At 47.2% G+C, this 1,153,433-nt stretch overlaps 3 protein-coding genes, 5 long non-coding RNA genes and 1 pseudogene across 24 annotated transcripts; 5 read left to right on the plus strand and 4 right to left on the minus strand.

The window, feature by feature from the left end:
- The first annotated feature begins 38,968 nt into the window (after positions 1-38,968).
- LOC142578529 (uncharacterized) lies at positions 38,969-75,298 on the plus strand. Its single transcript, XM_075687906.1, has 4 exons — positions 38,969-39,635; positions 56,608-56,950; positions 74,835-74,848; positions 75,294-75,298. Exons 1-4 carry the CDS (start codon positions 38,969-38,971, stop codon positions 75,296-75,298), a joined length of 1,029 nt encoding a protein of 342 aa, XP_075544021.1.
- Positions 75,299-188,195: 112,897 nt separating this feature from the next.
- On the minus strand, positions 188,196-188,644 carry LOC142578151 (uncharacterized). The gene is made up of 2 exons (XR_012827193.1): positions 188,532-188,644; positions 188,196-188,351 (listed from the first exon to the last, which is right to left on the minus strand). It is a non-coding gene; the product is annotated as an uncharacterized LOC142578151 (long non-coding RNA).
- A 75,746-nt stretch (positions 188,645-264,390) lies between these two features.
- LOC142578530 (uncharacterized) lies at positions 264,391-267,140 on the plus strand (annotated as a pseudogene).
- A 1,275-nt stretch (positions 267,141-268,415) lies between these two features.
- LOC142580130 (uncharacterized) lies at positions 268,416-273,529 on the minus strand. 2 transcript variants are annotated; one of them, XR_012827575.1, is made up of 4 exons: positions 273,218-273,529; positions 271,570-271,702; positions 271,444-271,507; positions 268,416-270,822 (listed from the first exon to the last, which is right to left on the minus strand). It is a non-coding gene; the product is annotated as an uncharacterized LOC142580130 (long non-coding RNA). The 2 variants fall into 2 exon arrangements; XR_012827574.1 differs by having other exon boundaries at positions 271,570-272,852.
- Positions 273,530-280,929: 7,400 nt separating this feature from the next.
- Positions 280,930-743,062, minus strand: LOC142580131 (uncharacterized). 2 transcript variants are annotated; one of them, XM_075690951.1, is made up of 8 exons: positions 742,859-743,062; positions 445,825-446,084; positions 417,593-417,774; positions 400,214-400,448; positions 376,399-376,707; positions 349,348-349,712; positions 290,443-290,671; positions 280,930-282,540 (listed from the first exon to the last, which is right to left on the minus strand). In XM_075690951.1, exons 1-8 carry the CDS (start codon positions 742,902-742,904, stop codon positions 281,788-281,790), a joined length of 2,379 nt encoding a protein of 792 aa, XP_075547066.1. In that variant the 5' UTR covers positions 742,905-743,062; the 3' UTR covers positions 280,930-281,787. The 2 variants fall into 2 exon arrangements, with proteins under 2 accessions (XP_075547066.1, XP_075547067.1); XM_075690952.1 differs by having other exon boundaries at positions 290,458-290,671; positions 742,859-743,060.
- LOC142580132 (uncharacterized) lies at positions 705,042-781,839 on the plus strand. The gene is made up of 3 exons (XR_012827576.1): positions 705,042-705,082; positions 768,918-769,073; positions 781,386-781,839. It is a non-coding gene; the product is annotated as an uncharacterized LOC142580132 (long non-coding RNA).
- A 64,289-nt stretch (positions 781,840-846,128) lies between these two features.
- On the minus strand, positions 846,129-855,298 carry LOC142578152 (uncharacterized). The gene is made up of 3 exons (XR_012827194.1): positions 855,122-855,298; positions 852,064-852,200; positions 846,129-847,941 (listed from the first exon to the last, which is right to left on the minus strand). It is a non-coding gene; the product is annotated as an uncharacterized LOC142578152 (long non-coding RNA).
- A 47,513-nt stretch (positions 855,299-902,811) lies between these two features.
- LOC142578153 (uncharacterized) lies at positions 902,812-903,363 on the plus strand. The gene is made up of 2 exons (XR_012827195.1): positions 902,812-902,915; positions 902,984-903,363. It is a non-coding gene; the product is annotated as an uncharacterized LOC142578153 (long non-coding RNA).
- Positions 903,364-931,111: 27,748 nt separating this feature from the next.
- On the plus strand, positions 931,112-1,059,487 carry LOC142580133 (uncharacterized). 15 transcript variants are annotated; one of them, XM_075690955.1, is made up of 7 exons: positions 931,182-931,518; positions 932,573-932,648; positions 935,103-935,228; positions 946,706-946,789; positions 994,209-994,294; positions 1,001,732-1,001,836; positions 1,057,456-1,059,487. In XM_075690955.1, exons 6-7 carry the CDS (start codon positions 1,001,807-1,001,809, stop codon positions 1,058,770-1,058,772), a joined length of 1,347 nt encoding a protein of 448 aa, XP_075547070.1. In that variant the 5' UTR covers positions 931,182-931,518; positions 932,573-932,648; positions 935,103-935,228; positions 946,706-946,789; positions 994,209-994,294; positions 1,001,732-1,001,806; the 3' UTR covers positions 1,058,773-1,059,487. The 15 variants fall into 15 exon arrangements, 14 of the variants coding, with proteins under 14 accessions (XP_075547078.1, XP_075547079.1, XP_075547070.1 ...); XM_075690954.1 differs by having other exon boundaries at positions 946,706-946,777; XM_075690960.1 differs by lacking the exon at positions 931,182-931,518 and adding an exon at positions 931,536-931,942 and having other exon boundaries at positions 946,706-946,777.
- The last annotated feature ends 93,946 nt before the right edge of the window (positions 1,059,488-1,153,433 follow it).

Raw genomic sequence — 1,153,433 nt, forward strand, 5'->3', positions numbered from 1 at the left:
GGCGGTTAGACGACATCGCATATGCTGTGCCGCCATGGCCACTGAAGCCGTAGGTTAACAGTGGCCGATATATAGTGTCAGACGTGATTCCCGTCTCTTGCCGTTGGTCTCCTTGTCCGAGAGCAACGTTGGTAGCATGGCCCATTTGAATGGCAGTACGGTCCAAAGACGGTCCGACGGCGCACTGGTTCTACGCATGCTGCTGGTATGATGCGGCGATCAGCACACCTGTTCAAGCAACAGAAGGCGGTTAGATGACATTGCATATGCTGTGCCGCCATGGCCACTGAAGCCATATGTTAACAGTTGCCCATTCATAGTGTCAGACGTGAATCCCGTCTCTTGCCGTTGGTCTCCTTGTCCGAGAGTAACGTTGATAGCATGGTCCAGTTGAATGCGAGTACGGTGCAAAGACGGTCGATGGCGCACTGGTTCCACGCATGCCGCGGGTATGATGCGGCGATCAGCACACCTGTTCAAGCAACAGAAGGCGGTTAGACGACATTGCATATGCTGTGCCGCCATGGCCACTGAAGCCGTAGGTTAACAGTGGCCGATATATAGTGTCAGACGTGATTCCCGTCTCTTGCCGTTGGTCTCCTTGTCCGAGAGCAACGTTGGTAGCATGGCCCATTTGAATGGCAGTACGGTCCAAAGACGGTCCGACGGCGCACTGGTTCTACGCATGCTGCTGGTATGATGCGGCGATCAGCACACCTGTTCAAGCAACAGAAGGCGGTTAGATGACATTGCATATGCTGTGCCGCCATGGCCACTGAAGCCATATGTTAACAGTTGCCCATTCATAGTGTCAGACGTGAATCCCGTCTCTTGCCGTTGGTCTCCTTGTCCGAGAGTAACGTTGATAGCATGGTCCAGTTGAATGCGAGTACGGTGCAAAGACGGTCGATGGCGCACTGGTTCCACGCATGCCGCGGGTATGATGCGGCGATCAGCATCACCTGTTCAAGCAACAGAAGGCGGTTAGACAACATTGCGTATGCTGTGCTGCCATGGCCAGTGAAGCCGTACGTTGACAGTGGCCGATTAATTGTGTCAGACGTCATTCCCGTCTCTTGCCGTTGGTCTCTGTGTCCGACAGTAACGCTGATAGCATGGTCCAGTTGAATGCCAGTACGGTGCAAAGACGGCCCGATGGCGCTCTGGTTCCACGCATGCCGCTGGTGTGATACGGCGATCAGCATCACCTGTTCAAGCAACAGAAGGCGGTTAGACGACATTGCATATGCTGTGCTGCCATGGCCACTCAAGCCGTACGTTGACAGTGGCCGATTAATAGTGTCACGCGTGATTCCCGTCCCTTGCCGTTGGTCTCCGTGTCCGAGAGTAACGGTGATAGCATGGTCCAGTTGAATGCTAGTACTGTGCAAAGACGGTCTGGTCCGATGGCGCACTGGTTTCACGGATGCAGCTGGTATCATGCAGCGATCAGCTTCACCTGTTCAAGCAACAGAAGGCGGTTAGACGACATTGCATATGCTGTGCCGCCATGGCCACTGAAGCCGTACGTTGACAGTGGCCGATTTATAGCGTCGGACGTGATTCCCGTCTCTTGTCGTTGCTCTCCGTGTCCGAGAGTAACGTTGGTAGCATGGCCCATTTGAATGGCAGTACGGTCCAAAGACGGTCCGATGGCGCACTGATTCCACGCATGCCGCTGGTATGATGCGGCGGTCAGCATCACCTGTTCAAGCAACAGAAGGCGGTTAGACGACATTGCATATCATGCTGTGCCGCCATGGCCACTGAAGCCGTACGCTGACAGTGGCGGATTTATATTGTCAGACTTGATTCCCGTCTCTTGCCGTTGCTCTCCGTGTCCGAGAGCAACGTTGGTAGCATGGCCCATTTGAATGGCAGCACGGTCCAAAGACGGTCCGACGGCGCACTGGTTTTACGCATGCTGCTGGTATGATGCGGCGATCAGGACACCTGCTCAAGCAACAGAAGGCGGTTAGATGACATTGCATATGCTGTGCCGCCATGGCCACTGAAGCCATATGTTAACAGTTGCCCATTCATAGTGTCAGACGTGAATCCCGTCTCTTGCCGTTGGTCTCCTTGTCCGAGAGTAACGTTGATACCATGGTCAAGTTGAATGCCGTTAAGGTCGAAAGACGGTCCGATGGCGCACTGGTTCCACGCATGCGGCTGGTATGATGCGGCGATCAGCATTACCTGTTCAAGCAACAGAAGGCGGTCAGATGACATTGCATATGCTGTGCCGCCATGGCCACTGAAGCCGTACGTACACAGTAGCCGATTTGTAGTGTCAGACGTGATTCCCCTTTCTTGCCGTTGGCCTCCGTGTCCGAGAGTAGCGTCGATAGCATGGTCCAGTTGAATGCCAGTTTCTGGTTTCACGGATGCAGCTGGTATGATGCAGCGATCAGCTTCACCTGTTCAAGCAACAGAAGGCGGTTAGACGAGATTGCATATGCTGTGCCGCCATGGCCATGGAAGACGTACGTTGACAGTGGCCGATTTATAGTGTCAGACGTGATTCCCGTCTGTTGCCGTTGGTCTCTGTGTCCGAGATTAACGTTGATAGCATGGTCCAGTTTTATGCCAGAACGGTCCAAAGACGGTCCGACGGCGAACTGGTTCTACGCATGCCGCTAGTATGATGCGGCGGTCAGCATCACCTGTTCAAGCAACAGCAGGCGATTAGACGACATCGCATATGCTGTGCGGCCATGGTCACTGAAGCCATACGTTGTTAGTGGCCGATTTATTGTGTCAGACGTGATTCCCGTCTGTTGCCGTTGCTCTCCGTGTCCGAGAGCAACGCTGATAGCATGGTCCATTTGAATGCCAGTACAGTGCAAAGACGGTCCGATGGCGCACTAGTTCCACGCATGCCGCTGGTATGATGCGGCGATCAGCTTCACCTGTTCCAGCAACAGAAGGCGGTTAGACGACATTGCATATGCTGTGCCGCCATGGCCACGGAAGACGTACGTTGACAGTGGCCGATTTATAGTGTCAGACGTGATTCCCGTCTCTTGCCGTTGGTCTCCGTGTCCGAGAGTAACGTTGGTAGCATGGTCCATTTGAATGCCAGTACGGTCCAAAGACGGTCCGACGGCGAACTGGTTCTACGCATGCCGCTAGTATAATGCGGCTGTCAGCATCACCTGTTCAAGCAACAGCAGGCGATTAGACGACATCGCATATGCTGTGCCGCCATGGTCACTGAAGCCATACGTTGTTAGTGGCCGATTTATTGTGTCAGACTTGATTCCCGTCTCTTGTCGTTGCTCTCCGTGTCCGAGAGTAACGTTGGTAGCATGGCCCATTTGAATGGCAGTACGGTCCAAAGACGGTCAGACGGCGCACTGGTTCTACGCAAGCCGCTGGTATGATGCGGCGATCAGCACACCTGTTCAAGCAACAGAAGGCGGTTAGATGACATTGCATATGCTGTGCCGCCATGGCCACTGAAGCCGTAGGTTAACAGTGGCCGATATATAGTGTCAGACGTGATTCCCGTCTCTTGCCGTTGGTCTCCCTTGCCGAGATTAACGTTGATAGCATGGCCCAGTTGAATGCCAGTGCGGTGCAAAGACGGTCCGATGGCGCACTGGTTCCACGCATGCTGCTGGTATGATGCGGCGATCAGCACACGTGTTCAAGCAACAGAAGGCGGTTAGATGACATTGCATATGCTGTGCCGCCATGGCCACTGAAGCCATATGTTAACAGTTGCCTATACATAGTGTCAGACGTGAATCCGGACTCTTGCCGTTGGTCTGCTTGTCCGATAGTAACGTTGATAGCATGGTCCAGTTGAATGCCGTTAAGGTCGAAAGACAGTCCGAAGGCGCACTGGTTCCACGCATGCGGCTGGTATGATGCGGCGATCAGCATCACCTGTTCAAGCAACAGAAGGCGGTCAGATGACATTGCATATGCTGTGCCGCCATGGCCACTGAAGCCGTACGTTGACAGTGGCCGATTTATAGTGTCAGACGTGATTCCCCTTTCTTGCCGTTGGTCTCCGTGTCCGAGAGTAGCGTCGATAGCATGGTCCAGTTGAATGCCAGTTTCTGGTTTCACGGATGCAGCTGGTATGATGCAGCGATCAGCTTCACCTGCTCAAGCAACAGAAGGCTGTTAGACGAGATTGCATATGCTGTGCCGCCATGCCCATGGAAGACGTACGTTGACAGTGGCCGATTTATAGTGTCAGACGTGATTCCCGTCTCTTGCCGTTGGTCTCCGTGTCCGAGAGTAACGTTGGTAGCATGGTCCATTTGAATGCCAGTACGGTCCAAAGACGGTCCGACGGCGAACTGGTTCTTCGCATGCCGCTAGTATGATGCGGCGGTCAGCATCACCTGTTCAAGCAACAGCAGGCGATTAGACGACATCGCATATGCTGTGCCGCCATGGTCACTGAAGCCATACGTTGTTAGTGGCCGATTTATTGTGTCCGACGTGATTCCCGTCTGTTGCCGTTGGTCTCCGTGTCCGAGAGCAACGCTGATAGCATGGTCCATTTGAATGCCAGTACGGTGCAAAGACGGTCCGATGGCGCACTAGTTCCACGCATGCCGCTGGTATGATGCGGCGATCAGCTTCACCTGTTCAAGCAACAGAAGGCGGTTAGACGACATTGCATATGCTGCACCGCCATGGCCAGTGACGCCGTACGTTGACAGTGGCCGATTAATTGTGTCAGACGTCATTTCCGTCTCTTGCCGTTGGTCTCTGTGTCCGACAGTAACGCTGATATCATGGTCCGGTTGAGTGCCAGTACCGTGCGAATACGGCCCGATGGCGCACTGGTTCCACGCAAGCCGCTGGTATGATACGGCGATCAGCATCACCTGTTCAAGCAACAGAAGGCGGTTAGACGACATTGCATATGCTGTGCTGCCATGGCCACTCAAGCCGTACGTTGACAGTGGCCGATTAATAGAGTCACACGTGATTCCCGTCTGTTGCCGTTGCTCTCCGTGTCCGAGAGCAACGCTGATAGCATGGTCCATTTGAATGCCAGTACGGTGCAAAGACGGTCCGATGGCGCACTAGTTCCACGCATGCCGCTGGTATGATGCGGCGATCAGCTTCACCTGTTCCAGCAACAGAAGGCGGTTAGACGACATTGCATATGCTGTGCCGCCATGGCCACGGAAGACGTACGTTGACAGTGGCCGATTGATAGTGTCAGACGTGATTCCCGTCTCTTGCCGTTGGTCTCCGTGTCCGAGAGTAACGTTGGTAGCATGGTCCATTTGAATGCCAGTACGGTCCAAAGACGGTCCGACGGCGAACTGGTTCTACGCATGCCGCTAGTATAATGCGGCTGTCAGCATCACCTGTTCAAGCAACAGCAGGCGATTAGACGACATCGCATATGCTGTGCCGCCATGGTCACTGAAGCCATACGTTGTTAGTGGCCGATTTATTGTGTCAGACTTGATTCCCGTCTCTTGTCGTTGCTCTCCGTGTCCGAGAGTAACGTTGGTAGCATGGCCCATTTGAATGGCAGTACGGTCCAAAGACGGTCAGACAGCGCACTGGTTCTACGCAAGCCGCTGGTATGATGCGGCGATCAGCACACCTGTTCAAGCAACAGAAGGCGGTTAGATGACATTGCATATGCTGTGCCGCCATGGCCACTGAAGCCGTAGGTTAACAGTGGCCGATATATAGTGTCAGACGTGATTCCCGTCTCTTGCCGTTGGTCTCCCTTGCCGAGATTAACGTTGATAGCATGGCCCAGTTGAATGCCAGTGCGGTGCAAAGACGGTCCGATGGCGCACTGGTTCCACGCATGCTGCTGGTATGATGCGGCGATCAGCACACCTGTTCAAGCAACAGAAGGCGGTTAGATGACATTGCATATGCTGTGCCGCCATGGCCACTGAAGCCATATGTTAACAGTTGCCTATACATAGTGTCAGACGTGAATCCGGTCTCTTGCCGTTGGTCTCCTTGTCCGATAGTAACGTTGATAGCATGGTCCAGTTGAATGCCGTTAAGGTCGAAAGACGGTCCGATGGCGCACTGGTTCCACGCATGCGGCTGGTATGATGCGGCGATCAGCATCACCTCTTCAAGCAACAGAAGGCGGTCAGATGACATTGCATATGCTGTGCCGCCATGGCCACTGAAGCCGTACGTTGACAGTGGCCGATTTATAGTGTCAGACGTGATTCCCCTTTCTTGCCGTTGGTCTCCGTGTCCGAGAGTAGCGTCGATAGCATGGTCCAGTTGAATGACAGTTTCTGGTTTCACGGATGCAGCTGGTATGATGCAGCGATCAGCTTCACCTGTTCAAGCAACAGAAGGCTGTTAGACGAGATTGCATATGCTGTGCCGCCATGCCCATGGAAGACGTACGTTGACAGTGGCCGATTTATAGTGTCAGACGTGATTCCCGTCTCTTGCCGTTGGTCTCCGTGTCCGAGAGTAACGTTGGTAGCATGGTGCATTTGAATGCCAGTACGGTCCAAAGACGGTCCGACGGCGAACTGGTTCTACGCATGCCGCTAGTATGATGCGGCGGTCAGCATCACCTGTTCAAGCAACAGCAGGCGATTAGACGACATCGCATATGCTGTGCCGCCATGGTCGCTGAAGCCATACGTTGTTAGTGGCCGATTTATTGTGTCAGACGTGATTCCCGTCTGTTGCCGTTGGTCTCCGTGTCCGAGAGCAACGCTGATAGCATGGTCCATTTGAATGCCAGTACGGTGCAAAGACGGTCCGATGGCGCACTAGTTCCACGCATGCCGCTGGTATGATGCGGCGATCAGCTTCACCTGTTCAAGCAACAGAAGGCGGTTAGACGACATTGCATATGCTGTGCCGCCATGGCCAGTGACGCCGTACGTTGACAGTGGCCGATTAATTGTGTCAGACGTCATTTCCGTCTCTTGCCGTTGGTCTCTGTGTCCGACAGTAACGCTGATATCATGGTCCGGTTGAGTGCCAGTACCGTGCGAAGACGGCCCGATGGCGCACTGGTTCCACGCAAGCCGCTGGTATGATACGGCGATCAGCATCACCTGTTCAAGCAACAGAAGGCGGTTAGACGACATTGCATATGCTGTGCTGCCATGGCCACTCAAGCCGTACGTTGACAGTGGCCGATTAATAGAGTCACACGTGATTCCCGTCTGTTGCCGTTGCTCTCCGTGTCCGAGAGCAACGCTGATAGCATGGTCCATTTGAATGCCAGTACGGTGCAAAGACGGTCCGATGGCGCACTAGTTCCACGGATGCAGCTGGTATGATGCAGCGATCAGCTTCACCTGTTCAAGCAACAGAAGGCTGTTAGACGAGATTGCATATGCTGTGCCGCCATGCCCATGGAAGACGTACGTTGACAGTGGCCGATTTATAGTGTCAGACGTGATTCCCGTCTCTTGCCGTTGGTCTCCGTGTCCGAGAGTAACGTTGGTAGCATGGTGCATTTGAATGCCAGTACGGTCCAAAGACGGTCCGACGGCGAACTGGTTCTACGCATGCCGCTAGTATGATGCGGCGGTCAGCATCACCTGTTCAAGCAACAGCAGGCGATTAGACGACATCGCATATGCTGTGCCGCCATGGTCGCTGAAGCCATACGTTGTTAGTGGCCGATTTATTGTGTCAGACGTGATTCCCGTCTGTTGCCGTTGGTCTCCGTGTCCGAGAGCAACGCTGATAGCATGGTCCATTTGAATGCCAGTACGGTGCAAAGACGGTCCGATGGCGCACTGGTTCCACGCAAGCCGCTGGTATGATACGGCGATCAGCATCACCTGTTCAAGCAACAGAAGGCGGTTAGACGACAATGCATATGCTGTGCTGCCATGGCGACTGAAGCCGTACGTTGACAGTGGCCGATTTATTGTGTCGGACGTGATCCCCGTCTCTTGCTGGTGGTCGCCGTGTCCGAGAGTAACGTTGATAGCGTGGTCCAGTTGAATGCCAGTATGGTGCAAAGACGGTCCGATGGCGCACTGGTTTCACGGATGCATCTGGTATCATGCAGCGATCTGCTTCACCTGTTCAAGCAACAGAAGGCGGTTAGACGACATTGCATATGCAGGGCCGCCATGGCCACTGAAGCCGTACGCTGCCAGTGGCCGATTTATATTGTCAGAGTTGATTCCCGTCTCTTCCCGTTGCTCTCCGTGTCCGAGAGTAACGTTGGTAGCATGGCCCATTTGAATGGCAGTACGGTCCAAAGACGGTCCGACGGCGCACTGGTTCTACGCTTGCCGCTGGTATGATGCGGCGATCAGCACACCTGTTCAAGCAACAGAGGGCGGTTAGATGACATTGCATATGCTGTGCCGCTATGGCCACTGAAGCCATATGTTAACAGTGGCCCATTCATAGTGTCAGCAGTGAATCCCGTCTCTTGCCGTTGGTCTCCTTGTGCGAGAGTAACGTTGATAGCATGGTCCAGTTGAATGCCGTTAAGGTCGAAAGACGGTCCGATTTCGCACTGGTTCCACGCATGCGGCTGGTATGATGCGGCGATCAGCATCATCTGTTCAAGCAACAGAAGGCGGTCAGCTGACATTGCATATGCTGTGCCGCCATGGCCACTGAAGCGGTACGTTGACAGTGGCCGATTTATAGTGTCAGACGTGATTCCCCTTTCTTGCCGTTGGTCTCCGTGTCCGAGAGTAGCGTCGATAGCATGGTCCAGTTGAATGCCAGTACTCTGCAAAGGCGGTCCGATGGCGCACTGGTTTCACGGATGCAGCTGGTATGATGCAGCGATCAGCTTCACCTTTCAAGCAACAGAAGGCGGTTAGACGACATTGCATATGCTGTGCCGCCATGGCCACGGAAGACGTACGTTGACAGTGGCCGATTTATAGTGTCACACGTGATTGCCGTCTCTTGCCGTTGGTCTCCGTGTCCGAGAGTAACGTTGATAGCACGGTCCAGTTGAATGCCAGTACGGTGCAAAGACGGTCCGATGGCGCACTGGTTCCACGCATGCCGCTGGTATGATGCGGAGATCAGCATCACCTGTTCAAGGAAGAGAAGGCGGTTAGACGACATTGCATATGCTGTGCCGCCATGGCCACTTATTCCGTACGTTAACAGTGGCCGATTTATAGTGTCAGACGTGATTCCCGACACTTGCCGTTGGTCTCCGTATCCGAGAGTAACGTTGATAGTATGGTGCAGTTGAATGCCAGTACGGTGCAAAGACGGTCCGATGGCGCACTGGTTCCACGCATGCCGCTGGTTTGATGCGGCGATCAGCATCACCTGATCAAGTAACAGAAGGCGGTTAGACGACATTGCATATGCTGTGCCGCCATGGCCACTGAAGCCGAACGTTGAGAGTGGCCGATTTATAGTGTCAGACGTGATTCCAGTCTCTTGCCGTTGGTCTCCGTGTCCGAGAGTAACGTTGATAGCATGGTCAAATTGAATGCCAGTACGGTGCAAAGACGGTCCGATGGCGCACTAGTTCCACGCATGCCGCTGGTATGATGTGGCGATCAGCATGACCTGTTCAAGCAACAGAAGGCGGTTAGACGACATTGCATATGCTGTGCCGCCATGGCCTCTGAAGCCGAACGTTGACAGTGTCCGATTTATAGTGTCAGACGTGATTCCCGTCTCTTCCCGTTGGTCTCCGTGTCCGAGAGTAACGTTGATAGCATGGTCCAATTGAATGCCAGTACGGTGCACAGTCGGTCAGATGGCGCACTAGTTCCACGCATGCCGCTGGTATGATGCGGCGATCAGCATCGCCAGTTCAAGCAACAGAAGGCGGTTAGACGACATTGCATATGCTGTGCCGCAATGGCCACTGAAGCCGTACGTTGAGAGTGGCCGATTTATAGTGTCGGACGGGATTCCCGTCTCTTGCCGTTGCTCTCCGTGTCCGAGAGTAATGTTGGTAGCATGGTCCATTTGAATGCCAGTACCGTCCAAAGACGGTCCGACGGCGCACTGGTTCTACGCATGCCGCTAGTATGATGCGGCGGTCAGCATCACCTGTTCAAGCAAGAGCAGGCGGTTAGACGACATCGCATATGCTGTGCCGCCATGGTCACTGAAGCCATACGTTGTTAGTGGCCGATTTATTGTGTCAGACGTGATTCCCGTCTGTTGCCGTTGCTCTGCGTGTCCGAGAGCAACGCTGATAGCATGGTCCATTTGAATGCCAGTACGGTGCAAAGACGGCCCGATGGCGCACTGGTTCCACGCATGCCGCTGGTATGATACGGCGATCAGCATCACCTGTTCAAGCAACAGAAGGCGGTTAGACGACATTGCATATGCTGTGCTGCCATGGCCACTGAAGCCGTACGTTGACAGTGGCCGATTAATAGTGTCACACGTGATTCCCGTCCCTTGCCGTTGGTCTCCGTGTCCGAGAGTAACGTTGATAGCATGGTCCAGTTGAATGCCAGTACTGTGCAAAGACGGTCCGGTCCGATGGCGCACTGGTTTCACGGATGCAGCTGGGATCATGCAGCGATCAGCTTCACCTGTTCAAGCAACAGAAGGCGGTTAGACGACATTGCATATGCTGGGCCACCATGGCCACTGAAGCCGTACGCTGACAGTGGCCGATTTATATTGTCAGACTTGATTCCCGTCTCTTCCCGTTGCTCTCTGAGTCCGAGAGTAACGTTGGTAGCATGGCCCATTTGAATGGCAGTACGGTCCAAAGACGGTCCGACGGCGCACTGGTTCTACGCTTGCCGCTGGTATGATGCGGCGATCAGCACATCTGGTCAAGCAACAGAGGGTGGTTAGATGACATTGCATATGCTGTGCCGCCATGGCCACTGAAGCCATATGTTAACAGTGGCCCATTCATAGTGTCAGACGTGAATCCCGTCTCTTGCCGTTGGTCTCCTTGTGCGAGAGTAACGTTGATAGCATGGTCCAGTTGAATGACGTTAAGGTCGAAAGACGGTCCGATGGCACACTGGTTCCACGCATGCGGCTGGTATGATGCGGCGATCAGCATCACCTGTTCAAGCAACAGAAGGCGGTCAGATGACATTGCATATGCTGTGCCGCCATGGCCACTGAAGCGGTACGTTGACAGTGGCAGATTTATAGTGTCAGACGTGATTCCCCTTTCTTGCCGTTGGTCTCCGTGTCCGAGAGTAGCGTCGATAGCATGGTCCAGTTGAATGCCAGTACTCTGCAAAGACGGTCCGATGGCGATTTGGTTTCACGGATGCAGCTGGTATGATGCAGCGATCAGCTTCACCTTTCAAGCAACAGAAGGCGGTTAGACGACATTGCATATGCTGTGCCGCCATGGCCACGGAAGACGTACGTTGACAGTGGCCGATTTATAGTGTCACACGTGATTGCCGTCCTTGCCGTTGGTCTCCGTGTCCGAGAGTAACGTTGATAGCACGGTCCAGTTGAATGCCAGTACGGTGCAAAGACGGTGCGATGGCGCACTGGCTCCACGCATGCCGCTGGTATGATGCGGCGGGCAGCATCATCTGTTCAAGCAACAGAAGGCGGTTAGACGACATTGCATATGCTTTGCCGCCATGGCCAATGAAGCCGCACGTTGACAGTGGCCGATTTATATTGTCAGAATTGATTCCCGTCTCTTCTCGTTGCTCTCCGTGTCCGAGAGTAACGTTGGTAGCATGGCCCATTTGAATGGCAGTACGGTCCAAAGACGGTCAGACGGCGCACTGGTTCTACGCATGCCGCTGGCATGATGCGGCGATCAGCACACCTGTTCAAGCAACAGAAGGCGGTTAGATGACATTGCATATGCTGTGCCGCCATGGCCACTGAAGCCGTAGGTTAACAGTGGCCGATTTATAGTATCAGACGTGATTCCCGTCTCTTGGCGTTGGTCTCCTTGTCCGAGAGTAACGTTGATAGCATGGTCCAGTTGAATGCCAGTACGGTGCAAAGACGGTCCGATGGCGCACTGGTTCCACGCATGCCGCTGGTATGATACGGCGATCAGCATCACCTGTTGAAGCAACAGAAGGCGGTTAGACGACAGTGCATATGCTGTGCCGCCATGGCCAGTGACGCCGTACGTTGACAGTGGCCGATTAATTGTGTCAGACGTCATTTCCGTCTCTTGCCGTTGGTCTCTGTGTCCGACAGTAACGCTGATATCATTGTCCGGTTGAATGCCAGTACGGTGCAAAGACGGCCCGATGGCGCACTGGTTCCACGCATGCCGCTGGTATGATACGGCGATCAGCATCACCTGTTCAAGCAACAGAAGGCGGTTAGACGACATTGCATATGCTGTGCTGCCATGGCCACTCAAGCCGTACGTTGACAGTGGCAGATTAATAGTGTCACACGTGATTCCCGTCCCTTGCCGTTGGTCTCCGTGTCCGAGAGTAACGTTGATAGCATGGTCCAGTTGAATGCCAGTACTGTGCAAAGACGGTCCGGTCCGATGGCGCACTGGTTTCACGGATGCAGCTGGTATCATGCAGCGATCAGCTTCACCTGTTCAAGCAACAGAAGGCGGTTAGACGACATTGCATATGCTGTGCCGCCATGGCCACTGAAGCCGAACGTTGAGAGTGGCCGATTTATAGTGTCAGACGTGATTCCAGTCTCTTGCCGTTGGTCTCCGTGTCCGAGAGTAACGTTGATAGCATGGTCAAATTGAATGCCAGTACGGTGCAAAGACGGTCCGATGGCGCACTAGTTCCACGCATGCCGCTGGTATGATGTGGCGATCAGCATGACCTGTTCAAGCAACAGAAGGCGGTTAGACGACATTGCATATGCTGTGCCGCCATGGCCTCTGAAGCCGAACGTTGACAGTGTCCGATTTATAGTGTCAGACGTGATTCCCGTCTCTTCCCGTTGGTCTCCGTGTCCGAGAGTAACGTTTATAGCATGGTCCAATTGAATGCCAGTACGGTGCACAGTCGGTCAGATGGCGCACTAGTTCCACGCATGCCGCTGGTATGATGCGGCGATCAGCATCGCCAGTTCAAGCAACAGAAGGCGGTTAGACGACATTGCATATGCTGTGCCGCAATGGCCACTGAAGCCGTACGTTGAGAGTGGCCGATTTATAGTGTCGGACGGGATTCCCGTCTCTTGCCGTTGCTCTCCGTGTCCGAGAGTAATGTTGGTAGCATGGTCCATTTGAATGCCAGTACCGTCCAAAGACGGTCCGACGGCGCACTGGTTCTACGCATGCCGCTAGTATGATGCGGCGGTCAGCATCACCTGTTCAAGCAACAGCAGGCGGTTAGACGACATCGCATATGCTGTGCCGCCATGGTCACTGAAGCCATACGTTGTTAGTGGCCGATTTATTGTGTCAGACGTGATTCCCGTCTGTTGCCGTTGCTCTGCCTGTCCCAGAGCAACGCTGATAGCATGGTCCATTTGAATGCCAGTACGGTGCAAAGACGGCCCGATGGCGCACTGGTTCCACGCATGCCGCTGGTATGATACGGCGATCAGCATCACCTGTTCAAGCAACAGAAGGCGGTTAGACGACATTGCATATGCTGTGCTGCCATGGCCACTGAAGCCGTACGTTGACAGTGGCCGATTAATAGTGTCACACGTGATTCCCGTCCCTTGCCGTTGGTCTCCGTGTCCGAGAGTAACGTTGATAGCATGGTCCAGTTGAATGCCAGTACTGTGCAAAGACGGTCCGGTCCGATGGCGCACTGGTTTCACGGATGCAGCTGGGATCATGCAGCGATCAGCTTCACCTGTTCAAGCAACAGAAGGCGGTTAGACGACATTGCATATGCTGGGCCACCATGGCCACTGAAGCCGTACGCTGACAGTGGCCGATTTATATTGTCAGACTTGATTCCCGTCTCTTCCCGTTGCTCTCTGAGTCCGAGAGTAACGTTGGTAGCATGGCCCATTTGAATGGCAGTACGGTCCAAAGACGGTCCGACGGCGCACTGGTTCTACGCTTGCCGCTGGTATGATGCGGCGATCAGCACATCTGGTCAAGCAACAGAGGGTGGTTAGATGACATTGCATATGCTGTGCCGCCATGGCCACTGAAGCCATATGTTAACAGTGGCCCATTCATAGTGTCAGACGTGAATCCCGTCTCTTGCCGTTGGTCTCCTTGTGCGAGAGTAACGTTGATAGCATGGTCCAGTTGAATGACGTTAAGGTCGAAAGACGGTCCGATGGCACACTGGTTCCACGCATGCGGCTGGTATGATGCGGCGATCAGCATCACCTGTTCAAGCAACAGAAGGCGGTCAGATGACATTGCATATGCTGTGCCGCCATGGCCACTGAAGCGGTACGTTGGCAGTGGCCGATTTATAGTGTCAGACGTGATTCCCCTTTCTTGCCGTTGGTCTCCGTGTCCCAGAGTAGCGTCGATAGCATGGTCCAGTTGAATGCCAGTACTCTGCAAAGACGGTCCGATGGCGATTTGGTTTCACGGATGCAGCTGGTATGATGCAGCGATCAGCTTCAACTTTCAAGCAACAGAAGGCGGTTAGACGACATTGCATATGCTGTGCCGCCATGGCCACGGAAGACGTACGTTGACAGTGGCCGATTTATAGTGTCACACGTGATTGCCGTCCTTGCCGTTGGTCTCCGTGTCCGAGAGTAACGTTGATAGCACGGTCCAGTTGAATGCCAGTACGGTGCAAAGACGGTCCGATGGCGCACTGGTTCCACGCATGCCGCTGGTATGGTGCGGCGGTCAGCATCATCTGTTCAAGCAACAGAAGGCGGTTAGACGACATTGCATATGCTTTGCCGCCATGGCCAATGAAGCCGCACGTTGACAGTGGCCGATTTATATTGTCAGACTTGATTCCCGTCTCTTCTCGTTGCTCTCCGTGTCCGAGAGTAACGTTGGTAGCATGGTCCATTTGAATGGCAGTACGGTCCAAAGACGGTCAGACGGCGCACTGGTTCTACGCATGCCGCTGGCATGATGCGGCGATCAGCACACCTGTTCAAGCAACAGAAGGCGGTTAGATGACATTGCATATGCTGTGCCGCCATGGCCACTGAAGCCGTAGGTTAACAGTGGCCGATTTATAGTATCAGACGTGATTCCCGTCTCTTGGCGTTGGTCTCCTTGTCCGAGAGTAACGTTGATAGCATGGTCCAGTTGAATGCCAGTACGGTGCAAAGACGGTCCGATGGCGCACTGGTTCCACGCATGCCGCTGGTATGATACGGCGATCAGCATCACCTGTTGAAGCAACAGAAGGCGGTTAGACGACATTGCATATGCTGTGCCGCCATGGCCAGTGACGCCGTACGTTGACAGTGGCCGATTAATTGTGTCAGACGTCATTTCCGTCTCTTGCCGTTGGTCTCTGTGTCCGACAGTAACGCTGATATCATTGTCCGGTTGAATGCCAGTACGGTGCAAAGACGGCCCGATGGCGCACTGGTTCCACGCATGCCGCTGGTATGATACGGCGATCAGCATCACCTGTTCAAGCAACAGAAGGCGGTTAGACGACATTGCATATGCTGTGCTGCCATGGCTACTCAAGCCGTACGTTGACAGTGGCAGATTAATAGTGTCACACGTGATTCCTGTCCCTTGCCGTTGGTCTCCGTGTCCGAGAGTAACGTTGATAGCATGGTCCAGTTGAATGCCAGTACTGTGCAAAGACGGTCCGGTCCGATGGCGCACTGGTTTCACGGATGCAGCTGGTATCATGCAGCGATCAGCTTCACCTGTTGAAGCAACAGAAGGCGGTTAGACGACATTGCATATGCTGGGCCGCCAATGCCACTGAAGCCGTACGCTGACAGTGGCCGATTTATATTGTCAGACTTGATTCCCGTCTCTTCCCGTTGCTCTCCGTGTCCGAGAGTAACGTTGGTAGCATGGCCCATTTGAATGGCAGTGCGGTCCAAAGACGGTCCGACGGCGCACTGGTTCCACGCATGCGGCTGGTATGATGCGGCGATCAGCATCACCTGTGCAAGCAACAGAAGGCGGTCAGATGACATTGCATATGCTGTGCCGCCATGGCCACTGAAGCGGTACGTTGACAGTGGCCGATTTATAGTGTCAGACGTGATTCCCCTTTCTTGCCGTTGGTCTCCGTGTCAGAGAGTAGCGTCGATAGCATGGTCCAGTTGAATGCCAGTACTCTGCAAAGACGGTCCGATGGCGCACTGGTTTCACGGATGCAGCTGGTATGATGCAGCGATCAGCTTCACCTTTCAAGCAACAGAAGGTGGTTAGACGACATTGCATATGCTGTGCCGCCATGGCCACGGAAGACGTACGTTGACAGTGGCCGATTTATAGTGTCACACGTGATTCCCGTCCTTTGCCGTTGGTCTCCGTGTCCGAGATTAACGTTGATAGCACGGTCCAGTTGAATTCCATTACGGTGCAAAGACGGTCCGATGGCGCACTGGTTCCTCGCATGCCGCTGGTATGAAGCGGAGATCAGCATCACCTGTTCAAGGAGGAAAAGGCGGTTAGACGACATTGCATATGCTGTGCCGCCATGGCCACTTATTCCGTACATTGACAGTGGCCGATTTATAGTGTCAGACGTGATTCCCGTCTGTTGCCGTTGCTCTCCATGTCCGAGAGTAACGTTGATAGCATGGTCCAGTTGAATGCCGTTAAGGTCGAAAGACGGTCCGATGGCGCACTGGTTCCACGCATGCGGCTGGTATGATGCGGCGATCAGCATCACCTTTTCAAGCAACAGAAGGCGGTCAGATGACATTGCATATGCTGTGCCGCCATGGCCACTGAAGCGGTACGTTGACAGTGGCCGATTTATAGTGTCAGCCGTGATTCCCCTGTCTTGCCGTTGGTCTCCGTGTCCGAGAGTAGCGTGGATAGCATGGTCCAGTTGAATGCCAGTACTGTGCAAAGACGGTCCGATGGCGCGCTGGTTTCACGGATGCAGCTGGTATGATGCAGCGATCAGCTTCACTTTTCAAGCAACAGAAGGCGGTTAGACGACATTGCATATGCTGTGCCGCCATGGCCACTGAAGCGGTACGTTGACAGTGGCCGATTTATAGTGTCAGCCGTGATTCCCCTGTCTTGCCGTTGGTCTCCGTGTCCGAGAGTAGCATCGATAGCATGGTCCAGTTGAATGCCAGTACGGTGCAAAGACGGTCCGATGGCGCACTGGTTCTACGCATGCCGCTGGTATGATGCGGCGATCAGCACAAATGTTCAAGCAACCGAAGGCGGTTAGATGACATTGCATATGCTGTGCCGCCATGGCCACTGAAGCCGTAGGTTAACAGTGGCCGATTTCTAGTGTCAGACGTGATTCCCCTTTCTTGCCGTTGGTCTCCGTGTCCGAGAGTAGCGTCGATAGCATGGTCCAGTTGAATGCCAGTACTGTGCAAAGACGGTCCGATGGCGCACTGGTTTCACGGATGCAGCTGGTATGATGCAGCGATCAGCTTCACCTTTCAAGCAACAGAAGGCGGTTAGACGACATTAGATATGCTGTGCCGCCATGGCCACGGAAGACGTACGTCAACAGTGGCCGATTTATAGTGTCACACGTGATTCCCGTCCCTTGCCGTTGGTCTCCATGTCCGAGAGTAACGTTGATAGCATGGTCCAGTTGAATGCCAGTACGGTGCAAAGACGGTCCGATGGCGCACTGGTTCCACGCATGCCGCTGGTATGATGCTGCGATCAGCATCACCTGATCAAGCAACAGAAGGCGGTTAGATGACAATGCATATGCTGTGACGCGCACGGCCACGGAAGGCGTACGTTGACAGTGGCCGATTTATATTGTCAGACTTGATTCGCGTCTCTTGTCGTTGCTCTCCGTGTCCGAGAGTAACGTCGGTAGCATGGCCCATTTGAATGGCAGTACGGTCCAAAAACGGTCCTATGGGGCACTGGTTCCACGCATGCCGCTGGTATGATGCGGCGGTCAGCATCACCTGTTCAAGCAACAGAAGGCGGTTAGACGACATTGCATATGCTGTGCCGCCATGGCCACTGAAGCCGCACGTTGACAGTGGCCGATTTACATTGTCAGACTTGATTCCCGTCTCTTGTCGTTGCTCTCCGTGTCCGAGCGTAACGTCGGTACATGGTCCAGTTGAATGCCAGTACTGTGCAAAGACGGTCCGGTCCGATGGCGCACTGGTTTCACGGATGCAGCTGGTATCATGCAGCGATCAGCTTCACTTGTTCAAGCAACAGAAGGCGGTTAGACGACATTGCATATGCTGTGCTGCCATGGCCACTCAAGCCGTACGCTGACAGTGGCCGATTAATAGTGTCACACGTGATTCCCGTCCCTTGCCGTTGGTCTCCGTGTCCGAGAGTAACGTTGATAGCATGGTCCAGTTGAATGCCAGTACTGTGCAAAGACGGTCCGGTCCGATGGCGCACTGGTTTCACGGATGCAGCTGGTATCATGCAGCGATCAGCTTCACCTGTTCAAGCAACAGAAGGCGGTTAGACGACATTGCATATGCTGCGCCGCCATGGCCACTGAAACCGTACGCTGACAGTGGCCGATTTATATTGTCAGACTTGATTCCCGTCTCTTCCCGTTGCTCTCCGTGTCCGAGAGTAACGTTGGTAGCATGGCCCATTTGAATGGCAGAACGGTCCAAAGACGGTCCGACGGCGCACTGGTTCTACGGTTCCCGCTGGTATGATGCGGCGATCAGCACACCTGTTCAAGCAACAGAAGGCGGTTAGATGACATTGCATATGCTGTGCCGCCATGGCCACTGAAGCCATATGTTAACAGTGGCCCATTCATAGTGTGAGACGTGAATCCCGTCTCTTGCCGTTGGTCTCCTTGTCCGAGAGTAACGTTGATAGCATGGTCCAGTTGAATGCCGTTAAGGTCGAAAGACGGTCCGATGGCGCACTGGTTTCACGGATGCAGCTGGTATCATGCAGCGATCAGCTTCACCTGTTCAAGCAACAGAAGGCGGTTAGACGACATTGCATATGCTGTGCTGCCATGGCCACTCAAGCCGTACGCTGACAGTGGCCGATTAATAGTGTCACACGTGATTTCCGTCCCTTGCCGTTGGTCTCCGTGTCTGAGAGTAACGTTGATAGCATGGTCCAGTTGAATGCCAGTACTGTGCAAAGACGGTCCGGTCCGATGGCGCACTGGTTTCACGGATGCAGCTGGTATCATGCAGCGATCAGCTTCACCTGTTCAAGCAACAGAAGGCGGTTAGACGACATTGCATATGCTGTGCTGCCATGGCCACTCAAGCCGTACGCTGACAGTGGCCGATTAATAGTGTCACACGTGATTCCCGTCCCTTGCCGTTGGTCTCCGTGTCCGAGAGTAACGTTGATAGCATGGTCCAGTTGAATGCCAGTACTGTGCAAAGACGGTCCGGTCCGATGGCGCACTGGTTTCACGGATGCAGCTGGTATCATGCAGCGATCAGCTTCACCTGTTCAAGCAACAGAAGGCGGTTAGACGACATTGCATATGCTGCGCCGCCATGGCCACTGAAGCCGTACGCTGACAGTGGCCGATATATATTGTCAGACTTGATTCCCGTCTCTTCCCGTTGCTCTCCGTGTCCGAGAGTAACGTTGGTAGCATGGCCCATTTGAATGGCAGAACGGTCCAAAGACGGTCCGACGGCGCACTGGTTCTACGGTTCCCGCTGGTATGATGCGGCGATCAGCACACCTGTTCAAGCAACAGAAGGCGGTTAGATGACATTGCATATGCTGTGCCGCCATGGCCACTGAAGCCATATGTTAACAGTGGCCCATTCAAAGTGTGAGACGTGAATCCCGTCTCTTGCCGTTGGTCTCCTTGTCCGAGAGTAACGTTGATAGCATGGTCCAGTTGAATGCCGTTAAGGTCGAAAGAAGGTCCGATGGCGTACTGGTTCCACGCATGCGGCTGGTATGACGCGGCGATCAGCATCACCTGTTCAAGCAACTGAAGGCGGTCAGATGACATTGCATATGCTGTGCCGCCATGGCCACTGAAGCGGTACGTTGACAGTGGCCGATTTATAGTGTCAGACGTGATTCCCCTTTCTTGCCGTTGGTCTCCGTGTCCGAGAGTAGCGTCGATAGCATGGTCCAGTTGAATGCCAGTACTGTGCAAAGACGGTCCGATGGCGCACAGGTTTCACGGATGCAGCTGGTATGATGCAGCGATCAGCTTCACCTTTCAAGCAACAGAAGGCGGTTAGACGACATTAGATATGCTGTGCCGCCATGGCCACGGAAGACGTACGTTAACAGTGGCCGATTTATAGTGTCACACGTGATTCCCGTCCCTTGCCGTTGGTCTCCATGTCCGAGAGTAACGTTGATAGCATGGTCCAGTTGAATGCCAGTACGGTGCAAAGACGGTCCGATGGCGCACTGGTTCCACGCATGCCGCTGGTATGATGCTGCGATCAGCATCACCTGATCAAGCAACAGAAGGCGGTTAGATGACAATGCATATGCTGTGACGCGCACGGCCACGGAAGGCGTACGTTGACAGTGGCCGATTTATATTGTCAGACTTGATTCGCGTCTCTTGTCGTTGCTCTCCGTGTCCGAGAGTAACGTCGGTAGCATGGCCCATTTGAATGGCAGTACGGTCCAAAAACGGTCCTATGGGGCACTGGTTCCAGGCATGCCGCTGGTATGATGCGGCGGTCAGCATCACCTGTTCAAGCAACAGAAGGCGGTTAGACGACATTGCATATGCTGTGCCGCCATGGCCACTGAAGCCGCACGTTGACAGTGGCCGATTTACATTGTCAGACTTGATTCCCGTCTCTTGTCGTTGCTCTCCGTGTCCGAGCGTAACGTCGGTAGCATGGTCCAGTTGAATGCCAGTACTGTGCAAAGACGGTCCGGTCCGATGGCGCACTGGTTTCACGGATGCAGCTGGTATCATGCAGCGATCAGCTTCACTTGTTCAAGCAACAGAAGGCGGTTAGACGACATTGCATATGCTGTGCTGCCATGGCCACTCAAGCCGTACGCTGACAGTGGCCGATTAATAGTGTCACACGTGATTCCCGTCCCTTGCCGTTGGTCTCCGTGTCCGAGAGTAACGTTGATAGCATGGTCCAGTTGAATGCCAGTACTGTGCAAAGACGGTCCGGTCCGATGGCGCACTGGTTTCACGGATGCAGCTGGTATCATGCAGCGATCAGCTTCACCTGTTCAAGCAACAGAAGGCGGTTAGACGACATTGCATATGCTGCGCCGCCATGGCCACTGAAACCGTACGCTGACAGTGGCCGATTTATATTGTCAGACTTGATTCCCGTCTCTTCCCGTTGCTCTCCGTGTCCGAGAGTAACGTTGGTAGCATGGCCCATTTGAATGGCAGAACGGTCCAAAGACGGTCCGACGGCGCACTGGTTCTACGGTTCCCGCTGGTATGATGCGGCGATCAGCACACCTGTTCAAGCAACAGAAGGCGGTTAGATGACATTGCATATGCTGTGCCGCCATGGCCACTGAAGCCATATGTTAACAGTGGCCCATTCATAGTGTGAGACGTGAATCCCGTCTCTTGCCGTTGGTCTCCTTGTCCGAGAGTAACGTTGATAGCATGGTCCAGTTGAATGCCGTTAAGGTCGAAAGACGGTCCGATGGCGTACTGGTTTCACGGATGCAGCTGGTATCATGCAGCGATCAGCTTCACCTGTTCAAGCAACAGAAGGCGGTTAGACGACATTGCATATGCTGCGCCGCCATGGCCACTGAAACCGTACGCTGACAGTGGCCGATTTATATTGTCAGACTTGATTCCCGTCTCTTCCCGTTGCTCTCCGTGTCCGAGAGTAACGTTGGTAGCATGGCCCATTTGAATGGCAGAACGGTCCAAAGACGGTCCGACGGCGCACTGGTTCTACGGTTCCCGCTGGTATGATGCGGCGATCAGCACACCTGTTCAAGCAACAGAAGGCGGTTAGATGACATTGCATATGCTGTGCCGCCATGGCCACTGAAGCCATATGTTAACAGTGGCCCATTCATAGTGTGAGACGTGAATCCCGTCTCTTGCCGTTGGTCTCCTTGTCCGAGAGTAACGTTGATAGCATGGTCCAGTTGAATGCCGTTAAGGTCGAAAGACGGTCCGATGGCGTACTGGTTCCACGCATGCGACTGGTATGATGCGGCGATCAGCATCACCTTTCAAGCAACAGAAGGCGGTTAGACTACATTAGATATGCTGTGCCGCCATGGCCACGGAAGACGTACGTTAACAGTGGCCGATTTATAGTGTCACACGTGATTCCCGTCCCTTGCCGTTGGTCTCCGTGTCCGAGAGTAACGTTGATAGCACGGTCCAGTTGAATGCCAGTACGGTGCAAAGACGGTCCGATGGCGCACTGGTTCCACGCATGCCGCTGGTATGATGCGGAGATCAGCATCACCTGTTCAAGGAAGAGAAGGCGGTTAGACGACATTGCATATGCTGTGCCGCCATGGCCACTTATTCCGTACGTTAACAGTGGCCGATTTATAGTGTCAGACGTGATTCCCGACACTTGCCGTTGGTCTCCGTATCCGAGAGTAACGTTGATAGTATGGTCCAGTTGAATGCCAGTACGATGCAAAGACGGTCCTATGGGGCACTGGTTCCACGCATGCCGCTGGTATGATGCGGCGGTCAGCATCACCTGTTCAAGCAACAGAAGGCGGTTAGACGACATTGCATATGCTGTGCCGCCATGGCCACTGAAGCCGCACGTTGACAGTGGCCGATTTATATTGTCAGACTTGATTCCCGTCTCTTGTCGTTGCTCTCCGTGTCCGAGAGTAACGTTGGTAGCATGGCCCATTTGAATGGCAGTACGGTCCAAAGACGGTCAGACGGCGCACTGGTTCTACGCATGCCGCTGGCATGATGCGGCGATCAGCACACCTGTTCCAGCAACAGAAGGCGGTTAGATGACATTGCATATGCTGTGCTGCCATGGCCACTGAAGCCGTAGGTTAACAGTGGCCGATATATAGTGTCAGACGTGATTCCCGTCTCTTGCGTTGGTCTCTGTGTCCGACAGTAACGCTGATATCATGGTCCGGTTGAATGCCAGTACGGTGCAAAGACGGTCCGATGGCGCACTGGTTCCACGCATGCCGCTGGTATGATGCGGCGATCAGCACACCTGTTCAAGCAACAGAAGGCGGTTAGACGACATTGCATATGCTGTGCTGCCATGGCCACTCAAGCCGTACGTTGACAGTGGCCGATTAATAGTGTCACACGTGATTCACGTCCCTTGCCGTTGGTCTCCGTGTCCGAGAGTAACGTTGATAGCATGGTCCAGTTGAATGCCAGTACTGTGCAAAGACGGTCCAGTCCGATGGCGCACTGGTTTCACGGATGCAGCTGGTATCATGCGGCGGTCAGCATCACCTGTTCAAGCAACAGAAGGCGGTTAGACGACATTGCATATGCTTTGCCGCCATGGCCACTGAAGCCGCACGTTGACAGTGGCCGATTTATATTGTCAGACTTGATTCCCGTCTCTTGTCGTTGCTCTCCGTGTCCGAGAGTAACGTTGGTAGCATGGCCCATTTGAATGGCAGTACGGTCCAAAGACGGTCAGACGGCGCACTGGTTCTACGCATGCCGCTGGCATGATGCGGCGATCAGCACACCTGTTCAAGCAACAGAAGGCGGTTAGATGACATTGCATATGCTGTGCCGCCATGGCCAGTGACGCCGTACGTTGACAGTGGCCGATTAATTGTGTCAGACGTGAATCCCGTCTCTTGCCGTTGGTCTCCTTGTGCGAGAGTAACGTCGATAGCATGGTCCAGTTGATTGCCGTTAAGGTCGAAAGACGGTCCGATGGCGCACTGGTTCCACGCATGCGGCTGGTATGATGCGGCGATCAGCATCACCTGTTCAAGCAACAGAAGGCGGTCAGATGACATTGCATATGCTGTGCCGCCATGGCCACTGAAGCGGTACGTTGACAGTGGCCGATTTATAGTGTCAGACGTGATTCCCCTTTCTTGCCGTTGGTCTCCGTGTCCGAGAGTAGCGTCGATAGCGTGGTCCAGTTGAATGCCAGTACTCTGCAAAGACGGTCCGATGGCGCACTGGTTTCACGGATGCAGCTGGTATGATGCAGCGATCAGCTTCACTTTTCAAGCAACAGAAGGTGGTTAGACGACATTGCATATGCTGTGCCGCCATGGCCACGGAAGACGTACGTTGACAGTGGCCGATTTATAGTGTCACACGTGATTCCCGTCCTTTGCCGTTGGTCTCCGTGTCCGAGAGTAACGTTGATAGCACGATCCAGTTGAATGCCAGTACGGTGCAAAGACGGTCCGATGGCGCACTGGTTCCACGCATGCCGCTGGTATGAAGCGGAGATCAGCATCACCTGTTCAAGGAAGAAAAGGCGGTTAGACGACATTGCTTATGCTGTGCCGCCATGGCCACTTATTCCGTACGTTAACAGTGGCCGATTTATAGTGTCAGACGTGATTCCCGACACTTGCCGTTGGTCTCCGTGTCCGAGAGTAACGTTGATAGCATGGTCCAGTTGAATGCCTGTACGGTGCAAAGACGGTCCAATGGCGCACTGGTTCCACGCATGCCGCTGGTATGATGCGGCGATCAGCATCACCTGATCAAGCAACAGAAGGCGGTTAGACGACATTGCATATGCTGTGCCGCTTGGCCACTGAAGCCGTACGTTGACAGTGGCCGATTTATAGTGTCAGACGTGATTCCCGTCTGTTGCCGTTGCTCTCCGTGTCCGAGAGTAACGTTGGTAGCATAGCCCATTTGAATGGCAGTACGGTGCAAAGACGGTCCGATGGCGCACTGGTTCCACGCATGCCGCTGGTATGATGCGGTGGTCAGCATCACCTAGAATGCGGTTAGACGACATTGCATATGCTGTGCCGCCATGGCCACAGAAGCCGTACGTTGACAGTGGCCGATTAATTGTGTCAGACGTCATTTCCGTCTCTTGCCGTTGATCTCTGTGTCCGACAGTAACGCTGATATCATGGTCCGGTTGAATCCCAGTACGGTACAAAGACGGCCCGATGGAGCACTGGTTCCACGCATGCCGCTGGTATGATACGGCGATCAGCATCACCTGTTCAAGCAACAGAAGGCGGTTAGACGACATTGCATATGCTGTGCCGCCATGGCCACGGAAGACGTACGTTGACAATGGCCGATTTATAGTGTCACACGTGATTCCCGTCCCTTGCCGTTGGTCTCCGTGTCCGAGAGTAACGTTGATAGCACGGTCCAGTTGAATGCCAGTACGGTGGAAAGACGGTCCGATGGCGCACTGGTTCCACGCATGCCGCTGGTATGATGCGGCGATCAGCATCACCTGATCAAGCAACAGAAGGCGGTTAGACGGCATTGCATATGCTGTGCCGCTTGGCCACTGAAGCCGTACGTTGACAGTGGCCGATTTATAGTGTCAGACGTGATTCCCGTCTGTTGCCGTTGGTCTCTGTGTCCGAGATTAACGTTGTTGCATGGTCCAATTGAATGCCAGTACGGTGCAAAGACGCTCCGATGGCGCACTAGTTCCACGCATGCCGCTGGTATGATTCGGCGATCAGCATCGCCTGTTCAAGCAACAGAAGGCGGTTAGACGACATTGTATATGCTGTGCCGCCATGGCCACTGAAGCCATACGTTGACAGTGGCCGATTTATTGTATCAGAAGTGATTCCCGTCTCTTGCCGTTGCTCTCCGTGTCCGAGAGTAACGTTGGTAGCATGGTCCATTTGAATGCCAGTACGGTCCAAAGACGGTCGGACGACGCACTGGTTCTACGCATGCCGCTAGTATGATGCGGCGGTCAGCATCACCTGTTCAAGCAACAGCAGGCGATTAGACGACATCGCATATGCTGTGCCGCCATGGCCACTGAAGCCATACGTTGACAGTGGCCGATTTATTGTATCAGAAGTGATTCCCGTCTCTTGCCGTTGCTCTCCGTGTCCGAGAGTAACGTCGATAGCATGGCCCAGTCGAATGCCGTTACGGCCCAACGGCGGTCGGATGGCGCTCTGGTTCCACGCATGCAGCTGGTATGATGCGGCGATCAGCTTCACCTGTTCAAGCAACAGAAGGCGGTTAGGCGACATTGCATACGCTGTGCCGCCGTGCCCACTGAAACCGTAGGTTGAGAGTGTCCGATTTATAGTGTCAGACGTGATTCCCGTCTCTTGCCGTTGGTCTCCATGTCCGAGAGTAACGTTGATATCATGGTCCAGTTGAATGCCAGTACGGTGCCAAGACGGTCCGACGGCGCACTGGTTCCACGCATGCCGCTGGTATGATGCGGCGATCACCATCACCTGTTCAAGCAAGAGAAGGTGGTTAGACTACATTGCATATGCTGTGAGAATGGCACATGCCTCCAAGCCCTTGTGTTTCAAGGGCTATTAGGAGGCAGTAGTGCTCTAGGATATCTTATATAACCTGATATATTTTAGACATCATATCAGTCTTTTTAAATGCGTCTTATTGTTCATGGTAGACTTCATAAGTCATCGCCGTAATTTTATTACACGTACATTTTACGCACTTTACAGTGACTATATTTTAGGCCCCTTTACAACCACGTCACATCAACTTCACAGAATTCATAACTCCACTGCGAAATCACTAACACTAGCATGGCGCTCTTTGGCCATACCTGGCCCTTGCGCTAATAAAAACTACATATTCATTCATTCATTCATATACTGTGCCGCAATGGCCACTGAAGCCGTACGTTGACAGTGGCCGATTAATACTGTCAGACGTGATTCACGTCTTTTGCCGTTGGTCTCCATGTCTGAGAGTAACGTTGAAAGCATGGTCCAGTTGAATGCCAGTACGGTGCAAAGACGGTCCGATTGCGCACTGGTTCCACGCATGCGGCTGGTATGATGCGGCGGTCAGCATCACCTCTTCAAGCAACAGAAGGCGGTCAGATGACATTGCATATGCTGTGCCGCCATGGCCACTGAAGTCGTACGTTGACAGTGGCCGCTTTATAGTGTCAGATGTGATTCCCCTTTCTGGCTGTTGGTCTCAGTGTCCGAGAGTAGCGTCGATAGCATGGTCCATTTGAATGCCAGTGCTGTGCACTGACGGTCCGATGGCGCACTGGTTTCACGGATGCAGCTGGTATGATGCAGCGATCAGCTTCACCTCTTCAAGCAACAGAAGGCGGTTAGACGACATTGCATATGCTGTGCCGCCATGGCCACTGAAGCCGTACGTTGACATTGGCCGATTAATTGTGTCAGACGTGATTCCCGTCTGTTGCCGTTGGTCTGTGTGTCCGAGATTAACGTTGATAGCATGGTCCAGTTTAATGCCAGTACGGTGCAAAGGCGGTCCGATCGCGCACTGGTTCCACGCATGCCGCTGGTATGATGTGGCGATCAGCATGATCTGTTCAAGCAAGAGAAGGCGGTTAGACGACATTGCATATGCTGTGCCGCCATGGCCACTGAAGCCGAACGTTGACTGTGGCCTATTTATGGTGTCAGACGTGATTCCCGTCTGTTGCCGTTGGTCTCTGTGTCCGAGATTAACGTTGATAGCATGGTCCAGTTTAATGCCAGTACGGTCCAAAGACGGTCCGATGGCTCACTGGTTCCACGCATGCCGCTGGTATGATGTGGCGATCAGCATCACCTGTTCAAGGAAGAGAAGGCGGTTAGACGACATTGCATATGCTGTGCCGCCATGGCCACTGAAGCCGAACGTTGACAGTGGCCGATTCATAGTGTCAGACGTGATTCGCGTCTCTTGCCGTTGGTCTCCGTGTCCGAGAGTAACGTTGATAGCATGGTCCAATTGAATGCGTCCGAGCATTCTTTTTTTCGGGGGACTTTCCATCGCGCGGCCACGCCCGCGACCCTTCCAAAATGTTTCGCTACTAATCCGCTAGGGCAGGGCGCATGCGCCGTCGCCACATGAATGAGGCGGATGGAACCGTTTCTAAATCCCTCGCAATCGATCCCCACGCGCACGCTCCTGACGTTTAACTGTCACTCCTTAGTTTAGTTCTCACGCTGAACTATTTTGAATTCGATTCTATTCACTACCTGCAAACGTTCGGCGCTAGCATGGGTACACCATTCGCTCCCACGTATGCCAACATTTTCATGGGACAGCTTCAAGCAGACCTGTCGAAATCCTACCCTTTAAACCCCCCCACCTATCTTCGTTACATTGACGCACAATGGCGTTAGCCGACTTAATTAGCCATTTCAATCGCTTTCACCCGAGTATTAAATTTACGGCTCACCACTCTCCTAATCAGATCAACTTTCTGGACACGATGGTCTACGTAGAAAACGGAAAGCTGATAACGACATTTTACCGGATGCCCACGGACAGCCAGCAATATTTAGAACACAACAGTCATCACCCGCGACACTGCTAGCAAGGAATTTTTGTCGGACAAGCGAAACGAATACGAACCTGCAGCGAAGGCCACGATTATATCCACCACATAAATGACCTTAAAGCAACGCTAGCAGAAAGGAACTATCCCCAAGTTTCTCCCGATCGTCCTTGCGATGCCGCGTCAAGATTGGAGAGACAGTCGGAATTGGCGAAGAAACAGCCCACACCAGAATCTGACAGACAGCCTGCATTCATAACAAAATATTCTTATGCACTCCCAAACATAAACAACATCCTACGAAAATAACGCCCAATATTATCATGTAACGAGCGTCTGAGAAAAGTGTTCCCGGATATACCTAGGCTTACCTATCGCCGTTACAGGAACGTTAAAGGCTTGTCAGTGCACGCAAAAGTAGGCCAACAGCATTCCCACGTTGTAAAAGCATGTTGTCGCCCCAGGTGCAAAGCCTGGAAGCACCTTCAAAGTGACGCTAAAATTAAAAGCACCGCAACATACTAAGCACATACATACTAAGTCAAATCTAGCTTCACTTGTACAAAATCGGATGTGATTTGTAGGCTTAAATGTTCCTTGTGTAAGAAATAATATATCGGTGAAACAGGACAATCAATGAAGGTCAGATTAAACGGACATCGAGCGGACACAGCTAGAAAGCTTCCTAAAGCTATCGCCGAGCATTTCAACCAAGCTGGTCATAACTTTGATGAACTTAAACTCTACATCTTACAGTCAAATTTCCGTTCTGAACAAGAAATAAAATACAGAGAATCATAACTTATCCATAAGTCCAGGACATGGCAACCAATAGTCAGAAAAGTTACGAAGGGAGCTTTAGAATCTATTAGCTATGCTAAATTGCAAGCTATAGGCAAGAACACTTAGTGCGGTTTCTTAGCGTATTTCCTTCCCTTTTCTTTTTCCCTTTTTTTTTCCAGCCGGGGTGCCAGACGCCGTTGACAAGCCGGCTAACACGCGTGCGTTGACACGTGGTTGACAGACAGCCGGGCTCCTGGCCTTCTGCGCAGCATTCCTTCATTCTCAATTCTATGCGCTTACACGCCTTCGCTCGTTGCCCCACCCACTCGCCTTACACCCTCTCCCCTTTAGATGAACCGCACCTATAGACCGTTCTTTCGTAGGCGCCGCCATATTGTGAACACAGTGGCGCCGCCTATGAGCAGCGCCATACTGGCTTGGGTGAAAGCGGTGTTTTGCATGGCAGGTATACGCTCCGCGGTAGTTTCTGGCATTTGTTTTCGCGATCGTGCGGTCTGTTTAGTATGACGTGCGTCTTCTACGTGGTAAACGGTTCTGTGAGAGGTGCTGAACTGGTTTAAGGCGTCATGGCCGGAATTTCTGCTGGCGTTGAGGTGGACGGAACACGCAGCGTGATATGTGCGCGCATATTCGAGTCTACTATCAGCCTCGGAGATCAATTGTGTATTTCTGAATGTTCCAATCACTAATGTGACCTTATTGCAGTACTATTCTCTATTTCTAAGCTGCAGTTTAGGAGCCATGAAACATACGCGACGATCGTGACAGCGTGAGCGTGGGTACCGTTCTGCTACGATAGGAGCTGTGATGTTGTACTTTGACGAGCTTTCAAACTGTTCGCTGCAGGTTGCATTGCGAGGCTACTTCGTTCGATGGATGAGGTTTCCGTCCCTGAATAAAATAGTTTTGGCAAGTAATAGCAGCATACCTTACAGTCTGAATTACTACACTTGTCCAGCAAAGGGACTGTTTACGAACTGCGCCAGCGTCCCAACTAGTGGTAGGTGCTGGATTACATATATCTTTGTTCTATATACCGCATGGTCCAAGCATACGGCATCAGCGGTTTCATATATTTATAAACGTTTTGCGGCGTGACTACGCGAGGCCCTATTGCGGCGTTAGCCCGTTTTCTCTTGCTTTTTCGAGAAAGAGGATGATAACCGTATTTCTTTTAGGTTGTGTTCGTTCCGTTCTCTACGACGCACTCACACGTATTACGGAAATTTAGTCATCAAATATAGGCATCGCATTCTTTTTATGCGATCTCTCATATATTATGGATGTATGCAGGCCAAAAAGCCAATGCCGAAGCGCACAGCTTACATATGCACCGTGCTGGTTCACCAACCGCAGTGATCGCTGTGTTGAGCAGCGCCATCGGCCTCATGCAGGAAGGCTAGCGTAGATATATCGTAATTTGAAGTCTACTAGACTTGAAATGAGCGAGAACGATGCCGGTGCATCACAAATATTTGATAGCGCCTGCCGCTTAGATGTTTCGTGGTTGCCTTAGGTGGGCTGTGCACGAGCATGCGCTCTTATGCTTTATGTTTTACTCCCTACGCCAAGCGATCAGATAGTGAGCAGATTTACCATTTCCTGCTGCTAATACAGAGACACCGGTTTTCTTTGTTGAATTAAAACCGATATAAGCAAAATGGTTCACAACACATACACACACTGCGACTGATAATGTGCGTACACCGCGGCTGATAAAACGCGTCACATTTTTGCGCCCCCAAGAGATATTTCCGCCTGCTATACTTACCGATGCACCGAAAGGCTTCCCTGACGACCTTATATGAACGGACATGGCGTAAATTTCACAAAGTAAGATCTAAAACATCTCGAAATCGTTCCGCAGCACGCGACAGCAATACTTTCAAGCAGCGCCGCGCCGGATCGCCCAAGCCAGAGAGGAGGAAAGGCTCTCCGCGTGCCCTATCCTCCTCGCCCGATGAAATGTTCTATAGATACACGATTTTACGGAGAGAGCGAGGATACTCTCGAACCAGGAGCACTGTGTTCGATTCGCCGTTTCCGTTTCCGGTAACCCAGAGTGGCCCTCTTGCATTGGGCTGTTAAATTTGCTCGACAGAAGTTGACACGTGCCTGTTTTAATGTGTTTTCTTCATTTTTGCGTGCACTTGTTAACAGCCGGAATGCCTTTCACCGCGCCTACGTCGTCCGGTCAGCACTCTGTAGTGGTGGGTTGTGGCAACAACCAGCGAAAACGAAAGAATATAGCCTGTTTCACATGATGCGATTTTCGTCGCACCGGAAGTGCGATTTCCGTCGTTTGCGATGAAAATCGCAGTCGCAGTGCCGACCCCCCGATTTTTGGCTGCGACCAACCGGTTGGTCGCACAGTCGCACCGTCGCACCGATCGCTGCGATTTTCCGTCGAAATTGCGCGGAGAGCTGTCAACGGAGCTATTCCGCCGGTTTGTTTTGGAAAATGGCGTCTCGCACGACAAGTGCAATGCGCGGAGAGGTGGATCGTCGAATTCGGTACGTACGCGAAGGGAGAATAAAAAACTTGTACCGCAGATTGCATTCTCCGATTGCTATGCGTTTGTTGACACGCTACACAGCAAATGAAGTGCATTTTCACGTTTGCTTCGTACGCCTTTGGGAGTTCTCAGTGCTAGGAGGTGTTCGAACCCCAGCAGACGACGAGGTCGTCACAATTTTCTTTTGCTGAGTAGCATGCAGAAATCGCGCTTACAAAGCAGCTTGAATTACTTCAAACTTGGCAAGGGCAAATGACAAGACAGCAAAGTACCCGAAGTTTCAACGTTGCGCTGAACGCGGTACCGTTCAGTTGCATTTTCTTGTCGGTTTTCAAGCATGAATTTCCCGATGCATCTTGAAAGCTTATCTTGCCTCTTATTAAATTTGACAGAGCGAAAGTGTAGGCTATCGTAATGAATTTGCTACGATAGCATTAAATCCGTGGCTTGAATAAAACATTACATGCACGTCAAGTTGCACCTCTTCTCTGGATATTTTTTTTTTCTTGCACAGAAACCAATAAACATTGACTATGTTGCGGACTTTGTATCCTTACTGCATCTGTATGAACACATGCTCTGCAAGGTACTTAACTGTACAGCTAGTAGATTAAGTAAATTGCTTGCTATAATGGCACAGTGACAACGTACCCTCCTGCACAATTATGTAGAACTCGTGCAACAATGCGAAAAGCAGGCAAATGGCCTGTTCTAGTGGGGATAAAACAGTATAAAACGACACGCTGAAGAAAAGTAAATCAAAACTGTGCAGTGAAGTCAGCCAGTACAAGCAGTTCTTGCACGTTCACGGCTGATCAAGTGTGCAGAAACATTCATGCCTTACATGTTTCTAGTAAGTTTCTAATAAGTTTGTGATCACATATATTAGTGTGTAAAACCATATAACGATATCCGCTGCGATTACTATCTTTATAAATAATGAAATACCATGCTACTTGCAAGAACATATATCACCCGAGGATTTTAGAACAAATTTCTGCATTTCAACTATACACAATATGTGGTTTATTCAATAAAATAACACAAACTGGGCTTTTTTGCAATGACAAACTTATTCCAAACTTTACTTACATACAGGCAAGAAAAAAAATTATAGACAGAAATATTGTTCTTCAATTTGCTCACCTGCCACTATGGCTATAGCATTCTGCTGCTAACACAAGGCGAGGGGTTGATTTGCCAGCCATGGAAGTCGCATTTCGATGGGAGTCATAGGTGAAAAAAAAAGCTCTTGCACTTAGATTTAGTTCATCACCTTTTATTGAACCCTTACACTTCAATATACTATTGCATAGGGGGGCATGCTTATGCAAAATCTAACACCAATAGAAAGCAAAGGGCAGAATTGTAAAACAACCATGTTTCGTGATAATTCGAGTGTGTAAATATTCATTGCATCAATATGTATTGTTCAACAGCACTGCACAAATAAGCATGATCAGGTATAGCAAGTACTCTGTCAGGAAGCTGGTTCTACAGATGTATAATATCAAGGCATGAATGCTCATACTACATATACGTCGCACACATAGCACAAAGAAAACCTTTTTCAAGAGTTGTCCCTTCTGGCAGATATGAGTGGGCCATAAGCAGCAGGAACTTTATTGCAGGACATTGTGTAATACCGCTTATGAAAGAATGAAGAGAGTTAAGAGGCTTTTAACAGGAGTACCTCATGCTGCTCCAATAAGAGGAACGATGAGCAAAAACATTTTTGGTAGAGCACTTAAACAGTAACTTTCTGAAAGGCAGAAAATTCCAGGTGAGAGTTGGAGGTACATTTGGCCCACACATACCAACAACACGGGCATACTACAAGAAACACTACAGCCTATGGTGTATTACAGTCTATGGGAAAGCTATCTTATGCAGAAATCAAGAATGATGCAACAAGCCCTCGACAACACTTCAGACTTTCTTGGCCGGTCTGGCCTCTCGCTTTCTGATAAGTCAGCTCATATCAACGTCGAAAAAAAAAGAAAGACTAGAATCAAGAACTGCCCCAGATTGCACATTGTGATCCACATAGCTGGACAAGTATGCCCACAAGACAACATCCACAAATCCTCAGCCAGTGTAAGCCCATGACGGCAGAGCCAGCACGTGGGTGAAACAATTATGCAATGCCTGGACGCAACTTCCACACCTGGTGAAAAGAATAATCTCGAAATAATGGGGGTGGACAAGTGGATACTATAGAAAATCGCAGATGCTGTGCTTGTGTCCAAGGTATGGTACGGTATGAATTACCAGCAGCACACAAAAAAGACAACTCGTCGAATACAGGCATCGGGTAGTAATAACAGGTCTTTCCAACTTTACCATGCTTGAAGACCTCTATGAGAAAGAGCTAACGAACAAGCACCTAGACAGTAGAGTTGCAGCCTGCAGCACAAATTCTTTGTCTCAAGAGCTCAGAACCTCGTCCCAAGATACTATGCCAGCTAGCATATGAGATGCAAAGACGACTACCCCTCCCTTCAGAAACACAACCTCGGGAGTGCCTGAACTTGAAACACAACAGGCCCATACCGTGGAATATGGGGGCAAACAATTAAGCCAGGAGACTATATGCAACTGCCAAACACACAGAGGAGGTTGCTAATCATGAAGATGCAAGCAAACATAAGGCACATATGGCATGGCAATAGCAGTGTAACAGTAGTATGACACTACATAAAGCTAAACCCTATATAAGTGAGTACCATTCCAGGTCATCCTACACCTAGAAAAGCTGAACTGAAAGCAATCAAAGCAGCACTTGTAGTGCAGATTACACCCTGCACAACACCCTGCATGGATTCACTAGAAACTATTTGGGCCTGCACATCACACAAGATTGTCAGGAAAATCAGGAGATTGACACGCGACTTGCAAGCACATGGCCAGAAATTAAATTACAGGATACATAACCGTGCAGATATTCCAGGACACAAGTAGGCTTATAAGCCCGACATAATAACTGAAAACTAGATGACTTTGTGTGTAATCATTATTAACTAAAGTGCAACAGATTGACAACAGACAAGAACGAAGTGCTCTGTGTGTTCACTTCGTTCCTGTCCATCGTATTTCTGTTGCACTATAGTTAATTACTATAGATTGTAACACCATAACTTGATACAAACATGCACACTATAGGATGCAGACAAATGCTCAGGACAAACTCCAGAATGTTTGCATCCTGATACTTATGAAAGTGAACGGTTTCATTCCATGGCTGTCAATGAGACGGAGAGAAAACTTGATTGTGTTCGTGGAACAAAAATGCATTGATAAGCTTAGACATATAGTCATTGCTTAACACTTTCGAAATGAATAATTATAGCTTGCTATCAACATTGAAGCAGCCTTTCGACAGCAAGAAAAGGAATCAGTTTTTCCAGCTCTGAACATCGAATTGCAGGAAATGCAAGCAGACACAAAATTCTGCCAATATAATCTGTTTAGGAATACCAAATTGGAATAAACATGGAGGCTTGCATTTGTACTTTCTCTGGCTGAGCAATCTAGTTTGAAATGACTCCCATAAGCATGTCGTAACAATGTTGATCTAATACAGGTTAAATGCATGACTATCTTAAGAAATCTGGAAGATTGCTATAAATTACAGTGAAGAAACTATAATATCTAATAACATTGATAATAATATTTATTTCCACAGAACAGGCTAACCGTGAGAGGCGTGCGAGGCTGAGCAGAAAGCTGAAAAATTCTACGGCAAGTGCGCCTGCCGTGGGCCCACGATCCTGCATTATGGATAGCGCGTATTGATATGGTCTTCTTGTTAGAAGTTCCGAGTATAGTACCAGCGCGAGACACGGGACAACAAAGTGGACGAGAAGTGTGTCTTTTAGAATGCTATGTTACAACGTACAGGTTTCTACAAAAGTGACGGTAACTGCTCGAAACATTTGATTCGTCGGCTTTTGCGCCTTTAGAAATATTTATAGAGGGCTCCCATATATATATTCGCAGCGCAAGCACGGCGATGGACGAACCAGGCTAGCGCTAAGGTTGAATTTCACAACACAATTTTCATTCCACGTCGTAAACACAATTTTCATTCCACGTCGTAATCACACAGATCGTTTGAGGCTTCGTTCAGGGGCACACGCGGGCGTTCGGGTTGGTGCTTCTTGATGCGTTTGGCGTAAGAATATGGCTAGGAGCAGGCACCACATATGCGCAATGACGGGCATTGTACACGCATCATTTCTCCAAAAGCTGACGCCGAGCACGGGTAGCGCGAGGATCTTGTTGGGCTGACACGACAACTTCGTGCAGCCGAACTCCGAATACTGCATATACGGTGAGGGCAGCTATATGAACTTGTCGGTAGGCCATCTTGTAGATTGTTGTAGCGCAGGCAAAACGAAACGGTCATAGAAGGTAGATAAGACAACACACAGCGCTGAACCATAGAATAAAGAATTGCTGAACCACCTGCGAACAGCTGTTTACGTGCGCGATGTTACACTGATCTACAGAAACCGCCGTCGCGCACTCCAAGACAAATCTTAACTAACGGTTTTAAATTAGTAAACGTACATATTATTTGCTTCTAATCAAGATAAGTCAATAATATTATAGTGTAAACGTTTTATTCACTACACTAAAGTAATTATGCAGCGTGTGCCGCGAAACCTGGCTGTAAGCAACCCTGGGCGTCGCACCAGTCGCATTGTTAAAATCGCAAGCATGTGAAATGAGCCCTCTAAAAATCGCATTGCGACGCGTGCGACAGCACCGATTTTCGTCGTTGCAGTCGCAGCATGTGAAACAGCCTATCGCGGATAGCTTGTGCGAAAAACATGCTATGAAGAAGGAGCAATGTGGTTGCGATATGTTTCTGTTGCACCGCTTCCCCGAGAACGTTGACTTGGGTCGTCAGTAGATTTCTTTTCGTTGATGGAAAACGCATGGAGCAAAACCCGCTGGCAATGCTGAACTTGGGTTCCCAGCGAAAGGTAAGTAAGCGCTTGTTCATCGCTACCTGACCCGTTCTAAAGCACCGTATTTCGTGTAATTAGTGCCTTAGACATTGCACTGGGCCTTTACAGCTCTAGTGAAAAAGCTTCGAAGTCGCGTACCGTAGCGCTCAGCTATTTCTGCCGAACCTGAACAGGAAACATGTACCGCAGTTTCATGCTAGATAGTGGTGCTGTTAAAATGTTACGATTGAGCTAGGCTTCATGCTATCGGTGCGGAGGACGCGATATCGAACTGGTAAGACGGTCACTCTTACATCTTCGTCGTTTCGCTTGTCCGTGACGATGTATCAGCAGTTGTTCCTGAATCGAAGCCTCCATTCTTGGCTGCTATAATAGATTTGCCGTGGTGGCCTAGCGGTTAAGGCATTTACCTGCCAAGGCCGAAGTCGCGGTGCCGATACGCAGCGGAGGCGGTGACATTTATATGGAGGCAAACCGCGAAAACGCTCCTGTACTAATGCTTGGGTGGTCTAAGAACTTCGGGCTGTCAGAATTAATAAGTTCGTCTCTACTGCAGTGCGTTTGATAATTTTGTGAACGGCGTTGGCACATAGTACCCAAGAATTGTTAGCTCCGATAATAAAAAAGTTTCCTTATATTTCAGGTTATCTTTGGGCGCAGACGCCTGAACCATGACGAAAATACCTCAGCACCGACTAAGCGGAAAGCAAGTGTACAGATTATCACTGTGTGGCTGATAATGAGTTATTTCCGTTCCAGAGAAAAACGAGCAGCGACACAGGAGATGAAGAGTCACGTCGGGTTCCTTTACAGAGTGTAAGGCTTTTCTTTGGTCTAATTTGTCTGAATCTGAACATACCACTGAACTGAACTGTGGAAAATAGCCGGTGTGTGTCGTCATAAGAACAATGTAGCCGATTAGTCACAAGAAAGATTGAAGTATGTTGCGTACCACTATATGGGAAGATATTTCGTTCGTTAAACTTGTCTTTGAGAACAAGAACTCAGCTAGCTGATGTTTTGCCTACAAGTAAGTTCACTTACTGAAAATACCCCAACTATGTCTTTCCCGCGCTGTGAAGTTTTCATTACTATGTAGGCTAGTGGAAGTTCTGTCAGTGCAACAGGCTTAAAGCTATTGACGTGTTTTTACAGGTCACTTATGATGCACAAGCTTCCACATTGACCTTTCTTTTGGACAATTTGGAAGATGTGAGTAGGCGTTCAGTGTATTGCCATACTATCACTGAGAATATGTGATCACTGTTATGTGTCCTACCCATACCAGGTTGGGGATAGTGCTGCGACAATTCTAGACAGCTCTTGTGCATTTTAGGAAACAAAAGTAAGTAGTCCTGCCGACAGCTTAAGCTTACAGGCACACCAGGCACCATAACACCGTGCCAACTGTTGCTGTCGTTCTCTCAGCAGGAGACTTCCCACAGTGAGCCTGCAGTGTTCACTGATGCATTTGAAAGTGAACCAGCTGTAAGTGACCTCCTGCGCCACTTACTGACACAAGCGCTGTTCAATTCTTTACACACTATGAAAGCGTAAGCAGTCCTGCAAGTTCTTCTGCCTTCTTATATTGTCATATTTAAAGATAACTCAACTTCAGCAGGCTGCAGCACACATGGAAACTACATCATTAAACAATGTTTTGAGGAAAGAAGATGTAAGTGCTCATACAGCCAGTCTAGGCTTCTGAACGCGGTGCCTGTTTAAGAAGTACACGGATTCACATGGTTTCTCCTTTCATAGGCTCATTGCAGCGAAGATACGTTTGCCAGTTCTGGCACAGCTTATGAACCAGATGTGAGTGGTCAGAACAATCTAGGCTTTTTGAAATGCCGCTTCAAGTGGAACTGAGCTTTCAATTCTTCAGGTTTCACTTCACATTGAAACTTCACTGGTCAGATGTACATTGGATAAGGAACCAGATGTGAGTGTACAGGCACTCTCTTCTCCACATGGTCATGTCTACTTCCTGTGTGACACTGCAATGATAGTTACTGCTGTGCTTTGTTTACAGGCTTTCACTTATGGCGCAGCTACTCCAGACAGCAGTGTTGCAGAAAATGGAGTTTGTTGGAGCCTAATATCAGATCACGAATTCGACGTAAGTATGCACGCAGATTGTTTGAGTTGCCGGATGACATGTTTATGCTTCTCACAAAACTGTCATTTTGTCAGATTCACGTAAACAAAACCAAGCACATCATGACAAGCAAAAATACAAAGGCAATATTTTGCAATGCTAACGTGTTCTACTTCATGAAATGCATTTCCACTTCCTTGTAGCTGATGAAAGATAGCTCCACACAATGGGAACTGCCACCAGCAGACCATTCCTACACCAGCACGAGACTTTCTATGACCATGAGAACTAGTTCCTATCGAACACGGACCAATGATGACATTCTTTTTTACGCTGGCATTTCTGTGGCTGTATTCGACAAGCTCGTGTCAGGACTGAAGACTCAAGACAAGACAGTTCGCAAGCTCTTGACCATAGAAGACCAGCTATTATTGACACTCATGAGGCTTAGACTGGGCCTCCTTTGTGGAGATTTAGCAAGACGGTTCGAGGTCGCTGTGCCTTATGTTTCTAGAACATTTTCGAGAGTGCTGGACGACCTGGTGAAGATCATGCAAGAAATTGTTTTGTGGCTTCCCCGCTCAAAGTTGCGGGCAAACATGCCTGAGAGTTTCAGAAACAGTCAGTACAGTCGTACAACATGCATATTCGACTGCACTGAAGCACTAATGCAAAGGCCACGGAAACTGATGGCCAAATCCCAAAGTTACAGCCAATGCAAGGTTGCAAACACGATGAAATTTCTTACCGTCATAGCCCGAAATGGATTTATAATGTTTGTGTCAGATGTGTATGGAGGCAGGGCGTCAGACAAATACATTGTAAAGACATGTGCAGTGGAAGAGTACCTCCTTCCAGGTGATGAGATAATGGCAGACCGTGGTTTGAAGCTTGACCCGTATCTTGAGGCTCAAGGGATTAAAGGGAACAGGCCTACATTTACAAAAGGTAGGTGTCCACAATAGTGTTTGTCATAACCTGGGTTAATTTAAGAGATACACAGTAATTACATGTACATGGTTGTTTTTTTTTTCTCAGGAAAGGATCAGCTACCTGAAAGTGAAGTCACTGAAACTAGGCGCATCGCTTCGCTACGAATTCATGTTGAGCGGGCAATCAACCGAATCAAGAGGTACGGAATTTTCAAGCAAGTACTGCCCATCATCTCAAGAAAGTATGCCAGCAAAATTGTCCTTGTTTGTGCTGGACTCTGTAAACTTAAACGCCCGCTCATCAACGAACAGACAGGAACATAAAGCATACCGTATGCACTTTAATTTAGCCTTAAGTATTCTGTGAGAACTGAGTAGGGTAAACTTCACTTCACTGATGCCGTTTTAAAGCGAAAGCTTTACTGGCCGCGAACTTACGATTTCGCCGTAGCGGTGCTCCAAGGAGGCACATGACGTCACACCGCATTCTCCTCTACTCGCCTCCACTCGCTTCGCCAGCTGCGTCGCATGCCTGATAACATGTCGGAGGATTGAAAAGGAGAGCTCGCGTGCGCCGCAACCACAGTTGAGGCGCACGCGACAATTCTGATAAGCGGGAGGAGGCCTGGAATCGACATCGGAACGTGATGAAGAGGAAATGAATCGCCCAGGAAACAGATGAACAGCGCGCCGAATTACTGGCTAAACGCCGCAACTAGACAACTAGACTAACCTGGACTTGCAATCAAGATTATCCAAGGCTAACCATGCTATGCCTCAGTTTTCGCTACGTATATCCTTGCATAGCCGACCTAAGCCACTGCCGATTTTTTGTAACCTCACTGGTTTCGTACCTGTGAAGCTTATGGAAGTGGTTTGAAGCCAAGGTGTTAAAAGGTGGTTGAATGTTTTTTTATTCATTCAATATACTTGGATGGTTCCAATGAAGCAGACATTATGAATGAATAAAATTTCACTTGCTCATCACAAATCAGAAATCTCTTACTTTTTGCACACAGTTAGCTTTCTTTATAATGTAGGACCTCAAGGTGAGACAGGAGATGCAAAAATAGAACCTTTTGAGCCTCTTCATGTTCTGTTCAATGTACCGTGTGTCAATAGGCACACTTACAATGACATCATTTTCAGCCGACCAGACAAAAATAGCAGGTGCTTTTGCCACAGCAAAACATTCTAAACTGCACTTGGTCATAGTAACCATTTCTGCCACCTGGACAAAGCACAGGTTCGCCATTCAAAAGCTTTACGTCATACTTTCCCTTTTCAATTAATACCATGCAATCTGAAACTGTGGGACACTTGACCTCAACTAGGGCACCATCAGCACAAATGCCATCAGAGCTTGCAGACAGCCAAGGTTGTGTACTGCTCATTACCATACCCGACTGCGCTACAGCCGGACCAGACTTCCTCATAAATGCTACTCTTGCAATGGCTTCGGTAATGCTGCCCATGCTTTGTGGCAGCATTACCGGTAAAGCTTGGATTTGAAAGTGCAGAAACAGCTCTCGAGGGATCAGTGCTGTCCCTTTTAGGAACCCGCTTCACATTTGATGCAGTTATGCGAAGGCGCCTGGCCATGCGCCATAGCGGGAACCCCTGTTTTCCAGTGGAAAATTCAAGGGAAGCCCGTCCTTCATTCGAAAGTACAACAAACATTTGATAAAATACTTGCAAGGGTCGCAGCCTGTCGGGCGTACGAAAGGGTCTGTATGTGAGTGGCGAGGTTGGCTTGGCAGATCAGTAGCACGTGGGTCCCAAGCAGCCGCATTCAATGTACTATGAAGCAAAGTCCTTGCAAGATATAAAGCAATTACACACAATTCGCCCTGCACTGTGCCGGCTAACACCACTTGTATATATAATGATGTGCAATAACCAAACATGATAGCAGGATTTGGTGCCTTTCAAACACAGTAGATATCTCAATCTGCATTGCTATTTAGTAAAATAAATGGCAAAAAAATAACCTGTCAGTCTCCTAACATATGCGAGTCAGTGCCAAAAAACATACTGATGCCATACAGTGCCAAAAAAGCATACGGTTTTAAGAAACAGCCGCCGCTGTAATTTTAAGGCATTTCACTTAACACAAATGCACTGATTTCATGTCGAAAAAAATGTGCCCTCACCAGGAATGTTGAAGAGATCTGAAAATGGTTTGCTTTCAATGTGGTTTTTCAGCTCTACATAATTTCCGAAGTGATGAAACATTCGTGTGAGCTTTGGAGCCTTATTTTCGGAGTCCACAGTTTCTTTTTGCAGCTTAAAGTCTATATCTTCAAGGAGGACAGGTTCCACATTCCTCTTTGTTCACCTGTTCCACTGAGCCGTTTGGTCAGTACATGATGTACTGGTCATTCCCGAGTCGACAGCCATACCGTCTTTCCACAGTAGTGCACCAACATGGCTGCAAGCCCTTGCTTTCCCAGCCATACACGCGCAGCCAGCAGTGATCACCTGTCAGGTGTGCCTGACGCAAGCCCATGCTGTCCAATGCTTTTGACTTATGGCCTGCGATGGTCGAACGTCCGCCTTGAGGTACACTAAGTCTGCGTTAACATTGTGACAAAGCACATGGCGCACCCAGCCACTCTGTACAAAACTGTAGCAATCTAGGCTTTTGTCTGCCTCAGCTTCTTTGAGGTCACCCGGCTTCCTCTGACCTGGAGAGGCAAAGCCGAAGATAATAATAATATTTGGGGTTTTACGTGCCAAAACCACTTTCTGATTATGAGGCACGCCGTAGTGGAGGACTCCGGAAATTTCGACCACCTGGGGTTCTTTAACGTGCACCTAAATCTAAGCACACGGGTGTTTTCGCATTTCGCCCCCATCGAAATGCGGCCGCCGTGGCCGGGATTCGATCCCGCGACCTCGTGCTCAGCAGCCCAACACCATAGCCACTGAGCAACCACGGCGGGTAAAGCCGAAGAGTGGGTCTAAAAATTAATCTGCAGAAAACTAAAGTAATGCTTAACAGTCTCGGGAGAGAACAGCAATTTACATTAGGCAGCGAGGCACTGGAAGTCGTAAGGGAATACATCTACTTAGGGCAGGTAGTGACGGCGGATCCGGATCATGAGACGGAAATAATCAGAAGAATAAGAATGGGCTGGGGTGCGTTTGGCAGGCATTCCCAAATCATGAACAGCAGGTTGCCATTATCCCTCAAGAGAAAAGTATATAATAGCTGTGTCTTACCAGTACTCACCTACGGGGCAGAAACCTGGAGGCTTACTAAAAGGGTTCTACTCAAATTGAGGACGACACAACGAGCTATGGAAAGAAGAATGATAGGTGTAACGCTAAGGGATAAGAAAAGAGCAGATTGGGTGAGGGAACAAATGCAAGTTAATGACATCTTAGTTGAAATCAAGAAAAAGAAATGGGCATGGGCAGGACATGTAATGAGGAGGGAAGATAACCGATGGTCATTAAGGGTTACGGACTGGATCCCAAGGGAAGGGAAGCGTAGCAGGGGGCGGCAGAAAGTTAGGTGGGCGGATGAGATTAAGAAGTTTGCAGGGACGGCATGGCCACAATTAGTACATGACCGGGGTTGTTGGAGAAGTATGGGAGAGGCCTTTGCCCTGCAGTAGGCGTAACCAGGCTGATGATGATGATGATGATGGCTTCCTCTTGATGAGATAGCACACAATGTGGGCACTAGACACACTTGGCCATGCCTTGACGTCGTCCACCCAGCTGTTGACAAACATTGGGTGCATGTAGGTCACTCCATCTGAAAAATAGGTGACATCAATCAGTGAGTGTATATATAGGCTAAAACTAGAACGCTGTAAGAATAAGTAATCAAGCTTCCTTGCACACAATATTTGCATATACTGCAGCAACAAATACAAAGATTAAAAATTATATTCTCAGGGTTTACGTGCCAAAACCACGATTTAATTACAAGGCACGCCATAGAGAACGACTCATATTAATTTTGACCACTTGGGTTTGTTTAACCTGCACCCGATGCACAGTATACAGGCATTTTAGCATTTCACTACCATCGAAATGCGGCCGCCGTGGCCGAGATTTGGTCCAGAGACCCTGGCTTAGTAGCGCAACGCCGTAACCACTACGCCACCACGGCGGGTTATAACATACAATGGGAACATGCTATGGGAGAATACAGATCATCGATCTCATATGTGTTAAACTGTGAGATGCACCTGGGAGGCGACATTGTCATGCCCGTGACTCAAATTGCAACGTCCCTACATTCCCTTCACTAAAACATTAAATGCTGTTTCCAGTGGGGTACTCTAGATTACTTTGACCAGCTCGGCTCCTTTAGTGTAAACACAACGCACGGCAGTACTCTGCGGCCGGCCTTAAGTCCGACAGCGCAACGCCATAGCCACTGGGCTACCGCGGAGTGCTCGTTTTTCTGAGACGGTAGATATCGCTTTGTTCCCATATCGTTTCCATTTATTACATGAGATGAGGCTTCGTAGCATGCCAGCAATGCGGGCGGATTATTAGGACGGCTAGACGGCTTTCCGCGGTCGCAGGTCAGTACAAACTGCGTCGTTCCGCACATGTCTGAGTCGAAAGCACTTGCGACAGAGAGCGAAGATTTCGAGAAGACACCGCCGCGAAGCGATCCTAAGCAGCTTGGCTGGAAACCAGTCATGCGATAAGATATTGTTAATAGAAGGATAGCGAGCGATGGGAAGATGCGGTGTCCGCGCCGCCACAAACGTGCGAGCTGACAGCTGCGCTAACACTCCCGTTCAAAGTACAACTCACAGACGCACCTGTATGTAATTGCTGGCTGCGCGATGACGGACACAGCGAACGATGAAACACAGCATGCATTGTTTATTCTACGCGAAACTTACGCGCGAAACATTGCGAGTTGAGCGCACACATTCACCGATGTCGATTGTATCCCCAGCCGACAATGTGCGGGTCCCGCTGGCTCCTGGCTGCGTGCTGCTGTTCGTTGTCGCCACTGTGTGGCCATTTCCTAGCAGCGATGAAGACTTCGCGAGCAGAAAGATGCGTCTGCAACGCGCTAACAAAAAATTGGAGGACGCTTAAGCTTCGCCTTCAAGAGTGGAACGCGACAGCGTTCCCATCGACCCGCCAAGGGGTGTAAGACAATGCGCTACGGCGCAGGGATCACCTACGAGGCGCCCCGCATCGGACTTTGCGGCCACCTATCACACGGAGAGCGTCGAGCAACGCAGCGTTCGGCGCGGCAACGAAACGTGCGCCTGAGCAAACGGAACGAACCAAAGAACTCGGTGTCTCGGAGGGGGAAACGATGTACGCCAGCCAAACGTCGTGATCGGCACGGGCAGAGAGATAGATAGATAGTGATCTAAAGAAAGGAACGGCGCTTGATTCTGCAAACCGCGTGGGAGCACGGCGAAGCGTCGTCAGGGGAGAGGGAGTCGGAGCCGCGACGCGCCTGGCACCGGTCCGCGCACAGCCCCAATGCGCGCATGGCGCGCCACCTGTCGGGGCAGCGCCGTACATTGAGAGGAGGGGGTCTTCTGTGTTTGCCGCAAGATGGCTCTGCGTGTGCGGTAAGCGCAGAAGAAATGTAGCGGAAACTTACTTCGCTACTCGTGTAAATGCGACTTCTGTAAGTTACATGCTCATAATTACCGATATACACCGCAGTATAACTTTCTACGGCACGTTTTTAAGGCAACACCGCGTTCACTAGAAGCGCGTTTGTACCGCTTTCAAGCATCGAACTCGTGGCTGAGTGGTAGCGTCTCCGTCTCACACTCCGGAAACCCTGGTTCGATTCCCACCCAGCCCATCTTGGAAGTTGCTTTTTATTTATGAAGTGCCTGCCGTGATTTATCGCTCACGGCCAACGCCGCGGACGCCGACGCCGACACCGACGCCGCCGACACCGACGCCGACGACACCGGCTTTTCTGCGACACGAGCTCCTTAACGCTATCGCGTTAAAATTCCACAGGAATTCACAGACACAAACGTCGGTACACCTCATACGAACACGTTGCCGAAATGCGCTGCCGACGCAGTTAACAGCCCAGCATGGCGCGGCTATGACGCTTCCGGTGAGAGCCGACATGTGGCGCTAGTATGATGCATATGGCGGCGCCCAGCTACCAAAATAGTCTATACTGTGGCGAGGAAAGCATATGTCACCTTGAAGAAAAGTCCACTTTTCGAAAAGTTGGCTGCTGCTCTCACCTTGTTCTCGTTTTGCTCATCGTCTTGAATTTCCATCTCAAGCCTTCCCCGTGTTTTCCGTGGCACTCAACATAAGTGTCACATACATGGCTACCAGCTCAGAACAACAAACATGGAATGAAAATATGTATCACTGCATTAAAAATGTATAGAACAAACCTACAAGAATAAGCCAGTCGTCCTTATAGAAGACGTGAACTGCCATATAATAGAGCGATATGGGTGGGAAAAAATTCAGCTGGCTTGCACAAGCTAGTTAAACAGTGCAACCTACACATAGCCAACCTGGACCCTACTTGCAACGGAACAAACACATGGTCACGACACCTGTACAATGACGAGACAACACGACAACACATGCGTATGTCATCCATACACATAGATGAAGAGAAGTATAAGAACTGTTGAAGTCATCATCATCATTTATTGTCCCTTAAAGGCCCCTGTCGGGGTATTACATAAGGGGGGAGCGTAGACAAGGTACAATAAGAACAAAGGTCAAAAACATAACAATCAACACAGGGACATTAAAAAAAGCAAGGAACGCGATAGTTAACACGGTGCTTGCCAATATTGCCTTGAAGCCACAAGCGCCACACATGTCGGCGAAAGGTTAGGGCAGCAGGGCGAGTACACAATGGTTACAGGGAAGAAGAAAAAAACTCAATACAGGAAAAGGGATAAAATTTCATGAACACAAATTGGAGCAAAATGAAACATCTCAACCCAGATGATCTAGCAACATCGCCTTAAACCTTGTCGCGTCATGCTCATTAGTTATTGAATCGGGCAGCAGGTTCCATTCTTCAATTGCGGTCGGAAAGAAGGACTTATTGAAAGCATTAGTGGAGCCATGAAGTCGTTGGACGCTATTTGAATTGAATAGGCGGCGCGATGTACGAATAGGAGGAGATATAAGGGAACCACGCACATAGGGGAAATTGAAATATAACTTATGGAATAAACACAGGCGTGCAACTTTTTGTCTGAAAGCTAAGGAAGTGAGGCCAAGTGATAGTTTAATGGAGCTTACGCTGGAATGAAAGTCTTATGTCGACGATATGAAGCGTGCTGCACGGTTCTGGACGGATTCAAGCATGTTAATTATGTAGGACTGATGAGAACTCCAGATCGCGGATGCATATTCAAGCCTACTGCGGACAAAAGTTTCATATGCCAGTTTTCGTATGTTAGCGGGGAAGTTGGAAGTGATCTTCTGATAAAACCAAGTGTACGTGAAGCGTCGCCGTTATTTTTGTGATATGATCAACCCAAGTTAATTTGCTATTGATTGTGATGCCAAGGTAACGATAAGTTTCTACCTGCAATATGTCCTCAGAAAATAAAGAGTAAGGATAAATTAAATTAGACCGCTTCCGAGAAATTTGCATAAAACTGCACTTTCTAGTCTTTAATTCCATCACCCACGACGTGCACCAATTTTCAATGAGCTTCAGATCGTTCTGGAGGGCAGCTTGATCGTCTTTAGTATTTATACGCCGGTAGATAAATGCAATCATCTATGAAAAGGCGGATGGTGGATGAGATATTGAGTGGGAGGTCGTTAATAAAAATTAAAAGAAGCGGGCCCAACACAGACCCCTGTGGTACTCCGGAGGTGACGCAAGTAGAACTTGAAGGAAGTCCGCCTATTACGGTGAACTGAGAGCGAGATGTGAGAAAGTTGTGAATCCAGTCTAAAACAAGTGGGTGAAGGTGAAGACCTGAAACTTTGTACATAAGACGTTGATGTGGAACACGGTCGAATGCTTCGGAAAAATCGAGATAGATGACATCGGTTTGGAAAAAGGAATCAAGGTTTAGGTGAAGGTCCATGGTAAACTCGAATAACTGTGATTCACATGAATAGCCATGACGAAAGCCATGCTGATTTTTGAAGAAGAAGGAGTTGGAATTCAGGTGGGATGCAATATGCGAGTATATAATATGCTCAAGAAATTTACATGGTATGCAAGTTAACGAAATAGGACGATAGTTCGACGGGTCGCTCCGGCTGCCAGCCTTGAACACAGGAACAACTTTGTTAATTTTCCAGTCACTAGGTATAGAACTGTTCGCAAGAGCTTGATCAAAAAAATGAGAAGATACATTTTTTGTGTGTTTTAATATCTTCGCAGTGATGTTGTTTGGCCCGGCGGCACTAGACAAGTTTAGTTTGTCTATTAGAGCACAAATGCCAGCAGTAGTGATGTTGATAGGGGCCATCGCAGGAAAGTTAAAAGATATTTGGTGTGGTGTATTCCAGGCAGGCTCATGTGTGAAGACTGATGCAAAATAAGAGTTCATAACGTCAGATCGAAGTTCTGGAGGCACCTGTGGACCATCAGGATATAAAAGGGTAATGCAATGAGTGTTGCTTGATTTGGGTGATAACATCCGCCAGAATTTCTTTGGGTTTGTTAGCAGAATGCCATACAGATCAATCATTGTGAAAAAACTTTCTTTTTGTACACCTAAGGAGACGCGTGTAATCCTGTAGGCACGCAAAATATTTCTTCCATTTAAAAGCCAGCGCAATTCCTTTAGCTTCACGAAAAAGACGCTTTTTCTTTTGAGAAAGCCTCCTTAAGGAGTTAGAATACCAGGGCTTGTTGCAGTCGCCGCGAATGCATATCAGTGGAACATAGGTTTCGACCAGATCTGAAAGTTTATTTTTGAAAGCTAGCCAGTTTTCCTCGACAGACCTATTAGACGCGGATAGCCTGAAATGAAAAAAAAAGTTCTCAAGCTCTGAGTTGATACGGGCGAAGTCTCCCTTTTCATAATCGCGAATGAACTTAACAGAGCGCTGCCGTTGGGGAAACGGAAGTGATAGGTTGAAAATAACTGATTTGTGGTCGCTGAAACCGTCAGTGCTCGACATGGATTGGATGAGTTCAGGGCTGGACGTAAAGACTAAATCAAGGGTGTTACTGCCACGTGTAGGAAAGTTTACTGTTTGGCTGAGGTTGAATGTCATGACAACGTCAAGGAAATCTTTCGATTGACGAGAAAATGCGCACAAGTTTCCCCAATCAATGTCAGGGAAATTAAAGTCACCGCAGAGGATGTAACCTCTGACCATAATAGAATGCAATAAGCTTAACATTGATTCAACCTCGAAAGAACACTGCGACAAAGTCAACCAAAGCACACTGGAAAGTGAGAAAAGACCAGCACCTTGAAGCATATGCAAGAGATTTGGAGCTATCAATAGAAGGACCACTGAATTATAAAAAATTCCCAGAAAAGTGTCTATCAATAGCTGATAAAACCATTGCAAAAACGACTGAAAACAAACGGTCTAGGACATTGCCATGGTTCGACAAGGAGCTGAAAACTGAGATACAGAAACGGAAGACGCTCTCCAGACAGCACTGCCATATACCTGAAGAGAACACGACTTTAAAATATCACATCTGGGAAGAATACCTGTCGCAAAGAAAAGCGAGTCAAAACTATGTGCTCAAAAAAGATATACACATAATTTATGCAGCAAGAGAAACACGTAACAAAGGAGCGAAAACACTGCAGCCAACAGTTCCGGGCCCCTATACAGACCCTGGAACCACGGGAGGACCTACACGAGGTTGTTGCAGGTGAAGGACGTACTCTCCACATAAAAGAAGAAATAGAACAATACATACCACACCGCTTTAAAACCATACAAGCAAGGTACGCTACACCACTGCACCAACCCACAAAGAACACAATGAAACGCTACAATGCACCACCACACAGTGAGAGTCTATCCGGAGTGATCTTAATGGTAGAATTAAAACAACGCCTCGGAGACTTAAAGAACCAGAAAGCATCAGGCCTAGATGACATTCCAAATGAATTTCTCAAGGCTCTCCAAGCAAAATCAAGAGAAGCACTAATCAACTGTTTCAATTACATCCTTGCGAGACGAGATATACCTGAAGCCTTGAACGGAACCCGATTATAACTTATTCACAAAGGCAAAGGGAAAGCAGAAAATGACATCAATGCCTACCGTCCAATAGCGGCGCTCAGTAACATTTTAAAGCTCTTCAGTACAACTCTAAATCGTAGATTACAAAACTATTGTGAACAAAAAAACTCTACAGTGAACCAAAAAATGGGTTCCGTCCACAAAGACGTACAAGTGATCACGTTTTCACTCTCACCCAAATAATCGAGATGAAGTACACGGAAAAATTGCAACTCTGTCTGGCCTTCCTGGATGTCGAAAAAGCCTACGACTCAGTATCACATTCTAAACTATAGGAAAAGTTTGAAATCATGAAATTGGACCAGGAATTATTGAATTACTGAAAGTACTCTATAAAGAATGCACAGCAGTTTATCAAGTCCATGGACTAAAATCTCGGAAAGTGAAACTAAAGGCCGGATTAAAACAGGGATGTCCTTTATCACCGACCTTATCTAACATCTATATAAACGACCTCCTGAAAGCACTAAATGACAAGGGATATGGAGTGAGGCTCTCCGCAATAGCAACAGACCACCAAGAGGTCTTCACGAAAATCTCATGCTTAGCATTCGCTGACGATATTGTGCTTCTGGCTGAGTCTTCAGCAGACCTACAGGACTTCCTAGATATCTCCCGAGTTGCGGCTGAGGACTACCTCAAGTTCAACGCAGAAAAATCGCAATGGATGTGCCTAAACACAATATGTGAAAGATTTACATTCACGCCAGAAGGAACTTCTATAACAAAGACAGCAACATATAAGTATCCTGGAATTGAAATATCACATAAAAAAGCCTAACCTCGACAAACTGATTTGATAATAAAGAAATCGAACCATCTGAAAGGTCGAGTATGGCAGCTGTCCCGATGTTCGTACGACGCTTATTCAGTTGGTCGCACACTTTGGAAGACACTCGCAGTCCCAGCAAGAACATACGCAACTGATGCACTAGCATACTGGACACAGACAATAAAATGCCTAAACCGGCACCAGAACGAACTTGGACGATGGCTGCTGGGAGGAAACATCTTCACAGCCAATGCCTCCATAACAGGTGAAATGGGGTGATCACCGTTTGAAATTCGAGAAGCAATGTCAAAATTACAATACATGGGTAGGTTGAAATTTATGCCCGAAGCCAATTACAGCCGCCGAATATTCTTACACCTAGGGTATAAGGGCATAAAGACCATCTGGATGCAACGACTCGCCTCTATCGAAACAAAATTTGGCCCAAACTAAATAAATAAGTAAGTAAATAAATAAACTTTGAGAGACAGTAAAAAACCGTTATTTTTCCTATGGTTCCTAAATCGCCTGCCCTGCGTTAAAAGGGAGTAGGGACAAACTTACTTACTTACTAACCTAACACAGGAGCAGCAACGAAGTGTGTTCTTTGCTGCTGGTGTAAATCTTTCGGGGGAGCGTGGTCGTTAACACGTTATTTTTACCAATGTTTAAAATGTTTTGCACTTGTTTAGAGCTACAGTAGCTCTTTCTTCGGCTGTTTAATATCTGCCTCAACAGGTGGTGGGACCGTGCAGACCGATCAGGCCACTCACGTACGTCTATGTTGAAGTTCCTTCATCAGCTTGTGTTTATGCCTCCACGAATGCGTGGAAACGCCCAGCTCACCTGTGGTTACCGGAACACCAGACACTTTCGGCGCTGCGACAGAATGCTCGCAACGCAGGCTGCTTTTGTTAGCACTCGCTTGTGGTCGACTGCCAAGCAGCTGGCACAGAGGCTGGAGAGGCTTCGTGCGCTTGCTGCTAGTGAACCGTGAAGTAGACGACACGACATGCCATCATGACATAGAGCCAGTGAAGGCGGAGCTTAGCCCCGATCACTCAGCGAATGAGTTGAACAGAAGATGCATGGCTATGGACTAGGGTAACTTGTAATCGTCCTTAGCTCTCCTTATATGAGACATATGCTTTAGAAGAACTTCAGTTTGGCCTAGTTCGTATTTACTGCATGTTATATTGACCACAAATAGAAACTGGGACAACGGAAAAGAACAGAAAAACGACATGGGCGGTAACTTTCAACTGGTTTATCCACGGCAACCCATGGCAATACGCGTATGTAGACAAATAGAACATGCGCAGAACGCTGCAACAAGAACACTCATGAGCCTAACGAGGAAACCAGTTATCAACAAAATATATCACCAATTGAAACATCCTAATGGAAGTATTACTAACACAGTCGTGGCCTTTCTTTTGTATGTGATATGCCTCCATCAGTTCGCGTGCAGTCTAGTCCTGACTCCTCCCCAGAATCTTTATCTCCGTGAAAAGTGGTTCACAGGGGCAGGCATTCCAGTGGGCAAGCAAGTGCGCCAATTCCTCTTTCGTTAAGTTTTGTTCAAGTTCTCTTACTCGATCATTCAGGCACCATCCCGGCTGCCCTACGTAAGACTTGCCACATGCCAGGGGGATTTCTTAGACAACTCCTACATTTCTTTTTGCACACGGCTTGGTATGGTTAATGCCACTAAATATGGACAGCTGGGCTAATTGGTTGTGATTAGCATTATGAAACATCGTGCCAGCGCACAATTGAACACGGACAGAAGAGAAAGACACACGAACGCCGGTTCGTGGATGTCTTTCTCTTCTCGTCCGTGTTCAATTGTGTGCTGGAACGATGTTTCATAATGCTAATGGTTAATGCGACAGCCTTGCCTTCCTTTAGGATCTCCCGAGGAGCGAGGGCAGAACCGCGACAGCTTAAAAGGGGCTGAAAAGCAAAGGGGGACTCCAAATCGGCCTGCCATTTTGCTTAGGTTGTGAGTGACCCTGTGAACGTGCGGTACCACTTCAGGGGTTACGTCCGTAGTAGTCGTCCTCACCCTTTGCCCCTAGATCCTTTTACCTTCTGCAGGAGGGTTTCCATCACTGGCGTTACCATCGAGTCAGGGATCCCTGCCGTCTTAAGCCGGAAATCTAATCGTCAAAGGCAAGCTGCATGCTGTGCACACACGACTTGCAGAGAGCCGATTCTAAACAGAGCATCGCTACTCCTCGTTTGACAATGTTTGACTGTGAGGAGCCATATGGCACTGAACCCTTCTGTGCCCAAGGGAAGTACTGCCAGCAGGCGTGGCTTTAGCAAAGAAAATGCTTAGGTCTAAAAAATGCATGAAATTTTGTGTGACAAGTCCTACGTAGGGCAGACGGGACGGTGCCTGAAGGATCGAGCCAGGAAACATCAACAAAAGTTAACGAAAAATTAATTGGTGCACTTGCCTGCGCTCTGCGCATTTCCCTGTCGCCTTTTAAGCGGCAGCGCGCCCTACTAAATGCTATGTTCGTTGTGCGCGGACAGTTTGGAAGCGCTGCAATCAGGGCGCACAAGCGGGTACGTCATGTGGTACCCGCCATGGTTGCTCAGTGGCTATGATGCTGGGTTGCTGAGCACGAGGTCGCGGGATCGAATCCCGGCCATGGCGGCCGCATTTCGATGGGGGCGAAAGGCGAAAACACCCGTGTACTTAAATTTAGGCGCACATTACAGAACCCCTGGTGGTCGAACTTTCCGGAGTCCTTCACAACGGCGTGCCTCATAATCAGAAAGTGGTTTTGGTGCGTAAAACCCCATAATTAAATTTTTTTAATGTCATGTTGCATTTCCTTTTGTGTTTCGCGGGCATCTGCAGTAAGCTTAAAAGCACCAATATTGAATAGATAGAAAGTTAGAAACTGTGTAAACGGATGTTTCACAAAGCGCTGTACAACTTTCTAACTCAAATTTCTTGCTTAACTTCGTTGCTTCTGCAGTTGGTTAATTAATCTTGACTAATTATCTAATAAGCAAGATACTAAATATAGCGCTACAGATTACATACAAAAGTGAGCAACATGCATTTGGTCACGTCGTCTTACAGTGCATCGGCATATTTTTAAACTCTCTACAAAACCTGTATACCGGTGGCGCAAGGAGAGAGGTTATAGAAGTATTTGAAACATACAGCACACAAATCAAATGAAAACATGCATGGCCGCCAATTCCCCACGTGGAAGACGCGCGATTTTTTTTTTTCGAGAGCATACGACACTGACGGCGTATTCATTCCGTTTGCATGTAGCATGCGCTGTTGCTCTGTTCAACTAGTCAGTAGACCTAGGTGGGCCAGTTGGTTTGACATGACGATGATGTAAATGCGCTTCAAATACCAGTGCGACGAGACACACATAGCGTAAATTCCAACTTGTTTATTAGTAAATACCGTCGTCACTTATAGGCGCTTACAGACTTACCGTGCCCCCCACTGCACCCATTACGCATCCAAAAACGAAAGTTCCTTTTCTGTCAACCGTGGGTACGCTGCACTCACAAATTTTTCTATTTCTTCCCACATCGACTTCACCTTGATAATAGGCCTTGCCCATTCATTACGATTCCGGGCTATGACAGTGCAGCTATCAAATTTGGCGAAGTCGATATGTGAACAAATAGAAAAATAACTTGTTTCAAAGAACAATTTGAAATTGCGCCATTTGTGTCTCGTCTTACCTATCGACCACATGTTTAAAGCGATTTACGTCATCGTCTGTTTACCTACTCCATTTCAAACATGAGTGGTTGATTCAGAATTTCATGATTCATAATATAAATTGCATCTAATTGTACCAGACCTGCAAGAAGAACAGTGAATCGAAAGGCTACCTGAAGTTAGGATATTTATGGCAGTGAAAAAGTCAAAATACTTGGTGACATAAACGAGCACGACAACGTGAGTTTGGATGGATGGATGGATGGACGTTATGAGCGTCCCTTTTGGAACGGGGCGGTCGGTTGTGCCACCAAGCCCTTGCTATTATACTGCCTAATGTCCTACCTATGTTAAAGAAGAAAAAAAAAAGAAAAAGAAAACCTATGAACTCCCACAACCAAATTTTCCGATCCTCTATTGCGCACTTTGCGTTTGTAGGTCGCCGTTTTTTGTCGTTTCCCTACTTTCCTTCCATCAATCTTCCAATCGCCTCTTACTAATATCGATTGCGGACATGTTTACTTTTCCGCTGCTCTCGCTGAACCCAAGGGCTTCAAGGAGGCCATTGGGGCTTAAATCGACCACTGGGCAGACGTCTTCACATTTTAATAAAACATGCTCCATCGTTTCCCTAGCTTTACCGCAGCGAGCACATGCTTCTTCTTCCTTCTTATATCTCGCTTTTTAGATGCGTGTTCTAACGCATCCCCATCTCGCATCGAAAAATAATGGCTTCCTTTGGGTTATCATAAGTTGTTTCTTTCCTGATTTGGTTTCCTCCTCTTAGAGGGTGCCTGACCAGGCCCCATAGCAAATTTCGGTTATGCGCTGGAAGTTAATATGTGTCCTCTAGGGAGCGTTCTGCAGCAAAAATTTTTCAAATCGGCTCATTATTAGCCGAGATACAAATATTTCAGTGCCGCGAACCCATGATTTCAGCAGGCGGGCTCCACTGCCAAGCAAGATGCTCTCTCCACTCGCCCCGTCTAGCCTTCGCAAACGAAATTCCTTCCCTGCGTTCGCCCATACTAGACCTCGAGGATCACGTGACACATACACCACAGGCCTCGCCTTCATTTTTTTTCTCCTCGCTTTTTTTCCCCTGCGCTACGCACTTCCGCTGACCGGGCCACGCGCGAGCTGTTTTCTTCTTCGCGCAGCGCACGGTTTTGTGCGCTGTGCACAAGGAAACATGGCTAGCCGTATAATTCAGTGCTACATGAATTCTGAGGCAGAACAAGCCGATCGCAGAGCGTGATCATGCGCTGGAACCCGGTAGAAAATGGCATTGTTTGGGTACCTGCGCGCGTGACAGCACGTCCATGGAAACAAGCAGACGAAGCGGAAGTACATCTCTCTTGCTTCGTGCGAAGTAAAACAAAAGAACACGCAGACATTCCGTTTGTGTGTTTTATTATTTCTCTAAACTTCAGTTCGGTAATTCAACAACAGATCGCACAGATAACAGATGCTGTCGTCAATAATATTCGAAGTCACGTGTCTCCACGAGCGACGTCATACTGCGGACACGATTACGTAGGCGCAGGGACCCGATTACGTCACCATCCGGCTTGAAGCGCGGCGGCCGTGAGTGAAAAGGGAAATGGCGTTCGGATTGAAATTTCAGATCTTTCCGCGGTGCGTAGCCATGTTGCAGACACGATTGTTATCGCGCAATGTAAGCTCTGCGCTTGTCAGCTAAAATGGCCAGACCTGGTGAGGAGCCTTTAAGTAGTTACTCACGGCAGGCTTCTCTCAATTGCCGCCAACCATGATATCCTCTCGGCCTCTCGGACTTTCCGCTTGACGTTCTTTGCGGCTGTGTTGCCCATCCTGCAGGCCACATACTTGCTGGTAAGCTTCCTAGTTCTCTTCCTCTGCTGTAAATAAATGCTTTTCCTGTACAGATACCTGAACACTCTCCCAGCCCATTTACTTTCTTCCATATTCCTAAGTCGTTCTTTTGAATCAATTTTACTGCGAGCTTTCCTCACTTCAAGTCTAGTCCAGCCCATATCACCCTGCGCAGCTTCATTTGTAGTCTTCCCGTGAGCGCCCATTGCGAGGCGTCCCACTGATCTTTGGTTCCCATGAAGTCCTGATTGTACCCTTATTTAAAGCAAATAACCGCAGTTCCAAAAGTAAGTCCTGGAACCATTACACCTTTACACATACCCCGGAACACCTCGTACCTATTGTATCTCCATAGCGCTCTCTGCTCCATTATGGCTGCCATTTCCCTTTCCCTTCACTGTTATTGTTTTTTTCCCTGTGTTTCCATTGCCTTCGTTTTTCCATATTCTCTTACCCGAGGGTCTTCGTTGCGCTGCAGTGCCGTAGTGCGGCAGCTGATGAGCCTCACGGTGCCCGAGGACAGCGTGGAGGAAGTGTTGGACTTCGTAAAGAACGCCATCCTGGACGCCATGTCCGCCGAGAACACCCGCCAGTCAACGCGCTCGTCGAGCGGTCGGGCGCCCGAGGACGAAGCACTGGAGCGCTGTGCAGCGGCTGCTTTCCGAACGGCGGCGTTCCAGGCCGCTGGTGTCGAAGAGCCGGAGGACGTGGCCAGTCCGATGTCGCTGGTGGCGCTGATGCGCCTCATCCAGGAGGAGCTGGTCACTGACGCCGAGAGCTTGTACAGGCCTGCCTCTTCGAGGTGCGGTCGAAAGCGTCGAGTATACAGTTTCATATTACTATAACTAGAGGAAACTCTGGTGCTACGATCGTTCGACCATCATGGGAAGCGCAAGCTACGAACTGATATTCTCTTGATTGGCGAACTAGTGTACAGGTATGTTTTGGCAGTTTTCGTTTCGCCCCAAGCGCACTTGTTATGACCCGCATTGAAGCAGGGCAACGCAAAGCTCTCTGCCTTTCTTCTGTTGCTCCAAGTGGCGATAATGCGCAGGGCCAGCGACTGGGCCGATCTTTGTGTCGCGGTGTGATGACGAAGCCCTGACGAGAAAGCGACGCCATCGTAGAAGTTGAAAAAACGTGTTTTGACCGTTTTGACATTGGTTTGTTACGTGTGTTAGGTTGGCGCTTTAGCGTTACGTGCTTTATCAAATTTCAGAAAAGCAAGAAGAAGACACCACTGATATAAGCACGATACTACATATATGTTCCATGCTTAGAACCTTTAAAACACGCGGACAACGTGGCGTGCCTATTAATAAGCTTAAGTGGGGCTTTTATTAAAATGCGTGGCGACTGTGCATCTACTGGTGCTTTCGTGTGGGATGACTGATTGGGCCGGCGTTTACCGGTCAACCGGTTATATGCCGGCCTGCCCATGGCCTGCCCAGCCCGATTATTTTCTCTTAATGTCAAGCGGAATATCGGCTTTCCTCGTTGGCATCCACACTGCTATCTTCCTATCCCTTACCATTGCACTTTACATCTTTCGTTCAGTCGCTCTTAGGGTGGTTTAGCTGCAAAGCTGTAAAGTTTAGCTGCACACATATGCTGGGTTTATAATAGCCTGCCAGTAACTGCCAATGATGCAGAGTGCAATAGAGAGAAAGCTGACTGCTTCTATAACGCATTTTGTTTACTACATAGACAGTTGTACTTAGTTGTATAATTGAGGGCTTCATTGCGCATTGCTCGTTTATGTGCTCATTGAAATGTGTGTCAGGACATTTGAGAAAAAAAACTTAGTTGTGGTAGAAAAGGTTGGTGGTCCCTGGCTGTAGTCTGCTGTCGCAAAATGGGTAAGCGCAAAGCCACGCCATACCAGATGCTGCCGCGCGCTTCAGAAGCAGTACGTCTGTATAAAATCTAATGAAGCATACTCGTACGAAGCCACAAGCGTCGCAGCTAGCACTGCAGAAGATGTGCTTAAAAGTAGTTGAACACGTTCAGCAATCGTGACAGACTACACAGCCTTTCGAAAGAGCGAGAGAGTTTGCAAGTGCGTCTCGTCTGCGTGAAATGTCTCGCGTTCGCAGCGAGCAGGCGTCGTAGCAGACGACACTTGTAGCATTCCTCTCAAAGGCGCAACACTTTCTCATAATACACATTTTTTATTTCTATAGATACCTGATGAGTAGATTTATATACGTACATGCGTGGTTGTTGTTGCTGTTGTAATAATAAATAAATAGTTATTCACTGGCGCCTCATAGCCTCTTTTCTGTCCATCGCACGTGGGCGCCACACTGGCCCTAACGCCACGTAGGTCTAGCGAGCCCGCCAAGCCGGCATGGCGGTTATACGCTTGGACGACGAAATCTCCTCGGAGACGGAAGAAGGCGAGGAAAGAATGGGTTGGCAGGTGGTCACCAACCGAAGATCGCGATTTGCGAAAAAGACCTAGGGAGCTGGTGGAGCCACCAATTTGATCCAAGAATCAAAAGGAGAGGAGATCGCCAACGAAGGTTCTGCCGGGGCCGACAAGCTGAAGCGCCGGATTGTGAAGGCGTCAAGAATGTCGCAACTGCCGGAGGAGCACAGGAAAATCATCGTTAGGCCTCGGGGAGGCCTCAACCTGAACAAGGTCAGCACAGCTATTGGAGAAGCGATCGTCGAGGCAGCCGGACTTACAGCAGACCAAGCGAAGGAAGACATCGTCTGCCCCAACTTCACACAGAATATCGTGGTGGTTAGTATACCGGACTCCTCTCATGCTGAAAGGTATGTGAGAATCAAGTCCATTACGATCCTGGAGGTAGAATATGAAGTGAGCGCTTATGAAACAGCCCCCCACTCTACGTGCAAGGGGATTATTAGAAGAGTGAACCTCAATGACAGTTAGAGTGTGGTCACGAAAAAGATTGTTCATGAATACAACCCAACGGCGTTGGCTGCAAAACGTCTGAAAGCTACGGACTCGGTTATTGTGCTTTTTTTTCCGATGGATTCAGGGTGCCCAACTTCATCAAATATGGGTCAACCCTCGTGAGGTGCTATCTGTACAGAAAGCAATTTGACGTATGTTACGCATGTGGAAGAATCGGACACAGATGAGACGTTTGTCCAACACCTGATGTTGTGCAGTGCAGGGGATGTGGTATGCAAGACCATATCTCTATCTCATATCTGCTCTCCCAAATGCATGTTCTGCGGTGAAGATCACCCCACAGGTGACAGGGCTTGCAAGCAGCGGTACCAAATACCATATGTAGCAAGAGTGAGAAGAAGACAGCGCTCCAAAGTGGAGACCGAGATGGAATCGGCCCAACCGACAAAGGAAACCCCTCCAGGCGCCGGAAGGCGCTCACGCTCGAGAAGTACATCAAGATCAAGACAGCGCTAAACATCGAGGGCAAGAAACCGTTCCAGGTCTCGGGAGGCGCAGGTGTGCTTCGAGGAGCAGGAGCTGAAGACAAACAAGAAAAAGGAGCCAGGAGCGACCTGGGCCAAGAAAGTCAAAGGTACTGTGAAAGTCACAGGTGCGCTAGCCTCGCAGGAACAAAGCAATGATGCAAGAGTAGAACAGTTGATCAGAGATGTTATATCGCTAAAGAAAGCAAATGAAGAACTTAAGCAGCAGCTGCAGGAAATGAAAAAAAAAAGGGTTGAGGACAGAAAGCTGCAGTGTGGCAATAGCTAAGCCGGTGTGTAGAAATAACATCCAGGAAGAAGACACACCGGCGCCCAAAAAGAGAGCTGTAGTTCCGGAGGCAGAATCGATGTGCTCGGTTCTGGAGGAGATTAGGAATGCGATTAGGGACCTAGAAGACACGGTAGACGCTTAAACAGAAGACTTAGGAAACGAATTGCTCAGATCAATAAGAATATAGAGGAACACGCATGATATTTGCAGAAACAAAAATGGGATGAGGTGTGTAAATGTGTAGACGGAAGGATAAAACGTGGAGGCAATTGGAGTCTGCTGAGGCATCTGCTCAACGAAAAAGGCACTAAATCGAACAGACGTACGGCAGTGGCGAAACTTGTACACCAGGAAAGTAAGACTGCAAGCGCAGAGAGCATAATGGAGCGATTGGCTACTAAATACTTGCCCCTCAGGAAAGAGGATCAAGATGTGAGTTATCCCGATTACTTAGGGGTAGAATGCAAATATATGGATCAGGAATTCACCGAAAGTGAGGTACGCACGGCACTGTATGATGTGAATAGTATGTCAGCAGCTGGCCCAGATGACATCTCTAACAGATTGCTTAAGAAGTTGGACGACGAATCAATAAAATATGTGACCACATACATTATTGAACTATGGAAAAATGAGGTATATCCAGAAGAATCGAGGACGGCCAGTACTATCTTAATACTAAAGCCGGGCAAGCAACTCAACTTGGATAATCTGAGGCCAATTTTGTTAACATCATGTGTAGGGAAGACAATGGGGCATGTCATATTGAACAGGTTAACGAAATATGTGGAGGACAATGACATCCTACCGTACAATCTGATTGGTTTCAGATCAGGCTTGTCCACACAAGATGCCATGTTGTTAATCAAGCATCATCTGCTATTAGCTAAACCAAAAAACACTCGAGCTCTCTTGGGGTTGGATGCCGAAAAACCTTTTGACAGAATTAAGCACAGAGCAATACTTGAAGTGATTTCCGAACTGGGATTGGGGGGAAAACTCTATTTAGTGGTCAAAACCTTTCTTGTCAATCGTTCAGCTCCCTTTAGATACGGGGATATTAAATCAAAGATGGATCTCGGTCACAGATGGACGCCACAAGGGTCGGTCTTGTCACCTATGCTGTTCAACCTGGCCAAGTCAAAAGTGGCAAAGGGATTAAAAGGGATAGAGGGCATTCACTTTACCATTTATGCAGACGATGTGACCATATGGACCGCTGAAGGAAGTATGGGACATGCGGAAAGCTGACTTCAGCAGAGCATTTATGAGATAGAGTCTATATTAGAAGACATGGGACTCAAATGCTCTGCTAATAAGTCTGAACTCCTTGTTCTCAAGAACAGAAGAAGGTGTAGAAAACCGAGGGGATATGCTCTCGAGGAAGAACCCAGGTTAGTATTTACCACGAAGGTAGGCGAATCTATTAAGCAGGTAGAATCCATTAGACTCTTAGGGTTATTCCTGGAGGCAAACGGAAGAACAAAACGACACATCACAAGCAATACTGTAGAGGTAATAAGACTGCTAAGGAGAATGACTAACAGACACATAAGGCTTGGAGAGGAGAGCGCCATGAGACTGGTTCACGCTTCCGCCTTGTGTCACTTCTCCTATGTAGCTGCGATGCTCAGTTGGACGCAGACAGAGCTAAAGAAGTTGAACAGATTAATTAAAAGGCTAGTCAAAACAACAGTGGGGTTACCGATTATCACGCCGAATAATAAATTAATGAAACTGGGGCTCCACAACACAATAACCGAGATAATTGAAGCTCAGCAAATTGCCCACAGAGAGAGGCTCCCTGGAACAAGGCTAGGTAGAGCAATACTGGAAGAGGTAGGGTGGTGCCCAACCGAATCCAAAATTTCAGGTGAAGGCACAGTAGAACTAAAAGATAGCAGAAGAGAGATAATTAAGACGACTCTTTTCCCCAGAAATATGCACCCGGTGCACAACCTGGAAAGACGAAAGGCAATAGCCAAAGCTCTCGTGCAAGAGATAGAACACGACAGAGAACATGCGGCTTTGTAGATGCTGCATTGGTCAGAGGAAAGAAAGCCTTTACGGCAGTAGTAGTAGATGCAGATGGTCTCACTCGGGATGCTATTACAATCATGACTAAGGACACGACAGTCGCAGAACAAGTAGCGATAGCATTGGCTTTAAGGAATAACAAGTGGACGAAGATTTACAGTGACTCTAAGATGGCTATTAGACACTTTACCATTGGCTTTGTAACCAAAAGGGCTGCCCAGCTGATCGGTGAGTTGAGTTGGACAGCCAAGGGATCGAAATCCGCTGGTTTCCTGCGCACATGGGGTCTGTCGATCCATCTCGGAAGAATTTAAACGAGATAGCTAACGCAGCTGCACGAGGAATTACTATCTGTGCACTACGCGACCAGGACCTTAATAATATACAAGAGGAGAACAGGGACCAATTACTTACATATAATGAAATCACGAGGCATTACTACATGAACAGAAGGGAATTCCCAGTGCCGCACGCTAAGCTCAATAGAGCTCGAGCGGTGACTCTGAGGTTGTTGTAGACAAGAACTTATCCAAGTCCAAACTTTATTAATAAGCTATATCCTGAAACCGAGGTACCAATCAATTGCGAGAAGTGTAATGGCATCATTACTCTGGATCACATGCTTTCGCAGTGTCCTGTGACTTTCACAGACTCTGACAAAGAGAGAGACTGGTGGCGTCGAGTCCTACACAGTGGAACTCTTTTCGATCAAGTAAAGACCGTCCAGAAGGCCCACGATAGGGCGGTAAGGTTAAACCTTAATGTCCCGACGTGGGAGCCGCCGGCGTCAACCTAAGGGTTTTCAGGACATTAAATAAAGTTCATCATACCATACCATACCATACCATACCATACCATACTGGCGCTAAACTGGGAACAGAATTCCAGAACAGGGCATACCCTGATTAGTGTGTACTAGATTGGGGCCATGGAGGAGGGAAAATACTAGGAGGGAGTGTCACGTGACAATCTTGAAGCTTACTCAAAAAATTTAGAGGAATGGGATGATGGGTTGTAGGCCCTCACGTGATAGGCAAGCGGTAGCTTTGGTCGGCTCGCTTTGGTTGCGTCTGCTACGGGGCTTTTGGAATATGCGCACATAGTCGGCGTCGAAAACGTGCGCCTAAGTTTAGCGGAGAAATTCATGTGTGAAGCAGTCGAGTCTGTGTTATGTCAATCATGTAAACCGCCGAAGCACCACACTGCTCGCCGCTTAAGCAACCAGCAGACAGGCGCCAATGCAGTAGCGAACAAAGGTATCGGCATTAGGCCTAAAAACCCGGAACGACCGCCTCAAGGAAGACTGGCCGCGTTTCGGGACGCTTTCAAGGAAGCAAGGAAACCTTTCACCCTGCAAACGTGTGAAGGTAACCAAGCCGCCCTTCGGAAGGCGATTCGTCGCTTTTGGGGGCATCTCCTGGGAAAGAGTCTGATGTCTTTTCCACCTACAAACATGTGCAGGCGCTTAAGTGAGCGCCCAGGTTCCCCAGCGACTGCTTATCCATGTGAAAAAAAATTCGCCCCGTCTTGTACCGAACGATGGCCGAGCGAGCCGGGGACTCCGACCATAGTTGAGGCTGTGCCGGCCCACTGTTATGGCAGACGGTCCCAGTCGACGCTGTTATTCTGCTCAATGCCTTCTGCCTCTCAACAGTCCGACGAGAACTCAACAGGCACGTCTCAACCAGCGTAAGGACGTCGCCCCACACAATCTTACAAAATAGTGCACGTAAATCTCAAGAAAGGGCCATACTTCGGCTTATAGATTGCAGGGTAATGCTATTTATTTCTTTCACAACGAAAGACGCAAAGCAGAACCTTTTACTAAGCAAGCACGCGACAAATATTATCTCGCGAGGTATATTATTTCATACTATATAGGGGTTGGACCGCGGAACAAAAAATTACAAGAAAATACGCACCGGAGTTTCAGGTACACAACAGCTGATTTGACGAAGCAGTAGACCACGCTTGGGCCGGCATACTCTGCACGGTTTTAGAGATGACAGCACCGACTAACTGCGGTGGTAAGCGCAAGTGATGCTTAGAAACTTATGTCGCCACGAGTCTGACTCCCCAGTCTTTCTCCGCGTTTCAAGGCAACTCGTTTGAAGCGAAGAACGACGCCCGTGGTAGCACCCGAGGGCGTTGTACTTCCTACGCGCCTCCGTGCCTTCGACGACAGGCACCACTAAGCCACTAGTCTTGACCAGGTACCAAACAAACCCGAATGGTCCAGCAACAATGTGGGCCTATTCCTAACCGAAAGCACCGCGCACAAGGCCCCGGCGAGCCGGAGGGACGGCTTCAGATGGTGTCACGGCTTCTCGAGGCTAGCAGAATACCGTGACACTCCTTCCTAGTTTGTTTCTTTCCTCCGTGAATGGTGTTGCGGGTCGAACGAAGGCTCCCACGCTGAGACATTTTTTATTGAAAATCCATGTGGCGCCACGGTTGCCTTCTCCTTAAAGCCCCTTGATAATTTGATAGTAGCGACGCTCTCCTCTTCGCGGCGCATTCCTCCTCGATTCTCCTTGCCCGCCGGCTGCGCACGGCACGCTTCTTTTCCTGGGCTCCCGCGGACGGGCAGCAGCATTCTATGGAGGCATGTTATTTTGGGCCAGTTGCGCACCCGAGTGATGTTGAAGAATTTTGAGAAATGCTGGTAACAGCATCGATGATGCATGAGGGAACGTTTATGAGAAGGCTGGTTTTTTCTTAAAGCCGTATGAACCAGATATAGTGTTCTAAAAGGAGATTTGAGGCGAGTTCTATACTCCAGACAATTTTTCTGCCACATGATAAGATGTTTTACTTTGTGCGTCTGATCTACTACTGTTTTGGCACATCCCTTTGTGGGTGCCTCATTAAGCGAAAGCCTTATATCTATGTTTCAAGGTCGCGTTTTGAGCTACAGGAAATATCACGTGACCAAACGAAGGCCAGAAGCGAACGAAAGCATGTGCATCCGCATATAAGAGATGGTTAGTGATAGCAAAGGAATGACTGAGTAGTGATTGTATTAACAAGAATTAAGGAGGATTAAGGTGTATTAAGGAGAATTAAGGTGGATTAATGTCGATGAAGGGGAGATAAGTGTGAATGAAGGTGGATTAAGGTGCATTAATGAGGATTAGGGTGAATTAAAGTCGATGAAGGTTGATTAGGGTTATTAAAGAGGATTATTGGGGATTAGGGTGGATTAAAGTGAATGAATGAGCATTAGGGAGAATTAAGGAGGATTAAGTTGCATTAAGGAAGATTAGGGTGGATAAAGGTCGATGAAGTGGGTGAAGGAGGATTAAGGTTAATTAAGATGGATTAAGGTACACTAAGGAGAATTAAGGCCGATTAATGTGGATGAAGTATTAGTATGGATTAAGGTTTATTACACTAGGCTTGATAACCTTAATCCTTCTTCAAACACCTTAATTCACCCTAATCCTCCTTAGTCCTTGTTTATGCAACGTAATCTTCCTTAACCGTAATCCACCCTAATTAATTTTATTACTCCTTCATTAACCCTAATTCACTTTAACCAACCCTAATACATTCTAATGCTCCTTCATACACCTTAAACGTCTTTCATACATCTTAATCCTGCTTACTACACCCTACTCCACCTTAATATACTCTAATCCGCCTTAATCCTCCTTTATCCACCCTAATCCATCTTTATCCTCCGTAAGCTACCTTAATTCGATCACTAATAAATCATTAACGTGGCTAATCATTATCTTATAAAAGGGTGGACATGCTTTGCGTCACCTTGGGCCTTCCTTGGGTCACGTGATATTTCCTGTTCACAACGGGTCCTTGAAACATAGAGATCTAAAGGCTTTCGCCTTAAAATTGAAAACAATGCAATGTGGACTTGCTAACGATCATCAGCTTCAATACGACGGCTATACTTGCCACTAATTTTTTCAGGGTGGGTATTCATCGTATCTGACTGACGCGCAGATTGACGTAAGCTAGAAATATGAGCTCCTCTACAAGCCTCATTTTCAATTTTCAGTAAAACAGGCAACGATCCTAACAATCGCGAAAAGTGTGATCGAGAGGCTTTATGTTCGCACATAATTGTTCCCAACGGAAAGCAGAATCTACAGTGCTGCGTTTCCGACTGAATAACAACAGTTGACGACGTGCGAGGTGATGGAGCCGCCGAGAAATATTAACCATGCTGAATGAAGACAACGGCATTTTTATGCAACGTACAAATTGCCCCAACAAGAACGCTGGTGAGCAGGCCGCAAGAATGAGAAAAATTGCAGCATTACGGGATGCTTTGCTACGAGCAATAAGAAAGACGCTTCCCCTCGCAAACAATGCTGTTCTTTGTTGGAGCAAAGTTCCTTCGGCCAATGTTATGCTGTCAGCTTTCCTTGTGGTATCATAAAAACGGCATAACCATCTTCAGGCTTCTTGCTGCAGTTATATGCACAACATCACGGCATAGCGCTAGCACAGATAGCAGCAAACACCGCGTACAACGTTCGCTACGCCGAGCTAAAACGCCGACTCAGCCGGGCTGAGGAGAAATATGTCGGGAACGAGAAACGCGATCAAAACGCAAGATACGAGCGTTTCCAAGAGCAACGGCAGGCAGAACAATCGTCGTGCAGAAAAACGGGAGGAAAACTCGTTGCCGCGGGGGGGGGGGACGCGCAAGGGGCGAGGAGGAGACGAGGAGGTCGGGCAGCGGCGACAGAGTTCAAAGGGTGGCGGTACTTTCAAATTATCAAGGGACTTTACGTCTCCGGAACGCCACGGCCGCGGGCGCCGTAGGCGCCGGCAGGTAGCGCCGGAGCTCGCCGAAGAGCAGCACGGCCCCGCTCGAATGCAGCGCTGCAGTGGCGTTCGAGCATGACCGCACCTGGAGCAGCCTCACCCACGCAATCATATGGATCATGCTTGTAGTCTGCTTCCCTTCTTAAAGCGATAGCTTTACTGGCCGCGAACTTGCGATTTCGATGTGGCGGTGCTCCGAGGAGGGCACATGACGTCACAACGCGCGGCTCGCTGCAGATATTTCTCTCTCTCTCTCTCTCTCTCTCGCTGCCTAGTCACTACTGCGCATGCGCCACTAGTAGAACCGAGCCACAAGTGTCCACCGCTGCGCAGCGCCGCGCTTTTCGCCTCCGCCGTTTGGTATGACGTCACACCACGTTCCTCGTTGTCGCGCTCCCCTCCGCTCGCTTGGCCAGCCGCGTCGCATGCCTGATAACATGTCGGAAGATTTAACAGGAGAGCTCGCGTGCGCCGCAACCATAGTTGAGGCGACAATTAGGGGGGCGACAATTCTGATAAGCAGAAGCAGGCCTGGAATCGACAGCGGAACAAGATTAAGAGGAAACGAATCGCCAAGGAAACAGACGAACAATGCGCTGCACGACTGGCTAAACGCCGCAACATAACTAGACAACCAGACTAACCTGGACTTGCAATCGCGATTAACTAAGGCTTACCATGCTATGCCTTTGCTTTCGCTATGTATATCCTGGCATGCTTGTTTTGAAATAGAAGGTTGTTGCCTAGTGCTGCCCCAGGGTGGCGAATCCTGCTCTGGTGAGGGAGTGCGTTACCGGCTCTGGTCACCGGGATCAGGCTGCACTCGAGTTCTGTTTATGCAATTTTGTCAACACGCGGATTTTTTTTTTAATCCGGCGGAAAATTGTGCGGCACACGGATTCGAACCAAGGTCCTCTTGCACCCTAGGCGCATACTCTACCTCTACGCCACCACTGCACCTCCTGAGAGAACAGCAGTTTACGATAGGTAGCGAGGCACTGGAAGGGGTAAGGGAATACATCCACTTAGGGCAGGTAGTGACCGCTGATCCGGATCATGAGACTGAAAGAATCAGAAGAATAAGAATGGGCTGGGGTGTTTTTGGCAGGCATGCTCAGATTATGAACAGCAGGTTGCCATTATCCCTCAAGAGAAAAGTGTATAGCGGCTGTGTCTTACCGGTACTCACGTACGGGGCAGAAACCTGGAGGCTTACGAAAAGGGTTCTACTTAAATTGAGGACGACGCAAGGAGCTATGGAAAGAAGAATGATGGGTGTAACGTTAAGGGATAAGAAAAGAGCAGATTGGGTGAGGGAACAAACGCGAGTTAAGGACATCTTAGTTGAACATCTTGAAGGGGCAGCGCAAAAAGACGATGACAGAAGGCAGGAACACACAGGACAGCGCTGAACTCACAACTAACATTATTCGAAGGCATACACACACTTATGTACATAACCCATAGCCACGTGCACTCCCATCTACGGCGTCATTATCAGTGCGCAAGTAAAAAAAAAGAACACGCGAAACCATTTAATCTAATGCTACGCTATGAAGCGGCTTAAAAATTCAAATTCACTATCATGCAAATTTAACGATGGCATGCTTACACAACGCGACCCTTTTTTCCTGATATAGAAGGCCTCAATAATCTCCCTCGTAGTCCGATTTTTATGCGCGGAAAGTATTGTAGTGTTTTTATATATTGGGGAGTGCACCCATGCTCAGAGCAATGCCGCGCTACATGCGAGTAGGCATTACCCGCTAGTGAGCGCCTATGTTCAGACAATCTATTATTGACGCAACTACCTGTTTGACCGATGTATACGTGACCGCAGGAAAATAGAAGCTCGTAAACAACTCCCATTCTACAGTGCAGAAACAGGGAAGTGTGCTTAACCGTACAGCCTTTCCCAGCATCAGTGGAGGCAGCCAGGGCCAATTTCCTATCGATCTTACCACAAATTTTGATCAACTTGTTTGGGGCAGAAAAAACAACCTTTATATCAAATCTGCCTGCTACATTCTTGAGATTGTGTGATAGTTTATGCACATATGGAATTACAACCAGTTTTTTCTTCTTGTCGGCAGGCTCTGGATTGTTCATTCTTGTGGGTGCTCCTAATTTTACACGCTTAACAAGCTTCTGTACTGTCATGCGGATAGCATCCTCTCGAAAACCTGCCGCTCCCAAACGCTCCAGTTGTTTTAAGAAACTCTCAGACGTCTTGTCAAAACAGGATTCGAAAGTGCGGAAAATAGAGCCGAAAATGCAATGCCGTTTTTAACCACCTTGGAATGTGCGGAGTGAAAATTTAAAATTTTTTTTTAACCTTGGGCAATACATCCAGCACACATGCGTATCAGTTAGTTTTAGCCTCGTACCTAAATATTGTAGTTCGTTCTTCTATGGCACTTCATGCGTGAAAACTAACCCTGAGCCACATTTGTGGAATACTTGAAGTACATTATGAACCATATGTTGGAAATTAGTACTCTTCACAAAGATAAGAAAATCATTAACATATCTTAGCACTTTCAATGTTCGGTCATCTAGGTTACTTTCTATATTTCTGTCTACGTTACCTAGGAAAATGTTAGTACCGGTGCTACCTTCGACCCAATGCAAATGCCAGATTTTTGTCGGTATAAATTTCCTTTCCATTCAACAACAGTTGAAGCTAAATAAAAAGAGAGAATCTCGAGAAAACTGTTGACAGATATACCACAGCTGCTAGAAAATTTAAGCTCATCATTGTCCTCGGTGATACACAGTTTAACGCTTATCATTAGTTCTTCATGTGGAATGTTATAGTACAGGTCTTGAACATCGATGCTGAAAATATTACAATCACCGGGATTAGATTGAATGAGGAAGCTGATGAGATCATACGAGTTTTTTACCACAAACGGATCTCTGATCACCAATGATTGCAAATGCCTTTGTAAGTATCCCGAGACCACCCGCTGCCATGTATCCTTTCCCGTGACTATTGCTCGAATTCGAATGTCAGGTTTGTGGGTCTTTGCTGCGAAGAAAATGTCCAGATTAAGATTTTTAGCATTTTTACTGATGAAGCTAGTTGATCTAGGTTGTGGTTGTGCAGCAGCGACAGTGCGCTAAACTCTGTATCACCGAGGACAATGAGCAGCTTAAATTTTCTAGCAGCTGTGGTATATCTGTGAGCAGTTTTCTCGAGATTCTCTCTTTTTATTTAGCTTCAACTGTTGTTCAATGGAAAGGAAATTTATACCGACAAAAATCTGGCATTTGCATTGGGTCCAAGGTAGCACCGGTACTAAGATTTTCCTAGGTAGCGTAGACAGAAATATAGAAAGTAACCTAGATGACCGAACATTGAAAGTGCTAAGATATGTTGATGATTTTCTGATCTTTGTGACGAGTACTAATTTCCAACATATGGTTCATAATGTACTTCAAGTATTCCACAAATGTGGCTCAGGGTTAGTTTTCACACATGAAGTGTCAGATAAGAACGAACTGCAATTTTCAGATACGAGGCTCAAACTAACTGATACGCATGTGTGCTGGATGTATTGCCCAAGGTAAAAAACAAAACCAATTTCAAATTTTCACTCCGCACATTCCAAGGTGGTAAAAGACGGCATTGCGTTTTCGACTCTATTTTCCGCACTTTCGAAATCGTGTTTTCACAAGACTTCTGGGAGTTTCTTAAAACAACTGGAGCGTTTGAGAGCGGCAGGTTTTCGAGAGGATGCTATCCGCATGACAGTACAGAAGCTTGTCAAGCGTGTAAAATTAGGAGCACCCACAAGAATGAACAATCCAGAGCCTGCCGACAGGAAGAAAACACTGGTTGTAATTCCATATGTGCATAAACTATCACACAATCTCAGGAATGTAGCAGGCAGATTTGATATAAAGGTTGTTTTTCCTGCCCCTAACAAGTTGATCAAAATTTGTGGTAAGATCGATAGGAAATTGGCCCAGGCTGCCTCCACTCATGCTGGGAAAGGCTGTACTGTTAAGCACACTTCCCCGTTTGTGCACTGTAGAATGGGAGTTGTTTATGAGCTTCCATTTTCCTGCGGTCACGTATACATGGGTCAAACAGGTCGTTGCGTCAATATTAGGTTGTCTGAACATAGGCGCTCACTAACCGGTAATGCCTACTCGCATGTCGCGCGGCATTGCTCTGAGCATGGGTGCACTCCCCTATTTATAAAAACACCACACTACTTTCCGCGCATAAAAATCAGACTACGAGGGATATTATTGAGGCCTTCTATATCAGGAAAAGAAGGGTCGCGTTGTGTAAGCATGCCATCGTTAAATTTGCATGATAGTGAATTTGAATTTTTAAGCCGCTTCATAGCGTAGCATTAGATTAAACGGTTTTGCGTATTTTTTGTTTTTGCCTACGCACTGATAATGACGCCATAGATGGGAGAGAACGTGGCTATGGGTTATGTACGCCTTCGTATGCCTGAGTATGCCTTCGAATAAAGTTAATTGTGAGTTCAGCGCTGTCCTGTGTGTTCCTGCCTTCTGTCATCGTCTGTTTGCGCTGCCCCTTGAAGATGTTAAACCAGTACCAACTCGCCCAAATGTCGATCCTTCTACATCTTAGTTGAAATCATGAAAAAGAAATAGGGGGGGGGGGCATGGGCAGGACAGGTAATGAGGAGGGAAGATAACCGATGGTCATTAAGGGTTACGGACTGGATTCCAAGGGAAGGGAAACGTAGCAGGGGGCGGCAGAAAGTAAGGTGGGTGGATTAGATTAAGATGTTTGCAAGGACAACAGGGCCACAATTAGTGCATGACCGGGTAGTTGGAGAAGTATGGGAGAGGCCTTTGCCCTGCAGTGGGCGTAACCAGGCTGATGATGATTATGATTAAATTTCACTTGTTACAAAATAGGAGTATAACCTCCTGACATATAAGGAAGATAGATTTGTACAACCAGATGCAGATTGATGCAGCAAGCTATGTAAGATACTCTTTGCAATTCCACATGGCACTGGTAAATCACAAATTTCCACCTTCACAGTACAATAAACAAACAATTCTTGCTGCTGAAGTCTATGCGGATTCTGGAGGCATCCCCACACCCCGCAGGAACCCGCTGCACTGCTGAAAGCTGGGCAGTACAACGATAAAGCACCTGATCTGCATGCTTTCACAAAGGTGCGTACAAGACTGTCACTACCTTGTGAGTTGTAGGATACGTTTGTGTAATATGCAATCATTTTACTATATGTGCCATTTTCGGTATTTCTAGTGGCAGATCACTTGAATTTTACCTTTAGTTATCTGGAGCGCCCCCATTTTAATCAAGTTAGCAAAGTAGCCTCCTCTGAGTTACATATAATTCGGGGGCCCAAGTAATTATGTATGATATACTCCATACAGGCTCTATAAGTATCTAGCCAAATTGCCTTTCTAAGTACCTTATTCAGATGCATGAGGTGCCCAGACGTGTATCATTTTCATCTTTTCATTATGCATTAATATGGAGTTAAATTCTCACACTATTGCCTGTGTCTATATTGTTCCCTCCAGTCGGTCACACTTATGTATTGCATGCCATACTTCAGCTCCTAAAAACATTTGCATAAAACAATATATTTTCTTGCTTTATTATGTAGCTGCTGAAGTCCTAGTCAGTACGAGAGTTCAATTCCTCAAACTTATGACTAACATTTTAATGTCAGAAGCTCACTATGAGTCCCAAGTGCAGGTTCCTTTCATGCTGGAAGCTGGTCTCCTCCATAAATTACAGAAGTTTCAGTTGGTAACGTGGTATAGGAAACTGCTGAATCATATAACAACCAGCCCAGTGAAGTAGTTGCAAGCCATACCATGGCAGCACAGCTGAATGCTGACAATTCACTGTTACATTGCCATAATTTCTTTCCATTTCTTTGTCCTTTTTCAGTTGGCAAGGGATAGAGCTTGTTCTTTGTAATTACTTATGTGTAATACGAAGAATTGATTTTACTTTCCCTCGTATTTACTAAGATGTCGCAAGGAGGCTTTCTTCAAGCTGAAGCTGCCTTGCACGTAATTTTTGAACTATTTACTTTTTGATATAGTGTAATTATTTGTTGCACTCTTAGCGAATTGAGGTTTCATACTGCGAATAATGCACTCTAGAGCACCTAGAAAAATGTGTTCTACCACCCAAATACATGGTTTAAGCAAAAATGGCTGAATGCTTTCGCACAAAAGTTCTATCATCGAGAGTTTGATGGAAGCTTGTCTAGTCGGGATGAAACATGACAAAGAATGACATAGACTAATCAGATAAAACTTTAAAAGCTAGACAGTTTGGTTTCCATTCGAAAGCCTTATTCACAACGAGGCAAAAAAGTAGAAGTGCCTATTTAAGTAGGTTTTAGCATGTGACGCAAGCATCGCGCATAACACGGAGATGGTTCCTTCGTTTCGATAAGCGTGTGTCCTGTTGATTGTAGCTCTAGGGACCCCACAGGTACAGGTTTGGCTTTCAGTTTGTTTCCTGGCCAATTGCACTTGAGTTCATGCACTCACTGTTGTACTTAATCATTGCTGCGTGCTCTGCCAAAGCATTTGATCCCCGGGACGAGGTTCCATTTGCATCAAGCAAAGTGCTTTTCAGCTGCATGTCTGCCAAAGTTCAATCTGGCCGAGAAAAAACAAATTTACATTCACATTATACTTTTGAGTACAGGGCAAGTAATTCTGGAACGTTGCTCTAAATGTAAATATAGATTTCTTTCATGGTGCATTCTGTGCATTTAGTTTTTTCAATCTACAACAAAGAAGATGTAGAAGTTGGCAATTACTGTTTTGAAATTTGTTAATAACTCTATTCAGTATGGAGCATTTCTTCTAAATTCTTGTTCAGCAGTAACCTGTCAAATAGAATGTAGAATACTCTTTGTAATACGCTATACTTATGGACATGAATGAGCTGATGAGTATAAAACGATGGGTTTTTGCCTCTTGTTGGTTCTACGAGCCTACAGGCAAAAAACTCATTCTTGCATACTCACCTCATTCAAAGCTAGTAAAGTGAGGTATTGCCAATTTGTGCTTCAAAAATGCCCTTTCGAAGTCCAGCCTGTACATTGTTCAGAGAAGTTTTCAGTACAAAGTCTCACATCTGTTAAATGCAGGTTACCCGTTGCATATATTGACCACCGAGGCTGGCAGCATTCGCGATGCCACTGACCAGTTGACACAAGTAAAAAAGAAAGTAATCGTTTTGCCCCACCTACATGAGATTAGTGAGAATCTGAAAAGTTCTGGAAATGTGTCAGTGTAGATATCGGTTTCCCTGTTCCTTCGAAGCTGTCTAGTTTGTGCACAAGGGTAAACGCGGATACGTGCAAGCCACGTGGGTGCAACAAGACCCACCAAAAACTATTTGTTTCTTGCGTTGAAGGGGTGGTTTACTGCAAACCGTTGCATTGTGGCAAAGAGTGTGTGGCACAGACAAGTAGATGCATCAATGAGCGATTACGTGAGCACGGGAACAACGTTGAAAAACTATCCCTATCAGGCCACCTTGCCGGACATTGCGCACGCTGCAGATGCAAGCCTCCGGTTTTATCGCATTCATTCGATGGCCAGACATCCTGACCAGTTCACCAGAGAATTAGTAGAAGCTGCAGAGATTAGGAATAGGGATTGTGTTAGTTGCCCATCAGTCTCCTTATTGGAGAAAGAAATGTTTTTGTCACATTAACTGCCTGTGTGAGTTCATCTTGCTGGGTTGATTTGTTTGTGTCTTCCTGCTCCCTTCCTTTCTTGTGCAGTGATATATATGTATGTATGTATATATACATATATATATATATATATATATATATATATATATATATATATATATATATATATATATATATATATATATATATATCTGCTCTCGTGCAACAACCACTCAATTGATAGTTAGCACTGTGTCCCATTTTTTTTCATTCGTCCATGTGCTTCTGCGCTACTGCGTAAATAACCAGTGTCAGAAATTGTTGAGATAGAAAGGGGCATTGCAGCAGTAATCACTAGGAACATCATCACCAACAAGTGAATCGCGTTAAGAATTGGCTGGCGTAGTCGGATCAATACTTCCAACCAAGGTACAATTGACTTGTTCACAATTCGGTTTTCTTTTTTGCAGACTCCTCAAGGATGGTAAGGAGGTTGAAACACATTCTTGATAAAACAAGTGGTGCCGGCGGTACTGAGCCCGTCGCCGTCGTGTCAGCACCGAAAGTAAGAAGCTGATGCACTTTCTTGGGGCAGACTGTTGTGGGGGTAATTGACCCGTGGAAATTGCGATATAGCGAAAACTTAAAAGGTCAATCAATTTCTTTTTTTCTATAGTCAACACATCATATATTAGTTGTCTTCTGTCATCTTATGTTAGAACTATTCTTATTTAGTAGAAAATGCACAAAACTTTGCTTTTCATTTATCAGGAAAGCCTTCTGCATGGAGCAGCTACTGCAAACTCTCACATGTTGTACTCAAGTGCAGTGCAAGTCTGGATGTGGAACATTCCTGTGAAATACGTATAGCCTTCATTTGTAATGCACCATGTGCATTTAATTTTTGTCTGCCTTTGTTCCTTCTCCAGTGTAGGGTAGCAAGCTGAATATCTGTCTTCCAGTTAACCCCCCTCCCCTTTCGCATCTTATTTCTCTCTCTCCACTGTACTAGCCAGAAAATATAGAATTTGGCAAATTTTCTTGAAATGTGTCCATGACTTTATTCAATATGAAGAATTTATTCTAAATACCTGTTAAGAAGTTATCTATAAAATACAGAGCAGTAGACTATTTGTGAGACACTATTGAGATGAATATTCTATAGCCGAGCAGCCCGCGCAGCTAGGTCTAGTGCGAATCACTTCAATTTTGTTAAATGTAAAATCATGATAACAAAGAAGACTGAAGGATCTTTCAAGCTTGCCTTTAAGGGTGGGTGTAAATTTTAAGTGATGTCGCCACATTTATTGGCAATTAGTGTAGCTCTAGTTGTCCTGAACTTGGTATATCCCTACTGCAACTGATTTATGGCTATTTTCCTTTTTTTAGGTCAGTTCTCACAACTGTACAATTCCTACATATAACAGTTCACATTCTGTGCAGCAGTACTGCTTCAACTATTCCATTACATTGATTGCAGATGCATTTAATTCTGCTTCTAATAAAAATTGGAGCTACTTCATTTCTGAACCAAGCAGCACGACTTTCTGGAGCTCCTGGCCCACCTCACAAAATGGACACTAAATGGAAACATTAAAACGTCTTAGTCATATAAGTTATTCCTTCAAAACTCTTTTCTTCATTTGTTTGGTAGCAGAACTTTGGGGAAAGAAAATGAAACCAAACTTCTTTGTTCTGAACTTTACACCTCATTATGGCCATGGTGAAGAGGGCTAGTAATATACTCCGCTCTGCTTCATTTTTGCGTGTTTTGGTTGCTTATTCTGCAAACGAAGGGTACTGTTTCTTCTAGGTCGACTACTGTTCTTTGAAGACAATGTAACCCTCCTATAGTGATCAACAGCTCAGTGCATGTGGCTAACCGCAATCAAAGTTGGTCGCATCGCTACACACCTTACGTTCTCTTTGGTTTCACAAGCTTCATCGTATGGTAGAAATTGCTTATTTCTTATATGGAGATACAAACATGATGTTCTGTCATAATTTAGTGTTTCTCCGTAATATATGAAGGCATATGCCGAAAGTCATTGTGTTTAAAGCGCTTGTCAAATTGGGCTTCAACAACACCACGCACAAGCCTATTTTGTATAGGAATTCTCGTCTGAAAATGGAATGTACTCTATTACATGCCAATCGCCAAATTGTAAGGCTTATCTGCCATAGCAGTACTACACATACACATGCAAATTTGGCTGTTGCCAACCACCTGAGTGTGGCATGTGAACTAGCTAGTCTGCACGAGCCTAGAACATTTGTGACGTGATTGTAAGTAGATGCTGCACATGCAGAAAGTGCACTGATATGTTGATGAAACGCTGTTGGCACTAACCAGTGTGGTGCAATATCTTGTTGCAGAGATCTTGTATAGTCCTGAATGATGTTCACCTAGTCAAGTTCAACGTCATTATTTCAAACGCTGTAAGATAATTTCAGCCTTACACTCCCTCTGGCATCCCCTTCCGATACCTTGCTCATCCAAGCCACGAGCATGGTGAGCTGCCTCTCATGTTGATGCTGTAAAGACCAGCGCGCAATCTGCTGCAGCAGTGCATGATTGGGAGAGCAGAAGACGTACGAACAAATGGGCTGCGGCCAGGAGCAGGAGTTATACTAATGTGCCTGGCTGAAAGAGTTGAAGTGCCCCAAATGAAAAACTGGCTAATTAGGACGAAAGATGAGCTGGTGACAAAGCTTACATAATTGCTAGAATTCGGTGCTGAGGTCACTTAAAATAAAGTCAAAACATGAAACACTCTTCACTTCTGAAGAGTGAAATGGGGCAGCAATTGCTGCAAGTTTTATGTGAACTGGAATGGCTAGATGCAGCAATGCCGAATGAAGCCATTACATATTTATTGCATCCTGACTCACTGGAAGTGTTTGAGCAACCTAAAGATATAAACCACAGCTTTTGTTGCAAAGTCACCTATGTTACTGTATTATAGCATGAATAAGAGATTATCATTTGTCGAATATTATAGCAGTGGAAAGAGCAATGTTTTAGTTACAAAGCATAAAAACGAGAACTAATGTTTGTTTTCTGCTTTCAGGTAGACCTCGGGGAAGGAATCCTCCTTGATGAGGCCACGCTGGCACGACTGCGGCGAGACGCAAAAAAATCAGGCTCAAGATTGGCCCGAGGCCTCCTGAAGGTTCCTTTCAGCCCGGAAGAGTTAGAGCACAAGTCTCTATTTGGGCGGCGTTCCAATGCCCACAAGGATGTCACCCAAGAAGAGGCTTTGCGCCCAAGGCGTGTGAACGCCATTCTGAGTATGTGTGACAGCGCAGACAACTAAAATATTTGCTAGAACTCGTAATTGAAGTTCAAATCTTCTGGATGACTCCTGTGTGCTGTCCTGCCCAGATACATCAACAGAGACACAAGGCTAAACTAACTCTTTTTACTTTTTCTCTTTCCTTAGGCTACACAGCAAGGCAGTTCGACGCTGCGACAGGGGAGATCGAAAACACGTTGTCATCGATGCTCGCACGCTGGTTTTGAAATGTGCTAAATAAATGTTAGTTTTCAAAAAGCTTGATGTGTTTTGTTCATAGACAAATACATCTATATATACTACCCATGTTGAAGGTTACACTGGAACTGCACTAGAATACATAAAAAATGCCGGAGAAATTTGCTTAAATGTCACTAGCACAATTAAAGCACACTGAAATGGTTGCTAGAATGTTTCTAGGGTGAGCTACAGAAAGGTGGTAGAATGTTACTAGGTCGTGATAGAAAGTTGCTAGGATGTTTATAGATCAAGCAATTGAAAGCAAAATGGTGCCTAGATCGTGCAACAGAAAATTACTAAAATGTTTCCAATAAGTATGAAAATGGTCAGTAAATCCTGCTTTTAGTGTCCAAAGCATGTTCATTCATACCCTAACCAAAGTTTGTAAAAAAGGTTTCAATTCAATATAGGTGGCCAGTAGTCGACAGGATGTTCGTTTGAAGTATATAAGAAGTTTGAGATCAGAATAAAAAATACAATAGACTGTTGTTCGGTCCTAGTAACATTTGTCTAAAAAAAGTTTATTGGGAGTTACTAGAAATTTTTGTAAGGGGTGGCTCGGTGCTACTAGTGGCGCATGCGCAGTAGTGACTAGGGTGAGAGAGAAATATCCGCGGCGAGACGCGCGTTGTGACGTCATATGCCTCCTCTGAGCACCGCCACAGCGAAATCGGAAGTTTGCGGCCAGTAAAGCCTTCCTCAAGGCGATATATAGAATCCTGACCAAATTTACCCCATGCCCTAATAACGACAGCAATTTGACATTTAGGGAGAATGTAAGCCACATTATTCGTTAGGTTTAGCAAATTTTTTTGTAAGTTAATTGTGTGTTTCGAAAACATTTACGGAATAGCAGTTTATTTCCCTCTTTTTATGCGTCACATGCCTGAGAGGTAGTTGGTTTTCCAGGTCTCTTGGTTGAATAAAGCAAAACACATTCTTTGTATTTGCTCGAATTATGAAGCGTGTTATAGGTTGTCTATGCCTTCGAGCTCGCGCAGGTTTCCGTTGTCACACGCCTCAAATGTCAATGTTCAACTGATAGCGGGGGCGTTGTCTTTGATGACCGGCATTCATCTGTTGCTTGTGAGACCTTTCTCGTTCGTGTGGGCTGCTCGCGTGTGAGGTGCTTGTAGATATACTTCCGAAGATACGGCAATATTATTTGTACCGCACCAGACCGAAGATCATGCTTTCCGCACTTTGTAGATACTTCCTGGCCTTCAATGATATCTACATAATGCCTCCGTACGTACTTTGCCTCAGTGTGCAGCTCCCAAAAGGAGTCGATGGCTTCCAAAAGGCCGATTGGTGTATACAGTGCGGATTCTGCTCCCGAATGCGGCGCCTTCCTTTATCTTTAGGGACTTCGAAGAGCGAGAGCTTGGCCTGACCTTTCAATCTACTGTATACGGTTTCGCAACAGACAACACAACAGCATTTCTTTCACAGAGGTGTACCAGGTGTGCTCATCCTTGGAACACTCTACCGAGTGGCCAGATCTAGGCATATGCGCGTGCCGTCTTCGCGCGTATCCATCGTGCAGACGGTATGGTTTGATGATGCCGTCTTCGAATCTCCATCCATGGCAAAGCAGTAATTTTGTTCCATTTCTTTTCGCACGTCCTAGGTACCGAAATTTATTAGAAAAATGACGTAAAAAACGTTAGCACAATGGTGTGCCGAGTAGACGACAGCTCGGCGCTGCCGTAACCACCGCCGCTACATACGCACGGTTCCGCCGAGGCACCGGATTGGCCGGAAATTCAGAAGGCGACGGCGCCACAAATTTCAATGTTTTTTTTTTTTTGCTTCACTCTCGTCGCTTGCAGTGGCCTCCGTTGAACCCACTCCCCTATTCTAGTACGCTCTACCCTGATGTGCCCTGATGGTCAACCATGCTTCAATCTCAAAGTCATACAATGTTTATGTAATATATTTTGCATTATATAAGATATAGCAGAAATAAAATTACATCTTATGCTAAAATATTTTAGTATAGCTTCGTTTACTGCGCCGCAAGCAAAGGCCATTAGTCCAAGGATCCAAGTCAATCTGAAGCTCTAATTCCCATCATTCCAATGTAAGCTGTGGCAACGCTCAGGTGTGCTCCCGTGGACACTAGGGCCAAACTCAATGGCGTGGAGAGTCTAAAGCGCCATTCCATGCAGTATGCGTTGCTCATTTGGCGAGGTAAACAAATGGCGGCTTGCTTCATGCTTACCCGAGAATTAGCCCAAAATTAGACAGGCACGACGGAGGGCGCAGGGTGTCACTCTCTGTCTGGTTGGCTTCAAGCAACTAATGGTCACAGCATCATTCCGTTTAGGGACTTCGAAGGAAGCTAGCAGAGCGTTTGCAACGGTTCAATGAAGATGACGATGCTTGCCAGCTTGAAAGGATACGTCCGTGCAACACTTTTAATGTGATAGCAATTATATGGACACTCCAGGCAGATATCTGCCGTTGCAGAGTCCAGAGGGATATGGTCAAATTTAGAGCGCGCACTACTGGGACACAAGCGAAGCCACAAGACAGGACACAAGTGCGCTGTCCTGTCTTTTCTTCTGCCTCAGCTTGTCCACCAGTAGTTCGCGCTCTGAATTTAGCCGTGCTTCCATACCAACTCGCCCATTTTTCACTCTTGACAAGAGGGATGAAATCGTCGCCGCACCCCGTATGCTGTATGTGCGAATGAAAGTGTGCGAGGGTGAACCGACAACCGCGGCTCCGTCTCGCGCACGCAAAAGAGGAAAGCAGGGAGGTAGCGCGCTGTCTTCCGTCAATCTAGAGTGTACTATACAACGGTCGTGTGATGGTCGAGTGGAAAGAATGGCGCTCTCCCGCTGAGGCGCGACGTGTGGAAAAATTGTGCGAGGGCGCTGCTAGCGAACTGAACTTTAAATGGATCGGGGCGAAGACGCACTTCGCGGCATGTTCAACGTTATTGCGCTGCAGGCGCTGAGACCGATTGCGCGCGTACGCTCTTATAATGAAACTTCATTTCAAGTGGAAACTTATATTGGCACCTTTTTGCTACGTATACATATTTGAGCTTATACAACTTGACGTCTTCAATTTTGCTGTCAAGTGCGTCGTCTGGTAGCAAGCACGCATTCGTCGCGCGGACAGTGGCAGACGCCCAGTTTTTCTGCAAGAAAGTCTGTGCAGTAAATTTTTTTTCTGCTTTTACTTGCCTTGGTGCGCCCGCCACTCTTGCCGGCCGTTGCCAATTGTAGTTTTAGCCAAGTTGACTGCTATTTTCAACAAAGGTGTCTTAAAGGAAAACGTAATTTCTGCAACAGACGCCGCCTATCTGCAACATAAAGCTACATAAGAAAATTTTATTGATATCGTGCTGTTTTACGCGCGCTTCTTGTTGGCGGAATATTAAGCTGGCACGTCGTGCAATGCCTAGGTTAGATAAACGGTGGATCATTAGAGTTACAGAATGTGTGCCAAGAGAGGGGAAGCGCAGTCGTGGACGGCAGAGATTAGGTGGGGCTAGGAGATTAGGAAATTCGTGGGCGCTAGTCAGAATTGGTTGGCGCAGCGCAGGGGTAATTCGATATCGCAGGGAGAGGTCTTCGTCCTGCCATGCATATAAAATAGGATGAAGATGATGATGATTATGATCGTGATGAACGAAAATAATATTTTAGAGAAGTAAACCAGGTACACCGTGGCACGAACAGATGCAGATGACGAATGCATCTCTAGGTGAATCCAAAGATACACAGGCACATAAATCCATGACATATACGTGAGAGAAAATTTATCAAATATTCTAAATGCACTGATTCAAAAAGTGAAAACTCCCCACCGGAATAAGCGTGTTTCTTTTCGAAGCTGCACCAGCCCCAGGTGAACCAATGGACTTTCCGAGAAAAGGACTCAAGGCAATTTTTGGACGTTAATAGAAACAACAGTGTTAGGGAAAGATATTGCCTTTGTACACAGACTGAATAGCGGAGAGCGGAAAGTCTTTACCAATGTAATATCTGTGGCTCGTCTGGCGATCTCCCTCAACGTGTCCGCAGGCGAAATGAAGTAGAAATACATACTAGTCTAATCGTATGGTGTTTGCTATTCAGATCGTATTCGACTTCTAAATTCACAATGAAAAATATCCAATAGCCTTTCCCGTTCGAATGGAACGCATAACAGCACTTTTGAAGCCTCGCAGGTGAGGGACTGATGCAAGTGAGGGCCCTTGTTCCTAATGATTGGGCTGCTGGAGCGTCGTGGCTGTTGCACAGTGGCGCACCAGTTCCTGAGAGAACTCACGCACGGCTGCTAATCGTTTCTGCTGAATAAGTTCCTAGCTGTCGCTCAATGTAAACGCCCACCGTTTTGGGGCAGCCTGTAAATCTGCTAACTTGATTCAGGCAAGGAAAAGATCTTTCTGCCAGTCTCACGATGTCGGAAACAGTAAAACTGGGTGCCCAATCTTGTACCACACTTCTTCAATGAACACAGTAGATCTTCAAATATATCTACGTGTGTGTGAGGCATGCCAATTCTTCTTTTGCTTCATTGTTGTCCTTATGATAGTGGACCGGATAACTGAAAGCAGCCTTTCATAATACAGAAGCTGCCTATAGTTCAGCGGAGGTACACTTGGGAACGGCATTACATTTAGGTATGAAATATAAGATAAGCGTAAAAGATATGTTTTTCTGAGAAATCAGACTCGAGAATAATTTCTTTCGTTTAGAACCCTAGAAAAAAAGCCGAAGCACGCAGCTATACTTTTATAATAATAATAATAATAATAATAATAATAATAATAATAATAATAATAATAATAATAATAATAATAATAATAATAATAACAATAATAATAATAATAATCATTATTATTATTAATATTATTATTATTATTTTCTATCCTGACCAATCGACAGTTTGGCTTTGTTTTAGGGCGTGGTACTGTGGCACTGCTTGAGGAATTTTCAGATGAACTGTTCTCGGCATTTGATCAAAATCTTTTCACATGTGCGCTATTTTTAGATGTAGCGAAAGCGTTTGGCACCCTGAATCATCAAATCTTGTTAAGTAAACTGCATTTTTGGGAATTTCGTGGGCCTTTTTACAAAGTTCTCGAAAATTATTTGAGCAACAGATTTCAGGTGGTCTCTACCGATGATAAAGGCATATTTAGTTCTAAGCTGTCGGTAAAAGCTGAAGTTCCTCAGGGGTCCATTTTGTCGCCATTGTTGTTTAATATCTTTGTTAACGACTTCCCTTTGGCAATTTCGAAATGTTCAGTATTCCAGTATGCTGACGACACTGTATTATTTAGCGAAACACCTTTCTTATAAAACATCCACTGAAATGTTGCAAAATGACGTGCACAAGGCAATGCTTTGGTTCTCTAATAATGGAATTGTTGTAAATGCCCAAAAAACAAAACTTGTTTGTTTTCGCTCCCCACTTAAGACTACTGTTATTAACTTGCCTCTCTACTTGCATGAGTCAGACTGTGTTCATTGTAAATGCGCACCTATTCCATACGTGGATTGTGTGAAATATCTCGGAATCTATTTCGATAGTAATTTATCGTGGCAACATCACTTATCACTTATTTGTTCCAAACTGAGGTCAGTAGGCTGGCTGTTATTTAATATCAGAAGTATTGCACCCTTGTCTGTAAAAAAGATTATAGCACAGGCACTAGGTTACAGTGTGTTAAGGTATGGCATTACAGTCTTTGGCTTTTTTTCGGATCGTTGGAGATGCAGGGTTGACCGGATTATAAAAAACATTCTTAAAAACGTTGCGTACAATTCCCCAATAGTAACATCTGGAAACATCTTCCGTGAACTTGGGCTACCAAACTTCCATTCATTACTCATAGAAACAGTTGTAGTTAAAACATTTCTGCAATTCCGCTCTCAAACAAAAACGCGCCGCGGCAAGGGAGCTTAGAAAACACGTCCGGCACGTAGTTCCGCATTCAGCCACAAGGTATGGCACGGCCAGACGCTGTGCTTATGTGCCTGACATATTTAACAAATTACCAGAAGAGATATTTAACGCGACATCAAAAAGAACGCTCAAACACATCTTAAAGCAGCTAGAGTAAAATTACCCTCTTGTACATTGTTTTTTTTTTTGCATCGCAATATTTACCTCTTCAATTTTGTTATATGTAGATAACTAAATGTTATCTTGTTCTTAATTTTTTGCCTTTCATTTTTTTTTTCATTCATCTCATCAATTCTTGTACATCTTTTTGCCTTGTCTATCATATTCATTGGCACGGTCCTACAAGCCAACTAAGGCTTAGACCGGCCTGCTTGTGTTGTTTTGTATATTGTGTGGCAATAAACATTATTATTATTATTATTATTATTATTATTATTATTATTATTATTATTATTATTATTATTATTATTATTAAACAAAGTGTGGCTTTTTAGGTCTGATGATATTATGAGGAACCGTGGGGTGCGATTTTGTAGGAATTCTATTACTTTTTCTATGCCTTTTACCGCCATCACGGAGCAGCCATTGGTCGAAAATGACGGGGCCGCGCCCAATTTGTCTGTCAATCACGCGACGTCAGGAACCCGCAAAAACTGTAATCGTCATAGTGACGTTGACGCACTCATTATGCGGAGCAAAAGGCACGGATTTTTGGCACGGCCAGAGGCAGGGTCGTTTCCGAAGGCATAAAAAAAAATGACCGCCCCTCTGATCGCTATGGCCGTGGCTCTTCGCCGTCGCCGACGTGAACACGGAGAGCCAGACGACGCGTTTGACATGCCGGATGACCATTTTCGACGGCGTTTTCGCCTCTCGAAGGGAACAGTGCGGTTGTTGTGCGAGGAACTGGCGGGGGAACTAGAAGCTGAGCCAGCGACGGGACTGTCGGTGGAGCGGAAAGTGTTGTGTGCGCTGCGCTTCTTTGCTACCGGGAGCTTCCAAGCGTCCGTTGGGGGCGAGGAGACGATCCGTGTGTCGCAGTCGACGGTGAGCGAGTGCGTGCGACGTGTGGCAGAGGCTGTCGTGAACGCAGGGGCCCGCAACAAGTGGGTCCATTTTGCAACGACAGCCGAGGAAAAGGCAGCCGTGAAGGAGGCTTTCCTTCGGAGCGGCGTTATCCCCGGCGTCATCGGATGCGTAGACGGCAGCCTCATAGCCATTATCGCACCCAAGGGTGAGCGCAAGGCTGTGTTCATGTGCCGCAAGGGATACTACGCCCTCAACTGCATGTTCGTAAGTAAAACTCACGTTTTCTGCGATCCTTTTTGAAAGTTACGTTGCTCTCGCCAACGGGCACTTTCTCTGGTTTACGTTTTACCTCAGATCTGCGACGCGGACATGAAAATCTTGGCCTTGGACCCTCTGCGACCGGGGTCGGACCACGACGCTTTCGTCTGGCGGACGACATGGTTGCGCCGGCGGTTCCAAGCGGGGCGCATCGTGAATGCCGGGGAATACCTCCTCGGTGAGAAAAAAAAACATTTTTTTTTGGCGCAGTCACGCTTCAGCAGCGCAGAACGCCGTGTCCGCTCCAACCCAAACTTTTAACCAAACCACAAGAACACGAGTAAGTCCGGAGTAAAAAAAGAAAATTGAGACATTGACTGCCACCATTGGCAATTTTCGAAGTGTTAAGTTACAAGCACATTATGTGTCTGCGAGGAGCTGACGAAAGCAACACGTATTAATGCTTACTGCACCCAGTGACTGCCAGAAGCAGAGGAAATGAACACACATTACTGCTACTACTGTCATTGATAGCACCAACAAGTGTTGATTTCTTGTTTGTGGCAGGCACCGAGTAGTGCACTTGTAAATTGGTTAAGAGTTTGTGTCGGGTATGGACATGCTCAACTCATGCTTTTACTTGGGACTTGCAACCCTGAAGTCTACCTTTGTTGACTGATGCTGTAGCTTTCCTCAGTTGACAACTTGCCTCTCGTCAGCGGAGTACTCAATGTACTATTTCCATCTTTGTGCAGGTGACAGGGGCTACCCCTGGGAGCCGTGGCTCCTGACCCCGGTTCCTGGCCATCCTCCAGTGCACACAGCCGAGGAGCAGTACAACACAGCACATGCCGCCATGCGTTCCGTAGTGGAGAGGTGCATAGGGCTCTTAAAGAGCCGTTTCCGCTGTCTTCAGCGATATCGCACGCTCCCTACGAGCCGGAATGTGCAGCCAACATTGTCGCGGCATGTGCTGTGTTGCACAACCTTCGCCTTTCTGAAGGCGACGAATCAGGCGATGACAGCGATGACGACAGCAGCAGCAGTGAGCTTGAGAATAACGGCGACCCAATGCCACACAGTCTGCCCCGAAACACGGGCTCTAGAATGCGCTACTTGAGAGGGCGGGCTGTTCGCGACAATGTCATTGGCATGTTTGGCTCAACCCGTGCGCAGCACATGCGTTATCTGAGGAGTGTGCTGCGGCAGCTGCGATAATAATATTTGGTGTTTTACGTGCCAAAACCACTTTCTGATTATGAGGCACGCCGTAGTGGAGGACTCCGGAAATTTTGACCACCTGGGGTTCTTTAACGTGCACCTAAATCTAAGCACACTTGTGTTTTCGCATTTCGCCCCCCGTCGAAATGCGGCCGCTGTGGCCGGGATTCGATCCCGCGACCTCGTGCTCAGCAGCCCAGCACCATAGCCACTGAGCAACCACGGCGGGTGGCAGCTGCGATGTCAACAGCAGCGTCAGCATCGCTAGGTGCATGCACACAGTTTTAAGTAATTGCATTGTGGATTTCATGCTGTGAAATTGCAGATACATTTCCCGTGCTAAGTTGTAGTTGATGTCTGCGTAATGCAAAGCATTCATGATTTGTTGAGAAATGTGAAAGTTGTTAAAAAAATTAAATTATGGGGTTTTACGTGCCAAAACCACTTTCTGATAATGAGGCACGCCGTAGTGGAGGGCTCCGGAAATATCGACCACCTGGGGTTCTTTGACGTGCACCTAAATCTAAGTATACGGGTGTTTTCGCATTTCGCCCCCATCGAAATGCGGCCGCCGTGGCCGGGATTCGATCCCTCGTGCTCAGCAGCCTAACACTATAGCCAATGAGCAACCACGGTGGGTACATAAAAGTTGTGTAGTGAAGGGTTATGTAAAGCCTGCATTTATAGTAAGTAAAACAGTAACATTAGTGGTGACATATGAGATTGAAAGCAAGCTAAAAATAAGTGCATATTCAAAGTGTCTGCCACAATTTGCTTGTTGCTGCTGTCGGCATCTAGATGCATGTAGCCCGATTCTTACTCGTATCCCCTTACGCGTTGATGGACATAAACGCCTGTCTCCTCACTTTCTACTAGCACAGAGAAGCTCACAGAAGCCAAGGTGTACAGTGCACGTCACACCTTCGCTCCATGGAACGTGCTGTTGCACGCGCAGCTTCTAGGTCCTCCACCATTTTGTCTCGCAACAACAGCAAAGTTCCTTTCGAGTGACGAAAATGCCGTCCAACTGGTCATCCGACATGTCAAGCGCTGTGGCTCCCGCGAAGTGTGTGCACGCACGAGCAGTTGATAGATTTCAAGAAAGTGACCTCACTTGTATATAGCAGAACTCAGCAATGTTATACAGTAATATTTGTGCAGTGCAAGCTAGCACTATAAATGTGGTTGCGATGTGTAAATAAAAGCACTAGAGGAAAAACTGCACCTTTCTGTATTTCAGCCTTCAACATACACTTGTTTATGTACGCATCACATGCGACAGTCTCTACATTGAAGAAGTGTGAGTACTCAGTAGTAGAGACATTATGCAACATATCACAGACACGTTGGAATAAATATTGGATCACATTGTTCTTGCATCATAATATATCACAGGTAACGGCATGCATCGTTTAAGAAAACTGTTGTACACTGCACAAGTACACAGTAATAACAACTGGCTTAAACTGCACCAGAAACAGAAATGAGCAGTTGCTTAAATCACACGCCAACCGAATATTTATCACAGCGAAATGTATAGGTACATCACTACATGTGAAAGGAACATGCTGTTCTGGCGCTCTGAAACTGAAAGAGCCATAGCACCATACTTTGATATTCAGTAAGACAAACTGCATAAATATTACACACAAATTGCACCACAAGGGCTAAAATACAATGTATCACAACCTGAAAGATTACTGAATGACAACAAAATGTTTGATAATGAGACAGATGTGCAAGAAAAGAGACATTCCAGCTCAGTAGGTAGTGACACAAACAAATATGCAACAAACAAAAAATAAACATTACAAATGAAAAGAAGGAGCATAGGCAAGGAATTTTCATAAATTTTTTTCTTTTTTGCTTTGTATATTGACAGGTTGCTTTCGACATTATAGTAAGGCCTGAAACTTTCACCATTCGATGACAAGGATTAAATTGTAGAACACTTGCAGTGTGGCGTCGTGCTTAAATTGACATGACAATAACTAGGCACCTCAAAGTTGCAGTGCCACAGTCGGAATGCCCACACACACCAGGCCTACAGGCACTTTTGCAGGTGAGCCTGATGGTGTGCACGCTCTTATGGCTGAAGTAAACCTTGAAGAAAAAATTCATGCTGCAATGGCTATGCTACTTATGGATGCATTAAAGGGTGACTTCAGCAATTATTTATTTGCAAACTAGCAATATTTGCCCTTCATATCATTAATACATCAGCAAATTTTAAGATAAGTTACAAATTCCTTGCCTATGCTACCTTTGCATCCTTTAATTATGTGGGGCTTGAGAGGGGGAGGGGCTTGGGTGCCACCATGTCCCAGTGCAGCCAGCAGCAGCTGAAGCAGGCGCTCGTTGGTCTCGTGCGACCGACGCGCCACTTCGAGGCGCTGCCGCTGCACTTCGAGGCGCTGCGACTGCACTTCCCGCACTACCGCCACCTCCTCCCCGAGGTGCCGCAGGCTCTCCATGTGGGCCTCGTGGTGCTGCCGCAGGCTCTGCATGTGGGCCTCGTGGTGCTGTTAGCAAAGATGTGTAATTATTTTAATTACAGAAGCTCAGTAACAAGGCCTTCGTGTGTTGCATTCATCCGCATTTGCAGGCTATTGTCTTGTCATTGTATATTCAAACACTGGAAATATCTTTCTGGCCCATCAGACTTGTGCCGTCGCATTCTATTAAGATGTGTTACATTGCTATACCTGCTTCCTTGAACTCAACGCCACTTTTCTCTTTTTGCGTAGATATTTACACATGTTATATCACGCGAATGTGTACAAGATATCACCACAGGACTACACGTATATGTTATGCTTGTTCACTGATTAATATAATTTTTAGAGAGATCATATGCTCATCAATTTCATACGCAGAAAAATATACATCTGTGGCCTTACACATACCTGCCGGTTTTGCTCCAGCAGTTGTTGGCGGAAGCGGGTGTCCTCTTGAACTCTGGATTACTCCAACTGGATCTGGCGAACGTATGCGGCAGTAGCCGTCACCACAGCACCATCGAGTTCCTGCTGCCTGGGCTGTCTACGGGATGCCCGTGGCTCTCGAGGGGTAGGCTGCGGCACCTGGGGGTAGACTGCTTCACCTGCGGGGTAGGCTGCGGCACCTGCTGGGTTGGCTGAGGCACCTGGGTGGTAGGCCGCGGCACCTGGGTGGTAGGCCGAGGCACCTGGGGGGTAGGCCGCAGCACCTGGGCGGTGGCCGTGGCTCTTCATGCAAGGCAAAAGCAAAGACTGCTCATTCACTGTTATCCGACCTACACAGATTGATTGTCCTAACCAGTCACTTTGAAATGTCATTATAGCTGCATAGCTACAATAATGATACACAAAACAGGTAGTTAGAGCAAAAGATGCCACAGAAAGTTGCTGGTAGCAGTAACCCATAAGAAGCACAAGGAATCTCTATTACAACATCATGTCATTTGTAGTCTTGCATTTCTCCTCCATGAAAAAGAGCTGGATGTTGGACACAAAGGTAATAACAGCACAGTGACGTACTTTACTTCATAGCAAGATCATACAGCAACTGCAAACAACAATGCTACTACAAAAGCAAGGTCACTGCCTTACTTGTAAGGCCACTTGGCCCAGCAACAGCTGCAGAGCCCGACACCACGAAGGCAGTTGTCGCTGGTGGATGTCTGTGGGAACCGCTGGACCCTGCAGCTTCCTCTGAACTTGTGTCCTGCAGTCAGAGTAGTGTTCAGACATTGCGAGCAGTGTGTGCAATGCGCATCATGTACACAAGTTGCTGCTCAGAGTACATAACCTATATTGTCACTTGCACAATAAAAAGGGCTTAAAACATTTTGCAATATTATGTTACAATGTAACGCTGAAAATTTGTGAGGCCACAGCAGGTCACACAAACAACACTTTTTTAAACCAAATGTACGCACCTCGCTATCGGCGAAGAACTCGGAGGGGGGGGGGGGGAACAAGGACCCCTCCTGTCCTCATAAGGACGTCGAGGACGCGGCCGTCGATGCCACCCACTTTGCCACCTCCAGTAGCCCTGCAAAGACGGCAACAACAACGACAACGTGAAACGACGTTACTGTCAGCATCATTAGAAGCTCACCTCTTCTCGCTCGCGGCCCTGGCCGCTTCTTTTTTCGCTTTATGGGCCATCTTGGCCCAATGGTTGCGCCAACGGCTGGTGGTCTTTACGGCTGGTCCCTGTGCGTTAAGGACCGCCGTCATACGTCATACGTCATATGACCGCAGTCATACGTGGCGAGAACTCTGTAGAAGGTCTCGCCAGGTATGGGTGCTGCTCGATGAACTGCACGAGAATAGCCGCCTGCTCTTTCGACACCCGCGGCCCTTTTGCTGCCATTTTCTCTTTGTCAACTTGGGAATTTCAGCCGGCCCGCAGCACAGTAAGAAATTTAGAGGCAAACATTCTGTCTAAGCTAAGCGCCTGCATAAAGTGCTCACTACGACTTATTTCTGCCTTTTTATACCACTAATGTAAAAAAAGGTGAAGTCACTGCTCAGATTTAACGTTGTAGCAGCTTCTTTCTCGGAGCGTATCAGTGCAGGAAGTATTACCGATGCAGCTATAACTTTGACGAAGCTATCGTTCTGTCATGGTGGTGCCCTATGGAAAATGCCTTGACAGTTCTCGATGCACTATATTGCATAGTTTGACCTCGGGGGCTACGGATAATTCTTCTTGGCCCTTCCTAAAGAAGAAATTATCACACGTCAGACATGCAGCGAAAACGACACGACAATGCAAGCACTACGCGAGCAATAGTTACTCACCTCAATCAGTATCTGACGGGGGCGGGGCCGCAATTACGGGCACGCAAGGGGCTGTCAGCTGTTCACAGGTAAACACAGGCTGCCAGGCTGCGAACGGCATGGATTGGATGCACATCCGACTACTATGTGGCTACGGCTTCAAAAATAGAGCACTTGAGTTTGCATTTCTTTGGACTGCTTTTTGCGTTGTAATGTAACGTTGCGTTTGCGTTGCGTTGTAATGTAACAAAATGAATTTGCTTTACGCAGCAGGGAAGTCCGCTTTTATTAAGTGCCGTTTTACAAAACAAATTTGCTATACAGTCCCGGAAAAAGAGAAGAGAATACGAAAGAAACATCCGGCCAATGAAGGGAGCTTCTGATTGGACGATCCAAGAAACGTCGTGCCTACGTATACACAATTTCCAAAATCGATGACGTCACGCGAAAAGGCATTGGCATGAAAAAAGTCATTTCTACAAAATCGCACCTCTGTTCAGTTCTCAATGCATGGGGTTCTTTAATGCCACCGAAACAGAAGTACACGAGTGTTTTTCCATTTGGTTCTCATCGAATTCCGCGACATGGTTTGTACCCGTGAGCTCGAGTTCAGCAGCGCAACGCCATATCCACCGTGTAGCCACTAATTAGGCTTCTGCGCCGCGTTTTGTTGTTGTTGCTGTTGTCGTTAAGTATGGACGGGACGAAAAATTTCACGCGCCTTACGTGCCAAAGATTAGCATATATCTAGCACGTATCTTCGACTGTCCTTATTAACAAAACTAACCTGGAAAGATCAAAATTATGGCGATATAGGGACCGTCTGAAATACATGTATTTACTGTACCATGATATGCTGAGGATAAATAAGGATATGTATATTACTTTAGTCACTAGGCGTGCAACACGATCTAATCATCCGAAGAAAATATAGGAATTTTCATGCAGAACAAACGTACTTAAAGACACGTGTTTTCCTCGGACGATAGGTGAGTGGAATGCGCTCTCTGCCAGTACAGTGGAATTCCCGGCCGTCCAGTCATTCTGCAACCAGCTGAATAGCATTTAGACTTGATGTTATATGTATGCATATGTACGTATGAATGGAATTTTTCTTTTTCCTTTTTGATTTACAATATACGCAAGTGCTATTTTCGCTTGCTTGTCAATACTACTTGTAGATTTTTTTGCTACTCAACCTACCGTGCATGCGCCTTGTCTTTCAGCATACCAGTATGAATGCGACTCGTTGTTATCAATATCGCGTTGTTATCAATATGCTCTGCACAGCTTTTTCAGTTCAGCGAATATCCGTATTTTAAGATATATTGAAATCCTGTGACGCTTGTTTTCGTTGGAATGCTCAGTACGGCTTGTGCGGATCAGAGAATATGTCTATTGCAATGCATTGAATTCTTGTAATGATTTCCGCTGTTAATTTTTTGTTCATCTGTATATCGCACTGTCCACTGCTGCCCAAGGCCTAAGACTAAGGCCGGCAGTATCCTGCAAATAAATAAATATTAAACAATATATAATGGCTACCTAAAACTATTTTCGGCGCCCCAGGTCCGGCGAAATAAGAGAACCCGTGCCAATTACTTCGCATTCTGTTACGCGAGGAAGACAGAAACATGAATAGAATTTTGCACTGCAGTTTTTTTTTCTCTATTTCTATAAGAATACTTCCTGTAAATCTTTGTAGAGGGCACCGGATGGGACAGATATGTTTTATTTGTTTCAAGTGGCAAGCAGGAATTTCACGTATATGTTTTCCGTCTGTGCTTCGCAAGATCTACTAATGAAAAACTGCGTGCACAAAAACACACACTGCAGATACATACTGCTTGAAGAAAAAGAAAAATATTTGTTCTCCAAAAGGAACCGTGCAATAACATAGTAGAATGAAAGCTGACAATGGGGCGGCGATGCACCCGCGATCGCCGAGTGGCATTAAAAAAGTGAAATAAAGATATACTCTTAACGCATAAGTGCATGTCATATTCAATTATACACACCGGTTGAGAGGTCTGAACACATATACCAGCGCGCGAACGCATGACCCGTCCGAGATTTGTCGCCAACGGAAGGACCTTGACGCGCGCCTCACTGCAAGGCATGCGCCGCTCGTGCCGCTCGAGTCACGAGCGAGGCTCTGGGGATGGGGCCGCGTTCGACTCCGGCAGGCCGGGGCAGCGGAGCGCGCCCGCCCCGATATGCTGAAAGCCGTCTGCGACGGGGACAGAGTCCACCATGGGCAGGTTTTCGCCGCTTAGTTCGCTTTTATGCGAGCGGCAGCACGAAGGTCAATTCGCTCGATGCTGCTGCCGTGCTTTCTCTCTCGAGCCATAGGGAAGGGCAATACTTTTAAAGAGAGGATAGTCGCAGAGAAACCAGAGGTCCAATTGACTGTAGCGCACGAAGCCGCTAGCCGGAACACCACCCCTCACGTCCGGTTTCCTGGATACCGTTATGAGCGGGCAGTTTGAATGCTGGAATGCGTTGTTCGCGGTAACGGAAATCCGCACGGTATTACGATGCTCTTGTTAGAGCGTCTATTCTATTATATCGTCCTCAGCTAGTTGACTGCATGCTTTTAAAAGCAAAAATGTAATTCCATAAAGTGTTACACTGTACTTACCAGTACCGTTAGAGGCTAGGTAATACTAGCGGTTCTGCTTTCTGCTCAACTTCTTGTGGAGCCATCTAAAACAGACTCATAAATGAAATATTTCTTCCATGGCTCTAAACGTAACAAGTTCAATGTGACTCCAACCGTTGCAGGTTACAAGCATATGAATGAACACTGACAAATATAACACAACAGGGAAGCAATACAAAACAGAATGTTTGCAGGAAAAGCACATGTTGCCAGGCATAAAAAAACGCAGAACAAGTAAAGCTACCACAACCGCACAACAAATTTATACTCCATAGTTGTATTCAGTTTTATTCGTACCTACGGCATTTTAGCACTATATATGCATTTGCAGTCATACAAAAATGTCAAACATAGCAAAATATAGCGAATTGGTAGGGTCTACTACTACAATTTTTGCAGATTAAAGAAACACTCGCGCCCTTTTGCCAAAAAGGCTTTCATATAAATGGAGTTGCTTAACTGATGATATACAATCAGCTCTACTCTCCCTCGACAATTGCTAATCAGTAGTACCAATTGTTTGGACAGAAATTGCGTTTGTGCAGAGAGTTAAAGCAGAACTCTTAAAAAATTATTTCCAATCGGCCCCTGACATGGGTGCAATTTTCCAAGTGGCCGCGTTAGCTTCCCGAACCGCTCTATTCCCAGTAAAGGGCAAGGGCCAGGCCGGGAGATTCCCTTGCACCAAACTAATTAATAAATGATTTCGTTGAAGCTACGCAGCGTTTGAAGTGCAAGGAAAGGTAAAAAAGGAACGTCCTGCCTTTCGTTCAAGATCCAAGAACGATGCCGATACGGAAGAGATTTCCTCCGCGCGAGAGAGTGAAGTTAGAACGAGGCCGCGAGGGATTCAAGCTCGTACGAGGCTACACGCTGATGAAACGCACTGAAATGCAAATGGTTTGCGGCTGGGCAAGTCGTGCATTATTTCGTGCTTTATATTGTGCATTAAAATCCACTAAAACGTAAAGTCACAACTATTCAACTTGTTACATAAGTAAAAGTCTGTACCCTGACTAGGAAAAGAAATTTCAAGAACGTAACATTGTGTGTAAACTTAATCTTAAACAAATTTTGTTACCACTCGCGCCAGCTAGCGGCAGTGTGGAAGATTAGGCTCTCATGTGATCATGGCGCATTTCCTCAGGTCAGATTTGTCCGAGTGTCCTCTCTCTAAAATCTTTTTTTTTCTTTTTAAAAGCTAGTTCTCGCGGTCAGTGCGTGAGATGTGTTCATGTTTCCTTCACCGGTGTGGCGTCGGGCTTGTTAGTTTAGTTAGTATGCCTTTGTTTGCAATTTTATAAGACAGATAAAGCTACCATCCTTACTTCGTCCACTAACCTGCTTTCGTAATCGATGTTTCGCCATTCGGGCGAAAGTGCAACTTTTCTATCGAAGTCGACAAATGCTACTGATCTCAAAACACATCATTTCGTAAATACATTGCAGCAAAAGTATTTCAATGCGTTCAACGGAAGCGGAGGTATTGGCAATCAGATCTTCTCATTCATGGTACTTCCGCTCCTTCTTCCATGTTTTACGCTGCGAAGACTACAGCGCAGCGAGGCGCCACCCACAACATTTCGCCTATTGAACGTCACCGTGGCTCGCAGTACAAGTTGGATTTCGGGTGCTCCCATAGGCGCTTCCAGTACTGGAACTCGGAGGCTATCCCTCAGCGTGCAGTTCGGCTCACGGTGTCTTTTTGCTGGGATGGATGTGGTGACGCGCGGCTGCGTCACCGAATGGCACGTTTCCTTTCGCGCATATCTCTGCAGCAGACACAAAATTACTGAGCGTCAAACGAGACGTCACGTGCATGTTGATTCGTGCGAGTACGTCCGCAGCGCACACAACGGCGAAGCGATAGCGCTGCTTAGTAGCGTTGAATAGATTCCTAACGTAACGAACTTGGACCACGATGGCAACACCAAAGTCCATTAATTATGTCGTGAAGCTTGGAGCCAAAAGGGTGCCCAAACATACTGCTACGAGGAGGAGCGAAAGATCATGAAAGAACTGATAAAGGGACCACGACCGCCGATAGTCGTACGCGCGGGCTCCATCTTGTATGCCTGGCCCATTGTATATGTATCTCTTAAATATATTGTCAAGCGTCTTTTGTCAAGCGTACCGTCGCGTATGGCGCCCCGGCATTGCCTCTAGCGTCCGGTAGCGTCTAAAGCCCCAACCACTGGCACGCGTCGGCAAGTTTCGGCGCGCGCCAATGCGTCAAAAGCGTCGGTGTGGAGGAACACGGCGAAGCGTGGCGACGCACAGAGATTTTGTCGACTGGCAATGCTAGAAATTCGCCGACGCACGGCGACGCTTCACCGGCGTGCACCAATCAGAGACTGCGATGCGTCGCCGCCGTCAACCAATCAGAGGCTGCGAGGCCTCCGGCTGCTATGCCTATGGTGACCGCCGATGCGGAGACGCCGGTACTAATATTTCGTCAGACTTCTTTGGGGGCACCACGCGTGCCACAGTGTTCCTGAAAGGCAGTGTTGTGATAGTAGGCCGACAACAACACGACCGACCTCCGTAGGTTGCGGCAGTGCGACGTGGATCCGAATCGACTTCGAACGACGCCGACAAATCCAGCCTGCCCACTGGGTTCCACCGGTCTCAGTGTCATCGTCTGCTAAAACATCCAACCAAATCACGATTGCCGCAGCGTCTGTGCTTGGTGTATGTGTAGTTTGCCGTGCTCGATCGAAACGAATGGAAACAGGCTTCCGAACACGGCAGTCTGGATAATCAACACTCGCCTACCTACGATGTTGTTTACGATACGCGTAGGCCTAGCGCGTCCATCGAGTTCGTAACTGGTGTTGTGACTTCGTGGTGGAGGACGAAAGATGGACTCTTTCCGCAGACGAAGAATAAACGAAAAACTTTATACAATATTTGCAGGTAGTGAATGATAGCGTACAGGCAGCAGTAGGAGCGCATCAGACCGACTGAGCGGCTGCAAGCGACTCTCTCTGACTTCACAGTGGGCCAGTTCTCCCTTAAATCCCTTCGGCGACACCTCGTCGGCAGGAACCAGGTGGGGCAGGGTGATGACCTCGCCCGCGTCGAATTCTTGATTCTTTGCGGAGATGGCTGGGCGCTTCTTGAAGTCGCCTCCCGTGTCGATTTCTCGATTCGTCGCGGAGAAGTGGGAGCTCCCGTCGCCTCGTGGTAGTCACGTGGTGCTCGTAGTATGGCACAACACTGGCGAGTGAACGAGCCCAGTTGAAAAACTCTCTCAAAGGAAATTAATTTCCTTTCCGTTTGGCGCTGCAGCGATTTCAAATATTGCGCTCCTGACTTTGTTGGGGTGTGCGGTGTACGATGTGATGAATGAACTGTGTGGAACTTCGGGTGGTGAACCGCCGCATGTTTCATGTCGTCTCACGTGACTCAAGTTTAACGGGTGAACTCTGTGCTGTTTCCAATGGCAGAGATAACTTTCGAAAGCGAAAGGCACTAGTAGCCGTACAATTGGAAGCAGGTCCGTCATCAGCCACGCCGTCGGTTTCACATGACAGTGCGCTATTCTATTCGGCATGTGAATCTAGTTCGGTACAAGTCCACAGTTCTACTTCACTCACTTTCTTCAAGTGCATGGACTAGTTGAGAATAAATCGCTCATGCAGCACTCAAGAACGCTGACGCACTGAAGGAAACATGACACAGCACAGTCATGTTCCAGTCAGTGTGTCCTTATACTTAAGCACAGTAAAAAAAATGACCTGTTTGCAATATGCGCACCATGTGCAACGCATAGGTGGACCTGCATCATGCAAGACGAATGTATGCAGCCGCGTATGCCAGGATTGCTTCGATGCCTGCTTAAGAAGCAACATCTACGGAATCTATGAAGCTGTAATTGGCTAGTGATCTCCTTTTTTTGCTTATGGAGAGAGAAGATGGCGCGAGTGCACTGCGGGGAAGGTGCCATCAGTGCTTCCGGCAGTCGGTATGCTTAAGCTGCCCGACTCTCGACAGCTCTCACTGAAATCTTTCTCGCCGCGACACTATAAGCTGTAGTCCAGAATAGGATAAACTCAAAACCACATTCCTAATGTATTTTCGCAGCATGTGTTTGATTCACAAGCTAGCACTTCCACTGCAACACTATGCCGGTGTACAGCATTGGCGCTTGAAATGAATACATTCCGTAAAGGTGAACGACTTGGCCTACGATAGCAAACTTTGTAGTAACACTGCAAAAATTGCTGCCGTGAGTATCAGCCACTACAAGACTGATGCCTGTGCAACCTACTTCCTCGGAGGCAGCCCTATAAAGCCTGTTCGGGTCTTTCCTATTCTGGGTGTAACATTCAGCCCTTCTCTCGACTTTTCTGCAGATGTCACCAGCACTACATGTAAGGGTCATCGCATTCTTGGGTTAGTGTCCCGTGTCTCCCTGCCCTGTGGACCTGAGATTTTCTGAGGACTCTACACGTCTGTCATTGTGCCACGGCCGAATACTGCGAATCAGTATAGTCCTTGTGCAAAACTCACGTCGCTGACAAACTTGAGCTTGTTCAGCGGTGGGCAACACGCACACTCTATTCCCATCTTTTCGGCCGTCGCAAGCTCATACCAGCCTACGAGGATTACCCCAAAGCCCTCAAATGACACACCTTGCAATACTAGCGCAACATTGCACTAGTCTGTCTATTCTGCGGCTTGCTTGATTGCACTAGTCTGTCTATTCTGCGGCTTGCTTGACGGCTCTCTGGACAGTCACCTTTCCTCAGTCCGTCTGAACAAGTGGTCAGCACAGCCTGAGCCCCATCACGTCTGTACGGCCCGACACCGTTACTCCATGCTTATATCTCTGGCCTACACATCTTTCTCTCCCCCCACACGGCCATGCTGACTCTCCTTACTTGCGACCGGACTGAATTGGCACTCCTACGTGTTGTGCATCCGTTGACTGTGTGCGTGTTTGCCGTGCTCTGCAATTGAGCAATTGTGGGTGTGTGTTCACGTGCAGGGAACGCGTGTCTCCTTCACCCTGCAAATTCCTGCTCTTGATGGCTGGCTTTCAGACGCTCTAGCATACAGGTATCAGCCCGTTTTCTAGTCTTGCAATCAGTCTAGAGCGTCATGTTACCACTAAGGTCATTTATTATTATTATTATTATTATTATTATTATTATTATTTTATTTTTATTTTCTAATATTAATATTATTATTCTGTCCACCGACTTTCTGTTAAAATAGACACTATCCCTACAGTCTTTGTTCATTTCTCAACGGTAAACATGAAAGTAAACTGGATCAAGGCTCGTGGAAAACTTCGAAAGCTCTGTGAATCCAAAGTGCTTCCGAAGCTCTACTTTAATGACAATCTAACCAAGGCAAATCGGCATCTGTTCTGGCTTGGCCGGGCCGCAGGCATGCAACACAAGTAGAAGTTCGTTTGGGTGAGAGCAGGTAAAATCTTCGCTAAGAAGAACAAAGACTCTCCACTCATTCGCATTACCAATGAAACGGATGTTGAAAAAATTCAATGAATATGACTCCGTCTATTTTACTTGATTTTCCGAGCTTGCGAGCTTTTAAGGACAGCTTCGGTTCGAATTCTAAATTATACTTTACTTTGGTCAATATAAATACTCGCAGTCTACGTATATACTGGGATGAGTTTAAAAATATTGCAGAAGATGCAACAAATTTTGTAGATGTATTTGTGCTAACCAAAATAAACATTCCAGAATCAAGCGCGCAGTTCTTTGTCATAAAATGTTACAATACAGAATTTATCACTCCTTCGCACCGTCGAGGGGGTGGGATTGCAGTTTTTGTGAATGAAAAGTGCACAGTATCATGCATTGATGTAGATCTTGCTCATGCGGAATGCTTGTGTTTAAATGTAGGCTTTTTTCAGACCACCCTTAATTTGTTAGCCATCTTCCGGCCTCCTGCAAACAGCGTCAGTCGCTTTATACTAGAATTAGAGACTGTTTTGAACCGTTTAAGTTTTGAGGAGGTGTTTTGCCTCACCAGTGATCTAAATATTGACGTATTATGCCCATGCAAAGCTCGTGTCAGATTATTTATCTGCTATTTCGGCTTTTGGGCCTCGAAAGCATGGTAACCACCTTCCCACGTGAAGATGTTGTGAGTGGGCGAACAACGCATTCTTGCGTAGACCACATCGCCGTTCCCTCGCCAAATCACCATCTGCATTCATGCGTGATTACGCAACGCTTCGCAGACCACTAGTTTACCCTCAGTCGTTTTAGCTTGAGGCGCCTTTTTAACACACCTCATGGTTGGAAAGTAAATAGTTCAGATAGGCGAACGCGTGTTGCCTTTGTTGATCAACGCAAATTGGATGAGATGATTGGCAGGTTCGACTGGTCTTCATTGATTGGTTCCGGGGTGCCAGTGTTGATTTATGAACAATTCTGTTCGCAAATACGCAGCTTTCAAGAAGCCTGCACTCGGATTGTTGTAACTAAACAGCAAAGAAATCATAACTGGCTTACCGTGGATATCATGAAAGCAACCGCCTACCGAGATTTGTAGTGGAAACGGCTTATGCGAGCTCCAAGCAATGCTGTGCTTCGCGCTAGCTACAGAATCGCAAGGAATAAAGTCGTGGCCCTTATACGATGCGCTAAACGACGCTACTTTCAACGTCAGTTTCAATTATCTGTTCGAAACCCGGCGAAGACGTGATCACTGATAAACCCCCTACGCGGTAAAGACACTACCAGTTGAAAGCAAGCCGACGCGTTTCCATGGGATCTTGCACAGACAGCCACAATCTTCAATCAACATTTTGTATGCGTTTCGGGAGCAACCCCACCGTTGCCAGCTGGCCGCTCTGGAAAAAAAACAAAAACACATCGGCTTCCGCGTTCTTACTGACAATAACATTCGACGCACTTGCAAGCATAATTGCTGGGTTTAGGCGACATTAGCCAGCTGGTATAGACGGTATATCGGTATCTTTGCTCCAACAAAACTTCAACGCGCTATCGGGTATTCTTGTCATGCTTAATGGATTCCTAGACACAGCTACGATGCCGGCAGAACTAAAAATGGCTTTTGTATTTCCATTATTTATAGGAGGAAAGAAAGGTATTGTGGGCAGTTACCGACCTATTTCGATATTGTCTATCATGTCATCAATAATAGAAAAATGTCTCTTAGAAGCCATGACGTCATTTCTAGACAACTTTTCAGTTATATTGAGCCGTCAGTTTGGTTTTGTCGCGGGACGGGGCACCATTTCTCTGCTTGAGGAATTTTCAGACGAATTAAACACAGCTTTAGAACAAAACATGTTTGCATGTGCATTGTTTTTCGATACTTCTAAAGCGTTCGGTACAGTGAACCACGAACTCCTGCTTGATAAACTATACCTGCTCGGTTTCAGGGGGCCATTTTACGAGTTCCTTAAAAGATATTTGTCCGGCTGCTCGCAGGTGATATCTTTAGACAACCAGTTATTCATCAATAAGAAACTACCTTTGAAGCTGAAGTGCTTCAGGGTTCTATTTTGTCTCCTCTTCTTTTTAACATATTTATAAATAATTTTTCTTCAGCAGTAGCGCAGTGTACGATATCTATGATAAGGACAGTATCGAAGATGATACTGTCCTTTTAACTAAACATATCTGTTACTCAAACGCAGTTGCGTTACTTCAAGACAGTGTACATGTCCGATGGTTTGCTAACAAATGTTTGTCAATAACCAAGGAAAAAACAAAAATGTTATGTTTTAGAAATCCACTTAAAACAACTGTTACAAATTTACCCTTGTTTCTGCACTGTCGTACTTGCCAATCGTGTCAGTGTGCCCCCGCAGAATATGTAAACTCCATTAAATACCTTGGTGTTTTCTTTGACAGTGACCTCTCATGGAATGATCACATGACATATCTTTACGGTAGGCTCAGAATTGTTTCATCGCTTATTTTTAACATTAAATTCATTGTTCTGATCCCTGTAAAAATCAATATCATGTGCGCCTTAGCCTACAGTGTGTTACGTTATGGCATTACATTGTTCGGATTTTGCTCATCTCGCTGGCTGTGTCGAACTGACAGAATTCTAAAAAATATGTAAAGGTCCATTGCGTATAACTCTTTCTCGGCTGACAATGTAAACTTGTCTATACATCTGGATCTTCCGTCATTTAAAACTTTGTTCACTCAAACGGTTGTGGTAAGACAATTTTGGAATTCTGATTTAAAGCAGGACTATATTGCTCCCCGTGCTCTGCGGAAAACATTGCGTTTCATAGTACCGCACTGCAACACAAGATTTGGCAAAGCTGGTAGGTTTGCTTGTGTCCCAAGAATATTCAATGACCTACCTGATCATATATTTACTGCAACAACGAAACGAAACATTTTTTGAAGGCATTGTAAGATATGTATAATACTACATGTTCACTTTTCTTGTTTCTTGTATTTCATTTTGTTATGATACGCTTCACCAGCCACTTCCTTGGCTTTGACGGGCCTGCCTTTTAATGAAAGATAATAATAATAATAATAATAATAATACTAATTATAATAATAATAATAAGAATTTATGCACCACAAGAAACAATACATAGTAGACGGGCCTGTCGAAGCCTAAATGGCTTGTGTGACAATGCCCGGCAGTGCCGGCAACAGCGATGAGGTCACTGTATGTACATACATGCGTAACCTTAGTGCCGACAAAACATTGTGCAAACAAAAGGAAAATTAAATACATGTTAATACAATGTAGCGTGAACATATTTTCACGCTTATATAGATCAAAAACAAAAAAATTAATACATGGTAGTCCAAAATATTGAACATATTTTTTCATGCTTATATAGAACAAAATCAAAAATTAAAAACAAGTTATGGCAACGTAGTGAACAATTTTGTGAGCTCATATAGATATGCAGGTTAAGACAACCAAAATAATTCAAATAAACACATACCCACACATAAAAAAACTCAGAAGGAGATGACATTTTCTTTAAAACCTTTTTTGACTGAACGGAAAAAAAATTCGTCAGGTAGATCATTAAAGAGTCTGGCCACATAGACGCATCGCCGTGCCTCGCCATACCTAGTTGATGAACGAGGAACATTGAAACAAATGTTGTCCCTCAAAAGTCGAGGGGCTACCTATGTTTCTCTAAATTGGTCGCTCCAAAAATGAGGAAAAACAACAGTTTACTAAAATAACGACTGAAATTAAGGAAAACCTAACGCTGAAAATGAATTGTCACCTGAAATCTGGCCACAGCGATAGGCAACACTTTTCAATATATTTTTTAGTAAACTGTCAATTCTCGTTTGCCATCGCAATGCGCAGAAAGCGAAAACGGTGATTCCGTATCGCAAGATGCTGTGTGCGAGTGCATGCACTATGGTTTTCTTGATCATGATAACTATGATCATCCTTGCGCATGCCATCTTACCGGCTCTGCTGACCGTTTCCCCGCTACGACATCGCCCGCTTCACTTCACTGCAGTGACCGCATCCCCCTGGGCTGGGATTCACCCGAATTCAACATTCCATATTTGAGAACGTCCCTACCGATATACCTGTCCCCAAAGTAACCTAGTTGGCCTCATCGCTACAGTCATCATCAACTGTTGCTATACAAGCGCACGAACAATTACCACAACTCTGTGGGCTCGGCGACTGCGCATCAACGCAGGCTACTAATCCGTTCGTTTTCTTTGTGCATGTGTTGATCACCCTTGCGCATACCATGTTACCGGCTCTGCTGACCCTTTCCCCCGCTACGACATCGCCCGCTGCACGTCACTGCGGTGACGGTATCACCCCGGCCTGCAATCCACCCGAATTCAACATTTAAAATGTTAGAATGGTCCTACCGATATACCAGTCGCCCGAGGAACCTGGTTTTCCTCATCACTAACGTCATCCTCAACTGTCGATATAAAAGTACAGCAACAATTACCAACATTCTGTGGGCTCGGTGGCTGCGCATCAGCGCACGCCACTAGTCCTTTCGTTTCCATCATGCAAGTGTTTATCATTCTTGCGAATGCCATGTTAGCGGCTCTGCAGACCCTTGCCCCCGCTACGACATCGATCGCTGCAGTTCACTACAGCGGCGGTATCACCCTGCCCTGCAATGCACCCGAATTGAACACTTAACATTTAAAAACTTTCTTACCGATATACCAGTCCCCCGAGGAACCTGGTTGGCCTCATCACTACAGTCATCCTCAACTGTGGATATTAAAGCGCACCATTACCGCCACACTGTGGGCTCGGTGGCTGCGGACCAGCGCAGGCCACTAGTCCTTTCGTTTTATTCACGCAAGTGTTTATCAGTCTTGCGAATGCCATGTTATGGGGCCTGCTGATTCTTGCTCCCGATACGACATGGCCAGCTGCAATTCACTGCAGTGGCGGTATCACCCTGGCCTGCAGTCAACCGGAATTCAATACTTAAAATCTTAAAATGTTCCTACCGATAAACCAGTCCCCCGAGGAACCTAGTTGGCCTCATCGCTAAAGCCATCCTCAACTGTGGATATAGAAGAACAGCAACCATTACCAACACTCTGTAGGCTCGGTGGCTGCACATCAGCGCAGGCCACTAGTCCTTTCGTTTTCATCGTGCAAGTGTTATTCACTTGCGAACGCCATGGTACCGGCTCTGTTGACCCTTTCCCCCGCTACGACATCGGCCGCTGCACATCACTCCAGTTACGGTATCACCCTGGCCTTCATTCCACCCGAATTCAACAATTAACATTTAAAAACGTGCCTACCGATATACCAGTCCCCCGAGGAACCTAGTCGCCCTCATCGCTACAGTCATCCTCAACTGTGGCTATAAAAGTACACCAACCATTACCAACACTCTGTGGGCTCGGTGGCTGCGCATCAGCGCAGGCCACAAGTCCTTTAGTTTTTATCATGGAAGTGTTTATCATCCTTGCGAATGCCATGTTAACGGCTCTACTGACCATTTGCCCCGCGGCGACATCGACCGCTGCAGTTCACTACAGCGGCGGTATCACCCTGTCCTGCAATCCACCCCAATTCAACACTTCATATTTAACAACGTTCCAACCGATATACTAGTCCCTGAGGAACCTGGTTGTCCACAGCGCTACGGTCATCAACGACTGTGGATATAAAAGCGCACCAACCATTACCACCACTCTGAGGGTACGGTGGCTGCGCATCAGCGCAGGCCACTAGCCCTTCGTTTTCATCATGTGTTCATCATACTTCCGTATGCCATCTTACCGGTTCTGCTGACCCTTTCACTCGCTACGACCTCGCCCGCTGCACATCACTACAGTGACGGTATCACCCTGGCCTGCATTGCACCCGAATTCAACACTTAACATTTAAAAACGTGCCTACCGATACACCAGTCCCACGAGGAACCTTTTCGGCCTCATCGCAACAGTCATCCTCAACTGTGGATATAAAAGTACACCAACCATTAACACCACTCTGTGGGCTAGGTGGCTGCGCATCAGCGCAGGCCAATAGTCCTTCCGTTTTCATCCTGCAAGTGTTTATGACCCTCGCGAATACCATGTTAGCGGCTCTACTGACCGTTTTCCCCGCTACGACATCGCCCGCGGCAGCTCATTGCAGCGACGGTATCCCCCTGGCCTGCAATCCACCCGTATTCAGCACTTAACATTTAAAAACGTGCCTCCCTTTGTACCAGTCCCCCGAGGAACCTGGTCGGCCTCATCGCAATAGTCATCCTCAACTGTGGATATAAAAGTACAGCAACCATTACCAACACTCCATGGGCTTGGTGGCTGCGCATCTGCGCACGCCACCAGTCCTTTCGTTTTCACCACGCAAGTGTGTATCATCCTTGCGATTGCCATGTTAACGGCTCTACTGACCCTTTCCCCCGCGACGACACCGACCGCAGGCATCCTCAGATCATGAACAGCAGGTTGCCATTATCCATCAAGAGAAAAGTGTAGAACAGCTGTGTCTTACCACTACTCACGTACGGGACAGAAACCTGGAGCCTTGCGAAAAGGGTTCTACTTATATTGAGGACGACGCAACGGGCTATGGAAAGAAGAATGATAGGTGTAACGTTAAGGGATAAGAAAGGAGCAGATTGGGTGAGGGAACAAATGTGCGTTAATGACATCGTAGTTGAAATCAAGAAAAAAGAAATGGGGGGGGGGGGGGGGCATGGGCAGGACATGTAATGAGGACGGTAGATAACCGATGGTCATTAAGGGTTACGGCCTGGATTCCAAGGGAAGGGAAGTGTAGCAGGGGGCGACAAAAAGTTAGGTGGGACAATGAGATTAGGAAATTTGGAGGGACAATACGGCCACAATTTGTACATGACCGGGGTAGTTGGAAAAGTATGGGAGAGGCCTTTGCCCTGCAGTGGGCGTAACCAGGCTTATTATGATGATGTTGATGACATCGACCGCTGCAGCTCACTACAGGGACGGTATCACGCTGGCCGGCAGTCCACCCGAATTCAACACTTAATATTTAAAAACGTTCCTACCGATATACCAGTCCCCCGAGGAACCTGGTTGGCCTCATCGCTAAAGTCATCCTCAACTGTGGATATAAAAGTACAGCAACCATTACCAAAACTCTGTGGGCTCGGTGGCTGCGCATCAGCGCAGGCCACTAGTCCTTTCGTTTTGATCATGCAAGTGTTTATCAACTTTGCGATTGCCATGTTAACGGCTCTACAGACGCTTTCTCCCGCGACGACATCGACCGCAGGCATTCTCAGATCATTAACAGCAGGTTGCCATTATCCCTCAAGAGAAAAGTGCGTATCAGCTGTGTCTTACCACTAGTCACGTACGGGACAGAAACCTGGAGGCTTACGAAAAGGGTTCTACTTATATTGAGGACGACGCAACGGGCTATGGAAAGAAGAATGATAGGTGTAACGTTAAGGGATAAGAAAGGAGCAGATTGGGTGAGGGAACAAACGCGCGTTAATGACATCTTAGTTGAAATCAAGAAAATCAAATGGGGGGGGGGGCATGGGCAGGACATGTAATGAGGAGGAAAAATAACTGATGGTCATTAAGGGTTACGGACTGGATTCCAAGGGAAGGGAAGCATAGCAGGGGGTGACAGAAAGTTAGGTGCGCAGATGAGATTAGGCAATTTGGAGGGACAACATGGCCACAATTTGTACATGACCGGGGTAGTTGGAGAAGTATGGGAGAGGCCTTTGCCCTGCAGTGGGCGTAACTAGGCTGATTATGATGATGTTCATGACATGGACCGCTGCATCTCACTACAGCGACGGTATGACCCTGGCCGGCAATCCACCCGAATTCAACACTTACCATTTAAAAACGTTCCTACCGATATACCAGTCCACTGAGGAACCTGGGTGGCCTCATAGCTACAGTCATCCTCAACTGTGGATAATAAAAGGCACCAACCATTACCACCACTCTGTCGGCTCGGTGGCTGCGCATCAGCGCAGGCCATTAGTCATTTCGTTTTCACCATGCAAGTGTTTTATCAGCCTTGCAAATGCCATGTTACCGGCTCTACTGACCCTTGCTCCCGCTACGACATCACCCGCTGCAGTTCACTACAATGACAGTATAACCCTGGCCGGCAATCCACCCGAATTGAAGACTTCATATTTAACAACGTTTATACCAATATATCAGACCCCCGAGGTAACCTGCTTAGCCTCATCGCTAATGTCATCAACAACTGTGGATATGAAAGGGCACCAACCATTACCACCACACTTTGGGCTCGGTGGCTGCGCATCAGCACATGCCATTAGTCATTTCGTTTTCATCATGCAAGTGTTTATCAGTCTTGCGAATGCCATGTTACCGGCTCTACTGACCCTTGCTCCCGCTACGACATCACCCGCTGCAGTTCACTACAGTGACAGTATAACCTTGGCCGGCAATCCACCCGAATTGAAGACTTCATATTTAACAACGTTTATACCAATATATCAGACCCCCGAGGTAACCTGCTTAGCCTCATCGCTAATGTCATCAACAACTGTGGATATGAAAGGGCACCAACCATTACCACCACACCCTGGGGGTCGGTGGTTGCGCATCAGCGCATGCCATTAGTCATTTCGTTTTCATCATGCAAGTGTTTATCAGTCTTGCGAATGCCATGTTACCGGCTCTACTGACCCTTGCTCCCGCTACGACATCACCCGCTGCAGTTCCCTACAGTGACAGTATAACCCTGGCCGGCAATCCACCCGAATTCAACACTTAACATTTAAAAACGTGCCTACTGATATACCAGTCCCCCGAGGAACCTGGTCGGCCTCATCGCAACAGTCATCCTCAACTGTGGATATAAAATTACGCCAGCCATTACCACCACTCTGTGGGCTCGGTGGCTGCGCATCAGCGCAGGCCACTAGTCCTTTCGTTTTCATCATGCAAGTGTTTATCATCCTTGCGAATGCCATGTTATCGGCTCTACTGACCCTGGTTCCCGATACGACATCGCCAGCTGCAGTTCACTGCAGCGGCCGTATCACCCTGGCCTGCAATCCACCCGAATTCAACACTTCATATTTAATAACGTTCCAACCGATATACTAGTCCACCAAGGTGCCTCGTTAGCCTCATCGCTACAGTCATCAACGACTGTGAACATGTAGGGCGCAGGCTTTTTTGCAGGCACGCAGGACAACCCTGTATGCCAAAACATAAAAGATATAGGACAGGGGAGGGGCGGCAGGGCAAGAGCACGGGGGACGAAGAGGAAGAAGGCAGAAAATGTGGGGTTCATCAACATGGAGGGGGGAAGAAATCGCATTAATTGGGACGAAATAGAAGAACAATTACAAACGGAAAATTCTCAGGTATATGGAGTTGCCGAAACTCATTTAAGAGATCAGGAAGAGCCACCATTCATTACAGGATACACCTGGGTTGGGTGCAACAGAAAAAGGAAAGAACGCAGAGGAGGAAGCCTTGGGGCGCTAGTGAAGGGACAGGACTGGGAAAGGGAGAGCTGCAGGGAGCACATGTGGCTCAAGTGCATCGTAGGGAGTGTTGAGGCAATCCTGGGAGTTGTGTATCTGAAAACGGGGAATCAGTCGAAAGAGGGGAATGCAAAACATTTCAAATGTATGGCCAAGGACAACAGGGAGTTAGTTATGAAACGGGAGATAATCATCCTAGCGGACCTGAATGCACATTTAGAATACTTTGATGGGGCGACAGATGCAACAGGGCAGATGTTAGTAGATTTTTGTGAGGCTCATGATTTTGTAATAGGTAATACTGAAATTAAATGCGACGCGAAGATAACATGGGAAAGGAATAACACCCGCTCGACAATAGACTACTGCCTAATGTCCCACAAGCTGTATGAACGTTAGGGATGTAGGGAAATTGATGAGGAAGGTACAAAAAGCCTGGGGAGTGATCACAAACGAATCAAAATCAGTTTTGGAAGGACAGTACCACTGGTAGAAACTAAAGAAAGGAAAGGTAACTAAAGAAAGGAAAGGTATGAGCAAATTGAATGACAGGCAGCTACAAAAAGTGGCGCAAAACATTGAAAGCATAGTATCCAAGCAACTGCAAAGGGCTGGACATACGACGAGATAATAGGTATTTCTTAACGAGAGCTAGAGAAGGGACAGATTAGGAAACTAGGAAGTAAGCAGGGAAAAGATAAACCGAGAAGGTGGTGGGACCAGAAGTTAAGGAGGCCATAGAGCAACGCAAAGATGCCTGCAGAAAACACAGAGCAGTAAAGAAAAGGGGAGCCCCACGAGAAGAGGTGGAGACAAAATGGGAGAATTACCTTGCAATAAAAGGAGAAGCATTGGCATTAATTCAAGCCAAGATAGCAAAAGTTGCGGTACAGTGGTCGTTAGAGATACGGAAAGAAGACAGAAATGCCTCTAAGAAATTTTTGGAACACATAAGGCAACAGAGTAAGAAGACAGAGGTGGTTCAGCACTCACTGACCACACCAGAAGGAACAAAGGTAGACGGAGAGGAAGCTCAGGAATATATTAGGTTAACAATAGAGGCAGCATTTGCAGACCCAGTGCGAAGCGAAATGGAGAACAATGACAACAGCAGGACAGAATTAGAGGAGGAGAAGAGAGGGATGACAAGTAAGGAATGGGACAGAATTCAACACAAGGTCCCCGTGGAAACAGCGACAGGACCTGATGACATACCTATGAAATTGATAAGCATATTAGACCAGAAAAGTGAATAAAATTACGACAACTTATTGAAGAAATAGTAGTAGAAGGAGGTGTTCCACAGGACTGGAAATCAAGCAGGATGATATAAGTTTACAAAGGTAAGGGACGCAGGGACAACATTAATTCCTACAGGCCAATAACTGTCACATCAGTCATATAGAGTAGTAATGCAGATGGTGAAAATGAGAATGGGGGAATGGGCAGAACGTGAAGAGATCCTGGGAGAACTGCAGAAGGGATTTCAAAGGAACAGAAGGCTAGGTGATAATTTATTTGTTATAACACAGTGCATAGAGATAGCGGCAGCCAGGCAGAAACCGCTATGAATAGCTTTTTTTAGACATTAGAGGAACCTATGATAATGTAAACCGAGAAAAGTTGTGGACCCAGTTGAGGGAATATGGTCTAGATAGAAATGTGATTGGGTTCCTACAACAAGCTTATACAGATAGTGAGGTAGAGATAACATGGGAGGGGGAAACCACAAAGCCAGCTAAAGTAAGAAGAGGTCTCAGGCAGGGCTGTCCATTGTCGCCCCTGCTTTTTATGATTTACATGAGTCAAATGGAAGAGAGACTAGAACAGAGCACAATAGGAACCGACATAAGCTATATGCTGGAGGGGCAGAAGGTAGCTCAAGTAGTAGCCGGAGTGATGTATGCAGATGATGTTGAACTGCTTGCTGACACCCGAGTTGGGCCAGAGGAACTAAGCATATGTGGAGAGGAGGAAGAAAAATTGGGACTGCAATTCAGTAGACAGGAGTCTGGGATAACAGTATACAATGAAGAAAGGGGGGAACCATTGGAAATACAAAGAACTAAGATTGATCATGTCGAAAAATAAAAGTATTTGGGCATATGGCTAAACGAGGGCAAAATTACTTGGAAGAACATGAAAAAATTATGATTGAAAAAGTGAGAAGAACTCAGCTGTAATGAAACACCAGGCACTATGGAACTATAATAGGTACGAGGTGGTTAGGGGCGTATGGAAAGGGGTTCATGGTACCTGGCCTCACGTTCGGAAATTCAGTACTGTGTATGCAATCGGAAGTTCCGGCATGCATGGAAACACGACAGAGAAGTGTAGGCCGGTTGGCCTTAGGAGCGCATGGGAACACCCCCAATGAGGGAGCGCAGGGAGACAGTGGATGGACGTCATTCGAAGGTAGAGAGGCAATGAGTAAGGTAAAATATGAACAGAGACTTCCAGCACGGGAGGAAAAAAGGTGGGCAGAAAAAGTGTACAAATATCTATACATGAAAAGTTTGAACACAAAGTGGATTCACAGAACGAGGAAGCTGAGGATCAGATAGCTACTGCCGAGAGAGGGGGCACAACGTGGTTCTAGTGTGGGAAAGGAGGTGAAGGAGACTGAAAGAAAACTGTAGGAAGCAAGAATGCTCGGAAAGCCAGTGCTATCTATGCATAGGTCACAAAAACAGGAGATTAAGAGAGAGCTCTTATTTGATAACTCGCGGGGCAGCTCACTATTATTCGAAGCTAGGACGGGGTTTTGAGAACAAAAACATACAGGGCTATATTTGAAGACGTGGACCTTTTGGGCACCGCATGCGGAGCCGAAATGGAGACCACAGAGCAAATAGTGCTGAGATGCATAGATTTTCGCCTGACTCTGGCAGAGGGAACAGTGGCAGATATGGAAGCGGCATTTGGGTTTCCAGGGGAACGAGGGCGAATAGACGAGAAAAGAGTGGCAGTAACGAAGGGGAGGCTAGACGATTGGTGGAGGAACTCAAGGGAAAGATAATACCATGAATTGGGGAGATAATGTTTTCTATACATTTTTAGATAGTTATATTGGGGGGAGGAGGGGAGTGAAAACTAGTTTAATAATAATAATAATAATAACCTTTATTTCTTTCCATCAACGTGATGGGGGAGGTAAGGGAAAAAAAGCTGTAACAGACGGCTTGACTAGTTCCCGCCCCCCCAAAAAAATAAAACATATTCCATAAAGGCAGACAGTTCAGCTATCGACAGCAAAAAAACATTTTTTGATTGTACAAAAATAATACGTATAACTACAAGCATCCTTGTGGCGTATAAATATGCACATTCCCAAAACATGTGAACACGTAACTGTAGTAATGATATTGTGTTTACAGGACACTGCTGGAAGACATATGTAAACAGCATACACACAACAACGGCTTATTAACATCTGCATAATGGTATATCACGAACATTCGTCATTACATTTCACAAAGAAAAAAAGGAGTTCAGGAAGCACGTCAGAAGACAAAAAGAAATTTGATATGCATACAAATTATACATACGAGAACAATGTTCAGGGAAATACAACTGAGGCAGAAAAGAATAATTTTAATTGCTGTTTTGATGTATGTTCTATTTGTATAGCGTGTCTGTGACAAAAATTTAATAATTCTGGCAGTTTTCTTTTCATCATTTGCTGTCCATAGGTAGTTCTACACGTCTCAACGTTCCAAAGTTCCCTACTACGTGTATCGTATAAAGGAGCTTTCTTTGACAGAGAAGTTAAAGCTGAGAAAAAGTTTATGTTTTCTTTCACATCCTTTTTATATGTTAAACACAGACGGTATGGATACATTTGAGTAATTTTCATAATTTCCAGCTTTTCAAACAAAGGCAGAGACGGATGATCCCGAGGAACACCGAGAACATGTCGCAACATTCTTTTTTGCATTGTAAAAATTTTACGTAAATTTGTAACAGCCGTAGTTCCCCAAACTAAATGTGCATAATTAATATGAGAGTGAAATAATGTATTGTAAAGAATAACCTTGACCTGCACAGGCAGTATCTCTTTATTAATGTACGTAGCTCCTACGACACTTGAAATCTTAGAAACAACATGTTCCACGTGGTCTTCCCACGTTAAGTTCTCGTTGAACACAACGCCAAGAGTTTTGAATGCGCGGAGTATTTCTATTTTTGAATCGCCCAACAAAAGATCTGTATTTATAAAAACGCTCTTATTCCTTGGACGGAAAAGTATGGCTTTCGTCTTGGCCGTGTTTATTTTTAATCCATTAGCACTTGACCACTCAGTCAAACGCGATAAAGAGCTATTTGCTTCAGAAATTAAGTCATGCGGACATGCAGCTGAGAAAAGCATAGTTGTGTCATCGGCATAAATGATATGTTTAACGTTCGGATTAATACATATAATGTCATTCAAATAGATATTAAATAAAAGTGGTCCAAGGATACTTCCCTGAGGTACTCCTGATGTTATTGTTTTTTTATCGGAAGAGAAACCATTGAGGTAGACATACTGTTGTCGATTTTCTAAATAAGATGCTAAAAGTGCTAGTGCATTACCACGGATTCCATATGTATCTAACTTTTTGAGTAAGATTGAATGTGTAAGAAAATCGAACGCTATTGTGAAGTCTACAAAAATACCCAAGGCTACTTTTTTTTTTTCAAAGGCGTTTAAAATAAATTCTTTCTGCTCCAGCAAAGCCTGTTCCGTCGACCTGTGTTTACGGAAGCCAAATTGTGACTGGGAAAGTATACCATATTTATCGCAGAAATTCATTATTTTGGCGTAAATTACTTTTTCCAACCCTTTAGAAAAAATAGGGAGTATGGACACGGGTCTGTAGTTTCCGATGTCAGTCTTATCGCCTTTTTTATAGAGCACTGTAACCCTGGCAACCTGCAATCGTTTTGGAAACACTCCCTGTAAAAAACACAGATTAAATATGTGCGTTCGGCACGGTGAAATTAGTTCTATTACATGTTTGACAGGTGCAACTTTTATACTGTCTGCGTCGCTGCTATTACTGTTATTTAGTCCTCGGAACGCCGAAATAACATCAGGCTCTGTTACAGGACTAAAAGAAAGGGATTTCTGGTTTTTAGTTCTAATATAATCGAGTGCTCCTTCAGTCGGACGTTCTACTTCAATATCAACAAAGTATTTGTTAAATTCATCCGCTAAACGAGCGCCTGTGATCTCTTCATTGTTACGCTCAATCTTTGTAACAAAGCTAAAGTTTTTGTGGCGATTTAGAACTGTATTTAGTTTTTCCCATATTTCGTTTGTCTTTCCTGCAGAACTCTGAAAGAAATTGCAAATGTAGTCATTCTGGCACCTCTAATCTCCTTCGTTAATTTATTGCGGAATACTTTAAACGTCTTTAGTATATCTGGGTCGCGTGTAGCCATGAATTTTGCATACAATTTATCTCTAATGTCAATCTGTCTGAGAAGTTCTTTCGTTATCCATGGCTTACGTATCTTCTTTGGCTTCGAAAAGACTTTTTTGGGAAAACATTTATTGCAGACATCTAAAAACAGACTCAGAAAGATATTAAATGCACTTTCAGCATCTGTCTCGTTCAGGACAATACGCCAATCTACACCAGAAATTTGTAATTTGAAAATTTCCATATTCGTTGACGAAAAGTCTTGAAAGTATTGCTGTGTGGGTTTCGTTTTACGCATATGCTTATCTAAACACATGTATATAGCGAAGTGATCACTTATATGTGTGTACATAATTCCAGCCTTCATATTAGATGCATGCAAGTTGGTTATAAACATATCAAGCAACGAAGAAGATGTGGGAGTAATTCTGGTAGGCTTATTAATTACATTCATACATCCATAGGCTTTAATTAATTGCTCAAATTCCCGTTTTGCGGGCAGATCTCCAAGCATATTAATGTTAAAATCTCCGCCGATGATTACAGATAGCTTATTTTCATTTGCAAAAGTAAACAAAGAATCTAGAAATACCAAGAAGTTTTGCACATTTCCGCTCGGAGGTCGGTATATTACGCTTAATAGTTTTTTGTCGACAGTCAAACATAACATTTCATAGTCCTCATGCACGCAAGAAAAATTCGGCACTTGGTCACAGGCAAGATGGTTCTTCACCATCATTGCCACACCTCCTCCACGAGAGGTAGTTCGGTTCACCAAATAGGTGTTGTAGAAGGGTAAGCATAATGCGTTAGCTTCTTCTGTGTACCAGGTCTCCGTAAGCATAATGATGTCAAAAGCAAAATCAAGCTTGCTGAACAAAATTTTGAAATGAGCGGATTTTTTCTTAGCTGACTGGGCATTGAGGTGAAACAGCTTAAGTGAACTGGCATAGTCCAGACCACAAACATCTTTAAATTCGGATGGTGTAATGTAATCTTTGCATGAAGCCATAATAGGGAAAAGAAAAAAAAAGAAACTTAAGTCTATTTAATCTTGGCTAGGTCCTCCTTGCATTTTACATGATGTACTGTTGTTCCATCTTTCTGGCGGACGAACACTTTGTCGTTACGATGCCAGGCGTATTTGAAATCGTGCACTTTAGCCCATTGCCTGGTTACCCCGAGCAATACCCTGCTGTGTTTCGTCAAGTTTTCCTGAATGTAGTAGCTCATTTTTGACTGGTTGAGTTCTGTTTTTTTTCGTAAAAACTGAGCCTTCAAATCCTGTCTTGTAAAATGTGCTATGATACCTGGTATCTTATCTTTAGGTGCTGGAAGTCTGTGCAAAGCGACAATGTCGTATTTAGTTATTTCTGGAATGTGAAGCTCGGCTGCCACTTCATTGATTTTTGACAATAAGTCTTCGTTTTCACTGACGGGTATGCCATGGAACTCGAGATTTAGTTTTCTGCTTTGCCATTCAAGGTTGTTTAGATCTTGAGTTATCTGTCGTTTTTCAGTTGCGCGGTCTTGAAATTCAATTGATTCGACTCGTTTTTCTAGCTGCGATATTTCTTTGTCATGATTGCGCATGTGTACCAGAACTTTGTCATATTTGTCTGACATCACTTCCATTGCGTGCTCAATTTTTTCTACTGTGTCCTTTAATGTCATGAGGCTTTCTAGTTTTGCATGAATACCTTGAAGCACAATCGCTATGTCTGCATCTTGTTCTTTTTTTGTTTTGTTGCTTTGGCTACCTCTCGGCTTAGCTATCTTACATGTTTGGCAAAGCCAACCCTTCCGCCATGCTTCGCTTTTTGATTTGTAAGTTGATTCAGCTACCCCTGAGCAGTTACCGAAATGGTACATGAAGGAACATTCTCCGCACACCAGCCCTTTTTCACAATTTTCCTTACAACCAGGACATGCATCGTCGTCTGAAAGTGGCATGTTTGCAAGGAAAACAAACCCACATAAAAAGAAAAGCAGGAATACTACACTGGCAGCAGCAGTGGCGACAAAAAACAAGAGGCAACTAAGTACAACCTACAGAAAACTGGATTCCAACTAACCTGCAATTTGCAGAACAGAGGTTTAGCGCTTGTCGACACGCCGCTACTGCTGCCAAGAATGGTAGGACATTGCCTCCGGTGCTCTTCTTATACTTGGTAGCGTCCAATGCTGGGCGTCGCTTCTGTCGGTGCTGGCTTAACACGTGTCCCGGTTGAACATGACGATAGTGCAGCAGATAGCAGGCTTTTCCCAGTCCGATGATGCCGTCTTTGGAAATCGGCGGCTTGCTCTGGTGTTCCGTAGTGCTTCAACGATGCTCCGTAGATGCCTGCAATTTGCAGAACAGAGGTTTAGCGCTTGTCGACACGCCGCTACTGCTGCCAATTAATCAGCAGAAAACTAAAGTAATGTTTAACAGTCTCGGAAGAGAGGAGATATCAAGAAGATAAGGAGGAGATATCAAGAAAGGACAAAAATAGCAGGGGAGCAAAAGGCTAGCTGGCACCAGCCGCCGCCCGTTACAAAGGGTGCAGCCACCATCATCCATCCATCCATCCATCGATCCATATAAAAGCGCACCAACCATTACCACCACTCTGTGGGCTCGATGCCTGCGCATCAGATCAGGCCACTAGCCCATTCATCTTCTTCTTCTTCTTCTGCTTCTTCTACTTCATCATCATCATCATCATCATCATCATCATCATCATAATCATCAGCCTGGTTACGCCCACTGCAGGGCAAAGGCCGCTCCCATACTTCTCCAACTACCCCGGTCATCTGCTATTTTGGGCCATGTTGTCCCTGCAAACTTCTTAATCTCATCCGCCCACCTAACTTTCTGTCACCCTCTGCTACGCTTCTCTTCTCTTGGAATCCATTCCGTAACTCTTAATGACCATCGGTTATCTTCCCTTCTCATTACGTGTCCTGCCCATGCCCCTCCCCGTCATTTCTTTTTCTTGATTTCAACTAAGATATCAATAACCCGCGTTTGTTCCCTCACCCAATCTGCCCTTTTCTTATCCCTTAACGTAACACCTATCATTCGTCTTTCCATAGCTCGTTGTGTCGTCCTCAATTTAAGTAGAGCCCTTTTCGTAAGCCTCCAGGTTTCTGCCCCGTAGGTGAGTACTGGTAAGACACAGCTGTTATAAACTTTTCTCTTGAGGGATAATGGCAACCTGCTGTTCATGATCTGAGAATGCTTGCAAAACGCACCCCAGCCCATTCTTATTCTTCTGATTATTTCAGCCTTATGATCCGGATTCGCAGTCACTACCTGTCCTAAGTAGATGTATTCCCTTACCACTTCCAGTGCTTCACTACTTATCGTAAACTGCTGTTCTCTTCCGAGACTGTTAAACATTACTTTAGTTTTCTGCTGATTAATTTTTAGACCCACCCTTCGGCTTTGCCTCTCCAGGTCAGTGAGCATGCATTGCAGTTGGCCCCTGAGTTACTAAGCAAGGCAACATCATCAGCGAATCGCAAGTTACTAAGGTATTCTTCATTAACTCTTATACCCAATTCTTCCCAATCCAGGTCTCTGAATACCTCCTGTAAACACGCTGTGAATAGCATTGGAGAGATCGTATCTCCCTGCCTGACGCCTTTCTTTATTGGGATTTTGTTGCTTTCTTTATGGAGGACTACGGTGGCTGTGGAGCCGCTATATATATATTTCAGTATCTTTACATACGGCTCGCCTACACCCTGATTCCGCAATGCTTCCATGACTGCTGAGGTTTCGGCTTACTGAAACGCTCTCTCGTAATCAGTCAAAGCTATATATAAAGGTTGGTTATATTCCGCACATTTTTCTATCACCTGATTGATAGTGCGAATATGGTCTATTGTTGAGTAGCCTTTACGGATTCCTGCCTGGTCTTTTGGTTGACGGAAATCTAAGCTGTTCCTGATTCTATTTGAATTTACCTTAGTAAATACTTTGTAGGCAACGGACAGTAAGCTGATCGGTCTATAATTTTTCAAGTCTTTGGCGTCCCCTTTCTTATGGATTAGGATTATGTTAGCGTTTTTCCAAGATTCCGGTATGCTCGAAGTCATGAGGCATTGCGTATACAGGGTGGCGCAATGCCTCATCCTCCCCACCTACCTTCCCCCTTTGCATAGCTTCCAAGGCTTTCTTTACTTCTGCCAGCGTTACTTGTGGGATTTCGAACTCCTCTAGATAATGGAAGAGACTATTGTCTCTTCCATTATCTTCGTGGGTGCCACTGGTACTGTATAAATCTCTGTAGAACTCCTCTGCCACTTGAACTATCTCATCCATATTAGTAGTGATATTGCCGGCTTTCTCTCTTAGCGCATACATCTGATTCTTGCCACTTTCTAGTTTCTTCTTGACTGCTTTTAGGCATCCTCCGTTCCTGAGAGCACCGTTCCATTCTATCCATATTATACTTCGTTATATATGCTGTCTTACGCTTGTTTATTAACTTCGAAATTTCTGCCAGATCTATTCTAGATGTAGGGTTAGAGGCTTTCATTCATGGGCGTTTTCTGATCAGATCTTTCGTCTCCTGCGATAGCTTACTGGCATCCTGTCTAACGGAGTTACCACCGACTTCTATTGCACACTCCTTGATGATGCCCACAAGATTGTCGCTCATTGCTTCAACACTAAGGTCCTCTTCCTCAGTTAAAGCCGAATACCTGTTCTGTAGCTTGATCTGGAATTCCTCTATTTTCCCTCTTAGCGCTAACTCATTGATCGGCTTCTTATGTACCAGTTTCTTCCGTTCCCTCCTCAAGCCGGCTAATCATGCTACGGACACGCAGAGTATAAGGTCTATTTCATTTCTAGTCTCGCCATTCGGGCTCCTCCACGTCCACTTTCGGCAATCCCGCTTGCGGAAGAAGGTATTCATCATCCGCATACTATTCTGTCCTGCAAACTTTACTCATAACTCTCGCCTGCTATTCCTAATGCCTATGCCATATTCCCCACTGCCTTCTCTCCAGCCTGCTTCTTGCCTTCCTTGGCATTGAGGTCGCCCATCGGTATAGTGTATATTGTTTTGACATTAGCCATCGCCGATTCCACGTCTTCATAGAAGCTTCCGACTTCCTGGTCATCATGACTGGTTGTAGGGGCGTAGACCTGTACAACCTTCATTTTGTACCTCCTATTGAGTTTCACAACAAGACCTGCCACCCTCTCGTTAATGCTATAGAATTCCCTAAAAGTTACCAGCTATGTTCTTATTAATCAGGAATCCGACTCCTAGTTCTCGTCTCTCCGCTAAGTCCCGGTAGCACAGGACGTGCCCGCTTTTTAGCCCCGTATATGCTTCTTTTGACCTCCTAACTTCACTGAGCCCTAATATATCCCATTTACTGCCCTCTAATTCCTCCAATAGCACTGCTAGACTCGCATCACTAGGTAACGTTCTAGCGTTAAACGTTGCCAGGTTCATATTCCAATGGTAGCCTGACCGGAGCCAGGGATTCTTAGCACCCTTTGCGGCGTCGCAGGTCTGACCGCCGCCGTGGTCAGTTGCTTCGCAGCTTCTCGGGACTGAGGGCCGGGGTTTAATTGTGGTGTTCATATAGGAGGTTGTGGCCAAGTACTGCACCAGGGTGGCCAATCCTGCTCTGGTGAGGCAGTGCTTTACCGGATCTGGTCACCGGTATCAGGCCACACTCCAGGCCTGTTTATGCAATTTTATCAGCACGCGGATTTTTTCTTTCAATCCGGTTGAAAATTTCGTGGCGCCGGGATTCGAACCACGGACCTCTTGCACGCGAGGCGGGTGTTCTGCCTCTACGCTGCAGGTTCATTTTCATCGTGTAAGTGTTTATCATACTTCCGCATGCCATGGTACCGGCTCTGTTGACCCTTTGCCCCGCTACGACATCGCACGCTGCACATCACTGCAGTGACGGTATCACCCTGCCTGCAATCCACCCGAATTCATCACTTAAGATTTAAGAACGTTACTACCGATATACCAGTCCCACGAGGAACCTGGTTGTCCTCATCGCTACGGTCATCCTCAACTGTGGATATAAAAGTGCACCAACCATTACCACCACTCTGCGGGCTCGGTGGTTGCGCATCAGCGCAGGCCAATAGTGCTTTCGTTTTCAACATGTAAGTGTTTATGATGCTTGCCGATGCCATGTTACCGGCTCTGCTGACACTTTCCCCGCTACGACATCGCCCGCTGCACATCACTGCAGTGTCGGTATCACCCTGGCCTGAAATCGACACGAATTCAACACTGAGCGTTTAGAAACATTCCTACCAATATACCAGTCCTCCGAGGAACCTGGTTGGCCTCATTGCTACAGTCATCCTCAACTGTAGATATAAAAGAGCACCGACCATTACCACCACTCTGTGGGCTCGGTGGCTGCGCATCAGCGCAGGCCACTAGTCGTTTCGTTTTCATCATGCAAGTGTTTATCATTCTTGCGCATGGCATGTTCCCGGCTCTACTGATTCTTGACCCTCTTGACCCCGCTACGACATCGCCCGCGGCAGTTCACTACAGCGACGGTATCACCCTGGCCTGTAATCCCCCCGAATTCAACACTTAACATTTAAAAACGTCCCTACTGATATACCAGTCCCCCAACGAACCTGGTTGTCCTCATCGCTACACTCATCAACGACTGTGGATATAAAAGCGCACCAACCATTACCACCACTCTGTGGAATCAGTGGCTGCGCATCAACGAAGGCCACTAGTCCTTTCGTTTTCATCATGCAAGTGTTTATCAGCCTTCCGAATGCCATGTTACCGGCTCTACTGACCCTTGCTCCCGCTACGACATCGCCAGCTGCAGTTCACTACAGCGGCGGTATCACCCTAGACTGCAATCCACCCGAAATCAACACTTCATATTTAACAACGTTCCAACCGATATACTTGTCCCACAAGGAACCTGGTTGGCCTCATCGCTAGTCATTCTCAAGTGTGGGTGCAAAATGCACGAACCATTACCACCCCTCTGTGCGCTCGGTGGCTGCGCATCAACGCAGGCAACTAGTCCTTTAGTCTTCATAATGGAATTGTTTATCAGGCTTGGCAATGCCTCGTTACCGGCTCTACTGACCCTTGCCCCCGCTGCGACATCGCCCGCTGCAGTTCACAACAGTTATGGTATCACCATGGCCTAGAATCCGCCCGAATTCAACACTTCATGATTAAGAACGTTCTTACCGATATACCAGTCCCCCGAGGAACCTGGTTGGCCTCATCGCTACCGTCATCAACGAGTGTGGATATAAAAGCGCACCAACCATTACCACCACTCTGCGGGCTCGGCGGTTGCGCATCAACGCAGGCCATAGTCCTTTCTTTTTCATTATGCAAGTGTTTATTACACTTCCGCATGCCATGTTACCTGCTCTTTTCACCCTTTCCCCGCTATGACATCGCCCACTGCACATCACTGCAGCGGCGCTATCACCCTGGCCTACAATCCACCCGAATTCCACAATTCATATTTAACAACGTTCCAACCTATATACTATTCCTCCGAGGAACCTGGTTAGCCGTATCGCTACATTCATCAACGGTTGTGGACTAAAAAGCGCACCAACCTTTACGCACACTGTGTGGGCTCGGTGGCTGCGCATCAACGCAGGCCACTAGTCCCCTCGTTTTCATCATGTAAGTGTTTATCACACTTGCGCATGCCATGTTACCGGGTCTGCTGGCCCTTTCCTCGCTACGACATCGCTCGCAGCAGTTCATTAGAGGGGTGGTATCACCCTGTCCTGCAATCCACCCGAATTCAACACTTACTATTTAAAAACATTCCTACCGATATTCCAGTCCCCCGAGGTAACCTGCTTGGCCTCATTGCTACAGTCATCAACAACTATGGATATGAAAGCGCACCAACCATTACCACCACTCTGTGGGCTTTGTGGCTGCGCATTTGTGTAGGACACTAGTCCTTTCGCTTTCGTCATGCAAGTGTTTATCATCCTTGCGTATGCCATGTTACCGGCTCTGCTGACCCTTTCCTCCACTACGACATCGCCCGCTGCACATCACTTCAGCGACTGTATCGCCCTGGCCAGCAATCCACTCGAATTCAATGCTTCATGTTTAACAACGTTCCTACCGATATACCAGTGCCCCGAGGAACCTGGTTGGCCTCATCGCTACAATCATCCTCAACTGGGGATATAAATGTGCACCGATCTTTACCACCACTCTGTGGGCTCGGTGGCTGCGCATCAGCACAGGGTACTACTCCTTTCCTTTTCATCATGCGAGTGTTTATCAGCCTTGCGAATGCCATGTTATCGGCTCTACTGACCCTTGCCCCCGCTGCGACATCGAGTTATCATGTTCTCTAGTTAGCACTTGATCTGAACTCTAAATGCTAAAGCTTTACATTAAAGCTACACCAAACACAGCTTTATTCGGCGTCTGCTGCAGGCGGCCACATCACAATCAAGATTTTTGCTATCAGCTCAATAACTTTCTGCGCGGACTTATTACAAACATTCTAATTCACATATATAAACGACTTATATAACATATTTTTACGCGAAGGTCTATTCAGTAAGACGAGCAACTATTTACAGGTTATATTTACAGCAGCGGTTGCAACGCTGACCTGTCAGGTTCACAGCGCGAGCCGTGTTCGTTCTTCCTCCTCTTTTCTCGAGTGATGGTGCGGACGCGCCTCTTTCAAACAATCAAATATCACAAGCGTGTTGCATAATCCCCGGCGCCAGGAGCGACGTCCCGGAGCGTCCTAATGTAACCACTGGGAGGGTGATTCTGATTAAGTCGCGTAACTTGCACGATATCACAGGACTGGGGAGCAAATGGGGCGTCAGGGCGATCTCGTTGGTGACGGGAGTCACGGCATGAAGCACTCGGTATGGGCTAATGTAACGAGACAGCAGATTTTCTGACAGAGTGATTTACGCGACGGACACAATAGAAGCACCAAAGAACCAGTCGGAAAGTGCACGTCTAGGTGTCGCCAATCGTACAAACGCCTTTGCCTCTTTTGGGATTTCAGAAGGCGGTCACGGGCGAATTTCCCTTGCGTGGGCACAGCGGGCGATGGCGTCAAGTGCACATTTACTGGTCGGTGCCGCGTGAACAGGGAGGCTAGTGTGGAGGGGCAGTGCTGGTTCTCGGCGGAACAGAAGGAAAATGTTAATTAAGCGGCTGTGTCATGGCGCGTGGCATTATAAGCTAATGTGACAAACGGTACAGCGAGGCCCCAGTCAGTGTGGTCTGAAGAGACATGTTTCACGAGCATGTCTGTGAGAGTGCGATTGAGACGCTCCGTAAGGCTATTTCTTTGGGGATGGTATGACGTGTTTAGCACATGACTGCAGCATGTCCACGATAACTTTTGATAGGAATGTCCGGCCACGCTCTATGAAAAGTTGTCGCGGAGCTCCATGTAATAAAATCACGTCGCGTAGAAGAAAATCGGCGACATCTGTGGCGCAGCTTTTAGGAAGCGCTCGGGTGATGGCGTAGCCCGTGGCGTAATCCGTGGCCACAGCGATGCACCTGTTCCCAGAGGTAGAAAGAGGAAAAGGGCCAAGTAAGTCCAAACCAACCCGAGGGAATGGTTCCGCGGGAATGTAGAGTGGTTGAAGGGATCCAGCATGGAGCATCGATAGTGTATCACATCGCTGGCGTTTCTCGCACGCAGCTACGTATCTTCGAACGGAGGGAGGAAGCCCTGGCCAAAAGAAGGATCGCCGGATCCGGTCGTAGGTACATGACACACCCAGGTGACCAGCAGTGGGGAGGTCGTGAAGTTCGGGGAGAACAGCCAAGCGAAGGTGTTTAGGGATCACAAGGGGTAATGCAGCGCGATCGGGGTGAATGTTGTGGCGGTAGAGTACGCACTCTTGAAGTGTGAATGAGCTAAGGGAACTGTCAGCAAGGAACGATTCCTGGCGGTCAATCATGATACGCAAGAACGGATCACGGCGCTGCTCGTCAGCGACATGGAGCAACGGAAAAACGCAGAGAACACAGGCGTCAATGTCAGTATCAGAAGTAGAGGTCGCGTCTTCGACTGGGTAGCGAGAGAGGCAACCTGTGTCCTGATGTTGGCGTTCCGACTTGTAAGTCACTGTATAGGGATATTCTTGTAGTCGGAGAGCCCAACAATCGAGACGGCCAGTAGGATCCTTGAGCGACGAAAGCCAATAGAACGCTTGATGGTCTGTGATTATTGAGAAGGGCTTGCCATATAAATACGGGCGGAACTTTGAAACAGCCGAGACGAGAGCAAGGCATTCGCGTTCAGTAATCAAATAGTTGCGCTTTGCAGTTGTAAGGATCTGGCTAGCGCAAGCTATAACGCGGTCGTGTCCGTGTTGGCGTTGCGACAAGACGGCACCGATCCCATAACCACTGGCATCGGTACAGACTGCTGTAGGTGTGGACTGGTCAAATTGGGCCAAGACCGGTCGATTGGTGAGTATAGTGATAAAGCCTTATCAGGATAAGGCCTTATCGCGATGATAAGGCCTGAGGGGAACCCCACGTAAAAGGCACGTCTTTCTTCAGAAGTTCAGTGAGCGGTCGAGCGATTGCTGCGAAATTTTTCACGAACCGTAGGAAATAAGAACAGAGCCCCACAAAACTCTGGACGTCTTTAACAGACTGAAGTACAGAAAAAGCCGTTACTGCTCGAACCTTTTCCGGGTCGGGATGTACTCCGCAAGCATCGACGAGATGGCCCAGCACTGTAATCTGTCCGCGCCCGAAGTCGCACTTCGATTAGTTTAATTGGAGCCCAGCCTTGCGGAGGACATCAAGGATAGCTGCCACGTGCTCAAGGTGCGTCTCAAATCTAAGAGAAAAAACAAGGACGTCGTCGAGGTAACAAAGGCAAGTTAACTACTTGAAACCTTGAAGCAGAGAGTCGGTCATTCGTTCAAACGTGGTGGGGGCTTTGCATAATCCGAACGGCATAACTTTGAACTGGTAGAGGCCATCTGGAGTGACGAAAGCAGTCTTTTTTTGGTCTTGCTCATCGATGGAAATCTGCCAATAACCAGATCGAAGGTCGATGGAGGAAAAGTATTTGGCACCATGAAGTCAATCAAGAGCGTCGTCCATTCGTGGTAAATGGTAAATGTCCTTTTTAGTAATTCAGTTTAGGGGGCGGTAATCAACGCAGAAACGCCACGTGCCATCTTTCTTCTTGACGAGCACGACCGGCGACGACCAAGGATTCGACGAGGGCTCAATAATGTCTCCGGCGAGCATCTTGTTTACTTCCTGCGGAATAACTTGCTGCTCTGCCGCGGACACGCGATACGGTCGGTGGTGAATGGGAACTGGCACCCGTTCCCACCAGTGCTTATCCGGTGCCTAACAAGGGACGTCTGACCAAGTGGTCGATTGTCAGTGTTAAATATGTCGCGGTAAGAAAGCAAAATGCGATATAGGGTGGTTGCTTGGTCAAGTGCGAGGTCCGGAGCGACCATAGGACGTAATGGGCCGTCGAGATTCAAGGCATCCTGCGGGTAATCAGGAGGATCTGGAGACGCGTCGGCTGCAAAAGCAGTGACGTGGTCGTCTGTCACTGACCGGAGCGTTGTCACCGCTATGCCTTCAGGTAACACTTGCTGCATCAAGCCAAAATTGATAACGGGGAGAAACATTCAATTAGTGGCAAGGGTTACGACGGATTGTGGCACAGAGATGTCGCGCGCCAGGAGGACATCACGAATGGGTGCGACAACATAGTCGCCATCACGCACGGTTGCCGTTGAGGCCATTTCAACGAAGCTTAGGGCTTTTGGAGGTAAGCGAACAAACGCTGTTGTGCAGACGATATTCGGTTGATTGGGGCGAACGTCTAAGAGAATAGGAAGCTCGAGGCACAGCGTACCGGCCGAACAGTTGATGAAGGCAGAATGTGTCGTCAGAAAGTCGAACTCGAAGATTAGGTCGTGATGGCAACTGGTCCGTACGGTGAACAGGACCTGAACTTGGCGGCCAGCAATTGCTATGAGAGCAGTATACATACCCCTGACGGCAACAGTGGCGCCTTGGCGACGCGTATGGCTCGAGTTATGGCAGGTGTAAAAACTTTTTTGAGGTGACGACATAGGTTAGCGCTCCTTATGGAAACTTGGGCTCCAGTATCAATTGTTACCGTCAACGGAACACCATCAACGTCTACTACAATTAGGGTCGTGTTGGTGAGGGGCGTCAACGGAGGATTTCGACAGGACGCACGTGATGCAGCACTACCTCCAAGAGATGCATGGCCTAGTTTTCCGTCCATTGGTTTGGCGAGGAAAAGCGGCGAGGTTGGGGTGACGGGAAGCGACGGCGTTGAGGCGACGGCGATCGCACAGAGGAGCGGCTGTCAGGGTCATCACAAGTAGGGTACAGACAGCGAGGTGAATAACGGCGAGCGTTGGCGTATGGGCGAGGAGCAGGGAAGGAACTCCAGTACGGCGGCAACCAGGTGGTGCGGCAGTGGTGGGATATATGAGCAACGCGGTGGCAGCGGAAGCAGATGAGTTTGTCGTCTGGGATTCGCCATTCAGCAGTATTGCTTGGTCTGTGAGCGAAATGCTGGTCATTACTGGTTGTGGACATGGGTATGGGTGCCGAATCAGGGCGGGAGACAGGGCAGGCGGTAGGGATGCCAATGTTTGCAATTTCTTGCCGCACAACTGCTTGAATAACGGAAATAGTAGGGGCCGCTTGGTCAAAGGTACCGTCAGGGGGTCGTGAATGAAGGGGGCCGCTTCCATCTCACGGTGAACGATACGTGTGACGTTCTCTTGAAATGGTCATGTGGCGGTAAGAGTGGAGGAAGAGGACGTGGCACGGGTGTTTGGGAGCCGGGAAAACTGTAGGACGACGCAGCGGTTTTTGGCTAGCTCGAAGCGGTGGCATTCTTTGACGATGGCGTCGACGGTAGAAACGTTGTTATAGACGAGCAAATTGAAGGCGTCGTCCGTGATGCCTTTTAGGATATGGTCCACCTTGTCAACCTCGGTCACGTGCTCGTCGACTTTCCGGCGAATCGCGAGCACTTCCTGTATGTAGGAGACATACGATTCGGTCGACGACTGGACACGGGTGGCAAGCTCTTTTCCGGCAGCCTGTTGGCGACCTCGCCCGCTGCCAAATAGGTCGCGAAGTCGCTCTATGAAAATGACCAAGCCGGAAAGGTTGATATCATGGGTGTGAAACCAGAGATGCAATGTCCCGTCCAGATAAAAGATCATATTGGCAGACATGATGGTAGGGTCCCAGTGGTGGCTTTGGCTAACACGCTCATACATGCTGAGCCAGTCGTTGACGTCAACGTAATTTTGGGCAGAGAATGTCCCAGGATCGCGGAGACTAGGAACGGTAGGGTACGTTGTGGTTGGCGCCGCAGGTGTAGGTGGCAACGGGGTGGTTCCATCGGAACCCATGGCTGAGAAGATGACGATGCGGCTGCTTCGGAGCTCCCTGGCGAGAACGGGGAACGTTCCAACTCTACCACAATGTTACGCGAAGGACGAGTCAGCAAGACGAGCAACTATTTGCAGGTTATATTTACAACAGTGATTGTAGCGCTGACCGGTTAGATTCGCAGCGCCGAGCCCAGTTCGTTCTTCCTCCTCTTTTCTCGAGTGATGGCGCCCACGTGCCTCGTTGAATCAATCAAATACCATGCGCTTGTACCAATATATATGACGACTTTCCGAAAAGGTATGCAGAATGGTGCAGTAGGTACCTCGGCATAATTTTTCGTAAATCACTCGCGACTTCGCGACTACCGAACGAATGGAAAATTGCAAAGGTAATACCTATACATAAATCAGGCGACACAGCAGAAATTTCTTATTTTAGACCCATTTCATTAACTAGTATATCCTGTAAGCTTCTAGAGCACATAATTTTAAAGCACATAACGGTTTTTCTAGAGAGCATTGGCTTCTTGTCTCCCTACCAACATGACTTTCGCCGTGGTTTATCAACAGTAACCCAACTGACAGAACTGGTTCGCAATCTTGCATTTACTGCCAATCACCGCGGCCAGACTGACATGATTTTACTTGACCTATCTACGGCGTTTGATTGAGTATGCCATAACAAGTTAATCGCTAACCTTGAAAGTGTTGTTGGGACAGGGCTGCTTTCAGCCTGGATAAAAGAATTTCTAGGCAATCGTTCACAATTTGTAATCTACGAAAAAATGCTATCTAACACTGTCACCGTTACTTCCGGAGTTCCCCAAGGCTCAGTTTTTGGCTCATTATCTGCGTTATTTATAGCGAAATCATTAATTATTGCGACCACATCGCACTTAATACATCCCTCAACACTCTAGCTATTTGGTACTCTAATTGGCAGTTGTCAATTAACGTAAAAATGTCTGTGGCCATGACCATAACAATGAAACCAAGACTATATAACTTTACATATGAGATTAATGGCATATCACTAACTAAAGTTGAAAAACATAAATACCTGGGAGTTACATTAACCTCGGACCTCAGGTTGGACAAACATATTTCGAATCTCAACGCAGGAGCATTACGCAAATTACTCTTCCTCAAAAGAAGCCTTGCTCTACCTACGACATCAACGAAGCTACTGACCTACACAACGTTCGCTAGGCCAGTTCTTGAATACGCAAACACAGTCTGGGTTCCTCATACGACTAAAATAAAATTCATCATCATCATCATCAGCCTGGTTACGCCCACTGCAGGGCAAAGGCCTCTCCCATACTTCTCCAACAACCCCGGTCATGTACTAATTGTGGTCATGCCGTCCCTGCAAACTTCTTAATCTCATCCGCCAACCTGACTTTCTGCCGCCCCCTGCTACGCTTCCCTTCCCTTGGGGTCCAGTCCGTAACCCTTAATGACCATCGGTTATCTTCCCTCCTCATTACATGTCCTGCCCATGCCCATTTCTTTTTCTTGATTTCAACTAAGATGTCATTAACTCGCGTTTGTTCCCTCACCCAATCTGCTCTTTTCTTATCCCTTAACGTTACACCTATCATTCTTCTTTCCATAGCTCGTTGTGTCGTCCTCAATTTGAGTAGAACCCTTTTCGTAAGCCTCCAGGTTTCTGCCCCGTAGGTGAGTACTGGTAAGACACAGCTATTATATACTTTTCTCTTGAGGGATAACGGCAACCTGCTGTTCATGATTTGGGAATGCCTGCCAAACGCACTCCAGCCCATTCTTATTCTTCTGATTATTTCCGTCTCATGATCCGGATCCGCCGTCACTACCTGCCCTAAGTAGATGTATTCCCTTACGACTTCCAGTGCCTCGCTGCCTATTGTAAATTGCTGTTCTCTCCCGAGACTGTTAAGCATTACTTTAGTTTTCTGCATATTAAATTTTAGACCCACTCTTCTGCTTTGCCTCTCCAGGTCAGTGAGCATACATTGCAATTGGTCCCCTGAGTTACTAAGCAAGGCAATATCATCAGCGAATCGCCAGTTACTAAGGTATTCTCGATTAACTTTTATCCCCAATTCTTCCCAATCCAGGTCTCTGAATACCTCCTGTAAACACGCTGTGAATAGCATTGGAGATATCGCATCTCCCTGCCTGACGCCTTTCTTTATTGGGATTTTGTTGCTTGCTTTATGGAGGACTACGGTGGCTGTGGAGCCGCTATAGATATCTTCCAGTATTTTTACATATGGCTCATCTACACCCTGATTCCATAATGCCTCCATGACTGCTGAGGTTTCGACTGAATCAAACACTTTCTCGTAATCAATGAAAGCTATATATAAGGGTTGGTTATATTCTGCACATTTCTCTATCACTTGATTGATAGTGTGAATATGGTCTATTGTTGAGTAGCCTTTACGGAATCCTGCCTGGTCCTTTGGTTGACAGAAGTCTAAGGTGTTCCTGATTCTATTTGCAATTACCTTAGTAAATACTTTGTAGGCAACGGACAGTAAGCTGATCGGTCTATAATTTTTTAAGTCTTTGGCGTCCCCTTTCTTATGGATTAGGATTATGTTAGCGTTCTTCCAAGATTCCGGTACGCTCGAGGTCATGAGGCATTGCGTATACAGGGTGGCCAGTTTCTCTAGAACAATCTTTCCACCATCCTTCAACAAATCTGCTGTTATCTGATCATCCCCAGCTGCCTTCCCCCTTTGCATATCTCCTAAGGCTTTCTTTACTTCTTCCGGCGTTACCTTCGGGATTTCGAATTCCTCTAGACTATTTTCTCTTCCATTATCGTCGTGGGTGCCACTGGTACTGTATAAATCTCTATTGAACTCCTCAGCCACTTGAACTATCTCATCCATATTAGTAATGATATTGCCGGCTTTGTCTCTTAACGCATACATCTGATTCTTGCCAATTCCTAGTTTCTTCTTTACTGTATTTAGGCTTCCTCCGCTCCTGAGAGCATGTTCAATTCTATCCATATTATACTTCCTTATGTCAGCTGTCTTACGCTTGTTGATTAACTTTGAAAGTTCTGCCAGTTCTATTCTAGCTGTAGGGTTAGATGCTTTCATACATTGGCGTTTCTTGATCAGATCTTTCGTCTCCTGCGATAGTTTGCTGGTATCCTGCCTAACGGAGTTACCACCGACTTCCATTGCACACTCCTTAATGATGCCCACAAGATTGTCGGTCATTGCTTCAACACTAAGGTCCGCTTCCTGAGTTAAAGCTGAATACCTGTTCTGTAGCTTGATCTGGAATTCCTCTATTTTCCCTCTTACCGCTAACTCATTGATCGGCTTCTTATGTACCAGTTTCTTCCGTTCCCTCCTCAGGTCTAGGCTAATTCGAGTTCTTACCATCCTGTGGTCACTGCAGCGCACCTTGCCGAGCGCGTCCACATCTTGTATGATGCCAGGGTTAGCGCAGAGTATGAAGTCTATTTCATTTCTAGTCTCGCCGTTCGGGCTCCTCCACGTCCACTTTCGGCTATCCCGCTTGCGGAAGAAGGTATTCATTATCCTCATATTATTCTGTTCCGCAAACTCTAGTAATAACTCTCCCCTGCTATTCCTAGTGCCTATGCCATATTCCCCCGCTGCCTTGTCTCCAGCCTGCTTCTTGCCTACCTTGGCATTAAAGTCGCCCATTAGTATAGTGTGTTTAGTTTTCACTCTCCCCACCGCCTATTCCACGTCTTCATAGAAGATTTCGACTTCCTGGTCAGCATAACTGGATGTAGGGGTGTAGACCTGTACAATCTTCATTTTGTACCTCTTATTAAGCTTCACAACAAGACCTGCCACCCTCTCGTTAATGCTATAGAGTTCCTGTATGTTACCAGCTATATTCTTATTAATCAGGAATCCGACTTCTAGTTAAAAAATTAAATTAGAGGCAGTACAAAGAAAGGCTATGAGGTTCATTCACAACAAATATAAACTAGCTGACTCACCGACTAATCTTCTAATGCAGTCTGGATTGCAAACGCTATCTAACAGAGCAAAACACGCGTGCCTGAAGTAAGATAGATGTCTCCAGGTACATTTAATTTTCTGAGGCTCGAAAACACGTAACAAACTTGTGTAAACTTTAACAGAATACACATGCAACAACGACACGTGTAAGTATTCATTCTTCCCCCCTCACAGTAGCTTATTGAACCGACTTGATCCTGCTATAAACGCCATCGAATTGTTGTCCGAAATTACGTCACAAGTAGAAGGTGCAGTGCGTAAATAAAATCATTTATCATCGCATGAATCATCGTCACAAATTTTGCATTGCTTTGCTTCATACGTCCCATTTTTGTTTTTCCTTTTCAATTCGTTTCTTCTCCCTCTTAAAGTGTACATGTTTTAAGCGCATCTCTTCAAACAACTTTAAAATTTCTTGACGCGTTAAGTGTTATCTTTCAGTTAGCTCATATTTCATGTATAACTGGTTACTTACATGTTTTTCATTGCTAGTATTATGTTAGTTAACTGTCGTGTGAAAACATGCATTTTTGTCCCTAAACTCGGCTTCCTTCTTATGTTGCAATCCTTGGGCAATTGTTTTCTTTTTATTTATTTTTTCATTTAACTGTTCTGCCTAGATGCGTACTGATATACATGTATACTGTAACGCCCAACTGCCACGCTCTCAAATGAGAGTAGCAGTATTGTATATAAATAAAATAAAATAAACGAAATATTTCTTTTTGTCGACTTTAATTTCGCAAATATTGATTGGCATAATGAGGCTGCACCAACGCAAAGAGTGGGGAAGGCAGCGAACCTATTGATCTTTGCCACAGTTTTAATCTGACGCAGCTAATAGTAGAACCAACTCATATAACACAAAACTGTGCAAACCATTTTAGACCTCCCTTCTAACTAATCTACCAAATAACGTTCAGCCCATTCCTTGCTTCCTTACATTAGCGACCAAAAAAATAATTCATTTTTAGACCTCCTTCTAACTAATCTACCAAATAACGTTCAGCCCATTCCTTCCTTCCTTAGATTAGCGACCAAAAAGGAATTCATGCTAGCTTTGAACTGACACCAATCCTGCGCCGGAAATATAACAGAACTCTCCGTCTGCATGACAAGAGAAATTACGTGACGATAAATAATGAACTTATTGCAATTTAATGAAGTTCTCGCTCCTAGTTTTCATTGTCGAAGCATTCACGGAAATTTATTCCCGTGTAGAGTTTTCACGTTTCACAGAAGCCCTGGCTTAAAAACACATGGAAAAGTTTGGAAAACAAGAAGAAACAATTGTACTGTTTAGGCAAGGCTCGGGGAACGGGTGACGCACGGGCGAAGTACCGGGAGGCCAAGCGTCACGAAGGTGCGGCATTATTCGATTCGGCGAAGCACCGACCAACGGTCGACAAAAGGTCGTGGAAATAGAGACCGGCGAGCAAGGCGGTTATTGCAGATCACTCGGGCAAGCTGCCGAACGAAGCCAAAGGCAGGTTTAGAGATTCTTGTCTTGTTGTTGTGGGCGCGACCGTGACACCCCGACACCTTTTTGTAGGAACCCCTGTGTATTCTCTGCCCCACGCGTGCATTGAGGAGCTTACTAAGAAAGCAGGGGTGCGAATACTCCGAAATATGTGGTGTCTCTGTGCAATCCTGTGTCCATGAATTGCTGACAGTGTGTGTGTGCCGACAGCGCTGTATTCCCCCCTGCCGTCGTTTCTCCTGTGTTTGTGAACGAACAACAGAAGCCCGCCGTAGATTCAAGGGTGTGCGTGTATGGGGCAATACAAGTGCGCGACCTCTAGCAGCAGCGGGGAATCACCCATTCCCTCGCCCCTAATTAAAAGGGGCGCGGCCATGACCTTGAGAGGAGCCGGGACAACAATTGGTTGAACTAAATTGAATCGTCACCTATATCTGCCCTTCCCCAACACAGGGAACTAGGGAAAGGAGAAGTTATTTAACCGCAGGTTTTAGACCGAGCGCAGCAGTCTAGAAGCTGAGCCTACAATCTGCTGAAAAGCGTCAAAGAGCTATTGCCGTCCAGTATCGCCTGGGTCGCCTAGCCGCTTCTGAACTGCGAGGTACTAGTTGACGTAAAATACGACAAACCAACGTCTACAACGAAGCCCCCGGTAGTTCCCCAGAAGCTAGCTCAACCTGCTCGAGGGGAGACGTCAGACTTAGACTTCCGGGAAACCCAGCCCAGTAATCGCCTCCACCGCTACGAGATCGGCTTGCCAGCGTTCTTCGGGAAAGCTCGGCCGCGGATTCCACGCTCTATGGATTTGCTGCTGCTGCCTTGCCATGCGTGTGCCATCATTTTTTTTTCTTTTGAACACTGTTCAGTTGACCATTATTAAGTGTATTTTGTGTAGTGTTAATTTCTATATTTGCTGTTAACTGTTCGTTGTATTTCATTTGGATTCATCATTCACTTAGATTAAGCGCATGTGTGTTTGTGTTCTGCTTTTTTGTTTTTCTTTTGATCTGTCTCATTACCAGTTGATAAATATTTTTTTTTCTCTCTTTCTCCCGACTCTGACTTCTCCGCTGTGTTCGCTTGAGTACAGAACGGCCAACCAGCTTGAATGCCCCGTCGACGACTTCGCTCGGCGGCGAACGGGTGACAAGCCGTGACATTAAACTGGTGCCCGCAGACAGGACGTTCTGTTCAAAAGCAGCACAGTGAACGAAGAACGAGAATCCTGGAGATTGATCGGTCAGTGCTACTGCCACTATATTGGTAAATGTCGAATGCCCGTGCATGTGAATGGTGAGCGCGCAAGTTTTTGAGGTGCAGCTACATTTTGGAAGGAATGAAGTTTCACAAGTGGATAGAACAAGCCAAACAGTTAGGCCTAGAGGGCGCTGAGCTGAGGACATGGTTTGCGGAACAGGGGCAGGCCGTGGAAGCCGAGTTTGCCCTTCGAGTCTCTCCTTTGGACCACACTCGACTCGCCGACAGAGTACACTCACGATGGCATAGCCACATCGACCCAAGCTCGCCAGATGGCCCGCATTCATCTTTCTGCTTCACAGAGACGCCAGAAGTGCCGTTACAACCAGTGCTATGAAGACGTAAAGCACAAACCAGGTGCTCTTGTGCTAGTTTTGTCTCCAACTCGGCGTGTTGGTATTTCCGAGAAACTCCTCTCGCGATACAAGTGCCCTTATCGCATCCTTCGCCAGGTGACCCAGGTCACATTTGCAGTGTCTCGGCTGGATTCCACCATGCCTTCACCTCTCTCTGACATAATCCACGCGAGCCGCCTCAAATCGTACCTTTCTCGGGCCGATGGACCGCACCAATAAGGTGCTTTTGCGACGGAGGTGATGCCACAGTCTGTAATGCGGTAATAAGAGGACACTGATGGTGGCCTTGTAGATGATGAAGAAGAGTTGTTTTTTCGCTGTTCTATGCTGGTTGGCTCCGCCATTAAAATACATCTGTGAATAGCTGCACCCTTCTTCCTTCCAGTAACATCATTGTTATGGAAGGATAAAAGAAGAGAAAAGAAGAAGATCGCGAGACGCTGGCTGCGGCGTGTTGTGGCTGGTCTGCCATCCTAATCGCATTGACTCTGGTTGCATGTATATTGTAAATACAGCCTGTCTACATTACTAACATTCCCGTAGCATATTGGTGGCAAGTGCTGGGTAGCACGGCTGGAAACGGAGCTCCGTAGTGGACGTGGCATCACCGTCCCCACCATGAATAACGGTCAGCACGCAGGATCACCGTTGCAGCCGCCTCCAACATTATCGTCGCGAGCTACGTCGCTGTGCCCTTCGCTTGTGGTTGTGCAACCCAAGGGTTTCGGAACTTTCTGCGGGACCGATGGCGCCGACGTTGAAAAGTGGGTGGCTATGTACAAACGCGTCAGTAGAATCAACGGTTACGACCCTGCACTCATGCTAGCTAACCTGTTGTTCTACATATGAGGCACGGCAAATGTGTGGTACAAAAATCACGAAGAGGAGCTAACCAGCTGGGACTTACGGAAAGATTAGTTAACTCAGCTGTAGAATTGCCGCAAAGCAGGAACGGGCCTCTAAGGCCCTATCGTCACGGATTCCTATGTCTCGTACATCCAGGACATACTGGCGCTTTGTCGTAAAGACAATCACGACATGACAGAAGCGGAGAAGGTCGCACATGTGCTTAAAGGAATTGCTGACGACACCTTTAATCTGCTTATGTGCGAAAGCTGCTTGACAGTTGATGCTATTATCAAAGAGTGACGACAATTCGAACAGGCCAAAAGCCGACGCATCCTGCAAACATTCGCCAGACTTCCCAATACTGCCGCGACGTCGACGTGTGGAGATAAGCCTGCACAGCTGCATGCGTCGCCATCAGAGGACGTGGTGCGAATTGTTTGACGTGGACTTGATGCCGTGGCACTCACAGCTTTCTGTTTTTGTAGCCCTGGTGCTAGACCTTTTCAGTTCCCCTCGTACGAGCCATCGTTCGCCAGGAACTTAAAAACGTTGGTATACATTCTGTCAGTGTTGTCACCAGCTCCAAAGCCAACGAACGCCCTTCTGCTATTTTCGCTCCACCGCAACGCTTCTCTCCGCGTTATCGCAACCCGACTGAGTGGAGGACTGTGGACGACGAGTCGATAAGTTTCACCTGTCACCGCATTGGTGATGTCTTCCGATACTGTCGCAACTCATGGCCCTCAACCCCTGTCAAGCCAACCAACCTGAGCCGTTTTGGTCGAAGTGCCCACAATGTTTCGCCCGCCGCCGAGTCTTACACTGCCAACAACTCTGCTTGGAACACGTGGTACAGTCGCTCGACATCACCGCGTGATCGCCAGTCTAATTCATCGCAAACGCGTTGCCTATCTTCCCGTTCGCCACAGCCACGTCGCCTTTCGTCCCCTGGGGCTTTCGGGCGCACTAATTCGGAAAACTAAAATTGTAGCGCTCGGAAGTGGTGCTGCATAGCCTATTGCTACAGCAAATGCTCGGTGTGTACCCACAAAGAGAAGTGTAATCGATGATAAAATAGACCGCGTACCTCTCCAAGCACTCTAATCGATAGTTTGACGGAAGCCCGCCTGGTCTGGATGAGACACGACAAAGAAAGACGTGCACCGACCAAATACACCGACCAGGTCAAGATACGGATATGCCATGCCGAGTTTACGCACAAAGTCGAACTTCACAGACTCTCTGACGCAGCCAAAACGCATCGTCCACACGGCGTGACTGCGGCGGCCCACAATATGTCTTCGCACAAATTTGATCCTGCTGAGGCTTCTGTTCTTGAGCTAGGCCTGAACTTCAATGTTGGTCCTCCCCTGGACGTGAGAAAGGCGGTTTGCGCTGTGGACCAAGCCGTCAGCCAAGTTCATCAGTCCCAACTGGATAAGGCCCGCACCCGCGTTATCGGTGTCTTCTCTCGGTTGCATCAGCGGAAATTTGCGTCACCACTTTCTGCTGAGGAACGCAGTGCAGTCAAGCGGCTTCGTGAGAACTCCGAAATCGTTATTCTCCCTGCTGACGAGGGGAATGCCACAGTTCTCCTGGGTACGGCCGTGTACAAAAGAAAAATGATGCATTTGCTTGTAGAGGCCCCGGCTCACCCGGGACCCTACATTGAAGGTACAGAAAGAACTGCGGAAACTCCTAGCGGAGGTGTTCCACTTTGGCGCTCCCGAGCACAAGTCCCTCTACTACGCGCTTCTTTGCCATAATGGCGCGCCCCCTGCGTTTTATGGCTTAACGAAGATGCAGAAACTGGGTGTCCCTTTGCGACCCATAATTAACATTACCGGTTTGCCCCTGCACAAGCTATGCGGCTTCCTGCACAGAATTTTGTCCCCTCTCATGGGAAAAGGCATAATGCATATGCGAGACTCCACCGATCTAGCTGAAAAAGTTCGGGATCTCGTCCTTGACGACGACGAGGTGATGGTTTCCTTTGACGTTGTGTCTCTGTTTACTTCCATTCCCACTGAAATGTCCATGGAAGCGTGTCTAAACGGCGAGCGTCTACCGTAACGCTCGCCGTTGGATGTCCTCGACTTCAGTCTCTTCCATTTCCGTGTGGGAAACACCTACTCCTGTTTCAATAAGGCAATCTACAAGCAAGTTCACGGCGCACCAATGGGTGCATCTGTCTCGGTGACCGCTGTGAATCTGACATTGGAATGGCTGGAAAGTCGCGCGCTCGCTTCTTTCAACACATCACCAAGAATGTTTCTACGCTACGTTGATGACTGTTTTTGCCTAATCAAGCGCTGTGCGTTGGAAGCTTGCACCACGCATCTAAACAATCAAGCAGATTCAGTTCATGGTTGAGATGGAGACAAACAAGAAACTGCCTTTTTGGGCGTTTTGGTGAAAAGAAGCAATGGTGCGCTTTCTTTCGATGTGTTCAGAAACAGTACACACACTGTCCGGTACCTGAACTTCGTGTCTGTGCACCTTGACCCTGACAAGAGGTCAGCAGTTGCCTCTCTGTTGGGCCGTACGAGCCGCATTTGCACGAAACCTGGAGACTTAAATTCCGACATGCAGACAATACGGAAAAATGTTTCGTCGAGCGGTTTACCCCCTGCGCTTGTGAATGCTGTGGAGCACCGTTTATTAAACCCTTTCCAAGCTGGCAGTGCCCGTCTGAAGAAACGCGCTTCCATTCCTTACGTGCACGGGATAAGCGAGACCTTTTCGCACCTGCTGCGTAAATATGACGTTGAGGTGGCTCACGTTCCTGTGAGGAAACTGAGTCACGCACTCGTTAGTGGTTAGGACAAGTTACCGAAGAAAGCCTTTCCTGGCGTTGTTTACAAGATCCCCTGTGCGGATTGCGATTGCGTCTACATAGGGGAGACGGGTAACCTTAAACAGCGGCTGCGGCAACATCAAAACGATGTCGGTAAGAGAAGAGTTGCTTCGAATGCATTGGCAGAGCACGCAGCAACGACTACGGACAGTGTTGACTGGATGAAATATAGTCTAATCGGCCAGGAAAGAAACTGTGTGTCACGTCTGCTCCTGAAGTCTCTCGAGATAAAATCTACGGAACACATGATCAATCAAAACGAAGGAACCCTTCCCGCGTCTTACGCGCGTGCTTGCGCCACATGGTAAAATCTATTTAGGCAGGCACTTCAACATTTTCGCCCAATTGTGAAAAAGGCTCCTGTACGGGAGCTCAAACGCCTTGTCTTTTAAATAAGTTTTACTTGGTTGGTGTACGTCTTTTTTTGTACTGTCCAAGCACTGGTGAAAAGGTAGAGAAAACCCTGGGCACTAGGCCGACTAAAGTCCAAGCACTCGTCGACACTGGAGCCTACGTACCTGTGCTGAGTGCTAGCCTACGTAGACGTTTAAAGAAGGTCCTCTCTCCAGTAGCTGCACAAGTGCTTCGTGTGGCCGACGGCGGCGTGCTTGTTGTGCTTGGAATGTGTACTGCGCGTTTACGTATAGCCCGAGGCCCTACTTCGGTTCCCTTTGCTGTGATCGACAACTGCCCTCACGACGGTATCCTTGGATTGGACTTTTTATCCAATCATTCTGCTCTCATCAACTGCGCAACCAGCGTTCTTCAGTTGGAACTGCGTCAATTCCCTGTTGCTCCGAGCACCACCCAACCGCACTTGTGCTCGCTTCAATATGCGCGTCTGTCACCCGAGGCAGTGGCCCTGTCTTTGCTCCGAATATCTCCGTAACGATATTAAGGGTTGTTAACCAATCGGAGCACCCTAAGATATGGAGTTTATGTCGGATTGTATGGTGGCATGATCAGACGTGTTAGTGAAGACACAATAAACTGCGCAGTCACCGTAGAAAAGTTATAGGAAAGTAGTTCATGGGGAGGGTGTGCGAGTCTTTGTCTTCCCTTCCTGTGTACGTTGTCTTTTTGTTGCGGAAATGTTTATGATAAGAAGGTCATTAACATAAATTAGGAGCAATACAGGGGCAATAGAGGGGCAATGGACCTCTGTGTAAATGTCAATCTATCTACTGCTTGCATTGCGCACTGACAAACGCCGATGGTTCTTGGCCGCTCTCATCTCGTGCAGCAACTATGTGCGATGTCACTATTGCTGCTCCTCATCGCATGAGCGTTGTGACACGCCTGGGTACGTGTTCCTCGAAGTGACGCGCCTTGGTTGTCTCCCGCCAAGTCTTCTCAGTGTTAGAACAAGATGCTCTAAGCCTTGACACGGATTTCATTGCTTCGCCTGCGAGCGGAACATACATTTTGTACTACCTTGCTGCTGCTGTTTATGCATTTGCACTAAGATACTTTGAGGCAGATGGTGCAATGTGCATAATACGAGTTTAACACGCGACGGCATGATGCATTCCATGCGAGCTCTCTCTCTCTGTGGCGCATGTCGCGCCCGAATTAGTCGTCAGTTAAGATGTGGCATACTTGCTACTTGAAATATCGAATTGAAGCAATTTTACAACAAAGGTCGCGACATAAAAAAACAAAGAAATAACTCGAGTTTATTCGCTTTTTTTTCTGCCACTGTTGCAGATACAGTTCCGATCACAAGGGACCAAAAGCGGGGCGCCCAATTGGAGCCCGTCGTTAGGCACTGTACAAGGCCCGATGGGGGTCGTAGGACAGTAAGTGCAATGCCTTTGTCATTACGGGAAATGAAGGACGAACAATCCTTCTACCTACATGAAATTAGTATTCGTTCAGTGACATTCAGCTGGCTCTGACCGCGCTCAAATTAGGTTTGCAACGGTGCGGAACGCGCTCTCGATGAGAGCCAGAAACAGTGTACCTGAACTGAACGTGCAGCCAGTCGTCAGAACAATCGCGGGCGCTAATAGGCAATTCCATACAATAGAATCATCATCATCAGCAGCAGCAGCAGCAGCACCAGCAGCAGCCTGGCTACGCCCACTGCAGGACAAAGGCTTCTCCCATACTTCTCCAACTACCCCGGTCATGTAGTAATTGTGGCCATGTCATCCCTGCAAACTTCTTAATCTCATCCGCCCACCTAACTTTCTGCCGCCCCCTGCTACGCTTCCCTTCCCTTGAAATTGAGTCTGTAAGTCCTAATGACCATCAGTTATCTTCCCTCCTCATTACATGTCCTGCCCATGCCCATTTCATTTTTCTTGATTCGAACTAAGATGTCATTAACTCGCGTTTGTTCCTTGACCCAATCTGCTGTTTTCTTATCCCTTAACGCTAGACCCATCATTCTTCTTTCCATAGCTCGTTGCGTCGTCCTCAATTTAAGTAGAACCCTTTTCGTAAGCCCCCAGGTTTCTGCCCCGTACGTGAGTACTGGTAAGACACAGCTGGTATACACTTTTCTCTTGACTGATAATGGCAACCTGCTGTTCATGATCTGAGAATGCCTGTCAAACGTACCCCAGCCCATTCTTAATGATCAGATTATTTCAGTCTCATGATCCAGATCCGCGGTCACTACGTGCCCTAATAATAATAATAGAAACTTTACGGCAACGGAAGATATTTTAAGAAGGGGTGGTCGGAGCCTCTCAGTCCAGGGCCCCACTGGCCTCTGCCGCCTTCCTGACCTGGCTAATTAAGGACTTTTGTCCTGCCAGATCGGAACGGGCGAGCTGTGCCTCCCACTGCTCCATTGTGTTACTGGTATTTGGCCTATGAGGGTACTTAGTGCACTCCCACGTTATATCTCTTACGCTAGGTATGCCACCGCACCAAGGACAGTTGGCCCTATAACGAGTGGGATACATGGCGCTCAGCAATTTTAAATGGGGGAATACCCCGGTCTGTATTTTACGCCAATCGGCGGCCTCTTCCCCGCTAAGTTGTGGGTGAGGCGGCGGGTATTTTCTGCGGACTCCGCGCTGATGAGCAAGGACGTCTTTGGCATTTAAATTGGTAGAATTTTGTGAGGGATAGTGCGGGTTGTTGGGTTTAGAAAAGAATGCCGTCGCTCGGTTAGTGAACCCTTGGGCTAACGAGTTAGCCTGTTCGTTCCCGTGTACCCCCGCGTGGCCCGGGCGCCAGCGTAGGCGATGATGGTGGTTGAAGGATTTGGGGATTATCGCGAGGCTAGCCGCAGTCACGTGTCCCTTGAGAAACAGGCAACATGTCTCCTGGGAGTCCGTGACCACGACCGAGTCCCTTTGCGAACGCTCCGCGTGAGCGAATGCGATCGCCACTGCTAATATTTCAGCCGAGGTGGGGGATACCACCGTGGCCGACGCGGTAATTTGCTGTTGGCTGATCGCGTTCACGACTGCCAGGGCGTAGCGCTGCGTAGCGTTGGTAGCGCTGCCCGGTCGCTTCTGCATACACAGCTGCGTCCGTGTAGTACGTGTTGTACCTATGGTTATTAGAGTACACTGATTGAATGTGTTGTGCGCGTGTTTTGCGCTTTTCTTTGTTGTACTAGGGATGCATATTCTTTGGAATTTGGGCTACTGTAACTTTGGATCTCATCGAAGGAGGGAGAGGCACGGCCTGCTCTGTGAGATAAATGGGGTATGCTATAATATTGAGTCTAGCCAATATTGCCCTACCAGTTTTTGTGAAGCTGAGGCGCTCCCTCTGTCGTATCAGGGTGGCCTGCCTCAGTTCGTCGAAAGTATTGTGCACTCCCAAAGATAACATGCGCTCCGTTGAAGTACACTTAGGCAGGCCCAGAGCAGCGTTGAAAGCGGTTCGGATGATTGTGTTAGCCTGCTTTTCCTCCTCCCTGTTCAGGATTTGCTACAGTAAGCCATACGTGATTCGACTAACCACTAAGGCCTGTACAAGCCTAAGGGGGTCGTCTTCTCGTACTCCCACTTTTCGATACGTCACGCGACGTATCATTTGGGCTGTGTTGTGGGCTGTGGATTTGAGGGTCATGAGTGTCTGTAGTGCTCTCCTGTCGCTCTGGAGCCACAAACCCAGGACTCGCGTCGTAGGTCCCTCTCGGACTGATTGGCCCTCAACCGCTATAATAATAGATCCTCCGGATTTGTAGCCTTTCGCGTGTATCCGAATGACCTCTGATTTTTCGGGTGCGCACTTCGGGCCACTCTATGTAGAAAATTTCTCCACCGTTAATACTGCGCTTTGGAGCGTATATTCGTTATCCTAAGTAGATGTATTCCCTTACCAATTTCAGTGCCTCGGTACCTATCGTAAACTGCTGTTCTCTACCGAGACTGTTAAACATCAATTTAGTTTTCAGCAGATTAATTTTTAGACCCACCCTTCTGCTTTGCGTCTCCAGATTAGGGAGCATGCATTGTAATTGGTCCCCTGAGTTACTAAACAAGGCAATATCATCGGCGAATCGAAAGTTACTAAAGTATTCTCCATTAACTCTTATCTCCAATTGTTCCCACTCCAGGTCTCTGAATACCTCCTGCAAACACGCTGTCAATAGCATTGGGGAGATCGTATCTCTCTGCCTGACTCCTTCTTTTATTGGGATTTTGTTGATTTCTTTATGAAGGAATACGATGGCTGTGGAGCCGCTATACATATCTTTCAGTATTTTTACATACGGCTAATATACACCCTGATTCCGTAATGCTTCCATCACTGGGGAGGTTTCGAGTGAACCAAACGCTTTCTCGTAATCAATGAAAGCTAAATATAAGGGTTGGTTATATTCCGCACATTTCTCTATTACCTGATTGATAGTGTGAATGTGGTCTATTGTTGAGTAGCCCTTGCGGAATCCTGCCTGGTCCTTCGCATGACAGAAGTCTAAGGTGTTCCTGATTCTATTTGCGATTACCTTAGTAAATAGTTTGTAGGCAACGGACAGTAAGCTGATCGGTCTATAATTTTTCAAGTTTTTCCCGTCCCCTTTCTTATGGATTAGGATTATGTTAGCGTTCTTCCAAGATTCCGGTACGCTCGAGGTCATAAGGCATTGCGCATACAGGGTGGCAAATTTTTCTAAAACAATCTGCCTACCATCCTTCAAGAAATCTGCTGTTACCTGATCCTCCCCAGCTGCCTTCCCCCTTTGCATAGCTCCCAAGGCTTTCTTTACTTCTGCCGGCGTTACTTGTGGGATTTTAAACTCCTCTAGACTATTCTCTCTTCCATTATCATCGTGGGGGCCACTGGTGCTGTATAAATCTCTATAGAACTCTTCTGCCACTTGAACAATCTCTTCCATATCAGTAGTAATATTGCCGGCTTTCTCTCTTAACGCATACATCTGATTCTTGCCAATTCCTAGTTTCTTCTTCACTGCCTCTAGGCTTAATCCGTTCCTGAGGGCACCGTTCCATTCTATCCATATTATACTTCCTTAGATAGGCTGTCTTACGCTTGTTGATTAACTTCGAAAGTTCTGCCAGTTCTATTCTAGCTGTAGGCTTAGAGGCTTTCATTCATGGGCGTTTTTTGATCAGATATTTCGTCTCCTGCGATAGCTTACTGGTATCCTGTCTAACGGAGTTACCACCGACTTCTATTGTGCACTCCTTAATGATGTCCGTAAGATTGTCATTCATTGTTTCAACACTAAGTTACTCTTCCTGAGTTAAAGCCGAATACTTGTTCTGTAGCTTGATCCAGAATTCCTCTATTTTCCCTCTTACCGCTAACTCATTGATCGGCTTCTTATGTACCAGTTCCTTCCGTTCCCTCCTCAGGCCTAGGCTAATTGGAGTTCTTACCATCCTATGGTCACTGCAGCGCACCTTGCTGATCACGTCCACATCTTGTATGATGCCAGGGTTAGCGCAGAGTATGAGGTCTAATTCATTTCTAGTCTCACCGTTTGGGCTCCTCCACGTCCACTTTGGGCTATCCCGCTTGCGGAAGAAGGTATTCATTATCCGCATATTATTCTGTTCCGCAAACTCTACTAATAACTCTCCCCTGCTATTCCTAGTGCCTATGTCATATTCCCCACTGCCTTCTCTCCAGCCTGCTTCTTGCCTTCCTTGGCATTGAAGTCGCCCATCGGTATAGTGTATTTTGTTTTGACTTTAGCCATCGCCGATTCCACGTCTTCATAGAAGCTTTCGACTTCCTGGTCATCATGACTGGATGTAGGGGCGTAGACCTGTACAACCTTCAGTTTGTACCTCTTATTAAGTTTCACAACAAGACCTGCCACCCTCTCGCTAATGCTATAGAATTCCTGTATGTTACCAGCTATATATTCTTATTAATCAGGAATCCGACTCCTAGTTCTCGTTTCTCCGCTAAGCCCCGGTGGCACAGGAAGTGCCCGACTTTTAGCCCTGTATATGCTTCTTTTGGCCTCCTAACTTCACTGAGCCCTATTATAACCGTATTTACTGCCCTCTAATTCCTCCAATAGCACTGCTAGACTCGCCTCACTAGATAACGTTCTAGCGTTAAACGTTGCCAGGTTCATATTCCAATGGGAGCCTGTCCGGAGCCAGGGATTCTTAGCGCCCTCTGCTGCGTCGCAGGTCTGACCGCCGCCGTGGTGAGTTGCTTCGCGGCTGCTGGGGACTGAGGGCCGGGGTTTGATTTTTGTATTCATATAGGAGGTTGTGGCCAAGTACTGCACCAGGGTGGCCAATCCTGCTCTGGTGAGGGAGTGCGTTAAAGGTTCTGGTCACCGGGATCAGGCCGCACTCCAGGCCTGTTTATGCAATTTTATCAACACGCGGACTGTTTTTTTTCTTTTTTTTCCGTGGAAAATTGCGTGGCACCGGGATTCCAACCACGGTGCTCGCGCACGCGAGGCGGATGCTCTGCCTCTACGCCACCACTGCACTACAATAGAACAGAATACAATACGTTAAACAAATAAGGCACGCAGACGCTGAGGCACTCGCATGCCGCCGCGTCCAACGCCACACGAACCACGGAAGCCGCAGAAGCCACGTGACAGACCTTTGGCAGATTTCGATTGCGATACCAGATCGAAAATCAGCGCGGCTAGGAGCGCTCTCAAAGAACAAGTCGAATGCGTTCAGAGCACTCGATTTCGACCAGCCGAACGTAACCATAACTCACTCACTTGCTGTTCGCCTTGCAACCATACTTGGCTGAGAAGAGAAAAAGCCGAACACGCTTGGGCTACGGCTAAAATATGCACAAGCACGCTGAGACGTTCGTGCAGAGAGTTCCGAAGCCGTAATAAAGCCGTTCAAAGCAGGCTAATAACGGGGTACTGCAGCCTTAGCAAGATCAATCGAGGCTGAAACACTGCGAGCTCTGTTCTAGGCGAAAGAATGGTGATGAGGCTGTAGGACCTAGCACTCGTTTTCAATTAGATAGAGGAAGCTAGGCACCAGCTCAGACGCAGCCTATTCAGATATATACAAAACGCAGAAACGCTTTTGTGAGACAACCGGCTTTTCCAATTTGAATGAAATTTACTGCATTACAGAGATAAAGGTAAAAGCGACTGAATGTGGGAAGCAATATTTTGGTTTACGACATGAAATGTTTTACAGAAATTTTGGAAAATTGGTAAGCTTTACTTAACAATAGAAGAATCAAGTTTATCAACCGCTTACTGTGCGGAAAAAAACAGATATCGCAGTTTTGTCAATTGCATCCATTAGAGCATTCAAAGCTGACAAATCTGGTGTGTGACTGGACATCTTTTATCAATGAGCTACAGTGTCTACGAGGGTCTTGCAAATGTCCTCCTAGCAAATTAGTCGTATATTTCAAAGCGATGTATAATACAATTATTCTTCTCCTCTCTAGATAGATTGTTTAGTGCTGTTTAGAGAATTGTGACATCGTTTTTCGTGCGACGGCAAGAGGAACGTCAATTGCTTCCCCGCGCGAAGTGTACAAACCATGTCTCATTGTTCGCAGACGCATTTGCTGTAGCTTAAAGGAGGCATCGTATAAGCGCTGTCCAAACATATAGAAAAGACGCTTTCAAGGTCACCTGTCTTACGCGCGGGTCAGAACCATATTGTTGAGGCGGACCGCCACTCTTAGGGTTAGCCCATGAGCGATAGTTTCGGTATATATTTCGGCATATGTATACGCTAGTGCACCCATCTCAAACCCGATGGCTCGGCCTTCGGCGGTTCAAAATACAAGGGCGTAGCACTTCTGACTCGTTCTGAAAGGACTTTTCCGATGCCAGAGGCACGCAGATGCGAGAGTAAGCTGATGGGTACATCTCCGTGCATAAGCAACTCGTGGATCCCGCCTAAGCACTGAAACCTTTTCACACGTGTTTTAAGTGCTGTTCAAATTCACCGAAAATATATCGTGTGCCTAACATGTTCATGGCCGAATGCATACGGGAGATTCCAAAACCACGATTTTAGAGCCATTGTGAAATATTAACTTTTGCTACCAATCGCGATCAGCAACTCTCGTCAATCGCGGGTAATTCGAGCGTGTTTTAAGGCATGTGATGAGATTTACGAAAAGGGCTTAGACTGACACTACTGACCTTTCTTGCACTGACTTTCTAATCAGAAGCACCCCCCCTCCGAAAAAAAAGATATTAGTGTAGAGTGGATGAAAAATAACGTACGTCTTAGTAAATGAACTAGCAATTAACATTACATACATGTCGTGGATGAGTCAAGCGTGTTTTCAGGCATGTGGGTTCCTCTTGGCCGGAATTATCCGATGTAAGGTGGGCTCAATGCCTGGTGGGTTAACTGACTTGGCTAGCTTGGATGGTCGTTTGCCATAGTCACAAGTTAAAATTCTCGTGTTTTTTTTTTTTCATCTGGGAAGCTTAAATTCGCCTCTTACAGTGCAAAACATCTCCAGGCTTGGAGTAGCGCCTGACACCGACAAAACATGCCGAGGGCAAGTGGCACTATACTAATCCAGATAGAACTAAATGAGGAGGACCCACTAAGCTCCAACAAAAACCCACTCCCTAACCAGAACAGTAATTGGCTTCCGCGGTGCCGTATACGGCCACTCCCTACAAAAGGACTCATTTCATTAACGAATGGCTTCTCAGTCCTCAGCAGCTGCCGAGCACATGATCGATTCGACGGTGAGACCTGCATCGCAGCAGAGGATGCTGAGAATCTCGTGATCCGAACAGGCCGCGCCAATGGAGACTGATCCTGGCGACATTTAACACTCCGAAGCTTAGCAACACTCTTTGAGGAATTATCAGCTCTTGTTTGGGATATCATTGCTTTTAGGTTACAACTGGTGAGGCTTATGCAGGGCTTAAAAATGGCGCGTCCTCTGCCATAAAGGATTTCCAGGTAAGGAGCAGTACGTAGTAAGATTCCTAATCCACAAGGACATAGCGGGTATCGTTGATGAATTCTACAGCAATAATGAAGGGGAAGCAGTAGTCATAATGCAACTTAATAAGATGTATAAATTAAATGCATTGCAAGCCTACGCTGTGACCTCTAGTCATAATGATGATGAACTAGGTCAGTCTTATGAAGATTTCGAATTATCGATGGGAAAAATACAAACTCCGTAGAGTACAGTAATGAGCGACTTCAATGCAAAAGTAGGGGGAAGCAGGCTGGTGAACAAGCGTTTGGCAACTACGGCGTCGATTCCAGGAAGACTCGAGAGAGATGTTGGTGCAATTCGCGTAAAGGAATAAGCTTCGAATAATGAACACCTTCTTCCGGAAGCGTAGGAGCAAAAATTAGACCTGGAAAAGCACTAATGGTGAAACAAGAAATGAAATTGTTTTCATATTTTCTGCCTATCCTAACATAGTGCAGAATGTAGAAGTGTTAGCTAGGGTAAAGGTGCAGTGATCGCTGGTTAGTAAGGTCTAGGATTCACGTCAGTTTGAAGAGATGATGAGTAAGATCAGTCAAAAAGAAGCAGGCCAGCCCAGTCGCAATAAAAGTAAAAGAAGACCAATTCAGGCTGGTACTTGCAAACCAATATGAAGCCTTAGAACAAAGAGATGATGATGACATAGAGATTATTAATGAAACCGTATCTTGGCTGGCTTCAGAAGCGGCAATTGAAATGGGAGATAGGGCACTTGCGCAATCTTCCACCGGATTAAAAAAAATAAAAAAAATCCGCGTGTTTATAAACTTGCAAAAACAGGCCTGGAGTGTGGCCTGATCCCGGAGACCAGAACCGGTAACGCACTCCCTCACCAGAGCAGGATTGGCCACCCTGGTGCAGTACTTGGCCACAAACTCCCATATGAACACAACAATGAAACCCCGGCCCTGAGTCCCCAGCACCTGCGAAGCAACTGACCACGGCGGCGGTCAGACCTGCGACGCAGCACAGGGTGCTAAGAATCCCTAGCTCCGGACAGGCTACCATTGGAATATGAACCTGGCAACGTTTAACGCTATAACGTTATCTAGTGAGGCAAGTCTAGCTGTGCTATTGGAGGAATTAGAGGAAAGTATATGGGATATAATAGGGCTCAGTGAAGTTAGGAGGCCAAAAGAAGCATATACAGTGTTAAAAAGTGGGCCGATCCTGTGCCACGGGGGATTAGCGGAGAGACGAGAACTAGGAGTCGGATTCCTGATTAATAAGACTATAGCTGGTAACACACAGGAATTGCATAGCATTAACGAGAGGGCGGCAGGTCTTGTGAAACCTACTAAGAGGTACAAAATGAAGGTTGTACAGGTCTACGCCCCTACATCCAATCATGATGACCAGGAAGTCGAAAGCTTCTATGAAAACGTGGAATCGGCGATGGGTAGAGTGAAAACAAAATACACTATACTGATGGACGACTTCAATGCCAAGGTAGGCAAGAAGCAGGCTGGAGACAAGGCAGTGGGGGAATATGGCATAGGCACTAGGAATAGCAGGAGAGAGTTCTTAATAGAGTTTGCGGAACAGAATAATATTCGGATAATGAATACCTTCTTCCGCAAGCGGGATAGACGAAAGTGGACGTGGAGGAGCCCGAACGGTGAGACTAGAAAGGAAATAGACTTCATACTCTGCGCCAACCCTGGCCTCATACAAGATGTGGCCGTGCTCAGCAAGGTGCGCTGCAGTGACCTTAGCATGGTAAGAACTCGAATTAGCCTAGACGTGAGGAGGGAACGGAAGAAACTGGTACGTAAGAAGCCGATCAATGGGTTAGCGGTAAGAGGGAAAATAGAGAAATTCCAGATCAAGCTACAGAACAGGTATTCGGCTTTAACTGAGGAAGAGGACCTTAGTGTTGAAGCAATGAACGACAATCTTGTGGGCATCATTAAGGAGTGTGCAATAGAAGTCGGTGGTAACTCCGTTAGACAGGATAACAGTAAGCTATCGCAGGAGACGGAAGATCTGATCAAAAAACGCCCATGAATGAAAGCCTCTAACCCTACAGCTAGAATAGAACTGGCAGAACTTTCGAAGTTAATCAACAACCGTAAGACAGCATATATAAGGAAGTATAATATGGACAGAATGGAACGGTGCTCTCAGGAACGGAGGAAGCCTAAAAGCAGTGAAGAAGAAACTAGAAAGTGGCAAGAATCAGATGTATGCGTTAAGAGAGAGAGCCGGCAATATTACTACTGATATGAATGAGATTGTTCAAGTGGCAGAACAGTTCTATAGAGATTTATACAGCACCAGTGGCCCCCAAAATGATAATGGAAGAGAGAATAGTCTAGAGAAATTCGAAATCCCACAGGTAACGCCGGAAGAAGTAAAGAAAGCCTTGGGAGCTATTCAAAAGGCGAAGGCAGCTGGGGAGGATCAGGAAACAGCAGATTTGTTGAAGGATGGTGGGCAGATTGTTCTAGAGAAACTGGCCACCCTGTATACGCAATGCCTCACTGCTGCGAGCGTACCGGAATCTCAGAAAAACACTAACATAATCCTAATCCATAGGAAAGGGCACTCCAAAGACTTGAAACATTATAGACCGATCAGCTTACTGTCCGTTGCTTACCAAGTATTTACTGAGGTAATTGTAAATAGAAGCAGGAACACCTTAGACTTCCGTCAACCAAAGGACCACGCAGGTTTCCGTAAAGGCTGCGCTACAATAGACCATATTCACACTATTAATCAGGTGATAGAAAAATGTGCGGAATATAACGAACCTTTATATGTAGCTTTCATTGATTATGAGAAAGCGTTTGATTCATTCGAAACCTCACCAGTCATGGAGGCATTGCGAACTCTGGGTGTAGACAAGCCGTATGTAAATATACTGAAAGATATCTATAGCGGCTCCACAGCCACCTTAGTTCTCCATAAAGAAAGCAACAAAATCCCAACAAAGAAAGGCGTCAGGACGGGAGATACGATCTCTCCAATGCTATTCACAGCGTGTTTACAGGAGGTATTCAGACACCTGGATTGGGAAGAATTGGGGATACGAGTTGATGGAGAATACCTTAGTAACTTGCGATTAGCTGATGATATTGCCTTGCTGAGTAACTCAGGGGACCAATTGCAATGCATGCTCACTGACCTGGATACGCAAAGCAGAAGGGTGGGTCTAAAAATTAATCTGCAGGAAATTAAAGTAATGTTTAACAGTCTCGGAAGGGAACAGCAGTTTACGATAGGTAGCGAGGCACTGGAAGTGGTAAGGGAATACATCTACTTAGGGCAGGTAGTGACGGCGGATCCGGATCATGAGACGGAAATAACCAGAAGAATAAGAATGGGCTGGGGTGCGTTCTGCAAGCATTCTCAGATCATAAACAGCAGGTTGCCGTTATCCCTCAAGAGAAAAGTTTATAACAGCTGTGTCTTACCAGTAGCCACCTACGGGGCAGAAAGCTGGAGGCTTACGAAAAGGGTTCTACTTTAATTGAGGACGACGCAACGAGCTATGGAAAGAAGAATGATGGGTGTAGCGTTAAGGGATAAGAAAAAAGGAGATTGGGTGAGGGAACAAACGCGAGTTAATGACATCTTGGGTGAATTCAAGAAAAAGAAATGGGCATGGGCAGGACATTTAATGAGGAGGGAAGAGAACGGATGGTCATTAAGGGTTACGGAATGGATTCCAAGGGGAGGGAAGCGTAGCAGGGGGCGGCAGAAAGTTAGGTGGGCGGATGAGATTAAGAAGTTTGCAGGGACGACATGGCCACAATTAGTACATGACCGGTGTTGTTGGAGAAGTATGGGAGAGGCCTTTGCCCTGCAGTGGACGTAACCAGGATGATGAATATGATGATGATGATGATAATGATGATAAGGCACTAAGGCAGCCAGTAGGTAAACTCTCCGACGTAAAAAAGGACCTAATAAAGAATCGGCAAGAAATGAAGGCTTCGAACTCAAGAGGTGAAATATAATTCGCCGAACTGTCAAAACTCATCAACAGGGAGAAGATAAGTGATATTCGAAATTATAGCGTGAGAAAGAATGAAGAAGCAGTAAAAGATGAACGCAGCATGTGCTGAGTAAGAAGCAAACTTGGCATTGGACAAACCATGATGTACGTGCTGAACGATAAGCAGGGTAATAACATCAACAGTATCGAAGATATAGTAAAAGCAGCGGAAGAATTCTCTACTGGCGTGTTCAGCACCCAGAGCAGCCACGGTATCTCCAGTCGAAGTAGCAGTGAACAGGTTATAGAGGCTCCTTTTATAACGAGCAATGAAGTTAGAAGGGTATTGCAAGACATGAAACTGGGAAAAGCGGCAGGAGAAGATGGAATAACGGTCCATTTAATCAAAGATGGAGGAGACATTATGCTTGACAAACTTTCGGCCTTTTATACGAACTGTCTATCGACTTCAAGAGTCCCAATGAACTGGAAGAAGGCCAACATAAATACTAATCCACAAAAAGGGACATATAGCAAGCATGTGACGCGCCTTCGGGCATAATCTTCATTGGCGCGCCAGGCTTTGTGGCCTGGCAGGTTCGGTAGGCAACATTGTTCACCGCACCGCAATAAACACCGACGACCACAGCTGCTCGACGGTTAGTCATCCCTCATCGCCACCACGCTGCGGAGCGTCCGTCTAACGGAGGGTGCCTCGAGCCCTCCCTTGTTCACAAACCCGGGCGGATCGTGATACTGGCAACGAGGATGGGATTGAGTACCCACGGATCGTCCCACGCCACCGCGAGCGGCGAAACACGGCCCCGTTGCTGCCGCCATGCCGCCGTACGGAAGACTCGAGCCATTCGAGGGAGATGGGTCCGCCTTGCCAATTTACGAGGATAAAGTCCACGTGCTCTTCCGGACTAACGACACAACCGAGGACAAACTGCGGGACATTTTCCTGGCCAGCTGCGGGAACCGCGTCTTCAGTCTCCTGCTCGATTTTCTCAAGCCAGCCGAGCCGCATGTTAAGACGATGAGTGGGCTCCAATCCATACTGTGCTCTCATTTCGATCCAGCACCGTCCCCACTAATGGAGCGTTTCCGCTTAAACAACCTGAGCCGCCGAGAAGGAGAGACCCTCGGGCAGTTCGTTGCTGTACTGCGCGGGTTAGTGAGTGCCTGCGTTTTCGGGGACCCACTGGACTCGTTGCTCCGGGACCGTTTTGTCTGCGGCATCAACAACCCCGCCACGCAGACGCGACTACTGGAGCTTCCCGACCCCTCGCTGGACGACGCCGTGAAGGCAACGCTGGCAATGGAAGCTGCCGCCAAGGACGCCGGCGAGATTTCCCGTGCGATGGTTCACCGTCGGCGGAAGGGGCGGTCAACAAGTTGGCGACAAAAGGCAGCACCTGCGGTCGCTGTGGTGGTGCCCACTCCCCCTCACAGTGCCACTTCTCTCAAACACAATGCTTTACGTGCGGGAAAACCGGGCACCTTGCACGTGTATGCCGAAGTGGGAGGACGAACAGCACAGCAACAGTAGCAGCCTGGTTCAAAGGGGCGTGCGGCAGCAGGCTCAAGCTCTTCCTCGGCCAGGCTCCTCGTCGTGGCTGAGGGCCCACCAATATAAGACATGTGGTACACAGACATTGTGCCGTCGTCTGTGTCGCCGTACATGCTGTCCGCCGAAATCTGCGAGCACCCCGTTTCCATGGAGCTGGACACAGGGGTCAGCGTGTCTGTCATGGCCGGGAAACGGTTCAAGCGTACCTTCCCCGGCGTGTCCGTCGAGGCTTCGGGCGTGATGCTGCACAGCTACTCCGGGCAGCTCTCCCAGGTCCAGGGTCAGGCACAGGTCAGCGTTCACTGTGGCGACAGGGAGGAAACCGTTCCCCTCTACTTAACAAAGGGGTCGTCGGCGACGTTGCTGGGCCGAAACTGGATTTATGCACTGGGCGTTCATCTGCCAGAGTACCAGGAAGCCAGCCTACATGTGGTGAAATACGTCCCCAGGCTCCTGACCGAGTTCAAGTGCCTGTTCCAGCCAGGGATGGGCACATTCGCCGGCACGACTGCTGGCACCTATGTACCTGAGGAAGCCTGGCCACCTTTTTTAAGCCTCGCCCACTGCCGTTCACCCTGAAGGATAGGGTCACCCAGGAGCTGCAACGGTTACAGCGAGAGGGCATCCTGGTGCCCGTCAAGACGCCAGAATAGGCCGCTGCTATCGTACTAGTCGTCAAGCGAGATGGCAGTCTCAGGATCTGCGGAGATTTCAAGGTTAGCATCAACCGCGTCGCTACCGTCGAGAGGTATCCGTTGCCCCGGATTGAAGATCTCTGGTCAGCGTTGTCCGGTGGACAGAAGTTTACCAAGCTCGACCTCTGCGGTAACCCATGAACATGACAAGCAAGCTATTTCCTTCAGTGCGCATGTGCGCACTCTTTCTGTCACACCTTCCCTCTCCCTTTTCTTTATATTTCCGAGCGTGAACCCCGCCTTCTTCGGCTGGTACTTAATGAAAAGAGCGCAACGAAGACGCACAATTAAAAGAACCACATTGGTACTTAATGAAAAGAGCGCAACGAAGACGCAGATTAAAAGAACCACATGTACGACTGTCCGCGTCGTCATAGCGCTCTTTTCATTAAGTATGCAAAACTAACTCGCCCACATCAAGCTTCTGCTGCTTCGGCTGGTACGACTGTCTCGCTCACTACGGGAGGGGTGTTGCCTCCGCCCGTGAACCATCCTAACAGTGGCCACGGGAACCCCCACGGATACACAACAGCGGCCGGGCACCAGTCACGACACGAAGACGCCCATCAGCCCAGCCACGGCCATGGCTCTGAAGCTTCCGGATTTTATAGAGGACACACATAAGTGGCACGCATATCTCGTAAAAGTCGACGTTTACATTAAAGCAAACGAGGTTACAGACGACGCCAAGAAGAGAGACTTGTTAGTTGCAGCCTTAGGATCTAGGACCGTGGAGATCCTTTGTGGTAGAGTAGCACCTAGAAAACCGATCTCGCTAAACTATGAAGTCATTTCAACCTTGATTGAGCACTATGATGCGTCTCCTAACGAGATATCGGAAAGTTTAAAGTTCTTTCATCGAAGCCAACAAGAAGGAGAGTCTATGCAGGTGTTTATCGCAGACATTCGTAGAATAGCCCATAACTGCAATTTCTCTTCGATGTTGCAGCGAATGCTGAGGCATCGCATCGCTTGCGGAGTGCGATCAAAAAACTTGCAGAAACAGCTACTAGCGAAGAAGGATTTGACTCTTGCGGAAGCCGAAGCACTTTCTTTAGCAGGACAAAGCGCAGAGCTTGGTTCGCAACAGATGAACAGTCAAGGTGACGCCGTCGATGGGCTCAACTTTCAGCGGAAAGGGGAACCCGCAATATCAAGGAATGAACCGAGTATGTCAGTGCAACAATGTAGCTGCTGTGGCAGACAAGGACATCAAGCCATTGCGTGTTCGCTGCGAAGGCGCCGGTGTTACAAATGCGGGCGACAAGGTCACTTGGCGCGAGTATGCTCGCGAACAGTTCCCGCCCATCGAACCTTAGCGATAACGGAATGTTCAGCTGAAATTGAAAACAGCGCCAGCAATGCGTTGCAAATATGGTCAGTAAAAAGTAATGAATGTCTGGTTCCGCCCATACAGAAACTTGTCACGTGGAATGGAATTCCACTGCAGATGATAATCAGCACCGCTCTTTGGCGTCCCCTTTCTTATGGATTAGGATTATGTTAGTGTTCTTCCAAGATTCCGGTACGCTCAAAGTCATGAGACATTGCGTATACAGGGTGGCCACTTTTTCGAGAACAATTTGCCCACTATCCTTCAACAAATCTGCTGTTACCTGATCCTCCCCAGCTGCCTTCCCCCTTTGCATAGCTCCCAAGGCTTTCTTTACTTCTTCGGGCGTCACTTGCGGGATTTCATATTCATCTAGACTATTCTCTCTTCCATTATCGGCGTGGGTGCCACTGGTACTGTATAAATCTCTACAAAACTCCTCAGCCGCTTGAACTATTTCATCCATATTAGTAATGATATTGCCGGCTTTGTCTCTTAACGCATACATCTGATTATTGCCTATTCCTAGTTTCTTCTTCACTGCTTTTAGGCTTCCTCCGTTCCTGAGAGCATGTTCAATTCTATCCATATTATACTTCCTTATGTCAGCTGTCTTACGTTTCCTAAATAATTTAGAAAGTTCTGCCAGTTCTATTCTAGCTGTAAGGTTAGAGGCTTTCATGCACTGGCGTTTCTTGATCAGATCTTTCGTCTCCTGTGATAGCTTACTGACAGATACGTGGCACGTGGCATCCTGTCTAACGGAGTTACCACCTACTTCTACTGCACACTTCTTAATGATGCCCATAAGATTGTCGTTCATATCTTTAACACTGAGGTCCTCTTCCTGAGTAAAGGCCGAATGTCTGTTCTGTAGCTTGATCTAGAATTCCTCTATTTTTCATCTTACCGCTAACTGATTGATCGGCTTCTTATGTACCAGTTTCTTCCGTTCCCTCATCAAGTATAGGCTAATTCGAGTTCTTACCATTCTACGGTCACTGCAGCGCGCTTTGCCGAGCACATTCACATCTTGTATGATGCTACGGACACGCAGAGTATAAGGTCTATTTCATTTCTAGTCTCGCCATTCGGGCTCCTCCATGTACACTTTCGGCAATCCCGCTTGCGGAAGAAGGTATTCATCATCCGCATACTATTCTGTTCTGGAAACTTTACTCATAACTCTCGCCTGCTATTCGTAGTGCCTATGCCATATTCCCCCACTGACTTGTCTCCCGCCAGCTTTTTGGCTACCCTGGCATTGAAGTCGCCCATCAGTATAGTGTATATTGTTTTGACTTTGCCCGTCGCCGATTCCACGTCTTCATGGAAGCTTTCGACTTCCTGGTCATCATGACTGGATGTAGGGGCGTAGGGGCAATTTGCACCTGTTATTAAGTCTCACAGCAAGACCTGCCACCCTCTCGTTAATGCTATAGAATTCCTGTATGTTACCAGCTATAGTCTTATTACCCAGGAATCCGACTCCTAGTTCTCGTCTCTCCACTAAGCCCCAGTAGCGCAGGACGTGCCCGCTTTTTGCACCGTATATGCTTCTTTCGTCCTCCTAACTTCACTGAGCCCTATTACATCCCATTTACTGTCCTCTAATAGCACTGCTAGACTCGCCTCACTAGATAACGTTGTGGCATTGTGGCCAAGTACTGCACCAGATTGGCCAATCCTGCTCTGGTGAGGGTGTGCGTTACCGGTCCTGATCACCGGGATCAGGCCACACTTCAGGCCTGTTTATGCAATTATATCAACACGCGGATTTTTTTTAATCCGGTGGAAAATTGCGCGGCACCGGTATTCGAACCACGGTCCGCTTGAACGCGAGGTGGATGTTCTACCTCTACGCCATCGCTGCATCTTCCTGGAACGCTTAGCAGATACCAAATACAGCAACGACAGTCGAGGAAGAACGTGGCTAATGTGCCAGTAAAGAGTGGGAATATAGTGAGCTTCAAAGTGTAATAGCGACAAAAATAAGGAAAAGGAAGGAACATGCTCGTTGGAAAGAAAGAAACCGAAATACTGGTGGAACACGGAGATACGAGGAGCGATCGCCAAACGGAAGAAAGCATCCCTAAAGCATAGGTAGATAAAAAAGCGCAGTTGCCACAGTGTAAAGTAGCCCGAAAATGGGAGATATCCCGGAAAAAGAACTGTGGTTCATATAGTGGTGCAGGTCCAGATAAAAGGCGAAGGGGAACGTTGGTTGTCAGAAAGACGTGAGAAAAAGAAGGCTCTGCCTAGAGTACTTTGGGACGGGTAAACTTTTTAGTCATGAAGTCTTGAACAATATGACAACATATCCTAGACGAAGATGGAAATAAACTGGAAGGGTAGGCGACATTAAATTATATCGGAAAAATAACAGCCGTATCTTTCCAAAGCAATGACGACGTTGTACATGAGGGAAAAAAGAACATGAAAGGGAGCCAGATGGAAAAGGAGCTGGTGCTCAGAAATTTGCTGACAAAATATGTCGTTCCGCTTGGATTCCGGAAGCTCAAGCCTGCTGAATGCGATACCCATGGACGTTATAGGGTCCAGCAGGTACACGCTTTTGCGTGGCGACGCCGGCTTATGTGACTCGATTCCGCCTGAACACGCTGCATTCGTGCAATGGGAGACAAGGGCCCCGGCTTCGTTCGGAAGCGTTGGCTCGGAGGGGTGCCGGTCCAAAGCGTCCGGGTCTGGCCCGGTTACGCTGTAACGGTAGTAGCGGTGACGGTAGCACTGTAACGTCAATGCCCTGCGCGGGTGGCGGTCTGAGGACTCGCGCAAATGCTTTAGCGAGGTGCGCGCCACGTGATTCGTTTCAACAACAAAAGGCACTCCGTCGACGTAGCGATCACTCGGCAGGGCAGACAGGCCTATGGCGACTAGCGTCCACCACGGGAGGCCTCACACTAGCCCGACATTGCTCCATTTTTGTGAGCGACAACACCAGCAGCGCAGCTGCGGTGTGCAGTGGCGGTTGCTCTGGGCGACGCTCATAGAGTGCCTGCCGGGACGTGCATGCTTGTGGCCCGAAGGGACCGGCGGACAGATTCATGCAAAACTGCAAAAAGGTTGCTTGCCAGGCCCACTGAGGCCGGACAGCGGATCGCAGCCGCCGGTGGAGTGGAATGCCTCCAGCCACGACGAAGCAGCTCCGCAGTTAGAGGGCTCGCGCAGCTGGGGCCGTAGGACTGCACTGCGGTTGGGCATCTGACAGCGCATATAGCACTGCCACGAAGAGCATTCCTACAGCTTGCAGAATTGTGCGCCGCCTCAAGCGACAGAACCTGCTGCTCAGCAGAGGAAGGGGCAATAGCCCTGGCCATTGTCCACGCCTCGACCCTTTCCGCACAAGACACCCCCATCACCATAGTGACAGACTCGCAGGCAGCCTGCCGGGCCTTCGGGCAAGGACTCGTGATTGCACACACACATCGAATTCTTTCCTCTGTCCCCCCTCCCACGTTACCTAGGGTGCGTATCGTCTGCACTCCTGGACACGCCTCTCTGCATGGTAATGAACGCGTTAATGCGGCAGCCCGAGATCTGACTGGCCGGGCACCATCGGAAGAGCTGTCCAACCCAGACGACGCACCCCCAGAGCCCCTAGAGTACACCGAGACGCTCGAGTACTACCGACAAAGTCGCCATAACTATGCCCCTCCTCATCCTTCGCTTAATAGGGCGGGTGCCGCTGTCTGGTGGCAACTGCAGACCAATTCCTTTCCTTGTTTCCACATGCTACATATCTTTCATCCCACCCTGTACCCTTCCTATTGTCCCCACTGTGGGGCCAAACCCACGGTGTATCACTCCATATGGGAATGGCCTAACCCTTCAGGTGTTCCTCCTATACCCAACCCTACCCTTTCCTCTTGGGAGTCTGCGCTGCTCAGCACAAGCCAGCAGGAACAGCAACGACTGATTCAGCGGGCTCGCGAAGTCGCGCATGGCAATGGAGCCCTGGACTGAGGGCCCCATTCACCGAGGAAATTTTCTACTTGCTTTGCGAAATAAACGTTTATTCTCTCTCTCTCTCTCCCTCTCTCCGCAACGGAGGACTCAGGCATCGACGCGGGCCGCAAAGGGGACTGCTCCGACGCCATGCCGAAACCTAGCTGGGTGCCAGATATGTGTGGGTGTTGATGCTAACGCACCCGGAAACATCTAGGTAAGGTCTAAGGAGACGCGTAGCTTGTCCCCACTCCACAGCGCACGCAAAAGGGCGCCGCGGCGAGTTCGCTAACTCAGCGGCAAGGCGTAGAGACGACTCCAGCCGTGGTAGAAACGAATCGAATTTATTCCCTGTTATGTACAAAATTCATTTACGATACACAGATTAGGCACTAGGGTGGCAGTAGCAGGCTACGGGTGAAAGCTCCGAGGAAGCCCGCTCCTCCACACAGGCTCTTCCGAGCTAGATTCGCCACTCAAAAGGGGTTCAAAGGGGCGCGGAACAAAGCGCGTCCGAGAGCCGAGAGCACCTGACGGTGAACCTGTCGGGCGAAGGCGCCCGCCTACTGGAGGGGAGAGTCGCCCAAAGAGGGCGAGAGGGGCCCGCTCCTCGGGCGCTGTTCGTACGGGCGGCGCGTAACGTGGGCCGCGCACGCAAGCTGCACGCTCCGCCTGCTGCTCTTGTTTAATGCAGGGTGGAAAGCTGATGAAAAGTTTCACTTGGGGACTGCTTGCTTGCATGAGGAGTGTTTATGATTTTATCGCTGAATCATTAGGAATTCTGCGGCGCGAATGTGCAGCACACTTCATTCGTAGGTTTAAGTTAGCTTTAGCATACACAGCGAGTGAAAGTGGCCCCTATTTCTCAGCGACATGCACGAAAGCGACGTGATCCTACATGGTCTTGCCAATTTTCTCTCACTGGCGACGTTGCCTAACTAGGCTTGTGTGCAACCTCGACCCGATAAATCGTCCAAGAAACAGGTAGTGTTTACAGCTCAGTGAATTCTTCCCTTCTTAAAAAAAAAAAAAATCCGCAGACTGTTACTCTCCTGTAACACGCAAAGGAGAAACCCCCCTGCACACATGGTAATGCATTAAGTTATTCGAACGGAGGGGTCAGACTTATTGCAAGATATAACGAGCTGTATTGCGAAGTAAACGTATCGCGCTTTCGTTTTGTTTCGTTCACTCTTTCTCCCCTCTTTTGTCTTTATTTGTTGTATCTTCCTATGGGGGGGGGGGGTCCTCTCGTTATCTCTTTCTTTCGTTCCTTGTTTCGTTCTTTTTGTCGTTCGCTGTTTCGTTCTTTCATTCGTTATTTATTTCTTTTGTTTCTTCATTCATATGCAGCCATTCCACCTTTGCTTGCAAGTTATTTGCCATTCCAGATTGTTTTTTTCTTTTGGGGGGGCGGGGTATGGAGCCATTGCTGATGATGATATAGTTTGTACTACTCGTCTACATTTTTGTATCACTGGACAAGACGCCACATTTTTCGGCTATGAGCCATTGCAGTACGCTACTTGAGGCTTTCGCCTTTTAAAGACAGCAGCCATATTCTGAAGGCACCGTCATAGTGCCCGGTAAGCTTACGAACAATGGCGCAGTAGCGGCAACCATGTTATTATGACAGCGTAATATTTGCGGCCATGGCTTACAGCTGAAGTTTCATTAGTCCTGTATATTCTTTTGGGAAGTGAGCATATATTAATGCTGCATGCACATATGGGTTAAACTGCTAACTTATTATCGTATAGCAAAGGCCGTACTATTTATGAACATCAAAAGCAACATCAAAGAAAACACGGCCGGCGGAAAGAACATAAAACTGTAACCGTAGTTGTAGCCACAGTTGCGCACAGCGCGCGTGCGCTGGTGGCTGCTGCGTCAAGCCGAGGCGTGCCAGTTCGTTCGTGAATGACCGATGCGTTTTTAAGGAGCCCGTGGTGTTAGTGTCTGCACACTGTGGATGCATCTGTGGATGCTGTTGCGACTTCAAAAGCAATGAAAGGTAATTTTTTTTTACCCTTGTGGCTTTGTCGATTCATTAGTGCGCATCGATGTACGGTGTTTTCACTGCGTCGATTCTACCACTGGGAGGTAGTCTACTTATGTATGCTTCTAGTGGAGTACTTTGTCATCGACCCGTTTGTTGCGCGTGTTGCAGCAATGGCATACCTGCTTCCGGCAATGCCGTACAAAATTTCCGCTTATAGTTCTTCCTTATCTGCACGCAGTTCTGATGTAATACGCGGAACATCTTTTGCAGTTTTTGCGTGCTTTCTGTTTGTTGTTCATGTCAAGAGCCGTCACTTTTCAGTGGTGAAACATTTTGAGGTACGATGCGGCTCCTTGTCCTAAATTAGTTTGGCAGAGGCGCAGCCACATTATTCCAATTTGGAAGCAAATATTTCCACCTCACTATTTTCTCAGCACAAATTTAGTGGTAGGGGCTAGCACTCCTGCTTTTAAATGATTCTATACGTGTTAATTTCTATGCGCAGTGATTTCACCACTTGCTAAAAAGGACATCCTCGGGTCCAAGGCCTCTGACAATCAAGATTGCTGACGATCTCAAAAGGGAATGTGCAATAATACATTCTTAGCTAATAAATTCTAGGAATGTTTTGCAGTTGTATTGTTTTTTGTTTTTATGTATCTGATGCGTCCAGTATACCATAATCTACACAGCAAGAACATATTGGCACCCTTAAGGGTGTTTTCTTGTCGCACAGGTCACACCCCCACCTTTAGGGCCTTACAAAAATGTATAGACGAAGACAAAAATGAGGTCTAACTAGACGTGTGGTGACAAAAGATGTAGTTGAAAACTATGTAATTGCTCTGAAAGCATTGCGCGCTGAGAAATATCCGACAGAAGAGTTCCATATCTATCCATCTGAAATTCTCCTGCCGGATATTTCTCTGCGCCCAATGCTGTCAGAATGATTACATAGTTTTCAGCTACGTGTTTTGTCATCGCACGTCTAGTTAGAATTCCTCTTTGTCGTCCTCTATAAATTTTTGTAACGCCCTAACGGTAGGGGTGCTACTAGTGCAACTAGAAAACACTGTTACGGGCGTGCAAAATTTTACAGTGTATAGCTCAGGTGCTTTTGCTCCGCAGTCTAAGAGGCTACATACCCGCCCTGGGTGCTTATTGGCTATGGTGTTGAGCTCCTAATCACGAGGTCGGGGGATCGAATTCCGGCCACGACGGCCGCATTTCGATGGGTGCGAAATGCGAGAAAAAAAAAACGTGTACTTAGATTTAGGTGCACGTTAAAGAACCCCACGTGGTTCCAATTTCTGGAGTCCCCCGCTACGGCGAGCCTCATAATCAGAAAGTGCTTTTGGCGCGTAAAACACCATAATTTAATTTTTTAAATGGCTACAGACACTCATATTTACACATAGCACTATTAGTGTATGGGTCTGAGGATCCATGTCACAAATTAAACATTGACTTTCACAATGATAGACCGATAGAGTTATTAGGCTTATACCCCAGTCACACGGGCACGCAACGATGCTTTGATGTTAGAAGCATAGAGCTTTCAAACATTATTTCAAGGCATATACGCCAGTGCTACACGGTTTCCAGGTGGTCTCCGCTGAAGCTATTAGCAGAAACCATAACGTATTCTAAAACCCAAAAGTGACAAGGAAACCAGAAAGCTGACGACGGGAAGAAAAAGAACGTTGGCCTTTCGATGCGTAACAACCGATAACCAAATGCCACCCATGTTGCCTCGATGTTGCTGATGGCAACTGGCCGTGCCGGCACTCGTGTACCGGCGCTTTCATGATTGAAGCTGCGGGTGTGAGGAGAATATTCAGTGCTTAGAAACTTCCATGATACAGTCAAACATGATTTAATTTGTTAAAAATTGAACTTCCATACTTATACATTTTTTTTCTTCTGTCGGACGTCCTCTAGCCTCAAAAGTATTCCCTCGAGATTTCGAAGGACAAACGTGAACTCCTTTGAAATCAAAGCTCCCTTGACTAGGCCTTCTTCATTTGACCGCTCGTGTCTTCCCTTGAAGTAAAGTATCTTTAGCTCAAAGGACTTTGAGAGTGTCTGTGTGACTGGGGTATAATATATTGATAGAGCCTATTAGGTTAACAGACGTATAAAACTAATATAACAAGTTTTGCTAGGGACATGCACAACAGACACCTCTGCGTTGAGCGTGGCCGCTGGCAGAACCATTGCAATGAATTTGCAGCCTACTATGGTGTTAGGATTGGGGTGCAATAACTACGAGATACACTGCCCCGTGTTATCATTTGGTATTTTTGTTGGTGGCGAGATTGCCACTTCATGTCTCTGCGGTGGCAACACGTAGGGCGTTTAAGGCTAATTGCATTAACGTCGACGTTCATCGCGAGATTCGTTCTGCCAGATTTTTTTCAGATGGCACTTTTCAATATTTTCATCCGGAAGAGGTGAAGTTGAGAGTATGACGGAAGCCCGTCTGGTCGGCATGGTGCATACTTAAAAGGTCTGGACACCTACCAAAAATGGTTTAAAATAGTTATTTACGTTATTTACGTAAGAGCGACCAATAGCAGCAGAGGTGGTCATGCATGGAGCCCGAAGATTATTGCGGCCGGAGCCGAAGGTAGCCAGTCTTCGTTCAAGGGCACTGGCTGCACACAAAATCTTGCTGTTGGATCTCGTAAAAACAGGGAAACAAAATCTGCACATAAGAGGGGAAAAAAAGCAAGACAGAAAATGAGAATGTGCAAATTGGAACTTCAATTAGCAATATGTTCCAAGCAAGAAGACTTTCTCACACTAAAAGTAAATTTAAGCACTGCTATTTTTGAAAGTACCTTAAAGCACTGGGTTGTTAAGGGATGTATGTGATGATGTTTAAGATTACTAGTATATTTCTTGGCATATAGATATTAAAATGCAGAGCAGAGTAAGACAAGGAACTCCCCTCAAATTAATATATGGAGTTTCGCCAATAAAGGGACTCCTGCAAACTTGTCAAGCAACCCAGGTAGCACACAAAGTCCTAAAAACGTCGATTTCAGAGATGCATTGGGTGAAACATATTTCGACCTTTTCGGTCGTTTTATAGACTCCTCATCAGACTAGTCAGACTATATTTCATCGTTAGAACGTCTTACCAAATGTTTCCAAAAGACTTTTTGTCATCGTCTTCCCGAAACCCTATTAAAGTTATGTTTTTGGCGGGAAAGCTTCTTTTTGTTTTTTCGTAGCCGAGTAATACTGCCCCCGCAGCCGTTAGAAGGTCGCGGTATACAAGGCAGCTGCAGCGCGGGAGGTCGAGCGGCGAGCTGCCTGAGTGCCGTCCGTAATATTGCGAGATAGGTTGAGGGAACCAAAGAACTTGTCACAGCGTGTGCATTCTCCGCTTTCCGTGGCGGCCGGTGTGTGGTAAATTCGTGGTTGCTAGCTGTTAGCAGGCATCTCAATTTGGGAGCAGTTGCCAGAGATGCTGTTACTCGTGCTTATAGCCGTAATTGATGAAAAGTGGCGCAAACGGTAGCATTCATCCCCTACCAGTGCCACGCTTTCAAAAAATGAAGCGCCGACGGTAACGGCACACTAAGAAGGAACAAAAGACAGGACAAGGCGCTTTGTTCGTCTAGCGCCTTGTCCTGTCTTTTGTTCCTTCTTAGTGTGCCGTTACCGTCGGCGCTTCTTTTGAAAGGTGTGCACCAACTAGCCTCACAATGTATTTTTACAAGTGCCACCCCAGTATGTGCAGCGTTGATGTTCGTATTTATTTGAGGCATCTATTTAGCTATTGTGTCGTGAATACTTGAAGTAGAAATCTGTCTTGAGGGCTCATAATACTGCTAATATTAGGTTGTCAGCAAGTTTCTCAAGTGGCATCCACTTGCATGCTGCTCTACGATAGTTGACAGGCCGTGAGTTACTCCGACGTCTTCTGACATCTGTGGACAGACTGAACAAGTCCTTTGTAAACCTAAAGCGTGGGGAAACGGGCACAAAAAAGCTTTTGTGAGGAATTCATTAAAGGCATCAACGTGTATGTGCGCAACATTCCATTGGCTTCGCTTTTGTTTTTCTGTAAAGAATTAAGAATAGCCACAAATGCGCCTTATATGAATTTCTTATATGCGAGGTAAATAAATCGCGTTAAAGGGCCCCTTACCAGGTCCGGACATTTTGAACTGAGAAGCGCCGTGCCTACAATGCGCGCTGACGTTCGTGCGCCGCTCCCCTTCGCGTGCGCCGTGCTCCCAGTAGGAGTGTCTCCGCATATCGCACTACTGTGCTTACGTACATGGCAGTGCTGTGACGTCGCTCATAGTGGCACGTGAATTCGAGAATTATACAGGCCAACATCTGCTATTTGTGCATGCTTGTACTTCAATAGACGAAATAAAGTTTAGAGAAAAAATAAAACACCCAAACCGAATGTCTGCGTTTTCTTGTTTTGCTTCGCATCGCAGCAAGAAAGATCTTCCGTTTCATCTGCTTGTCGACACGTCGTGCATTCATGTGCTTAGACAGCGAAACTATGTAATTTTCTACCGTGTTCCAGCACGCGGCCGTGCTCTTTGATCTGCTTGCGTCTGCACCAGTATTGGCGCAGCGCTGACTTATACTGCCAGCTAGGTGTTCTCGTGCACAGCGCGCGAAACCGTGCTCTGCGAGAAACCAGACAAACGCAACAGCTCGCGCGGGATGCCGTCGGCACAAGGGCGCCGCGCAGCAAAATAGCGACGAAAAAGACGAAGGCGTGGCCCGCGACGTATGCGTCACGCCATCCTCAAGCTCCGGTATGGGACAACGCAAGGAATGAATTTTGCTTGCGGAGGCTAGACGGGGCAAGTGGAAAGAGTAGAGAAATTTAGCTTGTGCCGGTAAGCCGCCCCGTTAGCGTTTGGAGGTTTTGCCGGGTGTGAACTGCGCATGCACGTGCCCGTACATGGTCGATCCGCCCGTCCGTTCCGCCCTAGCCCGCCCGCGTGCGGAGGCCCAAAAGGCGGATGGTGGCGCAAAATTCGATGCACGCTCAATCCGCACGAGCGGATCGCACGCGCACTCCTGTTGGGCGACGCGGCCTGTTGACAGCTGGCAACCGTTCGGCGGAGCAAAGGTGTTCAAGGTTGGCAACGACCTTTGACAGCAGACGACACTGGCATATTTTTGCAGATGTGATTTCAAGTTTCCGCGACCCGGTGAAAATGCGACTCTATGCTGCCACATTCTGTTCTGCAGCCGTATGTGTTGCATTGGCACCGTCATCCTTCTCCGAAACAATGCACAGTCTTATCTGCGCCACCTTTTACAGATGTATTGCAATGCCATCATGTCGCAGCACGCGAAATATTCTAGGATGCTTACTTTCAGTGCGCGCTGCCTTGGCTGGTTGAACAAAACCTCAATAATTATCCAACGCGCTGCGTTCTGCGTCACGCGAAACTGATAGTGTCGCCGGTAGCGCGGTGGCGCGGTTTCTGTAGTCCTAGTGACAGCTTGTAAGAATACGGAACACACGCTCCTCTGTCGCGGAATGCATTTGCGTAGGTCGCCAAGACACACCTTTTTACCATTAAGCACACGTTTGAGGCTCCGAGTACAGCTTGCTGATACGCTTGCTTGTGCTTTTTTTTTCACTCTGCCAATTTTAAGAGTGCTTAAGGCAATTGGATGCACGGAATGCCTTTTCCTTTTTTACAGATGTAAAGGCACCAAAGATGACGCATGAAACAAGCACCTTAAAAATTTAATACTTGTTGCTTGTAACTTTCCAAACAAAATATAACCTTAAATGATGTGCTCAGCGATGAATGAAGTTCTCACCGTGTGCAGAAATGTTGTGCATGAGTGGTTAACTTGAGGCAGCAAGGAATTAAAGGGTAAGCAGTGAGTGTTCAATTCATTATGACTGGCATAAAAGCAATATGTATGTATAGCGGTGACATTATGCAGATATATACTCATGAGAAGTTTCCAAGGGGGGTATATATTTGAAAGAATATAATTTACATTGCTGATAAGAAAACTTATTTTGAGTGAAATCGAACAATTGCATTCTTTCTTGCCAGCCTGAGTGGCCAATATGTTGCCACCTTACTACTTAATAATAATAATATTTGGGGTTTTACGTGCCAAAACCACTTTCTGATTATGAGCCACGCCGTAGTGGAGGACTCCGGAAATTTTGACCACCTGGGGTTCTTTAACGTGCGCCTAAATCTAAGCACACGGGTGTTTTCGCATTTCGCCCCCATCGAAATGCGCACCTTACTACTTAACATACCTAATTTAACATTTCAACAATGTACAAACATTACCAAAGCGCACAAAATTAAGCAGTACCTTGACAGGCTTGCTCCCTCTCTCACCCATGGCACCAAACAAGGATGTTCGACTTGAGACTGTTTGTTTGATACTGCCAGGGTCATACATGCGTATCCTATTTTGATTGCTCTACATATAAAAGATAAGCTCTACTCAGGTTATATGAGTTAGTTGGGCATGGACTGCATGTTGTTTATGTATTTATGCACTAACAACCTAGCTAGCTCATGCACAGACATATTTTAGGAAAATGAAAAATGCATAGCAGAACACAAACAGCTGGTCAGTGCCTGTATTTATTTGAAAGCAAACCGAGATTATGGAGTGTAGCTTAGCAGTGAGTTCAGTGACCTCTTGTCGTGTGAAAATGTTGATTTAGTTAGCAGTTTTGTGTTTGCCTTTCTTAATTAGTTGCTGTTTTAACATGCACATGACACTAAAAATGAAGGCACATAGCGCGGAAGACAGGGCCACACAAGAAGTGAGGAAACATTCATTGCCATTTTTTTATTTGCATAACAAACCAGCGAATAGTTCCTTAGGTTCAGTTTTGTCAGAAATGCACAAGGTGTTCTGCGTAAAACTGAAAGATTGTTGTGCTCCATTACCTATTCACTGTTCGGGTAGCCAAATGAATGATACCCCCTTTAGCACTGTGAGAGCACAGAAATTGGCAGTCAAGAGGCCGCAGTGGCTCAGCCTATGTGCCAAATGTAAGATTGTTCCAGAAGAAAGCATGGATACTGGTGTATTGGGTATGCATTCGCATCTACTACTCAAATGCACACCATCACAAGTAATCTTTGATTCCTTGATGCATTGCTCACCATTGTACAGACCTTGTCTCAGCATTGTGTGTGTGCAGTAATATAACTTGGCAAGTCTAAGCTGTGGTTATTCAGTCCACTGGGAAGCAACTTTGCATGTGGGTTAGATAATATAATGCTCCTACATATCGGTCAGCTTAGTCTTATGAGCCGCTTTGTTTACTAGTCGTTCACTGTTATGCCTGGACTATACAGTGCCACTGGACAATGGTGTATTCCTGCAGGCATGCTAGAACAGCTTGGATATGCACAAACATCAATTTACATTGCGCTTAAATTATGGTGGTGTAGATTTGCTCTCAGAAAGTGCTTATAAGCATGACTGCTGAGAATTCAAAAAAGCGTTTGAAATTTAAGGGTGGATACTCAGCTTTGCAGGTGTGACATTTTACATTTATAGTGAAAGGACACATCGATGGACAGGAAGGATACCACACAAATCCTCGTGTTGTGATCTCGCAGTCACAGTGCAAGTAGTTTTCTGTGGTTTTTAGCTATGAACATGTGAAGCAATCAGTAAATTCAAAACTGTATTAAGTAAACTGAGACACCATGAAAAGCAACATAACACTAATGTGTACACATTTTTTTGTCACATCAGCTCTTTGTGGTGCACGTCAAATATGTATACACGCTATTTGTAGCTTCATGTATGTAGTAGCATGCATGTAGCATGTATTTCACATTGAGAGCTCAGAATGTTCAATGGACAAGGTTTTTAATGTGTCAGACATACTTATGGTACCTTGTCCAATGCTTTGCACATAGATAGCTATGCTTGGCTCAACTTTAGTAGCACATTCGTAAGGGACTACTACATGCAAAATCAGTTTTGCACCTCTCCTTTGATATTCTACCCTCCGACACAGAAGTACAGACTTGAATTTTTATTTATGTCAATATTTAAAAGGCAAACAGGTTTTCGACATCACAGGTCTCAATCTTCCACACAGGGCACTTACTGCATGTTCTAAATGTGCATTAATTGCCGATGGTATATCTTCTGATGTGAAAATAGTTTGTTCGACATAGTTTTACCTGTTTTTTTTAACTTACCCATAATTTATCTGCCCTACTTGTATATACCTCCTTCAGTACTGGTATCTGTGATGTGCCTTCATTAGCGCAGTAAATGTTGTGCAAGCTGTTAATTCATAAAGTAGGAATCCTATCCAATATAAACAAGAAACTTGCAGGCAAGGTAATCACGACAAAACAGTTGAGAAGGTGGTGCTAATCTACTTGTTTTCGCTTGTGATAGCACAAGTGTTCCCACTTGTGCTGCTGGATGGTAGTGACCGATATGCTCGCGAAGGTTTGGGTCATTCACATTTCAAGGGATGAGTAACTGTGACATACGTGCAACATCTTCCTCTGCCGATATCAATGACTTAACTGAGGTTGGTTGACTCAGTTATGTTGGATGACTTAAATGTGGCAGGTTTAGCTGTGTGATTATTGGTGTAGCTGAAGTACTGTATCACACATAGTTTCAGCACACTACCCGATTGGCGAAAAACATGCAGGAATTGGTCTTTGAGGTATTGCTTCAGTGGTGGCTTTCCACTAAATTGACTGTTGAAGAGGCCGATTTCACTTCATCGAAAGGCCCATGTGAAAAGTAGCCTAGAACTCATGACGCGAAATACTGTCACCATGCGTGACTGAAGAACAACACGTGACAGAAAAATGAGCAGTGTAATTAATCTCACTAGTATACAAAGAATTGCAGCTGCATTCAGTATTTCACTGCTGGTATACTAAACACTAACCTTTATATGAGTTGTTTGGATGGCATAACCAACAAGTTCCCTCTAATAAGCTATGGCAAAAGTTAAGTAAAGAGCTAGTAGCCCAGGAACTGCATTGGCCTAAAATATGCATTCTCACATGCATTGAATACATTTCCTAAATTGGTTTACATACAGGTATGAAATGCTGTAACTGCACCATGTGATAAAATTCCAATAGGATCAGCTGAATACCACATAGAACATCTTTAATGGGTATAGTTGGTGCAACGGGCCTTGATATTAGAAGTTGTTCTGTTTTATTGACACACACATGCACGTTAATGCAAGGTACACATACATTTGTGTTTACGTGTTACTGTGTGCATCAAATGAACAGCACCACTTATGCAACAAGCCATAAGGACAAATAAATTTTTCGTAACAGTCTAATTCCTATTAGCTACGCAGTGATTTTTTTCTCACCTGTAGCAACTCAACTCCGTGCCTAAGTTAAGCTGATGTTGTTAATCTCAGCTAGACATGGGTGTCATGTCCAGAATATCATAAAATAAAGAAGTTACCATGTGTACGGGCCCAAAATTGATGGATTGGCAATATCTTGTCTGGCTGGGTAGTAAATTTCTGTCAAAAAAAAAAAAAACAATTCAGCACACTGACAAAGCAGTGGGGCTAACATAATATAGGGAGCAGACGCTCTGCCTGCAGAGTCACTTGAAAATTTTGCCAGCAGTTCGTCCTCATTGGCTGGCTTCGGTCACATAACTAATGCTGACATAACTGTGAAAATTTGTGTTCAGAATAAACTCATAGCAGCCAATAGGTCCGTTTTATATTGTGATAGTAGCTGACTTCTCAGGGGCAATGCCCTGTGGCCATGAACATGCTAAAGAATGACAAGAGGCGAGGTCCCCCTTTCCATAGTCTGGCACTGCAGCTGAAAACGGTTCAGTTCATGACGAGTGCAACCGTGGCCTATTCAAAATAAAGATCAGTCTGATAGCCTCTTAGAGCGTCCAACATCCCACACCCACGAATGATAGGTAGCAGTAAGCTTACTGGAAGATGAAAGTGCACTGAAAAAACATTTAATGGACATACTTTGCAGGCCCAAGTCAGTTTAATGCACACTATTTGCTAATGAATGTTGGCAGAATGAACACGAGGAAAGAAAATAAAACAGTTGTCAGGCATATAATGCTCGTACTTGTGCTATTGTTCACTTTAAACTGAAGGCTCGTGCCAAAACAGGTGACACGAACCAGATAATCAAATAGGGTGGATATACAAAGTAACGGCAAACGTTCGCTTACACAATTCTGCCTGCATTAGTAACGTGACCATGGCTGACCAGTGAGGAAGAACTCTGGGCAAAATTTCTTTCACGCCGTTCTGCTGGCTGCTAGCAGAATATTACATAACACCATACCTGTGACACTTGCTTACTTGTTACTGCTCGTCCTATGTGTTCATTTTTACATTCATATTAATTTTTGTCAGCAAACGTAAAATTTTTACTTATGAAGAAGGTAGTGTCCAGTTCTTACGTATAACATATTCATCTACCATGCCACTGGTGTCTTCACAAACAGACTCTGTGCTTAGTCACTAGTCAAAAACAAGCAGCACAGATTTTTGGATATGTAAGCCGCTTGCATCAGAAACTATGAAGCAATTTACTTCGTGAAATCTAGAAATTCTTGCTCTTCACGCTAATGTCCACATTATGAAAATCAAGGCTGCCAGAAATTTTCATTCATGACATTAGTGCTCTCAGTCGTGTCCACATTTCACGACAGCGCTGAACGTCTTGACGTATGCAATTATTATAAATGTTCCCTAATTTCCCCCAACCGATAGAAGCATCTTCAACCGTGCAGTAGCAACTTTTGAAAGAAACGATTGATGTACGACGCAGAAAAGGCCGGTGTGATAGGGCTTATCTGTAAGGGTACTAAATATGAAAACGCGATCGGCAACATTTCTGCACAGTTCACTTCTGAGCAAACGCACATCGCGTACAACGAGCACTTCTACACCCAGCAACGCTGCGACACATCGCACATACATATCACGGTTTGTAGCTTGCGAACACATTTCTTAACAGCAACAACACAGCTCGAACGTCGCCGTCACCTCGGCGCGTCGCAGCCGGCAAAACGGCACACACGCAGTATAGCACACGCAGAATGCCAGCGATAACGAGGCGATAAAAACTTATCGCTACTGATCATATCATTACTTATGAAAGTTGCGAAGGGCTGGCGTTCAGCACTTCGCGGCAACTATCCGCATACACATAACAGAAACCAAACGTGTTCGCGGGGTGCGCTAATCGTACGCTACTTATTTCGCCATGCACTCAACATGTGTCCTGCTCAGAATGAACGTGTATGTGATGGACTTCTCGTCTGCGACGCACACGCGAAGCATGGCACAAGAAATCACGAAGTCGACGGCTTCAAATATTTCGTCCAACGCTCTTGTAAACACAACACACACTTCCTGTGCTCGGCCTGTTTCTGTTGGCGATCGCAAGCACTAATGAGGTCTGGAGGGGTGCACCGGCTTGGCTGCTTTCGATGACTATCTCCGTGGGTGCCAGATATCTCTAGTAAAAATCACAATTAAAAAGGAAAAAAATAGACTGTTTCTGACGCGGCTGTAGCTTAGGCCTTCCGTCCCCGCTTCGCTTCGCTTCGAGCACGCGCCATGTTTGCTGTGACGACAGCCGACACCGTCCGCCTCTTACCAGCCAATGAGAGACGAGCAGGCGTGCGGATGGGAAAGTTGCGACCGCTCCTCGCTTACCACTAGAGAGCCATCAGCACGCGGGCGGACGAGGGCGGAACGGACGGGCGGATTGACCATGTACGGGCCCTTAGACGCCGGTGGCCGGTAAACCGAACCTCGACGCGACTGACAATATGGGTTGACCGAGGTTCAGTCCATAGGAGGGCACGAAACAAAACACGTTTGCTTGTAATTCGCGATTGAGCATACTTCCTAGTTAATTAGCTCAATGAAATTTAGAAGGACTAGAGTTGTATTCTAGCGGACAAACATGGGGCTGTCCAAGATACGTACAGTCTTGGTCAAAAAACTTGAACCCGCTGTGAACGGCCGGGGAGCAGCTGCACTCCGCTATCGCGGCGCTGCCACCGTCGGCGCACGCCGCTGTTCGCTTGCGCCGATGATAAAGAGGGCGAGGGAAGCATGTCTCTCACTCTCAAGCGTCGTTTGATAACAGCGCTCGTGAAAAACTAGTACGACGAGCGCGCGCAAACGCGACGGTGGCGAAGCGGAAGCCACACGACCGGCTAGCATGCTGTTTGCAGCGTATGCTGGATGAGCGGGCGGGGGTCTCTGGCGACCGCTGTCAAACGTGATAGGCTCAAATTTCACAATTCCAAGTATCTTAATCATTAGTTATTGTTTTCAGGGACCAAATTAAAGGAACAGCGCTTTGAATAGCCCTGCGCATGCTCGATCAAGGGCACCCTGCGAGGATCGTAGCTGAGATCTGACTTCAGCTTACTGATATATTAAATAACGTGCCACAATGGCATCTCGAATTTGTAATCATGAATGTCCCAAGTAGCAAATTAATCAAGAAAGCATAAGCTTCAGGGTGGCACCAGCGTCTCTCGACGAAATCACAGGGGGTAGCATGCCTTCAAAGCATTGTGTCTGGCTTGGTCTGTGGTTGCCCCGAACAATTGCAGCTTACCCATGTGCTTGACTTTAAACTAGCCAAGGTCTCTGGTTGAAAGGACGCTACGTATAGCACTTTCTTTTAAACTGCCTGTGAAACCCTCTCTAGTAGAGACGAACAATACCTGAGTAAACTATATCTAAAATACTCCTTCCAGTGAACCCGTGACAGCGACAGCACCGCCGGTGTGACGCCTTCACTATGAGAGAATCCTATAATCTTGTGGCCCTGGTCTACTTTAGGCGATTGAAACGCGTGATGCCTAATGCAAAGGGGATGAAGCTACAATGGCCTCATGTGTGCATGAAAGTGGGCCCTAACGAAAATGAGGTGGTATGCACGAAGATACGAAAGAAGGCGAGGTAGTGGGCACTTTCCAAAATGCCCAGGGAACGGGTCTAACTCAATCGGCTACCGATGCAGGGCAAACATCTTCTAGTCCCGAAAAGTTTGCATAATCTCACTGTGGGTTTAATTAAAAAACTTTAACACCAAACGCACTCGTTTGGTCGTTCCTTAATGGAGAAGTGCGGTCAACGTATTTCAGATATTACAACAGTGGTTACAGGCCCTTCCCCAAGAGAGCCTTTGTAGTCGAAATTACTGCTTCTGGTCTTTTCTAAACGAACGATGATTGAATTGCCTGCATATTATAATAAAACCTGGAACAACGCTAGACAGCACTGAGAGATATTAGTTTATTTTTTATCTTTTGATTTCATCGCACTTAGAAACACATTCAAAATGTTTATCTAAAACCATAATGCGAGGACTCTCGCCCTTAAATGTGTAGGATAATATTGTGATAAATTTCGATAATTAGGAAAATTATGTACTATAATGCGCTGCATGGAAGCTGGGCAGTTTTGCCCAGACGAGCGCATTTGCTCGCACGAAGGGCCGTACCACGGCGGCCGCAAGACGACATCGCAGCTGGCAGAGTGAACGTCGCACTAGTTTTTCACGAGCCCTGTTATCAAAGCATGCTTGAGAGTAAGAGGCATTTTCCCTCGCTCTCTTTATCCTCGGCGCAAGCGAGCAGGGGCGCGCGCCGGCGGCGGCAGCACCGCGATAGCGGAGCGCAGCAGCTCCCCGACCGTTCACAGCGGGTTCAAGTTTTTTGACCAAGCCTGTACATTACATTGTTGAGAGCTACAGAGCATTCGCAAGAAAGCTGGCTTTGACGCAAGGCGTTTTCTGTTCGCCCATATTTTTTCTGGACCGTAGCCATGGACAGCTTCGAACGATCGCCCTTTGGTTCAAACTACGGTCGTGAAGCATCGTATAAATACCGGCGATGCAGCACCTGTTCGCCGACGCCCATGCCGGGTGTCGCCCTCTGAGCGACAAGTTATCCAGAGCGAGGTTGACAAAATGCTTGCCAAAGAGATTATTGAACATTCTTCCAACCCATGAGCTTCCCTTCTTGTTCTCGTCAAAAAGTAGGATAACAGCTAGCGATTCTGCTTTGACTATCGTCATCTAAACACGATCACCAAGAAAGATGTATGTGGTGATCGTGTGGTGATGTATGTGGTATGCGGCGACCGTGTGGTGATGGCGAGAGGTTAGTCGTAGCGGCTCGAGCCTAGTCAGGTACGTCTTCAACCTCTATGGAGTGTGCAGGTGGGCGAAGATTCAGTAGGGAGCGGCTGTAGGCGAGAAAGCTTGGTCGACAGTGGGCTGGCCAGGAGCTCCGACTGTGGCGAGAGATGTGGCCAACCTGTCAACAAAAAAGGCAGGTGGGTCTTTCATCATGTGTGCGCCATTCGGTCTAGTTGCGATAGCACGGATATGGACCATATTGGCTCCGTTGAGCAGGGCCAAAGGCAGCAGACGAAGCAAAGTCAGGATGATTGGTGGAGCAGATGGACGGAAGACCAACATAGGCAAGTTCTTGCCTTATGACCGACTGAATGAGAGCCACGAGCGGCCGGGAATCGTCAAAGCACGGCGGCGCTGGCGTGACAGCAGACGCTGTCACGCCAATTTTTCACCAAACCATGCCTACGACATTCTCAGAGGAGGTGGGCTCACGCAGTGGACAAATGTCTTCGCACGTCGATGAAGCTACGGTATTTATTTATTTATTTCAAGTGTGTTACAGGCCCGCAGGGCATTGTGTAAGGGAGGGGGGCGAAAAATCTCAACAGTGCATACACAACCAGAAGAAAAAAGTATAATACGTGGTAAATAAAATTTGTGCACATAAAAGAGGGGACTAAGCAATGCGTGAATAACGGCAATAAATATGGCACTTATTTAAAAGCACACGATAACATAAAAAGCGCATGGCGCATGAATAAGTGCGCGATTCATCAAGCGTGTTATAGCAAATGTAATAAAAGAAAGAAAAGAAAGGATAACAAAATGGCTAACTTCAAAATATGAACTGAAACATGAATATCAAACTTGAATAAGCATGAGCTGAAACATCAATATGAAACATGCTAAACGATGGCGTCAGTGAAATGTGTAAATAGTTTGTGGTGGAAAGTATCAGGAGGAATGTATTGATTTGACGCATAAACTGTTGCACTATGCGGCGGCTCTTCGCTTCTTGAAAGCGGTGACATTCGTTAATAACCTCATTGACTGTTCCTACATTCTTGTAAACAAGAAGGTTAAACGAGTATTCCGAGATGGCTTTAAAGCGTGGCTGACCTTGTCTGCCTCGGCCATATTATTATCCACCTCGCGGCAAAGAGCGAGGACGTCCTGGATGTACGCCACGACAGATTCAGTGGACATCTGTGTACGGGTCCCAAGATCCTTCTTAGCAGCACGGTGGCAGCCGACGGGTTCGCCGAACAACTCTCTAAGCTTTTGTTTGCACTGGTCCCAACTTGTAATCTTTTCTTCATGCGTCCGGAACCAGACCCCTGCTGTTTTCTTTAGGTAGAATATTATATTAGCCAGCATAAGCGTATTATCCCGCCTATTGTGTGCGCTGACCCGTTCGTAATTCTGAAGCCAGTCATCGACGTCAATGTTGTCAATCCCGCAAAACGTGCCAGGGTCGCGAGCATGGGCCAGGATGACCGTCGGGGGCGACGACGGGGACGTGGTTGAAGACTCTGCTTCGGATGACATGGCGGCCAGGTTACGTCCGCTGCAAAGCTCCGTCTTGCCAAGTGATTACCCCGCAGCTCCACCAATGAAGTTATTGGAAGAATGGGAAGAAGCGTACGTTTATTTACAGATGGCTTTTAATGGCGGAGCGAACATGCGTAGATTAGTGCAAGAACCTAAACTTTTATTCTTCGTTTTCAAGGCCACCATCAGCGTCCTCTACTTCCTACATTCCAGACTGTGACATCATGACCAAATAAGTCGAATGGCAGAGCTGTATCGTGCATAAAATTCCACTCACATGTGGGAAAGTGTACATCGGTGTATAAACGCCAGATTAAGGGAGCACAAGGACACGTGTCAGCTAATAACAGCACCTAGGAACTTGTCGGCTCACTGTTAGTAGTATAAATGCTCGCATCTACCAGAGAAGACCTCAGTTGGTGCAAAGGGAAAACAAGAATGGAAAGAGAAATATGGCCAGCTCTCGTAATCCAAAAAGAGACATGCATAAGCACTCACTCTATCAGGCTTACAGAAGCCAAAATCGAGTTCGCAGGACGGAATAGGAGCAATTGTACGCTGTGGTTACTGCTACCGCGTTGTCACATGACTGGGGATGTCACGTTCTGCCTATCACGTGGTCACATTATTGTGTATGTGTATGTATGTCCCCTTTCATTTTGCATATTAACGTGTCCTCCAATAAAACAATGTGGAGCATGCGTAAGCATCGCCTTTAAGAGTGAAATGCAATAGCATTTAAAGATTCCCGACAGCTTCTCACGCTTCCCGGCAACTGAAGCGTATGTAACCATAATGTGCACCGGGAAAAGTGGGCCGCGAACACTGTACACGAAGGTGGGCTTTCTGGTAGAAACGCTGCCTTTTGCGTGAGTGGCGATGTGGCAGAGGCGGGCGCCAGTTGCAGGTGTTTCAAGGATCCTGGCGCGCCGCTCTGAAGCCCCCAAGATACCCGCGCGCTGCCCACAAATGCCGGACACCGTGGCCGGTCTAGATATGGTAGAATCGCTGGAAAAGGGATTAATTTGCGTTTTCGCGTAAGAAGATAATGTTTTCTCGTATAGTCAAATTACGATCCGACGCTATCATGTCTGTAAGTTGTGTGTAAGTCGCACTTTACAATTTTTCCACGTAGTTGAGCTTCAGAAATTAAATTATTTCAGTAAATTATTTGCGCCACGTGGAGCGCCTGGGTATGGCTGGTTCAAAAATCTTTTTGCGGACATGACGTCTGACGCCGGACGCTAACGCTGGACGCGGCATGCGGACGCCGACGCCGCATTGCATATCATAGTGACCGCAAATAAAAACGAGGACAGCATAAGAGAACACAAAAAGAACACGGGCGATATTTTTTGTGTTCTCTTCCGCTGTCCCCGTCTTTATATGTGGCAAATATGATACGCAGTAAACACGAACTAGGCCAAACTGAAGTTATACCGACGCTGGATTTTCTGCGACACGAGGCCCTTAATGCTATCTCGTTAAAATAGAATAGCGCTTCGTCCGTCCTCGCCATTCTTCCCTTCTTGCCATCTATTTGCCAGGGCACAACTCAGCGCACCGTAATCGTCGACGTTCACGAACTAGCCTCTTTCATCACTTTACTCGATGCAATCTTTGCTGTGATTTTTTTAAGCCACGACAGTCAGCAATCAAGTGTTATGTTTAATTCATGTGTTCCTCATCAACCCCGCTATTGTTATTCTACTTATTTCATGATGATTGATCGAGTCATCATGAGTGTTCAGTGCTTTGTTGACGTATTGATACCTAGTCTCGAGAATGGAAGATGCCGCCATTTCTTGTACACTTCTTTTTCCATTCTTTATGTTAGTTCATGCAGATTATGGAGCACTGTTTTAGAATGCTCGAAAAGGGCAGTGAAGTCTATACTCTCTTGCACACGCTTGTGGTACAATATTTTCGCAGGATTTTTTTCGAGCCATGCGATTTCGTGGTCATGTTTTACATTTATTTCACGTGGTCCTCATCAACTACGCTATTATAATTCTGCTTATTAAATGATGATTTATCTAGTCGTCATGCGTTTTCAGTTCTTTGGTCACGTATTGAGGTTGCCTAATTTTCCGAAAGCACCATCACCCATTTCTTTTTCACTGTGTATTTTTGCAGCGAAGCTATCTATGGCTACCCTCCGAAAAAATCCTGGCGGCAAACAGAAAATGCCTTGCGGCAAAGCCAACTTTCTCGAAAATTATCTGTGGCTCTCAATCTAATGTAGGTATCTTGGAAAAAAAATATACTGAGATTAGCCGCTAAGACGGCCCTATCATTACGCCCAGTTTCATTTACTTGTCATAATTAGTTCACAGAGAAGTTTTAAACGTTACAGAACTTCCGCCTGCTGCCAATACATGGCTGTCTACGGAGAGAGTATGGTTACAGAAAACGGCTGTAACTCTTCCTTTATAGAAACTACACCGAAACCCGTTATCTAACAATTAGCCGCTAAGACGACTATAACATTACCCTGAGTTTCTTCGACTTTTCAAAATTACATAGTTTACAGAGAAGTTGTAGATATTGTGCAATTCTCGTCTGGTGTTCATACATGGGCTTCTACTGGAGGAAAACGGACAGCCCCATGTTTGTCACTTAGAATAAAAGTCTATTCCTTCCAAGTTTCATTCGGCTAATTTACTAGGAAGTATACTCAATCGCAAATTACCAAGAAACGTGTTTCGTTTCGTGCACTCTTTTGGACCGCCCCTCGGTCAACGCATATCATCGCTCGGGTCGAGGCTCGGTTTAACGGCCACCTGGGCCTAAGCGGCGATCCGTCGCAGCTGTCTCGACAACACCAGCATCTTTGGCGCGGCGTCGTAGAAGTCCTTTGGCGGTAACTCTGTGTATGTATCACGTAGTGCATGACGTAGGGTGCCTGATAATGCCATCAAGAGGAATTTTTGTACCATTTCGCACCACCACCCGTGATCCGTACGCCTGAAGAGTTGCACGCCAACAAAACTCTATATCAACCTAATTTAGGAAACCATAGCTGGTCAGCCACGATCCTAGTTTGATAGGCTCCTCAATTGTTTTTCTTTTCTTAATGTAAGTTTATAGAGATCATAGTGCAATTTTTAGAATGCTCGAACAGGGCGGCGACATGCACTACCTTATACACGTTTGAGTTACAATATTTTTGCTGCGACTTTTTTTAGAGCCATGGGAATCCTTTGGCAGGCAGTGGTATTTCGGAACTTGCAGTGAAATTGGAAATATTGACACGTGCACTTGCCTATCATTATCGGGCGACCATGTTTCGCCGCCTAACAAATGTTATCGCACAGCGCGGAGCACGCGTGCATGTATCGGAAGTTTCTGGAATGTTGTCGATGCTTCTATCCACTGTCTTTGTCGCCGAACCTTGTGTTATCTGATTTCATCTCGTGACGCGAACAGTGTAGAACTTTGTGGAAGACACGTGGGTCCCAGCGATTAGTCTGGAACGTTCGACGGCTGCTGTATAAAAGCCGACGCGCTTTACCCGCTGATCAGCTTTTCGACGATCGCCGACCGTGTTCGCCGCCATCGTTGTGCTATATGTAGCCTGTTTTGGGGGGCTCAGGTTCGCCCAATAGAAGTTACTTTTGTCTTTCACAGTATTGCTACTGTGTTCTTCAACGTCACCACCACGTGACATCTGGTGGAGGTGCTTTTCATTCATGTACCGGACGCCGCCGGCGAGCCGTGATCCAAACCCGGACCGCAAAGAGAACACCAACATAGTCCCGAAGCATCGAGCAAGCCGCCGTCTTCAACGGTTGCCCCCGGAGCAGGGACTTCTACCTTAGAAGACCAAGAAGATTGTGGCCAAGGCAACCCCAATGGCAGCCCCAGCGTCCCCCATCGTGCTGCAGCAGCCCAGGGAGTCTCCGACGTTCAGCGGTTCAACATTCGAGGACCCGGAAACCTGGCTTGAAACGTATGAGAGAGTCGCTACATTTAACAACTGGAACAGCGACGACAAACTGCGACATGTATTCTTCGCATTGGAAGACGCTGCCAGGACGTGGTTCGAGAACCGAGAAGCCACCTTAACGACCTGGGACATGTTCCGAAGTGGCTTCCTGCCGACATTCGCAAGCGTCGTACGCCGAAAACGAGCCCAAGCGCATTTAGAAACCCGGGTGCAGCTACCTAATAAGACGACCGCAATCTTCACAGAGGAGATGAGCCGTCTGTTCCGCCACGCCGAGCCGGAAATGTCCGAGCAGAAGAAAGTCCGCCTACTGATGCGTGGTGTAAAGGAGGAATTTTTGCCGGAATTGTACGAAGCCCGCCGAAGACCGTCGAGGAGTTTCTTCGCGAGATCACCAGCATCGAGAACACACTTGAGATGCGAAACCGGCAATTCGATCGCCGCAGGAACTCGACCAACTACGCCGGAGTTCAGTCGCTGGCCACCGACGACCTGCGCGAGACTATCCGAGCCGTCGTGCGGGAGGAGCTACAGAAGCTGTTACCATCATCATAGTCTCAAGTGGCTTCGATTGCCGACGCCGTACGTGAGCAGCTCCAACAACTCGGAGTAGCCCCGGAATAGCCGCAGCCTCAGCCGCAGCGATGACATAAGCCGCCGTTGCCCGCCGTCAAGGTCCCCTTCCACGACCGCGCCAGGGCCCTGTAACGCCGCAATTTCTTCGACCACCGCCGCCGCCAGCACGCCCACTCGCCGTCCAGCGCAGCTACCCGAGGAAGACAGACGTTTGGCGCGCTCCTGACCAACGTCCGCCCTGCTACCACAGCGGAGAAGCGGGTCACGTCTACCGACGATGCTTATAACGGGAGAAAATGACTGCGAAGGTTCGCCGTCAACACTCCGCGCCCGCAGCAAGGTGAACGCCCTCGCAAAATTGCCCACTACATCGCCGCTACTCACTGGAGCTCTCGACGACCGTCGCGTTCGCCATCACCAGGCCGCTACCTTTCGCCGCAGCGCCGACCGTACTCTGGCCCAGCCCGGGGCCGGTCAGCGAGCCTATATCCGGAAAACTAAAAGCAGCAACCGATGGAGGTGCGGTTGCTGTTCGTCGAACTAACGAAGATCCTCCGCCACCGACGAAGACTCCGAAGAAACTACCTCGACGACATATCGACACGCCGCCGTCCCGACGATGTCTGGAAGCAAATAATACGACGACGAAAGACGACGTTACGACGTCACATACCAGCCACAGTTCAACACGACGCAGCCCTGATCCGACACCAAGACCTAACTGTAACACAAGACAAAGAACCACCGACCTCGACGTGCTACTCGACAGCCACGCAGTTACCGCCTTAGTGGACACAGGGGCTGATTACTCCGTAATGAGTGGACACATCGCCGCCCAGTTGAAGAAAGTTAGGACTGCTTGGGAAGGCCCGTCAATTCGGACCGCTGGACGACACCTCATAACGCGGACTGAAATCTGCACGGCAAGAATTACCATTCATGACCGCACTTACCCTGCCACCTTCGTTATCCTCCAACAGTGTTCACGAGACGTCATTCTCGGCATGGACTTCTTGAGCCAACACGGCGCAATCATCGACCTGAAGTCGAAGTCATTAACGCTGTCGGAAGATCAAGCTATACCGCCGGAGAGCCCTCGTAGTCACCACGCCTTGATTGTGCTCGCAGATCAAGTGAGCATCCCGCCTCGCTCCAGCATTGTTATTTCGGTAGGCACCGAAACACCCGCTGACGTAGAAGGCGTCATCGAAGGCGACCAACGTCTACCGCTTGACCGTGAAATTTGTGTCGCAAGAGGGATCGCTCGACTGCGCGGAGGAAACACGAAATAGTTGCTGACAAACTTTAGCCAGGAGTTCAAGCACATCAACAAGGGCACGACGATGGCATCCCAGGCGGCACGTCAGGTTGGGCCAACGTTGGAAACATATTGGCACTTCTTGGCCCAATGACGGCCTAAGATTAACAGCGTGGTTCCAATATTGGCAGTGCCATTCTGATTCCTGGCCCAATGATGGCCTAAGGTTAACAGCGTTGCGCGAATATTGGCTGTGGCATTCTTATAGAGATCCAACGTTGGCCCACATTACACAGTCAGTAAACAATATTGGCTGTGCCATTCTGATAGAGATCCAATGTTGGCCCACATTACACAGTCAGTAAACAATATTGGCACTGCCGTTCAACAAGGCGGGAATTATTGGACCAACTTTCGTATGGATTTGCCAATATGGGTTACTAGTTGGCGTTCTTTGGAGGACATTGGCCCGTAATGAGCCAATTATCGCCTTGTCAGCTTTTAGTGCTCTACGACTTGCTGAGATTGAACAACGTGTTTTGAAAACTAACGCACTGATCACAGGCACACTGCGCAGGAACCAGAAATATGTTCTCCCATGTCAACTCCATGCATGGTATACCGCCATTTTGCACTGCTTCTTTACCGAAATGCGTCCCCTAAAGAGAAAAGCCAGTGTACCACGTAGCAAGCAGGGGAAGTCGCATAAATTTACCCGCTGCTTTATTGATCGTGAATAAGAACATGAGCTTTCCATAAGAAGCAACGGTATTGCGAATTTGCCTGCGCATTGTATATTTTGCATGTACGCTCCGCTGCTTTGGTGGGTCAGGATTCTGAGGAGAATCGAGAATTACAGTGGCCTCAGAGCTGATGGAACCGTTTTATATTGCATCGACATGGAGCGCATATGTATTAGTGAAACTTTTGTTTGTTTGTTTAGCATGCATGGCATGTTGCAGCGACATAATCATCATGCTCCTATACTAATATATTTGTTTGTTCGTGCATGTGCAGTAAGCTCCTTGTATGAATGCCCCTGGCAGAAAAAAAATTAATTGCACGTTTTGTCAACAACCTCTTGTCTTTGCCTTTAGTAGGCACAGCGCATTCCGGAGTTTTTTTTTTTCGGCCTAGCTTTCCGTCCTTCAGTCCCCACTTGCCTCTCCCCCACGCACCCACGTGAGCCTGGTCAATGCTATCAGTCAAGCGTTCAGAGAGCCATAAGCTGCTGTGTCGAATTGGGTGTTCTCGGAAGCATGGGGGAAAGCGGCAGGGTCACTATTGTCCTCCTTGTCGCCCTCCGTCGCTGCCACTCCAAAACGCGGTCGGGCTAGGTCCAGCGGGGGAAAGTGGCGTTTACGCTATATTCTTCGTTCACCCTTTCCTTCTATGCGTCGCTAGCATGCCGACTGGTTGCCACACCGCCTGAGTGCTTGCCGTCTTGTCCGTTCTTGCCAGCGCACTCCTCTCGTGAAAAATGCTCACTTGCGGTCGTCATTCCTACTGAGAAGCCTACATCTTGAAATACGCAGCAATGCGGCCACGAATTTTTGTGAGTGCTAGAATTAATATAGGCGAAACAACAATTACAAAAAAAGTCGGCGCTCGTGGCCACCGTCTTCGATGTGGGATGAACTCGGATACACAGAAGCATGGATCTTACAATGGTGAGTGCATTTTTCTTGCGCATGTTTTAAGTTTTATAAGGAGCAATATCACCCAAGCAATATCACGCGGTATATATATTACTGAAACAGGCCTGTCTAATGTAGAGTGCCTGTAATTACATAGCTCTTTTTATTTGCAGCCTTTGAATAGTACCCGGAGTAGAACCACGCGTAAATCTCTGTGAATTTCACCCAAATTCCAGGACTATGATTTTATCAAGCCACGCGCGCCGCCTGATCCTGCTAGTGATACCGAGGAACCACGCTTCTTCTCACTGTTATAGGTCAAGCATCATTTCCAGCCGACAGTATTTCTTTCTTTTCGTATAATCAATGCCTCTTTTACTAGTGTTTCCTGACGGAACTTCTCGGTTACCACATTCAAAATTTCGCACGAAGGCCGCATTTTGTCTACACAGTCTGAAACTAGGCTTTTTGTGCTGTAGCAGGTATTGCTGCAATTTTTTAATTATACAGCGCTACGCTGACTAGGTGTGGGCTGTAAACAAGGCGGACGGATCCTGCGCATTTTATATCTGTTCTCAATGTTACGTTACACCTTGTACAAGATATGCCATATATGTCGAAATATTAAGAAGTGTTACCTGACAAATCTCTTGAAGAAAGTTTCTTGATTCACCCCTTCGAACTCTCTGCTCAGACTTATAATATTGTTGCAGTATGGCGATTTTTCAAATGAAAACGCTGCCACATACATTTGTCATACCAACATCTCTGATAATGTTTCTTTTTATTTTACAGTACAAGCATTTCCTCCAAGTAAAGGTGAAGTCGCTATGGGATATGGTAGCAATATCAACGAAACCACCGCGTTATCGTGGTCCTCGGGGGCCTGATCCGCCCGCCGTCATCCAAGCACTGACCAACCTGCTTACCGACGTCAGCTCCCTGCCCTGAAACCCCTGGCCAGCCCGCCGTCCTCGGCACCTTGCCCAATTCCTATCCTGAGGGCAGTGCCTGCAAATAAACTGTTTGAAGATAACCGAGCGTCACCCATCTAGGTCCACGGAAAATGCCTGTTAATGAAAATTTATTCGCAAATAAACTGTCATAAACGTCAATTTCAGTATTCTTTTATTATTATTTGCAAGCATATATGACTTCTGCTTCTTGACATCTTTTTGTCGAGCTTTCCTAGCTACTATTGAGGAAGACGGTAAGGGGACAATTGCTACAAAAAATGCCGCTAGCAAAAGGTTTGCGGTAAGAATGCGTGCGTGCTCTAAAGCCAGCGTATCTAAAATATTCGTCATGCAAAGGGCATTGGCTCAAAGCTGGCATTAATAATGGCAACGATATGGCTCAACACTGGTGCTACGCTGGCAGCACGATGGCTGCTGCCTTGGCATAACATTGGTCCAATCTTGGCTTTAACGCTGGTCCTACGATGGCTGCTCAATTGGCATAACATTGGTCCAATCTTGGCTTTAACGCTGGTCCTACAATGACTGCTTAATTGGCATAACATTGGTCCAATCTTGGCTTTAACACTGGTCCTACGCTGGCAACACAATGGCTGCTGCATTGGCATAACATTGGTCCAATCTTGGCTTTAACGCTGGGCCAGCATTGGATTGGATTGCACTTTGCCAATATGCCAACATTGGTCCAACATTGGTACCAATTTCTGCCAGCATTTGGCCATGGTTGGGCCAATGCTGGTGTGCTGCCTGGGATACATCGAGGAAATTCTGGAAACCAGCAATGCGTTTGTCCTCTCGGATTCTGCCGCATCTACCCCGACGACCGTAGTTCCCGAGCCCCAGACTTGGACATAAATCCAATTCTACCCGTGATTAAGCAGCAACAGCTCCGAAGTCTAGTTCGACTATACAAAGAGTGCTTTTCGACGTCATCAAGGATTCGGCGAACCCCAGTCGCAAAACATCGCATAATAACCGAAGAGCGCACTCGACCTCTCCGCCAAAGCCCTTACCGAGTTTCGACGCGCGAACGTGAAGCTATAAGGCACCGAGTTGACGAAATGCTGCGCAGCGACATCATCCAGCCATCCAAAACCCGTGGGCGTCTCCTGTAGTCTTGGTTAAGAAAAAGGACAGAACCCTACGTTTCTGCGTCGATTATCGTCGCCTGAACAAGATTACGAAGAAGGACGTATACCACGAATAGACGATGTATTGGATCGACTCTGCAACACTAACTACTTCTCGTCAATGGACCTCAAGTCTGGCTATTGGCAAATAGAAGTCGACGAAAGAGATCGCGAAAAGACGGCCTTCATCCCCCCAGACGGCCTCTACGAGTTCAAGGTTATGCCATTAGGACTGTGCTCGGCGCCTGCAACGTTCCAGCGCGTGATGGACACGGTTTTAGCAGGACTGAAGTGGCAGACCTGTCTCGTTTACCTGGATGACGTCGTAAGCTTCGCCGGAAATTTCGACGATCACCTCAGGCGGCTTGCGACAGTACTAGAGGCCATCAAGTCATCAGGGCTCACTCTGAAGCCCGAAAAGTGCCGCTTCGCTTACGATGAGCTTCTGTTCCTAGGCCACGTAATCAGCAAATCCGGTGTCCGCCCAGACCCACGAAAGACAGCTGCCATCGCACAGTTCCCGCAACCCATCGAGAAGTGCGTAGATTACTTGGCATGTGTGCCTACTACAGGCGCTTTGTCAAAGACTTTTCCCGCATCGCTGAGCCGTTGACACGTCTAACTAAATGTGATGTTGAGTTGAGGTGGGAAACGCCGCAGGCCGACGCATTCGAAGAACTGAAACGACGCATGCAGTCGCCGCCGGTACTTGCGCACTTCGACGAGTACGCCGATACAGAAATCCATACTGACGCCAGTAGCCTAGGCCTCGGTGCCGTTCTAGTCCAGAGGAGAAACCGAGTCAAACAGGTGATAGCTTACGCTAGCCGCACTGTAAAAAATCGTCCGTTGTTTTTACGGGAATTCGACCGTCAGTTTTGGCTGCAAACTTGTTCCCGTAAAAATTACGGATCTGTTATTCCTAGTCACGGGCCTTCCTTGTGACGTTCACACCTTTCCCGTAAAAATAACGTAGACTCGTAATTTTTTTACGGGTACCGTCAGTAAAATTTACAGTTCCTCCTGAAAATCACTCGTCAGTTGTTTTACTTTGCTATTAAATACCACCCTTACGGCATGAATTCCGCCGGCGAAAATGAAGCTAGACACTGCACAACTGCATCTTTAATTTCAATATTGAACGATACTGTCCCTTAAAAACAATATATTAGCGTACTGTACTTTTAATCGCTTGTTTCACGCGGTCTGACTGTTCCGAATCTGAATGTTCTAGTCAGGGTAGTCGGGATGCGGAACTCTCCTTTCCTGCAACAAAATATATCGCACATACTGACTGAAGCTGAAATAGGCTGCAACACAACTAAGCACCAATGCAGTGCAAATACCGCATCAGAGAAAATAAACAATATACTGCGACAGCTGCCAGTAATTTGCAGGTAATTAAGGGCACCATAATCGTGGCCACTATTTTGTAGCGATGCATTATTCTTTGCTGTTCTTATAATCCACCACAAATGCCTGTCTGATCCTATTGATAATGAGGGCACACCACTGGCCAAGCACGAAAAGCCTGAAAAAGTACAGAATCGGAAAAGGCATCGCTAGAAAATATCAGCGCTGTCAACAGAACAAATAGAAATAAAGTACGCGAGCAGCTTAACTTATTGTAATGGCCATCTCACTTTTTGAAACACAACTGATACAGAATGAGAACTTTACACTGGAAAACATCCAGTGATGTTTTATAGTGAACAACAAATATTTCAAAACACTTTATTGCACTTTACGTAGCTTTAAAATAATTTCTTGTGTAGATGACTTGGTGAAAGGGAACCATTTCTGTAGTTCGCATTTCAAGGTTCTGGGCTGCTTGACAGACGAGAAAGTATCCCTGCGTGTGGTCAACTAGTTCGTGCTGTGGGGCAAAGTAAAAAGAATGACTCAGTGGGCTTCCAAATGTTATAAAGAGACGCTTACATAGAATGTGAGTGCTCTTGAAACGAGTGGTTTGCATTTTATGAAAGGTAGAATGACTTATAACATATTTTCAAAGTTAGCGCACAACAGAGAAGGGAGGTATATGGGGCAGACTTACCTAGATGTTCCATTCACACTCAGTAATGCGCTGCACCAAGGCAAGAACTTTCTTGCTGACCGCCACATTTCCTTTTTTGCCCTTCCTACCACGGTCTGGATTTATGCCAAAAAGTGCCCTAAATGCCCCCCCCCCCAATAAGGAGAAGGCAGGCATAATTGCAATAAAGCCTATATATAACGACATTTAAAAAATGATTCGGATAATCTGGATTTTTTTTTTGAATGCCACAGCTCACGCTGATTTCATGGTGCGTACGAAGATCACAGTTTAAAGGGAATAATAGCACATATTGGGTGCATTTTGTTGCTGAACTGTCCTGAGAAAACTGAGTACTAAATATTAATTTTCGCTGTTTAATAGTAAGCTCTGTCGTTAACATAATGAGACACTAACATACTGGCAGCATAGGATATTCACAGGAAGTCATTAGTTATATTTTTAATCACAGGTTTCATGGCTTATGTGGAAATTATAGAAATGGTGACAGTGAATGTTTATTGCAAGTCAATATTTTTAAAATTCAAGAGAGAGAGCATGCGGTTTAAAACACTTGTCCTGAAATATCGGCTTCAAGTACACCAACATTCCATATTGGTTTGCAAACCCTTGCATATGGAGGTCTCAGTTGTAGAACCATACGGAATGCTAATGTACTTGGCACCAACATTTCCAGCCAAATATTTCGAACTAGGTGCTTGCGTTAGATATTTCCAAAAATGCGCCAGCCTAAAACAATAACTAGCCCCAATTTTGCGATCACCATACTTGGTGTAAAACAGAGAAATAAAGTTACATATTTTAGTTTATTACACCGTCTTAACGTTCATTTCGCATTATATTGACTTCTTATCTCAATAACTAGACTGTAAATACCAAATTTTAATGGTCTGCCGTTCCGTAAATAAAAGAGGCCTGTACAACGATGTAATCATCACTACTGCCTGCTTTGTGTAGCATGGCAGTGTAATAGGACAGCCCATAATTGCAAGTGCCTCATGTAATTCCTTAAGATAAATCAACAAAACACTCTGCGCTATACGGCTGCTACATTACAACTCCTTTAAGTACTTATCCAATAAAAATTGAAGCTCTTTGGCACCATTTATAGTCAACGAAATGCCAAACAAACTTTGAATGCACGTACACTGTAAACAGAAAAACACCCAGATGGGCATTTTTGGCTTGTCCTCTAGCGCATTCCCTTTTGTACATGTTTCTACTCTCATTGAATGGGAGTGCAATAATACTCCCATTTAGATGAGAGTGTTTGCAGTGTACATCAGGAGCAATCAGCAGTACCATTTTACTCCCGCTTGCAGAAATTCGAAGAGGTACAATGGCAGTTTTATTATTTCCATTTGAGAGCATTTGCGGTGGAATCGAGGAGTTTTCTTTGGTGTTAATTTAAGAGTAAATAGGTGGAAATAAAGGCATTGTAGTTTACTCCCCCCTACCCCCCCCCGTTTTTTAGGCAGTAAATGGGAGCAATTTTTACATCCAAAATAAACCCCTTCAAAGCTTTTATTCACTGCTGGAAGCTCAAAATGCAGTCCCGTGAAAATGCAAGCCATTGGCTTGCATTCCCACGAGACTGCTTTTTGAGCACTTAAAAGTGGTTAAAAGCTTTGGAGGGCTTTGTTTCGGGTTGTTCAGACGCCAGGGTAGAAACATCTTGGAGTTCTTGTGCACTATGAAAGATTACATGCAAAGCAAGCACTCACAAAATATTTTATTAGAAATATGACATTTTATATATTGCAGTCCTGCGGTTCTTTCCAACAATGAGTACAAATGGTGGCTAGACAGTTTGTACATGTTTAGAACAGTATTTTTAAAGATACAGGTAATGTACAAAAATTCCATTCCGAAATTCCGAGACCGAGACCACTATGTTGCAGCGAAGAACAGAACTGCCGTTATCCTAAATGCATCGGTGCACATCGCACTGGATAACTTTGCAGCTGCGGAGTTGGCATTTCTGCTTCCCAATACATCAGTGATTGCCCAGCCCTTGGACCAAAGCACCATTAAGGCTGTGAAACTCTACACAAGAATCGGCTGCAAAGAAGTTTTTCAGGCGTTGAGTGTGGCCACTGGTTAGTAGCCTATGGCTCTTCCAGGGAGTCTGCATGGCCTCTGAAAAAATTGATTAGTTGAAGAGCTTTGACGCGCGGCTTTGTGTGCGTTAAGTTCAGAAACGCATGTTCTATGAATGTTAACATTTTGTGCGCCTTTCGTGGGTATTCCACATGAAACACCCAAAAGGATGCAAAAAGGCAGGCTACTCCCGAAAGCAGCGAGGAGACTTGAAACACTAGTTGCTTGTCGATGTGCAGTGCCAATCCTTCACCCTGCACCAGACACGGGGTCAGCGGGGCTTCTTCCTACGGTTAAAAAAAGGAATGCTATTGTGTAAAGTCTTTTAGAGTCAATAACGCTGAACCAACTACAAAAAAAAACATTTTCCCTTTAGACCCACACACGAGTAGTGGGTGTTTAAGAGAAAGCCGGACATGTATAGTGACTATTGATATCCTGATAAAAAAAAGACTTTCTTTCCTTTGTTTTTGCTGCCCAAGTGCTGAGGACAACGAAATTAGTTTTCAAGAAAAATTTGGCTTCACAAAAAAAATATAAGCACCTAATGAGTTAAAGTACTTGTTGCAGATCTTTCCGAATTCACATTTTGGTTGGCTCCCAAAGCAAAGGATGGTGGGTACTGCTCTAAGAATACTTAGCAATAGACTACAGGTCAAAAGCCTTGATTCCGTTTTGCGCCGTAAAGTAAAGGAACCTGCTATAAGCACACAGACCCCATGTGTCGCAATGGTGGAACCATTTATTCAGCCACATTTCTCATTTTCCAATTCCAAAACTAAAATAATGCAACTTGTTTTTTAAGATTGCTTTAAGTAAAGCCAATAAACTTATTTTGGAAACATTTAGGGAAGTCAGACTGCTTTTTTGAAGAGTATCGTAAAGCTCATTTACTGATCTGGCCAAACTTGAGCACCTCTCGTGGGACATTTAGTGCTGTTGAGGGAAGAGATACTTGGTCGAAATTAAACTTTCATGGCAACAAGTTGGCAAAATTTTGAAACCGCGCACTACATAAATTGAAATAAGAATAAAGAAAAATCTCTAATATGCAACACTTCGTTCTTGCTTTTGATATTGTAGCAGTGATACTGTGCGGTAATCAGTTGCGATTGAGGCAATTGACAAGTAGTCTGTCGCTAAATATTTTTAGAGCTATAGCTACGATACTTTTCTATTAGTACTTAACCAAATGTGGATTCATAAAAAATTTGCACAGAACAGTTCTGGCTCACCAGGCAGTTCAATACTTTTGCATAGAAAACAATGGTTTCATTGTACATGACACTCAGCCAACCGATTACAACTTTTTCATTAAAATTAAGTAGCCACCTACATGCACCGGACAAACATGCGGTACTTGAAGGGCTACTAGAGGCAAATACTAAGTCAATGTAGATTGTCAAAATTTCATTCTAGAAACCTCGCTACACTTGTTTCGTGCCAAGAAAAGATAAAATCAAGTTTGAAGGGTCCGGATGCCTTTGGCGCAATTCATATAACCAGCCCGCAAGTGGCGACATTGCATACGCAGTCACCGCCCTTTACTGCCATCGGCGAGTAAAACGGTGCCCAACAGACATCACGGTTTTCTGCAGAAAGCGCAAACACGCAGCCAAGAAGCAACAGAGCCAAGAGAGAGCGTTGGATTCGCCACTGCAGCTGCTCTTGGTCGAGTGGTGTGGACTGTTCAGGAATACCACAATATCACATGGATGTGTCATTCTCTGCTACTCGCAGTACGCGAGTTTCTTGAGCCAGCGAAACCAGCTGAGCACTACACGATAACTACTGGAATGTGAAAAACAGGCGATAGAGTGGAGAAAATGAAACCCTTTAACCACCCGCGTGGTTGTCAGGGCTTCCTTTTTCTAAATATGAAATAGAACTGGACATCTTTTTCATCTTACAGTGCAATACAATTATCTATTACAAGTGGTTGATAACTAGCGACAGTTATAATGAGTGCCTTCGTCATCAGGCTAGTACTTGAATGTACTGGGGGAGTCTGATCGTCTCCTGCCCTTGTGTAAATTTCTCGATTACTAAAGCTTTGTTCAAGATAATATTGATGCCTTAAATGTTCTTGAGCTCTAATTTATCACTTCAGCTTGACTTAATATTTGCCTTTAGTGTCCTTTAAAAGCATGATGCGTATTGGGAAAAGAATCCTGTGGCAGTTAGAGGAAATAAACAAGAGCATTAGGTTTTGGCCGAGTTGGTTGTACATGGTTCTTATTAGCGTTTTGCACGCACAAAGACAAGACGTCAAACGAAAAATGGACTCACAATATGCGCAAACTCAACTGGCTTTTATTGTGACAGCAACATATATAAACGCTTCCACAATCAGAAAAAAAAACGAGATGGCAAGAAAACAAACAAAACCACGTTTGCTGCAAAACTGCATAGCCACATGTGCCGGCGAAACCAAACGTCACTGTCATACCTTTTCACCGCCCAGAAACCTCACTTCCTTATCCTTTAATGCTACAGATGGGGCACTAACACAACTCTGATCATGCCGAAGAATTTCTCTGGCTTCAACTATCTCCCTGGTTAAGCAATTTATGTGAGAAAAATAATATTGTGCATCTGTTAAAGATAGGATAACACCTATTGCATGACTTGCAGTATTCTGCCGTGTGGCCTTCGATGCCTTACTTTACCATGCGGTGATGTTCTGCTAGCCTCTCGTTTACGCATCCGCTGGTTCGACCGATATAACGCCCGATATAACGCTGCACGAGTTCGTTGCATGCAAAGAAAGTGTAGTATATCGGGTTCCCTTGTCGTGCGGCAACTGTTATATCGGTCAAACCAGCCGATACGTAAACGAGAGGCTAGCAGAACATCGCCGCAAAGTAAAGCAAGGCATCGAGGGCCACATGGCAGAACACTGCAAGTCATGCAATGGGTGTTATACTACCTTTAACAGATGCACGATATTATTTTCTCACATATATCGCTTATATCATATATATCACATATATCGCTTCTGGGCGGTGAGAAGGTATGGCAGTGACGTTTGGTTTCACTAGTGGCTATGCAGTTTTGCTCATGGTTTTGTTTGTTTTCCTGCCATCCCGTTTTTTTTCCTGATCTTGGAGGCGTATATATATGTCGCTGTCACAATAAAAACCAGCTGAAGTTTGCGCATGTTGTGTGTCCCTTCTTCGTTCGACGTTCTGTCTGTGCGCGCAAGTCTAATAAGAAATAAACAATCTGCTTTTAATTACTGTGTACTCATTTTAATAGCTAAATGTAGCACACTGAAACACAAAGTGAACAGAAAGCCAATCAGAAGGATAAACGCGACAGAAGCATCTTGATAGTCAGAATCCTACAGGCACTCACCTGCTTAATGATGCTGTCTATGGGCTCTTTGCAGCGCTTTGCTACGAACTGCAGAACTGCCAGAACAGCATCCTCTGTTAAAAAAGAAATCAGATATTGTAGAATGCTTAGGAAACCTTTCACACCAAACAGCTTACAGCTTTTATATAGTGCCTCAGAGCCCTGCATGGGTAATTCATCTACTGTGATAAACACTTGAGGTACACATAACTAGTGAAATAACTTGTGCTTTAATCTTCCAATGGATGATTACCACCAGTAGCAATGACTGTGGGTCTAGTTTCGTCTGCTTGCTGCTCAATTAAACGTGAAGAAATGGTATGTGCTGAAAACTCGTGCGCTTGCTCCACCCTTAGAACTATGGCATATTTTAACATTTCTTTTAGATGCTTTCCCTTATGTTTCATGGTTTCGTAACATACTGCCAAGTATTCCACATATCAAAACATACATACATCCTATTTTTTAACTGTAGAGAAAACTATGGTTACAACACTTCAGAACAAGATCACAAAGAATTCAAAACGTCACATTAGACAACCACTAAACCACTCTCATCTCAAAAATGTTATAGTGGCAGCGGTGTTCACAATGAACATACCAGAATTTTTCCAAAGGTTCCGTATTGGCAAAGTTACAGGCTTTTGCTACCCTCCTCACTGCACTCTGTTCTCTCTGCATATTCCCACCAACTCCATGCAGGGCAGCGAAAAGTATGGGTTGTGACAATACCCTGCGTGCATTACAGCATGCAAAGGAGGGAGCAGAAAAGCCGGGAGAAGAGCACAAGATTCTCTTACAAATTTTGGGGTTCTTCGTGTAGCATAGCATTGCTACATTCACAAAGATGGTCATTACAGAATGACTTATGCGATGCACATGTTTATACAATGTGCAAAAAAGCCAGAGGTGATTTAAGAGCCCTTTAACTAGCTCATTTAGGTTAACTCAGCTCTCCGTTGGAGAACTGAGAAAGCACCTAAGAATAATTGCCCATTACTGGCTTAGGTAAAAAGCACAAATATAGTTGAGTAAGGTATACAAAAAACAACTTACTTTATAACTCTTGACAAGTACAAGTAAAAAAGAAATTCTAGGTTCCAATTCAACCAGGATTGCCGACTTTCTGATACCTGATACCGACCCCACCACCACCGCAGTTGCCATCACCCCACAAAAAAAAATTCCTGAACTCCCTTCAAGGGCAACACCGGCGATTTTTCTATGTCCACTGATTTTAATAAAATTTGGAATATGTGTTCTCTTTTGCACTCTGAGTATCTGTACCAAACTATACGGCTGAAGATGAATTTTAAAGATTGGTTGCATTCTTGACTCGCAACTTTCTACTGGTCACCCTGTGTTTGTGACATCAGAGACAACATCATCACTGTTGCTGAAATCATCACTTAAATTGCCACTGCCTAGTTCGGAAACTCTGTAAGAGCTCCCTGTGTCAGGAGAAATGATCAGCTTGGCTTCTTTGGCGTTAGCACCACATGTACTGCATGTTTACATTATGGTGGTGTAGGATCTATTGTCACACGAAGCAGCTACCTGTTTCGGTATCTCATTTATTGGTTATTTAACATTACTGGTGAACTTCTAAGCAAACTAAATCACCCTACGGGTGACAGAACTGCCAATGCCATTTGAATATGACAATGTTACAATATGGTTAAAAAATGCCAGAGTTGCCCTTGAAGAGCGTTATCATAGAAACATATTTACCGGATCCCACTTCCGAAAATGCCACAACCTCTTCTGCCTCTCCAAAGCATAGAATAGTGTAACCAAGCTGCTTGCATCCATTCTCCATTGCCTCCATCACGTTTCTTTGGAAAAGCAGGTCAAACTCCACGAGAAGCTGGAAAGAAAAGAAAGAATGTTCAAGAATTCTTTGCTCTACTAGCAAACTAATGCAATAGTGAAAAGCAATTGTGCAAGGACAGCCAAGGCAGCAGATGTCAAACATCTCTTAGCGCAGGCATCACATAGTAGTACATAAGCTTAGGAGCAAGCAACCAGCCAATAAACCTTCGTACGGCATCAGCATATTGTCGAAGTTAAGATTGCTTGTTATTTACTACATAAGAAAACAGTCAACAAATCCAGAAAGCCGGATAAATTATGGTTGATTTAAACGTAGAAGCGATAAGAAAAAGGGAAAAGAAAGTGGACAAATAGACATGTAGCAAATGGTCTTTTAGTCCACTTTTTTTTCTAATTGCCTTATGAGTGGTATGTTTAAATAAGAAATAATTATTCACGCATAGTTCATCTAGATTCATTGAGTGTTTTTTTTATAGCAGTAACTAACAATCAAGCACCTTGGGTCACTTCATTCTTTTCACTCATTGCATAGAAGAGTTCTCGACTGGCAGAATTAATGCCAAAGAAGGGCTTATCACCACATTATGTGCGTGGTGGACCAAAAAAAAGAAGTGAATGGTACAATAGTCACTATTGTAGTCTTGAAGAAACGCACACATAACTTGGCTCCCTACTGTATCTATTGTCCTTCACTCCTTTCATTTGCCTTTTTGTTATACTTCCAGATTTCAAACTATTAGTTTCCACTATGCTTTCTCTGCCTTCCCTGTTTTCTTCTTACACAACCAACAGCAATAAAGGCACCTTTCAATTAAGTCAACCGGTGAGTTGCAAGACATCTAAAAAATTGCCTCTCCATATAAATTATGCCGATGGGGCGAATGGCAGTACTTTGAAGCTGTATGAACATGTATAAATCATTGGTATGTGACTGTACATCTTTGAGGACAAATGTGACTGGTGGAACACTGTATTAAAATTTTTTAACCTTGTTTATAGCACTATGCTGATGCATATATTCTACACACTTCATATGCTGAGCATCTTATGGTTGCGCTCTTGTGATTACTTTATCATTACATAAGAGTTTGCTAAGCTTACTCATCCCAAAATACAACTCAGTTTTGTTATCCTATGTTTTGTCACTGCAATACACACACTTGTTTGCTTTGTCCTGAAAGAAAAATGCCACTACAATTACTGACTGAAACACTTAAGCCACTGCCTGAACCAAAAGCTAAGAACCTAGTAAAACAAGAACAAAAAAGATGACAAAAGCTCTTGCTAGAGCATACCGATGCCTCAGTTGCCAGAAAAGGGAACAGCAACAGAGCATCTGACAGCGTAAGGCTGCGAAGTTGTTCATGCCTCTCTTTTGCTGTTGCAAGCAACCTCGGCCTTACTGCCTCTTCATCTTGGCAGTCAGCATTGTCTTGAAGCCATTCGTTGTGCAGCCTCAACGACTCTGCAGTTTCCCCATATGCAACAAGATGACTGCAATCCTGGAACACAAGGAAAATCAAGCCCTTCTTACAAGTTGTGAATGCAAAAGCATTAATGTCCAATTGAACGCCACTGAGTAGTCCTTCGTATTATGAACTACTGATGGGCAAGCGAGCGTGTTTATGCGGTGTTTTCATTTGGCTTTACCGAGATGCAGTAACTGAAATGATGCAGCAAAACCACAAGAATGCAGAGGTAAATATTTCTGAAGAGCACGTCTGCAGCATTACATTACATTATATACGTGTAATCTTGCCTTGCTTAACCCTTTTAATGCCCCCCCTCCCGTTTTTTTTTTACTGCTCCTCCGTCCCTTTGGGTCTTTTTCATGTATGTTACAGCAGACATTGCATGCTACAGCTTACTTTGTCGTCACTTTCTCCCAATTCAGAACTTTGAAAAAGTTCCCTAATTCCAATACCTGTCAAAGTGCAGATTCCACACTGGCTTGGCATGGTTTCCCTGTCAATCCTCAGCTCATGTCAATTTTTTTCTTTGCATATAGGTTCAGCAAACAATTCATGCCACATAGCTGGTTCTTCATTGTCCCTTGCTCTGATTATTCAACAGTTTATATGTAGATTCTTTAGCCTGTCAATGTGCAAATGGACCTGCTATATTCACTCACCCTGGCTTACCTGCCGAGACACAGCACCAGAACACAGGCCACAGGCACGTGCCCCACCTACTGTCATAAGTTTACCTTACAAATTTTGTGTGTTTAAATTAACTCTCTACAGATGGAACAGTGGGTATGCTTTGTTTTGAATACAAGCTAAGCAATCAATAATGATGCATATGCTGCATTTATCAGTGCCCCGCAGCCTCTGCTTTAGAGTGTCATACTGCAAAATGGCATAAAAGTGTTTTAAACCCAAGCCTGAGTGATGTGTATGTCAATGGTAAATCTGACGAAAATTCTATTTAGGTTTAATAATTGCTTCCATATGTTCCATGGACTAAGAAGCAACCTGCAGCAACACAGAAGGAACCTCAATGCTTTTCAATAGATGCAGCTAATAGTTGCAAATCTTTCACTCAAAAGTCAAAGAACAGCAGCTGACTAGAGATGCATGAAATCTGTTTTTGTCATCATGTGACCCAAACTGACACTAAAACGAAAGGTTCCAACTCAAACTTAATTTTCATTGCTGTGGTGTGTATGTATAAGAAAACACCTGCAGTCCTTCAGCATCACAGTAGATTGCTTCTTAGTTCATGGAACAAATGGAAGCCATCATAAGACCTGACATGCAACTTTCTAAGAGATGCCAATGGTCAGCATAGCCTATACATTATTCATGGCTTTCTTTTGCACTCAGAACAAGATAAGGCACTATGCTTTTGCATATAACATAACTGATGGCAGTAGATAACCTTGGGGAAATGTGAATGACAACGAACATGATTGATTTCTTTTCATTTGCATGCACAAACTCACTTTCGAAGTTTCCGATTTTTTCAAATTTTGCCACTAACATAGAAAATAACTGCATGTGAGACAAAATACACTTGGCTGCCTGTTTAGCATGTAGCAAAATATGCACAGGCTGAATTCGTAAAGAAGCTTGCAGTTATGAGACATACTGAAGGATAACCAAAAATGTCCTTTCTTGCCCCTCTCGTTGAAAGGCTAGGTTTACCCTTGTTCATGCTATGGGCTTGTGCAAACTAAATTTATTTTATTTCATTGAACAACGTTCTGCAAATAAAGCATAAAAATTATGAAATCATAAATATATTTTTGCCCTCTCCAAGTTGGAACATTGCGCAATTTGTAAGCTGCGTTTTCTTTGTGTCAGTTACAATTTTCAGGATTCCCGTGTGAAAGGTCTTTCAGTTCGGTCAGCAAAAGGGGTCACTTGCTAGACCACCTGCAACATAAAGATGTTGCACTATTACCGCTTAGATCTTTGCAATTGCACTTCCTTTACTTTGGTATCATTGTGTAGAGGAGAGAAGCCATTACTCTATCATGCATGTGTTCCGTGCAAGCCCCCTCCCTCATTTCCCTGTGAGCTCCGGTTTTATACACTGCCTGGAAATACTGGCTGCATGACACTACAGTCGCCGACTGATTTCTCAGACTTGCACTCCAAAAATTCTGACATGCTCGATTATTCGGTCTGCTTCGCGGCACGGCCATTCTCCCCATCGACCATAATGTATAATTATACAACTGCCGAAATTTCGGACACCTTGCAATATCTCGTCTGATTTTTCGAACACTCCTTGAGCCAAGTCGATTGAGAGCACCATGCACAGACTGACCAGTGCATGGTTCGACTTGCTGAACGCCATTTTTGTTTTGAACAGAGCTTCCTTGCTGCCCCACGAAGTGGCTACTGCAAATCCCCGCTCATCATCATCGTTTCTGCCTGCTTCGATAGAGTGGCTACAGCAGTTCTGGTCTCAGCTTAGTAAGCCACGTCAAGATAATCCAGCAGCTGATTTGTTTCTTCTTTGTGCAGAACAGTGCGAAAAGGTTACGTTTTTCGTTTGTGCAACTGGCGTCAGCATGGTGGTGTTTGCTTTGTATGCTGTGGAGAAGTTGTGATGATCCAACGCGGCATACGGAAACATCACATTAAGTGTCTAATGGCGCCGACAGTGCCATTAGACACTTAAGCGGGTGCCGGGAGGCCTAGGACTTGTCGCCTTCCGATGTGCTCCCTACTGACGCCGAAAATCTTCTGCCAAGACCTGCGCAATAGTTGCATTGCGATTCCGGACACCATCTCATTTGGCAGTTTCACAGGTGCTAACACTGCTGTACTGTCATGTGCAGAGCTCGACGACGGTGAGATCATTCGTCAGGTTTCTGCTACAACGCAACGACTCCGAGTACAAGCAGTGACTGTGCTTTCAGCCGCCTATAGTGACCGTACGACCCTCTCAGAGATTCAGGCATGTCTGATTGCGTGTACATGGAACAGCGTGCAATGGCGCATTCATAATTTCTTCAAGCCTACTGCCGAGCCCGAATAAGTGCGTGGAAATAAAGAACTTGTTTTTTTCTTAATCTGCTTTTCGGACACCTGTTTATTCGGACATTTCTGCAGTCCCCGTGAGGTCCGAATAAACGGTCGGCGACTGTATACACTGTCCTAGGTCTCTCATTGACCAGAGTACTGTTGGAAAATGTCGGAAAGCTTTTCAGCTGCAACTCACAAAAAGGCGGCATAACTTCTTGTTTGTAGCTTCACCAGAAGCCACCTGTTGTTTCCGCTTGACCGGAAAGTGCCCTTTTTCCTCCAACATTTCTTCAGAGCAATTCTCCGCTTTCTTACGCATGTTCTTAAATTCGTTTCTCAATGCCATGACCCACGAGTCCTGTGAAGGATTGGAAACATATCACTACTGTTAAAAGCACTTAGAAGTTTATTGGTAATGCCTGTATACACATAGAAATATGACAATAATAGCAGTTTGTTTTATGCATCGAACATAATTGCTTATTAACAGGTCCGGTCATAAAGTTCGCAACATCCACGCCATAAACTCGGAATAGGCATAACGGCAGGCATAAAAGTTAGCGTACATCTCTAGTTCCGGCGGAATATATATATATATATATATATATATATATATATATATATATATAATGCTGCAAAACACCCCTAGGGCATTAAAACAAAGATGGCAGCATGCATCATAAAGCTGGTAGAAGCCCAAACAGTGATCCATTTTTTGCATATAAAAGGACCTAATGCCATGAAAACATGCCAACCTGGCTGCAGTGTACAATAACAATGCTGCAGCCTATGACATTGTGAAATGGTGCAGGTGACCTCAATGCAGTCAAACAGGCCACAACTGCAAAAAATGAAGTGGCCAACCGTTGCTACATGATGAATCATAAGTTGATGCCATATCGCTTGCTGACAGGCAGATAGCTGTTGAACAAATGGTGCAACAGGTTAATTTGATGCTGGGCTCAGATTAAACTCGCAGATGACTCCCGTCACTTATCTCTTTTCCTTCATGACCATACTCCATGACAAACTACGAACACTGTAAAAGCTTATCTGTAGCAAAGGAGAAGTTTTGGATGAACTGAAACATACGCGTCATTATTAGCACAAAGTAAAACACTAGACAACACAAAGTTTACCCGTTTGATCATCTCTACATGACCACGAGAATCAACAGCCATAATATAACGTGGCAGCTCAGAAGTGCAGATACATGGTGCAATTGAACTGTCCATATGAGGTAGAAATGATATTTCTTTCTTAGAAACGTAAATATGGCGACAGTATGGGATGTATGAAACTTACCAGGCCATTTCCGCTGCCAACTCTGTCAGCAAGGTGTGGGTATGCACTGACAAGGCTCTCGGCAGCTACGCGGTACAACTGTCTAGAAGGGTACGTGTACATCAGGTGCAATAATCATAGAATTAATAAAAGGGCAATTTTGTATTCTTTTTCCCAAGAACAACCAGAGCAAAATAATATTTCCCAGTTTTAATTAAATTGCTAATCTTAAGTATAATAAATGCAAAATACACATGGAAGTGATCTAAAAGACTAAAAACATTTTTCATCTTTGTATTTTGTATACACACGAGTTTTGAGCTATGTAGCAATGTGGCATAGATACTACAGCCACCACAGGGTGCTGCAACGTGTCCTCTCACCAGTGCAATGCTCTGACAACTGTGTTCTGATTAGCCTCTGTGAATGACATAACTCAAGCACAAGTGCCCATCTCGCATTGAGAGTGCGTCATGCGCGGCTGAACCAAAAGTAGCATCACAAAAAGTATGTTTAAATTCCCAAATTTTGCGCGAGGCCTTGTTAGCCCCCTGTGTAGCTTCTGGCATGCTAGTGGACATGAAAGGAGAGAGAAAACTGCATCAGTGCAATAATACCTCTAACTCTACTTATGCTTGAAGTACACAACAAATTTTGTGGCACAAGATTTGCTAGGCAACATACTTTACAGCAGTGGGCAGGACATGTAATGAGGGAAGATAACCAATGGTCATTAAGGGTTACGGACTGGATTCCAAGGTAAGGGAAGCGTAGCAGGGGGTGGCAGAAAGTTAGGTGGGCGGATGAGATTAGGAAGTTTGCAGGCACGACATGGCCACAATTAGTACATGAGTGGGGTAGTTGGAGAAGTATGGGTGAGGCCTTTGCCCTGCAGTGGGCGTAACCAGGCTGATGATGATACTTTACAGTGACGTCATTCTACAATTAGTTAGAAAAGTTTTTAGGGCCCCTTGAGCACCAATTCGGAATTTTTTCCACTCTGAAATCTGCACTTGATGCTGCAATTAGTAGTTACAAGCACTTTAAAAAACTGAGTGCCAATTGGTGTCGATACAATCTGGACCAGGTGAAGTGGGTGCCATCGCAGCATTGTCATGTTGCTACATCAATGCCCCCCTCCTCTTTGTGGACTGCTGGTTGCCCGTGTCCACTCAGGATGTAGCAGGGGTCATAGGGCGATGTTATCTCGTAAAGGAGGGCAGTTACCTCAAGGAGGGCAAGCAAGCTGGAACATTTCCCAGACTTAAGACCGAATTCTAGGCTCATCATAACAGAAGCAAGGTTTGGGTACTGGCTAGTTGGTATTCCATGGTATCAATCGTCACTTACAGCGCATACATAGACGAGGGACAAAAACGAGGGACAGCGCTTGTCTTCGTCGTCCTTTCTGTCCCTCGTCTATGTATGCGCTGTACGTGACGATTGATATCATCATAACAGTGTTAAATGGTGCACTAATACTTTTAGACAGATTCTGCTTGCTTTGGAAGCAATTCTGTGTTCTGGCACTACAGCAAGCAGAAAAAGTTATCACACAGGTAGCCTATTCTGTGCAGCTATTTCATAACCAACATCTTATGGCAACGCTGAACACTTATGATGAAAGGTTGAGTCATTGAGTAGGCAAAATACCGAATTAAAGCTGAAAGCAATAGAAGCATAATGGAGTGCTCACCAAGCTATGTTGAAGCAAGCTGCAAACAGCTTGTTGATAATGGCACGTCGCACTGCACAATTAATCGGGACTTTTCTACGAAGCACTTCCTCGTAATGGTCAAAAGAGGGTAGTACAAAATCTAAGTAGTCCTTCTCCTTCTCCAACGGCACAGACTGTACATGCTGCACCTCCTCTGCACATTCTGTAACAGCACTGCAAGACAATATACAAATTGTTTATATATCTAAGTAACCAAAAATAGTAATAAGAAACCCTAACATCCCAAAATCTGTGGTTTTTCCCTTTCGGTACTAATAATTTACCTAGACTGAGTCATTTCCGTGCTGCCTCCACCTTGAACAGCAAACGCAGGGCCTGCACGCTGCGAGATACACGTATATTTAACTTTTCAAACGGAAAACATGAGGCAGGGCAATGTAGCTTAATGAAGGAATTGTAAAGACAGCAAAGTAACTGTTTTAACTGTGCACACCCCACCAGTTCCAAGTCAAGGTCTTCATAGTGTGTGTTCATTACGCATATACCCATTAAACATACTTCCACTTTCAACCTATATTTACAGCTCAAGTATAGAACAAGGCTGAACTTGTATAGCAAGAACATATAGAATATTGCGAGCTATGCACATAGTCAATATATGGAAACGCATTACACAAGTCTGGAGGCACTGTGACTGTTCTTGTTTGTTCACGCCACATGTAAGTATTCATAAGGTGAATGCTCTGTTAATACTGCTGTTAAAACAGAATACTACAATTTTCTCATAACCTATTATTTCTCATTACTATTTATTTATTTATTTAAAAATACCTTACAGGCCTCAAAGTGAGGCATTGAGTAAGGGGGGCAGTACATAGAAAATACATTGAATACAAGACATCTATAAACCGTATCTGTTTACAACCTACAACCAAAGTACAACTGAGATGAAAAAAGAATTATTTAGATCACGATTCACTAGGGAAAAGAAGAAACATAAAAAACATAATATAATAACAAGGAATAAATCACACAGATTGTTGTCAGTGAAGTCGTGTAATTAAAAAAAAGTTAGGATGAAAAACAATAACAGAAAAGTTACGGACGCGACATTCCAACGAAACGGTAAACATAGCGACATAACAGTAATAATGCGAAAATATGCTGTAAATATAGTGCAAGTATAGAAAGCATTGTGCGACAAACGTAAAACTTCACTTTTCTTTAGTCATGTAATCAATCAAGGCATCACGGAATGAATCGTAGTTAGATTGTCTTGCAATGCTGTCCGGGAGTGAATTCCATATTCTGATAGCACGAGGAAGAGCAGAGTAATGGAATGCCTTTGTAGACCCGTAAAGGCGGGCATAGCTGAAATGATTATGAAGCCTATGTGACGTGGAATAGGGTCGTTTCAAGCATGCGGGTGTTCGAGTGGAGTGAAGGAATTTGTGGAACAGTGTTAAAAGGGCAATGTCTCGGCGAGTGCTCAAGGATTGTAATGAAAGCTTAAGTTTTATTTGTGTAACACTAGACTGGTAGCTGTAATCGTTTATGATGAAGCGGCTTGCTCTATTCTGGATCCGTTCTAGCGTTTCAATTAGGTATTTCTGGTGAGGGGACCAAATGGGAGATGCATACTCGAGCTTGGGACGAACGAGAGTTAGGTAAGCTAGCTTGCGAACATTTGAAGGAACATTTCTTAAGTTGCGTCGCAAGTACCCCAACGATTGGGAGGCATTAGCTGAAATGGACGTGATATGCTCTGTCCAAGAAAGATTTGACGTGAATAGAACCCCTAGATACTTATATTGTGTAGCTGTTGTAACAGTGTAATTGTTAATATGGTAGGGATACTGTGAGGTTGCCGACTTCCGGGTAAAAGACATTAATTTGCATTTTGTGGTATTTAAAGTCATTAGCCATTTATTGCACCAGTTATTGATTTGTTGAAGGTCTTGCTGAAGAACGAGATGATCATCTGAGTTTTTAATAGGGCGATAAATTATGCAGTCGTCGGCGAATATTCTGATGGTGGAGGACAAATTTTGAGGTAAGTCGTTAATAAATATTAGAAAAAGCAAGGGACCGAGCACGCTACCCTGTGGTACACCAGAAGAAACGTCTGTTACGGAGGAAGAGTAGTCATTTGCAATAGTAAACTGCTGACGATTAGACAGGAAATTTCGGAGCCATGACAAGGTAAGACAGTCTAATTTAAGTGCGGAGAGTTTTGATATTAGGCGACAATGTGCGACACGGTCGAATGCCTTCGAAAAATCAAGGAACAAGCAATCAATTTGTAAGTTATAATTTAAGTTAGTGTGTAGGTCTGTTGTAAATTCAAATAACTGTGTATCGCACGAGAGGCCCTTCCTAAAGCCATGCTGATTATGAAAAAGGAATTTGTTAGTCTCAAGATGTCTGTAAATCTGCGAAGCGATAATGTGTTCAAGCAACTTGCAGGGAATGCATGTCAATGAAATGGGACGATAATTCTCACAGGAGTTCCTGTTGCCATTTTTAAATACAGGTATAACTTTCGCCATCTTCCAATCTGCGGGAAGGTGGCCTGTCGCAAGTGATTGTCTGAATATGTAAAAAAGAATTTTGCTAGATATTTCTACCGTATTCTTTAAAATCTCTGAGTTTATACCATCTATGCCACATGAAGAAGACATCTTAAGGTTATTTATGAGAGAAGAGAGGCCCTTCAAAGTGACTTCAATAGGTTCCATGTATTGGTAGCCTAATTCTGAAACAAAAGGTATATTTGAAGTGTTCTCTTGTGTAAATACAGAGCTGAAGAATGAATTAAAGACCTCCGAACATTCACTGACTGGAATAGAAATATTGTTGCTGTTTTGTAATGATAATTCATCTGATTCGTTGTTAGGCTTTATTATTTTCCAAAACTTGGCAGGATTGTTCTTAAGCAGCTCAGGAAGATCATTAGAAAAATATTTATCTTTAGCTTCGCCTAAAGCTGAGCAGTACGATTTAAGGTACGTTTTGTAATTCTGCCACGCTGCTGATGTGCGATCTCGCTTAGCGATATTATACAAGCGTTTCTTCTTGTTCCTCATGCGCTGAAGCTTTTTAGTAAACCAAGGGTGCAACTTATCGTTAGTTATATTAACGAGTGGAACATACTTGTCTACTAATGCGCACAGTGTATTTTTAAACATGAGCCAGTTTTCTTCAACGGATCTATCGTAAAATGATGGCCACATTGTGTTTTCGAAGAAGGTTTCAAATTCTGAGATTATTGTTTTATAATTGCCTTTATTGTAATCACGAATTTGTTTTGTCGTTTTACCCGTAACCGGTGGCGTTGTGTTTATCGTTATTTGCAGCAAATGGTGGTCGCTGAAACCATCCAAATATTCTATGTGACCTATTGTTTCAGGTGCTGTACTAAGAATGAGATCTAGAACATTGGCACCACGTGTGGGTTTCGTGACAGCTTGAAAGAGATTAAAGTCTAAAGACAAGTTGATGAATTCAGACGATATATGACAAGGAGATGATAAATTCGTCCAATCGATTAGTGGATAATTGAAATCCCCAAGAAGATAAATTAAATCAGCCGGGAAGAGTTCAATGGCTTTGTTGATTGTGTCGCGGAGAGCATTAATGAAAGAATTGTTAAAATCTGGTGCACGGTAACAGTTACCTATTAGTATTCTAGAAGATGACATCGTGCAGGCCACCCAAACAATCTCGAGATCAGATATTATATCACTATATTATACTATATTATTTCAATTAACATGCCTTAATTGCAATCCATTGAAACTGCTATGATGTATAATTTCCTTTCCATTCTTGGACTTTTCATGCGGTTTGCTAACACTATTTATTTTTATTTTTTTAACAATCTTTTCACTGGATGCCTGCACTCCAGTGTAACAGCCAGATAACAGTCCTGAAATTTCTGTAAATTTTTTCAATATCTTTATACAGTAATCATGCTATGAAGCCTAGATTTTTTCAGTAAAAGTAAATTCATGTTACACATTCATGCAACCAGTTGAAAGTATGCATGACTTCAGACACGAAACTGTCTGCAAGTGAAAGGATCGTAAGCAGATATGCTGGTTCTATTTAAAAGAAACTATGCAGATCCCACGTACAGTGGGAATCGAAGTTATGCGATGCATTATGTAGGTAGCTGTCTATAGCGTCGCCCCTGCAGTGGTGTGCCTCCACCAGCTCTTTGACTCTCTCAGTTACTTTAAGCGGACGGTCATTGTGGAGTTCAGGCAAGCTTAGGGTCAGAACGAATGTGGGCTTGCCTCGTTGCTCAATCATGGCAAACACATCCCCTTTTCTCTGCACCAAGCAGTACTTCTGTGGTACACGATCCTAGAGCTGCTAAAGTAACCTTCCGAAGAACGCAATGTACAAGTTCATGCATTTCTTGACGAAGCTGCAGTTTTCCAAGAGCTTCTTTGTGTGCAGCGGGAGCCGATAGCGTGCATGAGGGGGAAAACTTGCTATCAATTTGCTGTTCGTGCAAAGGCAGCCACCATCCGCTGTTCTGCAGCCCACATACCAGTATCTTGCGCAGGCTGTCTGGTTCAGCACAGGTAGTAAATGAGAATCAGTGGTGAGAGTCGGATAATGGAGCTCGACTGACAGTAATGTCGTGACCACACGGCAGCGAGACCATGAGCACATACCCAGCAGCTCAAGTTGGTTGACACCACCAGCCCCACTGAAATAGAAGCTAGATAGGTAGATAGACACACTCAATGTGCCCAAAGTTCGCAAAGAATGCTTCACATTGAAAAAAAAAAGATTGACGTACCACAGAAACCCTATATAGTGAAACCCACTCATCATTCTGCTTTCCCAATTTACAAGGCAGGTTATCGGCATCGCTCTTACTTTTCAGTGTTGCTAGCATGGGGGCAATGTGTTTTAGGGTTGCTCAGATCAAAAAATTTCTTATTAAATTTCCCTGCACCTTCGGAAGCAACTGCTGGAAGTATAAACACTTCCGAGGACGAGTTTATTGTTACATCATAAAAATCTCGGTCCTTAAAAATCACCTGTCAGTCCTTTGAAAAATTAGTTGTGCCTAAACAGCTTTGTTTTGCAACACTGCAATGTAGAAAGCCTGGCATTTTCCAATGCCTGATACAGCTTTAACGTGTCCAGGCAGCAAGTAAGGCAGCAAACTGAGTGAAGAGGGCACAGGATTCTTTGAAGTATTTTTTTGGCTATTTGCAAAACATAGCTATTAGAAAAGAACTGCAAATTGAGACAAATACACAGAGAAAGGCAAGACAAGTGCCATGTTTTGCATGTCCTTCTCTGTGTATGCGCACCATTTTGCACCCTTCATGTAATAGATAGAAAATGCAGGCAAACAAGACATCGTCAATTACTAAAAAATGCGATTTTCTGTACAACGTCAACATGTTTATTTTTTAACATTCTTACATGTACCTTACAACAATTGCTGATATGTGTGCAAGTTTTATCAGTTTCAGTGTGCTGCAATCGCTGCTGCCTCTTACTAGTGCACTCTAGCCTTTAATGGTTCTCCATCCTGGGTTGCTGGCTGCTCTCCTGAGAGTTATGTACCAACTCTCAAACAATTAAACAATTATGACCCTTTTCACTTGATGCCAACTACGTCAACCTGTAACTGTACTCACATCCATTTGAGGGGCTATCCTCCGTGCCAATCTTATTTTGGCCTTGTTTTGGATGTTGCTGGGCATATCCAAGTCAACGTAATCTTCGAGCTCCTCGTCGTACATCTGGATCTGGCAGATAAATTTAACATTATAATGAAGAAGCGAGCCTTCCGAGGTGAATGGTCCATGTTCACAAACAGTCTAATGATCAAGGGGGAATGTATACAATGCCGCAATGAAAATTCAAGAGCTCCAAAATTACACACAAGTGCAAGATCAAATGTGGGACAATGTTATCTGTATAAAGTTTGTGCTGTTAACATGTGCCAGAAATCACGCAACCAAAGCCCATCCAACAGACAATAATTTGGATAATGCTGGAGTTGAAATTCAAGTAAAGAATGCTCTGTTTACGCACTCGTACACACATTCCTATATTGCTGCAAGCTTATGAAAGAGCAAAATGAAAATACGTAATACGAAAGTTTGCTACTGTAAAAACTATCCTAAGCCGCAACAAGACTTCGCGCGCCTGAGTAATAAGTTACTAAGCGTAATTACGCACACAACTGCGCAGGTTACTCCTTATAGTTGTCATTCAAAATAAGAGGAATATTGTAAGAAACGCCACAAGTTAGAAAAGATCAAAGAATGAAGGAGAATAAAATGAAGTCTGCATAAATCAGGTGTTCCGCTTTACAATGTCAACAAAAAGCTTAATTTTGAAAGATAATTTCGCTTTGGCAGCCCATACTGTCTTCCAAGTATATTAGATATACCGCGGTGCATTGAAATAGTCAGCCCTTAAAATAGTTCAACTGGGACACAATGACCGGCAAAGCGCGCCAACAGTTTGCCAGTAAGCGCGAACCGCGCTTGTGAGTACCGCGCCTTCACGGCGAACTTCTCCATCAATTTGGAGCCGCTAGTAACTCAACAAAAAGCCTCTTAAAGCGACAATTTCCAGTTGGATTATGTAGCAAACGGGTCTGGAATTAACGTTTCGCGGGCCACACTGGAAAAGCGCGCCAACACAGTTATGCCAATATTGCAGCAATTTTAACAGAACCGGCGTTCAGCAATACACAACAGTTAAATTAAGATTACTTCCATGATCTGTCAGCGCAACGAACTATACAGGCAAAGTTCTTGCGGTGATAGATCAGGAACATATTCCAACTCGCCCAGTTCTCGCTACTTGTGTAGTACATTAAGATTACTTACCAGCGTGGTGTCATTGATGTCGGTCAGGGAACGTAAAGCAAGCAGCAATTCGCCGTAGGCGCCGTTTGGCAGCGAAATCTTCTTTCTTTGGCCATCCTCTAGGATTGCGAGGCAAACTGTGCCTGCCATAACTGTACGACAGCACTGAAAAGTGCGCGAGGAAGTGGCGGGCACCAGCGCAAACCGAAAGGCGCCTAAAGTTCCTAATATCCAGGGACTTCACATATAGGCGCCAAACCGCGAAATGACGCTACCACAGCGCCACCTGCGAGAAGTATCGCAATCCGAAACTGGTGTTTTGGTTTCGATTATCGTTTCTATAATTTCGAGTGTCGTCTGCCTTCGAACTTATGGGTCAAGTTATTTGTTGAAATTGTCGATGATGGCCTCTTTCCGTAATTCTTCCCTTTGTTAGCTCCGGCCAAACTCGACTCCGCATGTTTAAATGCATGTAAAACGCATAAATGCTTTTCTGCGATAACCACCGGCCCGATCTTAATAAAATTTGTTAAATTTGAGAGAAAAAAGTTAGATTCTAGTGACTATTGGAAGCAAAATTTTAATGTAGGGCCTGATATTTATTTTTTTATCTTCAAAAATTGGTTATCTTAAAAATTTACAAATGTAATTAATTAATTAACCAATTAATTATTCAGTCAATTAATCAACGAGCTGGTCATTTGATTAATCAGCGTATTGGCCGATTAATCAAATGATTCGTTAATTAGGTAATTAATTAAAAGGAACTTTGTTAACCAGGCGGCCAGTTCAGCTGACGTTAATTCTTGCTGCCTTCAGTTCGGACAAAAAGCACGATGTACATGATGCAGAATCTATTGCTACAGCAGCGTTTCGAAATTTGCGTTGTTGCAGCACGCAGTAACGATCGACGGCATCGTATATCGATGTGATTCTGTGATGGAGGGTAAGTTAGATGCAGTGGTTCATAAACAATTTCATTGGTTTCTTGTGGGGCTCTCTGCATGTGCAGTGCAGCACCTGTCGGTCGGCATAAGAGAAAGGGGGGGTCCTCTTGATCTTTTTTTGATACTAACAATAACCTTCTTGCTTGTCATTCTCTTTATCCGACTCTTGGCGTTGAGATGACTCCAAGATAATGAGTTTTTTATATGTATACAACTTCTACATATGTAAATGGCATCCCAGTAATAAAAAGCAAGAATTGCTCGAACCAATTGGAAATTTCCATTCGGAACTAATTGGATATTTGCAATTCTGCTTTAGGATGCCCATTGGAAAAATCCAACATCCAACTCCAAAAATCCAACATCAATCCAAATCCAAATCCAAATCCAAAAATCCAACATCAACACACCAGTGGTCAGTGTGTTGATGTTGGTACTCCTGACAGCAGTGTTCAGTGTGCTATGGTTCTGTCTTCGTTGTTACTAAAGTGGCAAGAAGGCAGGCAGTTACCCGAGAGCACCTTGAATGAAGTTACGAATGATACGATAAACTTCATTTCTGAATTTAGAGCAGACTTCAGTGCAACCACTATTACAAAACTTGAGCAGCTCAGAACAAAAACAGGCCGAGAAAACTGGTGGAAAACTCCACATACGTTTGTTCCTCCCCGAACAGTATACCTTGAAGATCAAGGTACTTCTGACAGCTTTGAATACATTCCAATTTTGGAAACATTAAAGGCTGTCTCAAGTGCCCATGACGTTTTCCAAACAAATGGCAAACCTTCTTCAACTTTTCTACAGGATGTGCCTGATGGCATGTACTTCAAGGAGCACTACTTGTTCAAAAATTCCAGCAATCAGAAACTTTTTCTCTACAGCTGTACTTTGATGAACTTGAAGTCTGCAATCCCATTGGAAGCAAGCGTGGAAAACACAAAGTCTTGGCTGGATATCTAACAATTCTAAACTTGCCGCCCCGATTTCGCTCGAAAGTTGACAGCAAGCACCTTGTTCTTCTTGTGAAAAATTCCACTGTAGCCAGATTCACATTGCACAGAATTGTCCAACCGTTACTTGAGGACATACAGCAGCTAGAATCCCAAGGAGTTGCGATTGATGGAGAACTCATTAAACGCTCTCTTCTTCATCTCTGTGGAGATAACTTGTCTAGCCATCAAATTGGCGGTTTCCGAGAATGCTTTTCATCGGGGCCAATCTGCCGTTTCTGCTTGGCAAAGAAAGAGGACATCAGTGAGAAGTGGAAGGAAGAAGAGTTTATCGTTCGAACACAGAAAATGCATACTCAACATATTAACCTGTTGAAGAGTGATTCAAGCCTCAGCAATGTTTATGGCATCAGTGGTGAAAGCTGTCTACGTTCACTTCAGTCATTTGATGTGACGAAAGGCCTTCCGCCTGATGTTATGCATGACCTGTTTGATGGAGTCATTCCATTTGCCATGAAACACATCTTGCGCCACATTATGTCATGCCGTGTGTTCACTCTTGATCAGCTAAATGAGAGGCTTAGCTCATTTCTCTTGCAAGGAGGGGAGAAGAAATCACGACTACCTCCTCTGTACCATCACTCAGTGTTTGGCACATCAGCCATTAAAGGTTCTGCTGCTGAAAAGCTTTGTATTTTTCGGTTCTTTTCACTGCTTGTGGGCGATGTAGTTGCAAAGGGAAACGCTGCATATGATGTGTACCTTGCATTGCGTGCAATCGTTGACATTGTACTTGCACCACAACTGTGCAGCTGCGCAATTGCAAGTCCTCATTGATGATTTTTACGTTGCATTTAGAGAAACTCTTCCAAATGTAAAAATCATTCCGAAAATGCACTATATGATCCATTACTCGAGGCTTATTCTTTTGTATGGTCCTCTGTGCAAGTTGTCCTGTATGCGTTTTGAGGCAAAACATCAATTTTTCAAAACAGTTGCAAGGAAAACTCGCAACTTTAAGAACATTTGTGGAACCCTGAGCCGCCGACATCAGATGCAGTTTATGTACTCATTAACTCAACCACTAGAATCTGTGGCTGCTACAGGTAGTGCAAGAATGGACATAAACTCACTACCAGGCCTTTTGAAGGACAGACTGCATGAGCTTGACATGCATATGGCAGATGTGCATAGTTTGACTTCTGTCAAAGTGTGCGAAAGAAAAATCAGTGTGGGTTGTATGCTGCCACTCTTTGTACCAGATGATGACCTTCCACACTTTGCCCAGGTTGTGTTGATTGTGTCCTGTGACGAAAAATATTTTCTTTTCAGTTCAATTTTTTAAACAAAGTATTTTGACGACCACATGAATGCTTTTGTCGTGGAAAACACGGCTCACAATGTCATAGTTGAAGACACTGCACATGTGTTTTTTGAGCCACTGTACCTTTACAAGGTAAGGAACACAAACTATGTCAACCCTCGCTATGCTTTCTTCACTAGTGCAGACTGACGACTTCTAACAAGAGAATAAAATAGGCAGCTCAGGTCGTGTACCCAAGTACCAGTGACAAACGAACATACAGAGCTGTGTTGCAAGTGGCTTGAACTAACGAAGAACACTCCTCTTTGCCACGTGCTTTTTTAATTTCAAATATGCTGTTGGGCCAACCAGCTTGGATTCAGATGTCACTAAATTTGGTTTGTAGTAAGTCACACAATGCATAAATAAATGCAATTAGTTCAATTCAAGCAGAATGACCAAGTATACTTATTACAAAGATGACTACGCATTTTGGACAACCTTAAATCAGTTTAGCTATGCTATATATTTCAATATTTCAAGCGGACGAAATGAAGACTACAAAGTTAGTGTCAACTGTACCCAGCCAGACTTCAAAGAGATGCGATTGGGGTAAGAGTATTTTCTTATGTTAGACTTTTGCGGTGACTTGTGCAGCTGATGAAATGGTGCTTCTACTCATTAATCTCATTAATGCATTGAAATGGAAGTACAATGCATTGTATTGCATTTGACAGCAAAAAAGGGGCCAAATAAAAGGCATTACTGAAGTGCAACATGAGCATATTTGGTTGCTTTCATTTGTCAACTATGTACTGTAATTGCAGTGCTTTTACTCAGCAGGATGCATTGAAGGACTAGTTAACGCATATTCATAACAATGCTTAGTGCAAACAGGAAGACACAAAGAGAAAGGACAAGGCAATACTCTCAACCAACATCTTCAGTACATCACACTTCTATAGTTACTTGTAAAAGTTTTTATAAGCTTCCTTAATCTTTGTAAGTAGGTATAGAAGTGTGCTATACATAAAAAGACATTCCAGACATAAAAAGCTTGAGTGGAGAAACTGCCATTACATCATAAAGATCAAGGGAGTGATATCAAACAGAAGTTTCTAGTAAACAAAATGCAATGTTGTGCAGAACAACAGCAGCAATAAATCATAGTTTTAACTGGCACCTTTATTACGTCATGGTTCTAGTTACAGGAACCCAGACATAAGAAGCGCAAGCATATTCTGATCAAAGTAATCTACAAAAAACGCTACAGATAATTATTGGGCAGGAGTACCCTGGATCCATATCGATGTACCTTTGAGTCGAGCTTGCCAGGAGCACATCTTGCAATGCCCTGTTAGGTGCCACGTTGTTCGTGTCAGTAAAGACTGCTCAGATGCTCCTCCAGGTGCTCATTAATGCAGTGGCCAGTCTGGCCAAAGTATATGTTGCGACATGATGAGGGAATTTTGTAATCTACTCCAACAGCACAGTCTACAAACTTGGCATGTTACTTTTTGCAATGCAGTTTCTTAATCCTTCGTGACACACTGCTATAGAACCTCGACAGCTTGAGAGGTCAAGAGAAATTAAGTGCTACATGGTGCCTGATTGCCATTTTCTTCCACTTATAAACTATCCAATAATGGTGCTGTTGCTCAGCACATTTACGTCCTATTCTTTGTGTTTATCAGAATATACCATATAGGGTTTTCAACCGGTGGTTTGTTACCATGGGCATATACCAGCTGTAAAAGCCAAATTTCAGTGGAGCTGTTTACTAAGAGTTACACAAAGGTTTTGGTATGGTGGCATGCAGTCACATTGCCAATATCAACTTGTAAGTGCAACACAATATGGTGTGGAACCCTCAATTTGATTTGAAATGGAATGATCAATTGCTATAAAGAACAGTTACCATGTGTATGTCTCATTCAAAAAGAAAACAAATTATATGCTCATATATTTAACCAGTATTTCATCATTTTTGTTCTTCGCATTGTGTAATTTTGGCTTTGTGGTGGATGACACCAAGAAGTTTGTAATAAAAAAGTAAAAAACTGTTAATGCAATGCTGGCTACATGACTAACAACAACTAGGCACAACCTCTATCTATTGCAACCTCAATTGAGACGGTCATTAACAAAAGCCAGCCAAGACTTCACTTATAGGCGGCAGCAACTGCTCTTGCATTCGAGCATAGTTGTGCCTGGCTGTTCTTAATGATGGCTTTCCCGCAAGCTGTCTGCGAGTGAGCCCATGGCTGACCGTTCTTAGCGACGGCTCCCATGCAAGAAGTGCTGTGTTGCTGTAATGCAGGCTCCATGGAAACCATCACTAACAACAACGAGCCACAGCCTCTCTCTATCACAACCTGAATTGAGACTGTCATTAACAAAAGCCAGCCAAGGCTAAACTTATAGGCGGAAGCAACTGCTCTTGCATTCGAGCATAGTTGTGGCTGGCTTTTCTTAATGATGGCTTTTACGCAGGCTGTGTTTGAGTGAGCCCGTGGCTGACCGTTGTTAGTGGCTGCTCCCATTCAAGAAGTGCTGTGTTGCTGTAATGCAGGCTGCGTGGAAGCCATCACTAACAACAACGAGCCACAGCCTCTCTCTATCACAACCTGAATTGAGACTGTCATTAACAAAAGCCAGCCAAGACTGCACTTATAGGCGGATGCAACTGCTCTTGCATTCGAGCATAGTTGTGGCTGGCTTTTCTTAATGATGGCTTTTACGCAGGCTGTGTATGAGTGAGCTTGTGGCTGACCGTTGTTAGTGACAGCTCCTACGGGGTCTGTTCTGGAAGCAGTAGGACTCAGTTTTTTTTTATTCATGAGAATAGCACAAACGATTAGAATTTTTAAAAGTAGCACCTGTAAGGTCGCTCTGATTGTTCGTGTTCTTAAGTGTCACGAATCGGCCACGTGCTTTGCTTATAGAGAGGGGGTTCACTTCCCCCCATGTCAGCCGGGCGACAGTTGCTGTGTTATGTGGGGTCACAGGCACCGCGCGGTGTTAGGTGACGCGTCGTGGCAGGCGCCAGGAGGGCGAGTGCCGATTCCGGGAAGTCGGTATTGTGCGCATGGTGTCGGCAGTCCGCCGACGGTCACACGAGTCCACACAGACCAGCCTTGAAAGGGACCGCTGTACACGGTATTGTGGATCTGGCTTCCGAGTACCTGACTAATTGGAGGCGCCGCCGAGGTTAAGAAGGGCTTAGCAACTTTGACCCCGTGCCGCATTTTCTGAGCAGAGATCTATTCTTCTACGCGTCCGGAACGAAATCGCCAGCCTTGTTGTTGGGTGCGACTGCCGATGTGGTGTCGAAGGCCAGCTTACAGTGCACGCTGTAGGGATGCGGTGCACACGTGAAGAGCGCATTCGGACGGCGGCGTCTTGGAAACACGCACTCGGAGAACTTTGTCTTGTAGACAATACGTTTGAAGGACAAGGAGGGCCATCAGTCCCCCACGCGGACAAACTTTGAGTACAGCTGCACTACGTGGTGTCGATGCCCCTGCTTCTGAGACATTTGCGGCCTAGAGACGCCCTTGGGATTTGAGGCGGCCTAGCGATAACTTGTTCGGGCCTGGCGTGTTTTTCTGAGCGCGTCACTAACTACAGAGAAATGAGAGGGCAACGGAGTTTTAGGGAAGAAGGAAAAGAGCTTTGTTTTCCAATATGTTTATTTTTAGGAGTAAGCCCATCCCTGTGGGTTGTGGCTTAACAAACGGTTGGCTCTCATTGGCAACTGAACCTGTGGGACGGGCCAACAGCCCTACCGCCTTTTTTTCTTTGTATATTTGGGCTACAAAAATCGGGACGACATGCTGTCCCTCAGGCTTGGCTGAAATCACGATTACTGATAGATTAGTGAGGCTCCGTACCATGTACGTTACACTTGGCTGAAATCAGGATTGCTGATAGATCAGTGAGCCTCCGTACCATGTACGTTAAAACGAGTCTGGGCTCTAACAGTCATTGAGACAGTCGAAGAGTGAGACTTTGTTTCTCAATAGTTCAAGTTTGTAATGTATTTGTTTTACCTGCCATCTATATAGAAAAGTTTACCTATAAATATTTCTTGTACATCTGATCTTATCGCTTCCTGCCTGCGTTTGATCAACAACTGCCGATCATCGTCCGAGAAGCTTCAAGTTCCAGCGGTGAAGCGAGGACAGAGAACGAACGAAACTTTACTGGCGCAGCACGACAGGATCGGCAAGCCCCACAACGAGCAACGAGCAGCGAGCCAGGCGCAAGGAATCAGAGGGCCACCAGCGAAGTCCGCAAGGGTTGCAATTCATCTGGACAAGGACGTCAGGCGGCGCCCCCAGCAGCAACGGGTGAGCGGGATTGCTTGCGTTTTGTCTAGGTTGGCTTGGCTGTTGCTCAGTGAGGTTAATGGTGTTCACGCGCAGAACAGCAAATGCGATTGAGGCTAACGCGAACATTGATACTGCATCTGAACAAACAGAGGGTCAGAGACGGCAGGAGCTGCAACGCGTCGGAGAGACCGAGTCTGAGACGTCGGATACTGAAATGGATAGTGAGGCGCAAGGCGCTGCGCAGGCTCCGAGCACGACGGATCCAGAAGCCATGGCGGTGAGACGCCTGGAGCTGGAGCTGGAAAAGGTGCGCCTACAGCTAGAGTGCGAGCGCATTGCTCTACGGAGAGTGGAGCTTGAGCAGTCGGGCAGGCCGCCTTCGGTGTCGGAAGGAAGCGATCGGCGCGGTGCCATCACGGATGGAATAGCACAATGTGCTAAAGTGCTTAAGGCATACCGGTTGCCGTGTGACGCTGACGTTCCGATATGGTTTGATGAGGTCGAAAAGTTGTTTGCATCTTTTCAAGTACCAGCACATAGCCGTGTACATTTGATCATGCCTGCGCTGGCCGAGCGTGTTCGTTATCTGTTGCGTGGCCTCAATGACGAGGAATGTACAGATTATGAGACAGTAAAGAAGGCGGTATTAGATGAACTTAAGCTCACGCCAGCTAAATACTTGGAGAGGTTTGAAAAGGCATCTAAACGAAAGGAGGAAACTTGGGCTCAGTTCGCGTCCCACGCGAGAACTTATTTGGCCTATTACCTTCAATCTCGAAATGCAAACAACAAAGAAGCTATGACGGAGCTTATGGTCGCTGACCGTATGAAAGCCAGTCTAAGCTCAGAAGCCCTTGAATATGTTCTTTTGCGGGAGGGCGAAGATTGGTTTAAGCCAGTGGAGGAGGCGAAAGTGCTCGAGACTTTCGAGCAAGCTAAAGGGAAAGGACGAGCAACTAAGCGAGCCGCAACAGCCTCACTGCTGCAGCACTCAAAACTAGCTAGCTCGCAGAGGACAAATTTAATATGCCACGTGTGTCATGTACAGGGTCACCTAGCCTGAGACTGCCCAAAAGCTTCAAATAAAGAACAGCAGGGGAAGGCGCCGACTGTGCAAAAACAAAGGGTACAGAAGGTTGTTGTTGTAAGTGAAGAACCTCCACCAGAGCAAGAAAGGGTGCTAAGCGCTAGAGTACAAGTCGTAGCTCAAAATGCTAGTTCAGGGAGGTCAAAGCTGGACCTTATCCCTATCATATGCGGGGATATAGCAACGGAAGCTGTGTTGGACACAGGTAGTGAGATAACGGTCGTCCGTAAAAGTATGTTGCCGGTCGTTTTACAGGAGCCATCGGGAACAGTAAGGCTCGAGTCGGCATTCGGAAAGACCATTCGAGCTAACCTAGCTACGCTGCCCGTAGGCATGCATCGCCCGGGGGCTGTGATACAACCGCAGAGGATCGATCTGGTGTGCGCGGTTACAGACGAACTTGCAAAGGGGGTTGACTGCCTGTTGTCAAAGGAAGATTGGGAACTACTACAGGCGCAGGAAAAAGACGAGTTTGGGCGAGAAAGTATTCCGCGGGTAGCCAATTCCGTTGGAGTTCGATCAGTCCAAATAGTCGATAACACTGAGCCAAACTGCGGTTTAAGTTGTGAAGAAACGACAGACAAAATCCCTGTATTGCAAGAGAATCGTTTGATACAAGATGTCACTGGGGTGCCCAGTCAGCGGGAGGAATTTCGAGCTGCTCAGCTTGCCGATGAAAGCCTGAAAAAGGCCTGGTATGATGCGAGAAAAGGCAAAGCTGGCATGCTCGTGTCAGACGGACTTTTGTACCATTTGGATTCCTTAGCGGCAGGCAAAGTCAGACAACTGGTCCTACCAGAAGAAAGACGCAGTGAGGTAGTGCCACTCCGATCCTTGACAGCGAGGGCCACATGCGAGGCTTTACTGGAAATTTTCAGTCGTACTGGAGTGCCGGAAACGATCTGTTCAGACCAAGGTACTAACTTTAAATCTCAACTGACACAGTTACTGTTAGAAAAACTGGGCTGTCCACCTAGGTTCTCCACTGCCGAACACCCTGAGAGCAACGGAGCGGTTGAGAGATGGAACAGCGTCCTCAAAAATAAGTTGTATCATGTAATGGAACGGGACTGAAGAAAGTGGGACAAGCTGATCCCATTTGTTCTGTGGGCGTATCACGAAGTGCCGCATGATACCACCGGGGTGGCGCCGTTCAGGCTATTGTACGGTAGAACCCAAATGGGCCCCTATCAATATTGCAGCAAACTTGGACGGGCGAAATCGCGGTGCCCTCAACTCTGAGAGAGAAACCTGCCAAGTATTTGCAGCAGCGGCGGGAGCAACTAGAACTAGCCGCGAGTGTAGCTGAGTTGACAAGCACCGAGTGCCAGAGCAAATATGCTGAAGTTTACGATAGGAGGGCACGGACTAAAGAATTTAATGTCGGGGACCAAGTACTCCTCTTTGACACAGATCGGGCAACCAAGATAGCTGCCATAGAAGGCCTTGTCCCACCTCACACAAAGAAAGAGTTGCGAAGTATGTTGGGGCTTTGTGGGTATTATCGGGACTATGTCCCAAACTACGCCGGCGTGGCGAGCCCGCTTACAGCTTTGACAAGGCGAGGGGTTCCTAATTCAATTCCACGGTCGGAAGATGCGCAGTGCGCGTTCGAAAGTAAAAAATTAGCTCTCTGTCAGGCTGTTGCCATGAACACTCCTGAGCCTCATCAGCCGTACTGGCTATTCACTGATGCGTCGGCGACGGCGGCCGGTGCCTGTTTAGCTCAAATGTCAGCGGACGGAAAAGAAAAGCCGATCGTTTTTGCTAGCCATCGCTTTAACCCGACACAGGCGCGCTGGTCGACTATAGAGAGAGAAGCCTTTGCTATTATTTGGGCACTCAAGAAATTTCACTACTGGCTTTTCGGAGCAGTGGTGAATGTTGTCTCTGACCATAACCCATTGTCATATTTGACAACCAGCACCCCTCAGGGGGCCAAGTTAGCAAGATGGGCACTTTCACTACAGCGACCCGCCGTGGTTGCTTAGTGGCTATGGTGTTGGGCTGCTGAGCACGAGGTCGCGGGATCGAATCCCGGCCACGGCGGCCGCATTTCGATGGGGGCGAAATGAGAAAACACCCGTGTGCTTAGATTTAGGTGCACGTTAAAGAACCCCAGGTGGTCAAAATTTCCGGTGTCCTCCACTACGGCGTGCCTCATAATCAGAAAGTGGTTTTGGCACGAAAAACTCCAAATATTATCATTATTCACTACAGCGCTACAATGTAACGGTGCGTCACCGTAAAGGAACAAGTAACACCAATGCTGATGCACTGTCAAGGCTCTCGAATCGTTCATGGGAGCCAACCGAGTAAAGAGCACAAAAGAAAGGATAGATAGAAACAGCCATGCCAGCTAGGACAGGCGTGAATGTTCCCGTTCACCCGAAGGACGTGTGCGTGGGACAGTTCAGCCTTGATGGAACTTTCGGTGGTTGTTGTTGTCCATGTGTGTGAGGGTTATAAGACTGTGTACATACTATTGACACGTGTACTTATCTTTATCGGGCGACCACGTTTCGCCGCTTAACAAATGTAATCGCACAGCGGGGGACGCGCCTGCATGTATCCGACGTTTCTGGAAAGTTATCGATGCTTCTACCCGGCTGTCTGTTGTCGCCGAACCTTGTGTTATCTGATTCCATTGCGTAACGCGAATGGTGTAGAACATTGTGGAAGGCACGCGGGTCCGAACGATTAGTCTGGAACATTCGACGACTGCTCTATAAAAGCCGACGCGCTTGACCCGCTGATCAGATTTCCGACGATCGCCGACCGTGTTCGCCGCTATCGTTGTGCTATAAGTGTAGCCTGTTTTGTGGGCACAGGTTCGCCCAATAAAAGCTAGTTTTGTATTCCACCGTACTGCTTCTTTCTTCACCGTCACTACCACGTGACATCTGGTGGAGGTGCTTTTCGTTCATGTACTGGACGCCCCCGACAAGCCGTGATCCCAGCCCAGACCGCAAACAGAGCACCAACGTAGTTCCGGACCACCGAACAAGCCGCCGTCTTCAACAGCTGCCCCCGGAGCACGGGCTTCTACCTGAGAACACCAAGATTGTGGCCAAGGCAACCCCAATGGCAGCCCCAGCGTCCCCCATCGTGCTGCAGCAGCCCAAGGAACCACCGACGTTCCGCGGTTCCACATTTGAGGACTCGGAAACCTGGCTGGAAACGTATGAGAGGGTCGTTACGTTTAACAACTGGGCAAGCGACGACAAGCTACGACATGTCTATTTCGCATTGGAGGACGCCGCCAAGACATGGTTCGAGAATTGAGAAGCCACCTTGACGACGTGGGACCTCTTCTGAAGCGGCTTCCTGCAAATATTTCAAAGCGTCGTGCGAAAAGAGCGAGCCCAAGCTCTGCTGGAGACAAGAGCCCAGCTGCCGAATGAGACGATCGCGAGCTTCACTGAGGAAATGAGCCGTCTGTTCCGCCACGCCGACCCCGAAATGTCCGAGGAGAAGAAAGTACGTCTACTGATGCGTGGTGTAAAAGAGGAACTTTTCGCCGATATGGTAAGAAGCCCACCGAAGACCGTCGACGAGTTTTTTCCTGAGGCGACGAGTTTCTTCGTGAGGCGACGAGCATCGAGAAGACACTGGAATTGCGGAACCGGCAATTCGACCGACGCACCAAGCCAACAAGCTACTCCGGAATTCAATCACTGGCCACAGACGATCTATGCGAGACCATCAGGGCCATTGTACGCGAAGAACTGCGCAAGGTCTTGCCATCGTCGCAGCCTCAAATGGCCTCGATCGCCGACATCGTGAAAGAAGAGGTGCACCGATCGCTAGGAGTTCCTGAACTGCAGCCACAATTACCGCAGCCCCAGCCAGAAGCGATGACATACGCCGCCGTCGCAGGCCGTCCAGGTCCCCCTCCGCGACCACGCCAGAGCCCTTACCGAGTTTCGACGCGAGAACGTGAAGCTATTAGGCAACAAGTCGACGAAATGCTGCGCGACGACATCATCCAGCCGTCGAAAAGCCCGTGGGCCTCTGCTGTAGTCCTGGTAAAAAAAAAGGACGGAACCCTGCGTTTCTGCGTCGATTATCGTCGTCTGAACAAGATCACGAAAAAGGACGTATACCCCCTCCCACGGATAGACGACGCACTGGATCGGCTCTGCAACGCTAAATACTTCTCGTCAATGGACCTCAAGTCTGGCTATTGGCAAATAGAAGTCGACGAAAGAGATCGCAAAAAGACGGCCTTCATCACCCCAGACGGCCTCTACGAGTTCAAGGTTATGCCATTCGGACTGTGCTCGGCGCCTGCAACGTTCCAGCGCGTATTGGACACGGTTTTAGCAGGATTGAAGTGGCAGACCTGTCTCGTTTACTTGGATGACGTCGTCGTCTTCGCCGGAAATTTCGACGATCACCTGAGGCGGCTTGCGACAGTACTAGAGGCCATCAAGTCATCAGGGCTCACTCTGAAGGCGGAAAGTGCCGATTCGCTTACGATGAGCTTTTGTTTCTAGGCCACGTGATCAGCAAATCAGGAGTACGCCCCGGCCCACAGAAGACAGCTGCCATCGCAAAGTTCCCGCAGCCAACCGACAAGAAGGCAGTGCGCAGATTCCTTGGCATGTGTTTCTACTATAGGCGCTTTCTCAAGGACTTTTCACGCGTCGCGGAGCCGCTAACACATCTAACCAAATGTGATGTCGAGTTCAAGTGGGAAACGCCGCAGGCCAAGGCATTTCAAGAACTCAAACGACGCATACAGTCGCCGCCGGTACTTGCACACTTCGACGAGGACGCCGATACCGAAATCCACACTGACGCCAGTAGCCTAGGCCTCGGTGCCGTCCTAGTTCAGAGGAAAGAAGGACTTGAACGGGTGATATCGTATGCTAGCCGGTCGCTGTCAAAAGCGGAAAGCAATTATTCTACGACTGAAAAGGAATACCTCGCCATCATTTGGGCTACAGCTAAATTCCGCCCTTACCTCTATGGCAGGCCATTCAAAGTCATCAGCGACCACCACGCGTTGTGTTGGCTAACTAACGTAAAGGACCCTTCAGGACGGCTGGCGCGGTGGAGCCTCAGACTACAAGAATATGACGTCACGGTAATATACAAGTCCGGAAGAAAACACTCCGACGCCGACTGCTTATCACGCGCCCCCATCGATCCCCCGCCGCAAGACGACGAGGACGACGACGCCTTCCTTGGGATAATAAGCGCGGAAGACTTCACTAAACAGCAACGAGCAGACCCGGAGCTAAAAGGCCTCGTCGAGTATTTGGAAGGGAACACCGACGTTGTCCCTAGGGCATTTAAGCGCGGGTTTTCTTCGTTCACGCTACAAAACAACCTGCTCGTGAAGAACTTCTCACCAGTCCGCGCCAGCTACCTTCTTGTTGTACCCTCAGCACTGCGTCCAGAAATACTGCACGCCCTACACGACGATCCAACCGCTGGGCACCTAGGGTTCTCCCGGACGCTGTCGAGAATACAGGAAAGGTGCTGGGCACCTAGGGTTCTCCCGGACGCTGTCGAGAATACAGGAAAGGTATTACTGGACGCGTCTGACTGCCGACGTCGCCCGTTACGTCAAGACATGCCGAGACTGTCAACGACGCAAGACACCACCGAAAAGGCCAGCAGGATTACTACAGCCGATCGAACCTCCTCGCCGACCATTCCAGCAGATTGGGATGGATTTGTTAGGGCCGTTTCCAATATCAACATCCGGGAAGAAGTGGATCGTCGTGGCGACGGACTATCTCACCCGTTTTGCTGAAACTAAAGCTCTACCAAAAGGCAGCGCAGCCGAAGTGGCGAAATTTTTCGTGGAGAACATGCTGCTGCGACATGGTGCCCCAGAAGTCCTCATCACCGACAGAGGAACGGCTTTTACAGCAGAGCTCACCCAAGCCATTCTGCAGTGCAGCCAGATAAGCCACAGGAGGACAACTGCCTACCATCCGCAGACGAATGGTCTCAGGGAGCGCCTGAACAAGACCCTCGCCGACATGCTAGCAATGTACGTCGACGTCGAACACAAGACGTGGGACGCGGTCCTGCCGTACGTAACCTTTGCGTACAACACGGCGGTGCAAGAAACAACACAGATCACGCCGTTTAAGCTGGTTTACGGCAGGAACCCGACGACGACGCTTGACGCCATGCTGCCGCACGTAACTGACGAAGAGAATGTTGACGTCGCTAGCTATCTCCAGCGCGCCGAAGGAGCCCGACAGCTCGCCCGCCTGCGAATCAAGAGCCAGCAGAGGACCGACAGCCGACACTACAACCTCCGACGACGCTTCGTCGAGTAACAACCTGGCGACCGTGTTTGGGTCTGGACCCCGATACGCCGACGAGGACTCAGTGAGAAACTACTCCGACGCTATTTCGGACCCTACAAGGTCATCCGACGTATTGGCGCTCTAGACTATGAGGTCGTGCCAGACTGCATTTCGCATTCACAGCGGCGCCGCGCACGATCTGAAGTGGTCCACGTGGTGCGCCTTAAACCCTTTTACGGACGCTGACAAACTTCGCCATTTTTGTTCTTTTCTTTGCTACGAGTGCTTTTGTTTATTACCTACGTGCACTTGCCTATCTTTATCGGGCGACCACGTTTCGCCGCTTAACAAATGTAATCGCACAGCGAGGGACGCGCCTGCATGTATCCGACGTTTCTGGAAAGTTATCGATGCTCCTACCCGGCTGTCTGTTGTCGCCGAACCTTGTGTTATCTGATTCCATAGCGTAACGCGAATGGTGTAGAACATTGTGGAAGGCACGCGGGTCCGAACGATTAGTCTGGAACATTCGACGACTGCTCTATAAAAGCCGACGCGCTTGACCCGCTGATCAGATTTCCGACGATCGCCGACCGTGTTCGCCGCTATCGTTGTGCTATAAGTGTAGCCTGTTTTGTGGGCACAGGTTCGCCCAATAAAAGCTAGTTTTGTATTCCACCGTACTGCTTCTTTCTTCACCGTCACTACCACGTGACACTATGTATATACCCTGTATATGTCACTTTTCTGCTGTTGTGCAGTGCAGCGCGTTGGAAAGTGTTCCTGTACTTACATGAGTATTTCTTTTGCATGCTCACTGCCATGAATGTGTTGAGCCTTCGCCCTTTTCTTTTATCGCTGCGAGAAAACTGTTTTTTTTTTTCGTGGTCCTTTTAGTTCACTTTCCTGTTCCTTACCGGCTCCGCAGCACGGAACCTTCAGAGCCTAAATTTTACGATACAGCGCCCTTTGGCTCTTGTAGTATAGCTGGGCACATTGTGAGCCCAGTATACTCTTTAGGAGGGACATGTAAGGTCGCTCTGATTGTTCGTGTTCTTAAGTGTCACGAATCGGCCACGTGCTTTCTGTATAGAGAGGGGGTTCACTTCCCCCCATTTCAGCCGGGCGACAGTTACTGTGTTATGTGGGGTCACAGGCACCGCGCGGTGTTGGGTGACGCGTCGTGGCAGGCGCCAGGAGGGCGAGTGCCGATTCCGGGAAGTCGGTATTGTGCGCATGGTGTCGGCAGTCCGCCGACGGTCACACGAGTCCACACAGACCAGCCTTGAAAGGGACCGCTGTACACGGTATTGTGGATCTGGCTTCCGAGTACCTGACTAATTCGAGGCGCCGCTGAGGTTAAGAAGGGCTTAGCAACTTTGACCCCGTGCCGCATGTTCTGAGCAGAGATCTATTCTTCTACGCGTCCGGAACGAAATCGCCAGCCTTGTTGTTGTGTGCGACTGCCGATGTGGTGTCGAAGGCCAGCTTACAGTGCACGCTGTAGGGATGCGGTGCACACGTGAAGAGCGCATTCGGACGGCGGCGTCTTGGAAACACGCACTCGGAGAACTTTGTCTTGTAGACAATACGTTTGAAGGACAAGGAGGGCCATCAGTCCCCCACGCGGACAAACTTTGAGTACAGCTGCACTACGTGGTGTCGATGCCCCTGCTTCTGAGACATTTGCGGCCTAGAGACGCCCTTGGGATTTGAGGCGGCCTAGCGATAACTTGTGCGGGCCTGGCGTGTTTTGCTGAGCGCGTCACTAACTACAGAGAAATGAGAGGGCAACGGAGTTTTAGGGAAGAAGGAAAAGAGCTTTGTTTTCCAATATGTTTATTTTTAGGAGTAAGCCCATCCCTGTGGGTTGTGGCTTAACAAACGGTTGGCTCTCATTGGCAACTGAACCTGTGGGACGGGCCAACAGCCCTACCGCCTTTTTTTCTTTGTATATTTGGGCTACAAAAATCGGGACGACATGCTGTCCCTCAGGCTTGGCTAAAATCACGATTACTGATAGATCAGTGAGGCTCCGTACCATGTACGTTAGACTTTCCTGAAATCAGGATTGTTGCTAGATTAGTGAGCCTCCGTACTATGTACGTTAAAACGAGTCTGGGCTCTAACAGTCATTGAGACAGTCGAAGAGTGAGACTTTGTTTCTCAATAGTTCAAGTTTGTAATGTATTTGTTTTACCTGCCATCTATATAGAAAAGTTTACCTATAAATATTTCTTGTACATCTGATCTTATCGCTTCCTGCCTGCGTTTGATCAACAACTGCCGATCATCGTCCGAGAAGCTTCAAGTTCCAGCGGTGAAGCGAGGACAGAGAACGAACGAAACTTTACTGCACCCTTCCGCATCTACGCACTGCTGCCAACGAGTTTTCCTGTTTTGGTACGCCTTGACGAACGCCTGGACCGGAATGCTGTCTAGATTCCTCGCCACAACCTGTTGATCCGCATCTACCGATTCGTGATGCTTCACCTTGAGCGTCGATATTATTCTCTTGAATAGAAAAAAAGCCTGGCGGGGCCAAGTAGAGGCTGTAGGGCCGCTGAGGTAGCGTTGCCACCTTGTGCTGGACAAGATACTCCACTACACGGAACGCTGTGTGTCTCGGCGCGTTGTCGTGGTACATGCGCCAATTGTTGGCGATGGCTGGGCGGGCACGAACAATGCTTTTTCGTAGTCTTTTGAGGACTTCAACGTAAAAAAAAACCGCATTAACTGTTGGTCCGGGGTGGTACTAACTCTTTGTAGATGACTCCATGTCGATCAAAAAGGCAAATGAGCCTGGACTTTTGCTTGGATTTGCTCAAGCGTGCTTTCTTGGGGCGTGGGGAAGAGGGGGTGTGCCATTCTGAGCTCTGCCGCTTGCTCTCCGGGGCGTAATCAAACACTGAGGTCACGTCACCAGTCACTACATTGTCCAAAAAGTCGGGGTCCTCTTTCACATGGTGAAAAAGATCCTGGCAGATCGCTCTCCAGTTGCCTTTTGCTCCTCTGACAACACGATCGCGGCATGAACTTCGTGTACACTTTCCTCACTGTCACGATCTCATAATCTTGGATTTGAGGAACGCTCAAGTCATCAGCATTCATTGTGATACTCATCCTACGATCACTGTTCAGTAATTTCTTCACTCGCGACACATTTTCATTGGTCTTGCTGGTTGAAGTGCGTCCGGAGCGGTCGTCGTCTTCCATTCTTTCCCTACCTTCTCGGAGCAGCTTGTACCACTGCAAAACGCCTGATCTAGCCATGGCAGCATCACCACACGCCTCCTTAATCATCTTGGGAGTCCCTTCGCCCATTTTACCACGCTTTACACAAAATTTGATCGCGTGTCGCTGATCCAGTAAAGGCTCCATGATTCTCGATCCGTAACGAGGCGTTTCGACAGGGGTTCACAGTACAAGCGACCGGCTCTCTGCAACGGACGAGAGCCGACTGCCGATTTTTCCCAGCGTTCCCAACATCCCAATTCACCGATTCTGCGCGCGCCGACCGCCTCTAGTCCGCCCGTTCGCCAAGGAAAAAGCCAGTCCTACTACTTTCAGAACAGATCCTGTATGCAAAATGTGCTCTGTTGCTGTAATGCAGGCTGCATGGGAGCCATCACTAACAACAATGAGCTACAACCTGTCTCTATCGCAACCTGAATTGAGACTGTCATTAACAAAAGCCAGCCAAGACTGCACTTATAGGCGGTAGCAACTAACAGCTCTTGCATTCGAGGATAGTTGTGGCTGGCTGTTCTTAATGATGGCTTTCACGCAGGCTGTGTTCGAGTGAGCCCATGACTGACCGTTGTTAGTGACAGCTCCTATGCAAGATGTGCTGTGTTGCTCTAACACAGGCGGCATGGGAGCCATTACTAACATAAACGAGCCACAGCCTCTCTCTATCGCTGGCTGCATTGAGACTGTCATTAACAAAAGCCAGACAGGACTGCACTTATAGGCGGATGCAACTGCTCTTGCATTCGAGCATAGTTGTGGCTGGCTTTTCTTAATGATGGCTTTTGCACAGGCTGTGTTTGAGTGAGCCTGTGGCTGACCGTTGTTAGTGGCTGCTCCCATTCAAGAAGTGCTGTGTTGCTGTAATGCAGGCTGCGTGGGAGCCATCACTAACAACGAGCCACAGCCTCTCTCTATCGCAACCAGAATTGACGCTGTCATGAACAAAAGCCAACCAAGACAGCACTTATAGGCGGAAGCAACTGCTCTTGCATTCAAGCATAGTTGTGGCTGGCTGTTCTTAATGATGGCTTTCACGCAAGCTGTGTGCGAGTGAGCCCATGGCTGACCTTTGTTAGTGACAGCTCCTATGCAAGATGTGCTGTGTTGCTCTAGCACAGGCAGCATGCGAGCCATCACTAACATCAACGAGCCACAGCCTCTCTCTATCGCTGCCTGCATTGAGACTGTCATTAACAAAAGCCAGACAAGACTGCACTTATAGGCGGCAGCAACTGCTCTTGCATTCGAGGATAGTTGTGCCTGGCTGTTCTTAATGATGGCTTTTACGCAGGCTGTGTTCGATTGAGACTGTGTTTCATCATCTGAAACTAATCTTCTTGTACTCACCGAAACGCGGCTCTTTGATGATGTCTCTGATGCAAAAATCCTCGCCGACATTCCTAATTTTGCTGTGTGCCGCAAAGATAGGCAGGGGTCTAGAGGGGGAGGTGTTTTTATTGCTGTGAATAATCAGCTATCCTGCTGCGTGAGTGACGTAACATCTGAACTAGAAATGCTATGGCTAAAATTCAGTGTTAATCCAGAGCTGCTACTTCTCGCTGTATGTTATCGCCCCCCTAACAGTCCTGCTGATTTCCCTCGCATACTTAACAATATCCTGGTCGACTTAGCGAGAAAGTACCAGAATGCATGTATCTTGCTCTTCAGAGATTTGAACTATCCAAACATTGACTGGTATTCTGCACAACTACGTTCAAACGAAGCAGGCGCTAAGGACTTCCTTGATGTTTGCCTTAATTTTAACTTAGCGCAATTAGTAACTAAACAAACACGCGTAACACAGACTACTGAGAACATTTTAGATCTTATACTAACCACTCATCCCGAAAGTCTGTCAACCATTAACTACCTCCGCGAAATTAGTGATCATAAAATAATCCATGCCACCTTCACCTTTATTCCCAGCTTACGTCATTCTTACGAAAAGTCATCCGCCTTTATGACACAGGCAACTACGCTGCAATAAATCAAGAACTACAGGACGTCTATGAAAATTTAGAATCAAGTTTTCATTTGCGCTTTGTGGAAAATATCTGGTCTCTCTTTCAGAATAAGCTTATCTACCTAGCAGAGAAGTACATTCCAGCTATAACCGTTCGTGCTAACCGACATCAGCCATGGTTTAACAAAACACTTAAAACTCTCGAGAACAAAAAGAACCGTCTTTTTTGATCCGCAAGAATGAAATCAAGCCCGGCGCCTAGAAAAGATACTACGAGCCTGAGCGTGTCTACTTGGACGCTACCTGCAGACATAAACACTCGTTTTATCATAACGACCTTTACCGCATGATAACTGATAACCCGAAAAAATTTTGGCACATCATTAATCTCCACACACCCCGTACTATCAGTATCCCAAACGAAATGGGTCATCCTTTATCAGACGCTGACTGCGGTAACATTTTTAACACCAACATTTTCCTCAGTTTTCACCATGGAATCCGATGTGCCCATTCAAAGCATTTCTGCTCTTGCCATGTCAGAAATGCCAGCCATAATTTTTTCATTAAACAGTATATGCTGCATAATAGAAAACCTCAATATGTCATCGTCTGCTGACCCTGACAAAATTGCTTCAAAGCTCCTAAAAAACAATAAAATCATTTCTGCTTCTTTTTTAATCTTGCTGTTTTCACAATTGTTAACCACAGGTAACCTACCGATCGAATGGAAAGTGGGCAAGGTTGTTCCGGTCTACAAATCTGGTAATAGGAACTCACTACTAAACTACCGCCCGATTTCCATAACAAGCGTCCCTTGCAAAATCATGGAACATGTCATTTTCTCACAGTTCATGGACTTTCTTGACTCAAACGATTTGTTTCATTCATCGCAACACGGTTTCCACAAGGGATTTTCTTGTGAAACCCGGTTGGCCGTCTTTCTTCGTGATCTGCATTCAAACCTCGATACTGATACACAGACTGACACAATCTTCCTCGATTTCGCAAAAGCTTTTTACAATATAGCTCATCAACGCCTGCTTCTAAAACTTTCACACTTGAATATTCACCTTGACGTTCTAAGAAGGATACAAGGATTTCTTACTAATCACTCACAGTTTGTGCAAATCAATAATAGTGCTTCTAACACGCTTCCTGTAACATCAGGCATTCCACAGGGCTCTGTGCTAGGACCCCTCCTTTTCTTAATATATATTAATGATCTACCACTCTAGTCACATCCACGTATTTGCTGATGATTGTGTTGTCTACCGCACCATAACTAACACCAGTGACCAAGTATTGCTCCAGAATGACCTAAACAATATTCAATATTGGTGTGACGACTGGCTAAAACTACTAAGTCCTTCTAAATGTAAAGCAATGTCAGTAACCCACCGTTGAAATCCTCTCATATTCTCTCATGTAATAGAAAACAAGCCTATTTGACCCAGTTAAATCTTTCCAATACTTAGGCATCACTATTTCTCACGACCTTGACTGGTGTTCGCATGTGAATAACGTTATAACATCTGCTAACAAAAAGCTCGGTTTTTTTAAACGCCACTAACAAAAAACTCTTCCCCATGTAAAACTACTAGCATAAAAGTTGTTCATTAGACCTAACCTTGCATATGCTTCTGTAATCTGGTGCGCGCATGAAATTACCTTATTAATGCCCTTGAAGCCGTACAGAATCATGCTGCTAGGTTCATTCACTCAGCACATTCTTACGACATCAGCGCATCATCCCTAATAGCAGACTCCAATTTACCAACTCTTTCGTATCGCCGTCGCATCGCCAGTTTATATTTATTTGACAAATTTTTTTACAGTCTGCATTTCACAAACTTTTTTACAGTCCGCTCGCCATCGTACCATACATTTCACCACCGGCACGAACATCACGTCGTACTGGTCATTCATTAAGTGACGCTCGCCCCAAAAAGCGCACTGTCACTTTTTCATCCTTGTTTTTCCCTTTCCCTAGTGACAGCTCCTACGCAAGATGTGCTGTCTCCCTGTAATGCATGCTGCATGGGAACCACCACTAACAACGAGCCACAGCCTCTCTCTATCGCATCCTGAATTGAGACTGTCATTAACAAAAGCCAGTCAAGACTGCACTTATAGGCCGCAGCAACTGCTCTTGCATTCGAGCATAGTTGTGGCTGGCTGTTCCTAATGATGGCTTTCACATAGGTTGTGTTCGAGCGAGCCTATGGCTGACAATTGTTAGTGACAGCTCCCATTCAAGATTTGCTGTGCTGCTGTAATGCAGGCTACGTGGGAACCATCACTAACAACAACGAGCCACAGCCTCTCTCTATCGCATCCTGAATTGAGACTGTCATTAACAAAAGCCAGTCAAGACTGCACTTATAGGCCGCAGCAACTGCTCTTGCATTCGAGCATAGTTGTGGCTGGCTGTTCCTAATGATGGCTTTCACATAGGTTGTGTTCGAGCGAGCCTATGGCTGACAGTTGTTAGTGACAGCTCCCATTCAAGATGTGCTGTGCTGCTGTAATGCAGGCTACGTGGGAACCATCACTAACAACAACGAGCCACAGCCTCTCTCTATCGCATCCTGAATTGAGACTGTCATTAACAAAAGCCAGTCAAGACTGCACTTATAGGCCGCAGCAACTGCTCTTGCATTCGAGCATAGTTGTGGCTGGCTGTTCCTAATGATGGCTTTCACATAGGCTGTGTTCGAGCGAGCCTATGGCTGACAGTTGTTAGTGACAGCTCCCATTCAAGATGTGCTGTGCTGCTGTAATGCAGGCTACGTGGGAACCATCACTAACAATAACGAGCCACAGCCTCTCTCTATCGCAACCTGAATTGAGACAGTCATTAACAAAAGCCAGCCAAGACTCCACTTACGGGCGGCAGCAACTGCTCTTGCATTCGAGCATAGTTGTGGCTGGCTGCTCTTCATGATGGCTTTTACGCAGGCTGTGTTTGAGTGAGCCCATGGTGGACCATTGTTAGTGACAACTCCCATGCAAGATGTGCTGTGTTGCTGTAGTGCAGGCTGCATGGGAGCCATCACTAGCAACAACGAGCCACAGCCCCTCTCAATCGCAACCTGAATTGAGACTGTCGCTAACAAAAGCCAGCGAAGACTGCACTTATAGGTGGCAGCAACTGCTCTTGCGTTCGAGCATAGTTGTGGCCGGCTGTTTTTAACGATAGCTTTCATGCAGGCTGTGTTCGAGTGAGCCCGTGGTTGACCGTTGGTAGTGACAGCTTCCATGCAAGATGTGCTCTGTTGCTGTAATGCAGGCTGCATGGGAGCCATCAATAACAACAACGAGCCACAGCCTCTCTCTATTGCAGCCTGCATTGAGACTGTCGCTAACAAAAGCCAGCGAAGACTGCACTTATAGGTGGCAGCAACTGCTCTTGCGTTCGAGCATAGTTGTGGCTGGCTGTTTTAATGATAGCTTTCATGCAGGCTGTGTTCGAGTGAGCCCGTGGTTGACCGTTGGTAGTGACAGCTTCCATGCAAGATGTGCTCTGTTGCTGTAATGCAGGCTGCATGGGAGCCATCACTAGCAACAACGAGCCACAGCCTCTCTCAATCGCAACCTGCATTGAGACTGTCGCTAACAAAAGCCAGCGAAGACTGCACTTATAGGTGGCAGCAACTGCTCTTGCGTTCGAGCATAGTTGTGGCTGGCTGTTTTTAATGATAGCTTTCATGCAGGCTGTGTTCGAGTGAGACCGTGGTTGACCGTTGGTAGTGACAGCTTCCATGCAAGATGTGCTCTGTTGCTGTAATGCAGGCTGCATGGGAGCCATCAATAACAACAACGAGCCACAGCCTCTCTCTATTGCAGCCTGCATTGAGACTGTCGCTAACAAAAGCCAGCGAAGACTGCACTTATAGGTGGCAGCAACTTCTCTTGCGTTCGAGCATAGTTGTGGCTGGCTGTTTTTAATGATAGCTTTCATGCAGGCTGTGTTCGAGTGAGCCCGTGGTTGACCGTTGGTAGTGACAACTCCCATGCAAGATGTGCTGTGTTGCTGTAGTGCAGGCTGCATGGGAGCCATCACTAGCAAAAACGAGCCACAGCCTCTCTCAATCGCAACCTGAATTGAGACTGTCGCTAACAAAAGCCAGCGAAGACTGCACTTATAGGTGGCAGCAACTGCTCTTGCGTTCGAGCATAGTTGTGGCCGGCTGTTTTTAACGATAGCTTTCATGCAGGCTGTGTTCGAGTGAGCCCGTGGATGACCGTTGGTAGTGACAGCTTCCATGCAAGATGTGCTCTGTTGCTGTAATGCAGGCTGCATGGGAGCCATCAATAACAACAACGAGCCACAGCCTCTCTCTATTGCAGCCTGCATTGAGACTGTCGCTAACAAAAGCCAGCGAAGACAGCACTTATAGGTGGCAGCAACTGCTCTTGCGTTCGAGCATAGTTGTGGCTGGCTGTTTTAATGATAGCTTTCATGCAGGCTGTGTTCGAGTGAGCCCGTGGTTGACCGTTGGTAGTGACAGCTTCCATGCAAGATGTGCTGTGTTGCTGTAATGCAGGCTGCATGGGAGCCATCACTAGCAACAACGAGCCACAGCCTCTCTCAATCGCAACCTGCATTGAGACTGTCGCTAACAAAAGCCAGCGAAGACTGCACTTATAGGTGGCAGCAACTGCTCTTGCGTTCGAGCATAGTTGTGGCTGGCTGTTTTTAATGATAGCTTTCATGCAGGCTGTGTTCGATGGAGCCCGTGGTTGACCGTTGGTAGTGACAGCTTCCATGCAAGATGTGCTCTGTTGCTGTAATGCAGGCTGCATGGGAGCCATCAATAACAACAACGAGCCACAGCCTCTCTCTATTGCAGCCTGCATTGAGACTGTCGCTAACAAAAGCCAGCGAAGACTGCACTTATAGGTGGCAGCAACTGCTCTTGCGTTCGAGCATAGTTGTGGCTGGCTGTTTTTAATGATAGCTTTCATGCAGGCTGTGTTCGAGTGAGCCCGTGGTTGAACGTTGGTAGTGACAGCTTCCATGCAAGATGTGCTCTGTTGCTGTAATGCAGGCTGCATGGGAGGCATCACTAGCAACAACGAGCCACAGCCCCTCTCAATCGCAACCTGAATTGAGACTGTCGCTAACAAAAGCCAGCGAAGACTGCACTTATAGGTGGCAGCAACTGCTCTTGCGTTCGAGCATAGTTGTGGCTGGCTGTTTTTAATGATAGCTTTCATGCAGGCTGTGTTCGAGTGAGCCCGTGGTTGACCGTTGGTAGTGACAGCTTCCATGCAAGATGTGCTCTGTTGCTGTAATGCAGGCTGCAAGGGAGCCATCAATAACAACAACGAGCCACAGCCTCTCTCTATTGCAGCCTGCATTGAGATTGTCTATAACAATAGCCAGCGAAGACTGCACTTATAGGTGGCAGCAACTGATCTTGCATTTGAGCATAGTTGTGGCCGGCTGTTTTTAACGATGGCTTTCATGCAGGCTGTGTTCGAGTGAGCCCATGGCGGAGCGTTGTTAGTGACAGCTCCCACGCAAGATGTGTTCCTTGCAAAGCAGCTACTAATAACGTATACTGCAATGTTACTCTTCAAAAACACCTGCTTACAGTGTCTGGTGATTACTTGCATATAGGTTCACTTAATGCAGTTTCTGTGGGGAGAAGTTCATTGATGTTTGACATATTATACCGAAAAAACGTACTGTAGTATTAGAATATGTAAAATGCAAATGTATTTCTGCAAGTTTGGCAACAAATATTATGGCGCTTATGATTTGCATGCGTGCACAATGAATAGCAGTCATAAATTAAAACAGTTAGTAGTACATCTTTGTTATATAGGCGAACGTCGAGTACTCTGAAATAAGCGATCTAGCGTGCAAGCTGTGTAAGCGCAACGGCGACCCCAGTTAGCGTTGTTTTCGAATGCGCGACAAGGTTCGCGTATTAGAAATTCAAGTTTAGCGCACCGCCGTATTTTCGCCGCGTCCACATTCAGAATGCGGTGAATAACGTGCCTTAGGGTAACGTGAAAAGCTATCGTCGCTCCCACATTGACGGCAATATGGATACTGCAGCTGTCACGGCAAACTTCATACCACTTGACCACGAACGCATATGTTTGTGGATTATTGCGCGAAGCAAGTTTCTCAATATATTTGTTGAACAAGTCGCTCTATTTATACAATGTAGTACATTCTTTATTCGGCAACACGTAGGTCAAGAAAGGGAAAAAAAAGAAAGCATATCGGCCATGCGAGTATCGATGCGATAGTCCAAAAGTTATCACTCATTTGCTCTCATCAAGTTGTTGAGCAGGCTCACGAAGGTAGCAATCGTAGTTACCTGCACACGAACGAATCCTTATATGCGAGTCACTGCCACGGCATCTGCCAGATGCGCTTCGTTCTACAAAAGACTGCACTACACGCCACCCATCGCCACGTCTTTTCGCCACAATATCCACTTCCATGTAGAAATTGACTTGCAGATACTCCAGGTGGCTTCACACTTGGTTGAAAATTTTATACCGAGTGCCTTAACAAGCCTGTAATTCGACGATAATAATAACAAACGGACTAAGTCGCTCAGCAAGCTGACCCGCATGTTGACAGTGCAGACTATGGTGCAGACGGCTGGGGATGATTCTCTCCGCTCATTGGTCCACGCATTGGTTCGCACGCTGGCACATGACAGAAATTATCTGTCCAGGGTGGTCCGGGCAATGAAACTGCGGATATGACGGCCGTCGGACGCAGAGCCTGACGCCGGTTCTTCGCCTAGTATATAATTGCCGCATACGTGCAACACCTGGGTGGAAGACCGCCGCAGAGGGTTGAATGGGCATATTTTTAAGCTTTCATTATAATCTGCGTGCGGTCCCTTCATTAGAAACGCCTGTTTCACCATTACGATACTCCGATTCCTGGGGACCCGAGAAAAATGAAGGTTTCAGCCCATTTTACTACCTTTCGTGGAGGTACGCATTTTGGGCTCGGGAGGTAAAAGGGGATGTCAGCTGCTAAAACGCCCAAATGGGCTAATTTGTGTTTACAGTGTACCTGCTGCGATTATGCAGGGAGAAAGCGGTGTGTCCTCAAATCAACCTGCTTTACAATGAGACATGGCTGCAAATGCGTCGCACACGGTCCGTGGCATTCGAGCAGACCAAAGAGAGAACGTCCAGAGTTCCTGAGGTGACGGGCGGAGAAGAGAAACATAGTTGAGGAAGCCGCAACGTGAACCACCTCGACTTCCCCAATGGCGCTGCCACCACCGCTGCCGCCGCCGCGCCGCGATCTGCGAACAAGGCCACAACGCTCACAACAAACAAAGGCGGCAACGGGCGCACGAAAGCATGCAAAAGTGACGAAGAGCACTGCATCACGTGTAGTGCTCAGACTGGATAGCAAACAATTCGCAACAGCACTGCCACATGCGCACATCGATGAATGTGCCAAACCCGTTTAAATCAAAAGCGGGAGAAAGCAAACATGGCGAAGCCGAAGAGTGGCGCGGAAGCGTTCCGCAGGCGACACCGCAGACTTGGCATGCTCAACCGCTAGCTCAACACTCAGATGAGATCGCATACGCTTCGCAGAACTCCATTGACTCGTGCATAATGACACGACCTACCTGCACTTACAAGGCGACCAACCGTTCTTCTTTGTGTGCACTTGTACGATTTCCACTTGGCTCCAAAGCCGCGGCGCCGAGACGGCCGAAGTTGCTGTAGCATGCGTCTTCCCTTCTACAGCGCGCGCTAATGCCTTAGCGCATGCGCGTTTCGCGCGCTGCGAACGGCCGGCGCGCCAATGAGCATCCGCGCAGCTCGTCCTTCTTCTCTCTCAACTCCTCTCTCTTCGTCCCTCTCCAGGTTCTCGAAGCTTTTTAACGGCGGTGGCGCTGCTTTATAATTTACGGTAAATATTTGGCATATATTACGGCATATCTGCCGTAAAAAACGCAATTTTTTACAGTGCGGTCGCTGTCAAAATCGTAAGGCAACTATTCTACGACCGAAAAGTAATGCCTCGTCATCGCTTGGGCTACAGCTAAATTTCGCCCTTATCTATATGACAGGCAATTTAAAGTCGTCAGCGACCGTCACGCGTTGTGTTGGCTAGCGAATATAAAGGGTACTTCAGGACGACTGGCACGGTGGAGCCTCAGACTACAACGATACGACATCACTGTAACCTACAAGCCCGCACGAAAACACTCTGATGCCGATTGCCTATCACGCGCCCCCATTGACCCCCCTCTGCAAGATGTTGAGAATGACGCCGCCTTCTTTGGAATGTTAAGCGCGGAAGACTTCGCTGAACAACAAAGGGCAGACCCAGAGCTAAAAGGCCTCGTCGAGTATTTGGAAGGGCACACCGACGTTGTCCCTAGGGCATTTAAGAGGAAGCTTTAGCTCGGGCCCAACTCCGACGCGGCCTATTCAAATACATGTGAAAACGCAAAAACGTTTTTCTGAGATAACCCCTGGACCGATTTTAATGAAATTTGTTGCATTTGAGAGGGAAAGTGAAATTCTAGTGACTGTTGGTCGCGGAATTTCTATTTGGGTCCTGAATTTTGTTAAAAAGATTTTCAAAAATTCGAAAGTTTGAAAAAAATTGAAGCACGAAGTTTACAGATTCATAGCTCTGCATAAAAAACAGATATCTCGGTTCTGTAAACGGGATCCATTAGATCATTGAAAGCGGACAAATTCGATACATCATTTTATATCTTACGTGAATTTGTTACGTTGTTTACAAGGGTTCTGCAAAAGCTACATTTACACATTACTAAATTTTTTGACATTCAGGTGTAACATATCAGTTTTGTCCGCTTTAGATTTACTATTATATGCAATTCGCGGAATTGTATTATCAGTTTTCGTTGCTGACTTACAGAGTTGTAAACTTGATAGTTTCGTTTTTTGAAAATCTTCAATTTTTGCCAATTTTTAATAATATATTGATGACCTAAATCAAAAATCCGAAACCAACAGTCACTAGATCTTAAGTTTTTCTTTTAAATGCAACAAACCACGTCAAATTTGGTGCATTGGTTGCCGAGAAAAATGAATTCTGCTTTTACATGTATTTAGATAGGAGCACCCGAGCTAAAGCTTCCTCTTAAGTGCGGATTATCTTCCTTCAAGCTTCAAAACAATCTGCTCGTGAAGAAGAACTTCTCACCAGTCCGCGCCAACTACCTTCTTGCTGTTCCGTCGGCGCTGCGTCCAGAAGTACTGCGCGCCCTACATGACGATCCGACCGCCGGGCACCTTGGCTTCTTCCGGACGCTGTCGAGGAAACAAGAAAGGTATTACTGGCCACGCCTAACCACCGCCGCCATCGCCCGTTACGTCAAGACATGCCGAGACTGTCGGCGACGCAAGACACCACCCACAAGGCCAGCCGGATTACTACAGCCGATCAAGCCTCCTTGTCGACCTCTTCAGCAGATCGGGATGGATTTGTTGGGACCGTTTCCGACGTCAACATCGGGAAATAGGTGGGTCGTCATGGCGACGGACTACCTCACCCGCTTCGCTGAAACTAAAGCTGTGCCGAAAGGTAGCGCAGCTGAACTGGCAAAATCTTTCATCGAAAGCATTCTGCTGCGACATGGCGCCCCAGAAGTCCTCATCACCGACAGAGGAACAGCCTTTACAGCGGAGCTCACCCAAGACATTCTTCAGTACTGACAGACAAGGCACAGGAGGACAACTGCCTACCACCCACAGACGAATGGTTACGGAGCGGCTGAATAAAACCCTCGCCGACATGCTAGCAATGTACGTCGACGTCGAACACAAGACCTGGGATGCGGTCCTGCCGTACGTAACCTTCGCTTAAAACACGGCGGTGCAAGAAACAACACAGATCTCGCCGTTTAAGCTGGTTTACGGCAGGAACCCGACGACGACGCTCGACGCCATGCTGCCCCACGTCACTGACGAAGAGAATCTTGACGTCGCTACTTATCTCCAGCGCGCCGAAGAAGCCGGACAGCTCGCCCGCCTACGGATCAAGAACAAGCAGCGTACCGACAGCCGACACTACAACCTCTGACGACGCTTCGTCGAGTACCAGCCCGGTGACCGTGTTTCGGTTTGGACCCCAATACGTCGACGACGACTTAGTGAGAAACTATTGCGACTCTATTTCGGACCCTAGAAGATCATCCGACGTTTTGGCGAACTGGACTATGAGGTCGTGCCAGACGGCATTTCGCAGTCACGGTGGCGCCGGGCACAATCTGAAGTGGTTCACGTAGTGCGTATGAAGCCCTTTCACGCACGCTGACAAACTTCCTTATTTTGGTTCTTTTCCTTGCTACGAGTGCTCTTCCATATTACTTTCGTTTGTTTGCAGCATCGGGTCGATGCATTTTACGAGGGGGGTATTGACACGTGCACTTGCCTATCTTTATCGGGCGACCACGTTTCGCCTGCTAATGTTATCGCACAGCGCTGGACGCGCCTGCATGTATCCAAAATTTCTGGAATGTTGTCGATGCTTCTATCCACTGTCTTTGTCGCCGATCTTTGTGTTATCTGATTTCATCGCGTGATGCGAATAGTGCAGAACTTTGTGAAAGACACGCGGGTCCCAGCGATTAGACTGGAACGTTCGACGGCTGCTGTGTAAAAGCCGACGCGCTTGACCCGCTGATCAGCTTTTCGACGATCGCCGACCGTGTTCGCCGCTGTCATTGTGCCATAAGTGTAGCCTGTTTTGGGGGGCTCAGGTTCGCCCAATAAAAGTTACTTTTGTCTTTCACAGTATTGCTACTGTGTTCTTCAACGTCACCACCACGTGACAATATCCGATTTCGAAGCCGCACGCGGCACCGCCGTACAGGCAGCCACCCGCCGGCTACTCTGGTGGGCAAATGCACATCTCTGCGAAGCGGAAAGGGTTCTAGGCACGCGAGGCTCTGTCTGGCTTCACGCAGGTGGGACTGCTTCCACGCCTGTTTTAGAGCGCAGCTCTTTGGCGTCCGTTCCTGGGTTTCGCGTCGTCGTCGGCGTTGTCGTCGGCCTCGTAACCAGCTCCGCCCCCCTTTCATCCCCCCAGCGCTAGCAGCGACCGACTGATACCGCTGGATGCCGCTGACGCCGCTAGAGAGTCAAGATAACGTGGCTGCATAGAACACCGTCGCCGCCATGCAGGAAGAGGAGGAAAGGGTCCCCCCCCCCCTGTTCTTGTGTGGCGGATAGGGTGCTCTTCAGTTGCCGACGCGCCGGTTATTTCACGTAGGCCCCGGCACGTCGACGAATACGTGACCACCTTCCCACGGCTAGACCTGGTTCTTAGCGCTGCGGAAGCGAGGGTATCATATTGTTTGTGTCGGCATCGGCGGCGTTGTCCCTGAAACCAACTCCGCAGCTGGGGTTGACTGCCTATCGGCGTCAGCGGCATCAGTCAGTCGCTGCTATCTCTTCCCTCCTCCCTTTATCGTGTTGTCCGCTTGCTGCGCGCGCTTCTGCCCCCATCGTTTGCCGCTGTGTGTACACGCCGCCCCCCTCCCCCCTCTTCCTGCGAGTCTCCGGTTGTCGAAGCGCCGGCTCGAACTTAATTCCTTTCTTCGCTCCTCCTCCAATGCAACCCCTGTGCGGTGGCAATCAGAGAGCCAGATCGGTGGCGGCGGATCTGTATATGTGCACCGCCCGAGCCGAAATTGCCGCTGCCGTTCGCCCTGTGCGGTGGCAATCAGAGAGCCAGATCGGTGGCGGCGGATCTGTATATGTGCACCGCCCGAGCCGAAATTGCCGCTGCCGTTCGCCACTGCGAAATTATCTGCCAGTTCTTTCTGAGCCATGAGCGAGACGACCGATGGAAGTCCTCCGTCTGCTGCTGCTGCTGCTGCTGCTAAACGAGCTGCCAGAGCAGAGGCCCAGCGCCGTCGCCGTCAGAATCCAGAGGTGCGTGCCGCCGAAGCAGAAGCTTACCTAGTGGAGTCTTTGTTAAAGGAATACGTGTGAAAAATAAAAAAAAAATTCTGTGATAGCGCATACATGTGTTGCTCGATTTCTTTGCCTCAATCTATCGAAAAGGTGAAACAGATTATTTGCTGCGCTCAAATTTCGCATTAGGAAGTAACGTAATCGTCGGTAATTTTTTGAATGACAATTTAACTCGTGAGAACCGAGAGCTCTTTCGGATGGCACGGTTAAGGAGCAAGGAAAAAATTATAAAATTTGCTGGGCAAGCAACTGCAGGATTTTTGCAGATGGACCAGAACGGGCGTTGCTGCTTATAACAGGAAGCGCAGTGCGCCTGGAGATGAGAGTCGTGCCATATTTTGTTCCTATATCAGTTTTACTGCATCAATATTGGCAAATTATTTGATAGAATCATTTCTTACACGTTTATAAATGGCTGCTTGCTTCCACATACACGTAATATTACCGCCCCACCAAAAACAAGTTTAGCCGCAGCAATCCATGCAAATCCACTGTAATCTATCCGTTCACTGAGTCGTGCTTTTGGCTCCTGTTTCGCCGCAACGAGCCCACGAGGCTTCTCATTTTTCTCTTTTTGAGTGTCTATGAGCAAGCATGTATGCGTTTTTCTTTTTCGGGGATGCCGGATACGGAGTCGACATGTGCTCGGAAACCAGCGCCGCGCTTTACTGAGGACGAAAATACTATATTAATAGGCCTCGTGGGGAGACTGAGACACATCCTGGAATGCAAAAAAAAAGAACAAACGTCGCGTTGCTCAATAAGAAGACAGAGACGTGGGTGAATCTCTGCAAAGAATGCGACTTTCCTCATGGGGTAACACCTAGAGATCTTAAGGAGCTCAAAAAATTCTAGGCTAGCATGAAGCGGTAGTGGAAAAGGAATGGTGAGAAGCGCGAAGTTCCTTAAACCGGTGTGTTTCCTTCTAATCATACCTTATAATAGGGACCAACTGCACACTAATAGTAGGGTTTCGCAATTTTGATATTCTGTGCCTTTATACAACGTCAGCGTTTCATCGTAGAGCACTTATTAAATTCGACGCGGCCGTGGAGTGTCGCCGACTTTCACTTACTGCAAATCCACAGCAATCTATCCGTTCAGTGAGTCGAGCTTGTGGCTCCTGTTTCGCCGCAACGAGCCCACGGTGCTTTACATTTTTCTCTTCTTGTGTGGCACATATGTCATCGGCAATCGGGGCTCTCGGGGCACTGCGTACCTATCGCGTCGATCAGTATTATGCAGAAATAAGTACCCCTCTTGTCCTGCAGCTTTATTGCAGTACTGCACAAGGATGTAGAAGTAATTTGACGTGTTTGTGGCTGCGCCCCGGTTACCTCGTAGCCTGAGTACAGTCCTCGCGATACATCTGGTACAGACGCGCGCTGTACAAGCGCTCTGCTGCTATTGCAGCTAGAGCTTGCGACTTATTAGACAGTTTTAGTCGGGCGTCCGCTACCGGCAACGTACGCAGCGCGCGAGGTCGTGCGTATGTAGTGAAGCGCGCGGCCACGATACGGAAATAGTTGGCGGGACGCAAAATTTTAGATGGGCATTGCTGGCTTGCAGGCGCAGCAGCCGGTAGTGCGCCACTCAGCGCCGCCAAATGCCATCTTCTAAATGCGTGTAGGTAATATCATCCCCCACGAAGTGAAACCACAAACCGGAGTCATATCTTTGGCAAGAGTCATATGGAAAAATGTACTGTCGTGGACAGGCGAGGATACGCGAGAAGGTCCCGCAAAGCCCACAGAGCCCGCAGCAGACGCAGCGTTGAATACCTGCGGGCGCATGCAAGAGACACTGCGTGCTTCTGTGTATTGCGCATGCGCATTGTCACCTCCGCCGATTTCTTGCGTACGCAAAGCTGTTGCGTACGCCCGACTAAAGCTGTCTATTATTTGAATGGCATCAGGTGTTCACTAATTTGGAAGCAAGCAGCTCAGTTATTTGAAGGTGGTAGCACGTTTGCATAGCACCACTGCGGCATTTTGTGTGATCATTTAGTCAGTGTTTCCAGCACACTTGAGCTCTTCTCCTGTCTTTGTACTGACAAAAATTCCGTCGAGCGTCATATTTGCCCCCTGTTGAGAGTGAGCGTGTTGTGCGGCTACTGCGGCCCATGATCGCAGTAGACAAGGGTCCGCTCTACGACAGCTTTATTACTACATTACATATTTTTCTGCATTTACAGTAGTTAGAAATTGGGCTTGTTAAGTTTGTAAATCTTTATGTGCATCACCGGAACATTACTTATTCTGACTGCTACAACTCATATTTCGGACGTCAGTGGGCCAGGAAATTATTTGCAGCTCTAATACAAATATCAAATGGTGTGTCCCCATGTGCAGTGCTGCGACTCTGAGGTGGTCCCGTAGCGTTCGTCACCCGTTTCGTGACAGAGTGTTGGTAGCGAAGACTCCGAGTCAGGCGTCGTTGAGAATAAAAAAAGGGACATTATACACTGTATACAGGTCATTATACAGGACAATATCGGATCGGCACGGAGGCCGAGAGCTAATAGCAAACGCGACTGTTCCCGCACGGCGTCGTCCGGTGAGACTCCAACGCGTGACACATCTCACTCCACTCGAGAGCGGCACTCGGCTCACGGTGGTTCGGTGGATTCGGTTCTCCAGGCGGCGGCGTGCGGGCTTATAAAGCCCCGAGAAACGATTGTCACTCAAACGACCCAATACAAAGCCAGCACTCGACGGTCCTCCGAGATGTCGAACCAGCGACCGCACTGGCCCCCCGCTTCGAAATTGCCGGGAAACCTCCAGGGAAAAGGAAATACGGCGCCGGGCTGTCTAGCACTTTGTTGCACATTTGGGCATGTCGCTCGCCGATGCTCTTGCACAGGACGCCGGCGCCTGGCGGCGCAGCATCTTGAATTGTCAAGGGGGCGTTAGGGCGCTGTGCCTTTCGGCGCAGCCCCGGGTTTGTCCAAAGGGCGTTCGCAGGATAATTTCTGCATCTTGTAGATTCGGAATCCAGGCTGGTTGTTCTGGCACAACAGCAGACAGCATAAAATATTGGACAATTCAAAGCAAATTATGTTAATACTAGTCATTGCCAATCTCTATTTTCACTTAATATAATTTGTGTCGAAGGCTAGCTGTATGTGCAACATCTGCTGGAGATCTCTTCCATCTGCTGAATTTCAACGAAATGCAGTTAATAGGAACGCTTCATGAGGAGATGACATATCTTTAATAGCATGGTGATGCAGCGTCACCGAAGGGCAGTGTTCTCGTTGAGACGGAGCGGTCCACAGCAGAGCTGTCTGCAGCCACATCATGCCATCTCTGTGGGGAATGTAAAATTGCCTTATTAATAACAATATATCGAAGAGTTCAATTAAAGTAGCATTTTGTGAATATTAGAGCTCCTTCTGTGCCTTGTGCAACGTGAGGTACACTCTCTTGATGGAGAGTGCACTCATGTTCTTGCAGAGGGTACTGCCAGCCCTGGAGCCCCAGGTATGAACAAGTACGAGGCATTCGGGCGGACACAGGTAGCCAAATAATTCGACACATTGCCACACGAGCATGTTCGACTGCAACACCCTATACAGCCGTCACGCCTCCATCAGTGCTACCTGCAAATGAAAGCGCAGATGAAGAAGACCCTGTGTTACTCGAGACTGAATGCGCTCCTGCGGTTCCCAGAGGCAGGTTAGCTCTGCTTCAGAAAAACACTGGTGGAGATGCGCGCTTTGCACTGCTGCGCCAGCAGCACTCCCTACGCGTAAGGTTGCTTCAAGAAGATCATGAGGGCGTGCTAAAGAAAAGGTATAACGTGCACAAGATGAAGATGGCAGTCTTACAAAAAGCAAAAGGAAATTAAGGATGTTAAACTGAAGAGGCTGCAGGATGGTGCACACAATGAAAAGATGTGAAAATTCTTCTTCTTTCCTTATAGTGGATGAAATGGCACTGTAAGACTTTTCATGTATCTGAGAATGTTGGCTACGGGCAGTGGTCTGAGAAATTGTAGCAAGTAGACTGTCAACACACCTCTCACAAAACTAAGGTTCAATCAATGATGTGGAGCTGCATGTATTCAGTGAAGCATCTGCGAACAAGCAGCTCTCGCGCCTTTGTGCCTGGTAGGAAATCTTCATTATTGTCAAAAGGGGGAAGGTGCGAGTGCTGCCTCGACCTGTACCTGTGGTTGGATGGCCTCGATGGAGTATTGGCTCCTGGAGCAATGGAGCAAAGGATCCTTCCTTGCGCATGCCAGATTGTGCAGGGCTGCATATACAGTTATAATCCGCACAGACGTATTAAGTTTTTGCTGCAGTTTCGTATCAAGGCAAGGTAAGTGGTACTTCCATACTCCAAATGCTGGTTCGATTTAGATTATGGTTTATGCATCGGGCCTTGTTTTACCTGTGTGAATGAAAATACACAAAAACTGAACAACACAATTATTAGAAGAGCCGTTAAAAAAGCACTCGGAAATCCTGTGTATGCTTCCACGTGACGACTACTTCCTCTCCGGGTACACAATACCATCGAGGAACACATCGAAGCATACAGAATGGCGCAATTCGAGCGATTGAGATTGACCCCCACAGGCAGGCATTCGCTCTCACGGCTGGGCTACCCACAACATTCACCCTCTACGCGAAAGCATGTCCCAGTCCCATCAAACATCCGAACCTTACTCACCGTAGCGCCCATGCCGCGCAATATGCATCCAGAGCACCATAATGGTCCCCGGGATGCACGTGTTAGATACCTTCGGAAACTCCTCAACGCCCAGCCGGAGGGCACCGTCTATTATGCCGACGCTGCCCACTATGCTCTTCCGATTAGAAACAGAACGACAAGTGTCGGTGGTGGCGGGCGATCAGCGTAATATCGTCACCTCGTGTAGCGTCCAAATCGAGACTACGCTAACAGGGGAGACGTTGGCCATAGCACTCGCCGTCAACCACATCGTTGGTCACATGAAAAGATCCCCAAAACACGACCACATCATCATTACAGACTCCCAAGACGCATGTCGAGCCTACCTCAGGGGTCATATGCCTCAGGAGGCCGATTGCGCTCTCAGCAGCACACGTAAGCTCCCCGCCATTCCAGATCCCTCAATACCACGCATCAGGCTGATTTGGACACCTGCTGACGCCTCACTGTCGGGCAATTACCGCGCTCATGTGGGTGCCCGAGAGCTAACCTGCCGGGCACCTGCCAGTGAGGCGAGCAACCCATATCAAACCTCCTAGAATTTGCCTAACACATACCGTGACACTCTATACTTTTACAGACTAGGTCGCTTGCGATATCACCCTCCACCCAAATCCTTCTCCCGGAATGAAGCCGTATCCCTGAGACCGCTTCAAACCAACTCATATCCGAACCTCCTCCTTGGCAACAAGCTCTCCCCAACCTTATATCTCACCACCTGCCCAGGCTGCCGTGCTCCACCGACTACGTTCCACGTCACGATTGAGTGCCAAAAACTATTTAAGGATATCCCTGTTCCACAATCCCCCCAACCAACATATGCGCAGTGGGAGGCGATCCTCGGTCGCTCCGAGCCTCGGGTCTGGCTGGCCCTGATACGACGAGCACGAGCGCTAGCGAGAGCCATTGGGGCCCTGGACTGAGGGCCCCAACCGCATAAATCCTTTCACTTTATAATAAAGTTTCTTCTCTCTCTCTCTCTCTCTCTCTTTCTCTCTCTCTCGCGTGCCATATAATTTTGCCGAAGGGACTGCAGCAACGCCTGTGAACACAGAGCCAGACAACAACTATAACTGCTGCTTACGTCGATGATAACACCTCAGCTGCTTTAAAGTCATTTTTTCATAAATCGAGTTGCTTTACAACTTGTTAACGCTCATTTCTCAGTGTAAGGTCCAGCATCCTTAAGTGAATGCACACAAGTTGTTCTAGCTGTGGTATCGCTTGTGTCGCTGCTGACAGTGTTACCGAACAAAAGTTATAACAGGCAGTACGACAACACATTCTTGATGCGAACTAGTGGCCGAACCAAATAGACGTCGCTGCTAATCACAATAGCTGATTGAAAGTAGCATTACAACAAATATTTATGGTTTCCGTAATTAATGTTGGGCAAATAAAGATATCGTTTAGACAAGATCAGAATATACTTGCCTGATTGGTGCTGCATCACAGGTACTTCGTTCTGAAAAAGGTGTCATGAGAAATGTGTGACAGGTGTAGCCCATGCCTCCAAGGAGCACTCCAGGCACCCGACGCTCCTCACACGGAGCTAGGGCACGGTAATTGTCGAAAATCCGATTATAGGGCACTCACCCTGGCCAGCTGGCGACAACACTACATATCGCAACTCGGGGCAAGTGATTGCTAGCGAACGGTAATGTACCAGCGATTGAAATATACAAATCGTGCAGATTGGCGAGCATATGACAGCACTTACAGAATTATTTCAGATATGAAAACATTGTATGGTGGGAGATTTGTTGAAGGATATGGCGTATTGTGCCTTAAAGAGTTGGCCATTCGAGAAATCTCGAACGCATTGTTTTATGCTTTATTAACACACGTTGCCCGTGGCATATAAGTGTGGGTACATATGTAGGACTAACATTACATTTGTAGCTAATTGAGCTATCGCTCTCCTGCCACAGCAGTTTGATCATTGTACATAGAACCTTCCTGTCTTGATAAAATTACTCAATTGAAAATATTGTTTCTCGCCATAATAAAACGTACATGCGCCTGAAGTAGCTTCGCATGACAAGTTTCGCAAATAATGATCAATCATCTATGCATGCTTGGAGCTTGTGATAGGCGTAAACGCAATTGTTTCAGAAACACTCACTGTTTGTGTGAATTAACGAACTACATTCTCGACATCGGCAAACACATCAGCTCCAGTTAAGGATCTTTAGCCTTTATGCACAAATTAATGTGCGCTTCTCCTTGTATAACTCTTCCTAATCGGTTTAAATCTGGCAGTCACTGTTTAGAAGTTATTATGTAACACCGTATGAAAATCTGACCAGTACTCTGCACAGATTAGCGTGTACGGTCTCCAAAATTGAAAAGCGTTATTTATAGTCGCGAACATGCTTTGAAACAACGTTGGAAAAGTCAGTTTTGTAAATGTTCAGTCTGCACTCGCAAGCGTTAGCGAACAATGAACTCACCTGCGCGTTTATAGGAAATACTTCTTTGCGGTTGCGAAGAACCTATGCTTCATCTGGGCCTTTTATGCGCACGTTGGGGCAGTCAATGCACCTCGTAACTCCTGGGAATTCAATGGTTTCATAAGAGCCGCGCATCACCGAGGAAAACTTTTGCGGCTCCAGAAAATCCACAAGTTTGCGGACCAGCTAAGAGGCGAGAAGGCGCGTTACCTTCCCGACGGCTCGGGACGCTGTCGGCTGTGACACATTTATCAGATCAGCTGTCTGTGACAAATCGTGAAGGTTGCAACACTGTAAATCGCAGCGCCAGGAATAGATGCAGCTTTGGCGATAAAAATAGTGGCAGAAACATCAGCCGTTCTCGCATAGTTTATTTCGAGAATCGGTAGCGTATGAGGAACTGCTTGCTGTTGTACAGCTCCATCGAGTTTTCCCTATCATGAAGGAGTCCTCGTGGTGCTCTTGGAGGTGTATAAACTGCGCCGGAGAAGACATCGCAAGCGCGACATCTGTACTCGAACGCCTCGATAATACGAGCCGCCATGTTGGACTGCGCCGCGACTGCTGCAACTCAAGTCCAAGGTAGGTGCAGGGTTCCTTGGAATTCACCACGACTTGGTCCAGTAGAGTTCACTTCGAAAGGACGCTTCAAGTCAAGACAGGTTTATGAAATGCGTAGACGCCGCGTCAACCCAGTTGTCAGTCAAGTTCGAGTCAAGTCGCACTTATGAATTCGGCAGTGTCTCACATGTGTGTTTCGGTAACCGCATACGCACCTATTCTCTATTTACGTACTCCTCAATCTGTAACCATTTTCTCTTCTGTCATGTCTAACCCCTTGCGCGAGCGAGAAGAGGCCACCGCATCAAGTAACCATACTTCTCGGCTCGGCGTCACAAGCTTTTCCTCGCACCCATAGCACAGAGGCGTGACCGCGGTCTTATCATGCTTGCACTTTATACGAAACACCATGGTGGCGATGACAGCACAAATTCACCCGGGGTCTGTAAATAATTGCGTAGGAGTAAAAGGTTACTTTCCTAATTTATACGACCCTTTGTTAATAATTGGGCTGCAGTGCTGGCAAGATCTTTACGTTAAGAGAGAGCTTTAGCTCGAGGGCACTTATCTAAATACGAGGGTGAATCAGAAGATCCTTTCTCCTATATTTGTTTGCCAAGATAAGGTATAAAACGGTAATCACAGATATACGTACTATTCTACGTACATTACACTACTTTTCCACATAGTTCCCACATCGGTTCATACATTTGTCCCGTCGCAGCACTAAGTTTAAGATGCCCCTGTCGTAGAATTTGCCCGCATCTGGCATCCGCGAAAACTGAATGTCATGCAAGTCTTTACGACCTTTTGCATACTCGCAACGCCACCACCTGATATTTGTAAAAGCCAGGCGCCTTTCCCCATAGGTTGGCTGCACTTCCCTGTGGATTTCGGTGGGCGTTTGACCCTTGCTCCGCAGAAAACGAATCGCACTTCGTTTCTCGTAAGCCGCGGAAGTACAACAGCCATCTTCAGCAACTGACAGCATCGCCGTGCCGCTGAGCTAGTGGCAGATAAGGCCGGGCCGGTCCAAGAAATGCCCACCGCTGGGAATGGATATGTTGACTTCGCATTTGCAGCCGTAATTTGGCTAAAAATAGGGCCAAATACTTTCTTATTCGCCATCGTATATGGAAACAAAGAAAGCGTATTTCTCGGGAACCACTACACCAATTTTGATGAGCTTTGTTGCATTTAAAACAAAAAGATACAACATAGTGACCGTAAAAACGAACTTTTTATTTAGGCTGTGCATTTGAGAAATATTGCAGAAAATTTCAAGTTTCAGAAAAGGATATTACAAAGATTACAGCCCTGTAATTAAGCAACGAAAGACCATGTCACAATTTTGTAAACTGCACTTGGCAGTGCATCTAGAGAGGAGAAAATAAATGTATTATAAACCACTTTGAAGTATAGCACTAATGTACCAGTAGGACGCTTGGAAAATCCTTGTAAACATGCAAATAATTGATGTATTATGTCAATTCACACACCTTATTTCTTAGCTTTAAATGCTCTTGTGCATACATTTCACAAAACTACGATATCTGCTCTTGCCGCACAGTAAGCGATTTCTAAATTTGATGGTTCTATATTTAAGCTTGCCCATTTTCGGCAAACAAGATCAAAATTTTCCTTCCTACATTCGCAAGCATTTAGCCTTTGCTTTCAAATGCCACAAATTTTATTCAGATTGGAGCAGGGGTGGTCTCACAAAAGCATTTCTACGTTTTATATATATTTGAGTAGGCGGCGTCTGAGCTGGGCCGCATGCTGTGTCTCTTCCTCTTCCGAGTCGCTTCTCCTGGCAACGAGAAGTTTGAGATCAGAGACGTTCACTGGACCGCCGAATGGTCCACCGTTCGTGCCCACCACGTACGCGCAAGCGTTGACATTTGGGTCTCCGCTCGGTCTCGGCTCAGCCGTTTCGCCAAAACAGAGGCTAAGATTCTCTCTGTTGAGTCACACAGCGCACGATTGCGCCTGCGAACGAGGTCACCTACTTCATAATGTACCTCTACCGGTCGTATCGCGCCTTCTTCCCAGCGCATGCTTTGGCCAGGCTAGGCAAGCACGAGAGACGGCCTCGCTCATCCTATAGCGCGCACTTGGGCCGCGCAATCGGAGAGACTCGGCGAAGCGGCATCCACCCCGCTGGCGGTTTGCAGAACGTGATCCATCGGGTTTGGCAGCGGGTGTGTACATAGTCGAACGGTTCGCCGATGTGCGTAAAGAGAAACCTATGTCCTGGAGACAGGCGTCATAGTCCTTGTGTTGCCTCGCAAAGGCGGCGAGCAAAAACTTGATCTTTCGGTTCATCCGCTCAGTGGGGTAGGCCTGAGCGTGACAAGTCGTTTTGCGGAGCTTTATGCCAAAGGCTGCAGAAACATCGACGAACACATTGGCTCTGAAATAGCACGCCTTGTCAGTGATCAACTCCACCGGAAAGCGGGTGAATACCTCGAGTAATTTGCCCCATATCACGCGTGCCGTTGGGTTACGAGGAGGAAAAGGTTCCACTCACTTTGTGAAATAATCTGTGATGGCCAGCACGAACGTGCAATCTTGCCGGCTTTTGAATTAAAGAAGAAGCATAATGTGTTCCTTAGTACGCCAGTTCACTAACAGTCCTTCCAAGACGAACACATTGTAGTTTTTGTCAGCGGTATGATGAATTTGATATATTCTTCATCAAACTTGCAGAAGTGCTGCACATAGCGGATGCCACTGCACATGCATTTTCTGTCTTTTCTGTCAAGTATAGCATATGCTTCTCAAAGCTGAAGTTTGTGTGTACGTTGTAGACAAGGATGGCGTAAACGATGAGTTCATGATATTTTATATAGAATACATATTTATAGCGTCGCAATAAAATCAATGCAGATGTACTTTGTAAAGTTCGATAGGCCTATGTTTATCTTAGAGGGGTGTGTTTGTTCTCGAAGCACATGTGATGGTTCTTCCCCTTTATTTGGACAAAATACATTTGCTTCCCGTAAAAACTTTTCAGGCGGTTCCAGGGAAAATTAAGGATTACATCAATATCATTAATATTTCTCGTGGTTGCTGTCTTGATCCCGACAAAGGTGGGGATGCTTTTATCTTGTCAGTCATGAAATGGCAACCAGTGTTACAGTAAATTTAGATAAATTAAAGCCCACTTATGGATCATGTGAAACTGTTTAAAAGATAGATACTTTATGCAGCAGTTTATTACAAACTGGAAGATAGGTGGGATGAAACAGAGAACAAGAAAACGAAGTATATTCCTTTGCCAGTCGAAATGAGATAATTGTGCAATGAAAGTAGGGCAACCCACACTGGGGAAGCAGACGTAGACCACGTCTCTTGAAAGGTCAGAAAATTAAAAAAAAAGATGCCGCAGAGCAACAGGATTGTGATGCAAGAACCAACTTTCATAGGAGGAGATGCCACCAGTATGTTGAATGTTTCATCTACAACTGAGCCAAATGCTCAGTGATTCACTTTTGAATGCCTGCATTCATCGTAAAATGTCACGTCTAGATCTGCATCAGTAAGATATTTTCATTGCGCGTGCCTGTGAAAGCAGCACCAAAGTCATCCTACGTATCTTGACGCAGTCATGCTACACACTTGAATATTAAAAACACCTGCCAGAAAAGAATATTCCTCACTAAACTGCCAATTTTGCAATCAGAAGGTTATGCGGTCCTGTGTAAAGTCTTGTTTGACTCTTGGATGCAAGGCTTCATGATTGAGGAAGCTCCAAAATATAGCATATACATTTGGTGACGTGTATCAAGGGCGCTATAACTTAAAGCTATTCCAAACTTTTCTATTGCAATTCTGCAATCACCCCTGCCCGATTGGTCAAAAACTTTCTTGGGCCACCCCTACTTCGCCTGTCCGTCACACTACGTCACGCTAACCGCGATAGCTCCCCATCTGATATGACATGTAGACTCTTATGCATGATTGGACCGAACGAAAGAAAAATAGTTATGTCTGATTCGACGCCTTTAGCCCTTAGCTATTGGTAAAAAGTTTTCAGGCTGCACCCACTTCCCCCGCGTGTCACGCGACGTCACAAAACCGCGAAAACTCACCGCGTCAAAGTGACGTGTATGCGTTAAAGATTCATTTACTAGATATTTTTGCGTGGCCGTGTAACGTTTTCGAACACTTTCGGCACATTTACGACCTCGCTCAGCCAACTTTTCTCTGCTGAGGATCCGTTTTAACAGTATTTTTAACCTCCCGTTGCATGCCACCGCAAGCTAAGTAAAGGAAAACGGACGAATCGCAGACGCCGGCAGCACCCTCTTCATCCAGTTATTGATTTTCAGTGCACTGACTCGGCCCCGTATGATCCCGCTCCACTTTAGCGTGCTTCTGGCCTCTTATCAGCCAATTAGATAAGAAATTCTGCTTAGTGTAGACAACGGTATTCGTTCTTAAAGCAAACAAATGTGACCTCCTTTAAACGAGGAGACCGTTGGGTCTTTTTAGACAACCCTGCGGATCACCGCCCGATGCTTGGGCCGGCCGTTACGCAAACTAGACGTCAGGAGGTTCGAATAAAAACATATTGGAATAGTTTCACGTTATAGGGGCCCCAGTTTTGCTCCCATAAAGGCCCAGCGTATTTTATAAAACGCGCGATCGTTAGTGCTGCCGCGTCAAAAAATTATCCCTTACCAAAAAATCACCAAAATATATCCGGTAGATTTTGTCGGATCATAATGGCTTAAGAATTTTTTCTGTGTTCGGATTGGGCAGCATTTAAGCGTATTACTATGCCAGTACTTAAATTAAGCACAATGTGTGTAGGACGTTGCTGTTTCACAATTTCCATTAATGGGAATACGCCATTAAATGTACGGCCTATTGCTTTGAGAGATCGCGTGGTAGGTGCTCAGCTATAGCGTCCCCACCAGCAAAATTTCATAGCCCTTTTAAGGGCTGTTCTTTCATTAGTCAGAAGCCGTTAAGCTTCGTCCAGTGGTTCCCTGCCAGACAACCCGCAATCGGAGTTGCATTCTTTAGTGTGATCTTCATCCAGTTGGATGACGATGGGTTGGATGTCGCCACTCCCAGACATGTCAAGTCTGGAATTTGCCTCCAGGTCCATCACGTGCTCAATTTTCTTCCTGCAGTCTTCTGCCAATGTGTGCGCGACTTTCTCCCTCAGGATGATGTCGACCGTAGACAGCTTGAAGTCACTGTTGTCCACAACGAGGCCATTTTCGACCTTTGCCCACCCCGACCTCAATGACATTAGATTCGTAGTGGTACGGCAGAGCCTGAGTACAATGCAACCAGCCACTTCAGCTGCGTTATCTACGATGTAGTTAAGAAAGCGCGACCTAACAGATGCCACTAACTAAAGCAGCTGCTACTTCCCCATCATTTCACTGTAGTTGATATTGTTTCTTTAGGGGCACTCTTGTACTTCTTTTTTTCTTCTTGGCAGTCGTCGGCAAATTCTCTTCGGGCACGACACTATGATTTGTCCCTAACAATGACACTACCAACTAGCAACTTCTGCAGGACGTCATTGAATCATCCCTAGGAGCGACTGACGTCCATTTTTTCATGGTAGTCGCCTGTATTTTGGCCTCGGAATATATCCAAGCAGCCTTCGACAAATTCATTCTCGCTGCCGATGTGCGTGATGATCAGGTACTGGCCTTTCCCAGAAGGCTGTTTCAGACCCATCAACAGGTCATTTTCTCTGGCGTAAAGGCGTCCGCGCTTCTGCACCACGGTGTCTGTTCACACGATCGACCGAGTGTGTGCCGCCGTCCCCCATGTCTCGTCCAGGAGGATCATTCGGCCTTGCGCCCGGTAGCACTCCATGTTATGAATGTACCGATTCCGCCATTTGGCGATGTCATTCCGGTCAATAAACAGCGAGTGGCGGCTCCTGCTTTCGTGCTTGAAGCCGGTTTCGGCAAGCAGACGACGCGCAGTAGACAGCTTCAGTGATGGGAGATCCATGCGCTTCGAGAACTCATCCGTTACCATCGGTATCTTATTGCGGCGAACGAAATCGTGCCTACATGACCTCAGCGCGCACAACATGATGTTCTCAAACTTCGTACTGCGTGTTCTCTTCTGCGCATTTTATGGATGCTTCCGCGAGGGCGTCGACTGTTTGCTAAGAGAAAAATTCTCAATTTCTACCTCCTGCCTCACCCTGAACACGGTGAGGATTCGCTGATTCCAAGCACTTCGGTGACAAGCTCCCTCTTCTCTTGCCTTCCGCGGTTCCTTCAGGCTCCCTGTTACGCCAGTCCGTGTAGCAATGGAAGGCCATGTTGCGTGAATCACTGTTGTAATGTTACCGCTCTTGTTCTTCTTGCCGAGGCTTCTTGGTGTTGACAATGAGGAGACACAAGATTAGTTCAGCAACAAGAATCGCGTTCTAATGTGCCGCGCTGGGCGGCTTGTCGGAAAATTTGCACAGAACTCAATGCGCGAACTTGCCAGATTGCACATATGCAAAAAAAAAAGAAAACTGGACCAACCAGCTAGCCGCATGCTGCAATGACTGCCCTCGGTGCACGGTTTTTCGCCTCAGACGACAGGAATATTTTGGCCGAGTCATACAACCACTACTGCAGCCCCAGCGCTCCAACAACACAGGGAGCCATCTGTGAGGCTTTGTCGGTAGATCCGGAAGCCTGGCCCGAGGCTTTCAATAAAGATCTCAGCCTTCCACAACTGAACCACTGAGGATAAGCTACACCATATGTACTGCTCTTTCAAAAATACCGCGAGGAGATGGTTCGAGAACCGGGAGTCCAACCTTACAACGTGCGACCTATTCCGCAGTAGCTTCCTGGGGACTGTTGGGATTTTTACCGACGAACTGAGTCGTATATTCCTCCCGCCAAGCCGTAAATATCCGAAGGGAAGAAAGTGGGGCTACTCATGCCTGGTGTGAAGCAAGAACTTTTCGCCGGAATGATACAAACCCCGTGATGACCATCACAGAGTTCCCTCGAGAGGCCATCATCAACGAGAAAACACTGGAGATGCTGAACCGACAATTCCACCGCCACACGATCTCAACAAAGTACGCCGAAGCTCAGTCACAGGGCACGGACGACCTGCCCGAGACCATCAGAGCATCCGCGCGGGAGGAGCTTCAGAAGATGATCCCTTCAGTACAGCCTGAAGTGGCTTAGATTACCGAAGTCGTACGCGAGGAGATACAACACTCACTCGGTGTCCCTCAATCGCCACAGTCTCAGCCGGAAGCGATGCCGTACGCTGCCGTAGCCCGCCATCACGTTCCGATTACGCGCCCGCGCCAGGGCCCGGTAACGTCGCAGTTCCGTCGTCCACCGCTGCGTCGCCAGTGTGCCGACCTTTCACCCGGCGCAGCATTCCAAGGGCGACTGATGTTTGGCGCGCTCCCGACCACCGTCCGCTCTGCTATCACTGCGGAGAAGCGCTCCACGTCTACCGCCAGCGCCCATACTTCGAGATGTGCCTACAATGGTTCGCCGTCAACGCCCTACGTCAGCAGCTTGTCGAACGGCCGCGTGACAACGCAGACTACATTGCCGTAACTCCGTGGAGACACCAACGTCTTTCGCGTTTGCCATCGCCAGGATGCTACCTGTCGCCGCAGCACCGACCATACAGTGGCCCAGCCCGAGGCCGGTCCGTAAGCTGACATCCGGAAAAGTAAAAGCAGGAACCAATGGCGGTGCTGTTGCTGTACGTCGAAATACCGAATATCCTCCGCCGACGACGGCGACTATTCAAGATCTATCTCGCCGAAGTAGCAACGACACGCCGCCATCCTGACTAAGGCTGGAGGACAAGAATACGCCGACGAAAGAAGACCTGGCGACGTGACGTAGCAGCCACAGGTCAACGCGACGCAGCCATGATCCCACGCTAAGACCTAACTGCAACTCACGACAAAGAACCACCGACCTCGACGTGCTTCTCGACGGCCATGAAGACATCGCTCTTGCATACACCGAAGCCGACCACTTCATCATCAGTGGATTATTTCGTGCGATGTTGATGAAAGTCAAGTCTGCACGGGACGGCCTTCAGATTCCGACAGCTGGAGGACACCTGATAAGGTCGACTGGAATCTGCACGGAAATAATTACCGTGACCGTGAGTTACCGTGAAAGTTCATGACCGGACCCACTATGCGACGTTCGTTGTCGTCGAATACTGTTCACGAGGCGTAATTCTCGGCATGGACTTCCTGAGCCGACACAGTGCAATCATCAACCTGAAGCTGAAGTCGATCACGTAGTCCACAAACCAAGTGATACAGGCGAAGAGGACTTCCAGTCAGCGTGCCCTGTGTGCACTTGAGGACTAAGTGAACGTTCCACCTCGAGCCAGCATTATTATTTCCATCGGGACAGAAACAGCCTAATATTTGGAAGCTATCGTAGAGAAAGACCAGCATCTGCTACTCGACTGCGAAATCGGCGTCGCGAGGGCGGTGAACGGGCTGTGAAGGAAAAGTGAACGTCATGGTCAAGAACTTCAGCCTCGAATATAAACACCTGAACGAGGGCACGACGATCGCCTACGTTGAGGAAGTTGCAGCTGTCAGCGATGAATTTGTCCTGTCCGTTTCTACCGAAGCTACAACGAGGTTGCGTGTTCCTGAAGCATCTTTTGATATTAATCCGAGTCTTCCCAAGGGTCAGCAACACCAGCTCAAGGGTCTGCTACAAATATTTAGGAACTGTTTTTCGTCGTCATCAAGGATACCGCAAACGCCCGTTGCTGAGCATCGTATCATAACTTACGAATCCATCCGACCACTCCGTCAAAGCCCGTAGCAAGTTTTGACAAAGAAGCGAGAGGCCATAAAGCAACACGTTGACGAAACGCTGCGCGTCGAAATGATGCAGCCATCGAAGATCCCGTGGACATCTCCTGTCGTCTTTGTGAAAAAGAAGGATGGAACTCAGCGTTTTCACGTCGATTACCGTCGCCTCAACAGAGTCACGAAGAAGGACGTACACTCCTTTCCACATGATAGACGATGCACTAGACCATCCCTATAATGCAAAATACATTTAATCAATGGACATCAAGATGGGCTACCGGCAAACTGAAGTCGACGAGGGGGATCGAGACAAAACCGCCTTTATCACTCCGGACGGCCATATGGTCTTTGCTCGGTTCGCGCAAACTTCCAGCGCGTAATGACACTGTGATGGCTGGCTTTAAGTGGCTGAACTGTGTCGTCTACTAGGATGACGTCGTTTTTCTGCAAGATGGATTTGTTCAGACCTTTTCCTACGTCAACAATCGGAAGTAAGTAGATCGTCGGCGCCATGGTCTAACTTATCTGCTTCGCCGAAACGAAAGCCCTGCCTGAACGTAATGTAGCCGAAGGGCCGAATCGCTTCGTCGAGAATATTCTTCTGCCACATGGCACCCCAGAAGTCCTCATCACCGAGAGAGGAACGGCCTTTACAGCACAGCGCCATTCAAGCCAATCTGCAATAGAACCAGACAAACCACAGGAGGGCGACTCCCTGCGACGCGTTGATGAATGATATTACGGTGCAGCTGAACAAGACCTTGACCGATATGTTAGCCATGTACGTCGACGCCGGGGACAAGGGGACGCCATACTTCCATGCGTAACTTTCGCCCACAACATGGCCCTGCAATAAACAACGCAGATCATGCCATTGAAGATTGTTTACGGAGGGAACCCAATGACACCTCTCGACGCCATGCTCCCCCACGTCACCGATGAAGAGAATCTCGATGTCGAAATCTCCAGCGCCGAAGAAGCCCAATAGGTAGTCCACCTGCGCATCAAGGACCAGCGGAGTACCGATAGCCTGCTTTATGTTTCTTCGGCGGCATCTTCGACTACGCTACGTGGGATACCAGCCCAGCAACCGTGTTTGAGCCTGGACTCCGATACACCAACTTGGACTTAGCAAGAAACTGCTACGACGCTATTTCGGGCCTTACAAGATCATCCGACGACGCCATTTCGCAATCGCAGCGCCGCCGTGCACGATGTGAAGTGTCACACTTCATGTAAGTTTAAGTGCAGTCCACATCCACCAACGCCAGGAAGCCACGAGTGAAGGTGTGCGCGCAACAAAGAAGAGGAGTTTTGGCTCTTCAATGTAAACGCTAGAAGCCTCGTGAATAAATTTGGCGACCTGAAATGCATTCTAGCCAGCTATGACCCCCACATTGTCACATTTACTGAGACGTGGCTACATCCTGACGTACGAGATATTCAGTTACTACTGCCCGATTGTAACATAATGCGGAATGACTACGAATTCAGAGGAGGTGGTGTTGCCATAATTGTTAAAGAAGATGCTGAATGCATACGCTTGCAAGGTATCCAAAACCATGAGAGTCTGTGGTGCAACGATAGGACTGGCAATGCGTTAGTCCTTCTCGGGGCAATTTACTGAGCGCCTAATAAGTCAGCTCCGTACTTACATCATATCAAGAGTTACTTAGAAGAACAAAAACAGCGAAATGGTCCTATAATTCTTTCTGTGGATTTTGATCTACAAAATATCGACTGGCGGTCCCTCACATAGATTCACAAGAGCGCTCAGAGTGTGACTCATTCATTGATATGGCTTTTTCTATGACTTATCGCAAATAGTTCAGGAAAGTACACGCCTGGCAGGCGAAGCGTAATCTATCCTGGATTTAGTATTTCTCGACGGGTGCTTTGACAATTACGAAGTAAATATTGACAAGGGAATTTCGGATCACAGATTAATATTAGTTCAAATAAAGCACGGTACAGCGCGTAATAAACTCGAAGACGCCGTATATGTGCCTAATTTTTCGACAGCTGATGACAACAGTATAATTGATTATCTCTCATGCTCCTTAGATCATTTCAGCACTGAGACTGACGTCAAGGTAATGTGGGCTAAATATAAAGCTATTACCTTCCATTGCATTGACAGCTTCATACAGTTACAAAGAAAAAGACAAACGGAACCAATTAATTACCCGCGAGATCATCCACATTGAGCGAAGGATCAATCGCGGAAGACAGAAAACGAAAAAGAATCGTCACAAACTATCAAGCATGTCAGCGATAGTTCGAAACATGACAACAGAAGCGAAAAATAAATCATCATCATCAGCAGCCTGTTTTATGTCCACTGCAGAACGAAGGCCTCTCGCTGCGATCTCCACTTACCCCTGTCCTGCGCCAACCGATTCCAACTAGCGCCCGCGAATTTCCTAATTTCATCGCTCCACCTAGTCTTGTGTCGTCCTCGATTGCGTTTCCCTTCTCTTGGTAGCCACTCTGTAACCCTAATGATCCAACGGTTATCTAACCTGCGCATTACACGACCTACCCAGCTCCATTTCTTTCTCTTGATGTCAATTAGATTATCGTCTATACCCGTTTGCTTTCTGATCCAAACCTATCTATTTTTGTCTCTTAACGTTATGCCTAGGAATCTTCGTTCCATCGCTCTTTGCGCGGTCCTTAACTTGTTCTCAAGCTTCTTTGCCAGTCTTCAAGTCTCTGCCCCATATGTCAGCACTGGTAAAATACACTGATTGCACACCTTCCTTTTCAACGATAATGGTAAGCTTCCACTCAGGAGCTGACAATGTCTGCCGTATGCGATTCAACCCATTTTTATTCTGTGAAAATCCTTCTCATGATCAGGAATTCCTGTGATTAATTTACCTACCCTATTGCAAAACCCAGTGCCACTGGGACCCAGTGCGCCGCATTATGGGCCCAGTGCAGCGCGCTGGACGCTGGGAAGGCGCGGCGTACTGGGAGCCACTGCTTACTCGTGCGAAAAACAGCTCTAACGCGTTAAATATGCGGTGCCTGGACACCGTATATATTATTTTGAATACAGAAAGCAAGAAAGAGCGTTTTAGTGCAATAAAAAATTAAAAAACGCAAAAAATAAAACTACTCCGACAGGATTCGAACGTCCGACTTACAGATCCCAAGCCCGTCACTTTAACACTACGCAACGCCACCACACGGAAATGCGCTGATAATATGCCATGCCAAAGCCGGGAAGCAGTTTGTTTCGCAGAGCTACGTCTCGTACAGACATGGTTGATGCGCTATCGCCCAGCAACTAAAACTCACTCCTGTACCAGAAAGAAAAAGTTGCTGTCCGTATTCAGCAGTATGCTTGGAAGTGCCACACCATCGATTTTCACTTGCTATTGCTATTCTAACTTCGAAGAAAAAAGTCCTAAATCAACCGCCGACCGGAATGGTGTATGGCCTGTTACTGCCGATTTCGATAGCCATTTCTTGTTCTTCACTCACAAAATATGCACCGTTTCCTTAGTTCAGTGATGCCTTTCAGTCAACACGCCTGTCTAGACATAGATCTTCTTCAGAGAAGCGCAGGCTAGTGCTGGGCGCCTTCGGCGATAGCACACCTGCCTGTGTTTATGACGCGTCACATCTGCGGTCATCGCTTCTTGTGCTGGCACTGTAGACATCAAAAAATTGTTTATTTAAGAACATCGATGCGACAGCTGAAATATAGAGTGATTTATCCTTGTTAGATTTCTTGATTCCTTCGCCTAGACACGCCGATAGCTTGAGGACGGACTCGGCGGATACGCTAGGCCTAAGCTTCGGTGGGGAGCGATCTCGGCGCGGGTAGCTGGCGAAAGCTAAAATGTGTGTATTTGAGCCCCAGAACTTTTTTACTGCAATAGGGAAAGTGGAAGCGCACGAATCACCTGAGCTTTGTTATCGCTGCGATAATATCAGTCAGCGATGGGCTTCAAACTCGGGGTCCGTTCGCGCGCCTCTGAACGACTTCTGCATTTCATGTCCACTCAATACTGCGACAACGGCGACAACTCCCAGTCACAGGTTACGTGCGAAGTACTAAAAAACTAAATCGATGTTGTGGCACTTCCAAGCATACTGCTGAATACGGACAGCAACTTTTTCTTTCTGGTACAAGCGTGAGTTCTATTTGCTGAGCGATAAGCACCCTGCAATGCAGTTTGGCTGTAGACGTCGCGCCACCTAGCAGCGGCGGTGAGCACCCGTGGGTAGGCCTTCGCCGCCGCGGCACCTTTGTTCGTACTGCGCTCAAGCACGCCTGACAGCCTCGTTTTCCAATTTTGCAATGGATATACCGCTGCCTTTCGGCAGCTCCTCCGTGAGAGGTGTGAAGAAGAAGAACAAGCGCAGATACTGCTGCGTTAAGGATTGCCACAACTGCGAAGGTGATGACGGCATCAAATTTTCCCGCTTCCCTTCAAGACCGTGGGAAGCAAACCGGCGGCTGAAGTGGATCGTCGCGGTTCGGCGCGTCAAGTAAGTGTCGCTCTTGCGAATTTCCGTTAAACGAACGAAGGCGTAAACGGCCAAGTGAAGTGACAACTGCATAAAGGCGCGTCAACTGATTCCTGCTGTTGTAAATTGGTTAAATAGGCGTTTAGCTCGTCTCGCTCCAAAACAAACGTGCAGTGGTTGTTACGTGTCAAATCTAGCTTCGTAAGCACTCCGTACGGGAACGCGAGTGCTGGAACCGGACTCAATCATGCCGATGTTTTCTCGCGCGTAGAACGGAACCAAGGCTGGAGTGCACTGCACCGCACGTCGAGTGTTCGCAAATTAGCATTTCTCTCGCGCACGCTAGCACACATTTGTTCAGTATTCGCGTTACTTAGTGTCAGCTGATTGCTCTCTGTCATGTTTCAGCGGTGATGACCTCTCACATTGGAGCCCGAATAACAATACGAGAATTTGTTCGAGGCACTTCGTCGACGAAGAAAAGAGCAGCATCGAGAATCATCCGGGTTACCTGCCAACAATATTCCCACCTGTCTACAAGAAGCGGTCACGGCTCCCTCTGCACAGATTTCCTGGTTCAGCAGGTACCTGCTTTACTCGTGCCGCGGTAAAAAATTACATATGATACGTATCGGACGGCCCCTTGTACACGCGCTTACTTTTGTCGCTTCAGGAGGGTCTGGTGTTGAGCTAGTTGATACGTAATGAAAAACAAAAAAGCTAAAGAATGAGCATGCGGAAGAGTGACCAGTCAACACAACACTGACTTTCAACTGAAGGTTTATATTTGCAGTAATGCAAAATATATTCATGCAACGAATTGGGCACTGGGCTGCATGCGATAAAAAGCAGCCACAACAGAAGGGGGGGGGGATTCTCTTGTAGCCGCAACTTCAGCTGCATTTGACTTGCGATGCTGAGGCGTATAAATTTTTTAATGTTGTTGAATTGCTTTTATTCACTCATCCTCATTTATTGTTATAACACTTCTGCTAGGGATATCACATATACTTCATTTTCCTTCGACAACCGTCAACACATAAGCCTTTCTTTCGATATTACATCTTGCGTGCCTTCGTCAGAAATAAAATATGGCCTGTGGTGTGGTATCGCACTTTAATGCAAACATGATTACTGGCCGAATTACATAGAGAGGTTGTCACACTTGAGCTTTCCGTGCGTTTGCACATAGATGCACAGATCTGCGGCTTCAGCTACTGCAGCGCCTTGTGCGGCAGAAGTAGCAGAATTTGATGCTGAAGACGCCAGCAGCCGTGCCATCTCTGTACCAGCCGAGGTGATTAGCGATTCTATAGATGCAGCAGCATGGGATGGCCTGAACCTGTTGGGTGCTGCCGCTGAGGTCCACGTAGCAGCCAGATCAGTGGTGAGCTTTATAAGAAACTGTGCACTAGCAGAAACACCCCACTACATTTCATCAGCAGAAAATTTTGAACTAAACCTTTCTTTGCCTCTTCCTGCACTTTGGCATGAGTCTATGGTTTCTTGCCTGACATATTCGTGGATGCATATGTGAAGCTTATACGTGCTCTGAATGGTAGTACCAGCTCACAGGATTATATATACTGTATGTTAACCAACAAGGTGTGCGAGGAAGTGGATGACTGTTCAGTCTAATAAAACATTATTTCATACACAACACATTAGCCCGTAATGTAGGCCTGTAGGCATATATAAAGGACACCAATTCTTTAATGAAAAGTGCATTGTATTTAATGGCTTCCTTCAGGTACTTTATTTTTTATGATTTAGCCATTCAGTATGTGCGAATTATTGGCTAATTTTCCAGAATGACTATGTGCCACTGTTACACAAGGAATATAAAAGCCTTAAATGTATTTACAATTAAATGCCAACATGGCATAAGAGATATAGAAATTGTTGCGTTTGTGGCACATAAAAATAACTGTTGCATAATATTACACGTTGCATATGGATGAAAGTAAACACAATTGGCAAGCAATGTCATTAGTTGTACAGCATTTACTAACCACTCCATTAATGTTTTGCTTCATTATTACTCCAGCATTTGCATTTTGATCTGCATAATTCTTTCAGAGTCCTTGTTATAAGGTTCTAATTTCTTTCATATCCAAAAGTATGGAGTCGATTATACCGACAGTGATTTTAGTACCTTGCTCACTACTGTAATTGTGAAGCAAATTTCAAAAGAATGAGAGTATCTTCTTAAGTACCTAGTCTTCTAGTCTTCTGTGCTTTTGTGTAAACAGAAGGAATTGGCCGTCTTTGTAGAAGCTGAAAACAAATTGCAGTCATGTCAATAAAATGCGTCTGCTGCACATGAAAGCCATGACTTTATGAATAGAATGCAGCGATATAGAAATTGTAGACCAGCTGTTGCACTGACAATTTTGTACCCTAGTTATTCTTACAAGATTTGACACATAACAAACCTTTTGAGAACATGTCAAAGTCTATACTTTTTAATTGCTATGAAGTGTTAGAATTGTGAGAGCAGCACCTCCCTAATATAACATGAAATTTCTCTTAGGAAACTCAAACATCTGAGGCGAGCAGCGCGACCACAAGCTTTTCAGTGTTTATTTGCTGCACTGAAGGCAACAACCTGTCAACGCAGATAACCCACCACGAGACACGCGACTGTGAAGTGCAACACATTCCGAATGTTGCCAGCAAGCACAGTGGTCCAGACCATCGGACAAGCTATTTTGCTGGCGACGAAAGTGTTTCAAGGAGTACAAGTGCTCTTGAGGACTTATGTAATGTAAGTCAGGTGGTGTTCGCCGTGCTCTTGAGTGTGTTTCCGGTCTCGACTGAACGCAGATGTGACGTATCTAAAGAAGACCGACTGCTGCTGTTCCTGATGAAATTGAAACTTGGCATGAGCTATTCATCCCTGGCTACCCTGTTCAGCATTAGTGAAACATCAGCCTCACGGCATTTCAAAAGTGTCCTCAAAACCTTGGCATTTGCTACAAAGCAATGGATTTTTCGTCCTCCACTCAGAGTTATTCAGGCTACCATGCCAGACTGTTTTAGGGCACATTATCCGGACTGTACAATGATAATTGACTGTACATAAATCTGCACTGAGCAGCCACCTACTGTACAGCAGCAGAGGACTCTGTACTCGCAGTACAAAGGCGGGTATACTTTGAAATTTCTTGTTGGGGTTACACCTGGCGGGATGATATGTTTCCACTCAGATGCGTGTGGGGGAAGGGTGTCCGACACACATATTACTGTCGATTCTGGTTTCCTTGATTTCATTAAGTCTTGTGATAAAATACTTGCAGACAAGGGATTTCCTGGGATACGTACAGTTATTGGTGAACGAAATGCTGTACTTGTCATGCTCCCATTTTTACAAGGCCCTCAGTTCAGTGCTCAAGAACTTAGGGACACACATAATATTTCGCAAGTGCGAGTTCATGTGGAGAGGATGATCCAGAGAATTAAAGTGCATAACATCTTAAACAACAGGGTGCCAATTGAAATGATAGCACTCATGACAGACGTGTTTCACGTGTGCTGTGTGCTGACGAACCTTCAGCCTCCAATAATTAAGTTCAGTTAAATCACTGAGAATCAAGTCATCTAGCGTAGCAACTGCCTCATTTAACAGATCATTTTTGTCAATATCCACAAGGTGGAGGAAGGTTCACAAAACAAAAATTAGTAAATGGCAGCCACACCTTCATGCCTAGCAGCAGACTGTTCCTGCTGCGTCTGTGCATGCTCTGACGAAATGCAGTTATTTTCAAGTACAAATGGAGAAAACGAGCCTTGTATGTGTGTTGCACTAGAAATGGCTTATATATTTGTTTTATAATAGTAAGCTGTTGAATTAGTTGGTTTGACATGATTTTTGCAAAGGGGAGTGCAGAAGCGTTGCGGAAAAAGGAGACGTGGACAGGAAAGACACTCACTTGCAACTAAGTATATTTTCAGAGACAAACCACCAGGAACGTTATTGCGCATGCACTGCGATCGAGAATCGTGAAAAAAAACTTTACAGTTTCTTTTACATATAAAAATCGCCTAACAATGGGGCATGCATCACTACATCAATAATGACAGCAAGTGTAGGTGATAGATAGCAACAAGGCCACGTGCAAGTGGGCCGACAGAAATCATTCCAAAGAACCTTCGGGGAGAGGGGGACAGTGGAGGAGGCCTAGAAACTTCAGCCAAGGGTGAGGAATGTAAATTCCTTATCGATCTGATGCACTGACGGGGCACTAATACATAGGTTAGCGCAACGTTTCACTGCTCCCCTTGGCGAAAATCTTGTCTACTCGACACAGTTAATATTGAAATGAGTGCTGCAACATCTGTGGAAGTAATGCTGTTGTGTGTTGTTACTACACTAGGTTTAATATATTTAGTATATAAGTGGCGCCTTGACGTGACCGTCGTAGGATTTTATGTTTTTTTTTTCATTTGTTCCACTTGTACAGCAAAATACATGCTAGGATGCACTGTACAATATGTGAACTTATTCCGGTACTGTTGTTGTTTCTAGGTTTGCGCCGAACACATTTGTGTTTATCATATGTGCAGTCTGCAGTAAGGCAACAATTTGTTTGTCATCGCCTTTGTTTCACAACAGAATTTGTTGTGTCCACTAGTTCTCAATTCTTGATGTTATAGTTATTCCTCTTTAATTTCATTAGCTTGCTTTGTTTACATTGTATGTATATTTCATCATGTGTTTAATATATTTATTTTGACCTGACTTTGGGCACTATATTGGTGCAATGAGAAATTATATATGCACTATCAGAATAAATTGTCAACAATTTCAGAACAGCAGTGCCTCGTTGTTTTCAGGTTCACCTACCTTTTTAATACGCTTCATTTACTCTCAAGACGTACACTTGGCACTCCTCTGTGCTTAGAAACTGGCTAGAGTATGCTCACACATTGCACTTTACAATTACACGTAAAAGGCGTTATGATCCGTTTTTTTCCTGTTCGCATGTCAAATTAAGTTGATGGTACATTATTCACGGATTTTCTATGTACATGTTTCAAGGTGCATACATTTACACAGTGAAAACGAATTCCATTGGCTGATACTCTTCTTGAGCAACTGCTCTAGTCGGACAAAGAGCACCTGTCTTGCTTGAATCCTGTCACCGGTGTTTGCAGATTTAAGACACCAGAAAGATGTACTCACTTTTAATCTGTCAATAAACTTTGACACATGTGGACATTTTACAATCAGTATTTATTGTTCCCACTTCATTTCACAAGCATGAATATGTGGGTGCAGTTTTCTTTGACCATGTAAAAGAAAAAGGTGTTGCCTCAGATCAGAAAATTCAATGCGCAAACTTCCCTCAGAAATTTTCTAAAGCTTATTAGACGTACATGAGCCCTTAAAGCTTGCATAACTAACAAATCTTGACTAGGAAACACAAGTGAGAAGCAAAAGCTAAGACATCACAGTATGCAGGATTACGCTTCACAAAACATCATTGTTTGCAAAATAAAAGATTAATCTGGTTGATTGCCTAAAGAATAAATACACTGATTTACACTGCGTGACAAGATGCATATAGAAGGTTTAGATGAGCACTCACTCCGGTAAAACTAATACCACTGAAGGAAAAAAAACTGCAGCACCACGCATCCCTGACCGTGGTGACTTGTATTACAGGAGGCTTACATGAAGTACAGATAGTGCTTTGCTATGAAATGAATATGAGCACAGGCAGAAGCAAGTAAACAAACATCATTTTTGCACGATATGACTAGTCTGGTTGGTTGCCTAAAGAATAAATACACCAATTGCTTGACAAGATGCATACAGAAAATTCAGATGATCATTCACTCCGGTAATACTAATACCACTGAAGAAAAAAAAAACTGCAGCACCACGCATCCCTGACCCTGGTGACTTGTATCACAGGAGGCTTACATGAAGTACAGATAATTCTTTACTGTGAAATGAATATGAGGACAGGCAGAAGCAAGTAAACAAACATCACTTTTTGCACAATGACTAGTCTGTTTGGTTGCCTAAAGAATAAAGACACCAATTTACCATGCGTGACAAGATGCATACAGAAAATTCAGATGAGCATTCACTCCGGTAATACTAATACCACTGAAGAAAAAAAAGTGCAGCACCATGCATCCCTGACCCTGGTGACTTGTATCGCAGGAGGCTTACGTGAAGTACAGATAACGCTTTGCTGTGAAATGAATATGAGGACAGGCAGAAGCAAGTAAACAAACATCACTTTTTGCACAATATGACTAGTCTGGTTGGTTGCCTAAAGAATAAATAGACCAATTTACCATGCGTGACAAGATGCGTACAGAAAATTCAGATATATATCTCCCTACCCATGGCGTTTTGCTGGAGTATGTCCTTAAGTTGCCCACAAATTGCAGCAACACAGTGGTTATGGTGTGTTGCTGCTAAGCACAAAGTCATGCGCCTGATCCATTGATAGTACCAAAACGCTTATGCCATACGGTGTACTACATTTACAAGTAAATACCATGAGGGAGGACTTTCTGTCTCTCGGAAAAAAGAAAAAATTGCACATATAATAGCAAGTGATGACAGCGGGAAAAACAGGATACGACGTACAAAATAGGGTGTCTGCTGGGGGCATTACTCATTGTTACTATGAACTGTCGTGGCAAAATACAATGAAAGGACGAGCGCAGCCAAAATTTGCGCATCACTGTTGACGTCTTAGTTATGTCGGCAAGAGCTACTTCGTCCTCCATTCCATAAATGTTATTGAACAGGCAGCACTGCAGAAAGGCCTGTTGCACAATCAAACATGGCTTCATACACATTAGTTATTGCGGGGGTGCCTAGTAATTTAGCTTACTGTAGTTTGAAGGGCCAGGGAAAATAAAAAAAAAGAAATTTGTTATATTCATTTCTTGAACCAAACATAATGCGATGCATGTTCCGACGCCTGAAACGTTGAACAGTCTCACGTTCACCCAAATACAGCGTGGTATAGCCGCCAGGATGCAACAGTCACTTGCGCTAGTCCTTATACTATACTGTCTCTTCCAGCGTTTGATCCCTGCCCAAGCTCCCTACCCCGAAATATTCTACCTTAATGAAATAAAAAAGCAAGTCTGATGTCTTTTAAATAAAATGAAATGTATTCTACTTGTATACCAAGCGTTGAAAAACCCTATTCAGTAAATAGACGTACCACGCTAGAGCGAGGCATCATTCATTCTACTAACTTTGTTGCCTTACAAGTTCACACAAAATCCACTGAAAATAAAATTGTTCAAGAGTTGGAATGGCCTCTTGAAGGAAAGCATCATGCCTACCGACAACCATGGTCACGCTCTGCTTCTTTGAATATAAAAAAAAGAAACACTGCTTTGCATTAAGCAGGTACATCAAAATCTGGACCTGTATATAGTATCTATGCGATTTCCTTAATATGGGGTTTCCATCAACATGATGCACATAGTCAAGGATGCTGTGCCCTGAATCGTCAAAAATCCCTCTGTCAATGCATTTGTATGGGCACTTTATCTCCAGCAAGCATGTCTCGCCAGAGAGACAAAACATTCCATCAGGGCTTCCACAAAGCCATGGCTGTTGCGGGTGAAGTAACAGGCCCACCTGAAATGTCATTTTTTGCTCAATTGTGTTACGCAGACAAAAACTGTTGCACAGATTATTTCTTTCCCCATTACTTACTTCAATATTGTCAACATTTCCTCGAGCTTCCTAACAGTCAAGATGTATATTTAGGCTAGTTGGTTCATATCCGTAATAAAAAAGCGCCAGAGAACACAAGGGACCAGACGAAGAAAAATATGTACACAGGGTGCTTATGGTGACAAAATAAAGGGTTAATAAAACATGTTTTACAACATTAGTACAATTTGACAAAGATGTATAAAAGAGGCACAGTGCGAGACTGGGATAGTTGGTAATCCATGACGAGGTGCACAGCGCAACATTGGACACAAGGGTACAACAAAGGCAAGCACTTGCCTCCCTCGTGCCTTTCAGGTCCACTGTCATGCTGTGCACATCAGCATAAAAGAGTACAATGTACTTTGATGTGTTGTCAGTTCACCTATAGGCTGCCTGCGACAATATGCAGCACGATATGAAACGACATGTACTGTAACATTAAACATTGCAGAGTTGAAAATGATTCCAACTATTATGTTTTTTATTTATCGCAAGATAGGCTGTACTTAGCTCTCCAGATAACGCAAGTGACGTGCTCACCTCTGCACCGTAACACCACGCTGCTGCTCAAAGTCCTTCCTGGCCACTGGCTCCATACGTATTCCTAATGTAGAACACACACATGTAATTTATATTGCTTAATTAGATGCAACAATCTTAACGTACCATATTTTGTAGCCTCGGACGAAAAAAATTGGACTCGAAAAGGCTGTGAACAATCTCTTTAGGGCCTCTGCGGGTACGCAAAATTGTATGAGCTGCTGTGCTGCTGATGCGCACTTTGCGTTCCTTGTGCCACCTGCATAGACGTATATATACACAACATAAACATAACGAAACGAACATGCCAGAAATATACCTATGCAATGCTTTCTGAACCATTGTTACCTCGGACAACTTGACTGCCCAGCATTCAGCACGCATTGCTCATTAACCGTCTCGCATACAACGAAATCGTTGTAAAAAGCCCTCTCCTCTGGTGTCAGCCCTTGCAGATGGTTCCTTGGGGCTATGGTTACTTTTGGAAAGTCTCCTAACACGTCCAGCATGTGAAGTGGTCTGTGTGGTGACTTAAGCAGTATGTTAAGCTTTTGATGCAGCAATGCTCTTCGATCTTTTTCGAAAATTCGATGAAGAATTTCGCCACGCCTAATCTCCGCCTCACTTTTCTCCATCTCCTTAAGTGCAGTTGTAAAAGGGGATTCAATGCCCCCGAAATGTTGGGTGACGTAGGTAGGCGGCAGCTCTGCAGGCTGCTTGTTTCCCACAAAGGGACTGTTGTTATCTGCAAACAGGAGGACATGAAAGAGGATAGGGCATTAAAATAATACACAGAAAGACGGATTTGACTTCGTACAGGAGTAGACTTCGAGCGAAGAAGCGGGAAGAAAAACACTGCTTACTTGGTTATGTCAGGTTGCACAGTAAAAAGGATACACTTTCCTTCATAAGTGACCCATCTTTGGTTCAAGCAAGAAAATTCTAAAGGCATGCTTTAATTGCACTTCGTGAAATAAAAAATAGCAATTATGTGCGTGTATATAGTAATGAACACTGCATGAGTAATTAAGAGTTCTTTTTCGTAAATTTGTATTGCTATGATGCTTTAGCGAAAAACTCGGCTGTTTCTATTCACGTGTAGACTGCACAGAAAAAATTCGGAGTGCATACATAACACAAGCTAGGATAAAAAGGCTAAATAATATAGCGAAAGCACACAGAACAGAAAGCAAGAGCATCCGAGCTCCAAACGGCTTTCTCAGTGGCACTCTGTCGTCATGGTCGGGCTTCGTCGATGGTTTCCCCCATGACTGCCGGCCGCTCGTACACGACACGTCCTCGTGCAGGTTGATGTAAAGTACCACCGCTGCGCAGTGTTTACAGTCACCGAGGGTGCCGTAACGGCACGTACACGTCCCCTTCAGTATAGTTCGAGGCGCGATCGACAGCTGTAAATGAAGACGGCGAACGAAAAAAAGAGGTGAGCGTTAGGCATGACGCGCGGTGGCACACGCATACGTAGTACATCGCGAGCAGACTGTCGACGGGAACGAAAGCGAGAGCGTGCGGCAGGGAAGCGAGGTGCAAGTGCACTTCTGACACGTAGCGCACGATAAACGAGAACAAAAGAGAGACTGACGGGGACACAAGCCTTCCCTTTTGTTCTTGCTTATCGTTCACAACTCGCCAAAACTTCTAGAAGTGAGAGATGCAAGGAACGTTCGAAGTAATTAAGCTACAAATGACAGTCGAAAAAGCTCTACAGCCGTATGTGCACACTCAAGTGCAATAAAATAATTAGTTGTCAACTTACTTGGAGTTCGACGTCTTAAGCCTTCTTGCTTTGTTGTGACAAGCACTTCGCCGAGATGTCCGTGCCGTTCACCTCTCTGACACGATACACATGATTGTTGTCGTAAAGCTGGCGTCCTTGTTCAAGCGTCGATGGTAGGAAATGAGCCTCGAGGTTTTCAATTGCCTTAAATCCGCAATGCAGCACGACCGACATGATTCAAGCGAGTGCCGCAAAAGCATGCCGTCGTAGAAGCGGCCGCCTCAGTGTTTTGCAGAACTGACACGGTGGCGCTGATGGCTGAGCCGATCGCTGCGCCGCCTGACCCTTGCAGGGTGCCTATAGCGCATCAACCATGTCTGACGAGATGCAGCCCTGCGAAACAAACTGCTTCCCGGTTTTGCCATGTCAAATTGTCTGCGCATTTTGTCTGCTGGCGTGGCGTAGTGGTAAAGTGCCGTGCTTGGGATCTGTAGGTCGGACGTTCGAATACTGGTTGAATACTGGATGTTTTTACTTCTTTTTCTTTTTTTCATCGCACTAAAACGCTATTTTTTGCTTTCTGCATTCAAAAAAAAATATATACGGTGTCCTGGCACCGCGTATTTAAAGCGCTAGAGCTGCTTTTCGCTCGGGTCGCCAGTGCCTCCCAGTACGCCGCGCCTTCCAAGCGTCCAGCGCGCTGCACTGGGCCCATAATCCGGCGCACTGGGTCCCAGTGGCACTGGGTTTTGCAATAGGGTAGGTAAATGTACTCCTTCAAATATTTTAGAGTTCAACTGGCGATCCAGAACTCTTGTTGCTGTGCCCCCCCCCCACCCAGATATTTATCATTATCTTTTTCTTCTTCATATTAATATTCAATCCAACTCTTACACGCTCTCTGCTAAGGTCCTCAATTATTATTTGTAACTCGTCTGCATTGTTCCTGAATAGAACAATGTCATCTGCAAACCGAAGGTTGCTGATATATTTGAAGTCGATCTTTAATCCTAAGCCTTCCTAGTTGAATAGCTTAAATACTTCTTCTAAGCATGCAGTGAATAGCATTGGAGAGATTGCGTCTCCCTGTCTGACCCCTTTCTTTGTAGGTATCTTCCTGCTTTTCTTGTGTAGAATTAAGGTAGCTCTAGAACCTCTGTATATATTGAGACGTGTACTTGCCTTCATCGGGCGACACGTTTCACCGCCTAACAAATGTTATCGCACAGTGGAGGACGCGTTTGCATGTGTCGGAAGTTTCTGGGATGTTATCGATGGTTCCATCCACTATCTGTGACCGAACTTTGTGTAATCTGATAGCATTTGTGCGCGACGCGAATAATGTAGAACTTTGTGGAAGGCGCGCGCGTCCCAGCGATTAGTCTGGAAAATTCTGGAAGCGCTTGACCCGTTGATCAGATTTCGACGACCGCCGATCGTGTTTGCCGCTACCGTTGTTCTTTGAGTGTAGCCTGTTTTTGAGGGCACAAGTTCGCCCAATAAAACGTTCGTTTCGTTAATCACAGTTTTGCTGCCTTCTTAACCATCACTGCCACGTGACAATATTTTCCAAGGTATTTACGTAAGCGTTCTGTACTCCTTAATTACGTAATGCCGCTATGACCGTTGGTATCTCTACTGAATCAAATGCCTTTTCGTAATCTATGAAAACCGTATATAGAGGCTTATTATACACTGCGGATTTCTCGATTACCTGATTAATGACATGGGTGTGATTCTATGTGGGGCATCCCTTCCAGAAGCCAACCTCTGCCCTTGGTTGACTAAAGTCCAGTGTTGCCCTTATTCTATTGGAGATTATTTTGGTAAATATTTATATAATACTGGGAGTAAGCTGATGGACCTATAAATTTTCAATTCATTAACGTCTCCCATTTCGTGGATTAGCATAATATTTGCATTCTTCCAGTTTTCTAGGGCCGTTGCAGCCGATAGACACTTCGTATAAAGGGCCGCCAGTTTTCCAACCACAATGTCTCCTCCATCTTTGATTAAATCGACTGTTATTCCATCTTCTCCTACTGGTCTTCCTCGTTTCATATCTTACAGGGCCCTTCTGACCTCATCGTTAGTTATAGGAGGGGTTTCTGTATACTGTTCATTGCTGTTTCTAATTGAGGCATCCTGACTCCTCTGGGTACTGTACCGGTCAGTACAGAATTCTTCCGCTGCTTTTACTGTATCTTCAAAATTGCTGACATAATTACCCTGCTTATCTTTTAGTGTATACCTCTCGGTTTGTCCCATGCCAAGGTTCTTTCCCACTGATTGCAGGCTAGCTGCGTCCATTTTTTACGGCTTCTTCAGTGTTTGTCACGTTATAGTTTCGAAAATCACTTATTTTCGCCTATTGATCAGTTTTGACAGTCCGCGAATTCTATATTATCTATTGAGTTGAGCACTTTCATATTTTGTCGTTTATTTATTAGGCCCTTTGTTACTTGGGAGAGATTGCCTACAGGTTGCCTTGGTGCCTTGCCTCCCACTTCAATTTCCGCCTCTGAAGCCAACCTAGTTACGGTTTCATTCATTAGCTCTATGTTATAAGGCTGCATATTTGTTTGCGAGTTGCAGCCTGAATTTGTCTGCTTTTACCGTTACTGCCTCAAGGTTGACCTGTTTCTTTCTTGACCAATTTTGATCTTTCTCTCTTCAAATTGTGGTGAATCCTAGCCCTCACTAACCTATGATCACTGCACTTTACCCGTCCTATCGCTATTACATCCTGCACTATGCTGGGATCAGCAGAAAGTATGAAGTCAATTTCACTTCTTGTTTCACCATTAGGGCTTTTCTAGGTCCACTTTCAGTTGCAACGCTTATCGGAAATGTGTTCATTATTGGAAGCTTATTCCTTTTTGGGAATTCTACCAGCATCTCTCCTCTAGCGCTTTTAGAATCGACGCCGTAGTTGCCAATTGTTTGTTGACCAGCCTGCCTTTTCCCACTTTTGCACTGAAGTCGCCCATTACTACGGTATATTGAGTTTGCCCTGTTCGCATCGCTAATTCAACATCTTCATAAAACTGATCTACTCACTGATAGCTGATCAATTCACTGGTAGCTTTTAATTGCGGAGTCAACCAGCCTAGAGCCGCAAAAAAAAAAAATTCTACTCTTCTTTGTTGTCCCCAAGGCCACCATCAGAAGGGACCTCAGAAGGGACAGAAGGGCCACCACCAGAAGGGACCTATTCTTACCACGTTACAGACTGTGACAACATCTTCAGTCAGTTTTTACTGCTTCAGACCAAGTTGGTTCATTGCCCTTTCCTCGATATCAGTACCGTTTAGCACTAATGCATTACGTAACAGTAACGTACGAAGGAATTCCGTCACTTATTTAACACATGGTTGAAAAAAAAATGGGTTGGCCTGGATAAAATACCAAACGCATTTTTACGAAATATGCGGAATGGGTAGCCCACTTCTTGGAAATAATATCTACTGCATCAGTCACTCAAAAGCAACTTCCGGACGACTGGTTGGTGGCAAAAGTAATCCCAATACATAAAACAGGTGACAAGCAGCAAATTAAAAATTATTGTCCCATATCTTTGACCTGTGTTTGCTGCAAGCTACTCGAACATATCTCGAAATCCATATAGGCTTATTTTGAACACAAGACCTTTTTCCAAATCAGCACGGGTTTAGGCAACTCCTTTCTACCACCGCGCATCTAATCAGAGCCTTCAACGACTTTTCTAGCACTTTGAATAACAAGATACAGTAAATTGGCTCGAATGGCAATTAATAGCAATGTGCTAGAATGGATGCACGCATATCTGTCCGGTTGAACGCAGTATGTGGAAGCGAATGGTACAAAATCGACCACCCTACCTGGGAGCTTAGGCCTACGTATCACAGGGGTCTGTTTTAGGTCCTGTTTTATTTTGAGCATACATTAATGATATCAGTTGCGTTGTTAGTGAAGACATCACCGTACGTTTGCATGCAGATAATTGTCTACTTTACGGGGAAATGAATGATGTAAATGGTCGGAAATCGCTGAGTGACGCTCTTGCTGTCATTGAAATGTGGTGTGAAAACAGGAAAATGAGCATAAATGAACAAAAGACAGTGTTCTTTTTTTTTCAGTGTATCCAACAAGATAAAGAATGCCCTAGATCCCAAATACTTTGCGAACTCCCAAACAGTCACTGCAGTTGATACACTCAAATACCTTGGGATAGATATCACGACGAACCTAAGCTGAAAAACGCATATCACAAATATCACGAGCGCTTCCGAAAAAAAAGAAACTTTGGTTTCTGCGCAGGAAGTTGAAGTAATTGCGCCTCAATCTGTCAAACCGCGTTTCTTACCTATGTGAGGCCAGCGTGAGAGTACGCAAACATGCCATGGGACCCGTTCCAAGTGGGTCTGAAAAATGAGCTCGAACGGGCACAAAGAAGGGCAGCATGACTTATTTTGTCCATGTATTCCTCCGCCGACTCGGTAACAGGGATGTTAAACCTACTTCAACTACCACCTTTATTCCAACGGCGCCTAGTGGCAAGACTAAAATTCCCATTTTGCTTTCTAAACACCATTTTAACATCAACATTGCAAATTACATAGCTTCCCCCCACCCAAAAAAGAAAGCAACGAATTGTCAGAAAAAATCACGACTCAATGTTCGTTGTGCCACAGCTACATATCGACACGTATACATACATATTGATTCCTACCTCGAACAATAAGAATCTGGAACACCCTGCCATTATCGATTATGCATTGCACCTGAGCTAAAACCTTCGAAAAACTGATAATGACGTTATTACGAACATGAAAATTTGTTTGCTTCTTTTCCTTTACATAATTTTTTATTTATTTATTTATGAACTAGTAGATATACCACATATCGCATGTTTTATGAATTCGAGTGTTTTTCATGAGTGAGAAGAGTGATTGCCAAAGTGCCCTAATACTGTTAAAATTATTAGTTGATCAGTTTTCTATCAATGTCACGTTATTGATGTAATTTCGAAATGAATTGTCGGAGTGTTACGAGAAATTGTCTGTTTTTTTTATGACAGACACTTCGATGATGTAATTCGCTGTTGTAACACCCACTTTGTATTTTCTTTAACTACTGCTCGAATTATGACATTTACCCGCATTTTATGACTGACGCTTGATCATTGCAATTTACTGTTGTAACACCCAATTTGCATGTTTGACAACTTATTATTGTTGTAACGCCCAGTTTTGTATTTGTGATGTCTTAAATCCCACTCTGTAACGGCCTTACGGCCAACAGTATCGTGAATAAAAAGAAAGTGTCTTAAGCCTTTCCACGCGCGCTGAGGAATTTAGGGACTTTTTTTCTTTGTTGTCGTTCTTTATTAAGCGCCTATTTGCTTTCACGCCTGCTCGTAGCATCAAGACGATGCTGGTCAAGAGAGGGGCATTGACACGCTTACTTGTTTATCTTTCGCTGGTCACCGCATTTCACCGGGGAACAAATGTTAAAAGTTATCGCTCAGCGCAAGACGCGCCTGCATGTATCGAAAGTTTCTTGTATGTTATCGTTGGTTCTAACCGTTGTCCGTTGTCATTCAACCTTGTGTAATGCTATTGTAAGCACTTGCCCGAAGACACGTGGGCAACAGTTATTAATCTGTAACCTTCGACGACTCAAGCCGACGCGCTATGCCCGCTCATCGGATTCCGACGATCGCCGACTGTGTTCGCCACCGCTATCGTTCTGCTGTGAGGGTAACTTGCTTTTGTGAGCACAGGTTCGCCCAATAAAAAGCTATCTTATTCACACTTTTGCTGTTGTGATCTTCCCCGCCACTTCTATGTGTCAATATACATTAACTGTGTCACGTTAAGTGTGGGTTTAAACCTGACATTGCTGCGTTTTGTGCACAAAAAATCACCGTCGATTACGATGCTCCCTAATTCAAAACTGAAACGCAGCTCTTTGCGTGTTTTCTTTTCACAATATTTCGTATTGAGAACATGTAAGTACACGGTGTATAATAGGAAGAGAACGTCATGAGTAGCGCGCTTTGTTTCCATACAGACTACACGTGCTACTCGGGCGCCATGCGGTAGCCATCCTCACCCCACAGCCCATCTTGCGCGGCGCTACGCTTTTTTTCTCACGCTTTCGTTCCACCAACGACGAAAGCGGCCCTTCGTCGCGGGGAAATCGTACCACCAGCGTCAGCGGTGACAATGCCCAGAGGGACGTCACAGCCAGCCTTACTCGTATACCCACTGACCATCGCCCTCTGCAAGAGCAGCGATACACGTCACGCATGCTGGTACCGCGGACTGCCTTCAGCAGCTGACGCCGCGGACGAGCCTAGCCCTCGCCAACTTAGCCCCCCCCCTAGGAAGTGCAGATGAGATCGGCCACGCTGTGGCGGATGCGTATGCGCAGGCTGTTTCTCCACCGCGGCTCCTCTACTTTCCTCGTCGCGCGCTCTTTCCTACGCCGCTGCGCTCCGCGTGCGCTTTCAACTTTCGCCTGTGCTAGTTGGCTCGATTACGAGTTATAACGCCGCCGTTGTACGTCACGTTAAACGCTGGATCGGGCGCTTAATACCCCTGACACAAGGGAAAAAGTTGTCCTTTGCAGTAAACCCCTTTTGTTACTCTGAGGGACCCTTTGCAGAAAGGAGTTGCGCCTATGACACACGGCACCGCACTAACTTCTTTAGGTGGTTCCTCAGATGAGCGCCGCAAGAGTGAGAACATATTTAAAAAGCTGCTTATCTGGATTACATTTAGCTACACTAGAACCTAAAACCATTTTCTTTTTTTGTTGTTGATGGCTTATAATGCGCATATTCGTTTATTTTATTAGCGTTTTTGACCTCTTAGCAGCAATCTAAATTGGTCCAGCAACTATGTACAGTCGGTGTTTTGCTGTCATGTTTACTGTGCAGGCTGTTTATTCTGGTGCTGCCCAGGTTTTTGTTCTTCCTTCCATCGTGCGGGTAGGCGTAACGCATTTCATTCGATCTGTTATTTGCACAATTGTGTTAGCATGACAGAACTGCGGAGTTGCATCATGGCTCAGCGAAACGCTAGCGACGAAGCAAGAGTTGAGGTCGCTCTGACGCTTGTCGCTCTCGCATCTCTTGAAGATCAGGTAAACGCAGCCAAGGCGAAAGTGGGAAACATCAAACTCATCATGAACAGCTCCATGTTGACTGCTTCCGCACTGTCCCCTGTAGCCACCAACCGCGGAAGGTAAGCCTACGCGCGCAACGAACGATGTTTTCACGATGCTAACACACCGACGACGACGCAACAAATAACACTGCCGGAATTCAACATGGCGGCACTAGCGACGTGATGCGAGCGTTTGAGAGAATAACTAGAGTAAAGCTTCACTGTTCGACAAATCAGATTATCGCTAAAAATTTAAACATTTCTGCAAGGTAAAAAAAGAATACTAGTGGGTCATCGTAGTTGTGCGGCAGGTCTCCTTCCATTGACGAGTTGTGCACGCTGTGTGCGAGAGTAACGCTTTTTCCACTCGAAAAGTAGATGCGCGATCTCCTTTCACGCAAAGGAACTTCAACGGGAGAGAAACACTCATTTGTCGTGTGGCACTGAGCTTGAACGCCTTTCCGGTAGATGTGCCCTTACCTAAAGGACTTTAGAGTGCCCGTGTGTCAGGGGTATAAGAGCTGCGCACTAACACAACTGAAGCCTAGCGAAAGTGCTAAGGGTATTGTTTATATCAATAAAAAAGAAATGCATTGGTAAAACACATCGTAGACTTTTATTTTTACATGAACACTCTTCAAAACAACAAGGTGAAAATTTGTATGAACAAAAGACAAGCGTTACAAAGAAAGACACAGTACTCTGCTTCTCTTTCTCATGAGAAATGTCATGCTCGAATAATAAATAGGTACGAATAATTTTTGTCTTGCTCACATAGCCGGCGCTAGTGTGCCCGGTGAGGCATTGGTGAGAGTCACTCAATTTACGAAAATTTTGAAGACGAGGTGCACTAGAGTGGTCGACATGCTTATGTCGTTGACCCTGCCGAGTATAAGTCGTCTGGTTGGCCCTCCTTCACTAGTTAATAAGCCGGCGCACGGTGGTTGGTCTCTCGACGTACCGACTCACTGCACAGCGCCCCATTCTTCTCTGCAACAAAGCTCATTAGACTCTGGACGAGGCTGGCTTTCGTCAGAATCAGCAAGCATCAAATGGTGGGGAATACCCTTTTATAGCTCGTTACGAAGAAAATAAAAACACGGTTACGGGCATTCCTGCAGGACAAATCGAGCTTCTCGCCCTCCATATGTTTGGGAACATTCTCTTCTTGCTCACAGGAGATGGGCCTGAATTTTCGAGTAATTTCGTGCGACACCTTCGAACTGAAGCCGTTCAAACCACGAAAGGCAGTTCTCTTGGTATGGCAAACGGCACCGCTGCATGCGCAGCCGCCTCGTCCTCGTCAACCGTCGTGGAGCCGACCTCACCGTCAGCGAGGAAAGCAGCGTGCCGTAAATTTTTGGCCAGCCGATCGGCGGACGCTGCCTGCGGGCAAACCTGCCGACGTGCGGCTCAGGAACAGTTCACTTCAGACAGTTCGCACTTTCGCAAGGTTTACGCCGCCGCGACCGGCTGCGATGGCACCAAGGCGGGCGCGACTGTGGTTGCCGGCGCCAGCGCTTGCGCCAGTTGCGGCGCGAACGCTGCTGGAGGAGCCGTAGGTTGCACCAGGTAAGACGACGTCGACGTGACGGTCAGTGTGGTCACGTGCGAACTCGAGCTGGTCACGGTCCGGTAGCGCGTGCTGAACGCGTTGTAGATGAGCGTGTAGATTTTGGAGCTGTAGCTCGTGGCCGTTGTCACGGTGGTGTACGTTGACGTCACGGTGGTGTAGCGTGGCGCCGGTGGCTGCGTCGGCACCACACCCAGCTGGGTACCGATGAGCTGCTGCAGCTGTTGCTGCTGGAACTGCTGGAGCTGCAGCGCCTGCGTGTTCAGGTAGGGCACCACGCTGGTCGTGTAGCTGGTCAGCGTGCGCTCCGTGGTGGACAGCGACTCGGACAGTGTGCGCGTTCGCGTCCGCCGGCCGTCGTAGAAGCTGACCAGCTTGGTGTGGAAGACCGTGTCCGTGGTGGTGTAGACGCTGGACTGCGTCACAGTCGAGTAGAGCGTCGCCTGCTGCTGGTTGAGCTGCTGCAAACCCAGGTAGACCGCCGCCAGCGGATTGTTCGACAGCGCCGCGTTCAGAAACGGGTTCGCCAACTGAACGGGCTGGTCGCCGTCCGACGGCAGCGCCAGGTACGACGCCTCCTGCGACACCGTCCGCGGCTGCTGCTGCGGGGTTGGCGGAGGAGGCGCGCCGGCACCCTGCAAGAAGCGAGTGTTACACAGCGTCAGCAGCACCTTTCTGGCACTCATTTTATTCTCACGATGAAGTAAAGCGGGATGGGCTCTTCCAACAGCCGCAATTCCAGCTCCCTTCACGGCGGCGTCAATCTGTGCGCCTAAACACTAGAAGCGTGGATTGAACTGAAGTGGTTTTGTGCGCAAGAGTTGCACAAGAGCGATGCGTACAGCAGAGAACCAGTGGTCGTGGTAAACCAAGGGAAGCTCCGTGCTACCTGGCGCTCGCAAGTTTCTGCTCGTCGCGAATTCTCAAGGAATGAGAGAGCGGTTGTTGTATGCACAAATCTAGAATAGTAGAGGGCCTTTAATGTTTTACAGCGAATCTGTATACCTCTACCGTTCGGGAAAACTTTCGTGTATGGGTAAGCAAAAAACTCCCCATACGTGGGCCGATCCCGGATATACTGCTATGCCGGGCCGACCCGCGCGGAGGTGACGCAGGCGTTAAGCATTCCCCACACGTGGGCTGAACCCGAAGATAGTGCCACGCTGGGCCGACCTGCGGCGAGGGGAAGCAGGCGTTAAGCATTCCCCACACGTGGGTCGATCCCAAAGATAGTGCAATGCCAGGCCGACCTGAGGCGGAGGTGAAGCAGGCGTTAAGCAATCCCCATACTTGAGCCCTTCCCGACGATAGTGCAATTCCGGACCGACTCGCGGCGGAGGTGCAGCAGGCGTCAAGCAATCCCCATAGGTGGGCCGAACCCGAAGGTAGTGCAATGCCGCACCGACCCACGGCGGAGGTGAAGCAGGCGTTAAGCATTCCCCACACGTGGGCCGATCCCGAAGATGGTGTCATGCTGGGCCGGCCCGCGGCGGAGATGAAGCAGGCGTTAAGCATTCCCCACTCGTGGGCTGATCTCAAACATAGTGCAATGCCGAGCCGACCCGGGGCGGAGGTGCACCAGACGTTAAGCATTCCCTACACGTGGGCCGATACCGAAGATAGTGCCGATGTGGGCCGACCGACGGCGGAGGTGAAGCAGGCGTTAAGCATTCCCCACACGTGGGCCGATCCTGAAGATAGTGCAATGCCGGGCCAACCAGTCAGTGTTTGATAATTTGTATGGCAAGAATAGGAATAAAAAAAATGAAAAAAAAGAACCCGCGGCGGAGGTGCAGTTCCCCCTTAAGGGGATCACATACACAACTTCGCTGGCCATCCTTCTTCACAGAATAGAAGGGCACTGAGTTTTTTTAATAAGCACTATGCATAATAGTTTGCTTAATGAGAGCATCCGTCATTTGCTGATGTTATTTATTACCGCTACCTTTTCCTTCTTAATCATTATACAAGTTCCCGAGAAAAATAATAAAGAAAGCAAATACGTACATACAAAGAAATCCTCAACAATGTAGGTGGAAAACTAGGAAACATATTAAATACTACGTGAGCAGTTCCTTTCGCAAACCGCCCGCTTTATTCTTGACATGCAAATGATGCTCATATTCCGCGCCTTTCATGGGTGAAGACTCTTCCCTCACAGTTCTCGTTTTGGTTTGGCTTCAGGCTTCTGCCATTGCAGCGGGGCCCACAGCGTCACGTCCTCCGACGACGACGTGCGCTCTGCCGCCATCTTGCACCAAGACTCGATCTTATTCTGAGCTACTTGAATAACCGGATAAATATGCGCACATATCAGATAAAAATCTGAAGAAAATAATATCGTTTACAGGGCTCTGCTTTGTCTTATCCTTGTTCCTTTATTTACCATTGATTATGCTGAGTCAAGCGACACCGGTAACTCTATGCGGATGACAAAGCGATTATGATCACACACAAATCACTCCAGGGAACAGAGTACACACGGATGACGAATTTGTAAATATGTACGATAAGATGGCCCAACAGCAACTGGGTATTTTTTACAAAATATAATTAAAGCTGAGGTTATTCTGCTCGCATTCATCATTCAATGATAAAAGCTTCACTGACTATATCGCATAGGTGGTGCCACCTCTGATCAAGTTGAAATACATACTATTTTCACAAGACCTCTTGTATCCAGAATCTTTGCGGAAACTTACAATCCGTGCAATTCACATTCATTAGGATTCCGACACGCTTAAATAAGCAAATTGTGCTCCTGATATCACTTAGTGGTGCGAAAATTTGGGGTAGCTAGTGGGTCATGCTTAACATTCTTACAGCGCTGTCTATCCCCTAGTCTCTTTTTTCGTCCCCGTAAAGGCTTGCGCTTTAAGCATGCCTATTATTGTTCAGTGTTTTTCACTCCCACATAATATACACAACCTCGTGGTTATCAATATGCTTTGTACAGTACTCCAGTATGACGCTTTCGCAAGACGGGATAATTACACTCCTTGTCTAAAATCTATTAACTCAATTTCTATGAACTGTACTGAGGCGCGAGATTATGTAACATTTGTGACGTGTAGAGCACAGTGAATGTCTCGACAGTTTACCTCGTCTGACTTCCCTACAAGAATGGCTGATTGTGATAGTAGAATGGTTCCCTCTGTAGCGCAGAGAGACAGTCGTTCGCGACAGCACTAGATCGCATTGATGAAAGAGCATTGCCAAAATAAATCCTTTTGGAATAACAACCTCACAAGCCGTTGTAGCAGAGGGCTCCGAATGCATTGCTCTAGTTACTACGAGCAACAAACCTGCTAACTTGCAAGCTGTTATCCTGCGCTACGAACGGCAGTGATTGCGTGCGTGTGTTCTGTTTCTATCTCTATCTCTCTGTATTTCCTTCTTCTCTTTCTACATCCCACGCCTAGAAGAACTTGTAACCGGACTAATTGGCAGTGCCTTTTAATAAGCGCTTAAAGGGCAAGAATATACAGTCACATACCCGCACGCACTCACTCACACAAACACCAATATGGCTCATAAACAGTTCACAATGAGAGCTTCTGTCCAAGAGGGCGTTCCTTTTTTAGGTGATTGTGGGCGGGCTTCTCTGTGTGTTTTTTTTTGCGTCCTGAAGCTGCTACCAAAACTTCCACCAACGTAGCCTCGCTCCCCCCCCCCCCCGTGTGCGGTAGCAAAACGATTTGTTGGTGCAGATAAGTTTTGAGGAGTTCAGCAAGGTGGAGGGAGGTTCACGAGAGGCAAAATCAACACCCACGCGTATGTAGCCCAAAGATGCGAAGGAAACCAGCACGGGTTTCTCGGAAACAAAGCTTCGTAGATGAAGAAAACTACGTCCAGGGTGGGGATTCGAGCACGTGACCAAGGCTTTTCCGGGGCAGTCCCTCTGCCATCTTAGCTAACCGGGAGGCTAAGCAGTTGCAACGCGAGTGCGAATTGACTACTTGAAGCACAAGCAAACTGAAGGACCTTTGTCCACTTAGCGGAATTCCGTAGAACTGATTTGCCATATCCAGTGTCCTGGTCCTTCGAGTCGTCGATTAATTCGCCTTCTCAGTGCAATGTGCTAGCCTCCCGGTTAGCTCAGATGGCGGAGAGACCACCCCGGAAAGGCGTTGGTCCCGGGTTCGAGTAGCGGACCAGGACCAAGTTTTCTTCATTTATGAAGCTTTGTTTCTTCGAAACCCGGGCGGGCTTCCTTTGTAGATTTGTTCTGCACAGGGGTGGATGTCAGTTTTTCCTTTCACGGATTTCTTCTGGTTGACCTACCTACCTTTCTCGCTTTTTTCATCTCTTCCTCTGCTAGTCACAATTGCTAATAATGCCTAGACGTGACAGTCAACAGCGGCACTCTAATTAGGTTATACTATTAAAACCGGGAAATGTGTAATAAGCGCCGTACGATGGTCTTCGTTGCCAGCGGACATTTGCACTAAAGTACCTTTTACTGTAAAACGTCGGATAAAGTTTCGGCCGGCATTGAAACTGCAATTCTTAGATGAACCATGCTGAAATTATATATTTGTACTTTTGAAGTTTTCTACGTTATACTTTTATTATCGGTTCCATACAATCCGCAGCAGTATTATCCAATCGCTTTTATTCAGGATACGGAACGCGACGTATTCATTACGATTTACACATACTTACGTGCACTAGTTCTAGGTGACCCGTAACGCATCCGTTACAAGCTGTAGGCCTAGCGATGCACGCAGTTGCTTGACTCGTAGACTGTGAGCAATTAAAAAAGCACAACTGACTTCTTCATCTGCCGCCGTTGCAGTCCTTTCCTTTACATAGTCCAAAAATGAGGAAAACTCGTCAGGCGTGGGTGAGAAAAGAACTGGCACTCGCCTAAGGTTTGAAAGTAAATAAACCATTAAGTGACGTTTCGAGACCGCTACGGGTCGCTTGTTCACAATGAAGATGAGTGCAACAGGGGCGATTATTTCTGTGCTAGGTGGCGCACAGTGCGCATGCATATCTCGAGGAGATTACCCCGTGTCAGGTTAATCACGTTTCTAGTCGTTCGAATACGTCAAAATTCTAAGAGTAGTCTTGGACATAGGCGCTTCTCTGGCGCGATTATGCCGTAGCATCCCAATCGATTATGCAGTAAGTAGTCAGGTGATGATCCACCAAGGCGTTCAAACTTGCCTTGCCCTTCCTGACATCGTGCAGGTGCTGCTGAATCCTTCTTCTAAAATGCACAGTTTCACCTGAGTAGGATGCGTCGCAGCTCTAGCACGGAATCTTGTGCGATCTTGTGATTACCCCGGGAAGCCTTTTTCAAAGGGTCTTTCACGCGTACGAGGTTCTGTCTTTGTTTGTTGGCACGTGTGCGATTTTGACGCCGTATGTGTCGGAAACTCCTGCGAGTGCTTCACCGGTTCCTTGCGCGCAGGGGACAGCCGCCCCTTCATGAAGGGCACAGCCGCCGTTTCCCATGCGCCACTCTTTATCTACTGCGCCCGCAAGCAACTAAGATGTTCTAGGTTACGTAACAATTATTTCCTCTCATTTGCACAAAACACTTTTCAGGAGACGCCGGACATTCAAGTATCCCTTTGGGTCCATGCGTTTATGCCTCGGTCTGCAGACTCGTTAAACAATTATACGCTGTACGGGGTCGCTCCCCAGGCTGTATGAACTTTGGTAAATATTTGGGCGCGTTATGGCCGTCGCAGCGCCGTTATAAGCGCGCGTTACGATGCCTGTCCGCACTCCACGCTGCTCTAATCTTAATATCTCACTTCCTGTGTCTGTAGGTGCCAACTGTTTTACACTTGCCTGCTATGCGAGGCTGCTAACGAGACAATTAGTAATTAATTATGGACGTTACGATTAATCTAACCCACGTCTAAATCCATTGCTGCACCACATCATTAGTGGTAACGTTCACCTTGCTTCGTTTCACCTCTGTGTCTGCAATTGATGCCGCAAAAGCTCAAGTGCGAGAATGAGTGAGAGCTTGCCACCTAGAACAGGAATTCAAAAGCTGCCACTGTCCTACCCCTCGAGCCCAGCAGCAGCGCCCGCTGCGCAGCAGAGAGAGTGCGCAGTGTGCGGGAGCTTGCGACGTAAGGTTACGCGTTCAGGACCCAATTGAACGCTACGAGATTAACTTGGTTATTTACGCACCTACCTTGACATTTACTTAGTGTCTTAGTCAGGCAAACTTTAGTTCATAATCTCTATTTCAGAAGGAACTATCCTATAAAGATGTCCAGCCTGCAGATCTTATCACTGAACCCCATGCTCTGCGAGACCCACCCAACATAGCCAGCACAACTTCGTTTCTACCTGTCAACCAGAACATCAACTACCCCCTTCGCTTTCTGATCCATATCACCTGTCTTGCTGCGCGATTGTTTGTTTTTTCTCAAGATTCATTTTCATCCAAGTATCAGCTTTATGGGTTGGTGCTGGCCATAACACACTTACGGTTTCCATATTTAAAAGATAGCGTGTCCTTAATGGCGCGAGAGGGTCTGGAAATACCGAAAGTTGGGCGAGTTGGTATGCATCCATATCTAAGAAAGTTGTAAGCAGCGCAACAAAGCCTCGCAAGCGAATGCCTCGGTCGGTCTGTTCTCTCGGCCCGTTTTCTGCGTCTTCGTGCGCTGTTTGCAACTTTCTTAAATACGAGAGGGTTATGCACCCCAGCCAATGTTTATTCTGGCGTATCGATTCGCTCCGGTCTTCTCTATTGGCCATTCACTGAAAAATTTCCCCTCGACCCGAGCAAGTTAATTACGGCGCTACCCCTCGACTGCGCTTCATTTACACTCAACGACGCTTCTTGAGACGCTCCTTCGGTTGAAGGGCGGCGCTGTGCTCTGTGAAGGGAAGAGCTTCGAGACGGAGCCTCGTGCAACGTTTTGTGCGCGCAGCCCGTCCGATAGCCGTCCTTGCGTGGTACTAAGGCACATATGCGTTGTGTTTGCTCCAACACGGCAGGGATTGACACGTCAGGACGACGATGTCTGCCAAATTATTGGAAAGTGGACGTGCCCATTGTAACCTTTTCCATTTTGCGAGTGGATGAGGGTGCGCGCGTACGTCCGCGTGTATGTGCGTACGTGCGTGTATGTGTGCGCGCGTGCATGCGCGTGCATGCCTGCGTATGTGTGTGCGAATGTGCGTGCGCGTGCATGCCTGTGTACGCGTCTGCGAGTGTGTGTGGCTGGGTGGGTGTGCATGCGTGCGTGCAGGTGTGTATGCGTGTGCGTTCGTCTGTGCGTGGGTGTACGTGCGTGTGTGTCTGTGTGCGTGTACATGCCTACATATGCGTGTGCGTGCTTGGCTGTGTATGTGTGTGTGTACGTGTGTGTGGATGCGCGCATGTCTGTGTATGTGTGTGCGTGTGTCTGTGCCGTTGTGGGCTGCCATGTGTGCTTGCGCGCGCGTGCATGTCTGTGCACATGTATGCGTGCGTGGTTGTGCTGTGTGTGCGTGTGTGTGCGCATGTGTGTGATGGGTGCGCGCGTGCACGTGTGTGGGTGGGTGTATGCGCGTGCGTGCATTTGTGTGCCTGTGCGTGGGAGGATGGGCGTGTGTTTTGTGAGGGTGGGACGGTGAGCGCGTGCGTGCGTGTACGCGGTTGGGTCGGTGCGTGCGTGCGTGCGCGTGCATCCCAGTGTGCCTGCGTGTGCGTGGGCTGGTGCACGCGTGTGTGTGTGTGCTGAGGGAGGTGGTTGCGTGTGTCTGTACATGTGCGTGCGTGCGCGTGCATGTCTGTGTATGTGTGCATGTGTGGGTGGGCCGGTGGATACGTACGTGCGTATGTGTGAGTGAGTGTGCGCGCGTGTGTTTGAATGAGTGCGAGAGATAAGAGGTGGCGGAAAACTATGTGGGAAAAGGCACATGTATGCCTTTTTTCGCATGCGGTGAAGCAGTTTGGCTGCCTAGTTCTGTCGACCCAACTTTATATACGTTTTACCTTTTTGTGCAGGCGCGGCCCTTTCACTAGACAACTTTCGAGAAGCATACATAAGTCGTTTTAATTGAGAGTGCTGCTTTTTTAATTACTAAAGGGAAAATCAGACATTCCGTTCGTAGCATATGCTACAAACGAAACCCACACGGGCTCCTCAAAAGAAAAGCCTCACAGTTGAAGAAAAATTCGTCCTGGTCCGGGACTCGAACCCGGGACCACCGCCTTTCCAGGGCAGCCACTCTACCATACAAGTGCCCTCACGTTTCCTCTGATAATTCTAATGGAACTTAGACTGCCAAAATGTACTGGCGTACTCGCAGTTACGGATATTTCTTGGCTCCACAATAATTAGATTAGCGCACATACTGCATTTTGATGCGATTTATTTCAATGATTTCGTTATGGAGCTTTTAAAGCGTCGAGGAATTGAAATATCTCTTGAAATTCCAAGCAGTAAAACTCAAGAAAGCGCGAACACGAACACTCCGGCGTGTTATTTGCAAAATGTTTTAGCATCGCATCAGCTAGCACTGTTATTCCCATGAACGAAGGAAAGAGAAAGAAAATACACGAAAGAAAGTACTTTTTCACTGCATACATTCAGCAGAGTCTGGAAGTACTGCTCCGAGTCAAGATCGAGCGTGACGTTGCGCTCGTCGAAGGCCAGCAGGTCGCCAGGCGGCATGGTGCGGTACGCGGTGACGATCTTGCGAATGATGAAGCTCTCCGTCAGGGTGTGCGTGGTGGTGGCCAGGCCGTCGAAGATGGGCACCAGCGAAGTCCGCCACGAATGCTCCGTCGTCGAGTACACCCTGCATTGGGACAACGTGTTACGCCAACGTTTCAGGCGACTCATAAAAAAACCATCAGCCATCCCACTTTGTGAAGGTGGTTGATAAGTGAAGCTGTTTAGCACACGACATGGAGGTGACACATAATTTTCAACAACGATATTGTCTTGACGGGTGGTCATCTTGACGAAAGTACGGTACGCACACTCATCTATAGTTTTGGTTGGTGGTCATTATTTCAGTCGCAATTGCCATCACATTATTAAATGATGTCAAATCGAAGCACGTACACCACTGGGTGGTGGGTTGGGCCGGATCGGTGTGGCATCGCAAGGGATATGCCTGCAACACGGAACGCCTAAACCACTCCCTTTTTGGTGCCGACACACCCACATTTAAATCACAGACAACAAGGACAGTGTAATCACAGCTAATTCACACAGTGAGTAGCTGTGAACCTTACGAGACTATGAGTCATCGCATTATTTGCTTGCTTACGGGGGTGTGAGCCATTGCTCACGGGGGTATGAACGATTGATGATTACAATTTTCGACATCCTGTTCTGTATGTTGTATGCGTGATCAGAAAGAATGTAAGAACTGTTCGCTTCACTTTGCAGAGTACGTACTGAGGGCCTTACGGGGCTATGAGCCATTGCGTTTTTGCTTGCTTACTAGAGTATGAATACTTTCAGGGGTATGATCCATTGATGATGACAGTTTTTGTTCACGGAGAACAAGAATGCATGGAACCCTAGCCATATACAGCTTCGCTGTAAAAATAAAGCGCGTTTCAAAACGCAGCGAACGCAGAGGATTTCACTTCGTTGTCCAGCCTTCATGTTGTTGGTCTTGTTGATACTTGCTCACAGCCATAACAGCTGTTAGAGGAGCAAATATGCACTGAAACAGAATTGCCATTTAGCGGATATTATGTCGCAGAGCAGTCTTTCAATCTTTTAATTCTCCGAGCTTGGAGCGTATGTTAAAGTCCGAACACAGCCGTTTCTTTGTCTTGAGTCTTGATGTACGCAAGGAGCCTAAATCCCCCCTCCCCCTCCCCCTCCTAGTACTCTTCATTTTACCATGATGAAATGTCCTCCTGCAGGCCTAGAATATATGCACAGTCGTATGTAACTTGGACCGCAAAGCCAATTAGAAAAAAAGTTTACATAGCCGAGGCACATCCTTCCTCATCGACTGCAGCAACATCTTAACCAAGCAGTGGATTCTGTTCAAATATAGTTATGGCAAAAAATACTTTAAAAAATTGTTCTCTATAGAGCTATAGAGCTGGAGTCTGCCGTCCTCGTTTGCTATAATTCTGTTCGGCAATCGCGTTTTGTTTGATACTTGTGCCCGCGAGAGGAAAAAGGCATACACAGCCAGCATCAAACGCAACAATTTCAACATACGCCAATTCTTCATTACGTGCACGCTCATTTCCATCAGAAATTTTGATGAGAGGGAGGACTACATTGATGAAAAATGGGGTTATAGGATCGTAGTCCAGAACTCCAGTGGCCACCGCCACGCACCGGTCGAGGAGGCTCAGTTGAGTATCCAGGTCAGGATGATTGCCTACAGCTTCTTAAAAGGATGCTGTGCTAATTTCTGTAAATTAGAGTTCTGGGGCCGTGATTTACACTGCAATGTGACATGGGGCAAAGAGGGCCTCGCCCCACACCAAGGGCACAATATGGTTGTTATATCTGGTTGGCCAGATGGCATGTGTAAGGATTGGGGTCGGGCATGAAATAGATGGTAGCTGGCCCATGCCGTCGCCCAACTCATCCAAGCTGAGGACGTTGTTGAAGGGAAGGATTTGTTCTCATCGACAACGAGGAATATGGGATTTATTTACAATATCTACATAAAGGGTGGAGAACGTTACAGTTCATCAGTCTAGCATGACTGAAAGAGAATACACACATGAGGAGCCGCCAACGGCTTGTTAAAAACACTCTGTCCTCTAGATCCCTAGGTAAGGGAAAACGGCCTTTCAACCTTCGACAAATGCGAGCGTCCGAATTCATCGTAGCCAACCCGCGTTTGAGGGGGAAGGTTTACACACTCACTTCCGCACAGGTTTCACTGAACAGACCGAGGTGAGAGGGTTTTCGCCGACAGAGGTCTCGACCCGAGCAGGCGCCTCTTAATCCCAGCGTGTACTCCACAGTCAGTGGTCGCCGCGTCTGTCCATTGACTGTGACGGCTTTTGGGGCCCGTGAGACCGCACCGCAAAACATCTTCCAGGAGTTGCCCCGCTCCAAAGGAATCGTGACGGCGACGGTGAATCCACTAACAATATTTGGTGCGCCGACCGCGCCTAGACAAGCTGGCGCCGATGGGTTGTTCACGCGGCGCATTGTCGTCCTCACAAAGCAAGTCGCCGCAGCGGGCTGGGAAAGTTCAGAGGTCGCTTCTCCTCTAGATCGCCAGCCCCCACAGGCCGATCGTAACACATGGCACCGCCCCATGTCTGGGTAGGCGTACGTCTGGATTTTTCTGTATTGCCGAACCTCGTGCAGTGTTAATTGCGGGTTTGGCGCGTCGATTTTGGGGCCTGAACGGCGTTGTTGATTCAAGACACTGCACGCCAGTATTTATTACTTGTTGTGTTCGATTAGTGTATCCCTCCTTGCTCATGCTGAAGCATTGCGAACAAGAGTGGCTGCCCCTGTGTTGCCGGTAACACCCACACGCGCCGGAGACTACACAATGTAATGTTCTTGTCTTAGTCGTCCAAGATGTTAAGGGCGGCCCTGGAAATACTTCCGTGGAAGAAGAATCGGCAAGCCACGTGCGAGTCCATGAAGACGTAGGCGGACCTGTCTTCTCCCCCCCCCCCCCCAATGTCTCTATCCCCAGAACTTACTGCAGCCGCCAACGCTGTGCTGATGCTGGCCGTGCGGACCGAAGCTGTTGTCACGGCTCTTGGTTATCCGGAGGCTCTCGAAGCAGCCATAATAGTGTGTCCCCTACTGCCGCATCTGTGTATATTGTATCGTGCTTATTACCGGATCGTTTCCCTTATTGTTGTGCGCGAGTTTAAAGTCGACGGTCGCGGCGTACGAGAGGACACTTTAAAAACTATCAGCTATAAACATGAAAAAAAATTTTGGAGCCCGCTTCTGGCAATGAGAAAGTATTTTCATATTCTTTGTCAACGTCGCGTGCAAACGCAACACAGCAAAAGTAGTTCCCTTCAAAGGCCGTTGTGCACCATTCATCAGAACAGCCGGTTAGGTTAAGTTAGGAACAGCCGGTAGGATGTGCACGCGCGGGCTAACAATACCACAGCCGGCGGCTGCGCAAGAACCACGGCTGCATTCACGCTTCTCCGCTCGCTGTAGCCTGCAAACAGCAAAGCCCCATGGTCGCGCAATAGTCTTTACTCGTTTTACTGTAAGCCGCTTTTAACTTTCCACTTGTCTTCGAGAGCATGTGAAAGGCAAAAATCACCTGCACATCAACGAATCGTGTTTTTTTTCTTTTACTCAGCCAAAGTGAAAGTGTCGGTTGGCGGTGCGCTCTCTCAACGCCTCCCAAGAGCCTACAGCCGAGGAAGAGACACGCCGCGACCGTTAAATTGTTTCAACTGCTTAGAGCAATCTCAATAAACCGAACGAACGACCAGAGGAGCCCGCATCGATGAACAAGCTATCGATAACGCGAATGGCTGATCGCGCAAGTACGACGGCAGCAAAACGGGAACGGACTAGAGCGTGAATCGCTCGTGAACAGCTCCTCTTCTTTCGAAAAGTGCCCGCGCAAAAAAAAAAGAAAAGCGCGGACAAAGGACACGTTTAAGACGAGAGGGGCGCTTGTCCTCTCGTATACGTGCCCTTTGTTGGCGTCCTTTCTGAGCCGTCCATTTCCGGAAGCGTGACACATCAACTAGCTCAAAACCAAGGTTGCCCACCCATTATAAGATTATTTGCTAATCATGTTCAAGCTGCTAATCAACTCCAAAGGATGGATTCGCCACCTTTTTTTTTTCTTTTCCTTGTTGGGCTCCCGTGCTGACACTCGAAGACCGTTATTTCTTGAGCAGCTTTCGGGCTACAGAGATTAACAAATGATTGTGATAACGAGCCTCTGCAATGCCCGGTGCAGCTAGTTTGCGTGAAGTGAGGAGGCGGCTTCTTAAAAGCATATTTAAAAAAGCGTTTCTGAAACCAAGGTTTGCAGTTGCTATTTTAATTAAATTCCAGAGCTCGAAGTAAAACGGAAAAATGAGTTTGATTTACGAGCACATCAGGGAAGACTTAAGTTTACGCAACCGATCTTGCCAGTAGTTTCTCTCATTCTAAGCCATGCATTCTTTATGCTAAGATCGCTATCACCTCCTCTTCAAATGACTATCTCTTGCCATTAAGCTAAACAATGATATAAATTATCATGCATTATGGCCGCGAAAGCAATAAACTATCAATCAACCCCTCCAAGTCAACAATTACGATCTGTGCCTCGTGTTCCTAAATCTGCAATATAGATTTCCAATTTACATTAACTCTTCCCCCGTTTTTTCCCGCATGTAGGCACTCATTCTTGGGCATCGAACTTGACAATCATCTGTAGTTCACGGCTCATAATGCAGCACCAAACAGAAGATATTATGTGGTATCTGAATTCCCATTAGATTGCATCATTAATTTAATGAAATCACATTCGTTACCATATACATTGATTTTATACGCACACACCTGAATTACTTTAAGAAAGCATTCCAAGTGAAAATATGAAGTGGGATTTCAAGTGGTCTCCCTTGCTTTCAAGCGGGCATTAAAATTGTACCATTGGGGCCACAACAGGTTTCACTTCCGGTCAAGTGGTTTCTAAAGTGGTCTCATTTGCTTTCAACTGGTCATTAAGATGGTACCAATTGAGCCACAATGGGTATCTTTTGCTTCCAAATGGTTTTTAATGTTGCCCCAGCTAGTTAATCAAGTGACCATTAAGATGGTACCACTTGGACCACAGTGGGTTCCACTTGCCTTCAAGTGGCCGGTAAGATTGTACCACTTCGACCAGAGTGAGTTCCACTAGCTGCCAAGTGGTTAAGTCGCACCCGGTTCTAAAGCGCTACCACTTTCATTTACTGGCAAGTAGTTCCTTAGTTCCCTCTATTCGACCATGTGGCTGCTAAAATGGTAAATATATCGCGTAACACGAAAAAGTGTCACGCGACTAGTTGCGCGGCACTTTTCGCTGGATTCTTTTAAGGTTGGGAAAAAAATTTGTGTAGCACGTATTGGCCAACACAAAGTGGTATCTGGAGTATTCCAGGATAGTCTGCAATTTTAGCATTGACAATGTTGCACTGAATATATTTGAGAACTTCAATGATATTAACTGATTGCTTAATTAGATGAAATACATTAATGTCACGTTGTAGTGACGGTGAAGAAAATAGTCGAAAAACAGTCAATGACAAAACTAACTTTTCATTGGGCCAACCTGTGCCCACAAACGCAAGTTACGCTAAAAGCGAAACGACAGCGGTGGACACGCTCGGCGATCGTCGAAATCGGATCTGCGGGGCAAGCGCGTCGCGTTTTAGACATGAATTATAGAAGGTTCAAGAATAATCGCTGGTGCCCACGTGTCTTCCGGAAAGTACTACACGGGCGCTATAACGTAGAACTATTCCAAACTTTTCTATTACAATTCTGCAACCAGTCCTCCGCGATTGGTCAAAAACGTTTTTGGACCACCCCCACTTCACCCGTCTGTCAGGCGACGTCACGAAAACCGCGATGTGATATGACGTGCCCACATTTTCGCATGATTTGACCGAAGAAAAGAAAATTGTTATTTCTGATTCGACGCCTTTTCGCCATTAGCCTTCGTCTATAGGTCAAGAGCTTTCCGGCTGCACCCACTTCACCTGCCGGTCACGCAACGTCACAAAACCTCAAAAACTCACCGCGTCAAAGTGACGTGTACGCATTAAAGATGCATTAATATGCCGAACAAAACTGAATTGTCTTCTGAATAGCCGCAGGCTGCCCCGTTCCGAAAGGAAAGAACGATGGCCGCCGCCGATCGCTCAGGCACTGTCTTCTCGCACCTGCCGGAGAGCATGGGTGTATTTGGGTACAATAAAGCTTTTTGCGTAGGCGTGTAATGTTTTCTAGCACTGTCGGCGCGTTTACGACCTCGTTCTGCCAACTCTTCTTTGCTGATAATTCGTTTTAGCGGCATTCTTAAACTTCCGTTGCATGCCGCCGCGATTTTCGACCAGCCATCAGAAGCTAAGTAAAGGAAAGCGGACCAATCGCAGACGCCGGCACCACCCTCTTCATTCGGTTATGGATTTTCTATGCAGTGGCTCGACCCCATTGAATCCCTCTCCACTTGAGCGTGCTCCTCGCCTCTTATCAGCCAATTAGATAAGACAAGCTGCAGGCAATGGTATTCGTTTTTCAAGCAAACAAAAGTGGCCTCCTATGAACAAGGAGAGCGTTTGATTGGTCTGTTCGGACAACCCTGCGGGTGACCGCCCGATGCTTGCGTCGGCGGTAACGCAAATTTGACGTCAGGAGATTGGAATAAAAACATATCGGAATAGTTTTACGTTATAGCGCCCCAGAATTCGAGGTTGGGTGAGAACAGACAGCGTGTAGAACCAGCGATAACATTTGAGAAACATCCAATACACACAGGCGCGTCCCGCGCTGCGCGATAACAATTTACCGTTGTTAGCCGGTGAAAAAGCGGCCACCGAGGAAGATAAATAAGTACACGTGTCAGTACACTCTCCCTTGCTCCAGGCGACACCAAACAATGGTTCTCTTCAGTTATGTGCGCTCGCATATTTTTTAATTTTGGCGAAGTTACGTGGGACGCCCTTGTATAAAATGACAGCACTTGATGCATGTGGCCCCTGAAGCAGCACGCGCCCGAACACTCACAGCACACAGCGTTGGCATGTGGCCCAGTGGCGGTTCGAATCGAGGTTTGCACATTGACATGCTAAAGTTCTAAGACATTCAAGACATGCTGCATGCGTTTGAATTTTTTGTTGACACTTTGCTGTACTGCAAAATATTTATTGGGGACAAAAAGGAACAAACAGCTAGATGTCAGTGGAATCGCATCGGCGAAACACCGCGCTGTGTCGCGCGCGACTTCAGCACAATCTACAATAGTAATTACGTAAATATATGTGAAAACAGAGCACATGAAGCTTTTAGTCTTGCAAAAACTCAGTCAAATAAAATAATGAACTGTTGACAGCTTACGCCTATGAGTATAAGTGACTACCTGCAATTGAGAGTGCGTTTTCGTATTGTGGAACATTTTCTATGACAAATTTTCTGGTAAGTTTCTAAAAAGGGACTTCTTGAAAATTGGTACACATTCCCTTTAAGAAAATGCTCTACATTAAGCTAAAGAGGAGCCCATAACAATTACCACAATAAAATTTGTATTTGGTTTCATCTACCTTTTGACTAAAATGAACCATAGCGGTCGCATAATTCTGCAAATAACTTTGTCCCATTGAAGTGAAGATATATGCATGGACTTTGAAATGGAATTAATGACTGTTGAATCTCATTTGCGTGCTACTTTAGGCGGTGTACTCCTTCGAAACTTTTCACCTGGTAAATGCGGGAGATAATGAAAACCTTAGAGAATCCATCTTTCTCAAAGGCATTCACGAAGATGTCTACTTTCAAATAGCCACCTCCTAGTTTTGCTGCATGCGGTTGGGTCTCTTTTTTTCAATGCAGGCTTGTACTTTTCACTGTGGAGGGCGCATCCACTCACAAAGACGCAGATGCTGTCCTCAATTCTTTGCATACGGGAGATGTTCTTCCAAGTCGTGTGAAGGCATCTAGGGTCTTCCGAAGGAGTTTTACTTCCATGCACTCCCTCCTCTTTATTTGTAAACACACTTCCTTAACTTTTGCCAATTCTGTGGACAGAAATTGGTCAAAATTGCTCACGACCAGAACCTGCGACAATATTTGGAATGGAATGCCATTTGATGACGGTACTAGTTTCACTACATTACCCATGTAGCTCTAAAATTCCATTTATGAAATTACCCAATGTGGTCCGTGCAGTAGCACACTCTTTGGGAAGTGCAGCAAAGGGTGCACATTCGATGTCATTTGTGCTTCCGCATAGTTGCATTGAGTCATGACAACAAACCTTGTTAGTTTCAATTTACAGTTGTCAGTTTCATGTGATGTCACATGACTCTTTAATAAAGCATACGCTGGTGACAGCATGAGAGCAAAGTGATCAGGACACCTTGCTGCCAGGACGTCTTTCAGACAGTAGAGGCAGTGGTAGAGGCAGTACAGAGCAGAGAGACAGTAGAGAGAGAGCAGAGATAGAGAGATAGTAGAGACAGGCAGTAGAGACAGTGCCACGAAAACAGGAGCCACGATTCACACTCACACGCCTTCCAATATTTTCTAATCTTAACCGACCTCGGTGTCCTATTAAAACACTAGGGTGGTCGCTAGCTGGGGAAACGCTCATCTACTTGCCTTGCTGTCCAAGGACTCCCAATAGCATGCCCTTCCGGTGTCCGAAAACAACAGCTATGTTATTACGCGTACCACACCAAGCACCACAGCATGCACATAGTCAGGGCAAAAACTCCATGCAGTATCAAATCCAGGAGCATTGATGAAGAGTGATCATCCCTTCACCCATTTGATGGTGTGTTTCAATGTCGCTACCATTATCATAGGAGCCAACATGCTAGCTGCATCTCTCTTCGACAGTTGAAGCCACAGGGTACTTGACACAACCTGCACCAGGTAACAGAAGATTCATATAGCTTCGGTCGAACACAGACATAATAGGTGACACACATAAGAACACATCATCATCAGCAGCAGCCTATTTTTATGTCTACTGCACGACGAAGGCCTCTCCCTGCGATTAAAATTACCCCTGTCCTGCACCAAATGATTCCAACTTGCACCTGCAAATTTCCTAATTTCGCCGCCCCTCCTCGACCGTACTTCCCTTCTTTTGGCACCCATTCTGTAACCATCATGGCCCACTGCTTATCTATCCGAGGCATTACATGGCCTGCACAGCTCCATTTTATTCACGGCTATCCGAATATCGACTATCTCCGTTTGCTCTCTGATACACACCACTCTGTCTCTTAACGTTACGCCTAACATCTTTTGTTCCATCGTTCTTTGAGCGGTCCCCAACTTGTTCTCAACTTTCTGCCCGTATGTTAACACCTGTAGAATGCATTGATCACACACTTTTCATTTCAATGATAGTGGTAAACTCCCAGTCAGGATCTGGCAATGCCTGCCATATGTACTCCAACCCATTTTTACTGTTCTGCAAATTTCCTTCGCTTAATTAGGGTCCCCTGCTAGTAATAGATGTAGGAAACATACTCCTTCACTGACTCTAGAGGCTGACTAACGATCCTGAACTCTTGTTCACTTACCAGGCTATTGATCTTTACCTTTGTCTTGTGCATCATAATCGTGAACTCCACTTTCTCTGTTAAGGTCCTCAACCATATGTTGTAAATAATAAACACAATAAAAAATAAGCACACATAACGCGCAAAAAAGCAGGATGTTATCGCCCCTTAAATGAATTCTCTGGGATGTAAGCACCAGGAACAGCCATAGTAGCCATCAAACTGTAGGAAATTCTACATCGAAGCCCGGGCGCTGGTGCATCAGCAACGGTAGTTATGCTGTATTCCTAAAAGTGTGAGAAGGCTGCCATTTTAATTCTTACCACACAGAGAACGAAAATGTGAAAAACATGAAATCTAAGTATTCGAGTAAAACACGATCATTGAAAAGGTACAATTATTTTTCAAATGTGACACAACGTACCTTTGAATGCGCTCGTCGACCATTCACAGTTCAGAAGATTCCTTCAATAGAGAGTTCTTTCATTTGTTCTGCGAATGCCTGGAGAAGTAATGTCGTGTCTGGATGTTCAGTACGATACAAGAAAAGCGCACAAGTGATGTTCCTCCACCATCTGTGCCATGGCAACTGGTTCACAGTCAGATGTACGGGCCAAATGGAGTAATTCGAAGATTGAAATACAGGGCTACCATCAACACTCACAGTTAACGTGATATTATGTTTCTTGCAGCCAAGCTTCTTCCGCTGTTCCTGGTAAAAGCACCGTCAGCCAGATCTGACACATTAGCGTTTTCGTTGTCTTTTGCTTAAAAACTTGTACAACGCTTCTCTCAAAGTGTCATCTGCGAGCACAGACGCAATTTGCTGTTTCAATGGCAAGCCAACAAAAAAGAAGCCATTTGCTGTCAACTTCCGGCCAGTGTAGCTTTTTTTCACAGCGCATGCCAGACACATGTTGCGCTCACTTCAGCTACCCGCTATCGTCGGCAGCAGGGGATTAAAACCGGGCAGTAAAAGCAGAACTTTTCTTCAGGTGAGTCTGTAGAGAACTTTCTGAAAAGGTATTTGCTGCCTGCAAGCACGCCTGTACCTAAAGCCTTGTTACATAACTTCAAGCGGTATTCTATAGCTGGCCATGCCAAACTATGCTTTATGGCGAAATCCATAACAAACACAAGGGCAGCTCAAACAGACAAGGTGCTTCCGTTGCAAAGAAGGTGCGCAAACTACAAGGGAAAGAGGCTGGAGCTCGGGCGGCTGTCAGACGGCTGAGTCGCATTTGATAGATGATCTTCGGCAAGTGCAAATTGATCGTCGGTGTCACAATTACCAGCCGACTCATCTCCCACAAAACAAAACAAACAACCGCAGTTTCCTTGCCTAATGTCCTCAGGATCATATGCTTCATTATCATCCGAGGATTGAGAATGATTTGTGTTCGCGAGCGTTCACCTGAATCAACGCCCGTATAAAGCCCGCGATACATGGAGCGAACTTTCACGTGGAACATCGCCCGGCACAAACAGACGCGGCGGGACGACGCCGATGGTTCCCTTGCTTGGTTCCCGAAAAGCAGGCGGATGCCACCGCGCGCTCGCCGCGTATTTGTCAGTGTTGTCAGACTCTTGGAGTGTGTTTTTGGATTAGAAAAAAAAAATACTGAATGGTACTTTCTTCTATTATTTGTTGTTAATAACTATACAACTTGGAAAAAAGTTTCACGGAGGCGCTTACAAAAGCTGCAAGCGTTTTAGCGGGCTGGCTTTTCGCCGTCTGGCTACGTTGAGCGGTGGTACTGCGGAGTGCAGGCGTTGAAAAAGGTGTTGTGGTTCTCCAACTGCAATTTTAGCTTACTTTGTGTAAAAGCACATTGCGGTTATTCATGTTTACTTCAGTTTCAGTTCCTGTTTTAAAGCTTCCTCCAAAAACACACATTTACTACCGCAGCCGGAGAGGACAGAATTATGGGTATGTGGCTTGGAATGGGCGTGTCAGCGGCTCTCGTTCTCGATGCCCAGGCGTTCCGTGCGCCACCTGGGCCCACACGGATGCAAACAGCCAGAAGACCAGGCATGGTCGGCTTATAACTATAATCTGTCGTCACTCTTTTCTCTCAAGGCACTGGAGCAGGAGGGACTTACGGTTTCTGACTGAAGAAGTACAACACCAAACTTTGCGAGCACGCGTGCCGGCAGCGAAAGAAAAAACAGCTTCGGGCTGCTGCGAACGAGAAGCCGTTTCGTCCCCGCTACCAGAACCCATATGGGCGGCGCCGCGCAGACAAAAAAGACAATCATAAGAAAAGCAGTACAATGCGCACACTAGTCTGCGCCATGGAGCCTTCGATCGGGTTGGTAAGAAAACCTATAATGGTTATCTGTTTCGTGGGCACTAAGTTTCTCGACGAAAAATAAGTTTACAAAAATTTGTGCTCTTAAACATTCAATATACAGCTGTAATGATCAATGATGTACCCTTCATGTGCAGACAGCTCGAAAGTGCGCGCCAAACCAGCCGAAACGCCTGCATTCCGTCGCTTCAGCGCGGCCGCGCGATGGTCGCTCCGATGGAGAAGCAAGAACAGACCAACCGGCTGCCGGAAGTCGGAGGGAGATCGATCGTCGCGATGCCTGGTGAGCGCGCGAGGTGCTCCCGCCACTTCCGACACCGATTTTTCCCGGGCGGGGTTTTTCCGCTCACCGGGTAGCCGGCGGAAGTCAAATTTTTGGACGCCGAGGCGCCAGCGTTCGCCTCCGGGCGTATTTCGCCGCCTGGACGCCGGTTTTCCGCTCCATGTATCTCGTGCTTAACGCTGTGCTGAACGGCCAGGAGCACTCTCTCTCATTTTGTGTAGCTTCTATTTTGGCAAACGGTCATTCCATGCTTCTGGCTCGAGATATGTCTTGCGGGTTTTCTTGTTCGTGTTCGTCACGCCTGTTCACATACATTGGTTGTTCTTGTTGATAAGGGAGTTGCAGCGGTCGCAATCCATGCCGTCCATATCTACAAAAAATACTCGTGCTTCTTGTTCCTTCTTATATCTCGCTTGACAAGGCGTGTTGTAAGCTACCGTGATCTCGCTTCGAAAAGTGCACAGCTTACCGTTGAGTTATCATTAATTGTTTCTCTCCTGATTTTCTTTTTTCCTCTAAACTAGTTGCTCATAGCATGTTTATTTTCCCTTTCCCCCAGTCATGAGATTATCTCAGTCTCTCTGACGTTCCGCTTGACGTTATTTGTTGCGATATTGCTCACCGCGGTCGCATACTTGCTGGTAAGCTTCCTAGTTCATTTCCTCCACTGTGAATCAGTGTTTTTCTGTACAAATACCTGAAAGCTCTCCCAGCCCATTCACATTCTTGCATAATCCTCAGTCATTCTTCATAATCGACCCTACTACGAGCTTCCCTCTCTTCAAAACTTGTCCAACCCATATCACCCTGCACAGCTTCATTTCTAGTCTTCCCATGAGCGCCCAATGCAAGGCGTTCTACTGGCCTTTAGTTGCCGTCGAGTCCTATTTGTATGCCTGACTTGAGCAAACAACCGCATTTCCAAATTCAAGTCCTGCAACCATTACATATTTCCACGTATGCCAGAGCAGCTCGTACATATGTATCCTCATAACGCTCTGTGTTTCATTATGACCGCACTCCTCTTTCCCTTAGCCGTCATTCTTTTTTCCTGCGTTTCCATATATATATATTGCCGTCGTTTATCCATACACCAAGCTACTTAATATTCTTTTACGCGACACAGTTCGTGGCCCTGTATTGATACTGTCTGTTCACTGTTTTCATTGAATACCATAGCGCCTTATTTCTTAACGCTAAATTTCAGACCTAAATTCTCGCCATCCTGTCCAGAGATATTAGAAGGATCGACATTTGGGCGAGTTGGTACTGGTTGATGTTGAACAGATATTAACGCGAGAGCGTTAAGGAGCTCGTGTCGCAGAAAAGCCGGTGTCGGCGACATTGGTCGTGAGCACAAAATCCCAGAAGGCATTTCATAAATAAAAAAAACAAATTGCAATATGGGCTGGGTGGGAATCGAACCAGGGTCTCCGGAGTGTGAGACGGAGACGCTACCACTCCGCCACGAGTTCTTTTTTTTTTTTTGCCTCACTTTTCAGAGAGTTTACGAGATCAGAAGAACAGATTAACAAGATAATAGTACCGAGAACCGTCAGCTGTTTGCTGACTACAAGCCATCAGTATTTCGGCATCTGCAACAACATTTCTAATCTTGGAACCCACTCTGGTACATACGACTGCACCTTCTCCACTTCGGCAAAATGGGACACCGATTCGCAAAAATATTCGCGAACTGGTCTAGCGTCAATATCCGAATTGTGTACAGCAGTTCGAGTTCGCCATATACTGTGCAGGCCCAGGAGCATAACCAGATCGAAAGGCACACCATCGTCGTTTTCGACCGTGAGATAACGGATTCCATGCGGACTTAATGGCAACTCTTTTTTCAAGGTTCTCTGTAAGATGTCCTAGAAGAACACTCCACCCCACCAATCTAAAAACACATGCTCGATTGTCTCTGTTTTTTTTTTTTTGCATAACAAACGATGAGTACCCCACGGAACAAATAAACCCTTTTCTTCTAACCATGTTTTAACAGGTAAGGTTCCTGTGTGCAGCTTAAAAAAAGACGTTTTAACCCCTCGCGCAACTAGCATTTTTTAACGCGTTTCAAAACATCTTTTCCTTTGCCTGCACAGTATAATTCACGGTACAATGGCACAGGAAATAACAGATCTACAAGGTCCTTGTACAGTTTTTTACGTGACACATCAGTCAAATATTGCAAAGAAAAACGCACCGATAGGAAGCGGAAAAATGACACCACTTCTTTTAGATATCCACGTAGGTGTGCGGATGGCTTACGCCGGATGAACGACGAGATTGATAATAAACTCCACTACGAGTTCGATGCTTGAAAGCGGGACAAAAGCGCCTCCACTGAATGAGGTGTTGCCTTAGAAACGCGCCGTAGAAACTTATACTGCGGTGTATATCGGTAATTATGAGCATGTAAATTACAGAAGTCGCCGTTACACGAGTAGCGAAGTACGTTTCCGCTACATTTCTTCTGCGCTCTGTGCACACGCAGAGCCATCTTGCGGCAAACACAGAAGACCCCCTCCTCGCAATGTGCGGCGCTGCCCCGCAAGTGGCGCGCCGCTCGCCCCACGATCGCGTCCGCGTTCATGGTGCGGCGCGGCCCGGCTCTCCGTACCGATCGCGACGTTTGGCTCGCGTAGATCGTTTGAGTGGGTGGTGCGAACGGGGTGTGATGACGCTATCGCGTTCCACTCTTGAAGGCGAAGCTTAAGCATCCTCCAACTTTTAGACAGACGGTGCATATCGATTTGCTTTTTAGCTAGCAACACAATGCCGTCCGCATAAAAAAAAACTGGAAGCTACTGCTCTACTACTGTATCCACCTGTTTGTATGAGAGATTAAACACGACATTACTTCCCTCTAGCGCCCTTTGCATCCTCACCATGTTCATCATAAATAGCAGTGGGGATAAAGGGCACACCTGCCTCAGTCCCTTGTTGATACCAACTTTCTCCTCGCCCCTCACTCCTTCCCATTCAACGCAAGCTGTATTTTCATGGTAAATCTCTCTCAAAAGCTGTATACAATCGTCGCCCAACCCTTCGCCTCCCAAAATATCCCACAACATGCTGCGGTCTACGTTGTCATACGCTCGCGTAATCTCTAGAAAGGCCACATATAACGGTCTCCTTTCTACTTTGGATATTTCAATGCACTGAATAACTACAAGTAAGTTATCATCCACACGCCTACCTATTCTGAAGCCGTTCCGATGTTCTCCCAAAATTCTCTTATTCTCTACCAGTGCTTGCATTTGTTTTTGCCTGCATTGCTACCCTGTACATTACAACAGGGTATATGAGTCAGTTCTATCTTTATGCTTCTTACTTTTATAAATAAAATTCATTACACTTTGTCAACAACTATCTGGTATTCGTTTGTCTCTTAAAGATTTCTCGACTGCTTTCAATGGAGCTTCCTTACTTCTTGGTGCTAGTTCAATGATCAGCGTAACGGGAAGCTCGTCTAGCCCTGTGGCTGTGAGCTTAGGAATTTTCTCCTCAGCTTTCTTCCATTTGAAATTTGTCAGCAGCAGCTCCTTTTCCATTCGGTTCCCTTCCATGCTCTTTCTTTCCTCATATATAACCTCGTCATTGTGTGGGAAAATTTTGGCTGTTATCTTTCCGATATAATTTAATGCAGCATCTCCTTCCAGTTTGTTTCCATCTTTGTCTAGGATACGTTGTTGTATTGTTCCTGACTTCCTGCCTAATAAGTTTATGCGGTTACAGATTATTCTAAGTGCGGCCTTCTTTTTCTCATGTATTATGACAACATGCGGTCACTTTCACTTTTTATCGTTGCTTGAACCAGTATTTGAACCGCAGATTTTCCTTCCCGGTTTATTTCCCATGTTCTAGCTACCTCATCTTGCTGCAACTGCGCTTTTATTGCTTGCCTATGCTATCGGGATGCTTTCCATCGTTTGGCGATCGCTTTTCGTATCTCCCTGTTCCACCAGATTTCCGGCTTCTTTTTCCTTTCCAACAAGCATATTGCTTCTCTTTCCGTATTTCTGTCGTTATTACATTTGGAAGCTCAGTATATTCCCACTCTTTACTTGGCCATACCACTCTTCACTTGGCCATTTGCCAAGTTCTTTATCTACTCTTACGGCTATATTAGTTATTCGTTCAGCTTCCGAATTTGAATTGGCCATTTTGCCTTCCTTGCTCTCTTTCCCAACTACATGTCCCATTTTCAAAATGATGCGTTTATGGTTACTCTCTATGCTGCTGTTCCTTTCCACGTGAATGACCCTTTCTCTCAGCTAGTCATGAATTCCTTGTGTCGTCAGACAGTATCCAATGGTCGATTGCCAGTTTCCCACTTCACACGTGATCTGCCCTTCACACATAGGCCCTGTATTCACGATAAGCAGGTTATGTTGTTCACAGTGATCTAGTATTGAGTTGCCGTAGCTGTCGGTATAGCCATCTAGATCCTGTATCGAGGGCATTGATCTCTGATAATTTTGACATTATTCCCGAAACCCTTCATGTCAGCACTTAGGCTTTCCACTAACCCTTGATTCTTCCCTGTGCAATTATTTCCGGTCCAAAAATGCGTCACGCCCAGCCAAGTTTCCTTTCCACTCATTGTAGCGTATAACGAAAGGTACACTTCACATTATTAAGTTACTCTTCCATTTGGTTCCCTGATGGATAAGCCGTGTGACTCCCCCTCCCTTTCTTTCCGATTTAGTTCTGTTGCACGCTTCCCAGACGTATTTCTCAATCACAAGTGCCCCTTCCGAGTTTCTCAGATGCATTTCTGTAACGGCATATACTCCTACTTATTCTCTATTTAACTGCTCCTCTATTTCTACCCAATTTTTCTTTCTTCTGCGCCCTGCATGTTCGTGCAGCCTATAGCATGGCGAGCTCTCTTTCTCGTCTTCCTCCTTTTTCGGTTATTGACGGCGATGCTATTCTGAGGTTCGCCGAGGGGACCTTCTCCATTACTACATATACTGGCCTGCCGAGCACCCGTGGCCTCCGAAAAAAGCAACCGCGATAACAGCAAATCGGCAGCCCATTTCTCGTCCAAGCCTGCTACTGAAGTGGATCCTTTCTCGTTGAAAACCACCACACCTTCTCACTTCCCTGTTTTCTTCTACACCCTCGAAACCGTTTTCTCGGCTAATTGTTCATACAGTCTCGTTTGCAGCCACAATGGCTTTTTGTACGTTACTGTCACGTATAGCCACCTCCGGCACCGTGCACACCCCTATCTGCACCTGTGGGGACAAACTCGCGCAAGCCGTATTCTTGCTTGGCGAAGGGGGCTAGCCCCCTTCGCCAAGCACTGCGTTAGCCCTGTCCCTTTCCTGTTTAGGACGTCATGTAACCAACTTGCTACTACGAATAATGCGTCATATGCTGCGGGCATGCGGCCCCAGCTAGTGGCAATGTCGCGAAGTTCGTACGTGGCCTCCGGGTCGAGAAGCGTGGGGCGCCGATGTCTGCGAACGATTCCGCCTGTTTCACGGTGCGACTGCGCATGTGCACTGTCCTAGCTGATTAGTCGCGGAACATTTTGGAAATGACAGGAAAAAGGCGCACGGACGCGCGATTCAGCTAGCTGGCCGCACGTCGCCTTCCTTGTTCGCCTTTCTTGGATGCCCCCCATACTGTTTTTTGAGGCGTTAACCCACTACGCACGTAAGGGTGTCACAATTCCCTCCGCGTAGACGAAGCGCGCCGGACAAGTCAAAGAAGCTGTCGACAAATAAAGGGCTTTAAACGGGTGACATGGGAAAGTTCAGCCTTCGCTGACCGTCGGCCATTTGACGTGAGGCGTGCTGTGCGGTAGGTTAATTCGCTGATACGATCAGTAATAACATAGGGTCCAACATAGTGGCCCCGCAGTTTTTCACATAATCCACGTTTTCTGGTTGGTTTCCAGAGCCACGCTAAATCACCAGGGTCATAAATCACGTGTCGGCGTCAGCGGTCTTCGTGTGCCTTCGAGCGGTCTTGTGAAACAAGAGTGCGCAATGGAGCAAGTCGTCGGGCTTTTTCAGCGAGACAGACTGTCTCGAATATACAAAGATTATCGTGGCTTGAAAATGGGAAGATAGTGTCTAGTGTATAACGAGGCGCACGACCATAAAGAAGAAAGAAGGGACTGTAGCCCGTAACTTCGTGCTGTGAGGTGTTAAATGCGTACGTAATGAAAGGTAGCAGGCTGTCCCAGTTCTTATGATCTGACCCGACGTAAATGGACAGCATGTTAGTAAGAATACTGTTCGTGCGTTCCGTAAGGCCATTTCTTTGTGGATGATACGGGTAGGGATGTCGAAAACTTGAAGCACATGAACCCAGCATCTCTTCGACCACGTCTGCAGTGAACAGCCGCCCACTATCGCTGATGATGACTCTGGGAGGTACATGTCGAAGAATGACAAAATGCAGCACAAAAATACACACTTCGGTAGCAAGAGCCGATGTCGCAGCTGTCTCACAGTAGCATGGTTAGTGATCGGCACAAACGACAATCCAGCAATTCCCACCAGATGACCGCGGGGAAGGACCGAAAAGGTCGATGCCAACTTTCTCAAACGGTATGCTGGGGGTGGCACTGGGTGTAGTCGACTAGGAAGACCACTCGTCGGACGCTTGTGACGTTGGCACTCGCTGCAGCTGGACACGTACTGGGCGGTCGCCTGGCACATTTTAGGCCAGTAGAACCTTTCTTGAAGGCAGTAGAGCGTTCGCGCAAATCCCAAACCACCAGATGTTGGATCGTCGTGCATTTCGCTCAAGATGGAGACACGGAGACCCTCCGGGACCACCAGAAGATATCTTGGGCCGGTAGCAGAATAATTCTTTTTTGAAGAAGCCGTCACGAAAGCAGAAACGAGTGGATGGTGCTGATTGCCTTGCAGTAATGAGCAGTGGTTCTAAAGTTTTGTCATTTGGTTGCTCGGCCTTGAGGATATTTATATCAGGAAATCCCGGCTCCAGTGATGCGATATAGCGGTCGAAGTTGTCCGCGTCGCAGTCCGTTGTTGGAAGCGGCGTGCGCAAGAGGCGGTCAGTGTCGGCGTGCCGGCGGCCGCTTTACTGTGAACGAAAAGTCCTTTTGCAAGTCATATTACTGTAAAAGAAAAGTCCAACGTGCAAGCTGGCCTGACAGATCACGGAGATTAACCAGCCAGCAAAGAGAATGATGGTCTGTCACCACAGTGAAGGGGCGCCCGTACAGGTATGACCGGAAGCGCTGTACTGCGAAAATCACTGCAAGACATTCTTGCTCTGTGACGGTGTGGTTGCGCTAGGACTTAAAGAGCGAATCGCACAGGCGACGACGTGTTCTTTGGTGTCGAAGCGTTGAATAAGGACAGCGCCGATGTCAATACCGCTAGCGTCCTTACGAACTTCCATGGGAACCGCATGGTGGAATTGTCGGATAATGGGATGCGACGTCAAAAGAGACTTCAGCTCACGAAAACTAGCCTCAAATTCAGGAGTCCATTCAGAGAGAACGCCCTTCTGGAGGAGGCATGTGAGTGGATAGGCGATGTTGGCAAATCTATGAATAAACCGGCGAAAGTATGAGCAAAAGCCCTAAGAAAGTGCGCAGCTCTTTTAAATGGTGAGCTTGCTCAACGGCTTCCACCGTAGCAGTCGTCGCTGGATCGCGTCGTATACCGTCCTTATCCACTGGGTATCCTAGAACCAATGTTCGCCGCTCTCCAAAAAGACCCTTCTTCGAGTTGAGCACCAAACCCGCTTTGCCCAAGCAGTCTAGCACAAGATCGAGACGTGCGTTGTGCTCACTGAACGTGCGCCGGAAAATCGCTACATCGTCTAGATAGCACATGCATACTTCCCACTTCAAACCACGCAGGATGTTGTCCATTAAGCGCTCGAAAGTTGCAGGCGCATTACGGAGCCCGAACGGCATCACATTAAATTCAAAAAATTCATCTGGCGTTACAAATGCCAGATGCCAGCTGCGACATCGGCTCTTGCTACCGAAGTGTGTATTCTTGTGCTGAATTTTGTCATTCTTCGAAATGTACCTCCCAGAGTCATCATCAGCGATACTGGGCGGCTGTTCACTGCAGACGTGGTCGAAGAGATGCTGGGTTCACGTGCTTCAAGTTTTCGACATCCCTACCCGTATCATCCACAAACAAATGGCCTTACGGAACGCACGAACAGAATTCTTACTAACATGCTGTCCATTTACGTCGGGTCAGATCATAAGAACTGGGACAGCCTGCTACCTTTCATTACGTACGCATTTAACACCTCACAGCGCGAAGTTACGGGCTACAGTCCCTTCTTTCTTCTTTATGCTCGTGCGCCTCGTTATACACTAGACACTATCTTCCCATTTTCTCCTTGTCTGCCTTGTGCATAGGAATCTGCCAGTACCCCGACCTCAAGTCAACAGACGAAAAGGAAAACGCTGATGAAAGGCAGTCGATAACATCATCAATACGCGGAAGAGGATATACGTCCATTTTGGTAATGGTGTTGAGGCGGCGGTAGTCAACACAAAATTGCCATGTATCATCTTTCTTTTTAAGGAGAATCACTGGCGCTGCCCATGGATTACAGGATTCTTGGATTACATTCTTTTTTAGCATTTCTCGGACTTGGTCGTTGATCACCTTGCGTTCCGATGGTGAGACTCTGTACGGCTTCTGTCGCAAAGGTTGGGCAGATCCCGTATCTATGCGATGATGTATACGAGAAGGAGGAAACAATGATGGCCCCTCTGGCTGCTAAAAGTCAAACAGTCGAACATGGTTTAGAAGAATATTCGCCACTTCGTGACGCTGTTTGCTGCTGAGTGACTATGTTCACAACAGTTAGAATTGAGGAGTGCGCAGCAGGGCATGCATTAACAAAATGGAGTTCATCCGCGGGATCAGGGGCCTCTGTAAGATTGGCGAACGACAGCACTTGACCTGCATGGTAGGCGACAAGTTTCAGACGCTGTGGTAGTATTGCAGGTTCACTCGAACAGTTTAAGGCCCACAAGTTAGCGCGTCCCTGAACAACTGAAAGTGTAAAATACGGTATCAGCACATTCCTTTTGATGCAACTCAGATGAACGGGCTCCACGGATGCGTCAAACGTCCCGTTGGTGGTACGGAAACAGGCAACTGAAACACACGTTGCGGATAAAGGAGTGACAACTGTATCCTTGGATGCACAAAGCACACTTTCATGATACGGTGGGCCTTCCATAAACGCAGCAGAAAGCTCATACCTACACTGATTTCTCTCGTTTTAAAGTCAGCAGTGGCACCATACAGTTTCGAAAAATCAAGGTCCAGGATTACGTCATACGCAGAATGAGATAGAACAGCGAACTCTGCGTTAAATATTTGACCACCCAAGGTGATGTCTGCATTGCACACGCCGACAGGATACAACTCCCCACTCACTCCGCAAAACGCATCGGCATGGTCCCAGCGAAACATCACTTTTCGCCTATAGGAGGCTCTTAAACGCAAGACTCATCACTGAAACGGTTGCTCCGGTGTCCACTAAGGCCATTGATGAAACTTCGGCTGTTAATATACACACCATATTCTTAAACATACAAATGGTTGGAGGTATCTCTGCCGACATCAAAGATTGTCCAGCGACCTCAACTCCAACGGCCGCGCTGATTAGTTTCCGGAGGGGGCGACGGGTAGCGACTCCTCAGAGAGGGCGATCGGCTTACGCGAGGAGCGGGTGGTAGTGTCAAGATGCGATCAGATACCGGAGAACGGTCCCGCAGCGGCTGCGGCTGCTGGTGAGGCAAGCTTCCTGGCTATGTGTGCGAGGGTGAATACGTTTCGCCCAGGGGAGCACGGTACCGCCTACACATCGTCGATCGGTCGAACCTCGGTGGTTGACGGCGATTGCAGTACCTAACAATGTGACCCAAGTCGCCACAGCTATAACACACCGGTAAACGACAATCGATGAACTGCTCCTCGAAGCGCTCAGCCGTGGGGGGTCGTGTAGCAGAGCCAAGCGGCTGAGCCTGCTGCACAGGAGAAACGGTCGGTCTGCGTGCAAACCTGCTGCGGCGACGGTGTTCTGCAAGTCAGTGTTCGGGCGTAAATGTGCCCTCACGTGGCCATGGAGCTCCTCTGTAATTGACGTCTGTGACACATACCGACAGTTGCCACGAAGCGGAGGGTGCTGCAGGCGCCATGTGTTGCGGGTAATAAGCGTCAGGCTGTTGTATGTTTTATGACGTTGCGCGCAAGTTCCTGGTGTCGCAGTCGTTCTTCACCCACGATCTGCCGCATATATACGAAAGATCGGTGGATGGGCTCTCTCATCGATGCTGGCAACGGTTGTCACATTCGCAAGGCGTCCAAATTTTGGCACAATGCGACGTGTTTTTGTACAGCTTGAGGATTTCTTCTATGTGTGTAGTGCATGCTTCTCCAGGAGTTTGAGCTCTTTGAGCCAGTGTTCTCTCGGCGTGTTTCTGTTTGGCATGGGAGTCACCAAAACACTTCTTAATTTCCTCAACGAAGCGCTCCCACATTGTAAGGGGGAGTCTTTGCGGTTTTCATAACACATCAGCGCTGTCTCACTCAGAAACGGTATGACATATTCAAGCTGAGTGACAAAATCCCAATGGTTGTAGCGGCTCACCTTTGCGTGGTGCGTCAGCCACTCGTCGACGTCTTCGCCCACTTTTCCCGCGATCGAGCGGGCTTCCATGCAGCGCTGCAAATGTCCAACTGGTGCTGACCTTTGAGCAGGTAAAACTAGAGTTGGCATTTGTCCACCTCCGTCCTGAGCCACATAGGGAAGGTCGTTGTCAATAGACCGGCAAGACGACAGCTCCGGCGAAGTTCTAGGTGCTGCGACTGCGTGGTACGTTCCCAGCACCTCCACCACTATTTTACGCCCACGAAAGGCGTTTATTGTCAAGCCAGGTAGAGTTAGACGCGATGGCCTTGATTAGCTGAGCGCCTGTCGAGATTCAGCTAGCCAGCCGCACGACGTCTTCCTCGTTCACCTTTCTTGGATGCCCCTCATACTGTTTGTTGAGGCGGACACCCACTAGGCACGTAAGGGTGTCGCAATATATATATTGCCGCCTGCATTGCGAGAACACAAGACGACCGCCACATCCCAACTGCGTTTCAAAGAGCCGCCACACCGCAAGCGTCAAGAAAAGCACCGCAAGGCAACGCTGGGCCGGTGCTGACAGACCGGCGGCTCGTGCGCGGGAATCGGACTAGCACGCGACAGGAGGCGACAAAGAAGAGAACGAAGTTAGAAGAAACGAAGCTCAAAGGACGTTTTTGTTGACGGGCACAGGTTCGCCCAGAATAAATTAGTTTGCGTAGAAAAGGCCGTCGTAACTGTTGGTTACATATCTGGTGGAGGTGCGGGGCATGATTTCAAGCCAAACACGTGCCAGGAAAGGTAGCCCGGATCCCCGAAGTTTGGAGCCAACGGAATTAACGCCTGTCCACCAACGCACGAGCCGCCGCATACGAGGTGAGGCCCCCGAGTTTGGTCCTCTCGCCGATTCACCAAGGGCCGCGGCAGCAGTCAGCCTAGGTACCAGGGCGATGGCTAGCCAAGTAATGCCTCCTCACATCGTCGTTGATTCACCCCGGACGCCAGAATCCTTTCACAGAGATGCATTCGAGGATGCCGGGGACTGGCTCGAAAACTTCGAGCGTGTCGCCAGATGTAACGGTTGGGCCGAAACAAAGAAACTCCGGTATGTGTACTTCGCGCTGGAGGAATCTGCGCGCACGAGGTGGTTTCAAAGCCATGAAGCGTCGTTATCATCGTGGAACGAGTTCCGACGAGAGCTGCTTGCTACGTACCCGAGCACGGACCGCAGAGAGAGGGCAGAAGCCGCTCTTAAGGCGAGGAACCAGCGGAACAACGAAAGTGTGACCATGTACATTGAGGATATGACCCACCTCTTCCGCCGAGCCGATCCAAACATGGCTGAGGACAAGAAATTGCGGCACCTAATGCGCGTGTGAAACAGGAGCTTTTTGCCGGCCTGGTTCGTAATCCGCCCCGCACTGTAGCCGAATTTCAATCAGAGGCGACGACGATGGAGAAGACGCTGCAGCAGCGTGCGAGGCAGTAGAACAGAGATGTAAGCCTCGCATCATTTGAAGTTGGGTCAGGAGCCCTCTCCAAAAACATGGACATCCTACGCGAAATGGTGAGGTCCGTCGTAAGGGAAGAGCTGCAGAAACTGCAACTGGCTCAAAGCCCTCCTCCAGTGTCCTCACTTGCCGATGTCATACGCGAAGAAGTCCGGCAAGTAATTTGTGAGCCAGAGCCTCAGGTACGGCCCCGCGCACAGCCAGAGCGTCAGCCGCGCATATCGTACGCCCAAGCTTTACGCCAGGACCTAGGACGCACCGACTTTGGACGAACGGCCACAATACCCCAGGTACTTCCTCGCAATGTGCCGCCCATGGCAGAAGGAAGGCCACGTAAAAGCGATGTATGGCGCACTACAGACCGGCGTCCCCTCTGCTACCACTGTGGAGAGGCTGGTCACCTATACCGGCAATGCCAGTATCGCCGAGTAGGACTGCGTGGCTTCTTTGTGAATGCGCCTTGCCCTCGAAACGGTGAGCGCCCTGATGAAATTGAAGCATTTTTGTCCACGCGCCAAACTATTCGAAACCCCCTGCAACATGAACCTCGATCGGCAGCGCGTGTGCGTTATAGGTCGCCCAGTCCGCGTCCCTCTTCCATTTCACCAAGGCGTCGCTCACAAAGTCCGCGACGGGAAAACTAGAGCCAGCGACGTCTGGAGGCAAGGCCGCTGACTCCTGGAACACCGAAGGCCCTCCATCGCCAATCCGACAAGACGACGGCAGTGACGAACCGACGAACCAGTGCAGTGATGACGCCGTTACTTCTGAGTTGCGCGTCATCGTCGACGACTTCGAAGTGACTACGCTGATAGACACTGGTGCGGACTATTCAGTTATTAGCAGTGTACTCGCCAGAAAATTGAAAAAGGTATTGACCCATTGGACCGGACCTGCAATACGTACAGCGGGGGGACACTTAGTCGACCCCGTTGGAATGTGCACAGCAAGAATTGGCATTACAGGCTTTACATACGTCAGCAGCTTTATTGTTCTCCCTGAGTGTTCCCGTTATTTGGGATCCCACCGATGGCATCGGTTGTTGGGAACTCGGCGCTGACGCCCGTGGTTGTACCTGGGTCGCAAGCCCCAAGGGTAGCGTTGGCCTGGCGGCCTGGGGTACAACTGGAAGCATCCGAAGGTCCCGGCAAAGCATGAGTCGACTGGTAACAACAAAACAACTTGTTTATTTTAACATCGCAAAGAGTTGGCGGTCAGGTTGACCGAAGTAGAGAGACGGGAGAGCACTTTACTCAACAGAAGAAATCGGAGCCCTCCTCTTGGCGTCCGGGGGCAGCTGTTTTTATACTCTCGCAGTTGAGGGCAAGAAGGAACCCCTCAATAGACGAGCACGTGATTGTACAATGGGCTAAGGTGACGCACACTGCCGCCGGTCGGGCACAAAGACTGGAAGGAGAGGGTGACCCCTGCTGTCGCATCGCCTGGTTCGGGTACAATGACTGGAAGGAGAGGGTGACCCCTGCTTTCGCATCGCCTGGTTCGGGCACAATGACTGGAAGGAGAGGGTGACCCCTGCTGTCGCATCGCCTGGTTTGGGCACAATGGCACATACACTCACACACGCACATGAAGACACGTGGCATCGGAACATGCCTGGAAACGCCTGGAAACGCCTGGCGGGGAGCGTTGCGGCGACGCCGAACGGGCCAAAATGTCTGCCGCCCCGCCGAAGTCGCGCCGGCAAAACCGCGTGTCGCAGGCGAAACGCAACAGACCGCCCCGCCGGGGGAAGGAGATCCCGATGGACAGGGGACTGCATCCGCTGTCCGGAGGGATGTCGCTCGATGATGCTCATAACCGAAGTCGGGCGTCCCTCGACGTTTCTTGAGCGCAGCGCACAGAGAAGGCCTCGTTCTCTCGTTCAGGTTCGCACGGGACACTGCAAAGTGACTTCGGGAGAGTTCACATTTTTGTTCTCGTTCCCGGCAAGCGTTAGAACTACGCTGAAACTCAACCGCTCACTCAGCAAGCACGGCACAACCCTCACTAAGCCCTGCCAGGCTCTTTCCCCTTTTTATACCACTGCCTAGTTCCTTACAGTAGTCTAGCATCACTCAGAACGCGTCCACAAATTGAAAAATTGCACTAGAAAGCATATCATCACTTTGAAACACTAAAGAAAAGCAATATGTTAAAAAAAAAATCCTGCCTCAGGAAGAAAAACATCAGTAACAAACAATTTTTAGGCTGATTCCTACGTTAGGGGCTTCGACTTAAGCCATCGGCGTTACCGTTGAGACTCCCCTTTTTGTAACGCACCTCAAAGGAATATTGTTGTAAAGCGAGGCTCCAGCGCAGGAGGCGGCCATTTTTGGGAGAGATGGTCTGCAGCCATTGGAGAGGGCAGTGATCCGTCTCAATGATAAACCTCGAGCCGGCTAGATAGCATGACAATTTCTGAACGGCCCACACGAGACATGCACACTCTTTCTCGGTGGCGCTATACGCCTGCTCACGACTGGTCAGCTTACGACTAGCATACAGGACGGGGTGTTCTACTTCTCCCTTTTCCCGTTGGCACAGTACAACGCCCATGCCTCGCTCTCTAGCATCGCACTGAACAATGAACCCTTTTGTATAGTCTGGCGATCGTAGCACAGGCTGGTTTGTTAGGGCACTCTTTAGGGCGCTAAAAGCTCTTTCCTTTGTCTCGTCCCAGACGACTGTTTGAGGCTCTGTTTTTCTTAGAGCATCCGTCAGGGGAGCCGCGATATCAGAGTACCTGGGGATGTACCTCTGATAGTAGCCGGCGACACCTAAGAACGACCGAATATCGGTCTTCGTGCGCGGTTGCGGGAAGTCTCGCACAGCGGCCACTTTTATTTCAGAGGGGCGGCGACGACCCTGACCAATCACGTGACCGAGGTAGACAACCTCGGCCTGTGCTAACTGGCACTTAGGAGCCTTTACTGTCAAGCCCGCTTCGCGCAGGCGGGTTAGCACTGCCCGCAAGTGTGTCATATGCTCAGACCAGGATGCGGAGAATATCGCTACGTCGTCTAGATACGGTAAAGCGAATTCTTGCTGTCCCCGCAACACTTTATCCATGAGGCTTGAAAAACAGTATGGCGCGTTCTTCAAACCAAAACTCAACACTTTAGGACGGAATGTTCCCATTGGTGAAATGAACGCCGCATACCTACTAGCCTCTTCTGTGAGTGGAACCTGCCAATAACCCCTGACAAGATCTAGGGAGGAAATAAACTGAGCGCTACTAACTTTCTCAAGGCGCTCCTCGATGTTAGGGATCGGATAAATTTGATCCTTAGTGATGGAATTAAGCCTGCGGTAGTCGACGCAAGGACGAGGTTCCTTGCCCGGTACCTCAACTAAAATCAAAGGGGAGGTATAATCACTCTCACCTGCCTCAATAACACCGAGCTGTAGCATTTTCTTTACCTCAGCCTCCATAATATCGCTCTGGCGGGGTGACACCCGATACGCCTTGGATCGTACTGGCTCTGGGGAGGTAAGTTCTATATCATGAGTAAGTACAGAAGTCCTACCAGGCCTCTCAGAGAACAGACCTTGAAACTCTTGTAATAGCTGGTGTAGTTCGGTTTTCTGCTCGGGCGACAGCGGTGCTTTACTGATAAGGTCACTAATGACTTGACCGGTGTCTTCCCTGTTCGTCACTGAGCCTAGTCCCGGAAGCTCGACCGGAAGCTCTTCAGGAACGTTTACCATCATGCACACCACTGCTTCCCTTTGTCTATAAGGTTTGAGCAGATTACAGTGGTAAACTTGCTGTGCTTTCCGCTTTCCTGGCAGACTTACCACGTAGTTAACGTCCGACAGTTTCTGAACAATTCGTGCTGGGCCCTCCCACTGCACGTCTAGTTTGTTGTTTAGCGATGTGCGCAATATCATGACCTCATCGCCCACCTCAAAACGACGGGCCCTGGCTGTCCGATCATAATAAACCTTGGCCCTCTGCTGGGCCTTTGTCATTGCTTCACCTGACAACTCCTGTGCCCTCCTTAAGCGTTCGAGGAGCTTAAGTACGTACTCCACCACGACTGGGTCGTCGCCCCTACCTTCCCACGATTCTCGAAGCATGCGAAGCGGAGACCGAAGCGAGCGACCGTACACCAGTTCAGCTGGCGAAAACCCCGTAGCTGCATGCGGCGCGGTTCTTAACGCAAACATCACCCCAGGCAGACACAGCTCCCAGTCAGTTTGATGTTCAAAACACAAGGCTCTCAACACGCGCTTCATGACGGAGTGGAGCTTCTCAACGGAATTCGACTGTGGGTGGTACACTGAGCTGTGTAACAGCTTTACCCCACACCTTTCGAGAAAAGTTGTCGTCAAAGCGCTAGTAAACACTGTGCCCTGATCTGATTGGATTTCCTCAGGGAAACCAACTCGCGCAAATATGGACAGTAGTGCATTGACTATCTCAACTGAGCAGAGTTCTTTAAGCGGCACTGCTTCAGGGAACTTTGTCGCTGGGCAGATCACAGTTAAAATGTGTCTGTACCCCGTGGCTGTTACCGGCAGAGGTCCCACTGTATCAATAACGAGCCGTCTAAAAGGCTCCGTAATGATAGGTACCAATTTCAACGGCGCCCTCGATTTGTCCCCTGGTTTGCCCACCCGCTGACAGGTGTCACATGACCTTACGAAATGGTCTGCGTCCCGAAAACACCCTGGCCAATAGTACTCTTGTAAGAGACGGTCCTTAGTTTTCTTAACTCCAAGGTGTCCGGACCACGAACCCCCGTGTGACAAGCGCAACAGATCCTGACGATAGCATTGAGGCACGATCAGCTGATCGAACTCCACTCCTCTGCGGTCTAGATACTTCCGGTACAGGACTCCACCTCTTTCCACAAAACGCGCATTTTTCCTGGCGATACCTTCCTTGACATTGCAGCGAATGTTTTCCAGGCTGCCATCCTTTTTTTGCTCGGCTATCAAAGCCGACCGGCTGACTTTTAGCAACCTATTAAGTCCGTCTGACGTAGGCGCGATGAGCAAATCAGTAGATAGCTCTTCTAACTTTCCCGCATCGGGATTTTCCTCTCCGGTATCTGGTGCCTTTAACGTTACAGACTCAAGTTTATTCAGTTCGGGCGTGCTCTGAATATCAGCTTGCTGCGCCTCTGACCCTTTTTCGTTGTTTGATAACGTCGGCCCCGCAACTAGCGCCTTTGCAGCGAGCTCCCGAACCTTCGATCTGGTTAAGGCCTGAACACTAGCTTCACCAAACAAAAGCCCCTTCTCGCGCAGGAGGTGATCGGACCTGTTTGAAAATAGGTACGGGTACTGGGGTGGCAGCATAGATGACACTGCCGCCTCCGTCTCAAGCGCTCCGAAAAGTCCTTCAATAAGCACCTTTGCTACTGGCAGACACACGCTATGAGCTTCCACGGCTTGCTTGATCCATGCGCACTCGCCCGTGAACATATGGGGTTCTACGTAAGACGGGTGAACTACATCCATCGTAGCTGCGGAATCGCGAAGCACTCGGCACTCTTTCCCGTTCACGAGGAGGTCTCGCATGTAAGGCTCGAGAAGCTTCATGTTCTCGTCAGTGCTGCCTATTGAAAAAAACACAACTTTTGGTGTTGTTTCCGGACACTGCGCCGAAAAGTGACCCGGCTTCTGGCACGTATAACAAACGCGCGCTTGCCTCATCTCGAACCGCTTTCTGCGTTCGGCTTCGGCTGCCGCCGTCTCCTTAGGTTCGGTCGCACTGCTTCCACTCGCATCCGCACTACGCGTGTTCCCCTTTGCTCTCATGGGTGTGAACTTCGGCCTCTCGAACTTCGAGCCAAATTCACCCTTTTGACCGTCCTTAGCTCCGCGAGCCCGACGCGTCACAAACTCCTCGGCTAGCTCAGCGGCTTTAGCCACCATACAAACGTCTGGCCTATCCAAGACCCAGTATCGCACGTTCTCCGGTAACCGACTATAAAACTGTTCTAGCCCGAAGCACTGCAGAACTTTATCGTGGTCACCAAACGCTTTCTCTTCTTTGAGCCACTCCTGCATGTTCGACATAAGCCTATACGCAAACTCTGTATATGACTCACTTTTGCCTTTCTCATTTTCCCGAAACTTCCGACGGAACGCCTCCGCAGACAGCCGGTACTTTTTTAGAAGACTCGATTTCACTGTGTCGAAATCCTCTGCCTCCTCTCTATCCAAGCGAGCGACTACGTCGGCCGCCTCGCCGGGTAACAAAGTGAGCAAGCGCTGTGGCCACGTTTCCCGAGAGAACCCCTGCTTCTCGCACGTTCGCTCAAAGTTAACCAGGAACAAACCAATGTCCTCTCCAAGCTTAAACGGCCGCATCAGGTCAGTCATTTTGAACAATACTCGTTCTCCTGCACCGTGTGCCTGACTTCCATTACGAGCGCGTTCCATCTCTACCTCGAGACGCTTCATTTCCAAAGCGTGTTCGCGCTCTTCTTTTTCTTTCTGCTCTTTAAGTTCGCGCTCCTGTTTCTCTTTTTGCTCTTTAAGTTCGCGCTCCTGTTTCTCTTTTTGCTCTTTAAGTTCGAGCTCCTGTCTTTTTGACCTCTCCTCAATAGTCTCAAGGCATTCCGACAGCTCGTCATCCTCAGCCTCTAACTCAAGAATAGCCTTTAGCAGTTCTGGTTTTCTGAGTTTGTCCGAGACATCCAGACCCAACTCTCTTGCAAGCTCCAACAATTTCGGTTTGCGCAACGACTTCAAATCCATGGCTGCTCTGAATGCTGCTTTCTCTACTGCTTACTATTGTCTTGCCGCAAACTAACCCGGCAGCAACGACAACCACAATTACCAGCTCTGTTTCTGACACTAACAAAAGCCTGGCAAAGCTCAGAAGAAGAAAGTCCCGCACTCACCAAACCTCGCAGCCAAGAGTCCAGCGCAGTCGTTCCGCTGCAGGCAACCAGTCATCACACAGGGCTCGTTGCACTGCTCCCGGATCGTCGTTGAGCTGCTCAGCATACAGTCAACTGCATCTCTTCGCTGCTGGCCTCCGTTGTCGCGATCTCACCGCTGGCAGACAGTTGTTTGGGATCCCACCGATGGCATCGGTTGTTGGGAACTCGGCGCTGACGCCCGTGGTTGTACCTGGGTCGCAAGCCCCAAGGGTAGCGTTGGCCTGGCGGCCTGGGGTACAACTGGAAGCATCCGAAGGTCCCGGCAAAGCATGAGTCGACTGGTAACAACAAAACAACTTGTTTATTTTAACATCGCAAAGAGTTGGCGGTCAGGTTGACCGAAGTAGAGAGACGGGAGAGCACTTTACTCAACAGAAGAAATCGGAGCCCTCCTCTTGGCGTCCGGGGGCAGCTGTTTTTATACTCTCGCAGTTGAGGGCAAGAAGGAACCCCTCAATAGACGAGCACGTGATTGTACAATGGGCTAAGGTGACGCACACTGCCGCCGGTCGGGCACAAAGACTGGAAGGAGAGGGTGACCCCTGCTGTCGCATCGCCTGGTTCGGGTACAATGACTGGAAGGAGAGGGTGACCCCTGCTTTCGCATCGCCTGGTTCGGGCACTGACTGGAAGGAGAGGGTGACCCCTGCTGTCGCATCGCCTGGTTTGGGCACAATGGCACATACACTCACACACGCACATGAAGACACGTGGCATCGGAACATGCCTGGAAACGCCTGGAAACGCCTGGCGGGGAGCGTTGCGGCGACGCCGAACGGGCCAAAATGTCTGCCGCCCCGCCGCAGTCGCGCCGGCAAAACCGCGTGTCGCAGGCGAAACGCAACACCGTGAGCTTATACTTGGCATGGACTTTTTGCAAACGAATGGCGCAATTATCGACTTGCAAGAATCACGTGTGTTGTTTTCCACAAAAAATGCTGTTACCATTTCTGATACAGAAGAGCCACATATTTCCTCTCTCCGTATTGTGGATGAACACGTGACGGTGCCGGCAAGGTGCAGTGTGACTGTCGTTGTAAGGAGCGACGTATTTCGTGACTATGAGGGACCTGCAGACGGAAATATCGGGCTGCTACTGGAAAAGCAAATATGCGTGGCAAGAGGCCTAGTTCACCTGCGTAACGGATGCGCTGATGTCCTCTTGACTAACTTTGGCAATGAGGCACAACACGTGGCGAAGGGAACAGTCATAGCGTCTCTTCATGACTATGCACAACTCGCGGATGTGTCAACCCTCCATGCAGCATCACCAGCTTCTGTCACTTTAGACAATGTCCTTATCTCCATCGACATTGACCGAGAGCTGTCATCACCACAAAGAGATAAGATTGAGAGCTTGGTCACAGAGTTTGCTGAATGCTTTTCGACTTCATCGAAAGTCCGTCGTACTCCCGTCGCAAAACACCGCATTGTGGTCGAAGAACCTGCAAGACCAGTGCGCCAACACCCGTACCGAGTGGCTTCAAAAGAAAGAGAAGCGATAAGAAGTCAAGTACAGGAAATGCTCAAAGACGATGTGATACAGCCATCCAATAGCCCGTGGGCATCTCCGGTAGTCCTGGTCAAAAAGAGGGATAACACCCTACGATTTTGTGTTGATTACAGGAAACTCAATCTTGTCACGAAGCGAGATGTTTATCCACTCCCACGCATCGACGACACCTTGGACAAACTACGCAACGCTTACTTCTTCTCTTCTTTGGATCTCAAAAGCGGATACTGGCAGATAGAAGTGGACGAGCGAGATCGCGAAAAAACAGCATTTGTGACACCGGATGGTCTATACGAATTAAAGTGCTTCCATTTGGTCTGTGTTCTGCGCCCGCCACCTTCCAGCGCATGATGGACACTGTTCTCTTCGGACTGAAATGGCAGTCGTGCCTCGTCTACCTTGATGATGTGGTGGTCTTCTCCACTACATTCGAGCAGCACATGCAGCGACTGAGAGCAGTTCTGGATGCTATTCGCACGGCGGGATTGACCATAAAACCCGAAAAATGCCACTTCAGCTTTCGCGAGCTCCGCTTTCTCGGACACATTGTCAGTGCTGAAGGCGTCCGCCCCGATCCTGAGAAGATCACTGCAGTAGAAATGTTTCCGCAGCCAAGAGACAAAAAAGCTATTAGACGTTTCCTGGGACTGTGTGCCTACTACAGGCGTTTCGTAGAAAATTTTTCTAAAATTGCCGAACCACTCACGCGACTGACAAAAGAAGATGCCCCTTTTGTGTGGGAGAAAGAACAAGAAGACGCCTTCTCTGAGCTACGACGGCGTTTGCAGAGTACTCCTATACTTGCCCATTTTGATGAAAATGCCGAAACGGACATCCACACCGACGCGAGTAACGTTGGTCTCGGTGCCATACTTATTCAGTGGCAGAATGGAGAAGAAAAAGTTATTGCCTATGCAAGCCGTACCTTATCAAAAGCCGAGATAAATTACTCAGCTACAGAAAAGGAATGCCTGGCGGTTATATGGGTTATCAGTAAGTTCCGGCCATACTTATATGGCAGACCGTTTCGAGCCATCAGCGACCATCATTCATTGTGCTGGCTGGCGAACCTCAAGGACCCTTCTGGAAGACTCGCTAGATGGAGTTTGCGTCTACAGGAGTATGACATCACGGTCGTTTACAAGTCCGGTCTCAAACACAATGATGCTGATTGCTTATCACGTGCACCAATCGAATCTACGTCACCTGAATGCGAGCAAGATTTCCCATTTCTTGGGGCTGTAAATACGACGGAAATGGCTCATCACCAGCGTACAGATCCGGAATCACTCCTGCTCATCGAGTACCTGGAGGGTCGACAAGTGAAAGCGCCTCGAGTTTTCTTCCGCGGATTGTGTTCGTATGTCATCCGGAACAACGTCCTCAACAAACGAAACTTCGAGTACAGTGGTGAGACGTTTCAACTTCTCGTGCCATCATCGCTGCGAGCTGAGATCTTAGAAGCTTGCGATCTTAGAACTCTGGCGAGAATCCGCCAGAAATATTACTGGCCGAAGTTCATGAATTCAGTGCAGCACTATGTAAAATCGTGCCGAGATTGTCAAAGACGCAAAACACCGCCACTCAAACCAGCAGGTTTTCTGCAACCGATACAGCCACCAGCAGCACCCTTTGAACAAATAGGAGTGGATTTACTTGGACCATTTCCCGTATCAACCTCAGGAAAGCGGTGGATTGTGGTAGCGACCGATTATCTGACCCGGTATGCTGAGACCTCTTCTCTTACAAAAGGAACCGCCATTGAAGTGGCTCAGTTTTTTGTCACACACATAGTATTACGACATGGCGCACCTAAGGTACTCATAACAGACAAAGGAACAGCTTTTTTGGCCCGTTTGATGCAGTCTGTTATGAAACTAACACATACTGCTCATAGAAAAACCACAGCGTACCATCCACAAACAAACGGCCTGACTGAACGGCTCAATAGAACGCTCGCTGACATGATCTGAATGTACGTAGACGTCGAGCATCGTACATGGGACAGTATTCTACCATATGCCACCTTTGTGTATAATACTGCAGTACAAGAAACGACACATTTCACGCCATTTGAACTTGTTTACGGTCGGACAGTAACAACAACACTAGACGCGATGTTACCTGTAGACAACAGCACCGAAGACGACCCTGACGTTAGCGAGTACATAGAAAGGGCAGAAGAAGCACGGCAGTTGGCAAGGCACCGTATCGTACAACAGCAAAACGTCGACGCAAATCGGTACAACCTAGGGCGAAGAGAGGTACAGTACAAACCCGGAGACAAAGTGTGGGTATGGACGCCTATACGTACGCCCGGTCTTTCAGAGAAGCTACTGCGCCGTTACTTTGGCCCCTACAGAGTACTTCGCCGGCTAAGTCCTTTAAATTACGAGGTAACTCCTGAAGGCCAAGTCTGCTCCACACGACGCAGGACTCGCCCAGAGGTCGTACACGTAGTACGAATGAAGCCTTACCATGAAAGGCATTGACTACTAGAATTTGCACGTACGATCAAGCCTAGCACCAGCCATCCCCTGACCACTGTCGTTTTAAGAGAGAGAAATTTATTTACAGAAAGGCAGAGAGGTCGGCCTGTCGTTTTAAAGCAGTTGGCTTCTCTATAGGCCTTTTCTACGCATCGGGACGATACTTCTTCGGAGAGGGCTAATGCCGCCAGCATTGCGAGAACACAAGACGACCGCCACATCTTAACTGCGTTTCAAAGAGCCGCCACACCGCAAGCGGGAAGAAAAGCGCCGCAAGCAATGCTGGGCCGGTGCTGACAGACCGGCGGCTCGTGCGCGAGAATCGGACTAGCACGCGACAGGAGGCGGCAAAGAGAACGAAGTTAGAAGAAGCGAAGCTCAAGGGACGTTTTTGTTGACGGGCACAGGTTCGCCCAGAATAAATTAGGTTGCGTAGAAACGGCCGTCGTAACTGTTGGTTACAATACATATATATATATATATATATATATATATATATATATATATATATATATATATATATATATATATATATATATATATGCCTGTGTGTGTGTGTTGGTGTGTGCGCGCAAAATTTCAAGATGACACAGTGACAAAAGGCAATGACGGTCGCGAGTCCCGCCCAGTAGCAGCGCAGTACAGCGCACATAAAATCTTCACATTTGATACACACAATTTTAATAATTAAACAAACACTTGTACTTCATGTTTAGATCTACAGCATAAATGTATCGCTAGTTTACGTAATAGTATTATCGAGGTTATACGCAACGAAGTACAATAAACATAAATTTCTTGCAGTATTCCCAAGAAAAAGAAAGGCAGCAGATGTGTGCGACCTTGGGAGAATTACAACCCGGTTTCCAGCGAAGCTGGAGCTTTCAAACTGTTGCAATAAAAGTTTAAATTTCTATTTACCATATCGCATACGTTGAGAGGGTGCCTGTATATTTATGACTGTTCCGTTTGAAACCTTGCCCATAAGTAATACTTTAGAGCACTTCTTGCTGGGAATTTCTAAAAAGCCATTTCATCATTTCATCAGCACACATCTTACTTCGACATAGCATTAACCATAATGTCCTACCTTCCCTTCCAGCCCCCTCCCACTCACCAATCTCAATTTCCGCTAGATCTGATATCGGTTGAGTTCATAGTGTAGCGGGATAATTTTCCTGTTCGCTAAACACATTAATGAAACTCCGGATCGCTTGCATGCGTAATTTACTGCAAATGCCATGATTAGACCCCTCTTTTGAAGTAAACCTACATACTGCCTATAGTGCGCATTTGATTTTCGCCGTTTATAAACAAAATGCGTTGTTTGGTTCACCGAGTACATCGCTGAAACCCAGTCGGAACATGTTATGACGCCTGAAAATAGGGAAAGAATTTTCCCATTTCTTCCTGTCAGTAATTTCCTATCAGTAATTATTTGCAACGCTTCAAACTGGACCAGGAACATAAAAATTTTGTCGCAGATTGCAGTTACCATGTCCCCCGTGCGCTTTCCACAAAACATAAACCTGTTCTCATCTACAGCTATGTCGAGACATTGGGAAGCATAACTGATAGCACCCGTATCACACGCTCTAAAACTTGAATAAGAATTCTTTTACAGAGACTGTGACTGTGTTTGACACAGCCACACTTGGCACAGAGAGTTTCCACTGCTTGCCACCATTTTTCGCTAAGCTTGGTCTTGGTGCCTTCTATAGTTCAGCCAGGGCGGCAGGCTCAGTTCTCTCCCGCTCATTAGCTACGCTCATAGCACTCTAGAGTGCTTGCACACGTTATCTATTGCGAAAGCCCAAGTGTTTGAACTTCACCTACACTTCACCCATTAATTTGTTCTTACAGTCACCAAACAAAACGAATCTGTATCTTTTATTTTAGTGAGAGTGCCAGGCGAAACTAATATATCAGGCATCAAAAAGTAAAGAAAGAAAGCTGAAGATTCATAATTATTCTTAACGCTTCTAAATAAGCCCCAAACGTTAACACTTACAATGCTACTTATTCCTTCGTAGTACAGAATACAGGGTCTCTCAGCGAACACTTTCAAAATTTTTTAGAGGTTGCCTGTGGCAGATAGCGAAATTATAGTTAATTATGAGCCGGTCTATTCGTAGGGGCGGACACTACTTCCACAAAAATTGAAATACGAGATCGACCAATTAACAAGAATTAACTACTTAACTTTTGAGATAATTATCTTATGACCCATATTACAATTTACAAATTCTAGCAGTGGACTTCGCAAGGCCGTTTCACTTGGAGCGAATTCTCAGGGCGACACCAGTTTCGAGACATAAGTTCCCGAACTTTGCGGAGAAATGCATTGGCGTTCGAGTTACTTCTGTGCTTCAGTGCATGAAACGACGTTTTGTGAACAAATTAACTGGAACGCCAATGCATTTCTCCGCAAAGTTCGGGAATTTAATATCAAAACTGCTGTCATCTTGAAAATTCGTTGCTAGTGGATCCGCCTTGCGAACTCCACGACTAGAATTTGTAAATTGCAATATGGGCCATAGTGTAATTAGTTGGAAAACTTCATTAGTAAATTTTTGGTAATTAGAAGGCCTTGGATCTCAATTTTGTTTGCAAGTACCGTCCGCCGCTTCGAGTAGAGCGGCTCCTGAACTTGAATTGTGATATCTGCCACAGGTAACTTTTAGAGATTTTTTGAAAGTGCTCGCTGAAACACCCTGTATATGGAACGCAGAGTTCTCTTGGGACATTGGGAAACCTAGCTAATAACAGTAGCGAACTACTTTTGAACACTTGCTTACAATGTTTTTAACGCTGTATTTGATCAACACGCATTTATCATCGCACATAAACTTGGCGTATCGTTTCCCTTATGCTCGCAAAGTTTGACCTCGTTGTAGCTGTAATTATGACAGTGCGGCCTTTTAAGTCTTACACCGTTCGTAAAACAGACTAATAACGCTATGCACCAGTTGCATATGTATTATACTGGAAAATGCGCATCTAGCCCACCCATTTGGAACATTGCCTACACATTGGTCATACCATGCCCTTATTTTGCCCCATGCATAAACAAGATGCCTTGTTTAGGTCACCGTGGACACCGGAGAAACAAACTACGAATAAGAAAAAAACGCATGGAAAAATGGGGATTTAGAAATTATCTGCAACACTTTCATTTAAAGCAGGAAAGTGAAAGTTACGCAACGCATTGCGCTTAACATTGTCTATTTTCACGGAATGTCAACCGTCTCTTGTGCTGTTGTTTTAGGAGTCTGCCAAACATTCAGATTAGCGGAAGTATGACACTCTGGAATGCTTCAATGTTTCTACAAATGCTGCAATGAACCTACACCGAATAAACTCGTATCGCTCGTGACTCAAAACATTGCTGCGTCCATCGAGTAAACACCGGGCTCCGCATATTTTACCAAGGATACCGGAGGGAAACAACTAAATGCCGCGTATAAAGCATAGGAATTGGGAGAAATTTAAGCGACTATCAATAACTGTTTCCAGAGCACATAAGCAACCTACACAGTGCGAATTTTCGGTACAAGTCACGAGAAAGTGGGCCTCGTTTTTCAAGATGCGGAATATCTGCTCTTTTCTTTTCTCCTGCCGGGAAAGAAGTAATAGTGAAGCTCTTACGTAAAAAAGCAGCCTGAAAATGAAATCATCAAAGTCAGAAGTGACATATTCTTTTAGAAAAAAATTCTACTTATTGTTCTATGGGTATTGAAATTGCTCTGCACGTTCGACCAAGGTCATTTTCAATAGCGTATCTATGAAGAGGCGTGATTGCAAGATGAAATTGAAAAGTTATATCTGTGAGAGATTTTATTAGAATGTTGATGGTGTTAATATACTGAGACTTGAACGCTACGTAGGCTATCTCTACACAGAGAATAAATATAGTTCCAACATTTTATAAACCAACGATTTCATGCCGTAAGGTACGCCAATCATTGGGCGCGGCTGATTGTAATACTTTCTCCGGGCGTCCCCCTCGCCCGCAGATTAAACGCACCAAGCTGATTGTGTTCTGGAATACGGTAATAGCGGTCCCAAGAACCTGGGCATGACGCAGGTTCCGCAGGTCTTTCAGGCTGGTAGCTGCCCCGCGTTCTCCGCAACGCGAGTGTGTGTGGAGCATCCAGCGCGTCATCCGCCACGGGGCGTCCCGAGAAAGGCACGATGCTCGTGGTCGCTCACTCTTTTAAGAAAGAAAATTTAGCTTCAGCTGTTCGACTTTTCCAGCGTGCAGCCTAAAGTGCCCGATTTCAAAAGCGGGTGGGGGTGGGGGGGGGGGAGGCCAGTGCCTCCCTTGCCCCTGCCCGCGGTAGATACGCTTATGGCTGGTGTATAGCTCTACGTCGGTGCAGTGCCGAACTGTAACTCCACTTTAAAACAGAAAGTGGCCAGGGCTTCACCCGGACCGCACTGTGAACCATGCAGTTGGCGCCTTGCATTGACCGCTGGCAAATTTATCGATCGAACCCTGCGTTACACTTTTATTTATTTATTCATTTATTTACTTTCAGGGCACAGAGGCACTACAGAAAGGAGTTGGGTAAATATAACAAACAGTTTCTGCAAATAACATTGGATTTAAGCAAAGGCATGTTGATGGCGTTCTTGAAGTTAGTATGATGGCAGCGATCGCTGTGGCAAGATGGTTCCATTCCGTGCGTGTTCGAGGAATGAAAGAATCACTGTAAAGATTAGCCTTACATAACGGCACGCCGACTTTAAAGCATTGATCTGCACGAGATGAAATATAATATGGCTGTGTGAGAAGCAGCTTTTTAAATACAGAGATGAAGTGGAAAATTTTATGAAGTAGCGAAAGGTGAGCGCATTTTGTGCAGGATGAAAGATGAGGTCAGTTTAGGGTATTTTTCAGTGCTGTAACGATGGAATGATGCGAGTAATTGGATAAAATGAATCTAGCTGCACGGTTTTGGATTGATTTGAAGGCAAGAGTTAGAGTAGTTTGCGCGGGATGCCATATGGCGCATGCGTATTCGAGCTTTGATCGTACCAATGTTCGGTAAAGAATTACTTTAAGGGATGAAGGCGCAGACGCAAAATTATGATGCAGGTACCCAAGCATACGGTTAGCATTATTACAGACGTACTCAATGTGCGTGTGCCATGAGAGGTTATTTGTGATATGAAGACCGATATACTTGTATGAGTAAACAAGCGTTAGCTGATTACTATTAAGAAAGAATAGGCACGTGTTACTGCATTTTTAAAGGCGGAAAATTTGCATAGCTTCACATTTGGTTACGTTAAGTTGCATTAGCCATTTACTGCACCAAAGTGACACATTATTCAGATCGTTTTGCAGTTTACATGCATCAGATGGATTAGTAAATTTAAAATAGTGAAGTACGCAGTCATCAGCAAAGAGCTTAACAAACGAAAAACCAATCCAACCAGGGAGGTCGTTAGTACAGACGAGGACAAGCAATGGACCCAGCACCGATCCTTTTGGCACTCCCGATGTTACACCAGATGAAGGAGAAGAGTAATCATTAGCTGTTACATACTGTGTTCTGTTAGTCAGGAAGCCTCTAATCCAAGATAAGACGTTAGGATCAATATTAAGTTTGTTGAGTTTAAGGATCAGTAAATCATGTGAGACCGTATCAAATGCTATGGCAAAATCCAGGAAAATGCAGTGAGTATCAGAACCTACGTCAGCATTAAAGAACAGGTCATTGGTAAATCATAATAGCCGAGTTTCACATGAAAAGTGCTTCCTAATGCCGTGCTGACAAGGGTTAAAAAATGAATTTGTTTCTATGAAATTAACTAGTTGTGAATAAATCATAGGCTCTGGAATTTTGCAAGAAATTCTGGTTAATGACATAAGGCGGTAGTTCTTGGGTGAATGTGTAGGACCTGACTTGTGAACGGGAACCACTTTACCATCTTTCTAATCGCCGGGTAGAACTGAGCACTGTAAGGACTGTTCAAAATTTTGGAGAGAATACCATATTATTATCCGACAGTACATTTTAGAATTTTCAACGTGATTTCGTCGGGTCCTGCGGGCTACACTTCAAGAACGTCACGTTGCTGACGAAGTCTTTTTGCAGGGTCGGCCCTCTTTTGTTGGTGGCGGCAGCGCGTGCCTGACTTCACGCACTCGTTTAAGACCCGGTAACACTCAGTCGATACGAGACCGACAAGACGCTGGCGCCAACAATTGGCCGACTATTCAGCACGGCATGTCGCAGGGATCATTTCATCATAATAGACCGATGACGACACAACCGACGGGTGCGAGTTGTCGTAGCATGACCTGCTTTCTTGCCAACGGCACCGACGAAATCAGCGTGCCGATCATGATCGCTCGACCGAGCCTCACTCGATCGACCGCTGACAACGCGGTAGCCGACACGCATTCGCTTGTATATATAATTACTCGCGCTCAAAATGAGTCGAAATACGCCTTCGAAGTTGAAATGCAGAAACTTTAGACCTCTGAAGCCGTGCGCATCGTGTTTGGGCCAACGTTGATTATGTTTAGCGAAGGCTGGCCTGACCCCGTCGAGTTCGTGCACCCCCACCGCTGGACTTGAACTTAAACATAAGCAGTTAGGGCGAAGGAAACTGCTTCAATAGTTCAGTTCTGGTGTTAGCGATTTGAAATCAACTACTCTTCCGCAATAAGCAGCAACTAATAAACTAAGAACGGCTACAATCAACTAATCATCTACAATAAGCTGCAAGTGGTGACACAGCGCTGTGCTAACATCTGTACGTCACAGTTCCCATAGCTGCGGTTGTGTCATGGATTAGTTGGTCCGCGCTGCGAAAGTAGGGGGACAGCGCACAATAGGCGAGGTGCATAAATGGCAACAACCCAGCAAAAAGCTACGGAGTGTGCAGCACCGCCATAGTGCATGAAAACACTGTAAAAAAGCGCTGCGGTCGTGCCAATGCTATAGAGATATTAGAGCGATAGCCAAGCTTTATTTTAACGTCAACAATCGTCTGTGCAGCATTTCGTGTGTTCCGGGTTTCTGCAATCACCCCCAACAATGTCGCGTCATTCAGGGTCGATAATTTTTTCCATCACTGGATGGAAGGATGACCTTACCGCGTTACCTCCGCTGTCAGATCACAGCGTACACAAATTTTATGCAAAAAGGTCAGGAACAAGACGAAGCTACGAACGAAGCGACAACTTTCGCGTGGAATCCTACGTCAACGTGTGTGCGCTGAAGACCAACGTCACCCAAAGCACGTAAACGTTTGTGCAACGGTATCTATCGCGTCTAATTAAGCGTCTAATAAGGGACACTGGAGTTCGTATCAGTTTATATCTTCTTTTAGATCTGATGGCTGGAACTTTGTCAGGAAGTCACACCAGCCCACATTTAATTCACCAAGGGCACGCGGGAGATTGGAATGAACCGGTCAAACATGTAACCCCTGATTTTCTTGATATTCCTCTCCACATGTATCCTGATTGCTGCGATTTTCCGAGGTTCCTCCACTTCTGCGGGAGTAAATTATCCATGCATGCGGAAAGCTGGAATGCTCAGCATAACTTTCCTATTCTTTAGCAGGTCGGTTATTTTAAATTCCTTGTCAGCCACGACTGAGTCACCTGCGTCAAACTTCAGGTCTAAAAATCCACACTTCCCCCCCCCCCCCACCACACAATATCTCTCAGATCTGTACCCAGTAAATAGTTCAGAAACGAAAGTAAGTACTCCATGAGGGAAGATGCGTAGGAGTGCTTTGAACGTATGGGCATACACGTACGAGGAATAGACCTGTGATTTCGTCACGAAAGATGTTGGAACATCACATCTAATCTCAGTGGCATCCGAGATGACATGTGTTGATGGATATTTCTCCTTGAAAGCAGATGGCATGGCAGCATCATTAGCGCACTGTGATATTTATGCTGTTATTTCTGTTACCTGCGAATAGATGTAGTCCATAAATACTTCGTTTGGCGCAATACAACGCTATTACGTTCATTACATTGTATTGCGCTAAACGAAGTATTTATGGATCCGCACCAACTAGCTCGCCAAGGCATTGTGCTGAGATGTAGTCGACATTGCAAAACAAAAAAAATTCTTCACGCCGTGCTGACTGAGACGCTGAACAAGTGGTGGAGGTGTCGGTGAAATAAGCAAAGTAGAACTTTAACACGCACAAGAAATAGTTGGCTCTCCACACCAATCTTGTTTCAACGGCCACTACATTCAACATTTCGTAGCCTACTCCTCATGGGCTTGCGTACAATGTTTTCACCATGTTCCCCAAAATCAAGGAGGAGCATGCGAGAAGAAAAGTGCTTGTAGCTGGGTAGTCAAGTGTCAAACTCAATGTCATCGCTGTTGTCCTTGAATTTTTCAATTCAAAATAGACGCAATTCTTCCAGCCTTTTATTATTTTTCTGTGCAACGACAAGCTCTGAACGAGGTGTCCTTAATTCATTATTTTGTGCTTTCATTTGCACCTTCAGTCACTGATTTCCTGCTTAGGTTGCTTTACTTACAGCGGGTTTATTTTCTAGAAGAGGAGTAGTTTCTCCCAACGAACTTATTTGCAGCTTCAGGTGTTGATTTTGAGCCTCTGTACCTGCTTCGTTTGCATTGCTTGCAGCCAGCTCCTGCTCTAGGACAGAAATATTTTCTCTGCGTGCACAAATACTTCTAGAGGCTGGCTCTTCTGGTGACAGTGCTGTTTGCCTGGAAGCAAAGTGGAGCCCATATCTTCAACACTGAAGACATCAGTGCCTTCATTGAATGTATCTTTGTGGCGCCCATCTTCTGAGTATTCCTTGTCATCTGCTCGGTTATAATTGATATGGGTGTCTACCTTTTGTCCTGTAGTAAGAACCCCTTGAGCATTAACAATCCGCTTCCATTCTGAAAATGCAACTTTCTGAAGCGGTACCCGTTGAACTGGTGGCTTCCTTGACGACTTTAGCTGCTTCAATAAATATATGTATGACAGTAAATATGGCAGTGTCGGTAACCATTAGCAACATTAGCAATAAAGTCACTCTAAAAAAATGGAGAGAGTAGACCCTGCTGGCCTTCGAAACTGAAAAGTGGGCCTTCGTCTCCTCTGATGGCTGCAATTCACTTTTTGTATATTTATTGGTCTTTTGAGAATTTGTGGTATGACATCTGTAAAAAAAGTTGATATTCAAAATGCTTTTTTGATTGGAACATATCTTAACCAATGATCTCTTGAAACAAGAAACTGACGATGCAGTACAACACGGTGAAGGCTTCAAACATTCGGTAAATATCTGTGACCACGGTTTAAACGCATAGCTGCGCCGCTGCGCATTTCTCATTTCAGCCGCTTATATGCGCATGGCTTTGCGACAACAGACGGGAATCAAATTTTTTTTTCGGCGAATGCACGTACAATAACGTTATAGTAAAATGCAACGTGAAATATCGATTGACATGCACACAAGATTCGACTAAAAGTGCGCGTGCACCGTACTCCAGCCGTCAGGCAAAATGCAAAAATGTCTGACATCGCCGGTCGATACACATTTAGTTGTCTTACTTGTCCACATCACACGGCACAACCACAAATGGCCTCCGCCCTTCAAAAATGTTATACGCCCACAGCACGGTCTAAAAACCTTTCTTTTATAGTGTAACATAACGATATAGCCCTGTGCTTGGTGAGACAAGTCGTCAAAACCGTGTGACAGCGTCGGGTAAACATCGTGTCGCATCGCAGAAACCGTCAGCGGTTTCAGGTTAAAAGGCATTTACGTATTAATTTCATCGCTAAACCGTGTCGAGATCACTTATAGATTAATCAGTCACATGTCTAGCGATAAAAATGAGTCAAAACATGTTTACCAACATAAAGAAGCCATTACCTGACACAAGCACACATCGGAAGTGCGACGCAGTAAGACGGTACTTACTTTTTGTCCAGACTTGTCAACGCCACCGTATTGCGTGCACAGTGGCACACAGCAGTTTACTGACATGGCGCCAGATCACAGTCGCCCGACAGTAGCACGAAAAGGGATAAACATCGACTCAGTACGCTGAGCTGGGAAGCACGCGTACCAAACGGGCTGAATGCACACGACTACTCGTGCACAATGACGGCTGCTGGCTGCTTCCTGTACGCACGTACAGATGGCGCTGCAATAGATCTTGTTTTGAGTAACTACTTAAGAAAGAAAAAGGTAAATCAGGAAAAAAACAATTTATGATAACTCAAAGGGAAGCTCATTACTTTTCGAAGCGAGATCGGGATGCCTCAGAACACCCACCTATAAAGCATGATATAAGAAGACAGAAGAAGCTTGTGCTTGCAGCGGTAAAGCTAGGGAAACTATGGAGCATGTTTTATTAGAATGTGAAGACGTCTACCCAGCGCTCGATTTTGGCACCACTGGCCTCCTTGAAGCCCTTGGGTTCAGCGAGAAGAGTGGAAAAGTAAACATATCCGCAATAGGGATTAGTAAGAGTAGATTGGAGGTTTGGTGGAATAAAACGACGGAAACTACAAGAAACGGAGACGTACAAAAGCACAGTTCGCAATAGGGGATCAGAAAATTTGGTTGTGGGAGTTCATAGTGTTCCTTCCTTTCTTTTTTTTTTTATTGTTTTAACCTAGGTAGGGCATTATGCAGTATAATAGCAAGAGCTTGGTGGCGCAAGCCACCGCCCCGTTCCAAAGGGGACGCTCATAACATGCATCCATCCATTTTGCAACTTGGCTGTTGACGGAGCACAAGAAGAAGAAAGGATGGTCCCTATTTTCGCGTTCCCCCTAGGATGCTGGTCGCATTCGCTACGCAGATGGGTGGGCCTGTACGTTTTGTTATGCTGACACATTTCTTAATTCCAGAGATGCACTGTTTGCATCTGCGTCTAACGGGAAAGATGAGACAGGGCATTCGGTACAGCAACATAACCGTCTCGCTCGGTTATACCAGCGTTGTCAGTGATCGCATCCCCGTTTTCGCGAGAGAACTATAGTGGGCACTTATGCCGAGCACAGTTTTATCTGATAATTCGTTGTCGCACGCGCAATGCTAAAATGTTGCTCACGTTTATCTGTTATTCGTTTCATTTTGTGTTGCTCACTTTCAGCTTTTTCACGCCCACGTGTATGCGGTCGTTTTTAATCTTCCTAGAAGATTGTGCTGTCTTAAATTTTTTGGTTGGTCTTACTTCATCCTGGTTACTATTGGTTCTCGGGTCTTCTATAAAATCTCCTATAAAATCTTCTATAAAACCCATGGTGTGTTTCAATAAAAATATAATAATAATATTTGGGGTTTTACGTGCCAAAACCACTTTCTGATTATGAGGCACGCCGTAGTGGAGGACTCCGGAAATTTTGACCACCTGGGGTTCTTTAACGTGCACCTAAATCTAAGCACACGGGTGTTTTCGCATTTCGCCCCCATCGAAATGCGGCCGCCGTGGCCGGGATTCGATCCCGCGACCTCGTGCTCAGCAGCCCAACACCATAGCCACTGAGCAACCACGGCGGGTTTCAATAAAAATGCACGTGCTAGTACTGCCCTGTGTGTTCTTCTCCCTCCGGCTTGTGTCTGTAGCGGTGTTTTATTCACAATGAAATGTTTAACAAATGAGTAAAAGGATTACAAAAAGCGAAGTGCAAAAACGGACATCAACGACAACAAGCTCCAAAGCAACCGCGTCGGCAGACGAACTCGGCATGCCTTTCTCCGCCACACTGTTAGCACAACATAGCACTCGGTACTGCTCAGCCAGTTGTCGGTGAGTTCTACATGGCATCCAAGAACGACAAGCTTTTTCGCAGGAGCCATTAATACTTAATCGCAGTCCCCAAAACGCCCAACCGACGCACATTGAACATGGGCGCAGGTACACAAATAAACTGGCGAAAGCCCCGGCACCCTTTGAAAACGTTTCCAGCGGCGTATGGCAGAGGGCAGCACACGAACATGATGAAAAAGGCGTATTGTTTTCGAGCTTGCTGCACACTCAGTGGCACATACTCAGTAACCTAAGTCGGAGAGACGTTAATCGAAGAGCCGTACATACCTAGTGCATTTGTGGCGCGGCTCGCTAAGGCACTGGTATGAAAGCCGTTCATTGAAAAGCTGCGCATATCCAGTGTACTTGTGGCGCAGCCTACTAATGCGCCGGGTTGCTGTCACTGAGGATCCCTTGTGAGCTGGATTCAATTCCGTGCAGCATGTGAGAAATTTAAGGGATCTTTTTTGGCGTTATAGAACGGCACATTCCCGGTGTGACGCACATACCCAAGTCGGAGTCAAAGACGTTCGTAGAAGAGCGGCACACACCTACTGGCACATACCCGGTAAGCCAAGTTGACATCAAAGAGGCTCTTTGGAAACTGGCACAGACAGAGTAGCGCACATCCAGTGTTCCAAGTCGGCGTCGAAGAGTTTGTTCGAACAGCGGCACCTAGACAGTCGCGCGTCTCCGTGTCCCATGTTGGCGTGTAACAAGTTCGTTGAAGAACGGCACGTATGTACAAATTTGCCGCATACTCAGTGGCCCAAGCTGGTTCGAAGGTTGGTGTCAAACCCGGTTACCTCAGCACAGCATCCCCCGATGGTTACCCATTCCACCACATACCCCACTACCGCTGGCCATTTCACCGCCACTAATCAACTAGGTAGGCGGGAAAACTGTTAGACACATAGATACATACATGGATATATAAATGGAAACCTACAAACATATATAGCCCCCGGAAAGTGCGTCAAGTATCGTAAAAATGCTAATGCATTAAAACACAAGCGTGAGGTTGTAATAAGCATCTGGACATGAGTAATGGTGCACATATTCACACTTGTGAACATACTGACACTCACACATTGTTTATCCTTTCCGGCGACTCTTACGACATAATATTTCGGCGCAAGACGCGCCTTCGGATGTCGGAACTTTCTCGAATGTTGTCACCAACGCTACAGCGTAAGAATCTCGTCTCATTAGACTCTGTACGCGATGAGAATACTGCTGTATAACTACATTCTCGAAACATACAATGACTCACGTATAAAGGCATGAATAGCCGACACACTTGACCCGCCGATTGGGTTTAGACGACTCAGCTCGTTGGTTTCGTCGTGCCTCAGTACTACTTGCTTTTCTGGCCTGGCCAATATTGAGTTTGTTTACGCCACTCGCAGTTTTGTCTTGTTATTCCCCCTTCACTGCAATGCACACGCGTAGTTGTTTTTTCCTTTTACCTAGGACGCCATTTTTCCCGCTAACAACTTATACCACAGCGCTGCTTATACCAAGAGCTGCTTATACATGCATCGTGACTTTCTCGAACGTTACCATTGATTCCATCAGTTGCCTACGTTGTCTCCGAACCTTGTCTTATCAGATTGTATGCAACAGGTGAATAGTGTTGTACTTTCTGGAAGGTACGCGGGCATTAGTGATTACGCTGGAACTTTCTTCGAGTCATGTACAAATAGCTGACGCGTCTGACTCGTAGACCGGGTTTGGACGATGGACGTATGCGCTCGTCCCTGTCGTTCTACACGAGTTCATGTGAGCACAACTTCGCCCAACAATGAGTTAGCCTTGTGACTTGCCGCTGTGCGAAATTCTAATCCTTCCCCGTGACGACAACGTGACAATGTCAATATTGTTTTTCATTATTCTAACATACATGCAATCAAGCGCGGCTCGCCGACAGTTACACCACGATAGATTTTATTGTGTCAAGTGATATGTCACGAAAACAATGATCAATTTCGACAGTTCTCTTAACGGTGCTTGTGGCAACTGTGAGAACAGACTGTTTATGTATATATTCATAGTAATTTTCAAGTAGTAATCATTAAAAGAAATTACCAATGTGAGGGAACAGATTTTTGGCAATATTATACTGCTTTTCTTTTAATCCTTTATACTTATGATTATTTCCATATCCTATATTATTTTAACTAGCGCTTTAAGCGGTTAGGCAGGCGCGTTCCACAGTCACTACAGCGTGGCAATATTGAGAATCGACGTAACGTTTAGAATCGAAGGGCGAAGTGAAACAGACATTCATTTGTTGCAGCTTTGGGAGGGCTATCTCTTGGTGCGCAGCAGAAAAAAACTGCAAGCGGGGCACTACTAGAGGAAACACATTATATTGTCAAAAGCAAATTTCTACAATGCAACATAGCACCCAGAAGAAATCAGCTGAACAAAGCGCTCTGATTCTTCCTGTGTTGGGTCGTACAAGTAATTTTTTACCAAGATGGGGAAACATCGAGAAAATGATAGAGTAAACATGGCCTGGGCTTACTTCTTAAATTACGAGAGGCCCCGAGCAAACTCTGGTTCTATTCTGGGCTGAGGTATGTGAAAAACAACGAAAAAAAAGAAATGTAAACGTGGTTATGCTATTTAGGTACCTACTATATAGGAATAACTGCGACTCATAGCTAATAAAGATAACCTGGAATATAACCAGTAAATATTGCTTTAGCGGCGTGGACTGTGAAAAGGCAAAGCGTAATGTTAGGGAGGCGGAAACGCCTACTGGATATGCGAAATGGAGATGTCAGATATGACAGTTATGAAATCAAAAACAATGACAAACGCAATATCAACGGTAATCCAAAGGATAGCGCACACTGTTAAATGCAATCTTAAGGTGTCTGAAAGGTTTCCATCCAGCCATAAAGGAGGACGTAGTCACCCTGCCTGAAGTGGTGGGTGTTATGTATAACAAAAATGAACCAGTGGTTTAGAACAGGACAGTATTGCTGGCTTAAATACAGGAAACACAGAATCAAAATGCACTGCTCTTTGAGGCAATATGTTTCCTTTAGGCTGGGTGATTTGTTAACACGAAACATGGATCTTCAGGACGGATATGAAGCGCCGATGAAAGTGACGGGCTTGGTTGGCAGCATTACTCGTTTCTATAATGTATCCATTCGCAAACATTGCGTGCGTGTGGGCGGGGGAATGCCTGGTCGTTGTGTGGGTAAGCTTGCGTGTTCGCGCGTGCGTGCTTGCGAAAACACGTTCATATATTTGAATAATTTGTCTTAAATAACGAATAAACGAAAGTTGAACTTGAGCTTTAAGAATATGATTTCGTGTCAGCGTTCCGTCCATAAATCTACCAATTTGCTAGTAGTCCTCATTGTATTTGTCCGCTATAGTCTTGTGATACAAGCGCTTTTAATTGAATTATGTCCGAAGAAAATATGCAAAATACGCAATAATAAACGCAGGTTTTGAGAGACATTTGCTCAATTCGTGAAATATCGCGTTAACATGGAGCTTTGACCGGCTCTCTGACATCCGATAGACTCTTAAAAATGTATTGATTAAATAGCTCGTAAATGCACGAGTTTACTAGATAACTATGTATTTTACTACCTTCTCACTAGTTCTGTACAAGCCCGTGGCTAGTAAAGCTGGCAAGTGCTGCCTTTACTAGCCCGAAAGGCTACGTTTTAGTTTTTATTAAGTAACTACTAAGCCACTACTACCGCGTCTGGTCAGGGCCTACTATGCTGTGATTGTGACAGTCTTATGCAAAATTGAGATAAAATGTAGTGTTGTTCACTATGTTGGACTAACAGTTATGTGCGACGTCGTCGCACACATATACGAACACAGTAGGCTTTAGCAATTTTACGCGCGAAGCTTTGATTATTTAACCAAATACATAGGTGCCCACCGCTGCAACATGTGCTCCCTAAAATTAGTGCTATAAATACTCTTGAAGTAGCTAATTGAGTAAGTGCCGCGTAGAACCTTTGCCGTTCTGCATGTGTGTTCATGCGTATCGTTACTTGTTGGAGATATGTAGTAGACTTTTACCTGGAATCAGTGCACCTTAATGTCCCTGGCAAACTTTACATATTGACATGTCTATTCTATGCAGACGACAACGAAGACAGGGACATTAACGGACTTCATCTAGTGGGTCAGTAGGATTTCGGCGAGGATGAAGAGGACGTGTCTTTGGCCTGTTTTGTATTTGAACAAGTTGTCCTGCGGCTCTTGAACGTCTCCCTGTCTACTGTCCGCGTTGTACTGCGACACTGGCGGAGGTGCGGGGTACTGACCGCGCCTGAGGCTCGGGAGTCCTTCTGGGAGCCGTTCCTCTAGCGCGGACGCGTTATCACCAGTTACAACACCCGTGCATCGCTTTAGTCGTCGACCGCTAGGCCTTGCCCCGTAGTTCTGCCCTCTTCAACCACCTCTCTCTAGGAGCTCCACACATCTCGCAATGGCCGAAACCAGCCCAACGCAAGCACCCCAAAGCAGCCGGTTTTCCAGTCCACAGCAAGTAAGCGTTCTGCATCCTCTGGTCCCCGATCGCTATCGCGGAGCAGTCTTCGAAGACATTGAAGACTGGCTTGACAAATATGAACGCGTCGCACAGATTAATCAGTGGACTCAGCAGCAAAAGCTCTCCCACGCCTATTTCGCCCTTGACGACAGCGGCCGTACTTGGTACGAAAACCGCCTAACGACATGGAATGACTTTCGTAAGATCACAGATACTTTTGCGAGTGCCGATCCACGCGACCGTGCCCAGCAGATGATGGAGCTACGGGTACAACTACCTAATGAATCGGTCACAATGTTCGCCGAGGACATGGCCCGCCTCTTTCATAGAGCCGACCCGAACATGACTGAAGAAAGAAAGTTGCGCTACCTCATGCGAGTTGTAAAAGAGCAGTTGTTCGCGGGACTTGTGCGGAATCCACCAGTCACCGTCGCTGACTTTATCAAAGAGGCTACGGCTATTGAGCGGGCCCTTCATCAGAGATGCAGACTGTACGATCGACTGTCCACCAGCACCACAATCAATGCCACCGCAGTGACTGGCGAGTATCAGAACCCCTTGCGGGAATTGATCAGAGAACTCGTCAGAGACGGAATTCAAAAGATTCTGACGCCGACAGTGGATAGACCCGTATACCGTCAATCGCCAGAATGGTGCGTGACGAAATCAGGCAGGCGTTACCGGCAGCCGATCTTCAAGATCACCAGCGTCCCATGACCTACGCAGCCGCTGTCCGATGTCCACCACCCGTTACAACCACACCGCCATACCACTAGCCTCCGACAGTCGCTCCTTGGTCGCCGCCGCAAGAGGAGGCTTCGAGGCACGCACTTATCACGCAGCTACAGTCATACCACCAGCCGCCGTTCAAGGCGCCTTGTTCAACGCCGCAAAGCGACACTACGGGACGGCCGCAATTTCGGAGAACCGACGCATGGCGCGCCGTCGATAGGCGCCCACTCTGTTTTCACTGCGGAGGCGTCGGCCACATTTCGCGTCATTGCTGGCATCGCGACACATCATTTCGACCTTTTCGTCCGTGGTCCTATGGTCGACGTGCAAATGACGACTCCATGCTACGCCGCAACGAAACTGCTTTTCAGGGACCTCCAATAGCGCACCCGAATGACGAATCTGTGCCGCATGTTCAGTCCGATTTCGGCCGTCGGTCGCGCTCTCCAACCCCTCCACGTCAGATACGCTCCCCTACTGGACGTACTTTTGCTGACCTCCGAGGACGAAGGTCACCCAGCCCACGCCGGGGAAACTGAAGGCGGCGACCTCTGGGGGTGAGGTTGCAGGCCCACCGCAAGACAATAAAAAGCCCCCGACACTCTCGCTGTAGAACGACGTGAAGCCGATAAACCCCGACACTGAAGAAATTGTGAGCGCCGACATTGATGTTTTGGTGCATGGACAGCCGGCGACAGCGTTAGTCGACACTGGTGCCGACTTCTGTATAATGAGTCAGGAACTCGTCCTCCGTCTGAAGAAAGTAAAGACGCGATGGGCGGGACCCCACATAAGGACGGCAGGCGGGCAAGTACTGATGCCTATAGGAATATGTACTGCTAGAATAAGCATCCCGGATTCTTCTTTCGAGGCCACTTTCATCGTTCTTCCTGTGTGCTGTAAATATTTGATTATTGGAATGGATTTCCTGAAAGAATGCGGAACCGTAATTAACATTCTGGACCGCATGGTGACGTTTTATATGAGCCCTGGTTTAGTTCATTGCTTATCGACCCAACGCAACTCCTTTCGTCAAGCAGAAGACGACGTCGTCATCCCACCTGGATCATCCACCCTTGTTACGGTAGCATGTGACGCACCGCTTCATTGCGAGGGAGTTGCCGACCAAATAACCACGTTGTTGCTTACTCACGGTATCTCGTGTTAGATACAGGACCTTTTCCTGAGCCTCCTTCGAGTTCACCAGACCACATCGAATCGTGCCACACCTAAGTAAGGAACGCAGAAGCAGATCTACCCCGTTCCCGAGGCGCGGCACGTGCAAACGAGTTGGCGTCCCGCACCTCGTGCGCCGCAGGTGGAGCTATTCACTGCTTGACTCTTCCCGAAAGTGCAGCGAGAGCCTGGCACTGTTCCAGGTAGCGTGGGTCCCTAGGCAAGACGGCTGGAATGCACCGTGAAGCCCTGGCAGCAATCCCCCCATCCGCCTTTGTGACGGCGCTCGCAAGTCAGGATAGCAATACCGCAGAGAAAAGTAAGCGCTCGGACAATTGGGGCCCAAGGAGCGACCTTGTGCGCCGGGTGTGACACAACCGCACGGGCGCCTACCATTGGCCGAAAATTACGACACCTGCGCGGGCTCGCCGATTGGCCGAAAATGGCGTCACCTGAGCGGGCTCGCCGATTGGCCGAACGTGACGTGACTTCGAGACACCGAAGGGCTCAAGACACAGACCGGGAGCAGCAAGAGAGCATTCCTAGAGCATTCCTTCATTCATCTCTCTCGAGCTTCTTGCCACGGGCCGCAGCGTCCGAGTTGCTGCCGGCCCGTAATGACTTTAATACTTAATTTCTTTGTACTCTCACTGTAAATAATGTAAATAAACCTGAAGTTTTCATCCCAAAGTCCTCCTCAACCTCGGCCTAGTCTCGCACCCAACGGCAAGGTCCAAAATCTGCGGGACAGCGATTGGGATTGTCCTCCAGATCCAACACTCGGTTGCACGAGGAATCGCAAATGTCACCGACGGGCGCACTAACTTGTTACTAACAATTTTAGCACAGAGCGACGGTACCTTCCAAAGGGCACGGCTGTGGCTTATTTTGATGGTGCTGCGGATGTTCGAGGCTGCTGTTCGCTACTCGAAGAAGCATCTACGCAAGGCCCAGCTTCTGCACTCGACGTCAGCACTGCTTTGTCGCAGCACGAACGAGAGCGGCTTCTGACGCTATTGTTGAAGTTCAATGACTGCTTTGCGTCGACGTCCAGCGTCGGACGGACGCCTCTAACGAAGCATCGGATAATTACAGAGGACACGGCAAGACCAATTCACCAAAAGCCTTATTGTGTGGCTCCCAGAGAACCTGAAGCCATACAACAAAAAGTGGCAAAAATCCTGGAAGACAACGTGATTCAACCATCAACGAGTCCCTGGGAATCTCCTGTAGTTCTAGTTAAGAAAAAAGACGGCATCTTGCCTTTCTGCATGGACTACCGAAAACTAAATCAAGTGACAAAGAAAGACGTGTACCCGCTTCCCCGTATAGATGATTCACTCGAGAGGCTTCGTCACGCGCGTTACTTCTCTTCAATGGACTTAAAAAGCGGATATTGGCAAATCGAGGTAGATCCTATAGACCGTGAAAAAACTGCCTTTGTTACGCCAGACGGCCTATAGGAATTTGAGGCCTTGCCTTTCGGCTTGTGCTCAGCCCCTGCTACATTCCAACGCCTCATGGATACTGTGCTTTCGGGTCTGGAGTGGAAAACCTGCTTAGTGTACCTGGACGACGTCATCGTGTTCTCCGCAACTTTTGAAGAACATCTCCAACGGCTTGAGGCGGTTCTGCAGTCCATCCGGTCCGCCGGCCTCGCCCTGAAGCCGGAGAAGTGCCACTTTGGCTTCGGGGTACAGTTTCTCGGTCACGTCGTCAGCCACGCAGGTGTTCGCCGAGATCCTGAGAAAATTGCGGCCGTAGCACAGTTTCCAGTACCAACCGATAAAAAGGCTGTCAGGCGCTTTGTGGGCCTCTGTGCCTATTACCGGCGGTTAATTGCGGATTTTGCTCGCATTGCGTCGCCTTTAATTCGCCTGACGAGAGACGACGTTGCTTTTGTATGGGGCGACGAAGCACAAGGTGCATTCACTGACTTTTGGGAACGTCTCCAGACACATCCAGTGCTTGCTCAATTTGATGAGACCGCTCCTACATTGCTCCACACTGATGCTAGCAGTGTTGGCTTGGGAGCTGTTTTTGTGCAGCGGCAAGAGGACACAGAAAGTGTGCTTGCCTGTGCAAGTAGAACACCCTCACGTACAGAGGCTAAATAATCCACAACTGAGAAGGAATGTCTCGCCGTAGTATGGGCTGTTATGAAATTTCGGCCATATTTGTATGGCCGCCACTTCACAGTTACCAGCGACCACCATTCACTGTGTTGGTTGACAAACCTTAAGGACCCTTCGGGACGACTGGTGCGTTGGAGCCTACGGCTGCAAGAGTTTGACATGACTGTCAAGTACAAGTCGGGGAAACGACATACGGATGCTGACTGCCTGTCTCGATCACCGATAGAGTCGTCTGCTCCACCCGAAGAAGACTCGGCATTTCTTTGTGTTCTGGACACATCCACCATCGCCCAACAACAACGGGACGACCCTGAGTTGCTTGAGTTCATCAATTACTTAGAGGGCAGATCTGCGAAACCGCCTAGAGTTTTCGCAAGAGCCCTGTTGTCGTTTTGTTTGCGGGCCAAAGTCCTCTACAAAAGAAACTTTTCTTCGACCGGGTCCCCCCATCTGTTCGTCATTCCTGCAGCTCTTCGTACGGAAGTACTTCAAGCCTGTCACAACGAGGTGACTTCTGGTCACTTAGGCTACCCGAGAACGTTGGCCAGAGTGCAGCAGAGGTGCTGCTGGCTGAGACTTAACACCACCGTGAAACATCACGTCCGCACTTGCCTCGATTGCCAGAGGCGCAAGTCGCCTCCGTCGAAACCAGCCGGCCTCCTGCAACCCGTCCAGGTCCCTCGAAGACCATTTGACCAAATCGGAATGGATATATTGGGTCCGCTTCCTACTTCTACTGCAGGGAATCGCTTTGTTCTCGTAGCAACCGACTATCTCACACGTTACCCTGAAACAAAGGCAATTCAGAGAAGCACAGCAGCAGAGGTGGCGCGTTTTTTCATTGAGCACATTGTGTTGCGACACGGCGCACCAACCGTCGTAATAACAGACCGAGGAACCGCATTCACGGCTGCGCTTTTAGCTCAAGTCTTGCTGCTAAATGGAACGGCACATCGGAAATCAAGCGCCTACCATCCACAAACCAACGGATTAACAGAACGCCTAAACAAAACAATTGAAGACATGCTCTCCATGTACGTGGATGTTGAACATAAAAATTGGGACGACATCTTACCGTATATCACCTTTGCATATAACACGGCGAAACAAGAGCGACGCGCATGACTCCGTTCGTCCTTGTTCATGGGCGGGATGTACAAACGATGTTGGATGCGATGCTTCCACATGACTTTGACGACACTGATACGGACGCCGCTGAGTTTACGCAACGCGCAGAAGAGGTTCGGCAACTCGCGCGCTTGCGGATCTGCCAGCAGCAAGACTACGACGCAGGGCGCTATGACCTTCATCGGCGAATAGTAATCTATGACGTCGTTGACAGAGTGTGGGTTTGGACACCCATACAAAAACGAGGCCTCTCCGAGAAGCTGTTAAGGCGATACTTCGGACCATATCTAGTATTGCGCCGTCTCAGTGACGTCACGTACGAGGTCGTCCCCGATAGTCCCAATTGTAAGCGGCGCCGCACGCACCGTCTTGAACTTGTGCACGTTGTCCGCATGAAGCCGTATGTGAGCAAATAACTATGCGAGAGACCCTTAATTCCGCAAGTGACACTTCTGGCCTAGCATCGGCAAGATGCTCTCTTAGGGAGGGACAAATGACGCGTCTATTCTTCTATGCAGACGACAACGAAGATAGGGACATTAACGGACTTCGTCTAGTGGGTCAGTAGGATTTCGGCGAGGACGAAGAAGACGTGTCTGTGGCCTGTTTTGTATTTGAGCAAGTTGTCCTGCGGCTCTTGAACGTCTCCCTGTTTACTGTCCGCGTTGTACTGCGACAATATGTGTACCCCTAATTGATGCTTTCATGTATAGGGAAAGGACGCGGTTGTGATTTATTCCCTATATATTTATTTTACTTTCTTACGCTTCTACAATACCATGGACTTCGTATGCCAATGCAAGCAGGACTTCTTTCAAGTTCAAGTTCTTTATTTGCATAATAATCAGGTTACAAATGGGGATTATACATACATACAGAGGGAGGTCCCATAGTCAATAGACTGTACAGGGGACCTCCCATTACAAATGAGTAGGATATATGAATCGAATAGCCCCATTGTATTGTCGGTAATTATATTTCATTTGCGTCAGTAACTGCACTACCGAAGTAGTTTTTGGCTAGTATTAAGGTAGTGCTTGTTGCCAGCCTCAGCAGGTAGCGAAAGTACTAGCCATCCTTTAACTAGCTGTACTAACTAACAAGGTAGTGCTCTCTGGGACAAGTAACGTGTTAGTAACTAGTTAGTGAAAATGACCACCACTTTTTAGGCGCGTAGGACTCTAAATGGGTGGGAAGAAAGCGAGCTTGACGACCCCCTCGGGACTTTGCTGGAAGCTGCTGCTGTAGCTTGCTGTCTCGCCCAATACGCGGCAAGTGAGAGAACTGCAATTCCGATTGTGGGACCGACGCTCACTCTTCCAGCATGACAGCCCTTTCTCACATGAGCACCACCTAGCACGACTGACGCGCGCGTGAGTGCCAGTTGCCGTTAGGCCAAATACGTAGGATTAAAAAGGGCGAATAATATCCACCACAGCCTTTGTCGCCGTACCTGTCCTCAGCATTTCTCCCTTTCGTCCTCCTTTGTCCTCCTGGCATCACAGCATCGTCGCCTCACAGTATGCATTCACATGGAACGCTGTTTGCATTTCGGCATGCAGCTTGTGAACGTTGCAATACACAAACATCACACGACAGCAACTTTGGCACTTGTGCGGTGCGTAAGTATAAATATCACGTGAGTTTTTACTTAGCATACGATAGAATGAAGACCCTTCTATCCCACTGAGTTTGATAGCGTTAATTGACCGCTTGCCTAAAACTTGGCTTCAAAAAGATAACAGCAGTTGCGTCGTATGTGCTTTTGTGTGGCTGTGTGGTTTTGGTGCGCAACGAAGGAATGGCTTTCGACGGCATGGTTGAGAGCGGCTTCACCTCTCTCTTTTTTTGTTTTTTGACGCTTCGGGTAAACCAGTTCCACGGAAAATCGCCGTCATTTTTTCGCCATGCCGTTGGACACGAATTCAGTCGCAAGTTGCCTCTGTGGTTTACACGTGATAACATTATGACTTAGATGGTCTTGTGGCGTACTACATTTTGGTAAACAGTGTGAATAACTAAGCGTGGAGATCTAATGGCAGGGTGAAGTTGAATGGTGAAACGAACATTTAGAATGACACAAGAATTTCCGTGACACGCAGGCTTCGTAAAGCGGGAAGTGCTCGGCCGCGCTGCCCGCCGGGGCAGTCGCCGTACATACCTGGAGACGACGAGCGGCGGCGTCTGCTCGTCCGCCCCGTCGCCGGGCGCCACGGTGAGCGCAGCAGGCGGCCCCTCGGAACCCTCGAGGATCCCGTTGGAGACGAGCTCCGAGGGCTCGAGCGCGCGAGGCACCGACGTGGTGATGGTGAGGGTGCGCACCACCGACTTGCCCTGAGCCGCGTGCAGCGTCACCAGGCTGGTCAGCGTCGTCGGCTCGTAGCGCACCCGCGCCGCGTCCACGGACACCAGCGGGTCCACGTCGTCGCTCGCCGAGGAGGACGGCGTGGCCGACTCTTCTTCGGCCGGCTCGGACGACGCGTCGGGGCGCGCCGTGAGGCGCACCTTGAAGCGGTTCAGCCGTACCTGCGTCCAGTCCACACAATTGGCAACGCGCACAACGCCTGCTGGAATCGGCCACGCAGCGAGGCGGCCGGAAAATATGCAAGGGCTAAACGTATGCATTTCAGAAGCCATTTTTCGCGCCCATCCACACCACTAGACTCCGCCATGTTCCGAGTGTGCCGGTGACGACAGTTTATGTATCCGTTGAATCAAGCTGGTGACAAATAGCCTTAGTGTCGTGCTCCATAGCTACTTTGGCTGCGAAGAAACCGTACGTGTCATTATGTGCTGTCCCAGATTTGGCATGGCTTCTTGGCTGTCGGGTCGGTCGCTGTACGTCACCCACTATAGTTGTGGATATAAACCTGAAGGTTGTATGAAAATAACCGCCATGAGTTTATATAAACCTTGCATGATGACCAAGTATACCCGCCTCTGTTCTACGTGACGAAAAAATAACTTGTTACATAAAACCTGAACATATAACTTCAGCACGCCGGTATGCTAATGGCGAATTATAACGCGTATTTACTGGATTCCGTGATTTACTTAATCTTGTTTGATGTAGTCACTCGGTATGTGGCACTGGGTGAGTGCCCGTTCTTGTCCGATCTCTCGGAAAGGGCATGTACAAGTTTGGCGGTGTTTACGACAGAACCGTACCGTATCAACATTCAAACGTATCGTATCTCATGCAAATGAGGTAATTCGCTAGGAAAGCGTATCGTGTCAGATCCGCTGTGCCAAAAATGGTAGTTTGAGATGTTGGATGCGCATTTCGGCGGAACATGTATACAGAAGCGTATCAGGAATTGAGCAAAAGCCGAGTGATGACCAAGCCAACCGGCGGCGACCGCTGCCGCTCACGACCGCTGCCACACTCGTGAGCGCGCGTTGAGACCGGGTCGTGTTTGTAATGGTTTACTGAAAGTAACACCGATGAGCTACTCGATTCGCGTCACTAACGGAGTCAAGTAGCTTTGAGGAGGCAGAAACCGAGACGGCCGCGCTTGTCTACCACTGCAGATGGCAACCACTGCTGACACGATGGGAAATTTTATTATGCTGGTAAAATGCCGTACGTTACCGTAAAATAAACGTCTCGTATTTATATCCACGCGGACCAATGTAGGAGAATCTCAGCAATGTAGTCTACGAATGTAGCCACAGCAGACTTATCGAAAGTTAAACGCTAACTTTCAAATGCGACACCAGTTGGCGTTAATTTGCTAAAGAGGAACATGCGCGCTCATGTAAACGGTGGCGTATAAGTATACGCGTTACCATGAAATAATACGACACGCTTCTACCGTATTCATGTAAACGCGGCTTATGATTCCTACAAAAAACTTATCAAAAATAAAAGCAGGCTTTGTATAGCATAACATAAGCGACACCAGTTGCTAAACCTTCGCTTCCCGTATATTCCAACTTTTGCATTGAATCTGCATTAACCTTTATCCATCGATACTAAATGAGTCTTGCTTATCTGGACTGCTCTCCAGTTATAGCTGTCATCACATTCGAACGACAGCGCATCTGGAAGCTGCACGTTCCTTGTGTTTTTGGTTAGCTTAATATCTAGGAATTCTATCACAATGAGGCGAGTCATCTTCGCGTATTTTCTGCAGCCTCATCCTGTTGCGACTACTTGCTCCTATAAGTCATTTTCACCATATCGTGACTCAAAAAGCAAGGAACTGTCATTTATGTTATCATAGCGAGCTTTCCGAACTTTTGATTCCCGTTTTTGTAGAACTTTACGGACCTTTTTTTCTCTCCCTTTCTTTCTACAACTTTTGCCTCAGTGCCACTTTTCTCTCATTTACTCCGTGGGCTGCGTACTTGTACTTCCGGTAACCTTGGACTTGCCAGCTCTCTTGACCTCCACTCCGTGTCCGGTACAGACCAGCAGCGTGGGTCAGCGCTGCCGGTGGCAGGTTCTCGCAGCTCCAAGGCGGCCACCTTGGGCGTGCTTCCATGACGCGACTTTCGTCGGAGTTTCTACGTATTTTCTCCAGACAATAGATGCGAGCTTGGTCAAGCGCACATTGTATAATGCGTTCACTGCTTCCTTTAAAAGCGCCTTTAATGCCAAAGCGTAATATGCCTCATTACGCGAAAATCTGGTGACGTCGTCGACAGCGGGACCGAGCGATGGTACCGAAAATGGCCGACGGCGCGAGGAGTAAAAACAAGTGAAAAATATTCGGATTGACGAAATTTTCTACGGAGGTGACTGCAAACAATGTAAATTAATGGCTTCGAAAAAAGAATGATTAAGCCACAGAAGGCGGTATTGGAGAAAGTAGCTAGTACAGAAAAAAAAACATTCTTTGAGGCTCCAGTAGGGGGCAGGCTTTCAAAACAGAGTAAAGATGAGAGATCTTGAGTGAAGCCCCAGCCAGGCTTGCTAACCTTGAGAAACTTGCCAGTGAAACTGAGACTGCAATGGAAACCGTTTGTACAAGACTTGATGAATCGGACGTAAATCAAATTCTGACAGGAAGGCGACTTCAAAAGCCACTGTCGGAGAAATATTGTCATTATCAAAGAGATAAAAGATGTGAAGGAAATTGAAGAAGCATTGGCAAGGAGGTTAGTATAGACATTTTTAATACAATCTTAAACCTGGAAATGTATTCATTCGAACGGATTCATCGCTTAGGAAAGCGACAGGAGGATACAGATCGGCCTATCACTTTGAGATTTTGAAATTTAGGAGATAAAACTAAAATTCTGCGAAACTGCTTTATGCCCCGGCGTAAGGAAATCAGCATTAACGAAGATTTTTCGAAACGAATTGTTGAGACCCACAAACGGCTATGGGAGTCTAGTTCTGAGGGGAGAGAAAGCGGGACCAAGGTGAAGCTTATGTTTGACAAGGTGAAAATAATTAATGTGGTGTAGGTTTGCAATGAGGCTGTTGATATGAGGTGCACATGTAAAGCACCTTCAGAAAGAGATGAGGCGCACGGTCATCACGATGGACGACGTCACAGTCCTTCTAATCAGTTCGAGATAATAAACGTAAATGGAAGAAGCATTCAAAGTAAAATTTCGGACGTTGAGACTCTAACTGGCAGACGATCCCTATATTTTGGTACTTACTGAAACTTGGCTTGAAAAAGATGCCGAAGTTATGCATCCCGCATACAAAATCGTGAGAAGAGATCGCAAAGAAAGAGGAGGTGGTATTTCCCTGCTAATTAAAGACCGCATATTATTGAGTATTCTCCCAAATGTAACTGATGTCGAAACTATTTCGGTTAAAACCAAGCAGAATAATTGTACAGTATTCATTGGGGCTATGTGCAGATCTCCCAACTCCCCAGAGAATATGCTTAATAACGTAAGAAGCTTTATCGACGCAGACCTAAAGCATGAAGACTATACTATTTTATTAGGGGACTTTAACCGGCATGGAATTAATTGGTCGACGCCTTATTTAGATGGACGTGAACTTACTAATAGGGAACAACTGCTAGAGATCACCTTCAGATATGATTTAACTCAGGTCGTCTCCGCTTGTGCGCGTGTGAGTCCATCTGCTTCCTCCATCCCTGATCTAATATTCTTATGGGGTTGCTTGCTCCCATTTCTTAACATGTGTGAAATTGATGAAGGTCTCTATATTATCAAATGTTTATAATAACATTCGACCTTTTATTCATATTATGCGCGAGGATGAAAAACTTGTGATTCCAAATTTTAAAGCCGCCTATGCCCTAGATATACTAGAGCACCTGGAAAGTCATTATTTTTTTGGAGTTGTACAAATCATCTGGTACTACTGAAGAGCTGTGCAAATTTTTTCATGATATGACATTGTTTTGAATTCTTTCTTCAGCGTTCTAAATAATGCAGGAAAAAGAAACCCCTGGGTAAAACGCGAGATAATAAACACTAAATGAAAGTTTAAACATATGCGAAAAGCTTGCACCGTTACTCCTACCATTGAATAAACACACGACATTAATGTTTCAAATAAAAAACCTCCGGAATAGCCTAAAGACATCTAAACACAAGCCATATAACTCAACGCTAAAACTATTTCTCAAGGAAGACCCAGACAAGTTTTGCAGATCCAACGGCCAAGTCGTGTAGCATGCGCACCTACAAATAAAGCGGAGGCGTTTAACTCCTTTTCTTGCTCAGTTCGATGGCGGTATCTCGCCTACCTTCAATGATCATACGGACAGATATCCTATTCAGGATACCAGGATTACTGAAGAGTACGTTTTGAATCTTTTGCTTGATGCTAATAAAAGTGCCGGTCCTTGCCAAATCCCCAATGAATTACTTTATAGATCTGCCGAATGGGCATCCAAGTTTGTCGCACTAATTATTCAATCATCCATTACTACTGGCTTGTTCCCAACTGCTTGGAAGCGCGCAGAAATGAGCCCATACATATAGGCGGTCCTACAACTGATACTGGCAACTACCGACCTGTATCACTCACGAGCACCTGTTCTAAGCTACTGGAGCATAATGTATCGAAGTACGTGCTGACCTATTTAGATGATAATAAATTCGTTTTTCAAGATCAACATAGCTTTCGGAATGGATTGCCCGCCAGCACTCATCTAATCGAACTTGTACGTGACCTTTCTAGCACAAACAATACCCGCGCGTGAACCAGATATTTCTGCACCTACAGCACAACACAGACAAGGGACCTTGTAACGTAAAACTATTCCAATATGTTTTATTGCAATCTCTTTACGTCAAGTTTCCCTAACTGCCGACGCAATCATCGGGCGATGACCCGCCAGTGTTTTCTGAACAGACAAATCAAACGCCCTCCTCGTTTATAGGAGGTCACTTTTGTTTGCTTTAAAAATGAACAACATTGCCTACACTGAACGGCTTGTCTTATCTAATTCGCTCACAAGAGACAAGGAGCCCACTCAGGCGGAGAGGGATTTGATGGGGCGGCGCCAGTGCACTGAAAATCGATAACCGCATGAAAAGGGCCTGCGACTGCGATTGAACCGTTTTCCCTTACTTAGCTTGCGATGGCTGGTCGAAAATCGCGGCGGCATGCAACGGAAGCTTAAAAATGACGCTAAAGCAGATCCTTAGCAAAGAGGAGTTGGCAGAGCGAGGTCGTAAACGTGCCGAAAGCGCTCGATAACGTTGCGCGGCATTACAAAAGGTTTTATTGCGCCCAACTAAACCCATGCTCCTCGGCAGGTGCGAGTGTCCAGTGACCGAGCTGTCGGCGGCAGCCATCTTTTATTCCTCTCGGAACAGGGCCGCTTGCAGCTATTCGGAAAAAGATTCACTTTTGTTCGGCATATTAATCCATCTTTAACGCTTACACGTCACTCTTGCGCGGTGAGTTTTCGCGCTTTTGTGATGTCGCGTGACAGGCAGGTGAAGCGGGTGCAGCCTGAAAACTCTTGACCAATAGCTGAGGGCTAATGGCAAAAACGCGTCGAATTAGAAATAACTACTTTGCTTTTGTTCGGTCCAATCAAGCATAATTACTGTGTACGTGTCATATCATATGGGGAGCTATAGCGCTTTTCGTGACGTCGCGTGACAGACAGGTGAAGTGGAGGTGGCTGAAAAAAGTTTTTGACCAATCGCGGAGAGCTGATTGCAGAATTGGGATAGAAAAGTTTGGAATAGATTTACGTTATAGAACCCATGGACAGTATGCAAACCGAAGAAGGCAGGCGCTACATTGGGCACTGTTTTATGTTCAGTGGAACACCAGCTTGCCGATACTTACGTTATTTCAAACTAATATAATTAGACATTGCAGAAGCCTTTATAAGGTGTCCCACAAAAAGCTTTTATTAAAAATCAATGTTACCATTAAACATTTTGTTCTTATCCAGAGGTTCAGTTCCTATCTCGGAAATCGAGAAGACTTTGTCCGACTGGGACATCAACGATCTAGTTTATCTCCCTTCGTATCTGAGGTACACCAGGGTAGTTAGTGTCTTAGGGTCCCTTTTGTTCCTAGTTTTCATAAGTTATCTACCAAAATATATCACTACTCAAATAAGAATGTTTGCCCACGACTGCATAATGCGCAAAAGGATAGTCATTAAGTGATCAAGCCGAACTTAATGTTAACCTAAAGAAAATTAAGAACTGGTGCGATTGCTGGTAAATGCAGCTTTACCCAACCAAATCGGCATTTATGTCCATCGCTACAAAGAAGAATATTCGAAATTTCTCATAGATTATCAACGGTCATGAACATCCTCGAGTTAATATACATACCTAGGTCCCATATTTACACCAGACTTGCGATGCAATCTTCAGGTAAATGGACTTTGTACAAAAGATAACGAGGTATCGGGGGGTCTGAGACGTAACCTTCACGGTGCTTCCCGTGAAATTACAATTTTAGCTTACAAAGCCTTACTAAGACCCACAATTAAGTAAGCTAAAACAGTATAGATCCCTACACCCAAAGTAACTGCTGGAAACTTTAGAAAGTGCAGTGCCTTACTTCTAGGTTCATATTTAATAAATACCGCCGTTTTTACCCTCCGGCCGAATTATGTAAACTTGCAGACTTCCCACCTCTACAAAAGCATACCGAGCATGACAGGCTTAAATTCCTGTTATTAGTAATCCATAATAAGATAGGAGAGGTACTTCCACATCAAGACACAGGCAACATCACGGCACAGGCACAGAATATATGTGCCCCCTTCCACAGTACACAATGACTACTTCAGTTAGTTTCTATCCTCGGGAAGTTCCGTGGTGGAACTTTTTACCTGATTCAGTTGTCAAAATAAAATTGTTAGTTCATTCTTAAAAGTAATACGTTGCCTTAGGTAACATGCTGGCCTATACCCTGATTATCTACATTAATTTTGCGATATAATAGGTCCATTTTGTGGTCTGTAATTATATTATTAAGATATATGTTTTACATCAGCCGTGCTGCTTAATATTCTTGTTTTTTTAGTGCATAGTCCAAGAGCACTAATACACTTATTTGTTTATGTACATTAAATGCACTCCTGCAATAGTCCGTCAAGGGCTGACAGTATCGATACATCAATAAGTAATAACGAATAACTAACCGAAATTTGGTACATCTCGGTCTGGGTGGGAATCAAATCCGGGCCTCCAGGGTGCAGACGAGCACGCTTGCCCGACACCACGGTGGCTCCTCGGTTCTGCCTGACTAAAAGAGCGCCCGATGCCTGCGTCGCTGCACAAGTCACGTCGCAGCCGTCTGGCTGTCTAAAGGTGTGGCCTAGTGCGGGCGTCTTTGGGTATGTCGCAGCGCAACCAACGGGTCATGAGTGCATAAAAAGAGTCTATACAATAAAAACATTTTAAGAAATGGACTATAGTGCTTTCGCATTCCGACAAGTAAGCAGCCTTAAGTATGTATGCCATATTTCAAAGCGAACGCTTTACTAACCGCGTCAAGCCGAGTCTCGCCGTCGCCAGCCATTCAACCTTCATTTGACCGCAGCTGCGCCGTAGCCATGGCAACGCATCACGTGACTTGCCTCGCCGAGCTCCGCTGCCTCCTCCAGCTTGCCGCATGCGCTCTCCGCAGCTGGGTCGCCGCCTTACAACGTGACTTGCCGTGCGCCTGGCCTAGTCAGGCGCCTAGTCAGTGCGAGCTTGGCGCAGTTTTGCCAGGTTTACCTATATAATAGCCAAATTGGGCTACAGAAAAATATTTTCCGCATCGACTTAGGCGAGTTGGCTATGCGGCTATATTTGGGCTGCTGAAAATCTGCAACTTGGCTTTGTTTGGGCTATAAGTGGCTCCCACCTAGCAAAAAAAAAATCCCGATAGCTATGTTTTTGCTGGCTGAGCCGGCAGCCAGCGCAGCTGCGCGTGTGTGCGTGCACGCAGTGCCGCCCTGGCCTCTCCTCTCTGCGCCGTTGTCTGAGCCGGTGGTTTTGATGTAAAGCCGACATCGGCAACTCCGCCGCTTTGGTGGCAGTGGAGTGCCTCGACGTCAGCGCCGCCTCCCAAGGAGAACCGTGGCATTACACCCTTCTAGTACACTGCAGTGGTATCGAGGCACCCTACACTGTTAAAACAGCTGTGCACCATTTGGCTACAACAATATTCGTCATCTGTCTCGCTCGCCTTTCCTTTCTTTAATGTTGCGAGCCCCGTAGTACCAAGACACCAAAGGCATGCCAGAGCATCTCGACAGGAAAGTAGCCAGCACAGCGTTTTAACAAAGGAAATGCGAAAGACAGATGACGATTATTGTTGTGAGGCTGCTTAGAGTGGTAGGTAATTAGCACCATCCATCAGGCGGGCGGGAAAGCAAATCCGCTTCTTTCCCACGCCAACTCGCTACTCCGCTCACCTCGCCCTCTCTCGTAATTCGCTCACCTTCGACTGCCTCCCCGTGCGCCTCCGAGGAGGAGGCAGTCGAAGATGGTGGTGGAAAATGATGGTGGCATTTTGGCGTACCATTAAAACAAAACAACAACAAAAAAATGCTGCTGGTGAGCCTCTGTTTCCAAACGCGTCGAAATCGCTTTTAACGCGACAGCGTTAAGGGTAGTACACTGCATTTAAGAGCTCCTTGTCGTAAAAAATACAACGTCGGCATCGGACGCCGCAAAACCATACCGAACCACAACCACGCAAGTCCTCCGCTTGGCACAGAGTCATTAGAGAACTAATTCAGCAAGCTCAACGTAAAATACATCAGGAAAATCGTAAAGTTTGACCTAAACACAGCCTACAGACATGACAGCGTCGGAGTTTAATTTTAATATACCAGGAAAGATCACAGAGGGTTTTAGTTTGCCGTTTTTACGTTCCGCTCAGCAGCTGAGCGGACCGGCAAACACTGTCCTCTCACGAGCTGCCTGCCCATTGATTAGCCTTGGCGTCAGAAGGCGCTATCAAGTGCCGTTCTCTAAGATGGTGCTTTTATTTTCCACTGAATAAAATGGGCCAGTAACGCATTACAAGCGCACGCGTCGATACTTCATTGACAAAGAAGTCATATATATGTATATATTGTAAGGGTGTTTATGCGGCTCGTAGAGCAGCAGCGACAAACTCAGCACCAGCAGGTAGGGCGCAGCCAGCGAACGAACTGGGTGCAATCCACGCGATGGCAACGGGGCTTTTCAGCCTGCCGATATTCTTCATCATAATCACCCCCGTAATTGAAGAGTAGCCATCCTGGCGACCTAGAAAGAGGTGAGCGGTTCGCTATACTGCTTCAGCCGATCAATGTGCACAGTCTCTCACCCCCGACGACGCAGATCGGGAGATGGCGATAAGGGTTCGACCACGTAATTAACGGGTGATGTTAGCGGGTCAGACCACAGTGCGGGTCAGAGTTAAAAGCGGAGCATAAATCTTGTCGAAGGTGGCGGGGCACTACTAAGAGCAATTTGCGATCGTCATTGTTGTAGTTGCGGCGGTATAAAAGTCCGTCGCGGATTGTGAAATTCTGCGCCTGTCGGCGTAACTCTCGAGGTGCCGAAGCTGCTGGAGGATTTGGCAAAAAAATCGAAGATCATTACGATCCATGGGTATTTTCATTGCTCCGAGGCCATGTCCCGGATGTCAAGTGGTGAAATGTCATGTCTGTAGGTAGAATTACTGCTGTCTGAGGTAACAGGGAAGCGCGAGAGGGCATCGGCGTCAGAGTGTTTGCATCCAGAGCGATAGACGACACGGATATCATATTCCAGGATTCGGAGGGCCCACCGAGCGAGGTGGCCCGACGGTTCTTTGAGGTTAGACAACCAGCAAATAGCGTGATGATCCGTCACCACGTCAAAGCGTCGACCATAGAGATATGGGCGAAATTTTTGACGAGCCTATACGATAGCCAGGCACTCTTTGTCCGTTACTGAGTAATTGCCGTCAGGTTTCGTGAGGGCACGACTGGCATAAGTGACCACGTATTCGGCATTAGTGTTCTTGCGTTGTGCGAGCACAGTACCAAGGCCGGCACTACTGGCGTCAGTGTAAAGTTCTGTAGGTGCGCTTGGATCAAAATTGCGCAAGAATGGCGGAGACGTGAGTAGGCGACGAAGAGTCGTAAAGGCATCATCTGAGGCTTCCGAACAAGCAGAAAGTGTATTGTCGCCTTGGAGAAGTCGGTTGAGCGGTGCGATCACAGTAGCGAAATTCCGAACGAAACGTCGAAAATAGGAGCATAGGCCAATGAAGCTGCGTGGTGCTTTCAAGTTAGTGGGCTTCGAAAATTCGGATACGCGCCGAAATTTAGCAAGATCAGGAAGAATGCCTTCTTTGGAGACAACGTGGCCTAATGTAGTCAGTTTTGGAGCTGCAAATCGGCAGTTTTTTAAGCTGGAAACCAGCATGCCGGAGACAGGTCAAAACTTGATGTAGACGCCGAAGATGGGTCGGAAAGTCAGGGGAAAAGACGACAACGTCGTCGAGGTAGCAGAGACAAGTGTGCCACTTCAGGCCGCGTAGGATGCCGTCCATCATGAGTGAAGGTGGGGGGCGCGTTGCTCAGACCGAACGGCATTACAGTGAATTCATACAAGCCGCCTGGTGTTACAAACGCGGTTTTAGAACAGTCAGCGTCAGCCATTGGCACCTGCCAGTAGCCAGAGCGGAGATCTAAGGAGGAAAAAACTCCGCTCTCTGCAAACAGTCAAGTGCGTCGTCAATACGTGGCAACGGCGATACATGCTTTCGGGTAATCGTGTTAAGCCTTCGATAATCGACGCAGAATCGTATGGTGGCGTCTTTTTTTTTAAACTAGAACGACTGGTGATGCCCAGGGACTACTAGAAGGCTGGATGACTCCGCGATTGAGCATATCGTTCCCCTGGTCATTGATAACGCGTCTTTCAGTCGACGATACTCGGTAGGGAGGCTGTCGAATTGATGCATGGCTACCAGTGTCGATAGTGTGCGAAACAGTCGCTGTGCGGCCGAGTTATGTTGCTTGGCAGTCAAAAGAGGAAGATAAGCTTTGGAGCAAGCGAAGAAGTTCGTCGCGCTGCGTCGTCGTTAAGTCACTCGCAAGAGCTGGCGTAAAAGAACGCCTCGAGAGCGGCAAGATAAGTGGAGTCGTCCATCGTGTCAAATATTGCAGATGAGGCCAGTGGCTCTGCTCTGCCAAGGCTTTCACGGCAGCGTAAAGTAATTGGTTCAGCCGATGGGTTTGACACGCACATGAGAGAGGCGCCAGTTTTAAGCCCGATGACGGCGAACGGCAGTGGTAGTGAACGGCGTCGAACTAATAGTTCAGACGGAGCGAAGGGTACTATGCCGTCATCTACAGAGTCGCAAGAGATACTGACAATATTGGAAGACCTGGCAGGTTTCATGGTGTCCTCTGAAACAGCGATTTCGCGACAACGGTCCTTGTGGTCAGTGATAATATCGGCCGACAATTCAAACTACTCGATTTCGGTGCGGGCGCAGTCAATGATCGCATGATCTGTGGGGAGAAAGTGCCAACCTAATATGACGTCGTGTGAACATGATGGGAACACGATGAATTTTATAATATATAGGACCTCCTAAATGACGACAGGAGCGTTGCAGGCGCCGGATGGCTCGACGTGCTGCGCGTTAGCAGTCCGAAGGGACAGTCCGGAAAGCGGCGTCGTCACTTTACCGGCATCTATCGCTGAAAGTGCAGCGCCGGTGTCAACAAGTGCTAGCGTCAACGTTCCTTCCATTGCGACTTCAATAACGTTCTTCGAGGAAGTGTGAGGCCTTATACACATCGCTGACACTGCAGTTCTCGCCTTCTGAACTGCGATTTTCAGTTTTCCTGTCGCAGAGGGCTCCGCCACCGGTGCATAGAGGAAAGGGAGCGGCGGCGAGGAGATGAACGGCGAGCGGCGGAGAATGTGGTCTCGACGGCAGGAGGAGATTCAAAGTGTCTGAATAGTTGCGGCGTTGTTGGAAACGTGGCGCATATGGACGCACATTGTTGGGGACGTTCAGTGTAAGCAGGCGACAGTGACGTGCGACATGTCGAGCGCGTCCACAATAAATAGAAATCATACGATTGTCTTCCGTGCGCCAATGGTCTTGAGGCCGTGCATAGTGCACCAGTGGCCGGACTGGAGGGGATACGGGTGAATGAATGAATGAATCTGTAGTTTTTATTGGCGCAAGGGCCAGGTATGGCCAAAGAGCGCCGTGCAAGTGTTAGTGATTTCGCAGTGGAGTTATGAATTCTGTGAAGTTGATGTGACGTGGCTGTAAAGGGGCCTAAAATATAGTCACTCTAAAGTGCGTAAAATGTATGTGTAATAAAATTATGGCGATGACTTATGAAGTGTACTATGAACAATAAGACGCATTTAAAAAGAATGATATGATGTCTAAAAAATATATCAGGTTATATAAGATATCCTAGAGCACTACTGCCTCCTAAGAGCCCTTGAAACACAAGGGCCTGGAGGCATGTGCCATTCAAAACAATTATCGCAGCGGCATCCTCTGGAGCGAGGATGCTCTACGAATTTAATGGGCTTATAACGCGTAGAACTACATCCTTTAAGAAGTCGAGAACTGCCTTGGTGTTAAAAAGCGGTTCCTTACCAATAAACATAGCCGGGTGTAGAGGGATATTATAACGGTATGCAAGTGGAAAATATTTCTTTCTTTCAGGTTCGGCTTTCCGACACTCCAAGAGGACATGGAGGACGGTCAGCCTCTCACCGCATCTACCACAGGTTGGAGGTTCACTTCCAGTAAGTAGAAAATTATGGGTACCAAATGTGTGTCCTATTCTTAGACGACAGAATAGGACATCTGTTCGGCGTGATTTTGTTGCAGAAGGCCAGAACCCTAATTGTGGCTATTACGTGCAGCTTATTATTTGTTTCCATGTCCCACGAGCGTTGCCAGTAGTTTCGCAGTTTCCTGCGCAAGAAGGGCCTCAGATCTGTGACAGGGACTGCAACGGTAGGATTAACAGAATACGATGCAATTGATGTGGCGATCTGGTCCGCCAGAACGTTACCTTCGATGCCCCTATCACCCGGCACCCAGCATATGATGACATGCTGGTTACATATATACGCTTTACATAGGACGGAATATCGTTCATTGATTACTGGATTTTTGTGCTTAGAAAATGATATTAAGGCCTTCACAGCACTTAGGGAGTCCGTATATATAACTGATTTCTGGAGTTTTGATTTATTTATATGCTTTACAGTCGACAACAGTGCGTAGACCTCAGCCGTAAAGATACTAGTTTCCGGATGCAGTACGTCGGATTCCGAGAAGGATGGACCGACAGCTGCATAGGACACCCCGTCGCGTGATTTCGATGCGTCTGTGTAGAACTCCGTGCAGGAGTACTTGTACTGGAGTTCCAGGAAATGCATTCGGATTTCGATATCTGGGGCTTCCTTTGTAACTTGTAGGAAAGATATATCGCATTGTATCATTTGCCACTCCCAAGGAGGTAGCAGCTTAGCTGGAGGCATTAGGCGAAGTTTGAGGAGTGGGGCATCCATTTCAACACTAAGCTCCCTCACACGAAGTGAAAAGGGCTGTCTTACAGAGAAACGATTACGAAAGAGTGTATCATATGTCATATCATTAACGGTATTGAAACATGGATGTTGAGGATTGGAGTGGATTTTCAGGAAATATGTTTGGCTGATGTATGTTCTTTGAAGATGGAGTGACCACTCATTTCATTCTACATACAAACTTTCAATGGGACTTGTTCTGAAAGAGCCAGTGGCCAAGCGGATTCCTAAATGGTGAACCGGATCTAGCATCTTTAGCGCGCTCGGGGCTGCGGAATGATAAATCACGGCACCATAGTCCAATCGTGATCGAATGAGGCTTTTGTGAAGATTCATCAAACATTTTCTGTCGCTGCCCCATGTTGTATGCGATAAAATTTTCAGTAAGTTCATTGTTTTTAAGCATTTCACCTTGAGATACGTTATGTGTGGAATAAATGTTAGTTTAGAGTCAAGTATGGTACCTAAGAACTTGTGCTCTTTGTTCACAGGGATTTGCTGGCCATATATATCGATATTGGGATCTGCAACGACCCCTCTCTTTCTTGTGAAAAGCACACAAGAACTTTTGTTCGGATTCACTTTAAACCCGTTTTCGTCTGCCCACTTAGATATCTTGTTCAATCCCTGCTGTATTTGTCTTTCGCACACTGCAAGGTTACAGGATTTAAAACCTATTTGCATGTCATCTACGTAAACAGAATAGAAAATGGCTGGCGGTAATGCAGCGCGGAGCGTGTTCATCTTAATGACAAAGACAGTGCAACTGAGTACGCCTCCCTGGGGTACACCAGTTTCCTGTGTGAATGTACGCGACAGTGCATTACCTATTTTCACCCGAAATGTACGGTTTTGTAGGTAGCTTTCGATAATGTTTAACATATTGCCGCGGATGCCCAGCGCCGACAGCTCGCGCAATATTCCGTACCGCTAAGTTGTATCGTACGCCTTTTCCATGTCAAGAAATACGGATAGGAAGGATTGTTTATGTACGAAAGCATCGCGAATGTTTGATTCAGTGCGCATGAGCTGGTCGGTTGTAGATCGTCCTTCCTTGAAGCCACATTGAAGTGGGTCAAGCATATTGGTAGACTCTAGAAAATGTACGAGGCGGCGATTGATTATTTTTTCAAAAAGCTTGCAAAGACAGCTCGTAAGCGCTATAGGACGGTAGCTGGTCAGCAGTGATGTATCTTTACCGTGCTTCAAAACAGGGATAACAATAGCTTCTTTCCATTTAGATGGGAGGTACCCGGCAGCCCATATAGCATTGAAAAGTGCGAGTAGCGTTATTTGAGTATCATTGTGGAGATGTTTAAGCATATCGTACATGATCCTGTCAGGGCCAGGTGCGGAGCTCTGACATGCAGTCAAAGCAGCTGTCAATTCGGGAATGTTAAATGGCTGGTTATATAATTCGTTCTGTCTGCATTTGCGGTAGATGGCCTCACGTTCTGCTATTTGTTTGTGCTTTAGGAATGCCTTGGAATAATTATTTGAGCTGGAAATCCGCTCAAAATGTTCCCCGAGTGCGTCAGCTTGATCTTCTAAGCTATTGCCTTCATCGTTTACTAGGGGCAACGGATGAATTTCTTGTCCCTTTAGCCTTCTAAGCCAGCTTGCCCTCTTTGCCTGTCTTCGCGTTCGTCTTCCCTGAGATTTAATCTGTTTGAATTCTACTAAATTTTCGGCGGTAAGGCATTCGCGTAGTTTGCCCCAGGCTTTATTCTGTCTCCTCCGTGCCTTTCGGCAATCGTTATTCCACCAGTCTTTTCAATGAAGTGCGGTTTGTCTGAGGGATGAATTTCTCTGCTGCATCAATGATAAAAGCGGTAAAATATGATACGGCATGATCTATGCTAAAATCACTTATAAAATCTGGTAATATGTAGGTGGATTCTTTAAAGCATTCCCAATTAGCCTCGGCTCGTTTCCAGCGAGGAACAGGCGGAGGGGAGTCATGTTGTGTTACTAGGTTTAGAGTTAATGGGAAGTGATATTCCTTCCAAATGGATTTTTAATTACAGACCACTCTAAATCAGGGAAGATAGAACCAGAACCGATAGACAGGTCTATTGAGGAGTATGAATTATGCTGTGGATTGTAGTAGGTCGGTTCTTTCTTATTAAAGAGGCACGCGCTGGAGTTTAAAAGGAAATCTCCCACGAGTATGTAAGGCTCGGGGAGCTGGTCAATGAGGTTATAAAAGTCTGTTTTTTCGAGACGTTGGTTTGGCGGTATATAAATGGAACACACTGTTATTAATTTGTGAAAAAAAATGGCCCGAACTGACACTGCCTCGAGGGGCGTGTTAAGGGCGACGGGTCGGCAAGCGACAGATCTGTGGGCTACTATTGCTACACCGCTAGAGGCGGTAGCCTCGTCGCGGTCATTCCGAAAGATAGAGTAATTACGAAGGAAATTAGTGTTTGTAGGTTTCAGATGTGTCTCTTGAACACACAGCAACCTTGGATTATGTTTGTGTAACAGTTCGTTAATGTCGTCGAGGTTACGTAAAAGTCCTCGTACATTCCACTGTAGTATTTGTGTTTCCATTATGATAAGTGTGTTGGGTGCTGTGTGTTTAAGAGAGAAGAGTTAGCTCACGGGCGTTTTTCAGGCGCTGTGACGGGAGTTTTGTCTCTATTGGAGCGGTCGAGAGTGCCTCGCCGCTCCTTAGGCGCTGGTGGCGCCGTCTTGCTGGTTGTTGTGTCCATCGCCTCTTGCGAGGCGCTGGACAGGCGCTCCTCCGAGCGCTTTGTTTGACGTGACGGCCTCGGCACGTTGGACGAGGCCTTTGAGATTGACCTGCCCGGAGGTAGATGGCCCCTTCTCCTGGGTTGGCGTAGCAGCGTTAGCTGCAGCCGCCGAGGGGGCGGATGGCGTCACTGCCGCCTCACTGGGTGTGGGTCGGACAGCCGCCGGAGACCGTTGTGGCGCTGCCCCCTGACGCGCCACATCGGCAAAGGTGTGCTTTGGCAGGAAGGACACCCGCCTGCGTGCCTCTTTGAAACTTATGTTTTCTTTTACTTTAATTGTAACTATCTCCTTTTCTTTCTTCCACGATGGGCACGACCGCGAGTATGCAGCGTGCTGCCCTTCACAGTTTACACAATGGAGAGAGTTTTCACAAGTTTCAGAGGTGTGCTCATGAGCACTGCATTTCGTACAGGTTTGGCGGCCTCGACAGCTCTGTGAACTGTGACCGAAACGCTGGCATTTGAAGCAACGCAGGGGATTTGGAACATATGGGCGAACACGGAGCTTGATATAGCCGGCCTCGATGGACTCGGGCAGAACACTTGTGCCAAAAGTAAGTATCAGGTGTTTGGTCTGAATTCCCTTATTATCACGCCTCATCTTAATTCGCTTAACATGGATGACGTTCTGCTCGCTGAAGCCCTCCAAGAGCTCAGCCTCAGTCAGCTCCAAGAGATCATCATCGTAGACTACGCCACGGCTGGTATTCATAGTACGATGCGGTGTTACTGTTACTTTGGCGTCGCCAAATGATACTAGATTGGGTAGCTTTTCATATTGCTTCAGGTTGCGGAGCTCCAAGAGGAGATCACCGCTTGCCATTCTGGATGCTTTGTAACGGGTACCAAAAACTTGGGTCAGAGACTTGGACACGAGGAATGGTGAGATTGTTCGAACGGGTTTGTTTGGTGTTTCAGAGTGGACTACATGGAATCGAGGAAAAATTTCTTTTTGACGGGCAAAAAATTCTAAGACATCATCGGTGCGCCCCCTCTTCAGGTAGCGATCAGGTAGTGGGGGGAAAGAAGACGCCATAAGACATTGTAATTTCGGCAGTAACGCCAGCCACCCACCGTGGAGTCCTACAAGGGGACGCTGCAGGGCCTGTGAAACACGGCCTGCAAACGCCAGCTGTACATTACCACTATAACCAAATATGAAATAACCTAGGTTGGCTATTCACACAAGGTTAACCCTTGGCGCCGTGGAGACAGGAAGTAACTGGAAGAGAGAAGAAGACAGGAAAGATCAAAAAGTGAGAGATAAAGGTTTCAGGAGAGAGAGAGAGACAGGAAGAGGCGACTGCCGATTTCCCCCGGGTGGGTCAGTCCGGGGGTGCCGTCTACGTGAAGCAGAGGCCAAAGAGGTGTGTTGCCTCCGCCGGGGGGCCTTAAAGGTCCAAACACCCGGCATCGGCTCAACCCCCAGGATCCCCCTTTCCCCGGACACGGCAAAGCCACGCACGGCTACACGCGGGAGGGTCCAACCCTCGTGTGCTCGGGTACGTGGTGTCGCCACACACCAAACGCCTGCTGACGCAGACGCCCGGGGATACGGGTGGGTGCGAAGGTGGGCGAAGGGGGCCGTAGGCCTGTGGCGCAGGCCTCGTCGCGACTTCCACGTACGTCAGGGGAGCGGCAGTCGATGCCTGCGGGAGAGAAGGTGAAATGTGGTCGGCTACCTGCTCCTTGATGGCAGATTGGAGAGCGGGCGCCAATGGAGTACTCGACAGGCCGTGTGTAAGTGGAATCAGGGAAAGCTGACAAGCCACCTCTTCACGGACGAACTCTTTGATCTGCAGCAGCAGCGAAGTGTTGTCCGGGGCAACAGCCAAGCTCGACATTGAAGTAGCCTGAGGTGTAGATTGGCGGGCGGCTACGGGTTGTTTGCGTAGTTAGTCGAAGCTTTGACAGAGACTGACGAGTTCAAAGACTGTCGACGGATTTTTCGGCAACAGCATCTGGAAGGCGTCGTCTTCAATGCCATTTAAGATATGGCGGATCTTCTCGGCATCAGCCATTGCAACGTCAACGCAGTTACGGAGGTTGACAACATCTTCTACAAAACTGGTAAACGTCTCCCCGCACTATTGCGCGCGGCCACGCAAACGTTGCTCGGCGCGAAGCTTGCGAACCGCCGGGCGCCCAAATACCTCTGTCACGTTAGTCTTGAAGGCCGTCCACGTCGTCAAATCACGTTCGTGGTTGCGGTGCCACACGCTGGCGACACCACTCAAATAAAACGACATGTAATTCAGTTTTTTGGTGTCGTCCCAGTGGTTGTGGATGCTCACCCGGTCGTAGTCAGCGAGCCAGTCTTCTACGTCATGGTCTTCGGTACCGCTGAAGATGGGTGGGTCGTGTTGACGCAGCGGGCCAGGGCAGACCACGGTAGTCACCAGGGCAGCGGGTTGTTGTTGTGGTGCTCCTTCTTCCGGCATAATGAAGGCGGGTTGCAGTGTCCGATTACGAAGTTCCAGAATTCCGCTTGTACCCATCGCCTCCACCAATTGTGAGGGGAGGTTTATTCGGCTCGTAGAGCAGCAGCGACAAAGTCAGCACCAGCAGGTAGGGCGCAGCCAGCGAACGAACTGAGTACGAGCCACGCGATGGCAACAGGGCTTTTCAACCTGCCGATCTTCTTCGTCACAATATATATATATATATATATATATATAAACCTTTTACTTTATAAAAGTGTTCAATGGGTGTTCTTATTTGCTTTCATTACGCTGAATTTCGCCATAGGGCGCTGCAACTACGAAAGTTCCACTCCGCTACGCTAAACGTATAACTAAAATGTGAAAATCGCTCGCCGCTGCACTGTGGCTTAGCGGGGCAACTCGGAGTTTAGAGTGCCGTAGAGACGCTTAACTAAAATACTCTAATTCTGTTACGCGGAAACTCCAACACAAGCTTCTTTTTCGAGCTGTGCGGCCCACTCGATTCCTTGCAACAAGACCGTCGCGCGCGCCTCCGCGCATCCGCAAGAAAGCTGCGGTTGCCGGGAAGCGTGACGAACAGACACGGATCTTTGAATGCTATCGCGTTGCACTCTTGAAGGCGAAGCTTAAGCCATCTCCAATTTTTTTGCGCTCCTTTGTGCTTGCCTGCGTCAAACGCTGCTGTAGCAGGGTCGCTGCCTCGTCTCCGTGGCTAAAACCGATCAGAGAAATAGACTGGCAACACAAACATTAGAAATGATCTCGCAAGCAGAAGGGTTGAAATCTGGGCCAGTTGGTACATACTTTAAGGAAAAAAGCAGTAAAAAAACACAAAGAACAAGATGAGAGGTAAACACCACAACGACTGGTTTTCGACTGAGCTTTATTGTCGTTGTGGTGTGAACCTCTCTTCTGGTCCTTTGTATTTTTTTTACGGGTTTTTTCCTTAAATAATGATCTCGCAAGTAAGGATGCTGCGACAACTTTGAGCCAGATGACCAATTTCTGGCCAGATTGAACATTGTCTTGATGTACGATCAAAGAATAGAATGCAAGCGCAGAAAGGGAAAACTGTAGCTGACACGTGGTTCAAAAACAAGCAGTGAGAGCGCATAGAACCACCCCAAGCAACCCTAGGCGGACGATGCTGAACAATATTTTGCTTTCACGACACCTGAAAAACAGAGTTAGTACAGCAGAAAAGATGAAACGTAAGCTGCTGTAGCCGAAGCAAGCGCCACTGTCTGAGTATACCGGGTCAAATTGTCCACGCACACACTAATCCAGGGACGTCCGGTAGTAGACTTGAGGAAGGGACCCAGCAAGTCGACGCCAATTTTTTCAAATGGCAAGATCGGCGGCTTAACTGGCTGCAGGGCATCCGCAGAAGGCTTCGTTAACTGCTTATGTCATTGGCAAATAGCACAGCTGGAAACGTGCTGCTTCGCCTCCTTCCAGAGCTTGGGCCAATAGAAACGTTGGCGAAGTCCGCGGAGCGTCCGAGCTAAGCCAAGGTGGGCTGACGTGATGCCATAGTGCATGGCTGGAAGGATCATAGATCTCAATGTTTGGGGAACCACGAGAAGTGGAGGGCCGTCAACAGAATGATTCGTCTGATACAATAAACCTTGAACACTAATGAAAGGTGAGCCCCGTGCTGATGACAGAGCGGCGTCAAGAATAGGTCTAAGGGAAGGGTCATGCTTTTACTCACGCTCGAAAGCGGTCGCATCAGGAAGCTGTTGAGAGCTGGTAAGGAGGTACTCATCTACGTCATCGTCCATATCTCGCAGGCTACTGACGGAAGGCAAGATAAACAGTCAGAATCGGTGTGACAGCGACCACTTCTGTATGTGACGTAAAAATCGTATTCTTGAAGCCGTAATGGCCACCGAGCTAATCGACTAGGTGGATCGCGTAGTTCAACCAACCAACAACAAGAATGGTGGTCTCTCACTATGGTGAAGCAGCGGCCGTACAAGTATGGCCGGAACTTGTGGGTGGCGAAGACTACCGCAAGGCAGTCCAATTCGGTTACGGTATAACTCTGCTCAGCCTTGCTAAGAGTACGGCTTGCGTAGGCGATGACTTGTTGGCGTCCGCCATGTATCTGTACAAGTACTTCTCCAACGCCCAGACCACTAGCATCGGTGTGAAGCTCAGCTGGGGCCTCAGGATCAAAGTGGCGCCAAATTGGAGCTGAGGTGAGCAGACATTTTAGTTGACGGAATGTAAACTCACACTCAGTAGTCCATGTGAACGGCGTGTCCCTGTGAAGGAGTGCCGTGAGCGGCTGAGCTAGGCATGCAAAGTCCTTAATAAAACGGCGAATGTACGAAGGTAATCCCAGGAAACTGCGGAGGTCTGTCGCCGTCTTCGGCTGGTGGAAGTCACGAACGGCTGCAAGCTTCTGCGGGTCTGGGCGGATGCCTTCTTTGTCGACGAGGAAACCTAAAACAAGTGTTTGATGCTCGACAAAGTGGGACTTACTGGAGTTTAATATCAGTTCAGCTTGCCACATGCAGTCAAGGACAACTTCCGGTCGTTGGTTATGCTCGTGCAATGTCTTGCCGTAAATGACAACGACGTCCAGGTAACAGGTACATACTTCTAATCAAAGTCCGCGCAAAATCGTTTCCCTAAATCGTTCGAATGTTGCCGGAGCATTACACAAACCAAAAGGCACTACGTTAAACTCAAAGAGTCCATCCGGCGTTATGAAGGCAGTCTTCTCCTTGTCTGGGGGGTGCACAGGTATCTGCCAGTAGCCTGAGCGCAGATCGACAGAGGAGAACTACGAGGCAGAATGTAAACAGTCAACGGCGTCATCTATAAGCGGGAGAGGATGCACATTGTCACGGCGTTTAGGCGCCTGTAGTCGACGCAAAATCGCCATGAGTCATATTTCTTCTTGACCAATATAACTGCAGTTGCCCGCGGACTGTTGGACTACTGGATGACGCCTTTCTGTAGCATATCTGTAACTTGTTCGGCGATCACTTTGCGCTCGGCTGACGAAACGCGGTACGGCTTCTGTCGTATTGGCGACGCTGTTCCAGTATTGATGCAGTGGTATACGCGGGAGTGAGGTGGTGAACGTAGACGCTCTTGTGCAAAGTCAAACACTGAAGCATAGAGGGCAAGGAGCTCTTGGACCGTTTGTTGGTGGGAAGAGGGAAGCGAATGATTAAACATGCTCTTAAATTTTGAAGAGTGGTCGCTGAGCGATTTGCTTGCAGTCGTGGAAGTAGCAACTGCGCGACTGCTCACAACACCATCTTCCTCGAAGCGTGCTACTTTCAGTCCTGCAGGCAAAACAACTGACTCGGAAGACACCCCCCAATCAGCGTACACACGTGAGCACAACCTTTTACAACTTCCATAAGTGAGCGAAAGACAAGTACATTCTTCTTTAGAGTGTTGACGTATTCGGGTTCAATTAATCCACAGCATAAGCCAACACGGGCATGTGACAAGGTCACTGGGATGAACATTGCCATCTGCGCAGGCACACTTACATCAGTGGAGACAAAAAATATTTCTTCACAATTTAATGGAACGTCGTCAAACGTTGGTGGTCTGACATCGCTGCTTAGTGAACTTTCACCAGACCTGCAGTCTAATGTTTCTCCACACTCCCGTAAAATACCAAGAATTACGTCATGCGTGGCCGTGCAAGTACAGTAAATTCCTTTCGAAGTGCCTTTCCATCAATGGTTACGACAACGGAACACACTCCCACAGGACGTAACAGTTCACCGCCGACTCCGCGAAACGTGGTATTTTCGGGCCAAGCAAACATGACTTTCGTTCCTAGGCAATTCATGAAAGAAAGACTAATCACAGACACGGAAGCACCGGTATCTACCAAAGCCACAGTATTTACACCATCGACACAAACACACACTTTGCTGTTTAACATCAGGATAGGCGGATGCTTTTGAGAAAGTGACCATCGACTTGTCCGGGTCGGCGGTGGTGCCAGGCTGTGGTCAAATACTGGGGAGTCATTCCTTGGCATGTACTCCCGAGGTAGCTGATGAAAAGGGACAAATGGTTGTCAAGATGCAGCTTCTTGCATGTGGGGTGAATATGCGCGATCTTGCGGAACACGCTGTGGGCGACGGCTGCAATACCTCGCGATGTGTCCCTGAGCTCCGAAGTTGTAGCAAACAGGCGGCCTGCGATTTTCATTGAAGCTGGACACATATCTCCAAGGCGTGTTGTGGACGGAAGACACACGTCGCTGCTGCCCGTCGTGTCGACGTTCAAAACTCGCAGGCTGTGGCTGGACTAGGGTGTGGGCATGGGTGTTGTCGTAAACGGGATGGTCGATGTAGGTAGGTCGTGGCCACGCTGCCAGTGCCTCGCAGTAGCGCTCTTCAACGGAGCATCGGTGGCACATGCGATTGGCATATGGACCTTGAAAATGTACGAGCTCACCTCTGTTAACTCGTCGTACTAAAGTCACAAGGTCATCAGGGGCAGATACGTCCACACTTGCTACGTTGGTCACGTTGTCCAGCCGACAAAACTTGTGAAGAATGTGGCCGTTTTAAGAGCCTCGAAAGTACGACAGTGACACCTTAAGTAACGGGGGCACTTCAGTCGGAAGGGGTACTGAGGTCGTCCTTACAGATAAAGAAATTATATACATCTTCGGCAACTCTATTGAGTTGGTGTCCAACCTTATCCTCGTCCGACATATCTGTGTTCGCAATTCCGCAAAGCATCAGGACTTCCTCAAATGTAGGTACTGCACGTCTCTCCCGGTAACTGCACTCGTCGCGAAGGTGTCTGCTCAGCCCTTTTTTTTTTCGAAAGCGAATCACCACAGCATTTCCTTATCTCTTCGACGAAGGTTTCCCAAGTTGTGAGCTAGCCCTCGTTATCACCGAACCACATCCGGGCAATTAGGGCAAGGAAAAGACGACGTTAAAAAGCTGCCCAGACGCGCTTCATTCATTGTGGCAGCTCACCCTCTGGTTCAACCAGTCTTCGATGTCCTCATTCGCTTTGCCTGAGGATGTGCGTGCTTCTCGATGAGGTGTTCAGTAGCCAGCTTGCCTTGTGCTAATGCTTTCTTCCACGGTTTCCTCGCGAGCGTCACCTCCGTCCGAATCACTCATGTCAGCGTCTCCCGGTGGTAGCCCGGCCAACCGTTTGCTGCGTCGAAGGGGTCGTTTAGCTCGGTCGTCCAGTGTGATTTGCCCCGCACCTCCACCAAAATTGTCACGGATGGGACGGGTTTCTTTACAAGATGATAGATAGTTAGCCTAGAGCAAGGCACAGGACAGTTACGCAAGGCCAACAGGCAGCGGCCATCTCCTCGCCCACATCTCTACTTTCTCTTCCTTCGGTTGTGTCGTGCAGCGTGACAATATTATTGTATATAACTGAAAATAATAATTGAGTACTATCCGTGACATAATAAAAACAGTGATAGGCTTGAAAGAAAGTTTATTTATGGTAAAATTTTTGCTTGCTACGGGGCCTCTAGCGGGGAAATGTGAGCTCACGACGGCAGCCCTGCGGAGTGGAGGTGGTGGTTTTCTTGGCGTGGTCGGTTTTTGTCGCCCTCTGCAGTGATTGGCTGGAACTTAAGATTTTCCGGGGCCTACCAGAAAGTGTTCTTCGTGCAAGCATCATGTAGCTACAGTGGTTAGGATGTAATGCCATGTAATGCAGCTGTTGTTGATGTCAAGGGTTGACCGTCACGGCGTCACGGGCATTTTGTTACGACGGGTTGTACATAAAAGGATGGCTGTAGTCGAATGCGAAAATACATATACAAATAAAACTGTAAATAAGAATGATTATACCTGGTTACAATATTTTCTGCAATTTGTTTGTGTTTGGCTACATTTGGTCGACAATTTCTCTTGCTTTGGGCTACGCAGCCTCGTCCGACCTGGCAACAATGGCTTGGCCATGGATGAAAGCGAGGCGGCGCCGTCTTCTCTGAGAGTTGCCCGGGACGCTTTAAGCCGTCCTGGCGAAGCGGCGTCTGACCAGCCCGCGGAGATCGCCCGGAGAACTGCTTCACTGAAGAGCAAGCCAACGGGCGTCGTACCTTCGTGAACAATGCAGCGACCGCGCTCGCGCCCTGTCCGTTTGTGCTTCGAAGCCGCGCATGTTCGCGGCGTCTCTTTGCATGTCTAGCACTTGCGCTTTCCCTGTGGCACTACAGGCCTCGCACCGTCGAACGATGCGTGTCTACCCAAGCCTAATCACAACCACGTCTAACCACCGACCTACTCACAGCCGTCATACCTGGCTTAACGGTGATTGTAAACCTAAGTATAATACTTACAGCTAAGTCAAAGGTTAACCAAGTCAAACCAAGACTTCACCAGGCTAAACCAAGCTTTCGCTTTGCTTATCCAGGGTTAGCTGAGCTAAGCCGCTGTAAATTTTTACTTATAGAAGACATCGAGAAAATGGAACAGCTGTACTAAAAATCTCTCGCATTCTACTCTTAACGCGGAACCATAGACTAAGCAGTGCATGAAAGCGAGTACCACCTAGCTGTGCACATGCAAAGGCGCGGAGGGTAGGGGACTGTACAACCTTAGGGGTCGGCGCCCATTTATAGATTGCTTCGGAATCAGCGTACGAGAAGGCCCAGGTAAAACACAGATACTCGATACGAAAAAGCAGTCGTAACTCTCTAAACGGTCGTCTTTAGAGGTTTCTCTATGCAGAGCATGCTCTTGAGCATTTATTTATCCGGCCTTGCATTTACTTCCTCACTTGTAGTCTTTTGAACTGTATACACCAATTTTTATTGTAATTATGTTATATCCCTTGTACCCACCCCTCACCTAATATTCCTTATGGGACCTTTGAGGTAAAATAAATAAATGAATAAGAAATTACGCAGATCTCACGCACTGTAGCAATCGATGTAAGCGAAGCTTTCTGTGCTGGATGCTTTGATTGACGATATTTAGCGGTGATATTGACGGCTAAACTATAGTTTCCTCAATGTTTCGGCTAACCCGAGAGCGGTGAGTTGATGTCAAATGGTACCTTGCGTGGACCACTGCGATTTGTCTGCGTCGTACACAGAACACACAGGGAGAGGTGTTTGCTTGAGGAGTTGTTGTACGACATATTTTATAACATCTGACAGGGTTGAGCGTTGTGATTTCAATTCAAGTTTATTACTTCTGCCACAATGCACATCGCATTGTGGCAGAAGTAATAATCTTGAATTGGATTATGGGGCTGTACGTGCCAAAACCACGCTCGGATTATGAGGCAAGCCATACTGGCGAACCCCGGATTAATTTTGACACGGTGACGTTCGTTCTTTAACGTGTGCCAAATTCCAAATGCACGAGCGTTTTCTGTTCCGCCACCGACGAAATCCCGCTGCCTCGGTTGGGATCAAATTCACGACCTTTAGCAATACCAAAGCAGCAGAGCTAACGAGGCGGGTACGGAAGCGTTAATTTCACGGTCGACCACTACCATAGTGTCTCTTGAGCCCTGCTGTGAGCTTTAATTAATGTGGCTCTGCTTCTGCACACCCTGCGTGAGTTGCGCACTTGACATATCTGCATGGCATTTATTTTTCAGAAATAGTAGCAACGTACTGCACTGTACCTTGAAATTAGGCTTATCCTGTTTCCCCGCAACCGCTGTCGTATAGTAGTGGGGCTCCCTCGCCTTCTCACGTCACCTCCACCCTTCTCATGTACGCGGGAACTGCCTTTTCTTCTGCTCCCTCCCCTGCTTCTCCTCGCTACAGTTCTATCTGCGTCCCCTCTGGCCTCGCAGGTTAAGAGAAAGGGAAGCACTGCAGTTTCTGCAATGCTTCTGAGCGGTGTCACGCATAATAGCGGCTAAGGTGGCCACGGTCTGACCGGTCTGAGGTGGCCTCGGTCTGAGGTGGGCAAGGTGACCACGCCCACCGTATACACGCCCTGAACCACCCCCTGACGCGCTGTGCGCGATAGCAGCAGCACAAAGCGACAGGGCGAAAGTCGAAGAGGCAAAGAAACGTGAACACACAAGCGCGAGACGTACCGTGTGCGTATTCCTGGCCGGCACGTATCGCAGCCGCGTGCCGGCGGCCGCCAGCAGGGGCGTGTGCCGCTGCTGCGCGTGGCGCCCGCTGGCGACCGCGATGCTGTTCTCCTCCAAGTCCGACTGGGGCGGCTCGCGGCTCACGGCCCGGAAGCGGCTCGTCTTCGATCCAGGAAGTGACTGCGTCCGCCGTGGAAACAGCTGCCGGCTGCTGCTCGCCTCGGGGCTCCGGAACGACGACTGCAGCGCCGCGGCCGACGACGAAGTGCCGCCCAGCTTACGAGGCCGAAGGCGTGCCTCCTTCGAGGCCTGCGAACATTGGTCATACCATTATAGTCTTTCCTAGTGGATCGCATGAGAGCGCTCGGCCACTCTAGTTTGTAATAATAGGAGTGACCATATTAACCAAACAGAAGGGCACAAGTTAAAGACCGCGCATAGAGCGATGGGCCGAAAAATGACACGTGTACAGTGAAGAGGCAGGAAGGATGGCGCTCTTTCTGTCCCTGCTTCTTTCCGCATAGTTTTCCTTGCGCCAGTAGAGCATTTCAGACGGGAAGAGAGCGGGGAGGATCAGTGAGCTAACGGGGATAGCCAATATTGCAGTTGACAATAAGAGAAAAAAGTGGACCTGGGCAGGCCATAGAAGGCGTAGGACAGATAACCGGTGGGCAGTTAAATTTACACAAAGAATACGAAGGGAGGATTGATGAAATTAGAAATTTTGCAGGCGCAAATTGGAATCAGCTGGCGCAACATGAGGGTATAATCAGATCGCTTGGAGAGGCCGTCGTCTTGCAGTGGATATGAAAATAGCCTAGCCATGAGAACAAGGGCCGCTTCAATCACGCGTGGGGCGAAGGTGCTCTTGCCCCTCCCCCCCCTTCCCCCCGGACCCAAAACTTTAGACAGCCCTAATTATCCGCTGCACTGTTATGCGCTGCGCGGTTTTAATCTGGTCACGTAGTACAATTACATGTATGTCATTACATGACATAGATACAGGCATCAGCAAGACTGTGTCAAATTTGCAAGAACCTGTTTAATTAAAAAAACTTCACAGCACTTTTGCATTCTTTGCTCTGGATCACTACCAACTGCATTATTCTCTTAACAATTCGCAAAAGCGAGCCCGAAACCGAAACCAGACGGTGAACTGCCTTGCTTTTCTTTTCTCCTCTAAGGAATGACGTATGAGTGACGGTCAAGTGACTCCGGGAGGCACAAGCGCGTTACCCACGTTAAAAAGCCTTCAACGTGTAGCTTGGTGCTTACCCCTACCCCAACCCCTTCAAGGCGACGACGTGCAGGTCCCCTCTACCCCCCCGCCCCTCCATCGGTGGGGTTGTTACGTCTTTGACAAGGACACAGCCTCTTTCGTGTACCCTGTATCTCTCACGGCTAACTTCCCAATTAGAATATTTTTCATTTCTTAATGTTAACGCGCACTGAATATTGATGTCCGATAACAAATGCATCGAACCATGCTTTGCGTTGTGCCAATATGCCACCTCTGAAAAGCTTATGCCCTTCTTCGAGGGCTACCTCGAACTCCCACAAAAAGCGCCATTTTCATTTTATGAAAAGTGCACATGAATTTTAATACTAAAGCTAAGAGCACATAAAGCTTTACCATGTATGTATGTATGTATGTATGTATGTATGTATGTATGTATGTGTGTATGTATGTATGTATGTATGTATGTATGTATGTATGTATGTATGTATGTATGTCACGCTAACGAAAAATCAAGAAAGGAGCACGGAGCGAAAATCCGTGTTCCTTTCTTTATATTTGGTCAGTTTCTGCCTGTGTTCACCTGTGCAGCGCATCAATTCACCTTCAGTAGATTAGGTAAGAAGGGGTACAGTTTCAGGTTTCGTGCTTCACCGTATTGTAGGTATATGTGGTAAATGGTAAGACATCATGCTAGTTCTTGTGATTGAATGCCGCTTTTATAGCCACCTTATTAGCCAAAATGCGCTTTGTACGTTCAAAAAAGCCATTTGTCTGCGGTGTTGAATGACGGCACTGCGAAGTGCAGAGGCAGAGCGATTGCTCATTAGCATAGGCGATTAATTCGCGACCACGCGGTAGCTGATGATTGCGCGAGGTGGACTATGGCGCAGAACAACAAAGCCTAACAAGAAGACAGCAACGCAAGAAGCGTTAAAGGAGGGTTCGGCTGCGGTTTCCGCGTATCTAGTGAGGTGGTCGATAGAGATGATGACCCAGCGGTTCTTCGAAGAGGGCGAAAACCGTCGTAGCGTTTCTATGCCAACTTGATCGAAAGGCGCAGTGGGCTGTGCTACATGGTGGAGAAGGCCGTACGGAACGCTTGTGGGTAGCTTGTCACGCTGGCATTGGTCGCAGCAGGACACATATTGTTTAGCAGTATGACGCATTTTGGGTCAGTACAAACGCTCCTGTATTTGACGCAATGTGCGAATGAACCCCAGATCGCCTTTATGTCACATCAGGCCAACGCACGGAGAACATCACCTCGCAGACTTTCGTGAACAACCAGAAATTATCCCTCGACCCTTGCTGAGTAGTCTCAGAATAAAAGCGACCGCAGGCCTTGGGACTGCGGGCATCAGCGAACAAGGTGTGCAAACAAAAGTCAGATCGCGAATCTCGCTGGAACACAGTAACGTCAGGAATCGTCTAGGAAGCAGGCGTCAATGGTGTGCGCTCCACATCATCGGCTGTCATTTCTAGAGGGAGACAGGAAAGACAATCAGCGTTGACATGATGTCATCCATTCTTGTAGGAAACAATAAAATCACTTCCTTGGAACCGTAAAGGCCATCCTGCGACATGGCCAGATGGGTCAAGAAAAGTAACGAGTCAACAGAAGGAAGTGTGGTAGGTGACAATTGTGAGCCGACGTCCGCAGAGGCAGCAGCGAAGCTTCAGAATGCCGAATACAGCAGGCGCCAAGCATTCTTGTTTCATCACAGTGGAATTGCGTTCAGCCTCGTTTACAGAATGACTCGCATAAACAACAACATGCTCTTTGTTATTATCGTGTTGGACTAGAACCACTCCCATGTCTATTCCGCTAGCGTCAATGCGCACTTCAGTAGAAGCAGGTGAATTGAAATGACGAAGGATAGGGAAAGTGAGTTATGTAGAAATGTCAGCAGAAAGTTGCGCGGCGCATTAAGGTGTCCATTCATACGGGGTGTCTTTTCGCAAGAGAAGAATCAATGGATGCACAATGTGGGCGAATCTGGGCACAGGGTCCAAAAGAACATAATCCCAAGAAGGTGCGGAGTTCTTTCGAGACTGAGGTGGCTTAAAAGCATCGATAGCCTCGATACTGTGAGGGTCTAGTCAGACGCAATCTTGATCCACTATTTGGACAAGCAATAACGTTTATTCACCAAACGGCCACTCTTGGTGTTCAGAACCAAGCCAGGTTTTTGACACGGCATAAAATGATGCTTAAACGGTCATTATGCTCGTTGAAAGTACGTTCCGAAAATGATCATGTCATCTAGATAGCACAAACTCACTTCCCATTGCTGGTCGCGAAGAAGTCAGTTCATAAATCTTTCTAAAGTAGCGGGAGGGTTGCAAAGCTCGAACGGCATAGCATGAAATTGACACAGTCCATAGGGCGTCACAGATGTCGACTTGTCCTTGTTGGCAGGGTGCATATGAATCTGAAAATACCTTGATCGTCGATCTAGTGGCGAAAATAAACAGGCAAAATTTCAAAACAGGCAAAACAGGCACTCAACTGACAAGCAAAGCCTGTCAGTTGAGTGCCCCCGAATGGACCATGTTTGGATCGGACTGCTGGTACGATCTGTTGGGAACTCGGCGCTGACGCCCGTGGTTGTACCTGGGTCGCAAGCCCCAAGGGTAGCGTTGGCCTGGCGGCCTGGGGTACAACTGGAAGCATCCGAAGGTCCCGGCAAAGCATGAGTCGACTGGTAACAACAAAACAACTTGTTTATTTTAACATCGCAAAGAGTTGGCGGTCAGGTTGACCGAAGTAGAGAGACGGGAGAGCACTTTACTCAACAGAAGAAATCGGAGCCCTCCTTTTGGCGTCCGGGGGCAGCTGTTTTTATACTCTCGCAGTTGAGGGCAAGAAGGAACCCCTCAAAAGACGAGCACGTGAATGTACAATGGGCTAATGGTGACGCACACTGTCGTAGCGATGCCGTAGCACCATGACGAGCACGATCTCGTAGCACCCTGTCGAGCACGATCTCGTAGCACCCTGTTGTAGCGCTGCCGTAGCACCATGTCGAGCACGATCTCGTAGCACCCTGTTGTAGCGCTGCCGGTCGGGCACAATGACTGTAATGAGAGGATGATCCCTGCTTTGGCATCGCCTGTTTCGGGCACAATGACTGGAATGAGAGGATGATCCCTGCTTTGGCATCGCCTGTTTCGGGCACAATGACTGGAATGAGAGGATGATCCCTGCTTTGGCATCGCCTGTTTCGGGCACAATGACTGGAATGAGAGGATGATCCCTGCTTTGGCATCACCTGTTTCGGGCACAATGACTGGAATGAGAGGGTGATCCTTTGCGGTCGCATCGCCGCAGTCGCGCCTGGAAACACCTGCCGATGAGTGTTGCGGCGACGACGATCGGGCCAAAATGTCTGCCGCCCCGCCGCAGTCGCGCCGGCAAAACCACGTGTCGCAGGCGAAACGCAACAGACCGCCCCGCCGGGGGAAGGAGATCCCGATGGACAGGGGACTGCATCCGCTGTCCGGAGGGATGTCGCTCGATGATGCTCATAACCGAAGTCGGGCGTCCCTCGACGTTTCTTGAGCGCAGCGCACAGAGAAGGCCTCGTTCTCTCGTTCAGGTTCGCACGGGACACTGCAAAGTGACTTCGGGAGAGTTCACATTTTTGTTCTCGTTCCCGGCAAGCGTTAGAACTACGCTGAAACTCAACCGCTCAGTCAGCAAGCACGGCACAACCCTCACTAAGCCCTGCCAGGCTCTTTCCCCTTTTTATACCACTGCCTAGTTCCTTACAGTAGTCTAGCATCACTCAGAACGCGTCCACAAATTGAAAAATTGCACTAGAAAGCATATCATCACTTTGAAACACTAAACAAAAGCAATATGTTTAAAAAAATCCTGCCTCAGGAAGAAAAACATCAGTAACAAACAATTTTGAGGCTGATTCCTACGTTAGGGGCTTCGACTTAAGCCATCGGCGTTACCGTTGAGACTCCCCTTTTTGTAACGCACCTCAAAGGAATATTGTTGTAAAGCGAGGCTCCAGCGCAGGAGGCGGCCATTTTTGGGAGAGATGGTCTGCAGCCATTGGAGAGGGCAGTGATCCGTCTCAATGATAAACCTCGAGCCGGCTAGATAGCATGACAATTTCTGAACGGCCCACACGAGACACGCACACTCTTTCTCGGTGGCGCTATACGCCTGCTCACGACTGGTCAGCTTACGACTAGCATACAGGACGGGGTGTTCTACTTCTCCATTTTCCCGTTGGCACAGTACAACGCCCATGCCTCGCTCACTAGCATCGCACTGAACAATGAACCCTTTTGTATAGTCTGGCGATCGTAGCACAGGCTGGCTTGTTAGGGCACTCTTTAGGGCGCTAAAAGCTCTTTCCTTGGTCTCGTCCCAGACGACTGTTTGAGGCTCTGTCTTTCTTAGAGCATCCGTCAGGGGAGCCGCGATATCAGAGTACCTAGGGATGTACCTCTGATAGTAGCCGGCGACACCTAAGAACGACCGAATATCGGTCTTTGTGCGCGGTTGCGGAAAGTCTCGCACAGCGGCCACTTTTATTTCAGAGGGGCGGCGACGACCCTGACCAATCACGTGACCGAGGTAGACAACCTCGGCCTGTGCTAACTGGCACTTAGGAGCCTTGACTGTCAAGCCCGCTTCGCGCAGGCGGGTTAGCACTGCCCGCAAGTGTGCCATATGCTCAGACCAGGATGCGGAGAATATCGCTACGTCGTCTAGATACGGTAAAGCGAATTCTTGCTGTCCCCGCAACACTTTATCCATGAGGCTTGAAAAACAGTATGGCGCGTTCTTCAAACCAAAACTCAACACTTTAGGACGGAATGTTCCCATTGGTGAAATGAACGCCGCATACCTACTAGCCTCTTCTGTAAGTGGAACCTGCCAATAACCCCTGACAAGATCTAGGGTGGAAATAAACTGAGCGCTACTAACTTTCTCAAGGCGCTCCTCGATGTTAGGGATCGGATAAATTTGATCCTTAGTGATGGAATTAAGCCTGCGGTAGTCGACGCAAGGACGAGGTTCCTTGCCCGGTACCTCAACTAAAATCAAAGGGGAGGTATAATCACTCTCACCTGCCTCAATAACACCGAGCTGTAGCATTTTCTTTACCTCAGCCTCCATAATATCGCTCTGGCGGGGTGACACCCGATACGCCTTGGATCGTACTGGCTCTGGGGAGGTAAGTTCTATATCATGAGTAAGTACCGAAGTCCTACCAGGCCTCTCAGAGAACAGACCTTGAAACTCTTGTAATAGCTGGTGTAGTTCGGTTTTCTGCTCAGGCGACAGCGGTGCTTTACTGATAAGGTCACTAATGACTTGACCGGTGTCTTCCCTGTTCGTCACTGAGCCTAGTCCCGGAAGCTCGACCGGAAGCTCTTCAGGAACGTTTACCATCATGCACACCACTGCTTCCCTTTGTCTATAAGGTTTGAGCAGATTACAGTGGTAAACTTGCTGTGCTTTCCGCTTTCCTGGCAGACTTACCACGTAGTTAACGTCCGACAGTTTCTGAACAATTCGTGCTGGGCCCTCCCACTGCACGTCTAGTTTGTTGTTTAGCGATGTGCGCAATATCATGACCTCATCGCCAACCTCAAAACGACGGGCCCTGGCTGTCCGATCATAATAAACCTTGGCCCTCTGCTGGGCCTTTGTCATTGCTTCACCTGACAACTCCTGTGCCCTTCTTAAGCGTTCGAGGAGCTTAAGCACGTACTCCACCACGACTGGGTCGTCGCCCCTACCTTCCCATGATTCTCGAAGCATGCGAAGCGGAGACCGAAGCGAGCGACCGTACACCAGCTCAGCTGGCGAAAACCCCGTAGCCGCATGCGGCGCGGTCCTTAATGCAAACATCACACCAGGCAGACACAGCTCCCAGTCAGTTTGATGTTCAAAACACAAGGCTCTCAACACGCGCTTCATGACGGAGTGGAGCTTCTCAACGGAATTCGACTGTGGGTGGTACACTGAGCTGTGTAACAGCTTTACCCCACACCTTTCGAGAAAAGTTGTCGTCAAAGCGCTAGTAAACACTGTGCCCTGATCTGATTGGATTTCCGCAGGGAAACCAACTCGCGCAAATATGGACAGTAGTGCATTAACTATCTCAACTGAGCTGAGTTCTTTAAGCGGCACTGCTTCAGGGAACTTTGTCGCTGGGCAGATCACAGTCAAAATGTGTCTGTACCCCGTGGCTGTTACCGGCAGAGGTCCCACAGTATCAATAACGAGCCGTCTAAAAGGCTCCGTTATGATAGGTACCAATTTCAACGGCGCCCTTGATTTGTCCCCTGGTTTGCCCACCCGCTGACAAGTGTCACATGTCCTCACGAAATGGTCTGCGTCCCGAAAACACCCTGGCCAATAGTACTCTTGCAAGAGACGGTCCTTAGTTTTCTTAACTCCTAGGTGTCCGGACCACGAACCCCCGTGTGACAAGCGCAACAGATCCTGACGATAGCATTGAGGCACGATCAGCTGATCGAACTCCACTCCTCTGCGGTCTAGATACTTCCGGTACAGGACTCCACCTCTTTCCACAAAACGCGCAGTTTTCCTGGCGATACCTTCTTTGACATTGCAGCGCACGTTTTCCAGGCTGCCATCCTTTTTTTGCTCGGCTATCAAAGCCGTCCGGCTGACTTTTAGCAACCTATCAAGTCCGTCTGACGTAGGCGCGATGAGCAAATCAGTAGATAGCTCTTCTAACTTTCCCGTGTCGGGCGTTTCCTCTCCAGTATCTGGCGCCTTCAACGCTACAGACTCAATTTTATTCAGTTCGGGCGTGCTCTGAATATCAGCTTGCTGCGCCTCTGACCCTTTTTCGTTGTTTGATAACGTCGGCCCCGCAACTACCGCCTTTGCAGCGAGCTCCCGAACCTTCGATCTGGTTAAGGCCTGAACACTAGCTTCACCAAACAAAAGCCCCTTCTCGCGCAGGAGGTGATCGGACCTGTTTGAAAATAGGTACGGGTACTGGGGTGGCAGCATAGATGACACTGCCGCCTCCGTCTCAAGCGCTCCGAAAGGTCCTTCAATAAGCACTTTTGCTACCGGCAGACACACGCTATGAGCTTCCACGGCTTGCTTGATCCATGCGCACTCGCCCGTGAACATATGGGGTTCTAAGTAAGACGGGTGAACTACATCCATCGTAGCTGCGGAATCGCGAAGCACTCGGCACTCTTTCCCGTTCACGAAGAGGTCTCGCATGTAAGGCTCGAGAAGCTTCATGTTCTCGTCAGTGCTGCCTATTGAAAAAAACACAACTTTTGGTGTTGTTTCCGGACACTGCGCCGAAAAGTGACCCGGCTTCTGGCACGTATAACAAACGCGCGCTTGCCTCATCTCGAACCGCTTTCTGCGTTCGGCTTCGGCTGCCGCCGTCTCCTTAGGTTCGGTCGCACTGCTTCCACTCGCATCCGCACTACGCGTGTTCCCCTTTGCTCTCATGGGTGTGAACTTCGGCCTCTCAAACTTCGAGCCAAATTCACCCTTTTGACCGTCCTTAGCTCCGCGAGCTCGACGCGTCACAAACTCCTCGGCTAGCTCAGCGGCTTTAGCCACCGTACAAACGTCTGGCCTATCCAAGACCCAGTATCGCACGTTCTCCGGTAACCGACTATAAAACTGTTCTAGCCCGAAACACTGCAGAACTTTATCGTGGTCACCAAACGCTTTCTCTTCTTTGAGCCACTCCTGCATGTTCGACATAAGCCTATACGCAAACTCTGTATATGACTCACTTCTGCCTTTCTCATTTTCCCGAAACTTCCGACGGAACGCCTCCGCAGACAGCCGGTACTTTTTTAGCAGACTCGATTTTACTTTGTCGAAATCCTCTGCCTCTTCTCTATCCAAGCGAGCGACTACGTCGGCCGCCTCGCCGGGTAACAAAGTGAGCAAGCGCTGTGGCCACGTTTCCCGAGAGAACCCCTGCTTCTCGCACGTTCGCTCAAAGTTAACCAGGAACAAACCAATGTCCTCTCCAAGCTTAAACGGCCGCATCAGGTCAGTCATTTTGAACAATACGCGTTCTCCTGCACCGTGTGCCTGACTTCCATTACGAGCGCGTTCCATCTCTACCTCAAGACGCTTCATTTCCAAAGCGTGTTGACGGTCACGCTCTTGTTGCTCTCGCTCTTTCTGTTCTTTACGTTCACGCTCTTCTTTTTCTTTCTGTTCTTTAAGTTCGCGCTCTTCTTTTTCTTTTTGTTCTTTACGTTCACGCTCTTCTTTTTCTTTCTGTTCTTTAAGTTCGCACTCCTGTCTTTTTGCAGTCTCCCTCTCTTCAATGGTCTCAAGGCATTCCGACAGCTCGTCATCCTCAGCCTCTAACTCAAGAATAGCCTTTATCAGTTCTGGTTTTCTGAGTTTGTCCGAGACATCCAGACCCAACTCTCTTGCAAGCTCCAACAATTTCGGTTTGCGCAACGACTTCAAATCCATGGCTGCTCTGAATGCTGCTTTCTCTACTGCTTACTATTGTCTTGCCGCAAACTAACCCGGCAGCAACGACAACCACAATTACCAGCTCTGTTTCTGACACTAACAAAAGCCTGGCAAAGCTCAGAAGAAGAAAGTCCCGCACTCACCAAACCTCGCAGGCAGGAATTCCGCGCAGTCGTTCCGCTGCAGGCAACCAGTCGTCACACAGGGCTCGTTGCACTGCTCCCGGATCGTCGTTGAGCTGCTCAGCATACAGTCAACTGCATCTCTTCGCTGCTGGCCTCCGTTGTCGCGATCTCACCGCTGGCAGACAGTTGTTTGAAGTCGGAGGCGATCCCACCGCTGCCAACCAGATGTTTGGAGTCGGACTGCTGGTACGATCTGTTGGGAACTCGGCGCTGACGCCCGTGGTTGTACCTGGGTCGCAAGCCCCAAGGGTAGCGTTGGCCTGGCGGCCTGGGGTACAACTGGAAGCATCCGAAGGTCCCGGCAAAGCATGAGTCGACTGGTAACAACAAAACAACTTGTTTATTTTAACATCGCAAAGAGTTGGCGGTCAGGTTGACCGAAGTAGAGAGACGGGAGAGCACTTTACTCAACAGAAGAAATCGGAGCCCTCCTTTTGGCGTCCGGGGGCAGCTGTTTTTATACTCTCGCAGTTGAGGGCAAGAAGGAACCCCTCAAAAGACGAGCACGTGAATGTACAATGGGCTAATGGTGACGCACACTGTCGTAGCGATGCCGTAGCACCATGACGAGCACGATCTCGTAGCACCCTGTCGAGCACGATCTCGTAGCACCCTGTTGTAGCGCTGCCGTAGCACCATGTCGAGCACGATCTCGTAGCACCCTGTTGTAGCGCTGCCGGTCGGGCACAATGACTGTAATGAGAGGATGATCCCTGCTTTGGCATCGCCTGTTTCGGGCACAATGACTGGAATGAGAGGATGATCCCTGCTTTGGCATCGCCTGTTTCGGGCACAATGACTGGAGTGAGAGGATGATCCCTGCTTTGGCATCGCCTGTTTCGGGCACAATGACTGGAATGAGAGGATGATCCCTGCTTTGGCATCGCCTGTTTCGGGCACAATGACTGGAATGAGAGGGTGATCCTTTGCGGTCGCATCGCCGCAGTCGCGCCTGGAAACACCTGCCGATGAGTGTTGCGGCGACGACGATCGGGCCAAAATGTCTGCCGCCCCGCCGCAGTCGCGCCGGCAAAACCACGTGTCGCAGGCGAAACGCAACAACCATCAACATCAGAAAATGAAGCAGAGCAGCTAGGGGCAATTTTCACTTTGGAACAGAATACTGACAGCTTCCTTTTTTTCGAAGAACTGAATAACATATTTACAAAAACAATCCTTTCTCTTAGTGCAGCCTACATAGAATTTTTTTGCTTGTTGTACAGATCTTCAGAAAGCAGTTCTTCTGAACTTTTTTTATGAACAAATCTATAAAGAGGAGTGCACTTTCTGGAAAAAATTACGGCACTAAAATGTGCTACGGCGCACACAGAGATGCAAAATAGCCTAAAACTTTAAAGCAGTAAAATAAAAAAAATGAAAAATCAGGTTTGAAGGAGGTTCGAACATCTTAACCCGCCTTGGCATACGCAGATAAATATAACAGCAACAGAGGTCCATGCAGAGAAGTGTTTGTAAATGTTTGCAAGATATGGACATTATCTAAGAAATTGTTTTTATTTACTCGCAGCTTCTTGGTGCCATGGCAGTGCAGTAAAAGCTCAAGATGATGTCCTCCTCCCAATAAAGCACCTTTAGATTTTAAAATTAAATTCTGGGGTTTTACATGCCAAAGTCACAACCTAAAGTTTTGACCACCTGGCCTTCTTTAATGTGCACCTAAATCTAAGTGCCATAAGCGTTATTGCATTTTACCAACATTGGAGGTCAGCTGCCATGGCGTAGACAGAAGCTGTGACCAGCATGACTGAGCAACACGGCACCATACTAACTGGGCTATAACACAAGGTCAGGATGAGAAATACTGCTCAGAACTACCAACTTCTTGGCTCACAAGCACTTTGCACTAGGTTAAAGGAGTATGGAGTACTGGCAGCGAGCGTTTATGTACCAATTTCTTTTTAGACTGTCGACTCCGTTATTAGGTTGCGATGCTTCAATTACTCAAAACTACCGTAAATTACACAACCAGCTCAAAACACGCACCCTGTATAGCGGGATTTGGACATGAAAATGGAGTCAATTCACGTCGCCGAAAATGGAGGTGGCAGTCACATTATTTCATGCATTTTGTCTAAAACATAGTCAATAATAATTAATCAATTTCTAAAATATTCGTCTCAAAAAGTGTTTTCTTTTTCAATCCTGAAAGAAGGAGCCAAATGGTGTTCTGGTGCACGAGTGGTTAGTTGCGCGGCACTTCGTGCATGTATTCACGGGCTTCTATCAAGCTTTAAAAATTTAGTGTTGCACCTATTGAGCAGTAGAAAGCTGGATCGGGAATTTTTCAGGATGTTCTACAATTTTCGCACTGACACTTTTGCTTTGAATATAATATTTGAGCAGTTAAATAATCATTACTAGCTAATTACCTAATTAGACAAAATGCAAAAATTTGTTTCAGTTGCTCGAAATGATGGCAAAGGACATTACCTTAGTTCTGTCCAGCTACGTGGCACTTGCTCATATTTAAAGCTTGCAGAAGTCGCACAGACCACCTGGTACTTACAAGGCATAGATAGAAGCGGCTAAGTTGAGTGAGCCAGCCATATGTAGCGAATCATGAGAAAGAGCCATGTTTATTTGACTTAAGGGCACGATGGAAATTTACATGGTCGACACCTCGTACTAGTGTGTTCTAGGCCTGTTCGTACTTTAGCTGCTGCATAAACAATTTTTCTGTGCATGCAAGCCCATATGCCTCTCTCAACTATATTGTCTTGTGTTTCCAAAATAAACCATCCTCGCACTTCCTTTATAATGTCTGCATCTGTTGCAGTGCTAAATTTTTAACGTGCAACTGCACAAATTTTCATCTAGTTTTCGTATTTCCTCGTTGTTTGATGGCTTTATTTCTGAACAAGTTGTTTTCTTTAAACGCTCTTGTACACAGCAGTACACAGCAGTGCTGTCTAGAGTGGGAATTTTTTTTTTCAGATTGAGTTTAATACAACTTTCTTGGGCAATGTAAGGTTTTCTACGTAACACGGCCCTGCAATAATATTTTATATTGCATTCCAGCATCACGCGAAACCTGTTTACTTACCAGATGAGAATATGTATGTGTTGGAAGTAACAGAACTGGAAGAAGCTAGCAGATAATGAGGCCATGGAAAGCATACAGGAGCATGTTTAATGTTTCTTTATATAAATAATAAATTTAAGGGATATGAAAGTGGATTAACCGACATCAACCTGTGGGTGGGGAACGAACCCATAACGTTCACATTGCGCATGTGATGAATTAACCACTTTGGTACTACGGCCGCGTTCCAGCGTTGACAATCTGAGGCGCCATGGTGGACGGTTGAACGCTGCCTCGGTAGCACAGTGGTTAGTGCATCGCATGCCTAATGCAAATGTTGTAGGTTCGTTATCCACCCATGGCTGGCTTTTTTATCATTTTAATTTCCCTTTATCATTTCTAAATTTCAATAGAAAATTACAAATAAGTTTCCACGTGCCTTCCGTGGCTTCTTACACTGTGATTAAGAAAAATTGGCACTTTCACTACCCTTTCTTATCGTTTCGAAGAACAGGATCTTCATTTTAAACATAATGAATTCACCTTGTACAGCATCTCAATGTGGTGTCAAAGAAATCTTATCGCAGCATGCGTATTACTAAGTGAGGTTTTTGTTAAGACGACGTACAGCATGGGACCTAATTTAGTAGCCTTTGCACACAGAGATAGGACTAGTGTAATAAATAGGAAGGATTTTAAGAAGCACTTCTAACATGGTCTGATCACGTGTTTAAAAAAAACTTTAATCGAACATGATTTCAGGCGTAACTGTTGCCCCTGAAAATTTTTCGGATTATCTGCATTGGCATTGTTTTTAGAGAGCACCAATACTGCTTTGATTGAAGTAACCTCGTGGAACATGAAGCATCGCTTCTTGCTGAGTCAAGGAAATCTTATCTGCATATCTGAGGTGCATGTTTCTTGATCGAATGCTGTTTAAAGGCCGCTAATTAGAAACTTACTTCACTAGCCTTCCAGAGATTGCTGAGATTGCTCCAGTAGTCTATGCTACTCGATCATAACCAATCTACTAGAGTGAACTTTCATCACAGTTGGCTTTGCAACGTGTATGCAAAATACCGCAACTGCCTACTAGACGTGTAACTGCGCTAGAACTTGGAATTAATGACCAGTAAGGTTTATGGGACCAGCAAAAGTTAGTCCATTACTCCAGAACAAAATTCCAGGCACTTCGCTTATTTCTGCACCTCGCTCGTGCAGAAGCGGCACCACACCTGCAGCATAAACATCCACTCCCTTTAAGCCAAGTGTAGGGAATGTTGTGAACTCGTCCAGTACAAAGCCTGCACTAAGTAAAGCGAATCACAACATGCTGTTGCAGCCGTTTGAACTGGTGGAACGAGTTGCGAAATGCAGCACCTCCTGCACTAGTTCAGAAAGTGCAGGTGAATCAAGTGGAGAGTATATAGTAACAGAAGTTGAGTGATTCTGCATTACATTCACTAAATATACTGCATGCTGCCTTTCCATTTATTTCTTTAGTTATTAAAAATCCCTTTTGCATCGTTGAACAAAACTACAGAACGAAAACATATTTTCTAGCATTCACTGGTAGCAAACATGTCAAAACTTGTTCAAGTTTCTGGATTGCCGCTTTACCTTTTAACCCCCAAGTTAAATCCGGAAAATGTACCAAATTTTCCAAATTTTATGTACTCATTTTGTCGCTGTCATTCTCGTTCTAAAAATATATTACTTCATTGGTATCTGCTTAGAATTACCACAAAAATTAAAGCTGCTCTTGAGCGCAGCTTTCCCTAAGTGCCCACTGTAACTCATATTTGACAGTCAGAGCAACATAACATCGGGCAGAAAGAGTGTGACTCATCATTTGCGATATTGGTACTACCTCCAGTCACTAGTACAGCTTGGGATCAAGGATTAAAGGTTGTGACTTCGTTGCTGCCCAATTTTATTTCTACAGCTGTTACACTTGCATGTAGCGTGTGTATCTACGTCTGCATGCATTAAAATGATTCATGCTAGAGAAAATCAACTGTAGTGTAGAGAAGCATCAGTCATGTTTATATATTTGCTTTGTGAAGATGCTCTAAGTTTATCTTTGCAGTATAGACTTGGCGCTGTTTCGCCAAAGATGCCCTTGTGCTATTAAACTTGTCAATTAATTATCTTCTTGCTGTAGCAGGTGCTTATAATTTTCCTTTTGCTATCGGTGCGCCAATTTTAATTTGTTTTTCTTGAACCATTCACTTCCGACTCACAGGACTGCATGTCATGTGAGGTCTTCCTTATTCAATAAAAAATGTTGAGGTTGTCTTTGTCAAATTCAATTTCTTGCCTCAAACGAACTTCTACAACTGACCAAGGTGATTATTCTACCTGCTTAGATATGAAATATGTTGCGGTTATGAGCCCTCATAGTGAATGACACTTAGTAAAAAAAATTGCGTATTAAAATAATTTAATGAAACTTTTAAAAGCATCTAAACTTAACCATTCTTCTTTTATCACAATGCAGGAATAAAAAGTTCCCGTAACATCATGCATTCATTATCGTGGCCCAGTCGTGTATACAAGCGACCTCCTTCATGTGGACCAAGAACTACTCTTCAGTGGCTCGCAAAGACTTCCGTGCGAAGCCCTTAACATTCTCGTCTCAGTGCAATGGCTGCTCATCTATCTGCGTGTCCATTAACAAGGCTGCCAGTTGTAAAGCTTCTGAACCCCTTTAAGAAAGCCTAATGATTTTTTGTTTACTTTTCACGGATGGCCGTAGAATCGGAACATTTTTTGCTTCTGACATTTTTACCTGGCACAAAGCTGTGCAATAACTTTCTTACCAGTGTTTAATGTATTTAAATGATGCGCACTCTAATGCCTATCTGGTTTTGTTAGAGTCTAAGAAATTTGAATGTCTGATGAGGTAACAGCATTTGAATTTGTCGTCGTGGCTCGTTTCAATGATCTGCTAGGAAATAACACCCAAAACTTACCACACGTCAGTTGCAGCATTTTTGTTTTCATGACTACAGTATACACGTTTTAAAAGATGATGTGGGGAAAAAAGCCTAAAGAACATAATCATCCTAGGATTTTCATGCCCTTACTGCTCTGCAATGAATAATGCCTCATACATCTTGGGAGCACATTGGGAGTAATGCCTACAGGTATCTTTGATAAAAGAATAGCTCGCACACAGATTTACCACGCAGTTGATGGCTGATGGCTTTTTTGTCGTCTTCATGTTGCTACCTGGTATCTTTGATAAAAGAATAGCTCGCACACAGATTTACCACGCAGTTGATGGCTGATGGCTTTTTTGTCGTCTTCATGTTGCTACCCTCTATTCAATATTCATTTAGATGTAAAGGACACTATAGGCATTGAAATCCCAAATGGCACTTGCATTTCAAGGGACAAAGTGTCCAGCATGCCTGTCACAAAACGTGTTCTAGGGGGCTACCTTGCCTCTATAGGTAAATGGACACCAGATGCTCTGTGTACAATGTAATCGGCGTACTCGCCTGGAGTGCTGGAAAGATGTGCTACGGGCTGTACTGGCACTGTCTGCTGATAATGCAAGGTTCTAGAAAGCTTGCAGCTGAGCATCTGCCATCGTACTGAAGGAACTGTCCTAATTTATTTTGCCGATGTAGTTGACATTTTAGGAGCTGCAATGGACAATTGTGACTGTGGCAGTGCTGCCGAACTAAAGCACAAATTACACACATCGACTCACACAGTGCACTCTGAAAGTTTTGCTACGTGGTATCTGCGTTTTCTGACTGACCTTATTGCACCTTTACGAGCAGTCGCAGGTGATTGCAGCCGCTAAAGCTTTGTCAACTGGCAAGGTGAAAAATAATGCTGTGCTATCAGTGTGGCTGCACACTCCGAGATACAAACTATGTTGAAATAGGTGTTCGGTAGACGGTACCTGTGCAGCCAAAACATGGTGTTTGAGCCCTATAGGCAACTGCGTTCACAACTGCACACAAGTGTGCTGTCACTATAGAAAGTTGAGAATAAGCAGCATTTTTACCGGTGTTTCTTCAAAACATTTGCGCAAGTCATTCTTTCACCAAGGCTGGTAATCATGCATAGGTATTGAGAACAGCGCATTTGTGACACACAAGCAGTCATGTGACTAAAGTTTAATTGGATGCAGTAATCTGTCAGATGGAATTATAAAAGCTATACCTTGTGTTCCTCAGTGGTCTCTCTTGCAGGGACATGACCGATGCCGGTAGTTTAGTTTTTACTTTTCTGTCTAGGTTTAATGTGTATATTGCAACTATAACTAACAGCCAGTGCTCTCTCCTGCCCCGTTTTTATGCTGTTTTTGTGATATTTGCAATATTTTGCAGTTACCTCAGCTGAACGAAGTATATCTCTTTACTATTACTATTTCTCATGTTCAACTTTTGTGCAGTGCCCACTAGCTATTACTAGTCTTGTTTTGTTCACGTAAACACACCCAGACTTGTTCTTTCTTATGTGGCCGGTTATTTTCATACTTTCCGCATTGCGATGAAGGCGAAGTGCGAAAACACCCGTGTACTTAGATTTAGGTGTATGTTAAAGAACCCCAGATGGTCAAAATTTCCAGAGTCCTCCACTACGGCGTGCCTCATAATCGGAAAGTGGTTTTGGCACATGAAACCCCACAATTTTTTTTCATACTTTATGATAAGATGCAGCGCTTTTCGAATGAAAACTTGATAGTTTATAGTGAGGTTACTTAAAGAAACTTTTCTGCTTAAACTTTAATTGAACAAGCCTGCGCCATTATTCGGTGCTTATGTCTCTGTATTGGTATGGTTTTACTCCTTATCTTCCTTATTATTTTTAAAATGTGCAAAGTTTATTATGTAACCATTTCTCGTTCATGAAATAATAAATATTTTTCTTCTGATATTTCGTCCCAAATTTTACAATGATTCTGTTCAGTTAGGTAACCTTAGACTAGCTGACTTTTATTCTGATATTTTAACTTACAATGCTTGATGGATATTCAGTGCAAGCATAGGGTGAAAAATAAACTAAATTATGGGGTATAAGCAGGTCACTGACAGTAAATGGAGCACACAGAAATTTGTTGAAATAGTGCATGCTTATATATTAAACAGCATGCACAGCTACACAACCAGTTTTGTTTGTAGACGCTGAAACATTATGTAAATGGAAGCGTTTTGTTGCATTTTGTTATTTGGCTCTCAGTGCTACCTTTAAGTCATTATATATGTGAAGGTACTAGTAGAAGTGTCCTATGGAGATAAATGACAACTTTGATGATAGAGGCAGAAAAGTCATGTTTAAAACATGGCAAAAAACTGTCGACTTGACAGGCAAACAGGTTTCAGACAGGCTTCTCTAGTACTGCTCTTGTTACCGTCGACAATACATGCATTGCTTGTGTTCTATTGCATTCAATATTAGGTACAACAACGAGCTGTGGTGGCTTTCCCTCCGGGTCGAGGTGGTGTTGCTGCGAAAATTTTCGACCGAGAAATGTCGTGGTTTTTCATTATTTCAGAAATGCATCTAACATCGTCCTTCTTGTTGTGTGCTTTTTCCATGGAGTGATAAGTTCTGGTGCGCCAAGGCGCGGGACATCCTGTGTCCTTAGTGCAGCACGCTTTGTTACGGCACTCTGCATCCTGCAGGCAGTGTGCTATCACTGCAGAGAAAGATGACGAAAAGCATGGGGTGTGTGCATGGCTGTGATCGTGAAACTTAATTTTTTTGCCTGAAAGAGTCGCACATTATATATACTACCAAATGAAAGACCACAAGCGCAATTTGGCGACACCTCACACATTCTCGCTCATACTGAACAAGACAGTACCACAGCCATGGCTAGGTAGCATTCACAACAGCTAGTCTGTCCATTAACTACATGGCTGTAGTAAACGCTAAAATACTTGCAGGGATAACACCCTTTTGGAAGGGTGTTGCCCATGCTACACCGATATTGAAAGGATGGTGTCTGTGTTACACCCATATGTGAAGTCTCTTGTTTGTTTTACACCCATGTATTAAAGGGTGCTTTTTATTGAAAGCCCATAGGCAAGGTGTCGTCATTTTAACGCCCTTCTTCTGTGGAGTGTTACTTTACACCATTTGCTTGAGGTGTATGAATACACCCAAAAAGGGTGTCACCCATGGGACAAGTCTTTTATACCCTTAAGGGTGTGAAAAGTTTTATAGTGTATGACAGGAGCCCCTTTTTGCACGAGGTGCATATTCCCAACAAATCTTATCCGCGCAAAACTCAATGTTTATATCTAGAAACTGTAGGCAGTTACCCTCAGGCACATCAATGGTGATTTTCAAGCCATTTCCATTTCATTAGTACGATCTTGATGAGGGCTAGTTGGTTCATACTTAGAACTGAGGTGAAACAGCGCAAAAAAGACGAGGACACAAGAAAACAAATACCACAGACAAGCGCTTGTCTGTGGTATTTGTTTCCTTGTGTCCTCGTCTTTTTCGCGCTGTTTCACCTCAGTTCTTTCCATTTCACCTTGTGCAAAAAAGGGCTCCTGCCATACGACTCCGCCCATTCAAAATTAATGAAAAAAGGAATTGCTTCACTTTGCCTGAAGTCCGCCCTCGGTAAATCGTGCCCTCACAGGATGCCGTTTAGCTTTCAGAACCAATTGGCCAGGCTGTCTTCAGCTGGATTTCCTGATTCGATTGTGATGGCAGTCGCGGAAAGCCTACTACAAAAAAATGAAGAGTGTGGATGTGAGAGCTGGGGAAGATCCGCCTCGAGAAGAGGTGGTGAGACCTGTGGTGGTGCCCTATGTACACAATATGGCCCACAATTTAAATAAGGTTTCAAGCAGACATGGAGTGCCGCTTGTGTTTTCAACCCCAAAAACGTCGGAAGCCTTTGTTCTCGTATCGAAAGAATCCCTGAAGATGTAGGATGCGGCACCAAGCATGGGTGACCGTTTATGAAGTGCGCCGAAGGTGTCGTGTATGATATCTCCCTCTCATTCGGCCGCTCCTATATAGGGCAAACTGGACGCTGCGTTAACGACCGAATTAGGGAACATGAAAAAAATGTAGAGCAAGGTAAAGAAGGGCCAAACATACCCAAGCACATTAGGTCCTGCCCGTCACACTCTTGTGAGCCATGCTTAGAAGGGGCGCAGATTCTAGCAAATTTAAGTGTAAATATACAAAAGCTCGGGAAGTAACTTAGGCTTTCTTTGTCTTAAAGAAAGGAAGCACGTGCATCAGCCACCCATCAATATCTTTATATAGGCTAAAAAAATATTTACCCAGTACGCTTCCATATCAGTCTTGATCTGAATGTCTTCCTTGCGTCTAAGACATCCATATAAGTGTGTGGTGTGCCTCTGAATACAGCAGTTGTAAGTGGTACTCTGTCCCGCTTCTTTCTTGTTTCTGTGTGTGTTCGTGCCTAGTACCCAAGATGAATTGTGACCAACTCGCCCAACAAGACGTCATTTTCAGCTATATTTCACATAGTACGCTTTACTAATACTTACTCAGCTTGTGCGCAGTAACAATGAACCCACTTATAAGGTGAACGCGAACTCACGGAAATGAGTTACAAGTTGCCCAGAATTTCACCCAGAATGCAAAGCAGTGACGCGATAGTTGGCGAAATATTATGCGTAGTAAGTCTAGGACTCTTTCGTGCGCCGTCAGTTGCAGTAAGTGCTCGCAAATCCGTGCGGGAAGATGAAAAGTCAGTGATTCTTACGGAGGACTCTCCGTGGCGAGGAAAAAAAGCAAGAGCGGAGAGTCTGCACGCGCCTGACTGCGCCAAGTGGTCTGAGGGTGTTTAGCAGCGCTTCTTGGAACACATACTGACTCGGCATAGCTTATACCTTCAGCGGTTTCGCATTTAGCCAAGTGGGGATGAAACATATTTAACATATGTAAAATAACAAATTTAACACCCACTAGCGTAAGTTGTCTCATTTTGCCTTATAAATATAAGGTATCGGTTTCCTCTTTCCCAAGTTTTTTTTAGGTTGCGTAATAACTTCGACACGTGTGACAAAAAGGTATACAGCCTTTTGTTCGCACAACCATATGACACTGCAAATATATGTGTGTATATATATATATATATATATATATATATATATATATATATATATGTATATATATATATATATATATATATATATATATATATAAAGTACATATTTTTTGCAGTGTCTTAAGGCTGTGCGAACAAAAGGTCGTGTGCCCTACGGCTGTAACACAACCACAGAAAGGAATAAGTAACAGCCCGAAAAAAATAAAGGTGGCAGAAAAGAGGGAAAACAAAAGGTAAAGCGCGAGGCACGGCTGGAGGAGAGCGTGCGCTGCGAGGCTCAGAAGGCTGGCGACAAGGTGGCGGTGCGGGTTCGTGAAACGGCGACAGAGCGCCCCCTGGGCAGATTCAGGAGGCAGCGCTGCTGGTCTGAGGAATCGGACTGTTCCGGGGACATCCGCGAACCACGGTCCATGGTCGAGGTGTGCCTGGCAGATGGAGCTAACTGGCCAGTCAGGCGGGCGGACCCGAGGCGGCCCCACAATCTGGGTCCCGCCGAAAGAAGCTTAGAAGCCGGAAATGTATTGCATGCCTTAGCTCTCGCAAAAAATGGAGAGATCACGTCCCTGCCAGGTTGTCACCTTTCGACGGATAGTGTTTATCGTGGGCGTCCAATGAGGTCCACTATTACGGAAGCTGTCGAGAGGTGCTCCAAGATATCGCAACGGAGACTGATTCCAATGAATATTCGCGAATACAGAGGAAGTGAGCGCCCACATGCCTAGCCAAAAGCCTCTACTTTAAGATGGAGGAAGCTTTATTCCCTTTATTTCCCTTTATTCTTCTTTTTTTTAAACATAGCAGGTACCATGCAGTGAAGCGTTCTTGCTTTACAGCATTTCTAACACACATACACATACACAGAGAATCGCACATCTATATACGTACTCGTCTTTGCTGCAGGCGCTTCTGCCACACCTGCCATCTCTTGCTAAACTCATCTTCGCCACCCAGCACCGAACATGTATGCTCAAAAGCGTCGCAAAGGTGCTTCCACGCAGGTTTCGCGTTCTCAAGAGCTTGGACGTAGTCAGTTCGTGATCTCCAAATTGCATACAAACCTAGCAATAACAGGGTTTCAACACTGTTATTTTTTGTCATCTTCCAGTGTCATAAATTTTACGTTATCCCAATTTGGGTATATCTGCACGTCAAACACAAGTCGTGCGTTGTGCCAAAAGTGTACTGCGTTTGTACAAACCAAAAAATACGTGCTGCAACGATTCTGGGTAGGGGCAGACGAGCCAGTCCGTTGACCACGGCACGAAAACACCCTTGTTACGTAGCCATGTTTTTTAAAGGTAAAACTTCGACATGAAACCTAACAAAGAAATCCTTAATCGCTGTTTTTTACACGGTATTTTGGTAGACGCTTGAAAAGGTCAGCTGGCTTCCAGCTCGAGACCGATATAGTCGGGTTGGGAATATCATATCTATCGTGACGCCGAACACGTCTGTAAGTGTACATTTTGGCTCTGTCAACAGTAAGAATATGTTTGCACTGATGTTTACATTTGCATTTAAGAGCCAAGACGCGCTTTCACTTCACCGCGTGAACTGCCGCATCTTTTGAAGAGCAAGAGTTGTTACCATCGACAGGTACATCGTGGAGTGCTAGAACATCGATTTTGCTGTACGATATCCATATCCAAAAGAAATTCAGAAATAGACAACGGTGACGGGGGACGCAGTTACGGTTGTTGCTGCTAATTTCTACAATTGTCTCTGGGTGTTTACACTTTTGAGCGCGCATATAATTCATGTGTTCAATGCAAATTAGCTACATAAACATTCGTGGATGAGTTCATTCTGACAACATACTGGCTTCTCACGGCAGCGCTGTACCAGAATAATGAGAACCGAGCGAGGCAGCTTTTCACGATACTTAGTGGAAGAACCCAAAACTTCTTTTTCGCTTTGCAAAACCTTATGCAATATTCCTGGGAAATTGACTAATGTGTCAGTGTAACGGCAAAGCCCACAGGCCTGTGTGCCGCATCTTATGAAACAAAACGGATACGCCGCCATTCCCGCAGATGGTATGATATTGATCAGCGGCTGATATTGAGGAGGCCGGTAGGGAGTTTCTGTGCCTCGTCGTCACAGCACAATTATAACAATTGGCCACGTCGACGTTAATAGCGCTGTTGGTGCGATCAGCATTGCCGACTTCAGAGAAGCCCGATTGTATACCGCGCAAGAGAAAAGTGAAGTGTACACCACCGATGCGAAACTGACATACAATTTTAAAGCGTCGCGACGGAAATGCTTCTCTCACGGCGTCAGAACTTATGTCTCTGCGACAGAAAGTGGCACATTTCTAACGCCACGACAGAAAAATGTGTAGTCCCGATAGAGTTCCTGTTGCGACGTCAGAATCGCTATTGGGATTGAAAGTTGATGTCGCCACTTCATAAACTCTTGTTGTCGTGACAAAACGTTTCTGTTGCGACTTCACAACTCTTGGCCGTGGCGACCGAATGTTTCTGTTGCGACGTCAGAATCGCTGTCATAATGTCAGAGTCGCTGTTACGATAGAAAGCTGTTGTTGCGACTTCAGAATTATTGTTGTCGGGACAGAACGTTTCTGTTGCGACTTCAGAACTCTTCATCGTCGCGACAGAATTTTTTCTGTTACGACGACAGAATTTCTCTCGTAACGTCAGAATTGCTGTCACGATAGAAAGCTGTTGTCACGACTTCAGAACTATCGTTGTCGGACAGAAAGCCGGCAGAAGAGCTACCAACTACCCTGGCCAGCCAGCACTCTCTACAGAGCGGATGGTGCAACACGTGGGCTCACCTGAGCGCTGCTGGAACGTATCACGTGCTGCTGTCTCGGGCTTGGCGAGGGCTCGAGTTTGGGCAGCCGGGCGGCGGGTGTCGCTTCGGGAGCCCGGAAAGTGGGCGTTGGGGCGCCGCTCGCTGCGGCCGAAGGCGCGGCCGAGACGAGGCGCGAGGTGCTCTGCAGGATCTGCGCGTACTTGCCGTCGATATAGGTGCCGATCACTTTCGTCTCGTGGATTGTCGTCACCCCGCTGCAAAAAGAAGGTGCATCATAAGTACTTGCGAACGGCAGAACGGAGAGACTGCGCAAGCTGCCAGCAACTTGCGAGCAAGCATAACGTGCAGAAGAATGGGGTACACTCTTAAAAACTTTCACACCCTTAAGGGTGTATTGCGGGTGTGTTTATGTTTTCACCCCTTGTAAACACCCCCTCCAACACCCTTTCTAACGGAAAAGGGTGTTCAATAAGAAAACACCTTTGGAACACCCCAGCCTTTCTAATTTACGCCCTAATTTTACGGGAGTAAGTGAACAAGCTTACAGTATATGATAAATGAACATTGGCAGTTTACGTTTTGATATTGGCTATACATGAAACGCGCGCTACCTGCGCTTGAGTCAGGTAGCTGGAATGATTAGATCGGGGCATCTAAGCAGCTGCGCAATGACTCCGAACAGCGGTCAAAAAATGACGTTTCCTGCGAATGTTGATTTCGAACGGATGACACTAACGCGCCGATTTTGCATAGCCAGATATCCGCAAAAAGGCTTCGCGTGATCAATGGCAAAATTTTTTACAACGCTATCCCTGAATACTTAAAGGTGTGCAACTAGTTAGACTAGGAATGGTTAGGAGTGAGGGTTAACGGTAAATAGCCCACCAACTTACGGTTTGTAGATCATATTGGCACGCTCAGCAACGCTGCAGACTATCTGCAACAAACTTTTGAGGACCATAGCGAAAAAAAGTGTAAAAGTCTGATTGAAGATTAGTATGCAGAAGAGAAAAGTAATGTTCCGCAGCCTGGCGAGAGAACGAAATGCCATGATCAGCAGTCAGCCTCTAGAACCTGCGCAGAAATAAATTTATCTAGGTTAATTACTCGCAGGGGCCTCTGATCAAAGAAATTTGCAAAAAATAAAAAAATTAGTTGGAGAGCTTACTGCAGGCATTACTAAATCATCATCATGGAGCTTACTGCTAATCGTTGCTTTCTAGCGTTATTAACATATGGGTCCGAAACTTGGAGGTTGCCAAGGAAGCTTGGGAAGACGTGGAGGACCGCGCAACGAGCGATGCAATGAAAAAATGTTAGGCGTGACGATAATAGACGAGAAGAGAGCGATGTGGATTAGAGAGCGAACGGAGATAGCTGATATTCTCGTTGACATTAAGAGGAAGAAGTCGTGCTGGGCAGACCATGCAATGCGTAAGGAAGAGAACCGCTAGTTTATTGGAGTTGCAGAATGGGTGCTAAGGGGAGAAAGCACAGTCGAGAAAGGCAGAGAATAACGTGGGCGTGATGGAACTAGAAAATTTGAAGACTCGTGGAACCAGTTAGCACAAGACAGGGGTATTGGATATCGCTGGAGAAGCTTTCGTCCTGCGATGGACATCAAAATGGGCTGATGATGATGATGTCACGACATCCATGCCAGCTTCGTGGCATGTCAATCATGTTACGTCATGCATGCGTGTCATGCACGTTCTGATAGCTCGATTGCGTCGATAGCGGGGGGGGGGGGGAGGGAGGAGTAGCGGCGTAGCCAAGGGGGGCACACGGGCACTTGTAACTCTTACTAACAGTAAAATTTTTGCTACTAGTGTACAATTAGAAAAGCGGTCGCCAGGTGTCACTGAAGAAAAAAAAATATTTCTGTGTGAAGAATTCAGCCGCTAACGTTTAGACATTTCTCTCCGTAAAAGGGCGCCGAAGGGCAAGAATACAGACAATGCTTTCAATTTGCCCGATCTAAAGCAGCCCGAAGTTGTTGTGATCGTTATGCAGGAACCTCACTGCACGAGCGCGCACACACGCCCACAAAGTACATTTGCAAACCCAGCGCTTGCCGAGCACATAAACGATGTGCGAACGCGACAGGAAAAACCACAGTAAGCAATCGACGAGCTGCAAACGTACCTGCATGACCTCCGCGGCAACCATAACTGCCAGTCTCGGAGGCCCTGTGTTGCACTATTGTATTACCTCTTGCCAACAATGAATCCAGGCTGCAGTGACAGATGGCGCTGCAGTAGACCGGCGTGCTCCAGCACTCCCGGCCGTGATCGCAAGAAGAGGCATGTTTTCGCCCCCGGACAACACACTACCCTATTCCAGCACACCTTAGCACTGCCTTAATTGTCGTTGACTTAAGAAATTCCGCCACGTCGTGGCGCATAGCGGTATCGGGAAGTGCGCCATGTTTGGAAGCAAGATGGCCCAATGTACTTAATTCTTTTGCATTGAATATACACTTCCTTTAGTTAAGCTGCGGGCCAGTTTGCTTAAGGCAAGTTGTTTCAGCCGTTTAAGTAGTGTTTGGAAGTCGGGCGCAAACATCAACATGTCGTCTAAATAGCAGGGGCATGTTTGCCGCTGTAGGGGACGCATAATTGTGTCCATCATCCGTTGAAACATGGCCGCGCATTAAAAAGGTCGAACGGCATGACATTAAATGCATAGAAGCCGTACGCTGTGACAACTGAGCTCTTACAGAGAGAAGCCTCGGCCATGGGCACTTACTTGCCCAGAGGGAAGATTTAAGGAAGAAAAAAAGTCAGGTGCATCGTCATTGCACGGTAAAATATAGACATCGTTTCGCGAGATCTTATTCAAAGACAATAATCAACACGAAAATGGATTGAACCATCTTTCTTAACAAGAACAATTAGGGATGCTCATAGACTGCTTGATGACTGAATAACGCCTCCAGTGAGAATGTCACCTGCTCATCAATAGCCCGCCTCTTAGTAAAACTAGTTGGTAACTCCTCATACTGAAGTAATTATGCGCAATTCTGCACTCCCCCATTGACGCGTACACCCACACCCGCATACGCAGGAGAACACCACCCACACACCCGCCTCTCTGTCGCTGAAAGCCGGTAAGGCCGCTGGTGCAGAGCATGGGAGCCAGTGCCGATGGTGTAGAAGAGTTGTCGCTCGACCCGGAGAAGTAATGTGGCAATCAAACGATGAGCTGAATTGGTGAAGAAGACGGAAAAACTGTCGCGCTGCGTTGAAGTAAGGTTGCAGTCGATTGATGCAGTAAAAGGGTGCGGTGAAGAACTGGAAGGAACAGTGTCCACAGCGGCGTTGCAAGCGGCAGTTCTGTCTGCGTCCGTGTTAAAAGTGCACCAGCACAGCTCGACCGAGGCACTCGCAGCGTAACAAATGAAGCGAGAGCGACTTTGGGTTACAAACGCACATGAAAGTGGTGCCAGTACGGAAATAAAGCAAAGCGCATGGCAGAGGAAACATTCGGCGATGGGCAAAGAGGTCAGACGGCATAGAAAGCGCGTCACAGGGAGTCACACGACAAGGGGACGATCACAGACGACCAAGGAGGTACGTCGATGTCTCCTGTGACGAACTTAGATTGAAGTCACGCTGAACAACCCCAGGTGGTACAAATTTCTGGAGTCCCCCACTACGGCGTGCCTCATAATCAGATCGTGGATTTGGCGCGCAAACCCCACAATATAACTTTTGTTTTCTGTGCGCACAAGTTTGGTAGGAGGCTGCTCATCAAATGGCGTGTCAAAAAGAGGAAGGAGCGCAACATCGACGCGGGCGCTGCCAATGACGGCATGATGGCTTGAAAGAATATCCCATCCGATGATGATGTCGTGAGAACAAGAGGTGAGACATAAAAGAAAGTCACAGTAACGCCCGAAAGTTGAAGCATCGATTGCGATAGCAAATTAGCAGACATCTATACGAAGTAAGGATATATAGTAGCTTTATCGGTCGTATAAACTAGGAAACTTTCATGTACTGCCTAATTAACAAGCATAGTGTCAGCGCGTACAAGCAAACATTAACGCGCCACATTCCACAAGCGCGCCTACTCGCTGCAAAACACGGGACGCTGGTGCGAGCACGCGTGGCAGCAGCAGCGAGTGAAGTAAGCTTCGTGCGGTCTATCGCTTCCAAGCAAGAGCGGCAAGAACAAAGCACACAGAAAGTCATGAGCCGGCTGCAGATCCTTTTCAAGATCTGGCGCCATCGTCAGCGCGCGGCCGCGCAATGTACGCGCTGGTTACGCGCAGTCGAAGCGGCCCTCCCGCGCTGCCTGCTGTAATGTTTGGGGTCGGGCCTGAAATAGAAGGTAGCTGGCCCATGCCGTCGTCCAACTCATCCACGCTGGGGACGTTGCTGAAGGGAGATACTTGCTCTCATCGATAACGAGAAATGTGGGATTTATTTACAGCATCTACATGAGAACGTTATAGTTCATCAGTCTAGCATGACTGAACGAGAATGTTCACTAACCAGCCGCTCAACAGCTGCTTTTAACCACTCTGTCCTCCCTAGATCCATAGGTGAGGGAAAACCGCCGTTGACGGTCGACCATTTCGGATGGTCCAAAGTCATCGTAGCCGATCCGCCTTTGAGGGGTAGGGTTTACACGTTCACTTCCGCACAGGTTTCACTGACCACACCAAGGCGAGAGGGTTTTCGCAGACAGAGGTCTTGATCTGAGCAGGCGCCTCTTGGTCCCAGAGTCGACCCCGCAGACAGTGGCCGCCGCGTCTGTCCATTGACTGATGACTTTAAAGATCCGTGAGACGGCGCCACAAAACTTCTTCTTCCAGGAGTTCTACCGCTTCAGACAAGCCGTGACGGTGACGGCGAATCCACGAACAATACCTGGTCCGCCGACTGCGTCCAGGCCTACCGGCGCCACCCACCTGGGGCCGCGACGTATTGTCGTCCTTACAATACGAGTCGCCGCAGGAGCCATCCCGGCGCCAACGGCCTGTTGACTCGGTGCATTGTTGTTTTCAAAGCGAGTCGCCGCCGCAGACATGCCGGCGCCTTTGCGACGGTCGCTTCCCCGAAGATCGCCAGCCCCCGCCGGTCGAACGTAACATTGCTCGCTTTCGTTCATACGTGGCGCGAGATCGAGCCGCGATCGTCAGTTCCCCTGGCGCCCCGTCGCGCAATGCGCAGTTGGTGCTACAGGTGTGCGCCGTGTCGGTTTCAACCGATGGTGGCGTGGTGGTCGTTGCTAGTCGGCGGTGGCGGCGTCGTTGGCGCGGCACCGGTTTACTTATCAGCGACGGCGCATGGCCATTTTTCGTTGGCGGCGGCGGGGAAACCGACGCTACAAAATTAAAAAGCCACTTCGCTATACCCTGCTTTGCTAAATTGGTCGAAATTCTGGCTTTTTCACGCTAAGATCTGACAGGACCAAATACAGACGGGCTAAAAGTGAGAGAAATGCAAAACGTTTTGCAAGTCTCTTGCTTTTCACCCAATATATTAAAAAATATATAATTGGACATCTATCTAAAAGCGTCTATGTTGAGTGTGTTTGTGTATTCCTTTCTACACAAATATGTAGAGTCTTGCTGTTGCATCGCTGTCGAAATTATTATTTTTTTGTGCTATGCCTCGGTGTAAATGAGATATTGTTCCAAATGTGCAAAGAATTGCTACGCCAGCACCGACGCTCATGACAATCTCTAGATATGTTAACCTTGCTTCCACTTGTTCTGAATCATATTGTGTTTATACATATGCTTTATGTAAAAAAGAACAGACCTCTTCTATGGACAACTTTTGCTGAGTTAAGTCCTTAAGCTGTCAAGCAATCAGCAGATGTTCTAACGCACACCACCGGACAATAGGTTGACTCACTTGTTCTAAATATAACTCGCCCTTTGCTTATGTAACTTTTCTGATAACGTCCTCTTTCCCTGAAGAAAAAAGAATGAAAATACGTTTATTTTTTGCTGCAGATGAACATTTTTTCTTCAGCTGAGATATGTTATGATGCGGTACAAAACAACTTTGCTCATTTTCTTTACTCGTCATCACCAGGTTGAACGAACGGAGTTTGGTTTAGTAAAAACGCAGGCATTGCTCGGATGCACACTTATTTTAAAAAAAAAGTTATTTTCTAACGTGCACGTCTAAAGCGTTATATAGTTCATTGCAGCTATCGGTGCCAGTTGCATTCAATTTTTTATATGAATGCTTCAAAGAAACATAACCATGCAGAAGACACGTAAACATATTTTTTACACGTAGAAAGTAGAAAAACTGCTTCGAATGCAACGGCAGGCCTAATGCGTAAACTGCCAAACGACTTCGTGAACACATCAGGGCCAGAAATTTCTATCTTGCTGCATGGCGCTATCAGACATATCGCCCATGCTACCCGCAACTACAGTGCCCACGACCCTCAAGCCGTGATTCTGACGTTGGGATCGAGGCCGCTGTTTCTTCTCGTTGCGCCATATTACGCTTTTGGACAAGAAGTTTCGGAATCCCACGTTCGCTGACTCATAAACACGCCTGCGCAGAGACGTGAAGAGCAGCGCTACTTTTGTTGGTATTGTGTAGTTCATTGCTCACCTACTTGACATGATTGTATGCTTGAGACAGGCAAAAGAATTAAGAAAGACAACACAAAACCTTACACTGAGATGGATTGACTTAAAGAAGAAATCTTTATACCTATTTAACTGGCGCGCCGATCTCGCCGACAAGAAGCATCGGCGACGCAGCGAAAACAGTCGGTGGCGCCGCACACCTCTGGTTGCTGCCGGAGCACAACGCCGCAACCCCTCCCTCCACGGCCTTTCGCGCGCGTTTGCTCTCCGCTTTCTCCTTCGCGCGCGCTAGACGAAGCGGCGATCGTCGGCTTCCCTAGCGTGCTTTCTTCACTCGCCCATGCAGCACACAACGCGCGGCGACGGTGTTATCGCGCTCGAACTTAATGCGAAACGTCACGGTGACGGCAAGATGCGCCTGGAGTGTCCGTATAATTGTTGTAGCAATAAAATGAATCGCCATCCCGGCGAAGGTGGATGTCCAGCAAAGCTGTGGAACATCGCCACTACAACTGCTCAGTGGGGTATTCGTTATAAATAGGAAAATATCAAATGGCCCACGAAGAGAAAAATCCGGCGTTGACGCTTGATGGTTCTGGAACCTATGTCACCAAGCGGTGACGTCACGTTTGACATGAAATGCGATTACTTCATCACCTCAAACGTCGCGTGACGCTGTCATCACACCAAAGGTCGCGTGATGACATCAAATGATAACGCAATCGTCACGCGACGATGTCGCCTGATGTCGTAATCTGATGGAGTGATCACGTCAAACGTGTCATCTCTCGATGATGCCGCCGTCAAGTGATGATGTCACATGATAACGTCGTGTGATGCCTCTCGGAGAAGCAATTCACTGTGAGCTTCCCGCTTCTTTGATTACGTAATCGTCACTCGATTACGTAATCACGTCATACGTCACTTGACGTGATCACACCAGAGGTCGCGTGATGAATGCGACATGTCAAACGTTACGTTGCGTGACAACGGCGTCGTCACATGACGATATCGCGCCGTAATGTCATGCGATTACATTATCACGACAAACGTGACGTCAAGCGATGACGTGTCCGTCATGTGATGATGTCACATGCTGACGACATGTGATGCCTCTCGGAGAAGCAGTGCACTGTGCGCTTCCCACTTATTTGCACTGTTTCTGGGATGGGCCGACATTTCTGTGTGCGTAAAAGTCGCGCACGCGGACACGAAAAATCCCGACCAAATAAAGGCTAACAGCTTCACTGTTAAATTCAATGACATAAAGCTGCTCTTCAACGACAACTCGGGCTGTGCAAATGCCTAAGGCTGAATTTGCTGCGTGCTAGCTGTTCATAGCGAAACACGTGAAAGTGACATCACCTTCAGAAGTCAGCGGCAAAGCCGGGCATGCATTACCCAAATTGCGCCTCCTGGTTCTAGATACATTTACTAGTGCCTGTACTCCTTCCACGATCACATAAATCACGTTACTAAGGTAAATCGGAGGCTTTGGAGATTTCTCAGTACGCCCAGTTCTCGCTTTCCGCACTGCGCTGAATAGTTTCCTGGGCACGAGTTTCCACACGACGCTTCGTGGGCGAAATGGAGCGGCGGTGAGGCGGTCGACAACTGCAGCGAAAGCGGATTCGTCCGGTGTGGAATCGAAAGGCGGATCCGGTGCAGCGTGGCGTTGAAATCCTCTCGACGAGTAGATGACAGTTGGTTGCCAGAAGTGAAAAGTAGGTGGCATCCGGCGCTTGCAGAAACGCGCCACGTGGCCAGCCATTCCGCAGGAGTTACAAAGCGGCCGGTAGTCTGGTGTGCGCCATGGGTTTTGCCCGCGGGGCTAATGTGGCGCTAACCGGGCACCAGATGGTGATGTATGCGTTGGTGCGTGAAACGCGGCACGGGCCGGCGTTGCGGGCATCGTGGCGACCTGCGCATGCGCAGCAACATGAGTGTTGTGAAAGAGGGAATGCACTCGGGGCGACTGGAGGACGTGCTGTAGCGTGGGTGTCAACGAATAATAGGGTGTCTCTTGCGTCAGTGGCACCCATGAAATTGCACCGCCGTGTTGTAAGCGAATGTTACGTACGACAGGACCGCATCCCACGTCTTCTGCTCGACGTCGACGTACATTGCTAGCATGTCGGCGAGGGTCTTGTTCAGGCGCTCCGTGAGACCATTCGTCTGCAGATGGTAGGCAGTTGTCCTCCTGTGACTTGTCTGGCTGTATTGCAGAATGGCTTGCGTGAGCTCTGCTGTGAAAACAGTTCCTAGATTTAGTTTCAGCGAAGCGGGTGAGATAGTCCGTCGCCACGACGATCCACTTACTTCCGGAAGTTGATATCGGAAACGGCCCCATCAAGTCCATCCCGATCTGCTGAAAAGGTCGATAAGGAGGCTTCATCGACTGTAGTAATCCCGCTGGCCTTGTCGGTGGTGTCTTGCGTCGCTGACAGCCTCGGCATGTCTTGACGTAACGGGCGACATCGGCAGTTAGGTGGGGCCAGTAATACCTTTCTTGTATCCTCGATAGCGTCCGGGAGAAACCGAGGTGCCCAGCGGTCGGATCGTCATGTAGGGCGTGCAGTACTTCTGGACGCAGCGCCGACGGAACAACAAGAAGGTAGTTGGCGCGGACTGGTGAGAAGTTCTTCACGAGTAGGTTGTTTTGAAGCGTGAACGAAGACAGTACACGCTTAATTTCCCTAGGGACAACGTCGGTATGCCCGTCCAAATGCTCGACTAGGGCTCTTAGCTCCGGGTCTCCTCGTCGCTGTTCGGCGAAGTCTTCCGCGCTAATTATTCTAAGGAAGGCGTCGTCATCCTCGTCATCTTGCGGCGGCGGGTCAATGGGGGCGCGTTATACGCAAACGGCATCTGAGTGTTTTCGTCCGGACTTGTATGTTACAGTGATGTCGTATTCTTGTAGTCTGACGTTCCACCATGCCAGCCGTCCTGAGGGTTCTTTAAGCTAGCTAGCCAACACAACGCCTGATGGTCGCTGACCACTTTGAATGGCCTGCCATATAGGTAAGGGCGAAATTTCGCTGTAGCCCAAACGATGGCGAGGAATTCCTTTTCGGTTGTAGAATAATTGCCTTCCGCTTTTGACAACGACCGCCTAGCGTAGGCTTTCACGTGTTCATGTCCATCTTTTCTCTGGACTAGGACGGCACCGAGGCCTAGGCTACTGGCGTCAGTGTGTATTTCGGTATCGGCGTGCTCGTCGAATTGCGCGAGTACGGGCGGCGACTGCATGCGTCGTTTGAGTTCTTGAAATGCGTCGGCCTGCGGCGTTTCCCACTTGATCTCGACATCAGATTTGGTTAGATGCGTTAGCGGCTCAGCGATGCGTGAAAACTCCTTGACAAATCGCCTGTAGTAGGCACACATGCCAAGAAATCTACGCACTGCCTTCTTGTCGATGGGCTGCGGGAACTTTGCGATGGCAGCTGTCTTCTGAGGGTCGGGACGGACTCCAGAGTTGATGACATGACCTAGGAACATAAGCTCATCGTAAGCGAAGCGGCACTTTGCTGACTTCAAAGTGAGCCCTGATGACTTGATGGCCTCTAGTACTGTTGCAAGCCGCATAAGGTGATCGTCGAAATTTCCGGCGAAGACAACGACGTCATCCAAGCAAACGAGACAGGTCTGCCACTTCAATCCTGCTAACACCGTGTCCATCACGCGTCGGAACGTTGCAGGTGCCGAGCACAGTCCAAATGGCATAACCTTGAACTCGTAGAGGCCGTCTGGGGGGATGAAGGCCGTCTTTTCGCGATCTCTTTCGTCGACTTCTATTTGCCAATCGCCAGACTTGAGGTCCTTCGACGAGAAGTATTTAGCGTTGCAGAGCCGATCCAATGAGTCGTCTATCCGTGGGAGGGGGTATACGTCCTTCTTCGTGATCTTGTGCAGCCGACGATAATCGACGCAGAAACGTAGGGTTCCGTCCTTTTTCTTCAACAGGACAACAGGGGATGCCCACGGGCTTTTCGACGGCTGGGTGATGTCGTCGCGCAGCATTTCGTCGACTTGTTCTCTTATAGCTTCACGTTCTCGCGGCGAAACTCGGTAAGGGCTCTGGCGGAGTGGTCGAGCGCACTCCTCGGTGATTAAGGGATGCTTGGCGACTGGTGTTCGTCGAATCCTCGATGTCGTCGAAAAGCAGCCTTTGTATCGTCGGAGCAGACTTCTGAGCTGCCGTTGCTTAATGACGGGGAGACTTGGATTAATTTCGTAGTCTGGTTCGGCAACCATGGTCGTCGGGGTAGATGCGGCAGAATCCAAGAGGACAAACGCATTACCGGCTTCCAGAATTTCCTCGATGTACGCAATCGTCCTGCCCTTGTTGATGTGCTTGAACTCCTGGCTGAAGTTTGTCAGCAACACTTCAGTTTTCCCTCCATGCAGTCGAGCGATCCCTCTTGCGACGCAAATTTTAGGGTCTAGCAGTAGACGTCGGTCGCCTTCGATGACGCCTTCTACGTCAGCGGGTGTTTCGGTGCCGACGAAAATAACAATGATGGAGCGAGGCGGGATGCTCACTGGATCTTCGAGCACACTCAAGGCGTGGTGACTACGAGGGCTCTCCGGCGGCATCGCTTTATCTTCCGAGAGCGTTATTGACTTTGACTTCAGGTCGATGATTGCGCCGTGTTGGTCCAGGAAGTCCATGCCGAGAGTGACGTCTCGTGAACACTGTTGGAGGATGACAAAGGTGGCAGGGTAAGTCCGGTCATGAATGGTTATTCTTGCCGTGTAGATTCCAGTCGGCGTGATGAGGTGTTCTCCAGCGGTCCGAATTTGAGGGCCTTCCCATGCGGTCTTAACTTTCTTCAACTGGGCGGCGATGTGTCCACTCATTACGGAGTAATAAGCCCCTGTGTCCACTAAGGCGGTAACTGCGTGGCCGTCCAAAAGCGCCTCGAGGTCGGTCGTTCTTTGTCTGGCGTTGCAGTTAAGTCTTGGCGTCGGATCACGGCTGCGTCGTGTTGAACGTCGCGTCGTCAAGTCGTCTCTCGTCGCTGTAGTCTTGGCTTCCTGATTTCGTCGGGATTGTGGCGTCTCGTTATTATGTCGCTTAGATGGCCTTTTTGTCCTGTTCGTCGGTGGCGGAGGATCTTCGTCAGCTCGACGAACAGCAACCGCACCTCCACTGGTTGCTGCTTTTAGTTTTCCGGATATGGGCTCGCAGAGCGGCCCCGTGCTGGGCCAATGTATGGACGGCGCTGCGGCGACAAGTAGCGGCCGGGTGACGGCGAACGGGACGGTCGTCGAGGGCTCCACAGATTGGCGGCGAGGTAGCCGGCGATATCGCGAGGTCGTTGGCCAATCTGTGGTCGCGGCGCGTTAACGGCGAACCCTCTGAATCCCATCTCCCGGTATGTGCATCGGCGGTAGATGTGCCCGGCTTCTCCGCAGTGATAGCAAAGCGGACGGTGGTCGGGGGCGCTTCAAACGTCGATCTTCCTTGGAATGCCGCGTGAGTTGACGGGTTCGCGTGCTGGCGGCGGGGGTGGTGGTGGACGACGGCACTGTGTCGTCACTGGGCCCTGCCGTGGGCGCGGAGGGGGAACGTGACGGCGGGCTACAACACCGTTTGTCATCGTTTGCGGCTGAGGCTGCGGCGATTCAGGGAATACTCCGAGTTGTTGTTGGAACTCCTCACGTGCGACGTCGGCAATCGAAGCCACTTGAGGCTGTGATGACGGGAACAGCTTCTGTAGCTCCTCCGGCACGACCGCTCGGCTAGTCTCGCGCAGGTCATTGGTGGCCAGTGACTGAACTCCGGCGTAGCTTGTCGAATTCGTGCGGCGGTTGAATTGCCGGTTCCGCATTTCCAGTGTCTTCTCGATGCTAGTGGCCTCGCGAAGAAACTCGTCGACAGTCTTCGGTGGGCTTTTTACCATCCCGGATAAACGTTCCTGCTTTACACCACGCATCAGTAGCCGGAATTTCTTTTCCTCCGACATTTCCGGGTCGGCGTGGCGGAATAGGCGGCTCATTTCTTCTGTAAAAATCGCGGTGGTCTCATGAGGCAGCTGCACTCGGGTTTCTAGTAGTGCTTGGGCTCGTTCTCGGCGTACGACGCTTGTGAATGTCTGCAGGAAGCCGCTTCGGAAAACGTCCCAGGTTGTTAAGGTGGCTTCTCTGTTCTGGAACCACGTCCTGGCAGCGTCTTCCAATGCGAAGAAGACATGTCGCAGTTTGTCGTCGCTGTTCCAGCTGTTAAATGCAGCGACCCTCTCATACGTTTCGAGCCAGGTTTCCGGGTCCTCGAATGTTGAACCGCGGCACGTCGGGGGCTCCCTGGGCTGCTGTAGCACGACGGGGGACGCTGGGGCTGCCATAGGGGTGGACTTGGTGGCAATCTTCCTGCTCGTCTCAGGTAGAAGTCCGTGCTCGGGGGGCTGTCCTTGCAGTCGGCGGCTACTACGCTGATCTTGGGCGATGTTGGTTTTGTCCTCGGGCTTCGGGCTTGGACCGCGGCTTTGCGGGGGCATTCGGTACACGAACGCACAAGCACCTCCACCAGATGTCACGTGGTAGTGACGTTAAAGAACACAGTAGCAATACTGTGAAAGACAAAACTTGCTTTTATTGGGCGGACCTGTGCCCACAAAACAGGCCAAACTTAAAGCACAACGAGAGCGGCGAACACAGTCGGCGATCGTCGAAAATCTGATCAACGGGTCAGGCGCGTCGGCTTTTATACAGCAGTCGTCGAATGTTCCAGACTAATCATTGGGACCCGCGTGCCTTCCCCAAAGTTCTACACCATTCCAGTCTGGCGATGAAATCAGATAACGCAAGGTTCGGCGACAACAGACAGCGATAGAAGCATCGATAACTTTCCAGAAACTTCGGATATATGCAGGCGCGTCCCGCGCTGTGCGATAACATTTGTTAGGCGGCGAAACGTGGTCGCCCGATAAAGATAAGTACACGTGTCGATGTACAGTGTTGCGATTCTTTGCCAACAGCATCCGAAAGGCGTCGTCGTCAACTTCTTTTAAAATATCGCCGCTCTTGTCGCTTTTCGATATTGACGCATCGACACGCTCGCAGAAATCCACGAGATCCTCGACATAACTAGCAAATATCTCACCGCACTGCTGCGCTCGTTCTCGCAAAGAGTTCTCGGCGCGAAGCTTGCTGGCTGCACGCCGCTTAAACACCTATGTGAAGTTAGTCTTGAAAGCCACCCAATTCGATAGATGAGTTTCGCGGTTGCGGTTGCTCAGGTAGACTATGCCGCTGTTCGGTTTCGTAGCTTCGTCCCACTTATTTTGGTTGCTCACCCTTCAATATCAGATGGGTCAGTCCTCCACGTCATGGTCGCCCAGCCCGCTGAAAGTGGCCCGGTGACGCCTAAGCAATGTACCCGAAAAGGCCACAGCACGCATCGCGACCGTTGGACGCGGTGACGGGTCTTCCGCCATGACCGGAATGAATGGCAGAGTCCTGCTTGGAAGTTTCAGGTTTCAAGGCGTACCCAGCACCTCCACCAAATGTGACGAGGTTTATTGGGCTCGTCGAGCGACATCCAGAAACACAGCAGCAGCAACGATAGCTCAGCTGGATCGGCGGACTGGCCGTGCGATACGCAGTGGCGTCAAAGCTTGCTAGCGTGCAGATGTTCTCCTGGTTCCGAGACACGCGACGGTGACGGGATTTTCTAGTACCATTCTTCTTCCCTACAATGGAATTATTATTATTATTATTATTATTATTATTATTAGTAGTAGTAGTAGTAGTAGTAGTAGTAGTAGTAGTAGTAGTAGTAGTAGTAGTAGGATGAGGAGGCGGAGGACTTCTAGTATGCGCCATTAGGGTTGGTAATATTGATTAATGTTTAGTAGAGTAACTTATTAAACGTATCGCGCAAAACTATTATTCTTTATTGATGTGTACCTTTCATTTAATGGCTTAATCGATTAGACCTATTCGATTAATTGTTTTCGAGAGTTTGGCAGTGGTGACGCGAAAATTTCGAAATTGTACTGGAATGGTGGCGCACAAGCGGTGACTGTGCGACTGCAGTAGAGCGACTGTCGACTGTTCTTTCGAGTCCCGACTGATGCCGAGCCGAGCGCTTCCCATCTCTTCCCCCACATCGCACACGCCACTACGCCACACGAAACCGGAGGCTTGAAATGTCCTCGCAATTTAAGGCATAGTGTAGCAACTCAGTCGTTGATCGTCGTGCCACTCCCAGTCCACTAAAGACGTGGCCCACCATACGCGCCAGTTTAAAGCATGTGTTTCACATAGCGATGGCGTTGATGTCGCGGTGGATAGATTGATGAATGGACCGATGGATGGAGGCGATGAGCGTCCCCTTTGAAACGGGGTAATTGGTTGTGCCATCAAGCTCTTGGTATATGACTTTGCCAGATGTTCTACGTATCTTTAAGAAAACCCCCCTAAAAACGCCCAGCATTATGGTTTCTTAACAACTATTGGGAACTTTGTTTTTGGACGCCTGCGTTTTTGCGGTCTTCATGCTTTTCTGCCTCCAAATTTCCAATCGCATCTAACTAATCTCTATTGCGGACATGCTTACTTTCCGTCTGCTGTCTCTGAAACCAAGGGCTTCAAGGAGGCCAGAGGAGCCTAAACCAACCACTGGGCAGATATCATAACATTCTAATAAAACATGCTCCATCGCTTCCATAGTTTACGGCAGCAAGCACATGCTCCTCCTTCCTCGTACCTCGCATTATAGCTATGCCCGTTCTTAGGCATTCTGACCTCGCTTCGAAAAGAGCATCCCTTTGAGTTATCATAAATAAATTCTTCCCCGATTTCGTTTTTTTGTTTTCATTTACGTAGTTACTCATAACAGGCTGCGACTCCAAATCAACACTCGCCACGTAGTGGCCGCGCCGAGACACAGCCGACCCAGGTACAGGACCGCAGCGACAAAACGCGTCAAATAACGGCGTGCGCTGAGTGCGCTCAAGTCGTCGCGGTGCCGCCGCGCACGAGCCCGGAAATAAATGAAAAAGGAAGACGCGTGTCGAACCACTTTCGTTGTGTATGCGTGTCAACGCGCCGGAAAGACAGCAACGTGGCATTCCATCGTTTCCGGAAAAGAAAAGCAGACGACGCGCACCAGAGAGCGACTAGGAAGAAGCGAACACAGCTTTGTTCGAAGCACTGCACTCGGAGCGGCTTCTTTCTTGCCGGCGAGCAGTCCATTGCTTTGTTTTTATGTTTTAAATATCTTGCTGATGTTCCAAACTGCTGAGTGTACTTTGTTTAGGCAGGTGCTTTGATAAATCACAGTGATGCACGCTTAAGCTTCATTTTGTTTTCTGTTACAGTTTTCTGCCCCATAATTAGCGTTACTGAATGCTTTAAGCGGCAGGAATATTTTCGCCAGTGGACTTTTGTCTACAGGCCCCGTAGCACGAATGATAACTACCTCAAAAGGTCTGAACTTGGTCATGACATACGTTAGGCCGGGAGGCGACATATCGTTTTCATAGCTTGCGTTAGGTAAGCGTTGCAAGCGGAAGATGCTGTTTTCTCGTTTAACGCGGTGTCCGTTTATTTACTCGCCAGAAATTTAGAAGCAGTTGCAAACAGCGCACTTTCCAGCGTTGCAGTGTTCGACCTGTGCACAACGCCATACGCTTCGAACGCTGGTCACACCACTAGATTCTATTGTAAGTGGTTCAATCCGCTTCCATTTCAGGCATTTACAAAAACACCACTGACTTTGCGAAAAGAAAACCTCGCCGAGCTTTGCAAACCTGCTGGAAGAAACTCAACTTGGTCCCATTGGTTGTTATTCACTTCTCACGTTTCACCGCTTTTGACCACCTCTGTGGGCGGCGTTCCCAAGCCCTGCCTAGAACACCGCGAACTGCGCGCCAGTCACGAGGCCCTTACCACAAGGATGAGCCTAATACACAGAAAAAGACTCACCCCGGGTCACTAACGAAAATCTTGTTCGTTTTTATAGCAAGGTACAATGAGCAGGTAGCTTAACAGTTTTTAGCCTCGGTATACAAGTTCAGAATATGTATATTTTGCTTCTGGAAACACCACAGACGTTACTGCCGATATATTGTGGGATAATGTTCTGCAAAACGAGTAACGCCTCCTGGAGTCGCCGACAGCGTCCGAGCATTTGTTCTCGCAGGCTGGTTGTGTGGCAATTCCAAGAAGGCGTCACTTTCACCCAACCAGCTTTTTGACATTCATTCACTCTTGAGAAAAGATAATACGGTTTAAAATATTAAACTAGTAATTTTATTTTCCCTGTACATAATGCAATGTCATGCATATTTCAGTCGGGCTTAACTATCAATCGTGTCATTTTTTATTTCTTGTTTAACTTTACTACACACAGATTCCCTAGAGTCACGTTCCTTGTTTCGTTCTGCATTGAGAGTCATTTCATAGCATACATTGTTCATCTCAACAAAAGCCACTGGTGCCAACTATGGTTATTCATTAAAATACTAAAGGTTATCCTTTATCGAGCGTTTATACGCTTGTGTTTCAAACTTGGTTCCACCTCTCAAATATTAAAGTATGGTCCTACAGAAATAGATAACTGTGTTTCAACCTTGTTAAAAGAGTCCCCCGGCGAAAATGTCGAATAATAGGTTAATCGATAAAAGAAACATGCATCGAATGCGAATAATCGATTAAAGGCTAAAATGATGAACGATTAATTGTTGAACAAAAACATTGATTGACCATCCCTACGCTAGGTAACCCTGTTAAAGCACGCGCAGCATTCAAGCCCAGAGTGACGCACGTATTTGAGTGCTTTTTCTGCGCCATCGCAAGAACCTTGCCCGTTCTCAAGCTCACCGGTGTACGTGCGTTCCTCCGAGCACAGTGACCAGTCCGGTCGGGTACTGGGGCCGGGTGCTGGTCGCTCGGCTGCTTGTGCTGCTTGGCCGCCGCCTGCTTGTGGAGCTCGTCGGAGTTGGCGGGGGGAGCACTTCGTTGGCGCCTCCCCCGACGATCTCGAAGCCCAGCACGTTAGTCGTCTGCAAGGGCAGGTGTGTAAGCCAAGTTTAAGCAACGATTGTTGCCAATGGCAGTTGCAACAGTTGACAGTCACTTTAGCATGCGCTAAAGATGATCAAGGCCTGTGTCCTCACGCGACATTCAGTAAACTACTTGACATATTGTTACTTGACATACTCATTCCAATGCGTTTTTATTCCTATTACATTTTTCTCTGTTATTATTCGAATGCGGAAGGATTACATGGTTCATGAGAAGAAAACTACGACAAAATTTAAAGCTCGTAGGTTCGACTCCCACCACTGTTTGTCGGTTCAAGTGCCTTAATTACACCTTAATTAATTGTGTCTTAATTAACTTCGCCCTAATTAACACCAACTGTTGTGTGTTCAACTCCCACCAAAGGTCGTGTGTTCGAGTGCCTTAAGTAACTTCGCCTTAATTAACACCAAAGACCGTGGCTTCGACTCTCACCAAAGGTTGTGGGTGCGACTCCCAGCCATTCTGGTGCCATTGAATTTTTGGTGCCATAACGCTAGACGGTCATTCTTTTCGACCCATGAGCCATCTAAGGCTTTCGCCTTTATATAAGACATACTTCAGAAAACAACGCAAAAACGGGACACGGAAAATGGGCACATGCGTCCTGTTTTTGGGCTGTTGGAAGTATTTTTTCGTAGCAACAAGCCCGGCTAGTCACTAGTCTGAAGTCCCTCAATATAACTTCATCATCATCATCATCATCATCATCATCATCATCATCATCGTCATCATCATCATCATCCTGTTTTATGTCCACTGCAGGACGAGGGGCTCTCCCTGCGATCTCTAATCACCCGTGTCCTGCGCCAACCGATTCCAACTAGCGCCCGCGAATTTCCTAATTTCATCGCTTCAACTTATCTTCTGCCGTCCTGGACTACGTTTCTCTTCTCTTGGTACCCATTCCTGTAACCCTAATGGTTCAACGGTGATCTAACCAGCGCATTACATGACCTGCCCAGCTTCATTTTCTTTTTGTCTTCATATCAATTAGAATATCGGCTATAACCGTTTGCTGTCTGCTCCAAACCGCTCTCTTTCTGTCTCTTAACGTTATGCCTAGCAATTTTCGTTCCATCGCTCTTTGTGCGGTCCTTAACTTGTTCTCAAGGTTCTTTGTCAGTCACTTCCAAGTCTCTGCCCCATATGTCAGCACCAGTAAAATGCACTGATTTCACACCTTCCATTTCAATGATAGCAGTAAGCTTCCACTCATGAGCTGAGAATGTCTGCCGTATGCGATCTAACCCATTATTATTCCCTGCGATTCCCTGTGATTAATTGACCTAGGTAAACGTACTCCATCGCAGACTCTAGAGGCTGACTGGTGATCGTGAACGCTTGTTCCTTTGCCCGGCAATTCATCATTATCTTTGTCTTCTGCATAATAATCTTCAACCTCACTCTCACACTCTCTTTGTTAAGGTCATAAATCATTTGTTGTAACTCGTCTGCATTGTTGCGTAATAGAACTGAATGTCATCGGCAAACTCAAGGTTGCTGAGATATTCGCCGTCGATCTTTACTCCTGAGCCTTCCCAGTTTAATAGCTTGAATACTTCTCCTTTTTACGCGTCTTCAAAGGCCATTGCTGGCTCTGTACATATGGGGCGTTGGAAGGGAAACCGACATCTCGGCAGCACCAAGCATTTGCCATGGTGCATGGGACACACGTGCTGTGGGTTGTTCACCGAATGCATTAACTTGTGCAAGGGCAATTGAGCACTAAATTCAGAGCGAAGATGTAAATGCGCTGTACAGAGAGCGGCACTGAGTTTTTCGCTGATAGTGTTGCAGACTACGTTGAATTACCATGTGTTGAGGGTTCAGTCTTCTTCTCGCGGGGACCAAAAGTAGCGCTAAATGCTTTTGTGATGGAGTCATGTAGGTGCTCTTGGTTTGGTGAGACATATACAGTGCGACTATAGGCGACACAAGACATGATAGTGTGATTTGATAGGAAGGTATAGCAACAATGTTCTTACGACTCCTCAAGGCATAATACTGACGTGGCTTCCCCATTTGCTGTTGTTCTAGCTGTCAGAATCGGCACAAAAATGAAAGCTTCGCATTACAAGCTTAAGAAAGCCAGATGTTTCAAGTGGCTGGAGAGCGAGGGAAGGGATTTGGGACCTCAAGAGATTTTCCAAACCTCACATACATACATACATACATACATACATACATACATACATACATACATACATACATACATACATACATACATACATACATACATACATACATACATACATACATACATACATACATACATACATACATACATACACGTCCCTCCATGCGCGCGTGTGTATTTCTGTAACCCCCCCCCCGACCTTCATTATGGGTTGCAGACAAGTCAGGACCACCGGCAGCTGGATGTTGCAGAAGCAGAGTGAGTGTGGGCTTCCTCTCTTTGCCACACAAAAAGCGCTACACAAATATATATTCTAAGACAGAGAAAGGTGGGAAAAGAGCGGAAAGTTAAAAACAGATACGAACAATTTGTACAATCGTTCTAGTAAGCAAGACATTGTAAGCAGTGATGTGATTCTTTGAATTAGAAAGTGAAGTCTATTAACGTGAAAGCTTCATCTAACTGGGACTGCTCATCTGCAAGGCGTTTCTGGTCAGCGCAACGTGTAGTTTTCATGCGCCAGCGCTGCGCCCGTGTTAGTGCTTGCGAAAATATCGAAAGCCTTATGCTGTCTTGGATACCTAATTGTTTCAAAGGAAAGTTCTAATTTCCATTACGAGAACTGGTCAATAATCAGGCTTCGCCGTCGAGTGCGAAATCTGGAGCGCTATACATTAAAGCTTTTCCAAACTTTTCTACTCCAATTCTGCAATCAGCCTTCCGCGATTGGTCAAAAACTTTTGGAACCACCCCCACTTCGCCTGTCTGTCACGCGACGCCACGAAAACCGTGGTAGCTCCCCATCTGATATCAAATCAAATCAAATCAAACATGTTTATTTTGCAGGAAGAATACAAAATTTCCCTGCGGGAGGCAAAGTCTAAAGGCGAGAAAGCCTGACGAGGTCTTGGACAGTTATTATGCATGATTTCACTGAACTAAAGAAAAATGCTTGTTTCTCATTCGACGCTTTTCGCCACTAGCTCTCAGCAATTGGTCAAAAGTTTCCGGGCTGCACCCACTTCACCAGCTGCCTGTCACGCGACGTCACAAAACCGCGAAAACTCACCCCGTCAAAGTGACGTATTCGCTTTAAGGATGCATTAATATGCCGAACAGACCTTAATTTTCTTCTGAATAGCCGCAGGCTGCCCCGTTCCGACAAGAACAAAAGATAGCTGCCGCCGGTCACTCAAACACTGGCTACTTGCGTCTGCCGGAGAGCATTGGTTTATTTGCGTATAACAAAGCTTTATGCGTGGCCGTGTAACGTTTTCGAGCATTTTCGGCACGTTTACGACCTCGTTCTGACAACTTTTCTTTCCTGAGGATCCGTTTTAGCGTCATTCTTAAGCTGCCCTTGCATGCCACCGCGATTTTCGAACAGCCACCGCACGCTAAGTAAGGGAAAGCGGATCAATCGCAGACGCCGGCACCAGCTTCTTCATCCGGTTATCGATTTTCAGCATAATGGCTCATCCCCATCGAATCCCTCTCCACTTGAGCGTGATCCTCGCCTCTTATCAGCCAATTAGATAAGGCAAGCCGCGTCAGTGTAGGCGATGTTATTCGTTTTTCAAGCAAACAAAAATGACCTCCTACGAACGAGGAGATTGATTGGTCTGTCCAGACAACCCTGCGGATGACCGGCCGGTGGTTTCTTCGGCGGTTACGCGAATTTGACGTCGGGAAATCGGAATAAAAACATATTGGAATAGTTTTACGTTATAGGGCGCCTGCTTGCTAAAAAGCTCCGCCATGATGCACTCAAATGTTTCTATAGATGTCCCCACGACCGCAATCACACGTGGTGCTTTATGTAACATTAAAAAAAAAATTTTGGCTGGAGGAGCGGAATCCTCCGCACTACGGTTTGGGCAAACTTTTTTTAGCTAATGCGCACGCGAAAAACTAATTGTTTATTTATTGATTTACTTATTTGTGTATGTTTAAAACAATATACAAATAGATATACAAGCGTTCATGTAATCTGAATCCCGAAGAGCTTGTAATGGAGCCATTCACATCAAAACAATTAGCAACAATCTAGGTAATTAAGGAAACATTGCGTATACAGTTTAACAACCTCTGAGAAATAAACAGTAGGGAATTATATAGGAGAGACCATGCAGCATAACAAAGAGCAATCAACAGCAGTCAATTCGAAAACTAAAACTCGCTCACAAATCTACCTACATTCCGAAAATAAATAAATAAAATATCAGGAAATGAGGGATGGTGGAGAAAACACATTTGCACGTATGCAAGCACAAAAAAAAAATACATGTTGCCGCGTGTCTCCTATGTCGACGACAAAGGATGGGAGCGGGCTTCATCTCGTGAGTCGGCCCGGCGGAGATTGGGAGACGACGTCTCTGCGCTCTGTTGCTGAAACCGGCCAGTACGTGTCCTCATCTCCTATGTTCGTTGCACCATGTCATTATGAAGCACATATAGATAATAGGCGTGCTTATAAAATGCTTATCTCTGGACTATTGCTTTGATAACTGCTGAACATTGTAGTTCTTAACACATGTGATATATATTTTCGCTTGTTTAATTTTTTCGTGGAATGTTGTTCCACAGCATTCCAGCTAAAAGATAGGCCAACGACTGGCCATATATGGTTCTGGGAAGGGGGGATGGTGTCATGTTAACTTTGCTAATATTTTATTCCGCGTTAACGAACCGGCACGCGAGTTACTGATATATGAAACACGTGGTTACTCTTCCCTACATTTCTAGCGCGCTTCAACATACTCGCCTAAAGTGACGTACGGTAGCATTCGCACTTTTTCAAAGACGTGCTTAAGATTTAATTTTTTCTCTTAGAAGCTTGGGGCGCGGACGGCGCATTTGTGTAAGCGCCCTATAGACCCAACTTTGAAAATGCTCCCGTCCCTGCGAGAGCGAGGGATTTCTGTACGGCAAACCCAACGTAGCTCGCTGTCAAGAATGCCACAGTGATGACATTAGGATTCAGTTTGTTTGACGGGGAAAGGAGGAGCAGCGCGGTTGAAAAGTTTGGACCCGGAATGAAAAATTGCCTATTTGATTTTCCTTTATATTATTGGGTAGCTTGTAGAGGATAGACTAATCGGTAATCTTGGCAAGTTCTGCATGATATTTTTTGTTGTCGTAGCGTTAGCCGATGCCGGTGCTTTGTGGTTGAGCTATTGTGCCGCTTGGCTGGCTAGTTACATTGGCCCTTTTCCTACTAGCTGACCGCACGGCCACTTAGTACACAATGTGGCCGCATGTACTGCTTTTCGCAGGTTCTTTTTCTTTTAAATATAACTTGGAAGAGAATGTTACAGCCACGTTATAGCGCCGGTGAAACAAGGTGGCAATACCATATGAACAGTCCGGACCAAATCGAGCGTATGATCCTCGGGCGCAGTGCATGCGTTTCCGCCATTCGTGTACAAAAAGTAAAGCCTCAAACGCAAAGCGATCCTCATGTCATGTCGGATGAGCGCACGTGCTCAGAAAATTGTTCCTTGTCCGACAATGAAATCGAAGGCTGGCTGGCGCATGCCTCTCCCATTCGAATAATGTGGCAAGCTTCGATGACCTCGCGAATCGCTTGGCACTTGCGTTTAGAAGGAACCTCCATATCCAGAAACAACCGTGAGCCGCCAATGTGAGACAGTGCAACGCTAGTTGCGATGGAGTAGACTTCTTTAACGTCTCATTGTATCCTCTTAATCGAACACTGCGGCACCTGCCACCCGGTCGGCATGTAATTTTTCACATGCGAGAGGACAATGACAAACAATAATACCAGAAGATAGATCCGTTGGCAAGTGCTTGACATCGCACTCACTTTGTCTATCATCACGCTGCTCGTGTTTCCTTCTAATGAGTGGGAAAATCGCTGACAGGTTTTCTGGAGCCGACAAGACTGTTTTAACGCCCTATCTATTGGCAACATTGGTTAATCCATGGGTTAACTTATATACACAGGGTGTAACAGCCAACCTTTTCTCTTTTTGTTTATTTCAACTTTGATTTAAACAAGCCGGATTCCTTGCCCCTTTAGAAAGCGTTTCACAAGTTCTGCAGTGCTCCTGAGTGGACACACGGCATGCTTTATCCTGTCGATCTGCTGCAGGAAACATTGTTGTACGCCCTTTGCACATGACTTCGATAAAGCCTATCTGAGGTCCGAGTACACTTTGTACACTCTGTAAAAAAATAAGAACGCATAAAAATAGTTTGTCGCGCTTAGCCATGGTATAGCATGTTAGCGCTGAGGACGTCCGCTGACGCTGGTTCCTGAAATTGCTACCGCGGCGTTAATATTTGTGTACTGCATACTGGACTGGCTGTAGATCCGGGTTTGCGCTGAAGACGCTCGACTGGTTGACTCGCATGCGCTACGCATTTTCCAGACATTCCTGAGCACTGGCTTCTTGTGCGAACCTGTGTTAACAAGGAGTGTTTGTTTTGCACTTCGACGCACGGCTGTAGAATTGCCACATCGTGGGCGTTTTGTGTACACCCACACACACATCCTTCTCCTATCATCTTCATCATTCATAATTACTTTTCACACACACACACACACACACACACACACACATATATATATATATATATATATATATATATATATATATATATATATATATATATATATATATATATATATATATATATATATATATTAAGGGAAAGGAAAGTGGGTGAAGAACAACTGGCCGCTGGTGGGATACAAACGTCTTCGCATTACGCGCGCGCGCTCATCGAGGCACACTACTGGAGGCCTGCTGCACTCATCGCCCGTCGACAGAGGCGAAAACAGGAGGAAAAACAAAAAGAGACAGTGGCGTTTCACTTCGTGGACGCGGGTGACACGCAAGCGCCTGGGTGCCACAGCGCACACGAAGCTATCGTCCCTCGGTGCATCAAGGTTGTCCGCATCGCAGATCGTATTCAAGGCCGGGCTCGCGCTGCCGCGCCATACGCAGCAGCTGCTGGCGTAGAACGCCCCCTTGTAAACATTCGCTTACTGTCTAAACAAGCATGCTGTAAGCACACACAGGCAAACATGAGCACAAGACACTCGATAACCGCGGACGCTCCCTGGCGTAAGGAATCGCGGCCGTAGGAGCGAGCGAAGTGACCTTCGCACTGCCTACGGCTTCAATGCAAACTCAGCGACGATAACACAGCGCACGCTATGCTACGAGCCATCGCGCCATCTAGAATGAACCACCAAAGTATATCGCATTCAAGATAAAACCCGCGCGACCGCGCGCGGCCGAAGTACAACACTGTGATAGGATTTGGACTATTTGAATGGCGCGGCCGAATGCGCGTGACTGCTGTGGGGCGGCGACGGACGAAGAGGCAGAGAAGGGCCGGTGTCTGGGCGGAGGCGGCAGCCATGCGAACTGCCTGAGCTGCCTGGGCTGGCCTTCCGAACGAGCCGAGCTGTCATCTACCCAAGGCCGGTGTTCCTGGGTGTGCTGGCAGAACAGGCCCGGCTGTCCTTGGGCTTCAACGGGCCTGCTCCACTGCTGGGCGAGCATCCGACGCCGACAAGTTCCGGTGCAGCTAAGCCTTCGGAGCGGTCCACCCTGTGGCGGGCAGACGTCCCGACCCAGCTGTCGCGCGAGTGGCTCGTCGTGTGCCGGGCATCCGCCCCGGCCTCCAGCGCCACTCGCTGCTCCAGATCCATCTTTGCGCCTCTTCGTGCCGTGAGTGTGTGATACCGACGCACTATCGGATGCCTTCCTACATTGATGCTGAGCGTGACTATACCTAAGCGACAGACACTCATGAAGGGAACTGTGCGTGTGTTATCGTGTACGTTATCCTAGTTCCGTCCCCGTGTCATTAAAGCCTCTCTGTGTTCATTGTGCCTTCCCTGTGTGTTTGAGGCCTGGCCCCCCATCTTCCTACCACAGCACCCCCCTCCCCTCCCTGGTGCCAGGCGCGCCACCGAAGGTGGCGCGCTCCCTGCCCTATTTCCTCCTTTGCGCATGCTAGATTTAGCCGCCATCGTAGGCTCACCATCAAACGCTTGCACTCGCATACACAGCGTTCGCCGCGTGAGGACAATGTTATCACTACACAATCCCTGTACGTCCGTATCGCAAACGAAACCTGTGGTAACTGCCAGAGGAGCTCAACCCAGCGCTCCTCCGCAACGCTTCGCCTCATTTTTGCTTCCCTATTTCGCTCTACGTTACCTAGGCTTTCCTCTAGGTTGCGTTGCTTTGCCACGCGCTCATCGCGCTTCTTCGTACTTACGCCTGCTCCGAGCCTGCACCAATTACCTGTGAGGCACAAATGCCTGCTTTAACTCCTTAGTCAACATTTTGAAGCAGCGCGAAGGCACGGAAAGAATTTTTAAGGTCATTAAGTGAGATGACATCGTGTGTGGCTGCTCGACGATTTGCACAGACGCACCAAACGTCCGTCACGGACTGGCTGAAACCATGCAAGAGTACCACTGGAAAATAATTTTCTGTTAAGTTCAGCTACATAAATCTTTTTTATGTCACTTTTCCCCGCTTTTAAGTCAACCTCAATTACTGTTTTGAAACAAGATAGCTGAATGCGCCTGGTCATGTTGCCAAGTATTCTTCTGATTAGATGCTCTTCTGATAAGAGGAACAAACTTTCATGGTCATTTCGAGTTCGTTTTAAAGGGAGTCTACTGTATGGACAATCATCACTGAAATATTCTTTGTTCGAATAGATTTCAGTGCTAATTGTGCGCTAATCAAAGGCGTCCTTCTGGGACAGAAATACCTGGACTAGATAATTGATGATGCTGTAACTAGATCTCGCAAGCTCAACCTTGCCGACATATTTAGAGCTAAACCACCTGATAGTGAACAATGCACAAATCGAACCCTTACCCGCACTGCGTCTGTTTCTGACAAAGGCTTCAGCTATTCTTAGAGTGCACCATAACATATTTGCTCAAAGTGATCGGCTTAAGCTGATATCCAGGAAACCACTGCGCGTCGTGTGTAAGAAAAATGAAAATTTACGCGATACTTTGACCAAGTCAGCCATAAATCCTAGCCCTAGCACAGGCTGCGTGCCTTGAAACAGATCACGTAGCAAGGTTTTTCCTCACATGAGGAATACACAGAAAGCACTCAGCACCGCGGCCAACTTCTCTGCTCAAATGGAAGGAAACTGCATGTGACACCGCCAATGTTGTCTAGCTTCTTGAATGCACTATTTGTAACGAACAGTGCATTGGCGGGCGGGAGGCACTTTTCCGGGTACGATTTATTAACCACAGGTGACACGCAAAATCTCCTTCGAACCTTCCCGTATTCAAACATGCCAACCTTGCCGGGTACTCTTTCAATATCTTAAAAGCGACAATATTCAAATCAGACTTTCGCTCACACCGCGACCGGGAAATTTGCGAGTCCTACCTTATGTATAAGCTTATTACGACCGCCTCGGGTATTAATCAAAGCACCGGGAAACACACGCACTTGCCTTCTGATTACAACGATGTGGTTATAGCTGAAAGCAAATTCTTTCCTTTCACTCCTGGGGTAGAGTTTCGTTGTCTTATCTTAAACGATGACGGTTACATGAAACTAGGGAAAGCTCGGCCTTACGGCCGGCTCATCAGAGCCACCCACACGTGTGTTTTTTCCCCTCCAGCCACCGTCCAGGTGACGATTTTTTTTTCTTTCCGCTTCTTCGAGGGTGAAGACAACGCTTCCTCGTCCGTGACTCATCGCAGTCATCCACGTTCTGTCCTCTGGCCACATGTTAGTCTGTCGTTCCGAAAAAAAAGGCGTGTTAAATTTTTTTTTGTTTGTTTGGAGCCACACGTCCTTTCTACGTGTATTTTCCCTTTCCGACACTTTGGCAACGAAAATCTTCCGTAATCCCGTTCCCAACAATGAAGGCCAAGCGACCGGCCGAAATGTTAGTAATGTAATCGCACTCTTGTCGTTAAACGTGTATTTCTTTCAGAACACACATATATATATATATATATATATATGTATATATATATATATATATATATATATATATATGATGTGAAAGTCTGTCGTTGAGATCCAGTAGTTGAACAGGCGCTTGCAGGTTGAGGACGCACGTACGAAAATACGGTGCTCTATTTCCTACGTTTCGGTCGGGGTCCGGTCGAAACCTAGGGACGACAACTTCTGGACTGCTCCTTTCAAGAACTCATTCAACGGCTGACTTCAACGACGCCCGATCCTCACCTTCACATGTTTGAACTTCAAGATGGCATATTGTACCTCTCTAATGCATCCGATTGGCATTAACCGATTCTTCGTTGGGACTGCTCATCTGCGCCTGGCTGTCCTTGCCTATGTTCAGCATGTACCGACTGCCGGTCACCCTCGCGTGTCACGGCCTTATGAGCGCATTCGTCGGCGCTTCTTTTGGCCTCTTCTTTTCCGTGACGTCTGCAGTTGTATCGCTGTGCGTGACCTTTGTCAACGACGCAAAGAGTCGACCACACTGCGTGATGGCCGCCTGAACTCTTCCATCTGAACCACTCTTCCGTATAGGCGTTGATCTTTTACGCGTTTTCCTACGTCTGCTTCGAGAGATAAGTGGATTACTATAGCAACAGACTACGCCACCCGATACGCAATCACACGGTCTTTTCCAACAACCTGTGCAACCGATGTCGCTGACTTGCTCCTAGAAAACGTCATCCTTCACCACGGTGCCTTTCGACATCTCCTCACTGACCAAAGCCGCTACTTTTTTTCAAAAGTTGCTAATGACATTCTACACTCGTGCACGACTAAGGACGAACTTGCTACTGCTTACCATCCACAATCAAATGGTCTAACCTAGCGTTTCTACCGAGCCCTTACTGACCTGCCTGCCTGTCTCTGCTGACCATCGCGACAGCGACGTTGCACTGTCGTTCGTTACCTTTGGCTATAATTCTTGTCACCACGATACCGCAGGCTTCATTCTTCCCCTTGTTTGGCCGCGACCCTATGCTGCTTTTCGACACCGTTCTGCCTGCTAGTCGGAATTTCACATCCGATATGCTCGCGAAGCCATACTCAAAGCACAAGAGGTGCGCCATATTGCTCGACGTCAATTTGGGGGGACTCGCAGGAATATCCGCGGCGCTTTGATGACACCCACCATCGTGAAGTCCACAACACTGTGCGCCTTGGTTCTCCTTTGGTCCCCGTCCCGGCGCATTGGGCTCTCGAAGAAGTTACTTTCGCGCTACTCTGACCCTTACCGTGTCTTGCGTCAAGTTACTGACGTCACGTACGAAATCGCCCCTCTTGAACCCACCGTGGCTAAGCCTAGTTCCGACGTATGCCACGTCGCGCGCGTTAAGTGGCATCATTCAACCGCCTCCTAACCAGCACCGGGTGGTTTCTTCAGCCAGCATGGGTCGTGTGGCAGGCTGACGAACACGACGTTTTAAGATTAGTCGGATGAAGACGATGCTCTTCGCGCGCTGTCTACCAGCTTGTCAGCTGCTACAGTTATTGCAAATGACCTGTAAATATATTTCTTACTTGTTTTAGCCACGTAACAATGTGTGCGCTTTCTTAGCCACTCGGACAAGCAGCATGCGGCTTTCAGTTATCGCAGATGTAGTTCTGGAGCGTGCCGCAAAAGGAGTTCACCGTTTTGATAGTGGTAGCTGTGTGTTACCTTTCCTTGTCGCGTTCATCGCCGATTTCTCCACTAATTTGTTGCACACATTTATCTGCGCCGGTGTTCGCGGCCTTCCAGGAGAGTAGCAGTTGTAAGAGTTGAGGAGGACGTCGGGATGAAAAACTTGGGAGGCTTATTTACATTATTTACAGTGAGCGTATATAACAGTCTTAAAGTCATTACGGGCCGGCAGCAACTCGGACGCTGCGGCCCGTCACAAGAAGTTCGAAAGAGATGAATCAAGGAATGCTCTAGGAATGTAAGTAAGTAAGTAAGTAAGTTTATTTTCCAGGTTCAACTGGAGCGTTTTCTGGCAAAAAGCTGCATGAGCAGCTTGACTATGTCCAGAAAACCCCTACAAGCACTCGCACACGAGTGGTACAGAAATCAGACACACATACAATAGTTGTAGTCAATAAATGCTCTCTTGCTGCTCCCGGTCTCCGTCTTTTAATCCCTTCGGTGTCTCGAAGACACGTCACGTTGGGCCAATGGGAGAGCCCGCTCAGGTGACGCCATTTTCGTCCAATCGGCGAGCCTGCTCAGGCGTCGTCATTTTCGGCCAATGGTAGGCGCCCGTGCAACGGTCTCACACCCGGCGGAGAGGGTCGCTGCTTGGTCCCCAATTGTGCGAGGGCTTACTTCTCCCTGCGGTCTTGCCTTGCTGACTTGCAATGCGCCATCACAATAGACGGATGGGGGCGACGCTGCCAGGGTTTCACGGTGCATTACACCAGTCTTGCCTCTTGGACCCAAGTTACCTGGAACAGTGCCAGGCTCTCGCTTCACTTTCGGCAAGAGTCAAGCAGTGAATAGCTCCACCTGCGGCACACGAGGTGGGGGCCGCCAATTTGTTTGCACGTGCCGCGTCTCAGGAATGTGGTATCCGTGCTTCTACGCTTCTTAATTAGCTGTGGCGCGATTCGATGTGGTCTGGTGAACTCGAAGTAGGCTCAGGAAACGGTCCCGTATCTAACAGCTCGTCCTCGCCCCGGAAGTTCGGAATGGTCGGTGAAATCAGTTCGCTGGCCATGAGGAACGCTGAAAGAACCTGCAGGGTACTGGTGTCGAGCCTCGTTTAACGAACTTCGGGAACCTGGGCCCTGGAGAACATACGTCAAACAAACAAACCAACACAGCGCTGCACCACGTGTAAGCGCAGGCTCATCACCCCTGACTCGCCAGGATATTACTGAGTCAAAATGAATCCTGATCTTTTATTTCCCCAATTTTGACAAAGCAGTTCCAACCACCTTTCCCAACCGCTATCCATTTCTCCCCGAATGCCGACAAGACCATGGTGTTATTGTGGTAGCAAAACAATGGGTCGTTGTCGATGCAAACAAGAAATGAAAACAGCTGAACATAACTTAAGTGGCCTAATTTCGCGAACGGCCTGTTCTCACCCTAGCGCTGTGGCGTACTTATCTCACGTACTGTTGCCACTGAACAATCTGGCCATTTTCACAAGTACGTAATCACAAGCGCGCTAGCCTTGTGGTTACTATTCAGAACGCGTACTTGCGTCGTAGGCAAACTTTTCATTACGCTTTGTTGCGTTTCGCCTGCGACACGTGGTTTTGCCGGCGCGACTGCGGCGGGGCGGCAGACATTTTGGCCCGATCGTCGTCGCCGCAACGCTCATCGGCAGGTGTTTCCAGGCGCGACTGCGGCGATGCGACCGCAAAGGATCACCCTCTCATTCCAGTCATTGTGCCCGAACCAGGCGATGCGAAAGCAGGGATCATCCTCTCATTACAGTCATTGTGCCCGACCGGCAGCGCTACGACAGGGTGCTACGAGATCGTGCTCGACATGGTGCTACGGCAGCGCTACGACAGGGTGCTACGAGATCGTGCTCGACATGGTGCTACGGCAGCGCTACGACAGTGTGCGTCACCATTAGCCCATTGTACATTCACGTGCTCGTCTTTTGAGGGGTTCCTTCTTGCCCTCAACTGCGAGAGTATAAAAACAGCTGCCCCCGGACACAAAAAGCAGGGCTCCGATTTCTTCTGTTGAGTGAAGTGCTCTCCCGTCTCTCTACTTCGGTCAAACCTGACCGCCAACTCTTTGCGATGTTAAAATAAACAAGTTGTTTTGTTGTTACCAGTCGACTCATGCTTTGCCGGGACCTTCGGATGCTTCCAGTTGTACCCCAGGCCGCCAGGCCAACGCTACCCTTGGGGCTTGCGACCCAGGTACAACCACGGGCGTCAGCGCCGAGTTCCCCACAGATCGTACCAGCGGTGCGATCAAAACATCTGGTTGGCAGCGGTGAGATCACCTCCGACTCCAAATAACTGTCTGCCAGCGGTGAGATCGCGACAACGGAGGCCAGCAGCGAAGAGATGCAGTTGACTGTATGCTGAGCAGCTCAACGACGATCCGGGAGCAGTGCAACGAGCCCTGTGTGACGACTGGTTGCCTGCAGCGGAACGACTGCGCGGAATTCCTGCCTGCGAGGTTTGGTGAGTGCGGGACTTTCTTCTTCTGAGCTTTGCCAGGCTTTTGTTAGTGTCAGAAACAGAGCTGGTAATTGTGGTTGTCGTTGCTGCCGGGTTAGTTTGCGGCAAGACAATAGTAAGCAGTAGAGAAAGCAGCATTCAGAGCAGCCATGGATTTGAAGTCGTTGCGCAAACCGAAATTGTTGGAGCTTGCAAGAGAGTTGGGTCTGGATGTCTCGGACAAACTCAGAAAACCTGAACTGCTAAAGGCTATTCTTGAGTTAGAGGCTGAGGACGACGAGCTGTCGGAATGCCTTGAGACTATTGAGGAGAGGTCAAAAAGACAGGAGCGCGAACTTAAAGAGCAAAAAGAGAAACAGGAGCGCGAACTTAAAGAGCAAAAAGAGAAACAGGAGCGCGAACTTAAAGAGCAGAAAGAAAAAGAAGAGCGCGAACACGCTTTGGAAATGAAGCGTCTCGAGGTAGAGATGGAACGCGCTCGTAATGGAAGTCAGGCACACGGTGCAGGAGAACGCGTATTGTTCAAAATGACTGACCTGATGCGGCCGTTTAAGCTTGGAGAGGACATTGGTTTGTTCCTGGTTAACTTTGAGCGAACGTGCGAGAAGCAGGGGTTCTCTCGGGAAACGTGGCCACAGCGCTTGCTCACTTTGTTACCCGGCGAGGCGGCCGACGTAGTCGCTCGCTTGGATAGAGAGGAGGCAGAGGATTTCGACACAGTGAAATCGAGTCTTCTAAAAAAGTACCGGCTGTCTGCGGAGGCGTTCCGTCGGAAGTTTCGGGAAAATGAGAAAGGCAAAAGTGAGTCATATACAGAGTTTGCGTATAGGCTTATGTCAAACATGCAGGAGTGGCTCAAAGAAGAGAAAGCGTTTGGTGACCACGATAAAGTTCTGCAGTGTTTCGGGCTAGAACAGTTTTATAGTCGGTTACCGGAGAACGTGCGATACTGGGTCTTGGATAGGCCAGACGTTTGTACGGTGGCTAAAGCCGCTGAGCTAGCCGAGGAGTTTGTGACGCGTCGGGCTCGCGGAGCTAAGGACGGTCAAAAGGGTGAATTTGGCTCGAAGTTTGAGAGGCCGAAGTTCACACCCATGAGAGCAAAGGGGAACACACGTAGTGCGGATGCGAGTGGAAGCAGTGCGACCGAACCTAAGGAGACGGCGGCAGCCGAAGCCGAACGCAGAAAGCGGTGCGAGATGAGGCAAGCGCGCGTTTGTTATACGTGCCAGAAGCCGGGTCACTTTTCGGCGCAGTGTCCGGAAACAACACCAAAAGTTGTGTTTTTTTCAATAGGCAGCACTGACGAGAACATGAAGCTTCTCGAGCCTTACATGCGAGACCTCCTCGTGAACGGGAAAGAGTGCCGAGTGCTTCGCGATTCCGCAGCTACGATGGATGTAGTTCACCCGTCTTATGTAGAACCCCATATGTTCACGGGCGAGTGCGCGTGGATCAAGCAAGCCGTGGAAGCTCATAGCGTGTGTCTGCCAGTAGCAAAGGTGCTTATTGAAGGACCTTTCGGAGCGCTTGAGACGGAGGCGGCAGTGTCATCTATGCTGCCACCCCAGTACCCGTACCTATTTTCAAACAGGTCCGATCACCTCCTGCGCGAGAAGGGGCTTTTGTTTGGTGAAGCTAGTGTTCAGGCCTTAACCAGGTCGAAGGTTCGGGAGCTCGCTGCAAAGGCGGTTGTTGCAGGGCCGACGTTATCAAACAACGAAAAAGGGTCAGAGGCGCAGCAAGCTGATATTCAGAGCACGCCCGAACTGAATAAACTTGAGTCTGTAACGTTAAAGGCGCCAGATACTGGAGAGGAAACGCCCGACACGGGAAAGTTAGAAGAGCTATCTACTGATTTGCTCATCGCGCCTACGTCAGACGGACTTGATAGGTTGCTAAAAGTCAGCCGGTCGGCTTTGATAGCCGAGCAAAAAAAGGATGGCAGCCTGGAAAACGTGCGCTGCAATGTCAAAGAAGGTATCGCCAGGAAAACTGCGCGTTTTGTGGAAAGATGTGGAGTCCTGTACCGGAAGTATCTAGACCGCCGAGGAGTGGAGTTCGATCAGCTGATCGTGCCTCAATGCTATCGTCAGGATCTGTTGCGCTTGTCACACGGGGGTTCGTGGTCCGGACACCTAGGAGTTAAGAAAACTAAGGACCGTCTCTTGCAAGAGTACTATTGGCCAGGGTGTTTTCGGGACGCAGACCATTTCGTGAGGACATGTGACACTTGTCAGCGGGTGGGCAAACCAGGGAACAAATCGAGGGCGCCGTTGAAATTAGTACCTATCATAACGGAGCCTTTTAGACGGCTCGTTATTGATACAGTGGGACCTCTGCCGGTAACAGCCACGGGGTACAGACACATTTTGACTGTGATCTGCCCAGCGACAAAGTTCCCTGAAGCAGTGCCGCTTAAAGAACTCAGCTCAGTTGAGATAGTTAATGCACTACTGTCCATATTTGCGCGAGTTGGTTTTCCTGCAGAAATTCAATCAGATCAGGGCACAGTGTTTACTAGCGCTTTGACGACAACTTTTCTCGAAAGGTGTGGGGTAAAGCTGCTACACAGCTCAGTGTACCACCCACAGTCGAATTCCGTTGAGAAGCTCCACTCCGTCATGAAGCGCGTGTTGAGAGCCTTGTGTTTTGAACATCAAACTGACTGGGAGCTGTGTCTGCCTGGGGTGATGCTTGCGTTAAGAACCGCGCCGCATGCAGCTACGGGGTTTTCGCCAGCTGAACTGGTGTACGGTCGCTCGCTTCGATCTCCGCTTCGCATGCTTCGAGAATCGTGGGAAGGTAGGGGCGACGACCCAGTCGTGGTGGAGTACGTACTTAAGCTCCTCGAACGCTTAAGAAGGGCACAGGAGTTGTCAGGTGAAGCAATGACAAAGGCCCAGCAGAGGGCCAAGGTTTATTATGATCGGACAGCCAGGGCCCGTCGTTTTGAGGTGGGCGATGAGGTCATGATATTGCGCACATCGCTAAACAACAAACTAGACGTGCAGTGGGAGGGCCCAGCACGAATTGTTCAGAAACTGTCGGACGTTAACTACGTGGTAAGTCTGCCAGGAAAGCGGAAAGCACAGCAAGTTTACCACTGTAATCTGCTCAAACCTTATAGACAAAGGGAAGCAGTGGTGTGCATGATGGTAAACGTTCCTGAAGAGCTTCCGGTCGAGCTTCCGGGACTAGGCTCAGTGACGAACAGGGAAGACACCGGTCAAGTCATTAGTGACCTTATCAGTAAAGCACCGCTGTCGCCCGAGCAGAAAACCGAACTACACCAGCTATTACAAGAGTTTCAAGGTCTGTTCTCTGAGAGGCCTGGTAGGACTTCTGTACTTACTCATGATATAGAACTTACCTCCCCAGAGCCAGTACGATCCAAGGCGTATCGGGTGTCACCCCGCCAGGGCGATATTATGGAGGCTGAGGTAAAGAAAATGCTACAGCTCGGTGTTATTGAGGCAGGTGAAAGTGATTATACCTCCCCTTTGATTTTAGTTGAGGTACCGGGCAAGGAACCTCGTCCTTGCGTCGACTACCGCAGGCTTAATTCCATCACTAAGGATCAAATTTATCCGATCCCTAACATCGAGGAGCGCCTTGAGAAAGTTAGTAGCGCTCAGTTTATTTCCACCCTAGATCTTGTCAGGGGTTATTGGCAGGTTCCACTTACAGAAGAGGCTAGTAGGTATGCGGCGTTCATTTCACCAATGGGAACATTCCGTCCTAAAGTGTTGAGTTTTGGTTTGAAGAACGCGCCATACTGTTTTTCAAGCCTCATGGATAAAGTGTTGCGGGGACAGCAAGAATTCGCTTTACCGTATCTTGACGACGTAGCGATATTCTCCGCATCCTGGTCTGAGCATATGGCACACTTGCGGGCAGTGCTAACCCGCCTGCGCGAAGCGGGCTTGACAGTAAAGGCTCCTAAGTGCCAGTTAGCACAGGCCGAGGTTGTCTACCTCGGTCACGTGATTGGTCAGGGTCGTCGCCGCCCCTCTGAAATAAAAGTGGCCGCTGTGCGAGACTTTCCGCAACCGCGCACCAAGACCGATATTCGGTCGTTCTTAGGTGTCGCCGGCTACTATCAGAGATACATCCCTAGGTACTCTGATATCGCGGCTCCCCTGACGGATGCTCTAAGAAATACAGAGCCTCAAACAGTCGTCTGGGACGAGACAAAGGAAAGAGCTTTTAGCGCCCTAAAGAGTGCCCTAACAAACCAGCCTGTGCTACGATCGCCAGACTATACAAAAGGGTTCGTTGTTCAGTGCGATGCTAGTGAGCGAGGCATGGGCGTTGTACTGTGCCAACGGGAAAATGGAGAAGTAGAACACCCCGTCCTGTATGCTAGTCGTAAGCTGTCCAGTCGTGAGCAGGCGTATAGCGCCACCGAGAAAGAGTGTGCGTGTCTCGTGTGGGCCGTTCAGAAATTGTCATGCTATCTAGCCGGCTCGAGGTTTATCATTGAGACGGATCACTGCCCTCTCCAATGGCTGCAGACCATCTCTCCCAAAAATGGCCGCCTCCTGCGCTGGAGCCTCGCTTTACAACAATATTCCTTTGAGGTGCGTTACAAAAAGGGGAGTCTCAACGGTAACGCCGATGGCTTAAGTCGAAGCCCCTAACGTAGGAATCAGCCTCAAAATTGTTTGTTACTGATGTTTTTCTTCCTGAGGCAGGATTTTTTTTAACATATTGCTTTTGTTTAGTGTTTCAAAGTGATGATATGCTTTCTAGTGCAATTTTTCAATTTGTGGACGCGTTCTGAGTGATGCTAGACTACTGTAAGGAACTAGGCAGTGGTATAAAAAGGGGAAAGAGCCTGGCAGGGCTTAGTGAGGGTTGTGCCGTGCTTGCTGACTGAGCGGTTGAGTTTCAGCGTAGTTCTAACGCTTGCCGGGAACGAGAACAAAAATGTGAACTCTCCCGAAGTCACTTTGCAGTGTCCCGTGCGAACCTGAACGAGAGAACGAGGCCTTCTCTGTGCGCTGCGCTCAAGAAACGTCGAGGGACGCCCGACTTCGGTTATGAGCATCATCGAGCGACATCCCTCCGGACAGCGGATGCAGTCCCCTGTCCATCGGGATCTCCTTCCCCCGGCGGGGCGGTCTGTTGCGTTTCGCCTGCGACACGTGGTTTTGCCGGCGCGACTGCGGCGGGGCGGCAGACATTTTGGCCCGATCGTCGTCGCCGCAACGCTCATCGGCAGGTGTTTCCAGGCGCGACTGCGGCGATGCGACCGCAAAGGATCACCCTCTCATTCCAGTCATTGTGCCCGAACCAGGCGATGCGAAAGCAGGGATCATCCTCTCATTACAGTCATTGTGCCCGACCGGCAGCGCTACGACAGGGTGCTACGAGATCGTGCTCGACATGGTGCTACGGCAGCGCTACGACAGGGTGCGTCACCATTAGCCCATTGTACATTCACGTGCTCGTCTTTTGAGGGGTTCCTTCTTGCCCTCAACTGCGAGAGTATAAAAACAGCTGCCCCCGGACACAAAAAGCAGGTCTCCGATTTCTTCTGTTGAGTGAAGTGCTCTCCCGTCTCTCTACTTCGGTCAAACCTGACCGCCAACTCTTTGCGATGTTAAAATAAACAAGTTGTTTTGTTGTTACCAGTCGACTCATGCTTTGCCGGGACCTTCGGATGCTTCCAGTTGTACCCCAGGCCGCCAGGCCAACGCTACCCTTGGGGCTTGCGACCCAGGTACAACCACGGGCGTCAGCGCCGAGTTCCCCACAGATCGTACCAGCGGTGCGATCAAAACAGCTTACTTACGTGTCTTTCTTTAGTCCCTAGAGGACACGTAACTTAAACAGGAACTTACTTTGCGTAACTTACGCACTCCGCGGAACCCTAAAGAAATGCGTCTTCTAATTACTAGTTCTACGCACGCTCACTAAAGAAGTCAGAATACGGCTGCCCTCAACACACACGAGCTACCCAGTCAAAAACCTGCTTCCTTCCGTCCACACAGGACACGCGCTAATGGAACTAAGAACGCTTCTCAGTGCAAATGATGCACTTACTGAAAACCTACGCGGTTAACCTTAGAAAATAAAAAACGCGCAAGAAAAGAAGGTTAACTAATATACACGCGCGTTACGATAGGTCTCTCACCGATAACATTGACCCTCAGGTTACTCACACACAAAAAAAAGAAAGCCTATATACTTATTAATGAACATCTCGCGAAACTACATGCTTACATAAAACTCATCCTTCCAATCTCGGAGCTTCTCGAACAAAAACACGAACAAAGCTCATACTTTTACAGATTGAAAGAAACTTAAATCGCGAAAATTATCCGATGCTCAAAAAATAAAACAAAACAGAATGTTTCACTTCTACGGAAGCTCTCTTGGCCTCCCGTTCAAAACGATTACGTCTGACTCATACTTTCAGTCGTACCCGAGGTGGTCGCGGTCCGAAAGCTACTCTGGCTACCGAGGAACAACATAAGGGCTGACTCACTATCAGCTCCCCCAAGACGTTACAGTCCCCTGCCAATTTGCCTCCTGGCGCCCCGCTTTCATCACGACCTCGATGGACCGCGTCGCTACTGCCCGCCTGGTCTCGTCCTGCCACCTTGCGCTTCTTCGCCCTACACGCTGAGCTTCGAAAAGAACGATGGAACGACGAGGAATTTAACTGTCCCGTGCCCTTTGTCCGCGTCCGTGCAGAACATGCTTCTCGGTCTCTCTTTGACCGGTGGCTCGAACGTGCTTGACGCGCACACGTGGTCAGTGACGACCGCACCTTTCTTTTCTCCGCGCCCTGCCTTTTCGCGCCTGTCGCCGTCTTTGGCTTCGCTACATTAGCCACCGCATTCCGATCTTTACGGCGCTTCTTTCTGCGGCGCTTTCTCTTTGAATTCTCTTTCACGTCACTCTCTCGCGCCTCGTGCTGGCCGTTACATATCTCGTCGGCCCGGATCGGTCTCTTACCCGCGCAGTCTGAATGATCATTAACTAAATCATCCCTCTCTTGGCTACCTAGACTGGCGGTGAGCTGCACCGATCCCTGAACAATGCAGCTGTCTTCTCTCGAGCTACGCAGCTCGCAATCCTGAGAGCTGCCCTCAAGTGCATCGCTCAGCTCGCACTTCACTTCTGCATGCAGATCTGACTCAACATGGGTGCCCGTGTCTGTCGGGTCAACTGTACCCTGTACCTCGCTAACGACCTCGATTTCATGAGATGCGACGCACACGCGCGGTAACTGTGCCAATTTGTTCGCAGCTGGCCTAGCTGTCTCTACAGCCCTCTGTTGGCACAGCACCTCGTCGCTCTCACTCTGGTCTTTAACGGCCTCTGTTGCCACTAAGGCATCGTTAGCGGCTAGTCCTTTCCGTTCACCTATGAATGGGCAGGCAATCTCACGCTTCTTAATTAGCTGTGGCGCGATTCGATGTGGTCTGGTGAACTCGAAGTAGGCTCAGGAAACGGTCCCGTATCTAACACAGTGATGTATCACAGTGCGCTGTGTCGTGGTACTCGGAGAGAAATCATGTGCGTCACTATGATTCCTGCTTCGACTGTGGTTACGCAATTACTAGTAGCTAATGTATTTTACTTTTGGCTGCCTGTTCGCAACCAGCTACCTGAACAAAAACTCATAAGACAGAGGTCTTATGAGTTTTTGTTCAGCTTCGTTAGCCCGCTTTTCATGTGAAACACGAATTTTCAGGTGACACACCTTTGACAGGGGCGCGACACCTACCCCGAAACGGGGCACTTACCGCTGCTGTATTTACTGGCTGCCATTTTATGTGGCGTCCGTGCTTCGTCCACTGGATGTTGGCTGCCACCTTCAAGTGCTCTACTCTCATCGCCGCCTGAATCCCCATTCAACCCGCTAGACTCGGAGCGCTTCCATGGAATGGGCTGGCAACCTGGATCTTGCACCGCTATCATCGCAGCGCTCGACAGGGGATATAAGCAGCGTCCGGTCACGGCTCGCTTTGGGCACGACACCTACGCCGAAACGGGGCACTTACCGCTGCTATATTTAGTCAGTTACCGCCTTGGGCGCTTCATGTATTAAGACTGATGACTACTGCCTCACTGCGGTGTCGTGCCCCGAAGTGCTTTCTGATAAATCGTGCTTGGTGTCATCACTCTTGTCGAGCGTATGTCCTCCCATAGGTAGCTGGTTGATTCTACTTTCTGGGGATGTTGAACAAAACCTGGGCCCTGACACTAATGCCATCGCGCAAACGCTTGCTTCCGTTCTTGAGACTGTGCACAGGCTTGAAGCGGGACAGTCAGCTATTCTAAATGAGCTTAAAGGGGTCAGAGAACGGCAAGAAGCCACAGATGCCAGAGTAAACTGCTTAGCTGGAAGGATCGATGCGCTCGAAAATACGGTTGCATCTCTCGATAGCGTTCAAGTCTCGGAGCCAAATAACGTGTTACGCAGCTTATGTGATCAACTTACTCGCTCACTTCAAGATGTAACGATACAGAAAACAGAATGCGACGATGTAATCTACTGTTCTTAGGTATTGATGAAGAGCAAGGCGAAAACTGGGCTGCATCTGAACAAAAAATGCCGCACTTTTGCTCTGAACAGTTTGGCATTACCACGCTGAACGCACAGTTTGAGCGCGTGCATAGGTTGGGACGCTTTTCTTCTGAGAAACGTCGGCCCATCATAGCACGATTAGCCCTTTAAAAAAAGACAATCAGAATATCCTCGCACTTGCGCACAAGCTAAAAGGTAGTGAGTATTCGATACGTGAAGATTTGTCTTTATCCACAAGGCACGCTAGGCAAAAATTAATTGAATTTGCCAAAACAAGAAAACATCCTTTCAAACTTACAGTAGATAACGTTCGTATTAATGACACCCCTTGTGTTTATGACCGCGCTACCGACACAGTTGTGCCGTCAATTCTGTGCCCAAAAAAGGCAACACTTGCTGGCATAGCCAAGAAATCGCAATCTTCCTTAACGTCACCGCTGTCGTTATCTTACACGAAAATTAAAAAAAAATATTATGGGGTTTTACGTGCCAAAACCACTTTCTGATTATGAGGCATGCCGTAGTGGGGGACTCCGGAAATTTAGACCACCTGGGGTTCTTTAACGTGCACCTAAATCTAAGTACACGAGTGTTTTTGCATTTCGCCCCCATCGAAATGCGGCCGCCATGGCCGGGATTCGATCCCGCGACCTCGTGCTCAGCAGCCCAACACCATAGCCACTGAGCAACCACGGCGGGTTACGAACATTCGCAGCCTACTAAACAAGCGCGATGCGTTCAGTGCCTATTTTGAAGATGGCGATCCCGATATTGTAGCTTTAACTGAGACATGGTTGCACACCGACATCACTAATGAAGAACTTCTTCCGCGCAGTAACAAATATAACATTTACAGGCCCGACCGTGGTGGGAAGAGGGGGGGTGGTGTCCTGATTGCTGTAAAAAACCTGCATTTCATCCTTTCTGGCAGACACAAATTGCCCTGCTGAAATAGTTTCGGTCGCATGCGCAACAGCCTCTGCCCGTGTCCTAGTGTGTGCATGTTATCGGCCACCCGACGCTGACCACTCGTTTCTCGATGTACTACGTGAGAGCATTGCATGTGCTACTCAACAATGTTCCACGGCTGTTGTTTATCTCTTGGGAGACCTTAATTTTCTAATTATTCATTGGCCAAATCTGTCATCATCATGCCGCTTCTCCGCTGAATTTATTAGCTTAACACTAGATTACAATCTAGCCCAGACAGTCGATCAACACACCCGTTGTCCCAACATCCTATATTTAGTATTAACTACCGCACCTGATAGCGCCGGGCCTATTGCTTACATTGATGGCTTGAGCGATCACAAAATTCTTCAATTGGACATTAATATTCCACAAATTTTCTATCGGGCTCAGACTAAAAGTATTAGAAATTACAATAGAGCCGACTATAACCACATTAATGCTGAATTGGCTATCTTTCTTAGTGAAGAGTTTCTGCCTTTATTTAATTCAAGATCGGTAAACGACAGCTGCGAAATTTTTAAGCAAAAATTAGCAGCTCTGGTAGAAAATGACATGCCGAAATTCGTTATAGCAAATGACATATCATATCTAATCCTTGGTTTACTAAGCACCTTCGAACATTAAGAAAGATGAAGAAGCGTCTGTATCGGGTGGCCAGAAGAGAAAATCAAGCCTCATCTTCGGCAGCATACAGTGGGTTTCTAAAATTTTGCTGCAAAAAGCTACGCGCAGCCAAAGACAAATATTTCTCACGTGATCTGCCATCCCTTTTCATCAGTAACCCCAGAAGATTCTGGCAAGTCATATCACCAGGTAACACTGTCCGCAATATTGTGCTACATGATGCCGGTGAAAGCCCTTTGTCTGACGCTGATTGTCCAGTAGCGTTTAACAATTTTTTCACATCCGTTTTTACACATGAAGACTGTTCCACTGTTCCCATAGTTCCCAACTTTGAATATCCTTTTATGGATATTACAGCAGATGGCATTCCGTCTTTAATAAATAATCTGAAATTATCCACATCTTCCGGTATCGACCAATATCAACTCAAAAATACTAAAAATACCGTTACTATTTCAAGCCAAATTTTGTGTCATATTTTTAGGAAACCCTCATCATCTGGCGAACTACGCCTGGAGTGGAAAATTACAAAGGTTATCCCTGTGTTCAAAGGGGATAACAAGTACTCTCGACGTAATTACAGTCCCATCTCATTAACATGCATCGGCTGTAAACTACTGGAACATATCATACCATCGCATATATATCTACCGCCATTTAGAATCAAACGACTTTTTTATTTTAACCAGCATCGTTTCAGAAAAGGCTTATGTTGTGAAACTCAGTTGCTCGAATTTACAACAGAATTACATTCAAGCATGAATAACAAACAACAGACTGACTGTGTATTCTTAGATTTTTCGAAAGCATTTGATCGTGTCGCTCGTTGTCGCCTCACCTCAAAAATATCCACGCTTCGACTGGACTGATTAACTTTATCTTGGCTCCGAAACTTTCTCTCCTTGCGGCAAGAGTTCACTGTTGTTAATAACCACTCAGCGCTTATTTCTGACGTTACTTCTGGCGTACCGCAAGGCAGTGTCCTTGGTCCTCTTCTTTGCTTAATTTTGATTAATGACCTTCTACAAAAGATATCATCGCACATAAGGCTTTTCGCAGACGATTGTATTTTATACCGCACGATAAAAACATCCGATGACTATTTAGTATTGCAGAACGACCTTAACCTTGTCAGTTCCTGGTACAATACATGGCAGGTGAACCTCAATTCAGACAAATGTAAAGTTATGTCCTTCTCGCGAAAACATTCAAACTCTCGCTTTTCTTACGTCCTAAATAACAGCGCCGTACCTCCGACATCGTCCTACAAGCACCTTGGCATTGAACTTACAACTAATCTTTCCTGGGGTACACACATAACGCCTATCTGCGCAAGAGCTTTAAAAACTCTGGGTTATCTTCGACGGAACTTGCGTAAATCCCCTGCTACAGTTCGTAAATTAGCATATCAGACTTTTGTTCGCCCACTGTTAGAATTTGCGTCATCAGTATGGTCACCACAACAAAATTATTTAGTTGATATGCTAAAATCAATTCAAAACGGAGCATTGCGCTTCATCACAGGCAACTACGACAGAAGTTGCAGCGTAACTAAGATTAAAGCAGATATTTCGCTCCAGCCACTTGAAACTCGTCGCACGATGTGTCTTCTTTGCCTTTTCCATAGATACTCCATGGTAATCGACCTCATACGTTTCCGCTTGAAGTACCAGCGTCACGTCGCCTTAACAATAGCCATAGTTTCATGCGCATATTCGGCAATACACTGTCGTTAACGCATGAGCACTGCCACGTGCGATAACCGCATGAAATAGTCTTCCTGATAGCGTTGCGTGCTTAGCCAATCGTGACGCCTTTCGCGAAGAATTGCAAAGCTTCCTGTAGAAACATTGTATAAGGATGTTATTGACCTGCTTTCCTTCTTTGTTTTTCACACTTGTATTTATGTATTTTTTGTGTTGTGAGTATATTACTGTGTTCACGCCGTCTAACGCTTAGCCTAGACAAAAATTTTTTGAACTGTGCTTTACTTATCTTGTGACTGCCTGTACTGATATTTATATTGTTTACTCCTGTTGAAACACTTACTTTGAGTCCTCCCTTACCCAATGCCCTTAAATGGGCCTGTAAGGTACTTTAAATAAATAAATAAACAGCCTGTCAAATCGCACTCGAGCATTCTTCAGTTCGAATCATGTAATTCGCGCAAGCATGGGGAATAATTCTCAAGGAAGAAGATAGATTTGGCGACGTGGTTCTCTATAACTGTTGAGGGAAGCTCGCCCGATTGTTTATGCCCTTCCCACGTGAGCTTCTTTTCAGCGCTGATTCCCCTAGTAAGTGATGGGAATCTATTTTTTTTCCTACATAATCGGCCTACAGGAGTTAGGAAATCTCCTCTTCTTGTCTCTAGCACAGCTTTTTCTAGGTCTGAATCAGTTCCAGTTGCACTTTGCGAGTCAGCCTCTTTGATGTTCCATACGGAACACTGTGATACCAGCGTTTGTGTGGCTGTGTACAGTATTTCTAGGTTCAAATGCAGCAGTACCGAGGCTAGCAGGTTTTTCCCGGGCAGATTCATAACTGCTAGATAGATAGATAGATAGATAGATAGATAGATAGATAGATAGATAGATAGATAGATAGATAGATAGATAGATAGATAGATAGATAGATAGATAGATAGATAGATAGATAGACAGACAGACAGACAGACAGACAGACAGACAGACAGACAGACAGACAGACAGACAGACAGACAGACAGACAGACAGATAGATAGATAGATAGATAGATAGATAGATAGATAGATAGATAGATAGATAGATAGATAGATAGATAGATAGATAGATAGATAGATAGATAGATAGATAGATAGATAGATAGATAGATAGATAGTCAAGTGAAACCCAGATACTGCACAAGAGGCAAGACCTAAAGCTGCTGACTGTTCCAATGGGTGCAGCAGCAGTAAAGTTTTCGTATCAACACGTGTACATTGTTTATGTTTTCCCGGTGAACGTTTTTCACCAGCTAGCCACTGCTACAAAGTTATCAGATCAGATCAAAGTTATCAGTGTATCAGATCTCTCTCAAATGTTGTCGCCGATTCTGCAGCAAATGCGCGAAGCGAGTAGTGGTGTTCATTCTAATACCCGAGCGCCAGCGATTACACTTGAATGCACAATGAGTCATGCATCAATAGCGGATGCATTTGAACCATGAGTAAGATTGCGATGGCAGACGACTGTGCTCGCCGCTAACGTTGTGCTTTGAGTGTGACGTCTTTCAGGGCAAAAGTTCGTCCAATAAAACGTTAAATTCGTGACACAGCTTCGTTGCTGTCTGGTTTTTCGCCGTCACTAGAACGTGACAATATGCAGAGAGCGTGCAAGGAACAAATAGGAGCGTCCTCAAGCAACGCATGCAATAATTGCAATGCAAATAGTCAGCAGTAAACAATAACTAAACCAAGCGATGGGAATACCACTCCAAGAAACAACCACAAGGATAAACCTATTGTCATGTTGTCGTGACACTGAAACATTGCCAAAGGCGTGCCCTAAAGAAACCTTTTATTGGGCGAACTTGTGCCAAGAAAAATAATTTAATTTCTTTGTTGAGTGGGTCAATCGCGAGTGAGTGAGCGGGGCACCTGAGGCTGCGGCGGCGCTTTGGTGGTCGACGGCCGGGCGATGCTGGGAGGAGCGCCGGCACTCGTGGCTGCGGCGGGCTTCTTCCCGTCGGAGGCCGGCGTGAACACGATCACGGTCCCGTCGACTGTGGTGCGGAAGTTGAGGAAGCCGCGCACAGTGACCGTGGGCAGCGCCGTGTGCGCCTGCTGCGTCAGCGCCTCCGCTCGGCCACCCTTGAAGACGGGGCCGGCCTCCTCGCCTGGCACGACGCTCGCTCCTCCTGCGAATGCGCCGCCAAGGGGGCGAGGTCAGCGCCGTGTCTTTCCCACACACAACTGGCGAATACCTCCGATACTACACGCCTTCAAATGTCAACCTCAGTAAGCACAGTTTATTCGTAACCTACGAAGCAAGGGTCCCGTACATTACGTTAACCATAAATGTCGACGGTATGCGCAAGGAGAGAACTCCTTGTATTTATTTATTTTTATTTATTGATCTATAGGTATTGATTTATTATAAATACCGCAAACACACCCTAGAGCAGGCGCATTACAATGAGGGGGGGGGGGAGTAATATTTGGTAAGTGAAATAATTATTCAATGGCGGTCTCAATATGTGTAGAATGGCTCTACATGATGACGTTCGCTTGCAGATAGTTGTATTCGTTGGCTGTTTGTGGGAAAAAAGAAGCAAGATGCGTCGCTGTGTGCGCGTCTGGTGAGTACGCAGCGAGATATGCGGACAGACTTTTCACAGGTTGGCGATGTGTTAAGTAGGTCGCAAGCATGAAAAATTTTCTGAAGAAGGCACAGTTAAAATAGTTCGCGAGGTGTGTTGATCCAAAATTTGGCTTTTATATTGTAGAGCACACGAAAGAGAGACAACGAGGCGTTATTCCAGCACCGCAGCTCAAACACAATTGACCTTTTATTCCTTTAGTTCCCAGCGAAATGAGCTCCCGCGCCGCCCGTGGCATTGCCTTGCCTCGTCTTCTTTCTTAGGGCGATCGCGTCAATGTTGCTCGCGCTACATAGCTCCTCCTCTAGAGAGCAGGATGATCTGCGAACAATATCAGCACGTCCATGAAGCTCGGCGCACTGAAGGGACGTGAGCGCCGACCGGAATGGAGACGTCCGGGGTGGAATTGAGGGACGCGACTGATGGAGTCGCTTCGCACTAGGCTGGCTTCAGCCGGTCAAGTGGGATTGCGTCAGATTGCCATGAATGTCCACGATGTATGAGTACTCGCGTCTCTCCAGTACGGGAAAGGGTCCGAGGTAGTGAGGATGGAGAGCAGGCCGAACAGGTCTATAGCGCATGAAGGTGTAGGTTGCGTTTGCAAGGTCAGTTGAAACGTAAGGTGTGTGTGCTGAAACTGGACACGTCGGACAGGGTTTTCGATCCCAGAAGAGGCCGCGAAGAAGGTGCATATATTTGTCAGTAGACAGAGCAGCCGAAGGTCGTTGTGGTGAAAAGAAATCGTTGGACAATACCGTAGACGAGCTCCGCGCTCGAGCACCCGACTTCCGGCTGCAAGGCGCACTGGATACTCAGCAGAACCAGTGGTAGACGTTGAACCCATTACGATGGCGTGCGATGAACAACCAGCGCAGACTTGAGAGGTCGATGAAAGCGTTCCACGATGCCATTGCTTTGGGGATGGTAGGCGGCCGTGCGCAGACGATTTGTGCCAAGCAAGCGCAGGAACTCTTGAAAGAGAGCGGACTCTAATTGCGGTGCCCTGCAAGTAACATTTTTGGCAGGGCATCCGAAGCAGGCAACCCATTCTCTGACAAAAGCTGCCGCGACCGTTACAGCCTAGCTGTCTTGAAGTGGTGTTGCTTCCGGCCAACGGGTAAACCTGTCGATAGAGGTGAGCAGGTAGCGAAATCCCTGACACGGTGGTAGTGGTCTGACAATGCCAAAGAGGACAACGTCCAAACGATGATCAGGTAGCAGAAACTGGCATGCTCGGGGAGCAGGATACATATGAACTTTTGCACCTTGGCAAGGTGCACATGCAGGAACCCAGTCGCGTACATCGGCGTATGTCCGCGGGGCCATACGTAGGACAATAAGATAAGGCGTTGTGTGGCACCGATGATCAGGTTGCAGAAACTGGCATGCTGGGGGAGCAGGATACCTATGAACTTTTGTACCTTGGCAGGGTGCACATGCAGGAACCCAGTCGCGTACATCGGCGTTTGTCCGGGGCCACACGTAGGGCAATAAGATAAGGCGTTGTGTGGCACCGACACCGGGGTGAGCGAGCTGGTGTTGTGTGTCGAAAAGCTGCTTGCGTAACATTCTCGGGACAAATAGCCTCGGTGTTCCTGTAGAAGTGTCGCAGACGAGTGTGACACCATCAAGAAGCATATCACCCAATCGCAGTGTTGTTTTCCATGCGCGCAGTTGAAGGATCTCGGGATGTGCGGCGAGTGTCTGTACATCGAGTGACGCAGGACGTGCAGGTGGTGTCCCGGCGGTCACACGGCTCAGGGTGTCAGCAAGTACATTCTGGTCGCTGCTTACGTGTCGGATGTCGGTAGAGAATCCGGATATAAACGAGAGATGTCAGATTTCTCGTGGCGTATCCGTCAACGACTCTCTGCAAAACGCATACGTCAAGGGCTTGTGACCTGTGAAGATGATAAAGGGTGAAAGTAACGGGTGGCGGATCAAATTACAAGAAACTCTCGACCGAAAGTGCTGTAGTGAGCTTGGGTTGGAGTGAGTTTCTTGGAGAAAAACACTAGGGGCTACCATAAATTTTCGATTCCCTGCTGGAGAACCGCGCCCACGGCTGTGCGGGATGCGTCCATCATGAGGGCCAGTGATGCCGTTGGGTAAGGATATGCAAAAAGAGCGGTGTTTGCGAGTGCGCCCTTGATCATGATGAAGGAGCCTTCAGCGACGGCGTCCCATTGCAGCAAGGACGTCTTGTTCTTGTTGGTAAGGAGGCGATCCAGAGGCACTACAATGGCAGCAAAGTTCATGGTAAATCGCTGGTAAAAATGAACCATGCCGAGGAACTGTCACAGCTTCGTGGTCGTTGTGGGTTTGGGTAAGTTCTCTACTGCTTCGACTTTTGATGAAAGTGGACAAATGCTACTGGCATCGAGGTGATTCCCTAGAAACTCCAAGTTGTCAACACCAAACTCGCTTTTGGAGACGTTGACGACGATGCCGTATTCAGGTAGTCGTTGGAGCAAAAGTCGTAGATGTTGTAAATGCTCTTCGAAAGATTTGCTCACTACTAACAAGTCCTCGACGTAGGCGAAAATCAAGGCTAGCTCACGCGTTACTTTGTCAATGAAACGTTGGCGACGCTGGGAAGGTATGCGCGAACGAAAGGAGAAAGTCGGCAATCGCGTCGGTGACGGCCGCTGGAAGTCCGCCGACCACAAGGAGGTACTTGCGCGTCTGTGACGTAATGCGGGACAGTTCGGAATGGGCCTCTGTTTCGATGAACCACGCCGTCGGTTTTCGGTCCCAAAATTCTGGCAGGCGGACGACGTTCAAAACAACCTCAGCGGTTGAAGCGGGCTCAGCGGCTTTCGGGTCGGTAGAGTCTTGCTGGCGTTCGTTGTCGGTGCTCGACATGGCTCGACTTCCTTTTTCTGTGGAGCGTTTCACCAGGCACAAGTTTCTCGTTCATCCAGACCTCCGCGGTCACCAATTGCAGAGCACATGAGAGACAGACAAAGAGACGTTATTCCAGCACCGGAGATGAAACTCAACTGATCTTTTATTTCTTTGTTTCCCAGCCAATTCAGCTCCCACCGACGCTCGTGGCATTGCCTGACCTCACCCTCTTTCCTAGGGCGATCGCGTCGATGTCGCACAATATCTGTGATAACTGTTAAGCCCAATACTAATAGCTAAAACGAACGGCACTATATTGCACAGATTAGAAGGCGGTAATAAGGAATACTGCGGCTGGTCCAGTACTTCGCATGCGTATTGCAATGTCAGTCATGCGAGCATCAGGCTAGTAGATTGACGAGGGAAGGGCATGAGCCTATAAGTGACGTTTGACAAAGGTAAGCCAAGGGTGTGTTAGCGTCATTATAGACATCGTGAAAGAAGGTAAGGCGTGCAGACACGTACACAAGAGAAGATGAACAAGACAACACGAACGCCGACAATCAAACCGAAGGGCGCACTGTGGCGGAAAAGAAAGACACAAAACTTATCTGCACATGCTCAGGTATCTACCATAGCTGAGAACGTGCAGATTAGTTTTGTGCCTATTTGTTACCTGTCAATCACGCGCACGTGCGCGCCAACGCGAGAGATAACTTCTTAGGTGTTTCATTTGTTCTCTATGCAGGGTAATCGATGACTTGCTCACGCTTCATCATCATCATCATCATCATCAGCCTGGTTACGCCCACTGCAGGGCAAAGGCCTCTCCCATACTTCTCCAACAACCCCGGTCATGTACTAATTGTGGCCATGCCGTGCCTGCAAACTTCTTAATCTCATCCGCCCACCTAACTTTCTGCCGCCCCCTGCTACGCTTCCCTTCCCTTGGGATCCAGTCCGTAACCCTTAATGACCATCGGTTATCTTCCCTCCTCATTACATGTCCTGCCCATGCCCATTTCTTTTTCTTGATTTCAACTAAGATGTCATTAACTCGCGTTTGTTCCCTCACCCAATCTGCTCTTTTCTTATCCCTTAACGTTACACCTATCATTCTTCTTTCCATAGCTCGTTGTGTCGTCCTCAATTTGAACAGAACCGTAAGCCTCCAGGTTTCTGCCCCGTAGGTGAGTACTGGTAAGACACAGCTATTATATACTTTTCTCTTGGGGGATAACGGCAACCTGCTGTTCATGATTTGGGAATGCCTGCCAAACGCACTCCAGCCCATTCTTATTCTTCTGATTATTTCCGTCTCATGATCCGGATCCGCCGTCACTACCTGCCCTAAGTAGATGTATTCCCTTACGACTTCCAGTGCCTCGCTGCCTATTGTAAATTGCTGTTCTCTCCCGAGACTGTTAAGCATTACTTTAGTTTTCTGCATATTAATTTTTAGACCCACTCTTCTGCTTTGCCTCTCCAGGTCAGTGAGCATGCATTGCAATTGGTCCCCTGAGTTACTAAGCAAGGCAATATCATCAGCGAATCGCAAGTTACTAAGGTATTCTCCATTAACTACAATTCTTCCCAATCCAGGTCTCTGAATACCTCCTGTAAACACGCTGTGAATAGCATTGGAGATATCGTATCTCCCTGCCTGACGCCTTTTTTTATTGAGATTTTGTTGCTTGCTTTATGGAGGACTACGGTGGCTGTGGAGCCGCTATAGATATCTTCCAGTATTTTTACATATGGCTCATCTACACCCTGATTCCGTAATGCCTCCATGACTGCTGAGGTTTCGACTGAATCAAACGCTTTCTCGTAATCAATGAAAGCTATATATAAGGGTTGGTTATATTCTGCACATTTCTCTATCACTTGATTGATAGTGTGAATATGGTCTTTTGTTGAGTAGCTTTTACGGAATCCTGCCTGGTCCTTTGGTTGACAGAAGTCTAAGGTGTTCCTGATTCTATTTGCAATTACCTTAGTAAATAGTTTGTAGGCAACGGACAGTAAGCTGATCGGTCTATAATTTTTCAAGTCTTTGGCGTCCCCTTTCTTATGGATTAGGATTATGTTAGCGTTCTTCCAAGATTCCGGTACGCTCGAGGTCATGAGGCATTGCGTATACAGGGTGGCCAGTTTCTCTAGAACAATCTGTCCACCATCCTTCAACAAATCTGCTGTTACCTGATCCTCCCCAGCTGCCTTCCCCCCTTGCATATCTCCTAAGGCTTTCTTTACTTTTTCCGGCGTTACCTTCGGGATTTCGTATTCCTCTAGACTATTTTCTCTTCCATTATTGTCGTGGGTGCCACTGGTACTGTATAAATCTCTATAGAACTCCTCAGCCACTTGAACTATCTCATCCATATTAGTAATGATATTGCCGGCTTTGTCTCTTAACGCATACATCTGATTCTTGCCAATTCCTAGTTTCTTCTTCACTGTTTTTAGGCTTCCTCCGCTCCTGAGAGCATGTTCAATTCTATCCATATTATACTTCCTTATGTCAGCTGTCTTACGCTTGTTGATTAACTTCGAAAGTTCTGCCAGTTCTATTCTAGCTGTAGGGTTAGATGCTTTCATACATTGGCGTTTCTTGATCAGATCTTTCGTCTCCTGCGATAGTTTGCTGGTATCCTGCCTAACGGAGTTACCACCGACTTCCCTTGCACACTCCTTAATGATGCCCACAAGATTGTCGTTGTTCACGCTTGCGCTTCCGCTACTATTGATATGCCACGCCTCGATCATTACACGCGTTCCTTCATTCTTGTGCCTGTATAAAACAGCGTACTCATCGATTTTAGCGCACATTTACAATCTCGACAGTGCAAAGAAAGATTAGATGGCGATCCTCCAGTTACCGACACGTCACGCTCCCTTAATCTCTGATTAACACAGCGGCCCCTCTGCCTTACGTTGAAGCGGCCGCAGCTGAAACGAATAGTACATCAGTACGGCAGTCCGTAAATTTGGTCCTGTATTTTGCGAAGCAGATGTATGTCCGCCTTTTGTATTTTACCTGCTTTTTCTTTCTCTGCTCGGTGGCATAAATCTTACCTTATTCGCAGCCGTAAGAACAACGGTAACACCGTATCTACTTCCCACTTTCGTTTGCCTGTGCGATAAGGAATGGACGTATCGAATACCTGCGACTAATTTTTTTGTTATTATTGCTTTCTGCAACCATGTTTGAACTTGACTAAATGATGGACTTCTTGAAGCGTTTAGCGACAGTAGCAACTGCAATGCGAGGATAACCTACTTTCAGTAGGCGCGTCGCCTGTGCATTAAAGCTGGTGCTTAATTTGGGCACACACGATTTGGTGAGAGAGGAGTTAAGGCATGACGCGGCAATTCCGTTTTTTTACAGCTTGAGATTGCTTAGAGAAAAAGTTTAGCAAGGGTTTTGAAGAACTTTTGCACTGCCAGTGCACGTGATTCTTCTGAAACGTCAAGGAAACGTCTAGAAGTTGTATTGCGCTACTTCGAGGCAAACCTTTAGCAGGGCCATTCCACGCCAACTGTCCCAACGGTTGCGCTCGAGAAAAATAACTTCATATTTTCCACTCCTTAGCACGGAGGTGAAAATGCGCAAATTCTAGCATTTTTGCGAAATTTTCCACGAAAGAAGGTCAAGGAAGGAAACATGAAATGACTTCCATGGAAACATGGAAACATGGAATGGATTCTATTGCTGTATTTGAAGCTATACTGTCGTGAAAACTCTCCTATGCGCAGCCATAAAAAGCAATAGCAATTTTTATAGCATTAACGTCATAAGAATTTATCAGCAATTTTATTTTTGTGTCACTTTCACTAATTTATGTTTTAGCTACGTCTTCAGTACCAGAGAAAAACTACAGGTGGAACGTATGCTGTTTTAGTGAACATTAAAGTGTAGGTTTATTACGATAGCAACTATATGGATACTTCAGGCGCATCTCTGCCGCCGGCGTCGGCGTGAGGATCCGTATGAAGTCCAAGGGCGCTAATATTGTCGCCGCGTGCCATATGCTGTATGTGCAAGGGAAAGAGTGCGGGTTGAGCCGGCAATCGCGGCTAAATTTCGCGCGCGCAAGCGAGGAAGGCGGGGAAGAAGCCTTTCGTCGCGCGCAACGCTCCGGCAGGAGGACAGGAAGTAGGGGGGGGGACGCATTCTACTCCGGGCTGCCGCGCACGCGTCAGTCCGCGCCGCTGCATCTTGAAAGCCATCTGTGACGGGGACAGAGTCGGTCGCGCACTGTGTCTTCGCGGTTTAGCTCGCATTGATGCGAGACGAAGGTCAATTCGCTCGCTGCTGCTGCCGCGTTTGCTCACTCCAGTGTTTTGACAGCAAGTTTCCGCGGTCATCGGCACGACGACGACGAAGTGTCCTGTGTGGAACGCTGCCTTTTTGTCTCTGAGAATGTAAAGCTACTTTGTGGGAGACGCCACTCCCTTAACTACGGCGATGGACGTGGAGTCGCCTGGAGAGGTTCCTGGTCCCTCTACGTCAACAGCGACCGCACCGAGAAAGCGGTCTAGTCGCCCGAGTGACACCTACAACGAGGACACTGTGATCTACTCAGGGACCAGTGATGAAACCTCGGATAACAGCGACTTCGTGCTCGTAGCGAAGCACAAAGCAAAGAGAAGGCTCGTCAGGACGTCTCCTTCCACAAGTAAGGCAACTGTGATCCCGACGCGAAAGCCATCAGACCTCACCATTTTATATGTGCCTGTGGCTGCTAGCGACAATCTGAACCGGATCAACCGCCAAGCCACATCTGTATCGCTCGAGGCACTTGTTCCGGGTCAGATCAAAGATATAAGGATCAACGGCCGTAAGAACATCCTCGCTATAGATGTCACAAACCGCAGCGCGCTAGACATTCTGAGCAACGTTAAGGTGCTGGATAGCATCAACGTACGCTGCTATAAACAAAACCATCATGACTCTACGGCCGGCGTTGTGTATGACGTAGATAATTCCATAAGCGATGCTGACCTGCATATACTCATCAAGCCGGCGACAGAGGGAATTGCCATATTGCAAGCCCGTCGCCTGGGAAACTCGCAGTGTGTCAAGTTAACTTTCAAAGGAGACAGCCTACCGTCCCACGTCAAGGTCGGTCACTTCCGACACATTGTACGGCCTTTTGTGCCAAAGCCGCTTCAGTGCAGGAAGTGTCAAAGGATAGGGCACGTTAGTGCGGTTTGCACAAACGCTGCCGTATGCTCACGGTGCTCTGGGTCGCACAGCGCCGACGCCTGTCGTGCAGAAAACCAAAAGTGCGCAAATTGTCAGGGCTCTCACGATGCAACTTCGAAGAATCGCCCACATGTGAAAAATGAGGCGAAAGTCTTGAGGCAAATGGTCAGGGATGGTTCCTCGCACAGGGAGGCTGCCGCTAAGGTGCGACGTCGACGTTCACGTCGCCGGAGATCTAGGAAACCCACTGCTATTGCTAAGGATGCACCGCGTCCACTGACAGTCCAGCAACTTCTGCATACAACTAGCAATAGCAGCAATGAGATTCCTCAGCAGAATGTCTCCCATATCATTGCCTCAAGCGAGGAGTGGCCGCCATTGCCACGGCTAGATCCACCAGTGGAGCGACAAGATGTAGCACGCTCGCCGAATCATGCTTCACCTTCTGGCAGCAACCAAGACAACGACAAACAAGTTGTCACCATGATAAGGGCCCTTATGAACAGGCTACGAGCACTACTGACCGCCATACACACTCCGGCGGCTCGAGGCGCACTTCAAATACTGGATGACCTGTATCCGGTACTGTCCGGTCTTGAGAAGCACCATGGCTGCTCCTCTACATTCGTTCCTTAAAGAGGTCAAGGAAGCGTCGATCTTCCAATGGAATGTCAGAGGCATTAAATCGCGTATTTCGGACTTTCGTCCGTTTGTTTTTAAGAACAAATTTCCAATAATCGTCATTTGTGAACCAAACGTTGAGAGCGCCATCCGCCTATCAGGATATGAAGCTTTCATGTCTGCCACCTGTACCGACCGCAGCAAAGTCATCGTTTATATCAGATGCGATTTCACATATGTTTTACACCCAGTGGCACCTGATGACGACAATCAGTATGTGTGTTTGACCATAAAATGCAAGAACGTCGCACTCACGCTCATAGGTGCCTACATTTCACCTAATAGTCGATTTGACAACGCACGACTAGGTGCAATTTTAACAGCGATACCTGGACCATGGGTTATTACCGGCGACTTCAATGCGCATCATCCGCTATGGGGAAGCTTAAAGATGGACTGTCGAGGCAGACGTGTACTATCCTTCGCGTCGGACCATGAGCTCTGCTGCCTAAATGATGGCAGTCCCACTTTTCTCCGGGGATTGACATACAGCAGCTGCCTGGACTTGACATTTGTTTCAAGATGCCTCAGTGCCAGTGTGAAATGGTTCACGGACAACGAAACGCATGGTAGTGACCACGTTCCGACATATGTTAAAATCGACGGCATACGCAAGTCACACTCTACTACAGTTCTTCAACACATCGACTGGCCTAAATACACATTGCTCATGGAGAAGAATTGCCAAGAGATCCAGGACTGTCTGCCTGGCAACATCGAGAAGCTAATTAACGCTGCTGCTCAAGAAGCCACAAGATCTTTCAGGCCTATTCCTAAATTTTCTGAATTCGAAGCAGAATTGGAGCGGCTTCGAGCAATCCGCCGTCGCGCGGAAAGAAGGTACAGGCGCACCAAGTCCATCTACAACCTAAGGGAGGCGAGACGCATACAGAAGAAGATCCAGCGTCGGATCAACTCCCTGCAGTCTCTAAGATGGAAGACCTTCTGTGATACCCTTGATCGGCATAAACCCCTGTCACATATATGGAGAACAGTGCGTGGTCTTCGAACATCACCGCAACAACGCCACCCCTTCAAACGCCTGGCTCTCTACCAAGGTCGCAGTGAGATCGACGTAGCGGAGGACTTCTGTTTCAAAGTTGCTGGTTTACCGCCATCGTTCGCTATACGTGATCCCCGTGATGTTCCAATCTCCCGGGATTCTCGTATGGACAATCTGTTTTCCATCGAGGAGTTGCAGGCGGCGTTGGCAGCGTGCAGACGTTCCTCATCGCCTGGGCCTGCACGGAGTGACATACGCAGCTCTTGAAAACCTCGGTCACACAGCCCGGCATGTACTTCTAGACGTGTACAATAATTCATGGCGTGAAGGAGAAGTTCCAGCTGCATGGAAGTCCAGCCGCCTTGTGCCTTTGCTCAAGCCAGGTAAATCACCCCTAGATGTGGCGTCTTATCGTCCCATTGCTCTGGCCAGTTGTCTAGGAAAGGTGATGGAGAGGATGGTGCTGACGCGTCTAGAGTGGTATCTAGAACACTACAGGTTATATCCTGACGCTATGGCAGGCTTTCGACGCGGACGCTCTTCTATAGACAACGTTATAGATCTTGTCTCGTCTGTTCAGCACGAAAAAAGCCTCAGGAGACTGTCAGCGGCGATGTTCCTGGATGTCAAAGGCGCATATGACAACGTAACCCATCAAGCCATCCTGGACGCCTTTGGTGAGGTCGGCCTAGGCGGCCTTGTTTTTCGGTGGATATCCAGCTTTTTGAAGGACAGGTCATTCTTTGTGCAAACAGAGGACGGTGCGTCATCACAACGCAACACCTACCGAGGCGTACCACAAGGCGCAGTTTTGAGCCCCACTCTATTTAACCTGGTGCTCATCGACCTGGTCCATACCCTTCCGGAATCCGTCCATGTGTCGATCTATGCAGACGAAATATGCCTTTGGTCATCAGGAGCAACGCGTCCTCAGGTGCGCGCCAGACTTCAAAAACGGCCACACTAACATCAGGTTATCTTCGAGCACGAGGTCTGGAGCTGTCCTGCGAGAAGTGCTCTATAGTCGCTTTCACGCGTAAAGCAATGAAACCGTACGTTATCAGAATTAATGGACAGCCAATTGCCTACGAGAAGACGCACCGGTTTCTAGGAGTGATAATAGATCGAGACCTTTCCTGGAGTCCTCATATCTCCTACCTAAAAAGGAAATTAGTCATGATAACCCACGTGCTCAGATTTCTTGCGGGAAAGTCATGGGGTGCGTCTGTGAGTGCGATGCTCCAACTCTATAACGCACTGTTCCTCGGTCTCCTGCGCTATAGCTTACCTGTACTGGGTGGGACCGGCAAGACCAACCTCCGTGCCCTCCAATCTTTACAAGCGCAAGCTCTGCGAATTTGCCTTGGTCTTCCCAGATGTGCGTCCACGGCAGCAACAATAGCCATCGCGCATGACCACCCCATCAACACGTATCTTCAAGTCGACACTTTAAGGATGCATATCAGGCACTTCGCCCGCCTTCCATCGCATCATCTCGCCTCCCTTCCTGCCGCTCGACCTCGTTCAGCGTTTAGCAAGATTATTGCCGCCAACCATGGAACTTTACCGTCAAACTTCACGCCTGCAGCACGACCACCTCAACCGCTGTGGTGCCTCCATCCACTCCAGGCTCTTCTTGCTATTCCCGGTATCAAAAGGAAAACGGAGATGTCCACTTTCGCCCTCAAACAAACCGTGCTTTCAGTGCTACATGAACAGCACAGAGGACGCATCCATGTTTACACAGACGGTTCTGTATCCTCTAATAGTTCAGCTGGAGCAGTGGTGATTCCCGCAGAGTGCGTCACCCTCAAGTTCAAGACATCTTACATTACGTCATCGACGGCTGCAGAACTCGCAGCTATCCGTGCTGCTCTGGAGTTTATTGTTCAGAAATCATCACATTCATGGTCCATCTTATGTGACTCAAAGGCAGCTCTTCAGTGTCTGATGTCTCCTTTCAACCATGGACCAAATGAGCAACTAGTCGCAGACATCCGACTGCTCCACCATCACGCAATCAACAAGGGACACAACATCATCTACCAGTGGATACCGGGACACTGTGGAATTTCAGGAAATGACAGTGCGGATGACGCTGCCCGGTCGGCTCATGATGGTGCCCAGATTATACCCATACCGCTGTCAAGAACAGATGCAGCCACAAGTCTTCGCTCCCTCGCCCGCGAGCTTACGCACGCGGTCTGTGGAACACCGGTGATTTCACGAACGCACGTCTCCACAAATTGGATCCACGTCTGCAACTCCGCCTACCACCAGGGTTGCCACGAGCGGAAGCAACACTTCTGTGCCGCCTGTGGCTCGGCGTCGCATTCACGAACTCCTATTCATTCCGCATTGGCATGGCCGACAGCCCTACTTGTGACACCTGCGGCTGCGAGGAGACGATTCAACACCTCCTATGTGACTGTCCCCGTTACGCAGTGCGAAGAAAAGTGCTCGTGACCGCTCTCGCAAAACTGGACAATCGCCCCTTTACAGAGGAAAAAGCTCTAGGACGTTGGTCCAGACGGGCTTCGGCACTCAAGGCCTTAAGGGCTTTGTTGAAGTTTTTAAGGAACTGCGAATTGTGCGACCGCCTTTGAACGTTGTAGCGCATAGTTTCGCGTTACTGTGTGAATTTTCTCTTTTTTTCCGTTTTTTCCCGTTTTTTCCCTCTTCTTCTTTCTCCTTTTATTCCCTTTACCCCTTTCCCCAGCACAGGGTAGCCAGCCGGTACTTACACTGGCTAACCTCCCTGTCTTTCCTCTCCTTTGTCTCCTCCTCCTCCTCCTTCCGCGGTCATCGAGTGAGGTGTGCTCATGTTTGCTTGGGCGCGCGTGACACCATGCTTGTTAATTTAGTTAACATGTCTATGTCAACAAGTTTATATGGCCGATGAAACTACCAGCCTTACTTCGCATAGCTAGCTGTAAACTAATTCCCTATCGCAATCGATGCTTCGCCTTTCGGGCGAAGCTGCGATTTTTGTGTGAATTATTCCAATGTAATGTGGATTTTATCTTAACACTGAAATAACTAAATGTACATAAATATGGTACATAGTTCAAAATCTGGGTGAACACATTGCTCTTTACTTTCAAGGCTCAACAATGTAATGAGTGGCGTTATAGAATGAGGGCTATAAATATATATCAATGTTTTCAGGTTACATAGTGATTTGGTGTTGTGGCGCATATTCTCACTTACTTACGCTTCATTTGTAGTATTGTGTGCACGTTATATGCGATGCGAGATAGTGCACTAAATGTCTTAGCGCAACAAGCCTAGAACGGCAAATGTTGATTTCTTCCCACCGAGAAGTTAGCCTTGGGAAATGTACATGCCGCTGCAGCGTCTCCACAAGCTGCCATTGCAGGACGTGTGATCTTCTAAGGCAGCTTCGATACCACGCGTACATAATATATGCCTTGCACTTATCTGTACGGCAATCACGCATTTTCCGAGCGTCCGAAACGTCATGTTCGCTCGTGCGAGTACGACGGCACCACGCGCATCGGCAAAGCGATGGATTCCGCATTCCCCGGAGTCGCGTTGAAAAGATCTTCATCGTTACGAGCTTTGGCGATGACGTAGACACATCTGGAAGGTGTGCAACTCGGGAAGCAGGCGACCCGTTCCAGTCACATGTCGGCGCTCGCCGAGAGGAACGTCATCACCCGCAGAGACCAATTAGAACACGCGGTTGCGCACACCGAGACAGCCTAGGCCAGCGTTGCGAGCTGTCTGGCAGGTGTCAGGGCAGTTTCCGCTGCGAAGCACTAGTTTCATCGCGTGCTACGTCGCGCGAACATGTCGCTGCTGCCTATTGTTGAAAACCCTCCGAAGAGCTCCATCGCAACGCTAAATCGTGCTATCGCTTTAAACGATTCTCGCTTCAGGAAAAACTGACAACTTTTGGGGCTACTGTTTTTTTTATTCGGTTTGAATGTATTCCACTTGCGTATTAAGCTCTTTAAGTTATCGTTCACAAAGGCCACATGCCAACAAGCTCGTTTTCAGTAGTAAGTTGTAATTGGTCGTTCATTTATTGATATGTTATAAATAATCGCAGAGATAAACCTTAAATAAACAAATAAAAAAGAAGGGAAGGAAAGAAAATGTACTGCCGTGTACATTGTAACTGTCTATCGCCGACTATTATCACGCGTCGAAGCTTTTCGTACTGCGCGTGTACTTACATAATATACCTTGCTTCTCAGCACCTCAGCAAGGTCTGTCGTCACTCATGACCAAAGCGTTTTCCTGGAATTTGTGTAGGCTGTTCACAGTTTTAGACAAATGCAGGTAAGAAGCGAGTTTCTTTCGACGCGAACGCTAACGAAAAAGCTTTAGTACAATGTGGCCACAAAATGCCTGCCTAGCAGGACTGAGCGGAGAGGCCCCGTGTCGTTGCCTGCTTTTCCTTCCCTCGTTATTAATTGGCTGTTCAAGTGATGAATCAAGAAAAACAAACGCACCAGCCCGTACTTTCAAAGACCCCTCGATTCGAAACTCTTCCTTCCCTCTAGGAACTAGAAACGTCCCTTTTGAGACGGGCCTGTGGTTTGCGCCCAAAAAACTCTTTTCTTTTTATTTTGCCCAATGTGTGGTATTTTTGGTATTTTTTTCAACAGGCAATAAACACCCATCGTCAAACTTTCTGAGCCATTATTGGGAACTCCTCCGTTGTTTGTTGCCGCCACACTTTTCTGCCACCGAGAGCACCTTTTGTGGCCATGCCTATTCGCCCCCACCAGAGGGCTTAAGGAGCTCACGACACTGTACTCACGCTTCTCAATGATTGTCGTGGGGTGTCAATGAAGCGCATTTCCGGCGAGGGGCGACGTTGCCGTACACTTTGTCGAGGCACACGAACTTTTTTGAACATGGGACCATAAGAGGGGGGCATGATGTGAGGCAGATTCGGTGAGCCAACCTCCGATGTCGCTACCCCTTCTATCCTTCGGTGCCGATCCGCAGGTCGACACTTACGAAATAGGCCCTCCGTGGTTGCCGTACCGTTCAAGACGCGGTTAGGCTAGCGAAAGATCTAAGTGGCGCCTTCGCCCCGGTCGGTCCTCGCCATCCGCTCTACTGTCCGCGCCACCGGCAGCTAGAAATCGCTGCTTGGCTATCACGTGGTGGGGGCCTATTTCCCACGAGCCTGTCCTTTTTATTTTTTTTTAAACGGCTAAGCTTCAAAAGGTGTCGCGTGACACATCCTTATGGCATTTTCCCTTCCTCCGTGGCTAACGCCAAACATGCAACACGGCCGAGTCATTTCGCCTTTCGTGCGACCGTTACGTCACACGGCCAGAGCTGCCGCGCGAACAGCCAACGAACGAGGCAGCGGGGCACGCCAAGACTCGCTGCTGACCTTCCGCGCTGCCCGCGCACCATCGCCGTTCTATTGTCTTTTTTTTCCCAGATGGAAGAATGCGCGGCGGCTGCCCTTTCGACCTTGCCGTGTGCCGCTTCCGGCAGTCCCGCCGAAAGTGCGAAGCCGAGGCGAACACGTGGCCGCAATCGCTGCCCTTCCGGCCTCATTCATGGGCCTCGCCTTGGGTGCCAGAGTGCAGCACCCGCTGACATTTGCGGTGCAAGATTCTGTGCGGGAGGGAGCGCAAAACGTAGTGGGCGCGGCTTCGTGTCCCGGTCGAGAAAAAAAAAAGCAGCCGCTGCGTTCCCCTACGTCTTATGCTGTATATCACGAAGGCGGTATTAGCCGCGTGCAATAAGCACGCGTGGCGATACTCCCCAATTCATTCGACGCACGTCGAACCAAAGTGCACCGCAAGGTAAGCACGTGGTAATTCGCGCCTATGGTACTGCGCTATTCGCACGCCAGGAAATTGCGTCTAAACTGATCCCATTACCGCGTGATAGAGTCTGCGTAGTGTACGAATGCGTAAAACAAAATCTTCTTTTTTTCTTGCGCTCACGAACTTTGTAATTGCAGAAACAGAACAGACGTGCTCAAGAGCGCGAACATTCATGCACCATTCTAAAAGAGCACAAGCCAACGAAAGCGTTAGTGTTTCTGCAAGTGTTGAATCGAATGCCGTGCCTTTGTATTTTTATGGTAGGCACCCGTAGCTGACGAATCGCTTAGGGCAGCCACTGCTTTGTGTCGGCACATTCGTCTTGCTTTCTCCATAGCGAAAGCATCAAGGGCGTCGAACGTGCACGTGCTCTGTCGAAGCGTTGAACAGGTTCGCGATGTCGACCGGCAATCATGGAAAACGAAACGTTCGCGCACACGCGTCGCTGTCGAGCGTCGTGCGCCCCGGAGAGCGCACGGCCAATGAGTGGCCGAGCAAAACCAGGCTGAAATGTACCAGTGCAGCTTCCACGATGTTGGCGGATAAATAACCGCGCTTTTTGGAGTGCAGTGCACATGCTCGAGAGTCACATGTGTGACCGTATACGATATTTGACGGCACGGTTTTCAAACAACCCAGTTGAAAGTATGCGCCACCCGTGTCTCACATTCTCTCTCGTCGACCTCTGTGAAGCGCGTTTACGCACTCGCACTGCCGACCAACTCGCTGGCTTGTTAGCCAGCTTGAAAACATCGGGAGCGCACGGTTGACAAAGTTTCCACTGCTTTTCGCTATGCTGGTTTAAAGGCGGTGCGTTTAGCCTTGCCGAGGATCGCTTTGCTTGATTGCATTTTACGCCCCGAAGTAACGCGTGACATGACCCGTAGTGAACGGCGCCGGATTGGCGTCGACCACATGGGTTCTCCTCAAGCCAAGTACCACCGTGGTGGAGAATGCATGTTAGTACGGCACAGCCATCCAGCCATCGGGGCGGAAAGTTTTATTTTCGAAACACTGACCGTTATGTTCGCCTTTTCATTTCCTCTGCACGGCCTTCGTTTCCGAAATTACTTAGCTTCAGTGTTGCGCGTAGCTGCAAACGCAAACACTTAGTGTTGCGCGCTCCACACTGCGCATGAGCTGTGTTGTGCTGCGCTGAGGCTCTTTGGGATTTAGCTTTCAGCTCTAAGAGCCTTGTCTATGGAGGTGCTTTTTATATTGAGAACCTCCTGCTTCAGACCTGTCGCGTGATGACCAGTTGTGTCGCAACAATTCGACAGCAATGTAATGCCGACAGCTCGGCTCTATTTTCGAGATTCGTTCTTGACTGTGACTGAACTCCGTTGCCTCGAAATTTGTATGTCGTGAAACGTGTGCAGCGCGCCTGACCTCAAGTTTTGTGAAACTTTGAAATAAACCACAAACTGTCGACGGTGTGCGCGTGGTGCGAAGTGAGGACGATTTATATCTGCTTCGGGAATTAATCCAAGCTCTTCAGTATTCTGTGCTTCAAGGGGAGAGAGCTCTAAGCACGCTTAAACGGCCAGACACAACCTTGCGTTCACAGATGTCGGGTTTGCCCTCAGCTCTCCGTGCATGGGCCGCGTACGTACGTTGGTAGCGTGACGGCAAGACGCTGCCAACAGTGCGAATGCGCCGTCCATCTAAATCGCAGCAAAAAGTATGGCCGCAGGCGGTCGACGCCTCACGAACGTCATAACCCGGTCACTGGGCGATTGTTGCACAACTTTTCAAACAGCCGAAACAAGAAGCGCGCGCGCCAGCTCTTCCGCAGGAAACAACAGCTGTGCCGCGCGAGAGAGAAATCTGAGGGGGCATAACACGGTCACGGAGCGGAGTCAAGACGCTACTTTCCACGATCAATGGGCCTTATTAGAAAAAAAAGGTTGCCATACCTCGTGCATATATTCGTTACATACCGTGAGACTTCACGGCATACCTAATATTGAGTGCGTAATAGCTCAAGTGTTTTTAGGCGAGCTCAATTTGATTACAGGGGTGTTTTACCACCCAATGACAAAACATTCTTCGAAACAATAGACGAAATTTAAGGGCACAGGTCCCTTCACAGTTTGTCCCTATTAAAAGGTGGCCGCGGTGGCTTGGATTACATACCACGAATTCTTGCTTAGCAGCACAGTGCCATAACCAATAAGCCTTCCCGACGGGTACCACTTTATTCTTTCCTTTTACATCGGGCAAAGCAGTGTCTTCTGTAAAGGAAGCTGTCTTTGCAATGTTTTGCTGATAGGAACTCTCTTCATTTCTTTCATAAGCGGTATTAGACAATGCCGTCTGATAAAGTTTCTGCTGCTTACCGCCCACTCATATCTGCCAGAAGGGACAACTCTTGAAAAAGGTTTTCTTTCTGCTGTGTGCATGCTGTAATTAGTATTCATGTCTTTTGACATTTATACATCTGTAGAACCAGCTACCTCATAGAGTACTAGTACTATACCTGATCGTGCTTATTTATCCAGTGCTGTTGAACAACACATAGCGACGAAATGAACGTTTTCCACATTCCAAGTATCGAAAAGATGCTTTTTTTACAGTTGTGTTATTTGCTTTCGGTTGATGTTAATATTGCTTGTTTGTTTTTGCATATACATTCCCCCCATATACCAAAGCCATAGGAAGTTTAAGGGCTCAATAAATGATGATGAGCTCAACACAAGCGCAACATTTTTTTTTCAACTATGACACCAATCGACATGCGAATCCCACGGCTGGCAATTCAACCCTTCACCTTTTGTTGCCCGCAGGATGCCGTAGCCGCAATGGCGCGCGAACACATTGAAGAAATTTTTTTGTCGACAGATTTGTGCTTTTTTTTTGCTTGTATGTAGGCAAAAATTGCAACAAATGAGTGTGTAACTCGAAAAGCTGTTTGTGGTCCTGTATTTATTAAACTGCATATTGTATACTTGAGATGCAGGAATTTCTTTTAAAATGCCAGGGTAATATGTTCTTGAAATTAGCAAGGCACTTAATTAGAAAGATAGTGATGACAGATGATATTGTTAAATAGGTTTACACAATAATAAATGTCGTCACAAATGTAGTCACATGAATACTTCTGCACATTTCATTAACTGTGTACATGCAAGAACCATTTTTACCTAAAGAATTCATTCATTCACACGAAGGGATGCAACTGACTGACTTCACTGCACGGTTCTGATTCAATTTTCTTCAACGTGTCGTCTTCTACTGTTTTCTCTACATAAGAACAGGCTATTTGCCTGCTTTTCGCATTGTTGCACAAGTTTTGCATGACGGTGCGGGAAGGTGCACTGTCACTGTGCCACTATAGCAAATTGAAAATGATATGTCTCTGTATATTTAATTACCGTACAAAGCAAGGGTTAATACAGATGCAGTAAGCATATGAAGTCGGCAATACATTGAAGCTTTATTGTTTCCTCTGCAGGAAAAAAAACGATTCTTCATCAACGAGGAGATAGAATTTAACCTGCATGAAATGTTCGAAAACTAATTGACGAAGATGCTTATTCAAGCCACGGAGTTAAATATGATATCATAGGAAACTCGTTACGATAGACTGCATGTTTGGCGTGACAAATCTAATAAGCAGATGAGATAACATAACCTTTCGAGATGCATCCGGAAATTGAGGTGCGACAGGGAAACCGACATAAACATACTTCATCTAAACGGTCGCGCGTTCACCGCAACGTTCAAACTTGGGATACTTTGCTGTCTTATCAGTTGCTCCTACTGAGGTTTCAATTATCTAAGCTGCTCTGCACGTGCGATTTTGGTATGCTACTCAGCAATAAAGGAAATCGTGACGACTCCAAAAGGACATTTCGTCTCGTGGGGATTGAACACCTCGTAGTATTGGCAAATCACAAAGATGTGTCGCAAGTACTGGATCTATAGCATACGAAGCAAGTGTGAAAATGCACTTCATTTGCTACGTAACGGGTCGCTGAACGCATAGAAATGGTATAAACAGCACAAAGACGCAAGATATGAGACAACACAGTGTTCCGGTGACTACACGACTGAATAATTTCTCAATTATGCTTGAATCAGGCGCAAAGCGTTTCTTCCAAGTGTGCAGAACAGAAATTCTTAAACATGTCTCACCATGGTTTCGAACACGGCTCATTTGGTATTCCATGAAAGCATTGAAAATCGAGATATTGCCAGCGCATGAGCGCGAAGACATCAGCCTGGGTTTGTTCTTGTGATATGAGAGAGCGGGTTGAATGTTTCTCAAGACTCCCTCAACCGCTTACGACCACTTTTGCACATCGAGTATGTGGTTTCTGACGTCTGTTTCTAACCTCTGTCATGGGCCGATCCCAAGATAGGGCGAATCTTCAAGCGCGTGGTACCGCGGCAAAGAGAGCGCTAGGGGGGAGGGAGGGACAGGCGAGGCGGCCATCTCCTCTGCGGCGGCCGCGCAGGGGCGTCCGTGAGGTTCACCGCCAGTGCCGTGTCTCGAACGTAATATCCGACGGTGTCAAAAGCTGGGCTAAACCAGGTGACTTTCGGGCTGCGTGCGCGCATTGAAGAGAGAGGCGTTCGCTCTCCTCTGTTGGCGGTCTTCGCCGAGCCAGTGTTATGGCACAGGGGGTCTTTAAGCGAGATTTGTTCATTTTCGTCTTGCACGCTTGACAGCATGCTTGGTAATGCAACGCGTACGCGTATGCTTACTGCAATTTCAATGGCTGATGAACCTACGAACTTTACATCGTGTAGTTGTCTAATACTTTGCTATCGCTACCAGCGCTTTGCTTTTCCTGCGACACTGCCACTTCTTTTTAAGGGAAATCACTTCCTGTTTCATTTCTTTTACTCGGGTCGGGGTCCAATTTTTGTGATTGTCCCTGCAACTCTTCTGGAATCCACCCCTCGTTTTTTCGTGTGTGTGTTGCTGATCGAGGTGGCGTTTCGACCAGGAATTCACCATGCCCATCGACGAGTACGTCCGGTAGTAGGAATGAAGGAAAAAGGGTTTATTTTACATTAGTTACACTAGCTCCAGATACGGTAGACTACTCCCATGCAGGAGCATATTAAAAGTCTGAGTTCACATGAGGACACGTCAGCCGCACTGCACCAAAACTCTCCGTTTTAAAATACGGTCGTCTTCCCTGAACGACTAGACTAGGGACTCTGATGACTGTATCACGGCCAATCACAGCCATTGCATCGGTCGTCATATCCCGCCCATGATATCGCACCATTCCGCCGACCTCCGACTGCAATGTTGCTAAATATGCCCCCGCATATTTACCAGCCAATAGTGATGTAGGACATATTATCGAAGGCGATCAGCCAATGAAATGCAGCCCCTACGAACGAAGACATTTGTGAATTCGGCCCCTGAGGTAGCCATTCGACGTTGGCACTTTTCATCATTTGTTCAGGTTGTCAGGGGCTGCTAGAGGGGCCTTTTGTGCACCCGTCAACAGTCGGTGTCAGCGCAGCGTTGACTTCTGGATAGACGCTGATGTATGGTTGGGGTTATTTGCCTCGTAGCAAACGTCTAATTAATGCCCTTGGCCGTGTTGAGACGTAACAGTGTGCGAGCGTGTGTTTCAATAGATGAAAACGCGGCGGCCCTCCTCGCGTAGAAATTGTAGTAGCGGCTTAGAGAACCGATCGTCTACGATTCTACACCTATGTCTGATCAGATCGGAGCTTGGCAACTCTTAGAATTCTCTTTGTTTCCAAGAAAAGGCACAAATGGCGAATATACACCTTTAGAGTATGATGAAACAATACACTTTGGGCAGCAATCGGGAGGTTGGTAAACGCTCGCTCAGTGGATTGCACCTGATGATGGCCGAAAGCAACTAAAGAAGGTGGCTACTTGGTCAGAGTACGTCGACCATTCGTTTACACAATGCATCTCAGCTGTGGTTTTCAGGCACAAGACCTAAAATGGCGCTCTTATCGTTCGGCTTATGACGGATTTTTGTTTTTCCAAAACCTGGACAATCGGCCGCTTTCTGTGCAGGTGCTGCTGGAACACCGCCCCCATCGCCCGTCGGCCCATAAAGCGGTGAAGGCACTTTTGTGTTTCTTAAGGAAGACGGGTTTGTGCGACCACCTGTGACTATTAAGGCAATTTCTGTAAAACCGCACGCGTCAGCGAACTTGCCACAATTTCATTCTTTCCTTCCCTCCTCTCTCTCCCTGTGATCTTTGCTTTCCCCTTTCCCATTCCCCCGGTGTAGGGTAGCCAACCGGACGTTATTCTGGTTAACCTCCCTGCCTTCTTCTTTTCTCTTTCCTCCTCCTTTTTTCACCGACGGAAGTAACAACGCAACAACAGCAACAAACCAATTCTATACATATATCAAGGGGAATAAATTTCTATTCTTTGCCGCAGACAATTGCGATAAAAACACGTCGATTACTTCCTCGAGCTGAATTCCTATTGCCATGAGTGAAGTAGGAAGTCCGCGCTGGTAATGAGCGAGCATAAAATCAGAATACACCCGGAAGTCATTTTCTTAAGGAAACCCTCTGGGCCCGAAGCCGTTACACAAACGCGCTCAAAAGGCACATCATAGAACTACCTTCAGATGGCCCTACGAGTTATAATTCATTTCCCCGATCATCTATTTTTGCACATGGGTATGCCTTGTAAATTCAAAGATGACATGCTGAAAGTTGTTTCCTAATGTGTCCAGCATTAACTGCTCGTGTAAGAAATTCGGCCAGAAAGTTGCTGCCTGTCAATTGTGTTATTTCACATTTTGTCGAGTAGGTAGTTATATTGTAAAGCAACTTCACTGTTGATGTCTCGGTACTTCCTTCTCCCATCATAATTTGACCAGATTAATCGTCCCACTCACCATGATTAGCTTAGCATCTGTGAGGTTGAGGTAACATGGAGATTCAAGAGTGAGTAGACTAAAAAACTGATTCTTTTGAAAACACCGGTTTCGCCTTAGAGCAACGATAGCGAACAGTGTTGCGACGTTGTTTCGACGGCCAGCCGAAACGTCCGTGGTGTAGCTCCGAAATATTCATGCTTCCATTCTCTATTATGCACTATTGCAGATAGTTAAGTGCCTATATTGACGGTACAGTGCAGGGGTTACTTACAGAGGTAGCGCTGCAAATTCGAAAAAAATTAAACTGACTTGTTTACAAGGCATTCCTACTTCTATTTATTTGAGCTAGTTAAATTCGTACTCCGATCTGGGTGGCCCACGCAACGCATATATAGTTGCCACTTGTCATTTGAACTTATAAGGAAGAAATCAGAGCTTGACGATTAACCAAAAGCCAGTTTTGCTGACCTCAACTAGTTAACGCAGTACGTCTAAAAACTAAGCTTAGCGAGGTGTTTGTGACTGTGCTCGATAAACGACTACCTATGCATGACTACTTCTGTTTGATCTTCTTTTTTGTTTTGTTTTAAAGCGTATTAAATCCTGTTAAACCACATGCGGAAAAGGAACAAAAACTGGAAGCCCAGAGGTGGTGCCCAGAGTGAGCCCTATTCTTAAAATGGTGCCTACTGCAAATGTAAGATTTCCCGAGTTTTCCCGACAAGTTGGCACCCCCCGAATCCCTCGTGCTCAGCGACAAGGGTGGCCGAAGAGGCTTTCAGGCGTTGTGACGTGGTGCTTAACCCTCTGAGCTGCGGCAAGTGCTACGTTGGGCAAACGGGAGGCTGCACTAACGACCGGCTTAAGGAGCTCGCTGACACAGCATTGGTGAAGCTGACGGCGCACATCTTCCTGCGCACTGCATATACGTGCTTGGTTTTGAGCAAGTTAATACTGTACAGGCAAGATCATACTGCGACTGAATTTTTGGAAGCGTTTCATATCGGAAAGAAGGGGTCAGCTTGTGTTAGTGGTACATCCACGACGTTGTTTTCTTTGGAAATGTGCTTTTTTGAAAAGCAGCTTTCATGATGCGATATTTCTACGTGACGCAATTCCTACAGTGTGCGTGCGTGGAAGTCTACGTGGTTTTTCACCTCGCCAAGAACAATTTGTATAGTCAGCGCTTTTCCGTCGTTATTCCTGTTACCTTGCTTCATGGTCTTCAACACTGCGCCAGAACTTCTACTTTGAGTCGTCCCAAAAACATGTCCGATCTTTCATTACAACAGCGGCTCCTGAGGCCGATGATACGATTGCCTTCAGAGTAGGTTTATATCATCCATTAACGACACATAGGCATAGCTCAACACGTCATGCCCGAGTGTACAACAGGAGCGTTATGGTTCACATTGAATTAATTAATTGCTGGGGTTTTACCGCTATGATTGTTGGACGCGTCACATTGGGGGCGTGTGTAGTAATCTTTCTCTTCGCAATTCGTTCTTTCATTCCCCCTTCCCCCAGTGCTGGGTAGCAAAGGAGAATCTTCTGCAGTTAACCTTCCTGTCCATCCCGTTTATATATATATATACATATATATATATATATATATATATATATATATATATATATATTGTCAAAGACAGGCTATTGTTTTGGACGGGTGCCTAAACCTAAGTACGCGAGCATTTTTAAACGTCGTCCCAAAAGAAATGCATCAGCCGGCGACCTCGAGCTCCGCCACTCAATGCCTCAGCCACTGGACGGCGGTTCGAGTGTCGACAAATTAATCTAGGAATTTTTCAGTGTTTAAAATGATACTAGCTCATAACGCAGACTATGCGTGCTATAACGTAAAATTATTCCAAGCCTTTCTGTTCTAATTCTGTAATCAGCCCTCCGCGATTGGCCAAAAGCTTTTTGGACCACACCCCCTTCACCTGTCTGTCACACGACGTCACGAAAACCGCAAAAGCTCCCCATCTGATATGACGTGTACACACTGATTATGCATGATTTGACCGAAAAAAGAAAGATAGTTATTTCTGATTCGACGCCTTTTGGCCATTAGCCCCCGGCTATAGGTCAAAAGCTTTCGGGCGGCACCCACTTCACCTGCCTGTCACGCGACGTCACAAAACGGCAAAAGGTCACCGCGGCAAAGTGACGTGTACGCATTAAACATGTATAATATGCCGAACAAAACTGAACTTTCTTCTGAATAGCCGCAGGCTGCCCCTTTCCGAAAGGAATAAAAGATGGCTGCCGCTGTTCGTTCAGGCGCTGGCCACTCGCACCTGCCGGATACCATGGGTTTGTTTGCGTATAATAAAACTTCTTGCGTGGCCGTGTAACGTTTTAGAGCACTTTCGGCACGTTTAAGACCTCATCCTGCCAACTGTTTTTTGCTGAGGATCCGTTTTAGCGTGATTCTTAGGCCTCCGTTGCATGCCATCGCGATTTTCGACCGGCCACCGAAAGCTAACTAAGGGAAAGCGAACCAATGGGAGCCGCCGGCACCACCTTCTTCATCCAGTTATCGACTTTCAGTGCAGTGGCTCGGAGCTATCGAATCCCTCTCCACTTAAGCGTGCTGCTCGCCTCTTGCCAACCAATTAGATAAGACAAGGCACTCAGAGTAGGCAATGTTATTCGTTTTTGAAGCAAACAAAAGTTACCTCCTATGAACGAGGAGAGCATTTGATTTGTCCGTTCGGACAACCCGGTGGGTAACCACCCGGTGCTTCGTCGGCGGTTGCGCAAATTTGACGTCAGGCGATTGGAATATAAACATATTGGAATAGTTTTATGTTATAGGGCCCAATGTAGCAGAAGCAAAACTGCGTAATAACACACAAACATTCGCAGTTTGCTGAAGAAGACAGCATATAAGTCAATAACGTAACCCGGAGCAGTGTTAGTAGTAAAGAACGTCGGTAGCTTCTAAGCGTCTGTGTTGAGCGAAAGAAAAGAAATTCAGAACACATCACTTGATTAGGTGGATGTTCTCTGAGATATTTAAATGTGCTTACAACCTGAGCACCCAACGGGCTCAAAACAAAGCACTGAGGCTCTTTCATCGCACCTACGGAAGGCATTCGTAAATAAGCAAACTTGGGAATTGTTTACGATTGCCAACATTAGCCATAAGTTCCACCTACAAAGAATGCCAGAGAACATAATTAACAACAAAACTAAACTTCATCCCATATAGCTGGCATTAAGCAATGCATGGCAGACTCGAAGGAAGCAAGAAGAGCGAAAACCGCTCTCCTCAGTAGTACAAACGCCTGCCTTTTTTTTTTTCGAGATCTATGTGACATTGGAAAAAACTGATTTTTATGGACTTAGTGTGCTTAATGTCACTGGAATCTCTTGAAGCTGATGCATCGCTACCGTCATCGTCTCGCGGCACTCGAACTTGTTGCTTTTTATTTAGCTCAGTATTTTCCCTTGCGCGTAACTTGCAAAACAAAGCACTCAGGCTCTTTCATCGCACCTACGGAAGGCATTCGTAAGTAAACGAACTTGGAAATTGTTTACGATTGCCAACATTTGTCCAGTTTCTTCACCCGCACATTCTTTTCTGTCCCTTCTTTTCTGACATCGTGTTCAAACAAATACCGAGGCCTCACGTCACGGCCTGATTGCGAGGCACGCCGTAGTGGGGCCTCCGGAACAATTTTGGCACCGGGGTTTCTTCAGCGTGCACCCACTGCACGCTAAAACAACCCACACTAGCGTAGGCATTTCATCAGAGTGTAGTGAATCCGCGAGCTGTGCAGCGTATTAGAACGCTCACACACTGGGAGCACGCTCGAGCTTGTACCGCTACTGGGCGGTACACGCACCGCGGCACACACCGTGGTGGGTGGCATTGCGTCCAGGACGACTCAAATACTGTTTTTCTTTCATTTTGTAGCTTTCCTTGCGCGCGTTGTGACATGTTGTGTGTGCAATGCATAAGCTCTTGCATTCATATCCCGCTTTTTCCCGCGCTACTTTCTGTCATATTTTTTTTCGAGCAATTGCAACAATGAATTTATGTTCACACACGTGACAAGGTTGCCAAGAGGCTGCTGGCAGTATTGCATGAATAAGTCAAGTGGAACTTGTTCCAAACCGAAAGGTCCAAGTTCAGATTGCAGTGGTGGACGATGCGTTGCACTGCCAGTGCGCGCACGAGCTGTCGTAGATATACTGATCGCGAAGCTGTTCCATTTTGTTCCGCGCACCGTAAAGCGGCAGCAGTAGTCCGGTCATCGGTCATTTCGGAGAACACTGGAAAAGAATTGAAGCTGCGCGCGGCCATCTTGTGTGGCGTAGCTGCGCATCGATGTAGCCCCAGCTAGAGGAAGGAGTCAAAGCCGGATGGCTGCCGGTGCGCACTTGCTCCTTCGCCTCGCAGGCTTTCGACGCGATTAAAGCGCCCTTTGAGATGACTTCCCTTTCGGTGGCTGCCTCAAGAACTCGACCGCTGGGCGCGCGACGCTGTCGAAGCGCTTCCTACAGTCGCCGCCGAGGCTCTTGATGCGCGCGGCCATTTGCGGCTTCCTTGGTGGCGCATCGACTCCGCTTTCGACTTGACCGGCAGCTGCGCTCGCGGGGCGATTAGGCACGTTGCAAAATCTGCCTCCGCGCGTGCCTGATGTGCCACGCCGGACGGGCGACTCATTCGAGGAATGGGATCAAGCGGTGGGAGCCAAGGCCGCCGCCTTTGTCTATTATGTCCGCCACGCAAGAAACGTGTTCTTTCGCCGCCCGGGCTCTTTTCGAATCTGGAACGCAATCAAATAGGGAGCGCCTCAATTGCTACTCCAGCGAGATTGTTGGGCAGACCTTTGTTGCGGGGTGCACCGGGGGCTGCCAAGCGACGCTGGCCTGGTCGCTCGTTGACAGGCGGGCCCCCGACGAGCCTTGCATTCCGCGAGATTGGCAGCTTCCGGCAATCGCGTAGTTAAACGGAAAGCCGTGGCTGCACAACGGCGAGAGGACCGACTGTCCGCTGCGCGTTCGACCACGGGACACGAGGGGATGGCGTAGCGTCCGGCAACATGAAACCTCCCCGAAAGACTTGCAGTGCGGCGCAGATATTTCGTGCCGAAACGCGAGACTAAAGTAAGTGACGCGTCTTCGCTGCTAGGAAAAGTAGCGGTTTACTCGCGAGGACAATGTGTCCTGCAAGTTACAATCAAACGAAAAACCTCACTATTGAACTTTTGTTTATGCATGAAGTCCAGGACACCTGCCGATGGAGTATTAATCCAAGAATTCGGTTATGTGCAACGTTCATTAAAGGTGATCCTTTCAGATTCAAACGGAAAATTTTTCACTGTTTTCGGGTCAGTGTGATAGTGAGTCTACTTCGCAGACTTGCAGAGCATCATGGGGCGGATGAGTATCACCCGTGCTCAGTGGCGTAGCTAGGCCATCTGGCACCCGGGGCCCATAGGTCTTCTGTCACCCCCCTCCCCGGGTGTAGCTGGCGGAAAGAGGGGTGTCTTCAGACGCATATGACACCCCCCTCCCTCACTGACCCCTTGCACCCGGGGCCCACGGCCCCCCGGCCCCCCCTGTTGCTACGCCACTGCCCGTGCTCAACGTGCTTTAATTCCACCAGCATGCTCTTTGGACATCTTACACGGCCTTCCCGTACCTCGGAAGACCAACTCCAACGACTCTTAGCAAGAGGTCTTCGCATATGCCCAGGAGTGGCACTAGCTCCATCTATTTCGACAAGTCCACTCGTCGAAAAGATGGCTCCCACTTTTACCTTGTGCTTGTTTTTCTGATCGTTTTGAATTTCCATCTCCCGCCTTCCCCGTGTTTTCCCTGGATTTATACTTTCCTTTTTATTGTTAAGGCTCGCCTGTCACCGTTTGTACTTGGGGTAATTCAGAAAGATACCATCTTTTCAGGCTTCAAACCGAGTATAATAACCACCTGTTGGTTTTAGACATACTGAAAAGGGACAAAAGTCATGCTATAAAGAAATTCTAGGCCATCTCTATATCCATCTAAGGAATGAGCTTTGAAAACCAGATGCCGAATACTCTTCATGGCTGCTTACGCTCCTAGAACTAGAGTTGCCAATATATAGTATAATTAGAGAACTACATATGTTCATTATTTCAAATATAAGAATAATATCCAAGATACATACATGTGTACACAGATGCCTTCAATTTGACACATTCTTCAGCTTCAGCATTTGTTATAACAGGCTTCAAAAAACAAGAATAATTTAAGTAACCGTGTTTAAGATCGTCAACGGTGGCCGCACTAGTCGCTAACCGATGTGCGATAACATTTACAGCTCCCGTAAGAGAGGCGCGAAACTGTCTAGAGTTCAGCGAGCCCCAGGTGGCGCTCACATCGCCTTGCAGAATGCGTCTACCCAGCGGTCGATTTAGGCACCGCTGGCCTCCTTGAAGCCCTTGGGTTCAGCGGGAGCAGTGGAAGAATAAACATGTCCGCAATAGGTATTAGTAAGACGCCATTGGAGGATTGGTGGAAGAGTAGGGAACGAAAAAAAAAACGGAGAAGTACAAAAGCACAGTTTGCAATAGGGGATCAGAAAATTTGGGTGCGGTAGTACATAGTATTTTGTTTTTCTTTTTTGTTGTTTAACCTAGGTAGGACATTAGGCAGTATAATAGCAAGAGCTTGGTGGCGCAACCCACGGCCCCGTTCCAAAGGGGACGCTCATAACATCCATCCATCCATCCATCCATCCAGCCCGAAAATGAAAAATGTTATTATAATCCAACGGACACTCCACGAGTTCAGAAATGGAAACCAAGCGCCACACGAAATAGTATTTCAATGACTACCGGGACATTTCAATATCACAGTCAGCACAGCAGCCGATGCAGCAGCATGATAAGCACATCGCAAAGATGATGAGATTTTTCTCCCAATATGAGGAAGTGAACAGCGCTGAATTCTGAAGGCACAATTCAAGATATGTAGAGGTACGCGGTTTGATTAAAATTGCAAGAGTTCCGATCTATTTCATGTTGACATGTTTAAATAATTCGTCACCTTTAGATCGAAACACAAAAACCCTTCTTCATGCGTTACGGCTGAGCACCGCCTAAACAAAATAATTTTTACAAAGAATTGGCTGCGCTGAAATTCGTGAGCGTGATATGGGCTTTGTTGACGAACACACATACTACCTTCTTCTAGAATGACCGCACCATAACCCACCAAAGCGCTGACTTTAAATGTCATTAGTTGCATTAAACCTTAGACCATTGTGTTTAAAGAAACTATAGGAGCCGTGGCCAACAAAAGCCATGCAGAAGTGCCCACTTCATTAGCATACAAACACTATCTGGAAGACAGCGGCATTATTAGTAGTTATTGACGCACTTAAAACGTGCCTTTATAACAGCATTATTTATTTTTACTTTCACTCTGTTCCTGTGTCACTGCGCATACATTATTGTGGTTCGTATGGTTACTTGAGTGTTTCTTTGGCATGTGATATTGTTTTACAGCGAATCTGTTAGCCTCTTGTCGGTCGGAATTTTTCGTAACGTCGTCCATGGTCAAAAATGTGAGTCGATCCCGGAGGCAGTGCAATACCAGGCCGACCCGTGGTGGAGGTAAAGCGGAATACAAGCAATCGGAAAAGCGAAAAGTGCATATATTCTTTGAAGTGGCGCATACAACATACAGAACAGACTTTGTTTTAGTAAAGAACAAGCACACATCAAGCATGCGAACCACACACAAGGCACACCTGATAGCAATGCGGATCACGTAGCGCTCCCCGCATACGTTTCCAGGTAAGGATTATTGTAGCGGAAGCCGCCGTGGGGGCGGCGACGGCAGCTTGCGACGTGGGGAGCGGCGTCACTAGTCTTTCGTGTGCTATAAGACAAGAAGCCTGGCAGCTGATTTCATTACTGTTGCGGCACCGCTATCGGTAGGCCACGCTTAGGACTCGCGAGGAGCAGCGCGAATACGAGGAGTGACAACGGGAAAAAGAAACGGCAACGCGCCCAGCGGCGGCCTGCTGTCAAAATTACCACTACCCCAATTACTCTAGAACACCATAACTACCATTAGTCTAAACCAATAAAGCAGTCGTAGTGGTGGTTTTCAACACTGGGCATCCACTTTCGCAATCAAATTTTCGTTTGAGAGCTTTAAGAGCCGTCGGGGGCAAGCACGTTAAAGAACCCCAAGTGACCAACATTATTCCAAAGTCCCTTACTACGGCAGGCACCATAATCATATCATGGTTTTAACACGTAAACCCTCGAAATGTTTTGCATTGCTCTAAGGGTGTCCTTGTAATGCCGTGTTGTTATTTGGACTTATGTGATAGCACAACTTTACCGCAACTGTGTTGTATATAGCAATGCGTGGTATGTGACAAGTGTATGTGGGATGTACCATATATTCTGGAGCCAGGGAGTAGCTCGTAAGCCATGTCTGCTCCAAGGTCTCTTTACGTTGTGTCAAAAAAAAAAAAAAGACGAGCAGACTCAACGCCAGTTGCCATATACGTAAAGCGAAGCGTTCTTGTTATGACTGGCTCACAACCATGTGTATGTGTAATGAATTTGTATAGAAAGTGTGGTTTTCGCGTGATAAATATCGGTGTCATAGCGCAGCATGTTATACGAAGAAAATATTTTATTTGCAGTTAATTATATCGAGAGGCTGGATATTACATACACATATTTACATGCAGTACATCATATGTGTTTATTTTTAAAACGAAGCTTTCTTTGACTCTTCCTCCGACTTTCCGGGCGCTGCTGCTGCTTTCGGTGCGGTCTTGCTTGCTCACGCCGCTGTGTTTCTTCCAACAGCACCAGATGGCCCTCGCTTCCGCTCATCCCTATGAATACCTATAAAGCGAGATATAATAAGGAAGAAGAAGCATGTGCTTGCTGCGGTAAAGCTAGCGAAACCATGGAGCATGTTCGGGCATGCTGAGGGCATGCCCGAACATGCTGAGCATGAGGGCATGCTCGCACATGCCCTCGTTCAGGCTGTTATTCAAAGAAACGGTAATCCTTTTGTATATATGGAACAATGAGTTCTGCCTCCCGTATGTCCCCGCCAGAGCATTACGTACACGCGACCGCTTTACCTTACCAAGAGTACGGACAAGATATGGCAAACGTGTCCGTGCGTTCTATGTACCTGATGTATTAAATGACCTGCCAGATAAAGTTTTATCTTCCAGCACACGGAAGGACGTTAAATCTTATATTTTTGATTTGTATGTGTAATTTCGTTTCTTTCCTTTCTTTCTTTCTTTCTTTCTTTCTTTCTTTCTTTCTTTAGTTTTATTTTGAGTCTTGTACATAATTGATTTACTGTGCCGCTCCCTGGCTTGCTCCATTCTGCCGAGCGCTGCCCCACAAGCCCATTGTTGGCTTGGGCAGGCTCGTATTTGTATGTCATTTTCGAAATAAATAATAAAGTGAGGACGTCTACCCCGCGGTCCATTAGGCACCACTGGCCTCCTTGAAGCCCTTGGGTTCAGCGAGAGCAGTGGAAAAGTAAACATGTCCGCAGTAGGGATTAGTAAGAGGTGATTGGAGGATTGGTGAAAGAAATGTAGAGAAACGACAAAAAACGGAGACGTAGGAAAGCACAGTTCGCAATAGGGGATCAGAAAATTTGGTTGTGGGAGTTCATTGTGTTTATTTTCGTTTTTTATGTTTACCCTAGTTAGGACATTAGGCAGTATAATAGCAAGAGCTTAGTGGCACAACCCACCGCCCTGTTCCAAAGGGGACGCTCATAACATCCGTCCATCCATACTTCGCGGGAAGACTACAAATGAAGCTGTGCAGCGTGATATGGGCCGAACCAGTTTTGAAGTGAGGGAAGCTCGAGGTAAAATTGATTATGAAGAACGAATGCGGAATATGGAAAGAAGTAAATGCGCTGGGAGAGTGTTGAAGTATCTGTACAGGAAAAACGTTGATTCACAGTGGAGGAAAAGAACTAGGAAGCTTACGAGCAAGTATGCGGCCCGTAGGGTGGGCAGCTCAGCAAAAAACAATCAAGCGGAAACTCAAAGTGGCCGAAATAATCTCATGGGTGGCAGCAATGGAAAAGAATCCTGCCATGTGTAACTATTTAGGAGGAAAAATGTAAATCAGGAAGGAAACAATTTAAGATAACTCAAGGGCAAGCTCATTACTTCTTGAAGCGAGATCGGTATGCCTTAGAACACGCACCTATAAAGCGAGATATAAGAAGGACGCAGACGCATGTGCTTGTTGCGGTGAAGCTAGGGAAACAATGGAGCATGTTCTATTAGAATGCGAAGACGTCTGCCCAGCGGTCGATTTAGGCCTCACTGGTCTCCTTGAAGCCCTTGGGTTCAGCGAGAGCAGTGGAAAAGTAAACATGTCCGCAGTAGGGATTAGTAAGAGGCGATTGGAGGATTGGCGGATTAAAAGTAGGGAAACGACAAAAAACGCAGGCGTATAAAACCAAAGTTGGAAATAGGGGGACTGAAAATTTGGTTGTGGAAGTTCCTAGGTTTTCATTTTTTTTTCTTTTTTAACTTAGGTAGGACATTAGGCAGTATAATAGCTAGAGCTTGGTGGCGCAACCCACCGCCAATTCCAAAGGGGACGCTCATAACATCCATCCACATGCATCCCTAGTGTGTCTGGATGTGGAGCGCCGCCGTACAGGGTGGTGACACCTTCTGGCGTGCGCGGCGCCACCGTTTTGGTCCGCGGTCGCCATATTGGGGCGAGTCGCGTGGTGCGGCCGTTCCTTCCAGCGTTGGTAAAGTATCATTGTTGGGGAGTTTGCAAAGCTGCTGTGTTGTGCGCCAGGTGCTGGGCGATTGAACTGTGTTCATTCGCAAAAAACAGCATGCAGAGCGTTGTGCACCAGATAAGAAAGAGCGTTGTAACCAGATAAGAAAAACCGCTTAATGCAGGCAATGCCATTCGCTTTGAAAGCAAACAAAGGTGGTCTCCTATAAGCTAGGATAGCGTTTGATTGGGCTTTTCAAACAACGCTGCCGCTTACCGCCCGTTGCTTTTATCGGTGGCTACTTACATTTGACGTCAGGATATAGGAATAAAACAGATTATAATACTTTTACGTTACAGGGTCTGTGGATTTCGCGTGCTGGGCTGTGTGAACATAAACTTGAAGCGGGCGCTTGGCGCTGGCTTCCCGACAGCGTGCTGACCAGGCATGCAGAAGGGGCACGTCAACACGCGGCAGAAGAATGGCTACAACGCCCGAAAGAAGCGTCGCGCGGAACAGGAGCGTCTTCGCTACGCAGCGAAACGTGGTGCAGACAGCGAATGTGCGTGTACAATGTGTAGTTACTTAAAGCCCCATCATTCGATTAAAGCTTACCACTTCTGCGACAATGTGATCTCTCATGGGAGGCAATGGTAATGCTCAACCTCTAAGAGATTATGAACAATGACGCACAGCAACGCCTCAAGGAAACACGTCTCCCTGTGTGTTCTGTGGACTACGCAGACACATAGCAGGAGTGCACGCGAGGTGACGTTTGCCATCACCTCACCACTCTGCTGTTGGACCGAAGGACTGACACATTCCCCGCCAATATTACCGCTGATTACGATCTATCAAAGCTGATTCTCGGAAATATAATTTTATCTGTTGACATACAAAGCTCCGCTTGCATTGATGCCCACAGTTCGTGGGATCCGCAGATTGTTTTGTTGAAAGTTTCAGCGGTGTCGTGGTGCACTCTTGGTGTCACCTTAGACGAGATTTACAAATCAGATGTTTTTAACAATTTCTTCGTTAACCGAATAGAGAAAAGAGGTGGTGGCCCCGCGGTTCTAGTAAAATATGGTATAGTCTATCAAATAGTGCCACAATTTTCTTTTCAGTGCTTATATTGAGTGCTTAACTGTAACATCACGTGATTGCGTTTATTCTGTCGTGTATAGACCACCAGGTTCACCTGTAAATAATTTCATTAGTATTTTTGAAAAACTATCGAATTATGTAAATGACAACACCTGAAAACTAATTTTTTCTGGTGGCCTAACATTATCATACTCTATACAGTCGTGTACTGTCGAAATGGCGTTAGTGGCTAAAGTTGAGCTAAGTTGTTATGAGATAGTAGCAGTAACTCCTACGCGTGGCACACGTAATTCGGCAAGGTTAATCGATCTATTTATTACTAACATAAACAAGGATAACGTGCAGACGAGTGTAGTATGCTGTGACATTAGTGACTACTTGGCGCTCTATATTTTTGCGCACTGTGCTATCAAAACAACAGCAAAATTACCGAATAGAACCATCCGAAGACATCACTCCTCTTACCTTAACTTCATTTAACGCAAGCCTTTTTGAAACAGATTGCAGTGCAGTCTGCCTTTCAGAAACCACAGATTCTGCCTATGAAACATTCATTGCTATCTTTAAGCGAATCTACTGTGAATATTTTAAAGAAAAAGTTGTTAAGTAACACTGCAAAACTCGAATACCATGGATAAATCACAACTGTTTAGAAATGATCAAAAAAGAAAACGAGACTCCTTAGAAGGTCCTCAAGAACTAAAGACATTTTAGACCTAAAGACATTTAGAGAATACCGCGAATTTATTTAGAGAATAAGGTCAACGCCTTTATTAGGAACGAAAACAGCAATTACTCGAGTGAAAAATTCTGTGCAGACTGCTGCAAGTGGAGTTCAGAACGCTGGACGAAACTTTACGCTTTCCTTCATAGAACATTCTAATTCTCCAGGAATCACTGAAATGAACATACGTGGTCCCGTGGTAGACAATTTATAACTTGCAGAAAGATTAAATCGTTTTCTCATAAATATTGTACAGCCAACGCAAAAGGTACAGTGAACCGCAACTTATGCAGTGACTTAACCAAGGAAGAACATCTTTCCCGGACCAACCGACAGTCAAGAAATAGCTTTAATTTTTTTCCGCGCTAACGAAAAGCAGCGCGCGTGATATATACGGCCGTCAGATTTCTCCTATCAAACATGCAATCCATATTGTGCTCTCGCACATTAAGAACTTGTCTTTATCGACAGGCTGTTTCGTAGAACAAATGCAAAGGCCCGTTGTCACAGTGATGTATAAAAAAGGAGACGAAAGTGAACTTGTAAACTATCGACCTATTTCTCTATTCCCCATACCTTCAAAGAGCTTCGAAAAATTTGCCTTAAGAGACTCATGAAAATTTGGATTAAATGTGTCGTAATATCTAAATTACAATGTGGTTTCATCAGGGGCAGGTCGACTGAGAGTGCTTTACTAGCTCAGAAACAAATAATTCTAAATTCTTTTAAAAATCAGTAATTGTGCATTGAAGTGTTGATATATTCTTCCAGGGCCTACGATCGTTTCTCTCATTACATAATAATTGAAAAACTAGAAATGTACGACATTCGCAGCACCCTACTTTCGCTCTTGAAATCGTACCTTAAGAACGGCTCCCAAAGTGTAAAGATTAACCATCCCCCTTCTCCTATCCATGCAATGGTGTTCCACAAGGTACCATTTTACGACAGTTGCTTCTAAACTTCTATACAAATGACATAGTCAAAATCACTGATAAGCCTAAATCTTATGTACGCAGACGACACTACCATTTTCCTTACCGGTAAATATATGGATGCCTTAAATACACTTATAAGGGCTACGTTAGCGAGTCCTAACGCATGTAGTGAACGAAATTCAGTGGTCATTAATGCAATCAAAACAAAAGGTGCAATTTCTCACTCGTGGAAACAGATTGTTTCTCCAGAGAACCGACCATGCATAGGTACTGCGGCAATTGAAATTGCAGAGGCCGTTAGAACTCTAGGAGTACTTATTAATGGAACTATGGCATGGGAACCTCAAGCTAATATTCCAATTACTAATATTTCAAGATTTGTAGGTATACTTGCAAGAATGCGTTCCTTTTTTCCAGTTTCTGTTAAGACAACACTGTATAATAGCTTGTTTTTGTCGCATGTCAATTATTCTTTGTTGGTATGGGAAGTACAATGACCATCATCATTAATAAGATATACAGACTTCAAAAGAAAGTGATTAGGTATACAGCTGATGTCGACTATTATGCACACACAGGTGAATTGTTTAAACGGTTTAATAATGTCCCAATTCACAAAATTTACAAGCATTTCCTAGCTGTGAGATATAAGGAATCACTGAAATTCAATAACAATCGCGCCTTCTTGGATATCGTTGGTCGGGAAACATACATTATTCTATACGTACTCGTCCCCAACAAAATTGGATAATTCCATTCTGTAGGATACATTTTGGGCGACAAATGCTACGGTTCACTGTTGCTGTGTTATCGTATCAGCTACATAAAAAAGATAACAATTCAACAATGCAGTCAGCGTAATATTAGGGAAGCTCTCTTATTGTGAAAAAGAGATGCAATCTTAATTTAAGCGTGAAGAAAGGTGTTTGCGTATGTTGTAGTTTGTATATATTACACTATTGTACATTTTAGTGTGTATATTGTTGCCCATGTACATTGTTAGGCGTATAAAACTACACTACGTTCACGAGGAGCGAACGTTCGCGGAGAGGGAAGAGAGCCCCGCCAGGCTGCGTCCGCTTTTCGTCCCCTTCAGGACGGTCGTCGCCTCATCGTAACAATATTACGACCTTTTTATCCTTTCTTACTTTCAATGAACTCGCCCTTGTATCCTCGTTATCTTGCGTGCATCAGGGAGGCTCGGGTTCTCCTCGAGTGACAAGCGTCGCTTTTCTCCCGCGCCTACCCTCATCCTTGAGATAAAACATGAGTTTAAAAATGATGGGGTTTTACGTGCCGAAACCACTTTCTGATTATGAGACATACCGTAGAGGGCGACTCCAGGAATTTGTACCACCTGGAGTTCTTTAACGTGTATTTAAAGCTAAACGAACGGGTGTTTTCGCATTTCGCCCCCACAGAAATGCGGCCACCGTGGCCGGTATTCGAACCTGCGACCTCGTACTTAGAAGCCAAAGACGAAAAAATAAATTTCGAATATGAATTTGTTTCTGATGCGTCGGTTTCCTTCACGGAACTGCGGATCGAAATGTGCCGAGCGGCTCAACGCACCGACTCGCCCAACGTGACTGCAGATTCGGTACAGTCAAGTCATGTCGAGGCATGCGTCCGGCTCCTGACGGTGTCGGCATCAGGCTGGTGGGCTAGAGATCATGTGTTCGAATCCTACCCTCGGACAGTGTTATTATTTAATTATTTATAACGCCATATTTTGTGGAAAACGGTGAGTTTGGAGGTCTCGAAGTCGTTTGACACCGAGAGGTCCAAGTTTAGAGTAATCCTTCCTTCTACCACCCATCATTTCCGTGTTGGCTGAATCGCCCTGCTTGTAGCCCACGTACACGCCCGTGTCACAGTTCGCTCTAGTAATTATTCAGCGAAGCTCTGTATGCCTGAAACGGTAAACTCGTAAAGTACTTCATTGCTAGACGGCATAACCATCCTGCTAAACGCGTTTGGCGTTGCAGGCCAGACAAAGTGCCTGCAACTGGGCAAGAAACGATTGCCTAATTAAGTTTTTGTGTTCTTCAGGGAGTTTTTAATTCCCCGCCGTCTAAGGCGCGGGGCGGACGCCATGCGCGCCCCCAGCGCTCCGCTCCCGCACTGCGGCCGTCAGCCTCCCACGAGCGTTCGGTCACGCTGCTGGTTTCCGCCGCCAGCAGATTGCCGAGTTCTCCAAACTTTTTCTTGTCTTCACCAGCGACTTCGTTATAAAATGCCACCGATATAGGGCACGCCAAAGCGGTGTCTTTGAGACGACCAGCATGAGAAAAAGAATGCTTTCTGCCGCGGAACTGATTAGCTGGATGAGCAGCGCATGTTCCACTTCAAACAGACTTGAAATAAATCTCTGCTTCAAGAAGAGGCGAGTAGCGGAAGGTTCCTGTGGACTTAATCCGGAACACCCACTGCGTTACGTCTCTCCATTGTTAACTTTACCCTCACGCCAAAATCATGCAGCCGTCTTTTACTGTCAAAACTACGGTCTGATCAAGAGGCACGCCGTTGTGGGCGGCACGTCGTAGTTTTTCAATGCGCACCCAATGCACCGCGCACGGCTGCTTTCGCGTTTCGCCCCCATCGAAGTGCGGCCGTGATTTGATTCCGCGACTTCAGGCTTAGCAACGCATCTTTTACTATTCCAAAGCGGATATTCGTTCACCTTCCCCATACTGGGATAGATAACAATTGTCATCTGTACGACTGTAGCAGCTAGCTATAAAGGAAAACCAATATGACTTTGTGGAAAGCAAAATTCGTTAAGAAAATTCGTACTGGTCTTGGGACTGAACCCGGCACCAATGTCTTTCCGGGGTATATCAAGGGCTACTTACAGCGTTACCACGCTCTAATTGTCTTCTGGATTAGCGCTGCGCGTCATGCTAAATATGCGTTACAATAAAATACTTAGGTTTCTTGTTTGCTTGTGTAATGTCTGTAGCCCTTGCATACTCGCAGCTTCGAAGAGTCGCTAGCCTACATTAGTCATCGGATTCCTATCTCCGGTACTAATACACGAACTGCCGGGGCTTTGGCCAATACAGCGTTTCACGTCGTAGCATATTGCCGCCAGGTGTCACGAGCCAGCGCTGAAAAACAAAGAAGTTGGGACTGGAACACGCGCTCAGCAAGAGACGGGCGCTGAAGTAGAAGAGGTAGAAGCAGAGGACGCGGGCTTAAATTATTGCACGCCATCTTGTTCAGCCGCCTCCCTCGCCGATGCCAGGTACATCGTCTATTGTCTTTTCGTGACAAAACTGGTGGAGGTGCTGGGTACGGTTTATCCGATGCCACAAACCCCTCCTGGTAGCAGGAGTACCAGCCCTATCCTAGTGGACACCCCTGTTCACCGGGCAAGCAGGAGAATCCGAGGATTGCCTCCGGAGCTTGATCATCTCTCCGCAGCAACATCGACGCCACCACACACCGGTATGGAAGGAACGTCGACGTCCCTACCGACCATTAGGCAAGGTACGGCCACAACGGCAACGCAATATCTGCTGCAGAATCTTCGAGTGCCGAATGTGTTCCACGGAGATATCTTCGAGGATGTAGAAGACTGGTTGGTCCAGTTTGAGCGCGTTGCCGAGATAAATGAATGGAGCGACGTGGCGAAGTTAAGGAACGTCTACTTCAGCTTGGAGGACGGTGCCCGCACTTGGTACGAGAACCGAGAAGGGCTCATCAAATCGTGGCTTGATTTCCGTCGTGCCTTGCTGGATACCTACACCAATGCTGATCGCCGCGAACGAGCCGAACGGGCGCTCCAATCCCGCATTCATCTGCCGAACGAGAGCGTGACGTCGTACGTCGAGGATATGACGCGCCTCTTCCGTCGGGTGGACCCAACCATGTCCGAGGAAAAGAAGCTGCGCCATCTAATGCTGGGAGTTAAGGAACAGCTATTTGCTGGCCTTGTTCGAAGCCCGCCGAAGACCGTGGCTGAATTCTTAACTGAAGCCACCACGATGGAAAAGATGTTACACCAGCGCTCACCTTTCTATGACAGGCAATTGAACCCAACTTCACCTTCGGACCAGCGCTCAGCTCCGTATGACAGGCACGCGAACGCTGCTTCACTGACGGACGCGATTGCCTTTGGAAACGTGGACGTTCTCCGAGATCTTATCCGCTCTGTGGTGCGTGATGAGCTTCAACGGCTCACTTGCCCGCCTCAGCCCATGCTAGGTTCCATTTCTGCCCTTGTGAGGAACGAAGTGCAGCAAGCGATCCAGTGTCCCGTTCCTAACAACAATGCGCCGCCTGTGACAGCACAGTTGCAGCGGCCGTCGTATGCGGAAGTTTTGAGGCGAGTCCCCGTCCAAGCTCCGACCCATTTCGACCCCTCCACGTCTTACGCCGCGTCATACGTCCCGCCGCTCCCATCTGTGCAACCAATCCAACGTATGGAGGATCGTCGCCCACCCGAAAGGAAATCTGACGTCTGGCGTACCCCGGACAGAAGGCCTCTGTGCTATCATTGTGGAGAAGCCGGTCACATATACCGCGAGTGCCCATACCGCCGTCTCGGACTGCAAGGTTTTGCCGCGGATTCACCAAGGCCCAGATATGGTGAAAGGCCTAGGGCGATTGAAGAATACTTGACCCAGCAGAGTATGCCACTGTTCCCGCGGCGGCAGTCGCGCTCGCCGTCCCCCAGGCGTTCTTCCCCCGCTCCTAGAAGCCCTCCAATGGCAGCGCAGGGACGATCGCCAAGCCCTCGCCGGGGAAACTAAGAACAGCGACCTTCGGGGGCGAGGCCGCTGATAATCGCCCTTCCGAAGACCTCCCATCGACGCCAGCACGGTCTATTCAGCACGATTCAACGACGACAGCAGCCGAACTCAGCGACAGACTCTCGCTCGACATACCTGTTGTGCTCGACGGCCTACACGTTAGTGCTTTATTGGACACGGGGGCTGACTACTCAATCTTGTGCGGAAAACTAGCGACGGAACTTAGAAAAGTTATCACGCCTTGGTCTGGAGCGCAAATTCGTACTGCTGGCGGGCATGTCGTCACACCGTTGGGCATGTGCACGGTCAGAGTTCAAATTCGTGGGTCCACGTTTCCTGCCAGCTGCCTGATACTCCGCGATTGTTCTCGGGACCTTATCTTGGGCGTCGACTTTCTGCGAGAGTACGGTGCCATTATAGACCTCCGGGAGCGCACAGTGACTTTTTCGACAGAAAGAGCAGCGAACAACCGCGATAATTGCCGACGTAACGCGCTTCGAGTTTACGCCGACAGTGTAACTGTACCACCACGCGCAAGTGTCATGGTAATGGTCGTATGCGACGATCTGCGTGACGGCGAAGCTGTTGCAGAGGGCAATTCCTCCCTTATGCTGACACACGGTGTATGTGCAGCCCGCAGTCTGATTATGCTTCGAGGTGGACTTTCGGCGCTCCTTGTGACGAATTTCAGCCAGGAACATCGGCACCTATTTCGTCGTACTACTATTGCTTTCGCTGAGCCCATAGCAGACGTTGCTGAATGCTGTGCGTCTGTGACGAAGGAGAACCCAGCTCAGACACTCAGCAATATCGACATCAATTCAGACCTTTCGGAGGAAAAGCAGAAAGCGCTGCGTGAGTTGCTCCTTCGGTTCAAGGAGTGCTTCGCATCTTCTTCTAAGGTACGCCAGACGTCCATCACGAGACACCGAATAATCACGTATGACGATGCTCGTCCCATACGACAACTGCCTTATCGCGTATCGGCGAAAGAGCGCAACGTGATTAATGCACAAGTGAAAGAAATGCTTGACGATGACGTCATACAACCATCCCAAAGCCCTTGGTCATCGCCGGTGGTCCTCGTCAAAAAGAAAGACGGAACGCTTAGGTTCTGCGTTGACTATAGAAAGTTGAACAACGTCACAAGAAAAGACGTTTATCCGCTTCCGCGGATCGATGATTCGTTAGATCGACTCCGGCGAACCAGGTATTTTTCATCCATAGATCTGAAGAGCGGATATTGGCAAATCGAAGTTGACGAACGAGATCGCGAAAAAACTGCCTTTGTTACCCCAGATGGACTGTACGAATTTAAAGTACTTCCATTTGGCCTGTGTTCTGCACCGGCCACATTCCAGCGAATGATGGACACTGTTCTGACGGGTCTGAAGTGGCACTGCTGTTTAGTATACTTAGATGACGTCGTCGTGTTTGCGGCGACCTTCGAAGAACATCTGAAGCGTTTAGAGGCGGTACTTGAGGCGCTCCGCTCCGCTAATCTCACATTAAAGCCAGAAAAGTGTCACTTCGGTTACGAAGAGCTGAAGTTCCTCGGGCATGTCGTGAACGCCGACGGCGTCCAGCCTGACCCAGACAAAACATCTGCTGTTGCTGCTTTTCCGACTCCTCGTGACAAGAAAGCAGTACGCCGCTTTCTCGGTCTGTGTGCGTACTATCGTCGCTTCATCGCCAATTTCTCGCGCATCGCTGAACCACTCATACGCCTAACGCGAGAAGACACACCCTTTGTTTGGGCGGATGAGCAGGACGCAGCTTTCACCGAGTTACGGCAACGCCTGCAGGAATCACCTGTCCTCGCTCACTTTGACGAGGACGCTGACACCGAGGTGCATACCGATGCCAGCAACATCGGTCTAGGCGCTGTACTCGTTCAACACCAGGAAGGCGTCGAGCGAGTCATCGCTTACGCCAGTCGCACCCTTTCACGCGCCGAGACCAAGTACTCCACCTCCGAGAAAGAGTGTCTAGCGGTTGTGTGGGCCATCATGAAATTTCGGCCTTATCTCTACGGTCGCCCTTTCAAGGTGGTGACAGACCACCATTCCCTGTGTTGGTTAGCCAACTTGCGAGACCCGTCCGGGCGACTTGCTCGATGGAGTCTCCGTCTGCAGGAGGTCGATGTTACCATCGTCTACAAATCGGGCCGAAAACACGAAGATGCCGACACGTTGTCGCGCGCTCCCGTCAAAACTTGCGATAAGGACATGGACGAAGACGGCGCATTCCTTGGGGCCCTCACCGCATCAGACTTGATCATACGGCAGCGCGAGGACGCCGAAATACGCCCTCTCATCGATCACCTAGAAGGCAAGAATGCTACAATCCCACGACATATTTCTCGCAGTCTCTCGACCTTCTGCCTCCGACAGGGCGTCCTCTACAAGAAAAACTCGAGTGCCACCGACAAAGAGTATCTATTGGTAATACCTGCCGCCCTTCGTGATGACATTCTCCTAGCCTGCCATGATGAGCCCACGTCTGGACACTTGGGATTTTCACGCACTCTTGCACGAGTCCGCCAGACGTACTACTGGCCCAGACTTTCTACCACGGTGAAGCGTTACGTGCAAAGCTGCCGGGAGTGTCAACGCAGGAAGTCGCCGTCTTTGAAGCCCGGGGGGTTACTCCAACCCATCGCACCACCTCGCGCGCCGTTTGATCAAATCGGCATGGATCTTCTGGGACCCTTTCCCTTGTCAGCCAGCGGAAACAAGTGGATTATAGTCGCCACGGACTATCTAACACGCTACGCCGAGACGAAAGCTGTACAACGTGCCACGGCCTACGAAGTTGCCCTGTTCTTTATCGAGCACATAGTCCTCAGACATGGTGCCCCCTCACATGTCATCACCGACAGAGGCACTGCCTTTACAGCCCAACTTATAGAGGACATATTCGAGCTGAGCTGCACGCAGCATCGCAAGGCGACTGCCTATCATCCGCAGACCAACGGACTGACGGAACGGTTAAACAAAACCATAGCTGACATGCTGTCTATGTATGTGGACGTCCAGCATAAAACATGGGATCAAGTCCTGCCGTACGTTACATTCGCGTACAACACCGCCATTCAGGAAACCACACGCTTCACACCGTTCCGTCTTGTCTACGGGCGCGAGGTCCAGACCACGCTAGACGCTATGCTCCCGCACGACACCGACGCATCACTTACTGCCGACGCCGAGCAACTTAACTCAACACGCAGAGGAAGCTCGCCAACTCGCGCGCATACACATCGCGAAGCAACAGAGTACAGACGCACGACGCTACAACCTTCGACATCGGCACGTCGAGTACCAGCCAGGTGACCAAGTCTGGGTGTGGACTCCAGTCCGTCGCCAGGGGTTGTCTGAGAAGCTCCTTAGCAGATACTTTGGACCCTACAAAGTGCTACGCCGCGTTAGTGAAGTGAACTATGAAGTCATTCCCGACGGTGCCGCGGCGCCTCGGCGTCGACAGCACCGCTCAGAGATAGTGCATGTTCTTCGCCTCAAGCCGTATTTCGCGCGTTAAGGCGACGCCAATCCGATATCATACGAATTCCACACTTCCTCCTTCTAGTTTAGTAAGCATCGGGTCGATGCCTTTCTTTTGGCGGGGGAGTAATGCCGCCAGGTGTCACGAGCCAGCGCTGAAAAACAAAGAAGTTGGGACTGGAACACGCGCTCAGCAAGAGACGGGCGCTGAAGTAGAAGAGGTAGAAGCAGAGGACGCGGGCTTAAATTATTGCACGCCATCTTGTTCAACCGCCTCCCTCGCCGACGCCAGGTACATCGTCTATTGTCTTTTCGTGACAATATGTTATCATTTTTTATTAAAGGACACTTTTCTTTATTTATCCCACCACGACTTCACGCCTGTCCCTATGTCGTCTGATCGTCGGTGTATCTAGTGTTATGACACAACAAGCCCGCTTATATTGCACGAAATTTGCCGACAAAATATTTCCAGTGAGTGTGCTTGTGTACTGGCGTAGAATTACAAAATAGCGACAAAAAACATGGGCACATAATATCAACTAGCTCTTCAAAGCACTACGCTTCTTTTATTGGAAGCTAGAGCACATGATGTTGAATGGTTTGATGATTTTCTTTTTTTAAGGCGAACGGTGCAGCGAAGAAGTTGTTTATGAATTTTTAAGCATAGAGAGCTTTCCTAAATAATTCCTAGAGGAAACTGTGACACTAGCGTCTACGTAAGCAGGGCGATGCAGCTGATGTGGGAATGATGGTCAGTGCACGGACTGGCCTAACCTGCCCCCTTTCGGCTTTAAACGGCTTTCAGACATTGCAAACGCCTCACTCTAAACAAAGTAGGTCGTTATATATAGTTAGGTAACCTAATTAAAGTTCTTCGACGGCAGGATTCGAACACACGACCTATAGCGCACTAGCCTCATATTGAAACCATTAGGCCACGGACAAGGGCCATGGAACACCCTATCTGGCTGGCAAGCGAGAGCGTTGAGGCGCTTTGCACCTTTTCATCCGCAGTTGCATTCGAAGAAAAAAAACGCATCGTATGGGGGCGACATATGGAAGCTATATGCGGATAGTTAGAACATTAACCAATAGTAGATATGCTCAAGACAGTGCGGCATTGTTTCATGAAATGGAAATTTTACCGTTTCACATCTTAAGACAACACAAAACTGCTGTTGCTTTCCATGGCGTCGCTGAACAAAACAACCCCTTTTAATCTTTTATTCTTCGCCCCCGCCTAACTAGACGTGTCACCATACGCAATTTCAAACCCGCGACGATTAATAATGTTCATGGAGAGCAACTGCTGCAACTTAAGGGCGTGCAAGTCCCCTATGCCACGTAAAAGAACCAAAGGGATCTTCACGTGCACCTAACAAATACCAGAAAAACGGATAAACCTAAACACTGGCGTACACTTTTTGTCCTACATTACTTTTCATTTCATATGTGACATAATTTTTTTTTGCCACTGTCAGTGTCATTGGTATACATAATTTATTTTTTACTATCATGTATTAGTAGTCTATTGTACTGTAGTTGCACTGTATGTAGCACCATCTTGCAGGTTATAATAAATGTATTATTATGCATGTTTTCCTTATGTGCATTACCCTATATACCGATTCAGAGTTAACGTTTTGTTTTTCCCGCTTATATGGTTTTTCACTAGAAATAGATTGATTATTTATAGGGTGCTTTGTAAAATATAGTGCTTGCACTTACATATTTTAGTTTGGACATCCTACTAGCCGTTGGCTATAGGTTCACCCAGTTTTGTCTATATATATATATACTGGCGTAATAGTTCTGCGGAATCCCGCAAGGACGAGAGAAGTAATTCATTAAGGAAAAATTAGACATCGACCTAATCGTAGAAACTGCTATAAAGGATTCGTTTATTACGTCAAAGTCTTGCCTTTGCTTCAAGTTGTCGACAAATTCGACTTCGCCCTGCTATCTGCTAGCCGCCTGGTTAGCTCAGATGGTAGAGCGGCTGCCCTGGATAAGCGGTGGCCCCGGGTTGGAGTCCCGGACCAGGGCGAATTTTTCTTCAACTGCGAGGCTTTGCTTTCGAGGGCCCCGTATGGGTTTCCTTTATAGCAGTTTCTACGATCGGGTGGATGTCCATTTTTCTCTTAATTAATTTTTATATATTATATTATATATTATATTTTTTATATTATATTATATTATATATATATATATATATATATATATATATATATATATATATATATATATATATATATATATATATTGTAGCGCATATAAATATGCCTACGTAGTATCTAGCCCGTCTGTTATTCACTGCAAATAAAATAATTCCGTCGTCTAACATGGCGCTCTTTAATTGGCGTATGGTCGATAACGCAATCACAGCAAGAATGACTCGCTTTTTGTAGGCGTCAACAGCAGTTGAGTCTGTCTGTGTATGTGTGTGTGTTTTGATAACTGTAGACCAATTTCTTTGTTGCCATATTTGGAAAATTATAGAGCGTGTTATGGATGGGCGAATTGCGAATTCTTGTAGCTTAAGAGATATTAAAACAAATCATCAATTCGAATTTCAGGAAAATATGTACTGAGGACTCCTTGCTATTCTTAAAAACAAATCAGTTGATAACCTATAGCAGAAACTTCACATAATCGCAATATTTCTCGGCTTTAAGAAAGCCGTTGCTTCGATCAAGCACGAATTTCTTTTTCAATACGGAACACGGAGGTGTTTCGTTAAAGTTAATAAGTAGTTATCTCATAAATTAAGTCCTTTGTGTTGACATGTAGCATGCAATATCCAAAATAGGTAAGAGAAAATGCAGTGTCTCACATGGCTACTTAATTTACCGATTTTGTTCTTGTTGTATGCAAATTATACGGTAAATATACCACTGACACCAGAAATCATTATGCTAAATGCAAATTTTATTTTATTTATTTGTAAAATACCTTACAAGGCGCCTACATAGGGATTGAGTAAGGGGGGCATACAATCAAGTACATACAATCTAGTAACAACAATAATATAAGAAAACACCAGCCAATTGCAAAGCCTAAAAGTCAGAAAAACATATTAGCTGCATAAGGCTGCATATGAGTAAAATAAAAAGGAACTCTATAAGTTTGTAACAAACGTATAACAGTGCAAGAAAAAGGTAGAAAAAATAACACAGGACAGTGAGTGTAATATTAATCGTTAACAAGGGTTGACACTATTGTTTTCTTCTTTAGCAGATATCTAAATTTTCTAGAGAAGCAAGCAAATAAATAGTAGAATCCCTTGTCGGCATGGCTAAAATAAATTTGAGCTAAACAGTAAAAACCAAATGCCTTCTTTTTGGACCACGAAACAATTGTACACTGGGCGAAATTCATGTTACGTTACGAGTTGTTTTGATTGAACGCCCTGTATATCAGAACTTCCCTGGCGCTATTTTCTATGAAACGCTGAATTGGTAAACGCACGGCAACAAATAATATATTATTATAACATGATAATTATTTTGAATTGTTGCATTCGTGCAAACCTTTCTCGGTTCATTGGCATAATCGGAAAAATTAGGTGTTTGTTGCCATTTTCGCTAGCAATGAAGCTTTATTATGTGTTAGCGTACTCATGTATCATCATGATCACTAAAACAAATTAATAAACTATTCATAGATTGCAAATAAGAATGGTGCGCATAATAGAAGGCGTTCACGCCGAACGCATACCGCCCTACACTTTCACAAGCTCAACATTGAAAATACACTTGCACATTTTAAAATATTTTCTACAAAAAGATAGCGACAAGTATTAATGCGAAAGCTTTACATGTCTCATCGTTCAGTCGACCTTCAACGTCCTTGAGTAAAAGCCAGGTAGTCAACGCGAAATCGTACATGATGCCGAGTTGGTGTAGTAACTTAAACCCTCTGCCGCGGAACAACTTTTAGGTGTGGCAACTGTGAAGGCACCCATGAAGCGACATCTAAGGAATACCCAAGAATCAAAAAAGAGTTCGAAGTTCTGAAGCAAATAGTCAGGGATAACTCAACCCATAGAGAAGCCTCAAAAAGACCCGGCGTCGACGTCGTCATCGACGGAAACGCTCAAGGCAGGGTGGAGTTCGTGCACCGCTTGTGCCAACGCCATCATCTTCAAGTAGAACGCCCGAGAGCACAAGGAGGCTTAAGACGGAAAAGACTGCGCCCGTGGAAGAGTGGCCGGCGTTCGCAAGCTCTCAGTCTTCTAAAGAGCCTCCACGCTTGATGCTCTCATCGAAGCCCGCTTCTGTTGGTGAGGCTTCAACAGTGGACTGCCAGATGATTCCGGCGCTGCGATCCACTGTGAATGTCATCAACGCTGACAAGCATTGACACAACATTGCTCGAAGTGGGCTCAAGTGCTCTATGCGCTGAGCCCCGCCCTAGCAAGCCTTGAGTGAAGCCATGACTGACAATCACCAGTAATTTAGTCAGGAGGCCAGAGAAGCGTCGATCCTTCAGTGGAACGCGAGAGGTCTAAGATCTCGCATCGCCTATTTTCATCAATTTGTTCTCAATAACCGATTTCCAATCGTTGTCATCTGTGGACCAAGGTTATCAGATCCAATAAGACTATCCGGTTACGAGACAACATTCTCATCAAGCGACAGCAAAAGTAACAAGGTCGTCGTGTTTATTCACCGTGAACTCACGTCGTCCAACCAGTACAACCTTGAGACGACCATCAGTATTTGTGCATGACTGTTAAAAATATGAAAGTCATTTTTGCACTCTTGGGGGTGTAACTGTCTCCATCAAGTCGATTTCACACAAAAAGACTAGAAGACATCTTAAAAACAACTTGGTCCATGCATTATCACCGGGGACTTCAACACACACTATGCCATTTAGGGAAGCTCAAAGATTAATGCACCCGCCGTGGTTGCTCAGTGGCTATGGTGTTAGGCTGCTGAGCATGAGATCGCGGGAACGAATCCCGGCCACGGCGGCCGCATTTCGATGGGGGCAAAATGCGAAAACACCCGTGTACTTAGATTTAGGTGCACGTTAAAGAACCCCAGGTGGTCTAAATTTCCTGAGTCCTCCACTACGGCGTGCCTCATAATCGGAAAGTGGTTTTGGCACGTAAAACCCCATAATTTAACATTAACGCGACGGGACGACGACTAGCTTCATTATTTTCCAACAATGGCCTCTACCTGCTGAATGACGCGGGAATTTCTGCGGCGAATAACGTACAGCATCTGCCTCAGTTTGACTTTCGTCACCCACCGCCTCGCCGCACATGTTAAGTGGTTTTGGGACATTGAAATGCACGGAAGCGACCACATGCCCACTTACCTCAAGATCAAGAGAATGTCTAACACGTATACGTCCACCACGATACGAAGAATAGATTGGACTGTCTTTCAATCTCAGATTGAGGACGCTTGTCACAAAGGGCTTTCTTGTGGACTTCAACAAGCTATCAAGAAAACGGCACAGACAGCCATTCGCACACTCACGTGTTCTGCAAGGTATTCTGAATTCGACCTGGAATTGGAGCGGCTTCGTGCGATTCGCCGTCGTGCTGAAAGAAGATATCGATGAACTAAGTGAATTCAGGATCTAAGAACAGCCCGGCGAATGCAAAAGAAGATACAACGCCGCATGGATAAACTAGAGGCTCAGCGGTGGTCGAAATTTTGTGCGTCGCTAGATCCCCGTAAACCGCTATCTCAAATACAGAGAAGTGTGCGAGGTCTACGTTCTGTTCTGGAACAGCGTTTTCCGTTTAAGGCCCTGGCACTATTCCAGCGCCGACAAGACATTGATGTGGCGGAAGACTTCTGTGCTATGATTACGGGCCAGCCAACTCGCACAGGTTCGCTTACATTGAACCGTATTCCAGATTGACGAGATTTACGCATGGATCTGGTTTTCACGACGCAAGAGCTTGACGTGGCGCTCGCTCTATGTAATCGGTTGTCGTCACCTGGTCCGGATGACATATCTTACAGTATGCTATGTCACCTAGGTGAACGGGCAGGAAGTGCGCTTTTTAATATCTATAACGAGTCCTGGCAGGAGGGCAATGTTCCTCAAGATTGGAAGATCAGCCTCCTGGTACCACTTCTTAAGGCTGGCAAGTCTCCCTTAGAGGTTGCTTTATACCGACCAATTGCGCTGGCAAGTTGGGCTGGGAAGGTAATGGAGCGAATGATCCTCGCCAGACTTGAGTGGTACCTTGAACATTACGAAATCGACCCGGACGCCATGGCTGGATTTCGACCTCACCGATATTCTATCGACAACTTTATCGATCTGGTAACCTATGTTCAACACCAAAAGACGTGTAAGAGGTTATCTGTCGCAATGTTCTTAGATATAAAGGGAGCCTACGACAACGTTCTTCCTGACGCCATACTTGAAACATTGGAATCGGTGGGCCTAGGCGGTCCATTATATCGTTGGACACGCAGTTATTTACATAGATGGACTCTATTTGTTAACACTGCAGCTGGCCCAACCTCGCAATATCATACGCACCATGGAGTTCCACGAGGCGGTGTCTTGAGTCCCACGCTTTTCAACCTTGTACTCATTGGTCTCATGGAATGACTTCCGAGCGCAGTTAAAATAACAATGTATGCCGACGACATTAGCGTCTGGGCATCGGGTGTGACACGGCCGCAAGTACACGCAAGGCTTCAAAAAGCTGCGACGTCCACACCGACGTACTTAAATGAACAAGGCCTCAAGATCTCGCCAGAAAAATGCGCATTGGTCGCGTTTAGCCGAAAGCCAATGAGATCATACGATATCTCTATTGACGGTCAATGCATACCTTATGTCAGGACGCACAGATTCTTAGGCGTAATCATTGATCGTGAGCTCTGCAGGAGTCCTTATGTGGCGTGCCTAAAGAAGCGACTGACGGATTTTTCAAATGTGTGAAATTTCTTCGAGGAAACGTCTGGGGTACGTCAGTACATGCAATGATGCAACTATACAGGACGCTCTTTCTTGGGTATTTGTGATACCGCTTGACTTTGCTGACCAACACCTGCAGAAGTAATATCCGTACACTGTAAAGCATCCAGGCCCAGGCACTTAAAGTGAGTCTTGGATTGCCGCGGTGCTCTTCAACAGCTGAAAGCACACGATTTCCCGCCATAGTCATGGAAGCGCTCAGAGCACACGTACGACACCTTGCTTGAGTCCCTGCCCACCATCTAGCCTTACTGCCAGAGGATCGACCACGTGCCTCCTTTTGTAAAGCAGTCCTGCCCTATCGTCGTGCATTCTTTCCATCAGGTTATACAGCTCCAGAGAAAGTTCCGTTTCCCGCATGGTCCTTGGCTCAAGCAAAGGTTCGACTAATGGTACCAGGAATACGAACAAAAGCCCAACTCTCGTCTCGAGCACTCGAGCAGCTTTCACTGCTCTTGTTGTACGAGACGTACAACGAGCATCATCTCATTTCATTTTCATTTGATTTTATTTCCTTAAAGACCCCGTAGTAGGGGTATTACATAAGGGGTGGGAATGTAACATATACAAACAAGTGTTATAATGCATTCAATTCTGTAAATAAAAAGTTGTTACATCTTGAACAAATTGTGAAGAGCAGGTGATGGCAGCGATTTGATGAGGAAGGCTATTCCAGTCTTTAGATGCTCGGTAGAAAATTGAAGCTGAAGATTTATTTGTGCGTGAATGGTGTTGTGCTGCCTCCTGGGGGGGAGGCTAATGCGTCGTGACCGGCGCGTTGGGGGAACAATGTATGGTGGTCGATGGCCTTCATCGAAATACTGACGCTTCAACCACGGTGAATGGGTCTGCAGGATCGGTGATCTTTCCTGCAAAACCCTCCACCACAAGGATTCGACTATCTCACCAGACTACATCGACTGCCGCGGAGCTTGGTGCTATTCGTTGTGCAATTCGTGTCTGATGAACTACCCAAGAAATAGAGCGTGTTCAGTGACTTCAAGGCTGCTCTTCATTATTTGGTTTCTGCCTTCTGGCGAGGACCCCACGAACAGCTAGTTCTAGAAATCAAACTGCTGCTTCACCCCCTTGTCGAGCAAGGACACGACATCATGTTACAGTGGATTCCAAGCCACTGTGGTATAATGGGCAATGAACATGCCGACGCAGCAGCATGATCTGCACATGAGGAGGGCTTGCAAGACTCCATTCCATTCTCAAGAACAGACGCTCCAATGAAAATTCGTGTGCTTGCAAATGAAGCCATCTGAACTTTATGGAACACACCAAGTTTGAAGCACACACGTCTATACCGACAGGATCCATGCCTTCGACTTCGACCCCCATCTGGACTATCTCGACTCGAGACAGCAGTACTTTGCCGACTGTGGATTGGTGTCGCTTACACAAGATCTTTCGCCTTCCGAGTCGGTATGGACGACAACCCGACTTGCAGTCACTGCGGCGGCGAGCAGACTATCGAACATGTACTTTGGCACTGTCCTCGATACAGCGCGCACCGGCTGTCACTCGCGACCGCTTTGGCACGCCTTAACGACAGGCCACTTTCAGAACAGTCAGTCTTGGAAAGCCGACATGAACTGTCGTCGCAGCTAAAGTCGATCAAGGCTTTGTTGGCCTTTTTACGTGACAGTGGCCTATTACAAAGACTATAAGGATCCCATTCCGTCCATTATCATATTTTTTTCACGCTTTTGTCACGCTCTTCTTTCCGTCTTTACTTCCCCTTTCCCTTCCCCTAGTGCAGGGTAGCAAACCGGAGATTTTAACTCTGGTTAACTTCTCTACCTTTCTCTCATTTGTATCTCTCCCTCTATACCAAACCGGCGGCATCGTATCTTGCTTTTATGCAAACGTTCACGCAACAATATAGATGGTGCGCGGGTCACCGTCGTCATCGTATTACGATACACTTAGCTCAGGCCTTCGAGCCCTCGATTTTTGGTGGGAATCGAACCCACGACTTTGGTGCTAATTAGGGCGGGGTTAATTGAGACACAGTCAATTAATATAGGGTGTGTTTCTGGCAGCATCAGAGATAGTCCACATAGACAGCTAAGAAGACAGCCGAGACTTCTTGGGGGCTAAATAATGGCATGCGTTTCGAGCCGTCTGGAAGGCGCTTCTGCCTACGCTACTCGATGACTTCGTCAGTTTGCCAACTCCGCCGGGATGCGGCGGCAAGTGTGGCCCCCTTCGGTTCCCGCTCGCGAGATGGCGCTTCTGCCATCTGAACGGCCCGGTCGCATCATCGTTATGGAGCTTGCGCGTTGCGTTAAAGGCAATTTACGCCGTTAATTACGTGCAAGGACAGTTGCTTTCGACATAGTAAGGAAACCTTATTTCCAGTTCACTTCTAGAGTATCGTTTGAGCGACTAGAGCGATGCCACTCGGCAGAGGTGCGACTAAGATGCCTGAATCTTGCTACCGCGACACGGGACTTCTATCTATTCAGCTGTGAGGATTCATCGGTTTCCTGTTCTTTTTAATTCAGTTCTGTATAAAATTACATGTTAGCGGTGAGCCAGGTAAAATAAGTATCTGATGCCGCGGAAAATACTGAAACCTAAAGCTTAGAACCACTCTTTTATTCCAGAAACACTCAATTCTAGGATAGGCGTTTATTAAACTCAAGATACTAAACTACTTTAGTGAAAGCTCGCCATTTTTAAGGCTATAAAACGTGAAAAATGAGGACAAAAGCCAAAACCAAAACAATTTGTTGAATCAATGCAATACACATAAATTCGGAACCACTAATCAAGAGTGAGAGTTACAAGAGACGCGCTTTTTTGTTTGGTATAGCCACGTTTTTCTTGCTTTCTAACCGATGGTTAAAATCTCAGGAGAAAATGTGCATTCTTGTCACAATGACAAATTTCAATATCTGGCATATGATTATCTGGTATTACCAGCTTGTACACCCCAACTGTAGTGCCAATTAACAATCTCAAGTGACCAATACTGCAACAGTTGGCCTGCTGCTGTCATGCCACGCAACTCATTGAAAAGCTGTATGTGGTTCTACAGCACAACATTGCTGTCAATATCACCACTACTTTCCCAGGAAACACATAAGTTCGACGTCGCCGCTTCTTGGTCGTTCTCTTTTTGCTCTTTCTGACTCTTAGGCCCAGGCGATGCACGCACGGTTGGAGCCTTGAGTTTTCACGCTGGCTTCGACAAGTATTTAGGGCAATTGGGAAAAAAGGCGCGGCACAGGATCTTCCTTCAGAGCCCACTTCTCACGCGGTATGACAACTACGTCACCATGAGATTTGTGAACGAAGTTATTCGCAATATTTTCCTAGTGAAAGTGAAGGTCGCAAACAGCGCATGAACTGGGCAGCTCCTTATCCAATCTTGGTATAGCCCGTGGCCACTGTTGAAGGCGGACCTCGGCGGATGGCTTAAAAAAGTCTTTTTTCAGCCGTGGATTGCGTCGAATCATAGCCGCTTCGGCAACTAGTCACCAAGCAACCAGGCATGTTTTTTCACATTCAGGACACGTCACGGCCACACGCAATATATATGCACTTGCGATTAACACGGTGATCAACCGTAGTCGCACATCCCGCCTCGATTTCAAGCGAGCAAGTCAAGCTGCGTCGCACGATCCGCAAGACGCACAACTCGGCCGCAAGGACGCCGCACGTGGTCGCGAATGTGACAAGTTGCAGCGGGAGCACACGCCGCACGAGCTGCGTCGATAGATCTCGCTGGCATTCAATGGGACAGTGGGCACTGCACGACACAGTTGACGGCAACGAAGAAACACTCGGGCTCAAGCCTGCGTCCACTTCGCCAGAGCAGTTGCAAAAAGACCGACGCACCGCCGACACCCGCCGCCAGACCCAACGAGACCGGTGAAACGGCGACGAGCGCGCCCTCGCTCGGCGGAACATCCAAACCCGCGGCAGTACTGAAAGAGGCACTCTAGTAACTTTGGCTTCTGCGACGTGACGCCGCCTCGCAGGACAAAAAGAAATTTGGGAAAGCACGCAATATTAGTACATTTAAGTATTTGCGCCTGCAAGTGCACGAAAAACAACATGTGACTCACACTAAGGGCATAGGAAAGCGTGGCTACGCTTTCTTGTGCGCAGGCGACCTTCCTGTGGAGTTTCCAGGGTCTGCTCAGCCGTCATCTTGTTTGGGTGAGAAAGTAGCTTGCGTCATTTTTGACTTCGAGGCTGTTTTCACGAAGCTGGTAACTCAGACGTCTTCGTAAGAATTGCAACGATACTCAAGATGGCGGCTGTCCGCTTAGCCGTCTACATTGCCATCTACACCGAGTATTGGAACACGGCCATAGAGTTAATTAAGGCACTCGAACACACGACCTTTGGTGGGAGTTGAACTGACGACGTTTGATGTTAATTAGGGCAGAGTTAGTTAAGGTACAGCTAATTAATACAGAGGCAATTGAGGCACTCGAACCCACGAACTTTGGTGGGAGTCGAACTGACGACGTTTGGTGTTAATTAGGGCAACGTTAGTTAAGGTACAGTTGAAAAAGGTAGCGTCAATTAAGGCACTCGAACCAAATACCTTTGGTCGGGAGAAACAAGTAATGAGATGTAACAACGCGTTCGAATGAGAATGGGAAGTAATTTAATGAATGCCTCTTAAGCGCGCAGGCTTTCCCCTTCACCCCCTCTGGAGTGCATGCTGAAGTGGCTCTCAATTTTCTTTTAGGACCAAGCGAGAACAAGTGCGGATACATTCCGTGGAGTACATTTTCGAAAACAGTATATTTATAGTTTTCGACAGGCTACCTATTACAGCAATATTATTATCCGCTCGAATTAAAGCAGGCAAAAAATTATGCACATGATTCCTCAGCTACTGAATGCACATCATGTGATTACCTGCACGGTTGAAGAATGCCGCTCAGTATAGCGCTTTTTTTAAAAAAGATGCATGCTTACGTAATCACGCTTTAGTGAATTTCCTTGATGTTTAGTGATCTGTTCTCTTTCCAGAAATGTGCTCCTTAAAAGGTGCGATGCGTGATGGCACGCACAAGTGTTGCAATGTTATATTTAATCTCATAGACTGCTTTTCGATTTATTGTGCTTTTGAAATCCTTATGATTCTATTGCTTTGATCCAGGTTTTGTAATATTTTCTACGAACTGTTTGTGAAATGCTGTTTAATTGTACGTCTTTTTTAAATTCTTGGGTGTAAAAGCATGCGTGCTTCTTTCATTGCCATATTGTTGAAATACGTAGTAGCCCCTAGTGTTGCGAAGTTTGGTGGATAGAGCGGGTTTCGACACATTGTCAAGCATGTAGTGGCCCTTTTGCAACTCCTTCCCACATAAACAACATAAACGTAAAAAGTGTTTGTACGCCTGAGTGAGTGGACTCCTTAAACCGCTTTAAATGGCCTCACTACGAGTACGTGCCAGGGGATGCCCCGGCCGGCTTATCCACAGAGTATTGCCGGTGGGCGTTCTGCGTTATGAAACTATCACGAAACAAATACTCCCATTCCTGTAGAAACTGTCTAGACGCGTAACTATAGGAAGTGTGCTGTTGTCTTCTATCCCGCCGGAATTATTAACATGTGTTGAAAGAAAAAATGCCCTGTTGTTAGCGCTGTGCCCATCATGTCTTCTGCGTTTTCTTTAGATTAACCTCACGTTTACAAGTGCACCCAGGTTGAACGTGGTAAGAAACTTTTCTAAGCAAGCGACTTGAGCGAGCATCCACGATGCGCATCAGAACTAGTGCGCGTGCTTCAACTAGACATGTAAGTTCTCAAGAAATTTTGAAGGGCGTGCAAAAAAGAAAACTGGTTTCTTTGATGTTTCTTCAAGAACATACAAAAATTAAAAGAAATATATGATTGCGCACAGAGCTATGAAAAACTCGACACATTTATTCCTCTAACACTGAAAAAAATATAGCGGTTTCGTTATTGCATTACAAAAGTCCCAGCAGAGCTTCCGGGATCAAAATATAGGCAGGATTTAACGTCAGGCGTTGACATCACATCAAAGCGTCAAAACCGACATATGTATCAATCTGCGTCCGATTAATTTCCGCTTGACGCGTCAACGCTTTGCTGTGCAGCACAAGAAGCCTTCCGGACTTTGAGGTTCGAGTGCACGTGCACAAGTTCTTGCAGGCGATCCCCTGAGAGCCTGTTGCGTAGATTGGCGCGCACATTTTCAAATTTGGGCCAGTTTCTTTCACATGCCGCAGAAGAAGGGGGAATCTGCAGTACGTGACAGGCGAGAGGTCTCAAGGGTTGATAGAAGCAAAGTCGTTGCCACCATGTGGATGGCAAAGACTTTGCCATCCACATGGTGGATGGCAAAAGTTTAGGTGCTTGGCAGGCACCTAAACTCCTTCTTTTGAATAAACATTTAGATACGTTGAAAGGAGTCGCATCGCAACACATTTGCGAGAAAAACTGTTTACTGGGAACGATAATAAGATACATTCTGGAGTATTGCATGATACTTCGCTCATACTACGACGCAGAAAGGAAACCTTCAAGCACATTGGTTGTTCTAGGAAAAACATACTCCTGCTGTCCTTACTCTATTCATGCCTTATTTCGTAATGCATCCAGGAACTCCTTTGCTCATTCGGCTGGCCGCCCGTCTACGCCGTCTCCTGAGGGGCAGTACATGCTGTATGTCACAGATTTCTTATCTGGGTTCACACGAAATCCGATAGTACTTTTATATTTTGTACAGGACCATGTGCTCAAGTTTCGCGTCTCCCCTTCGTTTTGGTTGTTTGCGTTGTAGTAACTATGAATCAATAGCAGCTACCCCAAGCCCGAGTTCTCCTAAACACGATTACAATGCCTCGGTACATCTTTGAACGATCGGCGTATCACGGCTACCACGTTTGGTATGTGCTACCAAGTTGCGTAAACTCTAGGTCACTCTGGACAATTGATGGCTGGAATGCATTGATCACTTCATGCGCGAGCAGTTGTCGGTGACGTAAGCACCACTGTGCCCTCGGAAAGAAGCCACGATGGGCGCAGAGGCTTTCGACTCCGTATTTTGGTCCACTGTTCCGGACCAGGACGAATTTTTCTTCAACTTTGAGGCTTTTCTTTCGAGGAACCCACTTAGGTGTCCTTTATTGCAACTGCTGCATTTTGGGGGATATCTCATTCTCCCTTTATGAATTCAACTATGAAGTTAAGCCCAAGCATGCTTTCTCGTAGCAATATCCGTATTGCAGTAACATATTCTTGTATTCCTTCTTGTGTGCCGTCGCTATTGGCGCTTCACCTATTGAAAACAATATCAGTATATTCGCGTAATCTCAGCACTAATCATCAGTGTCGAAAAGCACGCAAAAATTGTCAAGGTGCAGACACACAGGCGTTAACATTCGTTCAATGCATTCCGCCAGGTTCCTGTGCACAAAATAAAAAATAAAAATAAGAAATAGCTCTGTTCTGGTGCCACGCCAGGCCAGATACAGATACCTCTTTTCTATATGCAAAATTCTTTATACTTAAGCAATGCCGATTTTCAGAAAATTTCCAGACGAATATGAATACGTTGGGAGCGCACACGACGCGCACTTCATGATAATGATCGGCAGCATTCCGTTTTTCCTAATATGTGTTTGCTTAGCGACTAGGATGACGTCAAGCGTACATTCCCAAGTCGGGAACTGAGGTCAACCGCCATGGCTCAGTTGGAGTAAAAAACTTTATTCAATGTAAATAAAATAAGGCACGATGGTTGGAGCCCCTATTCCAGGAGACGCGCGAGAGCACTAGCGTGCGCTCCTTTTTTGCGCTGCCGTTATCAATGAGCATTTCAGAAAAAGAAAATGTTTTGCAGAAGGGTTGAAATCTGGGCCAGTTGGTACATACTTGGTGTGAAGCTCTCCTCTTGTCCTTTGTGATTTTGACTGGTTTTTTCGTTCAAGTTCGTTAAAGAAAATGTCGCAGTTTCGCCCGAAAGGCGAAGCACCAATTGTGATAGCAAAGTAGTAGATAGCTATACAGAATGAGGACAGTAATATGATCGGCCGTATGAACTTCTAAAGATTCGCTTACTAACTAAATAAACAATGATATAAGGTGTAATCGCGACTGAAGGAGGACGTAGTAAGAAACAGACACACAGAGACAGCGCTGTCTCTGTATGTCTGTTCCTACGTCCTCGTCCAGTCACGCTTACGCATTCTATAATGAATCCAAAGCAACTAGGCTGCCAACGTGTTTTGACTAAATTAGCAAGCACGGTGCCACGCACCCACAGGTAAACGTGAGCACATCTCTCTGATGAGCGCGGAAACTTGCTGTCAAAATGCAGGACTGCGGAATCGCGGTAGCAGCAGTGATATAATTGAACTCCGTGCATCTCTCGCTTCAACGCGAACGAAACGTCGAAAGAACAGCGCATACGGAGCTACCGGCACTACACGCACTCTGCAAACATCACAGATCACATTGAAGACGAGGCCCGCGTGGGCACGCACTTAGTTTGGCCACGTCGCAGATTGCTTTCAAGATGCTGCGCCCGCGCGGCCTCGCCGTAAGCACCAGCCGCCGTAGAGGGACTCGCTCCGCGACAGCCGACCGGAGCAGACGTGTTGCGGATGGGCTCCCGCCCCACCCCAGTAACCTGCGAGTCGTCCCTCTATACCGACGACGGTTGCTATCGTGCCTGCGGCAGCCTTGGTCACATCCCGCCGAACGGCCCGACGGGCTCGCCGCCGCCTGTACTCCCACGCTTTTTGGCCCGCCGCCCCTGAGCCCAGCCGCTAAACCGGTTGCCAATCGGACTTTGCCTGCGCGGCCCTGCCGCGCCAGGCTCTCCGACTGTAATACCGCCGCCCCCCCTGCTGAAACGGCCCCGGAGATTTGCCCAATGGTCCGGGCCCTTCCAACGGCCTCCAACGTACACCATCCATGGTCAATCTCCCTGACGAAGACTCCGATATGGACTCTCGTGATTACTTCACGCAAGACCCAGGCCTCCTGACATCGTCGTCCGATTCAGCTGCGAGCTTCCCTACCCACGGTCCCGCGTGGGAGTACGCTCTCAGCAAGCATCGGGCGAAGAAGCTCCGCAGGGCCGCCCGGAAAACACAGACCTCCTCATCATCGGAATCAGATCATATCCGTGAGTGGAACTCCGTCCAATGGCAACCTCCTGTCCCCAGGCATAACCCGAAAGCCCGGTCCTCGTCTCCCCAGACTGCCACCCCTGCCAAAGGGTGATCTCAAGGTAGTCATCCGGCCGACGAGAGGCCTAGCCCTCAAGAAATACCCGAACCACGCTATCGCGGCAGAAATTGTCAAGTCCTGCCACAACCCTTCCCGTGCGGAGGGGAAATACGTCGTGCGCCCCCACATGGGCTCAAACATCCTGATAGTCAGCACCCCGCACGAGGAGGCCGCTGACGAGATCTGCCAACTCACCCACCTTAAGCTGGACAACCAAGCCCACCCGGTGAGAGCATACGTCCCGTTCTCAACGCAAACAATCAGAGGGATCATTCACGCACTCGACCCCAACAACACAAGGGAAACCCTCATGGAAGGACTGTGGGTGCGGGACACCCGCATCGAAATCCTGGACGCCCGCATCTTGGGCGCATCTACAACGGCGCTGCTCACCATAGAAGGATCCCACCTACCCAAGCTGGTCTACCACGGAGGGTGTGAATACCCATGCTACCAGTATAGGCCGGCCCGGCAGTTCTGCCGGATGTGTATGCAGCCGGGACATCGCCCGCATGTGTGTCCAGACCCCAACACGCCGGTTTGCCGCCGGTGCGGCATGCCGAACCCACCCCCCACCCACGTTTGTGAGCCGAAATGGGCGGTGTGAAATGGACTCTGCGGTGGTCATCACGAAACCGGCACCAAAGAATGCCCCAAGAGACTGAAGCCACCAAGAGCGCTTCAGCTGCCACCCACCCGCAACAACGAAGAGAACAGCTTGTCTCGATGAGACGGCCTCCCCAAGATCTACAATAACCGCTGGTTCGACTCCGAGGATGGGGACTCAGCCGACCGCAGCCGCAGCCGCATCCAATCCAGGAGCCGATCCAGGTCGAGAACCCGAGCCCAGCAGCAGCAGCCACACTCACAACAAATGCGGACACCGATGCCGAGAAAGAAGCAGCAACCCGCCCAAGACACAACCAAGCAGGTGACCTGGGAAAGCAGGGGCAAGGACTCCTCTGCTCCTCCAACAGACACCCGAATCCCTAAACTACAAGCTATTATAACTGCGCAAAATGCTAGGATAGCAGAACAAGACGTCAAGATCGCAGCGCTTATGGCCAAACTAGACAAAGTAATCAAACAAAACACTGTACCGCCACCCACCACACCCCCACAGCAACCCGATGAAGTAGTGACGCACCAAACGCTACAGCAAACACTACAGTTCAGGGAGAAGAGAGTAGTCAGCTCCCTCACCGAAAATGTCACCCAACTGTTCAGCGTGCTTCAAGCCAAAATTGAAACCATAGACGGCAACCTCGCGCAGGTAACTGCTGCACAGAACTCACACTCAATATCAATTCAGGCGCTCCAGACTCAAAGCCGCAAACGCGCCTCGTCACGCGATCAAGGTCCCTCCCGCAATCGCAGCCTCGCCATTTCCATTGGGAGCGATGCCGGCCCGCCAGCCCACCTAGCCGCCCAATATGGCCCCAAACCATAAGCCAAACAACACCGAACACATAGAAATATGGCAGTGGAACTGCAGAGGGTTCAGACGAAAACAAGGACTCCTTAAGCAATACCTCTGCACCACCCCCACAAGACCTGACCTTATCTGCCTGCAAGAGATAGGAGCCGAAAGAACCCCAACGCTAGCCAGCCCAATCCACCAACCCCACATGGCGACGGTTGCAATCCTCGTCGCAAAAGACATCACTGTCATCGAGCACTCTTTATCGGAACCGGACATTGAGCGCTTAGCCATAGAGATAGTGCCCAATAAACGCAGCCGAAAGAGCACGTTCGTGGTTAGCACGTATAAGCCACCAAAACAAGCAAAGGCCGATTTCACCAACCTCCTTTCCGAAGCCAATCGACTGGCGCAAGCTAACCAGCTCATCGTAGTTGGGGGTTTCAATTCCCCCACCATGACTGGGGGTATCAGTCAAACTCAGCAAGAGGAGTAGCAGTCTCACGACCAATAGAAACCCTCGGACTGGAAATCCTCACCGACCCTTCATATCCGACCAGGGAAGGCAACACTGTCACCCGTGACTCCTGCCCCGACCTCACCCGAACGAAGAACGTCGCCGACGCCACGCGGACGAACCTAGGTGAAACGCTGGGCAGCGACCACTGCATACTCAGCACGTCCATATCATCATCCAAAATTAGAAGGGGTCTGGGCACCGCCCATATCACAGACTGGCCTAAATTCCGCAATGCACCCTTCCCGTCAGGTCCCATTCAGTCTATTCACGCCTAGAGCGAAGACATCGGACAAGCATACAGGACAGCAACAGAAACAATACACCGCACACCGGAAGCCCCAGAAGTAGACCGCCACCTACGCAAGCTATGGCAGAAGCGCGGCCGGCTCCTGGGAAGATGGAAAAGGCAACGCCCAAACAGACCCCTCCGCCTGCGCATTACACAGCTCACGGAGGAAGCTCAAACATACGCCACCAACCTAGCACAGCAAAATTGGCAACAGTTCTGCGAGTCACTGCGGAGAACGCCAGGAACCTCCCGTACCTGGGCAATTCTGCGGAACCTCATCGACCCCTCTAAATCAAAGTCATAATCTACACGCACCCTGAAGCGCATTGCCCACCTCTTCCCGGGAGACGGCGCAGCACTACTTCAGGCTCTAAGGGACAAATACACCGGTACTAGTACCGCCCCACCACGCTCTGCGACCTACTAGGGCAAGGGAAATCCTGCACTATCCTGCCGTCCGATCGTGCACCCGAAACGCGGCGACGGGAGTAGACAGAATTACCAACGCCATGATCCGCAACCTGAGCAAGGCACAGATCAGGGACCTCACCAAGTACCTCAATGACTCGCTCTGGGAGGAGAATGAAATTCCCTCCGAGTGGAAACACTCGGAGATCATAGTAATTCCGAAACCGGGCAAGAAGCCGGTGATCGAAGCACTACGACCTATACCTCTCACATCGTGCCTGGGCAAGCTTTACGAGCGAGTCGTCCAGACGCGCCTCCAACACTACATAGAATTTTTTTCATCCCTCCATGATTGGCTTCCAGTCGGGCTTGTCGACGCAAGACGCCTTCCTTCTCCTGAAGGAAGAGGTTCTCTCCAACATCCCGAGGTGTGGCGAACACATCATTATGGCGCTGGATCTCAAAAGTGCGTTTGATAACGTGTCTCACGAGGCCATTCTCTCGAAGCTCAGCAATCTCAACTGCGGCAAGCGCACCTTCCAATATATCAAGAACTTTCTGTCCAGCCGAACGCAACAATAGTAATGGGTGACAGGAGATCGGACCCTCAAGACATGTCCAACAAGGGCACGCCACAAGGATCGATCATCTCCCCGCTCCTATTCAACATCGCCATGACCGGAGTCGCAAGGGCTCTGCAACAGGTTCCGAACATTGGATACACCCTGTATACGGACGAAATTACGATCTGGACAAACACCGGCTCCCTAGCCGAGAAGGAAGACACACTCCAAGCGGTAGCAAACTGCGTCGAAACCGAGGCCATTCGATGCGGGCTCTCCTGCTCATCCGACAAATCCGAAGTTATCCGCATACAGGGACACAACTACAAATCACCAGCCAACCTGAGCATCCTCCTACACGCGGCTCCAATCCGGGAAGTGCCAGTCATCCGGATGCTGGGTCTCTGGTTGCAGAGCGACGGAAAGGCCAACCACACAATCCAACTGCTCAAAACGACAACACAGCAGATCTCTAAGATGATCCGCCGGGTGGCCAGAAACAGAAAAGGCATGCGGGAGGAGGACACGATCTGTCTGGTGCAGGCGCTGGTCATCAGCCGCCTCTCCTGCGGGCCCCCATACTCACCCTGCTCCGAGCAGACCTAAACAAAGTCAATGCGATGATACGTGTAGCCTACAAGAATGCCCTTGGTCTCCAACCGTATACATCCAATGTGAGTTTGGAAGCTTTGGGACTACACAACACGTTCGAGGAAATTCAAGAGGCGGTCCTCCTGTCCCAGAGAGAACGCCTGCTCTCCACAGCGACAGGCCGACACATCCTGAAGCGCATCGGCTACCCGGCGGACATTGACACCATCCAGTCGACCACGAACATCCCTCCACCGTACCGGGCCAGAGTACACGTGGACCCACTCCCAAAAAACATGTCTCAAACTCACAATGAAGGCAGAAGAAACGCCCGAGTAGACTACCTCAAACGCACAGGGGGACGGAGCCCGAAGACGGTCTACGTTGACGCTTCCCTCTATCAGGCTGCATCGAACGCAGCAGCAGTCGTGGTGGTAGACTCTACTTACACAGAAGTCTCCAGTATCTCCATTCCGCACTGTACGGTTACGGAAGCGGAAGCGGCGGCGATCGTGCTGGCTGTTCAATACGGGGACGCGACCAACCCAGAACTACAAGTAGTAACCGACTCCCAAGTGGCATGTTGCCCCCTTCTAGCAGGCAGAATACCTCAAAAATTAGCTCGATTCATGACTAATCCGTTGGCTACAAATTCATCACTCAAACACCAGATTACGTGGGCCCCGGGGCACTCGGGGCTGGAGGGTAACGAGGTCGCGGACAGGCTAGCTCGAGGTCACACAAACCGAGCGGCCACAAACCTCGATTCCACAACCACCCTCCGCGTCCCCTAGGCTTACGGCGCGATACTTGAATACCTGCGCAAACAACGACAGCTTCACCCCCCACCACACAAAGGGCTAAGCGCACAGGAAGCGCGGGACTGGAGACAGCTCCAGACCAAGACTTTCCCCAACTTACACAATTACAGCGTCTTCTCAGAACACTACAAAGACGCATGCCCCTGGTGTAACGAACAGCCCACTGCCTACCACGTCACGTGGGGGTGTACGGGCCCCAAACCTCCAGACATACAAACACAACAGCCGGAGGAGCAGTGGGAGGCCACCCTGTCCAGCTCTGACCTAGGGACCCAGCGCGGACTGATAATCCAGGCGAGAGCAGCAGCCAAGGCCACTGGAGTTTTGAAATGAAGACTCCACTCACTGTACATTTCCTTGTTTTATCTCCGCATTTCTTTCCTCTTTTGTGAATAAATGTTTTCTACTACTACGACAGCCGCCGTGGAAGTACGCCCCCTCACCCCACACCCTTTTCTCGCCTCATCTCCTTGCCTCGCGGGCGAAAGGAGAGGGCACGTTTCTGGCCCGCCTTCCTCACTCACACACGCGAGATTGAGCCTACGTTCGCCGCCTCACCCTCGCACGCTTTGACTCACGCATACAGCATACGGCGCACGACGACGACGTTATCGTCCTAGGACTTTACGGAACCTCAAGGCGACGGCGACTGCAGAAATGCGCCTGGAGTGTTCATATAATTGCTATCGCAATGAAAAATTGCCCGAGTTGACACCAGCCAACACGCGCACAGTGAACACTTTTCCTGTACGCGGAGTGCATATCCTGAATATTAACCTAGGGGAGTAAGTTTCCCCTTATGCTTATTCGCCACTGTTCGAACATCGAATTTGCAACTCCACTGGTTGAATGTCTTCAATATTGAATCTGTTCTTTTTTATCAAATATTCATGTTTACAAGCAAAACTCAGCGCTAACACAAGTGCCGAAGAAGGAAGTGGTACATAGGTGCTTTCTCACTTTCAAGGAGTTCTCTGCTATCAACTCTCACCCCCAACCACCGTTTTTTTATATATGTGTGGCGTTTTGGTACAATAAACTTCAGTAAGTGCAGATCTTGTCTTGTCTGGTTACTCTTCAGATTTGTGCGCGTTTTTTAACATTGCTTGTAACTTCCTAAACGTGAATACCTACCAATCAACCCAACTTTCCGTGTTCTTCTACATAACGACGAGACAGGACCACCTCGGGCACCTCCGAGCTTGGCTCAAACGTCTTCCACGCACTTGGGCATGCGACCACCGAACGCAGCAGTTTCCTTACTCGCGTAGCGACAAGCTCGATCGTGCGCCGGATTTCTCCACGGAAGCGTAATTTTTTATTCGGATAGCATTCATATGGACACTCCACGCTCATTTTTGCCATCGGCGTTGGCATAGGCGTTGCCGTGAGGTTCCGTATAAAATCTAAGGGGCATAAAACCGTCGCCGTATGGTGCGCGTGCGCGTGCAAGCGTGCCAGGCTGAGACGACGAAGTGTGCGAGCGAGGTAGGCGGAGCGGATGCGAACACTCTCCTGTCGCGCGTGACGCACATGGGTGAGGTGAGGGAGGGGAGGCGTTCTTCTCCCGCGGCTGCTGGTTACGACGCCGCCGCCTTATCTTGGAAGCGATCTACGACGTGGCCAAAGTGCACGCCCGCGCGGCCCTCATCTTCAAAGCAAGCGCGACCTTTCCAGAGTGCGCGTAGTGCCTGTGGATTCGTATGCGCTGTGCTTTCGACGTTTCCTTCGCGTTGAGGCGAGAGATGAACGAAGGTCATTTTGCCCGTTATTGCTGCCGCGATTTCTCACTCCAAGGGCCCTACAACGTAAAACTATTCCAATATGTTTTTATTCCAATCTCCTCACGTAAAATTTGCGAAACCGCTGATGCAAGACAACCCGCAGGGTTGTCTGAAGAGACCGATCAAACGCTCTCCTCGTTCATAGGGGTCAATTTTGTGTGCTTGAAAAACGAATAACATTGCCTGCGGCTTGTCTTATCTAATTGGCTGACAAGAGGAGAGGAGCACGATCAAGTCGAGAGGGATTGGATGGGGCCGAGCCACTGCACTGAGAATCGATAACCGGATGAACAGAGTGGTACCGGCGTCTGCGATGGGTCCGCTTTCCCTTACTTAGCTTGTGGTGTCTAGTCGAAAATTGCAGCGGCATGCAACGGAGGATGAAGAATGAAGCTAAGACGAATCCTCAGCAAAGAAGAGTTGGCAGAACGAGGTCGTAAACGTGCCGAAAGTGCTCGAAAACGTTACACGGCCAAGCAAAAAGTTTTATTATACGAAAGTAAACCCATGCTCTCTGGCAGGTGCGAGTAGCCAGTGCCGGAGCGATCGGCGGCAGCCATCTTTTATTCCTTTCGGAACGGGGCGGCCTGCGGCTATTCAGAAAAAAAAGTTCACTTTCGTTCGGCATCGTTCATGCATACACGACACTTTAAAGCAGTGATTTTTCGCGGTTTTGTAAGGTCGCGTGACAGACAGGTGAAGTGGGTGCAGCCCGGGAACATTTTATCAATGAATACATTGCTGCGCCAAAAAGGAAAATAAAGACTTAGGAGGGAGAGCTTTACGCGACAGATCGAGCACTTCATATTCTCCCTCCTAAGTCTTCATTTTCTTTTTTGGCGTAAAAATGTATTCATTAGATCCCAACCAACTCACCCAGCAACAAGTTCTCATTTGACGAATAGCAGAGGGCTAATTGCGAAAAAGCGCCCAATCAGAAATAATTATTTTTCTTTTGTTCGGCAAAATCATGCATAATCAGTATGTACACGTCATATCAGATGGGGAAATATCGCGGTGTTTTGCGACGTCGCGTGACAGACAGTTGAAGTGGAGGTGGTCCAAAAAAGTTTTTGACCCATTGCGGAGGGCTGATTGCAGAATTGGAATAAAAAAGTCTGGAATCGTTTTAAGTTATAGCGCCCGGCGTTTTCACAGCGAGTTGTCTTCATGTTTACCTGTGCGCGCGCCACACCGTACTTGCTAATTTACTTGGTAAGCGAATGTTTACAAGTTTATACGGCCGATAAAACTACTATCCTTACTTCGTACAGCAATCTACTAATTTGCTACCGCATTCGACACTGTGCTTTTCGGGCGAAACTGCTACTTTTTGTGTCTGTTGCGCCAGTTGCTGAGTGTCAGCAACTGGTGTTAGTAATAATGCGGAATGGCGAATCTGACATGAGGATTATGGCATTTGCAACCTCAAGCACGGCCGCGGTATTCTGACCCCAACTAACCCGGCTGTGTAGCGTCGTTGAGTATGCGACCGCTGCGAAGAACTCGGCGCGGCTTACCTCCAGCAGCATTCAACCCTGGCCGAACAAGGCCGCTGCGTGAAGTCGCCGCGCTGCACCATATAATGCTCCGAAACGCCAGGAAAGATCTCAACGCTATCAGAAATCGCGAACACGTGATAGTGTCGATGCCACAGCATTTCCATCTGTTGGCGATGTATCCTTACAACGCAGTCGACGAAGACCGAGAAGTATCCAGGGTCCGTGTTCAATGAGGCCCTGGAATAGAGTTGCCAACCATCGTGCCTTATTTATTTTCAATAAAGTTTTCAGTCCATTCATCCGTATTCAGAAAAACGTTATTACGCTAACAGTGCCCTAAGAGCAGCTGCCAGTTAATTGCGGTATGGAACATAATATCAGCAAATGCTGCCGACCTATTTGAAAGAGCATTTACGAACGGAAAAGGCCGTGAATCCGGTGCCATACTCTGTTACAAGAATCAGGTTCTGAGTTTTCTCAACAGAAGACACCGCTAGATGGAGACCTATTGTAGTGGGCGTTAAACACGCTTCCTATCGTTGTAGGGATATGAAATACCTGCAGCAGCTGTCCAGTGATTCGAAGGCTCGCGATACTTCGTGCGGCACACTGGCTTCCGTGCGCGCTCGCGGTGGCAGCCGTGTGACCCGCCGGCTCAGGGTCACGCGCCTGTCACGCTGCCTGGTCGTCGGTCAGCTGCGTTCAAACCGGGGCGCTGTCGACCCTTAGAATCAAGGGGCGGACATAATGCAGACGGCTTTCCAGTCCGTTGCCCCACGTAATTCGCACCTTGTGTTTCTTTGTACTGATCACGTGTCCGTCACGCTCTGCTTGGCGTAGAGGAGCTACTGGAATGCGCCGAAGCTTGCTCGCTGCCCGGCCATGTGCTGAGAGTAAGCGCAAAGCTTCCTCGCATTGCAGTGGCAATTTCTCACGCTACGGGAACTGCAGAGCGCTCGCTCACCGTCCGCTGCCGTCATATTTCTCCCGTGGCAAGGCTTGTCTTGAATTTTTGCGAGAAACGAAAATACTTGGCCCGATTAATTCTGGTGAACGCGTTCCCAAGAAAATTGTATGCTTTGTTCACGAGCACCACGAGATTTATCATGACGTTGACACGCGTTTCTATTTGAGCCGGTTCAACACAACTACGTTTAGGAATAAGTACACTTTACTTGGCCCTAAAGGAGCCCCAATCTGTTTCTTAATTAATGAAAGAAGGGCCTCACTATTAAAGGACGTCGTTTTGCGCACCCCTTGTGGGAAAAAGCTTTCGAATCCATCAACTATAGGCCCTTCTCGCGGAGCCGTTCGCTCTAAAGCAACGAGATGGTGCTGTCGGTGGCGCGCCGCACGTTTCCTCGGCGACAGCGCACGAATACGAAACTGTGGTGGGCGAAACCAGTGATGAGCCACAGTAAACAGAAGTATATTTTTTACCGAGCAGAAGGTATTAGCTGAGGGCCCCGGCGGATAAATATGTGCCCGCCGCCTCGCGCTGGCCTAGCGTAATCTGAGCCACGCGACGGCTTCGCTTCCTAGGCCTTTCCCTAGCCATCCGTCCGTCTCAGCTACTACAGGAGGCACCACTTCTAGTAACGGAGCCATGCAGGTAGCCGGAACGATAGGTTGAGGAGTTTGGGTAGGGGTTCTGGGAGTTCAAGTGTGTCTGATGACTGGCGAGGACAAATTGGCTCTGGGTCTAATTGGTTTATCCGGTGACTGAGGGTCCTTAACCAAGGCGGGTTTGAGGCCACGGATAACGATAGTTTACTGTGAAATGCTTGTCGGCACGATAGATGACGTAGTATGGACCGTCGTAAGGATGTTGTAGGGGCTTCCGAACGGAGTCACGGTGGACGAAAACGCAAGAGGACTTCTCCAGCTATTCGGGAATATGCGATGCGGTACGGCGCTGGCAGCGTGGTTCAGGACCACGAAGTGTTCGGAATGAAGCTCACAGCCTGTTGATGTAGTCGGTAGGATCAGGGCACGGCGATGAAACGGTAGGGTGCAAGACCTACCCTGGAAGGCGTAGTGGTGCTCCAAAAACCACCTTGGCAGGCGTACAGCGGAGATCCTGCTTCAGTGTAGCCCGAAGACTCAGCATAACCAATGGTAAGTGGCGTCTGGCTGCACTCTGAGCGATGTCTGATGGAGCGGTGAACACGTTCAACAAGACCAGTACCGATGGCGTCATATGCCGTGGTGGGTGTGTGAGAAGTGCCTAAGAGGGTCAGCAGGTTATTGAATAGTGCCGATTCAAACTGGCGTCCACTATTGGTTGTAATAGTAGGTGGTACGCCGTATCACGAAACCAAGCCCACGACGAACGCGTTTGCGATGGTTTCAGTAAAATGTCGCGCAGAACGTCAGAACGTTGCATAGATTGGATAAAGCGATCTATGGAGGTTAGGAGGTAGGTGTTCCCGCTTGAGGGCGGCCCTGTTCAAAAAATGTCAATTGGTACCTTGCCGAACCGTTCAGATGGTGGTGTAAACGAGCAGAAAGGTGTCATGCCCCCAGGCATGCACGTCCTTGTTGATGCCTGGCAAGACGAAACGTTGTGCCATCAGGTGTTGCATGGCCCGGATTCCAGGGTGGGATAGTTTATGTAGGGCATCGAAAACGGTGCGCCGCAAATTTAGTGGAACGACTGGACGTGGAGACATCACAAAGAATAGGGCCGGCAGTAGGTGAAAAGTGGCCACCACGCAGACGTAAGGCGCCAGGTTTTCCACGAATCGCAATTACCTCTGTGTCGTCTTGTGTCTGCACAGCAAGTGCCAAGAAGTCGATGCTAACCGGGTTGTCCGCAGTGATGGAAGAGGCACAGCGCGAGAGCGCATCTGCTGCAGCAATATCCTTGTCGTGCACGTGCCGTATGCCCGTCGTGAATTCCGCGGAAGGCGAGATGGGCGGGTTTCCCGGGATGAACATTTCGTAGAATTCGACCGGACGGCGAAGGTCAAAGTTGTGCGGTCTGTCTTAATGTTGAACTCTCTACCCCCTAGGGAGTGTATAGAGTGACGTACAACCATGTACATTCTGAGGACTTCTCTTCCAATTGTGCTGCAGCGGGTCTCCGTGGATGAGACCTTCTGAAAGAAGACGGCCAGGGTCTACCAGACATTATCTGCGAACTGTTAAAGCACCGCTCCAACAGCTGCATCGAACGCATCCGTCATGAGGCAAAGTGGGGCTCCTGGTCTCGGATGGACAAGAAAGGTTGCCTGAGACAGCTTGGTCATAACAATATGAAAAGCAGTTAGTGGCTTCTGGGGACCGGTTGAGTTCAGTTGTTTTGGATTTATTGCCCTGGAGCATGTCCGTAAGGGGCCGGAGAAAAGCGGCACAGTTAAGGATGAAGCGGTTGTAGAAATACACGAGGCCAAGAAACTCGCACAATTTGCGTATGAAGATGGCTGAGGAAAATCTTGTATGGCCCGGACTTTTAACGGCAAGGGACGGTACCATCCTTGTCGACACAGTGACCGATGAAGTCCAAGTCGAGCACGCCGGATTAGCAGTTCGCCCTATTGATGGTAAGGCCGTATTTGGCGAGGCGGTGAAAGAGTTGGCCTAGATGTATGTGGTGTTCTGCGTCGCGACTAAATACAAGCAAATCGTCGATGTACGCGAGATAAAAAATCCAACTTCTTGTCACTGTGTCGATGAATCAATGAAAAGTTTGTGCAGCCACGTACGTCAAGATCAGAGGATTGTCCCCTTCGAAAATACGATATACGATACAAAGAGTGGACTGGTCTAAATTTCACTCTGTGATGGAAGAACACTGCGAGGCTATCCATCTTTCGATTTGGAAAAGGCAATCAAGAACGCGGAACCAGACACTATGCACACTCTCACATACTCTTCGAAACTCACGGAATTTGATGTGGAACTAGAACTACTTCGAGCAATCCGACGACATGCTGAACGAAGATGCCGACGTAAGAAGACAACGGACCATCTACGGACCGCCAGACGCACGCAAAAGAAGATCCAGCGCCGCTTAGACAGAGTCGAATCGCAACGTTGGACTGCCTTCTGTGAGTCGCTAGATCCACGCAAGCCTTTGTCCCAACTATGGAGAACGGTGCGCGGTCTCCGGACACTCCCCGTACAGCGGTTCTCATTCAAGGTTCTTGCCGTCTCTCAAAAGATACCGGAGATTGACGTGGCAGAGGATTTCTACACCACATTATCCGGCCAACTCACACCTCCCAACATTCCAGCGCCTTCAAGTCCGCCAGCAGGTGATCACCGCGTGGATCTACCATTCTCAATCCATGAACTCAAGGCAGCATTAGCTTTGTATGGTCGTGCATCAGAGCCAGGACCTGGTGGAATTTCCTACCGAGCTCTGTGTCGTCTGGGTGAGCGAGCGAGAGGTGCCCTCCTTGAGCTGTACGATGAATTCTGGAGAAATGGTGCGCTACTAACAAGCTGGAAGACAAGTCACCTTGTTCCACTGCTGAGTCCTGGAAAGTCGCCGTTGGAACTCTCGTCATATCGCCCGATCGCTTTGGCAAGCTGTGTGGGCAAAGTAATGGAGAGGATGGTCCTATGACGCCTGGAGTGGTACTTCGAGTACTACAAGACCTACCCCGATGCCATGGCGGGCTTTCGACATGGTCGATCATCGATCGATAACGTCGTCGACCTGGTCGCCTACATTCAGCATGAGGAATTCCGTAAGCGTCTCTGCGCTTCTTTGTTCATCGACGTTAAAGGGACATATGACAACGTTACGCATGAAGCCATCCTCACTGCTCTCACAGACGTAGGAGTGCGTGGTCGGACGTTTCAATGGATACGGAGCTATCTCTCCATGCGATCCTTTTTGTAAGCACCGAGAAAGGCCATACTTCTCTACATTACAGCTGCCGCGGCGTCCCCCAAGGCGGTGTACTTAGCCCTGTGTTATTTAATATAACTCTAATTGCTCTCCCTGAGCACGTGCCAAGTACAGTCAGGTTATCAATGCACGCGGATGACATCTGCATATGGATGTCTGCAGTAACGCAAACTGCTCTCTACCTCCGTAATGGAGGCCTGGAAATTTCGTCCGAGAAATGCGCACTAGTGCCGTTTACGCGCAAACCCATGACAAACTACGGCGTAATGATAAATGGCCAAATAATACCACATGTCCGATCGCACAAGTTTCTAGGCATCATAATCGACAGGAACTTATCATGGAGCCCTCATGAAAAAACGGTTGACAGACATCTGCCACCTGTTCAAGTTTTTCACAGGCAAGACTTGGGGAATGTCGACAAGTGCCATGTTACAACAGTACAGGGTGCTTTTTCTAGGCTTTCTGCGATACAGCTTGCCAGCAATAACCAACATAGGTAAAACGAATCTACGTACAATACAAAGTGTTCAAGCTCAAGCACTCCGGATCTGTCTGGGCCTGCCTCAGAGAGCGTCAACAGCGGCTACCATAGCAATGGCTAGAGACCACTTTGTGAAGACCCACATTGAAATTGAAGTGCTCAGGACCCATATAAGGCATCTAAGACTCCTCGTCACCGCTTAGCCTCTCTACCAGCAGACAGACCTCGCACATCTTTCAGCCAAACAATTACCGCACATGATGAATCATTGCCAACTTGTTTCACTCTGGCTGCGAGACCTTCGGTTCCTCCATGGTGCCCCGCTCAACCAAAAATAAATCTCACAATACCTGGTATCACGAAAAAAGCTGATCTATCATCACCAGCCCTTAAACAGCTCACGCTACTATTTCTGTACGAGGACTACCGTGATTCTACACATATCTACACTGATAGATCTGTGTTGCCCAACAGCTCCGTGGCGGCAATCGTGATACCAGCGACAGTCACAACAATCAAATTAAGACGACTCACGCGACAACTTCGACAGCAGCAGACCTCGCAGCGATCTTTAGTGCCCTTCACTACATTGGTAATGAACAGCTACACAAGTGGACGATACTCTGTGATTCTAAAGCGGCACTGCAGTCCCTACTGTCACCTTTACGACGCGGACCGCACGAACAGCTAATATTTCACATTACAGAGATGTTACACCATATAATTCATGCAGGCCATAAAATAACTTTCCAATGGCTTCCAAAACACTGCGGAATTATTGGCAATGAACTGGCCGATAAAGCTGCCCGTTCAGCCCATACTGAGGAGCACCACGTACCAGTTCCACTTTCCAGAACTGACGCAGCATGGAAGCTCCACCTGCTTGCTCGGCAGTACACGATGTCACAATGGAATGACCCCCTTTTAAGAAATACGCGACTGTGCTCACTTGATCCAACATTAAGTCTTCGAACGCCATGACAGCTTCGCCGTGGAGACGCCACGCTTTTGCATCGACTGTGGTTGGGCGTTGCCTTTACCAAAGCCTATACGTTACTCTTAGGGATGACCGACACCCCAACCTGTGACCACTACGGCCATGATGAATCAATTGGCCATATTTTGTGCGCCTGCCCGCAGTACGGTGCACAGAGGGAATGCCTTCGCCACGAACTTGACCAGCTGGACGACCAACCGCTATCCGAAAAAAGAATTCTACAGCATCGAAGGGAGCTAACGCCACAGACGAAGGCCGTGCAAGCGCTATCGCGCTTTTTGCGATCTACCGGCCTTTGCGAACGCCTTTAGGTGGAACGCCTTTTGTGTATGTGTGTGTCTCCATGTGTGCGTGTTTCTTTTTTTTCTTTCTTTTTTTAGCGTTTTCCTCTCTGTCATCTTTCTAACCCCTATCCCCCATCCCCAGTCTAGGGTAGCAAACCGGAGACTCATATCTGGTTAGCCTCCCTGCCTTTCCTCTTCATTTTCTCTCTCTATTGCTCTTGTGCAGCATTGCGAAGGCCGAAAGGCATGCGCACGTACTCCAAGAGTCAACATTGCCGTCTTGAGAATTTCCAAGGGTTCCACAAGAATTCGATGGTAAGCCTCCACCAGGTCGGTCTTGGAGAATATGGTTGCTTCATGCATTGGTGCACAGAAATCTGCAACGTGCGGAAGTGGTATGTCGTACGTGTGTCGTAGAAAGGTGTGTCGTAGCATTAACGAGATGCTTGCGCTGCGTGTCAACTAAGAGATGGTAGTGGCGCAGTAAATCTGCACCCAATATGGGGTAGGCAACATCAGCAGTTTGAAAATCCATCGGAATGTCCGGCAGAGACTGATGTTTAGGGACAGTGCTTGTTCAACATAGGTAGCAATGGGAGTTTTATTGGCAGCTGGTAGTCTTGGTCGGCCTTGCCTGCCCTTATGTCAGTGGCTGAGTTAGTCACGAATAAGCGGCGCACTTCGGCACGAGCACCACTCGCCGCTTCTAGTGGTGCAGCGTGGAGTTTCACTAAAAACTACAGAGTGTCGTGCAGTTTCGCGCAGCGTGACCGAAGGTACGATGGTACCAGCATTCACCTTGTCGTGATGAGGACGACGAGCGGCGCGAGAAAGAGCGGACCAGGAGCGCTGTCGTCGAGTAGATAGAGCGGTCTGTCAGTTTGCAGATCTCCTCGTGGAATTCATCACGCAGGCTTTGCAGCGAGGGCGAGGGTGGCACAGTGAATGCACCGGAATGTTCTACGAGTGAAACCGCTAGACTTGATGCGTCCATGACGTAGTCGGCAAGTTGGGCTAGCTGAGGCACGGGCGAACTGCTAGCGGTCGGCAGAACCATGTGGACGAAGGTGGGCAAACGTATTAGGAACCATTCTCGAAGGAAATCTTGATCAAAGGTGGTTGCCTTGTCTCTCAGGGACTGCTGAAAACGACGCAGGAGCTGCGAAGGTTTGCGAACCCCGAGCTCTTCAGTTTGGAGAAACTGCTGTAGCCGCCGCTGTTTTGACATTGCCCTGCGTTTGACGAGTTCGCTCGTAAGGACGTTGAAAGGGTCTATCGCCGGGGGTGGAAGGATCAGGTCGCGAAGCTGGGTGGCAAGCTCAGGCGGTAGCGAGGATACGAGATGGTTGGATTTCCGAGTCTGTGACATGTCTCACGCTATGACTGTTTACTTGAGCGATCGAGAGTTGGGTGGCCAGTACTCTGACAAAATCAGCACAACAGCGGCCACGTGGCGCCGTGCAGCAGGGGTTGTTCGATAGCTCTGATCCGTGATGGCGGTTCTGCGCTGATCATTGGAGCGATGAGGTTGTCGTCAGCCATGTCTGCTGTCCGTGGTCACCAATCTTGTGGCGTGCAAAATCAGTGATGATGATGAGCCACAATAAACAGAGTATATATTTACTGAGCAGAAGGCCCTAGCTGACGATCATTCGCCTCGTATCTGAGCCACGCAGCCGCTTCGCTTCCTAGGCCTGTCCCTAGCCAGCCGCCGTTTTCCTCAACTTTCTCGGCGTCGATGCTGCTACAAAACCAGTAAGGCTTACGCCTGCTAATGTATGATCAGCTGCCAAAATGCAACTTGGTGTTCGTTAAGGCGCTGAACTCCATTAATGCTACAAAATACGGATCGGTGAAGGTAATGATTATGTTTGAGGTTTAATGGCGCAAGGGCCAGGTATGGCCACAGAGCGCCATGCTAGTGGAAATGAATATGTAGTGGTCTGATGGGTTCTGTGAATTTAACTAGACGGGGCTGTAAAGAGACCTAAAAGAGTTGGTGTAAATTGCCTAAAATGTACACGTAATAAAATTATGGCAATGATTAATGACGTGGTACTGTGATCACTAAAACGCACTAAGAAAGAATGATGCATTATATAAAATATGCGAGATGCTAAATTGCTTAGAGCACTACTGCCTCGCCAGAGCCCTTGAAACACAAGGGCCTAGAGGCATGTGCTATTGAAGACAATTATCACAGCGGCATCCTCTGAAGAGAGGAGGCGCTACGAACTAATGGGGCTAATAACATGTAGCACAACTTCTTTCAGGAAAGCTAGGACAGCGTTGGTATCAAAGAGCGGTTCTGCACCGAGTAACATAACAGGATGAAGGGGGACGTGATGCCGGTATGCTAAGGGGAAATGTTTCTTTCTTTGAGATTCGGCTTCCCTACACTCAAGAAGGACGTGGAGGACGGTCAGCCTCTCCCCGCCTCTACCACAGGTTAGAGGCTCGTTTCCGGTGAGTAAAAATTGATGTGTGCCAAATGTGTATCCTATTCTTAGACGACAAAATAGGAAATCTGCCCGGCGTGATGTTGTTACAGGAGGCCAGAAACCTAATTGTGGCTTTATTACCTGGAGCATTTGAAATGCGTCGTCCTCGATGCCCTTGAGGATGTGCTTCACCTTGTCCTCTTCAGTCATGGCGGAATCGACACGGGCGAAAATATCAACGACATCCTCTATGTAACTAGTATACGTCTCGCCGGGCTGTTGAGCGCGCTGGCGGAGGCGCTGTTCAGCACGGAGTTTTCGCAAGGCTGGGCGACCGAAGACTTCCGCGAATGCAGTTTTGAAAGCGGACCAGGTTTGCAGTTCACGTTCGTGATTGTGGAACCAGAGGTTCGCAACGTCAGCAAGATAGAAGATGACGCTACGGAGCTTCGTCGGGTCATCCCACTTGTGTTCACTGACGCGCTCGTAGGTAGAGAGCCAATCTTCTACGTCAGTCTCACCTGATCCGCTAAAAACAGGAGGGTCCCGCTGCCGTTGCACGGCGCCGCACATGACAGGAGCGGCAGATGTGCCAAGCGGATTGTTGGGAGCGTCGTTCATAATAGCGGCTGGAGCAGATGTTAAAGTTCGGCTGCGAAGCTCCAGGGTGAGGTCGGGGAGTGCAGCACCTTGCACCAAATGTAATAAGATTATTTATAAGGCACTAGGCACAGTCTAGTCGCACTGGCAGTAGGCGAACGCTGATCGCGCGCACAGCCGACACAAGAGCGCCTTCTTCGATCGTCTTCCTCTTCACCACAAGCTTATTATTTCTTTCCAGGTCCCACAAGCGTTGCCAGTAGTTTCGCAGTTTCCTTCTTAAGAAAGGCTTCAGGTCTGTGACAAGGACCGAAGCAGTAGGAGTAACTGCATGCAATGAAATTTATGTGGCCATCTGGTCCGCTAAAACGTTACCCTTGATGCCCCTATGTCCAGGCACCCAGCATATAATCACATGTTGGTTAGATATATATGCTTTACATAGGATGAAATAGAGTTCATATTTACTGGATTGTTGTGGTTACAGAATGACATCAAGGCCTTCACAACATAAGGGAGTCAGCATAAATAACTGACTTCTGGAGTTTTGATTTTATTATATGCTTTACAGCCGACAACAGTGCGTAGGCCTCAGTCATAAAGATACTAGTTTCCGGATGCAGTACATCGGTTTCCGAGAAGTATGGACCGACAGCTGCATAGGACACCCCGTCGTGTGACATCGATGCATCTGTGTAGAACTCCGTGCAGGAGTGTTTGTACTGCAGTTCCCGGAAATGCATTTGGATTTCAATCTCTGGAGCACGCTTTGTAACTTGCATGAAAGTTAAATCGCATTGTATCATCTGCCACTCCCAAGGAGGTAGCAGCTTAGCTGGAGGCATTAGGCGATGTTTGAGGATTGGGACATCCATTTCAGCGCTAAGCTCCCTCACACGCAGCGAGAAAGGTTGCCTTACGGAGGGACGATTACGAAAGAGGGTAGCATATGTCATATTGTTAATGGCATTAAAACACGGATGTTAAATATTAGAGTAGACTTTCAAAAAATATGTTTGGCTGATGTATGTTCTATGCAGATGAAGTGACCACTCATTTGATTCTACATTTAAGCTTTCAATGGGACTTGTTCTGAAAGCGCCAGTGGCCAGTCGGATTCCTAGATGGTGGACTGGGTCTAGCATCTTTAGCGCGCTCGGGGCGGCAGAGTGATAAATTACGGCACCATAATCTAATCGTGATCGAATGAGGCTCTTGTAGAGATTCATTAAACACTTCCTGTCACTACCCCATGTAGTCTGGGATAGAAGTTTCATTATGTTAATTGTCTTTAACCATTTTTCTTTAAGATGTTTAATGTGGGGGACAAAAGTGAGTCTATAGTCAAGTATAACACCTAGAAATTTGTGTTCTTTCTTTACAGGTATCTGTTCACACAGTTCTAAGCAAGGATCTGTGATCAGGCCTCTCTTTCTTGTAAAAAGAACACAATAACTTTTGTTAGGATTGGTCCTAAATCCAATTTGCTCTGCCCACTGTGACACTTTGTTCAGGCCATGCTGTACCTGTCTCTCGCACACTGCGAGGTTACAGGATTTCAAAGCTATTTGAATGTCGTCCACGTAGACAGAATAAAAGATGGCCGGTGGTAATGAAGCTCGAAGCGTGTTCATCTTCTCGATAAAGAGCGTGCAGCTGAGCACGCCTCCTTGGGATACACCCGTTTCTTGCGTGAAAGGACGTGAAAGTACGTTGCCGACTTTTACCTGGAAGGTACGACTGGACAGGTAGCTTTCTATAACATTTAGCATATTACCATGGATGCCCATTTCTGACAAGTCTCTTAAGATTTCGTAACGCCGCGTTGTGTCATACGCCTTATTGATAAGGACTGTTTATTTATAAATGCGTCCCGGATATTTCCTTCAACACGTACGAGATGATCGGTTGTGGAGCGCCCTTCTCGGAAGCCGCACTGATAGGGATCAAGCATTTTGCTCATTTCAAGGAAATGGATGAGTCGCCAATTAATAATTTTTTTCAAATACCTTACAAAGGCAACTTGTGAGGGCGATCGGGCGGTAACTTGCCACTGAGGAAGGATCTTTGCTTTGTTTCAAAACAGGAACCACAATGGCTTCTTGCCATGCAGTTGGAAGGTATCCCGCAGCCCAAATGGTGTTGAAAATTGTGAGTAGTGTAACTTGGGTGTCATTGTGTAGGTTTTTGATCATTTCATACGTGATTCTGTCAGATCCCGTTGCAGAGCTCTTGCATGAGCTCAAGGCAGCTCTCAACTCGGCAATACTAAAAGGACAGTTGTACGATTAATTCTGTGGACATTTTCTTATGAGTGGCTTACATTCTTCTATTTATTGGGGATATGCGGTCAGGCACGACATCGTTGTAACATTTCACTGCTGTGTTCTAGATTTCTGCCATCGCCACCGCCTGCTGCTCGTGCGTCGAGCTACCAGACTTTGAAGATACGGCCTGGCCCACGTGTCGACCGACTGACGTCGCTGTCCTGGTAGGGCAAGCTACTGCGCCTGCGCTGCAACTCCTCGGTCCAGCGCCACCGCACCGCATAAAAGGCACTGCTTCGCTCTGGCCCTCCGGGATATGCGGTCACGCACGACATCGTTGTAACATTTCACTGCTGTGTTCTAGGTATGTAGTAGCACTTAACACCCCTCACCCCTTATTTTTCTTTCTTCTTTAACAAGTACCGTGGCTGCTTATCCCCATATTGCCCTTTTGGCCCAACATTCCTGTACCTCTTTGAGTGATGGGAATTGACATAGTTACCTACAGGGTTCGTATCGGTGCTTTCAGTACCTGTCACCGTAATAAGATTGATTTAACTGAGCGCTCACATGCCATAGTCAGCTTAATCTGTGTCGTCTGCCCGAAGCCCTCGCTTGCCCTGTCAATTTGCTTAGCGCTGCTGTTGCTCTGTGCATTGAAGCAAACCCTGGCCCCAAAGTAAATGATGTATATGCGCTACTCAAAGAATTCATGGATGCTAACAAAAAGAATTTTGACACCACTCCAACTATTCTGAAAGAAATCCAGCGAGATTGTCCGATATTAGGTCCCGGGTCTGCGCAGTTGAAAAAAATCTAGCTATTGTACCCGAAATCGGCAGTGGTGTTAAAGCTGTTAATGACTCGCTTGAAGAAGTAAAAATGACTTTGTCACGCACGAATGGCGACTTAGAAGATGTTGCAGATGACCTGAATAATCGTTCACGAAGAAACAATCTAATTATCAAAGGTTTAGCTGAAGTTGCGAAGGAAGACTATGACGCTAGCGAGAAGTTAGTAAGAGATTTCTGTTCCACTCACCTAAATATAACCTTGCACACTGAAGACATTGCACGCGCGCATCGAATCGGGCAGCCTCGACCTGATGTTACGCAACCGTTAGTTATCAAGTTCCTAAACTTCAAGACGAAAGACACACTTCTTCGCAATGCGCATAAACTCAGAGATGTTGAACCTAAGATCTGGCTTGAGGAAGATTTTTGCCCAAAAATACAGTTTGCGAGGAAAATGCTGCGTGACTTCGCTAAACAAAATAAAGGGAAGGATGACCGCTACACGATACGGTACAACAAACTGAAGCTTAAAGGGCACATCTACTGCTATGATGCGGTTTCCGCCCGTGTAATTCAGGCAGACACACCACAACCACGTGCCTCAGAATGACAAGCTGTACGAATCGAGCCTGTCAGAGGAAAGGCAAATAATTTATCTATTCTTCTGGCTAACTTTCGCAGCATTATAAATAAGGTTGATTCATTACTTTCAATAGTTCACACGTGCTCTGCTGATATTATACTAGGCACAGAAACTTGGCTCCGGGGTGACATACGCAATAGCGAGTTATCACTTCCTGACTACTTTTCAACATTTCGTAAAATAGAACTTTGTCTAGAGGAGGTGGTGTCTTGATAGCAATAAGGACTGTGTATCAACCTTCTCTTGTCGTTATTGATACCCCTCATGAGCTGATCTTTATAAAAACCCAATTTGAAGGCCGCACATGCATCATCGGCGTATGTTATCGGCCTCCTGACAGCAAACCCGATTTCGTTGACCACATGACCAGTGTGCTTGAATTTATATATAATAAATATCCACAGTGTATTTTGCTGCTTGGCGGCGACTTTAACTACCCTGCTATTAACTGGTCAATGCCATCATCGCCATTAACACCCGCCCGGCTCGAGGTGTCTCGCTTCCTTCAAACATTAAACTTCTTTCATTTAACTCAGTTGTGCGAACGGACCCTCGATTTAGTCCTAACAAACAATCCAACTAATGCTGTAGCTCACGTCCTTGATGAAATTAGTGACCATAGAGTAGTACATTGTTCGCACCCACTCCCACTTCCTAATAGACCAACAAAGCTAAAACGCATACTTAATTACAAAAAAGCAGATTTTGGAAAAATGAATAGCATGCTAACCGAGTTTGCAAGCTCCTTTTCAAACGAATTCATTAATCGTACAACTAATGACAATTGGATAGTGTTCCGTGACTTCCTTAAGAAAATCGAAAATACGTGCATCCCTGAGATTTCATTCACGTCAAGAACAAATGCTCCCTGGTTTACAAAAAAAAGTCAAACATTGCCTGAATAAAAAGAAAAGAGCGTATAATAAGGCCTCGCCAACCAAAACTGATTATGCGTGGAAAAATATAAAGAATTAGCTCGTGAATCACAAAAAACAATTGAAGAAGCTAAGGATTATTTCAATTATACCCTGCCCACTTTGTTAAAGTCTGATCCAAAGAAGTTTTGGCGTGTAATTAACCCTAAAGATACGGACACTGTAATAACCCTAAAGGACGCAGATGGCTGCATGGTGCCCAGTGAAGCATGTGGTGACCTCCTGAACAACACTTTCAGTCAAGCTTTTACCGACGAGCCGCCACTCGATCAGTTTTGTACCGTCTCTCTTTCTACGATAATTCATCCAAGCGAGCCCATCGCCGTTACTGCAACAGGTGTATCACGGGCTATTGACCGGCTCCCGCTTAGCTCTAGTCCTGGTCCGGATGGCATCAGCTCTAAACTACTAAAACTAACTTCCCACGTATCATCATTTATACTGTGTTTAATTTTCCAACAATCCCTGGATACCGGCTGTGTTCCAGATGATTGAAAATCTGGCCATATCATACCTATATTGAAATCTGGTGACCCCTAATGTCCAAGCAATTTCCACCCGATTTCACTAACATCACTTTGTTGTAAACTCCTTGAGCATATAATTTACTCCCACATTATGAGTCATCTTAATGCAAATAATCTGTTATTCAAAATCAGCATGGCTTCAAATACAAACGGTCTTGCCAAACACATTGTTCGAACTAACCACTGAGCTACATGACTCTTTGCACAATTTGCTTTATACTGACGCAATATTTATTGACTTCTCGAAAGCCTTCGATCGTGTTCCCCATAAACGGCTAATCATGAAAATAAACAGCCTTAGGTTAGATGAGAAAACTACCCAGTGGATTAAAGAGTTTTTATCTGGTCGCTCTCAATCGGTAACTATTAATAACAACCAATCTACTTTCTGCCGCCTTAGGTCAGGTTAGGGTCAGTGTTAGGCCCATTATTATTCCTAATATATATTAATGGCATAGCTACGAATATAACTTCAACAATACGGCTGTTTGCCGATGATTGTGTAATTTATAGACAGATAACCACCCCTGATGACGTTGCCATATTACAAAAAGATTTAACCACTATAGCTGAATGGTGTCGCGTATGGAAGATGGAAATTAATGCAGATAAAACTAAGGTCATGACATTTTCTTCCAAGCTAACCTTTCCATATAACGTATACACTCTACGCAATTGCATGCTCGAACGAACCTCTTCCTTTAAATATCTGGGCGTTATTCTTACATCTCATTTAAGCTGGGCGATGCATGTTGAGCATGTTACTAACAGGGCAATAAAAAAACTTGGCTTTTTAAAACGCCGTCTGTACCTTGCAAACAGTGACACAAGACTTCGTGCATACATCCCCCTTATGAGAACAACCCTCGATTACGCCTCAATCATTTGGAACCCTCACACAGCTAACCTTTCTGATTGCATCGAATCAATTCAAGATAAGGCTGCCCGCTTTATTTGGCGCTCCTACTCTCCATATCACAGTGTGTCGGCATTAAAGCAGACGCTTAATCTTCCGGATCTTGACACACGACGGAAATATTTCCGTCTGTCTTTTTTTCACTCCCTTTACTATTGTGGTTCATCTTTTTGATCTGCTCCCATCTTACCCGCCCATTATCTGTCCAACCGCAATGACCATGTATGCAAAGTTTCTCCCATATTTGCTGGGACCAAAAAATTCCAACATTCCCCTTTGGTATTATCAGTGAACAAATGGAACGCCCTACTTCACGATATTGTAACAATCACTGACCCGTCTGCCTTCCAATCAGCCCTGTGAACATTTTTAAATGTATAACATGTTCAGCTGCCACTTCTTGACTGGCCTGTGTTACATATATGTATAATTTCTAAATGTCAATTTACCCGCACCCACCTGCCACTTGTACCTTGTTGAAAAGTGCCATGTACAGCAAATATGAATTGTACCATGTACTCTCACCCAAATTATTTTCGTTTTTTTTTTGCTCTTTTCTCATTTTTTTTACAAAGTGTTTCTTCTACCGAAATCTGCTTGTTGCCTTCAGTCATTTTTATTACAATATCATGTGTGAATTGTATCCCCCCTATGTAATGCCTCTCGGGGCCTTTAGGGTATTGAAAATAAATATAAATAAATGAATTAATTAATTTGTTTATATTTCAGAAAGTATTGCGAATAATGGTTCGAACTTGACAGGCTCTCAAAGTGCTCCCCAAGTGAGTGCCTGATCTTGCCCTGTGTGTTTCGCCCTGTGTGTTTACCAGAGGGAGTGAATATGTTTTCCGCCCTCTAATCCTATTAACCCTGTTTCCTGAGTGTATTTTTCCCTGAATGTATTAACCTTGCCCTGAGTGTATCGCCCTGTGTGTTTACCAGAGGGAGTAAATATGTTTTCCGCCCTCTAATCCTATTAACCCTGTTCTAGGCTTTCGCCTCATCTGTAAACGAGGTAATACTCGATAAAAACTTCTGCCAACTTTCTTTTCTGGCCTGTCGGCGGGTTCTCCTGCCTTGGGACTTTACTTTTTTAACGTTGACAAGATTCTCTGCAGTGGGAGAAGCGCGTAGAAGCCCCCACGCTTTGTTCTGTTTTTTACGAGCGATCCTACATTCGTCGTTCCACCACGGGACACGCCGTCTGCATGCCGAGCCACTTACTTCAGATATGCATTTAGATGCAGCATCTATATTGAAGGCTGTAAGATACTGCACAGCAGCATCAATTCCTGAAGAAGACGTCATTTCCATGAGATACTAGTGAGAGTTAAGAATTTCTCCCAGTCGGCTGTATCGATCTTCCACCTAGGAGCCTGTGGTAGATATTCGTTTTCTTTATATGATCTCAGCAGTATGGTGAAGTGGTTCCGTAAGGATTGTTCATAACTTCCCATTCGAATTCAGGCAGTATAGACGGGGAAACTACGTTGAGATCAAGTGAGGTTAAGGTTCTCCTTGCAAGAGAGTAATATGTGGGTTCCTTCTTATTCAGATGGCACGCACCAAAAGAAAAAAGGAACTGTTCAACAAGGTGACCTCGCGCATCTATACGAGGGTCGCCCCACAGGCAGCTGTGCGCATTGAAATCACCCAACACAACATAAGGTTCCGGCAATTGATCTACAAAGGATTGAAATTCATGTTTCCTTAATTTGTAATTTGTGGGTATGTAAAGAGAGCTAGTGGTGATGAGTTTGTTTAAAAGAACTGATCGAACCGCCACTGCTTCAAGAGGCGTTTGTAGCTGTAAAAGTTGACAAGCAATGTTCTTATGGATAGCAATGGCGGCACCGCCCGATGATGCGACAGCATCATCGCGATATTTGCGAAAAGTTATACACTGTCGGAGAAAGGTTGTGTAATTTGATTTTAAGTATGTTTCCTGTAAACACAGCATATTTGGATTTTGTTCGTGGATGAGCTCTTGCACATCGTCAAGGATTCTAAGGAGACCTCTGACGTTCCATTGAATTATCTGTGTATCCATGTTGGTAGTAAATAGGTGCTGTGTCTACAGAAACAGAAGTATTAATTACAGAGATTTCAGAGATTAGATTACAGAGCTCTTTCGAGGCCCTGTAACCGGGGTTTTGCCCTTTCTGAAGCGTTCGAGGGAGCCTCGCCGCTCCTTAGGCACTTGGCGCGCCGTGGGGATAGATGTAGTGTCCATCGCCTCTTGTGAGGCGCCGGACACGTGCTCTTGCAAGCGAGAAGTTACTAGAGAGAGTCCTGCCTTAGAGGGCAAGAACCCTGCGCCCACCAGCCCGGAGGTCGATGGGGCTCCCTGAGGGATTTGGCTCTGCCGGCTGTTGCCAGCGCTGGAAGGGGCCAGGGAGGTTGGGGCAGCCTCGGTAGCGCCCACCTTCGGGGTCGATGGTCCCTTCTGCTGGGTTGGCGGAGCTGCGCTAGCTGCAACCACCGAGGGGGCAGATGGCCTAACTGCCGACTCACTGCTTGTGGGTCGGACAGCCGCCGGAGGCCGTTGTGACGCTGCCCCCTGACGCGCCACATCGGCAAAGGTTGTCTTGGGCAGGTAGGATACCGGCCTGCGTGCCTCCTTGAAACTTATATTTTTCTTTACTTTAACTGTTACAATTTCCTTTTCTTTTTTCCAGTATGGGCACGACCGCGAGTACGCGGAGTGCTCCCCATCACAGTTTACACAGTGGAGAGCGTTGGTGGGCACTGCATTTCGCACGTGTTTGGCGGCCCCGGCAGCTCTGCGAACTGTGGCCGAAGCGCTGGAATTTGAAACATCGGAGTGGATTGGGCACGTAAGGCCTAACACGGAGCTTTATGTACCCGGCCTCTATTGACTCGGGCAGGACACTTGAATTGAAGGTGAGTATTAGGTGTTTGGTCGCAATCTCTTTACCATCCCGCCTCATCTTTATTCTTTTCACATTGACAACATTCCGCTCACTAAAGCCCTCCAAGAGCTCTGCGTCTGTCAGCTGAAGCAAATCATCGTCTGAGACAACGCCGCGGGTAGTGTTCATAGTGCGGTGCAAAGTCACTGTCACTTGAACGTCCCCAAATGACACGAGACTGGTTAACTTTTCGAATTGTTTCAGATCCTCGAGCTCCAAGAGGGGATCTCCACTTGACATCCTTGTTGCCTTGTAACCTGGACCAAGAGCCTTAGTTAAAGACTTTGAAACTAGAAATGGGGGGATTGTGCGTACTTGTGTATCTGACTTTTCCGATTGAATGAGGTGAAATCGTGGGAAGTTGGGTCTTTCACGACCAAAAAATTTGAATACATCATCGGTGCGCCCTATTTTCTGAGGGCCATCAAGGAGGGGCGGGAAGGAGTTTGCCATAGGAGAATTTAATTTTCGGCAATAACGCCGGCCACCCACCGTGGAGCCCTAGAAGGGGACGCTACAGGGACTGTAAAAAAGAGGTCCTGTAAGCGCCAGCTGTACGTTATCACTATAACCAAATATTAAATAACCTAGGTTGGCTATTCATAAAAGGTTTACCCTTGCTGCCTGGAAAAATTGGAAGTAAGCGGAAGCTAGGAGAAGACAGGAGAGATGAAAAGTAAGAGAAAGGCGAAGGCTGGAGGGAGAGAGATACAGGAAAAGGCCACTACCGATTTCCCCGGGTGGGTCAGTCCGGGGGTGCAGTCTACGTGAAGCAGAGGCCAAAGAGGTGTGTTGCCTCCGCTGGGGGGCCTTAAAGGTCCGAACACCTGCCATCGGCTCAACCCCCAGGATCTCCCTTTCCCCGGACACGGCTAAGCCGCGCACGGCTACACGCGGGCGGGTCCAACCCTCGTGTGCTCCGGTACGTGGTGTCCCAATACACCAAACGCCTGCTGACACAGACGCCCCTGCGGGGCGGTGAAGATAACACATGGACACTACTTGGCTGCAAAAATAGTGAACGACTTTAAGGAATGGATGAAGCCGTGTGACCAAGTCTACGGACCCCTGCTACATGAGCACTGGCTGCGTCACCGACCCTTCCCGATGCACGCCATTCTAAATTATAAGAAAAAATCATTCGTCAGCGCTGTATTGCTAACCCGCAAAGAAAGAACTCGAAAGCCGGAATGTCGGCAAGAATCTGCACCGCTCGATACACAATGGCAAAGGGAGTAGCGCCGCTTCATGGCATGGTTAGTTTCTCGCACGTTTTCTCGCATACATCCATCCCAACTCAAATGCATTTACAGCCGCTCTATCGCCAATGCACGAATAAATCTGAGTACACAAAACACTCTTGTGAGTGCTGAATGTGACCGCAGTAATGTCCAACTGAATGCCGTGGAGCGTATCCTTCGAGTGTTGCGCTGCAAGTATTGTTTTCGAGATTTGCAAATACGCTTCGGTCTCACTGCATCGGATCAACGCATCTGCACTTGGTGTTTCTGCGCTAAACATTCGCTATGTTCATCGTGACTCATCGCCGGCACTCGACGCCGTTCCGCGTTTTCGAGCCAGCCGACACTCGCGTTCTGAGTCACACTTCGCTGCATATCGGAGACGTTCTGCTTCGCGTGGCCATGTCTGCTTCGTCAAGGCGCGCTGGTGACTTGTCGTCGCGCCGATGCCATCTCCCCTGGCGCTCTAACGTGGCAGCAGGAAAGGGAGGAAAATATACTGTAGGAGTCCGCCTAGTGGACTGCATTTCGGCCGCTGCTGATTGGATGCAGCTGTACGAGAGAGAAGGAGACGAGCGGCCCTAGCCAATCAGCAGCGGCCGTAATGGACAGTCCACTAGGTGGACTCCTACGGAATGCCTCCCCTGGTGTTCTAATTCACCCGCTCTGATCCGTGGAGGCGCGCTCGTGGCGTGGCATCGCAGCCAACGGCAACTCAGGTGCGGCTTCGCTCTAGCACACGACGCCGGCCTTTTCGCACGACGGGCCCCCCATTTGATCCTTCCGCATCAAAAAAGGTGAATGCGCGCCCACTTGAGTTAATGCGCCAGAACAAGAGGGATGGCGGTCACGCCGAAAACACAGGATTGCTGAGAGCTGAATGTTTCGTGACAGTTCGCAGAGTAAGCGAGCGACAAGCGTTAATACGTCTTTGCTACAAGGTATAAAAAGTACAGAATATCTACCTACCAAGGTCCCTTGTGCGTAGCAAGAACATCATCAGCCTATTTTTATGTCCTCTGCCGGACGAAGGCCCCTCTCTGCCGTCTTCAATTACCCCTGTCCTGCGCCAAATGATTCCAACTTGCGCATGCAAATTTCGTAATTTCGTCACCCAGCCTAGCTTTCTGCCATCCTCGAGAGCACTTCCCTTCTCTCGGCGTCCATTCTGTAACTCTTATGGTCCACTGGTTATCCATCCTATGAATTATATGGCTTGCCCAGAACCATTTCTTTCTCCTAATGTCAATTAGAGTATCGCCTATTCTCGTTTGCTCTCTGATCCACACCGTTTTCTTCCTATCTCTTAACGTTAGACTTGAAATGTATCGTCCCATAGTTCTTTGGGCGGAAGTTCATTTGTGCTTGAGCTTCCTTGTCAACCTACAAGTTTCTGACCCATATGTTAGCACCGGTATAATGCAGTGGCTGTACACCTTTCTTTTTTTTTCAATGTGACTGCTAAGCTCCTAGTCAAGGTCTGGCAATGCCTGCCGTATCCCCACTCTAATCCATTTTTATTATTGTGTAAATTTCCTTCTCAGATAAGGGTGCCGGTGAGTAATCGACCTAGATAAACGTACTCCTCTAGACTCTGGAAGCTGACTGGCGATCACGAACTGTTGTTCCCCTGTCTGTCTGTCTGTCTGTCTGTCTGTCTGTCTGTCTGTCTGTCTGTCTGTCTGTCTGTCTGCAATACGTATGTGCAGGTAGTCGCCATGTCATTGTGCTCGTTCCATCGTCGTCATTCAGGCTTCGTGAGCTGACTGTCGGCATGCCGTCGTCGTCACTCTTACGCCAACCCATTGTGTGCATTAGCTTGGGCCACTACGTATGTGGCCGCGATGCCGTCGTGCTCGTTGCATCGTCATCGCCAGCTTTGCCATTCGACTGTCATCATTCCATCGCCATCAGGTATCAGCAGTGCATCCCTGTTGTGGCGCCGCCTTCGTAGTTCCGCCCTGGTCGTTAAATCGTCGTCACTGCGGCTTTGTCGTCCGACTCGCGCCATGTCATCCTCGTCACGCCACCATCGTCATACAGGCATCGTGATATTTTCATCGTACGCCATAGGCGTCATGTACTCCTCGACATCCCACTGTCCTGACACCGTTGTGATACCATCGTCATCATTATTTCGGCGCCATGCATCCTTTTCATACCGTCGTCGCGATGGCATCGCGGTCGTTTCATCACCGTCATTCTAACTTTGTCATTCCATTCTCGTCATTTTTCAGTGGTCATCATACCGTGGTCGCAATGCCCTCAAATGATGCTGTCGTTTTAGCATTGTCATCACTTGAGTGACGTTCTGCCATTTTCTTCATGCCTTCGTTGAAACACAACTTTTGTCACTTTATCGAATTCCATCCTTCTTCTATTCTATCGTAAATTGTCTTTCTGTTGTCATTCAATCGTGTTTACGCCTCAGTTGCCATGTCAACGTCGTCATACATTGTGGTCGATCCATTCGCTTCACTCCAACTTCCTCATGCGGCTCTCCATGCCTTCGTCGTCATTCATTCGCCGTCGTACAGGCTTTCCGATGCACTCGTCTTCCCGCTATTTTCTTCTCACAATGCTCGAATGCTAATTGCATACCAATGACAGTCATCTGTCGGCGAGTTCTGCCATTATTTTTATGTGAAAAGGTGCACATCTGGTCGTCCGACTGTTGTGGCATTGAGAAATATCCTTGGTCCAATTATCTTTATTTTATAAGCAAATAAAATAGCCAATATATATTTATCCGCCAAATGTATCATTTACACAGACGACTCTAGCTGGTTTTTATCCGTCGAATTATCAACAAGTTATAAGTCGTGCCAATAAAACCTTATCAATAACAACTTCAGAGGTGTGCATATAGAAGTCGGCTAACATTAGATACCAGAAAAACAAATCAGTTATATGTCACGCTAGCTATGTAAGCTGCGATTGCTCACCCGTTTTAATTATATGAAATCAAATTGAGTTTGTAAACTCACTCGGAGCACTGGCGCTGCACTTTTCAGCTAGCATGTCCTGGAGCAGTCATATCGACCATTCAATCGAAAGGCTGTCTCGCGTTATTGGTTCCATTTTAGAGCGCAGCTCTTAGACGCACGTTCCTACAGCGAGAGTCAGCGTCGTACCTCGTAACCGAGCGAACGATCACCGCGAATTATAAAGGCGAACGCTGAGCGCAATGAGAGATTAAAGGCACCGATAGCAAATAGATCGCGTAGTAGAGAGCGGCGGAGGATTTGGCAAATGCGTGAGAAGAGAAGCTTAGTGCCGCGCAAGGTGGGCTGTGCGGCGACAATGGGTACGAAATGGCTCCAGAATAAATAGCTATATGAAAACAAAGCACTGCATGAGCGCAGACCTGTCTTCGGCGGATGCTGTTAATGCAGGCAGTCAGTTTGCAAAGTGCCGTACGAGACAGATTGTCGCCGCCAGCCAATATATCGCGAAATGAAAATACATTTAGAGCTGCGCTGAAATTTCGCGTTAGGGAATGTCGTAATCCTCAGTGAATTTTTTGTTACAGCTTGTCTTTTGTAACACTTGTTAACATGTATATTTAGCTGTTCGACTCCACATTAAGTCATTATGCTTTTGTTTCAGCCAATGCAACGTCTAAGAAAGCTAGGAAATTGGACATTTTGAATAACAGATCGATCGTTTTATCAGTCGTTCACCTTATCTATGCCATGTGTGAGCTTTGTTCAAAAACTTTAATATCGCTAGAGTACGATCCTTTCGCTTTATGTAAATGCTACGAGCTGCTGGTTTTGCAAAACGATGATACTTCAGCTAAATTAGAGCAATTAGACAGTAACGTGGCAGCTTACAATACTCTCCATCACGAGCTATGGAACGTTGACAGAACGCGCATTAACTAAGGAGAACAGACGCTTAAATTTTTTATCATCACGCTGCATAATTGATATAAACAAGGTACTATTGTTTCCAACATTTATGTAAAGCATTGACGGGCAGTGTTTGCGCAATAGCTAAATTATTATAGGGTTGCTGGTGCTTTTCTTTTCCAGTGCTTATTGTTTCCTTTTTCTCCAGTGATTTATACTTTTGTGTTCTCGTCCCACATTTCTAATTACAGCAGCCGGTGTAATTTCGAACTGTCAAAAAAAAAGAAAAAACAGGAAAGATCACGGTGTTTGTTCATTCGCATTTGCCCGTGATGCCTAATTTTGTTGTGCCCAATGTTGTTGCTGCTTTCTTTTTCCAACTGATGATTTTTAAGCGAAGCTTCCTTTGCCTCTTCCCTTGGTTTTCGCATCGTTTTCTCGACGAATACACTTGTGCACATGTGGACAACTCCGGTGGCTGGGTATGTACCTGAATAGGCAGTGTGCTACTGGCATATGTGTGGGCTGTAGAAAACCTGAGTCACTGAGTATGCACCGAGATGGAACACACTCCGGTTCTGGGTATGAAGCCCTATATGTATTTATAGACCGTTTCATCGGGCGAGGAGGATAGGGCGCGTGGAGAGCCTTTCCTCCTCTCTGGCTTGGGCGATCAGGCGCGGCGCTGCTTGAAAGTATTGCTGTCGCGTGCTGCGGAACGATTTCGAGATGTTTTAGGTCTTACTTTGTGAAATTTACGCCATGTCCGATCATATAAGGTCGTCAGGGAAGCCTTTCGGTGCATCGGTAACTACAGTACGCAGAAATATGCCTTGGAGGGCGCAAAAATGTGACGCGCATAATCAGCCGCGGTGTACGCGCATTATCAGTTGCGGTGCGTGTATGTGTTGTTTACTATTTTGCTTATATCGATTTTAATTCAACAAAGAAACAGGCGTCTCTGTATTACCAGAATTAAATGGTAAATCAGCTCACTGTCTGATCGATTGGCGTAGGGAGTAAAACAAAACATAGGAGCGCACGCTCGTGCACGGCCAACCTAAGGCAGCCACGAAACATCTGAGCGGCAGGCGCTATCAAATATTTGTGATACACTGGCATCGTACTCACGCATTTCAAGTCTAGCATGCTTGAAATTACCATATGTCTACGCTAGCCTTGCTGCATGAGGCCCATGGAGCTGCTCAACACAGTGATCACTGCGGTTGGGGAGGCAGCACGATACATATATAAGCTGTGTGCTTCGGCATTGCATTTTTGGCCTGTATACAGCCGTAATATATGAGAGGGTTCGCATAAAAAGAATGCGATGGCTATTTTTGAGCGCGAAATTCCTGTAATACGTGTGAGTGCGTCGTAGAGAACTGAACGAACACAACCGGAAAAAAAAATCGGTTATCATCCTCTTTCTCTAAAAAGCAAGAGAAAACGGGCTAACACCGCACAATGTTTATAAATATCTAACCGCTGATGCCGTATGCTTGGACCATGCGCTATATACAACAAAGATATCTGTAATCCAGCACCTACTACTGCTTAGGACGCTCGCGCAGTTCGTAAACGGTCGCTTTGCTGGACAAGCTTAATTCAGACTGTAAGGTATGCTGCTATTACTTGCCAAAACTATTTTATTCATTGGTGGAAATCTCATCCATCCAAGTAGTCACGCAATGTAACCTGCAGCGAACAGTTTGGACGCTTGTCAAAGTATAACAGCACAGCTCCTATCGTAGCAGAACGGTACCCGCGCTGTTACGATCGTAGCGTATGTTTCATGGCTCCTAAACCGCAGCTTAGAAATAGAAGATAATACTGCAATAAGGTCACATTAGTGATTGGAACATTCGGAAATACACAACTGATCTCCGAGGCTGATTGTAGGCTCAAATATGCACGCACACATCGCGCTGCGTGTTCCGTCCACCTCAACGCTCAGCAGAAATTCCGGCCATGAGGCCTTAAACCACTTGATCACGTCTCACAGAACCGTTGTGGGGCCTCTCTCTCACACCCGTGCTCTTGGGACAAAGGAACGACAACACAGTAGTGCAAACAATCACAAGGGCATTTATTGCACCTTTCATAGATCAGTGCCTGCTAGCCGAGCTGCTATCCACAAAACATGCCGATGGGCGCGCGACAAATCTAGAAGTCTGACTCACCGCGACCGGAAGCGAGCGAATATGTTCGCCCCATGCTGGATCCCAACGCCTGGTCGTTCGCGCGTACAGTCACGCGAATCGTGGCGCGTTCGAAGGCGGCCACGCGAGGCGGTCTCGCAGAAGCATGGGTCGCCGCGCGCGCGCGCGGGACGTCCCCGCCGCGCGCCGACCCGCCGGGGAAGAGGGTCGCTGCACGTGCGGCACGACCGTCCCGCTTGCTGTCTCGAACCCAACAGCCCGAGCGCCTTGACTTGCGACGCCCGAGTAACCCCGCAGCGGCGCGACGCTCGCGCCATCTCTCGCACCGCGCTTGTACCACTCCAACCGCCGCGGGCGAAGCCGCCCTGCAGGAGACGAGCCATGCGGGAAAACTAGATCTCAGGGGAGGCGTGAGAGTGACGCATCCCCACATCCCCCCAACCTTAAATCACTACATATTCCGGCGAGACACGTGACGCGGTCTAACATCAAACTGTGCTTCGCAAACAAGGTAGAACATCAAACAGTGGTCGCGCCGAAGAAATGTCCGCACGCTGTCCATAACATGCGAGCCGACATTGTCCTTGGGTGCACCGCTGGCGTCCGCCGGTCACAGCGGCAGCTTTGCAGACTCGACGGCACGATGCAAGGCCAGGACTCCGGAGACGACGACGCAGTAGTCGGTACGAACAAGCGTCGCTCGCGCCGACGCGCCCTGCTGGGAAGAGCCGCCGTAGCTGTCGGTGACCGCCGGCTCTTTTGTCCGCCACCGAGGGTTGTGAGCTGGATGCAGGAGGCCGCCGAAGTCGCCGCGCCGAACTGGCCACAGCATCACCATCGCCCGGGGTGGCTCGATCGTAGTCCGGGGCAGCAGCAGACGATGTGCAGGTGACGGCAAACCAGGGGTGACTCCAATCACGCTGCGTAAACTCAACACACTCGGCAAACACTAAAGTAGTGCAAGGGAGAGGAATTGTGCATGCGCATCGCCCACGTGGTACGATGTTCAACTCGGCTAGCAAAAGATCGGGCAGCTACTCAGATGCTAAGTTCACGTGAACGAAGCTCGCTTTCTTGAGTCGAACGAGTAATTTCAGTTCGTGCGAGGCTAAATAGAATGAGGGAAGCGAATTGCAACACCTCAACGCCACGGTCCACCAGGTTGTGTCCCTCCACGTGCGACAGGCAGCTTCGTAAAGCCTTAGGCCTAAATCGTCGCTACCCTGACAACAACCGGCATCCAAAAACAACACCCAAAATGAGCGCAAAACAGGCAGCCGCGAGGAGACGTTAGCTCTGTGAGGTGGTCCTACTCCGCTCGGTGCACGCAGCATCCGAGTTGACGGCGCCCACCGTCCCAGACGGTGTCGGAGCGCCCGGTGCCAGGCCGCAATACCAGTCAGCCCGTAGTGGCACCCGTGGCCCGCGGCCACCCGGCTCCCAGAGCCGCGAGTTCATCAGAGACAAAGAGATAGGAGAAGCTATTTACATGAGAAATTCGGACCACCCACGAGGCTTCCGTACTCACTCGCTTCAGGCTTGCCACTGCTCTGCGGGCGCTGAGCCTCGCTCTCCCAGGATGCAGACCACGTGGCTCTCGTACTGACGAATTTCATTAAAAAAAACACTTGCGGAAAGGCTTAGCATGTTGACATGTTCAAACACACTGCAGCCACCATCACCTCGCTCAAGAAAGCACGCCGCCGACGCTAGCGATCAAAATTCACGCTAGGCATCCGCTTCGGTTCAAACAAAGGTCTCGAACGAAGCAGAACTGTTAAAACTATCGTCCGATGCCCCAAGAGGCCCCACGCTGGGCGCCAGATGTGGGGCCTCTCTCTCACACCCGTGCTCTTGGGACAAAGGAACGACAACACAGTAGTGCAAACAATCACAAGGGCATTTATTGCACCTTTCATAGATCAGTGCCTGCTAGCCGAGCTGCTATCCACAAAACATGCCGATGGGCGCGCGACAAATCTAGAAGTCTGACTCACCGCGACCGGAAGCGAGCGAATATGTTCGCCCCATGCTGGATCCCAACGCCTGGTCGTTCGCGCGTACAGTCACGCGAATCGTGGCGCGTTCGAAGGCGGCCACGCGAGGCGGTCTCGCAGAAGCATGGGTCGCCGCGCGCGCGCGCGGGACGTCCCCGCCGCGCGCCGACCCGCCGGGGAAGAGGGTCGCTGCACGTGCGGCACGACCGTCCCGCTTGCTGTCTCGAACCCAACAGCCCGAGCGCCTTGACTTGCGACGCCCGAGTAACCCCGCAGCGGCGCGACGCTCGCGCCATCTCTCGCACCGCGCTTGTACCACTCCAACCGCCGCGGGCGAAGCCGCCCTGCAGGAGACGAGCCATGCGGGAAAACTAGATCTCAGGGGAGGCGTGAGAGTCACGCATCCCCACACCGTTTACCACGTAGAAGACGCACTTCATACTAAACAGACCGCACGACCGCGAAAACAAACACCAGAACCTAAAGCTGAGCGTATACCTGCCACGCAAAAGACCGCTTTCACCCAAGCCAGTATGGCGCTGCTCATAGGCGGCGCCACTGCGTTCACAATATGGCGGCGCCTACGAAAAAACGGTCTATATACGTGTCATACAGGTCTCATTGTGCGCCTCTCAGCAACGTTCTTCCCGAGAAAACCACCGCACTCCTCCTTCGTCCACGCGACGCAGACGGCTGACTGTGCTTATGCCATGCGTTACCACAGCTGTCTCATTGCCTCAAGCAAGCTTTGCGTCATCCAACATTGCACTGTGTCTGCGTGCATTTTCTTCTGTATTGCGTTATATTCATGTATATATGTCACGCATATGTAAATTTTTCACAGTTATCGTTGCCGTAGGCATTACAGAAAAAATAGGGAACAGAGGAGAGGACGGCGCTTGTGCGCTGCCCAATCGTTGTTCTTGCGGTTGTTCACCTTTGAGGCGGCTATAGATTACGGAGCGCAAGCACTGCGTTTTACCTACGTGTTATGGAAAATGTGCAGTAAGTATTTATTGTATTTATTTATTGTATTCATTGTAAGTATTTATTGTAAGTAGTATTGTATTCATCCCCGTACTGCTGCATGCCATTGGGGACGCATACCCCGTCAATCCATGGTAATTTAGCTTTTTGTTAGCGCTCCTATCGCCGTTGCCTAATAAAGATTGATGGGATTTGACTTTATCGGTGCGATGTTATTGATGTGACTGACAATATCACAATGTCTAGAGGTCTTATTGCAGGTCATTGCATTTTATGCAACTTGATAGAAAAAGACTACGGTCAAAACCTTCTAAATCCAAGTTTACGAATTGCAAATGACCTAAATAACATAAAACAGTATTCATGCCAAAATCGAAAAAAATTGGGTTCTTTATTGTCTGTATTGCATTGCAAGTACCCCATTAACGTAAGTGTCTCATCGTAAATACTTAAGCATAATAATTACATATTTACGGCAGAATGCGCACGGAGATGTCGTCTGTGCCAGGGGTAGCAAATCATCATGGGATGGGTGACGTAGGCGAAATTTGCGCCAGTCTGCAGCGTAAGCTTCACGTGTAGGCGCTCAGTGTGCTGCCCTCGCTCCTGTTGATGCGATAGCGTTAAGGAGCACGTGTCGCAGAAAATTCTGTGTCGGCGTCGGACGTCGCTTCCGCAAAAATAATTTTCTGACAACACATGCCCAGGACGAATTTACAATACTAATTGAATTTCTCAAGCAAAATACGTTGAACAATCGTTAACTACGTCTTACACGCAACCTATACACGTGATTGCTACCGGATTGTAATTTGACTATACGAGAAAACATAATTCTGTTGTGCGAAATGGCGTCCGCCATTTGCGCCCGCCGGCGCGTGAATATCTCGGAGTCCGCGCAGAGGCGCGCCTGCTTCCTTGAAGCACTTCCAGATGGCTCCCACCTCCACCGCATCGCGGCCCACGCGAGAGGCCACATTTCTACCAGAAATCCCACCTTCGGGCACACCGTTAGCCGCGAGCATTTCCCCGTAAACATTTACGGTTACATACGCTGCACTTGCCGCGAAGCGTGAGAAGCAGTCAGGGGTGTTTAAATGCTATCGCATCCGCTCTTAAAGGCAAAGCTTAAGAGTGCTACAAATTTTTTGAATGTCAGCTTCAAACACTGTTTTTGGTTCCTAAACTTATAACGCAACGAACGTTGTTACAGGCTATTATTGAAGATATAGTCGGGTGATAACTTCACAAACTATATTAAGAATATGTTTCCTTGAAATGAAAAAAAAAATTCTATGATTCTTTCAGTTTTCATATTGATCTGTTTTTTTCTGTTGCTCCTTTCCCGTGTCGGTATCTCACTTGAAGTGTATTCTTCTTTGCACTGCCTCCTTGTTCACTGTATTGTGATGTATGTATGTATGTATGTATGTATGTATGTATGTATGTATGTATGTATGTATGTATGTATGTATGTATGTATGTATGTATGTATGTATGTATGTATGTATGTATGTTGTCACAGGCCATTCCCGTATTCTGAAAAATGTATGTAATAAAATGTATATATGTCTAAAAATATAGCATAAATTTGGTAAAGTAAAAGAATGAAGAAAGAAGAAAGCTCCAGTTTCTGTTGCTGCGCTTCTTGAAAAAGGTGTTCATTATTCGAAGCTTATTCCTTTCTGCGAATTCTACCAGCATCTCTCCTCTAGTGTTCCTAGAATCGACGCCCTACTTGCCAATTGCTTGTTCCCCAGCCTGCCTTTTCCCCACTTTTGCATTGAAGTCGCCCATTATTATAGTATACTGAGTTTGCTCTTTTGTCATCGCTAATTCAACATCTTCATAAAACTGATATACTTCATCATCGTCGTGACTGGATGTAGGAGCGTAGGCTTGTACTACCTTTATTCTATACCTTTTCTTAAGCTTGATTACGACTGCGGCTACCCTCTCGGTAATGCTGTAGAATTCGTCAATGTTGCCCGCTATATCCTTATGGATTAGGTATCCTTCCCCGTATTGCTTTCTTATCAACGATACCTCTATAGCAGAAGACATGTCCGTTATTCAGCAATGTATAAGCCTCACCAGTTCTTCTAATCTCACTAAGGCCGATAATCTCCCAAAGAATGTTTGATAATTCCTCAAAGATTCCTGCTCAGCTAGCGTAACTCGAGAGGGTTCCGGTGTTAAATGTTGCAAGGGTCAGTATATGCATCCGTGTGTTTTTCTATCCTGTAATGAGCCGATACTAACCCGGCAGCATCAATGAATGAAATTAAATAAATGAAATGTGCGCCAATCTAGTATGTCATGCAGGAAAACGAACGTCCTGTTGCCTGGCCAGCGTGAAATTCATCGTGGATTCTCGGAATGAGCAAGAAAGTGGTCCTCGCTATTCGTGGAATGTTTGTTTAAAACTGAATATTTACACCTCCTTGTTGGGGGTCTACGTAGTTAGTATTCTTACTTTGTAAACTCAGTCAAACGTACCACTTTCAGGGATTTTTCACGACCGTAGTACGTCACGCAGCACAAGCACGTAAAAGGTAGTCCAGGGTAACGCTTTTTCTTCTTCATCTTCATCAGCAGCAGCCTATATTATGGCCACTGCACGACGAAGGCCTCTTCCTGCGATCTCCATTTACCCCTGTCATGCGCCAACCAATCCGAACCAGCGCCCTCGAATTTCCTAATTTCATCGCTCCACCTAGTCTTCTGTCGTTCTCGACTGCGTTTCCCTTCTCTTGGTACTCATTCTGTAATCCTAATGGGCCAACGGTTATCAAACCTGCGCATTACATGACCTGCCCAACTCCATTTTTTTTCTCTTAATGTCCATTAGATCGCTATACCCGTTTGCTCCCTGATCCAAAGCGCTCTCTCTCTCTTTCTCTTGATGTTATGCCTAGCATTCTTCGTTCCATCGCTCTTTGCACGGTCCTTAACTTGGTCTCGAGCTTCTTTGTCAATCTCCAAGTCTCTGTCCCATATGTCAGCGCCGGTAAGATGCACTGATTGTACACCTGCCTTTTCAATGATAATGGTAAGCTTCCAGTCAGAAGCAGACAATGTCTGCCGTATGTGATTCAATCCATTCTTATTCCTTTAGAGTTCCCTTGTCGTGGTCAGGGTCGGGCATGTCGGGCCCAGTCCATGAGACGACCGAGCGAGCCGAAGCGTGTGCCAGGACGTCGCGATGCCCCGCTACCCCGTGATCACGTTTTGCACTATGACGTCATGAAACGGCAACTTCCTGGCTGCAGTGAAAATATTATATTGCATAATATATGACCCTGCGAGGCTTGCGAGTATTTGTTCTACGCCTTAGGTGCCTAGGATCTCAATTTAATGCAAAAATGAAAAGTGGGAATATGATGTCAATACTACTTTAAAATTAATCTTTGCACTAGGCAAAAGAAGAAAAAAAAGAACCGTGCTGCTTCTGGTATTGCCGCTTCACTCGAACGTCAACTCCGATGATCGCAGGCCGCCCCCTGCCCGCTCTGCATTCAGGCATCCCTGCAGGCTCGTGACGCTGCCTGCGCGGTCGCGCGCTGTCGTTGGGCAACTCCTCCACGCCGGTGCTGTGGCCCCGCGAGGCGCTCGCCAGAAGGAGCACGACGCGGAAGCCGACGTGTGTCAAAAGCTTCCGGGTTGCACGAAGCAGCTGTCACGGGCGGGCGGTGAGCGTTATTCGCGCTCCTCCGCCGCAAACAACGTGGTTACCCCCCGTTAAACTCACCCACAGTACGGCTACGGCCTCCGAGAATGTTTAGCGCCCATGTGTAGCACATGTGTAGAGGGGCTTGATATTTTGTGGCAAATGGACGTGCTTTTCAGGGCTCCGTGGCGGCGATAAAATCACCGAGTTCTTTGTGCATGCTTTGAGCTCGCTTCTGTTTTTCATGCCGGCTTTTTTAGCCTTTAAATAATAATCGGGTAGTTTTCTTGTTTTGTCTGTCATTTTTTTCGTGTGCGCGGTTGTGTTTCGTGTACATTTGGTTGTGCAGGACAGTCAGAGCGTCCTCTCGCGTCCAGCGCTTCAACACGTGCAAGCTGGTGGGTCGTTAAGTCTTTATAGCCTTGAAATAGCATCTTGGAAGTGGCAGCACTAATAGCTATTGGTGGTTTTACTGTGCGTGTTTTGGTAGGAAAGCGAGAGCGTGGCCGTATGGTTGAACACGCGCGGAAACATGCCATAGCTTACTATGCGGCATTGATTGCTTCTAAAACATTGGTGATAATTACTTTGCGACATTTCAAGGATTTAGATCCTGTGCCTATCGGTTTTCGCAAGAAGGCACGTGATCTGCATTAATATAGTATTATAGCATTATAGTATTACAGTATTCTAGAATTACAGCATATTGAATACCTTCTTCCGCAAGCGGGAATGCCGAAAGTGGACGTGGAGTAGCCCGAATGGCGAGACTACAAGTGAAATAGACTTCATACTCTGCGCTAAGCCTGGCATCATACAAGATGGGGACGTGCTCGGCAAGGTGCGCTGCGGTGATCATAGGATGGTAGGAACTCTAATTAGCCTAGACTTGAGGAGGCAACGGAAGAAACTGGTACATAAGCGGATCAATGAGTTAGCGGCAAGAGGGAAAATAGAGGAATTCCGGATCAATCTACAGAACAGATATTCGGCTTTTAACTCAGGAAGAAGACCTTAGTGTTGAAGCAATTAACGACAATCTTATAGGCATCATTAAGGAGTGTGCAATAAAAGTCGGTGGTAACTTCGTTAGACAGCATACGAGTAAGCTATCGCAGGAGACGAAACATCTGATTAAGGAACGCCAATGTATGAAAGCCTCTAACCCTACAGCTAGAATAGAACTGGCAGAACTTTCCGAGTTCACCAACAAGCGTAAGACAGCTGACATAAGGACGTATAATATGGATAGAATTGAACATGCTCTCAGGAACAGAAGAAGCCTAAAAGCAGTGAAGACAAAACTATGAAGAGACAATAATCATATGTATGCGTTGAGAGACAAAGCCGGCAATATTATTACTAATATGGATGAGATAGCTCAAGTGGCTGAGGAGTTCTATGGAGATTTATACAATACCAGTGGCACCCACGAAAATAATGGACGAGATAATAGTCTAGAGGAATTTGACATCTCACAAGTAACGGCGGAAGAAGTAAAGAAAGTCTTGGGAGCTATGCAAAGGGGGAGGCAACTGGGAAGGATCAGGTAACAGAAGATTTGTCGAGCGATGGTGGGCAGATTGTTCTAGAAAAACTGGCCACCCTGCATACGAAATGCCTCATGACCTCGAGCATACCGGAATCTTGGAAGAACGCTAACATAATCCTAATCCATAAAAAATGGGACGCTAAAGACTTTAAAAATTATAGACCGAGCAGCTTACAAAGTATTTACTAAGATAATCGCAAATACAATCAGGAACACCTTAGACTTCCGTCAACCAAAGGACCAGGCAGGATTCCGTAAAGGCTACTCAAAAATAGACCATATAAACACTATCAATCAGGTGATAGAGAAATGTGTGGAATACAATTAACCCTTAGATATAGATTAGATTGACTGCGAGAAAGCGTTTGATTCACTCGAAACCTCAACATCCTTGGAGGAATTACGGAATCAGGGTGTAGACGAGCCGTATGTAAAAATACTGAATGATATGTATAGCGGCTCCTCAGCCACCGTAGTCCTCCATAAAGAAAGCAACAAAATCCCAATAAACAAAGGCGTGAAGCAGGGAGATACGACCTCTCCAATGCTATTCACAGCGTGTTTCCAGGAGGTATTCAGATACCTGGATTGGGAAGAATTGTGGAAAAGTGTTAATGGAGAATACCTTAGTACTTTTGCGATTCGGTGATGATATTGCCTTGCTTAGTAACTCAGGGCACCAGTTGCAATGCATGCTCAATAACCTGGAGAGGCAAAGCAGAAGCGTGGGTTTAAAAATTAATCTGCCGAAAACTAAGGTTTAGCAGTCTCGGAAGAGAACAGCAGTTTACAATAGCTAGCGAGGAAATAGAAGCGGTAAGGGAATACATCTACTTAGGACAGGTAGTGACCGCGGAACTGGATTATGAGACTGAAATAACCAGAAGAATAAGAATGGACTGGGGTGCGTTTAGCGGGCATTCTCAGATCATGAACAGCAGGTTGCCATTATCCCTCAAGAGAAAAGTGTACAACAGCGGTGTCTTACGAGTTCTCATATACGGGGCATAAACCTGGAGGCTTACGAAAATGGTTGTACTTAAATTGAGGACGACGCAACGACCTATGGAAAGAAGAGTGATGGGTCTAATGTTAAGGCATAAGAAAAGAGAAGATTCGGTGAGGAAACAAACCCGAGTTAATGACATCTTAGGTGGAATCAAGAAAAAGAAATGGAGGGGGGGGGGCATGGGCAGGACAAGTAATGAGGAGGGGAGATCATCATCACCACCACCACCACAACCACCACCACCACCATCATCATCATCATCATCAGCAGCAGCAGCAGCAGCAGCAGCAGCAGCAGCAGCCTGGTTAGGCCCACTGCTGGGCAAAGGCCTCTCCTATACTTCTACAACTGCTTCGGTCATGTACTAATTGTGGCCATGTCCCTGCAAACTTCTTAACCTCATCCGCCCACCTAACTTTCTGCCGCCCTCTGCTACGCTTCCCTTGCCTTGGAATCCAGTCCGTAACCCTTAGTGACCGTTGATTAACGTCCCCTCATCGTCAAGACGGATGAGGGGACGGATGAGAATGGAGAGGGAGTCACGTCAATCGGCGCGCACGGTGATGCCGATGCAAGGCTGAAGGAAATGGAGGTTTTTAAGGAAGAGCTTGTCAAACAGGTTGAAGAGCTCAAATATGAGCTAAATAGGGAGCATGATGCACGGAAGGTATTCGAAAAAAGACGAAGCAGTCGAGGAAAAGCTGTACAGGGCCGCCATTGTGAATGGAACGCAGTCTCCCGACGTGACAGGATAGAGAGTGCCAGCAAAACACCTGGAATGAGTGTAACGTGTTGAAGGGTTAGCTGGAAAGAGCCGCACCTACCTTGAGGCCGCCACGCGGAAAAAGTAGGCGCACAGGGGACAATGCCCCTTGTCGAATCCGAATCACGCGGAAAAAGACAAACGGAAGCAGGGAGAGGTAGGAGAGAGTGAAAGGATGACTATCGCCGGCGACTCAAACCTGGCTAGGTGCTCAGAAGCAGTTGCGGAGAGGATGAAAGGCGATAAAAGAGTGGCGGTAGGAACATTTCCAGGGCGGACACTGGGTTCTGTCATGGAGCCAGCAAAAGCAAAGCTTGCGGAAAATGCCCACGTGCGCAACCTTGTCATAGTAGCAGGTGGCCTAAATGACGTCCTACACAGGAAAGGGAAAGGTCTAGCCCAGCGCTTGGCGAATGGGGTGGACGACTTGCGCGAGCTGTCCCCTGAGGTGCAGATCATGGTGTGCACGGTGCCGGAGGTGCCTGTGCGTGACAGTCACGTACAAAGAGCCGTAGTGGCTGCTAATGAGGCAATATGGAAAATGTGCGGAGAGAAAGGCATCGAGGTTGTCGAATTTAACAGGGAAGTGAGAACGTGTCGTGGTTTAAAACGAGACTGGGTACACTTCAATTACAGGCTGCCACGAGAAGTGGGCTGGCGACTTGGTGGTCGCGCTGTTGCTTTTTAGGGGTCCCGCGGGTTCTCAGGAGGCCACAGTAGATAATAATGAAGAAGGTCCCCTAGGGTAACCTCAGAAGAGCATCGCCGTCGATAACAGAAAAAGGAGGAAAGCAAGAAAGAAAGCTCGCCATGCAATAGGCTACATAAACATGCAGGGCGTCAGAAGAAAGGAAATGTGGGCAGAGATTGAGAAGATAAATAGAGAACAAATAGGGGCGTATGCGGTTACAGAAACGCATCTTAAAGACTCAGAAGAGCCGCCAGTTATTGAGAATTATGTTTGGGAAGGGTGCAACACAAAAAAGTAGGAAAAAAAGGGAGGGGGAGTCGGAATGCTCATCCATCAGGGAGCCAAATGGAAAAGAGAAAATTCACAATGTCAAAAGCATCTTTGGTTATCAGGTACAACGAGTAGGGGAAAAAACTTGGCTGGGCATTACGCATTTGTGGACCGTAAAAAAATTTAGTGGAATGGATAAGTGCTGCTATTAAGGGTTTCGGGAATCATAATGGAATTAACATAATAGGAGACGTGAATGCGCTCATGCAGGATTTGGAGGGCTATACAGACAACAGCGGGGACTCAATGCTAGACCTTTGTGAGCAACATAACTTCGTTATCGTTAATACAGCGCGGAAGTGCCAAGGGCAGATCCCGAGGGAAGTGGGAACCGGTAATCAACGATTGATTACTGTCTGATGACAGAAGGAATTCATGATAAGTTGAGAGAAATGGGCATTGATGAGGAAGGGTATAGCAGCATAGGGAATGACCATAAACACATCATTTTGAAAATGAGATATGGAGTTGGGAAAGAGAGAAAGGAGTGTAAAATGGCCAGTCCGAATTTAAACGCTGAACAAATAACAAGTGTAGTCACTAGAGTCGAGGAAGAACTTGGCTAATGGCCAAATAAAGAGTGGGAATATTGTGAGCTTCTAAGTTTAATAAGGACAGAAATATGGAAAGAGAATCCACATGTTCGTTGGAAAGGAAAAAACAAACCGAAAACCTGGTGAAACAGAGAGATAGGAGAAGTGATCGCCGAACGACAGAAAGCATCTCGAGAGCACAGGCAGGCAAAGACGGCACAGTTGCCTCAGGATGAAGTAACCGGTAAATGGGAAATATACCGAGAGAAAAAGTCTATGGTTCAAATACTGGTGCAAGCAAAGATAAAAGATGAAAGTGAACGTTGGTTGTCAGAAACACGTGAGAAAGAGAAGGCCGCACCTAGAATATTTTGGAACATAAAATTATTAAGCAGGAAGTCAACAACAATACAACAACATATCCTAGACGAAGATGGAAACAAACTGGAAGAAGAAACGGCAATAAATTACATCCGAAAAATAACAGCCGAATCTTTCCAAGGCAATGACGAAGTTGTATTTGAAGAAAAAAAAGCATGAAAGAGACCCAAGTGGAAAAGGAGCTGGTGCTGACAAATTTTAACTGGAAGAAAGCGGAAGAGAAAATTCCTAAGCGCACAGCCACACAGCTAAACGAGGTTCCCGTTAGGCTGAATAATGCACTAGGATCAAAAAGTAAGCAAGCTCTGGTGAAAACAGTGGAAAAAATTGAAAATATAGACGACTACCAGACAGTAGGTGACAAAGTAGAAGGAATTTAATTTATGAAGGTAAGGGGGAGAAAGATAGAATTCGCTCATATAGACCGTTGACCATTACATCGGTAATATACTTGCTAGCAATGCAGGCAATGAAATTAAAGCTGCAAGCATGGGTAGAGCGTAATGACATTTTAGGATAACTTCAGAATGGCTTCAAAACAGGTAGACGTTTAGATGATAGCTTATTTGTTCTCACTCAGTCTATTGAAATATCAAGAGTAGAAAGCAGACCGTTATATGTGGCCTTTTTAGACATTACAGGAGCGCATGACAACGTAAACCGCAACATTTTGTGGGATATTCTGGAAGAGGAAGACTTAGGTGACGATTGTCTGCAGCTTTTGAGAGAGATTTACCTAGAAAATAACGTTTCCCATAAGAATGGGAAAGGATGAAGAGCGAGGAGAAAGTTTATAACAACAGGGGATTGAGGCAGGGGAGTGGTGCCCTTTATCTCCACTGCGGTTTATGATGTACGTGGTGAGGATGGGGGAGAGGGCGCTGGAAGTGAGTAATATCGGGTTTAATCTCTCCTACAAACAGGCGGGTACAGTAATAGAGCAGCAGCTTCCAGCTTTATCTAATGCGGACGGCATTGTGTTCCTAGCTAACAGGCAAAGTGATTTGCAACGTCTGCCTAATATCTGTGGACAGGAAGGCAACAATTTAGGTTTTAAATTTAGTGTTAGAAAATCAGGTGTTATGGTATTCAATGAAAACAGTGAACAGACAGTGGAGGTACACGGCCAGGAAATACCCCGGGTAACAGAATATAAATACCGTGGTATATGGATAAACGAGGGCAATAGATATATTGAAACACAGGAAAAAATAATAACAGTGAAGGGGAAGAGAAATGCAGCCATAATGAAGCACAGAGCGCTATTGGGATACAACAGGTACGAGGTCCTCCGAGGTATGTGAAAAGGTGTAATAGTTCCAGGAATTACTTTTGGAAATGCGGTTGTTTGCTTTAAATCAGGGATACAATCAGGACTCGATGGGAACCAGAGGTCAGTGGGTCGCCTCGCATTGGGCGCTCACGGGAAGACTAAATGAAGCTGTGCAGGGTGATATGGGCTGGACTAGTTGTGAAGTGAGGGAAGCTCGCAGTAAAAATTGAGTATGAAGAACGACTGAGGAATATGGAAGAAAGTAAATGGGCTGGGAGAGTGTTCAGGTATCTGTACAGGAAAAACATAGATTCACAGTGGAGGAAAAGAACTAGGAAGCTTACCAGCAAGTATGTGGCCTGTAAGGTGGGCAACACAGCAACAAAAAACGGTCAAGCGGAAAGTCAGAGGCCAACATAATCTAATGGGTGGCGGCAATGTAAAGGAAATCTGCCATGAGTAACTACTTAAGAGGAAAAACGAAATCAGGAAAGAAACAATTTATGATAACTCAAAGGGAAGCTGATTAATTTTCGATGCGAGACGGGATGCCTTAGAACACGCACCTATAAAGCGAGATATAAGAAGGAAGAAGAAGCACGTGCTTGCTGCGGTAAAGCTAGGGACACTATGAAGCATGTTTTATTAGAATGTGAAGACATCTGCCCAGCGGTTGATTTAGGCACCACTGACCTCCTTGAAGCCCTTGGTTTAAGCGAGAGCAGGGGAAAAGTAAACATGTCCGTGATAGAGATTAGTAAGAGGCGATTGGAAGATTGGCGGAAGAAAAGTAGGGAAACGACAAAAACAAACAAACTGAGACGTACATAAACACAGTTCGCAATACGGGGTCAGAAAATTTGGTTGTGGGAGTTCATAGTGGCTTTTTTTTTTTCTTTTTTAACCTTGGTAGGATGCTAGGCAGTATAATAGGAAAAGCTTAGTGGCGCAACGCACCGCCGCGTTCCAAAGAGGACGCTTATAGCATCCATCCATTCATAGCTATATGTGTAGCGTAACCGGGGCGAGGCAGAAACGAGAGCCATGTCGAGTGTTTCGCGGGAACGCTTATGCCTTTTTTCCTCACTGGTCATCCTTTGTGCAACAGTGGCCGGTAGTGTGCCCACCTTGTAGAAACAGGTGTCAACTGGATGGAGTGTTCACAGCAACGTAAGAAAGAGCAAAGGACTTTCGCTGCAGGATCCAAAGTGCCTATGATAAAGTAGCCATCGGAACTTGCACTTGAGCATGTAATTTGCATATATGCAGTATATACAAACACCTTCGAGTGATACGCAAACACAATTCTAAAACTGACGCGCGATCAAAAACACAATCATAATCTACAGCTTGAGTGAGCGTGTTTTTCTTTTTCCGTCTTAACAGCATGAAGCGTTTGTTCGCTCACACAATGCTTTTTACGATCACCAGGCCACTATACAAAGCCTCAACGAGCGCCTTCCTGCTCCGAGACTAAACGGATCACTTTTACTCTAACGAGTTGAGCCTTCACTTAAGATAGCGCGAATTCTAAAGCCTTCGTTTCTCTCATTTCGCCTGCCACTTTCCGACCGCAGCGCTACGGAAAGTGCGCTTTGCAAAGACGAATGCGGCATGCATAAAACCACTCTGCCGCCAAGGCAGACGCGCCGGCCTTGAAAGGCTCGCGCTGGCGGAGCGTGCCAGCGGGGTGACGGCGTCTCCCTCGAGTGGCCACGCGTCAGCAGCAGAAAGCGCATCCCTCGATGAGCCGGCACTGGAGGGGCCAGCCCTTGCGGCGCGTCACCGCTGCCGCTCGTGACCGGCCCTTGTTGCGAGCAGCCGCGTCGAATATTCGAAAATCAGAGTACAACAGATTCTTGTTTGGTGGACACGATGCACCAAAAAATTAACCATACAAACAACGATCGCGGAAGTTACTAGAATTAATGTTACACCTTTCGTACGGGTGCCGAAACCTTAACCTTTGAAGCAGGCTTCCTCGCGTCTTCATAAGTTTTCCTGGTCGTACCTTATTTGCGCAGCCGACGCGGTGATTTTAACAGAATATGACGCAACGTTTCCGTTTCCTAAACCACGAGATCGCGCTTGGGCTTAAGTGTCACTCCTAGTTTATATTTCGTACTAAATTTGTTTCGACAGAAAACGCTACGTGCATTATCTGCGCGACTTGCAAAGATTAGTATTTGTCTACGACATGAAACAACCCATATGTATCGCACAAAGGAGAGCCGCGATATGCATAACTGGAATATGCAGCAGCTACGATGTGAGATCCTTATACTAAACCTAACATTGATGTCCTAGAAATAATTCAGCGTAATGCAGTAAGGTTTATCTATTCAAAATATCGCCTGACTGACTGCCCAAGCTAAATAATGATTGAACATAATATTCAAACGTTGCAATTAAGAAGAAAAATTTAGACACTTTGTTTTTTATTTACTGAACTGTCGCTTTCTCCCCAGCCTTACGCACGTCGACTTATGGTCCGCAGTACAAGGCACCACCACTCTCTGTCACTAACACCTCGCAGTGCCAGAACTAGTGTTTTCAATAATTTTTTTTTCATCCCTCCCACAATACCAGAGTGGAAGAGTCTGCCCGTTGAATAACTGACCAGCACTGGCTCCACTGACCATTTATCTAATTATATTGCCTGAGTTCAACATGTCTAATGAGGCTCCTCTTGAACCTGCTGCTTAAAGAATACGTTATTGTTATTGCTGCTGTTGTTTTTCTAGTTCATTACTGACTTGTACTTTTGCGCTACGGACGCTGTGTTGCGTGAAATTATTTCGTTATATTGTTTGTAAACGTAACGTTTTAGTTTTCTTTTATAACAGGCTTGTCCCAACATCCTTGCGTTGTACATGGATTCCACATGTACTGCTCTATTCTGTACGTACTTAATCCCTACTGCCTGGGCCTTTCAGGACTTTCAGTATTTGATAAATAAAATAAATGAAAACAATATAGGAAGAGTTAGGAAATGTCGGGGGATGTGTAGCTTGCATTTACAAGGGGCGTGCACATAAAGATATACCTGGCGACAGGCAGGCAAATTGTTTGCTTATTGGGCCGCGAAAGAGTTGAGTTGTGCTTGAAAAGCGTCCAGCCTTCTCCTCCCAAGCTTCCCTCCTGTGGCGTCGGCAGCAAGTACACCAGGTGCGTCCGGCCACGCGCGCTTCGCGTCAGCCCACGTGCGCGTCGCGTGCAGCACGCGGCGCACATCGCTGGGTTCGTCGCTGCTGCAGCAAATGCCGCGGCTGCTTCCATATAGCGCCGATGCGAGTAGAACTCGTGCGGTACCCTGCGACGCCTTTGGCAAAGGTTGGTCCGCCAGCCGAAACGTCAGTGAAACATGCTGTGCTTATCCAATGGATACGTAGATCGTACTCTCTTTTCTTCTCTCTCTCTCTCTCTCTCTCTATATATATATATATATATATATATATATATATATACGTGAGGCGTTGAGGTGGCTTGACTGCGCGTGTCGATCTTCGTGGACCGCAAGCCGGCGGTGTTGTAGCTGGCGTACTTTTCATTTCAGCCTCGATGACTGGTGACAGCTCTTGACAAGGTACCATGCAAGCCTTCCGTTCCACATCTGTAGGTCCATTGGAGGCTGTCGCTTCAGGACTAGGAGGGGTGCTATATTAGTCGTCGCTTGACTCGCGACAATACTCGTTTGTGCAAAGTAGGTGACGATGGTTGCGTCTGAGCACTTTGCACAATGCACTACGCACAATGTAAGACCTAGGGCCACTTCTTTTGACGATTCTTCCCTTACACGACCACGGATTGCCCCGTATGCTAATCATGGTGCCCTGTACCAAAAGTAGGATCGCTCGCCCTTTCCTTTGCTGCTGCTGCTTGTTTCACCTCCGTTTGCACGACTTCAATAAAGTCCGGAATGTTACTTACGAGGCCTTGCAACAACTCGGCTGGTGGCCGTCCATCGTACAAGGGCGATGAGCGATAGGGCAAAAACTTTACCAGAAGTCTCCCCTCGAGTCGGTGCATTTCTTTAGGATACATTTGATAATTTGGACTCCTTTCACCGCCAGATTGGGGATAGCCAAGGCTTGATGTGACATGTCCGAAGACGTACTTCTTCGCGAAGAGTGCGATTTCATCACTGGCGAATAGTGGCCCGTTGCCCGTGCATACTTCCAGTAGATATTCTTGGCGGGAATCATAGCACTGAGAGCCTCTACTGTGGTTCTTGCCGTTATGTCACGCAGTTACTTGACTTCCGCAAAAATTTGAAAGGGCATAATTACATACGATTGCCCCAAAAAATGTAATATGTCTGCACCGACCCGGTACCATGGGCATGCTGGTGTCTCGCGCATAAGAAGGGGCTCTTGCCAAAGGCAAATTTTTTGCACCTGGGACAGCTCTGAATAAGCTGGGTAATATTACCACATGGTGTGGCACAACAAGAGACTGAAGAAGAGGAGAACGAGGTTCGTCTCGGAATCGCGCGTCGCCGCTTGCTTTTTCGTAAAGTGCAACCGCTTGTATAATCATTCAGCTTGTATACTCCAGCAGGGTATACGCGGCAATATCGCTGCTAAGCCTTGGCCAGAAAACAACACTTCTGGCTCTTTGCATTTAAGCAAGCCCGGATGGCGGGCGTGAACTCATTCTAGGATTTCGCGCCACATGCTTGTCCGCATGATGACTTTGGTGCCCTTAACCAGAGTTCCATTCACGACTGTCAACTCTGCAGAAAATTATTTCAAGTCACCTTCCACCTCTTTGCCTGCCCATACGATGTCATTTGCGTAGTCCTCATGCACAGATGAGGCGGCTAGTTTGCGACGACTATATTCGGTGACCACAGCGACCAGTTGTCGTAGGGCATGGACGTTGACGTCTTCCTTCGCTAGAGCGCTGTCGGCTTCAGTCGAAAGGAACACTCACGACGGTATATCTGCGGAAACAAGCTTCTTTCCCGGGACGAACTGCAAAGAATAATCGTACTTCGTAAGCCGTAAGAGAAATCTTTACAAACAAGGTGGCATGTCACACGTAGCTTAATGATATCGGAATTATTTGTTTGTGATCAGTTTCGACGAAGAACTTCCGGTCATACACAAATTGATGGAATATTTGACACCCGAAAACAGTGCTTAGTGCATGCCTCCTTTTAGATTTGCGCATATCGTTGTTTGGTTTCTGTTACCACACGGGAAGCGCAGGCAACTGGTCGCCAGCAGTTGTTCGACGGAGACTGCAGGAGCGCTTCACATACACCGCATTTTGGAGCATGGCATGTTGTCTTAGTTCCTAGGCTGGGATCAAAGACGGCTAGCACGGGCATCGAAGTCAGGAAGCAAGTGACTCCTTTCGATTCATTTGCGGGGTTCTCAATCCACTCGAAATTGTTTCGACTTGATAAGATCCCGCAATAGTGTGGTTCGTTTGGACAGGCGTGGCACATACTTGCCAAAGAAGTTTAGTACCCCTAGCGCCCGCTGAACGTCAGCCTTCGATTATGTTAGGTGCGCGTTCATCAAGCTTTTTATCAAGCTTTGGGTTCACCGATATGCCGTTTCGACTGATTACGTCCCCTAAGAGCTCTATTTGTGTTAACCCAAATTCACATTTTTATGCGGTGTGCGTCAGGCTGGCCTTTTCAGCCGCCTTCAAGACTGCCGTCAGTGTCTCGTTGTGATCTTTCTTCGTTTTTCCATAGACTAGGATGGCATCAATGTAAATATTGTAACGCGAATGAAGGCTTGAGACTGGAGACTATATACAAAGTATATTTAGAAGGGGCAACTGCAGTGCTGGCCAGTTCAGCTGACAGCTCGAGAGCCTGAGAGCGTTCGTCGTCTTCGTCGGGGCAAAAGGAACACGCAATATGCATGTATCATAATCCCCGGCGGCGGAAGCACCCTCCAGGTGCGTCTAACTACCGCTCATAACAGGAGAGTAATATGGTTTGAGGTGTGCAACATGCACAACGTCAGTGGAATTCGGGGCAGATGCGGCACTGGTACTGACTGGAGCGATTTCGTACGTAACTGGAATCACGGCGCGCAGCACTCGATATGGGCCTGTGTACCGAGACGACGGAGTGGGGCACAGTGATATTACGCATTAAAAGGACCCGAGGAACAGGTGTGGCGACGTAATCACCATTGGGCACAGGAAAAGATGATAGCAAATTGACAAAAGTACAGGCTTTACGCGGCAGGCGGATGAAGGCGGTCGCACTAAAGTGCTTCGGCAGTTCGGCATAAATATACGCGAGTAGAGGAAGTTCGAGGCAAAGGGTACCGGCAGAACAGTCTATCAAAGCTGAATGCGCCGTAAAAAAGTCGAGTCCGAGGATTAGGTCATGGTGACAATCGGTCAGCACTGTAAAAAGAACAGGAACGTGGCGGTCGGCATTACTGATACGGGAAGTACACATTCCAGTGACGTTAACAGTGCTACCATCGACCACGCGTACCGCTCGACTAGTAGGAGGCGTGAGAACCTTCCTCAGTCGACCACGGAGTTTACAACTCATTATCGACACCTGGGCTACAGTATCTATTAACGCCGTCAAACGGACACCGTCTACGTGAACACGAAGTAAGTTCTGGTTCGTTGGGAGCGTCAATGGGTGATTTCTACATGACGAAGATAATGCAGCACTACCCCAGGAGCTGCATGGTCTAGTTTTGCGTCCGGGAGGGTCCATAACTGGTTGGCGACGAATAGCGTTACGGCTAGGGCGACGGGGTCCGACGGCACTGAGGTGACGGCGAGCGAGCACGGCGACTGACATCGACGGATACGCCAGAGGTGGTAGGCGTACGGCGAGGTGGGTAACGGCGCGGGTCGGCATATGGGCGAGTAGGCGGGGGAAAGGAGCTCGAATACGGCGACGTCCAGGAGGTGCGGAAGTGGCGAGCGACGTGGCCAATGCGGAGGCAACGGAAGTAAATGGGCTTGTCGTCCGGAGTTCTCCACTCGGTTGGGTTGCGGTATGTGGGAGGGAATACAGATCGCCGTTAAGCGAAGCAGTCGGCACCGGTCGGGCGTCTGGTCGGAAGACGGAGCAGGCAGCAGGGAAACCTAGGTTTGTAAATTCTTGCCGTACAACTGCCTGAATGAGACATATCGCCGGGGCTGGTTGGTCAATGGTGGGTTCAAGTGGACGTGAATGGAACGGTGCACGACTTGTAGCCTCGAGTTCGCGGTGAACAATACGTGTGACGTGCTCATTTAAGGGTGGTGAAGCGGTAAGGTCGGTGCAAGACGACGTCGCAGCCGTGTTAGGGAGCCGGGAGAACTGTGGAATGACACGGCAGCTTTTGGCCAGCTCAAAGCGGCAGCATTCCTTGACAATGATGTCGATGGTGGACACATTGTAGAAGACCAACAAGTTGAACGGGTCGTCCGCGATCCCCTTAAGTACGTGGCCGACTTTGTCAACTTCGGCCATGTCGTCGTCAACTTTCCGGAAAAGAGCGTGGAAGTCTTGTATGTACGAGACATACGATTGAGTAGAAGACTGAAGTCGGGTAGCAAGCTGTTTTCTAGCAGCCAGCTGCCGGCCGGTGGGATTTCCAAAGAGGTCGGTGAGCTTCTCCTTTAAAGCATCCTAGCTAGTGATCTCGTCCTCGTGTGTCCGGAACCAGACACGAGGAGTTCCATCCAAGTAGAGTAGGACATTGGCTAGCATAATGGCAGTGTCCCAGCGGTTCTTTTGGCTAACACGCTCATACAGGGTGAGCCAGTCCTCAATGTCGATATTATCTTGGCAGGAAAATATGCCACGATTGCGGGGATTGGTAACCGTAACGTACGTGGTTGGTGGGGTTGCAGCAGTAGAAGCAGACGAGGTGTCGTCACCGGAAGCCATTGCGGAAAGCAAGACTGTGCTGCCGCTGCGGAGCTCCGTGGTGAGGACGGGGAATGGCACCCTCCACCAAATGTTACACGAAGGATTGAGACTGGAGACTATTTACAAAGTATACTTACAAGGGTTAACTGCAGCGCTGCCCAGTTCAGCCGACAGCTCGAGAGCCAGAGAGCGTTCGTCGTCTTCGTCGGGGCGCCCGGGTGCATCGGCTACAAGAAACACGCAATATGCATGTATCAATATGAACGCCTGGCAATCCGTCAGAAACTTGACTCAATGTTTGTTGAAAATCTCCGACGCAGATGAAATGCCGAAAGGCTGCCGGAGGTATCTGTATGTACCAAACAGGGTTGCAAAAGTGCAGATCTTTGATGTGCGCTCGTCTTACGGAATCTGATGAGGCCCGGAGTTCGCGTCCAGTCTGCTAAAGTAGGCAACACCAGTACGTTCTACTTCAATATCTTCCCGCTTAGGAAGCTGATAATGCGGCCTCCTAATATGTTCGCTGATGCGCCTCGTGTCGATGCACACTCTGGGACTACGGTCTTCCTTCTGCACTTGAACTAAAGGACTCACCTAGTCTGTTGGGGCGGTTTGCTTCTTGATAATTCCCGCACGCTGCATTCTTTCAAGCTGCTCACGAAGCAGCTGGCGTAATGCAAGTGGCACCCGCCGTGTTGGCTGAACGACGGGCACTGTTCCTGGTTGCAACACCAAATTTGTCAGGCTGCTTCAGACAGTGCACACCCTGAAAGCTGTGCTTCAAGTCGTTTAGCACCTCATGCTCCAGAGAAGCGTGAATTGTGCCGACAGTGCGTCGAAAAAAGGCCCAACGTTTCGCCAAGGTCAATCCAAATAGGTCGCAAAGCTTCGGGCGAAAAGCAGTTCACTACAAATTGTCACTGACATCAGCAAGGGTGGTTATGGGAGCTGACGTAATGCAAGTGGCACCCGCCGTGTTGGCTGAACGACGGGCACTGTTCCTGGTTGCAACACCAAATTTGTAAGGCTGCTTCAGACAGTGCACACCCTGAAAGCTGTGCTTCAAGTCGTTTAGCACCTCATGCTCCAGAGAAGCGTGAATTGTGCCGACAGTGCGTCGAAAAAAGGCCCAACGTTTCGCCAAGGTCGATCCAAATAGGTCGCAAAGCTTGGGGCGAAAAGCAGTTCACTACAAATTGTCACTGACATCAGCAAGGGTGGTTATGGGAGCAGCGATTGAAGCGCGACTATGTTTGGAAGCAACAAACATTGGGAAAGAAAAAAATGCGCATTTTAATTCAAGCGAGACAAAATTAGATTCATTCAACGAAAATAAAATTCCTGGTCAATTTTATATTCGTGACGAGTTAAAGAAATGCAAGTGTATTTAATTTTATTATTAGTAGTAAATAGATTCCTTTTCGACGCCCATCGTTACAGGGGGCGTTGACGCCGCTATCACTCGCAATGCAATGCACCTCTTGAAATGTGCAGAAAGGCGCGCTCGTAAAGTTCACCTGTTGAAATACGCCCCTCTTAGACGTTGTGCTTTTCTGTTTGTCGAAGTTTGTCTGAATTTGGTGACGCGGGTAGCTTCATCGCTTCTTAACCGGTTCAGTCAAAAATAGTGACTTACGACCGCCAGATAATTGTGTAGTTGTTTTCGTGCGACTGCGCTGGCCGACGTTCTTGGCATCCGACGATAGGATCAGCACTCTACACCTAAAGCATTCGTCGGCCTCCAAAGAAAGTATGTTCTGTGGAGGGTGCGACTTCGACAATCGTACGGCTGGCCTTTTCTTGCATCGCTTTCCAAGCTGAAAGCTCGAAACGCCCATCAAGTCAAATGGCGGGGCATTTGAATATATAGCTCTAAAGGCAGGCCAACAAAACAAATTTCGCGCCTTCGAAAGCAAAATGACGTCACTTCTGTGTTTAACGGATGTGGCGTCACATTAATTTTTATTCCGTCCGAAGCGTTCCCTTCACATACAGATGGCGCTAAGCCCCATGAACCGCCGATGAACCGCCATGTTTTGAACGTATGGGCTCCTATGGAAGCTTCGCTACCAGGTATACTTACCTTGGTTTCGCTGGCAACCAAGCCAAGTAAGGCGTGACCATGTTTTACAACGAAGTGTGGTATCTCTAGTGTCCAATACTGATACTTTGGAACATTGTCCCGAAATTCTTGGTCACTCCTTCATTGTATGCTCAAGGTTCTGAATTTGACAAACATGCGGTTTCCCCCTTTCGGTAAACAGCGAAAGATGGGGGATTTGTCTGCTATCCAGTATCTTCCTTAAATAGTACTTGCAGACTACCAACATGGGCCGTCACTTTACAATATTTGCCCCTTTTGCTTTCATCTCCTACTTCAAGAATATCGAAGGTATCGACGACACTTTTCTCGCTCACTTCCTCTACTTCGTCGTTTCTGATGAGTGCAGGGCAGCACACTGCGAAGTGCCTATTGCAAGAGTTGCATCTTTTATCATAGGCGAAGCATTGGCGTGGTTTGCGCTCGCGATTATACCTCTTGCACCGATAATCGCTTGCTTGGCGCTGATCATTTCTTGGCCCTTTGTTGCTGTACGCCTTGAGATAGCGTCTGTCATATCATTGCCTTCGCGCCAGATTACCTTCGTTTCCGCCGAAGCCTCGACAACTTTGCAGATTTCCTCAGCCTTTTGCAGAGTCAGGTTCTTCTTCTGCAAAACTTTTCAGGCAGTTTTGTGTCGTTAGTGCCAAACACTATCTGATCTCTCACCATTCAGTCTTTCCAATCGCCAAAGTTGCACTGCTTCTCGAGGTCGCGAAGAAATGTTGCAAACCACTCTCCCTCAGCTTCATTTCTCAAGCGAAACAAATATCTTTCATGAACTTCATTCCCCACTTCAAAGCAGTAAGCTGCCGTCTTTCGCACGACGGTCCCATAGTCTTTTCGTCTTTCTCAGTCGACGAACAGGAACGTGCTCAACGCGTCAAAAGCACGTCTCAGCCCACGGTCAGCGGGAGGGCTGCTTTTGATGATTCGGCCCTGGTGGTGGTGGTAACAACTTTATTGAGATTCTGCTCAGCTATCTGGCAGGCCCGAGTCCTAGGATGGCCCCTCACGAGGAGCGACCCTTCCGGCCCTGGGATGTTTATTTATTTATTTATTTACTTATTTATTTATTTATTTATTTATTTATTTATTTATTTATTTATTTATTACATACTGCAGACCCTTGGGTCCAAGCGAGTGGGTAGTTTTCAAGAAGCAGTCATAATACAAAAAACGGCAGTACAAACTGTTTGAAGAAATCATATAGATAATAAAACACAAAATGTCAACAATGGAATCTGTTTAAAAATAAGTGTAATAAGATATATTACAACTGAGTACAAAACAACAACGGAACCTGTTTCTAGATTAGTGTAATAATAGTGCTACAATAACAGATGTGAAATGATGCAACAGTGATACTTCGGTGCGGTAGGAGAGACTAAGAAGATGTCTGGATTAATTCATTCCGATGTAAGACCGTGCGCGGAAAATAGGAATACTTATAAGTGTCAGTTCCAGCAAAATAAGGTGTTAAAGAGTTAGGCTGATGGTGCTTTGTGGGTCTGGTTACTAAGGTTGACAGATACGGTGATGGATCTATCGCAAGTCTATGGTTAAGAAGTAATGAAAGGAAGTCAATTCGGAACTGTTTTCGACGCGTTTTGTTAAGAAGGGGAATGTGATTGGCTATGATTATTTCGGATGGAGAGTCAGTTCGTGAGCATTTGTTATAAATAAACCGGACTGCTTTCCTCTGTATTCTTTCAAGACACTTTATGTTTATTTGAGTATACGGGTCCCATACTTAACTGGCGTATTCTAATTTGGGTCTGATTAAAGATTAATAACATAGTAGTTTAACATTGCTTGGCATGGTTTGAAGTTTATGTTTCAGGAAGCAGAGCTTTCGAAAGGCAGATGAACAAATATTGCTAACATGTATATTCCAGAATAAATTATTTGTTAATGTAACACCTAAGTATTTGTAATTGTCGACTTTTTTTAATGACGACGGGCCAAGTCTGTAAGTAAGAGACAGAGGTGTTTATTACGTGTTATAGGCAGGAAAACAATTTTGTCTGTGTGAACAACCATCTTTTACGTTCTTTTTACGTAGTCGCCTGAAGAAACAAATCAAATATTTGGTTGAAGCGTTTACAGTTCGCAGCCAGGTTACCCGCTAGCTACATATTGCGTCTTCGCTTCTTCGCTGGTGGAATCAGTCGGTATTCCACTTCTCACACCATGTATCAACCTAAGGAATGATTGAGGTGACAGCAGGGTTGCAAAACAAGAAGAATGCTCGGTCTCTGCTGTGCTTATGTGTTTCGTAGAGGCGCACAGCACTTGTCCAACGCCATATCATCATATCAGCGTGCCCAATACTGTGATTTTCGGAAGTGCTACCGCTGCGAAGTTGTTTTTTAGTTGCTATCAAATGTGCTCAACCGTTGCTATCGGTATGTGCTATCAACAAGAATTAAACTATTAATCTATAACGCATTCTTAGTTCCAATACTTAGCTATTGCCACACTGTCTGGGGCCCAAGTAGGAAGCATAGTTTATCCAAGAGTATTACTACTCAGAAACGTGCGATAAGATTAGCTGCTAACATACCATGGTATGCCCACACAGAAAACTATTATTTCGAGCTTAACATCATTCAAGCGCCTAATCTTTATGCCTTCAGGTTATTCTTATGTACAAGAATGCTATTAGAACAAACAACGCCGATATGTTCACACTATTCAACCTTCAAAGCCATGTGCGCATGTACAATGTCCGCCGTTGCACCGCGTGGTCTAGACCGTTTTGTCGGACTGTGTACCGATTTCAATCAAGTGCCTATAAACTTCCCTCTTACCTTAACACACTTGAACGGAATAAGACCTCAATGAAAGAAATATCGAAAAATATGTTAATTAGCGTTTTGCCGCTCCTGCACTAATGGATGGTGTTTCATTTTTTTTTCTCTGTCGCGTTTGTTACATGACGCAATGTTAACAATTGAACTAAGGCTGTTCTCAATTTTGTTCGTATATTTTCTTACTGATCCTTACTGTAAGTATTTTTGCCCTTGTACGTTCGCAAATTTCAGAATATATTACAATGTTTCCAGTATTTCTCCGCGTTTGTCATGACTAAGCTGTTTCCTCGTCATACTGTCATGTGGGGCGTAATGAGGTTTTCTCAAGCCGCTGCATGCGGCTTCTACCCGTACGTCCGCTCTCATTCTGTATTCTGTGGAAAGAGAGAAACAAAGGTTACTATTATTGTATATTGGCTACAGTCTCAAAACTATTCCGGACTTTGGCGCATAACATTCCTGGATTTCGGCTTTTCGAAGAGCCGATTCTTCAAGGCCCTTTAACGTCCGGGGCCCCTTTCATGGGAACAGCGAGCCGCGCCCATCGAAGCGCGTTTGCGCACCCTGGCGCTGGTTCGCGCAGGATTCCACCGAGCACACGCGACGACGGGCGGTCGGGTTCTGCAGGGCGAAAGGGCGGGGACCTCGCCCGTGCGTCCGGCGTAGCTTCTCGCGCTACGAGACGCAAACAGTCGTGTCCCATGATATTTACAACTCGCTCTCAAAATCGGACAATAAACACTTGATTTTTACGAAAAGAACTGATACCTGGGTCAGTTAGTAATTATTCATAGTAAAACTGCAGCGTGCATAAAGGACACAAGGAGCGCTTGTTCGTTGCCTCTCTATGTGCTTCATTCTTTGTGACCGCTGCAGCTTTACCGTACTTAATTAGTATTTGATACTTATTCATACTTACTTGAAACCTGATCCAAACTCTCGTAAAATAATTCAGTAACGTAGACCGGAACATGGCTCAAATATAAATGATCGTAATTATGTCTTGTTTGGTTCTATCGAGTTAACACAATTTCTGATGTGTTGGACGAGAAGAAAAGGGCCCAATTAGCAGAGGGGCACGATTTTTATTATTCATATTTTGAGAAGCCGACAAACAACGACACCAAGGACAACATAGGGGAAATTATTTTCACTTATTAAGTGACATAAAGAAGTGATAAATTAATGGAAATGAAAGTGGATGAAAAAACGTCTTCGCATTACGCCTGCAATGCTCTAACCAATTGAGCTACTGCGGCGCCGTTTTCCCACCTGCTTTCTTTGGTATTTATGTTTTACTCCTAGAACTAACCCTGGGAGTGTTAGCCAGCGCCACCACTCCCAAACCTTGGCGGCGGATGTGAAACATCCTGTCTGTCGCAGTCGTCACGAGTACGTGATCTTTACTTGGGTGAAGGCAACTGGTCAAGAAACGCACACATGCTGTCTGAAGGCATCGAGACCCTCGTTATGTAAATTTTTGTAATTTGTTGTATTTTCGAAGCGCTTGTGACCCTATACTGCTGCGACCAAGATTTATAATATTATTTCTAAGAGAAGTTTGCAAATTCTGTCTAATTGCGTGTATTTATTTTATTTTTATTTTATAAGTGTAAAATTATGTCTGCACCTTTCATGATCATATTGTTCAAAAAATGTATTGGCGCATGCTGCGTAGCGTTGTGCACTTTGTTGCTTAGGCCGGGCACATTGTCAGGCACTTTGTTGCCTTTTGCCACTCCTTCCCGCTGAACCACCGAGTAAAAATCACTTATATATCTGAATGATTGGGACTGAATAAACTTTCAAAGCCTGTTCAGGCCGGCATGTATTATTGCTGCGGTCACTTGCAGCATCGGCACCCACCGATGGCAAGTAGATTTTCGATATCCTTTCATTTCTTTTCAGCCGATAATTTGCAGACTTCAAACAAGACAACCAATTTTTTTCCCTAGGCTCCCATTGCTTCGATATCTGTTGATTTCATGCGGCTGTGCGTGAAAATAAATCAGGCCCTTCGGTTTCTCGTTCTCTTCTTCAGACACTTCTACACGGTTGCTCACAGTATAAAGTAGTGTACGACTTATCGATGCTTTTGTCTGTAAGAATTATTGCTGTCTACTTCACATTGCGTAGAGTTATGCACGCGTAAATTGTATATAAGTCTAGTTCCCTGTATTTTTCCGTTACCATTGATCTTTCCTTAATCTCCTTATCCATAATTCTACTGTTTCGTTTCCTACATGCCTGTTGTTTTCTGCCTTTCAGCAATGAACGGGTGGCGGGTTCTTGGACAGATGTGCCTTCATTTCAGAGAATGTACGTCCTGGAAGACCATTTATCAAAACATTAAATTAATAAATAAATGATAGAGGTAACAGCTCATGCATCCGTTCATTGCGCTTCATAAATAACTTGGTTTCTAACTAAAAGCAAATGCAGTTTGCCCGCTGACATTTAAATTCACATGACTTAATTTTAGAACCTCTTCGATTCACGGTGGAAAACGAACTTGCCCCTAGTTCATAGAACGCTCCTGGATGTGGCGCTGTGCCTACCTCAGCGGCCCTGTTGTTCGGATATCAAAATTCCTTGTGCAGCGACTATTTGGATATGGCCAAGTCGAACGTTAAATAGTAATTACCAGCTGTTCTTGACCATTTCAGTGTCAGTGAGGTACCAGTGCCTTCTATCGTTTCTGTCTCGTCACTCCAGGAGAGCATTCGCCACTAATCGCATCGTCTTTTCCCCGCAGCATAGCAAAAAATAAATAACTGCGATTGGAAAAAAATTCCAACGAAAACTATTTTCGTTAATGTTACGGTAAGAGTTTGATTATTAAAGGGGAGAATAAAGGACAAACCTGAAATTCTTTTGTTCTTTTTCACATTTGGCAGCGACACCCCAGCGTGGCTGCGTCAGTGTGATGTCATGTATTGCGCAATATTTAGGCCGTTCTGTCATAATAGAAAACATGCCGAGTTCAGCTCGTTTAGAATATAATGTAGCCAATATTTACAAAAATAAACAAACTAATAAGGCCCGACTAGGTGGGATCAAAATACTGGCCCAGCGAGTCAAAAGCGGCGCAGCCATGACTTCGCAACTTTCCTCCTCTTGCGGTAAGTCCTTTCATGCGAACTCTTTGAACTGCCCGACCAGTTGCTTTCCCTCTTTCTAACCCACCGAAAAAATGTAGGCCGACCCGAAGTGTAAAAACCGTTCTTTTGGGCATCCGCTCCTGGGGCGCTCTTCAGTGAACCTCTTTAGTGTGCGCGGACTTCGTGGCAGCGGCACTAGATCAATCAATCAATTCAATTGCATTTTCCAGTATACATGCTGGATGGTCATTAAGCATAAAAACTACATGGGGAGCTTGACGTGTCCCAAAAGACCTGCCCAGGCAAAAGCAATGAAACAGCAAGCAAGAGAATGATGGAATACACGAAAATATCAAAGCAGTTAAAAAAAGCTGCTTTCGATTGAAATGGTCAAACTCTGTTTTTATTGAGCACAAAATGGAGCACAAAATGTGTCTTAGCGACCGATACTTGTCACTTGTTTGGAAGTATGGAATTACCCAAGTCTCGGGATTTTACGTATATGCATTTATTTGTCCTTCAAGAGAGGCTGTATGTGTAATAATATTTCTAACATATGCAGGGAAAAATTTAGTAGCATGTAAGAAACGAAAGGTATATAAATTTTCAATTCCAATAGTATTATATTCTGTAAACGCCTCTCTTGTGCTGGAATACAAATTCGTATTTTGTATACGTCGACTTATTTTCGTCTGCAGACGAAGTTTGTGTATGTTAGTTTCGGTATTGTAGACCATACTGAGTCGCAGTAATGGAAGTGTGAGTTGAATGGTGCATTATAAATTTGAACTTTAGCTGCCAGCGGAAGTATAGTGCGGCAGAGTGATACAACGCCAGTCAGAGAGGAAAGCTTCTTTAAGAGGTAACTGGCATGGGCATCCAAAGTCCGGGTGGAAGAGAAATAAACTCGAAGAATTTTATGGCTATCAACTGCCTCTATTTTCTTGCCTTCAAAGATAAGGAGGAGGAGGAGGAATAAACTTTTATTGAAGAACCAGCACTTTATGATGGCCGGGCCTAAGCCTCCCACGAAGGGACGTCGAGGGCTTGCCTCACCGCAGCCTCGCGGGCGTGCTGGGTCGCCCAGGTTTGGTCGTCGAGGGCGGAGCTCCGCAGAGCCTCATGCAACCTCGACGAGAGAGTCGTGGTGTCAGTCTGGGTGTACTGTGCTGGGCACTCCCATAGCATATGCGGAAGCGTAGCCGGGTGAATTCCACAGCACCGGCAGTTGGGGGTAGTGTAGACGTCCGGAAATATAAGGTGGAGGCGGGCGGGTGAAGGGTACGTGTTTGTTTGTAGTAGACGCAGGGTGGTAGCCTGCGCCCGGCTGAACTTAGGGTGAGGCGGGGGGAAGATTCGGCGACTGAGGTGAAAGGCCTTAACGAGATCGTTATAAGTTGTCAGACTGTCCCTGGTGTCCAACTCATCTCCAGTGACTCCAGCGCGGTTGACTAGACCTCGCGCAATGGAGTGGGTAACCTCGTTGAGATTGGGGAGGTGTGGGTGGACAGGGCCCGCATGGGCCGGGATCCATGTTAGGGAGATTATGCTGTCTTTAGAGTGTGGTGCCTGGCAGAGGATGCGAAGAGCTTAGGCAGAAATACGGCCTTTGCTGAAGTTAGTAACGGCTGAGCGAGAGTCACACACTATGGTGTGACAGGTGGGATCTAAAGTGGCCAGAGCGATGGCCACTTCTTCAGCCGTCTAGGAAGTGGAGGTAGTGACGCTGCAGGCGTGGTGTAGGGCTCCATCGCATGTGGCGACGGCCACAAATCGTGTGCCATGGGAGTATTGGGCTGCATCAACAAATGTGACGCCAGGTACGTGGGCAAGGGCTTTTATGATAGCTCCGGCCCGAGCTCGGCGCCGGGCCCTGTTATATTCAGGGTGCATATTTCTAGGGATAGGGGCTATGTAGATCCAGCTACGGATGTCGGTCGGGATCGGTTGTTTGGGGCCCTGTTGCTGATGGTAGGTGAAGCCAAGCGTGGACAGAATAAAGCGCCCCGTTTCAGTAAGGGTGAGCCGTTCAAGCTGAGAGCGTTGTTGGGCTTCAATTAGTTCGGAAAGGTTGTTGTGAACTCCCAGTTGGTTGAAGAGTTCAGTGCTGGTGCAATGCGGGAGCCCAAGTGCTTGCTTGTAGACCCCTCGTATGAGGGTGTCGAGCTTGTTTTGCTCAGCCCGGTACCAGTTGAGGTACGCAGCAACGTACGTAATGTGGCATATGACAAAGGATTGGACGAGTCGGAAAAGGCTTTCTTCTTTGAGTCCTCCTCGTCGGTTAGATATACGTTTAAGAAGTCGTAGGGTGTTTTGCGATTGGGCACAGATCTTGTTGAGAGCCAAGGCGTTGGAGCCGTTGGTAGAGATGGTGAGACCGAGAACCCGGATACTAGGGACGTGAGGGATAGGACTGCCATCTTGAAGGCGTAGGGTGATGGCGTCACAGGGTCGGTGATCAGATTGGTGTTTGGGAGGGCGACCCCGCTGAATGGGCTTGTATAACAGAAGCTACGATTTAGCCGGCGAACAGCGCAGTCCGGTCCCTTGGAGATAGGCTTCAACCGTGTCAATCGCCGTTTGGAGGGCTGATTCCACTTGACCATCACTGCCTCTGTACGACCAGATGGTGATGTCGTCGGCGTAGATGGTATGGTTGATATTGTCGACTTGCTGTAGGTGCTTGGCAAGGCCAATCATGACTAAGTTAAATAGCATGGAAGAGATAACTGAACCTTGTGGGGTGCCTTTGCTGCCAAGGGGAAGCTGGTCTGATCGTAAATCCCCGGCCGAGAGGGTAGCCGTGCGATTGGAGAGAAAGTCACGGATGTAATTGTAGGCTCGCTCTCCCAGGTGGAGGTTGGAGACCTGGTCAAGGATAGCTGCATGGGAAATGCTATCAAAGGCTTGAGTGAGGTCGAGTCCGAGGATGGCTTTCGTGTTACGGGAACGATCGTTTAGCACTTGATGCTTGAGCTGCAACATAGCGTCTTGAGTAGAAAGGTGAGGGCGAAATCCAATGATGGTGTGGGGATAGAGAGAGTTGTCCTCGAGGTGACTGTTGATGCGTGCTAAGAAGGCGTGTTCCATCACCTTGCCTACGCATGAAGTGAGGGAGATGGGCCTTAAGTTATTGAGGCTAGATGGTTTGCCAGGCTTTGGGATTAGGATAACGTTGGCAGTCTTCCAGGCGGCTGGAAGGGCACCACTGCGCCAGCAATCGTTGATGTAGTCAGTCAGATGGGACACGGACTCGTCATCGAGATTGCGAAGGCTTTTGTTAGTGGCCCCGTCTGGCCCTGGAGCAGAACGACCGTTAAGCTTGCGTAGAGCGGCATGTATTTCAGATACGCTGAAATCGGCGTCTAGTGTAGGGTTGGGGCTACCGATGTAATTGCTGTGTGGACTGACTTGTCCCCTGGAGATATATCTGGTGCAGAGGTAGTCAAGCACCTGTTGTGGACCTTGCTTAAGGGTCTCCGTATAAAGGAGCTTCTGCAGCCGATCCTGTTGGGTGGTGCGGGTGGTGGTATTATCAAGCAGATGTTTGAGGAGTTTCCACGAGGAAGGGCGATGAAGTTGTCCATCCACCGTGTTACACAGCTCAGTCCATTGTTGCCGGCTGAGGGTTTGACAATGCTCCTCGATGGCTGTGTTCAGTTTGGAGATCTTAGTTCTAAGGCGACGGTTTAGGCGCTGCCCCTTCCATCGAGCTAGGATAGAGGCTTTAGCCTCCAGAAGATGGGCGAGGCGGCTATCCATGCGTTCAACTGAGGCATCTGTAGTTACCACCCGAGTGGCCGTTTGAACATCAGTTCGTAGCGCTTGCATCCAGGTGTTAATGTCGGTAATGCCTTCTGCTGAAGTAGAACCTATGCGTATTTTTCGAAAAACGTCCCAGTCGGTAATGGTGAATTCTTTAGTGGGGGCAGGGGCGGCAGCGAGTTGGGGTAAAGAGAGAGCAAGGATATAATGGTCGCTGCCCAGGTCTTTCTGGGTATTGGTCCAGTGTGCATCGTTGATATGTTTGATGAAGGTGAGGTCGGGGGTAGAGTCCCGGGTAGTGGAAGTACCGAGGCGTGTAGGAAAGGAGGGATCCGTGATGAGCGTAAGGCCTAAGTCGTGGTAATCTTGCCAGAGGTTGCGAGCTGCAGCTTCCGTGCGAACGTAGCCCCAGCCTGTATGGGCGAGGTTGAAATCACCGCCGATGAGTAGGGGGTGCGTTCCAGCTACGTGAAGAGCCTTCTTAAAGAGGGTGAGGAAGCGACACCTTGCTTTATCCTTGGGGCTATTGTAAATGTTCAGAAGGAAGATGCATTCTTTCCGTTTACGATTGGGAATTAATTCGAGGAATAGATGTTCGATGTCAGGACTATTGAGATCATGTTCAATAACAGGAATACGACGCCGTACTAGGGTGCAGACCCTGTGAAGAGGGTGGGTGGTATGGAAGGTTTGATAACCGGGGAGCGTGGTCGGGGCGTTGTTGGTTTCTTGAAGTAGGATAGCATCCGGGCGGCGGGTATGTTGGCGTAGGTATTGATTGAGTACCGGTTGTTTATGGTGAAAGCCTCGGCAGTTCCACTGCCAAATGAGGGCGTCTTGATTAGTGTGAGCCATGATGGGAGATGGTGGATGTCGCCATCAGCGTCCCGGAAGGGTCGCAGACGGGGGCGGTCTGGCTAGGAGGCGTGAGAATATGAGTTTCCAGGTTGGTCACGCGTTGGACAATACCAATGAAGGCTTGCTGGATGGAGTCCAGTGCATGTTGGAAAGTGCTAATAGTTGTTTGAAGTGAGATGAGCATGTCTTTGACTTCAGAGCGGACCTGGCCCGTGGCTCCATCTTGCAGGGCTCTCTTCTTGGGGGCGGGAGTCGAGGTGGCCTCCTGACTAGGGGCAGGGACATTCTGTGCGATAGGTGTAGGGGCTGGTGTTTGGGACTGTTTGAGGTCTCTAACCTCCTGCAACAGTTTAGTGAGGAGATCGCGTAGGATGGCGTTCTCGCGCTTAAGCTGAGCTATTTCTGGGTTTTCTGGTGAAAGAGGAGGGTAGGTGACTTGTGTGTTGGCGATCTTACGACCCTCTCGCGAGGTGCCCATGAGAGCGTCTGCGAAGCTCACCTTGCTGTGGTTGGTAGATGTGATGCGTGAAGCCGATGCAGACCGGGATCTTGACCGTTGTTGCCTGGATCGAGATGGAGTTCTGGAGCGGGAACGGCTCCCCCTTGACGGTGTGCGGGAGTGTGGCCTGGTTCTGGTGCTGAGGGTGGAGGGGCCGGCTTGTTTATAGGTGGCTTGGCTGGTTGTTCGTCGTTCTCCGATACGCTTGCGGATGACGTACGGGGTTTTATATCGAGCGGCACAGCTTTTGTCCGCGGTGAGATGGGGACCACCACAGAGCGAGCAATTAGGGTTACAGTTATGGTCGGCGGGGGGGTTGCGGACACCGCAGCCCCGGCATATCTTGTTATTTGGGTAGGGACAAACGTCCATACGGTGTCCGAGGCGGCCACACTGGTAACAAATATCAATTTGCTTCCGATATAGTGAACATGGGAGTAACGTGGAACCATAGCGGACCTGATAAGGCACATCCAGTCCGTCGAAAGCGATTAACACTGTTGTAGTAGAAGCGATGCGCTTGGCTGCCAAGGCTGTCGGGTTTCGGGCAGTGACAATTTTGTTGTGGATCTGCTGGGGAGTCTTCGTGAGTGGGATCCCACGGATGACCCCCTTCGTCGTGTGCTCAGCTGCGGTTTCGTATGCATTGACCTCGTGGTTGACGCCGTTCACATGGATAGAGCGGATGCGAGCGTACCGGTCTGCATGGTCCGGGCGAGGTGTGCTGACGACAACGATGTTTTGTTGCGTATTCGGGCAGACAGTGTCTCCTGAGCTTTCTTCGTCCGTGAGGTTGGCTGCTTGGAGAATGGCGGTGGTTACCACGGAACTGCCGATCTTGGCTATATGAAGGGCGCCCTTGGGGCGGATGACAATCTTGATATCCTCCGTCGGAAGCGGTGGCATGCGGCCCGCCTTCAAAACTTGAGCTTTAACGGGCTGCCTCACCCGAGAGCGGGGCCGGCTACTTGGGGCTTGAGATGATTCATCGGCCGGGGTCAAGTTGTCCGTGCCGCGTTTTGAGCGGCGGGATCGTGCAGTGAGCCAGCCAGACTGGGCGGTCACTTCATCTGGCGAAATATCCTGGCCGGCGACCTGGATCTCCATAGCGAAAACAGAGGTGCGGGATCACTCTGGTAGGAGATGTAAACGCCGCGCGCCGAGGCGCGACACGCCGCCGAGACCCAGTCGGTGCAGTCGGAGGCTTAACGACCGGCCAGCTAGGCTTAGCGCGGCGGCGACGTGGCGGGTGGAGAAAAGGTGCGGTTCCCAGGAAAATGGAAAGTCCCACCTGAAAGCGAGGTGTCCACAGAGTCCGGAGAACTTCAAGAATCGTTTGGTAAAAACTTTAGGTCGCTAACCACAGAGAAATCTGCGATAACACTTGAGAAAGCCGGAGCCGACATGAACACATCCGCACTCCTCTTCAGGGAGTATGAGCCGTTCATTTTTTTTTTACGTGACGGACACATTTAATAACAGAGTTGATACGCGAACGTGTGTCTATACCTGTATTGCCCCGATGATCACATATTAGGACAGCGAATATGTTCATAGCTTTGTTCAATATTATACGTCACCTCTCTGCCGTGCGCTAAACAGCTTCGCCGCTCATCCACCTTCACAGAGCGGAATATGGCTCATCATTTTTTATTGCGGAAGGGTAATTTATTTATACCGCTCAAATAATTTTTCTATTTAGTGTCCATTTACCGTACAATTCGATGGTGATTTTTCTTTAATGTGCACTACCAATTTTTGCTACATATATTGTTTTTTTCCTGCTGTGAAAACTGCACTTACATGATTTTCTATTTTACGACTTGCGTAATATGCATCCTATACTAGCTCTGAACGTGTATATACACATATTTATAATAGATTTATTCCGCAAACTGGAATAAAAACTACAAATATAGTTCTAGGATCATTCAGAGCTACATTTACATTCTGGAAACCATTATATTTTAGATGCATCGTGTGAATGAGTAATAGTTTATAAAACACGTTCTCATAAGTTTGTCAACTCCTCCGCTGCTTGCCAGGGTAAGAACCTCCCTGAAATACCTGCGGTTCGTTATAGTAAGAAAGCCCAGATGAACTGTGAGAAAACTATTCATTTCCTTGTCGGTAGTGGAAGAAAGAGTAGAGCTCAATTAATTTTTGAAATTATTGTGCATCTGTAACGACAGAAATAGTCTATGGCAATTTAAGAAGCACAAAGTAATTTTATAATTTCGATATAAATTTCTTATGGTGTGGGCAGCCTTATTGCTCATATTTACTACGTCTTAACCAGATACGGGAACTCACAATTATGTTTATTCGACAAGCAAAGGGCAGCATGCGATGGGTACGCCAACAAACGAAATCAAATTTAGGCGTCAGCTCATATAATATTAAGAATAAAAATATTTGTTTCCCATCAGTGCGGGTTAATGGGAGGCGTGATACAAGAAGCAAGGAACGCTTGACGTGGGTCTCACTTTTTACAGCAGGGAACATCATACATTTTACACTCGCAACAGACATATCAATGGTAAACAAGCGCACAGGAAGACACACACGAACAGCCGAGAATTACACGGGACAGGCGCTCTTTCTGGGCTGTTCGTGTGTGTCTTCCTGTGTGCTTAATTTTCATCGATCTGCCATGCACCATTGAGCCCCTCTGCAGGTGTTGTTAAATAACAGACATACTGCTCGAATTATAGACAATCATTGAAAAACAGTAGGAGGTGCTTCATTTCGCGTCGTACAGCCTATGTCTGTCTAATCAGATTTGTTTGAGCAGGCTATTTATGAGGTCGTCTTTTTATTTATTTGCAAGCGCCTGCCTCGTCAAGCTGCTCATAGTATCCGCTTGTCGTGGCCACTTCTTTTCTTGTAATATTTCAAGAAAAATAATATTAATTCTTGTTAACATTCCTGCGAAGACAGGGTATTCGTTACACTATACAGAATTTTAAAATATTGCCTGTAGCAGATTGCGTCAGCGTAGTCGTTGAGTTGCATTACTCGAAGTGCCGGACACTACTGACACATTAAAACGAGGAGTTACGCAATGTAATAATTAAGAAAAAATCAGGAACTAAGTTTTTAATTTATTATGGCAGATATAGCAATTTACTTTTTCTAGCTTCTGGTTTTCCAAGTCATGTCCACATGGAATGAATTCTGAGGATGGCAAAGGCTTCGAGATGAGCACCGTCAACATTTCGGTAAAGCTGGACTATTGTTCCACTTACTTTTTTTAACAAAACGCAATTACATGCGCTGAAGCACAAAAGTAAATGGAAAGCTCGTGTATTTGGTCGCGCACTCTGGGAATGCGACTGGTGTTACCCTGAACATTCGTTTCAAGTGGCTTTATCTTGCGGACTCAACGGCTACAAATAATAACTTTTTCTTGATTTTTCGATTATCAACTTGAATTTCTGGTGCAAGTAATGTTCGCCTCATTGAGTAATCCTGATGAATGAGTAAAAATATGCTACCTAACCTTTGGCGATCTTTAAAACTGTAGTTAAAGAAATTCCCCTTATAATGGCTTCGAGCAGCTCTCAGGTGAGTGCGTTATAAAGCTTTCCCCCTATTTCAATAATAAAAAAACAGTAGCTAAAGGGTGCGAAAGCTCTATAGTCTGTCGGTAACCGCATGTATGCTTTGTTAAGTAACAATAATCCATGCACTGGTGTACTGACCAGTCAGGCCACAACTTGCGTGCATGAGTGGTATTTCACGCAGTACTCGAACCGTGCATGCGCAGCTGTACGGGCTGGCGTGCTTCATAACGGTTTATGGACGTGTTCCAATTTACGAGCACAGGCAGGGCACCATCTCGACGTTGTTGTATCCGTGTTCAATATTGGTGATATCACTGTCTTGCTTTCTTTTTTGCAAATTTATTCAACCCCTTCTTTGTGACACTGAAGAATATAATAGAAAAATTTCATAGTGTGATTGCACGTGCCGTTCGAGAAAGTATGTTTGTGGAAAACGTCATTGCGTTACCATAATTCAACCAAGTATGGAACCATCTCTAAAACGCGCGAGAAATGGCTTCCGTGCACTATAAAAACTACTTCACAATTGCGGCTAGCACAGTCATGAAAGCAAGTATTTCAGGTAGCATGGCTTCTCCTGATACGGAGGCGAATCAGAAAGTCTTTGCCCCTATGTTTTATAAGGCAAAATAAGGTACACAAAGGCATTTACAAATATACGTACTATTGTATGCACCTTACGATAGTTTTCTACATAGTCCCCAAACCGGTTCGACGTTTGTCCAATCGCAGCCATAAATTTGAAATGCACTTGCGGTAGAATTCGTCCGGCTGATTGTGGAACCACCGTCGGGCTGCTATTTTGGCTTCATTGTTGCAAGTGAATCGCTGTCCGGCCAGGAACTTTTCCAGCAGGCTGAAAAGGCGGAAATCACCGGAGGCGAGGTCCGGACTGTATGGTGGGTGGTCCAGACTCTCCCAGTAAAATGACCGGAGCTTGTCGGCGGTCCTGATTGCCACATGTTTCCGCGCCCGTGCCACATGTGGCCTCGTCATGCAAATCTTCACGGCCTTTTGCGAACTCACGACACCACCACCACCTTACACTTCTCAAAGCAAGACACCTTTCCTCATGCGTGGGCTGAAATTCCCTGTGGATTTTGATCACCATTCGTCCCTTGCTCCATAGAAAACGAATCACACTTCGTAGCTCGTACGCCGTGGGCGTGTGAAGCACAACTGCCATCTTCAACAACTGACACCAGCGTCGTGCAGTGGAGCTACCAGCAGATAAGGCCTGGCCGGTCCATGAAAGGTCCAGCGCTGGGAATGCGTATGTTCACTTCGCATTTACAGCCGATGTATGGCTAAAAAAAATTGGGTCATAGGCTTTGCTTCGCCCTCGTATGTCACTTCTGCAAACACTCCATGAAGGTTAGATTTCCTAGACAATTCCTGTATTTTTTCTACCCTCTTACGAAAGATGGACGCTGTATCATGATCATTGTTATTATAAGGGGTCACTGCGTATGTGCCCGAGGTGTCGCTGGCTATGTGCCACTGTTGGTGTTCCACTGGTTGTGTGCCACTGGTGCCACTCTTAAAGGTACCCCTAATGTCAACTAAAGTATGTGCCACTGTGTGCCTGCCACTGGGCATGTGTTACTGGGATCACTGATGTCACTGGGCATTGTTGTGGTCGCACCGCTGGCGCGAGTTGTTGGGAACTCGGCGCTGACGCCCGTTGTTGCACCTGGGTCGCAAGCCCCAAGGGTAGCGTTGGCCTGGCGGCCTGGGGTACAACTGGAAGCATCCGAAGGTCCCGGCAAAGCATGAGTCGACTGGTAACAACAAAACAACTTGTTTATTCTAACATCGCAAAGAGTTGGCGGTCAGGTTGACCGAAGTAGAGAGACGGGAGTGCACTTTACTAAACAGAAGAAATCGGAGCCCTCCTTTGGCGTCCGGGGGCAGCTGCTTTTATACTCTCGCAGTTGAGGGCAAGAAGGAACCCCTCTATAGTCGAGCACGTGACTGTGCCGCTCGAGCACAATGGGATAAGGTGACGCATACTGTCGTGTCGCCGCCGGTCGGGCACAATGGGGAGGAGAAGGTGGCTCACACTGTCGTGTCGCCGCCGGTCGGGCACAATGGGGAGGAGAAGGTGGCTCATACTGTCGTGTCGCCGCCGGTCGGGCACAATGGGGAGGAGAAGGTGGCTCACACTGTCGTGTCGCCGCCGGTCGGGCACAATGGGGAGGAGAAGGTGGCTCACACTGTCGTGTCGGCGCCTGTCAGACCCCCTCGCTTCACAGTTGTTGGGAGCTCCTCTCCCCGGCTGCCGCGCTTCGACAAGCGTGGGCACCAATATGCACATACACTCACACACGCACATGAAGACACGTGGCATCGGAACATGCCTGGACGCGCTTGGCGGGGAGGCGTAGCGGCGACGCCGAACGGGCCAAAATGTCTGCCGCTTTGTTGCAGCCGCGCCGGCTAAACCGCGCGTCGTAGGCGAAACGTAACAGACCGCCCCGCCGGGGGAAGGAGATCCCGATGGACAGGGGACTGCATCCGCTGTCCGGAGGGATGTCGCTCGATGATGCTCATAACCGAAGTCGGGCGTCCCTCGACGTTTCTTGAGCGCAGCGCACAGAGAAGGCCTCGTTCTCTCGTTCAGGTTCGCACAGGACACTGCAAAGTGACTTCGGGAGAGTTCACATTTTTGTTCTCGTTCCCGGCAAGCGTTAGAACTACGCTGAAACTCAACCGCTCAGTCAGCAAGCACGGCACAACCCTCACTAAGCCCTGCCAGGCTCTTCCCCCTTCTGTACCACTGCCTAGTTCCTTACAGTAGTCTAGCAGCATTTAGAACGCGTCCACAAATTGGAAAATTGCACTAGAAAGCATGTCATCACTTAGAAACACTAAACAAAAGCAATATGTTAAAAATCCTGCCTCAGGAAGAAAAACATCAGTAACAAACAATTTTGAGGCTGATTCCTACGTTAGGGGCTTCGACTTAAGCCATCGGCGTTACCGTTGAGACTCCCCTTTTTGTAACGCACCTCAAAGGAATATTGTTGCAAAGCGAGGCTCCAGCGCAGGAGGCAGCCATTTTTGGGAGAGATGGTCTGCAGCCATTGGAGAGGGCAGTGATCCGTCTCAATGATAAACCTCGAGCCGGCTAGATAGCATGACAATTTCTGAACGGCCCACACGAGACATGCACACTCTTTCTCGGTGGCGCTATACGCCTGCTCACGACTGGTCAGCTTACGACTAGCATACAGGACGGGGTGTTCTACTTCTCCATTTTCCCGTTGGCACAGTACAACGCCCATGCCTCGCTCACTAGCATCGCACTGAACAACGAACCCTTTTGTATAGTCTGGCGATCGTAGCACAGGCTGGCTTGTTAGGGCACTTATTAGGGCGCTAAAAGCTCTTTCCTTTGTCTCGTCCCAGACGACTGTTTGAGGCTCTGTTTTTCTTAGAGCATCCGTCAGGGGAGCCGCGATATCAGAGTACCTGGGGATGTACCTCTGATAGTAGCCGGCGACACCTAAGAACGACCGAATATCGGTCTTCGTGCGCGGTTGCGGGAAGTCTCGCACAGCAGCCACCTTTATTTCAGAGGGGCGGCGACGACCCTGACCAATCACGTGACCGAGGTAGACAACCTCGGCCTGTGCTAACTGGCACTTAGGAGCCTTTACTGTCAAGCCCGCTTCGCGCAGGCGGGTTAGCACTGCCCGCAAGTGTGCCATATGCTCAGACCAGGATGCGGAGAATATCGCTACGTCGTCTAGATACGGTAAAGCGAATTCTTGCTGTCCCCGCAACACTTTATCCATGAGGCTTGAAAAACAGTATGGCGCGTTCTTCAAACCAAAACTCAACACTTTAGGACGGAATGTTCCCATTGGTGAAATGAACGCCGCATACCTACTAGCCTCTTCTGTAAGTGGAACCTGCCAATAACCCCTGACAAGATCTAGGGTGGAAATAAACTGAGCGCTACAAACTTTCTCAAGGCGCTCCTCGATGTTAGGGATCGGATAAATTTGATCCTTAGTGATGGAATTAAGCCTGCGGTAGTCGACGCAAGGACGAGGTTCCTGGCCCGGTACCTCAACTAAAATCAAAGGGGAGGTATAATCACTTTCACCTGCCTCAATAACACCGAGCTGTAGCATTTTCTTTACCTCAGCCTCCATAATATCGCTCTGGCGGGGTGACACCCGGTACGCCTTGGATCGTACTGGCTCTGGGGAGGTAAGTTCTATGTCATGAGTAAGGACAGAAGTCCTACCAGGCCTCTCAGAGAACAGACCTTGAAACTCTTGTAAGAGCTGGTGTAGTTCGGTTTTCTGCTCACGCGACAGCGATGCTCCACTGACTAAGTCACTAATGACTTGACCGGTGTCTTCCCTGTTCGTCACTGAGCCTAGTCCCGGAAGCTCGACCGGAAGCTCTTCAGGAACGTTTACCATCATGCACACCACTGCTTCCCTTTGTCTATAAGGTTTGAGCAGATTACAGTGGTAAACTTGCTGTGCTTTCCGCTTTCCTGGCAGACTTACCACGTAGTTAACGTCCGACAGTTTCTGAACAATTCGTGCTGGGCCCTCCCACTGCACGTCTAGTTTGTTGTTTAGCGATGTGCGCAATATCATGACCTCATCGCCCACCTCAAAACGACGGGCCCTGGCTGTCCGATCATAATAAACCTTGGCCCTCTGCTGGGCCTTTGCCATTGCTTCACCTGACAACTCCTGTGCCCTTCTTAAGCGTTCGAGGAGCTTAAGCACGTACTCCACCACGACTGGGTCGTCGCCCCTGCCTTCCCACGATTCTCGAAGCATGCGAAGCGGAGACCGAAGCGAGCGACCGTACACCAGCTCAGCTGGCGAAAACCCCGTAGCTGCATGCGGCGCGGTCCTTAATGCAAACATCACCCCAGGCAGACACAGCTCCCAGTCAGTTCGATGTTCAAAACACAATGCTCTCAACACGCGCTTCATGACGGAGTGGAGCTTCTCAACGGAATTCGACTGTGGGTGGTACACTGAGCTGTGTAGCAGCTTTACCCCACACCTTTCGAGAAAAGTTGTCGTCAAAGCGCTAGTAAACACTGTGCCCTGATCTGATTGGATTTCCGCAGGAAAACCAACTCGCGCAAATATGGACAGTAGTGCATTGACTATCTCAACTGAGCTGAGTTCTTTAAGCGGCACTGCTTCAGGGAACTTTGTCGCTGGGCAGATCACAGTCAAAATGTGTCTGTACCCCGTGGCTGTTACCGGCAGAGGCCCCACTGTATCAATAACGAGCCGTCTAAAAGGCTCCGTAATGATAGGTACCAACTTCAACGGCGCCCTCGATTTGTCCCCTGGTTTGCCCACCCGCTGACAGGTGTCACATGTCCTCACGAAATGGTCTGCGTCCCGAAAACACCCTGGCCAATAGTACTCTTGCAAGAGACGGTCCTTAGTTTTCTTAACTCCAAGGTGTCCGGACCACGAACCCCCATGCGTCAAGCGCAACAGATCCTGACGATAGCATTGAGGAACGATCAGCTGATCGAACTCCACTCCTCTGCGGTCTAGATACTTCCGGTACAGGACTCCACCTCTTTCCACAAAACGCGCATTTTTCCTGGCGATACCTTCCTTGACATTGCAGCGTATGTTTTCTAGGCTACCATCCTTCTTTTGCTCGGCTATCAAAGCCGACCGGCTGACTTTTAGCAACCTATCAAGTCCGTCTGACGTAGGCGCGATGAGCAAATCTGCAGATAGCTTTTCTAACTTTCCCGCATCGGGATTTTCCTCTCCGGTATCTGGTGCCTTTAACGTTACAGACTCAAGTTTATTCAGTTCGGGCGTGCTCTGAATATCGGCTTGCTGCGCCTCTGACCCTTTCTCATTGTTTGATAACGTCGGCCCCGCAACTACCGCCTTTGCAGCGAGCTCCCGAACCTTCGATCTGGTTAAGGCCTGAACGCTAGCCTCACCAAACAAAAGCCCCTTCTCGCGCAGGAGGTGATCGGACCTGTTTGAATATAGGTACGGGTACTGGGGGGGCAGCATAGATGACACTGCCGCCTCCGTCTCAAGCGCTCCGAAAGGTCCTTCAATAAGCACTTTTGCTACCGGCAGACACACGCTATGAGCTTCCACGGCTTGCTTGATCCATGCGCACTCGCCCGTGAACATATGGGGTTCTACGTAAGAGGGGTGAACTACATCCATTGTAGCTGCGGAATCGCGAAGCACTCGGCACTCTTTCCCGTTCACGAGGAGGTCTCGCATGTAAGGCTCGAGAAGCTTCATGTTCTCGTCAGTGCTGCATAATGAAAAAAACACAACTTTTGGTGTTGTTTCCGGACACTGCGCCGAAAAGTGACCCGGCTTCTGGCACGTATAACAAACGCGCGCTTGCCTCATCTCGAACCGCTTTCTGCGTTCGGCTTCGGCTGCCGCCGTCTCCTTAGGTTCGGTCGCACTGCTTTCACTCGCATCCGCACTACGTGTGTTCCCCTTTGCTCTCATGGGTGTGAACTTCGGCCTCTCAAACTTCGAGCCAAATTCACCCTTTTGACCGTCCTGAGCTCCGCGAGCCCGACGCGTCACAAACTCCTCGGCTAGCTCAGCGGCTTTAGCCACCGTACAAACGTCTGGCCTATCCAAGACCCAGTACCGCACGTTCTCAGGTAACCGACTATAAAACTGTTCTAGCCCGAAACACTGCAGAACTTTATCGTGGTCACCGAACGCTTTCTCTTCTTTGAGCCACTCTTGCATGTTTGACATAAGCTTGTAGGCAAACTCTGTATATGACTCATTCTTGCCTTTCTCACTTTCCCGAAACTTCCGACGGAACGCCTCCGCTGACAGCCTGTACTTTTTTAGCAGACTCGATTTCACTTTGTCGAAATCCTCTGCCTCCTCTCTATCCAAGCGAGCGACTACGTCGGCCGCCTCGCCGGGTAACAAAGTGAGCAAGCGCTGTGGCCGCGTTTCCCGAGAGAACCCCTGCTTCTCGCACGTTCGCTCAAAGTTAACCAGGAACAAACCAATGTCCTCTCCAAGCTTAAACGGCCGCATCAGGTCAGTCATTTTGAACAATACTCGTTCTCCTGCACCGTGTGCCTGACTTCCATTACGAGCGCGTTCCATCTCTACCTCGAGACGCTTCATTTCCAAAGCGTGTTCGCGCTCTTCTTTTTCTTTCTCTTTCTGTTCTTTAAGTTCGCGCTCCTGTCTTTTTGCAGTCTCCCTTTCCTCAATGGTCTCAAGGCATTCCGACAGCTCGTCATCCTCAGCTTCTAACTCAAGAATAGCCCTCAGCAGTTCTGGTTTTCTGAGTTTGTCTGAGACATCCAGACCCAACTCTCTTGCAAGCTCCAGCAATTTCGGTTTGCGCAACGACTTCAAATCCATGGCTGCTCTGAATGCTGCTTTCTCTACTGCCTATTATTGTCTTGCCGCAATCTAACCCGGCAGCAACGACAACCACAATTACCAGCTCTGTTTCTGACACTACCAAAAGCCTGGCAAAGCTCAGAAGAAGAAAGTCCCGCACTCACCAAACCTCGCAGCCAAGAGTTCAGCGCAGTCGTTCCGCTGCAGGCAACCAGTCATCACACAGGGCTCGTTGCACTGCTCCCGGATCGTTGTTGAGCTGCTCAGCATACAGTCAACTGCATCTCTTCGCTGCTGGCCTCCGTTGTCGCGATCCCACCGCTGCCACCAGTTGTTGTGGTCGCACCGCTGGCGCGAGTTGTTGGGAACTCGGCGCTGACGCCCGTTGTTGCACCTGGGTCGCAAGCCCCAAGGGTAGCGTTGGCCTGGCGGCCTGGGGTACAACTGGAAGCATCCGAAGGTCCCGGCAAAGCATGAGTCGACTGGTAACAACAAAACAACTTGTTTATTCTAACATCGCAAAGAGTTGGCGGTCAGGTTGACCGAAGTAGAGAGACGGGAGTGCACTTTACTCAACAGAAGAAATCGGAGCCCTCCTTTGGCGTCCGGGGGCAGCTGCTTTTATACTCTCGCAGTTGAGGGCAAGAAGGAACCCCTCTATAGTCGAGCACGTGACTGTGCCGCTCGGGCACAATGGGATAAGGTGACGCATACTGTCGTGTCGCCGCCGGTCGGGCACAATGGGGAGGAGAAGGTGGCTCACACTGTCGTGTCGCCGCCGGTCGGGCACAATGGGGAGGAGAAGGTGGCTCATACTGTCGTGTCGCCGCCGGTCGGGGACAATGGGGAGGAGAAGGTGGCTCACACTGTCGTGTCGCCGCCGGTCGGGCACAATGGGGAGTAGAAGGTGGCTCACACTGTCGTGTCGGCGCCTGTCAGACCCCCTCGCTTCACAGTTGTTGGGAGCTCCTCTCCCCGGCTGCCGCGCTTCGACAAGCGTGGGCACCAATATGCACATACACTCACACACGCACATGAAGACACGTGGCATCGGAACATGCCTGGACGCGCTTGGCGGGGAGGCGTAGCGGCGACGCCGAACGGGCCAAAATGTCTGCCGCTTTGTTGCAGCCGCGCCGGCTAAACCGCGCGTCGTAGGCGAAACGTAACAGCATGCGGCCCAGGTGTCGCTGGCTATGTGCCAATCTTTTATGAGCCTACTTGACGCCAATTTCGGTATGTGCCACTGCTTTTGTGCAACTGGGGCTACTGGTCGTGGGCACCAGGTCTCACTGGTTACATGCCACTACTATATTTGTCCCTATTCAATGAGCCTCTCTGAAGCCAACTTTGGAATATGCCAGTTGGTGTGTGCCACTGGGCTCACTGGGTACGAGCTGATGGTTTCACTGGGTATGTGCTGTGGGAGGTGGCGCGAAGAGGTAACCGCCGCGGCCGCGGTTTATGTAGGCCGCTCACCCATGTTGCTGCGGGAGCGTCCACTACCGCGGCCGCTCAGGTCAGGCGCGCTAGCGCGTTCTATTCTCGCGCTACATGGGCATAAACCCATTTTCTTAACCGGCTGTACAGGCGATAGTCGCGCCGTTACATGTGGGGCTAATTAATGAACCTCTATGACGCTAACTTTGGCATGCGTGACGGGGTAAGTGCCACAGGAACCACTGGGTATTTGCTTCTGGTATCACTGGGTATCTGCCACTGGTGTCATGGGCTATGTGCCACTATTTGATGAACCTCCTTGACGCCAGCTTCGGTATGTGCCACTGGGGCACGGTGCAGTGGAGCCGCTAGGTATTTTCCCCCAAGTGTCACCGGGTTTTTGGCACCATTTATTGAACCGCTTTGACGCCAACTTGGGTATGTGCCACTGGGTTTGTGCCACTATTTAATGAAGATTCTGGACTCCAAACTGGGTGTCCGCCACTCGGTGAGCCCCACGGGCTATGTGCCGCTATTCAATGAACCTCTTTTTACGCCAGCTGTGCCACCACTGGGTGCGCGTGTGCTGTGGGGCCTCCGGGTATGTGCCACCGAGCACGCGCCGCTCGATTCACCGTGCAAGTGCCGCTGGGTTCGTGCCCCAGCTGTCACTGGTTATGTGTCACTCCTAAATAAATTTCTTTGACGGCAGCACAATTCTTCTCACTGCGTAGACGCCAACTAGAGTTCAGTCTACTTTTTACTTTCTGAATTTGTTTCAGAACGCAGGTCTTACGCGACCGTTCCTGGGTTGAGCGTCGGCATGCCTCGGCGGGCCGCGTGAACGCGTTCGCGCCACTGCTCGCGTGGCCGTCTTCTTTCACAGCTGGCTCCGGTTCCGCTCATCATACCAGCGTTCCCATACGGTCCCTTCCTCTGCAAAGGCGCTGACGTCACTGGCTGCCAATCGGAGCGATGATTTCGACCTCAATTTTCTTGCCTTAATGTATCGCGAAATGTAAACACGTATCGACCAGCACTCAAATTTCGCATTGGGGAGTATGGTCATCGTCGGACACTTTATCCTTGAGCTCGTAATGTTGTGCTGAATCTTTGGCTTACTTCAATTCCTGCACTTACACATATCGCCGAAGGAAGCCTTGCAGAAGCTGCCGGCTGTTGCTCTACCCGAGCGCTACTTAATGAACTACGTTAGTGTTTAATAATAAAGGGGAAGGCATATTGCGAGGACAGATTTAATTGGGCGCTTCAATATCGCTCCGCGGCAATTGCTAAGACGAGGAATTTGGTGTGGTGAGTTTATGACATAACACAATGAAAGGGACTTCAGGACAAAGGCAAAGAAGCGTGGTTTGAAAGTGTTCGAAGCTTTCGAACCTGCGAGGCACTTGAGCCATGATGACAAAAGTGTATTTGAATAACCACCTGAGCATCTGGTTCACAAAGTCACTAGCGAAGCTCTCTTTTCCTAGCCCACTACGCTTTTCCACCTGTCATTCGGTTGACCGGCTCGTGTATGTGCTTTGTATCTGCGGATTCTTTTTTGTATTTCTCTTGCAATGAAAAAAAAAATCACCGTGGCGTGCCAATGACTGTTTATCTGCCACAGCAGCGAAGCTTTCGTACAAAAATATTTTTTCAGTGGTTCCTCTATTTACTCTTATGACTTTACGTAATGATAAACAGTGCACATTAGAGACGTTAACTTTTGTGAAAAAAATTTATTAGGCTTCATTCACAGATTATGTCACGCAGTGCAAGGCTATTTGTCAAAAGAGTGCAAGAAACAATTTTCTTAGTGGTGCCTGGTCAGGAATGGTTCTGAACCTTTCACGACAACTATATCGTCTTGTAGTAAAGTCACGAAAAAATAAATGTCATTTAGATGTGGATCTAAATTTTACCTTTTTGTCAATTTGCCAACTTCGTGTCAATCTCTTCAGATAAGACGATTTTCCATTGTTTGAAGAAAACTTGTACATCGAGCCAGGAAAGTATTCAATCTAAATTAACGCTATATTTACGTCTTGTTTCTTCTTTTCACCAGTGTAGATTTCCTTTTCTTACTCTAACTTTCGTTCTTCCTTTTTGGGAACGTATTTTAGGGATTTCTGGGCTTGGAAAGGGACCGCGGTGAGCAATGTTGCATAAATGACATCATTACTAAACGAAAACCACTCCGCACTCCTATACGAAAGCAATACCTTCCAACATAAAATATTTTTAAGCACCGTCAGCGAAAGCTCATAGACGAGGTCAACGAGATATCTGCCCTCAAGGGAGGAACTGCTTCCTCCTGGTGGAAGGCATTTGCAAAGTGAACCCCAACGACGTACGTATTTGAAGCTATTAGAAAGAAACGCCACCCCGATAAATTATCAGTGCTGTCAAGGAGGAGCCGCACCGGAAGGCTGAAAAGACAAGCGGGATGGAGTGACGATGAAAGTATTTCGTCTATCAAGTGTGGCGTTCCAATGCCGGAGAGCAGTCAAGTCGGTCACCGCCGCGAAGAGCGCGGTCGTTCACGTCCCATGAGTGCGCCGCGAGGCAGCATTCGTCGTTCTCATTGTTTCGAGATGCGATTGTCTGCCGGGAGATGCGCCTCGGTGAAGGCGGCCCCGAGCAATTAGGCGAGCAAGCACTCGGGCCGCTGCGCAACGGACGAGCACCGTCCTTCGGTGCGTTTCGCCATCGCTGTTTATTAGCTCGACAGTACGCGTTCACATGGTGCAGCGACCATTGGTTTCGAGGCAATGAAACATAACAACGACATGGCCGTTCGCTTCGGGCCAAATCGACAAAAGAGCTCCGCGATAAATGAAATGAATTCTATACTGCTGTCGTTAAACACCTTGCGCATGTTTTAAGATGTCCGGGACAACTCCGACTGCCTTATATTCAAATACACGTCACACGAATGCTCTTGCCAGACAACCAGGAGCCGATTTGCTTGAAATTGCGTCCATTAACTGGAAAAAGTTCGATTTTGCCGAGGAAGCAGAATAAATCTTTTTCCAAAAGTTGCAGCAACGAAGTTAAAAAAAATTAAACATACAGTTAACGAATCAACAACTCTACAACCCAAAACATATCACAGTTCTGCAAACCGTCTCTGTTTCAGCTTCACCACTGGTTGAAAACACCAAACGCCAAACTATATAGCTGTGTATACGACTAATGAAAGGAAAGACCTCACTCCCCCGAAACAATCCAGTTTGCCCGAATTTTGTCATATTTTCTTTCAATTTAGAGAGCTGTCAGTTGAGCGTCTTGGTAAACGTTGTGATGGAAAAAGCGCTACTAAAACGGGGACTTAGCAAAAACACAGGACAAAGCGCTTCGTCCTGTGTGCTCGCTGAGACTCCGTTTAGTTAGCGCTTTTTCCATTATGATATTATTTTTTTCTCCAAATCGTGAAGAATTAAAACAACAAACAGATGGTATATGAATCGGAACTTGCCCTAATGAGTTGCTGCTTGCTTCGATGACAAAAACAAGAGCAAGCAATATTGTTCACCGGGGGTGCAAGAAGTGTGAGAATATGAGCGGCAGACTGCATTCCGCAGTAATACCGTTTCTAATTTATTTTCGTGCCACTAGCCCCAATGACAGGTTTCAGACAAGAGTCAGAGACACGAACTTAACAAATGGGAAGTGCACTTGAGAATTAGTGCAACACAACATGGCAGATGTCAAGTTTTTTTAATCGATGTACTGCATGTGAGTTCAAATTCACACCACGGTTGCTGTGTTCTGATGCAGGTTGTGATGCTAAAAACACCTCTATAGCAAGTTATCGATGCCAAGTAAAATACCCCGGGTGCTCAAAATGAATCCCCAAACACTTGGGCGCACCAAGCTGTGACCTTGAAGTAAGTATGGAGGTAGTTTTTAAAAGACAATGTATCTCCTAGCGAGTTATGCCTTCTCGCCTTCCCCCTTTTCCAGCCTATTTCAAGGGCCGATCCCGAAGGTATTGTAGTCTAAGGCCGTTTCCGTCGGTATATACAGTCTAAATATGAAGGCCAATCTCTAAATACTGATGTCACAAAGTTTAAGCAGCCCAATGCTCCTACCATGTGATAAAGCACCGCGCGCAGGACTCTTCCCCATTCTCACCCGAATTCGCTCATGAAGAAATTGCCTGTGATTGACGTCAACCACATGATGAATCGGCTTCCAACTGTGCTTTTTTTTTTTAGTGTATGCCCACAATCGGGGGGGGGGGGTGGGGGTGGAGGTGCCAGGGAGCGTTATTTTTACAGCGAAGCTGTTAAGGGCTAGTTCTCCCAGGATCGTGTCCCTAAGCTAAGAGGAAGCTTTAGCTCGGGCCCAACTCCAACGCGGCCTATTCAAATACATGTAAAACGCAAAAACGTTTTTCTGAGATCACCCCTGGACCAATTTTAATGAAATTTGCTGCATTTGAGAGATAAAGTTAAATTCTAGTGACTGCTGGAAGCGTAATTTCGATTTAGGGCTTGAATTTTTTAAAAAAGATTTTCAAATATTCGACCGTCCGAAAAAAAAAATAGAAGCACGAAGTTTACAAATTCACAGCTCTGCATCAAGAAGAAATATCGCAGTTCTGTAAATGGCATCCATTAGGGAATTCAGAGCGGACAAATTCGATGTGTCATTTTACATCTTACGTGAATTTCTTACTTTGGTTACAAGGGTTCTGCAAAAGGTGTATTCCCATATTACTAAACTTTTTATATTCATGTTTAACACATCAATTTTGTCGGCTTTAGATTCACTATTAGATGCAATTCACACAATTGTGTTATAATTTTTCGTTGTTTAGTTACAGAGTTGTAAACTTGATAGTTTCGGTTATTGCAAATTTTAGATTTTGCCAATTTTTAATAAAAAATTGGCGACCTAACTCAGAAATATGAAACTATCGGTCACTAGATTTTAAGTATTTCTTTTAAATGCAACAAACCTCGTCAAATTTGGTGCCGTGGTTGCCGAGAATAACGAATTCTCCTTTTACATGTATTTACATAGGAGCACCCCAGCTAAAGCTTCCTCAAGAAAGAACTATCATACTTGGCTCCAGCACCATCGTCTTCCACAGCTGCCTGATTGGCGCCCCTCGGCGCTAACTAATTAATTAATTAATTCAGAGACACAAACACAACCACTTTAACACCTGTTAAGGGCTAGTTCCCCCAGGATCGTGTCCGTCTGTAAACACAAAACTCTCCATAATTGGGCCGATCGCGAAGATAGTACAATACCGGGCCGACCCGCGGCTGAGGTGTGTGTGTGTGAGAAACATTTATTTGAAGGACTAAATTGAGTTGGTGGTGTGGGACACACTTGGTTCGTGGGTCCCATTGAAGCGGAGGTGGCTGCCCTTAGTCCAGGGCGTCACGGGCAGCTTCCGCTCTGCGTGCCCGGTCGATCGTCGACAGGGGGCGCGGATGTCGACTGAGTGGATCGTCAAGGCTGTCGCTGGCCCGCAGCCCCTCCCACCGCTCCATACTTGCTTCATCTATAGGGGATCTATAGGAGGTCCGGGGATTGCCCGGCATGGGTAACAAGCAACGTCATGTGAGCGACCGGACCCTATCAAGACGGGAAAGTCCACTGAGGGTGACTCGGTTGTTCGATCTGCTTCAGCAAAAAGGGTCCAAGTTCCTCAGCGACCTAATCACAGCCAGGCTCGACGACATCGAGGACATTCCCTTGCCTCAAAAGAAATGAAGAAACCAGCTGCAGTGGCGAAGAGTGAGTCCGAGTCCGCATCTTTTGTTGAAGTTGTGAGGCAGTGCGTACCGCAATATAAGGAGCTCAAAAATCGGGATCTGTCCGACCTTCTGCGAGTTTTCTTTGAAATCCTACTTTCATATGTTCAAGCGATGCAGACTGGCACACTGAAGAACTTTCTACAGCTCGTTCTTTCCTTTGATACCATGATTACCGCCTTCGCAGCGAACTTTACCTTGAATATGCCTAGTTTTCTTCAACCTCATGCCACTAAAAATCATCGAAAAGTACCGTTTATTATGCAGTGGAACTGCACTGGGATTAAAGTCGATTAGCAGAACTGAAATTATTTTTGAATGAAACTTGTGTTCCAGTATTGGCCCTCTCGGAGGCTGGCCTATCAAGCGGGAGATCCTTGACTGGATATGTCGCCCACATTGATTGCAGCATAAAGTCATTTCCCGCAGTAATGAACTCATATTTTTCTTTTGTTTTTCCTCGTGATCCTGCACTGAAGGACTTTGATTTGCCCAGCCACAGTTTTCCCCCTCATGTTTCCCATTACGATTAATTCTCAATGTATTATGAAACTTATTCAAAACCTAAAGATTTCTAGTGCCCCCGGGACAGATAACATCACTGCTAAGATACTAAAAGGTACGAAAGCAATTTCCAGTCTAATATTGCAAACAATTTTTACCCAGTCCATTACTGATAGTTCACTTCCAAATGACTGGAAGATTAGTAAAGTGGTACCGGTATATAAGTCAGGCAGCCGCTCCTAGTTGAGTTGAGTTGTTGTACGCTACTGGGGGGATTAGCCTTGCAGTTGCTGCCGGCAATTGCTCCACCGTAGCGACACTTAAAATACATAATCCTTCCAACTATCGCCCCATTTCCCTAACGAGTATTCCCTGTAAACTCCTAGAACATATGATATATTCGCAAACAGCATGTTCTCTCGTTGATCATTCCTTCTTTTTCCACAATCAGCGCGGTTTCCGGCCTGGTTTGTCATGCGATACACAGCTTTTTGAATTTATTACTGAACTTCACCTGAACTTAGACTCATCACTTCAAACTGACTTCATATATCTAGACTTCGCCAAAGCATTTGGCTGTGTTCCCCACCAGCGGCTTTTGGCCAAACTTTCATGCCGCGGTCTCGACCCTCTCGCACTGTCATGGATCCGTTGCTTCCTTACTAATAGATTCCAGTACACAGCTATCGGAAATCATTGTTCAACCACTGCTAACGTCATCTCCGGAGTACCACAGGGGTCCGTCCTCGGTCCCCTTCTTATCTTCATAAACGACCTTCCCAATGGCATATAATCCAATATCCTACAGTTTTGCAGATGACTGCGTAATCTACCGTCGCATTACAGACCCAACCGACCATGCAATGCTCCAATAAGACTTACATTCAATGGAAAAGTGGTGTTCCGACTCTTTAATGAAACTTAACATCTCCAAATGTAAAGTTATGCAGGTATCCCGTAAACACTCTAACAAGGATCACCCGTATTTTTTAAACTCGACAGCCCTATCCACCATTGAATCGTATCGTTATCTCGGTATCACTTAATAGCAAGTTGACCTGGTCCGACCATATAACAAAATTGGCTACCGACACCAATAAATCACTTGCTTACGTCAGACGTACCCTTGCGCTGTGCCCCTCATCCACAAGAAAACTAGCTTATGAAACTTTTATTGGAAGTAAACGAATACGCCTCAGCTATTTGGAGCCCGCACCAAGCTTACTTAATTACTATATTAGAATCAATACAAAATCGTGCCGTTAGATTCATCACTTCCAGGTATCGCCATTGTTCTATTCTAAGCAGCAGACAGACGCTTAGGTGGCAGCAACGCAAAAAGCCCTTTATTGAAGGCAGCAGCGTACTTTTATAGAGAACGCTGCATGCCGGTCAGGCACACGTCATTCACGGTACAATCTTATCAGACCGCCTGGCCGATAAAGAACATTCCTTCCTCCTTAATTAAGGCTACGCGCGTTTCTTTCCGCGCCCATAATTGGAGGCTTGATAGCGATCAGGAGGACACCTTGTGCGATTACTTCTTCGCAGATGGACCTCTTCAGGTGACGCCATGGTTGATGGGGTGATACTTGCAGGCTGCGCTGCTGAGTGTCTTGCCTCAGGCTGCAATGCCGGTTCTTTAGTTGAAGTGGAATCATCTAAGCGAACATCCTCAAGCTGGTCCGCAGTAGGACCACCAATCATGGAGTAAGCAGGGGGATTTTCTTCGGAGGGTGTTGGTAGAAAATCTCGTTGAATACAGGCACTTGGACTGGACTCAGGATGCGCTTCTTTTGCGACGTCCGGATGGAATGAAGTCTTTGGTCCCGTAATCCAGCTGGGTCTCAAGTGGTCGATATGCACAAAACGAAAATGGTCACCGACTTTGACTACAAAAGTAGAGTCGCTTACGCGTTGCACTACGACAGTTCCTCCCATGACAGAGTTTCCTCTCTCGTAGTCTTGACGAGAACTGTGTCACCGGCTTCCATCTGCGGGTCCCTTCCTCGGCCCTCGTTGCGATGGGTGGTGTCTCTGTCTTGACGGCTGCGCATATCCTGCACAAAACTTGGCTTTAGGAGTGAAAGCTTCACTCGAGGTTGTCGTTTCAGGAACAGCTCAGCCGGCGTTCTTCCTGTTACGGAATTCGGGGTGTTCCTGTAAGCAAGCAAGAAGTCGTTAAGTCGTTGATGCAGAGTTCTGTTTTGACCTGTTAGGTTATCCTGAAGCACTTGCTTGAGTAGAGTGGCTTTTGTCGTTTTAACTAGCCTTTCTGCTGCCCCGTTCGATGAAGCATGGTACGGTGGCGTACGTGTGTGTCGAATCCCGTGAGAAGGTGAAATCGGCGAACTCCTGCGCAGTAAACTGAGGTCCGTTGTCGCTGATCAGTTCCTCCGGGTAGCCATACGCTGCAAATATGTTCTGGAGGCAAATGCGATGGGTCTTTCTGAGCCATCGGGCATGACGTGAAAAATTATGGCCCCAAGACCGTAGGCTGACGCGTCGCAGCTTAATCCGATTGGCTTTTTCACGTCGTAAAAAGTCAAAACTTCACTGTCGATGAGGCGCTGCTTGGCTTCCGCGAATGATCTTGAGCATGCGTCCGTCCACACCCAGGTCGTTTCCTTTTTGAGCAAGTCATACACTGGTGCAGCTACTGTAGCTAAATCTTTGATGAATTTGGCATAGAAATTCAGCAGGCCCAAGAAGGCTCGCAGTTCAGTTACGTTGCTTGGCTGAGGTGCTTCCGTGATTGCCTTTATCTTTGTTGCGGTTGGAAAAGTGCCATCTGTTGTCACTTTGTGTCCCAGATAAACAACGGATGGTTTGAAAAACTCACACTTCTGTTGTTTTAGGGCAATACGGTGCTGTGACAGTTGTTGAAGCACCTTTTCCACGGTTTCTTGACAGTCGTCTATGCTGTCGCCTACGACGATGACGTCGTCGATATAGCAACCCACTTTTGGAATCCCTTTTAAGACTTCGTCCATTAAAGACAAAGATAGCGGGTGCGCTAGAGATACCGAATGGAAGGCGCTGATACTGAAATAACCAGAGATGAGTGTTCACCGTTAGCAGCGCTTTGCTTTCCTCAGCAAGCGGCACTTGTTGATAGGCTTGCGATAGATCCAAGACGCAAAAGATTTTGCCTCCCGCGAGCATGGAGTACAAGTCTTCCGGCAATGGCAATGGTTCATGGTCTCTTTTTAGAACAGGATCAACCGTGACCTTGTAGTCGCCGCATAACCGTAATCCTGCGCCGCCTTTCTTCGCGACCACCACCAGAGGCGTTGCCCAGTCACTTTTCGTGACCCTCTTTAGTATTCCGGCTTGCTAGAGCTTTTCCAAATCCTTTGCTACTTCGTCTTTGATAGCAAACGGTATTGGCCGTGCTTTTGAGAATACTGGTTGAGCCCCTTCCTTAACAAAGATGCGAGCTTCGAAGTTTTTGACGACACCCGGGGTGCTCTTGAAAACCTCGGGATACTTTTTCCGTAAAGCTTCTACCCTCTGCTCCGGTGGCCTATCCGTGGACAGACTGCATACTGCTTTCCAGTTTATCTGCAGTTTTTCCAGCCAGTCCCTTCCCATGAGAGCGGGCATCGGCGTTCCGTTTCCCTGCACTACCACTATGGGCAAAGAGATCTCGCTTCCTTCCAGTTTGAGTAATACGTTCGCTGTTCCAAGTACCTTTAGCTTTTCTCCTGTGTAGGTGCGCAACGACACCTTTGATTCCACACATCTGACATGCGGGAAACACTGCTTATACAACTGCTCTGGTACGATCGTGACCGCTGCACCGGTGTCAATTATCAGCGAAACAGTCTTCCCGTCAATGTTTAGGTCGACGCTGTAGCCCCTTGAACTTTTGCCCGAGTAGAACACAGTTTTACAATTGAATTCTTCAGATTCGTCGTCCGTGGTGTCAACATATCTGACAGCTTTTGCTCTTCTTTTGCAAACGGCTTGCAAATGCCCTTTTTTCTTACAATTTCTGCAGGTGTGGTTCCGATACAAACATTTTTCTCCCGCATGACGCTTTCCGCAATGCCTGCACGCACTTCGTTGCTCTCCTTCTCGCTTATCTTTCGACCATGCAACCGTCGTCGATTTCTTTTGCTTATCACGGTGACGTTCGCCCTGAATGACGCTGACGCTGCACGGTTTTGTGTCAAACTCATGCATTTGCTTCGCCTGTTGTGCAGCTAGCTCTTTTTCTAGCGCTATTTTGCACGCCAGTTCGAACGTCAAGTCAGCCTGTGCAAAAAAAGCCCGTTGCGTTTCCTCGTCACGCAAACCAGCCACTAGTCTGTCCCTTAAGGCATCATTTAAGAACGTGCCGTATTTGCAATCTCTTGCGAGATGCTTCAGTTCAGTGATGAAATCCTTGACACTTTCATTTTCTTGCTGCATTCGGCGATTAAATTTACAGCGCTCTGCGATAATTGAGTGAGCTGGGCTGCAATGAGCTTCCAGAAGCTGTTTAATTTCCTCGAGAGTCTTCTGAGAAGGCAAATGAGGAACAGTTATCTTCTTTAGCTCTTCATACGCTTGCGCGCCGAGTACGTACAGAAACGACTTGAGTTTCTTGTCTGCAGGGACATCATTTATGTCTACGTAGTTCTCGAAGCGTTCAAAATACGAGCGTATGCTTTCGCCTTTTTGGTCATATTCTGTCATTCTGCCGAGCTTCGGACCACGTCCGGGTTCTGCCATAATTAGCAAATTTCACTTATCTGCCCAGCCGTTTTCCTTGATGTGCCTTGTCCGTAGTGTCGGTTCTTGTTCGCTTGCTCCAGCCAGCCGCTGAAGTCCATGCAAGGGTTCCGTGACGCCTTGCTTCTTGACGTTCTTGCGCTGCTCCAGTCGATGAAGTCGTGGCTGCAAGGGCTCCGTGTCGCCTTGCACCGTAGGCGGTTCAGCCTCGTGACTGCTGCTGGCCGGCGGTGGTTTGCTGCGCGCCGTATCCCATCTTCGTCGCCAGATCTTCTATTCTAAGCACCAGACAGACGCTTCGGTGGCAGCAACGCAAGAAGTCCTTTATTCAAGGCAGCAGCGTACTTTTATAGATAACGCTGCATGCCGGTCAGGCACACGTCATTCACGGTACAATCTTATCAGACCGCCTGGCCGATACAGAACAGCCATGAAGAAAGTGTTAGTGCGATTAAATCATCTCTAGGACTCGAGCCATTGGTGTTGCGTCGGAAAATAGCAAAACTGTGCCTTTTCCAGCAACTTTATTATAACTTCCCCGAACTGCATGGAAGGCTTCTAATCCCACCAACCCGTACATCTCGTCGCCTTTTTAACTCTTGCAGCACCCAGAGCTTGCATAGTTCAACATTTTCTTTTAATCAATCGTTTTTGCCTAGCGCCATTATAGAGTGGAACAATTTACCAGATAGAGTTGTCAATGAGCGCAACCTCATTATCTTCAAGCAGCTGCTTACTGATCACCTTAAACCCCAACATTTTAATGATCGTACTGTGCCTTCATTCTTTTGCGATTGTCGTCTCACATTGTGACTGTTCTGCTGATTTGCTTTTGCATTCTATTCAGTGTGCCTCTTGGCTTTCTGTTTTTTCCTTTTTAATACGAATCCACTGGCTAAGTTTTGTTAGAAGTTGTAACCATATCTTTGTTTCTATCTTTATCTTCTGTAACCCCCCCCCCTTATGTTATACCCCGACAGGGGTCCTTAAGGAAAAATAAATGATGACGATGAGGAGGAAGTGCCGCCCTTTACATACGAAGAGAGATTCATCATGTGGCTTTGAACGTCACCGATCTTTGCACCGATAGTATTGAGGTAGCGGCTGTGAGAATACGGCTCGGCTTCCATAATCCTTTTGTCGCATCTGTTTACGTGTCTCCGTGGAAGAAGGTAGCAATGCATTTGTTTCTCTAGTATTTGAAACAGAACAGCGCGGTTTTCACAGAGACAAGCAGGGAGAAACGACATGGACGAGCGCTGAATTGCAACTGAAGTTTATTGCTTGGAACGAAGAATATATAACAGCTCCAACCAACCGAAAAAAACAAAAAACCATGCATGTATTCACAATCAAACATACACGCTGCACTGAACAGGGGACATAACTGTAATCATCATATCCCCCCCCCCGCTAAACATGCTAGATCTTTGGACGTAATAGATAAGGAGGGGCTACTGACGCACGCGTCTTTTGACCAGGCGATGTGCGCTGCTTCGATGATTTCACGCGTTATTTGGTTACTATGGTGTACTTAAAATTTGTGTTGTAGCGAAGCCAGGGTGGCAGGCCCTGGTGTCGCAGTCCCTACAGTGGATGCCCAGATGCCCTTTTACATTATTATGCACATTGTTGTTGTGCTCCTTCAGGCGTTCATTAAGGCATCTCCCCGTTTGACCGACATAAAGCCTGTCACACGACAACGGAATGGCGTGGACAACTCCCTCTTTACGAATTGATTTTCATGTTTGACGTTGCACTCCCTTGGAACGAAATCATTATTAAACATTTTGCACATCTTCCCCAAGCTTAAGCGGCGCCGGGAAAACTACTTTGACACATGCTCTGTTAGCTATCTTTTTTTATTCTATGGGAGACATGATAAATATAAGGCACTACAGTGGTTGTTACTTTTTCCTTTCCTGTCGTCAAATCTACCATTTGTTCTTTTCTGTTTTAGCTCAAACTACTGAGGATAGTTTCTAACACTGACACTAGCAACTGCTTGGGATAACCAGCCTTTACCAGACGATCTATTTGATCATTGAAGCTATCTTGCATGGAGTGCGTGCATAATTTGTTAAGCGCGTTATGATAGCATGATTTAGCCACTGCTCGTTTAACCAGCTTAGAATGAGATGACGTAAAAGGTAGCAATGGCTTATTGCGTCGTGGTTCGTAAGACCAACACGTGTGATGTTGCATTAATGTGAGTTTGATATCCAAAAATCTGATGACGTCGTTTTCTGGCACTTCAGTAGTTAATATGAGCGGATGAAAGCACTGAACAAAGGTGTCTTTGATCTGCGTAAAGACTGCGTCAAAAATTTCCACATTTGTGTCTATAAGAACAACAAAGGGTACACATAGCGAAAACACTGTAAAACATTTGACCCTTTCAATTTATCTTGGACTCTTCTACCCTTTTCTGCTAATAACAGGTCACTAAGAACGGGGGCTATGCATGAGCCTATGCAGACTCTCCGTTTTTGCAGGTAAAACTCGCCGTCCCAGGAAATGAATGTAGAACTTAGGTACACTTGAAGTAGTTCTAGAAAGCCGCCGACGGATACGCCGGCCATGTTTTGGAATTCAATTGATCCTTGTCGATCAATACATTCCTCTATGGTCGAGAAAAGCTCATTATGCGGTAGTGAATAATACAAATCCTTGAAGTCAAAAGAACAGGCCCTCAGTCCTTTGTTCTTGTTAGTTTCTAAAAAACTGGATTACTTCCAGCGAGTTCTTCACATCGTACGGATCGTCTAACGTGAGCGAATTTAAAATCTTCTTTAAAAAACGGCTACAGATTTTTGCCGCGTCCCTCTCTCAGATACGATTGCACGAAACGGACACTCTGGCTTGCGGGTCTTGGCACTAAAAAACACTTGTAAACTGAGCCTTTTACTATTATCTGCTCCTTTCGTTAACAGTTCGAGGTTAAGTTTTTTACACACTTTATTGGCCTTATATTTAACTTTTGCAAGGAAATGTTCTTGGCAACAGAAAACGAAGACAAAATAGCTTCCCTACCCTTCTTGACGTACAATTGAGAGGGCAGCACTAGGAATCCGCCCTCCTTGTCCGCTGGGAGCCAACGCAGCGAGTGTTCCTTTAAGTACGAGACAGTTCCCCGAACAGAAAAGGATTTCAGTGGAGGTCAATACCTGGTAGTTATTGACGAGCGCCTGCGTCAAAATCTAGCCATTACTTCTGAATACACGTTATAAAATTCCACGTACCATTATAGCCGTTTAAAGATAATTCTCTCCGTTACCTTGCCGACGCAGTTGGCCAATGCTATTAGACGGTAAGATGACCATTTTATTAGAGATTTGCCAGGCTTAAGGAGTGGAACAAAACGACTGGATTAACACGCCATAGGAACCGTGCCGTGACGCCATGATGCGTTGTATGGGCCAAGAAGTGCATCTATGGCCTCTCGACCAAAGTTTGCAAGCGCAGAGTATGTGATGGCATCGAATCCTGGTGACGAAGATTGCCTGCACTAAGCTAGTGTGGCCTCCAGTTCTTCTATGGAGAAAGGAGCGTCCACGTGAGGGCCTGAGGAGTCAGGGTGACAATAGGAATAGGAGTGCGAGGCCGCAACGTCAGGCTCGCGGTCCTTGCGCACTAGTCTTCTTGTACGTTGACTTTTCGGCGTCCTTAATGGAGGGCTAGAGATTTAAATGGACGGCACCGGTGAGGAGCTGTTCGAAGTCCTCAGCCTGCTCTCCAGACAACCGACAGAGGCTTACGCGGATCGAGCGACTCACAAGAAGATTTCCACCGTTGATTTTGTAACACAGCAATGCGTCGTTGACTGGCCTCTCTATGGCTGTAAACTGATTTAATCCGTCTATGTCGTCGGCGGCCGATGGCACGGAGGTGCTGCATTTCCGCCTCGACATTCCTGTATTTCTCCAATGGCCGAAGTGAATGCATAGCATCCTGCATGGCCTTACTGATCTCAATTTGTCCAATTTGTCAAATTTGTCAATTTGTCAATTTGGACAAAAATCCTTCGTGCCACGCGTCTTCTACAAGTGATTTAAACACAGATAACCTATTGTATGTTGAAGATTGGATGAAGCTACTTTTGCAAGTCCCTTTCTCTTCAAGTAGGTATGAATGTGGCCGCTTCCATGGGCTTCTATAACTGCGAAACAATGAACGCTGCCAGTGAGACGTCGCGAGACAAAGACTAAGTCTAAACAACTGCTATGCGTTCGCCTGCGCAGAAACATGGGACTACCATCGTTCAGGCAGCGAAGTTTATGGTCACAAGCAAAGGAAATGAGGTTCCTTCCCTTCAAATGTACCTTGGTGCTCCCCCCAAGTGAATGATGTGCGTTAAAGTCTCCAACAACAAGCCATGGACCAGGAATCATATCTAAAATGTCACCCAGTCTGTGTCTGTCGAAACGCCTTGATGAACAAAGGTAAGCGTCCACTAGATTAAACGCAAGTTTGTGTTTTTTCAAGGTTAAGCAGACATACTGATTACTTTCATGAGGCCACACTGGATGAGAAACATAGAGAGTGAGAGACAGAAGAAAAAAATTAAATTATGGGGTTTAACTTGCCAAAACCACTTTCTGATTATGAGGCACGCCGTAGTGGAGGACTCCGGAAATTTAGACCATCTGGGGTTCTTTAACGTGCACCTAAACCTAAACACACGGGTGTTTTCGCATTTCGCCTCCATCGAAATGCGGCCGCCGCGGCCGGGATTTGATCCCGCGACCTCGTGCTCAGCATCCCAACACCCTAGCCACTGAATAACCACCAAGGAGGGTAGTGAGAGACAGAGGAAAGGGGAAAGGCAGGGAGGTGATGAGCAACATAGATCACTACTCACCGTATGTAGATGATCACTTTGCTAATGTCATTGCAAGTCGATGACCATAATGCGCATAGCCTGAGGGCCCGACGGGGTTCTGTAGGGTTGGTTCCAAGACAACAAGAATTGGGATTCGAATGGCTGAAATGTATTCTCGAAAATCAGCAATATAGTATTTCAGTCCACAGGCGTTCCATTGCATAGCGGATGCTTCCTTGACTTGTCAGAAGAACAGCTGAGGTGGTAGAGCCATTGTGTTTGGTATACGGGGCTCGCAAAAACCGCATCTAGACCGTCTAGCACTTGCAGTGCACCTCGAGCTGATGGCGTCAGCATTTATCAACACGCGACTTAGTTTGATCAAAGGCTTGATGATTCCGATTACTTGAGTGCGTTGTCCTTGGCCGCGATCTGCGCCGTCATTGGTGCGTCAGTTGTACACCGTAGCTTTGTTCTGTAGGAGGACTTAATGCCGGAAGTGCAGGCCAGGCGTTTGCAGTAGGCGTATTCACTTCGTCACAAGGCACCATGTAGTCAGTGCGGTTGACTGGCTTTGGAACACCAGCTGTATAAAGTAGCGTCTTTCTTAAAACGGTACCAGTATTTTTAGTATACGAAGATCGTCTGCGGCGGCCACGACGCCATTGTACTGGGGTTGCGGCCTCTAAGTGCGTGGAGTTGTCTCTCCCCATTTGTTTGAGGACTTTCATCTCTGTCTTGTTTCTCGGGCAGTCTTTCGATGATGCTTCATAAAGACCAGAGCGATTGGGACGCGTTGGTGTCGGTTGTGTCTAAAGTACTAACAGGTTAGCAAGAATAAATTATTGGAAGTAGCGCCTGTTTTGTGTGTAAGTCTGTATTTTTTCGTCGGCCTCCAGTTGCCACTTTTTAACGTTCTTTTCGATTCCAGGTTAATTATCTGATTAGGTACGCCTTCGTAGCTTATAATATCTGCAGAAAGAGTTGTAAGGCAAGAGTTGAGTGTGACGGTATTCTGGGGCTCTATAAGGTAAAACTATTCAAATTTGTTTTTATTCCAATCTCCTTACGTCAAACTTACGTAATCACCCGCGCAAGCATCATGCGGTAACCCGGACGGTTGTTTGCAAAGCCCATTCAAACGCACTCCTCGTTTATAGGACGTCATTTTCTTTTTTGCTTTCAAAGCCTATAGCATTACCTGCTTTGAGCAGATTTACTTATTGAATTGGCTGACAAAAGGAGAAGTGCACGCTCAAGTAAAGAGGGTTTCGATGGGGCCGAACCGGCCGAGTGAAAGTAGATAATCGGATGAAGAGGGTCGTACCGGCGTCTGCGATCGATCCGCTTCCCCTTACTTAGCTCGCGGTGGCTGGTCAAAAATCGCGGCGGCGTGGAGCGGAAGCTTCAAAATGCCGCCAGAACGCCTTTTCAGCAAAGAATAGTTGACAAAGTGATATCGTATACGTGCCGAAAAGCTTCTGTAACGTTATACTGCAACGGAAGTGTTTAAGTATAGGCAAATAAATCCATGCTCTCCGAGTACCTAGTGCCAGAGCAATCGGAGGGCAGCCATCTTCTATTCCTTTCAGAATGAGTCAGCCTCCGGCTCTTCAGAAAAAAAATCAGTATTGTTCGGCATACTAATGCGTCTTTAACGCGTACACGTCACTTTGACGCGGTGAGCCTTCGCAGTTTTCTGACGTCGTGTGACAAATAGGCGAAATAGGCATAGCCCGAAAATGTTTGATCAATGGCAGAGTATTATAGTGAAAAAGTCGTCGAATAAGAAATAACTATTTTTCTTTCGTTCGATCTAATCATGCATAAGCAGTGTACCCACGTGATGTCAGACCCGGCGTTCTTGCTATTTTCGTGACGTCGCGTGAGAGACAGGCGAAGTGGGGGTGGCCAGAAAATTTTTTGACATATCATGGAGGGCTGACTGCAAAATTGGAATAGAAAAATTTGGAATAGCTTTACGTTGTATCGGCCCTGCTCTGGTAAAAAGATGGAGATAAAGTTGGAATTAAGCAGCTTTGGCCATTTTGGATCCATCCGATATCAAACGGTTATTAATCAAAATCCAGGCAACTTTCTCGTCAGAATGATGTCAGTTGCGCGAGAATTTCTCAAGGTTATTTTTTTAAATTTCAAAGGAGTATGTGAAAAATATGTAGCCTTAGCATCGCACAATTTTGACGCTAGTTCGGTTTTTAAAGCCGCTAGACTACCAGTACAAACCTCATGTTTTTTTGCATGTTTTATTCAGATATTTTTGCTAGTCGTACACGAATTGTTTTTGTTAGCTCGAATGTGCTTGTTGGGTAGGTGAATAAATACAGTAATGAATACAAATCAACCTTGTTCCAGATGGAAGCGGCATCATGCGGGAGCTGATCTTACAAAAACATAAGCCGATCTAAGACTTTTGCGTCATCGTTGTGGGAGCAGTGTTTCATAATTTTGGTGGCTTGTCTAGGGGGCATTTCGAAGTGTCGAGAAGAATGCATAAGAATACAATACCATGGCCTAGATGCATTTGTCAATAGGAATTTTGTACTCAGCAATACTTCAATTAATGCCGATCTTGCAGCTTTCTCCCGTAAACTCAGTGGCAGCGTGCACCAGGCAACACATCCGCACAACATCGAGCAGTGGATTTACTTTAGCATCCTACATGCAATTAGAATGTTGGTCCAGTCAACAGCAGGAAGATTATTGTGGCCATCCTTGTGTAATTACCATTTATCGTACAATTTTTCCAAATAATTCGGTGGAGAAAGTGGCGGTCTATAAACAGCGCATACGGTTCAGAATTGGCCCCAACAATTTACTTTGACAACCAGAATTTCATGATCCGGTATTTCGTTCAAAACAGAGCCATTCAGCGAATATTTTGGTACCGCAGCTACACCACCACCCCGAGTGCGTCTGTCTCGCCGTAACATTCATAACAACAGCTACAGAAATATTATCATGCAACCAAGTGATAATTCTTATATGATGATTCTTTGTTAATCAAATAAATTATAATTGCTCACTTTTGTTGTTATTACTTTGCGTATTTAGATTTCAAATGGTCAATTCCTTGTGTGTAACAAGCGTACGTATCGCGTCACTTCGCTGCGGAACCTCAGGCCAAAATTAACGCGCTCATTTTTAGCGTCATCGCAAATTCCGTTAATCTTCATCTTATTGTGAACGCGAGACATGTGTCATTCGCTCTTTCGGTATGCCCTAATAAATTCAGCTTCCGCTTCGCTAGTGTCGTCTGGCTGCATAATCATTTTGCACATACATGTCTGAGCCTTTACGTTTGTCGCAATTTTGCATTATAACTTGTTTTTCCGTGATGCCCTGCAAGTACGTTATTGCAGCGCAGCGGTTTCTCTGTCGGCTAACAGGACGAATACCAGCCACTACATTTTTACTTTATAACTAGTCTTTTTTAGAACACCTCAGCCACAGCCTTTTATTATACTGTATTTGACTTTGTTAAGTTGTTCAATGACGCCATAGATGATCACGTCCGATGGTCGACTGCGATCCTCGAGATTGGTTAATTTGCTTCTTTGCCATGCCATAATATTTTTCGTAGAGCTGGCCCAATGTTCAAGCGATGTTAACAGCGGTGATTTACAATTAAGTTCGTTTACAAGCTGTTCGATGGAAAGCAACCGTGAATCAAAATCATGCTGGAGGTGGCTGTTTTTGCTAAAAGGAAACTTCGATGCTACAAATAAAGTGCTTATTTAACTTTTACCCTTACTTAAGAATGGCTTGCAGCATTTCTGCACTGGTGGAACCTGAATTTTGCTCAACGTCTCCGCAGAGCAGCATTTTGCACATAACGAAACAGTCGCAAGCAACACTTAGGCGTGTGCGTGGACATCACAAAACTAAAGAAGAGATCTCTTCGCCACTCCTTATTATACAAGAACAACAACAAATGCTTGTAGTGAAAAATACCTTCCTAGTCATCCAGGTGGTTCCCAATCAGATGGACTGCTAAGGGACGGGTTCACTCTCTATCATCGCCTGAGGCGGCTTCCTTCCGAAATGCATAGTTATGCCACGACGAAGACTATCGCAATACGATTGAAGCCAAATGCATGCGCGCAACAGGTCATGGCAGAGCACGCGGTAGGCTTTAGTGCTCCCTCTCTGCAGGCAGGGCAGCCGAACAAGTGCGCTTCGATTAAAATTGCCGGTAAACAAACTTTCCCGGCCCATATGCTGAGGCTCGGATGCCACATATTGCGCCGACGCTGCAAAGGAAAAAGCCATGGGAATGGCTTCAAGGAAGAGTGCCAAAGCTGGCTGCGTGACGTAATGCTGTGCTTTATTTCGTTTCAGCACGATATCCCAGGTGACCGGTTGGCTACAAACAGCGACGCCTGCTCCAAGCATTGGTCTGAGATCGAGCATAAGGCAAGGATTGGGCGTCCTTCGCAAGGCCGCTGCCCTACACGCAGGACGCCGCTTCCGAGCCTCCCTCGGAGGCTGGCGCGTATGCGTGGGAAGATGCGAGCGAGGTCGGCGACGCATTGTCCCTGGAGTCACGCGAGCGGCCAGCCATTGTATGGCGCGTCGTTGGCGGCACCTCTCGTTGGCAGCCATTGTTCGCCCCTGCCCGCGCTTGGTCGCTGCAACGACCCGGAAACAAAGCGCCACCTCGATTCACGGGCGACACGATACTGCGCTGCTGTAGAATGCGCCTGTTGACACTGCAGGATGAAAGGGCACGCCACCAGGCGAGCTTGCGTACGTGATTGCAGCAAGGCCCACCTGCTAGCATACGCGAACTGGCATCACAGAATCCATGGTTTGAACTTACATTCGAGGCATTTCTTTCATTGGGTAACAGACCTGTGCGCACGTTTGCAAGGGTTGTCAACATATTTGTAATATACCGCAAGGACATGCAACCTGGACACCTTCTCATAAAATGCCGAATCACCAGTATATTAAATTTATATCCCTGCAGTCTCCCGATTCACGGTACGCAATAAATAACCAGCTAGACGCGATCTTCTGACTAGCGTTATTATAATAACCCGAACAGCCCCATTGCCATCATCGCAAACCGCAGCATACGCCAGCTGCTGTGATCACGAAAAGGATTCCAAACCAACCGGTTTACCAACTTCGATCAGTGGGCATGTGTACTTATGTACCGCTCTTCAAAGAAACTTTTTCACAACGGCATGGGTCACTGTAAAAGCGCAACTCGGTAGATACCGCGATTCGAAAAAACTGTTTTGACAATGACATCGAGTGCTGGGTATGCGCCACTCGGTCTGTGTTGGTCTTCAATGAACCTCTTTGATGCTTACCGGGATCACGAGGTGTGTACCACTAGGCGTGTGCCTCTCTTCAAAGAACGTCTTTGACAACGACCTGGGTGGGCCGCGGCGCACGCATTTCCAGAAATGCAAAGACGCCCGTGCCCCGTGCATTGGGGGGCGTTAGAGATTAATCCGAAGTCCGCCACTACGGCGGCCCTCACAATCATATCGTGATTTTGGTACGTAAGGCCTCAGAGATCATTCATCCACAGCTTGGGTACCTAGGTATGCGCCAATCAGAATGTGCCGCTCTACAGTGACGAAGATCCTTTAAATGTCTTCGATGCCGGGTGGAATTGAGCCCACCGTCACAAGGGTTCCTCATTTGCAACAACCCCACGCTTTATCAGGCTGCGCCACAAATGTTCGGGGTATGTGCCGCTTTTCGATGAACCTCTAGCCAATTTTGATCACCGAGTATGGGTGTGCTGCAAGTGAGGGGAGACTGTCAAGACGTTTGTAGGCACCTACACCCCCCGCTTCTCGTCTCAGAAGCCACGTGCAGACTTCTCGACAGCGCCACCAGATGGCGTGTCCAACTGCGTTGCATGGGAAGGGATGAGGAACGAGGACAAAGTTGATAGGAACAAGGGACTGAGGCAGGGATGCCTTTTATCCCCACAGCTGTTTATGATGTCTTGGTCAAAAAACTTTAACCCGCTGTGAGCGGCCGGAGAGCAGCTGGGCTCCGCTGCCGGCGCGTGCCGCTGCTCGCTTGCGCCGAGGATGAAGAGGGAAGCGTTTCTCTTGGCCACTGGCAGCGCTGGCAAGCGTCGCTTCGGCTGGAGGGAAAGGGCGCGCAACCACTGGAGGCAAGCTCCGACGCGCGCCGAAGCTCGCTCCTCGGCTGCGGCGCACTGTTGCTGGACTATTCCGTCTTCATCCGTCAAAGTGCGGCCTAAATCAGCCTGCTGTAAACTAAGCTTGAAACAATAAGTTAGTGATCTGTATGTGCTTTTAGATATAAAAACCACGTTTGAATAATGAATATACACCTGCCGCAACAGTTCGTTTTTTATTTTTGAAGTAACAGTAGTGTACAAAATATCGACATCAGCGCTCGCGCGTCGTCTGTCTGCAAGATCGCTTTGCAAACACCTGCACGACGATGCCGTATATCAAAAACTGTTGTACCATTTCATTTTTTGGTAGCTTATTGCACAGCCAACTATGTAAGAATTAGGCGTGCAATGTATAACTGAAAAAATCTGTGTTGGAAATATTGCCACGTAGTAGTGACGGTAAATAAATAGTGCCGGCTCAATCGCAACGATAGCGGCGAGCAATGTCGGCAATCGTAGAAAATCTCATCTGCGGGTCAAGCGCGTCGCTTTGCATACGTCAGTCGTCGAAAGTTACAACCTATTCGCTGGTGTCCGCGCGCCTTCCAGAAACTACAACACAATTCGTGTCGCGTATGCAATCAGATTAGCAAGGTTCGTCGACAACAGACAGAACCATCGATAACATTCGCGAAACTTCCGATACGTTCAGGCGCATCCTGCACCGAGCGATGACGTTTAACATTTTTTAGCCGGTGAAATACGGTAACCGGATACAGATAAAGCATCCGTGTCAATATAATTATGCTTGTTGGTGCATGAGGGAAACGTGAAAAAGTGGGTTCTGAGAAAATCAGCACAACAGAATTGAAACACCTGTAGCACTCACAAAAAAAAAACTAGAATAGCTAAAATGCATGTAATTCGTATTTTGTCTCCCCCCAGTTCTTGATTCTGCCAAATCTAGCCCATGGAGCACCTCTATTATTCTAGGTTGTTTTGATGCATCAACACCGCATCCCGAGTCTACATTGTTCACATTAACAATGAGTGTATTGCATTGAGTGTAGTTCACATTGAGTGTGTTGCTACTAAACATTTTCACAGTGTAAGGGCCATGTTATATTGTAACTGGTTTCTACATATGAAGTTTGTCTTTCTTTACATTAATGAAATGACATACCGTCAGATAATACAAGCTTGAGAATTAGAGGGTTTTAATAGGAGTCTTTCGTTGCCCTTTGCCAAGTCGTACTATTGAAGCACTTATTCGAATGTATGGGAGCAGCTCATTTGCATATATAAGAAATATATAAACAGATTATTTTCACAATTTATACACTTCGTCACCACAAAAAGAAAAATTGCAGTTTATTGTTTTCAGCCTGCTATGATGTTTTGACTGAGAAAGATGTATTCAATTTGTTCTGCGAGGCACGCAATAATTGCTGTGGCATATTATTTTATTGCACAACACTGCATACAGTAGCCAGCCATTATTAAAACTCAGAAGAAATTAATAGCACAATGCATATGATCAGGCACATAGCATATTATTGCACTTTCTTAATTCATGCCAGAACGACGACCACAGGCGTCCTTCTCCAACAAGGTTAGTATCCATCGTGCCTCCTTACCATTGGGCTTCACACCCTCAGCACATTCAACCTCAGCTTTGTGGTGTTTCAAACAACCTCAAGTGCGTCTTACGGTTCCAGGGATAAGAAAGAAGACTGACCTGCCTACCTTGGCCTTGAAGCAAGCAGCTCTGGATTGTTTTCACACTTTCTACTTTGATAGAGTCCACATATATACGGATGGTTCTTCCACTCAGACCAGCTACACCAGCGCAGTGGTTATACCATCACGATCACTAAGCATTCAATACAAAATTTCTCACTTCATAACATCGACCGGTTCGAAGCTTGTTGCCCTCCGAGGTAACGTTGATTATATTAATAACCAACCGGCTAATCGGTAGGCAATATTCTGCGATTCAAAGGCGGCCTTACAAGGTCTTCTGTCATCTCTTCGTCGCGGGTCATGTGAACAACTCGTGTCGGAGATACGAGAAATGCACCATCACATGAACATGAAAGGACACGACGTCCTGTTTCAGTGGCTGCCTGGTCATTGCGGTATCTCCGGCAACGACCTCGCTGACGAAGCTGCTAGGAAAGCCCACGAAGGAGCAACCCTTGTTTCTATACGTTTATCGCGGACCGACGCAGCCCAACACTTAGGCAAGCTAGCGCACTCTTTTGACATTGGAAAAGTGGCACACACCTGATTTCACTCAACATCGATTGCATTCCCTCGATCCCTCTATGCAACTGCGGCTGTTACCAGGTCTTCCGCGAAATGAGGAAACAGTGTTGTGCCGCTTACGTTTGGGCGTCGCATTCACCAATGCATATGCATTTTTGATTGGAATGGCTGATAGCACCGAGTGCAATGCCTGCGGTGTCGAGGAAACCATAGAACACCTACTGCGCTACTGCCCATCTTCTGAATATGAAAGGCAAGACCTCTGCACAGCTGTCAATCAGCTAGACGAAAAGCCGTTCACCTTCAACAAGGTCTTGGGACCATGGCCTCGCATATCGCAGCTACAAAAGGCCACAAAAGCGCTGCTGCGATATTTGAAAGATACCGGAATGAGTCAGCGTCTGTGATCCGGACTGAGAGACCGACTTATATCCCCAGTGGACTTTCTCTTCTTTTAATCTTTCCGTCCCCCTTTCCCTTTCCCCAGTGTAGGGTAGCCAACCAGGCTCAGTCCTGCTAAACCTCCCTACCTTTGATTTATCATTTTCTCTCTCTCTTCTTAATTCATCCCTTTTTTTTAATTGCACAAAAGCTACTGCACTGAAATAGTATAGTAGTACATACTTAAAAAGCACAATTTTATACTACGATAATAATCAATCATTCAAATTTTTATTGTAGTGCCCAGGAACAGCTACAGAGCCTTTGTACTGGCGCACTTAACGAGCACTATGTGAGACAAAATGTACAGAAAACATGAATGTAGTGGACAAAGAAATGGAAGATAGAGAAACAAATAGGGAAAAAAGGAAACGCGGAAAAGTAAAACGGAGTTAATCCTACGTGATTATCTACAGATACACAAAACACAGGAAATGAACTCTGAAGTATGTTTTGGAGTCGAGTCTTAGCACAATCTTGTAACAAGCCCAGGCAACGAATGTGGAATGCTACCTGGTATACTGTTGCGGCACAAACAAATGCATATAATCAAGAAGCTTTAAGGAATGTATAATGTCATGGGGCACCTTATACAGCAACAAAAGGTGTGATTAATTAGGACTTGAATCTAGAGGTGCGAGTTTAAGTATATTTGAGAAGGCTCAACTGTGGTCGCCAGAATGGCAAAAGTGGTGCTTTAAGATAGACATCAATTTATTCTGGATGCGTTCAATGAGGTCAGAATTAGATTTGCTCATTGCACCCCCCTCCTACAGAGGCATACTCTAGTATTTGGAGGCACGCAGCAGAATTTCAGAAACACAACAGGTGAGTGCAAATCATGCAATTCCAAGAGCGTGAAGGGCATCTTGTGTAATTATCTATGTGAAGAGAAGCTTAGCATTTTGTCGAAGTACACACCAAGATCTTTCATTTCATCGACCCTAAGGAGTGGAGCATCACGTAGGGTGTATCAAAATTTCACATGGTGCGTTTTGTGCATATAACTTAATGCCATAGTGTTGGAAGCATTTAAGAGTACTTATTGTTTCTGCACCAGTTTGAGAGTGAAAAAATGTCTTTTTGGAAGTCGATGCAGTGGTGAACACTGTTGACAGTCTGAAATAGTTTTAAGTTGTCGGCGCACAAAGTCATGCTGTTCATTTATTAAAATGCTCTTAGCACTAACAGAAAGCGAGGAATCCCATATCGATTCGAACACCTGACGCACTGAAGAGGATAGATATAGGTCGGCAGTTAGTAACTGCACATCTAGCACCTGATTTGTGCATGGGCAATGTTCATGCTACCTTCCGAGTGCTAGAAAAGGTACTAGACTTTAGGGAACTATTGAAGATGCTTGTGAGAACGAGGAACAAGTATGCTTCCATACGTCTTAACCCTTTCAGACACCCCTTTATACCGTTGATTGAAAAGTTGCTTTCACCACATCTCTTGCATCCTCAGAATTGTAGAAAGTGTACAGCTGCAGCAAATATTAAGAATTTTCAATTGTATAGCGAGTTTTGTCAAGTTTACAAAATTTCGACTCCATGCGAAAACTCACTTCAGGAACACAAAATATGAGAACATGTGCTATTTCGTGTTTTGAAAAGCTTGAAAAGCACTTATCCAGCCACTTGAAAATTATTCCTGGTGCACGACATTGTAAAAAACAATGAAAGAAGTGAACCCGCTACATACAACATACTGACACAGAGTAACAACACCAAGCCGTCTACCTTCCCACTCATTTTGTTAAAACATTCTGCACGTTATTCAAAATTGCAGCACAGTTCCAATAATAAGTGTTTCAAGATGTATGAAACACATTTTAAATACCATTACTTTCATCAGTGCTTTTGCTATTGATGCACGCTCCTGCTGTGCCCAATTGTGTATACAGCGTCTCAAAGGGTTAAGCTCTGTGGAGGAAATACCATCAACACCACAAGAAAGGGATAGCTTAAGGCACTTCATATACTTGGAAACAAGGTTTTCATTGAATGTGAGCATGCACTGCGCCAGACTGAGAAGGAAGATTACTTCAAGCATATTTCACACCATATAGCAAACAGAAATGTTCTGCAAAGGCATCAGCAGTGTTAAAGACAACACCACTACTTTCACGAAGAAGACGTACATCTGGCACTCTTTTTAGAAGAGAGAGCCCACAAAGCTCCAGAAATATTTTGAATTATGTGTCACGCTGGCTTCAACACAATCAATGTAGTCAAAGTGGATTCTAATAATAATAATAATAATAATAATAATAATCTTAGTGGTAACTTGGCACACTAGACTAAAAAGAAGGCTGATGCCTGTATGTTAGAGCATCTGATAGCCAGCCATCTAGAGCAGGAATTTGCAAGATGCAGAAGACACTTCCTTCCCCTCCACGTGCCCAAACACTTGCTCAATAACACAGCACGGCACACACGCACACATTCGACAGGTGCACAACACACAGGAGTGCCAATTCAGTCTGGTTCCAAGGAAGGAGAATCCAAATCGCCAGGGGGGTGGAGAGAAAGCTCTGCATGCCAGATATAATCATGGAGTTGTGGTGTCGGGCCATAGAGGTGCGATGAGGGCTCAGGCTGTGCTGACCACTTGTTCAGACGAACTGAAGAAAGATTAGTGTTGTCCAGAGAGTCGTCAAGCACCCTTCAGTATAGACTAGTGCAATGTTGCGCTGGTATTGCAGGGTGTGCAACTTGAGGGTTGAGGCAATCCTCGAAGGATGGCATGAGCTTGCGACAACCGAAAAGACGAGAGTAAAGGGTGCGTATTGTCCGGCGCTGAACAAGCTGAAGTTTGCTAGCGTCGCGAGTTTGGTACGGGAACTATACTGATGAGCAGTACTCAAGTCGTGACAGAATTATAGAAGTGTAGAGTGCTCGGAAAACGTTAGGTCATCAGGGAAGGGAGACACGGGACACAAACGCAAGAATGGGCCTGTGCTTACATACAGTGCTGGTGACATATGCGGAAAAGTTGAGAGAAGAGCTAAATGTTACATCCAGAATGTGAAGGGCCCGAACAGTCTTTATAGAGGCGTCTCCAAGGAAGAAGGTTGGACGTGCAGCAGTTTGCAGGCTGATACGCATGGCAGCACTTTTTACGGTGCTACTACAAAGTTTGATATTGTAGGCCCAGTCATTCACGTTTACGGAATGTATTTATTGTAAGCACATATGCTGTGCATCGGCATATTGTTGTTGTGGAAGTGTTAACTTGTTAATCGAACACATTCTGTGCAGATGCATTAGTAACTTGGTTTTGAGTAGATCTTTGTCCTGACTACAATTTATAGTATCGCAGCAAGAAACATTTTAGTAGAAGCTGAAGGGATTCCAGCAGTTTAAGCATACCGACTGCACAAAACACTGATGACACCTTTTCACCTTCCCCACAATGCACTCACACCATCTACACTTTCCATAAGCAAAAAGTGAGATAACAAATCAATTACAGTTTCATTGACTCAGTACTTGCTGCTTCTGAAGCGGGCATCGAAGCAATCGTGGTATACGCTGCTACATGCATAGGTCTTACGTGATGCAGGTCCTGCTATGCACTGCACACAGGGCACACGTTGCAAACAGATAATTTCTTTTTGCAGTGCTCAACTATAAGGACACACTGACTCAAACATGGCTGCGTTGTCACGTATGCTTCAGTGCGTCAGTGTTCTTGATTGCTACGCGAGCGAATTATACCCAACTAGCCCAAAAGACGGACGCACTTGAAAGAAGTGAGTGAATGAGTACAGCGAACTTGTACTGAACTGCATTCACATGCCGAATAGAAGAGCGCAGTGTCAGCTGAAACAGGCGGCACGGCTGATTATGTAAGTACTTCCAATAGTTCGGCTACTAGTGTATTTCGCTTTCGGAAGTTATCTTTACCACTGGAAACAGCGCAGAGCTCGCCCGTGAAACTTGAGTCAACCGACACCACACGAAACACGCCGCGGTTGACCAACGCAACGTCCACACGGTTCATTCACCACATCACACATCACACGAAGTCAGGAGTGCCATATTTTAAATCACTGCAGCACCAAACGGACCTGAAAATTCACTTCCTTCGACAGAGTTTCTTAGCTGACCTCCGTTCACTCGCCAGTTACGAACTCGATGGACCCGCTAGGCCTATGCGTAACGTAAACAACATCGGCGATAGGCGAGTGCTAATTATCCAGACTTTGGAACTCGTAAACATGTTTCCATTCGTTTTGAGCACAACAAAATACACACACAACAAGCACAGACGTTGCTGTAATCGTGATTCGGTTGGCTGCTTTAGCAGACGATCGCACTGAGCCCGGCGGAACCCAGTGGGCAGGTTGGATTAGTCGGCGTCGTTCGAAGTCGCTTCGTATCCACGTCGCACTGCCACAACCCACGGTCGTCGGTCGTGTCGTCGTCGGCGTACTATTACAATACTGTCTTTCAGGAACACTGTCGCGCGCGTCGTACGCCCAAGGAACTCGGACGATCGTTGGTGCCGGCGCCTTCGTACGGGCGGCCATCATAGGCCTAGCAGCCGGAGGCTCCGCAGCCTCTGATTGGTTGACGCCTTGCACTCGTCGCAGCCTCTCATTGGTGCACGCCGGCGCAGCTTCGCCGCGCGTCGGCCAACTTCTAGCATCGGCAGCAGACAATCGCTGCCCAACGTTCCGCTTCGCCGCGTTTCCGACCGACGCTTTGAATCATTTGACCCTTCGGCGCGCGCCGAAGCTTTACGGCGCGTGCCAGTGGTTGGGGCATTACTCTCAAGCATCCTTTGATAACAGCGCTCGTGAAAAACAAGTGCGTCGTTCGTCCTGCCAGCTGCGAGGTCGTCTTGCGGCCGCTGTGCTACGGCGCTTCGTGTGAGTAAATGCGCTCGCCTGGGCAAAGCTACCCGGCTTCCATGCAGCGCATTATACCATAAGTATGGTCCTAATAATCGAAATTACCTATTACAATTTTATCCTACACATTCAAAGGCGGGAGCCTTCGCATTATGCTTTTAGAAGAGCATTTTGAATGTGTTTCGGAATGCGATGAAAACAAGAGATAAGATATAAACTGACATCTCTCAGTGCTGTCTAGCGTTGTTCCAGGTTTTATCGTAACATGCGAGCAATTCAATCATGGTTCGTTTAGAAAAGACCAGAAGCAGTAATTTTGACTACAATGACTCGCTTCGGAAAGGGCCTGTAACCACTGTTACAATATTTCAAATACGTTGACCGTACTTCTCCACTAAGGAACGACGACACGACTGCGTTTGGCGTTGAAGTTCTTTAATTAAACACAGAGTGAAATTCGCCCTGCCTGAGTAGCCGATTGATTTAGACCCCTTCCCTCGGCATTTTGGAAAATGAGCACTACTTCGCCTTTATTGATATCTTCGTGCACAAGGCCTCATTGTCGTTAGAGCCCACTTTCGTGCACACACGAGGCCAGTGTAAGTTCATCTTGTTTGCATTGGGCATCATGCGTTTGAATCGCGTAAAGTAGACCACGGCCACGAGATTATAGGATTCTCGCATATTGAAGGCGTCACACCGGCGGTGCTGTCGCTGTCGCGGGTTCACTGGAAGAAGTATTGTGGATATAGTTTACTGAGGTATCGTTCGTCTCTACGAGAAAGGGCTTCACAGGCAGTTTAACAAAAATTGGTTATAAGCAGCATCCTTTCACCGAGGGACCTCGGCTAGTTTACAGTCAAACACATGCGCAAGCTGTAACTGTTCGGGGCAACCACAGACCAAGCCACACTCAATGCCTTGAAGGCATGCTCCTCTTGGGATTTCCTCGAAGTATGCAGGTGCCACCCTGAAGCTTATGCTTTCTTGACAAATTTGCTACTTGTGATTTTCATGAATACAAATTCGAGATGCCATTGTAGCACATTATTTAATATATCATTCAGCTGCTGAAGACAAATCTTAGTTGCGATCCTCGTAAAGTGCCCGTGTTCGAGCATGCGCTGAACTATTCATAGCGTTGTTCCTTTAATTTGGTCCCGAAAAATATTAACCGATGATTACGATACTCGGAATTGCGAAATTTGAGCGCATCTCGTTTGACAGCGGTCGCCAGAGGCCCCCGCCCGCTCATCCAGCATACGCTGCAAGCGGCATGCTAGCCGATCGGGTGGGTTCCGCTTCGCCGCCGTCGCGTTCGCCCCGCGCTCGCGGCACTAGTTTTTCACGAGCGCTGTTATCAAACGACGCTCGAGAGTAAGAGACATGCTTCCCTAGCCTTCTTTATCCTCGGCGCAAGCGAGCAGCGGCGCGCGCCGGCGATGGCAGCGCCGCGATAGCGGAGCGCAGCTGCTCCCCGCCGTTGACAGAGGGTTCGTTTTAACACGATAGCGTTAAGGAGCTCGTGTCGCAGAAAAGCCGGTGTCGTCGGCGTCGGTGTCGGCGTCCGCGGCGTTGGCCGTGAGCGATAAATCACGGCAGGCACTTCATAAATAAAAAGCAACTTCCAAGATGGGCTGGGTGGGAATCGAACCAGGGTCTCCGGAGTGTGAGATGGAGACGTTACCACTGAGCCACGAGTTCGATGCTTCAAAGCGGTACAAAAGCGCCTCTAGTGAACGCGGTGTTGCCTTAGAAACGAGCTGTTTCTAAGGCTCAGGCGTGCGTCGCTTGCTCAGGCGCACATTTCGTTGTCGCCCCGAACGCTGCGTTGCTCGACGCTCACCGCGTCCGATGCGAGGCGCGCAGTCGCTGCGCCGTAGCCCATTGTCTTACACCCCTTGGCGGGTAGACGGGAACGCTGTCGCGTTCCACTCTTGAAGGCGAAGCTTAAGCGTCCTCCAATTTTTTTTTTTACCAAGGCTGTACATGAAGAGGATGGGGAGAGGGCGCTAGAAGGAAGTAATATCGGGTTTAATCTCTCATACAAACAGGCGGGTACAGTAGTAGAGCAGCAGCTTCCCGGTTTATTTTATGCGGACGGCATTTTGTTGCTAGCTAACAAGCAAAGTGATTTGCAACGTCTGCCTAATATCTGTGGACAGGAAGGCAACAATTTAGGTTTGAATTTAGTGTTAGAAAATGAGGTGTCACGGTATTCAATGAAAACACTGAACAGACAGCGGCAATTCAGGGCCAGGAAATAGCTTGGGTAACAGAACATAAATACCTTGGTATATGGATAAACGAAGGCAATAGAAGAACTTCAGTGTAGCCTAGTTGGTGTTTACTGCATATCGTATTGACCGACACGGGCGGTTGAAATTTACCGCCCGTGCCGTTTATGTGTTCTCTTCCGCTGTCTCCGTCTTTATTTGCGGTCAATATGATATCAAGGCAATAGATATATGGAAACACAGGAAAAAACAATAATACTGAAGGGGAAGATAAATACAGTCATAATGAAGCACTGAGCGCTATGGGGATACAACAGGTACGAGGTGTTCCGAGGTATGTGGAAATGTGTGATGATTCGAGCACTTACTTTTACAATCAGGACTCGATGGGAACCAAAGGTCAGTGGGACGCCTTGCATCGGGCGCTCACGGGAACACTACAAATTAAGCTTTGCAGGGTGATATGGCCTGGACTAGTTTTGAAGTGAGGGAAGCTCGCAGTAAAATTGAGTATGAAGAACGACTGAGGAATATGGAAGAAAGTAAATGGGCTGGGAGAGTGTTCAGGTATTTGTACAGGAAAAACGTTGATTCATAGTGGAGAAAAAGAACTAGGAAGCTTACCAGCAAGTATGTGGCCTGTAGGGTGGGCAACACAGCACAAAGAACGTCAAGTGTAAACTCAGAGAAGCTGAAATAATCTTATGGGTGGCGGCAATGGGAAAGAAACCTGCTTTGAGTAACTACTTAAGAGGAAAAAACGAAATCAGGAAAGAAACAATTTATGATAACTCAAAGGGAAGCTCAGCACATTAGATCGGGATGCCTTACGGAAGAAGAAAGAAGAAGAAGCATATGCTTGCTGCGGTAAAGCTGGGGAAACTATGGAGCATGTTTTATTAGAATGGGAAGACGTCTACCCAGCGGTTGATTTAGACACCACTGGCCTCCTTGACGCCCTTGGGGTCAGCGAGAGCAGTGGGAAAGTAAACATGTCAGCAATAGGGATTAGTAAGACGCGATTGGAGGATTGGTGGAAGAAAAGTAGGGAAACTACAAAAACGGAGACATACAAAAGCAAAGTTCGCAATAGGGGATCAGAAAATTTGATTGTGGGCGTTCATAGTTTTTTTTTCCTTTTTTGTTCTTTAACTTAGGTAGGACATTAGGCAGTATAATAACAAGAGCTTGGTGGCGCAACTCACCGCCTCGTTCTAAAGGGGACGCTCATAACATCCATCCATCCATAGGAGGCGATTCGTTGATTTGTGGAAGTAGGAAAACGGGGGGACAAACACCGGAGGCATACAAAAACAAAGGTCCGAATAAGGGCTCAGAAAATTTGGTGATGGGAATTCTTTGTGGGGTTTTTTTTTAGATGGATAGGACATTAGGTAATATAACAAGAGCTTGGTGGCGCAATCCACCGCCCCGTTCCAAAAGGGACGCTCATGACATCCATCCATAAGCGGGACAGACGAGCCCGTTGCCGTTTGCGTGTTTCTCAGCGTTCGCACGCACCACACGCATCGGAAGCCACGCTCCGGCTTCGAAGCGGCTCTGCCAGATGGCGCAGAGTGTTCTCAAGAGAGCGCAAAAGAGGAGGCCTACTGCAGTACACGCCTCGAAGATAACTGTTTTGACTGTGGGAATAGGTTGTGTGTGTATATTGATTCAATGCTAAACGCACTACCATTGACAATCATCATGAGATGGCTTTCTATAGGTGAGTTAGCAAATGCGTAGGAAAAAATGAAGGGGTTGTTCGAAGAGTACCTCCAAGGAACGGGCCTCAAATGCTCCCCGAGCAAGTACGAAGTACTCCTTTACCGGCCCACGCGCAGAGGCATGCCACCCAAGAGCTACACAGGACCCCGGGAGTACGAGGAAATCGGCCTGTACGCCCAAGACGGAAACGCAATCCGCAAAGTAAACAAGATCAAAATCCTCGGAATGATCATTGAGGCCAACGGAGCTAACGGCGAAACCGTGAGGAAGATCGAAGGCAAAGTCACCAGCGCCACGAGACTCATAAAGAGAATAACCCATAGACACGCGGGCATGAAGGAAGAAAACGTCATTCGACTGATCCACTCATTCGTTGTCAGCCACATCGCCTACGTAGCCTCCTACCACAACTGGTACGTCGCGGAAAGGAACAAGAAGTATTTTAATGATTGGAAAATGTAGAGAGGTCGGCCGGATAATGGAGCATCTGGCCTGCTACTCTACGTAAGGGAAGGGGAAGAGGGGAAGAAAAGGGGTCACAATGGGGGATGATAATGGGAGGAACGAGGTGAAGGACACATTACACAACTGGTATCACAGGCGTGAGTTCAGGCCCGTGTCACCTAGGAAACGTGAAAGTGCACGCATTGTTTCTGTCGTCTGCCAACTCTGTGGCCATGCGCCTAGCAAGAGGTCCTCCGACAGTGGTCCATTGTGTAAATGTCCCAATGTATCTGCCATTGTCAGTAAAGGAACAAGATTAACACGCTCATAAGGAAAACATACAAGATAGCCCTGGGCCTCCCGGAATCAACGAGCACCGAGCTCCTGGCTCAGCTGGGCATATACAACACCCTAGAAGAAATAGGCGAAGCAGAACGCATCTCGCAGCTCGAACGCCTGTCGACCACCACGATGGGAAGGTACATTATGAACACGCTCGGCATAACGTACCATAACCAGCACGGCCAGAAAATGCAAATCCCTAACAAAATCAGAGGGACCGTTACGGTGGCAACCATCCCAATAAAAGTGCACCCCGATCACAACCGAGGTAGAAGAAAGGCAAGAGCCGAGGCTCTGCTCCGTTTATTCGGCAGGGAGAGAAACGCGCGCTTTGTCGACGCAGCCGAATATGCGAACGGCCAAAAATACACCGCCATATTCATAGACGCAGAGTCAAAAATCAAAACCACATGCAGTGTATACACCAAACACTCGGAAATAGCGGAGGAAGTAGCGATTGCGCTGGCCCTCACAGAACAGAAATGCGAAGTCGTACTAAGTGACTCGCAAACGGCAGTAAAGAATAACGCCAAAGGTCAAATTTCCAAGGAAGCCTTATCCATTCTGGCCAAAGCGGGCAGATCCAAAACCGCGAGCTCGAGGATCATATGGTTCCCCGCGCACGTCACCATGGAAGGCGACGTGCTCCCGAATATAAACGAGACGGCTCACCGGACGGCGCGAGACATGACCCGCCGCGCCAAACAGGGCAACGCCTCTCGCACGATAGCGAACGCTTCTCGAGCAGAACGGGACAGGCTCACCAGATACAACGACATAACCAGTGAATATTTGAACGCCAGAAGGATATACCCACCGCCGAGTCCGAAATTGAACAGGAAGCAGGCCGTCGCCTGGCGACAACTCCAGACGAACACCTTCCCTAATTCATTCCGTCTGAAACGTATCTTTCCAGATAAGCAGCAGGACGACACGTGAAAATTGTGCCAGGAAGGACCAGCAACACTCAAACACATGCTGTGGGAGTGCAATGTAGTTACAGGAGGGATGGCAGTTACTCCGGAGACCCTGTCGTCGAGGTGGACCGCCGTTCTGAGCAGCTCAGACCTCGGAATCCAGACGTGGGCAGTCCTGCAAGCACGTGAGGCGGCGTTGAGGCTGGGCCTTGACGTTCCCCCGTGGGAGACCTGAGCCCGGGTCGCGTTAAACCTTGCCGGACGTACAAGAAAGTTGTATCCATCCATCCATCGTGTCGACAATGAAATAAGACCAGTTTACATTTGTTAGCGCTTATTGCGTTATTAACGAGCGTCATTCACCAGTCATATACCGCTGTTATGTCATTGGCATGATTGCGTCGTCGTCGTCATCAGCCGGTATGCCACCGTCGTCTTCTTGTCGCAGTCGTTCCATCGTCGCCATTCTAACTTCTAACTACCAGCCCTGTTCCCTGCGATTTTTTTGTGGTCCCATTTTGAAGTGAAGCTTTCTTAACCTAAAGTCTAACCTGAAGTGCACTACGTCAAAAAATAGTATATGTGCTATAGCTGTGTATTTCTTCATTTGCCTCATAGTAAATAAGAGTTTTCAACCGCTTTCGCATACATGAAAGTTACACGTGCGCCGAATACAAGCTGCAGCAAACAGCCTTATATTAGTATAGTAAAATGTTGGGCTAGTTGGTTTGACATGACACTTGGCATGCCAGCGTCTTTTTTGTCTAGGTCTGCTTTCTTCCGCAACGCTTCTGCGTTCTCCTTTGCCAAAATCAACCCTTACATTAGCCACGCAAGCTAACCTAGAAAGTAGTACTTGTGAGCTCCGTTGTGTTCTGTGTAATCATACAAAATATTTTTACATAACGCCAGTACATATAATGAGCAAAATGCGAACAAGGTGAAAGTAGGAGCCAACGTTTCGACAAGTGTACTTGTCTTCTTCGCACTAATAATTCCTTTTAGTAATTCATCAGTTACTTTCGTGGCACAATTATTGGTGTGTGTGGGTGTGCGTGACACCATTTATTGAAATGAGGTCCGGAGGCTCGACTTTTTAAGCCAAGGCGGGTCGTTCCCACGTTGCCATTGTCAAGACAAGCCCTTCAGCGACATCATGGGCCCTCTGGACGGCCCTTAGTTGGTTTTGAAACAAGGGGCTTTGAATCGTTTTTCCCACTGTGTCCATTCTTCAACGAGGTTGTGGAGAGTCGCGGGATACCCCGCCAGCATATGTCTGATGCCAATGATGCCATTACAATCCTTGCAGTTCATCTTAATCTCCCTCTGTCAATTTGCTTTATTAATGTGGTACGGAGTGGGATATGTACCTGTTTGAAATAAGGGCAGTGAAACTGCCACTCAGTTTTGAATGTGGCAATGGGGATTACCTGCGTCCTAAATAGTAATGTTTGGTAGTGTCATTATCAGTTATTAAATGATTTCTAGATTCCCTTGCTTGATGGTGAACGGCTCGGTTGTGACTGTCACGGTTAGCACGTCCTCGTGCCTAGTCATGAGCAACCTCGTTTAGGTTTACCCGAGTCTCGTCCACTTTCCCCTTATGCGCAGGAAACCATCGGATTTCAGTTCTGGTAATCCCAATGTTTTCAAGAAGTTTAGTTGCCACTCCAGCTACGTTGCATTTATCAAAACACTTTATAGCGGATTTCGAATCACTATTAATGCAGGCCCACTTATCACTCCTGATGGCTAGAGCAATTGATGCTTGTTCCGTTACCATGGGTTCCTTGGTAAAAATAGTGATAGCGTCTTGCACTTTCCCTTGATAATTTCATACACTGGCCGTACATGCTTCTTTACCTTATACCCAGATAGCATAAACTGTTGTTGCCAGTTGGTTCTGCTGCTCTATTTCCTGCAAGAGTGCTTTAGCTCTTGCCTTCCTCCTTTTGATATTATGTTCGGGACGCATGTTTCGGGGGAGAAGGTTGGTTCTGATCTTATTTCGAACTTCAGTCCTCAATTATACTTCAGCCTCTATTGGGCTCCTTGATCTACTCAGTTCTACACCTATTGCCTGTAATATGTTCCAGCCAGTTCGTGATTTTGTCAATTTTTCGTTTTGCGCGAGCTCTTGGACTTCCGCGATTTCTTCCATTGTGTTGTGCACCCCTAGACTCACGAGTTTGTCGGTTGCAGTGTTACTGGGTATCCCTAGGGCTACTTTGACAAGCTTCTTGAGCATCGCATTAAGTTTGTTAAGTTCTACCTGCTTCCGTCTGAATAATCCAGCCACATAAGTGAAGCGACAGAGAGCAAACGCGTGTATTAGCCTTAAAGCGCTGTCTTCTCCTGAGCCTCTGTGTCTATCAATAATTCCCCTCAATCACCTAATGACTGTTTTATTCGAGATATGTGGAATCGTTCTATAGTTAGCATTATTTCCTTCTTTTGATACCCAAGAACCTTGATTTTTTGAACTAACCTGATTGCGAATCCTTCATGAGTGAATAAGCACACTTCAATCAAAAGTGTAATTGATTACAGTGACAATTATTGGTCACTCTAACCGACCGATTTCGAAGGCATGGCAGTCTAACACAGCGCCTCAAAGTGCTAGCTTCCACGAGGAAATTCTGCGAAGAATTGGCAAGTAACACGCGTGCGCCAGAAGGTTCAAAGAGTGACTTTGTCACGAGAAAAGCATGCGTGGTATCGTGGCCTAATGGTTAGACGCATTGCTCACATGCAGAGCTTTCATCTCACCGTCAGCCACGCGTTTTTTTTATAGCATTATAGGCAGTACTCACCCATTTTGAACTTTGGAGCTATCTAACAGGAAACTCCAGGCATGTTGACCGCACCCGAGCACTTCAGCGTGTGCACATTTTCGCAAGTTTATTAGAATGTATGGAAACCTCGGTTCGAGTAATGAGAATGTGCAGCGCCGCTGGTTAAGCACGCGCCTCACGTGTCGATACGTCACACAGTCACTACAATCGAGGCATGCTGTCGCAGACTTATAAAGTTAGCGGTGCTTACTTATGAACTGCACAAGGATGGCCGGTTGGGCGAATAGTAACTTATGCCTCATAGTAGAGCATGGCAGTACGAAGACCCGTGTAAGGCCACATGATTCCTTTGTATATTTTCAGTGTTGCAACTTGTCCACATGTTATGTGTATAGGAAGGGAAACACTCCCCTGCGCGTCCGGGCGTCAGGCGCTTTGGTTTTCTTTGTGGTTTTCGAGGGGTCAAAAGTCCCGCATGGTGTCGGCCGACGAGCCACGGTGCGCGCCATGGGGGCGCGTTGCGGATGTGGAGAACAGATTCGGAGAACGCTGTCTTGTAAGCACCATCAGAATCACCCGACGGTTATAGCTGACCATCGCAAACAAAAGCTTAATGGGACTGCTGTACGCGATGTTTTGACACCGGCTCTCAGTCTATTGCTGGTTAGAGACGCCGTCGAGGTTTAGAAGGGCCTAGCAACGTTGACCACGTGTTTTCTGTATAAATCGGGGGGCCACTCACTTCTCACCTACGCGTCCGGGCAGCAACGTTTGTGTTTTTGAGAGTCAGAAGGCCCGCTTTTCTTTCGAGGAACCTACGGGTTTCTCGAAAGAAAAGCCTCGCAGTTGAAGAAAACTCGTCCTTGTCCGGGACTCGAACCCAGGACGCCATCTTTCCTGGGCAGCCGCTCTACCATCTGAGCTAACCAGGCGGCTAGCAGATGGTAGGGCGCAGTCGAATTTGTCAACAAATCAAAGCAAAGGCAAGAGTCTGACAAAATAGCTCTGCAGAAACCCGCAAGGTGAAGAGAAGTTATTAATTAAGAGAAAATGAGACACCCACCCAGTAGTAGCAATTGCTACAAAGGAAACCCATACGGGGTCCTTGAAAGAAAAGCCTCGCAGTTGAAGAAAAATTTGTCCGGGTCTGGGACTGAAACTCGGGACCAGCGCCTTGCCGGGGCAGCCGCTCTACCACCTGAGCTAACGAGACGGCTAGCATATGGCAGAGCGAAGTCGAATTTGTCAACAACTTCAAGCAAAGGCAAGAGTTTGACGATATAGTTCTCCAGAAACCCGTAAGGTGGAGAGAAGTAGTTAATTAAGGGAAAATGAGACATCCACCCATCCGACTTCGCCCTGCCATTTGCTAGCCGCCTGGTTAGATACGATGGTAGAGCGGCTGCCTCGGAAAGGCGGTGGTCCGGGTTCGAGTCCGGGACCCGGACTATTTTTCTTCAACTGCGAGGCTTTTCTCTCGAGAAACCCGTACGGGTTTCGATTATAGCAATTGCTATGATGTTGTGGACGTCTAATTTTCCCTTAATTAAGTGCTTCTGTCCACCTTTCGGGTTTCCGCAGAACTATTTTGTCCGATTAGCTCAGATGGTGAAGCGGTTGACCTGGAAATGCGGTGGTCCCGGGTTCAAGTCTCGGACTACGACAAATTTTTCTTCAATGGCGAGTTTTTTTTTTTCGAGGAACCCGTATGTGTTGCCTTTGTTGCAATTGTTACTACTGGGTGGATGTCTCATTTTCCCTTAGTTAAACAGAAACGTTTACCTATAAACCTTTCTTATCGATCTGATCTACATCGCTTCCTGTCTGCTTTTGATCATCGCTGCCAGTCATCACACGAGAGACTTCACGTTCCAGCAAATAACGGAGAAGCAAGAACAACCGACGAACAAAACTTCACTACCCAGAAACAAAAAAGACGGGACAAGTGCTGCCCACTTACGTGCACGCGTATTGCGCCGTTTTATGAAGGTCACATGACGTTATGGAGTTCACGTATTTTGTTTTCTGTGGGGTAAAGAATTTGGCAGGTTGTGCGTGGGAATTGATGACAAAGCTAGGGCTAAGTGTAGGAAGAGTTGGAGTGTATGTTCTACCAATCACATTAACTGGAATGTCGTTCCGCGGTGGTCTCTGTCATGTTTGCCGAAAGTATATTGGGCATCTATTGAACATTCATCAGAAGATTGTGAACATTATCCATTGTCAGGGGCCTCCAAAGTAAACATCCCGCCACCGCGCTTGTTTTTGGTACACATTATAGCTACAAGACCACAGCACGAGGCCACTTCGTCCGAGGCAGCTTCCACGACTTCTCAGGCGAGGAGCTCGTGACGCTCCAATTGACGGGTGCACGTCAAAGGTGCGCACATGCTTCTTAAACTTCCAACGGAGAGCCAGCTCTTCGCCCTCGAAACTACAGTGTCAACATTGCTATACATACTGTAAAGCTCCTTTCTTTAGTCCATAGCTGACATGACAAGGTAACAAGGGACGGCCTACATTAAAGCATTAGAGTAGACTGTGTCTGCGTAAAGCCTGGAGAAACTTTGTCACATATGATGGAGGGTAAAAATTGTGCGGAGGTAAAAAAGAGAAAGAGTCGTATAGTAAACAATAAAGGGTGCTGAAGTTCGCGGATTCTCAAAGCTACTGTCTTTGCACTGCTTGATTCACTAGGAGGCCCTCTTTGTAAAATACGGGAGCACGCCATGCATTCTGAAACCTGTAATTTGTAATTGTAAACATGTAAACATGTAAAAATGTAAACCTGTAAATCTGTAATTGAGGTCGTACTCAATCACTGAGAATTTCGTCGCTTTTTAAGATCAACGGAGTCTGTGCTCTTAGACGTAACGCATAACTTGATCATTCGAATGCTGAGCTGCAAAGAAGTTTTGTTTGGTTTTTAACCGCATATTATGTATTAATTATGTATTATATTATGTATGATATTATGTATTAGGAATTCCCGACCAGACAAGATGTCATTCAGTCATTAATTTTAGGTGCAAGAACAACGGACAAAATCCAATGAATTTCAACAGATTACTAAGCCCTGAACAGTCCCCAAGCTTAAGCAAGTCCCTTATGTATTTGCCAATTTTTGTTGCTTCCTGTATTGGTAAGCAAACTTTCTTGACAATAAGAATTAGAAAGCAGAGTTATAGGGCTAATTTATGTGGCCCACATCTGGGGCCGCATAACGTAAAAGTATTCCAATATGTTTTTATTCCAATCTCCTGACGTCAAATTTGCGCAACCGCCGACGCAAGCATCGGGTCGTCACCCGCAGGGTTGTCTGAATAAACCAATCAAATGCTCCCCTCGTTCATAGGAGGTCACCGTTGTTTGCTTAAAAAACGAATAACATTGCCGGCACTGAGCGGCTTCTCTTATCTAATTGGTTCACAAGAGGCGAGGACCATGCTCAAGTTCAGAGAGATTCGATGGGGCCGAGCCACTGCACTGAATATCGATAACCGGATGAAGAGGGTGGTGCCTGCGACTGGTTCGCTTTCTCTCACTCAGCTTGCGGTGGCTCATCGACAATCGCGGCGGCATGCAACGGAACCTTAAGAATTACGCAAACACAGATCCTCAGCAAAGAAGAGTTGACAGAACGAGGTCGTAAACGTACCGAAAGTTCTCGAAAACGTTAGGCGGCCACTCTAGATGTTTTATTACACGCAAATAAACCCATGCTCTCAGGCAGGGGCGAGTAGCCAGTGCCGGAGCGATGGGCGGCAGCCATCTTTTATTCCTTTCGGAACGGGGCAGCGTGCGGCTATTCAGAAGAAAAATCACTTTTGTTCGGCATGATAATGCATCTTGAACGCGTACGCGCCACTTTGACGTGGTAAGTTTTATGCGGTTTTGTGACGTCGCATGAAAGGCAGGTGAAGTGGGTGCAGCCCGAAAACTTTTGACAAATAGCCGAGGGCTAATTGCAAAAAGGCGTCGAATGAGAAATAACTATCTTTGCTTTCTTCGGGGGAAATTATGCGTAATCAGTGTGTACACGTCATATCAGATGGGGAGCTATCGCGGTTTTTGTGACGTCGCGTGACAGACAGGTGAAGTGGGGGTGGTCCAAAAAGTTTTTGACCAATCGCGGTGCTTTGATTGCTGAAATGGAATAGAAAAGTTTGGAATAGTTTTACGTTATAGCGCCCCTGAGTTCTTCTTCTTTTACTGTTGGTGCATCTGGCATATTGCCATAGTAACCAGATTCACTAAAGTTAACCCTCGTCTTACATCTTGGTAACGGGACTCTAATTCCTCTGCATTTACATGTAGCGCAATCTGCTTAAGGCTCTATGCGGCATTTTGGCGTCATAATGTTCTTCCCCATTTGTACATATGTTATTGCAAATATGTGAATATGCTAATGTAAATATCTTCGACCATCATGGACTTTGTTGATAAGAATTCTATCCACATTACTTTATTGGCGTGGATATCACGTCTGATATTTTTGTTAACGATCTGCATGTGCTGTAGACTGTCGCAATTTTTATCCATTCCAATTGTTTCCATTCCAATAGTGCAGAGTCTTATATAGTGTACATTGTAGTCAGCGGCCAGCATTCTAGTTGAAAACAGAAATACTTCATGATTAAGTTGTATTTTCCTTACGGCCTCATGTATTTTCTGCTTCGTGCCCTGTTTCAGTGCTGGCGGACGTTGTCATTGCCGTACGTGCCACTTCTATTGATGTCCTGCTCAATGAAACACTTTGTTGTTCGTACGCCTCCTAAAAGTATGCTGGATGTGTCCTTTTCGCAACTACACAATAAATAAGCTTATTTTATATGTGGACAGTTTCAAGATAAATCAGTTGTAGCCACCTGTATCAAATAATTCTTTAACCTCCCATAGAAGGATTACTGCTTAGGGATTGATAAGTTGGTTTATCAACGATCGTTTAATATATTCGTGGCTAAACCGAGGTTAGTTTTTCAAAAAGCCAGGTTGAACGGCTCAGCCACGTAAGAAAATTAGCTTGGCATGCGAAAATGCTTCGGCGCACTTGAAGATATTCGGCTGAATTGAAATATCATCAAAGGAAGAATCCGAATTGGTCACACTCGCTGGTCGCCGTCGCATCTCAACTCTCTCTGTTTTTCATAAGTTTTATCATTCTTCACCTAATCAACCACCATACATTATTCCCGCTGCCCATAAATCACATCGCACTCGGCATGCGTACCAAGTGGGCCGCCCTCACACTCATACTACCGCTTTTTCAGGCTCATTCTTCTTTCGCACAGCAACAGATTGGAACAACCTGCCCCACCAAATTGCCGCCATAATCTGTGCCCCTATATTCATGCAAAAATTAACAGACCATTCTTCAGAATAAAAGAAAATGTACGGGATATGCTATCTATGTGTGTACTAGATGGAATTATAGACCTAATTTTCACGTGTGTTGTATTTAAAACTTGTGCTCTGTTATGCTTAAACTGATGTATAATAAATAAATGTACGCCCACCCCTTATGTATTGCCCCTATGGGGCTGTTAAGTTAATAAAATGAAATGAAATGAAGTAACCCATTTTATTAAGGAGTAGGGCAACCAGCACGACAGTGGTCATTAGTCATATATAGTACACCACAAGCTATTCCAATGATGGCTACTGGCCTGCAATGACAAAGAATAGCAAACGACAAATTGAGTGGCTTTTCAGAAGCGTAGTTGGGTAACATTTCGCAGCCTCATTTTATTAAAATCAGCGTGTACTCCAATACATAGGGCGTCGCACTACACCTTAGCCAAGCTGGTCACTGACAAAAAAAAACATTTAAACAACCTGGCACAAGATAAGGTTTTATGACATATCGCGTTCGGTTATGAGTACTCTGGTAACTGAACTAGGTAGGTCTTATAATTGTTTCTTGCATCGTCCTTTTTCAATCTTTTCTTGCGTTGAACAGCTTGGCTAACATTAACTGGAGCACAAGGTACACATGCAGAGTTTCCTGGCAACTCTTAAAGCGTTATGATCGTCAAGAATAAAATAACACGATGCACCAGACAGAAAGGAACACAAGTTCTGGTGGTAGTGCGCATTCTTGACAGTGGTATGGCCTACACTCCCACAGGACTGGGACAGAGGTGAACACCGATTTGTATAAATACCGGAGTTGCAGTAGCGCCCCACAAACAAAGCTAAGTGCTCTTTGTCAAGAATGGTGACGCTTCCCACACCATGTGAACGTCCTGCTAGGTGCAGAAAAAAGTGCCTGTCAAGAAGCGGAAAGCTGGGGGCTAATGGGAAATATCACCAAGTTTCTTTGCCACCACAAATGACTAATATTACAAACCATTATCTTAACGGCGACTTGCACTAAATTAAAAATGCTAAATTTGGAATGATTATTTCTCTCTCTGTCTGGACGTTACGCTACAATGTCAAGAACGAAAAAGTAAGAAATTATTTGAAGGAAATATGTGCATTAATCGGAATAAAATTTTGCTCTGGGCCTAGTGCTCTAACTTGTGTTTCAAAATCTACGTTCACTAATATTTATATAATATTAATTTGCGGCTCTCGGTACTGGTTGCCAATCCTGGCCAAACAGTTTGGAGACCCCTGGTCGACGTGAACGCGACAATAGGTTGACAGCGACGTCACATTTTTTCCAGCGATTGCACGATTGCGGTTGTGCGCCGGCCTTCTGCAACACCGCCGTTGTGACCAAGCACGCTCGCTATCATTAGTTCTGGATTTGCAAAATCAAAACCAGCAATCTATCACATTGATAAGTAAAGACAATAAGGGAAGGCGACATGGGAATTATAACCACAATTCTTTTACTGTTCTCTCGCTTCCTGTTTGTGTTTGTGTATGCCTACTCCTTATGTAACACAAGGTGTTCGCGAAGTAACAAAATGAAATGAAATCCACTGAAATGGAAAAAAAATGACACATCGACTGCTCCTAACTTGTTTCTGTAATCTTCTCGTAAATTGACCTACCCTGACGTTTCAACGGTTTCGTCTGCCGCTTTCTTCTTTTGCCTTTCGTTCTTGACTTTGTTGTTCTTTGTATATATGTCCGTTTCGCTTCCGTAAAGCGTCGCTTGAAAGAACCAGTGCTATTCGCGTCTTCTCTTTCTTCGTATTGCAGTGCGCTTTTATTATGGGTGCTAAGCAGCTCTGACCTAGCTTTTACTTGAAATAATAATAACAATAATAATAATAATAATAATAATAATAATAATAATCTGGTAAAATAAATTGCGTTGACGTGAGCGGCATAGCCTATGCAAAAAACGGCGCCAGGTGAGCACAGCGTCGGTGCTTTGCTTCTGCCGTCATGCTGTCTTTCTCGAAACAGTGCAAACCGTCCGCCCGCTGCCCGATGCCATTGCGGTGTGACGCTTCCACCACGCAGACCCCGAGACGCCGTTGCATCACAATCGCGCGTGGTGGCTGACGCTCTTCCCACGCCAGGTCTGATGCGCGAGCTTGCAGCCATTTGCAGGATGGAGTCGATAGCGGGTCACCGCGGGGCGAAGTTGTTGTCGTTGTGACACCGTAACGACGGCTGGAAGTAGTGGCGTTGCGGAATGCCGTTGTGAGATACGTCGAATGAGACACTGGCGCTTGGCACTGCTTTTAACAGCTCGCATCTTCAATATAAAACCTTTATTTCAGGCAAGTGCTGTTCCAGCAATAATGAAGTATGACGCTCCGCCCTGCCGCACGTGGTCATCAACTGTTTTTAGCGGCTATTTGGAAGAACGCAAATGGTTTCATTATTCGGGTTTTCTGAACCGAACGCCGGCTCACATGCACGCCGTGGTTATACTATTCGGATTAGTTTCGGCCCGCCTACGATTGTTTACATCGTGCCCAAAACATGGTGCGCGTGCATTTTTCTGCCTCTTACGGCCACCGGAATGCGGCCAGCCATTGAACGCGCGTGTCCTCGGCACCGTAACGTCGCTCAGCCACGTGCGAGTTGTGACCACCTCATCCATAGCAAGTCTGCGCCAAACTTGTATCGTATTACAACTCGGCAGAGGAATAAGCGCTGAATGGCTGCGCTATAGCCCAGTGGCCAAGGTGCTTCGCTGCTCAACGTTAGGTCGCGGTTTCGACTCCCAGCTGCGCATTTATATGGAGGCAAAATGCGAAAAAAATGCTCGTGTACTTAATAATTTAGGTTCACGTCCACAATTAATTCGGACTTTCCCGACTGCGGCGTGCGTCATAATGACATCACGGTTTCCGCACCAGAATGTGATTTTTTCTTCGAGGCAAGCTTCGCAGATATCTACGCACACAATCTTGACAACAAATGGTAGGGTTGCTCTTGCCTATCAAATGCGATGAATAAGTAGTAACTTAGCTGTTATGGGAAAATATGAGACATCTTTTTTTTACAAAATGAATTGTGCAGGCACTGTTGTTGTTATTATTTTTTTGACGGAAGTGTTCCCTTTTCCCTAGTGCAAAGTAGCCAACCGAGCTCAGCCTTTTCCTTGTCACTTCTCTCTTCATCGGCAAGTACGGGGCGCCTCTGCCTAGCACGAACAGTCGAACGGTTAACTGAACCAGCTTGTGAGTTCCGAACAGCAGATTCTCATAACTCATGCTCTTTCCACAATCAAATTTGAATTGAAGCGTCAGAGTGGCAAGCAGCCAAAATATTTTTGACGAAGAAGTGCGTGTTGTCCCTGCCACGGTGTCACTTCTGTGACGTCACTCCCAGTAGACGTCAGCTTCTCTAAGAGCAGAAACGCGACGTTTGTGCTACCTGGTGAAACGAGAAGTATAGAAAATGCTGACCGTTGTCTTTAGAAAACCTCATATGCAGAGGCTCCTTTTTGGCTACCCCCCTATAAGATTTATGATATTTCCGAATACTTACAAAGAGTTTGAAAAAAAAGTTCCTTCAGAGTCTGTTTAAACGCTTGGATATTTTAGGAAAATCCAAAGAGCTTGCCGTTCGTGAAGTCAGCGTTGATTGCACAATCGCTAAAGAAAAAGCGAGCGATTTATTTGGATTTTGGTGCGCACTGCCGGTATAAGCGACCAGCTGAAAATTCAAGATTTACAACCAAGGGACCGCGAAAACATAAATGTCGACGGAAATGTCGGAGCTTCTCGCGCCTAAGGAAGACCTTGCCCTGAACGTTGTAATGAACTTTACGCCATCGCAAGCCCACATTTTCGGTTCTTGTCCATCCTTGCCTCTCTTCGATTCTGTGTGACCGCATGACTAGCAGGCCACACTCGAGCCACAGGGCGGAACACGGCGACGACAAGGACCGACGCGCGTGCATCGGGCGACGGGGGGGAGGACGTCCTCGCCGAAGGGCTGCGTTTCTGGGTCGCCCCGCGCGCTGCGTTTGTCACCGGCGCCAAACCGGTCGAGGCATCCAATGGCCACGCAGCAAACCAGAACAGCGACCTCCTCGCCGACGACGCTAGCCTCGTTTCTTTTTTTATTTCTTGATTTGTTTTTCCGTGTAAAGCGATGCTGCGTGAAGCCGCGAACGCGGGTCTGGGCGACAGTGCCCGAGAGATAAGAAAAAAAAATTCAAACTCATCATAGTCTCAACAACACCCATGCTAATTCATTCGAGTTAATGGTAAGAAGATGCCGAAAAAAATGCAACTGCAGGAATAAAGACTGCGCTCGAGTAGATAAGTGCGCAAGCACATCGGGACACAAAAAGAACACGCGTCGCAAAAGCGAACGTTTCATAGCACGTTGATGTTGTATATGTAGCAAGCAGTGGCCATAAACCACGGCGACAAAAACGACGCACTAGAAGTTTAGGCGTCCAGAGCAATTGGTGTAGTATTACCAAGAAAAAAACAGCGTGGTAGAGAGGACAGAACAAGAAGAAACAACACGAAAATTGACTTGTAACTAACCATACGTTGCGTATATTGTAGTCAACGGTATAACCATATTATCCTGCCTTCTTCGCACTCGTACATGCTCCTGCATTTGCGAGGTGACAGAATAATACTACTAGGCGACTTTAACCTACCATATATCGACTGGCGTACCATGAAATATCAATCGAAATTGCCGGAGGCAGTGTTTATTACAATGCTATCATTTGACCTTAGTAATATAGTATACCAGCCCAAATTTGTTCAAGGCACTAGCTCTAACATACTAGATTTGTCGTTTCCAAGAGAATATTTCCCTATATATATAACAACAATTCAACTAATTGACGGTTATTCAGACACAAGGTAACGACCTTCCAACTCAAAGAACTAATCACCACATATACATCATTCCTTATATGAATTTCAACGAAGCTGATGACAACAGTGTACTCGACCATATATTTTTTCAATTTTCCTTCCTTTGAGCAGTTGCAGACGAAGTAAACAAAGATATTGAAGCATTTAAACTAAGTATTTGAACTGATTACGTCATCCTGCAAACGTAGCTTGGTGCCATAGAAAACTGAATAAAAAAAATGAGCTCGACGCGTGTATAAATCGAGACATTACTCACGCGAAACGTAGGTAAAATTCCTCACAAAATCACCTTAAGATATCCGAAACAGAAAAGCAGCACTACTCTTAAGGCAGCCATCAATACTATCAAATCTAACATGAAAGCGGCGAAGGACATCTACTTCCGTTACTCGCTAAGTTCACGGAGAATTCTCCAGAAAAATTCTGAAACTACCATGATCTTAAATAAGAAAGTTCTAGTTCATTAAACCTCGCAGAAAGTAAACCTAGAGCAAGTCCATTAAACTAACACTTCCATTCAGTCTTATCTAACGATGACGGAAACATACCAAAAATAGATACTCATTGCGAGGAAATAAATGTACTGCGCGAAATTCAACACAAGAACGTAGTAAGCAACACTGACACGTGCTACTGATTGCAGCAGACAAATTGAACCACTTATAGTTGATGGGGCGGGCATGTTTAATATTTGTTAAAATTAAATAGAAAAAGGGAAAAGTATCCCGAACCAATTTGGCAAAAGGTACGCTTAATCGGCAGCCACACATCAATACACCGTTTTCATAATGTCAATATCAACTCGTTTTCTCAATTCTTGTCGTTCGGAAAATGGGAAAACTAATTGCCGTTCACAGATCACCGAGGAAGACAGAAGCCTTTAATTTTGGAGAATTCAGCAGCAGCAGTAGCACCAGTAGTAGCACCAGCAGGGTGGCAGTGGTTACATCTCTGACTGTGCCGTTGTTGGCTTCACAGTTGACTCTAGCTACCAACCAAATCAACTTCTGAGTGCCTGCTGGTGCGTCAGCGCTCACAAGTATCCAGCCGTATCCACGTGGGCTTTCACAAATGGGATTCTCATGTGACTGCTGTAGATGCATTCCTTTCCTTGGACTGCGCATGTGCTTCGCCGCCAGCATGGCTATATAAGCTTCCCTGAAGCAAGTTGACTTCATTCAGCAGCACCTTCCATGTGGCAGCGGTTGCATCTCTGACTGTGTTTACACCTTCTCTCTCCCTTCTTTCTCTTCCCCTTCTCCCTTCCCCCAGTCTAGGGTAGCCAACCAGATTATTGACTGGTTAACATACCTGCCTTCCTGTATTCTTCTCTCTCTCTCTCTCTCTCTCTCTCTCTCTCTCTCTCTCTGACTGTGGAGTTATTGGCTTCACGTCTGGTTCTAGCTACCAACCAGATCAACTTCTGAGTGCCTGCTCGTGCGCCTGCGCTCACAAGAATTCAGCCATATGGCCGTGGGCTTTCGCATGTGCTTCCCCGCCAGCATGGCTATATAAGCTTAGTTGACTTCATTCAGCAGCACCTGCCGTGTGGCAGCGGTTACATCTCTGACTGTGCCGTTATTGGCTTCACGTCTGGTTCTAGCTGCCAACCAGATCAACTTTTGAGTGCCTGCTGGTACGCTTGCGCTCTCAAATATCCACCAGTATCATAGTCAGCTTTCATGGACGGGATTCTGATGTGACTGCTGACGATGCACTCCTATCCTTGGTGCTGCGCATGTGCTTCACCGCCAGCATGGCTATATAAGCTTCCCTGAAGCAAGTTGACCTCATATAGCAGCAGCAGCTGTGTGGCAGCATATACATCTCTGACTGTGCCGTTGTTGGCTTCACATGTGATTCTAGCTACCAACCAGATAAACTTTTCAGTGCCTGCCGCTGCGTCTGCGCTCTCAAGTACCCAGCAGTATCATCGTGGGCTTTCATGGATGGGATTCTGATGTCACTGATGACGACACGCTCCTATCCTTGGACCTGCGCATGTGCTTCACCGCCAACGCGCTATATACGCTTCCCTGAAGCAAATTGCCTTCATTAAGCAGCAGCTGCAGTGTGGCAGCGGTTACATCTCTGACCGTGCCGTCGTTTTCTTCAAAGGATCGTGATCACTTGCTCTTTCATAGAATATTTTTATGCTGCTATTGCTTTCAGCGTTTCGTTTTCTTTTTCGTTTTATCGTACCAACTGTGAGCGAATTGTTTAAGTATGTAGAATAATTAGATAATCTTTTAAGGAAATACTAGACAGGCACGCTTGAGAAGGTAAGGACTACTTTCGTTTCCAAGCTCGGTTCTCAGTCTTCCCTGATCATCAATGACCTGAAGAATGAGATAGAGGGGCTGAAACACAATCTTGATTACTTGAACGAGACAGTGGAGTCTCTTAGACCCGAAAAGGAGCTATTAACAACAAGCAACAAATATCTGATTGCGTGGAACGACGCCTTGGAAAAGGATATCAGTCACATGGAAGAATACTCAAGAAGAAAGAATGTCGAAATCAAGGGCGTTCGGTTCATTCAAGGTGAAAACTGCCGGCTATTCTCCAAACTACTGCTTCTAAAATTGACTGCCCTGTTTGGGCTAGTGATTTCGACATCATTCACAGCGTTTCGCCTGGTTCTGGCTCAAACAATTTACTAGTCCAATTCCACTCACCAACGCCTAAAAAGATGTTTATTGGGAAAGCTCGTAAAGCCCGTCTAGATGCAAATGGCATTGGTTTCAGTACTTTACATGGAGTGCCTGTCTTCTTCAACGATCACCTCACTCCTCAGAAAAGAGCTGTTCGGCAAGGCTTTGCAACTTAAGAAAGAAAAGAACTGGCTCTTTCTGTGGACTGATGGTTGCGTCATAAAGCTGAGGCAGTCAACAAACAGCAGGGTGTTTCGAATCAAGAATGAGTGTGACCTAAGGGTGTTTGCCTAATCAGCTTGTGCTTTTTTTCGTTCTCTAGTTTAGTTATGCACGTAGTCTGCATAACCATTTTCACGAATTTCAAGTGCTGTTGCACTCATGTCTCCATTCATTCTCGATAGTATCTGTTTCAGAGACTTGGCTTGTTGGTAGTGATAGGAATCTCTACTATTTCCCATCATATAATGCCGAATATTGCATCCTTTCTTCATCACAACATGGTGGTGCAGCCATGTTTATTCTGTCTTGAATCAGATATATATGCAGCCTAGACATTCATTTCAACATTTGCAACTACGAGTCAGTTTGGATCGAAGGTGATTACTCTGTCTTAGGCAAAGATAATTAAGATCTTGTCTTTGGTTCCATTTATCGGCCACTGCATTATCCAGTTCCGGCTATTTTTGATACACTCGATGCCGTTCTTGACATTATCTCGAAATAAAACAAGTGCGTTGATATAAACATTATTCCATGACTATGCTCCTTCCTCATTCCTTCTCCAATAAGCTAGTTGTTTTCATGGTTCCGGCCTTGAACATCTTCTTTCTCTTCATACTCGTTACTCTGTTGATGGCTCAGGAACACGAATTGATTGTGCGCTGTCCAACCTCCTCTCCCCTCCTTCCGCATTCATTCTTTAAAGTGAGATTACGGTTCACTTCTCCATAGCTCAATGCTTTCACAGTAGTCTTCCCATCAATAACACAAGTTTTGTTAAACACATGTTTGAGCGTGCTAAATTTGAACAATTAATATCTATCTCTCATTGGTGTTGTGTTACATCAATGGACAAAGTTGAGTCAGTGAGTGAGTGAGAATACTTTATTTCGAAACAGAACGATAGGCGTCCGGCGAGCTAGTGGGCTGGGGCACCCGCCGAGGTTACGGCCAAGACTTCTTGCCTCTCGGCGGTTTCCTTGACCAGCTGTGCTGCCCAGGGTTGGTCTTTTAGGTTTGAGCTGAACAGCGCGGCCTGCCATCGCGCGCCGAGGCTGTCGAGGGAGGCTGCGCTCGCATTGTCCCGTATTAGTTTCTGGCATTCCCATAGCATGTGTTGCAGCCTGGCTCTGATGCCACACACTTTGCATCTATCTGTTATATATATTTCTGGATAAATAGCGTGCATTAGTATCGGGCTCTTGTATGATTTGGTTTGTAGTTGTCGCCACTGGACAGCTTGCGATTTAGTGAGTTGTGGATGGGGTGGAGGATGAGTGCATCTTTGCATCTTGTAATGGTTGATGATGTCGCTGAACCTGGTCAATCTGCGTTCCCATTCCCATACTTCGGAGGGCCCTGTCGATGGATCTGGGTTCGTCGCAGCTCGGAAAGTCAGTCCTTGAGCTACGTTGTGTGCCGCCGCGTTAGGGTTATCCTCTCCCGTTGAGCCGGTGGTGTGGGCCGGTATCCATAGGATTTGGACGCACCTGTCTTCCCATGTTGGTTTGCCTTTTATGAGTATGTTTAGCGCCTCAGCTGGGATCGGGCCGTCCGCGAAGTTGCGTACTGCCATCTGGGAATCACTGATTATATAGTACGCGTTGGTTTGGGCTGTGGCTAACGCGATAGCCGCTTCCCCCGCCGGTTCGATACGTGTCATGTTTAAAGCCAAGCTTGTACAGCACTGTCTGTTGTGGTTAAGTACTGCTGCGACAAAGCTGCATTTGTGTTTGTAACGTGTAGCGTCTACAAAGACCGCGTCCTTGTTTCTTCCGTAGTTCTTCGCCATGTTCTTTGCCCTGCTTTTTCTCTTGCCCTCGGGGTGCACAGCATGCACATTCTTGGGTAAGAGGGGTACCGTGAGTTCGGGCCTTATTTCCTTGGGTATGTCCCGTTTGTTTCCGTGTTGTGTGTGGTAGCGGATCCCTAATTTATCTAGGATGTGTCTGCCCGCCGTCGTCTTGGAGAGGCGTTCGTATTGCGCTATACGTTGCGCTCCTATTAGCTCCTCTGGCGTGTTGTGCAGTCCAAGCTCTAGGAGTTTCACCGTGCTCGTGCTTAGCATGAGTCCAATTTCTTGTTTATATGTCTTCCTAATCAAGTCATCTAGTTTCTTTTTTTCTGCAGCGCCCCATCTGATGTATGCCGCCATATAAGTGATCTGACATGACGAACGCCTGGATGATTCTCATGACGCTTGCTTCTTTCATTCACTCGTGCCTGTTCGTGAATCTCTTGCATGATCAATCGCATCGCCTGAGAAACTTTGACTACAATTTTGCAACTAGTTTCTCGGTTGGTGCCCTTGGCTTCTATGATCATTCCCAACACCCTTATCTTCTCAACTTTCGGTATGGGTTGTCTATCTTGCGTCATGAGTTTTATGTCATTGTAGGTTTGTGTGTTGTAGTTCTTGGGAGGTCTCCCCTTTAGCATTGGTATGTACAGCAACAACTCAGATTTTTCGGCCAAGCATGCTGGACCGGTGCCTTCTAGGTATTTCTCGACTACTTCAACAGCTTCTTGTAGTATCTGTTCAATCGATTCATCGCTGGTATCATTTATCCATAGCGTGGTCTCGTCTGCATAGATTGTGTGGTTAAGTCCTTCGATTCTTTGTAATTTGCTAGGAAGATCAATCAGAGCCAAGTTAAAGAGCATAGGCGATATAACCGATCCCCGCGGTGTGCCTGCACTGTTAATAGGCACTTTATCGGACGGCAGATCTCCAACCATGATTTTTGTTTCTCTATCCTTAAAAAGTTTCGTATATAATTGTACGTCCGCTCGGCCAAGCCAAGGTTGCTGATTTGGAGCAGTATGGTTTGGTGCGCCACGTTGTCGAATGCCTTCTTGAGATCTAGCCCGAAGATGGCTCGAGTCGATCGCCCATGTTCGTCTATTACTTGGTGCTTCAGGTGCAGCTTGGCGTCCTGTGTAGACAGGCTTCTCCGGAATCCTATCATCGTGTTTGGGAGTAAGTCGTTGTCTTCTATGTAGTTGGTGAGCCTTACGAGGAAGGAAACGCATGCTCCATTAGTTTGCCCACGTAGGAAGTTAAAGATATGGGTCTTAGATTCCCCAGTTGCACTTGTTTGCCAGGCTTTGGTATTAGGATGACTTATGCCGTCTTCCACTGCTGCAGTATCTTTCCTTGTTTCCAGCACTCATTGATCTATTCTGTTAGTTTGCCAAGAGGCGCGTCGTCCAGGTTTGTGAGTGTCTTCTTTGTAACGACGTCTGGGCCCGGTGACGATTTGGTGTTGAGTTTGTGCAGGACTGCTGCTATTTCTGCTTCGCTAAACTCTTCAAGGTCGGAGTTGTGTTCCCCCTTGTATTCGGGATGAATACACGGCGATGCCTGTAATATGTATCTGAGTTGGACCTCTTTCAGAAAATCTTGCGCTGTTCCTTTATATGCGTATACGATCTTGTGCATGTTCTGACTGTGCACCCTTTTTGCTTCCTCTGGGTTAAGCAGATATTTGAGCAACCTCCACGTCTTGTTCGTGCTAAGTTGCTGATTCATCTCCGTGCGTAGTTCCTCCCATTGTCGTCCTTGGAGCTGTTGTGCATATCGTTCTATTTCTTTGTTTAGTAAGGCTATCTTCTCCCTTAATCTTTTGTTATGTTTCTGCGTTTTCCATCGTTTTTGCAGCCCTTGTTTGGCCTCCCACATGTGCGAGAGCCTGCTGTCTATCGCTTCTAGCTGAGCCTCTTGTGGGATAAACTTCGTTGATTTGGAGATGTCTTCATTAGGTTGGCTGTCCACTGGTGAATGTCTGTAATGGTTTCTGTTCCTCTCTTCCCTTGTTTTCCTGAATTTCATCTAATCAACTAATTTGAATTGATTACCGCTGCGTTTGTCGGGGTCTCCATTGAGCTGGATTTCGATTATGGAGTGGTCACTCCCCAGGTCTTCCTGTGTATTTAGCCATCTTATGGATTGTATATTCTTAACGAAGGTGAGGTCTGGTGTGGAATCGTCGCAGACGCTGTTGCCTTGCCTTGTGGGCGTTGCTGGGTCCGTGACGAGGGTTTGGCCTTTCTGTTGGGAGTCGAGCCATAGCTTTTTTGCCTTTGATGTAGATGTACTTGTACCCCCACGTGGTGTGGGCGGTGTTAAAGTCTCCACCTATTATCACCTTCCGGTCACCTGCTATGTTGAGCATGCGTTTGAGTAGTGTTCAGAATCTGTGCCTCTTGAATTTTTGACTGCTGTATACGCTTAGAATTAGCTCATCTGAAATCGTCTCGTCACTAAACGAAAGTGTGAATGTTTGCTCTGATGACCTTTACCAGAACTTGTTATGGATGCATAGCGTATTTGCTCTATAAATGGATGATATACAGGAGCTGGTTGTGTCTATATATGACCCCTGAACAAGTCACAAGTAATTTCTACAATGCCTAAAGTAGTTGTGACATCTTTAGCATAACTCGTGTTAGTCTGTGTAATTACTGAATATAGCCTAGAGAAAGACCCTGGCAACCTAATGTAGCTAACATATTTGGACTGTTGAACAAATTTTGCGTTGATGTGCCTGCGACCACGGAAGTGAGCCCACAGTAAGCCTCGTGATAACTTCTGTAGTGGCTCTACTGTGAATTCTTAAATTTTCTTGCTACGCAAGGGCATTTGTAAACAGTTTATGTCATACCCACTTTTACTAACTATGGTGCGTCATAAATAAATAATGGCTGGGTTTGTATGATGAAGTTATTGATATTTATTCTTTTGCATTGATGCGTTTTACCGAAAACTGCTGAGTGCATTTGAGAGTGATCTTTCGGCGACTGTTTTAATGAAATAAATGCTGTACTTTTAATGAGATTGTCAAATGATTCAGCAGCCTGCAGAACTTAGTTCTGTAGTTTCATTGCTGTTGGCATAACAAGTATAGCTTGCATGTCTATATGGTTTTATTGAATGCATTTTTATCAAGTTGTATGTAATGTATTACCGTAGCATAGAATTATGCGCACAATGCTTAGCTGCACTGCATTCTTCTTTAGCATGCTTTGAAATGCGGTCGGCTGTATTCGTGGCCGGCTTCCTGGTACTTCAGCTTTCACATGACAAAAAAGTTTGGTCGTGTAATTACACCGCTGGGATGGATCTTCAAGAGCCATGCAATTCCTTTTCATCATTTCCCCACAAGCCAACACAAAACCAGGCTAAATTTTGTTAATGGTATGTAAAATGCAGCAGGCCTCCTGCACCGCTAGGGCACATTATGAGGAACGTCCCTAACTTCCTGTTATGTTAATTTATAATCAATACGGAGGCACTGTGGATATCCTAAATCCACAACCAAATGTCCCACAAACGTCCTTTGGACGATTGGGTAACACAATGTTCCAAAAACGTCCTACATCCTGACAAAAATGTCCTTAGGACGTACTCAGGATTATGCAGTAAAATAATCCATATTTAAAGACTTCTCGGACGTCCGACTACCTCATGATAAAGTTCGTGGGGCGTTTCTATGAACGCCAATTCGCGTGAATGGGACGATGCCATGGACATCCAAGAAGGATCCACAGGCTTCTTAGATATGTCCTGGGGACGTTTGAATGTCCCGTTTCGGATCTCTGCTGGATATCTGTAGGACGTCGATGGTCCAACAGGGTTCTTGCTCGACATCTGTCTTCGGTGATGACTGACACGAAGGAAATCTGTGGAAGATGGGCGGATCAGCACGTAACAAAAGGTTGAAAAGGGCCTAGTTGGTGCAGCTCTACTTTGGCGGTGGCAGGCACGGTGACACAGAACGATGGAATTCGAGTCTCCAACTGTGTTTCCAGCGTTTGCTCTCATGCTACAGAAGTGGTAAACACAACTTTGGGTACGAAATTAACGCGGTACAGCTTCAATAGGGGATAATCAAACTGCACTGTGCTCTGGCTGCGCTGACCGCGCCCGCCATGTTGAGACGTAGCTTCCAAGCGCCTGTAGGTCGTGCAGCTCGGCGATCATCGCTTTCTGGTTGCATATGAGTGTAAAATGCAACCGTCACTTTCAACATCCAGCGATTATTATCGACCGCTCTCCACTGCGGCCACACGAATCAACTCCTTCGAACAGCATTCTCGAGTGGCGTGCTGCTTCGAAACCTAAACCTTCGCCGAGCCTCTTCTCACGGCCATGCACGCTTCGAAATCTGAGCTAAGTACCTTATAAACAACTGCTCACTGGCTCTCGAATTTTTGGCTGAAGCTTCTAAAACAATCTTGCGTTGTATTACAATCCCCCAGACTTGTTGCTTCTGCAAGAAAACGGATCTTGAGGGAAAAATTACGGTCTCTGTTTCATAAATAGCGTGCAACGCTATGAAGGCTATCAATACTAGCGATGCGATGAACAAACAGTGTTCTACAGTTGTTAATAAGCTCCTTTAGATCAATTTGCATTTCGCTGATTCTCTCTTTCTGGTTTTTTATTTGCAGCCCGAATGGCGCCTCACGCGCATGCTCGCGCGAACATGTGCTGCCACGCAACATGACCATGCAATGAATAGGGCTGTGCATTTCGATTACCGAACTTCTTGCGGCGCTTCCACAGCGTTGGCCTCTGTGTATGAAACAGAGTGCTCTTCGTCGAAAGCAATAATACTAAAGCACCATGCACACCACTAATGAGAACTGCGGTCAGGCAGGTACCCAGGATTTTTCTTCGGCGGCGGGGATGTTTAACCCAAGGTAACTTTTCTATGAAAATGAAGGAGGGGGTAGCTTTACTAGTACATAAAGACGCGTATACCCGCAAAACAGAAATGTAATAGGGTGTATGTCACAGGTACGCCTGTGAGATGCAGCTATACTGCGATCTCACAATGTCACAGGCACGCCTGTGAGATGCATCTCTACGTTACTTGACAAACAAGGAACCAGATCAAATGGAACGCGCAGGAAAGAAGCGCAGGAAGAACACTGCCAATAGCAACTAAACAAGCGAGCATAAGCTAAAGATTTCTAGTAGCGTTGTTTGAATTGGTTCTGAAAGAATTATAGAGAAATATATATTTCTGGCACAATCACACTTCCTTTGAATGCCTCGTTTACTGCTCTACCAAGTGCCTTAACCGACTCCCATTGTTATTTGGGAAGGCGGCTAACGATGCGTGGCCGCCCGTCCCGTACGACCACGTGGAGCACCGGACGCTACGATTCTAGGTGTGCTGCGCCCACCACGGAAGGTTAGAGAATAACCCGCACAAGCACAGCAAAGAAGTGGCTACGTCAGGCGGCTCGACTGATAGCTGTAGAAACGTCATTGAAAACACACGGAATCGTTCTGCACTTCCGGCGCCGTTTTCTCTACTTCGTTTCTAAATAAACAGATGTTGATTCATAAATATCACAAACAACGGTTAAACTAGTGAATGTTTGCTTTTCCTTCTTGTTTGGCTGTTGCCTCCGCTCTCTCGTTTAGTAGATCGCGTAATTTCTAAATTTCTTGCGACTCTTTTTTCCAGTTGTCAATTTGCGCGAGATGTGCTGTACAATAAGGGAACAACCAGAAGAGGTAACGGGTGACAGTCATATCGCTTATGGGTTTAACAATTATTCCAGGGTTTGACGACGGACGCTGTTTGGCATGATCTCATTTATTTATTTATCTATTTATTTATTGTTTGTTTGTTTGTTTGTTTTAGATACCCTCAATCGCCGAGGCATTGCACAGAGGAGTGGCTGACAACATATAAACAAAGAACAGAATGAAACGTGACGCGTGACACAGTATTAGCGGCAAATTGTAAAAGTGAAATGAAATATAACAAAATTCTACTAAAACAAACATAACTGAACTGAACAGAAATAAACACAGCATGTTATACAACACTAGTGGCAAAACATGAGCGTAAGAGAAATTTGGAAAATTGATACAAAAAATCTGAAGAAGTAAAAGAAATTGCAGGCGTCGCGACGCACGTAAAAAGAAAGGAGTGGAGAGGAGAGGTATACGAGATGATTAAGCAGGGCTATCACAATGCACGTGTGCAGATAAAGGATGGGAAAAAAAGAGATTGATCAGAAACGGAAACAATGTTGTCAGGTAGGCGGTTGCAAGCGTTTGGTGTCTGCGGTATGAAGGGCAAATAAAATGTGTTTGTGATGCAAAAAATTACTTTAAATTTGTGTATATGGTCAGTGCGTGATGAGCGATATGTGGGTGGCGTGATAAGCTCGGTACATAGGGATGAATGATGGAAGACCTTATGAAAGAGATAAACGCGGAAATACTTACGACGCAGTAACACAAATGGCGGTGATAGAGCTTGTTTCTTTGCTGTTATACTTGTTGTACCATGGTAATGAGAAAAATAAAACGTACGGTGTCATTCTCAACTAATTCTAGAGACCTAATTAAGTTTGCGTGATGAGGGTTCCAGATTGCAGCGGCGTATTCTAACTTGGAGTGCGCATGACTTTTGTATAGAAAGATTTTCAGGGGACAGACAGACAGACAAAGAACTTTAATTACAAGGTCCTGAGAAGCTTTGCCCTAGGGCAGAGCTGCGGGCCGCTCCCACTTGGGGACTGGTAGGCCAAGCCTAACCGCCGCATCGTGGGCTCTCTGGACAGCCCAGGTTTGACGTGAAAGTTCTGAGCTCTGGATGGCAGAGCTCTATTCTTCTTCTGTGATGCGATTAGGTCCCTGTAACGAGGGGCATCGCCAGAGCATGTGTGCGAGATTGCTAACAGCCCCACAGTCGGGGGCAAGTAGAGCTAAAAGCCTCTGGAGTGATCGTGTGGAAAACGGCAAGGTTTGGATAGCGCTTAGTCTGAAGCATGCGTAAAGTGGACGCCAGAGGTCTAGCCAGTCTGCTGTGAGGGGGAGGATAAGTCCTCCCACCCAGGTTGATAGTGCGTAGTAATTTCGCTGAAAGTAGTGAGAGTGTCCCGAAACTCGAGAACCCCGGAGTCTGAGCTCGATCCTGCTCCCGCGCGGTGGGTTAGTGCGCGCGCTTGGGAGTGGGCGATGTCATTGGGATTGGGAAACGAGTCAAGCTGGGCGTCGAGGTGAGCCGGAAACCACGTGATGGTGTGCGGAGAGATGATCTTGTTCTTGAGAATCTTGTGAGCCTCCTCAGCGATGGATCCTGAAGCGAAAGCCCTGACCGCCGATCTCGAATCAGTGAAGGTTTGTGATCTGCTGTTGTCTAGGAGTGCTATAGCAACTGCGACCTGCTCCGCTCTGGTTGGTGTTGAGCACTTCAGGGAAGGCGCATTCACTATCTGTCCGTTGTAATCAACGAGGGCAATGGCGAAGTTAGACGGCTGTCCATATTGGGCGGCGTCGACAAAACATGCCGAGTAGGGATCGTCCTTGGTACGCTTGAGGTGGGCGAGGGCTCTTGCCCTGCGTCTGCCTACGTTGTGTTGAGGATTAACATTACGGGGAAACGGTGCAACTCGTATGTTGTTCCTTTGATCTTCTGAAATTTCATATTTCCTCTCTTCCATGCGGGTAGGGTTGATCCCAAGAACCGCCAGGATCTTCTTTCCAGCCGGGGTACAGGATAGACGGGCTAGTTGGGCTGACTCCTGGGCCTCGATTATCTCGTCCAATGTGTTGTGCTCTCCTAGTTGCATAAGGAGATCCGTACTCGCCCGTAACAGAATTTTCAGGAAAGCTGGGGTTTATTGAAGTTACGTCGTAAGCATCCTAATGTGTGGTTCCTCTCTGCTCCACTGTTCCAACCCACATCGCGGGTCCCGTGGATATGCCGGCGTCACGACGAGCGGTCGCTCGAAGAAATAATGAGGCGAAAGGAAAAGTTGAACGCAGATGGCGCTTTCTCCCGCCGCAACGCGTTCCAAGAGCAATCAGACCAGCTGACTACGAACCGAATCACTTTCCTGGTTGATGGATCGATTTAAACAAAGAAGGTTCGACTAGCCAAGGAACAGCGAGGCGCGTGACCATTGCGATAGACGGTGACAGCTGAACGCATCTCCAGTGAATCGCGCGGGCACCGAATTGATGAGAAAACTGGCCTCACACCGCAGGAGATGCCGATAACTACTGCCATCCAAACGGAGTCAAAGAGGCAGCAAAATGTTGACTGCCGAATAGCTGCCACGTCTCAAGCTGGATTTGGCGGCGCTTTAGGAATGTGTGTGAGGTGTGGTGGCGTGGACGGGGATATGTCACTTCATTTCTAGGGGTGGGGGGCGTCCCGGTTTTCACTGCGGTTGCTTCGTTCGCGCTGTACTCTGCGTAGATTCGAACTGAAGCAGTGCAAGTGAATCCGCACGTGCACATCCCGTGAGAACAGAGCAGACCCGCGATCGGAGCCTCAGCCGTGCGCTGTTTTTTGCCGTTCGTCGCCGGAAATATCAAGTGTCTGCATAGTGGGGCATCGCGCACGTTTGCTTATACTCGCGTTTCATGCAATGCTTGATTCTCGTGCCGCTTTTCCGCTTCCGGATTTTGTAAGTTGAGGACCTCGTTGCTTACAGAGCCTCCTGCTTCAAGCACAGCTTTAGCGCAGTAACATGAGAAACCCTGTAAACGCGCGTCTCAATAGCCGAGCTGCAAACAAAGAAACACAGGGTAATTAAATGGAATTACGGAGTGCACATGCGATTTAACAGGGCGCTGCAAGGGTGAAGCAGTGACAGCGTGAGAGCGCTGATCTTGTCTATCCACATATGCTGTTGGCGAGCTGCTGTGAAGGTGTGTAGAGCGATGTGCTCTGACATTGTACCCACTACTCGATTTTTACAGTGAAGCTGTTTATGCGGGCTTTGTGCCGTCGTTGTCGGACTTTGCTAAAACTGTCGTCATCAGCAGCGGCTCGAGCGTCGGCTCCTTCCACAGCTGGCGCCCTTCGGCGCTACCGCGCGAACGTGCTCGTGCCTGTGCTCCCGTGTTCGTCGTCGTCGTCTTATTCCACATCAGGCTCCGTTGCTGCTCGTCATTCCAGCGTAGAATTTCACTTCCCTTCTGTCGTCGTAATGGCGAGGCCGGGTATGAGCCATTGTTTATGGAGCTATGAGCCATTCATTGTCTTACGAGATGGACAGATCTAATTTTGAAGCAATTTCATTTTGAAGAAACGCAAGCGGCAATGGCGGGCGGATGCTGCTACCACGCCACCGAGAAAACTAGACACGCCGAACGCAAGTGACCACGGCGCATTGCAGGCATACCGTCGATGACGACATTCTCTCCGTTGCAGGCGAACGTGTGTGTAACCTCACTGAGAAACTCAAAGACGTCGCTCGTCAAACCAATCGAACCAATCGTCAAAACAATTGCAGCGCCCGCATCTCCAGTGGTGGGTCTTGCGCCCAATATACGGAGCTTCAGATTAGTGCTTCCGCACATTCCATCCCCGCTACAACTATGGGAAGACCACGAATAGTGCATACTCCTGAGAAAGAAACGGCCTATCGCGGTAGCGTTAGCGAAAGTTGGCTCGTGAACGGGCTCGTCATCGCATGGCGCATGGTTTAGCTAACAGAACTTCGCTGTTCGACCATCTTCACGGACTGGAAAGGGCGTTTTTCTGTTTTCTTTTTTATTTATTTATTTATTTATTCAATACTGCCAGCCTCCATTTGGTAGCCAAGGCAGGAGTGGTACAAACACACATCGCTGTACAACGCGATGCAACAATGCGAGCGGACACACAATAAAAAAAGCAAACACAGGAGCAAGAACAAATATCTTGCGTTTCTAAAAAAAATGCAAAATAAATAAGAGCATGAACAAACACACTGCGTCTATAACAGAGACACAACAGCAGATAAGAAGGAATCTTGGTTTGTCAAGCTGACCACGTCACGCGGAAGCCCGTTCCATTCTGATATTGTTTTTGGAAAGAAAGAAAACTGATAAGGTTTAGTTCGGCATCGTGGCACTACTATTGTTGAGTTGTGTTTGCCGTGTGTTGTGCGAGAAGTGTTATATTCCATGCAAGAGTCAAAATTAATGTTTGCAAAATTATTAATAATACCATGCAGCAGCTTTAAAGGTGTAAATTGCGGCGGGATTGAAGCGTCTGGAGTTCAGATTGCCTTAGTAGATTAGTCACAGGCACATGTCTACCATATGCGTTGTAGATGAATCTTAGTGCTTTCTTTTGAACACCTTCAATGCGATTTATACCTACTTGGGTGTGCAGATCCCAAAGAACGTCTGCATATTCCAGCAATGGGCGTACTAATGAAGTGTAGGCTGTTAATTTTGTTTTAGTTGCGCAGTGATTAGGCAGTTTTTTAACAGCCAAAGCCTGTTGGACGCCTTTGAAACCAAATGCCCGATATGCGAGCTCCAGCTTAAATTACTGCTAAATACAACCCCCAGGTATTTGTATTCATTTACTTGAGAAATTGCTGTGCCGTTAATTTTCTACGTGTAATTATGAACATGCTTCTTGCGTGTAATTGTCATTTTTGCACACTTTGAGGTATTTAAATACATTTCCCACGACAGACACCACTTCGAAACCTCTGACAGGTAATCGTTTAGTATACTATGATCATCAGCATTTTGAATGGGTAGGTATACAACGCAGTCGTCTGCGAAAAAACGGCATCGCACTGGGGAATCGAAGCTCAAGTCATTGAAATAAATAAGGAACAGAAGTGGACCAAGCACGGAGCCTTGGGGGATTCCCGAAAGAACTGAAGCTGGTGGAGAATTGGAACCAGAGATCTGGACGTACTGGTGGCGTTCAGAAAGGTAGGAACGCCTTTTTTTTTTACGACAAAATCTGCTTTGATGGACTTTGCTGAGCTGTAGGGACCTTTACAACCGCGAATAAATTCGAAAAGTAAGCTCTCCGTCTACGGGCTGTAATAGCATGACAAAGAGGTTTTGTCGGCGATTACTTTCGTGAGTGCGAATCAAAATACCATTTTTGTTAACATTGCGCTGCCTTCTCAAAAGTGTTGTGGTGAAATATCACTTATTTATTTTCTTGTACTTCCCACATCGTGATTACTCGTTCAAGGAGAAGTTCTCAGTTTATCATAACGCCTGTATGAATGCAATTAGGGGCGTGTGCAGTACCTAGTCCTCCAGGTAATGAAAATGTGCATTACAAGCTCGTGAGAAAGCACCACCGGGCGGCTTACTTGCTGTTTCTTTATTACCTGACTTTGACAAAGAAAGAACTGCAATATCAGTACACAAAACAAAATATACAGGATACAATGACCACGTCGTATTGACATAATCAGCCTGGTAGGGGGCTAGCTTCTTCACATTAAAATTCATTTAGAGCCATCAATGGCTCCACCTTTGACAGCCACTCGGGAGTATCGCCAGCGGCCTTCAAAATCTCAACAAACCGATGCACAGTTTCACGGAAATAAATTCGCGTAGGTCGTGCGTCGGGATCGCAGTAGTATCCTGCCATTCGAGAGCGCCAAATACTGTGGAGCTAATTAACATTATTAAATCAAACGAAAAACCATCCTCGCTAGTGATGGGTAGATGCGAAGGTTGTGGGTTGCGAAGATGCGAAGCCACTGCCAACGCCGACAGCTGAGCCGCTTACCTTAAGTTCGACACTGGTTCGCGATCAAGCGGTGTTGGCTGACACTACCGCAGATTTCCAGGGCGCTAAGATATTTGAGCATCGACCAGCTACGGGGAACCACTCTCCGATATGCGTACCGTAGAGGAGACACGCCGAGAGGAAGCGCACCGTGATCACCGATCAAGTAGGCGATATGCTCGCCGCGGGCATAATTAGGCCTTCATCAAGTCTGAGCCGATCGTGCTGAACAAGAACGAGTCCTTGCGTTTCTGCGTGGATTACAGGCAGCTCAACGAGTGTACGACGCCCGACTCGTACCCCTCATCTCGCATTAACGACGCTATTGACACAGTCCGCCACTGCAGGTTCTTTCGTCGCTTGACTACGTGCAGAGTATATTGGGAGCTGAACGTCGCTGAAGAACACAAGCGTAATACAGCCTTTCGCACTCCATCGGGCTTGCATGAATTCAGTCGTATGTCGTTTGGGCTGCGAACGGCCCCTAGTACATTTCAGCGCGCCATGAGTTCAGTCCTAGTTTCTCTGAAGAACCAAGCCTCTGTGGTCTACTTAGATGACATCCTGTTTGTTGGCACCACGCAAAACGAACACCTTCGCAATTTGGATGAAGTGCTGTACAGACTTTATGAGGCGGGGTTTCGCTTAAACCGCGAGAAGTGCCGGTTTGGCCTGTATAAGATATCGTACCTTCGACATAACATTTCTCGTAACTGCATTCAGGCACTGCCGCAGCGCATAGCGGCAGTGTCGGAATGTCCCACACCAACCTGCTTGAAGCAAGTTCAGTCATTTTATTGGCGTGGCCTTGTATTTGAGGACGTTTATTCCACACTTCCCTTCTGTCGCAGCTCCCTGAGCGACCTCCTTAAAAAGAACATGCAGTTTGAGTGCGGCGCTGCGCAAGAAAACGCCTTCCGAACGATAAAGCAAAAGCTCACTGTCCAGTATCAAGCCATGATGACTGGACCACCGATGCTAGCCAAGTTGGTCTAGGGGCAGCGCTGTACAGCGCGGTCCAGATGGAGTCGAACACACCGTTGCCTATGCCAGCCGAAAATTCTCCGACACCGAACGCCGCTATCACTCCAAAGAGCTTGAATGTCTCGCAGTAGTGTGGAGCGTGGACGGCAAATTATTCGGGCGCACTTTCACCGTGGTAAATGATAATTCTGCGTTAACGTGGATGTTTTTCAAGCAACAGCTAAAGCACAAATTGTCCGGTGGTTTATCACGCTTCAAGAATGTGATTTCGACGTGTGACATCGTACCGGGGTATTGAATAACATCGCCGATGCCTTATCACGCAACCCCCTGGATCGCTTGGAAGAAAACAGGCAAAATCACATTTTGTTTTGCCTACGTAGACTTGCCCAAAGTGCAGCAAGAGGACAAAGACTTCGCTACAATTATTGCCTCTATACCTGCACAAAAACACACTTAATGTTTGCAGTACGCAATGGTGTACTAACCGTCGTCAGTGGCGGAAGGACCACTCGGAAGAAGGTTATCTGCCGGCGGTTCCGAAATCTTCTCGCACAGAAATACTGCGAGCCATTCAAGATAACCCCGAAGGAGGGCACATCGGCCAACGAAACACGTTCCGCAAGCTACAAGAACGCTTCTAGTGGCCGAAGATTCAGAACAATGTGCGCTCTTTCTTCACCAGCTGCGAAGCGTGTCACTAGCTTAAGCGACCACCAGGGTGCCAGCCTGGACTGTGAACGCCTGTTGAGATACCCGAAGACATCTTCCATACGGTTGACATCGACCACTTATGGCCGCTATCCGTCACTAATGCTTGAAACCGCTACATCATTGTAGCTGTGGACTATCTCTCCAAATACGTGGAAGTCGCAGCCGTACCATCCCTGGCATCCGCTCACTTAGTCGGTTTTCTGAAACACAGGTTTAAATGGAAGGATGGCTTGCAAAAAAAAATTCATATCAGATCGTGCTACAACATTTTGCAGCCTGGAAATAGGAAAGTACCTTTACACGTCGGGGTTGCAACATCATTACACAACCGCGTTTAATCCCCCAGCAAACGGCCTTACTGAGCAAACGAACCAGAGGTTTCAGACAGGACTCACTGCATATACAAAAGTTCAAGAGAAAGAAGGGGTCAATTGGGACGTCCGCCTTCCGGCAGCTGGCTATGCCGCTAACATAGCGCTGCAGACGTCTACTGGTGTGACGCCGTGAAATCGTACATAGGAAGCTGTTCCAACTGAAAGCGGTCCTCAGGCTATAGATGCTCCCGCACACGCTGTGACAGTTGCACAGTCGCCCGCCGGAAGATCAGAGCTGCAGCGAACGAAAGAGCCACGCAAGCCCAAGAAAAACAGAAGCGCTATTATGACCGTTGCCGTCGACCTGCCCCGGCGCACACTATCGGCGACAAGGTGTGGGTGCGAAGAGGCGGCAACCGGCCGAGCAAGAAGCTACTCGCAAAGCTCGAGGGGCCCTTCATCATAGCCAAGCACGTAGGAGATGGCGCGTTAGCACCTCGGATCCAAGCGTTGGACTCGACCGGCGGAAAAGAAGTAACTTCGCGGTGCACGTTTCGCAGCTCAAGAAAAGTATGCGCCGATTGGGACTGAACTGTGGCTTCTTTTTTGTTTGCCAGGTCTGCAGTGTGGCCGAGGGTGGAAGAATGGCACCAAGCTTCAGCTGCTTTTCGGGAAGAGGAGGAGGAGAATAGAATAGCTGGGCCGTGCTGTCTCTGTGTCTCCCTAGTCTCGTTACAACATATTTATGACCTCTGCATGCAAGTGGCGTTGTTTCCATCCCTAATAAATGTAAATAATCAGAAAGAGATTTTTTTTTCATGAGTCGTTAGCATTGCCAACTGGGAAAAAAAGCAATACTTAGACACATATCATTCACGTGCATTTCATACGACGTTGATAAAAGCCACTGCCGATGGGGTCACTGAAGTCCATAGGTTTTTACAGCGAAGTTGTTAGCCTTTCGTTGGTCGCCATTTTTCGTGTCCGCGTCCATTAGCAGAGATGCGGGCCCATCCCGGCGGCAGTGCAGGCAAGGAGCAGAAGCCCCCGTCCGTGAGACAGAGGCTTCAAGCACTCCGCAAAGCGAAGCATATATTCAGTGCATATATTCCATTGGAATGCAACATACAGAACAGGATACGTTTCAATAAAGAAGAAGCACTAAACAAGCATCCTAACCCCGCCATTGGCCATTGATGATAAGGCGCTCGTTATAACAGTGCGAATAGCGTAGTTCTCCCGCGTACACATCGCGGTAAAGATTACTGCTGCGCGAGCTAGAGCGGCGACGGCAGCGACGACGGCGACGCAAGGAGTGACGTCCCTAGCCTTTCGTATCAACACGAGCCTGCCTAGCAACTCATTGCAATGTTGTTGCGGCACCGCTTATGGGCGGCGGCGTGCTCTCAAAACTGCGATGGCTCCCATTACTCTATAAGTTACCATTACTACCATTACTCAAACGGAATAAATCATTGCATTCCCCCCTCAGCAGTTGTAGTGGTGGTCTCAACACCTTCGCTGGACATGCACTTTCACAGGGCCGGGATGGGGTGTAATTTTTTTTTCCAGGGTCAAGAAAGCTAGCAAGGCAACTTGAAGCGAGGTGAACATATAGCAACATAACCATTCTATATAGGCATGGACTATGCATTCCATTAGGAATAATTGTTAATTGACTACCTCCTTTACTTTAAAAAATATGATGAACTTTGTGTATGTATTTAAATATATTGTGTCTGTTCATGGTGTTCACAGTTCATATAAAAGAAAAATGTTGAAGTGAAAAAAAAATGATCGAAGATTACGATATTCCCTAATCCGAAATTTGAGCGCTGCTGAACACGTGTTTTCATTCCCTGATATATGGAGGCAAAGAACTTGAGACCGACATCCCCGCACCGACTGGCAGTTTGCCAGTTCCGTCAGCGCTTTCGCAGAGGAGGGGCCCTGGCCGGTGCCATCGCAGCCACCTGTGGGAGGCGCCGAAGGAGCGCGCCACGGCCGCCCACGAGCTGCGGCGCCACGCTCGCGGCCTTCTCGCCGTGCTCCTCCTCGCAGTCGCCATATTTCCTCCCCCGCGCTCGCTCTATCATCCTTCGCTGTGCTCGTTCCAGGGGCGTCTGCAAGTGGATGTGCACCAAAGCTGCCGCCGACGTTAGGCAAGCACAACCGACGACGTCGCACGACCACAAGCGACGTACGTCGCGCGCGCTATCACGTGTGCGGAAGTTTATTCTAACTTTTCTAGGCCCTCCGCCAAGCGCATCACTGAACTAAATGAATGTTTATAAAATAAGTTGCACCAGAAAGTGTGTCAAGTACGACTTACACACAAGCAGCAGACACGATAGCTTCGGATGGTCATTCGAATATAAGCGAAGACAAAGCCCTTTTCCAGCGGCCGTTTGAGGTCTGCGTGAGTGACCGCGGCCACTGAGCGGCGGTGCCGTTAGCACAGGAAAATTCATTGCGTTTTTTTTTTTCAAATACGTAGGATATTGGGCAAAATAATTGCGAGAGCTTGGTGGCGCAACCCACCACCCTGTTTCTATGGGGATGCTTATAGCATCCATCTATTCATCCATCCATGCTTCCTAGTTCTTTTAGGCCGTCCAGGTAGCGCAAGTTCGTCTTTGAACTAGTTGAATTTCTGAAAGTGAGATGCGTCAGAAAATTCCTAAAGCACGGATTACACGCAAACTTCCGACATGATAGCATCGGGGACTGTAATTCGAATATACGATGAAACATATTTCTACTACACAGAAAGTCGAACAAGCCTTCCATCTGTCGTTTGTTTTTGAGTGAGCGCGCCACAAAAATTCAGACCAACTAGAGGCTAACAGCTTCGCTGTAAAACACGGATGAGGTAACGGCTGCTGGTGTTTGTAATGCGCCTGTCCTCCTGTTGTCAGGATTGACAGAAATAAAGCGAAAATGTGAAATGAAAGACGGGCACATCCGCGCCAAGAATTGCGCAGCCCATTATGATGATTCATCATTACGATGATGAAAAGGTAGAGGCAAGTCAAACGAAACCTCGTATGATATGGGTGACATAACTCTGCTAAAGGCGCTTTATGGGTGAGCTTCTGCGTCACCGGGGTGGGAGCACTTCGGAGGGGGCTCGGGCCCTGGAGCACACCGTCCCCCCCCGCCCTCCCCTGGTGTGATGTATTGATAATAGCTGAATATGGTGCTTAGGATTGAGTCATAATGAGCATACACACATACAATGACTGCGACAAACAACTGAGTGAAGCACAGTCGAGCTGTATACAGAGACAGACGCCCTGGGAGAGACTATGCTTTGGTGATGTATCTCGCGCAACTGGTGAAGACGAGCCTCCCAATTTTTAGGTGAACCATGCCACACTTTTCCATACAACCTGCTCCAGAACGTGTCTTAAGTTATTTTAAAATAAGCAAGACGCGTATGTTGAGCCACTTTCCCAAGATTTTTATTCAGGCAACGAGGCAGAAGTATTAAAATGATTAGGTTATAAATAGGCAAACAATTATAAAAAACACTCTTTAAGTCAATTAAACTGACGACTGATTTTTGTTGCAAGATGGCGAAACAGCCACCCTAATTATTGAATCCCGTCGTTCGAGGAGGCTGTCACGTCCGCCGTCGTGCGACTGCGCCGCGGGCGCCGGAGAACCGCGCCAGCCCGTAACTCGAACACCACTCTTGTTGATTGGGCCGCGATGTATACAGGTGCGTGCGTCAGCTGGCCTGATATGGGCGCGTGCCTAGCGCCATCTAGGTTATATAAACACAACTGCTGAACACCACACTGACCTGTTTTAGCTAGGTAAAGTTCGGGTAGAATTCATCTACGATGACTATAGAAGTATTCTTTGGCAACGAAAATTATTTTGGAGACATTTCGAACTCATTTTTCGTTGAAGTTCATTGAAGACTGCCGTGAAGGAGCTTGGGCCGACGTATTCAGATTGCACTACCTCCAGGATCGGCCCTCACTTTTAGATTCGCGCACCTTTGGGGTCGGCAGGCGAAATGGTATGACAGACGGAAAGAAAACTGATCGGTGAAAAACGGGCTCTGCATTACACGCTGACTTGTTCGGCGCAATAACCCCGAAGAGCGAGGCGGAAGGGCCGCCGCGAGTCGAGCCCCCGACCGCCGAGGCACGCCGTTCGGCCTCGCTGTTCCGGGGCTGCGTGCACGTGCAGGGCGTCGACGAGTCGGGAGCAGCGACTTATCGCGTGGCTGTGCGTGCCAGTCATGGTAACGTTTCGCACATTTCGCAACCAATAGACAAGTTTTACAGAAAGAATGGAAAGCACTTGCAGGGGACCTTAGGCGTACACGCGCAAAAGACGAATGCCGAGAAAAAAAAAAAACAACTTGACTAATCCAGCAATCTCTTAATACTATAGAAAGCGCAAGCAGAGATAAACCAGAAAACAAAATGAGCCAAATATGCACAACATAATAAATAAATAAAGCACAAGTGAACCAATTATTTTGTAACTTATTCGGAGCATAATGTACAAATTAAGCACAACTAAACAAATTTTGTTGTAACATATTCGACCTATCCACAAGTGCCTTAATTAGCAAGAACAGCCGGTGCATTATGCGAGTGCAATAGTGATCTGGAAACAGCGCAAACAGCAATATTTAAACATCATAAAACCAAATAATATGCGTTATCGAAAATACATTACGTAATATCTTTCTTGCGGGATGATGTGGCATGAAATTATTTAATGCAGATAAGTAAGGAAGTTCCAGGCACATATAGCCGAAGAAACGGTTGTTTGTTTCCCGTGATTTGTGTTGACTTTAGGTAATGTTAAATTCATGTGTTCAGAAAAGTGAGTAACAATTCGGTTCGTAAGATATTCCAGAGGTATGTAACTCACCGGAATGTCTCTCTACTACGCTGTGGAAATAAGAGCTGATATAGCCTAGAGTGCAATTCGTAAAAGCGGGATATATATATATATATATATATATATATATATATATATATATATATATATATATATATATATATATGTTTGTGTGTGTGTGTGTGTGTGTGTGTGTGTGTGTGTGTGTGTGTGTGTGTGTGTGTGTGTGTGTGTGTGTGTGTGTGTGTGTGTGTGTACTGATGCACTTTGTACCACGTGAGGTACAGCGCATGGCGTTTGTTCTTTGGAGAAGCGGAGTGCTTGATGATCAGTGGATGACGTGTAGGAGCTAGGTAGGTCGTATGAGTGTTGGAAGACCAATGCAAACTAGGGTAATATAACATAGAGCTATTGCAAGCTTTTGTTCTGCAATCATGCGGCCACGATTAGTGCAATTTTTTGGGCGGCGTCGGTTTTCTGTTCCGCGACGTCAAGAAAACCGTGAATACTTCAAATTTGATAAGACGTGACCACACTGATTACACATGATTATACTGAACAAAAGAAAAATAAGGATTTCCAATTCTGCCCCCCCCCTTTTTTTTTTTTTTTTTTGCCGTCAGCTCTCGGCTATTGCTCACAATTTTCAGGCTTCACCTGCTTCGCCTGTCTGTCACCAGTCGCCACAAAACCACGAAAACTCACCATGTCAAGTGAGGTGTGCGCATTAAAGACTCACTGATATGCCGAACTAGACTGTGTTTGTTTGGCAATAACTGGAGATTGCTCCATTACAAGCTGAAAGGGAGATAGCTCCTTGCCAATCGCTCTGGCACTGGTTACTCGCAGTTGCAGGAGAGAATATGTTTATTTCATATAATAACGTTTTTGTGTGTGACAGTATAACGTTGTCTAGCCCTTTCGACACGTACGCGATAGTGCTCTGCCAGCTTAGGTGACGATCCATCTTAGCAGCATTTTTACCTTTCTGTTGCGCACCACCCAGATTTTCTACCCGACACCGAAAGCTAAGGAAGCAGAAACTGGCCAATCACCGTCGCCGGCACTGCCCTCTTCATCAGGTTCTCTACTTTCACTGCGCTAAGCCGGCCCCATCAAAACCCTCTCCACTTCTGCGTGGTCCTCGCCTCGCCTCCCCTCGGCACTGGGTACTTGGAGCTGGTGGTCAGAGTACCCAGCACCTAGCGCGCAATTAAAAAGAATGTGTGGCAGTATAACGTTGTCGTCCTCTTTCGGCACGTATACGACATCGCTATGCCAACTGTGCTTCGCGGAAGACCCCTTTCAGCTGCGTTTTTTTTTTTTTTTTACTGTCCGCCGCACACCACCATGATTTTCTACCTGCCCCGCAAGACAAGCAAAGGGAATCGACCAATCGCAGACGCCGGCACCCCCCCCCCCCCCCCGTAGTTATGTACTTTCACTGTGCTAGCTTGAACCCAGAAAAGCCCTCCCAACTTATGGGCACTCCTCTCTTCTTGTCAGTCAGTTAGGAAAGAAACACATGTCGAGGTAGGCAATTCTATTCGTTTTGAAAACAGACAAAAGCGACCTCCTATATGCGAGGAAGGTGTTTGATTGGGCTGTTCAAACGACGCATCGGGTCACCGTCCGATGCTTGCGTCGACGGGTACGTATATTTGACGTAAGGGGTCAGAATAATATCCTAATGACCCACTTCTACGTTATGTGGCCCACGTAGGTGAGATGAGTATGAAGGAACGAAAAGTATAGAAGAATGCAATACGTACTGCGGAAAATAGTGAGAAGTCTTAACAATAGGTCTTAATTATATGTAATTTAATATGTCTGTCAAAGTTTAGTTGCGAATATAATATGTACAAACAAATGAGGCAGCATCAGACGGGCATATAATATGCGAGTCTATAGAACATACGCGAAGTACGCGATTTGCCCCCGCACTTTCGAAATCGTGTATTTTTGGCTGCACGCCGGAAAGTCCAACAAACCTTCAGCTGAAGCCAATAGGGCGGCGTTCGCCATGTGCGCTCGCCTTGTGGAGAACGCCTGGCCTGGCCAGGCAGTTCCCGCCTCATATTGAGACGGTCAGCGTGCGCAACTTGCATGATGCCCAGCTTTTTTGGGACCGCTATATCCGTGTTCGAAAACACAGTCAGCTTGCGTACCATTGACCTGCAGGTGACGGGGAGGTCTATATAATGTATTATAATCAGCCGCGCCCAACAACTGGCGGCGTGAAATCGGTTGATTATCAAATGCTGACACTATTTATTCTCTGTACAGACATAGCGTACATAGTGTTGCAGTCCCAGTATCTCATCAAGATCAAAAATGTAATCAAACCTTTTACAGGCACGACTGTGGAATTTCATCGTGTAATCACAACTTATGGAAGATATGCTCGTGAAAATGGCCTTGGTCGAACATGCGCGCCATTTCAATACCAATAGAACTTCAAAGTTTTTCTCAATTTTCTTCTAAAGACATGTGTCACTTCTGACTTTCACGATTTCATTTTCAAGCTGTTTCTAAATAAGAGCTACGCTATTACTTGTTTCCCGGCAGGAGCAAAAACAAAAGATATTTCGTATTTGGAAAAATGAGGGCCACTTTTTGGTGAGGTGTATCAAAAATTTGCGCTGTGTAAATTGGTTATGTGCTGTGAAAACGGTTACTGAACAGTCTCTTTCTCCAAATTTTTATGCGTTATCGATGACATTTAGTGGTTTTCCCCTGGTATGCTCGGTAAAATATGCGAGGCACGGTGTTTATACTTATTCGCTGTACGAATCAATGTTCTGAGTAACGAGCGATATAGGTTTATTCCGTGTCGGTTCATTGCAGCCTTTGTAGAAAGTTACTCATTGAACCATTCTACGGTGTCATACTGCCACTAATCAAAATGTGTCCCAGACTCCTAAGACAACAACGCGAGAGGCTGTTGAAATTCTCCGAAAATAGCGAGAATATTAAACACAATGCGTTGCGAAACTTTCACTTCCGTCCTTTAAATGCAAGTGTTGCAGTTAATTACTAAATCCGCATTTTTCCAAGTGTTCCCGTGCATCATACGAGATTAGTAGTTTGTTTCTCGGTTGTCGTCGGTGAGCTAAACAAGGCATCTTGTTTATGCATGGGGCAAAATTAGGGAATTGCGTGGCCAGTGTGCAGGCAATGTTCCAAATCCGTGGGTTAAATGCGCGTTTTCCAGTAGAATACGCATGCAAGTGGTCCATAGCGTTATTAGTCCGTTTTACGAGTAGCGTAAAATTTAGATGGCTGCGCTGGCATAATTACAACTACCACTGCGGTCAAATTTTTGCGACCATAAAGAGAACAATGAGCCAGGTTTATGTGCTATGGTAAATGTGCGTTGAACAAATGCAGCCTTTAAAAAAATATTGCATCCAAGTGTTCGAAAGTACCACGCTGCTGCTACTAGCGAGCTCTACCCAAGAGAACTCTGTTCTTAAGATATTTTATACTTTGAAAGAATAGGCAACATTTTAAGTGCAATGTGTAGCGCAGTTTTAACGTTTCTAGCTTATTTAGAGGCGTTACAAATAATTACTGAACGCTCATATTTTTATTTTTCCCACGCGTGATATTTTAGGTTCGTCTGGTGTCCTTGCTCAACTAAAGGAAGCAGCTTCTTTATGTTTGCTGACTGTAAGGACAAGATAATGGGTGATCTGGAAGTAAAGTTTAATGTTTAAGATGGGGGCTCTCGCAATAAATTACGCTTGCAAACACTCTAGGAACGTGTCTAACGAGCGGTACAGAGCCCGTTACCCTGGGAGAGAGTCCACCAAGTGCAAATTTAGGAAAACTTGGTCGTGCACTAGGGAAACTATCTCTGCGATACGGTAGCATCAAGTACAATCTTTGTGAAAAAAATCTTATTCGTGTTTGAGCGTGTACGTGTTATGGCCTGTATCAGTTATGCTTCCAAGATTCCAGATATAGCTGTAAATTGCAACAGGTTTATATTTGGTGAAAAGAAGAAAGGGTTCCTGGTACTTGTACAATGTTCGACAAAATTTTCACATTTCTGGTCCAGTTAAAAGCATTGCAAATAATTACCCAGCTGTCGATTTTCTTCCCCTATTTTCAGGCGGCATAACAACTTCCGGCTCGGTTTCAGCGACGTCCTCGGTGAATTAAACAGAACATTTTGTTTATATTTGGCGAATATAAAGGGCGCGTTATGGGCAATATGTGGATAAACTTCAAATTCAGGGGACTAATTATGACATTTGACGTAAATGACGCATTGAAGCGATCCGCAGCTTTAGGAAGGCGATTTGTGAACAAGAAATTTATCCCGTTGCCCTGAGAGAACCTTGCACTGAATCGATATGAAAAATAGCGGAATTATGTAAGGGGAGGCAGGGAGGAGGGGGAGGACATGGTGGACATGGACATTACATGGTAAATGTAATGGCGAAGTATCACGTCTGTTCATTTAAAACTACCTTTTTAAAGATTTCCAACAAAAAGTGCTGCAAAGCCTTCTATGCACGCAGTTTTCAAATGGAACCATCATATATGTGTATGCACAGGCAGCGTAATAAACTTTGGAATATAATTACAAAAAAAGAAACGATTATTGCAACTGTTCGAAAGAAACTGCTTCGCTGGAAATTAGCTTGTCATTCTCCAAGGTCGCATGCATCTGCTGACTTTATTTCTTGTGAATATCGCAAATATTATATTTTGATTGTACTTCGTTGCCTATAACCATGAGAATACTATTACCTAAACTAGCGATACATTTATGCTGTAGACCTAACATCACTTACGATGATTTGTTTAATTATTAAAATTATTACGTAGCGAATGAGCATTTCTTATTTTTTTGATATACGAGAGTCGTTTCATAAGTGTAGTAAAAAGCAATTAAAGATACCATGTTTGCGGAAGACAATATTGTATTTTTCAACATAGTTCCCTTCTTTCAGCGCTGCTCCCATTTTTCATATCCTCAGAAAAAAAGGATGGCTCGAGGTCCTCGAAGTAGTCATTTACCACTGAGATAACCTCCTCGTATGAAGAAAATTTCTTTCCAACCAGCCAATTCTTGAGTTTGGAAAGTGCAAAAAGTCGCATGGGGCTAAGTTCGGAAAATAGGGTGGATGAACCACAACCTCAAAGCCTACCTCGTGCAATTTGGCAATTACAACAAGCGTTCTGTGGGGCGGAACATCGTGTTGGTGAAAGAGGAGTTTCGTCCGTGCTAATCCAGGACGTTTAGTGCACAATTATTTTCTCAATTGATCTACAAGTGTTGCATAATATGTTCCTGCTACATTTTTTCTATTGTGTAAGTAGTCCACAAAGATTATTCCTCGTGGATCCCAAAAGACAGTCGCCATCACCTTTCCGGCTGAACAAACACTCTTTATCTTTTTTACAGCACCTTCATCAGGCGCATTCCATTGCTTTCATTGCTGTTTACACTCTCGAGTGCAGTGATGTATCCTCATCTCGTCAACTGTCACAAATCGACGCCAAAAGCCCTGCGGATTGCGATCAAGGACCGAAAACACAGCATAGAGATGTCTGTCCTCGTGCGCCTTCGGTAGATAGTAAGCAGTCGCGCAACCCAACGTGCACAGACCGTCTTTGTCTGCAATTTCTCACTAACAATGTTATGAACTCTCTATTGCCGAGATGCCTACATGTACCTTCACTCGGCGGTCGTCTGCAACAATTCCATAAATTTTTGATACCATTTCTGACGTGGTGACCTCCAATCGACACCCAGGACGGGCTTTATCTTGCGTCCAAGTTCTGCCACGCTTGAATTCATTCATCCAGTAGTAAATGATCTTCAGCGATGGTGCAGAGTTTCCATGAACTTCGCTCAACTCGGATTTAATTTGGGCAGCCGTCCAGTGTTTAAAATAAAAATGTTTGATGACTGCTCGAAATTCACTTATTTCTTTTTTTCGCGGGAAACACCACACAGCTCAGTGTCACCAGTCGTCAGAAGCTTACTAACTGTCGGTCCCAGCGTAAACAAGTTCTGCCGTTATATGAAGCCTGCTTCTCGCGCGCCGACCCGCCGTGGTTGCTCAGTGGCTATGGTGTTGGGCTGCTGAGCACGAGGTCGCGGGATCGAATCCCGGCCACGGCGGCCGCATTTCGATGGGGGCGAAAACACCCGTGTGCTTAGATTTAGGTGCACGTTAAAGAACCCCAGGTGGTTAAAATTTCCGGAGTCCTCCACTACGGCGTGCCTCATAATCAGAAAGTGGTTTTCGCACGTAAAACCCCAAATATTATTATTCTCGCGCGCCACCTAGAAAAAACAGAATTGTAGAGCCATCTCTCGTATTTTTACCACACTTATCAAACGACCCTCGTACTGCAGCCCTTTTGGGGCTGTGGCAGGATGTGTGCTGTGCGGCTGCTACGGGACGCGATCCGGGACCTCTGTGGGGTTGCCATTTGTCCCTGCATCCTCTTGAGATTTTATATATAGTTGGAACTGCACATTCAAATAATTTTTTGTCTCCCATGGTGCCCATGCGGAGTTGATAAATAGGTCTGTCAGTTTAATATAACTGGCTCAAGCATTCCCATGCTCTTTCACTTATTGTATTAGTAATTCGCAACACACACACACACACACACATATATATATATATATATATATATATATATATATATATATATATATATATATATATATACATTAGTCATATCATAAGAAGCGAACAAACACTGACACCAAGGACAACATAGGGGAAATTACTTGTGCTTAATAAATGAAATAAAGAAACGATAAATTAACGGAAATTAAAGTGGATGAAAAAGCAACTTGTCGCAGGTGGGAACCGAACCCGCAACCTTCGCATTTCGCGTGCGATGCTCTACCAGTTGAGCTACCGCGGCGCTGTTTCCCCATCCACTTTCTTGGGTATTTATGTGTACTAGTAGAACCCTGGGAGTGTTAGCCAGCGCCACCACTCACAGACCTTGGCGGCGGACGTGGAACGCCCTTTTTGCCGCAGGCGTCACGAGAACGTGATCTTTTTGGGTGAAGGCAACTGGTCAATAAACCCACACATGCTATCTGAAGGCATCAATGTTGCCGGATTCGAGACCCTCGTTAAGTAATAAACGAGAAGAGAGGGGGTTAACCGAGGGTACCGATTTTTATTAGTCATGTCATAAGAAGCCAACAAACACTGACACCAAGGACAACATAGGGGAAATTACTTGTGCTTAATAAATGAAATAAAGAAACGATAAATTAATGGAAATTAAAGCGGATGAAAAAAACAACTTGCCGCAGGTGGGAACCGAACCCACAACCTTCGCATTTCCCGAAGGTTTCGCATTTCATTGGATAGAGAATCGCGCGCGTAATGCGAATACATGGGATTGTTTCCCACCTGCGGGAAGTTTGTTTTTGTAGCGAAGCTGTTAAGGGCCATTTCCACCAGGATGCTGTCCGTGTGTCGACACGGAACTCTCGTCGTCAGGATTGGCTCCGGCGTCTTCTTCCGCAGCTGGCTCGTCGGCGCCCCTCGGCTCAAACGCGCGAACGCGCTGGTGCCACTGCTTCCGTGTGCGTCGTCGACATTAATTAACTAATTAAGGACACGAATACGTAAAATGTTTATGGTGAATTACAGCGAAGCTCTTGAGGGCTAGTTCCTCAAGGGTCGTGTCCGTCTGTAGACACAAAACTGCCCATACGTAGGCCGATGCCGAAGACAGTGCAATTGCGGGCCGACCCGCGGCAGAGGTGAAGCAGGCGTTAAGCACTCCCCATACGTGGGATTATTTTGATGCCGTTTGAGAATGGAGGAAACATTCAGAATTGACGCTGATTGCGTCAGAATAAGGTTAGTTGCAGGAGTGGTGGCCGCCGGCTCTGACTTCACGAGAATATCTTCCTTGTTCAAGTTACTGGCTCGCATTATTGCATGATCAATAATTTTCTTGAGGTGCTGACGGTCCACGAGTGTACGCTTTAGCTATGCGCAGTTAGCACGTTTTTTAACGCGACAGCGTTAAAGGGAAGCTGAAGAGTCTGTCGAATTCAATAAGACGCTCATATACGGATGCGGGAACCTTATAAACCATGTAGGTAAAATTTGGGGTTGTTTTTTTTTTTTCAATTAGGAGCGACGTAATCGTCGGTTGAAATTGCGCTGTAGCTCCGCCCCCCTTTGAGTGAGCGAGCGGAGCGGAGACCGGAAACTGCGGTGTTGTGACGTCAACTCTGCTTCGTTCCTTCGCAGCGTCCGCGACCGTGCCTGACCGCGCTTGTTTCTGCGTGCGTGCCATCGTTATCTGCTTCGATCGACCCTGCATTCCTTTGTTGGTGCGTCTGCGTGCATGTAGAGTGGTAGTCAACAGATGAAGGTCACTACACGTACTGCATGAACCGGGAAGCTTTTCACGCGTTTAAACCGTCTTTGTAGATTGCCGACAGCTTTGGACAGCGCAGAAATGCCGACGATCGCATCCCCGCTTACGTTCCACGAGGAGGCATGCAGGAACACAACACTACAGCTGTTTGACCGGAAACGAGCTAGATCGGCGAAAGATCGGCGAGATCACTAGATCGCTTTGCAAAAAACATACTCACCAAAGAGAATTTCCAACACGAGGAGATCCCAAGACTTTGCTTTCGTTCGCGTCGAAAGCACTGCTCGCACCAGCATCGTTTGCTTCTTCGAGAGGCCGGCTTTTCGCAATCGGCTCGTACATGTAGGGAGTAACGCCGAATTCCTCAGAAAAACGCAGTTTCTCTAAATTTTCCATTACCGTCTCAGAAAAACAGCACCAAACTACCTGGCACCGCGCTTCATGTGTAGCGGCAGCGGTCGGCAGCGGCAGAGTTGACGTCACGAGGCGCACCGACCAATCACAGGCGGAAACGAGACGCGCGAGCTGGGCGTGTCCGCTGCTGCACTTTTCGTCGAAATAAAATATATTTGCGCTTTCTTTCGCTCAATTTCGATACGATATTCGAATTCGGAGGGTTGAAAACCATTATGTACAGATGTTCACTCATTTTTTCTGGAAAACCTTTCAGCTTCCCTTTAAGGAGCTCGTGTCGCACAAAAGCCGGTGTCGTCGGCGTCGGCGTCAGCGGCGTAGGCCGTGAGCGATAAATCCCAGAAGGCACTTCATAAATAAAAAAACATCGCATTAAGTTTCCAAAGTTCCCACTTGAAGTACTTTTTGTTTTCTTTTTTACCAAAGGTTGCAATAACTAGACAATGGTCACTGAAAGACACTGGCTTAACCTCGTACGATGTGCATAGTGGCACAAGTTCAAGCGACACATACAGCCTGCCCAATCGTGCATGGCTATCGCCTTGAAAATGTGTGAATTGCGGACGCGCGCCATTTGTGACAACACTTGCGATATCTTCTAAGTTGTGGTCGTGAACTACAACATTCAAGACCTCTGCACTCTTATCTCGCATTGGCAAACCTTTTACACGGTCTACCGAACGACAAACAGAATTGAAGTCACCCAACAAAACTAGTACTTTTTTACAATCGAGATACATCTGAAAACGCTCAAAAAACTCTTTTCTCTCCGCCTCTACATTTGGAGCGTAAGCACAAATGACACGGAAATTCAGACCGTATTGGAAAAAATCGACAACCAGGAGGCGTCCACTTTGGCACGAAAAGAGCGATTGCACAGTTATACCGACACTATTGCAGATGAAAAGGGCACAACCACCAGAGGCACCGACAGAATGACACACACAAACATCGTAATGCTGACGGAAAGTGGACACCATTCGATCAGTCGCTTCCTGGCTATCAATCTTGGTTCCTTGGATTGCCACCACGTGTAGATTGTTTTCTAAGAGAAGACAACTAAGTTGACACTGTCGCCTTCTTGCTCCAAGACCTCGTACATTCAGAGTCGCTACACGTAGTGCTTCAGGAAGGTGGATCGCCATATCGAGAGAAAAGAAACCCTATCTTATGGTGTCTACCCTCACGACAACATCGCACGCCCCCATACCCCATTTCGGGATCTACAGCACGAAACTACGGAGGCGGTTTCCCCACCTGCCGTGATTCGGCCGGAATGTTCGGCCGCAGTGTCCAGGACGCTCGCCTCATACCTGCTGCTTTAAAAGGAGTCTCATCACCGCCTATTTCATCCGGTTGCGACGCCTTGCTCACGGCCTCATCGTGCGACCGCTTTCCGGCCATGTGGCTGGACCCTTCAGAGGAAAAGTCCATGGGCTTCGCCACCGGTTGGGTGGCGTTCTCTGAAGACGCGTCAGGCGTTTCCGCTGCGTTCTTTGACGCCGCCACGGCGTCCTGTGCCGGAGGTAGAGGCGTCTGTCCAGGAGATGCGCGATCCTTGGGTTACGCGTCCAACTGATGCGCCCTAGGAGCAGCCGACGTGGTCTCCTGCACCGCTGATCCGCTAGCTTCTTTCGATGCCTCCTCCGCGTCAGCCTCATCCATGAGAAAGGCTGACGTCTCATCACTGCTCACTGGCCCGGCGACGCTGGCGTACGTCCGTGCGCAGTGGCCCTCGTCGTGTCGAAAGCGACGGCACGAACCACACCGTGGAATTTGACAGTCACGCCGAATATGACCTGTGCCACGGCAGCGAAGGCGCAGGGGTGGCCTGCCCGATACGATAACAAGCGCCAGCTCTCCAGCAACGTTCACCTGGTGCGGCAGGTCGTCGAGCTTCACGCCAGCGTTCAACTTCAAGGTCACCATGCTCGTAGTTCACCCCTTATCACACACGCCGTGAGCGCGCCACAGCTCTCTTGAGACGTCCGTCACCTTCCCAAATGGCGAGAAGGCAAGACGCACGTCCTCGTCTGGTACGCTGTGAAGGAGCCAGTGCAGCTTCATTCGAACATCCCGGTTTGCAGGGTCGATCACGAGACATCTCGCATTTTTTACTTTCACCTCGCCGATGTTGAGAATCTTCTTCGCGGCGTCGGCATCCTTGAATGCAACCGCCCACACGACTCATGCGGTACGCGCCTAAGGCGATAACTTCCGGCAGGAACGAAAGTGGAGCGAGCGCGTCACGAAAATCTTCCACCCGGTATGGGCGGGCACTGATGTCCCCGTGCAGGAAAACGGTGTTTAAGACAAGACGACCTGTAGGCAAAGTAGGCAGTACGACCTGGTATTCGTTGTCCGATGCAATAGCCCTGTTTCCGCGACCAGGCATGGCCGCTGTAGCCGCTCCGACGGAGCACGTCATCGCACGTCCGTCACGCCTCTACTGAATGCGGTGTTGCCTTAGAAACGAGCCGTAGAAAGTTATACTGCGGTGTATATCGGTAATTATGACCATGTAACTTACAGAAGTCGCAGTTTCACGAGTAGCGAAGTACGTTTCCGCTACATTTCTTCTGCGCTCTGCGCACATGCAGAGCCATCTTGCGGCAAACACGGAAGGCCCCCTCCTCGCAATTTATGGCGCTGCCCCGACTCGGAGCGCGCCACTCGCCCCATGATCGCGTCCGCCTTCATGGCGCGTCGGGGCCCGGCTATCTGTGCCGATCGCGACGTTTGGCTGGCGTAGCGCGTTTGAGTAGGCGGTGCGAACGGGGTGCGATAACGCTATCGCGTTCCACTCTTGGAGGCGAATTAAGCGTCCTCCAATTTTTTCGTTCCGAGCATATACGCCTGGCTTAAAACAGTGCGCCTGGCTATAAGGGATTGCGGTTTTGCAATGTCGAACGTGGCTGCTTTGGAAATTGAGGTGTTGGCGCCTGTCCGTTGGCTTTTTCTAAAGTTTGGTTGACAGTTTATTTCCGGTGATTGGCACTATAACATCGAGGAAGTAAATCTCCGAAGCTGAGTGGTGATGTGAAAACTTAATGCCCCGGCGAAGGAGGCAGCAAGAACGCTAAGCAGTGTCGTCGATTCGCCATGTTGTCGGAGCAGAAACACGTTGTCAATGAAACACTTGCAGTATAAAGGTTTTAGGCTGCAGTTTTCAAGAAATTCACTTTTCAGTATGCCCATAAAAATATTGGCGTACGTACGTGTATATATCAAATATCAACAAGGAATTTCATTGCACCATAATATGAAACGTGCATACAAAGATATTTGGTCCCATATCCTAAAGCGGCTAGTGATGGGTCCAATACAAAAAAAAATGTATTGCAATAATTAGCAGTCTTACACAAACAAAATAGCGAAAGTATCATACATAAGCGGTAAATACTATATATAATCACAGAACTGCGCTAAAAACAAACAAAACAAAAACAAAACTGAAGAACGTGCTTGACAAGATAAAAACTGGCAATTGCATGCAATGTCACAATTTCTTGCGAGTTTTATCTCAAGAGGCAAATTGTTGCACAGCTTAACACCAGAGAATTGAATTAATCTTTCGCCGTACACATTCGAACATAAATGGAGATTAAGATTACCGTTGCGTGCATGCCGTGTGTTTAATGACGGAAAAGTGAAAATGGCACGCGGCAGAGGTGTGTTTGTGTTTACCATTTTATTTACTAAGCAGGAAATTTTGGTAGTCTCGTATGTCAGTAAACGGCAGTATACGCAGCCTCTGAAATAGAGGATGAGAGGGATGACGCACCGAGGAGAAAGCAATCGCACGAACAGCTCGTATTTGTAATCGGAATAACGGAGTAAGGTATGTTATGTACGTTTGGCCCCACGACTCGCAACAATAGCTAAGGTGGCAGTGAAATAGGCTAAAATATAATATTCGTAGCAATTTCAAATCAAAGTATTTACGTGCTCGTATGAGAGTGTAACAGTTGAATGTCAACTTTTTACAAAATGTATTGATTTGGTCTCTCCAGTTAAGGTTACTGTCAAATATAATGCCTAGATACTTAATAGTCGGAACACATTCAATGGTTCGATTGTTTAATGATGGGCTAATTGAAACGTAGTTCAGAGTTTTCATTCGTGAATGGAAAATAACGTATTTTCTTTTATCGGCATTTAGTAATAGTTCATTTTCACGAAACCACAATGAAAAAGCTAGTAGTTCATTGGATACAGTATATTGTAAGGTTTAAAGTGAACTCTCTGTGAATAAAATTACAGTATCGTCCGCATACATTAATGCTTTAGATGATTGTAGAATTCGCGGGAAATCATTGACGTATAGAGCGAACAGAACGGGATCCAATACGGACCCTTGCTGTACACCACATGCGACAGTCCTAGATTCGGATAAAAAACCATCGATTAGTGCTTTCTGCTTTCGCGATGTGAGATAACTGGAAAAGAAGTCATGAACGCCATCGATAGCACTTTAGTTTTTTCAGTAGTGCCGAGTGACAAATGGTATCAAACGCCTTTTTTATGTCGATAAAATTTCCAATAACAATCTTTTGATGGTTGAGGGCAGAGTTCAGTATTTGAGATAAAGTAAGCACCGCTGTTGATGTGGATTTCCCGGCGACGAAACCATGTTGTTCCGGGCAAATTATGTTATTATTGCTAAGGAAGTCCTTCAGCTGTTGAGCGATTAATTTTTCAAAGATATTGTTTACTATACTCAATACGGATATCGGTCTGTAGCTGCTAGGAATATTATGGTTGCCCGTTTTGTATATTGGTACACCCTTGGCCATTTTGAATACATCTGGATAGGAATTCGCATTTAATGAATGGTTAAATAGATGACAAAGTGGAGCACTGAAAACGTCTGGATTGTCTTTTGGTAACCTAGCTTGTATACTATCTATTCCTGTGGATTTGTTCAACCGCAGGTTTTTTTATAGTAGACGTCACAACCTCTTCTGTCATGGCCTGAAAGCTAAATCTGTTTTCACTTTTTTCAACATAAGTGGTGCGCTGTGCAGTACTAAATTGTTGTGTGATGTTTTCGCCAATGATGGCAAAGTAATCACTAAAATAATTTGTAAGGCTATTTGTGACGTTGTCAGGGAGAATTTTCTTTTTGTTATCGAGCCCTATCACTTCTCTATTTGTCATGCTTGTTTTGTGTCGCAACAGGCAACGAGACGTGCATAATATACCCTTTTAGATTTACGCAATAGCCCAACTGACTGATTTCTGAAGTACTTAAACTGAGCCTCGTAATATTCATTTGTTTCGTTTATTTCCAGCTTATTGTAATAGTAATCTTTTTTCTAGAATAGGCTAGAATAGTGCTAGAACAGGCTGTGTTATACAAGGACATATGGCGTGATCATACCTACAGCGGGTGCACGTATACGATGGCTGCTTTATTGCATTCGTGATACTGAAAATAATGTTATCGCATTCTACTTGCGCGTCATCGTTATACAGCGTTTCGAACATAGTGTGTTGCAAGAGGGTGCGTACTTGCGATAATTAACGCGTGTGTGATATCTCGGGAGCAACTTTTTTGTTCTACGAGTATGACGTAAGTACGATTGTGGCATGAAAAGAAATCAAACAATCAGTCAATTATGGATGGGGTTTTACGTGCCAAAACCCATTTCTGATCATGAGGCACGCCGTAGTGGAGGACTCCGCAAATTTCCACCACCTGGGGTTCTTTAACGTGCACATAAATCTAAGCACACGGGTGTTTTCGCATTTCGCCCCCATCGAAATGCGGCCGCTGTGGCCGGGATTCAATCCCGCGACCTCGTGCTCAGCAGGCCAACACCATAGCCACTGAGCAACCACGGCGGGTGCATGAAAATAAAAGTCGGGTGGTGATCAGCAATTGCAAAAGCATAAACACCAGCTTCTACGTTAGTATCAATAATAATAATAATAATAATATTTGGGGTTTTACGTGCCAAAACCACTTTCTGATTATGAGGCACGCCGTAGTGGAGGACTCCGGAAATTTTGACCACCTGGGGTTCTTTAACGTGCACCTAAATCTAAGCACACGGGTGTTTTCGCATTCCGCCCCCATCGAAATGGTTAGTATCAAGACTGCACAGCATGTAATCAATAACTGTGGAAAAATATTCAGAGAAACGTGTTTGTTCGGTTATAACACTTCTAAGATTAAATGATTGTAGGAGGAACAAGTAGCCATTGCACTGATCCTTTAGCAGATCTATAATGATGTCACCACTGCTTACTATCTGGGAATGCGAGGTTAAACATTGATTCAGCACACTTTCCATGACAGATATAAAGTCATCTACGCTTGAGCTTGGGGGGCGATAAACTACACCAGCTATGACACCACATTCAGTTGTCGCAAATAGTGTTTCCGCAGATTGTTGAGTGCTCTAGATATCGTTTAGACGCTGAAAACTATGCTCGTTCCTGATAAACATGGCTACTCCACTGCCACGTCTCGCATGCGCTCTCGGCTGTGACAACATCACATATCCAGGTATATTTACGTAATCATCTTCCTTTAGCCATGTTTCTGTTATTGCGATTATATTGTATTGAAATGAATGTTGTGACAAATAGATTAGTAGCTGGTCGAAATTTTTCTTTATGCTGCGGATCTTGCAATGGAACATTGATATACTTTTATGTTTTTGCCACGTCCTTTCAACATCTGCGTCATTAATCATCTCAAATGGTTACTGTACTCTATCGAGGTCCCCTGCGCATGTCACGTGCAGAACCCTCGAATTTTCTGTCTTGCGCATTAACACTGTGCCGTCTGACACCCAGGCGAACTTCCATTTTTTTCGCGTTTTGCATTCAATCCTTTTGCCAAAAGTATCTTATTCGCTGGACAAAGGTGTTCATTCACGAACACTGGTGAACTATCCTGGAATCCCAAGGTGGACGTGTTCAGCCTCTGCTTTTTTGCCGCTCTCAGAACCCGGTCCCTCACTTTGCGAGAGTAGAATTTTACTATGATGCTGGGTTTCTCTGTCTTTCGACGGGACTCGATGAATTACTTCGATGTCAGACTCGTCAAACTCAGAGCCAATGCAAGTTCGAATTGCTTTCATTGTCGAAGTTAGATCTTCGTCTCTGGCTAAAGGTATTCCTTTTATTCCCAGTTGCTCTTACGACTGTATTGCTGCATGTCAGTTAACTCTTTCTTAATGTCTCCGAGTTCCTTTGCAAGATGCAAGTTGTTGTTTTTATTTCCCTATTGTCGTCCTTAACTTTGGTTATATCGCTCTTTAGTGTTTGCATTTCTGCTCGAAATGCCTCAAAGCTTTCATTGATGAAGTTCATTGGTTGTTTTACAGGGTCCTGCTCAGTTCTTATCAAGCTCATTAGGTCGTGTTTCATTTCGTCATATTTCTCATGAAGTCTACTAGTCAAGTCTACGAAAGACTTAGCAAGTTCTTTAACGGTCGTAGGACCCTTCTCACTCATATTGCGTACACAGTAGGCCGCAGTCCGGCAGCCTAAGTAAAGATTACTTAAGTAACAATATAAATAGAACGTACCTGCACGAAATAAGTACTTCGTTAAAAGGCCGTTCGATCGTTGTGACTGCCTAGACTGCTCCTGTGTGACGCCGCCCTCAGTCAACGAACCATTTAAGTACCTGGCTGGTGACGTCAGGGCTCATGAGGATGCGCAGAAGCATTTGTTCGTCCGGCGGGTTCTTGCCAATGGTCAGTTGGATAGTTCCCATGTCGCTGCATGACCTGGCATAGTGACTAGGCGTAGGCGCTCGGTGTAAAACGGCGACGGGCGCTGTATCCCTACGTAGATGAATGGGAAAACATTGCGGCGGCCTCGTTCGCGTGCTTGCGTCGGCGTCCAAAGGAACTGGGTGCAGCTCATGACTGAGAAGTCCAAGTCGAAGGTTCGTCCGTCGGGACCGTAGCGCACGACAGAACTCACCGAAGCGAAAGCACTAGCGTCCAGTTGAACGCCGGTGCGCGCTCCTTACACCACTGTTATAACGAACACCGCTATATATAACGAACTAAATCATTTTCTTCCAATATTCCAAGACAATTTTCATTGTCGCTCAGTGCGTGAAAACTGGACGCTATTTAAGGATAAAACAGATATATTAGTCGACATATTCATCCCTAAATTTAGTTTCCGTGCCTGCTCTCAAAAACCATGGTTTACTAAAACACCTAAAAGAATAGAAAACAAGAAAAAACGCTTCTTCCGCTCCGCCAAGCTGCGGGATAATGAAAACGCGTGGCTGAAATATTATGCAGCTGAGAAAACATACCGAACGGTAATTCGCAACGCTAAGCATTCTTTTTTCCACGCTGACTTGCTGAAAATGCTGACTACGAGCCCAAGAAAATTCTGGCAGGTTATAAACCCAAACCACGCATCTGCTGCCGCTCTTACGAAAGAATCAGGTGAAGTGGTCACCGACTTTGAATGTGCTAATATGTTTAACACCGCCTTTTCATCCGTATTTAGTAAAGAAACCGACATGGCCACCCCATGTCGGTTTCATAACAATATACAATACCTAACATAAGATAACAATACCTTCGGAACTGTTATGCCGCCAATTTTCTTTGTCGCATCTGGAATTTCTACCATAATTGACAAACTTAAACTATCTTCATCAGCCGGGACCGATAAGATTAACTCAAAATTTCTAAGGAACACTCAAAACATTTGTGCATCATTGTTGTGTTTACTGTACTCACAGTCACTTTCCACGGGCCAGCTTCCTGCCGGTTGGACATACGGAAAGGTCATTCCAGTGTTCAAGTCAGGTATCAGAGAATCACCGCTAAACTACCGACCCATTTCTTTAACCAGTATGCCGTGCGAAATCATGGAGCATGTCATTTACACACATATCATGGACTTTCTCGATTCGAAAAATTTCTTCAATCCTGCGCAGCATGGGTTTCGCAGGGGTTTTTCGTGCGAAACTCAACTGGCCATGTTTGCGGACGACTTACACGCAAACTTAGACCGAAATTTTCAGACTGACGCCATTTTTCTGGACTTCGCGAACGCGTTTGACAAAGTACCCCATAAACGCCTTCTACTCAAACTTTCACTGTTAGATCTTCACCCCGACATCATAAATTCTATCAGTGAATTTCTAAATAACCGCTCTCAGGCTGTTTTTGTGAACAATACTACCTTTGCTTCCCTTCCAGTAACATCAGGCGTTCCGCAAGGGTCCGTCCTTGGCCCGCTTTTATTCCTCATATACATTAACGACCTACCAACTCATGTATCTTGTAATATCGCAATGTTTGCCGATGACTGTGTCATTTATAGCACTGTTGCCAACGCCTCTGATCAATTAACCCTTCAAAGTGATCTTAACCATGCAAAGCAATGGTGCGATGATTGGCTAATGGAACTTAACCCTCACAAATGCAAATTCTTATCTTTCAACCGCCGCCGCATTCCACTTGCTTTTTCTTATGCGATTAGCAGCGTTCCTGTCGAAGCAGTTCAATCATTTAAGTATCTGGGAGTCACTTAATACCATGACCTTTCTTGGGCATTACACGTCACCGACATCATATCATCTGCAAATAAAACATTTGAATTTTTGCGACGTCATCTGCATAACGCACCTAAGAACGTAAAATTGTTAGCTTATAAAACTGTCGTGCGAACAAAATTGGAATATGCTGCACCAATTTGGAATCCGCGACAAACTTATATTCAAGATGCCCTTGAGTCACTTCAAAACCGTGCCACTAAATTCATTCATCGTTCGTATTCTTATGATGTGAGTGTGTCATCACTAAAATTAGAATCTAATTTACCCCTTCTCTCATGTCGCCGCCGTATCGCCAGTCTCTCTTTATTCTATAAACTTTTTCATAGCTCGATGGGTATCCCGCCATACATTGTTCCACCAACACGCATATTTAATCTCACTGGTCATCCTCTTCCAAGTCGCGCGCCCGCGTGCACGCACAGCTACTTTTTCTACGTCATTTTTTCCTCGTACAGCTGCTGACTGGAATGGCCTTCCGGGCGACACCGCTGCCATCGCTTGTCCATCCAGCTTCATAGAAAGCGTCACCAATCACCTTTCACCATAGATTAACACATGGTTTCTGCTTATTTCTGTGTAACCCACCCCTTATGTAATACCCCGTTGCGGGGTCTTTAAGGAATAAAAATGAAATGAAATGAAATGAATATATATATATATATATGCATACATACATAGAGAGAGAGAGAGGGAGAGAGAGCGGAGTAAGATCGTTTGCTGCTTTCCTCCCCCATTCGAGAAATAGCTGTTACGCCACTGCTGAGAATATGAGGAGCGTCTTTTTTTTTTTTTTGCGAATGTGAAAGACCATAATGGTGGTTTTCGAAGGATTAAACTGCAGTGTGTTTTCCAAATAGATATACTATGCAGAAGGTCCTTATTCTATGTTGCTTTTAAGGCTGAAATATTGTTCTCAGATTAGTATATCACTGTGTAATCGGTGAAAAGTGAGCATTTTGGGAATATGGGCATGATACGTGCTCGGGCAGGAGCCCCCCGAACGAAGTTTACCAGAAGCTCGGCACGCCATGGATGCGCTGTGACCAAACACGGCGCCGACGGCGAAGGGCGCCACGGGCGAATGTGGAGTCGATACGAGCAAGGAAAGGAGACTGGGGCCATCACCGACCCTGGGAGCACCTCGTTGTGATTACTGTAGCTTGTGGCTGCCACTTTGGCTCAGGAATCTATCTAATGGTCATGGCTAATGCTCTCTCTCGCTGACGGATTTCATTCATCTAAGTGGGGCCACCAAGCACACTTGACCGTACGATACAGTGTGGGCCAGCAGACGCTGCCTGCCTCCCTCGGCTTGCGACAAAGCTTTAAATTCCACACTTGTCCGCGTCCTGTTACCGCTATCAGACACACTTTTGTTCAACAAGGCAATTCAGCGAGCAGCGAAACCGAGCACGCACTCGAGCGAGCATCTCGGGGGCCGTTCCCACGAGCTCCCGCGTCCCCGATGGCCCCGACGTATCCTTCGCGAAACCGGACGAGCCATCGCGAGCTTATCTCGCCGCAAGGAAAACACGCGCCTGCCTGGCAGACGACACCACCGGAACGCCGAGGGAGAGGAGTAATGCTCTCTCACTTGGATGGCAGCCGAGCATTCCTGCGGCCTTTCCCGAGCCAGCCGAGCACGTGAAAGTTGGGCAGGCCACATGAGATTGTGGTCTGTCTGCTTGATCGCGGCTCTCTTCCTTCCAGGAGTTCGTGGCGGACAGTTTCTGCTACGGCGGTTCCGTTGATCAGCGCCAAGTGACATAAAGCGGGAAAGGTGTGCTCAACTGAGACACTAAACAATATTTATGCTGGCGCAGCATTACTTGAAAACATTATAATTATTTCTTTTGCGGGGAAAAGAACTTGATAAACAAAGGAACACAAGCTCCGCTTCTTGAATTTCGTGCTCAAGATCTCGCTTATTCCTGTGACGTCAGTGATTTCGCTATAATTTGGCGTATTTGTGTCATATTTATCATACATACAGAATTATTGTAGTTTGCTCATGAAATAAATGCGGAGCTTGCGTTTGCTTGCGCCTCCGGTTTGTCTGTTCAGCCTTCGCGTTACTGGTAGGCAGCTGTTGAACAAGATCAGTGCAATATTTGGTTACTGATCTCACTAGAAGAGTGTTTTCCTTTGAAAGATGAGTTATCCGAGCTTTGTAAATAAAACAGGATGTAGTTGACACGGTGAGACGCGGTCAGTCTCCGCCGTGGCGTTGCAGGAAGCCAGTGCGGAAACTTGGAAGATGCGCTGCCGTTCCTTCTTCTTGTGCGCAGACGCTGCAAGGCCCGCCTTGCTACCATTTCCGTAAAAGCGGCCTACCAATCTGGCTCTAATATTCGCTCTAGTATTCATAGTCTGCTCAGTGCCAATCAGTCCATGCATGCAACGCATTCGGACCGATTTATTATGACGCTTGCCGCGGCTTTCCAGCGCTGTCGATGCAGCACGAGCAGCGTGATGTCGCTCCAAGTTATAGCCATCTCATGTATCTTACTTCTTTAAAAAATTATGGGGTCTTACGTACCAAAACCACGACCTGATTATCAGGCACGCCGTAGTGGGGGACTCCGGAAATTTGGACCACCTGTGGTTCTTTAACGTGCACGTAAATCTAAGTACACGGCTGTTTTCGCCCACATCGAAATGCGGCAGCCGTGGCCGGGATTCAATCCCACAACCTCGTGTATGGCAGCCCAACACCATAGCCACTAAGCAGCTGCGTCGGGTTCTCGTACTTCCTGTAACTTACTTTCACAGCATTGTCCGGACGGCTGAAGTGTGCACTTGTGGCAGTGTTACACGATGAGCAGCCAAAAAAATTAAAAGCCGCGATGCAGAGAGGCATTCTCATTGGGCAAGATACATGCAGAAACTCCTCTGGGTGTGCGTAAGCGTTGTGCCGCTTGCTCATCTGCACGAAGTCCGCTGTCACCATCAGCGTCACGAAACTCGATCGGGCAATCGACAGCGCTGTGGCGACACGAACGGGTGCGGACGGCGGCGCCAGGTGCGCTGATGACCTACCTACGGTTATGAGCCATCCATGTCGAACCATTGACCAAACGTTTCGGGGCTTCGTATGGCGCCGCCGAGCGATCCCCATGTCGAAAGCGATGCCGACAAAAAGTGCTAATGAGCGCTGTGCTGTCGCCGCTTACTTAGCGTGAAGAGAGAGGTCCCGCACATTGACAGCGATCTGCGAAAGTGGCCGAGTGGAGCGCGCGCTGTGAGCTCCGTGAGGCCTGCGCCGCTCCGTCGGCGTCGACGAGGCAGCACGACGCACTGCTGGCGGCTGCGGTCTCGAAAGCGGTCGTCTTACGGCACGGATGGAGTGGCGGTTTTTTCGTTGGGCTAGTATAGAAACGCGTTTAAAACGTTTCATGTGAACGAACCGTTCATCATCATAAAAACCTTGCGCATTTAAAGTTACTTATAAAGAAAGGGGGGGGGGGGGGCATTTCATTGCGCTGCCAGGGCTGTTGCATTGATAGCAGAAATGGCATTTATTATAGTTGCCCACTGTATACTGTAAGTCACTCCTCACTTGACTTTTATAAGTTAGTTACGGTATGTAAGTACATAGGCCGGCCAGCTCGAAACAACCCGGACAGAGACGTGGCACAGAGCCCCACTTTGTTTACGCATCCGTTCTTTGTCCATGTTTCTACGCGCACCCGTGTCCATCTATTTATATAATAAACCAACTAACCCAAAGAAGCGTTTCGTTGCAAACTAAATTATCTCCCGCCACCTGTCAAGATACTGCGGACCGGTACTACAAATCTCAAGCCCTTCCAATATTGCCACCATTTGATTGCTCTGCTAGCGTGCGAACAACCACCGCTACCTGCAGACGAGATCTGAATTCTAGTGAAGCACGCGTATAAATTCGGGTGACATTTCTAAAGCGAGCGACGAAGGCATCGCTGTACCTACAGAAGGAAGACCTGCCGTTTTCCTCGGAAAATCGCTCTTTGTTTGCTTTCCCAGGGAACCGATGGCATAGTACGCCCTTCAAATCAATGGCCAAGCAATCGTAAACAAAACGCCGCAGATTTCAGGCGACCATCATTGACTGCCACCTATCCAGGAAGACTCTCGTATCACATAAAGATAAAGGGCTCACAATGGTTGTTCATCTCGCGTTTCTCGGCGGGAATCCGACGCATCGATACACTCGATGGTGTAACCCTACCGTGAAGATCGGTGAACTTAGGAGCATCCGAACTCACGTACTTCGGACCTGCTTTGTACTGGCGTTACATGCGTCCGCAGTGGCTTCAGCAGAATTTTGGCTTCAGAGAGTTGGTGAGCTGTTTTCAAGAAAATCGAGGGTGACATCTAGACGCGGAGAGTCGATTCGCGTCTAATTTGCGCCGTGGTTTTCGTCGAACATGGCTACAGCAGCCGCCGCCGATCACCCGATCATGGCGTATATCACATTAGACGTCATAAAACTCAAGTTAGACACCTCCTTGGGCTGTTGTGGCACCTTCTGGCTTGCCTGCTTACAATGAGCTTGTGTAGCGTGTGCAGCGCTCGTTAACAGCATCGCAGAGCTCGCGCCATTCCTGCAGAATTTACACCTGCTCGCCGTAGCCTTTGGAGTGTGCCTGCTAACCCAAGGTGTAGCTCGTAATTCTGCTATAGAAATAAGTTTTGGAGTGTCGCTAGCATTGTTCATACAAGCAACACTACAATTTCCGTACGATGTGCATAACGCCTTAATTCATGTTTATGCTCGTGACTGTTGACTATAATTTGGCAGGTGCAGCTTTCGTTCCAACCAAGTCTCTTGAAATAGATATCGAGACATCCTGTGCGGCCAGTTCTACCGGAACGAAGCTTTCTGCACTTAGAGTACCACTTGAGTTTGTCTCTCACGAGTTATTTCACTGGTCAGCCTTTTGGCTATTCTAAGGCGATTTGGTTTGGGCGCGCATTTTAAGTTCAATGCGCCGCAGATCTTACGAACAAATTGTATTGGAGATAAGACAGTTACACCATAGAGCAGCAGATAGTTATTCTGCAGCTGCCCCTCCAATTTAATGTCCGTGGAAATTATCGCGCCAATAAATCCGCTAATTCTGTACACGACAGAATTAGATGTGTTTCACTAACACAGCAGTTACATATTGTTCTATGGAACATGACTGTGCATGTACTTGCGTTGAAGTACGCAACATGTTTCCTGAACAGTCGCCTACATTCACTGACTGCTGACTAAAAGATCTTCAGCCTGGACTACCCGGTTGTGAAGAAGCCATCTTGTACTGGTTGTGCGGTCCTTTAAAGATGATTTATTTCACAGCGAAGCATCACATGGCTAGCCGATTGATCCCTCCGCCCGTCAGCCTATCGGTCGCCTGTACGCAGAAAACTCCTCGGACGCAACCCCATGCGCATGCGCAAAAAAAAGAAAGAAAGAGGGGCTTGCGATTGGACAACAGCACCTAGATAGCACAAGGCCTGTTTACTCCGATCCATGGCGCTACCTGGCCCGAAATTGCCATTGGCAAGGCGGTGACGCTTGTCAACGGAATATGACAGCGGTGACGTCAAAATCATTGTTGCCTAATTGGAAGCATATCCGTTAGATTCTATTGCAGTCTAGCCAGGTAAGATGACGTCATGGCTTGAAGTGAAAGTGAAGACGTCATCATAGAGCGAAAATGCTTTGTGGTATCTAGGTGGTCCACTTGCAGTGAGGTCGTTGCTCTCCATCGAAACTGAGCGCGCGCGCAGCGGTTTCTATCCGGCTCCGAAATGGGTAGGCCACGCGTGATACGTACTCCTCAAGAGCAGCCAGCTTTCGATCAGCAACGCCGCGCGTAGAACCGAGTTGGCTACGCCGAGGCTTGTTAAGAACGGCCCGCTGACGTCCAAGTTTTGGCAGCCAGTTGCGACAGCGGGCGTCAACATTTCCTGGAACGCCACCACAAACCTCTAGCCACGGCGTGACTAAGTAGACTGTGTGTGGAGAACAATACGCGCGTCCTCGTTTCTCCGTCGCTGGAGCCAAGGAGAGTTCGACGAAGCAGGCTTTGTGCCTGAACCCACCACCGCCAATCTGGTCTGCTGTGAACGAGGGAGTCCCCGAGGGAACGTAGTTCAAGGCCCCTTCCCACGCGCCGTTCGAGACGCAAGACAATGGGCAACCGGCCACGCTGCGGGGGTCAGCTCGGGGAATAAAAGGCACCTTTCCTGACGTAAGCCCCGAGTTGTACGAAGTCCGTCTGACGTCGACTGAGTACCGTGAACCTGTGCGGAAGTGTGTGTGTGTAAGCCCTCGCGCAGAGAGGCGACTCGTTTACGATGACTGGTCGAACGTCTCCCTCCCCTTGGGATCGAGGGAGGACCGAGTGTTTATAAACTGCTGTTAAGCGGCTGCTCAGTGTACTTTCTCTCGCAGCCATACTAGACTGATGAACTGCAACGTCCTTATGTAGATACTGTAAATAAACCAATATTCCTCGTTCTCGATGAGAAGCAGACTTTCCCTTCATCAACGTCCTCAGCGTGGATAAGTTGGACGACGGCATAGGCCAGCTACCATCTAATTCATGCCCGGCTCCAATCTTGACAACTGGTTACGAACGGTGGGATTGAGCCCCCAATCCTAACAACTGGCTGACAGCGGTGAGACGGACTTTGCGACGTGGAGCTGCGTCTGCGATGAGTGATTGGTTCTTGCTTTGACTCTCTAGGCTTCATTTTGTGGTTTTTCTGTTTACAGCAGTAGGGAAGCTAGATTGTTGACTGTTAGCTAGGTTGCGTTTTCCTAGCTAGATTTAGGGAGCTGGACCAAGGTAGTAAAGCAGCAATCATGGAGTTAAGGACACTGCTGAGCGACGAAGTGTTGATTGTTGGTGAGGAACTAGGCCTAGACGTACGCAAGGTAATGCTAAAAGCGCAATTATTGGACCTAATTTACGAAAAGGCCAGTGAAGAAGAAACTGAAATGGGATTGGAACTTCGAAAAAAGAGAGAGAAACAGGAAAGAGAAAGAAAAGACCGGACAGAAAAGAACGGGACACAGAGAGAGAGGAACGCGATAAAGATCGCGAGTTAAGAAAATTGCAACTAGAAAGCAAACGTTTGGGGTTGTCTCCAGGAAGTGAAGGGGCTCTGGGACGATCAAGCGAGGCAGAATCATACCGCATGGACAGGCTATTAAAGCCATTGGAGGTCGGGACCGACATAGGCTTGTTCCTAAGCAATTTTGAAAGGACTTGCGAGAAGATGAACTTCGGTCCGAGTACATGGCCACAGCGCTTGCTGTCTATGTTGCCGTGTGAGGCGGCGGAAGTAATCGCCAGACTCAGTGCACAGTATGCATATGATTATGCGAAAGTTAAGGCTAGTCTCCTGAAGAAATACCGCATTTCAGCCGAAGCTTTTCGCCAAAGGTTTAGGAGCACAGGCAAGAAAGATAGTGAGGGGTATCCGGAGTTTGCATATAGCTTAAAGGCAAACCTAGTCGAGTGGCTGAAAAGAGCGGAAGCGTATGAGAGCTGAGAAAGGATCATTGAATGCATGTGTTTAGAGCCGTTTTACAAAAGCATCCCACCATCTGTGAAGCTGTGGGTGCAAGACAGAGGGAATGTAAACACTGTGGAAAGGGCGGCTGAATTAGCCAAAGAGTACGCAACGCGTAGAAAATCGAACGCCGAGGACGGAAATTGGGACGGTCGAAATGGACCGCGGAAACCATTTGCGTTCAAAAAAGGTTCGCAGACAAGACGATCGGAGCCTGTAGACGTGCAGCAAAAGCCAGCAGAAAAGAGCGAGGAGAAAACAAACGGGGAAACCGTACAAAAAGAGCAGAAAAGAAAATTCGAATCTTTTGGACCAATCCACTGCTATAAAGGCCAAAAACTAGGACATATAGCTGTAAACTGCAGGAAGCCCAGTGTAGGTTTTTCCTACGTAGAGGAAAAAGACGAGAATATGGAACTTTTAAGCCGATATCTTCACGACCTCCAAGTTAATGGCAAACCATGCCATTGCTAAGAGACAGTGCCGCCACGATGGACATTGTCCATCCGTCTTACGTGAAGGTAGATTACTTCACCGGAGAAGTAGCATGGATCAAACAGGTTGTAGAAGAACACAGTGTGTGTCTGCCCATGGCCAAAGTCAAAATCAGTGGACCATTCGGGGAGCTAGTGACCGAAGCTGCAGTTTCCAAATTTTTGCCACTGCAGTACCCTTACATTTTTTCGTATCGTCCGAATCAGTTACTGCGTGACAAAGGGTTTAAACTGGGAGAGGGCGTAGTACAGGCATTGACGCGAGGCCAAGCTCGTAAAATCACGCCGCTTTCGTCTGAAAATGCACAAGCTGCTTTAGCGGAAGCAGTAAAAGAAATAACTTCAATAACCGAATCCGAGCTAGGCTCGAAGGATGAAAAAACTGTCGAGGAAAGCCTGCCAGCTGACCAGCTCAATGAGAGCGTATCGCCAGAGTGTCAAAGTTCACCCCTGCAGGAATAGCCCGCTGATGCACTCGCAAGTGAGACAGTGCCGTTATTATCACCGGCCACAAAGAACTATGATCAGCTCTTACGTGTGGATACAGAGTCACTGGCAGCCGAGCAAAAGAATGATGAGCGCTTAGCTAAATTACATCACACAGCTAAAGAAGGCATTGCTAGGCGCAACGTGACGATACATGAGAGAGGAAGATTGTTGTATCGGCACTACAGAGATCGAAAGGGTAGGATTCTAGATCAATTAGTCGTACCTACTACGTACAGGGAGAACCTTTTGAGTCTCTGTCATGGAAATGGGTGGTCCGGCAATCTAGGCATAAAAAATCAAAAGAAAGATTGCTTATGCTGGCCAGCCTGTTTCAAAGACGTAGAAAAGTTTGTAAGATCATGCGACGCCTGCCAGCGCTCGGGTAAACCAGGAGAGACATGGAAAGCTCCACTAAAGGTAGTGCCCTTAATAACAGAACCTTTCAGGCAACTTGTGATAGACACGGTAGGGCCTCTACCAAAAACAAAATCGGGTTACAGGTACTTGTTTACCATGCTGTGTCCGCCTACAAAGTTTCCAGAAACAATCCCTCTGAAAGTACTCAGCTCCACCGAAGTAGTAGACGCGCTTTTCACAGTATTTGCACAAGTTGGGTTTCCAGGCGAAATTCAGGCGGATCAAGGGTCAGTATTCACCAGCGCACTGACTTCCACATTCTTGCAAAAGTGCGGGTTAAAGATGATACACAGTTCCGTCTATCACCCTCAGTCAAACAGTGTAGAGAGGTGGCATTCGATGCTTAAGCGAGTTTTGCGTGCGCTCTCTTACGAGGACAAGGAGGACTAGGAGAACTGTCTGCCGGCAACTTTGTTTGCTTTGGGAACGGTTCCACATGAAGCGACAGGGTTCTCGCCAGCAGAACTAGTGTGTGGGAGGACACACCGTTCGCCACTGAGAATGTTAAGAGAGATGTGGGAGGAAAGAGGAGGGTGTCCAACCGTGGTTGAATACGTGCTAAATCTGCTGGAACAGCTAAGCGCAACCCAAGAGCTAGTCGAAAAGAACATGGGAGTGGCGCAAAAGAACGCCAAATTCTATTACGACAAGAATGCGAGGCTTCCTACGTTTAACGCCGGAGACCAGGTAATGATCCTCAAACCTTCAAGAAAGAACAAGCTTGAAGTTCACTGGGACGGGCCCGTTTAAGTGTTGCACAAACTTTCAGATACTAACTATGCTCTGGAAATGCCCGGTCGCAGGAAGGAGGTGAGGATATATCACTGCAATTTGATGAAGCCGTATGTAGAACGGAGCGTAGTCGTTAACTATACCATCAAAGAGCAGGATGGCACTAGTACCATGTTTAAGCAGTAGGAGGCGACCTGCAACTCTGAAATCGGCCTAGAAGAAGTAGTAAAACATTCGGTAAGCTCGCACGCTCTAAGACCCGAGCAGCTATAGATGAGCTTAAAGGGGTGTTGGGGAATATCTCGACAGATTCAGCGATCGGCCAGGTAGAACCGAACTAATAACGCATGAAATAGAACTGACATCAGCCGAACCCGTAAGATCAAAGCCTACAGGGTGTCTCCAAGACAGAGAGAAATTATGGAGGCAGAGATGCAGGGCATGTCAGAGTTGGGAGTTATTGAGCCCGCTGAGAGTGACTACACGTCAACGCTAATACTGGTAGAATCCTCTAACAAGGACCCTCGTCCGTGTGTTGAATACAGGAAGTAAAATGCCATCACTAGGGATCAGCTGTACCCGATACCCAACATTGAGGAACGAATTGACAGAGTTAGCGCTGCTAAATACATTTCAACTATTGATCTCGTGCGGGGGTACTGGCAAGTTCCCCTTTCAGAAAGTGCCAGCCGCTATGCCGCATTCATCTCACCTGTAGGCACTTTTCGCCCTCTCGCACTCAGCTTCGGGCTGAAGAACGCGCCGTTTAGCTTCTCTAAGTTAATGGATATTGTCCTAAAAGATTTGCGGGAGTTCGCCTTGCCATATCTGGATGATGTAGCAATTTTTTCGGATAGCTGGGAACAACACGTATCGCACCTCAAACAGCTGTTCTCACGGTTGAGGGAAGTCGGCTTAACAATGAAAGCGGAAAAGTGTAGATTTGGTTGTTCACAGGTTACTTATCGGGGCCATGTTGTCGGCCAGGGCACGAGACGGCCGGCCGCGCTGAAAATAGCTACGATTGGAGAATTTTCTCAGCCGCGCACGAAAACAACAATCGTTCATTTTTGGGACTTGTGGGGTACTATCAACGATACATTCCGAATTACTGGCAAATGGCAAGTCCATTAACGGACGCCCTTCGAAAGGGAGCACCGAGTAGCGTACACTGGGATAAGGACAAAGAGAACGCTTTCCAAAGTTATAAAACGCTATTGGTTTCTCATCCTGTGCTTCGCGCGCCAGACTACACAAAGGAATTCATAGTTCAGTGCGACGCAAGCGACAGAGGTATGGGCGTGGTACTTAGTCAGGTCGGCGACGACAACGAGAAGCATCCTATCCTCTATGCCAGCCGTAGACTAAATGTAAGAGAGGAAGCCTACAGCGCTTACAAGGAATGCGCTTGTTTAGTTGGGCCGCCCAGAAGTTGTCGTGTTACTTGTACGGAGCGAAGTTCATCTTCGAGACCGACCACTTCCCTCTGACGTGGCTCAATCAAATGTCACACAAAAATGGCCGCTTGTTCAGATTGACTCTCACTCCCTAAGAGTACAACTTCTCCGTTAGATATAAGAAGGGAAAGTTACATAGCAATGCGGGTGGGTTGAGCAGGCTAACTTGAATACTGCGTTAAAGGGTCGCGCTTAAATTTTAGGGTTATTATTGTTAATTTTGTTAAGCCAAGAAGATCCCCTCTCATTTAGCAGGATTCCCTCCATGATTGCTGAATTTGTCAGCACGAAATTGCTTCAAAAATTGTCATAGCGAAATGCAGCATTCTTTGTTTCTCCACTTATGTTTTCTTTGAAGCCCAGCGGGTCTAAAGTGAGATCCAAGGTACGTCATCTCGGCGCAGAGCCGTGTTGTGGGGTTCGTTTTGCAGTTGCCTGTCCTTGTTGGATGTTTTGGGGCGGTGACATTATTACACAAGTGGTCGCTGCGAGCCAAGGCATCACCTCATGACCACCCGCCGTTCTCTTCCTGCCCAGCGGTTGTGAGCGCTGGACAGTCGAGATTTTCCGGGCAATGGAGGCGCTGATAAGAACGGCCCGCTGGCGTGCAAGTTTTGCCGGCCAATTGCGACAGCGGGCGTCAACTTTTCCTGGAACGCCACCGCGAACCTCTGGCCACGGCGTGACTAAGTCGACTGTGTGTGGAGAACAATACGTGCGTCCGCGACTCTCCGTCGCTGGAGCCAAGATGAGTGCGACGAAGCAGGCTTTGTTCCTGAACCCGCCACCGCCAACCTGGTCTGCTGTGAACGAGGGAGTCCCCGAGGGAACGTAGTTCAAGGCCCCTTCCCACGCGCCGTTCGAGACGCAAGACAATGGGCAACCGGCCGCGCTGCGGGGGTCAGCTCGGGGAATAAACGGCACTTTTCCTAACGCAAGCCCCGAGTTCTACAAAGTCGGTCTGACGTCGACTGAGTATCGTGAACCTGTGCGGAAGTGTGTGGGTGTGTAATCCCTCGCGCAGAGAGGCGACTCGTTTACGATGACTGGTCGAACGTCTCCCTCACCTTGGGATCGAGGGAGGACCGAGTGTTTACAAACCGCTGTTGTGCGGCTGCTCAGTGTACTTTCTCTCGCAGTCATGCTAGACTGATGCAACGTCCTTATGTAGAAACTGTAAATAAACCCATATTCCTCGTTCTCGATGAGAAGCAGTCCTTCCCTTCAACAACGTCCTCAGCGTGGATAAGTTGGACGACGGCATGGGCTAGCTACCATCTACTTCATGCCCGACTCCAATCTTGACAACTGGTTACGAACGGTGGGATTGAGCCCCCAATTCTAACATGCTGCGACCCGAGAACAAAAACAGGCTCGTGCAGGCGAGCGCAAGCAGCAACCGCGTACCGAGGATCCGGCAGTTTACCGAGACGTCGTTTGATGAACCGTCGGGATTAACCCAGTGATAGGCACCGCAGCCACACGTTTCAGCTTCGCTGGTTAACCATCTGTACGGAGTGCTTGAGCGGTGATTTCTTCCGTAACATCACGCGACGTGGTAGCACAGTGGCTATGGCATGGCGCTGCTAAGCTCGAGGTCGCTGATTCGGCACCGCCAGTGGCAGCCGCATTTCGATGGGGGCGAAATGCGAAAACGCTCTCGTGTACTTAAATTTAAGTACGCGCTAAAGAACCCCAGGTGGCCAACATTATTCCGGGGCCCTTCACTACGACGTGCCCCATGTCCTCGTTGGTTTTGGTACCCAATATGCCGGCATTTAATTTTTTTAATATAACTTACGTCGCCCATACATGAAATTATTGTAGGGAGAATAACTATACAACGTACATTCCATGCTTTATATAGGTTATAAGAAGGGTACGAAGGCATCAAATTTATCAATATAAGCACTACGTAATCAATCACCTAAATGTCACCCGTAAAAAGAGGATAATTTTTCAAAGGAACGTTAACCCAAAGGAGCCCGAAAGCAAAGCAGTCATTTTTAGTGCCGAAGAAGAACAGCTATAGGGCCGGCAGTGAGAACAAGCTCATACGTTGTAGGATATGAACTGATGCAGAAGCCCGAATTCTTGTGGCCCATAGCACCAAGTGTGGCACTTGGAAGAAACAATGACACTTGTTTTGGGGCAATGCAATGCTATGGAGAGGCGATGCAGCGCCGCACAGGTGGTAACTTAGGCAATTTTACGGCCGTGGTCGCAGCCAACGTGTGCGTGGCAGATAGATAGATAGATAGATAAACTTTATTAAAAGAATAATCAGAAAAACCGCTAATGGTCGGGGCCCTTAGTCCAGGGCTCCGCTGGCTCTTGCCATCTTCTCAGCTCCCTTAATCAGCTTGAGCTGGTCGTCGAGGGCCGAGCTGGACAGCAGTGCCTCTCATTGCTCCCCCGTTATGTTCGTGTCTGGGTGTTCTATGTTGTGTAGTGTGCACTCCCACGTAATGTGGTATAGGGTTGGTGTGGCCCCACACCATGGGCATTCGTCCCTGTAGGCTGTGGGGTGTATCCGATGTAATATGTGTAGGTTCGTGTAAGTGCCTGTCTGGAGCCTACGCCAGGCAGCGGCATCTTCTGTCTTTAGGTTTCGATGGGGTGGTGGATATCGCAAGCAACACCCTCTGTGGTAGTTCACGATGGCTGAATACTCGAGGTCGACAGGGTCCAGGTCTTCTGCAGCCGGCATGATGAGTGCTCGGTTATATACGAATCCTCGATCTGCTCTGTCGGCTTGCAGGTTGCCGGTGATGCCAGTGTGGCCGGGTATCCAGATGATAGTTTGGGTGGCGAAGTCCTCAGAGTCCTCCTTGAGTATTCCGGCTAGGACTTGTGCAGCAGGTCTTCCAATTCTACCCTGTAGGAAGTTGCGGCAGGCCTGCTGGGAATCCGTGAGGATCGTCAATGGTTGATTTGCGTGTAGGCCCTCGCGGATGGCTAACGCGATGGCCAGCTCTTCGGCTTCCGTAATCGTGCAGGGGCGGGTCGATGCCGTGGAGGTAACGTGGCCTCGGTGGTCGCATGCCACTGCAACTGCGCCCTTGTTGTTCGTCCCATACATGGCGGCGTTCGTAAACCGGGCCGTTGTACTGAACCTGAACGCTTTCTCCATGTACTGGGCCCTTGCTCTCCTCCTGCCGGAGTGTAGGTTAGGGTCCATGTTGCGTGGTATCGGGGCAACGTGAAACCTGTCCTGGACGTGACGAGGTATCAAGCAGGTTTCTTGGGTTCGTGTTGTTATTGCTGGGAACCCCAAGGTTCGTAGGACCTGCCGGCCCGTGCGAGTCCGCGCAAGTCTCTGTTGTTGCGAGACGTAATGGGCTTCTGTCAGTTCGCTGAGGGTGTTGTGCAACCCTAGCGCCAATAATTTTTCAGTCGATGTACTCATCGGCAGGCGGAGAGCGGTCTTCAAAGCCATCCTCAAAAGTGTGTCGGCCTGCTTTGTCTCGGACTGTGTGAGGTGGTAGTAAGGCAGGCTGTATGTGATTCTGCTCACAACCAGGCTACTGACCAGTCGGAGGGTGTCCCTTTCCTTCATGCCTCTGTTCTTGGATGTTACGCGGGAGATCATGCGTGATGCCGCCTTGACACTGGTTTTAAGGAGCGCAAGGGTGCGTGTGGCCCGCTGGTTGGACTGCAGCCACATGCCCAGCACCCTCAGCAATGGCTTCTCTGGTATGAGGCCCCCGTTGAGGCGTACCTCGAGTCTTCTTGTTGGGTCTGTGGGGACTGTGTGGTTACCCCTGCCTCGCCAGACTCGTAGAAGCTCAGATTTGCTGCAGTTTGCAGCCGTTCTTCTTTTTCAACGAGGGACCCTGCTGTGGTCCAGAGCGTTATATCGTCTGCGTAGATTGCGTGCCGAAGACCTGCTACGTCCTGCAGTTTGCTTGCGAGACCGATCATGGCGACGTTGAACAGCGTGGGAGAGATGACAGCACCTTGTAGTGTGCCCTTGTTGGGAGGGTGGTACACTGGTCCACCGTGCGGTGGCTCAGGAAGCTTTGAACATACTTGTACGTTCGCTCGCCGCAGTTGGTGTTGGCCAGCCCTTCTAGGATTCCTTGGTGGATGACGTTGTCAAAAGCCCCTTTGATGTCGATTGCTAGGATGACGTGCTCGCCGCTGCGGGAAACGTTACTGAGGACTTCTTCCTTGATTTGAAGTAGCACATCTTGTGTAGACAGGCCTGCGGGGAAACCGAACATGGTGTCCGGTAGGTGTTTGTTATCTTCCAAGTGTCTCTGTAGTCTCGTGTTTATAATTTTTTCGTACACCTTGCCGAGGCAGGACGTGAGCGATATGGGTCTGAGGTTTTCAACTGCCGATTTCTTGCCCGGTTTAGGGATCATGATTATTCGTGCGTGTTTCCACATCGCCGGTACCAGTCCTTGTTCCCAGTGTTGGTTGAGAAAGGCCGTGAGCGCGGAGATAGACTTGTCGCTCAGGTTTCTGATCATCGAATTCGTGATTTGGTCCGTGCCCACCGCTGTGTTACGGGTGGTGGCTGCGATGACTGCTCTCAATTCGTTTTCGGTGATCGGTTCGTCCATTAGTGGGTTGGGTTGTCCTGTGTAGGGTGTTCTACATGGTTGTGTGGGAGTGGGATCTCCATAGCACTTGGTCTTGATGGCATCGATGAGGTCTTGTTGGCTGCCTGGGTAGGTGTGTAGTAACCGTTCCAGAGCCCTGTGTCCTTCTTCTTTGGTTTTGGTGGGGTCCAGGATGGCTTTGAGGATGTGCCACGTCTTGGCCGTGTCCAGCGTGCCACCGAAGGAGTCACAGAATCTATGCCAGTTCGCTGAGGCGAGTTGCATGGCATATTCTTCTGCTTCCGCTGTTATTTGTGCTATGCGCGTCTTCAGTTTCCTGTTATATTTCTGTTTTTTCCAGCGGCGGGTAAGGCCCCTTTTGGCATCCCACAGGTGTAGTAAGTGGGGATCCACCTCTGGGGACTCTTCCGTTCTGGCGATTTCCTTTGTGTGGCGTTGTTTATGTCGACGGAGATTGTCGCACCAGTCTTCCAGGTTCGTGATTGTGTCGGCATCCTGTTCTTGGGCTTCCCTGATTTTGCGCCAGTCAGTAAGTTTAGCTGTGCCGATCTGCCTGCGTAGGCGTCCAGTCTGTAGTGTTATGTTTAGTATGTAGTGATCGCTGCCTAGGTTTTCGAGTGTGTTCAGCCATTTGGCTCGCGTGGTTTGAGTGATGAAGGCGAGGTCGGGAGTGGTGTCGCGTGTTACGCTGTTCCCTTCCCTCGTTGGTATGTTCGGGTCTGTCATGAGTGTGAGGTGACACTGCTCAATTAGTGTTTGTAGCTGGAGACCCTTCCAATCCTGCCTCTGGTACCCCCATAGCGTGTTCTGAGCGTTGAAGTCGCCTATTATTACCAGGGGACTGTCTTTAGCGAGGCGGAGGGTGAGTGAGTGAGTTAGTGAGTGAATAAACTTTTATTTGGTCCAGCAAAGCGCGATAAAGCGCGCACCTGGCTAATCCCACGACGGGACTGACAGATCTAGTCTGCCGGCCCGATCGCGGGCGCGCTGGACGGCCAGGATTTGATCCTCAAAGACGGGACTTCGCAGGAGCGCGTCCCGCTCTTCCTTGGTGAACTTCGGGCCCCGCGACCCGCACTCCCAGAGCATATGAGGCAACGTAGCTACCTCACCACAGGCCACGCAAGAACAATTTGGATAAATCTCGGGATATATGCTATTAAGGGACGCCGGATTTGGGTACGAGTTCGTTTGCAGAAGTCTTAGTGACCGCCTGCGGCCTGCTTAACTTGGAGTGAGGCGGGGGAAAACCCTTCTCTCTAAGTAGAAGAATTTAGTGATTTCATTGTGTGTGAGAGGAGCGTCTCTGTGTCCGGGGAGAGAGTCGCCCGATCCGAGGGCAGCGCGGTCGGTAAAGCCACGCGCAGCCTCGTGGGCAGACTCGTTGAGGTTCAGAGGAACCCCCTCAATCGCCCCGACGTGTGCAGGGAACCAAAGGATCGAGTGCATGGAGGTGTTGCCGTGTTTGGCGCCTTTCAGAATTTGAACTACCTGCCGGGCTACCCGGCCTTTCTGGTATGCCCTGATGGCGGCTTTCGAATCGCTATACACCCTGTCTCTCCGACCGTCTTGCATGGCGAGTGCAATGGCCACTTGCTCGGCCACCTCTGGGTTCGTCGTCCGGACGGAAGCACAGTTGATAACTTTGCTCAGCGCGTCAACGACGGAAACCGCAAAAGCCTTGCCGTCTCGGTATGCAGCTGCGTCCACGAAGCTTGCTGCGATTTTGTCCCTGTTTACTTGCTTTAGTATATTCGATGCTCTTGCCTTGCGACGACCTGCGTTGTGAACGGGATGAACGTTGCGGGGCAAAGGGGCGACCACGATCTTCTCCCCTATTTCTCTGGGGATTTGGGTGTCTTCAGCCAAGTTCTTGGTTGGTGCGGCGGAGGGTGTCCCCAAAGAGTTTTCCTATGTTTGCCCGCCTTTGGCTGGGGGGGCAATAAATGTTGAGGATGAAGGCGCTCTGTTTCTGGTTGCCTTTGTATATTATTTCGAGAAGTACGTGTAGTATGTCCACGTCGTCTATGGGTTTGTGTTGTATGGTTGTGATGTTTCTGTCTACTAGTGTGGCTACCTTCCCACTTGTCGTCTTGACTTGTGTGGTATTCTTCGTACCCATGTAGTGTTGATCGGGTACCGGGCTCTTGTAGGGCTATGACCCCCGGTGGCTTTGAGGAATGGGCGATCAATTGTGTCAGCAGCCCTTTCTTCCTCCGGAACCCACGGCAGTTCCATTGCCAAATTTCTAAGTTTTCTTTGACTTGCCTGTATCGTCTAGGCATTGTTGGACGTTGTGGTCGGTGACGTTACGATTTGGTTCGGTGCTGCTACAGGTGTGGCCTTGTAAAGGTTCTGTCGTAGCGTCTTCCGCAGTTTTATGGAGTGAAGCTGGTTCCTAAGCTTGCTATCTACAGTGGATTCCATGTGTTTTAACGCGATAGCGTTAAGGAGCTCGTGTCGCAGAAAAGCCGGTGTCGTCGGCGTCGGTGTCGGCGTCCGCGGCGTTGGCCATGAGCGATAAATCACGGCAGGCACTTCATAAATAAAAAGCAACTACCAAGATGGGCTGGGTGGGAATCGAACCAGGGTCTCCGGAGTGTGAGACGGAGACGTTACCACTGAGCCACGAGTTCGATGCTTCAAAGCGGTACAAAAGCTCCTCTAGTGAACGCGGTGTTGCCTTAGAAACGAGCTGTTTCTAAGGCTCAGGCGTGCGTCGTTGTCGCGCCGAACGCTGCGTTGCTCGACGCTCACCGCGTCCGATGGGGGGCGCGTAGTCGCTGCGCCGTAGCCCATTGTCTTACACACCTTGGCGGGTCGACGGGAACGCTGCCGCGTTCCACTCTTGAAGGCGAAGCTTAAGCGTCCTCCAATTTTTATTGCTGCATCTGTGCGTTGTATTGCAGTCTGTGTTATTTGTTCCAACTGGGCGCGTGTAGCGTCCATGAAGGCTTGCATCTGGTTGCGGATGGCATCGACATGGGTTTGTAGGTCGATGATGTCCTTGTGCGGAGCCATCTCTTGTGATATTTGTGTGAGCTGTATCACTTGTTGTTTGAGTTGTCTGTTTTCTTGTGTGAGTGTTTGTATCTGTGCGCGCATGGTGGCGAGTTCCTGTTCCAATTTAACAGATAGTGGCGTCTGTGGTTTTTTATACGAGGGGGAGGCTACTGCTGCCCAGCTTACCTCGTGTACTTTGGTGGTAGTCCTCTTGGGTGAGGCTTCCTTGGTCTGTCGGTGGTGCTGCTGGGGCCCCTTGTCTTTGAGTGCCGCGGTGGCTGGTGCTGCCTGCTCTCCTTGTTTGGGCGTCGACCGAGATCGCCGTCTGGGCGACCGAAAGTGAGACCGGGGGCGAGAGCAGGAGCGGGACCTGGACCTTGGGTTGGAACCGGACCGGGATCCGTAGATGCTCGGAGACTCCGAGTAGTCGGAGTCTTCCCGCTCGGAGCTGAACCATTGCGGGCGAAGGTCAGCCGCCTTGGTCGACTGAGTGACCGGGCGGGGCTGTCGTTGGGTTTTGGGTGTGCTGGTGGAGGTAGGCTTCCATCTGGGTGGAATGCGCTTGAGCTTGCTGTTGCACTCTGTTGCGGCCGTGAGATGGGCCCCTCCGCACAGGGCGCACTTCGGAACACAAGTGTGTCCGGCGTCTGGGTTAATGTGGTTGCAAACGTTGCACGCACGAACCGTTGGGTTGGGGCAGACGTCTGGTCGGTGTCCGGTGATTCTACAGATGGAGCAGAACTGCCTTGTCAGCTGGTAGTCTCGGCAAGGCATCTCCCCTCCGTAGGAATACACAAATCTAGGCACCTGGGGTCCCTCGAAGTGGAGTAGGGCTGTCTGGGATTGTCCGAGCATACAGGCCCGCACGATGCGGACTCCATGTGTGCGGACCCGAAGATTCGCCATAAGCTCTTCATCGCCGGTGCCTGCGTCGATGCCGTGTACGACACATTTAAGCAGGCCCTCGGGTGTTGATAGATACACCTTCACAGGGTGTGATCGTCCGTGAAAGGTGAGGCTTATAATTTTCATGAGGGTGGCCGCCGTGGCCTCGTGAGGGGTGCTCACGATGATGATGTTCGAGCCGTGTCGCAGGCGGACGATGAAATCAACCCCCTTGCAGGTCGGCGCATCTCCGGTGGCTTGGAGGATCGCCTTGGCCACCTGGTGGGTCTGTAGTTTTCGAACTATGAGGCCCGGGGTCGGGCGGATAATGATTTTCATGTCAGTGCGCGGGAGTGGAGGCGCGCGTCGGCGAGGCCTGCTCCTTGCAGCCGCGTCTTCAGAAATAGGTGTTCCGGCTCCGCTCTCTTCGCAGGTAGCTTGCGACGTGGCTTTCGCGGCGGCGGCTGGCGCCTGGGTTAGAGCTAGCCCTAACGGTGTGGCTTTCGATGGCGGGGTTTGCCCGACTAGGTCTTGCTCCCCAGTGGATTGTTGTTTTTGAAGACGGCGTTTCCGATGAAGGGAAACGACCGTTTGCCACTGAGATTCTTGATTGTGGAGCTGCTCCGAGAGGCCGGGAGACGGCCCAGGCAAGGCCTCGTCAGGCAGGGGTCTCGGGTGACTCTCGGATACGACTTCCATGGTTTCAGTGTCGGTGGGTTGGTGGGCAATGGTGCCTGGGTTTCCCGCGATCGTAGCGTTCTGGGCTGGGTCGCCCCCACAGCTCACCGTAGAAACGGTGGCTGCTTGCGGGTCTCCGAGCTCCCGCGCGCCAGCGTTCGGTGTTAGGGCTAACCCTACCGTCGGCGTGGCCGAACGAATAGGGCTGTCGTTGGTCTTAAAACTGCGGCTCACCGTGTGGCGTCCCGCTCAAAGCATTCGAAACGAAAATAAAAGATAGTCGGCGAATCCACATGGGCTCTAAATAAGACGGCTATTCCGCTACCGTATTTTATACGTGATGAAGATAACCTGCGTTCTGGGCTGACTCCCCAAGTGCACACAAATTCCCTTTAACCGGTCACATAGAGACGTCATTTCAAAACATAATGTTCTTCCTTTCGCGGTTGAAATGAAGCCAAGGGCCAACGGAGCAAGAAGAACCCCCCAATAGTAGAACCTAAAACTAAAATAAAGGTGCTTTATAATCTTGCTGTCCTGTACAAAAGGCCGGCCACCTTGAAGGCAGCATAAAAATATGAAATTTCATCTCTACTCCTATTAAACCTAAAGAGGCACCAGGGTCGACAGCGCGCGTCTTCGTTTTCCTCTTTCCCGTCATCCCCAGCTTGACATCACGTGACTGGTAGTTGTGTGCACCAGATCACTTTATACCTACAAACTTGCCTAAGAAACACTTAAGATGCTTCTGGGCCTCTCACTTTCCATTAGCAGAGTTCCAACCTATCAATTAACTCAAGTGGCCGGCGAATAAAAAGAAAGTTACTGCGCAACCGCACTGCATTACCGGCAAAAAAATGAATAAGTGAATGGCGTTCCAATTTCACTTTCTCTTCTAAATCTCTAAATTGAGATCACAAAAAGATATTAAACCGTTTAGTTTATTGACAAAGCCTCTACTTATTGCGATGAGAAGAGTATGAGCAGATATCTACATAATCAAACGGAGAGTTTGTTAGTCTCGATACTCGCCTCCTATAGCTTCAACGCACCTGACGCGTGCGCAAACTGCCACTGTTGAAAACGAAGATGCCGCCCAAAAATTCGCCACCGTCAGAATTTTCGTTAATGAAAGGTTAATGAAAGGTGCCAACTTTTCAATGAAATGGCGTGTTGCCCTTTCCATTCCATGTTTGCGCGCTTACCCTTCAGCAACACATCCCCGGCCAACTTGCCCCCAGCATTTCCTGTGAGCTCCGTTGTTAGCGTTCTGCACGAGTTGGGCATGCACCTGGCAGAACAGTAACGACAAATTTCACCATGTCACCGATAACCTGAACCGCAGTGCACAGTGGCGTTCCAGTCAAGTTAAAAAGTAATTATGGCGTTTTACGTGCCAGAATAACGACCTGATTATGAGGCACGCCGTAGTGGGGGACTCCGGAAATTTTGACCACCTGGGACCCCGTTTAACATGCACCTAAATCTAAATACACGGGTGTTCTCGCATTTCGCTCCCGTCAAAATGCAGTCGCCGTGGCTGGGATTCGAGCCCACGACCTCGTGCTTGTAAGCCCGGCACTATAGGTAGGTTGCGAACGTAGTTCCCGCGCCTACTAGGGCGCCCCTCGCGGCGGCGAGCGCGCAGCCGGTAGGATGCCCCCGGCCCGCTTGCGTTCGGAACGCCTGTCTGCGCGCTGTTTCGCGCGTAGCTGTTGCCTTTTCTGAGCAATGCCGAAGTGCAACACGAATTGCTGTGTAGTGGGCTGGAACAGCACGTACAGCAACTCACCAGGAGCGAAGTTTTACAGGTTTCCGAGCCTACCGTATGAAATAGAACGGCGTCAACACTGAATCGCGCTTGTCCGACGGCAGGACTGAAGAACAGGACTCAACAAGAACACACACGACAGGACTGTTCTGTTATTCTGAGTCCTGTTCTTCTGCGCCTTGCCTTTACTAATTCAAGCATGAACCAACTAGCCCAAGCAAGAGCTTTACATGCCAAGTATGTTAACGCTGAATTCGTTGCTTTTACAGCAATGATGGCAGCAACGGGACATCTGCACTGCGTACCAGGATATGCAGCGAACAAAGTAGTTTGTTTCCACACTGTACCGCAGTAAAGCTGTGGAACTCTTTCCCAATCATCTCCCATTCAAATAACGTCAGGGTTAGCTGAGAGCTACGTGGAGGGCCTGCAGCTGGCTCAGCTGGCATACACCCTTCTGCACCTAGCATATCAACCAAGGGGCAGTTGAGATCACCAAAATAGTTGACGACGTGGTTTATTGGAACCTCCTTTGCACGCACTGAAAAATCGCAACATAAAAAGTCTCGAACTTCCAGTAACTTTGGCGAAAATATTTTCCCAGCATAGTCTAACGCAACTAGTAAGCTCCTCACTTTTTTGTGTTTGGGGTGAGCAACGTTAGCATACCTCGGTTAAGTCTTACGAGGCTTTCGTACGCCCCACGTTCTTGGATGAGATGTTTTCGATTCCCATTTGCTGTCCTACTACCGCGGCGTGCTTGCACTTCCCTGCGATGCCAGCACGGCAATCGCAGCTCCCCGCTAGGCTCTGTCTGCTGTCGCCGATCTGCAAGAATCAATGTCACCTATAATTTCATGCGTCCACATCGTAGATAACGAAGTAACTTACGCTGAGCTTCACGCATCTCGCTGGTGCGCTGATTTTCGTTTGCGGAATACACCTAGCAGTCCCTTCCGATCAGTGCGAGTTCAGCAGTTCCCTCATGTCCCACCCTGCTTCAAATAGACGACCTCCTTTCTATAAATTCTTTCTACGAAAAAAACTGTCAAGATCATGTAATTCCCGAAGCCCGGCTAAAATTAATATCGGCACGCTGTTTCGTGCGATCCCTACCGTTTCATAGGGCGCCAAACACGCAGCGCGAGCCGCTGACGCTGTGAGTGATCCTACCGCATTCGAGCAACTATTCGTCAGATGGCGCTAGGGGTCCGAAAGACAGGGCGCCGCCTAGGAGTTGCAACGTGCCCATAGCCACTAAGCAACCACGGCGAGTTTCAAGTGAAGTTCTATCTTGAGTATTGCTTATGTAAACATTGGTTGATTTGTGTGCCTGGTGTTTTGTGATAGAATACATCACAGCTGAGCTGCTTAGAACAGTCAAACTCTGGGCTTTTCTGCATGTGTTTTATTTTTCTGCGCTTATTTCCGTCTCCATACTAACAGCTCACCGTTCATAGTTCTTTACATCCTTCTCCCCTCCTACCCCCCATCAAGGGTAGCAAACCGGGTTTTTTCTCTGTTTAACAGCTCCCTGCCTATCCTCTCTCCAACTCTTGCGCAGTGTTAGGATGAAGGGCACGTTGGCAGTGCATTTTCAGACAATGTCCACGACACGTACGCCCAGCACCACACTTTGTGCATGTAGTTCCATCTGTGCTACACGACTGCATCGACTAAACCCCTCCCTGCAACTCCGGCCTCCACTCGGACTTCCTCGACGTGAAGCTAGGCTTATCTGTCGCCTTTGGTTAGGAGTTGCCTTCATAAAGGCATACTCTACATTAATTGGAGTGACTGACAGTGGAGCATGCGAGGTCTGTGGCACGGAAGAAAACATCGACCACCTGCTGTGCCACTGTCCACGATACACCCCTGAGAGACAAGAACTTGCCAAAGCTTTTCAAAAACTGGACAATCGGCCGCTTTCTGTGCAGGTGCTGCTGGAACACCGCCCCCATCGCCCGTCGGCCCATAAAGCGGTGAAGGCACTTTTGTGCTTCTTAAGGACGACGGGCTTGTGCGACCATCTGTGACTATTAATGCAATTTCTGTAAGGCCACACACGTCAGCGAACTCACTGCAATTTCCTTCTTTCCTCTCTCTCCCTGTTATCTTTGTTTTCCCCCTTTCCCATTTCCCCGGTGTAGGGTAGTCAACCGGACGTGATTCTGGTTAACCTCCCTGCCTTCTTCTTATCTCTTTCCCTCCCTCTCCATCTGTGCGTACTCGCTTTGGCGCCTGTTGCCTGAGGCTGGCACAATGGTGTACCTGATATCTGGGTCGCGCAGTAAGACGGAATTTTTCACATTTACATAGATTTCCAACCCTCTCTGTCTTTGCTATCTTATCTGTTCTTTACTTTTTTCTTTGCTTAGAAGGTGCAGACTTTTTTATCTTACACTAGCTATCACAATGAAATACTGCAGGAGTCTTCGTTGAGCTAGACGCATCAGAACGCGAATTCTGGCTTGTAAGGGACTCGTCGGTTGCAAAATATTAGCTAGTCATTGAAAGAACTGTCAGCGGGATGTTACTGAAGTGCTCGGAACAAGCCACAGTACCCCTGCCAAGCCCCTGCCAGGATTTCTCGTGCTTATTCAAAAAAAATGCACCCAATGCATTGGCGTGACAAAAGATACAGCCGAAAATGCTGCATATGCAACCCTTCTTCTTGCAATATCATCCACGGACCCAAATCTGAGATCCCAAAATAGATCATAGATCTATAGACCATAGATCTGAGAAGATAGATGTGGTCTTAGATCTGACCTATCTGATGAATTGCTTTTAAAGTCACCTTTTTTTTCCTTTTACTAGCACGTCAAGTACTTAAAAAACACTTCGTTTGCTTTGTTAGATACGGGGCCTTTTCCTGAGCCTCCTTCGAGTTCACCAGACCACATCGAATCGCGCCACAGCTAATTAAGGAGTGCAGAAGCACATCTACCCCGTTCCCGAGGCGCGGCACATGCAAACGAGTTGGCGTCCCCCACCTCGTGCGCCGCAGGTGGAGCTATTCACTGCTTGACTCTTCCCGAAAGTGTAGCGCGAGCCTGGCACGGTTCCAGGTAACGCAGAGCCCGAGTAAAGCTGCTTTGTAGCACTGAAACGTCGCCCCCATCCGCCTTTGTGACGGCGCTTGCAAGTCAGAATGGCAGTACCGCAGAGAGAAGTAAGCGCTCGGACAACTGGGGCCTAAGGAGCGACCCTGTGCGCCGGGTGTGACACAATCGCACGGGCGCCTACCATTGGCCGAAAATGACGACACCTGAGCGGGCTCGCCGATTGGCCGAAAATGGCGTCACCTGAGCGGGCTCCCCGATTGGCCGAACGTGACGTGTCTTCGAGACACCGAAGGGCTTAAAAGCCAGAGACCGGAAGCAGCAAGGGAGCATTCCTTCATTCATCTCTTTCGAGCTTCTTGCCACGGGCCGCAGCGTCCGAGTTGCTGCCGGCCCGTAATGACTCTATGACTGTTAATTTCTTGGTCCTCTCACTGTAAATAATGTAAATAAACCTCCAGTTTTCATCCCGAAGTCCTCCTCAACTCTTACAGCTTAAGTACCGTGACATCAGCATCTTTGTGTAAGTCGACGAAACGACCACTTCCATTTATTTGATTTGAAAATGAGACGTCTAATTTTCAAAATCATTAAAAGGCGTTTCTAAAATTTGACTTCTCAACTAGACCCACTCCTTCCTCAAGAGTGGAAGTGTATTTCCGTCTTGTATGACTGCAATGTTCAAAGCAGTGTCTTGCATGAACGAATTTGGTGGTAGTAACAAGAAGACGGGTGCTAGTTTTTCCGGTTGTTCGGCGAGGCACTGCTCTAATTTCACACATGCAGAAAATCTGGGTGCTTTGGCCGCAACTGACGCATACACACTAGGCGTCCGTCACTTGGTTCTATCTTGCAGCACACTGATGATGCCTCTGATCCTCGACACTGGCGGCGTAATTCAAAAGAAGGAAACCTATAGAAAAACAAGCAACCCCTAAGCGCACGGAAGGAAGGAAGGAAAAAGTAGAGAAGGAAAGGCAGGGAGGTTAACCAGTTTAGCGTAACCGGCTTGCTACCCTACACATGGGAGAGGGATGGGTGCGATGAAAGATGGGGAAGGGGGAGAGAGAGAGAGAGAGAGCACATAGCACAGCACACAAACATCGTCCGGTAGAGTCTATCAATCCGGCATTGTACGTGATAACACTGTCAGAGCCGCTTGTCCAATCCCGTCTCTTTCAAAAACTGAAGTAGTCCCTTTGTCGCCTTCACCTGCGATGTCTTCTGTCGGCGGCATGTGAAAATCGTGTCGAGGGACAATGGTCTAGTGTCAAGGTGCGCGAGAACGGATGCCAGGGACTGTCGCTGAACATTATATTCAGGACAGTCGCACAGAATGTGTTGCAGCGTCTCCTCGCAAAGACAGGCATTGCAGAGAGCGTTGTCGGCCATTCCAATGCGGAATGAGTAAGATTTCGTGAAAGCCACCCCTAACCATAAGCGATAAAGCAGAGTCGCCTCGCTTCGGCGGAGTCCAGTTGGCATATAGAGCGCACAATTTGTAAAGCAGCTATTAGCCTCCTCACTGCCGCACTTTGGTGTCCACTTCTAACCTCTGTCGACTGTGCCGGTGCACACTGACGTTATACAGTCTTGTGTCGGCTTAAACGCCGCCTAATTTGCAACACACATCCGGCACCCTTTCCGTAGCACATATGAACACGTACTCATTCCCTGTCGACTGTGGTGTTTGACGAAAAGTTGCGCCCTACATACATGGTCTCAGTTCATTCGTGATTTATGACGCATGCGCATAGGAGCAAAATTGTCAGCAGGGAGTCTTTCGGCAACAGCAAGGGCAGTTTCGTTTCGCAAATAGCTGGTAAAATGTGCTATGAACAACTAACCAATCAGAAATAGGCAACTCACATCATGAGACGTATACAAAAGAGACTGCAGAAGATTCTTTCTCCCAGTTGTGAGTTTCCATTTGTGAGTTCTGCCGCAACCTTGGAAAGTCTAGAGAGTTGCGCAACAAGAAGGCAACCTCATACCATGCGCATGTGGTAGTATTTAAATAAGGAGACCTGCACATGGTGGTACCTACAATGTGTTTCTTTAATTTACCATTTATCAATGTTAAGAAAGCTTCACTTACGTGAAACTATACCTAGATTGTTGTCTGCCTCCTGCTTTTCTTTTTGTTTTCTTGTTTCTTTATTGTTTTTTTTTTGCAGGCAGGTGTTCCTGTGTGTAAAGCTTACCTTGCTGCACGAAAACGCATGGACAGAAGCAAAGTAAATAAAAGAAACAATGACAGAAAGGAACTCCTTTGTTTCTTTTTTGCAGCAAGTAAGTAACGTATGCAACACAGTCTGCCTTCTAAAAGAGTTTGGTACCATGCGCCAAGGAAACCTGACAGTCTGCTGAGTTGCTAGTTGTAAAGCAAATCCACAAATGGTCGCTTTTCCTCAACCCCTGCCATCGATTTCCTCTAAGCTAACAGAAATGATCGCTAAATGGTTCAGTTCGGCAGTGGTGCGACACGGTTACGCGCATTGACTTTCCTGCTTTTTGCAGCGCTGGACAAGACTGCACTGCCAAGGGGTGGATCCTAACCTGCCAAGAAAGAAATTGTCATCGCCGACTGCTATTAGTCTGGACCTGCTACCGAGCATGCGCCGACATCACCCCCACCTGGATCAATTATAAAAGGACCCTGCTACGGCCGTAGACGCTTAGTTCGGTAGTGGTGCGACACGGTTACGCGCATTGACTTTCCTGCTTTTTGCAGGTAAGCAAAGTTTTCTGTACGTGTTTTTCACGCCTATTTCCTTCCGCACGGCTGCCGAACACAGCTATTGTACTGGTCGTTGCTTCTTTCTTTATGTGTGTGTGTTACCAGTTTTCAAGTGTGTTACCAGCTTCCCATTTTTAAGAAATGCCGCTCTCGAAGGGAAAGCGCGAGGATACAGACGACCTCGACAGTTCACGACAAGAGTTGTTTAATTTCAGAAAGGAAGTTCTTGCTGAATTCAAAACGCTAAAGAAAAGTGTTCAGTATTGTAGCGATACCTGTGATACAGTCCATGGTAGAGTGTCTGGTACAGTCTGGTACAGTCAGTCTGGTACAGTCAGTCCATGGTACAGTGGCTGAATGTCACAGAGAGGTCAAAGAACTGATGAAAGAAATTAAGTCACTGAAGACTAGCAACCAAGCTCTCCAGGAGGAAAACCGCAGGTTAACTGACCGAATCGAAGACCTGGAACGCTATTCTCGAACAAACAACATTGAAATTAAGGGCGTCCCTGCAGACTATGAGCCATTTGAAGCCGTCGCGAAGTTGGCTGAGTTTATTGGTGACGCTGTGACCGAAAGTGACATTGATGTTTGTCATCAGGTACCAACGGCAAAGGGAAATGAAAAGAACATTGTCGTGCGGTTCGTGAGGCGAGAAAAGCGTAATGCAGTCCTTGCGAAAGCAAAGAAAATGCGGATCACGACTGCTGTGTTGGGGCAAGGGAAAGCGAGTGCCGCGTACATAAACGAGCATCTCACCCGAAAAAGTAAGCAGATACTTGGCGCTGCAACAGCAAAAAAGAGGCAGGCGGGGTGGAAGCACGTATGGACCAAATACGGGAAAGTCTTCGCACGTCGAGAAGATGGCTCCCCTGTGCTTCGGCTCATCAGCCTCGATGCCATACAGCTCATGACAAACAATGCTGAAGAGCCGTGATAAGCCTATCAGAGCAATCTGTTTCAATCCCAAGCTTACATCTTATTTTCTTGTTGCGCCAAGATGGCTGTTGCGCCGAAAAACCTAAAAACACTGCGAAACAAGAGCTCCCTGGCCTTCCTTCATCTTAATGCACGATCATTAGAAAACAAGCATGATGATATAGATTTGCTCATTGATTCTACTGATGTTCACTTTGACGCCATGTAACTTGGTATTCACGACAGAACGTTCCGTTTACGCGTACTGGTTATGAAACCTTCGTACTAAACCGTCCGCAACGCCGGGGTGGTGGCGTGTTGCTGTTGGTTAGTCGCGCTCACGACGTGCAAGTTCTGAAGGAATTCTCTATCTCAAATGATAATTTTGAAATATTAAGTGTGCAAAACGGCTCCAGGATTATATCAGTGGTCTACCGGCCTCCTAACGCTCGGTGTCAAGTTTTTCTTGATTTTTTTGAGGAAATGTTAGAATTCGTGTCCCAAAACAAATATGTACTATATCTCAGTGGTGACCTGAGCAAATATTTCCTATCTGTTTCCAGCATTAGTAGTGATCTTCAGTCAATTCTCACATCTAGTGGATTTAAAAATGTTATAAATGAACCAACCCGCATCACTGATAGAACATCGAGTCTACTTGATCTGTTTATCACAAATGCAGACTGTGAAATTGTGTCACTTATGTGCGATATTAGCGACCATTTTCCTCTCTTTGCTTTTATTTCTGATGGAAATGAAGAAAAGCGTGAACGTAGCATTCCTGTGCATACACAGCATATTACAGATCGTTCCCTTCATTCTTTTCGAATGGAAGTTCAAATTCATGATTGGAGTCAAGTTCTATCTTGTAACGACGCAGATAGCATGTACGAAGCATTCATTGTGGATTTTAACACTATATATAAAAAACATTTTCCAGATATCGTAATCAGAAAATGTAAGAACTCTCGAAAACCTTGGATAAACACTTCCCCTTACAAGCAGATAAATTTGAAAAACCGCATGTACTGGGAATTTGTGAAAACCAAAGACGTTGACAAGTTTAAGGCCTTCAAGGTGTTTAGAAATAAGCTCAACGCTAAACTAAACGCCGCGAAAAAAGAGTATTACCAAGCCTATTTTAACGATGTGGTGAGCAACTCGGCCCTGTTCTGGAAGCGACTAAACGGTCTTATAAAACAGACCAATGGTTCTAATGTTAACAGCATGCTTGTGAACGACCGCATTGTCCGCGGAGCAGATTTTTCAAATGTTTTGAATGATCATTTCATAGCTGTTGGAGAGCCTACAAGTTGCAACAGAACAGGCATACCCTCGATTCATAGAACAGCACAATTTTCTGGTAGTATGGTGTTTTTTCCCACAAGTGAAAATGAAGTTAAAAATGTGTTTTATAGCCTAAAAAATTCCAAATCACGTGATGTAAATGATGTGCAAGTTAGACCAGTCAAATTTGTTATAGACATAATTGCGCCCATTTTAGTTGAAATCTACAACTTATGCTTAGAAAAGAGCTGCTTTCCGAAGGAGATGCAGATTGCAAAAGTGGTAGCAATCCACAAAGGTGGAAATAAAAACGACCCAAATAATTTTAGGCCCATTTCCATTTTGCCTGTCTTTTCGAAGGGCTTAGAAAAAATCCTACACAAGCAATTGTATGGTTTCTTAGACAAACACTCGCTCATCTCGACATCACAGTATGGTTTTCTCAAAGGCAAATCAACGGAATTGGCTTTACTAGCACAAAAATAATTCATAGCTACAGCTTTTGATGCAAAAGAACTAGTCTTGGGTATATATTTAGATTTCACCAAAGCATTCGATACTGTTCATCATATTACACCTTTAGCTAAGCTTGAACAACACGGAGTACGTGGTCACGCAAACGAGCTTTTGTCTTCGTATCTGCAACATCGGTGTCAGTACGTTTGCCATAATCATTCAAACTCAAAAATAAAAGCTATCCCACATGGTGTGCCACAAGGGAGCATTCTCGGACCACTTCTTTTCATTGTTTACATGAATGATCTTTTTTCGACCGCTGAAAGCATCAAATGGATAGGCTATGCAGACGATACCACCATTTTTTTCAGTGGCACAAATCCGGACACTCTGGTCAATTATGCAAACATTGTGCTCCAGGATATCGCAAATTGGTGTGATAGAAACTATTTAAGAATTAATGCTAAAAAAACGCAAGCGATCATGTTTCGTCCAAAGCATAAGGCCCTAAATCTTGAAGACAGGTTGTATTTAAAAAGTGAGGAAATTAAAATTTTAAATGACGTTGGAACACTAGGACTTATATTTTCAGAAAATCTGATTTGGAACAAACATGTGGAATCTCCTTGCGGAAAGCTAAACAGAATAACGGGACTGTTACATAGACACCGACATGTCTTGCCCACCACTGTGAAACGAACTGTATATAACTCACTTTTTCTTTCTTCACTAAATTACTGTCACCTAGTCTGGGCCACGACATCAAAACAAAACATCGCTAAAGTAAAATTATGTCAAAAACGAGCAATTCGTGCTGTAGCTAATCTTTCCTCCAATGAACACACGTCTAAATATTTTTACGAATACAAAATAATGCCGCTTGAATTCATTTATTCATTTCGTCTAGCATGCCTGTACAGAACAACGATGAGAAGGGGAAATGTTGATTATGTAAAGTTGTTTAACCTGAATCGTCGCGAAATTCCCTATAACACGAGACATACCAATATTTGGTTAACAAGCTTTTGTCGTACTAATTATGGACAGCAATCTGTGTCCTACCGTATAGCTGATCTACTAAACACCCTAACTACAAGTGGATTAAACCCGGATACTATGTCTCCTCGTTCTTTCTTCACTTATTTTCTCTCGCAAAATCCTGCTGTGTGATTCCTGTACTTGTATTGGATTATTGTATACGTATTAGTACATACATTGGTATTGGTATACATTAGTATTAGTGTATGTATATGTGTATGTATGCACATATGCTTATGTCGTCTATTTATATCGAGTTTGATACATCTGATGTATTCAATTTTTGTTCATTTTTTAGCTGCATTCACAGCTTATTTTCTGAAATCATCTCGTATGTAATTCTATTTTCGTCAATTTTGTTGTTGTTGTTGTCCTGCACAAAAAAAAATTACTGCCTGTACGTCCATGTTACCATTTTTTTTTCTCCTTCACATTTCCTGTTCAGTGCCTTCACTTATGTTATGTACCTATACTACTGCTGCACACTGTCGAATTGTACCATAGGGGGCCGGGCTTAGTCAAGCTGCAGTAATGCAGCTTTTTCCCGCCACCGCTTTTCTCGCTTTGTTTGAGAGATGAAATAAAACTTTGATTTGATTTGATTTGATTTGAAATCCTCACCACCTTCCGCAATCTAGGCCTCGCGCCTGACACGGCGGCAGCGCTTGTCTTTCCTACAAGCACAGCTCAATATCAGGCTTACCCACGTGAAAACCTAGCGACACTCTTAGACGGCGCCGGGATCACCCAGAGCCCGGCGCATTCTACGCTGCTTGACCACGCAACAACGAATCATGCCAATCAATGCAGGGGTCCTGCTTCATTTTCCTGTTCCAAGCTCTTTCATTCATAAGTAATCACCTCCACTACCAATACCTGCTCCTTATTCACAGCGTACTCTTTGTTATTTGAGAGTTAGCTCCGCAGCATAAAAGCATCAAGCCCGCATGTCATACGTAGTGAAGTACGACAGGCATCTATGGCATAGACGATAGATCCACAGATGCGAGTCAGGTGGACGGCTTGGGTGTAGCCCCGCTTTTTACAGGAACCTTGATGAGCGCAGTTTGGGGCAGTCGCACATGAGCTGTAGTAGAGGGCAGCTTCGCGATGCTCTCGTATGCCATCGCGGCACGCTCTCTTCGTCATTCTAAGGCAGCGGGACGGTTCGGCTGCCCGCAAGAAAGTGGACAAGCCCGGGCCCATTCGCTTCTCCACACTTGTACTTTCTCCTCAGCACTCCTCCGCTCTTTTCTCTGCATTTAACAATTATGTGGACACCCCAGGCGCATTTCTACCGTCACCTTCGTCGTCACTGCTGGCGTCACCGTGAGGTTCCGTATAAAGTCCAAATGCGGTAAAACAGTCCCCGCTCCCCGTATGCTGCATGTGCGAGTAAAAGCGTGCGATGGTGATCGCGCCTCTATCTCGCGCACGCAAGAGAGAAAAACGGGGAGGCAGCGCGTCGCCTTCGGTTGTGTGCAAGGCTCGGGGAAGGGAGGCGCCTTCTGCGGCCGCGCTCGCGTCAGCCCGGACCGCTGTATCTTGAAAACCACCTGCGACGGAACAGAGTCCGCCGCACGTTGTGTTTTCGTTAGTTCGCATTGATGCGAGATGCAGCGCGAATGTCAATTCGCTCGCTGCTGCTGCCGTGCTTCCTTACTCCAGCGTTTCGACAGCGAGTTTAAGCTGTCATCGAGTGAGATGTTTTTATGTTTGCTTATAGGCCTTCGAGCCATCCCTTAATAAATACATTTTGTCACCATCATCATCATCATCATGTTTTCTTGTGCGCGCGTGACAACATGGTTGTTAATTTAGTCAGTATGCCTATGTTTGCAAGTTTATACGGCCGATGAAACTACTATACTTATTCTTGTAGCTGTCTAGTTATTTGTTATCGCAGTCGATGCTTTGCTTTTCGGGCGACTGCGACCGCTACTTTTTCAAAACAATCGATCGATCAATCTTGAGTAGAGTATTCTTTACCCACGTGTCCATCCTCCCTCAAACAGTCGCGCGCTGCCGTGGGCCCTTTGCCCAAACTAGTAGCCTTGCCTGTGCTACGCCAACCTATAAAATTGCAGGAAAGCGCACAATGCTTCACATTACCAACTCATTTCTGTCGCAGCTCAACCGGCCCATGCCTGTAGCTACTTCGCGACGTTTAAATGATTCGCTCGCTCATGTCGAAAGTCTTTTGTCGTACTCGCACAGGCGGTTAGGGTGCTCAAGCGGGTTCAGTCGAACATCGGGTCCGCATGTCAGCGAAGCAGACACGCGTCTGTCCGCGATCTCGGCGCCGGACACTCGCTGACACGCTCAGGCAAACGACGAACGGAACGACTCGGCATGTCCCACCTCAGCCACATTTTTCTGGCTAATAGACTTTTCTGCACGCCGGTTGCGGTTGTGCGAATATAGCAAAAATTTGGCACTTCGCAGCTTTGAGTGGACCGCTTCAAGGGAAGGCGCATTGACACAGACAAAGAATCCAGCAAACACTGCACCACGTCGGAGTCGCGAAGCTTAACATAACGCGACATAACCCTAGATTCCATTTCCCCACAGCAACTTAGCGTCATAATCGCCTGTTTAACTAAATACGGAGTGTTCATTAAAAAAAATTCATAAGCCACTCGCGCGAACTGCGAAAGCTAGACGTGGGAAAATAAACAAACTGACCGCTCAAGGAGCGCGCAGTCAGTGCAGTACGCGCATATTGTTCAGTCTTAGGTCAAAAAAATTTCTGGCAAGAGAAAAGACGCGGGGAAGAGAAGACAACACGAGTATTCTTTGTTCGCCCTTTCTCTTAAGAGCATCAGTAACCGGCTGAAGAGCAGACTGTGTGTTTTGTGCTTTCGCTTTCTTTTTCATGCTAGCTGTCTAAACCGACTCGCTTTCCATTCGATCTATACAGTAACAAAAGCAAAATCAGGGGCTGTATAATTACTTCTCGCACTCCTTTTGCTCGACGTTTTTTATCATCCACCGTTCAGGATCCCAATGATAAAGTCGCATCGGTCGAATCACATACGTAGAAAGGTTACATTATCTCTGCCTTGTCGGCTTCGCAAATGTATACCAGAAGAATCAGAGGATTACGAGAAACGAAAGGTCACTCAGTTGACTTTCTTGTTGATGGAGAAATGTGACGATGTGCAGTAGGTGTCCTCCTATCTATACAGCATTCGAGTAACAATCACATTCCATTCGTGAAATGCCATCATAGGGCATGCACTCTGAAAGGAAACACCCCGACCGTAATAAAGTGCTAGCCGCATCTCATCATGGTGTTCGATATTTCGTTAAATACGCCTTCCACGATAGTGACCCGCTTGTTTGTCACAAACTACGTATATACCGCTTCAATATTTATTTCAAGGTGATAAACTACTTCGCAATTTTTCTGCAGTATTTGTCAAGAAAGAAGTATAACACGGCTAGTCTTGCCTGACTGTTTAATTCAGCGCGCAGCTTACATCATTGCCATCGGTAGCGCCTATTTCCCTGAGCGGTGAAATTCTCTATAAATTCTGAAGGTTCACCAAACAGCGTAATACGTGACAAGTAAAGCGGACAATCCAGACGGCAAGTCATTGTTCCTCTTATTTAGCTGCAAGAAGTTGGGCCCCATCATACTGTAAAACCTCAGCTAATAAAGAGAAAAGAAAAGAGGAAAACGAAGTACTGCATTTTATAAACTGTCTGTCTGTGACCAAAAGCAATACATGAACAAAGCAAGTACATGCATAACGGGGCAAATAGAGAAAAAAGAAAGAAATAGGTTGTAAGAGAAAATGCCCAACGCAAGCACTAACCTTTAATTAAGACTAAAAACAAGTATATACTACTATTCACGGAGAATTGAGAATGTCACTGTGCCCCAGAAAAATCTCGCAGAACCTCGAGAACTAAATATCTGTCGGAGCAACACCCATGTTCGAACACTTTCTGTCCAGAGAGATGGGGAGCCATTCGCGTCGGAGCAGTTATAAACGTGTGCCTGCACAAGCTACAGCTTTAATCAAGCTGTCCCATTTTCGCAGAATAAGCAAGGGTATACCATGACAGCGATTGAATTAGAAACCATAAAATCCCCGCATATCGTTTTCTCTCACGCAGCTGTTTTGTGGTGCAGCGGACGATAGAATCATCCCAACAGTCATTATTCTTGTTTGTTAAACTGATGTCTTAATACATAACGTCGTTGAAACTGCGACAACGCTTCTACGGTATCGTAGCTGCTGGGCCCCTTCTATGATTAAAAGACGGACGCCTTCCAGTGGCCGCAGAGTGGGAGCTTTGCCTCCACTGCACAAGTGGATTCCGAGAGCATGGCATCACGCCTCGGAGCATTCCTCGCACACCCGACGCCCCGGCTGTCGACACGGCTGGCCTCGCGCGCGAACTCTCGCAATCCAGACCCACAGCGGAGGCCACGTGGGCGTGGCCCACAGCGCCGAGCGACAGCTCCTCTCATTCGCCGCGGTTCCTCGTGCTGAACCCGCTTCGATCTTAAGGTCCCTTCTCTCATCTAGGGACCTTATTAAATCTGGGACGCTTAGGAGTTACGCCCACCACTCCGCGGGTACGGAGTCTGTGGTCACAGCGCAACATGCACCAACCACAGTCGGCTGATAACCGCGAGGCGCGCTACTGGGTTCGGTCATTGACAACTTCCGCAGAACGAGGCGGCGTGACAAGCGTGATTTCTTCTCTAACCAGCGACGTGATTATCAGTTCCTGAGGGATAGGCGACCTATGCGCTTCGACTGTCAACGTCATTCCAAAGCGCAAAGTGTGTGGGATATTCTGAATAAAAAAAACTTCCTCGTGTTTATTAGCTTTCAAATATCGAAACTCTGTCTTCTTTCTTCGTTCTCGTCTTTGTGCGCTTTTGCAGTTTCAAGATGAAATATGGAAAGTTTGGCCAGAGAAAGCGTCAGCTGTCCCAAAATCTTATCTACGAAAAAGAAAGGGAAAAGTAATAAAATTACTAAACACTCTAAAAACAAGTCTATCAGTAAAGCACAACCCAAATTACAAGTATAATACCGGCACAGTATACAACCATAAGCAAAAAGATGTTGGTCTGTACACTAACAGACTGAGTGTTCCATATGTCGACTGGGGTGGATAGAAGGCACAACTTGCTGTTGCGTACTCCAGGATAGCGTACTCCACCGTTGCCGAGTTGTTGCGACGCCTGTTTATCGAAGCCCGACCGACGTTACTAATCGGTAGCGTGACGTTGTCAGCAGGCTGCAGGCATCCGGTAGACCATAGCGACCAGGCAAGGACGAGGCGATTTCTAGTGCGAAACTTGCACGGTTTATTCAAAGGTTGGTGAAAGATGATAAGAACAGAATGAAATGTTTCAAAACAACAGATTTCGGAGCCCCTTTAAATAGGCTCTCTAAAAATCGTGGGCGGGATCTTGCTCCCGTCGACGTCACGTGAGAGGCACAGAGTCTGGTTTGTGGATGATAGTGATAGTGATCTGAAGAAAGGAAGGACGCTTGATTCTGCAACCCGCGAGGGAGCACGGCGAAGCGTGGTCAGGGGAGAGGGAGTGGGAAGTGAAAGATCTGAAAGAAAGAGGGAGGATATGGCCTAACAGACTCCACCATGCGCGACAGGTGGCAGTCCTCAGTAAAGTTGCCAGCGTTGTAGCGGGCGCTTATAGGGTGTCTGTTACCGTGGAACTTATAAACTCCAGCAGGCATCGCAGCGCAGGGAGCTGGGGACACACCGTGAACAGCAGGTCAGTCTCTGTGGCCGCTGGAAGGCCGCGGCGTCTGTAGGTGTTGATCACTGTGGAGTGTTCCTGCGCCAAGGATGGGCAGACAAAGAGAAGGTCTCCAGAGTCTCAGCGTCCCCGCACCTCTTGCAGGCAGGTGACGTGGCGCGGCCCCTGGCATACAGCTGGGCCGCAGTCCAGGTGCAGTTTGTGGATGGGCGTCACGTCTCCGTAGGTACCAAGCCTGCAGAAAGGAAAGAGCGTCCCGCCTCCGTAGATACCAAGCCCCAGGTCCGGGATTGTAGACGCTTATCCTTCTCTTTTGCGCAGTGCTCGTTCGCGGAAAGGGCGTCCCGCCACCGTAGATACCGAGCCGCTGCAAGAAATGGGCGTCCCGCCACTGAATGAGGAAAGGCGGCTGATCCATTGTCCCAGCTGACGGTCTCGTCGTGCCTTGATCCTTTCTTCTAGGCGACGTTGGTTCGCGAAAGTTCTCCTGTAGCGCTTGACAGTTCGAGGAAAGGGTCCCTTTAAAGTCCCACGCACACAAAAGGGGCCTGCAAACTCTGCGGGGTGTCCGCCAGACCGGCATCCACTCCAGACAACCATGGCGAATTAGGAAGTCACACTTCGTTTCGACGATGCATGGTGGGCGAGAATGCTTTTTGCACGCTGTGCTAGACGCCAGCCGTAACAGTGCCTGCGCGCCTCATCAATAAAATGCGTGCACCACGCAGCTGCAAATGGTCGACGTGTTCTCCGCGAGTGCGACGATGCGTCCGTCATATTGTCACCCTGTTCCTATTTCTTTTCTGCATTCCTCAAGAGAAGCGGATTCGAAAAGCAATGGCAGTGGGGGAATACTATTGTTGCACTTGGTCGCGACGTTTCGTGGTTGCCTTCTCGTCGGAGTTGTCAACGGAACAAAGCCGAAGCCTCACCACCAGGGCTTCCAGAATTGCTTTTCGTGCCCGGCCGCGAAGCACAATTCGCCTTCTTTTCCCGATGGCTCAGCGAGGCGAGTGCGAACTCCAGTTCCCCACTAGCATATCACATGCACGCACATCAGATACGCTTCAAAAACAGGCTTAGGCTGGCGTTCCCTCTTTTTTATATATCATTATTTAGTCTCATGGCATGAATGGTTAGAGGAAAATTAAGAAAAGTTGAAAAATATAGAAAAATATGGATCATCATCAACAACAGCAGCATATTGTATGTCCACTGCAGGGCGAAGGCCTCTCCCTGCGCGCCACTTGATTAAAACTAGCGCCTGCGAATTTGTTCATTTCGTCTCCCCCCTCCCCTCCACGTGAGTCTGCCCACAGAGCTGAGCGAGGAGTTGTCCACCGCGTAGCTATCGGCTGGCGCGGAGCTGAGGTTCCGGACAATACAGATCCCCTGCCTCGTACAACGAACTCAAAAATTATTTTATCTGGGGAGGCGTTAGTATCCGCCGCCACACGGTAAACTGAACAAGCCTCAGGCATTGACACTGAGATTCTTGCAAGTCGGGGAATACCCTAGCCCCGCCCTCTCACACCGGATCTATCCCGAAATTCAAATGTCAAACACTTGCACTCTTTGCTCAGACTTTGCCAACTTAGATCAGGGGCTCTGGCGGTGACCCTCCTTAAGAGGCTACGAAGATGTTACACCGTGCAAGTGGGAGGCTGCCCTACGCGCTCCCGATTTTTAATCCCAACTATGGGCAGTCCAACGGGCCCGTGACGTGGCGGTGAGGCTAGGTCTTTCTGTCCGGACGTGGGAGCAGCTCACTACGTGCTAGTGCACGTCTCGATGGACCTTATTAAAGTTTTTCCATCCATCCATCTCCAGCCCCTCCCCACCCCCCAGTTTTCTGCCATGCTCAACGGCGCTTCCCTTCTCTTGGCACACATTCTGTAACCCTAATGGTCCACCGGCTATCTAACATACGCATTACATGACCTGCGCAGTTACATTTCTTTCTCCTAATGTCAATTAGAATATCGGCTATCCCTGCTTGTTCTCTGATCCACACTGTTCTCTTCCTGTCTCTTAACGTTACGCCTAACGTTCTTCCTTCCATTGCTCTTTGCGCGGTCCTTAATTTGTTTTCGAGCTTCGTTGTCAGTCTCCAAGTTTCTGTCCCATATGTCAGCATCAGTAGAATGCATTGATTGTATTCATCTCTTTATAATGATAATGGTAAGTTTGCACTATGTATCTGATAATGTCTGCCGAAGGCGCTCCAACCCATTTTTATTCTGTAAATTTACTTCTGATGATCAAGGTCTCCTGTGTGTAATTGACCTAGGTAAACGTACTCCTTCACAGACTGTAAAGGCTGACTGGCGATCCTGAACTCCTGTTCCCTTGCCCAGCTATTGATCATTATCTTCGTCTTCTGCGTATTAATATTGAACCCTACTCTTATAATCTCTCTGTCAAGGTCTTCAATCATTTGTTGTAGCTCGTCCCCAGTGTTGCTGAACAGGACAATGTCATCTGCAAATGTAAGGTTGCCGAGATATTCGTCGTTGATCCTTACTTCTAAGCCTTCCCCGTTTAATAGCTTGAATAGTTCTACCAAGCATGAGGTGAATAGCATTGGAGAGATTGTGTCTCCTTGTCTGACCCCTAACTTTATAGATATCTTCCTACTTTTCTTGTGGAGAATTAAGATAGCTGTGGAATCTCCGTGGATACTTTCCAAGATATTTACGTAAGCGTCCTGTACTCCTTGATGACGTAATGCCCCTATGACTGCTGGCATCTCTACTGAATCAAATGCCTTTTCGTAATCTATGAAAGCCATATAGAGAAGCTGATCGTACTCTGAGGATTTTTTGGTTACCTGATTGATGACATGGATGTGATCCATAGAAGATAATCCCTTCCTGAAACCTGCCTGTTCCCTTGGTTGACTAAAGTCGACTTTTGCTGTTATTCTATTGGAGATTATCTTGTCGAATATTATATATAATATTGGAAGTAAGCTAATGAGCTTATTATTTTTCAATTCCTTAACGCCTCCCGTTTCGTGGATTAGTATAATGTTGGCATTTTTCCAGTTCTCTGGGACTCTTGAAGTCGATAGGCAATTTGTACAAAGGGCCGCTAGTTTTTCAAGCAGTACGTCACTACCATATTTGATTAAATCAACAGGTAGTCTATCTGCTGCCGCTTTTCCATATTTTATGTCTTGCAAGGCCCTCCTAACTTCATCGCTAGTTATAGAAGGAGCCTCTCTAACCTGTTCATTACTACTATGAATGGAGGTGTCGTGGCTGCTTTGGGTACTGTACAGGTCAGCCTAAACTTCTTCCGCTGCTTTTACTACATCTTCGAGATTGCTGATGATATTACCCTGTCTATCTTTCAGTGCATACATTTTGGTTTGTCCGATGCCTAGTTTCTTTCTCATTGTTTTCAGGGCGCTTCTATCTTTTACTCCTTCCTCAGTCTTTCTCACGTTAAAATTTCGCATATCCCTTATTTTCGCCTTGTTGATCAGTTTCGACAGTTCCGCGAATTCTGTCTTCTGATCTCTCGAGTTGGCCACTTTCATTCTTTATCGCTTCTTTATTAGGTCCTTTATTATTTGGGAGAGCTTACCTACTGGTTGCCTTGGAGCCTTACCTCCCACTTCAATTGCTGCTTCTGAAGCCAGCCTAGTTATGGTTTCATTCATTACTTCTATGGCATCTTCATGTTTCGGTTCTAAGGCTGCAAATTTGTTTGAAAGTGCCAACCTAAATCGGTCTGCTTTTACCCTTACTGCGTCTAGGTTGGCCTATTTCTTCGTGATCAATTTTACCCTTTCTTTCTTCAAATTAAGGTGAATCCTAGCCCTCACTAACCTATGATGACTGCACTTTACCCTATCTAACACTTCTACGTCCTGCACTACGCTGGGATCCGGAGAAATACAGATAAGCGAAATAAAACAATGAACATAAGGCGATTTCAGTGGCAGTTAGGCAAAGCAGTGACACCCGCCAAGGTAGCTTGGCTAATGTGGCGTGACGGTGCTGCTAGACTTGAGGTCGCACTTTCCATTCCGGCCATATTACGAAGGCGCGACGTGCAAAAAAAAAAAGAAAAGAAAAAACACTCGTGTATTTGAATCAGGTGCACGTTAGAGAAACCCAGCTCGTCAAAACTAATCCTGAGTCTCCCACTTGGATGTCCCTCATAATCAGATCATCGTTTCGACAAGTAAAACACCTGATTTTTTTAAAGACCATCTTGTTGGTTCCTGGAGCGGTGGAAGAGTAAAAGTAGTTTCATTGAACGCTATAATTTGAGGAAGAAGAAAGAATAAAGACCATATCCTGTGGCTGCTTATCCCTTAAGCCTACAGATTCTAGTAAACGTCGTCGTCAGCACCATCGAGTGCAGTGCAAACGAGAATGCAAAACGTAGCGCTCTGTACATATTTCCAGCCTTGCGTTATTTCGCTGCACAAAGCAAGAATATTCCCTGAAACCTAGTTTCTATGTAATGCTGTAATGCGTCATGCTCGAATTGCACTTTTCTAATTATTCTTCTGGGCAAAGTGTAAGAGAGGTGATTGGGTGTAAGCACAAGTCATGACCTGAAAACGTATATGTTTATATTGCGCTCAGTTTTACAAACACAATATTAAGGAAGGACAGGACGTGGACGGACCCAGCGCAAACTACCAACTGTTTGATACTGTTAAAGAACGCGCTTATATACAAGGAGATATGGTGCGGGGGGGAGGGGGGTACGTATAAAAATATGTGACAAGGTGACGACAAGTGATCATAGCTTGAGTCAGGCATACATCGTTCACATGAACCCGTTCGCCCTGGGAAACTCGACCTCAGCTTTGATAAGCGCGATGGACGGAGTGCTTACGCACATCTCGTTTTCTTTAGCTATCGCGAGCGCCTCCCATATTTCTCGCTCCGTTTTTGTTTTTGATGTTCCTATGACTGTGGTGCTTTCTAGTAGCGGGGAGCATTTGCATTGTTTGCAATGTGCGGCCAAGTTGCTAGGTGCTGTCAGAAGCTGGCACGTGTATTTGTGCACCCGTAACCTATCATTTAGACAACGTGCAGTTTGCCCAATGTATACTTTCCCGCAAGCTAGTGGGATTTGGTAAACAACTGAAGTAGCGCATTGCACGTACTTTTTCACGTGCTTAGTCTGACAGACCGTAGCACTAGGGTTGACCTCTGTGGGTCCTGCGTTCACCCTCTTGCACATACAGGCGCCTCTACGGTCCTTTCAAACATTAGACAGGACGTTGTCAGCACGTACCCACAAGGACATAGAGTCGCAATGCACGTACTGAGAAACACAAACTTAAGCCACGGTCACTCAGCACGAAAACACAATCAGAAACCTGAGCCGACACCTCCAATCAATGAGCAGGTTCGAGGTATACCTAAGCCTTTTTTCCAAACTTGAAAACGCTACTCTTGCATTCATCGTTGTCAGCAAAGTGATCACAGCTAACGTACTTGAAGCTAAGATACGGTGAGCTTCAGGCACGCCTACAACACTTTCTGGAAGGAAATATGTGAAACAAATTGACGAAAATCTGTCACGGAACGCCACTTCACCGACGTAAAGAAACCGTCAACCATGAGCACTGCCGACTCCGCCGAACGTGGCCGGTTGCTGGCGCGGCGCACAGCCTCGTGGGAAGCGCCGCGCGGCCAACCTGTTTCGGCGGAGGGTAGTTTTTCAACACTGCCCGTGGAAGTTTTCACAGGAGAAGAAGATTTTCAAGCTGAGTAAAATCGCCTCATGTCGCCTTAATCCTCCCGCAGCTAGCCAACGGAGTGAAACTCGGGAATGCCGCTGTACTGATCCCATATATCGGAGTAAATATTCGACGATGGAGAGGTTTTAGGGCACATCACCTGTTAAAAACTCCCAGGTCGGTTAATTTCGTTTACAGTGTGCACCAGAAAGCACAGAGTTTTGAACAAGTACTGGCTGCATGTGTGGGCGCCGCCAATGAACGAAATGCCTGCAGTTGCAGCTGCACTCCGTGTCATGGCGCGCAGCACCTTCGTCTCTCTAGTCCGCGGTTAAGTGCACCGCGCGCTTAGTGGAATTTTTATGCTATATATATATATATATATATATATATATATATATATATATATATATATATATATATATATATATACTCATATCATAAGAAGCCAACAAACACTGACACCAAGGACAACATAGGCGAAATTACTTGTGCTCAATAAATGAAATAAAGAAACGATAAATTAATGGAAATTAAAGTTGATGAAGAAACAACTTGCCGCGGGTGGGAACCGAACCCACAACCTTCGCATTTCGCGTGCGATGCTCTACCAATTGAGCTACAGCGGCGCCGTTTCCCCATCCACTTTCTTGGGCATTTATGTGTCGTAGCAGAACCCTGGGAGTGTTAGCCAGTGCCACGACACACACAGACCTTGGCGGCGGACGTGGAACGTCCTTTATGCCGCAGGCGTCACGAGAACGTGAACTTTTTGGGTGAGGGCAACCGGTCAATAAACCCACACACGCCACCTGAATGCATCAATGTTGCCGGATTCGAGACCCTGGTTATGTAATAAACGAGAAGAATGGGGGTTAACCGAGGGGTCAGATTTTTATTACTCGTATCATAAGAAGCCAACAAACACTGACACCAAAGAGAACAGGGGAAATTACTTGTGCTCAATAAATGAAATAAAGAAACGATAAATTAATGGCAATTATGGAAATTATTATAAATGCGAAGCTTGTGGGTTTGGTTCCCACCTGCGGCAAGCTGTTTTTTCATCCACTTTGATTTCCATTAATTTATCGTTTCTTTATTTAATTTATTCAGCACAAGTAGTTTCCCCTATGTTGTCTTTGGTGTCAGTGTTTCTTGGCTTCTTATATGAGTAATAAAAATCGGGCCCCTCGGTTAACTGCCTTTCTTCTCGTTTATATATATATATATATATATATATATATATATATATATATATATATATATATATATATATATATTCTGTGCTGTCTGGTTAACTGTAAACACACTTTCATGCTAGTACAGCGACAAGGTAGGCTTGCAGCTTCTACCACACAAGCCCATTTACTGTTTAATATGGGTTATTTCTTACTCGCCGAATTTTCCTCGCCTTAGACGACATGTTATCTATTCCACGATTTGTATTTATTTCCCCTTGTTGAGGAGGATGTGCGGAATACTCATGTTTGTGCGTCTCATGCGAATTCCGTTCTTGGGGCTGTGTCTGTGCGCGTGTGTTATGTTCTATTGGCATCAGCGTAGGAGAGGAAGAAGTCCCAGCCGAATACACGCATGCGCTAACACCCAAGAAGAAGCTAGCCTTCGCCCCATCGCTTTGGCAGCACTTGCTGTGTTCGATGAAGAAGTATGATGCCGTGGCACAACACAGAATGTTTTGAAGAGGCGCAAACATGCCGAGACTAGCCAAATAGTAAACTGCTTTGCCTAAGCTGAGGCAACAAACTGGCGAGTAGGCTGCTCATAAAGCCGGGCATTGGGCGAGCACAAATCGATCAGCGGAAGCCGCCTGTTCCGTGCTGTGCTCAGCCGAACTGTGGCTGGACTGTGCCTGTAGCCGCTGTCCCTCGAAGCTCGAAATCATGTTGTTACAGGAACATTGGACAAATTGGAATAGAGAGTTCTAGAATCAAATGCGAATAGAATGGCCAAGACTATCCAATTCGTGTTCTATATTTCATATATTCGCCTACAGCTACGTTCTGTCTTATAATGCATTTTTAACTATAATTGTGATTTGTATTATATGAAAAAGCACGGTCGTTACCATCATAGCGAAGCTAAACATATTTGCTTAATTGCTGTTCCGACATGACTTCACCAAAGGCTCACTCACACCAGGCCGACCAGGCACCGGTCTGCCGACTGTCGGCGTTTCGTGCCTTCGTGTCGGCCGTCCCAATGTACCGACGCCGACAATCTGGCGGCGGTCGGCGGAGAGCTTGGCGTCGGTACAGTGGCAGAGGCGCCGACAGTCGGCAGACCGTTGTCGGGTGGGCCTAGCGCGAGTGAGCTTTTTCTAGGCAACAAAATATGTGTGGCACGAACGCGTAGCACTGTGTACTCCACTTTTATCCCCACACGCTCTCTCCGACGCCCCATGCGTTGGGAATAAGCGCGCCTTTCCGCCTCTGCCCGCGTTGGCTCGGGCGAAACAATGTCGAAAGCGAGGCTGGCAAGCTTCGCCGCTCGACCGTAAAACACGCGGCGCACAAAGGCGGACGGCGCAGTCCTTGTACGACTTTCCACCCGCGTGCGGAGCCGCTAACAATGGTGGCGGCTACCATGCTTGCACAGCGGTGCCGAACAAGAGCGCGCCTGCGCGTCCGGGGAAGCGGAAGACGCGCTACCACGGACGACGTCACCGACCGGACGCTCGACGCTGGTGGCCGTCTGCGAACCTCTGGGCACCCCAAGCTGCTCCTCTTGAGCTTAAAGTCATCAGCTAAAATGGTAGCGTACGGGCCACGAATAAAAATGTCGGCTCTCCAAAAACATTCTGCGGACGTTCGACCACTAGGCGAGTGAAATCGCCCAGCTACGTGCCGCTGATGCGCCACATGCTGGTATTTGACGAGCCCATTAAGAATAGAAAGCTTTGCACAGAAAATACGGATTCGAGTGAAGCGTCTATACAAATATTACCGCTTTCTTAAAATGCAACAGTGCATGCTCTCGCGTCGTGTCGCCTGGGCTCTTCCTTGTGAAATTCACCAAGACAAACTGCGTGCTCTCATTGTAAGGTTACGTTTGGTCAGGTTATATTGGTTAGGAAACTTTCCTTCATATCCCGCGCCCGCAATCCGCCAAATAATTTTTTTCGTACTAACTCTGTTTTTCAAGACCAGTTGAAAATCAACTCGCCAGTGAAACGTTCTGTTGTGATGTGGCAGGCGCACCAAGTAGGCGTTCACCATGCAGAACAGAACTATCACGCATCACACCACCTTTTTCGAGCTATGCTTACTCTCCCTACGCAGCTTTAGTTCCAAACAACTAACGCAAAAATGTGTTGACTATCGCATTCAGAATAAGTTCTGTGGATCCGCCACTGATACTGATTTGACTGATGTAATAAACAACTCGGTTGACAAGCCTTTTTGAGTCTTCTTACACGAGAATATATGAAAGAACAAACTTGTGCACATTTGCGCTAATGAAAGGTTCTCAGAAAGGGCTATGTCACGGGCGCACTTATTCTTTGTTTTGGCAAGAACTTGGCAAAGTGAAATCATTCAACGCAGCTCTCGCAATCACTTTGAGAGATAGAGTAGTTGTCAGTTATCAATAAACATAATCAAGTAGATAAGCGCATAATAGCTTTCAACTTGGATGAACTTACAAAACATAACTGCCTCAATACTCACACAAAGTCTTTAGAAAAGAATTACAAGAAATATACGGATATTTTCTGAAGAAGGTGTTGCTCAAGAAGAGAAATCATAACAGTCCAAGGAACAGTGTTCATAAAAGGAAGTTTCTCAGAAAATGTCAACATAAACCAAAAGACACTACTGTAAGAGAGGAATATAAACAAATTAGGGACAAGTTTGCTCCTTAGACAACGCTGGCCAAGAACCGCTACCATGAATACAAATTCACTGCTTGTAGCCGTAACACCGGAAAACACGCAGCCTTATGAATAAGACGGCCACTAAAAAAACATAAATAATACAATTCTGGACGCTTTATCAAGGCTACCAGTAGCGCAATTCACGTGTGATATCAAGCAGAATTTTACTGACTCGGTTATCATTATTAGAAACAAGCTTACGCCAACATACTATGATAACAATTTTGAAATTTGAAATATGCCTGTGTGACAGTCCGGGTTATGGGATGTTTTTCGAGCAGTGAACCTCACTAAATAACCTGGTTTTGCTGCTGTAAGAAATGGTGACGTTACAGCAATTATGATACTCTCAAAACAGTGCGAAAGTACATTAGAAATGAAATGGTAAAAACCTGCCAAATTAAAAATACTTGAAAGTTAACATTGTAAGGCCGCTGCTGATGAAAGGTTGTTTAACAACACCTGCATACCGGCTAAATGGTACATTGCAGATCGACGGAAAATAAGCCCACTGCAAGACACACACACCAGCCGAAAAAGAAACATGACAGGCGTTAGAAGTTTTATGCAAAAACTAATGGCCAATTAGAGTTGTTTCTTTCATAGTTTACCGAAAGCAATAGTGCACTTTAGCATGACTGTGATAAGTTTAATTTATTTAGTGCTGCCCAATTCGGTTTTCCTGCAGGTTTCGGTTTCGTGTACATATCAATATCAATTAGGTATCTCTTACCATTACTTTTCTTCCAAGGTTAAAAAACTAAGTGCTCATTCACGTCCCCCTGTGTCACTAGGCACATATGCTATTCCCAGAGCATTTATATATTTTCGAAAAAGAACACATTCTTTCTATGTACTAGCCAATTTCAACGAAGGTCAGTATGCACATACAACGAAGCGCTGTCCGTTGCTCGCACCGTTTTTTTTTTTTTCAGGATAGCCAGCCCCAGTGAACACAATGCTTCAACCTGCTAGGTGCAATGCATACGTTCACGCCATACAAGCAAGCAGATAAGTTCATACAAATTTGGTTATCTTCAAATACAGACTGATTACCTACAGAGGATAAGAGAAATGGCAACATGGAGGGAGATTGTCTTTTATAGAACTTATCTAGCGGCATGTGTTATCACTGGTCGAGCAGGAAAAGGAGGAACTTTATTATTACAGATGTCGCGCGGGCTATTCCTGGGTGGTTCCCTCTGACAGGGCTACACTGGCGATCGCGGCTCACCGGGCCTGGCCGAGGGTCGCCAGTCGGCTTCCCAGGTCCAGTTCGGAGAGCCTCGCCTCCCAAGACCACGTAGTGAGTGTGTGTGCTTTCACTTATGGTGAAATTGCGTCGCCCGGACAGTCGGTGCATTCGTGTGTAATGTGCGCGAGTGTCGCTGTGTGGTTGCTACACCAGGGACATGTCCGGGACGTATATCTGTCTGGGGAGAAAAGACAAATGTGGGTATGTGTTCGTTTGCAGGCGGCGCGAGTCCTTTGCCTGGAGTTTATTGAGAGCTTTGTGCGGAGGAGCGTATTGTCTTCTCTCGAGACGTTGTCCCTGTAGTATTTGTTGACTTGTGAGCTTTTTGTTTCTATGTAGATGTATGCTTAATGTATACAGACATGAACGGCTTCTTACCACTGTTTCTTTTCCTTCTAGTTCTTTTGTGCATATACACATTCAGACAACACGGTCTTTGTTCATATGCAGGTACGCGTCTGTATACGTGTGTATATATATAGGTGCGTATATAATTTCATCATCTCTACACATTACCCGTGGACAGTCCTGCCTCACACGTAGGCCCTTAAGTTTATCGGGCTCTTTGTGTATTTGGCTGAAATTTAGCAAGTAGCTGATACGATCGCGACCGGGTGACGTGGATCTTCACCGCAAGAATCGGCAAACGACGACGAAGCCGGGGCGGTAGATGGTTGTGACTCTTATCCGAGTCTCGAGTGGTTCTGATCTAAAACGGGGGCCTGGACGGCCTTAAATAACCCCTATTTCCTTCGTTGAGGGCATCCACTGGCCAATCGCAAACGCTGAACCGTTCCCCACCTATAGCGCCCCTCACTGGTCGTCAGCATTCGGCTCGGGTTGCTCAAGTCTTCAACGAGCTACTCGTGTACGAGGTGCACCTGTCCCCAACGTGTCACAATAGGAGGCACCCGCCTGTCGTCGATGCTTTCCCCGTGAGCTCTCGACGAGGACCCTTTCATCGATAATTGGCCACTTCGTGACGGTCAGGAGGGCGACGTTGCTGTCTTGAAGCGAAGTGAATGATGAAGGGCGAACATCAACAGTGGCAGCTGCGTGTTGCTGGTGGGGCCTCCCCCCATCGGCACATGTGGTAGTCAGTGGCTTCTTGGAAAGCTTAGGTCGATCGTGACAAGGCTTATTATTATCATTATTAAGATTATTATTATATCGCACGAGATTTACGCACCCCACTTCCCTTTCTCAAATTGTTCACGCCCATATGTTTTCCATTGCAGCAATACTCCTTAGTGTTGTGGAATGACCTCAAAAATTCAAATTGCACATCAATCGAGCATTAGAAGAAAAATTTCATGGGTACACATAAACATTGTGTTCTAACTTCGCACACCAAAAACCTTTCAAGTTCGCATAATTATCCTACACTTTCGTCACTCAGCTAAACATGTAATCACACTTGCGTCCTCCTTGGAGCGCAACAGATAAGCGCCCGTTCCTGCGTTGATCGCCGGTGTGCGCGGGCGGTGTTGTACCTCGTAGCCGAGTGGACGAGCACAGGATCATAGCGGACGCGTTGCGCAGCCGTATATGAAAGTAGAGCGCGTGAGGAAGAAAGTGGAAGAGGAGGCTGCCGGGAAAGCATGAGGCGGGAAGCGAAGGTGTGGAGGGGAATTGGCCTGCGCATGCGCCGAGTCGCAGGCGGTCAAGGTCACAGAGTTTCTCACTGTATTACTTAGAGAGAAATCTGGCGCTGGTGCGCTGTGGTATGCATGGGAATGCCGGTATATTGTGACTTCGGATTGGCGCTGTTCTCGGAGAGCCAGGCAAGCTCCGTTCCGTCGGTCACAATGATTAATTTCCTACTAAAGCTGGACGTAAAAAAGGTGTTTTGGCTTTATTATTACACAAAAACATGTTTTGTTTAACTACGAGAACTTGTTATTGCATGTACAATTATATGAAACCTAAAATGTATCAGCGGGCCGCCAAAGTTGGAGGACAGAAGACAAGATCTGTGCTCGCTTTGGAACAATTTGTCGTCTGTTCTTGCTTTTCTTCGATTGGTTATGCATTGTAGGTGAGTAATCTTCACCGGAAGATGTAATATGCACGAACGGAAACATTTTATGAAGATTTTACTTTAAGAACGCGTTATTTGTGCAGCCATATCCACGTTTTAGACGAAGCATCTTACAACACCAGCCAACACAAGCCTCACAGACACATATGTCGTCATTCCCACGACGGCACTGCGCCCCTTAAGAAACTCCCATAGATCGTGGGGCCAGATTTTCCTGTAGGTGTGAGAAACTCTATGGCCACGGCACCCGCCGCCGTGTGGGCGATCTCACCTGCGCTGCCGAGAGGGGGCCAGGCTGGCTTGAGGTGGGGAGGGCTACGCTTGTCCGTGGCGTCAGCTGCTGAGGTCAGGCCGCGGTACCAGCGTGTGTGACGTGTATCACTGCTCCTGCACGGGGCGATGGCGAGCGGCTGCGAATAAGGCTCGATGTGACGCTCCCTTGGCTGTTGTCACCGCTGACATTGGTGGCACGATTTCGCAGCGACGAAGGCCCGCTCTCGTCGCTGGTGGAGCGAAAGGGTGAGAAGAAAAGCGTAGTGTCGCGCAAGATGGGCTGGGTGGCTACGATTGCTCCGATATGGCGCCAGCGTAGCGTGCGTCGTCTGTGCGGAAACAAAACGCGCCACTCGCAGCATTCTCTTCCTAATATAAGCCTTGTAATCATAATATAAAATATTGACACGTGAAATGAGAACACATCTAGAGCTGCGCTCAAATTTTGCATTAGGGAGAATCGTAATCGTCGTTGATTTTTTTTACATTATTAATGAATTATGACATACACGGATCTACTAGCTCCTTTTTCACTGCGGGTTCCGCCAGAAGACTGCCAGGAAACATAGACCCCTCCAAGATTCTGCCTCTTTCAGAAAACACTCGCCTCTGCACAATGTTCAAATTATAGTCGCATAACTGGCATTTTCTCCCTCTTGATATCTTTCAAAACGTCTTTCTGTTCCGAGCTTCGCACCTTCTCTTCAGCCTTCGTTCTAGCTGTGTTCCTTTCTTAGTTTCTCATAATTTCTCTCTCTCTACGTATATGTGCTCTCTCTCAATTTCATGTTGCTGCTGGATCACTGCTCATTATGCACCTGTTTGTTTGTTTGTTTGTTTGTTTGTTTGTTTGTTTGTTTGTTTGTACATACTACAGCCTATAGAGACCAAGCATGTTTTGTTATTCCGGTTTTGTTTTTTATCTGTTTTTTACAGTGCAGCTGTTAGCCTCGCGGTGGTCGGCATTTTTTGTGTTCGTCCATGAACAACAAATATTATCAGCAGCAATTGCTCCTACCCTCCAAAGCAAACAAAAATGCAATGGCTAATCATCATCATCATTATCATCATCATCCTGGTTACGCCCAATGCAGGGCAAAGGCTTTCCACATACTTCTCCAACTACCAGGGTCATGTGCTAATTGTGGCCATGTTGTACCTGTAAACTTCTTAATCTCATCCGCCCACCTAACTTTCTGCCGCCCCATGCTACGCTTTCCTTCTCTTGGAATCCAGGCCATAATCCTTAATGACCATCGGTTATCTTCTCTCCTCATTACATGTCCTGCCCATTTCTTTTCCTTCATTTAAACTAGGATGTCATTAACTCGCGTTTGTTCCCTCATCCAATCTGCTCTTTTCTTATCCCTTAACGTTACACCCATCATTCTTCTTTCCATAGCAGTCGTGCTGTTTGTGAGTAGTACTAAAGATGAACCAACTAGCCCTCACCAAGATGTTACTAGCATAGTGAATTATTTATGGCGTTCTGAGGTTTTCCAGCACCTATCTTCAAAACAAAGCTTTTTTTCCTACGTTCACGAGTTTCGCGCGACTGCCGCGGGCCAGTCGGTATTTCGGTTGATATACCTGATACTTGTATGGACGTGCTGTTTTGTACGATTGGCCGGTACCGTGTATAGTGCCAACCGGGGCCCAATATTGCGTAAACCGGGGTAGCCAGCTACGACATGGTGATGCACGTAAGCAGGGAGGTGGGCTCCAAAACGAACGCGCCGTCGTCAACATTCCATCACTGTTATTCTGTCATTTTATACACTTCATTCGGCTGTGATTCGTTGTCATGCCATCGTGATCATCTCACTGCAACAGGTCATTATACCGTCCTCATCACGCCGTCCTAATCAAGCCGTCATCATTCCATCGTCGTCATGTAGTCGTCATGTAGTAGTCCCGCACACGTCGTCGTCGAGATGCCGTGATGCACACGTCCGGGCTATGGAAGAAGTACGGAGTACATAAGCACTGCCAGCAACTCTCTTCAAGAAGTCTAATTATTTGATGCAGCATAAACATTAAAAGGAGATACTCTCATGTAAGTTTGCTTTTTGGCTTGTTTTCATTTCTGCTGGCCTGAATAATAAGGCTTCTCGAAGAGAGTTGTTGGCAGTTTTTAAACTACGTGCTGCTTTTGAAGCCCCTTGAAAGAGATCAGTTGTTCGGAAGTCCGTAAGGTGGAGAAGGGTTCATGAAAGAGGAAAAGTGTCATCCGCACACCTTACTGTAGCGCGAACCTACAAAGGAAGTCCATACGTATTTCTCAAAAAGAAAGCTTCGCAGTTGAAAAATTCGTCCTGGTCCGGGATAGTGCATATGGCCCTGCGGTGTGGTAACTGCCAATAAACTGGTGAGCGTCATGAATTTTCCGCTAGGGACAGCCATTCCTTGAAAAACAAACCAGCACAAGCTGTCTTCCGACTCCGCTTATACGTGCGCGAAGGAGAAAGGCAGCGATACCCTACACTGGGAAAAAATGGGTAGGAAGAAGTTCAAGCAATCTGGGAACGCATACTTTCTGGTTGATTTCAGGAACCGCAACAGCGCTGTGTTGCTCCTTGCTACTGCGGCGATGTACAAAGCCGTGATCCCAAAGGCCTTGCTTCTCCGAAGAAAGGCCTCTGCAGGCGGTTATGGAATGGCGGAATACTAATGTAGCCTTTCAACCGATTATAAATTAAACCAGGGCTCCGCAATGCCTAGTCGCTCGCAGCCTACCTTCGTTCGTAAGGACCCCTCCGGTCAGGTGCTGTCTGAGCACACTCCGTTCACCACGTTTTCATTTCGAACGGTGTTGTCAAGTGAGACGACGTAGTGAAGTCGAAATTTCACATTGTCTTCCTATATCCAGGGAACCCCCTTCAAAACCCATACATTGAAGTTCTAATTGCAGAAATCTAATATACCTACAAAATTCAAGATATCTTTACTAACACTACATATAAACAAATATGGCACAGGTAATCGAATAACAATACTTCTAGAGAGCAATATAAACGTATTGAAAATTTTAGCAGTGAAATTATTGATCAAAATTAACATACTAAGGAATATGTTGCAACAGAACTGCTTGTTGGCCTAGTTGGTGGTAGCTAAAAGACATGTTTGTTGCCGCAATTGAACACACACAAAAGAAAGACACATAAAGACAACCGCCCGTGTTGTCTTTATGTGTCTTCCTTTTGTGTGTGTTCAATTGCGGCAAAAAACACGTCTTTTAACATACTAACACTTTATTATTATTACACAAACCGTTACTGATACATGAATAAAAAAGTCAGTTTCATCCTAAAACCGATTAATTGATTTCGATAGCAAATTATTTGACGCCTATACGAAGGTATAAGGTATATTAAGAAAAAAACCAGCCAAAAAAGAAGACGCACATAGGGAACATACGAGAAGACAGGAAAGAGGCTGGACTGCGAACTGTTTATTCGGAAGAACGGGGCTCTAATTTATAAAGGGCACTCTGTCACATGACCGTCGCACAATCGGCTTATCACAACCAACCGTCAAGAAGAAAACCGATAAACTCCAAAGGCGAATAATAATAATAATAATAATAATAATAATAAATCTTTTATTGCACATAACGTATACAGGGCAATGAAACGGGCCTGTCAAAGCTTCTAGTGGCTTGAGGGACTTGGCCCGGCAAAGTCGGCAGACGGACGTGCAGTAAAACATAAAATATGAACATAATATAAACACAATATATCGATACAATACTAACATGAAATCAATAGTGACCAAGGTGCAAAAAGTTACGAAAAGTAACATCAACAAGAAATGAAAAATAAAAAGCAAGGAACAGTATTTTAACAATTCGTGCCTGATCATGAACATTTTTCAGGCATATAGGAACCGTGTTACAATGAGTGAACCATGATTTTTAGCACTTTTTTGATGTTGCGGAAAACATTTCCTCTGGTAAGTCAATAAAAATTTGGGGAACATAAACACAGCGCCTGGCTTCCCCATGCCTTGTTGAGGAGCGTGGCACCTTAAAACGAATGGAACTACGCAGGCTTCGGGAGGCTGTATGACGTGTTTTGAAATTGCTGTCCCAGAAATGTTGTACCACTACAGTCTGTTGAAAGAGTGTTCGAAAGCGTGGAAGACCAAGGGCTGTGAAAATATTATCAGACACAGAGAAGGGGGCGTTATATGCTATGTTTCTTAGTATGTTTCTTAATAAAGTGTCAACTCTGTTTTGTCATCTGGCTGAGCAAAAAGCAAAAACAGTAATCGCATATCTGAGAATGCTGTACACCAGAGCATGCGCAATATTTTTTTTATGTGAAAAGGAACAATGGATTTTATATGGAAAAACAACCAGGCCGCGCTCCGAAGCTTACCACAAACATGCGATAGCTGGCTGTGCCAAGACATCACTGTCGAAGAAGACTCCCAAGTATTTTACCGAATTCACATAGGCGACAGGCACGAACCGACAGGGATAACAGCCGTGAACATGTAGAAAAACGGGGGCGCATCTATAGCTGTTAGTTTTAGTGTGGTCTGAAGCAAACGAGTTTCGTTTTAATTGGGTTAACCTCCAAGCAGGTATTAGTGAACCAAGTCATTGTTTTGTGTATATTATTCTGGAGATTAGTAATGGCCATGTTGTAAGAAAAGTGCTTGGAAAGCAAAACAGTGTCGTCGGCATATTGAAATAATAGACCTTTGGAAATAACGCGAGATAAGTCATTAACGAACAAAGTGAACAGAAGAGGTGATAATATGGAGCCCTGTGGAACCCCGGCCTTCATTGGAAGTTGACTACTTACATTTGTCATCCCGTCTAAAACAACCACTTGTGAACGACCGGAAAGGTAATTCTTGAGCACATCAAAAAACGGACCTCTGAAGCCTATGGATTAGTTTTTCTAATGAAATACCGTGATGAACTGTTTTAAAAGCTTTAGAAATCTCTAAAATTAAAGCAACACTAAACATATTTTGATCGAAAGCTGAAAAAAGTTAATCGGAGAACTCTTCCAGAAGAGCTACAGTACCACGACCAGGAACGACACCAAACTGGCGGGTTGACAAAATGGAAAATTTTTCAACAAAGGATGACATAGATCTCAAAAGAAATTTCTCGATTATGTGGGAAAGTATAGGCAAGATCGAGATGGGTCGATAGTTTTTCATGTCTTTTTGTCCTCCTTTAAATAGCGGTTTAACTAATGCAGTTTTAAGTTCATCCGGGAAAAACGCAGTGCGTAGAAAACCATTTAGCATGAAGATCAGCACATCAGACAATGCCTCGAAGTTTCTTTGGAGCAAATTTGCTGACAAGCCGTCAATACCAGGAGGTTTATTCCGCTTGAAGCTAAAGACTATATCACGCAGTTCTTTTGTAATGCTGGCTAGAAAAGCGGACGCGGAGTTTGATTCTTTCAACGTGTATTGGTATGCCTGACTGGAAGATGATTTCTCTGAGGCTAGTGCAAAAAAACGATTAAGACTATCTGCGACTTCAACGCAATCTCCCGGAAAGAAAGAAAGCGGGGAGGTACTTGCGGGATTTTTGCCACGAAGGTGGTTTATCAATGACCACGTTTTAGCGGCATTCCTTGACGACTGGCGAAATTCTTGAGAAAAGTACTGGCGCTTTGTGGACCTTAGCAGAGCGACCACCCTATATCTTGCGGCTTTATACTCCAGTCGTAAGGTTTGATTTTTTGGTACCCGTTTGCACCGTCTCCAAAGTATCTCTCTGTATGAAATGGCACGGATTACGTCGGGGGTCAACCAGTTATATTCTCTTCGGCGCTTTTTTATTACGACGCGTTTAGACTTGTTCTCAAACTTCCTTATTTGGTCGCAGAGGATACTATAGACCTTCTACGCTGAATTAGACTCAGTTATTGCTAACCAGTTAAAATTGCTAATTAAGCTATCTAAGACTCCATGGTCCGTTATTGTAATATAGATGAGGTTATTTGGAACAGCGTTTCGTGAAGCATTTGATAAAGGAAAAGATGGAGACGAACGACAAGCAACCAGATAGTGATCCGCGAAGCGCTGTAATATAACACAGGAGGCAAACGAGTAGTTAGGAGCACGTAAGACAATGTGGTCTATACATGAACTGGTTAGATGATCATTAAACATTTCTTCACGAGTAGGAAGTGTTTTATTTATTAAACCACATGAGGACAGGACAGATAAGTAATCGGAAACGGTACCCATTGTAGGGCACAATGTATTTATGTTTAAGTCGCCCACTAAACATACTTCTTCCACGGAATTCCAGAGGTGCAGTATTTCTTCGAGTTCGAACAGAAATCGGGTGATACTAGCGCACGGCGGCCGATATACAACCAACAAACTTAAACACCGGGCGCCGCAAGTTATCTTCAACGCTAAACATTCCGCGTGCGCGAAGTTCACGTCCATTGATGAAACATCAAATTTATGACTTACAAAGATGGCGATTCCACCTACTCGACGATGAGGCCTTATCACAAAACGATTTTGATAGCCTGGCACTGAAAATGTACGCAAGCAGGCATCTGAAGTATTGATTTCTGTCAGCACGAATACATCGACGAATCCTATTCCTGACGTAGCGACAAGCTTGAATCTTCCCAGTATTTGCGAAGGCTCCTGATGTTGGTATTTACAATAGTGAAATCACTATCAACGCTCACACCAAAAGTGTCCTGGAACGACTGAAAATGTGGAAGCTGATAGCACGTCTTGGCCATGATAGCTACACAATGTTGTCCAAGTTAGCATGTCTGATTATTCGAAGAAGCGACGATCCTTCACTCTTTTTCACAAAAATCTTGCCACGCTTCACCCAGGCAAACTTGTACTCTATTTGCTTTGCTCTAGTCCTAGCACGCCATAATAGGTCACGGTTTAGTCTTGTCAGGTTTTCGTTCAAAAATATCTTTTCAAGCGAACTAGCTTCGCAGAGTTGTAGAAGCTTTCCTCGGGCATCGAACAGAATGTTTCTGGCAGCAATCGAAGTGAAACGCACAAGGACCCTCGGAATAGAGTCACGTTTGCCCGGCAGACGATGAATCGCCTCAACCTCCAGCAGGGAAAATTTTTGCAGGTGTGGTTTTTCAGCGATATCGGAAAGCACTTCCTTCAGATTTTCATTCTCTTTTTCTGGGAGACCATGGATTTCCAAGTTCATGTTGCGGCTGTATTGCTCGCTCTCATTCATGTCAACCTCCAGGCGCTCTAGCTGTTCAGCTTGTGTCTGAACTGTTGCTCGGAGGGCGTTGATCTCCGCATCTCTAGACGTGGCTTGTTCCTTGGCGGTCTTCATGTCATCACGAAATGAATCATATTGTTTTGCTAGAAAAGTCACCGAGTCCTCGAGTTCACGAAATGACTGCGTTAGGCTGACAACTTCGGCTTTCAAGAGGAGCAATGAATCAACCTTTTTGTTAAGCTCAGGTAGACATTCTAGACTCTTTTTTATCTCGAGCAGTTCCAAAAGCAAAGGTGAAACCACGCCTGTATCTTCATCGGCCTCGGAAGCATCTACCTGAGAGGCGGAACCACCAGCGCGTTTTTTTTTTTTTTTGCTGCTCTGCATGTTTTACACACCCACACGTCCCTTTTGGCTGGACCCATTGTATTGAAGGTACTAGGTGCAATTCCGGAACATGTCTGACCTAAGTGGTACGACAGCGTACAATTCGCACAGGTCATGAACTTGCCATCATCAGGCACTTCTTTGTGGCAAGCAATACATTCAGTAGGATCATTAGACATTGTAACATGTAGAGAGCGTACACAGAGGGCAGCAATTTCAAATTAAGAATGCAGGCAACAAAAAGGACACGCTACCTGTTGAAATACAAAGTGTCAGCGTTGGGCAACGTAATCGCCGCCGACTGCAGAGGATCCCGCGATGTCCGTTGGCTTAAGTAGTTTTCCGATGAAACCAGGTTTTCAGACGAAGTTGGTGATTGCCGCCAGAAGCGGCAGGACGGTTAGCTTCGACGAAGGTGATAGTGGCATCCGGGGTATCACGGGAACCGCTTTCAGGGCACCGCCTGTTGAAATACAAAGTGTCAGCGTTGGGCAACGTAATCGCCGACGACTGCAGAGGATCCCGCGATGTCCGTTGGCTTAAGTAGTTTTCCGATGAAACCAGGTTTTCAGACGAAGTTGGTGATTGCCGCCAGAAGCGGCAGGACGGTTAGCTTCGACGAAGGTGATAGTGGCATCCGGGGTATCACGGGAACCGCATTCAGGGCACCGCCTGTTGAAATACAAAGTGTCAGCGTTGGGCAACGTAATCGCCGCCGAATAATAATAATAATAATAATAATAATAATAATAATAATAATAATAATAATAATAATAATAATAATAATAATAATAATAATATCGTAGTTCATCCTTTTTTCCTTCCGCAGTTCTAGCCGCTGAAGGAGATTATAGAGGAAGTTGACGTTTAGATCGTCTACTGAAAACACTGGATCTGGATAGCGGTCTCGCAGCTGTTTTCCTTATCGCGAAGTTTTCGTGTTGACATCCTTCCACCATTTCAGTATAACCTCAGCAAATGTTGCCGTTTGACAGGTTGTGCTTCGTGCCGATGGCTCTAAGGCCAGGGGAACAGTATTATATATTAGCAAGACAAGATTCACACTACCCGCCGTGGTTGCTCAGTGGCTATGGTGTTGAGCTGCTGAGCACGAGGTCGCGGGATCGAATCCCGGCCACGGCGGCCGCATATCGATGGAGGCGAAATGCGAAAACGCCCGTGTACTTAGATTTAGGTGCACGTTAAAGAACCCCAGGTGGTCGAAATTTCCGGAGTCCTCCACTACGGCGTGCCTCATAATCAGAAAGTGGTTTTGGCACGTAAAACCCCATAATTTAATTTTTTAAAGGTTCACACTCAGTATTTTAATGTAGAGGGAAAATGACCTTATCGTAATAAAGTGTAAGCATGTCTGGGAACTTGTACGAGCTTAATATTTTAAACATCTTTGATGGCTTGAAAAGATGCTCTGCGATCAACATAAAAATAAAAGGCTCGCGGATCAACCCTGATTATGTTCCTGACAACCTGAAAAGGAGTGAGATGATCTTGTGATGTAAAGAGCACCTACTTTTTGAACAGAGGATTCTCCCGAGGAAAGCCAACACACGCCCCTTGCATCCTAGGTCAGCCGATAGTTGCGAACACAGCACTTGTTAGGCATGGTGATGCTAATGTCGCGCCATTATTAAAAGTCGGGATCTTGTCAAATCATGTTCCGAGAAGGGCAATGACGCGATTACGGAGAGCACGAGAAATGGGAGACAACTCGATCCGTGGCAAGTGGCTGCGGGCACGCGCACGAGCGTCTGTCCGCGAGACGCCGCAGCAGGCACAGCAGGTTCCGGCGCGCTCGCGCCGGAGGACGTAGCAGGCGGCGTTAGATTTCCCCACCTCCCTCGTAACATGCATCCCATATTCAACACGGAGAGGAGGGAAAAGAGAGCAGAAGCACTAACCAAACGCTTTGATTCGATGGACAGCAAGTCGGTTGCGTACGCGGACGCGGCAAGTGGCAAGGCGGGTGCGGCGGTCGCCTCGGTGGTCGACGGCCGTGGTGCCCCCGTGTCGGCCGCCACTATTAGAAGCCGCAACTCGGAAACGGCTGAAGAAGTTGCGATAGCGGTCGCTTGCGTGGGAACGGAAGCAAATTTCATAATTAGCGATAGCAAAACGGCCATCTGGAATTTTGGAAAGGGTAGGATCTCGCCGGAAGCGGCAGGGGTTCTGGCCAGTAGACGGCTGAATAGAAAAATTAGCCTAATTTGGACCCCTGCACACACGCCCGTTCCTGGCAACGAGGCGGCCCACAAGTTAGCCCGAGCTCTCTACTTCCGGGTAGCTGTGGAACCGCCCGACTGCCGGAACATGGACGAGCGTCTGCAAAATTATACGGAGTTTGTCAAAAATTATCGGCTACGCAGGAGACTGGTGCCACCACCGGATAAAAGTCTAAACAATAGAGAGGCAGTCGCATGGCTGCGCCTGCAAGCTGGGAACTTCGTAAACCCGGTCTGGGCATACCATGTTATGCATGATAGAGAAAATTATAAGTGCAAACACTGTGGGGCGAGAGGGACCCTCGGTCACATAATCTGGGAATGCGCTAGCTCACCAGGGCCTTACACAAACATAAATTGTACAAAAGCCTGGGAAGCCCTGCTGCGGAGCGAGGACCCTACTCCACAGCAACACGCCATCCGCCTGGCGGAAGAAGCCGCGAAGAGTCAAGACCTCTTTGCTTGCTTCTAATCGCGGAGGTTCCGGCCCCCGTCCCCAAGGCCTGTGTGCCGGGGCCTCCTTATCCGGCGGCACAATAATGTTGCTATCATCATCATCGTCACTCGTTCGCGGTGCGCGCTCCGTCGCCTCCCTTGCGAGGAAACACCATCCCTCCCGGCTCACCCTCACAAGCTTTCGCTCGCACTTACAGCAAGATGGACGAGTGGGATGGAATGCACACCTATTAATCAGAGCGAAAACAAGGTCGAAGGACGAGCGCTGATCAGGGCGCTACAACGCAAAGCTACTCCAAGCGTTTCTGTTCTTCAATGAGCCCTCCGCGATTGGTCAAAAACTTCGCCTATCTGTCACGTGCATCCCGAAAACCGCGATTAATCCACATCTGATATGACGTGTATACACTGATTATGCATCACTAGACCAAACAAAAGAAAAATAGTTAATTTTGATTCGCCGCCTTTACCCATTATTGCAATTTTTTGTGCGTGTTGGTAAACTGACACTGAAAGCATATTTAGCGCCAGAACATAGTCTAGACGAGAACATAGTCTAAACGTCAGAAGCAATACGGTCATCTGTCAACTCATTGTCAGGTATGCGGCTGTGCGCTGGTGTATGGGTCCTGCGGGGTTCTTGCGAAGCACAAAGATAAAGATGTGCGAGAGATTATTGAGGCTTTCTGTCGGAATAGTGATACGTGTGTTAGCGCCCCTTCGGTCGACTTGTTAGATAAGGGACGGCTTTTTTTGAAAAGCTGAAAATTTGGATGATGTGGCGCCACTGTGCATGGGTTAAATAGGTGGTTGTTTCATGAAAATAAAGTTGTTGAAGTTAGTGTATTGTGGTGGTAGTCTCCCTTCTGTCCCTCTTCGCTGGTGCTAAATATGTTTTGAATTTCACAATTAGGCTTCCACTATTGGTCAAAATATTTCAGGCTACACCCACTTCACTTGTCTGTCACTCAACGTGACAAAACCGCGAAAACTCATTGCGTTAAAGTGGCGTGTGCAGGTTAAAGATGCATGCCGAACAAAACTGGATTTTTTTTTTTTTTTGATTAACCGGAGACTGCCCCGTTCCGAAAGGAATAGAAGATGGCTGCCGGCGATCGCCTGCGCGCTGGCTAGTGGCAGCTGTCGGAGAGCATGGGTTTATTTGTGCATAGTAAAGCTTTTCGCGTGGCCATATAACGTTATCCAGCCCTTTTGGCACGAATACGACATCGCTCTGGCAACTTTTATTTGCTGAGGATCCGTTCTAGTGGCATTTGTAACTCTGCGTTGGACGCCGCCGCGACTTTAGGCCAGCCACCACAAGCTAAGTAAGGGAAGGCGGACCAATTGCCTACGCTGGCAGCTCCCTCCACATCCGGATGTCTGATTTTACAAAGCCGGCTCGGCACTTGAGCGTGCTCCTCGCCTCTTGTCAGCCAACTAGATACGAAAAACCGCTGAATGAAGGCAATGCTACTCGTTTTGAAAGCGAACAAAAGTGACCGCCTCTAAACGAGGAGAACATTTGATTCAGCGGTTCAGACAAAGCTGTGGGTCCCCATCCGATGCTTTCCGTCGGCGGTTACGTAAATTTCACGTCAGAAAATTGCAATAAAGAAGATATTGGAATAGTTTTACGTTATAGGGCCCCAGCGCTCGTCCTATGTGCGTCTAACTGCGTCGTCCGTTGTTTTCGCGCTGATCAATAACTATGCACACTGCGTGCTGCCTTGATGTTATCGCAGTTGGACTTTATACGGAACATCATGGCAACGCCGAAGCTGACGACGACCGCAAAAACTCACCAATGTCCATATAATTGCTATTCCAACATATGCATACCTCTGACTGACAGATGAACCCATAAATACGGCCTTCAAGTGAAAATCTACGACACTAATTTTACTATTGCAATCTAGAAAATTTCCAGAATTTGATGTAAATAATTCCAACTCTTTGAGGTACCTAACCTACAATGGAACTTAAGAAACAAGGCATTCTTCTTCAGCGAATACGTATTGAAACAAAAAACGAAAAAATTCTTAAACGCTACGATATTGTTAAAGAAAGCCACCAGTAAAGGAAAAAGAGAACAAGGAATTGACCGTACAGTTCGATTGCGAAACCATGGTCGCGTCGGTCAGGACTACATTCTTGCACGTTCGTCTACCCATCGGCGACACGAATAACAAACGCCCCTCAACCCTGCGCTCAGAGAGCGTGGAAACATGCACAGTTCTACTCAAGATGCAATACTTGACCATGAATACAATAACCGGTTGGCACACGTGGACTTGCGGCCAACACGCGCACTCACCGAGCGTCTCCTGTATCGGATGCTCGCTTTGATGGCTAGTTCGACTTTTACGCCGCTTCGGTTAGCTATTATCACGTTGGCTCTAAAAGCAGCGCGAAAATGATTGATGCAGTCAATTGACGGTAAATCAATGTAAAGCAAACTGTGCCCCGTCAAGTGACTAAAGCCCGCACAGGTATAGTTATATTGGTTGGATGCATTGATGCGTTGCTTAATATTGTATTTTATGCGCTTCTAAATTTCTCGCGACATAGATTAATTTCTTTCCCCTTTGCAGTCAGCGCGTGTTGAAGAATATCGCTGCCTTGGTGCAGATGAACAGAGTGGTGCATCAAGTCTGACCTCTTGTCACGTTGCGCGCAACAGCACGAGACTGTTATTCTGGACGTCGCCAAATTCCACCGTTTTGTGAAATACGCCATCTTGTAAGCTCGGACTAGACCAAACAGCTGCATCTCTTATTGGCTGAAGGCGCCGCCACTGCATAATATGCCAATGTGCGGAGTAGCACGCCGAGTGTGGGGAGCGGTGCGAAAGTTGCTATGGCATTCGCGGTCTGCGGGTTCTAGACCATGGCGTAAAAGTCCTGGATTTCGGCAGCAGCGCCAATAGAAAAATGCAGTGTACACAAACGGCGGCTGTACGAAATACGTGACATTACAGGTGACTAACAATGTAATCAATAACTTGCTGATGACGGCTATTGGGGTCCTGATGTCATTGTTTCACACAAAGTAAAATATGCTTCCTGCCTACACCCTCTGAGCTGCCAGTTTCTCACTTTTAGTGGCATGGCATCACCATCGCATCCAGTAGTCAGTGTTGCGAGCGTCAACCGTCCCGAATTTAGCAGGACTAGCGAACCTCGAGTCGAGATTCGATCCTCTCGAGACGGCCAAATTTCCCGGCTACTCTTTTCGTACTGGATAACAATAAATAAACCAGGGATTTTATAATGCCCGATAGCTCGGTCGCACATTCTTCTCCTTTCTCTTCTATTGCATTTTCTGTGTCACCATGAAGGGAGTTTTCCTTTTGTCGTCGTTCTATTCTGCTGTAGGCTCTAACCATTTGAGTACCTCCATCTGTACTGGCAGTATAGCGCTATCAGGCAACTACTGCACCTTTCTTGCAGCAAATCGCGATATGGTAGGACTAAAAATTGTGCGCAACTTTGTGGCACTTATACGGCATGGCAACCTCTGTCACTTCCCTCCTCACAAGCTGCTTCCCCGTTCCCTCTCACCGTCTCGACTTGGTCCATTCGAAAATGGGCAACCCTCGTGCTTGCTGCCCGTCGCGGTTGATTTGCGGCTGTGGTGTTGCGCTGCTAAGCACGAAGTCGACGCATCAAGTAGCAGCCGCGGCGGCCGCATTTAGGCGAGGGCGAAAGCGCCCGTGCATCGGGCTAGAGATCCCCTGGTGATCGAGATTAATGCGGAGCCCCCACTACGGCGCGCTGCATAATCAAATCATGCTTTTGGCACGGAATACCCAGAATTCAATTCCTACTCCTCACTCATTTTTTAAGGAGGCTACAGGAAATAAAAATTTTAAAACTTGTCGCTTTCTGAAGGGAAACTGCGTGTCTAGACACTCCGAATGGTATGCTTTCTATTGCGCCACAAAATAAGAGATGCTTAAAACCGATCCACACGAATCCCTTTTATCACACGTATGCTACAAGGACCACTGTGTACATTAGACGCGATCCGAACGAAACTAGTTAAGGAAGAGTAGAAGAGAATAAATAAATAAATATTGATCTCTCAGCAGGTCTTCTTGAAGTTCCGAAGCGACTGAAGCACAGGCAACCAAAAGATTAGAGCACCACTTCTAGCACGAATACCCGATGTAACCAATGACACCGATGCAGGAAGGATGATTGAGGAGTCGACTATTTTAAAACCAAATGAGCACGGCCGGCATCAAGTGTAAACTTAAAATTCGCTGAATGGTTCAGTTGTCGGGATATAGCGAAAAGCATGACAGGTGTAGTCCAAATACTGACGTTTCTCCTCCCTGTGCAATCTGTCACAGCACATACACTGAAAATTCCTGGGCCAAAACGGCATCAGGCCTAGCGGCGTGCCCGGTTGGCAGACGACTTCGCGCAACCTCGTTCAATAAGTACGGCGCGCCGTGTACCCCACTTCTGTGCGGCCTGCGTCGCCGATTCTGCCGGATGGGTCCGACGCCGTGAATAGGCTTGCGCGGTCATGACTCGCCGTTTCCAGCGGTGCCCTGTGGAATACTAACTGCGAGTTTCGTTTTGCCACATCGCTTGAAATATAGCAGAAAGTCTAGAAAAATAAGACGTTCCTTCTAACATTAAAAATTACTACATTTCTTTTCTTGCCGTTCACACTTTGCGAAGGACAGTGCCCTGTCGAGCAGTGCTGAGCGACAACAGTTAAGCGATCATCCACGCGTCCGTTCCACAGCACACTGGAGTTTGCGCCTGTTACGGAGCGTGACTAGTTATCACGACGTGGTATGCGCATGCGGCAAGCTGTCGTGCAGCCCAGGGTCCGCACTCACCGTGGGCGAACAGCAGGCAGGCGAGGAGGAAGAGACGCGCGGGCATCCTGCAGTGGTCCAAGACACACACACACACGCGCACACACACACACACGGGCTCAGCTGCGGAGGTCGCCGCGGGAGCAGCAGGGGTAATCCGGGGAGCCCGCACTCATGGCGGCAGCGTCGGCGAATGGGCCGCTTCTGGCGGCCGAAGAAGCCGCGCCGCCGATCGAGGCCACCGAGTCGCGAGCAACCGGTTTGCGCGCCGTCGGTGAAAGTGTCCAGATGATCCGCCGGCAGCGCTGGCGTTGTTCCCCCATTGTGCAGGCCTTGCGCCATTGTGACGAGAGCCGACGGTAGGCCTTCCCGAAAGAAAGCGGGCTAAACTTACCCGCTTTTGTGCGGTGCCGTGAATAAAAACAGCCTGGTAGAAGACTGACCCCATCCATGTTGAGAACGCTTTCTTCGCTGTATTGCTAGTTACCGTTTTGGCCGCATCGTCGCTGTCACCGCGCTGTTGCTCCCACGCAACATGCGCTCGCTGTGTGGAAAGCACTGTGAGCGTAGTCGCAACTCGAATATCGAGGCAGGCCGGCTTCTTAGGATTTCTAGTGCAGATCTACGCGAGCTCTGCCGACTAGACCAGGGTGTTAAAGGACTTGCACAAGTGGAGCATGCACAACGCATCGTGGGAATCTGTGTCAATATGTGGCATTTGCTGCTCAGGGCATGCGATTACATGTTTTAATGTTGCGCTTTGCGTGTCGCCACGCGCTGTGTGTGTGTGTGTGTGTGTGTGTGGGTCATCCGATGCAGACCGACGCAGGTCCTGTCAGCACGCTTGGCACCTGAACCACGTGAACGTCCGCAACGCCATATTCAGTAGAACACGCAATGCCATCTTGAGCAGAACGCACAACACATCGTTCCAGTGGCAACGAGGAAGCACATTAATGACTTCTTAATTTTTTTGCCGCACTAACCCTTCTGGCGGCCAGCAATCTGCTGCAGTTATATGTGGCATGATAATCTCAGAATAAGCGCCCTAGAATTGACCCTGACCTTCTGTCTAAAAATAACTGACAATTTTTATATGTGGAGCTCTGTTTCTCTCAAAACCATGCATGTTAGCTCTATGTCTTGCAAGCGCCTCCCTTCATACACCTCGGATAACTTAAAGATAGTGAAGCTGCGAATCGTAGAAGCGCGCATGAAAGCGTCCCTTAGCAGGTCTTGCGATCAGCAAGTGAGGAGAAGCTTCGCATCCCAAGTAGAAAGGCTAAAACTAATAGGCTATATCTGGGAAGCTTTAGCTCGGGCTGAACTCCGATGCCCCCCCAGTCAAATGCACGAAAATAGCAGAAACGCTTTTCTGAAATAATGACTGGGCGGATCTTCCTATATTTTTGTGGCATTGGAGACAAAAAGTTATATTCTAGGTACTGCTGGAAGTGAAATTTCAATTTAGGGCCTATATCTCTGAAGAAGAATATTCACAAATTGGTAACCTCTAAACGTGAGATGCACAAAGTTTACAATGTCGTAGCTCTGCACTAAGAACAGATATCACAGTTCTGTAAACCGCATCCGTTAGAGCATCTAGGGTGAACACACTTGGTATGTGAATTGATATCTTGCGTGAATTTCTTAAACTGATTACAAGGGTTTTGCAAATGTTCTGCTCCCATTTTAATAGTTTATCTCAGAGCATGTATGTATGTATGTATGTATGTATGTATGTATGTATGTATGTATGTATGTATGTATGTATGTATGTATGTATGTATGTATGTATGTATGTATACGCATATACGCAGGAAAGAGACGACGAACTTTTAGGAAGACTTATTTACTGAACGTTTTCGGCTGGCGGACCAGCCTTCGTCAGAGTACAGTCAGAGAACAGTATATATATATATATATATATATATATATATATATATTATATCTCGCTTGTGTCCGCTTTAAATGTACAATTATGTGCAATTTATTGAATGGTCATATCGTTTTTTGTTGCTGACTTACAAATTTTTAAACTTTATAGTTTGGTTTCCTAAAAATTTGCGTTGTGGCCAATTTTTATTGAAACTTAACGACCGAAATGATATTCGCAACTAATATTCACTAGATCTTTTAAGCCGAACAAGACTGGCGCAGTGGTCGCCGATTTCTCCATTGCCGTGTATTGAGGCCGCTCGCGCTTCCTCTGAAAGCTTTTGACGAGCGTCGCTGCGGGCCTAGTAGCTGATTTGATAACCAAGAATCATCTCCTTTTTACATAAAAGAAAGGCAACATGGCGAATCCTCATTTAGAACTTCATGGAGAGCACATAGCAGTATGTACAGAACACAAATTTTTGGCCGTCATACTAGACACATAGCTTACTTTCGTATCGCTACATAAAGTATCTCAGAAAAAAAGGCTGAAAACTATGACCTTACCTAAAATCTTGTCGCACACAACATGGGGTAGCGACAGGAGGTGTCTAATGAACCTCTACAAAAGCCTCATACGTACACGCTTAAACTATGGAGCCAGAGTTTATCAATCTGCTACTCCAAACGCCTTGAAGATGCTGGACCCTATTCACCATCTAGGTATCCGCCTGGCAACTTGTGCCTTCAGGACAAGTCATCTAGCGAGCCTCTACGTAGAAGCTAATAAGTAGTCTCTGCGTCTACAACGATCATACTCCAGTTTTGCATACTTTCCGACTTTTAATGCGAACTGCGAACATCCCTCCTACATAGTTCTAAATGACATGACATGCACTACCCCGTTTAACAATGGACCAGGCGCGAGGGAACCCTTCTCATTACGTGTAAGGAAACTTAGTGAGGAAAGGAAATGAGTGCTTCACTTATGGAATACAATGTGATGACCGCAGCAACACGATTAGCACCATGGCAATAGCAGATCATAGAATTCTACTACTGCCCGAACGTGATACAACGTTTCTGGACGTGTCAAAACACGCTTCAGAGGCACATATTAAGAAGTATCTCCTAGAACTCTAGTTTATGTACTCATCTGCAGAGTTTTACACAGCCGCTTGTAAGTCCCAAGGTTTCTTATGCAGCTGTCGGTCCATCCTCCTCGGATTCCGATGTACTGCATCCGGAAACAAGTATCTTTACGGCTGAGGCCTATGCACTATTGTCGGCTGTGAAGCGTATAAGGAAACCAAAGCTCCAAAAAGCAATTATATACACAGTCTCCCTATGCGCCGTGAAGACGTTGATGTCACTCTGTAAGCACAAAATCCCGTACTTATTGAGCTCTATTCCGTTCTGTGTGAAGCGTATATATCTAACGAACATATTATTATATGCTGGGTGCCTGACCATACAGGAATCGAAGGTAACGTGCTAGCAGACCAAATGGCCACGTCAATTACATTGCAAGCTCTGAATCCTACCATTGCTGTGCCTGCCACAGATCTGAACTCTTTCATGCGAAAGAAACTGCAAAGCCACGGGCAACGCTTGTGGGACGCGAAAGCAAATAATAAGCTTCACGTGATAAAGCCAGAGATTTGTTTCTGGCCATTCACAAAAAAGATCACGCAGGACAGATGTCATAGTTTGCCCTCTCAAAATAAGACATACACTTCACACCCATAATTTTCTATTTAATGGAAATGAGCCTACAACATGTGGTAGATTTGGGGAGAGGCTGGCCCTCCTCCACGTCCTCCTGGAGTGTTGGCAAGCCGAATCTGAGTGAAAAAGACATTTTCCCCTAGCATACCGGCTGTACATCTCTCTTTATCCTGTAATGCTTCTCGGTCCAGAACTGATTTTGGATAACAAGACAGTCCTAGATTTCCTTAAATATGTTGTTTTACGTGTTATTAGTCCAATTAATTCATAACGCATCCTCTCCTCACAGGAGGTCGTTGCAATAGCGCTTTTGTATAGCACATGCCTCCAGCCCCTTGTGTTTCAAGGGCTCTGGTGAGGCAGTAGTGCCCTAGCCAATTTTCGCATCCGACATGTATTGTATAAGCTATAATTTTTTCGCAATGCATATTAATGCTCATAATACACGTCATTAGTTATCGCCATATTCTTATTACACTTAGATTTCACGCACTTTAGAGCGACTATTTGAGGCGTCTCTACAGCCACGTCACGTCAACTTCATAGGCCTCATCACTCCATTGCGAACTCACTAACACTGACATGGCGTTCTGGTGTGTTGTTTAGTGGCCCTTGCGCCACTAAACAACACACATTCATACATTCATTCTGCTCGACCGACTAGGATATTTGCTTATGCAGCGGATTTCAACTTCTGGGATTGAGCGGTTGCTTCAGTGGGCATTGGCACAATTTCGCCAACATGTCTGACGCTTCGCACTTTCCTTCGCTCATTCGTTTTTGTTTTGCCCGCTTTCCGCATCGTACTGCACACCACTTCCATCCGACCTGTCTGTGCGTCTGAGCTACGGATTAGCAGCCTGCTACGCAGTGGCCACGCCTGGAGTGTGCCTTACTTGGCCAGGTTTTTTTCCCGCTAACTGCACCGACACAGTTATTTCCTTATGCAGCCGAATTATGCTTCTGACTGGGTAGCGGCTCCTTGAGTGGCCATAGGAACAGTTTCGCATCATATAGGACGCTTCGCACTTTCAGCCTTTCCAGACCTCTGTTCGGCTTTCTCTCCTTTTTTAATCTTACTGCGCACCAGTTCCCTCGAATCTGTTACATGGGTAATTGCCCTACTTGCCAAGCCCCAAATTTTTCGCGCCAAGTTCACATACTGAGTTAACTTCTGCAGCCGATTTAAACTGTGGCACTGCGGTGCTTCCCTAAGTGGGCATGGATGCAGTTTCGTCAACATGCCTTATGCTTATGCCTTATGCGTTATGCTGTTCTGTTTTGTCTGCTTCCCGCATCGTACCGCACACCCACTCCATCCCAACAGCCAGCTGCACAGTGGAAACATATGGAATAGGTACTACTTGACAAGCACGGATTTTAATGTGCGAACTTCCCCAACACTGTTATGAGTTCCTGCAGTGTATTTCTACTTCTGGCCGGACAGCGCTTCCTTTTGTGGGCAGGGGAGCAGTTTCGCAAACATGTACGAGGCTTTGCACATCTATGCACCGCAGCTTTTAGTCTCATTCGTTTTTATTTTGTCTCCTTCCTGCATTGTACTGAACACTAGTCCCTCCAATCTGTCTGGGCTGTTGAGCCAAGAAGCTAGTTGCGAGCCACACAGCAGCTACATACAGAATATGCCCTACTTGTCAAGACAGGGTTTTGTTGCGCCAACTGCTCCGACAGAGTTATTAGCTTGTGCAGCCTATTTAAACTGCTGGCACTGTAGCACTACCTCCTGTGGGCAAGGGCGCAGTTTTGTCATGATTTCCGACCTTTCGTACGTGCAGGTTTTCCTCGCCTCTGTTTTGCTCTGTGTCCTTCCTGCATCGTAGTGCACACAACTTCCCTCCGATCTGTCTATGTTGCTGTGCTAAGGATTCCAAAGCCTGCCAGAGCGGCCACTACTGGAATTTATCTTTTTGCTGTCTTGATTCCGCTTTCGCGAACAGATGCTGCGGCTAGGCTGCGATTGATGTCCCGTGAATGTACCTTGCCTCTGAAGGACTCGAACGTTTGAGCCATGTGTCATTTGCTTTCGTTCTCTCTGGACATGCTGATGCCCCTACCGCTTGAGTTACCACTACATGAACAGACCATGCTGTACCGTCTGTGGCTAGGCGTTGCATTTACGAACTCATAGGCTTTCCTTATTGGAATGGCCAACAACCCCACGTGCGCCACATCCAACATCGATGAGACGCTCGCACATATTATCTGTGTCTGCCCGCAATATAGTGCCCATAGACAAGTGTTCTGCAGTCTGCTGGAGCAGTTGGACAATCGTGCACTATCAGAACTCAAAGCATTTATTTATTTATTTATTTATTTATTTATTTATTTATTTATTTATTTATTTATTTATACCCTCAAGCACCAAGTCATTATAAAGGGGATTGGTGTACATGCGAAAAACAATAACAACGATTACTACTAGTTTATATAACGCAAGCGACATGTGCAGTGGACGTAATCATTAAGAAATCAAATAAAAAGAATACTATGGCATTCAAATTATATAACCCTAGCGACACCTGAACTGGACAACAGCGAAATACGGCGCGACAGCGTTTGCACAAACACAGCGCATGTGGCCACGAGCCTAGTCACAGTTGAAAAAAAGCAAACAAGGTTCGGCGGAAAAGTGCGCTGTCTTCGATTGATACGATATCACCAGGAAGGTGGTTCCAGTCGTTCGTTGTATGTGGAATAAATAAATATGAAAGCCTGTTTGTGTGACAAAAAGTGCCTCTCACTTTATGACGGTGATCAACTCGACATGATAGATAAGTAGGTGCTAGAATGAGATCACTGCTAAGGATATGATGATGAAATACTTTATGAAATAAGCATAAGCGAAAAGCCTTTCTGCACAGTGATGAAGATGGTAGACACAAGTTGCTTTTCATAAAAGTTATGCTAGAAGTACGATCGTAGTTTGGGGGAATGAACTGAGTGGAGTTATTCTTAACCATTTCAAGCGAACAAGATTTTTTAACAAGATTAGCATTATATGGATCCCAAATAGCAGTAGCGTATTCCAACTTAACGAACTAGTGTTTTTTACCGTATGGGTTTCCTTTGTAGCAATTGCTACGAACGGGTGGATGTCTGATTTTTCCTTTATTAATTAGTGTTTTATACAATAGTAGTTTCATTTATGAAGGGGATGTGCTAAAGTTTCGTCGCAAGTAGCCTAACATGCGATCTGCGTTATTGATCATGGAGTTGATGTGACATTTCCAGGATAAGTCAGATGATATAGTTACACCTAAATAACGGTAGCATGAAACTTGCTCTAGCTGGATGTGGTTAAACACAAATGCAGGCTTACACACGTCGCGCCTTGTAACAGTCATCAGGTTGCATTTCTTGGGGTTTAGTTCCATGATCCAGTTTTTACAATATGAGGCGACGTTATTTAGATGAGTATGTAGAATTTCCTGGTCCTTATCATCACGAATCTCATGATACAGTACAGTCATCGGCGCATAGGTGAACTGAAGATGACACACAATCGGGCAAGTCGTTAATGTATATTAAGAAAGTAATGGGCCTAAAACAGAGCGCTGCGGAACTCCTGATGCTACGTTAATTAAGGGTGAATCATGACCGTTGAGAGACACATATTGTCGGCGATTGACTAGGAAGTATTCAAGCCACGTAAGTACATTATGGTCAAGGTTTAAAGTGGAAAATTTCTGCATAAGTAGCGCATGAGTAACCTTATCAAAAGCCTTCGAGAAGTCTAGAAAGGCGCAAATGATTCTGGAATTTTTGCCTAGTATAGAGTGCAAGCGGTGAGTCAAAAGAAGTGAGCAAAGATAATTGAGCCGTGTTGTGATGACGTAAAGAAAGAATTCGATTCCAAAAAGTTGAAGATATGACTGCACAATACGTGTTCCATCAGTTTGCAAGGGATTATGGTTAGCGAAATGGGTCGAGAATTTAATGGAGAATGCTCGTTACCTGACTGGAACCACCTTCCGAATCTTGCAATCAAAAGGAAGGATACCTTGATCAAGCCACTGCTGGAAGAGTTTAGCCAAAAACAAAGATGAGTAATGTTTAGTCTGTTTTAGAAATTTAGAGTTGATACTATCAGTTCCACAGTACGAAGAAAGCTTTAGCGAGTCGATTAAGTGTAATATTTCAGAGTGCTCGAACATGATATGGGACATCAAAGAATAATCGTCATGTGACGTATATTTAACACAATCAACTCGACATTAAGAAAAATTGTCCGAAAAAGCATTGTTAAAAACTGAAGTGCATCGTTCAGGTGGTATAGGTTCATTTTAAGAATTATTAGGAGAAATATCACTGGTGTCCGTCACATTTACGCTTCTCCAACATGCTTTAGGAAGGCCTAATAAGAGGGCTGGGAGAGTGTTAGTAGAGTAGTAATCTTTGGCGTGACAGAGTGCTGCGCGGTACTCGGCTTCAACCTAGTGATATGCTTCGCAGTGATTTCCTGTTCTTCGTAACTTCACTGAACAAAACAAACGCTTTTTTTATTGGAAGGACGTTCTAGCTCTCTGTTAAACCAAGGTGACGCTTTATCGCACTGAATACGTCTCAGTGGAACGTATGTAGTGATAAGCTGCGAGCCTTTATTCCGAAATAGTACCCAGTTTTTCTTCGACATTCCGTGTATCAAATTAATGACGTATCCATCAAAATATGTGCACCAGGTCAGTGCTCCCACAGAACACCGGCGCTGAAGGCCTTACTCGCGTTATTAGGGTTCCTGCAGTTTACGGGGCGTCACGTTAGACTTTAAGAACGCCGCCCCCTACCGCTCTGTAGTGTACGCGGTTTTTCGTGCTCGTCTCCCTCTCTCTCTATTTCCCCCTTCCGCTCCCTTTCTCTTTTTATCCCCCTTCACCCTTTCGCCCGTGTAGGGTAGCCACCGGAACTGCCTCTGGTTAACCTCCCTGCGTTTCTATGCATCCTTTCTTTCTCTCTCTGTCTTTTTCCTGGTCCATATTTCTTCGCGCTATATTCACCGAGAAAGTAATTAGCTTCTCCAGCCCAATAATACTTCTGCCTGCACAGCAGTTCCGTTCGTGGCCTTGGGGGTAGTTTCGGCTACATATCGGACGCTTCGCCCCTAATCTGCTTTGTTTTATTCCCGCATCGTACTTCACACTAGTTCCCTCCTGTCTGTCTATACCACTTAACCAAATCTTTAACAGGCTCCTGCACATCAGCCACATCTGGAATATGCCCTGCATGCATAGCACGAGTTTTAATGCGCCAACTTCACAGACAGAATCGTTTGCTTGTGCGACACGTTTCAAATTCTGGCATGGCAGCGGTTCCATCAGTGGCCAGGTGTGTAGTCTCGCCAACATGCCTAATGTTTCGTGTTTTTATCCACCGCACGTTTCCTACTTATTCCGTTTTGTTTCGTTCAATTGCCGCATCATACCACACACTAACTTTTTGCGATCTATCTGTGCTGCTGAGCCAAGGAGTTAGCAGCCTGTCCCTCAGCAGCCACGCCTGGAATATGCCCCACTTGCCAAGACCGGATTTGATTGCGTCACCTTCACCAAGGGAGTCATTCTCTTCTGCAGTTGATTTAAAGTGCTAGCGCTCTAGCGCGTGCCTTTCATGCATTAGGCATGGGTACAGTTTCATCAACATGTCTGACGCTGCGCACTTGCAGCTTTTCCTCGTTTCTGTCGTCCTTTCTCTCCTTCCCGCATCGTACTGCACACCAGTTCCCTCCGATCTGTCTATGCTACTGAGCCAGTTAACATCTTGCCGCACAGCAGCTACGTCTAGAATGGGCACTACCTGCCAAGCCCGGAATTCATTGCGCTAAGTTCAGCGACTGAGTTATTACCTTCTGAAACTGAAATAAAGTTCTTGCAAAACAGCGGCTTCTTCATTAGGTATGGCTGCAGTTTCGACAACGTGTCTGACGCTTCGCCCTCGGAGGTATTCCTTGCCTTTGTTCTGCTTTGTGTCCTTCCCGCATCATACCGAACGGTAGTTTCCTCCGATCTGTCGGCGCTGCTGAGCCCAGGCGTGAACAGCCAGCTGCAAAGTGACCAGATCTAGAATATGCCCTGCTTGCCAAGCCCGGATTTTTTCGCGCCAGCTTCACCAACGGGATTGTCAGATCCTGCAACCGATCTAAACTGCCGGTACTGCAGAGGTTCTTTCATTCGGCATAGGTGCAGCTTCGTCAACATGTGTGACGCTTCGCACTTCCAAGTGTTCCTTGACTGTATTTTGCTTTGTCTCAATGCCGCGTCACACGGCACATCACTTCCCACTGATCTGTATGTGCTTCTGAGCCTAGGATTCATCAACCTGCCGCACAACGGCCACATCGGGAAAATGATCTACTTACTGAGACCAGATTTTTCCTGCCAACTTCACCGACAGAGTTATTAACTTCAGCAACTACTTGTGCTTCTGGTGCTGCTTGCGGTACCGTGAGTGGGATAGGGTTAGTTTAGGCAACATATGTGACACTTTACGCTTGCCGGTTTTTCTTGTCCTCTGCTCGGTTTTCTATCCTTTACCAATTTTAATGCGCACTGGTTCCCTCGAATCTGTCCGCGCCACTGAGTCAAGGAGTTACCAGTCTGTCACACAGCAGCCAAACCTGGAGTGTGCCCTACTTGCCGTACTGCATTTTTTCTGGCTAAATTCAACGATAGAGTTATAAGCCTTTCAAGCCGAATTACACCGCTGGCTCAGCAACCGTTCCTTCAGTGGCCATGGGGCGCTTTCGGTAACATATGTGACCCTTCGCACTTGCAGCTTTGCCTCGCTTCTGTTCAGGATTCTCTTCTCACATCGCAGGGCACATCAGTTCTCTCCGATCTGCCTATGGTGCTGATAGAACGATTCCACAGCCTGCTACACTATGGCGGCATCTGGATTATGCCCTACTTGCCGAGCCCGCTATCTAATGCGCCAACTTCACCGACAAAAGTATTAGCTTCTGCTGTTGGTTTTAACTTTTGGCACTGCAGCGGTCCCTTCCAATGACAGAAAGCTGGGCTAGTTGGTAAGGATTCATTATGCAAAAAAGAGGTAAGGCGTGCAGACATCCCACAAGAGTAGAGAAGTGGACAACACGAACGCCGACTATCAACTGAAGGGAGCACTGAGGCGAAAAACGAAAGAAGACACAAAACTCATCTGCGCAAGCTCAGGAATGGTATCACCACGAGTCAGTCGGGTACAAGTGCCGGTCTACGTGAGAGGTAACTGTTAAGGCGCTTAATCTCTTCTTTATGTAAAGTAATCGAAGGCTAACTCACGCACGCACTTCCACCATTATAGATATACCATGCCTCCCGCATAAGACGCGTATCTTCATTCTTATGCCTGTACAATATCGCGCATTCATCTAACTCTGGCGTGCAGTTACAATCTTGACAATTTAGGGAAAGATTAGAAGGCGATCCACCGGTTAACGACCTTTTATGTTCCATTAGCCTCTGATTGATACACCGTCCCGTTTGCCATATGTAGAACTGGCCACAGCTAAGGGGAATGTTATAAACCACACCCATGCGACAGTCAGTAAAACTGTTGTTCTTATTGTGCTTCACTGGACAATTATCTGCTCGTTTTTGCCTTTTACGTGCTCGCGGTGATACCATTCCTGAGCTTGCGCTGACGAGTTTTGTGTCTTCTTTTTGTGTTGTCCACTTCTCTACTCTTGTGTCCTGTCTGCACGCCTCACCTCTTTTTTGCATAGCGGTTCCTTCAGTGAGCAGAGGTGCAATTTCGTCAGCATATCTGGCGCTTCGCGCTTTTATGCGCCGCAGGTTTCCTTCTCTTTCGTTTTCGTTTTATCTACTTCCCGCATCGTACTGCACACAAGTTCCCTCCGATCTGTCTGTGCTGCTGAGCCGAGGATTCCACATCCTGCCACACAGCAGCAGAATATAGAATATGGCCTTTTTGCGTAGACCGTATTTCTTCCAGCTAACTGCACCGATAATGTAATTAGCTACTACAACCGAAATACCCTTCTCGCTCTGCAGCGGTTCCTTATTTTGCCATAGGGGCACTTTCGGCAACATATCTGACGCTTAACACTTGCAGGCTTGCCTCGCCTCGGTTCTTTTTTGTCTCCTTCCCGCATCGTACTGCACAGCAGTTCCCTCCGATCTGTCTATGCTAGTGAGCCGAGTATTGAGCAGCCAGCTGCACAGCGGCCACATCTGGAATACGCCCTACTGACAAAGCCCGGATTTTATTGCCCGAACTTCACAGATAAGAGTTGTTTACTTCGGCAGCCGATTTGAACATCAGGCACTGCAGCGGTTCCTTCAGTGTACAGGGGTGCAGTTTCGCCAACATGTGTGACCTTTCATGAACCGCACGCGGTTCATGAAACGTACCGCACGCGAGTCCCCCAACCTGTCCCAGGGGCTGAGCCAAGGAATTATCAGCCTGCCACACAGCCCAGATGTCCTTGCGCCAAGTTCACAGACAGAATTATTTGCTCCCGCAGCCGATTTACACACCTGGTATTGCAACGTTTCCTCGAGAGGGGCATGGGTGCACTTTTGTGAATATGCATGGCGCATCGCACTTGCAGGTTTTCCTTGCCTCTTTTCTCCTTCGTTTCCTTCCCGAACGTACTGCACATCAGTTAGCTCCGATTTTTCTCTGTTGCTCACCCAAGCATTCAGTACCCTGCTGAGCAGCAGTCACATCTGGAACATGCCCCAGTTGGCAAGCCCATAGTTTACTGCGCGAGCCTTACTGACAGAGATATTAGCTTCTTCAGCCAATTTCAACTTCCGCCACTGAAACGGTTCCTTCAGGGAGCAGGGGTGCAGCTTCGCCAACGTCTCCTATGCCTCGTGCTTTCATGCACCGCACGTTTGCTTCTCAACAGTTTGTCGACTTGCCGCATTGTGCCGCCCACCAGTTCCCTCCGATCTGTCCGTGGCGCGTAGCCAGCAGCCTGCGACACCGAGGCCATGTCTGGAACGTACCCTACTTGGAAAGACCGCATTTCTTCCCGCTAACTTCACCGTCAGAATTATTAGGCTCTCCAACCAAATTATACTTCTCGCTCTGCGGCGGTTCCTTCAGTGGCCATGGGGCAGTTTCGACAATATATCTGATACTTCGCACTTGCAGGTTTGCCTTGCCCCTGTTCTGCTTTGTGTTCCTCCCGCATCATACTGCACACCAGTTCCTTCCGATCTATCAATGCTGAGGCAAGGATGGAACAGCCTTTCGCACAGCGGCCACATCTGGAATATGTCCTTGTCACGGCCGGATTTGATTGCGCAAAGTTTGCGGAGAAATTTGTTAACTTCCGCAGCCGATTTACACTCCCGACACTGCAGTGTTTCTTTCAGTAGACATAGGGGCAGTTTCGTCAACATGTGTGACACTTCGCAGTTACAGGTTTCCGTCAACTCTGGGCTGCTTTGCCTGCTTCCCGCATCGCACCGCATATCATTTCCCTACGATCTGTCTGTGCTGCTGAGCCAAGGATTCAACAGCCTGCCACACAGCGGCGACATACGGAATACGCCCTACTTTTCAAGCCTGTATTTTATTGCGCAAACGTCAACAACAGATTTATTAGCATCTGGAGCTGATTTACACTGCTTGCACTATAGTGGTTCCTTCAGTAGCCATAGATGCAGATTCGTCAATATTTCCGACGCTTCGCGTTTTCCGGTTTTTCTTGTCTCTGTCCTGCTTTGTCTCCATCCCGCTTCTTACCGCACGCCAATTCTCTCTGATAGATCCGTGCTGCTGAGCAAAGTATTCAATACCCTGTACCATCGGCCACATCGAGAATATGGCCTTCTTGCCAAGCCCTCATTTCTGCGCGCCTACTCAGCGACAGAGTTATTAGCTTCTGCAGCTGATTTAAGCAGCTGACATGGTAGCTGTGCATTGAGTGGGCGTGGGTGCAGTTTCGTAAACATTTTTGAAGCTTCGCACTTGCAGGTTTTTTCGCCTTTGTTCTGCTTTGTCTCCCTGCCGCATCTTAACACATATCAATTCTATGTGATTGATCCGTACGGCTGTCACACGGCTAATCCGTACGGCCTGCCACACAGCGCCAACATCTAGATAAGCACCAGTTGCCAACCCCTGATTTCACTACGCCAACTTCACCGATAGACTTTAATGCTGCAGCCGATCTTCACTTCTGGCACTGCAGCGGTTTCTCCAGCGGGCGTGGGTGCAGTTACGCAAACGTGGCTGATGGTTCGCCCTTGCAGCGGCTGCTCGACTCTGTTCTTCCTTGGCTCCTTCCGGGATCGTACTACACAACTCTTTCCTCTAATCCGTCAGTGCCGCTAATCCGTCAACAGCCTTTGACATAACGGCCAAATAGCGAATATGCCCTACATGCCATGCTTGCATTTTTTCGCGCCATCTTCCCCGATAAAGTTAATAGCTACTGATGCCGATCTAAACTGCTTGCACTTGACCGGTTCCTTCAGTGGCCATGCATGCAGTTTCGTCCACATGCCTGACACACCTCTCTTGCAGGTTTTCTTTGCCTCGGTTCTCCTTTGTCTGCTTCCTACATCACACAGCACACCAGCTCCCTGTGATCCGTGCCGGCTGCTAAGCCACAGATTCAGCAGCTTGCCACACAGCGGCCACATCAGGAATACGCCACGATTGACATGCCCGGATATTTCTTTGAGCCAATTTCACCGGCAGAATTATTAGCTTCTGCAGCTAATTTAAACAGTTGGCGCTGCAGCGGTTCCTTGAGTGGGCGTGGATGCAGTTTTGTCAGTATTCCTCATATTTTGAAGTTGCAGGGGTTCCTCCTCTGCTTACTCCTATGTCTCTTTCCCGGAACGTACTGCATGCCAGCTCCCTGTGATCCATCCGTGCCGCTGAGCCAAGAATTGAACAGCTTGCCACACAGCGGCCACGTTCTGAATAAGCCCTACTTGCCAACCCCGGATTTCTTTTCGCCTGAACATCACCAACAGAATTTGCTTCTGCGGTCAATTTAACGTCCACCCGCCGTGGTTGCTCAGTGGCTTTGGTGTTCGGCTGCTGAGCACAAGGTCGCAGGTTTGAATCCCGGCCACGGCGGCCGCATTTCGATGGGGCCGAAATGCGAAAACACCCGTGTACTTAGATTTAGGTGCACGTTAAAGAACCCCCGGTGGTCGAAATTTCCGGAGTCCTCCACTACGGCGTGCCTCATAATCAGACAGTGGTTTTGGCACGTAAAACCCCATAATATTTAATTTAATTTAACATCTGGGGCTGCAGCGATTGCTTCACTGCAAGTGGGTGCAGTTTTCTCAATGTGCCTGATTCTTCCCAATATAGGTGGGAAGCATCAGGCATGTTTTTGCAAGCATATATTGTGATGACCCTAATATGGGGCAAAGGTTCGTGTACTCAATGGCTCGGTTGGTTCTCTTAGGCGGAGCCTCCGAGAACCCAATTGAGGACAAAGCCGTTGGTTTGAACACACACACAAAGATTTTTAATCAAACTAAATAGAGGCATAAAGTAAATAGAAGGAAATGGAAAGCATGCCTAAAATAAACACTCAAGCAGACATTGCGGCAGGGAACACATATAGGGCTTGCATGAGGTTAACGGGTGCGCGAGTCCGGGCTTGCCACGAGTGCAGGGACGCGTAACAGTCTCGACGCGGCGACGCGGGGTCAAGCTGGCGAAAGGAGTGGTGCCGATCTCACCATAGGTCGCGGCGTAAGCTGACCGACCGGGCGACCGGAGCGCGCCAGCTCTGGCTAGGCGAGGTAAAGCGGGCGGCTTGGTGGCAGGAGTAGACGGCGGCGGCGTTCTGGCCGGACAGCTGGATGTAGAGCTCGGGCCCGTAGCCCGACTGCTCTTGCCCTGCCGACGGGCACAGAAGCTCGAGCGCCGGCCTCGGGCAGCAGGCGGCATGACAGAGGGGGGGGGGGGCGTTCTGGCCGGGCAGCTGGCGTAGAACTCGGGCCCGTAGCCCGACTGTTCTCGTCCTGCCCACTGGCGCAGAAGCTCGCCGGCGTTGAGGAGCTGGCGGCACGCTCAGGTAGACGGGCGACGCACAGGAACACGTTGGCAGGAGGCCCCGGTCGGGTGAAGCCCTGGTGGGCTCGGGTCGGGAACCCGACGGCCCGTCTTCAACGCCCGCTCCGGTGGTTGACCTCCTCCTGCCGTTGCTTCTTGCAACTCTCCTGGCGTCTCCCCTGCGTCTCCTTGCGTGTCCTCCCGTTCTGCCAGCGCACCACGCTTTTTCTTCTGGTCTGGCCGATTTGGCATTCTCGGATTGGCTGCCTGACGCCCCGTGGTCTTTTCTAATTGGTTGCTTTTCTTCTTTTTGTTGTTTTTCATGCGCCGCGCGTTCTCGTGCCGGAAGCTCTTCGGCATCGTTGTTTTCCTTCTTCCACCTCGGCGCGCGTGCACTCAGTGTCGTCTGCTCCTGACCGTCCCGGTCACCGCACCATGTCGCGCACCACACATCATATATATATATATATATATATATATATATATATATATATATATATATATATATATATATACGAATGCAATCGCTGGCCACCGACGATCTGCGCGAGACTATAAGAGCGGTATATATATATATATATTGACACGTGTACTTGTCTTCATCGGACGTCACGTTTCACCGCCTAACAAATGTTATCGCACAGCGCAGGACGCGCTTCCACGTCTCAGAAGTTTCTGGAATGTTATCGATGGTTCCATCCACTATCTGTCACCAAACCTTGTGCAATCTTATTGCATGTGCGCGCGACGCGAATAATGTAGAACTTTGTGGAAGGCGCGCGGGTCCCACCAATTAGTCTGGAACATTCGACAATTGATGTATAAAAGCCGACGCGCTTGACCCGTTGATCAGATTTCGACGACCGCCAATCGCGTTCGCCGCTACCGTTGTTCTTTGAGTTTAGATTGTTTTTGAGGGCACAAGTTCGCCCAATAAAACACTCGTTTCGTTAATAACAGTTTTGCTGCCGTCTTAACCATCCCTACCACGTGACATCTGGTGGAGGTGCTAGTGCTTTCATGTACCGAACGCCCCCGCAAAGACGCGATCCAAGCCCGAAGCCCGAGGACAAAACCAACATCGCCCCAGACCAGTGTGCTAGCCGCAGACTGCAAGGACTGCCCCCAGAGCACGGACTTCTACCAGAGACGACAAAGAAAATCGTGGTCAAAACAACCCCATTGGCTGCCCCAGCATCCCTGGTTATCCTACAACCTCGGGACCCACCGACCTTCCATGGAGCAGCGAGTGAAGACCCGGAATCCTGGCTGGAGACCTACGAGCGAATCGCGACTTTCAACAACTAGGGCTCCGACGACAAGCTGCGGCATGCACACTTTGCCTTAGAAGACGCCGCCAGAGCGTGGTTTGAGAACCGGGAGTCGACCTTGACAGCATGGGACCTGTTTCGTAGCGGCTTCCTGCGTACATTTACGAGCATCGCGCGCAAGGAAAGGCCTAAAGCCATGCTCGACGCCCGAGTGCAGCTACCTCACTAGTGCAGCTACCTCACTAGTGCAGCTACCTCACTAGTGCAGCTACCTCCGAGTGCAGCTACTTCACGTTGCCATATTCACGGAAGAAATGAATCGTGTGTTCCACCACGCCGACCCGGATATGCCCGAGGAGAAGCAAGTCCGCCTTCTCTTGCGTGGTGTGAAGGAAGAACTTTTCGGCGCAATGATACGAAACCCACCGAAGACCATAGAAGAGTTCCTTCGCGAGGCCACCAGCATTGAGAAGACACAAGAAATGCGGAACCGGCAATTCAACCGCTGCATGAACTCTACCAACTACACACGAATTCAATCGCTGGCCACCGACGATCTGCGCGAGACTATAAGAGCGGTCGTACGGAAAGAGCTGCAGAAGTTGTACCCTAGGTCGCAGCCTCAAGTAGCCTCAATCGCCTAAATCGTCAAAGATGAGCTTGAGCGATCCCTTAATGTTCCTGAGGTGCAACCAGAATCACCGCAGCCCCAGCCAGAAGCGGTGACCTACGCCGCCGTCGTCCGCCGCCAAGGCCCCCATGCACGACCGCGCCAGGGACCTCAGTGGAGCCCTCGACGACCGTCCCGTTCGCGGTCACCAGGCCGCTACCTGTCGCCCCGGCGCCGACCATACACTGGCCCAGCCCGGGGCCGGTCTGCGAGTTCACATCCGAAAAACTAAAAGCAGCAACCGATGGAGGTGTGGTTGCAGTTCGTCGAACTGACGAAGATCCTCCGTTGCCGACGAAGACGCCAAGGAGACCATCCCGACGACATAATACGACACGCCGCTCTCCCGACGAAGTCAGGAAGCAAAGACTACGCCCGCGAAAGACGACCTGACGACGCTACATACCAGCCACAGGTCGACGCGACGCAGCCGTGATCCGACACCAAGACCTAACTGTAACGCAAGACAAAGAAACACCGACCTCGACGTGCTTCTCGACGGCCACGCAGTTACCGCCTTAGTGGACACAGGGGCCGATTACTCCGCAATGAGTGGACGCATCACCGCCCAGTTGAAGAGAGTTAAAGCTGCATGGGAAAGCCCTCAAATTCGGACCGCTGGAGGACACCTCATCACGCCGACTGGAATCTGCACGGCAAGAATTACCGTTTATGACCGGACTTACCCTGCCACCTTCGTTATCGTCCAAAAGCGTTCACGAGACGGGATTCTCGGCATGGACTTCCTGAACCAACACGGCGCAATCATCGACCGGAAGTCGAACTCGATAACGCTGTCGGAAGATCGAGCGGTACCGCCGGAGAGGTCTCGTAGTCGCCATGCTTTAAGCGTGCTCGAAAGTCAAGTGAGCATCCCGCCTCGCTCCAGCATTGTCATTTCCATTGGCACCAAAACACCTGCCGACGTAGAAGGCGTCATCGAGGGTGACCAACGTCTACTGCTAGACCGTTAAGTTTGCGTCGCAAGAGGTATCGCTCGACTGCATGGAGGGAAAACTGAAGTGTTGCTGACAAACTTCAGCCAGGAGTTCAAGCAGTGACAAACTTCAGCCAGGAGTTCAAGCAGATCAACAAGGGCACGACGATCGCGTACATTGAGGAAATTCTGGAGAGCAGTAATGCATTTGTCCTCTCGGATTCCGCCGCATCTACCCCGACGACCATGGTTCCCGAACCAGACGACGACATTATTCCAAGTCTCCCCATGATTGAGCAACAACAGCTCAGATGTCTCCTCCGACGATACAAAGGCTGTTTTTCGACGTCGTCGAGGATTCGACAAACACCAGTCGCCAAGCATCGCATAATCACCGAGGAGTGCGCTCGACCACTCCGCCAGAGCCCTTACGGAGTTAAGCCGCGAGAACGTGAAGCTATAAGAGAACAAGTCGATGAAATGCTGCGCGATGACATCATCCAGCCGTCGAAAGGCCCGTGGGCATCCCCTGTTGTCTTGGTGAAGAAAAGGGACGGAACGTTACGTTTCTGCGTCGATTATCGTCGACTGAACAAGATCACTAAGAAGTACGTATACCCCTCCCAAGGATAGACGACGCACTGGATCGGCTCTTCAACGCTAAATACTTCTCGTCGATGGACCTCAAGTCTGGCTATTGGCAAATAGAAGTCGACGAAAGAGATCCCGAAAAGACCGCCTTCATCATGCCAGACGGCCTCTACGAGTTGAAGGTCGTGCCATTCGGACTGTGCTCGGCGCGTGCAACGTTACAACGCGTCATGGACAAGGTGTTAGCAGTATTGAAGTGGTAGACCTGTCTTGTTTACTTGGATGACGTCGTCTTCGCCAGAAATTTCAACGATCACCTTAGGCGGCTTGCTACAGTACTAGAGGTCATCAAGTCATCAGTGCTCACTCTGAAACCAAAAAAGTGCCGCTTCGCTTACGATGAGCTTCTGTTCCTAGGCCACGTCATCAGCAAGTCTGGAGTCCGCCCCGACCCGCAGAAGACAGCTGCCATCGCAAAGTTGCCGCAGCCCATCGACAAGAAGGCAGTGCGTAAATTTCTTGGCATGCGTGCCTACTACAGGCGATTTGTCACGGACTTTTCACGCATCGCTGAGCCGCTGACACGGCTAACTAACTGTGACGTCGAGTTCAAGTGGGAAATGCCGCAGGCCGACGCATTTCAAGAACTCAAACGACGCATGCAGTCGCCGCCCGTACTTGCGCACTTCGACGTGCACGCCGATACCGAAATGCACACTGACGCCAGTAGCCTAGGCCTCGGTGCCGTCCTAGTCCAGAGAAAAGATGGACATGAACACGTGATAGCTTAAGCCAGCCGGTCGTTGTCAAAAGCGGAAGGCAATTATTCTACAACCGAAAAGGAATGCCTCGCCAGCGTTTGGGCTACAGCGAAATTTCACCCTTACCTATATGGCAGGCCATTCAAAGTCGTCAGCGACCATCAGGCCTTGTGTTGGTTAGCGAATTTAAAGGATCCTTCAGGATGGCTGGCGCGGTGGAGCCTAAGACTGCAAGAATATGATATCACTGTAACTTTTAAGTCTGGACGAAAACACTCTGATGCCGATTACCTATCACGCGCCCCCATTGACTCGCCGCCGCAAGATGACGAAGATGACGACGCCTTCCTTGGCATTTTAAATGCGGAAGACTTCGCTGAACAGCAGCGAGCATACCCGGAGTTAAAGAACCTCGTCGAGTGTTTGGAAGGGCACACCGACATTGTCCCTAGGGAATTTAAGCGAGGATTGTCTTTGTTCTCGCTTCAAAATGACCTACTGGTAAAGAACTTCTCACCAGTGCGCGCCAACTAACTTCTTGTTGTCCCGTCAGGACTGCGTCCAGAAGTATTGCGTGCCCTACATGACGATCCGACCGCTGGACGCCTCGGATTTTCCCGGACACTATCGAGGATACAGGAAAGGTATTATTGGCCGCGCCTGAGCGCCGACGTCGCCCGTTATGTCAGAACATGCCGAGGCTGCCAGCGACGCAATACACCACCGACAAGACCAGCCGGATTACTACAGCAAAAAATCGAGCCTCCTTGCCGACCATTCCAGCAGGTCGGGATGGACTTGTTGGGACCCTTTCCGACGTCAACAACCGGAAATAAGTGGATCGTCGTGGCGACGGACTACTTCATCCGCTTCTCTGAAACTAAAGTACTGCCGAAAGGTAGCTCAGCCTAAGTGGCGAAATTCTTTGTCGAAAACATCCTGCTGCGACATGGCGCCGAAGAAATCCTCATCACCGACAGAGGAACGGCCTTTACAGTGGAGCTCACCCGAGCCATTCTGCAATACAGTCAGATAAGGCACAGGAGGACAACGGCCTACCACCCACAGACGAATGGTCTTACGGAGCGGCTGAGTAAGACCCTCGCCGACATGCTAGCAATGTACGTCGACGTCAAACACAAGCCCTGGGATGCCTTCCTGCCGTACGTAACATTCGCTTACAACACGGCGGTGCAAGAAACAACACAGATCACGCCGTTCAAGCTGGTTTTCGGCAGGAAGCCGACGACGACGCTTGACGCCATGCTGCCACATGTCACTAACGAGGGGAATCTCGACGTCGCTACCTATCTCCAGCGCGCCGAAGAAGCCCGACAGCTCGCCCGCCTACGGATTAAGAACCAGCAGAGGACCGACAGCCGACACTACAACTTCCGACGACGCTTCGTCGAGTACGAGCCCGGCGACCGTGTTTGGGTACGGACCCCGATACGCCGACGAGGACTCAGCGAGAAACTACTGCGACGCTATTTCAGACCCTACAAGGTCATCCGGCATATTGGCGCACTGGACTATGAGGGCGTGCCAGACGGCATTTCGCATTCACAGTGGCGCCGCGCACGATCTGAAGTGGTCCGCGTGGTACATCTTAAACCCTTTTACGCACGCTCACAAACTTCCTTATTTTGTTGTTTTCGTTGCTACGAGTGCTTATTTATTACTTTCGTTTGTTTGGAGCACCAGGTCGATGCTTCTTTAAGAGGGTGGTATTGACACGTGTACTTGTCTTTATCGGGCGACACATTTCACCGCCTAACAAATGTTATCGCACAGCGCAGGACGCGCTTGCATGTGTCAGAAGTTTCTGGAATGTTATCCGTGGTTCCATCCACTGTCTGTGACCGAACCTTGTGTAATCTGATTGGATGTCTGCGCGACGCGAATAATGTAGAACTTTGTGGAAGGCGCGCGGGTCCCAGCGATTAGTCTGGATCATTCGACGATTGATGTATAAAAGCCGACGCGCTTGACCCGTTGATCAGATTTCGACGACCGGCAATCGTGTTCGCCGCTACCGTTGTTCTTTGAGTGTAGCCTGTTTTTGAGGGCACAAGTTCGCCCAATAAAACGCTCGTTTCGCTAATCACAAGTTTGCTGCCTTCTTAATCATCACTACCGCATGACAATACATTATATATATATATATTGTGACGTCGCAGTTAGGGGCCGACCTGTATTGATCCTGAGAGACGCGGCGAAGGGCCCCCGGCCCCGTCGCGCGAGCGCGGCCATCCTGGCCGCAGCCTAGAGGTACGGGGAACGGCGCGTGAAGGGCTTCATACGAGAAACGTGGACCACTACGGTAGAGCAGCAACGGCGGCCAGTGGAGGGAACAACAAGGGTCACACGATAATTAACGGGAGAAGTCATTTCCAGGACCGTGTATGGGCCAATAAAGCGGGACTGAAACTTCTCGCTCAACGCAGGAGTGCGAACTGGTGTCCACAGCAGCACTTCGTCGCCGGGCTGGTAGAAAACTACGCAATGGGATGCGTCATAATGATCTTTGCGATCCTGTTTGGCTTTGGTGTTGAAGCGGGAACGCTGGCGATAATGGTCAAGGCGGGAAACATATTCTTCGCAGGAAGATGGAGATGAACTGACAGGGGCAGAAAAGAAAGAAACGTCGAGAAAGGAACTAGGAGAACGGCCATAAACAAGGTAGAATGCCGTGCACCCAGTTGTTCGCTGAACGGCGGTGTTATACGCGAAGGTGACGAATTGCAAAATTGCGTCCCAGTTTCTGTGATCTGGTTGAATATAGGCGGCTATCATGTCAGAGAGCATACGATGAAACCGCTCAGTCAGGCCGTTGGTCTGAGGATGGTAACCTGAAGAAGTCTTGTGAGTTGTGCCGAAGGCTCTGAGCACTTCGCCTACCAGTTCTGAAAGAAATGTCTTTCCGCGGTCGCTCAGAAGGACACGAGGGGCGCCGTGACGCAGGATTATGGCTTGAAGAATGAAGGTAGCAACTTCGGAAGAAGATGCAGAACTGACGCAAGCTGTTTTGGCATAGCGCGTGAGGTGGTCGACGGCTGCGACTATTCCTCGACTACTGGCTGGAGTCATGGGAAGTGGCCCATCGAGATCAATGCCAACAACCTCGAACGGTTCCGCAGGGTACGAGACCGGTAGTAGCTGCCCAGCAAGAGCTGGTGTTGGCCGTTTTCGATGCTGACAAATGACGCAAGAAGAGATGTATCTCGCCACACTGATAGACAGGCCAGGCCAGTAGAAGCGGCTTCTTATGCATTCGTAAGTGTTCGGGATGCCAAGGTGGCCAGCAGCCAAATCGTCATGAAAGGCCTGAAGCACACGATCCGATGGCAGCGAGGCAGTACAGGCACCCAGCGTTGTCCGTCAGGATGATGGATATAACGGTACAGCACGGAGCTTTCTAGCTTGAATTGTGTCAGCTGTCGATGGAGCCTGGCGTTAGGCGGGTGCGAAGCTCCACGAAGGCGGTCTATACTACGTCGGCAGTACGAATTGGCGAGTTGTTGAGACGAAAATGATTCGTGATCGTCCGAAGTGAGATGGTCAAGAGTGGCGAAGGGCTAAATCGCCGTTGAAGAGACATCAGGGATTGCGTCCCTGGAGCTGGTTGCCGAGTCATTGATGAGTGCGGCTATAGGAAGCGTATTGGTGCTTTTTACCAGACTTCTAGGCGATCTCGAAGTCATATTCTTGCAGACGAAGAATCCAGCGACCAAGACGTTCTGACAAGTTCTTGAGTGTCGAGAGCTAATGTAAAGCGTCATGGTGCGTAACGATAGTAAAATGCCGGCCGTGGAGATAAGGGCGAAACTTCTGGACGGACCAAACGACAGCTAGGCATTTCTGCTCGGTGATGGTATAGTTCTTCTCGGCAGGTGTGAGTACGCGGCTTGCATATGCAACGACTCTCTCACGCAAAGAGTTGTCTCGCTGGAGGCGGACAGCACCAATTCCATGGCCGTGACACGCGACACGCAGCGCTCTTATCTGTCCGTGCTGCTGAGCCAAATATTCGACAGTCTGCAACACAGGGGGCACATCCGGAAAGTTCCCTACTTCCCAAGTTCGGATTTAATTGCACCAACTTCAACTAGAGTTATTTGCTTCTGAATTGACAAAAAGAAAAAATTGACAAAATCCGCCTGTATAGGCGGAAAAATGGGCGAAAAACGAGGCGGCGAGCATGATTGGTCTCGGACTAACTTTTTCGCCAATCGGAAGCGGAAAGACGTTCCGCTTTACCACAACCTGCAATCACATTTAAACATCCGATCGTAAACTTGCGGTGGTAAACTTGATCATGACACCGAAAATGTCGGCTGCTGTGCTGATCGATGCGATCAAAAGCAAGACCGTGCTTTACGACAAGAGTCACCAACTGTACAAATCCACGTCGCACAAGAATGAGATTTGGGCGAAGATAGCCGAACAGCTGGCAGTGACTACTTGCACATTTTCTCTCGCTGCGCTGGTGGGGCTTTGTAGGCATAGTTTCGGGAGTAACGTGTACCGAGAATGTTTGGTCAGCACCGTTGTTGGGAGCGCACCGTGTCTTCGTCCTTTTTCATTTACTTACCATTGTAATACTTATTGGTTTGTTTCGCGTCAAAAAATGAAGCAACGCATGCAGAAACCGTGTTTACCGCACCTAACACCATGCGGACTGTAACGTACAGGGTCGAATGGGTATATTATTGTTTTTGACGCCGCGCCACAAGCCAAGAATCCTGACTCGCAAATTTAAAGCAGGGAATGTAGGCATGCTAAGAACTTGTGCAGCTGCTATATGCAAAATTTTGAAGGAATAAAGGAGGCGCATGTTGCACGCATCCTCACTCTGTGCCGCGAGTGCAACCGAACAAGGGTTAAAGAAATGGCGCTCTAGCCAAATTCAACTGTGTAGCTGCAAATTCAACCACCATAGGCAATGATGAATTCAGTCATTGTGTTTTATAACAGCTGCTCAGGTGTCAGCATGTGGTGCTAAAGGATACGGCATATGCATTCATGCAAACGGTTGTCGCTTTTGCCACTACTCTTTGCGCGGCAGAAATGTCTTGCTTTGATCACAGCATCTGTAGCTGGTTCACATTTACTGGTGACCTGTCATTTATTATTGTAACTGTTGCGCAGGTGCGTTATGCCAGATGAAGTTTAAGAACCTCAAAGACACGTTACAAAAACGAAAAATCAAATAATGAACTCAATGAAAAACGGCGCTGGTGCCCATTATGTGCACCTGGTGAAGTGGAAGCACTTCGAAGACAATGACGAGCATAAGGAAAGCTGTTTATCAGGAGCCAATGTAAGTCCTGTCTGTGTGGTCACAAACCTGCCTTGAAACTTTTGTTTGCATGGTCAACCGGGTTGCTGAGAGCAAGATAAGTTACCATGCAGCATCCTTTAATTTTATTTGTTTGAAGGGCTCTTAGTGGCTTGCTGTTACCTTTCTCGTCTACTTCGCAAAGATGAGGTTCATAATACTCACCTGTGCTGCATTTTTGAGTTGCTACTTCTGCGAGGAGGAACTGCAAGAGTGTCTGGTTTCGCTCTTCTTCGATGCCTTATTTCATATTTTGTGCAGCAACCTTGAAATTCGGCTCCTTTGAGGGGTGAGCGAATAACTGACATGCGCATTTGTAGCATCTCTACAGTCTCTAGCGCATGCTAATTCACATATTCTTAAAACTGCATGACAACGCTCGCTGCTAAACTGGTTTGCCCATAGCTGGTAACTACTGCAGCGTCAACCAGAAGGACACATCATATAATGTGGCAGTATTTTGTAGGTATGACTGGTCATCCTAAATTCTGACCATTAGAGGGCCTAATTGGAATAAGGGCAACATAGGCCAAAGAGCTAGAATCCATATGTCTATTCGAAAGTAATATATTGAACTATCAAAATGAAACGTTGGGTTATGTACCAATGCATAACGAAAAGCTACATGGGTTGTGAACATTAACATGTTTTAAATCCTCACCGTGCTTTGCCAAAGCAAAAAATTCAGTTGCTTGTGCATACATTTTCATCTCCGATTCTTCGAGTGTGTATCATGATCTAATAATAGGGACGGTAATTAGCAAGTTCTGAAAATGTATTCTATTAGTGACTGTTTAAACGCCACACAAGATAATTGACATTGTTAAATTGCACATGGGCATCAGTGAGCAGCAGCTGTAGTTGGTTTATTTGTGATTTATGCAGAATGGTCGTAACTGAAGCCACAGGAGCATACAGCCATGACATTGAAGATGTTGCACCTACAGGAGACGCAGACGACTTTCAAGAAATGCTGGTGCCAGAAGCTTTAGAGAGTGCACCGCATACAGAACCACAACCTGCAAGAAAGGCAACAGAATGGTAAATGTAATTCGGGTATAACGTTCCCTAAAAATCAGCAAGTTTTTTTTTCACGCAACCTGACAATGAAGAAAGCGCTATCGAGCCAGAGGTAGTGCTTGACACAAGTGAAACGTGTGTAGGACTAGGTGCCCCTACCCATCTATATATGCAGTGCCAAAACTAGTTCAACTTCTTCCCTTATACGGCACCAGGAAGAGGAAACGTGGCAAAGACATCGAAAAATCCCCAGTGGCAACGTAGATATTCGTACAGTGATAATCAACTATAGTGGAGACATCCTTTCCTTTGCAGCCCTGATGGCAGTGGTCCCTCCAATGCGGCAGGTGCTGTCGTATGCCTTGATCCCCCGAAAACAGTAGTAAGAGAGCGGCGACAAAAAGGGGAGGCGCAGCACATTGTCTACCATTTTTGGATGGAAGCTGGAGCATATTTACGGTCACTGTCACGTGATGACCAGTTCGACACTATGTGCGCCATCTGAGCTGTCATTCAAGAAAAACTAATTGAAGTGAGGGCTCGCAGGAGCAAAAAAATAGTCTTTCTGCAAAGATAGGTGCATGGTATAATCTACATACACTGTTTCTTCTGTTATATTTATTTGTGGTAAATATCTGTAATATTTAAATTCCAATATATTCGAAATTTTACAGTACTCAATATTATTACTGCTGTGAACATAACTTCACACTAAAAGATTGTGGCTTATTTCCTTGGCCTCATGCACTAATCCTGCATCCAACAAAGTTTGTACCGCTCCTTAGAGCCCAGCTCTTAGGCGCCGGGTCCTGCGTTGAGCATCGGTGTCCTTCGGCGTAACCGCTCTCGTGCCATTTCTTGCGCGTTCGTCATCGACTTCTTTCACAGTTGGCTCCGACGTCGCTAATCATGCTTCGTCTGCGAAGGCATTGCGTGGTCTGTGACTGTACGTACAAACATGTCTCTCTCAAATTCTTTGCCTCATCATATCGTGAAATGAAAACGTATGTAGAGCTGTGCTCACATTTCGCATTAGGGAGTATTGTAATTGTCAGATTATTTTCCGCGAATACTATGTCAGGTATGTAAGTTCTAGGCATTGTCTTGTTTTGCACTTTCACACTCATACTCAATCATTACCTAGCAGCCGTGCTGCCAGTTTTACTCGCATTCCATTTTTTTTTTCTGATAACATGTATCTCAACGCCTAAAGTGCCTTGAACAAGTTCTTTAAGGCAGAAAGTTAGTATCTGTCTTTTTCCCTAATACTATGTGTGATACTTAAGCTCTTGTCCAAATAACGATGAGGGCTTGGCGTGTTCAACTCATCCTGCACTGCACAGAACTATACAGTACGAAGTTTGCACCTGTGATACGTATTTATGGAAAATACGAGTGATATTTAAGGCCTTGCTCATGACAGTAAAAATAAGGGTTTGCTGTTTTCTTATCTAGAATGGTTTTCCACAGAGCCACACAGTACAATCTGCCAACTTTAAGGTATTGTTCTACTGCAAAGTGTACCAGGTCTGTTTAGTGATAGTTAAGCTCGTCTAAAGTTGTGAAGTAAGTGTTTGCAAAGCTCAGAACTGCACGGTACATTTAGTACCCAACTTTTATCTTTTTGATATATATTATACACCCAGGATCGTTGAAATAAGGGCTAGTCATACTGTGCACAGATCTGCACAGCATAGCATTTGTATCAACGTTTTCCTTGAAAGCTTTTTTCTAAGCTGCTCTATGTTTTTAATCACAATACTGTTCGCAATACAGTCAGATGTATACATGATTTGTTTATTTGCAAATAAAGACCTACTTTCTGTGCGGTATTATCGATGATGCTGTCTTGCCAGGGGACCCTGCCATCATCAGAAATGCAGTACTTGCAAAGCTTGTCCCTCACGGCATAGGCTTGCATAAACAGAAAATAAATAGGCAAGTAGCACAATAAGACAACACAAGTGCATGCAGAAAATGTACTATGTTTATAACACAGTATATGCATCGTTTTTTGTCAAGCATTTCAATGAAAGGTAATATTTGGACTTAATCTGCCATTTAAATAACCAGAGATAATCACTATGTTTAGAATGCTGGGTCAAAACAAAGTACCTAATATGGCGTGTACACTACATAAGTAATGCATGTGTTTCCGGATTGCTTTATGCAAGATGCTGTAACGTAAAACGCGAATTTGTTTATAAATTCTTATTGTGAGTCCTTTATTTTGTTGTCTCACAATATGAAAGTCTTAGAGAACACAATACTTTTGGCTAAAAGAGAGAGTCTTCCAGCAAAGCAAGTTCGAACTAGAAGTAGATAAAAGATAAAAACAGCTGTTACTAGAAAACAATTGAACCTGCATCCAGAAATGCTTTTTAAGCGAACAGGCCATTCAGCTCGCATATTATTTTTCGCTATAAGGTATGCTTATGCACAAATCCGTAATGTAGACAACGCTTTGCAACACAGATGTACGAGAACGTTTGCTAAACTAGATATACCTGGCTGAGTTAAAGCCTGTAGAGCGCAATGCAGACAAAGCATCCCTGCTGCCTTCCTCAGCTCGCCGACTGCCTTCGGTCACTTGCCAGTCCTCAGCACTTCCAGGTGGGCACAGCTCTGTGTTGCGCTACTCAAGGACACGCAATTCTGTTGACATTATCGTCTTCGCTTTAAATGGCCGTCGAAGAATTCGCCATCTCTGCCGTAGTGCCGAAAGCATTCGCAACCACTCTTACAGCTCGGCTGAGTCGGTAGTTAAATAACTTTCTCTGACGTTTCTCTTCGAATGGCTGATTTGCATCAGATGTGTCAGCAAACAGCGGTTGAAGGGCTGTAACAATGTACAAGATAAACTTGATGTAAATAAAAATACAAAAATCAATGTGCCACTACAAGAACACACAGCACAAATGGCACAAAAAAGACTGTTGTAGCTTACGTTTGAGAGAATAAGCTCTCATCATAAAGGGCTTAAGAGGGAAAGCCTCATCTCCAACAAAAAATAGGGCATCTTGCCAGTGCTGCTAATCTCTTGACTCTTCAGGAATAGCAATTCAATTTGCCAAAATATACTAGAACTTGCTGCGCGCAAACGCGCCACCATCGGACTCGGTGCCGAAGCGCCCAATTTCGAAATACAGAAACCTAAGGAAGCACCCAAACATTTTAATTGTTGTTATAGGGTATATTTAAATATGTTCAAATGTAAATATGGGTCAAACCTCCCACCAGTTATAACTTTGTGACATGCCTCTCTTTGCATATGACTGCATTTTTTTTAAGGAAGAGCTGAGGTCAGTAAATCATACAGTCTTTTCACGAAGCGTTCAAGTAATTACTTTCTACTGCAGCTGCCGGGCCCACATTGCTGCCTTTCCATTGTTGTTCAGTGTTGTGATGTTATTCGCTCTTTATTGTTGCTGGCGGGTGACATCGAAACTAACCCTGGACCTGATAGTCAAGCCATACTAAGGGAACTTAAGAGCCTATCCGCAGGTCAATCGCAACTGATCACCGACATTCAAGGCCTCAAGTCTCAGTTACTAACAACTGACAAAGCAATATCCGATCTGAGCGTGCGCATGACGAACCTGGAGACCCACTACCAAAACCTAATCCCCTTGCGTTCTGATATAGAAAGCGTGAAGAGTGATGCTGCCCGTGCAGCACACACAATTCAGAGGCTGGAAGCTCGTCTTGATGATGCCGAGAATCATTCTCGGCGCAACAATCTAATTTTTTGTGGTATTGATGAATCTTCAGGGTCAGAGTCGTTCGCGCAATCGGAGCACATAATCATTGACCACTGTCGCAAACATATGAGCATCACTCTTGACCCAAAAGAAATCGAGCGCGCGCACCGCTTGGGCAATCGTGCAGCTAATCGTAACCGCCACATAATAGTGAAGTTCACCTTTCATAAAACAAAAGATCTTGTTCTCTCTAACGGCCCTAAATTTAAAGGAACAAACTTCAGCGTTGGCGAGGATTTTACACGTCCTGTTCAATTGGCCCGCAGACACCTTCTATCATTCGCAAAAAGCAAATCAGCACCTTACACCCTGCGCTTTAAAACTCTGTTTATGGGTAATAAGCGCTATGTTTTCGATGAACGCACACAGAGTGTGAAAGAATTACAATAGCAGCCAACTCGACGCGGGAAACGCCCTACGGTATCGACACGAGCTAACCTCTACCTTTCCGTAATCTTTGCCAACGCACGCAGCTTCCTTCCTAAACGCGATATTCTGTCTAACCTCGTGTTGTCGTCTAACAGTAATTTGCTGATAATAACTGAAACCTGGCTCACTGACGATATTACTGATACTGAAGTTCTTGCTGACTTGCCGAATTTCTGCCTTTTGCGGAAAGACCGCGAAATCTCACGAGGTGGTGGTGTGCTAATCGCCGCGCATCACCATTTATCGTGCACGCTTGCAACCATTGAGACTGACTTGGAAATAATATGGCTAATCTGCCGCGCTTCACCACAGACTGTTCTCTTGGGCGTTTGTTACAGACCACCACATAACACTCCTGATTTTTCGCATAAACTTAATAACATCTTGAGCAAACTTAGGGAAAAACACCCTAACGCAGAAATCCTGCTTTTCGGTGACTTTAATTTTCCGCAAGTCAACTGGACTAACAATAGTGCTTTAATCATAGGCAATGAAGCTGCTAAAGAATTTGTTAATGTGTGTCTTAATTTCAGTCTAACTCAACTTGTGCTAGAGCCTACGCGGGTTACAAAAGACACATCTAATGTACTAGACCTTATACTAAGCAGCCATCCTGACAGTCTATCATCCATAACTTACCTCCGTGAGGTAAGTGATCATAAAGTAATCCATGCCACCTTCAACTTTCAACCCATTCGACAACCAAAATCTAACAAAACTATATGCCTGTATGATAAAGGGAACTACGAAGCTATTAATTACGAGTTACGTGACTTCTTTTCTACTTTTGAGACATTATTCCATATGCGCTCGCCTCAAGAAAACTCGACACTATTTAGAAATAAAATTAATGAACTCGTAAACAAACATATACCAAGAATAACTATGCACACTAATCAAAATAAGCCATGGTTCACCAGAGATTTAAAGAAGCTTGAAAACCAAAAGAAACGTCGCTTCCGGCTAGCCACGCGTCTTGGAAGCACCGAGGCTTGGTCAAGATACTACACGGCAGAGAACGCCTACCTGAGTGCCCTTCGCACTGCTAAAAAATCTTTTTATAACGTCGACCTGCCCAAGCTACTTACTCAAAATCCTCGGCAGTTCTGGCGCATTTTAAATCCCAAAGAAGCTCGTACCATCAGCGTGACGAATGCAGCAGGCGACACCGCCACGGACGCCGAGTGCGCCGATATATTCAACACAGCATTTTTTCCGTGTTTACAAAAGAAACTACCACTCCAGACTCTCCACTACCTACTAACATAAGATCACATATGCCACCCATTGTATTTTCGGTAGATGGTATACTATCAATCATTGAAAAAAAAACAAATTATGTACTTCTTCTGGTGTAGACGAAATTAACTGAAAGATCCTAATGAATACTAAGCATATATCCGCGGCATGTTTCACTCTGTTGTTCACGCAATCATTGTCTACAGGTACTTTACCGGATGATTGGAAAGTGGGAAAGGTCGTTCCAGTATTCAAAGCAGGTAACAAAGACTCCCCCTTAAACTACCGCCCCATTTCATTAACTAGTGTTCCTTGCAAAATCATGGAACATGTCATATACTCGCATATCATGAACTTTTTAGACTCGGAAAACTTCTTTCATCCTTCACAACATGGTTTTCGTAAAGGGCTTTCATGTGAAACACAACTAGCTATCTTCCTTAATGATCTCCACGTTAATCTTGATAACAACGTTCAAACCGATGCAATCTTTCTAGACTACTCTAAAGCTTTTGACACAGTGCCTCATAACCGCTTGCTAATAAAATTATCTAGATTGAACTTGGATCCTCTTGTAGTACAATGGATAAAAGAATTCCTTACTAATCGTTCCCAGTTCGTCTTTGTCAATAACGTCTCCTCCGAACCCCTCCCTGTCACTTCAGGTGTCCCTCAAGGCTCAGTCTTAGGACCGCTTCTTTTCCTAATATACATTAACGATCTTCCGCTGCATGTATCTTGTCCTATTCGTATGTTCGCTGACGACTGTGTGATTTATCGTACTGTGACTAACATCTCCGACCAAGCATCTCTCCAGAATGACCTTAATAACGTGCAGGAATGGTGCAACCGTTGGCAAATGGCCTTGAACCCTAACAAGTGCAAATTTATTTCAATTTCCCGCCGTCGTAATCCTTATCTGTCTACTTGCACAATTGCAAACGTCCCACTAGAATCAGTTCTAACCTATAAGTACTTAGGCGTAACCCTGTCCCACGACCTTTCCTGGAATGCGCATGCTACTAACGTAATCTCGTCAGCAAACAAGTCCCTTGGGTTCATGAGGCGTCATCTTCGTCATGCTCCACAGCACGTCAAACTACTCGCATACAAATCATTTGTCAGGCCACAACTGGAATATGCCGCCGCCATCTGGAACCCTCATCAAACATATATCATCAATGCACTCGAGTCGGTTCAGAATCGTGCGACTAGATTCATCCATTCTTCATATTCATATAACATCAGCGTTTCACACTTAAAGGCACAATCTAGTTTGGCATCTCTTGCTTTTCGTCGTCGCATCGCCACGCTCTCTCTTTATCACAAATTTTTTTACAGCTCACTAAGCCGCCCGCCTTACGTCACGCCATCATCTTCACGCATGTCACAGCGCACCAGCCATCAACTCCAAGTTTCTCGTCCTCGAACACGAACTGTCACTTTTCAATCATCATTTTTTCCTCGAGCTGCCAAGGACTGGAACGACCTACCCATTAATGTCGCTGCCATCACATGTCATTCACAATTTCTAGAAACTGTTGAAACTTGTATTTCAATGTAACACCTGCCTTTTCCTATGTTCACATGTTAACCACCCCTTATGTAATACCCCGAATGGGGTCTTTAAGGTAATAAAATGAAATGAAATGAAATAATGATCACGAGATTAACGTATTGTAATCTGACTTTTGTGTTATATGTAAGTGATGCATGAAATGGTTAATGGATATAAACATTAGATTTAAGTCCTAAGTTGTGTATATCCAGAAGCACTAATAGCCCCCCTCCTCATTATCTTACCATTCACTTGGAATCTTTTATTTCTTAGTAAGCACGGACTAACTTAGTAACTAGGAGTTCACATCATGGCTATTCTAACTTGGTTGCTATGTACCAAATACAATATTAACAATGGTAACCACATGCTTGGCTATTTATGCTCTAACTTTCCTACTGCCCTTCCTTACTTAAACTAATGGCTGAACGATGCAAATTATCCGAACCTGTAACTTGCATCACTTATCGCAAGCAATGACTTACGGAAACTACTTTTGTAGTTCCTGTTTTAGGTTCCTGATTTGGCGGGGCATTCAATGACCACGTGTTTTCCATGAATGGCTCCAATACAATGAAGCAGGTTCCACTTTTGTTCAAACTCGTTTCCACCCTAATGAAAAAGCATAACGATACATTACTGAGTGAAGTACGCATTATAAAATTGCAAAATCTCAACCGTTTGTGCAAAGCTTCAAACAACACAATCTTAGGTAAATGTCGCTTTATAGTTTTGCTTTTACCTACGCGACACTGACAATGCAGAACACACAGCCCATATTGAGTGTTCCAATTCACGGTCTGTGATTGAACTATTACACGTTAAAGAACCTCAAATTCTCCAGGTTAAGCTGTAGTCCACAACAGCGTGCCCCATAATGAGAACATGGTTTTGGCACATAAAACCCCAGCATGCAATATATAGTGCTTCGCCTATTGCTTCTCAGATTCTGGTTGCATGTACAGAATCTAAAATCCGTACTGAGTAACAATATGTGAAGCTCTTCAAACTTACATTGCTGAGCACATGCAACATCTCTGAGTTGCCATGCGTTAATACTAAACGTCTGTGTCTCTATAGGAAATTGTCTGTTCAAGGTTTGCTTACTGCAGCGACAGAAGCTTTCAGTGCTGTTCCAAATTACCCAGTTATACAACTGCAGTAGTCTAATCTGCTGTAATCCAGTTTGAATTTCATTAGGTAAGGAGCAAAATTAGGAGAGTACATACCTATGTGTTTACCAAGAAGTACAATTTTAATCTATGTGTACTTAGTTATTTCATTTGGCAAAATTCCACCTTCTTAGCTGATGTTTTAAGTGGGAATTCAGCTTCGTGATTCATACAAAACAGTAGTGTCTTCTCTGCTGCGCTCACGTTGCCGAGCGCAGGGTAGGAACCTTTGTTGGGAACGGGAGAAACAACCCGGTGAAGAGGGGCACAATCTGACATGTGCACACTGAGAAGGGCAGACAAGATGAGCACCCGTCCTGTCTGCCGACTTGTTTTGTCTGCCCCCTGGGTATGTGTGTTAACTTGCACGACACTTTTAGCAACTAAATTTATAACTTGCGCGAATATTATTATGCAATTTAATTGCGATTTTGACTTCAACCTTAATTTTCTAAATAATCAATTAGGCAGTACTATCCATGGCCAGCGTATCATTACAACGATTTGGCTGTTTTCATCAGTTATTTACAATACAAAAAATACACGTTATCATATGACATTTAAAGCCGTTTGGTGGGCATGCGCGAATACTGAATCTTTAGTTCGAAGCAAATACTGATTTAGGACGAATATTTTCGTCTGTTGTGCGAAGTCGCGGCAAACTCGAATGAATTAATAAACTTTTTTATTTACCAAGGAGAATTTGGGAGTTACCAAGTGGGAAACTGCTGCTTACTACTTCTGTGGAAGAATGAGATCCAAATTCGGCCTTCTAGAACTTGTTCAAGAAATGTGAAACGCATAAGGAGGCTAACTGTAGCAAGACATCATTCGTCTCCGTCTGTGCGTGCGAGAAGTTAATAAGAAGAACGCAAGAGTAAAGCAGTGTACAAATTAAAAATGGAGGCTTGAAATGACAAGAGCAAGTGTAAACACGTGATATTGCGGCACAGTGCTTTTCTTCTTGTTAGGCACCTCGGCTGCACTCATTACACGTCTCGCGTTTGCAGTGTGACCGTTGACGGCGCATGCCTCGCAGGCAACCAAACGAATGCCGGGCTCCGTTACAATACTCCGGCCCATTCTTAATGTGCTTCACTGCATAACTTGTGCTTCGCTGCATGACAGAACTGTACTGTGGTAAAGGTGAATGAAAGGCACCGATCACGACATTTTGTAAAACCGAATACTAATGTTTCTTTAGAAGCAAATATCTAAAAACACAATATTCGAATATTCGCAAAGTCAAATTGTTTGGAGATGCTACTTACCTTGAGCCACTCAGCTGCAGAAGACGCACATTTTACATAAACAGGGTCAACGACCTTCCAGGTTGCTTGGAAGACATCGGCGATTATCATGCAGGTAATCGACCGTCCCGCCAAGAAATTAAATGACGAGGTCGTTATTGTCTCGCCAGCTGCCAAAAATGTAACGGAAGAAAAAGAACACACGCCTAACTTTTAGTGAACCCATAACTCTTCCTTCGTATGCACGAAAACAAAACACAGGTGCATAAATTTGAAACCACCGTCCAATCAAAACACCGACACGGCATCGTGTTTATCTCATAGCCAAAGCTAGGTGGTGGTCTGGCGGAATGGCCTTGCGGAACCTGGTATTCGCTTTTGTTATCCTAGGCCCCGCCAATTCCTGTATCGAAACTTCGCGGCAGCATCCTTAAATAGCTAGCAAAAAAGAAAGAAAAGTGTGAGTACTCAAGAAGACGGAACAACGAACTGTCAACAATACTTACTCGTGGTAGTATTCAATGTCGCGGGACCTGAGGTGGGGCAACAAAGCGTTGGCGTGGCCCAACTTCTATCGCTTCTACAACGCTGGGCGAACCCAGCATAGCCGCTTCCGAGTCGCCCGCTATTTCCGCCCTTCATTTTCCATTGCCAGAAAGCAACTGGCCAGAAGCATCATAATTATTTGCTCTTTCTCGTCAATTGCTGACTAAACTAACTAAGGTTACAAATGACACAAGCAGTTGCGCGAAATGATAGCTTGTAATAACTGATGGGCCAATCAATAAGCATACCCCATGAAATGGTATGATGAACGGCGCTACCATGTGGACAAACGTACGTAGACTAGATGGATGTGGGAGAAAGCAGCAGTGGTTTACGCTGCAGTGGCGAAACAAATGTGATCATCTTGGACATGCGCGGAAAAGATTTTCCGCCCGCTTTGGCATTTCCGCCCACTTGCCGCTTCCCAAGTGTGAACGTAGCCTTACGCTTCTGGCTTGCAGGTTTTCCTACCCTTGGTTCTGCTTTGCATGGTTCCCGCATAATACTGCACACCACTTCCATCAAATCTGTTTCTGCCGCTAAGCCAAGTACTGAACGGTCAGCTACACAGCGGGCACATCTGGAATATTCCCATCTTGCCAAACCATGATTTCAATGCGCCCAGTTCACCGACAGTGTTATTCGCTTCTGCATCCGCGTTAAATTGCTGGCACTACGGTGGTTCTTTCATTGGGCATGGGTGCAGTTCTGTCAGCATGTCAGACGCTGCGTACTTGGGGGTTTTGCTCGCCTCTGTTCTGTTTTGTTTCTTTCTCGCACGGTACCGCATACCGGTTCGCTCCTATCCGTCCGTGCTGCTGAACCAAATCTTCAACAGCCTACGACACAGCGAGCACATCGGGAAAGGGCCCTACTTGTCTGGACTTCACTGTGCCAACTTCCATCACAGGGTTATTAGCTCCTGCAGCCAGCCGATTTATCTTCTCGCACTGCAGCTGTTCCACCGGTGACCATGCATGCATTTTTGTCAACATGCCTGACGTTTAGACCTTGCAGGTGTTTCTCGCTTGCTTACTCCTTTGTCTCCTTCCCAGAACCGACAGCACAACAGATCACTCCCATCTTTCTCTGCTACTAACCGCCGTTTTCACAGACGCTCCTTTCCTTACTCCTAAAGGCGGCCTTTCGTAAAGAGAACTTAAGTTAAAGTATGAGGAAATGTTAAGGCGCCCTTCACAAACCCTCCTTAGGACATTTTAAGGCCACCTTCCGAAAGGCGCCCTTATCTGAATAAGTGTGTGTGAAATGGGAGTGAGGCTATGCACATTTTTACGCTTTATTCTTCTGTGCATAAACGTAAAATCTAATACAATAAAATACTAATAAAACTGTGCACTAGCACTCCTACAAGCAAGCACCACCAACTTTAGACAGAAAGTTTGCCCGTTGTTCACTGAACTTTATTTTCGGCTGGCCACTATGCAGCGTTGCCGGCGTGCCGTCACAACATGCTGAAACATACTTGCTACTTTGCACGTCATCCCTTTTTTTGTGTGTGTTTGCTTTGCAAAGTCGGTCCGTGCTTTTTATAGTTTGAACTTATTCTTTTCGTGTCTTTCTTTCTTGTGTTGGGTATTTTTTTAAATATTAATTTCTTAACAACAAAAACTGTAATGGAGGGGAAAGAGTAATAAATTTTTGCGAAGAGGAACGAAGCTTGTTGATTGATCTGGTAAGCAAGTACGAGGACCTCGTGGAAAACAAATGGACAAAAAAAGAAGACGTGGAAACAGATCACCGAGGAATTCAACTGCCTGCCCAATGTTCGATTTCGCACCGAACTCCAACTGCGCAAATGCTGGGATAACTTAAAAGAGAAGTGGAGGAAAGGGAAGGCTGACGACATGAAGGAAGTGTTTACGACAGGCGAGCTCATGTTCTCTCTGTTCTATTTTCGCTACTCGCCATTTTTGCTTGAGTAAAGCTACATTTTGCTGATAGTGAGCCTCCTTGATGTATGCCTAATGCGCCTTAGCCGCGTCAGCTCCGTCACCGTGCCAGGATAAGTTCCTTCGGTGAAATATGCCATGCGATTGTTCGCACCTTGTTTCGAGACTTCTTATTTCTGATGTTGTGTATGTCGCGCTTTCGAACGCAAGCATGCACTTTTATATCGTTCTCGCGTGGCCATGGCTTGACGACGTGTACCAAGCGCGCGTTTACATCAACGCGATCTCGAGTCAAACCGGCCGTCGCCAAATTAGCTACTGCCCGTAGAGGGCGAGGAGTCCACTGCCATTCACGCAAATATCGCAGAAGTAATGATTACAGAATTTTAATGCTTAGCAGGACGCTAGCCGTGTGCACTTAATGCAGAAACGGTCCGGGCATATTGCAAAGTCGTGCTGTCTTTTCAGGAGGTGGCAGCGCCCCAGCAAGCCATCTGACGCACGAGTTGGAGCGAGTTGGAGCTGCCGCATCGCATATGTCGACGCGGTTGCACAACCCGTTCGACAGTGACCGTGGGCTCCAGGTGTTCCCGATCACAGTGCACCCCGAGTGTCTCGCGGCTCCAGCAAGTGGAGTCGCTGGAACCATTCGATGCTATGTGTATTGCGAGGGCAGCTTTTTGGAAGCAAGTGGTTGATCGCTCTGGGCGAGCATAGATGAGCAAAGGAAGCTTAGAACGACAGAAAGATGAGTTAGTTCGTAAGGATTCATTATGTAAAAAAGAGGTGAGGCGTGCAGACAGGACACAAGACTAGAGAAGTGGACAACACGAACGCCGACTATCAACTGAAGGGAGCACTGAGGCGAAAAAGAAAGAAGACACAAAACTCATCTGCGCAAGCTCAGGAATGGTATCCCCACGTCTCAGTCGGGTACATGTGTCGGTCTACGTGCGAGATAACTGTTAAGACCCATAATCTCTTCCTTATGTAATGTTATCGAATGTTGACTCACGCACGCACTTCCATCGTTATAGATATGCCATGCCTCTACCATAAGACGCCTATCTTCATTCTTATGCCTGGACAATATCGCGCATTCATCTAACTCTGGCATGCAGTTACAATCTTGACAATTTAGGGAAAGATTAGAAGGCGATCCACCGGTTAACGACCTTTTGTGTTCCATTAGCCTCTGATTGATACACCTCCCCGTTTGCCCTACGTAGAACTGGCCACAGCTAATGGAAATTTTATAAACCATATCCGTACGGCAATCAGTAAACGTGTTGTTCTTATTGTGCTTCACTGGACAAATATCTGGTCTCTTTTTTTTGCCTTTTACCTGCTCCTTTTTCCTCTGCATGGCAGCGCATATCTTACCTAGCTTAATGGGAGCAGTGAAAGCAACACTACCATGATATCTACTTGCAATTTTTTAAGCCTGTGCGACACCGAATGAATGTACGGAATAGCCACTACTCTTTTTTTTTCTATTACTGCTTTCTGTAATCACGTCCGTCCCCCTCGAAACCGACTTCTTTAGGCGCTCAGCCACCGCAGCCACTGCTACACTAGAATAACCTGCTTCTAATAGGAGCCGGACCTGCGCATTAAAACTGGCGTTCATTTTGTGGCATGCCGGATCTGGTGAGAGAAGACTTAAGGCACGACATGGCAATTCCGTTTTTTACTACTTTGGAATGCTTGGATTGAAAGTTTAGCAACGGCTTCGAAGATATTAGGGAGTACTGCCAACAAACGTGATTTTGTTTGAAGACTAAGGAAATGCCAAGAAACTGAATTACGCGTCGCTGAGGAAATTCCTTGGTAAACTTTAGTCCTCTTCCATAAAGTTTAAATTGTTCACTTACTGAGGTAGCAGCGGAATCGAATTCTTCCCTATTGCAGAAAATCAGGTAATCATCAACGTAACGACATATCTTGATGACCCTATCACCTTAGGCTTTGTCTAAGCAGCTGTCAACCTTACTCAGGTAAATATTGCTAAGAATAGGGGCAACCTTTGAGCCAATACAAATGCCTGATTTCTGCAGAAAAGCGCCATCTCTACACCCAATCAGCGTCGACTTCAATTACATTGAAAGAATTTCTAGAATAGCTCCCGTGGAAACACCGCATCTGTCAGTAAAAGACGACTCTTGTACTTGTTTTTTAATGCACTCATTTACTGATTTTAGCAACCCATCATGCGGCAAGGAATAATACAGGTCTTCGATATCCATACTAAATGCTGTACAATCTCCAGGATTTTCATCTCTTAAATACTGAACTAGTGCCTGATAATTACGCAAGCAAAAGGGGTCCGAAAAAACTAGTGAAGCTAAGCAGTTCTGTAGGTAACTAGCGACACAGACCTGCCACGTCCCTTTCTCTGACACTATAGTACGAAAAGGATTTTCTTGCTTATGGGTCTTCGCCGAGAAAAACAGTTCTAAGGTGAGGGATTTTGCTTTCTTCACATTAGAGGCTACCCTATCAAGATTACGTCTTGACAGGAGGTCAACCGCACGTTGCTTTACTGCCGAAGGCTTACGTTTTACTGGCTGTATATTCTTTTCTATGTCTGAAATCGCTTTTTCTGAAGACATGTCATCTGGCATAATTACGAACTAACCTTCCTTGTCAGATATTACTGGTCTAAGCTTATGCTCCACAAGGTGTAACGGTCGGACAGGGTCAGACGTCTTAAAATGAGAATTCGATTGTTTAATGCTAGCAATCGAATCTGAAATACAACGCGAGCGTTCTTCTTCCGGGACGAACCTGGTTATGCAGCGCGGTATGCTTAAAACGTCAACGGATTTTATGTTAGGCTTAAAACAGTGCTTAGGACCTAAAGCAAGGGTATTTATATGGGTATCACTTACGATGGCGTCTCCAAGAACCAGTACGTTATTTGACGGTGAATTATTAGAAAGGTGTTTCCTCTTACTTTGTTGAAGCTCCGGAAGTTTCATCCTCCATAGGAAGCCAGCGTGCTGCACGGCGAACCTATTCCAATCGGCGTATGGGGTGGTTCAAATGGCGTCCGTTTCCCAGGGCCGCGCAACGGACCTCTAGGCACTCCTGATAGAACCTAACTTGGGGCCATGATTCAGCAGAAAAAATAGCTCCAATCTTCCTTGCATGCCCAGTTGATGGTTGAAGGAAGCCGCACATTATTTGAACTTTCAATAGGACGACACGATTACGACTAAACCACGACAGGGTTCTAGCGCGGAACATACATATCGCGATTAAGGAAGCTAAAAAGCATGATTGTGCACATAAGTAGGGGAACATGGAAAAGGGCACAGAGTACTAGAAATGAAGCTTAGAATTACAGAAAGCTGAGGTATTTGGTAAGGATTCATTATGTGAAAAAGAGGTGAGGCGTGCAGACAGGACACAAGAGTAGAGAACTGGACAACACGAACACCGACTATCAATTGAATGGAGCACTGAGGCGAAAAAAGAAACAAGACACTAAACTCATCTGCGCAAGCTCAGGAGTGGTATCACCACATGTCAATCGGGTACATGTGTCGGTCTACGTAAGAGATGCTTAATCTCTTCCTTGTGAAAGTGATCGAAGCGAAGCGAAGCTTTCTGTCGTTCAAAGCTTCAGTTCTAGTACTCTGAGCCCTTTTCCAAGTTCCCCTACTTATCTGCCCAACCCTGCTTCGTTAGCTTCCTCAATCGCGATATGTATGTTCCGCGCTAGAACCCTGTCGTGGTTTAGTCGTAATCGCGTCGTCCTATTGGAAGTTCAAATATAGTGCGGCTTCCTTCAACCATCAACTGGGCATGCAAGGAAGATTGGAGCTATTTTTTCTGCTGAATCATGGCCCCAAGTTAGGTTCTATCAGGAGTGCCTAGAGGTCCGTTGCGCGGCCCTGGGAAACGGACGCCATTTGAACCACCCCATACGCCGATTGGAATAGGTTCGCCGTGCAGCACGCTGGCTTCCTATGGAGGATGAAACTTCCGGAGCTTCAACAAAGTAAGAGGAAACACCTTTCTAATAATTCACCGTCAAATAACGTACTGGTTCTTGGAGACGCCATCGTAAGTGATACCCATATAAATACCCTTGCTTTAGGTCCTAAGCACTGTTTTAAGCCTAACATAAAATCCGTTGACGTCTTAAGCATACCGCGCTGCATAACCAGGTTCGTCCCGGAAGAAGAACGCTCGCGTTGTATTTCAGATTCGATTGCTAGCATTAAACAATCGAATTCTCATTTTAAGACGTCTGACCCTGTCCGACCGTTACACCTTGTGGAGCATAAGCTTAGACCAGTAATATCTGACAAGGAAGGTTAGTTCGTAATTATGCCAGATGACATGTCTTCAGAAAAAGCGATTTCAGACATAGAAAAGAATATACAGCCAGTAAAACGTAAGCCTTCGGAAGTAAAGCAACGTGCGGTTGACCTCCTGTCAAGACGTAATCTTGATAGGGTAGCCTCTAATGTGAAGAAAGCAAAATCCCTCACCTTAGAACTGTTTTTCTCGGCGAAGACCCATAAGCAAGAAAATCCTTTTCGTACTATAGTGTCAGAGAAAGGGACGTGGCAGGTCTGTGTCGCTAGTTACCTACAGAACTGCTTAGCTTCACTAGTTTTTTCGGACCCCTTTTGCTTGCGTAATTATCAGGCACTAGTTCAGTATTTAAGAGATGAAAATCCTGGAGATTGTACAGCATTTAGTATGGATATCGAAGACCTGTATTATTCCTTGCCGCATGATGGGTTGCTAAAATCAGTAAATGAGTGCATTAAAAAACAAGTACAAGAGTCGTCTTTTACTGACAGATGCGGTGTTTCCACGGGAGCTATTCTAGAAATTCTTTCAATGTAATTGAAGTCGACGCTGATTGGGTGTAGAGATGGCGCTTTTCTGCAGAAATCAGGCATTTGTATTGGCTCAAAGGTTGCCCCTATTCTTAGCAATATTTACCTGAGTAAGGTTGACAGCTGCTTAGACAAAGCCTAAGGTGATAGGGTCATCAAGATATGTCGTTACGTTGATGATTACCTGATTTTCTGCAATAGGGAAGAATTCGATTCCGCTGCTACCTCAGTAAGTGAACAATTTAAACTTTATGGAAGAGGACTAAAGTTTACCAAGGAATTTCCTCAGCGACGCGTAATTCAGTTTCTTGGCATTTCCTTAGTCTTCAAACAAAATCACGTTTGTTGGCAGTACTCCCTAATATCTTCGAAGCCGTTGCTAAACTTTCAATCCAAGCATTCCAAAGTAGTAAAAAACGGAATTGCCATGTCGTGCCTTAAGTCTTCTCTCACCAGATCCGGCATGCCACAAAATGAACGCCAGTTTTAATGCGCAGGTCCGGCTCCTATTAGAAGCAGGTTATCCTAGTGTAGCAGTGGCCACTGTGGCTGAGCGCCTAAAGAAGTTGGTTTCGAGGGGGACGGACGTGATTACAGAAAGCAGTAATAGAAAAAAAATTGTAGTAGCTGTTGCGTACATTCATTCGGTGTCGCACAGGCTTAAAAAAGTTGCAAGTAGATATGATGTTAATGTTGCTTTCACTTCTCCCAATAAGCTAGGTAAGATATGCGCTGCTGTGCAGAGGAAAAAGGAGCAGGTAAAAGTAAAAAAAAAACAGATATTTGTCCAGTGAAGCACAATAAGAACAACAGGTTTACCGACTGTCGTATGGGTGTGGTTTAGAAAATTCCCCTTAGCTGTTTCCAGTTCTATGCAGAGCAAACGGTGCGGCGTATCAATCAGCGGCTAATGGAACATAAAAGGTCGTTAACCGGTGGATCGCCTTCTAATCTTTCCTTGCATTGCCAAGATTGTAACTGCATGCCAGAGTTAGATGAATGCGCGATATTGTACAGGCATAAGAATGAAGATAGGCGTCTTATGGTAGAGGCATGGCATATCTATAACGCTGGAAGTGCGTGCGTGAGTCAGCCTTCGATCACTTTACATAAGGAAGAGATTAAGGGTCTTAACAGTTATCTCTCACGTAGACCGACACATGTACCCGACTGACACGTGGTGATACCATTCCTGAGCTTGCGCAGTTGGGTTTTTTCTCTTCTTTTTTTTTCCCCTCAGTGCCCCCTTCAGCTGGTAGTCGGCATTCGTGTTGTCCACTTCCCTAGTCTTGTGTCTTGTCTGCACGCCTCACCTCTTTTTTACATAATGAGCAACGAAGTTGCACCAAAATCTCACATTCAGAGAGGAAACCCTGTAAACACTTCACAGCTTGCATAAGATCTCCTCCAGATGCATGAAACATCCAAGCAACTTCCAACTTATAGCAATGTTAGCCATAAATTTCAAGAAAGCCTCCGACAACGTGGCCAAGGATGCCACGCTTGTTGAGCTATCATTCACCAACTGTGGCAGCAAGATATACAACTACATGCGGGACTTCTGACGCTGTACATGCACCCTCAGAAGTGGTGGCATTACATTTAACCCCTACCCACACCCGCTGTTGCAAATCGGTCGCAAGCACCAAGGGTAGCGTTGGCCTGGCGGCCTGGGGCACAGCTGGAAGCATCCGAAGGTCCTGGCAAAAGATGAGTTGACTGCTAACAGAACAACTTGTTTATTCTAGCATCGCAAAAGAGCGGCCGGTCAGGTGGACCGAAGTGGAGAAACGGGAGACCACGTTACTCGACTGAATAAATCGAAGCTTCTTACTGGTGTCCGGGGGCAGCTGCTTTTATACTCTCGGAGTCGAGGGCAAGAAGGAACGGCTCGGAAGAGGCGCACGTGACGGCTGCGCACGGAACACGTCGCGACAAGTCTCCGCCGGGCCGGCGCTGGCCAGACCTCGCTTCACAATTGGGGAGCTCCTCTCCCCGGCTGCGCGCTTTGACAAGCGTGGGCACACACACACACACACACACACACACACACACACACACACACACACACACACACACACACACACACACACACACACACACACACACACACATACACACACGCGCGCGCGCGCGCGCGCGAATACACGTGGCATTGAAACATGCCTGGACGTGCTTAGCAGGAGGCGTTGGGACAGCGCTGAACTGGCCAAAATGTCCGCCGCTGTGAACGAAGCCCCGGCGTCCGTTGCATCCGCGCCGGCTATACCGCACGTCGGAGGCGAAACGTAACAGACCGCCCCGCCGGGAGAAGGAGATCCCGATGGTCAGGGGACTGCATCCGCTGTCCGGAGGGGTGTCGCTCGATGACGCTCATAACCGAGAAGGCCTCGTTCTCACGTTCAGGTTCACACAGGACACTGCAAAGTGACTTCGGGAGAGTCGCCTTTTTTTTCTCGTTCCCAGCAGGCGTTACAACTACGCCGAAACTCAACTGTTCAGTCAGAAAGCACGACACAACCCTCACTAAGCCATGCCAGGCTCTTTCCCCTTTTATATGACTGCCTAGTTTCTTACAGTAGTCTAGCAGCACTCAAAACGCGTCTACAAATTCGAAAATTGCACTAGAAAGCATGTCATGACTTTGAAACACTAAACAAAAGCAATATGTTAAAAATCCTGCCTCAGGAAGAAAACATCAGTAACAAACAACTTTGAGGCTCATTCCTACGTCAGGGGCCTCGACTTAAGCCATCGGCGTTACCGTTGAGACTCCCCTTTTTGTAACGCACCTCAAAGGAATATTGTTGCAAAGCGAGGCTCCAGCGCAGGAGGCGGCCATTTTTGGAAGAGATGGTCTGCAGCGATTGGAGAGGGCAGTGATCCGTTTCAATGATAAACCTCGAGCCGTCTAGGTAGCATGACAATTTCTGAACGGCCCACACGAGACACGCACACTCTTTCTCGGTGGCGCTGTACGCCTGCTCACGACAGGTCAGCTTACGACTAGCATACAGGACGGGGTGTTCCACTTCTCCATTTTCCCGTTGGCATAGTACAACGCCCATGCCTCGCTCACTAGCATCGCACTGAACAACGAACCCTTTTGTGTAATATGGCGATCGTAGCACAGGCTGGCTTGTTATTGCGCTCTTTAGGGCGCTAAAAGCTGTTTCCCTTGTCTCGTCCCAGACGACTGTTTGGGGCTCTGTTTTTCTTAGAGCATCCGTCAGGGGAGCCGCGATATGAGAGTACCTGGGGATGTACCTCTGATAGTAGCCGGCGACACCTAAGAACGACCGAATATCGGTCTTCGTGTGCGGTTGCGGGAAGCCTCGCACAGCGGCCGCCTTTATTTCAGAGGGGCGGCGACGACCCCGTCCAACCACGTGACCGAGGTAGACAACCTCGGCTTGTGCTTACTGGCACTTGGGAGCCTTGACTGTCAAGCCCGCTTCGCGCAGGCGGGTTAGCATTGCCCGCAAGTGTGCCATATGCTCAGACGAGGATGCGGAGAATATCGCTACGTCGTCTAAATACGGTAAAGCGAATTCTTCCTGTCCCCGCAACACTTTGTCCATGAGGCTTGAAAAGCAGTATGGCGCGTTCTTCAAGCCAAAACTCAAAACTTTAGGACGGAATGTTCCCATTGGTGAAATGAACACCGCATACCTACTAGCCTCTTCTGTAAGTGGTACCTGCCAATAACCCCTGACAAGATCTTGGGTGGAAACAAACTGAGCGCTACTAACTTTCTCAAGGCGCTCCTCGATGTTAGGGATCGGATAAATTTGATCCTTAGTGATGGAATTAAGCCTGCGGTAGTCGACGCAAGGACGAGGTTCCATGCCCGGCACCTCAACTAACATCAAAGGGGAGGTATAATCACTCTCACCCGCCTCAATAACACCGAGCTGTAGCATTTTCTTTACCTCAGCCTCCATAATATCGCGCTGGCGGGGTGGCACTCGGTACGCCTTGGATCGTACTGGCTCTGGGAAGGTAAGTTCTATTTCATGAGTAAGGACAGAAGTCCTACCAGGCCTCTCAGAGAACTGACCTTGAAACTCTTGTAAGAGCTGGTGTAGTTCGGTTTTCTGCTCAGGCGACAGCGGTGCTTTACTGATTAAGTCACTAATGACTTGATCGGTGTCTTCCCTGTTCGTCACTGAGCCTAGTCCCGGAAGCTCGACCGGAAGCTCTTCGGGAACGTTTACCATCATGCACACCACTGCTTCCCGTTGTCTATAGGGTTTGAGCAGATTACAGTGGTAAACTTGCTGTGCTTTCCGTTTTCCTGGCAGACTCACCACGTAGTTAACGTCCGACTGTTTTTGAACAACCCGTGCTGGGCCCTCCCACTGCACGTCGAGTTTGTTTGTTAGCGATGTGCGCAATATCATTACCTCATCGCCTACCTCAAAACGACGGGCCCTGGCTGTCCGATCATAATAAACCTTGGCCCTCTGCTGGGCCTCTGCCATTGCTTCACCTGACAACTCTTGTGCCCTTCTTAAGCGTTCGAGGAGCCTAAGCACGTACTCCACCACAACTGGGTAGTCGCCCCTGCCTTCTCTCGAAGCATGCGAAGCGGAGACCACAGCGAGCGACCGTACACCAGCTCAGCTGGCGAAAACCCCGTAGCCGCATGCGGCACGGTCCTTAATGCAAACATCACCCCAGGCAGACACAGCTTCCAGTCAGTTTGTTGTTCAAAACACAATGCTCTCAAGACGCGCTTCATGACGGAGTCGAGCTTCTCAACGGAATTCGACTGTGGGTGGTACACGGAGCTGTGTAACAGCTTTACCCCACACCTTTCGAGAAAGGCTGTCGTCAAAGCGCTAGTAAACACTATGCCCTGATCTGACTGGATTTCCGCAGGAAAACCAACTCGCGCAAATATGGACAGTAGTGCATTGACTATCTCAACTAAGCTGATTTCTTTAAGCGGCACTGCTTCAGGGAACTTTGTCGCTGGGCAGATCACAGTCAAAATGTGTCTGTATCCCGTGGTTGTTACCGGCAGAGGTCCCACTGTATCAATAACGAGCCGTCTAAAAGGCTCCGTAATGATAGGTACCAAGTTCAACGGCGCCCTCGATTTGTCCCCTGGTTTGCCCACCCGCTGACAGGTGTCACATGTCCTCACAAAGTGTTCTGCGTCACGAAAACACCCTGGCCAGTAGTACTCTTGCAAGAGACGGTCCTTAGTCTTCTTAACTCCTAGGTGTCCGGACCACGAACCTCCATGCGACAAGCGCAACAGATCCTGACGGTAGCACTGAGGCACTATCAGCTGATCGAACTCCACTCCCCTGCGGTCTAGATACTTCCGGTACAGGACCCCACTTCTTTCCACAAAACGAGCATTTTCTTGCCGATACCTTCCTTGACATTGCAGCGCATGTTTTCTAGGCTGCCATCCGCCGGGCCGGCGCCGGTCAGACCTCCTCGCATCACAGTTGGGGAGCTCCTCTCCCCGGCTGCGCGCTTTGACAAGCGTGGGCACCAACATGCGCGCGCGCGCGCGCACACACACACACACACACACACACACGCACGCACGAAGACACGTGGCATTGAAACATGCCTGGACGCGCTTAGCAGGAGGCGTTGGGACAGCGCTGAACTGGCCAAAATGTCCGCCGCTGTGAACGAAGCCCCGGCGTCCGTTGCATACGCGCCGGCTATACCGCACGTCGGAGGCGAAACGTAACACCGCAGAGGGGCATACCACAAGGAGCAGTGAGTGCTCTCCCCAACACCGTTCAACATAGCAATGTGTCACATAACAGGATCTCTACTCCCCATACTAGACATATGTTAGACACTGCATGCCGACGACATAACCTTATGGAGGAGCAAAGGCTCTCCGGAGACAATATAGGATACCTTGCAGCGCGCACTAGATGCAGCTCAAGTGGCAGCTGCGAGGAGTGCTCCCTGGAAAAAGTCGGAGCCGCTGCTGGTTGTGCACAGCACGCACTGGAGCCGCCACCCATCACCCTACACAACAAAGGACAATACATTCCTCAAATACATATCAAACTACTGGGCCTATGCATGCAGCAAGACAGAGTAGGTGTGGCCACTTATCAGCGTTTGCTTAAGCAGTGTGAACAAGTCTTGGAACAGGATGTAGCATATCTTCAATCGCCACCGAGGACTTCATGGGACAGACATGCTGCGGCTGCGTGACGCCTAACCCTTGTCTCGCATTCGCTATCATGCATCATACAATATCTTCGCAAAGGCACAGCACAACAAGCTAGACACTCTCGTTGCAAAACCACCAAACTTGCAGTCGCAGAAACGACTAACACGAGTACGGAGCTGCTCACAGGGCAAGTAACCATAAAATCCTAGAAACGCTTATCAGCCCACACAAACACAGACAGTAAATTAGACGGAAAATCAGGCAGAAGAATCCTGCAAGCGTTGGGGTTCAAACCCAACGACACGCTGCTGCCTGCTACAAGCTGCTTAGCAAAAATGCCCAAGCATTACTCACAATAGCCCCCCTACTACGGCAAATGGAACCCCAATGAAACAAAGTATGCAGAGAACAGCGCATCACGTACTGCTACAAGTACATTCAAAGTACCAGCACCCACAAATGCCTGTTCACCGATGCTGCCATGAACAACACTGCAGCAGCCCTATTCCCTACAGCCGAGTTACTCACGAAAGCCACCACACACACGATAACTAAGCGATCCTAGCTGCCTACATCAACTCTGCATTGGTGCAGGCAACCAGTGGGCTCATGGACTGAGGCCCAGTTCCATCGTACAATTTCTTTTCCCTAAATCAAGTTAACTATTGCTAAGATGCAATTAAGTACTGCTACTTGTATAAGGCATAAAAAAATGGTGGAGGTGTCTGCATTGCAGGAAGGCATCAGTTGAATGAGATGTTATGTGTCTGACGAACCTCGCCTTTATTGTTTCATTCTAACACTCGCTTTGTTCAAATGTACGAGCTTTACCCATAGCTTGCACGCTCAGCTTCTTCTGCACAGACCATGAGAGCATCGAAATGGATGTCGAAGACAACAAACACTTCACTTTTGTAACGTTGAAGAAAGTACAAAGCGGCTTTACGCATAGTCTGCGCTGCTTAATGTATGTGAATGTTGACGTTTTGATTTCGTGACGTCTTTATTCTGTGCGGTGTAGGCTTGAACACTTGCGTAGCCGTCTCAATTTTAAAAGTATTTTGCTCCTCGAGTGATGTAGCTTCTTCCTTTGTGGTCCTGCTGGAATCACATCTGCATGTTCGTGCTCAAGATATCACACATGCCCTAAGTGCAATCTTTTTGTAGTAGACAAAATAAATGTGCACATTTACTGTTTACATTTAGCAAACAAGTGGCTCACAAAACTTGTATGTGCGCTGTCCAAACCTTTCACGTGTTGACAATGATTTCACCCTGCTGGCAGCTTCTGTTCAATAGTGCAGTGAAAACCACAAGGCTTCGACTTAAAATGCACATAAATCTTCCACTAGCATAGCACATGTGCTACTTGCTCTGCACTGTGCAAGTTCCCGTAGAAAACAAAGCTGTGACTTGTTGCAGGGCTTCATACATCGGGGCATTGCATTCTAATCGACAAGTCGGGGCACTGTTGTTGGCAGCAGTGCACTGCGCAAAGTAGTATCAATGCCACCAGCCAACCTTGACTATCAGGTAGCTAGCAAAAGAGCCAGCTTTTAAGAAGCTCCAGTAATATGCCCCAATTGCTGCTGTGTGTTTTAAAGATTTAAACAGGGGTAGTCAGTGAACTGCTTCCACTGATTGCCATTTTGCGAGTAAATATACGAAATGAGAAAAGGCCAGATAAACTATATGGGCTTTAACAATAATAATTTAATGCATACCACGAAGCACATACATATTCACTAATTCAGCCCAGTCCTTGATATTGTATACTAGACAAGGTATAGTGTCGCAAGTGCTTGTAGTTGCTCACTCGGACAATTGGAAGCAAAATTTGTGTGTTCACACAAAGTCAGTTTTTATGCATATTGTGATCATAAGTTGTATTCAAAGCTACAGTTGCAAATGTCTTCGCGGATAGCATATATCAGTGGCATTTGCCGCCGAGCCCTTTAATGACAGCAGCCAGGACACCCAAAATGGAGCAGCAAAAGCTGAGGTGTCAGCAGGACCAGTTGAACCGCAGCCAGCTGCCCAGCAGCTGGCTTCCCCATTACCGGCTGCACCGTCAGAGGCTACCCCGCGAGGCTAAACTTCTGTACAACGCAGAACGTTCCCAACCAAGAGGGCAGCTCATGAAGAAGAGCTTAGTGCCCGCCTTCAAGTGTTGAAGAGGATAATAAACGGCAGAAGCGGGAGCACATACTAAAGCTAAAGCTTATGCAAGCGGAACATGCGCTTCATATTGCTACGGAACAGTATTTGCGATGACAAAGAGGCGAGCAGGGTGAAGACGACGACGACGATTAGAGGCTAGCGCGGGCTGTTGCCTCTTCGCCAAGTGCGACGTATTGCCTTGTAAATATACTTGTATATAGCTTTTCGTCGGCGTCTTCCTATGTAACACACCTGGCGGAGGTGGACGTTCCCTGTACCTCGCCAAGGAGCTACGCAGTGGACGGTGCGTCGAGCCTTCCTTCACGGCTCCCGGCGACGACAACTCGACTGCGCCGGCTCCGACACCTGCTGCCACTTCGACAACCTACATCACTCTCTCCACTCCCCGTGATCCTGGCGTATTCTCGGGCAAAGATGGGGAAGACGTCGAGGACTCGATCAGCCTGTACGAACACGTCAGCCGCAATAACCGCTGAGACCTTACTATCATGCTCGCCAACATAGTCTTTTACTTCGATGGCACACCTCGAGTTTGGTTTCGGACGCACGAAGATGATCTCACCAGTTGGGATTCGCTTAAGCGAAAGCACCGAGAATTGTTCAGCAACCCCTACGGTCACCAACTTGCCACGCAGAAGGTGCTTTCCGGCCGTGTGCAGATGTCAACAGAGCCCTATGTCACGTACATTCAGGACGTCTTGGCTCTGTGCCGCAATGTTGACGCACCCATGACTGAGTGCGACAAGGTCTCCCACATCTTCAAAGGCATTGCCGATGACGCCTTCAACTTGCTCGTTTTTAAGAATGTGGCGAGGGTGGATGCAGTTCTAAAAGAGTGCCACCGCCTGGAACTCGCTAAAACCCAACGTATCGACGAGCAGTTGGCCCGTCTGCCCAACACCACAGCGACATCTTCCTGTGCCGACGCTCCTCGTCCCAACAACACTGGCGATGTTACCAGAATCGCCTGGCGTGAGATCGAGGCCACCTATCCGGCTGCCTTCGATTACAGCTCCACCAACGCACCTGCAGTCACGGTTTCCCTGATCCAGGCAGTTGTCCGCCAGGAGTTCGCAAACATGGGGCTTTACACCATCTGCTCGGCCCATCGCCCTGATACCCATCCGGCTTCTTCGACTCCGCCCCGTCCGCATCTTCTAACCCACCACGCTTCCGAAACCCACCTGAATGGTGCACTGGTGATGACAAGCCTATTTGTTTTCACCGCCGTCGAGTCGGGCACATTTCTCGGCGCTCTCGCAGTCGTTGGAGTTCCCCGACTGGCCCCTTAGGTGGCCCTTCTCATTCCTATGCCGCACGCACCAATAATGCTGCCACTGATTCTCCTGCGCCGAACCGCCCCTATTGTCGTTCACCTTCGCCCCAACGACGACAATCTCACTCGCCCTAGCCCCGTCGCTCCTATTCGCTGACTCCCTTCGGACGCCGCTCCCAGCAGGAAAACTAGATGATGCAGCGACTGGACGTGAGGCTGCATTGCTCCCTACGCCGCCAAATCCTCTACTGACGTTTCCACTTATCTGAACCTTCTTGACGTGCAAGCCGACGGTGTTTCTGTATCTGGTCTTATACACACTGGGGCGCATTTGTCGGTAATGAGCGCTGACCTTCGTAACCGCTTGAAGAAAATAATCACGCCCGCCACGACGCCTGTTGTCCGTGTCGCCGATGGCAGAACAGCCCCCGTAATTGGTATGTGTGCCGCCCGCGTCTCCTTCGCCGATCGCTCCACTATCGTGCTATTCACAGTCATCGCCCACTGTCCTCACGATATCATCCTCAGCTTAGACTTCCTCTCCGCACATTCTGCTCTCATCAATTGTTCCGCCAGTACTCTGCGCCTTCACCTGCCTGTTCTGGATCCCGCTGAACCACAACCCAGTCGCCTCAGTTCCGTCGACTTCGTTCGCTTGCCACCTTCGGCACTGACTTATGTTGACTTCGTGTCATCCCCACTAGTCCCCGACGGTCACTACATCGCGGCTCCTATGCAAGACGTCCTACTTACACACGGGATCACAGTACCTAATACAGTTTTATCTATTACGGCGAATTGCGTCTACCTGCCAGTGGTCAATTTTGGCTTGACGACACAAGTGCTGCGACGCGGGATGTCTCTGGCCCAGCTTTGCTCATTCGAGAACCACTCAGTAGCATCTATTGCAGCAGACGACAATTCAGCCGACCCTCCTCTACCATCGCAGCCGGCAACTTGTATCACCGCCGGCTTACAGAAAATGATTGCGCCCGTTATTCCATCCGAGCACGCTCGTGAGCTCTATCACGTTCTGTTTTCCTACCACGATTTTATTCCCTATAATGATCGTCCTTTGGCCCAAACTACAGCTGTTAAACATCGCATTAATAGCGGCGATGCCCCTCCTATTCATCACCGCCCGTATCGAGTATCACCTGCTGAACGTCAAGTTATTCACGCAGAAGTTCACAAAATGCTTGCCGGGACCATTATTGAACCGTCATGTAGTCCATGTGGGTCACCTGTTGTACTGGTAAAAAAGAAGGATGGCTCACGGCGCTTTTGCGTGGATTATCGACACCTTAACAGGGTTACCAAAAAGCACGTGTATCCCCTACCTCGGATTGATGACGCCCTTGACTGCATCCACGGTGCTCGCTATTTCTCGTCTATTGACCTTCGCTCCGGCTATTGGCAGATTGCCGTGGACGATCTCGATCGCGAGAAGACTGCCTTTGTAACACCCGACGGTCTTTATCAATTCAAAGTGATGCCGTTTGGTCTATGTAACGCTCCTGCCACTTTTGAACGCATGATCGACTCCCTTCTTCACGGTTTCAAATGGCCCACATGCCTGTGGTACTTGGAGGACGTTATAGTATTCTCCCCAACGTTCGCTAAGCACCTCGAGCGCCTCTCTGCAGTCCTGCACGTTTTTCGGCGAGCCGGTCTGCAACTCAACGCATCGAAGTGCCAATTCGGCCGTCGCCAGATTAACGTTCTTGGACATCTCATTGACGCGAACGGAGTGCAACCGGACCCAGGCAAGATCCATGCTGTTACGCACTTCCCTGTTCCAAAGGGTGTGAAGGATGTGCGCAGCTTCATAGGTCTTTGCTCGTACTTCCGCCGTTCCGTGAAAAAATTCGCGGCCATAGCACAACGACTAACCGAGCTTTTGAATAAAGACGCCCTTTTCCAGTGGGGCAATAACGAGGCCTCTGCATTCTCGCTTCTAATCGACCTTCTCACAACGCCTCCCGTTGTGGCCCATTTCGATCCTTCTGCGCCTACCGAAGTCCGTACTGGTGCCAGCAATCACGGAATCGGTGCAGTACTGGCACAACGCCAGCGCGGCCACGACCTTGTTATCGCTTACGCCAGCAGGCTCCTCTCGCCCGCGGAACGCAACTATTCCATCACTGAGCGTGTGTGTCTGGCCCTAGTTTAGGCGGTTGCGAAGTTCCGCCCATACTTATATGCCCGACGCTTTTCCGTTGTCACAGGCCATCACGCGCCTTGCTGGTTATGCTCACTGAAAGATCCTGCAGGAAGACTTGGTCGCTGGGCCTTACGCCGCCAAGAATATTCGCACTCTGTCACCTACAAATCTGGCCGACAACACAAGGATGCTGACTGCCTGTCTCGCTACCCGGTAGACGAGCCTGACAACGCCGACAGTAGTACCGCCAACGCATTTTCTATGTGTGCGCCTTCGCTAACATCGCCGATGAGCAGTACCGAGACCTATCGCTGCGAGTACTCATCGAGCGTCTGCGCTCTACATCTACCGACGCATCCGTTCGCCGATATGTTCTCCAGGGCGGCATTCTTTACCGAAGGAGCTTCCTCCCTGACGGCCCTGATCTTCTTCTTGTCGTGCCAAAACATCTACGACAAACTGTGCTCTTTGAGATGCATGACACGCCCACTGCAGGACATCATGGGGTAACCCGCACGTACGACCGCGTCCGCCGCCGCTTCTATTGGCCTGGTCTCGCTCGCTCCGTCCGACGCTATGTTGCTGCCTGTGATACCTGCCAGCGTCGGAGAATGCCGGTCATCTCCAGCCGATCACCGTCCCTGTGGAACCGTTCTTTCGTGTTGGATTAGACCTCCTCGGTCACTTTCCCACGTCATCCTTTGGGAACAAATGGGTTGCCGTCACAACTGATTACGCCACCCGATACGCTATCATGCGGGCTCTCCCTACCAGTTGCGCCACTGACGTCGCGGACTTTCTCTTGCGTGACATTATCTTACTTCATGGCGCCCCAAGACAGCTGCTTACTGACCGTGGTCGCAACTTCCTCTCGAAAGTTATCGCCGACATTGTGCGTTCCTCCTCCATTCAACACAAGCTGACTATCTCATACCATCCTCAAACCAATGACCTGACAGAGCGGTTAAACCGCACTCTTACCTATGTGCTGTCCAAGTACGTTTCCGAACGCCACCACGACTGGGACATTGCCCTTCCTTATGTCACATTTGAGTACAATTCTTCCCGGCACGACACTGTCGGATTTTCTCCATTTTATCTATTGTACGGTCGCGAACCGACCTTGCCCCTGGACACGGCACTTCCCCCCGCTGCGATCTCAACAAGCGAGTATGCGCGCGAAGCCATCGCCTTCGCGGACCATGCACGCCAGCTTGCCCGTACTCGACTGACAGCCTCGCAAACCACTCAGCAGCGTCAGTACAACGCCCGCCACCATAACGTACAGTTTTCGCCTGGTGCGCTTGTGCTCCTGCGTCGCCCTCTAGTCACGTCGGACTTTCAGATAAGCTCCTTTCGCGATAAACAGGGCCCTACCGCGTGCTCCGCCAGGTGACGCCTGTGACGTACGAAATTTAAAGCCCCTTAAACTTCGTAAAGTAGTGCCATGCTTTGAAGAATGCCGCCTCCTCCTCGCGCGCTCTGGCCGAGGCCACTGCCGCGTCGCTATTGGCCTAATAGCATCACGTGGGCCCACGCGCCTTGCTTTAGCGCCATTTTTTGCTCGAGAAGCGTCTACAGAGTGACGAAGAGCGCATGTTGTCGCCGTTACTACGCTTGAGCAATGTAGGTGGCGCCATGGTCGAGGAGGGAGCGCAAAAGAGAGTAGAAACGAGGAGTGAAGGCGGAGGAGGAGAGTGGCACTACTTTACGAAGTTTAAGGGGCTTTAACGAAATTGCTCCTGTGCGTTCAACCTCGTCCTCTACTAAGCCATCTAATGATGTTGTGCACGTCAGTAGGCTCAAGGCCTACTACACTGCTTCCGAGTCCGGCGTTTAGTCGCTCCGGGACGGCGCTTTTGCCGCCGGGGGTAGTCCTACGGAACAGTATTTGCTATGACAAAGAGGCGAGCAGGGTGAAGACGACGATTAGAGGCTAGCGCGGGCTGTTGCCTCTTGGCCAAGTGCGGCGTATTTCCTTCTAAATATGCTTGTATATAGCTTTCTGTCGGCGTATTCCTACGCAACAATATGAAGCAATCAAAGCAACTACATGAGCTGGAGTCTGCGAGCAGGAAAGCCAAGCTCGAGCTTCTCCAGCTGAAAGGCGAAGCTGCAACTTTACTCGTCCAAATGTCGTTTTGGCCACGGACAAATTACTCTTCTGAGCCATATCGTTGACGCTTCCGGAGTACAGCCTGATTCCGACAAAACTCGCGCTGTCCGAGAGTTTCCGGTTCCGAAGACAGCCGCAGATGTTCGAAGTTTTGTAGGGATGTGCTCGTACTTTCGTCGTTTTGTTCCAGCTTTTGCGACAATTGCTAGGCCCCTAACTAATCTTTTGAAGAAAGGCGTACAATTCTCGTGGGGTACTGCAGAAGCCGCCGCCTTCTCTCGTCTCGTCACTCTTCTAACCTCACCACCCATTCTCGGCCACTTCGACCCTGATGCCCCTACAGAATTACGTACAGATCACAGCGGTCATAGCGTAGGTGCCGTCTTAGCCCGGCGTCAGCGTGGCAAGAATCGCGTTATTGCTTATGCGAGCCGCCTCCTAGCACCATCGGGGCGCAACTATTCCATTACGGAACGAGAATGCCTTGCTGTCGCCTGGGCGGTTGCGAAGTTCCGTCCTTACCTTTACGGTCGCCCTTTTTCCGTAGTCACTGACCATCATGCTCTCTGCTGGCTCTCAGCGCTAAAAGATCCTACAGGCCGGCTTGGTCGATGGGCTTTGAGGCTACAGGAATTTTCATATTCCGTGGTGTACAAGTCTGGCGCCTGCACCAAGGAGCTGACAGTTTGTCGCGTTACCCTGTTGACGACGCTGACTCCTCCAATGTTGCCAGTGCTTCTTGCGTATTCTCTGTATCCCAGCTGCTTCATTTCGCCGACGAGCAACGCCGTGATGCCTACATCAGAGCACTCATAGACCGTTTTGAACACTCTCCGGGTGATGCTGCTCTACGCCTCATCGTCCTCCACGACGGTACTCTGTACCGTCGTAACCTTCGTCTGGACGGCTCTGAGTTCCTCCTTGTAGTACCTAAACACCTCCGCTCCACCGTTCTAGAAGAGCTTCACGACGCACCATAGGCAGGACACCTCGGCGTATCTCGAACCTATGACCGTGTACGTCGCCGTTTTTTTCTGGCCGGGCCTTGCCCGTTCCGTACGACGTTACGTCGCCGCTTGTGAACCTTGCTAACGACGCAAGAAGCCTTCCCAGTTCCCTGCTGGTTACCTGCAGCCGCTCGACATCCCTGCCGAGCCCTTCCATCGTGTCGGCTTGGACCTTCTCGGCCCATTTCCGGAATCTACATCAGGAAACAAGTGGGTTGCAGTCACGGCGGACTACGCGACCCGCTACGCCGTAACCCGTGCTCTTCCGTCCGGTTGTGCAACTCATGTTGCGGACTTCCTCCTACATGATATCATTTTGATGCGTGGTGCTCCGCGCCAATTGCTTACAGACCGCGGCCGCACCTTTTTGGCCAAAGTCCTTGACGACATCATGCGTGCCTGCTCAATACAGCATAAATTTTCCACCTCCTACCACCCCCAAACGAACGGCCACACTGAGCGTTTGAACCGCACCCTTACAGATATGCTATCCAAATACGTTTCAGACGACCATCGTGACTGGGGCCTGGCTCTACCTTACATTACCTTTGCATAGAACTCTTCCCGTCTCGAAACTGCTGGCTTTTCCCCGTTTTACCTCTTGTATGGCCGCGAACCGACGCTACCACTGGACACTGTGCTTCCGTCCGCCACAGCTTCAACTAGCCATTATGCCCGTGATGCAATCGCCCATGCTGACCATGCTCGCCAACTTGCGCGCGCTCGTCTACAAGTGTCTCAAGACAAGCAGAAACAACCCTACGACCTCCGTCACCGTGATGTCCATCTTGTGCCCAGCGCCCTCGTGTTGCTTTGGTCACTATCGCGTAAAGTCGGCCTTTGTGAAAAACTGCTTTCCTGTAACAGGCCCATATCGCGTGATACGCAAAGTGACCAATGTCACCTATGAAGTCGTTCTAGCCACGCCCACTACGTCCTCTGCTGTGACAACCAGTCACATTGTCCACGTTGCCCGACTCAAGCCCTACAACTCCCCATGCACCTTGGATATTTAACAGCACCGTGACGGTGCTCTTGCCGCCGGGGGGTAATATTACGATATCATTGAGCGATGCTCAAGAGACGAGCCGCCGTGAGAATGACGAAGAAGTTGGTCGGTGCCCTTGGCGCGAGCGAGTGTCAGCCTGGCTGCCTGGCTCCAGTGTAAATAGCGTGTAAATAGCATCTTTCGTCTGTGCCTTTCCACACGTAACAATAGCTGCTGTGAAAAAATCCAGTAAGTAAAATGGGACAAAATATTTTATTTTCAATATGCATTGTGTTTGGCTCTGCAACACTTCAGGAAAAATATTGCTGAATAATACGTGCTCGGGTTCTGAAGCCACTCGCTGAGTCAACGGGCTGTGGTCCTTGAGCTTGTGAAGCTGGGGAGGGTTGCTGAACGTTGCATGTGTCAGGAGGCAGTTCATCGCTTGGACGGTTCCGACCAAAGTTGTGCAGAGCTGCACACGCCGTGATGACAATGACATATTTTCGTTTCTCTTTGTAGTTTCATATCAAGTTATGGGAATCTTCTTTTCCAGATGCCCAAAGCCCTTTCGACGGTGTTCTGCGTCCGGATTTGGGACTTGTTATACCTGCATAAAGAGATGTTACATATTTTCGTGTGTTGCTCTATGTTACTGTGACCATGCAGTAACACCTGTACTCTGGGCTGTCTCTGCCTCCAGGATTTTTTAGTGGTGTCATAAGGACGGCAAGCATACCCCATGTCTCCAAGGGGTACGCCAGGTAAAGTTCCTGCTTCCATAACGAGCTCTTGCATTACTATTATCAAAAATTCTGCTGTCGTGTTCTGAGCCCGGCCAGCTTGCAACTAAATCAAAGAATTGAGGCTGAGACTCTGTGATAGCCTGTAAACATGCCAAAAAATAATGAACATTATTTTTAGCAACTGCTGTTTATTACGTGCAGATAATTTTTAAAGTTTATATGAAGACTCCCAGCAATGTCCATGTTACAACAGCGGTCAGGTGCTTCTTAGATCTCATATTTTAACGTTAGTGGATTACTATAAATTTCTATTCGAGAAAATTGAGTGAAGCAGATATTGAGCTTTATAAAGCTCGCCACCTGATACACCCGGGAAGTCACACACATTTTTGTTTATTCCCTACCGCGTTCATTAACATTGTAGGAGAGGCCGACGTAGGTTATAAAGCACAACTACGCTAACCGTTACCACGCATGAAATGCAGCCTTGACAAGCGTTAGCAACGGCAGCGCATTATTGTATTGAGCAGCGCATGACTGTATTGGCAGGATCTTTAGCGCAAGCCTGGTTGAGTAAACGGGAAAGAAAGCGACGGAGACACGTTTCTTGCGTAACTCTTGGTGAGTAAATAGAACAAAACGAGAGAGAGACATTCTCGTCCTGGCCTATTTCTTTTCCTATTCGCTCAACCTGAATTGGGCTAAAAACAATATCATGCAGTAAAAACTTCTTAAAATTAAGCTATTTAAAGGAGTACCTCTGTCTGCCGCATAAAAGCGCGCATTTCACTTACCTGCACATTGAATGAGAAATATCCCTTCCTGTTTCGGAATACTTCGGCGTCGTTCCCGCCTGGACTTTTCATGCGCACATGAGTGCAATCAATGCAACAAGTTACCCAGGGAAACTTCGCCTTGGTATAAAACTGGTACATGACTTCATGCATTTTGCCCGTGTTGGGGAACTTGACAAGCGCAGAGAACAACGTTCCGGCAATCATTGTCGACACCCGCGTGACAACACGGGAAACAGTTGGCTGTGACACGTTAACTCGGTCTCCTGAAACAACCCGAAAAGTTCGCGCGGTGTAAAAACGGAGTGTCACGAGCGGTTGCCACAGCGGCGGCACAAGGCAACCACGTCCGTCCGTGTTCAGATGCAGCGGCAACATGGATAACAGCTCGCGCACAGCTGCTTTGGAGAAACGGTACCTCGCTAAAAACCTCCGATTATTGTACAGCTCCATGGGATTCTGGCGATCCCTAAGGTTCCGCTGCAATGGCTACACAAAACTGTAGGCTTTGTTGTCCTCGATTTCTTTCGCAGGGTTCACAAAAACCATGAACTCGCTGAAGCTGTCGTCGTAGCGCGCCGCCATGTTGGAATGGATAAGGAGCCGTTAAGGCACCTCAGATGCTACCTTAAAGAGCCTCCCACGTCGCGAACTTAAGTTGGGCTTAAGGGAGCCGCTGAAGGCAACGTCCATTCTTGAAACGCGTTAAGGAGCCGAAAAGGTAAGGAACTATAAAGATAAGGGTGAGGTTGGTTTGTGAATACGGCGGTAAGTCAAGGATTAAAACTGCCTGCTACACAATGGACACATCTGGTATATTCTCTGCTAGTCAAGCCCTGATTTCATTGTGCCAACTTAGCCCACAGAGTTATTAGCTTCTGGGGCAAACTGTCGGCACTGCAGCAGTTCCATCAGTGTGCACGCGTGCAATTGCGACAGAATGTCTGACGCTTCGCGCTCGCAGGTTTTCCTCGCCTCTGTTCTACTTTGCCTCCTTCTCGTCCAATACTGCACACCACTTCCCTCCAATCTATCTGTGCTGCTGAGCCGAGAATTGAACAGCTTGCTAAAAAGCTGCCACACCTGGAATATTCCCTACTTGCCAAGCCCGGATTTTATCACGCGAACTTCACCGACAGAATTATTCGTTTCTGCATCCGAGTTAAACTGCTGGCACTGCAGTGTTTCTTTCATTTTAGTATGGCTGCAGTTTCGTCAACATATCTGACGCTTCGTACTTGCAGGTTTCCCTTGCCTCTCTTCTGTTGTCTCCTTCCCGCATCTGACCGCACACCAATTTTCACCTATACGTCGGGCTTCTGAGCCAAGGATTCAACAGCCTACGACATAGCGGCGCATCGGGAAATTGCCCTACTTGACAAACCCGGATTTCACTGCGTCAACTTCACCGACAGAGTTGTTCGCTTCTGCAGCCGATTTCAACGGGTGGCACGGCCGCGAGTCCTGCAGCTGGCATGGGGGCAGTTTCGTCAACCAGCCGGACGCTTCGCACTCGCACGTGTTCCTTGCCTCTGTTCTGCTTTGCCTCCTTCTCGGAACGTACGGCACACCAATTCCTTCCGATCTCTGTGTTGCTTATCGAAGAAGTTAATGGTCTGCCTCAAAGCAGCCACATCTAGAACATTCCCAACTTACCAAGCTCTGATATTATTGAGCCGATTTCAACGACAGAGTTATTCGCTTCTGTATCCGAGCTCAACTGCTGGCATTGCAGTGGTTCTTTCATTGGGTATGGGTGCAGTTTAGTCAACATGTCTGACGCTTGGCACTTGCAGGTTTCCCTTGCCACTCTTGTGCGGTCTGCTTCCTGCATCTTACAGCACGTACACCAGTTAACTCCTATCCATCCCTGCTCCTGAGCCAAAGATTCAACAGCCTGCGACGCAGTGGGCAAATTAGGAAAATGCGCCACTTGCCAAGCCCTAATTTCATTGCGGCAACCAGGCCAAAAGAGTTATTAGTTTCTGCAGCCGATTTGAACTGATGGCACTGCAATGGTTTCTCCAGTGGGCATGGGCGCAGTTTCGTCAACATGTCTGACGCTTCGAGCTTGCAGGTTTTCCTGCCTTCTGTTCTACTTTGTCTCCTTTTCGCATCATAATGCACACCACTTTCCTCCAATCTGTCTGTGCTGCTAAATTAAGCATTGAACAGCCTGTTACACAACGGCCACATCTGCAGTATTCCCTATTTTTCAGTGCGCGAACTTCACGGATGGAGTTATTTGCGTTTGCAGCGGTTCCTTCAATAGACACGGGTGGCGTTTCCTAAACATGACTGGCGCTTCGTCCTTGCAAGTTTTCGTCCCCTCGGTTCTGCTTCCGCAGATTCCTGCATCATTTCGCATTTGCAGGTTTTCCACGCCTCTATTCTGCTTTGCCTTCTTCCCGCATTGTACCGCACGCCGTTTCGCTCCCATCCGTCCGTGCCGCTGAGCCAAAGATTCAAAATCCTGAGACACGGCGGGCACATCGGGAAAATGCCCTATTTGCCAAGGCAGGGTTTCATTGCACCATCCTCACCGACAGAGTTAGCTTCTCAAGCTGAATTAAACTTCTCGCACTGCAGTGGTTTCTTCAGTGCCCATTGGACCACGAATATGCTCTGGACATCCCGATTAGATACGAACGTCCAAGTCCCGGTCAGGCCGTCCAGTAGATAACATGAGGACATTAATTTCGGGATGTTCTATTTAAGACATCCTTCAGACATCCACAGGATTGAACTTCTCGGATCTAAACACAATTCCAAAACTTTAATTCAATGGTTGTCCGAAGGATGTTTTCCCAAACACAGAGTCCTACACGTACTACGTGGTCATATTCAGCACAAGCGCTTCCTAAAAGACATGTCAGCCGGCAATGTCAAGTTGCTGCACTCAGAATCAAACTTCCAATGCAGACAATAAATGGAGAAGTTGAAATGAACGACCGAAACTGCACAAACGTATCGGGAGGAAACGTCAGTAAGCGACCGGCAGAACACCGGAACAGCCGCGCGTTACCACCTACCGCAAGGCGCAACCGAATCATCGTGTCCTACACTCTGCAAGAATGTCGAGAACGAAGAGTACGGCAACCTCTGCAACGCTTGCAACTCCTGCCATTGTACAGAGCAGTGACTGCCTTTACCCAGTCGAATCACCACAGTCTGTTGCATGCACACGCACGCTTTGCGCTGATTTGCGCGTAGTCAGTCACATGACTTAACGCCGCCGTCTTATTGGATCTCTTCGCCCTTCTGCGTAAGATCGGAATGCCTGAAGACATGAAGGTTGCTGGGTTCGTACGCTCCGCGCTCTCACACGCTCAGTTAGCGCGCTTTCTCTGAACATGCGCGAACGTGGTTCGTTGTGCGTACCAGCGTGAGCGTTTGTCAGTTCCAGGTGAACGTTTTTGTCATGCGCTTTGGAGCTCCATTTCTGCGGCGCCTGTACGTCTTACGCCTATCAAGAGATTTGTAAGTGACAGTTCATGAAGTCAACGTTTTTTTGTATTAGCAGCCCTGCAATCTTTTCGACTAAAGTGTCGTGTCTGCGCTTAATGGAATGACGGGCATTGTAGTACATCCCCATAATTTGCAGCGAGGTAACATCAATTGGCTATTGACCATTCGTTGCGCTGCGTTTGGTCCCATCGTACTACTTTTCTGCTAACTTCCGAGCTTGCTCTGTCCTATATTCCTGCCCAGCGCCGAGATCCGCAAAAAAAAATTGTGAATTCGAAACATTAGAATCGCTAACTCCTTCCATGTAGCCCATAGGATGGGTCCGCGAGAGTTATCGTTGCGTCTTTCCTGAACAGTGGCGAATAATAAGAAAATTAATATTAATTATAATAACTTCCTGACACACACACTCTCCAGAATAGCCATAATTGAGCTTCGTTTGCATTTTCTTTGCGTAACCGTGATTGCGAGAGCAATCAATCGTACAACTGCGTAAGGTTGAAATGGCTGAAATTTTGTACTCATTCATATCACGGGCGGGGCATTTGCTGCACGTTATGGCTGGCAACGCTGCTGAATTTTAATACGCCTGTCTTTAGGGATGCTATATTGTCCTTACTAACAGTGCATGCACTTTTCTTGGATCAACGAAACTTTAGGGCGACTTGTTAGATTTCTGCTTACTTACACGTGATCGGATGGTGGTGACATCAAGACAAGTTTACTCCTCGGCTGTCTGTGACGAACGAAACGCTTGTGCCTACTTAGTGGCTCGTTAGCACGTTGTCGTATTTTTTAGTACGTAACAGTGAAACTTTTTTCACTTGACTGATTCTTTCGCGTGCTCGTAGTGATAACCGTGTCGCTTAAACTTCGGTACGTGTGCTGCTGGCGTTTTATTTGCGCAACAGCGATTGCCAAAGTGATTGTAAAATTGCGTACGTTCGGAATAATAGAACTTTGTTGGCGTTTGTATCGCGATCTGAGAATTTGCTGCCCGTAATGGCCTGTCGCGCTGCTGAATTTAACAACGCCTGTGTTTACAGCTGGTATTGTTTTTGGCCAACAGTGTCGTGCACGTTGTCGTAATAACGAAATATCTGGGAGACATGTTAGGTTTCTGCTTATTTGCACGTGAACCGGATGCACGCTGGTACGGCGTTAAAGTGAACTTCACGTCTGAGCTCTGTGACGACGAAACGTGCGCGCTGATGAGCTCGTTCGTAAGTGGTTACATTTTTTTTATTATAAGAGTTTGTGAGAGTTGACTCCATCACACGCTCGTAGTGAGCAACCGTGTCGCTTAAGCTTCGTCTGGCATTGCTGTTCTGTTTGCGTGACGATCGCGATAGCAATCGTAAAAACTACGTAAGGATGGATTAACTGAGTTTACTTTACTTATTTCAGTAGTCTGAATGTCACACAGGGCGTTACAAAGAGCGGTGGGATTCTATACAATAAGTGGAAATCGTGGTTTTGAAGGATGATGGGACAGCTTGTCGCTGACCTTAGAATGAAGGAATAACCGTGCAGGTTTAGAACTGAGGTGAAACAGCGCGAGAAAGACGAGGACACAAAGAAAACAAATACCACAGACAAGCGCTGACTGCCAAGTGGAAGTTTATTTGAAATTCACCGGACATTTATATGAATTATAGAATTATATGAATTTTATGAATTCGTATGAATTGCCAATTAACAACCGTATTTAGTTTCTAGATATTAACCTCTGTTTTTCTTTGGACGAGCACGTATGCTGGGGATATCATCCCAGATCTAAGAAAACCTTGTTGCGTTACGACAGCGCACACTCTAAATTGATTAAGAGAGGCATAGCAAAAACGTGCATTAAGGCAGCACTTAGTAAGTCATGTGAGCATGAGTGCGATCAGAGTTTTTTAAATCAGATATCGCGACTACATAACGTAGGCTTTCCCAGTTCTGTGATCACTTCAGTATGCGAAGCCATTTTGCAGAAAGAGAAAAGATGTTCCGATGCTTCCCAAAAAGAGAACAAAGACTAAAGACAAGCGCACGTGGTGCCATACCTACACAAGTTGTCACACAATCTGAAGAAAGCTTCCAATAGACATAATATTAATTTGGTTTACAGTGCCCCGTGTAAGTTGTCCTCGATATGTAATCGCATGAACGAGCGCAAAAGGCACCTGTGCACCACAAATCATAAAACTCGTTTCACTGAGTGCAGGCGCAACGTCATCTATCAAATACCGCTCAGCTGTGGAAAATCTCATATAGGTCAAACAGGACAGTGCTTGAATGAAACAGCTCGTCAGCACAGCACTAACCTGAAGAATGGCTATGGGAGTCATTTAGCTGGACACTGTAACAAGTGTCAATGCACCCCCATATTTGAAAAGACAAAATTTATAGGGAAAGGAAAGGGAAGAAGGAAAGCGAAATAATAGAGGCCTTTCATATAAGAAAGGAAGGAGATAAATGTGTAAGCACTCCCTCTCTTGCCTTGTCGGGAAAAGAAATCACATTTTTGGAAGAAAGATTAAAATTTTGTTGATTTACAGATGTTTTTGCGACTGAGCTCCGCATGCCTATGCTGAAAAAAGGTATAAATGTCCAGTGAATTTAAAATAAACTTCCAGTTGGCAGTCAGCGCTTGTCTGTGGTATTTGTTTTCTTGTGTCCTCGTCTTTTTCGCGCTGTTTCACCTCAGTTCTAAGTATTAACCAACTAGCCCTCATCAAGATCTTACTAGTGCAGGTTTGTACGTGAACTTGGGACGCGGAATACAGATGTAAGCATCTCTATCACGAGCGGAGCCCTAACTGCATGTACGTGATGGCTAATTGGTCGGCCGCCCTGCTGAACTTTACCACGCTTGTCTTTACGCCTGGTATGGGGAACCAGCGCTGGATAGGCGGCGCGTCGAAAAGAGTTCGTTGCACGTCGCCCTGGCGACGAAACGCTGCATATTCCAGCCTCCCGACCAGACGACGCACACGTGCGCGGCCGTATTATAGTTCGTATGTTTCCGTTTTCGCGCCGCTTCTAGTGAACAGTTTTCGTAAAGAAGCTAGCGCCTTCAAGTGAAGAAATGACGAAAGAAGCTTTTTTAAGCTTTATATATTTTTCACAGTGTGTCGCGGCGAGCACGTGTGTTTCTTTAACGGTTGCACCGTATGCCGTTGCTATGCTTGCGTGGCAGTCTGCCTCGCAAATCTAGCAGCTACGGCTCCGTTCGTGCTGCGCTATGGTTTCGGAAGTATTAGTTGGCCTGAAGGCATTCCATATTTCTCTGGCTAGACACAAAAAATTCTAATGTTACTTCGCCACAGCAGTCAATGGAGAAGAAAGCTTTATCGCATCAGCTGACTCGCGCAAGCGAATGTTTGAGTGCTCTGCTGCTGGATCCGTAACAACGCTGGCTACATTTAGCACTAATTACATAAATTTACCGGATGCATCTCAGCGCCGAGCCCTCAGCCCCATGCGCATTTTTAAAAAACACATAGGCGGCTTAGCCGCGCGTGCGCCGGCAGTACGCGCACACAACCCGTATTACAAGGCAGCTTCCCTCCCGCATAATTCTTGGCAATGAAAGGAAAATATTTACCTTTCGTATCGTTCGCTTGATGCGGTGGCGTTGGAAGGGGCTTCGCGGTGGTATTTCGAAGGAAAAATGGTTGGTACATATGCCGGACGGTGCATGCTATTGCTCATTTTGTTTCCGACGAAATGCCGACTGCAGATTCTGCTGTTTGGTACTGTCTGCCACGGCTGACCGTCTTCACTATCGGATAAACCAAGCACACACGCGAAATTCGATTTAGAAACCAGTCCGACACCGCTTGACAGGGCGACAAGACGAGAACTTACTCCGCTCGCCTGACTGCTTGGATCCAACGCCGCCTCTATTCTTGTGCGTAGGGTATAGATGGAAAGACGCAGAAGGATACATCCTCCCTCATCCCGACGTAGTTGTGGCACTTGTATACGCAACAGTATCGTCGGCGTCCTTTTGTTTTCCTTCGACTTTCAGGGCACGCAACGCCACTACCAGTAGCAATTTTCGTCCGCGGGAGCGGCTGCATTGTGCACGTTCTGACCGCCAGGGCGGCGCTGCAGGCATCGTGAAAACTCCAGCGCTGGTTCCCCATACCAGTCGTAAAGAAAAGGGTTGTAAAATTCAGCAGTGCGGCCGGCCAATTAACCATTATGTACAGCATATATATATATATATATATATATATATATATATATATATATATATATATATATATATATATATATATATATATATATATATATATATATATACGTACCAAACAGTGACATGCACATTTTTCGAAATAACGAAACTTTTGGGCGACTTCTTGCTGCTGCCTACTTGCATGTGGTCGGATAGATTCTATTATGCGGGTAATAAGGTCAAGCTTAGGTCTCAGCTTCCTGTAACAATCGACACATTTACGCTACTTATACTATAGCTCGTTCGCACGTGGTCGTATTGTTTCGTATTAGTAATGGGGGACGTTTGCCGATCTTCGTTGACTGCTGAATTTGCGTCACGCGCCCGCCCTCACTGATCAACCGTGTCGCTTGAGCTTCGTCTGCCGTTTGAGTTTTCTTTGCGTAACAGCGACTGCGAGAGCGATCGTAAAATGGCGTGCGGTTGAAATAACTAAACATTTGTGGGCATTTGTATCGCGATCGCAGCACTTGTTGCACGTGGTGGTTGGCCGGCCGCGCTGCTGAATTTTCCCACGCTTTTCTGTGATACAAAGCCGTACACGTTCGTATCTGGGAATAACGAAATTTTGGGCGACATCTTGTGAACTACTGCTTATTTACACGTTCTCAGGTGCATGCTAGTATGTTGGTGAGATCAAGCTTACATCTCAGATGTCTCTAACGATCGAAACGTTTACGCCTATTAGACTACTGCTTCTAATTCGCACGTTGTCGTATTTTTAGTAACGGAGTCCCAGCCACGGCACCCGCATTTTGATGAGGGCGAAATGCGAAACCACCCGTTTACTTAAATTTACGTGCACGTCAAGAGCCCCAGGTGGTCCAAATTATTCCGCAGTCTCCCACAATGGCATGCTTCATAATCAGATAGTGGTTCTGGCACGTAAAACCCAACAATTTTTTTTAGTAATGGTGAACGTTTGTCACTTTTGACTGTTAATTAAATTTCAGTCAGGTGATTTACCGTGTCACTTAAGTTTCGTCTACCGTTTGTTTTCTTTGCTTAATCGCGTTTGCAAGGCCAATACAATCGCGGAAGTTCCGAATAATGGTACTATATTGTAGACATTTGTATTTCAATGGCAGCACCTCGCACACAGGGCGGTTGACCAACCGCGCTGCTTCAGCTCTCGCATTTGCTATCATTTGGGCCAGCGTACGTGCTGACATTTGTGCGCGACGCGCTGGACAAGATTACGAGACTGTTGCATCCCCATATTGTCATTCTGTATTTACTGGAGTTCTATAGTCGACATTCGCCTTATTATTTTTATTATTGCGATAGAAATTGTACGGACACTCCTGACGAAATTCTGCTGACGCGGACGTGCGCCGCGGTGGGTAGTGGCTTCGCGGGCGCTGTTCGCGCGCACCTTGGCGTCGAAGGTCGCGTAAACTTGGCTCCGGAAACGCATTGTGGCTGGAATCGGCAAGAAGCGATCGCTTGTCGCTGCTGCCCCGCTTCATCATGCCAGCGTTCATACAGCGTGGTTACCGTCAGGGAGATGTGTTCATGTTTGGCTTTGCGCACGGCACCGTTTGTTAATTTCACAAGGAAGCGAAGGTTTACTGTAATCTACAGTGGCGATAACACGTACAGCTGCTTAATTATAGCCGTCTGGTAATTTGATGTCCCAATCGCTGCTTGGCTTTTCGGACGTACGAAACTGCGACATTATTTACTGTTATCAGCTCGCTTGACATAGCTATGCTGACGTAGAAACCAGAATTCCTTTTATATTTGTACAGAGTTGAAATCATTGCTTCTTTTCTGATAGCTGTTAGCTCAACGAGTTTGTATTAAGCCACAAGGAAGCAAAGCTGCTGTTAGAGCCTGTAGGTTGCTGTTAAACGTGCAGGTTTTCAACATGCACATGGTGGATAGCAATTTTCGTACACATTTCTAACACATTTTTATTGCATACTTCACAGTCATGCTGTGTTCCTGCCATCATCCTGGCGTCACTTTGGGTCGAACATCGTTCCTAGTTTTTATGATCAGCACAGAAACAAGCCCACGGAGATCTACTAACTTTCTTAGTACCTCTGATTTCAAAAGTGTATTTTCATGTCTGCGACCACTGGAACCGATCCTTCAGGATGACTAGTAAATTGTGTAGCGTACCCGTGATCTCTTCAGTTCTGCACCTGAAACTATCGACGAAAGGCTTCACCCAGCGTGTGGCGACTTCCCTATGGGCCGATTTACCTGTGAACGCTGCGTTAATTTTTGTCTCTGTGACTGTTCAAGCAATTTCACAGAAATACCGCACTAAATTTCTTAATATACATGAAATGCAGTGTAGTTGTCTTCGACCGCTGATCCAGCCTGCAGCGAGCCTTAGTAAAATGTTTAGTCGCCATGATACCTGTGATATTTTCAGAAGTATTTTTATCTGCTGCCATGGAAGAACAGCCACGCTCTACCTCTGGTAACCACCATCGAGACTGTCTGATACGCGTGAATTTTTAGGATGAAATTGTGTTTGTGTGTGGCCGCTGAAGCAAGCCCACGCAAATCCTGTTAGCTTTTGGTACGGATGAACTCATATTGTTACGCAAGAAGACGCAGAGGAAGAGCTATATACAAGTACATTTACAGGGAAATACGCCGCACTTGGCCAAGAGGCAACAGCCCGCGCTAGCCTCTACACGTCGTCGTCGTCTTCTCACTGCTCGCCTCTTCGTCGTTGGCAATACTGTTCCGTAGCACTACCCCCGGCGGCAAAAGCGCCGTCCCGGAGCGACTAAAGGCCGGACTCGGAAGAAGTGTAGTAGGCCTTGAGCCTACTGACGTGCACGACATCAGATGCCAGAATAGAGGACGAGGTTGAGCTCACAGGAGCAATCTCGTGCGTAACAGGCCTCACCTGACGCGGCACGCGGTAGAGCCCTGTGTATCGCGAAAGGAGCTTTTCTGAAAGTCCGATGTGACGAGAGGGCGACCACAGAAGCACGATCGCACCAGGCGAGAACTGTACGTCACGGTGGCGGGCGTTATACTGACGCTCCTGAGTGGTTTGCGAGGCCGTCAGTCGAGCACGGGCAAGCTGGCGTGCATGGTCGGCGAGGGCGATGGCGTCGCGGGCATAGTCGCTTGTGGAGATCGCAGCAGGAGGAAGTGCCGTGTCAAGGGGCGAGGTCGGTTCGCGAAAGGGAGAAAATCCGGCGGTGTTGTGCCGGGAAGAAACATACGCAAACGTGACGTAAGGAAGGGCAATGTCCCAGTCGTGGTGGTCCTTCGAAACATACTTGGACAGCATATCGGAACTTCGCAACCGCCCAAACTAGGGCCAGACACTCACGCTCAGTGATGGAAAAGTTCCGTTCCGCGGGCGAGAGGAGCCTGCTAGCGTAAGCGATAACACGATCGTGGCCGCGCTGGCGTTGTGCCAGTACTGCACCGATTCCAAATTGCTGGCACCAGTACGGACTTCGGTAGGCGCAGAAGGATCGAAATGGGCCACAACGGGAGGCGTTGTGAGAAGGTCGATTAGAAGCGAGAATGCAGAGGCCTCGTTATTGCCCCACTGGAAAGGGGCGTCTTTTTTCAAAAGCTCGGTTAGTCGTTGTGCTATGGCCGCGAATTTTTTCACGAAACGGCGGAAGTACGAGCAAAGACCTATGAAGCTGCGCACATCCTTGACACCCTTTGGAACAGGGAAGTGCATAACAGCATGGATCTTGCCTGGGTCCGGTTGTACTCCGTTCGCGTCAACGAGATGCCCAAGAACGTTAATCTGGCGACGGCCGAATTGGCACTTCGATGCGTTGAGTTGCAGACCGGCTCGCCGAAAAACGTGCAGGACTGCAGAGAGGCGCTCGAGGTGCGTAGCGAACGTTGGGGAGAATACTATAACGTCGTCCAAGTACCACAGGCATGTGGGCCATTTGAAACCGTGAAGAAGGGAGTCGATCATGCGTTCAAAAGTGGCAGGAGCGTTACATAGACCGAACGGCATCACTTTGAATGGATAAAGACCGTCGGGTCTTACAAAAGGAGTCTTCTCGCGGTCGAGATCGTCCACGGCAATCTGCCAGTAGCCGGAGCGAAGGTAAATAGAGAAGTAGCGAGCACCGTGGAGGCAGTCAAGAGCGTCATCCATCCGAGGTAGGGGATACACGTCCTTTTTGGTAACGCTGTTAAGGTGTCGATAATCCACGCAAAAGCGCCATGAGCCATCCTTCTTTTTTACCAGTACAACAGGTGACGCCCATGGACTACATGACGGTTCAATAATGTTCTTGGCAAGCATTTTGTGAACTTCTGCGTGAATAACTTGACGCTCAGCCGGTGACACTCGATACGGGCGGCGATGAACAGGAAGGGCATCGCCGGTATTAATGTAATGTTTAACAGCTGTAGTTTGGGGCGAAAGCATGATCAGTAAAGTCGAAAATATCGTGGCAAGAAAACAACGCGGTAGAGCTCACGAGCGTGCTCGGACGGCATGTCGGGCGCAATCAATTTATGTAAGTCGGCGATGGTACAAGTTGCCGACTGCGATGGTAGAGGACGATCGGGTGAATTGTCTGCTGCAATAGATGCTACTGAATGAACCTCGAATGAGCAAAGCTGGGCCAGGGACAACCGTCGTGGCAGCACTTGAGTCGTCAAGCCAAAATTGACCACTGGCAGGCAGACGCAATTCGCCGTAACAGATAAAATGGTATGAGGTACTCATCCCGTGTGTAAGCATGACGTCTTGCATAGGAGCCGCGATGTAGTGACCGTCGGGCACTGGTGGGGATGACACTAAGTCAACGTAAGTCAGTGCCGAAGGTGGCAAGCGAACGAAGTCGACGGAACTGAGGCGACTGGGGTGTGATTCACCGGGATCCAGAACAGGCAGTTCAAGGCGGAGAGTACTGGCGGAACAAGCGATGAGAGCAGAATGTGCGGAGAGGAAGTTTAAGCCGAGGATGATGTCGTGGGACAGTGGGCGATGACTGTGAATAGCACGATAGTGGAGCGATCGGCGAAGGAGACGCGGGCGGCACACATACCAATTACGGGGGCTGTTCTGCCATCGGCGACACGGACAACAGGCGTCGTGGCGGGCGTGATTATTTTCTTCAAGCGGTTACGAAGGTCAGCGCTCATTACCGACAAATGCGCCCCAGTGTGTATAAGACCAGATACAGAAACACCGTCGGCTTGCACGTCAAGAAGGTTCAGATAAGTGGAAACGTCAGTAGAGGATTTGGCGGCGTAGGGAGCAATGCAGCCTCACGTCGAGTCGCTGCATCATCTAGTTTTCCTGCTGGGAGCGGCGTCCGAAGGGAGTCAGCGAATAGGAGCGACGGGGCTAGGGCGAGTGAGATTGTCGTCGTTGGGGCGAAGGTGAACGACAATAGGGGCGGTTCGGCGCAGGAGAATCAGTGGCGGCATTATCGGAGCGTGCGGCATAGGGACGAGAAGGGCCCCCTGAGTGGCGAGAGTAGGCAGTATAAGTAAACCGGGTCGGGGAACTCCAGCGACTGCGACAATTCCGGGAAATGTGGCCGATTCGACGGCAGTGAATACAAATGGGCTTGTCATCAACAGTACGCCATTCAGATGGGTTGCCGAAACTTGGTGGGTAAGAAGATGCGGGAAGGGGCGGAATCGAAGAAGCCGGATGGGTATCAGGGCGATGGGCCGAGCAGATGGTGTAAAGCCCCATGTTTTCGAACTTCTGGCGGACAACTGCCTGGATCAGGGAAACCGTGACTGCAGGTGCGTTGGTGAGGCTGGCAAGACAGCCGGATAGGCGGCTTCGATCTCACGCCCGACCATCCTGGTAATATCGCCAGTGTTGTTGGGACGAGGAGCGTCGACACAGGAAGATGTCACTGGGGTGTTGGGACGACAGGCAAACTGCTGATCGATACATCGGCTTTTAGCGAGTTCCAGGCAGCGCACTCTTATAGCTGTATCCACCGTCGCCACGTTGTTAAAACGAGTAAGTTGAAGGCGTCATCGGCAATGCCTTTGAAGATGTGGGAGACCTTGTCGCACTCAGTCATGTGTGCGTCAACTTTGCGGCACAGACCAAGACGTCCTGAATTCACATGACATAGGGCTCTGTTGACGTCTGCACACGGCCGGAAAGCGCCTTCTGCGCGGCAAGTTGGTGACCGTAGGGGTTACCGAACAAGTCTCGGAGCTTTTGCTTAAGCGAATCCCAACTGGTGAGCTGATGTTCATGCGTCCGAAACCAAACTCGAGGTGTGCCACCGAGGTAAAAGACTACGGTGTCGAGCATGATAGTAGGGTCCCAGCGGTTATTGCAGCTGACGTGTTCGTTCAGGCTGATCCAGTCCTCGACGTCTTCCCCAACTTTGCCCGAGAATACGCAAGGATCTCGGGGAGCGGGGAGAGTGATGTAGGTCGTCGAATTGGCAGCAGGTGTCGGAGCCGGCGGAGTCTAGTTGTCGTCGCCGGGAGCCATGAAGGAAAGCTCGACGTACCGTCCACTGCGAAGCTGCGTGACGAGGTACAGGGAACGTCCACCTCCACCAGATATGTTACGTAGGAAGACGCACACGAAAAGCTATATACAAGTATATTTACAGTGAAATACGCCGCACTTGGCCTAGAGGCAACAGCCCGCGTTAGCCTCTAAACGTCGTCGTCGTCTTCTCACTGCTCGCCTTTTCGTCATTGGAAATATTGTTCCGTAGCAATATAATGCATTTTTCCGTCTATGACTGCTGAAGTAATCATGCCGCAAGCTTTTAGTTAATTGTGTAGTCGCCAGGGTACCTGTGACGGCTTCAGCAATATTTGAATGTGACCACGGGAAGGTCACATTCAGCTTCTGTCTACTTGCTTAGAGGCCTTGAAGCCTATGTTTGTTTTTGAAGCCTAATTTGTTTTTGTGACCACTCAAGTACAGCAAGTGTCGTAAGTTCTAGTACCTGTGAAATCGGTTTGGTATTGTGTTGAAGCAATTGTCTTGTAACTGCTTTTGTATCTGTGAACTCTCCAGTAATATTTGTATTTTCAACTGCTGAAGAGATCCTTTAGTAATTTTTAATGACCAGTGCGTCTATAAAATATTTAGTACTTTACTGTGTGCGACCACTGAAGCAGGCCTGCAGAAAGTCAGGAGTTGCTTCCTTCAATGTTAAGACACCTGTGAACTCTCCAGCCAATATTGTATTTATGCGCCTGCGACCGCTGAAGTGAGCCAGCCCACAGTAGCCCTCCTATTAACTTTCTTTGTAACCCCCCCCCCTCACCCTTGCAGAGGGCTTCGAAGGCTCTTTTACTGGCCGAGGTGCATCTGCAAATTATTAGCTCAACTGAAATGGTCTCTTCACTACACGAAAGTGTCGATGTTTGCTCTGGTGACCTTTACCAGTACTTGTTATGGAAGCATAGCGAAATTGCCCTATAAACGGATGATCATACAGCAGCTGTCTGTGTCTATTTATGGTCATTGGATTAGTCTCAGGTAATTTTGTTAATGCCTAATGTAGTTGTGACATCTTTAGCATAACTCGTGTTGGTATCTGTAACTACTAAATATGGCCTAGGGAAAGGCTTGCAACTTGTGGCTAACATATGTGACCTTTTCAGCAAATTTTGCATTGATGTGCCTGCGACCACGGACGTGAGCCCACATCAAGCCTCGTAATAAGTTGCGTAGTGGCCCCACTGCGAATTCTTAAATTTTCTTGCTACCCAAAGTGCATTTGTAAACAGTTTGATTCATGTGCACTTTCACTAACCATTGCGCGGTATAAATAACTCCTAATGGTTGAGCTTGCATGATGAAATTATTGAGTTTTATTTGTTTGCATTGATGGGCTTCACTGAAAACTGCTGAGTGCATTTCAGAGTTTAACTAGTAGTCTTCATGCAACTGTTTTATTGAAATAAGTGATGTATATTAAATGATAATGTCAAATGATTCAGCATCCTGCAGAACTTAGTTTTGTAGCTTCCTCATTAGCACAAAAATTATAGCTTGCATGTCCTTCTGTTTTGAATGAATTTAATTAAGTTGCATGTAATGTATTTGCATAGCATAGCAGAGAAACATGTGCACAATGCATAGCTGCACTGCAGCCTTCATTTAACCTACTTTGAGATGCGGTGGGCTGTATTCCTAGCCTGTCCCCTGGTATTTCAGCTTTTGCATGACAAAAATAGTTGGTTGCTTATCGGACCGCTGGGATGACTCTTCAAGAGCCATGCAGTTCCTTTTCATCATTGCCCACAAGCCATCACAAAACCAGGCCAAGCTTACTTTGTTAATGGTATGTAAATTGCAGCAGGCTTGCTGCACTGCTAGGGCCCATTCTGAGGAACGTCCCAATTATGGTAATTTATTTATTTTCAAAGTACCTTACAGGCCCCAAGGGGAGCATTGAGTAAGTGGAGCGTATAATCAATATAGACGCCCTGTGGACATCCTGAATCCACAACCAAATGTCCCACAAACATCCTCTGGACGATTGGTAAAATGTCCCAGAAGCATCCTACATCATGACAAAAATTTCCTTAGGGTGTACTCTGGATTATGCAATAAGAATACTCCGTATTTAAACATCTCTTGGACGTCCGAATATCCCAGGGACGTTCGAGTGTCCCGTTTTGGATTTTTGCTGGACGTCTGTGGGACGTAGGGGCTCCAATGGTTTATCTTCACCGGTCCTGTGGACGTCCGAATATTTGATTTTGATGTACGATGAACGTTCCTTGGATTTGCAATTCTCTTGCGTCGGACGATCCTATGGACATCCGTACTACATCATCGGGACTTCTAGAGATGTCCGATGGACGTCAAAATATCATTTATAGGACGTCCTTTGGACATTCACTGGAAATCTGTGGTCCAGTGGGTGGGCATGGGTGCAGTTTTTTTCGTCATGTCATGTCGCGACTTCTGCAACATGCACCAGTCAGAACTTTGCGTATGAAGGTACGTCGGACAGACTTTCTCGCGCCAGTGGCGCTCATGCTGGGTCAGTCATCGTCACCGGTGGTCTTTCAGCCACTTGCGTTCAATCGCGGTTGCTAAGGCACTCTGCCTTCCAGATTTTCAATATATGCGGCCCGGGCTCTACTACAGTCGCTACTGCTCCCACAAAAACATCTGTCATATACAAGGCACATCGCCGCAGGGCACGAGAAAGCTACGATCCGGATTCTTCACCTACGTTATACCGCCCAAGCAGCAGAAAGTCCCCGTTACAAAATCGGCCCGACGGCTGACTGCAAAACGGTTGGCCCGACCTCGGCACCCGATGGGGGGCCGGCATCGGGGATTGACACTGGCCTCACGTCTAGCGACCATCGGCAAGTGACTTAGGCCCGACCATGGTAGCCGACGTGGCCGAGTGCACACTGCGTGCAGGCCGACTACAGCCCAACATTTATTAAGCGCCGGTTTGCCGTTGGCCATCGGTTGGGTGCGGACGTATCTTTAAAATATTTTTTGTTATATTAAAAAAAACACCAGGTTTCTTTTTGCTGTGTGTTGCGTTTTCAGGTCAACGATGCACGGTTTATTAGAGGCGTTTAACTCGCGCTGACTATATACGCGATATGCGCCTAATTCACAAGTGAAACATAATTAAACGCCTCTAATTTTTTGTACTCGTTAGTGTAAATACGCAAGACGCAACAAAAGAAACACGTGAACGCAATTTTCCTCTTTTTAGGTGTTTATTTTGTAATCATAAAATACATTAATTTTTTCGTGCAGCAGTGTTAACAATTTGCAAGTAGTCTGTTCATTGAATTTGTACGATACAGCTAAAGGACAGCGCTGGTCTGCTGTGAGAGTTTCCCATACTGCCCGGGAGGCTCTCTTTCCGTCGTTCCCATGTTCTTGACTCTGAACGGTATAGCATCCGGTATTTCTCTATCACCGTCGAGAGTGAAGCTTGGATAGTTACAGTGGTCATACAAACTGAAACAAACGAAGAAACAAATAATGTAGTAATGAATAACTGTGAACCATGCAGATGATTTAGTGGACTTTTTTCAGATTCGTGTGCAAGAAGTCCCGATCCTGACACAGTCACAGACAAAACAATTATTTTGTCGTTGCACATGCATGTAATAAACATATACTGTGCACTTTCAATGAAAATTAGTGCGTTCAACTACTGCGACGTGATTCAAGCTTTAGAGCCGCCCAAGGAAACATGAGGAAAGGAAGGACCGATTTGCTGACTTGGCTCAGAATATCATTGAAAAAAAACATCCAGTCACTGCGATAAATGAATACAATACATGATTGCACAAACAAAATAGCACGCAGACTGCCACGAGACAAGTGTATAGGTATACATAATGTCGAGACTGCGGTGATAAAGTAATACAAGTAAACTACGAAAATGCGACTACAGAAAAATTGAGCAACAACTTACATATCGGCAGTCCGCAGTGTTTCACATACGTGTCTTTTTGTTTGATGTTCCTATATCCAGTCCATAAGCGGAAAAGTGCCACACGCAATCCATTCTTACCTGCAATGCGCCAGACGTATTGTACAGTACTGGATATTTACAGTTTGTTTTTTTTATCTGTGGGAACAAAAGCGACTTCGAATTATGAATTTTCCACAATGAGAACCAGACAAGCGTCTTACCTGATTTCTTCCCGAATGATGACAACAGTTCCGAGCGTAGCAGGTCATTCGCACACTATGCTTCAATTTAAGCAGTGTCGTTCCAGTGTTATTTAGAGAAAAATTTACAAAAATGCGTCATGCTTACAAGACGACAAAAATAATATTAGAAGTATATACATGAAAGTACGTCTCACATTTCCCGGTCCCAACTCTGGAACGCTTGATCCGTTCTCATATAAAGATCTTTCTTTTTCTTCCGGTCAGAAAAAATAAACACAAAAAACAAGGAGTCCATCATACGTTGCAAAACCATTTACGCAATACAAAGAGAGTTTTGTTCACTGCACAGAGACGGTCATGTACTACACAACGTGTAATTAAAATACCACTTACGAGTACGCGTATCTTGAACGCATATCTTGAATGGCAAGGGCTTGCGCTGTTCTTGTCCGTGTCACTTTGTGGAGTTTGCGTTTATATGCGCAGTCCATGATAACAGAAATGCACCAACTAGTCTACCAAGAGACGCGAAACGAGCTGGCATCCTGAGCTAGCATTTGGCGGGAACTCGCGCCCCTGCGAGCATGTGGCGTTGCGCCTGACTAAGAAAAACAGATAGCAAAGAAAGCCCCGCTTCTCTTTCTCACCCCGTTCCAAATGCCCGTTCTCGCTGGTGGGAGCTGATGCTGACGGAGAGAATCGCCCGACCCTGTTTTCCAAGAACTTCTTCATTCCTTCTGGGAGAGGGAGATGCAACGGCGGAAGACGACCGCGGTTCCCCACACTTGTCCTTTTAAAGCGAAAACTCTCCTACGCCAGCCAGCGAGCCATTCCGGCTCGTCGCGCTGTATGCCGTATGTCTACAGTGTACTAGAATTGCGGCAGTGTGCTCATTGCCGCATTCCTGCGCCGCGTCGCCGTGACGCACTCAGCGTCGACTGCTCTGGCGCCCGCCAGAGGCGCTGCCGCCTGTTTCTCCTAACGCGTAACGGCGCAGTTGCGGCGTGAATGGACGGGCTCTTCGAGGCTCCGTGGCGGCGACGAAATGACAAGTTTTAACGCGATAGCGTTAAGGAGCTCGTGTCGCAGAAAAGCCGGTGTCGTCGGCGTCGGTGTCGGCGTCGGCGTCCGCGGCGTTGGCCGTGAGCAATAAATCACGGCAGGCACTTCATAAATAAAAAGCAGCTTCCAAGATGGGCTGGGTGGGAATCGAACCAGGGTCTCCGGAGTGTGAGACGGAGACGTTACCACTGAGCCACGAGTTCGATGCTTCAAAGCGGTACAAAAGCGCCTCTAGTGAACGCGGTGTTGCCTTAGAAACGAGTTGTTTCTAAGGCTCAGGCGTGCGTCGCTTGCTCAGGCGCACATTTCGTTGTCGCGCCGAACGCTGCGTTGCTCGACGCTCACCGCGTCCGATGCGGGGCCCGTAGTCGCTGCGCCGTAGCCCATTGTCTTACACCCCTTGGCGGGTCGACGGGAACGCTGTCGCATTCCACTCTTGAAGGCGAAGCTTAAGCGTCCTCCAATTTTTTGTGCATGCTTTCAGCTTGCCTCTGCTTTTTATTTGCTGAGTTTTTTTGCCTTTAAATAGTATTTGGGTGGTTTTCTTTTTCTTTCCTTCTTTTGGCTCGTATTTCGGGTGCGCGGGTGTGCTTCGTGTGCATTTTGTTTTTGCAGGATGGCTAGAGCGTCCTTTCGTGCGACGTGCTTCAACACGTGCAGTCGGGTGGGACGTCGAGTGTTTGTAGTCTTTAAATGGTAGCTTGGAAGTGGCAAGACAAATAGCTATTAGTGGTTTTACTGTGCGTGTTTAGGTAGGAAAGTGAGAGCATGGCCGCGTGGTCGAGCGCGTGCGAGAACGTGTCGTACCTTCGGTTTTCGCGGCATTGATTGCTTTTCAAACAGTGGTGAGAGTTGCTTTGCGACATTCTGAGGATATGGATCATGTGCGTATCGGTTTTTGCTAAAAGGCACGTGCTCTGCATTGATATAGTATTATATTATTTGCATCAGTAGTAGCATTATTATATTATAGTATTTGCAAAAAGCCGTGCAATACAGGGCGAGTCAGACGGGAAAGCAGGCGGTGCGCAGGGGGTCCCTCAAGGCAGATGAGGAGACGAATGAGAATGGAGAGGGCAACGAATCAACCGGCACACAATTTGATGTCGATACTAGGCAGCAGAAAAAAAATTGGAGGACGCTTAAGAGGAAGCTTTAGCTCGGGTGCTCCTATCTAAATACATGTAAAAGCAGAATTCATTTTTCTCGGCAACCAATGCACCAAATTTGACGTGGTTTGTTGCATCTAAAAGAAAAACTTAAGATCTAGTGACTGTTGGTTTCGGATTTTTGATTTAGGTCATCAATTTTTTATTAAAAATTGGCAAAAATTGAAGATTTTCAAAAAACGAAACTATCAAGTTTACAACTCTGTAAGTCAGCAACGAAAACTGATAATACAATTCCGCGAATTGCATATAATAGTAAATCTAAAGCGGACAAAACTGATATGTTACACCTGAATGTCAAAAATTTAGTAATGTGTAAATGTAGCTTTTGCAGAACCCTTATAAACAACGTAACAAATTCACGTAAGATATAAAATGATGTATCGAATTTGTCCGCTTTCAATGATCTAATGGATCCCGTTTACAGAACCGAGATATCTGTTTTTTATGCAGAGCTATGAATCTGTAAACTTCGTGCTTCTATTTTTTTCAAACTTTCGAATTTTTGAAAATCTTTTTAACAAAATTCAGGACCCAAATAGAAATTCCGCGACCAACAGTCACTAGAATTTCACTTTCCCTCTCAAATGCAACAAATTTCTTTAAAATCGGTCCAGGGGTTATCTCAGAAAAACGTTTTTGCGTTTTAACGCGATAGCGTTAAGGAGCTTGTGTCGCAGAAAAGCCGGTGTCGTCGGCGTCGGCGTCGTTGGCCGTGAGCGATAAATCACGGCAGGCACTACATCCCAGGTAGCACAAAAGAGATACGTAACGTTTTCGTAGCGTTTATCCAAGACGATAAAAACGGGTTAAAGAAGACACGAATGAGAGAACTTCGGCGGGAAAACGTCGGATATCTCTGCTAATGTCCGGCTTAATTACTTTCTTGAGACGATCTAGAACAGGTCTGCAAGACGTATTCGAAAAGCTGGTCTAGAAATAGGATTGGGAAAGACACAAGTAATCCTTTTGCCAAAACTATTCGTAACCAATTTCTAAACGTTTTTAGGACGTTATCAAAAAGCTGGTCTAGAAGCGGTCTTGAAAGGTTTACGATCATCTGAAGCTAATTTTCGCGGGTGACGGGCGCGATCAGACATCGTTGTTCAAAACACGCGTTTAGTTTCGCCTCACGCGACTGGCCTATGCCGCGCAGACGTCGTCAGCCGCACCCGTTGGCACGGCCTAGGCCAATCGCGTGAGGAGAAACTGATCGGGCGTTTCGAACAACGATCTCCAATCGCGTCCCAGATGAGTAGAAGCGTCGGTGTTGACTGTAAGAACCATGGCGCAGTGCCAAGCATTGTTCCCCGCATGGCCGGCGCATCGTCTACCAAGTCGCACGAAAATGAGCCTGTTAGTAATAATAAATCCTTAATACCGCCTTTAGTAAGCTACGATGCTTACAACCACAACGGGAACGACCTCCTGCAAAGAACAAATGGCCACGTCTTGGCAGGTGGCCAGACCAAGCCCTTCATGCCAAGAGTGCATGAAATGAGAACATTGTGACAAAGCAAGAACACTTTATTAAAATGTAATGCTTATGCAAGGTTCGAACAAACTGTGTGAGAAATGCAAATAGAAATAAAAGTACATCAACAGTGACAAAAGTCGCAGAAAGGATTCGTAATGAACTCGAAAGTGAACATTCACTAGCACATAAACAAAATTCCAAGTTCACATACAAAAATGAACAGAAAAACCTGGAGTGTACTAAAGTGTCTAATTTATCATAGTAAAGTGCGCGTGCTATTAGATGGACTAGAGTTACGCAGAAGTGACATCGGAGCGAATGGAAGAAGTAGACTGAAAAATGCAAGAGTATGAATTGGATGGTAACTGCCTCCAAGCAATGTTACCAGTCATCTAGAAGCTTGAAAAGAGCACAAAAAGAAATACCACCGCATACCATCATAAAACAATCCTGTGACAGAAATAAAAAAAATGGGAACAATGCAAAATTGGAAATATTGCCTTTAGCATATATCAAAGAAGGTAATGGCGAGAAAAATAACCATACAACAAAAAAGCAATAAAGTGAAATTAGTACAGAATACTTAAACGGGGGATTCAGTGTAACAAGTGAACACTACTGTAGTACAGCGAACGATGAGACAGTAATGCTGCATCTTGCCACTCCAGAACGTGAGAAATGAATATGCAAGCCTCATATTAGAAACTTACATAAACATGGAAATAAAATGGAATGCACTGGAAGCTGCATTTGTGTAACAAAGGAAGCAATGGTCATAATAAATAGTAAGTGTTTTATCTAAAAAGCCCTTTACAAGAGGCAAAGTTGTACCTCTCTGGCAAAAATAAAGTTGTAACGAATAATTTGCAAACCAGCAAATACATTAATTAGCACACTGACATGTCACACTTTGCGCACATCTCCAGTCTCCTAAAGTAAAAAAAAGCACTCTGAATGAGAAAAACGTTTAACACATGTAGCCCAGAGCAAATTCTTTGCCAGTTCACTCACACTTTCACATCCAAAAACATTTGCCACAAAGTCCAGGCACAGTTCCACTGATGTTTACCAATTCACCCCCACTTTCACGTCCAAAAATATTTGGCACACAGTCCAGGCAGAGTTTCATAGATAAACAGCTTGAGAGCACCCTACTGATTATTGTGCAGTCCCGCTGCTGGAAATAGAACTGCCGCACATGCTGGTAGTGGTTTCAATCTAGACACAATTGCTGCCCTGGACAGGTATGTTCAGATATCTGCACTGGTGCTCCATTTTGTCGAAGTAGACACATTGATGCACTACGCTGGTAATTGAAATGTTTTGAATGCACAAGTATTGGCTTCACCAGAGAGACTTGCCCACATACCACCACTGGCATATATATGCACTTGCTCTTCACTCAGTAGCATTGAACTTAAAGTGTTCCCTATGTGGGAGCCATGTGTAAAACCGGTGTCACACGACCACTCTCGATCGCGATCAAGCCCGATCCGGATCGAAATTATCGATGCGACTGGCTCACTCTCGTAGCTTGCGCAGAGGAGCCATCACGACCGAGAAATTCGATTTGTAACGGACTGGATAGCGGCTAAAAGAGCCCCGTGTGAAACCGGTATCAAATAATGCAAAGACGTACGCTAGGAAAATATGTTGCACAAGGACAAAGAACTGCGACATGCCCTGTTGTGCGAAGCGCGCGAACAGAACACATGTATATATATATATATATATATATATATATATATATATATATATATATATATATATATATATATATATATATATATATATATATATATATATATATAAAAACTGCGAGAGCGCTTCGCGAACTCCATGCGCACACATGGCACCCGCACGAACTCGGCAGGCCGCCGTAAAGCGCGAAGGGCGCACAGCGTACATTCCGACACATGTCCCAAACTGCAAACAATCGTACTACCTAAAGCATACAAGTTATTTTATACCAAGGGCATACTCGACTCACGTATGCAGTATGCACAAGCGAGTTATGCAGCGTACATGCTGTATCCATTCGCCAAATAGTAAAATTGATAACAAGCACAAAGCTACAAGGGACTCAATACATTACTACCATTTGAGGCGTCAAATAAAATCGAATTTGGCCGTTTCATATATTGGACAGAATATATGGACACATGTGGTACCCGGTAATACCATGAAATACCCATCACGTGGGTAAAGGGGGCGAAAACACAATACCCATCACGTGGGTAAAGGGGGCGAAAACACAATCGAGAACCTGAAGCGCAAACGATAACAGCACGGTATGGTGCACGCAAAATTCTGTCAGTGCGCTGTAGCGCGAGGGAAGAAAATAGGGCGAGCACTTGACCTCACCTTTTGGGATACCGCACTAGTAGTGAATCATTAAAAAAAAGCCTGTTTGAACCAGTTCCCTTGTCTGCAACACTCTTGCTAAACGGGAGACTAAAATACCACGATGATGGCTCTATTGCGGAGATCGGCAAGGTGCGCACAGACAGAAATTTTGCCGCCTTTCTTCGCACTCTGCAAAATGCTTTCTTGTTAGAATCACGCATAGCGGCCGACCCCGACGCTAGGGACACACAGGCACGATTTCGACCCTCTAACTTTCGTCCTGATACTGCCCTTAACGCCTTAATTACAGCGTCAGTGAAAAGGCGCCTCACATAACATGACAATGAACTTGAAGAGCTGATTAGTGCCCTCCACTCCGCGCCCTCCGATTGAAAACACTACTGATTTCCAAATTAAACTACACAAACAGATCGCACAACCCAAACTAATCACAAAACGTCGTTTTCTTGACGGCAAAACCCTGCAACACTTACATGACAAAGGGCAGCGGCAGCACATTCAGAACAGCCGCTATCATACCACAGCGCAATGCAAGTGCGATAACGTTATTATGCCCGGCTCAAACAGATCGCACAACCCAAACTAATCACAGAATGTCGTTTTCTTGACAGCAAAGCATTGCAACACTTACATGACAAAGGGCAGCGGCAGCACATTCAGAACAGTCGCAAACAGACCATAGTGCCATGCGAGTGCGATAACGTAACTATGCCCGGCTTCACGAATAACGTGGCCGCCTTGATCACATAACAATTGAAAACACTACTGATTTCCAAATTAAAACCACACAAACATATCGCGCAACCCAAACTGATCACAGAATATCGTTTTCTTGACAGCAAAACACTGCAACACTTACATAGCAAAGGACAGCGGCAGCACGTTCAGAACAGCCGCAAACACACCACAGCGCAATGCGAGTGCGGTGACGCGACGACGCCATGACGACGCGACTATGCCCCGGCTCGCCCGGCTGCCCGGCATCACGAATCACGCGGCCACCTTGGTCACATGATTTGACGATGGTATCGCCACCTTGCGCAAGGTTGGATCGCGTTGATGGGTTGTTGAATATTGTAGAAGCCGCTAAAGAGGCTGACGCGCCGTGGCGTGGCGGTGGCGTTTTGAGTCGTTTGCAAAACGTATTCACCCCTCGTTTTTAAGCTGTCTGGCTTCCAACGTTATCAAAACGTATTCACCCCTCGTTTTTAAGCTATCTTGTTTGGAACGTCTTTGATGCGTCGATTTTGGTCAAAAATCCGTTTCAGACGTTGAATCCCTTAATACGACGTTTTCAAGACTTTGTGTGCTACCTGGGATAAATAAAAAGCAACTTCCAAGATGGGCTGGGTCGGAATCGAACCAGGGTCTCCGGAGTGTGAGACGGAGACGTTACCACTGAGCCACGAGTTCGATGCTTCAAAGCGGTACAAAAGCGCCTCTAGTGAACGCGGTGTTGCCTTAGAAACGAGCTGTTTCTAAGGCTCAGGCGTGCGTCGCTTGCTCAGGCGCACAATTCGTTGTCGCGCCGAACGCTGGGTTGCTCGACGCTCACCGCGTCCGATGCGGGGCGCGTAGTCGCTGCGCCGTAGCCCATTGTCTTACACCCCTTGGTGGGTCGACGGGAACGCTGTCGCGTTCCACTCTTGAAGGCGAAGCTTAAGCGTCCTCCAATTTTTCACATGTATTTGAATAGGCCGCGTCGGAGTTGGGCCCGAGCTAAAGCTTCCTCTTAAGCTTCGCCTTCAAGAGTGGATGGTGTTGGGCTGCTGAGCACGAGGTCGCGGGATCGAATCCCGGCCACGGCGGCCGCATTTCGATGGGGGCGAAATGCGAAAACACCCGTGTGCTTAGATTTAGGTGCACGTTAAAGAACCCCAGGTGGTCAAAATTTCCGGAGTCCTCCACTACGGCGTGCCTCATAATCAGAAAGTGGTTTTGGCACGTAAAACCCCAAATATTATTATTATTATTCAAGAGTGGAACGCGACAGCGTTCCCGTCGACGCGCCAAGGGGTGTAAGACAATGGGCTACGGCGCAGCAACTACGCGCCCCGCATCGGACGCGGTGAGCGTCGAGCAACGCAGCGTTCGGCGCGACAACGAAATGTGCGCCTGAGCAAGCGACGCACGCCTGAGCCTTAGAAACAGCTCGTTTCTAAGGCAACACCGCGTTCACTAGAGGCGCTTTTGTACCGCTTTGAAGCATCGAACTCGTGGCTCAGTGAGCCCCCTACCAGGCTGTTTATATCAATACGACGTGTTCATTGTATCTTTTATGTTTTGTTGTGTGTATTGCTATTGCTGTTCTTTCTTTGTCAAAGTCAGGCAATAAAGAAAAAAAAACTCGTGGCTCAGTGGTAACGTCTCCGTCTCACACTCCGGAGACCCTCGTTCGATTCCCACCACGCCTATCTTGCAAGTTGTTTTTTATTCATGAAGTGCCTGCTGGGATTTATCGCTCACGGCCAACTCCGCCGACACCGACGCCACCGGCTTTTCTGCGACACGAGCTCCTTAACGCTGTCGCGTTAAAATTGGAGGACGCTTAAGCTTCGCCTTCAAGAGTGGAACGCGACAGCGTTCCCGTCGACCCGCCAAGGGGTGTAAGACAATGGGCTACGGCGCAGCGACTACGCGCCCCGCATCGGACGCGGTGAGCGTCGAGCAACGCAGCGTTCGGCGCGACAACGAAATGTGCGCCTGAGCAAGCGACGCACGCCTGAGCCTTAGAAACAGCTCGTTTCTAAGGCAACACCGCGTTCACTAGAGGCGCTTTTGTACCGCTTTGAAGCATCGACCTCGTGGCTCAGTGGTAACCTCTCCGTCTCACACTCCGGAGACCCTGGTTCGATTCCCACCCAGCCCATCTTGCAAGTTGTTTTTTAATCATGTAGTGCCTGCTGGGATTTATCGCTCACGGCCAACGCCGCCGACACCGACGCCGACGACACCGGCTTTTCTGCGACACGAGCTCCTTAACGCTGTCGCGTTAAAATGGAGGCTTTCCAGGAAGAGCTTCTCAAACAGGTGCAACATCTCAAAAATGAGCGAAACAGGGAGCGTGATGCACGGAAGGTAGTTGAAACGAGACTTGAAGCAGCCGAGAAAAAGCTGAACAGGGCCGCCATTGTGAACGAGAATGTGCGTGACAATCGAACGCAGACCCCCGACGCGACAGGCGAGGGAGTGTCAGCAAAGTACGTGGACTGCATGGAGTGTGAAGGGTTATCTGGAAAGAGCGGCACCTACCTTGAGGCGGCCACGCGAAAAAGCAGGAGCCCAGGGGACAATGCCCCTTGTCGAGTCCGAATCACGCGGAAAAGGACAAAGGGAAGCAGGGAGAGGTAGGAGAGAGTGAAAGGGTGATTATCGCCGGCGACTCAAACATGGCTGGGTGCCCAAAAGCAATTGTGGAGAGGGTGAAAGGTGATAAAAGATTGGCCGTAGGGACATTTCCAGGGCGGACAGTGGGTTCTGTCATGGAGCGAGCAAACGAAAAGCTCGCGGAAAATGACCACGTGCGCAACCTTGTCATAGTAGCAGGTGGGCTAAATGACGTCCTAAACAGGAAAGGGACAGGACTGGCCCAGCGCTTGGCGAAGGGGGCGGACGACTTGCGCGAGCTATCCCCACAGGCGCAGATCGTGGTATGCACGGTGCCGGAGGGGCCTGTACATGACAGTCACGTACAAAGAGCCGTAGTGGCTGCTAATGAGGCAATATGAAAAATGAGCCGGGAGAAAGGCTTTGAGGTTGTCGAAGTAAACAGGGAAGTGAGAGGTGTGGTGGTTTTAAACGAGACGGGATCCACTTCAATTACAGGCTGCCACGAAAAGTGGGCTGGCGACTTGGTGCTCGCGCTGTTGCTTTTTTAGGGGGCCCGCGGGCGTTCAGGAGGACAGAGCAGATAGTAATGAAGAAGGTCCCCTAGGGGAACCTCAGAAGAGCATCGCCTTCGATAACAAAAAAGGAGCAAAGCGAGAAAGAGAGCTCGCCATGCATTAGGCTACATAAACATGCAGGGCGGCAGAAGAAAGGAAAAGTGGGCAGAGTTTGAGGAGCAGTTAAATAGAGAACAAATAGGGGTGTATGCAGTTACAGAAACGCACCTTAGAGACTCAGAAGAGCCGCCAGTTAATGAGAATTATGTTTGGGAAGGGTGCAACAGAACTAAGTCGGAAAGAAAGGGAGGGGGAGTCGGAATGCTCATCCATCAGGGAGCCAAATGGAAAAGACTAAATTCAAAATGTCAAGAGCATCTTTAATTAACCGTTACAATGAGTGGGAAAAACCTTGGCTGAGCGTTACGTATTTGTAAACCGGAAATAATTGCGCAGAGAAGAATAGAGTTAGTGGAATGCATATGTGCTGATATTAAGGGCTGAAATTGTCCTATTAGGGGACATGAATGCCCACACAGGATTTACATGGCTACACCGACAACAACGGGAAGTCAATGCTAGACCTTTGTGAGCAACATAACCTCGTTATCGTGAACACAGGGCTAAAGCGTGAAGGGAAGATCACGTGGGAAGTGGAAAACTGGCACTCGACCATTGATTACTTTCTGATGACAGAAGGAATTCATAAGTTGAGAGAAATGGTCATTGATGAGGAAGGGCATTGCAGCATATGGAGGGACTATAAACGCATCATTTTGAAAATGGGATATGTGGTTGGGAAAGAGAGCAAGGAGCGCAATATGGCCAGTGCAAATTTGAAAGCTCAACAAATAGCAAATATAGTCACTAGAGTCGAGGAAGAACTTGGCAAATGTCCAAGTAAAGAGTGGTAATACGGTGAGCTTCTAAGTGTAATAACGACAGAAATGCGGAAAGAGAAACAGCATGTTCGTCGGAAAGGAAAAAAGAAACCGAAAACCTGGTGGAACAGGGAGATACGAGAAGCGATCGCCGAACGACAGAAAGCATCTCGAGAACACAGGCAGGCAAAGAAGGCGCAGTTGCCGCAGGATAGAGTCACCAGTAAATGGGACATATACCGGGAGGAAACGTCTATGGTGCAAATACTGGTGCAAGCTAAATTAAAAGGTGAAAGTGAACATTGGTTGTCAGAAATGCGTGAGAAAAAGAAGGCCGCACCTAGAATATTTTGGAACAACATAAAATTATTAGGCAGGAAGTCCACAACACTACAACAACATATCCTACACGAAGATGAAAATAGACTGGAAGGAGAAGCGGCAATAAATTACATCCGAAAAGTAACAGCCGAATCTTTCCAAGGTAATGACGAGGTTGTATGTAGCGTTCCTAACTAGAACGGCAACAGAAATGACATAATCTAAGTGATACGGGTGTAGTCCGCCATTTTATTCCAACTTCTTCCTTTTTACTTCTCCCCTAGCCCATTTCTTCGTCTTCTTTCATGCGTCCAGCGCAGACCGCTTCACTCTTCCTGATTACTTTTAATTACACCTCCTGGGGTAATACTTGAATATGTTTCCAATAGCGGCGCACTCCGTTTGGCCCGAGGCTCCGGCATACCAGACATTCTTCAATATTCCATGCTGGCATGCAGTCTTAATAACTAGAAATGGTCCGCAAAAATTTTGAATTTGAAGGCACAGCTCCTTTCCTTACAAGGACATAATCTGCAGGCTGTATGTCCGGTACCTCGCTACTTTGCCTTTTATCAAAGTTTCGCTTCATGCGGCGCTTGTAGACCCCCTGTTATTTGACAGTTTTCCTTACTTCCGCAAGTTCGAGGCTCTCTAGGAGACCTAGCTCACGATCTGCAGGAAGTATGGGCGCTGTACCCGAAGTTACAAAATGAGGGCTGCAGCCTAAACCCGTAATGTATGATCTGTTGTAATGTTTCACAGCGGCCTCGAGACAGCACTTCCCGCCACCGGCAAAGTCTGGATGGCACGTTCCGCTAGGCCGTTTGCTGCCGGGTGGTACGGAGAAGAATACTTTATCATTATGCCGTGCTCCTGTGCCCACTTCGATAATTTGGCACTCCGGAAAGCCGGCCCGTTGTCGCAGACGAGCGTCTTTGTGTGTTTAAAACATTCAGCTTTGAGAAGAACTATTACGCTGTTTGCGTCTTCTTTGCCAGCTTTAGCCGCAATCGTCCTTGTGCACTCATCTATGGAGAGCAAGAAAGCTTGCGTTCGCTTGACTCCTTCCCCCTTCTTTTTGAGCTCCGAGAAGTCCAAATGAATTACTTCGAACGGGACGCTTGAATATTCAGGGTTTGTCATAACGTCTGTCAATTGCTTGAATTTAACTTTGTTCACCTGGCAGAGGTGGCATGTGCGGATGTTATGGCTGATGTCATTTTTCATGCCCGGCCATGTGAATCTCATGAGCAATTTCTTATAAGTGCGCCAGAAGCCATCATGTCCACCCGATCCAGGGGTGTCGCTGGTATAGATGAAGAATCCTTGGAATCACAGTTGGTGGTACGTGATACCTTCCATTGGTAAACTGGAGCTCTTCTGTACCTTCCCATAGCTGAATATGATTGATTGTCTCTGGATTATTGCTTGATTCCTGTACAAGTAATCTTGATAGTGCGTCAGCGTCAGTGAGGAGTGGGCCAGGACGGTGCGAAATTACGAAATCTAATTGTTGCAGATAGCAGATAGTTCACCCATCTAGCAATGCGGCCTCTTGGCTGGGCCATGCTCAGAAGTTGAGTCAGTGCTTGATGGTCCGTGAAAAGTATGAATTTGGCACCTTCCAGGTAAGTAACTGCACAGCTTTTAAGACGGCCAGAGCTTCCTTTTCTGTGGTAGAGTAATTGATTTCGGCGGGTTTCAGGGTATAGCTGTAGTATCCCACAACGTAGTGTTTGGTTTGATCAGCTTGTTTGGAGGGCTCCTGGTATAGAACTGCACCGGTAGCATAATGTGATGCGTCCGTGTTCAGCACGAAAGGCAGAGAAAAATCCGGTATTCGCAAGATGGGGTCCCACGATATTAGTTTTACAAGCTCACGATAGACAGCTTCGCACTTCTCGTCCCAATGAAAAGGCACGTCTTTCTGGGTTAAACGTGTGAGGCACCTTGTTCTCAGTGCATAGTCTTTGATATACGCCCGAAAGTGTCCTGCAAGGCCAAGAAAAATGCGCAGGGAGTGCACATCATAAGGCTTTACCAGCTTGGAGATTCTCTCGACCGATTCTTGTTTAGTGCTTTTAGTCTGTCCATCAAACACCCTGCCAAGAAATACTACGGTATCTTGAAAGAACGCACTTTTCTTGAAGTTGACTTTGAGTTGGGCAAGACTGAGGGCATGAAGAACTTTTGAAAGATGACTACGGTGTTCTTCCTTTGTCTTTGAGTAGACGATGATGTCGTCGATGTACACATTGCAAAATATGCCCAGGTAAGGTTTCAGAATGTCCGTCATAATCTTCTGAAACCACGCAGGGGAGTTTTTCCAACCAAATAGTAGGCGGTTGTACTCAAACAAGTCAAATGGTGTTATGAACGTGGTGTACTTCATCGTTTCTTCACTTAGTGGAATCTGCCAAAAGCCCTTGCAGAGATCTATTCGTGAAAAACAATGGCAACCACCAGTTTCGTGAATGATGTCGTCGATTCTCGGCACTGGATAAGGCATCAATTCAGTTTGACGATTGAGAGCCCGGTAGTCTGTGCAGAGGTGGAATGTCCCGTCTTCTTTAGGTGCAATAGTTATAGGAGAAGCAAATGGGGATACAGAAGGCCGGATGATACCTGCTTCTAACATTTCTTGCAACTCCTTTTTCAGCCACACCTTTTTATCTCTGGACATATTATAGGGGGTTTCTACGAACCACTGTTTTATCTGCGAGCTCGAAAGGAACGACATGTTATTTCATTGCTGGAGGGTAGCTTCCCATGCATATAAGCTCTGGGTACTTAGTCTTGATGTCTTCCTGGTGAAAAATTGGCCTTGATACACTAGGATCCTCACCAGGACCTTCTGTTCTTTTCGTGTCATCGGCCATTACCTTGTCATCCCAATAGAGGTTTAAGTTTTTTCACGTCTGGACGGGACAAAAGAAAATCGTAGGTGACATTGGGAATTGCCAATACGTCACTGGTAATAGCCTTTCCTTGAAATTCAATTTGGCACGCAATGGACACGCAATGTTCTACCAGCGTGCAGACGACTGGCATCCACTCGAGTCTTGTTGATAATTGATACCGAAGCTCCACTGTCAACGAGAGCCTTCATTTCAATGCCATCTACCTTAATGGGGGCGTACAATAAGCTTGACAACACCAAATACACTGTCTCACTGAAGCTCTTTTTCTGGGGCTTGTGATGCACGGTAGACAGATTATGTGGAAGTAGGTTGCCGTGAACTGCGGTAATTGGTTCTTCACCATCCTCACAGTCATGATTTACGCTTCCCAGAGATTTGTTTATGAAGCTGTGTTCACATCCAGTTGACGGCAACGACTCTAGATGCTCACTCAACTTACGAGAATCAAGTTGCTCTGTTCTACCATCTGGCTGTCTTCTCGGTGTAATTCTTGGCACTGAGGTTTGTAGAAAGTTCAGAAGGTCATCAAACGTTCTTGGACCTTTGAGCTGGACATGACTACGGAACTCGATACACAACCCTTGCGTTATCAAAGCTACAACAGCAGAAGACGACAGCTTCAGTACTGCAGAATACAATAGGCGACGCTTCTCAAGCAGAGAGCCACCTGTATAACTGAACCGTAGTGCCGGATCCCATCTTTCTACTGCGTTGCCTTCGAAAGCTGCTAAAAAGTTGCTTTTCCACAGTTCCCAACATGTTGTTCCATGATCCATGAGTTGCACGTCATACCATTTTCTGGCTATACCGCCCAAATAGCGGCGCATATTCAAAATCTTTGTGTCGTCGGAGTGCCACATATTCTTGTCACAGGCGTACTCGAAAAACCACAGCCAGTAGTGTGCACTTTGCGAGTTTCCTTCAAAAACATCTGGTTCAACAATGCTTCGTTCTGACTGCTCTCGACTAAGCGCTTGGACGAAAGTTCTCATTATTTCGATCTGTTGTATAATGTTCCTTTGCAGTTCCATAACACTCAAGTCTACGCTCACCTTCCCGGCAGGCGTTTCCTCTTTGAGGGTGCCACGTCGTATGGGTTCCAGAACGAGTTCGCTCAGTGTCTGCAGTTGTAGATTCAATGTCACCGATCCTGTTTGCACGAGGGCTTGGCGGCTGATTGCAGCTTGTTGCAGCACCACGTTGATTAGCGCGGTAGAACTAACTTCAAGAGGAAGGTCCGTCGCTGGCTCACCGTGCACTTGGTATCGGGTGAACACAACAGTCTCCGATGACGCCTGGTCGACGAAAAACGTCACCCGCATGGCTGGTCTTCGAAAACTGTCGGCTGCGCCAAAATGTAGCGTTCCTAACTAGAACGGCAACAGAAATGACATAATCTAAGTGAGACGGGTGTCGTCCGCCATTTTATTCCAACTTCTTCCTTTTCACTTCTCCCCTAGCCCATTTCTTCGTCTTCTTTCATGCATCCAGCGCAGACCGCATGAAAAAAAAGCATGAAAGAGACCCAAGTGGAAAAGGAACTGGTGCTGACAAATTTTAACTGGAAGAAAGCGGAAGAGAAAATTCCTAAACGCACAGCCACAGAGCTAGACGAGGTTCCCGTTAGGCTGATTAATGAACTAGGATCAAAAAGTAAGCAAGCTCTGGTGAAAGCAGTGGAAAAAAAAACTTTAAAAGATAGACGAATACCAGACAGTTGGCGACAAAGTAGAATGAATTTAATTTATAAAGGTAAGCGGGAGAAACACAGAATTCACTCGTATAGACCGTTGACCATTACATCGGTAATATACAGGCTACACTCTAAAAATTTTAACACCCTTAAGGGTGTAAATGACTTGTTCCATGGGTGACACCCTATTTGGATGTATTGCTACACCCCAAGCAAAGGGGTGTAAATTAACACCCCACAAAGGGAAGGGTGTTAATATGACGTCACCTTGCCTATGGGTGTAAAATAAACAACACCCTTTCTATATGGGTGTAACACAGACACTACCCTTTCGATATGGGTGTAGCATGGACAACACCCTTCCAGAAGGGTGTTATCCCTGCAAGTATTTTAGCGTTCACTACAGCCATGTAGTTAATGGACAGACTAGCTGTTGTGAATGCTGCCGTCTTAGCTATGGTACTACCTTGTTCAGTACGAGCCAGAATCTGTGAGACGTCGTCATATTGCGCTTCTGGTCCGTCATGTGGTAGCATATATAACGTGCGACCCTTTCAGGCAAAAAATTTAAGTTTCACGATCGCAGCAATGCACACACCCTATGCTTTTCGTAATCTTCCTCTGCAGTGATTGTACACTGCCGGCAGGATGCAGAGCGCAATAACAACGCGCGCTGCACTAAGGACACAGGATATCCCGCACCTTGGTGCGCCAGTACTTATCACTCCATGGAAACAGCACACAGCCAAAAACATGATGTTACATGCATTTCAGAAATAATTAAAAACCTCCATGTTTCTTGGTCAAAAATTTTCGCAGCAACACCAGCTCGGCCAGGAGGGAAAGACACCACAGCTCGTTGTTGTAGCTCATATTGAATGCAATAGAGCGCAAGCAATGCATGGATGGGCGACGGTAACAAGTGCAGTTCTACAGAAGCATACGTTTGCCTGTCAATTCGTTTTTTGCCGTTTTAAGCACATATTTTATACCTCTATTCATCAAAGTTGTCATTTATCTCCACGGGATGCTTCTACTAGTACCTTCACATATATGACTTAAAGGTAGCACTGAAAGCCAAACAAAGTGCAAAAGAGCGCTTCCACTTAGAATAATGTTTCAGTATTTACAAACAAAACTGCATGTGTAGTTGTGCATACTGTTTAATATATAAGCATGCACTATGTCCTGAAATTTATGTATGCTTCATTTACTGCCAGTGACCTGCTTATACTCAATAATTTAGTTTATTTTTCACCATGTGCTTGCACTGAATATCCCACAGGCATTGTAAGTTAAGCTACCAGAACAACAATCAGCTAGTTTAAGGTTACTTAATTGAACAAAATCATTGAAAAATTTGTGACGAAATGTCAGAAAAGTATTTATTATTTCATTAAAGAGAAATGATTACATAATAATGTTTGCACATTTTAAATGTAAAAAGGATGATAAGGAGTAAAACCACACCAATACAGACATAAGTAACGAATAATGGCACAGGCTTGTTCAAATAAATTTTAAGAAAAGTTTTTTTAAATAACCTCACTACAAACTATCACATTTTCATTCGAAAAGCACTGCATCTTATTACAAAGTACAAAAATAACCGGCCACATAAGAAAGAACAAGTCTGAGTGTGTCTATGCGAACACAAGGATAGGAAGTTGGGCGAGTTGGTACGGTAACATCATTTTGGATTGTAGCGTGAAGTGACACGAACAGACTAGAAGCAGACAGCATGAGCGCTAACTCTCCACTAAATTTTTATTGAAACGAAGAAGACATAAATATGGGTGATTGCAAAAGAACCGCAGCATAAGAACATGACAAGGTATGAAGACATCAGTTAAACATATCAGGACGTAGGGAAGTCAAAAAAAGGAAACAACAAAAAGACACTACTTCAGATTAACACACGTGTTGTGAAGATACTGAAATTCGCATTCTAACAGAGACGAAGATGCCTGGCTAACGCAAGTCTCTCCTAATCTTTTAATGTGGAATGCCTCGATTATTTCCTGTGTGGTTTGGCATTTGTGTCTTGAAAGAATTTTGTGTCTTCAAACAAAGGTTTACAACCGCAATTGAAACGATGTGACGCTAGATGTGAAGCATTAGGGTTGTTAAGTAAATGTTTGTGTTCTGGTCGAATATTAATGCACCTGCCGCTCCGTCCAATGTAAGTCTTCCCGCACTTGAGAAGAATCTGATAAACTATACCAGTGTTACAAGGCACAAAAAAGGACGCATGTCTAATGCCGCAATCATCTTTTCTTTTTTGCCACCCTGTTCAAGTTTCGTATTTATCATAGGGCACATGATAGACAACTTGCGGGGCCGAGAAAACTTTATCCACGTCATATCTATTGACCACGTTCCCTAAACCATGGGATAATATATGTACATAGGGCACCACAGCAAACCTTTTTTCTTGTTTCTTAGCGGGGCTTTTTATCCATTTTAAAAGCTTTTCGCAGGTTAGTGATAATAAATGCACAGGATAACTAGCCTTCTCGAGCCTATTTGTTGTGAAAAACTTTGTTTCATATTGTGTGGACATGACTAGCTTACTCAGCTCTTCAGTTTGCCATTACTAAGTCATGTGCACACAATATGAAACAACGTTTTTCACAACAAATAGATAGGCTCGAGAAGGCTAGTTATCCTGTGAATTTATGATCACTAACCTGCGAAAAGCTTTTAAAATGGCTAAAAGGCCCCGCTAAGAAACAAGAAAAACAGAAAAAAGAGGTTTGCTGTGGCGTCCTATGTACATAGATTATCCCATGGTTTAGGGAATGTGGCCAATAGATATAACGTGGATAAAGTTTTCTCGGCCGCGCAAGTTGTCTATCATGTGCCCTATGATAAATAGGAAACTTGAACAGGGTGGCAAAAAAGAAAAGATGATTGCGGTGTTAGACATGTGTCCCTTTTTGTGCCTTGTAACACTGGTATAGTTTATCAGATTCCTCTCGAATGCGGGAAGACTAGCATTGGACAGAGCGGCAGGTGCATTAATATTAGACTAAAAGAACACAAACATTCTTTTTACAACCCTAATGCTTCACATATAGCGTCACATTTTTCAACTGCGGTTGTAAACCTTTGAAGACACAAAAATTCTGTCGAGACGCAAATGCCAAACCACACGGGAAATAATCGAGGCGTTCCACATTAAAATATTAGGAGAGACTTGCGCTAGCCAGGCATCTTTGTCAGAATGCGAATTTCAGCATCTTCACAACACGTGTCTTAATCTGAAGTAGTGTCTTTTTAATGTGTCCTTTTTTGACTTCCCTACTTCCTGATATGTTTAACTGATGTCTTCATACCTTGTCATGTTCTTATGCTGTGGTTTTTTGGTTTGTGGTGTATATATATATATTGTCGCAGCCTAGTAGAAGACAGGAAAGCCGGCGTAGAGGACGTATGGAAGCACTTTATCAGAGCAGTCAACGCGACGTCGTTGTCGTGTTTTTCCACTCGCGCGCTACTTCAGCGTCGTTCTCATCGCCTGGCACATACCTGCAGTGACCATATAGGATGTGGCATTTGCCCCCCCCCCCTTTGAAAAAAAGGGCATCGTCCCGATGCACCAACGTCAGAAGGCTGTGCACAGACGGTGCAAAGGTGAGGTCATGAGGAAATGTATGACTTCATACGAAGCACATGCACAACCTCGGGCAGATGCCGCCGGCGTTTGGAGCAGTTATGGCTGTCGGGGACAACTTCATAATTAACATCGCTGATGCGGCGCAGAACTGTGTACGGGCCGAAGTATCTTCGCAGGAGCTTTTCAGACATCGGAGTCCAGACCCACACCTGGTCACCGGCGTTGTACGTGACGGGTCTGTGTCGAAGATTGTAGTGTCGGGCATCGTATTCCTGTTGTGCTTTGATTCGCAAACGCGCAAGCTGCCTGGCTTCCTCTGCGCGTTGCGTAAACTCCTCGGCACCAGTCTCGTCGTCACCGCACTCGTGCGGCAGCATTGCGTCCAACATGGTTGTCACTTCGCGTCCGTAAACGAGGTTGAAAGGCGTCACGCGTGTTGTCTCTTGGCGAGCCGTGTTATATGCAAATGTAACATATGGTAAAATCTCGTCCCAGTTCTTGTGGTCGACGTCGATGTACATACTCATCATGTCTGCCAGAGTCTTATTCAGACGTTCTGTCAGCCCATTTGGTTTGGGGATGGTAAGCCGTGGTCTTTCAGTGAGTGGTACCACTTAGTCGCAACACGGTATCCAGAAGCGCAGCCGTGAACGCAGATCCTCTGTCTGTTATGACCACTGCGGGAGCGCCATGCCTTAGGACGACGGCTTCGACAAAAAATTGCGCTGCTTCGGCTGCTGTTCCACGTTGGATAGCACCTGTTTCGGCGTATCGCGTAAGATAATCCGTGACGACGATTATTCATCTATTTCCGGCAATAGACAGTGGAAACGGACCTAAAACGTCCATGCCAATTTGTTCGAACGGCGCTTGCGGTATCTGAACAGGATGCAGCAGTCCAGCTGGCTTGCCGGGTAGGGCTTTGCGGCGCTTGCAATCCAGGCATGTCTGTGTGTAACGTTTCACGATCGACGCAAGTCTTGGCCAATAGTACTTGAGCCTAATTCTTGCTAATGTCCGAGTGTAGCCCAAGTGACCAGCGGTCGGCTCGTTGTGACAGGCGTGTAGGACTTCGTCGCGAAGAGATGCGGGAATGACGAGTAGGTAGCTGCTGCCACTAGGTGAAAAGTTCTTTTTATACAGAACGTCGTGGCACAAGCAGAATGAAGGCAGCCCTCTGGCGAATAACCTCGGCACGCTGCCTGTTCTTCCAAGTAATCAAAAAGAGAAACCAGTTCTGCGTCCTCGCGTTGATGGCGTGAAACGGCGACAGTATCTAGCACGCCTAGAAAAGCCGTGTCAACATCGTCGTGCACTGCAGTCTGAACAGGAGACCGAGAAAGGCAGTCAGCATCGGTGTGTCGTTTCCCTGATTTGTAGACAACCGTGAAGTCGAACTCTTGGAGACGAAGACTCCAGCGCGCTAGCCGACCAGCTGGATCTTTTAAATTAGTCAGCCAGCAAAGTGCATGATGATCACTGACAACGGTGAAACACCGACCATACAAATATGGCCGAAATTTCAGGACGGCCCACACCAGTGCGAGACATTCTTTTTCTGTCGTGGAGTAGTTTGCCTCCGTTCTTGATAGCGTCCTGCTGGCGTAAGCAATCACTCTTTCGGCGCCGTCCTACCGCTGTACAAGCACTGCGCCGAGGCCGACATTACTAGCGTCGGTATGAAGAATCGTAGGAGCGTCGTCATCAAAGTGTGCGAGCACGGGAGGCGTCTGCAGGCGTTGCCGTAGGTCGTGAAATGCCCGTTGCTGGTCTTCACCCCATACGAAGGGGACATCTTCTCTGGTTAGATGCGTTAATGGCCATGCGATGCGCGAAAAGTCCGCAATAAAGCGTGGGTAGTATTCGCAAAGGCCCAGAAAACGTCGCACGGCCTTTTTATCTGATGGCGTTGGGAAATTAGCAACGGCAAAGGTTTTATCAGGGTCAGGTCGGACACCTTCACGACTGACAACGTGACCGAGAAATTGAAGTTCTTCAAAACCAAAATGGCACTTTTCAGGTTTCAAAGTTAGACCAGCTGAGCGTATTGCTTCAAAGACCGTCTTTAGTCTCCGTAAGTGTTCCTCGAACGTGGCGGAGAAAACAATCACGTCGTCGAGGTACACCAAACAGGTTTGCCATTTGAGGCCTGAGAGTACCGTGTCCATTAGTCGCTGAAACGTTGCTGGCGCAGAACACAAACCGAAGGGGAGCACCTGAAATTCATAAAGTCCGTCGGGCGTCACAAATGCGGTCTTCTCACGGTCTCTCTCATCAACTTCTATTTGCCAGTAGCCGCTTTCCAAGTCCATCGACGAAAAGTAACGTGCGTTTCGTAGCCTGTCGAGTGAATCGTCGATACGCGGCAGCGGATAAACGTCTTTCTTTGTGATCTGGTTGAGTTTTCGGTAGTCGACGCAGAAGCGCAGGCTACCGTCCTTCTTTTTCACCAACACGACAGGCGATGCCCAAGGACTCTTATATGGCCGAATAACCCCGTCCTCAAGCATCGTCTTCACTTGCGTTTGTATCGCCTCGCGCTCTTTCGGTGCCACACGATAAGGATTCTGCCGAATTTGTCTGGCGTCGGCTTCGGTGACAATACGGTGCTTAGTGAGCGGCGTCTGGCTGACTCGTGATGTAGATGAAAAGCATTTCTTAAACTCATCGATGAGCTCAAGAAGGCTGTTACGTTCGACGGGTGACAAGGTGGGACTGATATCAATCACAGGGGCAGGCATGGCCACGGTGGCCGTCACGTGCTCCACTGAGAGGCAGTCTTGTATTGAGGTAAATTCGTCGAAGTACGCAACAGCCGTGCCTCTAACAATGTGTCGACGTTCCCTGGTAAAATTCGTCAGCAGGAGTTCAGCACGTCCGTCGTGTACGTTAATTACGGCCCTGGCGATGGAAACACCTTGACTCAGTACCAGTGCGTCGATGTGTTCAGCGACACCAGTCCCGGTGTTCAAGTTGTCGCAGATAACAGGTACGAGGGCACAACTTCGCGGCGGAAGCGTGACGTCGTCGTCGGCGATACGTAAGCGGGGTCACTGGCGCTCCGCGGAGTCGACGTCGTCGGAGCTCGTAGAAAATGTGACGACGAGGTCACGGACATTAATCACTGCACCGTACTCTCTCAAGAAATCCATGCCCAATATAAGTTCCTTGCAGCACTCAAAGAGAATGACGAGGGTTGCGACGAAGGTTTCACCGGTGATTACTATCCTGGCTGTGCATTTTCCGATCGGCGTCATCAACTGGCCGCCGACAGTTCTGATGTTGGGCCCGGTCCACGGCATCTTCACTTTTCTCAACCTGTCGGCCAGCTTTTGACTCATTATCGAAAAATGCGAACCAGTATCGACGAGAGCGGCCACTTGGTGGCCGTCAATGAAAACGACAAGATCGGCGCTGACGGCATCGGTTACAGGGGGTGCGGTTGGAAACGTCGGAGTTTTAGAGTCGTCGGTCGTCGGTGATGGGGGCTCTTGGAAAGCTAGACGGTTTGCAACCTCACCCCCGGAGGTCGCTGCTTCTAGTTTCCCCGGCGGGAGCTAGGGGACCTGCCCCTAGAGGCGTCAGAAAAATCGCGACGGGTCGGTGGGGTATAACGAGCCGGAGAAGGGGAACGTGATCGAGGCGTCGCTGAACCTTCTGGCCGAAAGTTTGTATAATTGTCGTCGCAGGTACGTGCAGCATCAAACACAGGGTAATTGCAGTTGGGAAACCTTGGATACCCGGCTGCGCGGTAGTGGCACGCGCGATAAACATGTCCAGCTTCGCCACAATGAAAGCACAGCGGCCGGCGGTCAGCGGTGCGCCACAAATCGGTCTTTCGAAGCGGGTAGCCCACAGGGGATTCGCCGTAAGACCGAGGCACAGCGATCGGCTGGCGGCGATACGGCATAGCTGGCGGCGGCTGTGACTGGCGAAAATATGGCGTCGGGGGTGGCGGTGCTGGCTGCGCCGTAGTGGTCGACGGTGTCAGCAGCATCGAAGTCACGGGAGGTGGACGACAGACAGCTTCCGCGTAGGTTAGCCGTCGCGGCACCGCCTGCCGGTCGGAGGACGAAAAGGCCTGTCGAACTTCCTCCCGAACGATATCAGCGACAGAAGCCACCGCTGGTGCCATAGGAGAAATCCCGAGCTGCCGGATCTCCTCTCGCACAATCTCCCGGATGACTTCACGCAGAGACGTGCCGTAGCTCTCAGGTAGAACTGAAGCACTCACCGGTGAGTTCGCGCGATCATATTGGCGGTACCGTTGCTTTAGTGCCCGTTCTATAGCGGTAGCCTCCTTGGTGAATTCGACCACTGTCGTCGGTGGATTCCTCACGAGTCCGGCAAACAGTTCCTCCTTCACTCCGCGCAAGAGATAGCGTAACTTCTTTTCTTCGGCCATCTCAGGGTCTGCTCTGCGGAAAAGGCGGGTCATATCTTCTGCATACATGGCTACGCTCTCGTTTGGTTTTTGAATACGGGATTCGAGTAAACGCTGCGCAGTGTCTCTTCTGTCGGTACTAGTGAACGTGTCTAGCAGCTGGGTGCGGAAGGCATCCCATGTGGTCAAACTTCGCTCCCGGTTCACAAACCACGTCCGCGCGCTGTCCTGAAGCGCGAAGTAGACATTAGACAGCTTTTGCTGGGAGCCCCAGTCATTATAACTGGCGACACGCTCAAATTGGTCAAGCCAATCTTGGACATCTTCAAAAGCGTCGCCATGGAAGCTTTCTGGTATCTTAGGATTCTGCAGCGTCACCTGCGATGGAGTTGCAGTAGCCATGGCGGAAGTAGGTAGACGCGTTCCAGCGGGGTCCTGCAAAGGGTTGAACTCGGGCGTCAGGCCTAGCAGGCGGCGACTGTACCGGTGAACAGGAGTTTCTACGAACGAAGGTGATTCCGTTTTCGAGGTATGGCTCCGCGAAGGGGTGCCGAGCATGAGGCAATCCTACCCAGCACCTCCACCAGTGTCGCAGCCTAGTAGAAGACGGGAAAGCCGGCGTAGAGGACGTATGGAAGCACTTTATCAGAGCAGTCAACGCGACGTCGTTGTCGTCTCTGTTTTTCCACTCGCGCGCTACTTCAGCGTCGTTCTCATCGCCTGGCACATACCCGCAGTGACCATATAAGATGTGGCAATATAATGTTCTTCGTTTCAATAAAAATTTAGTTGAGAGTTAGCGCTCAGCCTGTCTGCTTGTAGTCTGTGTCCGTGTCATTTCGCGTAACAATCCAAGAGCATATGTGAACAAAACATGGCTAGTAATAACTAGTGAGCACTACAAAAGTTGAACATGTAAAGATATATACTTCGCTCAGTTGAACTGCAAAATGTTGCAAATATCACAAAGACAGCATACAAACTAAACAGGACAGAGCACTGACTGTTAGTTATAGTTGCAATATGCACACCAAATCTAGACATAAAAAGTCATAACTATACTGCCGGAAATGGTCATCTCTCCAAGAGACCACTGAGGAACAAAAGGTATACTTTTTATAATTCCATCTCATAGATTACTGATCTAATTAAATTTGATACATGACCCCTAGTGTGTCACAAATCCCCTGTTCTCATTACCTATGCATGATTACCAGCCGTGGTGAAAGAATGACTTACACTAATGTTTTGAACACCGGTAAAAATGCTGCTTGTTCTCAACTTTCTGTTGTGACAGCACACTTGTGGGCAGTTGTCAACGCAGTTGCCTATAGGGCTCAAACACCATGTTTCGGCTGCGCAGGTACTGTCTACCGAACACCTGGTTCAAGATAGCTTGCATCTCGGAGTGTGCAGCCACACTGGTGGCACAGCATTTTTTTTTCACTTTGCCAGTTGATAAAGCCTCAGCAGCTGCAATCACTTGCCACTGCTCCTAAAGGTGCCATAAGGTCAGGCAGCAAACACAGATACCACGTAGCAAAACTTTCAGAGTGCATTGTGTGAGTCGAGGTAATTTGTGCTTTAGTTGGGCAGCAGTGCCACATTCAGAATTATTCATTGCAGCTCCTAAATTTCAACCACATCAACAAAATAAATTAGGACAGTTCCTTCAGTACGGAGCCAGATGCTCAGCTGCAGGCTTTCTAGAACCATGCATTATCTTCAGACAGTGCCAGTACAGCCCGTAGCACATCTTTCAAGCACTCCAGACAAGTACACCCATTGCACTGTACACAGAGCATCTGGTGTCCATTTACCTATAGAGGCTAGGTAGCCCCTAGAACACATTTTGTGACCGGCATGCTGTGCACTTGTCCCCTGAGATGCAAGTGCCATTTGATACTTCAGTGCCTGTAGTGTCATTTACATCTGAATGAATAATGAATACATCGCAGTAACATAAAGACGACAAAAAAAGCCATCAGCTTTCGACTGTGTGGCAAATCTGGGTGCAAGGCGTTCTCTTATCAAATATACCTGTAGGTATTGCGACCAATGTGCTCCCAAGATGTATGAGGCATTAGTCATTGCAGAGCTGTAAGGACATGACAATCCTAGGATGATTATGTTCTTGAGGCTTTCTTCCCCACTTTCCATCTTTTGAAACGTGTATATTGTCATGAAAACAAAAATGCTACAACTGGCGTGTGATAAGTTTTGCGTCTTATTTCCTAGGAGCTCATTGAAACGAGCCACGATGACAAATTCAAATGCTGTTACCTCATCAGACATTCAAATTTCTTAAACACTAACAAAACCAGATAGGCATTAGAGTGAGCATCACCTAAATACATTACACTGATTTAAAGTTATTGCACCGCATTGTGCCAGGTAAAAATGTTAGAAAAATTAAAAATGGTAAGATTCTACGGCCAACCGTGAAACCTAAAAAAAATCACTAAGCTTTCTTAAACGGGTTCAGAAGCTTTACAACTGGCAGTCTTGGTGATGGACACGCTGATAGATGAGCAGCCATTCCACTGAGACGAGAATGTTGAGGGCTTCGCATGGAAGTCTGCGAGACACTGAAAAGTAGTTCTTGGTCAACATGAAGGAGGTTGCTTGCATACACGTCTGGGCCACCATACTGAATGAATGGTGTTACCGGAACTTTTTCTCCCTGCATTCTGGTAAAAAAAAGCATGGTTAAGTTTAGACGATATTTAATATGTAAAAAAAAGAGGTGAGGCGTGCAGACAGGACACAAGAGCAGAGAAGTGAGCACGAACGCAAAAAACATGAAAAATTTCATGAAATTGTTCTAACACATAAAATTTTGTACTATGTGTCATTAATTATGAGGGTTCATAACCGCAACATACTTCACATATAAGCAGGTAGAATAATCAGCTTGGTCACTTTGTACAAGCTCGTTTGAGGCAAGAAATCGATCAGCTTGGTCACTTTGTACAAGCTCGTTTGAGGTAAGAAATCGATTTGCACAAAGACAACCTCAACAAAGAAACACCTCAGATGACATGCCGTCCTGTGAATCGGAATTGCACAGTTCAAGAAAAACAAATTAAAACTGGCACACCGATCCGGAAAAAAAGAATAAGCACCTGCTACTGCAAGAAGCTAATTAATTGATAGGTTTTAGTAGCACAAGGGCATCTTGGCCAAAGAGCGCCAAGTCTATACTGCAAAAAATAAACATAGCGCATCTTAACAAAGCAAATATATAAAGATGACTGATGCCTCTCTGTACTACAGTTGCTTTGCTCTAGCATGAAGTCATATTAAGGCATGCACACGTACATACACACGCTACACCCAAGTGTCACAGCTGCAGAATTAAAACTGGGCCGCGACGAAGTCGCAACCTTTAACCCTTGATCCCGAGCTGTACTAGTGACTGGAGGTAGTACCAATATCGCCAATGACGAGTCGCACTCTTTCTGCCCGATGTTATGCTGCTCTGACTGTCAAAGATGAGTTACTGTCGGCATTGAGGGAAAGCTGCCCTCAAGAGCAGCTTTTATTTTTGTGTTATTTCTAACCAGAGACCAATGAAGTAATATATTTTAGAATGAGAATGACACCGAAAAAATGAGTACATAAAAAATTTGGAAAATTTGGCACATTTTTCCGGAATTAACTTGGGGGTTTACGGGTAAAGCGGCAATCCAGAAACTAGAACAAGTTTTGACATGTTTGCTACCAGTGAATGCTAGAAAATATGTTGGCATTCTGTAGTTTTGTCCAGAAATGCAAAAGGGATTCTTAATAACTGAACAAATAAATGGAAAGGTATCATGAAGTATATTTCGTGAATGTAATGCCGAATCACTCAACTTCGGTTACTATATAATCTCCACTCGATTAACCTGCACTTTCTCAACTAGTTCAGCAGGTGTTAGAAGTGCTTCTTAAAATCCTCCTGTTTATTAGACTAATCATATCTCTGTACACAAAGGCTACCAATTAGGTCCCATGCTATATCATCATCTTAACAAAAACTTCACTTAGTAATACACATGCTGTGATAAGATTTGAGACCACATTGAGATGCTGTACAAGGTGAATTCATTATCTTTAAAATGAAGCTCCTGTTCTTGCAAACGAGAAAAAAGGATACTGAGGGTCAAAATTTTTATTAATCACAGCTGGAAGATGCTAGAGAAGGCCCGTGGAAACTTATTTGTAATTTTCTATTTAACGGTAGAAATGATAAAGGGAAATTAAAATTGTCAAAAAAAAACAGCCATGGGGGGAGAACGAACCTACAGCCTTTGCATTAGGCATGCAATGCACTAACCACTGTGCTACCAAGGCAGCGTTCAACCGTCCACAATGGCCCCTCAGATTGTCGACGCTACCACAGTGGTTAGTATATCACATGCGTAATGTGAATGTTATGGGTCCGTTCCTTCCCCACCCACAGGTGGATGTCTTTACATCCACTTTCATTTCCCCTGAATTTATCATTTCTATACTTCATATAAAAAAACTTAAAACATGTTCTTGTATGCTTTCCTTGGCCTCACTATGTGCTGGCTCCTTGCAGTTGTTACTTCCAACACTTATACATATTCTCATCTGGTAAGTAAACAGCTTTTGCATGATGCTGGAATGCAATATAAAACATTATTGCAGGGCCGTGTTATGTAAAAAAAAATTAAATGATGGGGTTTTACGTGCCAAAACAACTTTCTGATTATGAGGCACGCCGTAGTGGGGGACTCCGGAAATTTCGACCTCCTGGGGTTCTTTAACGTGCACCTAAATCTAAGTACACGGGTGTTTTTGCATTTCGCCCCCATCGAAATGCGGCCGCCGTGGCCGGGATTCGATCCCGCGACCTCGTGCTCAGCAACCTAACACCATAGCCACTGAGCAACCAAACCGTTTTATGTAGAATGCCTTACATTGCCCAGGCAAGGTGTATTAATACCAATCTGAAAAAAAATCCCACTTTAGACAGAAATGCTGTGTACTGCTGTGTGCAATAGGGTTTAAAGAAAGCAACTTGCACAGAAATAAAGCCATCAAACAAGGAGGAAATATGAAAACTAGATGAAAATTTGTGCAGTTGCATGTTAAAAATTTAGCACAGCAACAGATCAAGACATAATGAAGGAAGCACGAGGATGGTTTATTTTGGACACACTAGGCAATATACTTGAAAGATGCATATGAGCTTACACGTGGAGAAATATTGTTTATGTAGCAGCTAAACTGCGAACAGGCCTAGAACACACTGATACAAGGTGTCGAGCATGTAAATCTTAACATGCCCTTAAGTCAAAGAAACATGGCTCTTTCTCATGATTCGCTACAACATATGGTTGGCTCACACAACTTAGCCGCTTCTATATATGCCTTGTAAGTACCAGGTGGTCTGTGTGACTTGTGCAAGCTTTAAATATGTACAAGTGCCACGTAGCTGGACAGAACCAAGGTAATGTCGTTTGCCATCGTTTTGAGCAAGTGAAACCAATTTTTGCTTTTTTCCTAATTAGGTAATTAGTTATTAACGATTACTTAACTGCTCAAATATTATATTCAAAGCAAAAGTGTCAGTGCGAAAATTGTAGAGCATCCTAAAAAATTCCCAATCCAGCTTTCTACTGCTCAATAGGTGCAATACAATTTTTTTTTCAAGCTTGAATGAAGCCTGTGAATGCATGCAAGTAGTGCCGTGCAACTAACCACTGGTGCACCTGAACACCATTTGGCTCCTCCTTTCATGCTTGAAAAAGCTTCTTGAAAAGAATATTTTAGAAATTGATTAATTATTATTGACTATGTTTTAGGCAAAATGCATGAAATAGTGTGACTGCCACCTCCATTTTCGGCGACAAGAATGGACTCCATTTTCATGTCCAAATCCAGCTATACATGATGCGTGCTTTGAGCTGGTTCTGTAATTTAGGCTGGTTTTGTCTACTTGAAGCTTCGAACTCTAATAATGGAGTCTACAGTCTAAAAAGAAATTGGTACATAAGCGGTCGCTGTCAGTACTCCATACTCCTTTAACTTAGTGCAAAGTGCTTGTGAGCCAAAAAGTTGGTAGTTCTAAGTAGTATTTCCCATCCTGACCTGGTGTTATAGTCCAGCTACTATGATGCCATGCTGCTCAGTCATGCTGGTCACAGCTTCAATCTAGGTCATGGTAGCTACCCTCCAACGGAGGTAAAATGCAATAACGCTTATGGGCACTTAGATTCAGGTGTACATTAAAGAAGGCCATGTTCCCAAAACTTCAGGTTGTGATTTTGGAATGTAAAAGCCCTTAATTTAATTTTAATATCTAAAGGTGCTTTATTAGGAGCAGGACATCATCTTGAGCATTTACTGCACTGCCATGACACCAAGAAACTCCGAGTAAATAAAAACAATTTCTTAGACAATGTCTATATCTTGAAAACAATTACAAACACTTCTCTGCATGCACCTCTGTTGCTGTTAAATTTAGTTCCGTATGCGAAGGTGGGCTAGGATATTAGAACATCTTTCAAACCTGTTTTTTTAGCGCTTTAAAGTTGGTTATTTTGCATCTCTGTGTGTGTCGAACGCACATTTCAGTGCTTCCATTTCTTCAGAAAGTGCACTCCTCTTTATTTATTTGTGCATGCAAAAAGGGTTCAGAAGAACTGCTTTCTGAAGATCTGTATAACAAGCAAAAACAATTCTGTGTAGGCTGCACAAAGAGAAAGGATTGGTTTGTAAATACGTTATTTAGTTCTTAAATAAAGAGGCAGCTGTCAGTATTCTGTTCCAAAGTAAAAATTGCCCCTACCTGGCTCTGCTTCATTTTCCGATGTTGATGGTCCATTCGGGGGCACTCAACTGATAGGCTGCACTTTGGCCATGTCGAGTGTGCTGTCACCAGGCCCAAGGTCGATCGACATCCTCACCAAAAGTCGAGTCCAAACTCTATAAAAGAAACATCTCATCAATTTGCTATCAGTTTTGTCATCTTGCGTGTTTCACACACGGCCGTCAGTGAAATATTTCGCCACTTGGATACTGAAAAAAAATCAAGCATTTTCTGGCAGTAAATGGAGAACATTAAAGAGCAAATACAGTTGTCAGATTGGATTGATCAAGTACAGCAGAAATGGAAATAAATCAGTGATACTGTGTCTGTTGGCTTTGAATGCAAGAAACGCAAAAACAGGAACTTGCAGCCCCGCCACTTTGAATTTCCCGCGTTTGCTACACCTCACGACAAGTTTGGCATCGTCCGGTACTCGGGGATAGTAATCGCTTAAACTTAAGATGAACGAGCGTCGGCATAAATTAACAGGATACTTAACCGGGCAATATTTGCGCATAAAACAAATCACGTAGCGAAGCTACTGTCAAATACCCGATGACGCATCTGCGGGCAGTGCGGTGTGGGCGAAAAATTCAAGAAGGAATGCGAGTTTCACTTGTTTCACGCCTACTAAGCTAAGATAGAATTTGAGTTTCCTACTAAGCTGTACCGGATATTTACGCTCCGAATAAAACGCTGGAAATTTTGTTACGTCACATTGCATACGTATGAAAGTGAGGAAATTGCTTTTATTGTATTCTGCCCAGGCGGCATGTAGCAGCTACCACTCTCATGCAACAAAAGCATGAAAGTGGTACTCGCGGCACGGAAAACAAACACATACAGCGCCAACGTTACGCCTCTTGGAGTTAGAAGTAAGCACGATGAAGCCAGTTTTCTAGCATTCATAACGCCACGAACACGACCAAACATCGAGCGAAACATCTCGTGCACAGTTGATATTGAACTACCTATCTTGAATGACTATAACTTCTTAACTATGCCTCCAGTGACTGTTGAAGTTCCCGGAGTTATTCGACTAATAGATTCATTGAAGATGGATTCGTCACCCGGCTTTGATAACATCAGTGCTAAATTTCTGAAAAACACCTGCACTTATAGTTCCATTATACTAACCAAAATATTTCAACAATCACTCAACACATCTACTGTTCCATCAGAATGGAAAATAGGAAAAATAATTCCTTTGCACAAATCTGGCAGCAAAACATCACCTACAAGTTATCGCCCGATATCATTAACCAGTACCTGCTGCAAACTGCTAGAACACATTATTTTTACTAAAATTGAGGATTTTCTTGAATCTAATTCATTTTTTTCGTCATCACAACATGGTTTCCGAAAATCATTCTCATGTGAATCACAATTATTAACATTTACTCACAAACTACACCAAATACTTGACTGTTCTTCTCTTGCCGATTGCATCTTTCTAGATTTTTCGAAAGACTTTGACAAAGTATGTCATAAACTTTTACTTTATAAACTAAGCAAATTAAACCTCGATCATAACGTTCTCAAATGGATTGAGTCATTTCTCGCTAATCGTTCTCAGTTCGTAACAGCTAATGGCCATGACTCACCTCATAGCGACGTTCAGTCAGGTGTGCCCCAAGGTTCCGTCCTGGGACCTCTATTATTCCTTATCTACATTAATGACTTACCTTCAGCAATAACCTCTGACGTCCATTTATTTGCAGACGACTGTGTAATCCTCAGAAAAATAACTAACGAACACGACATCTCCCTGCTTCAGGCCGATCTCAATAACGTCAGCAAATGGTGCCGATTGTGGCGAATGGAACTCAACATTAACAAATGCAAATTTCTGAGAGTATCCCGATCTAACGATAATCTGCCTGTGTACTACTTGAATAACGTTGCTTTAGAATCTACTACCTCATATAAGTACTTAGGCCTACATATAACATCTAAATTAACATGGAATCCTCACGTCGAATACATAATTAATCAAGCTGACCGCTTGATGGGATACTTACGCCGTAACTTTTCTCAGGCTCCCTCTCCTTTAAAATTACTACTTTATAAAACCTTGTCACGGCCAAAATTAGAATACGCTGCAGCTATATGGGACCCTTACCACGAAAACCTAATACATTCCCTTGAACTCATCCAAAACAACGCCACTCGTTTTATTCTTTGGAATTACTACCGTGGTGCAGGCGTTTCTTCAATGAAATCGAATCTGAGTCTTCAACCGCTAGCAACACGTCGAAAAATTTCCCGCCTTTCATTTTTTCATAAGCTGTATCACCACCCTACACTTCATCCAAAATTCATGTCGCTACCATGTTACTTATCTCACCGTACTGATCATCATCATAAAGTTAGAATTGGTACATGTAACACGACGCACTTTTTACATTCATTTTTGCCACGTACGTCGAAAGATTGGAATGATCTTCCTACTGACATTGTTTCCATTCATAACAATGATCATTTTCGAAAAGCACTAGCTAACAATGTACAATAGCAAACATTTGTACGAACTGCTCCTGGTGTTTTCCTTTTTCATGTTTAATGTTACTTTTATATGTCATGTTCTATTACTGCATTTATCATACTTTCAGCTAACATTGTATGATTAGCAAATATTATGTACAAGCTCATGATTTATTTTCTTCTTATTTGTTGTATAACCCACTCCCCTCTCTAATGCCGAAAGGCCCTGAGGGTAAATAAATAAATAAAATAAATAAATAAACTGTCTGCTCTCGAAAATTATTAGCGCTTCCATTTACATACCTATCGCTGCCACAAGCAAACGTCAATGGTCTAGCTGTCCACATGCCGCAGATTAGACTGACAGCAACCTATTACGGTAACATAAAACAATTTCCACGCTGACTTAGCAGCCGCAGTGTGCGCTAAGTGCCACAGTGCTCGTTTGCCGCTATAAATTCACACCATGACCACGGGCACTGCATCTTTCACATGAAATATTGCACGCTTTGCTCCGGAGCTCAATAGGAGGGCGAAACACATTTGCACGTACATGAAATCCGCATGCCGGAAACCCGTCGACGCTTCCGAGAACGGGGCACACAGCCATACACCCGTACGGCGGCTTGACTTGGACGTGAGGCACTTCTATCAAATATTTCATATGCGACATGTTTCACACCGATTGCGCGAACACGAGAAAATACCGCAGGTCGCAATGCGACGCCGTGCACCCGTGCATCTACCGATGAGCTGCATGCGCGGACTTGCAGAAAAACAAAACTGTGCCAAAGCGGCAGGCGCGAAAGGATGGCGGCTCTCGTCGCGGAGACGAAGCAATGAAGCGCGAATGAATGTTGCCAACTGTTGGTTCCGCGTTACGCCGGCGGTGGTGGCTTTAGTGGCGTGTGTTGCGGCTGTCTAATTTTTTATTTCTTTTCCCCAAACAGTATAGCTAAGATCAGTTCTTTGTTTGCATTTTTGACTGTGTCGTTTGGTATCATCTTTTTGTCTTTTTACGCTATTAAGCAGCCAATTATGGCCTCCCAGGTTCGCGCGCGCCAGCATCGCGCGCAAATCTCGGAGGCCATAAAAAAACGCGTTAGAAAATGCCGTTCTTGTCGTTGATAACGTTTCATCATCGTTTCTTCAACTGAGATAGAGGCGTAGTGTCCCTTTTCCCGGGGTGGGGAGGGGGCGATCAAGACGGCATCGCTCAGCGCGGGGAGGGGGAGTAGGTTGGAGTTGGTTGTTATCGCGACATCCGCGAACCCTGCGATTTTTTTTTTATAACGTAAGCATTTCTATACTTACCCAACAAGAAAAACCATCCGTCCGTCAGTCCGTACCGCACGATATCTTTCAAAATAGAACCCGCAGCAGCAAGTGAATTCACCTTCGTGCTAGCTCTCGCTTCAACGCGACCGAAGCGGCGAGAACACAGCGCTCACGAAGCTCTCAGCTCATGCCGCACTATGCGCTTTTCGCAGATCACTTTCAAGATAGGTGTACGCGCGTCTGTATTCAAAGCGAAGTGAACGGTGAGAACACAGCGCGTGAAGTTTTCAGCAGTGGGCACACTCTGTTCACATTGCAGTTCGCTTTCAAGATACGGTTCGCGCGGCCGTGCCACAAGCAGCCGCCGCCGGAGAACGGTTGATAATGGTTCGACGCGGATGAGATGTGCTAAAGAGCGATAACAGCTCAAAACGAACAGAACGTCACCAGCGCACCTGGCGCCGCCACCTGCAGTACTTCGCTTGCGCCATTCACTTGGCGCCGCCGACCACAGCAGTTCGTGTCACCGCAGCGCTGTCGCTTATACTCGTCGTATCAAGTCTCATAACATTGATAACGACATGGACTGCGTGTAGATGAGGAAGAGTCACAATGCTTACGCATAGTCAGACAAATCTCAGAGGAGTTCCTGTGTTATATTTTCTATCGTAAATGTGCAGTCAGCGGTGATCCAGAGTTGACAATGCATGTAAGACGGGTGCCAAGCTTTTCTTTTTATGAGAGTCTTGCCCAGCTCCCAAAGATCTGCTCAAGCTAAGACTTGCTGATGGCTGTATGTGGATTTTTTTATTGTCGCATGGGCCTCGAACCGCATGAATCCTACTGTGTAATGACATTAGAGCAGCATTCACGTCCAAAAGGAAATGCAGCCGGTATATGGCTGCCTAAGGTATGCGGCCCGGCAGCCACTCCCCTCCCCCGTTTCCGTTGACAATTTAGGGGGAGGGGTCTAGAGCAATCTTACGCACCCCCCTTCCCCACAGTGGCGTAGCCAGAAAATTTTTCGTGTGATGGGGGGGGGGGGGTGCCAATTGACCGTGGAGGGGGAAGAAGCGGGGCCATTGCCTTAGCAGCAAAAAATTTCCTGTTAGTGAGCGTTACAAGTGCCCGGCGTGCCGCACTTGGCTACGCCGCTACTCGCCCCTCAACCCCCCCCCCCCGCAATCGACGCAAATCGAGCTATCAGAACGTGCATGACACGCATGCATGGCATAACATGAATGACAAGCCGCGAAGCTGGCATGGATGTCGTCACATCATCATCATCAGCTTATTTTGATGTCCATCGCAGGACGAAAGTTTCTCCAGCGATCTCCAATACCCCTGTCTTGTGCTAACTGGTTCCACGCGTCTCCAAGTTTCCTAATTCCATCACGTCCACATTATTCTCTGCCGTCCTCGACTGTGCTTCCCTTCCCTTAGCACCCATACTGCAACTCCAATAGACCAGCAGTTCTCTCTCTTACGCATTGCAATGTCTGCCCAGCACGACTTCTTCATCTTTATGTCAACCAGAATATCAGCTATCCCCGTTCGCTCTAATCCACATCGCTGTCTTCCAGTCTATTATCGTCATGCCTAATATTTTTCATTCCATCGTCGTTGCGCGGTCCTCAACGAATTCCCAAGCTTCTTTGGTAACTTCCAAGTTTCGGCCCCATACGTTAGTAACGGTAGAAAGCAATGATTAGCAGTAAGCTCCCTTGTCATGATTTAGTAATGCCTGCCGTAAGCTCTCCAGCTAATTTTTATTTTTGTTTTTTTTTTAATTTCCTTGATCAGAGGCCCCTGCGAGTAATTAACCTCAATAACCGTATTTCTGCGCAGGTTCTAGAGGCTGACTGCCGACCATGACATTTGTTCTCTCGCCAGGCTGCGGAACATTACTTTTCTCTCCGGCATACTAACTTTCAATCAGACTCTTACACTTTCTTCGCGAAGGTCCTCAAGCGTTTGTTGCAAATAGTCTGCAGCGTTGCTGAGTATGCCAATGTCATGTACAAACCGTAAGTTGGTGAGCTATTTACCGTTAGCCCTCGCTCCTAACCATTCCCAGTCTAACTGGTTGCACACCTTCAAGTATTCAGTGATAGCATTGTAAATATTTTGCCATTGATCATATGAAGCCTCTTGCAGATATGTGGCTATGCAAAGTCTGCGCGTTAGTGTCATCCATTCGATATCAACATTCGTGGGAAACTTCAATTTTGACCGCTGTTAGGAGTCTGTACGCTGCTGCCTAGATGCCCCGATCTAATCATTCCAGCTACCTGTTTCAAGCGCAGGTAGCGCGCGTTTCATGTATAGCCAATATCAACGCGTTAACTGGCAATGTTCATTTATCACATACTGTAAGCTTGTTCCCTTACTCCCTTATAATTAGGGTGTAAATTAGAAAGACTAGGGTGTTTCAAGGGTGTTTTCTTGTTGAACACCCTTTTCCGGTAAAAAAGGGTGTTTCAAGGGTGTTTACAAGGGTGAAAAGATAAATACACCCGCATTACACCCATAAGGATGTGAAAATTTTAAGAGTGTGGGCAGCCCTGAACGAAAACGAAAATTGTGAGTCAGTGACGCTGATCTCCCCACCCTATCAAAAAAAAACAGAAAACGCCACCTGCCTCCCTGCTGCGCGGACGCCAATGCTATGACAATTACGAGTTCTCTTCATCCTGATCAATAAAGCCTTGTTTTTATTTGCTGCTATACGGATGTGAGCTGCGGTACCACAGCAAGATTGGGATTAGAATAGAGCACGTTTCGCGTCGATTCTTGGCGTCACCATAAAAAAAAGAAAAGAAAATGCCGCGATGAAGCCCGTGCCAGCGAAAGCTTGCACTACTGTTGGTCTGCACTCGCAATGGAGATTATTGAGGGATCAACGTCATTGGTCCACTATTTAATATTTCTGTCGCTGCTGCCATACTGGGCGCCGCCCGCAGTGCCAAAGTACTGTAGGCTGTAGCCTGAGTTAATATATGACTTTGAGTCCTCGATTCTCGAATTGAAGTGCTTCCTCTATAAGTACTAAATAAACTATTATTCAGGATATGGTTATAACTTATCTGCCATATTTATCACGCTACCGAGTTCCTAGTAATCACAAAGACACATAACGTCATAGAATATCGGGAAGTATTACTACAAAGTTGATCATTTTTTAAATAAAATTCTGTGTAGACACAGACACTGTACTTGTGACATGAAGTCACACAACAACAAAATGATAAAGAAACAGTTAGCTAGGACTAGGAGAAATATCTTTTATTGAACACCGCGAAACTGATAAAGAACGAATACAACGATTCAAAATTGATAAATAGAACATTGTATACATATTGCCGATGCACAAATCATGGTGGGACATCGAGCCTTTTGCACTAAAGTAATGACCGGTAAGGACACGTTTCCTTCAGAAGTTCTTTTTCTGACACTTCGCTTCTGCAAACTCATTAATTACAGTAGTAAAGTTTATATTTTTTACGTGTTCTTTTTCTATGGTAAGTATCGCCAAGTTTGACAGCATTTCATCACTCATGGTGGTGCGCAGAGACGTCTTGATCAGCTTTAACTTGAAAAACTTCCTTTCGCATGATGCAACTGACACGCAGATCATGAGGAACAAACGAAAGATAACAGTAAGTAAGTAAGAAGTTCCATTTGGCGATAAATTCCAGGAACTCCAGGCACCGAGTCTGAAGATGATACAGAGAATCCCATTCGCGACTTTTCACGGCCGCACTTATGCAATGTCGCTCTCAACAAACGCTTCGCCGTAAACGCGAGCGCCGGGCGCGCTCGTTGAACGCCTTCTCGCTGCTATCTTTGTTCGTCTTCGCTGCGCGTTCGGAACGGAAGAGGGACCCAAGAGCCTCAACGCCTTATAACGCCTGACTGTATGTTTAGCGACGCCTGCTCCCAGCATGAACGCACGCACGCGCGCACCCCACATGAAACGTTCCGCTAAGGCGACTAGTTCAGCGATCATTGTGCGAAGTAAATTTCTTATCCCACACATTCGTGCAATTATTTCGCGGGGTGTTGATAGAGCTGCAGCCGACAATTCTGAAGCGCAACGCATCGGGTACATGAGCTCGGGCTACTGGATACCGGAGCATTCTTTGCCATTTGCGCCCAGTCACGCCGACGGAAAGAGGGGTGTCTTCAGACGTATATGACACCTCCCCCCCCCTCTGGCCCCTTGCACCCGGGGCCCACGGCCCTCCGGCCCTCTCTGTTGCTACGCCACTGCGTGGAACACGATGCAGATAACATGCTGTTGGGGTTGTAGAGGTCGATCCCACCGCTGACATCACTTGTTGGATCTGGAGGACAATCCGAATTGCTGTCAACCAGATATTTGGACCTTGCCGTTGGGTGCGGGAGTTGGCCGAGGTTGAGAAGGACGGGATGAAAACTGGAGGTTTATTTACATTATTTACAGTGAGAGTACAAAGAAATTAACCGTCATAAGGTCATTACGGGCCGGCAGCAACTCGGACGCTGCGGCAAGAAGCTCGAAAGAGATGAATGAAGGAATCCTCTTTTTCTGCTCCTGGTCTCTGGCTTTTAACCCCTTCGGTGTCTCGAAGTCACGTCACGTTTGGCCAATCGGCGAGCCCGCTCAGATGGCGTCATTTTTGGTCAATCGGCAAGCCCGCTATGGTGGTGTCATTTTCGGCCAATGGTAGGCGCCCGTGCGAATGTAAGTGACACCAGGGGCAGAGGGTCGCTCCTTGGGCTCCAATTGTCCGAGGGCATACTTCTCTCTGCGGCATTGCCTTCCTGACTTGCAAGCGCCGTCACAATAGGCGGATGGGGGGGTGGAGAGGGGTTGTCTTCGAGCGACGTTTCAGTGCTGCAAAGCAGCTTTGCTCGGGACCTACGTTAACTGGAACCGTGCCAGGCTCCCGCTACATTTTCGGGAAGAGTCAAGCAGTGAATAGCTCCACCTGAGGCGCACGAGGTGGAGGAAGCCAACTTGTTTGGACGTGCGGCGTCTCGGGAACGTGGTAGATGTGCTTCTGCGCTCCTTAATTAGCTGTGACGTGATTAGATGTGGTCTGGTGAACTCGAAGTAGGCTCAGGAAAAGGTCCCGTATACAACAATGCACGCATGAGCGCGTGGCGGGCTGATCACCGCCGCGAAGTAGCCATCAGGGAACACACACACATACACTGAGGTGCATGTTTTGCCAGCCAGTTGCGACAGCGGCGTCAACTTTTCTTGGACAATGCGCCACGTCCGCCACTCTGCGTCGCAGGATTGCCGAGATGAGTTCGACGAACCAGGCTTTGTGACGGAACCCGCCACCGCCGACCTGGTCCGCTGTGAACAAGGGAGTACCCGAGGGAACGTAGTTCGAGGCCCCTTCCCACGCACCGTTCCTGACGTCAACCCCGAGTTCTGCGAAGACCGTCTGACCTCGGTTGAGGACCGTGAACCTGTGCGGAAGATCGTGTGTGTGTAATCCCTCGCGCAAAGAGGCGGCTCGTCTACGGTGCCTGGTCGGCCGTTTCCCTCACCTTGGGATCGAGGGGGGACCGAGTGTTTATAAACCGCTGTTATGCGGCTGCTCAGTATACATTCTCTCGCAGTCATGCTAGACTGATGAACTGCAACGTCCTGATGTAGATACTGTAAATAAGCCCATATTCCTCGTTCTCGATGAGAAGCCGTCCTTCCCTTCAACAACGTCCTCAGCGTGTATTAGCTGGACGACGGCATGGGCCAGCTACCATCTAATTCATGCCCGACTCGAATCTTGAGTTCTGATTACGAGCGACGGGATTCACCCCCCAATCCTCACAACTGGCTGACAGCGCTGAGACGGAGTTTGCGACGTGGTGCTGTGACTGCGGCGAGTGCTTGGCTCTTGCTTTGACTCTCTAGGCTTCATTTTGTGGTTGTTATGTTTAGAACTGTAGGGAAGCTAGATTGTTGACTGTTAGCTAGGTTGTGTTTTCCTAGGTAGATTTAGCGAGCAGGACCAAGGCAGTAAAGCAGCAATCATGGAGTTAAGGATACTGCTGAGAGACGGGTTGTTGATTGTTGGTGAGAAACTGGGCCTAGAGGTACGCAAGGAAATGCTAAAATCGGAATTATTGCAGCTAATTTCCGAACAGGCCAGTGAGGAAGAAATAGAAATGGGGTTGGAACTTCTGAAAAAAAAGAGAAGAACGAGAGAGAAAAGAACAAGAGAGAGAGGAGCGCGATAAAGATCGCGAGTTAAGAAAAATGCAACTTCAACTTGAAAGCAAACGTTTGGAGTTGTCTCAGGGAAGTGACGGGGCTCTGGGACGAACAAGTAAGGCAGAATCATACCGCATGGACAGGCTATTAAAGCCATTTGAGGTCGGGACCGACATAGGCTTGTTCCTAAGCAATTTTGAAAGGACTTGCGAGAAGATGAACTTCGGTCCGAGTACATGGCCACAGCGGTTGCTGTCTATGTTGCCGTGTGAGGCGGCGGAAGTAATCGCCAGACTCAGTGCGGAAAATGTATATGATTATGCGAAAGTGAAGGCGAGTCTTCTGAAGAAATATCGCCTTTCAGGTGAAGCTTTTCGGCAAAGGTTTAGAAACACACCGTAATATAATTTACACCCTAGAAAGTAAAAAAGGGTGCACCTGTGTCTATAACTCACGCCCTTAGGGTGTCCGTTATATAGATAACACCCTAAAGGTGTGAGTTATAGACACAGTTACACCCTTTTCCACTTTTTAGGGTGTAAATTATTTTACAGTGCACAGGGAAGAAAGATAGCGAAGGGTATCCGGAGTTTGCATACGGCTTAAAGGCCAACCTAGTCGAGTGGCTGAAAAGCGCGGAAGCGTACGACAGCAGAGACATGATCATTGAATGCATGTGTCTAGAGCAGTTTTACAAAAGCATCCCCCAAGCTGTGAAACTGTGCGTGCAAGACAGAGGGAATGTAAACACTGTGAAAAGGGCGACTGAATTAGCCGAAGAGTACGCAATGCGTAGAAAGTTGAACGCCGAGGACGGAAATTGGGACGGTCGAAATGGACCGCAGGAACCATTTACGTTCAAAAAGGGTTCGGAGACTAGACGATCGGAGCCTGTAGACGTGGAGGAAAAGCCCTCAGAAAAGAGCGAGGAGAAATCAAACGGGGAAACAGTACCAAAAGAGGAGAAAAGAAAATTCCAATCTTTCAGACCAATCCGCTGCTATGAATGCCACAAACCTGGACATATAGCTGTAAACTGCGGGAAGCCTAGTGCAGTTTTTTCCTACGTAGATGAAAAAGACGAGAATATCGAACTTTTAAGCCCATATCTTCACGCCCTGCAAGTGTATGGCAAACCATGCAGGGTGCTAAGTGACAGTGCCGCCACGATGGACATTGTCCGTCCGTCTTACTTGATGGTAGATGACGTCACTGGAGAAGTAGCATGGATCAAACAGGTTGTAGAAGAACACAGCGTGTGTCTGCCCATGGCCAGAGTCAAAATCAGTGGACCATTCGGGGAGCTAGTGACCGAGGCTGCAGTTTCCAAATTTTTGTCACTGCAGTACCCTTACATTTTTTCGAATCGTTCGAATCGGTTACTGCGTGAACAAGGGCTTAAACTGAGATAGGGCGTAGTACAGGCATTGACGCGAGGCCAAGCTCGTAAAATCGCGTCGCTTTCGGCCGGAAATGCACCAGCTGCTCCAGCGTAAGCAGCAAAAGAGATAACTTCAATAACCGAATCCGAGCTATGCTCGAGGGATGAAAAGACGGTCGAGGAAAGCCCGCCAGCTGACCAGCTCAATGAGAGCGTATCGCTAGGGTGTCAAAGTTCATCCCTGTATGAAGAGCCCGCTGATGTACTCGCAAGCGAGACAGGGTCATTGTTATCACCGGCCTCAAAGAACTTTGATCAGCTCTTACGTGTATACAGAGAGTCACTGGCAGCCGAGCAAAACAATGATGACAGCTTATAGCTAAATTAGATCACACAGTTAAAGAAGGAATTGCTAGGCGTAACGTGACGATACATGAGAGAGGAGGATTGTTGTATCGGCACTACAGAGATCGAAAGTGTAGGATTTTAGATCAGTCAGGCGTACCTACTAAGTACAGGGAGGACCTTTTGAGTCTCTGTCATGGAAATGGGTGGTCCGGCTACCTAGGCATAAACAAATCAAAAGAAAGATTGCTTATGCTGGCCTGGCTGTTTCAAAGACGTAGAAAACTTTGTAAGATTATGCAACGCCTGCCAGCGCTCGGGTAAACCAGGAGAGACATGGAAAGCTTCACAAAGGTAGTGCCCTTAATAACAAAACCTTTCAGACGACTTGTGATAGACACGGTCGGGCCTCTACCAAAAACAAATCGGGTTAGAGGTACTTGTTTACCATGCTGTGTCCAGCTACAAAGTCTCCAGAAGCAATCCCTCTGAAAGAGCTCAGCTCCACCGAAGTAGCAGACGCGCTTTTGACAGTATTTGCACGAGTTGGGTTTCCAGCCGAAATTCAGGCGGATCAAGGGTCAGTATTCACCAGCGCACTGACTTCCACATTCTTGCAAAAGTGCGGGGTAAAGTTGATACACAGTTCCGTCTATCACCCTCAGTCAAACAGCGTAGAGAGGTGGCATTCAGTACTTAAGCGAGTTTTGCGTGCGCTCTGTTACGAGCACAAGGAGGACTGGGAGAACTGTCTGCCGGCAACTTTGTTTGCTTTGCGAACGGTTCCACATGAAGCGACAGGGTTCTCGCCAGCAGAACTAGTGTATGGGAGGACACTCCGTTCTCCACTAAGTATGTTAAAAGAGGTGTGGGAGGAAAGAGGAGAGAGTCCAACAGTGGCTGAATACGTGCTAAATCTGCTGGAACGGTTAAGCGCAACCAAAGAACTAATCGAAAAGAACATGGGAGTAGCGCAAAAGAACGCCAAATTCTATTACAAGAATGCGAGGCTTCGTACGTTTAACGCCGGAGACCAGGTAATGATCCTCAAACCTTCAAGAAAGAACAAGCTTGAAGTTCACTGGGACGGGCCCGTTAAAGTGTTGCACAAACTTTCAGATACTAACTATGCTCTGAAAATGCCCGGTCGCAGGAAGGAGGTGAGGATATATCACTGCAATTTGATGAAGCCGTATATAGAGCGGAGCGGACTCGTTAACTATACCATCAAAGAGCAGGATCGCACTAGTACCAAGTTTAAGGAGTATGGGGAACCAGCGCTGGAGTTTTCACGACGCCTGCAGCGCCGCCCTGGCGGTCAGAACGTGCACAATGTAGCCGCTCCCGCGGACGAAAATTACTACTGGTAGTGGCGTTGCTTGCGCTGAAAGTCGAAGGAAAACAAAAGGACACCGACGATACTGTTGCGTATACAAGTGCCACAACTACGTCGGGATGAGGGAGGATGTATCCTTCTGCGTTTTTCCATCTAAACCCTACGAACAAGAACGGAGGCGGCGTTGGATCCAAGCAGTCAGGCGAGCGGAGTATGTTCCCGTCTTGTCGCCCTGTCAAGCGGTGTCGGGCTGGTTTCTAAATCGAATTTCGCCGTGTGTGCTTGGTTGATTCGATAGTGAAGACGGTCAACCATGGCAGCCAGTACCAAACAGCAGAATTTGCAGTCGGCATTTCGTCGGAAACAAAATGAGCAATAGCATGCAACATCCGGCATATGTACCAACCATTTTTCCTTCGCAATACCACCGCCAAGCCCGTTCCAATGCCACCGCACCAAGCGAACGATACGAAATGTAAATATTATCCATTCATTAGAGTTATTGGGAGGGAAGCTGCCTTGTAATACGAGTTGTGTGCACATGCTGCCGGCGCACGCATGACTAAGCCGCCTATGTGTTTTTAAAGATGCGCATGCGGATGAGGACTCGGCGCTGAGATGCATCCGGTAAACTTATGTAATTAGTGCTAAATGTAGCCAGCGTTGTTACGGATCAAGCAGCGGAGCACTCAAACCTTTGCTTGCGCGACTCAGCTGATGCGATAAAGCTTTCTTCTCCATTGACTGCTGTGGCAAAGTAACATCAGAATTTTTTATGTCTAGCGAGAGAAATATGGAATGTCTTCAGGCCAACTAATACTTCCGAAACCATACACTCTAAGAAAAGTTTACACCCTTTGGAGTGCCCCTTTTGCCACACAACGATAATCGTCATCTGCCTTGATGCGTTTCCTTTCTTGAAAACGCCGCGACCGCTACTTTCCTGTCGGGAATGCTATCATGCTGATAACGCGCATGCCGTTCTTTACCTGAAAGTACCGGGCTCGCAGCTTTAAAGAAAGGAAACGCATCAAGGCAGATGACGATTATCGTTGTGTGGCAGAAGGGGCACTCCAAAGGGCGTAAACTTTTCTTAGAGGATAGCGCAGCAAGACCGGCGCCATAGCTGCTAGATTTGCGAGGCTGGCTGCCACACAAGCATGGTAACGGCACACGGCGCAACCGTTAAAGAAACGCACGTGCTCGCCGCGACACACTGTGAAAAATATATAAAGCTTAAAAAGATTCTTTCGTCATTTCTCCACTTGATGGCGCTAGCTTCTTTACGAAAACTGTGCATTTGAAGCGGCGCTCAAACGGAAACATACGAACTATAAGCGCACCTGTCGTCTGGTCGAGCGGCTCGAATATGCCGCGTTTCGTCGCCAGGGCGGCGTGCAATGCACTCTTTTCGACGCGCCGCCTATCCAGCGCTGGTTCTCCATAGCGCGACGTCCAACTCTGAAATCGGCCTAGAAGAACTAGTAAAACATTCGGTGAGCTCGCGCGCTCTAAGACCCGAGCAGCTAGATGAGCTAAAAGGGGTGTGAGGGGAATATCTCGACAGGTTCAGCAATCGGCCAGGTAGAACCGAACTAATAACGCGTGAGCTAGAGCTGACATCAACCGAACCCGTAAGATCAAAGCCTTACAGGGTGTCTCCAAGTCAGAGAGAAATTATGGAGGCAGAGATACAGCGCATACTAGAGTTGGGAGTTATTGAGCCCGCTGAGAGTGACTACACGTCAACGCTAATACTGTTAGAAACCCCAAACAAGGATCCTCGTCCGTGTGTTGACTACAGGAAGTTAAATGTCATCACTAGGGATCAGCTGTATGCCATACCCAACATTGAGGAACGAATTGAAAGAGTTAGCGCTGCTAAATACATTTCAACTATAGATCTTGTGTGGGGGTAGTGGCAAGTTCCCCTTTCAGAAAGTGCCAGCCGCTATGCCGCATTCATCTCACCTGTTGGCACTTTTCTCGCACTCAGCTTCGTGCTGAAGAACGCGCCGTTTAGCTTCTCTAAATTAATGGATATTGTCCTAAGGGACTTGCAGGAGTTCGCCTTGCCATAGCTTGATGATGTAGCAATTTTTTCGGCCAGCTGGGAACAACACGTATCGCACCTAAAACTCACGGTTGAGGGAAGCCGGCTTAACGATGAAAGCGGAAAAGTGTAGATTTGGTTGTTCACAGGTTACTTATCTAGGCCATGTTGTCGGCCAGGGCACAAGACGGCCGGCCGAGCTGAAAATAGCTACGATTGGAGAATTTTCTCAGCCGCGCACGAAAACAGACCTTCGTTCATTTTGGGGACTTGTGGGGTACTATCAGCGGTACATTCCGAATTACTCGCAAATGGCAAGTCCATTAACGGACGCCCTCCGAAAGGGAGCACCGAGTAGCGTACACTGGGATAAGGACAAAGAGAATGCTTTCCTAAGTTTGAAAACGCTATTGGTTTCTCGTCCTGTGCTTCGCGCGCCAGAATACACAAAGGAATTCATAGTTCAGTGCGACGCAAGCGACAGAGGTATGGGCGTGGTACTTAGTCAGGTCGGCGACGACAACGAGGAGCATCCTATCCTCTATGCCAGCCATAAACTAACTGGAAGAGAGAAAGCATACCGCGCTTTAGAGAAGGAATGCCCTTGTTTAGTTTGGGCCGCCAAGAAGTTCTCGTGTTACTTGTATGGAGCGAAGTTCATCTTCGAGACCGACCACTGTTCTCTGACGTGGCTCAATCAAATGTCACACAAAAATGGCCGCTTGCTCCGATCGAGTCTCATTCTCCAAGAGTACAACTTCTCCGTTAGATATAAGAAGGGAAAGTTGCATAGCAATTCGGATGGTTTGAGCAGGCTAATTTGAACTCTGCGTTTAAGGGTCCCGCCAAAATTTTAGGGTTACTATTGTTAATTTTGTTAAGCTAAGAAGATCCCCTCTCATTTAGCAGGATTCCCTCCATGATTGCTGAATTTGTCAGCACGAAATTGCTTCAAAAATTGGCATAGCGAAATGCAGCATTTTTTGTTTCTACACTTAAGTTTTCATTGAAGCCTAGCGGGTCTAAAGTGAGATCTAAGGTACGTCATATCCGCGCAGGGCCGTGTTGTGGGGTTCGTTTTGCAGTTGCCTGTCCTTGTTGGATATTTTGGAGCGATGACATCATTACACAAGTGGTCGCTGCGAGCCAAGGCATCACTCCTCTGGCCACCAGCCGTTCTCTTCCTGCCCAGCGGTTGTCAGCGCTGGACAGTCGATATTTTCCGGGACATGGAGGCGCTGTTAAGAATGGCCCGCTGAGGTGCAAATTTTGCCAGCCAGTTGCGACAGCGGCGTCAACTTTTGTTGGACAATGCGCCACGTCCACCACTCTGCGTCGCGGGATTGCCGAGATGAGTTCCACGAACCAGGCTTTGTGACGGAACCCACCACCGCCGACCTGGTCTGCTGTGAACAAGGGAGTCCCCGAGAGAAGGTAGTTCGAGGCCCCTTCCCACGCACCGTTCCTGACGTCAACCCCGAGTTCTGCGAAGACCGTCTGACCTCGGTTGAGGACCGTGAGCCTGTGCGGAAGATCGTGTGTGTAATCCCTCGCGCAAAGAGGCGGCTCGTCTACGGTGCCTGGTCGGCCGTTTCCCTCACCTTGGGATCGAGGGAGGACCGAGTGTTTATAAACCGCTGTTATGCGGCTGCTCAGTGTACTTTCTCTCGCAGTCATGCTAGACCGATGAACTGCAACGTCCTGATGTAGATACTGTAAATAAACCCATATTCCTCGTTCTCGATGGGAAGCAGTCCTTCCCTTCAACAACGTCCTCAGCGTGGATAAGTTGGACGACGGCATGGGCCAGTTACCATCTTATTCATGCGCGACTCCAATCTTGACAGCTGATTACGAGCGATGGGATTGACCCCCCTATCCTCACAACACAAAAGCTTCAAACTGTTCACCCCACCTCGTGTGACGCCTTAAAAGGACGTCTTGTTGGGCGAGTTGGTCACAATTCATCTTGGCTACTAGGCGCGAAAACACACACGACACAAGGAAGGAGACGGGACAGAGCGCTCTGTCCCGTCTCCTTCCTTGTGTCGTGTGTGTTTTCGCGCCTAGTAGCCAAGATGTCGTGTGACACCGCTTCGCAATGCGGAACGGAGCGTCAGCACCTAAAAAGATAACGCTATAAGTAAGGAAATCCGAAGATGACCGTAGACAGTTGGCTGAGCGAGGTAAATTTAAGTCCTCAAGCGCCCGCGTTGCAATCCGTGAAGTCCCCGCAAAGATGGCGGCGATCGCCCATCGCCTCTTTTAGTCGTCTGCTAGCCAGAGAACTTCAAGAGAGCAGCTAGACCAAAATCGTCCTGGCAGGTTTGGGCAGCCAGCGGGTAGCCAGAACCGTCCAGCCCGAGCAAGACGAACGCCCGGCGGAAGTGCGTCACGCGGTGGGCGGAGCAACCCGAGAAAAACGAACACGCTCTGGATGGCTTTGGTAGCCCGCGGGTAGCCAGAACCCAGAAGTGGAAAATCGAAGAAGGCCTCTATCTAGGTACTACGGAGGAGGTTTCTTGTGTATTGTAGGCGTTTGTCCCTAGGCGTGCCGGCATTGGGGAGTGGGGTCGAGTTTGTATGCACTCGCCCAAGCAGCCCTAGCCGACTGCCACTGATTTGCCGATTGCTGAGAAATAGTCAGAAGCCGGCTTCACTGGCCACGCGACTTCCGAAAACAGTCGGCCCGACGTCTCCTTCCAGCTACATCGGCACGCGGCCGGCCGCGCGGCCTGGGCCTCCGTCAGAGCACGACTAAACGCCGAGCGCGCCAAACGCTCGTCGGTGCAACAAGCCGGCAATGCATCGGGCCGACTTTAGTTGCCGACTGAAATTTGGCTCCACGTATTTTTTGTTAGACAGCATAAAATGTATTGCAGTAAATACATAACTACGATCATTACAAGCATTTTGCATGCTGCCACAGCTGGTGCACACTGCAGAAGCCCCAGATTGCAACTCTGGACTTCTAAAATTATTTTTTTAATGAGTTTGCTCGTACTGCTGTTTGGTTTCAACTCACGTTTCGCTAAAAGGCGGCATTTTTTGTTTGTCCACATTGGTAAAACGATTTGCATTGCTGTTAAACTGGTTCGTTCGCAGCAGGTTCGGTTCGACTGGGTAGGAGGTGTCTTTTTCACATGAACCATGGCAAGCAGAGAAACTAATTAAACACTGAAAAATGCTGGAAGAAAGAATGCGACCTCATTGCGAAATTTGAGCGCGAACGAACTTGCAATTTAAACGCGCTTGCCTACTGCCAACGACAAGCTGATATAGCATCTGGCGACTTGGACTAAGTGGAGAAAAAGAAGTAAAGGAAAATAGCCCACAGGCGGGGAAGAATGCGGGCAAGAAGGGAGAACCGAGACGAGTAGCGTGGTCGGGTAACCGCAGTGTGGAGCTAGGACAGGAAAAAAAAAGAATTAGGCAAAACGTGCGCAACCAGGGAAGGCAGGCGGAGAAGCGCGGGAAACTTTTCTTTTCGGCCTATCTTTTCTGTCGGTCTTTCTTTTCCCTTCATGTTTTCGACTAGTCTCTGCAGCTGGCCAGATAACATCAACTGGAATTGTACGCTGCGCTTGCGGCCGAGAAGCCAGCTGTGTCTGTCGTCAGTAAATTTTGAATAAACGGTGCGATCTATCTGAGTCCAAGATGAGAAATTCAGAAACAAGCCCTAGGCAGCACCACAAAAGCACTAGCATGAGGAAAAATTAACATGGATGCATGCGCTGTAGTGCGCCACAACAAATATACAGACTAATTGGAATATCTTTTTTTAATCAATATAGATTTACCTATACAGCTTTGCCTAATATAGTTATGAATTTCTGGCTGAAACCATGGAACGGTTTACAATAGGCAATATTATATAGGTTTCTTTTTTCTTGTCCATCAAAGCCACTGTCAACTTTATATGTTTTTACGTATATATATTTCCATGTATATTTCACTTTCATATATCATATTTGACTTTCATATATCGCTCTTGCGCAAGACGATAAGGGCCTTCTCTACGATAAGGGCCAAGCTTCTACGTAACATATAGACCGTTTTTTCATGGACGCCACCATGGTGGATGGATGGATGTTATGAGCGTCCCCTTTGAAACGGGGCGGTGGGTTGCGCCACCAAACTCTTGCTATTATACTGCCTAATTTCCTACCTAGGTTAAACAATAAAAAAAGACAAAAAAGACACTATGAACTACCACACCCAAATTTTCTGATCCCCTATTGCGAACTGTGCTTTTGTACGTCTCCGTTTTTTGTCGTTTCCCTACTTTTCTCCGACCAATCCTCCAATCGCCTCTTACTAATGCCTATTGCGGACATGTTTACTTTTCCACTGCTCTCGCTGAACCCAAGTGCTTCAAGGAGGCCAGTGGTGCCTAAATCGACCGCTGGGTAGACGTCTTCACATTCTAATAAAACGTGCTCCATAGTTTCCCTAGCTTTACCGCAGCAAGCATATGCTTCTTCTTCCGTCTTATATTTCGCTTTATAGGTGCGTGTTCTAAGGCATCCCATCTCGCTTCGAAAAGTAATGAGCTTACCTTTGAGTTATCATAAATTGTTTCTTTCCTGATTTCGTTTTTTCCTCTTTAGTTACTCATGGCAGGTTTCTTTTCCATTGCCGCCACCCTCGAGATTATTTCAGCCTCTCTGACTTTCCGCTTGACCATCTTTGTTGCTGTGTTGCCCACCCTACAGGCCGCATATTTGCTGGTAAGCTTCCTAGTTCTTTTCCTCCACTGTGAATTTATGTTTTTCCTGTACAGATACTTGTACACTCTCCCAGCTCATTTACTTTGTTCCATATTCCTCAGCCGTTCTTCATGCTCAATTTTACTGCCAGCTTCCCTCACTTCAATATTGTCCAGCCCATATCACCCTGCACAGCTTCATTTGTAGTCTTCCCGTGAGCGCCCAATGCGAGGCGACCCACTGACCTTTGGTTCCCATCGACTCCTGATTGTACCCCTCATTTAAAGTAAACTACCGCATTTCCACAAGTAAGCCCTGGAACCATTGCACCTTTCCACATACCTCGACGGACCTCGTACCTATTGTATCCCCATAGCGCTCTGTGCTTCACTATGGCCGCATTTCTCTTCCCCTTCACTGTTATTGTTTTTTCCTGTGTTTCCATCTATCTATCGCCTTCATTTATCCATATACCAAGGTATTTACATTCTGTTACGCTAGGTATTTCCTGGCCCTGTATCTCCACGGTCTGTTCACTGTTTTCATTGAATACCATAACACCTGATTTTCTAACACTAAATTTCAAACCTAGATTGTTGCCTTCCTGCCCACAGATATTAACCAGACGCTGCAAATCACTTTGCTTGTTAGCTAGCAAAACAATGTCGTCCGCATAAAATAAACCTGGGAGCTGCTGCTCTATTTCTGTACCCGCCTGTTTGTATGAGAGATTAAACTCGATATTCCTTCCTTCTAGCACCCTCTCCATCCTCACCATGTACATCATAAACAGCAGCGGGGATAAAGGGCACCCCTGCCTCAGTTCCTTGTTGATATGAACTTTCTCCTCGCTCCTCATCCCTTTCCATTCAACGCAAACGGTATTTTCTATAGGTAAATCTCTTTCAAAAGCTGTAGACAATCGTCACCTAAGCCTTCCCCTTCCAGAATATCCCACAAAATGTTGCGGTCTACGTTGCCATAGGCTCCTGTAATGTCTAAAAAAGGCCACATACAACGGTCTGCTTTCTACTGTTGATATTCCAATACACTGAGTAAGAACAAACAAGTTACCATCCAAACGCCTACCTATTCTGAAGCCATTCTGAAGCTCTCTCAAAATGCCATTATTCTCTACCCATGCTTGAAGGTTTAATTTGATTGCCTGCATTGTACGACGTACGGTCATTAACTGCTCAGCTTCAGAGGGGAAGAAGCGCTTGATTCTATTTAACAGACAATCTGTAATACTAATTTGGAGCTCCCTTCATTATTAACAGTAGACCATACTGTTTACACAGAACTTGTTTAGCACCCTCTTTTCTTGCACAAAATTTGTAAGGATTAAGTTTTGTAATACGTTTTCTGCTATTCGATATTTTATTTCATATCCAGATTATTTTTTCTTCATTTGATTCGATTCTTAATCTACTTTTCGGTATTAGCACACCCCTACAAAAAGCTAAGGACTGCTAGTTATATTTGTGCCATTACTATAGCACATAGATTCAAAAACACCTTTTTACACGTGTTGGTTGTCTTATATGAAGCTTGTGGACGAGCTACGATTTCCTATATTTTCTGTCTCTCAGAAGTGTGACTGTAGAATATGAAGTGTAATGTAATTAAATTGTTACCTGGGGGGCAGGTTAAAATTCTGTGCGACTAATTTCGGAAGTTTCTTGGCAGTGGCCGCAACATTTTAATGTACCGTTGACTGGCTCTCGTGTTTTGCCGAACCACTGTTTGTATTCAAGCACATAAACAAAGCAGGGGGTAAAATTAATGATGGCTAGTGGCTATACGTGTGTGTCAGTGAAAAGTGTACAGCTCCTGATACCTGCGCGTGTATGTGGGCAGGGCATGGTCTTGCTGCCAAGCAATAATGCACCATTTTTTACAGATGCAACGCATACGTCAGGATGACCACGGATTTTTCTACAAGTTCTTTCGCAAGGCGCCGCAGCTCTTGGACAAGCTATTGAGCTTCTTAGCAGAGGACCTCACACGGCAGCACCACATTCGAGAAACCCCTGGAGCCTGGAGAACGACTTGCTGTAGCATTGAGGTTGGTAAAGGACAGTTGCCCCTAGAGTAATAATGTGCGATTGGAGGAATACAGAACACCGTTTCTTTGTCATTTAATGTATCATTTAGTTTATTTTATTTACATATTACTGCCCGCCGCCTTTTGGAAGCCAAATCAGGAAGGAGTCACAAAACATTGAAGCAAAACAAAAGAAAGAAGGAAACGACTGACAATGAGCGTGCATAAAAAATACTAATACATAATAATAATAATATATTAATAATCATCTTTATTTCTTTCTTTCCACAGAATACAGAATTATACACAACTAACTATTTATTAACTCATAAACAAATAAAAAAATGGGACACGAAATGCTCATACAAAACGAGAAATAGTAATGATGGTACTGACAATGCGCGTGAAAAGAAATACAAGAAAGAAATGATCGCATGATCACAGAGACTGAAAGTTTCCACTTACTGCATCACCAGTGTAACAGTTACGGCTAACTCTAAAAAAACTGCCATCGACTGGCACCAAGAAAATGCCAGTTACCACGGGACATACGAGATTTGATCTCCGTATCGCCGATACCAAGAAATGTACACCCTGAACATAACAAGGGTAGAAGGAAAGCAAGAGCTTCAACCATACTCAAACAGATACAGACAGAGGGGCGTAGAGCCTGCTTTGTTGACGCGGCCGCATATCGGAAGGGGTGCTCCTTTTCTGCAGTAGTGGTGGATTCCAAACAGCGACTCACGAACTGTGCATCTGTACGAACCGGAGATCCGGCGATAGCCGAGCAGGTGGCCATTGCCTTGGCGATGCTTGATGACAGCAGCGACGTCATCTACAGTGACTCACGGTTGGCCATTAGGCTATTTCAGTGTGGAGTGATCTCAGAACAGGCTTTTGGGCTGCTTCGTAAGGCAGGTCCGGATAGAATCAAGTATCACTTGCTTACTTGGTTCCCAGCCCACGTTGGGCACATGGCGGGTGTCCCCACGAACCTCAATGAGACGGCCCACGCTGCCGCGCGCGCACTGACTGACCGCGCTGGCGCTGTAAGGCCGAAGAGAGAGTTATGCATGGTAGGGACGCGCCTGCCACTTATAATGAACTTCTTAAACACTTCTATCTCTCGCGGCGACAATACCCTCCTCCTCACCCCTAGCTCACTAGGCCTCAGGCACTGACATTCAGACTGTTGCAGACAGAAACCTATCCCAACCTGTTCACGTTACATGCGATATATCCGGAGATTTACACTGATGACGCGTGCCCTGCTTCCGGGGATAGATCAACACTTTCGCACATGCTCTGGAGATGTATCTCTATAGCAAGCCCTGACCTCAGCTCAGCTAGGTGGGAGGCGGCCCTCCGCAACCCACTCCTGACTGAGCAACGTTGGGCTGTCCAGCAGGCCCACGATGCGGCTGGCAGGCTAGGCCTGTCGGTCCCGAAGTGAGAGCGGCCCGCGATGTGCTAATACGCGTTCTGCGGGACTGTAAAGTAAAAGTTAATCAATCAATCAATCGACTGGCATCGCACAAAAGCTACCTCAGTGCTTTTGACCTTGCGCAACCTGTAAAACATGCACTGAGGTATGCTTGCACATGTAGTATTAAACAAAGGTGGTAGCTAACCTACACAAATGAATTTTGATCGTATGTCACCCGAAAAGGGCCCCCACAGCCATGTAGATCATTGTCAAGAAAAATCATGCCATCATAATTAGTATTCAAACAATTGAGACATGCGTACTAATTTTTTTTTCAACTTGCATTCAAGCTACTTGGCATCCCGGTAAGACATAAAAGACGTTGCCTTGACTTACTGTGTGGGGATTGAGGCGGCTAGACTCTGCAGTGGTGTGTAAATCATATAGTGGCGATCGTGCCTGCAAAGTATTAAACACCTGCAGAACAGCACGACAGCCGCAGAAATTTCTTACATTTTTTTCAGCTTAAAAAATTTTTTAAAGCTCACATGCTGTTCACGGCTCCCGTCAGGTAGCCCTGCTTCCTGCCAGAGAAGCAGGGTCATACGTATAAATGTCTCATTTACACACTGCCTTCAATGTCCCTGATTACGTACAAAGACTTTGGCCAAATATCCAATGCAGAACATGCAAAACCAACTCTGGAACTGAGCCACGGAACACAAAGAAAAAAAATGCAAGGAATGTGGCTTGTGGATGATAGTTGTGCGAGAGGTAGAGGTTGTCTATGTTGGCAGTGAACCTCGCCTCCTGGTTATGTGGTGGCAAGACTTTTCCCTTTCTGCTACCTCTTCTAATAATAATAAAACAATTTGAAAAATGCTTGCGCTGCTAGAACGCCCTGACAGGCTTTACAACTTGCAGCATATAACCGAAATTTTCAATGGGGTCTGGTTGAAGGTTCATTACATTTCTTTTTATTTACAGGCATGTACAGGCATCTCTACATGCATGCACAAACTCTACATGCACAGGTGGTGAACTCAAAAAGGTTCATTGCTGCAAGACAGGCTGAATGAGTAAACACAGATGAAAGCGATAAACATCTGTCTTGTAACAACAAACCTTTAGTTGCAAGTCAGTGCTTCTTTATCGTAGGTGTGTTGCTAAAACATGTTCACACATCTCTACAGCAGCAATGGCCAGCCAACCAGGCCCACAGATATCAACTTTATGAAATTCTTGAATACCGCACAAAAATATGGATACAACACAATGTAGAATGAACAAAAAAGAAGAGCTGAGGGGCTTTGACATGACAACAACAGACAAGGAAACGTATATAAAGCATAAAGGAAAATAACTGTCATTTTATTTGTAATGTCAACATCACAAGGAGAAGGGAAATGAAAGTGGACAAAATATAACTTGCCACTGGTGGGAGCTAAAACCAAAACCAATTGAGCTGGAGGCTATTCCACCATCAATTTTATAGAATGTTTATGTGTACTAGATTAGGCTCTTGGAGTGTTCTTGCACGAGTAGCACTGGCTAACACTACCAGGGTCAGATCTAGTACATGCACATACAGGCCCAAGAAAGTTTGCAGAGGGATAGCCATTGCTGCAGCTCTACTGGTAAAGCAATGCAAGCATAATTCAATGGTTGTGGGTTCGTCTCCCATTACTGGGAAGCTACCTTTTCATATACTTTCATTTTCCTCCTTATTTTTCCATTTCGATATAAAGTAATTAAATTCATCAATGATTTTCCTTTGTTTCATTGTCTCTTGGCTTTATATACAAAAAGTATACATTAAAAACATTAATCTTTGAATTACTCTCCTACTTGCATCAATTTAATTTTCAAGTCGAGATGCGTATCCTCACTGACCTCTCTAATGTGTTTGAGCAGAGAGACGGCAAAAGTTCGAGGTCGTCCTGTGGTTTGCATCTTTTGATTGCACTTGAAACATTGCCTAATTCCTCCAATATTAATTGACTCTAATCTTTCTTTTTCCTTTTCCTCCCACTTGACTTTGCTTCAGAAGCAATGCTTCCTAACGGATCCAGCCTACGACTGCCTGCTGAAGCCAGCGATGCTTCTGACTGCGGACTGCTGTGGTTGTGCCTCAGAATCCTCACGAACCAGAACTTCTTGAAACATCGGTGATTCAAGAGATTCCAAAATGTCCTGAGACTCCACAGACTCATGTGACGCCGAAGACAGAGTCGATGCTGGCTCTTGTGACTCTTCACTTGACGGTGATGGCACTTCAAGTGTTGCCAGATCGGAAAACTGGCACATATTTTGTTAAGATGTCTGCAGCACTTCCCTCCTCACTCGATGGGGGCACTGGTGGAAGGTTGGCGGACATCCTGCATGTGATCATAATAAGGTTTGCACATACTGTCAATGTGTAGATAATGTGCCAGTCTGGATGCAAAAATATATGAAGGCTCAAATCCGTCCACATTTGTTTTAGTGTGTGATTTTATTAGAGTACACTGAAGCTCTGAATCAGTTTTGTAGGGACAAAAGTGGCTTGCCTACACAACCAGAATGAACAGTTTCTGCATGCGCGTAAGTGTAGCTTTTGTATCTTTTTCTGTTTTTGCTTGTGATGCATTTAAGCAGTTCTTACGAGATCTGTATGCCTAAAGCCTAGTGATTACTTCTACTCAAAACAGTGCATGATATTTGGAATGTTTCAGTTGTTAAATAATTAGCAGGAAGCATTCCACTACATTTACTCAGTAAAACCACTTAATAAATTTCATGTTGAAAGGCCTATGGTTGCACTTTCTAAACATAGAGTAGTAGTACTGTTAGGTCTTGCTTTAGCATAAGGCTCTCTCCTGTTCTAGTTTTTCTACTTGAAACGTTCTTGGCTTGTAACTTTGTTTTCCTTTCACTTGTTTGTAAATTTCATCTCATTCTAAACAGTTTTTCTTAACTGAATGTACGTCTAAAAACAGTGTGAAGCTGTGTACGTAGCAGTCAGTGCATTTGTTGTTTGTATTTAGGAAGTTACGTCTAATAATGTTTGTCTTCTTGCCATCTGCCTTGTAAAGGGTGTTTTGGCCCAGCAAAGCTGACCTTAGCGAGCAAACCCTTCCAGAAGGTTTCTTACAGTCAAGCTTTTTTTGCCTCTTCTCTGGACTTTCCTACCGCTGCTCCTACTGTCTTGCCAAATAGTTCGCCTCATACTGATATTAATGTAGTCGTTGAACCATTGTCATCCCAGCTGACTACTGGCTACTGTGTTGCACGAGTGACCAGTACTGGACGTAATGCAAATACCAATTAAAGTAATGTAACTAGATCGTGGTTTTGGCATGTAAAATTTCAATAATTTTTTGCACAGTGCGAATGTGTTAAACTGGATCATCTAGTCCTTCCTTGGAAATTTTGCTAAGCAGGAACAGCGTTCTCCACAAACATCGTGAAAGCTTCGCTTAAACCAGTAAACACAGCACCTGGGATCTGCAGAATAACCGCAGGCTGATAATTAGGTAAGGACACTGCTGAGCAGACACAAAAAGAATTATCAATTACACAGCTGACAATGTCGTCAGTACTATGGCGCATTTATTCCTACAGCATGATGACACTGATAGAATCCCTAAGCAAGCTAGGTAATATTTGAGGGTCTGTGATGAAGCACCGATTTGCACACTGCTGGCAAGCAACAAAATGCAAAATTAAAACTGTGCATTGAAGTGCCCAAGGTACACGTGAATATAGCAACATTCAATACTCAGTTAAATACTGGCCATTGACTTGCACGCTGCCTTCTAGGATCAGTGCACAGAATAAAAAAAAAAGTACTTGCATGTCTTGTGTTTTGTTTTTGTGTCTGCATCATGCAAGCCCTTTTCTTTTTATTCATCCTGCTGATTTGTATGTGATATTCTCTGTACTTCTGTCTTATGCTTTATTGTTAGGTTTGTAAGTGCTATCTTACTTGTTATTTTGTACCTGTATTTCTGCTTTCTATGCTCCCCACTGCAAAGCCAAACTGGCTTTGTGGGTACCTAAATAAATAAATATACAATGCTATTCTTGTACTGCTTGTATGTCCCCTTACCGGATCACATTTAGCGAAATATGCGATAATCGGAGCGGCGATGCAGCACAAATATTTTATCGCCAATTAGACAGAACTGAATATAATGCATACTGTGCGTCGACTTGCTTGTGTAAGCACAATTTTGAGTCGATTCCCATAAGTGCGGTGCATTGCCAGCTATAATACAAACATACGGCATCGCCGGTCAACGTGGTAAAGGGAAAGCACTAAAATCCCGTGTTTCATTTGTAACACGCCGGCTAAGATGGAAACTTCAAGATCACTTACGGTCTACACTGCACTGTGTAGCGCAGAAACATCATCTGGTCGAAAAACAGCCAGATGACGTAGTCGTGAACGTCGACTGGCACGGCGCGGCTCTTTTCTTTCTGAAACGTCTTCCCAGGCACCGAAATTTATTTCCCAGGGATTTCCATCACTTCTGCAGCGCTGTGATAACGTCATCTGCACAGATGAAACGCGTTTTCGACATCTACGAGTCGGCTGATGAGAGAGGCAGCTTATACCAGTGCCACATAGCTAGGATTTCGATGGCGATCGAGCGCGATCAAATTTCTCGATCACGATCGGTTCTACGCAGATTGCGCGGTACAGGCAATCGTGATCACAAAATCCGACCCCGATCGGGCTCGATCGCGATTGAAACTGCTCCGCTATGACGCCCGTATAAAATTCCGAGCACTCACCTGTTCGGCAGCGTTGGGCATGACGATCCACGACCACCTCGTCAAGTGCTTGTTCTAGTGGCGCTTGTGTTTCGCCTGCTACCAAAGCGCAGGTCGAGCCTCAACGCAGGCGATCAGCGCTTCGTTGTTGATCGCCTCCATAGCCTCTGTGCTCTATCGACACGAAACCAGCAGCGACTCCCGGCGTCTCCGCACGATTCTGAAACTTCAACAACCTTTCCGAACCGCCGGAAGTGTATATGCGGCCCACGTGACGTCGGTGCACAAGCTGCCACTTCCGTCGCGTACGCTCAAAATGACGCGCAAGATCAAGACCTCCTTGACGCGCGCGTTTCCTGCGCGTCTGCCCTCTCTAGACGCGTAGGACAGGCGCGTACGGCCTCACAGACGCGTGACGCGCAGCCAGGCGCGCACGATTCACCGCGTGTGGTTGGGCCTTTACGTCTGGATTACGTCACTCGGAGAAAGAGTGGAACGGGGCGGCGTGAGGGGAACCAATCAACGAGCGGCGGTCTGCCGGAAGATCACGTCATCATTTTTGTTTGTACTTGGGGGACGGTATAGCAATTGAAGGACGTTGCTGGTTTGATAAAAAAACATTGGTTTGTATAGAACACTTGCAAATATATTTTCAGTAATAAATGTAAGCTTGCGGCGCAGACGGCTACTGGGAGTTGTAATATTATTTGTGGTTTTCTTATCTAGTCGCTAGGTGGTGTGCCATACGTTATGCAAACAACTTGCCTCGCTTTGTTTACGTTTTGGACTTGTTCGCGCGCCGAAACCGAAACGATGTCGTCGCGCAAAAACAGGCGGCTGGGTCCTCACGTTTGAGCGAGGCAGCGCGAAATACTCGTTTCATTTGTCGAGGAGCACCCATACCTAGCAAAGGCGCCGTATGTGTTGGGCCAGCAGCTGACGGCGGCTTTCTGTTGCGCCGTGGATGGGAATCTAACCCATCCTTTTTCTTTGCCCACAACCGTAATGGCCTTGGCGACGGCTGTAATGATCCGGCTGACCGAAGGCTGCGACAGTGCAATCGCTTCTTCATTCCCGACGCACTGTTGAAAGCTCCCGGTGGCAAAAAACCGCAGCGCGCACAGCACTTTCATCGTAGTGTCGTGTCGATACCAAGAAATCTTTGAGGTCCGAGATGTTCTTCCACCTCATCGCAAAGACGTCGCACTATGTCTTTGGAGAGCCTAAAATGCCTTCGAAACTCTTCTTCGGCCATGCCGAACGCGTCGCGTCGTTGCCTCTCATCGCGTCGTTGTCTTTCGGCGCTCACCAGCAGCACAACTATAGTGGCTGGAAAACTTTCTAGTGTCGGGACCGGCAGAGGAAAAGTGTAATATTTCCCGATCTTGTGGGTAGGTGGCGCTGCCGCTGGCTGGCGCGCTCAACTCAGGCGCTTGCGTGCGCGATCCTACAGCTTACAGTACCGAAACTCGCTGGAAGTGTGCTTTCGCCTTTCTTTTATTTCGCTTGTGGCACGCTTTTTTTTTTTTCGCAGCATGGCTCTGCCCACCACGCGAGCTTGGTGCAAGATCCAGCGCTGGTTTCGCCAGACAAGTACGCGAACGTTGTTTGCTGTATCCGCAGTTGTGGCTCTCCTAATGAAGTCACAGAGGTTTTTATTTGTTCGTAGTAGCTTACAGGCGATTATTATTCTTCCTCTGCCATACCAAGAAATCGGTACCACGCATTCTGAAACGCTATTCTTGGAGTGCCCCAAAATGAAAAAAACAAAAACAAAACAAGAAACCATGAAATTATGGGGTTTTACGTGCCAAAATAGAGATCTGATTATGAGGCACACCGTTGCGGAAGATTCCGGAATAATTTTGGACTACCTGGGGTTCTTTAACGTGCACCTTAATCTCAGTACACTGGTGTTTTCGCCCCCATCGTAATGCAGTTGCCATGCCCAGGATTCCCAAAATGAAAGCTGCTTCTGCGTAGCCGGAGTGCTAATTACGCAAGAGCCTACACTGAAAACAATGTAAGCTGATACAGGTAAACTGAAACTGGGCCAAGCGCCATGGCACCACATTTGCAAACTGTATACCACGGAGTCTTCTTTTGGCAAAGGCAGCATCGAAGCTTCTAGCAGGGCTGGTCGAGTGTACTAGAGCTACATTGCAACAGGAACATTAAACAGTAGGCCAGAACTCAGCACATACAATATCTTTATTGTATATGTACAAACATAACAGACTATCCACAATGAACTCGACAATGCCTCACTCTCACTGGCACCGCCTCATCTTTAGAAGCTTTTGCTTTTCTCTCTGCGAGTTTCTACATTTGTTTAAAGCTTTCGCGAGGAAATGCAGCCTTGTAAGGGCATAAAACTTAATAATGTTGGCTGTCACTTCGCGGCCATGGTCTGAGCAGCCAACCACTTTAAGTTTATTTCCTTGAACAAAGCTTAGAAAACAGGTCATGCTCTTGGCATGTAGCTTGTTCCTGCTAAAGAAAACAGTAAATGCATTTTCAAGTTCTGTCACAAGTATTTCAAGTGGCTTGGATGGGTAAATCAAGCCATGGTCAAACTCTTTAGTTAAGGAAACATTATCGTTCGACGTGGCTTGACCAGGAAGAATGCAGAGTGAAGACGCACACTCAGGACATGAAATTCTCTTCAGCGACTTCCGCGCGACATATCCAGCTATATAATAAATTAATCGGCTGTCACTCTTTTTCTCTGCGTAGTCCTTGTGGTCAAGCAAGGAGCTGTGTTTTTTCACCACAACTGCAGCATCTTCCAAGTTCCCTTCATCTAACAGCTTGTCAACCAGTGCTGTTACTTCAGCAGCTTTTTCTTGACATGCATCAGATGGCTCCAAGAGTGCGTTGATAAGTTCAGGCTGTGAATTTCCACCTCTGGGTGGTCTCGCTAAGCTGTAGAAGCTGAGGTTGTTAATAATGATCAAAAACTGCTCTGGAGTAGGATGATCATTGCATCCAAATGATTGACGCACAATCCCAAAAATGTTCTCCACTTTGTCTTGACTGAGATTTGCAGTAAGTAAGTACTTATACTTAAGCGTGGAAGTCACATAATCCAGAAGAGACAATGTACTTTTCAGTGTTACACGGAGCCCAAGGGCAGTCCCTGGACTCAAAAAACCGCCACCATGCTTTGCTGCATACTCCTCCCACTCACTTAAAAATATAATAAAATCTTCAAGAAAGTTCGCACTTTTAGACTCGGATCGAAGACCTTTCACTGGTGTTCGCGATGACATGATGAAAATTAACTTTTCCATAAGCCTTACGAAGTGCTCTGTTGGCTCAAATGTACGAAACTTTTTCTCAAGGTCACTCTTATAGAAGAAGTCCTTTGAGCACCTCCTCGCTGAAAAGCTGGAATGCTAGGTTGACCCGCATTTTTTCGAATGCATTTGGCTGTACATGTGCTCTAGTAATATGTGGCATGACCTTCAGTGTAACGGTGTCGCTATCATTCTTCCAAGCCTCCTGGATAGGACCTACATGGACATGACGTTGTGGTATCTGTAATCCTTTTGAAACAAAGCTATTTCGCACACATTTTACTAGATGAGGAAAGTCAGAAATCATGTGAAGGTGTCTTGCTGCGTCAACGGGATGGGAAGACTTGCATGTGATTTCCACTGATGACGCTGCAACGAGCGAGAAAATTATGTAAACGAAAGCAGGCAAGCAAAATATAAATAGTTTTATGAGCATGTATGGAATGAGGCAACCTACCCTTTATCCCAAGCAGCTTCCAAAGACTTCTGTTCCATGGTGCACCATCACCCGTCCAATAATCAACACGAAGACCACATTTTTCAGCCATTATCGTAGCTTCAAGTAGTAGCTTGGACAGGAGAGGTGCCTTCACGTTGCCTCTAGAAGAAAATACGCCGAGTATTTGGGTCCATTCTCCTGAAAAAAAAAAGCAGAAGTATTGCAGTGTTAAGGACAGAGGAAGGCTTTTTGTTTCGTAGATGCAGAATTAAAAAGTGCGCGAAGACCAAATCATTGCTACTCTTAAGCCACATGTGACATTGATATTGTACAATTAGAAGAAACCACTCACCTTGGAAAGGCTGAAACAAGATGACGAGTCCGTGGTCGCTCAGAGAAGTCTTGTTTTCTGGTTCTGTGAAAGGGCCGAGGTCTATGAAGCCACTCATTTCTCCTGACGCTCTCACTGCGATATTCTCAGAGAGCTTCAGTTCGTCAAAAACAAGTCCTCCATGTACACTAAACTCATCCATGTCCTTTGTTTTTTGCTCCAGGGCTGCAAACACCTTAGAGTTGAAACCAAATGTGCTTTTAAATCCTTGCATGTGCTTCTCTAAGCATGACTTACTTGGTAGTGCCATGATTTGATGCCTTCTAATATGCTCGTAGAGCTGTGGGCTCTTCATTCGCATCAGGATACATTCCAAAACCCACAGCTTGTCGTAAGCCATACCACGGCTTGACTTTCTGGACGCGGCTTCAAAGCAGGTTCTTACAGCTAAGCGCTGTTTTGGCGGCAGTCCACTAATTTTCTGCTCGAAAGCCGTGCTGGCCACAGATTCATTCAAAACTTGCAGTTTTTCTACAGTTTCTTGGACTTTTCCGAGCCTTCTCTTTGTCCGGAGCAGCTGAACAGACTTCCTGGCAGCTCGCTGCCTGAATGTTGGTTTGGGCTTCTGCTTCCGCCGGTGCATCTGATTCGCTATAAGCTTCTTAGTGTACTTACAACGCAAACACTGTTTTCCTACAGCTGTTGTGCCAGAGCACGCGTGCGAATAGTACACTGCACCAAACTTAGTGCACTGGCCAGACTTAAGGGGTTGAATATCACACCCAGGGCACAGCAGCAGTGCGTCAGCTTTCTTTAACGCCGCGAGAGCGTCACTTTCGGTGGCCACAAAAAATTCATCAACCTTGATGTTGCGGCAGTATATGCGGCACAATGATGTTTCTCGTTGTCCCTGTGTCAGTTCAGAGCACACTGTGAATGTGACGTGCTTAATAACAAGCACATCTGTTTCCACGCGGCCGTGCCACCCGAAGCAAAGCACCCCGGGGTCATTTGAGAGCACAATTCTGGTACAAAGAGCTGAAGGCGGTGAAACATTGCTGAACTCATGCGGGGAAGTCTCCGACGCTGGCTGTATGGACGTCAGACTCTGGCGTTTTGTAAGACGCGTAGCGCCACCTGCCGGTGTGAAGAGGCAGTAATTGAGTAGTGCGAAGCCCGACTCCTTTGCTAAGTTGCCTATGCAGCTAGCGACGGCGAAACAACAATTTAACTAGATTTTGGTCCATATTGCGAGTGTTTTGCGCATTTACCACCCAGACAGAGAGCTATGAATTTCTACGCTAGTCGGACGCGCCGCCGAACTGCCATAAAGCGTTTGCTGGCTCACTTTTCAGACTGATGGCGGAAACGACGGCAACCGCATTAGCTCCGCGCGCTACGAAGAAACGCCGCAATCGACGCTACTGTTGTGTTGTGAATTGCCATGAACGTGAAGGACGGAATAACAACGTTCAGTTTTACCGATTTCCATCGCGATCGCATGAAGGGGAAAGGCGAGAGCGCTGGATACGGGCCGTTCAACCTGTTGGGTAATCGGATTACTTGCATTCCCCACAACACAGCGGCTCGCATGAGAAAGTGCGACAATTTTGTTCTTCTGTAATTGTGTTGCCTAGCCATGACGGAGGACCGTGGTAACCAAGCGAGAACTCAAGAATTTGCAGCCGCCACTTCGTTGGTAACTGAAAAAGACAACGTTGCGAACCATCCTGCTTATGTGCCATCGATATCTCCACCTTTTAACAGACGTCCGCCTCCGCTTGATTCAACAAGTGGAACGGAGAGATTTGGCAGGTCAGCTTAACCAAACATTTTGGTTCATTTATGAATTCAAAGTCCTGTTCTAGAGCATCGTTGTATCGCGAGCTCATTTCTACTTTCGGTATTTTGTACGTCCTGCGCCGATACAAGCACGCTTCGCAATGTGCTGAGCCTGCTCGACTGCGTTTTTCAAATGTGAGCAATGAAGTTGCTGTAGGAGCACTGGACGAGTAATTGCGAAGTAACGCACATGTGTAAAGAAAAAGAATGTCGTGTGTATTTACATTTATTTGTGCGCGCTTGTTGCTCGAAGCGTCTGCGAAAAGTTCAAATTAAGGTACGGGCGATGCTGCAGCTCCTGCGAGAAAGAAAGATGCAGCGCGTAGGCACTGTAGGAAGCTTCTTTCGTTATGATCTCACGCTGTTTGCTGCCCTGGAAACGGCTATGAAAGGATTCACTCTGTGTAAATAATTTCGAGACAAAACATTACGATAAAATGCATAAAAATATAGGAGATACTTAAGTCTTATGTTCAGGACGTATTCAATATGAAACAATTTGAAATGCTTAGATTTTTATGCTGATATGCCTATAGACAAACCAGATGCTCTCTGTACTTGCGAGTTGCAGCACGCTGAAATAATACTTGAGACTTTATTTTATACTGTACACGTACTTCGCCCTGCTAAGCTTCCTTTCCGAAGCGTGGATGGGCGGAAGAAGCTTTCCAGGTCCTTGATTTTTAGGAAACCGTGCCTCAACACAAACGAAAGAGAAGGGTCCATTGTGGCCAATGCACCTTCGCTTGCGGACAGCTCTCCTTGCACTACTCAGTTTGCGCCAAGGCTCCGATGGGGGCGCTGGTGACGGGTTTTTCCGCAGCGCCGCCTGGGCAGAGTCTGAGGTCTATATCAATGCCTTCGGCGAGTTCGCAGTCAGGCAAGCTTTCACATAAAGTCTTGCGCTTCGGTGGTGGGGCATATTGGTTGACGAGGTCTCTCTCCTTTCTTTTTTTCGGAACAGGCTTTGTTAGATATGAAGGTGCATCAGGGAATATAGTCGGCACAGCATCATCAGTAAGCGCTGGCCGTTCGCGTTCTAGCTCGACAACATCTCCATTTATCACGTGCTTGAATGTTCTCTGTATGTAGCGTTCATCACAATGACGAGAACACACTACGCATGTATTGTCGAGTACCTTGTCGTCGCGTTTGATGTTTCTGGCCCATTCTTGCAAGCGAACAGGATTCGCAGGGGCTCGGAACAATGATACCTTTTCTGCTGACGACTTGTACCCACCCTTGCACAAAGGCACGAAGCACGTCCTACCCTTACGGGCAGGCATGGTCACTCACGTTCAACACAGACCGCAGCTGATGTTCGAAGCTCCTTGTTCTGACAACACAGCACCAGAAGCGTCAAAGCGCACAATCACAACAGAAGCACACGGTTAACACACCGACCCGGCTCCCTCGTTACCGCGGCCCGGCCGAGCACTCTCTCGCGCGCCAGAGGGCTGCAGCGCCTTCTGGTGGTTGGATCCGAACATATTTCACTTCGCCCGCTGGGGGCGCCGGCCGCTCACGACACTAGAAAGTAGTTCTAGCCTCTCTAGCACGCGTGCGTCTAATTGTCGTACAAAAATCCCTCACGTGACCTGATCCTAGGTGCCTAGGGACAGCATTGTTTAGGGATTTTTGAGAAGGCGCGATGCTGGCGCCGAGCGACGCCGTGGCGTGTTAGTCCTCGGCCTGATCGTTCTCTGGACCGCGCGTTGTTCAACATTGCTCATGTGATTGTACAGTATGTGCGTTGCTTGTGTGTTGGTTGTAGGTTCTGTGTTACTTGGCGGAAAGACGTGAGTAGTGGCGGTGCGGCAGTGCGGCTTTGGCCTCGGTGAACTCTGGCAGTACAGAATCTGCGTTGTGTGACCCGTGCTTTCTAGAGAACCCGGCGGTGGTGACGATTGAAATATCGAAGTGGCCTAGCGCCTCGGCAGCGAAGTTCAGCGAACCACGATGTGGCGTCGCCGTGTCCGACTTTGCTTAACGGACATCGAGGGATGTGCTGCTCGTTGCAAGTCATGTAAATGCAACTGCGTCGACCGCCCACTGTTCAGCGCTGAATGTGTGTTTGGTGCGCTGTGCTTGAAACGAGTGGTGCAGCCTGGCAGCGCGGGTAGCGGAGGAGCAGAGTGGCTTAGGGTTTGCTCGTTCACAGACATGTGCTCCCGTCTTGGTCTCATTAGCGGCTGTCGAGGGACTGCGGTGTGCTAGCTCCTTGCCTAGTATAAAGTTTACGACGCTAACACACAGCATGTTCACGTTTTTCCGCGCTATATGTCATTTGCATGACGGCCGAGTTGAAAACGAGACATATAGTGTTCTTTGCGTTTGTGTGTTGTAAATTACTTTCTATTGTGGAAGTTCTGGGAGTCTTATTACGCAAGGAGTGCGAACGTAAACATAAACACATATGTGTCTCTGAAATTTTGAATTACCCATAATACCTTTTACGACTGATAAGTGGCCTACACGGCCTGTGGGAATCAGCTACCGTATGTTGCGACGCTCTTTCGTGTGGTAGAATGATGCATGGTGCGCGTTTATTTCTGTACTGTTGTAAAAACCATTTGTTTATTCACTCAATACAAATGTATGGCTTATTCGCCGCAGTACATTTTAGGTACGCGGTGAAGCATACTAAAAGTGGGAGGGGGCCGCTATCAGCCAGCATAGTATGTCCACTTAGGCGACCTGAGAGGCGGAGGGTTCGCGAGTGTATGATTAAAGAACTCTTGCCCCTTTTCACTTTTAGTATGCTTCACCGCAGTACATTGCTTAGGCTTCACCGCGAAATATTAGTGTATTGCGAGAAAGATGATCCTAAAAAGCCTAATTATGCAAAGTTTCTTTTGTAGCTTGCTACACCGCAATACATGGGTGTAAATAAGCATTGTGCAGTAAAGCATACTAAGAGTGGAAAGGGCACATAGGTTTGCTCATTATCTTCAATTGTGATATAATTTGCAAGTGCATCTGTGCTCGTGGTAAGCTTCATTGACAATTCTTTGTACATTACAAATTCATATTGCAGGGAAGCTTACTAAAGCACATTCGCCATTATGGTATGTGTTATTCACCTTCAATGCAGGAGCGCAATGCGGATTCTTGCCCCTGCTTTTGTCTGGACTGCACATGCTCTTTGAGAATTGATTCATTGTTCATAAGTGCACTGGTACTTTACTCTAAACTGGAGGGCTCAAGTTAATATGGAAGCACAATTTTTATTAAAGGGACAAGATGTTGCCGAGATGGTTGCAGCACAGCTTTTTTTTTTCTTCCGGGCACCTTTTATACTTGAAGCTTCCATTGCAGTGTTTCGAACCTCTTTGAACCAGCACATAGTGTATATAAAAATTGGACACTGATTGGGAACATCACCTAAGTTCATGCCTATCTATAGTAAAAAGATGTAGCACGACCAGACAAAATAGAAGAAGGGGGTGGGCTGTAGCAATACTAAGTGTTAAATGGTGCTTTATCCTTTTCCTTGAGTTTTCTGTTTTTGTGCTGTTTATGGATCCTCCGCAGTAACCATGCGAGTGCCGAACTTGAGCTTGTTGGTTTCAAGTCTCGTGGTTGTTACTAACAGAACAGTGTGATAAATGAACAAGGGCTTGGAGGCATCCGTTCACCTTGCTTGCCTCATGGTGCTGCTTCATAAGCACCATGAGCATCCAGGCCAACTAGGAAGGGAGGATTGTTGCAATTGCTTCTGAACTTTATTGCCACCAAACCAACAGTGCTCTCAATGACAGCTTTTGGACAGTAGAATGCTTGCACCCAGCAAAGTCTTGAGAAGGAAGCATTCAGGATGTGCAAAATGGGCATTTGAAGCTGGCAGCATTACTGAAGGGGCTTTGCCCATCTGCCCTCTTTATGGATACACAAAGATGATTTCCTCTGTAAGAGGGATTGTTTCAGAGGTCGTTACATGGCAACAGTGTTGGGTGTTTAGTAGCTTGTCTTTGTCCACTGTTAATAACCTGTTCCTTCTTCAGTGCCCCGGTGAAGTGCCTACTTATTGGACAAAATGTGCTCTCCATGCATGCATGCATTTTTAGCTTGTAAAGACGTCCATTACCCCTTGCCTCAAGCTGGTCCTTGCTGATGTCACCCAAGAAGGCATTGGGGAGTATGGCAATGTACACTTACAAAACACTGTTGATACCAGTGAAACCAAATTAATGGAGCTGTTGTTCTTTTTTTGTCCACTCCATCTTTGTTAGTTACAATGAGCAATGTCCGAACAGAAGGCATATGTAGTTGGTTGTGCATAGCCTGCGCACTAAGACTTGTTGGCATGTTATCACCTTAGCACAGTGTTTATATGTAAAAACCTTCTGATGTGTTGATGACTTCCTTCTCTTTATCATACTTTGCCTGATGGAGCCAGCAAGTGGGTCAACCAGATGTTCAACAGGCTTCCCACTAGTTTTCCCAGAGTCTCCTTTACCAGGGTGCTGCTCATAGATATGTTTTCTTGACCTTGCACTGCACTTCAACCATGGCCACACCTGCTAAACCTATAGCATGCAATCAAAAAAGTGCTATACATCATGTTGCTCCAAACTCGTCACATGTGCTACAAGGCCTTGAGGAACACCCTCATTTATTTACGCCCTCATCATACCGTACGAAGCTTCGCATGATAAGTGCGAGAATTAACATCTGCTGGTTTTTCAGTGTTATTCCTGTCCAGCTTGCTGAAAGCTATCCTGAGTGTTTCAAAAGCAAATGACTGCTGCTGGACAAGAAGTGCTTAAAACAAGGGTCGCTATAACCACATATGTCACACGAAATGAAAAAGGCTACTGAGTATACAGGCGGTTTACTTCATATCCAATAAGCTTGGTTCTCCCTTTGCTAGTGAGTGAACTCAACTTGCCCCGAATACATGGCCTGTGACAAACTATGTGCCAGATGCTGTGTCCCCTGCAAAGCTGAAGATGTGTACGAGATCTTGACACCCTGCAGCGGCTTCTACACTGGGCAAACAGGCTACTATAAAAACGACTGCCTTTACTAATATGCTAATAACATGAAAACGGGCAGAAATTTGGCTATTCATTGGGCCCAACTGCAGGTGCAAGGCACTCTTCCACCAGATGTGTGTTGTTCATTGAAACTAGAGCCATACAAATGCAGATAAAAACAATGATGTTTGAAAGTAGTAGAGTTGAACTATATTCTGCACAAGCAGTGCTATCTGCAGCGCTGGTACCTTATAGCCACAATTCATGGCTGCACCACCATGCAAAGGCACTATTCTTGAATTATTAACTTCTATTATAATTATGGTGGCCATATATTGCAATTACATATCATCCACATTGTGTGCAGTATGGTAAAATGTCAATTATGATAGCCATTCCTAATCTGAAATGCAACAAAAGAGCAAATATAGGCAACAAATTGCAATTCAAAGAGACAAAAGACAACCAGTGCACAGGATAAGTGACAGACTTCCTTTTATTGAAAAAGAAATGTCACATGTGTCATGCCACCAGCAGTGGGTAGCAATCTTTCAAGCTTGGGTGACAGAGGCAAAACTTAGCAAAATACTACAATCGCACTGTAAAACGGCCTTGGACACAAAAAACCGACATCAAATTGTACAGAATGAAAGGGCAAGACTCCGTCTAAGAACAGTCTATGGCACCACATACTTGAAATGGTGTAAAAAATGTTGACATGCCCTACCCAAAAAGAAAAAGCAACAAACACAGAAAACACGCCTTAAAATGCAATGTGCAGAGTCTGAAACCAAGAAAAAACAACCCGAAAAAGGTTTCGCTAAGTCTTTCAACGATTAAAATTGTCAAACTGTATCATCACTTCTTAATGAACCTGCACAGCTGAAAAGGAAGGAAGGAAAGCCCAATAGCAGGGCTGCAGAAAATGTCACCGAACAAGTATACTTTGCTTACCAACGATACCTATGGTTTAGTTGTGGTCTGTGTATAAACTAATTGTGTATAAACTTTTCTTGTTTAGAATGGTTTAGCGGATAGGGAAAAAATGACCATAAGAGCACCAGGTGTATGCATAGTCTACGCACAAAAAGCCACTGCTTTCTTACTTTTTTTTCTCTCTACTACAATTCATGAGTTTTAAGTGCCTTAATAGCACTGCTAACATCCTACTGCAAAACACAAAATTGGGCAACTTGTAGCATAAAGAAAATTGCAGTTTCACTCATAATAGGAAACAATGATGCAGTAGCTGGTGGAATATGCGCAGGAGGCTTACTTCATGCAGTGTTTGTTGAAGTGAACACTTGCCAATGCAAGTCGGTAATCTCCTTAAAAAAGTAAAATAAGTAAGAGTCGTATTTATTTGTGGGAGTTGTGCCTCACAGTGTTAACGTGAAAAGACGGCTTTTCTTCCTCCTCTTTCATATCCGGACTTAGCCACTGATCTACACCAAAACAACCCTTTAGCTTCTTACTGCTGAATTCGTTTTGGTTTTCTCAAATCTCTATTTGGGCTAGCCATTGCTAGGTCTTGCGCTTTGCTTGAGGAAAACAAGACACCAACAGCTCCATCCAGTAAATCTGAGAAGCCAAGCACTAGAAGAAGATTAATGAAGCAGGTGCACCCAATCATTGTCATCACATGTAAGAAGAAAATTTAACATAAGACTGCCTTCACAAGTGGGAAGGTGATGTGTAAGAACTTGAAGGTGTGGATGCCAGCTCTATAACAGTACACAGACATTGAGCAGGTGTTAGCCAATCATGGCACCTGTTGGCTAGATCACGCTCTCCGGGATTGGTATTCACCGCGACTGAACCTTCAGCAGAGTGGCTAAAATGTAGAATTGTGGACTGCTACTCTTTTGATCATATGTTTGAATCCTCGCAGCACAATGAGAACATTATTTGCAATATTCCAGCAAGAAATTCGGGAATTCCAGTGACAACACCAGTAACATCAGAACAACCAGAGGAGTTCGCCCATAGCAGCTATTGCTGTAAAAAAGAAGACTGGCATAAGCACAAGAATTGAGATGGGCATACTACATGCCCTTGTTCTGGTAGTGGTCCACTACTTTGGTGCTACAGTTAATGATCTCCACTTTTACTGGGCATAAGAGTTCTTTAATTATACACTCGCGCACCCGCCGCTTCTCAGATCGCCTAAGTTGACATACTATGCTGGCTGATAGCGGCCCCCTCCCACTTTTAGTATGCTTCACCGCGTAACTAAAATGTACTGCGGCGAATAAGCCATACATTTGTATTGAGTGAATAAACAAATGGTTTTTACAACAGTACAGAAATAAACGCGCACCATGCATCATTCTACCACACGAAAGAGCGTCGCAACATACGGTAGCTGATTCCCACAGGCCGTGTAGGCCACTTATCAGTCGTAAAAGGTATTATGGGTAATTCAAAATTTCAGAGACACATATGTGTTTATGTTTACGTTCGCACTCCTTGCGTAATAAGACTCCCAGAACTTCCACAATAGAAAGTAATTTACAACACACAAACGCAAAGAACACTATATGTCTCGTTTTCAACTCGGCCGTCATGCAAATGACATATAGCGCGGAAAAACGTGAACATGCTGTGTGTTAGCGTCGTAAACTTTATACTAGGCAAGGAGCTAGCACACCGCAGTCCCGCGACAGCCGCTAATGAGACCAAGACGGGAGCACATGTCTGTGAACGAGCAAACCCTAAGCCACTCTGCTCCTCCGCTACCCGCGCTGCCAGGCTGCACCACTCGTTTCAAGCAAAGCGCACCAAACACACATTCAGCGCTGAACAGTGGGCGGTCGACGCAGTTGCATTTACATGACTTGCAACGAGCAGCACATCCCTCGATGTCCGTTAAGCAAAGTCGGACACGGCGACGCCACATCGCGGTTCGCAGAACTTTTTGCCGAGGCGCTAGGCCACTTCGATATTTCAATTGTCACCACCGCCGGGTTCTCAAGAAAGCACGGGTCACACAACGCAGATTCTGTAGTTCCAGAGCTCACCGAGGCCAAAGCCGCACTGCCGCACCGCCACTACTCATGGCTTTCCGCCAAGTAACACAGAACCTACAACCACCACACAAGCAAGCATGCACGATTACATGAGCAATGTTGAACAATGCGCGGACCAGAGAACGATCACGCCGAGGACGAACACGACACGGCGTCGGTCGGCGCCAGCATCGCGCCTTCTCAAAAATCCCTAAACGATGCTGTCCCTAGGCACCTAGGATCAGGTCACGTGAGGGATTTTTGTACGACAAATAGACGCACGCCTCTAGCACAACCAAAGGAGCCGCCATTGCCGTCTCTGTCTCGTCTCGTCTACGTGCCGGCTCGTCAGCTGGCGCGAGTCTAGCCGGCAGCCACGGTTGCCCTAGCAACCCTCGACATCATGCTCGCCACCGCGCGCGACCCTCGAGCGAACCACTTCTCCGCGGTTCCTCTCGTAGCAGGGAACCGGTTCCTTTCCAGATGATTGACAACTTGTGTGACGTCAACAAAATTTGTCCCGCCCACCAGAGATGACGACAGCGAAGCGCCGACCAATGGCAACAGCCAAAAGGAACCGGTTCCAAAGCGAACCGCTACAGAATACGGCCCCTGGTAGCTTGTTTACATTTGGCCAGCTGTCCCGGCGTTCGATATTGCAAACTTCGGGCAGGTTCGGGTTAAAGCCCCTCCATACACGTTTCCGGCGGTGTTGTGTGGATGGAGGGCACGGAGGAAGGAAACTAAGGAGAGGCGCTGACGTCACTCTTTGTGATGCTAAAGTGAAGCCGGAAGTTGGCGTTGCTCAAGGCGTTGCTCCGCCTATCGGGCCAGCTCTCCTCTCGTTTACATTTCTCGCGAAACCACACCGCGCTGCGCGCAACCGTGCTGCTCGGACCCGCGCGCTCCGCAGCAATACCAAGCAATCGTTAGTACGTTAGCATTATTCCGCGAAAAAGGGCGAAATTTCCCGCGGATATTCCTTCGTCCGTAGCCATTGCCGTGGCGCGGTACATTGCGTACAGCGTTGCATGCGCGTTCATTTCACGAATTTTAGTTCCTCCTGTCCCACCTGGCCACAGCAACATCCGGGAGAGCACGGTCCACGCAACAAAACACGAAGACCAACGCACACCTGCCCGCACGGCGCCTTTGCCACGGTACGAAACCTACGGAGCAACACGTGTGAGCGCACAGAACCAAAACAAAGCCGCCATTGTGGCCCGAAAGGCGTGGCCGCTGCGACAAAGAAATAAAAAATCAATAAAAAAGAGGAGAACGTACTACGTCATTTCCTCCACACTTTTCTCCTAGCGCGCGGAGCGGGTAGCAACATAGAGTTTCCTACAAAATTACTAGAGGGAACTTTTCCCTCTGGCACTAGTGTCTACGTGAGCTACAATGGGAGCGGTTGTCCCAGCATGGGAATTATGGGAAGTAGATGGATTTGCCTAAACTTCGTCCTTTTATCTTCAAACGGCTGTGTGACTTTGTAAACTCGTCATTTTCAACAGTGTTACAGTGTACTAGAATAGGGGCAGTGTGCTCACTGCCGCATCCCTGCGCCGCGTCGCCGTGGCGCACTCAGCGTCGACTGCTCTAGCCCCCGCCAGAGGCGCTGCCGCCCGTTTCTCCTTAAAGCCCCTGAAACTTCGTAAAGTAGTGCCACTCTCCTCCTCCGCCTTCACTCCTCCTTGTTTCTCCTCTCTTTGACGCTCCCTCCTCGACCATGGCGCCGCCTACGATGCTCGAGCGCAGCAGACGACCTTTCGCAGAGTGAATGCACGCATAGCAAGGCAGTGCTCTTTAGGCGTTCACGTTGGCTTTCCAGCTCCGCGTAACTTCGTGTACAGCATAGAATTTCTAGCCGGATGCTTGTACAAATTCGGTAAGGGCAGCTTTTGTTTCAATTTTTGATAACTATTTCTTTAAAAAGTATCTGAAGGAGTGTTCACGCTGTGCGTTGACGACTGCAAATGTATCGCGTGCCCTACAATTAGGTACGCAACATTTGTCAAGGGCGTGTCGCAAGATCTTGTTGCGAATGGTTGTAAATAACACGTTTACCATCGAATGACAACCTCTTGGCTTCCAGCAAGCCCTCAGCCTAAAGAATCCGCGCCGCCCTTACCATGTGAATTCGCGGCGCGTATGAGCTATGACCTACAAAGGCTGACGGACATCACTGCTCTGGAGGTTCGAAAGTGTATTACAAGCTACAGTGCCGCCAACGTGCGTGCTTGCCAATCTAAGCGCGCGCAAAGCCTCAGAAGTGGGCGCTGGTGCTATTGTGTTTCTCGTGTCTCAACGCCGACAGAAATACCGCGGCCGATCATCGAGTCGGGACTGTGCGTACACAAGAAAATAAAATGAGTTTTTAGCATTCGTGCGCGAAGCGGGAGCGCGATAACAATGCTTGACTCAATCTCAAACAAGACCACTGTGGCCTTCAGTAATTTTTTTCAGGTTAATGACGTATCACGAATAACACTTCATAGTGCGTTGGTTCGTCCGTTCACTAAGTGACGTACTTGTCGCGAACAGAGTTGCACTGAGGTGCATGCATTCAGGACGGTTGCACTCCCTTCGAAGTAACATTTGCGAGACATGACTTTATTAGTGAAGTCATGATCGCGCAAAGAATCCCCCCGCCATGACGCGGCCGAAATTGCGCCAAGTGAAATGATGTTTTATCCATAGGTTAAAATGATATGAAACGGCATTCGAGTTGCAAGTTAACAGTTTATTTTCACATAGATGCATTACAGATTTGCCTTTGCAGTCACAAGTCCGTGTGCACCATTTATTGTCTCACTGCGTAAATAAACGCACCAGCCTAAGAGTCCTACAGCAAGCGCGTCTCAATTAGGCATAATGACTGTTAAAACTAATAGTGGCATAGACGAGCAAGCGAACGACTATATGAGCGCGCGAACTAAACGAGCGAGCAAACGACTAAACGAGCGTGCGAACGAACGAGCTAACGACTAAGCACGAACGACGACTAAACCAGCCAGGGAACGGGCGGGCGACCGCACGTTTTCTTTGCGAGGGCTCCACCGCCGCATCTTAAGCTTCGCACACTTTAAAGCTCACGCGAATTAGCACATACGTCTCAATTACCTATGATGCGGTCGCTCGACGACGAACGCACTGCGTAACACGGTTTCGGGAGAGCACGCACGCTTTTCATCGGTGCCTCTGTATCGCAAATCCACCGGGCGACCGCCAACGAGGAACACGAACAAATCTGGCAAACAAAGCTAGTCTATCTAAAGAAGGCTAGTAAGTAACCACAAAAGGCAGACAGTTGCTCTCCTGGGGCGCTTTCATGATCGAGACTGAAATTTTATCAAAAGGACTGCGCTGAATCTTAATAATTTCGTAATCACGTCATCGCACGCAACCTCGCGTGCCCGCGAACTCAAGCCGGTTGGCGTTCAAAACGATTAAGCGCACCAAATATGACTAACACGACCACGTAGTGCGCATATAAGCAAAGCAGACGTTGCGTAAAAATCATGTTAAAGCGTGCGTACAAATGACAACATGCACAGTGAACTGTGCAATATCTACTACGTTATTGCCCGCAGCACAATACGCAAGCCTGGCACATACAATACTCAGAGAGCCACAACTTACATCACATAGTCGCGCGGAGGAAGTTGGTCGGAAGTTCTCCCTCCCGATTCGGTGAAGCCATGTCTTCCTTCTTAACGCGTTGCGCTTACCGGAAGGTATCGCGAACATATTCTTGCCTTTGCTAAAACTATATTGGCATCCAAACGCGCAGCAGGTCATGGCAACAGAAAATGACGTGAAGCGACGTCGCACTTGCCACGAAACATCCTTCGAGGCATTCACAAGATCAAAACAACACAGAATAGGAACGGAAGGAATGCCGCCAACAAGCGCCGCTTCTCGAGCAAAGATGGCACTGAAGCGCCACTGTAAACAAACGAAGCCGGCGCAAGGGGCCACGTGATGCCATTAGGCCAATAGCGACGCGGCGTCGGCTTCGGCCAAGGCGCTGGAGGAGGAGGCGGCGTTCTTCAAAGCGTGGCACTACTTTACGAAGTTTAAGGGGCTTTATTTCTCCTGAAAACTTCCCCTCGCTTCGTGTGGAGTGGGTTCTGATGGATCGACGTGCTGTCGACTGCAAGACCCGCCGGCGTTTTCAGCAGTATCCTCCGTGCTTGCTCTGTGCTTGACGCTTCACTCAATGTGCACTGTGAGTGAGTGAGATTGGCAAGCCGCCGTCGAAATTACTACTTTGCACCCGGGTGCAGAACTGGCTACAGTCGCGTGAAAGATGCACCAAAGGCGTCTTCTTTCAGCGTTCCACGTGATGAAGAACGGCGAAAGGAATGGGAGAGGAACCTCCACCGTGCAGATAAGACTTGCCCGGTCTGTGAGTTGCACTTCGAACCGCGATTCATAATTAGAGACTTCGTGTCCCTTATAGACGGCAAAGAGGTGCGCATTCCTCGTGAGAAGCCACTGCTATCAGAAAACGCTGTTCTCACGATTCTTCCAAATTTACCACAGTACCTGACGAAGACGACACGAAAGCCCAGGAACATAAGGAAAAGGTGTGAAAATGACAAAGCACCCGCGAAGAAAACAAACCGATGCGCACTGGCTAATAACCATTCGGAATTTTCACCGGCTGCTCCCGGCGCTTCCGGGATAGACCACGACTCGGCGCAAGAGGAGGGCGTTACGGCAGAGCGTCAACACTGTTTTTCGTTTCTTTTTTATTTAAATACTCATTTCAAGTATTGGAGTTCACATCAACTCCCCGACCTTGACGGAGTGCTTTATTGCCCGTCCACCAACCTAAAAGAAGGCGTTGTCACGTCCGATAAAGTACACTCTCAGACAAAGGTACACCCTTTGGGGTGTATATCTGCCACACAACGATAATCGTCATCTGTCTTGCTTGCGTTACCTTTCTTGAAAACGCCGCGCCCACTACTTTCCTGTCGCGAATGTTATGTCATGCGGATAATGCGCATGGCGTTCGTTATTGGGAAGTACCGGGCTCGCAGCGTTAAAGGAAATGCGGGCAAGACAGATGACGTTTATCGTTGTGTGGCGAGATACAACCCAAAGGGTGCAATTTTGCTTTGCACTCTTAGAAACATTTACACCCTTTGGGGCGTATCATGTCCCACAACAATAATCGTCATCTGTCTGGCCCGCGTTTCCTTTCTTTGACGCTGCGAGCCTGGTACTTCCCAGTCACGAACGGCATGCGCGTTATCAGTGTGACGCAGCTTCTCGACAGGAAAGTAGCGAGCGGCGAGCTTTCAAGAAAGGAAACGCAAGCAAGGCAGATGACGATTGTTGTTGTGGGACAAATATACACCCCAAAGGGTGCGACCGCTTTAAGTGTGTAGAGTGTACAATCTAAGAAATGTTTACACCCTTTGGAGTGTATATTTGCCACACAAGAATAATCGTCATCTGTCTTGCCCGCATTTCCTTTCTTGAAAACGCTCCGCTCGTTACTTTCCTGTCGGGAATGCTATGTCATGCTGATAGTACCGGGCTCGCCGCTTTAAAGAAAGGAATTGCGGACAAGACAGATGACGATTATCGTTGTGTGGCAAATATGCACCCCAAAGGGTGCAACTGTTTTTAGAGTCTAGTCGTGTTCCTCTGCGACAGACAACCCGATGTTTACTGCAAGGTATACATGCGGGACAACTGATTAAAGAACTCAGCCTGAAATCTCACGAACAAGCAGAGAACGTGCTGAAAAGCGTCGACGGGGCAGCGTGATATAGACGGGGCACTGTGAAAATGTTTGCTTTAGTACAACACACTTCCGCGCTGCACGCGCCTTACCTGCGAAAAAAAGAAAAACGAAGTGGTGGGTAAATTCGGCGCGGTGGTGCGGGAAACGCGGATGCGCGGTCGTTGTGGCGTATAACCAGGCTCGCAATTTCATCGATCAGCAGGAGAAAACACTTGAGTGTCCCTTGCTACGGTGACTGCAGCGGCCGTATGAAGCTGTTAACAGTTCATTCGTGCTTCCGGCAACAAAACATCGCCAACCATCTGGAGATCAACCGCAACAATGGTCATTTAGTTCAGTGCACACTGCGAAGGTGCACCAAAAGAGGTTTCGTGTGTTGCAGGTCGTCCATTTTACTTTTATTACTGTCGAAACAGCAACGCGCGATAGCCGCTTTACCGCAACGCGTAGGAAAGTTTCAGGTGATACTGCGAACCGCGCCACCTGTCGGCGGCGACACGAAGTGCGTCAAGCTCTGCCGCGTTGTGAGCGCCGTAGGGTTAGTAGAGCGACTCTGGAGGAAAACCTGGGCCGGAAAAGTGGGAACCTCTAGGGCGCCGCCCTGTTGCTACTGGTCAATGTGGCCAGCGCAACAGGGCGGCGCCCTGTTGCGCTGGCCACATTGACCAGTAGCAACAGCTGTAGTAGTAGTAGTAGTAGTAGTAGTAGTAGTAGTAGTAGTAGTAGCAGTAGTAGTAGTAGTAGTAGTAGTAGTAGTAGTAGTAGTAGTAGCAAGAGCTGAAAACAAGTACAGGTCACCTTATGCTTTGTCATCTAAAAACGCATACCTGATGGCTTTATGAAGGTGGTACGTTAATATTAAGTTTACAGAAAGCGATCGCTAAGTCCGTGACTTATGTAAATCACGATGTACGCATTCATGCAATAAAGGATGATGCGAATTTCGGTTTCGAATCTGTTTTTTGGATGCGTAGTAGTTTCGTACAGTTTAGGTTTGACATGCGATCGCGCGTCGACATCGGACGCTATGGCACACTCGTGCCTTATGTGCCACCGAAGCCCCGAAGTACTCTGGCATATACCTTCACATGTAAGTAAACGAATGTATCTCCTTGTTGATATCACGAGAGTAGGCAGCTCTTGTGGTGCATCACAATCGTTTGAGAAGCGTCACAGTAGAGCATTTTTCTGCATGCGGAGCGGTGTTTTTATTTGCAGGTTTCCCTTCAGTAGGAAATTGCTAGCTGTACAGGCGGACCAGCGCACCGGAATTGTACTGGCGAAGCCACAAGCAACTCAAAGAATCTATTTAATTGTTGCATTTTGAAAAATCATGCTTCTACAAAGGCCACAGCAGAAAAACAGCCTGATGCCGAGTATTTCTGTGCCACGAAATAATCAAGAGGCGAGTGCCTAATGCGGACGAAATCGAGTGCATCGAGACTTAAAACGACAGAAAGCTGAGCTGGTTGATAAGGATTCATTATGCAAAACAGAGGTGAGGCGTGCAGACAGGACACAAGAGTAGAGAAGTGGGCGGCGCCCGTGTTGTTTGCTTGTAAATACTCTACTCTTGTGTCCTGTCCGCACGCCTCACCTCCGTTTTGCATAACGAGTGCATCAACCCACATATTAATAGCGTAGGCATTTTATTAACTGTGCAATATTTTCAACATTCCTTGCATGCCATTTCATGTGGAATATCTTTTCTGGTCACAAATTTGTGCAGCGAATCTATTTGCGTGATCGACTCCGGGCCTGTGGGACCGTTCACTTGCACTTGATGCTGAGTCTTTTACGTGTATCCATAAACTGCAGATATGCACATCAGATCCCTGCGAGCATTTTGGAAATTCAATTATTTTAGACAACAGGCACATATGCAATACTGACATACTCCCGAATACCACTAAGCGGCTGGGACACATTTTTGTTGGCAATACTCGCAGGTAAAATAACTACATCATGTGGACAGCTCCAGCTCATTTTCCTTAAATGAGTGTGTAGAAGGGGTAGGCAAAAATAATTTTTTTCTCGCGCACCGATTATTTTGCTGTATAAGCAAGAGAACCCACCACGTTAGTGTAACTTATCTTGTACATCACACTAATATGTGCTTTAATTTACCAAGTGAGATGAGTTACATTTATGGCTCATTCAGTCATATCACACTGCAAGCTGCATTCATCGATCTTCAATTGGATTTTGCAAATGTTTAATGAAACATGTTTCCCTTTATATATATGCAATGGCAAACCCTTCCGTGTGTTCCAAAGGTAAAATTGAAGCTCTAAATTAAAGAAGACATTTCTAGTCAGAAACGAGCAAAAATGGTGAATGCAGAGTATCAGAAGCCCAAGGTACAGAAATTATGAGAAGTGTCGAATGATTTTAAGGAAAGAGTCGTATTTGAAAATGCAAGATTCTTTAGTGGAGGTCAAGCAAGTCAATATAGGTAGAATGCTCTACAAAATTATGCGAGTGAGGGGATGTCAAACAATGGGTTAGGAAATGCGTTGTTTTTCTGCAAAACAAAAGCTGATTGCCATTACATAAGTCACTTTAGCATCATGAGACTGCTGCTTGATAAATTCAGAAATAAATCAAAAAACAAGACATGCAAAAATAAAGAAAACAATGTAATGATGCTCTCTCCACACTGGGATAAATAAAAACAAACACATCACATCTAATGTGGACACATCAGACGCCTCAGAATTCAGTTTCGAGCTATGGCACCTGCCGCATAGATGTGGGGGGCCTTGCACTAATAGTGATAGTTATCATTGCATTTAGAAATTGAAAGCATTCGTGCAGACAAGGACGATTCTCTATATTTTTGGCTACCATTTCAAATGCCTCCACCAAGTGTTACAATGCTGCACGCAGCCATACTCTCGCAGCAACACCAGCAGCTAAAAAGCAGAACCAGTCAAAGTGCTGGTGTGTACTGGACACTATGTTTGAAAACTTTTAGGCAAGAAGAGTGCAGGAAGCAGACATAACAACTGCATTTATTTCCACAATTCCCCATTTGAATGGCCTTTTCTTTTTGCTTAGACAATGCCTACGCCAAGCCACAGCAGCTCCCTCATACAGACTCCGCAAGCCAAGAGGCCGTGGAGGCAAATGCAGGTAAGAGGCAAGAAGCAATAGCACTGGCATCGACATTCATCTAATTTCTTTCTTTTTCTTTCGTTTAGGCAGCCAGCACACCTCGAACAGCCACCTTGACTGCGGGTGTGTCACCCTAGTCGCCAAGGAAACATTTGAGGGAAAGCGACAGGCAATGTGAACAGCCACTTCTCCATGTAAACAATACTCTTTCTCTCGGATGACTCCTACGCCTCGCCACGCCAGCACACTTGTGCACAAAGATGCCGCGGAGGCACGTGCAGGTCAGAGGCAAGAAGCAGTGGCACTGGTGTCGACATTCACCCAATTTCTTTTTCTTACACTGAGGCAGCCAGCACACCTCGAACAGCCACCTTGACTGCGGGTGTGTCAGTAGATTCCTGTTGTACATATGCTCATAATAAACTTCAGTAAACTTGAACTTGATAATAAACTTGAAGGCAAATGGGACATTGATGCATTGTTTTTTTGGACATTTATTGTACACATACAATATATGTTATACTTTGCAGTGCTACAGAGCGTATTTTGAAGCTTCCCCCTATATTTCGTACCTTTAATTACGTATGTGTTGTGTGGCCCTCAATGCAGTTCATGTTGTAGCAGCTGCTTTGTCTGTGTATCGCACATTGGCTTAAGCTCGTGATACCTACATATTTATCTCACATATACAAAATAAAGTTCTATGTAGTCCTCAGTGTTACAACAAAAATGAAACAATCCGATCGTGGAATTGTGTTTAATACAGTGATTCCTATGACAGTTACTGACAAGTTGACAACTTGAACTGGTCAAACCGTCCATAGCCTCCTCTATATTTCAAAAATAAAGGAGGCTATGATCCGTCATGGCAAGGAATTGTATGTATACATAAAGAAAGGGGGGGTATGTGTGTGTGTTTGTAGTGGAGGGTATAGGATTAGGGCGGTACGAAAAAATGTACCAACACCGTCCTCTAGACCCATTCCGTTAGGGTACCGTAACAAAGCGTATTATGCATAAAGTTCATACAACCAACTCTGATATTACTACACACGCCATGGCGACGCGAGCTACATTTGCCATGACACCTTTGCGACTGCACCAGATGCCCTCCATATTATTCTCGTTCATCGTGCTCACTGCACCGAGGCAAAAGAAAGATCATGGGCGCAGGTGCCTTTAAAGTATCTCGACCTTGCGAGGCGCTGCTGCGCTTGCCAAGGGAGCTGTCCGTGCGAACACTCCCTGGCACACACCTGCCTCAGCGGCCCCAACCTACGTACCGTTCTGCTTCGTGCTTTGATCCCCCCACTGTCCCTTGGGTGCCCTGCAGTTCCTGCGCCGCCTGCTTTATTATAATCTCAGGTGCTCTCCTGAGACTTCCGTTTGTCGGTTACATGTGCCCTACAGCTAGATCAGTACTTACAATAATAAAAAAACCCGATTTATCGTCGCGACGATAGATCGCGAAAGCGGCTTTTGCAGCATACGGCGCCCGTACGAAGAGAATTGCGGAACGCCAACGAGGAATCTGACCACAGCTTCGAGCTCGTAATCCTCGACTGACACTCCTGCAACAGGCGTGACCGCTGAAAACCGCATACCGCCGGAAACTTCAACAGGATCATCCCTCGGTTGCATAACTGCCACCTGTACGGCCAACTTGGACCACACCCACACCATCGCGCAACATAGAATAAAGAACCAACTTATAAAGCCCAAACGCACGGCTGCAGCGTGCACACATCACGACACTACAAGCGAGACTCCATGCTGGTTGCCGGATTAAAACTGACTACTGTCACCAAGTCTAGCAAGCGTCTCTGGAGCTGGAAACCTCGGCGCGTAGCAACATGGCAGCGCTCTTGCGGTTCCCAATTTCAATGCATGGGCCCCATGGGCCCTATGGGTAGCTTGTCCTCTAGGGTCAGTATAGTAATTCTATGGTGAGCGCACTATAACTCTTCTAGTACACTGTAAACAGTGTATTGCGTAATAAATAATTAAATAAACATAATTAAAATTGTCCGACGGCAGGATTCGAACACAGGGACTGTAGTACAGAAGCCTTATATTGAAACCATTAAGCCACGGATGCATGTATCGACAAGCGAATGAAACGCACTTATGAATTTATCGCGGGCATGCCAGTGCTTTGAGACGCTTGGCGCGTTTCGATTTGGGCACATAGGCAAGCTCAATCGTTGCAATTAATAGCAATTGTACGCGTTCCCGCGTCTTCTGCACTTCGAAGAATATAGATTGCGCTGAAATATACGACAATAAGATTTAAATAGCGTAATATACAAAGCCACAAGAACGTCTGAATCCACAAGCACGAAGATCAGACAAATCCATGCACTTCCCATCATTCCCATGGTAGGACAACGACTGCAGCGCCAGAGTTCCCTCTAGTATTTTTTGTACGAAACTCTATGGGTAGCAACGTTCTCAGGCGTGCGTCTAATTGTCGTACAAAAATCCCTCACGTGACCTGATCCTAGGTGCCTAGGGACAGGATCGTTTAGGGACTTTTGAGAAGGCATGATGGTTGCGCCGAGCGACGCCGTGGCGTGTTCGTTCTCGGCGTGATCGTTCACCGGCTCGCGCGGACCGCGCGTTGTTCAACGTTGCTTATGTGATTGTGCTTGCGTTGCTTGTGTGTTGGTTGTACGTACTTAGCGGGAAAGCCACGAGTAGTGGTGATGCGACAGTGCGGCTTTCGCCATCTGTGCTTTCGCCTCGGTGAGCTCTGGCAGTACAGAATCTGCGTTGTGTGACCCGTGCTTCCTTGACATTTGAAATGTCGAAGTGGCCAAGCGCCTCGGCAGCGAAGTTCTGCGAACCGCGATGCCGTGGCGTGCGTTGAATCTCCGGCCCACGCCGACCGCTGGTCGTGTGTCTCCGCAGTGGGATCAGTACTTGTTGGCTAAAAGTCGCGCAGTAGTAGTGGTGTGGCATGTCGGCTTTAAGTCTCGGTGAACTCTGGTGGTGTGAGATCCGTATTTCTGAAGAATTCATTGGTGCTGACGATTGAAATATTCAAGTGGCGTAGCGCCACGGCAATGCGATTTGCGAACCGGCGCTGTGCAGCAGCGTCGTCGTGTTCGCCCCTTTTCGGCAGCGTCATCACATCGCACATGCACTTTTACTTGACGGGACTCGTAGGCGGAGGTATTGCACGTGTTTTTCGCCACGACTTACGTAAGTAATATAATGCATAAGGTGGTGTTTGCTCACAACTGTTCACGCGTCCTTGAAATAGGGCAGCGCATGTTTTCAATCGTGTTCAGCGCTAGTGCACTATCCGTCACTTCATGTGATTTACTTTTATCGTGGGCTTTACGACAATTATCGCGTAGTGCTGTGAACATAACGGAGCTTTAGTGATGTCACATGATCTGCCAGAATTCCACGAAATGCAGAGTAGATGTTTAATATTATTCGTACTAAGGGCGCGATAAGCACAGTGAGGTGGAGCCTAATACTGTGCCCTGTAATCTTCAGCTGCATTTGTGCCCGTTTTTCGCGCTCTTAGTTTTAGCAACGGGACGCAGGGTTAAGTGCAAAGTTGGGACGAATGAATGTGTATATACGTCTGCAATAACTTCACCGCAACACATTTGTTACCTTGAACATACTGCCCCGCCCGCTTTACTATAATCTCAGGTGCTCTCGAACTCTCTATTTCCCGGTATTTTTATTTTCACGTGCTGAATGGTCCTACCGCAATGCATATATATAGTGAGGTGAAGCTGATTAATGTTGCCAAGTGCTTTGACAGTGTCAGATCTAGCAGTTATAGAATGACATGGCCAATACAACAGCTCATACCTTCACTTTAACAATTCTATTAGGACTGTCAAACTAATCTTACAGCACAGAAAAGCAACGTAAACACCTCAAGAGTTGATTAGCAAGTAATACTGGAAAGTTCAAGTCTAGTGACCAAGGGTGTGGTGAAGTGCTTTAAACATTCAACCAACACACCTTAAGTGCTTAAAAATTTCTAGCATATTGATGCAGGCTGATCAGACTTACTTTGATATTGGTTGTTTTACAATGAAAATAATAGTACTGCATAAGAGGACGCAAGCGACTCGTGTGCTGCTTGGTTATGCAAACCACATGGGTGCCAGAAATACCCAAACATGGTGCTTGCTTACACACGCTGCTTGCGTCCACTAATCTAAAGCTCTCTAATGTCAGCAGTATAAAGAGAGGCTGTAAAAATATGGCTTTGAATTTCGCAACTCCAATTTTGTTTCTTCTGTACTTGTACAACCTATGGTTTTGTGACAGCATCTGCCTAGCTCATTGCCACATTTTGCGACAAAAGCAGTGATGATTCAATCAGAGTTGCCTGTCCTAATATTACTCCAATAATTCTTTAAACAGTTCATTTTTTAAGCACAAAGCATGTCATGCCCAACTAGAAAATTAACCATGCAATAATCTACTAGAAGTGGCTAAAAAATCAGCAGTCTTCTGAAGTCAGCTTGATTTGCAGCTGCTAAAATTGGCTATTATTGAATTAGGGCAAGGAAGAAACGGCTTGAATAAACATATGTCTCATCAGAAAGTTGCGGTGGTGTGCTGCAGGCTAAAAGCCGTTTTGGCATTGGTCTACCTCTGTCCCAAAACCAGGCACCACAGCCAAGGCGACTTCACTTGTCTTTGACAGCTTCAAATTCGCTTTCACAAGCACGTAATACTCAGTCGAGGTGAGCTCAATGCACATCACCCGCACTGGGGATGCAAAGACATACGGCCAAGAGGATGCCACCTTGACGAAGCAGACACCACAGAGTGCACATGGCAAAGATGGAGTCATTTTTCAGATGTTGAGGAATCTTGCCGAAACAAGGAAGCAAGCACTATTGCTTGTAATCAATGAAATCTGGAATATTGGAATTCCCCACAGAGTGAAAACACTTGGTCATGATGCCACTACCGAAACCAGGCAAGAAACCTGACACCATAGACAACCTTTGATCAGTCTCACTCACATTGACAGTGTGCATATTGACTGAAGGAATGTGCCTCGCGAGGCTGAACCAGCATCTGGGAAAGACAATAGCCTCTTTCTGCATCAAACCATCGTCAATGCCAGCCGCTTTGGAGGAAAGATGTATGGGTTCTTAGTCACAGTCCAACCAAGAAGGATGTTGAGCACAGTCTGCAATGAGGAGGTACTGGTGGCCTTTCGTGAAGCCTGCCCAGTCATTAGTGGTGTGAAAGCCTCTAATGCAACCATATGTTTGAATATGAAGTTATAGTAAACAGCCAAAGACTTTTACCAACTGCACAGGTGGAAATGCAGGTAAAACCCGGACCAGCACACTTGGTTGCAGGAGTGATTTGCTGATGAGGTAAGAAGGTGACTTAACAGTTGGTGATAAGGTACACCGAATGCAGGTATGCGCAATATGTATACATACTGTTAGGCTGAAACAGATTAATTTTCTCCAAAGCAATATCAAAAGCTCAATTTTGTTTAGGATGCCACTCATGTGCTTTAGGTAAGTGTGGACATCATCATCATCACTCTGGTTACACCCACTGCAGCGCAAAGGCCTCTCCCATACTTCTCCAACTACCCCGGTCATGTACTAATTGTGGCCATGTTGTCCCTGCAAATTTCTTAACCTCATCCGCCCACCCAACTTTCTGCCGCCCTCTGCTACGCTTCCCTTCCTAGCAGTGTGGACAGGGTTATATACAGCGGCATAGGCAAATGATACAACTAGATACAGCTGTTATGCGTAATATTTTTTTCTGGACTAAATTCTTGCTCCTTGAACTCATTCGAGATCATTAACTGTAGCACCAAAGTAGTGGAACACTACCAGAACAAAGGCATGTGGCGTGCACATCTCAATTCTTCTTATGCCAGTCTTCTTTTTTACACCAATAGCTGCTATGGGCCAACTCCCCTGGTTCTGATGTCTACTGGTGTTGTCACTCTAATTCCCAAATTTATTGCTAGAATATTGCAGATAAAGTTCTCATTGTGATTCATTCAAACATATGATCAAAAGATTGGCAGTCCACAATTCTACATTTCAGCCACTCTGCTGAAGGTACAGTCGTGGCGAATACCGATCCTGGAGAGTGCGATCTAGCCAACAGGTGCCATGATTGGCTAACACCTGTTCAATGTCTGCGTGCTGTATATAGAGCTGGCGTCCACGCCTTCAAATTCTTACTCATCACTTGCCCCACTTGTGAAGGCAGTACTATGTTAATTTTTCTTCTTACATGTAATGACAGTGATTGGATGCATCTGCTTTATTAATCTTCTAGTGCTTGGCTTCTCAGATTTGCTGGATGGGGCTGGTTGATGGGGCAGAGCGCGAGACCTAGCAATGGGTAGCTCAAATATAGCTTTGAGAAAACCAAATTAATTCAGCAGTAAGAAGCTAAAGGGTTGTTTTTCTGGAGACCAGAGACCAAGTCTGGATGTGAAAGAGGAGGAAGAAAACTTGTCTTTCCACTTCAACACTGGGAGGCACAACTCCCACTTATTTTACTTCTTTAAAGGAGATTACTGACTTACGCTGGCAAGTGTTCACTTCAACAAACACCGAATGAAGCAAGCTTCCTGCGCATATTTCACCATTTATTGCATCATTTTCACAGTATGAGTGGAACTCCAATTTTCGTTATGCCACAACTTGCCCAATCTTGTGTTTTGCAGTAGTATTTTAGCAGTGCTATTAAGGCACTTACATATTCGTGAATAGTAGTAGAGAAAAAAAGTAAGAAAACAGTGGCTCTTCGTGCATCGACTATGCATGCACCTAGTGCTCTCATGTCCATTTTTTCCGCTATCTGCTAAACCGTTCTAAACAAGAAAAGCTCATAGACAATTATTTTGCAGAGTCAGACAACTAAACCAGTATCCTTGGTAAGCAAGGTTTATTTATTTGGTGACATTTTCTGTGGCCCTGCTATTGGGCTTTCTTTTCATCCTTTTCCGCTGTGCAGATTCATTAAGAAGTGACAAGACAGTTTGACAATTTTAATCATTGAAAGACTTAGCGAAACCTTTTTTGGGTTGTTTTTCCTTGCTTTCAGACTCTGCACATTGCCTTTTAAGGCATGTTTTAAGTGTTTCTTTTTTTATGGAGAGGGCATGTTAACATCTTTTACACCATGTCAATTATGTGGTGCCATAGTGCATTCTTGGATGGAGTCTTGCCCTTTCATTCAGTAAAATATAATGTTTTTTGTGTCATAGGCTGTTTTACATTTGAGTATGAGTGTAGCATTTCGCTAAGTTTTGCCTCTGTCACCCAAGCTTGCTACCCACTGTTGTTGACATGTGACTTTTGTTCAATAAAAGGAAGTCTGTCACTTATCCTGTGCACTGGTTGTCTTTTTGAATTACGATTTGTTGCCTATATTAGTTCTTTTGTTGTATCTCAGGTTAGGAATGGCTATCAAAGTTGACATCATTTAATCATATTGCACACAATGTGGATGATATGTACTTGCAATATATGGCCACCATAAATAGAAGTTAATTCAAGAATAGTGCCTTTGCATGGTGGGGCAGCCATGAATTGTAGCTATAAGTTACCAGCACTGCAAGTAGCACTGTTTGTGCAGAATATAGTTCAACTCTACGACTTTCAAACATTGTTTTTATCTGCATTTGTATAGCTCCAGTTCCTGTGAACAACACGCATCTGGCGGAAGAGTGGCTTGCACCTGCAGTGGGGCCCAATGAATAGCCAAATTTCTGCCCGTTTCCATGTTATTAGCATATTAGTTGAGGCAGTCGTTCTTATAGTAAACTGTTTGCGCAGTATAGAAGCCACTGCGGGTGTCAGGATCTTGTACACATCTTCAGCTTTGCAGGGGACACAGCATCTGGCACATAGTTTGTCACAGGCCATGTTTTTGGGGCAAATTGGGTTTACTCACTTGCAAAGAGAGAACCAAGCTTGTTGGATATGAATTCAACCGCCTGTACACTCGGTGGCCTTCTTCATTTTGTGTGACATATATGGTTATAGCTACCCTTGCTTTATGCACTTCTTGTCCGGCAGCAGTTTTGCTTTTGAAACACTCAGGATAGCTTTCAGCAAGCTGGACAGGAATAGCACTGAAAAACCAGCAGATGTTAATTGTTGCACTTGTCATGCGAAGCTTCCTACAGTATGATGAGGACGGAAATTAATGAAGGTGTTCCTCAAGGCCTTCTAGCTTGTCATGAGTTTGGAGCAACGTGATGTATAGCACTTTTCTGATCGCATACTATAGGTTCAGCAGGTGTGGCCATGGTTGAAGTGCAGTGCAAGGTCAAGAAAACAGATATCTATGAGCAGCACACTGGTAAAGGAGACGCTGGGAAAACTAGTGGGAAGCCTGTTGAACATTTATTTGACCAAGTTGCTGGCTTCATCAGGCAAACTGTGATAAAGAGAAGGAAGTCATCAACACATCAGAAGGTTTTTGCGTATAGACACTGCTAAGGTTCTCAGGCACGTCTCTTGTAACACGCCAACAAATCTTAGTGCGCAGGCTATGCATGACCAACTACATATGCCTTCTGTTTGGACAAAGAACTGCTCATTGTAACTGATGAAGATGGAGTGGACAAAAAAAAACGGCAGCTCCACTAATCTGGTTTCACTGGTATTAGCAGTGCTTTGTAAGTATGCATCGCCATACTCCCCACTGCCTTCTTGGTTGACATCAGCAAGGACCGGCTTGAGGCAAGGGGTAATAGACATCTTTACAAGCTAAAAATGCATGCATGCATGGAGAGCACGTTGTGTCTAAAAAGTAGGCACTTCACAGGGGCATTGGAGAAAAAACAGATTATTGACAGTGGCCAAAGGCAAGCTTATCTGCTACTAAACACCCAACACTGTTGCCATGTGACACCTCTGAAACAATCCTTCTGAAAGAAGAAATCATCCTTGTGCATCCATAAAGAGGGCGGATAGGCAAAGCCCCTTCAGCAATGCGGCCAGCTTCAAAAGGCCCACTTGGCACATCCTGAATGCTTCCTTCTTAGACTTTGCTGGGTGCAAGCATTCTACTGTCCAAAAGTTGTCATTGAGAGCACTGTTGGTTTGGTGGCAATACAGTTCAGAAGCGATTGCAAGAAACCTTTCTTCCGAGTTGGTCTGGAGGCTCATGGTGCTCACAAAGTGACACCATGAGACAAGCAAGGTGACCGGATGCCTCCAAGCCCTTGTTCGTGTATCACACTGTTCTGTTAGTAACAACCATCAGATCTGAAACCAACAAGCTCAAGTTCAGCACTCGTGTGGTTACTGTGGAGGATCCATAATAGAAAGCACAAAACAGAAAACTGAAGGGAAAGGATAAGGCACCACTTAACACCTAGTATTGCTGCAGCCCACCCCCTTTTATTTTGTCTGGTCATGCTACATTTTTTGCTATACATAGGCATGAACTTATCCTGTGCACAGCTTATTGCAGAGAGCATAGGTGATGTTCCCAATCGGTGTCCGATTTTTATATACACTATATGCTGGCTCAAAGAGGCTCGAAACACTGAAATGGAAGCTTCTAATAGAAAAGGTGCCTGGAAGAAAAAAAAGCTGTGCTGCAACCATCTTGGCAACATCTTGTCCCCTTAATAAAAATTGTGCTTCCGTATAAACTTCAGCCCTCCAGTTTAGAGTAAAGTACCAGTGCACTTATGCAAAATGAATCAATTCTCAAAGAGCATGTGCAGTCCAGCCAGAAGCATAGGTATGAATCCGCATTGTGCTCCTGCATTGAAGGTGAATACTGCGTTACAAAATGACGAATGTGCCTTAGTAAGCTTCCCTGCAATATGAATTTGTAATGTACAAAGAATTGTCAATTGAGCTTACCAAGAGCACAGATGCACTTGCAAATTATATCACAATTGAAAATAATGAGCAAACCTATGTGCCCTTTCCACTATTAGTATGCTTTACTGCACAATGCTTATTTCCACCTCTGTATTGCGGTGTAGCAAACTACGAAAGAAACGTTGCATAATTGAGCTTTTTAAGATTAACTTTCTTGCAATACACCTATGTTCTGCGGTGAAGCCTAAGCAATGTACTGCGTTGAAGCATACTAAAAGTGGAAAGGGGCCACTATCACTGGACATAAAAAGAGTTCTTTAATTATACCCTATGATTATACACTCGTTCAACCGCCGCCTCTCAGGTCGCCTGAGTGGACATACTATGCTGGGTGATAGCGGCCCCCTCCCACTTTTAGTATCCTTTACCGCGTAACTAAAATGCGCTGCGGCGAAGAAGCAGTACTTTTGTATTGAGTGAATAAACAAATGCTTTTTACAACAGTACAGAAATAAACGCGCACCATGCATCAGTCTAACACATGGAAGAGCGTCGCAACAAAAGGTAGCTGATTCACACAGGCTGTGTAGCCCACTTATCAGTCGTAAAGGCTATTCTGGGTAATTCATAATTTCACACACACAGAAATATGTTTATATGTTTACGTTCGTACTCCTTGCGTAATAAGACTTCCAGAACTTCCACAACAGGTAGTAATTTACAACACACAAACGAAAACAACAGATACATATGCCTTGTTTTCAACTCGGTCGTCATGCAAATGACATATAGCACGGAAAAACGTGAACATGCTGTGTGTTAGCATCGTAAACTTCATACTAGGCAAGGAGCACACCACAATCCCGCGACAGCCGCTAATGAGACCAAAACGGGAGTACATATCTGTGAACGTGCAAATGGAGACCCTAAGCCACTCTGCTCCTCCACCACCCCCCGCTGCACGGCTGAACCACTCGTTTCAAGCACAGCACACCTAACACACATTCAGCACTGAACAGTGGGCGGTCGACGCAGTCGCATTTACATGACTTGTAGCGAGCAGCACATCCCTCGATGTCCGTTAAGCAAAGTCGGACACGGCGACGCCACATCGCGGTTCGCAGAACTTCGCTGCCGATGCGCTAGGCCACTTCGACATTTCAATTGTCAAGCAAGCACGGTGACACAACGCAGATTCTCTACTGCCAGAGCTCACCGAGGCGAAAGCCGCACTGCCGCACCACCACTACTCGCGGCTTTCCGCCAAGTAACGCAGAACCTACAACCAACACACAAGCAACGCACGTACAATCACATGAGCAATGTTGAACAACGCGGGGTCCAGAGAACGATCACGCCGAGGACGAACACGCCACGGCGTCGCTCGGCGCCAGCATCGCGCCTTCTCAAAAATCCCTAAACGATGCAGTCCCTAGGCACCTAGGATCAGGTCACGTGAGGGATTTTTGTACGACAAATAGACGCACGCCGTTCTCAGACGTACTTCAGATTCACAGCTCCGCTCGGGAGATGGCCGAAGTGGTGGTCACGCGAACTAGCGGCGCTGCGATCGAGTCTTTCGTCACTTTTTGTTTCGTTTCTGATAGAAGTTGCTCCATTTCTGGTAGATTTCCAGTTTCAATTTTGAGAAGTTGTTATTTCACAGTTCTTAATTTTGAGCCTCTTTGTGAAAATTTGTCATATCGCAGCTAGGTATTGTAAATGCGTTTCTGGTAATGAACTTGAAACATGACTTCTGCTTTCACTTCCGGTTTCATGTTGGTTGCGCTGCATTGTCTGCCGTTATACTTCTCCGTATTGTATGTGTTGTGTGATGTGTCGTGATTTGCTCTCTTGAAAAGCTTCTTGAAGAAGCGTTTCCGCGTCTCATGACAGCAAGAAGTTCCCTATGTCATGCTGTTTTGCCCCCGGCTGCACCAGCGGCCTAAGACACGATGCCGCTGGTCACCATTTTTTCGCACCGCCGCGAGACGCTGGAGAGTTTAAAAGTTGGGAACGCATGCTACACCGAAAAGACAAACGCCTCACAAACAAATCAAAAGTGTGTGAACTCCACTTTGAGGACGACGACATTTTGAAACACTACAAACATGTTGTGGGTAACAAAGAAATAGATTCCTCGCGGGAAATGGATGCTTGTTCACGGCCCACTTCTTCGGCTCTTTTCTGGGCTGCCTGAGCACATCTCAAAGCCAAAAAATGTGAAGCGAAAGCGACGTCCACCGAAAGAACGAGCGCAAGTGCCGGCAAGTACATCGGGCGAAGCTTGTAGTGACAGCGCTTCAACTTAATTCATACCTGCTCTTGGGTTTGAAAGAAGGAATCTGAGAAATATGCGCTACACACTTGGTGCTCAACGAGCTCAGGAACGTGACACTGCCTTCTGCGCTCTGGAAGTTCGAAATTGTTGAGGACGACGCAACACAGAAGCGATGCGGAATATTTTATATGAGGCAACTGGTAGCCAGGCATCTGCGAGTAATGAAAACTGTTGTGCTTGAAGAGGATGGTACTTGCTGCATAAACGGCTACAGCAAAATTCACAGGAGGCTATTTCGAGCTGCGACTAGCATTGCAACTGTGGAAAGAATCCTGAGAGAAGCAGAGAGCTTGAACATGTGTGCGGGCGTGAAAGCAGGCCAGCGTGACACGGTGACATCAGATAATATGCACCACAAGCAGTGCAATGTACTTACAAAGCAACTAGTCTGCGCGCGTTGTCTCCGTCTATACAGAGGAAACTTCGACTGAGCATTAAGGCTCCGAGCGCAACGCTCAAGCGATATCAGAAACTACGCATTGCGAAGAAGAGGCTGCTTAAGCCGGCTGCTGCGCATCAAAAGCAAAAGAATGAAATCTTGGCTCTGAAGAAGGCTTTCTGAAATGCCCGATAACAGAATCGAGGAAGCGTTGGCCGAACTTCCTTGCATTTATGACATCGTTTAAACAGTTGAAAGCAATTAAAGTCTCCGTGTGGCGCGCGGTACAATGCGGACTGGCTTCTTAATTGTTTAATGCTGAGGATAGCGAGCCCTCGAGCATATAAGCTTCTATCTCACATGAATATGCTGCCCTTGCCCTCCATGAGCCGTCTCACACAAATTCTGAAAGGAATACCATGCAAGTTTGGTTTCAATCCTCTCTGTATGGAGGCTATTGGAAAACAGCTGGGCAACAGAGCAGATGGGAAGAAATTCGGCACACTGATTTTGGATGAAATTAAGTTATGCCAGACGTACAATTTTAACAAGTCAACCTTCAAACTTGATGGTTTTGTAGACTACGGTGGTATTTTAAATGAAGGAACTGACCAACTTGCAGATCATGCGCTCGTGCTGATGTTCGTACCACTTCTGGAGAGCTGGGTGCAACCGATTGCCACCTAGCTATGCCACGAAAGGTGCTGCGCCTGGCAGGATTTTAGCAGAGCTGGTGCTGCAAGAAATAATGCAATTGTATAAACATGGTGCTATGGTGATCGCCGTAGTCAGTGACGGAGCTGCGAACAATCGCTCGATGTGGCAGCAGATGGGAATCAGCGGCAGCGTAGCCTCACCTTCTCACAAGATTCCACATACATGCCTGCCTGAGCGCGCATACCTTTATTTCATGTGTGATGTGCCACATGCCCTGAAGTGTGTACGCAACCATTTGCTCAAGCACAAATATGGACAGGTGAGCTAGTAGGTTATTTCATATATAACCTGTGCTGATTGGCGTCGATAACTCGCTGACATAGCAGGTGCAAGCAGCCATAAAGAAGGCAAAATTGCTGTGAGCAAAAGTAGCTCAAAATTACTTTTTTGTGCACAAAGTAAATAAAAAGTGTCACTGTGTTTGTTTTTTGTTTTGTTCGTCAAAAGGAAAATGAATTAAACTTTGACATAAATATGTTCATAGTATTTAACTTCGTCCTTGTCACTGCTCACAGATCACTTCCAACTGTTTTGCATGTCCCATAATATCCGCGGACAACTATAAAAAGATACATGTGTCAATTAAATTTATTAGGCGAAGAAACGTTGACGGGGGTGGATCAATTCACCACAGCGTTATCTCAAGCGACTGCTGGGCGTTATGCGTTAATGTCCCCACGTTTGCACAGGCACTCGCCGTCTTTAATGAATACACATATTAAGAATAAGCAGCAAAAAGCAAAGCCCCCGCTGAAGGGAGCACCGTGGCGCTTTTATAGGGAAAAAGTTGGTTGAAAAGCGGAATCGCAGTGCACGACCTCTCATTTGCGATGTAGTTGCAGCTTCTAAAGACTAGCTAGACATGTCATTCAAAGGTTCTTGGCATAAAATATTGTTCGGGCAGCCAAAACACAGTCGTCAAAGAGCGAACGGCACAGGCCAGTTGGGGAAAACGACCCACCGCAGAGATTACATCGCAGGAGTAGACGATGCGCGCTGCGTGAGAGATATGTCACTGCAGCGCCGATAGTGCAAAGACACCGTGAAGTCCCCGTTACTTACGCCCGGCAGGTTTGTCACAAAACTTATACTGCGTATCTAAACTACATTTACCGACGGATAAGCGCCTACAGGCCTGTTGGTGCAAACGACGCGTCGCAGCAGGTGCAGACGACGCGCGGCGCATGACGAAAGACGCGACTGCAGCGCCGGTAGTTTCAGTGACGCCCATTTCGGCCACGTCGGCCAATGGGCTGTGAAACTTAAGTAGGTCTAAGAACGTTGGTGAGTAGGGCCTCTCCCAGTGATGCCAACCCTAGGGATTTATCCCTAGATCTAGAGATTTTTTCTTTGCTTTAGGGATCTAGCGTCTTTTTGTGAAATGTAGGGATTTTAAGAGGCCGTATAATTGTTACTTTAAGCGGCCTCAAGGCAGGCGTATCTGATTATATTGCCTTCTAAACAGAAAATACTATGAAAAATGCTGGTTACTGCTCATCTATTTTTGGTGTTCTACCAAGCCGATAGATGGCGACAGCAGTTCTGCAACGCGAAATAATCGGCTGCTGCACAGTGAGGTGAAACGAAACCATATGACTTTCAAACTGTTTAATCGTGCGTGTGATCTCCTGCGCTACGAGTGACTCCCATTGGACCACGAATATCCTCTGGACATCCCGATTAGATCCGAACGTCCAAGTCCCGATGAGGACGTCTAGTGGATAACATGTGGACATTAATTTCGCAATGTCCTATTTAAGACATCCTTCAGACATCCACACGATTGAACTTCTGGGATCTAAACAAAATCCCAAAACTTTAATCCTATGGATGCCCGAAGGATGTTTTCAACGGGATGTCCCATACCGGTCATATGTGGGACCAACACACACAGTCCAACACATACTACGTGATCATATCGCAGAATATTAAATCTCTACCACGGCTGCCTTTAGCGCACGCTCTTCCGAAAAGACATGTCAGCCAGCAATGTGAAGTTGCTGCACTCATAATCAAACTTCCAATGCCGACGATAAGCGGAGAAGCTGAAATGAACGCCCGAAACTGCGCAAGCATATTGGGAGGAAACGTCACAAAGAGACAGGCAGAACGCCGGAACAGCTGCGCATTAACACCTACCGCAAGGCGTAACCGAATCAATCGTGTCCTGTGCTCTTACACTCTCCGAACATGTCGAGAAAGAAGAGTACGGCAACCTCTGCAACGCCTGCAACCCCTGCCGTTGTACAGAGCAGTGACTGCCTTTACCCAGTCGAATCACCACTGTCTGTAGCATGCACACGAACGCTTTGCGCTGATTTGCGCGTAGTCGGTCACATGACTTAACGAATGCGTCTTATTGGATCTCTTCGCCCTTCTGCGTAAGCTCGGAATGCTTGAAGGCCTGAAGGTTGCTGGGTTGGTGTGCTCCGCGCTCTCACACGTTCAGTTCGCGCGCTTTCTCTGAACGTGGTGGTTGTATCGTTGTGCCATGCGCTTACGAGTTTCAGGGTGAGCGTTGGTCCGCTCCAGATGAACTTTTTTGTCATGCGCTTTGGAGCTCCATTTCTGCGGCGCCTGTACGTCTTACGCCTATCAAGAGGTAAGTGACAGTTCATGAAGTCAATGTTTTTCTATTAGCAGCCCTGCAAGTGTCGTGTCTGCGCATAATCGAATGACGGGCATTGTAGTACATCCCCATCTTTTGCAGCGACGGTAACGTCAATCGGCGAATGACCATGCGTTGTGTTACGTTTGGTCGCATCGTACTACTTTTCTGCAAATTTCCGAGCTTATACTCTGTCCTATATTTCTGCGCAGCGCTGAGATCCGCAAAAAAAAAAAAATTGAATTCGAAACTTTAGAACCGTTAACCCCCATGTGGCCCACAGGATGAGTCCGCAAGAGTTATCGTTGTCTTTACTGAACAGCGGCGAATATTAAGAAAATGAATATTAATTATAATAGCTTGCCGACACACACTGTCCAATAGCCTTGCTTCAGCTTCGTGTGCGTTTTCTTTGCGTAACCGTCATTGCGAGAGTAATAAGTTGTACAACTGGGTAAGTTGAAATAGCTGAAATTTTGTAGGCATTTGTATCGCGGTCGGGGCACTTGCTGCACATTATGGCCGGCAACGCTGCTGAATTTTAATACGCCTGTCTTTAGGGCTGCTATATTCTTAATAACAGTGCATGCACTTTTCTTGTAATAAGTAAACTTTAGGGCGACTTGTTAGTCTTCAAGACAAGTTTACTCCTCGGCTGCCTGTGACGAACGAAACGTTTGCGCCTACTTAATTGCTCGTTCGCATGTGGTCGTATTTTTTAGTACGTAACAGTGAAACTTTTTCTAACTATAGACTGATTCTTTCGCATGCTTGTAGTGATAATCGTGTCGCTTAAACTTCTATACGTGTGCTGTTGGCGTTTTGTTTGCGTAACAGCGATTGCCAAAGTAATCGTAAAACTGCGTACGTTCGGAATCATAGAACTTCGTTGGCGTTTGTATCGCGATTTCAGAATTTGCTGCCCGGGACGGCCGGTCACGCTGCTGAATTTAACAGCTCGTGTAATTACGGCTGGTATTGTTTTTGGCTAACAGTGTCGTGCACGTTCTCGTAATAACGAGACATCTGGGCGACTTGTTAGGTTTCTGCTTATTTACACGTGAACGGATGCATGCTAGTATGGTGTCAAGGTCAAATTCACGTCTCAGCTCTGTGACGACGAAACTGCGCGCTGATGAGCTCGTTCGCACGTGGTCGCAATTTTTTTTATATATATAAGAGTTTGTGAGGGTTGACTCCACCACACGCTCTTTGTCAGTAACCGTGTCGCTTAAGCTTCGTCTGCCATTGCTGTTTTGTTTGCTTAACGATCGCGATAGCAATCGTAAAAAAGTGCGTAAGGATGGATTAACTGAATTTACTTATTTCAATACTCTTAATGTCACGCAGGGCGTTACAAAGAGGGGTGGGATTCTATGCAACAAGTGGAAATCGTGGTTTTGATGATGATGATGAGTATGATGGGACAGCTTGTCGCTGACCTTAGTAAAAAGAAGGAATAACTGTGCACGTTTGTACGTGAACTTGAGGCGTGGAATACAGATGTAGGCATCTGTATCACGATCGGAGCACTTGCTGCGCGTGATGGCTAATTGGGCGGCTGTACTGCTTAACTTTACCACGCTTGGTAAAGCGTGGTAAAGTTCAGCAGCGCGGCCGGCTACTTAACCATTACATACAGCATACATATATGTGACAAACAGTGACCTGCAGATTTTTCGAAAAAAAACGAAACTATTGGACTTGTTAGGCTGCTGCCTATTTGCATGTGGTCGGATGCATGCTATTATGAGGGCAGTAAGATCAAGCTTAGGCCTCAGCATCCTGTAACGATCGACACATTTACGCTACTTATCTATAGCTCGTTCGCACGTGGTCGTATTGTTTCGTATTAATGGGGAACGTTTGTCAATCTTCGTTGACTGCTAAATTTGCGTCACGCGCCGGCCGCACTCACTGATGAGCCATGTCGCTTGAGCTTCGTCGGCCGTACGAGATTTCTTTTTTTTTTTTTTGCGTAATCGCGACTGCTAGAGTGATCGTAAAAACGGCGTGCGGTTGAAATAACAAAAATTTGTGGGCATTTGAATCACGATCAACAAGTTAATCAACAAGCGTAAGACAGCTGACATAAGGAAGTATAATATGGATAGAATTGAACATGCGCTCAGGAACGGAGGAAGCCTAAAAACAGTGAAGAAGAAACTAGGAATTGGCAAGAATCAGATGTATGCGTTAAGAGACAAAGCCGGCAATATCATTACTAATATGGATGAGATAGTTCAAGTGGCTGAGGAGTTCTATAGAGATTTATACAGTACCAGTGGCATCCACGACGATAATGGAAGAGAAAATAGTCTAGAGGAATTCGAAATCCCAAAGGTAACGCCGGAAGAAGTAAAGAAAGCCTTAGGAGATATGCAAAGGGGGAAGGCAGCTGGGGAGGATCAGGTAACAGCAGATTTGTTGAAGGATGGTGGACAGATTGTTCTAGAGAAACTGGCCACCCTGTATACGCAATGCCTCATGACCTCGAGCGTACCGCAATCTTGGAAGAACGCTAACATAATCCTAATCCATAAGAAAGGGGACGCCAAAGACTTGAAAAATTATAGACCGATCAGCTTACTGTCCGTTGCCTACAAAGTATTTACTAAGGTAATTGCAAATAGAATCAGGAACACCTTAGACTTCTGTCAACCAAAGGACCAGGCAGGATTCCGTAAAGGCTACTCAACAATAGACCATATTCACACTATCAATCAAGTGATAGAGAAATGTGCAGAATATAACCAACCCTTATATATAGCTTTCATTGATTACGAGAAAGCGTTTGATTCAGTCGAAACCTCAGCAGTCATGGAGGCATTACGGAATCAGGGTGTAGATGAGCCATATGTAAAAATACTGGAAGATATCTATAGCGGCTCCACAGCCACCGTAGTCCTCCATGAAGCAAGCAACAAAATCCCAATACAGAAAGGCGTCAGGCAGGGAGATACGATATCTCCAATGCTATTCACAGCGTGTTTACAGGAGGTATTCAGAGACCTGGATTGGGAAGAATTGGGGATAAAAGTTAATGGAGAATACCTTAGTAACTTGCGATTCGCTGATGATATTGCCTTGCTTAGTAACTCAGGGGACCAATTGCAATGCATGCTCACTGACCTGGAGAGGCAAAGCAGAAGAGTGGGTCTAAAAATTAATCTGCAGAAAACTAAAGTAATGCTTAACAGTCTCGGGAGAGAACAGCAATTTACAATAGGCAGCGAGGCACTGGAAGTCGTAAGGGAATACATCTACTTAGGGCAGGTAGTGACGGCGGATCCGGATCATGAGACGGAAATAATCAGAAGAATAAGAATGGGCTGGGGTGCGTTTGGCAGGCATTCCCAAATCATGAACAGCAGGTTGCCACTATCCCTCAAGAGAAAAGTATATAATAGCTGTGTCTTACCAGTACTCACCTACGGGGCAGAAACCTGGAGGCTTACTAAAAGGGTTCTACTCAAATTGAGGACGACACAACGAGCTATGGAAAGAAGAATGATAGGTGTAACGTTAAGGGATAAGAAAAGAGCAGATTGGGTGAGGGAACAAACGCGAGTTAATGACATCTTAGTTGAAATCAAGAAAAAGAAATGGGCATGGGCAGGACATGTAATGAGGAGGGAAGATAACCGATGGTCATTAAGGGTTACGGACTGGATCCCAAGGGAAGGGAAGCGTAGCAGGGGGCGGCAGAAAGTTAGGTGGGCGGATGAGATTAAGAAGTTTGCAGGGACGCCATGGCCACAATTAGTACATGACCGGGGTTGTTGGAGAAGCATGGGAGAGGCCTTTGCCCTGCAGTGGGCGTAACCAGGCTGATGATGATGATGATGATGAATCACGATCGCAGCACTTGTTGCACGTGATGGTTGGCCGGCCGCGCTGCTGAATTTTCCCACGTGTTTCTGTCATACAATGCCGTACACGTTTGTTTCTAAAAATAACGAAATTTTGGGTGACATCTTGTGAACTGCTGCATATTTACACGTTCTCAGGTGCATACTAGTATGTTGGTGAGGTCAAGCTTACGTCTCAGATGTGGGTAACGATCGAAACGTTTACGCCTATTAGACTATTGCGCCGAATTCGCGCGTTGTCGTATTTTTAGTAATGGAGTCTCGGCATAGGCGCCCGCATTTTGATGAGGGCGAAATGCGAAAGCACCCGTGTACTTAGATTTGGGTGCACGTTAAGAACCCCAGGTGTCCAAATTATTCCGGAGTCCCCTACTATGGCGTGCTTCATAATCAGATCATGGTTTTGGCACGTAAAACACAACAATTAGTTTTTTAGTAATGGTGAACGTTTGTCTCTTTTGACTGTTAATTACCCGTCGTGGTAGCTCAGTGGCTATGGTGTTGGGCTGCTGAGAACGAGGTCGCGGGATCGAATTCCGGCCACGGCGGTCGCATTTCGATGGGGACGAAATGCTAAAACACCCGTGTAGTTAGATTTAGGTGCACGTTAAAGAACCCCAGGTGGTCGAAATTTCCGGAGTCCTCCACTACGGCGTGCCTCATAATCAGAAAGTGGTTTTGGCACGTAAAAACCCCATAATTTAATTTGACTGTTAAATAAATTTCTGTCGGTTGCGCGTTTTATCGCGTTTTGCTTGACCCAATAAAATTTTTTTCACTCACTCACTCCCTCTGTCAGGTGATTTACCGTGTAGCCGAAGTTTCGTCTACCGTTTGAGTTTTCTTTGCATAATCGCGTTTGCAAGACCAATACAATCGCGGAAGTTTCAAATAACGGAACTATATTGTAGACATTTGTATTTCAATGGCAGCACCTCGCACACAGGGCGGTTGACCAACCGTGCTGCTTCAGTTTTCTCGCATTTGCTATCATTTGGGCCAGCGTGTGTGCTGACGTGTGTGCGAGACGCGCTGGACAAGATTACGAGACTGTTGTATCTCCATATTGTCATTGTATATTTACTGGAGTTATATAGTCGACAATCGCCTAATTTTGTTCTATTGTTGCGATAGAAATTGTAGAAACACTCCTGTCGAAATTCCGCTGATGCGAAAGTGCGCTGCGGTTGGTTGTGGCTTCGTGGGCGCTGTTCCCGCGCAGCTTAGTGTCGAAGTTCGCGTAAATTTGGCTCTGGAAAGGCATTGTGGCTGAAAGCAGCAAGAAGCGATCGCTTCTCGCTGCTGCCCCACTTCACGCCAGTGTTCATACAGCGTGTTTACCGTCAGGGAGATGTGTTCATGTATGGCTTTGCGCACGACACTGTTTGTTAATTTAACAAGGAAGCGAAGGTTTACTGTAATTTAAAGTGGCGATAACACGTACAGCTGTTTAAATATAGGCGTTTGGTAATTTGCTGTCCCAATCGCTGCTTCGCTTTTCGGACGAAACTGCTATGCAGACGCAGTGACTGGAATTCCTTTTATCTTTGTACAAGGGTGAAATCATTACTTCTTTTCTGATAACTGTTCGCTCAACGAGTTTGTATTAAGTCACAAAGAAGCAAAGTTGCTGTCAGAACCAGCAGATTGCTGTTAAATGTGCAGGTTGTTAAGGTAGTAATTTTTGTAAACAGTTCTAACACGTTTTTATTGCATACTTTACAGTCATGCTGTGTTCCTGCCGTCAGCCTGGTGTCACTTTGGGTCGACATCATTCTTTGTTGAGGATCATCACAGAAACAAGCTCACGGAAATCTGCTTTCTTAGTACCTCTGATCTCAACAGTGTATTTTCGTGCCTGCGACCACTGGAACCGATCCTTCAGGATGACTAGTAAATTGTGTAGCGTACCCGTGATCTTTTCTGTTCGGCATCTGAAACTATGGACGAAAGGCTTCACCCAGCGTGTGGCGACTTCCTTATGGACCGATGTGCCTGTGAACTCTGGGTTAATTTTTGTCTGTGACTGTTCAAGCAAGTCCACAGAAATGCCCCACTAAATTTCTTAGTACACGTGAACTGCAACGTAGTCGTCTTCGACCGCTGAGCCAGCCTGCAGTGAGCCTTAGTGAAATGTTTAGTCGCCAAGATACCTGTGATCTTTTCAGAAGTATTTGTAACTGCTGCCATTGAAGAACAGTCATGCTCTGCCTCAGGTAACTTCCATCGAGGCTGTCTGATACCCGTGAATTTTTAGGATGAAATTGTGTTTGTGTGTCGCCACTGAAGCAAGCCCACACAAATCCTCTATTAGCTTTTCATATGGGTGAACTCATATAATGGATTTTTCTGTCTATGACTGCTGAAGCGAGCAGGCTGCAAGCACTGAAGCAAGCCCACACAAATCCTCTATTAGCTTTTCATATGGGTGAACTCGTATAATGGATTTTTCTATGATTGCTGAAGCGAGCAGGCTGCAAGCTCTTAGTTAATTGTGTAGTTGCCAAGGTACCTGTGACGGTTCAGCAATATTTGGTTGACCACGGAAAGGTCGCATTCAGCTTCTGTTTACTTGCTTAGAGGCCTTCAAGCCTATGAACACTTATGGTGAATTTGTGTTTGTGACCACTCAAGTGCAGCAAGTGTCTTGTGACTCTAGTACCTGTGAAATCAGTTTGGTATTGTGTTGAAGCAAGTGTCTTGTAACTGCTTTTGTATCTGTGAACTCTCTTGTAATGTTCGTGTTTGCAACTGCTTAAGTGATCCTTTAGTAATTTTTTAATGCCCAGTGTGTCTATAATATATTTAGTACTTTTACTGTGTCCAACCACTGAAGGAGGCCTGCAGAAAGTGAAGTAGCTTCCGTCTTGGAAGACACCTCTGATCTTTCCAGCAAATATTGCATTTATGTGCCCGCGACCGTTGAAGTGCGCCAGCCCAATGTAGCCCTCTTACTAACTTCCTTTGTACCCCCCACACTTGCATAGGGCTTTTAAAGTTCTTTTACTGGCCGAGGCGCATCTGCGAATTAGCTCAACTGAAATGGTCTTGTCACTACACACGAAAGTGTCGATGTTTGCTCTGGTGACCTTTGCCAGAACTTGTTATGGATGCACAGCACATTTGCTCTACACTCTAAGAACAGTTGCACCCTTTGTGTTGTAAATTTGCCACAGAACAATAATCGTCATCTGTCTTGCTTGCGTTTCCTTTCTTGAAATCCCTGCTCTCGTTACTTTCCTGTCGAGAATGCTCTGTCATGCTGATAATGCGCATGGTGTTCGTGACATGGAAGTACCGGGCTTGCAGCGTTAAAGAAAGGAAATGCGGGCAAAACAGATGATTATTGTTCCGTGGCAAATATACACCCCAAAGGGTGCAACTGTTTTTAGAGAGTAAGTGGATCATCATACAGCAGCTGTTTGTATATATATGGCCACTGAACTAGTCTCGAGTAATTCTGTTAATGCCTAATGTAGTTGTGACATCTTAATTTAGCATAACTCGTGTTCGTGTATGTAACTACTGAATATGGCCTAGGGAAAGGCTCTGGAAACTTAAAGTGGCTAACATATCTAAACTTTTCCCCAAATTTTGCATTGATGTGCCTGCGACCATGGAAGTGAGCCCACTGCGAGTTTCATGATAAGTTCCGTAGTGGCCCCACTGCGAATTCTTAAATTTTCTTGCTACCCAAAGTGCATTTGTAAAGAGTCTGATTAATATCCACTTTTACTAACCATGGTGCGGTATAAATAACTCCTAATAGCTGAGCTTGTATGATGAAATTATTGAGTTTTATTTGTTTGCATTGATTGGTTTCACTGAAAACTGCTGAGTGCATTTTAGGGTTCGAGTGATCTTCCTGCAACTGTTTTATTGAAATAAATGCTGTATTTTTAATGAGATTGTCAAATGATTCAGCAGCCTGCAGAACTTAGTTCTGTAGCTTCGTCCCTGTTAGCACAAAAAAGTATAGGTTGCATGTCTATATGTTTTGAATTAATGCATTTTTGTCAAGTTGTATGTAATGTATTTGCTTAGCGTAGCAGGGAATCATGTGCACAATGCTTCTGCAGCCTTCATTTAACGTGCTTTGAGATGCGGTGGGCTGCATTCCTGGCTTGTCTCCTGGTTCTTCAGCTTTTGCAGGACAAAAATATTTGGTCGCCTTATTGGACCGCTGTGATGGATGAAGAGCCATGCAGTTTCTTTTCATCATTGCCCACAAGTCATCACAAAACCAGGCCTAGTTTTGTTAATGGTATATGTAAATTGCAGCAGGCTTGCTGCACTGTAGGGTCCATTCGGAGGAACGTCTCAATTATGGTAATTTTTAATCAATATGGACGCCCTGTGGATATCCTAAATCCCCGACCAAATGTCCCACAAACGTCCATTGGACGATTGGTAAAATATCCCAGAAGCATCCTACATCCTGATATAAAAATGTCCTTAGGATGTACTCTGGGTTATGCAATAGGAGTGATCCGTATTCAAACATCTCTTGGACGTCCAAATATCCCATTATGACGTTCGGGGGACGTTTCTATGAACGTCAATCCCAGGGACGTGATGTCCCGTTTTCGGTCTCTGCTGGGCATCTGTAGGACGCTGGTGCTCCAATGGGTTATTTTCAAAGGTCCTGCGGACGTCCGAATATTTGATTTTGATGTACGAGGGACGTTCGTTGGATGTGCAATTCTCTTGCGTCGGACGATCCTATGGACATCCGTAGTACATCATCGGGACTTCTAGGGATGTCCGACGGACATCAAGATATCCTTTGTAGGACGTCCTTTGGACATTCACTGGAGATGTGTGGTCCAATGGGCTGCTGCTCTACGAAAGAAAAAGTTGAATTTTTACTTGTAGTGTCAGCATCAACGCGCTACGTTTACGCTCACCGCGTACCTTCACCATTCAAACGTGCTGCATGTCAGATGGCAACTTCTGGACCAGGAGACTTTGATGATGGTGAGCCAAGCAAAAAGAAAGCGAAAGCGTACGACCAAAAATATTTGACCAAATGGGAAGCGGATCCGAAGTACAGAGGGTGGTTGTCAGCCAGTAAAGGAGGGCCCTTGTACTTTTCCTGCAAAGCATGCAGATCTGATTGTAAAGGTGGAAAATCAGAAATCGACCGCCACCTTGCAAGCTCCAAGCACAAGAAAAGCGCTGCAAGCTTGCAATGGACCCGCACGCTGACATCCATGCCTTCAATAAGTGGGCAAACTCAAGTAGACAAATCGGTCAAAGAAGCTGAAATCAGACTTGCCGCGTTTGTCACGGAACACAATCTACCTTTTAATGCCATGGGGCATTTAGTTGATGTTGTCAAGGCGTCGTGTGACGACTCGCAGATTGCAAAGAACTTAAGTTGCCGCCGGACAAAGTGTGCTGCAATCATAAAGAATGTGCTTGGAGAGGAGAGTCGTGAAGAGCTCTGTGAGCTTTTGCGCACACAGAAGTTCTCCCTTCTGGTGGACGAATCCACTGACAAGGCTACGGTGAAGCATCTGTCACTTGTCGCCCGAGTAATGAACGCCGACGGCGGCATAATGGATGCTTTTTTGGACTTAGTACCAGTCAGTGATGCGACTGCCAGCTCTCTCTACACTAGTTTAAAGGTGGTGTTCAGTGCTGCGGAAATTCCGTACGACAAAAATTTGATTGGTTTTGTGGCCGACGGAGCGAACGTAATGATGGGTGCACATCATTCCGTCGCGTCGCTGCTACAAGCAGAAATTCCAGGCCTCTTCATTATGAAGTGCGTTTGCCATTCGTTCCATCTGTGCGCCTCGTATGCGTGTAAAACACTTCCAAGAGGAGTTGAAGATCTGGCACGCGATGTTTTCAATTACTTTTTGTCGCCGAAGCAGACATCTGCCTTCCAAGAATTCCAGAAGCTGGCAGAGGTGAAACCGCACAAGCTCTTGCACCCAAGCCAAACAAGGTGGCTGACTCTCCAAGTTGTTGTGACACGCTTGCTTGAGCAGATGCCTGTCCTGATATTGTTTTTCAAAAAAGCAGCCACTGACGACCGCCTGCTTGCTGCAGAAGCCATTCTGGAAAAACTGACTGACCCGTCAACGAAACTCTACCTCGAGTTTCTTGAGTACGTCCTGCCTTTTTTCACTAACTTAAATAAGGAAATGCAGTCGGAAGAAACCAGAATTCACTTGCTCCATGAAGAGGTTTCGGCCATGCTGAAATGCATACTGGAATGCTACATCAAGCGAGACTACCTGGAGGCCACGCCGTTGTCCGATGTGCGGTACAAAGACCCAGCCAAGTTCCTGCCATTGGAAGAAATTTACCTCGGAGCAAAGCCAACTGCCGCACTAGCCGGTAACACGCACGGCTTAAACAATAATCAGGTTCACAACTTTCGGCTGCGGTGTTTAGACTTTTTTATTGAAGCAGCTCACCAGATCTACCTGCGGTTCCCCCTAAAAAGTGAACAGATGAAAAACCTTCGAGTCATAGACCCGAAAGTTGTCCTGGGAAAGACAGTACCATCAATCGCGTCGCTTGCGGTTTCCTTTCCCCTGATCGTGAAAGAAAATGAAGTACGTGAACGAACTGGACAGGGAATGGCGACTTCTTCCCAACATGGAGCTGAGCGACCACGTTGGCTTGACTGCGAGCCAGTTCTGGCACAAAGTGTCTCAAATGAAAAAAGGAGAAGGATCACAAGAGTACCCCCTGCTGTCAAGTTTTATGAAGAACCTTTTGTGCCTACCACACTCCAGCGCTGCTGTCGAACGCGTATTTTCGCAAGTCAACCTGCTGAAAACAAAGCAAAGAAACAGATTGTCGACAGACGCGTTGTGCGGTTTGCTGCACGCAAAAAGAACATTGGTGGACAGCTGCTGTTACAGCTTCAAGATCACTCCTTCTCATTTGAAGAGGATGAACAAAGATATGTACGATGATTAAGAGTTTAAGATTGTGTGCGCGTCTTAATTCCTTGTTTGTTGCCATATAATAATTCTAAAGTTTTAAGAAACCTATCTTAACGCGTCAACATCGACACTGCACGCGCGTTTACGTTATCTTTGCATACAGTATCATTTGCGTCGTACGTGTTTTTATGTTATTGAAGGAAGTGCTACTGTGCAGCGATTTTTTTTTAAAGAAAAGCATTTTCCACGTATGCTAGACCACTTCGTTGCAACGTGCTGCGCAACCAGAACAACATATATATTCTCAGTTTTAAGGAACCATTTTCTGATTTTGTAATTACCAACTCTACATCTTAAGCACTGCTCTATAACTAGCAAGATTACATATTTGGCGATGTCACTTTCTCGTGATGTCATTTCTTAATCGCTCCAACTACAGTTTGACAATCTTTGATTGAGACTTTGATAAATAAAGAACTGTGCGGTGAGGTACGCCATTTCACCGCTTCTGAGTGTTCTATTTGAGGCGAGAAGGGGACTTTAACAAAGTCCAACATGTTCGTTTTTCTGTGCGCATCATAAAAAGACTGTTAATGTTGTCTGAATAAAATACCTTGATGTGATGACGGGGCTTCGCAGACAATGTCCAGCTCTTTCAACTTGGGACCATTCTTTTTTTAAAGGGCTGCATGGGTTCTTTGCGCGTGAAGATGAGCCTGCTGAAGGCGGTGCGGTGAAACGGGAGTCGTCTGCTCGAAGTTCACTTCAGATACAGAGGGAGTCAGCAGAGTGTCGTTGCTAACTCTCCCTCTATCTGATGGTGCCATCTGTCGACCCTCTATGCATGATAACTCTACAAAAAAAAGTAAGAAAAAAGCTACAGATGCGGCTAATACACATTTATTTATCTCTGATAAAATGTATAACAAATGGAACAAAGAGTGAACTGCGCTGAGACTTTGTTAAAGCTGAAATTGCCACATTAACAAGTAAACAAAGAAAAGCTAAGGATTTTTTTTTAATCTAGGGATTTCTGGGGGTTCATTTTAGGGATAAAACGTTGACCTGAGTTGGCATCACTGGCCTCTCCTCAGTTTCCTTCCTCCATGGGGTAGGGCATCTTCTCAGTTTACTTCCTCCATGATGGAGGGGTTTTAGTTCGGGTTTTTCTCTCTCGTGCCTGCTCTTACTCGCGCCTACGCAAAATTGATTTCTCCCTCAAATGAACGTCTCGTGGCGGCGCTCTAGCGGTTCTCACTTTCTCGGGCCAGCTTTTCCGCTAGAGTTGTTCTATGCCTACACTATGGTGTTCGACAGGATGGCGGAGTAACGCCAAGAACGCCAACTACCGGCGTCACTGTAGCTTCACAAAGAGTGACGTCAGAACCTCTCAGATTTTTCTCCCTCCATGATACCACATTACAAGTTGTCGCGTCACCTGGGGGTTGAAAATAAACTTACCAAACTGAGATATTGGATGTTTTTAACAAATAATTGTATATATTAGCAATGACAGGCAATGCAAAACACTGCGAATGCATAGAACAAATGTAATACAGTGAACGAACAGCTAGAGAAGCGCAGGCTTTGAAGTACTGGAATACTCAGGCATTGCTCAGGCTGAAACAACTGAAACGTTCAACGCTCGTTCAGCCCTAGCCAGCTGCCAGCACTCAAAAAGTTTGAAAGCGATACTATAGTCACCATAGCGATACTCAAGCGCGGTCGCGCCCTCTGGGTAGCATCATCGACAAGTCGAAGCCAAGTCTGCCAAGTCGACCAAGTTGTGCACGCATACGGAATAGCCGGACGAGCCACCGGGCGCTTAGGCTGCGCTTGCGTTGGTCAACGTTTATCGTGACATAAACTGCACGGTGGACGATCGCCTTTCTACACCCAGTAACGGCCGTGAGAAGCCGAGTGGCTACTAAAGTGAACACCTGCTGGGAGTTGCCGCCGGAGACGACGTCAGGTACGTAGTTCTGTCGCGGGGCACCACGGTGGTGCCCCGCGTCACCACTGCTCGGCTCCGTGTTTTCTGCACTGTTCAGACAGGTTTGCGTCGCCGTCCAGGCGGCGGCGAAACGTCGCTGGCTGCGGTTGGTTTCACCCGAACAGCTGCAGATGGCCCACGCGACCATGTTTGCCTTGGCGACGAGCACTGTACAGGGACGACCGACGACACAGCACACCACTCCCGGAGAGTGTGGGCATGCTCGTGTGCCGGGCTACTTGCACGCGAAATGCTTGGCAGGCGGTCGTTCTGCCATGGGGGCGCCGTGTGTTCACACGTTGCCAATCACTTGCAGTCAGTTTTTGTTATTTCCAGTTATTTCCATGTTATTTCCAGTAGTCTCAAGTGCGTGTCCACCACTCTCTGTGGGTAATGTGTGAAGGTATAGTGACTCCTGCTTCTTGCCAGCTTTATTGCACAAGATGGCTCTAGTTTATAGCACCCAGCTGCTGATATAAACGTTCTGAAGAAAAGTTTTACAGCTGGGCATGCAAGCAATAGAACTAGGTTGCAGTTGGTGCAGCCTGAGCGAAATCTGTCCTGAACTGTTTGCTTACCTAGTGTTGTCATATTTGTGTAACGATATGGACAGTGACCACACCAATACTACAACTAAAAAATATGTTTTGGCTCCCTTACGGGAGCTTTGTTGACAATAGTGACAGGAGTTTGTAGACAACATAAATCCAATAAAAGTGGCGCAGTCAGCCTGCATAAGCAATCGGGAGGATGTTGTAAGCGCGATTCATTGTCGGCACTGTTATTAAATGGGTTATGATTCAAGATGAAAGCATGCCATTCGCTTGTACTTGGTGACAATGGCGATTCAATCGAGCAGTACATGAAACAATACAATGTTGCTACCAAAGTAGATGCATGCATTATCTCAGTCAATATAATGGCCAATGGTAGCAGCATTCCTTCCCCTTTTGACATTATAGCAATGTTGCTTAATCCGTGCCAATGTTATTAGTTTCACCTATGTAAATTTTTTATGCCTGTTGTTTTGCAGTTCTGCTTTAGCACTAGCGAAGTGCTGCCTGGTCCGAAGTCATTGCTTTGCCTGCCTACAATCTTCTTTTCATTTGGTATGCTCTATTTTTCTAACTTTCTTAGTGATGTCTAAATAATTTTTTTGTTCTTTAGGTATTCAGTTCATACTTCAAGCAGTAGTGTAGTGTTAACAAGACAGACACAACGAAGGTGGCCGGATGAACGCTACACTTTCAACTGGTGTATTTCCGGTAGCAAGAAAGCAATATAGGTGCACGAGCAAGCGTCATGTGCAAACCTAACGGTAGTGAATTTTTAATTACACATGTATTATTACATTTTATTATCAACGAAATTAATCTGCAGAAGACAGCGAGATGGACATGTCACTCATACAAGCAGCGCTGGGTATGTGATATACTTCGCGCCATTCACGTGCAGTTGTGTTCTTGGTCCTACCCATTAAATTTATTTAATCTAGCCATTGTTCAAACTTACATTCGCTACAGTGTGCAGATAAATGCGCTGGAGTCGGGCGACGGCAGCAGCTCGCACAGGCGCAGACGCTCGAGGAGCGGAGTCTTGAACTGCGTCGTCTGCTACGGCAGTGTGCACTGGTGACAATGTCGGGAAACGTGCTACTGTCAAGGGCAGCATGTGGATTTTATTGTTACTGCGGGAACTGAACCGATAGTCTTTACTAATCAATGTGCGACGCCAACCTCTGAGTCTTCATTAGCGATAATGGGGTTCTACAAAGTTATTTTGACAGCATGCTTCGTTTGTTCTTTCAAAAGGCTGGGGTACCGAGTGCGTGCACATATATTTCTTCACTGTGTGTGCTACCATAATACGCAGCGACTAGAAAGAGACACCAAAATGTGTGCTTATCATGCTCGGTATTTGACGTGAAAGGAAAAGAAAGCACTCAACAGTAATAGCTATGTGGGTCAAACACGATGAAACGAACGGTCAAGAATAAAGGAATGCTTAAAGTTAAGACAATGAGCTAGAACTGCTTCTTCTGGACCGACAATAATTAATTACACCAGACAGGCCCTGCTCGCTGGCAGAGAAGTGCACGCGTCATGCTCTGAACTTCACTTTATATAGTATATAGTATATATAATATGATATACTTAATATACAGGGTGTGTCCTGTCTTCTTCCTTGTGATCATCTACAAAGCACATCCAATCTTTCCAAAAACTTAATATCTTGTCATGTCCACAGTGGCAGCGATGACAGCGCTCATACTGTAGGGCAGTGAGGTCTGGGGGGGGGGGGGGGTAGTCCGTAAGAGTCCACCTAGTGGACTGCCCATGTCGACTGCTGCTGATTGGCCATGGCCGCTCCTCTCCTCCTCTCTCGTACAGCTGCATCCAGTTAAGAGTGGCCGAAATGGACAATCCACTAGGTGGACTCTCACAGAATACCACCTGAAGTGATTCGGTACTTGACCATCGTCAGCACGCCCTACTCGCTGACGATGGTGGACTCGGCGGTGATTTGGCCCTCTTTGAACTGCTTAAGATAAAAAGCAAAGGACCTTAAAAAGCCAACATGCAATGTCATCTCATTTCTTCAGTCATTCGTGACAGAAGAATGGCACGACTCTCTGCAGATACAGGCAGCTTTACAGGATTCAAGATTGATCTGAATAAAGCTGGTGCTCGGCTGTCTTACTTACCTCGTTCCAGCTTTTCCATGGGACCAGAACAGTGCTAAATCGTTTGCCTTGTTCACATGGCCTGTCTGCTGGAGAAACAACTGAAGATTATTGAACTGTTTTAGGAACTATACTAAAGAAAACATAGCAGAGATGACAAGACGGTCGCTTAAAACTGAATAGGATACTGCAAGCCTCCAATAAAGAAGGATCCATCAAGGATGCCCCTCACAGATGCCCGCCAAGGGCCACAACGGATGAGGAGGATTTATCCATTGTTGCGGCTGCTGTAGATGCCCCACGCGCCTCGCTTTGGGAGCTATGACAATGCGTGAAGCTGAGGGCTATGAGGTCTACCATAAGGCCGCGGCTTAATGGGTCCACCCTACGGAGCAGATCAGCCACCCAAAAGCCTTTACTTAGTGCCACAAATGGAGCAAAGCGGCTCGGTTTTGCCCAAGAACATGAAGGGTGGACTACGGAACAATGGAAAAACATTGTATTCAGTGATGAATCCACGTTTACGACCACTGACGTCTAGTGAGAACGAATTTACCTCGCATGTGGGTTCAGCCTGATTTGCTTTGGGGAGATGAATAATTGTCTGAAAACATTTCTCCACTTAAGAAAACAATGCAACTATATTGGGCTAGCAGATTGGCTTAATAAAGTGGCCAAGTGCACCATGATGAGAACTTATTGCAGTGAGTATTGCAGTTTCACCATCGAGCTTGACACTGTGCGTGCGCTTGTGATTCGAGCCACTCGCATTTTATGCTGTGAACATAAACTTAAGTGAGGTTTGCCCAGATTCTTAGACAAGTTGATTACCTAATGTAAAATGTCTGTACTCAATATATGCTTTCTTTCTTTGCCCCAGTTACATGCTGCAGTACCTGCAACGGGTCGCAGCGAGCGGGCGCACTAGTGTGAGCGTGTTGGCTTGCATTACCAAAGATGGTCTTGGCCCACTGATACGCCCTGAATTCAAGTTCACTGCTGAAAGGTACGGGGCAATCATAGATGATGTACTGATTTCATACGTTCTTAACGGCCTGTTCCCAGAAGGGGACTATATATTCGTTCACAATAGATCACCATGCCATACTGCTTGTGTTGTGCAAGAACTGCTCGAAGAGCGCGGTGCCACTCTCCTGGAGTGGCCGTCCCAATTTCTGGACCTCAACATGATTGAAAATCTCTGGGGCTTATTGAAAGTATCGCTAGTGTGCCATCCTCGGCATGGGTTGTCCGAGGATATGCTGCGGTTCACCATCGTTGATGAGTAGGGCAAGCTGCGAATGAACACATCGTTGACCGAGTCACTTTACACCTCACTGCCCTCCAGAATGAGCGCTATCATCGCTGCCACTGGGGACGTGACGAGATACTAAGTTCGGAGCATGATGCCTGCATTTCCCAGCCGGCGGGCAGGACCTGTCTGGTGTAATTAACTATTGTTGGTCAGGAAGAATCACTTCCAGCTGATTGCCTTAACCTAAAGCATTCCTTTATTCATGTCTGTTTGTTTCATCGTGTTTGACCCGCACGGCTATTGTTGAGTGCTTTGTTTTCCTTTCCCGGAAAATAAAGACCGAACATGCTAAGCGCACATTTTGGTGCCTCTTTCTTGTCGCCGCGTCTTACAGTAGCAGTGAAGAAATACACGTGCATGCACTCAGTGCGCCTGCCTTTTGGAAGAACAATTGCAGCATACTGCCAAAAGACGTTTGTAGAACCCCATTATCGCCAATGAAGACCCTGAGGTTGGCATCGTGCAATGCTTAGTAAAGAATATCAGCTGAGTTCCCGCAGTAATGATGAAATCAGCGCATTGCCCATGACAGTAGCATGCTTCTAGACAGTGCGGGCAGCGTGCACTGCCTTAGCAGACAACGCGGTTCAACGCCGTTCCTCGAGCACTTGCCGCATCGCGATGCACTGTGCTGGGAGTTTTCCCCTAAGTGTAAAACAGCCTGTGCATTCATTCTCATACCGCCGTTGCTATGTTGTCGTGTTCGTTCTATTGTCATCAATCCAGCTTTGTCATCTGATTCTCGTTATACCTTCGTCATAATGCAGTTGTCAGGCTATTGTCATCATACACTCGTCATCACATTGTTGTCATGCTGTCGTCATCACACTGTCATTTTGCCATCAGCATCATTTCAGAATTGTCATCCCATTGTCGTCATGTTGTCGTCGTCATGCCGCCTTCGTCCCTGCAGGGACGTCTGCATCAGGGGGATTTGGTGACTTGCGACACCACGTACCTGAGCACATGAGGTTTGGACCCTCCCGAGTGTAGCTGTGCACAGCTTAGCCGTGTCTGGGAAAAGGGGCATTCTGGTCTTTGAGCCTACCATTCGGACCTTTAAAGAGACTGAAAACCAATTTTCATGGTACCTATTTCTTTAAAGCAATGGAAAGCTTATTGGTCCAATCACGAAGTGGTAAGGCGGAAAAGGCTGTGGAACATTTATCAGAATTTTTCAATCTGCAGTGAGGATGTAGTCAATAACTGGAAGCATGCTGGAAATGGTGATAGGTGAGTGCAATAGCGATTATATGCCAGCATTAGTGGGAGACAGACGACAAGTGCGGCCATAACTGTGAGAATGTATTGTTTATCAAGTCGATGTTCCTGCGATGCATGTTTTCCGAAGTGTTGAAGTATTTCTGCAATAACAGCTACTTGTTTTTGTGGTTCTTGTGGTTGATCTGCTTTGGTATTTAACCAGTTAAAACAAAACCAATAGGATCGAAAACGAAACGACACTTTTACGTGTGATACGCAGTTCAGCGTGTTGCCATAGCCATGCGTGTGCTTTTTATTTCCAAAGTGTAGAATTAAGTGCAAGGGTCTAATTATAAAGTAACTGTAATTTTAAGCAATAAAAGTGTTCTACTAAATAAGTGCAGACTCGCATAGAGTAATCTCATAGACTACATCCGAAGTACTGGGATTTCACCACCAGGTTTCGCCACTTACTGGTTTTTGAGACTTTCTTTGTCAATTGAAAATTATAATTCCTTCTTACTGTGAACAGCATGCTGGATTCTATCACTGTAAATCCTGGTCATTTCATTTCCAGCAATATCTTACAACACATTCTCGCCAGTTGTCAGTCCCTTTAAGACCCCTTGGCAGAGGCAATACCTCTTTGGCTTCTGCTTCGCACAGACGGCTCCTCCAGACTGACCCACTTGGAGGAAATCGGCAGTCACCTTTTCCTGTCCTCCTCCTCAATCTTTGGTTTTCTGTTTTCTCTTCCATTTACTTCCTACATTTCTGGTGGCAAAGATTAACCTGGTGTGCTGTGGCCTACCTTGGTTATAACATGTGTGGTTATAGTAAAAATGTACAGGTTTCATGGCAGAGCTTGCTTCACCATTACCTCTGCCCTGTTGCCTCGTTGGGCTCGATGGTGAGTGACTGGCATTCATACCGAATACACAATACATTCCATGGGACCCTCCAACCCCTTCTCACCTAATCATCCCCAGAAATGGGGATGCGCAGATGCAACGTTTCAATTATTCTTGAAGAAAGATACATTCTCGAAATATCACATGATTCTTTGTGAGAACGCCCCAGAAGAAAGCGAGAAGCATTTAATCCTTCTTGGTATCAAAATGTCTCATGGGGACCATTGGAAGTGTCTACAAAGCCACCAAGATGGCAAGAAGGGGGCCTGCTGGTCGAAGTACAAGACAAGACTTGGTACAAGAAACTGACACACCTTGTGGCATTTGGAGACAAATGCATATCTGTCGGTGCACACCAAACAATGAACACTGTAAAAGGCGTGGTTTCAGACGACAACCTCATGGATCTAACAGAAGTAGAACTCTTGAATAGATGAAAAGAAAGATGTTCTACATGTACAACGTACCAAATCAGTTGTGATACCAAAGAGCTACCAACCAAACATGTGATACCTTTGGCTCTAGCACAATCCCGGACGCAATAGAAACAGGTTACCTCGAACTGCAAAGCAAACTCAACTCAAACTGAAGCACAAAGAGTGATGGAACGAAGAATGTTAGGTGGAACATTAAGACAGAAAGATAGCGGTGTGGACCAGAAAGCAAACAGGGATAGCCGATATTCTAATTGACACTAAGAGAAAGAAATGGAGCTGGGCAGGTCATGTAATGCGCAGGTTAGATAACCAGTGGACCATTAGGGTTACAGAATAGGTGCCAAGAGAAGGGAAGCGATGTTGAGGACAGCAGAAGACTAGGTGGGGTGATGAAATTAAGAAATTTGCAGGCGCTAGCTGGAATCGGTTGGTGCAGGACAGAGGTAATTGGAGATCGCAGGGAGAGGCCTTCATCCTGCAGTGTGCATAAAAGATAGGCTGATGGTGATGATGATGATGATGATGACCTCAAACTGCACGTAAGACTTTATATTCCAAACCCACAATGTTGTTTCAAGTGGCAGAGCTTTGGACATGCTCTCAAAACTGCCCACTGCAAAGTGCGGCACAAAAGATCACTCAGCTGATGAATGCAGTGCTGAAGCCCATTGCGCTAACTGTGATGGTAGCCAGCCTGCATATTCCTGATCTTGTGCAGCCTGGAAGAATTAAAAAAAATATTGCCATTAAACTGAAAGAGAACATCAGTTTCCTAGAAGCATGACAGCGTTTTTCACCTTGATTATTTTTATTTATTCATCACTCATCATTAGTACAGGAGGAGGTCCCGGAGTTACAAAAACTGTTAGGAGGACCTCCTATTAGTAATTTAACAATATAGTAATTAACATCTTTCGCCAATGTGGTGTAACGGGGCAGCACCACAATGGTGCCCGACGGCCGTCCAAGTCACGCGCAGCATGCTGAGGCGATCACCACCCACCCCCACAGTGAGAGCAGCTGAGGCTGCCCTGCCTTCTGTGAAATCAGTCACATCAAAGGCCTCTACTAACGCTGGCAGCAGCCCTTGCAGCTCAGAGGCTAAGGAAGATCCATCAATTTTCGGACTAGTGAGGCCATTACGATTTCAGGGAAGGCAGATCAATGACAGACCAGCTTGTCTGCATGGAAAGGTATTTCTGGGATGCCTTTATCCACAAACAGCTTGTCTTATCAGTATTTTTCGATATGGAAAAAGCATATGATACCATGTGGTGTTTTGGGATCCTTCAGGATCTTTATGGAATAGGTATTTGTGGCAACTTACTGAGCATTATTGAGCGACCTGTCTAACAGAATGTTCCGTATTAGAGTTGGAAACGTGCAGTCTCGACCATTCACACAGGAAACGTGTACCGCAAGGTGGAGTGCTGAGTTCTACGCTCTTTTTTCTAAAGGTTAACTCCTTATAGACAAACTTATTGCACACTGTTTCACTTGGTTTATGTGGAAGATGTACAAATATGTTTCAGGTCGTGTAATCTTAGCATCTCCAAGAGACAGATACAGCTTGGCCTGAATAAACTTCTAAAGTGTGTGGATGAAAACGGTTCTAAATTAAACCCTCAAGATAAGTGCATGTGTTGTATTTTCAAACAAAAGAGGTGTATTACCAGAACCCACTACAGTAAACTCTCAGTTGTGCGAACGTCGGTTTATCGAATATTTCAGAATAATGAACTTTTTAAAAACTCCTCGACAGTTTTCTTATATATTCTATGCAAAAATGTTTCACTTAAACGAATTTCGGAACAGTTAGTATTTCAGTTTAATGAACTCGCTCAGAGGACCAAGGCTTATTTTTAACAAAATTTTGCACCCTGCACTGCAGGCGCAACCGATGCCCACCCTCGTCAAACCGCCGCTCCAGCGACAATGTAACGTCGCTGGAGCTACAGCGCCCCTGGGGCAAAGCGGCGGCACGGAAAATGAATGGCAATGAGGCATGGCCTCCGAGATCGCCGGCACAAAACAAGCAAGCATGTAATCTCAGAGGCCATGAACAAAGTAACATAGCTGGCGCTTACAACGCCGCCAGAGCAAAGCGGCGATCTGTCACACCACAAACCACGTGGTGTGTTTTTCTTTCTGACTGGCTAGTCTTGGCATGGTCGTCATCTCTTTCTTTCCAGTCTCGTCGGTTCCGCGTGTGCGCAGAAAGGCAGCATTATAACTGTTCTGAACCTTGTACTTGTTGATATGTACAAATTCCATTTCACACATTTCTAACACTATGGATGCCATGTCTTTTGCTCCATGAATTGCACTTCAAACTTTTGACTCTGTATGCTATGTCTTATGTTGGTCTAGTGAATATTCAGTTTAGTGAACTTTCAGTTATGTGAACTATTTCCTTCAGTCCCTTGAAGTTCACTCAAGTGAGAGTTCACTGTATTGACCACAATGGAGAACAAATATCGGTCAGCCTAGAACACAAATATTTAGGTATTACAGTCGAACCCACTTATAACGATATCGGTTTTAACACTGTATCGGTTATAACAATGAGAAGCTGCTGCACCGCCAACCTTTGTATGTTTTCCGTGGCGAAATAACCCGCTTACTACAATGCCTCGATGCCGCATTATCAGTTATAACGATGAAGTCTGGCTGCTGGGTGTCAGAGCCGAAAGGTAGGGAAGTGCGAAATCCTCGAAAAGAAAAAGCAAAAAGAAATTTGAGCCAGTGCATGATGGGCCACTGCTTCAACAGCCACTGCACTCTCATTTTCCAGCCATCTACGTGCACCTCTCTCTTGTCGCCCTTCCACCCCTCCAACACGAATGGGCTGCACCTACAACTCTAAGCCACCCCACCCTCCAAAACACGAATGGACTGCGCCAACTGTGCTGCTCGCAGATTACTCGCATGTTGCTCGCTGGCTCCTCATTCAGTGCAGTTCTGCAAACAGCTTAATCACTCGCATCCGTTTTTGTTGGTTGCATGGAAATAGTCCCTGGCAACGTGGTTTCTCAGCCTCGTTTGACCAACGGTAGGTTTGACTCGCTGCCAAAATGGAAAATGGCTGATGCACCTGCTTATCATCGGCAATGCAAGACGTTGCCAGGGAAAAGAAAGCACACAGCTGTATATTTGAAAACTAAGTGCTTCTAACCAATGAGGCAGTCGTCGCGAACGTGCTTGCATCAGATAGCGACAGCAATGTCGGCAGCGATGATGCGGTAGGGCAGGCTGCCTCAACGTTGTCCTCACAGGAGGCCCAGCAGATGATTTAGTTCCTCCGGGGCTTCATTTTCGCGAGGAACCTTCTGCTGCACTACGTGGAGCACCTGGATGCCTTGGAGAAGGATGTTGGCAAGCTTCGTGTAAAGCATGCAAGGCTGACGGACATAGGGTTTTCTCGTGCAAGCCAGTGGGAAGTACGTGGCGCAATGCTTGTGGCGATCTCTCTTTAGCATTTTTTTTTTTGTTTTTCAAGCTGACAGGCTGCCGTGGCAACCTTCTCGCAATTTTCAAAGACCCCCTTTGGGGCCACCAAGGCAATTCCTCGGCAGTGCTCGCACATCGCTTGCCACCCATGACACCCTCGTTGCAGTTGTTATAGCAGCGCCACTCTTTAACGCCGACAGCCGCGACTTGTTACACGCGATTCGAGCGCCCAGGAAGCAGTTAAACAAGTGAACGCAATCAGCAGTTGGATGGAGGAAGGAAGGAAGGGGCACTGGGCCTCCCTACCATTATAGTTTTCTCGCATCAGCTCTGCCATCCCCCTACTTTGATTTTTTTCATGCAACCCGGTTATAACAATTATCGGTTATAACAATGCAATTTTCGTGGCTCTTGAATATTGTTATAATTGGGTTCGACTGTATCTTGGACACAAAACTTAATTTCATTCCCCACTTGAAATATATTAAGGTGAAGTGCCTGAAGACTATGCACCTACTTAAGCTGCATTCTCGAACAACCAGGTGTCTGCTTAGGCTGTATAAGAGTCTAGTACGATCACACCTCGATTGCAGAGCCGTGGTGCACCAATCCGCACTGAAGAGTGCTTAAAAATCCTTGATCTAGTCCACAACCACGGTATATGCCCGGCAATAGGCACCTTTAGGACAGACCCGGTGGAAAGTCTGTACATTGAGGCCAACGAATGGTCCTTACATCTATGCCGAACATATCTAAGCTTCTACTTTTTCAAAAGTAAATGGGATAACAAGCACTCATGTCATTCAACTGAGCTCGACTTGCCTTTTGCCAGACTTCACTGTAACTGCCCATCTGTTCGTGCTCCTCTGTCTCTGTGCTTGGAAGAACTGGCAGAAGAAACTGGCATTCCCCATCAAGAAACAGTCCTAATGACTCCCATCTCTCTTGCTTCACCTATCCAGTGTGATGTCCTTTGTCGCAATATCAAAACACACGCCTGAGGCGTATATACCTTCACACTTCCTAAAACTCCAGGCAAAGTACTCCTGCACAGAATTGTATACAGACTCTTCCAAGTCTACCTATGGTGTGGCTTATGCAGCTTTTGGACCATCATTTTCAACGTCCGGTGCATTAAATGCGAGCACGAGCATTTTTACAGCGGAGGCATATGCAATCCTCTCTGCTGCTAAACATATAAAGCAAGCGAGTATAATAAAGGCTGTCGTATTCACAGGCTCATTAAGTGTTGTTAGTGGCATATCGAGCTTACAGAAACACAAAAACTCTGTCCTTAATTACCTCTACAACTTTCTGTACTCAGTGTACATGTCCAACCAAAGCGTTGTTCTTTGTTGGGCGCCTGGCCACAGAGGCCTGGAGGGCAACGTCACTGCTGATGAAAAGGCTACATTTGTAGCTTTTTGTGATTAAAACATTAATACTATACCTGTACCTTCCACAGACCTTAAGTCATTTTTACGACATAAGCTACGGAAATATTGCCAGAGGCAGTGGGACACTCATGTGTTGAACAAACTACACTTAATCAAACCAAAAATAGGAAAGTGAATCTCTGAGAAAACGACAACAGGAAGTACTGCTTTGTAGGTGAAGAATTGGGCACACCTACAGTACTCACTCCTATCTCCTAACCGGAACTAACCCTCTGACATGCAGTAGGTGTGGCAATAAACTTGCAGTCCTTCTTGTTCAGTGCCTCTCAGTAGAACAAGAGAGAAAAAAGTACTTCCCTTCCTTATGCCGTCATAATATACCTCTTTACCCAGCACCCTTCTTAAGGAATGACCCTTTTTTAATGGTAAAACATTGAAGTTCTCAGCAGAAATGAACACAGCGGAAATAATTTGGCCAGGCTATCTGTAGTATAGCATCTCCTTGGATGCTGTGTTACTCATTTTGCAACTCATTTTCTCATCCAAGAACAACACATTGCCAGTGATCACCAAGTATCATGCTGGTCTTTGGCCACTTCTGGCCTTTGCACCAATAAACAATGTACATCAATCATCATGCCGCCTTCATCGTTCCATTGACATCATTCCTTCATAATTCCATACAGTCATCCTGCCGTTATAATCGTGAATCACCTTAGCGAGAGACGGCCATAGCAAAGTGGGCCAGTCACGGAGGCAATGCATGTTGCATGCGGCTGAAGCAATTGAAATCTTGGAAGGACCACTGCAGATTCTAAATGAAGGTGTCTTAGGCAATACGGGGTGTCGCTACGTGGTCGCTATATTGCTTGAAAGCTACCTGTACTAAGTTGGATAGTCATCTTAAGATGGATTCTGCCTAAATTCTTTCATCTACATGTTGTCACTAAAATACTCTGCTCAACATTGTTCACAGGTTATTAAGACCTCGCATTGCTAGAGGCAATCGTGTGCAGGCAAGAAATGGACGATGCAATGTTCGAATGGAGGTAGCATGTTAAGGTGGCTGGGAGTGTCGGTGAAGGATGAATTTCAAGAGTGGCAAGACACCACAAAGTCCAATCAAAATGGTGAAGAGTTAGAAATATATTTGCATTGCAATGTCATTGAAAAGATTGGAAACTATTTCAATGGTGGGAGACTTGCTGCAAGAACATTCCCCAGACTGTCTTTAGTTGTCCAAAGTATCCTCTGTAGATTTTCGGAAGGAGTTGTCGATGTGCCGTTTCGTCTTTAATGTAAAAACAAAAATGAAATAAATGTTAAAGAAGTTCTTGGAGTGGTAGCAAATAAATTCTGGAATATTCAACCACAAATTAATTTGTTAAGGCATAGTGCAACTAACTACTGTTTTTTATTGTTTTTCTTTGCTATTCGTTCAAGGAAGTTGAATATTCTGCTGTAGTTAATAGTGCAGTTCGTTCAACTAACTAAATTTAGATTTGCAAGTCTCCATTTTTCTTACATAAATACTTAAAGCCTCAGCAGATGCTGCAAAGTGTGCAACATTGGTGAGAGGGATGTAAAAAAAGAAACACAGTGCAGAAAGTCTTATTCTGTCAGTGCATTTTTCTTTTCAGTGTTATTTTTGCACATTAAGTGGCCGAACATATGTGTTAACAGCCTCTTGTATGTTTTTCTAGCAATAGATGGGTTCCCTGTGAATTTACACGATCAAGCAAGCATATCATCACAGCAATGGGCGAGTTGGTAGATTAACATTGTTACATATATTTGCAGTGCAACACAGACCAGGGACCAAAAAAGGATGACATGAGCGCTGACAGCCGAAAGGTTATTGCTTGACAAATTGGTATAAACACTTCGGTCATGTGGTGCATACGAGATATGCAAGGGTGCCAAGAAATCGGGCCATTAAAAAAAAAAGTTTCTTTTTTTCTTATGCAGCGAAATAGACATTAGGCTAACATATGAGGCGGAATCTATGTGCATGTCATATGCCTCCACTATCTCTTGTCTTGTTTGATTTCCATTTTGAACAGCCCTGTAGTTTGGTGAAACAGGGGTTCACGTTGGCAGTGCCTGCAGTGTTGTGGTCAGGTTTGAGCTTGTAGAATTCCTGACAGCATCGCAGTGCTCTCTAAGGTGAATATTTAATTAAGCAGTGTCCAGTCTGTCCGTAGTACACTTTGCCGCACGATAGCGTTATTCTGTACTATCGACACAGGACAGCCTGCTGTGTGTGCTAATCTGACATGAGGTTGTTTATGCCTGCTGAGGTTTATTGTCCAGATTACACTTCCTACTTAATTTATTTCTTGCAGGAAAGACAGCTCATAACTTATATTTATTAGTGATTTTCTTCAGTCCATGGCCCATCTGGTGTGTGTAAAGACTAATGGCTAACTTCTTTTTGGTTCTGCTACTGAAGGGGATCACCTTTCTTTATCTTTTCTACAAGCCCTTCACGAATGGAAATAATAGTAGATTTAGGAAAACCAAACCACTCTTCTCTAGTCAGCTTAGCTGTTGCGAAAAACTGAAATTGGCAACACAGTGACAAAAATCTCGGAAAACCAAACCCAAACATGTTGCAGCTACACCTCCTTTTTTTTTTTTTACTAATTTTGAGTGTGCTGATAAATAATTCATTATTGCTTTGCATGCTGTAAGGTTGTACTGCCAACAAATGTGATGCGTGTTGAATCTCAACTTCAAGTCTAAAAACTGAATTTCATTATTAGATGGCAACTTATACGTGAAGCCTAGACCCAATCCCTCGTCATTAAAGGTAGCATGAATATTATTCACTTTTTCTAGACCAATTTGCAATTGTGTAATCACTAAGTAGTCATCAACAAACCTGAAGAATTTAGCCAATGCTGCTGTCAAGGTACTCAAGTCTCTGGTCTACCTTACCGAGGAAGAGCTCACTTAAAATTGGCACTACCTGAGAGCTGATGCAGATTCCCTCCCTCTGGATGAATGCTTTTACATCCGAAACAACAAATGTTGTGGCAAATAAAACACCAAAAGCTCGAGAAACAACTGTACTGGCACGCCACATTCATTCCTGAATTTTAACTTGTCGTTTCCTGTAATGCATTCTTCAACTGTCGACATCAGCTGGTCTTGTGGAAGGGAATAGTGTAAGTCTGTGATCTAAACGCTAAGGGCAGTGCAATGTCGACGCTCGCCTGCGCGTATAAATGTTAACGATCTCATCTGAATTCACCTTGAATGGGTTTTCTACACATAGCCCTGTGAGGTGCCTCTGTAAATATCTAGAAATGACATGCTGCCAAGTCAGATGTAGCCTTTTCATCAGCAGCGACGTTGCCCTCCAGGCCTCTGTGGCCAGGCGCCCACCAAAGAACAACTCATTGGTTGGACATCTACACTTGTCATTTTCTTCAACCTTCATTGTAACAGATCTAATTGTAGCTATCTTTTCAACGGGATTCAAATATGATTCCTTGTAAAAATTCAGTCTTAGTTTTAGAATCTCCAAGTGCTTATTTGGGACAGTGATGTCTGTCAACTTGAGCACTTTGCTTGCTGGCATCAGTGTTTCCTCTGGGGGGGCGGGGGTGCACGCCAGACATTGCTCCGAAGGAACTCTAACGTAGGCTGGCTCGTCCTGGACCACTCATACAAATGACACTGCCATTGCCTTTCTTTCTGAAAGCCACATGTCACCTTGAGGCAGTCTCTCAGCAGTTGGCTTGACTTATCCATTACAAATGCAGGATCCTGCACATTCTTCTGGGGTGGCCTACCGTAGTGCGTAGTCATCCACACAAGGCCAATAATTCCTTGGGGTAAGTTCCTCAGTGAGTATGCCATGAGATTACTCTTGCATTTCACTCACATATAGCTACTGTTGTGGCCAAGTAGGCAGTGTCATGAAGAACTTCATTAAAGACAGGAAAGGCAGCCCTTAAAGAATAAATGTACTGAATCAACACAGCAAGTTGGGTGAGTGTGTAGGTTAACATTTTTACATATAGATGCAGCAGGGCACGGATGAGGGACAAGGAAAAGATGACATGCTGACTGAGTGCTGACTGACAACTTCAAGTTTATTGCTTGACAAATTATAAACACTTAGGTCACGTGGTGTGTATGAGGTATGTGAGGATGCCGAAAAATCAGGCCATTAAAAAATTGTGTTTCTTTTTGATGCACACTAAGCAGAATCTGTACGTGTGATATGCTACCTCTGGGCTTGTTTGATTTCCATTTTTGAACAGCACTGTGGGTTCGTGAATCAGGGCGTCACGTTGGCAGCACCTGCAATGTACAGCCAGATTTGAGTTTGTAGAATTCCTGACGGCAGCTGGGTGTTGCTGTCACGCCGAACATTTAAGCAGTGTCCAGTCCGTCCATAGTACACTTTGCCACACAATAGGGGTATTGCATATACCACCCCTGCTGACAGTTGGAGTCCGCAGGACTTTTTTTTATAAGACCTGTGGCGTCTCATGGTTGGGCTCCACGGTGGGTGGCTGGCGTTGCTGCCCAAAACTGGATAGTTCCTTTCCCAAACTCCCTGATTGTCCTCAGAAATGAGGGCCCACCGAAGATGTACAGAAATTTTTCGGCTGAAACACTTAAATCTTTCCTTGCTATCAAGTAATTCACTCTTGAAAAAGCGGGAAAGACAACAAGAATGATCTTGCCTTTCCTCGTTTCCAAATGTCTAACGCAAACTATTGGCCCAGGCTATATGGCATCGAAACTGCCAAGTGGTGAACTCCTCTTGGAACCTCATGGCAAAACACAACATTAAAAATTACACAACCTAGTGTCTTTCAGGGACATATCAGTTTGTCACCCCACACTGCATCATGAACATCGCGGTGTCATTTCCGATGATGATTTGGTGGAACTGACTGAGAATGAAATTATGGAAGAATGGAAAGAACAAAATGTTATCAACATTAAACGAATCGAAATGAAGTGTGACGGGAAAGAAATCAATGCTAATCACCTAATTCTCACATTTCGGTTCCAGTATGCTGCCAGAAACCATCGAGGCAGGTTACGTCAACATCAGAGTAAGGCTGTACATCCCTAGCACTTTCAATTTCTTCAAATGCCAAATGTTCGGCAGCAGTTCACAAAACTGCTGCAGACAGCTGACCTGTGCTAAATGCAGTGCACACGAACATCCAGCTGAATCCTGCGAAAACGCTCTACACTGTGTAAACTGAGATGGGAGCATGCCACATACTCGTGGTCCTGCCCATCTTGGAAACGAGAGAAAGAAATCATGGCAATTAAAGTGAAAGAGAACTATTGTTCAAGTAAAGCCCAGAGGCAGGTGTTGTACCTGCCAACGAACAGCTTTGCAAAAGTGGTGCTTAAGGGGCAACGGAAAAAGAGATGGACACAAGTTTCAGCCAAGTAGTGCAGCCAGCACCTAAAGGGTAGCAGGCTTCTCTTGACCACTCCTAAAAATGAAACCGCACATTCCGAGGCCCGAGAAGGGCTACGAGATATGTCTGTTGCCTAAACACACAGCACACACCTCCGTTTGAATATAGGAACGCAAATAGCTCAATGAAACATCAGGGGTCTTCTTCACAATCTTTATGACGTTGTGAAGAAGTATTCACAAAGTACCGAGCGCAAGAGCAGACGACATTGCGGCCGGCCTCAACAAGAGGAAAAGAAAGACGAGGGAGGCTCGTGCAGCGAATGAGAAAGGGGCTCGCACAACGGAGATCGTTGGAACGCCGGCACGACTAGGGCCGCCGGGCCTACGGAACCCACATCTACCGGTGAGGTTCACTTGACCGGGCGTCCGTCTTCGGGACAAGGAAAGCCTTGGGTCGTTGTACGGCACGAGACCCCGGAGTGGCCTGCTGACATCTTGGAACCCGCTTCTACGTGCGAGGTTCGGGTGACCGGGCGCCCGTCATCGAAACGAGCGCCTCGGGCCGTCTTTTTTGCTCGAGACTTCGGAGTGGCCTGTTCCCGACTACGGAGCTGTGGACCGTCCGCCTTTTCCTGCCCCGTGCTGCTGCGTTTGCTCTTCCACGCCGGTCATCACCCTACCAGCGAGTCTCCCACCTCAAGGACTCTACGCCTCACCACATTCCGGACTTCAACTGCAACCTCGTGAGACTATTTTTTTCCTGTTTACGAACAACCGTGTTTGTGTGGGGCTAGTTTAAGATATTCTGTGTGTTTACGTGCCGTCTAATATAATTGTCGTGTGTTTGCTCATCATGCACCGTCTCCTCCATCTTCCTCGCGTCACACGCTTTGCAACGTGACGATCCTAACCACATCACAGATGTCAAAGAACTCATTCGCAATTTGAGTCCCAGGGTGCTGTGTGTTCAGAAAATACTCCTCAAATACACACAGTTTTTCTTTGGCAATATTCCATTTTTTGTAAAGATCACGATGATGCAGTTACATTATCTGGCGATGTGGCTGTTAGCTGATAGAGGTGTAGCTTGCATGCCCCTAGAGGCAGTTGGTGTCTGTGGTGAAAGACGACGACGATGGCTACTACACATGCAGCATGACGCGGAAAAAAAAAAGAGCTTGAGGGTTGGTGGCGGAAGCAAAAAAGAAAGAAAAGGAAAAGCAAGACACGAGGTGAACGGGAAGCTGCAGCCAGGAGGGCCGATCGAACAAGGGCCGAGCGAGGTTTATGGAAGGAGTCCCGAGAGGGCTACCTGGGTGTACCGCTAGGCAGCCTCGAGACAGGTTGCGAGCCACCGAACCGAGGTCCTGCCCGTGTTCCATGCCTGGCCGGGTCCTGAGATCTTGCAGTTCCTGTGCACTCAGTATTCTGGTGCTCTCACAGTTTACGAAGCCTGCACAAATTAATTCCAGCATTCAATGAAACTTGGGATGAGCTCGGCGCATACATTCAAAGGTTTGAGCGAGTGACCGGAGACCAAGGGTGGCCTAGCGACAAGTGGGCCCTGTCTCTGAGTTTTTGCTTAAGAGGAAGCTTTAGCTCGGGCCCAACTCCGACGCGGCCTATTCAAATACATGTAAAACGCAAAAACGTTTTTATGAGATAACCCCTGGACAGATTTTGATGAAATTTGTCGCATTTGAAAGAGAAAGTTAAATTCTAGTGACTGTTGGAAGCGGAATTTCGATTTAAGGCTTGAATTTTCTTAAAACGATTTTCAAATATTTGACCGTTTGAAAAAGAATAGAAGCACGAAGTTTATAAATTCATAGCTCTGCATCAAGAACCGATATCGCGGTTCTGTAAACGGCATCCATTAGATCATTCAAAGCGGACAAATTCAATATGTCATTTTACATCTTACGTGAATTTGTTACGTTGGTTACAACGGTTTTGCAAAAGTTGTATTTCTCTATGATTAAATTTTTTTTGTATTCATGTGTAACATATCAATTTTGTCCGCTTCAGATGTACTATTAGATGCAATTCACAGAATTGTATTATCATTTTTAGTGGTTAAGTTACAGAGTTGTAAACTTGATAGTTTCGTTTTTTGAAAATTTTCGATTTTTGCCAATTTTTAATAAAAAATTGACGATCTAACTCAAAAATTCGAAACCAACAGTCACTAGATTTTAAGTTTGTCTTTTAAATGCAACAAACCTCGTCAAATTTGGTGCAGTGGTTGCCGAGAAAAACGAATTCTCCTTTTACATGTATTTAGATAGGAGCACTTGAGCTAAAGCTTCCTCTTAACGTGGGAGGCTCTCACTGTCGTCGGGTGCATGTCCACTGAAGATGCAACTTATTTTGCTAAGCTTAAGGCAACATTACTCTAGAGGTTCTGATTTATGGAAGAGGGCTATCGAATCAAGTTTTGAGAGGCTAAGCCTGACAATGGCGAAACAGGTTGCCAATTTGCAGGCAGGTTGCTTGGGTATTTTGATCACTGGCAAGAGTTGGCTAAAACTGAAAAGACATATGACGCCTTGAGAAACAAGGTTGGTCTCCGAACAATTCTCGCAAAGATGTGACCAGAAGCTTGGCATCTTTCTGAAGGAGCGAGGCTGTATAGGTCTTGACAGTTTGGCAGAAACAGCGGATCACTATCTCGAAGTGCAAGGCCTGACAAATCTGGCTAGAGGTCGAGAAGAAAAGGTGTATGTGAAGAGTGGGACGCAAGCTAATGAGCCATCAAGCGGTCAAGCGAAGCCCCATTGCTTCATATGCAACAAGCGAGGACAGAAGCCGTCAGACTGCTGGTCTAAGACTAGCGGATCTAACGCTGCGTCTGATTGGAAAGGGAAGAAGCATGGGCGTGGATCGGAAGGCTTTACCAAAAATCTGAAGGACCGCAACGAGGCTTCGTGTTCTCTTTCTGAACCTGGCCAACCAACCGAAGAAGATAGGCAGCAAGAACAACGCACCCATGCTGTAAACACTGAAGACCGCTGTGCTGAAAGGATTGGTTCAGGTGCGGAAAGCAGCGTTGGGCCAAAACTACAAACAGAAGGAATGCCGACAGCAAAAGGGCGTCTAGAAGGGCAACCCGTAACTGTTTTGAGAGATACCGGTTGCGACACTGTCGTAGTAAAACGCCCTCTTGCGCCAGCCAATAAGTTTACTGGGGAAACGTGCACTGTCTATTTATTAGATAGTTCCCCGCAATGCCTTCCTGAAGCTGAAGTCCAAGTTAAGTGTTCATTCCTTAAAGGCACTGTGCGTGCCATATGCATGGAGCGTCCATTGTATGATGTTGTTCTGGGCAATGTTAACGATGCTTGCCCCTTTCTCATGTTACCTGGAGGCACAGATGCGAAGATGGAGCCTACTGCACGATATTGCCAAGAAAATACTGAGGGTGGACTGCAGGACAAGGAGAAAACCTACCCAGTTCTAGATACTACTATAGTTGCTGTATCACATTCCCTTTCAAGAAGGCTGCCAGTAGCCCTTGTAAACCCTCTAGACATCACTGCCGATGCACTGGCAAAGTTGCATAATGATGATCGAAGTCTCAGTGGTTGCTTCGCGGACACGGGCAAGACCAAAACCACGCGATCTGCCACTGCACACATTTATACTACTGAATGATATCCTCTTCCAGCGTTATAAATCTGCGACAAACAGAGAAATCGAGCAGCTTGTTGTTTCGAGAGATCTTTGGCGTTCTGTCCTGAAGATAGCGCATGAAGGGATCCTCTCTGGTCATCAAGGGACAAAGGGAATGGCCGACAGGGTCTCAGAAGAATTCTACTGGCCTCGCGTCCAAGCAGATGTCACCCGGTTCGTGAAATCATGCGACATTTGTCAGAGGACCGTCCCAAAACACCTGGTAGGACGTGCACCTCTTGGAAACATGCCGATAATCCAGCAAGTCGCTATTGATATTATCAGACCACTTTCCCCTACTTCCGCTAATGGTAACCGATTTGTTCTTACCATGGTGGACTTCGAGGAAAACGTGAACAAGGCGAAAGCAGGAGCCAACGTTTCGACAAGTGGACTTGTCTTCTTCAAGGCGATGTATGCTTTCCTCGCCACAGTATATGTAGGTGGGGTTCTTCTAAAGGGGAGAGGGTGTAAAGTGGGAGGGTGCGGCGACGAGGCAAGGTGTGTTAGCACGTCGAATTGAGAGTAAAGGAATGCTGTGACAAGACCAAGGGCCCCCCCCGGTCCGTCAATGCACGCGTGTTAGCTGGCGTGTCAAGGGCGTGTGACACGCCGGCTAAAAAAGAAAAAGGAAAGAGGAAAGAAAAAAAAGGGGGGGGGGGCATGCGCCAAGAAATCAAACTAAGTATTGTTGCCTGTAGTTTGAAATTTAGCATAGCGAATAGACTCTAAAGCTCCCTTTGAAACGTTTATGCCTATTGGTCGCAACGTCTTGAACTTACGGATAAGGTATGATTCTCTGTATTTTCTTTCTCGTTTCTCTTTCCCCGTGTTTTCCATGGTGGACTTTGCAACACATTACCCAGACGCAGTACTTTTACCAAGCATTGACATGGAAAGGATTGCTGAGGCATTGCAGGTGATGTTTTCCCGCATTGGAATCTGCCGGGAAATAGTTACTGACCGAGGTACACAATTCACCTCACAACTCACAAAAGAGCTAAGCCGGCTGCTTTCCTTTGAATGATTACCCACTACTCCATACCATCCAATAGCAAATGGTTTGGTGGAACATTTTAATGGAACATTGAAACAAATTATTTGGCGAATGTGTCAAGAAAGCCCCAAAAACTGGGATCCATACTTGGCACCACTGCTTTTCACGTACAGAGAAGTCCCACAGACAAGCTAGGGTGTCTCACCTTTTGATCTCCTTTATAGCTGTTACGTACGAGGACTGATGACCATCTTGAAGGAGCTTTGGTCAAGGAAACACTTGGATGAAGAGACCAAAACGACATACGACTACGTAGTAGAGCTGCAAAACCGGCTGCAGCAGGCATGTCAACTAGCCCATGAGGAGGTTCGAAAACTGAGTTACACAAAAACAATATTATGATCGCAAGGCAAAGGTGCGCCGCATTGCCGTGGGCGGCAAAGTGTTAGTGTTGCTACCATCCAAAAACAACAAGTTAATCCTAAAGTGGAAGTGACCGTTTACCATTCTGGAGAAAAGAAGCGACCTTGATTACATCGTCGACTTGGGCACGCGAATAAGTGCATTTCATGTAAACATGCTTAAAAAATATGAGGAAAAATATCCCTTTCTGTCAGCTGATTGCCAAGCCGCAGTAGCTGTCAACACTCGGGAAGAGGAAAGGAACAACCTGACAGCTCGTCACAAGCAACATACAGTGCAAGTTAATTCCACACATTCCCTAAAGTCCTCAAACACGATGCATTGGTAAGTAAGTTCAAAATATTTACATTGAGCACACCGGCGTCGCTGCTTTTGATAAAAAGTTGTTGGGCCTGCCAGTGCATTGTGGACTTATTTATTTATTTATTTAAAACAGGCCCAAAAGGCATTGTGTAAGGGGGGCTTTAGTTATTACAATGAATGTACAAGCAAACTAGTAAGGAATAGAGTTACGAAGCAGGTGAACATCAAAATGCAAACATGGTTCCAATGCAGGTGAACAAAATAAAAAGAAACAAAGAAAAAAGATGTAACATAACAAAATACATTTGTGAAATAAGCAGTAAAAGACCGTTTGAGTGCAAGTGAAGAAGAAAATGCAACACATCACAAAATAAACAAATTAACTTAAGCAACTAATCCATGATACAGCGCTATTGCAAAAAATGCACCTGAAGCTTGCAACGAAACAAATTCAGGTTATTATCAAAGGCAATATCATCGGGAAGATCATTCCACGTGTGGATGGCTTGTGGTGCTGATGCGTTAAAAGCGTTTGTGTTACCGAAGATGCACGTGAAGCTGAGGTAGGGGCTGTTCAAGGTGTAACGGGGTTATTTTATTGCTTAGATGTACTTGTGAAACCGGTGTAGGAGAGACATATTGTCACAGTCTGTAATGTGGGAAGAGGAGGACGATGATGGTGGCCTTGGAGACGAAGAAGAAGAGTTTGGCATTATCGCTGCTCTACGCTGGTTGGCACAGCCATTAAAAGCCATCTGTAGACAGACGCACGCTTCTTCCTTCCTGTAACATCATTGGTGAACGTGCAGGGTGATCACTTGCGCAAGACGGAGCTCCACAGTGGACGTAACCTGGCCGCCATGTCATCCAAAGGAGAGAGTTCAACCACGGCCCCGTCGTCGCCACCGATGGTCATCCTGGCCCAGCCTCGCGACCCTGGCATGTTTTCCGGGATCGACAACGTTGACATAGATGACTGGTCGCACAAGTACGAATGGGTCAGTGCACACAACAGGTGGGATAACACGCTTATGCTGGCCAATATAATATTCTACCTCAAGAAAACAGCACGAGTCTGGTTCGAAACACATGAAGAAATTACGAGTTGGGACTAGTGCAAACAGAAGCTTAGAGATTTGTTCGGCAAGCCCTTCGGCCGCCAACATGCTACGAAGAAGGACCTTGGGACCCGTGTACAGACGTTCACTGAATCTTACGTGGCGTATATCCAGGATGTCCTCGCTCTTTGCCGCAAAGTGGATAACAATATGGCAGAGGCAGACGAGGTCAGCCATGTCTTAAAAGGCATCGTGGACGACGCGTTTAACCTGCTTGTTTACAAGAATATAACAACGGTCAATGAGATCATGAACGAATGTCGCCGCTTTGAAGACTCGAAGAGTTGCTGCATAGTTTAACAGTTTACGCGTCTACCTAATACCGCAGCTTCATCGATGTATGAAGATGGTTGTCCATTGCGTGAGCCCACCTCCTGCGAGAACGTCGTACGTATCATTCGGCGAGAAATCGAAGCAGCGTCTCCTGCCACGCCAGTGACGCGGTGCTTTGACGATTCCCGGCCGCTTGTGTCTCTCATTCAGTCGGTCATTCGCCAAGAACTTGCCAATGTGGGTCTTCCGTCCATCTGCTCCGCCAGCCGTCCTGACTTTGCTTCGTCTGCTGCCTCTGCCCCTGTTCACCGGAGCCAATATTCGAGCTATCGCAACCCGGCCGAATGGCGTCACGTGACGATAGACCCATCTGCTTTTACTGTGGATGTGTGGGCCACATCTGTTCCCACTGTCGAAGTTCCTGACCAGCCCACTCTCGACCAAGCTTTCCCACCTACCGCCGCTCCCCACTGAATCCTCGCCCGCCATCACTCTCCACCGAGGTTGAAGACGCACTTGACAACGCTCGAGCTACCGTGACCAGCCGCTCGCCATCACCACATAGTCGCCGCTCCCGTTCGCCCCAGCTGCGTTGCTCTCCATCCCCAGCTTACCGTCGCCGCTCTCCGACGGGAAACTAACTGGGGCAGCTCCTGGAGGTGACGCTGCTCTAGAACCCTGGCCTGAAATTCCTCTGCTGACCCTGCCTACTAATCGGAACCTTCTGGACGTGGACGTGGATTGTTTGCCCGTTACAGCATTCATCGACACTGGAGCCCAAATTTCCATCATGAGTGCGGAGCTTCGAACGCGCTTGAAGAAAGTACTTCTGCTCCGACTCAACTGCTCCAGGTCGCCGACGGTGGAACTCCGGCTCTGCTTGGAATGTGTACTGCTCGTGTCAGTGTCGCCGGTTGCCACACGTTCGTTTTGTTTGGTGCGCTTGAACGTTGCCCTCACAATGTTATCCTCGTACTCGACTTTTTGGTCGCCCATTCTGCTCTGATTGACTGTTCCGCCTGTGTTGTACAACTTGACCTACCCCTAGCTGTTCCCGTTGACCTTCCTGCTCAAACTCCAACTCAGCTTTGTTCAGCGGATTTTATACGCCTGCCATCTCTTGCAACAACCCGCATTGCTGTCTTAGCCTGCCCACCTGACGGAGACTATGTCCTTACTCCCGCAACTTCAGTCCTGCTTTCTCACAATGTCTCCATCCTGCACACCATCGTTTCTGTTGCAGACAATCAGACATGTCTTCCCATCCTAAATTTTGGACAGTGCCCACAAGTACTTCCTTGAGGCATGTCTCTTGCCACGTTGTCACCGTCGCACGAGTGCCACATTTCCGCTCTATCTGTTGCGGCTTCTGCATCAGCCCCGACCGACGACTTTACAAAGATGATTGCACCAGACCTCTCGACCCAACAAGCCGCAGAGCTCCGTTGTCTCCTCGAGTCCTACTCCGACATTTTCAACCTGAACGATCGCCCTTTGTGTCAAACTACGGTCGCGAAGCATCGTATAAATACCGGCGATGCAGCACCTGTTCGCCGACGCCCATACCAGGTGTCGCCCTCTGAGCGACAAGTTATCCAGAGCGAGGTTGACAAGATGCTTGCCAAAGGGATCATTGAACACTCTTGCAGCCCGTGGGCATCCCCTGTTGTTCTTGTCAAAAAGAAGGATAACAGCTGGCGATTCTGCGTTGATTATCGTCATCTAAATATGATCACCAAGAAAGATGTATATCCACTTCCCTGCATTGACGATGCTTTGAATTGTCTCCACGGTGCCACTCATTTTTCATCTATAGACCTTCGCTCTGGATATTGGCAAATTGCCGGGGATGAAATGAACCGTGAAAAGACTGCATTCGTCACACCAGATGGCCTATATCAGTTCCGGGTAATGCCTTTTGGCTTGTGCAATGCCCCAACGACCCTTGAACGGATGATGGACATGCTCTTGCATGGTTTGAAATGGTCCATCTGTTTGTGCCACTTGGATGACGTCATCGTGTTCTCTTCAACTTTTGCGACTCATCTTGAAAGACTTTCATCTGTTTCTGTTTTTCGCACCGCTGGCTTGCAGCTCAACTCGTCCAAGTGCCACTTCGGTTACCGCCAAATAACCATGCTCGGACACCTCGTCGATTCTTCAGGCATTCGTCCCGACCCCGCAAAAGTTCATGCTATGCAGAATTTCCCCGTACCAACTTGTGCCAAAGATGTTCGCAGCTTTATTGGCGTTTGCTCTTACTTCCGCAGGTTTGTGGAAAATTTTGGCCATGTGGCCCGTCCTCTGACTGACCTCCTGAAGAAAGATGTTCCTTTCTTTTGGGGCTCTGAACAAGCGTCTGCTTTCTCGCAGTTCATCACACTGCTCACCACACCTCCTGTTCTCACCCATTTTGACGCCTCCGCTTCGACAGAAATCCGCACTGAGGCCAGTGGCTACGGCATCGGTGCAGTTCTAGCTCAACGCCAATGTGGGCACGACCGCATCATCGCTTACGCCAGCCGTCTCCTCTCTCCCGCAGAGTACAATTACTCGATTACCGAGCGCGAGGGTCTCGCCCTCATTTGGGCGGTGGGCAAGTTCTGACCCTACATGTATGGTCGACCATTTACAGTTACAACCGACCACCACGCCCTTTGTTGGCTGTCCTCCCTCAAGGATCCCACCGGACACCTCGGTCACTGGGCCTTAAGGCTGCAGGAATACACATACACTGTGGTCTACAAGTCGGGTCGTCTACATCAGGACGCTGACTGCCTGTCTCGTCATCCCGTCGATGTACCGGACGGTTTAGTGGATGTTGCACCGATCTGCGTTCTTTCGCTCTCTGCCTTGCAAGACATTGGCGCTGAACAACGACGCGATGAGTCGTTACGCCCCATTATCGAACGCCTGCTCTCTGATCCATCTGACCCATCTCTTCACATGTTCGTACTACAAGATGGCATCCTGTATCGCTGCAACATGCACCCCGACGGGCCCGAGCTCCTAACCCTCATTCCGTCTCATCTGCAACAGATTGTACTGCAGCAACTGCACGACGTTCGCACAGCTGGACACCTTGGCGTCACGCGGACCTATGACCGAATTCGGCGACGGTTTTTCTGACCCCCGTCTCAGCCGCGCTATGTTGCCGCGTGTGAGTCGTGTCAATGCCGGAAAAGACCAGCTGTGCCTCCTGCCGGACTGCTGCAGCCTTTGGATATACCGGCCGACCCTTTCTTTCACATTGGCGTTGATCCTCTCGGACCATTCCCTATATCAAATGACGGAAATAGGTGGATTGCTGTCGCTACGGACTATACAACTCGCTATGCCATTACTAGAGCCCTACCGACCAGCTGCGCCACAGACGTCGCTGATTTCTTGCTTCACGACGTTATCTTGCACCACGGTGCACCTCGTCAACTTCTCGCCGATCGCGGCAGATACTTTCTTGCCAAAGTCATAGACGACCTATTTCGATCATGTGCTACTAAACACAAACTTACTACCGCTTACCATCCTCAAACTAACGGTCTTACCGAATGCCTGAACCACGCATTGACTGACATGTTAGCAATGTATGTTTCCTCCGATCATCGCGACTGGGACATTGCTCTACTATTTGTCACGTCCTCCGACAATTCCTCGCGCCACGACACAGCTGGCCATTCACCATTCTATCTCCTCTTCGGCCGTGAGCCGACTTTGCCTTTCGAGACTCTCCTTTCGACCACACTCAACTCGCCGACAGAGTACACTCAGGATGTCATAGCCACAGCGACCCAAGCACGCCAGATTGCCCGCATTCGTCTTTTCTTCACAGACACGCCAGAAGTGCCTGGTTGAATAAACGTACACTCACCAACTGCAAAAATTCAAAACACAGATTGATGTTTCGGCGCCCAATACGGGTGCCTTGTTCACAATGAACGAATGCATGATGTTCTTTATTATATACGCATCGGAAGACGTAATGCGCTTGCATACTACTCAGGGAGGGGTCCCCGTGTCCGGTTTATCGTGCTAGTAGTAGATTGCATGCAGAATGATTCAAGGAGCAATCGGGATGATAATTTTTTCTCTCTTTCGATGATACAGGCCAGAAATGCCGTTACGACCAGCACCATCAGGATGTGCACTACGAACCAGGTGCTCTTGTGCTAGTTTGGTATCCAACTCTGCTTGTTGGTCTTTCAGAGAAATTCCTCTCGCGGTACTATGGCCCTTACCGCATCCTTCGCCAGGTGACCCCTGTCACATATGAAGTGTCTCTGCTGGATGCCACGGTGCCTTCACCTTTCTCTGACATCATCCACGTCAGCCGCCTCAAACCCTACCTTTCTCAGACCGATGAGCCGCACCAGTAAGATGCTTTTGCTGACTGGGGTGATCTCACAGTCGGTAATGTGGGAAGAGGACGACGATGATGGTGGCCTTGGAGACGACAAAGAAGAGTTTAGCAGTATCTCTGCTCTATGCTATCTCTGCTCTATTAAAAGCCATCTGTAAATAGACGCACGCTTCTTCCTTCCCATAACAATATGACAGCGAATGGCCAATAGTTTAAGGGAATGATCGAGTTTAAGCTGAGTCACACTTGAATGATGGTCATAGTTCCTTGAAATGTAACTGGCAGCTCTGTTCTGAACTTTTTTAAGTGCATTGATTTGATAAAGAGCAGAAGGGGACCAAGCAGATGAGGCATTTTCATGTTTTGAGTGGACGAAAGTTAGGATAATTTGTGAACATTAGAGGGACGATGACGGAGGTTGCGACGTAAATACCCTATGTTTTTGAGGCTTTCGCACAGGCAGCTGTGATGTGATCATACCAAGAGAGGCCTGATGTAAGGTAAATGCCAAGATATAAGATGATGTCTGGGACAGCTTGTGTCCTTCTGTGTCGTAGGAAAAATTAAAAACGTCACACTTACATCCAAAAGAAAATTTTGCATTTGTTTGTACTTAGGATCATGAGCCAGATGTTACACCAGTTAGGGATAATGTTAGGATTGTCTTAAAGGATTACGTAGTCGTCGAGACAGTTTATTGGTCTGCACAACATGCAGTCATCGGCAAAGATTCTAATACTTGATGATATGTTATTCGGCAGGTCATTTATATAGATCAGGAAAAAAAGCAACCCTAGAACACTGCCCTATGGAACACCAGAAGAGACGTATGAAGGGTGAGAGAGGAATTGTTAACCATCGTGAAGGTGCTTGCGTAGGGAACGGATATTCCGAAGGCATGATAAGGTGAGGGAATATAATCGAAGGGCAGATAGTTTAGAAATAAGGCGGCAGTGGGTGACATGATCGAAAGGTTTTACAAAATCAAGAAAGGTGAAATCGGTCTGTAGGCCATTGTTCATGTTGGAATGAAGGTCAGTAGTGAATTTCAGTAGCTCCGTTTCATATGACGTGCCTTTCCTGAATCCGTGCTGGTTTGGAAAGAAGAATGTTAGTTTCCAGGTGATCGTAGACGTGAGAGGCGATTATATGCTCAAGAAGTTTAAAGCATATGCATGTGAGTAATATCGGAGGGTAGTTTTCAGGTGAATCTGGCTATTTACCATTACATTTCTGTAGCACTCCTGCACGGGCCATGAAGGGCCTGCAGTATATTCAGATAAAAAGAAATCTTATTTCGTTCTTGATAGTATTGTTCTTGAGATTTTCTGGTTGTCTGGCAGTAGTCCAGATGACAGGGAATTTCAAAATATGTGGTATAATATGATGTTAGATATGAAAAGGGTATTTTTTTAGCACCTTGGAGTTATCATTGATACCAGCTCATGAAGATGCCTTAAGCTGCTTAATTGTGTTTAGGGACAGATGGTACATTGGAATGATCTTCCCGAGTGAATACAGATGAGAAAAATGTAATAAATGTAGAACACTCGGAATCTGTGGGAGTGTCACGGCTTGTCACCCTTTCACCGTCGGCGCGAAGTCGTCGATGAGGTATACAATCCGATTGGTCGTTCTGTACTTGAGCGAACACAGCGAAGCAACCAGAGTCGAGAGAAAGAGAGGCAAAAAATATTTATCGACTGAGAAGGATAGACAAATTAAAAGAAACACAAAAACACAAGAACACTAACACACATGCACTTAATCTAGATCAATGATGAAAACAAAAGAAATACAACGAACAGTTAACAGTGGATATAGAAATTAACGCTACACAAAGCACACTTAACGGTGGTCGACTAAACAGAGTTCAAAAGAAAACAAATGATGGCATACACAAAGCAGGGCAGCAGCAGCAAGTTCATAAAGCGTGGAGTCGACGGCAGAGCTTTCCCGAAGAACGTTGGCAAGCTGATCTCGTTACGGTGGATGCAATTGTTGGACTGGGTTTCCTGGGAGTCCAGGTCTGACGTCTTCCCTTGAGAGAGAGAGAGAGACAACTTCATGTAGTCGCCTGCAGAACGACACCATGACTAAATGGCGCCATGACGCGGGCCCTGACGTCTTCTCAGCGGGTGGTCTCTACTCAACTCCAGCGCGTGTTACTCCCGCGGTTGGTCGCCCTGTGGGGCAACGTTCCGTCGGTTTCGCTCGGCCTTTGTCTTTCAAGAGCCGCCGAGACCTGCTGGACGGCCCAGGTTTGGCTTTCGTGGTCGTAGCATTCCGCCGCAGCCGCGAGTCGCGGAGGAATCGTTGTTTTTGTACTTGTCGAAGCCTCATTGGGGAACTTGGTGCAATCCCATAGGATGTGCGTCAGGGTGGCCCTCTCCCGCTGGCACACGCGGCACACATCACTCACATATAATTTAGGGTATAGATGAGTCATTAATACTGGGGTGGGTAAAGAACCAGTTTGCAATTGTCTGAACAGCACCGCCTCCGCTCGGCTCAGCCCCGGGTGCGGGGGTGGGAAAGTCCTTCGAGCCAGGTGGTGGAACTGGGTAAGTTCGTTGAACGTCGTAATGCGGTCCTTGGCACTACACCACGTTGGACGGTCGGTTGCAGCGGCGCGGTTGGTTAGCGCTCGCGCCACTGCGTGTGCCGTCTCGTTGTGGTTATCGTGCTGCTCGGACGCATCGTTGCCCGCGTGCGCCGGGAACCACTTGATTCTAACACACCGATTCTGTCGTTGCAGGTCAGCCGAGCACAGAACGCGCACAGCCTCACCACACACTTTGCCCTTTGCATAATTCCGCACTGCACTTCGGGAATCGCACAACACCGTCTGGCACCCGGGGTCGGCAATGGCCAGGGCAATGGCCACCTCCTCCGCCTGACACGCCTCGCGGACCCGTAAGCTCGCCGCTGCCCTCGTCGCGCCGGACGACGCCTCGATGACGGTAGCTACGAACGCCGCGCAGTCTCCCTGGTATTCTGCCGCATCCACGAACCTTGCGTGCTCGTCCTTGGCATGAAAGTCGATGAGTCGATGAAACGTCGCTACTCGCCGCTTTCGCTCCAGGCGTGAAGCCCAAGTATTGAAGTATGCGCCTGCCGGCTTCGGTCATAGACTTCGTCGAAGGTATTGTGTACCCCAGGCTCAGGAGCTTGTTGGTGCTCGTACACTCGAGTAGTCCGAGCGCCGCCTTGTAAGCTCGGCGTATCAGGGCGTCGATTTTATTCCTTTCACATTGCATCCAGTTGTGGAAGGCTGCAACGTAGGTGACGTGGCTGATTACGAAGGAGTGCACAAGCCGAATCAAGCTTTCCTCCTTCATCCCGGCCTTGCGGTTGGCGACCCGTCTGATGAGACGTATTGCGTTGGTAATCTTGGCTGTAAGGCGGGAAATAGTCTCGCCGTTGCCCCGTCGCTTGTCTATGATCATGCCGAGCACCCGGATTTTGTCGACCTCCGGGATCACGTGGCTGTTCCTCGTCACGATCTTGATGGCCTCGTAATCCCTCGCTTCGCTCTTCTTACGTCTGACGTATTTCGGTGGTAACACCAGCAGTTCTGACTTGCTCGGTGAGCAGATCAAACCAGAACCGTTCAGCTGGTCTACAATCGCGTCGACGGCTTCTTGCAGCGTGCTCTCAATGTGACCATCGCTGCCTCCCGGAACCCACAGCATGATGTCATCGGCGTAGATGGTGTGCCGGACGCCCTCGACGCGAGAGAGGTGCCGAGGGAACGCCGAAACCTGATGATCGTGGTGGGGTATAGTCCCGACTCCTCCAGGTAATCCTGCCACCTACACATGAGGACGTGCTCCAACAAGGTTGCCCACGCAGGACGTGAGCGAGATGGGCCGGAGGTTGTCCGTGTTCGGCGGCTTGCCTGGTTTGGGGATGAGTATGGTCTTGGCAGTCTTCCACTGCTGGGGCAGTGACCCCGCACTCCAGCACTTGTTGTAGTAACCGGTGAGGTTTTCGATGGCCACATCGCTGAGGTTCTTGAGCGCTCTGTTCGAGATGTGATCCGGGCCGGCCGCCGACTTGCTGTTTAGTTCGTGCAGGGCCGCTCGCACCTCCTCGACGCTGATGTCGCGGTCAAGCTTCTCGTTGGCTTGACCGCCGTACTCAGGATGCCTTTCCGTGGGTGTAACCGGAAGATACTTGCTGTTTATGCGTCTGATTACTTCAGTTTCCCCGTTTTCCTTGACTGCTCTGTGAATGACCTTTGCGAGGCGGTCGCGTTGGTGGGACTTTGTTTTAGTCTCGTCGAGCAGATGCCGCATCAAGTTCCACGTTTTGCCGCTATGCATCTGCCCGTCCGCAGCACTACAGATTTCGTTCCATTGTTGCGTGCAGAGCAGCCGACAATGAACTTCGATGGCGCGATTCAGCTCCGCCACCTTCTTCCTTAGGCGCCGATTTAGTCGTTGCTTCTTCCACCTGTTTAGGATAGATTGCTTTGCTTCGAATAAGTGCGCGAGGCGGCTGTCAACCTTGTCGACCTGCTCATCCGTTTCTATGATTTTGGTCGCCTCCTTGACCTTCCCCGCGATGTGAGCTGACCATTCTTCTATGTTATTGATTTCCTCCATCTCCGTTGGTAACAGGCTACGGAAGGCATCCCAATTCGTAAAATAATGTTTTCTGGTGTCCTCCGAGGCCTTAACCTCTTCCGGTATGATGACCTCTACGATGTAGTGGTCGCTGCCGAGCTCTGACCCCGTGTTGCGCCAGGAGATATTCCCCTTCTCGTCGTTCTTCACGAACATGAGGTCCGGCGTCGTATCCCTGGACACAGAGTTCCCAATCCGTGTAGGATCAGTCGGGTCTGTGATGAGGGTGAAGCCCAGGTCTAATGTGTCTTGGAACAGGTCTCTCCCCTTGGCCAATTGCTTGTTATATCCCCATGCCGGGTGTGCCGCGTTGAAGTCCCCCGCAGGCGACGAGCCTGTGAGTCCCCGCCACGGTGCTGGCTCTGTGAAGGAGCGTCTTGAATTTTTGCTTCCAGTGTGAAGGGCTACTGTAGACGTTAAGCAGAAAGGTGCTGTGCTTTTGTTTCTTGCCCGTAACGACCTCGATGAGAGTGTATTCAATTTTACTATTGTGCAACTCGTGCTCAATGAAGGTGAGTCCCTTGCGAACCAATGTGCATATCCCTCTGCCGCCGCTGACCTTTGGAGACTTGGCGTATACGCGATAACCGGGTAGCGACACTGTATCAGTGCGAGTCTCTTGTATCATGATTATATCAGGCTTGTTTGCTACTTGAGTTATGTGTTGCTGCAAGACTGCCTTCTTGCTAGCGAAACCGTTACAGTTCCAGTGCCAGGTCACGAGACCCTTCACTGCTGTAGTTGTTGTTGTTGCTGGAGCGGCCATGATTGTTGCTGATTGTACTGCCGCGTTATTTGCTGTATTGCGTTCGTTAACTGCTGACACGTCCGCTCGATGGCGGCGAACCTGTCGTTAATCATCGTGGTGAACGTTGTCTTAATATAATCTTCGAGCCCATCGAGGTGTTCCTCGATTTGGTCGACCTTGTCTTTCAGGTTGTCCACCCGGTCGTTGAGCTTGCGCTCCTTCAGGTTCTCGATCGCTCGTCTCTTGGGTGCCGGTTCCTTCTCAGCGGATGTTGATGGTAAAGCGCTGCTGATGCTGGGTGTTGGCTCACATGATACCGCTTGGGGCGTTTCGTTATTGGTGGAACGGGTCGTGAGAAGCTTCTTGATTTCCATGATCTCGTTTGCCATCTTGCTAATAGTGGCCTCTTGCCTACTGACTTTCGTCTCGAGCTCGTTGTTTTTGCGCCTGAGTGCCTCGTTGTCTTCCTGCAACATCCTCATCGCCTCGTCTTCCCTCGTCTTGCTCTTGTTGTTGCCATCGATGGTCTTGCTGGTGCTAATGGTCGTTGCGGTGGTCGTTGCGGTATTGGAGGTGGTGGTGGTGGTAGTGGTGGTGGTGGTGGTGGCGGCACCCCCCTGTGCTTTCTTGGCACCGTGCCTGCCCAGCTCACGGTGGGCCGATGCCCACCGTGAGCTGGGCATCGGCCCAGCTCACGCGGTCACGTGACTGCGATCGCTTGCGGCTAAGGCTACGCTGTCTACTCTCGCTGGCCCTGCGCTTCGAGACGGAACGTGACGCTCGGCGACCAGCTGGGCCGGCAGGTGTTGCAGTTGCTGACATCAGCGATGGAAATTCCTCAGCTCTGAGAGATGTTCGCTGTTGCTGCTGCGCTTGTTGTTCGGCCATCTTGCGCTCCCATTGTCTCCTTGTAACTACGTATGGCACCTTGAACCTATTCTTGCAAACCTTGTCACCGGTCAGATGTGGCCCTCCGCACAATCGGCAAGTGGGGGTACAACTATGGTCTTCCTTGGGGTCAACGGCCCCGCAAGCAAAGCAAGCCCTCACGTGAGGGTTTGGACAAACGTCGCGGCGGTGGCCCACCTTTCCGCACTGCTTACATACATCGAATTGTTTTCGATATAGGCTGCACTTGCTGAGAACGGGACCATAGCACACGTAATTCGGGACCTTGAGGCCCTTGAAAGCCACGATGACTGTGGTCGAGCTACCAATCCTCTTCGCGCCAAGTGCCAAGGGATTTCTCGAGTTTACAATGTTCCGGTCGATTGCGGCCGTGGAGTCCTCTATTGGGATACCTCTAATAATGCCTTTAACGGTGCCATATGGCGCGGTTTGATATGCGCCAACCACGTGGTCCTTGCCACCAATGCAGATCGATTTTATTTCGGCGTAACGTGAAGCACGTATATCGTCGGGGGTACTCACCACCATGATGTTTTGTTGCAAGTTGGGGCAGAAGGTGTCCGCTGCTCCATCCTCCCTTGATACGTTCGCCGCCGTCATGATGGCTGATGCCACGGTGGCGGTCTGGGTCCTCGCGATGTTAAGGCCTCCCCGAGGCCGCACTATCACCTTGGTCTCCTCCCTCGGTAGAGCGTCCGGCATCCTTGCTGCCCTCGTCACCGAAGCTTTCACGTTCCTGGCAAAGTTCTTCGTCGTAGGTCTTGATTGGTGAGCGGCAGTCCCCTGGCTGGCCAAGGTCTTTATACGCCGGCCTACATGCGACCAGTCTGCATTGTCGTTGAATTCCTCGGAAGAAATTTCTTCCCCTTGAGTTTCAACACACATCTGGCTAACGCCGGAATTCGCCGGGTCCCGAACAATGGACGTCTCCATCTCGGTCGACATGTTTGTATAGCCGCCGCCCGAAGACGACGGCCTTTCCTCGCAGAGGATGGGCCTGGCTAAGGGCAGATCCAAGCTGTTCGATTAGGCTTACTGGAACGGCGCCGGCCTCCACGGAAATTCCCGGGAAATTGGCGAAAAATCGTACCTTTGGTAGCCACCGGTACCGGTTGATGACCCGCACTCTCACAGACACAGTGGTAATAGTTATACCGCGGTAAAAAATAATTAGCACTGCAAAATTGGTCATAAAATCCGGAGCCGATGTGAGCACGTCAGCTCAGACAATGGCTCATACCCGCATCCGTCTTCCCTTGAGCAGATTGAGCTAACTTGAGGGGAACTACCATGAGCTTTGTTGCAGACGTTGGTTTGTTGTCTCTTACGTGAACTAGTAACTCGTAGTTCAGACGTGGCTAGGTGGCCCAGGCGATAGTGGATGGCACTACCTCTTTGACGCTTCTCAGCAAATTGTAGGCTCAGCATCTAGACTGCCTTGCTTGGTCTAAAACCTGTATTTAAATAACTTCTTTCCCTAGTTCCCTATGTTGGGGAATAGCAGATATTAGTGACAATCCAATCAAGTTCACCTAATTGTATCCCGGCTCCTCCCAAGGTCTTGGCCACACCCCCTTTAATTAGGGGAGAGGGAACGGGTGATTCCTCCTGCTGTTAGAGGTTGCACACTTGTATTGCACCACACACGCACTCCCTTGAGTCCATGGCGGGCCTCTATTGTTCGTTCACAAACGCAGGAGAAACGACTGCAGCCGGCCATGTGGCGCTGTCAGCACACATACACTGTCAGCACACATACACTGTCAGCACACATACACTGTCAACAATTCGTGGACACAGGATTGCACAGAGACACCGCATATTTCGGAGTATTTGCACCCCTGCCGTCTTAGCAAGCTTCTGAGTGCACGTATGGCGTAGAGTATACACAGGGATTCCTAGAAAAAGCCGTCAGGGTGTCATGGTCGCGCCTACGACAAAAAGACAATAATTTCTAAACCTGCCTTCGACTTCTTTCGGCTGCTTGCCAGAGTGGCTGGCAATAACCGTGTTGCTCGCCGGTTCCTATTCCTACGACCTTTTGGTGCCTGTTGATTAGTGCTTCACCGAATCGAATAATGCTGCACCGTGACAGAAAGGAAGGTTGTTTCGTCCAGTAATAAAAACTGGTTAGTACCTTGGTCAGGGGATATGAAGTGTCAGAATTTCTTTGGATTATTTTGTAAAAGGGAAGGCAAATGATTGTGGAAATATTTATCTTTGGCACTGCATATTGCAGAACAGTAACTGGTCAAGCACTGTTTGTATTGTTCCCAAGCAGAAGGTGTACCAGCGTGCTTCGCTTTATAATACAAACGTTTTTTTCTATGTTTACAAAGAGATTTGGTGAACCATGGGTCTGATTTATCGTTAAAAATTGTGATAATTGTGATATATTGTTTTATAAGCAAGGACATTTCGTCTCTAAAGAGCACCCAGTTTTCATTTACAAACCAATCTTTGAAAGACAGTAGTAAAACTACATTGAAGAGGGTTTATAGGTCTACATTTATTTTTTTATAGTCGGCTTTGTTGTAGTCCTGGATTTTCCTTTTTGATATACCTGTGAATGGTAGAGGCAAGTCCAGTATTATTTCAATTAAATTATGGTCACTAATGCCTTTTTGGCAAGACACTGTCTTGACTGTATCCAGAGCATTTGTCAGTAACAGGTCTAACCTGTTCCCACCACAAGTCGGCTGATCAGTGACTTGAAACAGGTAAAACTCTAGGGCTAAGTTGATGAATTCTGTTTAAAGGCAGCAAGGTGATGATAAATTGGAACCAATGAATTAGCAGAAGATTAAAGTCTCCGAAGAGATAAATTACATCAGTGGGACAAAGATTTTTGGCATTAGCGATACTATTAAAGGTACTATTTGACAGCACTGTTTCCATCGTCTGGTCAACGGTTGATCTGGCCACAAGAGCAGGACAGTGGGTTAACCGATGCAGCTGCATTGCCCGGCCAACTCAGCTAGCCTGCAGATCGTAGCCACAGGGACTTTCGGAAATAGTGCCATCAGCCTGTAGCTGAAGTGTCCGGAAGGAGCGCTCGCTCAGCTCACGGGTCGCAGCCGTGGCAGCTGAAGCCTAGCCTCCACTTGATTTCTGCCATCTCCATGAGCCATCCATTGCATCCGACCTCCGGCTCTTTCTCCTGCTTGTTGTCCCAGAGCATAGCTGGGCTTCTGTCTTCTGCTGTGTGTCCTTTTGCAGCATTGGCTGCGTAGCTCCACATGCATTTTTCTACTTCTCCTTTCATACGTTCAGTTTTTTGTTCGGCCATTTCCTTATTTTCTTGCATCTTCTTTCCCTTTATCTTTTCCTCTACTACTTCGTGGTTTCTTGTTCTTTTGATTTTTAGCTTTTTATTTTCTGTATTAACTCCTGACAAGCGTTGACCTATTCCTCAACTGACTTAAGCATAGTACCCAGTACCCTCATACTGTACCTCAAGTGGAGCATTATCAAGTGACCGCTTCCTGGTAGCTCTAAATCTTACAATGCAGGATAAATTTTTCCCACATCTTCCCTTATGGAAGGTTGACTCTGCCAACTGGAAACGGTTCCGAGAACTTGCATGTTTAGGCAGGGATGACATTTCTGGTTTTAATATAAATGGTGTTGTGGCTTACTTAATGTGTTTCATAATAAACACTGCCACAAAATGCATCTAACAAGCTAATGGACTGGCTAATAAACACCGCATCTCGTGGTGGAATGATGAACGTCAAATGGCAAGGAAAAAAACAAAACAAAGCTTGGGAGTTGCTTCACGACTCTTCAACTGCCAAAAACCTCATTAATTTTAGACCAGCAATGTTGCAGGTAGAAGAACACATCAGCATGCTAGGAGAGGTAGTTGGGAGAAATATATATCCAGTACTCATTCATAGACTGATGAGAGAAAGGTGTGGAATGTAGTGAACAAATTAGAAGGCCTGCAATCCCACCCTCAACCCTTAGTAAATACCCAAGGCCACAGCATGGTGAATCGGGCAGATTTTGTAGGTGAACACTTTGAACAAATCTTGAGTGCATTGTACTACACATTTTACTACATTGTACACTTCCCTGTGGCTCAGAGAACATGCAGAGCAACTGCACCTTGACAACAAATGTGCAAGTGAGGCTTACAATAGCCTGTTTAGTTTAGCTGAGCTTCAGGTAGCGATCACATCGTTTAAGAAATGCTTAAGTACTTAGACTCAGAAAATCTAAAAACACTTTTATCACTTTTCCATGCTGTGTGGGCAACTGGGTACATTCCATCTGCCTGGAAAGAAGCTATTGTTATCCCCATACTTAAGCAAGGGAAGGACCCGTCCCTAATCGATAGTTACCAGCTAATAGCTCTCACAAGCAGTCTGTGCATGGGTTTCTGCAATGGGTATTCGTGGCAACATGTTGAACACCATTGAAAGCTGTGTGTCTAATCACTTGTTTCGTGTAAAAGAGGACAATAGTCCATCTAGAACGTTCACCCAAGAAACCAGTGCGCTGCAGTGAAATGTGCTTAGTTGTGCACTCTTCGCTGCAAAAATGAATTCATGCAGTGATTCCACACACCATGTTTTATTCTGTGTACATTGACAATGTACACATAGGTTTTAACTCTTTTCTTGCCGCAGAAAACGGCAGTTTTTGATAAGTGTCTACATAATGCTTTTTTTTCTTGGGAACATTTTGCTGCACAATGGATTGTTATGACGTAGCAGTTCTGCGGAAACCCGCAAGGTGGAGAGAAGTAATTGATAAAGGGAAAATCAGACATCCACCCGTTTGTAGCAATTGCTACAAAGGGAACCCATATGGGTTGCTCGAAAGAAAAGCCTCAGAGTTGAAGAAAAATTCGTCTTGGTCCGGGACATGAACCCGGGACCACCGCCTTTGCGGGGCAGCCGCTCTACCATCTAAGCTAACCAGGCGGCTAGCAGATGGCAGGGCGAAGTCGAATTCATCGACAACACGAAGCAAAGGCAAGAGTACACCTGCGTTGTACTCATGCACCAACAAGGGCTTTTTTATGTTCCTCTCACTCCATTTGTTACCCACTATTGCACGTCTCTTTGCAGGGACATGTTCATTGGCTGTGTGAATGGTGCTCATTAGACTTACAGCCCGATGGTCCTTCCTCTGAACAAACAAGACGTCCCCTGACCCAACGAATATCTCCATGTTGAGCTTCCTTTCCCATTTTGATTCTTTCAGATTGCCAGGGAAGCCCCGACTATCTTTTCTCTTTGTTCCACATGCCAGCGTTTAGCATTGAAGGAGGTGTTCGAAAAGGCGCTTCGAAGTATAAAAATTGTCCATGTAAATTTTGTACCCTTGTTCTAAATATTTATCACAAAGTTTACCGACTGCATTAAAAACCAATCCATGCTGTCCTGGTGTCTGCCGTTTGCCTGTGTAAATGAAGAACTGCAATGTGTGTCCAGTTTCCAACTCGGCTAAAACCCACAATTTGTAACCACACTTTGTCATCTTGTCACGAATATATTGCCCGATTCCCGAGCGTGCTTTAGATTTCACCATATTTTATTCACTGCAATGGCTTCCTGTGGCTGAAAAAGCGGGCCGACGCCTCGTTGATCTGTCGAAGTAGCACCCGTACCTTCTGCAGTTTGCCAGCTGAAGCAACACTATCATCCTCAGGGTCCAAGACATGCAAGAAGGCAAGAGAGGACAAGAAACGCTTCCAGCTCATGATCTTCCCTGGGAGTAGACCACCGTAGATTGTTCCGGTGTTCCAATACAAATGGAGCCGAGGTAGTTGCACGATGCCCATGTAAATCAACATTGCAGAGAAACGCAACATCTCAGGGGGCGTGACCTCTAGCCAAGGGCCATCTGGCTGAGCATAGCTGGGCTTCTCAAGAATCTTCATGCACACGTACTTGTTGATGTGCGCACAGAAAGTGGCAATCATGTAAGTGGTAAAAAAGCATAATGAACATGTCCAGTGCACTGAAAAACCTCAGCATCTCACTCCGGTGCATGACGTCCAAGTGTACGCCAGGTGCACGTTTGGGTGAGAACTTGACTCTGCACGGTGTGTTTAGCAAAATATCTCCTCCACATGTAGTTGACACCCTAAAAGAAAGATGTAAACAGGTGTAGTCACATACAAAACGTGCACACCATAAACAACATCGACATCCTAAACTATGCTTACCTTGCCACACAAAAGTTGGAACGTCCGGGCTGCGTAGATGAGTCATCACTGTCGAAGTCGAAATCAGATGAGCCAATGTCTTCTACAGATTCCTCACTACTGCTCACATCAAGATTATCAGCATCAGAAGCAGCAGAATCACTTTGAAAAAACTTATTCTTCAGCGGTGCGTGACATGTTTTCGGTGGCATGTTGCGAAAACTCCATGCTATCTCCTCTGCTGCTTTTTTTTCCCCACAGGAGCCCTTGCGCCGGGGCGCAAAAAAAAAAAAAAAAAATAATTCGCAGTAGTTCTTCTACTACTGGCCAGATAGTGTTAGGTGTCTGTAAGAGTGGAGTTTTATTTTTGGCGAGGCATTAAAAACCATCGATCCATAGTGATCGATGCTCTATGGTGTGGTAAGGAAAGAGTTAAATCATGCAGTGTTGCTATCTGCACCTGCCAGGTCCTCCCCGCACGGCCACCTTGAGTTTCAAGGTGGTGGTGGTGGTGTCACCACGGACCCCAAGCTCCCACACCAGAGATGTAATTCACACTAGGGCGACAGGTTGAAAGGTGGCGGGTTAGAAAACGCAAACGGTGGCAGTCGGGGCCTTAGTCGAGCCTTGGCCGACAGATCCTCTGCCTGCCTGCCAGGCAGGGGGTTTCGGAACCTTGCCGAGTGTGGGAGAGTGAACTTCAAGCCGCCTATGTTACGAAAACCTTAAACTTGAACATATTGTATGGGTCATTCACTTAAACTAAAAAAAAAAAATTATCAGCCCCTGCAGATGGGTTGCACTGAAGAGTTTCGCAAGGAAAAGGACCCAGAGTACTTTAGGAAATTTCTAGTCATTCACTCAACTCATGATCTAGTGCCATTCACCACGAAATCTTTGTCAGCACAATGCATTGAGAGTGCTGTTGGCCACGAGTACAAGCAAAGCCAGGAAACTGACATCAGGGAACATGCTCATTGAATTCCACACAAAGAAACAAAGCAAATATCTCCAGTAGCTGAATGCAATCGATGACCAGAGAGTGGCAGTGACACTGTACTGCAGCCTAAACAGCGTCCAAGGTGTCATCTCAGAGAGAGATTTGTTAAACGAGAAAGATAGATATTCTGGATGCCCAGCGTGAACAAGTGATCGCTGCAGTTCAGCGCATAACAATGAGAAAGGCAAGCAAAGAAATAAGCTTAGAACAACAGAAAGCTGAGCTAGTTGGTAAGGATTCATTATGCAAAAAAGGTGAGGCTACTCTGGTGTCCTGTCTGCACGCCTCACCTTTTTTGCATAACAAAGAAATAAACACCCAGCGCTTAGTCCTCACCTTTAACCGTACGTGTCTGCCTGAGAGAGTCACTGTAGACTTTCGCAGTTATCCAGTCAAACCATACATAACCCAATAAGATGCTCACAGTCTTGCCATGGGAAACACACATCTGCAAAGTGCAGTGAACATGAACACAACTTGTACAACTGTGCAAACACCTCCACAAAGTGTCCTAACTGCAGTGGTTCACATGCTCCTTATTCTTTATCGTGTGCAACTTTCAAAAAATAAAACTGTGATCCAGCTAAACGTTCACGAAAATATGTTTTCCTGAAATGTGTAAAAGACATGCACACTTCTTAGGCACGAACTACACCATTGCAGCTTGCTAGGGAGGTGGCGCGGCATCTGGTTTCGACAAGATGTCAATACAGCGTTGCTGATCCGAGCCTGTCCCCCGGATGCCCATGAGCAGCCAGCAGCTGCTCTGAACAAATGTGCCACTGCTTGGAACTTCGAAAGTCTCACAGAACTTGTTCCGGAAGGATCAACCACTTTGTCCTCCGGCTTCCAACTCGTACAGTATTCCGTCCAAGCCCATGGAGATGGGCTCACTTGCCTCTGGGGAACAGTCACTGCCAATTTCCAAGACCTCTCGTACAAAGGCGAGGCCAAGATCACCTAGCCTAACTTCCAAACTAACTGGTTGAGAAGGAGTCATTCTCCTCTGACAAGCCTGCCAGTGTATGGTCGCCGCACTGCTGACCATATGCTGGCCCAGCCCAGGATTGGTCCACAAGCCCATATCCGGAAAACTTAAAGCAGGAACCGGTGGAGGCGCGGTTGCTGTACGTAGAAATGTCCAAGATCTTCCACCGCTGGCGACAACACTTCAAGATATAGCTCAATGACGTAGCCACGACACATCACCATCCTAACGAAGCCTAAAAGCAAAGAATACGCAGATAAAAGAAGACCTGATGACGCGACATTCCAGCTGCAGGTCAGCACGACACAGCCGTGATCCGACGCCAAGACCAAACTGCAACACAAGGCAAAAAACCACCGACCTCGGCATGCTTCTCAATGGACACACAGTTGCTGCCTTAGTGGATACAGAAGCCAGCTACTCCATCATGAGTGGACCCATTTCCGCACGGTTGAAGAAAGTTGAGACTGCTTGGGAAGGCCCTCAAATCTGGACAGCTGGAGGACACCTAATAACACCGCCGGAATCTGGACAGCAAGAATTACCGCTCATGACTAAACCTACCCTGCCACCTTCGTTCTCTTCCCACAATGTTCACGAGATGCAATTCTCGGCATGGACTTCCTGAACCAACATGGCGCAATCTTCGACCTGAAGTCAAAGTCGATAACGCTATCTGAAGATCATGCAATAGTGCCGGAGAGCTCTCGTAGTTCCCATGCCTTGAGTGTGCTCGAAGATCACATGAGCATCCCGCCTCTCTCCAGCATTGTCATTTCCGTCGTCACCAAAACACCTGCAGACGTAAAAGGCATCATCAAGGGTGACCAATGTCTACTGCGCAACCATGAAATTTGCATCGCAAGAGGGATTGCTCGACTGCGTGGAAGAAAAGTGAAAGTGATGCTCACAAACTTCAGCCCAAGCACATCAACAAGGGCACAACGATCGCATGCATCAAGGAAATGGTGGAAACCAGCAATGTGTTTGTCCTCTCGGATTATGCCACAGCTACCTCGACGACCTTAGTTCCTGAACCAGGCTTCGAAATAAATCCAAGCCTCCCCATGAGTAAGCAAAAGTAGCTTGAAAGTCTTCTCTGATGATACAGACTGCTTTTCCACGTGATTGAGGATTCAACAAGCACCCCGCAGGGGCGTCTGCGTCAGCAGGCGTTTGGTGTGTTGCGACACCACGTACCCGAGCACATGAGGGTTGGACTCTCCCACGTCTAACCGTGCGCGGCTTAGCCATGTCCGGAGAAAAGGGGATCCTGGGGGTTGAGCCAATGCCGGGTGTTTGGACCTTCGTTTGGACCCTCGGCGGCAGCAACACAACCCTTTGGCCTCGGCTTCACGTAGACGGCACCCCCGGACTGACCCACCTGGGGGAATCGGTAGTTGCCTTTTCCTGTCTTTCTCTCCCTCCAACCTTCGTCTTTTTCTCACTTTCCATCTTTCTTGTCTTTTCCTAGCTTCCCTTTACTTCGAAGTTTCCAGGCAGTAAGGGTTAACCTTGTGTGAATAGCCAACCTGGGTTATTTCATATTTGGTTATAGTGATGACGTACAGCTGGCGTTTCCAGGACCTGTTTTACAGCTCCTGTAGCGTCCCCTCGTAGGGCTCCATGGTGGGTGGCTGGTGTTATTGCCGAAAACTACATTTTTCTATGACAAGTTCCTTTCCTCCACTTCCTGATCGCCCTCAAAAAAGAGGGCGCACCGAAGATGTGTTCCAGTTCTTTGGACGTCAAATGCTGAACTTTCCGCGATATCATGTTATCCACTCAGAAAAATCCGATAAGCAAGTACGAAATACCTCCCCTTTTCTAGTTTCTAAGTCCCTAACTGATGTCCTTGGTCCAGGCTACAAGGTATCAAGGATGGCAAGTGGTGATCTCCTCTTAGAGCTGCATGATCAGAAACAATCTGAAAAATTGCCCAGTCTAGGGTCATTTGGGGATGTTCTATTGACAGTAACTCCGCACCGCACTCTGAACACCACCCGCGGCTCGGATGATGATTTGCTCCAGCTGACAGAGGCTGAGCTCTTGGAGGGCTTCAGTGAGCAGAATGTTGTCAATGTCAGAAGAATTAAGATAAGAAGGGATGGTAAAGAAATTCAAACGAAACACCTAATACTTGCCCCGCAGGGGCGTCTGCGTCAGCAGGTGTTTGGTGTGTTGCGACACCACGTACCCGAGCACACGAGGGTTGGACCCTCCCGCGTGTAGCCGTGCGCGGCTTAGCCATGTCCGGGGAAAGGGGGATCCTGGGGGTTGAGCCGATGCCGGGTGTTTGGACCTTTAAGGCCCCCCGGCGGAGGCAACACACCTCTTTGGCCTCTGCTTCACGTAGACGGCACCCCCGGACTGACCCACCCGGGGGAAATCGGCAGTCGCCCTTTCCTATCTCTCTCACCTCAAATCTTCGTCTTTATCTCTCACTTTTTGACCTTTCCTGTCTTCTTCTTTCTTCCATTTACTTCCTTTCTCCACGGCGGCAAGGGTTAACCTTGTGTGGCTATCCTACCTTGGGTACACCATATTTGGTTATAGCGACGGCGTACGGCTGGCGTCGTGCAGGCTTGTACACAAGATCTGCCGCGTCCCCTCGTTGGGCTCCGTGGTGGGCGGTCGGCGCTGTTGCCGAACATACTCATTTTCTATGGCAGCACAAACCTCTGTCGTCTATGATCGACGTCTGAAAAGATGCCGCACCGAAGTACCATTCCATTTCTCCTTTCGGAGCAACGCTCCATCCTTCCCCAAGTTCTATGTAGTACACAGCGAAAGCAACATGCCAGTAAGAAAACTCTCACCATTCCTTGTAGCCAAATGCCTCAAAGAAAAAATCGGACCGACGTACAAAGCCTCCAAAATGTCTAGCGGGGACCTCCTCCTAGAACTGAATGATAAAGACCAAGCAGAGAAGCTCACTGACCTTACCGGTATTGGCGACGCCACAGTGACGATTTCACCACATAGAACACTGAACACAAGCCGGGGAGTGATTTATGAAGAAGACTTTATTGGATTGAGCGATGAGGAACTCCTTGAGGGTTTCCAAGAACAAAATGTGACAAAAGTACAAAGAATAGTAATCCGCAGAAACAACCAAGAAATCCCCACCAAACATGTTATACTCACCTTTGGAACAAGCGAAATGCCTACTTCACTCGATGCAGGTTATGTTAAAGTCAATGTCAGAGCATATATCCCGAACCCTAGACGATGTTTTAAGTGCCAAAGGTTCGGACATGCTTCACATGCATGCCGAGGACAAACAACTTGCGCTAAATGCAGCTCCAACGAGCTCCCTGCTCCCAGCTTATCACCCAGCTTATTCACGGTCCTGCCCTTGCTGGAAAAAAGAAAAAGAAGTCATTGCTCTAACGGTAAAAGAAAAAATTTCGTTCTTTGAAGCCAGAAAGCGGCTATCATACCTTCCGCGAAGAAGTTACGCCGATGTGACGCAGTCGGGGGCAGCGTCACAGAGGCCTCCGGAGTCCTCCGAGCCCACGCGCAGTGGTGCTGCAGTGACTCCTCCCGCCCCCGTGATGGAAGCAGCCGACGCTGCTCCATCCTCTTCCAAGGCCCTGCAAACACCAGTCCCGCAGGGCCCTAAGATAAAGCGAACCCCAAGGCCCGAGGCACGTGTCTCGGCGCCCAACTCTCGGTCTTCCAGCGCTTCAGAAAGAGCGATGGAGATCGACACAAGAGCACCGGTGTCATTGACACCGAACGACAAGCGCTCTCTTGAGCGCGGTAAGAGGGACAAGATCCCAATAACCACGCAAAATAAGAAGGCGATAACCTGAAGGTTATCGCTCCTTTGTATCACACTTCTTGAGACCTACGTCACCTAACATCTTTCCTATCTCCTATTGAACTGTTAACGCCATTTTTTACCCTTCAATTCCATAATGGCTTTTATTATTCACTGTAACTGTAGAGGTCTTTTACATAACTTAAATGACATTAAAGACCTGTTATTTAACTTCTCTCCTGTGGCCTTATGCTTACAGGAAACAAACCTAGGCGAAAAACACAAACATATCTTAAAAGGTTTCACTGTTGTACGGCGAGACCGTACTCAGATGAACCGGCTTTCGGGTGGAGTAGCCATTGTTGTGCAGGGCGGTATTGCAGCTAGAGAAGTTCCCATTACCAGTCACATAGAAGCCGTTGCTGTCACTATTATAACTCACAAAACCATCACCATTTGCTCGCTGTATATCCCACCCCACACCTATTTTACCACTAAAGACTTAGAAAATATAACAGGTCAATTACCGGAGCCATTTGTTTTAGTGGGGGATTTTAATGCTCACGGTACTCTTTGGGGCAGTATCAAAACTGACCAAAGAGGGCAAATGGTTGAGGGTTTTATTCTGTCAAATGATACCTGCCTTTTAAATTCAGGTGCACCGACATACTTTTCACCGACTTCCCGCACTTTTAGTTGTATAGATTTAGCTTTTTGCTCACCATCTCTTTTTAATGATCTTATATGGGAAACCCTCGACAAGTCTTATGGCAGTGATAACTTGCCCGCAATCATCAAATATTTATCATCACCTCCAACCTTAGTCACTAGGCCACGCCAGTGGAAATTACAGCTCGCTGACTGGCCGCTTTTTATGGAAAACGCGAAACTGGAAGTTGTCTTTTCAGAAGAACAAAACATTGACGAACTTAACAAAAAAATCACTCAGGTCATAATCTCTGCAGCAGAAAAAGCAATACCGCAGTCATCCGGTATTGTACACAAAAGGCTAACTCCCTGGTGGACTAACAAGTGTACCGAAGCCAGAAAGAAGCAAAATAAGGCCTGGGGAATCCTACATAGGTACCCCACTTATAGCAACCTTTTATATTTCAAACAGGCCAAAGCGAAAGCACATTTTATTCAAAGAAATGCGGAGAAATTATCATGGCGAAAATACATAGGTTCAATCAATAGTACCGTCACATCAAAACGAATGTGGGACCAGGTGAGGAAATTTAGAGGACAGTACTCATCATACACTATACCACTACTTACATGTCCAGGCACACAAACAACACTACAGGACCAGGCCAACTTATTAGGTGAACACTTTTGCAACATTTCCAGCTCAGCACACTATTCAAATTCATTCTTAAAATATAAAGAATCGGCGGAGAAACAGAGACTGCCCACCACCGGGGCTTCAAAGGAACCTTATAATAACGTCCTCACAATGCAAGAACTGAACAGGGTTCTCTCGACCGGTAAAAAAACAGCAACAGGTCTTGACCGTGTCCACTACACAATGTTGGCACACCTATCTCAAGCATCAGCAGAAACACTTCTTAAATTTTTCAACAAGATCTGGGAATCTGGAGTAATGCCTACAGACTGGAAAAATGCAGTAATAGTGCCTTTTTTGAAATCAGGTAAACCCGCAACGTCCCCAAGTAGCTACAGGCCCATTGCCTTAACAAGCTGTCTAGCCAAATCCTACGAAAGTATCATCAACATAAGGCTCACATTCATCCTTGAATCAAGGAACTTAATAGACGTGCACCAGTGCGGATACAAAAAGGGCTGCTCGACAACTGACCACCTCGTACGACTAGAACATGAAATACGTAACGCGTTTCTACACAAACAACACTGTCTCACAGTATTTTTCGATCTGGAGAAAGCGTATGATACCACGTGGAGGTATGGAATTTTAAGAGACCTGGCTGACTTGGGAGTCCGTGGCAGAATGCTAAACTGTCTATCTGATTTTATGGCAAATAGAACATTTCAGGTGCGTCTCGGCACAACACTTTCACGCACATTTACACAGGAAAATGAGGTTCCACAGGGTTGTATTCTGAGCACGACACTCTTCATAATCAAAATGAACTCTGTTAATAAGATCATACCATCCTCTGTGATGCACTCAATATATGTCGACGATTTGCAACTGGCTTGCTGCGCCTCAAATCTACCCACTTGCGAAAGACAACTACAAATAACCATAAATAACCTTACACAATGGGCTGATAAAAATGGATTCCGGTTTTCAGCAGACAAAACTGTTACAGTTCTCTTCTCCCAGAAACGAGGGTTACACGTCAATCCAGTTCTCACATTGCATGGTACAACCTTGCCGGTCAAAGAAGACTACAAATTTTTAGGCGTAACGTTTGACAAAAAGCTGAACTTCCTGGCCCACATTAACACAACTAAAATTAAAGCAAATAAAGCATTAAATGTCCTCAAGGTGCTATCACACAAGCACTAGGGATCTGACCGAACTTGTCTACTACGTATATACCGTTCCCTCGTACGTAGCATCCTCGACTACGGTAGTGTAGTTTATGGTGCAGCTAGGCAGTCATACATCAAGCCACTCGATCCAGTTCATAATCTCGGCCTACGACTGGCAAGCGGTGCCTACAGAACATCGCCTGTCCAAAGTTTATATGTTGACTGCAATGAGCCGTCCTTACAGCAACGCAGAGCACTGCTTACACTTTCCTATGTACTACGAGTTCGATCATCACCACAACATATATGCTACAACATCGTTACACAGTGCAAATCAAGGATACACTACACAAGCAAACCGAACATGATTCGGCCACTAATCTTACGATACGAAGAATACTGTCAGGCTTATGATGTTCCTCACGAGGCCCTGCAGGTTGCTGAAAGGCCACCAAGATTGCCACCATGGTACAACTTTTCACAGCTATGTGACTGGACACTAACACATCTAAAGAAAAAAGACATTCCACAAGAACACATAATACAAGAGTTTCGAGCTATACAAGAAAAATATAAACATTACACGGAATTTTACACCGATGGCTCCAAAACACAAGAATACGTAGGTGTCGGAATAATTGCGAAAAGTTGGCAAAATAGCATTCGGATAAATAGTTTTTCTTCAGTGTTTACTGCCGAAGTTTTCGCAATATGGACGGCAGTTAAAAAAATTACCAGTGACAAGAAGACGAATACTATCATATATACCGATTCGTTAAGCGCACTCAGAGCTCTAAACCTTAACTCCGCGTCCGAACCCCTACTTGGTGACATCCTAAACATGTTGGCTTATAACGAATACGGAAGAACCATACGATTCTGCTGGGTCCCAAGCCATGTCTGGATACCAGGGAATGAAGCTGCAGATAGATGCGCGTTCATGGCAGCACAATAAGGTATAACGCAAACAACACTTCCATACAAAGACAGTATCCGAGCTATTCGTAAGGCCCTGACATTAAAATGGCAACTAGAATGGGACTCTTGCACAAATAACAAGTTACACACAATAAAACCCGTGCTTAGAGAATGGAAGTCGTGCTGTCACCAGCAACGCTTCTATGAGGTGATCCTATGTAGACTCCGAATCGGGCATACACACCCGACACACAATTTTCTACTCCAAAACGAAAACCCGCCAACTTGCGAGAAGTGCCATGAACCACTCACCGTAATGCACATTATTATGACATGTCCAAATATTGAAACACAGAGGCAAAAGCTTTTACAGAACCTTTATAACTTACACATACCTTTACACCCCGCCTCAATACTCGGAGATGAACCGCTAGTGCCTTTCGCTGACTTGTTCAGCTTTCTAGAAGAAACCGGTTTTTTACACAGACTCAATATAACGCACCTTCCACTGCTTTAACATTTGAATTCTTAATATCTTGTGGCTGGCGCAGCATGGCCTTAGTTGCTTTTGCGCCATTAAACCCGAATTAACTAACTAACTAACCTAATACTTGCATTCGGTTCAAGTATTCTGCCCGAGTCTGTAGAGGCCGGGTACATCAAGCTCCTTGTCAGACCATATGTGCCAAATTCCCTAGGATGTTTCAAATGCCAGCGTTTCAGCCACAGTTCGCAGAGCTGCCGGGGCTGCCAAACTTGCGAAATGCAGTGCCCATGAACACGCCACTGAAGCTTGTAAGAACGCTCTCCACTGTGTAAACTGTGATGGGGAGCACACCACATACTCGCAGTCGTGCCCATCCTGGAAAAAAGAAAAGGAAATTGTAACAATAAAAGTAAAGGAAAATATAAGTTTCAAGGAGGCACGCAGGCGGTTAGCATACCTGCCAAAGAAAACCTTTGCCGATGTGGCGCGTCAGGGGGCAGCGCCACTACGGTCTCCAGTGGCTGTCCGACCCACACCCAGTGAGGCGGCAGTGACGCCATCCGCTCCCCCGGCGGCTGCAGCTAACGCTGCTATGCCAACCCAGCAGACGGGGCCATCGACCCCGAAGGTGGGCGCAGCCGAGGCTGCCCCAACCTCCCCGGCCCCTTCCAGCGCTGGCAACAGCTGGCGCAGCCAAATCCCTCAGGGAGCCCCATCGACCTCCGGGCTGGTGGGCGCAGGCGTCTTGCCTTCAGAGGCAGGACTCTCTCGGAAAACTTCTCGGTCGCAAGAGCATATGTCCGGCGCCTCGCAAGAGACAATGGACAGTACACCTATCCTCGCGGCGCGCCAAGCACCTAAGGAGCGGTGAGGCTCCCTCGAACACTCCAGAAAGGGCAAGACCCCGATTACAGGGCCTCGACAGAGCTCTGTAATCTAATCTATGAAATCTCTGTAAATAATACTTCTGTTTCTGTACACACAGCACATATTTACTTCCAATATGGATACACAAATAATTCAATGGAACGTCAGAGGTCTTCTTAGAAACCTTGATGATGTACAAGAACTCATCCACAAATACAATCCAAAAGTGCTGTGTCTACAAAAAACACACTTAAAATCGAAACACACAAATTTCCTCCTACACTATGTTAATTTTCGCAGAGATCACGATGATGCTTTCACATCATCGGGCAGTGTTGCCATTGTTATTCATAAAGGCATAGCGTGTCAATGTTTGCAGCTACAAACGCCCCTTGGAGCAGTGGCAGTTCGTGCTGTTCTACTAAACAAACTCATCACCATTTGCTCGCTTTACATACCCCCCATTACCAACTTAACAAACATGACTTTCAGTCCTTTATAGATCAACTGCCAGAACCTTATCTTGTTCTTGGCGATTTCAATGCACAGCAGCCTGTGGGGAGACTCTCGTATCGATGTGCGAGGTTGTCTCGTTGAACAGTTCCTTTTTTCTTCCAGTGCATGTCTGCTGAATAAGAAGGCACCCACATATTATTCTCTCGCAAACAGAACATTTTCTTCAATTGACCTCAGCCTAGTTTCCCCGTGTATACTGCCTGAACTCGAATGGGAAGTTACCAACAATCCTTACGGGAGTGACCACTTCCCCATACTGCATACTGCTAAGATCACCTAAAGAAAATGAATATCCACCACAAGCTCCTAGGTGGAAGATTGATACAGCTGACTGGGAGAAATTTTGAACTCTTACTAGTATCTCATGGGCTGACATGTCTTCATTAGGAATTGATTCTGCAGTAGAGTTCTTGTAGCAGCGTGCGGCAACCAAGAAGTCGTACTCCAGAAAACGACAGTGGCCGGTGCAGAACAAGGAATCAGCGTTTATTCTTTTGCACACGCTTTTTATAGGCAGCGGTTACTTATCCGCTGCTGATATCAGTGCCCGTGATGACGAAGTGGCACGGCATGGACTTGGCATTATGTCATCACATTCCTCCCCCCCAAGATCGTCGTTGTCATTACTATCTTCAGTGGCGGACATCGTGAGACCCATATCGGTCTGGTGGTTCCCTGGCACGCTGACTTCGGCGCAGCACTGGTGGAGGGGATCGGAAGGCGCTTCGGCTTGCGTCTGAGGATGGTCATTGTGGGGAGCAGGCAGTGGTAATTCCTGCCCATCTGGTGGTGGTGGTTCCGGCGTTACTGCATCCTCTGGGGGACGTACTGCCGTGCTGGGGCATGGTTGGGGCCTCCCGATGACGCACAACGTCCTCAGTGCCGTGTCTTCTCGGGGCCTATGCACCAATGTTTGATCCTGCATGCTGGAAACTGCGTGAGCGTAAATGGTCAACATGAACGTGGCGGACTGTGTTCTGTGTTTTTATGAGATAGGTCACAGGGCTAACTGGCCACACCACACACCCTTCAGTCCACGACACTTTCTCTTGCCTGACAGTCATTACGTATACGCAGTCCCCTGCCCTGAATGAATGGAAAATCGATCTTCGTTGGTCATGCTGCCGCTTTACCGCTTCTTGCTTGCTCTGCATGTCGTCTCGAAATGAGGGCCTTAGCAAGGACAGTCTCGTGCGCGGCATTCGTTTCAGAAACAGTTTGGCTGGACACTTGCCTGTTACTGTGCTAGGTGTTGTCCGATATGCCAGCAAGAAGTCGTCCAGCCTCTCGCGCAGCGGTCTGCCGTTTCCTCCCTTGTCGTGCAACAGCTGCTTGCGGAGGCTCCTCTTAACGGTTTGCACCATCCTCTCGGCAGCTCCATTGGATTCTGGATGGTATGGCGGGCTGTACGTGCGCCGGATGCCACAGGCATCGAGGAAGTCCTGGAACTCCTGCGATGAAAACTGTGGACCATTATCTGAAATGACTTGTTCGGGGAATCCGTAAGAAGCAAATAGACTCCGCAAACACTCGATAGTCTTCGCGGCTGTAGTTGAGCTCATAGGGAACACCTCAATCCATTTTGAAAACGAGTCAACACACAAAAGGAATGTCGTTTTTTCAAATTAAAAAAAATCCAAATGCACTCGCTGCCAGCATCGGGCGGGGAATGGCCATGGCTTGAGCGGTGCACGAGGAGCACTGTTTTGCATCGCTTGGCAGATGCTGCACCTTTTTGCCACTCCTTCTATGTCTGCATCTAGCCCTGGCCACCGTAGCAGGCTATGAGCGAGCAGCTTCATGCGTGATGCCCCGGGGTGTTCTGCATGCAACAGTCCCAGTACGGCGTCTTGCAACGTTGCTGGCACAATAACACGACCTCCCCACGTGACGCATCCAGATTCTAACGATAGCTCCGCGTGTCTGCTATAGTACGGTACCAGTTCAACGTCTTTGACTTGTGCTGGCCATCCTTCCAGTGTATATCGGTAAACCTTGCTTAGCGTGCCGTCATACTTGGTCGCTTTAGCAACATCCATAGCCGTCAGTGGCGTAGTTTCAAAAACAGCGAGGGTATCTGTCTCCTCTATACCGGTTCCACTTAAAACAGGTAGTCTGGACAGTGCATCTGCAACTTGCATTTGAGATCCTTTCCTATATTTCAAGTCGTAGCGATAAGAAGCCAAGATTAAAGCCCATTGTTGCATGCGAGCGGCTGCCAAAGATGGAACCTGCTTCCGTGGCCCTAAGATGCTTATCAGCGGTTGATGGTCCGTGAACAACGTGAATGTCCGCCCATACAGATAGCGATGAAATTTCTTGAGGGCAAAGATTATCGCCAACGCTTCTCGCTCGATCTGGGCATAGCTACGCTCAGCTTGCGATAGGGTCCTGGACGCAAAAGCAATGGGTTTTTCTGTACCATTTGGAAGTATATGAAAAAGAACCACGCCGAGCCCATACTGCGACGCATCACAGCTTAGCGCCAAGGGTTGCTTTGGATCATAGTAAGCAAGTACCGGACTGGTCGTGAGCAAGTTCTTAGTTTCTTGAAACGCGAGAGCGCATTTACTTGTCCAGTTCCAAAGCTTGCCTTCCTTTAACAGCTCGTAGAGCGGCGCAGCTACGGTTGCCAAGTCCGATAGGAACTTAGCGTAGAATGTTACCATTCCAAGAAAAGACTTAAGTTCTGTACCATTCATGGGCTTGGGTGCATCCTTTATCGCCCTTACTTTCGATTCCAATGGCTTGATTACCGCTGCTGAAATTCTGTGGCCCAGGTAGCGAACTTCGCTGCAAAAGAGCTTGCATGTTTCCATGCGCAGCGTCACATTGTGATCCTGTAATCGTGTTAACACCTCTTCCAGCTTTTGCCGACAGTCATCAGCACTCGTACCCCCAATTATGACATCATCAATGTAACACCCTACTTGAGGGACGCCTTTGAGAATCCTGTCCATGAGCGCCTGGAATATGGCAGGAGCACTTGCAATGCCATAAGGGAGACGCTGGTATTGGTAAAGACCTTGGTGTGTGTTCACAGTTAAAATCGCCTTCGCAGCTTCGTCAAGTTCTACTTGCTGGTAAGCGGTAGCAAGGTCAAGCACACAGAATACCCTTGAACCTGCTAACGTTGCGAACAAGTCTTCTGGCAACGGAAGAGGGTAATGCTCAGTCAGAAGCACAGGGTTCACAGTGACCTTGTAGTCGCCACAGAGCCGCACTTTTTCTCCCCCATCCTTGGGTACTACCACTAACGGGGTTGCCCAATCGCTTCTGGTGACTTTTTTCAATACCCCAGTCCGTTCTAAGGTATCAAGTTCATCAGACACAGCTTGCTTCAATGCAAAAGGCACAGGACGGGCCTTGCAAAATACTGGCGTGCTATTTGGCTTCAAATGAACTTGTGCTTTGTAACCCGTTATGGACCCTAGCCGCGGTGAAAACACTGCCTCAAATTTTTTCTTTAGCTCATCCACGGCATCGTCTTGCTCTACAGCTCGAAGTTCTTGCCAGTTTAATTTGAGCTTTGTCAACCAATTGCGACCAAGCAGACATGGCAGCCTTCTTGCCCCGTCATCTACAATCAGCACAGGTAAAATATCAGTTTGATTGCCGTGCTCGACTCGCACGTTCACCGATCCTACAACTGGCACCAGCTCACCCGTATATGTCCTTCAAGGAACAGTCGCTCTCATGATAGTCAGTTGCGGAAACTTGTGCTGAAAAACCGACTTAGGCATGACGGTGACGGAAGCCCCTGTGTCTATCTGCATCTTTATGGTTTGTCCTTTCATCCAAACAGTGACATAGTACGCTGAATTATTATTTGTCATACTGTATATTTCTTGCTCTTCGTCCGAATCGTCTGCCGGGCTATCGATTGCATTCAGTGCCTTTGTTCTGCCTGGGCGCTGTCTGCATTGTTCTCAAGTGACCTTGCTCACCGCAGTCATGGCACTTAACTTGCGGTACCGGCAGCTTTCCGCCGTGTGACATTTACCGCAACGGAAACACTCTAGGCACTCATTCTTGACTCGATAGCGGTCCCTAGCTTGACTGCCATGCTTTAGAACATCAACTTCTAATCTGGAATGCCTTTGTGAATTGCCTTGGTGCTCTTCTAATGCCATTTGCCGAGTCTGTGTGGATGCTAGTTCACGGTTTAACACGATTTTGCACGCTTGTTCGAATGTCAGCTATTCAGCTGTAAACAGCTCACGTTGTGTATCGGCGCATCGTAGTCCGGCAACTAGTCGGTCTCTAAGTGCTTCGTCTAGAAATTTCCCAAACCCGCAACTTCTGGCCAGGTGCTTCAGCTGAACCACAAATTCGGCTACAGTCTCTTGCTCAAGTTGCATCCTTCGATTAAATCGGCACCTTTCTGCTATCACGGCCTTTCTGGGACTGTAGTGACTTTTTAGCACAGCCGTTACCTCGTTATACGTTTTGCTTGATGGGGAATGTGGAATCAACAGGTTCTTCAATACCTCATACACTCGAGGACCCACTACCGTCAAGAATACAGCAAGTTTCCTGCCTTCAGCTATGTCATTTGCCGAGACGTAAAGCTCAAATCTTTCCAAGTAGGACTCGAAGCTATCGCTTCCTTCGTCAAAGTTATCAATTTTTCCCACCTTCGCCATTGCAGCGCTGGCCCCGTGGTAGTCGTCTTCAGCAGCAATCGAAGAAGCAAGTGACAAGCCGTCCTGATCCCATCTTCGTCGCCAGTGTAGTAGCGTGCGGCAACCGAGAAGCCGTACTCCAGAAAACGACAGTGGCTGGTGCAGAACAAGGAATCGGCGTCTATTCTTTTGCACACACTTTTTATAGGCAGCAGTTATTATCCGCTGCTGATATCAGTGCCCATGATGACGAAGTGGCACGGCATGCACTTGGCGTTACGTCATCAGTTTTTTACAGCCTTCATAATAGATGCCGCATCTAAATGCATATCAGAAGTAAATGGCTTGGCATGCAAACGGCGTGTCCCGTAGTGGAACAACGAATGTAGGATCGCTCGTAAAAAACAACAAAGCGTGGGGGGTTGCTATGCGCCTCTCCCACTGCGGAGAATCTTGTTAACATTAAGAAAGTCCCAAGGCAGGAGAACGCGCCGACAGGCCAGAAGAGAGAGTTGGCAAAAGTTTTTATCGGGCATCAACTCGTACACAGATGAGGCGAAAGTCTGGAACAGGGTTAATAGGATAAGAGGGCGACAAACATAGTCCCTCCCAACACACAAGGCGATACCCTGCAAGATCAGGCAGATTCACTTGGGGAGCATTTTGAGAGCGTGTCAAGCTCAATCAATTATTCACAATCTTTTCTCAAATATAAACAAATTGAAGGACGTAAGCCATTCACAAGAAAAAGTGGAGAGAATGAGCCTTACAACTGTCCTTTTAGTATTGCCGAGTTGAGAGCTGCCTTGAGCGCATGCGAGAGCTCCGCACCGGGATCTGACAGAATCATGTATGAAATGATCAAAAACTTATAAAATGACATCCAAGTTACACTCCTCGCACTTTTCAACACCATTTGGGCTGCAGAATACCTTCCAACTGCATGGGAAAAAGCCATTGTGGTCCCTGTTTTGAAACAAGGCAAAGATCCTTCCTCAGTGGCAAGCTACCGCCCGATAGCCCTCACAAGTTGCTTTTGTAAGGTATTTGAAAAAATGATTAATCGGCGACTCATTCACTTCCTTGAACTGAGCAAAATGCTTGATCCATATCAATGTGGCTTTAGAGAAGGGCGCTCCACTACTGATCATCTTGTACGTATTGAAGGAAATATCCGGGACGCATTTGTACACAGTCTTTCTTATCTATATTCCTCGATATGGAGAAGGTGTACAACACAATGTGGCGTTACGGAATCTTAAGAGACTTGTCAGAAATGGGCATCCATGGTAATATGCTAAACCTAATAGACAGCTATCTCTCCAATCGTACCTTCCGGTTTAAAGTCTGCAATGTACTTTCACATCCTTTTACGCAAGAAACGGGTGTACCCCAAGGAGGCGTGCTCAGCTGCACGCTCTTTATCATGAAGATGAACATGCGTCATGCTTCATTACCACCGGCCATCTTTTATTCTCTCTACGTGGACGATATTCAAATAGCTTTCAAATCCTGTAACCTCGCAGTGTGCGAGAGACAGGTACAGCATGGCCTCCTGAACAAAGTGTCAAAGTGGGCAGAGAAAAATGGATTTAAGATCAATCCTAACAAAAGTTCTTGTGTTCTTTTTACAAGAAAGAAAGGCCTGGTCCCGGATCCTTACTTAGGACTGTGCGGACAACAAATACCTGTCAACAAAGAGCACAAATTCCTAGGTATAATACTTGACTATAGACTCACTTTCATTCCACACATCAAATATCTGAAAGAAAAATGTCTAAAAATCTAAAAACAATGAACATAATGAAACTTCTATCCCAGACTACGTGGGGTAGCGACAGGAAATGCCTAATGAATCTCTACAAGAGCCTAATTTGGTCAAGATTGGATTATGGTGCCGTAGTGTATAACTCTGCCACCCCAAGCGTGCTAAATATGCTGGATCCTGCCCACCATCTAGGTATCTGATTAACCACTGGCACTTTCAGAACAAGCCCATTTGAAAGCTTATATGCCGAATCGAATGAGTGGTCGCTCCACCTGCAGAGATCATACATCTGCTTTGCCTATTTCCTTAAAGTGCACTCTAATCGTGAACATCCATGTTTTAATAGCGTAACTGATATGACGTGCGCTACACTTTTCCGCAATCGTCCTTCTATAAGACAGCCTTTCTCGTTACGTGTGAAGGAGCTTAGCGATGAAATGCATGTCCCACTCTTCGAGCTTCACTTAATGCACCTAACCAAGCTCTTACCCCCTTGGGAGTGGCAGGTGATAGAATGTGACGTGTCCTTTCTAGAAATTACAAAGCACGCTCCAGAGGTCGAAATCAGAATGCATTTCCCAGAACTTCAGTACAAGCACTCGTGCACAGAATTCTACACAGACGCTTCCAAGTCACATGCTGCAGTGTCCTGTGCAGCCGTCGGTCCATCCTTCTCAGAATCTGATGCACTACATCCAGAAACAAGTATCTTTACGGCCGAGGCCTACGCATTATGGGTCGGTTGTAAAGCATATAAGTAAATCAAAACTCCAAAAAGCCGTTATATATACAGAATCCCTAAGTGTGGTGAAGGCCTTAATGTCACTCTGCAAATGTAAAAATCCCGTACTCACTGAGGTCTATTCCGACCTGTGCAAAGCTAATCTATCTAACCAGCATATCATTATATGCTGGGTACCTGGCCACAGGGGAATCGAAGGTAACGTACTGGCAGACCAGATGGCCATATCAATTGCATCTCCTGCTGTTAATCCTACTGCTTTGGTCCCTGTCACAGACCTAAAGCCTTTCTTAAGAAGGAAACTACGAAACCACTGGCAACGCATGTGGGACAAAGAAATAAATAACAAACTGCACGTGATAAAGCCACAGTTAGGCTCTTGGCCCTCCGCAACAACATCACGGCGAACAGGTGTCCTATTCTGTTGTCTCAGAATAAGACACACATTTGGTACGCATAACTTTTTACTCACTGAAAATGATCCTCCAACCTGTGGTAAATGTGGGGAGAGGCTGACCGTCCTCCACGTCCTCCTGGAGTGTCGGGCAGCCAAATCTGAGAGAAAGAAACATTTTCCCCTAGCATACCGGCAGCACATCCCCCTTCATCCTGTAATGTTACTCGGTCCAGAACCACTCTTTGACACCAACGCAGTCCTGCGTTTTTTGAAAGATGTTGTGTTGCATGTTATTAGCCCCACACATTCGTAGCGCCTCCTCTCTTCAGAGGATGCCGCTGTGGTAGCTGTTTCATATAGCACATGCCTCCAGGCCCTTGTGTTTCAAGGGTTCTAAGGAGGCAGTAGTGCTCTAGTAAATTTTTTAGAATCAGATATATTTTATACATCGTATCATTCTTCTGAAGTGCATCTCAATGTTCATAGTACAAGTCATATGTCATCACCATATATTATTATACAGATTTTACACACTATAGAGCGAGTCTTTTTAAGGCCCCTTTACAGCCACGTCACACTAACTTCATAGAAATCATAATTACGCTGCAAACTCATTATCACAAACATTGCACTCTTTGGTCTTATTTGGCCCTTGCACCAATAAACATCAAACATTCATTAATTCAATAAGCACCAATTGCAAAGCATTGGGTAATAACCAAAAAGTGTGTTCGACCACTTCATCCTTACTGAGTTTTGACACGAGAATGTGAAGCTATGGCAACTAGTTGATGAAACGCTGCACGATGACATCATCCAGCAGTCGAGAAGCCCGTGGTCATCTCCTGTAGTCTTGGTGAAGAAAAAGGACGGTACGCTTCATTTCTATGTCAACTGTCATTGACTGAACAAGATCACATAGAAGGGCGTATACCCCCTCCCATCGATAGACAACGCATTGGATCGGCTCTGCAACGCTAAATACTTCTCGTCGATGGATCTCAAGACTGGCTACTGGCAAATAGAAGTCGATGAGAGGCTTCGCGAGAAGACCGCCTTCATCATGCCGGACGGCCTCTATGAGTTTAAGGTCATGCCATTCGGACTGTGCTCGGCGCCTTCAACGTTCCAGCACGTGATGGACACGATGTTAGCAGGGTGGAAGTGGCAGACCTGTCTTGTCTACTTGGATGACGTCGTCATCTTGAAGCTGGAAAAGTATCGTTTTGCTTATGAAGAATTTCTGTTTCTAGGGAATGTCATCAGCATGTCTGGAGTCCGTCCCCACCCACATAAAGGTTGTTTCACATGGCGCGATTGGGGCGAAGAAAGGTCGTTCTGCTGTGTACGTCGCAGAGTGATTTTCGCTGACAGCTTTCACATGCGTTTGCTGCAGCGCGATTTCCGTCGCAGCGATGTGCAAGGTTGCCCCCTGCTCACGAAGTATCCATGCCTGCATCTTTAAATAAAAACAACATGGAAACTAGTCAAATATTCGAATGTTCCTATTAATATTCGATAATAGAATAAGTACACCATTTTTTATGGTTTAGAAGTGTTGAGACTTTACAACAGCTTGCAGATGTGGTGAGTGAGACACTGCGCAACACTGCAAGTATGATCATGCAGCGTCGCTGGGGTGGTTCCATTTAGTAAACTTTAGTTTCTTTGTTACTATGGAAGCCACAACTTTTTTCCTGGAGAAGTATTTGCTTTTGCAGACCAACAAGCTACTTTTGAGTACGCATGTACAGTAGATCCCGTATATATCGAATTATTGCCTATGTCGAACAGTTGAAAAATCCCCTTGGGAATCCCATGCAAAAGTATAGCGCTATTGTTCGCGTATATAGAACTCCTGTGCACCGGCACATCGATGTATCGAACTCCGTGCTGAGCTGCGCCCCGGCAAGTGCGCTTCTCCCACCATACACCACCCCCGCAAGTGCGCTTCTCCCCACGAAGCTCTCGCGATGTTTCCGCGATGTTCCCGCGATCTCACGCGCGCTGCCCCGCACTCTAAGAAAGGGCCGTGTGGGTAAAAGGCACGTGACAAGGAGCACTTGGAGTGCAATTGGGTGTGAAAGGGAAGCGGGAGGGAGAAACCACACTGACCGCAGGCGCCAGCTTCCTGTGTTTCGATTGGCTGACACCGCTGGCGTGGCGAGACGAACGAGGTCAGTGCAGCTTGGGCTTGTGGTAGTGCGGAGACGCGGAGCGGTGTGTCTTTCGATTTGCTTTGTTCCTTTTATTCACGAGGCCAACGGGAAGGCTTGAGGTGTGGTGCAGTGCGTTTTTCTTTCCGCTTTTAGCATGTGTTCCGGATCCATGGCCCAGAAAAAACGCCATAATTTGGAATTATCAACAAAGGCGGACATCATTCGACGGGTGGAGGCTGGTGAGAAAAATTCGTCGGTCGCTACGGCGTTCGGAATTCCTCGCAACACCGTGAGTATGATCCTCAAGAACAAAGCCATTGTTAAGCTGAAGGCAGTGCAGTCCAGTCACCCTGGAGCGTGTCGTGTGCGCGTCCCAACCAATGCAAGGTCGAGAAGGCATTGTACGCCTGGTTTTTGGAGACACGTGCCAAGAACATACCTGTTGACGGCCCAATGCTCATGGAAAAGGCCAAATGATTTGCTCTGGCCTTCGGAGAAGAAAGCTTCACTGGTGGCACTGGTTGGCAGCAGTAATTTGAGTCGCTACAGCATCGTCGGAAAGACCCTTTCGGGCGAAAGCGAGGCGACTAGCACAAGTCACACAGAGAAGTGGTTGTCCTAAGAGTGGCCAAATATTTCCGACAGCTTTCCGCCGTCGCAAATATTCAACGCAGATGAGACGGCCCTGTTTTGGCAAATGCTGCCAAACAAGACTCTGCATCTGAAGGGCACTGCATGCCATGGTGGAAAGAACAGCAAAGTGTGCGTATCGATTTTGCTTGCTGCAAGTATGGATGGGTCATGCAAACTACGGCCATTTGTTATCGGAAAGAGCAGGTTGCCATGCTGCTTTAAGAATGCGAAAGGCCTCCCGGTTCGATATGCGTCCAATAAGAAAGCTTGGATGACACGAGATTTTTTCGTTGAGTGGCTACAGGCATGAGATGCTGAAATGGAGAAGTCTAGCTGCAAAGTTTGTCTTCTTCTTGACAATTGTTCAGCCCATCATGTCGTCTGGCCATTCAAGCAGATCACCCTCCAGTTTCTGCCGCCAAACACAACGGAAAAACTTCAGCCTCTCAACCAAGGCATCAAGACCAAGACACCACACGAAGTCCACATAGTTTGGTTGTTTATTATCATTTAATTGTGGGGAAAAGTGCTAAAAGTTGCTCAATACAGACTGAAGTATGCAAAAGCTCACCAAAAACAAAGTGTGAAGTTTTGACATTGCTCAGTGACGTGTTCTACTAATGACACCAGAGGTTGTGTTTCTATTACTGCATGATATCGATTGTTTGTCATTGTTATGGCTTGTGTTCACATGAGAGAGGCCTCCCCGCTGGAAGGGAAGTGTGTACCATGTGGTAAGGTCCCCATCCCTGTCCAGGTGCACCTCTGGTGCATTGTGGGCCCTGGCATTGTGGATCCCCAGAAGAAGTATTTCCTGTGGGCATCACCTGTGAATTTATATCGACTGAACAACTGCTTTTTATATTGTCTGAATCTGCAAAGTACACAGGAAAGGTTCGAATGGCCCGACGGCAACGTTCTTGTGACAACTAGCTGCTGCTGTCTTGTGCAGGGGTGCCAGACCACCACCACCACGCCTAACCAGGATGTGGGCAGTGCAATGGCCCTCGTGTATCCTTGCTGTGTGGTGAAATCAAGGTAGGCTGGATCTTCTTGAAACAACACTGCCATTTGGGCCAGTTGGAATGTTGGATTTATGATTATGAAAAATTCTGTGCAAAGACAAGGGACAAAGAAACAAAAGTGTGGCGCTCATGATGTGCTTTTCATTCTTTGTCCCATCATTTTGCATTGAATTTTTGTTAACCATGCATCTTGTTGACTGGAAAAATGAGTGTGCATAACTCTCCCAATTGTTTGGGAGACTCCTGAATTGTGACCAATCCTTCCGATTGTATGAACATGGCCATGAGTCTCCCAAAAAACTGTGATAAAAGTTATGTAGCACAGCTGCATTGTACTTGCCATTATGCACTAGGTAGCTAGCCGAAGTCTATTTTTAAATCTCAGCCATGTGTGTGTAGGCAGTGTACACTTAGCTTGGTTTACTTCAGATCAAGTCATACATTGGGGAGTGCACGTGAAGCTAATGCCTAATCATCATCATCAGCCTTGTTACGCCAATGCAGGGCAAAGGCCTCTCCCATACTTCACCAACTAACCCGGTCCTGTGCTACTTGTGGCCATATTCCCCCTGCAGACTTCTTAATCTCATCCGCCCACCTAACTTCCTGCCGCCTCCTGCTACGCTTCCCTTCCCTTGGAATCCAGTCCGTGACCCTTAATGACCATCGGTTATCTTCCCTCCTCATTACATGTCCTGCCCATGCCCATTTCTTTTTCTTGATTTCAACTAAGATGTCATTTAGTCGCGTTTCTTCCCTCACCCAATCTACTCTTTTCGTACCCCTTAATGTTACACCCATCATTCTTCTTTCCATAGCTCGTTGCGTTGTCCTCAATTTCAGCAGAACCCTTTTCGTAAGCCTCCAGGTTTATGCCCCATATGTGAGTACTGGTAACACACAGCTGTTATACACTTTCCTTTTGAGGGACAGTGGCAACCTGCTGTTCATGGTTTGAGAATGCCTGCCAAACGCACCCCAGCCCATTCTTATTCTTCTGGTTATTTCAGTCTCATGATCCGGATCCGTGGTCACTACCTGCCCTGAGTAGATGTATTCCCTTACCACTTCCAGTGCCTCGCTGCCTATCGTAAACTGCCGTTCTCTTCCGAGACTGTTAAGCATTACTTTAGTTTTCTGCAGATTAATTTTTAGACGCACTCTTCCGCTTTGCCTCTCCAGGTCAGTGAGAATGCATTGCAATCGGTCCCCTGAGTTACTAAGCAAGGCAATATCATCAGCTAATCGCAAGTTACTAAGGTATTCTCCATTAACTTTTATCCCCAATTCTTCCCTGTCCAGGTCTCTGAATACCTCCTGTAAACACGCTGTGAATAGCACTGGAGAGATCGTATCTCCCTGCCTGACGCCTTTCTTTATTGGGATTTTGTTGCTTTCTTTATGGATTAATTATGACGGTAGCTGTGACCGCTATAAATATCAGTATTTTCACATACGGCTTGTCTAACCCTGATTCCGTAATGCTATATATATATATATAAGGGTTGGTTATATTCCGCACACTTCTCTAACACATGATTAATAGTGTGAATATGGTCTATTGTTGAGTAGCCGTTATGAAATCCTGCCTGGTCCTTTGGTTGACATAAGTCTAAGGTGTTCCTGATTCTATTTGCGATTACCTTAGTAAACACTTTGTAAGCAACGGACAGTAAACTGATCGGTCAATAATTGAAAGTCCTTTGCGTCCCCTTTCTTATGGATTAGGATTATGTTAGCGTTCTTCCAAGATTCCGGTACGCTCGAGGTTATGAGGCATTGCGTATGCAGGGTGGCCAGTTTCTCTAGAACAGTCTGCCCACCATCCTTCAACAAATCTGCTGTCACCTGATCCTCCCTAGCTGCCTTCCCCCTTTGCATAGCTCCCAAGGCTTTCTTTACTTTTTCCGCCATTACTTGTTGTATTTCAAATTCCTCTAGACTATTCTCTCTACCATTATTGTCGTGGGTGCCACTGGTACTGTATAAATCTCTATAGGACTCCTCAGCCACTTGAACTATCTCATCCATATCAGTAATGATATTGCTGGCTTTGTCTCTTAACGCATGCATCTGATTCTTGCCTATTCCTAGTTTCTTTTTCACTGCTTTTAGGCTTCCTCTGTTCCTGAGAGCATGTTCAATTCTATCCATATTATACTTCCTTATGTCAGCTGTCTTACTCTTGTTGATTAACTTGGAAAGTTCTGCCAGTTCTATTCTGCCAGTTCTATTCTAGCTGTAGGGTTAGAGGCTTTCATACATTGGCGTTTCTTGATCAGATATTTCGTCTCCTGCGATAGCTTACTGGTATCCTGTCTTATGGAGTTACCACCAACTTCTATTGCACACTCCTTAATGATGCCCGTAAGATTGTCGTTCATTGCTTTAACACTAAGGTCCTCTTCCTGAGTTAAAGCCGAATATCTGTTCTGTAGGTTGATCCCGAATTCCTCTCTTTTCCCTCTTACCGCTAACTCATTGATCGGCTTCTTATGTACCAGTTTCTTCCGTTCCCTCCTCAAGTCTATGGTAATTCGACATCTTACCCTTCTATGGTCACTGCAGCGCACCTTGCCGAGCACATCCACATCTTGTATGATGCCAGGATTAGCGTAGAGTATAAGGTCTATTTCATTTCTAGTCTCGCCATTCGGGCTCCTCCGCGTCCACTTTCGGCTATCCCGCTTGCGGAAAAAGGTATTCATTATCCGCATATCATTCTCGTCTGCAAACTCTTCTATTAACTCTCCCCTGCTATTCCTAGAACCTATGCCATACTCTCCCACTGACTTGTCTCCAACCTCTTTCTTGCATACCCTGGCATTGAAGTCGCCCATCAGTATAGTGTATTTTGTCTTGACTTTACCCATCGCCAATTCCATGTCTTCATTGAAGCTTTCGACTTCCTGGTCATTATGACTGGATGTAGGGGCATAGACCTGTACGACCTTCATTTTGTACCTCTTATTAAGTTTCACAACAAGACCTGCCACCCTCTTGTTAATGCTATAGAATTCCCATATGTTACCAGCTATATGTTTATTAATCAGGAATCCGACTCCTAGCTCTCGTCTCTCCGCTAAGCCCTGGTAGCACAGGACATGCCCGCTTTTGAGCACTGTATATACCTGTTTTGTCCTCCTCACCTCACTGAGCCTTATTATATTCCATTTACTGACCTCTAATTAGTGCAATAGCACTGCTAGACTCGCCTCACTAGATAACGTTCTAGCATTAAACATTGCCAGGTTCAGATTCCAATGGCGGGCCTGTCCGGAACCAGGGATTCTTAGCACCCTCTGCTGTGTCGCAGGTCTGACCACCACCGTGGTCAGACCTGCGACGCAGCAGCTGCTGCTGCTGCTTTACAGCTCCTGGAGACTGAGGGCCGGGGTTTTATTGTTGTGTTCATATAGGAGGTTGTGGCCAAGTACTGGACCAGGATGGCCAATCCTGCTCTGGTGAGGGAATGTGTTACCGGTTATGGCCACTGGGATCAGGCCGCACTCCAGGTCGGTTTATGTAATTTTATCAACACGCAGATACTATTTTATTTTATTTTTATGACTTTTTTTAATCCGGTGGAAAATTATGCGGCAGCGGGATTCAAACCCCAGTCCTCTTGCACGCGAGGCGCATGCTCTGCCTCTACGCCACCGCTGCACTGCCACTGCCTGCAACGCCTAATATGGGTTGCTTAATGGCTGGAACCTTAAGTGAGCTTTGTTGCAGTGGAGCTGTGTTATGCGGCAAAGCATATTAAGGGAACTGTCATTGGACATAGCGCGTGTTCCTTTATGATGCACACTTGCTACCATTGGTTGCAGTATGAGCAGTAAGACGTCTAATAACTGTACTGGCACCCATTCGGAGCAGGTTCAGATGTTGGTGTGGCCCAGGAAAAAAAGAATAAAAATTTTGTTTCTTTTGTCATCATCATAATTCCCCCGCCTCCCCTTTTGGCCCCCTCCGTTCCTCCTCTGCTCTCAAATCTCCTGACTTTCGAGATTCATAGGTTGGCAGGTATGAAATTGTGGTACGGGGGAGGGGAGAGAGAAAGAAAAACATTTTTTTTTTTCTTCAGCACACCTTATGTGATGAAACAGTCTGTTACTTGTATATTGAATGAAATCCCCATGAAAACTGCAGTTTCGTTTTGTTCCTGTAAATGACTTGGTACTTGCAACCTGCTGGGAATATCAATCAGCATGTTCCAGGAAGATAAGAGCTTTGCGACCTCTTACATATTGTGGTGTGGGTGGTCTGTCCACAAGTGCATCGTCATGTGAATAAGCGCACCTTTCATGGCTGAGCACATCTCCCAGTTCATTGCAGCATAGGCTTCTCTTGTTATGCAGTCGGCAGGTTTAGCAAAATGACTGGTTAGAGCAGTTGTTCCGCTCTAATCTAGATATAGCCTGCTGTGCAAAACTGTTTTCTAATGAAAAAGCACTCTGCATTTCTTTTGAAAAGGAAGAGAAGTGCCTTCATACTTCAGAGGTTCTGATAACCAAGTTTGTGGCACTTGTTTTCTTTTTTAATGCAACAGAAAGCTTACTGTCGGAGTGCTCAGTCTTGCAGTGGCACTGCAAGAAGTGTTGTGGAACATTTTTCGTATTATTGGCGATGGCAGTTATGAAAGCACAGATGGTGCATTTGCACCATCTGTGCTGTCCTCCTTGTATTGGGGGTGCATGCGCAGCCTGCACGTGCAGGGGGGGCTTGCAGTGCGTCTGGCTGCAAAGGCAGCTTACCCAGGAGGCCAGTCATCTCTGCAGCTGTGTGCTTGTGCTACACCACACTAAACGTCGGGCTAAATCTGTCTACAGTGAAATGTTTATTATGACCCTCACATTAAAAAAATTTCAAATTAGCAAAGCCATAAAGTCTATTGTTTAAATGTAAAAATATTTTGTTACTGTGAATTTCAAAACACCAAATATTTCGAAGTGACATAAATTTTACTATTTCTCTGTTTTAGTAGCGCCTCAGAATAACAAATTTGTAACCAGAAATATTGTGCACATTTTGGACTTGCAAAACTGAAAAACTATAGGCACACCACTATTGGCAGCAGATGTTCTCGGATGGCTGTGATTACAAATACGTGCCAGCCTTATCGTCATTGCCTGCAGCCTGGAGAAATAAAGACAACACAGATTGGAACCGTTGACACAGTACCATGAACTGCAAGATCAAGATTGCACCCTTTGCTTTGCTCACTATCGTAACAATCGTGAAGGATTGATAAGTGAAATCACCGACAAAAAGTGGGTTTGCTGAAAATGCCACCTGAACCCAAGATCAATCCGCGAGCTGGCCATTTACACAAGGAAAGCGATAAAGTTTGTGGATGCTTGGGAGGCTATGGTAATGTTTGGCAATGATGCACATTATATGCAAATGATGCAAGTGCCTGCTGCTCACTTTTCTGCCAGCCATCATCTTTATCTGTGAGCTTAGGTGTAACAGTGTACGCTCGGTGTACACTTAGGTGTACACTCTGAAGAAACACACCAGGTTCATGTTCAACGGTCTGTCCATGCTCCAGACAATCACTGCATCATGATTGCCGTTGCCCTGCAGCATCATGTTTGATCCATCACAGCAGTGGAGTGCATATGTATGGCTGGCACACTTGAGTAACGTTAACAGATCCGACGTCTGTATAAGCTCTGTGCACATCAGGCAGAGATGGCTTCATATAAATGCACATTCTCACTCCCATCCTTTGGAGTCCTCGTCATTGGCATAGACGCATTTGTAGATGCATTGCTTCCAAATTTAGTTTTTAATGCTAATTTGCAGGTTTCCCATACAATATGTTAAAATAGCGAATGATTTCTGAGGTTTTTGTGGCATTCGTTATATCAAGATTTCACCGTAATGTTTTCATTGCGCACTGGTGGACGCCGACACTTTTTCATCGTTTTCATCTCATGCACCACTGTGCGATGCCGATATTGCCATTGCCGGCATTCTCATCAACACCTGACTTTACCTTGATATATCCTGTCATTTATCATGACATATTCTGTAAGGGCTCTTTCCAGGCCTGCAGTAGTTTTATAAATAAATAAATCAATCAATCAATTAGTGTTTTGCACAAGTTTTATGCTCTGACAAATTTGAGCTGGCAGTGATGCTACCTGGGATCCCGTTCTGCTGGGAGCTTCAATAATAAAGGGGCTGTCTAACAATACAGCTATAACACAGTGGTCACTCACGTCATAAGTAATAGTTTCAGCAGAATGTCTTGGCACAGCATCAGTGAGAGGTCAATAAACAGTAAAACCTTGCTACAATTAAATTAATGGGATGCACTTGCAATTTTGTTGAAGCTGTATTTCTTTTGTTGTAAAATTATACTAAAGTTGCATACCAATTTTTCAGATGCCTGCTTTTTCAGACCTGCTCAGTTATTTGAACTTTCCAGTGGCACTGCCACCATAGAACAAATGTTTAATGGCAACTGGAACTTCGGATGCCGAACGGTGTGCCACCTAACTTTTTGGGCTGACGTGCGCACAATGTCACAGACATAGCAGCTGTGATTCTGCGAGTTGGGCAGCAGCGAGCATCACTGGTGCCCACATTTTTATTGTAGAAACGTTTCTGTGGTCTTACTAATTCCATATGGCGGCTGCAAAGACATTTGCATCTGCTTGCCACCAAACTGCAATTTTGGTCGCGAACTGATGATGTGGCACTGCTTAGGACTAGACGCACAGCAAGTTGTTGCGGAAAGTTTACTGTACCAGTAGAGCACATTGATGATTCAGCTTGAGACCATGGGCTGGACTAGTGGCCGTGCTGACGGGCAGAAAGTAGGGTCCATGGTGATAGGCTGGCAGCTACAGCTACGCCTGCCAAATTTGTATGTGCGCTTGACTGGACGTAATGACGTAAGCATGCATGTGGGCAAAAAAACTAAAAACTAAATTTGCACAACACAGCCTAAACTGGCAGCGTCGCGGAGTCTAGGCTGTCATGGTTGTATGCACATTATCTGTTTCATGTCGATGCTCAATGCGCATGGAGCTGCGCAACTGGTGCTCAAGAAGCGTGCTTGTGACCAACATACACTGGTGGCCTGCATGCTTACGCGTGTGTCTGGTGGAGCCCGCCGGTGATAGTAAACGTCTTTGTATGCCACAATATACAGGGTTTTCGACTTCCTGCAGGGTCAATAAAACTTTGCAAGCTGCGCTCTACTTCGTGGAAATTTGATCGAAGCAGAATGCCACACAAAAGCTCTTTAGTTGTTGCAAGAATTTCTGTGTATGAGTTTCTGTGGACCTCTGGTCGGCAATGGAAAATACTTCACTGTAGAATAAAGTTTGTTGAAGTGGCATTCATTGTAGTGGGGTTTGACTGTAGCTGACCTTAGCTGAATAGCAGCTCTGAGGTGGTGCTTATAGCAACTTTGAGGTGTTGCTCATTGCAGATGTCTATACACCAAAGGCCATCTGTCACCAATAGGATGGAACAGGACTTCATGTGACACGGTTTGTGGGGCAGAATGGCATCCTCGGACAACAATGGAGCCACCGTAAGACTTCAGTTTAACTATTTCTCTTGCTTTATTTTCTTAAACCCATTTATGCTTGCAAACCAAAAGGAACATGAACATGCTGCCTCAGTGGAGCTGTTCACTAAGGTATATAACCCCACCTAATAAAACCTTTGGACTGAGTATTTTATTTGCAACAGTATATCTAAAAATATTGAGATTGCTTAATTTTGTATTAGACAGTCTTTGTTGCATCACTGACACTGTGAAGTGAAAGTCAACATTTTGAAGCGGAGTTTCATGGATGATTTCGTTGCTGTTTTGCAATTCCAGCTCTCGCAGATCAGCACTTCATTGTTTTTCATATTTGAGCACTGCAGTTTTTTCATTGCATTAGCTGAATGTGCGTGCTACCAGTGAACGAGGCTCAGTAACTGGTTGTTTATTTAAACATGGCCACTACCATCAAAAAACTACCAGCAAAACTTTAAAAGGGCTCAATTTGTTTATTTTGCCTACATAGCTTCATCCATTTACTGCTTATAAGGTAATTATCATTAAAGCATGATCACCTTATTATAAGTTCGTACATCAATCAAGCAGACAAAGTTGAGTGGACGCATTCTGATGGGGCTGGAATGCAAAACCACTCATGTACTGTTCATTTGGTGCATGTTGAAGAATGCCAGGTGGTCAAAATTAATCCAAAGTCCCACACTATGGCATGCCTCATGATCAGGTCATGATTTTAGCACATAAAACCTCAGAATTAAATTGAAATCGAGCATACAAGGATGCAAGTGGATGGCAAAGTGGCAAGACACATGTTAGCCTCTGCCTTTCTTACAGCAGTGAGGTATACCTGAATTTTTCATTAAATGCTTGATTTTCTGAAAGAACATGTTTTGGCGAGGGCAGTATTGTAGCAATATTTATGGAGTTAGTTTTAAATGAGCAATATCCTAACTAAGCCCTCTTGTGGTCATGCAGAATACTGTAAAATCTTGCACAAGGTATGAGCCTGGCTATAACGCTAGAGACAATTTTTGGGCTGTGAAAGGGGAAAGTACACATAATGTCATATTTTAATGTAGTAGTGACGGTAAAGAACACAGTAGCAAAAATGTGAATGACGAAACTAAATACAGTTAACCTCGATATAACAAGCTTCAGTATAACGAAATTCTTGATATAACGAAGTATTTAACTTTTCATAACCTCTTGTCCATAGAACACCATGTATTTAGGACCTCAATCTATAGAATAAAAATGGGTTGGTGCGCATTTGACAGACATTGTCAGATCCTGACCGGAAGCTTACCATTATCATCAAAAAGAAAGGTGTACAATCAGTGCATTCTACCGGTCAGGTGAACAATCAATGCATTCTACTGGTGCTGACATATGGGGCGGAAACTTGGAGACTGACTCGAAAACAAGTTAAGGACCGCACAAAGAGAGATGGAACAAAGAATTTTAGGCATAACATTAAGAGACGGGAAGAGAGCGGTATGGATCAGAGAGCAAACAAGAATAGCCGATATTCTAATTGACATCAAGAGAAAGAAATAGAGCTGGGCAGGTCATGTGGTGCGTAGGTTAGATAACCGGTGGACCATTAGGGTTACAGAATGGGTGCCAAGAGAAGGGAAGTGCAGACGAGGACGGCAGACGACTAGGTGCGGTGATGAAATTAAGAAATTCACAGGCGAGGGTTGGAATCGGTTGGCACAGGACAGCGGTAATTGGAGATCGCAGGGAGAGGCTTTCGTCCTGCAGTAGACATAAAATAGGCTGCTGATGATGATTGTCACATAGTAGTGACGGTGAAGAACGCAGTAGTACTGTGAATGATGAAACTAGTGTTTTATTGGGCAAACCTGTGCCCTTGAAGAACAACAATAGCGGTGAACACAGTTGGCGGTCAGCGAAAATCTGATCTTTATACGTGAGTCATCAAAGTTTCGAGAATAATCGCTGGTGCGCGCGTGTCTTCCAGAAAATACTACACCAGGGTGTCTACCAACTGGGAAAACCGGGAATTCTCAGGGAATTTGAATAGTGTGGAAATACTCAGGGAATTTGTGCTTTTATCAGAGAAAATTAGCTGTAACTTTACTGAAAGGGAACGAAAGTCTTGTTAATGCTGGCTCCAATAACAGGAATTGCGAATCATCATTGACGCCGTGTCACTGGCACGAGGTATTGCCAGAGTAGTTAACAATCGATTTTCCAGACGGCCAATTTTTTGAACATGCCCGATAATTGGCACGGCTTTGCAGCACCACCACGTACTCCATATAGTCAATGTATATTGCCCTGACTGCAGGTCTGAAATGGCATTAATGAAAGCCACCACCGCCGCCATTTGAATTATCTCGTCGCCTCGAACCGGCACTCTCGTACGCAGATCCGCTGGCACGCGTAGCCACCACCGCGGCAGTGTTAGGCCTAGCTGCTTCTACGTTCGCTATTAAGCTTCTTGCAGTGCGGTGCTGTGTTTTTAATTGAAAGAATTCGCCGCTGTCAGCAATGGCACCAACTCCGCCTTTATAATACTCGCGATTGGCTTCGAAGCTCGCAGAGCACAGCGCGTTGCGTAATGCCAGTCTCCAAGAGTTAGCTTTGTCTTAGTACAGCACTGTTACGCGGTGAAGAATAACAAGCGTGGGAAGGGGGCAATTGTCACAGTACACAGTATGTATTCCTTAATTATACACACGTGCACCCTCGTCTCCTGCCACAGTACGAGCACCGATATGCATAATAAGTGTACTGGCAGGCCTTGAGAGCTTTTTTGGATGTGCCTGGGGTAATTTGAGTCCTTAAGGGCAGTTAAAGACATGCATTCATTTTTTTCTGACTTCCCGATTTTTCGGACACTCTCGTGGCTCCTAGGGAGTCCGAAAAATCGGACCTTTAGTGTACAACTGGCCAAGAAGATGCTTCAAATGGTCCATGGGCCGAACGCGCAGCGGAAGGAGGATGAGAACAGAAACTACCGACGCACTGAGGAATCAACGGGAAATTAAGCGTGCCGCCGCTTCTTTGAAGGAGTTTGAGCTAAATAACACAAAGTGTTGGCTGATGGCTAGATGCAGGTGTCCTTCAGTCAAACCAAAATAAACTCTTTAAAGCAGTGAGACACAACATTGACATGTTGTGTACGGGCTGAGAGTATGTCAGGACAGTTGAGGTTGACTTTCCAACTGCTGAGAGAGAGAGAATCTTAGTTTCATGGTCATAATCATAAAATCAATCATAAAATGATTGTGTAAAGAGCGATCAATGGAAGATAAAAAGATGTGGCACAACACAGGTGCAATGCAGGAGGAACCAATACAAGTGCCTCTTTTTTTTTTGCACAGACATGTGGTCGTCAAGATTGATGAAAGTACTCTGAAGTAAAATTCTAAAAGGGCTAAAAAGTTCTCTAATGACATGCCGGCAGTGTGTTGAAAAGCAACAGGGCCCATTTTCATCTATGCACTCTCTAACTGCAGCAAACAGTCCACAACGAGGCACAGCGTAAAAGAGCCCTTCCGCATCAATAGAATAAGGCAAAACCAATGTCCTTGTTGTCTTGAAGGAAACGCACCACATCAGCTAAACTTTTTGTGAGGAATGGGTCGCTTATTTCAAAGTTATTCAAGACTTTCAGCAAAAACTTGTTAACACAATGCTGCCACATGCCCTTTTCGTTCACAATGGTACGAAACGGAGCGTCGGGTTTATGCATCTTGCTGACCATTGCAGTAACTGTCCCACTTCTGAAACACGTTTCCGTAGTGTGAAAATCCTAGGCAAGAGCAAGCAAAAAACCACTCGTGAAATGTTAAAGGCATTTTTTATCATAAAAGCTGGTCAGTATTGTGTAAGCGAAATACTGATTTCACTGTACAATGTAGAAATAAAATTTATTTCGCTGCTGGTTTAATCACTTCCTGTTCGACAAATCCCAAAATCGCGATGCTCTCGTTGGGAAGTTGCATTCAGCCTTCTGGCAGAACTTCAGCCTTTTCCTTGCGCACGACACTCGTAAAGGTCTGCAAGAAGCCATTGCGGAACAGGTTCCATGTTGTCAGGGTCGACTCTCAGTTTCCACACAATGCTCTAGTGGCCTCTTCTAAGGCGAAGCATACATGTCACAGCTTGTTGTCAGAGTTCCAGCTGTTGAATGTGGCAATTCTTTGCCAAGTCTCCAGCCAGGTTTCTGGGTCTTCAGCTGATGACCCATGGAAGGTTAGTGGGTCCCAAAGTTGTTGTAGCAGAATGGGGGATGCTGGGGCAGCCATTGGGGTTGCTGACTTTGCCTTGATCCCTGTGGTCTTCTCGGGAAGAGGTCCGAATTCTGGTAGCATTCCTTGCTGCCTATGGCTTGCTCGCTGGCCCTTGGCAACACTGGTGTTGTCTTTGGGTTCCAGGCTTGGATCGTGGCTTTGCTGGGGCGTTCGGTATGTGAACGCACTAGCACCTCGACCAGATGTCACATAGTAGTAACATTAAGGAACACAGTAACAAAACTAAATATTTATTGGGCAAACCTGTGCCCACGAGAACAAGTTACACTCAAAGCACAACAATAGCAGCAAATGCAGTCGGCGATTGTCGAAATCTGGCCTGTGAATGAAGCGCGTCGGCTTTTATACATGAGTCATAAAAAGTTCCAGAGTAATCACTGTGTCCACAGGTCTTCCAGAAAGTACTACAGAATTCACATCATGCGTACAATCAGACTACAGAAGGTGCAGCGACAACAGACAACCGATAGAACCATTGATTACATTTGAGAAACTTCCAGTACATGCAGGCGCATCCTGTGCTGAGATATAACGTTTAACATTTGTTAGCTTGTGAACTGTGGCCACCAGAGAAGGATGAAGAAGCACACGTGCTGCACCTTCTGTTGTCTGATTGCATGCACAATATGAATTCTGTAGTACTTTCTGGAAGACCCATGGACACGATTACTCTGGAACCTTTTATAACTCACGTATAAAAGCCTATATGGCTAAAGAACGCTTGCATGCACAGCTGCAATAAGTACGACACAAGGCAAGCTATGCCTGGGCCTCAATCTGGCTCATACTGTATTTATTCGAATCTACGCTGATAGTTTTTCCAAATAGTCATATACAAAGCTCTAAAGTTGGCGTAGATTCGAGGATCTTAAAAAACGCGCCACTTTGTAACTGAAACTGATAAATATGGTCCATAACTAACACCGTCTAGAAAAGTCAGTATTGCAACCGCTAATAGCCGGGCCAGTAGCCAACTGAAGTACAAGAGCGATATTGCTTTGACCTGTGTCATATCGGAGCTGGTTCTATGGTATCGGCATGCAATGTGGTGTTATCGTAATGGCCCACTATAGTGCCGCTTTCAAACCAAAAGTTGTGCTAGCCGCAGAGGCACAGTAAGCCAGGCGGGACTTCAGCATCGATGAGAAAAACGCCCGACGTTGGAAGCGGAAATGGGAGATACTTTTGCATGTGCCGCAACAAGGAGATGACAGCGATAAGGAAGCGCGCAATAATAGAGAGGAACTGTTCACCAAGATTGCGCCACGTTTCGACGCGTGCGGTGCTGCACTGTATGCGCATGCATGAGCGCATGGACACGACCATGCAGGCGTCCGCAAGCGTACGTGTGGTCAAGGCTAAAGGCGGTGACGACATTGAGTGAGCTCGGCATGTTCATATTAAATTAATGCTGTTATAATTTTGTGAATGCTGTCCTCACTTTCTTTGCTCAGCCTGTATTCGAGGTAACTTTTTTTATTTTTTCTGGCTTCAGACATTCAGGGGTCGGCTTAGAATCGGGGCCGGCCTAAATTTGTGTAAATACTATAATTTACACCTAGGAAGGTGACAAGTGGTCACTGACAGCTTACACAGCGACCCTGGATAATTTATTAGTTTACTGCGTTGAGAAGTTATGAGCTCACAATCTACCCTTGTAATATCAGGCTCGAACAGTTTGGTAATGCTAATAAAATACAAGAAAAAAGGGCCAACCAAGTGTTCATGCTAAAGAAGACAAGGTCGATGTACATTGTTTAAATGATTCGATGAATAAATGTTAATTATACAGTTAATCCTCGATAAAACAAAGTCTATCAAATCGGCGATTTGCTTCGTTATATCAAAATTTCATTCTATTCAAATTGACCTTTTATGCAAATAAGTACAGTCGCCGATTGATTTTTGTTATACGAAAAGAGGTTGCAGAATTTTCCAAGTTATCGGGCAATTGAAAAAAGCAAATTTGAATGGAAAACATTTTATGTTAATAAATTTGAGAGTCGGCCACAAGTGGTACGGTTTCATGCCACGTATGTTGACAATATCTTCTCAGCGGTACGAATTAGGTGAAGCCAGCCACACTTTCATGTGCACTCCGCCCCCGCGGCTGCTAGCGTTGCTCAAACTGGGACGGCACTATCAGGAAAAGCACCGACAGCGGGAGCGAATACATTGTCTGCCTCTCACTCCAAAGGGTCACCGAAACTGGAGATTACACAACCTCCAACACTAAAGGCCCGGTAAGACAGATTCCATGGTGTCACGCCGTCTCGGCGCACCTACTCTTTGCATAAGCGGCAGATTACCTCTAAAGCAGGGTGCGCGGCTGCATATGCGCTCAGCCGTGCTTACAGCCATGCGCAGCCACTGCGGAGATGCGCACCATCTTGCCCCCTCCCGCACTTCATGCACACTTGATCACGTGACCGCGAGCTCGCTCCCCTCCCCCTCTTTCCCTCTGCTCGCACGAGGAGGTGGCATTCGTCAAGCCACCATCTTCTCTCACCCTTGCACACTTTCACTCATACCTAAAACACACAGTCCACAGGGCGCAGTAGGATCTTATCCCACTTAAACTTTATACACAACATCATGCGGCTCTACTTCGGTGGTTGCTAACAGTCAAACTTTGTAAACAGTTTATAAACAGTCAAATACTTTGTTATATTGAGAATTTTATTATATCGAGGTTTAGCTGTATGTCTTTATTCAGCCTATTTCTTATGCTTATTATTGACCCATTTCGTGTCTTAATGATATTCTATTTCACGAGCAATTATGTTGTACATTGGGTAACCTAGGCCGCCCTGTAGCTTAGGACACACTTGTATTCTTTGCAAGTCTTGGCAGCCGCACGTCTGTGTTGGGCGACTCTGTCCCACTCCAGGGCCTCCAAATATTGCTAGATGTCACACCGCTCGTGGCAGGCACAATGCGATTCACGCATTAGGGCAAGACTGGCTTCTCAAGCTCCAGCAGTTGCCTTGACATGTGGCAGGCGCACAAATTGTCGAGACGCTGAGTGTAATGCACGTCAGCTCCCTGGTGTTTCCTCTCTTCACTGTCGACAACTGTCTTTCAACACAATGGCATGTTGCGGTGATGAGCCGCTTCGCACACTCTGAGCGCTGCATCAAGACTTCAATGTGGCCGGCGCCCCGGGTCTGCACACCATCAAGGTCTACAGCGCATCTCTGGCGCATTTCTCCGACCCAGCTCTCCTCCCTCCAAAACACCAAGGTGCCTCGATGCCCGTGCCCCTCCTTGTTAGGCTGCCGGTAAACACTGGGCGGGGGCTTGGCAGAGGCGACTCCCTACTCACCCCGCTTGTGTCCAATTAGGCTTCTTATTTATCGTATATACTCGTGTAATGAACGCGCTTTTTCTAAGAAAGCCCAAGCAAAGTTGGGGAGGAAGGGGGGGGGGCACATTATTATGCAGGGTAAGTTTTATGGGAACATTTTTTGATATGTCATAAATTGTAAAGATAGTAATGATTTGAAAAATGCATTAGTTAGCTTATCTTTGCAGTAAAAATACAGCCGCCAACCGTTCATTCAGACCTCACGAGGACTGCAGAAATGTCTGAATAAACAGGTGTCCGAAAAAGCAGATTAATAAAAAAAGAAATCCTTTGTTTCCACGCACTTATTCAGGCTCTGCAGTAGGCTTGAAGAAATCGTGAATGCGCCGTTGCACGATGTTCCGTTTACGCGCAATCAGATAAGCCTGAATCTTGGAGAGGGTCGTACAGTCACCATAGGCGGCTGAAAGCACAGTCACTGCTTGTACACGCTCCGCATGCAACGGTAGCGCAGCACATGGTGTGTCATCTTCCGATTCGGAGTCATCGTCCGCCGGTGCAGCAGAAACCTGACGAATGATCTCGCCGTCATCGAGTTCTGCGCATGTCAGTACAGCAGTGTCAGCACCTGTGAAACTGTCAAATAAGACGGTGTCCGGAATCGCAATGCAACCCTTGCGCAGGTCTCGGCAGAACATTTTCCACATCAGTAGGGAGCACATCGGAAGGCGACAAATCCTAGGCCTTTGGCACCCGTTTGCCAGCATTCCCCAGCACAGTGTGCGCGGGCACTGTCGGCGCCATTAGACACTTGACGCGATGTTGAACGTATGTCGCGTTGGATCACTGCAACCTCGACACAGCACACAACGCAAACATCACTGCGCCGTCATGCAGACACCAGTCGCACAAATGAAAAACATGACCTACTCGCAGCGTCGTGCACGAAAAAACAAACAAATCAGCTGCTGGATTGTCTTGACATGGCTTACTAAGCCGATACCGGAACTGCTGTAGTCACGAACGAGGCAGAAACGATGATGATGAGCAGAGATTTACAGTAGCGCCACTTCGTGGGGCAGCAAGGAGGCTCCGTTCAAAACAAAAATGTCATTCAACAAGTCGAACCATGCACCGGTCAGAGTCGGTGCATGGTGCTCTCGATCGAGTTGGCTCAAGGAGTGTCCAAAAAATCAGACGAGAGGTTGCGAGGTGTCCGAACTTTCGGCAGTTGTTGTACATTATGGTCTATGGGTTATGGTTATGGTCTATACCTATGTGCCACGTGCATGCCTCGCAGATAATGAACTGAACCATTATTGCACAGGGTGGGTTGGCTCACTTTCATTTGACTCGCCTTCGTACATTAGAAATGTGGAGATACAATGGAATAGTATACAAATGCAGAGATACAGCTTGATAAAGGGCAAAAATTAGGGGTGTGCGAATATTCAAAATTTCGAATACGAATAGAATATTTTCCTTATTCGAAGCGTATTCGATTCGAGGAATGCATATTCGGAAATTCCCGAATATTAGAAGAGGGCCGATTAACAATAGAAACGGCGAATATTCTGACAGACGGAATAATTGAGCATGCAACGAATTATATGCTTGCTCCGCATTCTCCTCAGAACATGTTTATTCACTGAGAATTCGCATGACCGGCTCTTTATTTGTATGCTCTGTTTCAGTCTATCTGCATGACGCCCGTGAGACACGTTCAGTTTCAGTTTCTTTTTACGAAGCTGTATTCTACAGCTCTTTTATAACCATATATTATGTCCTTTACGGCTCTGTAACTATATGTAATAACATATGTATCCCAAAAGTCTTACCTGGACAATCTTTAGATGTTTGGAAATTAAAAAGAAAAAAAATATGTCTGAGGCGGACGTTGCATCGCCAGCGATGACTCCCGCCTTGCATTCCCGCTTTTCTCTCGTGATCGCCGGCTCTTTGCTACCTGCTGCGCTGCTTCTCCGTGAAGCCAACGCAAAACACGCTAACTTCGCCACTGCGCTATTTGCAACTATCTCATTGCTGATGCAGCCCTCGATCAGGCGTGTTCTCCAAGAATGGCATCAACTGCAGATGACGAGCCACCGAGCAAAGAAGAAAAGAAAGCTGGAAGAAAACTCCTTTGGCGGCACCACACAAAGCTCTCGCCGTCGACAGCTCGGTGCAAGTTGTGTGAACATGCTCTTAAATTGCCAACGGGAATGACCACTACTATTCAAAATCACATGAAACAGCACCCTTTCTTGATGGAAGAGGAGTACAAAAAAGAGGCCGCCGCATACGCTCCGTTGAAGAATCAACTGACACTGGACGATATACTTCAGCAGAGACAGCAGTCATTGTCTCAGAAGAAAGAAAACGCACTTCACCAGAATGTGGCAGCCATTCATTTCTTCACCATTTCTGCCACATCAGTTCAAAGCACTAGTCGAAGCAGTTGTACAGTCGTGCTACAGTCAGCCATCTCGAACAATATTGTCGCGTGTGCTCGTCCCGCGCATGTACAACGACACAAGAGCAAAGGTACGACACGAGCCGCGAAAAGCACTTGAACACGGAACAAGCACTCTCGCTATTATGAGCGATATCCGGACGTCGTGTGCCAACGAGGGTTTTGTAAGCCTCAAGCGTCGTTTTGCTGCGGTGAAGTTCGACATGAAAAAGTTCACTTTGAACACGCGACATATGCCGGAGTCACACGGCTGTGAACATAGCTGCTTCATTAGAGCAGCTATGCACCGACTGGGAGATACCAATCGACTGCGTGAAGTACATCGGGACGAACAGTGGCCGCATTATTCGAGCGGCTGCCAGGAGACAGCCTTGGCTCCAGCGAGCCTGCTTTGCGCACACTCTGCACCTAGCGATCAGCAATGAAATATCGTGTACTCCGGCAATCAACAGACTCTGCAAGAAGGCGAAAGCGATCGTCGTGCACTACAAGCATAGCCCTAGTGCACAGAAAAAACTGAACGATTTGCAGACGTAGCTTAACAAACACGTGCTCTATGTTGTGCAGGATGTTCACACAAGATGGAACAGTCAGTACCTCATGCTCTCAAGGCTCCTTGAACTCTAAGAGTCTATCAGACTTGAGCTCACCCTTTCGGACACGAGCTTAGATACCTTTAACTCTGCAAAGTGAAGAGATGCAGTGGAGTTTTTGGAGGCATTGAAGACCTTATTTGACGCAACTGTGATCTTAAGGGCTGGAAATTACCCCTCATTGTCCTGTCAAATTCCAATTATTTTTGGAATGCTGCACTGCCTCGAAGATTGCAAAGGCAACTCAGCGTTTGCTAACAATCTCGCAAAATGGGTCAATACTCATTTTGCTGAGTGCGAATTTGACGAAGTGGCCAAGCTGGCCATGTTTCTTGATCCACGCTTTAAGGACAGAGTTCATCAGGTGTCTGGTTAGAGGGTCTGGCTGACAGACATTGTATCAAGGGAGCTGCACGCAGCTGGCGTAGAACCCAGTCAGGACACTGCCATGCCAGCGTCTAGTTTCTGTCCACTGGTGGTATCCACTGTATGGAAAGCTTCTGACGGTCTAGTGATGAACAAGGAGAACGCACATTTGGTATCTGCCTCTGAGAGGGAAGTTACAGACTATACGGAAAAGCATCTTCTCGAAAGGGGCAAGGATCCTTGTGAGTGGTGGCAGTCCATTGACCGCTTCACGTACCTGCTTTTAAGTACACTCGCCGAGAAGTACTTCGGCATCGCTACCACCTCAGTTCCAAGTGAAAGTCTTTTCTACCGTGTGAAATGTTGTCACAGTGCATACAGAGCGTTTACTTTCTGAACATGTTGAGCAGTTAATTTCCTTCATGATAATCACTAAAAAGTGCATTACTTGACTGAGAGCATTACCTGTCATTACCTGAGCGCATTATTTATAATGAGTGTCTTTTTAACCAACAGTTAAACCGAGCCTGGCAAAATGCAATATTATTTTTAACAAGGGTTATACAGTAAAGCTATTGTTACCACATTTCGCAACTTTTAATTACTACGTATATATTCGATATTCGATTCGATATTCAAAGACAGTTTTTTGCCTTATTCGTATTCAATTCGTATTCGAAAATTTCAATATTCGCACACCCCTAGCAAAAATGTGTCACTGGAAACAAAGTTAACTGCACATATACACAAAACGTTGCAACAAGATATTTAAATATATGTATAAGCAATAAATCTACGTATCTAAGAAAAAGTCACTATATATGATGCGTCAAACAAGGTAAATAATCTTGTTGCGCAACCACAGACTCAAAGATCACAGCCCCCCTCCCCTCACTCCCCCGATGTATGGCGCGCGACTGAAGGCGGCACGCTTCCTTTTTTTCTCCCTTGCGCACACAAGACTGAGCCACCATCATCGGCTCACCCATGCCCCCCCCCCCCCCTTACGCTTTCACTCGCACATACAGCATGCAGCGCGCGGTCACGATGTTACCACCCCTGGACTTCATATGGAACATGAGGGCGACGGCAGGAATGTGCCTGGAGTGTCCATATAACTGCTATCGCAATAATATAATAAGAGTATCGGGCAACTGAAGCGTCCCGTGGCCCACTGCTTTCCCCAAAAGTAATAAAATCGAACTTTCACCATGCGACAATTCACTGCGCCACGAGCTTTCTTTTTCTTTTCTGGCGCGGGGGGCGCCGAAATGAAATAACGCAAAAAAGCATGCTGACTACAATCGAATGCCTGCTTTGGGCACCTAGTGTGGCTACCGAAGGAACATAGAAGAAAATCTGAGACGCATGGTCTACAGAGAACCATACGCATACCACTCGGTATCCTACACCGGTGAGACATAATTTTTCGGAGAGGTTGCGCTCGTTGAGTCCCTGACGCGTTGCAATTCGTTGAGTCTCTGTCATATGGTGGTGAGCAACCATGCATCGTTTATTTTTCTCCTCTATTAGCCAGAAAGCATCCAAAACTTTGCCAGGCGTATATCCATTCGGCCAGAGAACAACGAACGCGCATCAAAGTGCACCGCTTGGTGGTCGATGCAGCCCGAGAAAAACACACATGCTCTGGCTGGTTCGGCAGCCCGCAAGTAGCGAGAAAAAAAAAAAAGAAGGAAAAAAAAAGAAGAGGCTCAATGTGTTCTCACGAATAGAAGTCCGAGTAGAAAAATAAAGAACGTAGTTACCTTTGCTGGCTTTAGTGTCTTGACATGGGTGCTTTGGCGCAGGATAAAAAAAAGGTTGATATTCTTTTCTGTGACATGACGGCACAAATGAACCACCACAACGCTTCGTCTCATTGGGCCTCGTTGCGTGCTTTGTCAACTTGTCTGATAGTGTGTTGATTTGGCTTCTCTCGTTGTATGATGTGATGTACGTCTTTAGAAAAGTCAGTACACCTTTGGCGTCAAATGTTTATAACAACATTAAACCCACGTAGTTTCAGCATTGAAAATCTAAAGCACGACCTTGGAAATGCCAATGCAGCTTTCGCATCAAAATTTTATCAGAACTCTATACCCATAAACTTTCAGAATTTAAATCCAAGCGCTCCCTAGATTCCAAGGCCTCCACAAGATGCCGCGACAAGTCCACTCGCCATCCAAAGGCCTTTGAAACTTCGTGCTCGGATGGAGCTCCTTGGGTCACGATGTGACTCCCGGTACATGCGCGTTGCCGCGAAATCCAGCCAGATTTCGCAATGTTTGCACTAAAATGTCTTTTCGAGCATGAAAAGGACATTCTACACAAAATCGAGCATGATTTCCGGTGCCGTGGGTTGCTTTGGTTGGTGGTGCATGTCAGCATGAAAAAATTTCGGGGGGGGGGGGGCTGAAGCTCCATAAGCCCCCCCCCCCTGGCTACGCCCCTGAGTGGAACCCAGTTATAACAATATTCAAGTGCCACAAAAATTCCCTTGTTATAACTGATAATTGTTATGACTGGGTTGCATGAAAAAATCTAAATAGGGGGAAGGTGTAGCTGTTCCTAGGAAACTACAATGGCAGGGAGGCCACTTTCCTCCATCCGGCTTCTGATTGTGTTGACTCATTTTGCTATTTGAGTCTGCTTCCTGCGTGCATCGACCGCGTGTTAACAAGCCGCGGCTGTCGGCGTTCGAGAATGGCACTGCTATAACAACTGCAAAGAAGGGTCGCGGGCAGCAAGTGACATACGAGCTCCGCCGAGGCATTGCTTTGGTAGCCCCAAAAAGCGCCTTTTAAAAAATGCAGGAAGGTTGCCGTGGGAGCATCTTAGCTTGAGAAATCCAGAACAAACACTGGAGCGAGGTTGCCACAAGCATGTCACCACGTACTTCCCACGGGTTTGCTCGAGAAAACCGCAAGTCGCCTTTTAAAAAATGCGGGAAGATTGCCGTGGCAGCATCTTAGCTTGAGAAATTCAGAACAAACACTGCAGCGAGGTTGCCACAAACATGTCACCACGTACTTCCCGCTGGTTTGCTCGAGAAAACTGCATGTCCATCAGCCTTGCTTTCCTTATGCCAAGGTTTCAGACATCCTTCTGCAAGGCATCCAGCTGCTCCACGTAGTGAAGCGGAAGGTCCCTCGTGAAAACAAACCCATGATTGACTGAATTATCTACAGGACCTCCCGCGGGGACAGTGTTGAGGCAGCCAGCCCTACTGCATCAGCACTGCCGTCGTGGCTTTCACTGTCACTATCTGACGTACACACGTTCGCGATGATCGCCTCATTGGTTAGAAGCACTTTGTTTCCAAATAGTAGTCCGCATTCTTTTCACCGGCGACATCGTGCATGATTGTGCTGATGATCAGCGGGCAGATCAGCCATCTTCCGTTTCGGCGGCAAGTCAAACAAGGCTGAGAAACAATGTGGCCAGGAACGACTTCGACTCAACAAAAACTAGCACAAGCGACTTAATCCATTAGCAGAATTGCGCATAATGAGGGCCACATAATAAAGAACCAACTGTGAGGGCTGAGCGAGCAATCTTGGAGCAGCGCCGGCAGTGTTGTCAGCGCAGTTGGTGCAGTCCATTTGTGTTCGTAGGGGTGGGAGAGGTGCGTACGAGGCTGCGTGCATCTCTCGTAGGGAGAAGTGCATGGCAATCGTGCAGCGGCTCGCATTTCACTTTTTCTTACTTCTTTTCAAGGATTTTGCATTTCACTACCTTTCGGCTCAGGCACCCAGCAGCCATACTTCATCGTTATAACCGATATTGCGGCATGGGGACATTGTAGTAAGTGGGTTTTTTCCCCATAGAAAACATACAGAAGTTGACTATGCAGCAGCTTTTCATTGTTACAAACTATATATCGTTAAAACCGGTATCGTTATAAGTGGGTTCGATGATACTTGCATATTTTACTTAAACAAGAGAGCCGTAACACCACTACCACTTTCTTCTTTTTAATGCCGCTCGATGATTGTGTGTGCATTGCGGCCGCAGTGTCGGCTTTCATTCCACTGTTATTGTACGGTTCCCTTTGGATAACACATATATTTTTTTCTTTAAGCAGCATGTATCTCTTTGTGTGTGTATTTTTGCGCATATAGTTTTCCATCAGTAGGCCTTGTGAAACGCAGACGGAAAAACATATGTAAATTTCCTGCTCGCCGCTTCAAACAAATAAAGGGTATGTGCCCCATCCAGTGTCCTGTACTCAGATTTACGGGCAGTATTCTTATAGAAAAAAAGAAGGAAAACCAGTGCAACATCCCATTCATGTTTCTGTGTTCCTCGCGTAACACAATGCGGAGTAATTGGTATGGGTTCTTTTATTGCGGTCGGACATCGGGCTCTGAAAACAGTTGTAGGTAGCCATTATATATGCTAATCTTTGGCCCGTAAGCCATGTGAAGTTTTTTCTCCAGTCCATGCTTAACAACAACAAGAAAAGAAAAAAAGGGTAGCCTAATTAGTGGCTACATAGCTCGCAGGTTCAAACCAGGTCGTGGAATTCACTGGGAACTAAGTGGAAAAACACTCGTGTACTTCTGTTTAGGTGCACATTAGACAGCTGCAGTTGGTGAAAACTGAACAGTGTGTCTCATAATCATATTGCCAGACGTAAAACACCAAAATTTTTTTAATTAATAAAATACAAGAAGAAGAGGTAGCTGCGTCCTTCAGCTTTTTTCTGGGATGTAAACTAAAGAAATTATTGTCGAGCCTGATTTCTAAGAAAAGCATGTGGCGCTTATTTTATATTTCATTACTAAATTTAATACCCTTCCCAACTGTATGTCTGCTCAACTAAACAGCTTCTTGTATTATAAACGGCTTCTTTCAGTTATCCGGTGCACTATCATAAGAACAATAATAAAGCAATTAAAGGAACTGCATGCCTCACATACACGTTGAGATATTTGTAGATCTGCTGTGTTTGTTGAAGAAGGCAAGTCTGGTACTAGATTAGGCACCCAGTTTTAATGGGTTACAGACATGGCAAGACTAAAAAAAAAAAAATGCTTTCCTTGCCTGATTCAAGTTAACAGATTTACAGGTTGCCCCAAAACAGGGTGTTTATATTGAATGACAGCTGTGAACTTGTTCAGCAGAATAACACCCGTGTGTTAATGAAGAGTAATTACATGGCATCAATTCAACAGCAAGTCGCACCCATCATCAACCAATGTAAATACCTCGGCGTATACATAAATGAACGGAAGGCTTACGCAAGCACCCACCAAGATAACATGAAAATAAAGAGGAAGCGGAAAGCAGCAATAATGAAACAGAGCACTTTGGGGGCACAATAATAAATATGAGGTGCTGCATGGAATCTGGAAAGGAGTAATGGTTCCAGCACTAGCATTCGCAACTGTCATTCTGCGCTTAAAATCGGATGCCTTGTCAGGGCTGGTAGGCCTGTTGGCTTTGGGAGCCCGTGGCAAAACCACAAATGAGGCAGTGCAGGGAAACATGGGTTAGGCCTTGTTTGAAGTCGGAGAGCGAAATTAGTTTTGAAGTAAAGCTCAGGAACATGGATCAAAATAAATGGACAGCTAAAGTGCACAAGCATCTGTGCCTCAAAAGCGTGGACACAGAATGGAGGGAGAGGTCAAGAATGTTGGCAATCAAGTACAGAGTTATTGAAGATGTAAGTAGACAACCAGGAGTCATCAGGAAGTGAGAGAAACAGAGACAGTGAATTGGATGCAGAGAATGGAAACAAAAAAGACCATGGAGATTTAGAAAAATGCGAAGAAAGAAATTAGACGAGAAAATCTGTATGATAACACAAAGGAAATTGCCTTGCTATTGGAGGCTCGAGCTGGTTGCCTAAGGACAAAAACATACCGGAGCAAATATTCGCAACAAGATGAGGCAGGTGTATGCTGCAGCAAAAATCCGGAGACCGAATACGAATACGGCTTCATCCGTACTACGTGGACGACTTCAGCACGGGGACGGCGTCGGTTCGAACCAGGATCAGAGCTTTGAGGCACCACCTCGTAGTTCACATCACTGAGGCGGCGTACAACTTCATAGGGGCCAAAATAGCGGCGCAACAATTTCTCTGAGAGCCCACGGTGTCGGATAGGTGTCCACACCCACACGCGGTCACCTGGTAAGTACTGGAAATTCCGTCAGGTCCGGTTGTAACGGTACGCGTCGGTATTCTGCTGGGTGCGGATGCGATTCCGAGCAAGCTGGCGAGCTTCCTCGGCTTTCTCGACGAAATCTTCAGTGGTGTCATTCCTTGTGGTTCCGTGGTCTCGGGAGCATGGCGTCTAAGGGGGTTGTAATGCGACATCCGTAAACAAGCTTGAATGGTGTGAACTCGGTGGTCTCCTACACAGCGGTATTGTAAGCAAACGTGGCGTATGGCAAAATTTCATCCCATGTTTTGTGTTCCACATCAATGTACATGGAGAGCATGTCGGCTAATGTTCTGTTTAGGCGCTCTGTTAAGCCGTTAGTTTGGGGATGATAGGCTGTGGTCTTTCGGTGGTAGGTGTGCGTCAGTGTGACGACTTGTTGCAATAACTCCGCTGTAAACACTGCACCGCGGTCAGTAATGAGTACAGCGGGGGCACCGTGGCGAAGCACGATGTGGACGAAGAAGCTGGCGACTTCAGCAGCAGTTCCTCGCGGCACAGCTTTCGTCTCCGCATAGCGAGTTAAATAGTCAGTTGCCACTATTATTCACTTATTTTGCAAGGATGACGTGGGGAACGGCCCAAGAAGGTCCATTCCCACTTGCTGGAACGGCGCCGGAGGCGGATCCAAAGGCTGAAGGAGGCCGGCAGGCTTGACGGGTGGAAATTTACGCCTCTGACAGTCACGGCATGCTCGCACATAGCGCTGAACCGATGAAAATAGGTGTGGCCAATAGTATTTTTGCCGTATGCACGCTAATGTCCTCACGAAGCATACGTATCGTCGTGACACGCCTGTAAAACTTCCTTGCGCAGTGCCGTCGGAACGATGATAAGGAACGTTTCCTGGCTGTTCTCGAAATTTTTCTTGTACAGGACATCGTTTCGCAGGCAGTACGATGTCAATCCTCGTGAAAGTTGGCGTGGGACAACAACGTCAGCTCCCTCGAGATATCGGATGACTGGAAGCAGCTCAGAGTCTGCATGTTGATAGTCAGCCATGTGCACCACATCGACGACACCAAGAAACGGCAAATCTAGCTCCAAGTCGGAGGATCTCAAGGAAATAGGAGAATGTGACAAGCAGTCAGCTTCGCTATGCTTATGACCGGATCTGTAGACAACAGTTATGTCGTATTCCTGGAGGCGGAGGCTCCAACGAGCGAGGCGACCTGACGGGTCTCGTAGATTGGCAAGCCAGCAGAGCGAGTGGTGATCGCTGATCGCTCTAAATGGCTGGCCGTATAAGTAGGGTCGGAACTTGCTGATGGCCTACACGACTGCTAAGCATTCTTTTTCGGTCGTTGAATAATTAGCTTTTGCTTTTGTCAGACTACGACTCGTGTACGCAATTACACATTCTGCACCATTTTGCCATTGAACCAGAATGGCCCCAAGTCCTACGTTGCTGGCATCGGTGTGTATTTTAGTTGCCGCGGTGTCATCAAAATGCGCCAGCGCTGGAGCGGATTGAAGGCGTTTACGCAATTTGGTGAAGGCCTGCTCTTGGTCTTCCGTCCACGCAAAGGGCACATCAGTCACGTCAGTCTCGTGAGCGGTTTGGCAATCCTTGAGAAGCCTTCAACGAAACGACGGTAGTAAGCACAGAGGCCCAGGAACCGCTGAACAGCCTTTTTGTCTTTAGGACGAGGAAACTCGGCAACAGCAGCGAGTTTTTCTGGGTCTGGTCGTACTCCTTGGGAGCTGACCAAGTAGCCTAGAAACTTGAGTTCCTGGAAGCCAAAGCAACATTTTTCAGGCTTGATGGTGAGGTTGGCCTTGCGTATTGCGGTAAGGATGCTTTGTAGCCGGGCGAGATGTTCATCGAACGTGCTGAAAAACACAACAACATCGTCTAGGTACACTAGGCACGTCTGCCACTTTAGTCCAACGAGTACAGTATCCATCATTCGTTGGAACATAGCAAGAGCGGAACAGAGACCGAAAGGCAGCACTTTAAATTCGTACAGCCCATCGGGAGTCACGAAGGCAGTTTTTTCACGGTCACGCTCGTCCACTTCGATTTGCCAGTAGCCTGACTTTAGGACTAACAAAGTAAAGAACTGAGCATGACGCAGACGGTCCAAAGCGTCATCGATCCGTGGCAGGGAATAAACGTCGCGTTTGGTGACTTGGTTAAACCGTGTGTAGTCAACGCAAAAGCGGAGTGTGTTGTCTTTCTTTTTTACTAGTACGACAGGCGATGCCCACGGACTTGTCGATGGCTGGATGACGTCATCATTTAGCATTTCTTGAACTTGACACTTAATCGCCTCCCGCTCCATGGATGACACGCGATACGGATGCTGACGAACAGGCCGCGCCGACTCCTCTGTAACGATCCGATGTTGCGTAACGGAAGTGCGCTGAACTTTGGATTCCGTGGAAAAACAGCCGGAGAATTCTGTCAGTAGGCCCAGCAGCTGATCCTTCTGTACATCTGCTAAGTCAGCATTAATGTGGACGCGGGTATTCAGGCTGGCGTGAGTTGTTGCATCCGGTGAAGTCGCTTGTAACGTGCCGATGTCGGAGAAGTCAGCAGTGTCGTTCAGGAATGCCACAGCTGTACCTTGAGGGATGTGCTGATACTCATGGCTGAAGTTTGTCAACAAAACTTGCGAGCGCTTATGCTGTATTCGAACAAGGCCCCGGGCAAAGCAGATTGGTCTTTCGAGCAGCAGCGGGATATTTGCCTCGGCAATACCCTCATAGCCGTCGAATGCGTCGCAGGTGACGAGGGTCACTATGCTGCTCCTTGGCGGCACCGTGATGTTCTCGTCAACAATCCTCAAAGCGTTGACATACGTGTCGTCAGTGCTGCTCCCTGCTAAGGCCTGTGCAGTCGAAAACGTTACTCGCAACTTTTGTAAGTTAATCACAGCTCCATTAGCCTGCACAAAGTTCATTGCCAGAATTAGGTCCCTCGAACAGCTTGGGAGGATAACGAAATCTCCGAGGTACGTAAACCCACGAATGCTCACTCGCGCTGTGCATCTTCCTATCGGGGTTAGCAGATGGCCTCCTGCAGTGCGAATCTGCGACCCAGTCCACTCGGTAGAAACTTTCTTCAGCTTGCAGGCAAGGCCCATGCTCATAACTGAGGTGTCCGCTCCAGTGTCGATTAACGCCGTTATTTCTTTGTCGTCTATGGTGATGGTGACGGGAATGTTCGACATTACTACCTCTCGTAAGGCGTTTGGCTCCACCTGTACGTCTGCATCGTTCTGTTTTCGTCGTTGTCGTCGTAGAGGAGGATCTTGCGTACGGTCGTCGTCAGCGGCCTCACCTCCGGAGGTTGCTGAACTCAGTTTTCCCGATCCGCCGGGCTAGGCGAGCGGCGTCTCAGAGCGCTGCGAGTAAAGGCTTGGCTTGGTGGTGGTGACCTGTAACGAGCAGGAAACGATGAACGGGGCTCCTGCCATTGCTAATCAACATTGCAACGATTCGCGACGAAACTCTATTTCCGGCGGCCGCTCACCAGGTCATGGACAAGGTGCATTCGGCGAGAATCCACGAAGCCCCACATGACGATAAGGACACATTCTGTAGATGTGTCCGGCTTCGCCACAATGAAAACAAAGGGGCTTGTAGTCTGTGGTGCGCCAGACGTCGCTCTTCCTAGTCCTTGCTTCGGCAATGTGCGGTGGGCTGTGAGGCGGCCTGAAGCTTATGTCCATTTGTTGAGTGGGGTGTACCACGCTGCACGCACTTGAGGGTGGCGGACAGCGTACTGATTCAGCGTAACTCATTTCAGCGTGCGGTCCCTGCTGTGGTGCCTCGTACTGTCCAGGAATACGGACGGCCTGTCAGACCTCGGCGCGCACCATTTCCGCAATGGAAAGTTGTCCTACAGGGGCATTGGTCGTCTGCATCTTCTGCAGTTCCTCCTTGACAACAGCCCTGATGAGTTCTCGCAAGGCGCCAACGTCGTTACCGAGGGTAATGGCAGAGAGCTCCCTTGAAATCATGGTGTCACGCTTGTTTCGCCTGGCCCGCTGTTGAAGGGCCTTTTCCATAGTAGTGGCTTCGTCATGGAACTCTGCAAGTGTTGTCAGTGGATTTCGAATGAGGCCAGCAAAGATTTCCTCTTTGACGCCACGCATGAGATGGCGCACCTTCTTTGTTTCAGTTATAGAAGGGTCCGGACGTCTGAAAAGCCGATTCATGTCTTCTACATACGCCGTCACTTGCTCATTCAGGCCTTGAATTCTTGCCTCCAACGCTAACTCCGCCCTCTCCTTCCTGTCCGCCCTGGTGAAGGCATTGAGGAACTGCCTACGAAATTCTTCCCATGACGTCAGTGTCGCCTCGTGGTTCTCAAACCATGTTTTCGCGGAATCCTCAAGAGCAAAGTACATGTAGCGTAGCTTACGCTCGTGGTTCCAGTCGTTGAGGTTGGCAATCCGGTCAAAATGGTCAATCCAGTCGTCGGCGTCCTCTGCAGCACTTCCGTGGAACAGGTTCGTCGTCCGGATGTGATTGACGACAATGTGCGATGCTGCAGGAGTGGCAGGAGGTGGTTGGTTCATCATTCTAGTTCGTTCGGGTAGCAGACCGTGCTGTGGCTGGAGTCCCTGGAGACGTCGGCTGGCACGTACGTGCACAGGGGTAAGCTCAGCTGAACTACTCGCCGGGCTTAGGTCTGGGGTATGCTCCGGAGATCTTAACATCGACCATACCCCACACATCCACCAGGAATGTCACCCAGCTATTACAACTAAAACAGTTTACCACCTTAAAAATTTTTGTGCGCAAACAAACAGGGACGAAGAATAGGGGCAACACAAGGACGAGCGTTCGTCCTTGTGTTGCCCCTATTCTTCGTCCCTGTTTGTTTGCGCACAAAAAGTTTTAAGATGAATCTGTTCCAACTAGGCCGACTCGCAGTTATGCTTCAGTTTACCACCGACAGATTGGCAAAAAAACGTCTGCCTTTAGCGATGGCTGGTCCTCGGAGAGCGCGCGCGCAACCACGAACTTCGTCGTTCTCACCTTAAGGTCTCGTGTCATCACGTGCAAACTTATTTCACATCAATATAACTTCCAGAAGTTCTTGGATTTAAAGTGGACAGAAGCATTAACCATTCAGCAGTCGAGATAAGCAAGAGACGTTTACAGTATTCGTGGAAAAATGCAGGAAAGATATTGATACAACCAGGTCCATTATAGCATTGGTACCAGTACAGTGTAGTAGACAGAGAAGTTTTGACGAAGTAAAGAAAGCCTAAGAGAAGTATACAAACATGCTAGAATGAAAAGTATACGCAGCATGCCTAAGTAACTCGAGCAGGCTAGGTGACTATTCGTCACCACCCTGTTTCAAAGGCGATGCAAATAAATAACCATCACCACCACCAGAAACTTTTTCTTTTCTTTTTGTTGATTTCCAGTAAAGATGTCACTTGCACACTGCAGGGAAGCCCTGCACAGCCGTACAGTGGGAATAACTTCTGTGACCCATGCCACAGTGAACGTGTGAACACAAAGTTTGCATTTGCTCATTTGAATGGCAGCCAGCTGGCAAAATTAGGAGAGGGCTAAGGTCCCGTTTCTGTACTGCATTCCGTAAACTCCACAGAGAGCAGAACAAGAGCGCTGTTACATTGAATTGCCTTGCGTGCCAAAGGGATCCGTGGCAGACAAATGTGCCTGTGTGTGCTGTTCGGGCTCTGGCCCCATTCTCAAACATCTCCAATGGGGGCTGGCCCAGTAATGCTACTGCTGCGCTAAATAAATTGCACCAAGAGGGGAACCCTGCTACGTCCTGCTACCTTTCTGCAAAATATGAGAACTCTGCACCCACCCTTCGCAAAAAAAGTGGGTTGCTCGCGCTTTTGAAAATGAAGTATGTCCTCCGGCGCCATTTCTCCACACCATCAAAAGCAGCATGGTGTGGACCAGCAGCTGCGTTAGCTCCATGGTGGACCGATTCAAGCCTCGCCAACTAACCCCCGTATTCAGACATGCAACTTAAGTTGAATCCCATGCTTGACTTGATCTCATGATCATCATCAGCCTGGTTACGCCCACTGCAGGGCAAAGGCCTCTCCCATACTTCTCCAACTACCCTGGTCATGTACTAATTGTGGCCATGTTGTCCCCGCAAACTTTTTAATCTCATCCGCCCACCTAACTTTCTGCCGCCCCCTGCTACGCTTCCCTTCCATTGGAATCCAGCCCGTAACTCTTAATGACCATCGGTTATCTTCCCTCCTCATTACATGTCCTGCCCATGCCCATTTATTTTTCTTCATTTCAACTAAGATGTCATTAACGCACGTTTGTTCCCTCACCCAATCTGCTCTTTTCTTATCCCTTAACGTTACACCCATCATTCTTCTTTCGATAGCTCGTTGCGTCGTCCTCAATTTAAGTAGAACCCTTTTCGTAAGCCTCCAGGTTTCTGCCCTGTACGTGAGTACTGCTAAGACACAGCTGTTATATACTTTTCTCTTGAGGGATAATGGCAACCTGCTATTCATGACCTGAGAATGCCTTCCCAACGCACCCCAGCCCTTTCTTATTCTTCTGATTATTTCAGTCTCATGATCCGGATCCGCGGTCACTACCTGTCCTAAGTAGATGTATTCCCTTACCACGTTCAGTGCCTCGCTACCTATCGTAAACTGCTGTTCTCTTCCTAGACTGGTAAACATTACTTTAGTTTTCTGCAGATTAATTTTTAGACCCACCCTTCTGTTTTGCCTCTCCAGGTCAGTGAGCATGCATTGCAGTTGGTCCCCTGAGATCTAAGTGACGCCTATCGTGAACGCGCCGAAGGAAATGCAGTGAGCGTCTTTGGGCACGTTAACGTGAGGTGTATCTAAATCAAGTCAAGCGTGAGCTTCGACTTAAGTTGCATTTCTGAATATGGGGGTAAGCCTGGCTTATATTGCTGTTTCTTCCGTGGGCTGTTGTCTATTTTCAATACGTTTCGTCCCCACTGCTTGGGGTTTCCTTAGGCAACGGCGGGACAGCATAGGTGGAAACCCTATTATATATATATATATATATATATATATATGAAGAATTGCACTGATGTAGTGGCCTGTATGAGTATTTACAAGACCTCATAGTAGGAGACAGTTCACTTTCACAGCCCGAGTCCCCTCGCATCACCAAGAGACTGATGTGTCTCGGATGAGCGATGCAACAAGCAGATTCAATTAAACATGTTAGGGAGGTTTATGTGTTTTGTGCATATTAAGTCGCCCTGCCATAGCTGTGAATGACTGTGCATGGCTGACTGTATGTGGCCCGCTTTTTGTGTCTAATTATTTGTAATGATTGGTGGGTGCAATGCTAAAGGACAAGTAGGGATGGCTGCTAACTTCAGGCGCGCTGTCTTCCTTCTCAGGCTGTCTTTCTGCACCCCTAGTGTTGCACATCGCGTGGTGTAAGTTACGAGACAGGGATATTGGAGATTGCTGACAGAGGCCGCCCTGTAGTGGAGATAGAGATAGGCAGATGATGATGATTATGAATCTAATTTTCAGAGTTGTGGTGAATCACACAGCTGTACGAACCATTTGCCCCAGCTGCCGGCATTCTTCATAATGCCTGGCTTGTGACAGTGAGTGCTCATGATCATCCAGTGAGGTATTTACAGGTTTACATAGCCCGTGCATTACACTATGCTTGTTAGTTGAATTAGTAAGTGAATAGTTACAATTCATATGGCTGATATAACTAACGCATAGACGTGTGTAAGGGTGGCACATCTTTGTTGCGATTTTGATTAGCCTTAGATGGGACTGGGTCATTTGATCCAATTTTGCCAACTGCGAGTATGAAATCGAACGTAAACCTATGTGATCGACTGCACGCGAAAATTCGTTGTTGAGCACAGTCGGAATCAGCGCACCGAATGCGGTGGCTTCTTGGTTGGACTTTTTAAAAATATTGGCTCTCACGTTAGGGGTGCAGTCCTTACACGGGTTTGTACAGTACGAATCTTTCTTCGTGTAATTGTCTTATACTTCGTTATCACTAATACTGCTTACCCTGTCCGGTGAAACTGCAGCCTGTTCTTTCTTCTTTTTTTTATGTGTGAGTTCGAGTATAAGTCCTGCTGTGCATGACTACTATTGATTCTGATTTTGCATAAATCCTACTCGGCCTCATTTCGGTTACTGAGTAAATTAGATATATTTATGACCTGTGCATACTAGTGGTGATGTTTAATTCTATCCCTAATAAATGTCGTAAATTATTACAAGGGTTTATTTTGCATGAGTTGTTAGCATTGCCTAGTGTAAAGAGAAGCAATACTGGGACACATGTCATTCACATGAATTTCACATACCATTGATAAAATACTTTGCCAAAGAAGTCACTGAAGTCTGTAGGTTTTTTTTTCAAGGTCAAAAAGGCACGCAAGGCAATTTGAAGCAAGGTGAACATGCAGCAACACCCCCCCCCCCCCCATTCATCCTCTAGGAATAAATACGTCCATACTATTAGAAATAATTGTTAGTTGGCTATGACCTTCTCTTTAAAAAAAATATAATAAACTGTACTGTGTATATATTTAATTATATTTTCTGTGCATAGTGTTCAGAGTAGAAATATTTAAAAAATGAAGTGAAAAATACGGATGAGGTAAGGTAGCCACCGCTGGTGTTTCTAATGCGTTTGTTCTCCTATTAGCGGGATTTGTAAAAACAAAAGTATGAATTAAAAGTCATGCACGTCTGTGCCAACAATGATGTAGTAAGCTTTTAGGCACAATAAAATTTTAAGGGAAAAGGTAGAGGCTACTTAAAGGAAACCTCAAATGATTTGGGTAACAAAACTCTGGTAATGACACTTGGGGGGGGGGGGGGGGGGAGTCCTCTGCTTCACATAGACGGCACCTCCAGATTGACCCACCTGGAAGAAATTGGCAGTCGCTTTTTCTTGTGCTTCGCTTCAATCTTTGTCTTTCTCTCTAACTTTCAGTCTTTCCTGTATTCTTTTCATTTCTTCTTATTTCCAACCTTCCCGGTGGCAAGGGTTAACTTTGTGTGGAACAACCAATCTTGTTTATACTAATTTAAATATAGCAATAACATACAGTTGGTGTCCACAGGATGTGTCTCTTATAAGCCCTTGTGTGTCCCCTTATTGGGCTCCATCGTGAGGGACTTGCGTTACTGCTGATATAAGAGCAATTTTACGACAAGTTTATTTCCCGCCTTTCCCCTGATCACCCCACAAAAGAGGGTGCACTGAAGAAGTGTTCAAATTTTTGGGCTGGCAAACTGAACCCCCACCCCCCCCCCAGTTTCACATTATCCATTGTGACAAAGCCGAAAAGACGGAATGATGTCACCTTTTCTAGTTTCAAAATGTATAACTGAAGCACTTGGAGGAGGCTACAAAGCATCGAAGATGGCTAATGGCGATCTCCTGTTGGAACTCCGCGAGAAGAAACAACATGACAAACTGGATAACCTAGTCTCATTTGGGCACATGCCAGTGACAATTACCCTGCACCGCACAATGAACACCGCTCACAGTGTTGTTTCCAATGATGACCTGAAGAAGCTGACGGAAGCTTAACTATTAGAAGGCTGGAGTGAGCAAAACGTAATAAATGTTAAGAGGATTGTGCTAAAGCGCGACAGAGAAGGAATCAAAACAAAGCATCTAATACTTACCTTTGGTTCAAGTGTGCTTCTTGAGAGTATTGAGACAGGGCATGTGAAGATCCTCTGTGATATTTCAAATGCCAGTGATTTGGCCACAGTTCACTGAACTGCCAAGGCCTCTGAACTTGTGCTAAAAGCAGAGCTCATGAGCATTCCTCTGAATCCTATGAAAACTCTCTCCACTGCGTGAGCTGTGATGGGGAACATGCCGCTTACTTGCACTCCTGCCCATCCTGGAAAAAGGGAAAGGAAATTGTAACACTTGAAGTGAAGGAAAATATAGCGTTCAAGGAGGCACGAAGGTGGGTATCATACCTGCCAATGAACAGTTTTGCCAAAGCGGCGCGTCAGGGGGCAGCGCTACAGCATCCTCTGGCAGCTGTTTGGCCCACAAAAAGTGAGCCGGCAGTGATGCTATCCGCCCCCTTGGCAAGCTCCGCCCCCTCCGCCATCACAAAAGAAGGGGCCATTGACTTTCGGGTTGGTGGCTTCCAGGGTCTTGTCTCCCGAGGTGAAGCCTTCAAGCAAATGAACTGCTTGAAAGAGCAGGTGCCCAGCACACTCGAAGAGGCAGTGGACATATCCTCCAGCCAGATTGCTCTGCAAGCACCTAAGGAGTGGTGAGAATCTCTTAACTGCTCCAAAAAATAGAAACATCGTATTATGGGGCCAGAAAAGAGCCCTGTAAGCTAATTTTTCTTTGCTAGACACACAGCACTAACTTCTTTCTCGTTATGGATACCCAAATATTAGAATGGAACATGAGAGGACTTCTCCACGATCTTGATGATGTTAAAGAAATCCTCCATATATTCAGTCCCAAGGTACTGAGTGTCCAAGAAACATGCCTAAAGTTAACACAGACCGACATTCTAAGGCAATATGCCGCGTTCCGCAAAGACTGCAATGATGCTATCGCTTCTTCAGGATCTGTGGCCATAATAGTCTATAAGGGTGTTGCATGCCAGCAATTAAACCTCCGAATTTCCCTCGAGGCAGTTGCTGTCTGAGGGTGACGTCAATTATGAGATTATACACCTGCTTCTTCTACCTTCTCACTACCAACTGAAGCCATATTGCCCTTATAGCACCTTCGAAGCAAGTGCCAGGATGGCGCCTCCGCAGCCAGAGGGCGATATTACAGAGCAATAGATACATGGGTGAACATGGGTTTGGCAGAGCGATGAAGACGATGATGAGGACGCCTGCATGTGGGCCAGAGCAGACATATTCTTTTGCCCCAGCTTTCTTTGTAAATATTCTGTAAATTTGTCCTTCGCTTACAACTCACCTCCATCACAATATAATTAATCGAACTTGGAATGAGTCAGAACATGCCTTCCAAGTGGAAATGCACAAGCTTCAGCATTCTCAAGCCATGTAGAGTCAGCCGCAAAAGTTTACGGGATGCAGGATCTGCCAAGAAGCTGAATTCTCACGAAGCATGGTCACACAGCCTCAAAATAAATGTTCCAGCATATAGCTACACAATGATTCATTAAATATGAAATATGAAGTCTCATGCCTTAACAGTACAGGAATTCACATTTGAAGGGTAAACCGCATCGCATAAAATTTTGCTGTTTACTGTACATGAAGCAAAAGGGAGCATCAGTTTTCATGTGTCTCTATTTCGTCCTTGTCTAGCTTGCACTTAACATTTTCATTTTCGTGCACATGAAGCTTGATCCAATGATGACCCTTTTCAGTGAAGGTTAGGCTTGGCATCATTGAGTTCATGCACCCGCTACCGGTGGACCTGAACTTAAAAATAATAGTTCACTGCTGGTTTTACCAATTTGAAATCAACTACTCTTTACTTTACGTGGTGCACACACAATAAGCAGTGACACAACGCTGCATCAACATCTGCTGGTTGCATTCACTACATAGATACAAGGCTGCTGGTTGCATTCACTACAGAGATGTGTGGGACACATTCCTACTTCTTGAGGTGCACTGTTTATCTCTGCATCAAGTGAGAAACAAGAGACAGTGCAGTTGCTGCAGGAGCATAAATAACCGCCTTGCTCAGTTACCAATGGCATCAGCACATGATCCCGCAGGGGCGTCTGCGTAAGCAGGCGTTTGGTGTGTTGCGACACCACGTACCCGAGCACACGAGGGTTGGACCCTCCCGCGTGTAGCCGTGCGCGGCTTAGCCGTGTCTGGGGAAAGGGGGATCCTGGAGGTTGAGCCGATGCTGGGTGTTTGGACCTTTAAGGCCCCCCGGCGGAGGCAACACACCTCTTCGGCCTCTGCTTCACATAGACGGCACCCCCGGGCTGACCCACCCGGGGGAAATCGGCAGTCGCCTTTTCCTGTCCTCCTCTCCAATCTTCGACTTTCTCTCTCACCTTTTTTATCTTTTCTGTCTTCTCCTCACTTCTTATTACTTCCGTATTTCCTGGCGGCAAGGGTTAACCTTGTGTAGCTGGCCAGCCTTGGCTATGCTGTATTTGGTTATAGCAGCGATGTACGGCTGGCGTTGGCAGGGTTTCTCTAGCAGGAACTCCTGTCACGTCCCCCCTGTTGGGCTCCATGGTGGGTGGTCGGCATCGCGGCCGAAAACCAAACTGCACTTATGGAAAACGCTTTTCCTAAACTCCCTGATCGCCCTCTGAAACGAGGGCGCACCGAAGAGGTCTTTCAGTTTTTCGGATGCCAAGTCCACAATTTTCCTCGTTTTCATGTGATCCACGCAGAAAAACCAGCTAAACAAGTGCGAACAATCTCCCCGTTCCTTGTATCTAAGTGTCTTACAGAAGTTTTTGGTCCAGGATATAAGGTGTCTAGGATGGCTAGCGGTGACCTCCTCTTGGAGCTCCGCGATCCGAAGCAATTTGAGAAACTGCCTCAGATAGTATCATTTGGGGAGACCCAAGTAGTAGTAACCCCGCACCGCACGATGAATACTTCCCGCGGCGTTGTCTCGGACGATGATTTGCTGGAGCTCACTGAGGCTGAGCTCTTGGAGGGCTTCAGTGAACAGAATGTCATAAATGTCAAAAGAATTAAGATGAGGCGAGATGGAAAAGAAATCCAAACCAAACACCTAATACTCACCTTCAATTCAAGTGTCCTGCCCGAGTCAATCGACGCCGGGTACATCAAGCTCCGTGTAAGACCGTACGTGCCAAACCCCCTCCGATGTTTCAAGTGCCAGCGTTTTGGCCACAGTTCGCAGAGCTGCCGAGGCCGCCAAACTTGTGCGAAATACAGCGCGCATGAACACTCCTCTGAAGCTTGTGAGAATTATTTCCACTGTGTCAATTGTGATGGCGAGCATGCCGCATACTCGCAGTCATGCCCTTCTTGGAAGAAAGAAAAAGAAATAGTAACAATCAAAGTAAAAGAAAACATATCATTCAAAGAGGCACGCAGGCGGGTTGCATACCTTCCTAAGGCCAGCTTTGCTGAAGTGGCGCGTCAGGGGGCAGCGTCACAATGGCCTCCGGCGGCTGTCCGACCCACAAGCAGTGAGTCGGCAGCTACGCCATCTGCCCCCGCGGCGGCTGCAGCTAGCGCTGCTCCGCCAACCAAGCAGACGGGGCCATCGACCGCGAAGCTGGGCGCAGCCGAGGCTGCCCCAACCTCCGAGGCCCCTTCCAGCGCTGGCAACGGCCAGCGCAGCCAAATCACTCAGGGAGCCCCATGACCTCCGGGCTGGTGGGCGCAGGGGTCTTGCCTTCCGGGGCAGGACTCTCTAGGAAAACCTCTCGCTCGCAAGAGCGCTTGTCCGGCGTCTCACAGGAGGCAATGGACACTACACCTGTCCTCAAGGCGCACCAAACGCCTAAGGAGCGCCGAGACTCGCTCGAACGCTTCAAAAAGGGCAGAACCCCTGTTACAGGGCCTCGAAAGGGCTCTGTAATCTAAGACATCCTTTCCGTTTCCGTAAATACAGCACCAATTTTCTTCAAAAATATGGATACACAAATCATCCAATGGAATGTCAGAGGTCTTCTCAGGAATCTTGATGATGTACAAGAACTCATCCATAAACACAATCCAAAAGTGCTGTGTTTACAGGAAACACACTTAAAACTAAAACACGCAAATTTTCTTCGACAGCACGTTACTTTTCGCAAAGATCGCGATGATGCTGTCGCATCATCGGGCAGTGTTGCAATTGTAATTCAAAAAAGCATAGCGTGTCAACGTTTACAGCTACGAACAGCCCTTGAGGCAGTGGCGGTTCGAGTTATTCTGCTAAACAAACTTATTACTATTTGCTCGCTTTATATTCCGCCACATTATAAACTAAGCAAACATGAATTTCAGTCCTTTATAGATGAATTGCCAGAACCGTATGTTGTTCTTGGCGATTTCAATGCACATAACTACCTGTGGGGCAACCCTTGTATAGATGCGAGAGGACGTCTTGTCGAGCAGTTCCTTTTTTCTTCTGGTGCGTGTCTGTTGAATAAGAAGAAACACACATATTACTCTCTTGCAAACAGAACCTATTCTTCCATAGATCTTAGCATAGTCTCCTCGTCTGTACTGCCTGAACTTGAATGGGAAGTTACCGACAACCCTTACGGCAGCGACCATTTCCCTATACTGCTAAGATCACCGAAAGAAAACGAATATCCACCACACGCTCCTAGGGTGGAAGATTGAGACAGCTGATTGGGAGAAATTTCGATCTCTTACTAGTATCTCATGGGCTGACCTGTCTTCCTTGGGAATTGATGCTGCAGTCGAGTTTTTTACAGCATTCATATTAGATGTCGCATCTAAATGCATATCAGAAGTAAATGGCTTGGCGTGCAAACAGCGTGTCCCGTGGTGGAACGACGATTGTAGGATCGCTCGTAAAAATCAGAACAGGGCGTGGGGGTTGCTACGCGCTTCTCTCACTGCGGAGAATCTTAGCAATTTTAAAAAAGTAAAATCCCAAGGTAGACGAACCCGCCGACAGGCCAGACGAGAAAGTTGGCAGAAGTTTCTATCGCGTATCAACTCGTTTACTGATGAGGCCAAAGCCTGGGACAGGGTTAATAGAATAAGAGGGCGGCAAACATGTTCACTGCCTTTGGTAAACACAGAAGGCGATACCCTGCAAGCTCAGGCAAACTCACTTGGGGAGCACTTTGAGCACGTGTCGAGCTCAATTCACTATTCACAATCCTTTTTGAAACTTAAAGAAATAGAAGAACGTAAGCCAATCTTACGAAAATCAAGAGAGAATGAACCGTATAACCAGCCCTTCAGTATTGCCGAGTTGAGAGCTGCATTGAACACATGCGAAAGCACTGCACCGGGACCTGACGGAGTCATGTATGACATGATCAGAAACTTACATACTGACACACAACTTACACTTCTCACACTTTTCAACACTATGTGGGCTGCGGGATACCTCCCATCCTCATGGAAAGAAGCGATTGTGGTCCCTGTTCTTAAGCAGGGTAAAGACCCTTCCTTGGCGGCAAGTTACCGACCGATAGCTCTTACAAATTGTCTCTGTAAGCTTTTCGAAAAAATGATTAATCGCAGACTTATACACTTCCTTGAACTCGCCAATATGCTCGATCCCAATCAGTGTGGATTCAGAGAAGGACGATCGACTACCGATCACCTTGTGCGCATTGAAGGAAACATCCGCGATGCATTTATTCATAAACAGTTTTTCCTATCAATATTCCTCGACATGGAGAAGGCGTATGACACAGCATGGCGTTACGGGATCTTGCGAGACTTGTCGGGAATGGGCATCCGTGGCAATATGCTGAACACTATTGAAAGCTATTTGTCAAATCGTACCTTCCGAGTAAAAGTTGGTAATGCACTGTCACGTCCTTTTACGCAGGAAACTGGTGTACCCCAGGGAGGCGTGCTGAGTTGCACTCTCTTTATCGTTAAGATGAACACACTACGTGCTTCAATTCCACCGGCCATCTTTTATTCCGTATACATAGACGATATACAAATAGGCTTCAAATCCTGCAACCTCACAGTATGCGAGAGACAGGTACAGCAGGGCTTGAACAAGGTTTCCAAGTGGGCAGTCGAAAACGGATTCAAAATCAACCCCCACAAAAGTTCCTGTGTTCTTTTTACTAGAAACAGAGGCCTGGTCCCAGATCCTTGTGTTCAAGTCTGTGGACATCAAATACCTATCAACAAAGTACACAAATTTCTAGGTATTATACTAGACTCCAAGCTTACTTTTATACAGCACATTAAATATCTTAAAGAATAATGTCTAAGGACAATGAACCTACTTAAAATTCTATCCCACTCAACATGGGGTAGCGACAGGAAGTGTTTGATGAATGTGTATAAGGGCCTAATTCGATCACGATTGGACTATGGCGCCGTCGTATATAACTCAGCCGCTCCGAGCGCACTAAAGATCCTAGATCCTGTCCACCATCTAGGTATCCGCTTAGGCACTGGCGCTTTCAGAACTAGCCCGATTGAAAGCTTATACGCGGAATCAAATGAATGGTCCCTCCATCTACAAAGAACTTACATCAGCCTTACATATTTCCTGAAAATACATTCCAATCATCAACATCCATGTTTTCACACTGTTAACGATATGACATTTACTACACTTTTCCACAACCGTCCCTCTGTAAGACGGCCTTTCTCGCTTCGTGTGAGGGAGCTTAGTGATCAAATGCGTGTCCCACTCCTCGAGCTTCACCTAATGCATCCAACCAAGGTGTTACCACCTTGGGAGTGGCAGCTGATTGAATGTGACATATCCTTTTTAGAAGTAACAAAACACGCACCAGAGATAGAAATCCGAATGCATTTTCTTGAACTCCAGCACAAGCACTCCTGCGCAGAGTTCTACACAGACGCTTCGAAGTCAAATGCCGGGGTGTCTTATGCTGCCTTCGGCCCATCCTTCTCAGAATCTGGTGTACTGCATCCGGAAACAAGTATCTTTACGGCCGAGGCCTACGCAGTACTGTCTTCTGTAAATCACATAGGAAAATCGAAACTTCAAAAATCAGCGATATATACAGACTCCCTAAGCGTCGTGAAGGCCTTGATGTCACCCTATAGACACAAAAATCCAGTACTTAATGAACTATATTCCGTCTTGTGTAAAGCGTACATATCTAACCAGCATATCATTATATGCTGGGTGCCTGGCCATAGGAGCATCGAGGGCAACGTTCTGGCGGACGAGATGGCCATGTCTATAGCATCGCAAGCCGTTAACCCTACCGCTGAGGTGCCTGTCACCGATCTGAGGCCTTTCTTGCGAAGGCGGCTGCGGGCCCACTGGCAACGCATGTGGGACGCGGAAAAAGATAATAAGCTCCACCTAATAAAGCCACAGTTAGGACTCTGGCCCTCTACAACAAAATCGCGCCGAACAGATGTCCTATTCTGTCGTTTAAGAATAGGACACATATGGCACCCATAACTTTCTACTGACCGGAAGTGAGCCTCCAACCTGTGGTAGATGCGGGGAGAGGCTGACCGTACTCCATGTCCTCCTGGAGTGTCGGGAAGCCGAATCCGAGAGAAAGAGACATTTTTCATTAGCATACCGACAGCACATTCCTCTTCATCCTGCAATGCTTCTTGGTCCAGAACCTCTTTTTAATACAGACTCAGTGCTAGGTTTTCTGAGAGATGTGGTCTTAAATGTTATTAGTCCCATGAATTCGTAGCGCCTCCTCTCTCGAGAGGATGCCACTACGATAATTGTTTTGCATAGCACATGCCTCCAGGCCCTTGTGTTTCAAGGGCTCTAAGTAGGCAGTAGTGCTCTGGCATTTCTCATAATCTGATATATTTTACCTATTGTATCATTCTTTTTATATGCATCTAAATTTTCATAGTACAAGTCATACGTCATCGCCATAATTTTATCATACAGATTTTACGCACTTTAGAGCGTATATTTTAAGGCCTCTTTACAGCCACCTCACACCAACTCCATAGTAATCATAAGTACACTGCAAACTCATTAGCACAGACATGGCGCTCTTTGGCCATACCTGGCCCTTGCGCCACAAAACGCCATACATCATCATCATCAGCACATGATGGCATCTGCATTTGCACGAGAGAACTACATGGCCTATAAATGAGTGCCAATGCGAGCACAATTTTCCCTAATAATACTTCATGACGCATGCACCCTGTAAGTGTGATGAAGGTATAAAAAAGTGACAATCAATAATAGCATTAACATCAGTGATAAAGATTACGCCAGAACCCATCTCACGATGACTGTCGATGGTGACGCGTTAGCATTGAATCAGTATAGCAACACAACATATTGTCACCACCGAAACGAGTTACCGCAAAAGCCGGAATATAAGTCGAACATTTTTTCAAAAAACCATTGCGAAAAGTCGACCCTCGTCTTACATACCGGACATTGGCGGAAAAACTACGGAAGTCTTGCAACAATGGGCGGATGAAGTAAAGATAAGAGTGTAGTAGAATGGGGGAGTGGGTCCAGCAGACAAGCGGCGAGAGTGAAGCAAAAAACATTGAAATTTGCGGCGGCGCTTCGGTCGCCTTCTTCTGACGTTCCGGCCAATCCGGTGCCTCGACGGCCCGGCGGAACCACGCCTACCGATGGTGGTTACGGCGGCGCCCAGCTATCGTCTGCTCGACGCGCCGCCGTCTCCTGAACACGCCGTCGTGCTTGTATTTATTTCGTCATTTTCTCTCTAATTGATTTTTGTACCAGGTATGTAAAAAAAGAATACAATATAATTACTGCTTTGCCATTAATTGAGGTTCCTCACTTCCTTCAAACGATGCCGTCTGCACGATATCTACGCGCGCAGACGGCCCTTGCATATGTGTTATGGTTTGTCTCGTAACTCGGCGACTTGGCACAGTGTTCGAAGAATGAGAGGATGAGCACACTTCGGCGAAAGAACTACTGTTGTGTAGTGGGTTGCATACCCGTATACAGTAGATTGAAAGGTCAGGCCAAGCTCTCGCTCTTCGGAGTCCCTGAAGATGAAGAACGGCGACGCGTGCAGGAGCTCATTCTTCACCGCACGGACTCCATTCGTGAGCTGCACTTTGATGCAAAGTACATACTGAGGCATTGTGTGCATATCATTGAAGGCCAGGAAGTATCTACACAGCGTGGAAAGCCTGCGCTTCGGTCTGTTGCGGTACCCACAATCCTTTGCCGTATTTTCAGGATTATCTCTACGAGTAGCCTACACCCGAGCAGCCCACACGAAAGAGAACGACCTCATATGCAACAGGTGAAGGCCGGTCAACAAAGAGAACGCTCCCGCTCTCAGTTGAACGGTCATTCAGATTGGAGGCATGTGTCAATGGAAACCTGCGCGAGCTCGAAGACATAGACAACCGATAACATGCATCCTATATAAACAATGTGCTTTGCTTTATTCACCCAGGGGATCTGGAAAACCAACTACATCTCAGGCCTATATGACGCACAAAAATAGGGAAGAAAAAGGCTATTCCGTAAATATTTTCAAAACCTACAATTAACCAATAAAAAAAATATGTCCTGCATGTAAAGAATAATGGGACCCATATAGGCTCCCTAAATCTCAAATCGCTGCCGTTATTAGGGCATCGGGGAAATTTTGTTAGCATTCAGTATATCGCCTTCAGAAAGGAAGAAAACAAAGGTTTACCAATTTTTATTTAACACCTAATTATGCCCCACAGTTCATTAATTCCTGTAACTCATCCCATTACGGCACATGCTCCCCATTTCTTCGGAATATCAGCTATGAATTTCGTTTTCTCATGACACAGGGAAACACGCACATAAGGTAAGGAAAGCAAACTGCAAACGCAATCCATCTGACTGCGTGACTCCAGCTAATCCAGGCACTGTCATCCTCGAACGCAACTACAACGCTGCGCTCGACCGCGGCCGTGCTTTTTTGTTTTTTTTTGTTGGGCATGCTCTCCGACCGGTGCCGCCGTGGCCTCTAGAAGAAGGCGATGGTGGCGCCCTCTGGATTTTCAATAAAAAATGCCTCAGCGCGGAGCCCACGTTGGACCCACTCTCCGAATCTAGTACACTCTAGTAAAGAGCCGCCTTCGCCATCGCCATCAGCAGTAGCGCGGCGTGGTGACATTGTGGCACCGCCAATTTGCGTTTACATTGTCACAAAGTTATATTGGTTAAAGGCTGCTTTTCCACATTTTGTTTCAAAATGAGCGGAAGCCGACGGCAATTCACCATCATCTTCAAAAAAAAAGGCGATTGAGTGTGCGGAAGCCCACGGCAACCTCGCGGCACAGCACGAATTTGGAGTTTCCGAAAAGAGCATTCGGTACTGGCGGTGGCAGAAGCAGCAAACCAACAGAAAACGTCATTCCGTGGGCGAACCGCAGAACTGGAAGACAAGGTTGCGGAGTTCGTCTGAGAGCCGCATGTAAGATCGCTGTCTGTGACTGGCGAATGCATACGTTTGAAAGCGGTAGAGATCGCGCATGCCTCTGGACTGGGCAGTGAGGAGCACTCGTCATACGACTCTAGTTCGGTTGGCCCTGATCAAAGGCGTTGCTCTGATTTGGAGTAGTGCTTGCGCACTTTGTGCCCTTCTGTATACTGTACACCCGACCAATTTTTAACAGTATCACGCGACCATCAACCTGCATGTTTTTCAGCATCTTATCATCATGGCACAGAGCAACGAAATAGCAAAAGTAAGCGCACGTGTACACAAGAGCATATCTTGTTTGTTTCGCTGCTCAGCTTCGTTAATAAGGTGCTGACAAGCACGCGGGTCGATGGTCGGGCAATACTGTTGAAAATTGGCTGGGTGCACATGCGAGCAGCATTTAAATAAATACTGTCACTGTTGTGCATGAGTCGCATTTGTTTCAAGGTAAGGGTGTCTTTCGGTACTTTTGCCATTAAAAAAGATTTTTTTCATTTTTAGAATTCGTTAGTTGGGGGATCGACCTATATTCCGGTCCGACCTATAGTCCGGTTTTTACGGTATGTATGAGGCATGTAATGCAGCGAGACTCCTCTTTTGTGCTTCCCTAAGCACATTTGGTGTCATCTAGAGCTGCCATCGCAAAGCCTATGCATGTACTCCGAAATACGTGGCACGCCAGTGCGTGCGAGCGCTGAGAAACGCATCGTTCACCAACTGGACTCCTCTCGCGTGCTTCTTTCTGGACATGCTGCACCATCTAGTGGCACTGTCGAGAAGTTCACACATGGCCTCCGAGACGAGAAGCATGGCACACCAGTGTTTGCAAACGCTGAGGATGGTTCCCTTGCTTAGCCACACACTCAGTGACATATACTCGTGACCCAGGTTAGCTGAGGTTCATTGAAGAGTGGCACATACCCAGTATTAATACCCAGTACATTAATGGCGCAGCTTGCTCAAGTGTTGGCATAAAAGCCATTTATTGAAAAGTGGCACATATCCAGTGCATTTCTGGTGCAGTCTGCTAATGCATCGGGTTGTTGGCCTTGAGAAATCTTTGTGACGTGGGCTTGTTTCCACTCAACATAGAAGAAATTTAAGGGACCGTTTTCATCATTCTAGAGCGGCACACTCTCGGTAGCACATACCTAGTTACCCAAATTATCATCAAATACTTTCATTGAAGAGTGGCACAGACCTGTTGCCACATACAGTGGAACCCCGTTCATACGTTTTTCACTGAAGCGGGGGGGAAAAACGTAACAGCCGGGAACACGCAACAGTGCGGAAAGCTCCGAAAATGAATGAAAAAAGTGCAGCTTCAACTATAGACAATTTATTCCCACAGAGTGTGCTTAGGACTTTAAACAGTCCAGAATGGTGGCTTGCCATTTCTTTCGCTCGCTAGAAATCACCACACGTTTCTCAATAGCCTCAATAGTCTCAACGATGCTGTTAAGCATCGAGGGTGGGAGACCAAGGTCCTTGGAAATGTAGACTCTTCCGCGCTGGCTGCCTGTTGGCTGAGTTTAATGCGTCCAGCTTTTCTTCAAGGGAAAGCGCCTTCCGCTTGCGCATCGCCATCTAAGCACAAGTTCGACGTTCACGAGGCTTAATGCACAATGATGATAGCACGATAGAAGAGGAATTGACCCGTCTAACAACCATGCAGTGACCGTAATCACAGTGATGATAGTGAGAGCATTTTTCACGAATGGCCACCTGGTGGCGGCGTCTCGAACTGGCGTGCGGCTTCTTGCTGCCAGTTCCATAGCCAAGCCCGGCCAAAACTCGTCAAAAGCAAAAATGACGGTTGGAGCGCATTGCCTACTTTAGCCCAGGCGGGTTCAGGGTGCTAAGTTGCGACGTATCATGCTGGACGGTTTTGACAGCTACTACGTAACAGCGGGGTTCCTTATACGTTGTATCCTGTGGAAGCTATGTAAGGACCGGATGAAAAAGACGTAGCAGCCAGGAAAACGCAGCAGTGAGGGACGTAATAGCAGGGTTCTACTGTACATAGTGACCCAAGTTGGCATCAAAGAGATTCATTAAAGACCAGCATGGACTAAGTGGCACATACCTAGGGCTCCAAGTCAGCGCTTATTCAGACAGCGGTACCTACTCAATCCCACGTCGACAGCGACCTTTGCCGACTTGAAAGAAGTTTGTTGAAGTGTGGCACGTCTGTACACATTGGCACGTACTCAGTGACCCAAGTTGGCCCGATTTTTGGTTTCAAATTCTGTTACCTCGGAACAGCAGCCCAATAAGCTAACCGTTTAACCAAGAACTACTAAGTGACCCAGGTAGATGGGAAAATGGTTAGATACAAACATACATACAAACATAGATAGATAGCCCCCGAAAGGTGCGTTAAGTAACTAAAGAATGCAAACGCATTAGTGAGGTTCACCATTTATTCGAAGATAAGTTTATGTGAAGGAAAATTTTTCTAAGCTACTCAGTAAATTTGCGTATGCATTTCAGCATTATTCCAAGTGTTTCTAACACCACATGCCTGACAAGCCAGGCAATGTAATTGGTCCACGTTGGCTTGGCTCATTGGAAAACATATTCATAAGATCATTGTGGCTGAATTGAGAAAATGTACAACTTGCATGATTGATCAGAATTGTGCTTTCATTAGCAAAAGTGTCGTTGTGGCTATACAAGTAAGGACAAGAGAACGGTTCGCTTTCCTAACTGCTATGAGATCGCAGGTGCTGCTGCCTCCTTCGTCAGTGTTTTGCTGTGCCGCCTGCTTTTGGGGTCTTTTGAAGTTGGCTCCACCAAACTTGAGAAAGCAAAGCAAACAGACAGTTAGGCACCACAGGACGGGTGTTTCGGGAAAACTTGGGATCTGGAGAGGTGAAAACAGGACAAAAGACCGTCCCACATGTAAACCATGAGAGATTGGGACCAAGGCGGTAAAAATGGTATGTGTCCAGCCTAAACCAGGTTGTCTGGTCACCCTAACTGTGTTCAAGCATTGTGCTTGTTTCTTTGTAGTGCCCAAACCTCTCAATGATATTCCATGTGAGGTTGCATCAGACAGTATTAGCTTTGCATGATATGTGACATGTTACCGCGATACGTTAGGCCCACTGCTCATGTGTGACCTAAAACCCTAGTTTACTGTGGTGGCACACGTGGTAATCGTGATAGCCCGCTTTGTTCTGAATGCATGCTTCCACTGCATGCTCTCAGTCGTAGGAAGTCAAAAATAAATGGCAAAATCATCCATCACTTTGTCTTATCTTTTGCTGAAGACAAATATTAGCAATGTTTTGCCATTATCAAGACAGCCGTTTGTTTTGGCATTTCTTTGTCTCGAGGGATAGCACTGAGCCAGGAAAGCAGTTTGATTTCTATCAGATGGAGCCACAGAATTAGCAATGGTGATGCGTTAGCAACGCGGAATGCTCTTAAAGCCAAAGATCTTCACTACATCATGAATTTATTACTTTGCGTTAGCATAGCACACAATGATAGTACGCTGAAATGTTGTTTGCTTGCCATGTCTTACCATGGCATCGCACACAGGTGGCATATATGAAATGGGCCATGTACCACAGCGACCTATCGCCTATTGTGCAACAGTGTGCAGTTTCGTCTCTGCACTGTAATTGGCTCTCAAGAGTTTTTTAGAAAGCGGCAGCTGGAGTTCGAGGCTGAAATGCTTCGAATTCTACATCTCTAACCCAATCAAGAAATGAGCGGTTCTACTTATGTCCTGCAGTGAGTCAGCTTTTGAAGTTGTCCGAGCTTTTATTGCACCACAGAAACCTTCAGAAGTCGACTACACTACGATCCTTAAACTTCCCTATGCACACTATTATTCATGACTGTCAGAACTCTATAGTCGTTTACCATTTCATCAGTGGGACTAGGGGCAGAAACATAGTTTTACGCAGAGTATGTTGCAGTGCTTTGCAAAATCGCATCAGACTGCAATTTTCTTACCCCAAAAACCAACTCCGGCATTGTAATTCACCACATTTATGTGCTAGTACTGAGGGCTCTGGCTCAAGAAAGGAACAAATGGAAGAGCAATGCAATGACAGAGCAAGCAAAGTGGATTTCCACTACCTTGCATGTAAATGTTATGCTGCAGGGCAGACTTATTTGTTGCATCAGAGACAAAAATCTGCAACAGCATTTGCTTGCGGAACACATCATATTCAAAGATACTTGCAACTTAGCACCAGCAGTGTAGTCCACCTAGAGCCAACAACAAAAGTGAAACTGTCCATGGCTGACGGTACTGTGCATAAGGCAAAAGCTCTCAAGAAAGGAAATCCACAAAAACGAATGCCATCATGCTTCTGCTGCACTGGCCAGGTCAGTGTAACCATGTTGCCTCTACTTGCGACTGCAAAAATATAGGGCAGATTGCAGAAACTTGCTTTACATGCAAGAAGCAGCTGCATGGTAGAAGTGAAAAGCAAGGGAGTGCTAATGGTGAAGAGAAGCATCCGACTTCTTTGCCCCGAGAACTGCAATGTATAGTGCCACAGTGTTCGCCACTGTAAAAGTGTGTAAGCGCTACTGAACGAGGACGTAGAAAGAAACAAACACAGAGACTATACTATGCTTTCAACTATAAATTGTATTTTTGCACACATCGATAACTATATATAACGTTGTCAATTTGTATGCTGTATTGACAAGTAAACTTTGAACTTTGAAACATACGAGCAGAAGCAAACAATACAGCAAAAAAAAAAAAAAAATTCAGTTGGGCATGTCGATAAACCGTACATGTGTCCAAGGCATGATCAAAACATGCACTGCAATAGTTAAGATAAACCGAGGAAACATATCTATTTTTCAGACAGCGACACTGACGGCTTGCTCATGCGCCTTTCCTCTAATTTTTTTCTATGTCCTTGTTCAGTCACGCTTACACACTCTATCATGGATTCAAACCAACTAGCCCACCAACGTGTTTTAGCCACTGTTAACCTTCGGGTAGGTGGAAAGCTTCTTCACATTGCATCGCATTCAATTGTTAGCTCCGAGATATTTGAAACCTCTGGCCTGAAAAATCTGAATCACTTAAGAAATCCAACCTCACACTGCAGCTGTAGTCCGGGGACACCATGCAGCATGGTGAAAGAAGGAAGTTCTGGTGGACTTCAAGAACATGCCTCAAGCTTTACATAATGTAAGGAAATGGAGCGTACATCCTCGCGTAGCGCGTCAGGGGGCAGCACCACAATGGTCTCTGGCGACTGTGCGACCCACACCCAGTGGGGCGGCAGCTACGCCATCTGCCCCCGCGGCGGCTGCAGCTAGCGCTGCTCCGCCAACCAAGCAGACGGGGCCATCGACCCCGAAGGTGGGCACAGCTGAGGCTGCCCCAACCTCCCCGGCCCCTTCCAGCGCTGGCAACAGCCGGCGCAGTCAAATCCCTCAGGGAGCCCCATCGACCTCCGGGCTGGTGGGCGCAGGGGTCTTGCCCTTCAATGCGGGACTCTCTCTCGTAACTTCTCGCTCGCAAGAGCACGTGTCCGGCGCCTCACAAGAGGCAATGGACACTACACCTATCCCCACGGCGCGCCAAGCGCCTAAGAAGCGGCGAGATTCCCTTGAACGCTTCAGAAAGGACAAAACCACGATTACAGGGCCTCGAAAGAGCTCTGTAATCTAAGGCATCACTTCCATTTCCGTACACACAGCACCTATTTACTTCCAATATGGATACACAAATTATTCAATGGAAAGTCAGATGTCTCCTTAGAAACCTTGATGATGTGCAAGAACTCATCCACGAACACAATCAAAAGGTGCTGCGTTTACAGGAAATACACTGTGGGGTTTCTGGCTCTCGCGGTGGTTGTGTGGGGGCCATTGCGTTGTTTTGCCGGGGGGCTCCGTGTCCCTCTCCTCCCTGCGTGGACGGGGTGGCAGCGGATCATAAAACACTGTTGCTCTGCTGTCATCCAGCCCACGCGAAGGTCAACAGGCTTTCCCCATTGGTTGACATTTTGGCGGGATTTCGGCCCGGCTTGCAAGCACTCCGGGGAAGCGCGCGCAAGATGGGGCCCGAGGAGAGACCACATCGGGGCGTCGGAAGGTGTGTACGTGTTCCTCTCTGCCTGCGGCGGCCCCCTTTGTCCGCCGCCGGCCTATGGTTACTTCGGCTCGTCGGGGTCCCGGCCTGGGCGGCGCACGCCCTCTTCCGTCGTCTCGATGTCCTGAGGCAGCGCCTTCCGATCGTGCCCCCGTCTGTTCGTCTGTCGTTTCTTTCTATTTCCCTTTTCTCTGCTGTGGGGGTGCGCGCGATGGCAGGCGCTGACCGAAGGATAGGCAGCCTCTTTTACTGCTGGTGTTCTTTGTTCTTTGTTCCCTCTCTGTCGTGGTGCGCCGTTAGCGGCCACCGGTGAGCATTTGGCCATGTTTTGTGTATTAATTAGCTTCAGATTGGGACGTGATGTTAAAACGTGTGTTTGTATTGAGTCCAACCTTAATAAATGTTCTTTGTGGCTTCTAGAGAGCTTTGCCTAGGGTCTCCCTTGCTGCGCGTGCGGTCTCGCCTTCCCCTAAGCTGGGGCTAGCGGGGCGCGTACGCGTGCAGCTGCGCGTCGGCACACGGAGGGGACCGGAGCAGGCGCGGACGCAGTGCCCCACACGCATGGCGGCTCGGAGTGCTCAAACCTGCGTTGGTCGTCAGGCGCGCGCGGAATCGGAGCGTGTGCACCATGAGCGTCGCGAGGAGGCTATGGATGTGGGGTTTCTGGCTCTCACAGTGGTTGTGTGGGGGCCATTGTGTTGTTTTGCCGGGGGGCTCTGTGTCCCTCTCCTCCCTGCGTGGACGGGGTGGCAGCGGGTCATAAAACACTGTCGCTCTGCTGTCATCCAGCCCACGCGAAGGTCAACAGGCTTTCCCCATTGGTTGACATTTTGGCGGGATTCGGGCCTGGCTTGCATGCACTCCGGGGAAGTTCGCGCAAGACGGGGCCCGAGGAGAGACCACATCGGGGCGTCGGAAGGTGCGTACGTGTTCCTCTCTGCCGGCGGCGGCCCCCTTTGTCCACTGCCGGCCGATGGTTACTTCGGCTCGTCGGGGTGCCGGCCTCGGCGGCGCGCGCACTCTTCCGTCGTCTCTATGTCCTGAGGCAGAGCCTTCCAATCGTGCCCCCGTCTGTTCGTCTGTCGTTTCTTTCTATTTCCCTTTTCTCTGCTGTGGGGGTGCGTGATGACAGGCGCTGACCGAAGGATAGGCAGCCTCTTTTACTGCTGGTGTTCTTTGTTCTTTGTTCTCTCTCTGTCGCGGTGCGCCGTTAGCGTCCACCAGCGCCCATTTGGCCATGTTTTATGTATTAATTAGCTTCAGATTCGGACGTGATGTTAAAATGTGTGTTTGTATTGAGTCCAACCTTAATAAATGTTCTTTGTGGCTTCTAGAGAGCTTTGCCTAAAGTCTAGAGAGCTTCTAGAGAGCTTTGCTGCGCGCGGTCTCGCCTTCCCCTAAGCTGGGGCCGGCGGGGCGCGTACACGTGCAGCTGCGCGTCGGCACACGGAGGGGACCGGAGCAGGCGCGGACGCGGTGCCCTGCACGCATGGCGGCTCGGAGTGCTCGAACCTGCGGTGGTCGTCCGACGCACGCGGAATCGGAGCGTGCGCGCTGTGAGCGTCGCGAGGAGGCCACAACACTTAAAACCAAAACACAAACTTTCTTCGACAGTATGTTACTTTTCGCGAAGATCGTGATGATGCTATCGCATCATAGGGTGGTACTGCCATTGTAATTCAAGAAAGCATAGCGTGTCAACATTTACAGCTACGAGCGGCCCTTGAAGCAGTGGCGGTTCGAGTTGTTGTGCTAAACGAACTTATCACTGTTTGCTCACTTTACACACCCCCACATGATAAATTAAATAAACATGAATTTCAGTCCTTCATAGATGAATTGCCAGAACCTTATGTTGTTCTTGGCGATTTCAATGCGCACAACTGCCTGTGGGGCGACTCTCGTATAGATGCGCGACGTCATCTTGTTGAACCGTTCCTTTTTTCTTCTAGTGCATGCCTGCTGAATAAGAAGGAACCCACATATTACACTCTTGCAAACAGAACCTTTTCTTCAATAGATCTTAGTATAGTTTCCCCGTCTATACTGCCCGAACTCGAATGGGAAGTTACGAACAATCCTTACGGGAGCGACCACTTCGCCATACTGCTAAGAACACCTAAAGAAAATGAATATTCACCACAGGCTCCTAGGTGGAAGATTGATACAGCTGATTGGGAGAAATTCCAAACTCTCACTAGTATCTCATGGGATGACATGTCCTCATTAGGAATTGATGCTGCTGTGAAGTATTTTACAGCCTTCATAATAGAGGCCGCATCTAAATGCATATCAGAAGTAAATGGCTTGGCATGTAAACGGCGTGTCCCGTGGTGGAATGACGATTGTAGGATCACTCGTAAGAAACAAAACAAAGCGTGGGGGTTGCTACGCGCCTCCCCCACTGCGGAGAATCTTATCAACTTTAAAGTAGTAAAATCCCACGACAGGTGAACCCGCCGACAGGCCAGAAGAGAGAGTTTGCAGAAGTTTTTATCGGATATCAACTCGTATACAGATGAGGCCAAAGTCGGGAACAGGGTTAATAGGATAAGAGGGCGACAAACATACTCCCTCCTTTTGGTAAACACACAAGGCAATACCCTGCAAGACCAGGCAGCTTCACTTGGGGAGCACTTTGAACGTGTGTCGAGCTAAATCCATTATTCCCAATCTTTTCTCAAATATAAACAAATAGAAAAACGTAAGCCAGTCTTACGAAAATCCAGACAGAATGAACCATATAACCAGCCTTTCAGTATTGCCGAGTTGAGAGCTGCATTGAACACATGCAAAACCACTGCACCGGGACCTGACCGAGTCATGTATGACAGGATCAGGAACTTACATACTGACACACAAGTTACACTACTCACACTTTTTAACACTATTTGGGCTGCGGGATACCTCCCATCTACATCGAAAGAAGTGATTGTGGTTCCTGTTCTGAAGCAGGGAAAAGACCCTTCCTTGGCAGCAAGTTATCGTCCGATAGCTCTTACAAATTGTCTGTGTAAGCTTTTTGAAAAAATGATTAATCGCAGACTCGTACATTTCCTTGAACTCAAGAATATGCTCGATCCCTATCAGTGTGGCTTCAGACAAGGGCGGTCGACAACCGATCATCTTGTGTGCATTGAAGGATATATCCGCGATGCATTTGTACACAAACAGTATTTCCTTTCGATATTCTATTCCTCGATATGGAGAAGACATATGACACAACATGGCGTTATGGGATCTTGCGAGACTTGTCGGGAATGGGCATCCATGGAAATATGTTGAAAATAATTGAAAGCTATTTGTCCAATCGTACTTTCCGTGTAAAAGTCAGCAATGCACTGTCACGTCCTTTAACGCAGGAAACTGGTGTACCCCAGGGAGGCGTGCTCAGCTGCACTCTCTTTATCCTTAAAGCGAACACACTACGTGCTTCACTGCCACCGGCCATTTTTTATTCCGTATACGTAGACGATATACAAATAGGCTTCAAATCCTGCAACCTTACAGTGTGTGAAAGACAGGTACAGCAGGGCTTAAACAAGGTGTCGAAATGGGCATACCAAAATGGATTTAAAATCAACCCGTACAAAAGCTCTTGTGTTCGCTTCACAAGAAAGAGAGGCCTAGTACCTGATCCCTGTGTAGAACTGGGTGGACAACAAATTCCCTTCAACAAAGAGCACAAATTTCTAGGTGTTATTCTCGACTCCAGGCTCACTTTCATTTCACACATAATATGTCTTAAAGAAAAATGTCTAAAAACTATGACCTTACTTACAGTTATATCCCACACTACATGGGGTAGCGACAGGAGGTGCCTGTTGAATCTTTACAGGAGCCTAGTTAGATCACGATTAGATTATGGTGCCGTAGTATATCACTCTGCTGCACCGAGTGCGCTAAAGATGTTAGACCCCATTCATCATCTGGGTATCCGCCTGGCCACTGGCGCATTTAGAACAAGCCCTGTGGAAAGTCGATATGCAGAGTCAGACGAGTGGTCACTACATTTTCAGAGAACGTACATCAGCTTCACCTATTTTCTCAATGTGCGCTTCAGTAAAGAACATCCGTGTTTCAAAACTGTTAAAGGGACACTAAAGGTTACTATTAAGTCAACGTGGACTGTTGAAATACCATCCCACAATCCTCGAAACGCTTGTTTCGTGCCAAGGAGAGACTTATTTTAAGAGAAAATGCGTTCTGAAGCGTCCGCGTACCTCTAGCGCAGTTCAAATCACCCGCCCTCCGATTGAGGAGTACTGACATCATGGTCTCATAGTGACGTTGCGCCATCGGTGAGTAGAACGGCGTCCGCAGACGGCGCTACGGCTTTTCTGCGCAAAATGCAAACGCGCGGCCAGAAACAGAGCCAAGACAGAGCCGACAGCAGAGCGAAAGCGGGAGTATGGTGGCTAGCAGAAGGAGAAACGCGCGACCATATGCTGGTACTTCATTCTATGATGCAAACTTCGACGCTCGTCGCAATGGACCCTGACAACGACAGATTGCCTCGCGATGGTGGGCCCAACTTCAGCGATTTGAGCACTGGCGAGCGCGACCTGCTGCTGAGGGCTCGCGCTGCCGGCGTCGTTGCGTACTACGACGGCGGCCTCGACACCGGCTCTCCGGAGCGGGAAAGCAACGAGGGCTTCCCACGACATGACATGGACGTGGCATTCTCGCTGCTTCTTCCAAATGAAAGTTACGCGAGCCAGCAGAACCCTCACAGCACGACGCGATAACGAAACTACTGAAACTCCAAAGCGTGAGCAGCGCAGAGTTGAGCGGAAACGAAACCTTTCGACCACCCATATTACTGAAGGGTAACTTCAAAATGTTATTTTTTCTTAGAATCGAATAGACGTAGACAAGTAGCATTTTTTCCGTCTTATAGTCGAATGAAATAATATTTTTAATACGAGTAGTTGAGTATTAGGAACACAAATTATGAGGAGTGCTTTCGTCATCGGGCTAGTACCGGAATGTCGCTGGGGGGTCTCAAATCGTGTCATGCATTTACCTCAATTTCTCGGTTACTAAAGCTCTGTTCCCGATTAGATTGACGCCTTAGACGTTCTAGAAGATTGCTCTACCACTTTAACTTGAGTTTCTGGTAACCTTTAGTGTCCCTTTAACAATTTGACGTGTGAAACACTTTTTCATAATAAACCCTCTATGAGACTTCCTTTCTCACTGCATGCAAGAGAACTTAGCACGGAAATGGATGTCCCTGTTCTCGAGCATCGCCTAATGCTCTAGCTAAGCTATTACCGCCCTGGGAGTGGCAGGTGATAGACTGTAACGTATCCTTTGTAGAGGTCACAAAGCACGCACCTGACCTCAACATCGCTATGCATTTCCGTGAACTTCAATCGAAGTACAGCTGCTCCGAATTCTACACAGACGTGTCAAAATCACATGCTGTTGTATCTTATGCTGCTGTCGGTCCCTCTCTTTCTAAATCTGACTTATTGAACCCGCGAACAAGTATCTTCACTGCAGAAGCCTATGCAGTACTGTCTGCAGTAAAACATATACAGAAATTAAAACTCGGCAGAGCAATTGTATACACAGACTCGCTAAGTCTCGTAAAAGCCTTAATTTCATTACAAACGCTTAAAAAATCGTGTTTTCATTGAACTTTACTCCCTCTTATGCAGTATTTATCTATCACATATACATGTAGTAATATGCTGGGTACCTGGCCATACAGGTATCGAGGGTAATGTACTGGCTGATAAAATGGCCACATCACTAAACACTTTTCCTACAGCTGCTGTCCCTGTCACAGATCTGAAGCCTTTCTTGCGCAAGAAACTGCGACAACGCTGGAAACGCATGTGGAACGCAGAAATAAACAATAAACTGCACGTTATAAAGCGACAGTTAGGTTTTTAGCCCTCCCCAGCAAAAATCACGGTGAACAGGTGTCCTATTCTGCCGCCTCAGAATAGGGCACACATTTGGTACACACAGTTTTCTGCTTACTGGAAATGAACCACCAACCTGTGGTCGATGTGGTGAGAGGCTGACCGTTCTCCACGTCCTATTGGAGTGTCGCAAAGCCGAATCTGAAAGAAACATTTTCCTCTTGCATATTGTTATTGCGTACCTCTACACCCAGCTATGTTTCTTGGTAAGGAACCATTTTTCAACACCAAAGTAGTCCTCAATTTTTTATATGAGGTTGTCCTACATGTTATGAGCCCAATAAATTTGTAGCGCATCCTCTTTCCAGAGGATGCCTCTGTGATAGTTGTTTTACATAGCACATGCCTCCAGGCCCTAGTGTCTCAAGGGCTTTAACGAGGCCATGGTCCTCTAGGGAATTTCAGAAACTTATGCATTTTTTATATCGTATCATTATTTTGCAGTGCACCTTAATGCTCATAGTACACATCATTTGTCATCGCCATAATTTTATTACACATACATTTTACGCACTTTACAATGACTATATTTTAGGCCCTTTTACAGCCACGTCACATCAACTTCATAGAACCCATCACTCGACTGCGAAATCACTAACACTTGCATGGTGCTCTTTGGCCATACCTGGCCCTTGTGCCAATAAAAACTACACATTCATTCATTCATTACATCCTCGGACAAAATTGATTGATCAAATCCAGGGCAAATTGAGTTCTATTCTAGACGTTGTTCTTGTTAGCGACCATTTCCTGAACGACCAGGCATGCACTGAAATCTTAGACGGCATATCCGATCATAAGTTAGTCCTATGCACACTGCCTCTACCTGGTCTTGTACGACACTACGGCCCTGTAAAAGATGTTCTTGCATTCAACAGAGCAGACAACAATGCAATAATCACATATCTCACTCACGAATTTCTCGACTTTTCAGATCTTTGTTCGGATAAAAACTCATCGACAGATCATATATGGTTGCAACTCAAAGCACACGTCATGCATTGTATTGAAAATTTTGTCCCACTAGAGCGCAAACTTACAAGAAAGTGTAATCCATGGATAACCCGCAAAATAATTCATGTTAAACGTAAAATTAGTAGACTGAGGAAAGCTAAGAGGTCTGGTTTAGCTGCTAATTTCACTGCTCAGATTTCCGCGTTATCTAAAACCTTGAAAAGCAAGGTACGCGTTTCCAATGTGCACTACTATGGTACCACTCAATCCAAGTTCATGGAAACGTCACCAGCAAAATTTTGGCATTACGTAAATGGTAAACATAACGATAGAAAGGCTTCTCCTTCAACAGAAACAAAAGATAAGGCAGATCAATTCAATCGCTACTTCCAGTCGATTTTTACAGTCGATAATGGACAAGTGCAACATTCCCCGATTATCCCATCTACCAAAAATTAATTACTGGAAACCCTAGAAATAACCGACGGTGGTATACTGTGTCTGCTATTAAACCTTGATGAAAAAGAGCTGTGGCCCAGACGGGACACCGGACACTTTTCTCAAACGGTATGCAGAACCAGTTAGTATCTACGCTTAATATTCACAAAATCTATCCAGGATTCACAGATTCCTTCTGAATGGAAAGTCTCAAAAATAATCCTAGTGCATAAATCCGGTGACAAGGCGATCCCATCAAACTACAGGCCCATTTCCTTGATGTGTACCAGCTATAAAATACTTCAGCATATTGTCCTCAAATTCATCACAAAGTTTATCGAAGACAATATTCTGCTACACCCCAACCAGCATGGATTTCGGAGAGGCTTATTGACCATAACGCAACTCGTCGAGATAATGCATGTCTTGGCCCAAGGCATTAACGAACACTCCCAAATTGACACAATTTTTATGGATTTCTCAAAGGTGTTTGGTCAAGTTTCCCATGAAAAGCTAGTTTTCCAGCTGGTCTGCAAACTTGGGGCTGGGCCAATGACTCGATGGATATCAAGCTATTTGTCCGGCCATCAACAATTTGTGCAATGCAATGAGCACGTTTCTGACACATTAAATGTCGCATCTGGTGTGCCCCAGAGATCCGTCTTGGCACCGATATTATCTTTGTTGTTTATAAATGACTTGGCAGTGAACATTAACGCAAATATTAGGCTATTCGCAGACGACTGCGTACTGTATAAAGAGGTCAAAAGCCATAGTGACCAAATTGAGCTGAACATTGCCCTGAATGAAGTAGTAAGTTGGTGCTCTAACTGGCAAATGGTGGTTAATTCAGACAAAACAGTTGCAATGTCAATAACAAAAGAGAAAACAAGCTCAGCCTTTCCTTATGGTTTTAATAATGTCACGCTCCAAAACGTAAGCCAGTGCAAATATCTTGGTGTAATAATAACTTCTGATCTCTGTTGGGCAGTTCACACAGAAGCTATAACTGCAATGCAAAAATTGCTTTTTCGTAAGTGGACGCTACGGCACGCTGACCGTGACACTAAGCTTTTAGCGTACACCACACTTGTCCGACCGATTCTAGAATACGCCAATATAATCTGGTTCCCCTTCACAAGTAGCAGTATTGGCATGCTTGATAACGTGCAGCGCAAAGCGATTAGCTTTATTTTTAACCGCTATTGACGCCTTGATTCCCCGACAGAATTGCTGCTCCGTACAGGTTCGCCCTCACTCCAAAGTCGAGCTAAAATGCACCGCCTGAAATTCTTATATATGCTACTGCACAACTATTTTAAGATAGACCACACAAGATACGTCGAAACTAAACAAGGCACCGACATCATACACATGATTTCACACACCAAGAATATGCGTGCAACAACAATACATTCTATTATTATTTTCTCCCTAGATGCATTGGGAATGGAATACTCTTGACCGACTTGTAGTTGAACAGCAAAGAATTGATTATTTCCTTGAGATGTTACATAACTCGCTTAATACATACTCATCAACCTGATGTCATTTATTTGTATTCTACATATGATTATTAGTTTTTTTCTATTGGCATGCTTGTCAATACTCGTATTCATACTTGCTGTTGTACATGTTTTTTCTTCTTATATGTACTTGTTTAGCAATCTACCCCTGACAATTACTATCATTACTGTTTCTTTCTGTACCCCACTCCTGTAATAACCCTGTCAAAGGGTTGACAGTATCTCAAAATAAATAAAAAACAAGTAAAAAAATTCCTTGAACTCAAGTGTACGAGAACGCTTGATCAGACTGCTGGTAACTTTGACAAAGTGTTCAGTGATTCTGTGAAGCGACGTTGTAATAAACCTATTCACATTGACATCAATATGCGCTGCTGAGCACGAGGTCGCGGGATAAAATCCCAGCTGTGGCGGCCACATTTCGATGGAGGCGAAATGTAAAAACGGCCATGTCCCATGCATTTGAGACATGCTAAACATCTACGGGTGGTTAAAATTAATTTGGAGTCCCCCACTACGGCATGCCTCATAATAAAATCTTGGTTTTGGTTTGTAAAAACCACAGAATTCAATTCAAAAATTTATATTGACATCACATACAAAGCAGCACTAAAGTTCCACAAGTGCAGGCCTGCTCCATGCAATACGAAATACTCTTTAGGGAGAGCTTGACCGTCTTTCCCGAGCAACTGGTCTTCATCTTCAGTGACAGCTCGAATCATTGTACATAAGAAGAATGGTACTCTTCATTTATTTCGGAACTTCTGGTGCAGTCTGAATCCTGCGCTGAAGTCAAATGTATACACCTTGCCAGCATCTTCTGAGCTACTTACGGTTGTAAGAGGAGGAAAGATCTCCAAAATTGACCTTCAACAAGCATAATGAAAACACCAAGTGGAGGACATCTCAGCAGAACGACCCGCCATGGTTGCTCAGTGGCTATGGTGTTAGGCTGCTGAGCACGAGGTCGCGGGATCGAATCCCGGCCATGGCGGCCGCATTTCGATGGGGGCGAAATGCGAAAAGACCCATGTGCTTAGAGTTAGGTGCACATTAAAGAACCACAGGTGGTCAAAATTTCCGGAGTCCTCCACTGCGGAGTGCCTCATAATCAGAAAGTGGTTTTGGCACGTAAAACCCCATAATTTAATTTTTTTTTTCCAGCAGAACTGCATACCGTTGCCGCTATCAAAGGACTGTGCCGCATCAAGTGAATGCCATTTAGAACTTGGGTAACACCACTGCCATTTCACCAATTCATGGGTATACTTTTCAGTGGCATCGAAGGCACAGCAGCTTACTTAGATGACATAATGGGGACCGGAACTTCGGAACAAGAACAACGCAAGATACTGGAATAAGTGCAATGGCGGCTGTGTGACACTGGTCTCCAGATAGTGAAAGCTAAGTGCAAATTTGGAGTCTTGGAGATGCAATCCCTTGACTACAATGTCGATGGAGGCTCTGCAAGTCCTACAAAACAGAAGCTTCAGGCCATCATAAAAGCAGCAGAACTATGCAACAAAAAGGGATTACAGGGGGTTCTTGGCATGCTAAGTTTCTACTGCCGGTTCCTGCAAGACTGCGCTATGATTGCCAATAGTTTACGTTGCTTACTCGATAAGGACGCAAAATGGCATTGTGGTGAGGAAGAATGAACAGTGTTAAATAAACTTAAAGGGGCCCTTGAACACTTTTCAAGCCACTGTCTTTTGTTGCGAATTGCATAGACTGACGGTTGGAGATTTTAGCGCAGCTGAAAGCACTGATATTAAAATATTTAATATTTTAATCATGCAAACAAATCACTACATCGCTGCTGTCTGCATCATCACCCGAAGCATCATTGACGTCGCCACTCATTTTTCCTTGATTAGTTAAAGAAAAATTTGCATATGACGACTGCACTGCAGCAAAAACATAAATTCTTATTTTTTTTGCTGTACTTAACACATACAGGCACAGTCATAAAAAAATCGCTACAACCACAAAATACAATAGGGGTACTGGCTTTTCTTTTGCCTCTGGTATTGCTTCATACCTCTGGCCTTTGAGCCCTAAAGCTTCTATTGTCGCTTGTGTGTTCCCTTGCTGCCTTCTTATGGTTCATGTTGTGCAGGTTTCTCACCTCTGTGCATTGTTGCTACTACCTTTTTGTTGTTCACGGTGCTGTGCTGAACTGTAGCTGAACTACAGTGAACTAGAGTAGCTGAACTGAAGAAAAAAGACACTGCACAGTCCAAGGTTGCTCGACCAGTAGTGGCAAACATGAAATGTGCTTGAATGTACGTAAGTCCTTTTTTTTTATCATGGTAACAGCATCAGCACCTCACCGGAGTCTGTGTGCATGGAACATGTAATCAACAATGGAGTGCGAACTTCCACTAGGTAGGCACTTCAGGCAGTGAGGGGTTTGCGTCAGTGGGTGAGAGAAATGGAGACAGAAGACTGCGCAAAATTGGACTTGAGTGCATGCATTTTTTTCTTGTATTTCGAAATTTCTTGGCTGAATAACTTTGCACTGCATACACTTATCGCTGCTATTCTTGTTGAATTTCTCTCTCCAACCGTCAGTCAGCACGACCCGCAACCAAAAAACGGTGGCTTTGAAAGTGTTCCAGGGCCCCTTTAAGGACTTGCTAAGCACAGCTCCTCTGCTACCATGATATAATGAGAGACAGCTGCTTGTTCTTTTGTGCGGTGCATCACCTAATGGTGCGGCCTCAGCTCAATGGTGACAACACCGAGGAAGCCCCAATCGCTTATGTTTCTCAGACACTAGGGACGAGTTATTGAAGCTATGCACAAATGGATAAAGAAAGTCTCGCTATCGTATTTGCGATGAAACTCTTTGACAAATACTTGGGCAGTCGAAGCATGATCACAAACCTCTGTCTTGGGTTATGGATGCTTAGACGCCAATTATACTTTTACTACGCATGAGATGGGGCACCATGCCTAGCTGTTATCAGTACGATTTGCGATACAATGTGCTTACACATTGTGCTGCTGGTAATAACATGAGGACACTGAAGAATTTTTGAAGAAGCCAGTGGAAATTTCAATAATAGCTTTAAACAGTGCGACAGAGGACACAGGAAAAGAACCACGAGACACAGCACCCTGTCCTATGGTTTTTTTGCTGTGTCCAGTGTTGCACTGTTTGAATCTGTTGTTTACAAGACGTACCAACTATCCCAAGTGAACATGCTGAAATGTCAACATTTGGGACAGTGCGCAGGTTTGCACAGTGCTGCGAAGCAATATTCAGTAGGTTAAACAAGCGTGCATAAATTGATATGTTGTACTATGCAAATCAAATAAATGTCGCTTGCCTTTTGCTTTAAATGATGTATCATTTATCGTTTTGTGCTGTTAGCATTTCAGTGCACCAGAAAAGGTCATGCTTAGTTCATTTGACAGGGTCACACTTACAATTGCAACTGTGGAATTTTTACAAAGGATTCGCGAACTGCCAATCATTGAACCGACTGTGTGCAGGCACCAAAGGCAGAGGAGGAGAAGGACCACTCGGTGCTGCAGCGGCCCATCGTGCTAGGTGTGCAGGGTGTGCGGCAGATAATGCAGTGCATGAGCAGTGGCAGCCGCGAGGTCAAGGACGTGCTACTCAACGAGTGCAGCGTGCTTTTCGAGTGCAAAGTGTGCCGCAGCCTGTTCCGCAGCCTGGCCAACCTGTTGGCCCATAAGCGCGTCTACTGCACGCAACACTTGTGTGAGGCAATGCCACTATGTGCGCTCTCGGCGCCATCGGAGGAGCCGCCACAGCCGAGCACCACTGCCGAGTTGCAGCTGACGCCCATTGTGGGCACCGCGAGCGCTGTGTACCAGCGGGTGCACCATGAGGGCAAGCAGCCGCAGCAGCCGCGGGACAAGGGACCGTCCTCGAGCCAGGCGACCTCATCTCGGACGAGCTATCTGTCGGCACGCAGTGACTGCGACCTGTCCCGGCTGATGTGCCTCAACTGCGACACGACGTACACGTCTGTCAAGACGCTCTACTTGCACATGGTGTCACTGCACTCGACTACGCGCCGCTACTACCCGTGCCCCTTGTGCCGCGCCAGCTTTGTGCAGATGTGGGGAGTCACACGCCACCTTGTAAGTGTGCATGGTCAGACCAAGGAGCAGATTGTTCAGCTGCGTGACAGCATCCGTGGTGGTGTCCAGCTGCGCAAGAGCCGACTGCAGCACATGGTCGACTGCCTGCTGCGTAACAACGGCACTGCCACGGTCTGCAGCCGGTGCGGACGGCCAGCCACTGCCTGCCCTTGCCACCAACACCGGGCAGACCGACCAGCCAAGGCGCGCCGCAAGGGCGTGCCGCGGCGTAGGCTGCCACTCGTGTCGAACGCAGACAGGACTAGTGGTGCTGCCACCGTCGACAGGACAGTGCAGCAGCAACAGCGCAGTGCCAACAAGCGCATCTCACCGGCCATGGAACGCAAGATCCTGGCCATCATTGACTACGACCGGCTAGCATGCCTGCGGTGCGAGCGGCTCTTCTCGAGCTTCTCGAGCCTTCGCCGGCATGCGGCCGTGCACTTGGGCTACAGCCGGTACCAGTGCACTCGCTGCAGCTACCAGTCGTATAACCGTGCCGACTGCCGCAGCCATGTGCAGCGCGTGCACGCGGACGCAGCGCATGATGCCGAGCGCATGATTGTGCACGTGCCGGGCGAAGAGGAGGGCGGCCACCCAATGGCTACGCGCTTCCCGCGCCTCGACTCGCTCTCTACACTGGTCACTCGCTCGGGCGCCTACCCAAAGAGGCCACCACCTCTCGGGCCTCAAAAGTAGCATGCTCGGTTGCTTCGCCTCATGATGGTGTAGATTGCGAAACATTTGCAGGAGCACTTTGGTAGACCACAGAGCTCTGCAATGAGCAGTTACCTTGCTTCTGTTGTATTCATGGCATAAATATCTGTGGTGAAGAAACTACACTGCACACTTTGCGCAATTTATGTTTTGTGTGGGGCATCGTGCAAAACTGTTGTCAGAGGCTCTCTTGGAGCATGCCTTTGGTGCACAGTGTTGGCAAGAACTGCACATGTTTTTGTTCGCAATGCAGTTGCAGGAAGCTTTAGCTGTTCTGTATTGTGCCCTCTGAATTCGTTACAGCTGTGCCAACATTATGTTGGTGTGATTAGCTCCTTGACAAACAGGAAGGCTGGTTAGAAGCTAGTGTCGTCGTACAGCTAGCAACTTGAGCGTCTCGTGCTTGATCTGTCTTGTAATGTTGAATGTGGAGATACATTGCAGAGTGAGCGCCACCTTTATCCACTTTTGGAATTCTGCTTCCTCACATCTGCTGGCGAAGCAACCGGAGCGTGCAAACAGATAGCGTTTTGGAGACCACGGTCCCGGTGATCACAGTCGTGTGCGATATTGCGAGGCCGCGTTGCACTTGGCTCGGCCAAGGACTATATTAACAAAGTGGCTGCTTGGGCTGAGGCATCTTTAAGGCTGTTCAGCGCATCGGTAACAACACGAACTAAAAAGAAGATTTAGACCAGCACGTGTCCATGTTTCCTTTTTGGTCTCCGTTATTACTGTTGTGCTTTATACCCTCGAAGACGATATGAGCGCACAGGCACAATGTGTGGTTGTGTGCTAGTATGGGGTTATGGGCTTGCACGTGCAAAGACAGGACATTCATGAAAGGGTAGCTCAAGTGCGAGCCCCCCCCCCCCCCCCCCCCCCCCCCCCCCCCCCCCCCCCAATGTACACAAAATAAAAGAAGTGTGAATTGGTGGATGTAGAGCTGCCATGGGTATTACTCTACGGAGTAATAAAATCGGGCCGCTCAGTTAACCCCCTTCTTGTTCTACGGAGTGGTGTGTCATCGCACGGTGAAGATGAGAGCGTGACACTACCACTAGTCGCGTACAAGTTGGTGACGTCAGCAAGCAAGGTTCTGACCAGGGAAGTCTGCTATTGTGGCTTTGGACACTTATGGCCAGATCTGCTGTCAAAATAGCTGAATGGCAACATATAATTGCACCTTCTATTTTGTAGCAAGAAGAGCAAAGGCAAAAAGCAGAGTCATCATCAAACCAGAATGCGATAAAACATGAGTTCACCTGACCCGGGAACACTCTGCGGAGTGTATTGGATGGTAACTCTCGTGCTTAGAGATGACGATTACCCTGAGAATGATATAGTGCGGTGTAGATTTATTGGTGCTAGACAAGTGTGAGCATATTCTGTATTACGGAAAGACTGATCAAAAACTAAAAGTACCTAGTGAAGCTCGTCCTTTAACGCACGTGAATGGTAGAGACCAACTGCAAAGAAATTTCTCCTTGGCTATATTGGCTATGAGTAGTAGGTACTATGAAAGCAAATGTGGTAAACTTGTTGGGCTTCTAATATTCTTATAAACAGCCTTTAAATAGCAGAATGTTGCTGGGCAAGTTAGCACTTTTTAATGAAAGCCTGAGGAGCGCAAGCATGTACATACAATGTCCAGCGAAGAAAAATAGAAGACAGGTGGAGTGCCACTACCAGCAAGCTGCTCTTAAAGAAGTACTGACACAAAATTCTTTGGGCTGTTTTTTGCACTCAGCTACTGATCCAGTAATCATGCTAAAGAAACTTGCTTTCTCCAGTGCCGACAATTATATGCTCGTATCTCACGACCAGTTGTGGTTTCGATTTCTAGAAACCCTTCGTGCTCCGTATGAGCGGTGTGCTTGTGAACAGCAATGATCACTTGAGTGCACAGGCCTGTGATGCACTCTAGTGCACCGTGTAGCATGCCAGCTGTGTTCCTGTTTCGTCTGCTAGTTTGGCGTGAAACCTTTGCATTGCTACACCATCGTAATGCTTCATTGGACAGAAGTACACTACACAATGTGATACCAGCATTAGATAGCTTTAGCCACATTTTATCGTGTCCGCATATTTCATACTGTTTGTGGTTTGCTGGGTAACTCTAGAGGTGTACGGCAGGAACAACGCTGGTAGTGACATAGTGTCTAACTAGAGAGCACGCAAAACTAATACTGCAACTTTACTGCAACTTGCATATTCTACTTATCTGCTATGTAAAGTGTTGGCAGCGTAGAGTTTCCTACAATTACTAGATGGGAACTCTGCCACTGCGATCGTTTAGCCACCATGGCAATGATGGGTAGTAGATGGATTTGTTTGACCTTCATGCCTAGTGCGTCAGACATTCTTGTGGCTTCATTTATTAAGCTTTATCTGTAACTAAGATTGAAAGTATTTTGTGCTCTGTTTTAATGCAGAGGGTAATAAGACAAGCTTTCTAATTGCTGTTAATTGTAGTGGTTCTGCTTGTCAATGCATCCGTGGTCTAATGGTTTCAATATCAGGCTTCTGTGTTAGAGGCCCTGTGCTTGATTACTACCGTCGGACAATTTTAATAATGGTGATTTAATTATTTATCACGCAGTACTTTCTTAAAAATTATCACTTTACAGTCTCGAAGCCATTTGAAGGCCGAAGGAAGAAGTTAGGCAAATCCTTGTACTACGCATCATTCCAATCATAGAGGAAGGAAACAAGTCGCGCACAAACTCCTCCGGGAGCTGTCTAAGTCTATACGTAAGCGTGCTACTTGCTGCCGGCTTTCATTATCGAAGTTTTCAGCCCTTATTGGTCGTTATCAACCTTACTGGACTAGATTCGAACCTTATTAACCCTTCATCATCATCATCAGCCTGGCTATGCCCACCGCAGGGCAAAGGCCTCTCCCATACTTCTCCAACTACCCCGGTCATGTGCTAATTGTGGCCATGTTGTTCCTGCGAACTTCTTCATCTCGTTTGTCCACCTAACTTTCTGCCGCCCCTTACTACGCTTCCCTTCCCTTGGAATCCAGTCCGTAACCCTTAATGACCATCGGTTATCTTCCCTCCTCATTACATGTCCTGCCCATGCCCCCCCATTTCTTTTTCTTGATTTCAACTAAGATGTCGTTAACTCGCGTTTGTTCCCTCACCCAATCTGCTCTTTTCTTATCCCTTAACGTTACACCTATCGTTCTTCTTTCCATAGCTCGTTGCGTCGTCCTCAATTTGAGTAGAACCCTTTTCGTAAGCCTCCAGGTTTCTGCTCCGTATATGACAACTGGTAAGACACAGCTGTTATACACTTTTTTCTTGAGAGATAATGGCAACCTGCTGTTCATGATCTGAGAATGCCTGCCAAACGCACCCCAGCCCATTCTTATTCTTCTGATTATTTCAGTCTCATGATCTGGATCTGCGGTCACTACCTGCCCTAAGCAGATGTATTCCCTTACCACTTCCAGTGCCTCGCTACCTATCGTAAACTGCTGTTCTCTTCCGAGACTGTTAAACATTACTTTAGTTTTCTGCAGATTAATTTTTAGACCCACCCTTCTGCTTTGCCTCTCCATGTCAGTGAGCATGCATTGCAGTTGTTCCCCTGAGTTACTAAGCAAGGCAATATTATCAGCGAATCGCAAGTTACTAAGGTATTCTTCATTGACTCTTATCCCCAATTCTTCCCCAATCCAGGTCTCTGAATACCTTAGAAGTCAGTATAAACCTCATCGCAATTGATCCGACCCTTATCAATGCTTATCTGTCCTTGTCACCCTTATTGCAATCCATCTAATCCTTATCAACCTTATCAGACATGATCCAAGCCTTATCAACTCTTATCAGACTTCATCCGGCGCTTGTCGGTGCTTATTAAGCTTATCAGAATTGTTCTGACTATTATAAGTCCTTATTGCACTTCAGCATCTTGTCCATCTGTGTCGAACCATTCAACCGTGACGAGACCCACATAACCCTTCATCACTCCTTATCAAAATTGACTACTTATCTGTGTGTGATGCGCGGCGTGAAGCGCATGAGCCCTCAGAGGACAGTGACATTTCGGTCGAAGGAACGCTCAAACGGGAGGCACATCCCACGACCACCGAAACACATTGGAGATGTGGCCTGTTTGGCATTAAACTTTTGCCAAACTGGAAATGTGGCCCTAGAGATGGCTCTACATGTGGCCCTAGAGATGGCTTTTATTTCACCATCACCAAATCTTTCAACAAAGCCTTTATAGAAACTGTTCTCCTTTGACATTTGTTTGATACCAGCCAACCAGACACTTAATCTGGTTAACCTTGCAGCCTTTCAACGCTTGTTTTCTCTCCCCACACAAACAACACCGTACAACACATTCACATGGTACAGATATATTCACCTTCTGCAAGTGTGGGTCATTAGCCCCGTGAATAAGGTACTCAGCTTCTGAGCGCGAGCTCGTAGGCTTCCCGCCAACATTTTTTCCTTTGGAATTTATTTTGTTTCATGCAAAATTCCTTTAGAGAAATTCGTCTTACTGATGGGCGGACGGGTTTCCTCGTTGGGTAGGCATAGAAATGCTTATGTATTTAAAAACAAGAGATGCCCTACTATTCTTCTAGCGTGGTTAGAACTGGGAGGTGCAAAGGGCGCCTTGTATGGAAGCATGGAGGAAGGAAAGAATTGAGGAGAGGCCTTACCCCATGGACGAAGGAAACTCTGAGGGGCCCCGACGTCACTCCATGTCAGCTGAGTGACGCCGGAAGTTGGCGTTAATCCACCATTGTGTCGGGCCAGATTCTCCTCTCTTGTTTAGATTTCTTGCCTTCGGTGCGCTACCACAGGCACAACCACGCTGAGCTGTGTGCAAGTAGCCATTTGACCAACGGTCCAATCGCAGTGTATTCCATCGCGACACAACCTATGGCAAGCCCATCTGCAGTTCATGAGAACAAACACGTGTGCTGGTCGTGGCTTGTTTGTTTGTTTATGCTGTCATTACAAGAGTGGATAGAAATGCAACAAAGAAAAGATACAAAATATCAGTACATGTAGAGCGAGAAACGAAAAAAAGAACAGTACAATAGCAGTATTTGTAAAAAGTGACATGCGGTGATCAAAAACAAAACACTCGTGCTGTGTGCGCATCAGAAACAGTTGCTATGACACATTTATATCTGGGAAGATAAGGTTCTCCAAACCAGCAGTAAAAGCACTTGCAGAGGAACATATGACAAGTGGAATGGGTGATTCATTCCATTCTTTGATTACCCTCAAGAAAAAAACTATATGTACTTGAATATATCATTCCGTGTAACTGGCGGCTGTATGTATAAACTGTGCCTGTGTCTGGAGCATTGTCTGGTGAAATTACACAGAAAACACCTAAATTAATTTTAACCTGGCTATGAATAATTAGGTATAAAAATTTCAGTTGGTCAAACTTGGTCCTCACTTCTAAAGCGGAGAGGTTTGCATGCCTGCATAGTTCAGTAGGAGAGTGCACGCGCTGATATTTATTAAATATGAATCTGGAGGAGTCGCCGAACTCTGTCCACTTTATGACAATTGGTTGCAGTGTGTGGGTCCCATACAATCTTAGTGTATTCAATAATTGGCCTTACTAATATCTTATATGCCAGGCTTTTCACTTCAGGAGTTGCGCTGTACAGTCTTCGCCAGAGGCCCCATGAGATTTTATTTGCCCTGCTCAGACTGTATTGATATGCGTATTCCATCTCAAGTCTTGAGTAAATGTTAATCCTAGATATTTATATTCTGTTACTCTTTTTAGTTCGTATGGACCGATGCTGTATTTGTATCGCAAGGTCACCTTCTTGTTATGGTCAAACTGATTTTACTCGGTTCAGTGACATTTGCCACTCATTACCCCATTTTAAAATTCTTTGTAAATTGTTGTTAAGGTCTAACTGGTCACTTAAAAATTCAGTCCTATTATAAATAATGCAGTCGTCTGCAAACAACCTTAGTGGAACAGTTATATCAGAAGGAAGGCAAATCATTAATAAATATAAGAAATAAAAGAGGACCTAAGACACTGCCTTGGAGTACTCCAGACAAAACCGGTTTGGACATTTCATTTTATTACCTTAAAGGCCCCTATAAATGGAGCATTACATAAGGGGTGGCAAGAATAAAAATACATAGTCACAATAACAGGAAGATTTTTCACATTTTCGATAAACTTCGACGGCCACATAATGACAGCAACGTCATTAGGAAGGCCATTCTACTCTGCAGCTGTGTGAGAAAAAAAAGAATTTGAAAACATTTGAATTTTATTTATTCCGACTTACTGCTCACAAAACTGAAGGTAGGATGTAAACCACTCAATAATATTTGGATTTCTAAATATTTCATTGATTTTTAACAGGAGTTTAGGATGCGATACTTTATCAAACGCTTTGGCGAAGTCTAAGAAAGTTAGGTCAACCTGTCCTTGGCAATCTATTGTTTGTGAATAATCGTGAACGGTTTGAACAAGCTGCGTTATTTCTTACGAAAATGTATTGGTGATAATAAATTGTAAGCGTCCAGATAATTTGACAGATGTTCACAAACTATATGCTCAACTCAAGCAGTTTGGAGCAGGTACTCGTAAGAGAAATAGGCCTGTAGTTTCCTACCTCAGATGTACTCCCGGTTTTGTGAACTGGAATTATTTTAGCTTGTTTTTAGGCTATAGGAAATGTTCCCAGGGTAAGTGAAGATTGAAAGACTATGGTAAGATATTCAGCAACCCACAGAGCATATCTATGTCGAAACTCATTCGGGATGCTGTTGGGGCCGGGGGATTTCTTGTGTTAATGCGCAGAAGGTTCAGGACTCCTTCCTTGTTGATGAGAAGGTCAGATGCTGAAGGGCAGTCAGAGGAGTCATGAAAGTATGGAACTGTGCCGTCGTCATTAGTGAACACGGAGGAAGAAAAAGGAATTGAAATTTGCTGTATGTTCTTGGGTAATCTTTTCATCCTCATCCATGTTCATATCATAAGAAGCCAACAAACACTGACACCAAGGACAACATAGGGGAAATTACTTGTGCTTAATAAATGAAATAAAGAAACGACAAGTTAATGGAAACTCAAATGGATGAAAAAACAACTTGCCACAGATGGGGAACGATCCCACAACCTTCGCATTTTGTGTGCAATGCTCTACCAATTGAGCTACCGTGGTGTGGTTTCCTCGTCCACTTTCTTGGGTATTTATGTTTCCTAGTAGAACCCTGGGAGTGTTGGCCAGCGCCACCACTAACAGACCTTGGCGGCAAATGTGGAACATCGTGGTAGCATGTGTGGGTTGTGGAACAACCCACACATGCTACCTGGAGGCATCAATGTTGCCGGATTCCAAGCCCTCGGGATGTAGCAAACGAGAAGAAAGTGGGTTAACTAAGGGGCCCGATTTTTATTAGTTGTATTGTAAAAAGCCAACAAACACTGACCCCAAGGAAAACACAGAGGAAATTACTTGTGCTTAATAAATGAAATAAAGAAACGATAAATAATGGAAATGAAAGTGGATGAAAAAACCTGTTGCAGGTGGGGAACGATCCCACAACCTTTGCATTTCATTTATTCATGCACAAGCTTCATTTATTCATTTATGCTTAATTTATTAAGCACAAGTAATTTCCCCTATGTTGTCCTTGGTGTCAATGTTTGTTGGCTTCTTATGATAAGACTAAGAAAAATTGGGCCCCTCTGTTAACCTGCTTTCATCTTGTTCATCTTTATGTTGTTTTTTAGAAGGGTTTACATATCTCCAAAATTTTCTAGGTGCTTTATGAAGGAAATTGTTAAGTGTTACATTAAAGAATCTCCTTGGTTTCCTTGATAAGACTGTTTAAGTCTAGCCTCATGTTTTGAAGCAAAGTCTTGTTCTGGGCGCTAGGATCTTGAGAACAAGCTTTTTGTTTCCTTTTTATCCTCCGTTTGACATGAATTATTTTCCATGTGATCCATGGTTTTTTTTCGTTTGCATTTTTTGACGCCCATAGCGATAAATCGCGTAATGCAATGCATCGTAACGTTGGAAAAAATGTCCCAGAGATCATCAGTGCCACCATTGGATTCATAAATAGACATAAAGTTATCAAACGACCTTTCAAAGCAATCCAAGACACTAACATCATCAGCAGCTTGAAAGTTCAGATATTGGACGCTTGAACGCTGGCGCAAGGGGTACGAGGAAATGTTCAAGGGCAGAAGAACCATTTTGTGGTCAGATAACCCTTAATCAACAAGAGTCAATCACGTGCGGTGTCAAAGCATTTGAGATTAATATAACATCAAGTACAGATGACCTTGTTGCGCACACTCTAGTATATTGGTTAACAACCTGGGTTAAATTGTAAGAATTTAATAAATCCAGAAACATCTCCGAAGATCTAACATGTATGTCTCTAGTCACATATGAATCCCAATAAATAGTCGGGAGATCAAAATCTCCTAGTAACAGTATGCTGCCTTGCTCTTTCACATACATTTCCATGAATTCTCTTAGCAGCAAGATATGTTATACAGGAGAGTTCAGAGGCCTGTATACCCCTCCCCCCCCCCCTCCAATGAATACAGTGCGATTATACAATTTTGTTGTAATCCTTACAGCCTCAATATCTCCTGGTACTTCAAAAGTGGAAAATATGATGTTTCGTTTCACCAGAAGGGCCACGCTTCCACCTCTTCCATCTCGATCCCTCCTAACCAGCGAATATCCAGGTGGCGAGATTTCGCTTTCGAGTATATTTTTATGCAACCAGATTTCAGTAATTACAGCAATGTCAGGTTCATGATCAATAACTAGAGCTTCAAGTGCCTGCGCTTTGTTTACTAGGCTTCTTGCATTTACATTATTTTGAAGCCAGCATGTGTCAATTAACACTTGCTCCTGAATCAGTCCGCAGTTTGCACCTTTCCTCATGTTCTTCATTCCAGCTGTACAGCCTATTGTTTGCCTTTAATTTATCAAAAACAAGCTTTACCTTCTTTCCTGCCTTCCTTTCCTCACTTGCAGAGTCCCATAGCTTTTTTCTTATTCCCTGTACTTTTTTAGAGAAATCTTCACTTACGCTGTATTCCGTGTCTTTCAGTTTTGTGCACTTTTGCAAAACTTTCATTCTATCGCTATAGTCTGCCACCTTCAAAATGACTGGTCGAGTTCTACCAGAAATTTTCTTGCCTAACCTATGAATTCCTTCAATAGAAGATACATTCACTTTTAGAGTAGCGCTGAAGATTCAGTCTTTTACTTTGCTTAATAGGGTCTCTTCGTTGTCACGTTCTTGTTCTCTTATTCCTCTAATTCTAAGATTATTTCGTCGCAAACGGTTATCCAGATCATCCAGATGTTTGACCAAACTAGATGTTTCAGCACTGTGGTCAGCTACAATTCCCTCAAGAGTTGCGAGCCTGTTCCGAGTCTCGTCTAAGCTTTGTATGTTAGTCTCGATAACAAGAAACCGGTTCTGCATGTCTAGGATTCTTGTTTCAAACAAGTCTTGCTTGTCTTGAACCGCAGTGGGTTTAGACAATTTCCTTCTGGTTATGGAGAAATTCCTTGCACATTTCTTCTGTTATTGGTCCTGAATTTTTCTCCACGTCCCCAGAGAGACTCAAGAACAGGCCTGCAATAGAAAAACAGTCACATATACAGTCAACGACAACCTGTGGACACGACAGCACTGTAAGACCAAGAACATCACTATGGAAGCCATTTTTTTGGTCATCAATCTGCATGAAGAGCGGCATGTCAGGTGACATTGTCACAGCGGTGCTGTCATGTCCACTGGAGCTGGTAGGCGATGAGCACGCTTTTATAGCATGCGGTCGATCCCTTCTTGGCATGCGTCCTGATGTCATCGTGCCCCCAAATGGTGAGCCGAAAAGACTGTCCACGTGTCGATGCTCCTGGATACAGGTGAGCTCGGCAAGCTGGTCGAAGTAACCGCCCACGCAGAAGTGTCGCAGTAGGCCAGCATCGTAGTGAAGCGTGATGTTTCCAGTGTAGAGAAGGATTTCGCAGCACCTCCAGCGAGGAAGCTAAGGCACGCACAGAAAACCTGCATGAAGAGCGTCATGTCAGGCGACATTGTCATGGCAGTGCTGCCGTGTCCACTCGATGTTCACATCGGAATTGTTTTGATTTATTGAACACATTTTGGGTGGCCACTCGCAGCAGAGGTGTGATGAGCCACAGCGCACCAACAGCAGAGGAAAACATCGTTACGTATTTAACTACACTGACTGTGCCCTGAGGTATACTGTTCTCACGGTAAGTGAAGCTTCACGGAAACAAAATTCTGCATTGCCGAACAGTAAGCGCTTATACGTGCGGCTAGCGCATTGACCAGGCCTGCAACCATCAGCCGTTCGATGTGCGCACAGGCCTATGTTCTATGCTCTTGCAGCACATCCGCCAACGTTCACTTCCCTGTGCATGACAGTGTGCGGCTGCCCAAAACATCTCCAATAAATCAAAATTATTTCTGTAAAACCACAACCGTATGTGTTTGTTCTCATAAACTGCAGATAGGTTAGCCATAGGTGTGTAAAGTATGCTGCCGGTCATCGCCTAAGCATTCAGTGCTTGCAGTGTAGTGAAAATGCACAGATTCATTAAGGCAAAAGCCTCAAGTGGCTCATTGCAGTGGCTCATGCCTAAAAAATGCGGTATCTAGTCGAGTGGTACAAGAAATATCTTCATCAATGGCTTCTTTCCTCATGAAAGTTTGGTTGCATATTGTGGGTACAGGTGCCACCAAGATTGAGTCTCGTATGTGTGTTGGGAGTCTCAATTTTTCGTCCGATTTCGCAGTGGCTTCCACATCTTAGCCAAGCCAAAGGAGCACGCATCTTCCAGTGGGAGTCAATTTGAGTCTTTCAGTCTGGCTTGTTTTGTGCGTTTCTGCGAGTTCCTCCCACGTAGTGTGCAGGCTGAGTTTGAGTAATCGTGTCATAGATGCTTTTTCGGGAATTCCCAATGCAGTCTTTGTAGCTTTTCTAATCATGATGTTTAGTTTTTCAATTTTTCTAATCATCAGGGCAGTGCCTCCTCTATTTTTCAGTGCCTGGGCGAACGCTTTCTCCAGGCCGTCGGGCGCCCGCGTCGCTGCCGTCGCGTGGCGGCACTGTGCGAGTAGGATACATGGATTATTGATACAGAGATACAGGGATTACACATGGTGACCGGGACTGGACGGTCGGACGACTGCGAGAGTGCCATGACTACGACAAATGGATGAGTTCTTTCCTTTAACACTTTGAGAATTTAGATTTAGGCTAGTTTTTAGATCTAGGCTAGTCAGGTGAAGTGCTCGCGAAAGAGCAGGTCAGTGACCTAACAGCAAGGTCTTTTCCGGCCGGCAGCTATAGATTTGCAGGGCTCATTTGTGAGTTAACTAGTTTAGACAGGCGGTTAGTATTTCTTTTCCTGGTGATCGGCTTTTTGCGGTAGGCAGAATTTTATTTGAGCACATGGTTGCAAGTGGTTTTTTCTAGCATTTTGTGGTACCGATAATAGAGTGCTGTTAAAATGGTCAAGCAACTGAAGGTTAAATGCAAGGAGTTTGAGGCGTCGGTGCATTGGAAGGAAACACAATTCGAATCTGTGGAGGAGGCCGAAGGCGCGTATTTTATGTGCTAATGCTGCATATTAAGTGCACGCCTGGACAGGGCTGACAAAGCGAACACCAGCGTAGCATTACGTATGGATGCTCTAGAAAAGGAGCTACAGGTAGAGAGGGCAGAGAAGCGCAAACCCCAAGAGCAGCTTAGTGAATTGTTGGACGAAAAAATGGCTGACACTGCCATGCGAAGTCGCATTGGCGGACTTTCCAGCACCAGCCACGTGGATGGGGCCTGCACTGGCATGGACATCGATAGGAAAGATGGTAAGGCAGGTTCAGACAGGAATAGCTGCGCACACGTGGCAACTAGGAAGTCAGGAGGCGATGGAGAGGAGGGGGACAAGCTAATCCCCAGGAATGAGGTCACAGTCAATGATAAGAGGCAGCATAATCTGGAAGTTTGGAGGGAGGAAGAGAATACCCTAGTGCTTATCAATGGTGACTCAAATATGGGTAGGTGCACAAGAACTATAATGGAGCGTGTAAAGGGTGATAAGCAGGTAGCAGTCGGGGTGTTCCCAGGCAGGACAATGGACGTAGTACTGAGAGAGACAAAAAGTGAACTTTCTAAAAATGTTGCAGAGCGCAATTTGGTAGTGGTTGCGGCGGGGCTAAATGATGCCCTGAATGGTGAAGCCGCAAAAGTGGTGGAAAGATTAGCGGAGGGAGTTGACAATTTGAAGGCGATAGCACAGCAAGTCCAGATCGTGGTACGCACAGTGCCGGAGGTGCAAGGACGGAACAAATTACCAAGGACGTTGTGGCTGTTAATCGGGAGATAAGAAAGCTAAGCCAAGAGAAAGGCTTTGAAGTGGCAGACATAAATAGAGAAGTGCATAGAGCAGGCTTTGGTGGATGCTTTACACGAGATGGCATTCACTTTAATGGAAGGCTAGGAGCCGAGATTGGCTGGCACCTGGCAGTAGCTTTTTTAGGGGGTCCACTGCGGCTCAGGGCGTAGGTAGAGACAATGTAGAAAGTGCAACAATAGAGGCTAATGCCAATAAAATCGCTACTAGGAGATCCAGGAAGAAAACTACAAAAAAATTTATTTAACACCAGGATCAGGTACATAAACATGCAAGGCGGTACAAAGAGAGCGAAGTTGTTAGAAATAGAACAGCAGTTAAAGGAGAAAGAAGTAGGTGTATACGCGCTATGCAAAACACATCTCAGGTGATCTAGAAGACCCACCGTTTATTGAAGGCTACGTCTGGGAAGGGAGCAACAGAACAACAACGGAGAGGAAGGGAGGAGGAGTAGGTATGCTGATACATCAAGGAACAAATTGGCAAAGAATAAAGTCAACTTGGAAAGAGCATGTCTGGGTATCAGGTACAATTGCTGGTAAACAGACATGGCTAGGAGTAGTTTATTTACGGACAGGAGGCAAATGGAGGCAAGAGAACAAGAAACTAGTGAAGTGTCTCAATGACAATATAAAGCAGTTTGGAGAAGGTGCCGATATTATTTTGCTGGGTGACATGAATGTCCACATTGAGGATCTGGATTGATAAACAGATGGTGATGGGAAGTTGATGCTAGACTTCTGTGAACGAGACAACCTAGTTATAGTAAATAAAGAAACTAGGTGTGAGGGACAAATCACAGGGGAATCGCGTAACAGGCAAACGACCATTGACTACGGCTTAATGTCACAAGGGATGTATGGCAAGCTCGCAATAATGGCAATAGAAGAAGAGAAGTGCAGCCTCGGAAGTGATCGTGGGCATATTGAACCACAGCTGGGAGCCCTACTCAAAAGAGAGATGCAGGGAAACCAAGAAGAGTACGCAATATTAAGTGACGAACAAATAGCGCAAATAGCGGCCGGCATAGAGGAAGCAATGGAGAAACATCCCATGGAAAAGTGGGATTATAATCAGTTACAACTACTCATTAGTACAAAAATAAAAGAAGTAAAAGGAGTGCGTAACCGGCTGGAGAGGAAAGAGGAAGCCACGAAGTTGGTGGAATAAGGAAATTAGGGAGGCCATCGGAACAACGACGGTTGGCATCACGGGAACACAGAGAGGCAAAGGGGGCGCAGTTATCTGAAGAGGAAATAGGCCAAAAATGGGAATCTTATCGACAAAGGAAACAACAAGTGCAGGTCCTCGTCCAAGCTTAAATAAAGCAGTCCTCTGATCGCTGGCTGGCTGAAGTTCGCGATGCAACTAAAGGGGGGGGTCAAGAAAATTCTGGAACCATGTAAGCTGGCTGGGTAAAGTGAATCACAGAAACCAGGAACAGATTCACAATGCCGAGGGAAAATGTTTAGAGGGAGATGGCACTGTTAACTACATTGGTTCAGTTATAGGTGAGTCATTTAGGAAAGCCGATAGGGTAATTGTCCCAAATGAGGGGGCAACAGAGGATAGCACAATCGAAAACAGCTTAGAACTGACCAATCTTAATGGAAAAAGGCTGAAGCAAACGTTCCAAAATGCACGTCTGCAGGGATAGACGAAATTCCAATCAAGTTAATTAATGAACTTGGTCCAAGAAGCAAGGAAACGCTGATAAAAGCACTGGAGGCAGTCTTAACAAATAAGCAAATTCCACTCAGCTGGAAACAGAGTAAAATGAATTTGATTTGTAAAGGGAAAGGCGCTAAGACGAACATAAGATCCTTCCCACCAATTACGATAACATCAGTTGTATATAGGCTGGCGATGCAGGCGGTCATAGGTAGAAAGTAATAGAATACTTGGAGAACTTCAGAATGGGTTCAGAAGTGGTAGGCGCTTAGATGATAGCCTGTTCATGCTTACCCAGTGCATAGATATAGCTAAGGTGGAAAATAGACCTTTGTATTTAGCCTTCCTGGACATAAGCGGTGCATACGACAACGTGAACAGGGAACTCCTGTGGAACATATTAAAGGTGAAGATATCAGTCATGAGGTAGATGATTTCCTACAGGAAATATATCAAGAAAATAATGTTGGAATAACATCGGAAGGAATTAAGAGTATGACAACTGTTGAGGTACCCAAAGGATTAAGGCAAGGTTGTCCTCTACCACCGCTGCTGTTCATGCTTTATGTAAGTATGGAAAGAAGGCTACAAGGAAGCAATCTAGGGTATAATCTGTCTTACAGATTAGGCGGTAAGGTTGTTGAGCAACGACTACCGGGTTTAATGTATGCGGACGATATTGTAGTGTTAGCAGATAGCCAGGAAGATTTGCAAACTCTGGTTAATTAATATGGAGACAAAGGAGACAGTCTAGGTTTCAGTTTTAGCGCAGCTAAGTCCGGTGGGATGTTTTTTAATGATACAACTGATCAGGCGCTTACCATACAAGGCCATGAAATACCCTGAATGGCCGAATACAAATATCTCGGGGTATGGATAAACAAAGGGCAGATGTACACGGAAAAGCGCGAACAGTCTGTCATAGCAAAATGGCGAATAGATGCCGGTATAATGAAACATAGGGCATTGTGGGGGTACAACAGGCATGAAGTACTGATGGGTATTTGGAAAGGAATAATGGTACCAGGACTTACTTTCGGGAGTGCGGTCCTGTGCTTAAGGGCAGTCTTTGTATCATCGGAGAATAGTTCTGAGCTGTTGCTGCTTACTTATGAGGAGACGTGAATTGATGTCGAAGTCTGGTGCGGGAACTACGGTCGTCGCGGTAGATGCGCCAGAATCTGAGAGGACAAACGCATTGCTGGTTTCGAGAATTTGCTCAAAGTATGCGACTGTCATGCCTTTGTTGATGTGCTTGAACTGCTGGCTGAAGTTGGTTAGCATCACTTCAGCTTTCCCTCCGTGCATTCGCGCGATCCCCTTTGTGACGCTAATTTCACGGTCGAGTAGTAGACATTGGTCGCCTTCGATGACGCTTTCTACGTCAGCGGGTCTTTCGGTGCCGACCGAAATAACAATGCTGGAGCGAGGCGGGGTGCTCACTTGATTTTCGAGCACACTCAAGGCGTGGTGACTACAAGGGCTCTCCGGCGGTATCGCTTGATCTTCCGACAGCGTTATTGACTTCGACTTCAGGTCGATGATTGCGGCGTGTTGGTTCAGGAAGTCCATGCCGAGAATGACGTCTCGTGAACACTGTTGGAGGATAACGAACGTGGCAGGGTAAGTCTGGTCACGAATGGTAATTCTTGCCGTGCAGGTTCCAGTCGGCGTTATGAGGTGCCCTCCAGTGGTCCGATTTTGCGGGCCTTCCCAAGCAGTCTTCATCATCATCAGTCAGGTTACGCCCACTGCAGGGCAAAGGCCTCTCCCATATTTCTCCAACTATCCCAGTCATGTACTGATTGTGGCCATGTTGTCCCTGCAAACTTCTTAATCTCATCCGCCCACTTAACTTTCTGCCGCCCCCTGTATGCTTCCCTTCCCTTGGAATCCAGTCTGTAACCCTTAATGACCATTGGTTATCTTCCCTCCTCATTACATGTCCTGCCCGTGCCCATTTCTTTTTCTTGATCTCAACTAAGACGTCATTAACACGCATTTGTTCCTTCACCCAATCTGCTCTTTTCTTATCCCTTAACGTTACACCTAGCGTTCTTTCCATAGCTTGTTGCGTCATCTTCAATTTAAGTAGAACCCTTTTCCTAAGCCTCCAGGTTTCTGCCCCGTATATGAGAACTGGTAAGACACAGCTGTTGTACACTTTTCTCTTGAGGGATAATGGCAACCTGCTGTTCATGATCTGAGAATGCCTGCCAAACGCACCCCAGCCCATTCTTATTCTTCTGATTATTTCAGTCTCATGAGTTACTCATTTCAGTCTCATGAGTTACTCAGTCATTATTTCAGTCTCATGAGTTACTAAGCAAGCCAATATCATCAGCGAATCGCAAGTTACTAAGGTATTCTCCATTAACTCCTATCCCCAATTCTTCTCAATCCAGGTCTCTGAATACCTCTTGTAAAGGTGCTGTGAACAGCATTGGAGAGATCGTATCTCCCTGCCTGACGCCTTTCTTTATTGGGATTTTCTTGCTTTCTTTGATGCAGTTTTAACTTTCTTCAACTGGGCGGCGATGGGCCCACTCATGACGAAGTAATCGGCTCCTGTGTCCACTAAGGCAGTGACTGTGTGGCCGTCGAGAAGCACGTTGAGATCGGTCGTTCTTTGTCTTGCGTTGCCCTTAGGTCTTGGTGCCGGATTACGGCTGCGTTGTGTTGAACTGAAGCTGGAACGTCGCGTCGTCAAGTCGTCTTTCGTCAGTGTATTCTTGACTTTATGGCTTCGTCGAGATGGTGGCGTCTCGTTGATATATCGTCGAGATCGTCTCTTCAGCACCTTCGTCAGTGGTGGAGGATCTTCGTCAGTTCGACGAACAGGAACAGCACCTCCATCAGTTGCTGCTTTTAATTTTCCGGATATGGACTTATGGATTGGGCCCAGGTTAGGTCAGTGTATTGACGGCGCTTCGGCGACTGGTAGTGGCCTGGTTACGGAGAACGGGACGGTCGTCGAGGGCTCCACTGAGTGGCGGCGAGGTCTTCGGCGATATCGCGAGGTCGTTTGCCAAGCTCTGGTCGCGGCGCATTAACGGCGAACCCTCGCAGTCCCATCTCCCGGTATGGGCATCGGCGGTAGACGTGATCGACCCGCTTCTACGCAGTGGTAACAGTGCGGGCGGTGGTCAGGAGCGCGCCAGACGTATGTCTTCCTTGGAATTCTGCGCAGGGCGATGGGTTGGCGAGCTGGCGGCGACGGTGGTGGACGACGGAACTGTGGCGTCACTGTGCCCTGCCGCGAGCGCGGAGGGGGAAAGTGACGGCGGGCTACAGCGGCGTACGTCATCGCTTGTGGCTGATTCTGCAGCAATTCAGGGGCTACTCTGAGTGATTGTTAGTGCTCCTCGCTTACGACGTGGGCAACCGAAGCCAATTGAGTCTGCGACGAAGGGAACAGCTTCTGAAGCTCCTCCCGCACGACCGACCTGGTAGTCTCGCCAGGTCATCGGTGGCGAGCGATTGAACACCGGCGTAGTTTGTTGAGCTCGTGCTGCGGTTGAATTGCCAGCTCCGCATATACAGTGTCTTTTCGATGCTGGTGGCCTCCCGAAGAAACTCGTCGACGGTCTTCGGTGGACTTCGTATCATTCCACCGAAAAGTTCTTCCTTCCCATCACGCATGGGCAGGCGGACTTTCTTCTCCTCGGGCATTTCCGGATCGATGTGGTGGAATAGACGGCCCAATTCTTCCGTAAAGATGGCAACGTTCTCATTAGGTAGCTGCACTGGGGTGTCTAGTAGAGCTTTGGCTCGCTCTTTTCGCACGACGCTTATAAATGTCTGCAGGAAGCCGCTGCGGAACAGCTCCTACGTCGTTAATAGGTGGAGACATGAAAATGTTCGTTCATGCGTTCTTCGATTCAAGCGTTGCGTAATGCTTCAGGAAGCACGATATACACCGCGGGATTCCTATATGGACGACCGCACGCCAAGTTTCATCCTAGACGCCAGCGCTCGTTTCTCCCCTGGCGGAACGATTTCATCTCGAACGGGTGTAGGTTTCCGCCGCCGCTTCCCCTCACGATCGCGCCCGCGTTCAGTTCGCGCTGCGCGCGCAACGTCTCTTGTTTGCGACGGCGCCTCTTCGGATGACCGGAAATTATTATTGTGTTGTTAACTGTCACGACAGCAACGTAAACACGAAAGGGTTGATGCCACCAATGAAATTCTGCCGATTCACAAAAAATAGTACGAAAAAAGCAGACGACAGACATGGATTACTGCGGTGCGCCGAGCGTAGTAAACAACTGGCAAACGAAGCGAGCTCGTTCATTGATCACTCCTGAGTGTATGACGGTTTTTATATGTAACCCACATGAATTTAATAATTACTCAGTACATAATCCTTTTACTTATATAAAGTTGTTCGACGAGCGCTTGTCCTGTCTTCTTTCTCGTGTTTCGTTCGTGTGTGCGCTGCCCAATAATAGAAACCACTCCTGTTGTATGCGCTAGCAGTGGCAGAAGTTCACGCGTGCCGAGAAATTGAATATGTGCACGATGCATTGAACATCACCGGAGTTCATTCCCGCTTTACCACTGCACCGATCGATCGAGTTACTGGACGATACACGACCGCGTCTTGGTCGCGCCGGCATTGCTGAATGAAATGTCCACGCGCACACACGTAGGCACACACCGCGCGCAGCACGAAACGTGCCCAAGCACGCGCAGTGCAAGAGGCAATCAAGGCGACGCGAACGAGAGATGGGAGAGGGGTACCACCCGCTAGTTGAATTTTGCCCCGCATGCGGCGCTCTCAACGCCCGCGCAGCAGCGCCGCTCTCGGTGCCGTTCTTGTCCATACCTGATAAATCATTTAATGATAGCATTACTATGTCGAGCGATTTCGGTTTCGCTTTCTGGCCTCCGGGTGATGTTTTGACGTCGTAGGAGAGAACACGCAACAGGGCTTGGTCGCGTGGGTCACAAAAAAAATAGGGACCTAAAACTATGCTGTGTCGTCTGCTCGCGCATCCCGTGCTCTGCCAGCAGAGGTAAAGAACTGGCCACTCTAAGTGCGTGTCGCGATTATTGTAATTGTTGCGAAGAGCGACAACAACGGTAAGAAAATATTGCGGCTTGTGAGAGTCGGTGATTCAGTCCGAAGCGCCGTAAGCTTTAGCTTTGAAATGAACCGGAAAATGCCTAGCGACGATATCGGCGCCGCCGAACGATCAGCGACGGTGAGACTGTCGTCGGTGCCAGAGTGACCACTCCTCGGTCGCTGATTGGCCGCTTCGCTGTACGGCTGTCGCGCAAATGGTTCCCGGGCCCATCCTCTCTACGGCAAGGAAATCTAGCCGTTCGCGAGCAAAACCGCCGTCGCACGGCGGCCCGCGAACGGCGTGCGGCGAGCTGCCGTGCCGGTAATAACGTGGGCGGGCCTTTACGCGTTGAGAAACACCAAGCGAACGAGAGACCGCTCCGAGCTGCCCAACTATGCGATTCGCAGATGCTACGTCGACTGCTCTCCGCTACAGCTCCGTGCTTGTCTCGGTTAGCCAGGGGCCAGGGTTAGCTTGGTTACAGTGTTCTAGAAGCCTGTAGCATAGAGAAAGGATCTTTAGAACGACAGAAAGCTGACCTGGTAAGGATTCGTAACGCAAAGAAGGGGTTAGGCGTTCAAACACGGACACAAGAGGAGAAAAGTCACGAATGCCGCATATCCTAGACCCTTTCGGAGCCGGCCGGCTAGTAACTCAACGTGAAAAGGCCCGTCCACGTTACCGACACGGCAACTCGCCGCAGGCCGCCGTGTTGTCTACTTCTCTCCTCGTGTGTCCGTGTCTGCACGCCTTACCACTTCTTTCCATTAAGAAATGATTTCTATATGCCTGTAGCTCGGTTCAGCAGGCTCCGTAATCAGCATTTCATCGCTACTGATCAAACGGCACGTTCTTGTGCTAGTGTGCTATGACGTCAATATTTTCGTTCCTGAAAACTTAACAGCATTAAATTCACAGCTGGCACTCGGAGCGGCGCGAAAGGCAGCGTAGAAGTTCCTGAAAACCGGCGTATTAAATTCACAGCTCGGACTGGCGCGAAGAAACACGAGTGGAAGCCACGTACGCGAAACTCGACACAACTAAATTGTGAACTAGCGTGGAGTAATGCATTCGTCAAACGACCACCCATGCGTCACGCAACGTAAAGGGCGCTTTGGAAGAGTTGCATTTATCACATGTCAGAAGTCGCGAAAAGAGCTTCCGTAAATGAACATTTATTCTGCTGCTATCACGACTTCTTGCCTGCAAGGCGCCACCATCGAAAGAAACTCGCGGTACGCGGCGCGCCTTGACGTCCGAACACCACGTGCGCGCGTCAGCTGCTTAGTAGGGCGTTGCCGAGGTCGGCGCGCGGGCGAGCATCGTTCGCGGTCAGTCACGCTACGTCGGTTGCGCTGCGCCAGCCGAGATGCCATCCCCTCTATTGGCGGCGAGGAGTTACGGAGTCGCCATCTATCGGAAGCGCCTCGCTGGCGCAGTATGAGGGATCACGCGGCGCGCTCCTCATAAGTTTTGCTGTCAGCGCTCACTGAAAACACCACGCGCGAGCTCTCCCGGACATTTCTGTAAGTACTTTCGAAATGAGAGAAGTTTTTTACTGTCTAAATAATAATCTTGGGCAAACTGAAAGCGCAAAATCGTTTAGAGACGCTATCTCTTTACCGAATACGTGCAGTGAACGCCACTGCGGCTTCTTGCGTGAAAGGTAGGTATACGCTGAGAATAAACTATGTGAAATATGTTCTTATAGTGTTTGTATAACTAAATGGAGCGTAATAGAACGAAGCCTCAATGCACGATCGCGCAGATTCGCAGCGACCGACTGCGCGTCTGCATGCTTGTCCGCGCACTGTTTCGCTTTCGCCGCGTGCGCATTTTCGCTCAGTGCCATGAGCTTTAGGCCGCAGAATAGAGAATTTGACAGTATACAAGCAACCATTGTTGCGTGGGAGCTATCAGAGCTGTTCAATAATAACTTCATTTTAGAGACTTCGACGCCTTCAGGGACTATGATGTGCCGTCCCGACGATTCAATCTTTTTTTTTTCTTCTAAATTCTTTGACATTTCAATATTATTTTTCGAGTTGCGTCGCACTGTATGTTTATCGGTGTTTTCAGCGTGCAATTTCCCGCTGCTCCTTTTTTGTAATTCAGTGCATTAATTCATAACACAAACCTGACCATATGCCATGCTTTTTTTTTAAATGTGCTTCTTACCGCTGCCTTTCCAGTCCACTGAACTTGCCAGTATCTATAGCATCGACAAGTTCATAGACCAAACTGTCATGATATTAGTCGGGCAGCGGACTCGGGTGAGCGTCTCAGTGCGCGTTTTCAGGACATCGCAGAGGGGGCGCCGTAGCAGAAATCTTCCTCGCGTCTGTGCTTGCTGCACACCCGAGTTGTGGCCGATGACTGTTTGCCGGTTTTATGTTTCGCGAGCCAAGCTTCACGCAGCTTCTTGTCCTGCGGCTACGTGTGAATAAGGCTGACACCGGCCTCCGTTACGTGCGTCCGGCCCTGCGGCACCGAGCAGTAGCCTACCATGTTGCGCGCCTTCAAAGGCAGCCACAACCTATTGTAGTGCTTTCAAGCGTTGTAAAGGAGACACTCGAAGCGGGAAAATTTCGCCACTAAATGAGGACCGCAGCGTACGAGGGAATTTAAACTCGTTTTCAGTTCGCTTCGGCGCTCCCGAAGCAGCCGACGCGGCCGCCATGTCCACGTGATCCCTCCTAGCACGTCACGCCGACGGTGGCGCCAGCTTTTCCAGTGGTGGAGCTCGAGGCCATGCTGGCTATCTTCGGAGCATGCGCAGAACGTTCGCCAAGTCGCGCGCCGTCCTCAAAAGCCGTCTGCGGAGTTGTGTTGGCGCCTTTTTTCTTTGCGCGCTATGCATTGTGGGTCGACGCGGTCGGCGGCGCCGGCGCGCGAATGGAACAGGAGCCAAGGGTGCTATTCTCGACACGCATGGCGGCTGCACGGCCGCCATTATCCACCATGTTTGCTCTCTGATTGGCTGTGGAGAGCTCACGTGCCTTGAAATTTGTGCCGGGAAACGGAAGTTTTGCGAAATGTCATTTTGCGTTTTCATCAAGATGACGAAACGTGACGTGGAGCTGCAAATTTTATGGACTAATAAATTTGTTTGGTCTTTGGCAGATATATTGTGATGTTACCGCTTCAAAAAGAATGTGAGCGGTAGCGAGCAGAAGCCAGTGCAATGCATCTGCAATTGCGCGAATATGTGGTGGCGATCCAAGATATGCGCCATGCCAGCTTGCTGATTGGCTGAAGGAATATCTCATGAGGAGCGTCACAGGAAGGGCTGTTTCGTAAACGTCATTTTGACGATGCGTGACGTTGCGCTTGGTCACCATTGCTGATATTTTCCGCCATAATTTTCGCTGCGACGAGCCGCACGAATTATGCTAATGGGCAGCCATATGCAATGGCAGCCGAGAGGAATGCGTATCGCCACATTTTCCCCGTCGTTTGGCACCACGAAAATCTTTTGTTCATAACGCGTGCTCATAGTATTTGCATCACTCTCGGGTGGTGTTGGCATTTGTGTTTGGGGCCATCATTTTTTAAAAAGAACGCGTTTAAACGAAATAATATTGGTTGAACATAGCAAACTTTCGGCAATGTTGTCCACTTTTCACTGCTGCATTTGTATCGTAATCAAGATTAATGCCTTTTCGCACAATCAAAAGTTATGACAACGGCCTCTTTCTAATATATAAAAAAGAAATGTACGCAAGACGGCGCCTTGAAGTTTCCTCCCTCCGTGCGAGTAACCAGCGAAATGAACAAGAGATGGCAGCGTCGGCGCTTGCGTCGCTCTAGTGGATATCTCTGGCGCGCGCAACGCTATCGGTGATATTCGGCCGTTTCTCAGCCAGCCTAGTCGGGCTGAGTCACTTGCGTTTCACGAGATAGCGATAACGTGGCCTAGAACGTGCGCGCATCACCACTGGTAGGTCGCGTATGTTGTCTCAAGCAAGAAAACAAGCGCGTTGGCGCCAACATGCGATGACTCAGTCCATTTTCCGGGGACACGCATCCCAGCTATTGAAGCTGACGATGGCTTGTACGCAGCAGACGACGGAAGCGAGAAGCGTTTTCGACGGAATAATCATACGCTTTGAGATAGCTGCTTTATTTTTACTGCGGAGGAAAACTGTTTTGCTTTACCGATAACGCTACATTCAGTGCCTTCCTTTCAGTTTCTTAGGCGAAACGTCAAGTTGGCGTCCCGTTACGTAAGCAAAACGGGGCCACCAGCGCCATTTTGTTTGCGTCGCGCCCACGTCATGCATCGAAGAAAATGGCGGAATGTCCAGAATAGCGCCCCAAGTTTGCGCCGTGCCCGTCGGGGCGCCCTGGCAGCCGCCGGTTACGTGGGCGCTGCAGTGCGTCGGACTACAGAAGGAGTTGTTTTCGCCAACGTAACGTAGCGTGCGCGAGCGCGCGCGTTACGTCGGACTATATTTACGCCTTTTAATGGGAAGAACCGCGCAGGCAATGCCTGACCTCATGGCGAGATAGGGCTGGAGTTGCGCCGTCCTCCTCGCTCTCCTCTTTTTTATCTCGCGTGTGGAATCATCCGCGGAAAGCAAGATACGCCGCCGGGGCTGACATTGGGGATGACTCCAGTACATGAACGCAAAGCGCCCCCACCAGATGTCACGTGGTAGTGAACGCAAAGAACACTAGCAATAGTGTGAAAGGCGAAACTAAGTTTTATTGGGTGAACCTGTGCCCACGAAGACAGCCCACGCTCAAAGAACGGCGACAGTGGCGAACACAGTCGGCGATCGTCGAAATTTGATCAGCTGCTCAAGCGCGTCGGCTTTTATACATCAGTCGTGCCTTCTACAAAGTTCTACACCAATCGCGTCGCGCATGCATGCAATCAGATTACACAAGGTTCGGCGACAACAGACAGCGGATAGGAGCATCGATAACATTCTAGAAACTTCCGATACGTGTAGGCGCGTCCTGCTCTGAGCGATAACATTTCTTAGAAGGTAAAAAGCACTCACCCGTAAAAGGTAAACGCCTTCACGTGTCAATATCATGGCTTCAACACCTATACCGTTTGCGCGACGGCTCCTGAGTTGCCTCGTGCTCGGCGTGAATACCATGGCGACGGCGTCCGGGGCGCGGGCGGCCGTGTTGCTGGCGTCCGCGCGTGCCGCGTACATCAATTCCGAGCCCTGCAGTGGGCGTACCACACGCCTGGCCCACATGAGCATATCCCAGCCCACTGTTGGGCCGAGTCCTCACATAGCCACATTTAGCGGTTCGAATCTTGGTGTGTTTTTTTCTTTCTTTCTTTTCGATTTTTATGTAGTCTTGTTTTATGCTCGCTTTATTTTCCCTCGCCTGCGCGTTCCGCTGCCTGATTCACGAGTGCGGAGGTGGGAGGGACGGATTTCGGGGGGTGATGGGAAGTTGCGGGGCACACTCTGCTTGCTTCGCCTTGTGGCCTCGCTTCATCTATTGTTTCTTGTGTTTCTGAATTCTTTTATTCTTTCTGCCTTAGTGTACTCCTCCTTGTTGTTGCTTTCTTCGTCGGCAATGATCGTCCGTTTGGTTGCGCCGTTCCCATTCTGGTGATCATTGCCCTGTGATTCTTCTTCTTTTTTATTAGTTTTACATTTTACAGCTTTTCCTTTCTGGACCTGCCACTTGCTACATTGCTGCCCTCGGGAACCTGGTGCTGACCCAAGCCTGCTATCTGTATTTTCTATTCGGGCACTTGCTACCTGGCACTTGTGCTTTTCATTCGCACCTTATAATTCCTTCTCATTAAACGCCCTACGCAAGGCCTTTGTACCCTCGCTGACCGGGCCAATTAGGACACTCGGAGTTACCCTGCCCACCTTTTCCTTTTCCCGATGGCTTTTATCTTAAATTGTGAGCTTTGGGTTTTTTCAATCCCTCATTTCTTATCTTTCATTGCCATTAAACCAGTTATTGCTTCTCAGTATGTTGTCTCTTCGTCATGATAGTCCTGCGCATGCGCAGTATTCTTCCGTTCCTTCTTTCCACTTCCCTTCCCACTTCAGGGGATAAAAGCTATCACACGCCCCTAAATAAACGTCTTCTATGTTCGAGCGGTCTGTGCCTCGTAACTGTTCGGGCCGCGTGCCGTGGAAATGCTACAGTGGCGACGAGGATGCCCCCTTCGGTGAAAGAAGATCCGGAATCGGCAACCGCGAAGGCAGCCTCGCCGACGACAAGCATGGCTCATCATATGCTCCCAGCATTCAGCGAAGATGCAGATAAGCGGAAGCCGTATCTCATTAAGGCAGATGCCTACTTTGAAGCTAACGAAATCACCGATTCAGCCAAAAAGAGAATGCTTCTCGTGGCAGCATTGAGCACGCAAACCGTGCAAGTATTAGCCGGCAAGGTCGCACCGCGATCCCCAAACGCGTTGAGCTTCGAGCAAGTTGTCGAGGTGCTAAACGAGTACTATGATCCGAAGCGACATGAAATAACGAAAAGTTTCAAGTTTTTTAATCGCTGCCAGATGGAAGGGGAATCTGTCACGCAGTTTCTGGTGGAAATACGCCGCATAGCCGATAACTGCAATTTTGGCAACGCCCTGGAGCGGATGCTCAGGGATCGTATTGTGTGCGGTGTGCGGTCAAGAGCCCCTACAGAAGCAATTACTGGCAAAGGCCGACCTCACGCTAGCGGAGGCTGAAGCGCTCGCAATTTCAGCTGAAACTGCTGAGAATGATGCTATGAAAATGTCATCCGAGCCAAAGGCTTTATTGAAATTTCAGGCGGCTCGAAAAACACCCTCAGGGGAATACAGAAATGCTGAAGAACATCTAGAATGCGGAAGTTGCGGCAGCTCAAGACACGATGATGTCAGTTGCGGATGGGCAAATGCCCGTTGCTATCGCTGTTGGCGGCGCGGGCACCTTGCTAAGAAATGTCAAAGCCACCCTAACCGCGGCAGGTTAGCTACCAGAGCGATGTACGCAAATGCACTGGCTCTAACGGAAACAACGCCAGTGGACGATGGCAGTGACGACGTCCACCTTTCTAAATTGGTTTCGGAGCGTAAGAATTTTCTCGAGCCGCCAATCCGCCGCTCATTTATATGGGGCGGCGTTCAAGTAGCCATGGAAGTCGACACCGGGTCGCCAGTATGTGTCATTTCCCGGGAACTGTACATGAAGCATCGAAGCCATTGGCCTGCCTTGAAGCCGTCACGTGTGAAGTTGTCTTGCTACGCAGGGCGGTTACCGGTGCTGGGCGACCTGACATTACGCGTGGGCTTCAAAGACGTGCTCGTGAACTGTCCCCTCACAGTGCTCGACTGCGAAGGGCCAAGCCCATGCGGAAGGGACCTGCTGACGCTGCTGGACAACGCTGGTGCACCGGTGTTACATGTGACGCCGGCCTGCGGTGCCACAGAAACGAGCGAAATGGACACCTGCAAGGTCAAGGCCATTTTCACAGACTACCAGGACATCTTTACCACGGAACTCGGTCTAATGAAGGGTCCTCCAGCAAGCCTGCACCTCAAAGATGGAGCAATACCAAAGTTTTGTAAGGCGAGATCTCTTCCTTATGCCCTACGCGACAAGGTAGCTTTGGAGCTGGACCGACTCGTTTCCCATGGCATCTTATCGCCAGTGAGTCATTCGGATTGGGCAACGCCCATAGTACCGGTGTTAAAAAAAGATGGTTCGATGCGGATTTGTGGCGATTTTAAAGTTGCATTGAACCCGGTTTGCGAAATCGAACAGTATCCTATTCCTGTAATCGAAGATATGTTCGCAGCTTTAAGTGGCGGTGAATGTTTCAGCACCCTCGACTTGCGCGACGCTTACAGTCAGGTGCCTTTAGACGAAGCCGCACGCAAACTTTGCGTAATCAATACGCACAAAGGATTATTTTGCTATAATCGGCTTCCGTTCGGAATATTGTCTGCACCGTCGATGTTCTAGAGAAAAATCGACACGATTATCAGTGGCTTACCCGGCGTTCAAGCCTATCTTGATGATGTAATCGTGTCCGAAAAGAAAGGCGATAATGGAGAGCGATTGAAAGTCGTCTTAGAGCGTCTTCGGGATCATGGGGTTAAGTTACGGTATGACAAATGTAAATTTCGACAACCGGCAGTTATATACCTCGGACATCGCATTGACGGCGAGGGCCTTCATCCAATAAAACTCAACGTGGAAGCTATTATGCGCACACCTTATCCGCGGAACGTGACCGAACTACGGTGATTTATCGGGATGTTGACTTTCTACGCGAAATTTTTGCCAAACATGTCAACGTACCTAGCCCCGCTGTATCAACTATTGGGAAAGAACGCGCGGTGGCAATGGAACGCACCGCAAAAGGCTGCCTTCGATGCAGCAAAAGAAAGTCTGAGAAATGCTCCAATTCTTGTACATTTTGACCCTGCAAAGGAACTCAAGCTAGAGTGCGATGCGTCGTCACTGGGGGTCCGGAGCAGTTCTGTTTCACTCTATTAACAACGTAAATAGACCTATAGGTTTTCGCTCAAGAACACTGACCCAAGCAGAGCGGAACTACTCTCAGTTAGAACGTGAAGCGTTGGCTTTGGTTTTCGGTGTAACACAATTCAGGGACTATCTTCTAGGTCGTGAATTTACGTTGGTTACGGATCATCAGCCACTCGTCAGCCTGCTGAGACCCGACCGCCAGACACCGACTATGGCGGCTGCGCGAATTCAACCCTGGGCACTGTACCTCGGAGGCTACAAATACAAGCTTCAGTATGTTCCTGGGAAACAACTACTGAACTCGCATGCCCTCAGCAGACTACCACAGCAGACCACCGGAGACGGAGGTGAAGGTGAGCCCCCGGAATACGTCCTCGCACTCGAAAGCTTAGATGAAGGTGTGGTCACAACGCGTGAACTGAAGGACCTAACGGCCGTCGACTCGACATTGCGTAAGGTTCAAGATTACGTGTTACGCGGTTGGCCAAAAAGCAAGACAAACATAAAGCCCGATTTAGCACCTTATTATGAGCGCAGGCTAGAATTGTCCTTGGCCCATGACCTCGTATACTGGGGAAATCGCGTCGTCATACCAAGTGACGCCAGAGAGCGTTTTCTGCAACTTCTTCACGGAACCCACCAAGGATCATCGGCTATGAAAGCCGTGGCACGCTCCCTATTTTGGTGGCCAGGACTTGACCGCGACATAGAGCAGCGCGCGGCCAACTGTATGAATTGCATAGCGCATTTACCTATGCCACCGGCCGCACCTCCCCTAAATTGGCCGAAGACGGAAGAATGGTGGTCTCGGATTCATATCGACTTCGCAGGACCCGTAACCGGGAAGATGGACCTAGTTGTAGTGGACGCGCACTCCAAAGGGATCGAAGCATGCAAATGTGGAAAGCACAATAAGGGCTCTGAGGAGCATATTTGCCCGTTTTGGTGTGCCACTTACAATAGTATCGGACAACGGCACACAGTTCACGAGCAAGGAATTTGCCACATTTACAGCAAAAAACAACAACATGCATCTGTGCACGGCACCTTTTCATCCACAGTCAAGCGGAGCTGCTGAAAGGGCGGTACGAACGATAAAAGAAGGTATTCAGAAAATAAAGGGAGGCGATCTCGACGAGAAATTGGTACGGCTACTGTTCAATTATAGACGAACACCACTGAAGACTGGGAAATCGCCTTCAGAGATGCTTCTCGGGTATCAAATAAGATCGCGTCTAGACACCTGCTTCCCTGTGACTGTTGCAGGTTCAACTGAGGGGAACCACGACTGGACGCTGCCGCCAGACAGCAGTGTGTACATCCGCAATTACGGACAGGGAGAGAAGTGGATCCCTGGTCGTGTAAAATCGTCGACCGGAGCACGAAGGGTAAGCGTAGAGACCCACTGCCATTGTTAAGCGCCACGTCGATCAGGTGCGCCGCCGCTCGGATTCATGACCAAGGTTTCCGGACACCGATACGACTGCTCGTGGTCCAGGGTCCAACCAGACGCCAGGTCCCAGCACGGCCACCAATGCAACCACTTCCTTGGAAGTTAATTCTCCAGATACAGCCCAAATGGCGGACGACAGCATTCGACCTCGCACCCCTCCTCCCCCAACCACCTTGAGTCCGGCCGAAGCTTCGCAGCAAGTCCTGCGGCGGTCAACGAGGCAGCGCAAGCCAGTGCAACGGTTACATTTTTGAGGAGAGGGCAGTGTTGTCTTCGTCATGATAGTCCTGCGCATGCGCAGTATTCTTCCGTTCCTTCTTTCCACTTCCTTCCCACTTCAGGGGATAAAAGCTATCGCACGCCCCTAAATAAACGTCTTCTATGTTCGAGCGGTCTGTGCCTCGTAACTGTTCGGGCCGCGTGCCGTGGAAATGCAACACAGTAGGTACGGGTTCCCCCATATTTTTATTTAGTTTACTTTCACTACTTCCGAGGAACAGAGGAAATCTGGGTGCGGTACTACACCAGCACGATGGCACAGACTAGAGGCCGCTGGATTTCTTCTCCAAGTTCCTCAAACAAACAGAAGCTCGCTACAGAACCTTCGACAGGGAGATGTTGGTCATCTATAGCGCTTTCAAGCATTTCCGTTCTTTTCTTGAAGGCTGTAGCCTTTACATACTGACCGGCCACAAGCACCTTCATATTCAAGAACAACAGTTCCTCGTACTCGGAACGTTAGCCTCGGCAACTTTCCTTTACCTCCGAATTTTCTACGAACATCGGCCATTTCTCTGAAACCAAGAATCAGGCAGCTGACGCTCTGTCGCGGATCCGCGCATTGCCTGCTGGCTTTGTAGGTTTCCAAGCTCTAGCCAACGCCCAGTAAAACGATCCCGAGCTGCGCGAATTGCGGGGAAGAGGCTCGCCTCTCCAGCTTGCGGAGGTGTCGCTTCCCTACACAACGACATTAATCACGTGGGACACATAGCAGGCGGCTGCTCGCCCGTTCGTGCCCCATCATATGAATATTCAATTCGAGCACGCGTGCTAAGCCATCCCGGCATCAGAGCGACACAGATGCTTATCACGGACCGCTTCGTCTCACAAGGGATCAAAAAAGAGGGTGGGGCAAGAAGCTGCGAGTCTGTCATGTGAAAGCGACTCGGCACACGCGTTCAGCAGCCGTTCACCAGAGAGCCGTTTTGGTCACGTGCATTTAGACTTGGTGGGGCGTCTTCCGCCCTGCCGAGGTTTCACGTACCTTCTCACGCGTGTCCACCGGTACTCAAGGTGGCCTGAGGCGACGCCTCTACAAGGCATCAGCGCAGAATCCGTGGCGGAAGCATTTGTTGCTTCGTGGGTATCGCGGTACGGTTGCCCTTTGCGAATAACTACTGACCGAGGCCGACAATTCCAAAGCTCGTATTTTTCTGCCTTGGCGAGACTGCTCGGCGCGTGCCTGCATAACACCACGGCTTACCACCCACAGAGCAACCGCATGGTCGAGCGTCTCCACCGACAACTGCAGGCGTCATTGACCGCCCCGCTCAACAGACTTGGTGGAGAGGCGCATCCCCTAGTGCCACTGGGGATGCGAACAACAATCAAGGATGACCTCGGAGTCAGTGCTGCCGAGATGCTCTACAGATCAGCAATCCGCTTTCCAGGCCAGTTTTTCGGCACCCACTCCGCCGGCGGCGGCGCAGCATTTCGAGCAGCTACATTCCTGGCTCGACCAGCTTCGACCTACATCCCCACGTATCGCCCGCGCGTATACTGTGTTTAGTTTTCCGACAATGGAAACAACCACGCACATCTTTCTGCAGCGCGACTAAATCAAGTCATCGCTGACGCATTCCCATGAAGGCTCCTTTCGCGTGGTTTCGCGTTGAGAGAAAACATTGAAGATTGACGTATACGCGGCAAAGAAGGGTCAGTGCAGTGCCACCGGCTGAAGTCCGCCTGTCTTGAACGTAACGCTTCACTTCTCCCGCCATTCACACCCAAGCCTCCGGCATTCTAGGGGGGGAGCCCTTGCAGCGACCGTCTGTCACTGTAATTTGTCCCCCGCTTCTGTGAAATTTAGTTACTTCGCCTGACCTCCACGTGGGGGTCATTGCCCATTGCATTCTTGGGATGTGAAGTGGCTGCCCGGCTGGGACGCCACCACTGCCACTCGGCAAGCCTGTTTTACTGTGGAATAAAGCCAGTCTACTCTTAGTTCTCAACCTGCCAAAACGTGTGTTACCTGCATCCACTAAAGCAAGCTCCCAGCAGTTACTTCACGCACTCTCCGGTACGTATCTCAGTACGGATGTAGTGTGTTTTCTTTCACGCCAACTTGGGCAATGGGCATGCGCCACGGACGCTCTTTAGCGATCCTCTTTGACGCTGACTTGAGTCACAAAGTATGTTTTACTGGGTATGTCCTGCTATTCAATAAACCTTTTGGACGGCAACTTAGGTTACCAAATATGTGCTGCTGTTGAATGAATGGAAGCGCTTAAGAGGTGTACGCTTGCAGTGCACGCCTAATACACGACGCATTTGGTGGACGATGTGTCGCTACATTGCTTCAGCGCTAATTGCACTAATACCAACAGTCGTCCTAAGATTGTTTTTGCGAGAACTTTCTTACAGCCAGGGCAAATTATTGGCTCTTGTGAAGCGCGCCTAAGGTACGCGAAAACTTGTTTATACATACATGGACGATACATGGGAAACATACTTTGAATGCCAATGTATTTCGTAGCAGATTTTAAAGGTTGATATCTCGAAAATGGTGCTTGTAGCTTTTACGCTGAGGATAATCGCTTGTGTTAAGCACAAGTCAACTTTTCTACCGCGCGGCTTATTTCTATTTATAATTTTTATAAATACTGCGATCTTTTACAATATCTTAGAAGGGTGGGAACATACAAGTACGCCCATACAAACATGCATTACAAGCAATCTTGCTGACGCTTGAATTCGACATGGCAAGGACACAATACAAACAAAAAGGAGCAAATTAATTATGTGCGATAGAGTAAAGAATGCAGGTGAGCCTGTAAACGGGATAGAGAATTTAGTGTAATGACTTCATAAGGGAGTTAATTCCAATCAACTATTGCACTTGTAAAATAAGAGTGCTTGAAGTAGTTGTTATGCGTTGTTAACGGGGTTACGTCTAGAGGGTGTTTATGACAAATAGCATAACCAGTTAAAGGTGTTAAGGTCTGCGGGGTATCAATATGGTAGTGGCTATTCACTAGCTGGAAAAAGAATTTTGATCGGCAAACATGATTTGTTCTCTAATCGAAAACAAGGCAGTACGTCTAAGGAGATCCATTATAGAAATTCGACCGTAACAATTGTAGATAAATCGGACAGCTTTATTAATTCTAATTTTTCAATATTTCCTTTTGTGTAGGGGCCCCAAATGATTATCGCATAATTTAAAGTAGGACGAACTATTGTGTTATATGCCATAAGGCGGACAGCAGGGATCGAGAATTTTAACGACCCTCTTAAGGTGAACAATTTTTGCGAAGACACAGTGTCAATATGTTTCGACCAGGAAAGATTGTGAGATATGTGGACGCCGACATATAGTCAGATACTTCGAGATATGAGTATTCTGGGGAAAATAGCGGAAAAGTACGTTCTTTTTCTTTAGTGTTATTGTCATAAAGACGGCTGTTTCATAATTAATTGCCTTTGACGGCACCATAAAACTGCTTTGCCAAAGTCACTATTTAGCCTGATTTGACCTTTGGGGGAGTCAATTTCGTCATATAGTATACAGTCATCTGCGTAAAGTTTAGTTCTGGCATATAGAATATTGCCAACGCCATTTATATCAACCAAGAACAAGAGAGGACACAGCACGGATTCCTGGGGAATGCCAGAAACAGCAGGTAATGTGTCGGAGGACGTCTTGTTTGTCCTAACGAATCGGGAGCAGTTCGTTAGGTACGCTTGTAACCACTGTGATACTTTGTTTCTAACTAAAAAACTCAATTTGCGAATATATTTGCTGCAGGTTAATTTGAAAGTGAAAGTGAAAGTTTATTTTCTTTTCAACGAAAAGAGGGCGGCAAGACAAAAGGCAAGAGCCTGACAAGGTCCCGGTCACCCGTAAAACAGCTGGCATTGTGCACAAGCACTTCACAACAAATACACAATGAATTTCTCAAGCATTGTAAAAGCATGAAGTAGTAAGTTAACATGCACAAAATTTGTACAAGAAAATAATAAATTGAATACACAACTTATCGTGTGAGCGGTGTAAAGATACAACATCTTTTTTTTACAAACACAAAAATATCAGTCCTAAAACACAGAAACAATATCACACAGCTTACAACATGTGCGTTATAGAAAAACATTTGAAAGGTAGTAAAATAAATACAAATAAATACAAAGTATGTCGATAAATAAATGTATCATTCCGTTTGTTCCAATAGGTATTTTTTAATTGTAGATTTAAAACGTTTTTGTGGAAGGTAATACTCAGTTTCAAAGGGAAAATTATTTATTACCGTGGGAATCTGGTTGCTTAGTGTTTGCTTGCCATAATTGGTGCGTGTGATAGGAACAAGCTTACGTTTCGTCCGAAATGCATAACGGCTGCTGGAATTATCTGGACAAGAAAAGAACAATCTATGATGATGGATGTACTTAAGTAGACGGAAGTTGTATACTTCTTTCACTTTAAGGATGCCATATTCCTGAAATAGCGGTGACGTAGGTAAATGTGAAGGTCTGCCATGAAACCCCTCAATAGCACGCATAGCGCGTTTCTGAATTGAAATTAGTTTGAGGTAATTGCTGGACGTCGTAGTTCCCCATACAAGGATACAGTAAGATAACCTTGAGTACAGAAGTGCGTAATACATGGATATCTTTAACCAGGGGGGCAACAAATGAGATATCTTATACAAATTAACAGCCGACTGTTTTACTTAAATCAGACATTACTTTGGTGGTATGAAAATTCCAAGAAAGATTCTCATTGAACCAAACACCAAGAAATTTCTGGTTTGAAACACGCTTTAATCCAGTATGTTCGTAGAAAATTTTCAGTGATACTTTCTACTGTATCAGTAGGCTGAAAAATTATGTAGCTAGTCTTTGATAAATTTAGGCTTAGCCAATTCGTCAATAACCAGTTATGTAGCTTTCTTAAATATGCGTTTGCCGTAGCCTCCATTTGGGACAAGGAGTGGGATGAAAAAATTATATTCGTATCGTCAGCGTACATGACCAGATTAGGCGATTCGGATATGCTAGCGATATCATTTATGTATACTAAAAACTATAACGGTCCTATTATAGATCCTTGAGGGACACCGTGCTGAATTGCCAATTTCTCTGAGGGTATGCCATTAACTTGAACATACTGTAATCTGTTATTTAAATAGTTCTTTAGCAAGTCAGATGCAATACCACGTATGCCATAACTGTTGAGCTTGCGTAGCAGGGTGTTGTGATGACCGCAATCGAATGCCTTTCGGAAATCTAAGAAAAGACCAAGAGTGTACTGTTTCATTTCGATATTCTTAATAATTTTTTCTTTTACTGTTAAAAGCGCCTGCTCTGTTGATTTGTTTTTCAGAAATCCATACTGCGAGGAAGTAATAACACTGAACTTATAGAAAAAATTCTCGAGACGAGTATTAATGACACCCTCAAAAACTTTTGATAAGACGGGTAGAACAGAAATGGGTCTATAATTCGATATGTCATTCTTTCCCCCACTTTTGTAAACTGGACATACACGTGCTATGTTCAGCTGATCTGGGTACACTCCGCTTTCTAACATACGATTTGCGATGTAACACAAGACGTCACATATTAAAGAAGATACATGCTTCACAGTTACCGCTAGTGTACCATCATGCCCTGGTGAAACATAATTTTTTACCTTATGTATTAATGAAGCTCTTTCATGAGTAGTAGTTGGCATAAGTGCAATAGAATTTTGTAAGGGAGTGATTAAATTAGAAAGTGCGTCTGGTACTGATGACGTACAGACAGAATATGCTACATTAATGAAAAAATCATTGAAAGTGGTTGCGAGATAAGAGCCTGTAAGTTCGCCATTGACTGTCATAATAGTAAGGGGCGGGTCCGGATTACATTTATTAGTTAAAAAGGCAATTTCACGCCAAACTTTTCTACTGTCAGAATGTACTTTGGTAAACCGATCAATATAGTAAGTAGATTTAGCTATCTTAACATCCAATTTGTTGAATGCTTTACTGAAATGCATGAGTATATCGTAGGTTTGTTTTCGATTATTTATTGTGTTTGCAAATCGTAAATTTTTTATGCTAACCGAGTGTTTGGGGAAAATCCCCGTCGACATCCGTGCTGAATGACCGTCAATACACAGCGCTCACAAAAAAAAAAAAAAAAACGAAACAATACAAATTGCATGCTTATAGATTATAGGTTCGAAAACTCTGCTTGTCCTCGAAATCAGAAAACTTGGTCGACAGTTCCTTGTGCAATTCTTGTTCCCCGATTTATGTAACGGTTTTATTATTGCTGTTTTCCAGTCGTCCAGAAGCATGCCATTCTAAAGCAATTTACTGAGCAAAATTTCGAAGTACTTCGCACACCATTTGGCACACCGTTTTGAGAACGCATGTGGTATACTGTCTGGTCCGGGGTATCTTATTACATCAATTTTTAAAAGTAAGTGACATATACCATGCTCAGAAATAAAAAAATACCAAGAATGGAAGGCCGACCATGTAAAAAGAAGGCAGGCAACCATCATCCTTTGTATGTAGACGGCTGAAAGGATTGTTAAAAGCAGAGGGTACTCTTCCCACCGGGCATATCGGAAAGGGGAGAATCCTCCTCCAGAAACTTCCTGGCGACGCTTTCGTAAAACTAGGAATCTGTACCTTTAAAGTGACGTAGCAGATCACGGTCAAGAGCGCACAAACAAGGACAAAGTGAGGAATACACAGCACAAGCGCTTACTTCCAACTGATCGTGTATTTACTAAATTGCATCATTTGAACACTTTCCTTCATGACATCACAAGGCCGAAATGCCGACACCAGGTGGCCATGCTCAAAAACTTATTTTCTTTGGACGACAGAAAAACAGAAGGTGTGCTGACACACGACGCGAAAGTAATTCTGCTTATCTTTTATGATGACTCATTTTAAATCATTTGACGCTTCTTCAGTGACACTTTCAGAATTTGAAGTTTTCAGTTTTTCGCAATTTTTAAGCCGTTTAACTGCGTGTAATAAGTTCTAATTAGAAGCAATACCACTCACTCCACTATCAATATTTGTAGTGGAGCGTGACGGGAATGTGCTCCAGTCAACATTTGGCAGGTTGGAGTCACCGGTTGAGATAAGCTTGATTTCATTCGATTGATCTATTTTATGAATTTGCCCAAGAACAGATTTGCGCCTTATTACTGGCGCACTTGTGTTGCACAAAAAACATAAAACCGAAAAACAAAACAGAATATGTGAAACAACAGTCGTACCAAATGCAACAAAAATTGAATTAATCAAATACAGTTGTCAGTTACTGAGGAAATACTAGAGTGTAATGTATTAAGATCATGACGCAAGGAATTTTCTTGGGTTGCAAGACGTGTTATAGCCTGAGAGATGCAAGAGGAATTCACGTAAAAGAATGCTGTGATTACGCAAGTTACGGTAAGGCACGCAGAACGTTACAGCTGACAGTAACCGCGGAGAGGAGGAGCGATTGTAAATTAGTTTAGACAAGAATAAGTAATCACGGTATTTCCGCCTAATTTCTGGGAGTCTAATGTTAAACATGTACAGTACACGCTCATAGGCACAAAATACACGGCGTCCTAGAAATGTATAGGACACGAATGAAACGTCGCTGAACACATTCAACTTTTACAACCTTGTTCAAAGTAATACAGCTACATACAACATAACTAAACTAAACTTACACTCGCTCCTTTCAAACGAGTGTTATCAAGTAAGTATTCCTATAGTAAAGTGTACATTTTGCTATTAAAGGAAACAAGTGTCTTAGTTTTGAATGCGCGCAAAGTTGGAAGCACACTAAATCACAACAGAATTCACATCTTCCTGTAATAATTCACAATCGTGCTCTGGCTCTATTTCAGCGTAAAGGTTAATATTGTCAGCCTATAAAAGGAGACGCGATAACGCAAACATTCTTGAAGAATATAAAGAAATATATTGAAAAATAATGGGCCTAAGATAGACAATTACGGAACACCGGAACTTGATTCATAAGGCAAAGAGTACTTAGCACCAACGGGAACACAATTTAACCGAGTTGACAGATAGGTTTAATCAGCGTGCGCAGGCTGGTACTAACGCCGCAACTCAAGAGTTTATGGATAACAACTAGGAAGGAACAGCGCCAACTAAGACGATCACGAGAGGGAGAACGACACAGGACAAGCGCTTGTCCTGTGTTGTTGTCCCTCTCGTGAGCGTCTTAGTTGGCACTGTTCCTTCCTAGTTCAAGTATGCACCATCTGGCCCAAATGAATGTTGTTCTAAACTGTGGATAAGAATGCATATCATATTGATCTCAAGTAAAGACGGGGAGAGCGGAAGAGAACACAAAAACCGCTGTCCCCGTCTTTATTTGCGGTCAATATGATATGCAGTAAAGACCAACTAAGCCAAACTGAAGTTCTTATGGATAAGAAGTTCATGAGAAACATCAAATGCTTTTGAGAAGTCGAAGTATAAGGTGTCTAACTGTATGAGGTTAGCAACAGCGGTTCCTGCAGCATCAAGAAAACAAACAACGTTTGTTTCTACATACCTATACCATGAACAAAGCCACCTTGGTGTAGGGTAATACTATGCTGAAAGAAAAACTACAGATGTGTAAACGCAGCTATTTTAAGCACTTTTCCAAGCGGAGACAAGAGGGACACGGGGCGAAAATTTTTGTCGTCGCTCATGCTGCCACTTTTATGAACTGGTGCAAGTATTGCATTTTTCCAAAAAGAAATGCACGTGTAAGCAAAGCAGGAATAAAGACGTGTGTAAGGAGAGGACCAAAAATAGAACAGCCTTTGGTAACAAAACTTGGTATACGGTCGTAAGGAAGAAAATGCTTTGGTTTCAATTTACTAACGGCTGCCGCGATATCATGTTCTGTAAAACATGAAATGTTGAAATGGTCACTGAAGCTATACTGTCAGTCACAAGAGCTGGGAGCATACGCTGTATTTAGGAGAACCAAGCAAAAATATTCAGCGAATGGATAGGCGATATTGTCGCAGTTTCTAAGAATTCCACCAATGGATAATTTATTACATTAATTTCAGCCAGGTCATTCTTGTAATATTTTAGATAGGACCAGAAGTGTTTTGGATCGCATTTAACGCGCTCTTCGACAAAATTTATGTATGCATCACTGTCTCTATGCATTAGGCATTTCCCCTGGCTAAGCAAACACTAAATATTTTGTACCATTCCGATGATTCTGTTTTCTTGGACTCCCTGTGGTACCTCAGCTTTTTACGAAGTAAACCTGAGAAAACCACGTAGGATAGAGAGGAGGATGAAACTCCTTGCAGGGAATGAAAGCTTCTAAAGCACATTTTAGATTATCAGTAAGGATGCTAAATGCTTTGTTGATATCTGTGACACGGTACAATTCAGACCAGTCAGTAACATTCAAATAGTGGTAAAGACCAAGACAGTCGCCGTTAGGAAAAACAAATGAGCGAACAGGCTCGCTCAAGACATGAATCGCCTTTAGAAAAATTGCGAATTCGAGCGAACCATGCCAGTAGTCAACAGGTGCCAAACTGCTGAAAGCAACAGAAAAGTCAGCAACGCAGAAATTAGCCCGAATCATATCTAAAATATTGCCATCGGAATTTGGAACCGTTTAAAGACCGTTAATCCAAGAAATTCGATAAAGAAGAACAACGCATCACAGCGACGGGATGATCAAGACACGGATTTCGCGCATGAAGAATCCCAAATAATAGACAGAACATTGATATCGCCAGCTACCAGGGCATCATATTTTGCGACGTAAATAACTTCAACGAAGTTGTTCGTATGCTAAGAAAACTGCATGTTACTCATGTTACAAGGGAAGAAGGCTGCGCAGAGCAAAATAATTCTTGCCGCTTTTAACTGGAATTTCAACCCACACAGTCTCTGGTACAAAATCAATGTCCGCATGCCTTATAACGCTTTTTCCGAATGGCAGTTAGCACACAACCGCCGTATTTAACGGGTGCATCATACACGTGGTCGCATCTACAAACTGTGCATTCCGCTGGAAAGTTGTTCTTGGACGGTAAGTCTTTGCAAAGCCAAGCTTCAGTTAAGCATATAAGATGATTTGAACAGGCTTCTCGAAGAAGTAGGAGGGTTTCGTGCGTAGACAAGGAACGCTTGTTTTAAATGGGCGCACATGTATTCGCTCAAGCATTCCAAGTTTGGCAATAAGCGAGTTAGGGGGCCTGTATATGGCCCCCCATAACTCCATCTTTCTTTCAACCACCTTTCTTTAAGAAAGGGCTTTGATTTTTTTTATTACCTCCCTAACATTCAACGGAAAGTCCTCTGCTACAGAAAGCTTAGTCCTTATAAGCTTTTTGCACTCTTTCAGCAGTGAACTTCCATCGCGATAGTTCAAGAACCTCTATATTGTCACGTGGTCGTGACGTCAAAGAACACAGTAGCAATACTGTGAAAGGCAAAAACTAGCTTTTATTGGGCGAACCTGTGCCCACAAAACAGGCTACACTTAAAGCACAACGAGAGCGGCGAACACAGTCGGCGATCGTCGTAAATCTGATCAGCGGGTCAAGCGGGTCCGCTTTTATACAGCAGTCGTCGAATGTTCCAGACTAATCGTTCGGACCCGCGTGCCTTCCACAAAGTTCTACACCATTCGCGTTACTCGATGAAATCAGATAACACAAGGTTCGGCGACAGCAGACAGCCGGGTAGAAGCATCGATAACTTTCCAGAAACGTCGGATACATGCAGGCGCGTCCCTCGCTGTGCGATTACATTTGTTAAGCGGCGAAACGTGGTCGCCCGATAAAGATAAGTACACGTGTCAATACCCCCCTCTTAAAAAGCATCGACCCGATGCTGCAAACAAACGAAGGTAATAAACAAAAGCACTCGTAGCAAAGAAAATAACAAAAATGGCGAAGTTCGTCAGGGTCCGTAAAAGGGTTTAAGGCGCACCACGTGGACCACTTCAGATCCTGCGCGGCGCCACTGTGAATGCGAAATGCCGTCTGGCACGACCTCATAGTCCAGAGCGCCAATACGTCGGATGACCTTGTAGGGTCCGAAATAGCGTCGGAGTATTTTCTCACTGAGTCCTCGTCGGCGCATCGGGGTCCACACCCAAACACGGTCGCCAGGTTGGTACTCGACGAAGCGTCGTCGGAGGTTGTAGTGTCGGCTGTCGGTCCTCTGCTGGCTCTTGATTCGCAGGCGGGCGAGCTGTCGGTCTTCTTCGGCGCGCTGGAGATAGCTAGCGACGTCAACATTCTCTTCGTCAGTTACGTGCGGCAGCATGGCGTCACGCGTCGTCGTCGGGTTCCTGCCGTAAACCAGCTTAAACGGCGTGATCTGTGTTGTTTTTTGCACCGCCGTGTTGTACGCAAAGGTTACGTACGGCAGGACAGCGTCCCACGTCTTGTGTTCGACGTCGACGTACATTGCTAGCATGTCGGCGAGGGTCTTGTTCAGGCGCTCCGTGAGACCATTCGTCTGCGGATGGTAGGCAGTTGTCCTCCTGTGGCTTGTCTGGCTGTACTGCAGAATGGCTTGGGTGAGCTCTGCTGTAAAAGCCGTTCCTCTGTCGGTGATGAGGACTTCTGGGGCACCATGTCGCAGCAGAATGTTCTCCACCAAAAATTTCGCCACTTCGGCTGCGCTGCCTTTTGGTAGAGCTTTAGTTTCAGCAAAACGGGTGAGATAGTCTGTCACCACGACGATCCACTTATTCCCGGATATTGATATCGGAAACGGCCCCAACAAATCCATCCCAATCTGCTGGAATGGTCGGCGAGGGGGTTCGATCGGCTGTAGCAATCCTGCTGGCCTTTTCGGTGGTGTCTGGCGTCGTTGACAGTCTCGGCATGTCTTGACGTAACGGGCGACGTCGGCGGTCAGACGCGGCCAGTAATACCTTTCCTGTATTCTCGACAGCGTCCGGGAGAATCCGAGGTGCCCAGCGGTTGGATTGTCGTGTAGGGCGTGCAGTATTTCTGGACGCAGCGCTGACGGTACAACAAGAAGGTAGCTGGCGCGGACTGGTGAGAAGTTCTTCACGAGCAGGTTGTTTTGTAGCGTGAACGAAGACAACGCGCGCTTAAATGCCCTAGGGACAACGTCGGTGTTCCCTTCCAAATACTCGACGAGGCCTTTTAGCTCCGGGTCGGCTGGTTGCTGTTTAGTGAAGTCTTCCGCGCTTATTATCCCAAGGAAGGCGTCGTCGTCCTCGTCGTCTTGCGGCGGGGGATCGATGGGGGTGCGCGATAAGCAGTCGGCGTCGGAGTGTTTTCTTCCGGACTTGTATATTACCGTGACGACATATTCTTGCAGTCGGAGGCTCCACCGCGCCAGCCGTCCTGAAGGGTCCTTTAAGTTAGCTAGCCAACACAATGCGTGATGGTCACTGACGACTTTGAATGGCCTGCCATAGAGGTAAGGGCGGAATTTAGCTGTAGCGCAAATGATGGCGAGGCATTCCTTTTCAGTCGTAGAATAGTTGCTTTCCGCTTTTGACAGCGACCGGCTAGCATACGATATCACCCTTTCAAGTCCCTCTTTCCTCTGGACTAGGACGGCACCGAGGCCTAGACTACTGGCGTCGGCGTGGATTTCGGTATCGGCGTCCTCGTCGAAGTGTGCAAGTACCGGCGGCGACTGCATGCGTCGTTTGAGTTCTTGAAATGCCTTGGCCTGCGGCGTTTCCCACTTGAACGCGACATCACATTTGGTTAGATGTGTTAGCGGCTCCGCGATGCGTGAAAAAGTCCTTGACAAAGCGCCTATAGTAGGCACACATGCCAAGGAATCTGCGCACTGCCTTTTTTGTCGATTGGCTGCGGGAACTTTGCGATGGCAGCTGTCTTCTGTGGGTCGGGGCGTACTCCTGATTTGCTGATCACGTGGCCTCGGAACAAAAGCTCACCGTAAGCGAAACGGCACTTTTCCGGCTTCAGAGTGAGCCCTGATGACTTGATGGCTTCTAACACTGTCGCAAGCCGCCTAAGGTGCTCGTCGAAATTTCCGGCGAACACAACGACGTCATCCAGGTAAACAAGGCACGTCTGCCACTTCAGTCCGGCTAACACCGTGTCCATGACGCGCTGAAACGTTGCAGGCGCCGAGCAAAGTCCGAATGGCATGACCTTGAACTCGTAGACCCCGTCTGGCGTGATGAAGGCAGTCTTTTCGCGATCTCTCTCGTCGACCTCTATTTGCCAGTAGCCAGACTTGAGGTCCATCGACGAGAAGTATTTAACGTTGCAGAGCCGATCCAATGCGTCGTCTATCCGTGGAAGGGGGTACACATCCTTCTTCGTGATCTTGTTCAGTCGACGATAATCGACGCAGAAGCGTAGGGTTCCGTCCTTTTTCTTTATCAGGACTACAGGAGAGGCCCACGGGCTTTTCGACGGCTGGATGATGTCGTCGCGCAGCATTTCGTCGACTTGTTGCCTAATAGCTTCACGTTCTCGCGTCGAAACTCGGTAAGGGCTCTGGCGGAGTGGTCGAGCGCACTCTTCGGTTATTATGCGATGCTTTGCAACTGGTGTTTGTCGAATCCTCGATGACGTCGAAAAGCAGTCTTTGTATCGTCGGAGAAGACTTCTGATCTGTTGCTGCTTACCCATAGGAAGACTTGGATTCACGTCGAAATCTGGTTCAGGGACTATGCTCATCGGGGTAGATGCGGCTGAACCCGAGAGGACAAAGGCATTGCTGGTTTCCACAATTTCCTCAATGTATGCGATTGTCGTGCCCTTGTTGATGTGCTTGAACTCTTGGCTGAAGTTCGTTAGCATAACTTCCACTTGCCCTCCGTGGAGTCGAGCGATCCCTCTTGCGACGCAAATTTCACGGTCGAGCAGTAGATGTTGGTCGCCCTCGATGACGCCTTCTACGTCAGCGGGTGTTTCGGTGCCGACGGAAATAATAATGCTGGAGCGCGGCGGGATGCTCACTTGATCTTCAAGCCCACTCAAGGCGTGGTGACTACGACAGCTCTCCGGCGGTATCGCTTGATCTTGCGACAGCGTTATCGATTTCGACTTCAGGTCGATGATTGCGCCATGTTGATTCAGGAAGTCCATGCCGAGAATGACGTCCCGTGAACACTGTTGGAGGACAACGAAGGTGGCAGGGTAAGTCCGGTCATGAACGGTAATTCTTGCCGTGCAGATTCCAGTCGGCGTAATGAGGTGTCCTCCAGCGGTCCGAATTTGGGGGCCCTCCCATGCAGTCTTAACCTTCTTCAACTGGGCGGCGATGTGTCCACTCATTACGGAGTAATCGGCCCCTGTGTCGACTAAGGCAGTGACTGCGTGGCCGTCGAGACGTACGTCGAGGTCGGTGGTTCTTTGTCTGGCGTTGCAGTTGGGTCTTGGCGTCGGATCACGGCTGCGTCGCGTTGAACTGAAGCTGGAACGTCGCGTCGTCAAGTCGTCTTTCATCGGTGTAGTCTTGGCTTCCTGATTTCGTCGGGACGGCGGCGTGTCGTTATGTCGTCGAGGTAGTTTCTTCGGTGTTTTCGTCGGCGGCGAAGGATCTTCGTCAGTTCGACGAACAGCAACCGCACCTCCATCGGTTGCTGCTTTTAGTTTTCCGGATATGGGCTCGCTGACCGGCCTCGGGCTGGGCCAGTGTATGGTCGGCGCTGCGGCGACAGGTAGCGGCCTGGTGATGGCGAACGCGACGGTCGTCGAGAGCTCCACTGAGAAGCGGCGAGGTAGTCGGCGATATCGCGAGGGCGTTCACCTTGCTGCGGGCGCGGAGCGTTCACGGCGAAGCCTCGCAGTCCCATCTCCCGGTATGGACATCGTCGGTAAACGTGACCCGCTTCTCCGCAGTGGTAGCAGAGCGGGCGGTGGTCAGGAGCGCGCCAAATGTACGTCTTCCTCGAGTAGGTGCGCTGGGCGACGGGTGATCGTGCTGGCGGTGGCGGCGGCGTACGACGGAACTGCGGCGTGACAGGGCCCTGGCGCGGTCGCGGAGGGGGACCTTGACGGCGTGCGACGGCGGCGTAGGTCATCGCTTGCGGCTCAGGCTGGGGCGATTCAGGGCTACTCCAAGTTGTTGTTGGAGCTCCTCACGCACGGCGTCGGCAATCGAAGCCAATTGAGGCTGTGATGGTGGGAACAGCTTTTGTAGCTCCTCCCGCACGACCGCTCGGACAGTCTCGCGCAGGTCGTCGGTGGCCAGTGATTGAACTCCGGCGTAGTTTGTCGAGTTCGTGCGGCGGTCGAATTGCCGGTTTCGCATCTCGAGTGTCTTCTCGATGCTGATGGCATCGCGAAGAAACTCGTCGACGGTCTTCGGTGGGCTTCGTACCATTCCTGCAAAAAGTTCTTCCTTCACACCACGCATCAGCAGGCGGACTTTCTTCTCCTCGGGCATTTCAGGGTCGGCGTGGCGGAAGAGACGGCTCATTTCTTCCGTGTAGATCGCGGTCGTCTCATTAGGTAGCTTCACCCGGGTTTCTAATAGCGCTTGGGCTCGTTCTCGGCGTACAATGCTTGCGAATGTCTGCAGGAAGCCGCTTCGGAAAAGTTCCCAGGTCGTTAAGGTGGCTTCTCGGTTCTCGAACCACGTCCTGGCTGCGTCTTCCAAAGCAAAGAAAACTTATCGCAGTTTGTCGTCGCTGTTCCAGTTGTTAAATGTAGCGACTCTCTCGTACGTCTCAAGCCAGGTTTCCGGGTCCTCGAATGTTGAACCGCGGAACGTGGGGGGCTCCCTGGGCTGCTGCAGCACGACGGGGGATGCTGGGGCTGCCATTGGGGTGGACTTGGTGGCAATCTTCCTGCTCGTCTCAGGTAGAAGTCCGTGCTCTGGGGGCAGTCCTTGCAGTCGGCGACTAGCACGCTGGTCTTGGACGACGTTGGATTTGTTCTCGGGCTTCGGGCTTGGATCGCGGCTTTGCGGGGGCGTTCGGTACATGAACGCACAAGCACCTCCACCAGATGTCACGTGGTCGTGACGTCAAAGAACACAGTAGCAATACTGTGAAAGGCAAAAACTAGCTTTTATTGGGCGAACCGGTGCCCATAAAACAAGCTACACTTAAAGCGCAACGAGAGCGGCGAACACAGTCGGCGATCGTCGTAAATCTGATCAGCGGGTCAAGCGGGTCCGCTTTTATACAGCAGTCGTCGAACGTTCCAGACTAATCGTTCGGACCCGCGTGCCTTCCACAAAGTTCTACACCATTCGCGTTACTCGATGAAATCAGATAACACAAGGTTCGGCGACAGCAGACAGCCGGGTAGAAGCATCGATAACTTTCCAGAAACGTCGGATACATGCAGGCGCGTCCTTCGCTTTGCGATTACACTTGTTAAGCGGCGAAGCGTGGTCGCCCGATAAAGTTAAGTACACGTGTCAATATCAAGGGGCGTGCCTTTACTTTTTTCTTTCTGAGCGTGTGATATTTTTCCGCGTTATTAACAGTAGGTCCAAGCATTTCCTTAAAATATCGTTTTTGTGATATTCAAGAGGTTGTGACTTGTCTTCCCCTCTTGTTCATTTAGGCCTTACGCGATCAAATTTTCCTCTACCTCTGCTTTCCAGTTCATTAGCTTTACAAATAAAACTGGAGACGTTCTTTTCTAAGTCGGTTACTGTTGTCTTGATATTAGTGACATCAGTTTGCAATGAACTTAAGTGCTCAGTTGAGTTTCTACGCTGAGCATGAGCTCTTTTAAATCAGCGATATGTGTTTCAATTCTACTCTATTTAGACAATAAATCATCGATACAAGCAGTCAAGCTACTTTGCCTGATAGAAGTTGCGATAACATTTCCTTTTCCGATGGCCCAGGGTTTGACTCAACATCGCCACATGCCAAAATATTCATTTTGAAAGGTAACAAAGCAGTCGCAGCACTATTTACAGAGTGGGTAGAGCCGCAACACTAAAATGCGGTTATGACTGCGATATCATTTTGCATTAAAATACCTATATACGAACCTGTACCAAGAATCAGAATAGGTTTCTGAGCATATTGCTTGCTGTAGTGCTGCCGAGTCCACACTGGTTGATTCCTCTGGCACGTCTTCTTTACAAGGCTTGAGGACCCACGTGAGATGACGTCACCCTTGAGAGCGCAGGCGCCGAAACCATGGACGGTGGCCAAATGAGGTGGCATTTTTGGCCGCGAGTCGTCGATCGATAATTGCAGATGCGCGCCGTCGCCTATGTGGTCGGCCAAGCCCATAATTTGCGCAAATGCACAGCGGTGGCTGGGCTACCAGAGCAGCGAAAACCTGCTCCACGAATCAGAATAAGTTTCTGAGCATACTGCTTGCCGTGCTGCGGCTGAGCCCACTGTTTTCAGATTTCATAATTGCAACATCTGCCCTAAAGTGAGTATTGAAAAGGTAATTAGTGAGTACTTTAATTAGCGACCTAGACTGCGATTTTTCATGCGGGTAGTTTCCACCTCTTCCACCCGAATAGACGGAACATACGATTTTCTTCTTAATGTCTTGAAACATCCCGTTGGCGTACTTTTGCAAAGCGACGTCTTCTTTGCGGTTCATTAAAGTAACGCATCCTTTGTTAGACATGCTAATATTTGAATAATCTAACTGCTCATATATGCTGCTGTCGACGACAGTGTCTTCATTCGAGAGCATGTTGCTCGTAGGGGTGCTCTTTCACATGAATAAACAGCGGCCTTCTTTGGTGGTATGCGGGTTCACACGCGTTGGTGCTCCAGTTGTTTCTTTGTCGCATGTTACCTTCGTTGCCGAAGTGCCAGGTTTTCTTCTCGGCGCACTTTTTTTACGATAGCACGTCGTTATGTGTGGATCAGAAAACTGCATCAACACAATGCGGGCAGTTTGATAGCAAAGGCAAACGAGTGAAGACGTGTCTCAAGACGCACTTGAGATTTTTTTTTAGCGGGCAGCATTAGGGAACGTAAGGTGCGACAACTTAGTATTCTCAAGAGGTGGAGGATGTGGGCGCTGCAGCTTGCACTATCATCACTCCGGCGCTGCGAGACTCGCATGCATCACGAACAGAGGCGCAGCTGTATAAAATTGGGCGCAAAAACAGTTTTTTATACCAATAGTCATTATTTCACGAGATATCCGTGCAATGCTTTCAGAAAAGTAAAGATCGACACATATGCCAGGTGTCACTCGGAGAAGTTGTCGCTAATCAGTGGCTAGAGCGTGCCGTGCCCTAACAGACCTGCTTGTTCGGCTCTCACAAAGCAACGTACAGTGTAGAGGTTGCAATGTTTGACACAGTGGTTCATCAGATGTGCGTCCAGGCCGTGCGGTAGTTGCACGGGTATGACCAATTACTGGAGCACGCGTAATGCCCACGTGACGATGCCGTAGGGGCCACCATTTGGACATTTACAACCTCGAAGTCTCAAGTCCAAAAAAAAGGAACTCGTATGAATGTTTCATGGACTTCAGGGGACAGATGTCCAATGTCGTATGACTAGTTATGCACGTGTCTCGTAAAAGGTCTAACTTACACTTCTTATACACGCTAAAGACTACCGCGCTATCACAACTTGAAATAACAAGTAATCTAAGCTGGTCAAAGCACTCACGTCGCTTTCTGCAAGCGTTTCCAAATCACTAGGTTTCATCAGGCGATCACTCACGTTTGCTTCACCCATGGTTATACTATCCGCATACGAAACTTTCATCCGTACCAAACTTGGATACGCATCCCCTATCTGGAACTTCCATCAAGAGTACCTAATCCAGGCGTTAGAGGCAATACGAAATCGAGCTGCTCGTTTTATAACATCCAAATATGATTCTGGGTTGACCGTTACTAACATCGAAGCTTCGTTTGGTCTAACCCCTCTGGTATCCCATCGTAATATAGCAAGTCCGTGCCTTTTTCATAAGCTATATTATCATTGTCGTAATTTACGTGAGAGCCTAATTCTGCCGCCCATGAGATAATCACGACGTCTCTTTAATTGTAACAGTATTCAACACATTCATGGTTCAACTAATGCTTTCAATAAATCCTTTCTGCCGACTGCCATATCGGATTGGAGTGTACTTCCTGATGGTATCGTCAATGAAAAAAAAATTATGTCGAATTTGAGCTGTTATTATTACAAAAGTGTTGACCACAGCCCCAGTAGTAAAACCTTTGATAGGCTTTTTCATTTTCATGTGTTTACTGTATTTACCAGTTCTTGCAATCTGTATTAATGTGTTTTATCTTTGTGACCCGCGGTTACCTTTTGTTGCCCCCCCCCTTATGTTGTGGCCCATCAGGGGCCCCTTTTAAGGGTAAATAAATGATGATGATGATGATGATGATGAAAGTCCCAGAATAGTATACGGATAGGCACCGGCACGCAATATATATATATATATATATATATATATATATATATATATATATATATATATATTGCGTGCCGGTGTTTATTGACAAGGTACGCAAGAAGTGAAAGGTCGAAGTCGGTGCGGTAGTCGAAACCCTGCGAGCAGCCAGAACCGACCCCGTGCGTAAAGCGCTGGTGATGCGCCTGAATGACCGGCACTTCGTTACATTTCATACGCTGGAGATGCGCCGGGCTAACCGGCGCTTCTTCTTCGTTACATTTGTCCCCCGGAGAAATAGGCGCCATCCTGGCGATCTAAGCATAAGGCAGCATAGAGGGATTGTTGAAGGGGGCTTGAACCGATCTACGTGAACAGTTTCGCGACAGCGACGGCGCTGATCAGAAGACGGCGACACAAGCTCGACGACATAGTTCACGGGGGAAGTTTGTGGAATAACACGCTGAGGTCCATGATATCGTGGGAGCAGCTTAGAAGAAAGGCCGGGAGCTAAACGTGGAACCCACAGCCAAACCAATGAATTGGAAGGGAAGCTTGGGGTGTCAGAGCCACCACAACGAAGCTTCTGGCGTGTCTGATCTGCGGTGGTAAGACAGCGGGCGAGTTGTCTGCATTCTTCAGCATGCTGCGCAGCTTGAGAGACAGGAACATATTCTGATGGATCGGGCTGGTAGGGTAGAATTGCATCTATGATACAGGAAGGTTCGCGGCCGTACAGTAAGAAAAACGGAGAAAAACCAGTGGTGGCTTGAGTGGCAGTATTATAGGCGAACGTGGCGAACGGAAGCACAGCGTCCCAGTTGGAATGGTCGGAAGCGACGTACATGGCGAGCATGTCGCCAAGAGTACGGTTAAAACGCTCCGTCAACCAGTTCGTTTGCGGATGGTATGCGCAAGTGTTCCTGTGGATGATGTGATACTCCTTCAGAAGCAACGTCATGACTTCAGATAGAAAAGCACGGCCTCGATCCCTAAGAAGTTCCCGAGGGGCTCCGTGACGAAGAACGAAATGCTGCAGTATGAATGATCCAACGTCTTGAGAAGTGGCAGATGGAAGTGCAGCAGTTTCTGCATAGCGTATGAGGTAATCCGCTGCAACGATAATCCAGCGGTTGCCCGTACCCGGTGCAAGGAATGGGACCGAAATGGTCGATTCCGACGCGATCAAAAGGACGGGACGGACAAGGAAGCGGCTGCAAAGGTGCAGCAGCGGAAGTAGGGACCGACTTTCGGCGCTGGCAGTTGAGGCAGGAGCGGACGTACTTGCGAACGAACTTGTACATGCCAGGCCAGTAATACGGGGGCCTAAGGCGTGTGTACGTCTTTAACACGCCACCATGTGCACATTGGGGATCAGTGTGAAACTATGCGCATAAATCATCCCGGAGATGACGCGGTATTAGAAGGAGCCATTGCCGACTCTCGGGGAGATAGTTGCGATGGTAGAGGAGTTGGTCGCGAACAACAAAGTGATGCGCCTGCCGCCGTAGCGTCCTAGATGCTGTAAGAGTGGCAGGGTGAGCGAGAAACTCCAAAAGCGAAGAAATCCACGGGTCTTTGCTCTGCTCAGAGCGCATGTCATCGATGGCAAGTGCTGACAGGACAAAGTTGAGTCGGCAAAAACTGTGCGCGTCAGGCAAAATGGCCGAGCGGGAGAGAGCGCCGGCATGCTCGAGTCCCGAGCGGTACGCGACCCGGATGTCGTACCTTGCAAACGGAGAGCGTGCGCGGCGGCCAGAGGGGTCTTGGACAGCCAGCACAGCGCATGGTGGTCCGTTACTACATCAAATTGGCGGCCGTATAAGTAAGGTCGAAATTTCGTAAGTGCCCAGAGTATGGCTAAACACTCCTTTTCTGTAATAGAGTAGTTTAGCTCCGACTTTGTCAGCGTGCGGCTAGCATAAGTAACGACGTATTCCTCAAGACCACGTTTGCGTTGGGCAAGAACCGCCCCGACGCCAACTCCACTAGCATCTGTATGGACCTCAGTTGGGGCAGCGGGGCCAAAGTGTCGTAAAATAGGAGGAGAGGTGAGCAGATGGCGAAGGTTCGTGAACGCGTCATCGCATGTTTTTGACCAGGCGGATAGGGCGTTGTCTCCAGCCAGCAGTTGATTCAAAGAGGCGATGGTCATAGCGAAGTTCTTCACAGAGCGGCGAAAATAAGAGCAGAGGCCGACGAAACTGCGTAGCGTCTTCAGGTTGGTGGGCTTGGGGAACTCCGCAACTGCACGGAGTTTCGCAGGATCCGGAAGCACGCCTTCTTTGGATACGACGTGGCCTAAAATGGTAAGCTTACGGGCAGCAAAGAAGCATTTTTTGATGTTAAGCTGCAAGCCAGCATTAGTAAGGCAGCTTAATACCTCTCTTAGCCGTTGGAGGTGAATCGGGGAAATCAGGTGAGAAGTCAACGACATCATCTAGCTAGCACAAATACGTATGCCACTTGAGACCGCGCAAGATGCTGTCCATCATAGGCTCGAAAGTAACGGGCGCATTACATAGGCCGTATGGCATGACATTAAATTCGTATAGTCCGTGCGGTGTGACGAAGGCGTTTTCGAGCGGTCAGCCTCTGCTATGGGGACTTGCCAATATCCAGACCGCAAATCCAAAGAGGAAAAGAACTCGGCACTTTGCAAACTGTCAAGAGCATCGCACCCGCCGTGGTTGCTCAGTGGCTATGGTGTTGGGCTGCTGAGCACGAGGTTGCGGGATCGAATCCCGGCCACGGCGGCCGCATTTCGAGGGGGCGAAATGCGATAACACCTGTGTACTTAGATTTAGGTGCACGTTAAAGAACCCCAGGTGGTCGAAATTTCCGGAGCCCTCCACTACGGCGTGCCTCATAATCAGAAAGTGGTTTTGGCACGTAAAACCCTATAATAATAAATAAGAGCATCGTCTATGCGTGGTAGGGGATATACGTCTTTGCGCGTAATTTTGTTAAGGCGTCTGTAATCTACGCAAAAGCGAATAGAACCATCTTTGTTTTTCACGAGGACGATTGGCGACGCCCACGGGCTATAGGACGTCTGAATCACGCCTCGCCGAAGCATATGGCTCACTTGTTCGTCGATGAACGACGTTCAGAAGCTGGGACATGGTAAGGACGCTGCCGGAGTGGGGCGTGCGAACCGGTGTCGATGCTGTGCGATACCGTAGTGGTGCGGCCGAGATAATGTTTATGGCAGTCGAAGGAGGCGGTAAATTCGCGTAGCAAGCTTGTGTGGTTGTCAGATCACCGAAGATTGACGGATGGAAGCACTCCGACGGCGGTCGATTGGCACTGTCGAGGGCGGCGAGGGACGTCGAAGAGCATTGAAGAGCATTGAAGAATCCACGGTTTGCACGTAGCCGAGGCACTCTCAGCGACGCGCAGTAATCGGCAGAAAAGACACATTGCACACACATATGACACCACTGCCAGCAATGAGGGCGATGAAGGCAAAGGGCAACGGAAGGGAACGGCGATGGACGAAGAAGTCCCTTGGCGCGAATAGCACGGTTGCGTCACGTGCTGACGCGCAAGATACGGAGACGGCGAATTCAATGACATGAAGCGACTCCTCGATGACAACACGTGCAGTGCAGGCTCCCAATGGTTTGACAGGCTGTGCGCTCGCCGTACTCAAATACACTCAGGAAAGTGACGTCGTTACTTTTCCTATTCGTTGGCAAAGTCCTGCGCGCTGCACCAAATTGCTGCGCCCGTAGCGACCAGTGCGAATGTTCGAATCTCTTCGACCTGAATGACGTTGCAGGGGTTCTTTCGATGCCTTTGGCAAATCGAAGGGGACGCCGTTCTCGCCTCGGGAATTGTGACAGTGTCCCTGAGGCTTGGCCGGTGTTTCATCGGTGAGATAGAGCGGCGGCGTGAGGATGGGGAACGACAAGCATGGTTGAGAGCAGGGGTTTCATCCGGTGGCACAGGAGATTGTGGCTGTCGAGGGGTGTAAGTGCTCATGGGCCGACGGTTATCATAAATATGCAGCATAGGGCGTCGACCAAAACGGGCAACGTCTCCCGTAATACCACAATGGTAACGAATTGGGCGGTTGTCCATGGTGCGCCAAATATTTGGCTGACGTCGTAGCTATGGAAGTGGCGGTGAGAAGGGAATCATGGGCGGTCGCGCAACCGCTTAGAGAGGTGGACGTGAAGCGAAGGGCGGCTTTGCAGCGACGTCAGCGGACGTCAGGGGCGCCGCGACAGTAGGCGGTTGAATAACAGCTAGCAGGCACTGGGCGACTTGCTCCTTGATGACGCTCTGTAAGCCCGGTGTCAATTGAGAATATGATTGCGCGTTCGTAAAGGGCACCAGGGAAAGCTGCCGAGCAACTTCTTCTCCTACGAATTCCTTCATCTGGTGCATTAGAGGCCACTCGTCAACATCTAGAGTCAGACCTAAGACAGCGGCAAATTCTGAGGACGGATGTCGTGTGACTACTCCCTGCCTTCTAAGTTCGTCGTAACTCTGACACAGCGCAATGACGACAGACACTGTGGTCGGGTTTCGGGCGACCAACATTTGAAAGGTGTCGTCCTCAATTCCCTTGAGGATGTGCCTGATCTTGTAGGCTTCTGGCATGGTTGCGTTGACTCTGTTGCACAGATTAACGACGTCTTCGATGTAGCTGGCGAAATTATCACCTGGTTGCTGGGAGCGTCCGCGCAGGCGTTGTTCTGCCTGGAGTTTGTGCACAGCAGGACGTCCAAAGACTTCCGCGAAGTTGGTCTTGAATGCCGACCATGTCGGGATGTCGGATTCATGATTACGATGCCACAAATGTGCAACGTTGCTCAAGTAGAAAATTACGTTGTTGAGCTTTGCCGTATGGTCCCAGTGGTTGTGCGCGCTGACTCTGTCGTACGAGGCGAGCCAGTCCTCAACGTCCCGATCAGCGGTACCCGCAAAAATAGCAGGATCCCGCTGACGCAGCACGCCAGGACAGATGACAATTGGTGCGTTGACTGCAGCTTGTTGAGCTGGATCGTCAGACGTGTTTCGAGAAGGCTGGGCAGCATCGCCCGGCATGGGTCGAGATGGTTAAAGGGTTCGGCTTCGAAGTTCCAGCGTTAATGGAGTCGTACCCCGCACTCTCCACCAAATCATCATCATCATTATCAGCCTGGTTACGCCCACTGCAGGGCAAAGGCCTCTCCCATACTTCTCCAACAACCCCGGTCATGTACTAATTGTGGCCATGCCGTCCCTACAAACTTCTTAATCTCATCCGCCCACCTAGCTTTCTGCCGCCCCCTGCTACGCTTCCCTTCCCTTGGGATCCAGTCCGTAACCCTTAATGACCATCGGTTATCTTCCCTCCTCATTACATGTCCTGCCCATGCCCATTTCTTTTTCTTGATTTCAACTAAGATGTCATTAACTCGCGTTTGTTCCCTCACCCAATCTGCTCTTTTCTTATCCATTAACGTTACACCTATCATTCTTCTTTCCATAGCTCGTTGCGTCGTCCTCAATTTAAGTAGAACCCTTTTCGTAAGCCTCCAGGTTTCTGCCCCGTAGGTGAGTACTGGTAAGACACAGCTATTAAACACTTTTTTCTTGAGGGATACTGGCAACTTGCTGTTCATGATCTGAGAATGCCTGCCAAACGCACCCCAGCCCATTCTTATTCTTCTGATTATTTCCGTCTCATGATCCGGATCCGCCGTTACTACCTGCCCTAAGTAGATGTATTCCCTTACCACTTCCTGTGCCTCGCTACCTGTTGTAACCAAATAGGTAGCGCTCCACCAAATGTCAAGGTGTTTATTGACAGGGTACGGAAGGAGTGAGAGATCGCAGTCGGTGCGGTAGTCAAAACCCTGCGAGCATTCAGAACTGGCCCCATGCGTAAAGCGCTGGTGATGCGCCGGTATGACCGGTACTTCTTCGTTACAATACGTATATATATATATATATATATATATATATATATATATATATATATATATATATATATATATATATATATATATGTATATATATATATATATATATATATATATATAGTGTAGGCATTTATAGACTACACTTTGGGTCATCTGTACATGATCATCATCATGTGGGGTTCATATGGCGTTCTTTTTCATCATCGCTTGTGGGGCTCGCTCTTTTGTGATCCATGCATTGGGCGTGGTCGGTTCGCCGCATCTCCGACGCGTAATAAAAGTCGGGATAACTGCTGGATCACAAGTGGTGGAGTGTGCTTTACGGTCCTCCGTGCTCTGACTCCCCGCTGAACTTCCTGGAGTTTCGATCAGGTCGCCGATTGTGCCAGCTGTCCGCCATTATGTCGCAGGACGAGCGAACGGGTAGTTCTACTTCAACCATGTCGGCCTCGGCTACCCCCGCCTCTCCGTATTGGATTATCAGAGGGCACAAGCGGGATCCCAATCTATTTGTTGGACTTCGCGGTGAAGACGTCGAGGATTGGTTGGACGACTACGGCCGAGTGTGTTCGGCTAACCGTCGGGACGACGCATCCAAGCTACGTCACGTCGCCTTTTATCTCACTGGAGTAGCGAAGACTTTGTTTTTCAACCACGAGGTTGATTTCACGAACTGGAGTGCTTTCAAACAGCAGCTCCGCCAAATCTTCGGCACACCGGCTATTCGTTCCGCCCTCGCAAAACAGACGCTCTACACTCGCAAGCAACAACTCGGGGAATGTTATACGTCATACATCGAGGATGTGCTTGCTCTTTGTCGACGCGTGAACACGGCCGTGACCGAATCAGACAGGGTTCGCCATATCCTCAAAGGCATTGGAGCTGTTGCTTTCAATGCCTTAGCCAACAAGAACCCCGCTACCGTCGCTGATATCGTCGCTACTTGCCAGCGCCTCGACGAACTCGAATCAGTACGGTTGCAGCCAGACACCACTGAAACCACCACCGCCGACGACCTCACGTTACGAGCCATGATCCGCGCAATAATTCGTGAAGAGCTACAGCATCTTGGCTTCGCGCAGGGCCTATGCCTTCTCATGTATCGGATACCAATCTGCGAGGCGTTGTCAAGGAGGAATTGGCGTCCATGGCTGGTGCAGCGTACACGGACCCTCTAACCCCTCGGGCCCCACCAACGTTTGCACAAGTAGCCGCCGTTACTCCAGTCATCGTTCCACCGATGCCTGAAAAACCAACGCCGGCCCACATGGCTTCCATGACTACCAGCGCACCTACCCAAACCAGCTATCCGCAGTGGCGTCCTCCTCGTCCGATCTGCTACTACTGCGGCTATCGTGGCCATATAGCACGTTTTTGCCGCAAGCGCCAGCAAGACGAGCGTCGCGGATATGACGCATACGAACGGGATGACTTCTCGCCCGGAGCTATATTCCAACGTCTAGGGAGCCTGCATGACCAACTCCGTCCTTATGTTCCACCGCGCGGCAGCTCTCCATCACCTACTGTAGCATCCGAGATGGTTCCGACGTATCGTCCTGCGAGACGCCGCTCGCCGTCACCCCTTCGCCGCTCTACAGTGCCCAGCGGCTCATATTGGGATGGGATTTTCTTTCTACGGCCTCCGCCTCCATCTGCTGAGGGCAACGCGTTCTCCACATGACCGACACGACCTATTCACTTCATGCAGTTGACGCACCAATTCACTTGCGTGCTGCAGAAAATACCACGCTACCACCTCGCCGTCAAAGCATTGTTACTATCACGTCTGATGTCATTGACTGCGGGGGCGTGCTCGTATTACCATCTGCACGCTGTATCGCAAGAGGGATAGCCTTTGCATGAGGGCTGGTTTGGTTTGATCATGGCTCTGCACTTCTCTGCGCTACAAACTCGACATCCGAAAAGATTCTCATCCCTAAAGGCACTACATTGGCTTGCGCCACTGAATCGGAGTCTATCCCTGTTGTTTCCTTTAAAGCAAATTCCTCTGAAATTCCTTGTACTGGACAGGCCGCATCTCCTTCAGCTCTCGCAGCTGCCACCAGTTCCGACCTGACACCTTCGCAGTCAGAACAGTTGCTTGCTTTGCTCCAAAAACATGAAGCTTCGTTTGACGCGCGTTCACCTTCGTTGGGAAAAACTTCGATTACAAAGCATCGGATAGAGACAGATGGCACATCCATAGTGCGCCGTAGACCGTATCGCGTATCGCTAGCCGAGAGGAAAGTCATTGACGAGAACGTCACCGACATGCTCCAACGGAACATAATACGCCCCTCTGCTAGCCCTTGGTCATCCCCCGTTGTTTTGGTTCGTAAAAAAAGACGGCTCTGTTCGATTTTGTAACGACTACCGAGCACTTGACAAGATCACACGCAAGGAAGTATACCCTATGCCGCGAATAGACGATGCCTTGGATTCCCTGCAGGGTGCCGAGTACTTCTCCAGTCTCGATCTGCGTTCCGGCTACTGGCGGATACCTATGCATGAGGACGATAAAGAGAAAACAGCGTTTTCGACACCAGATGGGCTCTACGAGTTTAATGTCATGCCTTTCGGCCTCTGCAATGCGCCCGCAACGTTCGAGCGCATGATTGACACCGTTCTTCGTGGCCTGAAGTGGAAGACTTGCTTGTGCTATCTGGAGGATATTGTTGTTTTCTCGTCAACCTTCTCTCAGCAGCTGAAACGTCTGGATGAAGTTCTGACGTGCCTTGCCAACGCTGGACTTCAGCTAAACACCAAGAAATGCCATTTTGCGAGCAAGACGATCAAGGTATTAGGTCACATTGTGAGCAAAGACGGCATTCGTCCAGATCCTGACAAAGTTTCGGCAGTTCGGCACTTCCCTCGTCCCGAAAAGACAAAAGATTTGCGCAGTTTCTTAGGCCTCGCTTCCTATTTTCGCCGATTCATACGAGACTTCGCCTCAATAGCGTCACGTCTGCACAAATTACTGGGTTCTAATGTCCCCTTTGTGTGGTCTCCCGAATGTGAATCAGCGTTCGCCCATCTGAAGCGCGCTCTCACATCTGAACCAGTACTTCGCCATTTTGATGAAGCTGCTCCTACCCTCCTGCATACGGATGCTAGTGGTCACGGCATTGGTGGCATTCTCCTACAGCGAGACGACACTTTAGGTGAGAGGGTCGTCGCGTAAGGAAGTCGCGTTCTCACAAACGCCGAAAAGAATTACGCCATCACGGAGCAGGAATGCCTAGCTATCGTTTGGTCTGTGCAGAAGTTTCGACGTTATCTTCACGGCCGCCATTTCACCATAGTTACAGACCATCATGCATTACGCTTGCTTTCGACGCTGAAGAACTTGTCTGGACGACTTGGTTGGTGGATCCTTCGTCTGCAAGAATACGACTTTACTATTACCTACAAGTGCAGAAAAGGGATGCAGACGCGCTTCCTCGCTGTACGCTTCCTATGACACCATGCAATGGACCTGCAACTACCATCCGTGACGACCTTTCGCACGACCCCTCTTCACATGCTTTCTCGTTGGCCACTGTAGAGGAGATGCCTACACACGACAACAGATTCTTCAAATCTCGGCAACTTGCAGACTCTTACTGTCGGTGCATCATAGACCACCTTCAAGGAGCTTCGGGTCCGCCTAACGCCCGCCTCCGTCGACAGCTGACGCAATTTAAGATTGACAACTGCGTCCTGTACCGTCATGTCTATCACCCTGACGGTCAACGCTGGGTTCCTGTCCTGCCACGCTCTCTACGTGCTCACGTCCTGCAGGCTTCTCACGACGACATGACTGCTGGTCACCTTGCTTTCCAGAAAACCTATGCCGCATCAAAGGTCGCTTCTACTGGCCTGGCTTGTCCGCCAGTGTAGCGAGGTGTGTGGCTTCCTGCGCCCTATGTCAGCGTCGAAAGACTCCTACATCAGCTCCAAGCGGACACCTGCAATCGGTTCCGTGTCCGTCGGAACCATTTGAAGTCATTGGCATTGACCTGTATGGTCCTCTTCCTGTGACTCTCACCGGTAAACGATGGATTGTGACAGCCGTTCACCACTTGACACGCTACGCCGAAACAGCTTGTTTGAGTTCTGCCTCAGCGTCTGAAGTCTGCATTCGTACTTCAAGCCTTAATTCTGCGTCACGGTGCTCCTCGCGTCCTCCTGAGCGACCGTGGAAAAGCATTCTTCTCGCAACTAGTAGACGAAGTACTCAGAGCCTCCGGAACCACCCACAAGACTACCTCCAGTTACCATCCGCAAACCAACGGCCTAACAGAGCGATTTCATCGCACGCTGTCCGACATGCTAGCTATGTATATCGAGCCAGGTCACAGAAACTGGGACGCAATTTTGCCATTCGTGACTGTTGCGTACAATACCGCCGTTCAACGCACGACCGGTTACTCGCCGTTTTACCTTGTCTATGGTCGTTCGCCCTCTTCCTGCCTTGACGTCTCTTACTTCGCGCGAACTGTCGATCGATGCCCATTCTCCTGCGAAGAATATGTGTCCCGCATTCTGCGTTCTCGCCAGCTCGCCCGCATCAACACCGGAGCACGGCAACAGGACCGCAAGTAGCATTACGACGCCTCTCACCGCGTCGTGTGCTTCCGCCCTGGCGAGGAAGTACTACTCTGGACACCAGTTCGTGCTCCTGGCTTATGTGACAAGTTTCAGCTTCGGTTCATCGGCCCCTACAAAATCTTGGAGCAGACCTTTCCGGTTAACTATCGCGTGGTACCAGTTATTGTTCCAAATGACCGCCGCTGCCGCGCTGCTGAGGTTGTCCACGTTTCCCGTATGAAGCCTTTCACGAGGCGTTCGCCGCCCTTTTGAGTTGCTGCCAGGATGGCCGCTCTTGCGCGAGGGGACATTAGTGTGGGCATTTATAAGCTACAATTTGTCATCTGTACATGATCATCATCATGTGGGGTTCATATGGCGTTGTTCTCCATCATCGCTTGTGGGGCTCGCTTTTGTGTGATCCGTGCTTCGGGCGTGGTCGGTTCGCCGCGTCATATATATATATATATATATATATATATATATATATATATATATATATATAGCACCCGCAGCAGAGGGTGCTAAGAATCCCTGGATCCGGACAGGCCGCCATTGGAATCTGCACCTGGCAACGTTTAACGCTAGAATGTTATCTAGTGAGGCGAGTCTAGCAGTGCTATTGGAGGAATAGAGGGCAGTAAATGGGATATAATAGGGCTCAGTGAAGTTAGGAGGACAAATGAAGCATCATCATCATCATCATCAGCCTGGTTACGCCCACTGCAGGGCAAAGGCCTCTCCCATACTTCTCCAACAACCCCGGTCATGTACTAATTGTGGCCATGCCGTCCCTACAAACGCAATTTTCTTAATCTCATCCGCCCACCTAACTTTCTGCCGCCCCCTGCTACGCTTCCCTTCCCTTGGGATCCAGTCCGTAACCCTTAATGACCATCGGTTATCTTCCCTCCTCATTACATGTCCTGCCCATGCCCATTTCTTTTTCTTGATTTCAACTAAGATGTCATTAACTCGCGTTTGTTCCCTCACCCAATCTGCTCTTTTCTTATCCATTAACGTTACACCTATCATTCTTCTTTCCATAGCTCGTTGCGTCGTCCTCAATTTGAGTAGAACCCTTTTCGTAAGCCTCCAGGTTTCTGCCCCGTAGGTGAGTATTGGTAAGACACAGCTATTATACACTATTCTCTTGAGGGATAATGGCAACCTGCTGTTCATGATCTGAGAATGCCTGCCAAACGCACCCCAGCCCATTCTTATTCTTCTGATTCTTTCCGTCTCATGATCCGGATCCGCCGTCACTACCTGCCCTAAGTAGATGTATTCCCTTACGACTTCCAGTGCCTCGCTGCCTATTGTAAATTGCTGTTCTCTTCTGAGACTGTTAAACATTACTTTAGTTTTCTGCAGATTAATTTTTAGACCCACTCTTCTGCTTTGCCTCTCCAGGTCAGTGAGCATGCATTGTAATTGGTCCCCTGAGTTACTAAGCAAGGCAATATCATCAGCGAATCGCAAGTTACTAAGGTATTCTCCATTAACTTTTATCCCCAATTCTTCCCAATCCAGGTCTCTGAATACCTCCTGTAAACATGCTGTGAATAGCATTGGAGAGATCGTATCTCCCTGCCTGACGCCTTTCTTTATTGGGATTTTGTTGCTTTCTTTATGGAGGACTACGGTGGCTGTGGAGCCGCTATATATATCTTTCAGTATTTTTACATACGGCTCGTCTACACCCTGATTCCGTAATGCCTCCATGACTGCCGAGGTTTCGACAGAATCAAACGCTTTCTCGTAATCAATGAAAGCTATATATAAGGGTTGGTTATATTCCGCACATTTCTCTATCACCTGATTGATAGTGTGAATATGATGTATTGTTGAGTAGCCTTTACGAAATCCTGCCTGGTCCTTTGCTTGACAGAAGTCTAAGGTGTTCCTGATTCTATTTGCGATTACCTTAGTAAATAGTTTGTAGGCCACGGACAATAAGCTGATCGGTCTATAATTTTTCAAGTCTTTGGCATATGAAGCATATACAGTGCTAAAAAGCGGGCACGTCCTGTGCTACCGGGGCTAAGCGGAGCGACGAGAACTAGGAGTCGGATTCCTGATGAATAAGAATATAGCTGGTAACATAAAGGAATTCCATAGCATTAACGAGAGGGTGGCGGGTCTTGTTGTGAGCCTTAATAAGAGGTGTTGGCTTCTCATGATATGACTAATAAAAATCGGGCCCCTCGGTTAACACCCTCTTCTCGTATATATATATATATATATATATATATGTAAGCTTATTTATGTTGTCTATGAAATGATGCACATTTCGAGCGATCATTGCTTAAAACGAGCATTTTATGCGGCATCCAAGTGCACGTACGTGCCCTCATTAACGATAAAATTAAGCATGCGTAACGCTGCACAAATTGCATGCATTACGGAAGCGAGAACACAAAACGTTACTTATTTGCTGAAATTTTATATATGAATTTCCCTTTCAAATACGTATCGCGCGATAGGCTGCGTTGGTCGTTTATTCCCACATTTATTTATACCTCAATGTTGCGCGCTAAACTGGTTCAACGTACGATCCGAAGCGGCATGAAACGTTCAGCGTAGATAAACATTATTAGGGATTGAAACCGCCCGTGTGGCGGACATGCAGGTATGCTTTCAACCCTTTCAACTTGCCAAGTTCTCGGAGAAGCGGCGAGCAGTTTTGGATCCACTTCTTTGAACGTATCTTTTCTTACATAACTAATTTTAAACAGAGTGGAAAAGCAATAAAATGAAAGTTTTGTTCTTAGTATTTAAAATACCTAATAGTTTCTCTTTACATTTGATGTTATTATATGTTCATTATGTACAGCAAGGCTGCTATGGCTCATTTGTTCCATAGTTACGCATCTTCAACTGTGGGCTCCGTTGGCTACACGGTTTTGCGGTTTCGTGCGCTCTCTCAAATAGGGTTTTCAAAGTTGGGTTTGTAGAGCCGGCCTGCGTTTCTATCGAGGGTAAGTGTTGTAGTTTATTAACTGTTGTTTTTGATCAGTCTTGCCTGCGTACATACGTGTGATGGCCTTGTTTTTCACCTTCTTTAGAGCTTGCGCTTGGCGGAAAGCGTGCTGTGGAAAGCGAATACGAAAATAAGTTGTTGCATTTTTCATTCCTCCAGGTTCGTACCGTTACTCTGCCGCTTTTAAAGTGCAGTCCGGTACTGTACTCTTAATGTCACTAGCGCAAACAACACGCATTTACTGGCTATTGCGGATCTGAACAACGACGAAAACAAGTGAGCAGTACGCTATAGTCGCGTCAACATGGTTTCCATGTCGGACCGACTGCCTATCGTCGCGTCAGCCACGCCGTGCAAGACGACGACCGCACAATATTTGAAGCTGCTGGCGACCATATTAAAGCAGAGAATCTTCCTGTTGTCGCTTGCACCTTCTTTCGGCCAGTGGAAGTTCCTAAACCACCTCCGAACCTTTCGCGCTGCAACGTTGCGAGTGGCGTCATTTGCAGCTGTGCGCAGGAATTTTGAGATGCGGACGAGGCTGGTAACGACATTCATAGCGATCACAGCTTTCTGGTGGAATCCGACAATGTGCTTGACAGGCGCCACAGAAGCCTTACACAGCAGGACAACGTAACGAATTGTAACACAAGCACATTGTTGAAATATCTGGACAATAATTGCATCATTGAAAGAAGACCTGCGACAATAGAGCTTATAGTCGAATGTTCCTCACGATGTCGTCACAAATCTTTTAAAGGATCTTTGCTCGTCTTCTTCCTTGCGTGAGCTACCAAACAGTATGCTGTCGTTACAAGACAGGAATTGATGCCATGCCATGCTGTAAAATTTTACGCCAACAGTTAACGGCAATTTTAAAGAACATGAGTAAAACTAAAGTCAGTTAGCACTTCTCCATTACCAAGACATCATTTAGGTCGCAAAACTTTCAATGCTAGCTGGATCCCAATTTAGCTTTATACAGTCGGATACAACTCAAGTCTGCAATGAAGCCGCAGACCCCTCATAACCGCCAGCCACTGTGCCGCCGTGAGGCTGCACATAGTTTGTACTTCAAGCTTTCCGAGTGTCCTAAATAAGGCGGTAGCCACAAAAATATAAGCATATAAAAATATAAGCACAACAATATAAGCACACAAGTTTGTACGCTTTCCTTCGTCTATTACAGCGGAACGGTGAAAGCCTAATTCTTTATTGAACTGAAATAAAATGCTTGCTTAGCTCCGACTATTTATTGCCAAGTTTCACTTCAGTTGGCAAGGAAGTCTCATAAGTAAAATGGGGTCAGCAGTGAAATGAACCGCACCGTGGACTTACGAAGAGTGAAATGCTGAGACTCGATACACTTTGTCCATGTCTGTTGCACACCTCATCGCTTCCGCCGATGAAAAGACTCTTCAAGAACAGCAGACACTCCGGAGGTATCAAGTACGACGCCCTTTACAAATGGTCGCATTCATTCATTCATTCATTCATTCATTCATTCATTCATGCATTCATTCATTCATTCATTCATTCATTCATTCATTCATTCAAATAACTTTATTGAGCGCCCTGCGATTTGGTGGGGTGGGCCTGGACTCCGCCTAGGTTTCAGCCAAGGGTTGTTGGCACTTGGCATCTTCCTCGGCTCGCTGGACGGCCCAGAGTTGGGGCTGCAGGTCCGAGCTGAGCAACGCAGACTCCAAGCGCGCGCGGAGGCTGTCGCAGTTTGAGGCTGCATCACCGTCACCCTGTATTACAGCCGTACATTCCCATAGGATATGCTCCAGGGTGGCTCTAGAGTTGCAATGTCTGCACTTGTCCGTTGGGTATAAATCTGGGTGTATTAGGTGCATAATATCTGGACTCGGATAGGATCTGGTCTGTAACTGCCGCCATTCTACAGACTGGTTTTTGCTTAATTTTGGGTGCGGCGGCGGGAATATACGCCTCTGCAATTTATGGTGTTGTGTAATTTCGTGAAATCTGGTCATTCGATCTTCCCACTCCCACTCATCGGTAGTCGGTGAGGCGGGGCTAACCGAGGCTAGGTCCGTAAGTTCTCGAGCCATGCGGTGTGCCACCTCATTGCTACCATCTGGTAGTGTGTGAGCGGGTGTCCAGATGAAATCGACACTTTTGTCGCGGTTATTAGCTAATTTTAGGAGTCTTAGTGCCTCTGGGGAGATTCGACCGTCGGGGAAGTTTCGTATGGCCGTCTGGGAATCACAGATGATTACGCCCGCTCGTGTTTGTGCTATGGCTAGCGCAATAGCTATTTCCTCTGCGGTTTCTGCATGTAGCGTGTTGACTGTAGCGCTCGTTGTACATTTTCCCTCGTAATTTATCACCACTGCTGTGTAGGCGCGCTTCTGTCTGTATCTAGCTGCGTCTAGAAATGTGGTGTCCTTGCTGTTAGCGAATTTCTTCTGTATACTGCGTGCTCTGCTTTCCCGTCTACCCTGATGGTGGGTAGGACGCATATTCTTGGGTATTGGAGTGATGGTTATCATGTCTCTGATGTGTCTGGGCATATCTACTTCGACGCCATGTTGGGTGTGATACCTTATACCTAGGCGATCCAATATTTGCCTACCTGTTTTAGTTTTGGACAGGCGTTCGTATTGTGCTATTCGTTGTGCCTCGATTAGCTCATCCAGCGTATTGTGGAGACCTAGCTGCAGTAGTCTATCGTTGCTGGTGGTGATGGAGAGTCCGATTTCTTGCTTGTAGATTTTTCTGATTAATCAATATAATTGTATTTTTCTGACGAGTACCATCGTAGGTACGGTGCCACGTATACTATTCTGCTTATTATGAACGCTTGGGCTAGTTGAATCAGATTGCCGTCTTTCATTCCACTATGTTTGTTAGCTATTCGTTTAAGGTGCCGCATGATTTCAGATGTTATATTGTCTAATTTGCGTATGGTCTCTCCATTGTAGCCGTTACTTTCAATGATGAGGCCCAACACTCTGATCTTTTCAACCTTGAGTATGGGCGTACCCTCTGCTGTAGTTAGGTGAATTTCCGGATTGTTTCCTTCCTCGTAGTTGCATGGTTTTCGGCCACCTCGCGACGGTACATACATGAGGAGCTCAGGTTTCTCTGCCGAACACGCCAGTCCGGTTCCTGCTAGATATTGTTCAACTGCTTCTATGGTACGTTGTAATGTGTTTTCAACCTGTCCATCGTTGCCATCGCTCACCCAGAGAGTGATATCGTCAGCGTAGATGGTATGATTGAGGCCATCGATTTCCTGTAGCTTTGCTGGTAATCCCATAAGAGCCAAGTTAAACAGCATCGGTGATATTACTGAACCTTGGGGTGTACCTGCGCTTCCGATCTGTAGTTCTTCGGAGTTAAGGTCTCCTGTCTTAATGTGTGCCTTTCTGTTGGTAGGGAAGTCTCGTCTATAATTGTATACTCGCTGGCCTAGGCCTAGCTCATTTATTCTGTTTAGGATTGGTTTCGTGGGTAACACTGTCAAAAGCTTTCTTTAGGTCCAATCCTAGGATAGCTTTGGTGTTCCGACTTGTGTTATCTATAATTTGATGCTTAAGTTGGAGCATTGCATCCTGTGTGGACAAATTTCTGCGGAAGCCTAACATTGTCGTTATCGTCGACATAGTTGGTCAGTCTCGTTAGGACAACGCGCTCCATGAGCTTGCCCACACAGGACGTGAGTGAAATGGGTCTCAGGTTCTCCAACTGTAGGCGCTTGCCTGGCTTAGGTATTAGAATAATGTGGGCCGTTTTCTATTGTCGTGGTATTGTACTGAATTGCCAGCGTTCGTTCATATACTTGGTAAGTTGTTCTAGAGAGGCATCATCGAGATTTCGGATCGTCTTGTTTGTTATTCCGTCCAGTCCCGGCGCGGATGTAGTGTTAAGCTTTTGTAGAGCTGCTCTCAATTCCGCCTCGCTAATCTCTTCGTCTAATTGCCTGTTTTTGGTGCCTGTGTAATCTAGGTGAATTGTTGGCTTAGCCCGAGATAAATACCTTGCGGCTATCTCATCGATAAAATCTGCTTGAGCTTTGTCCTATGCGTGTAAGATTTTGTTTAAGTTTTATCTGTACTTCGCTTTACTTTCCTCAGGATTCAAAAGGTGCCTGAGGAAGTTCCACGTTCTGGACAATCCTAATTGATTATTCATAATGGTGCGTGTTGCTTCCCATTGTTGGTTACAGAGCTCTTGTGCGTATGCTTCTATATCTCTGTTCAGCCGGGCCAGCCTGCGTCGGAGCGTCCTGTTTTGTCTCTGAGTTTTCCATCTCCTCAAGAGACCTTCTTTAGCTTCCCACATATGTAGGAGTTTACTGTCTACCTGTTCCATTTGCGCGTCCTGGGGGATTACTTGTGTGGCTGCGTTAACACCCCGCTTAAGCTGCGTGCTCCCGTCCACGATGTCTTTGATAGTATTATAATCTTTCTTGCGAATTTGTCCAAGTTTGTTCCAGTCTACAATTTTGTGTTGTTTGCCCTTAGATTTGCGTGGCCCTGATTTAACAGTGATTTCGAGGATGTTATGATCGCTGCCTAGATCCTGTTAGGTGTTAATCCATTTCGCATCCTTAATGTTCTTTGTAACGGTGAGATGTGGCGTAGTGTCCACACTAACACTAGACCCCCGCCTCGTAGGTGTTGACGGGTCTGTGATGAGGGTAAGGCACTCTTGTTGTGCGTCTAGCGATAGGTGTCTACCTTTGGGGTTTTCAAATTTGTATCCCCATGCCGCGTGCCCAATCACTAAGGCTCAGCCTTCTGTGATAGTGAGAGTCTTGCGGAGAAGTAATCGGAAATTGGGACGTTTGTTTCATGGGTTACTATAAACATTAAGGAGAAATAGACTTTGATTGTTTTTTGCTGGCAGATATTAACTAGATTAATATGTTGTCTACATCCGCAATGCCTGTATCATGCTGAACGACCGTGTAGGCACGTTTGACTAGAGTGCTGACAGCTCTCGTCTCCCCGTCGGCACTACAGAATGATCTATACCCAGATCATTTGGCCTTACAGTGTGGCTCCTGTAGCATTATGACATCAGGATGTTCCTTATTGATTAGGTGTTGATGTAAGTGCGATCTTTTTCTACTGTATCCGTGACAATTCCATTGCCAGATAGTGTAATGGTCGTGTCGATCCATGGCGGCAGTTACAGTTTTCCGGTTCCCTCCACCGTAGGTGTTAAGGGTTTATTATATGGCTTACTGATTGTTTTGATGGGGCCGCCTCCCCTGATTTGTGGTCCCCATGACTTCATACGAGATTCAATGTCGGTAAATTTTGTAGCGATTGTGTTAAATTGTTGTTGTATGTGAGTCATAATAGCCTGTGTAACTTGCTGGGTAATTTGCGTACCCATGTCTTCAAAGCGTGTATCTATGATGTCTAGTTTGTTTTCTAGAATGTCAATTTTGCTTTCAAGTTCATTCTGTCTTTTCTCAAGAGGTTTAACGGACTTGGTCTTTTTAACTGTGATCGTCTCGTTATCGTCCGAGGCTTTGCGCGTGGCTGGCGTGTTAGCCTCTTCTTCCATATCTGCCTCTTTTTCCTCAATACTATCTAGTGTAATACCCCGCCCGTTTTAAGAGTAATGTTTTCTTTACGCCGTCTGCTGTTTTCTTCTTCTAGAGCGACAATCCGCTGATGATGTTCTAGCATCATTTGTTTCATCTTTGCTAGTTCTTTTTCTAACTCTCTATTTCTAGTGTTAGGTGCAGCGTCTGCCTCCGCGCGCGCCCCGGAAGCTACGTCAGCCTAGCTCACCTGGGATGGGGGTCCGGTGGTGCAGTCACCGGTAGGGCCCTTGCTGTTGCCAATGGCCTGTGGTGGCTTGATTGGGCTGCCATTGCAGGGTAGGGACCTTGACATAGATCGGTTACCGGAGCGTGATCTGCTTCTGGCGCTTCTGTTCCTGCTGGCTGTACTTGGTCTTCTTTGTTTATCGCCGTAGTTTTCGTATTCCACTTGTTCCTCTCTCGGGGAACGTTGCCATCTTTGTCTTTTGACGAGGTATGGGATGCGGTACCTTGCTTGGCATCGTTTATTCCCGGTCGGGTGGTCTTCTCCACATAGTTGGCATTCTGCTTTGCATTCGTGGTCTTGCTTTGGATTCTTGGTGCCGCAACTCCGGCAAATTTTATCAGTAGGATTGGGGCATACGTCCGCCCGGTGACCAAGTCTTCCGCATTCGTAACAGATGTCAAATTGTTTCTTGTAAAGTGCGCATCGAACGAGCGCAGCTTCATAGTTCACATAGCTATGGTTGTAATATCCATCAAAAATGACGATTACGTTGTTTGTATTGCCCTTGCGCTTGGCTTAGAGGACGCTGGGGTTGCGTGGAGTGACCAGCTTCCTAACGATCCCTTCCGGGCTTTCATCGGCAGAGATACCTCGGATGACTCCTTTCGAGGTGTTCTCCGGTGCTGTGCGATAGGCACAGACTTCATATTCCTTGCTGCCAATGCTCAGACTGGTTATTGCGACGTGTTTTTGGGCTCTTTCTTTCGATGGTGTGCTGAGGACTATAATGTTCTGCTTCTGGTTGAAGCAAAGTATCTTCTTCATGCGCTGTGCGTTCAGCATTTGTAGCACCTCGTACGCTGTGGTAGATGCGGTCTGCGCCGTGTTCGGTCACGTTGAGTCCATCTCTTGGTCTAATAATGATCCTGTAGTCGTCCACCGGTAAGTGTAGCATGCGGCTTGCGACGATTAACTGTCGAATCTGCTGAGTGCCCTTTTTCTTTTTTCCAAGTAGCTTCGTGAGCTCGCTGATGTGGTGTTTTATCACTTCGATTATTTCTTTTAATTTCGAACCAATGGCCTTGATCAAATTCTTCTGGTTGAATATCTTCGCCATTTACGTTTACCACCTCCATGTTAACCTTAATGCTCTGCGAGAGCCGGGTAGAGGGGTTTTCTTCGGCTCTGATCGCGGCGTTAGGCTCATCACGTCAGTCACCGTGGCTGGTGATACATGGCGACGGGGATGCTCTCGCTAGGCTTAGACTTGCCGGTCGGCGTGGCAAACTGTTTGAAATGATTTCTGGAAATGGCTCACCACACCTGGTTGATTAGGTGCCCAGGTGATCCTTGGGTCTTCCTGCTTCTTCTGAGATGTGAATTTCGTAGTTCCAGTCGAAAAAAGGCCGGCAATAATTCGAAGTTTACGGAGCCGACGTGAAACGCATCCGCTTTCCGTCGTCTTCTTCTTCTTCCCAAAAATGGTCGCATGAGCACAATTTTTTCTGCATCTGTGATTGGCAGGTGGAGTACAACCTGGCGCTGTCCGTCTGCCTTGGTTGCCAACTTCTGCTTTTTTGATGTTGTATCCTACTATAGCTGTATTTTTTCTGTTTTTTTTTCACTGAAGAAGCACAGGGCTGCTCAAAGAGGAGACTCCACCAAACAAAAAACGGCAAGCATACTACAGTCCCTCCTGAGCTGGAATGTGGCAGTCGGCTTCAGCTGGTTTGGTATGAAGGGGAAGACATTATCTGAGCTGCATCTGTGATAGCTAATGTGTGGTGAGTTAGGTGTAGCAAGCTTGGCATCACTTAGTTCTTTTTAAATCTAGTGTCAAGCGGGACGACGACGAAGCGTCTTCTTGGTAGAACGCTGCTATCTGTGTTCTCTGGTTTCTGACGAAATCTTCGGAATTTCCTGGTGCCTCGGCTCCCGGTCTTGTGGCAATGGACGTGGAGCCTTCCAGAGCCCTCATGGCCAGAGGTCATCAAGGCCGTCCTTCACGAGGAAGAGAGGAAGCGTGCTCAGTGACACCAAGGACACTGAGCTGTACTCGATGTCGGATGAAGACTCATCGGATGATAGCTTCATCTCTGTCCGCAGAAAGAGGGCCAAAAGGAGGACTGTCAACGCGAATACATCAACGCAAGCGAGCACGGTGACTCTGAAGTCAAGGCCTGAACGCTGGCCTCACGCCATCGTGTTCGCACCCGAGGAAACCTCAAGCAACTTCCGATTGCTGAACAGGCAAGAACTATCTGTTTTCTTGGAAGGGGTCGTGCCGAATGAAATTAAGGACATTCGGATAAATGCACGCAAAAATGTCCTCGCAATCGATGTTACCAACGGGAGTGCACTCGAAAAACTGAAGCAAATCTCGGTGCTTGGGCGCATCAAAGTGCGTTCATATATCCCGATGGATGACGCATCCACAGCAGGTGTTATTTATGACATCGATGTCGCCATTCCCAACGCGGACTTGCCTATCCTCGTCAAACCAGCAAGCGAGGCTGTTGTCACCACGCGTGTGAGCCGCCTTGGAACTTCGCGCTGCGTCAAACCGATTTTCAAATATGATTGCATATCATCTCACGTCAAATTCGGTCACTTCCGACACCCTGTTCGGCCCTTCGTACAAAAGCCTCTTCAATGCCATAAGTGTTTTAGGCTTGGACATGTCAAGGGGTTTGTCCAAACTCGTTGCTGTGTCCCCGGTGTGCTGAACCTCACGCGGAGGACACTTGCCGGCTACTGTCCTAAAGTGCGGCAACTGTAATGGTTGCCATGCTGCTTCACCTAGGGACTGCCCTCGCATTAAGAAAGAGGTTGCTGTTCTCAAGCAAATGGTTCGGGACAATTCGACACACAGGGAGGCTGCCGAAACAATCCGGCGGCAGCGTCGGCGTCACCGAACCTCCTCAAAAAAGGCAGAGACGCGAAAGGAGAGGGGCCCTTTCATTGTAGCACCCACATTCTCCAATCAGGCCAAAAAGGGGCTGAACAGCGCAAGAAAGTCAGTTGAAAGGAATCTTTCTCAGGAAGAATGGTCTGCGTTTCCGAGCCAGCAATTTCTCACAGAAGCATAGATTGTCAAGCCCGATCGGGAGCTTACTCCTGCCGCTGATGACACGCCTAAAGCAGATCTTCAAGTCATTGCAATCCTGCGTCCCCTCATAGATGCCATTCAGGTGATTCTGTCGAACCTTGTAACCACGTCTGCTCGAAGTGCACTGAAGGTACTGGACGCCTTAAGTCCAGTGCTTGAGTCTCTCGAATAGAGACATGGCCAACCAACGCCCATTCTTTCGAGAACTCAAGGCAACGTCAATCATCCTGTGGAACGCAACAGGACTAAAGTAACGCCTTTCAGATTTCCGTCAGTATATATATACTAATAATTTCCCAATAATTGTCAAATGTGAGCCTAACCTGTCAAAACCAGTCAGATTATTGGGATACGAAGCTGTTATATCCGCAACAACTGATGCATGCAGCAAAGTCATCGTTTTTATTCGTCGAGAACTGACTTATGTTCGCCAGCCGATTCTGCCTCATGGTAACAATCAATATGTTTGCCCGTTCTAATATTTAGGCATACTCATGTGGAGACTTGCAGGCGTTTATATGTCGCCTTCAAGTAATTTTGATCCCGAAAGCTTAACGAACATCTTGTCGGTGTGCCCTGCTCCATATGTCATGACCGGCAGAAGTAAAGAAAGCCTTGGGAGCTATGCAAAGGAAGAAGGCCGCTGGGGAGGATCAGGTTACAGCAGATTTGTTGAAGGATGGTGGGCAGATTGTTCTACAAAATCTGGCCACTCTGTATAAGCAATGCCTCATGACCTCGATCGTACCGGAATCTTGGAAGAACGCCAACATAATCTTAATCCATAAGAAAGGGGACGCCAAAGACTTGAGAATTTATAGACCGATCAGCTTGCTGTCCGTTGCCTACAAAGTATTTACTAAGGTAATCGCAAATAGAATCAGGAACACCTTAAACTTCTGTCAACTAAACGGCCAGGCAGGATTTCGTAAAGGCTACTCAACAATAGACCATATTCACACTATCACTCAGGTGATAGAGAAATGTGCGGAATATAACCAACCTTTACATATAGCTTTCATTGATTACGAAAAAGTGTTTGATTCAGTCGAAACCTAAGCAGTCATGCAGGCATTAAGGAATCGGGGTGTAGACGAGCCGTATATAAAAATACTGAAAGATATCTATAGCGGCTCCACAGCCACAGTAGTCCTCCATAAAGAAACCAACAAAATCCCAATAAAGAAGGGTGTCAGGCAGGGAGATACGATCTCTCCAATGCTATTCACAGCGTGTTTACGGGAGGCATTCAGAGACCTGGATTGGGAAGAACTGGGGATAAGAGTTAATGCAGAATACCTTATTAACTTGCGATTAACTGATGATATTGTTTTGCTAAGTAAATCAGGGGACCAATTGCGATGCATGCTCACTGACCTGGACAGGCAAAGCAGAAAGGTGGGTCTAAAAGTTGATCTGCAGAAAACTAAAGTAATGTTTAACAGTCTCGGAAGAGAACAGCAGTTTACGAAAGGTAGCGAGGCACTGGAAGTGGTAAGTGAATACAACTACTTAGAACAGGTAGTGACCGCGGATCCGGATCATGAGACTGAAATAATCAGAAGAATAAGAATGGGCTGGGGTGCGTTTGGCAGGCATTCTCAGTTCATGAACAGCAGGTTGCCATTATCCCTCAAGAGAAAAGTGTATAACAGTTGTGTCTTACCAATAGTCACCTACTGTGCAGAAACCTGAATGGTTACGAAAAGGGTTCTACTTAAATTGAGGACGATGCAAGCAGCTATGGGTGTAATGTTAAGTGGGGATAAGAAGAGAGCAGATTGGGTGAGGGAACAAACGCGAGCTAATGCCATCTTAGTTGAAATAAAGAAAAAGAAATGGGGGGGGGGGGGCATGGCAAGAGCATTTAATGAGGAGGGAAGATAACCGGTGGTCATTAAGGATTACGGACTGGTTTCCGAGAGAATGGAGGCGTAGCAGGGGGCGGCAGAAAATTAGGTTGACGGATGAGATTAAGAAGTTTGCAGGGACAACATGGCCACAATTAGCACATGATCGGGATAGTTGGATAAGTATGGGAGATGCCTTTGCCCTGCAGTCGGCGTAGCCAGGCTGGTGATGATGATGATATAGAATGGGGAAGCACAAGGACAAATGCAAGAGGGCAAAGACTTGCAAACTTCGCCTGCAACCACAGCCTTTCACTCCTGTACGACAGCAGCCCAACGTTTCTACGAGGCGTGAAATATGGCAGTTATCTTGACCTAGCTTTCGTCTCCGTCTCTTTCACAGGATGTGTTAAATGGTTTTCGGATATCGAGACACACGGGAGTGATCACATTCCCACGTACCTTGTCATCAAAGGGATGTCCAGGTCTTTCCCACGGAATACCATTCGATTAGTTGACTGGACTAATTTTACTTCCACCATGGAAGACGCTTGTCGAAAGGGCTTGCCCTCTGGGTTGGAGGAAACAATCAGGGCTGCAATATGAGATGCCACGCGCGCGGTGACGGTTTCGTCGAAGCACACGGAATTGGATTTAGAGTTGGAGCGACTTCGTGCACTCCGTCGTCGTGCGGAGCGGCGTTACCGGCGTAGAAAATCCATCGAAGACCTTAGAACAGCCAGACGACTACAAAAGAAAATACAACGTCGCATGGATAGATTGGCATCTCGACGTTGGACAATGATTTGCCAGTCACTAGACCCCCGAACGCCACTTTCCCACATCTGGACAACCATACGTGGTCTGCGTTCCCTCCCTGAACAACGCTTCCCATTCAAAGCGCTGGCGCTCTTCCACAGGGGACTGGATGCTGATGTTGCAGAAACCTTTTGTGCAAGGATCGCTGACCAAGCAACCGGTCGAGGCTTTCTAGACCACAGTCACATCCCTGTTTCACGTGACTGCCACATGGATCTTCCTTTCACAATAGAGAAACTAGAACCGGCTCTTGCTCTATGCAGGCGTTCTTCATTCCCGGGACCAGAAAGAATATCGTACCGCGCCTTGAACAACCTGAGTGATGGCGCACGGAGAGAACCGTTGCATCTTTACAACGTATCTTGGCAAGATGGCGTGGTCCCCGAAGAATGGAAGCTGCTCGGTCCCTGTCCTGAAGCAAGGCAAGTCCCCACTTGAACTCATATCACACCACCCAATAGCGCTGGCCAGCTGTGTGGAAAATATAATGGAAAAGATTATCTTTGCCCGCTTGGAGTGGTATCTGGAACACTGCAACATTTTACCAAATTGCATGGCTGGTTTTCGTCGTGATCGCTCATCAGTAAACAGTGTTGTTGATCTGGCTACGTATGCCCAGCATCAAAAGTCACGCAAAAGATTATCTGCAGCTTTGTTATTGGATGTCAAGGGGGCATACGATAACGTACCTCACGAGGCTGTCCTCGGTGCTCTTGAGATGGTTGGCCTAGGTCGAGTTTTCCTATGGATTTCTCGTTAACTTTCTAGGACATTGTTCCAAAGAACGATGTCAACCGACACCTCGACAGGTGTAGAGTCGTGCGATGGTAAAACCGCACGACACTACACCTGTCGAGGTGTTCCTCAAGGTGGGTACTAAGCCCTACGCTATTCAACCTCACACTCATTGGTCCCGTTGATCATCTGCCAGCAGCGATCAAGGTATCAATGTACGCAGACGACATATTTTATTTATTCAAGTTTCCTTGCAGGTTCCGTCAGGAACATTGAGTAAGGGAGGCGATTAAATCAAACACATGTTTAACAAAAGCAACGCAGATCAAACAATACAATGTGGTTACATAGTATAAATAAATAAAAGAAAGGTTAACATGACACAAGTACACTATAGTAACAAAAAGGATATTGTTTGCAAAGGCGCGATAACGCAAGAATGTAAGATACACAAGGGGAGACAGCCTGTTCAATGGGCAGGTAATAAGCACACGACAACAACTGGTACGCTAGAAAAAAAAATGGCGACAGTACACTCCCACGTAATCACAACGAAACATAGTTACGGTATTTAAGATGTATAAAGTTGATACACTTGGTTGCGGAACGATGCGTGATTGGTTACTGAAACGATTTCGTTGGGAAGATCATTCCATAATGTTATTGCTCTGGGGAGTGTCGATGAGTTGAATGCTTGCGTGTGGCCATAGATGCGTTTGAAAGAGCGATGGTTGTTTAATTGATTGGACATGCGCATGGGGGATTCTAGGGGTAAAGGTGAAAGATAAGCGCAGTTTATATACTTGTGTAGCAAACAAACGATAGCGACAGAACGACGGGTGTCTAAGGATTGGAGAGTATTATCAGATTTTATTTGAGTTATGCTGAGATGACGGCTGTATATGGACTTCAGGTGCGACACGTCCTCAGATATGTGCAAGACTTCGAAAGGCTACTACTCTGACAGCTATATACCTCCGCAACCTAGGTCTTTAAATCTCGTCAGACAAATGTGCACTGATGACATTGACTCGCAAACCAATGACACCCTATGCCATCTGAATAAATGGCCAGATAATTCCTTACGAGAAGACTCACAGATTTTTTGGCATAATCATTATAGAGATCTCTCATGGAGCCCGCACGTGACCTTCTTTAAACAGCGTCTGACAGCAATCTCCCAGCTTTTCAAGTTTCCGGGCGGAAACACTTGGGGAAAGTCAGCGCATCCAATGTTGGAATTGTACAGGGCTCTTTTTCGGGGTTCTAGAGATACACTTTGCTCGTACTGACCAACACTTGCCAGACAAATCTTCGTGCTCTACAGGCTATTCAGGGTGGGCTCTCAGGGTTTATCCTGGCTTGCCAAAATGCATATCGACAGTAACGACTATTGCGATCACCCGGGACCAACACATACAAACGCACATTGCAGTGGAAGTGTTGACAGTGCACATTGGGCACTTTTGCTCGTGCCCGTTCCCGCCATCTGGCAACACTACCGTCAGAAAGGCGGCAGGCATCATTGTGTACTATGATTTCAGATTATCACACCTGCCTTCCATCAGGCTTCTCCCCCGCAACTAAGCCATCAATTCCTCCATGGTGTTTGGCTCGACCTGCAGTGCACCTCACCGTACCAGGAATCAGGAAAAAATCTGAGCTGTCATCACCTGCTCTTAAACAACTAACTCTGCTCCATTTGCACGAGACGTACGCCGACCACGTACATATCTATACTGATAGATAGGCAACTCTCCAGTGTTCCTCTGGAGCCGTGGTTTTCCCAGCGAAATTCACCACCATCATTTTCAAGACATGTCACCCAATGACGCCGATGGCTGCGGGTCTTGTAACTCTTCGCGCTGCACTTCGTCTCGTCAGCCAAGAACAACCTTGAAGATGGTCAATATTCAGTGACTCGAAGGCAGCACTGGAATCTTTGCTATCAGCTCTGTGGCGCGGATCACACATACAATTGGTCTCCGAGATTAGAGAACTAATCCATACCTTGACTGAGAAAGGACCCCACGTGACATTTCAGTGCCTTCCAAGTCACTGCGGCGTCATAGGGAACGAACACGCCGATAACGCTGCTCCGTGAACTCTTCAAGGTGACGAAGAGGAGCCGATACCATTATCAAGGACAGATTCCGGTAGAAAACTGCGAATGCTCAGCCGTGATATCACGTTCTGCTTGTGGAACGCAAGAAGTTTTCAAAACAACCGGCGGCACAACTTAGACTCCTGTCTACGCCGTTGCATTCCAGCTGGACTCTGCCGTCGTGAACCTACCCTGATTTCTAGAATATGGCTAGGGGTGGCCTTCACCATATCTTTTTGCTTTCCGTATTGGATGGGCTGACGACGCCTCTTGTGATGACAGTGGTAACGAGGAGACTCTTCAACACCTTCTCTGTGACTGTCCTCGCTGTAATTAACAGCGACGATCGCTCGCAATCGCGATAGCGCGCTTTGACCATAGACCTCTAACAGAGAAAGTTATTTTAAAATGCCGCCATTACAAGCCATCGCTTCAGAGGGCGACGAGGGCACTGTTGCAGTTTTTAAAGGGCAACCGAATTGGACAAACAGCTGTAGCCTGAAGAGATGTTTGTAGTGTTGCAAGTGCTACTGTGCGGTGCGGTGACAGCACGCGGCGACAGTGACCGACCGTGATTGTATGTTTGTGTTCCTTTCTTTATCTCTACTTTATTATCACTCTACCTCCCCTTCGCCTCTCTCCCCAGTGTAGGGTTTCAAACCCGATCTTCCCCTGTGGTTAACTTCCCTGCCTCTCCCTTTTCCTGTGTCTCTCTCGTGCCAAGCAGTATACTTACTGTACCTCGGCTGTTTAGGCAAATGGACCCGTTATTGCCTAGCTAGTTGGATTTTCCGTGTCAGATACATCATGCAGGACATTGTAACAGTTTATGGCTTATACAGTCATTAACGCTTTTCTGAGTTTAGTGCTGGTATTTAGTTTTGTGTTTTTAGTAGAATATGATAATGGTTGAAGCTTTGTGTGGTGTGTAAAACTCATAAGAAGGATAATTTTGCTTATGCATGCAGGTACTAACGATTTCAGACATCCAGATGCCACGCTAAGGGATGTCCAGAGGGCCACCGTGACGTTGTTCTGACATAATTCTGAGCCGCTTGCTGCGCAGCAAACAAAATTATGTTTATTTTCACTGTCGAATGGATCAGGCAGAAAGTCAGTTTTCTTGTTGCGGATTGCATTGCATGTATGAAAATTTTAGTTCACCAGCGTGTTCTTTTCTTTTTTTTTAAAATTCTACTGTTGGCCACATCCAGCGCCATAATTTCTTTATGTGTTGTTTCCTGTGCATAACTGAAATACTTATTTCCTGAAACTTGATTTCTTTACTGGCGCACACAGCCTGCACTGCCTGCTTAACCCTCTTCTAGTTGTGTGGAATTGAGAGTTAAGAGAGCAGAATTAAGAGTATTAACTGCACCATTAGTGGAATTGAGAACACTATTGCACAATGTTTAGAAAGTGCGCAGCGATAAACACAAAAGGACCTTAGCAAGTACATACAACTTTGAATTTTGCCCTACTAGATGAGTTAAGCTGGCTGTGCGCTCCAGTAAAAAAAATAGGTTCCAGGAAATCAACATTTTTTAGGCACAGGGAACAGCACAGCAAAAAAAATTTAAACTCTGTGTTATTGGTTCCTGTGAAGAGAATGTGTCTTAATTAATTTTATATATATATATATATATATATATATATATATATATATATATATATATATATATATATATATATATATATATATATACATACATATATATATGTTCATCTTATATATAGGAAGTGTGCAATAAAAATTACATTTCCTTCTAACGTTGAACTGTCGTTAACTAATTATTATAAACCTAACTTATAGTGCACTGTTGAACATGAATTTAGTGTTATACACTTGCATCACAATATCCAAAATTATTAAGAATGGCTTAAAAAACATTTTTCTGTCTCAAATTTCTAAACGTTAGCCGTCTTCAGAAAACTCGAAGATGCGCTGCACTTGTCCCACTGCTTTTTTATATTCAGTTATGTTCTAGAACTGTTAATGGATGGTGGCCTTCACTACTTTGGTCATTTGCTCTACCTGTTCACCGTCCTGAAACCATCTTCAAGCTCTTTTTCAGGCTTGGAATTGAAACACGGAGTGCAAGATCAATTGCTGTCCGATTTTACAATGGGAACTTCTAAACAGCCACTGTTGTGTAGCTAGATGTCTGTGCTTAAGCCTTCACAGCACTTTTTCCAGTATTCTCAATCTGGTAACCATAAAAACAGAGATGAAAATAACTACTGAAGGCCATAAGCCTGTAGTCTTGCCTTAAAAACCAGGAAAAGAAGGGAATTACATGTCGGGGAGAGTATGTTGACGGCAATAAAAGTTAAGAAATGTTCGAGAAATGCACAAATTTCAAAAAGAAAAAGCTTTGTATTTATGGGTATGTGCCCTTCAAAAGCTGCACGCACTGGTAATTTCTAGGCTCAGCGGAATATGTGACATCCAAATATAATCCTAGAATGTCCTGGGGAGTATTATGACCCGTGGATGTCGTTTTTTGTCTCATTTGGGAATTGTTATCGGTAATCCCTGGGACATCCCACACCTCCTAAGCGGGACATCCCAGGGACATCCAAAGGACGTCAGTGTGTTGTATGGGTTCCATGCAATTGTTGAGAGCTTCCGCACGATGGCGTCTTGTTTAGCTGCGGGAGTGGCCCAGAGCGACCATGCCGTGTGAAACGACTTTGATTGATAACTTTTCACGGCTCTAGTAAAAAAAAATTGTGTGAATATATGTGGGAAGGTTTGAAATTGTGCTTCCTATGTAAGCTGTGACCGCATCACATTATTGCTTTGGCCGTGAAACAAGCTTCGTGGAGCCGCCATGGTTGCTTAGCCGCTAGGGCGTTGCGCTGCTCAGTACGAGGCCGCGGGATGAAAACACGGCCCGTATTTCGATGGCAGCGAAAGGTAAGAACATCTGTCTACAGTGCATGCAGTGCATAGTAAAGAAACGCAGGTGGTTGAAATCAATCCGGAGCCTTTCACTGCTACATAATCAGATCGTTGTTCTGGCACGTAAAGCCGGAGAACCTAGTTTTATTGAGCTTCATCATGTCAGCGAGGAGAAATCGTGCTAAACGCATGCAGTGGTACGGCTTGCAAAGTCCAATGAGCGAGTAACTGTTGTAAACCAAGTTTTTGTCATGCACGTGGTGCCAGTTCCTTTCGCGATTCAGCCAGCAAGAGAAGCACCCTAAAAAGAAACTACAGTTTGGATAGTCACAGTACATGACTTCTCCCCAAAATATTTTAAAAACTGTGCACGCCGAAAAAATTAGGAGTCGTTCCACTCTGTGAAGGTGAATGACCAGCTAAGTTGCAGCACATCACACAGGGGACAAATATTTATTTTCACCACATGCTAATAGTAGGGACGATAGCTTTGTGATTACTATGATATACGCTGATTGGTTCGGTTACAATATTAGACAGATTCTTGGCGGAAGTTAAATCTATTTACGACGGTTATTGAGTAGTTATATTACTTGGTTTGGTGTGGCACTTCAAATCAAATTTTTCCAACACAGACTGAGGCAAAGATTTCTTGTCTGGTTTTGAAATGTCCAAATTGAAGTCTCCAACGTTGATCCCAGGAGTAGTGTCATCACGGCTAACCCGTGCAAAGTGCGTGGTCATGAACTTTCCGATATCACACTTGGCTGTTCCTGGCGATATATATACGGTGGATATCAAACTTCCGTCTTTCGTTTGTATGGCGCAGACATCACCACAGTTGGTGGCATTGTGCTCTTGCGAGCAAAGGGTGTATGGTTGTACATACGTGTTCTCCTTTGCATATAGGACAGTTCCTCCAGCTCGTGAGGAGATGTGCTGCTCACAAACAATACCAGCATACTGTGTCAACCCGAAGGAAAGGTTGCCGATCCAAAATCGCCGAACCGCGTGAACATCGAATTTCGCAAAAGAGAATATATATGTGTCTGGGTTGGGCCGCGATTAAGACAAGATGCGAATTTATATACGCTCATACGAAACATTTCATGCAACACAGAAGCCACAACAAAAACAGGACACGAGTTACTTCATATCGTCTCAGAAAGAGATTGGCAAGCAAGCCAGTTCATTAACTGATCGTGTTGATGGTTTAGAGCGCCAACTGAGGAACCTTAGTATAGTTACAAAGCGGGTCCAGGATATGGAGACGTCGATGTTCTACGGTTAGAACAGATCTAGCCTCCATTGTTGACAAACTAGATGACCTAGAAAATTGTAGTCGAAGAAACAACTTAGTCATTTACGGTCTTGACGAACCAAGCAAGGAATCTTCTCAGGATCTTGAAGAGAGTAAAATATTTGTTTCACAGCAAACTTGGTATTTCTGTGGCGAATATAGAAAAATGCCATAGCATTGGAAACAGAAATGCTGGCCATACACGACCGGTCATGCTTGGGTTTCTCGATTATCGGGAAAAAAGGTCAATTTTGAAGGCTGCATACAAATTGAAGGGTACAATAGGTGAAGCGCCAATAGTGACGGCACACAAGAAGAAATACAGGCTGTCTGTATTTCTTCTTGTGTGCCGTCACTATTGGCGCTTCACCTATTGAAAGCTATGCACCAACTAGCCCCACAACGTGTTTTACTATTGAAGGGTACATCTGTTTCAATATCTCAACATTTCTCACGTAGAGTTCGAGAAATTAGAAACTCTGGAACAGTTCTACTCTAGAAAGAAATAATGGCTCGAAAGTAAAACTTGTACACAATAAACTGAGCATAGACGGTGTAATCTTTGACTGGGACGAAAAGAAAGGTACACGTGTTCCACAAAAGAAAAATCAAAATTGAGGTTTTTTACAAAAGCCTCAGGAGCTTAATATACTTAACGTGAACTGCCGGAGTCCCCGCAGGGGCGTCTGCGTCAGCAGCCATTTGGTGTGCTGCGACACCACGTACCCGAGCACACGAGGGTTGGACCCTCCCGCGTCTCACCGTGCGCGGCTTAGCCGTATCCGGGGAAAGGGGGATCCTGGGGGTTGAGCTAATGCCGGGTGTTTGGACCTTTAAGGCCCCCCGGTGGAGGCAACACACTTCTTTGGCCTCTGCTTCACGTAGACGGCACCCCTGGACTGACCCACCCGGGGGAAATCGGTAGTTGCCTTTTCCTGTCTCTCTCTCCCTCCAGCCATCGTCTTTCTCTCATTTTTCATCTTTCCTGTCTTCTCCTAGCTTCCGCTTACTTCCAATTTTTCCAGGCAGCGAGGGTTAACCTTGTGTGAATAGCCAACCTACGTTATCTCATATTTGGCCATAGTGATAACGTACAGCTGGCGTTTACAGGACCTGTTTTTTACAGTACCTGTAGCGTCCACCTGTAGGGCTCCATGGTGGGTGGCTGCCGTTATTGCCGAAAATTACACTCTCCTATGGCGAAGTCCTTCTTACCCCTCCTTGATCGCCCTCGGAAAAGAGGGCGCACCGAAGATGTATTCAAGTTCTTTGGTCGTGAAAGACCCAACTTCCCACGATCTCACGTGATTCACTCGGAAAAGTCAGATACGCAAGTACGCACATTCTCGCCATTTCTAGTTTCAAAGTCTTTAACTAGGGCTCTTGGTCCAGGTTACAAGGCAACAAGGATCGCAAGTGGAGATCTCCTCTTGGAGCTCCAGAATCTGAAGCAATTTGAAAAGTTACCCAGTCTCGTTTCATTTGGGGACGTTCAAGTGACCGTGACTCCGCTCCGCACTATGAACACTACCCGCGGCGTTGTCTCAGACGATGATTTGCTTCAGCTGACAGACGCAGAGCTCTTGGAGGGCTTTAGTGAGCAGAATGTTGTCAATGTAAAAAGATTAAAGATGAGGCGGGATGGTAAAGAGATTGCGACCAAACACATAGTATTCACCTTCAATTCAAGTGTCCTACCCGAGTCAATCGAGGCCGTGTGCATAAAGCTCCGTGTTAGGCCTTACGTGCCCAATCCACTCCGATGTTTCAAATGCCAGCGCTTCGGCCACAGTTCGCAGAGCTGCCGGGGCCGCCAAACATGTGCGAAATGCAGTGCCCACGAACACACCACTGAAGCTTGTGCCAACGCTCTCCACTGTGTAAACTGGGATGGGGAGCACGCCGCGTACTCGCGGTCGTGCCCATACTGGAAAAAAGAAAAGGAAATTGTTACAATCAAAGTCAAGTAAAGCATAAGTTTCAAGGAGGCACGCAGGCGGGTAGCATACCTGCCAAAGAAAAGCTTTGCCGAAGTGGCGCGTCAGGGGGCAGCGTCACAACGGCCCCCGGCGGCTGTCCGACCCACAAGCAGTGAGTCGGCAGTTACGCCATCTGCCCCCGTGGCGGTTGCAGCTAGCGCTGCTCCGTCAACCCAGAATGAGGGACCATCGACCCCGAAGGTGGGCGCAGCCGAGGCTGCCCCAACCTCCTCGGCCCCTTCCAGCGCTGGCAACATCCGGCGCAGCCCCATCGACCTCCGGGCTGGTGGGCGCAGGGGTCTTGCCCTCCGAGGCGGGACCCTCTCTGGTAACTTCTCGCTCGCAAGAGAACGTGTCCGGCGCCTCACAGGAGGAAATGGACACTACACCTATCCTCAAGGCGCACCAAGCGCCTAAGGGGCGGCGAGGTTCTCTCGAACGCTCCAAAAAGGGTCACATCCCCGTTACAGGGCCTGGAAAGAGCTCTGTAAACTAAGGCAGCACTTCTGTTTCCGTACACACAGCACCAATTTACTTTAAATATGGATACACAAATTATTCAATGGAATGTCCGAGGTATTCTTAGAAACCTTCATGACGAACAAGAACTCATCCACAAACACAATCCAAAAGTGCTGTGTTTACAGGAAACACACATTAAATCAAAACACACAAGCTTTCTCCGACAGTATATAACTTTTCGCAAAGATCGCGATGATGCTGTCGCATCATCGGGAGGTGTAGCCATTGTTATCCACAAATGCATTGCGTGTCAACATTTACAGCTACAAACGCCTCTTGAAGCAGTGGCGGTTCGAGCTGTTCTCCTAAACAAACTCATCACCATTATCTCGCTTTACGTACCCCCACATTACAAATTAAACAAACATGATTTTCAGTCCTATATAAATCAATTGCTAGAACCTTATGTTGTTCTTGGCGATTTCAAAGCCCACAGCTCCCTGTGGGGCGACTCTCGTATATATGCGCGAGGTCGTCTTGTTGAACAGTTCCTTTTCTCTTCTGGTGCGTGCCTTCTGAATAAGAAGGCACGCACTTTTTCTTCCATTGATACCAGCATAGTTTCCCCGTCTATACTGCCTGAACTCGAATGGGAAGTTGCGAACAATTCTTACGGAAGCGACCACTTCCCCATACTATTAAGAACACCTAAAGAAAACGAATATCTTCCACAGGCTCCTAGGTGGCAGATTGACACAGGCGACTGGAAGAAATTCCGAACCCTAACTAGTATATCATGGGATGACATGTCCTCGTTAGGAATTGATGCGGCTGTGGAGTATTTTACAGCCTTCATAATAGGTGCCGCATCTAAATGCATACGTAAAGTAAGTGGCTCGGCATGCAAACGGCGTGTCCCGTGGTGGAACGATGAATGTAGAATCGCATGTAGGAATCAGAACAAAGCGTGGAGGATGCTACGCGCCTCCACCACTGCGGAGAATCTTATGAACCTTAAAAAAGTGAAATCCCAAGGCAGGCGAACCCGCCGACAGGCCAGAAGAGAGAGTTGCCAAAAGTTTTTATAGGACATCAACTCGTATACAGATGAGGCCAAAGTATGGAACAGGGTTAATAGAATCAGAGGGCGGCAAATATATTCACTCCCTTTGGTAAACACAGAAGGCGATACCCTGCAAGCTCAGGCAGACTCACTTGGGGGGCACATTGAGCGCGTGTCGAGCTCAGTCCACTATTCCCTATGCTTTCTTAAACTTAAAGAAATAGAAGAACGTAAGCCAATCTTACGAAAATCCAGACAGAATGAACCGTATCACCAGCCTTTCAGTATTGCCGAGTTGAGAGCTGCATTGAACACATGCAAAAGCACTGCATTAGGACCTGACCGAGTCATGTGTGACATGATAAGAAACTTACATACTGACACACAACTTACACTTCTAACACTTTTCAACACTATTTGGGCTGCGGGATACCTCCCATCCACATGGAAAGAAGCAATTGTGGTCCCTGTTCTTAAGCAGGGTAAAGACCCTTCCTTGCGGCAAGTTACCGCCCGATAGCTCTTACAAATTGTCTCTGTAAGCTTTTCGAAAAAAATGGTTAATCGCAGACTCATACATTTCCTTGAACTCGCCAATATGCTCGGTCCCAATCAGTGTGGCTTCAGAGAAGGACGATCGACAACCTATCATCTTTAGCGCATTGAAGGATATATCCGCGATGCATTTGTTCATAAACAGTTTTTTCTATCAATATTCCTCGACATGGAGAAGGCGTATGACACAGCATGGCGTTACGGGATCTTGCGAGACTTGTCGGGAATGGGCATCCGTGAAAATATGCTCAACACTATTGAAAGCTATTTGTCAAATCGTACCTTCCGAGTAAAAGTCGGTAATGCACTGTCACGTCCTTTTACGCAGGAAACTGGTGTACCCCAGGGAGGCGTGCTCAGCTGCACTCTCTTTATCCTTAAAGGGAACACACTACGTGCTTCACTGCCACCGGCCATTTTTATTCCGTATACGTAGACGATATACAAATATGCTTCAAATCCTGCAACCTCACCGTATGCGAGAGACAGGTACAGCAGGCCTTGAACAAGGTTTCCAAGCGGGCAGACGAAAACGGATTTAAAATCAACCCCCACAAAAGCTCTTGTGTTCTTTTTACAAGAAAGAGAGGCCTGGTTCCAGATCCTTGTGTTCAACTGTGTGGACATCAAATACCTATCAACAAAGAACACAAATTTCTAGGTATTATACTAGACTCCAAGATTACTTTTATACAGCACATTAAATATGTTAAAGAAAAATGTCTAAGGACAATGAACTTACTTAAAATTCTATCCCACTCAACATGGGGTAGCGACAGGAAGTGTCTGATGAATGTTTATAAGAGCCTAATTCGATCACGATTGGACTATGGGGCCGTCGTATATAACTCTGCCGCTCCGAGCGCACTAAAGATCCTAGATCCTGTCCACCATCTAGGTATCCGCTTAGCCACTGGCGCTTTCAGAACAAGCCCGATTGAAAGCTTATACGCGGAATGAAATTAATAGTCCCTCCATCTACAGAGAACTTACATCAGCCTTACATATTTCCTGAAAATAAATTCCTATCACAAACACCCATGTTTTAACACTGTTAACGATATGACATGTACTACACTTTTCCATGACCGTCCCTCTGTAATACAGCCTTGCTCGCTTTGTGTGAGGGAGCTTAGTGATGAAATGCGTGTCTCACTCCTCGAGCTGCGCCTAATGCATCCAACCAAGCTGTTACCACCTTGGGAGTGGCAGCTGATAGAATGTGACATATCCTTTTTAGAAGTAACAAAATACGCACCAGAGATAGAAATCCGAATGCATTTTCTAGAACTCCAGCACAGAGTTCTACACAGACGCTTCGATGTCAAATGTCGGGGTGTCTTAAGCTACCTTCGGCCCATCCTACTCAGAATCTGGTGTACTGCATCCGGAAACAAGTATGTTCACGGCCGAGGCCTACGCAGTACTGTCTTCTGCAAATCATATAGGAAAATTAAAACTTCAAAAATCAGCGATATATACAGACTCCCTAAGCGTCGTGAAGGCCTTGGTGTCACTCTATAGACACAAAAATCCAGTACCTAATGAACTCTACACCGTCTTGTGTAAAGCGTACATATCTAACCAGCATATCATTATATGCAGGGTGCTTAGCCATAGGAGCATCGAGGGCAACGTTTTGGCGGACGAGATGGCTACGTCTATCGCATCGCAAGCCGTTAACCCTACCGCTCCGGTGCCTGTCACAGATCTGAGGCCTTTCTTGCGAAGGAGGGTGCGGCACCACTGGCAACGCATGTGGGACGCGGAAACGGATAATAAGCTCCAGCTAATAAAGCCACAATTAGGACTCTGGCCCTCTACTACAAAATCGCGCCGAACAAATGTCCTATACTGTCCTCTCAGAATAGGACACACATTTGGCACATAATTTTCTACTTACTGGAAGAGAGCCACCAACCTGTGGTAGATGCGGGGAGAGGCTGACCGTACTCCACGTCCTCCTGGAGTGTCTGGAAGCCGAATCTGAGAGAAAGAGAAATTTTCCTTTAGCATACCGGCAGAACATTCCTCTTCATCCTGCAATGTTTCTCGGTCCAGAACCGCTTTTTAATACAGACACAGTCCTAGGTTTCCTCAGAGAGGTGGTCTTACATGTAATTAGTCCCATACATTCGTTGCGCTTCCTCTCTTTAGAGGATGCCGCTGGGATAGTTGTACTGTATAGCACCTGCCTCCAGGCCCTTGTGTTTCAAGGGCTCTGGTGAGGCAGTTGTGCTGTAGTTAATTTTTGCATCTTACATGTTTCTTATATCATATCATTCTCCCGCATTGCAGTGTAAGGCTCACAGTACTCGTCATTAGACATCACCATAATCTTATATCACGAAAATTTACGCACTTTACAGCGGCTATTTTAGGCCCCTTTACAGCCAAGCCACATCTTCTTCACAGAACTCATCCTTCCACCACGAGATTACTAACACTGTCTTGGCACTCTTTGGCCATACCTGGCTCTTGCGCCAGTAAAAACCACACATTCATTCATTCATTCAACTGCCGGAGTCTGGTTAACTAAGTCACAGAACTTGAGTGAATATTGGTGGCCCATAACCCTGAAATAATTATTCTCACGGAAACATGGTTAAATGATTCTATCAAAGATAACGAATTTGTTCCTCGTGGGTACAATGTGCACAGGAAAGATGAGAGTGCAAAAGTGGGAGTGTGGCTTTGCTGTTCAAGGAGCGTTTTAATATTTTGAGAATGCCAGATATACAGAACATTGAGGGCATATTCTGTAAAGCTTATCATGGCGCAGTTAGATATGTATTGGGAGAACTTTACCGACCACATAATTCCTCTCCTGATTTCTTTGCTCATTTGCAAAGTTACCTAATTGCGTATGTGAAGCCTCGTGATCGATTAAATCTGGGCGGAGACTTCAATATGCCAAACGTGGTTTGGTCAATCTTCACTCTAAACGTTTCTAATGACAGGCTACAAGAAGGGTTGTTTGATATGATTTTTTCTTTTGATCTACGGCAAGTAGTTGACAGTTTCACTAGAATACAAGGTAACTGCTGCTCCATCCTTGATCTGTTTTTTTAAGTGGAGATATTACGGGGAAAGCAAAGTGTGAAGTACTGCCTGGAATTTCCGGTCACTGTGCTGTGTTATTGACCCTTTCGGGCGTCTCTGTGAAGAAATCTGTTGATGTCACTTCCGTGCTCAACTTCTCGGGCGCAGATGATGTCGCCATATTGGATATGCTTTCGTTTAGTTTTGACTCATTTCAAGGCAGCAGCGCAGACATTCATACACTGTGGAATGAATTTAAAGATCTTTGAAATGATTGCATCAAACGCTTTGTCTCTTGCATGCTAAAGAAAAGGAAAGGCAAATCTCCTTGGATTTCACGAGACACATTGCAATTAAGAAGATTAAAGCGCCTGAAGACAAAACGAGGTACCGCAAGAGACTTGGACGCTTTGCTTACTAAAATATCCGAACTCTCCTCCGAGCTAAAAATGAAAGTTTCTTCAGATAAGCAACGCTACTTTGGGGAGAAACTTCCTAAATTTATTTCAACATCTCCTGAAAAGATCTGGAGGCTAATTTCTCCCAGTAAGCAAATTAATGATGCTTTCGTCGTAAATAGTGTTTTGAGTAATGATAGTGCAGTAATAGCAGATGCATTTAACTTTCACTTCAGACCTGTGTTTACGCAAGAAAATGGTTCATTGCCATACTTTCATGCTTCACACCCCCCTATGTCTGACGTTACTATTAATGAGAATGGAATACTTAACCTACTCCTTAACCTTGATATTAAGAAATAACCCGGTCCTGATGGTTTGCCAAATGAATCTATGAAGCGTTATGCGCCATGGGTCTCTAAATACCTGAATGTGCTCTTTTCTAAATCACCAAACGAAGGCGAGATTTCAATCGACTGGAGAATGGCAGCGGTGAAACCTATCTTCAAAAATGGTAATGAGCAGCACTTCCTGAACTATCGTCTTATTTCTTTTATTTCAACATCATGCAAACTTCTGGAGCATATAATACATAAACATCTTACTGAGCTCCTTTCAAAGAATAAAATAATATCGTGCAATCAGCATGGCTTTAGAAAGGGTTTCTCTACATGCACACGATTAGTAACTACTGTACACGATTTCACTAAGGCAATATATTCAGGTAAGCAGGTCGATGCAAACTTCATGGACTTTGCGAAAGCCTTTGACAAGGTTTCCCACAAGAAGCTACTCCACAAACCTGATGTTACTCTGGGTAATGCCAAAATTGCTGCTTGGCTTTCTGCATATCCTTGAAACCGATATCAATATGTTTCATTCAAAAACCATGCCTCTCGGAGGCTTCCCGTTGAGTCTGGTGTTCCACAGGGTTCGGTGCTCGGACCACTGTTGTTTATAGTTTGTATTAATGATATCGTTAATGACATTTCCGTGAAAATTAGCTTATATGCGGATGATTGTGTAATGTATTCAGAAATAGATAGCGTCAGTGACCAACTACGACTAAATGAAGCCTTTCCAAAAGTTGTAAAATGTTGTAGTGACTGGCAAATGGCTATCAATTTTGACAAAACTGTATTTATGAAAATCTCGTGAAAACTTAGAAATCTGCACTTCCAGTACTCGGCGTGTAATGTCTTGCTATCTGAGGTTGAGCACATAAAATATCTTGGTACTTGATTTCTGAAGATCTTAGATCGAACAAACATATCAACACTGTATGCAATTCCGCCAATCAAAAGCTTTTCTTTCTCAGGAGGGCCTTGAGACTGACAACACCTGATGTTCACCTTCTTGCATTTAACGCAATTGTGCTGCCGCTTTTAGAGAACGGATCTATAATATGGTATCCTCTCACTAAAAAAAAGATATTAATAAAGTAGAAGGTATTCAAAAGCGGGCCGTTCGTTATATATATAACAGCTTTGGGCGCACGTCGATGACAGCCTTGCTAAGCAGAGCCAATCTGCCAACTCTAACCCAAAGGAATGGTGTTCTCAGATTAAAATTTTTGTTTCGGCTCATGAAGGGATACTACAGCGTAGATATTTCTGAGATTATTTTCTTTTCAGCAGGTTATGCTGCAAGGAAATGGCATGCACTAACAATTACCCCCTTCATTAGCCGCAAAAATTGCCTTAAATACTCATTTTTTCCTAGGGTCGTAACTGAATGGAATCAGCTGTCCAACGATGTGGTGTTGCAGCCATCCCTGAATTTATTTATGTCCCATATTCTGTAATTTTCTTATTTTTCGCTCTGTTACATTTGCACTTGCAATAGATGCATCGACTCAGTTGTACTCGAAGCGTATCTTTTATTTCATGATATCTGTATTGTTTCTTTCCTAGTACATGGAATTTTTCTTTTGTTTGCCCTGCTAATCATGTCATAATGATGTATCGCCGTCCTGCAAAAATCCCGTAACGGGATTGCAGTATTTGTAAATAAATAAATAAATAAATAAATAAATAAATAAATAAATATCAGCACGCCTCTTCTTTCCCACCGTCCTACTATATACGAAAAGTCCACACTTATTACAGATTATACACATGTCGGAAAATATGCGTAAGATCCTCTTTCCCACTATAGGCAGGAGAAAGGATAATTGGTCTCGTCGAAGCGACTCTCGAAGTAGCTGCTCCACCCATCTCGCTTCGTCGACACCGATTTCATTCTTCATGCGACTACGCCGATACACCGTCGCTAAGACGGCGCCGATTTCGCTATCCCCGCTCTCACACGGTTCGCGACGAGCTACCCTCTTTGGCAGGCTTCCCTTCATGTCTCATCTCCGCTTCAAGGTGCGCCTCGGAAAAAAGACCTGCCTGTTCGGTCCCCCGCCTGTCGCGTAAGTCGCTGCGGGAAGGAGAGCGAAAGGCGGCACGGCGGTACGCGTGTCCACACATAGATTCCTTTCAAGGGGTTATTCACCACGCGTAACTGTCTGCAATCATGTCGCCTGGTCGCTCACAGTGCGTGAATTGCTGCATACCAGCCACCTGATCACTCAAAGCGCGTAAGTTGCTGCAATCCAGACGCCTCACCACTGACATACGTAACTTGCTGCAATCCAGTCGCTTGGTTGCTCACAGCGCAAAACTTGCTGCAATCCTGTCGCGTGGTCACTTACAGCGCGTAACTTGCTCCAATCCTGTCGCCCGGTCTCTCACAACATATAACATGCTGCAATCCAGTCGCCTGGTTGCTGACAGTACGTAACTTGCTGCAATCCAGTCGCCTGATCGCTGACAGCACGTAACTTGCTGCATTCCTGTCGCTTGGTCACTCACATCACCTAACTTGCTACAGTCATGATGCCTCGTCACTCACAGTGTGTAACCTGCTGCATTCCTATCGCTTGGTCACTCACAGTGCGTAAGTTGCTGAAATCCTGTCACCTGGTCACTCACACTGCGTAACTTGTTCTAATGCCGTAGCCTGGTCACTCACAGCGTGTAACTTGTTGCAATCCAGTCGCCTGATCGCTGGCAGTACGTAACTTGCTGCAATCCAGTCGCCTGATCTCTGAAAGCACGAAACTTGCTGCATTCCTGTCGCCGGGCCATTCACAGCGCGTAACTAGCTGCATTCCTGTCGCCTGGTAACTCACAGTGCATAACTTGCTGCAATCCAGTCACCTGGTCACTCACAGCGCCTAACTTGATGCAATCGTATCGCCTGCGCACTCACCGCACGTAACCTGCTGCAGTCCTGTCGCCTGGTTGTTCACAGCGCTTACCTTGCTGCTTTCCAGTTGCCTGATCACTGACAGCACGTAACTTGCTGCAGTCGTGTCACCTGGTCACTCACAGTGCGTAACTTGCTGCAGTCATGTCGCCTGGTCACTCACAGTGCGTAATTTGGTGCATTCCTGTCGCCTGGGCACTCACAGCACCTTACTTGCAGCAATCCTCTTGCCTGGTCAATCACAGTGCGTAACTTGCTGCAATCCTGGCCCCTAATTACTGACAGCGTGTAATTTGCTGAATTCTTGTTGGCTGGTCACACATCGCGCGTAATTTGCTGCAGTCCTAGCGCCTGGTCACTTAGAGCATGTAACTTGCTTCAATCCTATCGCCTGGTCACCCGCAGCGCGCAACTTGCTGCAATCCTGTCTCCTGGTCACTCACAGCACATAACTTGCTGAATTCTGGTCGCCTGGACACTCACAGCAAGACACTGATTGCACTGCTATTGCCTGGTCACTCACAGCAAGTTACTTGCAGCAATCCTGTTGCTGGTCACTCACAGTGCATACTCACTTGCTGCAATCCTGTCCCGTTGTCACTCACAGAGCGTAACATGCTGCAATCCTATTCCCTGGTAGCTCTCAGCGCGTAATGTGCTGCATTCCTGTCTGCAGGTCATGCACAGCACGTAACATGCTGCATTCCTGTCACGTAGTCACTTATAGCACGTAACTTGCTGCGTTCCAGGCGTCTGGTCACTCAGAGCATGTGACTTGCTTCAATTCTGTCGCCAGGCCACTCACAGCGCGTAACTAGCTGCATTCCTGTCGCCTGGTCACTCACACTGCATAACTTGCTACATTCCTGTCGCCTGGTAACTCACACTGCATAACTTGCTGAAATCCAGTCACCTGGTCACTCACAGCGGCTAAGTTGATGCAATCGTGTCGCCTGGTCACCCGCAACGTGTACCTTGCTGCAATCCAGTCGCCTCATCGTTCACAGTACGTAACTTGGTGCAATGCAGTCGCCTGGTCCCTGACAGCACGTAACTTGCTGCATTCCTGTCACCTGGGCACTAACAGCACTTAAACTGCTGCAGCCTTGTCGCCTGGTTGCTCACAGCACGTAACTTGCTGCACTCGTGTCACCTTGTCACTCACAGCGCGTAACTTGCTGCAGTCATGTCGCCTGGTCACTCACAGTGCGTAACTTGTTGCATTCCAGTCGCCTGGGCATTCACAGCACGTAACCTGTTGCAGTCGTGTGGTCTGTTTGTTCACAGCGCTTACCTTGATGCATTCCTGACGCCTGGGCACTCACAGCACGTAACCTGCTGCAGTCCTGTCGCATGGTTGCTCCCAGCGCGTACGTTGCTGCATTCCTGTCGCCTGGTCACTGGCAGTGCGTAATTTGGTGCATTCCTGTCGCCTGGTCACTCACAGCGCGTAACTTGCTGCATTTCTCTCGCCTGATCACTCACAGCGCGCAACTGGCTGCAATCCAGTCGCCTGATCACGGACATACGTAACTTGCTGCATTCCTGTCACCTGGTCACTCACAGCACGTAATTTGCCACAGTCATGATGCCTCGTCACTCACAGTGCGTAACTTGCTGCATACATCTCGTCTGGTAACTCACAGTGCATAACTTGCTGCAATCCAGTCACCTGGTCACTCAAAGCACCTAACTTGATGCAACTGTGTCGCCTGGTCACACGGAACGTGTGACTTGCTGCAATCTAGTCTCCTGATTGTTCACAGTACGTAACTTGGTGCAATCCACTCGCCTGATACCTGACAGCGCGTAACCTGATACATTCCTCTTGCGTGGACACTCACAGTGCGTGGCACTAAGAGCACCTAATTGCTGCAGCCCTGTCGCCTGGTTGCTTAGAGCACGTAACTTGCTGCAGCCGTGTCACCTGGTCACTCACAGCGCGTAACTTGCTGCAGTCATGTCGCCTGGTCACTCACAGTGCGGAATTTGTTGCATTCCAGTCGCCTGGGCACTCACAGCACGTAACCCGCTGCAGTCGTGTGGCCTGTTTGTTACAGCGTTGACCTTGCCGCATTCGTGACGTCTGATCGCTGATAGCACGTAACTTGTTGCAGTCCTGTCGCCTGGTTGCTCACAGCGCGTAACTTGCTGCAATCGAGTCGTCTGATGGTTCACAGTACGTAATTTGGTGCAATCCAGTCGCCTGATCGCTGACAGCACGTAAGTTGCTGCATTCCTGTCACGTGGTCACTCACAGTGTGTAAGTTGTTGCATTCCTGTCACCTGGTCACTAACAGCACCTAAATTGCTGCAGTCCTGTCGCCTGGTTGCTCACAGCACGTAACTTGCTGCAGTCGTGTCACCTGGTCACTCACAGTGCGTAATTTGCGGCAGTCATGTCGCCTGGTAAGTCGCAGTGCGTAACTTGGTGCATTGTCGCCTGGGCACTCACAGTGCGTAACTTGCTGCCTTCCAGTCGCTTGATAGCTGACAGCACGTATGTTGCTGCAGTCCTCTCGCCTGGTTGCTCACAGCGCGTAACTTGCTGCGTTCCTGTCGCCTGGTCACTCACAGCGTGTAACTTGCTGCAGTCATGTAGCCTGGGCACTCAGAGTGCGTAACTTGCGGCAATCCTGTCACTTTGGCACTCACATCTCGTAATTTGCTGCATTCCTGTCGACTAATCACTCACAGCACTTTCCTTGCTGCATTCTAGTCACCTGGGCCATCACAGCGCGACACATGCGGCATAATTGTCGCCTGGCCACACACAGCGCACAACTTGCTGCATTCCTGTCGCCTGGTCACTCACAGCACGTTACTTGCTGCAATACTATTGCCTGATCACACACCGCGCGTAACTTGCTGCAGTCCTGGCGCCTGGTCACTTAGAGCATGTAACTTGCTTCAATCCTGTCTCCTGGTCACTCAGAGCGCGAAACTTGCTGCAATGCTGTCTCCTGGTCACTCACAGCACATAACTTGCTGCATTCTGGTCGCCTGGACACTCACAACATGACACTTATTGCACTGCTGTCGCCTGGTCACTCACAGCAAGTTAGTTGCAGCAATTCTGTTGCTGGTCACTCACAGTGTATAACTTGCTGCAATCCTGTCCCGTTGTCACTCACAGTGCGTAACTTGCTGCAATCCTATTCCCTGGTAGCTCGCAGCGCGTAATTT

Source organism: Dermacentor variabilis, chromosome 4 (genome assembly GCF_050947875.1).
Source record: "Dermacentor variabilis isolate Ectoservices chromosome 4, ASM5094787v1, whole genome shotgun sequence".
Classification (NCBI taxonomy): domain Eukaryota; kingdom Metazoa; phylum Arthropoda; class Arachnida; order Ixodida; family Ixodidae; genus Dermacentor; species Dermacentor variabilis.

Bases quoted from the DNA above. Each gene is read 5' to 3' on its own strand.
- LOC142578529 (XM_075687906.1), top strand. From the start codon at position 38,969: ATGAGAACTAGTTCCTATCGAACACGGACCAATGATGACATTCTTTTT. The intron at 39,636-56,607 runs GTAGGTGTCCAC...CTCTTACCCGAG, and splicing joins CAGGCCTACATTTACAAAAG to GGTCTTCGTTGCGCTGCAGT.
- LOC142580131 (XM_075690951.1), bottom strand. From the start codon at position 742,904: ATGCCCGCGCGTCTCTTCCTCCTCGCCTGCCTGCTGTTCGCCCACG. The intron at 400,449-417,592 runs GTGAGCTTGAGA...TTCTTTTTGCAG, and splicing joins GGAGGAACGCACGTACACCG to CGGGGTGACGACAATCCACG. The intron at 376,708-400,213 runs GTGAGCCCACGT...CAATGTTCGCAG, and splicing joins TACGTTCCAGCAGCGCTCAG to GCCTCGAAGGAGGCACGCCT.
- LOC142580133 (XM_075690963.1), top strand. From the start codon at position 1,001,807: ATGGCATCCTCGGACAACAATGGAGCCACC. The intron at 1,001,837-1,057,455 runs GTAAGACTTCAG...GACTGTGTGCAG, and splicing joins CGGACAACAATGGAGCCACC to GCACCAAAGGCAGAGGAGGA.